The 1153433-nt window shown below is 45.5% G+C and overlaps 2 protein-coding genes across 2 annotated transcripts; one reads left to right on the top strand and one right to left on the bottom strand.

Moving 5' to 3' along the window:
* Positions 1-194819: 194819 nt before the first annotated feature.
* TSNAXIP1 (translin associated factor X interacting protein 1) lies at positions 194820-534989 on the bottom strand. Its single transcript, XM_069217569.1, has 16 exons — positions 534661-534989; positions 497587-497668; positions 445302-445414; positions 411274-411397; positions 393683-393776; positions 378593-378789; positions 350734-350869; positions 306942-307111; positions 302578-302737; positions 299896-300026; positions 285638-285766; positions 250534-250698; positions 247604-247713; positions 245261-245384; positions 234050-234156; positions 194820-195854 (listed from the first exon to the last, which is right to left on the bottom strand). The coding sequence occupies exons 1-16, from the start codon at positions 534708-534710 to the stop codon at positions 195623-195625; spliced, it is 2124 nt and encodes a 707-aa protein (XP_069073670.1). The 5' UTR covers positions 534711-534989; the 3' UTR covers positions 194820-195622.
* Positions 534990-535145: 156 nt separating this feature from the next.
* RANBP10 (RAN binding protein 10) lies at positions 535146-1092402 on the top strand. Its single transcript, XM_069217570.1, has 14 exons — positions 535146-535474; positions 586668-586779; positions 705676-705728; positions 783426-783593; positions 811419-811441; positions 811894-812078; positions 848086-848198; positions 853683-853791; positions 888734-888882; positions 909884-910079; positions 958654-958778; positions 1018460-1018602; positions 1060498-1060609; positions 1089198-1092402. Exons 1-14 carry the CDS (start codon positions 535300-535302, stop codon positions 1089326-1089328), a joined length of 1794 nt encoding a protein of 597 aa, XP_069073671.1. The 5' UTR covers positions 535146-535299; the 3' UTR covers positions 1089329-1092402.
* Positions 1092403-1153433: the final 61031 nt, after the last annotated feature.

Genomic DNA, 1153433 nt, shown 5'->3' with positions numbered 1-1153433 from the left:
TGTTAATACCTCCAGCTCTCCGCTTCACCCCACTCTCTTCTGCAGTCCCTTTGATAGACATTCATACTCTTGGTCTCATATCTTTCTGAAACACTCAATCTGCACATTTCACACCTCACCCCTTTTCCCTTCAGCACCCTCTTTCCACTGTGTCCTGCCCTTACTCTCTTGTATCTCCTTCACTCCACCACACCCACCACATTCACACAATGCACCCACTCAACTGAAGGCACATCATTTTCTTGAACTTACTCCCTGTCAGTATTTTGACAGCTGTGTACTTCTTTCAAATAATTTAGCATGTAAACCACAGTAGACACACCTGAACAATTTGCTGTGCTCTCTGCAGAGAGGCCAATGATTGCATGAGCATGTATTGCGAACCCCTTTTTAGGGTCGAGCCTGTGTTGCATGCGTTTTATCATGCGTTTCACTTGCGAGACGCTTTAGTAGATAGAAAAGGGCTCGGAACCCCGTCCATGTCACGTTAGTGTCTTTCATTGGTTCGTGGGCCTGCCTTTCAAAATCTGCTTGCTTTCATTAGTGAAAGGCACATATAGGTCATGCATTTGCCGGTGGTTAGCCCTCCTCGAGCGCAGTGACCAAGTACTGAAAACATGCGAGGCTCGCTGTTTCCCGTCAGGTTTGTGGACTACTTTTTATCTTTTTTTCACAGCGCGATCCTGCTTGACAGAAGTCCAGCGCTTTGAATGACATCGACCCTGTTACATAGTTAATTGCACTTTTGCCAGTTACGTAGATAATTGCACTTTTGCCGATAGGTTTCACTACGAGTGAACTGTAGTAGCGCGATCGTGCTCTTTTTTTGAATTATTTTTCTTCTACCTGCATGCCGTCTTCAACTGTCAGTACAAGTGAACTGTAGCAGTGCGATTGCGCTGTTTTTTTCCATTTAATGTGGCAATAAAAGTCCAGTTGGGAGTTTACAACTGCTGATAGCTGTAACTCGGAAAAATGCGAGACCGTATTGCATTGCAAATACTTGTTTAATGTGTTAGTGGCATATGTCTTGAACTTACAATTGTGATCTGTGACGGAGTTATGATCCATGGTCTACCCACTCCTGAAATGGCGCCGCCTGTCCTGTATGAAGGGACAGTGTAAAAGAGGTAATTCCGCTGACGTTGTGTGTCGTTGCATGAGGCGGTCGGGAACCGCCGTGCAACTCCCCATTGGGTAACATTGGGCCCTATGGGGTACAGTGGCCAATGGTGATGTACGCCGTTGGTGACGGTATGCACTGCTGCAGACGTCACCACCATTTTCTATCGGTTCACTCACTTGCTACCTGACCTTCAACAGGCGAAGACCTACACTGCATGTGCTGGTGTGACCTGTGTCTGGAACCTACCATGGCCCGTGTGACTGGGGAAAGGGCCCCTGCTTTCACCTCGGTGGAGTTGGAGAGACTAGTGGATGGGGTCCTACCCCAGTACGGACTGCTGTATGGGCCTCCAGACCAACAGGCGAGTACACTGTGAGCACGATGCATGTGGCATAAATGCATGGAGTGGTGTGTGTTAAGGCCTCGCATAGGTGGTTGGGCCCTTGGCAGCGTGCTGCATGTATGCTGGGCCATGTCTGTGTGTAAGGGGATGGGAGGGCTATGGTGGGCCATGAGTGTAACAGGCAGGATGGTCTAAATACTACCTTTCCCTGTGTATATTTCCTCTGCAGGCCAGCACCCATCAAAAGAAGGGTATATGGCATGCCATCGCCAAGGACGTGCTTAGTCTGGGGGTCTACGGCAGGTGGAGCATCCACTTTCGGAAATAGTGGTCACAGAAGACAGCGGAGGCCCAGCTGGGAGGAAGGGGTGCCGGTCCAACCCTGACCCCCCCCTGATGGCCCGCATACTGGCGGTGGCCTATCTGGAGCTGGATGGACACTTGGGGGCATCACAGCAGCAACAAGGGGGTGAGTACAGTGCCCATCATTACTACTTACACCTGGTGGGGTGGTATCTGGGTGGGGGAGGTGTGCCTCTGGGTGCCCCTTGGCAAGGGCTGACATTTCAGTGTAGGCCCCATGTTGGGCAGGGTTCTGATGTGATAGTCCTTTAACCTAGCAAGTAGGCATCCACTACTGGGCAGGGGTGTGAGGGTCCCAGGTATGCTGTAGTGGTCGGTATGTGTCCCTCCCCTTGTCCTGGTTACTAGCATTGTTACTGGTAGTGCCATTCATAGTGCATAGGGCTGTTCCCTGTGTGTGAGGGTGCTGTGTACGCCAACAGTGGTGTTGGTGCAGCCATTTACCAAGTGTATCCTTTGTCTCTCCACCCCCCATTTTGTTTTGTCATCCTGTCCTTATGTCCATCATCTGGTGGAGGAGCAGAGGCATCGGCGATGGAGGGAGCTGCATCCCACAGGACCCAGAAGGCAGAGTACACCGACGGTGAGGGCACCAGTGGGACAGAGGGGAGCACCACGACAGAGACGGAGGTGACAGTTTGGACACAGATACCTCCTCCGATGGGAGCTCCCTGGTGGTGGCGGACACCTCCGTGCCCACCCCAGCTACAGGTACAGCCGCCACCCCCGTACCAGCACCACCCTCCCAGCAGCACCACAGCGAGTAACACATGCCCGCTTACCCAGGAGGGTGAGCATCTCCTTCGCCCCAGGCACCTCAGGCCCATCCCCAGTTAGCCAAGCTGCCCTGAGTGAGGAGGCTTTTGACCTAATGCCATCCTCCTGCCATCCATCTCTGTTGGGCAGTCAACCATTGTGAATGCCATCCAGGGGCTGGCAGCCCAAATGCAACAAACAAATGCATTTCTGGAGGGCATTCATACGGGCTTGGCGGCCCAACAGAGATCAATCCAGGCTCTGGTCTCCTCTCTGATGGCAGCCGTTGTCCCTGTTTCCACCTTTCCACCTCCAACTTCATATACCCAGTCCCATTCAACCTCAACTCCAACCTCTCCCAAGCACACAGGTAGGCAAGCATGCACACAAGACAACACACAAGAGTGGCACAGGCAAACACAAGCACCACCCATCATCCCACAGGCACTCACCCAAACACCATCCAGATGCAGACATACCAACATCCACTGCCTCGACTGTGGCCCCCTCCTCCTCATCCTCCACCTCCCTTCCAGTTGTGTCTACACTCACACCTGCATGCACTACATCTTCATCCACTAACTCCATCACCAGCACACCTATCAGAACACACACCTCACTGGCAGTCACCAACCCAACAGCCATGCACACGTCCCCTGTGTCTTCTCACACTGTGTCTGTGCCCCCTCCTCCCAAAGTACACAAACGCAAGCACTCAGACACCCAATAGCCATCCACCTCACAACAGCATCCAGCCCATGCACCTGCACCCAAACACAGCAGACAGAAACCTCCTACAACCACACCCTCTTTCTCCACTCCCAGACCTTCTCCCTCTTCCCGCTTCAGTGTCCCTAAGCAGCTTTTCCTCTCCACCATTGATCTCTTCCCTACCCCTCCCCCCGTCCTTCACGTCTGGCCAGGGTGTGTAAAACCCAGGCAAGCACCTCAGCCACCCAATCCACGGGTCCAGTAGTGTCCACAGCAACTTGTGGTGGGAAAGGATCCTGGACAACAGGCATCCACACGGAAAGGGTGCCTGCCCCAAGTGCTGCCAGGACGGGCAAGGATCCATCCCCAGCTGCTGCCAAGAAGCACAAGGAGCCATCCCCAGCTGCTGCCAAGAAGAGCAAGGAACCATCCCCAGCTGCTGCCAAGAAGAGCAAGGAGACATCCCAGCTGCTGCCAAGAGGGGCAAGGAGCCATCCCCAGCTGCTGCCAGGAAGGGAAAGGGCCTGCACCTGCAGAAAGGACAAGGGGCCTGGTGCTGGGATTCAGTCAGAGGCCCCACCACCAACCATGGTGTTGATGCCGTCCGAGGCTGCAGGGGATGGACCGGCGCTTCCCCCCACAACCACCACCAGCAGCACCACCAGCAGCACCACCAGCAGTGGGCAGCTGTCCGAGGCTGCAGGGGATGGGCAGGAGCTTCCCCCCACAACCACCAGCAGCAGCACCGGCACCAGCACCAGCAGTGGGCAGCCGTCTGAGGCTGCAGGGGATGGGCAGGAGCTTCACAGCATCAGAAGCACCAGCGCCACCATCACCACCAGCAGTGGCCAGCCATCCGATGCTGCAGGGGATGGGCAGGAGAATCCCCACACAACCACCAGCAACAGCAGCACCAGCACCAAAACCAGCAGTGGGCAGCCGTCCGAGGCTGCAGGGGATGGGCAGGAGCTTCCCCCCACAACCACTGGCAACATCACCATCACCACCACCGAGCAGCCGTCACAGCCGGCTGACAGTGTGTAGTCTTGCGTCCATGGGCTGTTGTGCGGGCTGCCCCTGCATATCCTGTGGGATTGACACCCAGCTGAGAGACTGTGACCTTGCACTTTCCAAGACCTGCATCACAGGGCACTATGCCCCCTCCAGAACCAGTGGAGAAGCCGTCCACTCACCTCATCCTCCCCAGGATGAAGATCACATGGCACGTTGCCCCCTTCCGAACCAGTGGAGAAGCCATCCACTCACCCCATCCTCCCCAGGATGAAGATCACAGAGCACAATGCCCCCTCCAGAACCAGTGGGTATAGCACCCACTCACCCCATCCTCCCTAGGATGAAGATCACAGGGCACGATGCCCCCTCCAGAACCAGTGGAGAAGACATTCACTCACCCCATCCTCCCTAGGATGAAGACCACAGGGCATGATGCCCCCTCCAGAGCATGTGGGCAAGTCACCCACTTGAGAGACTGTGGCCTTGCACTCCCCAGGACAAAGCACAGGGCATGTTGCCCCCTCCAGAGCATGTGGGCAAGTCACCCATTTGAGAGACTCTGACCTTGCACTCCCCAGGACCAAGCACAGGGCATGTTGTCCCCTACAGAGCATGTGGGCAAGTCACCCATTTGAAAGACTGTAGCCTTGCACTCCTCAGGACCAAGCACAGGGCATGTTGCCGCCTCCACGACTAGTGGTGTTGTTCCATCTGCAGGCTCAGGTGCCCCCAGTTCCCCCCCCGAGGTGCCTTCATATTTTTAAACTGATGCCCCTGCAGTGTTCACTCTTTGTTGGGGCAGGAGTAAAGTGGGGCCTTGGACGTTGTAATGTGGCCCTGTGGCCCAAGAACATTGAGGACTGGGCATTGGCCCTTGCTTTTTACATATGTATTTACTTTTAGATTGGATGCACGTATTAATACTTTATCTGATTACACTCACTTTTATCTACTCGTGTTGTCCTTGCATTTTTCCAGAGGGGTACAGGGTGTGTATGTTTTATTACTGCATCTGCTTGTGTGTATGGTGTTGGAGGTGGGGGGTGTTGTGCGTGTGTGTAGGAAAAAAAGCACAACCAGGGCTCTCCAAGGTCAATAATAAGTCCATAGAAGTCAAGTTGCCGGAGAAGATTTATTCTTTTGCAAGCAGAAGACCGATATAATGTTCATAAAGTATATAAGTCCATACATGAAACAACAGAAAGCAGCCAACACGTGTTTCGTCCTATCGGACTTTTTCAAGGCTGAAAACAAAATAAGAAGGGAACTATTTACAAATAATATCATTCGCTGTTGGTGGGTGCAACAGGTAATGTGAGGACTCAGTTACACAAAGGAAAGAGGAAGGCTGTCCATATTGCACCTCCTTCAAAAGTGTACACATGAATAACCACTAAGAAAAATACATTAGTAAATTATTAATCAAAATAGTGATGCCACCTTATGCTAAGATGTTAGGGTGCATAAGGAAGATAGGATAGAAAAGAGAATGGTGGGAAAATATGCAGAGAGAGACCCAGTGGACAAAAGTTACTATTAATGCAGAAAGAAACAAATAAGAAGTGAGACAGTGCACATGTTTAATGAAGAGTGGGATAACGCAGTGTCCAAGCAAAAAACATAAAATTACCTCAGAACCTATGGTAGAGGAAGAATGCTGACCAAACAATATACTTCTGTTAAATTAGCAAAACGTGTAGTCCTATGTCTAAAAGAAAAAATCCAACAGAGAGAAATGGAAAGACATAAGACTCCTGGGATAAATTGTCAAACAACCAAAGCAGCAATTTAACAAAATGAGCACAAGGCGGGAAGAAGGCTGAATAAGACCTACCCAAGTTAGAAAGAATGCCGTATGGGGGTATTTAGTGTCGTCAAAACGGCGAGTTTCCCAGATTGTAGAAAATAGGGTTCAAAGGCTCCTAAAACAGGGAGAAGTATATAAGCAGTAGGTCTGAGGATGGAAAACTACCTGTAACAATGCCCCACACGAACATAGAACTAAAACACAATTACCAAGTGGATCCCTTCGTGTATCAACAAAAATAACATTAGGTCCTCAGGGAAAACGCGATCAGTGCCAAACTACGCCATTATATCCAATAACTTTCCGTTAACCGTAAACAAAAATAATAATCAGAGAAAGCGCCAGCCAGACATATTATAACAATATATACCTGATTAATCGCCCGTCCTAAATGAGGAAAATGGGAAATCCTAGAATCCGTGGTTTGTGAAGCGCATGGTAACGCTAGTAATAAGTGCGAGACCCCGTCCCATATGGAGTGTCGGCGTAAATTATACGCGCACTCCGAAATGAAAAAAGGACTAACAACTAGCTAACAAGTGCAACGAGTACTAATGTAGACGGGAAGAAAGGTAAAGAAAACCATGGGCGCCATCTTAGGAGTATAGTATAGCGGGGGCCATGGAATACGTTAGAAAGTGAAATAGATGTGAGGATATATGAAGAGAAGAAAGGGAATCCAATTACCCTCATAGTGGAGAAGAGGGGATAATGTACAGACAAGAGGGGGAAATTACAGCACATACCAATAGTTATTAAAAAGTATAAGAGATGGTCTATATAAAAGATAACAAGTCACAGTCAGGGAGACCAATAAAGAGCATGGTGGAGAATGCCAATGTATTGTAGCACATATTAGCAGGTTTGACCAAACATTGAATAATATACAGTATATAAGTACTGGAGGACAACATTGTATACATGGGATGACAAAAAATACATATTAAGAAATAGTCATAATAGCAAAAAATCCAGTAATACGAACAATGTTAATTGTCAGATAAGTTACACAATGTAGGGTGTAAACAGGATGCAGAGAGAAACAAAAACGAATAAATGAATAAATCAAGACAAAAACTACATATTCTAGATCTCCTATAAAAAAGCGGAGAAAGAGAGTGCTGACAGGCACATATTATAAATTGTGTAAGACAATGTCACTAGCAGGACAGATTGCCGGAAAGTAGACTAATCTTGAAGGCAATATGCGATTAATAACGTGAACCTATTAAAGAAACACATGGAGGTCCTTCTGTATATTAAGGCCCCGTTCTACCGCTCGTAATTTAATGATCAACCTGCTCTCCAAGCGTCTAAGGGCCAGAGTACGGTTGCCTCCTCGTGGTGTTCTGTTCAAGGAGTCAATCCCGTGTATGGAGATGTCCAAGCGTTCCCTATGTCCATGTGCCTCATTGTAATGAATGGCAAATGGATAGTTGACGTTAGATGTACGTATAGCTCTAAGATGTTCCTGAATTCTCTCTTTTAATGGTCGGATAGTACTACCCACATAAATAAGTCCACATGTACAGACAATGCAATACACCCAAAACTTGTGTTACAATTGATGAAATGTTTAAGTTGATGTGTAACAGGGGTGTTATATTGAAATGTAACTGTCTTGTCTTTGATGTATCCACAGATGTTGCAGTGGCCACATCTATATGTGCCAGGAGGTGGTTTCGGCAACCAGGTATCTCTACCCTCAGGTGGCAAGAAGCTGTGACATAAGTGGTCCCGTAGAGTGGTACCCCTCTTAAAGATGTCGCTTGGTTTTCCGGAAATGCCCTTTTTAAGTGTATCGTCCATTAGGAGCAAAGACCAATGTTTACGTACAGTTTTAGATACTTGGGGACTCAGTGCACTGTGTTTGATGACGAGAGATATTTGATCATATGAGTTATTCTTCTTGGAGTAGTAGGTCAGGGCGTTTACTTTTTAAGATCTTATTGCACGCTTTTTTGAGGATCTGAGGGTGATAGCCTCTAAGTCTAAAACGTGATTCCATGTTGTGCAATTCTTCATGGAATATGTGCTCCTCACTGCAATTACGTCTAATTCTAGTACTCTCCCCATAAGGAATAGCGTTGATTTGGGGCCTAGGATGTGAACTAGTGGCATGTAGGACAGCATTACATGCTGTTGGTTTCCAGAACAGTTTAGTACAGATTTTGCCGTACTTAATGTAGATGGTAAGGTCCAAAAAATGTATGGAAGATTGGCTGGCTTCATGGGTGAATTTGATATTGAAGGTATTATTGTTGAGATGTTCTGTGAACAATATAAGAGAGGTAAAATCACCAGACCAAAAAACTAAGATGTCGTCAATGTATCTGCCCCAGTAAAGGATGTGTTGTGTCATCAACTTAAACATTTCATCAATTGTAACACAAGTTTTGTGGTGTATTGCATTGTCTGTACATGTGGACTTATTTATGTGGGTAGTACTATCCGACCATTAAAAGAGAGAATTGAGGAACATCTTAGAGCTATACGTACATCTAACGTCAACTATCCATTTGCCATTCATTACAATGAGGGACATGGACATAGGGAACGCTTGGACATCTCCATATACGGGATTGACTCCTTGAACAGAACACCACGAGGAGGCAACCGTACTCTGGCCCTTAGATGCTTGGAGAGCAGCTGGATCATTAAACTACGAGCGGTAGAACGGGGCCTTAATATACAGAAGGACCTCCATGTGTTTCTTTAATAGGTTCACGTTATTAATTGCATATTGCCTTCAAGATTAGTCTACTTTCCGGCAATCTGTCCTGCTAGTGACATTGTCTTACACAATTTATAATATGTGCCTGTCAGCACTCTCTTTCTCCGCTTTTTTATAGGAGATCTAGAATATGTAGTTTTTGTCTTGATTTATTCATTTATTCGTTTTTGTGTCTCTCTGCATCCTGTATTTACACCCTACATTGTGTAACTTATCTGACAATTAACATTGTTCGTATTACTGGATTTTTTGCTATTATGACTATTTCTTAATATTTTTTTTTTGTCATCCCATGTATACAATGTTGTCATCCAGTACTTATATATATTATTCAATGTTTTGTCAAACCTGCTAATATGTGCTACAATACATTGGCATTCTCCACCATGCTCTTTATTGGTCTCCCTGACTGTGACTTGTTATCTTTTATATAGACCATCTCTTATACTTTTTAATAACTATTCGTATGTGCTGTAATTTCCCCCTCTTGTCTGTACATTATCCCCTCTTCTCCACTATGAGGGTATTTGGATTCCCTTTCTTCTCTTCATATATCCTCACATCTATTTCACTTTCTAACGTATTCCATGACACGTGCTATACTATACTCCTAAGATGGCGCCCATGGTTTTCTTTACCTTTCTTCCCGTCTACATTAGTACTCGTTGCACTTGTTAGCTAGTTGTTAGTCCTTTTTTCATTTTGGAGTGCGCGTATAATTTACGCCGACACTCCATATGGGACGGGGTCTCGCACTTATTACTAGCGTTACCATGCGCTTCACAAACCACGGATTCTAGGATTTCCCGTTTTCCTCATTTAGGACGGGCAATTAATCAGGTATATATTGTTATAATATGTCTGGCTGGCGCTTTCTCTTATTATTATTTTTGTTTACGGTTAACGGGAAGTTATTGGATATAATGGCGTAGTTTGGCACTGATCGCGTTTTCCCTGAGGACCTAATGTTATTTTTGTTGATACACGAAGGGATCCACTTGGTAATTGTGTTTTAGTTCTATGTTCGTGTGGGGCATTGTTACAGGTAGTTTTCCATCCTCAGACCTACTGCTTATATACTTCTCCTTGTTTTAGGAGCCTTTGAACCCTATTTTCTACAATCTGGGAAACTCGCCGTTTTGACGACACTAAATACCCCCATACGGCATTCTTTCTAACTTGGGTAGGTCTTATTCAGCCTTCTTCCCGCCTCGTGCTCATTTTGTTAAATTGCTGCTTTGGTTGTTTGACAAATTATCCCAGGAGTCTTATGTCTTTCCATTTCTCTCTGTTGGATTTTTTCTTTTAGACATAGGACTACACGTTTTGCTAATTTAACAGAAGTATATTGTTTGGTCAGCATTCTTCCTCTACCATAGTTTCTGAGGTAATTTTATGTTTTTTGCTTGGACACTGCGTTATCCCACTCTTCATTAAACATGTGCACTGTCTCACTTATTATTTGTTTCTTTCTGCATTAAAAGTAACTTTTGTCCATTGGGTGACTCTCTGCATATTTTCCCACCATTCTCTTTTCTATCCTATCTTCCTTATGTACCCTAACATCTTAGCATAAGGTGGCATCACTATTTTGATTAATAATTTACTAATGTATTTTTCTTAGTGGTTATTCATGTGTACACTTTTGAAGGAGGTGCAATATGGACAGCATTCCTCTTTCCTTTGTGTAACTGAGTCCTCACGTTACCTGTTGCACCCACCAACAGCGAATGATATTATTTGTAAATAGTTCCCTTCTTATTTTGTTTTCAGCCTTGAAAAAGTCCGATAGGACGAAACACGTGTAGGCTGCTTTCTGTTGTTTCATGTATGGACTTATATACTTTATGAACATTATATCGGTCTTCTGCTTGCAAAAGAATAAATCTTCTCCGGCAACTTGACTTCTATGGACTTATTATTGACCTTGGAGTGCCCTGGTTGTGCTTTTTTTCCTTTGCATTTTGCATCTACATCACATAACATAGATGGTTCCTTGTGTTCCACCTGTGGTCTTGTGTACCTTTAAAACCCTTGGTGGTTGGGTTTTTCTACCAGGATTGCACCATTTGTTACTTGCTTACTGATATTATAAGACTGCTGACTGCTTTGTTTCAGATGTGCAACGTTAGCATCAACCACCTTCCTTCTTTTAAATAACGTTGACTATGTGCGTGTGTGTGTCACTCTCTTTTTTTCCTTCCCCCCTCCCCTGTGTGCTCGGCAGCTGTACACACCATGCGCGTCTTCGCCCTCGTTGGTGTTCGTGGTGGAGCAGGACATAGAACAGCATTGGGAATATATGCAGTTCTGGTTCCATGGCGGCGTGGTTCTTCCCTGACTCTCCACAGGTGAGGCGTTTCCCATATGTGCAGTGTTTCCGCCATGCTTTTGATGTTGTTGGTTCACCCTGGAAAAGGTGGCTGTTTCCAGTGTCTTAATATGGTGGGCGGAACATTGACTTCCGCCTGGCTGTAGGCGGCTACCTGTTGTTTCCGCTCTGGCGGTCGATGTGCTAGAGTGGCTGTCTGTCTGAGCTCTTTCTGCATGGTCATAATTTGGTGGTGTATATACCGCAAACATGTTGGCGGTATTACCGCCACTTTATCACCGACCGCCAGGGTTGTAATGAGGGCCTATGTATACTCTGATGTGCATGGCTGACAGAGTGAGCTTATACTGTGACCTATGTGGGAAGTGTATTGGTGTTGTGAGTGAGGCTGAGAAAGATTCTGAAACAATTATGTGGCTGCACTAAAGCATGAATTAAAGCAGACAGATGTAAGTGAGATGTAGTCACATTTCCTTACCATATGTGCCTTCCTCAGGTTGTTTCTCTAGGTCATAGGCCTCCCCAGGCTAGAAACAAGAGCAACAGTAGTATGAATCTATGTGGTCTGCTTACCAGTGATGGGGCTGCATACTACTAGAAGCAGATTCCAACTATCAAGGTACTGAGGTTACCCTGTTGCATAGCCATTTTAGCTATAGCAGCTTCATACACATTTTTTTAGCAAACAAGGCCTGCTGTTGTGCACTTTAACCTAGATATGGTTTATTCTAGCTTCGTTACATTATTTTAACAATATCCACATTTGTGGTCTTGTTTTATTTTCTCTATCTGGCAGTTCTTAGCCTAGGTCAGCACTGCGTTCTTAAACAAGACATTTCTTTCACTTTGTGCTTTTCTCAAGGCTGCAGTAAGATAGGTTGCCGGCAAAAGTGGTCTTTGTCTCCAATGTTCACAGAAACATACACACTCTTACGTAGGGATCCTTTCTTGGAACATCAGCTGTTTTATTATACAAACACTTCTTTGACCCATGTGCATTAGGAGAGATTCCAGCCAGATGACCACGACTGTATGCTGATTGCTGAGTGCTTCGCTGCAGCTGCTTATGTAGACTACAGGCCTCTTACTCAGATATGAGGAATGATGTCTTCCCAGGGGAAACCTAAAGGGCAGAATTAGAGGTTAACATGCTGTGCTCTAACATAGCCTAGGTAGGAACTATCTCTACAAACTTTAGTGACAATATGGTAGCGTTATTTTTGTGTTTTACTCTCCTTGTTTCAATCTTAATTCTATTCTGCTTTCATTGTCCTAGTTATTGAAAAACATGCTTTATTATCTAAGATGCAGTTACTTCAATAAAACCTTATTGAACAATTCTCTGCCTCTGATTGTCCTTGCATACGTGAGACTAATGTAACTGAGAGAAACAGATGAGATCAAAGTGACCACGATTCCCCTGAGGATTCAACTATTGTCATGCGCCCAATTGCCCAATCATCTCTGCTCTTGGGTGGAGATGAGGCACTGCTAGTTAGCCGGAACAAACCCGGATTAGGCAGACAGGTGTCACATGGTGCGGGTTCAGACTCAGTCCCCCACAGTCAAGGAGATTCTGCCGCCCAAATCCAGTAGTCTCATTAGGATAATGAGAACATATGCGACAACCCTGGAAAGTGCAGTTTCCCATAAACAACCAGTTAGATTAAGAGCATATGAGGGCCACCCAAGGGCTACAAGTGTACCACCACCCAGGAACCATGGACGTTGTAACCACCTGGTAAATGAACTCCCCAAAGCCACAAGTGGAGGCGACGCCTCCCACTTGCAGAAACAACTTCCCAACCCAAATAAGAGTGATATCAGTGTAAGGGCACTGATTAGAAGTGAAGGACTACAAGACACTAAAAGATGCAGTCTTCCAAGAATTGTCAAGAGAAGTATGTACTATGGGATCCACCCAGGAGCACAAAGCAGAACAAGGCATATCTTCACAAATACCACCAATTATATCATGGCTCGGAATGAACCACCAATGGGTAAGGTGTAACACAAAGGGAGGCTGTCTCCCAGCCAACAGGGTTAGTATGGTACTTTGGAAGAGAAACCCTTTGGAGAAACCTAGGTGTCTGTGGTAGAAGGGGCGAAGTCCTGGATGAGGTTTCATACCTCAAGGATTTAAGAATAAGCTGTTTCCAAGTGAGAATGTGTGGCAGGATTGGTCTTAACAGGCCCCAACAGAGACGAAGACTGGGAGAAACCTTTATCCACTCTTCCTTTACTTATATTGTTGGTCTTTCCACACTAGGCTTAGAGTTTAAGTAGCTAAGCAGTGTGGATGAGGGGTCAGAGGGTCAAGTGTGGCAGAGCAGCACCAGAATACAGGACTCTGTAGGTCAGCAAATTAGGAGCAGAAACATGGGCTCATCAATAGCACAAAAGATGGTGAGTGTGCTGAGAATGGTAAGAGCTGGGACGGTTATAGGCTGCAAGGACCATCAAAGGAAGAGAAATCAACAGCTTCAGCAGTAACAGAAAAACAAAAAAAATTGAGTTCACCCAATATCTGAAAGATATGCAGCACTCATAGAAGTAGCAAATCAGTATTATTTGTTGATTGTTTATGTGCAGGAAGGGAGAATTTCCTGCAGATAAACAATCATTAATGGTGTTTTGCTCTTTCTCCTATGTTTTCTGCAGCACACATAGAAAAGGCAAAAACGAGGAGAATTAAAAGTATTTCTCCCCATTGCACCACTGTAACGCCACCCTTATGCTGAACTAGGAGACCTGCAAATCTCCTTCTATACCACTTATATCATATAGGTACTATGGGGGTCATTCCAACCTCGGCGGTAAAAGGCGCTTACCGTAAGACAGAAGACCGCCATAACACCGCCGCGGTCGCGGTAAACCGCCACGGTCATTCTGACCCACAAGAGGCAAACCGCCAAAATACCGACATCCACAAAAGTCTGCCACATCAAAGGGCAGCGATAAACTGGCGATAACCAAACCTCCACCGTCACGCCAACAGAAATACGCCCATGCCATTACGACCCACGAATCCACGCGGCGGTCTTTCAACCGCGGTATTCTATTGGCGGTACACACCGCCGCGGTCGTAATACACACACCTGATACACATACACACACCACTCCCACACACCCATTACAATATAAAACACACACCCACATCACCCACAAACTTCCACTCCTAGAGATTCGTGAACACGCACAGAGAAAAGACATCCGAGTACCCAGACGCCCAATTCACTGTCACCCTGCAATATTAGCACGCACTTCACCCAACACAACAATACACATCACCACACTTAGCACCACACAATCCATCCCACACATCACCCACACCACCCCATGGCACCTCAAAGACACCCCAGGTTCTCAGATGATGAACTCAGGGTCATGGTGGAGGAAATTGTACGAGTAGAGCCCCAGCTGTTCAGGACACAGGTGCAGCACACCACCATTGCCAGGAAGATGGAGCTATGGAGCAGAATAGTCGACAGGGTCAACGCTGTGGGACAGCACCCAAGAAATAGGGACGACATCAGGAAGAGGTGGAATGACCTACGGGGGAAGGTGCATTCCATGGTATCAAGGCACAACATCGCGGTGCAGCGGACTGGCGGCGGACCCCCACCTACTCCCCCACAATTTACAACATGGGAGGAGCAGGTCTTGAACATCCTGCATCCTGAGGGCCTCGCAGGAGTAGCTGGAGGAATGGATTCTGGTAAGTCTCATCTTCACTACTTCATCCCCCCCACCCCACCTGCATGCCAACTCATACCCCCACCCTCACCTCCATCACAACTACCCCTTGCAAATGTCTCACCATCACAACCCACCCATCCCAAAACTTAGCCCTGCATGCGACCACAAAGCATGGACACCCATCACCAAAGCATGCCCAATGCACATCCCCATCACCCCCCCCCCCAAAACACCGTCACAACAGCCCCCACAAAGGAATGCCAGCACTGGGGTACACGGGCACCCACCCATTGCACGCCATTGGCACACACAGAAGCAATAACCATACTTTTATACCCCTGCAGGACCCGAACGCCAGGTCACCGCGCATGAGGGTCCACAAATGTCCATTCCACCCCCAGAAGAGGCCCACAGTGATGACAGCAGCTCTGTCTCCCTGGATCTAGATGACCAGCCCGGTCCATCTGGGACCTCGGGACAGTCAGTTCCCCTCAGACAGTCACAGGCCACAGCAGACCTTCCCCCCTCTGGGAACACCAGCACAGCACCCACTCAGCGGGCCCATACCTCTGTCCCCAGGACACGTCAATCAGCGGTGTGTCCACCACTACAGGGAACCCAGGTTAACCCACCACCCCAACAACAACAGGGACCTGGGGGCAGTGGTAGTGGGCACACGGTCCAGGGGACGGAGGCACAGGGAAACAGGGGAACTGGGAGGGCTGCTGTGCGACAGGGGGGTGACAGGCCAAGGGAACCCACTCTCCACGAGGCCCTCTCCTCCATCATGGGAGCATACCACCGCTCCCAGGAGACGATGGCGACGGTCCTGGCCAGGTTTCAGGAGATCCAGCTTCTGCAGGAGCAACAGTATATGGGGTTCAGGGAGGAACTAAGAAACATCAGTTCTGCCATGGGTACCATCGTAGTGGCCCTGAATGAGTTAATCACCACATTGCGGAACACTGTGGCACCTCAAAGGGCCCCTGTCACTAGCATGGACCAAGAACTGGCTACCACCTCCGCCGGCGCTAGTGGACAGGAGGCCCCGACACAAGACCAACAGGCCACCAGAACCCCACCCCCTGCAGAAGGAGAACCTGAGGAAGACAGAGTAAGATGTCAAGACCCCCACCAGCAAAGGATACCGCCCTGATTGTCATCCCACTGTCCCACATTGTCACCCTGTCCAACTTTAAACTGCCCCTGCCCCACTTTCCACAGGCATTTGGACAATGCACCTGTGATACTGATAGTCTGGACTCTGCCATGGACAATCCTCCACCATCACCCCTCACCGATTTGCAACCACCCATCCAAATTAGAGCACTTGAATAAACACACTTATTGCACATAAACAATCTGGAGTCTGTCTGTGATTTTAACAAATGTATTAGACATGACAGTGCCAAAACGTTTATTCACATTGTGATGCCAACAAACTGCTGTCACACAGCTGTAGTCCATGGGGAAATAAAGCAGATGTCACGCAGTGGGGCCCACATCTCAGAAAACCGAAGGGAAAGTCACAACACAGTTACCATACACTGGGGGAAAAAGTCAGACAGTAGAGAGGTAGGGGTCTTTAAGTAAATGTAATATGCCAGTGTGTACTCTTACCTGTGTGTCATTGAAAATACTGCTCTATTACTGTGTTCCTGTTCTCTATGTCGTCCTCTTCAGCTTCCTCCTCTTCACTCTCCACAGGCTCCACAGCTGCTACAACACCACCATCTGGACCATCCTCCTGCAGAAAAGGCACCTGGCGGCGCAAAGCCAGGTTGTGAAGCATACAGCAGGCCACGTTGATCTGGCACACCTTCTTTGGTGAGTACATTAGGGATCCACCTGTCATATGGAGGCACCTGAACCTGGCCTTCAGGAGGCCAAAGGTGCGTTCGATCACCCTCCTAGTCCGCCCATGGGCCTCATTGTAGCGTTCCTCTGCCCTGGTCCTGGGATTCCTCACTGGGGTCAGTAGCCAGGACAGGTTGGGGTAACCAGAGTCCCCTAATAGCCACACACGGTGCCTCTGGAGTTGACCCATCACATACGGGATGCTGCTATTCCGCAGGATGTAGGCGTCATGCACTGACCCAGGGAACTTGGCATTAACATGGGAGATGTACTGGTTAGCCAAACACACCATCTGTACATTCATGGAATGATAACTTTTCCTGTTCCTGTACACCTGTTCACTCCTGCTGGGGGGTACCAAAGCCACATGTGTCCCATCAATGGCACCTATGATGTTGGGGATATGTCCAAGAGCATAGAAATCACCCTTCACTGTAGGCAAATCCCCCACCTCAGGGAAAATGATGTAGCTCCGCATGTGTTTGAGCAGGGCAGACAACACTCTGGACAACACCTTGGAAAACATAGGCTGGGACATCCCTGATGATATGGCCACTGTTGTTTGAAATGACCCACTTGCTAAGAAATGGAGTACTGACAGCACCTGCACTAGAGGGGGGATCCCTGTGGGTTGGCGGATGGGTGACATCAGGTCTGCCTCCAGCTGGGCACACAGTTCATGTATAGTCGCTCGGTCAAGCCTGTATGTCAGAATGACATGTCGTTCCTCCATTGTCGACAGGTCCACCAGCGGTCTGTACACGGGAAGATTCCTCCATCTCCTCGCATGTCCCAGCGGACGGTGCCTAGGAAGGACAACAGCGAGCACAGAGTCAATCAACCCACAGGTACGTTCCCACAGCTTGCACACAACACGATCCACTATGCATTGAATGGTTTGTATGAGTGTTGATGCAAGGCCTAGGTATGTGTGACGCAGTAGAAATTAAGCCACGTGGGCCCTTGAAATGGCGGCTGCCTGACCTGCGAAGTGTGACAATGGGATGTGAGGTCAATGCGCTGGCGTGGCACACCGTGGCGTTAGGCGGTCGAAAACCGCGGCGCAAAGCCACATTGGTTAACATTGAACCCTATGGGTTTCACGAGCCAATGACGATGTGCGCCGGCGGTCGAGGTACGCACCGCCGTGGTACGCACCGCCGCGGGCGTGACCGCCATTTTCTATCTACCTAATCACTCGATACCTGATCTTCCACAGGAGAGGACCTACACTGCAAGTGCTGCTGTGACCTCGGTCTGGAAGAGACAATGGCTGCTGCGACTGGGGAAAGGTCCCCTGCCTTCACTTCTGAAGAATTGGAGAAACTCGTGGACGGGGTCCTCCCCCAGTATGCGCTACTCTACGGTCCTCCAGACCAACAGGTAAGTACACTGGGACCATGCTTTGTGGTCAATGCCTGGGTTGCGTCGGGTAGATGAAAGATGGTGGGGAGGGGAGCGATTGAAGCATGCATCAGACGACAGATGAGAGCATGTGCCACATGGCAAGGGTGGGGATGGGGGGCCACTCACATCGAGCATGCAGATGGTGATTATTTTTTTTCTCCATCACAGCAGACACAAGGGGGTGAGTACACTCTCATTCTGGTGACTTTGCGCGCAGTGGAGGTGTCTGGGTGGGGGAGGAGGGCTGTGGGTATCCCTAGGCCAGGGCGATTTCTGTAGGCTAGGCCCCTCCGTAAGGCATGGCCCTGTGCCCCCGTCCCCCACCTCTGTAGGGTGCCAAGTTCAGGTATCCATGGCCCTGTGTCACCTATGTGTGCAGTTGTCGTCCATAGGCTTGTAGGCCATGTCCCACGGATTGAGTAGTGGACCCCAAGTGCGCGGCGTAGTGCAGGGGGCTTCTGTGTCTGTCCTCTCTGCCAACGGTGTCGCCTATGCATGCACTCAACATGTCTTTCTTTCTCCCCCCCCCTTTTTTGTGGTCTTCCTGTTCATGTGTGCATTAGCATCATCAGGTGGAGGAGAAGTGGCATCGGAGCACACGGGAGCTGCATCCCACATGGCCCTGGAGGGCCATGCAACGGACTCTGAGTACACCAGTGGGACGGAGGGTGAGGGGAGCTCCACAGCGGGGACTCGTGCTGATGTCAGTGGCAGCGACTCGTCCTCTGAAGGGAGCTCCCTTGTGGTGGCGGCAACATCTGTGCCCCCCGCAACAACAGGTACAGCGGCCACCCAGCGCACCAGCACCGCCCTCCCAGCAGCCCCTCAGCGTTTGCCCCGTGCCCGCTCACCCAGGAAGGTGGGCATCTCCTTCGCCCCAGGCACCTCAGGCCCTGCCCCTGTCACCCCTGCTGCCCTCAGTAAGGAGGTCATTGACCTCCTGAGGACCATCATTGTTGGGCAGTCTACCCTTTTGAATGCCATCCAGGGTGTAGAAAGGGAGGTGCACCGGAGTAATGCATACCTGGAGGGCATTCATTCGGGTCAGGCTGCCCATCAGCGATCGTTCAACGCTCTGGCCTCAGCACTGACGGCAGCAATTGTCCCTGTCTCTAGCCTCCCCCCTCCAACTTCCTCCACCCAGACCCAATCCCCAGTACCTCTGCTTATCCCAGACACACCATCAGACCAGCCTGCACACACCTCAACACCCAAGGGAAGCTTATCCAGACATTAGCACCACACATCACACAAGCATTCAGACAAGCAACATCCACATGCAGACACACCAACACCCACTGTCTCCACTGTGTCCCCCTCCTCCTCGTCTCCCTCCTCCCTCCCTGTGACGTCTCCACTCACACTTGCATGCACAACATCTTCAGCCACTACGTCCATCACCAGCACACCCACCAGAACACTCCGCACACGTGCAGTCACCACCCCCACTACCATTTACACGTCTCCTGTGTCCTCTCCCAGTGTGTCTGTCACCCCCTCTTCCAAACCACACAAACGCAGGCAGTCACCCACCCAACAGCCATCCACCTCACGACAGCCTCTAGCCCAAGCACCTGCACCCAAAGACACCAGACTTCACACTCCTACAACCACATCCTCTTCCTCCACTCCCATACCCACTACACCTACCCGTCCCTCTCTTTCCAAATTGCTTTTCCTTTCCAAACTTGACCTCTTTCCAACAACTCCCCCACCCCGTCCATCTCCTAAGACTGCAATCAGCACCTCAGCCACCACAAAACCAGGGCCTATCAAGACTGTTGTCCAAGGACTGTGGAGTCCCCCACCCTCAAGGGCAACTAGTACTGCTAGGAGCCAAGGCACGGCCAGCCCACCCCTGGAAAAGCACTCAAAGATTACCAGTGCCCGGCGCGAGAGGCCAAAGACACCAGGGACCAAAATCCCTTCCCTGGCTCCGGCTGGAAGTGGGGTGCCACCTGGCACACCGCCAAAGGTGGGAAAGGTCCACAGACGACCAGGGAAGGGTGGGAAGGGCAGCACGCCCGACAAGTCCGGCAGCAGGCCAGCTGCCCAGGACGGCCCCACCAGCCCCATCCCAGGTGTGCAGGAGGACACCCAGAGGCCCGGTACTGCAGCCCAGGAGGGCCCCGCAAGCCAACAGACAGATGGGCAGGAAGGCCCCGCCAGCCACATGTCAGGTGGCGAGTGACATCCATGCCTGGGCCGGAACCGCTGCACTGGACACTCATCTCAAGCACCGCTGAACAGGGCACCGCCGTCTCAAGCACCGCTGAACTGGGCCCTTCATCTCAAGCACCGCTGAACTGGGCCCTTCATCTCAAGCACCGCTGCACTGGGCCCTTCATATCAAGCACCGCTGAACATGGCACCGCCGTCTCAAGCACCGCTGAACAGGGCACCGCCGTCTCAAGCACCGCTAAACAGGGCACCGCCGTCTCAAGCACCGCTAAACAGGGCACCGCCGTCTCAAGCACTGCTGCACTGGGCCCTTCATCTCAAGCACCGCTGAACAGGGCACCGCCGTCTCAAGCACCGCTGCACTGGGCCCTTCATCTCAAGCACCGCTGAACATGGCACCGCCGTCTCAAGCACCGCTGAACAGGGCACCGCCGTCTCAAGCACCGCTGCACTGGGCCCTTCATCTCAAGCACCGCTGAACATGGCACCGCCGTCTCAAGCACCGCTGAACAGGGCACCGCTGTCTCAAGCACCGCTGAACAGGGCACCGCCGTCTCAAGCACCGCTGCACTGGGCCCTTCATCTCAAGCACCGCTGAACATGGCACCGCCGTCTCAAGCACCGCTGAACAGGGCACCGCCGTCTCAAGCACCGCTGCACTGGGCCCTTCATCTCAAGCACCGCTGAACATGGCACCACCGTCTCAAGCACCGCTGAACAGGGCACCGCCGTCTCAAGCACCGCTTAACAGGGCACCGCCATCTCAAGCACCGCTGAACAGGGCACCGCCGTCTCAAGCACCGCTGCACTGGGCCCTTCATCTCAAGCACCGCTGAACATGGCACTGCAGTCTCAAGCACCGCTGAACAGGGCACCGCCGTCTCAAGCACCGCTGCACTGGGCCCTTCATCTCAAGCACCGCTGAACATGGCACCGCCGTCTCAAGCACCGCTGAACAGGGCACCGCCATCTCAAGCACCGCTGAACAGGGCACCGCCGTCTCAAGCACCGCTGAACAGGGCACCGCCGTCTCAAGCACCGCTGCACTGGGCCCTTCATCTCAAGCACCGCTGAACATGGCACCACCGTCTCAAGCACCGCTGAACAGGGCACCGCCGTCTCAAGCACCGCTGCACTGGGCCCTTCATCTCAAGCACCGCTGAACATGGCACCGCCGTCTCAAGCACCGCTGAACAGGGCACCGCCGTCTCAAGCACCGCTGAACAGGGCACCACCGTCTCAAGCACCGCAGAACAGGGCACCGCCGTCTCAAGCACCGCTGTACTGGGCCCTTCATCTCAAGCACCGCTGAACATGGCACCGCCGTCTCAAGCACCGCTGAACAGGGCACCGACGTCTCAAGCACCGCTAAACAGGGCACCGCCGTCTCAAGCACCGCTGAACAGGGCACCGCCGTCTCAAGCACCGCTGCACTGGGCCCTTCATCTCAAGCACCGCTGAACATGGCACCGCCGTCTCAAGCACCGCTGTACAGGGCACCGCCGTCTCAAGTACCGCTGAACAGGGCACCGCCGTCTCAAGCACAGCTGAACAGGACACCGCCGTCTCGAGCACCGCTGAACAGGGCACCGCCTTCTCAAGCACCGCTGCACTGGGCCCTTCATCTCAAGCACCGCGGAACATGGCACCGCCGTCTCGAGCACCGCTGAACAGGGCACCACCGTCTCAAGCACCGCTGAACAGGGCACCGCCGTCTCAAGCACCGCTGAACAGGGCACCGCCGTCTCAAGCACCGCTGAACAGGGCAACGCCGTCTCAAGCACCGCTGCACTGGGCCCTTCATCTCAAGAACCGCTGGCCCATTGGCGGAAGGGGCAGTGCCGCATCTGTGTCGGGCAGGGCTGCACGAAGCACTCTGGGCACCAGTCCCCCTCCAGAACTAGTGGACACTGTCATCCACTTGAGAGACTGTGGCTTTGCACTCCCCAGGAAGCAGCAGTGGGCAACCCACCCACTGTATGGACTTGAGAGACTGTGGCTTTGCACTCCCCAGGATGCAGCAGTGGGCAAACCACCCACTGTATGGACTTGAGAGACTGTGGCTTTGCACTCCCCAGGATGGTACAGTGGGCAAACCACCCACTGTATGGACTTGAGAGACTGTGGCTTTGCACTCCACAGGATGGGACAGTGGCCATGGAGGCCCCTCGTGGATCTGGCGTCGTGTACTCATGTGGCTGAGGTGCCCCCCCTTCCCTTCCCCCTGAGGTGCCTGTAGTTTTTCTATCTGATGGCCCTGCAGTGTTCTCTCCGTTGGTGTCAGGTATCCTGTGTGGGCCTTGCCCATGTGATTTGGGCCCAGTGGTCCACGGACAATGACTGCTAAAATTATCGGACTTTTAATATTTATGTATATATTAGTTTTAAATGTGTGATATTTTTATAAGCCAATAATACAATATATTCGACTGTTTATGATCATTTCCTTTTGTCTTTGCATTCTTCCGGGGGGTTTGGGGGTTGTAACAGTGATGTATTGCTATGCATTGATGTGTGTGTTGTAGTGGGTGAGGGTGGTGATCGGTGTGTCGCGTATGTGTGCCCGTAATATTTTCTCCTCCCCCTCCCCTGTGTCGTAGGTGCAGTACTCACCATTGTCTTCTGCGCCGGCGTTCGTGCTCCTGGTAGAGGAGCAGGAATACAATAGCTGGGAGGATGTGTAGTTTGGGTTCCATGCTGTCCAGATTCCTCGTGGGGTGTATGGAGGTGAGCGTTTTCCGTTTGAAATGGCTGTTTCCGCCGTGTTTGTATCGGCGGGGCTACCGCCCCGGAAAAGGTGGCAGATTGGTGGGTTGTGATAGGGTGGGCGGTACATTGACTCCCGCCTGTCTGTTGGCGGTGACCGCCGCGCTGTTTGTTTGTCCCGCCGTGGCGGTCGGAGTGTTAAAGTGGCGGTCTCTGTTGGCGGTTTCCACCAGGGTCAGAATTCCATTTTTTTAACCGCCAGCCTGTTGGCGGGTTAGCTGCCGCTTTAACACCGACCGCCAGGGTTGGAATGACCCCCTATGTCATAAGAAAGACAATACTCAGAGTTACTAAAAATAAAGGTACTTTATTTTAGTGACATTATGCCAAAAATATCTCAGAGAATATACTCCATTAGGAGGTAAGTAAAATACATAAAATATACACACAAACCAAAATCAGGTAAGTAAAACAATCAGGAAGTAGTGCAAACACTGTAAAACACAATAGGATGCAATAGGCCTAGCTGCAACACAAACCATATACTAAGAAAGTGGAATGCGAACCACGAATGGACCCCTAGGCTAGTGTAGTGTGTAGAGGGTCGCTGGGAGTATAAGAAAATACTAAGGGTGTCCAAGATACCCCAACCGAAGACCCTGGAAAGTAGGAGTAAATTACTGCTATGTCCCTAGAAACACACTAGAGTCGTGATAGAGGATTTTGCAAAGACCACAACAGACTGCAAAGCACTGAAGACGGATTCCTGGACCTGAGGACCTGCAAAGGAAGGGGACCAAGTCCAACAGTCGTGAAAGTATCCAGGGGGAGCAGGAGCCCACAAAACCCCAGATGAAGGGACAAAATGGCTGCCTTTGGATGGAAGAAGCTGAAGATTCTGCAACAACAAAAGGTGCTAGGAACTTCTCCTTCATGCAGAGGATGTCCCATGGAGTGCTGGAGGATGCAGAGTTTTTTGGGGGCAAAATACCACAAATAAGCCTTGCTAGCTGCAAGAGTCATGGTTGAAGAAAAAGGGTGCTGCCCGGGCCCAGGAAGGACTACGATGTCACCACTTGGGAGAGGAGACAGAGGGGCCCCTCAGCAATGTAGAGAACCCACGCACAAGAAGGGAGCACCAGCAGAAGTCCTTGAACATGGGTTCAAGAAATCTGAACACAGCGGTCATCTCAACACTACAAAAGAGGGTCCCACAAAGCCGGAGATCAACTCAGGGAGCTGAGCATCGCAGGACAGAGTGCTGGGGACCTAGGCTTGGCTGTGCATGAAGGATTATGTGGAAATGTGCACAGAAGCCCTTGTAGCTGCAGTTCACACGGTGCACACGATTACTATCTGGGGAGGGGAGGCAAGGACTTACCGCCTCCATATATGGACAGTTGGACCATTGGACAGTCTGGGTCACTTGGGTCCACCACCTATGTTGCAGGGGCCACGCTCGTCAGGATGAGAGGGGTCCCAGAGTACCGGTGATGCTTAAGTTTGGTGCCTGCCGGAGCAGGGGATAGATTCAGTCGACCCACAGGAGATTTCTTTGTGGCTTCCAGTGCAGGATGAACCGAGGCAGCCCCTAAAGCATGCACCACCAGGAAACAGTCAAGAAAGCCGGCAGGATTAGGCGCTACAATGTCGCTGGTAGTCTTCTTGCTACTTTTTTGCCGTTTTTCAGGCGTCCTGGAGCAGTCAGTGGTCGATTCTTGGCAGAAGTTGAAGAGAGAGGTGCAGAGGAATTCTGGTGAGTTCGTGCAAGTCGCTATTTGAGGAAAAGCCCACTGGAGAGACCCTAAATAGCCCTCAGAGGAGGATTAGCCACCTAGTCAGGTAAGCACCTATCAGGAGGGGTCTCTGACGTCACCTGCTGGCACTGGCTACTCAGAGGCCTCCAGAGTGCCCTCACACTTCTGGATCCAAGATGGCAGAGGTCTGGGACATGCTGGAGGAGCTCTGGGCACCACCCCTGGGGTGGTGATGGACAAGGGAGTGGTCACTCCCCTTTCCCTTGTCCAGTTTCGTGCCAGAGCAGGGACTGGGGGTTCCCTAAACTGGTGTAGACTGGCTTATGCTAGGAGGGCACCATCTGTGCCCTTCAAAGCATTTCCAAAGGAGGCTGGGAGAGGCTACCCCTCCCCAGCGTTTAACACCTATTTCAAAGGGAGAGGGTGTAACACCCTCTCTCAGAGGAAATTCTTTGTTCTGCCTTCCTGGGACTGGGCTGCCCATACACCAGGAGGGCAGAACCCTGTCTGTGGGGTGGCAGCAGCGGTAGTTGCAGAGAAAACCACAGAGAGCTGGTTTGGCAGTCCCTGGGGTCCATAGTGGAGCCCCTGGGATGCATGGGATTGGCACCCCAATACCAGATTTGGCATGGGGGGACAATTCCATGATCTTAGACATATTACATGGCCAAATTTGGAGTTACCATTATGAAGCTACATCTAGGTATTGACCTATATTTAGTTATTTAGTGCACGCGTGTAATGGTGTCCCCGCACTCACAATGTCCGTGGAAATGGCCCTGAACTATGTGGGGGCACCTTTGCTAGTGCGAGGGTGCCCTCACACTTAGTAACTTTGCACCTAACCTTCAGCAAGTGAAGGTTATACATATAGGTGACTTATAATTTACTTAGGTGCAGTGAAAATGGCTGTGAAATGACATGTGCATTATTTCTCTCAGGCTGCCGTGGCAGTCCTGTGTAAAAGTTTGTCTGAGCTCCCTATAGGTGGCAAAAGAAATGCTGCAACCCATAGGGATCTCCTGGAACCCCCATACCCTGGGTACCTAGGTACCATATACTAAGGATTTATAAGGGTGTTCCAGTTGTCAATTAAAATTGGTAAACGTGGTCACTAGCCTATAGTGACAAATTTAAAGGCAGAGAGAGCATAAGCACTGAGGTTCTGATTAGCAGAGCCTCAGTGGCACAGTTAGTCACTACACAGGTACACACATTCAGGCCACAAACTATGAGCAATGGGGTCCTGGCTAGCAGGATCCCAATGAGACAGGCAAAAACAAACTGACATACATGTAAAAATGGGGGTAACATGCCAAGCAAGATGGTACTTTCCTACAGCAGCGTTAAGCCACAAAATGTGGCTTAGCGCTGGGTTGTAAATATGGAAAAGGGCACAGCGCCACTGGAGAGTCGCTGAAAGTGACGCTCCGGTGGCGCCAGGGGCTTGTAAATGATTCCCGAAGTATGCACTCCAACATCGATCAAAGATGGCTGGGAGCTGAGATAAAGCAGGGAGCAGAATAACACGTCAAGTGATCTTTAGGCATTGAGGAAAATGCCTGTCTAGGTCATTAAAGTGGTAGGAGGGGCAATAGCATTACTGGGCTAAGGCTGCAAGGACTGGATGTCCAGGTCAAAAACTCCAGGGAGTTGCAGACAGAAGTCTTATTCTGTTTTACTAATTTACCATTTGCAGATCACACTGTCACCCCAGAAGATGGTGTCTTATTGCTATTGATATTTGACACAAGAGTGACGATCTGAAAGAAGCTGACAAAACAAGCAACATTTAAAATTAAATCAATGTTGGTACAGCAAAGTACCCCATAATGCAAACAGGCATGTTTCCATGTCCTGAGTGCTTCACTGTGCTTAAAACTGCTATCCAGACTTCTTGTTTAGCTCTGAAACCATGCCAATCTACCATGTGCATATAGGCCTAGCCTGTCCATGGTGATCGGAGGTCCAGAATCTGTTCTTTGACCTGAAGGGCCACACTAACTGTGCCCTCATAGCTGGCATAGGACTCTTGTTCATGCCCTGGATTAATCACATAAAGCGGTGGTTATAGTGTACCACGTTTTGGAAATCTTTAGCTATGATCACAGTTTTTCTTTGTCACAGCAGAGTTCCAATTTTGTGTGTGCCCCAGACCCTTGTGCTGATACTCCATTTGTGTTGAGGCATGTGTATATGTGGTGGAAGTGTAACAAGTGCAGTAGTAGGACTGAGTACTGGGACCCATGGGATCTATTTTGGATGCACACAATAGCACAAGTTGGAGGGTGGCTCCTCTTTGAGAAGGGCATAGTCCTCAATACACAGTGGCCTCGCGCCCCAGGTATTCACTTGACCCCATTTGTTCCTCGGCCTTGATGTTAAGAGCAAGCTAGATCTCAGCAGCATACATATAAATGGAAAAACCCATTGCTTTTAGCAGCTGAGCCTAGCAACCAGTGCCGGCCCGTCCTTTAGGGCGGAGGGGCCACGCCCCCCCACCTTTTGCCCCTCATGAAGAGTGTCCGTCAGGCTGAACAAAGGCCAGCCCGACAGACACTCTTCGTTTTCAGCTCAGACAGCCAGGAGTGAGCCAAGCGCGATTTGCGCAGACTCCTGGTTGCCTGAGCTGAACTTTGCTGGGCTGAGTAGGTCACAGCTCCTATGGGCGTGATCTCCTCGGCTCAGCCAAGGTGCCTCAAGGCCCTCCCCTGGGTGACGAGGAAAGCGTCACCCATTGACACTCGCCCTGGGCGCTTCAGGTTTAAGCCCTGAAGCGCCCAGGGTGAGTGTCAATCAGTGACACTTCGCCACAGAGTGGGGTGGGGTCAGCAGTCTCACTGACCCTATCCCACTCTGTGACGAGGCTGGGACTGCTGCCTTCCCTCAGCCAATGAGGGAAGACAGCAGTCCAACCCTCCTGGGACCTGGAGGCTGAAGGTAAGTGTGTGTGTGTGTATGTGTGTGATGTTTTAAATTGAATTTTTGATGCGCACGTGCATGATTGAGTGTTATGAGCGTTGTCAATGGATGTGCGTGCGTGCATGTGTGTGTGAAAGAATGAGTGTGTGTGATCTTTTAAAATGAATGTTTGGTGCATGCGTGCATGTTTGAATGTTATGAGTGATAATGGATATGCGTGCGTGCGTGTGTGAAAGAATGAGTGTGTGTGATGTTTTGAAATGAATGTTTGATGCGTGCGTGCATGTTTGAATGGTATGAGTGTTGTTAATGGTTGTGCGTGCATGCATGTCTGTGTGTGAAAGAATGAGTGTGTGTGTGTGTGTGTGTGTGTGTGTGCTTCGCGCCCGCCCCCCTCCTTCCTAAAGCTGCCGGCCACCACTGCTAGCAACGCGAGTTACTGATGAAATACTAAAAGAGAAAATGAGTGAACAATAAGAACTCCAAGGAACTGATTGATCTCAGTCCTGAACATACCTAACTGCATTGCCTGGGAACTTTTGCCTGGAAATAATCGGTGGCGGCCCGTGAAGTTTGAAAGAGGTGAAGCGGTGGGTCAGCTGGGGTAAGGAGTGGAAATGTGCGGGGGAGATTCCACTGTGCTTTTTTTTTTAAATATGAGATAAAAATATGTATTTGCCCGAACATTTTTTGTATATTAAAATGACAAAAAAGCACTACTTTTCAAAAGTATTGCTACAAAAACTTTCAAAATATTTGATGAATTTCATTGCTTGCCAATCAAGCATGGCGTTTTCTTTAGGGATGTGGTATGCCCCTCATGAAAAGTCTGTAAAATTAGTTCTCTAAACCTCCATATGAATGCAGGATAGGCTGACACATTGAGTTTAACGGATAGTCCAAAGCTAAGGTATTAATGTGTAGGAGGCTGGCCTGGCTTATAGTGGGTACCTTGCGATACTTACACCTTGTGCCAGGTCCAGTTATTCCTTATTAGTAGATTAGAGGTGTTCTAGCTGCTTAGGCTGATAGAGGTAGCTATAACAGAGCAGCATAGGCTGAACTAGGAGACATGCAAAGCTCCTACTATACCACTTATATCACTTAGCACTATATCATAAGAAAACTCAATACTCAGAGTTACTAAAAATAAAGGTACTTTATTTTAGAGACAAAATGCCAAAAGTATCTCAGAGGATATACTCCCTTAGGAGGTAAGTAATATACACAAAATATACACACACAAACCAAATCAGGTAAGTAAACAGTTAGAAAAGTAGTGCAAACACTGTAGAACACAATAAAATGCAATAAGAGACAATAGGCCTAGGGGCAACAAAAACCATATACTCCAAAAGTGGAATGCAAACCACAAATGGACCCCAGGCCTAGTGTAGTGTGTAGAGGGTCACTGGGAGTGTTTGAAAACACTAAGGGTGTCTAAGATACCTCACTCCAAGAACATGAAAAGTAGGAGTAAAGTTAGCCTACTACCCCAGAAAGACAGTAAAGACGAGATAGGGGATTCTGCAAGGCCAACAACTGACTGCAAAGCACTGAAGACGGATTCCTGGACCTGAGGACCTGTAAAGGAAGGGGACCAAGTCCAAGAGTCACGCAAGTGTCCAGGGTGGGCAGGAGCCCACTAAACCCCAGATGAAGGTGAAAAAGGGCTGCCTCTGGGTGGAAGAAGCCAAAGATTCTGCAACAACGGAAGGTGCCAGGAACTTCTCCTTTGGTCAGAAGATGTCCCATGACGTTCTGGAGGATGCAGAGTTGTTTGCATGCAGGAAGACCGCAAATAAGCCTTGGTAGCTGCAAGAGTGCCGGTTGATGATTTGGAGGCTGCTAGGGCCCAGGAAGGACCAGGAGGTCGCCCCTTGGAGGAGGAGACAGAGGGGGCACTCAGCAACACAGAGAGTCCATGCAGAAGCCGGCAGCACCCGCAGAAGTACCTGAACAGGCACTTAGAAGATCTGAGGATGACGGTCGACTCAGAGCAACAAAGGAGGGTCCCACGAGGTCGGAGTCCAACTCAGTGAGTTGGGCAATGCAGGACGGAGTGCTGGGGACCTGGGCTAGGCTGTGCACGAAGGAAGTCTTGCAGAAGTGCACAGAAGCCCGAGCAGCTGCAGTTCAGGCAGTACACAGAATTACTGTCTGGCGTGGGGAGGCAAGGACTTACCTCCACCAAATTTGGACAAAAGAGCCACTGGACGGTCGAAGACACTTGGACCCAGCTCCTGTGTTCCAGGGACCACGCTTGTGAGGATGAGAGGGGACCCAGAGGACCGCTGATGCAGAAGTTTGGTGCCTGCGTTAGCAGAGGGAAGATTCAGTCGACCTACGGGAGATTTCTTCTTGGCTTCCAGTGCAGGGTGAAGGCAGACAGCCCTCAGAGCATGCACCACCAGGAAACAGTCGAGAAAGCCAGCAGGATTAGGTGCTACAATGTTGCTGGTAGTCTTCTTGCTACTTTGTTGCGGTTATGCAGGCGTCCTGGAGCAGTCAGCGGTCGATCCTTGACAGAAGTCAAAGAGGGAAATGCAGAGGAACTCTGGTGAGCTCTTGCATTTGTTATCTGGTGAGATACCCACAGGAGAGACCCTAAATAGCCCACAGACAAAGGTAAGCACCTATCAGGAGGGATCTCTGACGTCACCTGCTGGCACTGGCCACTCAGAGCTGTCCATTGTGCCCTCACACCTCTGCATCCAAGATGGCAGAGGTCTGGGACACACTGGAGGAGCTCTGGGCACCTCCCCTGGGAGGTGCTGGTCAGGGGAGTGGTCACTCCCCTTTCCTTTGTCCAGTTTCGCTCCAGAGCTGGGCTGGGGGGATCCCTGAACCGGTGAAAACTGGATTATGCACGGAGGGCACCATCTGTGCCCTTCAAAGCATTTCCAGAGGCCAGGAGAGGCTACTCCTCCCAGGCCCTTCACAGCTATTTCCAAAGGGAGAGAGTGTAACACCCTCTCTCAGAGGAAATCCTTTGTTATGCCTTCCTGGGACCAGGCTGCCCAGGCCCCAGGGGGGCAGAAACCTGTCTGAGTGGTTGGCAGCAGCAGTAGCTGCAGAGGAGACCCTGGAAAGTTAGTTTGGCAGTACCTGTGCTCTATGCTGGAGCCCCAGGGATACATGGAATTGTCCCCCAATACCAGAATGGTATTGGGGTGACAATTCCATGATCCAAGACATGTTACATGGCCATGTTCGGAGTTACCATTGTGACGCTGCATATAGGTATTGACCTATATGTAGTGCACGCGTGTAATGGTGTCCCCGCACTCACAAAGTCCGGGGAACTTGCCCTGAACAATGTGGGGGCACCTTGGCTAGTGCCTGGGTGCCCACACACTTGGGGGCATATTTATACTCTGTTTGCACTGGAATTGCGTCGTTTTTTTTTACGCAATTCCGACGCAAAACTAACTCCATATTTATACTTTGGCGTTAGACCCGTCTAGCGCCAAAGATCTTGGAGTTTGCGTCATTTTTTAGCGTGGACACCTACCTTGCGTTAATTATATGCAAGGTAGGCGTTCCCGTCTAAAAAATGACTCCGAGGCATGTGTGCCGTATTTACACTCCCCGGCAAAAATGACGCCCGGGAGTGAGCGGGTCAAAAAAAATGACGTCCAGACGTTTTAGCGTCATTTTTTAACGCCTGGTCAGGGCAGGCGTTAAGGGACCTGTGGGCTCGGAAGGAGACCAGAGGTGCCCTCCCATGCCCCCAGGGACACCCCCTGCCACCCTTGCCCACCCCAGGAGGACACCCAAGGATGGAGGGACCCATCCCAGGGAACTTAAGGTAAGTTCAGGTAAGTTTTTTGTGTGGCATAGGGGGGCCTGATTTGTGCCCCCCTACATGCCACTTTGCCCAATGACCATGCCCAGGTGACATAAGTCCCCTGGGCATGGCCATTGGGCAAGGGGGCATGACTCCTGTCTTTGCTAAGACAGGAGTCATTTCAATGGGGGTTGGGAGTAAAAAAAAATGGCGCTAATCGGGTTGAGGCGAAAATTTTGCCTCAGCCTGACTTGCCCCATTTTTGGGCGCCCAAGCTCCATTTTCCCCTACGCCTGCACTGCCTGGTGTAAGTCATTTTTTTTTACGCACACCAGGCAGCTCCGCCGGCTAACGTCATTCCATAAATAAGGCGCACGCATGGCGCTTTGGAATGGCGCTAGCCGGCATTAAATTTTTTGACGCACAACTGCGTTGGCGCAGTTGTGCGCCAAAAAGTATAAATACGGCCCTAAGTAACTTTGCACCTAACCTTCACTAAGTGAGGGTTAGACATATAGGTGACTTAGAAGTTATTTAAGTGCAGTGTAAAATGGCTGCGAAATAACGTGGACGTTATTTTACTCAGATCCCAGTGAGACAGTAAAAACACCCTGACATATAATCACAAACAGGCCAAAAGTGGGGGTAACAAGGCTAGAAAGAGGCTACCTGCCTACATAATGATGTTGAACAAATAGGTCATATCTGCTTAGTGATCCATCAGCTCTTTAAACACATCCAGAGAGAGGGCGCTAAAGTCTGAGGAGCTGAACTCCGAACAGCTGTGCCAGCTGCTGCCTCATACTCTGGGAGCTGAGAGCATTACACTCACCCAATTTAACTGTCTTTGTCTGAGGCTTTTGACAATCTTTCACACAATTTCTACACAAACAGATTACACATACACAATTAGGTACATCAAGCAAATCTAACCTGCACCTGTCAGACAAAGCCATTGAAGAGGGCACACGAGGGAAAAAGAAGTGAAATGGAGCAAAATGGAGCTTTTTCAATGTGTCGAATTGGAGCAAAGTGTATCAGGGTGCCGGAACATGTATGGGTGTGGCAGCTGACATTGTAATATTGGAGTTCACACTCAGAAGGAAATTATTGTGATTTATTGGCTCAGTAAATAAAAGGGATGCAGAGGTAATACGGATATGCCAAGTAAAGAGAGGAAGCATGAAAGAAAAGTAAAAGTGACAGACAAGGGAAGTGAAACAGAAAAGGTGACGGAAAAGAGGAAATGAGTGATTAAATGAAGGCGGGTGGCACCCAGCAAAAGCGAGGGACAACATTTATAGAAGTTATTGCTCAGCAAATTCAACTGTAAGCTTCCGTAAACTGTGGGCCATTACCTCCTAACCACCCCAATTCTTCTAAAAGCGGTCTGCACTCCGAGTTGTTGATTCGAAGTGGTGCACAAGTTTGAACTTTAAGAAGCATTTGTTAATCAGTCACACACATTTGCATTTCTTACTAGTAACAAGCACCCTTTACGACTGTCACTTTCTTGATTTCATCGTACAGGACACACCATCCTTTTCAGCCAGAGAGAGGTACCTGAGGTTAAGGCAAAAGGAAAGGCATTAACAGTTTTAGAATGGTTATTTTTTAATAAAAAAATGATAGCCAAGGACCGCGTCTCTGGAGGAAAATGGGACATGAATAAGCAGTGCTCCCAAACTGAATTTGACCTGGCCATGGCGGAACAATAAAGAGGGCACAGTCCCTCCGCCCACGTAGGCCAGTCACCCCTGGGAATAATGCTTTTATTTTAGCACCACTCCTTTAATATTGTTTTCTGTAAGCCACTGTAGAAGAATTTGATAGTGCGCCGGATTCAAATACCGTGAACACTAACACCCACAGTCGACCAAAGAACTTCCAAAATAGAAACAAGAACAGACTCCTTCCAAGGCCTTTGTGAAACCCAAGTTAGGGAGACTCCATTAAGGTTGTTTCCCCATCAAAGCTTTGGCGATGTATTGTAAATCCCCCTTAAAATTTGGCCAGAAAAGAAAAAAAAGGCAGATGGAACAAAGGTTAGAAGGATCTTCAAAGCCGAGCAACAGCTTCTGTGGTAATGGACTAACAATGGCAGTCTTCATCTGGGCACAGATAATACCCAAAGCCAGGGTTAGTAGTAATTTGCAAAGGGTGAATAGCTCCCTTGGCACGTAACAACCATGGTGAAAAAAGATGCAGGGGTTGGCCTGTCAGCCTTTTTGTGAGTAAACATTCATCAAGACCTGTGGCAGATGAGCAAACTTCTATAGGTTAAAAACTGTTTCAATACACTTCCTCCTCTCTGGAAAGGAGGTGTACAAATGTTTGTAAAATATTTTGAACAACAATTGTATCTCTGATAGGTTGATTCTTCACACTAGACATATTGTGGCATTGTAGGAAGTGGAAAATGTCAATTTCAGCAAAACAAATTCACATATAACAGCAGATAATTTTGGGAGGAAGGTAGCACAGCCAAAAATCACATATCATTTAGAACAAAACTTGATTAAGTGTAGGAAGTCTGTGGCGAGCCTATACGCCACCCTAGAGAGATAATGCTTGTCCAAATTAACTAGATTCTGGAATTGTTTTTGTGATGGTAATAACTATAACAAAAACAAAGTGATAGAATACATGGTTGCATTATTGTCCCCCACTGGAAATCGCTCAAGTCTACATCCAAGTCCTTTGATTTTCGCCCATATGTCACTCAAGACAAAGTAGTAGGTTGCTTGTGTTCTCTTGTGGAGGCTGCTTTGCCTGGCAGTTTGGGATGAACTGTTGCTATGAGGAGAAAAGTTATTGCTGATTTGCATGAGGCAGGCCTCTGTCTAGAGTCTAATGACTGGTAAAAAGATTGACTGGAACGTAGGGCCAAGCAATTGCTAAGATTAATTCAATCATTAATGATTAACTTGTCTTTTGTTGATAGGGATAGGCAGTTCAAATCTGTGGAAAAATATTTGAAATTCTGCAGAAATATTTTCAGAGTTCATCAGCAAAAAGTGTTGGAAAGTGGTTTATTTATAGGGGTTGGCAGGTACCCACCACTAACATTAAGGCCACAATCACAATATAAGGTCCAGTCAAGGTCTCAATAACTTAATCCCTTGCCGCCCCCTTGGTATCTGGCAATGAGCCCTTGAGACCCGCACGGGTGAGTAGCGCGCTTTATTTATGTTAATGATTTGATTTGATTTGATTTGAGCAGGCAGGCTTAACTTAGGAAATAAGTGTGTAAAGCATTTAAAAAATCCAATACTTTAAATAAGTAAGACACAACACACAATAAAAATCCAGCACCAATTTATAAAAATTGGAACTATTATTATAAGATAGGATTTTTTAAAGATTTATAGTACAACTAGTGCTTAAAAGCAAATAGAGCTCAAAGGGTTAAATACAAGTCACATTGGACCAGGAAAATGTCAAGAGTTCTAACCGCCCACGATGTAACACTTTTCCGCTTATTCCAGAGGTGTTTCTTGATGCAGGAACGTGGTCCACAGTACCAGCCAATGGTTGAGAAGCTCAGCTTTGCCTCTTGGGGTCTAGGACTACAACTTCCACAATGCACCTGATCAATCCAAGTCAAATCCAGGTGAACCTTGTCAGCTGGAGTTTTCCTTGTTGATGCTGCAGGTAGCCCTTCCAGCATGTTTCTACCTCTTGTTGATCAGGGAGTCTCCTCTTTATCTTTTAAGACAGACAAAGTCCTTTTGTGATGAAGTCTTTATCTAACTACCATTTTAAGTCCAAGAATGGCATTTGGGCTTTTTCCTAGCAATTGTTCTACTTTAATAAAGTATTCCCACGTCATCCTATGGAGCTAATGCACTACAATGGGGAAAAACAGAATTGGCAGTTTTTCCCTCACCAGGGCATATGAAACGTCCTTTATAATGTCCCTGCTTCTAGTTACAAGGCACCCTACCCCTGGGGCACCTGAGGGAACCTATGGGTGACATATGTAAAACTATGGTAGTTTTAGACTTTGGGAGTACCTTTATTTTCAAAGTCAAATTTGCATATAGATGTAAAGCTGGCTTTTAAATTGACAGTAGGCACCACAGCAGTGCACACTTAAGTGCATTAAATCTGCTGAGCTCTAAACCTACATGCCCTACCATTTACTAAGGGCGTACAGGTAGACTGTCATGGCAATTATAATTATGCCTAATTTGCATACACCTTTTAAACAGAGCACTGGCCATGGGTCTGGTTAGTAGGGCATAGTCAGAAAACACCATTATCAGTCAAAAAATGGGATTGATCAGGTCACAAAAATGACTTTCTCACATGCCCCCCACCCCCAAGACGAAAGGTGATGGTCACTATCCTACAACGTGATAGTCCTCATGAGCTAAGTGGAAAAACCTGGAAAATACTTCTGCATTGGCATGGGCAATCCCAGATCTGTGTTCCACTGTAAAGCTCATCCCCAGTAGGGAAGTGGAACACCTCAACAGTTTAGGATTCTCCCCGCTCATGGTCCATGGTCAGTTTGAACACAGAAATGAGTACCAAACAGGTATTTTCTCACTTTCCTCTGGGATCAGACCACAGCAAAGGCTTCCCTCTCAATGGCACTCCATCATTGTTCTCTGGCCAGTAGTTTCCTGCTAATGAAGGCAACTGGTTGCTCTAGGCCCTCTTCATTTCCTTGTGCTAACAATGCCCCAATCCCATGTTCTTAAGCTGTTGTCTGAACCACATATTAATTTGTGTATTCAGGGGCCAGTAACCCTAGTGCTGAACACATCGCCTTCTTCAGAGTTTCAAAGGCTTTCTGATACTGTGGATTCTAAATTACTTTCTTGGGCTGTTTCTTTGAGGTGAGTTCTGTCAGGGGACCCGCAATAGCCCCATAGTTTTACACAAATCTTCAGTAATACCCAGTGAGGCTAAGAAAGGCCCTGACCTGTATCTGGATTTTAGGAGCCTCCCAATCCAGGAGGGTCTGGATTTTGGGTTAGAGAAGTTGTACATTGACTTCATCTATAAGGTAGCCTATGTACACCACTGAACTCTGCCCTGTTTGGCACTTGCTGGCCTTAATAGCCAGGCTGCCTGTTGCAGGACCTGAAGTACTTCTTGAAGGTCGGCCAGGTGATCCTCACAGGTGGAACTGTATACAGCTGTATCGTCCAGATAATTGTTCCAACCCGGATAGAACCCGGTTCACCAACCACTGGAAAGCGGCAGGGGCATTCTTTAAACCAAACAACATTACTCTCCTTTCCTCCTTCACTGATGGCAATCTGGCAGTAGCATGAGATCAAGTCAAATGTACTCAGGTACTTTGCAGCCCCTAACCTGTCAATGAGTTCATCGGCTGTAGGTATAGGGCGAGCACCAGTCTTAATGACTGTATTCAATCCTCTGTAGCCCACACAGAACCTTAACTTCTTCTTTTCCCCTTGGGAGCTAGGTTTGGGCACCAGCACCACAGGGCTGGCATATGGACTGTCAGAGGGCTCAGTTACCCCCAATTCCAGCATCTTTGATACTTCAGCTTTGATGGTGGCTCTCACCTATACATCTTATTTTTGACAGGTTGGCTTTGACCAGGGTCAATATCATGTAGGCACCAGTTGGTGATACCTGGGGTCAAAGAGAACAGACCAACAAACTGCTCCAGCACCTGCTTGTCGTCTCTGTGTTGCTGGTCTGTCAACTGGGGAGAGTGTACTACTCCCTCCACTGACCCATCTTACACATTGTTTGAGAGGAGGTCTGGCAGTAGCTCCGTTTCCTCTTCCCCTCCTTCATCAGTGACCATCAGCATCGTCATGTCTGCCCTTTTTTGGCGGAGGTCAACCTATTGACATGCAGGACCCTGTGGGGTTTCCTGGGGGTGTCAAGGTCTACCAGGTAGGTAACCACACCCCTCTTCTCTAGGATTGGATAGGGTCCAGTCACTTGTCCTGTAGGTCCCTGGGAGCCACGTGCACTAACAGCATTGTTGTTGCTCTAATTGTCCTGGTTTGTTCTCAGGCATAGTAGCCATCTGGCCATACCAGAGCTTCATGAGCTCTTGGCTGGCCTCCAGGTTCCTGCTTGCTTTGTACATATACTCTGTCATACGAAATCACAGGCCTAGTACATAATCCAGCACGTTGTCCTTTTCTTCCTTGAGGGGCTTTTCCCAAGACTCTTTTACCAGGCACAATGGGCCTCTTACAGATTGCCCAAACAACAATTCAAAGGGGCTAAAGCCAAACCCTTTTTGTGGGACCTCTCTGTATGCAAACAGTAGGCATAGGAGAAGAATATTCCATGTCCTCCTGAGTTTGTCAGACAAACCCATGATTATGATCTTCAGAGTCTTATTGGACCTTTCCACCAGACCATTAGCCCGGGGATGATATGGGGTGATGAACTTGTAGGAAACACTACGTTCTTTGCACATCACCTTTAGATAGCTAAACATGAAATTTGTGCCTCTGTCTGAAACCACCTCCTTTGGGAAACCCACACTGGTGAACACACCAAGTAGGGACCGAGCTTATAAAGGAGCAGTGGCTGATCTAAGGTGAATTTGCTTCAGAATATTTTGTGGCATGGTCCACTACCACCAAGAAATATCTGATCCCTGATGCAGTTGGTGGCTCTAGGGGACCAACAATTTCCACCCTCACCCTCTCAAACGGAATCCCAATGACTAGCAGTGGCATCAAGGTAGCCTTTGGTTTGCCTACTATCTTGTCAGTGGCCTGACAGGATGTACAGGAGCTACAGAACTCCTTCACTTTGGCAGACATGTGGGACCAATAGGAATGGTTAACCAACCAGTTCCAAGTCTTATTCTGACACAAATGACCTGCCGAGGGGATGTCATGGCTCAATGTGAGGAAGAATTCTCTATACTTTTGGGGCACCACTAACCTCCTCGTGGCTCCATCCTTGAGAACTCTGACCTCATTTTATAGGACTCCCTCATCCGAGTAGACTTTGTGGAATCCACTAACATCACCTTCCTCTTGCCTAGATTGGGTCTGCCTCAGGCCCACAAAAGTAGGACATTCTCTTTGTCCTTGACAAAACTCCTCTCCTCACCAGCTCCTGTCAATTCTGCCAAGTTGGACATATCTTACAGGGGTGGAATCCCACCCTCAGAGATCAGATCCTCACCCTCAGGGTCAGATTCCTCTTGTATCTCTGGAATTCTCTAGGTTGGCTCACCAGACCCAGTGCCATCTCTCTTGTCATTGGATGCTTGGCCCATTATTGCAGAGTCCAAGTGCCCAGTTCCCTGCTGAGCAGCCTGTGATGTGGTCACAGCACATACCCACTCAGGGAGATCCAGCATCCTTGCATGGACCATTCTGTCCAACCCTGTCCAGTCAGACGGTTCAAGATCATCTGCCAGTAGATAATCTGCTGGGAGTACAGGAGATGCAACTGCCTTCTTAGGGCCTGTCACACCTCCCCATTCCAAACTCACCATTGCCAAGGGATAGGGTTTGGCTATGCTGTCTGCATAGGTTACCTGGTGATACACACCAGGTATGATCTGCTCTGGGGAAACCAGTTTCTCTGTGACCATAGACACACTGGCTCCTGCATCTCTCAAAGCCAACCTCAGTCCCATTGATTTTAGGCTTCTGCCTGTACCTCTCCATGCTGGGAGGCAAGGCGGCCAGGGTTGCAATTTCCACCTCACCCAAGGACACTAAGGTTACCTCTGTTAATCCCTTACCCATCTCTGGGACAATCCCCACCCCATACCTACACTAGCATCCCGGTGGACTGCCCACGAGGAGGGCCCTTTATGTGAAGACAGCATCACCTCTCTTCTTGTGTCCTGACTGATGACAGTCGTAACACTTCCCTGCTTTCAAAAACTCAAAGAACTTACCAGCCTTTGTGGGATCAAAGGTCTTCCTATGATACATCCTCAGAAGTGGATTGGCGTAGGGTCCCTCCTACCTGTGCAGGTACTTGTGGGCCTTGTGAGGACTCTTTTGATTTTTTGTCATCTTTTCCCTGGGCTTTCCCCTGAGAGGGGACCTGGCCTCCTTTTTTTTTATCACCCTCTGGTGTTCATTGGAATCCCGGGTTTTCACCCACTCATCAGTTGTCTCCCTCAGGTGCCTGGGACCAGACAAGTTTGAGTCTGCTAGATACTGGCAAACCTTCTTTTACACAATTGCAAAAAGAACAAGTGATGGACGGAATGCTGAAAAATGTCAAACATACACCCCCAGTACAGAGATCTCCGCCTAAATCCATCATTTTATTGCTGCCCATGCTGTTCCAGTTTGGTCTCAGCCATGGGCAAAGCAGTCTTGACCCTGTTCCCCTTGGGAACAGTCCAGCCCGAACTGCCAAGCCAGTTCTTCCCTGGACTGGAAACAAGCATCCTGTGACCGGTTTCGGGGTATCACCCCTCCTCAGCTAAGCTAGCTTGAATTCAGTGGCATGGGAAGCACGGGACCCACGTCTGGGTATACCCTTCCCACCTGGGGTGACGAAGGCAAAAAGAACAAGTGATGAACGGAATGCTGAACGATGTCAAACATTCATCCCCAGTACAGAGATCTGGGCCTAAATCCATTGTTTTTTTTGCTGCCCATGCCATTCCAGTTTGGACCTAGCCATGTGCAAATCAGTCTTGACCCTGTTCCCCTTGGGAACAGTCCAGCCCGAACTGCCAGGCCAGGCCAGGCCTTCCCTGGACTGGAAACAAGCATCCTGTGACTGATTTCGCGGTATCACCCCTCCTCAGCCAGGCTAGCTTGAATCCAGTGGCATGGGAAGCATGGGACCCATGTCTGGGCATACCCTCCCCACATGGGGCGACAAATGCAAAACGAACAAGGGATGGACAGAATGCTGAACAATGTCAAGCATTCAACCCCAGTACAGAGATGATAAAGGGAGTAACCACTCTATTGCAGATCTACTTTCCACTTATCACCACTTAGACAATAACTGGCCAAGGTTAGCCTTTTTGTCCTTCGTTTGGGGGGGGGGTGTAGGAAAGTAGCCTCTTTGTAGCATGGTTACCCCCATTTTTGGCCTGTTTGTGAGTGTGCGTCAGTGTGTTTTGCCTGTCTCATTGGGATCCTGCTAGCCAGGACCCCAGTGCTCCTAGTTTGTGTGTGTCCTAATATGTATGCCTGTGTAGTGCCTAAATGTGTCACTGAGGCTCTGATAACCAGAACCTCAGTGCTTATGCTTTCTCTGCTTTTAAATTTGTCACTGTAGGCCAGTGACTTCATTTGCCAATTTCAATTGGCATACAGGACCCCCCCTTATAAGTCCCTAGTATATGGTACCTAGGTACCCAGGGCATTGGGGTTCCAGGAGATCCATGTGGGCTGCAGCATTTCTTTTACCACCCATGGGGAACTCAGACAAACCCTTACACACGACTGCCATTGCAGCCTGCGTGAAATAACGCACACTCTATTTCACAGCCATTTTCACTGCACTTAAGTAACTTATAAGTCATCTATATGGCTAACCTTCACTTGTTGAAGGTTAGGTGCAAAGTTAGTAAGTGTGAGGGCACCCTTGCACTAGCAAAGGTGCCCCCACATAGTTCAGGGCCATTTTCCCAGACTTTGTGAGTGCAGGGACGACATTACACGTGTGCACTACATATAGGTCAATACCTATATGTAGCTTCACAATGGTAACTCCAAATATGGCCATGTAACATGCCTAAGATCATGGAATTGTCCCCCCATTCCAAATCTGGTATTGGGGAGCCAATTCCATGCATCCTGGTGGCTCCACCATGGACCCCCAGTACTGCCAAACCAGCTCGCTGAGGCTTGCACTGCAGCTACAGCTGCTGCCACCTTACAGGCAGGGTTCTGCCCTCCTGGGGTCTGGGCAGCCCAGTCCCAAGAAGGCAGAACAAAGCATTTCCTCTGAAAGCAGGGTGTTACACCCTCTCCCTTTGGAAATAGGTGTTACAGTCTGGGGAGGGGTAGCTTCCCCCAGTCTCTGGAAATGCTTTGAAGGGCACAGATGGTGCCCTCCTTGCATAAACCAGTCTACACCGGTTCAGGGACCCTTTTTCCCCTGCTCTGATGGGAAACTGGACAAAGGAAAGGGGAGTGACCAATCCCCAGTCCATCATCACCCCAGGGGTGGTGCCCAGAGCTCCTCCGGTGTGTCCCAGACTTCAGCCATCTTACTTTGCAAGGGGTGTGGGCACTACTCTGGAGGGCTCTGAGTGGCCAATGCAAGCAGGTTATGTCAGAGACCCCTCCTGATAGGAGCATACCTGATGAGGTAGCCAATCCGACTCTCAGGGCTATTTAGGGTCTCTCCTGTGGGTTCTCTTCAGATTCTGCTTGCAAGTTTCCTTCAGGAATCCTCTGCAACAACTTCAGACTCTTCTGACCTCGGATGAACCGCAGCCTGCTCCAAGAAATGCTGTAACTGCAACAAAGTGTCTACAAGAGACTCTTTTCTTCAGCAACCTCAGCTCCAAGTCAGCAACTGCAACAGTTTCTACTGTGTGCATGCTCTGGGGACTCCCTGTCTTCATCCTGCACCCAAAGAACTGAGGAAATCTCCTGTGGAGTGACAGAATCACTCCCCTGCTACAAGCAGGCACCTTCCAAGACGACGACAAGTACCCTGGGACTCCTCTCAGAACAACGAGCGTGCCCCTTAGGACACAGAGGGTGGACATCATCGACATAGACTGTCCTGAGGTCCTGCTGATGCAATTTGGAGGAGGTAAGACCTTGCCTTCCCTGAGAAAGACAGTACCCCTGTGTATTGTGTCTTCTTCGCCTCCTGAGACCTCTGTGCACTCTTTACAAAATTCCTTAATGCTCAGCCTGGTTCTGATCCTCAGCACCCCACCCTGCGACGCTCAACTCGCTGAGTTGTTCTCCGGAGGTGTGGGACCTTCCTTTGTTGTGCTGTATCAAACGCGTTTTGCACCTCATTTGTCCCTCCGTCCTGGGACCTCCGGGGGTGCTGCTGGCATCCTGAGGGCTCTCTAAAGTGCTGAGAGCCCCCTCTTCCTCCTCACACAGAGTTGAGGCCCCCAGATCCCTCCTGGGTCCATCCAGTGCCATTTTGATGCAAAATGCACTTTTGTCGTAGCCAAGTCTTGTTGGCAACTTCCAACACAAAATCACATCTGCAATGATCTTCACGCCGTGGGACATATTTTTCATCATGCAGGAAACTGCTGGCATCTTCTTAGGGTGCATTTCTGCAGTTTTCGACTAACCATGGACTCTTCTTTTGCACCCCGCTGGGTTGGCAGGAGCTCCTGTCCTTCCTAGAACTTCTGTGTATGAGACTTACCTCCAGAAGGAGTATTGTCTCTAAGGTATTTTTGGTACTGTGTCACCCAAAGAAATACCTTTATTTTTGGTAACACTGAGTATTGTCTTTCCTTGTGTATAAGTACTGTGTAACTATAAGTGGTGTTGCAGGAGCTTTGCATGTCTCCTAGTTCAGCCTAAGCTGCTCTGCTATAGCTACCCCTATCAGCCTAAGCTGCTAGAACACTACTTCATTTCACTAATAAGGGATAACTAGACCTGGTATAAGGTGTACCCAAGGTACCCACTACAAACCAGGCCAGCCTCCTACAAGCACCACCAGCCTCACCCTGCCTACATCTCAAACAACCTCCCCTGTGCCACCCAGTGCACAGCAGAGCCCACCTTCCCATACCTGTATCCCAAGGTCACATCAATCATCAGTGTGCCCCACAGGACATGGGCAGGAGTCAACGGTGAAAACCCAAGACAATTGCTGTCCTGGTGTCAGTTGGAGGGGGCACACTGCACCAGGGGCACAGGCACAGGGGGCAAGGGCCAGAGGGAGGACAATTGTGGGCCCAGGGACAAGGCAGGTTCAGGACACGACTGGCCAGGAGACCGTCTCCAGAGTCCTGGGAGCCTACCAGCAAACCCAGGCAAGATGGCCCAGATATTCACAACCTTGCAGGACACCCAAAGGCTGCAGGGAGAATATCACCAGGAGGCCAGACAGCAGTGTCAGGCGCACAATGCCAGCATGGCCTATATATTAGGGGAGTTCAAGGAACTGAGGGCCAGATGTAGGTAAGTGACAAATTGCGACTTGCAATTTGCGAGTCATAGCGACTTGCAAATTGCAACTCGCAATTCGCGATGCAGAAAGGTGTCTCAGACACCTTCTGCGACTCACCAGGGGGTCGCAAAGACCCACCTCATAAATATTTATGAGGTGGGTCGCAGTTTGCGACCCCATAGCGAGTCTAGGCACTCACGGGGATGGTGGCCTGCTGGAGACAGCAGACCACCATGTCCGTGAGTGCTTTTAAATAAAGCAGTTTTTTTTTTCTCTTTGCAGCCCGTTTTCCTTAAAGGAAAACAAGCTGCAAATAGAAAAAATACAGAAACCTTTTTGTTTCGGTTATTTCAGAGTAGGCAGTGGTCCATAGGACCACTGCATGCTCTGAAAAATTATTTTTGTGAGGATTCACAAAGGGGAAGAGGCCCCATGGGGACCCCTTCCCGTTTGCAAATGAGTTACCATCCACTTCAAGTGGATGGTAACTGCGAGTTGATTTGCGACCGCTTTCGCGGTCACAAATCAACTCTACATCGCGGTGCGAATCGCAAATAGGAAGGGAACACCCCTTCCTATTTGCGAGTCGGAAACACATTTTGCGAGTCGGTACCGACTCGCAAAATGTGTTTCTGCATCGCGTAAGGGCTTTTGCGTCTCGCAAATGGCATTTTTCACTGTTTGCGAGGTGCAAATGCCTTCCTACATCTGGCCCTCAGTAACATCCTGCGGACATTCTCTACCCAACAGCAGTCCCCATCCACTAGTCAGTCAACACCACTGCCCTCAACATCAGCACCTACCACTGCAACAGAGGGCCCGCAGGAGGGCCCACAGGCCCCCAGCACCCCTACCTCTGCAGCTGAGGAACCCCCTGCAAAAGTGGTCACCCATCCAGACATCCTACATGTCCTCAGGCCAAGACCAATCCCCCCACCAGGAAGTGATTCCACTTCTGAACTGTCACCCTTGTGTGCCACTGTTAAACCATGTTGGCTGCCCAATAACAAGGTCACATCTTTCCGAGGCAAATGGATACAGGACCTGTGAAACAAACAGTTGTACCACTCACTCTGATCTTCACCTAGTCCATTACCCCTCTCTTCTGGACTGTGATATTATACACTAAATATACACAAATTATCACATGTCATGGTGCACGTCTCTTCATTATTTGTATTGGCAATTTTGTTACAGAACAACAAAAGAATACACATGTCTACACAACAATAATGTCAATGTTACAGATGTAGTGGGATACCCCAGCAGGTGTGTAAGTACATCCATATTGTTGTAACATCCACTGTCAACCATGCCAGCAGGCAACTCAGCAAGCAAATTGCAAACAGAGATCTCACCTGAAGAGGGTAAAACAAATGGAATGAGGTACAATGTTGTAAGGAATGTAATCCACAGTCATACATCAATACCAGTTGCACACAAACACAGGATGAGTGTCCCAGCAGCTTTGATACACCATATGGAAGGGCCTGCATAGGCATTCGCACACGTGTGGGATAGGAAATATGTAACATAGGTAACATCCTCTATTGTACACCACCCTGAATAGTCAGGAATATTAATGTCCCCCTCCTCCAACAATGGGATGTGCCTTCTGAGGGCCAGATTTTGGAGCATGCAGCATGCAACAATGATCTTGCAGACTTTCACTAGTTTGTACTGTAGGGCACCACCAGACACATGAAGACAACAAAATCTTGCTTTCAAAAGACCGAAGGTCCACTCAATCACGTGCCTCGTCCGGCCATGTGCCTCATTGTAACTGTTCTCCTCTAATGTAGTTGGATGTCTCACAGGTGTCAGGAGCCAGGGCAGGTTGAGGTATCCGGAGTCACCTGTGTGGAAAAGGGACATGATCATGGGTAACAATGCTAGGCGGAAAGCTGACTGTGTTATGAGGGGTCAAAATGTTTGACATGGATAGCAGTACACATACCTATGAGCCAGGCCCTTTCTCCCTGTAGCTGTGACATCATTGTAGGAACACTGCTGTTCCTCAGGATGTAGGAATCATGTACTGATCCAGGGAATTTAGCGTTCACATGTGTAATGTATTCGTCTGCAAGATACACCACTTGTACATTGAGCTAATATGTACTCTTCCGGTTTCTGTACACCTGTTCATTGATCCTCTAAGGTATCAAGGCAATGTGAGTCCCATCAATGGCCCCAATTTTAGGAAAGTACCATCTTGCCTGGCATGTTACCCCCATTTTTCACTGTATGTATGTTGTTTTAGTTGTATGTGTCACTGGGACCCTGCCAGCCAGGGCCCCAGTGCTCATAAGTGTGCCTGAATGTGTTACCTGTGTTATGACTAACTGTCTCACTGAGGCTCTGCTAATCAGAACCTCAGTGGTTATGCTCTCTCATTTCTTTCAAATTGTCACTAACAGGCTAGTGACCAATTTTACCAATTTACATTGGCATACTGGAACACCCTTATAATTCCCTAGTATATGGTACTGAGGTACCCAGGGTATTGGGGTTCCAAGAGATCCCTATGGGCTGCAGCATTTCTTTTGCCACCCATAGGGAGCTCTGACAATTCTTACACAGGCCTGCCACTGCAGCCTGAATGAAATAACGTCCACGTTTTTTCACAGCCATTTTTCACTGCACTTAAGTAACTTCTAAGTCACCTATATGTCTAACCTTTACCTGGTAAAGGTTGGGTGCTAAGTTACATAGTGTGTGGGCACCCTGGCACTAGCCAAGGTGCCCCCACATTGTTCAGGGCCAATTCCCCGGACTTTGTGAGTGCGGGGACACCATTACACGCGTGCACTACATATAGGTCACTACCTATATGTAGCTTCACAATGGTAACTCCGAATATGGCCATGTAACATGTCTATGATCATGGAATTGCCCCCTCTATGCCATCCTGGCATAGTTGGCACAATCCCATGATCCCACAGGTCTGTAGCTCAGACCTGGGTACTGCCAAACTGCCTTTCCCGGGGTTTCACTGCAGCTGCTGCCAACCCCTCAGACAGGTTTCTGCCCTCCTGGGGTCCAGCCAGGCCTGGCCCAGGAAGGCAGAACAAAGGACTTCCTCAGAGAGAGGGTGTTATACCCTCTCCCTTTGGAACATGGTGTTAGGGCTGGGGAGGAGTAGCCTCCCCCAGCCTCTGGAAATGCTTTCATGGGCACAGATGGTGCCCATTTCTGCATAAGCCAGTCTACACCGGTTCAGGGACCCCTCAGACCTGCTCTGGCGTGAAACTGGACAAAGGAAAGGGGAGTGACCACTCCCCTGACCTGCACCTCCCCTGGGAGGTGCCCAGAGCTCCTCCAGTGTGCTCCAGACCTCTGCCATCTTGGAAACAGAGGTGCTGCTGGCACACTGGACTGCTCTGAGTGGCCAGTGCCAGCAGGTGACGTCAGAGACTCCTTCTTATAGGCTCCTTCAGGTGTTGCTAGCCTATCCTCTCTCCTAAGTAGCCAAACCCTCTTTTCTGGCTATTTAGGGTCTCTGTCTTTGGGGATTCCTAAGATAACGAATGCAAGAGCTCATCCGAGTTCCTCTGCATCTCTCTCTTCACCTTCTGCCAAGGAATCGACTGCTGACCGCGCTGGAAGCCTGCAAAACTGCAACAAAGTAGCAAAGACGACTACTGCAACTCTGTAACGCTGATCCTGCCGCCTTCTCGACTGCTTTCCTGGTGGTGCATGCTGTGGGGGTAGTATGCCTCCTCTCTGCACTAGAAGCTCTGAAGAAATCTCCCGGGGGTCGACGGAATCGTCCCCCTGCAACCGCAGGCACCAAAGAACTGCATTACCAGTACCCTGGGTCTCCTCTCAGCACAACGAGCGAGGTCCCTTGAATCCAGCAACTCTGTCCAAGTGACTCCCACAGTCCAGTGACTCTTCAGTCCAAGTTTGGTGGAGGTAAGTCCTTGCCTCCCCACGCCAGACTGCATTGCTGGGAACCGCAACTTTTGCAGCTACTCCGGCCTCCATGCACTTCCGGCGGAAATCCTTTGTGCACAGTCCAGCCTGGGTCCACGGCACTCTAACCTGTATTGCACAACCTCCTAAGTTGTCCTCCGGCGACGTGGGACTCCTTTGTGCGACTTCGGGTGAGCACCATTTCACTCCATTTTGTAGTGCCTGTTCCGGCACTTCTGCGGGTGCTGCCTGCTTCTGAGAGGGCTCCTTGTCTTGCTCGACGCCTCCTCTGTCCCCAGACGCAATTGGCGTCATCCTGGTCCCTCCTGGGCCACAGCAGCATCCAAAAACCCTAACTGCATGATTTGCAGCTAGCAAGGCTTGTTTGCAGTCTTTCTTCAGGAAAACACTTCTGCACGATTTTCACGGCGTGAGGGATCCGTCCTCCAAAGGGGAAGTTCCTAGCCCTTGTCATTCCTGCAGAATCTTCAGCTTCTACTGTCCAGTAGCAGCTTCTTTGCACCCACAGCTGGCATTTCCTGGGCATCTGCCCATCTCCGACTTGCTTGTGACTTTTGGACTTGGTCCCCTTGTTCCACAGGTACCCTCGTTTGGAAATCCATCGTTGTTGCATTGCTGATTTGTGTCTTTCCTGCAGAATTCCCCTATCACGACTTCTATGTCCTTTGGGGAACTTTAGTGCACTTTGCACTCACTTTTCAGGGTCTTGGGGTGGGCTATTTTTCTAACCCTAACTGTTTTCTTACAGTCCCAGCGGCCCTCTACAAGGTCACATAGGTTTGGGGTCCATTTGTGGTTCGCATTCCACTTTTGGAGTATATGGTTTGTGTTGCCCCTATCCCTATGTGTCCCCATTGCATCCTATTGTAACTATACATTGTTTGCACTGTTTTCTAATACTATTACTGCATATTTTGGTATTGTGTACATATATCTTGTGTATATTTGCTACCCTCATACTGAGGGTACTCACTGAGATACTTTTGGCATATTGTCATAAAAATAAAGGGGCATATTTATACTCCGTTTGCGCCGAATTTGCGTCGTTTTTTTCGACGCAAATTCGACGCAAAACTAACTCCATATTTATACTTTGGCGTTAGACGCGTCTAGCGCCAAAGTTCATGGAGTCAGCATCATTTTTTGGCGTGAACACCTTCCTTGCGTTAATGAGATGCAAGGTAGGCGTTCCCGTCTTAAAAAATGACTCCCAGGCATGTGCGTGGTATTTATACTCCCGGGCAAAAATGACGCCCTGAGTGGGCGGGGCAAAAAACCCCACATTTGCGCCTCTTTTTAACGCCTGGGTCAGGGCAGGCGTTAAGGGGCCTGTGGGCTCAGAATGAGCCCAGAGGTGCCCTCCCCTGCCCCCAGGGACACCCCCTGCCACCCTTGCCCACCCCAGGAGGACACCCAAGGATGGAGGGACCCATCCCAGGGAAGAAAAGGTAAGTTGTGTTAAGTATTTTTTTTAATTTTTTTTGTGGCATAGGGGGGCCTGATTTGTGCCCCCCTACATGCCACTATGCCCAATGACCATGCCCAGGGGACAGAAGTCACCTGGGCATGGCCATTGGGCAAGGGGGCATGACTCCTGTCTTTGCTAAGACAGGAGTCATGTTAATGGCGTCTGGGCGCCCAAAAAAAATGGCGCAAATCGGGTTAAGACGATTTTTTTGCCTCAGCCTGACTTGCCCCATTTTGGGACGCCCAAACGCCATTTTTCCCTACGCCGGCGCTGCCTGGTGTACGTCGTTTTTTTTCACGCACACCTGGCAGCGCCGGTCGGCTAACGCCGGCTAACGCCATTCAATAAATACGGCACCCGCATGGTGCTTCAGAATGGCGTTAGCCGGCGCTAATTTTTTTGGCGCAAAACTGCGTTAGCGCAGTTTTGCGTCAAAAAGTATAAATATGGCCCAAAGTACCTTTATTTTTAGTATATCTGTGTATTGTGTTTTCTTATGATATTGTGCATATGACACTAGTGGTACTGTAGGAGCTTCACTCGTCTCCTAGTTCAGCCTAAGCTGCTCTGCTAAGCTACCATTATCTATCAGCCTAAGCTGCTAGACACCCTATACACTAATAAGGGATAACTGGGCCTGGTGCAAGGTGTAAGTACCCCTTGGTACTCACTACAAGCCAGTCCAGCCTCCTACACCAATTACATGTGGGGCATTTGATATGTTGTAGAAGGCTGCTTTACAGTGGGAAATTCTGGAGGAAGTGGGAACCTAATGTACCTAATGTACCTCTGCACATGCTTGAGTAGGGCATCCAGCACATCCCTCAACACCTTACAGAACGGGGGCTGTGAAAACCCTGCAGCCACTCCCACTGTGACCTGAAACAGCCACTCACCAGGCAATACAGGACTGACAAAATTGGGACTGTTGCAGGAATGGCATGGGGATTCCTCAAACCTGGACGGAGGTCTGGCTTTAACTGGGCAACCAGTTTCTTGATGCACAAAAGGTTTAGTCGATAGGTCATGATGATGTGGCACTCTTCCATGGTTTCAAGATGTACGAGTGGCCGGTAAATTGATGTATTCCTCATCACTCCATTGTGGTGATATTTGTGCGGGGACACAAACAACACTCTGTGAACCTCCCACAATGTAGGCTACCAAGTATGACACACAACAGTCATGAGGTTTTGGTCATGCAAGTTGCCTGTCATGTTGCGGGAATACACATTACTCCACCCTCTATTCCTAACCAGACGATGCACATAATTCCTGTGGGAATGGACGTATACAGGACATGTACACGTACACCTTCCATGTGTTCCACTATACTGATCATATATACTGACAAATGTAGGGACAAGTGTGGTAATGTCACCAGACACGCACTATATGTGTCAATATCCACAATGCATGACCTAAAGTATGTATTTGTGACGACAAGCAGGTAGTTACGCTATGTGAACTCAGGACAGTAATGTCATAGACTAATATGGCATCCATGTGTCCGGCATGCATTGGACAGCTGGAAGTGACTTTGCTCCGCTGGCGGAAGTTGTCATGGCGGAGGGCGGTCTGAACCGCCGTGCAACTTCTCATTGGTGAACATTGATGTCTATGGGAGACTGGGACCAATGACGATCACCGCCGGCGGTGACCATCATGACCGCCATAGTCGTAACTGCCATTTTGTGCGGGCCAGCTCTCTTAACTCCTCGCATTTGGGCAAGACAGACCTCCACTTTGTGTGCTGCTGTGTCCTGTCTCTTGGAGCAACGATGGCATGCACTACACGGGAAAGGGCCACAGGCTTCTCAACAGAGGAATTAGAGAAACTGGTGAAAGGGGTCCTACCCATGTATCAGCGGTTGTACAGTGCTCGAGGGCAATAGGTCAGTACAACATCCTTTGTCTGACATGTTGGGTGGTGTATGACGATGTATGTGTGTGCACATTGACATGTCATGACTGATCAGGTGTGTAGCATTTACATGATATGTGTGGAATATTGGAAGTGTGTATGGTCCGTGTTTATTGTTTGTCATCAAAGCTTATTGCTGTATTGGTATAATTGACATCATGTCCCCCCTTTTCTCATTATTTCCCATGCAGGTCAGCGCCCACCAGAAGAAAGGGTTATTGCGAGCCATTGCCAAGGAAGTGCTGACCCTGGGGATCCATTGCCCACAGAGCACCCACTGCAGGAAGCGGTAGGAGGACCTGTGACGCTGGCCCCAGAAGACCGCAGAGGCCCAGCTGGGGACGGCCTCCCAACGTGGGAGGGGTGCCCGTCGGACCCTGACCCCACTAATGGGCCGAATACTGGTGGTGGCGTACCCTGAGTTGGATGGATGCTTGAAGGCAGCACAGCAGCCACAAGGGTGTAAGTGTTGACTGTTCGGTGACTACTTCATGGTTGTGCATTGTCACTCCCCTTGGACTTGGAAATGACGGAGTCAGATATGATTTAGGGAATATATACAGTCCTGGTTGTCAGACCCATCAAGTAGAAGTATGTGAAGGACGCTATGTTGAGCCATGCAGGATGAGAAGTGGTGGTACTGTGACACACGTTCACCTGGAGGTATGGGTCTCTAAAGTATGCTATCTTGTCACTGGCTGCATCCTCCATATCTGCGTGTACTGTAGTCGTACGAGGTGGTCATACTGGCACTGTATATGGGTAATGACAGGCATGTTACGTGAAGATTAAAATTGCTTCACTTCCTACATCAATGGACCTCTGTACCACATGTACTCCACACATTCCTGACAGTTAGTTAGTGTCCTCAGTCGCTCTATGCTAAGATTTGAATCATCCTGTAATGGATGACATGTGTTTGGGTACGTTCCTGGGCTGGATTTTTGGATTAGTCATTTTAGAAGTTGATAGGCATGTAGTTGTCTTCATTCACGTGTTTAGGCTGCAGGGTTGAGATGGATTTGGACATCGCTTGCATGACTTTCTTTGGAAATGATTGCTAAATGGTCTCTTGTTTCGCAGGCAGGGACTGTTATCTACATTGTTTGAATGTGAAGCGGCTGTGTGGGTTCTCATTATTTCCTCCCTTTCTGTTTCTCCCACCCTCCTTTTCTATCTCCTCCTCTGTTTATGTGTGGATTAGCATCTGGCGAAGGAGGAAGGGCACCGGCAAGTGGGGATGCAGCAGCCCATGAGACCCAGGAGACAGACACCAGTGTAGCTGAGGGGACCGGTGGGAAGGAGTGCGAGAGGAGCGCCACAGGGAAGACTGGAGCTATCAGCACATCTAATTCAGATTCCTCCTGTGGTGGCAGCTCCCTGGCAGTGGCGGACCCTTCTGGGACCACACCAACACCATCCTTGTCCGCCACCCCCTTTCCAGCACCGCTCTCCCTGAAGCACCCCACCCAGTTGCCTGTGCCGCTCACCCCCTCAATGAGGAGGCTATTGACCTCCTGAGGTCCATCTCTGTGGGGCAGACAATGAATGTGAATGCCATCCAGGGACTGGCATCCCAGATGCAGCAGACAAATGCGTTCCTGGAAGGCATTCACGGTGCCTTGTCTGGCCTTCAGAGATTGTTTCAGGCTCTGGCCTCCTCGTTGACGGCAGCCAGTGTCCCTTCATCTTCCGTCCCCCCTCCAGATACCTGTTCCCAATCCACAACCCCTCTCCCTACACCCGTCCAAAGCACACCTACAGACCAGCATACACCCACTACAACAGACAAGGTGCGCAAAGACAGTCATAGAAATCACAAACGTTCACACAGGCATGCACACATACAACACACATCTGCAGACATAACAACAGACACTTCCCCCACCACCTCCTCCCTTGCAGTCACATCTCCACTCACACCTGCCAGCACTGCTTCATCACACACTGGTCCTACTACCATTCCTGTCATACCTTCAGTCACCACAACAGCAGACTCACAGATACACACCGCACACACAACATCCGCACTCACCACAACTACCGTCTCTGCCACCTGCAGCACATCCACCTCACATCACACACCGCCACAACATTCACTCCCACATCTCCCATTCTCTCTCCCTGCATCCCTGCCCCTCCCAAGAAAGCATACATACCCACCCAACATTCAGCCACCACACACATACAGACATCCACGTACAGCACATAGACACGTCAGACTAACACTCCCTCTACCTCCACTCCCAACCCTCAATCATGTGACCGCCCATGTGTACCTAAGAAAGTTTTCCTTGAGCCCTTGACCTCTTCCCTACTCCTCTCTCACTCCTTCTTCCCCGTAAACTGTGTGTCCCCCTGCCTCTCTCAGGCCCTTCCACCTCCCAATCCTTGGATGCCCTGTCTGGTGTTTCCCCTGCTGTTCCACCCAGCAAGGATTCCAGCCCTTTCAGTGCCAAAGTCACCCCTTCCAAGCCCAAACTAAAACATGCCCTTTCCACATCCATGCCTCCCCCACCACTCCCACACTCCCTGAGGTGCCTGCCTGTCCCATTGCTGCCTCTATGACGTGGATGCCTATTTGCAGTCAGGAGTCAAGTTGGGCCCATGATTGATGGACAATGTGTCCTGCAGTTGTGGACATTGGACTTACCATTGGCACATTTTGTATATAGTTTCCTTCTTTTGTTGTTGAATACAACTGCCCACATTGCTGTGATTGGCAAGATGAGATGCTTGTATTGGTTTCCTTCTACATGATGGTGTTACATCTGTGTACATAGGTGTGTGAGGTCTGTGTGTTGATTGTGTCTGTGTTATTGCATGTGCTGGGTAGATGGTGTGGCCCGTGGGGATGCTGTGATGTGTGTGACTGCTTGCTTGTGTGATTGTATGGGGTGTTGTGTGCATCCGTGTGTACAGTGCTACATGTGTGAATTTCCTTATATGTTGGTTGTACGTGTTTTCTCACCTGTATCATTGTTTGGATGTGTGTTCACAGCTATTGATTGTGTGTCAATACTACATGGAGTTCATGGTGTGTGTGTATGTGTGGTGGTGCCAACGTATCTGTCTATGCCAGCGTTGAGTTGTTTGTGGTCTACTTGTCGTTGTGTGGTTATGGGGTGTGTTGGTGGTGTAGGTGTGCATTGTGCTGTATGTTTGGCAAGTATCTGCTTGGCTTTGTGTGTGTATTGGATACTTGGCATTGACGTATATTGTGTGTGCCTGTGTGTGGCCTTCGCTGTCTGTGTGAGGTATGTGTGTTCTGTGTAGGAGTGTATCACTGCCATTTCATCCCTTCTGTGCTAGGTATACTTACGGTTGTCGTCTTTGTTGTTATTGGTGCTCCTGAAGGTGTATGACGAGATACAATGCTGGGAAGACTAGCAATTAGTTTGCCATGGCGGCCGCAGAATCGCCTCTGTGCCTGAGGGTGGTTGTTTCCTTTTATACTTTCTGTTTTCCACCAGGTTTTTCATGGCGGCAATGCCACACAGGATATAAGGCGGAGTGGTTACTCGGAATATGAAGGTCGGGATATTGGCTTCCGCCTGCATGAATTTGGTTCCCACCGCCGGATGCTGATCGTTGCAGTGGCAGTGCTGGCGGTGGGTTGTCTGTATTGCGTTGGGTTCACCGCCTTACTTGTTATATGGTGGTCTGCACCGCCACCCTGCTGACGGTCACAAGACCGCCACCGGTGTGGCGGTTCAATTACCTCCAAACTCGGAATGACCTCCTCAGTTTTGACTGAATCTACTGCCCCATTTGGGGCCTATCTATTGGCACATTTGACATTTGTTTGCTTCAGGAGACTTGGTTACTAGTCCTGCAATTCCGTGCAGGCTATTTTATGTTTTCCTCTGTTGCTACCAATGCAAGGAAGAGAAATCCCTCAGGGTGGGTTGTTAATATGGATTATGACCACCCTATGTTGTATGATCAAAGAAATTGAAATGGGCTACTCAGATATACACTGTGCTAATCTAACCTTTCCATTTGGTGGGACAAATGATTTATATAGTGTGCAATATAGGCATGGCAGTAAAGGTGCCGAACAACAAATTATCGATCGGATTGGTTTACATATGGCAGGTTTGCCAGAGGATTTTTGCAATTTAGTGGCAAGAGAATTTAATTGCAAATTTGAGTCATTGTGCATATTCTCAGAGTATCTCTTTGGTGAGGAGGACCAAGCCTGGACAGCCCTGGTCCCTCACTTCCTCCTGGTAAGGGGTAGTCTGCTGCTGTGCTGCAATTAAATGCTTTTACACTCAGCAATAGCCTCAGAGAGTGTAATGGAAGAACCAAATGTGATAGTGAGTGGAGAGATATATTCCATTGTCCACAGTGTTTCAGTTTTATTAATTACATCTTGCTGGATATTAGACTAAGGCCAATTTTAGATATGGTTGTGACTCATAGACAGGACAGTGGTTTTAACACTGGGGCTTTTGGCAATATTCCAGCCTCTGGACAAAAGGCTTGTGTCTGCCAATTAATGGCTTAGGCTTAAGTGGAGCTCTGTGGTAGAAACCGAAGGAGCCCTGGGAAAAGTGTTTGAGGTCGTGTCCACTTATCTTGACACTGTAGAGCAGAGAATGTATGTCTGGAACATATAGATTTCCTGTTGAGTTTTAGTGTCATCCATGATCCTATTTTTGCTTCTCTATGAAATCTATTTTTAGTAAATCTAAGTATACTCGCAAAAGGAAGAAAGAGGTTCCCTGGTACTCTAAATCTTGCAGGGAACCCAGAAGCAGTCTTTCTAAATCCATTAGATCTGGGTCTAGAAATACTATCAAGGAAGTGAGGTCACTTAAAAAAGATTCTAGGTGCCAAAAAGGCCTGGGAGCGCGTCAAATAGGGACTCAGGCGGTCATTCCGACCCTGGCGGTCATGGACCGCCAGGGCCGGGGACCGCGGGAGCACCGCCAACAGGCTGGCGGTGCTCCCAAGGGCATTCTGACCGCGGCGGTACAGCCGCGGTCAGAAACGGAAAACCGGCGGTGTACCGCCGGTTTTCCGCTGCCCTGGGGATCCTCCATGGCGGCACAGCTTGCTGCGCCGCCATGGGGATTCCGACCCCCATACCGCCATCCTGTTCCTGGCGGTTTTGGCCGCCAGGAACAGGATGGCGGTATGGGATGTCGTGGGGCCCCTGGGGGCCCCTGCAGTGCCCATGCCAATGGCATGGGCACTGCAGGGGCCCCCGTAACAGGGCCCCACCATGATTTTCAGTGTCTGCCATGCAGACACTGAAAATCGCGACGGGTGCAACTGCACCTGTCGCACCCCTTCCACTCCGCAGGCTCCATTCGGAGCCGGCATCCTTGTGGAAGGGTGTTTCCCTCTGGGCTGGCATGCGGCCTTCTGGCGGTCGCCCGCCAGCCCAGCGGGAAACCCAGAATACCCGCGGCAGTCTTGTGACCGCGCAGCGGTATTCTGGCGGCTCCCGCCGGCCCTGCGAATACCGCGGCCGGCGGGAGTCAGAATGACCCCCTCAATGTTGAATGCCATTAAAGGGAAGGATTATTGTTTAATTTGGCACATATTCACCAAAGGTGATTCTGACATCCATGGCCCAATTGACAGTTATATTTCTGCCATTGACTGGGTCAATCACTTCTCTCAATTATACTCGGGAGTTGCTGGATAGGAATTGCCACAGGTTGTCTCTCTTGAGCAGGAGATTTTGGATGAGAGTAATGAAGTTAAGAGTGTTGCTACAGTTGCCCTTCCCCCTGAACCAGCGGCACCATGTGCTTATCACATATTTAGTGCAGAGATTTTCAAATCACTAGATTAGATTATTCTGGATAAAGCTCCAGGGTTGAATAAGGTGCCTGATGACCTTTTTAAGGCATACTGAGATATATGGTGCCTCTATGTCTTCCTGTTCTTCAATGCTTTAATGAATGGTGACCCCATGGCCCCTCCTTGGGCTGGGGCTGAGATCATCCCAATATTTAAGAAAGGCTGTAGGTCCTCACCCTCCATTTATAGAACAAACAGCCTCACTAACAGCTTACAAAAGCTGTTTGAGGTGGAAAATCTTGAATAGGTTGAGTGAGTGGATGACCGACACAAACGTGTTGACTAAATTACAAGACAGTTTCAGGAACGGCATTGGAACCATTGACCAGTTGTTCCACCTGCAGTTGCTGTACTGGAAACATGCCTTCCAGGAGAGGGAGGGTGTCTAGACTTTATGTGATTTTTATGGACCTTCGGTCTGCTTTTCATCTCGTACTAAGAGAACTTTTGTGGAAGGTGCTGGTGGAGTTAGGGTCTCCTCCATATCTGTTAAATGTTCTAATTAGGTTACATTTCAACAATTTTACCCTGTGGGAAAACTGGGCTGACTGCAGAAGCCCCCTCACTTTTTTACTTCATTTTTAGCTGATACTGCTGTTTTCTGCCTCTGACTGTTCCCTGTGCACTGCTAACCAGTCCCAAGCCCAGTACTCTGTTCAAAATGGATGGTACATTCAACTAAGCCCTAATTATAATTGGCTTTAACAACTACCTGTAAGTCCCTAGTACTTGGTAGGGCATGTAGGTTTAGGGACCTCAGTATAGTTAGTGCACCCATAGGTGCACTGCTGTTGTGTCCAATGTCATTGTAAAGGCAGGGTTGCCTTGTTGGCTGCTTTTAAGTTATAATTAACTCGGAATTACAAGTACTTACAAAGTCTCAAACTACCTTATTTGTGCCTATAAGTTACCCCTAAGGTCTTCCCTAGCTGCCCCAAGGGTTATGTGCATGGCAAATATAAGTAGGAACTTTATAAAAGATGTTTTATAAGCCCCGGTGAGGGGTAAACAGCCAAATTTGTTTTTCCCCATTGTAGTCAGTGGGCTTCAAAGGCTAACAGTATGAGAATTTATTTTAAAATAATAAAGGGGGGTCATTTCGACCTCGGCGGTCTTTTGACAAGACCGCAGAGGGACCGCCGTGCTGAAGACCGCCAGTGGTGGCGGTTTTCCGCTGGGCGTATTATGACTGCTGGCAGCCTTCCGTCCTTTTTCGGATGGGCGGCGGGGAAGTGGAGGTTGCTCCACCTCCACCGCCACATCAACAGAACACCGCCCACCGAATCACGTTCTGTGATTCGGCGTGGCGGTGTTCAGTTGATGGTGTGGTGGCGGCGGAGCAGCCCCCATGGATCCCGTCCCCTCCCGGAGGATCAACGGACCAGGTAAGTTGATCGTCCGTTAGGGGAGGGTGGTGGGGGGGTGTTGTGTGTTGTGTGCGTGCATGGGGGTGTGCGTGTGTGTATGTAGAGGGGGTGTGTGAGTGCGTGTATGCATGCGGGGTGTTGTGTGTTTGGAAATGAGTGCGTGTCTGTCTGTATGGGTGTCTGTATGGATGTGTGCGTGTATGTCTGAATGCGGGTGTGTGCGTATGACTGTGTGTGTGGCTGTTGGCATGTATGTTGGTGTGTGTGCGGGTATGTGTGTTGGTGGTGCCTGCGTGCGTGTCGGGTGTGAATGTGTAATGTAATGTTGGGGGTAGGGGTGGGGAGGGGGGTCCTGCCACCTTTGGGGGTGGCAGGGGTGGTGGGGGGTGTAGGGGAAGGACTCGGGTGGGGGTGGGGGGTGGGGGAGACCCCTAGCAGTTCCAGGGAAGGAATTCCCTGGCCCTGATAGTGCTCACTGCCATGGATTTCATGGCGGTTCCAAACCCCATGAAATCCATGGCGATCAGCCGGGTCATGATACCGCCGGCGGTATTGTGACGACCGCCGGGCTGGAGACCCAGGTCTCCAGCCCAGCGGTCATCTCCGCCCTGGCGGTGGGATCGGAAAAGTGGCGGATGACCATGGCAGTAACCGCCATGGTCATAATTCCAAAAATGTTACCGCCAGCCTGTTGGCGGTATGACCACCGCTTCTCCACCAACCGCCAGGGTTGTAATGAGGGCCAAAGTCTTATTCCTGACAGAGAGGAGCTAGATATCATAAATTTGGTATGAAATTAAATGTTAAAATGAATCCAACAACTTGCCAAGGTTACATTTATTATAACTAGCACAGAGAAAGAGTTTTAGAACTCTTTATGAAAGTTATCAAATTCAGCCCTGTCCTGATTGGTCAGCCTCTGGCAGCCTGAGCCTAGCTACCTTAATGAGTGGCCTGGGCTGAGACAAAGGAAGCATCTGATGAGGGGAGACCTTCTGCAGCAGATGGTAGAGCACGATGGGGGAAGAGTCGCCAAACTGCTCTTGAAAGGAGGGAAAGCCACTAGGGACAGAAACTGGACCTCCCCCATTTCCTGCTCCCCCAGACAGATGGGAGTCCCAGTGATTAGATTAGGAGAGGGGCTGAAAGGGTTGTGTTAAGGAGACTTAGCCACACCAGTGGGTAGACTCAGCCAGATCTAACATCCAAGGAGGTATTTTCTCCATGTTGGATTTTTAGAGAATGTTGCTTTCTGGGATTGACTTTTGCCACAATTCATATGAAGTGGTCACCCCAGAAGGTGGTGGCCTGCAGCCCATTGGACAGGAGTAGCCCCCTACTTCCCAACCAAGGAGCAAGAATAAATATGGCAGAGCTGCCTTACTATTTAGATGCCTGCTGGAAGAAGATATTGGAGAAGAAGGACTTCCCTGCTGAACCCCTGGTCTGCACTTGATGGACTGCTCCCACAATGACTGTACTGGATGCACACTTTGGGCGTCAGCCAGAAAGGGACTTTGCCTTTGTCATGAGGTTACCTTAGTAGCTTTCTGTGGGCACGTTATTTTAGGCATAGGCCTGCAACCTGTGCCCTTTAGCTTAGTTGTAATTCATTTTATTCATTATATTTATTTTCTGAGCAGAAGCTCTCTTCTGTGGTGATGCTTTATTTTCCTTTATCTTGTATACTTTTAGCACAGAAACTGATTTCATTCTTTGTACTCTGACATTTTTATTCTGTGCTCTGCTCAAGGCTGTCTCCAATATGTTGCCAGCACAAACTGGAACACTGCAATTTCTGCCACTTCACTGAAACATGCATTTTTACATTAGGGCAGTTTTCCTAGAACATTGGCTGCTTTATTATAAAACATCTCTGTGCCCCCTATACGCTAGAGGGAGAGTTCCAATCAGAAGATTGCCACTGCATGCTCTGGCTTCACTGCAGCTGTCTGCTGAGACTTGACGTCCTTTCTCTTCCCACATGGGAGGGAGCGCTCAGTAAACTAACAGCCCTCTTTGTTACTACCAAATCCAGGTATAGGGGATGGTGTTTTTCTAGAGATCCTGAAGGGATGATTAGGGCTAACACTGCTGTACTCTAATGTAGAACTTTAGTGGCGCATGTAGGAATTCCAACACCTAGCATTCTGACACTATGGTGGGACTTTTCTTTTGTATTACTTTTCTTTTCACTGCATTATTATTATGTTCATCATCTTAATCATTGCAGTACATACTATTCTATCTATAACACAATTTATTCAATAAAGTATATTGAACCAATCTTTGTTTTTGTTTGTCCTAGCGTGCGTGAGATTGAATGTAACTGAGAGAAAAGGATAAAGGGGATTATTCTAATTTTGGAGGAGTGTTAATCCGTCCCAAAAGTGACGGTAAAGTGGCGGATATACCACCAGCCGTATTACGAGTTCCATAGGATATAATGGACTCGTAATACGGCTGGTGGTAAATCCGTCACTTTTCCGTCACTTTTGGGACGGATTAACACCTCCTCCAAAGTTAGAATAACCCCCAAAATCTGTTGCACCACGATTTCCACTAAGAAGTCAGAATATCATGTGTATGGCTACCACAAATCACTGCCACTTCCAGGTGCTGGTGAGGTACTGATAGCTGGCCGAAAGGGTTAGGCTGACAGTTGTCAAAAGGCATTGAATTGGACTAAGCTCCCTACAACCTGGTGCTGCTGCCGTCTGAATCCAGCAGTCTCATTGGTACAATGAGAGCCGGTAAGACCAAGTGCATGGTCTTCAACCCATGTCCAACGACTCTTTCCAACCTTACTTTCAATGGTGCATTACTAGAGAGAGTCCATGGGCCTGATTACAACTTTGGAGGAGGTGTTAATCCGTCCCAAATGTGACGGATATACCACCAGCCATATTACGAGTTCCATAGGATATAATGGACTCGTAATACGGCTGGTGGTATATCCGTCACTTTTGGGATGGATTAGCACCTTCCTCCAAAGTTGTAATCAGGCCCCATGTGTTTAACTATCTCAGGGTTAAACTCACAGACCATTTTGACTGGTCACTGCATGTACAGAGATGTAGGCTTAAATTAGAGCAATATTCTGGGGGTATAATGAGAGCTCAGTGTGCCTCTTTTTTTCGTGCAATACCCCCAGCTCTTGAAATGTACTAATGCCAGGCCCTTGGGGCTACTTTGTACGGTGGGGAGCTATGAGGTTTTCATGACATTACATCAACAGAGTTTACAGAAAATTGCTTTATGCATATTCTAAATAATCTCCCTGCAAGTACCCTGGTAGTCTTCCTATGTCAAGATTATGGTTTTAGACCCATTATTGATATAGCTAGGCTAAAACAATTGTTGTTTTGGGGGAGACTTTTTTGTGGTCACTGAGCTTTTGCCATTTTGTAATGCTCTTAAAGATGTTTTGGTGCAACCTGGAGCTCACAAGATTGTTTGACTTCAGTCTATTAAAGATCGACAGTGTCAGATCGGGTATGAGAGTCTTTTGTCTTCCTCAGTTGATGTCAACACAGTCTCAAAAGCAGATTTAAAAGGTGCCTATTGATGATGTATTGATGATGTAATTTAGAATTCTGCCAAGGTAGGCACCCTCTTAGCTTCTTTATTGAGCTTAAAGCTGAATATTGTTTGGAGGCTTTGCTGGATGAGATCGAACTTCCCCTTGTGAAGACTTCATATATCAAATTTCATATGGAGACGTTACCATTCCGTTCTTTCACAGTAAAATGGAAATGTGATCCTAGTGATTCTAACAGGTTTTGTCCCTTTTGCCCCCAGGTGGAGGAAACAGCGGACCATGTTGTATTTTTCTGTCCTACATACCAAGCCTTCAGAAGGAAGTGGATTCTCCCAGTTTGCCGTAAGCTGGGTTTTATGAATTCCAGCACTGTGTTCAGAATATTAAGAAGTGATACAAGGCAATGTATTGTATTTGCTGCCTCACTGTTATTGATGTACATGTGGACGCTCAGGCAGAAAAAGATGCATAGTTGATGGACCTGGTTCCTCCTAAAGTTTCAATTTTTTAGCAAAAACGTAAATAGCCATTATAGTCCACCGCTGTCTTAAATTGTTTAAGTTTGGATTTTTATCCTATATAGGGGGTGATTCTAACCCTGGCGGTCGGTGTTAAAGCGGCGGCCAACCCGCCAACAGGCTGGCGGTAAAAAAAATGGGATTCTGAGCCTGGCGGGAACCGCCAACACAGACAGCCACCTTAACACTCCGACCGCCACGGCGGTACAAACAAACAGCGCGGCGGTCACCGCCAACAGACAGGCGGCAGACAATGTACCGCCCACACTATTACAACTCACCAATACGCCACCTTTTCCGGGGCGGGAGCACCGCCGATAAAAACACGGCGGAAACAGACTACGGACGGGAAAACGCTCACCACTACGCACTCCAGGAGGAAGGAGGACAGCATGGAACCCGAATTAAACATCCTACCTGCTCTCGTCTACCTTCTCATCTACCACGAGTACGAAGTCCGGCGCAGACGACAACGGTGAGTACTGCACCTACGACACACGGGAGGGGGAGGACGAAAGGTTACGGGCACACACATATGCGACCCCCCCCCCCCAACTATGTACTCACCAATGCAGAGCACCAAGTCACAGTGACACCACCCAAACACCCCTGAAAAATGCTAGGACATAATCATATTTGGAATAAATATTTATGTACCAAAAAGCTCCAGAAAATTAGCGTACAACCATGAAAGATATTCACAACAAAACTAATGACATACACATCAGTGTATAACTGAAGTACCAAGTCCTGCACATCCTACGAATTCAGCATGTCCGTGGGCCAAAGTCTTGAGAAACAAGGGCAAAGCCCACACAGGAGACCTGAGTCCTTTGGAGAGAACACTGCAGGGGCATCAGATGTAAAAACTACAGGCACCTCAGGGGTAAGGGAAGGGGGGGGCACCACAGCCACATGAGTCCACGACGCCAGATCCACGAGGAGCCACCATGCCCACTGGACCATCCTGGGGAGTGCAAAGCCACAGTCTCTCAATGTCTCTACAGTGGGTGGGTTACCCACTGGACCATCCTGGGGAGTGCAAAGCCACAGTCTCTCAATGTCTCTACAGTGGGTGGGCTGCCCACTGGACCATCCTGGGGAGTGCAAAGCCACAGTCCATCAGGTGGATGACAGTCTCCACTGGTCAAGGAGGAGGCATGGTGGGCACAGTGAACCATAAACGGTGCTTGAGACGGCGGTGCCCAGCGGAGCGGTGCTTGAGACGGCGGTGCCCAGCGGAGCGGTGCTTGAGACGGCGGTGCCCAGCGGAGCGGTGCTTGAGAGGAAGGGCCCAGCGGAGCGGTGCTTGAGACGGCGGTGCCCAGCGGAGCGGTGCTTGAGACGGCGGTGCCCTGCGGAGCGGTGCTTGAGAGGAAGGGCCCAGCGGAGCGGTGCCTCAGAGGAAGGGCCCAGCGGAGCGGTGCTTGAGACGGCGGTGCCCAGCGGAGCGGTGGCTCAGAGGAAGGGCCCAGCGGAGCGGTGCTTGAGACGGCGGTGCCCAGCGGAGCGGTGCTTGAGACGGAAGGGCCCAGCGGAGCGGTGCTTGAGAGGAAGGGCCCAGCGGAGCGGTGCTTGAGACGGCGGTGCCCAGCGGAGCGGTGCTTGAGAGGAAGGGCCCAGCGGAGCGGTGCTTGAGAGGAAGGGCCCAGCGGAGCGGTGCTTGAGACGGCGGTGCCCAGCGGAGCGGTGCTTGAGAGGAAGGGCCCAGCGGAGCGGTGCTTGAGAGGAAGGGCCCAGCGGAGCGGTGCTTGAGACGGCGGTGCCCAGCGGAGCGGTGCTTGAGAGGAAGGGCCCAGCGGAGCGGTGCTTGAGAGGAAGGGCCCAGCGGAGCGGTGCCTCAGAGGAAGGGCCCAGCGGAGCGGTGCTTGAGACGGCGGTGCCCAGCGGAGCGGTGCTTGAGAGGAAGGGCCCAGCGGAGCGGTGCTTGAGAGGAAGGGCCCAGCGGAGCGGTGCTTGAGACGGCGGTGCCCAGCGGAGCGGTGCTTGAGACGGCGGTGCCCAGCGGAGCGGTGCTTGAGAGGAAGGGCCCAGCGGAGCGGTGCCTCAGAGGAAGGGCCCAGCGGAGCGGTGCTTGAGACAGCGGTGCCCAGCGGAGCGGTGGCTCAGAGGAAGGGCCCAGCAGAGCGGTGCTTGAGACGGCGGTGCCCAGCGGAGCGGTGCTTGAGACGGAAGGGCCCAGCGGAGCGGTGCTTGAGAGGAAGGGCCCAGCGGAGCGGTGCTTGAGACGGCGGTGCCCAGCGGAGCGGTGCTTGAGAGGAAGGGCCCAGCGGAGCGGTGCTTGAGAGGAAGGGCCCAGCGGAGCGGTGCTTGAGAGGAAGGTCCCAGCGGAGCGGTGCCTCAGAGGAAGGGCCCAGCGGAGCGGTGCTTGAGACGGCGGTGCCCAGCGGAGCGGTGCTTGAGAGGAAGGGCCCAGCGGAGCGGTGCCTCAGAGGAAGGGCCCAGCGGAGCGGTGCTTGAGACGGCGGGGCCCTGTTCAGCGGTGCTCTTCTCCACGGCGGGGCCCGGTTCAGCGGTGCCTATCTCCACGGCGGGGCCCTGTTCAGCAGTGCTCTTCTGCACCGCGGGCCCTGTTCAGCGGTGCCTATCTCCACGGCGGGGCCCTGTTCAGCGGTGCTCTTCTGCACCGCGGGCCCTGTTCAGTGGTGCTCTTCTCCACGGCGGGGCCCTGTTCAGCAGTGCCTATCTCCACGGCGGGGCCCTGTTCAGCGGTGCTCTTCTGCACCGCGGGCCCTGTTCAGCGGTGCTCTTCTGCACCGCGGGCCCTGTTCAGCGGTGCTCTTCTCCACGGCGGGGCCCGGTTCAGCGGTGCCTATCTCCACGGCGGGCCCTGTTCAGCGGTGCTCTTCTGCACCGCGGGCCCTGTTCAGCGGTGCTCTTCTCCACGGCGGGGCCCTGTTCAGCGGTGCTCTTCTGCACCGCGGGCCCTGTTCAGCGGTGCTCATCCAGCAGGTCAAGGGAGCCAGACCTGGCCTCGACTCCCTGCTCAGTCGCCCTCGGACCGTGACGTTTCTGGACCCTTCGGGGACGGACTCCTGGCCTCCTTAGTGTCCTCCTTCCCAGCTGGGATGTGGCATGTGGGGTCCACCTTCTCCACGCTCCTGCTGCCCTTCCGCTCCTTTGATGGGGCTCTCGGGCCCTTGCCTCCCCTAGATGGTGTGGGTGGTGAAGTGGCCGCACATTGCTCCTTGGGGGCAGCCCTGTCGGTCCTCGCACGGCGGTCCTTGTTTTTGCGGGTCCTCTTGCCGGGGGGGGGGCTGGACGTGTCCTTGCTGCTGATCGATGTGTCACTGCTGGCAAAGGGTGGGCTCCAGAACCCAGGCACAACAGTTACCCCCGGAGCTGGGCTGGTGGTGGCTGCGGTGCTCTTGGGACTCTTTGAAGATGGATGGGGGAGGTCATCGGGGGGAAAGAGGTTAAGGTTAGCCAGGAAAAGTTTTTTAGGGCCAAGGTAAAGAGTAGGAGAAGTGGAGATGGAAGTGGAGGTAGAGGAGGTGGTTGTAGGAGAGTCAGGTGTGCTGTCATTGGGTGAAGGTGCTGGTGCTGTAGGCTGTCGTGAGGTGGATGGCTGTTGGGTGGGTGGCTGCCTGCGTTTGTGTGTCTTGGAAGAGGGGGTGACAGACACAGTGGGAGAGGACACAGGGGATGTGTACATGGCAGTGGGGGTGGTGACTGCACGAGTGTGGACTGTACTGGAGGGTGAGGTGGTGATGGAAGCACTGGCTGATGTTGGGGTGCATGCAGGTGTGAGTGTAGACGTCACAGGGAGGGAGGAGGGAGACGAGGAGGAGGGGGACACAGGGGTGGCAGTGGCTGTTGGCATGTCTGCATCTGGGTGTTGCTCGGGTGAGTGTTTGCGGGATCTGTGGTGCTTGTGTTTGGATGAGCTGCTCTTGGGTGTTGAGGTGTGTGCAGGCTGGTCTGATGGTGTGGATGGGATAGGCTGAGGAACAGGAGACAGAGACAGGCTGGAGGCAGTCAGAAGAGGGAGGCTGGAAACAGGGACAATGGCTGCCGTCAGTGCTGAGGCCAGAGCAGTGAACGCTCGTTGATGGGCAGCCTGACCCGAATGAATGCCCTCCAGGTACGCATTGCTCTGTTGCACCTCCCTTTGCACACCCTGGATGGCATTCAAAAGGGTCGTCTGCCCAACAATGAGCGTCCTTACCAGGTCAATGAGCTCCGCACTGAGGGCAGCAGGGGCAACAGGGGCAGGGGCTGAGACGCGCGCCTTCCTGGGCGAACCGGCACGGAGCGAAGACTGAGGGGCTGCTGGGAGGGCGGGGCTGGTGCGCTGGGTGGCGGCTGTACCTGTAGAGGCGGGGGGCACGGATGTTGCCGCCACCCCTAGGGAGCTCCCATCCGAGGACGTGTCGCTTTCGCTGCTCTCACCAGCGGTCCCCGTCGTGGTGCTCCCCTCGCCCTCCGGATCACTGGTGCCCTCGGTGTCTGTTCCTGGGCCCACCGGGGCCTTGTGTCCTGCAGCTCCCTCGTGCTCCGATGCCATATCTCCTCCGCCTGATGATGCTAATGCACACATGCACAAGAAGATGAAGAGAAAGGGTGGGGGGAGAAAAAAGAAGACCAGGTTGAGTGCATGCAATGTCAACACCGTTGGCGGAGAGGACAGACACAGGTGCCTAATGCACTAAGCCGCGCATTCGGGGTACACTACTCAGTACTACTGACTAAGACAACAGGCCAAGAGACGTCAAACGCGCACATGGGAGTTGCTGGACCTTCAATGGCTGTACTTGTCACCCTACAGAGGTGGGGGCCGGGGGCACAGGGCCATGCCTAAGGGAGAGGACTACACTACAGAAAGCGCCCTGGCCTAATGTCACCCACAGCCCTCCTCCCCCACCCAGACGCCTCCACTGCGCAGAAAGATAGGAGAATGTGCTGATACTCACCCCCTTGTGTCTGCTGTGATGTCTTAAAGCGCCCATCCAATTCAGGGTAGGCCACCGCCAGGATCCGGGACATCAGGGGGGTCATGGTGCGACTGGCACCCCTCCTAGGTTGGGAGGCCATCCCCAGCAGTGTTTCTGCGGTCTTCCTTGTTCCGCGGCGGATGTCCTCCCACCTCTTGCGGCAGTGGGTGCCCCGTCTGTTGTGGACCCCCAAGGTCCGGACTTCCTTTGCGATGGCACGCCAAATCTCGATCTTCTGATGGGCGCTGACCTATTAGACATGTACAGGGTGGAAAGGAGGAAATCATCAATGACCTGCATGTTAGATGTAATTGGCCCCCCCCCACCCACTTTGCCATATGGCACATGCTCTCATCTGTCGGGCGTTGCACTCCTCATTCGCCCCCCACCCCACCAACTTACATCCACCCCAATCCACACAGGCATAGCCCATTCCATTTGCACCCGGTGTACTCACTTGTTGGTCTGGAGGACCGTAGAGTAGCGCATACTGGGGGAGGACCCCATCCACGAGCTTCTCCAACTCTTCAGACGTGAAGGCAGGGGCCCTTTCCCCAGTCGCAGCAGCCATTGTATCTTCCAGACCGAGGTCACAGCAGCACTTGCAGTATAGGTCCTCTCCTGTGGATGATCAGGTCTCGAGTGATTAAGCAGATAGAAAATGGCGGTCACGCCCGCGGCGGTGCGTACCGTGGCGGTGCGTACCGCGACCGCCGGCGCACTTCGTTATTGGCTCCTGAAACCCATAGGCTTCAATGTTAACCAATGCGGCTTTGCGCCGCGGTCTTCGACCGCCTACCGCCACGGTGTGCCCCGCCAGCGCATTGACCTCACATCCCATTGTCCCACTTCACAGGTCAGGCAGCCGCCATTTCAAGGGCCTACATGGCTTAATTTTGACTGCGACACACAGGCCTAGGCCTTGCATTGCCACACATACACGCCTTTCAACCCATTGCCATTCTTTAACTGTGCAAGCTGTCTGTACGTACCTGTGGTTTGGCTGACTCTGTGCTCCATGTTGTCCTTCCTAGGCACCGTCCGCTGGGACTTGCGATGAGAAGGAGGAATCCTCGCGTGTACCGACCGCTGGTGGACCTGTCGACAATGGAAGAACGCCATATAATACTTCGATACAGACTTGACCGTGCCACTATCCATGAACTGTGTGCCCAGCTGGAGCCAGCCCTGATGTCCCCCATCCGCCAACCCACAGGGATTCCCCCTCTGGTGCAGGTTTTGTCAGTCCTCCATTTTTTGGCCAGTGGGTCATTCCAGACCACAGTGGCCATGTCATCTGGAATGTCTCAGCCTATGTTTTCTAAGATTTTGAGCAGAGTGTTGTCTGCCCTGATGAAACTCATGCGGAGCTACATCATTTTCCCCGAGGAGGGTGACTTGCCTACAGTGAAGGGTGATTTCTATGCCCTTGGACATATCCCCAACATCATTGGTGCCATTGATGGGACCCATGTGGCTTTGGTACCCCCAAAAGACGATGAGCAGGTGTACCGAAACAGAAAAAGTTATCATTCGATGAATGTCCAGGTGGTCTGTTTGGCTGACCAGTACATCTCCCATGTAAATGCCAAGTTCCCAGGGTCAGTGCATGACGCGTATGTGATGCGAAATAGCAGCATCCCCTATGTGATGGAGCAGCTACAGAGACAACGTGTGTGGCTAATAGGTGACTCTGGTTACCCCAACCTGCCGTGGCTACTGACCCCAGTAAGGAATCCCCGGACAAGGGCAGAGGAACGCTACAATGAGGCCCATGGGCGTACTAGGAGGGTGATAGAGCGAACCTTTGGCCTCCTGAAGGCCAGGTTTAGGTGCCTGCATATGACAGGTGGATCCCTAATGTACTCACCAAAGAAGGTGTGCCATATCATCGTGGCGTGCTGTATGCTTCACAACCTGGCTTTGCGACGCCAGGTGCCTTTCCTGCAGGAGGATGGTCCATATGGTGGTGTTGTAGAAGCCGTGGAGCCTGTGGAGAGTGAAGAGGAGGAAGACTCAGAGGACGACACAGACAATAGGGACAGAGTGATACAACAGTATTTCCAGTAACACCCAGGTAAGAATCACCCACGCCATTTCCCAATTGCTTCTAGCCTCCTGCATCTGTACTTTCTGTAGTTCCCACCAGATATTTTTGGGTAATTTTTGATTTTCCCTTCCCTTCTCAGTGCTGTATGACGCAGTGCCTGACTTCTGCTTGGTTTGCCCATGAACTACAGCGTATTGACATTGGTATGTTGTCATCACTAATTGACAGAACAGATATTGAACAGTAATATGTAATACATTTGCTAATAATACAGCATGACTCCAAACTGATTTGTGTGCAATATGTGATTTATTTACAGGGCTAGATATTGGTACATGTGATTATAAGGGTGATGGGTGGGGGTGGAGTAATGTCCATGGCAGAGTCCAGTTCTCAGTCTCACAGGTGCATTGTCCTTTTGCCTGTGGAAGGATGGAGCAGAGGCAGTTCATGGTTGGACAGGGTGGCAATGTGGAACAGTGGGAAGAGTTCAGGGGGTATGTCCTGCTGGCGGGGGTCTTGACATCCTACTCTGTCTTTTTTTTGGATCTCAGGCTCCTCTTACGGGGTGGTTGTTCTTCAGCAGGAGGTGGGGTTCTGGTGGCCTGCCGTGGTGTTGGGGCCTCCTGTCCACTAGCGCCGGCGGAGGTGGTAGGCTGTTCCTGGTCCGGGCTAGTGACAGGGGCCCTGTGTGGTGCCACATGGTCCCGCAACGCCTCTTCTATCCTGTTGAGGGCCAGGACGATGGTCCCCATTGCGGTCCCGATGATTCTCAGCTCCTCCCTGAACCCCATGTAGCGTTCCTCCTGCTGTGCCTGGATCTCCGTGAACCTGGCCAGTACCGTCGCCATCGTCTCTTGGGAGTGGTGGTATGCCCCCATGATGGTGGTGAGGGCCTCTTGGAGAGTGGGTTCCCTGGGCCTCTCCTCCCCCCCCTGTCGCACAGCAGCCCTCCGAGCTGCCCGGTTTCCCCCGGCCTCTGTCCCCTGGACGGTGTGCCCGCTACCACTGCCCCCAGGTCCCTGTTGTTGTTGGGGTGTTGGGTTAGCCTGGGTGCCCTGTAGTGGCAGACACACCGCTGATTGAGCTGTCCTAGAGACAGAGGCATGGGCCCGCTGGGTGGGAGCTGTGCTGGTGTCGGCAGAGGGGGTCGGGTCTGGTGTGGCCTGTGGCTGCCTGAGGGGAACCGACTGCCCAGAGGTCCCCGATGGTCCGGGCTGGTCATCAGGTTCACTGTCGACAGAGCTGCTATCCTCAGTGTGGGCCTGTTCCGGTGGTGGGATGGACACTTCTGGACCCTCCTGGCTGGTGTGTTGTCGTTCGGGTCCTGCATGGGGTAAGAGAGTTTGGTTATTGTTTCTGTGTGTGCAATAGCATGCGTGTTATGGGTGCCCTTGTCCCCCAGTGCAGGCATTCCCTGGAGGGAGGTGTTGTGAGGGTATTTAGTGGGGGGAAGGGGTTAGTGCATTGGTCATGCTTAGGTGATGGGTGCCCATGATTTGTGTTGGCATGCAGGAGTTGGTGTTGGGATAGGTGGGTTGTGCTGGTGAGACATTGTCAGGGAGGATGTGTGCTGGGGGGTTGGGGGTGAGGGTGGGGGTGTGGGTTGGCATGCTGGTGGGGTGGGGGGGATATAGTAGTTGAGATGGGACTTACCAGAGTCCATTCCTCTGGCTACTCCAGCGAGGCCCTGAGGATGCAGGATGGTCAAGACCTCTTGCTCCCACGATGTAAATTCGGGAGGGGTGGGTGGGGGTCCGCCGCCAGTCTTCTGGACCGCGATGTTGTGCCTGGAGACCATCGATCGGACCTTCCCCCGTAGGTCGTTCCATCTTTTGCGGATGTCCTCCCTATTCCTGGGATGCTGTCCCACCGCGTTGACCCTGTCCACGATCCGCTGCCATAGCTCCGCCTTCCTGGCTATACTGGTGTGCTGCACCTGCGAGCCGAAGAGCTGGGGTTCCACTCTTAGGATTTCCTCCACCATGACCCGGAGTTCTTGGTCCGAAAAGCGTGGGTGCCTTTGGGGTGCCATGGGGTGGTGTGGGTGAGGTGTGGGGTGGTGTATGTGATGAGGAGTGTGTTGGTGAAAGGTGCTTTGTGCTACTATGTGGTGTGTGTGATGGTGTAGTGTGCCTCAGTGTGTCTTGCTATGGATTGTCTGCTGTGTCTCTCTCTCCTTCTCTCAGTAATTAGGGTCGCAGGGGTTTGTGGGTGATGTGGGTGTGTGTTTTATAGTTGGTTGATTGTGTGGGAGTGGTGTGTGTATGTGTATCAGGTGTGTGTATTTCAAATTGTCCAATGTGGCTGTGTTTTGGTGATGTGTTTGAGTATTCTGACCGCGGCGGTGTGTACCGCCAATGGAATACCGCGTTTGAATGACCGCGGTGTGGATTCGTGGGTCGTAATGGCATGGGCGTATTTCTGTTGGCGTGACGGTGGAGGTTTGGTCATCTCCAGTTTATCGCTGCCCGCCGATGTGGCGGGCTGCAGTGGAGGACGGATTTTTGGAGGTTTGGCCGTTGTGGGTCAGAATGACCGTGGCGGTTGACCACGGCCGCGGCGGTGTTATGGCGGTCTTATGACCGGCGGTAAGGGCATTTTACTGCCGAGGTCAGAATGACCCCCATAATGTGTTAGCTTTTGAATTAAAGTTTTTATGAATTGATAGAATTGTACTACATTTTATTGTTTATTTTTATGTATCATGTTTTAAATATGCTCTTCCATGGCCATAGAGCCAAAATAAAGAATATGATGATCATGTACCCAGATAGTGGTATAAAATGGTCAGTTGGAGAGCTGCCCCAATGTTTCCATGTGAAATGATCCACCAGAACGCCACCTCTTGCTTGCTCTGTACAGGATCTACAACCTACAAACCCTATATACCTCCTCAGCCAGAATGGTCTAGCGAACTTAATAGTATATTGGTTTTGTAAATTGGCCATTGTGACAAAAACTTACAGATGAAAACGTTGTCACATATGGACTTTTTTCCTATTCATTTTCAGTACTTCTTTATTTCAACAGTTAGTTTCTTTAGGAAAGTCGTGAGGGATCTACATGTAGGACCCCTTGCTGAATTTGGAATTGTGTCTACTTTTCGGAAATGTAGAGCTTTTCTAGATCACCCATAGGCTTCACAGTGGTTTCTATCACCAACTGAAAGTAGGTAGGGAGCCCAAAAAATAGGAAAAATTTAGTTCCTCTAAAAAAATGCTAAAACTGTGGTGATTTTTTTTTTTTATTCATCTCTCCATGTTCCTGAAAGCTAGGAAACTGGCAACTTTAGCGCAGCAAACCGTTTGTTGATGCAATTTTTAGGGAAAAAACAGACACTTTCTTCCAGAAATTATTTTTCCCCATTTTTCCCCAAAAAACTTCAAATACAGCTATAATTTGCCTAGTCTGTCCCATCGGGGGGGCACAAACTCTGGGTTCTTTTAGAATCCCCAGGATGATAGAAAAGAGGACACAAATTTGGCATTGATACCTTATGTGGAAAATATTTTATGGAGCCCCAAGCGCAAACTACCCAAATAGCCGAAAAAGTGGTCAGGACGGGGTGGGGGGTGGGAGCACAGCAGTTAAGGGGATAAGGTTCCCACATCATTACCTCTCTGCCGCAATTAGATATGGGGAAAATGGAAAATGCACTGATTCATTCAACCAGGGCTGACAGGCGTTGTGTCCTTGCCACAATCCTCTTCAAATTGTATTTAAAGAGCCTAAAGAATGTTTTGATTGCTAAGGATTTAGACAGGCCAGTCATTAGGAATCGGCCTATTCCAGCGTTAACATACCCAGATGATGCAGTTTTATTGTCGAGAACACCTACTGGGCTTAGAACCCTGATGGATGGGTACATTAATTATATGAACTTGTTGAACTTGCAAATCAACCTCTCCAAAACCTTTGCCGTCCTTTGATTCTAGAGGAACTCAAAATTGAGGACCTTTGGCATTCACGGCAAACCAGTGGCAGTCAATGAGTTTTCATATCCGGGAGTTACATTTGCTTCAGGAAGCACTTGGTGCCCATGTACTGCTAGGTCTAGATCACGATTTTCAAATTCAGTAGATTTTGGGGGTCATTCCGACCCCGGCGGTCAAGGACCGCCGGGGCCGGGGTCGGCGGGAGCACCGCCAACAGGCTTGCGGTGCTCCCCAGGGTATTCTGACCGCTGCGGTTCAGCCGCGGGCAGAAAGGGAAAACCGGCGGTCTCCCGCCGGTTTTCCGCTGCCCTGTAGAATCCTCCATGGCGGCGCAGCAAGGGATTCTGATCCCCATACCGCCGAAGCCGCCAGGAACAGGATGGCGGTATGGGGTGTCGTGGGGCCCCTGGGGGCCCCTGCAGTGCCCATGCTAATGGCATGGGCACTGCAGGGGCCCCCGTAAGAGGGCCCCACCCTGAATTTCAGTGTCTGCTTAGCAGACACTGAAATTCGCGACGGGTGTTACTGCACCCGTCGCACATCCTCCACTCCGCCGGCTCCATTCGGAGCCGGCATCCTCATGGAGGGGTGTTTCCCACTGGGCTGGCGGGCGGCCTTTTGGCGGTCGCCCGCCAGCCCAGTGGGAAACCCAGAATACCCGCGGCGGTCTTTTGACCGCGCAGCGGTATTCTGGCGGTTCCCTCCAGGCGGGCGGCTCCCGCCGCCCGCCGGGGTCAGAATGACCCCCTTTGTGTCTAACCTAGCCTCTACCATAGATAAGAAGGTTTATGTGCCACTCCAATAAGTGTATAAGAGGAAATGTTGACCTTTTACCTATGTTAACCTATGGGACTGGTCTTTGGGGACACATGGCAGATAGAGGCCTCCAGCCTGAGGCACATAGAGCCAGTAGACAGTTCTTAGACCTTTCAGTTGCCTGGATTAGATTATACAGAAGACCAGATTAAGTCTCCCTCCTAATTATTGTGGTGCTCGATTTGGTATAATCCTCAGAAATGTTTACTAGGAAAGTGATCAAGGACTGCTTGTCCTGCGATTTTGGTCACCATATCCAGTGGGTTGGCTACATAAGGCGGATTGGTATAGAAAGAACAACTGTCTTTACTAAACCATGTTAATTAACCAAAATGGATAGGACGTTGGTCAAGAGATCCTTTTTGGACTGGAGGCAATGGGAAAGATAGGTGGTAGAACTGACAAAGACTCAGATTTGAGATTATGGGGTCATTACAACATTGGCGGTAAAAGGCGCTTACCGCCGTGCAGAAGACCGCCAATACACCGCCGCGGAATTCCGCAACAGCTATTACGACCCACATCTCGGAATCCGCCGAAATTCAGACACCCACACAAGTCCGCCACACCAAAGGTCAGTGATAAACTGGCGAAAACAAAACCTCCACCTCCACGCCAACAGAAACACGCCCATGCTATTACGACCCACGAATCCACGCGGCGGTCTTTCAACCGCGGTATTCCATTGGCGGTACACACCGCTGTGCTCAAAATACACACACATCTCCAAAACACTGCCACATTGGACAATTCCAAATACACACACCTGATACACATACAAACACCACTCCCACACACCCAATACAATATAAAACACATACCCACATCACCCACAAACCCCTACGACCAAAAATCAGAGACGAAGGCCAAAGAGATAGCACAGATTAGACAATCCCACCACACAGAGGCACACAACACCATCACCCACACTACTTCCACGCACAAAGCACCACACACCACTACACATCACCACACTCATCAACACATACACCACCCCACACATCACCCACACCACCCCATGTCACGCCAAAGACACCCCCGCTTTTCCGAGGAGGAGCTCCGGATCATGGTGGAGGAAATCCTACGGGTAGAGCCACAGCTATTTGGCTCACAGGTGCAGCACACATCCATAGCCAGGAAGATGGAGCTAAGGCAAAGAATAGTCGACAGGGTTAACGCTGTGGGACAGCATCCAAGAAATCAGGAGGACATCAGGAAGAGGTGGAACGACCTACGGGGGAAGGTGCGTTCCGTGGTTTCCAGGCACAACATTGCGGTTCAGCAGATTGGCGGCGGACCCCCACCTCCTCCCCCACAACTAACAACATGGGAGGAGCAAGTCTTGACCATCATGCATCCAGAGGGCCTCGGAGGAGTCGGTGGAGGAATGGACACTGGTAAGTCAATTCTTAACTTTCATATCCCCCACCCTACCTGCATGCCATCACACACCCCCACCCTCACCCCCTCCCCTAACACTCCAACTCCTCACTAATGTAGTAATAACACAAATCACCCATCCCAACACCAAGCCCTGCATGCAACTACAAAGCATGGACACCCATCACTAAAGCATGCCCACTGCACATACCCATAACAACCCCTAACCATCATCACACAAGCAGCCACACAGGAATGCTTGCACTGGGGTACACGGTGAGCCACCAATTGCACACCATGACACACACACATGCAATAATCATGCCCTTTTGCCCCTTCAGGATCACGAAGGACCGTCACCACCCCGGAGGGTCCAGACAACTCCACTCCACCCACAGAAGAGGCCCACAGTGACGATAGCAGCTCTGCCCTACTGGATCCTGATGACCAGCCCGGACCATCGTGGGTCTCGGGACAGTCGGTTCCCCTTGCACAGGCACAGCCCAACACTGACCTTCCACCCTCTGGTAACACCAGCACAGCACCCACCCAGCGGGCCCAAACCTCCGTACCCAGGACAGGTCAATCAGCTGTGTGTCTACCACTACAGGGAACCCAGGAAAACCCACCACCCCAACAACAACAGGGACCTGGGGGCAGTGGTAGTGGGCACACGGTCCAGGGGACGGAGGCACAGGAACACAGGGGAACTGGGAGGGCTGCTGTGCGACAGGGGGCGGACAGGCCAAGGGAACCCACTCTCCACGAGGCCCTCTCCTCCATCATGGGAGCATACCACCACTCCCAGGAGACGATGGCGGCGGTCCTGGTGAAGTTTCAGAAGACCCAGCGCCTGCAGGAGGAACAGTATTTGGGGTTCAGGGAGGAGCTCAGGACCATCAGCTCCACCTTGGGCACCATCGTAGGGGTACTGAAGGACATACAGCAGACCTTGAGGGACACCATGGCACTCCAAGGGGCCCCTGACACTAGCCAGGACGATGAACTGGCCACCACCTCCGCCGGCGTTAGTGGACAGGATGCCCCGCCACAGGACCACCACACCAGCACCCCACCCCCTGCAGACGGACAACCACCACGCAAGCGGGCCCTGAGATCCAGGAACAGGACAGAGAAAGATGGCAAGACCCCCGCCAGGAAATGAGACTACCCTGATTGTCCTTCCACTGTCCCGCTTTGTTACCCAGTCCATACTTAAACTGCCCCAGCTCCACTTCCTATGGGCAGTGTACCTGTGAGACTAATAGACTGGACTCTGCCATGGACATTCCTCCACCATCACCCCTCACCATTTTACAACCCCCCTCAATTTTTGAGCACTTCAATAAACACCCTTGAACCACAAAACAATCTGGAGTCAGTCTATGATTTAGTATTATGCATTATCAATGACAGTGTCAAAATGCATTTCTACTTGTAAAGGCAACATACCTATGTCACACATCACTAGTCCTTGAAGGATTCATGCAGATGACACACGTTGGTAACCACACCTGTGAAACCGTAATGGAAAGGAACAACTCAGTTACCAAATAATGCTATTAAATTACACACAGGATAGAGGAAGACGTGTGACAGTGAATGTAATGGGAAAAAATAAAATTTTCTCACCTGTGTGTCACTGGAAATATTGCTGTATGACTGACTTCCTGTTGTCGTTTTCTTCTTCCTCAGCTTCCTCCTCATCACTGTCCACAGGCTCCACAGCTGCCACAACACCGTCATCTGGACCATCCTCCTGCAGAAAAGGCACCTGGTGTCGCAATGCAAGATTGTGAAGCATCGAGCAGGCGATGATGATCTGGCACACCTTCTTCGGTGAGTAGAATAGAGAACCACCTGTCATATGGAGGCACCTGAACCTGGCCTTCAGGAGGCCGAAGGTGCGTTCGATCACCCTCCTAGTCCGCCCATGGGCCTCATTGTACCGTTCCTCTGCCCTGGTCCTGGGATTCCTCACTGGGGTCAATAGCCAGGATAGGTTGGGGTAACCAGAGTCCCCTAATAGCCACAAACAGTGCCTCTGGAGTTGACCCATCATATCAGGGATGCTGCTATTCCGCAGGATGTAGGCATCATGCACTGAGCCAGGGAACATAGCATTAACCTGGGAGATGTACTGGTCTGCCAAACAGACCATCTGTACATTCATAGAATGATAACTCTTTCTGTTCCTGTACACCTGTTCACTCCTGTGGGGGGGGGGACCAGAGCTACATGGGTCCCATCAATGGCACCTATGATGTTGGGGATATGTCCAAGGGCATAGAAGTCACCTTTCACTGTAGCTAAATCTTCCACCTCAGGGAAAATTATGTATTTCCTTACGTGTTTCAGCAGGGCAGCCAACACTCTGGACAGCACGTTGGAAAACATAGGCTGGGACATCCCTGATGCCATGGCCACTGTTGTTTGAAAAGAGCCACTTGCAAGGAAATGGAGCACTGACAGCACCTGCACGTCAGGGGGGATTCCAGTGGGATGGTGGATTGGTGACATCAGGTCTGTCTCCAACTGGGTACATAGTTACTGGATTTTGGCACGGTCAAACCGGTAGGTGACAATTACATGTCGCTCCTCCATTGTCAACAGGTCCACCAGCGGTCGGTACACCAGAGGATTCCGCCATCTTCTCAAATGTCCCAGCTAACGGCGCCTAGGAAGGACAACAGCGACGACCAAGTCAATTTTTAGCAAGGTATGTACCCACAGTTACACAGAAGACGACACCAAACACAAAACCCTTCCTGCATGTGTGTTGAGTGTAGGCCTAGCTATGTGTGACGCAGAAGTAAATGAAGCCATGTGGGCCCCTGAAATGGCGGCTGCCTGACCTCTACACTGGGACAATGGGATTGTGGGGTAACTGCGTTAGCGTTGCACACCGTCGCGGTAGGCGGTCGTAGACCGCGACGCAATGCTGCATTGGTTAACATCGGACCCTATGGGTCCCAGGAGCCAATGAACAAGTGCGCCGGTGGTGATGATACGCACTGCCGCGGACGTAACCGCTGCGGATGTCACCGCCATTTTCTATCTGTTCAATCACTAGATACCTGACCTTCGACAGGAGAGGACCTACACTGCAAGTGCTGCTGTGACCTCGGTCTGGAAGCGACGATGGCTGCTGCGTCTGGGGAAAGGGCCCCTGCCTTCACTGCTCAGGAGTTGGAGAAACTAGTAGACAGGGTCCTCCCGCAGTACACGCTACTCTACGGTCCTCCAGACCAACAGTAAGTACACAGGGAGCACGTTGTATGGGCTAGGCCTGGGTGGAGAGGGCTGGTTGTAAGAGGGAAGGGGACAGAGTTCAGGGAACATGAATGCATGTGCCAAATGGCAAGGGTAGGGAGGGGGGACACTTACATCTACGGTGCAGTTGGTAATGGCTTCTCTTCTTCCCTTGTGCATGTCATGTAGGTCAGCGCCCACCAGAAGAAGGACATTTGGCGTGCCATCGCCAAGGACGTCCAGGCTGGAAGAGATGGGAGGACATTCGCCGCTGCAGCAAGAAGACGGTGGAGGCTCAGCTGGGGATGGCCTCCCAACGTGGGAGGGGTGCCCGTCGCACCATGACCCCCCTGATGTTCCGGATCCTGGCGGTGGCCTACCCTGAGTTGGATGGGCGCTTGAGGGCATCACAGCAGACACAAGGGGGTGAGTACAACCTCATTCTGCGGACTTTGCGCGCAGTGGAGGGGTCTGGGTGGGGGAGGAGGCCTGTGGGTGTACCTAGGCCAGGCAGAAATACGTAGACTAGGCCCCTCTGTAATGCAGGCCATGTGGCACTCTACCCCACCGCAGTATAGTGCCAAGTACAGGTATAGATGCCCCTGTGACATCCATGTGTGTAGATGTCCACCATAGCCATGTAGGCCACATCCCAGGAATTGCATCTGCAGAGGCCAGGAGCACGGCGTAGTGCAGGGGGCAGCTGTGTCTGTATTGTCTGCCAACGGTAGCTGTATGCCATGCACTCAACCTGTCCTTCTTCTGTCTTCCCCCCACCCTTTTTGTGCTTTCCCTGTTCTTTTGTGCATCAGCATCATCAGGCGGAGGTACAATGGCACCGGAGCACGAGGGAGCTGCATCCCACATGGCCATGGAGGGCCACACCACGGACTCAGAATGCACCAGTGGGACGGAAGGCGAGGGGAGCTTCACGTCAGCCACCGGATCACCAACCAGCGACACGGACTCGAGGCCGATGGGAGCTCCCTTGTGGTGGCGGCACCATCTGTGCGCCCCACTTCTACAGGTACAGCCGCCACCTCCCCTACCAGCACCGCCCTCCCAGCAGCCCCTCAGCGTTCGCCCCGTGCCCGCTCACCCAGGAGGGTGGGCATCACCTTCACCCCAGGCACCTCAGGCCCTGCCCCAGTCACCACTGCTGCCCTCAGTGAGGAGGCCATTGACCTCCTCAGGTCACTCACTGTTGGGCAGTCTACCATTGTGAATGCCATCCAGGGTGTAGAAAGAGAGTTGCAACACAGTAATGCATTCCTGGAGGGCATTCATTCTGGTCAGGCTGCCCTTCAGCAAACCCTGCAATCTCTGGCCTCAGCACTGATGGCAGCCATTGTCCCTGTGTCTAGCCTCCCCCCTCCAACCTCCTCCATCCAGACCCAATCCCCTGTTCCCCTGCCCATCCCAAGCACACCTACAGACCAGCATGCACACACGTCAACACCCAAGGGAAGCTCTGGCAAACATAGGCACCACACAACCCACAGGCACTCAAACAAGCATCACCCACATGCAGACACACCAACACACACTGCCTCCACTGTGTCCCCCTCCTCGTCGTCTGCCTCCTCCCTCCCAGTGTCGTCTACACTCTCACCTGCATGCACTACATCTACAGGCACCAGGAATCGCACCAGGACACCCAGCACCACAACCCGTTCACCTGCACTCACCACCTCCACTCACATTTACACGTCCCCTGTGTCCTCTCCCAGTGTGTCTGTGACGCCCCCACCCAAAGTACACAAACTCCGGCAACCACACACCCAACATCCATCCACCTCACGACAGCCTCCAGTACCTGCACCTGCACCCAAAACACCTAAAGTGACACCTCCTACAACCACCTCCTCTTCCTCCACTCCCAGACCCCCTCCAACTACCCATCCAAGTGTTCGTCAGAAACTGTCCCTCTGCAAAATTGACCATTTTGCCCCCACCCCCCCTCCAATTCATCAGTCCCGTCGTAGCGCCTCAGCCAAAAAGCCTCCAGTACCAGTGGTGCCTGTTCAAGGTGTGTGGAGTGCACCGGCCACCAGGGCAGGCAGTGTGACCCGGAGCCAAGGCACTGGCAGCCCACCCCCTGTAAAGGCTCTGAAATTGGAAAGTGGCCGACGGGATCCTGTGAAGACTTCTGGAGGCAAAACAACTCACAGGGGTGCCAGGGGGATTGCAGAGGCAGCTGTGACTCCTCCAAAGGTGGGGAAGGGCCAGAGGAAGTCTGCACAGCCTGGTGTGAGCATCACGGTGGAGAAGGGCGGCATCCTCCCCGGCGGTCGGGACGCCACCGCCAGCACCGTCATTACTGGTCCGGAGACCACCGCCAGAGTCATTGCCCAGGAGGGCCCAAGTATCGTCACTGGTCAGGAGACCACCGCCACCGCCGGAGTCAGTGCCCAGGAGGGCCCAAGTATCGGCACTGGGCAGGAGACCACCGCCACCGCCGGAGTCAGTGCCCAGGAGGGCCCAAGTATTGTCTCTGGTCAGGAGACAACCGCCGGAGTCATAGCCCAGGAGGGCCCAAGTATTGTCACTGGTCAGGAGACCACCGCCGGAGTCAGTGCCCAGGAGGGCCCAGGCTCCTACAGCCCCGCTGGGCAATGAGGGAACGTCATGCCACACACCAATGCCCAGTCCAGAGAACGTCATGCCACACACCAATGCCCACACACCAATGCCCAGTCCAGAGAACGTCATGCCACACACCAATGCCCAGTCCAGAGAACATCATGCCACACACCAATGCCCAGTCCAGAGACCGCCATGGCAAAGCACCGCTGAACAGTCCAGGGACCACCATGGCAAAGCACCGCTGAACAGTCCAGGGACCGCCATGGCAAAGCACCGCTGAACAGTCCAGAACCGCCATGGCAAAGCACCGCTGAACAGTCCAGGGACCGCCATGGCAAAGCACCGCTGAACAGTCCAGGGACCGCCATGGTAAAGCACTGCTGAACAGTCCAGAACCGCCATGGCAAAGCACCGCTGAACAGTCCAGGGACCGCCATGGCAAAGCAACGCTGAACTGTCCAGAACCACCATGGCAAAGCACCACTGAACAGTCCAGGGACCGCCATGGCAAAGCACCGCTGAACAGGGCATGCACCTGGGAAGAATGAAAAGGCCGCCCCATCACGCATCGTTATCCCATGTGCAACTGGGACAGTGACGGGACAGGAACTGTCACGGGGAGTCTAATCCAGTCTGGGCACCAATCCCCCTACAGAACCAGTGGAGGCTGTTATCTACTTGAGAGACTGTGGCTTTGCACTCCCCAGGATGGTCCAGTGGGCAAGCCACCCACTGTAGAGACTTGAGAGACTGTGGCTTTGCACTCCCCAGGATGGTCCAGTGGGCAAGCCACCCACTGTAGAGACTTGAAAGACTGTGGCTTTGCACTCCCCAGGATGGTCCAGTGGGCAACCCATATACCATATACTAGGGACTTATAAGGGGGGTTCAGTATGCCAATTTAAATTGCTAAATGAAGTCACAGGCCTACAGTGTCAAATTTAAAAGCAGAGAGAGCATAAGCACTGAGGTTCTGGTTAGCAGAGCCTCAGTTACACAGTTAGGCACTACACAGGCATATACATTAGGCCACAAACTCTGAGCACTGGGGTACTGAGCAGCAGGATCCCAGTGAGACAGGCAAAAACATACTGACATACATGTGAAAAATGGGGGTAACATGCCAAGGAAGATTGTACTTTCCTACACTATATTATTTGAACTTTCACCCTTGAGCTTTTGTAAGAAAATCTGCTGGTAGGACAGTTCCTACAGATCAGAAAAAACTGACCTGACTTAGCCACATATAACCAATTTGCTGAGATCCTGTTGGAAAAGCTGGAGGCAAGAGGATACCCCAAACGGATAACTCATCATGCTTATAAACGAACTATAAATGACACTTGTGAAGTACTTCTAGAAACAGACACACAACAATCCTCAGATCGATTGTTGTGTGTCATCACTATCAATAAAAAGTCCAGCAGAATTAAACACTCTATTAATAAAAACTGGCACATATTGAATGTTGAGGATGCTAAGCTAAGCTGGACAGACCCTTGTTTGCTAATAAACGGAACAGGAGCCTACAGGACTATCCAATACGTCTTCAAGTGACAGAGATGAGGAATGTGCCAATGTCCAACACACTTCCCAGACTCAGCGGTCATTACCTGTGCAACAACTGTAACTCTTGCTATCTAACTAAACAGCTGAATCTGGTGGATATGGGACTCAGTACAGTGGGTGTCTCCAACCAGTCGATCATGAGCTACCAGTAGCTCCCACACCCCTTCAGAGTAGCTTACAGCCTGGAGTTCATTTTTAAATAAGCACAGGGTCACATTTTTCCTTTTAAAATTAAGGAAAGGCTGTGTTTATTTTACATTATTATCACCAGACTGCAGATAGCAGGGCCTAATAAGGAGCAGTGCTGGAGTCAGATTTATAACCCAGGGCACAGTGGTAAAATAATTTAAGCACTAATGTATTTAACTCTTGAACAAAAGTCCGTGTCAACTCAGTATTGGAAGTGAGAACAAAATGATGTTTCTCAATACTTTTACATGGGAGAAAATGAAAAGTTACCTTATAATTCAGTTAACTTTTCACTTTAATTTTCTCAAATTGTTTTTCAAAATGTTGCAGTTACAAACAACAGGCCTCTTGCTCCAAATCACCAGTAGAACACTGTGCAATATTTATAACTGAAAAATACAATCATTTTTTTTTAAATGGGAGAAATTTCAAGAGCAGAGACATGTTTCACATTATGAACATTTTATGCACTTTAAATCACTCTCATTAAAAAACATGGCTGTATGTTTGTGCTATTCTTGTAACACTGCCACATAGGGTGAAAGGTATGCTCTGTGCCACAAGTACATAAGACACTGGCTCTCAGTTACCCATACACATATATCCCATTCATAGGCACACATGTTCATACATCCCCAAATATCGCCCTCACACTGACACACAAGAGAGCCCTGTCATAGTGCCACTAGTCAATGTATTTTGTTCAAATGATAGCATCTGGCTCTATAAACATTTGGCTTCAGGTCAAGGAAGTTTGTCGTGGGAGTGTTTGGTAAAAATACACAAGTTGTTTAGCCTTTGTTAGCTCACGATGATTTTCACTGATCAGAAGTAGCTCTTGCTACAGAAAAGGTTGGAGACCCCTGCAGAACACCGTCAGAACTATGCGATTTCAGCAATTGTAACAGTACTGATTTCATGCAGTTTAATATATATTGGTATGACTATCAGGATACAGGAGCATCGTAGCAACATCAGATGCAAAATGTTGACCACAAAAATGATTCTGTATTTTCTTACCACTGGTCACCAGTACACAGACATTTTCCAAACAGTTATTGAAAAATCTGCATTCATCAGCACTCCGATTGACGATGCTCTGTTTTTGAAGAAACATAGATGGATTTTTAAACTCTGTATACATGAAACATGATTGATTGGTGAGATCCCATGGATGTCTCTGGGTTTAAAAACAAGATGAGGCTGGAGTATACCAAGGGATCCCAAACCTTGTGTTGTTACATGTCACAAATGAATTGGGGGCACGCAAAATCAGAGGACACTCATAGTAGCCAAGAGGGCTATTGTAAAGGCCTGGAAGGATGTGGCTACTCCATCGGTTGAAGGGTGTGGTAGAAGCATGGACTTTTGCATGGGTTCAGAGCGCCCCACCTATGAGGTACGGGGTTGCCCCAGGAAACATTAAAAGATATGGGGAAGGATGGCGGAGGCACGGGGAACACACTTGAAGACATGTTCAAACATGCCATGGTTGAATGGGAGGCTGTGGGGGTCATCTGGGGGTATTGGAGGATGCCAGGACAGATGGGTGCTAGATCATTGAGAATGGAAGGGAAACGTGATATCGACTTGATGAATTTTCCAAATTCTGCCTGCTGAATATATATGGTTGAACTATTGATGTGTAATTCTGATATGCATACTGCCACATGCTATATTTGTAATGTGAAATATTGCCACACCGCTGTTGGAAAACTAATAAAACGTTTAAAAAAACACAAGATGAAAGTCTACAATACTGTAATCACCTATTGTTAGAAATGGGGTCTCACGTTGGCAGTCAATTTGCACTCTGTCCAAGCAGGGACCCTCACTCTAGTCAGGGCAATGGAGAAACACACTTAGACAACCCCTTCTTAACCCCTTGGTACCTTGGCACAAGCAGTCAGGCTTGTCTCAGAAGCAATTTGTGTAGTGTTTTTGTACCAACACACACAGTAATACAGTGAAAACACTATAAAATGGGCACCATGCTGTAGGAAAGTAGCCTCTTTATAGCTGGGATACCCCCACTTTGGCCTGTTTGTCAGTGTGTTTGACTGTGTCTATTGGGATCCTGCTAACCAGGACCCCAGTAGTTATTCTCCCTCCCTTACATTTGGTTGTTGGTAACTGTTACAACAGTATTTCACCCACAATTGGCATACTGGTGTCCCCTTATAAGTCCCTAGTATATGTTACCTAGGTACATAGGGCATTGGGGTTCCAGGGGATCCCTTATGGGCTGCAGCATAGATTTTGCCACCCACAGGGATCCCATGCAAGGCTTCTGCAGGACTGGCATTGCAGCCTGCATGAAAAGGTGCAATCATCCTTTCACTGCCATTTTCACTACACCAGGTCACTCATAAGTCACCCCCATGGTAGGCCGTCTAGCCCAGAGGGAAGGGGGCAAAGTACATGTGGGTGAGGGCCACCCTGCGCTAGCAGAGGAGCCTCCGCAAACTCCAGACCCATTTTCCTGGACTTCGTGAGTGCGGGGATGCCATTTTACCCATGTACTGGATAAAGGTCACTACCAATATCCAGCTACATAATGGTAACTCAGAATATAGGCATGTTTGGGATCAAACATGTTGGAATCATATGCCAAGGCTTTTGCAAGTATTGGCTGTATGATTCCATGCACTCTGGGAGCTCCTTAGAGGACCCCCCAATATTGCCATTACAGCCTTCTGAGGTTTTCCAGGCAGCCCCATCTGCTGCCACCTCCCAGACAAGTTTCTGCCCTTCTGTTGCTTGAGCAGCTCGAGCCTAGGAAGGCATAACAAAGGATTTCCTTTGAAAGAGGGGTGTTACACCCTCTCCCTTTGGAAATAGGCGTTACAGGCTTGGGAGGGGTAGCCTCCCCAAGCAACTGGAAATGCTTTGAAGGGCACATATGGTGCCCTCCTTGCATAAATTAGTCTACATCAGTTCAGGAACCCCCAGTCCCTGCTCTGGCGAAAAACTGGATAAAGGAAAGGGGAGTGACCTCTCCCCTGTCCATCACCTCCCCAGGGGTTGTGCTCAGAGCTCCTCCAGAGGGTCCCTGGGTTTTGCCATCTTCGATTCAAGGTTGTCAGGGAACTCTGGAAGCATCTGAGTGGCCAGTGCCAGCAGGTGATGTCAGACCCCCCTCATGATAGGTGGTCACCCAGCTAGGAGACCAATCCCCCTTTCAGAGCTATTTAGGGTCTGCCCTTTGGGTGGTTCCTCAGATTCGGATTGAAAGGCTCAATCAGGACCCTCTGCATCCTCCACTTCGACTTCGAAACTGCATCTGTACTCGTCAGGACCCTACAAGGTGCAACAAAGAAGCAATACGCCTCCTGCAACATTGTATGTCCTGCTCCTTCCAGCAACTGCAACATTTCTCCGGTCGTGCATCCTCTAAGGACAGCCTGTTTTCAGCCTGCATCAGAAGGAAGAAGGAATCTCCCTTAGGGTGAAGGAGTCACTCCCCTGCTTCTGCAGGCATCAACTGCGACAACGACCGGCTGCGTGGATCCCCTCTCCTGCTGAGCTGCGTGGATCCTGCATCACAGGTGGTGGACTGAAGTGGTCCCGATGGTCTACTCTTCCAACTCCCCAACTTTGGTGGAGGTAAGACCTTGCCTCCCCATGCAAGACAGTACCCCTGTGCACTGCATTCTTTGCAGCTGCCGAGGCTTGTTAGCATTCTTTCTCCAAGATCTTCGTGCATCCAGCCCCCTGCACTCTATCCTGCGCAGCACAGCTCCCTGAGTGGTTCTCCAGCACTGTGGGAGCCTTTATCGTAGTGCTACATGGGACTCTTCTGACACTTTCTTGTCCTCATCATTTGGGGCTTGTGTGTGCGCTGCCTGGTCTCTGAGGGCCCCCTCTGACTCTCCCTCCTGTGTAGAGTCCATCTGCCCCTTCCTGGTTCCTGGGAGTGCCATTTTACGCTAACCACAAGCTTTGCATGGCAAGGCTTGTTAGCGGACTCTGATAACCCAAACCCAACTGCAATTCTCCGTCCAGCCTGGGACATCACTTGCACCCTCCAGGAACCCGACTTCAATTTCATGAGAGCAGTGCTGAATTTTCTTCTTCACTGGTGGTTCACCTTTTGCACCTTCACCCGGGTTAGCAGGGGGCCCTGTTCTTCCTGGACTCGTCTGTGCTTCTTAGACTTGGTCCCCTTCTTCCACAGTTCTTCTTGTCCAGGAATCCACTGTTGGTGTCTTGTAGTCTCTTCTGGGTTTTGCATAGTTCTTCTTTTCTTCTCTGTGTGTGATCTGGGAAACTTACTGTGATTTACTCCTGTTTTCCTACTCGCTAGGGTGGGTTGTGGTACTTACCTTTGGGCTTTCCTAGTACTCCCAGCTCCCCTCTACACAGTACACTTGCCTAGGTGGGGACCAACTTTGCATTCCACTTTCCTATTACATGGTTTGTGCTCCCCCTAGGCCCATTTCTAACTATGGTGATGTTCACTATTTGTACTGTTTTCTCACTGTTTTCATGCCTATTTCTGCATACTAGAGTATATAATTTGTGTATTAATTACCTCCTAAGGGAGTTTAGTCTCTATGGTGTTTTTGGTATTTGTGTCATCAAAGTAAAGTACCTTTATTTTTGTGACACTGGGTGTTTTCTTTCATGTGTGTAAGCACATAGGGCCAGATGTAGGTAGGAAAAAATTAGCGAGTCGGAAATTGCGAGTCGTTGCGACTCGCAATTTCTGACTCGCTAAATGGTATCCAAGAAGAAAAAGCTATTTCAGTTTGCGACTCGCAAATTAAGTCGCACCGCAGATTGCGAGTCCGCTGTTTGCGAGGTCGCTTTTTGCAACCGCGCTAAAAACGAAAACGCAAATTGCGAGTGGGTGTCGCAAATTGCGACTGTGCCGCAAATTGAATGCAGGTGCCGCAGAACACTCTGGAAAACACTTCCTGGCTCTTGATGATGACATCACAGCCAGGAAGTTTACTAATACACCTGGGAGGAGGGAGGACTACACTCATTTTAAACTGCTGAACAGCCAACAGGAGGAACAGCAGCTACAATGGCAGAAACTCCTAGAAAGAGAAAATTTAAATTTGCTGAAAAAGAACTGGAGGTGCTGACTGAGGAATGCTGCCAGCACCACGAGAAACTTTCTGGGAGGGCAGCCCTCAGTGTGCCAGAGGTGGAAAAAAGACGGATTTGGACTGAAATACAGGACAAAGTGAACTCCATGGGTGTGAGCCACAGGAGTATTGAGGAACTGAAGAAACAGTGGTATGACCTGCGCTCCCGGACCAAGGAGAGGGTGGCAGAGCGGCTTCGGGAGATGAGGGGCACTGGAGGGGGACCATCCACCATACCACCACCCACACCCTTGGAGGAGAGAGTGGAGGAGACCTTGGAGCCAGAGGCAGTGTCCGGGATAGGAGAGCTGGACACGTCAGCGCCAGGACCATCAACTGGTGAGTACCATGAGACATGCATCTACAGCCATATCTGCCATACCCCCACCCACCTAGTACACAGCAGCATGCACAACCAAAATAGCTCCATTTCAGAGTAGCAACCACCTGCATGGTGCATTATGGGCAATGCAGTCAAGTAGGCAGTTGATAGGCAACAGTTTATTAGGAAGCAGATAACAGAAGGTAGATACTGACAGTGTGTTCCCTATGTCCCACAGAACTCCCACACGACACCACCTCCAGCCACAGCATCCAGGGGCCACAGGTCAGCCACCAGCCAGCACAGGACTCAGGACCAGCCACCACAGGGGCCTGCAACACCCAAACACAGTCCCCTCCTGATGCACCAGTGGCCATACTGGAGAGTGAGCCAGCACCCGGTCCCAGCCACAGTGCCGGTGTACAGGACACGGAACCTCCAACACGTCGCAGGGGACGTCTCAATGTCCCTCCAGTGCCACAGGGTGAGGCAGGGGATGTCTCCATGTCCGCCGCCGAGGCTGCACTCCTACGTGGTCAGCGCCTGCAGACAAGAGAGATAAGAATCATATCAGGGGCAGTGCGGCGCATGGAACGCAACCAGACCATAGGGCTGCAACTGGTACACACTGAGCTGCAACAGCTTAATACCCATGTTGGTGACCTTGCGCTCTCAATGAGCCAACTGGTGTCAGAATTTATCACTGAGAGAGAGGGTGCAAGGCGCCGTGACCGGCAGCTCATCCACCGGCAGGACCGTATGTTTGCCTCCATAATCCGGCTGGCTGTTAACACCACTGGGCTGTCACAGCGCACGGTCAGCCTCCAGGTGGACATGGACCACTTTGCCAGCGATGTGGCACGTGGTCTGGGACGTATCAGCCACGCAGTAGATCTTATGGAGGCACGACAGGTGGCTAGGGGCGCGGCAGACACGCCGCAGGACAGTGAGGAGGGCTCTACTGTGAGCAGTGTCTCAGCCACAGACTCCAGGGTGTTGCGTAGTGGTAGCGCAAGACAGGGCACTGCAGACGCACCAGGAACCAGCCATGCTGGGTGAGCACGGCGTAGAGTGTGAGCTACGCACTGTCCTTGACTGGAGGCACATGAGGTTAATGTGTCCTCATGCCAGGTGGACTTTTACAGCCTCTGAACTGTAGTTTATGTAAATAGTTTTTTGGTGCACATTATTAAATTCCTTGTTTGTTCCACTTCACACCTGGACTCTTTGTGTGTGACATTAGTGAGTGTGGTGTCAGTTGCCACGTACCTTCCAAAGTATTGGTTTGCAATGTGGTCCCGTCTCTGTCTGCCTTGATTTGCAATGCTTCTATCCCCATGATGGCGATGTGGTAGCTCTTGCTCGTCATCCTCCGAATCTGGGTCTTCTGGGGTGGGAGGTAGCCCACATCTGGTGGCAATGTTGTGCAGTATAGCGCATGCGCCAACGATCTTGAAAGCTGTTATTGGGGCATACTGGAGGGCACCTCCACTTCTGTGGAGGCATCTGAATCTTGCCTTCAGCAGTCCAAAGGTCCTTTCTATAATATTTCGGGTCCTCCTATGTGCACTGTTGTATCGCCTCTCTGTCTCATTGCTGGGTGTTAAGTACGGGGTAAGTATCCATGGTCGTAGTGCATATGCACTGTCACCTGTTTGGCACAAAATGTACAATGTTAGCTGGGCATAGAAGGGTTCCACATTGACCTGTGTGTATGTCTTCAAGGTGTATTCAGCTATACTTAGGAGGTATCCGTCTCCAAACTCCCCACGTTCTAGGCGTTGGTGTATCCCACTGTGCCTGAAAATGTAGGAGTCATGTGTACTCCCTGGAAATTTGGCAACCATGTCAGTGATAACATAATGGGCGTCACATACCACCTGGATGTTCAGTGAGTGGGTACACTTCCGGTTGCGGAACAGATATTCCAGATTTGCAGGAGGGCATATTTGTATATGTGTCCCGTTTACACACCCTATTACATGGGGGAAGTTGGCAATCCTGTAGAATTCCAACTTGGTGCTGTTGATTTCTGCCTCATTCCTGGGTAGGTATATGTATCTGGACATGTGTGTGAGTATGGCATCTAGGAATGCTCTGAAGAACCGTGAGAGTGCACTTTGGGATACCCCACCTGCCACGGCAATGACCCCCTGATAGCTACTCGAGGCCAAGAGGTGCAGCGAGCATAGCACTTGCACATGTGTGGGGATGGCGCTGCCGCGCACAGTCTGGCATTGAAGCTGAGGGTTGAGTAGATCTATTAAATCTAGGATTGCTGCACTGCTAAGTCTGTATTTATCATATATCTCCTCCTCAGTTTGTTGGAAAAGTGTCTGCCTGGTTCTGTATATCTTCTCCTGTCTCTGGCTCCTCCTCCTCATCTGCTGTGCGGCGTGGGCTCTCCTCCTCCTTTTTATCACATATATCTCCGCCATCTTGAGTAACCCAGGTGCCTTCTGGGTCTCCTTTTATACTTTGGTTCTGGTTACCACCTGCTCTGAGTTAGTGGTAAATTGGAAGTGCAAAATGGGCTTTTTACGACTAGTCGCAATTTGCGAGTGGCTATTGCATATGGTTTGCGACTCGCAAATAGCGACTTCCTATTTGCGGGTCGCAAAATGGGGTCGCTATTTTTGCGAGTCGGTAATGGGTCGCGTCGCATTTTGCGTGTCGGAAATGGGATTTTTGCATCCCATTTCTGATTTTGCGGGGTCGCAAATCGCCATTCGGGCCATTTGCGACTCGCAAAAGTTTGCTACATCTGGCCCTAAGTGTGACTACTGTGGTACTGCATGAGCTTTGCATGACTCCTAGATAAGCCTTGGCTGCTCATCCACAGCTACCTCTAGAGTGCCTGGCTTCTAGACACTTCCTACACTACACTAATAAGGGATAACTGAACCTGGTATAAGGTGTAAGTACCATAGGTACCCACTACACACCAGGCCAGCCTCCTACAAAAATGGGTAATATTTATCTAAATCAAACAAGACCAAAATGACAAAAATCCAACATACACAAGTCAAAATATGAATTTTCAAAAGAATAAGAGTCTTACTCTCTAGAAAAGAATGGAAACGTTGATTTTCCACAAAGTAACTCGTTTGCGTCAAAAATAAAGCCGCACGGGCGAGCGTGCCTTGGAAAAGTCAGCAATGCGCTGAATCCTTATTCGCAAATGAGGTGGTGTGTCATTTCTTCTCTGAGACGGGTAGGTGATGCATCATTTTTCTCCCTTGCAAACAAGCGATGCATCAATTTCTGGACGGGGCACCTCGGATCCGTGTTGATTCACAATGACTTTGATGCGCAGGGACGATGCGTGAGAAATCCGATTACATGGTGCTAGAAAGCCACCCTATGTGGGGTTTGCGTCATTATCAGCAGCTGCAAGCGGGTGTTGCATCATTTCTCCAACCGCAATGCATCGATCTCACAGCCACGATGCAGGTGGAGCATCGATTCTTACTGCAAATGCGGTTGCGCGGCATTTATCACTCGCATTGTAGATGGTGCGTCAAAAATGTCCCCATACAGCATTCTGTGCATGGATTTCAGTCCTTGTTCTGCCAACTTCACCTTTCAAGGGCAGAGGGACTGCGTAGGGTACCACTTGGCAGGACAGGAGTCTCAGCAGAGAGTCCAGGTGCTGGCAGAGGAAGTCTTTGATGGCCCTGAGGCTTCAAAACAGAAGGCAAGCTCAGTTCAAGCCCTTGGAGATTCTTCCTCAAGCAGGAATGCACAACAAAGTCCAGCCTTTGTCCCCTTTCACAGGCAGAAGCAGCAACTGCAGGATAGCCCGACAAAGCACAGTCACAGGCAGGGCCAGCACTTCTCCTCAGCTCTTCAGCTCTTCTCCTTGGCTGAGGTTCCTCTTGGTTCCTGAAGTGATCTTTAATATGGGGTTTTGGGTCCACTTCTTGTACCCCTTTCTTCCTTTGAAGTAGGCAAACTTCAAGGGAAAGGCTCTGTTGTTCACAAGATCCTGCCTTGCACAGCCTAGGCCTCAGACACACACCAGGAGGTTGGAGACTGCTGTAAGTGACCACTCCTCCCTCCACTCCAGCTCAGATGTCTTATTGTGATATGCAGGCTACACCACAGCTCCCTTTGTGTAACTGTCAGAGGAGATTCACAAACAGCCCAACTGCCAGTCTGACCCAAAACAGGGAATCCACAAACTGGCAGAGTCACAGAATGGTTAAAGCAAGAAAATGCCTACTTTCTAAAAGTGGCATTTTTAAACTAACAATCTAAAAACCAAATTCACTAACAGATGTATTTTTAAATTGTCAGTTCAGAGACCCAAAACTCCATATTTCTATCTGCTGTCAAAGGGAAACTGCACTTTAAGGATGTTTAAAGGCAGTCCCCATGTTAATCTATGAGAGAGATAGGCCTTGCAACAGTGAAGACTGAATTTAGCTATTTCCCTGTTAGGACATGTAACACACATCAGGACATGTCCCACCTTTAACATACATTGCACCCTTCCCATGGGGCCTTCCGCAGGGGAGGACAATTGAAACAACTACATTTCTTACCATCACTTTACTGCCCTTATTTCAGTTGTGTGCTGATGCTGATCACGCATGTTAAGAATTTGATTTTAATGTGAGCACCAACCTAGAAAATGGTTCCGCCTCTCCTATTAGCCTGAATTGCCGGGACACAGTAGAAGACTAACTCTCTGGGGGTGAGCGTATTATACCTCCATACACATTAGGACTGTTTTCCAGTCCTTAGATGGCATGATACATAAAGCTTTGGTCTCAGAACAGCATCCAGCAATGACTTTTCATACTGGTGACAACACAATAGCCCTTGTGGTCCACCATAAGAGTTGACTGCAACTCGTCACCATATTTGTGATAGGTTTGTTCCTCTTTACACAAATACAACGTTAACCACTTAGGTACACATTGATGGCAAGTTTAAGTGGATGCTACAACATCATACACTATGGGGGTCGTTACAACATTGGTGGTAAAAGCCGCTTACTGCTGTGCAGAAGACCGCCAACACACCGCCGCGGAATTCCACCACGGTCATTATGACCCAAAGGTTGGAATCGGCCAAACTTTAGACACCCACACAAGTATGCCACACCAAAGGTCAGTGATAAACTGGCGATAACAAAACCTCCACCGTCAAGCCAACAGGAATACGCCCACACTATCACGGCCCACGAATCCACGCGGCGGTCTTTCAACCGGGGTATTCCATTGGCGGTACACACCTCTGCGCTCAAAATACACACATTTTTACAAAACACATCCACATTGGACAATTCAAAATATACACACCTGATACACATACACACACCACTCCCACACATCCAATACAATATAAAACACACACCCACATCAACCACAAATCCCTACCACCACAATTGCGACTGAAGGCCAGAGAGAGACAACACCAGAAACAACACTAGCATCCACAGGCATTCAACACTATCACTCACATAACATCCACGCACCTCACACAACACACCTCTAAATATCACCTCACACATCACAACACACACCACCCCATGGCCCCGCAAAGACACTCCAGGTTCTCTGAGGAGGAGCTCAGGGGCATGGTGGAGGAAATCATCCAGGTAGAGCCACAGCTATTCGGATCACAGGTGCAGCACACCTCCATAGCTAGGAAGATGGAGCTATGGCTAAGAATCGTGGACAGGGTCAACGCAGTGGGACAGCATCCAAGAACACGGGATGACATCAGGAAGAGGTGGAACGATCTACGGGGGAAGGTGCGTTCCGTGGTCTCAAGACACCACATCGCGGTACAGAGGACAGGCGGCGGACCCTCACCTCCTCCCCCACAACTAACAACATGGGAGGAGCAGGTGTTGGCTATACTGCATCCTGAGGGCCTCGCAGGAGTAGCTGAAGGAATGGACTCTGGTAAGTCAAAACTTAACTATTACATCCCCTACCCTACCTGCATGCCATCGCATACCCCCAACCTTGCCCTCACCCCCATCACTCCAACTCCTCACACATGTCCCAATATCACAAACCACACATCCCAAGCCCTGCATGCAACACCAAAGCATGGACACCCATCACCAAAGCATGGCCACTGCACATACCCATACACCCCCCTAAACCATCATCACACAAGGACCTACACAGTAATGCAAGCACTGGGGTACACGGTCACCCACCCATTGCACACCTTGGCACACACAGATGCAATAATCATGCTTTTACACCCCTGCAGGACCGCCCCCCCCAACGTCATCAGACAGGAGGGGCCAGACATGTCCACTCCACCCACAGAAGAGGCCCAGAGTGATGACAGCAGCTCTGTCCATCTGGATCTAGACGACCAGCCCGGCCCGTCTGGGACCTCGGGACAGTCAGTTCCTGTCACACTGGCACAAGCCACTACAGAGCTTCCCCCCCTCTGGAAACACCAGCACAGCACCCACCCAGGACCTCTGTCCCTGTCCCCAGGACACGTCAGTCAGAAGTGTGTCTACCACTACAGGGAACCCAGGCTAACCCATCACCCAAACAACAACAGGGACCTGGGGGCAGTGGCAGTGGGCACACGGTTCAGGTGACAGAGGCCCAGGAACACAGGGGAACTGGGAGGGCTGCTGTGCGACAGGGGGAGGACAGGCCCAGGGAACCCACTCTCCACGAGGCCCTCTCCAACATCATGGGAGCTTACCACCATTCCCAGGAGACGATGGCAACAGTACTGGCCAAGTTTCAGGAGACCCAGCGACAGCAGGAGGAACAGTACTTGGGCTTCAGGGAGGAACTCAAATCCATCAATTCCACCCTGGGCACCATTGTAGGGGTCCTGAAGGAACTTGTGAACACCAAGAGGGACACTGTGGCACAACAAGGGGCCCCTGACACTAGCCTAGATGATGAACTGCCCACCACCTCTGCCGGCGGTAGTGGACAGGAGGCACCGCCACAGGACAACCACACCAGCACCCCACCCCTTGCAGAGGGAGAACCACCCCGCAAACGGTCCCTGAGATCCAGGACAAAGACAGAGAACGATGCCAAGACCACCACCAAGAAATGAGACCGCCCTGATTGTCATCCATTTGTCCCACCTTGTCACCCTGTCCATCCTTAAATTGCCCCAGCTCCACTTCCTATGCCCCTTTGGACAATGCACCTGTGAGACTAATAGACTGTAGTCTGCCATGGACATTCCTCCACCATCACCCCTCACCATTTTACAACCCCCTCCAATATTGAGCACTTAACTTAAATAAACACCCCTAAAGCACAAAACAATCTGGAGTCTGTCTGTGATTTCGAAATAGTGTATTAGCAATTACAGTGGCAAAATGCTCTTTCAAATGTAATGTCAACATACCTATGTCACACAGCTATAGTCCATGAGGAAACAAAGCAGATGTCACACAGTGGGACCCACATCTGTGAAATCGTAAGGGAAAGTGACACCTCAGTGACCATACACTGGGTGAAAATGACAGACAGTGGAGAGGTAGTAGATTTAAATTAGATGTAGCAGGCAGTGTTGTCTTCTTACCTGTGTCTCACTGGAAGTATTGCAGGATCACTGTGTTCCTGTTGTCGATGTCCTCTTCTTCTGCTTCCTCATCTTCACTGTCCACAGGCTCCACAGCTGCCGCAACACCTCCATCTGGACCATCCTCCTGCAGAAAAGGTACCTGTCATCGCAAAGCCAAGTTGTGAAGCATACAGCAGGCCACGATGATCAGGCATACCTTCTTTGGTGAGTAGAATAGGGAACCACCTGTCATATGGAGGCACCGGAACCTGGCCTTCAGGAGGCCGAAGGTCTGCTCTATAATCCTCCTAGTTTGCCCATGGGCCTCATTGTAGCGTTCCTCTGCCCTTGTCCTGGGATTCCTCACTGGGGTCAGTAGCCATGACAGGTTGGGGTAACCAGAGTCACCTGCAAATGGCGAGGGAGAACTGTTAGACACACACTAACTCATAGGGACATCCACAGACCCAGCCAACAATTCCTACTTCATTGGGTCCATGTGCTCACCTAATATCCACACCCGGTGCCTCTGTAGTTGCCCCATCACATAAGGGATGCTGCTATTCCGCAGGATGTAAGCATCATGCCCTGAGCCAGGGAATTTTGCATTAACAGGGGAGATGTACTGGTCTGCCAAACACACCATCTGCACATTCATGGAATGGTAACTCTTCCGGTTTCTGTATACCTGTTCACTCCTGCCAAGGCCACATGTGTCCCATCAATGGCACCTATGATGTTGGGGATATGTCCCAGGGCATAGAAATCACCTTTCAGTGTAGGCAAATCCTCCACCTGAAGGAAAACGATGTAGCTCCGCATGTGTTTCAGCAGGGCAGACAACACTCTGTACAACACGTTGGAAAACATAGGCTAGGACATCCCTGATGCTATGGCCACTGTTGTTTGAAAAGACCAACTTGCTAGGAAATGGAGTACTGACAGCACCTGCACTTGAGGGGGGATTCCTGTGGGATGGCGGATAGCTGACATCAGGTCTGGGTCCAACTGGGCACACAGTTCTAATATTGTGGCACGATCAAGCCTATAGGTGATGATCACATGTCGCTCCTCCATTGTCGACAGGTCCACCAGCGGTCTGTACACCGGAGGATACCGCCATCTCCTCACATGCCCCAGCGGACGGTGCCTATGGAGGAGAACAGCGAGCAGAGAGTCAACCAACTCTGAGGTACGTAAACACAGCTTACTCTGAAAATATTCATAAATCGAAATTTGCCTGTATGAGTGTTTAGACAAGGCCTAGGTATGTGTGACGCAGTCGAAAATAATGCCATGTGGCCCCCTGAAATGGCGGCTGCCTGACCTGTAAGGTGGGACAAGGGGATATGAGGTAACTTCGCTGGCGTTGTACACCGTCGCGGTAGGCGGTCGAAGACTGCGCCGCAATTCTGCATTGGTTAACATTGGACCCTATGGGTCCCAGGAGCCAATGACGATGTACGCCGGTGGTGACAGTACGCACCTCCGTGGACGTGACTGCCATTTTCTCTCTGTTCAATCACTCGATACCTGATCTTGACAGGAGAGGACCTACACTGCAAGTGCTGCTGTGACCTCAGTCTGGAAGAGACAATGGCTCGTGTGTCTGGGGAAAGGGCCCCTGTTTTCAGCACGGAGGAGTTGGAGAAACTCGTGGATGGGGTCCTCCCACAGTACACGCTACTCTACGGTCCTCCAGACAAACAGGTAAGTACAGTGTGAGCATGCTCTCTGGGCAATGCCTGTGTGGAGTGGGGTGGATGAAAGAGGGGGGGGGATGAAAATGAGGCGTGCATGAAAGGACGGAGAGTGCATGTGCGTCATGGAAAGGGTAAGGATGCGGGCCAATGACTGTGACGGTGCAGTTGGTAATTACTTCTCTTTTTCCCCTGTACAATTCGTGTGGGTCAGCGCCCACCAGAAGAAGGACATTTGGTGTGCCATCGCCAAGGAAGTCCGGACCCTGGGCGTCTACCACCGACGGATCAACCACTGCAGGAAAAGATGGGAGGACATTCCCTGCTGGAGCAAGAAGCCGGCGGAGGCCCAGTTGGGGATGGCCTCCTAGCGTGGGAGGGGTGCCCGTCGCACCATGACCCCCCTGATGTTCAGGATCCTGGCGGTGGCGTACCAGGAGATGGATTGGCGCTTGAGGACATCACAGCAGCAACAAGGGGGTAAGTATACTCTCATTCTGCTGATTCAGCGCGCATTGGAGGTGTCTGGGTGGGGGAGGTGGGCTGCGGGTTCCCCTAGGCCAGGGCGAGTTTAGTAGTTAAGGTCCCTTCTTCAGGCAGGCCCTGTGGCACCCCACCCTATCTGTGTACAGTGCCAACTACACCTAGTCAGGCTCCTGTGACATCCATGTGTGCAGAAATCGGCCATAGCCTTGTAAGCCATGTCCCAGGGATTGAATAGTGGACTCCAAGTGCGCGGCGTAGTGCCGGGGGCTTCTGTGTCTGTCGTGTCCACCAACAGTAGCGGTATTGAATGAACTGAACATGTCTTTCTTCTGTCTCCCCCCCCCCCTTTTTGTGGTCTCCCCGTTCTTGTGTGCATTAGCATCATTAGGCGGAGGAGCAGTGGCACCGGAGCAGGAGGGGGCTGCATCCCACATGGCCCTGGAGGGCGACACTACAGAGTCTGTATTCACCAGTGGGACGGAGGGCGAGGGGAGCTCCAAGGCGGGAACAGGAGCTGACACCAGCGATACGGACTCCTCCTCTGATGGGAGCTCCCTTGCTGTGGCGGCCCCATCTGTGCCCCCCGCACCTACAGGTACAGCCGTCACCCCCACTACCAGCACCGCCCTCACAGCAGCCCCTCAGCGTTTGCCCCGCTCACCCAGGAGGATGGGCATCACCTTTGCCCCAGGCACTTATGGCCCTATCCCAGTTACCCCTGCTGCCCTCAGTGAGGAGGCCATTGACCTCCTCAGGTCCCTCACTGTTGGGCAGTCTACCATTTTGAATGCCATCCAGGGTGTAGAGAGGAAGTTGCAACAAACCAATGCATACCTGGATGGCTTTCACTCTGGTCAGGCAGCCCCTCAACGAGCTTTTCAGACTCTGGCCTCAGCACTGATGGCAGCCATTGTCCCTGTCTCTAGCCTCCCCCTCCAACTTCCTCCACCCAGACCCACACCCCTGTTCCTCAGCCTATCCCAAGCACACTATCAGAACAGCATGCACACACGTCAACACACACGGGAAGCTCTGGCAAACATAAGCACCACACATCCCACAGGCACTCACGCAAGTATCAGACACATGCAGACACACCAACATCCACTTCCTCCACTGTGTCCCCCTCCTCCTCGTCTCCCTCCTCCCTCCCTGTCTCGTCTCCACTCACACCTGCATGCACTGCATCCTCAGCCAATATGTCCATCACCAGCACACCCATCACCACACCCCGCTCACGTGTAGTCACCACCCCCACTACCATTCACACATCCCCTGTGTCCTCTCCCAGTGTGTCTGTGAGGCCACCTCCCAAAGTACACAAACTCAGGCACACACCCACCCAACAGCCATCCACCTCACGACAGACTCCAGCCCATGCACCTTCACCCAAAGTCAGCAAACGTACACCTCCTACAACCACAACCTCTTCCTCTACCCCCAAACCCCCTCCAGCTACCGGCCCAGTGTTCCTAAGAAACTTTTCCTGGCCAGCCTTGACCTCTTTCCCTCACCTCTCCCACACCTTCAGTCTCCTAGGGCCTGACTCTCCAGGTCCCAACCTAGCACCTCAGCCACAACAACGGCGGGACCAGTGGTGCCAGTAGTCACTGGATTCTGGAGTGCACCAAGCAGCAGGGCAGCCAGTGTGGCAAGGAGCCAGAGCACGGACAGTACCCCACCTGTCAAGCATAAAAAGTTGGCCAGTGCCCGGCGGGATAGGGGAAAGAAATCAGCCACCAAAGCCGCTCCCAGGAGTACAGTTGGGAGTGTGGAGACACCTGTGACACCATCCAAGGTGGGGAAGGGGCACATTAAAACCGGCAAGTCTGGGAAGATCAGCACGGCGGACAAGACCGCCAGCAGCACCGCTGCCCTAGACAGGACCGCCAGCAGCAGCCCCGCTGCCCAAGACAGGACCGCCAGCAGCAGCCCCGCTGCCCAAGACAGGACCGTCAGCAGCAGCCCGCTGCCCAAGACAGGACCGCCAGCAGCAGCCCCGCTGCCCAAGACTCGACCACCAGCATCAGCCCCGCTGCCCAAGAGAGGGCCGCCAGCACCACCGCTGCCCAGGAGAAGACCGCCAGCAGCAACCCCGCTGCCCAAGCCAGGACCGCCAGCAGCAGCCCCACTGCCCAAGACAGGACCGCCAGCAGCAGCCCTGCTGCTCAAGACAGGACCGCCAGCAGCAGCCCCGCTGCCCAGGAGAGGACTGCCAGCAGCAGCCCCGCTTCCCAAGACAGGACCGCCAGCAGCAGCCGCTTCCCAAGACAGGACCGCCAGCAGCACCGCTGCCCAGGAGAAGACCGCCAGCAGCAGCCCCGCTGCCCAAGACAGGACCGCCAGCAGCAGCCCTGCTGCCCAAGACAGGACTGCCAGCAGCAGCCCCGCTGCCCAAGACAGGACCGCCAGCAGCAGCCCCGCTTCCCAAGACAGGACCGCCAGCAGCAGCCCCGCTTCCCAAGACAACAGGACCGCCGGCAGCAGCCCCGCTGCCCAAGACAGGACCGCCAGCAGCACCGCAGGCCAGGACAAGACCGCCACCAGCTGAACCGCTGCCCAGGACACCGCCGCCAGCAGCACTGCAGGCCAGGACAAGACCGCCACCAGCAGAACCGCTGCCCAGGACATCGCCGCCAGCAGCACCGCAGGCCAGTGAGTGCCAATGATTCTGACGCTACTGAGGCCGCCACGGGCAGGATGAAGCACGCTGGGCACCAAGCCCCCTCCAGAATCAGTGGAGAGTTACATCCACTACCTCAGTCCTTGGCAGGATGAAGCACTCTGGGCACAAATCCCCCTCCAGAACCTGTGGAGAAAGGCATCCACTATCTCTGTCCTTGGCAGGATGAAGCACTCTGGGCACAAAGCCCCCTCCAGAACCAGTGGAGAGTTACATCCACTTAAGAGACTGTGGCTTTACACTCCCCAGGATTGAACAGTGGTCAAACCACCCACTGGAGAGACTTGAGATACTGTGGCTTTGCACTCCCCAGGATTGAACAGTGGGCAAACCACCCACTGTAGAGACTTGTGAGACTGTGGCTTTGCTCTCCCCAGGATTGAACAGTGGGCAAACCACCCACTGTAGAGACTTGTGAGACTGTGGATTTGCACTCCCCAGGATTGAACAGTGGGCATGGAGCCCCCTTGTGGATCTGGCGTTGTGCACTCAACCAGCTGAGGTGCCCCCCTTCCCCCTGAGGTGCCTGTTTTATTTCTATCTGATGCCCCCTGCAGTGTTCTCTCCGTCTTGTTTGGGTACTGAGTGTGGGCCTCGCCCGTGCCTTTTGGGCCCAGTGATCCACGGACTATGATGGTGGAATCCCTTGGACTTGTGTTCTTGGTGTATATATTTGTATATGGTATAAATGTATATATTTGTAAATATTTTTGATTTATGTAATTGAATATATCACAATTATTCGACTCATTTCCTTTTTGCGTTGTAGTGGGTGGGGGTGGGGGTGTTGCGTGTTGCGTGTGTGTGTCACTGTTTTTCCCTCCCCCTCCCCTGTGTCGTAGGTGCAGTACTCACGTGGTCTTCGCCGCCGCCTCCTGGTAGAGGAGCAGGATGATAAAGGCTGGGAGTATCTGAAGTTCCGGTTCCATGGCGTCCTAGTTCCTCATGGGGTGTGGAGAGGTGAGCGTTTTCCCTTCGATGTCCTGTTTCCACCGTGTTTTTGTTTGCAGTGAATCCGCCCCGGAAAAGGTGGCAGATTGGTGGGTTGTAATAGTGTGGGCTGTACATTGTCCTCCGCCTGTCTGTTGGGGGTTACCGCCGCAGTGTTTGTTTGTACCGCCGTAGCGGTCGGAGTGTTAAAGTGGCTGTCTCTGTTGGCAGTTTCCACCACGGTCGTGATTCCATTTTTTTTACTGCCGGCCTGTTGGCGTTTTTACCGGCACTTTAACACCGATCGCCAGGGTTGTAATGACCACTTATGTTTTTAAGTGTACTGCATAAACATTAGAGGTCCACACCTTTGTATCATATAAAACATGTCACCTATTTATCTTTATGTATCACAGTTGGCATTTACACTGTGATCCCTGGATTAAAAGTTTTGAGAGTGCCCTTTTGGGCAAGATACTCATTATATGTGGTTAAGCAATCTCTCACTGTGTGATGTACTCACACATGTTCTGTGCTACCAGTAGCATGTCACTATCACAAAGGTAGCATTTCAATGTGAATTGTGAATAATATTGAAACTAAACTTTCTCATTTTTATATACTTTCTTCATTGTTGATAGCAGAATAATAGACAACAATAGTATCTTTAAGGATTGAAGAATCAACTGTCCACCAATTTTCACATATTTAGCCCGTTGAGGCACCCTCTATACAGAGGAACATTGCTCACTTGATGGTCCTGAAGAAAGCCCTTGAATACCAATCTATGGGGCTGAAGCATGTCAATCAAATCACAGGGTTGAATTATTACCCTGATTTTTAACCATATTCTTCAGGGGATGGAAATAAATCTGTCACAGTCCACCTGAGAGTTATTGTTACTGTTTGTTTTACCTCTGTACACAACAACTACTGGGCATTCAACACTCTAGGATCTTCCATGTGTTCCAGGGTTGTTGCCAACACCTCCGGGAGTGAGGAGGAACCCTATGATGAAGTATTTCACCATGTTGGTGGGTGAGGATTTTTGTCTTAAAAAGGACAATCTTCCTGAGGGTTAGACTATGATTTGATCAAATAGGTGTTTACAGTTCATTTTTCCATACAGGGTGCCATTAGTTATTTTATCTATGTATGTCTCTGGGAACCTGCCTGATAGTGAATCACCTTTCTCAGATCTTTTATCATTCTAGGTGTGTTAGTTTATATACTCAAAAAAAAGTTGAGGTATGCGTTTTGATGCACCAAAGGCCATCTGGTCAAAGTGTGTTCAGTAGAAACCTTAAAAACCGTGATCTTATGTATCTGCCTTCCACCACACGATGGGCCACACTTCCTGCTTAGTGGTTAAAGAGTCTAAACACACCATACAAATGTAGAAATACACATTTAGCAGTGTTTGAATTGAATTTATATAGAGAACCTACACTCTTTTCATATATTGGGCTTGTTATTTCTCTGCTTTTTTGTGTGTGGCTAGCCTCTTATATTACGGTGGTCTCTCCTTGAGGTTTTGAAAATGTTCACTGTTTGAAAAAGCATTCTGCAGATAAATCTAATACAGTGTTGAAAGCCTCCTGCTAATGACGTGTGCACTTCCTTGTTTTGACGGGCATTAACGCAAGGCACACTCAGTTTCATCACCTGCATTTCCCTTTTGTGAGGAGTTCTATGCTGGCAACCACTCTAAAGCACCGGTATCTATAGATCTCCCTGAGAAGACAATGGAAGATGTTGTTAATAATTCAACTGGGTCCAGTGGTCTTTGGGTTGAGCAAGTTCTGGTCCCCAGCCTGTTCCTTGGAGCCTGTTTCCTTGTTGGAGTGCCAGGGAACGCCTTTGTCATTTGGACCATACTCTGGAAGATAAAAGAGAAGTCTTTTACCATGGTGCTCATCCTGAACCTGGCAATAGCTGACTGTGTTGTCTTGATAACACTGCCACTGTGGATACATTCCCTTGCACGTGGATGGTTCTATGGGCTGTTTGCCTGCAGGTTCCTCACCTATGCCATCTTCTGCACTATGTATGCCAGTGTTTTCTTACTCACTCTAATGAGCATCCAGCGTTTCACTGTTGTGGTCTATCCATTCACTTCTAGAGGATGGCAAAGAAAGAAGACCATATATGGAGTAGTGCTGGCCATCTGGGTCATTGCTGTGGGGTTTTCCTCACCTGTCTTTCTGTTCCTTTCAACTGTTGAGAACAATGAGACTGTTGCGTGCAACGACTGGGTGTACACTTCTGACAAGCAGCAAATAACTAATTTACTGGTCCAACTTTTCATTGCATTTGTGATCCCGTTTTTGACGCTAATAGTATGTTACACCTTGCTATTGAGAAGACTCAGGCGTCTTACATTTAAAGGGAAGAGCAAACCTAAGAAACTAATAGTCAGCATGATCATTGTATTCTTTGTTTGTTGGTTCCCCTATCACATGCTGAATGTGTTGACCGTTTCAGCAGTACTATTGAGATCCTCGAGCCCATATACATCCAGAGCTTTGGAGACCGCTGTTAAGACCGGTGAAAACATCTCTGGTGCTCTCGTATTTTTAAGCAGCTGCTTGAACCCAGTTCTCTATGCATTCGCTGCTCGCAGTTTTCAAGGAGGTTTGAAAGGGACCAATTTTGCCAAACTCTTTGGGCAAATGGACGAGGAAATTGTGGAACAAAATACAAAAGAATCGCATAGCTCATCTGCAAATACAAATGTACATCTACAGGACAAGTAGCGTTTCATTATCCAGTGAGTTTTCTTATTTTCACTTGTGATCATATGACTCTTTAATGTTAGTTTTTCTGTAAAAATGGTTTAAAGATAACAATTTCTGTAGGGTCCTCTGATTGTACATATTTTGTAAGAGGAGGGACTGGTCAAATTCATAAGGTGAAGCCTGAAAGTATGTCTATGCAGTTTGTTATAGAATACACACAAAGGCAGACTGGTTTTTAACACCTGTGCAGACTTCTAGAAATCATTGATTGCTCCAGGGGAGTAGCTTTTTGGGAGGGGGGGGGGGTTTGTTAAATAGTTGGGTACAGGGGCTTTAGTCGATATGGTGAGGCATCTGTCGGATTTCACCAGGAATTTTACACACACAAACAAAAACGCAGCCACGCTCTCTCCCTCACTCTGTCTGGGAATACCTAAAAAATGCTGGTTATTTTACATACTAGTGTGTTTTTCTCACTTACTGCCCCTACCAATCTGCATTCCGCTCCTTTACACTGCCCCTAGGCCCCTCTTCTGCGCCAGCTTGTCAAATAATATATGTCAACATTATGCCAGCGTGATTGTTGGGAAAGCTGAAGTTCACCCTCCCAATCTTACTGACCAAGCGACGCCCCTGGATTGCTCATAAACAATATCAATTTGTAGGTTCTGGGGACTCAAGTCCCTTTCAGCACTGCAAACTTTCTTGTGTGGTTTGACTGTTTCCTGGTGGCATTCACTCTCATTTAAGGGTAATACATAGTATTTCTGCTGCAACTGCCAAAAAGAAGGTCATTGTACATTGAAAATTGTGAGGAACCCCCTCAATATAAGGACACCTGTCCACCAAGAGCAGGCATACCATGCAGAATTATTATTATTAATAAATAAACGTATTGAGCACAGTGATAGCTTGCAGACGTTTTTGCACTAAAGGTAAAAACTACAGCTTAAGTGAAAGCAGAACAAGGAAGAACCTCTATCATAAAGTGTAGAGTCAAGTTTTTCATGATTTTTCTGAACAACAATGTTTATTAGTGGCCCAGTGAGAGATGGGAAGTCTGTCCCAAAGGCGTGTGGCTTGAGGAGAAAAGGCTCTGCCACCTACCCTTACCCTCCTAGATTTCACAAAGATGAGTAAAACGTCATTAGCAGAGAGCATTAGCAAAATGTCTACTGCACACATTTAGCAACCTCCAGTACACAATTTGGTAGGGGGCTGTGGGTCCAAGAGCTCTATAGAATCTTCCCACATGGGTAGAAAAGCAACGTCACAGGCTGTTCCCCCTGTGGGGGGTACCTTCCCCTTTCCCTGTGAGTGCATGTGACAGGGATCCTTACACAAACGCTGAAAGTGTGGCGGGGTGCGCTGAAAATCTGCGCATGGCCACTGCACAGCCCGCGGGGGGAGGTATGAAGTGCATCACAAGAAAGAATGGCGAATGAGGCAGTACCACCCCTCATGTGGGCCTTTCTTCAACATTCATAGGCGCCAGCATGCTAACATTGTAATGGATGAACTGCTGCTGTGCCAATGTGCGACCGATTCTCCAGGGCATGCACCAACCATATCAGTGTGCTGCAAACTGAACTTTGTTTAGCTCAAGAACATGGCAGTTCCAATCTATAAGAAGATCACTCCTGTGCGCTGCATTCCTTTTTAATCACCACCCAAGACTGTTTTATAATAGTCTGGGGCTTTACCTACAGGGTCCCTTTTTAATAAATATATATATATTTTACAAATGCATTCCCTGGCCTATTTACAGGTCACATTTGTCCGCCTAACAAAGAAAAAAAAAACATCGACCTTGTGTTATTTAATCTGTTGCTCATGTAAAGCGCTCCACTGCCCTTGGGCCGAGATCGGGCTGTAAAAAACTGCAAAAAAGTAGTTACAGAGAAAGAGGGAACACAGGTGAGTCCTCGTGGTCACAGTCAGCGTGTTCAGAAGCATTTCCAAGGAAAGTATACATTGTTCGCGTAGGGCACAGATAAACGTGAACATTATATGGAATTCTAGATTGATAACAATGAATTACGCAGATATTTTTCACCAAGGGTTTCTGAGTAACTTCAGATAGACAACAAGAAGTGAGTTGTCAATGATGACACCCAGAACGCAGAGGTGAAAAACATTGTCCTAATTCACTTTTCACACACCTATAATTTATGTTATGTGTGGCCCTGAAATCACATGCTCCTTCTTTCAGCGGCCGCTCAGCGTCAAAGGAAAGATGCGGGTGCCATACTTAACATGTCCTCTCCTCCCTGAGCTAAATGTTAAAAAAATGCCTTTCTCAACCTTGGTAAACCCTCCCCACACACTCTCCCTTCCCTCCACCTCCTGCAGCTGTGCTTAGTGCTTTCAGTCAAAGCATACAATCAGCTCTGAGCTGACAGGCTCTCAGGGGCCTGCCAGCCTGGCCTGGTAGACCTTTATGACGTAGCAACAGCGGATCACCGACTTTGTTTTATCATATAAGGCTACATAAGAGAAGTGAATTACCAGATTTGAAACTGTTGTAAGCAGCGGAGGTTTCCCATGGAAGCCATGCATAAAATACAAATAATGCATAAGTGAAATATGCTGACAGCACAATAGAAAGAGAAGCGGAGCAGAATGCTCAAGGGAATCACAACAGGCAAATCTGTGTTTTGATCTGAATTGCATCAGTGACTGTGAGTCCTCAATATGTTTCAGCATGTTACTTCAGAGGAGCTGAGCTGCCAGTGAAAATGTCAGTCACCTCTACTGAGCAGAGCTTTCCTATAGGAGTGTATGTTACAATTGTATATTGCTGGTATTTAGGGGGCAGTGACAAATTGATTTATACATTATGCGCATGAATGTGGTTCTGTCTTCCACTGGGAGACAGTGTAGGCTTTTGAGGTCAGTGTTTTCAGGACAAAGATCAGTCTCATACGTTTAGTAGCTTCTGAAGTCATGTAATGTGGGAGGCTGGAAGAGCACAGAGAATTCCTATAGTCCGATCTTGCAGTGACAAATGATGAAGATCGTACATTACAAGATGCAATATGTTTTGAAGATTTTTCTGCAGGAAAGGAGAGATAGAAGGGAGGTGTGAAGCAAGGCACTTTGAAACATAAACTTTTGTGAAAGGAGAGTAATTGGGGCTCCCTGAGCTTGGTCAAGACTGATTCAAAGTTCTGTGCCCAGACAATACACAGGCAGATGCATTCTGGATTTGCTGTAGTCAAATAACAGTCTTTGTTGGCAGTCAAAAATTCACTTTATGACAGAAAAATAGCAGTGAGTGAATACGCTTAGTTTAAAACTTTATTTTTCGGGCACAACATTGACCATAAAAGTACATCAAGAAGAAAGTAACATTTTCCACAATATATAGAGATAAAAAGAGAAACTTCTTCAGAACATCCCAGTAAAAACATTAATTACATTTCCATATAACATTATAGATAAAATATGGCTAAAAACAAGTTAAAACAGCTTAAACGAATAAGCACCACTAACAAATCCATCGACTTTATTGTCTTAATGGTACCTTTTAAAAAGGAGCATAAATTCACACAGATCGAGGCAGAATCTTGAGACTGAAGAAACTCCAAAGCAACCGGGGTGGAGCGAATGGCTTGCTTCCAAATAATTGGAAGTAGATAAATGCTAGAGAGGTCGCGATAAAAGGTACAGGAAGAAACGAAGTGCAACAAAGTTTGTGGGGATACCTCATCGCATGGGCATGTCAAAATGCAAGATTCATTAAACTGCCCCAGCGGGAAGTTCAGGTGCCATCTTAAAAAACCCATTTGAAACCACATTAAGATTATTCTCTCCCAGGAAGAATCAATCCACCCCAAATATGCCGCCGGTCCATGAATATCACTTAGGGAATTATTAGCCCTCATTTTAGATTTGGAAAGTCCCTTCAAGGCCCGAAGGTCCTACCGGTGTGTCTTAAACAAGAGTATGACCTGGGCCACCCCTGCTTTGACAGGGTTTCTGGGTTATTAAAAAAACTGCAGGAGCCCCAGTTCACCAAGCAGCGACTTCATGTGATGGAACCAAGGAATTTTAGGCCCTCTATTGCACGCTAAGCAGTCCAGAATAATGTCCCTATTAAGGATAGCATGAGAGGTGGTCTACATCTAACAGCACATCATCACAGGGGCAAGGCAAATAGAGTCCTCCACATACTTCATATCTAATTCCTGGTGCTTGATGTAGGTGGGGCAGGTGGGAGGGACACCCAGAAGTCTCCTAAGTGCTCCATTGTGTACCCCTTGTAAAGCCTTAGAACTGCTATAACTCCAGAGGGCTCCACCATACAACAAAATTGGGAGACATTACCTCCTGTAATCCTCCAAAAGGGAGGACACAGATTTTTTCCCTATGTGTCTGGCTAAACAAAAGACATGCTTGACAGAGCATCAGAACTTACACCTAACCGCTGATACACAGAGTCCCTAACTCCCCTTGGAGTCAAAAACCACACCTAAGTAAGAAAATTCCTGCCACTTGTCCTTGTAAACTGATGCCCCTCATCTTTGACTGCTTTAATGACATGACATAATAAAAGTTTTAGCACAATTTGTAGACAGGCCTAAACACCCCATTGAGACAACAAACTCATCAAATAACAGTTTCAGACCATTAGGGGCCCTAGAACTCAGAACAGCATCATCCATGTAGAGCATTACAGGGACTTTTTTCCCAGGTATCATGGGACGTCACAGGCTATCGCAGACAAAGTGAGACCAAGACCACTGATGTTGAATTAAAATACCTGCGGGGATAAGACTCATCCCTGAAGGACACTACAGACAATGCTGAAGCTCTCAGTCCTTTCGCCTAGGTGACTATCCTCTACAGAGGCTGAAAGGTCATAATGGAGGGCTCTCAAAGATTGCACCACGTCATGGTCAATCCCCAGAGTAATCAGAATCTCCCAGAGCTTAGACCTCAAAACACCGATGAAAGCACAAGACAGATCCATGAAACCAGGCACACAGAGCCCAGCCTGGCTATATTATATTTGCTGATCAGTATATGTAGATGTAAACACTGCTCCACCATGCCTAACCCTCCAGGAATCCGCACTGTCCCTCTGGCAGGATACCAGCAGCTCCCCCCCATTCCTGGAGATGAGCCAGAACAATTCTGGCCACCAGTTTGACAGCACAATCCAGAAGCGAGATAGGGCGATAACGTGCACGTGACTGGAGGTTCCTCTTATTAAAAAAACAGGACAATAATAGTAGAACACTGTGATTGTGGAAGACCAATCTTGCAAACGCCATTGAAGCAGTTACATAGCAATGGGGCCCAGAGGAGAGGGGCTGATTTATATAAATCCATTGGTACCCTGTCAGGGCTCACTGCCTTTCCTGAGGGGCTCTTGGAGATTGCCTCCCTAACTTCCTCCACTGAGAATCCTATTAGCAAAGGGATGACTACCTCTGTCTCAGGGACAGCACTAATGTTAGAGGGGCAGTAGACCCTTTAAAATGATTTACCCTTGCTTCCTAACCAATGGTGGCAATAACAGAATTTGATTTAGCTGCAACAGTCTTGATGTGTCCTATGGCCAGCCAAAAAGCTCTAGTATCGTTCAACCTGTAAGCCCTCGAAATATCACCCCAGGACTTGTCCGGTAACTCTCTCCACCTGGCCTTGATCACATTTTTATGTACTTGCCTACCATGGCGCACTCTTAATACATCCCTAGGAACTGACCTAAGGGTAAAATGCAAATTAGTGGACTGCTCCTTCCACATCTGATTACACCATTTATAGCCACCAGGCTTCTGCTTGCAGTTTTAGACAATAGACCTGTCATTGCTAAGCCTAGCTCCGTAAAATGAAATGACTCCTTATAAGGGGAATCAGTACCGTGAAGACAAGCAAGTACCGGGGGAGATGGCTTCAACAAAGCTTAAGATGGATGCACTATACACGTTTCTCGACACTAGGTGGAGCACTTGAGTCTTGGTTTCGAAGGCCTGCACAGGCAATGTCAATTGGTCACCCACCCTCCTTGAAATACAGAGCTCCACACATAGGGGATTATGATCAGTGTGCACAATCATCACAATTTTGGCATCTTTAACCCAGGCATAAAATTCTAAATTTGTAAAAACATAATCAATTACTGAGGCACATTCCTCCCTTTCGAAAGTAACTTTTAAATAATAACCGAGGATCATAAACTTCAGGCAAATTCACTAAATGGTGTAGCCTCGCAAACTGAATGAGAGCCTGACCCCCCCCTCCCCCCCCCCCCCCGCTCACGTGGTAGCATATCACAATCAATAGCTTGGTAGTCAAACATATGCTGGTCACTTGCCATCTGCAATGGCCCACATTTAATATTAAAATCCCCCCCAGAAAGATGTTATAATCCTGATATGAGGGTGCTAGCAATTCTTCAAAGCCTAAAATGAAATCAAACAGCATTTTAAGATTGCCAGTATGGCTAGAATCAAAGTAGCCATTGTAAATATTTTTAATAGCCATACACATACCAAAAGGCCAGATTGCTAGGAAGGCTTGCATAAAAGGGCTATCACAGGGACTTTGAGAAACTTTACAGTCTAAGGTAACTTTAAACCAGGAACCGGTCCTAGCCCTGCCAGAAACCGGGCAAACAGCAGGAACAGTATACAAAGAATATCAATCCAAGATGATTTCCTTAGTGGCCCATGCCTCCTGGAACAATACTATATCATAGTTACATATGTGAAGAACCCAATCATCAAATGCCGATTTACCCACAAGGCCTGCATTGTTCCATGAAATAATCTTTACCCCACCATTTCCGAGCTCATATGAGCCAAAATCAGACTCACTAGATACCACAATACCTACTGGACTTGAATGGGTGAATTTTTGAGCCAGGGGAGGGAAATATCCGGAGGATCCCTAGGCTCCCTCCTGGAGCAGGAACTTTGTGCAGGGCAAGAGGTGAGTCAGTCAGGTGCATCCAGTTCACTCAACAGGGAATAGTGATTAGAAGCTGGTACAGCAAAATTGGGAACCAACACAGTATGGGGGAGGGAATTCACTCTACTAACAACACCCCATAAAATAATCTAGTGGGAGGACTCAAATCTTGCTTTGAGGTGAAAAGGCAGCCCTCGGGTACTTAATAAGATGCTTAGCCCACTTGGGTTTCCTAAAGAAATATATATATTTATTTTTTTATAAAAGTTTTTTTTTTTTATTGATATGATGATGAACAGTACAAACAAAACCCAACAGGTCACTGGTACAGTTGGCACAATTATGATAACACATCATTTAGGTCCAAGTTAAACAGGTTGATGCATAGATTGGAGCCTCTGCCCCGCACGCTGAGCTACACATCCCTCCCCTACGATAAAACTAGACTCCTTGCCACTTCCCAGCTGCCCCACACCTTTGTATACTTGTCCGGTCGCACCCGCGCTTCAAAGACCAACTTCTCCTGCAGCGCACACCAGTCCACCCCACAACACCACTTGGTGATCGCAGGGGCAGTCTTGGCCTTCCAGTTCGCTGCAATGTCTGTCTTGGCTACCAGGCAGGCCACTCCCACAAAAGTCCGGAGTGCTCTGTTGGGTCCCACCCCATCAAGCACCCCCAGAAGAACTGGTAACGGAGCAAGTTCAACCTCCATTCGTATCACTTTCGAGACCTCTCTGAGCACTGCTCTCCAATAGTTGGCTATCTGCGGACAAGACCACACCATGTGAAAGAAGTCTGCACGGGGTCTTGCACAACGGAGACAATCCGTCTGAGGCCGTAGGCCTGACCTATGTAACCTGTCAGGCGTGAGGTATGCCGCATGCAGAAAGTAAGTCTGGACCACTCGGAGCCAGGAAGTCATGGTCAGGGATCGCGGGGCCATCAATGCCTCTCTCCACTCGCCATCATCAATCGGGCCCATCCATTGCTCCCAGCGCTCCCGGAGCTTATCAAACGATTGGGTGGTATTAGCGGCCAGGGAGCGGTAAATGCGCAACACCCCCCCTTTACCCAGGGCGCCCATCATGACCTTGGCCTCCAGGGGGCTGAATTCTGGGAGCTCAGCACCAGCTTGGATATGCCTCTGCAATGCATGCCGGAGTTGCAGGTATTTATGAAATTGGGATTTATTAAGCTCAAACTGTTCCTGGAGCTCCTGAAATGACCTCATGTGGGAGCCAGTCCAAACATCCCCCAGCTGGGAGATACCTATGAGGTCCCATTTGCGGAACCCCTGAAGTGCCGAGACCTCTCCCAGCCATAGTCCCTGCCACAGCAGTGTCTGCTGGGTGAGATGCCGCCACCACCCCGTCATCCGCAGCTCAGCCCTCCACCCCGCCAGCACCACCGAGTCACTTCCGGAACGCTGCGCGGCAGGGAATTGCCATACAACAACCCCAACAAGCCAGAAAAGCCCATCCTCGAGAGCTCCAACCGATATGCGGGGTCAGACCAGCCTCCTCCCAACCAGTCATGGATAACCAATAGGTGCATAGCTAGGTGATTAAGGTGGAGGCTGGACAGCTCCAGTCCCCCTTCATAGACATCTCCCTGACAGGTGCGGAGCGCCAACCAGGGGCGCGAACCGTGCCACAGGAATCGCCGCGCCACCTCCTCCATCTCAGCAAACCATCTCCAGGGAATATGGTGTGGGAAGTTTTGAAGCATATAGAGGAGCTGAAGGAGCACCATTATTTTATATAACGCAATTCGGCCCAGAATATTGAGGGGGAGCAACCACCAGCGTTGGAGGTCTTCTTTAACTCTCTTAGTCAAGGGCGCCACATTAAGAGACCAAGCTAACTCAGGCAAGAGTGCTACATGCACCCCAAGGTACCGGAAACAATTATGGCGAAGAGGAATATTGTGCTGCCAATCATAGCAGTTCCTGGTCAGACTCAGTGGGACCAGGAGAGATTTACCAGGGTTTATTACCAGTTCTGATGCCTCCGCAAATAGGGCTAAGAGCTGCAACACCCGAGGCCCGCTGCTAGCTAGATTCGCCAAGAACACGAGCACATCGTCCGCGTACAATGCTATGCGGTCCTCCTGCCCTGTGGGCCAGGCCCATCCCTCAATCAAAGGATCCTCCCTTATCAGCTTCGCCAGCAACTCCATTGCCAACGCAAACAAGAGCGGAGAGAGAGGGCAGCCCTGACGAGTCCCTCTCCGGATGAGGAAGGGGTCCGAAACTATCCCATTCACCTGCACTCAGGCCGTGAGGTAAGAGTAGAGGAGCTTCACCAACACCCGAAACCACAGGCCAAACCCAGCCCTTTCCAGAAACCCACGGAGGTAGGACCAGTCCACCATATTAAACGCCTTCTCGAAATCCACAAGAAGGAGTGCCAGAGGAGGGGCTAACACAGCCCTGTTAGCCAAGGCTATGTGCAGTCGTCTGATACAGTGCAGAGTACTTCTAGTCGGCAGGAAGCCACACTGGTCTGGGTGTAACCTCCTCTCATCAACATGGGGCATCGAATACCAAGCAGATGGGTCTCCTGCAGCAGGCCTACATACGGGGCAAATAGACGGATGGTGCTGAACACCACGGATCATTTAATTTTATCAAGGAGCCCATTTACATTCCAGGATAATACCCTTTAGCAGATTGGGACATAAGCAACTGATCGAAGACCCCATGTTCCAGGTACCCACTCAGCTTTTCCAGTGTGACCTGTCAAACCCACCCTGAAAGGAAAAACAGTGAGTCAACCATGTCAAACAACAGCAAAACAACCCCTGAACTCCCCCCAACTGCCCCTCTCCTCATACTTCCACCCAAGAAGCATCTGTCGTCCCGAACAGCAAGCACAAAGTGTCTGCAGTAGTTGTGGAGTGGTGGACCCTTCCATTTAGATCGGAGTTCTGCAATGCGGCCGAACGCTGTCCTTCGCCTCGTCCTCAGAGGGGGCACCTGTCCAAGCCCTCCCAAGAATACACAGTACAAACGATCCAAGTCAAGAAAGCAAAGGAGAATAGCTCAGACTCTCCCCCTCATCATCTCAGGTCAGCCTCTTGCCCTCAGGGCCTCCCATCACGGCCCCACATCCAGAGGGAGCCAGGCCTAGTCAAGCATCTTCTGTTGAGCCCCAGCAGGGGCCACTTCTCCCCCTCCGACGGGATCAAGCGCATCCAAGACACTACCACGTTGTCGGGCGCCCCCTCGGCCCACCACGGACGTGAAGTCATAGACCAGTGGTGCAATCTCCTATCCTCCCGGCACCGAGGAAAGGCGTTATCTTAGCTCCCTCGAATGTACAGAGAGTACATAGGTCAGCATTAGGGGAGCAAAGGAGGCTAGCTCAGGCACTCTCCCCCTACACCTGGAGCCGATCATATTCCCACCGGGGCAACTGGTGCAGTCTCCCCAGCGCAGGGAGTCAGGTCCAGCTGTGCATCCTCCAATGAACCGCTGTGGAGGCCAGTCGATCCACCCCCGGGCCAGGGGGAGCTCCTCCAGGTCACGCAGTGCTCCTCTGTAAGCCATTCCCACGCCGAGTCTGGCGAGTCAAAGAAGGATTTCCTGGCCGTCAATACCTTGAGGCACGCAGGAAAGAGGAGCATATATGTCAACTGTAGCGCTCGCAGCTTCTGCTTGACTCCTTCGTACGAACGCCGCCTGGTCTGCACCTCCCTGGTGTAGTCTGGGAACACCAGGATATTGTGGTTGTCCCAGCAGAGGTCTGGCTGAGCCCTAGATCCCCGAAGAACAGCATCTCGGTCTGTGAAGCTAAGGAATCTTGCGATCATTGGCCGGAGGGGCCCACCGGGCGGCGGTCGGGGCGCCAGGGCCTTGTGGGCATGCTCAATGGCCAACCAGGGGGACAGCCGCTGGTACTCGACCCACTTCCGTATCCAGTGCTCCAGAAAGTAGACTGCCAAGCTCATCTCCACTCCCTCCAGGAATCCCACAAAGCGCAGATTGTTACGCCTGCAGCGGTTTTCAGTGTCCTCTGCCCTGCGGTGCAACTCGTCCATGCGCATCTGCAACTGGGCAACTTTAATTTTAAGCTCTGCAATTTCATCCTCCGCCTGGGAGACCCGATCCTCAACCTCTTTGATGCGGCCCACTGCCTTCCGGAGGCCATGCCGCAGCAAGCCCACGTCTTCTCTCACCTTGCCAACCTTGGTTTCAACAGCCAGCTGCGAAGACTGAATGGCCTGAAGGATAGCATTCAGCCGGGGCTCGGTCCCTAGGTCTCCCGACGCTCGAGGGGAGCCTGCCTGGCAAACTGATCAATACGTTGCTGGGATGTTGGCAGCTGCTTGGCCGTCCTGTCCTTCCCCATGGCTCTTATGGACGCAGGGCTGAGGGAGTGCCCCCAGTTCCTTCCACCTGCTCAGTCACAGGGGGGAACCCCCAGGGACCCCCAACCGGACACCCCAGGGGGGAGAAAATTAAAGGCAAGTGCACGCCGGGGTCCACCAGGGAACTTAGCAAGAGCCCGCCAGGGACTCTGTTTCAGGGAATCTTCAGCCTGCGCCATCCATCACATTCAGGGTCCCCCCAGGCCCTCCCCGTCTCCGGAGGTCCCGCTGCCGGCTGTCACTCTCACCACCGCCAGTCTCAGGGTCAGAAACCGGGCCTCCACAGCCTCTCTAACCTCTCCTTCCGGCCCGGACCGCGGTGCGGGTCCCCGGTCGTGGCCCCGGCGGCTTCACCGCCACGCTCACTCCTCACCTTCAGGGGAGCAGGGGCCCCGGCACCACTCCGCCACCGGGTACTCCGGGCAGGGCGGGCACCTTCTGCAGGCCTCAAGTACGCCCCGGGTCTCGGGCCCAACTCTCCGGGTGGGGGTGGGGAAACACTCCCTCAGACTGAGGCCTCCATCTGCTGTCGCTAGGCCAGGAGGTGCTGACTCCGCCTCGGCCTCGCCGGCCCGTACCAGGGGCGCAGCGCGGCGCACAGGCCCCAGACCGGGGGCCCAGTGCACCGCTTCTTCTCTCTGCTGCCGACGCAGGGCCGCCCAAGGCACGGTGGGCGATGTCTCCACCCACGCAGTGGACCACCTACCGCTGCTGATCAGGCCCGAGCGCGGCCCACCTCTTCCAGCAAGGCCGCACCCAGGCTGCCCACACCGCTGCAAATGCCAGAGCCCGACCACAACTCCGGCGCGGGCTGCCAGCAAGAGGTCAGACCTCTCGCTGCCTCACCACTCCTCCGCGCAGGCGGGGGCCCCAAATGGGGCAGGATAGGCCTCCGGACAGTGCGGCGTTTAAGGGCAGATGACAGAGGGGTCCAGAGCACTCTTAGAGTGCGACCGCCATCTTGACGCCCTTCTCCTAAAGAAATATTAATACAATCACCCCCAAACTCCTTCCCCATGTTCCCCACCCACCCCACCTTCCTAGCCATAAGTATCTCAGATGGAGGACAGCCACGTAGCTTGGTGTTCTCCTTAATCCAGTAGGCTACTTTATTTATGAGCCCAATTGTATCCTCACTAACACCAGGTTGCAATTTAGGAACATCAACTGATATGGCCACATACGGGCTGGCAGCCGGCGGGAGATCATATCTGGAGGGATGAGCGGGTGGCAACATAGCTGCTTATATGGGGGTGGCTGAGTTACTTACAGCGGAGGATGATACGAAAGGGGACCTCCTTGGAGGCATGCTCCAAGGGCCTTCATCCCTCTAATTCCCTGTCTGAGGGGCAGATACAGCAGAACAGGGGGATTTATTGGGCAGGTAGCCCTATAACTGTCCATTCTGGCCTGTGCAGCCCAACCAGAAAGTGATGCACAAACAGTCTCAGAGCTAGATGGACAAGAAGAGGACTCCTGTGTGGTGTGTATGACCCTAACAGTCTCCTGTTCCCCCAGTTACAACTGTTACAACACCTATCACCGGAAATATCAGCTAATGTTCTCTCTATACCCCACAAGCGGTCATGCATCCCTGTTTGCTTAGATTCTAAACTATCCCCAATTTCTTTCCCAATTGTCTTAGCATGCTCTCAAGATATTCTTCACACAAGGGGACATTGAGATTAGTTGAGTCCGGTGGGACAGTGACATTTGAACTCTTTCGAGAAATAGCAGATTTCTTTTGAGTCAAGCCTTTTTTCTGCTTTGCCTTATGGGTTGAAAGGCTGAGTTTGCGCTGCTCCAGTGTGGATAAAACTGTGTTGTGCTTTTGCTTTGGGACCCCACAAGTTTGTGCCAGGGAATCAGATGGTGAACCTGCCTTGGGCTTTGTCAAAACTACTGAAAAGCATCTTCCTGCCAGTAGGATTTCTTTATCAAGGACACCCACCACCTTTACAATAAAGCCATCCAATGTGCCTGTTTTCTTGGCTACTGAACCTTCCAGGGTTGGGCCTTGCTTGCGCTTAACCATCGTGTGCTCTCTGATGAGATACTCATCATGTGCAGAAAGTCGGGCTTATCAAATAAAGGAACACAGCCTAATGCTGAACACAGGCTATAAACAAGGATTGGCTTGAGAAAGAAAAAGGAATAGGAGCTCAAAAAACAGGCACAGTCCCAGCCTCCTTTGGGCTCCAATGGGCATGGACGGGCCCACCCTTGGCCCAGGCTTTTCCCTGGTGTGTCCCATGTGCATCCCGTGCAGCAGGGGAGAGGCGTCTGCTTTATGCGCTCAATGACACACCCACTTTTGATGGCAAGAAGCTCCTGCTGCAAGGAAGTCTGTGGCCTTTGGTCCTGGGCCCTTGAGAGTGTTACATGCAGTGGGGGAGAGGCGTCTGATGGCACACCCACTGGTGATGGCAAGCGGCTCCTGCAACAAGGAAGTCTGGAGCCCATGTTCCTAGGCCATATAGAGTAAATAAAAGCATTCACCATCATAATAATAATTAAAAAACATATTTAGAAAACTCAAACATTTCCTGTAAACTCATGGATTAAAGAAAAAGGTTTCTCTAATGCCAGCAATCTACTGGAACAAGATAAGATCTCTGTCAATTAAGACTCAGATCTTTAAAGGCTCCTCCTTGAACAAGGGATGGTCGTATAAATGTGATGGATTAAAACCCTATGGATTCATAAGACTCCAATTACTGATCTGCCTTGATGGTAAGAACACACCAGATATCATCAGCATACATATAATTGGCAAAACTAATTCCATTTAACAGCCAAGCCTGGGGTGGTGGGATACTGACCGAACACTAGAACAGAAAATGAGTAAACCTTAGAGAGTCTGAGGCACTGACCTGACCTCAGAGGTGAGCAAGCCTAACTGCATTGCTTGTGAGCTTTTTCAAAGGAATATTGCTAGCCATGTTAGCACCTCTCCATGTCTTCTGCAAGCCACTGTATATGAATTTGATAATCAACTGGAGTCGACTACTAATAACACTTTCATCCACAATCAACCAAAGATAATCCAAAAAGGAGACAAGAACATACTCTTTCCCAGGCCAGGGGTCCACTTTGGGAAGAGTACAATTAGGTTGTATTCCCCATCAAAGTGGTCAAGCAGTCTTATAAATGGCTGTAATAATTTGGCCAGAAAAGGGAAAAGGAAGGGACAAAGATTAGAAGAATTCTCACAGCTGAGCAACAGCTTCTTTATTAATGGATTGACACTGGTAGTCTTCACTAAGCATAATTAGTAGCTTCTTTGACACATAACAGAGAGGCGAAACAAAGATCCAAGGGTTAGCCTGTGCAAGCGCACCTGGTTCTTATTAAGTAAACTTACAAGGGGACGTGTATAGGCCGATGAACCTTTTGAATCACATGGAGTATCCTAGCCATGCAGTGACTACTGTAATGGTAGCTAACATCAATAATCAAGACACAATTATGGGAAACAGCTTTAAACCATGAAACTCAAGAACAACCACTACTCAGGAAAGAGTAAACAATTTTTATTCCCTATTGATTACAATTCTAATCATCTGTTATTTCAATCTTTATTAATCCGTTAATAGAAGAACATTATTCTCAAGAAAAACACATGCGACAATGCGTTACCATAATACCAGCACTAATAGTGTAATTCAGCAATTAAGTTCGTCAGTCATTTGTCACCGTCAAAGTCACCCCTAACAGCCTACCTAACCAAGATTAGCATTAGCATGCGGGTCTTCATGCGAAAACAATTTAGACAGAACATCATTTTAGAAAAATTCTACCTAAGTGAGAATATCTATAAAACAGCGCAGTTGGTACCTAGAAGAAAAGGCACAAAACCATCAGTCACATTTTCATAGCTGCCTATCCAGGATGGATCAGCAACAAGTCAGTCTTTGTCTTCAGGTCATCAATCAGTCAGCTACGGATCAGGCCCACAAAGTATGAACCCAATATCAGCACCTCGGACAGTGTCTCCTGACGTCATCAATTTCTCCCCGAATTCTCCTAAATTCTTAAGTCTTAGCCCCTTGTCATGACTTTTTATTAGGGTCTCCCAGTCCATCCCACTAATTGCTAATTGGTCAGTCCATCGGCAGATATGACTCTAACCATTAATTTTTATTTACCAAATCTCTTAATTAGCGTACAGTTCAATTCACAGAAAGCTGATTGGTTCTTCTTGCGATGAGGACATCATCCGGCTCTTCAGGTATCAAAATTGTTGCATATGGCTCTCCAGTCAGTGCCTCTATTTTTCGAGTCCTGGGAAAGTACACTTAGCCTACTCTACACATAATTGTATCAAATTGTCTTCATCATCTCCTGTCCGTCGGTACATTGCAGAATGTTCTAGCTAAGCAACTTGAACTCTGAACGGTTCAAGGTCTTTGTCCCCGGTTACTAGTCCTTTGCAAGGCGTTCAAATTCTCCATGTTCAGAGCGAGCAAGGCCCAATGAAACTAGGACTCTGGTTCAGCTAACTTAACAATACAAAACAAAAGTTATACAGTTCATTATGATATATCACTACATTTTTCTCATATATTTTCATTATTTTGCATATTTTAGTCACTTTAGTACATATGGTGATCACTCCCCGAGGGCACATTTTCGAACGTGCATAATATTTGCTGCTATTAATTTCTCTATGCATTTTTCTTATTAGTAAACACACATATAAGTCATCAATAATTTCTTAATGAACATATCTGCTCCAACACCTGTAAGCCTGTTTGTGGCAAATGTATATAAAAACCTGTGACAGAGGTGCAAATTTTATAGGTTAGAATATGCTTCGATACAGGTCTACTTCTCTGGAAAAGAGCATGCACAAAGGTTTGTAAATTATTTTAAACAACAACTAATTCTTTGATAGTTTGAACCTTCAAGTTAAAAATGTGGTCAATGACTCAAACAAAGGTTGGGGTGGGTAAATTAATTTTGTCTGTACCTGTAGGGCGGCAAGGAACTGAAGGGTCCCAAATAGCTCATAGATTTTGGTATTATAGCAAGTGGGAAATTTCAATATCAGCAAAGAAAATTCACACACACTTGCAGAAAACTTTAGGATGAAAGATGTGTCATTTACAGTCACAGTCATATAGAGAAAGAATTTAGTGGGGGGGTGGAATCCTGTGATGAGATCAGATCTTCAATCCATAGTCGCCAGGACCAGTCAAAGAAACATGATTTAGATGACATTCATTAGGGGGCACCCCCACAGATTCAGGGATGCCTATTGCTCCCCCATACCTGACTATGGGGCTGGTGAAAATTTCTTGCAGTGCAGGCTTTACACTTTTTTTACCTTTATCTATGTGAGGTAGGGGCGCCTACGACTCTTGCTGGAAATGTTCATGCAAAGCCCCACTTCCCGGATGGTTGTGGCATATTACACAAGTGAATTGTGACTGTAAGATTTTGCACAAAGTGATTTATGGACATAGTGTGATCATGCAGAAAATGAAAGTTAAAGTGGTCTTGTTTACCATTTGACTGTGACAAACATGCTTCCTTCCCTGAACTCGGGTACCTTGTAGATGGTGGGCTGTGGGATTATACATCTGGATACTGCTAGCTAGCTTCTTTACTTCTTTCCTTCTGCCTGAACTCCCCTCTTTCCTTTTGCGTTGGTTTTTCCATTGCTTAGAATATGAGGCCTTGGCTGAGAGTGTCTGATCTCTGCCAAACCAGTTTGCATCACCTCTCCAGTTGACTTGACCCTATCCACTCTTTTTTTCCTTCCAGGAAGCCTTGGAAGATACACTTTGTCCAGAAAGGAAGATAAAATTTGTCCAGATATGAGTAATTTTTAAAATGTAAAAGATTGCTTTCCTTTTGGTTAGCACTAGATTCCTGCCAGCGATTCTTCTTGAAAGAAAACACTGGCTGTATTAATTTATTAGTGTGTGAAGGACAGGCTGTGTACCAGCCTTGTGTGATACTGCCCGATAGTAGACTCTGCTTGTTGTATTCCCCTTGAAGACTAAATTGAGTCTTAGCAATTCGGAGAAAGAGCCATGAACACAGAAATAAGTTGCTGAGAAGCTCTGAATATCTAGCATTCCGGAATTACAAACCTGGCTCCAAAACCTCTGGATCACCTTGAGGTTAAAGTGCACGGGGAGAGCATTACAGTACTGTAAATATTGTGATCCTCCTTTTCCCATTCCACAAGCACCACTGAATTAGCAGAAGTGTCAAAGTCTGAAGTCTGACCCCCAAGCTGAGAGGTACCCTGAAGAGTTTGCATCCTCCCCTTTGTCTTTAGGGTAGTGTACCATTCTTTGGGTCTACATGTCCACATGCTTGTACTGGAGCATTTATCGTCAGATTCCCAATGGTTCCAAATGTCTCACATTTTGAACTCACCATTGAAACAAGAGCCCAAAGTCTAATTACCTGGATGCAATTGGTGAACCAGTGTGCCTACAGGGTGTCATCTGTTCCAAGTGTTACCTGTACAATCAGAATTCTTGACTGCAACAAGACAGTTGTGAGATTTAGGGGGTCATTCTGACCTCGGCGGTAAAAGGCGCTTACTGCCGGTCAGAAGACCGCCATAACACCGCCGCGGTAAACCGCCACGGTCATTCTGACCCGCAACTGGCAAACCGCCAAAAACCCGACATCCACAAAAGTCCGCCACAGCAACGGCCAGCGCAAAACTGGCGATGACCAAACCTCCACCGTCACGCCAACAGAAATACGCCCATGCCATTCCGACCCACAAATCCCCGCAGCGGTCTTTCAACCGCGGTATTCCATTGGCGGTACACACCGCCGCGGTCAAAATACACACACCTTTACAAAACACTACCACATTGGACAAATCAAAATACACACACCTGAGACACATACACACACCACTCCCACACACCCAATAAAATATAAAACACACACCCACATCACCCACAAACCCTTACGACCACAATTGCGACTGAAGGACAGAGAGCGACAGCACAGCATAAAGTAGACCATCACACAGAGGCAAATCACAACATCACCCACACAATTTCCACGCACAAAACACCATACACCACCACACTCACCACACTCTACAACACATACACCACCCCTCACCTCATCCACACCACCCCATGGCACCCCAAAGACACCCCAGGTTCTCTGACGCAGAACTCAGGGTCATGGTGGAGGAAATAGTTTGTGTAGAGCCCCAGCTCTTCGGGCACAGGTGCAGCACACCACCATTGCCAGGAAGATGGAGCTATGGAGCAGAATAGTGGACAGGGTCAACGCTGTCGGACAGCATCCACGCAATCGGGACGACATCAGGAAGCGGTGGAACGACCTACGGGGGAAGGAGCGTTCCATGGTATCAAGGCACAACATCGCAGTACTGCGGACTGGCTGCGGACCCCCACCTACTCCCCCAGAATTCACAGCATGGGAGGAGGAAGTCTTGCACATCCTGCATCCTGAGGGCCTCGCAGGAGTAGGTGGAGGAATGGACTCTGGTAAGTCAAATCTCCACTACTTCATTCCCCCCACCCCACCTGCATGCCAAATCATACCCCCACCCTCACCCCCACCCCCATCACACCAACTCCTTGCAAATGGCTCACCATCACAACCCACCCATCCCAAAACCTAGCCCTGCATGCCTCCCCAAAGCATGGACACCCATCACCAAAGCATGCCCACTCCACACACCCATCACCCCCACAAGCCACCGTCACAAAAGCCCCCACAAGGGAATGCCTGCACTGGGGTACACGGCCACCCACCCATTACACGAAATGCCACACACAGAAGCAATAACCATACTCTTATACCCCTGCAGGACCCGAACGCCACCACACCGCCACGGAGGGTTCAGAGATGTCCATCCCACCCCCAGAAGAGGCCTCCAGTGATGACAGCAGCTCTGTCTCCCTGGACCCAGATGACCAGCCCGGCCCATCGGGGACCTCGGGACAGTCGGTTCCCCACAGACAGCCACAGGCTACACCAGACCAAACCCCCTCTGGGAACACCAGCACAGCTCCCACCCAGCGGGCCCATGCCTCTGTCTCCAGGACACGTCAATCAGCGGTGTGTCCACCACTACAGGGCACCCAGGTTGACCCACCACCCCAACAACAACAGGAACCTGGGGGCAGTGGTAGTGGGCACACCGTCCAGGGGACAGAGGCCCAGGGAAACAGGGGAACTGGGAGGGCTGCTGTGCGACAGGGGGGGGACAGGCCCAGGGAACTGACTCTCCAAGAGGCCCTCTCCTCCATCATGTGAACATACCACCACTCCCAGGAGACAATGGCTACGGTACTGGCCAGGTTCCAGGAGATCCAGGTACTGCAGGAGGAACAGTACATGGGGTTCAGAGAGGAACTGAGAAACATTAGTTCCGCAATGGGGACCATCGTCGTGGCCCTTAACCAGATAGTCACCACATTGCGGGACCATGTGGCACCACAAAGGGCCCCTGTCACTAGCATGGACCAGGAACAGCCTACCACCTCCGCCGGCGCTAGTGGACAGGAGGCCCCCACACAACGACAGGCCACCAGAACCCCACCTCCTGCAGAAGAAGAACCACCCCGCAAGCGGTCCCTGAGATCTCACAAGAAGACAGAGTAGGATGCCAAGACCCCCGCCAGCAAAGGATACCCCCTGATGTCATCCCACTGTCCCACATTGTCACCCTGTCCAACCTTGAACTGCCCCTGCTCCATCCTTCCACAGGCATATGGACAATGCGCCTGTGAGACTGAAAACTGGACTCTGCCATGGACATTACTCCACCATCACCCATCACCGTTTTACAATCATGTTCCTAAATGTAGCACTTTAATAAAATCACTTATTGCACTTCAAAAATATGGAGTCTGCTTGTATTTTGAACAAATGTATTAGACATAACGGTGCAAAAATGTTCAGTTACATTGTGATGACAACATACCACTGTCACACAGCTGTAGTCCATGGGCAAACAAAGCAGAGGTCACGCAGTGGGGCCCACAGCTCTGAAAACGGAAGGGAAAGTCACAACTCAGTTAACAGGAACTGGGGGGAAACTCAGACAGTAGAGAGGCAGGAGACTTTAAGTAAATGTAAAATGGCGTGGTTGAATCGTACCTGTGTGCTACTGAAAATACAGTTGTATCACTGTGTCCCTGTTGTCTGTGTCGTCCCCGTCATCTTCCTCCTCTTCACTCTCCACAGGCTCCACAGCTGCTATAACCCCACCATCTGGACCATCCTCCTGCAGGAAAGGCACCTGGCGTCGCAAAGCCAGGTTGTGAAGCATACAGCAGGCCACGATGATATGGCACACCTTCTTTGGTGAGTACATTAGGGATCCACCTGTCATATGCAGGCACCTAAACTTGGCCTTCAGGAGGCCGAAGGTTATTTCTATAATCCTCCTAGTTCACCCATGGGCCTCATTGTAGCGTTCCTCTGCCCTTGTCCTGGGATTCCTCACTGGGGTAAGTAGCCACGACAGGTTGGGGTAACCAGAGTCACCTATTAGCCACACACGGTGTCTCTGTAGCTGTTCCATCACATAAGGGATGCTGCTATTTCGCATGATGTACGCGTCATGCACTGACCCAGGGAACTTGGCATTTACATGGGAGATATACTGGTCAGCCAAACAGACCACCTGGACATTCATCGAATGATAACTTTTTCTGTTCCTGTACACCTGCTCACTTTCACTGGGGGGAACCAAAGCTACATGAGTCCCATCAATGGCATCAATGATGTTGGGGATATGACCAAGGGCATAGAAATCACCCTTCACTGTAGCCAAATCGCCCACCTCAGGGAAAACCATGTAGCCCCGCATGTATTTCATCAGGGCAGACAACACTCTGGACAAACCCTTAGAAAACATAGGCTGAGACATCCCTGATGATATGGCCACTGTTGATTGGAATGATCCACTTGCCAAAAAATGGAGTACTGACAGAACCTGCACCAGAGGGGGAATCCCTGTGGGGTGGCGGATGGGGGACATCAGGTCTGGCTCCAGCTGGGCACACAGTTCCTGTATAGTGGCTCGGTCAAGTCTGTATGTCAGTATGACATGTCTTTCTTCCATTGTCGACAGGTCCACCAGCGGTCTGTACACAGGAGGATTCCTCCATATCCTCGCAAGTCCCAGCGGACGGTGCCTAGGAAGGACAACGTGGAGCACAGAGTCAAGCAACCCACGGGTACGTAACCACAGCTAGCACAGTACACGATTCGCTATGCATTGAATGGCTTGTATGATTGGCAATGCAAGGCCTAGGCCTGTGTGACGCTGTAGAAATTAAGCCATGTGGGCCCTTGAAATGGCGGCTGCCTGACCTGTGAAGTTTGACAATGGGATGTGAGGTCAATGCGCTGGCGTGGCACACCGTGGCGGTAGGCGGTCGAAGACCGCGACACAAAGCAGCATTGGTTAACATTGAACCCTATGAGTCTCATGAGCCAATGACGATGTGTGCAGGCGGTCGCGGTACGCACCGCCGCGGTACGCACTGCCGCGGGCGTGACCGCCATTTTCTATCTGCTTAATCACTCGAGACCTGATCATCCACAGGAAAGGACCTATACTGCAAGTGCTGCTGTGACCTCGGTCTGGAAGAGACAATGGCTGCTGCGACTGGGGAAAGGGCCCCTGCCTTCACATCTGAGAAATTGGAGAAACTTGTGGATGGGGTCCTCCCCCAGTATGCGCTACTCTACGGTCCTCCAGACCAACAGGTAAGTACACAGGGAGCACGTTGTATGGGCTATGCCTGTGTTGAGTGGGGTGGATGTAAGATGGTGGGGAGGGGAGCGAATGAGGAATGCAACACACGACAGATGAGAGCATGTGCCACATGGCAAGGTTGGGGAGGGTGGCCACTCACATCAACCATGCAGAAAAGTGATGATATTTCTGTTCTCACCCTGTACATGTCACATAGGTCAGCGCCCATCAGAAGATCGACATTTGGCGTGCCATCGCCAAGGACGTCCGGGCCCTGGGGGTCCACAACAGACGGGGCACCCACTGCCGCAAGAGGTGGGAGGACATCCGCCGCGGGAGCAGAAAGACCGCCGAGGCTCTGCTGGGGATGGCCTCCCAACCTAGGAGGGGTGCCACACGGCAATTGACCCCTCTGATGTCCCGGATCCTGGCGGTGGCCTACCCCGATTTGGATGGGCGCGTGAGGACATCACAGCAGACACAAGGGGGTGAGTCTCAGCACATTCTGCTATATTAGCGCACAGTGGAGGTGTCTGGGTGGGGGAGGAGGGCTGTGGCTATCTCTAGGCCAGGGCGGTTTCTGTAGGCTAGGCCCCTCCGTTAGGCATGGCCCTGTGCCCCCGCCCCCCACCTCTGTAGGGTGCTAAGTACAGCTATCCATGGCCCGGGCTCACCTATGTGTGCAGTTGTCCTCCATAGACTTGTAGGCCAAGTCACAATAATTGAGTAGTGTACCCCGAGTGCGCGGCGTAGTGCAGGGGGCTTCTGTGTCTGTCCTCTCCGCCAACGGTGCCGCCAATGCATGCACTCAACATGTCTTTCTTTCTTCTCCCCCCCCTTTTTTTGGTTTTCCTGTTCATGTGTGCATTAGCATCATCAGGCGGAGGAGAAGTGGCATCGGCGCACGAGGGAGCTGCATCTCACATGGCCCCGGAGGGCCCTGCAACCAACTCCGAATTCACCAGTGAGACGGAGGGCGAGGGGAGCTCCACAACGGGGACCCGTGGAGACGTCAGCGACACCGACACGTCCTCGGAAGGGAGCTCCCTTGTGGTGGCGGCAACATCCGTGCCCACCGCAACAACAGGTACAGCCGCCACCCAGCGCACCAGCTCCGCCATCCCAGCAGCCCCTCAGCGTTCGCCCCGTGCCCGCTCGGCCAGGAAGCTGGGCATCTCCTTCGCCCCAGGCACCTCAGGCCCTGCCCCAGTTACCCCTGCTGGCCTCAGTGCGGAGATCATTGACCTCCTCCAGACGCTCATTGTTGGGCAGTCTACCCTTTTGAATGCCATCCAGGGGGTAGAAAGGGAGGTGCATCGGAGCAATGCATACCTGGAGCGCATTCATTCGGGTCAGGCTGCCCATCAGCGATCGTTCAACGCTCTGGCCTCAGCACTGACGGCAGCCATTGTCCCTGTCTCCAGCCTCCCTCCTCCAACTCCCTTCACCCAGTCTGACTCCCCTGTTCCTCTGCCTATCCCAGACACACCTACAGACAGCCTGCACACACATCAACACCCAAGGGCAGCTCATCCAGACATAAGCACCACAGATCACACAAGCATTCACACAAGCAACATCCACATGCAGACATGCCAACAGCCACTGCCTCCTCTGTGTCCCCCTCCTCCTTGTCTCCCTCCTCCCTCCCTGTGACGTCTCCACTCACACCTGCATGCACACCACCATCAGCCAGTACGTCCATCACCAGCACACCCACCAGAGCACTCCGCACACGTGCTGTCACCACCCCCACTGCCATTTACATGTCCCCTGTGTCCTCTCCCAGTGTGTCTGTCACCCCCTCTTCCAAACCACACAAACGCAGGCAGCCACCCACCCAACAGCCATCCACCTCACGACAGCCTCCGTCACAAGCACCTACACCCAAAGACAGCACACTTGACTCTCCTACAACCACATCCTCTTCCTCCACTCCCATACCCACTGCACCTACCCTTCCCATTGCTCCTAAAAAGCTTTTCCTCTCCAAAATTAACCTCTTTGCATCACCTGACCCACCCCCTCCATCTCGTAAGAGTCCAAACAGCACCTCAGCCACCACAAGCCCTGCACCTACTAGGACCATAGTTCAGGGCTATTGGAGTCCACCAGCTCCTAGGGCCGGAACATCGGCCAGCAGCAAGGGGACAGCCAGCCCACCCCCTGGGAAAAGAACCAAAAAAGGGAAGGGCCGGCGCGACAGGCCTGAGACGGCTGCCCCCAAGGACACTACCCTTGCACCGTCACCTGGCACATCCACAAATGGGGGCAAGGGCCCCAGAGATTCGGCGAAGGAGGGCAAGGGCAGCAGGGCGGACAAGTCCGGCAGCAGGCGAGCTGCCCAGGAGGGCCCCACCAGCCCCATTTCGGGTGTGACGGAGGACACCCACGGGCCCAGGACTCCAGCACAGGAGGGCTCCGCTAGCGAAAGGTCGGATGGCGACTGAGCGGGAATTATTGGCCAGATCTGGTTCCCTAGGAACACAAGACAAGCACCGCTGAACAGGGCCCCGCCAAGACAATCACCGCTGAACAGGGCCCCGCCATGACAAGCACCGCTGAACAGGGCCCCGCCGTGACAAGCACCGCTGAACAGGGCCCGCCGTGACAAGCACCGCTGAACAGGGCCCCGCCGTGAGAAGCACCGCTGAACAGGGCCCCGCCGTGAGAAGCACCGCTGAACAGGGCCCCGCCAAGACAAGCACCGCTGAACAGGGCCCCGCCGTGACAAGCACCGCTGAACAGGGCCCCGCCGTGACAAGCACCGCTGAACAGGGCCCGCCGTGACAAGCCCGCTGAACAGGGCCCCGCCAAGACAAGATAGGCACCGCTGAAGAGGGCCCGCCGTGCAGAAGAGCACCGCTGAACAGGGCCCCGCCGTGCAGAAGAGCACCGCTGAACAGGGCCCCGCCGTGCAGAAGAGCACCGCTGAACAGGGCCCCGCCGTGAAGATAGGCACCGCTGAACAGGGCCCCGCCGTGAAGATAGGCACCGCTGAAGAGGGCCCGCCGTGCAGAAGAGCACTGCTGAACAGGGCCCCGCCGTGCAGAAGAGCACCGCTGAACAGGGCCCCGCCGTGAAGATAGGCACCGCTGAACAGGGCCCGCCATGCAGAAGAGCACCGCTGAACAGGGCCCCGCCGTGCAGAAGAGCACCGCTGAACAGGGCCCCGCCGTGAAGATAGGCACTGCTGAAGAGGGCCCGCCGTGCAGAAGAGCACCGCTGAACAGGGCCCCGCCGTGCAGAAGAGCACCGCTGAACAGGGCCCCGCCGTGCAGAAGAGCACCGCTGAACAGGGCCCCGCCGTGAAGATAGGCACCGCTGAACAGGGCCCGCCGTGCAGAAGAGCACCGCTGAACAGGGCCCCGCCGTCTCAAGCACCGCTCCGCTGGGCCCTTCCTGTCAAGCACCGCTCCGCTGGGCCCCGCCGTCTCAAGCACCGCTCCGCTGGGCCCTTCCTGTCAAGCACCGCTCCGCTGGGCCCTTCCTGTCAAGCACCGCTCCGCTGGGCACCGCCGTCTCAAGCACCGCTCCGCTGGGCCCTTCCTGTCAAGCACCGCTCCGCTGGGCCCTTCCTGTCAAGCACCGCTCCGCTGGGCACCGCCGTCTCAAGCACTGCTCCGCTGGGCCCCGCCGTCTCAAGCACCGCTCCGCTGGGCACCGCCGTCTCAAGCACCGCTCCGCTGGGTCCTTCCTGTCAAGCACCGCTCCGCTGGGCCCTTCCTGTCAAGCACCGCTCCGCTGGGCACCGCCGTCTCAAGCACCGCTCCGCTGGGCACCGCCGTCTCAAGCACCGCTCCGCTGGGCCCTTCCTGTCAAGCACCGCTCCGCTGGGCCCTTCCTGTCAAGCACCGCTCCGCTGGGCACCGCCGTCTCAAGCACCGCTCCGCTGGGCCCCGCCGTCTCAAGCACCGCTCCGCTGGGCCCTTCCTGTCAAGCACCGCTCCGCTGGGCCCTTCCTGTCAACCACCGCTCCGCTGGGCCCCGCCGTCTCAAGCACCGCTCTGCTGGGCACCGCCGTCTCAAGCACCGCTCCGCTGGGCTCTTCCTGTCAAGCACCGCTCCGCTGGGCTCTTCCTGTCAAGCACCGCTCCGCTGGGCCCTTCCTGTCATGCACCGCTCCGCTGGGCCCCGCCGTCTCAAGCACCGCTCCGCTGGGCACCGCCGTCTCAAGCACCGCTTCGCTGGGCCCTTCCTGTCAAGCACCGCTCCGCTGGGCCCTTCCTGTCAAGCACCGCTCCGCTGGGCACCGCCGTCTCAAGCACCGCACCGCTGGGCCCCGCCGTCTCAAGCACCGCTCCGCTGGGCCCTTCCTGTCAAGCACCGCTCCGCTGGGCCCTTCCTGTCATGCACCGCTCCGCTGGGCCCCGCCGTCTCAAGCACCGCTCCGCTGGGCACCGCCGTCTCAAGCACCGCTCCGCTGGGCACCGCCGTCTCAAGCACCGCTCCGCTGGGCCCTTCCTGTCAAGCACTGTTTATGGTTCACTGTGTCCACCATGCCTCCTCCTTGACCAGTGGAGACTGTCATCCACCTGATGGACTGTGGCTTTTCACTCCCCAGGATGGCACAGTGGGCAGCCCACCCACTGTAGAGACTTGAGAGACTGTGGCTTTGCACTCCCCAGGATGGCACAGTGGGCAACCCACCCACTGTAGAGACTTGAGAGACTGTGGCTTTGCACTCCCCAGGATGGCACTGTGGGCAATCCACCCACTGTAGAGACTTGAGAGACTGTGGCTTTGCACTCCCCAGGATGGCACTGTGGGCAACCCACCCACTGTAGAGACTTGAGAGACTGTGGCTTTGCACTCCCCAGGATGGCACTGTGGGCAACCCACCCACTGTAGAGACTTGAGAGACTGTGGCTTTGCACTCCCCAGGATGGCACAGTGTGCAACCCACCCACTGTAGAGACTTGAGAGACTGTGGCTTTGCACTCCCCAGGATACATCAATGGGCATGGTGGCCCCTTCGTGGATCTGGCGTCGTGGACTCATGTGGCTGTGGTGCCCCCCCCTTCCCTTCCCCCTGAGGTGCCTGTAGTTTTTTCATCAGATGCCCCTGCAGTGTTCTCTCCAAAGGACTCAGGTCTCCTGTGTGGGCTTTGCCCTTGTGTCGCTACACTGTGGCCCACGGACTGTTCTATTTAATTTTGATGTAGAGGACTAATTGCCTCGGTTCTCCATGGCAGTGTATATAGTATTATTTTGGTATGGATATTTTGCATAGTTGACCTATATTTATCAGAGTCTATTTTTTATATAAATTTTTCTTCACAATTTAATTATGTCTTTGCATTTTTCAGGGGGGTTTGGGTGGTGTCACTGTGCATTGTTGCTCTGCATTGGTGTGTACATTGTTTGGGGGGGTGGGGGTCGCATATGTGTGTGCCGTAAGCTTCCCTCCTCCCCCCTCCTGTGTGTCGTAGGTGCAGTACTCACCGTTGTCGTCTGCGCCGGCGTTCGTACTCGTGGTAGATGAGCAGGTAGACGAGAGCAGGTAGGATGTTTAATTCGGGTTCCATGCTGTCCTCCGTACTCGTGGAGTGTGTTTTGGTGAGCGTTTTCCCGTTCGTAGTCTGTTTCCGCCGTGTTTTTATCGGCGGGGCTCCCGCCCCGGAAAAGGTGGCGGATTGGTGAGTTATGATAGTGTGGGCGGTACATTGTCTGCCGCCTGCCTGTTGGCGGTGACCACCGCGCTGTTTGTCTGTACCGCCGTGGCGGTCGGAGTGTTAATGTGGCGGGCTGTGTTGGCGGTTGCCGCCAGGGTCAGAATTCCATTTTTTCGACCGCCGGCCTGTTGGCGGTTTGGCCACCGCTTTATCACCGACCGCCAGGGTTAGAATCACCCCCTATGTTTTCTCCTCCGTGATGTGTCCCAGGACCACTCTCATGAGTGGAGGTACTCAGTGTTCACAAATGGTGACTGTTATTTCAGTGTTTTGGCCACCCTCTGAAGCACACACGTGGGAGCTTCATAACATGGCATTTCCCATTTCTCTATATGTAAATGCACCCGTGTCAGATACCTTTTTTCCACTGAATACTGTGGAATGGAATCTGCTTCTCTTTTGCTCACTATCTGGGTGAGATGGGATCGAAGCCCCTCATCTTTACTTTGAATCTTTCAATCTCCTTTGTTGTTCTTACTGTTTTCACCCTCCATCATATTTTACTTTCTTCTTGGGTATCTCATGTTTCAGTGATCCACCTTCAAGTCTACCACATCATGTCATTGACTGTTTATAGCAGCTGATGAGCATTATGGCTTGTCTGGGAAACAGTCATTTGGTACAAGGTCTGCTCAGGTAAATATCAGAACACCCCAAAACTGCCTAGCTTGCATGCCCAATATGGAAACACCAATTGCATGGGAGGTACTGGATTTAATCACCAGGAAGAAGAATCAGGGTGTGATTACAGGGCCTTGGTAACAGGGTGCAATCCTGGACACCCGCTCTGTAGTTAAGGTACTAGTTGAGCAACTTAGGGACTCTAACCGTAGACCTCCCAAGTGATTTCATCCTCACTGACTCTATGAAAGTGGTGCAAATAAAATCAGAAAATATAAAAGGTCATGGATAGGAGCTGTTTCCCCTATTACTAGACATCCTGTTTCAGGCAGGTCCAGTTTTCAATTTCCAAGAAAGGACTGTCAATTGCCAGGGAGTCAATGACCCTTTGGGACCCAAATGCACCTTGGGTGTAATCATCGCAAAATTATTTTGAACTGTATAGTTATGGTCATCTCTGCTTCTGGTGCTGTTACTCTGAGAGGTCAAGGTAGCCTGGACTTGGGCCAGGGTACCAAGTCTCAATTTGTTCCATCCTCCCGAGATTGCAACAGACTGTCCTTCCTTCGGGCATTCTTTTGCAGTCCCATCCAGTCCATACAAGTCCATATCTCGATGGTTCAGCACATCTCCTGTGCTGTGGGTGTGAAATTCAAGAGGGAGAGCACTACCCAGTCTGCAAGTGAAAAGCACAGGAAACCTACCTTTAACTGTGATTGGATACCTCATCAATACATTCTGAAACACAAGATGCGTAAGATAATGTAGTTGATCAGGGAGGTTCAAGCAGTACAATGTGATCCCACCGCCTTTCTTGTTATCCTTCCAGACTAACACGAGTTAGTGCTGACCTACCTGTGTCGCTCTCAGGAGTTTCCATTGGTAGCAGCGATCTCATCTCACCTGGGTTCTCCATTAGCTATCCCTCTCCCCCAGAAAGTGGGTACTCTTCTAGACAGGTCAGGCTCCTCGTATTCCTTTAATCAGGAAAAAACAACTTGAGTTGCTGAACACCTTTCTCCTCACCTCGATACGGAATACAGGCTTTGCTTTAATGACGCACCCTATTTCTCAGATCATACTCTTTTTTTGGATAGTCTGTGTACAAAAATGTAGGCTAGGCAGGCCAGGTCACTATGTTCACGCAGACAGGAGTACAGCTCCCAGAAACCATAAGCATGAATCCCCAGGGAAAAGGTATACCCCACTTCAATGGGAATAAATCTTTCTGATCTTTTCATGAACAAGGTCCTCCAGCAGTACAAGATGGTCCTTACAAATGGTTGCCATTCAAATAGTAGGCCAGGACCACATCGCTATTTACACTTTCTGAAAGCCTTCCAGTTGTTCAAGACTAGAGGGTAGCGAACTCCAGCCAGTTATCGATCTTTATGATCTAAACCATTTGCACCCTTTTTACAAGCCCAAGATGTAACTCTGGCTCAGATGCTGGCAGCTCTTTAAAACGACAAAGTTGATCTGTGGGACACTTCTGTGTTCCTGTTCTGGAGAATTTCCCCTCACAGTTTATTGGTGATTTATGAATGTTGACATTTTACATAGCCGCAAATGTAAACTTTGTTTATGGATACTTTGTTTATGGATCCTTTGTATCTGAAACAAAGTATTTTGATAGGGTGCAGGAACACAGGAAATGCCTTGATTCCTAAATCAACACTACCAGTACAAAGCACTGCCATTCTGTCAGTTACACCTCCGGTGTCTTTATTAAGATACTGCCATGGTGGTCGGTTTTTTACTGGAGTAGAAGGTACATTGCTACCCCTACTTGCCCAACGGTCAAACACAAAGCTTCAAGAAGGAGGCAGACTCCCGTCTGTCCCTAACCCTCAGGAAACATTGTAATTGTGGATTCTCTGTAAACTTTCCTAAATTTACATTGTTGCCTTCCTGCCAAAAGGAATCAGATCATCAGGGTGATTCTGGAATGTAGCCTTGTGAAGCCTTCACTCTTCAAGAGGGGAGAAAGGCAGTAGAGACCATCACTCAAACAGCAGCTATTTAATGAGTGAAAAGACTGTGACACCCTTGCTAGTTTACAAAGACTTCTGACACTGCAGACCTTCTACAGGGTCCATTAGCCTCATGCCAGCTTCCAAACTTCACATGGATTTTCTGCAACTCCATCAAGAACAACACTAGGCCAGAATGGTCCTCTGTATTTAAACTGTTCAACAAACATTTGGACTCAGATTTACTAACATTTAACAACCTGCTGCTCTGCATCAAATGGAAAGAGAAGGAATGTGTGATATTTACTAAGATATGGCACATTCATGCTCTTTTGCTGCACTGCCACAGAGGGTTGCCTAGCCGCCAACACAGATACCCATGGTGCAAGGGTGCCTGTGTTACAGGCACAATTGTTTATTGCAGAAAGGGACACCTTCCTACACTAAAAAATCAACAAAAGAATTTCCTCTTTCTCTGTGCTGCAGAATATAGCACGTCGAAAGAGGAAATAAGCAGAAATAAACATATTTCTCCTTGTTATGACTCTGTTGGGATGGGGTAGCAATTTGACACTTCCCCAGGTTTACTACCCTTAGTAAATCAGGAAATGCTCCAAAATTCAGGAGTGGATGTGTAGGAACGCTCACACTCTACCCATGAAATGCCTTTCCAATGCAGAGCAACACAAGGCAGCGATTTGCACTGGTCCCACCGTTTACTAGGATAAGCCAAAAACGACACCATGTCCAGAACAGCTCCAATGAAAGGGAGCACATGAGAGGGAGTCAGGTGTGACTTCCACATATTGATAGTGAACCCTAGTGGATGGAAAGGGTCCGCCGTAGTCCGAAGGTGGGGAACGAGAGCCTGGGGCAAGCCTGCCTTCAATAGCCAGTTGTCAAGATAGGGGAAGACTGGCATGCTTGATCGCCTCAGATGTGCTGCAAACAGCATCACCTTGGTGAACACCCGAGGAGCGCTGGTAAGCCCAAAGAGGTGCATGGTGAAATGAAAGTGCTTGTGACCAATCATAAACCACAGGTAACGCTTGTGGGCAGGCAGGACAGGAATTTGAAAGTAGGTGTCCGGCAAGTCCAAGGCTACCACCTAGTCTCCTGGGTCAAGGGCGGACAGGACCTAAGCTAGCATGAGCATCTTGAACTTCTCCTTCTTGAGGAAGAAACTGAGAGTGCGCAGATCTAGGACAGGACAAAGGCCTTCATCTTCCTTGTGCACCAAATAGTAGCATGGAATTGCAACCACAACCTATTCCTGGTGTCAGTACCCTCTCTATGGCTCTCTTGACCAAGAGAGCTGTCACTTCCTGGTGAAGAAAGGATAAGTGATCATCCATCAACCTGTTACAGGTTGGTAACATTGGGGTAGAGGTAGACATGAAGGGGGGAGGTATTAGCCCTTTTGGACAGTTTTCAAAACCCACCTGTCCGATGTTATGGATAGTGGGGGCAGGGGATGGCAAATCCTGCTGTCCACTGGGTGCCCATGATGGTAAGACAGGAGATTAGGAGGTTTGGATGCTGCAACTGCCAGGGGGCTGGTGGATTGACCCAACCGCTGGATGCCCGACCCGGAGTGTCTCTCTGTACCGCGTCCTCAGCCACGCAGAGGATGGAGCGCGTACAAGACGCAATGGGTGGGTGGAGTATATATGCGGCTGGAAGCCCCTTCTGTGGCCATGAAAGAAGCAAAAGGTGGATTGGTGGTAGCGAGGGGTCATGGAAAGGCCCAAGGACCTGGCAGTAACCCTGTAGTCCTTAAAGTGGTCCAGCACAGAATCTGCCTTGTCTCAGAAGAGACAAGAGCTATCAAAGGGCATGTCAATAAGCATCGTTTGGACATCCCCAGAAAATCTAGTCGTCCTCAACCAGGTCGTGGCTTCGTAAGTCCACTGTTGATGAAAACACTCTGCCCAGTGAGTTGGTCATGTCTAGCGCACAATGAATTGTGAACTTAGCTACATCTTTCCTCATGGAAACAGCCTGGGAGAGTATGGCCCCAGCCTCCTCCAGGACCGTTGGAAACACCTGCGCTAGTGTGTCCCACAGAGCATGGGAATAGGGGACCAAAAGACACATGGTGTTCAGACCGCAATGTCAGGCTGGTGGAAGAGAACATCATCTTCCCTAAGGTGTCCAGTCTCTTGGATTTCCGATTCAGTGGTTCGGTTGGAAATGCGGCAGGGTTTACATGGGAAGTGGAGGCTTGGGCCAGCAAGCTCTCTGGGGTGGGATGGTGTGAGAGAAAGTTTGGGTCCCCAGGAGCAGGCAGTCGTCCTGTTCACAGGAGGTCCTGTGCTGGGCTTGGGCTTGGGCCAGGGCCCAAGAAGGATGTCCGTAAGTGCCTCATTAAATGGGAGAAGCGATTCTGATGGGGATAATCCCCAGTGAAGCATTTTTGTTATGATATTCATCTTGACTGCCACCGAGGATAGGCTGAGGTCCAGGACCTTGCCACCCTCCTCACCATCATTGCAAAGGATGGTCCCTCCTTCCCAGCCACAGTAGGGGGAAGAAAGAATGCCAGTATTTGGAGAAGTGTCCAGTCCACTGGCCTCACTCAGATCCTTGCACCAGTCCAGAGTGTCATAAGGCTTGTACTTCCCAGGGTTTAGCGACCCCTCCTACTCCTCCCAGAGTCCTACCCTATAAGAATAGGGCTAGGCTATGACCTGGAAGGTATGGCTCCCGTCAGCGCTTGAGGGATAAACCCACTCAAGGCCTTCGGTTTCATGGCGCAGTAATCGGCGCAGGCCTTCGGGCTGTAGCCACGCTTGAGGAGCGAGAGGCATACAAGATGATGGGTTCATCACTGACTTCAAGTGGTGATTGCCACCTCAGGGCTTAAAGCTGGCCTTCCATGATGACATGCTGCCACACCAGGAGGAAAAACCTCAAAAGACTTCAACAAAAGTCGAAAAAGGTTTAGTCAAAAAAATTACTAAGGGGTAGATCTTCTCAGATCTGCACTGACTGGCGAAGAAAGAAAATAACTGACATAAGCACACTAGAGAAGTGCCTTTATAGGCAAGTGCACATCACTTTTGATGCAGATGATGCCATGCAGAGCCGAATGACGCCACCTAATGGCATGCTGGGGTACTGCTCATGAAAACATTTCCGGATCCAGTCTGACACCTGGGGGATAATTTTAAGGTAAGGAATCTGCAGCTAGAAGCCTCTTATCAGATAGGATAGAATTCCTTTGCCTAATGTATACAATGCCTCATTATTTGCAGGAGGTTACCTGAAAAATGACAGATCTTCCTGTCTTTTTGGAATGGTCCTTTGAAGGAGACTTCTGGGCAGGCGTAACCCCACACTTATCTGTTCATAGGTTATTTTGACAGTCTTAGCGCTGATGAGGAGCTTGAGGTTATTACAGGATTTCTGATTTATCTTTGCATGGTTCTTACTGAATTTGCCTTTTCTTAAGGCCTTAATACTGTAGATGAGGTATATCTCTTCTTAACCTCAATTACTTGGAATGTTGCACGATATTACTTAAAACCTTTGGGGCATATTTATACTCCGTTTGCGCCGAATGTGCGTCAAAAATTTTGACGCACATTCAGCGCAAACGTTGCCCCATATTTAAACCCTGACGCCCGAGCCGGCGCAAAAGGAAAATGGTGCTATGTGCGTCAGTTTCTGGAAGCAGCACCCCGCCCTGCATTAATGACATGCAGGGTAGGCGTTCCCGTCCAAAAAACGACGCACACAGCCGTGGGTCGTATTTATGCTTCCGGGCAAAAATGACTCCCGGCCGGTAGGCGGAGCTAAAAAATGACGCAAAGCACGAATAGCGTCAAATTTTAACGCCTGGGTCAGGGCAGGCGTTAAAATGGGGCAAACACACCTGTACTTAATTAGAACACACAGAACAAACAACAGAGCAGCAGAGCAGCAGAGCAGCAACAGGGAGACATGGAGGTGATTTTTCTTCAGCGTGCACATAGACGCAGAGCCCTGCAGCAACAACAGCAGCTACAACAACAACAGCAGGGACCCCAAAGACAGCGCAGAAGGCAGGAGAGGATATTCCGCCCAAGAACAACCCTGCATGGCCTCAGGGAATGGGACATCATCCAGAGGTACCGGTTGAACTGGCAGGCCATTCAGCAGCTGCTGAGAAATATTGAACAGCAGTTGGCCCCCACTTTAGTGACTCCCCGCACTATCCCAACAGAAACAAAGCTGCTTGCCGTACTTCACCTGCTGGCAAGTGGCTCGTTTCAGACAACTGGTGCCCTGGTTGGTGGAATATCACAACCATCATTCTCTGCATTCCTGCCAAAAGTACTGGATGCCATCATTCGCCTGACACCCCTCCACATCTGGTTCCCTAACACACTGCAGAAGCAGCAGGAAACAAAACAGGGGTTCTACGCCATCAGTGGCTTCCCGCACGTCCTTGGTGCAATCGACTGCACACAGGTACGCCTTGTGCCACCTGCTACGACTGAACACCTCTACCACAACAGGAAGCACACACATTCCATCAACGTGCAGGCCATAGTCGATCACCAAGGATTGATCAGCAACATTGTGGCTAAATATCCTGGGACATGCCTGAGGATGACGAAGAGGAGGATGCTGGCCTGCAACAGGAGGGGGAACAACCTAACACGGCAGCAGGAGTGCGTAGGCGCCAACAGCTTGTCAATAATTTTTTTTCATAATTTCTTATAATAACTCGTATTGCACAATTGTAAATAAACACAGATAACAAACACCACATCATGCTTTGGCCTATGCATTTCTGACCACCTTTAGTTTGAAATTGCTGAAGAAGAATGTCGTCTCATTGAGCAAGAATGCTATAACAATCATCACACCAAAAATAAACATCACAAATGTATGCACAGAGGGTAGGATGTTAAATGATACATTACCATACACAGAGGCCAACAGGAGTACAAATGTGGCAATTACACATGCCTGATCCAGACACCTGAGACAGTCTCTCACCCAGCCCAAAAATGTAGATCATTTGAAAGTCTCATCACACGTGTTCAGAGACAGGGTGGGACCATCCATGTGTACGTGACCATGTCATCAATGGCTTCTCTCAAGTGTGTGATATGAGCAATACCCAATTGGAACAACATTAGCTGCCACTAACTCATGAGGAGACCTTGAAGTTACAGTGACAACATACACCCAGACAGGTGATAGTGGATCCACATTCCCACACACGTACACATATGTCATACAATCCACCTAATATTTGAAAGCAGCCCATCACAGTTGTGTCCCAGTTTGAACCTAGCAGGAAGAATGTAACATGCCACTAAACCAGGTAATGCAGAAAGGGCCACAGACAACAACTAAATATTTTTCATCAGCACATGTGGAACGCTGAGAGTTTTGCAAACATAGTCATTGGAAAATGGTATGCAAGATTGCTCCAAATCATCAATACTGCAAACGTCAAATGGGCTAATGAGATGAATGAATGGTTAACAGTCATTCATACCATATGGCCTTACATTAGCCTGCTGCTGCAGGTTTGGCATAACATAATAAATAAAAGCCATGGATACATTAGCTAATCTGGATGGGCAAATCCTAGGGTGCTGGGGGCCTAAGTCCACCTCTACCGGCCCACAAATATACAAGAATCTTGTACTTGTGAACTAAACACATGCATAAGGCACATGTGTGGGCTACATGTCAAAAGTCAAACACAAATCAGAAATACAAATTCATAATGGGACATGGTTAGCCCCATAAAAACTGTAAGTGACTATTGCACTCCCTGTTCGGACTATAGATAAAAGCATCACCATCCTAATTGTGGACACATTTTGGAGAAGGAATACATCATGGTATCCCATCCATCATTTCAAAATAGCCATCAGCAATTACCCAAAATATGTGGTCAAATATGGTTAATACATTATTTAACGTTTCCTAAATATTACAGTGTGAATGCCTTCTATACATACAACAACGGACATGTGTCATAGCTAACCACAAATGTGTATCACATAGCACCGTTTGGCCATGACAAATCACCTTCCCCAAGTTTAAAACATGAAGACATAAAAAAAAAATTGCTCAAATTTCTACGCATACAGGATGGGCGTCATGATTTGTTCACGCACATGAGTGCACAGAATGCAGAGTCAAATATACATTTTACAAAATGTTTCTCATATTTAGCCATCAAATTATAATTTACATTATATAATTTTTTGACTTAGCATCATGTGCACTCCTGTACGTGGAAAAAATATGACGCCCATGATGTATGCGTGGTAAATTTGACGCAACATGGACAATATGTTGGACATCTCATGTACCTTATTAATTTATTAATATTCATATCATATTTTTTGACTCAGCATCATGTTCACTCCTGTACGTGGAAAAAATATGACGCCCATGATGTATGCGTGGTAAATATGACGCAACATGGACAATATGTTGGACATCTCATGTACCTTATTAATTTATTAATAGTCATATCATATTTTTTGACTCAGCATCATGTGCACTCCTGTACGTGGAAAAAATATGACGCCCATGATGTATGCGTGGTAAATATGACGCAACATGGACAAAATGTTGGACATCTCATGTACCTTATTAATTTATTAATATTCATATCATATTTTTTGACTCAGCATCATGTGCACTCCTGTACGTGGAAAAAATATGACGCCCATGATGTATGCGTGGTAAATATGACGCAACATGGACAATATGTTGGACATCTCATGTACCTTATTAATTTATTAATATTCATATCATATTTTTTGACTCAGCATCATGTGCACTCCTGTACGTGGAAAAAATATGACGCCCATGATGTATGCGTGGTAAATATGACGCAACATGGACAATATGTTGGACATCTCATGTACCTTATTAATTTATTAATATTCATATCATATTTTTTGACTCAGCATCATGTGCACTCCTGTACGTGGAAAAAATATGACGCCCATGATGTATGCGTGGTAAATTTGGCGCTACATGGACAATATGTTGGACATCTCATGTACCTTATTAATTTATTAATATTCATATCATATTTTTTGACTCAGCATCATGTGCACTCCTGTACGTGGAAAAAATATGACGCCCATGATGTATGCGTGGTAAATATGACGCAACATGGACAATATGTTGGTCATCTCATGTACCTTATTAAATTATTAATATTCATATCATATTTTTTGACTGTACATCATGTGCAATGTTATGCGTCCAAAAAAAACGACGCACAATTGTGTATGCGTGAAAATATGACGCATAACGGGAAAATAAAAACAGCGGCCATTTTATGCAGGAAGTGATGTAATAGGATATCCTGTTTACTAAATCTGTACTGGGAGTTAACTTTCACTTTCACTTTGCAGTCTCAGATTTATCTAGACTGTGTGGTTGTGTGAAAGGTGTTGTCCTGTGTTTAACTGCTTTTGTGTCCTGTGTACCTTGTATTTTGTCTTTTTGTGATCCTATTCTTGTTGCATAATATTGTCTCAGTCTGTTTAGTTTAGTTTTGTCTAATCCTGTTTTTGTTTGTATTGTCTGTGGGAGTCTGTTCTGGGTAGCATAGTTTTTGGGGTTAGTTGGGCTATTTTTCTCTTTTTTCTTTTTCCTTCACAACTCTACCTTTCCCCATTTCCCACTTTTACTTTATTATTTCATTTGTCTATATTTTTCTGTCAATATGTCAGGTAGGCCTCGCCTGTCCAGGATGGGTGAGGATGAATTGGGGGGATTCATTTGGCTAGTTTGCCATTTCCTCCCACTGATGCTGGAGGCTGGGGGCTGTGTAATAGAGGGGTATCACACGGAGGCAAGGAAAGTCCGGTGGGGGAAGGTGCGCCATCACCTGGTCCGGGTGTATGAGAGCATGCGCAATGTCCATCAATTGAAGCACCGCTGGGCAGATCTGATATCCAGGGAACAGGACCTGCTGGACCACCTGGGAATCAGGATTGGTGGCCATGTTGGTGAGTACAAATCAATTACATGGGAATAATAGAAATCGGTGTGGGGACATGTGATGATAGTTACCCAATCTGCTAGATAAGTAGCTGACTGTGTGTAATGCTAGGGAAACCTAGGCCCATGTTTATACATTTCTATCCCCAATTTTGCGCCACATTTTCACGCAAAAACGGCAGCAACTTACAAAATTTATTTGTATTTTGCTAGTTTGCCCCGTCTCTGCGTCAAAAAATGATGCAAATGCTGCGCTACAAAGGTATACATATGTGCCCTAATGTGTATTTGTTGCACAATGTGTAGGAAGACCAATGCTAGCAGTCAGATGGCTCATGTTTTCAACACATACCAGATGACTGTAGCTGTATGTAATATAGTGTTGCATTTGTGTCAGACAAGCAACACGTTAATGCCTCTATTTGTACTCTACAGGTCATATTGGCCAGTGAGTAAGTCATGTAGGAACAACATACCTACATATGTAGACGCCATAGCTGGACAGAAAATTAGAAACCCATGATGATGCTATAAATGTGTGTTGCCTTCACGTCACATGAAGTTAGATATGTTGTCCACACATATGTCACATGTGTGTCTGGTTGCTGTGTGTTGAACATGTCCACCTAGCCTGTTTGATTGTGAGGGGTCATGCAGTCCTCATGGAACCAGCTTTTGGATGTCTCTCTGGGATGCACATGCTGAGATGTATGGATTACATTATTGTTGGGGCATACTAATGGAGGGGTAACTTTGACAACACCTGACTGTCCTGGCCACTGCATGTGTGTAGTAGGGTGTGTAACTGTAGCAGGAGACTCATCCAATGTTAATGTTGAATACAATGTCATCCATGCAGTATGAGCATGTGGGAAAGTGTATCATTACCATGTCATATTCACACAGTGTCATTGTAACTGAAATTATTTATCAGTTCACCCAGTCTGAGTATATTCTTCCTTTCATGCTTTACAGGTGGACCAGCCCCGTACACCGTGGGAGAGGTGGCACATTTTGAGGACCCCGATACCTACAGTGAGTGTTGGCTGAGTGCTATTTTCATTGTTTGCTAGTGATGCATGATGGACTACTGTGTGTTCAAGAGAATTCTTGATTTGATGCGCTGGTCGTTCATTGGCATTGTTGCTTTAGTGTGATATCAAATAGGACTTCTGTTTCTGTAAAGCAATACCTAGCCATCTCTCAGATTTAGGGGCTGTAGGTCATTCCAGTTGGGCCGCAATGGGGAATGGGATGAGTCATTTGGAATACACTGGTCAATGTAAGACTTGGTCGGGGACTTGGCATGAACTGAGTCTGCATATCAGACTGACATTCTCCCATATAGCTTTGGCAAATGGCTTTGATGAAAAGTGCATCTTCCTAGTTGAGGATGGACTGTGTACACTGTAGGTTGGATCTTCCGGGGGCATGTACTTCCACAAGGTGAACTAGAAGTGTGTGTGACTTGAGTGCAATGGCCTAGGTGTTCTGTCGACTCATGAGAATGGGTGTTCTTGCTCCTCTGTGTGTGTTGTAAAACATGCCTCACTGATAGTATGTCATGTTGGCCTAAGTCATAGCATTTTGACATGTGTGGACCTTGTATGTGACAATGTTTGGCTGACTCCAACGTGTCGCTAGTCCTTCATAGGTGTTGTGTGTGAAGGCACATACTTGTTGAACTTTCTATACACTCCTGGGTGTGCATTGAACATGGGATTGTTGGTTGTTCTTCCCACACCACCCTCAAAGACTGCCATGTTAATGTGAAACAGGGTACCTAGGACTGTCGCAACCAGTATGTTACACGTACTTGCGACCTTTTGCGACTTGAGTTAGAACCTAGGGCCAGATGTAGCAAACTGTTTACAAGTTGCAAATGTCATAAATTTCTCTTTGTGAGTTGCAAACGTCTGTTTGCTATTCAGAAATGTATCTAGTGATTCTGAACATATTTGCAAAATGCTTTTCCAAATCCCAAATAGGAAGGGGTTTTCCCATCCTATTTGCGACTCGCAGTGGTATGCAATTCCATTTGCAACCGAGTACGTGGTCGCAAAGTGAGTCGCAGTTATCATCCACTTGAAGTGGATGGTAACCCACTTGCTAACTGGAAGGGGTCCCCATAGGAACCCTTCACCTTTGTGAGTGGACCTAAATAATCATGTACAAAACAGCCAGTGGGCCAAGGGACCACTAACTGCCCTGAAATAATCCAAGATTGAAGTTTTTGTATTTTTTTCTAAGTGCAGCTCATTTTCCTTTCAGGTAAACGGCCTACACTTGGGAAAAAATTACCTGCGTAATTTAATAGCAGTCACGGCCATGGAGGTCTGCTGTTCCCAGCAGGCCTCCATCCCCGTGAGTGCCCATAGTCGCTAAGGGGGTGCAACTTGGAACCCACCTCATTGATGTTAATGAGGTGGGTCTTAGCGACCCCATAGCGACTCGCAGATGGTGTCGGAGACACCGTTCTGCATTGCAAATTGCTAGTGGCAATTTTCCATCTTCCTACATCTTGCCCCTAGTGTAGACATTTGGTTATGGCCCATGGGTTCAATCTTAGCACACAACTAATTACAAATGGCATTGAGTGAGGAGTGTGATAGTTATCACATAGAGTGACATATGTAGTGAAGTCAGTATGCGGAAGAGGTGCAGCCATAATGTCAGATGCCTTAGGTATGATTTGGATGAGTAGTTTAGGGTGATGTCATCCATCATGTAGAGACATGGATATGCTAGGTGTGATATGCCCTTATGTATGCATGCTTCACATGTACTTCCTCTGAGCCTTTCCGTGAACTATGTTGTGACAATTGCTGCAACCAATACATTTCTAGTAATGTACAAATAACCCATTGTGCTATTCCACCCAATGCAATTCCAAAGGTAAATATTTGCCTTTTCTCTTCACAGCTGCAAACATGAGTGCCGCAGATCGCCACCATTTTGAGCGGCGTGCCATGAGATACAGGCACATCCTGCAGGTGCAGTGTGGGTACCGGAGGATGGCCCGCAAGTACCATTCCGATCGGGCCTCCGGGGCGTGGTGGGCCACACCACAGGCTCCCCCTACATTGCCACCAACAACCACCAACACCACATCCACCAGGTCTCCCCAAGTGGCCCCAGCAACGTCTGGATCAATGGACCCTGCCTCTTCCTCCAGGCCTGGACCCAGCCGTGTTGTGGTAGCAGGACAGTCCAGTGGACAACCAACTCCTGCCACAACCTCAACCTCCGCCGGCACACAAACCAGCTCAGACCCTCCTGTGGACCCAGCTGCCTTCCTGGCATTGACAAGAAAAATGGACAAGCTGGTCAAGAAGGTGGACAACCTGAGGCAGGATATGAGCTACATTAAAAAGAGGGTCCGCTCCATCAGGCGGACCCTACGGAGGGCGAACCTGTAGGACTTTTGCCCTGTAGAACTTTTACCCCTCCCCTCTCTCCTCTTTCCTATTTTCTACTGTTAGTTGGGTTTTGGGGATTAGTATTAGGTAAGTATAGGTAATTAGCTTAGTTAGTGTTAGGGAAGAGGGTGGGGGGTCCTTATTCTTTCTATCTTTATTTTTTGTGTGGGTGGGTGGGTGGGGTGCAATGTTGGGATTCCTGTTAAAAAAAAAAAATAATAATTAAACAATTTCAAAAAATGTCAAAAAAAGATATATTTGTTTAGGATAGTATAGTATGTGTGTAGGTTAGTAAGTGTTGTCCTGCATGTGTCCTGTCTCATAATGGTGGGTGGGGGGTTGATGTTTAGATTGTTTCGTTACATGTGTAGAGTAAGTTTAGCTTAGGTTAGTTAGGGACAGTTGTGGGTTAGTAGTAGTCAGGTTAGATTAGTGTAGGTTTACCTTTCCCTTAGTTGCCTCTTGTGTTACTCAATAGAAATAAATATATAGTTAACCCTTTACATGATGCGTTAGGTGCTACTTTATCATGGCCTTGACATCAGTGTAGCAGAATGTTTTAGTATGAGATTTGTGTCCTATGCTCGCCATCCCCAGCAAATTGAGGTTTAACATGCCAGCTACCCATGTGCTAACTTGTTAAGTATCCACCATTTGGGAGACCCACCATTGGTAGTGTGCATTGTTCACCAAGGTTTTGTGTTGGTATGTATCCTACTTCACAAAGAGTGCTTCCAGACTTGTTATTGTGGGTAAATTGATAGGTCGGACAGCAGTGTGAAGTTCAGGGAGATCTTTGTAGATGAGGAGTTGTTCACACTCTTGTCTTGTTGCTTTCATTGCTGACCTACATCATGTGTGTACTGATTCAGCATGACTTTCCTTCATGGAAGTATACTCCGTAAGGGTGATTGATGCAGTGTAATTTGTTAATGATTCCTTACATTTTGCGGCATTATTTCTTATTTAAATATTGCATGGTGCCTACATTTCTCAGCCACCATTAGTTGTCTAGAATAGCTATAGATGGTGCATCATTCTGTCCAACACAGCATGATTGTGTGTGGTTAGTCCCTTCATCAGTTATTTTCCTCAGTATGGTAAGGCTATGATGCAATCCTGGCCACTGCACAGAGGTTTCAGTATACATGAAATCAGGACAGTAGTATAGAGAATCTACATGGTTGCCACACAGCCACTTTGGAGTTATGTACTGCACAGTTGAAGTGTGAAATAACACAGAGACACAATAGGTGTGCAAGTGCTATTTATTTATAGGTGGTGTAGTGCAAAATGTCCATTCACCATGTTTGCTGAGTCCGTTCTGGTGCATTCTTACATAGTGATCCTACAGAAGGGGTGTGGATGATGCTCCTGACATGCAGGGGTGATGTCACAGACAGTGCAGAGGGACAGGAATTGCCAAATAGTAGGAGAGAGACATTCACTGGCAATGGGGACAAGTCATACAGTGGATTGCCGAACAGTCATTGAGTGTAGTTGTAGTGAGACTGGCATTTGACAAAACGTAGGACCTTGGTCAAAGTAGGCCATGGTGCAGGGACTAGTGCTTCCGGGTACTCTTCCGTGTGAATGTTATCTGTTCCATGTCTTCTTCTTCTGATGTGTGTGTTGCCTGGTGTGTCCTTGTTGTTGTTGGTTGTGAAGGGGCAACACACACCTCAGTGTTAGAAGACATGGAGGCAGACATCCTGGGGGCTGCTCCCTGTGGAGTTATGAAGGGCAGTACTGCAGCAAGGAGGGCCTGCTGGTTTTTGAGAATGGCAGCCACATCACGATGGTAGGCAGCCAGGTCGGCCCTGAGGGGTTCTATGTTGCATTCGTGCACACGTTGACTGGATTGCAGTTGGAGTTGTTGTGTCAACTGGATGACAGCTGTGCAGATTTCCTTTTGTGTTTTGACAAGTTCCTGCAAGAGAGATGTTCGTCCTTGCATAGCAGCTGCCTGATCAGCAGAAGACATCATGCACGAACGCACCCCCTCAAGGCTGGCTGCCATAGTTTGCATCCCCACCCGCACCTCCTTGGCCAGCTCCCGCTGTACCCCAACGACGGTTCTTTCGAAGCTGGTGCCAGTATCGTCAGAGTCCTCAGCTGTGTTGGAGCTGGCAGGTCTTACAATTGGGGTGGCGGGTGGTCTCCTGTGGTGGCTGCTTCTTCTGTGCTCCTCCTTGTGACCGAAGGTGGGGTTTGGAGGCTTTCAAGGACCATTTGGATGGTCTCCTGTGGGATGTTTATGGGCTCGTCATCCATGTCATCAGGGAACTCAGGGACAGGCATATCGGCAGGAGATCCATGTTCCTCTGCAATGAAACAGGGTACAATTAGTTTGTCTGTGTTGTGACAATTTTGCACTAAGATACAAGCCTTTGGATGCCTTAACTTTGTGCTCTGTGTTTGTCTTGGTATCTGCTGTCCTTCATAGGGCATTGTTGTAGGCCTATGGCCCACCTGTGTGTCACATGTATGATATGGAGCTATCAGACTTGTCTGCCTGATTGCCTGTAGGTGTTGCTTTGTAATTATTTAGGAATAGTCATGTTTTTGTCCTACTCATCCCTCCGTGTTTAACTATTCTTATGGAGGGACATTTTGTTGGGTGGGCTCTCATTATCCTACATGAGATTACTGGCTTTCTAGGCAGCAGGATAGCTAATGGTGTGGGGGACTAAGTCTGACACACTTGTAATTAACTCTGTCACCCTGATTCTTTCTTTTTGCTCTGGCTAACTAGCAGTGCCTCTGGTCTCCCACAGCAAAGGAATGTTTAGACATCCGAGCGCATGACATCTTTGGTACTTCTCAGGGAAGTCGTGTTCACTCAGATCCTACACAATTCTCTCTTTTCCGGTATGTTCTCATACACAAAGGAAAAAGACAGTATTTGTTTAATATGATGTTTCATTGTACAACTGACTTGTAGATATTTAGGTGTGAGCCACAATAACCCAAACAATACAAACTGTTAGAATTGAAATAGTCAGCAGGAGAGTCATACATTAGTACACAGCTATCATGGTGCCTAACAGTTTCTACTCTCCCTCTGCTTGTTCTATTTATAGCACAGCATGTTAAGCCTGGAGCTTGCCTGTCTGAATCACTGGGGAGACATCATCCCGAATATCAGAGCAATGGCCTGTGATCTGGTTCTGCATCTGCAGCAAGGCAGGCAGCGTCTAGTTGTCGTTCTCTGTTTGGAACCTCCCTCTTGCGTGTCTTGGGACAAGGAAGTGATTTTATAAGTCATATGTCATCGTGATGACAAAGTGTCCCTACGCAGGAATGCCAAATCTTAACCCCTACCACGTCTATCGGCAAAGTACCAGACTGTATCCTTGACTGGGGCACAGAGTGAATATGTTCTGGCAAACTCCAGTGCTGAAGTAGGCAAAACAGTGTGATTTGAATAATTAACAACACCGTAGGACTGGCTATTTGCTAAATTAACTGATAGGAAGGCCAATAAGAAGCATTTAATGCAAAGTGCTCTGAGGCTCTTAGATGTGAGCAAATGAGTAAAAGTACATTCAGGGTAAGGTGCACAAAGGCCTAAAGCCTGAAGCTAATGCGCAAAGTATACTTTACACTTACAACACTACACTTTGACTGACTGTGGGTGTTGTGAATGCCCTGGCAGCACACTTGCCTCTCAGGACCTGACCCACACACTTTTTATTCCCATTGGCCGAAATGTACATGTGACGTGGCATTTCCTATGCATGTCAATGTTAGGATGTGGTATGGATGTAAACATTGTTGATGTTTGCAGATGATGTTGGGTCATGTGTGTTTAATTGGATTGGCCTGTTTATCGTATGAAGGTTCTATTTGGTTGTCAGACTTTGCAGGTGTTTTTCAGTGACCAGTTGCCTGTGTCCCCTCCTCAATGTTGTTGTCTGAGCAGTATGACATTAGTGATGTAGCCTTGTTAGCCAGGCACGTGAGGGACCCTGACGTATTCAGCATGTGTGTGTCCTTAGTGCTGTGTGGCTCCTATTGCTGTTTACTTTGGCTTATGTATGTGTCAGGTATGGACATTCGGCATTTGAGTGTACTGGTGCCTTTGTCTTATTTCTATGAATAGTTGCAGATGTCATCCTCACCCCCTAATTTAGGTATGTATGTTCCATGGGGAGGTTCCTGCCATTTGGTACTATAGCTGCACAGAGATGAGAGGTGTTATTGTCAACTGTTGTGGCAGTTACATTGCAGTTGTTGTTTTGGCTACTGCATTACTGATAGGGACCTAGTTGATGTAGGATAGATTTTGCAAGACAAGTGCCTGGATGTAAGTTTGACGTAGTGGCCTTCCCACCTGTCGCTGCTTTACCTTGGCTCTATTGTTGTCATTACAGGATGTCCCCATGGGACTGTTGTTGGTGCTTTATTTTGTCGTGCCCCAGATTCAGTCTGTGCTGGCCATGCCCCCCTGCCGTGCCCCTTTACCCATGCCACTTCATATATGTGCAGACTTACATGCATTGTGTAGTAGGTATTCCCCCCCCTGGTTGCAGTTATCATTATTGCATTATAATTCCCCATGTGACTTACCCTGCATGTGCGTTGTGTCGTTGTAGTCTGCGCTGTCCTGTCCTTGAATCCCTGTGACGATCTCCTCCGGGATGACGGCTGCGACCATCTCCTCCATGTGGTCCAGGGCCTCCTGTTGTGCTGGACTCCCCCCTCCAGTCTGCATTGCTGCCTTCCTGTTCCTGGCCATTTTTTCTTTTGTCCTACGTTTGCAGTCATGCCAGCGTTTCTTACACTCAGTGACTGTGCGGCGTTCTTCAGCCACACTGTTGATCTTGTTCACAATTTGTTTCCATATGGCCTCTCTCCTACTGAGTGGCAATTTAGAGGTGATGAACAGTTGGTGCTGGTGTTCCGTCACCTCTTTCACCAGGATTTCCTGCTCCTCTTCACTGAAGCGACACTTTCTTTTTTTTCTAAAAATGTCCTGGTTCCTGTATGGATCCTCCTGGCTGGTTCCTGGTCTGCTGTCATCGTCCTGGGGTCTGTAGTGGCATCTGGGATCCATTTTGGCTCTCCTCTGCTGAAAGGGCAGTTTTCGCGCTAACATTTGACGCAATAGCGTAAAAAAAACAACGCTTTCCGGGTTGCGCTGTCGTAAATCGACCCACAGTGATGTGCGTCGCCTTAACGTTGGTTTCCTTTACGACGGAACGCCGCTGTGTGCGTCACGAAATAATGACTCCCACCTGTTGGTTGCGCCGCCGTACGTCAAAGTATAAATTTGACGCCCGCATGGTGCTTCAAAATGGCGTTAGCCGGCGCTAATTTTTTTGACGCAAAACTGCGTTAGCGCAGTTTTGCGTCAAAAAGTATAAATATGGCCCTTTGTTTTGGTTTATTCTGCTTTAGTACTCATTGTGTTACAGACTGTTGTCAGTGCCTAAACTACCCAATAAAGAACTGATAAATAAAAAGCAGAATACGGGGACCATATGCTGGATGACTAGTTCATGCTTGTCCTAGTGCTTCCATCCCTTGGTGCCTGCCTTGAGACGATGGGCTCATGCTGCTAATCCTTTGGTACTCTGCCCATTCTGCCTGCCCCATCCTCAGCTTGTGGTCAGCACTGACTGCTGAGAGTATAGGTTGGAGACGTAAAATAATTTCACCAGAAGTGACTGTTTCTGGAAACCGTTCTTAATGCGGTGCAGTCCACTGTGGTGATTATCCACGGGGAAAATGCTACCGTCCAATTCTAATTGACAAACCAAGGTGGCACGAATGACTTGCAGCTTTGATGACTGGCAGTGAGCCTGTGGGGATGTGCCTTACAGCACAGCATGTTCTTGATAATTTTCTACACTGCAATAATCAACATCATCAGAGCTAGGGCTCTACTCCGCAGCATGAATAGGAAATTCAGCCCATTCCTCAAGGTCCGATCCTAGAAGTCTGCCTCCTAAATGGTCAGGGTACTTTGATTTTTAGAGGATGACCTGATTGACCTAGATATGCCTCCCCTTCTTGTCTTTTGATCCCAACGGTCATTCAGAAGATCAAAGATAGCTCACGATCTTTATTTATCATATTAACTCCTGCTTGGCTTTCCCAAGTGTAATTTGTATACCTACTCCATCTTCCTCAGAGGAACCAAACCTAGCTTAATAATCTATCCACCTGCGGTGGGGGCGCTGCAACCCCCCCGAAAATGACTGAGCTTTGAGTGCATGGTTCCTAAAGAAGTAGCCTTTGAACTCTTACATTGTGCCTTAAAGAACCTGGATTTCTTGCCGTCTGATGGGAAATTATCTACCGAAGCTCAATATGGTAGCAAATGGCATACATTCTAAATCAGAGTATTAGCATATTGCAACAACCCTCAAGGTGGAAGATAGCATGCTTTTTTTATGTGCTAGAGGCATCCATAGGTGGGCACCAGTGCAATTTATCACACAACCACTGGATTGTTCTCTTATAGACTGGGAGTACTTCTCAACAGTCAATGAGACCTTCAAGAGACATCGGACATATGCACTTATTTCTTATGCCTCACATTTTATTGCAACATTCTAGACTAATGCATAAGCCACTTGAGCCATTGGTCTCATGTAATCAGAGGCTACATTCATAGAAGACTTTCTACATGGTGGCCATAACATAGGTCAAGCATGTAAGAGAAGACGTGGGGTTAAATACAACAGCTAACTCAAGGCCTTGTAGTGCTAAGTGGTTTATTACTCTTTTATGAAACAAAAATAAGGCAAAACCTAATAGTCTTAGGGCCATATTTATACTTTTTGACACAAAACTGCGCCGACGCAGTTTTGCGCCAAAAAAATTAAACACTGGCTAACCCCATTGCTTTGCACCACTCGGGCGTCAAATTTCTACTTTGACGCTCGGCAGCGCAAACCACTGGTTAGAGTAATTTTTTCAAACCAATGCGCCACATCGTAAAGAAAAACAACGTTAACGCGGCATTATGACTTTAATACGATTTACGACATCACAAACTGGATACGTGCCTTTTTTTGCTGCAATAGCTTCAAAAAGCGGCGCAAACACAGCAAAATGTGCAAAGGAGAGCCAAAATGGATCCCAGAAGCTATGAGAGACCCCAGGAAGATGACAACCGACCAGGAACCAGCCAGGAGGACCCACACAAGACCCAGGAGAGGGAGAAGAAGAAAAGGCAGTGTCGGTTCAGTGCAAGGGAGCATGAAATACTGGTGAAAGAGGTGACAGAACACCAGCACCAACTTTTTGTCATCTCTAAATTGCCAATTGGTAGGAGAGAGGCAATTTGGCAACAAATTGTCAATAAGACCAACAGTGTGGCAGAAGTACGGAGAACAGTCACCGAGTGTAAGAAGTGCTGGCATGACCTCAAGAGCAGGACCAAGGACAAAATGGCAAGGAACAGGAAGGCAGCACTGCAGACTGGAGGTGGGAGTCCAGCAGGAGGCCCTGGACCACATGGAGGAGATGGTGGCAGCCGTCATCCCAGAGGAGATCGTCACAGGGATTCAAGGACAGGACAGCGCAGACTACCAGGATACAACACAGATGCAGGGTAAGTGGCATGGGGAACTAAAATGCCTAATTGTTAACTGCAAGCAGGGAGGGACATACCTACTACACATTGCATGTAAGCCATGATAATCAGGTAGTGGAAAGGGCAAAGGGGCACGGCGGCATGGGCTGTGCAGGGCAAACCTGTGGCACAGCACAACACTACACCAACAACCTTTGCATGGGGGTATGCTGCCATGCCAAGGATGTTGGAAAAGCAAAGCCAGTCCAGGAGGGTAGGGTACAACGTAAAACTGGCATGCTGTCACATGACAGCTGGTATTGTCGCTACATGAACTAGGGCTCAACTAACAGTCTCAGGCCATATCCGCAAGTGGAATTTAACATTGACAACAGTTGCCACTACCACCTCTGCTGTGACTGCAAGTCAAGTAGCTAATGGCAGTTACGTGCCCATGGATCAAACACACCCAAATTAGAGGGTTCAGGATGACAACGTTATCAATCCCCTGTAAATAATAAAAATGTGCTAATCCTGTCAAATGCTAATGTCCATAGTCGCTACAAACATCAGGTATTGTTATAAACATTATGAGGTACACAGCAGTAATGTTATACCCATGCTGCACATGTCAGGGTCTAACTTGTGCCTGAGTCACAATAGCTGCAAAGCCACCATGCAACATTTCAAGTGTCGTAGTGCTAAGACAACAGCATTGAGGGGGAGGACTTGTGTCTAGCTAATGAAACACACCTGCACAGTCATAAGAGGAAATGGAACACTGCTGGGACCATCAGTGCAATCCAATGTACCACACATTTCCCAACAACAGCAGTACACAATACCAATGCTGACACCCATATTGTGCCATGCCAATGCTATACATAATATATGCTAGGTCTCTGCAACATATAGGTGGATGTGAAATATCAGAGACTGGGTCAATTCCAGATTGTCAAGTGTGATGCAAGTGCCATCAGAACACCCACAGCCAGTGCAAGTTCTCACCATGATAATGGAAGTAGATGGAGGGTTGAGTAGTACAAGAAGGTGGCAACATACAATTTGGCCAGAACCTACACCTAAAGGATGTGATGCAGACAAGTCCCCAAACTGCCCACACATGTGACATGCAGGTGGGGCATAGGCCAGGGAGAGTGCTAATATTAATGATAGGAACAATGAGCAGAAACCAAGATCACAATGTGCAACTAATAGGAAGTCTGGCACGTCACATTACAAATGCCACAGCACAGACACACTAATTGTACAATATCTCATTGCAGAGGATGAAGGCTGTCCTGGGGATATGCCTGTCCTGGACTTCCCTGATGACATGGATGACGAGCTGACAAACATCAGCCAGCAGACCCTCCAAGATGTCCTTGGAACCCTCCAGACCCCACCTTCAGTCACAAGAAGGAGCACAGAAGTAGCAGCCATCACAGAGGACCCACCCACCACCCCAAATGTACAACCTGCCAGCTCCAACCCAGCTGAGGACCCTGACGACACTGGCACCAGCTTTGAGAGGACTCTAGTTGGAGTACAGCAGCAGCTGGCCAAGGAGGCGAGGGTGGGGATGCACAGTATGGCAGCCAGCCTTGAGGGGGTGCGTTTGTGCATGATGTCATCTGCAGAACAGGCAGCAGCCATGCAAGCTGAACATCTATCCTGCAAGAACTTCAACAAAGTGTAAAGAAAATCAGCACTGCAGTAAGGGAGTTGCCACAACACCTCGCTCACCAAACCTTTCACTGCGTGCACAAATGCAATAATGACACCCTAAGGGTCGACGTGGCTGCCTACCACAGTGATGTAGCTGCTATACTTAAGAACCGGCAGCTCCTCCTTGCTGCAGTACTGCCCTTAATAGCCCCACAGTTGGCAGTTACCGGGATTTCTGACTCCACGTCTTCAAACACTGAAGTGTGTGTTGCCCCTTCAAATCCGCTACAAACAAGGGCAGAGGAGACGACACACACATCAAAAGAAGACATGGAACAGATCACCTTCAGCCGTAAGAGTACCCGGTAGCAGAAGTCCATGCCAAATGGGAAATTTTACCCTAGGTCCTGTGCTTGTCAACATGCCAGTTTTGCAACAGCTGCTCACATGCACTGTTCTCCAGCCCACTGTTTGCTTTGACACTATGCTCTGTGATTGTCTCTCACTACCTTATTGGCAAATCATGTTCCTCTGCACTGTATGATACTTCACCCCAGCATGTCCAAAGACATGTCCCATTGCACCTGTGTAGTATCACAATCAAATGCATCACACTAATTGACTCACAATCTTGGACTATGTAAATACTGCACTACAGCACTTTAAAATAAATAGCACTAACACAACCACTTTGTCTCAGTGTAATGTGACACATCAACCGTGTAGGAGATTAGTGATGCATGTCACATGTCAATGGCCACAGAATGTCAAGACAACTGCCTTGAAAGATTGTGGGCTGAGAACTATGCACTGGGTTCTGGATTGTATCATCATCTACGCTTCCTGAGGCTTATTTCTGAAGTAAATATAAAACTAACAGTATAATGCTGTGTTGGACTTAACAAAATCAACTTCAAGGGATGTTTAAGCAGAAAATCAATGTGTTAAAAATTCCCTTCTAGACAATCTTTATGTGTGTGACATCTGACTATAAACTGTTATCACACACACACCATACAGCAGGAATGGATGTGTACAAGTGTATGAACAAATATGTGACCTGGGAATACAATGTAAGAAATGATAGCTGTGTTTTATGCATACAATACTACGTAAGATTATAAACTCACTCACCTTATTATGGTTCACATGAACATCATGCTGCAGGCAAATGTGCCACAGTGCCCAAGATTCCAAATCAGGTCTCAAAGGATGACAGATTGAAAACACCCATCCAAACTTAACAACACATTGGGAACCATAGTAACCTTGAGTGGTGGGTGCAATGGATGGCAGATGCATTGAGAAGTAGCTTTGGTGTAACTGCCAATGTGACAGCTCAATTGGAAGTGGGAATAACCATGTCAATAATGGGATTAAGATGCAGGATGGAACACAAATGCTAATACTAAATTGACACTATTCACCCATGCCAAGGCCCCGATCCCCAAGCAGATGACACATACTGTAAAGGAGTACCTAAATATTTATTTAACAGTAAAAAAACAGATACTAAAACTAGGGGAAACACCTTAACTAAACTAACCTATCCTAACTACACATTACCCACAACTGGCCCTAACTACCCCAATCTAAACTTACTTATCACATTTAACTAAACACTCTAAACATCAACCCCCCACTCCCCTTATATGACGGGACATATGTAGGACAACATATACTAACCTAAACACATACTATCTTATCCTAAACAAATATATATATATGTATATATATATATACACATATATATACATACATATATTTTTTTTATACACAAAAACCCCAACGTCATCACCCACCCACTATAAAAAACACATGTAAAAATATAATCCCCTCCACCCCCAACCCACTTATACTAACTAATCTCACAGCCTATTCTAACCTAACTCTAAGCCCCCTAAACCCACTAAATATAAGAACCAGGAAAGAGGAGGGAGGGGAGGGAATCATGGCTGAGGGTCCAACAGTTACAAGTTTGCCCTCCGCAGGATCTTTTTTATCCCACGCAGTCTCCTACTGTTGAGGGACACCTCCTGCTGCAGCCTGTCCATCCTGCGCAACAACCATTGTATGTCACGTTGCATGTTCCTAAATTCCGCATTGTCAATGACTGCAGCAGGGGTGGTCTGTGTGCCACTAGTGGATGGTTGGGCAGGTGCTGGTACCATGCTTGTAGGGGGAGGCGCAGGAGCTGATGTTAGTGGTCCAGAAGCAGATGATGTTGAGGGACCTGCAACTGTGTCTGTCATCCTTGGTGCCACTTGGGTCAGAATGGTGGTGCTGGTGGTGGCGGCTAATGTGGACACGGATGGGCCCCCTTGGCCAAATGCCTTCCAAACCCCTGTGGCTCTCTCATGGAGATAACGCCGTGCTATGTTGAGGAACCCAGACTCCACATCCAGAATGTGGCGGTAACGCATCGCCCTCCTCTGGAATTCTCGGATCTGATTGGCATCCATTTTGGCAGCTGTAAAAAATAAGATAGCCAAACATCAGTTACATCATTGTGTGATACATCTACTGATGATATTCAAACACTTCCTCAAAATTAGCTTAAACAGCCCAAATCACAGTACAGATGATAGATTGTCCCTGAGGAAGTACATGCCAACGCAGCCTACACATCTCCTATCTAACAGCACAGCAATGCTCAAAAATGTGTGTACCTACTTAAATGATCTATGCATCATTGTTATGTCATTAGTCACATAGCAAATGCTGCAAGTAGTCCACATGTGACAGGCCAACTAATGACTATCTTCTGGATGACAATCAAGGCCCACAAGATCTGTGATTTGTAAATGGAATTTCTAGGATGGTATGCAGTTGCTAATCATGAGGGGGTATCCTGGGTCGGAACAAATGAATGTTGGAATTACATGTATGTCTTCTACACTGGGATCCTCACACCTAGGTACACATATTTCAAAACCCTAACACTGTGCCTCAGGGGGTGATGGACATGTAACACATGCTTTCAAACATCAAGGACTGCCAGGAAGCTGTGGACAGCTGTCCATGGGTTTAGTCAGTCCACCACAGGTAAGGAGGGCTTCCAACTAAGATAGACACAAACATTGGACAATCACATCCATATTTATGTTTCTAATTGCGGACAAATCTCCACATCATTTGCTACCACTAATAACCTTTCCAAAAACAAGCACATAGATTCAAGCACCCATCTGGGCTTGAGCTTCATGCACACCTATGACATTCTACTCAAGTGTCACATAAACGTAGCACAACGTGTGGAGCTAGATGCTGCTAGGAAGTCAAACATACAACCCTACATGTTCATTAGTTAACAGGGAGGCTCAAGTCTGTGGGTAATACTTTGGCATCCCTGCTCTGTGCGAATAAGGGTATGAATTCCTGACTGAATAATGAAAATGGCTACCTCCAAACTTTTCATTGGCATACATGTAGCAACTAATATCACCCTGTTCACCTGCCCATGCCTACAGCGCATCACTAGTTTCCCAAAATATGACTCTACGCCACTGATTGTCCAACTCAAAAATGTCAAGCTGCAGTAAAGTCAATTATCAGATCATGTGCCAGCACATCATACATTGCTGTGTCCGACACACAGGAGTCAATCACACAACAGCTGCAAACACAACACAGAACTAACATATCAACACTTACTGGATATGTCTAGGTCCACAAATTGAGCCACTTCTCCAATTTTGTAGGGGGCTGGTCCACCTGTAAAACATGGAAGGGTGAAATGTGCTCAATGTCCGCGCACTGAACAACACTTGGAACACAAAATTACTGTGTGTGACATTATATATGATAGACCAGCACCTCAGGAATGTAGACACCCCAACAGACATACCACTGCAAACATGTATTGACCCTGTCACACAAGTGAGTGATACACACACATATGCACACATGCAGTGGCCCAAACAATCATGTGGTGACAAACCTGATTACTCAATTAGTTGCAGATTCATTTATAGAGGGTACTCCATTTCTTCATTTGTTGTTATGAGAGACTTGCAAAGCCACATTCCTGGTGCACTGCAATACCAGTCACTCAGTTATTGTGGCTTGTGCATCAAGGGACAATCAGTTACTGTGTGATGCTCATGTGGGTTGAGTTTAGCTCATGAATTATTATGCTTTCTATGGTCCATTACATGTGGGCCTGTGTTGTTTGGAGGTTACATATGCCACATTGCCAGTGTACCCAGAGCCGGATATGCCCCCTATGACACCATGATGGCAGGGATCCTGTGTGTTACTTGACAATCTTACGCTAAACATGGATTGGCCATTTATCTAAATCAAAACAACAAAGAAATAGATGCTGACAGTGTCTATTTTGATCATCCGTGGCAAAATGCATGGGCACAGGTGTAGTTATTGCACCTGAAATGTGTCACTCATTGCCCTGTGTACCTATATCGGGTATTGTAAATCACAGTTAGCCACATTCATCATCTTACATTTGCCAAGTTGGGTGATCTGTGGTTATACAAAGAACTGACACTGCCCCCTATTTGAAACATGGTTTAGCAAATGTCCTACTGTGGCAATCTTGATCAGGTAGGTCTCAATTTGTATGCACCTTGGGAATAGTGCAGTCACAGGAATGCTGGTCTGCTGATCTAACATACACCCATGACTGTGATAGCCTTCATACTGAGAAGTCAACTATTGTACATATGCTAACACTAGATCAGCAGGGGTGTACCAAACGTAAACTAGCAAACTATTTTGTCACTTTATATGAATGATGGAAGCGGTCAGGGGTCCCTTGCAAAACATCATGCAAGTAATAATTTGTGACCATGCAGTCACCAAGTTCAGGTATCCCATGATGACCATTAACTTATGAGAATTGCATGGCTATAAAGTGACACAGATGACAAATGCATCAGCTCTGTTCCAGAAATTCTGCCCAATGCAAATTAAACACCCAGGAACAATGAACTGAGGGCCAGATATTTTTTTTTCTTCAATTTGTAGCATTTGCTTCATGTCTTACGCTACAGCTATGGAAAGTAGCACCAAACATTTAGATATTATCCTGTGTGCATTACTTTGGCATCCATTTCTAATTTAAATGCTGTACAAAGCAAGTCGAAGTATCAGCCTAAGATATTACCAGAGGTTAGGAAGACCTTTGTACGTATGGCCATGAATACAGTTCAGACATGTATTCCAAATAATTGGGGACTACATTAATTCCTTGCTTTAGCATTTGAAATACATATCATTCCTGGTACACTCACAGACCATGAATAAAACATAAGTTTGAACAGCATTACCATCATCTATTGACGTCAAAGCAGCACTATTTTGCAAGATCAAGTTGTGTTTTGTAAGTTTGTGCAGCTTTTGTGTCAACAAATGACGGCAATGTGTAGCAAATATTGTATAAATCAGGGCCACTCTATATTTAACTTGCATTCCACATGTCCACAAACATTGAATGCAGCATGTCAACAAATCTGCTACTGTCACTACAGAGCATTTGAATGTGTACATTAGTCTGAATTGTACTCATCAACAGGGCCACCAATCACCACACCCAGATGGTTCAGCAGGTCTTGCTCTCTGGCAACAAGGTCAGCTCAGCGATGCTTGAGTTAGTAGTTGTTGCGCTGTGTGTTGAATATTCGCTTCAGATGGTACAGCACCTTGGACCACCTGAGCCTCCTCGTCTCCATGTGATACCCCTGTATCACCCTGCCACCAGCCTCTAACATCAGGGGGAGGAAGTGGCACACCAGCCAAATGAATGCCCCCATCTCCTCCTCACCCATTCTCCCCAGACGTGGCCTACCCAACATGACAGAAATAATAGCGATAGGAAAGGGTAAAGAAGAAAATACAGGGAAAGGAGGGAGGAAAATGAAACTTAAATAACCCACAAACAGCCCAAGAATACCCCAACTAACAATACCCACTACACACTCCCAACAGTACAAAGACAAATTTAGACACCAAAAAAGACAAAAACACACATACTGAATAACTGAGACAATTACAAATACAACAGATGACAAATGGAATGGCACACCAGAGACAAAAGCACAATTTGGACAGACAAAACTCTCAGCACAGCCACACAGTCTAGAAGAAACACAGACTGCAAAGTGAAAGTACCCCCACTGTACCATTTCTGTAAAAAGGATATCCTATTACATCACTTCCTGTCTCAAATGCGGTGCGTTTTTATTATGATTCGTGAAAGTTTTATGACGCTTATAGGCTTTGTGTCAAAAAAGTTTGACGCAAATGCTGAAAAATTCCCCTGCATTCAAAGTTCAATATATTTTTCATTGATAACCAATTTCATGGGGTGCAGTGTAGGAATTACCGCTAGGGACCAATGGATGTATAATGGCTGTGAACATAATTTTTCAATGCATATGCAACATAATTTGACACATATGTGTTTTTTTGACGCATTTGCGTCAAAATATCTGTCTTTAACTGTGTTTGTGTCATTTTTCACATTTTTAACGTACATGAAAGCTGCGGCTATACAGAGATAGGCTGTTAGGGCCTGCATTGTGTGTTCCAGTGTTTGGGCACATGTGGCAGACCACACTACTGCGGACCATAATACTCATGTTGTTGTGCCGGATTAGCACTCTTAACTGACGCAACAGCAACCCAAGGATTTGGAATATAAATTAGTATTCCCTAGTTTGAGCAGGTGGGACGTCAATAGAGGATAGCAAGGCTACGCAACTTAATGAATAAGTTACTTACCTTCGGTAACGCTTTATCTGGTGGATTCATTAACTACCAGCGGATTACTCACCTAAAGAATTCTCCCCCACGTGCCAGCTTCGACGGAAATGTTCTTCTAGCTCTGCACGTCGACGATGACGTCCCAATTGCCCGACTCCACGCGACGCTGTATGACATCATCCAGGCAATAAGAAGCCCTCGTCGACGTGCAGACGTCAGTTATCACCATTTTTTACGTGCCTTTGAGGCGAACAGGTGAACATTGACCTTGAAGAGAACATAATCACATCAAGTGAAGTGAAGACGCAACATTTATTACAATAAAAATAAAAAGAAACTAACAGCAATAACTCTTCCATATGGAAACAAACATGTCATTCAAGCTCAATCATGTTTCCTTGAGTTATATAAATCAGAGAAAGAAATACATATATACATGCCATAACTATATACATGATCCAAGTATATACAAATATACAAGACAACGGTGCTCACCCACGGATTTTGTGGTTGGACCAGCCAGGCAAAGGGGAGGCGGGTGGGACCGTGAGGAATCCACAGGTAGTTAATGTATCCACCAGAAAAAGCGTTACCGAATGTAAGTAACTTATTCTTCTGATGAATACACCTACCTGTGGATTCCTCACCTAAAGAATAGAGTCCCAAAGCAGTACTACCTCCGGAGGTGGGTGCCTGACTGGTCAAGCCAAGAAATCCTGCAGCACTGAGCGTGCAAAATGGCGATCCCTCCTGACCTCAGAATCCAAACAATAATGTTTGACAAAAGTATGGAGGGATGCCCAAGTTGCCGCCTTGTAGATGTCAACCACAGGATCACCCCTAGCCAAAGCCAAAGAATCAGCCTTAGCTCTGGTGGAATGAGCCCGAAACCCCATAGGTGGTTCTTTCTTCGCTAAAGAATAACAAAGCTTGATACGGAGAATGACCCACCTGGACATCATTCTCTTGTGGACTGCTCTGCCTTTCCTCTTCCCCACATATCCAACGAAGAGCTGATCATCTTGCCTGAACTCCCTCATCCTGTCAACAAAGAAGCTCAATGCTCTTTGTGGATCCAGTCGGTGGAGCCTCTCTTCCTCCTTGGATGGATGAGGCAGAGGGTAAAAGGAAGAGAGAGTAATAGACTGCCCCAAGTGAAAGGGTGTAACAACCTTTGGGAGGAAAGTCGCCTTGGTCCTTAACACCACTTTGGGGGTGATTCTGACTTTGACGGGCGGCGGAGGCCGCCCGCCAAAGTCCCGCCGGCAGAATACCGCTACGCGGTCAGAAGACCGCCGCGGTAATTCTGAGTTTCCCGCTGGGCTGGCGGGCGACTGCCAGAAGGCTGCCCGCCAGCCCAGCGGGAAACCCCCTTCCATGAGGATGCCGGCTCCGAATGGAGCCGGCGGAGTGGAAGGGGTGCGACGGGTGCAGTTGCACCCGTCGCGATTTTCAGTGTCTGCTTGGCAGACACTGAAAATCTTGGTGGGGCCCTGTTAGGGGGCCCCACGACACCCGTTACCGCCAGCCAGGTTCTGGCGGTCAAAACCGCCAGAACCAGGCTGGCGGTAAAGGGGTCGGAATCCCCATGGCGGTGCTGCTTGCAGCGCCGCCATGGAGGATTCCCCTGGGCAGCGGGAAACTGGCGGGACACCGCCGGTTTCCCGTATCTGACCGCGGCTGTACCGCCGCGGTCAGAATGCCCATGGGAGCACCGCCAGCCTGTTGGCGGTGCTCCCGCGGTCGTTGGCCCTGGCGGTAGTCTACCGCCAGGGTCAGGATGACCCCCTTTGTCTCTAAAAAAGGAAAGGTATGGAGACTCTACACTAAGAGCCTGAAGCTCACTCACTCTTCTGGCCGATGTTATGGCTACCAGAAATACAGTCTTTAAGACCAGCAAACGCAAAGAACAAGAGTGCATTGGCTCAAATAGCGATCCCATTAGAAATGTCAATACCAAGTTAAGATCCCACTGTGGCATAACAAACTGAGTGGGCGGAAACCTATTAGTTAGACCTTTAACGAACCTCAAAACAAGTGGAGATTTAAACAAGGAGGGTTGATCTGGGAGGCACAGAAAAGCCGACAGTGCTGATAAATAGCCCTTAACTGTGGCAACTGCACAACCCTTCTGTGCCAAGGAAAGAGGAAATAATAATATGTCAGACAAGTGAGTCTTTAAGGGATTAATTTGGTTCTCTCCACACCACTTACAAATGTAGCCCACCTACTTGCATAGATCGATTTGGTGGAGTGTCGCCTGGCAGATAAAATAACATCCTCCACTTCCGGCGGGAGAGAAAAAGCACTCAGATTGCCCCGTTCAATTTCCAGGCATGAAGGTGCAGACTCTGGAAGTGGGGGTGTAGAATCTGCCCCTGCGACTGCGAGAGGAGGTCTACCCTGTAAGGGAGACGGAGCAGAGGGCACAGAGAGAGTTGGAGAAGGTCCAAATACCACACCCTTCTCGGCCAATCCGAGGCTATCAAAATGACCTGGGCCCCGCCTTGACGGATCTTCCTCAGAACTCGAGGAATTAGGGGTATGGGAGGAAACGCGTAAAGCAACTGACCCTTCCAGGACATCTGAAACGCGTTCCCCAAAGCTCCTTGCACCGGATACTGGAGGCTGCAAAACAACGGGCACTGCGCGTTCTCCTGAGTAGCAAATAGATCTATCCTCGGACACCCCCACATCTGGAAGATGTAAAGAACCAGATCCGGATGAAGACGCCACTCGTAGTCGACCAAGATGCGTCGACTGAGAAGAACAAGTTACTTACCTTCGGTAGTGATTTTTCTGGTGGATACACTAGCTACCTGTGGATTCCTCACCTTATGAATTCGTCCTTGCGCCAGCATCCGACAGAAAGTCTTCTTCATAGTTGTCCATGTCGACGAGGACGTCATGATGGCACGGCTCCATGTGACTCCGTCTGACGTCAACGTGCCAATAAGAGGTCCTCGTCAGCGTACTGACGTCAGTTTCACCTCATTTTTTACGTGCCTTTGAGGCGAACAGGTGAGAACCGACCCATCAAAAACGGTAAAGAAAAATATACATATACACAATAACATCTCCCATTAGACGCATATATTTACACAAATACACAAAAATATATATGTAGATATATATAAAAATATACATATCTTCAGATAAGCAAAAATCAACCATTACAAGATAGCTGTGAAATCAGGCATGCAACAGGGAGGCAGGAGGGACTGTGAGGAATCCACAGGTAGCTAGTGTATCCATCAGAAAAAGCGTTACCAAAGGTAAGTAACTTGTTCTTCTGATGGATACAACTACCTGTGGATTCCTCACCTTATGAATAGAGTCTCAAAGCTGTACCGCACTCGGTGGTGGGTGCCCGCCTGATTACACCAAGAAATCTTGCAATACCGAATGAGCAAAATTACTGTCCCTCCTCACTTCAGAGTCCAAACAATAATGTTTTACGAAGGTATGGAGGGACGCCCAAGTTGCCGCTTTGCATACGTCTACTAATGGAACTCCTCTCGCTAGGGCCGAAGAAGCAGACTTAGCCCTAGTAGAATGGGCCCTGATACCTTCAGCAGGAACTTTCTTCGCCAGAGAGTAACAAATTTTTATACACAGGATGACCCACCTGGAGATTGTTCGTTTCTGGACCGCTCTGCCCTTCCGCTGTCCAACATACCGTACGAACAGCTGATCATCCAAACGAAATTCTTTTGTCCTCTCCAGGTAGAAACTCAGCACCCTCTTAGGGTCCAGCCTATGGATCCTCTCTTCATCTTTAGAGGGGTGGGGAGGAGGGTAGAATGAGGGAAGGGTAATAGCCTGCCCTATATGAAAAGGAGTGACAACTTTTGGCAGAAAAGCCGCCCTGGTTTTCAACACCACTTTATCAGGGAAAAACATGGTAAAAGGAGGTTTAACAGAAAGGGCTTGAAGCTCCCCAACCAGGCATGAAGGTAAAGGCTCTGGAGGTGGGGATGTACAACCTGCCCCTGCGACTGCGACTGCGAGAGGAGGTCTGCCCTGAGCGGGAGACGGAGCGGAGGGCACTGAGAGAGTTGAAGCAGGTCTGTATCCCATACCCTTCTCGGCCAGTCCGGAGCCACCAAGATGACTTGGGCCCGGTCTTGACGAACCTTCCTCAGAACCCGAGGAATCAAGGGTATGGGGGGGAAACGCGTAAAGCAACTGGCCGCTCCAGGACATCTGAAACGCATCCCCCAATGCTCCTTGCAATAGATACTGGAGGCTGCAGAACAATGGGCAATGCGCGTTCTCTTGAGTGGCGAATAAATCCACCTGAGGCGTACCCCACATCCCGAAGATGTAGAGGACCAGGTCTGGATGGAGACGCCACTCGTGATCTATTGAGAAGTGACGACTGAGACCATCCGCACATTCATTCAGAACTCCAGCCAAATGATTTGCTATTAAACAAATCTGATGGTCCTGAGCCCAGGACCAGAGCCGCAGAGCTTCTCTGGAGAGAAGGTACGATCCCACTCCTCCCTGCTTGTTTATATACCACATCGCAGTAGTGTTGTCTGTTAAGATCTGAACTGACCGACTGCGAAGGGAAGGGAGGAAGGCCTTGAGCGCCAAACGTACCGCCCGCAACTCCAACAGATTGATATGCAACATCTGTTCTGCTGGAGACCAATGACCCTTGATCTCCAGGTCCTCCAGATGAGCTCCCCACCCTAGAGTGGAAGCATCCAATATCACTGTGGCCACCGGAGGTGGTAGTGAAAGCGGTTTTCCTTGGGAAAGGTTGCCGTCCACTGTCCACCAATGAAGATCCGCTACAGCGTCCTTGGAGATCTTTATTGAATCCCTGAGATCTCCTTTGTGCTGGAACCACTGCCTGCGGAGGCACCACTGAAGAGCCCTCATATGCCAGCGAGCATGAGTGACCAACAGAATGCAAGAAGCAAACAGACCTAGCAGGCGTAAGACCTTGAGGACTGGAACTTCTGCTCCAATTTGAAACACTGGAATCAGCGCCTGAATGTCCCGAACCCGCTAAGGCGGGGGGTAGGTCTGAAACAATGTTGTGTCCAGTACTGCCCCTATGAACAGGAGGCGTTGAGAGGGCTCCAGGTGAGATTTGGGCACATTTACAGAAAAACCCAGATCGAACAACAACTGGGTTGTCATTCGCAGATGAGACAACACAAGATCTGGAGACTTGGCTTTGATCAACCAATCGTCCAGGTATGGAAAAACCGCTACTTCCCTCCTTCTGAGATGTGCTGCAACAACCGCCATCACCTTCGTAAAAACCTGAGGTGCTGAAGTAAGTCCAAACGGAAGGACCGCAAACTGGTAGTGTTGCGTCCCGACCACAAACCGGAGATACTTCCTGTGCGACTTGATTATCGGAATATGAAAGTAGGCATCCTGCAAGTCGACAGACACCATCCAGTCTCCTTTGTTCAACACCAATAGTACCTGCGCTAGGGTCAGCATTTTGATTTTCTCTTGCTTGAGGAACAAATTCAAAATCCTCAAGTCTAGGATCGGTCTTAGACGACCGTCCACTTTGGGAATCAGGAAATATCTTGAATAACACCCCTGACCCCTTTCCTGCAACGGCACCAACTCTATTGCGCCCTTTGACAACATGGTCATAACCTCCTGTTGCAACAACAGAAGATGGTCTTCTGAACAAAATGAGGGACGAGGGGGAAGGGAGGAGGGAACTCCTGAAAGGGGAGAGCATAACCTTTTTCCACAATTCTTAATACCCACAAGTCCGTTGTAATCGACTCCCACTTCTGTAGAAAAAGACTCAATCTTCCCCCTACAGGAGGAGTATGGATGAGAGGATAAAGTGGGGAAAACTAGGGCTGCTTCTCCTGTTGTCCACCGGAGGAGGAGGATGGAGATGACAGCTGCTGGGCTGGCCCTCTGGCTCTACCCCTACCCCGCCCTCTAAAGGCACCATAGGGCAGATTGGCAGGCTGCTGGGCCAAGTACTGTGACCTCCGAAAGGCAGAGCCACGAGTAAACCCCCGAAACCTGCGAAAAGGTCTATAAGATGTTGCAGCAGAGGTCTGTACGCCTAAAGACTTAGCCGTCGCCCGACAGTCCTCAAACCGTTCAAGGGCAGAGTCCGCCTTGTCTCCAAACAGCTTTTCCCCATCAAATGGTAGATCCATTAAGGTGGATTGAACATCCGATGAAAATCCAGAGGACCGTAACCAGGTATGCCTCCTAGTAGCCACAGATGTTCCCATTGCCCTGGCTATCGAATCAGAAGTGTCCAGGCCAGACTGTATAATTTGTTGTGCAGCCGCCTGCGCATCCATAAAAAGGGATCCAAACGACCTTTGCATCTCCTGTGGCAGATCCTTTGCCATTTCCTTAGCGGAGTCCATAAGGGCGTGGACGTACCTGCCCAGCACACAGGTAGAATTAGTAGCCTTAAGCGCCATACTACAGGATGAAAAGATCTTCTTCGAAGACTGCTCCATCCTATTGGACTCCCTATCACTTGGGACTCCAGAGAATGTTCCAGGAGCAGACTTCGCGGAGCAAGACACCTGGACTACTAAGCTTTCCGGAGTTGGATGTCGTGACAGGAAAACCGGATCTCCTGGTGCGCCCCTATGTCTCCTCGCCACTGCCCTGTTCACTGCAGGAGTCATTACTGGCTTCTTCCATAAGTCCAATATAGGCTCAGTTAAAGCCTCATTGAAAGGCAGCAAAGGGTCAGCACTGGACGCAGAAGGATGCAGCACCTCTGTGAGCAGGTTAGTTTTCACCTCCGCCACAGACAAAGGCAAGTTCAGAAACTCTGCTGCCTTCCTTACCACTGTATGGAAGGAAGCGGCTTCTTCTGTAAACTCCCCCGGAGAAGCAATGTCCCACTCTGGGGAAGTATCTAGCCCACTTGCAGTGGCCAGACCCTGGAACTCATTCGAAGGCTCAATCTCACCTTCCTCCAGCTGTCTATATTCCTCCTCCTCCAAAGGTCTTAAAGCCTTCCTATGAGACCGAAGATGTGTCTCTAGAGCCGGCGTCGATAAAGAATCAATCGACGCCGACGACTTCGAACCTCGGAAAGGCCCAGGAAGAGATGGATGACTCCTAGTCTCACCCGGCGCCGGCACGGAGTCCAACGATGACCTCTGCGGAGTTGGTTGGCAGGAAAGCGATGGAGCCGGTCTGGAAGGAAACATCATCGACGTCGGATGGCGCGGTGATGGAGTCGGCTGACGTGATGGTGGAGCCAACGTTACAAGTGGTGAACTCCCACTAGGGGATACCCTCGGCGCCGATCCGAAAGTCTCCGAAGGACAAAAGGGCATGAATGGAGCCGCCTTGCACGGCGCCGGAGAGCCCAAATCAAACGCCAATGGCCCCGTAGGGACCCGCTGGTGCACCAGCAGGGGCCATAGATTGAAAAACGGCATACATTGCATTAAAAAATGCAGCCGGATCCGACCCTGGAGCCAGGAAAGCCGGGTATTGCTGAGCAGAGGTCTGCTGTACATCAGGCTCCCTCGACGCCGGCGAAAATTGAGGGCTATGATGAACAACCTCAAAGACTGATGGCGCCGGCGACAACTCCGGACTCCTGGGCTGAGGCGTCACAGTAGGGCTCATCTCCCATGTCTTCTGGCGTCGAGAAGACAGAGACCTCGGCCTCGATCGGCTCTGCTCCAACCGGCGCCGAGAGTCATGACGGCGCCAAGAATCATGATGACGGAGCTTCTTATGCTTCTTTGGTGAAGCATGGGAGGAATCCCTTTTATGGCCCTTCTTATTCGCTTTTGCCACAAAAAGCTTTGCCTCACGCTCTTTCAGAGCTTTAGGATTCATGCTCTGGCACGAAGAGCATCCTTCAACATCATGCTCTGAACTAAGGCACCAAATACAATCCGAACGAGGGTCGGTCACTGACATCCGGCCCCCACATTCTCTACATGGCTTGAAAACTGACTTTTTTGGAGGCGACATTGTAACCACCAAAAAACGCGATAGTTATCAACGAGCCAGGAAGAAAAACCATTGGCGTTGAAGGCACGGAAAAAAGGAAAACTGACGTCAGTACGCCGGCGAGAACCTTTTATTGGCACGTTGACATCAGACGGAGTCACATGGAGCTGTGCCATTATGACGTCCTCGTCAACGTGGAGAGCTAGGAAGAAGACTTTCCGTCAGATGCTGGCGCAAGGACGAATTCATAAGGTGAGGAATCCACAGGTAGTTGTATCCATCAGAACATCCACACATACATTCAGAACCCCGGCCAAATGACTTGCTACCAAGCAAATCTGGTGGTCCTGAAGCCAGGACCAGAGTCGAAGAGCTTCTCTGCAGAGAAGATATGACCCCACTCCTCCCTGCTTGTTTATATACCACATCGCAGTAGTGTTGTCTGTCAGGACCTGAACTGACTGACCGCGAAGGGAAGGGAGAAAGGCCTTGAGTGCCAGGCGTACAGCCCGCAATTCCAACAGATTGATGTGAAACCTCTGTTCCACTGGAGACCAAAGGCCTTTGATCTCCAGGTCCGCCAGATGAGCTCCCCACCCTAGAGTGGAAGCATCCGTTACAACTGTGGCCACTGGCGGAGGCAGCGAGAACAGCCTTCCTTGCGACAGGTTGCCGACCGCAGCCCACCACTGAAGATCCAGAGCAGTGTCTCTGGAGATCCTGATCGAATCCTCGAGATCTCCTTTGTGCTGAAACCACTGCATGCGGACGCACCACTGAACAGCCCTCATGTGCCAGCGTGCATGAGTGACCAGCAGTATGGAAGAAGCAAAAAGACCGAGCAGACAAAGGACCTTGAGGACTGGAACTTCCGCTCCATTTCGAAACATCGGAATCAACGCCTGAATGTCCTGAACCCGCTGGGGCGGAGGAAAGGCTTGATTCAATGTTGTGTCCAGTACTGCCCCTATAAACAGGAGGCGTTGCGAGGGTTCCAGGTTAAATTTGGGTACATTGATCGAAAAACCCAGGTCGAACAACAACTGAGTTGTCGACTGCAGGTGACGCCGCACGAGCCCTGGAGTCTTGGCTTCCATCAACCAATCGTCCAGATAGGGAAACACCGCCATTCCTCTTCTTCTGAGCTCTGCCGCAACCACCGCCATCACCTTTGTGAAGACTCAAGGTGCTGAAGTAAGACCAAACAGGAGGAACGCAAACTGATAATGCTGCGACCCCACTACAAACCGGAGATACTTCCTGTGCGATTTGAGGATCGAAATATGGAAGTACGCATCCTGCAAATCGACAGACACCATCCAATCTCCTTCGTTCAACGCCAAAAGAACCAGTGATAGGGTCAGCTTCTTGAACTTTTCCTGCTTGAGGAACCAATTCAAAATCCTCAGGTCCAGGATTGGTCTCAACCAACCATCCTTTTTGGGGATCAGGAAGTATCTTGAATAACAGCCGTGACCCCTCTTCTGCTCCGGAACCAACTCCACTGCACCCTTTGACAATAGGGATAACACCTCCTGTTGTAGTAACAGAAGATGGTCGTCCGAACAGAAGGATGGGCGGGGAGGGAAGGGAGGAGGGAACTCAAAAAAGGGAAGAGCATACCCTTTCTTCACGATTTAGATGACCCAGGAGTCTGATGTTATAAACTCCCACATGAGAGGAAATCAGGCAAGTCTCCCCCCTACCGGAGACACGTGAGCAGGGGTTGGTAGAGGACTAAGGCTGCTTTCCCTGCTGCACCCCTCCTGAGGAAGAGGAAGAGGCAGAGTGCTGCTGGGTGGCCCCTCTCGTACGTACTCTACCCCTGCCTCTGAAGGATCTGTAAGGCAGGGATCCTGCAGATTGCTGTGGCGCCTGGAACCTGCCACAAAAGGAGGAGCCACGACCAAAACCTCTAAACTTTCTATAGGATCTAAAGGTAGAGGAAGTGGCTGCTTGAAAACCCTACGACTTTGCTGTGGCTCTGCTCTCTTTGAAACGTTCAAGGGCAGAATCTGCTTTTGTCCCAAAGAGTTTTTCTCGGTCAAAAGGCAGGTCCAGGAGAGTAGCCTGCACATCCTCTTAGAAACCTAACGAACGCAGACAAGCCTGATGCTTTGTCACTATGGATGTACCCATAGCTCTTGCCACGGAGTCCGGGAGTCCAACCCAGACTGAATCACCTGGGTCACCGCCGCCTGAGCTTCCGTTAATAGATGCAACACCTCCTGTGGCAATTCAGGATGACCCTTTGCCTCCTCCATAAGGGCATGAATATAACGCCCCAAAATGCAAGTTGCATTGGTCGACTTCAAGGCCATGCTGCACGAAGGAAAGGCCTTCTTTACTGCCTGGTCCATCTTCTTAGACTCCCTGTCTGCAGGGGTCCCAGAGAACGAACCAGGAGCTGATCGAGAGGAGCACGATGCCTGAACAACCAAACTCTCCGGAGTTGGATGTTTGGAAAGAAAGTCTGGGTCACCTGGAGCCGCACAATAGCATCTAGCTACCGCCCTGTTGACGGCTGTTGAAGTCACTGGCTTCCTCCAGATATCTTTAATGGGGTCCAAGAGAGCCTCATTGAAGGGCAAGAGAGGCTCCGCCACTACCAAAGCCGGATGCAGCACTTCGGTCAGAAGGTTTCTTTTCAGCTCTGCAGCAGGAAGAGGAAGGTCCAAAAAGTCTGCAGCCTTCCTTATTACCACATGAAATGATGCAACTTCCTCAGTATACTCCCCTGGAGAAGCCAAATCCCATTCAGGGGAAGTGTCAATGCCACTTGCTGTGTCCAAGCCTTGGAAATCACCTGACGGCTCCAAGATCTCACCTTCCTCCAAATGCTGTCTGCTGTATTCCTCTTCCTCCAGGAGGCGTAATGTTAATCTCCTGGATCGGAGCCTGGATTCGAGTCTTGGCGTCGATAAGGCGTCGTCCGATGCCGAAGATCTTCGCCAGCGCCGCTCTTCGGATCCCTCCGACAACGGACCCTCCGGCGCCACAGGCAACTTAACTGTAGACTGGATCCGTGGAGAATCCACCGGCACCAGGGTAACAGACATTGTAGGCGTCACAGGCCTCCTGGGCGACGCCAAGGGCATCGGCGCCAAAGGAGCTCCAGAAGGAAGAAATGGCATAAAGGGTGTCGGCTTATAAGGAGCCGGAGCACCCAAGTTAAAAGCCAAAGGGCCTGACGGACCTGCATGTCCTCCTCCAGGTGCCATGGTGGAAACATTGCATTTAAAAATGCAGCGGGATCCGTACCCGGCCCCGGGAAAGCCGGATACGACTGTGGAACCGGCGCCGGCATAGAGGCCGATGATGGACCAGGCATCTCCTGTTCTGGAGAAGCCGACGGCTCCTGATGAGGCTCGACTTCAAACACCGACAAGGGTGAAGTCGGAGAAGCCGGAGACGTTGGAGGCGGAGGAGTGATGGTCGGGCTAACCTTCTACGTCAGACGGCGCCGAGCTGACGGAGATCTGGATCTGGACCTGGATCGGCCCCTGCTCGACCAGTGCCGAGACTCGTGACGACGCCGAGAGTCCCTGTGGCGTCGATGAGTCCTCGAAGATTTCGAAGAAGACTCTCTATGATGACGCCTTTCCTTCCTTTTCCAGGAATAATTTCGCCTCTCTCTCCTTAAGTGCCTTAGGGTTCATGCATTGACATGAACCGCATGACTCGACCTCATGGTCGGAACTAAGACACCATAAACAATTTTCATGGGGGTCAGTGACCGACATCCGAACCCCACACTGGTTACAAGGCTTAAAGCCAGATTTTCTTGGCTGCAACATAGTAACACCAAAGTGCAACTGTAGCTCCCGGTTAGCCTCGAAGAAAAACCGTTACTCGAAGGCACGGAAAAAAGGGAACTGACGTCTGCACGTCCACGGGGGCTTCTTATTGCCTGGATTACGTCATACAGCGTCGCGTGGAGTCGGGCAATTGTGACGTCATCGTCGACGTGCAGAGCTAGAAGAACATTTCTGTCGAAGCTGGCGCGTGGGGGAGAAATCTTTAGGTGAGGAATCCACAGGTAGGTGTATCCATCAGAAACATTCACTCATTGCCTGTGTGTTTGTTTGTGAATTTTCTATTTCAATTGTTGTTGTGCCTCTGTGTGAACGTCACAAGACGTGTTTTGAGTAATGTGCTTGTATGCATGTGTTGTAAATGTGGCTAACCATCAGATGCCATTCAGTGTGGTACATCAGTCAGGATATGTGTTTGTCATACCCGTAGCATCTGATGCTGTGTGAACTTCCCTGACTTTGGGGGCAAAACATTTCCCATGACAAACTATGCACAGGATAGATAGAGGATGGTTGATAATGACAATGTTACAAGAGTAAGCCATCACATGTACTGGAATGTTGGATACCACTTCCTGGTCACTTGTTTGTATACTATGCATGAGTCAGGCATTTGAAAATGCAATGTAGGTACAGTGTTTGTGACACAGAGTCCCAAAACCAATCAAAAAATGTAATGTCACACCACAGTTTGAGTCATATAAATGACCTATGTTTCTCTTGTGGCAGTGGAGGACCAGCAGACCAAGCTGCATGTGTTCACATATTTCCAGTGGTTCATTGCACAAAGGTGTCCAGTTTAAGTGTGTGGCCATGTGTACCTTGTATCAGTATTGGCCTCCAAGTTGTCACGGTTACGTGCAGGTCTAGTCATGAGTCTGTGGAGCCAACCCTTGAATTAACAGAGTATCCTTCAAAGCAGATTTGACCTAAAGCCAAAGATCAACAAACGACACACATGGGGATAGTCCAGCTATGGCACTGCAGAGGTTTTATGTGGCTGACAACAGTGCAACCTTGGTGTGCTCACCAACCTAATGGATCAGTAATAGGAAACCGGGAGGTTTCATCACAACATTTGTACACAGGGTGCCCTCTAAAATTCCCACTGCAACAGGGAACATCAGTGCCTCTGTGCTGATTAATCTCACAGCTAGTCACCACACAAGCACCATCAATGGGTTGCGGCCAATGTGAATCTGTGTGTGGACCGTCAGGGCATAAACATGTTTTGTCCTTTCATACACATTAGCAAACATTGTTTGTTGTGCTGGAGGCACCATACCAAATCCATGCATACAGCCATAGTACTCTGTCACGGTTTGTCACTCATGCATACATGAAACCCAGACAAGGGATGGGGCCTGGATTAGGGTATTTGAATACATGTCCCAGACCATGATGCGATAAGTAAACTGATTACACTATACAATCTATTTGAGGATTCATCGTAGACATACCAAACACAATACCCCAGGAGGAAAGAGAGGGCATGGAAAGCAACTATGAGACAAATGTAGCCACAGGGAACCTCTATGTAACACAAAGACAGGAACCAATCATGCAAACAGGATGCAGGCTCTGTCAGGAACAAACATGAACAACGCAAATGCACAGTGAGCAGACTCTGACTGGGAAAAGCTGGAACAACACTGTGGAAACTAAAAACTGTATTTGTGCTGTGTGCTGCACAGCACAATAACCCAAGGCCTGTGTCATACAAGTGATTTATATGGCAATGCACAACAAGGATCTAAAATAAAATGGCAGCTTCTAAGCAGTTCCAGGCAGCAGCAATGGCAGTGCAGGTTCAAATGGCTGGTCTGCATGGAAGTGCTCACAGGTGTGTGCAGCTTCAGTCTCTCACAAGTCATGTAGGTGAGAATCAAGTTCAAAGGGCCAACAATACCTTTCACATGGGAAGCAATGGACAAGTGATTACAGGTTCTACAGACTATCAGGCAGTGCATTATCGGACCTGAAGTCCATGCAGACAGATGAATTATGACTATGGCATGCCATACTAAAGAGGGAAGCACACAGGAGTCAGAATGGGAATCTTGGTGTGTGTAGATGAAGGTTATCAGGGTACAAATAGTCAATTTACAGGCCCCCTAGAGAAGGGTGGGGAAAGACTGAAAACATGGCAGTGGCAGGACTTATAACCTGGGATGGCATGTGCAGGGCATGTCCTGTGAGCAATGCTTGTCATACCAGGGGCACTCATGCTATCCATTTGCAGCTTACATGGACTTCTTGTTACATATGCTCCTTGCAGAGATAGCTGATGTCATACTTACTGCTGTCAAGGGTCTGGTCATACATTCCTGTTACCAATAAAATAGCACATCCACTGTCTCATGTATGAAGCACTTTTGTACCTTATGATTGTGTGCCATATGCTGCAATGAACCATGTTGGCAACATGGATGTGTGCCATAGCTGTGGTACTCTGATATTGCCCTTCAAATGTGAAATAGACAGGATATATGTCATCAACACTGTGTGTGAAGTTGGGTGTACATTCATACCCATCAAATGTGATGTGGCTTTTTCAGTATCCTAATCTGTATTTCTGCAATGCTCCATGAGGATAAACTCTGATTATGATTCCTAGGGCTCATGTGATGCATAAATAATTACCCAGAGCATGATTGAGTGGTGAAGTGAGGTGTTTAATGACATATGGTAAGACAGTGGTGATGGTGACTAGAGTTAACGAACGTTTTGTACAATGTGTTGTCTCCGACGCAATCCTGCTGCAGTGTTTGGATGGTCCCCCTCATGTGGATGGACAGAATCCTCCTCTTCAGGCATTTGTGGGTCTGGTTCATAGAGGGGAATGTTCCTCCTTACACATAAGTTGTGCAAGATGGCACAGGTCAAAATCATCTTGCAGACCATTTCAGGTGAATGTAAGAGGCTGTCTCCGGTGATGTCGAGGCACCTGAATCTTGACTTCAGGATGCCAAAAGTCCGCTCTAGTATGGTGCGTGTCCTCTAGTGTGCCTCATTATAGGCACGTTCTGATGCTGTGCTTGGGTTGGCAAATAGGGTCATGATCCATGGCTGGATCCCATACCCCTGATCAGCTGAAAGAGAAAATTAGTGTAAAAATGTGAATGTTGCTTGCACCATGATTATCATTTTGCATGGCAGTTGTTATCTTGTGTCGTCTGTGACTCATCTGTGTTTGTGTTATTGTGTGGAATCCTAGGCTTCTAGGATGTACTATCAGCATTGGATTGTTTAATTATCTAAACTGGTGTTTGGCTGATCGACCGGATATCAGCGGTAGTTTTGTAAACTTGCAGTACATTGTGTATCTCCCATGCATTATGTCATGTGAAAGAAGTGTCTATGGTGGTCATTCTGACCCTGGCGGTCTTTGACCGCCAGGGCGGAGGACCGCGGGAGCACCGCCGACAGGCCGGCGGTGCTCCAATGGGGATTCCGACCGCGGCGGTAAAGCCGCGGTCGGACCGGCACCACTGGCGGGCTCCCGCCAGTGTACCGCCGCCCCATTGAATCCTCCACGGCGGCGCAGCTTGCTGCACCGCCGCGGGGATTCCGACCCCCCCTACCGCCATCCAGATCCCGGCGGTCCGACCGCCGGGATCCGGATGGCGGTAGGGGGGGTCGCGGGGCCCCTGGGGGCCCCTGCAGTGCCCATGCCACTGGCATGGGCATTGCAGGGGCCCCCGTAAGAGGGCCCCTACATGTATTTCACTGTCTGCTGCGCAGACAGTGAAATACGTGACGGGTGCAACTGCACCCGTCGCACAGCTTCCACTCCGCCGGCTCGATTCCGAGCCGGCTTCATCGTGGAAGCCTCTTTCCCGCTGGGCTGGCGGGCGGTCTGAAGGCGACCGCCCGCCAGCCCAGCGGGAAAGTCAGAATTACCGCGGCGGTCTTTCGACCGCGGAACGGTAATCTGACGGCGGGACTTTGGCGGGTGGCCTCCGCCGCCCGCCAAGGTCAGAATGAGGGCCTATGTGTCTTCACTGGAGGTGACATGATACTTCCACACACAGAATCGATTCCACAGTGGTGGTAACACGGTTGCACTATGTGGCCTGAAAATCCCATCCAATTCAACATATGTAATAGCATGTGAAAAACAACAGTGAGGCCCATTGATTTGGCTAGGTGACAATGTACAACACATCTGCATTAGTTTGCAGCACTAAAGTGTTGACAATTGACAATGCACAAATATCCCATGTGTGACAAGTTCCATGCAAACCTATTTTTGTGCCCTCACCGAGTTGGCTCATGTGCAAACGTGTACCTACACTATTGAACCTGCTCCAGGTAAGCTGGCTAACTTGGTTGTGGGGGTGAAGGTTTAATTGCCAGAAGGTCCATGTGCCTGTACATCTTTTGTGTATATGTGGAATTGTCTCTATCCGTATGTGTAGCAATGTGCACTTTGCAATTATGTCACATCAATATGTGTTCTTAGCACAGTCCACTTCCTTATTGCTAACGGGCAATGTCTCCCCAGGAGTGATGTGAGATGTTGGTACAGCCTCAATGATTCCATGTCCCCTTCCTTAGAGTCATCATCATCATGCTATGTGTCTCATGGTGTTTGACCTGCAGGAAAACACATTACACACCCCTTATACAGTACATATTGGTTGGAAGGGTGTGTGAGTGAGTGTTATTGATGTGATATTGGAAGGTTCATCTTCCAAGTTATACTGCCAGTTAAGGTCATGTCATTGTCACTGTGTGGTTTTAAATTGGTCCCCTGTGGCTATGGAGTGGCATCTGTTGTTATTTGCATCTGTCATTTGTCCATAGGTGTGTACCCCATTGGGTCAGGATATCAAACATGACTAACAGTGTCACAACCTCAGTGTCTTCCTGGCCACGTGTACATGTAGTGGTGTATGTGTTGTATGTCCTACAGGGTTGCTGTGCTGTGTGACAATTACAAGGTTTCTGTACTTACCAACAAGTAAGCCATTTCCTTACCCTCCATCCTGAAAGTGTTGATTGATGGTGCAGTGGCGGAAGATGAATGAATCATGTACACTCCCAGGATACTTTGCCACGATGTTGGTGATCAATCCCCGGTGATCCACAATGATGTGTGTGTGCTTCCTGTTGCGGTATAGATGCTCGGTTGCAGCAGGTGGCACAATCCGTACATGTGTGCAGTCAATGGCACAAAGCACATGTGGGAAGCCGTTGATTTGGTAGAAGCCCTGTTTAGTCTCCTGCTGCTTCTGCTGTGTGTTGGGGAAGCTGATGTGGCAGGGTGTGAGGGAGATGATGGTATCCAGTACCTTAGGTAGGAAGGCAGAGAATAAGGGCTTTGAGATCCCTGCAACCAGGGCACCAGTGGTTTGAAAAGAGCCACTTGCCAACATGTATAGGACAGCAAGCAGCTTGGTCTCTGGTGGAATGATGTGGGGTGTCTGCAAGCTGGGTGCCAACTGTGGCTCAATGTTGCGCAGCAGCTGCTGTATGACTTGCCAGTTTAGTCTGTACCTCTGGATGGTGTCATGTTCCCTGAGGCCCAGGAGGGTTGTCCCGGTCCGGAATATCCTCTCCTGCCTTCTGCGTTGCCTTTGGGGTCCCTGTTGGTGTGATGGAAGCTGCTGCTGTTGCTCCTGTGCTCTGTGTCTTCGTGCATGCTGCATGAATAGCACCTCCATGTCTTCCTTTTGGAGCTCTGATGTTGCTTCTGTGTGTTTTCCTTAAGTACTGGTGTGTTTGCCCTATTTTAACGCCTGCCCTGATCCAGGTGTTAATTTTTGACGCAAATCGGGCTGTGCGCCATTTTCCGACTCCGCCTCCCAGCTGTGCGGCATTTTTGCACGGTTGGGTTAATATGGCGCACGGGTGTTTAAGTCATTTTTTGGACAGGAACGCCTACCTTGCATGTCATTAACGCAAGGTGGTTTAACGCATCCAGAAAATGACGCACATAGCAAAATTTTGATGTTCACGGGGTCGGGCGTCAAAGTATAAATATGGTGTTAGGTTTGTGCCGAATTTACGCCAAACACAAATCCGGCGCAAGCAGAGTATAAATATGCCCCTTAGTTCCCATCAAATTATGTACATATGTCTCTAACATAGTCCCATCTTTTCCTTTTCCTCGCAGTGCGTGTCTTCTCTGCACATGGATCTCCTCCCATGGAAGACAATCCACAGAAAAAAGGACCAGGTAAGTTTTAGGTAACAAATAATTCTATTGCTTGTTTCTACCTCTATTCCTTTTGGCTTAGAGTTCTTGTCTTTTTTTTTTACCATTCAAGTTGCCTTACTTTTGGGTATGCTAAAATACTATTGTCAGTTCTGTTGTGGTATTTTGGGACAGGTGTAGGTTTTCTGTTTTTCTTCTATTTTCCTGTGGTAATCAATTCTCTATTTAGCGATACGCAGTATTAAGGCACCCACATGGGCTAGCTATAATCCCCATGGACCGTGGTGGGTTAGCAGCCTTCCTCCATGGGAAGGGGTCTCCATCAGTCTTCCATCCAGGTCCCATCCTCTCCAATGAATCGTCTTTGCCTACAGTGGTTACGGATTTGCAAGTCTTTTGCGTCTACTGCCATTCTCTGGATTCCCAGTAGCTAAGCTGGATTCAGAAGTGCAGCTTTTGTTTGCATTGGCACCCCCAGTGCTCTTGTTGCGTGTTCTCCTTGCTGAAAATGTTTAGTCCTTTGCATCTTTTTATCTACCTTTCATCTGCATTTTTTAACCAGCTAATCTTCACTCTCTCTATCCCTCTTCAATCTATCCTCTTTTTCTACTTCTAGCTCATGTCACTTTTATTTTATTTTTTTACTCCAGGCACTCTGAGTCCTGGGGCATGTAGATGAACCATGCCGTGATCTGTGAAATGGTAAGTCAGCGATGACACAGTAAGTAACCCTCAAACCTTATACAATCCAGAACCTCTCAGGGTGTTCCATAGAGTGGTTCTCTGAATTTCTCTCAGTTTTGATTAATGTCTACTGAATGAGAATTATCTTCTGAAATGTTTTTCCTTGTCATACAATTATGGCTGAAGACAAATTGCACAATCTGTATAACAGGCTCACCTTGCACTTTTATCTTTAAAGAATCAAGTATTAGTGTTCTACTGACCATCTGCTTGTAACTTTGGAATCTGATAGAGACTTCTAGTTGCAGATTTCTTACCTTAGAATTTCTCCAGGCGTCGGACTGGATACGGAGACTTTACTTCGAGCAGTACCCTTGTGCGCCATAAGGTGGTGTCGCTCAACTCTGCGTCAGTCATTGGCGTAGTGGTCACCGTGATGACGTTGGGATGAAATATAGGCACTACCTCTGCAACGTTAGTTCTTTTCTTTGCGCACCGTGCACTGATCCGGAGAGATCTACCCTGGTCACTTTTTTGTCTGACCTCAACACTTTTGTCGACTGTTGTTGCGTCTAAGGATTCCCCGAAGACCGGGTTTAAGCCTTGCGAGGAATGTCACCGATTGATGTCGGTGATGGGTCTGCATTGGGTCTGTTTGTGGTGTCTGGAGCGCGACCACGACCCAAAGTCGTGCTCCAAGTGCCAGGCCATGCACTAGAAGGCTATGAGGGAGTGGTCCTTAAAGCTAATGGCAGCCCAGCGCTTGACTCAGCATCGCTCCAGGTCTCGTTCGAGAGAAAGATCTCAAGACTGGCCATGGAGTCACCACCACTCGTTGTCCTCTAAGTCATGGGGACAGTCAGGTAAGAAAAAGAAGTCGTTGAAGAAGGCCAGGTATTCTTCGACTTCACCCTGTCGTTCGGACGATGAGATGCAGGAATAGCGTTGACGCTCTAGGCCTCTGTCTGCGGAGCCTATTACTGGGTTTGCTCCATGCCTCCCTGACTTTCCGGGAGCCAGAGAGACCCTGCCCAACTAAAGGAATTTTATGAGGCCATGTGCCTCATTTTGTGGGCAGTCCGACACAATCCCCCCCGCTCCCCGTGGCACCTTTGGGGCCTGGGGGTAGGAGGGGGCCCTTGGGGTTCTGTGCCGGCAGGTTCCGCTCCAGCTGTGTCCGGATCCGTGCTGGTCACACCACTGAGATCTTCCCCAGTGCCAGCGAAGTTGTCAATGCACTCGATGTCGGTTGGGCCCACAATCGTCGTCGACCTGATCCTTGATGACCTAAAGCCGGAACAGCATCAGCCGATGCCACTTCCGACTTGATGGGGCCTAACCACACCAGGTTTGATTCAGAACCTTTTTTCTATGGGGATGAATGCGAGGAAGGGTTGGAGGGGTCGCTGGATCCTTTGAATACCAGCAAGAAGACCCAAACATGGACTGGGCTCAGGAATTGGGCGAGGCCAGTGGTCTTGATACATCCCCAGACACTGGTATGCTGTCTCCTCTTACCGTGGCTATGGTGGAGGGAGCTTCTTACTCCATGGTGGTCAGTAGGGCAGCCGAGGTCTTTGGCCTTGAACTGCCTACTGTTACGGTCAGGACTAATCTCCTGATGGAGGTGCTTCAGAGCCTCTCCTTCCATTCAATGAAGCCATCATTGATGTCCTTTTAGGGATCTGGTCCAAACCCAGCACAGGGGTTCCTGTGTATAGGGCAATTGATCGGCGCCATCGGCCCGTTCCGAACGACCCTAAGTTCCTGATCGAACACCCCACACCTGAAATCTTGGTCATTCCAGCATCTTCGTCATCGGGTGCATTCCCTTCCGCTCCCCCAGATAGGGAGTCAAAAAGATTGGAACATCTTAGGAAAAAGATGTTTTCTTTCTTCAATCTGTCACTGCAGTAGGTGACCACGGCATGCCTCTTTGGCTGTTATATCCACTCTTTGTGGAATGCGGTCGCAAAAGTTCTGCTGCAGAACCCGGAGGAGGCTCCTGCAATCGTCTCCCAGGCTGTTGCCGACTGGAGAGACGCGGCCAAGTTCACCATTCGAAGTGGAATGGACACAACCGACTCTCTAGGTTAATTGGTTGCGTCAACAGTGAGAACTTCTGTTTTTTTTGGGGATGTCCAGCAGTCCCTCATGAACATGCCCTTTGATGGCTGTCATCTCTTCAGAGATAAGGAGGCCTCTTCGCTGGAGAGATTTAAGGACTCCCGGGCTACGGCTCGGTCCCTTGGACTTTCCACTGCCCCTCGTCCCCAACAGTTCACCTTTTGTGGCCATGGGTGGGGCTCCCTGTTGCGTTCCTTCCCCAGCCACCATGACACGCATGCCGATCAGCCTCTTCATGGCCGAGGATGCGGAATCCAATGGGCTTATGGGACAGGGAACCAGACGTCTGTCCAGTCCACCCCCGCTGCAGCCTCCAAACCTTCCTAGTCCCCCCCCCCACCTCTGGCCAGTTGGCAGCAGGATATGCCATCCATCACCTACCCCACTGGGAATCCATCACAACGGACGGGTGGGTTTTGCAGATCGGCCAGAAAACCTACTCCCCCCCTTCGAGACTTCCCCTCTGGCCTGGCCTCCATCTTTTGGACACCTGACAGAGGATCATTTGGCACTTCTCTGTGAGGAAGTTGCAGCTCTCTTGGCCAAGGGGGCCATAGAGAGGGATCTGTACCACAAGAAAGCTGTGGTTGTTATTCTTGCTACTTTCTGCTGCCCAGAAAGGACAATGGCGTATATCCTATCCTCAGCATCAGGACCCTCAATCTCTTCCTCAGGAAGGAGAAGTTCAAAATGCTCAACTTGGCTCACGTCCTTTCTGCCTTGGACCCAGGAGACTGGATGGTGGCGTTGGAATTGCAAGACGCTTATTTTCATATTCCCCCCGCCTTGCCTGCCCACAGGTGTTAACTACGATTTGTGGTAGGTCACAAGCACTTTCAGTTTACCATGCTCCCCTTTGGCCTTACGTGCGCCCTTCAGGTGTTCACAAAAGTGTTGGCGGTAGATGCAGCTCATCTGCGCAGTTTGGGGATTTCAGTCTTCCCCTACCTTGACGACTGGCTGCTGAAGGTGGACACGCCCCAGAAAGTCATTTCCCACCTTCAGACTATGGCGAACCTCCTGTACATGCCGGGTTCACTATAAATATGCCAAAGTCACTACTGACCCCCTCTTAGACGCTTCCTTTCATTGGAGCTGTTCTGGACACAGTGCAGTTTCGAGCCTATCCTCCTGATCAGCAAGTCCGGGATAGTCAGGCTATGATTCCGATATTTCAACCTCTATCCTGGGTTTCAGTAGAAATGATTCTGAGGCTGCTGGGCCTCATGGCATCCTGCTAGTGACGTATGCCAGATGGCATATGTGGGCTTTGCAGTGGGACCTGAAGTTCCAGTGGGCACAGCATCAGGGGAATCTCTCTGACATGGTCCAGCTCTCGGAGTGGACTGCGAAACATCTGCAGTGATGCCTTTCGAATTAGGATTAGGTCAAAGGCAGATGCCTCCCACTTCCGCAACCAGAATTTACAATAGTGACAGACATGTCACTTCTGGGCTGGCGACAACATGGGAGAGGCGGAGATCAGAGGCCTCTGGTCTCCAGCGGAGTCTGGACTTCACATCAACCTGCTGGAGCTCCGGGCGATCAGACTTGCGTTGAAAGCATTCCTTCCTTCTATCAAGGGGAAAGTGGTGCAGATGTTCACGGACAACACCACCGCCATGTGGTACTGCAACAAACAGGGCAGTGTGGGATCTTAGAACCGTTGTCAAGAGGCGCTACACCTCTGGACATGGCTGGCACATCAGGGCATTTCTCTGGTGGTTCAACATCTGACAGGCTATCTGAATGCCAGAGCAGGAACTCAGCTGACGATGCATAGTCGATCACGGATGTCGTCTCCATCTGGAGGTGACGCTAGGCCTCTTTCAGCAGTGGGGAGAGCCTTGGTTATATATGTTTGCCTCCGCAGAGAACACGCAATGTCAGCAGTTTTGCGTGTTGGAGTTTCCAAGGCGGTTCTCGCTCGGCTTTTGACCTTCCACCCGAAGTCTGCAATGTTTTCTTGGCAGCAAGGCGTTCCTCCACCAAAATGGTAAACGCCTGTTGTTGGCATAAATTTATGGCATGGTGCATGGACAAGTCAGTTGATCCTCCTTCTGCCCCTCTTTTTGAGGTCCTCTGGTTCATTCTTTCCTTAGCCCGTCCGGGTTCTGCTTTGGGCACTCTTCAAGGCTATTTATCCGCTATCTCACCTTTTCTTAGATTGTCAGTGCAACCTTCTCTTTTCAAATCCCCTATTGTTGGAAGATTCCTCAAAGGTTTTACTCATTTGTATCCCCTCACTTGTAGGAAAGTACCCTCACTTTCTGGGAGCATCTGAGTGGCCAGGCAGATGACATCAGAGCCTGATAGTACTTACCTGGTTAGGTGACCAATCCCCCTTTTTAGGGCTATTTACGGTCCCTCTCTCTTGGGTGGGTCCTCAGATTCAGCTTGCAAGACTCCAGCAGGCCTCCTCTGCAACCTCTGCTTCGACGTCTGGCCTCCGGAACTGCGGCTGGAACCTCCAGGACCCGACAAGCTGCTTCCAAGGAGAAAGGACTCTTCAGCAACATTGTTCCCAGGGTGCCTGCCAGCTTTGCAACATTTCCCTCGCTGTGCATCCTCAGAAGACTGCACAAGAAAAAGAAGGAATCTCCCCTGGAGTGAATGAGTCACTCCCCTGCAGCTGTAGGCCCCTACAACAAGCTACACCTAGCTGCGTGAATCCCCTCTCCTGCTGAGCTGCGTGGATCCTGCATCATGGGTGGTGGTCCGGAGTAGTCCTCTTGATCCTCTTTGCCAGCTGTCCAACTTTGGTGGAGGTAAGCCTTTGCCTCCCCATGCAGGACAGTACCCCCATTAACCATGTCTCTTGCAGCTGCAAAGGCTTGTTTGCAGCTTCTCCTAAAGATCTTCAGGCAACGTGTAGCTCCAGCCCCCAGCACTCCATCCTGCAAAGCACAGCCTTCTGCATGGTTCTCTTGCAGCGTGGGATCCTCTTTTGTAGTGCTGCATGGGTTTCTTCTGCGACTCCTGTGTCCCCGCCCTGTGGGTGCTGCCTTTCCTCCTGTGGACTCTCTGCAACGCTGAGGGTCCCCTGTGACTCCCCCTCCTGGGTTGAGTCCTCCTGGACCTTACTGATCCCTGGCAGCACCTCTTTTCCACTAACTGTGAGTTTGCCTTTGCCAAGGCTTGTTGGTGGAAATCCTAAACCGACACCCATCTGCAATCTTCCTTCCGGCGTGGGACAACTTCTGCATCCATCAAGAACTCTTCTCCCGCCCCAGGGCTGCAGTGTAGACATGTTCTTCATTACCGTCGACCAACTCCTGCATCCACAGCTGGGTGGGTAGTACCTCCTAATCCTCCCGGACTCCACTGTGACTCGTGGACTTGGTCCCCTCTCTCACAGGTCTTCTTTCTTTAGGAATCCGCTGCTGGTTTCCTTGCAGTCCTCTCTAAATGTCTTCTCTTTCTTCTTTTCCTCCTTTTGGTGGCTTGAGGAAAATCCAGTGCTTTACTCCTGTATTCCTGGTCCCTGGTGGGTACTGTGTTACTTATCTCTGTGGTTTTCTAGTACTCCCATGTCCCCTCTACACATTTTACTTGCCTAGGTGGGGGTACCTTGCTTGCATTCCATTTTTATTTAGTATATGGTTTGTGCTCCCCCTGGGGTCACTATTGGTTATTGCTATTCACTGTTTTCTAACCTTTTCTATGCCTGTTTCTGATTACTAGTGTATATATTTAGTGTATTACTTACCTCCTAAGGGTGGGTCACCTGTCTAGTATACTGTGGTGATTTGTTCCAAAAATAAAGTACCTTTATTTTTGTACCACAGAGTGTTTTCTTTCATATGTGTGAGTGCTGTGTGACTACAGTAGTATTGTTGAGCTTTGCATGTCTCCTAGATCAGCCTTAGCTGCTCATCCACAGCTGCCTCTAGAGAGCCTGGCTTCTAGACACTACCTGCACTTCACTAAGAGGGGGTACCTGGACCTGGTATAAGTACCATGGGTACACACCACAGACCAGGCCTGCTTCCTACAGTTAAGATAACTCATTGTGGTGAGCACTTGCTCTGAGTATTCAAATATCTGTGAACCATGGGTTCTGTTCAGGCTAACTTAACTCAATCTTTCAGGCTCAGGAGGTTAATTGCGATGACTACAAATCTTAATTGACTACTGTATATTGTAGGCATACCTATGGGCCCTAAACATCACTACAAAACATTGAAGACTTGTACAAGGGTGGGGGGGAGATTAGGAACATTGTAGGAGAGTGAATATACAGATGGATGATTAGGGAGACCAGGCAGACAGTAATCTCTACAGAGCAGTCAGGGAGTATTACAGTACGATACAGGTGTTGCTTGAAGATATTCATTTTCATATCCTTCTGGGATGTGGAGAAGTGTGGCAGCTTGTCGGTTTGGTGGGGAAATGTAGTTCCAGCTCATTTAAGGTCTCATATTTTCTTTTTTTGAACTTTTGTTGTAGAGCTGTGAACTGTTGCTGCAGGTGTTGCACTGCTTATAAGAGATTGTTATTTATGATTTGGTTTTGGTGATGTGTACATTCCACACATGTACTGATTATCCACATATACAGCATATAATTTATATATACTGTGCATGCCTCTAGAATCTGTAATATACTATCTGAATGATTCATTGGGAAGCCTTGAATTATATTTGTATCTGCTTATTTATCATTAAATATATACCATTGTATGTAACATCACAACAGGTTGAATATGCCTTGTAAACTGGAATAAGGATTAGCTGTGTAATACGTCACAGATTGCTGGGATGTAAATAGTCCATGCCATCAGGATCACTCTTTCCACCTGTGCTCTTAAAGCATTCATACATGATATTATGTGAATAGTGAGGTAAACACACAAAAGGTTGATGGAAGGCATGCTTGCACATAGTCTAAATTACTGCCACTTGCTCTGGGTATCGTTCCAACCCATCGTTTATCGCCCACTATGCCACTCCTGGTAGGGTCCCGCCTAATGCAAATCAGTACTGCCCATGCTCCTCATGGGAACAGTCCATCTCGAACTGCCAGGTGACACCCCACCAGATGGAAATACAAGGAACCACAGACTAGTTTCTACTATGTTAGGACTAATTGGGTATAGCTTGGATCCTGTGGCACAGCGAGCTCTCAAGCAATCGTTGGTTCTACTATATGACTAGTGAGGTGCCACAAGGATCACTTCTTACTCCAGTGCTCCTCAAGCATTAATAGGGGGTATTGCGTAACAAGAGAGGTGTCACAAAGATCACTAAATGCTCCTGTGCTATTCCAAGCATTCATAGATGATAATACGTGAATAGTCAGTTACCACAAGGATCACTCCTGTGCTCTTCAAGTATTCATAGGTGATGCTACGTGAGCAGTGCAATACCACAAGGTTCACTGTTCGTTCCTCTGCTCGTCAATCTGTATCTCAAAAGGGACTATTTTAGCATCATCTGTAATAAGATATAGGTACACAGCATGTATATCTCCTTACAATTAGTTGTGGCTCTTTTACATTGGCGAAAGAGCATCGCCCCCTGGCTAAGCCAGGAGCTGAAAAAGATAAAACAATGGCTTAGCCAGCAGCATGTTCAGGGAGGGGTGGGCTAGACCATGGGAGGTGGGAGGGGGGTTGAGGAGAGAGTGCACCTAATTGTGAATGTGTGTTTGGCTGGCCATCTCAGGCCGGCAAAACACACATGCACATTTAGGTTTTTCCAGCCCGGCTGTGTTGAACAGCTGGGCTGAGGAAACTGCACAGACTCCCTGGGTTGTATCTGAGCAGCAGTCCAAGCCACTCAGACCAATCCTGACATGATTGCTCCAGAGCAATCACTGGTGTCCCAGTGCTGAGACACCACATCAAGGGAAGGAAGAGGGGCAAAGTAGCAGGAGGCGACAGCAAGAGTTAAGTTGTTATTTCGTTTTTTTTCCCCCTTCCCCTTCCCCGGCCCCTCCCCCAACCCGCCCCTCCCGTTGGGATTTGCGGCAGCAGCCGCGGATTACAGAGGATGCTAAAATAGTACCTTTCAGGATACAGGTCCATCCTTGATTTACAGAGACTGATTAAAAGTCATTTTTCTTAATGATGCCTCATCTCAAATAATGTATGTGGTTGTAGGCTCTAATTGGGTTTTGACAAATGGTGACACATCTTTGGCAGTGCATGTTTTCCTGCCCTGCACTGTCAGTGTACCTCAACCATGTCTTGGAGAAGAGGTAAGGGTTTATTATTGTTGGATCATTAGCCTACCTACTATGGCATTTTCTAATGGTTTCTCAAACCTGTGGTAAGGGAGGTCTGATACTGTTAGCATTCCAGATTTGGAGGGGGTGGACTGACAATATACATGGAGATCTATAGAGGGCCCAATAGAACCCCCAAATGCTATTCTGACTATGAGTGACCAGGGTGGAAAGATCACAGAGTGCTAACTTATTTCATGGAATGTTGCAGGGTATGACACTATGTTATTAGACCAAGAATGGATAAGGTGTCTGGCTCAGTATGATTTTATCCTACTTCAAGAAACCTGGTCGGAGGGGCAGACTGCCTGGGATGGCTATCAAAGGTTTGCAGTTCCGGACGCTCGCCCTAAAGGGGGTTTAGTTACCCTAATTCATTTCTCTAAAGCACCGAGAGTGTACCAAATTAACTGTAACCACCAGGGTATATTGATTGTTTGGGTAGTTTTTGCTAACAAAATTAATGTCCTATTGGTAAACGTTTACAATGCTGTTTGGGAATCTGGGTGTCAAATTAGGGTCCTTTTCTCAGTTCTCCAGATTCTGAAGTGAAGACTAGAGGAGGCTGGGATGGAATTTTGTGCTGTTGTGTCAGGAGATTTTAATGCCAAGATAGGGCAGCATACCACAGTGGTGAACCCTTTTGAGTTGGATTACGAGGTATACTTAGCTGAGGGTTCACAGCACCCTAGTGGCAGGGACCTGATTAAGAGCTTACGGAGTTTGGGTCTTCTGAACATTTGCGATATTGCAGCTGTGGGTACAACCAGGTCCCAACTTTTGAAGGTTGAGGGGCTGGTACAACAATTGATTATATCTTTGTGTCCCCATGTTTAAAAAATGTGGTTATGTATGGGGAGGTGGTAGAAAAGCACTTTAGTGACCATAACCCCCTCACAGCTTTCTTCAATTTCCCTGAGGTTTTATGCAAACCAGGATGGGGAAGGCCAGTTCCGCTGAAGGCAAAAGATCAGGGTAGGATACTTGGTTGGAGACAGGTAAATATCCAGCAAGTAGTAGAAAGGGTGGTGGGTGACAACTTAAATTTATTTACAGGTATACTTCTGGCAAAAGCTCCCAGTCCAGGGGAAGTTATTGATGCTATGCTTAGAGTGAACATAGCTTTTAAAGATCGCTTGTTTGTAGCTGCTCAGTCCTCCCGTAAGTATAAGGGTGGATGGTTTAGTAAGCCCTGTTATGAGGCTAAGAAATATCTGAGAAAGGCCTTAAATGAGCACCCTAGAGACAAAGCACGTTAGAAATGCGAGGGCCCAGTATAAAATTGTCTTGAGGGCAAGAAAGCTAAAGCTCAAGGAGCTAGCTTGGGAGGAACTGGAAACGTGCAGTAGATCATAAGAATCCTGGCCTGTTTTGGAAGGTTGTAAACAGGGGACTTATTGAATCAGAAACTTCTGAGGGCCTGGGCTGTAATATTGTCCCCGGGGCTTGGGTGAGTCATTTCTGTAGAATATATCAGGGGAGTTCTTTAGGAGATAAATTGGTTAAACAATATGATGATCACCCCAATTTAGCTATTAGGTTTACACTACAAGAGGTAAGGGAGGCGCTCCATGGCAGCGCTAGTAATAAAGCTCTGGGCCCGGATACAATCCTAATGGATCTCTATAAATCTTGTCCCCAGCTACGGGGCGCCCATCTTGCTCAATGTCCTCAATGCAGCAGTTAGTGTGAGAATTCCTGTCACTTGGAGATCGGCTTGTATTATTCCTGTGTATAAAAAGGGGGACCGAAATGATCCCAAATCTTAACGCCCAATTTCACTTCTTGATTCTTTGGCCAAAACTTTGGGATGGATTATCTTAAGGCGCACTGGGGTCTGGATGGCTCAAAATGCAATTTTGAGCAGGGTACAATAACGGTTTTAGGGAAGGGCTTGGTACCCAGGAACAGTTTTTACATCTGCTGATGGTGATTGGGAAATATACACAAGCCAAGAAGGGCACCCTGTACCTTGCATTCATGGATCTTAGTTGTGCCTTTGATAAGATCAATCGGAGTAAGCTGTGGGACAGGCTAATTCGGTTGGGTATGGATCCCCAAATTGTGAAGCTGCTTCGGAACCTCCAATTAGGAACTAATGCAAACGTGAGGGTTGGGATAAATGGAGAATGCTCAGACGCGTTTGAGCTTAATAGGGGTGTGCACCAGGGGTGCATACTGGCTCCTACCCTTTTTCTTCTGTACACAAATGGGTTGTTTGACTGTTCAGTTGAATGATGTAAGGATGCTCCCAAAATTAGTGGTAAGAGAGTCCCGGTATTGATTTATGCGGAAGATGCAATGCTCATGGCCCGCACTATGAATAGCCTTTGTTAGGCGAATAGAGCTTATGAAAAATTTATGTCAGCTTTAGACCTAGAGATAAACTGCAATAAATCAAACTTCATGGTGTATGGGAAACCACTGAGCAGGGTGGGGGGCTGAAGATAAGTGAGCAAGTAATCAGCAAGGTTCAGGAATTCCCCAATTTAGGGGTTAGTTTTGATGACAAGGGCACCTGGAAATCTTGTATTTCCAGGAGAGGAGTAATTTTTAATGCAACAGTTAGTGCTACATTTGAGTTTGCCGCAAGGGTGGGAAATAAACCTATTAAGCCCTTGCTTGACGTTTATAGGTGCAATGTCTCCCATTCTTGCTGTATGGGGCTCCACTTTGGGGTTACACGGAAAATAGGGCCCCTGCGATAGAGGAAAATCACTTCTTCAGAAGACTGTTAGGAGTTGGTCAAAATACCTCTGGCTTTTGTCTGCATGCTGAATTGGATCTAGATTTTATAGAAGATACCATCAAGATTGCGCCTTTCATGTTATGGCTATTTGAACTAAAGCTTTTGCCTCTTTTAATAGAGACACCCTGCGGGACTGCATGGCATGTGATCACGCAAAGGATTTCCCTGATTGATCTATATAAGAAAAGTAGCCTTTGCTCTGGGGTGGCGGATATGTTCGAGGCTCCGGAGGGTCTAACGAGTTCTGACAAACGGTGGGCTAAGGAAAATTTCTTCAAAATTATGGGAGCTAAGAGGGAGGAGGAGGACCTGAGGAAAAAATCAGTAAGGGATTTTATAATGTTAAAGATGGGGTTGGGTCCAGAGACCTACCTCCTGGAGATAAGAAATGTGAGGGAAAGGACTCCTATTTCGCAATTCCATTTAGGGGTTATCAGAAGTAATCTGTTTTTTCCGTTAGGACAGTTTGATTAAAAATCTATAAAACCATGCCCTTGTGATGGAGTGTCTCTACAGACTTTAATTCATTTTACTTTATTCTGTGATTTTTATTCTCTCTTTAGGAGACGTTACTTATTCCCCCTATTGAGGTCTAGGGGTTTTGTGCAATATCGTCCAGCTTTTTTGTGGCTGCGTATGGCTTCTGATGCGCTGGTGTGACGGGGGTGGGATCCTTTCTTACGGGAGCTGTAACCTGGAGGAACAATCTAGAGTATTTTAAAATGATTTTAAAAAAATTATCTGATTGAAATATTATCTTCTTAATGAAATTTAGAATGTAATTTTTATAAGTGTTAAAATATTTAGTAGGACATGAGGTGATACATAAATTGGTTTAATGAATTTCTTTTTCAATGTTGTGTAAAAGTATTCATTGTGCAGGATAGCTGCACGATTGTATTTTTTATAGTAATTTTTGATAGTGCTATGTGATGTGTTGTTTATTTATTTGTATGGTTGATAATTTTCATACCGACTAAAGTGTTTTGATTGGGTGAGGGAGGTCAAACGACCTTCCAAACATGGAAGGCTGGGGACATCCTTCTATATAGCGAACAATGAAAGGGTACGTCCTCCCTAAAATACCAATCAGCATAAAGGTGTCCCTCTACAAGAAGAGACATTGTTCAATAGGGGGGGTGATACATGCCGCGCCTGTACACCATCTCAATAAGAGGTGAGAAAAAAAGGAAATGAATCCTTTTTTATAACTAGCCCTCACCCACTCTAACAGTGGCATGCTTGATCATCGGGTTCACCCTGACTCCTAAAAGTCAGTGTGGGCTCAACCATGTTACAGGGAGGTCTTTGTAAAGTATTGTTTGAGGGAGGCATAACACTTAAATAATAATTCCTCATCCACACCCATGGTATCTTTTTGTTGGCAAGGTGGATGGGAAATATTAAAAATAACTATGAATGGGGCATTAAGGATATTATGGTCCTACGTCCCTTTAATTCGCCATCATGTTTCTGCCCTCTACTACTGGCCTAAAAAAATGTCCTGGGCATTCGTCAGGGCGGGATTGGTATTTTTCAAGTGGCATGCACACTAAGTCAGGGCATGCTAAGGCAGTCTTATACATACCTTTCCAGAAATGTACCTGTGACAAAATAGAAGTGTGGCATCAGAATTTAGTGCCAAAATGTGTATTAACATACATGGTGCGCACACCTCGCACATGTGACTTCATATACTTTAAACTATGATTATCGCGCATCTAAAGTTTGGTGCTGCACTCATTACAACACCGCATACAAACTTGCGCATGCAGGCCCGTATTTATACTTTTTTAGCGCCACATTTGCGTCGTTTTTTTACGCAAAAACGGCGCAAACTTGCAAAAGACCATTGTATTTTGTAGGTTTGCGCCGTTTTGCGTCAAAAAGCGGCACAAATGCGTCGCTAAAAAAAGTATAAATACGGGCACCAATGTTTCACAACAGCGTTGCAAAAATCACCATGGTGCATCCTCCGTCTCATACATAAGTATACTTTATTGTGTTCTGCGACCAAAATGTGAACAGAAGCGCCTCAGGTTCCGTAGTAGTATTCACAAAGTGCACACCCTGGCCCGTATTTATACTTTTTTTAGCGCCGCATTTGCGCCGCTTTTTGACGCAAAACGGCGCAAACCTACAAAATACAATGGTATTTTGCAAGTTTGCGCCGTTTTTGCGTCAAAAAACGACGCAAATGCGGCGCAAAAAAAGTATAAATACGGGCCCCTGTGTGGACCAGAAGGCATGTGAAATGCACACATCGATAACGGCATGCTGTGGATGCTCTCACAACCTAGAAATGGGTAAACTGTACCCCATAGGGGGCGGAAGCAGGTTGGCCCTGTAGTCAAACTTTGGCTATCCCGTGGAAGACAAACAAAATAGAGGGGGAAACAAAGGGAACAATTCCGAAGTGTCAGCTTTTTCAAAACACAGGTAACCTATATTAACCTGAAATGCAGTCATTTTAACAAGATCCATGCTGCATAACTCCAGGGCTTTGGCCATTATTGCCGGGTTTTGTACTTACGCTGTCAATGATCCCTACCATCTATTATGTTTCTGCCCTCCCCCGCTAGTGATCCTGTAATGCCGAGGGAGGGGCATTATATCCCCCAGGGTCGAACCAGCTGGAGCTTGTTTAACAAACTAATCAACCAATGGAGTCGCCAGATAATTACCCCCCCCCCCCCCCCCCCCCCCCCGACGGCACGGAGGTTGCTTGTTGTACCAGATAGAGCCCCGGGTGTTACGAATTCTCTAGAATACGGACTCTAATGTCCATGCAAGTACTGGTGTTAATGAGGGTGTTTGGAGGGCGAGCGCAGTAGCGGGCAGTCCACGTTGTGCGCGTCAAATGCACAACTCGAGGATTCTGGGAGATGTAGTCTCTCTGTCTATTGCTATGGATGCAGTATACTTTAAGGAGAAAAGTACTGTCTTGGAGCTTGATTAATGTCTACTACGTTTTTTTTTTATATTTGGGAAGAAATCTTTACTTAAAGTACTCACAGATTTTGCCATGATTTTGCTTTTCACGGAGTATGCGCACTCAATATAAACAGATTATGTTAACTCGAATTTTCATAGTAAATTTCATAGATAGCTTAAAGCCCCTTCATAGTTATTTTTATTCTTTCCCATCCATCCCGCCAATAAAGGGATACCTTGGTTGTGTACGAGGATGTTTTTTATTTAAGTGTTACGCCCCCACAAACAATACTATGAAAAGAGCTCCCTGGAACATAGTTGAGCCCACCCTGACTTTTAGGGGTCAGGGTTACCCCTATGATGAAGCATGACACCATAAGAATAGGTTGGTGTTACTTATAATAATAAAAAAAAACCTTTATTTACATTTTTTTCTACCTCTTATTTAGGTGGTGTACAGGTGTGGTGCACATTAATGCCCCCCCCCCCCTCCGTCCCCACTTGAACAATGTTTCTTTTTGTAGAGGGATATCTTTATGTTGAGTGCATTTTCTAAGGGTGCCAGTGATTGCTTTCAAGAACATCCACTCTCTTTACACCCCTTAGAAGAAGAAATTAGATGGCATAGGAGACCTGTCCATAACTGTTGGGCTGTGTAGGGCTAGGACTATGAACAAAGACTTGCCAGCCTCGTCCTAAACTTGAAAATCGCCAAAATATGTGAACGTCCTTGGCACTGGCCACACTTCAGAGAACAGCACCTGTCTGAAAACTCAGGAGTGGTGAATGACTCTGAAAGCTTGTAGATGATCCATTCTCAAGGCCCATACTTATTGTTCCTGCAGCTGTAACCAAAGGTTTGAAACAGAAATTAGTTACCCGTTATTCCAGCTAAAAGTCAAAATGAGTTGCCTACAGTGGAAAGGCTTGAAGTTAGAGAAATATTTGCTTTATAGAAATTGCAAGCCAGCAATTGCCTCAATGAATGCTTTTGTTACATGCACAGTCAGCTGCTACCAGACTCTGTGAAAGGCATAAACACGACTATGAAATTGATTCTAAAGATTCAGACGTGTCCACGGTGGGGGGCTCTGCCCTCTGAATGTCTTCTGCCTCCAGGTGTTGCAGAATCTTCTCCAGTGGCAAGGGATAAGCCTGATCCAGTTGTTCCTTTGGCACTTGGAAGGCTTTGGCAATGTAGGTCTCCATGAGTGGAAAGTCTATATTGGGATCCACAGCTGTGATGGCGGCTCTTAGATCATCCACTGCCACCTCCCTGTAAAGCAGAACAATGATATATGATTAAACAGGTTTCAGTGGCACGGGCCAGTCATTCTACTACACCATCCATCTTGGATGAGGGGCATAGCTACCAAAGGTGCACAGGCACAAGGGCCCAGATATGTTGGATGCCCACTTCAAGTTGACTGCTATGAATTCTGTAAACACAGCTAGCCTGGGCCCTAGATATGTTTACTCTTGGGGTAGGGGTGTGCAAGATGGAACAATTATGGAGGACAGGAAAGCGAAATGAAAGAAGAAATGAATTAAACTGGGAAATGTGAAAGATAAAAAGGAGAGGAAAAAATTAAAGAAAGGGAGAAGGAGAAAAGGATGAGCAAATTGAATAGGTATGAAGAGAAAGAGATAATAAACAGATGTAGTGGAAAGAAAAAGAGGAAGGAGATGGAAGCCAGAGACGTCAAAACAAGATAAAGACATAAGAGAAAGGACTAAGTGGAAAGACAGAACAGGAAGAGTAAGAGGAAAGAAAATGGTAAGGTATAGAGAGATGAAAAAGGGTATGGGGTAACCTGGAGAGACGGGAAAAGGGAGAGTGAGAAGACAAAAAATGGAAGAGTGGAAGGTGATGATTGAGTGGGGAAATGAGACAAGGAAACAATAAGGCGGTGAAGGGACAGATTAGAGGGAATGGAGAGAAGGATAATAGAGGGACAGGTGGAAATAGGAACGTAGAGACCTGTTGTTCTCCAGTATTATATCTTTTATAGATTCACATGTTTGAATCTTCCCCGTCGTCATGGTGGGAGTCCCACGGTAACAGCAATAAAAAAGCAATGCTAGTAGATAGGCCTCGGAAAACACTTTGAAAACAATAGAAGTGTTAATCTATTGACACTGTTTTAATGCATCCAGACTTCAGCCAATTAGAGCAGAGACCCTGAAGCACTCTTCCCATGTAGAGCCACCATACCTCAGATTTCTTACAGCACATCTTGTTAGAAGTCTCCCTGAGCTCTGCTCAGGCAGTGTCTCAGCTTTCACCTTTTGACCCGTCAGCTCTATTTCTGACTTTTGGGCCTCCATCTGAGATACAGGGTTTGGAGTTTTTTTTACTTGTTTGGACAATGGTTGAGTGTTCCAAGAAAAGACTGTTAAGGCCTTGCAGGACCTGTGGAAAATCTAGGCTGTTTTTGGAAGACCCCCACAAGGGGTGTTTATACTGCCTATACCCTCAACACAGGCCAAAGGAATGTAAGTACTACTGTCCTTTCTTTGCCAAGACCCTTAAAGACCGGGAAGGCCGGATTGCTTCAGACAGATTCTGATTCTAACGGCAATGAAGGAGGACACATTTCTTCTAAAAAGTGCAAAAATGAGGATCCTTCCTCATCAACCAAAGATGTTAAGAGGGTGAAATCCCATTGCAAGGAAATCAGTTCTGTGAGGTTGAGTGAAAAGGTATCAAAATGGACCGTCTCACTGTCATAGAAGATCTCCCTCTAAACCTGCATCGGTCCCAGTGACACCTTTTAAGGAACCAACTCCTCCGAAAACTTGTCCATCTATGGATCCATCAACAAAAACTACTTTGTTGACGCCAGCATCGTCGTTGAGAGTCAACGATGTAGTTAAGTTCAACAACTGCCACTATAGCGGCATCGCTGATGCCTACTAGAAGGACAAGGATGACCACTTCATTGTCATCGTCGAAGGCAATGACAATGACTACACCGTCATCGATGAGACCATTGGCAGTAGCTAGAATTTCAACAGTAAAACCATCTATGCAGTCCCACAGTCCCCTGTCAATGAAGATTCCATCAACGAAACCATCAAAGGCAGTTAAAGAGACCATCATTATTTCTACAAAGGGCATTCCAGTGTCTTTTTAATGTGACATATCCAAAGTGTCACTTTTGCCTCCAGGTAGGCTATTGGAGATGCAGGACTCTGTGGATGAAGGTCTGTTTGGCCCTTTGTGCAGCCCACCTAAATTAAATGTCAAGTGTCAAGAGACAGAAGATGAGGATGTCAATCAGGGTCCTTCCACCTATGTTCCTGGCGAATACTCTTTTTGCGAAAGAGAGTCTGCTCAGGGGATGATAACTATCAAGATGAACTTGAGGAAGAACATCAAGCCCAAGAGCCCACTGCTCCTGTAGCTTCTCTCTGGTTACTGATCTGCGTCTCATGATCATTTACTACTGCAAACACTTTCCAGATGCGAATCCATCAGCTCCACTGACTTCAAGGTGCATGGTTGTTCTTGATTTGCCGCCTCTCCAGAAAAGTTCTATAGCATTGATCCAAAAAGAGAGACCTATTCCTCCGTCCATCACTGCTAGAGAGACCTTGGCCGATAGGGATGGCAACCAGCAGCCTGAAGGAGAGATTCCTTTTCATTCATCAGGGGACAAGCCTGAATGGGATAACTATGTTGCTCTCTCACTGGCTTCACCTTCTCCGACTCCAGCAGATTCACCACCAGCGGATATAAGTGGCTTCCATGACCTCTTGGAATGTGCATCCAATTGTACTGATTTACAGCTCCTGACAAAGCATATCAAGTCCTGACCACCCTAACAGACCAGATTCCAGCCCTATACCCAGCAAGGATTTCGGTCAACTTATCCTTCACAGGCAATTTACAAGGCAGCAGCAGGTTCCATCTACCTTAGACAGCCAGTCTGGAGACACCCTCCGACTAGAGGAAAACAGCAAGACTCCTCTAGGAGAACACAATGATATGTGCCTGGCACCTATTATCTCTGACCCACATCAATTCGGCAATTTCCTTTCTAAACTACACTCGTTGGAAAAACATCTCTTCCAACAAATGGGTGTTAAACGTAACCCAGCACTGTCACACCCTAGAATTTGTTTAAAAGCTTCCAAATGTTCTACAGCGCCGAACATTGCATCGACATCTAGTTCTGCCGCAGCAGGAGATCAGTTTGATCCTTTCCAAAAATGCAATAGACAAAGTCTCGTTCGACCAGTGCAAGAAGGGATTCTATCCCAACTTGTTTCTCATCAAAAAGATCTCCTTACAGGAAATTTGTGGATCCAGGGGATTTCATGACATCCTTGGATCTGCTGGATGCCTATCCATATTCCCATCCACATTAAGCATCAAAAGTTTCTGCGGTTCAAGGTGGCAGGGAGCCATTATCAGTTCAAGGTGCTTTCTTTTGGCCTTCAATCCACCCCAAGGTCTTTAGCGAAGTGCATGGCTCCAGTGGCAGCTTTTCTGAAAAGTTAATGGCACCAGGTTTTCCCTTAACTTGACGACTTGCTGATAAAAGGACCCACCTTTCTTTCGGCTAGAAACTCAACTCTTGCAGATCTGAAGCTGTTCGAAAATCTGGGCCTCAAACTGAACAAGGAGAAATCCTCAATAATTCCCTTAAGGTCAGCAGTTTTTCTAGGAGCAGTTATAGACACTGACATTGCAAAGGCTCTTCCTCCTCCGGAGAGAATTCATCATCTCAAGACAACAATGACATCTCTGTCAGAAAAAAGTTCACTGCTGTACAAAAGTACAAATCATTGTTGGAGATTATGTCAATTTGCATCCCATTAATTTCAAACTGCTGTCTTTGTATGCATCCCTTACAAGAGGAGTTGGACGAGCAATGTGTTCAGTGCAAGAGAGCCTTCGAAGATTCCATTACAATCACTCAAAAGATAACGTCAGTGATGTCTTGGTGGATGGACACAAACAACATTTCAGAGGGTCTTTAATTCATTCCAGTAGGACCACACAAAATGATGACTTTGGATGCCTGCCTGGAGAAATTGGGAGCTCACATCCAGGACTTGGAAATTCATAAGACGTGAACCACCCAGGAAGCTTCTTCTCACATCAATCTCCTGGAGCTCAACACAGTCCTGGGCTCCACAACTCATCAGTACTAGTACAGACGGACAACACTATTACCATGTTTTGCCTCACAAAACAGAGGTACAAGATCAAGGACTCTCTCACCTCAAGCTCAACAGATTTGGCAATGGGTGCTCAACAACAACATCACCCTAAAGGTGGAACATGTCCCAGGAGAACAGAACAAATGGGTGGATACCCTAATCAGAACAAACAATGCCACAAGTGGGAACTCAATCAGCATCACCTAATGCAGGTGTTTCAGCACTGAGGAGCACCCAATCTGGACCTTATCACTACCCTACCTACCAAGAAATGCCGGTCATAGGCCAGTAGGCACCCGCAACCAGGCTCTCGAGGAAATGTATTCCATCTGTCATGGATGGGAATGTTTGCATATGCCCTTGCGCCGATTCCGCTCAGCCCCAAGGTAATCCAGAAAACTGAACAAGAGCCTTGTTTATACTTCTAGCTCCAGCTCTTAGCCAAGAAAATACTGGTTCACAGAGGTTCTTCGCCTGTCAGAGTGTTCAAACCTCCCTTTCCATCCAGCGGAGGATCTTCTTTCATTAAATAAATAAATAAATACATTTTTTATTTGCAGATTCGATCTCTAAACGTGTCTGCTTGGCTCCTCATTACACTGAGTCTGAAACTGAGGCTCTCCGAGGATTGCAGAGTGATTCTGCGGCAAGCTGGAGCGGAGTCCACACATAAATGCTATTCCGCAAAGTGGAAAAGGTTTTGTGTCTGGTGCAGCTCTTAGTCACTGCATCCCATTTCCTTCTCTCCTGAACAAATTCTTCCTTACGTGTTGCAGCTTGCAAAGTGAGGTTTGACACATTCATCTATTAAAGGACACCTGGTGGCTATATCCAGATTCAGGAGACGTAAAAGAGAGCTCTCTTTGTGGTCCAACAGTCTGGTTAAGAAGTTTAAGAAGGGCCTGTGTAAGGCGTATCCGCTGGTAAGGGTTCCAGTGACAAAGTTTGTGTCCTAGAAAGTTACATTTCTCTTCAAGGAGAATTAGTGAAATTCAAGCATTAACAATCCATGAACCATATTTGCAGTTTTGAGATGACAGGGTAGTTTTGAGAACCAACTACGTTCATACCAAAAGTACCAACAACTTTTCTCCTCAATGAGCCTGTGGTATTACCAGCTTTTTTTTGTAACCTATCTTTCCCAGTGGAATAAGTATTACATTTACTTGACATTAAACGCTGCCTCAAGTTTATCCTAAACAGAACTAAAGTCTTCAGGAAATCTGATCAAATCCTAGGGCCTCATTAAGAAATTGGGGTTATTATAACCGCCAGGTTTGCGGCAGCAGTCTGAGCACCACATTACAACTGCAGTGGTTGCGTCACAGTCGGGCTGCCAGCACCACCAGAATTAGTTTTCCCGGCGGTCTGGCGGTCATGGTGGTCCTAATCCAGGAGGGCAGCGCTGCCCTGGGGATTACAATTTCGATCTCCGCCAGCGATTTAATGGCAGTTTCACGGCCATGAAAAGGCTGATGGAGAACAGGTGCAGGGGGCCCCAGGGAGGCCCATGCATTTGACATAGGCAGTGCAGGGGCCTCCCGGGTCAGCACCGTCACAATTTTCACTGTCTGCAAGGGTGTTGGTGCACCCTGCACACAACAGCATTGCCCCCGGCTCTATTACGTGCTGGAGACAGTGCTGTAGGTCATTTCCTGCTGACCCAGCGGGTGGAAACTGAGGTTTCCACCCGCTGATCCAGCGGGAAACTCATAATTGACCCGGTGGGGAGGCAGCAACCTCCCCGTCGGAATTTCAGGGGACAGGCTTTTCCGTATGCCAAAATTGTAATGACCCCCCCCCCCCTTAGTCTCCTTTGCTTCACAGAGGAAAGGACGAGCTCTATCAAGGGTGAGTATTGCTTGCTGGGTAGCTGAGGTTATTACGTTCTGCCATGAGAAGGCAGGGAGACCGCTGTTGGCAAAGTGAAGGCACACTCCATAAGATAGGTTGCTGCTTCATCAGCCCTGTTTGCAGGGGCATCACTTCCTGACATCTGCAGGGCAGCCTTGTGGGTTAATGACCATACTTTCACAAACTATTACTGCCTGGACTCTTGGCAAAAAAAGCTGATGTGACAGTCAGGCAGGGCACGTTACAGCGCCTCTTTTCCTAAGGTATATAAGTTTAAAATTGTTTTCTGATTAGGGATGATTTAGATATGTCTCTCTCTTCCTTTATTGATTTATATGCTCTGAGCTATGTATATATGTGTATGTACTGATATACAAGTTAACTTTTAACAGATGTTTCTTCGTATATAACGTGCTTGCATCTTTGAATATCATTAATACTATAATATTAAAGTCAGTGTTGCAAATGTTTTCTTGGAGGGATGATTTGCCTAACCTGCCTCCAAAGGTCTTTTAAAACTGCTCGCTAATCTGATTCAAGCATGTGAATCTATTGAAGATATAATACTGGAGAAAAAAACAAGTTACTTGTCTGTACACTGTGGTTCTCCAGTATTAATGTCTTTCATAGATACACATGCAATCCGTCCTCCTCACCATTGTTATATCTCTTATCCTTCTTTATTACACTTGTGCTCGAAATCTAAGGTATGGTGGCTCTGCAGGGGAAGAGTGCCTTAGGGTCTTTGCTCTGACTGGCTGAAGTTTGATTGCATTGAAACAATGTCAATAGGTTAGTACTGCCTATTGTTTTCAATGGGTTATCTAAGGCCTATCTTCTAGGATTGCTTTTGCAACAGGGAATATTCATGCATGTGATTCTATGAAATACATTAATTCGGGAGCACCAGAGTGTACAGGTAGATAACTTGTCTTTTACCATAAGTGCAGCACGTTCAGTGCCTCCTTAATCCAGGGGTGAGAGGGTGCCACTGCACCACAATTATGGCTGTCCTTTACCACAGTGCCAGATGTAGGGGGCCCATTTTCCTATCTTGCATTAGGGCCCATGGCACCCCTGCTTTACCACTGTCTTGGATCTCAGCCTACTGTACCAGCACTGCCCAAGAGGTGTGAAATTATGTGCAAAAGAACGCAGCACAAACTTGAACAGACACTTCACTATTCATGCCCCAGGCCCTCTATAACATCCAGGCTGTCTGTAACATTTCGTGGCATTGCGCGGCCTTCGCCAAATCAACATGTTAGCAGACATTATTGGAGATGTATTTGAATACATTTTGAAGAACAGATCAAATTAAAAGTGTATTGGAGTGATGTACGATTGACAGTCCTTGTAAGATCTACCAGAAAACATGGAGGATCATACAATTAATATTATGTTTCCTGTTACTATCAACCAGAAAGCATGTATGATCAAGGAATGAATGGTATACTTCTTGTTTTCGAATGTGCTCTTAAATGAAATAAGCATGCGTTTCCCTATGACATATGAACAACACAGGGAATTGACAAGCTGTTAAAAATTGCCATGTTATGCACAGTTTTATATGTTGTACGTAGGCAGAAACAAGGAGCGTAATATGCTATTTAAGTGTGAAGCAGGGTCATGGCACTTACATTTTCTTCTGAGTGGCCTTTTCAATGTGTGCACCACTTATTATTCTGCAACTTAGTGACCCTCCATGGAGCTACTGCAAGACAGCAGGTGCCATCCCTATGCAAGGAAAATGTTTCCTTAAAACTGACCCTAGACAGGTTTGATTATCCTCTTTCATTTGTACTATACTATTCTATCACTAGGTCTATCATTCGGGACTGCTTCAGCTGTCTTGTCAGACTATTGTTCATACAAAACCTGCACACATTGAGGGGCTTTGATCAGCGGGCTTTATCTATTGGTCTGTTGAACTGGCATTCACATTTTGCTTCCACCCACTACAGCTACAACATGGGACATTGAGTCAGCCCACTGCCTCCCTTCACTTTGAGTGACTGCACAAATTCTATGCACGCTGTTCAAAAGTGTCTAAAACTCGTTCCTTTCTCTACAGTGACAAAACTGATTTCAGCTGTGCTTTTTGGTGTTTTCATTTTTTGTATTAACTTTGAAACCAGCTATTTATTTTGCCTGTGCTTCATGTGCCCGGTTAGATTGTGTTTCTTTTGCTCCTATAAAGTGTTTATATGACATTGTACTATTGCAGCTGTCTACAACTTGATGTTTCGGTCAGGTCAATTAATTTTATTCTCCTGCTTAAATAACAATAAATAAATGGCACATATAAAACTCTGGTTATGACATCACTAGCAAAATGGCCACATCACCAAATGTTTTAAAATTCAACTTAAAAAAAAAAAAAAAAATCTACATTTTGTATTGCAAGCATATGACTTTTAAGTGGGAGCATGTGTTCTTTCTTATGGCACATGGTATCAATAAAAATGAGGAAGAAACACTAACCACTGTGCCGGGGTGATATGGCAATACCAGACCAATTGGTATTACCAATGCTTGTTTTATTTGGTTTCTAATTTAAATTTACTCACGTAAATCTTTGCTTGAACAGATCTTGCTAGACATAATTCAAGTAATCAATTGGCCATACTTAGTAGTGTTGAATACATGTGTTAACTCTACAGATTTGGGCATCCATCCGTAAAGTACAAGAGAAATTGATATTCAATACCAGACTTCCACTAAGGCTGAAGAATAAGTAACTTTTGCCCATCACGTAGTCGCTAAGTGCAGCAATGATGAATGAAAGCCAAAAAATGAAAGGTTCCTCACAATGCACTACAAGCTCGGAAGGATTGTAAGGGCAAGTCCAGAGCAGCATGGACGTCGATTCGGCAAAATGGCAGGGGTTGAGGAAATGAAAATCATATAACCAACTTCTGACTCAGTGACATCATAGGTGTAACATATAATCTTTGACACCGAATCCTCCGAGGAAGTGATTTCACATGACCTTAACTCTGATGACATTGCTGTAATTAACAGCTTCTTCAGTACACAACTGTATGACAGCACAACAGATACTAACACAGATAAATGGCTATTTAATTAACATCTTCGTTTTACATAGAGCGTGCCTGCTGACATGATAGAAACGTTGCACATTTTTCTTTTTTATTATGTAATAAATTATATGGTATTTGGAAGACATGAATATAGAGAAACAAAAGCACAAAACAAAGCTGAGAATCCAAATTATTTGTACCACAAACTTCCATGATTTGTAGGCTCCCCTAGTGTATACCCCAAGCGTAGAATGTACTGGTAAATTACAGTACGACGAATCAAGCGATTTAAAAAAATAGTTTTGTCCACATGTATCTCTTCATGTAGGCCATATGTTGTTATTGACTTGTATATATGTATGTATGTGGCATCTGTACAGCACATACCTTGTCAAAAGAGGGTCAAAGGCAAGCATAAAGACAAGTGATAGGAGGGCTAGCTGGTGTGTGGGCTGCTAATGCACTGTGCGGTTCTTAATTTGTTCTTTAGCATTTTTAGGTTTTGATAATCATTACTTGTAAGCCGTTATTATTTCATTGAAACACATCATTTTCCATGTGTTAATCTGCAACATCTTGTTTACAAATATTTTTTATTTCATTATTTTAATTTGAGCAGGAAAGCATACCCTACACTGCTGAATTAAGCTGTTTAATGGCCCAGGTCAAAGTGAGAGCTGCAGGAAGTAACCATCAGTGGACTGTTTGCCTTCTGTTCTTGGCATTGCCTTGACTACCGCCGAGGCCATGGGTCGCAAAGGCAGTGCCAGGTGACGCAGCTGCGACCACTACCAACCCCCAAATGACGTCAATGCAGAGCAGAGGTAAACCCATATTTATTGTGCAATACCTGTACAAACCAGTTTGTGCAGGAATCACAGAAACAAGAGGTACAGAAAACTTTTCACCCCCGACTTTCCCCGGTCCTCGTTACCTTTAACAGGCCTAACCTGCGAAATGTAACGGGCGAAAAAAGCCTGGTAAATACTAAGGACATGGGGATTTTGGCACATAAACTACCAAAACGTGCATCTCATTCCCTATTCTTAGGGGGAAATTTACAATTGGGGGTATTTATCACACCAGATAAATTCCGATCCAACGGGCATCAGATTTTATTCGATGGAATAAATGGCACATCCTCCAGGACTCTGAATGTACCAGAGGATGTCCCAGCATTGTACAGTGCAACCAACTAGATTTTCACTAGCGTGTGCAGGCACTATATGTTTCTCACATAATGGGGCACATTGCTATGTCAAACAAACTATTACCTGAACATGCCATGTGGGGTGCCCCGTGTGTAAGGGACCCCATACTCATCTTGTTCTTTACCAACTTTTCTCAACAGGTTTTCAGCAGTGAATACGCCAATGTGATTTTGGATTTTGGCCTCTAGCTAAACTGCTGTCACTCCACCATTTGTGGTGGATAAGTTTTCGTTCCATGCCAGAAACAAGGGCCCCTGTCCATAACAGAAAGTCTGCCCATCGGCTCAACAATAAATCTGCATGGATTCAGTTATGAGCAAGAGAGGTGAACCCATTGCATTTCTGGTGGAATTTTGATATTGCCCACCCCAGAATCTAGACTTTAGTTGTGGCAATGCACAAACACAAAGTGCACAATAAAATCAAATCAAAACAGACTTTATTCCGGTTTTGACAACAAAACTGTAAACGTACAAGACAACAGTACATCGGTGTATAAATACAGATCAAAAATCCATTGTTGATCTTTTTCTGACTGCGCCCTTTAAAAAACTCGCTCCATAAAAACAAGTATGGTCACTAGGGATCATTTGTCAATATAGCAGACAGAGCAGGCCTAACTTGAGCAAAATGTAATTCCTTAAGCAACAGAAATAAAAGAGCCTTGTGCAGATCACTATGAAGGCCCCAAAACTTTATAAAGTGCAATGTATCATGTCTGGAGAATGAATCACAGCTTTAGGGCTTCATTGGTTCAACTTGGTCCCAGCCATTGGGCACTACCAATAAAATAATGAAACAGATTTAGCCTAAATCTGGTTATTAAAAAGCATTGGTTTGCGTTGGTGACCACTGTAAGATAAGACCCAATAGAGGGGAATGCTTTTAATAAAACAATACATGTAATATAGAAGACAGTGTGCTCTGGCCAAGAGATAACAGGCATCTGAGTAAATGTTTTTTCCTAAATGTGAAATTTAAAGGGATCCATTTATCCACGTCACTACCATATGAGACAGCCGAAACATATTTTGCCAGGTAAATCTGCAATAGGGTTTTGATCAGTTAGTAACCCAATCTGGCGCTAAAATCAAAACCTGAGGAAACCGATGTTACCAAAATATGTTTTTAGTGCGAATTACCTCAGTCAAACAACACTCCCTGATAGTTGGAATTGATCAACCCTGCAGATGTTGCATCATTGCGCCCTAAAAGATGTAGTTTTAGTAGATCTAGGCCCAGTTACCTTAATATGTGATTTACACGTAGCGGGACTTTCTGTAAACCGTCTTGGGCCATGGTGAAGGGACTACTTGTCCCAGACTGATCTGCCCCAGGAGGAGAGGCTGAACATGACTGCATCACCGCTCCTCACCGCCTGTGCTATAAAGCGCCAAGAGTCTTCCCGCAGTGCAGGACACCTAGCAGGACTTTCTGCACGCTGCCTTGAGCCTTGGTGAGAGGACTACCTGTCCCAGACTGATCTGCCCCAGGAGGCCCAGCCCGCTGTACATCGCTGCATCACAGTACCTTACCGCCTGCGCTACAAAGCGGCAATAATCTTCCTGCAGAACGAGACACCTACTGGGCCTTTCTGTACACCGTCTTGGGCTCTGGTGAGGGGACCACCTGTCCCCAACTGCTCTGCCCCAGGAGAAGGGGCTATAAATTGCTGCATCACTGCTCCTTGCCACCTGCTCTAAATAACGCCAGGAATCGTTCTGCTGCGCAGGACACCTAGCGAGACCTTGTGCATTCTGTCTTCGTCCCTGGTAAGTGAACTAACTACCTGTCGTAGACTGCTCTGCCACAGGAGGAGAGGTTGTACATCGCTGCATCACCGCTCCTCACCGCCTGTGCTATAAAGCGACAGGAGTCTTCCTACAGCACAGGACTTTCTGCACGCCATCCTAGGCACTGGTGAGGGTACTACCTGTCCCAGACTGCTCTGCCCCAGGAGGAGGGGCTGTACATCGCTGCTTCACCGCTCCTCGCTGCCAGCGCTGTAAAGTGTCAAGACTCTTCCTGCGTTGTGGGACTTTCTGCACGGGAAGCAGCCTAAATGACGAGTCTGGAACAACAAGGTGCGTTGTCCACGAAAGCAGAACTACTATACCGTTTTTCTCTGCCTTAACCGTGCATGCCCTGCACAACGAACATGCGTGGTTAAGGCAGAGGAAAACAAACATAGGATGAGAGGACGCGGACAGATAAGTGGGGCTGGGGTAGGGTTTTTGGGTAGTTTCAGGGGCGAGGGTGGGGGGTAGTTTTAAGGGCGGGGGTAGGGGGTCAGGGTAGTTTTAGTTTTTTAGGGGCAGGGTAATTTTGTGTTTTAGGGGCAGGGCTGGGTAATTTTAGATTTTAAGGCGGGGTAATTTTAGGTTTTAATGGCAGGGGGGTTGGGGTAGTTTTAGGGGTGGGGTTGGGGTAACTTTAGGGGTGGCAGTAGTTTAAGGTTTCAGGGGTTGTGGGGAGTCAGGGTAGTTGGCCGGGGTGGGGTGTTAGAGTCGTTTAAGTTTTAGGGGTGGGCGGTCGGGGTAGTGTTAGGGACTGGGTGGGGGGTCGCAGTAGTTTTAGGGGCAGGGGGTCACGGTAGTTTTAGGGGTGGGGTGGGGGATCGGGGTAATTTTAGTTTTTAGGGGCAGGGGTGGGAGGTCCGGATAGTTTTAGGTTCGGGGTCGCTGTAGTTTTAGGGGCAGGGTGGGGGGTAGTTTTTAGGTTTGCGGAAATGAGGGGGGTCGATGTAGTTTTAGGCTTTAGGGGTGGGGTAATTTTAGTTTTTAGGGGCGGGGTCGCTGTAGTTTTAGGGTTGGGGATGTTGGGGTAATTTCAGTTTTTAGGGGTGGGGGTCGGGGTAGGTTTAGGGGCGGGGTGGAGGCTCAGGGCAATTTTAGTTTTTAGTGTTGGGGTAGTTTTACGTTTTAGGGGCAGGGTGGGGGTCGGGTAGTTTTAGGGGCAGGGTGGGGGAAATTTTAGTTTTCAGGGGTGGGGTGGGGGATCGGGGTAGTTTTAGGGGCAGGGGTGGGGGGCTGGGGTAGTTTTAGGGGCAGGGGTGGGGGGCTGGGGTAGTTTTCAGTTTAAGGTGCAGGAATGGAGGGATCGGATAGTTTTAGATTTAAGGGGTATGGGGTCGAAGTAGTTTTAGGAGCGGGGGTGAGGGTCAGTTACATGCTGGAACCATGCATGCTGTTCCACGCAAGCCTTTACAACGAAAAATCGTTATTAAGGCATTTGTGGTAAAGGCATTAGTGGTAACAAGATGGTCGTTGTTCCGACCGCGTGGTTCAGGCATGTGTGGTTCCAGCATGCTTTGTTCCGACATATTTTCTTTCTGCACACCGTCTTGGGCCCTGGTGAGGGGGACTACCTGTTCCAGACTGCTGTGCCCCAGGAGGAAGAGCTGGACATCTCTACATCACTGCTCCTCATCGTCTTCGCTATAAAGAGCAAAGAGTCTTCCCAAAGCGCGGGTCTTTCTGCACGCCGTTTTAATCCTTGGTGAGGGAACTACCTGTCCCAGAGGGAGGTGCTGTACATTGCTGCATCACCACTCCTCGACTCCTATGCTATAAAGAGCTAAGAGTCTACCTGCGGTGCAGGACTTTCTGCACGTCACCTTGGGCCGTGGTGAGAGGACTACCTATCCCAGACTGCTCTGCCCCAGAAGGGAGGGCTGTACATTGCTGCATCACTGCTCCTCGCCGTCTGCACTATAAAGCACCAAGAGTCTTATTACAGCACAGGATGTGTGTGGGCGAAGCCCGGAGCGAGGTCAGACCCATCCTGCGCTTGTCGGCCCCAGGAGGAGGCAGGGCAGGGCCACTCATCCTTGGTCCTGCAATAAAGTGCCTCCATAGCTCTAGGGAAAAACATACTTTTATGATCTCTCTTACAGTTGTATCCCTCCTTCTGTTGAAAGAATTGTTTCAGTCTGCCTCTCTCTGTGCCCTTGCATTTTTTCCGGCTCTGAATTGACTTCTAATTTTACACTTGGATTGAGCCCTCGCTCAATTGTTATCGCTGTAACGTTGGGAGTACAACCTCCTATGTGCTGGCCCATTTTTGGGTCCTTATGTCATTACCTTATTTCATAATATTGTCAAAAAGTTTCTTTTGCTGTCATGGGTAAAAGGAAGGTGCAAGGTGGGGGTTGTGGGAACTCGAGTACCAAAAAGTTGTTTTGGTGGGTACTAGTAACCGTGTGTTGGATAGGATAGGTACGTTACTACCTGAATGCCAAGATATTGTTAACCCCCAACCTTCCCCTATTTCCAATGCCCCAAATGTTATAATAAAAGCCAACCCGAAGCACAGCCCACCCTTTCTGCTAAAAAGAAAACTTCTAAACGTATTCCCAAAATGTTCAGCAAATCCTGCTGAAGTAGGCACCCGTATTGGTGCAGGCAGTGGCAGCTCAGGAGGTAGTGAAGAGTTGCACACTTGTGCGTTCGAGCTGGCTCTAGACGCCCAGGAGGTTGAACAGTTTCTGTAACAGATATGCTGCCTTTATCTGTAGCTGACAATCGAGCAGAGGGACAAAGTATGGCCCAGTCAGATGTCCCCAAAGAGGAAGTCCCATCCCCGTTTTAGCTAAGGTGGCAGTAAACCGACGTGAGGGGTCTACACATGACAATGATCTGCAGGCTGTCCCTCTACCCTGTCCAGCAGTTCACATATGCCAGCCAAATATAAACAACAAACATTGGACTCCCCCTGTTCCTGTCCTTTCGCCCCCAATGCTCTTCGCCCTGTCCACCACAAGGCCCAGTCTGGGTAAGGGACCGTTCCTCTGCCTTTCGAAGTGCTTTACAGGGCAGAGGCCTGGGAAGGGGGATTGAAGGAGGAGAGGTGGAAATAGATAAGGGTTGAAATTATGCCACAAGATCTGTTCAACCTACGACTAGGGGGCTGGTAGTCCAAATTGGGTTCTATATTAAGAACTGTGTTCAGAGGAAGGAGGCTGCAATTTTCCTCACACAGGTGCATAAGGTATTCATTTCTGCAAGGGAAAGTCACGACTCACTCAAAAAACAGGGTCATCCATTGGCTTAGGGAGACTAGACACTGCTATTCCATTATAAAGGATGATATTGTTCAAGTTGAAAGGATAACTACTCCCAAGAAGATCCGTGATATGCTGAAATTGTTTTGCCCACAGATATATAGTTGATGGCCTGGTGGCCACAGATTCCCTCACAATCTCTACTGCCAATACATATAGTATTGTGTAACCCTGGGTGAAACTACCTTGAACAGAAGTCTCACTAGTTAGGGGGGGAGAGGAGGGGAGACACAGCTAGAGGGACTGTTGGGCAGTGGGACTGACTTCAGGCAAAGGGTGTTGGCACAGCTATTGGGAGGGGGGGGCGGTGTCATTGACAGCTAGGACCGCTTAGTGGAATTACTCTCTAGGGTCCCCATTTTGCCACCGGCCCAATGTCTGGCAGGTGAGGAGCCAACTAAAGACTTGCTTGCACCAAAACCGCCCAAGATAATGGGTGTGGGGGATTGAGACATGAGGCTTGCGTTAGTTGTGGATCTTCCTTGGAGGCCTGCAACAGTGTGACCCAACCAGTGCCCTAACTCCAATCCCACACTGACAAACCAAACCCAGATAAAAATCCTAGTATGGAATGTAGCAGGGACATCTAGGATGCTTCTAGAGGAGGAATGGGGGAATGTACACACTCTCACAACATTTGCCTGTTTCAGGATACATATGGAGTATGACCCCTTTACATAGGAGCGGGTTCACTTCCTACTGCCAAAATGTGGTTAAGAAAGAAAAGGTGGACTGCCTGGGGGGTTTAGCAATATGGGTAAAAAATTGCACTTCGGTGCAAAATGAAAACTGTCTCTGTTGATTCCCTGGACATTTTGGCTATTGCCTTCTTTCTGGTCTTAATACAAGAGTTTATAATGTGTATAATCTGGTGGGATCTAGTAAGATGGAAACTAGTACTGTGGCGGTTCTTGACTCCGCTATTGTGAAGTATATGGGTAGCAATACACTATTGGTAGCAGGGGACTTCAATAGCACTTTTGAGCCATTCGCAGGCACCCTCCTAGACCTAATTCTAGAGTGGAATAGAAACTGGAAAATCCCCCAGCTTGAGCTCCCTACTGTTAGATGGGCTGAAAAAGCAGCGCAGGTGTTAGTCTTAATACTACAGTACGATTTGAGGGCCACAAGTAAGGTCCGATTCTGATCGGAAGGGCAAAATGGCGCATAATAAACCTAGGTGCTCAAGTCGTATTGATTACTGTTTGGTTGACTTCTAGACTCTGGCCCGCTGTACATGATATGGAAGTGGTAAAAAAAAATTGCTACCACAATGCTTCAAGCCTAACTATACTTGATACTCCAGGGATGGAAGCTGTTGCCAGGGGTTCCAGGGATTTGGGTGTTCCCAATCTAACAATCTTTGAACTATAATATGAGACTGGGTGGCAAAAAACCCTGTGGCCCTCAAATTAGTTGAGAGCACAGTAATAAAGGAGGTGGACTTACTGTATTCTCTTCCTCAATAAGTAAGAATAGAAAGAATGAAAACTATGCATGATGCACTATACTCGCAGATGAGAGGTAACTTGGGCCAAGTCAATTAGGTAAGGAGGAAATTGCCCAAGGCAGTGGTATGGTACAATTAGGAGTGCAAGAAGGAGCAGGGTGAGCTTCTAGCTGCAACAAAATCCAGTTCACGACAGGACTTGGTGAGATGTAGGACCAGGTATAGACTGACACTGGATAATGCCAAGAGGGAATGGGAGAGTTCTCTATGTTCCTCTCTCCATACAGCTGCGGCAGGGCAAGATAAGTCCTTTTGGAAGAAAGTAGGGATATGTCTGAATGGTCCTAAGACTGCCCTTGAATTTTTTGTTCAACGTCATGAGTGGGTGAATCACTTTGGTAGATTGTACACCTGTGGAAGTGGTGAAGAAGAGGAAGATTCTAACCTTTTAGCAAAGGTTATACCCAGTAAGCGACACACCCTTGTATTTTCCCCAAAGAAACGTATGCAGCGATTAGCACATGTAGCACAGCTAGAGCTCCAGGTCCAGATAGGATTCCAAATTACCTTCATATGGAAGATCCAGAAGTGTGGAGGGCTCTTGTCTAATCCTATCTTTTTGGGTACATGGATCCACGCTTCTTAGAGGCTGGGGGAGATCATACCAATCTTCAAGAAGGGGAATAGGGCCCATCCGAGACGTTACAGGTCCATTAGTCAAATAGATTTTGTGCAAAAACATTTTTGTAAACAAATATTGGTGCGTCTCCACGAGTGAATTACGGAAGGAAATACCTTGTCTGATTTTCCAGCGGGGGTTTCCGCCAATATTAGTACCTGGGACCAGATTTTCGATTTTATTTGTATCTATTGAAAATAAGTGATATTAAATAAGGGCAAATTGTTTGTAGCGTTTGTGGATTTGTGAACAGCTTTTGATTTGGTGCCGAGGGGCAAACTCTGGAAGGTGTTTCCCAAGATGGGAATCCCCGCTAACTTGCTTGATATTCCAAGGAGAATATATGCAGATAACTTGGTCCAGGTCAGGTGAGGAGAGGAGAGACATCTCACAGAGCCCTTTAAGATCAAACGTGAAGTTAGAAAGGGGTGTGTTTTATCTCCCACCTTGATCTCGTTATTCATCAGTGGGGTTGTAGGACATCAGGATAGAGGTGGGTGTGCTTCCACTAAGGTCGGGGGTAGAGGGGCCCTGGCCCTTTTCTTCGCAGATGACACCCTATTGTTATCAATATCTCCCCCCAAGGGCTTCAACAGTTATTGAATGACTAATTCCTTCTGTGATGAGCGTGAGCTGGAACTAAATGACAAAAAGACAAAGTATATATTTTCCTCTAATGGTGTTTTGAAGCCACCCATCAGATGCATGTGAGTTGGGGAGAACCTATTGAATCTGTTCCACCCTTTCATTATCTAGGTGTAAGGCTCACTCCAAATATGTGCTGGGCATCACAACTTGAGAAACCACATCTACTTATCCAGAAAACTTCTAATATAATAAAGAGTCACAGAAGGGCAGCGTCAAGAAAAGTGGCCCCAGCACTTGAAATTGATAAAACCAAGGCTTTGGGATCAGTTATGTATGGAGCAGAATTGTGGGGATGTAGGAATACTGATAGTTGATCTGTAACTGGGCATGGTTTCATAAGATCTTTACTCAACCTCCAGGCGAGTACCCCTTTAACCCCATTCTTCTTAGATTAGGCTCAAAGAAAGATTACTCACAAAATAGAGTGTAGACTTTTAATGTTCTGGTATCGGGCATGGTCTACGGATGCACTTGCCCCTATGGATCTTACACAGTCCGCTTGTGTTAGTAATATCCCTTGGCTGCTCTCCCTTAGGGCACCCTTCAAGGGGTTGGGGTTGGATTAGACTGGAAAGAAGATGTCCCAGATATCCAGAGGTCGGATCAAAGAAATCTACTGACAATTTATCATGGTGGAAAGGGTGATCAAATCTAGGGGATCACTCACCTCAGCGTTCAAAGATTTCAAAGCCTACTCTCAGTACGAACACACCATTGATGAAATTGTTCCACCTATGGTGTGGAAACTGTTTCTTCAATTTGGATACAGGACACTCCTTACCAAATTGCTTTGCAGCAAATCGGGCACTCAAGTCCCTTTTGATGTTCAGTGTCCAGCATGTGAGGGACGACCCAAATCCCTGGTAAATCTATTATTCTTTTGTCCATATGACAAACATTTGAGGTCTAAGTGGATATTCCCTTTATGTAGGTGTATTGGCACCAGACACCATTCTTAGCACTCATACAAGGAGAGTTGTGGTGTTTGGTACAGCAACATTTTTGAAGACCTCTAGATTACATGTTTGAAGTGCATTGAGTGACGTTTCTCATTTAATATTATGTGATAGTTTTATTATTACATTTAGTGATATCTACGTTTTATGCATTAAGCCCTTTCCTATCTAAAATATTTATGTACGAGTAGGATCGCAAACTATTTTTAGCTGTTGCTGTATCATGCTGTCAATTTGGATTCCTGCCCCAAGTATGTTGGAAGGCAGCTCTTTGTTTTTATTATTACATTATTGTTTATACATTTTAACCTTGTGAGATGTACTTAGTTAAGATCTGTCATCCAAATAAAGTTTTATGTTGATGATGATAAATATGTGATTTGGCAAAACTGGTACAAAGATCTAGTGAGTGCACAAACTTATTTGGCAAAACTGGTACAAAGATCTAGTGAGTGCACAAACTTTACAAAGAAAGTGATTGTTGTAACCGCAAAGCAGTTCTGGCTCTGAGGACTGATTCATCTGCATAGAGTACAGCTGGGATGGGTCAAGAGCCACCTCAAGACGTATCCTGCCCCTCAGCCACCACGGTTGCCTTCAGGTAGCTGATGTACAATGTAAAAAGAAAGTAAGCTAAGATGCAACCTTGTCTGACCCCCATAACAATATTAAATTTCTGCGTACAACAACAATCCCAACTAAATCTTACTGAAGCAGACATATTCCTATGAAGATCTCTTAGGAATAAACAATATCAGGGACTTCCACTTGTGATAGCATAATATTACTTTATTTATCCCTATTAACCCCATCAAAGGCAGATGTACAAAGGCAGATGTAAGGGCCATAAAAGCCGTTTGTACTGATTCCTGCTGCTTGGTCACTGTGTATTTGCAGACTATGAGATGTAAGTTTAAGCACTGACCAAGGTTACTTAAGCTGGTCTTAAAACCATATTGAATGTCTGTAATGATATGGGTTTCTTATGCCCAAACAGATAACTGAGTCAGGACCACCTGGTCAAGCACGTTGACAGCTATGCCAATAAGTGAAATAGGCTGGATATATCAGGGTGCATTCTTATCTCTCTCATTGAATACTGTGATTATTGTGGAATGAGACCAAGAGGAAGGACTGCCTGCTGTAATAGCAAAAGGTAGGACTTGGGTCAAGAGGGGAGCCCAAATATTTAAGTCTGATTTGCACAAATCAGATGGGCCCCCCTGGAGCCAGGCTTTATTCTTATATATTCAAAAAATAGCATGGCTAACCTCCTCCAAATAAAAAAGGACATTTGAAACACCTAGGAGTGATCACTCATCATTGTTATAATATCAGAATGGCTATAAACCTTTTTAGAATGTTTCACCTATGTGTCCTCTGCCATATGAGTACAAACAGACAGACCCTCAGCCTGAGCAAAGAGAGGACTATTCACAATCTCCCAAAATATATAACTACAGGTAAGAGAGCTTGCTTGTAAAAGCTGACCCAAGTTTCCACTTTCAGGAGACATTGTGGACTTCTTTATAGGGAGCACCACATCCAGACACAATGGTTCTAGCTATGTTTTTTTTCCAACACCCTAACTAGATCACAATTTGCTCTGGAGCAGTGACAATCAAACCCTCTGTTTAGGAGTGTGGAAGTTGAAACTCCTGGGATAGTTATTTCCTCATTTACTTTTTCACAAATCGAGCTAAAAGATGAAAGGATCACACCAGCCTCGGAGTCTATTTTCAAACAAGCCTCAAATCATATCTGCAACCCGTAAAAAGCTTAAAATAAAAAGACACTGGAATCACTAAGCTACTTCAATCTGCGTCCGTGGTCTGTTATTTTTCGCATTTACCAAGTAATTTTATAGAGTTCATGATGTTATTTCCCTATGCCAGGTAAAGGAAAAATAGAACTGTGATCGCTAAACTCACTCCATATAACCATATATTGTTCAACCTGTTGGACTGGGGAAGTTGACACAAAATAAAATCAATGACAGAAGAACACCCTCTCCCGCTTTAACTTGGAATATCCATATTCCCATTAAACACAGCATTTTCCTTGATAGTGAATAATAAGGAATTTGACATTTTCCCCTGTGGGGTGTGCCCAGAAATATACCCATTAAGTTACTTTATTTTGATACAAAGCGTTGTTTCTCAATGCAGTGGTAGATGGTTAAATCTTCCAACATAATCAGCAGAGTATAGCCCTCTTGTTTCCTTATAGCCATCAAGGAACACCCCCTCACCCACCAACAACTGTGTATAATCAATGTGTTTTTGTGCTGATATAGAATTATATAAATTCACAATTTGCAACCTCCTTTTATTGGTAAAGGAGAGCAACACCACAACCAAACTGGGTGCATTAGTGGGAGTTTGCTATTTTGCATTTTATAGAGAATGAAACCAATATAATGAGGCAGTTTGATTGTATTACTGTTTACACTATATCTGTAACCCAATATACAGGTATGTTGTTTTCCCTTTTTTCTCTTATTGAAAAACACTTTTCTTTTAAAATCCTCCTAACGTGATTAAAATGTTATCACTGTAAAGAAACTTTGGATGTAATGTACTGGTATTACAAGTAAAAAAGACATTTGAAAAAGGATTTTAAAATTACAGAAAAAGTGAAAAGGGTGAAGGTGTATGGGTTAATTAATATGTAGCTAGGTAAAAATAGCTCCCTACTGATGTTTATATTTGTTTTCTTGCAATATAATAAGTCCACCCTTGGCTCTTCTTCAACTTTAGGAGTTGTTGTCCAAAAAAAGATCTAAATCCGTCCAACACCTCCCAAGTTTCAACAACAACTATCCTAAATTAATTAACAAAATAAAAAAAAAACATAATAGGTCATTTGTCTTTGAGGCCAACCCAGCTGTGTTTTAGCTCAAAATTCCAAATGAGTGATGTATGGTATTATCTAATCATTCAGCAAATCAGAAGCATAGTCAATATATTTCTCTTTGGGAGTGTGAGCCAATAAATCTGCATGGTCTAGGGTACTTAAAACCTCAAATCTGTTAAGCAGTTGCATTTTCAATTATCCCAAAGAACTGTGCCCTGGTGAGGAACATGAGTCAAAACCTAAGTTGATCTGGGGTGGAGGTCTGTAAAAACAAAAAGCCAAAGGGGGGAATATTGATTATTGAGGCAAATGCCTACCTGCTAAACCATGTTGATCAAAACCCCCCACAATATAGTCTCCTTCAAATTACTTTGTTTTAGGCCCTACCCAATCCCTACATCTGTGCAGAAAAAAAGAAGCAGGCAAAGAGGCAACAGGTGTGCAGTTACAAACTTGCAGACAAAAATAACCTGACAAGACAATCTGCCTTCCCAAATCTGTTAATTCGAAGAATTTTATAGTGTTACAGGAGGGTAGGGGGAGAGTAGGGGGGATATGTGGAAAGAGTGAGGAAGGAAGGGTTTGCCTGGGCCAGTTAGGTCCTCCTATGTATTCCAAGTAGCTTACATCATGATGTGCACCACAGCAAAGATCCATGAAAAAGTGTATTTGCTGAGGAACAGAACAGGATATATTGGAGTGCCATAATAAGCCTCTTATCAGCACTTCAGTCCGAATCTGCACAACAGCCTGAGCAGAAACAGATCAACTCAGAATGTAACATTAAATTTAATTTATCATCTATTGTCCATCATCTAGAATTACTGTCCTTTCATAACATTTTAGAGCCTTGGAAAAGTGGAATATCATGCAAAACATGTGTCCGCTGTATTTAAATCATGATAGTTTAAGGAATGGATTAATGGATTTCAAGAATGGAGGGAAAAGTACAGAAATTGAAGATTAATTAACATAAATGTTAGATAATTGTGATAAGTTCTGATGACCAAAAGTATGATCATCCCATGTTATAACAAGAGAAGAATATAGTATGTGAACAAGAACTACAACAGTTTCTAAACTAAGAACAAGAACAGTTAATAGGATACTAATGTATCCTATTAACTGCGTTAATTCATGGGGGTGGAGCTTGCTGGGCTCGAAGATGGCTGGCATGTAGGTGAGCTCCTCCTGGTGCTATAAGCAGCAGGAAAACCACCAAAGCTGCCTGCATGCTGGCCACTATGCACAGCGCACTTACCTGGCTGGGAGGGAAAGAGGTCTGACGATTCCAGGAGGCTGGAGCAGAGTGAGCTGCTTGGCTGTGTAACTGACAACTGGAGCAGCCCGTGCTCAGAGGTGGCTTGGGACGGCCTGGGCACTGAGGAGTCTGAGCTACAACAAAGGACAAAATCTTGGATGCCAGTCTGACGTGGCCTTGCTGGCGAGTGAGGCCTGTGCGGAAGAGCATGGCCCTGCCCAACTCCAAAGTCAGCGGAGACACCATGTGGGAAAAGTCCTTGAGTCATAGTCACAGTGGGGGGCTTAGAGGGACCAACGGAACCACCCGTTTGCACATACAACTGTGCAACATGCTTGCCAAATCCCAGGAAATAAGAATGCTCACAGAGGTCGGTGGCTATCAGAACTCTCAAGACTCATGCACAAAGGTATGGACTTACCAGGGTCACCCAGTTACCTACAGCTAGCAGCAGAGGGTTGGTGGGCTGTCAGGAGTGCTCTGCCACTTCTACTGAGGGTGCCGACTAAGGAGGAGGTGCCTCGTTTGGAGGGTTGAGGCTCTTGAGAACCTGGATCTGGGCCTGCATTGAACCACTGAACAATTAAGCAGGCAATGATCCACATGACAATTTGTACATTATTCGTCCTGGCAAGTGACTGACATGCACACGGGGTCTGAGAGGGACTAAATAGGAAGATGTGCCTCTTGATGGTTAACGTAAAGGTGTGGGGCAGTTTGTTACCAAGAGAATAGTATTGCACATCCCATGGGTCTTTACATGGCACAGCGCCTGGAGAGAATATATATGGCTCCACATGGGCACGGACCTTATCAACACAGCTCAGCTTACGCAGTATTGCGCCTGGCACCCCTGAAAGTTAAACACAGAGTGTGCCCGAGTAGTATCCTCTGTTGCGGGAGGGAAACACACAGTTCTCAGAACAACCAGTCATTAAGGGAGATGCAGTGAGCTGTGCACGCAACTTTGGATGCCAGGTGTATGCCCCACTTGCATAATTGTGGACTATAGGTAAAGAGTAGAGACCTAGGTCCTGAGGCGCAAGTCCATACGAAGTGATTAAACCCCGGACAATGTGAGTGCTAGCTCCTGCTGTTGTCTACAACCCCGCTGTCTGTCTTACAAACCGACCCTCCATCAATCGCTTCACCATCCTGGAGGTCAGGCGTAGGGCTGCTGGATACGTCCTACAATATGGGTAAAACTGACACAGCTCAATCAGAGCTGCAGCTTGACACTCGTAAGACGCCCAAGGCCCGTGAGAATGGCAGTGCTACAGATTCAGGACGGAAGGAAACTGAGCCGGAGGCAAGTGGAGAATTGCACCAAATCCTAGCGGCAATGCAGCACATTCTCATGGTAAAATAGATGTCCTATCCTTTTGAATGTCAGAAAGTTTCGACAAGAATACTGAGCGCAAGATATGGTTAAGGGATTTGTCTCGGAAGTGGAAGGATGAGCAGGTCACCATGTCAACGGCACAGAAACTATTAGACAAGATGTTACCCAGCAATCAAAGACAGAGGACCTTGAAGCCAGATCATGTTGCAACAACCCCCACATCGTGGGACTTGCGGAGTATACAAAAATAGACAACATTGAAAGGATTGTGGAGACACTCCTCACTGACTTATTGGGGTGAAAGACTTCTTCAGATATCTTCGTAGAGGAAGAAGCTCATTGATTGCTGGCACCACGACCGGTGCCAGGAGCAAAGCCTGACCCCATCACAGCGTGCCTTCTCAATTATAGGGACCACGCTGCAGCACTTTGTAAGGCGAGGGAACTCAAAGTGCTGCGCCATGAGGTTACAGAATTGGTCCTCTTCCCAGACTTAACCCAGCAGGTACAGAAGGCCTGTAATCAATTCATCCCAGCTAACGAAAACTCCAAGAACTTCAGCTTGGATATAGCATGTTTTATCCCGCACGTTTGTGGGTAATGGTTAATGGGAAGGCAATGCTTTTCAGAGACCCCAAGCAGTTAAATCAGTTCACCAAACGACATACAACTGCAATGACTAGGTGATGCTCCTCAGGTCAGAAGATTCGGATGCTGCAGCTCCACAGGAGCTGGAGGACTAACAAAATCTGTGGCACCATGGACAGAAGTGACCTGCACTTTCTGCTCTATCCAGCGAAGTACATTTTTCAATGTGGACATCATTCACAATACTGGTAATGGCTGGAACTCTGGGCTGCTACTGCCTGCTGTTGTAGTTGTTTATATGTTTGGTTGGGAATGGGGGTTTACAGACTAAAGACAGAAGGTGTTGAGTGATACTCACCCTACAGTGAGTGGAGTGGCCTTAAATGTTACACTGTGTCTTTTACTATAATCTCATTGACTGTTCCCATGGCAGGGGGGAAGAAGTGATCCAGGCACTGGGGGTGGAAGAGGTGGTCCATGCATTGCACTTCTTGAGCTGTAATCATATTTGACATCATACACGGCCTCCTGCACTCTATATGGGAGGGAGGGCACTGGCATGGCAACATCTATCCCCATATGTGTACCACATTCATGTTTTTTGATGCTGGGGGATATATTTCTGGGAGGGGTGGGCAATGTTTTCACTGTGTAAGTTTCAGGACCCCATAGTGTGGGAGGGGGAGGGGAAGGGTTATGTTTGACATAGTTGAAAATAATCCAGTGGCAAAGGCTGAAGACTGTTAAAGTTAACCTTGCTGCATTAGAGAGATTACCTGAGATGAGGAGCAATGGAGACTCCAAATATCGGGGTGACACGTTTCACATCAACTGCTCCACGGATAGGTTTCTTACATGGAACGTCAGGGTCCTCAATGATAGCTGTAAGGTATGCAAGGTGGTCGCATACTTGCAACAACACAAAATAGATGTAGCTATATTACAGGAAACACACCTCCCACCTATGAGCAACATGCTAACATAGCACAGGCTACAGGCCATTTATTGCGCAGCTGGCTTCACTATGCATGCTCAGAGTGTGCTGCTCTGGGCTTGACAGGGTTCTAGAGTTCGGCTACAGGAGTTGTGTGTAGACAAGGAAGACAGGTATGTGATGGCAGGATGCACAAAAGACGATTTTGCAATAATGCTGGTGGGGGTGTATGTCCCTAATTAAGATGACCCTGACTTTTATCACACACTACACGCCACTTTGGCACAACAGGAGAATATTCCGCAGGTCTGGGGTGAAGACTTCAAGTGTGTGTTGGACCCTGTCCTAAAGCGCTCCAGATGTCTGCCCCATCGTCCATTGGTGGCCGCTTGAGCCCTCCAGGAAAAAGTAGTGCAACTGGTCTGCTAGATGTTTGGCATTTTAAATATTCTGCAGGCGGAGGTTATAAGCACTATTCCATGGTGCACAATGTGCACACACAAATAGACTTCTGGATGATGTTGCACAGTTTGGTACTCCGGGTGCGAGGTTGTGAACCCTGGGGACGCACATACTCAGTTCACTCACGAGTGCTGGCATAGCTGGAGTTGCATATCCCATATCGGCCAACCTTTACTTGGCAGTTCCCACCATATCCCCTGTTGGATATGGTGTTTAATGAAGAACTAGCACAGGTAACATGTGATTTCTTCTACCTTAATATCGGTTCAGTGCATAAATTTGCGACGGTATGGGAGATATATAAATTTCACATTAGAGGAGGCACAATCTCTAAACATATTGGCTTCCTTCACTCTCTCCATGGTAGGTTAGCAAGATTGGAGACAGAAATTGGAGACTTAGAGCAAAGACATGGAAACAACAGATTCTAGCCTATTGGGTGCCATCCAAGCTAAGTTGGAAGACTATCACAACACTGCGTAGAGCAAACTTAATGACTTGGGGAAGTATGCGTCGACACAGGTGTACAAGGAGGGAAAGGGACCGGGTGCCACTCTGGCGACACTACTCCACCTCAGAGGAGAGGATGATAAAATCTTGATGATTTGAGATGAGCAACGGGTGTCACTGTTTGTGGCCAACCAAGTTTCCAACCATTTTTGCCAGCACTACGCAGAATTATACACCCCAAGACCTGCGGAAAAGAAGAGCGCCCCATGGACTATCTTGCACATATCGCCATGAAAATGTCTCTCAGTCGAACACAAAGAACAGCTTATGGTCTTACAGACCCCGGCTGAGGTTATAGCTGTATTATGGCTGCTGGTAAGGCACCAGGAACAGATGGGTTAACAGTAGCCTTTTATAAGGCCTATCAAGACAGGTTAATCCCACACCTGATGACTCTTGAATGAGGAAATGGTTGCATGCCGTCCTCAATGCGGGAAGCACTGCTGGTCACTCTCATAAAGTCTGGTAAACCAGCAGACAGTTGTGCGTCTTACAGGCCGCTGTCACTTTCAAATGGTGATACCAAAATATGCATTAAGGTATTGGCCAATAGACTGGGCCTCCTGCTCTTGTGAATAGTGGCCCTGAGCAGGCTGGGTTTATACCAGGTAGAACAGTATCATATAACCTCTGGACCCTTTTCAGTGCAGTAGTGTGTGTAGACCCAGAGGTGAATGCAGCTGCTGTTTTCCGTGACGCAGAGAAGGCCTTTAATTCAATAGAATGGGGCTTCATGCTGACGGTGTTGTGGGGCATGGGTGGAGGAAAAGTGTTTAAACCAAACCAATGGCGTGGGTACAGATAAATGGGGAGATCACAGACTCCACAGAAGTTACCAGAGGAACTAGGCAGGGATGTCCCGTCACCGCTGCTATATGCCCTTGTGGGGAACCCTTCGCCTGCCCCCTCAGAGAATACTATGTCCACGGAGGTCTAAGATTTTCACATTATAACCTGGTCACGCAAATGGTACTCTCTTAGATGTACGCAACCCAGAGCAAAACCTGTCATCAATTCTCCATGAGGTGGTGCTTTTTGGTGGACACTCCAGTTTGCGTTTAAATTGGGACAAGTCTTTAATATTCCCTCTCATAGTAATGACAGTACCAGTGCCCATGGAGTACCCATTGCAGTGGACCACAGACACAGTGCGCTACCTGGGAATACAGGTTCACACGGACCCATTGGTAGCCATACAGGAAAACTATGGTAGGGCAGTGCAAAAATTGTTGGAAGCAGTGGACCAGTGGATACGGCTTTCACTATCGCTCACAGGCTGTATAAAGTAATGAAAATGGAGGTGCTACCATGATTTTTTTTTCCAATATTCCAATATTGTTGCCTCTGGAATAGTTTTACAACTTACAAACAATCCTAACTAGGCTGGCACTGGCCGGCAAGCTTTCATGTGTTACTTGAAATACGCTTAACCTACCATCTGATATAGCAAGGCTGAATGCTCCGGACCTAGAGGTGTATTACTGCACTGCGCAATGCATGTATACACAATATTGGTTGCACAGGCCAAAGGGTCTACCACATCTGTGGCTCGAAAGAGACACTGCTTCCCCAACATTACTTCCTCAGGCATTGTTGAATTGTTTGCAAAGTCCTCTCAGCGATGTAATGTTCTTGACCCTTGAACACAATGGCATACCCCTTGCACAAGGAGCTGGAGAGCCATGCTGGTTCCCTTTTTTACTCATCTAATATCACGTTGGGGGATTTTTCCGCCTTGGGCAGGAAGAGAGGTCATCAAATGTGCAACGGGGACTGGGAATACACAATATGGATGATTTTTTCTTGGAGGGTGCGATGCGCACATGAGACCAGGAGGGAGTGCAAGACACTGAGCCATCTATTCTAGTGCAGTTTCACTATTTTAGAGACCGAAATATGATGCACACCCTACAGGGGAAGGATTTACTTGAACCGCCTGTACTGCCAGTTCTGACATATTTGCTACAAACACACCACAACACCTTATATCTCAAATGTAAGCATTTACTCAACAAGCGGGTAGGCCAGGAGTTATCAAAGTCAGATTGGAATGGCAAAGGGATCTGAAAGTCACTCTGTGACAAAGTGAGCATATTGTTGCTCTGTGAAACGATCACTCTCATTGAATTATAGGCATCGGTTGATTCATTTTAAATATAATAACAGAGTGTATTACACACCAACCAGCTCGTTTGTATCGTTATGGTTTATGGAATAGCCTGAATCGAGAGTGCTGTGGAGCAGATAAAGCAGCGTTTGCACATGAGGCGTGATTTTGCCTGTGTATCCAGTGGTTCTTGCAGGCAGTGTGGGTGGATCATGAGGAGATTATAAGTGAGAGACTAGAGATGACACCTGCCTGGTACGCAGTGCTCGATTGTTCTGGGGTTGCTGTTAGCATGGCGTAGAATAGCAATGAGACAGGCATGTGGTCCGCTTCCGAAATTACAAGAATGGCATGTTGACATGACCTATTGCAATATGCAGTCAGATGTTTACCGCAAGTTACTCCCTATCGGGCTTACCTGATGGGCATAGGGAAGACGTGGGGTCCCAGTTGGAGGAAAATAAACTGGTGACTAATTCATCACAGAGTGCACATAATGAACTAACTGGTAAATGTAAGCACAGCACGATATGGAATAGAAGGCCATACTGGACGGACAAAGGGAGGGGGTGAGGGCTGCCTCCGATGCGCTGTGGGATCAGGAGAATAGGGTTTGGGGTGACTGGAGATAAGTCAATTGTCAAAACCCTCTAATGTACTATTCTAAATGCTCTACTATGTTTCTGGTTCACCTGTTAAGGCATGAAAATAAGGTTTCTAATGTCATGCAGCACAAGTAATGTTAGTAACAGTCATAGTCGATTGCTGCCAAGTCAATTGTACATCTGTCATTTCGCTGTGTGGTTGTAAAACTTCAAAATAGAGTTTTAAAAAACTGTTAATTTATTACATATGTCATATTACAATGGAGTTTAAGAGAGGTTTTGCAGTACAAGGATTATAAACCTCTGTGGGCCTGCCAGTTAGGTTAAAGGCTGATCACCAGAGAAAGCTGCATATGTTTAGTCAAATGGAGGTGCATTTTGGGGAGCCTACACTTTCAGTGAACAGACCCATCCTGAATCTGATCAGAACAGACAACTCATGTTGAGATTAAACCCAATCCAAGGTGTCTTGCGTCCCCAAAAATGAGTAATTGGGACATAATCTTATCAAGCCCTGTCTGTCTCAAGGATTGTCAATCACACATTTGTACCACCTTTTTGCTCTGGTTTCCCATCATATCCATTTTCTTTGATGAGCTGGAGATATAAACAACCGGGGGAATATGTTTTCCATCAAAAAGATAGGGCGAAAACATCTTTGAAGATCAGTGCAGTTAGAGTTGTATGTCTGTTTGACAACTACAATCCCAAAGGTGTTGATCTACTCTTTTTCATCAAAGAAGCCTGCGTTAATTCTTTAAGGACAGCATACTTTGCAACTGAAATAGGCAGACCTAATATAATCTTGAAGTGCTTTTTCTCCGTTACCGGTATGGGCTCAAACTTTAAAACACTAAGGGGGTCATTCCTACCCTGGCGGTCATAGACCGCCAGGGTAGGTGACGGAGGAAGCACCGCCAACAGGCTGGCGGTGCTTCCGGGGGCATTCTGACCGCGGCTTCCCGCCGGTTTCCCACTGCCCCAGGGAATCCTCCACGGCGGCGCTGCTTGCAGCGCCGCCATGGGGATTCCGACCCCCTTACCGCCATCCTGTTCCTGGCGGTTGTCACCGCCAGGAACAGGATGGTGGTAACGGGTGTCGTGGGGCCCCTGGGGGCCCCTGCACTGCCCATGCCACTGGCATGGGCAGTGCAGGGGCCCCCTAACAGGGCCCCATAAAGATTTTCAGTGTCTGCTTTGCAGACACTGAAAATCGCGACGGGTGTCACTGCACCCGTCGCACCCCTTCGACTCCGCCGGCTCCATTCGGAGCCGGCATCCTCGTGGAAGGAGGTTTCCCGCTGGGCGGGCGGGCGGCCTTCTGGCGGTCGCCCGCCAGCCCAGCGGGAAACTCAGAATGACCGCCGCGGTCTTTTGACCGCGGTACGGTCTTCTGGCGGTTCCCGCTTGGCGGGCGGTGACCGCCGCCCGCCAATCTAGGAATGACCCCCTAAATGTCCACTCTGAACACAACAGCCAGGGTGCTATTCATGTTAAAAATGTTACCTGTGGAAACTGCCTAAAATCCTCAACAATATTTGTAGGAAGTTGGCTCTGTATATACTATTTTAAAGTAAGAAATAGTGTGCACAGAGTCCAAGGGTTCCCCTTAGAGGTAAGATAGAGGCAAAAAGAGATAATTCAAATGCTCTATTTTGTGGTAGTGTGGTCGAGCAATAGGCTTATCAGAGGGTAGTGTTAAGCATTTGTTGTACACACACAGGCAATACATGAGGAACACACACTCAAAGACTTACTCCAGGCCAATAGGTTTTTATATAGAAAAATATATGTTATTAGTTTATTTTTAGAACCACAGGTTCAAGATTTACAAGTAATACTTCAAATGAAAGGTATTTCACTCAGGTTTTCTAGAGATATGAATAATCATAATAGCATGTACAGTTTTGACAAAAATGGCAATAAGCTATTTTAAAAGTGGACACAGTGCAAAAATCAACAGTTCTTGGGGGAGGTAAGTAAAGGTTAATCTCACAGGTAAGTAAAACACTTACAGGGTTCAAAGTTGGGTCCAAGGTAGCCCACTGATGGGGGTTCAAGGCAACCCCAAAGTTACCACACCAGCAGCTCAGGGCCGGTTAGGTGCAGAGGTCAAAGAGGTGCCCAAAACACATAGGCTTCAATGGAAACAGGGGTACCCCGGTTCCCGTCTGCCAGCAGGTAAGTACCCGCGTCCTCAGAGGGCAGACCAGGGGGGGCTTTGTAGGGCACCCGGGGGGACACAAGCAGGCAGAGTAAGTACACCCTCAGCGGCACAGGGGCGGCCGGGTGCAGAATGCAAACAGGCATCGGGTTTTAGATTGAAAGCAATAGCGAGACCCGGGGGTCTCTTCAACGATGCAGGCAGGTACAGGGGGGGCTCCTCGGGGTAGCCACCACCTGGGCTGGGTAGAGGGTCGCTCCTGCACTGGAGTTCGGTTTCTTCAGGTCCTGGGGGCTGCGGGTGCAGTGTTGGTTCCAGGCGTCAGGTCCCTTGTTATAGGCAGTCGCTGTCAGGGGGAGCCTCTGGATTTCCTCTGCAGGCGTCGCTGTGGGGGCTCAGGGGGGTCAACTCTGGCTACTCACGGGCTCGCAGTCGCCGGGGAGTCCTCCCTGTAGTGTTAGTTTTCCGCAGGTCGAGACGGGGGCGTCAGGTGCAGAGTGGAAAGTCTCACGCTTCCGGAGGGAAACGTGGGGTCTTTAAAGTTGCTTCTTTGTTGCAGTTGGTTGAACAGGGCCGCTGTTCTTGGGAGCTTCTTGGCCCTTTAGATGCAGGGCAGTCCTTTGAGGCTTCATAGGCCGCTGGTCCCTGTTCGATGCAGCGCTGTTTGCAGTTTTTGTCGAAGTAGTGAGACAGGCCGGTGGGGCTGGGGCCAAATCAGTTGTCGTCTCCGTCTTCACTGCAGGGCTTTAGGTCAGCAGTCCTTCTTCTTCTTTAGGATGTAGGAATCTCTCTTCTTCGGTTCTGGGGGCCCCCTAAATAATACATTTAGGGGGGTGTTTAGGTCTGGGAGGGCAGTAGCCAATGGCTACTGTCCTTGAGGGTGGCTACACCTTCTTTGTGCCTCCTCCCTGTGGGGAGGGGGACACATCCCTAATACTATTGGGGGAATCCTCCTTCTACAAGATTGAGGATTTCTAAAAGTAAGGGTCACCTCAGCTCAGGACACCTTAGGGGCTGTCCTGACTGGGGGGTGACTCCTCCTTGTTTTCCTCATTATCTAATCCAGCCTTGCAGTCAAAAGTGGGGGCAGTGGCTGGAGGGACGGGCATCTCCACTAGCTGGTATGCCCTGTGGCGCTGTAACAAAGGGGGTGAGCCTTTGAGGCTCACCGCCAGTTGTTACAGGTTCTGCAGGGGGAGGTGAGAAGCACCTCCACCCAGTACAGGCTCTGTTCCTGGCCACAGAGTGATAAAGGCACTCTCCCCATGTGGCCAGCAACATGTCTGGTGTGTGGCAGGCTGGCAAAAACTAGTCAGCCCCACACTGGAAGTCGGGTGTGTTTTCAGGGGGCATCTCTAAGATGCCCTCTGAGTGTGTTTTACAATAAAGTGCACACTGGCATCAGTGTGCATTTATTGTGCTGAGAAGTTTGATACCAAACGTCACAGTTTTCAGTGTAGCCATTATGGTGCTGTGGAGTTTGTGTTTGACAGACTCCCAGACCATATACTCTTATGGCTACCCTGCACTTACAATGTCTAAGGTTTTGCTTAGACAATGTAGGGGCATAGTGCTCATGCCCATAAGCCCTCACCTGTGGTATAGTGCACCCTGCCTTAGGGTTGTAAGGCCTGCTAGAGGGGTGACTTACCTATGCCACAGGCAGTGTGAGGTTGGCATAGCACTCTGAGGGGATTGCCATGTCGACTTAGTCATTTTCTCTCCACCAGCACACACAAGCTGTGAAGCAGTGTGTATGTGCTGAGTGAGGGGTCCCTAGGGTGGCATAAGACATGCTGCAGCCCTTAGAGACCTTCCCTGACATCAGGGCCCTTGGTACCAGGGGTACCAGTTACAAAGGACTTACCCAAGTGCCAGGGTTGTGCCAATTGTGGAGACTAAGGAACAGTTTAGGGAAAGAACACTGGTGCTGGGGCTTGGTTAGCAGGGTCCCAGCACATTTTCAAATCATAACTTAGCATCAGCAAAGGCAAAAAGTCAGAGGGTAACCATGCCAAGGAGGGATTTCCTTACAATATTTAGAAAAAAAGGTAGTATTATCTCCCTTCAAAGTTTGAGATTACCTAAAACCACACGACAATGATGTTTCCAGTTCAATTTAGAACTGAAAGTAACACCAAGGTAAGTAAATGTGTCAACTCTTTCTAATTTAAATTTGTTTATCCGAACATTTTTCATCATGCTAAATTGGCTGACTGACACTACTTTAGACTTTCCCACATTTGTGTAAAATCCAGGTTCGTCATGAAATCTGCATGTTCTTTGACAAGGGCTTGTAGACTATTTGGTGTTCATGGTATGTGTATTTATAAAGTGCACTTTTACCGGCAAGAGTATCTTGGTGCTTAGAGAGTGTATGCACCTAGCCATGCCTATGGTAGGTTGGTTAATTGAAAATCCAGGTTGTCAACTTGTTGTAGAATTCAAAAAGAGAGGATGAGGCACTAATGTGGAGTGGGAGGCCATTATATCCACTATAGCCAAGGCTGCTACTATGTAACTGGCATGAGGGGTGCATGTTCCTAATATCTGACAGGGTGTGATATGCAATGTTGGTACATATGCTCATGAAGCACTAGTGGCTTGATAGCCAAGTGTTATGAGAGGGTCACTTCACTCTCTTGGTCCTCAGGACTTTTTGGTCCTTTCCACAGGAAGAAGCACCTGTGCTATCAGTTGAAGGTGAGGAATCTGGAGTTAGAAGTATCCATCAGAAAACCAAGTAACCTACCTTCGGTACCACTCTTTCTGGTGAATACTCTATCTAACTGCAGATTCCTCACTACGCACCTTTCTGTGCAGTGACCTCTATAACATCTAAACAGGTCCTAAAAAAGGGATCAGAACACAGTTGCCAATAATTATTCAATGATCCTTGTCTGAGGGTGCAGAAAGGGAAAGAGTTAAGAAACTGACACTATTGCTCAGGGCTGGCACTTAAGTACAACTGCCAGTCATCTAGATACAGGAGATAGAAGAGCCCTGATCATGAAGGCGACCTACCAGGAGAGCACAAATCTTCAAAAACAGTCTGGGGACTGGTGTCAGGCTGAATGGGAGGACCTGAAACTACAAATAGGAATAAGGTGTCTCACATTATAGATATCTTAGAAGGTCCCTCTTGATGGAAATATGGACATATGCATCTTCTAGGTACAGAGTTGAGAGGAACTTCCTTAGGAAATTGATCTATTGTAAACTTTCCACTGCCTGCAATAGTTTCACCCCCTTCAGATGGATGGTCACCTGGTACACTCCAAGACCAGAATGTGCCTTTTTCAAGCATAAGCCACCTTCTTGTTTCCTGTGCCAGTTGGAGAGGCACCTACCACAGTGAGAGATATGCACATTCTAGATTTCAAACCAGAGATTCACAGAGCACTCTCTGCCTTCCAGTGGATAGAGTTTAGCAAGGAACTGTTCGAAGCAGCTTGTCTTATAGCAGTGATTGTGTAGTGATCAGTGAGTACTGTTTTTTAAACACTGATGTCTAATAGCCACAACACTGTCATTCCAGTTGAAAAAAAGTGAATCCCTTCATGGACTTAATTGTTGTTAGAGACTGCCAGCTGTCTCTAGCTGTTTACGCTAAGAAGTCATTGGTGTTAGAAACTCAGGAGACACATTAAATAACACTAAATAGCATTGGCACTTATCCAGTGCTTTAACTGTTGAGAATATTTTTTTTTTCAAAAGGTGGGTTAGACAGATAGATAAGGTAATATGACAGTCAGAAAACAAGACGGTGCTAGCATCTTTGGGACTGATACAACCCCAAATGTTAAGTGCAACATTTTCTACACTTTGTCCCCAAGCCTAGAGCCAAGCTGTAGGGTTGCACTCAGGTGACCATGTGGATGTTCAGATACACTTGGGTCTCTAGTCTTTTGTGAGAGCTTATCTCCCACATAAGATTCAGGATTCTGCAAGGGATACAGATTAGGACAATATTGACCAAAATCTGGTACAGTAGTAACATTGGGTACCATGCTCAACAGCTCGTGGGCTGAAACCTCTGAAGCAGACTTTCCAGCCCTGAAGTAAAAATAAAAAAATGTCCCAGAGAAATCTCTTCTGTCCAAAAACCCACCACCTAAACAATATGAACACCGTGCCAATTAAGTCACTTGCGTGTCCAATGATTTGATGATAAAGTCAACCTTAACTGAACAACCCTCCACTCTCCCTCTTCCTCTAAATCAACACAGGGATACCATATTCTGGTTGTTACCCTGGTCTTTCCCCTCATCCTTATTGCAGCAGTGTAGAAGTCTGTGAAGACATAACATCAACTCTTTTTTTCCCATCTTTGCACAACTCAATTTGCTCCACCTTTCTGCCCCAGATGCCTATTTCTCTCCTCTCATGAAAGCACAGGCAGGTAGCCCTCTGGACTGTGAAACACAGAGCAACTTTGAAGAAGCCTCCAGAACAGTACAACTTCCAAGCTGCTCTGACCGCATCACATTCACCATGATAGGGAGCACTTTCCTTGTTTGTGCCCAGTGTACCTGTTTTAGGGTGCACTGCAGCACAAACAGGGAAAGTGCGCCCTTATGGTAATACAGGCCTTGGTCTCTGCTCGGGCATGCCGCTTTTGCCATCTGTTTCCTTTGTGGCTTCTCGTCATCTACTATATTCTGGATTCAAAACGCTTCTTCTATTGAATTAGTTACATGTTTTAATCTTTTCCAGCTGAAAATGAGTATGAACAGGAGATCGCACTGCTCCTAACACCTTGGATTTAATGTTCAGTGCTTTAGAACATACTGAACACTAAATTCATTTTAATTTAGCTGTTTCTCCCTTCATTTACTTTGCTGATTATTTGGTTTTGCTAAATATCCTCACCCACCCCCCTTGCTAACCATATGGGAGTGTGCCCTCTAATGTTGTCATATACCCCACCACTGAATATCTTAAAGGGAATACAACATCCCCTCTCCCCACCAAAGTATGTGTTCTTTTAACACTAAGGGTATAATTATTAATAGTATAGGTGACATTTAATGCACATGGTAAATAATGATACCACAGAGTAAATTTCTATTGTGTGTAACAAATACCACCTACAATGTGTTTTTGGGGGAGTAAAATGTGGATTTTGGTGTTTAACGCACCAAAACCGTCAAGATATGGCAAATACATGTCCATTTCCCAGTTAGATTTCGGCAGGTTTCTCCTGTTGAAATTTAACAAAGCTTGAGGTATTTAATGCATCCAATAATTATCAAATACGTTACATAGGTTTTAGGTAATTCCATCCCTTCCATGAACAGGGGTTTACACACGGGTCAGAATATAATGACCAACTCATAATGAGGACCTACTTGTTTTATTTCCTGTCCCCCTCCTTTCATTATGGCTTCATGCCTGTATGATAATTGTGTCAAAATGACCTATTTTCTTTCAATACTTTTTTCTTTGTTTTTCTTTATATGTTATTTCTTATGCATTTGTTTAACATTTAAACTCTACGTTCAGTGTGATAAGATCAAGAGACACTATTAACTTCGATGACAAGAAGTTTGAAACACAGTGATATAGTGTGTTTACCACTTTTGTCTTTTCAATTCCCCATTGCAATTTTTACTGTACGAAAAGAAAGGAATAAAACCTAGTAAAGAATTGTAAATAAATATATATCTTTAAAAGACATATGGCTACAGAAATCTTGATGAGTTTTTATTTATATACGAGAATATTGACACTGTTTTCAAATAAAAAATAAATAGAAATACATGTTTATAAATGTTCTCAGCACACTTGTTTGCTAGGAAGCACATAAACACCTCTATTTCAATTATGTGCAATAATTATTTTCTTTTTATTTCAATTTTTTATTGCCACCGTAAGGGTTTCTCATTTAGATGGCAGCATGCTTTTCTCCAAGTTTCATTTTTGTGGCATATGCTTCCAAAACAAAAATAAATAAACATTGCACCAGCTGCAATGGGCTGCCTGTTGTCTTTGCCAATGTGTGTTATCTTTGTGCTTTACTGTGCAGGTGATATTTTACTACAAGCCGATACACGCTGAAAATGTGACTGAACTGTTTTACAAAGTCCCAATCCCATTACAATTCACAAGACCTCAGGGAAGTGAAAGGTTGGATTAGTGATGGGGCTACACTGGCGTTGCTGCAATATACTGACGTTTATAAGGCAGGGGACAGTAACATAAGATGGTGAGAAATGGAAGATGTGCCAAAAGGATTGAGACCCTGGCCTCTACAAGCCACCCATGTCCCCTTTAATCCTTTGAGGCCAAAACCTGATGTTGCATTAATCAGGATGAAGAAGTGAATATGGCTGATTAAGGAAAGCAAAAAGCATAAAAAGAATGAGAGGATAATTCGAGCAATTCAAAACAATACACCTGCCCTTGTGGGGAGGTAGATATGCAAGCAACAGGGAGATTTTTGAGGATTTAGGGAAATTAAGTCTGACCAATGTTTCATGGATTGAATGTTCTTCTCAAAGTTTGCGCTTTTCTAGTTTTTACCACTTGGGTGGTGGAAGTAAGACCTAAAAACAGAGACTTACTTCATGTTCCACAGTTCATTCCTCAGATCCTTCAGATATTGTTTCTTCTCCGCTAAGTGCTGACTCCGGAGTATCACCATGAAATCCCCACTCTTCCATTCTTCATCCTGCAAGAAAAGGCAAGAGATCAGCTCATGCAAGCGATATCTGGGTAGGTTGGGGTGGGTCGAGAGCGAGTGTCCTACAGCTGGAGTCTCATAAAGGAGATATCAATACATTTATCAATAAAGACCCCAACACTGTTATCCATTTACATGATACCACTAGGGTCTCATCACAAAGCCTAGAGGGGATTACGGGTGATGCAGGCTTTGAATGCCAAACAAATGATGTATGTTGGTACCCTTTGCAGATTCAATGTCTGAGAAATCTCTCATCTGAGCTGCCAAAACATTTTAGATACTGTCACACTGCTGCATACGTCCTAGGAAGTCACACTGACATCTGAAGAGGCCAACAATTTACAGCAAGTTCAGTACCACGGTATATTGAAAGTACTGATTCACCCAGCGCCTTCAGTTTCTACAGCGCATAAGAAGATCTAAGTAGCAAGAGGGAAAATGGTGGGCAATAAAAAAAATATGTAAAGGCTCGGACCACAGTATCAGTTATATCCAATGTTACTATAGGTACATAACATTTTTCACTGGTGGACACTGTAGGTTTGTTATCTTAAAAAGGTTCCTTAGAAATACCTAACAATTGATACAGTGGCCACAAATAACCAAGAGAAGCTGCCCAAAATTATACTCAACCACAGATTTTCTAAAGATAGCCTTGGCTCTGGCAGCATTTGAAGTCATGCAGCAATGTTATAAATATGGAAAAGGGAAAACCAAGCAGCCACCATGCACATTTCCTGCAATGGTATACCCGTCAAGAATGCAGCAGGACCCTCCCCATTATAGAATGTCCAATTACTCAATCAGGTGGAGTCCTTTTGGCTGCTTCTCAGCACTCCCTAATGCGTCGCATTATACATGATGTATGTGTTGCAATAAGCCTGCATCTTTGGAAGCACATCAGTTTGCTACATAAAGCTGTCTCTTCATCCAATGTTAATCAGAATAGGAAGCATAGTGACTGGGAGTTTACCCTGATCCAATCTGTGCAATTTGTCCTCTACCTTCTCTGCCTTCAAAGCATGCAGAAAAAAGCAGGTAATGGGATTGATTAAAAGTTGTTACGCTTTGAATTAGAAAACAGCAGGGAGGTCTTGTGTGTCTTCCGACAGGGAAGAGTTTACGACTTTGTGAGTTTGGGAGAAGGTAACAGTCTTAGACAGTGCCTGAGCAGGGCTGAGACACTGCAAGTATCCCCTCATTAGCGAGCTGTCAACACAGACTCTCCGCCTCCAGAAGCAGTAAGTGGTCACACAGCATATCAGTGACATGTCTGCAAACTCAGCGTCTCTCCAACTGGATGGACCACTATGGCCTCCAACATTTATAACAAGACTACAAGCCAGTAATCGAATATTAACTGTTTGAAAAGAACCAATATCCTTCCAGGTTTCATTTCTTGCACAAACAAAGGATCGACTCACCATGGAAGAAATGGTGAAGGGGGCACCAAAGGAACCAGTTGTATTTAACAAAGGCGGAGATTGATGTAAGGAACCTGACACCAGAGAATAAGCAAGGGGGTGTAAGAAGCATCAGTCCCTAAGGGAGAAAATAATATCCTTTAATACAAATTCTAACATCTGTAGTGAAATGTGTTGAAAACTGAGGCATGGCATATCTAAGGACAATCTTTAGGGTAGGTTGTTTGCCACGTATATTAATACTCAGTATTCAGTTTTAATGAATGAACAGTGATGGACGCAAGGACATGTTTCTAGTTTTGAACACTTGGTAATGTTCATATTACGGTAACTGGGTTTCTTGGTCGCAGATTCCTTATGAGCTATGGAGACTGATGCTTAAAATAGGCTCAAATGGAAGAGCCACACAGCTGATGTTCCACTGGGCTCTGACATATGGCACATAAAGAAACCAGCATTTTCAGTTAAAATAACACAGAAATATAAAAAATGCTCTTCCCCAAGACAGAAAGAACAGAAACACTGGCATTTTGAAAGACCTTCGAATGATAACGGCATTATTAGATATTTGAAGCCTGCTGGAAGCATCTCCATGTTCCTTTCTTTCTCCTTCCAAATAAGTAGTGTGAATTTTGATGAAGCTTAAAATCACTGAATTGCATCGCTTAAAAACATAGAATGATCGTTTCCATCAAACTCTAGATGACTTGTACCCAAGATACAAAAAAAACCAGACAGCCCAAATTTAATGGCCCTAAGCTCTAATATAGGCAGGTTGATTTTTGCTTTTTTGCCCGAGCAAAGGTCACTCATGTTTAAATCCTCCAAATGCATTCCCCAACCTTTTAGATAGGAACATGTCACCCAGTGTGCCTGGCAGTGAAACCGTGCCCACTTAACAGTTTCTCGTCTGACAAACATTCCACCTCACTGTCAGATCCGTCCACAGCCCCTGAATTTGTTCTGAGTTGAGTATTCAAAGATCAATGACGCAAGATCATCTGCAGTCTTGTATGAGTTATCAGCAGAATGTAAGACACCCTGAGACTTAGGAGCCTTTGAAACGGTGTTACTTGAATTATCATGCCCAGTGCAAACGTTCTCAGTCCCGATACATTATTTTGGGTGGAGTAAGTTTTGACAAAATGTCCATACTGTACATCCAAATCCATTGTTGCTGGAAGTACAAGCTACAAATTCTCCTTGGAGATAGCTTTTAGAGGGCAGTCGTTCAGTAAAGGAAAAACCTGCACTTATTGCAAATTCAGTGGTGCGAAACCATTGCCAGCATCTTGGTAAAAATCTAAGGTGCTGACATAAAACCTAAAAAGCACTGAAAACCACAAATGCCTCTGATCCACTTAGGACTTTATCTTTTTCAAACATTCCAAAGATCCAACAGGACTTTCTGAGGAATCTAGAATAAAAAAAATGTGTCTCACTTCTTTAGAAAATCAATCAGTGCCCCTGTTGTTGTACTGCTACAATCTGCACTGTATACACAATCTAAATGTTCCCTTTTGATATGTCATCACATGCTCCTAGATGTAACTAGCGTCCCAACTTGCCCGAACCTCCGGAATGCAATAGAATCTAAATTAAAACCTTGTTTTCCTTTCTCTAAGTCACACCTCTTTGACAGCCCTCTTTTGTGGCATTCACAAAACCTTCTACAAAGGTTTTTATAAGTGCACTTCTAAACCCGGGCTTTGAAGAGGAGGAAATTCTGTGGCAAAGCTTGTTTAAAGGTACACTTAAACCATTTCTCACAGTCAGTCCGAGCAAATGGTCCTAGGGACGTTTCTCCTATCAGAAGAACCAAACTGTAAGTTAATCCTGCCACCAATCAGCATATTGTGTCAGAATTATCAAAACTGGGAGCCAGGCCTCCAATATCATATCATTACAAGTTTTTCAGCTGTCATTCTGAATAGCTAAACACCACACACAGTGTCTTGTGGGTTAGTTTTAGATCTCTCCTTTTTCAGTCTGGCCTTTGAGACCTCTTTAGCTGTCTTGCCAGACTATTGTTTTTTTGTTTTTTTTAACCCCTTCACTGCGGGCGTCGGCCACTGGCCGACGCCCGTACTACCTCCCTGGTGTGGGTCACGACCAGTGGCCGACACCAGGGAGGGGGTTAATAAATCCTCGGGTGCAACGCACCAGAGGATTAATTTTTTTATTTTTTTATGTCCCAGGGAGACACGGAAGCTTCTGAATCTCCCCCCCCGCCCCCCACCCGCCCCTGCTGAAGTAACAAAGTTGATTTCCCCATCGGAGCAGGAAGCAGCCTTGAGGCCGCTTCCTGCACCGATGGGGAAAACGGCCTTCCCCACGTTCGGGAAGGCCTCGTAAGAAAGGGGAGAGTCTCCCCTTTCTTACGAGGCCTTCCTGAAAGTGTTTCCTGGCCCCTGGTCGCAGCTGTGCTGCGATCGGGGGCCAGGTAACACTTTCAGGTTTCCTGGCCCCCGATAGCAGCACAGCTGCGATCGGGGGGCCAGGAAACAGTTTCAGAAGGCCTCGTAAGAAAGGGGAGAACCACTAGACGCCAGGGATTTCACTTAAGGGGGTCGGCCCCCTCGGAAAACAGGCCACTCCCCCCCTCCCCCGGGGGAATATATATATATTTTTTTAAAAGGTAGGTGCCACCTCGGGGGGGGGGCGAAATCGCACCCCCCACAGGGGCAACATTTTTTTTTTCCCCCCCAAAAAATAAAATAAATAAAAATAAATGGACAGGGGGTCGCCCGTGGGCAGGGCAACCCCTTGTGGGGGCAATATTTTTTTTAGTTGTTGTAGGGTTTCCCTGGGGGCCATTTTGGCCCCCAAGGAAACCATACAACAACTAAAAAAAATAGATCTATATATATATATATATATCTATGTAGATATTTCTATGTACATGGATATATCTATAGATAGATCTATAGATATATATACCTATATATATCTATAGATATATCTATGTAGATATATATATATATATAGAGAGAGAGATAGATCTCTATATATATATATATATATATCACTTTTGTCAATATGTGTGTGGTTTCCCTGGGGGCTGCGATCGGCCCCCAGGAAAACCAGACACACATATAAAAGTGATATATATATATATATATATATATATATATATATATATATATATAGAGAGAGATTTGCCGCCAGTTGTCTTGCAGTTGCAGCTTGCGTCTTCAAAGCAATGCACATACTTAAACTGATGCTTTTCAACTGTAGCTTTTAGGCAGCAATAAAAAAGTCAAGTAAGTATTGTGACTATGTTTCTGCTACAAAAGCGTCAGACTTGTCTAGTGGCAGTTTTAGTGCCATAAAGAAGCGCAGAAGGTTTATATGCCTACTGCAAAGAGCAAATCTGTATTGTATGTAAATAGCTGAGTACATTAGTAAAGTCAGCCATTACCTGCGCTATAATACAAATGAAATGTATGTGCGGGGTGGAGGGCGGCTATGGAGAGATGAAGGGCACTTTTGCTGGGTGGTAATGAGGGAATCCGAGGAGCAGGGAGTGGGAGCACCAATAATGATTGTTGGACTGGGCGCAGGAGGTGCTAAAGACTTTGACGAATGGTATGTGACAAGGTGTTTTTTGAGTGTCTTGAAAGAACGTGCTGATTGAGGGAAGAAGCGCAGGTAAGGTGGCCTCTACTGTTGCACGTATCTCACACACACCATCGATTTTGTGACTGTCTACGTAGGCTAGTGTTTTAGAGCAACAGTTTAGCCAATAGCAGAGATGGCATCTTGATGGATGACTGCTGCCGGCACTCGGATTATAGAGGACAGCTCTGACATAGGATCAGAGACTGAGACATCAGATACTGAGACAGCATCTGAGGGAAAGGACAATGGCGCAGACTCTGGGAGTGATTTTTCAGCCGGAGGAGTCCCATTCGATAATTCCTCTTCCAGGACATTATGAGGGAGGTGATGAGGACAGTCCTGCTGTCCCTTCGCAAGCAGTTTGTGCAACTGGGTAATAGTGGGTTAGCCCAACCCAGAGAGCAGGTGAATGCAGCGGCAAGCAGAGAGAGAGAGAGAGAGAGAGAGAGAGAGAGAGAGCTCTCTTGGGAGCTCCCCAATTTAGTTCAGCCCCAAATTCCACCGCCCAAATCGTATTGTGGAGACATCAACATTATCTATGGCAAAACAAACTGGTTTTGTAAGGCAGGCACCTGTGTTTTTGGTCCTGGGTTCGGCGGCCATATAGAGAAACACACTAAACCCAAACATTTCTGGAAACTAGACATTCGGGGGAGTCCACAGAGGTGTGACTTGTGTGGATTCCCCAACGTTTTCTTACCCAGAATACTCTGCAAAGCTGAAATGTTGAATAAAAACTCTATTTTTCTCGCATTTCTGTCACACAAACTACAGGAATATGCTGGGATCCACAAAATTCCTACCACCCAGTGACTCCTCACCTGTCCTGATAAAAACACTACCCCACTTGAGTGCCTACACCTAGTGCCTGCGTCAGGAATGGATCACCCCAGGGTCAACAGCTGCCTCATGTAAGGACCAACATTGAACGTTGTGTGATCTATTCCTGTTGCGGGCACCAGGCCTACCCACACAAGTGAGCTACTGTTTTTATCGGGAGACTTGGGGGAATGCTGGGTGGAAGGAAATTTGTGGCTCCTCTCAGATTCCAGAACTTTCTGTCACCGAAATGAGAGGAAAAAGTGTTTTTTGGGCCAAATTTTGATGTTTGCAAAAGATTCTGGGTAACAGAACCTGGTCAGAGCCCCACAAGTCACCCCATCTTGGATTCCCCTGGGTTTCTAGTTTTCAGTAATGCGCTGGTTTGCTAGGTTTCCCCAGGTGCCGGCTGAGCTAGAGGCCAAAATCCACAGGTACGCACTGTTTTCTATGAAAAAATGTGATGTGTCCACGTTGTGTTTTGGGGCATTTCCTGTCGCGGGCGCTAGGCCTACCCACACAAGTGAGGTATCATTTTTATCGGGAGACTTGGGGGAACACTGGGTGGAAGGAAATTTGTGGCTCCTCTCAGATTCCAGAACTTTCTGTCACCGAAATGTGAGGAAAACGTGTTATTTTAGCCACATTTTGAGGTTTGCAAAGGATTCTGGGTAACAGAACCTGGTCAAAGTCCCACAAGTCACCTCATCTCGTGGATTCCCCTGGGTTTCTAGTTTTCAAAAATGCGCTGGTTTGCTAGGTTTCCCTAGGTGCCGGCTGAGCTAGAGGCCAAAATCCACAGGTAGACACTGTTTTCTATGAAAAAATTTGATGTGTCCACGTTGTGTTTTGGGGCATTTCCTGTCGCGGGCGCTAGGCCTACCCACACAAGTGAGGTATCATTTTTATCGGGAGACTTGGGGGAACGCTGGGTGGAAGGAAATTTGTGGCTCCTCTCAGATTCCAGAACTTTCTGTCACTGAAATGTGAGGAAAACTTTTTTTTTTTAGCCACGTTTTGAGGTTTGCAAAGGATTCTGGGTAACAGAACCTGGTCAGAGCCCCACAAGTCACCCCATCTTGGATTCCCCTAGGTCTCTAGTTTTCAAAAATGCACAGGTTTGGTAAGTTTCCTTATGTGCCAGCTGAGCTAGAGGCCAAAATCTACAGGTAGGCACTTTGCAAAAAACAGCTCTGTTTTCTGTCAAAAAATGGGATGTGTCCACGTTGTGTTTTGGGGCATTTCCTGTTGCGGGCGCTAGGCCTACCCACACAAGTGAGGTATCATTTTTATCGGGAGACTTGGGGGAACGCTGGATGGAAGGAAATTTGTGGCTCCTCTCAGATTTCAGAACTTTCTGTCACTAAAATGTGAGGAAAACTTGTTTTTTGTAGCCACGTTTTGAGGTTTGCAAAGGATTCTGGGTAACAGAACCTGGTCAGTGCCCCACAAGTCACCCCATCTTGGATTCCCCTAGGTCTCTAGTTTTCAAAAATGCACAGGTTTGGTAAGTTTCCTTATGTGCCAGCTGAGCTAGAGGCCAAAATCTACAGGTAGGCACTTTGCAAAAAACAGCTCTGTTTTCTGTCAAAAAATGGGATGTGTCCACGTTGTGTTTTGGGGCATTTCCTGTTGCGGGCGCTAGGCCTACCCACACAAGTGAGGTATCATTTTTATCGGGAGACTTGGGGGAACGCTGGGTGGAAGGAAATTTGTGGCTCCTCTCAGATTTCAGAACTTTCTGTCACTGAAATGTGAGGAAAACGTGTTATTTTAGCCACGTTTTGAGGTTTGCAAAGGATTCTGGGTAACAGAACCTGGTCAGAGCCCCACAAGTCACCCCATCTTGGATTCCCCTAGGTCTCTAGTTTTAAAAAATGCACAGATTTGGTAGGTTTCCCTAGGTGCCGGCTGAGCTAGAGGCCAAAATCTACAGGTAGGCACTTTGCAAAAAACAGCTCTGTTTTCTGTCAAAAAATGGGATGTGTCCACGTTGTGTTTTGGGGCATTTCCTGTCGCGGGCGCTAGGCCTACCCACACAAGTGAGGTATAATTTTTTATCGGGAGACTTGGGGGAATGCTGGGTGGAAGGAAATTTGTGGCTCCTCTCAGATTCCAGAACTTTCTGTCACTGAAATGTGAGGAAAACGTCTTTTTTTTTAGCCACGTTTTGAGGTTTGCAAAGGATTCTGGGTAACAGAACCTGGTCAGAGCCCCACAAGTCACCCAATCTTGGATTCCCGTAGGTCTCTAGTTTTCAAAAATGCACAGGTTTGGTAGGTTTCCTTATGTGCCGGCTGAGCTAGAGGCCAAAATCTACAGGTAGGCACTTTGCAAAAAACAGCTCTTTTTTTTGTAAAAAAATGGGATGTGTCCATGCTGTGTTTTGGGGCATTTCCTGTTGCTGGCGCTAGGCCTACCCACACAAGTGAGGTATCATTTTTATCGGGAGACTTGGGGGAACGCTGGGTAGAAGGAAATTTGTGGCTCCTCTCAGATTCCAGAACTTTCTGTCACAGAAATGAGAGGAAAATGTGTTCTTTTAGCCACAATTTGAGGTTTGCAAAGGATTCTGGGTAACAGAACCTGGTCAGAGCACCACAAGTCACCCCATCTTGGATTCCCCTAGGTCTCTAGTTTTCAAAAATGCACAGGGTTGGTAAGTTTCCCTAGGTGCCGGCTGAGCTAGAAGCCAAAATCCACAGCTAGGCACTTTGGAAAAAACAGCTCTGTTTTCTGTCAAAAAAATGGGATGTGTCCACGTTGTGTTTTGGGGCATTTCCTGTCGCAGGCGCTAGGCCTACCCACACAAGTGAGGCATCATTTTTATCGGGAGACTTGGGGGAACATAGAATAGCAAAACAAGTGTTATTGCCCCTTATCTTTCGCTACATGTTTTCCTTCCAAATATAAGAGAGTGTGTAAAAAATATGTCTATTTGAGAAATGCCCTGCAATTCACATGCTAGTAGGGGCACCCCGGAATTCAGAGATGTGCGAATAACCACTGCTCCTCAAAACCTTATCTTGAGCCCATTTTGAAAATGCAAAGGTTTTCTTGATACCTATTTTTCACTCTTCATATTTCAGCAAATGAATTGCTGTATACCCAGTATGGAATAAAAACCAACTGCAGGGTGCAGCTCATTTATTGGCTCTGGGTACCTAGGGTTCTTGATGAACCTACAAGCCCTTTATATCCCCGCAACCAGAAGAGTCCAGCAGACATAACGGTATATTGCTTTCAAAAATCTGACATCGCAGGAAAAAGTTACAGAGTAAAACATAAAGAAAAATGGCTGTTGTTTTCAGCTCAATTTCAATATTTTTTTTATTTCAGCTGTTATTTTCTGTAGGAAAACCTTGTAGGATCTACACAAATGACCCCTTGCTGAATTCAGAATTTTGTCTAGTTTTCAGAAATGTTTAGCTTTCCGGGATCCAGCATTGGTTTCACACCCATTCCTGTCACTAACTGGAAGGAGGCTGGAAGCACCACAAATAGTAAAAATGGGGTATGTCCCAGTAAAATGCCAAATTTGTGTTAAAAAATGTGGTTTTCTGATTCAAGTTTGCCCGTTCCTGAAAGGTGGGAAGATGGTGATTTCAGCACCAGAAACCCTTTGTTGATGGCGTTTTCAGGGAAAAAACCAGAAGCCTTCTTCGGCAGCCCTTTTTCCCATTTTTTTGGAAACAACGAAATTTTCACTTTATTTTGGCTAATTTCTTGGTCTCCTCCAGGGGAAACTACAAACTCTGGGTACCATTAGAATCCCTAGGATGTTGGAAAAAAAGGACGCAAATTTGGCGTGGATAGCTTATGTGGACAAAAAGTTATGAAGGCCTAAGCGCGAACTACTCCAAATAGCCAAAAAAGGGCTCAGCACTGGGAGGGGGGGGGGGGGGGGGGGGGGGAGAGGCCGAGCAGCTAAGAGGTTAAGAAAAATACATAATATACATGCGCTGACAGGCTTTTGATCAGCAGGCTTCATCCATTGGTTGATTAAACGGTCACTCACATTTTGCTTCTGCCCACCACTACATACCACATGGGGCAACAGTTCAGCCACATTTTCCCATTGACTCCTTTCAGTTTGGGTGACTGCACAAAGCCTGTGCACATCGGCCTAAGATAGTTCCTTTTTTGTGACAAAGCAGGTACAAAATGTGCTTTTTTTTATTTAAAATTAAATGCCAGCTATTTATTTAGACTGCGCTTTGGCTGCCCTGTTAGATAGGGATATATTTTTCATCTGTTTTAAGTGTTTCAGTGACATTGTAACATTGCAGTACCCTGCATCCGACTGCTCGGTTAGGTAGTGATTTGATCTTGTCTCTGTCACAGCTGAAAGGCTTGTCATTAACAAAATCATAATTAGTAAACAGCCACGTCACTGAATGTTTTTACATTTTATTGCAAGCGCGTAGCGGGCATATTTAGGTCGTGGCATATTGTCATTTTTCCTTTTTATGTTTATGGCATATGCATGAATTAAAACATTTTTTTTAAAAAATAATCCATCACCCCTACCAAGGGCAGACTTATTGGATTCGCCAGTGCTTGTTCCACGTGGTATAAAGTATCCGGAAAATGAAAAACAAAAAATAAGCCAAACAAATTCAAGCTCCATAACTGATGAAAACTAATTCCAGCACATTCTCGATCCCTGATGCTTGGAATCAACAAAGGGTAATGAAGGGTTTGTGTGAGGTGGCGCTAGGGTAACTGACACGCCCACTTCATGCAGTGCAGCACCAGCGAGTCTTCTCGAGATATGACTGGCTCTACCTGGTACTATAACTGCTTGCATGAGATTTTCTGCCATCCACTTGTGGGTACGATTTTCTAAAAATAAACAATCTACAGAGGGAATAAGATCCGTTAGCAAAATTGGTGGCCAGGACTATCGTTTTACTATGGAAACGGAGAGGGATGCGATTATATTCATGGCTAACTGGAGTGAGCCATACATACCATCTTTAAGGGGTGGGGGGGTGAAGAACTGGGGCAGAGAACTGCTTTCGCCTGAAACTAAAAATGTATTTAGCCTTAAGGACTGTATTTTCCCCCGTTTCACAAAAGGCGGAGGGAGTTCACCTCTCACCACCGATCCTGGGTGGTCTCTGCATGCTTTTTTCCCCCGAATATTTAAGGTGGGGTTAAACTTAAACTATTAGGGCTTGGAAGAATGTGACTGATACTATTACCCAGAGAGGGATACTTACTTCAGGGAAGAGGGCTCGGTAGGAGATGCTGTTTTCAGTTGTCTTCAGCTGGCCCTCCGCTGTATCAATCAGTTCCTGTATCTGCTCTCCAGATTTTAAGGGGAAAGCCGCCCTCAACGCATCGCTGCAGGAGAAAAGAATAGTCAGTTTTCTGCGTTTCAAGGGGGCCGTCCCTCTCAGCTCACACCTTGGTCTAACTCTTTTATCGATCTCTACTTCAAGAAACGAGTTACCGAAAGGCAGAGCTTAATTTGTAAATAGAAAAAACACAAAGCTCAAGCCGAGGGTGGAATATTCTTAGGAGCCCGCCACTGCCGAATGAGTTGTCAAATTCCCATGCTGCCTTCTTTAGACTCTACGTCAAACCTCTTTCTTCCACCACTCTACACTTCCTGTCTCTTTACCTTACTCCTGCAGGATTTCTCACCTGTGCTTTCTCCCTTTGCCACTGTTTTCCCATCTTTCTCTAACTCCTTCTTACTCCCTTTTCTCCCTTTCCCTCTCTTGCTCTGGATCAAATCTGATGATGAAGACAAAATCTTGGTCGCCAGTGACCTGCACATATTAAACATTAGGCACCTGCATATACTACAGTAGTGACCTGTTGTGCCTTTGCCTTGTCGCATACAAAAGTAAGAATCAGAACCCTACAACTGAGAGCTGCATCTAAGCTGTAGAAAAACAGACTTAAATCCTAGAACTTTCTAAAATTACATCCGTGATGGGATACGTAGCTGCACAGACCTGGATACAAATGTTGCCGGGCTAACGGCATCAATGCCGGCACAGAGCGAGAACCGACCAGATTCCAGTTCAGTTGGCTATTTCTGAGTCAGTCTTTGTTCGACCCAAATGATTCTTCCCAGCTGTCCCAGACCAAAGCACATGGATTAGAGCCCTCGTATTGAGTGTGGAGCAACTGGTTCAAGGGACTGGTTTTCTTGACATGACATAAGGGTGGTCATTTGTTCAGCATACAAATGATACTGAATGTTTGTAGCACCTGTTTGGTAGGTGATGCTAGGTACAAGGCGGAACTGATTTTGTCACACTTTGAATGGTGCAGAATTAGGTTGAAGTTTGCAAGAGTTCAAACTTGTGCCCTGGGCGCCCTCTGTGCTGCTGTCTGCAAGGCTGCTCTACAGCGGGGGACTCATTCATTGAGCAATTGTGAATGAAATGCAAATCTAAGATGCATGCAACCCTGTGAAGCAGCTACGTTGACCCTATGAAGTATTTTATGATGGTTCAGATCTGTGGTAAGGCATTGTGCTTAGACCTCTTTAGATAATGTTATCTTGCCAGTATTGTGCCCTAGGACTAGCCGGATACACGTAGATTTCAGGTGCCTTAGTCCCCATCTTTGCGTGCAGTCTGTTTCTGGACAATTCAGTGAGCCCAATCAGCTTAGCTGTCGGATTTTCCTTCGTGATTGTTTCTTTCTGGAGGACTCAGTCCTCACTTTCAGTTAATTCTCTCCCAGAGTGAATTCTTCCACAATTCCCAGCAGGTCCAAGACATGGAAGTATTATAATTAGCCTGCATGCCAACATAGAACTTCAGATAAGAGTTTGAACGTAAAACTTTGGATCTCAGCCTTCATTCACCCCCAAATCACTATTTATTACCATCCTACTTCTGGCTCCCCACCCTCACTCTTCCCTCCTTCACATACATGTCACCCAAACCATCAGACACTCCCATCAAACATTAAAAGCACACCCAGACACACACTCCACCAGATACTCAGACACTGAATCAAGCTCGCACTCCTGCTCAAGCAGTGTCCATTCTTTGTAGCTTGTTTGATGTAACACAATGAAAGCACAGGTTTCATAATAGCAGGTTGTTCTTTGCTTTTATTAGTAAACCAGACCTATAGGCTTTGCCACTGCTTGTTATTCCACAGCTACTTGCAAGAACTTGTCTCACGGTCTCAGAGATTACTTTCTGTATCCATCACCAATTCAAAAGAATATAAATGACGAAAGTCTATGCATATGTGAAGTATCCTGGGATGGTCCCAAATAATGAATGACTACCGAGCAAGCCAGTGCCTGAATGCGACTCGTCCAAACAAGCTAAAAGCATAAGAAAGCTGACCCAAAGCCCATATCTGTATATTGTATTTTCTGTGCTTTGTTGCTGATGGTATTTCCAGAAAGATAAAGAGGTCTATAGCCAGACCTCAAACGATCTTACTAAGTGACCGATACTAATTCAAATGACGTTGCTTATAGAAAACTGTCGTTCAATTTCACATTATTAAAGTGATATTAAGCTTTTAAATTTGGGGGGAAACGTTGAAAAACAAAAAAAAACACGTGTGTTTTTGGCTTTTACCTGAATTGCTCCCAGGTCACCGTCCCCTGATGTTCAGTATCAGCCTCAGTCAACAACTTCAGAAGCACGGTAGGGAGCGAGACTAGTCCATGGTACACGTCCTCAACCACCTGTGGGACAGGGACTGTTAATAATGCCTGAAAGGACACAAGGTAACCACCACATTGAGGGTACTAAAACACAACAGGTGAGGTAGCAAGTCCTAATCCGGAGTCAGCTAGACGTCGGACTAACTACGCAGCTAAGAATAGCAAGACCAGTTCACACATTAAGCTGCCAGGATGCTCGTGCTGCATGTCTAAGCATACAAAATACAGCATATTTTTGTACCAACACCCACTTAATGTATTTGGCCACGGTTCGCCTTCAAGCAGCTATATCAGCCTTTAGGCCTGCTGAAGCCTGGGGTTGCTGGACTCTGGGTGGCCTGTTATGTGAAGAGCAAAAAATCCCAAGGAAGGGCCCGTCTTCAGAATTTCATGAGAACAGAGGATAGTTATTTTACCCTCGTGAGAAAATCCACTTTTTTGCATGGTTCCTCTCACTGTTCCGGGCTTGAACTTCATTAGTATTCTAACTCAGCACATTGAGAGTCCATTATATTGGGTTTGCATTATGCGTGTTTCCCTTAGAAAGTGAAAACAGATTGAACTTCAGGAATACAAAGGGCACCACTGATGAATCATCCTGCGAAGAGGGCCTGCTGTCTTTGGTTTGGCACAAGTCTGTGAGAAGATTTTTCGAAGAACTTGGAAGCTTGTGACGAAGGCAACCTTTATCACTCTTTGCAGGTTTCCAGAAAACTTCCCCAATGGAAGGCGAGAACACTGGTGCCAGCACCTAGGACTGAACTTGCATATGTAAACGCGAGGGCTTTGTCTACAGGCTTAGGAGACTTGAGAGGACCAGAAATGACTCTTTCTCCCTTGGAAACACAAGAAAGAGGTTCTCCTGAAGGAACTCTCTGAAGTTTGGAATCTGTGAACTGTACCTGTCTGCACAAGGTGACTGACTCTCATCCAGCTCCCTCCAGTGTGAGTGACGACAAGATGAATCTGGAGCTTTGGCTCATGCTGTGCTCCTGGACTGGAAGGAGAATAGCAGGTCTAGTTCCTAACTGGACTCGCTGCCAATCATGGCTGAGCAGATTATACTGGGTAGGAGGTAGCAAGGACAGGTTCAATTGTGATTGCCCTGTGCCTTAATTTGGCAAGACCCTTGTTCAAGGAAAATACACCACTACCACATGATGTTTCTCATCTGCATATTTTGCTTCTGGTGAATAATTTTGAGTCAGTGACATTACTTTTTCTAGATACTTTCTCAGTGATGACAGAACTCGTCAAAACAAAATGCAGGATACATGTTTATACAATTCAGACTGTTTGGCTTCCACTGGTCTAAAACAGAGAATCTTGATGACAATGCAGAAAGTTCAGTGTCAACCAAGTCCTGAAGAAAACAGCCGCAACGCCAAGTGTCTCTAAGGTAGAGAACTCGTTAATGTCGACACATATAGGCCCCTATGATTTAGTGACAAGAGACTGCAGCCAAAGGCCCCACACTTACATTCTGATTCCCTGTATCCATTGTTTCTGCTTTCCCCTCTTAATTCAGTTTTTCTTTTTGGTCCCTGACAGAGTCCCCACACCACCAGCACTAACTGAGTTTTTCCCTGGTAGTGACAGCTTTTTAATGTGAGGTGTGCCCAGGTTAGGAAAGGAAAGGAGCCTTATTGGATCACTCTTGCCCCTGAACAAGTGAAGCTGAAAGGTCCACACACAGATGATTCTGGACTGCATCCTTTATCTCCCTGTGGTCTGCAGTGCCAGTGGCGTAGCGTGGGGGGTTCAGGGGGGGCTGGCCGCACCGGGCGCAACATCTGGGGGGGGCGCGCTCGCACTCGCGAGTGCTAAAATCCACAGGATAGGGGGCGCAAATTACTTGCCTTGCCCCGGGTGCTGACAACCCACGCTACGCCACTGTGCAGTGCTAACACCTGTCACCCATCTCAAAGCTTGCTCCTACATCCTCCTTGGAATTGGTAAAGCAACCCACTTTTCAGAATGTTCCTCTGGTTTCCTGAGATAGCTGCATCTTCAATACTAACCATCAAAAGGAAAGAAGCAGGTCCAGGGTGGGCGACCACTCTAGACAGAACTATAGAAATACAAACTTGTCATAGAGAGTGTGAGAAATGCACAACTGTGGATAACGGGAACGCAATTATGTGTCAAAAACAAAGTCTGGCTAAAGAAATTAAGAATATCTGCCCTGAAATTTTAAATAAGTCACAATAACACAACAGTCACAGAGGCAATGAGTAAAATCAAAATATTTTGCCAAAAGCAAGAGTGGAGTCATGAACCGACAAACGTCAAAAAACAAGAGTGCAGTCTTGTGAAGTACACTCAAAAAGATACCACTGCCAGATATATTTTATAAAACTTTTATAAAAATAAATTGAGGAAAATAATAAAATACCAGTAGGATCACACGTAAGATAAATTGAATAACAAGTATAATTTACAATAGAATGTCAAAGTTGCTATCGCCATGACTGATAGGAATTTCGCAAAATAATTTTTGGGCACTCTAAAATCGGCAATAAATTAAAATAACATTTCTGGATTCTAGACTCTTGTCAAAGACGTTCTCTTCTGATCAAAGTTTCCTTTAAGAGGGATGTTGCCTCGAGTCAACATTGTGTCAGTTTTATTACGCACTGGCATATGTTTAGTCAGGATTCTTATATTTTCTTGTGAGCATAACAATGGCACTTGCTCAACTTTGTTTTACAGTGGTTTATACCTACTATTGAGGTTTACCTTTACTTCTGCACTGAGTTCTGTTATCTTGGGTGATCTCTTTTGCACTACAAACATTTGAAAAATAAATAATCAGTTTGTCTGCAGCATGTTCCGGCTCACCTCTCCCATCAGGATGCTGTAAAAAAGGTACAAGTATTCATCTGTTCTGTACATGCGGCAGGTCTCATGCACGGAGTAAGACCACTCCATGGCAGTGGTGGCATTACCATACCTCTTCTGCAGGAAACTAAGGAAAAACTCGGGCAGGCTGGATCTCTTCTCCTTCTAAAAAACAAATAGCGAAAACAGCAATAAGTAACTGTGTTAACTACTATATATCACAGGCAGATATCAAGGTATGTAGGGAGCTCAGATAGTCTGCAGTGAAGACACACGTGGCAGCTGGAAATAACAGTAGTATGAAAACAAATAGTTCATAGAAACTATTAGAAATGGGGACGCTAGTTGGCAGTCGGTTGACATCCTGTCCAAGTAGGGACCCTCACTCTAGTCAGGATAAGGGAGATACCCGCTCAGATAATCCCTGCTCACCCCCCTTGGTAGCATGGCACAAGCAGTCAGGCTTATTTCAGAAGCAATGTGTAAAGCATTTGCACATAACACACAGTAACACAGTGAATACGCTACAAACGGACACCACACCAATATTAGAACAATAGCCAATATTTATCTGAATAAAACAAGACCAAAACAAGAAAAATCCAACATACAGTAATACAGATATGATTTTTTCAAGAATTACTTAAAAATACAGATCCTTGAAGTCGATAGCTCCACTTGGGACTATCACGGCGTCATGATCAACAAAACCAATCATTCAGGCCGGCCGAGGCATCGTGGGTCAGCTACGATTTTCGCAAGACCCGCAAACAGTACCTTTGGAATTGCAGGGCGTCATGATCCTCGCAATGAGATCCGGAGAGCAGCGTTGAGATGTCGGTTCCGGAGGTCGGTGCTGGGGTCGTCCAACCCTTAAAGTCACACACATTGCAGATCGAATGCTGGGCTGATGAAGTCAGGAGCACAGCGCGGATAGTGTCGGGGCTGCGGCTCAAAGCGGGACGATGCGACGTGCGATGCCCACAGGTCATGGTGCAGGCAGCGGCTCAGTGACAGCATCCAGCAGCGTTGTGAAACCAGGGCTGTGGTGTGAAGCAGGGTGGTGCGACGTGAGGTGTCAGTCATGGTAAAGCAGTGGCGGCGGCGTTGCTGAAGCGCTGTCATCGGTAGGCCGAAGTCGGCGATGTGGAGCGAGACAGGCTGCGTGCAGCATCCACGGGTTGCAGCGCAGAGAGGGACATCTGTTGTCGATGGCGTCGGTAGACCGGGACTGCGGTGCCGGACAGTGCTATGTGTACCTCACGAGCAGTGTCCACAGGCCGTGGTGCAGACAGCGGCGCCGGTGTCAGCAGGAGCGTTGTCGTCGGGGATGCCCAGTCTGCATTGTGAGCAAGGCGATGTTGGAGTTCATGGGCCCACAGGTCACGGTGCAAGCAGTGGCTCGGTGAGACCAGGGTTGCGGTGCCAAGCAGGGCAGTACGACTCTGTACAGCATCAGCAGGTCACGGTGCAGGCCAGCAGCGTCGTTGGCGGCGTCACCGTGGATTTTCTTCTTGAACACCACAAAACACACAGTTCCCAGTGCTGTAGGCAGATGAAACTGAAGTCTTTGATATTCCTGAAACTTCCAACAGGAGGCAAGCTCTACTTCAAGCCCTTTGCGAACATTCTCAAGCAGGATACCCAGCAAAGTTCACCTTTTGCTCTCTTTTAAGGCAGAAAGAGCAACTGCAGGCCAACCCAGCAAAGCAACACAGCAAAGCGGCAGTACTCCTACTCTAGCTTTTCAGCTCTTCTCCTTGGCAGGGGTTCCTCTTGATCCAGAAAGATTCTACAAGTGTGGGGTTTTGGGTCCAATACTTATACCCCTTTCTGCCTTTGAAGTTGGCAAACTTCAAAGGAAAGTCTCAGTTGTTTTCAGAATTCTTCCTCGTCCAGGCTACGCCCCAGACACACACCAGGGGGTTGGAGACTGCATTGTGCAAGGGCAGGCACAGTCGTTTAGGGTATAAGTGACCACTCCCCCCAGCACTCTAGCTCAGATGGCTCATCAGGATAAGCAGGCTAAACCCCAGCTCCCTTTGTGTCACTGTCTATAGGAGAGGACTAAACAGCCCAACTGTCAAACTGACCCAGACAGGGAAACTACAAACAGGCAGAGTCACAGGATGGTTTAAGCAAGAAAATGCCTACTTTCTAAAAGTGGCATTTTCAAACTAATAATCTAAAAACCAAATTCACAAAAATATGTATTTTTAAATTGTTCAGGAACCCCAAACTCTTTCTATCTGCTCCCAAAGGGAATCTGCACTTAAAAGGTATTTAAAGGCAGTCCGCATGTTAACTTATGAGAGAGATAGGCCTTGCAACAGTGAATACTGAATTTAGCCATATTTCACTGTTAGGACATGTAACACACATCGGTACATGTCCCACCTTTAACATATACTGCACCCTGCCCATGGGGCTACCTAGGGCCTAACTTAGGAGTGCCTTACAAGTAGTAAAAGAGAAGGTTTAGGCCTGGCAAATGGGTACACTAGCCACGTCGAATTGACAGTTTAAAACTGCACACACAGACACTGCAGTGGCAGGTCTGAGATATGTTTACAGGGCTACTTTTGTGGGTGGCATAATCAGTGCTGCAAGCCCACTAGTAGCATTTGATTTACAGGCCCAGGGCACCTCAAGTGCACTTTACTAGGGACTTAAAAGTAAATCATATGCCAATCATGGATAAACCAAACAACAGTACAATTTATATAGGGAGCACTTGCATTTTAGCACTGATTAGCAGTGGTAAAGTGCGCAGAGGCAATAAACCAGCAAAAACAGAGTCCAGTATACTAAAAAAACAGGAGGTCAGAAGGCAAAAAAGACAGGGGAGACACGCCAAGAAGCTGCCGTGTCTAAAATAAATCATTAATCATTAATTATTTCCTCTATTTTGCAGAAATTACATCCAATTGACAGGCTCTCCAGAACGTCACCATTGCCCATTATTTAATTAATTACATACTCGTGAAAGCAAAAGCAAACATGCAAATTACAATCACACTCATTGTTACATGAATGTTGCAGGACAGACTTTAAACATCTCTGAGCTGAACCCGTAGTCACTGTTTAATTTATCATTCTGTTTGTAAAAGCTACCTGAAGTTTCTAAGTGCAATCGGGGCCCATTGGTTGATAAACACTGGAGAAAGAGCTTAAAACAACTCTGAGCATACTACTGTGCATTCTTTAATCAACCATTTACTTATGAAAGAAGATCATTCTAATTGTAACCATGGTTAATCGTTTACTCTGCCTTGCTGGTAGTAGCTTAAATAATCTCATATTTCTATAGCCAGGGTGCATTTTGTTTAACACGTTATTAATTGTGATATATTTAACATGTTAACGGTGATATGCTATAGAAACACCTATTACTTAAATATTCAGTGTTTTTTGTAACAGCCAGCATTGATCAATATATATTTTATGCAATGGTTTACATCATAGATCAGTGCGTAAACCACACAACCCCATTACTTCAGGCCTGAACCTCAGCGTTCAGTCATCCCCTCAATACACTAGACCTCTATATTCTTGCGATGGACCACACAATTTTTCAAACTTGTTAGGATATCTTCATGCTATTTAAATCCCTCTTTAGGCACTTATGTACTGATCTTGTTTCTGGCTCCTTCCCAAAAAGGCATTCCCACCAGGTATGCTGAAAGGTGTAGTCCTCCGACAACCCTGTAGAAAATTACTGTCTAGGAGTATTCCGAATTTCTTCAATTGTACTCTTTTGCAATATGCCTGAGTTAATACTTTGATCTGTACCAACCGTAACTCGGTTCAAAGAACCACAATTTCTAGATACTGCTGCGCTTAATTTCAGTCCTTATCATTTAGCATTCCTATATCCTTGGCCCATACCCCTCTGAATTTAGTGAATGGTTCTTGCAGGTTGTTTACCATAATGTTATTTACTAAGGATATTGCTTGTTTGAGCAATTGGGCTGAAAGATCCCTACACTTTTAATAGGGATTCTTCTTTGATGTGCTACATTCGGAGGGAGTGTTTACATAGTGCATGTTTCATGTGAACATATTTATAATGTTGGGAGTCAGACAGATCATATTCTACTTTTAGACGTTTAAAGCCATCATCATCCAAACCTCTTCCAGCTTAGAGATAACTATCAAATATCTCTTCTTGAATCCCTTTAGGATCTGTAATTCTTGTAGACTAATGTAATCTCACAAAGAAGTTTTAAGGGTGATTACTCCTTTCCATCCCATTTTGTGATTCATCAGGTGCCCGATTTTAATCAACATGGCCGTATGGTATGTCCATTTGTGGGGTATCCTCTCACCGTCAAACACCCAAAGTGGCTCCTTTGGTCCAGTTTTCTCCTATCCACCATAATTGATGGCATCTGTTTGCGCTCTATAGCCAATCATTGATAATCACAAAATGTGAGGCCCAATAATACTTTTGAAGATCTGTAGTGTTTTCACCCATCATACATGCCACTGCATAATATCGCCATGGCTATTTTGAAGTAACTGTGTCTCAGAGCAGGGTTTACAAGGTTCCGCCCACTCTTTGGAAATACTTGTCTGGGAGCATACATAGAGTGTTGTGGAGTATGTATATTTCTAGTGGCAGCAATATCATTTTAAAAAAGGTGTCTCTGGCCATCATTGAGAGATTAAGAGCAGGAGCTTCCTCCATAGGGCCACATTGTAAATAAGACAAGCTAGGAACGGTCCTAGCTTTTTATCTACAGAACTATATCTAGTTACACTTATCCCCAAATACCGGAATCCCTCCCTGTCCATGTGCAATGGACAAAACATGCCCTTCTGTGGAGATAATTCAATCAATTGGTATGTAAGTGATTTTCATAAGAGGCCAGACTAATTAACAAATGTGCTAATAATTTAGAGCGCTCTAGGGATCGGATAGGCAGGGTCTAACAGGTACAAGAACAGATCATTTCCATGTACCAAATACTACATTTTCCCACAAAGTATCCCACCTCAAGCCTTTTAACTGAGTGTTCCTCTGTAATCAGGAAACTGAAGGTACCTCCGTCAGGGCGACCAAAAGAGGGGACACTGTACAGCCCTGCCTTGTGTCGCGTCCCGGCAAAGGTGTTTCAGAAATTGAACCGCTTACTCACACCCTGACAACTGAATGGTAATATAGAGCAGTCTAACACACTGTATATATTTCTGGCCAAACTCAATTTTCCTAAGCATCAGCTTTAGGTAGGGATATTGACAGTGTGAAACAGCTTCTCAGCATCCAATGACACAATCACTGCGGGCTCATCAAGAATGTTATACATCCCATTGGAAAAGACCCTGGCCAGTATCTTTGCTTCGATGTTTAGGAGAGGGATGGGCCAACAGAGATGCATTCCTAAGGGTTACCTGCACTGTTTTGAATAATAATGTTTGTAGTTAGCTTAGTGTTAGGTCCAGTAACAGAATGACCTTTGCCGTAGTTCCTTTGTACATGTTTTGGATGTGTTCCGTACTTTTACTGGAACAGTATTTGAACTGCTCTGCCAGAAGCCCATTTGACCCAAGCCTTTCCATTTTTTTTCTTTTTTATAACCAACTTTTATTGATTTTTGAGGTAAAAACACAGAGTTAATTGGTTTCACTTGTCTATGCAACAAGCACAAAATCAGTATACATACATTAAGATTCAACACTCAACCTGTGGTACTCCCACCACTTGCTCCAGATCGCATCATATTTCTGAGGGCACCCTCGTGCTTCTTGGAATGGTCGTTCTTGGCGGGCACACCAGTCCACACCCCTCCCCCACTCCACCAGCGAGGGAGGATCTGGAGACTTCCAATTAAGTTGAGATATGCCACAGCAATTTCGTCAGATGAAATTCTCTCCTTCAGTCTGCCCTATCCCATTCGACTAATGGTTCTATTGTCCAATTCTAAATAAGCCCCTCCACTTTTGGCGTGGTGCATTTTATGTTGGTTGATATACCTTTGCCTGATAATGTGCAGAGGCTGTGGCTATACCCTCTACTCCCTTCTTCATCATACTTGCATAATCTTTTACTCTTCTAATCTATCTTCTCCCTTTGTCTCTTATTGCAAGACATGCTAATACATTTTCAGTTTAATTTCCAATTTCATATAACTTGTGTTTTCTACAGAGGGGCCAAGATCGAGCAGCCTGTCCCGTCACTACTCCTATACTTAGCATGGCTAGTTGATGAGTTTGTTCCTCTGTGGAGGGGGGGGGGGTGTCTATAATCTTCTTCTCTAGGTCAATTTTTTGGGTCTCCTTTTCTCTTGCCTTAATATCCCTGGCTCTTTTGCCCCTAGTAATCTTTGATATCACCTGTCCTATCTGGGCCATTAAAAGTCTCTCACATTTTCACCTATGAGAACACTGTGTCTGTCTTTTCCTTGAAGTAGTTTTCTGCGGATTTCAATAGACATTCCCCAATTCCTTTATCTCAGAGTTCTCCCAGCTCCAGGACCCATCTATCAAAACCACTTATACGATTTCCCTGCCAATATGGTCTACTGGTAAGTGATATCATTGTTCTCTCATCAGATACCTACAGTCTGAACCGTGACAGCTGTTTGTGGCAGGGAGTAAACAATAGTCCAGTCTAGAAATCTGATCCTCTATCCCAAGAGAAGTATGAGTATTGTCTGATGGTAGTAAATGGTACATAATTTTCTGATGGTGATAAATTATCATACATCTACCATTCCCATAGCCTACTAAAATTCCCAGGCAGTGCATCTTCAGTGTGTTACTGAGCCCTTCCAGTTGACCTATCCAGCTCTGCACACATTATCAAGTTGATATCACCCCAACTGTCAGCAGGGCATTTGGGATTCTGAGTATCTACTCTCCCAACCAGGACAGAACCACTCCCTCCAATTTGAGTGGCAAATAAACTGTGATGGCTGCAATGGTTTGTTAATTCCCTACTAATTGCCACTAACGATCCCTGAGGATCAGTCCAAGTGTGCTGGACTTTCAAGGGCAGGGGTCTCCTGAGTAAGATTAACACCCCTCTGGATCCCTAAGGGAATCCTGAACGTGCTAACAATTTGTATCACCCTTATTCCTAAAGAAAACTCACTTATTTCCCACTAAGTGTGTCTCCTGGAGTTGAAATAGGACTGACTTATGTTCGATTAAAAACTGTAGTATTATTTCCCTTTACAGCCTATGCCCTAACCCATTCATGTTGCATGGGATAATTTTCAAGACTGTGTGGTTACTAATCATGCCATCAGTATTACACTATACAATTGTGCTTATGGTCAGTACCTGCACTATTTTCCCTCATTTTAATGTAGATGTTTCGTGGTGCTGTTGAAGAAAGGCATAGATTGATCCTGGAAAGCTTGCCAGGACAAGCTTCTCGATGTGTCCGGCCCTTTTACAAAAATCTTCGACATGGCAAAAGATGCCAAGGCGTCTGGATCTCTTATATCCCCAGGGATCCTTTCCAACTGGGCCCAGCGGGCCATCATATTGTTTGGCCATACTAACTGTGCCCCGTCTACAGTGTGCCACAAATCTTTCTTGATCAAGGTGGACCCTAAGTTGGGGGACTTAGCTCACTGTGAGGCTGGTGCAGTAGTTCCGGGTGTGGGGGGTGGGGGGTGAAGGGTGTGGGGGGGGTGGAGGGTGTGGGTGGGTGGGGGGGTGTTGGGGGGGTCTTTTTTGGATATTCTTTGCAGTGTAAGCCTATATAAAGCTAATTTTCACCCATAAGGTTTTCGGCGGGTTCGGCAGTCGTTGGCGCTGGCAGACTACAAGGCAGTGCAGCCCTTGGTCAAAGGCCAAGGCAGACAGGCACAGTGGTAGGACTCCTGGCGCTTGCGTGGATTCGACCCCTCTAGGGGTGGTTCCCGTGCCTGTGGTTCAAGAGATGACACCAGAGGGAATCCCAAGGACATGCCAACAGTGAGTACAAAGATTTCCTCTCACTTGGCTGTTGGGTCAGGCTGGACTGGTTTGTAGATAACTGGTGAGCGATAACCTCAGATGCATTGGTAATCCAAAACATTCAGGAATTTCAGATAGAGTTTTATGGGGTTCCTTCACAACCTCAACAGCCACACCCTCTTCTTTTCTCACAGGCAGATATGGCCCTCATAGATAAGGAAAGTTCACACATGCTGACAAAATAGGCCATTACCCACACACTCCTACACCCTCTGGGCTTCCTGAGCAATCTTTTCCTTGTGGAGAAAAGAAATGGTGGCTACCACCTGGTTATCAACCTAAGAGAATTCAACGGCTGCTTAGTTTATCGCCATTTAAAAATGGAGGGGATTCACCTCCTGAGAGACGTATTACGCCCGGGAGACTGGTTGGCACGCCTTGACCTCAAGGATGCATACTTTTCATTTCCGAAATCCCCCCCTCCTCTCTTCCCCACCGCAGATTCTTGCCATTCCAATGGATGGGTCAGACCTTCGAGTTTACCTTCCTCCTATTCTGCCTGTCTTCTGCTCCTTGGTGCATCACCAAGGTCATCAGACTGGTCATGGAACACCTGCGAGCAGCAGACATTTGCATGATCATCTTCTTAACAATATTCTGCTTATGGAACAGTGTCCTCAGCGTCTTTCAGAGCACTTAGAGATGACGGTGAACCGTCTCGAGTCCTTCGGTTCTGTCATCAACGGAGATAAATCCCAGTTAGTCCTGACCCAATCTCTGACCTTCCTCAGGTTTTTCATAGACTTAGTGAAGTCCTCCCTCATTCTTGCCTCCAGGAATTTCACAAAGATCAGACAGGTATTCCGAAAGACTGGTGAAAGAAAAAACTTGGTTGAGGCAGGTAGAGTGTATATTAGACCTCCTTTCCTCCTCAATACAAGCAAATTCATTGCTGTCTGCAATGTCAGTGGGACATGATCCTATTGAGAATCTCCCGGTGGGAGAACATACACCAGTGCGGAAGTTACTTCGGGGCATCCATTTGGCAGTGCCTCCAACTCCTAAATACTCTGAAACCATTGGATGTTAATCGAGTAATCTATCTATTTTTGTCATAGCAAGGTAATAATTATCTATCACCAAAGGAGCTTTCACGTAACTTGGCGATGCTCCTCTGCTTGGTTTGAGGTCATAAAGTCTCAGATGTCAGAGCTCTGGAGTATTCAGGTAGAGTTCTTACCCCCAACGGGGTTACCTTTCACATATCTAAACACACCAAGACACATATTAGGATCATATCTCAATCTGCTTTCCCAAACAATCCCAAGTTATGCGTTGTGAAATGTATAAAGTCCTTTGAGTCAATGACGGAGGAGTTGTAACGTCCGTGTGAGCGTCAATTGTTGATTTCTATTCGAAGGCAGTTTCTTCTCCCAGGATAGCCCATTGGGTCAGATAAAAGATGCAGGAGGCATGCTTTGATACCTGTATGTTCCGAGCCCACTCAGCGAGAGGCACCATGGCGTCCAAAGCATTCAGGCTTGATGGCTGTTTGGAGGGTATCATCAATGCGGCTGACTGATCTTCCGATTCCACCTTTAAAACCTTCTAATTCAAGCTGGTATTGAAAATGTCTGCCTTGGTGGTAAGCTTTGAACTAGCATAATCCTCAGTTTTGGTCCTGACATAGAATACAAAATTTCCTAGCTATCATAAAGGAACGTTTTCAGTTCGATTAAGGACACAGAGGCGAGGATTATTCCCACCCACTGATCAGTGACCAGTATTTTTCCATCCCGAAGTTTTCTGGATGCTATTCACTCAACCTTTTAGAGTAGGTACCCTGCAATTGTGTTGTTGTTCTATCATGAATGTCATGGTTAGTGTTCATTATGCTGCCATTATTTATGACTTGTGGTATAATACCAAGTATGCTTATGTAATAGTTTACAAATTAGGTAAAATCTGTCTTATGTGTTGTTGTTTTCCAGACACTGATGCCTCTTAACAAGAGGACTGTTCTGTGATTGGCTGTGGTGTCCAGTTGTTCTGTTCTGCTTTTCCTGGTGTTAATGGGAAAAGTTGTTTATGACATTATGTGATGTTCTTATGGCTGCTATTAATAAAAAGCAAAGCAGGATAAAGCATAATCCTAGCCTCCGTGCCCTTAATAGAATTGAAAATGTTCCTTTACGATAGCTAGAAAATTTTGAATTCTGTAAATTGGCAATGGAACATATACATCCAAAAGAAGGTGAGGCTGTTATTATCTTGGACTAACTGATTTTTCTCAACATTCACCTCAAAATCTATTTATAAGAATCTGCTGGTAAGAAACTTTTGGTGACCAAAAAACGAAATCTTTGAAAATGAAAGGGTAACAATTAGTTATGATTGGTTTGGTGCTTCCCCAAGCAATTAACTCTAGAAAAAGTAACTTATACAATTTGTTGCAGACTAGATTTATTTTTTTAATGGGATATGGCAAAAATGTCTGCAACATCAGAGTTGATTTACGCAAAAGTATTAATTAACATATCATCTCCTTCCTACCATATCAGCAGCGCAATGGATTAAGCAAGAGGAGAAATAATGTATATTATATTGACTAGATTAATAATTTGATGCTCATATAGAGTTGGATTCCAAAAGAGATATGTCATTAATATTAGTTAAAAAAAAAACATAACTGGTGACTTGTGTAATATGTTCCTATGTTGCCAGCTTAGTGGTTTGGTGACTTCTACAAACCACCCATCGTTCAGCATTGTGGTCTATGATGTTACCAAAACCCCTCAACAGCTACATATACATTTTATTGTAAAAATAAACACAATGTGATGTTATGGTCAAGTGAAACCTAAAAACCCCTGACACTTGGCAGTTGTAGTCTGCTACAAAAACCACAATGTGTGCCAGCCATGACAACCACAATTTGCTCCCACATGGACTATTTATTAATGCTTATATTAATAATTATAAAGCCTTAACAAAACAATGTCAATAACGGAGCCAAACAAAGAAATGATATGGTATACATAGTGATGTAATAAAAAATGTCAAAGATAGGGATCTATGTAATGTCAATGAAGAACAGTGTTGTCATTGGATTATGTGCATCATGAGCAGCCCATTTAGGGGAGTGGGTTATGACTTTCATGGTGAGGGCACAAGTCACCAATAGTGTAGCGGACAATAACCAGTGAATTCAGAAATCTTTAAGCTTTCCTTTGGAACCATAATGTGATTTTTACTGCTATTCAGTGACTGTCTTAGTTCTTTTTCCTTAATGTAAACTTTATTTGCTGAGTTTTGTTTTTTTTAACAAACATTCAGAGTGGGACATGTGGTCATCTATTTGTTGAGCCACCGCCTCACGCAGTCGAATGTGGAAGAGCTAATCACAAAGACTTGTTTATGATCAGGCACTGCTTCGAACTATCTCTGCCCTGCCATACATGACTTCAGGCTACAGAAGGCAGGGGGTTGAAAAACAGCCACGCAGCGGGTCCAACCACAACTATGATGTGTTTAGGCTTTTTAAAGGAACATTATAAAATGTATTGACTTTCTCAAACTCTACGATACATGCTTGTGAATGTTTGAGTATTCGCAACCTTGCAGACAACAGAACTGGATTTTATATATTCAACCAATAATTGCTAGGTGCCTTTTTCAAGCACCTTGCACTTTATGTTTTTTAAAGTAGCCTGCATTGGTGCTTTTTTATGTGTAATATTTTTATACTGGTCTTGTAAAATTTGGAAATGTTCTTACATTTTTGAGTTTGGCAAAATAGTACCTATTTTCCAAATACTAAATTGTCAGCTGTGTGCTCATGAATTTAAGAAACTTTGTGTTGATATGTATACTTAACATATTTATTACTATTTTTCATACAGTTTTTCAATGCATCAGGGTTCATGTCTATTTCCAGCTTGAGCTCAGTCATCATGTCTGCATTTCACTCCTTCCTTGTATATTTTTCCATTGCATTGAATTCGCAAATTTCAAGATGGCGGGAAAATAATCAAATCCTTCAGCAACCAATCCCATCGCAACACGTATTGAAATGTGATTGACAGAAGGTGCAAATGTGAGATTGCCAAACTCAACTGACAAGATATAGAAACCAAGTTGCCACCTTTTTCAAATGAAAATATCTTAAGAACTGCTAAACACATGTATACCAAAACAGATGTTTGGTGGTAAGCCTGTTCTTCTGATTTTGCTAGAGCAAAAAGCAACATTTCCCATAGCAGCATGATTTAAAAAACTAATTTTAACCCGTCTTTCCCATGCATTGATCTGCATGAAATGTGGCTTGACAAAACATACGATCTAAGCGAGTGCCAAATTCCATGAAGATGTATCAAATATCACTCCAGATATAAGCAAAACAAACAATACCTTTACAATGAAAAGTGCTTATGAGCCATAAGTAAGGAGTCACTATGGCTAACTCTACTGTATATCTGCAATGTATGCCAGAAGGTATCTTTAGCTAAATTACACATGTATATGTATTCCTTTTGGAGCTTGATTAAAGCCGGCAAAAGGTGCTCTAGTGTCTTCAATTGTGGGTGATGCGGCATAGCCTGGGGTAGTACTCCCACACCACCATGGAACAGGAGTGCTTAAAGCAGGAATAAAGAGCATATCAGCGAGAATTCTGGTAAACTTGAGGAAAGCTTTTTAGTGAGCCAACCTCTTCAAATATATTAAAGTCGTAGTTTGTACAGTTGGTCACAGAGAAGGCAAAGAAAAGGCTGGGCAATCCACACACGATAACCATGAACACAGCAGAATGAGGGCACAACTAAACCTTGGGCCACTTCACAATCTATTGTAGTACAGGCAGACCAAATTTGAACGTTAGCTAATAAGGAGTTGGCACTCCAATTCAGAAAATTATTTGTGAAATGTAACCATTATTATCATACATGTCACTGTGGCTAGGCTCGCCATATCAAAACTTGGTGAGACGCCTAGTGCTATCCCATTCCATTGTTGTGTGGAGTGTCACCTCATTCCTATAAAAACACAGTAGTGCTTTGTGAATCGTTACACTGTGTAATTTGCAGTTTGACAAGGAGAACCACAGTGTCCACAAACAGCCTTCAAACACTGCCCCCTCAAACCTACTCTTCAGACACTAAAGTGTGCATTGTGTCTTCAGTAGTTGGTGTACAAATCTGGTTAGCTTTTGAGAAAAAATAAACTAATACAGCACCCAGAGTATTTAATTCACAATGTGTGCAGAGACACAGCCCCCACCCACAAAAACTATCAAAGTTACCAAGCACAACAGTGCAAGAATCATAAAACAACCAAGACAAACAAAGCCAATATAACAAGCTGATCAGCAGCCAGCTAATTCAACAGTAGAAGAGTACCTGGTGTTGGAAAGAAGACCAAAAGAAATGAGTGTTAACTCAAGAGGTCACGTGTCACAAAGGCAATGAGTACCCTGCTGGCATTTCTTAAGCAAAGACAAGATCAGAAGTGCCAATGGGCATAAACTCACATGCACTGCACTAAGGACAGCTGCTGGCATGATTGCCCTCGCAAGGTTACGCCTGCCCACAGAAGTAATACAAAGGAGAGTTAGGCCCTCATTCCAACCCTGGCGGCATAGACCGCCAGGGTGGAGGGACACGGAAGCACCGCCAACAGGCTGGCGGTGCTTCAGTGCCCATTCTGACCGCGGCGGTAAAGCCGCGGTCAGAAAAGGGGATCCGGCGGTTTCCCGCCGGATTACCCCTGGCTGGGCTGAATCTCCATGGCGGCGCTGCTTGCAGCGCCGCCATGGAGATTCCGACCCCCTTCCCGCCATCCTGTTTCTGGCGGTTTTTACCGCCAGGAACAGGATGGCGGGAACGGGTGTCGTTGGGCCCCTGCACTGCCCATGCCACTGGCATGGGCAGTGCAGGGGCCCCCTAACAGGGCCCCAGAAAGATTTTCACTGTCTGCTTAGCAGACAGTGAAAATCGCGATGGGTGCAACTGCACCCGTCGCACCCCTGCAACACCGCCGGCTCCATTCAGAGCCGGCTTCAATGTTGCAGGGCCTTTCCCGCTGGGCCGGCGGGTGCTCCTTTGGCAGGTGCCAGCCAGCCCAGCGGGAAAGCCAGAATGGCCTCCGCGGTCTTTTGACCGCAGATCGGCCAAGTGGCGGTTCCCGCTTGGCGGGCGGCGACCGCCGCCCGCCAATGTAGGAATGACCCCCTGAGAATCTTATTGGTAGAGAGAGGTATGAATGCATGACATTTATGCTAGGACCATCACTACCGAGAAGCAGCAAGGTGCTGAAGAACAGAGAGAAAACAAATAAATTTGACATGAAATAAAGTGGAAGAGTATAATTGTTTTCAAAGCAATTGAGTTAAAGAGTATGAGGGAGTTATGGGTGATACAAAGTACCAAGGACATAGGTTGCTTTGAAAAAATCTAACATGTTTATGATAAAAAGGCAATTACAGCTACTTTTGACCTTGTAGAATGAGCCGTTCGAAAAGGTTTCATTTCAAGACCGGAGGCTACCATTATGCATTACATCTTTTAATACCACTCCTGCAGCACCTTTATAGAGCTTCAACATAGAATTAGAACTCCAAAATCCATAAATAATCCCCTCGCAGAACACTCTTCCTCTTTTAAATGCTGCTCCTGTGGAGATAAGTACTATCTTTAATAATATTTACATTTATTAACAGAGATGTTAGATTTTATAATTTAAATTACAAGGGTATGTCTTTAAAATTTCAAATTTTTAGAAGTATTTCATATAGTACCAAAAATATAAATATTTTGTATAAGGTGCTGTAGTTTATCTGTTTTATCATCCACATAAATAGGAAAATGACCAGAGGATGTTGAAAGTATAATTTTCGGAATGTTTTATGACAGCAGGCAAATTATTTGATTTTAAAAGTTGAGATTACAACACCCCCAGTTTTTGGCCAGCACACGGCATATTTCAAAATACTGACCATGTGTAGAGACTTGTGCCTCTTAATGTGCAGCACATGTTCAGAGACGAGTGGATGGAATGCGCATACAGATTGAGCCATTGTGCAGGAAAGCAGAGGCTGCTTAAGTGCTTGCTTGTTAAAAACGTGTGCCCTCTCTGTGTGCACGAAGGTTATTATCGGAGAAAAACAGCTTGTGAGTCATAGGGGAGCCACAGAGCTACAAAAGAAATAACAAGGAAATACCACAATGTTCAAGGAGCTATGTTGGTTTGGACAAAAATACATAGAAAGTATGAAAAACATATAAAGGATCTAAATATGTACTTTTAAAATAGCTGTAATTTAGAAACAGTTGGTTCGCACAAAGGACAACAGTTTTTGGACATTACTAGGAATATTTTATCAGTAAATTAAGTATAATTAAGGTGTCTTTTTAAGATTAGTTAGAAGAGTAGTTAAGAGTAATTGTATCATTGTACTTTGATGTTTCTGTTAATTTTGCATAGAGTAGTTTTAAAGGTTGTACTTGATAGCTTCTATAAAATATACAATAGTTTGACCATTAATAGAAAACTATGGATTCAGAGCAAGCTTACTGTTTAGATAATTCTGGCACAAACATAAATGAGAAAATATTAAAAAGATTGATACAACGAGAGATGAGGGACCAGGTTAAGGAGACTATAGACAGTATTATAAAAGATAGAAAGAGAAATTAAATAGAGCCATTTGAAGAATACCATTCTCTATCGGAGGAAAGGAGGAAAGGAGAAAAAAGTGGGAAAAGATTGAGAAAGAGCAAACGTCTGGAGAGTGCAAAAATACTAAAGAAAAAGAGAGATGGATTTAACTACATGAAAAAGAAAGGTGTAATAAGTGGCACACAGTGGTGTCCAGAGCAACATCCAGAGGAAAGGTGCGTCAAGTAACACACATGGTGATGTGATGAATTTAAGAAAGAAATGGGATTGGATTTACATACAGATGAGGAAATAAATTTGATGATTATGTGTTGGATATCCAACAAGATGGTGACTTTGAGGATGAATTTAAGGATATTGAGGATTCAGAAACTATGGAGGTACTAAAAATCCATTAGGAGAGGAAATGTTCTCGCCCTATAAGATAAGACATCCACGAAGTGGAGAGTGGTGGCCTTTGGAGCATGTCAGTAAGTTAATTGAAGAATGGGTGAGAAAACCTTTAGATAAAGAGGTGAGTGGGGTGCTAAAAGCGGAATGCTAAAAGCCAGTAATTGAAAAGAAGGTGTGTTGCACACCAAATTTGGGAGAGACCCTGTTCACTGAAACTTAGTCAGAATAAGGTGTTGGACACACCATTTCCTACAGCTAGAAGTTTGGATATGGTGGAGGAAGCACATATTAATGGTACAGAAGACTACCATGAAATACTCTGAGGTTGGAGTCAGAGAGCAACTGTACTTCTAGGTAATGCAAATGCAGGGCTAATGGCAGAAAGGAGGAAAGCCATATTGATGAAAATAAAAACTAAATTAGGGGACATGGTAGACAGAGAGACAAAGTGTGGAAGCAAAATAATTATTATTTGGAGAAGGATTTGTAAAAAGTCTATGGAAGTAGGTTTCAACATTTACCACCATAGACCAAGCTCAGGTCAATATGAGGAAAGTTTTTGGAGGTGGTGTTTGTTGTAGGGCCAGTAGACTGGGACCATCAACTGGCCAAGAAATACAGTGGTCCCAATACTCAAGTTCAAAAGTCTTTATTCGGCTTACACAGCCACAAAAGAATAAAAACATATCAAATCCATTAACATAATACATCCAATTAATCAGATAAAACAAAAACAGACTTACTCATAAAATCAGTAAAACCATGACCCGAACATACAGAAAAAAAGTATTTAACCATACCGCTTCCTGATATAAAGTGCTTCTCTAATACAAAGTATAACAGCAGAACAGATGTGAGGACTTTGAAGATTATTTAAAAATCTAAAGCCTTCATGATATGAGTTAGGAGAGTGGGTACACAATACAGGCACTAAGAACTTTATTCTTGGAGATTTGAAGGAAATGCAAGTGCCTTGTCTGAAGGTATTGTCACACCGAAATGAGGGGATGTTGTCACACCATCTACCTTGAACTGGAAATCCCACCAAGAAGTGTACGGTACTCAATCTGGTCCTAGTCAAATACAATCTGTATTAGACATTTTCAGTAAAAGAGAGATAAAATGTAATCTCCTGATTAAAAGCCCCAACTTCAAGATTTACCAACGAGGTAGACTGAGAAGATTCACATACACGCTTAAACTGTGCCTGTTTATAATAAGGAGACTTAATTAGGGTTGTAGCTGAGCGTGGAGTTTGAGCTGGTTCTTCAAAGAACTACAGCCTATATAGCCAAGCCAAAGAATGCTATCAGCATTGTCCAGAGCCAGACAGACCCAAAGGATGAGTCTGGAAAAATCCAGCTCTGGTGCTAGCCAAACTTCTATCCTCAAAATTGGAGCAGCCAGTCCACACAATCCCTCAAAATGACAAAAAAATGTCAAACTCCCTGGGGTACCATCCATAGTCTGCAGAGGAACCATTTTCTAAAGTTTGGAGTTTAGAACAGCCATAATACCCCCACACTCCAGCCCCATAAGTGGCAGTTGACAGGCATTTAGCATTAAAAAGAGCTATCAATTCTTTGACAGGTCTATGTCCCAATTTTACTGCAAACTGAAACATTTCTTCTACAGCTCTATTAGTCTGTTGAGCCCTTAACACCATCAACAGGTCCCAACTATATTGTGAATTGAAAAGGAGACCCAGGTAACAAAAATTAGGTACCTTCTCCACCAAGTTGCCCTCGATATGGAAGGCCTTAGACTTAGTTCTTTTTGGCCCACATACCATTATAAAAGACTTACAATGGTTTATTTTCAAATCCATGGAAGAAATGAAATCAACAAAGTCTTCAAGAGCTTTTTGCAGGCGATTAGCTGTCCTCGAAAGAATGATAGCATTGTCTGCAAAAAAAACAATGGAGTATAGCAGGTGCCCACTCTCGTGAAATCTGACTTCTTGTCCAGTAGGTGGGCTTCTATACCATTTATGTAAATAAGACAGAAAAAAGGGGACAAGATAAATCCCTGGCAATCACCCTCAGTCGAAACTATAGATGGCGTACACTCACCCCCAGGACCATAACAGATCTTAACCGTGGTGTTCCAGTGCAGTCTCCGGAGGAGAGTGACCAGAGGTTTCTCCATGTCATCGCTCATCATGTTGTGACTTGTGCCACACAAAGAAATCACAAACATCTCACCAGGTGATGTTTTCGAAACGCGATCTTACCAAGTTTGTAAGTTCAGGCTATGTAATTATCACCTAAGTGTTAAGGTATATGGGTGACCACCATTAAGGCTTAGAGGTAGATGATGCTAAGGGTGACCAATGCTTGTTAGAAGGGACACCGTATCGTCCAAAAATATCTAGTCATAAATTGCCTTTTTATGCGCACTGTAAGACACACAGATCCTGTTTTGGTATAGGATCTATGATGTTTGCCCAATCTAGCCACAACCAATGGCCATAAAGTCAAATCTGGTTTTGCTCAAGACAAATTGTTTACATTATACCATGGAATGCAAGATCTCTCTTCCACGTGGTTAATAAGACATCAGTACCACAGGAGGTAACACACATTGTAATACAGTCATTTAATTAAACATGTCACAAAACAAAAGGCAGATTGCCATAGGGAATTTCATTGCAATCCCACATCTACAGGCTATGTTATTATCATAGAATGTTAAGATAAATGGATGATCTCTTTTAGGACCCATAGGCTCACAATGCTAAGGCTAGCCTGGGAACATTTGGTAGCTAGAGCACTGTATCGTCCAAGAAAGTCTATAAAGTTATCATCTGCTTAAGGAGAAATAGGGCCCCTGAAAATTCACCATTAAAATAAGACATAAGAGAGATGAGCGTCTTTGTGCTCCTAGGCCGGATTTTGCCAAATTTCCCATGGGTTAGAGAAATAAGCGGAAATGTAGACACCCAAAATATCAAATGTTAAACTCAAAATAGGAACTTTTTTATTCTAGAACATAATACATGATGTTTCATAGGAAACCAGGAGCTGCCAACTCAATTCTGAAAGCCATCAGTTGTCCGATATCCCTCATTTTAAATTTCCCTAACAAGAACTACTAAGAACAAGGCGAGACAGCAGTATGGAACAAGGGCCAGATGTACAAATGTTTGCAAATTTGAAACTGGTTTTCAACTGCAACTATGCATTTTACTATGTATTCAAGTTAATATGGTAAAATACAACAGCAAACCAAACAAATAGCCATTATTTAATGGATTTCAAAATTAGATTTTGTGTTATGAGTACTAAATTGCAAACCTCTATTCTGATGTACTAGAGAATTTTAAATCGAGAATAGACACAAAACAGGCATATGGAAAATGCAATTTACCACCAAATGATGGTAGGTGGCAATCAGGGATAAAAGGTACCAGAATGCCGTAGCATCTCCCACAAAGGTTGATCTCTGGGTAATATTAGGGAAGCAGACACTAAGTAGAAAACAGCATGCAAGGAGAAGGAAACATATGAGAATCTTTAGGATCAGGAATACATAGTTTGAACAGACATAGGAGAATATCTATGGCAAACACAGGCTTAGTAGTGAGATGTTACTGGAGCTCAATGATGAGCTGCACCCAGATCTACAGTGAGGCATACTTAAAAGCCAGGTCATATCAAAACATGTTCAGGTACTATGCTCACTGCACCTCTGGCCCCCGATGCTACCAGAATGTCATAGCTGCACCTGGTGCAATTTAGCGAAGTGTCTTATAAAGTATTTTTTTTTAAATGTCCAAGATGCCATTGTGTCTAGAATTAACAACCATATGGCGTTTCTAAACACCCATTCTGACTTAGAGCATAAAAATGCAGTTCTGTAGAGTTGATAATTTCCTCCATGTGTGAGGGTGTGTTAATGTGATACATGTAGGAATATCTCCACCATATGCAAATGAATATCTGTGCTGAAACTGAAAGAATCAACACTCCCCCAATATAGAAGTGGTGTGTGAGGCAGGGTGTCTGATCACAGACACTGTTCTGAGTTTCCCCAGCAGTACTCATGGCTCTTACATGTTCAGGCATAGTGAGATCTACCGCTATCTAGCAAGCGGAGACTTTGGTGATGTGTTTAGGTTTCATCTACATATAGGTTTTATCTGTCTGTTTGCTGAAGACTACTTATGGATCATATGAAAAACTTACAGTGGGTGTGAACCAGCCCCACTGCTTACCATTGGCTGACCTTTTCATTACCTTGCTTCTTTTTTAATGGCTTTCCGTCCGCTTCTTTTATTTGTCTCTCCCCAAGAGCTTATTTCTTTATCATCTTTTTGATCGGATGTGTGATCCTTCCTCTGCTACCACACCCCACCACAGACTCCTCCATTGCCTTCCCCATCTCTCTGTCGCTTCATTTTCAATTAGTTTTTCCTTATGGCCCAGACTCATGTGCTTTTGTTGCTCTCTTCCCCACTTGCCAACCTGCTCAGACATTACTCTCCCATACCTCCCAGTCCTTTTAATAAAACGTTTTAATGTTGATTAATTTGAATTTGTAATAATTAATTTTAATTCTAATTGTGTCTACATATTATATAGGAAGTGTAAGCCTCCAGTACAAATCCTTTGCTGTACAGTGCACACTCACCTCTGCACCCTTGACTGAGCATCAACCTGTGGGATGGCACCAGCAGCAGGTAGTATTACTATCTTTTCCCTCTTGTAGAAGGCTGCACAGGAAATATGTATGTTGCATTCCAGGACAAATATGTAAATCGGGATATTAGACTTCATGCCAGCATATGTATTGCAGAGAATGCCCTAGGCTTGCTGCAGAATTTTACTAATTGTCCTTTATTTTTGTTAAAATCTGAATTGAAATTCAGTATGCTTGTGGTACAGGAATTATCTGTCAGTCTACATCATTCATAAAAAGTGACTGCTTGTGAAACCCAGTGTTTCTATATTCATTTTAATTTTTTTAAGTTTGGTGAGCAACATACAGGTAATGTGAGAGGAACATAGACAACATTTGTATTTGGTTTGTTGCTGCCGTAACACAGCACTGACCACCATAAAATGTAGTGAGGTTATATCAAATTTCAACTATGTTGCTAAGTAGCACCTTGGTGCAAATTAGAACGCGTAGACTGGTATGGATACTACACGCTATGCGGTGCAATGGTCAGCCAAGTGGTTATTTTGAGAGATACTTGAATTATGTGATTTTGCAGCCGCAGTTTCTTCTGCACACTTGCACATTACCAATAATCTGGTGCATAACTGGGTTTCTTGTCTAAATAGACTGGTTAAAAGTGAATACATTTCTCATTGAGAGCAACTCAAGCGCGAAATCCAGCAATTTTGCAAATGTTAGCTGGTCTCCTTGTTCTTTGCTGTATTCAAGCATTAAAGAGTTTGTAATACACAGGAGTTCCGTGACCTTATAGAGGAACTCTGCTTCTATATGGTCATGAAACTACTAGTGATTTGTAACATTCTGTGTATGGCAGGGGGTACTTTATCCCAAATAATAAATGTTCATTTTTTGCACGTTACAGATCACTACAGGAAGAAATAGACCTTCTGTGATTGTTTCTACACACTCCGAGCTACAGATATACTTTAAATACTGCCTTATGTTCAAGTGATTCTAATATGGTTTTGCAAAAACTTACTAACTGCATTTTGGTGAGTTTAATTTCTTAATTCAAATCAAATTAAAATTTCACTTTGATTGAAAACAGTTAATAACAAAAACAAATACAAACGCATGGTTTATAAAAAGACTCTAAAAACAATGCATCTGAATTGATCTGGTGGTATGAAACACCCCTGCTAAAAACCAAGATACATAAATTTTTCAATACAGATTCTGCTTTTATTCTTCAAGTCTACAACCCCACTACCTCTTTCGTATGAAAGAGTAAGACACCAAGAATTTAGTCAGTTTTTGGGTAGAGTGATGGGTGTAACTATGTATTGTAAGGAATGAAATACCCTCTGTAGAATGATCAAAGGATATTACAAGTCACCTCAGAGTTTTATGACTTTGTAGAAAAAAAAATTGCCCTTCAGCCTCATTCTTTTAAAGGGTCAGAGAACCTCTCTGTAAATAACAGCATTTTAATAATGCACAGCGGGGGTAATTTACACCACATAAACATTTTCATAGAAGGTCTTAATTAACTCACGGACTGGGAGAAGGCATTTTGTCACCAACACAAAACAAAAACTTTCTACATTTAAATACAATTCATTCAAGGTGCAAGGAATGATTCCTTCTTCATCATAATTTGGGTCATTATTTCTGCAAATTCATAGTTACATTACAAATACGGTTTCAAGGGCACTGGGAGTTTAGAAGAATCTCAAATATTTGTCTGCAAAGCCTTAAAGGAAACAAGCGATCCAGGAACAGATTCACTACAATTTTGCATCTAGATTGCATCAATATTAGTGGTGCTGCCTCAACGCAAAATCATTTTTGGTATTTCATAAGCCATGTAAAGCCACTTTCTGTGGCCCTGCATGGTTTAGTAAATACAAAGTAACGCAATGCAGTGCATAGTGCTGTCTTGAGTTACTTTGCATTGGGAAGGCGTTCCATGGGTGGAGCATGGGTGTTCCCATGCATCCAGCCATAGATTTTGGTGCATTTCAATATTTACTAAAGCTAGGAAACCTTCCCAATCGAGGTATAACAAGGAGAAGGCTAAATTACTTACCTCTATATATATGGAAAATGTCACTTACCCAGTGTACATCTGTTCGTGGCATTAGTCGCTGCAGATTCACATGCTGTGCACATCCCGCCATCTGGTGTTGGGCTCGGAGTGTTACAAGTTGTTTTTCTTCGAAGAAGTCTTTTCGAGTCACGAGACCGAGGGACTCCTCCCATTTCGACTCCATTGCGCATGGGCGTCGACTCCATCTTAGATTGTTTTCCCCGCAGAGGGTGAGGTAGGAGTTGTGTAAGCTAGTAATAGTGCCCATGCAATGGAGTGAATACGTATGTACATAATGAAGTTTGAAGTGATATATTTACAAATTTACAAATGTTCAAGATCAACTTCTAAACGGATACAGGCTCCCGGGGAGGCGGGTGGGCGCATGTGAATCTGCAGCGACTAATGCCACGAACAGATGTACACTGGGTAAGTGACATTTTCCGTTCGATGGCATGTGTAGCTGCAGATACACATGCTGTGCATAGACTAGTAAGCAGTTATCTCCCCAAAAGCAGTGGTTCAGCCTGTAGGAGTTGAAGTTGTTTGAAACAATGTTCGTAGTACAGCTTGACTTACTGTGGCTTGTAGTGAAGTTAACACATCTACACAGTAGTGTTTGGTAAATGTATGAGGCGTAGACCATGTTGCTGCTTTACATATTTCGTTCATTGGAATATTTCCTAGAAAGGCCATGGTAGCACCTTTCTTTCTGGTTGAGTGTGCCTTTGGTGTAATAGGCAGCTCTCTCTTTGTTTTAAGACAGCAGGTTTGAATACACTTAACTATCCATCTAGCAATGCCTTGTTTTGAAATTGGATTTCCTGTATGAGGTGTTTGAAAGGCAATAAATAGTTGTTTTGTTTTTCAAATTAGTTTTGTTCTGTCAATGTAGTACATTAGCGCTCTTTTGATGTCTAATGTATGTAGTGTTCTTTCAGCTACAGAATCTGGCTGTGGGAAGAACACTGGTAATTCTACCGTTTGATTCAAGTGGAACTGTGAGATAACTTTTGGTAAACATTTTGGATTTGTCAGTAGAACTACTTTATTCTTGTGTATTTGAATAAATGGTTCTTGTGTGGTAAATGCTTGAATTTCACTCACACTTCTTACAGATGTGATGGCAATCAAAAATGCAACTTTCCACGTTAAGTATTGCATTTCACAAGAGTGCATGGGCTCAAAAGGCGGATCCATGAGTCGTGTTAAGACAATGTTGAGGTTCCATGAAGGAACTGGTGGTGTTCTTGGTGATATAATTCTCTTTAGGCCTTCCATAAACGCTTTTATGACTGGTATCCTAAATAATGAAGTTGAGTGCGTAATTTGCAGGTAAGCTGAAATTGCAGTAAGATGTATCTTTATGGAAGAGAAAGCTAGTTTTGACTTTTGCAAATGTAGTAAGTATCCTACTATATCTTTTGCAGATGCGTGTAAGGGTTGAATGTGATTATTATGGCAGTAATAAACAAATCTTTTCCACTTATTTGCATAGCAGTGTCTAGTGGTAGGCTTCCTAGCTTGTCTTATGACCTCCATACATTCTTGTGTGAGGTCTAAGTGTCCGAATTCTAGGATTTCAGGAGCCAAATTGCTAGATTCAGCGATGTTGGATTTGGATGTCTGATCTGTTGTTTGTGTTGTGTTAACAGATCTGGTCTGTTTGGTAGTTTGACATGAGGTACTACTGAAAGGTCTAGTAGTGTTGTGTACCAAGGTTGTCTTGCCCATGTTGGTGCTATTAGTATGAGTTTGAGTTTGTTTTGACTCAACTTGTTTACTAGATATGGAAGGAGCGGGAAAGGGGGAAAAGCGTACGCAAATATGCCTGACCAGTTCATCCATAGCGCATTGCCCTGAGACTGATGTTGTGGGTACCTGGATGCGAAGTTTTGGCATTTTGAGTTTTCCTTTGTTGCAAATAGATCTATTTGTGGTGTTCCCCAAATTTGGAAGTATGTGTTCAGTATTTGGGGGTGAATCTCCCATTCGTGGATCTGTTGGTGATCCCTAGAGAGATTGTCTGCTAACTGATTCTGAATTCCTGGAATAAATTGTGCTATTAGGCGAATGTGGTTGTGAATCGCCCAATGCCATATCTTCTGTGTCAGGAGACACAACTGTGTTGAGTGTGTCCCTCCCTGTTTGTTTAGGTAATACATTGTTGTCATGTTGTCTGTTTTGACAAGAATGTATTTGTGGGTTATTATGGGTTGAAATGCTTTCAGAGCTCGAAAAACCGCTAACAGTTCTAAGTGATTTATGTGAAACTGTCTTTGCTGTATGTCCCATTGTCCTTGGATGCTGTGTTGATTGAGGTGTGCTCCCCACCCTGTCATGGAAGCATCTGTCGTTATCATGTATTGTGGCACTGGGTCTTGGAAAGGCCACCCTTGGTTTAAGTTTATACTGTTCCACCATTGAAGCGAGATGTATGTTTGGCGGTCTATCAACACCAGATGTAGAAGCTGACCCTGTGCTTGTGACCATTGTGATGCTAGGCACTGTTGTAAGGGCCGCACGTGCAACCTTGCATTTGGGACAATGGCTATGAATGAAGACATCATGCCTAGTAGTTTCATTACCATTTTGACTTGTATCCTTTGTTTTGGATACATGGCCTGTATTACATTGTGAAATGTTTGAACTCTTTGTGGACTTGGAGTGGCAATCCCTTTTGCTGTGTTGATTGTCGCTCCTAAGTATTGCTGTGTTTGACACGGCAGAAGGTGTGACTTTGCGTAGTTGATTGAGAAACCTAGTTTGTGTAGGCATTCGATGACATATTTTGTGTGTTGTGAACACCGTTTTAGCGTGTTGGTTTTGATTAACCAATCGTCCAGGTACGGGAACACATGTATTTGCTGCCTTCTGATATGTGCAGCTACTACTGCCAGGCATTTTGTAAAAACTCTTGGCGCAGTTGTTATTCCGAATGGCAACACTTTGAATTGGTAATGTATCCCTTGGAATACAAACCTTAGGTACTTTCTGTGTGAAGGATGTATTGGTATATGGAAATATGCATCCTTTAGGTCTAGTGTTGTCATGTAGTCTTGTTGTTTTAGCAGTGGGATTACGTCTTGTAAAGTAACCATGTGAAAGTGGTCTGATTTGATGTAGGTATTTAATGTTCTGAGATCTAGTATAGGTCTCAGACTCTTGTCTTTTTTGGGTATCAGAAAGTACAGTGAGTAAACTCCTGTGTTTAATTGTTGTCTTGGTACTAATTCTATTGCTTCTTTCTGTAGCAATGCCTGAACTTCTAGTCCTGGAAGGTCTATATGTTGTTTTGACATACTGTGTGTTTTCGGTGGGACGTTTGGAGGGAATTTGAGAAATTCTATGCAATAACCATGCTGGATAATTGCTAAGACCCAAGTGTCTGTTGTTATTTCCTCCCAATGTGTGTAAAACTTGGTTAGTCTCCCCCCCACAGCTGTGCATTATCCTGCCATCTAGTGTTGGGCTCTGAGTGTTACAAGTTGTTTTTCTTCGAAGAAGTCTTTTCGAGTCACGAGACCGAGGGACTCCTCCCTTTCGGCTCCATTGCGCATGGGCGTCGACTCCATCTTAGATTGTTTTCCCCGCAGAGGGTGAGGTAGGAGTTGTGTATATAGTAAAGGTGCCCATGCAATGGAGTAAGTATGTATGTACATAATGTATATAAAAATAGTCTATATTTACAAATTTACAAATGTAAAGTTTCATCAACTTATAACGGCTACAGGCTCCCGGGGAGGCGGGAGGGCGCATGTGAATCTGCTGCGTCCCATGCCACGAACAGATGTACACTGGGTACGTGACATTTTCAGTTCGATGCCATGTGTAGCTGCAGATACACATGCTGTGCATAGACTAATAAGCAGTAATCTCCCCAAAAAGCGGTGGTTTAGCCTGTAGGAGTTAAAGTTGTCTGAAATAATGTTCTTAATACAGCCTGTCCTACTGTGGCTTGTTGCGTTGCTAACACATCTACACAGTAATGCTTAGTGAATGTATGAGGCGTAGACCAGGTGGCCGCCTTACAAATTTCCGTCATAGGTATTTTCCCAAGAAAAGCCATTGTGGCGCCTTTCTTCCTAGTGGAGTGCGCCTTTGGCGTAATAGGTATGTCTCTTTTTGCTTTAATATAGCAGGTCTGAATACATTTCACTATCCATCTGGCAATGCCTTGTTTGGATATTGGATTTACTGCATGAGGTTTTTGGAAGGCTACAAACAATTGTTTTGTTTTGCAAAACTGTTTTGTTCTATCAATGTAATACATTAGTGCTCTTTTAATGTCTAACGTATGTAAGGCTCTTTCAGCTACTGAGTCTGGTTGTGGAAAAAAGACTGGGAGTTCCACTGTTTGGTTTAGGTGGAACAGTGATATAACTTTTGGTAAGAATTTGGGATTTGTACGGAGAACCACTTTATGTTTATGTATTTGTATAAAGGGTTCTTGTATAGTAAATGCTTGTATTTCACTTACTCTTCTAAGAGATGTGATAGCTATTAGGAAGGCTACTTTCCAGGTTAAGTATTGCATCTCACAAGAGTGCATGGGTTCAAATAGTGGACCCATGAGTTGTGTTAATACAATATTGAGGTTCCACGAGGGAACTGGTGGTGTTCTCGGGGGTATGATTCTTTTTAAACCCTCCATAAATGCTTTGATGACTGGGATTCTAAAGAGTGATGTTGAATGTGTAATCTGCAGATAGGCAGAAATTGCTGTGAGATGTATTTTAATAGAAGAAAATGCTAGTTTAGATTTTTGTAAGTGTAATAAGTAGCCTACAATGTTTTTGGCGGAAGCATGTAGTGGTTGAATTTGATTATTATGGCAGCAATAAACAAATCTTTTCCATTTGTTTGTGTAACAATGTCTTGTAGTAGGTTTTCTCGCTTGTTTAATGACCTCCATACATTCTTGTGTAAGGTCTAAATGTCCAAATTCTAAGACTTCAGGAGCCAGATTGCTAGATTGAGTGATACTGGATTCGGGTGTCTGATCTGATGTTTGTGTTGAGTTAACAGATCTGGTCTGTTTGGTAGTTTGATATGAGGTACTACTGACAGGTCTAGTAGTGTTGTATACCATGGCTGACGGGCCCAGGTTGGTGCTATTAGTATTAGTTTGAGTTTGTTTTGACTCAATTTGTTTACTAGATAAGGAAGGAGTGGGAGAGGGGGAAAAGCGTAAGCAAATATCCCTGACCAACTCATCCATAACGCATTGCCCTTGGACTGAGGGTGTGGATACCTGGAAGCGAAGTTTTGGCCTTTTGCGTTTTCTTTTGTTGCGAATAGGTCTATTTCTGGTGTTCCCCAGCGTAGAAAGTAAGTTTGTAGTATCTGGGGATGAATTTCCCATTCGTGTGTTTGTTGGTGATCTCGACTGAGATTGTCGGCCAACTGGTTTTGAATCCCTGGGATGTACTGTGCTATTAGGCAAATGTGATTGTGAATCGCCCAATGCCAAATCTTTTGTGCTAAGAGACACAGTTGTGATGAGTGTGTCCCTCCTTGTTTGTTTAGGTAATACATTGTTGTCATGTTGTCTGTTTTGACAAGAATGTGTTTGTGGGCTATTAGCGGTTGAAATGCTTTCAATGCTAGAAACACTGCTAACAGTTCTAAATGATTTATATGCAGTTGCCTTTGTTGAACCTTCCATTGTCCCTGTATACTGTGCTGTTTGAGGTGTGCTCCCCACCCCATCATGGAAGCATCTGTTGTGATCACGTATTGAGGCACTGGGTCTTGGAATGGCCGCCCTTGGTTTAAATTTATAGGATTCCACCATTGAAGCGAGAAGTGTGTTTGGCGGTCTGTCAACACTAGATCATGAAGTTGACCCTGTGCTTGTGTCCATTGTGTTGCTAGGCATTGTTGTAAGGGCCGCATGTATAGTCTTGCGTTTGGGACAATGGCTATGCATGAAGACATCATGCCTAGGAGTTTCATTACAAACCTCACTTGATAGTGTTGGTTTGGGTACATGTTTAATATTACATTTTGGAAGGCTTGTACCCTTTGTGGACTTGGAGTGGCAATCCCCTTTTGTGTGTTGATTGTTGCTCCTAAGTATTGTTGTATTTGACACAGTTGTAGATGTGATTTTTGGTAGTTTAGAGAGAACCCTAGTTTGTGTAGGGTTTCTATGACGTATTTTGTGTGTAGAAGACACTGTTGCTGAGTGCTGGTTTTTATTAACCAATCGTCTAAGTAAGGGAATACGTGCATGTGCTGTCTCCTGATGTGAGCGGCTACTACTGCAAGGCATTTTGTGAATACTTTTGGGGCTGTTGTTATGCCGAATGGTAACATTTTGAATTGGTAATGCACGCCTTGGATTACAAACCTTAAGTATTTCCATGTGTGAAGGATGTATGGGTATGTGGAAATAGGCATCCTTGAGATCTAATGTTGAGATGTAGTCCTGTTGTTTGAGCAAGGGAATCACGTCTTGAAGTGTCACCATGTGAAAGTGATCTGATTTGATGTAATGATTCAGTGTTCTGAGGTCTAATATGGGTCTCAGTGTTTTGTCTTTCTTTGGAATTAGGAAATACAGGGAGTATACACCTGTTCCTTTTTGATGGTTGGGTACTAGTTCTATTGCTTCTTTCTGTAACAATGCTTGGACTTCTAGTTGTAACAGGTCTAAGTGTTGTTTGGACATATTGTGTGCTCTCGGAGGCACATCTGGTGGCAAATGTAGGAATTCTATGCAATAACCATGTTGGATAATGGCTAGGACCCACGCGTCCGTAGTTATTTTTTCCCAGTTGTGGTAATATTCTGTAGGTCTCCCCCCCACTCGTGTTGCGTGGTGGGGGTTTGTGATATTGAAGTCACTGTTTAGTTTGTGGGGTTTCTAGACTCTGGAATTTCCCTCTTGGTTTAGGGAACTGTTCACCCCTATATTGTCCTCGAAACCCTTCTCTGTGATACTGGCCCTGATACGTGGGTCTGACTTGTGAGGTGGAAGGCTCTGTGGTTTGGGCACGAAACCCCCCTCTAAAGTGCGTACTTCCTAAAAGTGCCTCTGCTATGTGGGGAGTAGAGCGCGCCCATGGCTTTGGCCGTGTCTGTGTCTTTTTTCAGTTTTTCTATTGCCGTATCCACCTCTGGACCAAATAATTGTTGTTCATTGAAGGGCATATTCAGCACAGCCTGCTGAATTTCTGGCTTGAATCCGGAGGTCCGTAGCCATGCGTGTCTCTGAATGGTTACCGCCGTGTTTACTGTCCTTGCCGCCGTGTCTGCTGAGTCCATAGCCAACCTTATTTGGTTGTTGGAGATAGTTTGGCCCTCCTCAACAACCTGTTGGGCACGCTTCTGGAACTGTTTGGGAAGGTGTTGAGTGAGATGTTGCATTTCATCCCAATGTGCCCTGTCATATCGTGCCAGTAGAGCTTGAGAATTGGCAACTCGCCATTGATTGGCTGCCTGTGCTGCCACCCTCTTGCCTGCTGCATCGAATTTCCGACTTTCCTTGTCGGGCGGTGGTGCGTCTCCAGAAGTTTGGGAGTTTGCCCTTTTCCGGGCTCATCCTACTACCACCGAATCAGGAGTTAACTGTTGTGTGATATATACAGGGTCAGTAGGGGGAGGTTTATATTTTTTCTCCACCCTAGGCGTGATGCCTTTTACTGGGTCCTGAAACACCTGTTTGGCGTGTTTTAACATGCCTGGCAGCATTGGCAAGCTTTGGTATTGGCTGTGAGTAGATGACAGAGTGTTGAACAAAAAGTCGTCCTCTATGGGCTCTGAATGCAATGCTACATTATGGAATGTAGCTGCCCTTGAAACCACCTGCATGTATGCAGTGCTGTCCTCAGGTGGTGACGGCCTTGCCGGGTAGCAATCAGGACTATTGTCTGAGACCGGTGCATCATACAAATCCCATGCATCCGGGTCATCTTGGCTCATCCCTGTGTGTGTTGGTGACTGCATCATTGGGGGTGTTGCTACCGGGGACAGATGTGGCGAATGTGCTGGCAATTGCTGTGGCGAGAACCGTGGTGGTGTCTTTTCTTTAGCCACTTTCACTTTTGGCTGTATTTCCGTTTCTTGGAATGCGAGCTTGCGCTTCATCTTTATTGGAGGAAGAGTTCTGATTCTCCCTGTGTCTTTTTGTATATGCAGCCTCCTCTGGGTATGGTCTGGCTCTCCCATGCCCAGTTCTTGTTCAAATCTGTGACCTTGTAATTGTGTTGAAAGGCCTTGTTCTTCTGTATAGGAGCCTTGTTTCGGCTCCGAGGCCGCATGTTTCGGCACTGAAATCTTTTCGACAGTCTTTTTCAGCTCCGAGGAAACCTCCTTGACTTTCGGGGTGCCGAACTCTCGGTGCCGAGTTTGGTCGGAGCCAGTATCTCGACCGGAGTCGGATGTCTTTGGCTGCTGGGAGGCCTTTTTCGGTGCCAATGTTTGGTTACCGTGTTTTCGGGTTAAGCCATGGCCTGTTGACGGTGGCGTCCCCTTGGCCTTCATTATTTTGGTGTGAGTTTTTGCCGGGGCTGGTTTACTCACGGTTTGTTGCGTCTTCGGCTGCTCACTCTCGGACTCATCAGAGTCCAAATCTCGAATGGAGAATCTCTCCTCTTCTTCAAAAGTCGATGTGCCCGGCCGGTGTCGACGCCATCTGGAGTCTTCGAGCTCTTCGATCTCGCAGTGTTTTCTTGTATCGAAATGCCCGACAGGCCTCGCAAGTATCCTCTTTGTGTTCAGGAGACAAACACAGATTACAGACCAAGTGCTGGTCTGTATAAGGATACTTTGCGTGGCAGTTGGGGCAGAAGCGGAAGGGGGTCCGGTCCATGAGGTTTGAAGATGGACGCGGTCAGGCCGACCATTCCCCGCCGAGGAGTGGAAGCTCCGAAGGGCCGCCGGAGCGCTTCTTTCTTCAGTGTCGATGTGCTAGCACTAACACGGTACCGAGCGCAAACAATACAGTCAAATTTTCCGATAGCTAACTAACTTTTCTGAACCGAAATACGGATCGAAGAGGAACACGTCCTAGCCCGATGGCGGAAAGAAAACAATCTAAGATGGAGTCGACACCCATGCACAATGGAGCCGAAAGGGAGGAGTCCCTCGGTCTCGTGACTCGAAAAGACTTCTTCGGAGAAAAACAACCTGTAACACTCCGAGCCCAACACTAAATGGCAGGATAATGCACAGCATGTGTATCTGAAGCTACACATGCCATCGAACATATATATATTCCAGATTACATAGTAGTGGCCGCATGGAAGTCATATTCTGCAGCCTCTTCTTCCTCTTTGGATCTTCCAAAGAGAGCAATCAGATGGATGCACTGGAGAGAAAGATGTGTGGAACATCACCATCTTAAATTAAAGTGTCTAGTTCCTTTGCTCTACTTGTAAGATATGATAGATCCCTTTCGGATTCATTGGCCAGGTTCAAAGAAAACTGCCTAAGGAGGATAGGCATGAGATACTTAATGAGGATGGCCTGGTTTGAAATCAGATCGTTAGCACAGCTGCAGATGCATCAGATCTAACGGCTCATGTTTATGCACACTGCATCTGTGCAAGGAGGTCATCATGGCTGTGCCTTAAGGGGTTGAAGCCTGAGGCACAACATTGAATAATGAATCTTCCATTCTCAAGTAACACCCTTTTTGGTACCCATGCGGATGAGGAGATGTCCAGAATGAAGACGGAGCTGGACACTCTAAAGACTGGGTGTCATGAAAATAAAAAATAATTCCACAGACGAAACAGGCCCTATGTTAGGAGGTAAGGACAATTTTAAGTTCTCATTGATGATAGGGCAAAGGTCTTCAAACTGGGGGGTGAGCCACCTAGGGGGGCCCCAAGTGATCCTTTCCAAAATCAAGGGTCCTCCATTTCAACCAATACGTAAAGCCTCTTTGCAGAATCTCACCAGGAAGGCCGCTTTTCGGGTGCTCATCACATCAGCCCGTAGGGTAATTGATATTCAAGCCCTGTGTGCTGAGGTGCCATATACCGTGCTTCACTCCAATTCAGTGGTGATGCAAAATCATCCCAGTTTTCTCCCCTGGGTATTCTCGAAGTTTCACATCAATTGGAATCTCTCTCTACCTACTGTCTTTCCTAACCCCTCAACTCCAGCTGAAAGGTCACTACATTCTTTGGACATTAAGAGAGTATTAACGTTCTATTTGGACATGAGTAGCAGGAAATCAGATCACCTGCTTGGTAATTATGGTCCGGTGAGAACAGGTTTAGCCTCTTCTAAGCAATCTATTTCAAGATGGATTGTTTCCTGTATTATACTCTCACACCAGCTAGCTAAAAGGATTACCCGGTAGACCTAGAGCACACTGTACAAGGGGGAAACTGCTACTGAAGTTCTGTTAAGAAATCTACCTATTTCTGAAATTTGTACAGTCGCTACCTGGAAATTTGCTCATACATTTATTAGGCATTACTGCCTGGATTTAGATGCTAAAGCACACACTTAAGTAGGACAGGCGTCTTTGAGGAGTGTTTTTGGTTAAATATTGGGGCGTTTTTTTTTGCTTCAAAGTCTGCACTTTGTGGGATGGGCTTGCTATTCTATTCAATGCTTATGACTATTGATGAGGATCCCCTGGAAGAGAAGAATAAATTGCTTACGTGTAATCCTTGCTGAGAGTTGCAATAGCTTCCGTCCACGGGAGGTGAGTGGGGTGCTTAAGACATTGTTGAGGATTCCCCTAGAAGAGAAATATATGTATTTCTCCTTGTTATATCCACTTTCCACATGTGCTGCATTCTGCGTCACACATATAATGAGAAATAAGTCTCTAAGGGTTGTTTTTGTGTAGGACAATATACCTCCCTGCACAGAAACAATCCAGCCTGCAACACGGGCATCCTTGCACCATGGTGCAAGGGTGCCTGCATTAGTGCTATGCAGCCTCAATTGCACTGGCGCAGGGTGAGAGGTGAGGGGCATCATATATTAGTAGATATAGGGCCACATGTACAAAGCATTTTTTAATCACAAAGGGACCGATTCTGCAAATCAGCCCGTTTGCGACTCGAAAAATGTTTATGGCATGTACAAAGGTCAAAATGTGATTTGGTAACTTGTCACCAAATCGCAATTTGGGTTTTGCGATTTGGTATTAGGAAGGGGGGATGTTCAGGGTATTCCTTTCAAATACCGAATCTGAAAGGTATGTATGCTTGTTTTGCAACCGTCAATGCACTCGCAAAACAATCGTAGTTAACACCAATTAAAAACTGGTGTTAACCCATCACAAACTAGAAGGGGTCCCCAAGGGACCCCTTCCCCTTTGTGAATGGTAACAAAAATATTTCTTCAGAGCAGACAGTGTCCCGCGGACCACTGCCTACTCTGATTAGAAAACGTTTCATTTTTCTTTTAGAAATGCATCCTGTTTTCCTTTAAGGAAAATCGAGCTGCATTTTTTAAAAACAACTGCTTAATTTAAAAAGCAGTCACAGACATGGTGGTCTGTTGTCCCCACCTGTAAGTGCAGCCATTCCCAATGAGGTTGCAAATTGCGACCTACCTCATGAATATTGATAAGGTAGGTCTTTGTGACCCCATTGGGAATCGCTAACAGTGTGCTTAACACTGTTCTACATTTTGTGACTCCTCAACAGATCGCAAATTGCAAGCCGCAAAACAAATATTAGTATATCTGGCCCACATTGCTTTTCAGCCCTCTGCCGTTCATGCAATGCAGAACAGCAACTTGCACTGCTGCACCGTCTAGCGTGAATTATATGTAATCTGCCCCCAAATGTTTTCCATCTCTCTCTGTTAAGGTTCCTTGATTAAAGTGCCTTACAGCAGAAGCATGATTAATAAATATACATTGTACAATACTTTTCTGTATGGGTAGTCATAGAAACAGGTGTTGAAAGAGGCCACATAATGTACACACCCTGTAAATCCGAAACTAAGGACAAATTTTAAAACTTAAATGAGATGTGGAAAATAAATAAAAAATGTGCACCTTCTATCAGAAGAATTGTGCACATGTGGGCTTTAGTTCTTCTGAGCAGAACACCAAACATGCCTCACACATACTTTTTTATTCTGCTATTTAGAAACAGTGTTAATAAAATGGGGTCCTGTAATTCCGTGCAGGATAAAATCATTAAATGTTGGTGAATAATAGTTTTAGTAGGAGTTCCCTTCTTGTATCACTGTGTGTACAACGTCAAAATATCTAGCTCATCGTGCCCTAAAATGTGCAACTTAATTGTTCTTTAATCACGGAACAACCCACATAATTTGCCTTTTCTTTGGCACATATTTTTGTCAACCGTGTGGCATTATTTTGTCCTTACCTGCCACGTAACTTCAGTGGTCATGTCTACATGCGACATGGCAGCCTGCCTTACAATAGAGGCTGTGAACAAAACGTTTCCTGTTGTATTACACTACCTGCTGATCGGCCACCCTTTTCTCCTTCCAGACTTCTTTCAGTAGGTTCACCACATCTTTCTGGTTTAACTTCATATTTTTGACCTGACCCTCCTGTCGCAAATGGGCAGGGACACCCTGGCCTTTTCCCTGTTAAATAGAAAAAAAGAAATAAACAAGGGAGACTGGTTGGGGAATCAGAGGTTAGGTACAAGCGGAGACGGGAAAGGCAATTGAGAAACTGAGAAAGGAAGCAAAATAAAACAGAGAGAAAAGTAAGGAAATCAGATTAGAAAAGAGAAATGGGGATACGCAAAGATGTATGCAAGAGGATGAATGATATGGGAGGAAAGAAATAAGGAACATGAGAGCACTGCACATTTTCAGAGATTGGAGTTAACCATTTATAAAACCTTGAAGCACAAGGAATGTGGAAACTGTACTGTTTACAACCAACATACCTTTCTCGTTCTGCGTTAATTTTTTAATTCACAGAGATCTGAGAGCCTTTAGTGCAAGAATTTTTATTCCATTTTTCTGGACCCCTGAATAAAAAATCCATGGGCTGCAACATCTTTCAAAACCTTAGAGATTCTTTTGCAAGCTTATCAAAGCGGAACTTTCAATACAAGAAGCCTCATTCCCAAACGTTTCAACAACCCTGAGATCCGGGCAAAGAGACAAAATGTAGGTGCTACACTGCATCATCTCACTCATCCTGAGAGGTGGGGCAAGTAGCTACTGAAAGGTGTGTATGCAATAATGCCGAACGACAATAAGAGGATGACGAGATGCAGGAAACCCATCCAGTGTTACTTGGTTACAGCGTCACATGGTATGATACACCTGTCTAATGCGTGTCTGAGTTAATAGTCGAGTAAGATTAATGCAATGCTTATATATGCAGGGAGTGCAGAATTATTAGGCAAATTAGTATTTTGACCACATCATCCTCTTTATGCATGTTGTCTTACTCCAAGCTGTATAGGCTCGAAAGCCTACTACCAATTAAGCATATTAGGTGATGTGCATCTCTGTAATGAGAAGGGGTGTGGTCTAATGACATCAACACCCTATATCAGGTGTGCATAATTATTAGGCAACTTCCTTTCCTTTGGCAAAATGGGTCAAAAGAAGGACTTGACAGGCTCCGAAAAGTCAAAAATAGTGAGATATCTTGCAGAGGGATGCAGCACTCTTAAAATTGCAAAGCTTCTGAAGCGTGATCATCGAACAATCAAGCGTTTCATTCAAAATAGTCAACAGGGTCGCAAGAAGCGTGTGGAAAAACCAAGGCGCAAAATAACTGCCCATGAACTGAGAAAAGTCAAGCGTGCAGCTGCCACGATGCCACTTGCCACCAGTTTGGCCATATTTCAGAGCTGCAACATCACAGGAGTGCCCAAAAGCACAATACTCAGAGACATGGCCAAGGTAAGAAAGGCTGAATGACGACCACCACTGAACAAGACACACAAGCTGAAACGTCAAGACTGGGCCAAGAAATATCTCAAGACTGATTTTTCTAAGGTTTTATGGACTGATGAAATGAGAGTGAGTCTTGATGGGCCAGATGGATGGGCCCGTTGCTGGATTGGTAAAGGGCAGAGAGCTCCAGTCCGACTCAGACGCCAGCAAGGTGGAGGTGGAGTACTGGTTTGGGCTGGTATCATCAAAGATGAGCTTGTGGGGCCTTTTCGGGTTGAGGATGGAGTCAAGCTCAACTCCCAGTCCTACTGCCAGTTCCTGGAAGACACCTTCTTCAAGCAGTGGTACAGGAAGAAGTCTGCATCCTTCAAGAAAAACATGATTTTCATGCAGGACAATGCTCAATCACACGCGACCAAGTACTCCACAGCGTGGCTGGCAAGAAAGGGTATAAAAGAAGGAAATCTAATGACATGACCTCCTTGTTCACCTGATCTGAACCCCATTGAGAACCTGTGGTCCATCATCAAATGTGAGATTTACAAGGAGGGAAAACAGTACACCTCTCTGAACAGTGTCTGGGAGGCTGTGGTTGCTGCTGCACGCAATGTTGATGGTGAACAGATCAAAACACTGACAGAATCCATGGATGGCAGGCTTTTGAGTGTCCTTGCAAAGAAAGGTGGCTATATTGGTCACTGATTTGTTTTTGTTTTGTTTTTGAATGTCAGAAATGTATATTTGTGAATGTTGAGATGTTATATTGGTTTCACTGGTAATAATAAATAATTGAAATGGGTATATATTTTTTTTTTTGTTAAGTTGCCTAATAATTATGCACAGTAATAGTCACCTGCACACACAGATATCCCCCTAACATAGCTAAAACTAAAAACAAACTAAAAACTACTTCCAAAAATATTCAGCTTTGATATTAATGAGTTTTTTGGGTTCATTGAGAACACGGTTGTTGTTCAATAATAAAATTAATCCTCAAAAATACAACTTGCCTAATAATTCTGCACTCCCTGTATTATTATATACAATGCATGAGATCACAAAGCTTTGTGTCTCGCAATATACTTACCAACTAAGAGAGAGATGGAGAAGTATCAATTTATATAGCTATGGGAAATGAGGCACAGGGAGATGAAGTAATTGACTTTGTATCACAGAGTTTTGCAAAAAGATGGGATCTGATATGAAATGTCCTCAATCCTGATTCGACAATTTAGCTAAAAAAAATGATCTCCCTCCAGTATGGCTCTTAACTGTTGCACTCACTCACTTTTGTGTACATTATATAGCTAACATCCAGAGTTAGGATTCTGACAGCGCCAAATAGAGCTTACTAACATAATCATGGCATGATGCTGACTATGTGTTTATGAATAACACTGGTTCTTCCTAAGATAGCAAAAGTCATTCATTTCCTTGGTGCAACTATGCAAGATACAACCAGGCTTTGAGGATTTTAGGTTTTGAAATGTTGCTAGAGGCTGATTTGAATTGAGCAAGAGAACATGTGTTGCCGTTCAATTGACAATCACTTGTGGTTGCTCTGACACATGGACATAAAGAGAATCTTCATTGCTTCACTGTCATCCTAAATGAACTTCGGGCACCAGAATGAAAACAGCGGCAGGTGTAACAGATAATAAGAAATCAATAACTAATACTAATGACAAACATAATGTTAAAGCTGTGTGTGTGTGTGTGTGTGTGTATCTTAGCTATTAGAGTTATTTCAAGTAACTATAACCCCTGTCCTAAGGTAAATATAACTCACACACCCACCATCCAAGGTTTTGTCATCCATTATTTTATTTAAAATGTTGCAGTGATATTATGAATGATGCCATAGAATACGTCATGAATCATGTAATTTGTGGGGTAAAAAGCGGAGTATGGTGAATGGGTAAACAGCTGTACAAGGTGAGGGCGCGAGTTATAGTTACTTGAAATACCTAACTATCACAGCTGAATTTCTATGGTTTTATACATTTAAATTCTGAACCGAACTATAATGTCCCTGTAACCTTTGTGTTTTTTTTAAAGTGAATTTCTATGTTTTTTTTTTTGTTTAACACAGTGAGGTGTTGGCCACAGGGCCCGGCCTGCGGCTAATTCCCCAAAATGCATCTAGCCCCATGCCGCATGTGCAATCCATGTGCATCCAATCTCACACCACACACCCAGAGGTTTGGCCACAGGGCCTGGCCTGTGGTCAACTCCTGCGTGCATCCTACCTATCGGGGGGGTTGGCCCCAAGGCCTGGCCTGTAGTCAGGCCCTGCAACCAACTCCCCACATGCATCCAGCCCCCTGCCTAACCCTACATGGGTTTGGTGAGTAAGTGGATGTATTTTGTTTTCCATTTAGCTCTGGATCTGTGGATCCATTGCAGATTTACAAGTGGGCCGCGCCAAGTGCCGTGGTGGATCTGCAGATCTGCCAAGAAAAAGTTTTAGGCACATTTTTGCCCAAGAAGGGTCCCTCAGGGACCCCTCTGTCTGTCCTATGGGGTCAAGATACAACTATTCCTGACCATATGCATCACTTTTAACTTTTATATTTTCCTCCCCGCACTAAGCCGATAAACAAAATGGTGGGTGCAACGTTTCTCTCAGGTTGCGGCCAGCCATAACGGGGCCTTGGTATTGCATGAATATCCGCAGATATTTCTATTTCTTTTTTCTTTAATATTTCCTAAACTACTGAACAGATTTAATCTGAATAACAAAAACAGATCTTTCTGGACCAAGATCTAGCTTTCTGCAAATTTGGTGTCATTCCATTCCATTCAGGGGTTTGGGCTGTACTCATGTTCGAAATCCCTATGGGCATTTTCATGGTAAAAACACGTTTTGGAACCCTCCCAATTTTCTTGGGCCCACTTCACGAATCACCCCAAACTTTCAAGACAGCAGCTGAACTAATAGCGTACAAGTTCGAAAATCTTGTGTAAATTCATCAAACTGTGCCAAAGTTTTTGCCAAAACTTAAAATGCTTTGTCTATGAGAATTAGGTCCCAACTATAATTACCTACTAGGAGTAGCTAGTCGGTAGTTATAGTTAGGCCCAACATTTCCCATAGACAAAGTGTTTTTTGTTTTGCTAACAAGTTTTGCGCCGTTTGAGGAAGCTTCATGAAAATGTCAAAACTAGTGTGCCAATTACTTCAGCTGCTGTCTGGAAAGTTTTGGGGTGATTAGTCAAGCAGGGGGTAACAAAAAGGGGGTCCTAAAATGCTTTTTCCCCCATGCAATGTCTATGGGGGATTTTGCAGTTTTTAGACACAACTACAGCTCGAACGGCTGAATGGAATTATACCAAATTTGCGATAAAGGTAGATCTTGATTGAGAAAGAGCCGTTTTTGTAGCTTAGTGTAAATCGGTTCAGTAGTTTAGGAGTTATTAATGAAAAATATATAGATATCTAGGGACGCCATAACCCGAAAGGAAAGTTGGAGCTGCCATCTTGTTCCTTTGCTGTGCTCCCGGGGAGAAAACATGTATAAAAACATAAATTAGGGGTCAGGATAGAGGTATCCTGACCGCAAAGGACATATGGAGGGTTCTCTGAGGGTCTACTCATAATAAGAAATCCCTTTTTCTTTTTTTGTTGGCCGATCCGCGGATCCACCATGGCGCACAGCGTGATCCCCCAGAGTAAATCCGCAATGGATCCGGAGCCCAATGGAAAAAAACCTCACTTACTCATATATCATACCTCGGTTGCACACAGCCAAAGGCTGTGCGCAGCGTGGAACTGGGTGCAAGCAGTGGGGTTGGCTGCAATGCCCTGTGGCCAGCACCCACCCAACACGACAGAAGGCCATGTGTGGTGGTGGGTGTATTAACATATTATTAATTATATAAAACTTTACATTAAAAATAGAAATTCACTTAAAAAACAAAGATTACAGCAATGTGGTAGTTTGGTTGACATTTTACCCACACAAAACCAAAGAACTCCAGCAGTTATAGTTATTCTTGTGGTTGTACTTATCTCAAGAAACTATAACTCATGCTGTTAAGTAACTTTAGGTCACAAGTTATAGCTTATTAACATAAGTATAACTATAACTGCTGAATCTGTATTGTTTTGTGTGGGTAAAACATGAACCTAACTACAACGTCCATGTAATCTTTGTTTTTTTAGTGAATTTATAGATGTAACCTACTGGCGGGCGGCAGTAACTATTTATAGGTAGGATCTAGTTTCCATAGGAAGAGCTTTTTTTGCTTGTGCCACCATCTGACAAAGCTTCACCAGATTTTCACACCTAGTTTGCCACTCATTTCAGCTGTCTTAGAAGTTTTGGGGTGATCCGTCAAATGAGGGGGCCAAGAAAAATGGAGACCCAAAATGCCGCACTTTACCATGCAATTTCCCATGGGTTTATTAGACTCGATTACAGTCCAAACCGCTGAACAGAATTACACCAAATTGGGCATAGAGCTAGATCTTGCTCCGGAAAGAGTCCCATTGAAATTTGGTGTAAATCTGTTCAGTAGTTTTGGAGTAATTAAAGTAAAAAGATTTAGGTATATCTAGCAATGCATATTCATGCCAGATCCGCGGATCCACGCCCCAACAGCAATGTTGTGATTGATTTGCTGCAACCTGAGAGGAAAGATGGAGTCGCCATTCTGTGCATCTGGACTCGGTTCCCATTTAGGAAAATAACATTTAGAAGTGATAGAAGGGATCAGGGTAGAGGTACCCTCACCCCATGGGACTGTTGGAGGGGTTTGTGAGGGACACCTCATAGGCAAGGTGTTATCCCCAAAGTTTTGGGTTTTTTTTGAGCATGCAAGGGTCTGCGGATCCACTGCTGTGCTTAGCACAACCTCCTGTGTGCTCTGCAGCAGATCTTTGGATTCAGTCCCCAATTTAAAAAAAACATACAACCACAGACCCACACACCTACTCATGCACTCTCTCACACGCCCTCGTACCCACACACACACACAACCACTCACACACCCACCCACAAGGCTACTCGCACACCCACTCATGCACCCACTCAGACCTACAAAACCACTCACACAGCAACGTACAGACCCACAGTCACTCACAGACCCACACAGCCACTCACACACCCACACCACCATGCACACACCCACTCATACAGCCACTCACACACCAGCTCAAAGACCCATAGAACCACTCACACGGCCACCCACAGATCCACACAGCCACTCCTCCCTACACACCCACACAATCTCACCCACTCATTGACCCAAACAACCAATCACACACACACACACACAGGCAATGATACACTTCTAGGAATTGCAATAGCATATGTCTGTATTAAATGTGATGTTTTACAATTGATTGTGTGCTTTTGATTGGGAACAGATCCTTAGATCTGCCATAGATCGTCCCGCAATATAACTGGCAGACCCTTTTTTGTCCGAGGATTTGCTGATTCAAAAAGTGAATTAAAAAATGAGACTTGGTTCATTGTATTTATAGAAAGACTTAATAAGTCACCTTACTTTAGTTTTGGGATTTTTAGTTTTAAAATATATAATAAGAATGAATGTGTGAATAAAATGCATTTATAAACTTGTGAAAATGTATATGAGATAAATTGAACTTATGGGTCAAATTGTAGTACAATTCATATTAAAGAATATAGTGAAATGCACACAGAAAAAAATAAAGGTTACAAGAAGATTATAATTAGGAAATAGCATTAAAAACTGTAGAAATTCACTGAAAAAAACAAAGGTTACGGAGAGGTTATAGTTTGGTTCACATCTTACACACACAAAACCATAGAAATTCCACAGTTAGTTACCTGAGCTAACTATAACGTACCACCTCGCAGTGCACTGCTTATGACCTCTCATATTACATCAATGATGACATAGTAGTCAGCTACATCACTGATGACATTGATTTTTATATATATATATATATATATATATATATATATATATATATATATATATATATATATATATATACACACACACACATTCCGCTCAAAAGTCACCAAAAATCCAAGTCACTCGCGAGCGGGTGCGTGCGTGACATCGTGAGGGTGAATTCACGTAAGAGTACCAGCTTGCTTAACAAAAGTCTGCACTCACAGGAAGGAGGATTATAAATATATTCTATTGAGTTGCAAATAAACAATTTTTTTTATTTGCATCTCCATAGATTACATTTATAATCATCCTTCCTGTGAGTGCGGGCTTCTGTTAAGCGAACTCGTTATATATATATATATATATATATATATATATATATATATATATATATATATGTGTGTGTTGGACCTCTGCAAGACACCATCTGGCATAGCCTACAGTTTAACTAAAACAGTGATGGCAACAAGACGTGGGTCTAATTCCATGCAGTCAAGTGTAAGCCATTCAACGGCAGGTGAGTTGTTTGGCTTAAGTGACCAGATTGAAGGCCTCAAACATGTCTGTTTAGTTTTTTCTGAAGTCACTTAGTGCATCTCAAGTGCTTGCTGAACCAGTGCAATTTATATTAGTGCTCTTTGATCATCTTAAACAAAACTGCAAGAACAATCTAAGCATACTGCTTTCACTAAATAAGCTGCCTCAATACATCATTGGTTTCTTTCATTCCCAGACTAGGAAGATTACTTTATTTGGTAAATATTGTTACTTGCATCTGTAAATAGAAATTTACTCAAAAAAGAAAGGTTAACGTGGATGAATACATAGGTCTTTTAAAACAAATAACATTTAAAAAAAAACAAAAACGAAATTCACCAGTTATATGTAACTGACATAAGTATACTTTGCAGTGCTAGGATGCACTGCTTATAACCACACATATTATATCACTGATGACATCTGAAATCTACAGTAGTCCAAGTTATACTTATAAATGGTGAATAACAGTGTTTTTTGGCATCTAAACATAATTTTATTATTAGAAGGCCCACGTATAACTCCACTTTAAACTTTATTTTCCTAGTGCCTATATGTATGTATATATATATATATATATATATATATATATATATATATATATATATATATAAACCTACTGGCGGTCACCAGTAGGTAGTTATAGTTAGGACCATTTTTTCCATAGAGAAGGCGTTTTTTGTTTTACCAACAACTTTGGCATCACTTGACCAATGTTCGGTACATTTTCAAAACTTATAATTTAGTCGGTTCAGCTGCTGTGTTGAAAGTTTCAGGGTGGTTTGTCAAGCAGGGGCCGAGAAAAAGGCTCAAAACAGTTTTTGCTATATCAATGGGATTTTTCAAATTTTTGTACAAGACTACAGCCAGACGGAACTACACCAAATTTGCCAGAAAGCTAGGTCTTGGTCCAGTAATCATGCTTTTTGTGATTTGGTGTAAATCTGTTCAGTAGTTTCAGAGATATTAAAGATCAACAAATATAGATGTCTAGGGACGCAGATCCAACTGTCGCTGTGCTGATATATTATTGCCTGCCAACACTTTAAAAAGCAAGTGCTGGCAGCCATCTAGGGACTAAAAGTGAAAAAAAGAGAAAGAGCCAGGATAGGGTCACCCTGAGCCCCTAGCCATGGTCTAGGGTTCCCTTATGGACCCAGCCAAGGCTAAAAAGCATTTAAAACAAAAAGTGTCAAGAAAATCTGCGGACCTGCATTTTTTTATTTTTTATTTTGCTCCTGGGTGGGCCAGGGGCATTGGGGGGTTGAAAGAGGAGGGGGGCTCACGGGGCCCCCCGCCTGAGCTTTTATTAGCCCCAGGGACCACCACCTCCCGAGGGCAATAGCAGAGAAAAATGCAGGGGGCACGCAACCCCCCCAACGTACCACCTCCCCGGAGCAAAACATCAATTTCAAATGGAGGAGGCCCGTATGGCTGCCACACAGTCCTGGGGACCGCCGCCTCCCTGGGTCTAACTGTGAAATGCATGCAGGAGGACTGCATTCCCCCACCAGCCCCAGGACCCTCCACCTCCTGTGGGCAATTTAATCAATTAAAGGAAGGGGAGAAGGGCCCTGCTGGGGCCTTCAGGCTACCTCCGCAGTCCCACTGCGGAGCACCCAGGACACATAGCTGGTCCGCAGTGTCAAAATCAACCCATGGAGAGGGGCAGCACAGCCAGGCCTCCTCCATTTAATTGAAGCAGCGTCCTGGGGAATGGGGTCCCCCGGGCTGAGATCTGCCTGGGGGGGTCGCACGGCCCCCCCCCTCCCCCATTGAATGGAGGTGGGCCCCGTGGGATGAAGTCTCTGGGGCAAAAAGTGGCTGGGAAGGGAGGGGGGGTTGCATGCCCCATGGTTCTCCCTTTAAATTGCTAAGAGTACGCAAATGTGCAAATCACCTTGAAGGTGCATCCACTTGTCCCCGCACCGTCTACCTTAGTAGTATGCATTTACCTTACCCCCTTTTGGCAGGTAATGGACAGCTTCCCAAAGGGCTCCCCCAGTGCGTTTTCCAACGATTTTGATGGTGCATTCTTGATCCCGAGGAACATGAGGATATCTCCGCAAAACACAGAAGCACTTACTTCATATAGATAAGAGGAAGGACCCTGGTTTGGTGAAGATTTACATCTTTGTAGTCTCGCTGGCCTCCCTATAGGAGGATTCATGTTATCAGAGAATTATGGAGAAAGATGCACACAGAACATGCACATTGTCAAATGCACACAAGGTCACTGGTGACATTTCCTTGTGCTCCATTACACAGCTGTAGTGTAGAAGACACACTAGACATTTACCCAAGGAGGCAGAAAGAACTCCACTTGGGTAGATAATTCATGCAAAGCTGTAGACTCTTGGATGGAAGAGCAGGTTAGGTTCCTTTGTGTCAGAATCACTCACACAACTACTGACACACAGACACTCACACAGACCCACTCAGACACTCATGCACCCAGACACAGATCCACTTACACACTCATGCACCCACTGACAGACCCACTCAGACTCACTCACAGACCCACATAGACTCTCATGCACCCTTCTCAGAGACCCACTCATATTCACGCACCCACTCACAGACCCACTCAGACTCTCACAAATACACTCAGACTCACAGAGACACTCTCACACCCACAGTCACACCCATAGACACCATCTCACACATATTCTCACACCCAGAGAGACAGGCCCTGCAGCAAACTCCCGCCCCACAAGGCCAAAGGCCATGCACAGTGTCAGTGAATTTGTGCAGGATCTGTAAATCATTAAAAGAAAACATGCACATTCTCCGGTGGGGAGGGGTGTGGCGGGGGACTGGTGTAGCCTAATTATAATTTGAGGGGGGGCATGTGGCCCGCCTCCCCTGACTAAAGTCGGCTCCGGGAAACCCATCCCCTAGAATATGTTCGCTTTTCAAAAGGGGAGGGGGCAGGTGGACCCCTTTCCGAGGCCAATTCTGACTACAGGCACCCCATCTGCCAGGGCCTGGCCGAATATGAAAAGGGGGGCCCTGAGCCATTCATGACCCTGGGTACCCCATCACCCAAGCTTGGCTCATTTGCTATGTCCTGGGGTGCCCACCCCCGGGACATAGTGATTTCCCACCCGTAGGGAGCAGCCTGTTTTAGTTGCTCCCTGCAGGCGCAAGCAATACTGGCTCCTGTTGGATGCGGTGAGCCGGCTGGGGTTGGGGCACAACAGTGTTGTGGGTGCCCTAGTTGGTCACCGGGGCACCCACCGTTTGCTGGCTGGGCCCCAGGGGATGAGGTCCCCGGAGCCAAAATCAGCCTGGCGAGGGGGGGTCACGTGCCCCCTCCCCCATATTGTTGGACCCCAGGGGATGGGATCCCTGGGGCCAAAATCGGCCTGGGTAGGAGGGCCACCTTCCCCTTCATGTAAAAAAAAAAAAAAAAAATGCACTGGGGCTCAGGGGATAAGGGCCCTGGGGCCAAAGTTGGCCCAGAAGAGGAGCCACATATCCCACTCCCCAAAAAGATTGCAGCAGGCACCGGCCCAAAAGGGGCCCGGAGAGAAGGACCATGTGCCTTCTCCCCCCAAAAAATGTGCAGGTCCGGGGGGAGGGGGTCACTGAGGCCGAAATTGACCCTCGGATGGAGGCTGTCTTACTTTTAATTAATGGGACGGATGGGGTCCCCAGGGCCTATTAAGGCTTGGGGAGTGACGCCCTGGAGGAGGGGTCCCCAGGGCTTTTGAAGTGTTGGAGTAAGGGGCTGCCCTTCCCTTTAATTTTAATAGTGGCCCTGGGGGTGGGGTCCCCAGGGCCTAGGAAGGCTTGAGGAGAGGGGCTGCAAGGCCCCCTCCCCTTTAAAATATACATGGCCCCGCGGGGTGAGGTCCCCATGGCCATAAGAGGTTCGTGGAAGGGGGCTATGTGCCCCCCTTCTTTAAAAATGAAAAGGTCTTGGGACCCCCAGGGCCAGGCTTTGTTGCACATGGCCGAAGGCTGTGTGGAGTTGTGACTACCTTTAGGAGGGTTGGCCACAAGGTCTGGCCACAAGCCAGGCCTTGTGGCCAACCCCCAACTGCGCATGGACAAAGGCCTTGTGCAGTGCAGGGTTGGCGGCATGTGTGGGGGTGGACGCAGGGCCTAGCCACAAATCCCTATACACATATATAGAACTCCTAAAGCCTTAAACACACGCACACACACCCTTATCGAAATCACAAACATTATTTTTATGTATTTATTTAAAAAACGGATTATTGGTTTTAATATTCCACTGTCATTTTCTGCATCGTATTAGGCAGTTTCACAGTTTCTTATAAAGTATTCAGTTCATGATCACTTTCAGTCTATAACCCATTTTCCGTTTAGGTTTATCATTCTCTGGTTATGCTTAATGTAATCTTATTCAGTTAAACTTTAGGTTGCCTTCCTCTAAACAACAAACAGGACCACATGCTTTAATTCCCTAACATTCCTAGCTTGAACATTTTCTGCAATTTATTCCTAGTGTTTGGGTGTAGTCCAGATGGTCGTCCCCACCTTTTTGTACAGTGTTACTACTTTCTTACTTATTTTTCTGAGTGATGGTTTGGTTAAGATAACAATGTACCATTACCTTGGGTGGTCCTGCCTTCCCATTATATGCACTAGTATCATTTTACTAAGTTTTACTTATTCTTTCCTACTCTCATCAAAGGAGACAAATACCTTATCTGTTGCAGTACCTGTCTTTCCTCTAACTGCAGAGCAACATTCTTGTTTGTAGACCATTGTTCTTCATCCTTTCTCAATTTAATGTACTGGAAGGATTTATCACTTTCCAGCGTATCGCTATGCTGTGTTTTGCCAAACTTAAGGCCAGGTTAATGAACTTCCTACCAGTTGTTTTTGTTTGAGACAAGAAGCAAGCCCAAAAAAACGACTTTCTAGTGTGAGCAAATCGTCTCCGTTTAAGGGCTGTTCCAAGTGTGTTGTCACCTTTCTCCAGAGTTGACTGACTTCTGGCCAGTCCAAGACCATGAGAAGAAATCTACGTACACATTTACACGTCTGGGATAACATATTGTGTTAGTTTCTATCAACTTAATGATTTTCTTATGAGTTATATTTTTATTGAGATACAACTAGTGACTATTGTAAGCTGCACTTTGAAAAAAACAGCTTTTTCAAGCTAACTACCCCAGAATAAACACGAGGCATCATAGAAGTTTTGGGGGCCTGAGCTAAATGTATTTTGAGGGCCCCTGTTCAGAATAGCTTTCAATTTCTGAGCCAATTTCATCTTTTTCATGCCCTTTTTGGCCAGGTCACTGACAGTGCAGACAAGACCTAGGCTGCTACTGCAGGTACGGTGCCCCTGTCCCCCATTCTGCAGATATTGTTGATTATGGCTAGACATTACAACACAGTGAAATAAAGCAAAACTAATCTCAAAACTCCAAGCAAGCTATTGTCCCAGTGCAGGTCTCTCCTTGAGTTATTACCTGAAAACAGAGGGTTCCAGCACTTATTCTCAACTGGGACACACACAACCTACTTGATATTAAACAGGTGATCCCATTATCAGGGTGGATGTCAAACTCTGATATCAAGTAGATGTAGTGTGTGCCTTTACTTGTTGTCCACAGATGTCCTTTCACATTTTCCTAGATATTGCAATACCTGTGGCATAGTATTAACTGGCAGTTTTAGTGGGATGGGGAGAGAATGTTACTAGAAAAAATAGGGGAAGGGAATAACTAATGAGACCAATCTTGCAGACTACTTCATTTGCTAGTGGAAGAGCTAGAGAATTTATGATCTAGACTTGGAGTGCTGAACTAACTGATGAATACAAGAAAAGATCATCAGCAAAAAGAAAAGGAGGGCTGAGGACCAATTACACCAAGGGCAAGAATAGAAGGTTTCAGTTTACATTGATTGATGGGGAAAACACACACTCGGACTTGGAAAGGGAGATATACACACAGTGAGCTGCAGGCTTTTCAGAGGAAGGGAGATCAGAGGTACGGAAAGGAGGCAAGTAGACGTTCAGAGCAAAACAAGGTAGGCAGATATATAAAGAAATGGAGGAAATGGCAGAGCATACAAGAAGGTGAAGGAGATCAAGGAGATCATGTGTTCAGAGAAGGGGAGGAGAAAAATAGCTCCAACAGCTAAAGGTAGAAGAAATGTAGAGGGCTAAAGTAAAGGACAGAAGCAAGGGTGGATGAAGCATGTCAGGGAATCAGAAGTAGATGTTAAAAAAATGGGAGGTTTATTTATAAAAACTGAAATAGAAAGATGGAGTCAGAGGGTACGGAAGAGGCAACCGATCAGAAAAGAAGACCAGAAAGTCATGAATAGGTAAGAAGCATGAGGGTGTACCGGGAAAGGAAAAGTGATGGGGTGCAGAGGAACTGGTAACTGCAGACAAAGACACTTCTGTAGCTGTAACAAATGAAATTGGCTCTTACCATCCCATCAAAGAAGTCCTTTTCTTTCAGAATCCTCCAGCCTAACTCTGAGAGTAGCACATCCACTAGCTCATCACTGTTCCTCCCCTCAGACACGGTGATCCAATGGTCATGTCCTCCAGGAAGCACCTCTGCAGAACCAAAATAACTCAGTGTTGATGTTAAAAGTGGACCCCTCCCTTTCAAAAGTAAGATTATTCTTTATAGTACAGGTTTGTTTAAGTTTTGAAGTGTGCACTATACAGCTAAACAACAATGGTAACATGAATTCTTGGTCCTATTAGAAAACATTATTTTAGAAGTTGTGAATCTACTTAATGTAGGCTTCTGGGTAATTTTCTGACTTTTATGTGATTCACAAAAATACCTGCCAGAATAAATGGAAATTTACAATTGTATATTTCCAAGAATACTCCATTTGCCTTACGCATACTCTTGTGGACTGGCCAAATAACAGATGATGGAGGTTGCCTTTGGTGTTACGCCCTTGCAAGAACAGCGGACTGGTATGTGGAAATGTTTTAGACTTGAGGGACATAAGTACCAATTCAGTAGGTTCTTATAGTGCCCCTCAGCTTAATATATTGTGTACACTCATGGAAGCTCCCAGCAGATGTATCCCTGCTGAATATCTTCAATCCAACAACATTCCCCCACGCCACCAATGAGATTTTAAGGTAATTGTGGGGACTGAACGTACAGACTATGTATGACACAGGAAATCTGGTTCAAGAAACATCTGCTGAAACAGACCCATAATTGTTGACCCATGCAAACTAAAGCAGGATTGTACCAGCAGTTTCTCACTTTCCTACCAGTTGCCACCAAATGATGCAGGTAGAGTGCACAAACAGAGGGAGTAAAAAGTGCAGCCTCTGGCCAACTGGAGACCAGTGGAAACCCCACACTAATCACTAAAACTAAGCCTACAGAGGGTGCTTTAGGCAATTGGTCCAGGGAGGCACCCTTGCCACTGGGCTTGACCTATGGCCATTGTGCTGCCAGAGGGTGCCGCCATCCTTTAGACTGCCATCACCCTCATGGTGAAGAGAAATGAAATATTAAAGAGGCTGGTGCTGCAAACGGATCGATGCAGAATACAGACAAGGAAGCACCCTGCACAATAGCCATGACTTCACCAGTGTACTCACTCCCCAGGCTATGGGACATCACCTGTGAACTGGGAAGTCTTAAGCCTGAGAAACTGAAGTATTGATGAGTAGTACGGTCTGGTGCATAGTGCTGAGAACTTTTTGTATGCGGACTGATAATTAAAAAAGTTGGAAAAAGTTTGCACTGTGTGGACAGATGGCTAAATGTACAAGTGGTGTGATTAGAGAGTGGGTGTTGCACATCCAGAATTCTGAGGATGTTAATATATTGAAAGTTAGGCCCTCATTAGGACCCTGGCGGACGGCGGTATTTTGGAGAAAAGTACTGCCAACAGGCTGGCGGTACTCTTCCCCAAAATATGACATTGGCGGTTTGGCTTAAGCCAAACCACCAATGCACCACTCCATCCACCAGGGCAGAAACAGCCTCTGGGCTGGAGACTTCAGTCTCTAGCCAGACAGCCATCACGGTTGCACCCGCGGGATTATGACCCCGCCTATCGCCATGGTTTTCGTGGCTTCCTTACCGTCATGAAAACCATGGCGGTAGACACTATCAGTGACAGGGAATTCCTTCCCTGTCACTGATAGGGGTCTCCCCTGCCCCTCTCCCCAGAGCCCTCCCCCACCCTCCCACTCCAGACCTCCATGACATACTCACACATTCATGCAACATCATACACACACTCATACCCACATTCACCCACGCATGCATACATCCATTCACACACACTCACATACATACCATACTGTGGGTGCGACATACACACACACACCAACGCATTCAGACAACACAACATACACGTACACCCACAATCATGCATGCACACATGCATTCCACACGCCACACACCCGCATGCACGCACACACAAACATACACCCACACTTCCACACACAACACCACCCACCCCCTCCCCTGTTAGAGCACCCGACTTACCTTATTTCAGGGGGTCCTTCGGCAGGAGACAGGATGGGGCGCTGCTGCCAGCAGCAGCGTCCACCAGGAGAACACCGCCAGGCCGTATAATGGGTCATGATACAGTATGTGGTGGCCTACTGATGTGGCGCTGCTGCTAGCAGCAGTGCCAACTTACCACCGACTGCCGCCTTGGCCGCAGCTGGAATACCACCATCCTTCTGGCGGAATTCCGGCTAGGGTCATAATATGGCAGATGGTAGGTAGCCGCGGCGACGGTGTTTTGGCGGCCGTCGCCATGGCGGCAGGCGGTCAGTACCGCCAATGTTTTAATGAGGGCCTTAGTCTATTATCTGCATGTGAGGAGAGCTGTCCAGGAGGCACAGGTGATTCCTGATTGCTGGACTCCTATTATTATTCTCTATGTCTTACTGAATTCTACCAACAACGGTTTTGATGACTGCCCAGTACAATGTTTTGGTTGTATACTTGCTTGTATTAAATGGAAAAATGCAACACATTATTTTGCCATTACAAAACCAAAGGATAACTTTTTGTTTGCTTTCATCACATAGTGGACCATCTGTTTTGAAGTAGATGTGTCCGCTATCCCAGGACATATCCTTGCTCAGTCATTCCCACACTCCCACGTACCTGCACATTTCACCCAATGGGGCCGTGGTGTGGAGCTGCGCTCCAGCTGTGCAAGATTGGTGCAGAATTCATCTCGTTGCTGGAGAAGCTGCTTGTTGAGGTCCAGTAGTATTTCATGCTCCTGCTTCAGTTTGTCGAAATCACTCTGAAGCACCTCAGCCTACAATATCACACCAGGAGAGAGAAGCAGCATTGACACCAGGTGTAACCATGTTCAGTGTGAAACTGCAGATGAGTTGCTGATGAGGATAGCTACTGGCCTGTTGTAAAGTGTGGTAGAATAACACAGCTGCTGTAGGTCGAACCCAACCCCCCCCATATGTACAGTCAAGGGAACCACAGTGTTTCCTATGGCAGAGCCTTAGATGCATCCAGTACTGGAAACCTTTGGTTGGTAGCCCATCTGTCACAGGGCAGCCGACAAACGAAACCTTGGACAAAAAGAATGTTACTTATACCGGGAAAAAAATCCCAGTCCATCAGGTATGCTGCTTTTTTGCTTTGCAGAAAGAAACCATGAAAACTGTTGAGCAGAGCCATGAGAAAAAAACCTTTGTGAAATTACAAGCCCCAGGGACTCGGCTGCCAAACCTTGTATTCAAATGAGCCTAAGGGTTCTAGTGTCAGATGAGGATACTTTGCAAAGAAACCTTGAAACATTTCAGTTCAGCTTCCCCAGATGAACGACAGAGTTACTGGTGAGGAACAAGAACACAGGAAAACGAAGTTCATTTGTGTGGGTGTGTGCTTGTCTAGTTACCGTAAATACCCGCATAAGATGTTAACAAGAACACATTTTATAAAGCATGATTTCTCTTTCCTCTTTAAACTCTTTATAATTTAGGCACAAAGGAGAAAATAAAAATAACAAACACAACAGATTGTGCTTCAGGGAGCAGTTTGCTAAGTTGGTGCTGATTGTGAACTAAAATGTAAAACTCTACTAAAATGGGCAGAAGGGCTCAGACTTTTGCTGCAGTCTACTACCCACGACTGCTTTGGGAAGACCAATCGTTCAAGTGGCTGACGTATAAGCATGTAAGTGACTGGTGTGAAGATCAACTTGTTCACTCAGTCAATGAATTTCCCTACTTCGGAGATTGTCAACAGAATCCTGATGTCATGTTGTAGTTGGGAAACCTTTTAATGGGAATTGGATGAGCTGTAACACATGAACCGCCTATGCTGTGGCCAGATGTGTCTGAGAGGAGTCTAATCAAGGTGATCTCCTTTCCTCAATTAATCTGAATCGAGCATTAACCCAATTGCAAGTACAGGGCTTCAACATTAATCACTCAGAGCCACCCACAAGCTTTTGAGAGTAATTTCCTCACCCACAAGTATGGGTCACCTTTTAGCACCAACGCTAGAATGGTGGTGACGATGCTAGGAATAAGTGCACAGATATTAGCTGTTCGTATTGGAGTTCCGAATAACCCTCCGTATAAACTATTAAAATGAAGTAAGCCATTCATGGCCAGGGGCACCCTATTAAACACAATTTCCTCATTCTCCTAAAATTATCCTTTTTGATAAATCATACCAACGTATTCATAAACTGCTTTCTGTAACTGCTCTCCGTTGAGTATCAAACAAAATTACAACACTTCTGCCCAACATACTCAGCCCAGTTTTACTGATATTATTAAACAACTTGTTAGTGCTGCAATACTGACTACCTTTGATTAGATGTCTATGCAAACCTTTTGGTGTAAAATCAAGCAGCACTAAACCATCATATTTGGTGGTTATCCTTCCCTCTGTAAATTCTCACTACTGCTTGGGAATAGTTAAATTAGGGGGGGCAAGGACACAGCTCTTTAGTTATCTATTTAATCAAAGAATATTGTTATTACAATTGATCCATCTGTTTTAATGTTTCAATCTTCGATTAAAGTCAGGATAAGCAGTTATATTATGCCCTTACACAACCTATGTTCAAAAATAAATTTGTTTTAGTTGCTGTCATTAATATTGGGATTTGTTGATCATTGTGATTGAGTCAACGTGCTATGCATAGTTTTCTAAGTAGCACTGAGAATCACTCAACTGGGATGGTCTCTTCGACTTTAGGGTTGGTAAGCTCATCGAATCAGAGCTTTTCTGTGACATGAAACCAAAAACTATTCATATTTTTGCATATCTCACATTAAATGAAAAAATGAGAATAGAAAACATGTTCCAGTTATTTTACATTCTACAAAGTAATAAAAAAAATTTTTTTGATAAAGTTCTCATATGGCACAATAAATGTTGGCAAAGGGAGGAAATATTATTGTGGCCAAGGGAAAAGATAACTAAACTGTGTGCAAGTTCATTATGATGTTTAAACTTGAGGACTGAAAACGCCAAATCAGGGCTATCCAATATTAAGCAACTGGAGCAAAATATAGAACACAAGAAAGGGTTGCGCCCTTCATTGGAATAACGGTTCATTAACTAAAGACCGAAACTGAAGTGGTGTCTACACTAAAGGAAGGATTCTTGTAATATCTGTAGGTGATCCTTTAATTCCAGATTCATAAGCATGGGATTATCAAAAACTGATCTATAGCTTTTATCGCTTGACATGAATCCATGGTATTCAACTTTAAATGTTTTAAATGTCATTCCTGGGGTCACTAATTATTTCTAAGTAGCTTTGCCTTGTAAGGACTTTTATTTAGTGATTCAGTGTAATAAGTCACTATTTCGTCCCAGGCTGTTCTACATTTATTAACTAAACTATAAATTCAATCTTAATTCAAGATATCACCTCATCAGGATTTCAAGACATAAGCCTGAAGTACCTTTCTGGTGTTATCGCTAAAAGTCGAACATTCTCTCTGCTAGGGACTAAACAAGGGGTGCCCAGGATAGGATCTGAAGCACCGTTTAGATCCACTGCTTCTTAGGCAGATATCCCAATAATCTGCCACAGATATGGCCCTTCACGACCTACACAAGCCATACAATGTTAAAACCCTTCATTTGGTTAGATCTAATTTCCACAAAGATTGCATATTCGAAGTTTGTAAATGCTTGCGTCACATATTTTGTTCCTGTTCTAGTCAATTAAATGTTGTTGTCTGCACACAGACATCCAATACTGCAAGAATTCAGGGAGAGAACCAGGCATTGGTCTTATCCTACTTAGAGCCTTTCTGTTGTCGTAGACAATGAAGCTGGTTTTGGAGATGGTGCGAGGTGCAAGGGGAACAAATGGAGATGCATCAGGGTGGTGTAATGAAGTCATATTCCTTTAGGCACTTAATGAGGCATGCGTTTGTGTGTAGGATGCCTTTAAGGTGGGGCCACTAGGGAGGCCGTGAAGCCCTGAAGCAGAGAGCTGCCACCAGCAAGATGTCTCCCCTTGCCATCCCAAACTATCACAAATAGCAGTCATACCTATCTGGCTGACAAACACTACTGCAGTGGCCCTCTTGCTCTCTGGTACAGGCCAAACACAGAAAAGGGTTATCTTGGGTGAGTACAATACCTCCTTTTGGTACTTATTTGAATTTTGATGCTGTTATCAGTGAGTAGAGTCTAAGGGGTTCCATGTAGAGGTTTGAGGTGACAGGGGGCAAGACAGAACCCTGAGGAAATCAGCAGGTCAAATGGATCTTCTGGGACCTGGATGTAGCCATGAAAGTGTACTGTTGTCAGTTGGATAGGGAGAAGGGGAATCTTTAAAGGATTTAGCCAGTGAATCTCATTTGAGATGAGGATGTAATGATAAAGGGTATCTTCTCAGATCCTCAAGCTCATTGTAAGATCATGCTTCCGAGGTGTTCGGTTCATATTCCATGTGCTAACGTTTTAATTCAGAAATGTTCCTTTTCATCTATCAAAATTTGAAACCAATGAAATATGGGGCTGGTCAGAACAACATTTGGTTCTATCAACTTGGACCTACTTTGTGGTTTCTCTCTTAAAATGAGAATAAAGGAGTCTTTTTAAGACTTGTGTTTAGCTTATGATGGCAAGAGTTGTTTTACCTAATTTACACAGCAGAAACAGAGGTAAGCATCACGTTGTAAAAGAAGATCCAAATGGGACTGGCTTAGTAAAGAAAAGTGCAGGAGGTTGACTTCAATGTTTTTAGTTACTTTAATGGTAATGTCCTCAGTCTACTGTGAAATATTTAGAAAGCACAGAGTACTAGTTCAAAGGTGTACACATAATGTAAGAAGAATGAAGACAATCTGTGTTCATGACTTGATGACTTACTGCTGTTTGTGAATGAAATGAACTTCAGTGAAAAGAATAAATCAGAACAATAAACAAATAAGCCTGGTGCAAGATTTACTAGCCCAGCTAGAGTCCCAGATCCCACAGCATGTGTTAAGATTGGAGGGGAAGACAGAAGGAAATTGTCTTGCCTTACTGAAGACCTCAGAATATTTTTTCTCGCTTGCTTCATAATCTCTCCTGGGCACCACATCCCCATAGTTCGCTTTCACTGTGTTGAGTTCCACCTGGGTCTTTGCAAGATCACTCCGTGCCATCTTTAAGGCCAGTGCCAACACTGCAGGATCTTCAGATGCCACATCTGTGATAAAGACATATTATTATTGCCCTCCTGTTAAATTTGTTGAGGTACATCTTATTTGCAATGTTTTCTTTTACCTCTGGGTTGTTAGTGCTATAGAAAATAAATAAATATGTTGTGTAATAAGATGTTTGTAAAACCAACTTCAACTAACCCTGATTACCAAAGAATGGACATTTTCAGAGCCAATCATTATTTAGCTTACTGTGTTAAATCTGCAATATTTCCCTTATTTATTTCACATTTTTACAAAGAGGCACTCAGGCAGGATGGTATTGGCACACTGTACAGTGACACAACATGAAGCCGAAAAGCAACTGCTTCCATGGAACTCATAATGAAATAATCGTAAATGCACGCAAATATATGTAGATACTGAAAAAGTCCTCCACAATCTCTGCAGATTAGAGTTCCTGGAATAGTTCTGCCAAGGATGCATACTGAGTAAAAAAAGAGAGCAAGCAAAGAAAGAAGAAAAATGTTACAAAAGAGAGATCGCAAAATGACACTAAGGAGAATTCCATAAAACAGCCCGGGGAAACAAAGAAGAATTACACATTTTAGATTTCAATGAAAAAGCAAGGGGAGCCATCATGTGGCAAGCTTGTGGGAGTGTGATAGAAAGGGTAAAGGGGTAACACGAGAGAGCAAACTAACAGGAAAAAGAAAGAGAAAAGGGGAAAGCAAACCAAGTGTAAGAGAAAGAGGAACCAAGGGAACTAGAGAAGGAGTAGACTAATGGGTATAGATGAAGTTAATACTTTGAGTACAAACGAGAGAGAAGAGGGGAGCTGAATTTAAAATAGGGAGCGTAGGTTAAGAGAGAAGAGTAGGTGTGCTTGGATAGAGTTTAAAATTTGAGTAGGAAAAGAGAAGCTGTTGAAAGAGTAGGAGGTATGCTACAGAGACTGAGTAAAAAGGTTTTTCTAAACAAGAAGGCACTAGTAAGGATAGAGTTTAATAGATTAAGTGGGATAATTGGGGTGTCTCCATAAATAATCGGGGGAGGGGCTACATTTTGTATTGCTCCATTGGCCAGAAAGGTCACAAGTTGTTTTATCAGATTGAGATCTAATATTATTTGAAGGCCATGCCAATCTCTGAAGGATAGTTCTGTCTCTAAGGCCAATCACTGGTACAAGGGCATTAAACCTAAACATGTAATAACAATATTCATAGCTATTACTGAGTGTTATGCAGTTGTCACCCTAAATAAGTAATAATTCTATATTAAAATGTGCCCGTGCTGACCCTACTGAGAGAGCACGGACAGACATTACAATTGAAACCATAAGAGAAACAGAAAATAATTTACTGAAAATGGCACAGAGGGCTGTCCAGAGAATGGAAAGTGCTCTGTATTTGTGGCAGTTGGATTTTAGCCAGAATGCAGTTTAAAACCACGATGACCTCCTTGAGAAGGCACATATTTTGATCATTAGATGTGGGTGAGTTAATTTAAAGAATCTGGCAATTAGGCAAAAGGTCCAAAACTTATTCCATAGCCAACTCACCTTCCTAGTGGCTGCAAACAATACATACATACAGAGAGGTTGCCCACTTTTTTACTATTGTAATCCCTGTACCTCTTCAGGAATGATTTTAAATCTTATTTGAGGACTCTCAACCATAGCTATTCTGTGGCATGCTTCATCACTGAGTCCTTCTCTAGAATGTAGATCAATCTGGTCAGGCTCTATCTCATTCATGGAGAGAGAACTTTTGTTGGATCTACAAATCTGAATTAGAATTGGCTGACTTAAAACCCTTTTGGCCCTATTTTATTCAAAGGGTCTTTTGCCACATATAAAAAGAGTGTCAGATGTTATTGGAGTCTGTTAATACTCCCACATCTGGGCTGTGGTCTACATGTTTCAGCCAGCTTCTAGCTGCCCCTTGGATCACCCAGCTTTCTCCAGGACCAATGAGATCCCTGTGGTTTTATTGAAGGTTCTTTACAGGTCACAACTTCTGGCGGTATTATGTTGTTTTGGACTGCTACACATTCATACAGTCTAACACATTAATACTATACAAACCACTCTGGGTTTGTATTTGGTTATTTGGCTCCAGGAGATGAAGACCAGAAGCAAGCAACTTCCTGTGCATACCTTTGATGAAAGTATGACTACAAGGTTGTCGGTCTCTAATCCCCTATCAAGTAGTTTTAACCCTAAAACCCTTGACCTGTCTCCTCCCTATCTATGTCCCCAAATCACTGAACCACAACAAAAAGACAAGGAGTGGGAGGTCAATTGTGTGTGTGTTGTGGGATTTATTTACTGGATTTTTCAAACTTTGCCATTCTCGATGTCGCTGGGGATGTGCCAGTAGATGCACCTGGAAAAAAGGCAGAGCAAGTAGGACAGTGAGAGGACGAAGCACAAGAAGGTAACGTGCACGTGACCACTGTAATTTGAGCAGCTGACAGAAAGCTAGAAGTATTCAAGAAAGTATAAAGGCAAGATTCAGACCCTATGGTTATAGACCGGACCAGACCAAGATTTTGTTGTGTCCCAGCCTGATGTAGGGACCCCCATGATTGCAGCCATATTATCAACTAGGAAAGTTTAAGAAGGACAACTGAGGGACTGACTAGAATCAGTGTTTTATACAAGAAAGAAGAGATTTCCCCTAATTCCAATGACTCAGACAACTAAAGACCCTCGTTCTCAACACTGTACACTCTTCTTCACTCAATAGACTACCTCAGCCCCATGGTAAAGTTACTATTAGACTAAAATCTCGATTTGTTAACAGAATAAATGAGTCAGCAGCAAATTATTTACACGCACTTAAGGATGTGTTTGAAAGGTATTTAGGCATTGTCCATCCAAGGGAGATGGCTCTGGAAGCTGTGAGTATTGCTTTTGTGCAGGGATTTTTATGGAAAGTGCAAAACCAACTGATGACTACTTATTGGATGAAAAACTAAAAAGTTGGTTGAACTAGTGACTCTATTAAATTATTGTCCAGCAACCCGGTTACACAACAAAAATTGCAAAATCTAAGCTGATGCCTTTAAAAATGAGAAAATATACAACTGAACATGAAAGGGAGCTCCTCTACAACGGGAACAAGGAGGGGGGGATGAGAGAAAAGGGCGATCTAGAAGGAGGCTTAGGCAATGCAGAGAAGTTCTGGGATGGTCATGGGTTAGCTCTGAGCAGCCTCGACTCTTAAAAAGGGATTTTTCGAACGTTGTTTTAAATGTACCTTATTCATCTTAACTACCTGATTTTATCCAAATCACACAGAATCTGTGCCATGAATACTTGCCCACCTGTATCTTAAATACTTTGACTGATATAGACCAGAAAGGTCCTTATGTTGATTGTATGATCAATAAAAAATCCTTTACCTTTCTCACTGATAGTGGTGTGAGTCTATCTACCCTTTGAGTTTGCTTCACTGCCTGTTGGGTTTGTTCACAGATGCAGTTGGTAGTCCCACATCACATTTCAAATCCTGCTTCCATAAATCTTGTTCCCATCACAGACAAGCATGCATTTCTCTTGAGGTCTACTTCTCCTGCAAATGTGTTGGGTTGTAATATCCTATGTGAATTAAACTGCACATTTTTCTATACACCACAGTCTACCTCAATGTACTGCAGAGGACGAAAGATAAGGTCCTTGCTTGACCTGTTGTGTGAACTGATTGTCTACTCCCTGCTAATATTTTAAAATGTCTTAAGAATTGTGTGAATTACCTTGAACAAGTGCCTTCCACTTTGTGGTTCATGGGTACTAATGATGCAAAATGTATTCTTTCTATTTTATGGTGTAAAGATAAATCCTATGAAAAAGTTACCCCCTATTCCAAAGTGCCCTCTGAAGCCTTATCAAATGAGGCATTTTTGTACCAATAGCTAACAGATGTAATACTTCTATTCTCCTGTAAAAGGCAGGAAAGACCAGTGTGTACAGATTCGTTCAGCACTTGAGGGCTACAATAATGTGGTTATCCCTAGCTTCCCAGTGGACCCCAACACTGCACAATTCTTTCCTGTATCCTCCCTAATACCTAATGGTTCACCCTGGTGAATTTATCTTCCACCTTTTTTTCTATAACCATTCAGAAAGAGAGTCACTTCCTCTTCACTTTCTCATTAAGAGGATCTCAACTGCCATGAAGAAAGCATCCCCAAGGCTAAACGGAATACCCTTCAATGTTTCCCAGTCGTTAATAAAGAATTTGGATATCTTTGTCTTTCCCAAAAACTCCACCTTGCTTCAATATATTGATGATCTTCCTTTTGTCGCTGTTATTTTGGACCAATGCAAAGCTGACTCCATTTATTTATTCATCAAATTGACTTTGGAAATGCATAAAGACTAAAAAGGAAAACTGCAATTTTGCCTTTCCCATTCTCAGTATTTAGGTCATGAGATCTCTGCAAGAAAGAGAAAATCTATCGACTGGGCAGATTACAGCCTTCCATAAGTTTCCTTGTCCAGTAAACAGCCCCCAAATACAAACATTCTTGGGCATGGCTAGGTATTGTAGACCATGGACCCTTGGGTTCGCAGCCATGGTAAACCCTTTGCAGAATTATGTTAAAAAGGACACCCCTAAACACCTGCAATGGTCTAAAGGGGCTGTACATGCATTTGTACCAGTACAACAAGGCCTTGTCTCTGTAAATGCCCCAGAGCATTCCAATTATACCAAACTATTTGCTCCAGTACTTCCCCACACTTTTTAAAACCACAATGCACTTGTCAGTATGACAAACATTTGCGACCTACCTAGCTTTATTGGACATGGGGAGGCTCATTTTTTAATGTAGTAATGCATCTTGTTGTAGGCATTGTTATTTGCAGACCACAATTTCTATTGAAAAGGTCAACAAATGTGCAGATATAATGGGGTTGCCAGGCAAGATGGCAAGCAGGATGCGTTCCTGAGGTGCTCTCCCAAGCCCTCACGAATATTCTGCATTATCCTGATTTACCAAAGCTATTCTGACCTGCTACCTGGGGGGATGGACTCGGGACCCCTTCTCCCCCCACTTCTGTGCTGCACTCAATAGATCCTCTGCTGGTAGGCAGAGCGCAGCCTACCTGGCTGCCGCTAAGGGTCTGTCCTGCCTTTTGGTGCTGCGGGACATACCTGAGGGTTCTGAGCCAAGCCCTCACCTGAGAGGGGCCCTGCTGGTGCTGGGGTCCAAGAAGTGCAAGATGCTGGCAGTGGGGACTGGCGGTGAAGCGGAGGGAGCGACTGACCACGGAGCCTCTATGGGCTGGCCCTGGAACTGCCACACAGGGCTGGTGATGTATGGCGTAATGCTAATGCTGGGGATCAGAGGTGACGGCGGTTTTCCCTCTCTGGGTGTGGCTGCCGGAATCGACCGCCGAAGACGCAGGAGCTTGCGGTAGCGCAGTGGGGGCCCAGCACGTACGGAAGAGCCACGGAGGCAGTGACGGAGGGAGAGAGGCTGGGATAGCCTCACTGATCAGACCTACGGGAACTGAGAGGCCTGCAGTGGAAGCGGAATCAACACGTCTGCTGATGAGACACTGGAGTATTGAGTGTCCAGGCCAGATGGCCAAGTAAGCGCAGGGACAGCGGCTCTGTCCACAGTGCCGGGATGCCTCCGATGGAGGTTGTGTGAACTTGTTGCCAGGCCCTTGAGAGGACTGTGGGGGTTGCTTGGAATGTCTTACAGGCACGGCCAGACAGGCAGCTCAATTTTCATTCCCCACCGGCATCCTGACCCTTGCGGAGGTGACCAGTAGAGGCACTGAATACCACAAGGGGAGTACCACTTATCTGTCAGTACAATGGGTGATCGGTCTCCCTCAGAGCCCACAGTTCCATGGTTGTGGTTCTGTTGGCTGGCAGCTGCTGTGGCGTCCCTCCTCTCTCTGGGGGACTCTCTGGAGGTAGGTGTTGGCAGGTGACATCACCCCCCCATGGGTAAAGTCAAGCCTCAAGGGCTCTGTCAGAGCAATAGAATGGAGCACTACACAATGCCCTAGGTAAGTGGGTACAAGCAGACACATCAAGGTGGCATCTATGGTGATCCGAGTCCAGAATTGTCAGCCGGCAAACCATCGAGAGCAGAACTTTTAGCGGTCATCCAGGGATCCAGAGTCACGTTGGAAGGGAAGTTAGAATCTGTATTGATTGAGGTCAATCTGCTCCGCACATGCTTTAAAAAAAATATTTGTATTGTTTTTTTCAATAACATTCATGCACATGATAACACAGTTAAACAGTTATACAAAGGACAATCACACTGTACGTATTTTCCCAAGCAGGGGACAAAATTGTAAAAAAAAAAATAAAAAAAAAATATATATATATATATATATATATATATATATATATATATATATATATATATATATCAGTACAGTATCTTTCAAATATCATTTCGCCGTATACATCAAACCACTATCATTGCATCTTTGCATACAGTGAGTCAGTTACATTTGTATAATCATGTCACCCCTGCACTGTGCAGGGGTCTGCACTATTTCTAGGCCCTTCATCATTGTTTAGCAGTCCCAAACCATAATAGTCCATTCAGGGGCCCCAAATACTGTGAAACTTGCGGCGCACCCCACTACTGTGGTATGTGACTTTCTCTGTCCCCATGTAGAGGTCAATTCCCCATTTTCATTCTTGGATAGTAGGTGCCTCTGCAGCCCTCCATTGCCTTGTCACTTCTCGTTTAGCCACTACTACACCAAGTGTACTAAATATGAGTTGAGCATGTGGAACATCTGTCATTTGGAATTCCCAATAGAACATTTTTGAGGTCATCCAGGAGTGGGGTATCCAAAATGGCACTAAGCCCAATATACTTGAATGCTGGAGCATCCCCATACTGTGTGCAGGAAATCTGCCTTTGCCACGTGACATCGGAGACAGCACGGGGTGTCTGCTCTAATCATAGTGTACAATCTGTGTCCATCGTAATATGCCCTATGCAGGATTTTAAACTGAATTAAGCACTATCGGGGCTTCCTCCATTTCCCCTACATCTCGCTCCCACCTCTCTCGGAGAATGGTCAGATTATCAGGCATGTTGTTATTTAAAGTTTTGTATGTGAGAAAGATTGCCCCTTTGGCCATCTCCTCCTGGAGTAATCATTCCTCAAGGGGGACGTACACAAGTGTGTTGGTATCAGTCTATCCCTCCGCCCACCATGCATGTCTTAGCTGTGCACATTTGAGAAACTGGGAGGGGTGTAGATTATACTCTCTGCGGAAGGACATCAGGGGCTTGAGTTCCCCCATGCTATCCCTAAATCTGGAGATAACCAATCAAGTCCCATTCCCCGAAGCCACAAAGTTTACTAATTCCTTTAAGCCAAGTACCCCTCCACAACGGTGTTTCCCTTGTGATTTTACGGTGCCAACCAATTGCCTTTGTAGCTTTTTTCCCAGCTATGGTCAACTGTGTTGCTGGAAGCAACTTCTGTATTCTCTACCTCCATAAAGGTAATGGACATGGGAGTGCGGCTCCAGGTACACCCTTTCTAGTTTGTTTGTGGGATCATCCTGTGGTGTATGTGCCCAATCATAGATGGGAAGAAAGTGTGCTGCCCAATAGTAGGCCTCAATTCCTTGGAGGACAATCCCTCCATTATATGGATTACATTGTAAGGTTTTAAGTCCTATTCTTGAATGTCCTCCTTTCCATATCAGGGACCTCACCTACCCATTCATTTTGGTGAATGTGGCAGTTGGTATTAGATAGTATGTGTTTTGAAGGCTATATGGAAATTGGGTAAGGTAATCATTTTAAAAAGGGCCATCTGACCTAACAGCAAAAGAGGTAGGTCCTCCTATCATTCTGCATCTTTCTGGAAGTTGGAAACTATCCTCCCTAGGTTTCGGTTACAGCTCAGTTCTCTGTGGTGTGTCATAAAGGTGCCCAGATATTTAAACCCTTCAGCTGACACCGTTAAATCACAGATTTGTCCCAGTCGCTCTTGTAGACTGAATATTTTTCGTATTCTTCAAGGATTTGAAAAAGCACTGGGATAGTTATAATAGGCTCCGTTCTATATAGAAGGATATTGTCTTCCTAGAGGGAAATATTTTCCTATACGTCTTCATTAGGGGAAATCTGAAAACCCTTAATACTCGGGGTGCTCTGTATCCTACAGGCTAGGGATACCACCGTGAGTGCAAAAAGAAGCGGTGACCGGGGAGAGCCCTGTTGCGTCCCTCTTCTAATCAGGAATTTGGGGGACAGTGTGCCATTTACCCTCACAGCTGTTATTGGGTCATGATATAGTACTGCCACCCACTTCCAGAATTTGGGCCCAAACTGGAATTTAATTAACATTTGCTCCAGAAAAGGGCCAATGAACAACGTGACCATCTCCTCGGCGTCCAGAGACAGAAAGAAATGTGGAGTCTCCCATTCCTTGATCACCTCTAGCCAGTTGTGCGCACGCCGCAGAATGGGTCTGGTGGAGCGAGGAATCATAAATCCTGATTGGTCTCTTTGAATAAGGGGCGTAATGACTTGTATGAGTTGTGTTGCCAGTACTGCGGCTAGAATCTTAACTTCTATGTTTAGTAAAGAGATTGGGTGATATGACACGCACCTCTCTTGGGGTTTTCGGAGATCAGTGGGGAGTACACCTGTTTCACCAACCTCATGGTAAAGGTTCAACAGGTGGGGTCTTAAAAGGTCTACACAACGTTTATAAAATTTGGCGGGATACCATTAGGCCTGGGAGTCTTGCCAGACTTTAATTTGGAAATGGCTACCTGCATTTCACTTAGTGTAAGGTTTCCCTCAAGAACCTTCAGGCAGTTAGCCTCTACTACTGGGGTGGGAATATCTGCCAAGTATTGAGCAATCTCAACAGGGCTCACTGAGGGGACGAGCTGCATAGAACGATTTATAATATTGAGCAAACATCTGTACAATCTGTATATCAGTACTGTGTGTTACCCCTTCATGGTCTGTGATGGTCTGTACCCATTGGGTTTCCATTTCCTTTCTACTGAGCCATACAAGGAGTTTTCCCACCCTGTCTCCCCCATCATATATTTGGTGTAGTGTCACTAGCATGTGCTTCTTATCCCTTTCTTGTGCCAAAGTGCAATATTTTGTTCGCTTTACCTCGAGCTGCCGGGCTATCTCGGGATTTGGTGAGGCCACTTAATGCTTCTCCAGCTGGCGATCTGGCATTCTATGGTTTCTAGCTGTGGAACCTCTCTCTTCTTCCTCTGGGCTACCAGGTTTTGGGATCTGTCCCTCAGGATGGCCTTACAGGCCTCCCAGAGTATACTATGGGAGGACACAGTTCCCTCATTTTCAGCAAAATATAACTCTGTCTCTACCCCCTCAGGCCCTGGCCAACCTCTCTATCTTGTGGATTTCGGGGTTTCAGTTTCCATCCAGTGGTCTTGAGGAATGATCTGACAGACCCCGGGTTAAAATATAGCCTGGGTTACCTCCCCCACTTTCACTGTAGGTACAAATATGTAATCCAGATGAGAAACAACACTGTGTGCCCCGTGGAAACAAGAGTATTTGTGTTTGAGTGGGTGTGTACTTCGCCATATGTCTGACAGCCCCAGGCTAGATGTGAAACAGGCCAATGCGGTGGACTGAGGGGCATCTGTAGACACTCCAGACCTGTCAAGTGTTGTTACAATTACATCATTAAAGTCCCCACCTTCTACGTGTAGAGGGCTGGATGCTTCCAGAAGGATATCTACAACCTTAGTCCAGGTGGAGGCCTGCTGTCGAGGAGGGGCAAAGACACTTATCAGGGTGACCTCCCTCCATACCCAAGTGCCCTTCATTCTCATGCATCTTTCCTGTGGGTCATTCCAGCTCTTGGTCTCCGTAAAGGGGGAATTTTTTCTTGATTAGTATTGCCACTCCCTTGGACAGGGAGGTATAATCTGTGTGTCCCTGCAAGTGTGTCTCAAGTAACAGGACTACATCTGGGAGCAACCTTCTAGTATTTTGAAACACCAACCCACACTTGATCTTGTTCCCCAGGTCATTGACGTTCCAGGTCTGTGCCATCCAAGGGACTAGTCAGAGCCATGTGAGAGCATTTTGAAATAGCATGTAGGAAAGATGTCAGCTTTGGAACCAGTATACCATGTTGTCCGTGTGTGTCCTCCCAGAACTCCCATAACCGGAACATAAAAAGGAAAACAAATCAGTAAACACCCAAAACAACCACCTCTGCAGACTCCCAGCCACACTTAGTCACATTACTCCAGAACATACGTGGGCAAGGAGAGGTCTTTAGCCCACCTCCCATTTTACCTAAAAAGAAAAAAAGGGAAAAAACTATTTGAAAGAAATTATTCTTAATGCGAGCAGTAGCTCTGGGGCTGCCGTGCAAGAGAAGTGTGTGCCTGGCTCTCCATTGATCAGCTTAAATTTGCCTCCTCAAGGGTCTTGGCCTCTCAGAATCATGGGTATCCTCCCGAACGAGAGACCCAGGTTTTTGGAGTTGCATTCCAAGTCTGTTATCACTACTGTGGGTGGAGCCCCCCTAAGTCTGAGGATAGTTCCTTCTCGCTAAACTCCATGTGGGAGATCCTTAGTAATTTAAACTCCCTATGTTTTACAGGAGTTGCATTGTATTCTCCATCTATGTCAGATGTTATGCCCATTTTGCACCCTGGTGCTTTGGTCGGGTACGGGGTCCCTTTGTCGCATTGAGTCTCCTCATCCCCCTCTGTGACTGGGGAGCTTTGGGCCTGGCACCCTGTTCTCGAGGTGGTTGCGATCCTGTCTAGTCTCCTCCACTCTGCAGCAGACAAGGGCGTTCCTACAGTCAGGCTCCAGCCTCCTAGTGTGTTTGGAAAACGACAGATTGGCCCTTGTAAAGAACTTTCATTTTAATTGGAAACAACAGCATATATTGCAATTGAAGGGCCATCAATTTTGTCTTTACGGAATCAAACGTACGACAATGTTGTTGTACCACCTGTGAGTAGTCAGGGAATACCATGACTTTTGAGATATCATAGTGTACCTCTCCTTTGAAGCGACTTTTCGAAGGATTATGTAGCATTCAGGAAATTGAGGAATTATACAACTATGGTCAAAGGTGGGGCTCCAGGAGGGCAGCCTGCCTACCAGGGTCCTGTGGTTACGTTCTATCACAAAGCAGGTAGAGAAAAAAGTTGGGGGAGAGAGTTTCCTTCAACCATTTAGTCGAAAAACATCCCCGTACTGGCCCTACCCCACCCTATTTGGGAAACCTGAAAAAGCGAAGGTTATTCCTCCTTCCTTGGTTTTCTGTGTCCTAAAGGCACCATACTACATCTTCATTTGTGGTGTGGAGTCCCTCTATGTCTTTCTTAAGGTCCTGGACCACATCCTCCATCTCCGAGAGTCTGTTTTCCGCCACTGTCACCTTCCCTGAGATGTTGCACAAGTCTTGGTACATGAGGGAGACTTCTGAATGTACCTCTTCTACTTTCTTCTCCGTCTCATGCGATGACTGGATCGTGTGCAGTAGTGTAGTCCCTGACAGCTTCACATTGATGGACAAACATACTTGTTGTTTTTTTTTAGTTGTATTGTTTGCCTGGGGAGGGGAGAGGAATTTCGTTTTAGTTTGTGTTGCATTTGAGTTCTGTAGGTATGGTTGCGGTTGCGTCCCTGGTAGAATCCCAGTGTAGCATCATGGAACCAGTGAGTTGCAGGCACTGCAGGCTTCTAGGGACGCGAGAGGGCACACACAGTTTTTCATGGTGATGACCAAAAATATCCAGGAATGTCCAGGGCTCGAGGGTTGCACAAAAAGGTACAGAGTACACTCACTCCTAAAAGGTACTAAGGTTGACAAAGCATGTTAACATGAAAAGCACCCCATGGGCAGTGAAATGTAGAAACTGGGGAAGAAATGGAGGGGGCAACTTTACTCTGCCACGTATTCTCTATCTGCCAGAGGGGTGGCCATCTGTGTGGTGCCGGGGGTACCCTTCCACCACATATATACGGAGGCAGACATAGAGGGTTAATACATAATCCTGCATGGCACATTAGATTATAGGACCATTAATATTCTGAGCACCTACATGCCGAATAATGATGATGTGTACTTTTACACACAAATTCATCACCTACTACAGGGCAGCATATGCTATCCTATCGTTTGGGAGGAAGATTTCAACTGTGTAGCAGACGGGGAGAAGGACAGACACCCACCTCAGGAGGGAACATGGGGTCATGCATAACTTTGGTCTCTCGGATAGTTGGAGAATGGCAGCTGGAGATGGACATGGTACAGCCAGAGAAACGGCTGGTAGAGCTGCATCAGGGGGAGGTTGAATCACTGGAGTCTAGATGGGGGATGTTGGAGGTGTAGCAGAAGTTACATGATCTCTGGCATGCGTTAAATAAGTATACACTCACACGGTACAGACAACCCCTGCACAGGGAGGGCGACAAGCAAGTGAAGCTGTTAGCCCGGATTCTGCACACAGAACATGAGGTGCCGCCTACAGTATACCTGTGCCTCCCAGGGGTGCGAATTGTCACTGGTCATCATGCTATATTAACGTTCTATTAGGCTCACTTCCAGAAGTTGTATAGGACAAGGGAAACAGCCAGTGTGAATGCACTGGGGATGTACCTCTGGGGAATGGCACTCTGTGGGCTTGATCAGGATAATGCACAAAAACTAGACTCAGACTTCACGCTGGAGGAGTTAGGGGGAGGCATTGCCAGAGACAAACATATCTAAAGCATCGGGTTGCGATGCATTCCCTGCGGAGTTCTATCAAACGTACTGCTCATTCTTATCGGAGTGACGGTTGGGCGTCTTCCGCGAGGCGCGGTACAACAAGATTCTTCTCCCTACCATGCGGCAGGGGATGATATTCTTGATGCTCAAGCTGGGGAGGGGGGGTGCTGAAGACCCTTTTGCATACCGACTCCCTCACTATGATTAATGCAGACGTAAAGGTGCTTTGTAAACTTCTGGCGACTAGATTGAGAGCGGCAAGAAGGGACTTAGCCCATGAGAACCAATGCATGTTCATCCCGGGCTGGAGCATGGCCCTTAATATCCGTAGGCTGATACATGTCTTGCAGGCAGTGGTGGAGGAGGAACAGGAGATGCCATTATTGGCGACTGTTCTAGAGAAGACTTTCAACATGGTGGAATGGCCCTACTTGATGGAGGTTTTGAGGGTGCTGGTGTTTGGCCCTACCTTTAGAGACTGGGTGCAGTTGCTATGCGTGCAGTCAATGCCCCAGGTCAGGGTGGGAGAGGCGGAATTGGAGAGTTGGATGGTCGGGGGAATCCTGTCAGGGTTGCCCCTCTCGCCATTGTTCTTTGCCCTGGTGTTGGAGCCACTGGAGACTCTGCTTCGCCAGGAGATGAAGGACTGGGGGATCCTGGTAGGTGACATTACCCATGTGGTGTTGCTGTACGCAGACGACACCCTTATTTAAGTCTGTTCCATCAGGAAAGCATTTGTAATATGTATGGAGACTTTTGGCAAGGTCTCTAGCCTTCGGGTCAACAAATCTAAGACACTCTTGTTTCCACTGGGTGGCTTGGTGTCAATTCCATGAGATCAAATACTGGAACTTGGCTTCCAATGGGAGATAGCAAATTTCCGGTACCTGGGTATTATGGCAGCTCGAACAGAGGGCGTCAGAACCAACATAACATGCAGCGGGTGTTAGGGGGTCCACCCAATTTTGGAATACGCTTCCCCTCTCAGTCATGGGCACTGTGGCAATCGCCAAGATGGTATTCCTCCCCAGGTGCTTACGAGCTGTGCAGAATTCTCTGTGTCCTAAAGGTCAGAGAGTCTTCTAAGGATTGGACAGCTTATAGGTCTCTTTGGTATTGGCAGGTTACCCCACGCAGGGTGGCAATGTCAGTGCTACAGAGAGATATGGTGAAGGGAGTTCAGGCACTACCAGATATGCAGCACTACTATTACATGGCCCACTTACAGTTTGCAGCTCAGTGGCTCGCAGCCTCGGACAACTGGGAAATGTGGTTACTGCCGGGCACGATTGGCAAGGACTCCTTATCTAGTACACCAGATGATGGTAATTTTGGAAGGGGTTTTAATGACGGTGATCCACAAAGCCCAATTTAATCAGGAGTTGCGGCTGTGAGAACTCGCTGCATTCTATGCTGTAGATGCAGATATGTCAGTGGAACAGTAGAAGGATGGGGGTTGTATTCTAGCTAGAGATCTGTACCATGGGAAGTTTTCATTATTTTGCAGGATGCCCTAAACACTTTTCAATTGGGAGCTGGGCAGGTTCTCCAGTACGCAAAGCTCGAAAACATGGCAAGGGAGGTGTGGTGTATGTTCCTAGTTACGCCGTTGCCATTGCAGGTGTTCGTGGGGCTACTTAGATGGGCGGGTGGGGGGAGACATCTAATCATGCATCTGTACAAAGAGCTCCAGGGGGACCTCGCCCAGCTTCCACTGCATGCTAGACATGTTTGGGACAGAGAGCTGGCTGAATTATTTTCGGATGATGACTGGGAGCTGGCTTGTTCATTGGTTTGTAAGGTCTCCAGCACCAGCAGGTTTAAGCTTATATATTTCAATTGCCTACATCAAACATATTTTAGTCCTTATGTCCTCAGCAAGATTACAGTACAGGATAACATTGCAACACAGGTGGGAGTGCCAGATGGTTTCCAGGACTATGGGAATAGCAAGACTGGCTCAGATGTAGACACTGGCAACAAGGAAGGAGAGGGTGCAGCGTCAGTCATCATTGCTGTGTTGACTTCCAGACTCCAGGGGTTTTTGTTATGCGTGGCAAATTGCATGGGGCTCCCGACCTGGCATGGGCTTACTGCAATCTATAGGTCTAGTTCAACTGTATTACCAGACGTGGGGGGTGGTATGAAGTGGGTGACAAGTTTGTATGGGTTGTATGTTTCATTATGTTCTGGTGATTACTACTCGTATTCTGTAACTGTGCAAAATTCAGAAATAAAGGTGATAAAAAAATGCACAGACATAGTTTTATGGATAAAACTATACTTCACACAAATGTTTGTGGAAATTGGGCTTCAGTGCACATTTATTAATTGTACATTCTTCAACTTAATTTCTCGATTTGTTCTGATCCTACTAAAATCTTTGTTCCCATCAAATTCCAGAATTACAAAGCTTTCCTAACTGCTGAATGTGTACAGTTAATTTACAGATATTTACACTGTGTTGTGTTAAACACCAGATTCTGTGTTAAAAAATAAGTGGCAGAAGACATAGCCTGACATTTAACCTCTGTCTTTGAAGAGGAGCCAATGTGACATGATAAATACAAAATTAATTTAAAAGCATATTTATTTATTGCCTGGACTTTGGCGACCCACCAAAAATCTGCTTGCGACCCACCAGTGAGTTGCGAGCCACAGTACTGGTGTACTCTGTATTGTCATGGACAAGATTGATTTGCCCTTGGAGTATTTGTACAGATTCATGGGATCAGAAGAAATCTGTCCCATATTCTTCCTCTGCTTTAGACCCCAAGGCAATAGCATACCTCTACTCTTTATCTGCTGCTACCCACATTGTTAAAGCCTCTGACAATTTTGTATTGAGTTCCCCAGGTTGTGGAGTCATTGAACTTAACAGAGCGTGTGCCCATGGTGAGAAAAGGACTAAGTGTATTCACAGACTCTAATTATCTGTTTGGAGACGCGCATAAATTTAGGCTTCTCTAGAAACTTCTGTTGGGATCTCAATAAAAATTTGTTATAATTAAAGAAACTGCTGAGCGCTGCAGTTGTCAAATGTGCTGCCCACCAAAATTCTCATGATGACATTTCGAAGTCGAAAAGCAATGCAGGACAAACAATAATTATACAAGAGACATGGAAGGAGTGTGGAAGGACAGCTCAGGGTGTGTGGTTGCACCAAAGTCTTTGTGCCCCTACCTCGCACGATTGTATCATGGAGTAGCCCATGTTAGAAGAGTATGATTCATGCAGCAGCACCCCAAAGGTCAGCACTTTTCTTTCTATCAGCCAAACTAGTGTCACTTCTGTGCCATCTGCCAGTCTCACAATATTTGTAAGGAAATCAAGGTCACCCACCCTATCCATCCGTGTCCTTGGGGCTCCTTCGGCCATCTACAGATGGAGTTCCTACACATGCCAAGATGTGCTTCCTATTCTTATGTGCATGTTACTGTATGTGGTCTGGGTAGGAGGAAGCATATTTATATGCAAGAGCAGGTGGTATAACTGTGACTGAGCACCTGATCAGGGAATTCATTTATCGAGCAGTAAGAAAAGTTGAGCGCAATAGTAACACACTTAAGAATATGATATATAGCAGAAATCCATTCAGAGACCCAGTGGACATGGCTTGATGCCTTATCATTTTCTTTGTGGTAAATCAAGGACCTGCCAACTGAAATTACTAATTTAGGCCTCTGTGATGTAGTTATGGGATGCCTTGTGATGTTGCCTAGAAAGCCACCTGTTTCTGCTGCTAAGATAAACTTGCAATTGAATGATTATGCAGTTCCTTAGTACTGCCGAAAACCTATTTGCTTTCTCTAAAGTTTCTGTTCTCAGGTTCAAGCTGCCTTTCCTGATTGCACATCTAGGGTCTGCAGCACCCTTCACCCTTATGACTGTGTCTTCACCAAAGTGTGCCTGGTGGAGTCTGCCTTACAGCCCTGTTGAAAAGGACCATATCAAAAGTTACTCATCACCAATACTGACTTGAAGTGTGAGCTAGGTGAACGTTTTTAGACGAGGGGTGCCCACATTACCACAGCGCACAGCTACCCGGAGGTTTCCCGGCGCCAAGACAATGCAAGACAAAGGCAGGATCAAGAGCATACGACTGCCATCTGGCCTTGCACATAGGTACTTTTCAGCCCACATTCTAATCTAATTGATTGTATTGGGGTAGCGCTTTGTGGAGAAGGAGGAGGGGCCAGCCGCCACACGCCAGGGCAAGGAGCCCTTTAAAAACATTGACGCGCTCCTGCTGCCGCGGGTAGCGCTTTGTGGAGAAGGAGGAGGGGCCAGCCGCCACACGCCAGGGCAAGGAGCCCTTTAAAAACATTGACGCGCTGCCGCGGGTAGCGCTTTGTGGAGAAGGAGGAGGGGCCAGCCGCCACACGCCAGGGCAAGGAGCCCTTTAAAAACATTGACGCGCTCCCGCTGCCGCGGGTAGCGCTTTGTGGAGAAGGAGGAGGGGCCAGCCGCCACACGCCAGGGCAAGGAGCCCTTTAAAAACATTGACGCGCTCCCGCTGCCCGGGACGCGCGCGGGCGAAGCCCGGGCCAAGGGCGGGCCCGTCCTTGCCCGTCATTGCCAGGAAGAGCCAGGGCAGGGCCACCCCCCTAATGTTTTGAACTAGGTAGGCTCAAATGTGATGCCCCTTAAAAGTAGTGCGCCTGGGTTTATTTAAGTATAAACAACCTTACCTATATCGCGCTACCTTTCAATTAGGGCCTATCGGTTTCTGGAATATATTACTCAAGGTATTCATAACTTCCCCTTCGCGCTTTAGCTATAACGTCCTTGAGGTTAATAGCTTATCAAGATGGGGAAAAGAAAAGCTACCAGCAATCCTACTGAGCAGGGAAGGGCAAAAAGAGCACCCGACACGCGGCCGAAAATTGTACGCTCACCCAAATCGATGACCTTATAGAGGAAGTGGAGAGTTTGCTAGCCACCAAACCTTCAAAATCTTGTAGAAAAGATGATCCCTCCTCCTCCAATGTCATAAAATCTTTCTTCGCCCCTGTGCACAGAGACTCGCAGAGATCTATACTTCAAGGCACCAGCACAGAACTTAGGAAGCTAGAAATTCTAAAGAATCCAACAGAGAGCCCTAAATTAAATCTGTCTAACCAGCAAGATGACACCCCCCCCTGCCAAACTGCAATAATCGCTTCTTACCCCTTGTTTTACCATCACCAGCTGAATTAGAGAGAACTATCTCAAGGGAAATTGAGGAGCCAGTTCCAGCCATACCCACTCAGGAAGACCATTTAGCTGACTTTCAGTTAGCGCAGCTAAGAGATGAAATTTTAGGTCTTAGAGAACATCTTACATCTTTTACCCATATGATATATGAGAAGCTGGATAGCATATCTGCAGTAATTGGGGATATAAGGAAGACACCACAAAAATCAGATCCTAATATTCTGCCAAAGTTAGTTGAAACATCGGAAACATCTATCCCACAAAGGTGTAGAGGCCAAAGGGTCGAAATGGTAACACAGACTACCCAGGGGGGCAATAACGCACCTCCTGTAGCGCGTGTTCGTAATAACTATAACCCACCCTTGGATACAGGGAACAATTGGAAGATGTACAGAGAAGGACATCTAGATAAAAGCCCCAAACACCCCTTGGGAAATAACTTCCAAAGTCAGCCTAGACATAATATTTATGATATTTATATAACAAACGTCCCCAAGTTAAGTAAAGATCAAATTGAGCAAGGGGATTCTCTTAAAAACAAAGTTATACATTGGATAAGAAAGACAAAGAAATGTAGATCCATTATAAGGGACGATATAGTCATCGCACAGAGACTCACAAAAATAGGCTCAACATCAGATCTCATAGGGATAAAATTGATGAGTCAGAATCTAGCTAAGGGTCTTTTGGCACTTGAGGAAAGAATGAGACCGGGTACCTTCTCCCAAATGACATTTGTCCACAAACTTCCCCAACTAAACCGGTTCCCACAAGAGAGAAACAACACTATAATGGCCCAGTATCCTTGCCCGCAGAGTAGGGATCGAAAGCAAAGCCATATCTCTGACATAGATTGACGTGAAGCCTTTGCCGCTGAAGCTTCAGCCGCTGAAGTTGGGAGTGATGGCATAACCCAGCCTGACTCCTATAACACAAAAAATGACCTATCTAATATTCTGGGAGCAGAGCCCAAAATATATTCCAGTGGCTCGCCAAAGGAGAAGCCCCAGCAAGAAATAATTTGTATATATGAGAATAGGGAAAATCTATCAGAAAATGGGCAAGACCATGACTTACCGATCAAGATCCTATCCTGGAATGTGGCAGGCCTGACTCAGAAAATAGATAATCCTGACTGGTGCAGATTTATAGATCAACATCACATTATTTTACTGCAGGAGACATGGGCGTCATCTGTAGTAAATAGAGAAGGCTACTGGACCTTTCAGAAGGCGGCATTACCATCGCCATCAGGTAGGGCTTCAGGCGGCCTGATAATTTGGTTAAAACACGACCTGTTCCCAAAAGTCAAAGAGATAGTATCCCCTACGAGGGATCTACTAGCTGTTGCGATTGAAATCAGTACCGTTAAAGGTCCAGTTAATATAATAATTGTAAATTTATATATCAGACCTGGCACTCAAAGGACCCAGACCATTCAGATGAGTTCAATAGTAGATTTCTTTAACTGCCTACCTAATGGGCGGGGTATAATGGCCGCGGGTGACTTCAATATGCAATTGAATTGCAGCAATGGTAATCAGCAAGAGGGAACCCAGCTCACAGATTCATGGGATAGATCAGGGCCGGTGCAAATTACATCTAAGAAAGAAGGAGGAGTATCAGAACTATTGGAAGACCTAATAAAAATAAAGGGATTAAGAATAGTCAATGGGAATACCAGATCAGATAACCCGGCGTCACCTACATATAGGAGAGGCGTATACACTAGTCATCTGGACTATGTTTTAGTAAATGACGCCCTCTGGAAATCCCTAACTGACATGATAGTTCTCCCACGTATGGACAGTGACCATCTAGCCTTAAGCACCTCCTTTTCCACTATTTTATTTAGTTCCAAGACACTGTCAACGTGGACTTCAAATAGTGTCCTCACTAGGACCAACGATCGTAAAAATGTGAAATGGGATCGGGTTGAAAGTGATGCAAATTTTCAGCTAGCGATCTATAGATCGCTCGCAACAACACTCTCTCCCTTGAAACATACAAACATCAAATTGGTAGACTTGGTCTATCTTCATAACACCTTGGTCACCCGACTAAAACCACACTTCCAGACGGTAAGGAGGCGGACAGAGACTGTGATTAAAACCTCTAGGTGGTTCTCCAATCCCTGCCGCCAAGCTAAGACGCAGTTATTGGTAGCACTTAAGGAAGGGAACCCAAGAGAGATAAGGAAGAATAGGTCTGTATACAAAGACACACTTAAAAATGCAAAAAAAGAATGGACGAATAGGAATTGGAATAAGATGGTTGTGGCGCTCCAGGAGAAGGATCTTAACCTATTCTGGAAGCTAGTGTCAGATAAGAGTAGCCCCCAAGAAATGGGAAGCTACCCTGTTATCCAGCCAGAAATTTGGATGACGCACTTTTCAAATATATATAGGAAACCACATATCAACAGTACAATTACACCCCTACTAAAACCTAATGATTCTGTTGGCAATATCTTAACGTGGGGGAGTATAACACCACCCAAATTTGATCTGGACCTATTTTCCTTAAAAGAAACAACAGAGGCTCTCAAATCTACACGCAAGGGAAAGGCCCCTGGTCTTGATGGCATCCCAGGAGATCTATATCTTTCTCGTCTGACAACGTGGTCATTGTATCTAAATGCACTTAGTAATGAGATATTGAGGGGGGGAGGACTCCCTATCACATGGCAAGGAGCAGTCATAGTCCCTATCTATAAGAAAGGGCCAAGGGATCAACCTGACAATTATAGGCCTATCAGCCTTATTGATGTTAGTCAAAAAATCTTTGCTAAGCAAGTGCTTAACAGACTACAGACATGGATAGAGGATTCCCAAATTCTCTCCGAATTCCAGGGAGGCTTCAGAAGAGGAGTGAGTACAATAGACCAGGCATTTAGGTTCAACCTCCTTTGCTGGAAATACCTGTCACTCAATAAAAGCCAATTGTATGTAGCTTTTATCGATTTAAAAGCTGCTTTTGACACGGTCCCTCGGGATACACTATGGGAAGTTATGGAGAGTTATCACCCCAATAGCGAACTACTAAGACTGATTAGATACCTCCATGAAGGGACTTATGCCCATGTTCGTTGGTCAGATAGTGGTGACCTAACGGAAGCCATACCCGTCAATAGAGGGGTTAGGCAGGGTTGCATCTTGGCACCAACACTATTTAATCTTTATATAAATGGTGCTGTGGACCAATTGCTACACTGTAATCATGATGCCCCTAGACTAGCTGGAACTCCGGTCCCTATTTTAATGTTTGCCGATGACACCTTATTAATTTCAAGAACACCTATGGGTTTGCAAAACGAACTGGATACCTTTTATAATTTTTGCTCCAACAGAGGACTTGAAATTAATCTAACAAAATCTAAGTTTATGGCCTTTAACCCACACAAATTATTTAGGGGAAAAATGACGATAGCAGGCCAATTAGTGGAGAGAGTCAGACAATTTGACTACTTGGGGATCAGGCTAAGCGACGACCAACGTTGGTCGGCACAGATCAAGAAGAGTCTGATAATACTTAGGCAAAGGGCTATAGTGATAGCCAAAAAAATAGCTAATACCTATGAGGGGGAGATAACACCTGCCATCACCGTTTATAAAGCAGTGGCAGTAGCGGCCTCAACTTATGGTGCCGAGCTTTGGGGCCATACTAATTCTAGATGTCTGACCACTGTAGAAAACCGGTTTATTCGAAACTTTCTAAAGTTGCCGATGAGCACCCCTCTCACTCCGCTCAGATTTGATTTAGCCCTAAATGAAATACACAATGAAATTGCACTAAGACCCCTAATGTATTGGATTAATCTTTGGACCTCAGAGGACCGGCATACTCTCCATGCAGCACTAGATGAATTTCTCGCAAATAACAGTGTACTAAAGATCCCTTGGTTTAGATACATCAGAGACACGTGTACATTTCTCAAAATGGAGGAGGTGTGGAGTGCTCCCCACAAGTTGGTAAAGGAAATAAAGGAACGTGTAAAAAAGTGCTACTGGGAGAACATTTTGACCCAAACTTGGTTAAAAAACCATGGCAGTCTGACTTTGCACTTCTTAGACCACAAATGCAGTCCCAAGTTTGAGGCTTACATGGATAATGTAAATCCTCCATATACCAAAACACTATTTATTAAGTTTAGACTAGGGACTCTTCCGCTTAAGTCATTTACAGCGCAATGGAGATCGGAGGACTGCAATTCAATATACTGCCATCACTGTCAAAAGACAAAAGAGTCACTTGCGCACTTTATGTTTTTCTGCCCTAGATATCTGGTACCCAGGAAAAAGTGGATTGCTCCCTTATGTAGGGAAATTGGAATAAGGGAATGGAATACGGCATTACGACTCCTAACAACTGATACAAGTGATAAAATAGTTTTCTCTGTGGTGAGATACCTACGAAGTGCATGGTCAATAAGAACAAAAGAACTATTATAAATGTGTAATCCCAACACATTGGTTTTAGACCATATTCATTTAATATATCAGTTTTCAATTGGATGAAGCTATAGCCTTAATGGTCTGGACTTTTAGTTAAAGAATAATGATGATTTGCATGTTTTATAAATTTGTGACCATAACTTTATTTAGGGGTTTTAAAAAAAAAAAAAAAAAAAAAAAAAAAGAGATAAATGAAAAATTGGTCCTCCAGCGGCGAGGGTTTTTGAACTAAAACTTTGATCATTACGTGCTTTTAATAATTTGGTTTTAGATTATAATTAATTAGTCTGATAAATTTTAATTGATTGAACCCAAATTCTAACGATCTAATATTTTTATATGTCTTGAGATTTTGTAAAAACAAAAATGTTTAAAAACAATATTATCTACACATTTTTAAAAATCTTAAAGTGCTATGTTTCTTAATCATGTTATGTTTTGTTTTGTCTACTTTTATGGCTTACAGCCGAAATAAAGAAAGATTGATGATGATTGATTGAAGTGTGATGGATTGCAAATATGGATATACTCCTCCCAGTGCAGTCTGCCAACAAGTGCCCAACTCCGGCCCTGCCCCCAGATTAAGGCCAACTTCCGAAGCTGCTCCTACCTCTGCAAACCCTCCTGTGGCGAGACTGGACACTCAAGGCCAGCTTGTGCCACATGTTCCTGGTGGGAGTCAGCTCTTCTGTCTTGCTCCACTGCAGCTGTGTGGTAATGAACCCCCTCACTCATCATTAACAGTTCAGTCAAAGGTGTCTGAACGGTCACTCGATACTGAATACAGCTAGCCCTTCCTCTTCATCATTGGTTTAATTGTCTGTCTCTCTATGTGGTACCTGATCCTGGTTGTAATCCTTCAGTTGGTCAGCTACAATGGGACAGTCTCATCAGTTCCATCTCAGGACTGCTGCTTGGTCTACCAATCTGAAACTTCTCAAAATCTATGGGTAGACTGTGAATCTTTCCTAATGCTGGATTTGCGCTCTTATGCCTACTGATGGAAAAGAGAGGTTCCACTTTGACTCTTAGTAGGTAAGCTATGCATGTTGGACTGTACTGTTGTAGGCATCGCTTGTAAAAATGTAGTGGCCACCTGTGCCTACTGACACTCTTGTGAAAAGAACTCATCATGGAACACTACCCCTAAACCCATTCAAGTGGCTTACTCAATCAGAGTTGTTTTTTTATGAGACTAAGGGCCAGATGTATCTAAGGGTTTTACCCATTCTGTCTATATGGAAAAATATTTTTGTACATATGGCCCTAAGAATAGCATATTCTATGTAGGTGACAGTATATGTGATACTGTGCTAAACATAATTCCAGGAGGTGAGCAGCCCACACACCTTGTGTTACTAGTAAGATCCGTCACCACAGTGTCAGGCTGAGTTTAATATTGCCCCTATATCAGTTGTGGCAAGAAAGGTTACCCTTAGCTGCCTTCCATTTGCGTTGGAACTTGCTACCCCACTTATGTGGCCCCTGCAATCTATTACACCAGAACAGTTCCCACAACACTCAAGAAGACACAGCACTGTTTATGATGCTAATTGTTTCTTCTCCTTTCAGTTTTCTTTGTATGTTATAGGACAGGCTCTGTGTGAAACTAGAAGCAATGTCTGAGTACTGGAATAGGTTGCAACTTCCTCCGACTTAGTCTAGTGACTCACCAACTAAACATTTCAGCAGGCAGTCATATTTCAAAACAGAATGGCCCTAGATTTTGTCCTCGAAGCCAAGGAAGAAGTGTGTGCCATAGTTGGGTCAGAATGTTGTAAATATATACTTAACATTCACCTCACTTGGCATCCATGAGCAAATTGATCACATCAAGAGTAGCGTCAGGAAACTACACAAAATTGAAATTGCCTTTGACATGAATGGGAGTACCATCTGAATTGGGATATCTGGGCTCTTTGGGATTTGGAGAATGAAAGTATTTGAAATAATATTGCCACTAATTCTTACTACACTAACTTTATACACTTTTTTTCAACTTTGCATATACATCATTAATGTATTGGCAGAAATAAAGGCATTCCTCCTGCTTATCCGCTTGATATTGCTGATGATGCTAACAGTTGTGTAGAGAAAATAGTACCCCAATGTTGAATTTGGTGCTGAAATGATTAAATTAAATGCTATTGACTACCAATGTATATTTGCTGTAGCTCCTTTTGTCTAGTCAATTATGACCCCTTCAGAGGATCAATGGTGTGGATCTATGAGGCATAAAGCCTACCTGGTCTGAGTGAATCAGCCTATTAATGACTTTCAGAAGTCTGTTTACTGGGGCCTTAGTGAAAATATTATTGTTTGTGTTGAGGTGGTATAATGGGTGGTATGATAAACATTATGTTTTAAGTTTCTGTTTTTTATGTATAATGGTGATGGTGGCAAATCTGAATTCTGTGTCAGGATCAGAGGAGAGGATTATGCTCATATGTCTTCACTTTATTCAATACAACAGCCTTCAAACCATCATTAAAAACAACCTTTCCTATAAACCCAAGGGAAAAGGAAAGAGAACAAAACTGAACCAATCCGAGTTTACCAATGTCCTTATAATCCATTGTTTCTCTCTATGCCACCTTTTCTTCCATGCTCCAGCAGCCTTCAGGTAAGTGCCACTGTGTTATTAATTAGTTTTATTGTTTGGATGTATATTATTCACTAGTTGCCATACTAAAGTTTTCCTTCCCAAACAGCGGCCCACAGGAACACTCCAAGTGCTCCTTATATGGTGTCTTTTCTCTTTTTAGAATATATGGGGCCACTTAGCTGCGGTGTAGCCATCTGGCCCCCAAGAGGGCATCTCCATCACTGCTGCCTGGACATAGATAGAGAGCCTCGGGCTTCCTGGGCCGCATGTTAATGTATATCTCTAGATCAGAAACGGACAACACTTACCTGTGGAGCTTTGGCCATTAACTCCACGGCAGCCTGGAGCTAAACACCCAGGTTTGTAATTGCATATTAACACAATAGCGGTGTTAATGCACAATTTAAAACATGTCTGTATCATTTTCCCTCTGAGAACTTCTGTTTCTACCATGCCGCGCAGTGGTTGTCACCCAGGTCTGCTACCCCTTAGAGTTTGGGGGTGTTTTCAGTCCCAGAATAAGAACCTGCATGAAGACACCGGGCTCCAAAAATTAGCAGGTTCACCAAGCACCACAGTGAGCCTTCCTGGCAGTACTTAATAACATAGAAAGGGTTGAAGGGTCATGTGTGGAGGAGGAGGCAGTCTCCTTCCTCCCTTTTGATGACGAATTTTGTGAGGCAATGAATACCTCTATTCAAAAGGCAGTGTCATCAGTAATACAACTCTTGAAGAGGAAGCATATCAAACTGGCTTATATCTACCCAGCATCCAATCTTTTGGGTAAGGAGCTTGGTGGCCCTTGAGCACCCCCCACCAAAGGATACAGGAGAAAGTTGCTGTCAAAAAGGCAGAATAGACAAAGCACCTTCAGGAGGTGGACCTGGATGTGTTTGACAAGTTCAAAAGGGCTCCATGTTACCCTAGCTCTGAAGCCCTTGACGAGGCTCTGCAACATAATAACGAGCCAGGCAAGGTCTCCCTTGTTTTTGGCACAACCCGATGATGATGATTCCCATGGTGAATCCAACTGCAACACAGGTCCCTCAAACACTTGGAGCCCTATGACAGACACTCCTACCAGAGCAGTGGTTCCAGGGGTGCGGCTGTCCTCTCGAATATGTTAGGCCTGGATGTCTTGCTCCATCCCTGTTCCTCAAAATGGTCGCCAGCTGAAAAAGTGGGCACTTATGTGGCAGGCAGTGTCCGCAATTCCTTAGAAAAAGACATCAGATCCAGCATTGGGGCGGAATGTCCCCATCAATCTCTGGAGTGCATGGTGGCCAGAACCCCAGAGATCGATACTAGAATGGCCACATTCCTAGGAAAATATATCCGTGATCCATAGAAGGTCATTAACCCCTCATGGCAGTTGTGCCAAGATAAATTGTTGGATATTACTGGGCCACTCACCAACATTTTAGATATTGGGCAGGAGGCCAAACACTCTGGCTCTCTTATCTTCCCAGAGATTCTATCAGGATGGGCCTAGAGGGCAATAATATTTCTGGGGAATGCTAGCTGTGTGTTGTCCACTGTGATAAGGCTATCCTTGTTGATAAAATGAGATCTGAACCTGGGTGATGTGGCAATTTCAGAGGCAGGCACACTTAACCAAGGCAATTTGTTTAGTGTACCCTTCATAAAGGAGTTGGGGAAGTTTGGCTCCACATTTAGATGTCTGCCTCAGGTCTCATTGAAGAAGATCTTTACACTTAAGGTTTTTGCAGGAGCCGGCCATGGGAGAGGGAGACTGGCCAGCCGATTTTATTTCCAAGCCCTGACAACAAGTCAAGGCTCATGGCGAGGTCACTGGCAGGATCCGACCCAGTTCAGAGGGTTTTCCCTTCAGAGTTTTTTTTTTTTAATAGAAACAACACAGAGCCAGAGGCAACCTGCAGGGAAACCGTCAAGGATCAAGTTCTGGTGAGAATTCTCCCTTCTTCCCACCTAAAGGTGGGGCAAGCTGGCTGGTTTCATTTAAAACTAGTGAGCTCTGATCTCCGATGTGTGGGTCCTGCAAACAGTAAAGGGATTTCACATAGGCTTTTACAGCAGACCTTTTCAGACTAAAATGCCAACACCTTTGTACTTCTTGAAGAAGGAAGCTTTTCACATAGACCAGGAGGTGCCAGACCTGCTGGCAAAAGGGGTGATCTCTCCTACTTCATTCATCCAAGCCAGTTGAAAGCAATCTCTTTTTAGTGGACAAGAGAGAGAAACAATGGCATCCAGTAGTCAGTTTACAATAATTCAACCAGTGGTTGGTGTACTACCATTTCAAGATAGAGGGCATCCATCTGCTAAGGGATCTTATGAGGCCCGACAAGGGGAAGACTCATCTGGACTTCAAGGATGCTTACCTGGCGGTCCTGGTATATCCACCACATCAAAGATTCCTGCAGTTTTACTGGAGGCAACAGGTGTTTGAGTTTCAAGACCTACATTTTGGCCTTTCATCGGGTCTGTGGTGCTTTAGAAAATGTTCTAAAGAGGCCATGAAGTATCTGAGAGTGCAGGCAGTGCATCTGATTGTATATTTAGACAATATCTTATTGGTGGATCAATGCCCAAGTGATTGTGTGAGTACCTTTAGATGGCAGTAGAACAGTTGGTAGATCTTACCCTTGTCATCAACTAGAGGAAATCCCTGCTGATGCCCACTCAACGGGCTACCATTCTGGGTTTTTTAAAGGATTCCAAGGAGAAAACACAGAGGCCTCATTATGAGTCTGGCGGTCCTGGGACCACCAGACTCCCGGTGGAGGTCGAACCGCCGTCAAAGCAGCAGTCCGGCCTCCACATTTCGACCCTGGCGGATATGCTACGGTCCGACTGCTGGCACTGCTAGGTTGACGGAAGTCGATAGCCTGGCGGGGCCGGAGGTCTTAATCCGCCAGGGTAGCGCTGCCCTGGGGATTACGAGTCCCATCTCGGCCGGCTAAGCATGGCGGTTCCACTGCTATGCAAAGGCTGGCGGAGACAGGGTGCTGGGGGCCCCTGCACTTGGCATGGACAGTGCAGGGGCCCCCATGGACAGCCCCATCATTATTTTCACTGCCTGAATTACGAGCAGTGAAAAGCGCGATAGGTGCTGTTGCACCAGACGCACTGCAACAATGTCGCCAGTTCGATTACGAGCCGGCGTCAATGTTGCGGTGAGTTTTCCGCTGGGCCAGCGGGTGGAAACGCTGTTTCTGCCCACTGGCCCAGCAGAAAATCTATGATAGAGCCGAAGGGTGGAAAACCAGAGTGGTGGTTTTCCGTCCTAAAGAGTTTGGCAGGAAGCCTCTGCCACCCGCCAAACTCAGAATGAGGCCCAAAGTGTCCCTTCAAGGAAAGTCACAAAAATCTGTCAGGAACTGGGGATAACTGTTGCCAGACAGTCCACGTTGTTGAGACAGGTGATTCACATTGTGTACCTGTTATCCTCCTCGATGCAGGCAATTCTCCGGGGCCCTCTTCACTACAGGGTACTGCAGAGACTGAAAGCCCATCATCTTCACAAGGGGTTAACATATTACGAGTTGGTTCCCCGGACGGGTGAAGTGAGGGAGGAAATGAGATGATAGTTCTTCCACATGGAGGCCTGGAACGGAAGGGCCATCCTTACATCAAGTACTATCATAGTGATACACTCAGACGCCAGCAGGACTGGTTGGGTGCACGTTGTGGGGATCTTTCTACAGGAGGACAGTGGTTTGCTCACAAACAATAACTGCGGATAAACTGTCTGGAGATACTGGTGGGCTCCTGTGCAGTGCAATGTTGGACTAGAGGGAGAGATCAGTTTTGGGTCCTGATGAAAATGGACAACATTTCAGCAGTATATTACATCAACCATCTGGGGAAACCAAGTCGAAGGCCCTGGCGAATCAGGCCAGTTTTAGCTGTTTTGTCTGGACAACAATATTTCAGTCACAACAGAATATCTCCCAGAGAAGGTCAACAAGGTTGCATATTGTCTTCACAGAATTTAAGGGTCAAGAGTCTGGGGAAGTTGGATCTAGGGATGTTTGCTAAACTGGAATGAAGGTGGGGTCCATTCTCAGTGAACTTATTTGCTTCAAGGTTGGATCACCAACTGGACAGGGTATTCAGCTGGAGACTGGATCCTCTAGAGGCCTTTCCCCAGTATTGGAGTAAGAAGCAAGGATACACATTTCTCCCTTTTGCAATGATCATGTGGCTGTTGACACAAGCGTGCAGACAGAGTGACTTTGGTGGTCATTATGCCAATTTCAAAATCGTAAATTTGGTTGCCAGTTCTGATGAAACTTTCTTGGTATTCTCCTATCCATCCACCCCAGTTTCCCTATCTCTTCAGGGATATGTCAGGGAATCTCCATCACATGCTGACAGCAGAGAGTTTACAACTCATGAATTGGAGGATTAGAGAGAACAATAGAAAGTCCCAGAACGTTTGTAAACAGCTGAACAACTCTTGGCATAGACATGGGCAGAGGAAAAGGTTACATGTTAAAGGATAGGTCTGCCTAGTCTCAATGGATACAGTGGTGTGTGCAGAGCAGTGAGGATCCCGTGGGGTCCCACTTGGTACACAACCTTACTTTTTGGCATCTTTGGATTAACAGGACATGGTTTCAGGTCAGTAAATACTGTCTGATCTGCCATCTCCATGTGGCACCTCCTGATTGTGGGTTCTCATGCAGTGGAGCATTGCTTGATAAGTAAGTCGATGGGAGGGTTCGCTTGTCTCTTCTTCCGGAGCCCTGATACTCATCCTTATGGATTATTAATAAAGTCCGTAATTTCCTTCTTTCATGGCAGAGTAATAGATACCTCTTGAGGAAAGAGTACACTGGCTAAGCTGTTGTGTTTTGTTTCTTGCCGACAAGTGTCAGACATTCAGGCCTTCAATAATACAGGTAGGGTTTTTACCCCAGACTTAGATACCTTTCACATCTCAAGGAGAATGAAATGTAACTCTAAGAATGCTTTCTATCTGACGTTTGATAAGACACCCGAGCTATGTGTTGTTAGATGTTTCCTGTCTTAAACAAAAATGACTGAGGAATTGGACCCTCATGGGAGAGTCAGCTCTTGATTTCCTGCAATTAGCCTTTGAATGTGATTTCGCTCCCACTCTAGCTAGGTGGGCGAGTTGGATTATGCACAAGGCAGGTACATATACCTTTGTGTTTGGGGCACAGAGTATCCCAGGAGCGAATGCCTCCAAAGATTTTTCTAAGGGGGCGAGACTGGAATACATCATTAATGCTACAGACTGGTCTTCAGATTCCATGTTTAAAAAATTTCATTTTAAACCAGCCTTAGACATGGCAACTTTGGTAGCTGACAAGCTTTGAACGAGAGCATAATCCTCACATCCGGTCCTGATATAGAAAGTAAAATGTTCTAGCTTCCATAGTGGAAAGTTGCAATCTGTTAAGGACAGCGAGGTGAGTATTATCCCACCCGTCAAGATAAAACTCTTATTTTGAGCCTGAGGCATAAAGTACAGTATAAATGGAAGAGGCTGGATTGACCAATACCGTAATGTCTAAGTATTGATCACTGATATTCAGATAAATTGGTTTGTTGTGTGTTCTAGTCATATAGGTCCTCATTACAACCTCAGCGGTCTTCTCAGATGACCGCTGAGGCAGCGGGTGCCAGAATACCGCCAGTGCTTGGCGGTATTTCTGGCTCCCTATTTCGTCTTTTCAGCTGGGCCAGCAGACGGTAACAGTGTTACCGTCCGCTGGCCCAGCAGAAAAGTCACATCAACATTGCTGCCAGCTCGTAATAGAGCCGGCAGCAATGCTGATGTACATCGGGTGCAGTAGCACCCGTCGTGCATTTCATGCCCGAAATTCGGCCAGTGAAATGCGCAATGGAGCTATGCCTGGGGGCCCCTGCACTGCCCATGCCCAGTGGATGGCAGTGCAGGGGCCCCTTGGGGCACCCCAAGTCCCCCTAACCGCCAGCCTTTCCATGGCGGTGTTTACTGCCGTGGACAGGCTGGCGGTCGGGGACTAATAATCCCCAGGACAGCGGTACTTGCACCGCTGCCCCTGGGGATTATGACCGCCAGCCGAAAGCCTGGCAGTATAGTGGAGGGGCTGGCAGTATGGCCGTGGCTATTGCACCATGGTCATAATAGCTGGCGGAACACCGCCAGCCTGTTGGCGGTGTTACTGCTCGCCTACCGCCGACTGCCAGGGTCAGAATGAGGCAGATAATGTGGTTTCAGAGCAGGGTATGTTCCAACAATATGCTTTGCGGTAATTGCATGTTATGTACAGTATTCGTTTCGGTTATATGAATTAAGATATTGTGTTTTTATTCCTTCAGGGAAAGACTCCTCTAAATAGGAATAGGACAACAAGAGGGAGTTTAGGGTGGAATAATGGATTATAAAGTCATTGGTGGTCTGTGACTGGTTCAGTTTTTTTTCTAATTCCTGCTCCCTTGGGTTCATGGGAAAGGGAGTTCTTAATGTTGGTTTGAAGACTGCTGTAATGAATAAAGCAAAGAAAGATGAGCATTATATATATATATATATATATATATATATATATATATATATATATATATATATATATATATATATGGAAAATGTCACTTACCCAGTGTACATCTGTCGGTGGCATGTTCCGCTGCAGATTCACATGCTATGCATAGTCCTGCCATTTAGTGTTGGGCTCGGAGTGTTACAAGTTGTTTTTCTTCGAAGAAGTGTTTTCGAGTCACAGGAGTGAGTGACTCCTCCTCTTCGGCTCCATTGCGCATAGGCATCGACTCCACCTTAGATTGTTTTCCCGCAGAGGGTAAGGTAGGAGTGATAGAGTATAAAGAAAAGGGATGTCCATGCAAATGGAATAGAGATATATATACATATGTACAAATTAATGTTTTAACTTAAACGGTTACAGGCTCCCGGGAAGGCGGGAGGGTGCATGTGAATCTGCAGCGGAACATACCACGAACAGATGTACACTGGGTAAGTGACATTTTTCCATTCAACGGCATGTGTAGCTGCAGATAATGCTATGCATAGACTACAAAGCAGTTCTTCCTCCCGTAAGCGGTGGTCAGCCTGTAGGAGTTGAAGTTGTTTGAAATAGTGTTCTTAGTACAGCCTGTCCTACTGTGGCTTGTTGTGTTGCTAACACATCTACACAGTAATGTTTGGTAAATGTATGGGGTGTTGACCAAGTAGCTGCTTTACAAATTTCTGTCATTGGTATATTTCCTAAAAATGCCATTGTTGCTCCTTTTTTCCTGGTGGAATGTGCTTTTGGTGTTACTAATAGCTGCCTTTTGGCTTTTAGGTAACATGTTTGGATGCATTTTACTATCCATCTAGCTAGTCCTTGTTTTGAGATAGGATTACCAGTATGTGGTTTTTGAAACGCCACAAATAACTGTTTGGTTTTCCTAAATGATTTAGTTCTATCAATGTAATACATTATTGTTGGAAAATGGGTTATTGGTAGGGCAGGTAGGTACCTACCCCTAGCAACAAGCCACTAACCTCCACATAGGTACAGTTAGGTCTCAGTAAATGAATCCCAGCTCAACCCTTGGTAGCTTGGCAACGAGCGTCAAGGCTTAACTTAGGAGACAAAGTGTAAAGCATTCAAATATCACAAAACAGTAATTAAATAAAACACAGGAAACAGTTTAAAAATTCAAAAACAATTTATAAAAATAGTTTATATTTTTATCTTTTAAATGACACAAAAACGATTAAAATCGGTTCAGGGGAACCGGAGATATGAATTTTTAAAGAATTATTACTTTTCTAGCGCTTAGAAACAAAAAGCGCCAATCGGGTCATCTGGTTGCACCTCGACCGGGGCAAAGTCAAACTTTCAGGCCGACCGCGATGGAGCCCTGCTCGGCTACAGGTCGCGGGAGGCCTCAGTTAAAAAGTTACCTTCTGACTTAGTCTTTATTTTGAAGTTTTTCTTCACCGGGACGAACCTGCCAGTTGAATCCGACCTCCTGGAGGCCTTGTCCGGATACGCGATGTGGGTTTCCTCGGTGGAGACTTTTACCTTCGGACTTAGTCGTTTTTTCGAGATGAAAATCCTTCGACCGGGGTAAACCTGGATCTTGATCCGACGTCCATGGAGCCCTTCTCGGATACGATGGCTGGGAGGTCCCGGTGAACTTTTTACGTTCGGACTTAGTCTCTTTTTTGGATGTTTTTCTTTACCGGGACGAACCACGAAGTCAGGCCGGGTCGCAGTTGAGGCAAGCCGGCTAGAATTTCCGCGGCGGGTCGGTCCCTCTCTGGAGCTTTTTTCCAAAAATTCTCAAATCTTTTCCAAACTTCTGGGGCTTCACCCAGATGTTCTTTTAAGGTTCTTTTGGGGTCCACAGCTCACCCCAAGGGTCCAGAAGTTCTGTGATGGTCCTTGGGGGGTGCGGACTTCAACTCCCAGAATGCACCTGGCGCAAACTCCTTTTTGGCCACTGGACAGTGGTCAGCTGGTCGCTTTCTTCAGGAGTTGGTGCAGGGGCCTCTGGTTTAGCAATTTTTCACCTGTAGCAAACAGGGAGTCCCTCCTTGAACCAGTTGAAGCCAGGCAAAGTCCTTCTTGTGGTGAAGCCCAAGTGTGCAGCTGGTGCAGTCCTTCTGAGTGCAGGGTCCAGGTGCAGGCCAGGGGTCCAGCAGGGCAGTCCTTCTTCTTCTTTAGTTCCTTTCTTGTTGAATTCTGGAGGGGATCTGAGGTGTGGGTGCAGGTCTGCCAGTTTTATCCTTGCTCCTGGGTGAAAAGCAGGGGGGCCCTGGTTCTCCAATCAGAGACAGGGTCGTCCCCCTGTGATGACCACTTCCTGGGAAGTGTGGCAAAAATCCATCCCAGAAGGCAACAGTCTCCAAAAATCCAACATGGATGAATCTGATTTTTGGAGGTTACATCTGGCTGAGCCCACCCACTGGTGTGGCTAAAAATCATAAACACACCCCTCTCCTGCCCTCTCCTAATCTAATCAAGGGGGCACCTAGCTGTCTGGGGTTGCAGGATGTGGGGGTGTTGCTGGGTGCTGCAAATGTCCTTCTCTGCCTTTGAAGACCAGTTTGGCAGCCCTCCCCCTTCCTGCCTCACCATCTGCTGAGGGGAGATTCTCTCCCCCAAGCACATTCCTTTGTGTGAAGTCAGGCCACTTCACACCTCATCAAGGTAGCCTGGCAGAAGCTGCTGCAGGCTGGCCAATCAGAGCACAGCAGCAAAAACAATGCAGAGCTGAAATTGGCAACTTTTTAGGTAAAGTCTAAACTTTTTACCTGGACAAGTTATATTAAATCCCACAACTGGAAGTTGTGGGATTTATTACAACAATCAATTTGATACCAAATTCTTGGTATGTAACATTTAAGGAGACTTTAAAATTTAAAATAAAGTCTGCCCATTCTAGCCTATGAAGGCCATTTACTTCAATGAGGGAAAAACGAATTTGGCTGTTTTTACCTCACCAGGGCTTATAAATCTATTTTTATAAAGTCCCTGCTTATAGTTACATGGCACCCAGCCCTAGGGGCACATAGGGCACACCTTAGGGGTGACTTATATGTAAAAATAAGGTAGTTTAAGACTTTGGAAGTACCTTTAATTCCAAAGTCGAATTTGCATATAAATTTAATTTAAAAGCAGCCAGCAAAGCAGGCTTGCTTTTAAAATGACACTGGGCACCTCAGCAGTGCACCTAGGTGTGCACCACCTATGCTGTGGTCCCTAAACCTACATGCCCTACCATATACTAGGGTCTTATAGGTAGGTTAACTTAGCCAATTATAATTAGCCTAATTTGCATATCCATTTTACACAGAGCACAGGCCCTGGGACTGTTTAGCAGTACCCAGGGCACCATCAGTCAGGAAAACACCAGCAAAAAGTGGAAAATGGGGGCAAAAAGTTATGGGGCCTCTGCAATCAGCCCTGTTTTCTCACAATTATAGCTCTTTTAATGTCCAATGTATGCAGCGCTCTTTCTGCTACAGAGTCTGGCTGTGGGAAGAAGACTGGGAGTTCCACTGTTTGATTGATATGAAACAGTGATATCACCTTTGGTAGAAATTTTGGGTTTGTCCGAAGTACTACTTTATGTTTATGTACTTATATAAAGGGTTGTTCAATAGTGAAAGCTTGGATTTCACTAACTCTCCTTAATGAAGTAATTGCAACTAGGAATGCCACTTTCCATGTTAGGTATTGAATCTGACATGAATGCATAGGTTCAAATGGTGGACCCATGAGTCGTGTGAGTACATTATTTAGATTCCATGAAGGCACTGGGGGTGTTCTTGGTGGTATAATGCGTTTAGTCCTTTCATGAAGGCTTTGATAACAGGGACTCTAAATAGAGAGATGTGTTGTATATTTTGTAAATATGCTGAAATTGCTGTCAGATGTATTTTGATGGACGAAAAGGCAAAATTTGCTTTTTGCAGATGAAGCACATAACCTACAGTGTCTTGTATTGATGCTGAAAGAGGGGCAATCTGTTTAGATTGACAAGTAAAACACAAACCTTTTTTATTTGTTCGCATAACACTGCCTGGTAGTGGGTTTTCTAGCTTGTTTAATTACTTCCATACATTCTGTTGGAAGATGTAGATATCCAAACTCTAAGACTTCAGGAGCCAAATCGCTAGATTGAGTATTGCTGGATCTGGATGCCTGATCAGTTGTCTGTTTTGTGTTAACAGATCTGGTCTGTTGGGAATTTGATGTGTGGTACTACTACTGACAGATCTAACAGTGTTGTGTACCATGGTTGACGTGCCCACGTTGGTGCAATAAGTATGAGTTTGTTTTGACGCAGTTTGTTGGCTAGAAATGGAATGAGCGGGAGAGGGGGAAAAGCGTAAGCAAATATCCCTGACCAGTTGATCCATAGTTCATTGCCCTTGGATAGAGGGTGTGGGAACCTGGATATGAAGTTTCAGCATTTTGCATTTTCGCTGGTGGCGAAAAGGTCTACGTCTGGTGTTCCCCAGTGATGAAAGTATGTCTGAAGCACTTGGGGTTGAATTTCCCACTTGTGTGTTTGTTGATGATCTCGGCTGAGAACATTTGCTAATTGATTGTGTATCCCTAGAATGTATTGTGCTACTAGGTGAATGTTGTTGTGTATTGCCCAATGCCAAATCTTTTGTGCTAAAAGGGACAGTTGCGATGAGTGGGTCCCTCCTTGTTTGTTTAGGTAATACATTGTAGTCATTGTTAGAAATGGGGTCTTTGGTTGACAGTCAGGTAACCCCCTGTTCAAGCAAGGGCCCTCACTCTAGTCCGGGTAAAAGAGAATCACCCTCAGCTAACCCCTGCTTACCCCCTTGGTAGATTGGCAGAGCAGTAGGCTTAACTTCAGAGTGCTAGGTGTAAAGTATTTGTACCTACACACACAGTAACTTAATGAAAACACTACTAAATGACACAACACCAATTTAGAAAAATAGGAAATATTTATCTAAACAAAACAAGACCAAAAACAACAAGAATCTGACATACACAAGTCAAGTTATGAATTTTTAAAGATTAAACTCAAAAATAGCACTTAGAAACACAAAATGCTTCGATGAGGTGTTAACCCGGAGTCATGACGGAGTCGTTCCCAACAAGCCGACACCAGCGGTGCCTGACCCGGAGTCGCGTAGACCCCCAAGTACAGTACCTTTGGTGAAGAGTGAAAACAAGTCGATGCGCGAAGTCGGGGATCGCGGCGTCTGTGCGAAATGTTGAATCCACGCACTTCGGGTGGCGGCGGTCACGACGTGGTGCATGGACTTCCACTGAGTCGCAGAATTCAGCGGGGCTGCAGCAGCGTCGGGCCTGCAAAGATTGTCGCGTTCCAGCAAAGATCACGGAGTCGGTTGAAGGCGGCGTCACCGGATTCAGCAGCAGCGTCAGTCCTAAGTCGTCCGAAATCGGTTTCCTTGGATTTCCACCAGCTTTCCTTTCAGGGCCCAGGGCCTGGATAGGGCACCACTTGTCAGAGCAGGAGTCTCTCCAGAGACTCCAGGTACTGGCAGAGAGAAGTCTTTGCTGTCCCTTAGACTTCAAACAACAGGAGGCAAGCTCTAAATCAAGCCCTTGGAGATTTCTTCACAAGATGGACGGCACATAAAGTCCAGTCTTTGCCCTCTTACTCTGGCAGAAGCAGCAACTGCAGGATAGCTCCACAATGCACAGTCACAGGCAGGGCAGCACTTCTCCAGGCAGAGGTTCCTCTTGATGTCCAGAAGTGATCTAAAGTCTGTGGTTTTGGGTGCCCTTTTTATACCCAATTTCTCCTTTGAAGTAGGCTTACTTCAAAGTAAAGTCTCTTGTGAATGTGAAATCCTGCCTTGCCCAGGCCAGGCCCCAAACACTCACCAGGGGGTCGGAGACTGCACTGTGTGAGGACAGGCACAGCCCTTTCAGTTGTAAGTGACCACTCCTCCCCTCTCTCCTAGCACAGATGGCTCATCAGGAAATGCAGACTACACCCCAGCACCTTTTGTGTCACTGTCTAGTGTGAGTTGCAACCAGCCTAACTGTCAAACTGACCCAGACAGGGAATAAAAAAACAGGCAGAGTCACAGAAATGGTATAAGCAAGAAAATGCTCACTTTCTAAAGGTGGCATTTTTAAACACACAATCTTAAAATCAACTTTACTAAAAGATGTATTTTTGAATTGTGAGCTCAGAGACCCCAAACTCCACATGTCCATCCTCTCCCAAAGGGAATCTACACTTTAATCAGATTTAAAGGTAGCCACCATGTTAACCTATGAGAGGGACAGGCTTTGCAACAGTGAAAAACGAATTTAGGAATATTTCACTGTCAGGACATATAAAACACATTACTATATGTCCTACCTTAACCATACACTGCACCCTGCCCTTGGGGCTACATAGGGCCTATCTTAGGGGTGCCTTACATGTACGAAAAGGGACGGTTTAGGCCTGGCAAGTGGGTACACTTGCCAAGTTGAATTTACAGTTAAAACTGCAGACACAGACACTGCAGTGGCAGGTCTGAGGCATGATTACAGAGCTACTTGTGTGGGTGGCACAACCAGTGCTGCAGGCCCACTAGTAGCATTTGATTTACAGGCCCTGGCACATCTAGTGCACTTTACTAGGGATATACTAGTAAATCAAATATGCCAGTCATGGATAGATCAATCACATACAATTTAAACAGAGAGCATATGCACTTTAGCATTGGTTAGTAGTGGTAAAGTGCTCAGAGTTCAAAAGCAAACAGCAACAGGTCAGAAAAAAATAGGAGCAGGAGGCAACAGATTGGGGATGACCCTGCATGAGCGAAAAAGTCCAACAGTCATGTTGTCTGTTTTGATCAGAATGTGTTTGTGAACGAGAAAGTTCAAGTGAATGTGTTGTGAAAGGCTTTGAGTGCTAGGAATACGGCTAGCAATTCTAGGTGATTTATGCAAAGTTGTTTGTGTTTGGTGTCCCATTGTCCTTGAATGTTGTGATTGTTGAGGTGTGCTCCCCATTCAATCATTGATGCATCAGTTGTAAGTGTGCTATGAGGAGCAGGGCCTTGAAATGGCCACCCTTTGTTTAAATTTGTGGAATTCCACCAAGGAAGCGATTTGCATGTTTGGCAGTCTATCAACACTAGCTCTTGAAGTTGACTGTGTGCCTGTGACCATTGTTTTGCAAGGCACTGTTGTAAGGGCCGCATGTTTAATCTTGCGTTTGGGACAATGGCGATGCATGATGCCACCATGCACAACAGTTTCATGACAAATTTGACTGTGTACTGTTGGTTTGATTGAATTTGTGCCAATACATTGTGGAATGTTTCTACTCTTTGCGTACTTGGGCTTGCAAGTGCTGTCTGCGTATTTAGTGTGGCTCCTAAATACTGTTGAATTTGCGCTGGTTGCAAGTGGGATTTTTGGTAGTTTATAAAGAACCCTAGAGTGTGTAGGGTTTGTACTACATAATGTGTATGGTTTTGACACTGTGCATGACTATTGTATTTTATTAGCCAATCATCGAGATATGGAAAGACATGGATGTGTTGCCTTCTTAGGTAGGCTGCAGCTACCGCAAGGCATTTTGTAAATACTCTGGGAGCTGTTATAATCCCGAAGGGTAACACTTTGAACTGGTAATGTTTCCCTGTATTACAAACCTGAGATATTTTCTGTGCGCTGGATGGATTGGTATGTGAAAATACGCTTCCTTGAGGTCTAATGTTGCCATGAAATCATGTTGTTGTAGCAGTGGGACTACATCTTGTAGTGTTACCATGTGAAAGTGTTCTGATAGGATGTAAAGATTGAGAGTTCTGAGATCTCGTATTGGTCTCAAGGTTCCATCTTTTTTGGGACTAAGGAAGTACAGGGAGTAAACCCCTGTTCTTATCGAATGTTGTGGTACAAGCTCTATGGCTTGTTTGAGTATTAGTGACTGTACTTCTTTTTGCAACATGGAGATGTGTTGAGAGGAGAGTTTGTGTGGTTTTGGAGGTATATCTGGGGGAATTTGTGCCAATTCTATGCATTAACCATTGTAGATAATAGACAATACCCAGTTGTCTGTTGTAATGGGTAACCAATTTTTGTGGAACGTTTACAGTCTTCCTCCCACTGGTGAAGTGTGATGAGGGAAGATGTGGAGCGAGTCACTGTTTTGTTTGTGATGCTTGTTTTGCTGGCTGATATTTTCCCCTACCTCTGGGGAATTGGCCTTTATAAGTTCCTCTAAACCCACCTCATTGGTACTGAGGCTGGCAAGATGATTTGGATTGCGAGGTGGATGCCTCAGAGGTTTGTGCTCTAAAACCACCCCTGTATTGAGGTTTTCTGTATTGTGTAGTATACAGAGCACCCATGGCTTTAGCAATGTCTGAGTCTTTCTTCATCTTTTCAATGGCCATATCAACTTCAGGGCCAAAAAGCTGTTTCTCATTGAATGGCATATTAAGGACAGCCTGCTGGGTTTCAGGTTTAAACCCTGACGACTGAAGCCATGCTTGTCTCCGAATAGTAACAGCAGTATTGATTGTCCTAGCTGCTGTGTCTGATGAGTCTAGGGCTGACCTAATCTGGTTGTTAGTAATAGCCTGCCCTTCCTTGACTATTTGCTGTGCCCTCTTTTGTTGATCTTTGGGGAGATGCTGGATGATATCTTTCATCTCGTCCCAGTGGGCCCTATCATACCTAGCCAGTAACACTTGGGAGTTGGCTATTCTCCATTGATGAGCTGCAGTGATGCTACTCTTTTGCCAGCAGCATCGAATTTCCTGCTCTCCTTGTCTGGTGGTGGTGTATCACCAGATGACTGGGAGTTGGCCCTTTTCCTTGCCGCACTCACAACTACAGAATCAGGAGGCAGTTGTTGAGTAATGAATGCCGGGTCAGAGGGAGGTGGTTTATATTTTTTCTCCACTCTGGAAGTGATGATCCTGGCCTTGAGTGGCTCTTGAAAACTTTGATGTGCGTGTTTTAACATGTCTGGAAGCATGGGAAGGGACTGGTAAGTAGTGTGAGTGGAGGATAATGTATTCAAGAGAAAATCATCCTCCAAAGGCTCGGTGTGCATGGCGACGTTGTGGTATGATGCCGCCCTATCCAGAACTTGAGTGTATCCAGTGCTATCTTCTGGTGGTGATGGTTTGGAAGGATAGCAGTCTGGGCTATTATCGAAAATGGGATCTGGATCATAGAGATCCCATGGGTCGACATTGTCGTGTTGTGAATCTGCAGAGTGTACAGGAGACTGTGCAGGTGTAGAAGTAGTAGGTGGAGAGACAATCAGGTGAGGAGAATGAGGAGGAGACTGATGAGGTGAAAAATGTGGAGTTGGAGATTTTTGCTTAGGCCTTGGCACTTTAGCTGGTGGCTGCTCAGTGTCCACTTGCACTTGAAAGGCTAGCTTCCTCTTAGTCTTCAGAGGAGGTGCAGTTATAATCTTGCCAGTGTCTTTATGAATATGAATTCAGGCCTGCCTTTCATCAATTTCCTCCATTTGTGTGAGTTCCTCAGAAAATCTATGGCTTTCTTTAAGTTGTTTCGAAAGTCCATGCTCCTCTTTGTAAATGGGTCTTTTCGTCTCCGAAGCCGGTTTTCTTGGGATCGAAAGGCCGGGAGTGGATGTTGGCCTCGGCTCCGAAAGGGATTTTCGAGGCTTCGACTCAATGGGTCGGTGTTTGCCTGTTTGGGAGCCTGTGCTTCAGCTCGAGCCCAAAGGCTTCGGTGGCGTGGCCTTTCTCAGTGCTGAAGTTATTGCTTGGTCACCTGAAGACTTTTTCGGGTGGAGCCATGGCCTTCTGGCAGTGGCGTTCCCGAGGCCTTGTGTTTGGGTTTGGATTGGACAGGGGCAGGCGTACGCATGTGCTGTCTTGCCGTGACTGGTCTGTCCTCCTCGGACTCCTGCTCGGAATCGGACGTAGACTGCGGTGTGCATAATCTCCTCTTCCTCAACGTTGAGACGTTCAGTGCTTCTCGATGCCATTTCAAACCTTCGCGCTCTTCTGTCTCGTTGAGTCTTCTTTGAGCGGAAGGATCTGCAGGCCTCACAAGTATCCTCTTGATGGTCTGGAGATAGACAAAGATTACAGACGAGATGTTGGTCAGTATATAGGAACTTGGCGTGGCACCGAGGACAAAAGTGAAATGGGGTCCAGTCCATGAGCACGACCAGGCCTGAGTTGGGCGCGGGGAGCCCCGAAGGGCGAGTAAAGAAGTTGGATCCGCCGGTACCGAAGTGTTGATGAGAGATGATACGCGATCGAAACAATACCGACGAATTAGAGAGTTTTTAGGACTTTTCCGACTCGAACTACTGGAGTGAAAAGAAACACGTCAGAACCTGATGGGGGAAAGAAAGCAATCTAAGATGGAGTCGATGCCCATGCACAATGGAGCCGAAGAGGAGGAGTCACTCGATCCCGTGACTCGAAAACACTTCTTTGAAGAAAAACAACTTGTAACACTCCGAGCCCAACACTAGATGGCAGGACTATGCATAGAATGTGTATCTGCAGTTACACATGCCATCGACCTGTGGTATTTCCCGGAATGTGAATCAGCCTGACATTTTTAGCATTGCTAATCCTTACCATTTTATCCCATTTCTTTTTCATATGAACTTGCTTTTTCTATTTAAGATTGTTGTAATAATCATTCATTATTGTCTTCTGGAGGAACAGAGTGCATGCAAAACACTGTGTCATCCATTGCACTTTACATAATTCATTCCTACCACTGGATTACCTTATCAGTTGTCATAATTTGTCCTAATGTACTGAAAGCACTTAAAGATCAGTCTATAGGAGGGTCTGTAGGAACAGGGTGCTTTGTGCTGACTGTAGTAGAAGTACTATCATTTGCAAGCCATCTTGCCCTTTCTGATTAGCAAAGCAAATCACCTGAGAGAAATGATAACGTTCCATATGTTGCTTCATACTGTAGAAGGAATATATGTGAACATGTTATCCTTGTAAGAGGGGAAATGATTCTATGTAAAACATTCAGCGAGGATATCAAGAAAAAAACATACATTTCCATAGAATTACTCTATTTAGCTTTCTCATTTAAAAACTGTCATAGATTCTTCCCAATTTATGGCCTACGTTTCACTGTGTTTTACCAGGAAATGAGAAGAAGGATTATCTCATGCATGATCAAAATCTGAAACATCTGATTATTCCACTCATTCAAGACTAATGGGCTGTCATTTCACCATAAAAATCACTTATCATATAATTACTGTTGAGTCAAGGTCACAGGAGGGAAATGTATGTTAAGAATGAGTATATCATTCATCTCTACCCTAAAATGCATACCCATCTTGAGGTTTACCGCCAATATATATTCTGCACAATAAATATTGTTCAAGATATACATGTTTTACTCCTCCTCCTTACTACCATTGTAATTAAGTAAACGTTATTGCTTTCAGCATAACTGTAACAATATTAACTAAAAGATCAAACATCAGTCAACCAATGATATGTTCGTCTGTCAAACAATTACATATTTAATAATATATAAAACATTGATTAAAACTGTCCTAATAAGTCTTTCCTAATAAAACATTTAAATAATTTAAAATGGGAAAATGTTGACACATATTACCAATATAAAGTGTGAGTGCATGCATCAGTAATAGCATTGTGGTAGTGTATATCAATTATTTCTTGACAGACTGCCCCTGTGCCTTCACGGTAAGTACTCACGCTTGCCAGATATACATAGCCACAGATAAATATATTTAGAGTGCCAATCTATCAGTGGTATTTTGGATACCATTATATTGAAACATCCTCCCATCAGATTACCTCTGCCAAAACACCGACCTTCTGAATATTAACATCCTTCACCACCTATGTTTTTGCAGTACTTCCACATCACACTCTTGGAGAAAACTCATACTATCCTCATTCATGATATGTCTCTACATTCCTGCTAGATACCTGCTAATAACCAATGAACTTTTCATTTAACTGATTAAGTTATGCTTTTGAATGAAAGATTTCATTAAAAAAAAAAAAAATTAAGTACTAAAGGATTCACATAGTCAATTTCAAGTACAACTTTTCCCAATTGCGCAATAACTTCTCATCACCACCAATGTGTTGAAGCTTTAATGAATTTCAATTTAACTAATTGAAAAGGGAAACAAGAAAACTGTAACACTGTAAATCTGTTCACTCATACTTCTTACCTTGAGAATGGGATTGTTTCACATCTTCACGTTGAAATTTCATCTCGTTGATATCTGAGATTAGCAGTTTACGAGCATCGAACTCATTGCGAAAGTGGTAATACTGCTTTGCCAATTCTTTCTGCAGTTTTGCCACCTGTCAAGGAAAATGACAGTGTTAGAAGAACCCGCTGTCCAATGTGAACCACAACTTCTCGTCAGTGCACAGTTGCCTTACAGCTATAACTAATTTACGCATTTCCACCATTGAAAACGTAGATTATGTGATGTGAGGTAGTAAAACATATATCATCTTTCTTGATAGTTGATGTGAGAAAATGAGAAAGTGTTTGCTTTGATTAAAAATATGTGTTTGGCAGAACCCCAATTACAACGATGCTGAAGATATAAAATGAATGCTGTAACAGAACACAAATGCATGGCTGTAGTTTGCAAGAATTGCTCACTTAAGGTCATGCTGAATGTTGCAGGACAGTTTTCCAGCTGCCTCCTTTTGACAGCAGGGCTTGATATATGGGTATGCTCTCCAACATGTATTACTAGAAGGACATAGTAGTTATAGAACTATCAGAAGTGACACAAACTTCATATTTGGTAAAGGGGGGTGTGTTGGTTGGCACGTGTGCAATCTGATTACCTGTTTTCGCAAATTACATCTTTGCAAACATGCCAGTTTGTGACAGGTCACTGTCAGCTCACTGCTTTTTGGTGATTGGACAGAGGTCTTGGAATAAAGTAGTGGTGCTCATAAATTAGCTCAATGATCTAAGGTTTCTGCTCGCTGGATGTCAGGTATGGATTGCAAGCATGAAATCTAGAGTGCTTGTTTCCCGATCTATGTGTATGCGAATTTAGAACAACACTATTTTTCAGTGTTTGAACGAGTATTCATTCATAAGACCCTCTATCAAGAGGGGCAGTACATACTTGATAACACATGGAACTGTATGACAATACATCGATATTGAAATACTTACACCAAAGATTAGCGTAAAATTCTCATCTTGGACAGTTGCACATAATATTATCAAAGGACTCCTGACTGTATCTATGTTGACAGCGTAAAAATACCTTGGAAATTAAAGCAAAATAATTCAAATTGGAGAACAGTTTACATGAGATAGCCTGTATGTTGTATAAAGCGTTCACCAGGACACTCCTGCATTGTCTAATGGACAATAAATTTAGTTTCAATAACTGTTGTGTACAGTAAAGGTTTTCTATTGTACTGTTTGTATTTCCAAATGAAGATATGTTCAAACACTGAAAAATTGGGTTGGTCTAAATTCTATCCACTTGGAAATACACATTGAGAAAAATGCGATACAATACAATAGGGTTTGTAAAGCACACAGCTGCTTTTCAGGAAGTGTCCCAGCGCTAGAAGCAAGGTTTTGAAAAAGATCTAGAGCCTATCCCCAAAATACAGAGCCTACGCATTAAGAAGAAATAGCTTCAGGTTTTTAATAAAAATAGATTCAGAAGGGGTGAAATGCAGAGGAATCACAAGGGAATTCCAAAATTTGGCAGTGAGAAACCCAAAGGATCTGCTACCTCCTCTAATCTTGCAAACCCTAGGAATTTGCAGTAGCTTTAAAGCTTTGGATCTGAAAGATCTGCACCGGGAATAGGCTTTAAGCCTTCTTGTAAGGTATAAAGGACCTTTCGTCTTAAAGGCAGCATAGGCAAAAATTAAAGCCTTGAATTTATTCATGCTAACAAGGGGCAGCCAATGTAGTTGGCGCAAGTAGGCAGAAACTGATAGACGAGCTGGAAAATTCAGAATAAGACGTGCTACAGAATTTTTAATAATGTGCAGGCAGTGTAACAAGTTATACTGCAGGTCCAGATATGTTATTCGCAAAGTCTAACTTGGAATTAACAAGAGACTGAACAATGGTCTTACTGGTGACCCCAGGTATCAGATGGGGCATCCTTATAAGTGATTTTAGAGTAGCAAAGCAGCTTGCAGATACAGCTTTAACCTGCGGATCAAAAGGCAAGTTGGAGTCAAATTTAATATTCTGGAAAACAAGAGCAACCCAACTGTCCAAATGAACATGGGTATTAAACTAAAGCACACGACAGCCATTCACATGGAGCTACTTTTGTAATGTAAATATAATATCTCCTTGATGCAGACCCCTGCTAAGATCCTGGAGAAGTATATTAACAAGGAATTGGCCGAGTATCTCCTTGATCAACTCCTGGGCCCATTGCAGTGTGTTCAGGATGGACCATAGTACAGAATCACCTCTCATCTCCATTACAGATTTTATTAGTAGGCAAGTAGATCAGGGAGGGGCGGCTATCCTGGTCTTGCTAGACTTGTCAGCAGCCTGTGACACAATATTTCCATCTTTGTTGGTTCAAAGGCTCCGGCAGGCTGGGCTGAAGGACGTGACCCATAAGCTGTTGGAGTCATTGTTAGGTGGCAGGACCATTACAGTCACCTGTGGAGACCTCAGAGCAGTACCCTTTCAGCTTCCTTCTGTGGTCCCCGAAGGATCGTCTTTAAGCTCTACCTTATTCAATCTGTATGTCGCCCCTTTGGCAAAAATGGTATGCTCTTTTGGCTTTCAGGTATCATCCTGCGTGGACAATCACCAGAGCATTGTGTCCATCTCCGATGACTGAGAAAATGTAGCAGACAGGTTCAGGATGTGTATGGGGGAGACCAGTAGGTGGATGAGACAGAATTGTCTGAAAATGAATGGTGAGAAAACCGAGATTATGGTGTTCAGTTCCATCTGGAATAATGGTTGGTGGCCAGAAAACTGTGACACTTTACCTTTCCAGGTGATTGTGGCCAAAAACCTAGGTGTGATGTTTGATAACACCCTGACTTTTGACACCCAGGTTAATAGAACTGTGAGTTCCTGTTGTAGGTGACTGGGATCTGGAAAACAATATTGCATTTTCTTCAGAAAGAGCTCAGGGTGGCAGTGGTCATTGATCTTATCACCTCAAGCTTAGACTACTCCAATGCCCTGTATCTTAATGTTAACCAACTTTCATTGAAGAAGCTCCAAATCATTCAGAATGTGGCTGCTCGAAGAAAAAGATTGTCTAATACTGTGAGGATAACTTGTAGATTGGTATAAAATACACAGACAGCCACAACTGTTTGAGTACAAATAATCACACAGGGAAAATTCCTAGTGTAGAATGATCATCACGAAGGTCTGTCTTTTTTTAGTGCCAATGGCGTTTTGATCCTTTTGAGGATACCAGGGTCTCTCCTCTTCTCGTCTTGGTTTGCTTCACTTGGAGTGTACTTTCCACTATCTCTCAATTCACCAATTGTGAATATGTGGTTCCTTTTGCATTTCTTTGCATTTTTGAATAAAAACATTTTCACTGTTTACTGAATAAATAAATGTACCAGTTGCTTTGTTAACATTATTATTAATACATATTAAGTTCTGATAGAATGAGAATTGTCTCTATTGAAATGTTCTATTACTGATTTTATGCAGGATTTTCTGTTTTATTATATTTATATTACAAAATGAGCTTCATGTGAATGGTTGTCCTATGCTCTGGGGTCAAATTTAAAGCCAAACTTTCTCACAACCGAAGTTGGTACAGGGGGTACTAAGCGCAAAGACCACCATTTAGGACAGTCTGGGTAATGACTGGTGCCAAATATGAGGATTTCTGTTTTATCAGAATTCAATTTAAGGCACTGTCATTCATCCACTCTCACATAGATTTCAGACAAAGCTTAAAAGAATTCAAATCTCCTACATCATTATCCTGAAAGGACAGAGGAAGTTGAGTATCATCAGCATTGGAAATCACCCGCAAGACCCAGGCTTACACAATGTTTACAACAGGAGTCATGTAAACATTAAAAAAGGGTAGGGCTAAAGGCAGAGCCTTGAAGCACCCCACAGTCAAGTGGTTTAGCGACTGAAGTAAAAGGGGAAATAAATATTGCTTGTGTCCGGTCAAATTTAACCCAGACCCAACGCCTAACCTTGGACTTCAATACTCCTCAGCCTGTTTAGAAGAATAGAGAGACTGTATCGAACACTAATGATAAATCCAATAGGACTACCATTGCTGTAGCATTCTGAAACCTCCAAGAGGGCAGACTTTGTGCTGAACCCCACACGAAAACCAGATTGAGTATTGTGTAAAAGGTAATTTAAGTCCAGAAAATGGGAGAGTTGTCTGTTCACCAGCTTCCCCAACATATTTGCTGCTGCAGGTAAGTAAGAAATATCTCTGAAGTTACTGAGCACCTTGGGGTCAGCTTTGGGTTTCTTGGGCAAGAGGAGCACGAGGGCCTGCTTCTAGCTCCTTTGCACTAAAGTGGACTCCAGGGAGGAATTCATCAGCTTGTTCAGAATGGGATTAACAAGCAGACTGACCAGTTTGAGAATGTCACAAAGACATTGGTCAAGAGGGCGAACCAGACTTACAGTTAGCCAGTATAGAGAATGAGTCCTTCAAGGAGATAGGTTCAAAATTGGACAATAGAGGGCCAGAAGAAAAACTCTCATCCAGGGTAGATAGCAGCACCCCCTGAGTGAGAAATGATTATAAATCATTTTGGTTTCATTGAAAAAGAAGTCAGAGAGTTCCTCACGTAAGTTAGCAGGAGTAAGTTGGTTTGGAATTGCACTGGGGGACAAGAAGGAGAAGATGAACTCCTTATGTGTCTTATGGAAAGATCTATGGAAATTCATCAAGGCTCTCTTATACACAGCTTTTGCCTTACTATCATAAGATTTCCTCCATATACACAAAAGGAGTTTACATTGGGACCTCTCACCTTTTAAAGCAACCAAGAGCCAAGGATCTGACAGTCTCGATCTCCTCAGCAATACAGTTTTTATCAGGGCAATCAGATCTAGGGCTAAGGATAGCTAGTTATTCACCTTTTCTATATTGGAGTCAACTGAGCCCAAAATTTGAGTGGAATTAATTGGAGAGCCTCAGATAGAAGAGATTTTCAGATTTGACACCAAAATTGTCAGACTTTCCGAAATGCCATTTGATGCTTCTTGGAAAGGTTGGTGAGCAATCCTAAAAGGTATCAAGAAATAGTTAGACCAAATTAGTTTGAGGCCTGGGCTGATATGAAAATTCATGGAGTGAGAGAAAATTAAAACCAATGGGTTTCTGGCCATATAAGTGGGGCCATGCATATGTTGTTCAAAATTAAATCCCTCTAAAGTAGTCAAAAACTGTTTGGCCACTGAGCATCTTAAATCATCTATGTGTAGATTAAAATCTCCCAGCAATAAGATATTCAAGCAAAGTATGGAAAGTTGGCCCTCCAGGTTTACAAGTAAGCCAAGGGTCTCAATAGAACAATTAGGTGGTCTGTAAATCAGGACACTAGAAACCGGGAAAGAGAGATCCAGATTAATAGAAAAGAAAAGGCCTTCTATGGTCCCAATATTCAACCTGTTAGATATTGTACACAGAATAGTATCCCGGCACACTACAGCCACACCGCTGCCCTTTTTAGCAGCCCTGTAAACAATCTGAATTGGGAACACAGGTGGGATGGCTAAAGCAATATCAGGTGCAGAGGAGTTCACAAGCCATGTTTCAGTCACGAACAATAGATTCCAATTATCCTCTGAAAACAAATTACAAATATCAACAGCATGCTTCTATAAGGATCTACAATTAATCAAGCATGCTGACAGAGTTGTACCCTGCCGACCTGTCTGCTGATTCCCATTAACAGATAAGGGACTCACAATAGCTCCTGGATAGATGCCATCCTGAGGAATAAAATAATATGTGCAGGACGGACACTTAGACATAAAATCCTTGCGAAAATCGCCACAAAGGTTAAATTTGTGGCCACAGAGAGGAAGAACAGGAGACTTTTGAGCAAGTATCAACTCATCTCCTGAGTATACCTGCAACGCAGGGGAACCCCTCGACTCACCAACAGCATGGCTGGCTCAGCGCACGATCTGGACGCAGACAGACACTGGCGGGCTTGCCTCTGATGCACCAGCTGCATTCGTCCGCAGCATTGCCTGCCTTATGTAATCAGAGGAAAAGCCTAATTCCAACCACTAAAGCAAGTCAAACCAAAATGGCACCTCTGTAGTTGAACTGTTGAAAAACAGAAAGTGCCCTCAAAATTGCAAGAATCCTGCTTAAAAAAAAGCTAAAATTAGTACCTCTTCACAACCCTGTCACCCACTAACACACAAACAAAGAATAAAAGGAACAGAGCTTAAAAATCATTACGTTACAGGCAACACAAGTCGCTGCGTCTCTGCGGCATTGTCCACACTCTATTTTGCATAGCTTCAGTTACTGGGAGGAGTTGTAGGTCCTACTCTCACTAGAGTACTGAGGTTTCCCACAATTGATTTTACAACAACAGAAAAGTAAAGGAATTAATGAGTAGGCTTAAAGTGTGTCAGGTCTGTTAAAGCAGTGTTCCCCAACCCCCGGGCCCCTGGATCAATCGGCACCGGGCCGCCCCACTGTGGCGGCCGGTAAATGTTTGATAATTTTTCCGTGGCCCGCTTGTCACACAATGGGACAAGCGGGCCACGGAAAAATTATCAAACATTTACCGGTCCGCGGCGATAAAAAGGTTGGACAACACTGTGTTAAAGGATTTGCACTGGATTGCCTGCAGACTGGAAATGTGGGAAAAGTATACAGTCAACTCCACTGAGGGGTAGAACACACACATTAAACCGCAAGGCTCTGGAAGGTGGACTACATGACTCCACCATGGCATTCTCCAGCCTGAGTTTTGACAATCATAGAACTCACAGATGTCCAAACTTTTTAAGTGAGGGGCCAGGTAATACGGTTTTGTTAGTCAGTGGGCCATGCAAGCATGTGAAATATGCAAGCCCCTTCTCAAGCTGGGTTTAAGTGGGTGAAGGGAGGATTTCCTTTAATAATAGGTAATTCTGTGTAGGTACTCAGCAACTGACAACAGAGGTGCTTTGTGATAGTTGCAACGTGCCACTACTGGATAACAGTGAATTACAGGAGTCAAGCCAGAGGTGAATTGTAATTGCTACTTGCCCATAAAACTTGGAAAAATACTGTGTAGTAGCCATTCACTAGTTAACACAAGAGAAGAAGCATTAATCTTAGGGGTGTGGTAACACCCAAAGGAGTACTTTGAGTCCAAGCTAGGGTAAACCGAAAAAAGTTCACATAAGCTCTACTTAATTGAGTACTTGCTAGCATACAGTAAGCCACTGCCATCAATATACCCACTAGAGGCCTCAAATCCGATCAACAATGCAATTTTCTGTTCAGTACTGAGACCTGAATGACCTATGATTCCTCCCATGTCTGGAAGTGCACACTGCAAAAGTGAGACCACAAACTTGGTGGTGGAGGAAAAGGCTCTTACATTTAACTCTTCCTCGAAAGTCACTGAAGTCTCTCAGACACTATCATCAGACAAGGGTGACTTTTTCACACTCAATGAGTTTTTCATCAAAGCTACAATGATAGGGAATGTGATAGTCTATCGTCCTCCAGGACCAGTCAACCAACTTCTTGAACTTTTCATAGATACTGCATTTCTTTTGTTGATTAGTTTAATGTCTCACTTCCCTTTACACACAAGATGGGGCATTGTGTTGATATAACTAATCTTAGGAATATGAACCTCCTGTTAGCTGAGTCCTCCCTAGCGACTTGGGCTGGACCCTTGGACATTTAAATCCAAGCTACACCACAACAAAGATCATCTATATATGCAAAAATAATTTATTGCACAACAATTCAATTAATCAACTCCAAACATTATTTTGGATTATACAAAAAGGATTTTACTGCAACCAGCATACTAGGTGGGTCATCAAAGTCAAGAACATGTGGAAGACTTCTGTTATTTATTTTTTTACTCTGAGAAAATATTGGCATTCAAAATAACCTGCCTCTAACAGGAGGAACTGCATGGCGCCTCCTAAAATATATTGCTACTTGAATGGCTGTACTCTTTATTTTGACTTACACTCAACTTCCACTGAACAAGAGAAGCGCTTGATAGATGGCCTTAAAGCCACACATTCCAGGGAAGATGACTGCTAGCATAGGTGACCACTCTCCAGAAGCACCAGAGTTCTTTAATTTCTCTATAACATCAAGAATTCTACTACCTAAATTAAAAAGCTACCATCTAAATTAAAAAGTGCTGCACTGGGGGCGGAGCCAAGATGGCGACAAAGACGGACGCTCAGTGAAGAGCTCCGCAACTCGGCCCGTAAAAATTTGAATAAATCCTGCGTCACCCATAAGGGAAAAATCCCAGACACTGCTGACTGTCATCTAGGGGCACCCAACTCTGGAGAGGGACCGGTGACGAGTGGGCAGCCAAGGCGAGGTGCTGAAAGCAAGAGTGCAACATTGCCACAAGGCGGGAGTGGGGCAGGCACAGTGGTGACGCAGAGGCCCGCCTGCTGCAGGGCCAGCACAAGAGGAGGTACGAGGATGGCTGTTTGGCCCTGGGGTGAACTGTCCGGCCTGACCAAGACATCAGGGTCAGAGTCCCCCTCTGTCACTCTACATTAATTGGTGAAAAAGTATGGGTTTTGCTTGCGGCTGGAGGTGGAACTAGGTGGGAGAGGCTGAGGTGGCAAGGATGAAAGAAGGGGCCAGGGTGAACGCGGCTCTCCCAGAGACCGGGTCGGTTTCAGTGGGAGATCGACACAGGGAATCGGATTACAGCCTGCCCCCGCCAGACATGTGCATACAGATAGAAGGGCAGGCTGTGCGGGCAACAAAGCACCCAGAGGCATACTGGATGCAGGGGACATATAAATGACCATTGTGAGACTCGTCCTTTCTGCTCCCTTGCAGTAAGGACATTCTGAATGCAGAGGCAGAGGGTGGAGGTTGGACAGCAGTCCAGGGAACTTTATTGGAAGACCTGATGGGCCAACAAGCGCATTGCTCCCAGCCACATCCGAGAGGAGTCACTAGGGCACTGGGGGGGTCCCACATGCCCCCCAGTGAGATATAGAGCAAATTAGGAAAACTGATGCAACACATACCCCTCACACAGCAGTGGAAAAAATCTACCCCCGCACAAACAAGAGAACATATGGAGGTCGCCTTGCAGCTTTGGCTCTGGAGGCTTGACGCCGTGTGATACTACGAGAGCAGAGCCTCCTCTGCCCCTCACCTCTGCATGACAGGTGGGGTCAGGGGGCAACCGTGGTGCAGGGCAGTGAGACAAGGAGGGAAGGCGTGGAGGAGGAGACGGAGTGGTGTCTCGAGTGGGAGAGGCTTGCCCAGTGCGCCGAACTGGCCGCGCAGACTGATAGCCTAGGGGCAGCGGGATTGGAACTTGTGCTCCACGAGGCATATGAACTGTATTGAACAGAGATGACGCCTGGGGAGTGACACACCTGGACGCACAGAGGCTGAGATGGGAGTACCAACAGAAGCTTAACAAAGTTTGTCATCCAGACTTACATGTGCACACAACAGAAAAGTTGAGAAGCATCTCAGACCTCTCACCAACACAAGGTGGGCTGTCGCACTGGGATTGACCAAGGACTACCTACATGGGCCCGCGAGCGCTGGCACATCACCTACATGTCTGCAGGAAGCTTTGGGTGACACAGTAATTACATCCTGAACACTAGAGGTAGACAATGCAACAGCAGCCGGTGCCAATTGCAATCCTAAGAGAGCAGCAACTCAAGAGGCAACCCAGGAGCTTAGTCCTGCCAAGAGAGGAATGGGGGAATAGAAAAACATTCCTATTACAATAAAGCAGGGCAATGGCATCACCCAAGGCGCAACCTGACACCCGAGAAGGAACCCAGGGCCTCTTGTCAGGGGAGGCTAGACAAATACACCAGGGTGGAGACTGCCCCCGCAAAGGGAGCCACAAAGTCCAACCCCCTCACTGTGGTTCCTGACAACACAGCAATCCTTCAAGCCATTCAGGCCTTGGGCCAAAAACTGAAGGAAAGATGGGTGAGGTTCGATCTGAAGTCTCTCTCCTTAGACATGATCTCAGAAACATGGCAGACAAAGTATCCTCAGCTGAAACAAGAATATCTTAACTTGAAGACACTGGCCCTCATTATGAATCTGACCGCCAGACTCATGGTGGCGGGTTGACCGCTGCGGTAGTGGCGGTCCGCCCTCCCTATTACGACCGTGGTGAAACCACCACAGTGGAAATGCCACCACTGCCAGGCTACTGCCACCAGGCAGCCTGGCGGTGGTGGTGTTTCAGATCCGACAGTGCAGCGCTGTAAGCACCTCTGCCTTGCAGATTATGGGTCCCATTCCACCAGCCTTTTCCTGGCGGTTTACACCGCCAGGGAAAGGCTGGCAGAATAGGTGACTCGGGCCCCCATGCACAGCCCCATTGTGCATTTCACTGCCCGAATTATGGGCAGTGAAATGCGCGATGGGTGCTGCTGCACCCGCCGCACTGCCACATTGGCGGCAGCTCCGTTTAGAGCTGGTGTCAATGTAAAGGCCCTGTCTCACACTGGGCAAGCGGATGGAAACACTGTTTCCCCCTGTCGGCCCGGTGGGAATATCATTATAGGGCCGTCGACCGTCAGCGTGGTTGTCTGCGTGGTACCCTGCCAGCATCATAATGAGGGCCACAGTACAGAAGCTCCGTAAAGAAGTAACTGAAATCCACGCCGTGAAGACAAATATATTGTGGAGGCTTGAAGACTTCGAAAACAGAGCCAGGAGAAATAACCTGAGATTTGTTAGGTTTCCAGAAGGAAGGGAAGGCCAGAACATGCCAGTGTTCTTGGACACATGGCTACATCAAACACTTCCCCAGGAAACATTTTCCACCCGCCTCATAATTGATCTTGCGCACTGTGCACTGGGTGATACCCCCCTACCGGGGGCACCGCCAAGACCGGTCATTGCATGATTCCTGAATAATCAGAATAGAGACACAATACTCACAGAAGCGTGGAAAATGTGGGAGACCAGACATGAAAATTCCAAGATACAAATCTTCAGACTACAACCAGGATGTGCAACTCCAAACGCAGAACGTTTAATTTGGTCAAAGCAAAACTGCATAACCTAAAGATCCAATATATGCTCTTATCCCCTGCAAAACTGAAAGTGACCTTTCAAGGGAAGGCAAACCTTTTCCAACCTCCTGAAGAGGCATGGGAATGGCTGGAGGAAAGACCCCGGCTGAAAGAGATGGGTAATGGGAAACAGATGTCCACTCAACCACTAAGACAGATAAACAGACCCCAGTCAAACAGAGACTTAAAGGGAGAAATGCGTTTGCACAGAAGATAAGAGGAACACCTAAATGGAGGCCAGCGACCCGGCAGACTGGCTCACCTAACTGACAGAGCCAATGTAACTCATGGGAGCAGCAGCAACTTTGGGGTACCAGAAATGGTCCCCCTCTTCCCAGGCAGAAGCGGAATCAAGGGTTGTAGCGACATCCACATAGACTAGAGACTAAGGGCGGCCAGCCGTCAAAGCAATCAGCTCTAACTAAGTTGAAAGCAGTTCAGCCCCTTTATAGGGGAATTGGGGTGGGGTAGTTACAGACCTCCTGGTATTTTCTGCCAAGTAGTTATGTTTTTAAGGGGAAGCACTCACAGAGAATTAAAAGGGGTGGGGAGAGGGGAGTTTTGGGTATTAGTTTCTATCAAGGAGGGGAAGTTGCTAGATCAACAATATGAGTAATGCATTCCAAGCCACACAGGTCGCAGACACACCAAATATTCTTCGACAACTAGACATAAATCCAAGAGGTAGATGGAGGAGACACACCTTAAGGGACCTCACTGCAAATTCCTAAACAGAGGGGCATGCACGCTACTAGCACACAGGGGATACACAACAGGCTCCAGGGGAGTGGCCATACTGTTAAGGAAGAACCCCCCCACATTTAGGCTCATAAAGTCATGGGTTGATCCCCAAGGCACATATGTGGCTGTCAAAGGAATGTGGAGAAGGCTGGATATGACACTGGCAAGCATTTATGTCCCCCTGAAACTGCAAAAACACATGCTGGATAAAGTAGCGGCATAACTGCTGGATTTGTCTTCCCCTATACACCTTATAGGGGGTGATTTCAATGATATACTACTGGACAGGTCACGAGTCTATTGTTTGTTCAATGATAAGCCAAAAAAACAATAAAAATATGTTATTTAAAGTGCTGCACTGGTTCAATCACATCAGTTTAAAAGAAATCAACTGTGAAGTCCACCTCTCTCTATAACTTATGATCTCACTTTATGGTCCTACTTGACCCCCTTTAACATCATGTGTCAGTGGCCAAATTCTTTGAGGCAACCCTCAGGTGGTTCTCACCATTTCTGGATGATATGGTATATCGGGTAAGAAATAGTGCCTTTTAACTTCCTAACCCTTATCCAGGACACCCACTGCTGCTGTTGGGTGGTTCTGGTGCATGGATGTTCCCTCCACTCTCAGATCTTGAGTATGAGCAATTGATAACAAAAAGCAGGTCCCTAAAATCTGTCTCCGTCATTGTGTGCTAATCACGGGGTATCAGTTTATCTCTTGGTATCAATTAACACATTTAACATTGACTGTAAGATTATGAGTCCTCTATCTGCCACTAGCAACAATAGTGTTTGGAGCCCGTATATACCAGATACCAATGGATTAAAGACTTTATACAGTTTCCCTTTGCCTCCGGTAGCACATTCTTTTTGTGGCCTAATGGAAAGGGGGATGGGAGGAAAGACACCACATATCATAGCAGTTTAAATACTTTCTTAGCCTCCAGTGACATAAATGTCCGGTAGTGGATCCCAGGGCTCCTAGAGGATGAAAAACTAAAGTTCTATGACTCATGCTGATCACAATCAGTGTGAAAAGTGATAAGACTTTTGCTATTAAGGCTAGTGGTCAGAGTTGAACCTTTTAAGTGCTTTAATATTAATTGCTGTTGAATCTTGGACCCAGTACAAAATGAGTAAAAGGTCATCTCAAAAATCTGAATAAAACTGTTTTAAAATTACATTTGAAATGTATACTGCCAAAGGATAGAAAATACAATTTGATATATAAATAATAGAATAAGCAACTTGAATAAAAATTTATTTTAATACAGAAACATTCAAAGTACTTAAATAAAAAAGGTCAACAGACATATGGAAATCTTTATAGACAGAATAATGTCGGAAAAAAATGAAAGATGGATGGCAACAGTCATCAATAATCAGTAGTCAGGTGAGGATGACTCAAATGGATTCAAGATGAATGCTTTTCCCCAAGCTTGAGGAAAGGACCATGAAACACTCTCTGGTTCCCACCTCTCACAACATACTTGAAGACTGAAACCAAGTAACGTATTTTTCAGGAGAATAACATAAACTTAAAGGGTCTCTCTGGAGGAAATCAGGCCCAGGGAAGTACAAGGAAATGGTAGAAGATGCCTCCTTCAAGGCAAGTATTGTGACCCTAAAGACAGCAGTCAAAAGTGAGGAAGAGGCCTCCAAGCTCCCAGTTCAGACAAGCAAAAAAAAGCATGGAAGGTTGGAGGAAAGTCAAATATTACAGATGCTGGAGCACTGATATACGCAAAAGTGAAAGGGAAACTGATGAATGAGATATCCACCACGGTGGCTGAAGCATCAAATCTTATTAAACAAAACCAGATAACCGACATATATTTTACAGATTAAAAATAATTAAAAAGTGAATCTACAAAATATAAATAATGTAAAAAGTGAATATGCTATAGGAAAACATTGTTTTAGTGAATGGTAATAGCAGGTATAGTACCGTAATTGTGCACCAGAACACTGAATTTTAAACACAGTGCTACCAAAATACAGATGATCAAAATATCAATAAGATAATTTCATGTAGTTATGTACAGAAGTATTGATTTACTTTTCTTAACTCCACATCTACCTACCTTGAATATAGATCTCTATATATATATTCACTAAAAAAACACGAAAGGTTAAAGAGAAGTTATATTTAGGTGAAGCTCGGTTAAAGCATAACGTTGTAAATGAACCAAACCACTAAAATGCACTAGATAAAGTTACATCAAGAAACTATAACTAGCACCCTAAAGTAACTATGACTTGATTCCTTGCAATACATAGTTTTGAAATCAATTAAGTAATTTCAAATGTTGTAGTGATGTTAACAATTTTGCCATATAACATGTAATTAGTGTTGTAATTAGCAGTGCATGGCGAGGGTGCAAGTTAGTTACTTTGGGGAATGAGTAATAGTTACTTGAGATCACTAAATCTGTATGTTTTAAGTGACATTTTCACCTAAATATGATGTCCTTTAACTTATGTTTTTTTACAGTAAATATCCATGTTTTTTTAAAAGCAAAGTAAGGTATTAATACTATACCTAACTATAATGTCACTGTAGCCTTTGTTTTTTCAGTGAATTTCTAGGGATTTTGTTAACGTAAAGTAATATTTTGTTACCTCACGCAATACTAACCCCAAGCCTGCAGTCAGGCCCTACACTTGCCAGGAGCCAACCTCATGCTGCACATGGCCTTGCACAGCATAGGGTTGGCTGCAGGGCCGGGCCTGCTGTCAAGCTCTGCTTCCAATCCCTTGTGGGCAGTCAACCTCATGTTGCACACAGCCTTTAGCCAAGTGCAGCATGGGGTTGGCCATGGGCCAGGCCATGAGCCCAACTCCGGCGGTACTCCAGCAACCTCCCCCCCACCCCACTATGCACAAGCAATGTGCAGCAGGGGCGCAGGACCAGGCACCCAAACTTCAGAGGACAAGCATGGCTGAGTATAATTGGTGCATTTTAAGTAAGCCAGAGCTACTGGCTTTGTCATAGGGTCAGAGCACCAAAATATAACAAGCATTCGCAATCCATTAGGCATTGCATTTGCTCCAGTTAGAGCTGTTGGCGTTGTAAATTCCTAACTGGACTTTTCTTGTCACATAAATTGAAAATGAAAAGTCAAACAGTTGACATAAGCTAGCCGATTCAAAGCACCATGGCTGCAATGAGCGCTAAGGAGAGACACAAAAGTAAAAAGATTTTCACTCACAGTCAAACATATTGGCAATCGTGCTATTATCCATATAACATGGTCGGTGTCCAAGGCGGTAACCAAACATAAGGCATTTACCAATGATGATAAAGGATTTTTGAAAGGCAAGCCCACTAACCAGTGAAAGTGATGGGCAGGGTGGGTGTGGTTAAAAGCCCACAATACTTACGACAGGTCAAAGCGCTTGCATGCTCGGCCTAAAAAGTGGGCCTATTGGTCAGAATATCAACATATATAAAGCACATGTATTGTCTATGTGAAAAAAGGATGACTAATTATAATGAACTGTATATTTCATTAATTCACACAGTCCAATGTTTAATAAAAAGTTAAAAAGTGATTGTCATAAAAATGTAATATAGTTTTGTTCAAAAATAAACCATCAGCAGGTCTTTGAGTCTTTTTTTAACATTCTTCAAGCTACAAAGTGCAGCTATAGAACAAACTATAAGGGGCCCTGCACTCCAGATGAAGAGCATAGAGCTCCAGTTAGGATTTCTTTCAAAAATATGTTATGCTGCCCCAGGGTTATAGGTTTAATGACTTAATGTTTTTTTTTTTAAATGTTCCTGGGGGCTGTTCCACTCCCTGCAGTCCCTACAACATTAGCCCCCACAACATTTAAAAACAAATGCTTGGTGGAGCCCCTCTCCCTTTCAGAGGCATTACCAGGTTCGAGATAATATGTTTTAAAAGCCCTAGCAGGGCATTATGGCTTGCTCCTTGTAAAGAGCTGTGAATAATAAATAAGCTTTTCATGTCACTCATTTATTATTTTGTATTTATATCTTGGGTGTCCCAATGCCCATTCTATTTTATGTTCAGGCCACAGGGGGAGACCCAGGCCCCCTGCAGCCTCTCCAGCTCCCCTGACAGCACCCAATCTAGGTGGGGGCAGGAGCAGGCATTTTTTCACTTTCTATTTAAAATATTGGTGATTGGAGCATGTGCCCGCCTTTACTAAGCCAATACTGGACCACGGACCCTAATCACCTGAGTCACAACTTCATTTGAATGGGAGGGTGTGTGTTTAGCTCCCTCCCCGAGCCAACACTGGCCCCAGAGACCCCATCCCCCGGGGCCCAACTTAATTTAAAGGGAACATGACAATGCATTCCCCATGCTCGAGCCAACAATGGCCCCAGGGAACCCATTCCCTCTGGCCCAATTTAATTTAAAGGGAAGGGGGGTGTACGGTCCCACTTCCCAAGCCAACACTGGACCCTGAAGCCCCATTTCCTGGGGAGTACTGTTGACTACCCACAGCACCTACAAGTCACCTTCTGTTGTGGTCTGCGGGTAAGTCCCAGGCCCCGGCGGCCCAGCCAGCTCCCCTGAAGGCACCCATCCTGGGAGCAGTATGAGCTGACCTTTGCACCTGTCAAGCAGAAGCAGGCTTTATTCTCTGCTCTTGCTGGGCAGGAGCAATCTCTGTTTCTGTGCCTGCATGGGCAGGGACACAAAAGTGTGCTCCCACCTGGCAGAAGCATTTCTACAGGTCCTGCACTCTCGCCCAACCCCATGACACAAAGATTCAGTTGGGCCCAGGGCAAGGGTTCCTTGGGGCCTTCTAAGGGTCGGGTAGGAAGGCTGCATGCCCCCTTCCCTTTTAAAAAATAGTGGAACAGAGGGATGGGATCCCCAGGGCCACATGCGCACTTCCCCGTGAAGTAATTTCAGCCCAGGGATGGGGTTATTGGGGCATTTGAAGGCTGCATGCCCCAATTTAACTTTGAAAAGGTCCCAGGAGATGTGGTAACTGAGCTCAGGAGAGGGAGCCACGCAGCCCTTCCTCTATTAAAGTGTTTCCACCACTTCCTTGGGCACCGGGGGGGGGGGGGAGTTATTTTAGGTGTGAAAGCAGGCTCTTTCTTTTTAAAATTTACAGTTGTTTTGCATCACTGATGACCGAGCTGAAACAGTCATGCACTGACAAAAATCTCTGGATTACACTTCTTAGTCCAAAGAAGACATTTATTATTTCACTTTGCAAGGTTCATAAAAGGAGATTAGCATGATGAAAGCACATGTTTAAAAATGGTCACAACAATGAAATGAAAACATGTACAAATGATTCTCCACTGCAATATACACAGCTGTGTCTAAATTTCCTATTTAAAATTAATGGGGAAAACGAGCTTTGGGACCCTCTTCCCCCTTTTTTCTGGGCTCCAAGATCACCCCCAAACTTTCCAGGAAGGAGCTGAGGTGGATGGGACTGTTTTTTAGAAAGTTTTGAGAAGATTTGTCAAACGTGCCAAAGTTTAAAGCAAACCAACAGCTGCTTTTCCTATTGGAACGTGGTCCTAACTATAACTATCCAGTGGCAACAGGCACTGGGTTATCTATATAAAAACAAAGGTTAAAGTGATGTTATAGTTAGGTGAAAATTTCAGTGACAATATGTTTTAAATAAAAAATAAAAAAAACACTGAAATGCACCAATTACAGTTATCTTTACTGACTATAGCTCGTGCCCTACTGTAACTATAAGTTGTGTGAATCGGGAGGGTGAGAGTTATAGTTACCTTAGCGCGCAAGTTACAGTTGCTAGAGATAGCTATATCTGGTGAATTTCAGTTTTCTTTTAGTTTGAAATGTTACATTCTCACTGAAATTTTCATCTAACTATAACATAACTTTAACCTTTCTTTAATACAGTGAATTTCTAGGGGTGTTTTTTTTTTTTTTTTTAACTTAAAGTAATATTTTATTACCATATGTAAAGCCAACATCCCCCAAGCAGTGTATAGTTGGTGTCGCAGGTCCTGGCCACACTCAGGCAGACTCCATCCCCCCAATTTATAAAAAAAAAAAAAAAAAAAAAGAAGAAGATTGAGGCACAGTCCTCCTCCCCAAGATTTTGCAGGACCCAGGGTCCCAATCTCCTTGAGCTATATTTTCTCATTAACGGCAGGTGGCTCGCAGCACACTCCCCAAGCCTCTGTAGGCCCCAGGACCCACCAGGGAGCCTTTTTTTAAATTAAGGGAGGGGGCCGTGCTACCCACTTCCCGAGCCACTACAAGCTCCAGGAACATAATCCCCTGGGACCATATTTTATCTTCTAAGGGAAGGGGTGTGCACAGTACTCCTCCCCAAGCCTCTATGTCCTAGGGCCTGATCCTCCAGGGTCTTTATTTTTTTAAGGGGAGGGTCACGTGGCCCCTTCCCTGGGCCTTTACACCCCGGAGACCCCATCCCCTGAGGCCAAAACACATATTTTAGAGGGGAGGACATCCCCCCTCCTTTGAGTCACTGCTAGCCCCAGGCACCCCCCCCCCTTTTTTTCCTTCTTTTAAATTGAGAAAAACAGCACGTCCATTCACGAGTCACCATGGGCCCTGGATACCCCAACCATGGGGCCCACATTTGTTTTAATTAAGGGGCAGGCTTGCTTGGTCCCCTTCTGAACTTCTATGAGCCTGGGGACTTCATCCCCTGGGGTATCCATTTTTTAAGAGGAGGGGTGCAGCCTCCCTCCCCCAAACCAATTGCAGCCCTGGAGACCCCATCACCTGGGGCCTTAGGTGCTCTTGGGTAGGAGCCAAAGCCACCCGAAGCACACACCAAACAGCATTGGGGGCTGCAGGGAAAGACCCAGGCCCCCGTGGGCCTGCTGGCTCCCAGCATGCACCCACCCTGGGTGCTACAAGAGCTGGCATTCCACCTGCCGGGCGATAGCAATCTGAGCAAGAGCACAGAGAAGGAAACAAAAGTCTGCACCCAACTGGCAGAAGTATTTTCTAAGGTCCCGAATCAATCAATCAATCTGTCAGAGATTTGTAGAGCGCAGCTAATTACCCATAGGGTCTCAAGGCACTGTTTGTGTGTGTGCTGCTTAGTCGAAGAGCCAGGTCCTGAGGTCCTTCCTGAACTGTTTTAGTGATGCAGCCTGCCTGAGCTTGACGGGCAGCGTGTTCTATGTCCAGGCTGCTAGGTAGGAGAAGAATCTTCCTCCTGCTGTGCTTTTCTGGATCTTGAAGACAGCTACAAGAGTGAGCTGGGAAGAACGAAGATGTCTGTTGGGTACATAGAAGGTGAGGCAGTTGTTGCGATATGCCGATCACATGTTGTGCAGTGCCTTGTAGGTGTGAATCAGGAATTTGTATGTGATGCGCTTGTTGACTGGGAGCCAGTGTAGGTCTCTGAGGTAGGAGGAGACGTGACTGTGTCGGGGGATGTCCAGGATAAGTCCAGCTGCTGCATTCTGGATTCTTTGTATTCTTGTTTAAAGTTTCTTGGTGATGCTGGCACAGAGTGCATTGCTGTAATCCAGTTTGCTAGTGATGAGTGTGTGGGTGACTGTCTTCCTCGCGTCGGAGGGAATCCACTTGAAAATCTTTTGCAGGAGTCGGAGGGTGTGGAAGCATGACGAAGAGACTGCGTTGACTTGGCGGGTCATGGACAGAGAGGAATCCAGGATGATGCCCATGTTGTGTGCGAGGGGGTGGGCATTTACCAGTGCACTGGAGCATCAGGAGTAGATTTAGGCGGAAGCGGTGGAGCCGATTAACAGGATCCCTGTCTTGTCAGAGTTGAGTTGGAGGCAGCTGGCTTCCATTCAGGCGGCGACTGCTCTCATCCCTTTGCAGAGTCCTTGGACAGGGAGAGGATCAGTTGGGCATCGTTGGCGTAGAAGACTATGGCCAACAATTGTATTTTGTAAGTTTGCACCGCTTTTGCGTAAAAAAATGACGCAAATGCGGCGTTAAAGTTTAAATATGGACCTATGTTTAGCCAATGTTATTTGACGATCTTGGCAAGCTGGGCCATGTAGATGTTGAAAAGAGTAAAGATCCTTGGGGGACTCTGCAGGCATGTGTCTTTGGGTTCTGATGTAAACGGCGGTAGTCTGACACTCTGTGTTCTTCCAGGGAGGAAGGACCTGATCGAATCCAGTGCTTTATCTCAGGTGCCGGCATCATGTAGTCTGGTGCAAAGGGTGGGGCGGAAGACGGTGTCAAATCAGGCAGTAATGCCTAGTAAAGGTATATGCAGACTTCCAGGTAGCGACTTCACATACTTCAGAAAATTGCATATTTCTCAACAGAACTGCAGTAGCAGCTTTCCTTTTGGTAGAGTGCACTCTAGGTGTAGATGGTAATGAATTCTTAGCAAGCTAGTAGGACAGTGATATGAATGAGACAATCAATCTAGGATCAAGCTAAACCTGCCCGCACTGGACCACAGTTTACAAATAGGTGAATACTTTTTCTAGTGGTCTTAGGGGCTCATTATGAGTTTGGCAGTCGGATGAGCTGACGGCCAAACTCATGGGGATGAGGCGGCCGTCAACCCAGCTGCCTTACCCACCCCCACCGAATTATGATGTTCCCACCAGGCTCACCGGTGGGAATATCGTATTAAGAGGTTCCTGCCGGTCAGCCCAGCGGGAGCAGTGCTATGGTATTGGTAAGGTAAGGGAGCCATTGGCTTGAGGAGTGCAGAGGCTCCCCTGTGGTCCCTTGCACTGTGTTTGTGCCAGCATTTTCATGGTGTGGGCATGATCAGCGTGCCGTGGCTGGCTCCGACCGCTGTCAGCTCGTAAAGAACCATGTTCCTGGCAGGGACAGCAGTGTACTGGTGGTCCGGCCACCAGGATCGTAATGTGGTGGTCAGACCGCCACCACGGCATTGGCGGTCCTCTGCCCGCCAATGTCATTATTAGGCTATTAGTCTTGTCTAAGTAGAATGTTAACACCCTCTTAACATCCAGTGAATGTAGAGACCATTCAGCTGGATTCAAAGGGATAGGGAAGAATATATGTAGTGAGCTAGACTGATTAATATGAAACTCTGAAACTACCTTTGGTAAACAACTGGGATGAGTCCTAATGACCACCCTGGTGGAATGGAAGACTTTGTATGGAATTTCTAAACACAAAGCTTGAATTTCACTTACTCTATTTGCAGAAGTGATAGCCACCAGAAAAGCAATTTTTCAGGTGAGATTTTGTAAAAAGGCTTTATGGATTGCCTCAATTGGAGGGCCCATCAATTTGGAAAGGACAACATTAAGTTCCAATTGAGGAGAACGATTCCCAATTGGAGGAAATACCTTTTTAACCCTAGAAAGAAAGTATTTTACCACTAGGATTCTAAAAAAGGATGTTTGAGAGGGAGATTTCCCATAAGCTGTTATAGCTGCTAGGTGTATTCTAATGGAAGAGAACTGTAGCCCCGAGTTAGCCAAATGAAGGAGATATGGGATGAGAATATCCTCTTGAAAGTGGGTTGCAACCATTTTGTGTACACCACAAATAGAACCTCTTCCATTTGAAAGCATATGAATGTCTGGTGGAGGGTCTCCTAGCCTCCTTAAGAATATCCATACACTCCTTTTGAAGTCCTAAATGTCCATATTGGAGGAATTCAGGAGCCATGCTGTCATGTTCAGGGATGAGAGGTTGGGATATATGAATCTCTGTCTCCCCACATTGGACAGGAGATCCTGTCAGCAAGGAAGTCTCTTGTGAGGCCTCCCCGACAGATGTAGTGGGGCCGTGAACCACCACCGGCGAGGCCACTCTGGAGCTATGAGAATCATCCTGGTGTGAGACCGGTATAGCTTGAGAATCACTGTTGGTATGAGAGGAGTTAGTGGAAATGTGCAGAGAAATCTCTCTGACCAATTTATTAAAAGGACATTGACCTGCGACCCTGGTTAGGGGAACTGGACACGTAGATGTAGTATTTTCTGTTGTTTGTCTGCAAAGAGGTCTATGTGAGGATATCCCCACTCTTAAAAAAATGCCTCACAAGACTTAGGGCCTGATTCCAACTTTGGAGGACGGTGTTAAACCGGCCCAAAAGTGGCGGATATACCACCTACCGTATTACGAGTCCATTATATCCTATGGAACTCGTAATACGGTAGGTGGTATATCTGTCACTTTTGGGACGGTTTAACACCGTCCTCCAAAGTTGGAATCAGGCCCTTAGTTGTTGAGAAACCCGTCGCGATTGTCTTGGAAATTGCAGCTGAGATCATCTACCTGCGAGTTTTGAGTTCCTGGCAGGTAGATGGCCATGATCGTGAGATTACTGGCTAGCAACCTTTTCCAAAAGGTCTGGGGTTCTTGGGAGAGAGGGCGAAAGTAAGTTCCTCTCTGCTTGTTCAAGTAATGCATGGTTGTAGTGTTGTTGGTTTGAACAAGGATGCAGTTTGTCTTAAGAGTGGGAAGGAAAGATTTCAAAGCAAGGTGGATTGGTTTGCGTTTCAGCATGTTTATGTGGTACATTTGTCCTCTGTGCGACCACATACCCTGAATCAGAAGGGAACCCATGTGAGCTCCCCACCCCTGAGGGTAGGCCTCGATAAACAGTGTTTGTTATGGCAGTTCCTAATGAAACGGTACCCCACCATGAGATTGTTCCTCTGAGACCACCATGGGAGAGACTGGCGTGCAGCTTGGGATGATCTGAGTTTGTCCTCCCAGAGAATGAAAAGCTGATTCCACTGGTTTTCCAAACACTGTTGAAGAGGTCTCATGTGGAATCTTAAATTTGGCACCATGAAGATGCACAATGCCGTGGAGCCTTGTAGGGAGGTGTTCTTTCTTGCAGAAGGTTGATGAGAACTCAGAAGAGTGCGACATTTCAAAGTCAAGGATGATAGTCTCTCCCCCGAAGGATACACTCTTGCAGAATGTGTATCCAGTACTGCGTATTACGTATTGTATATTTTGGACTTGATTTTTGAAAGTTAATGGGAAAACCCAGGTTTGAGAGAGTCTTGACACAAGGGCAAAAATACTCCTTTGTTTGGGATGGAAAGGAGCTTTTATCAGCAAATCATCAAGATATGGATACACAAAGGTCTTCTATCTCCTTAGGAAAACTGCAGCCACGGCCATGTACTTTGCAAATGTTTGTGGAGCTGATTTGAGGCAGAATGGGAGCACTTTGTACTGGTAGTAAAAATATCCCACCTTGAAACATAGGAATTTGCGATGCTTTGAGATTAGAATACAGAAGTATGCATCCTGAAGATCAATCAAACACATCCAATCCCCTTGCTGCAACTGTGGATAGATTTGGAACAGAGCCAGCATCCTGAATTTTTCTCGGACTATGTACGTGTTGAGTACTCAGCGTCTAAGATGGGTCTGAACTTTTGCTTTGGTCCTTTCTTTTTCACTAGAAAGTAACAAGAATAGATTCCAGATTCCCTTTGATGATACCCGACCTTCTTTATGGCCTCTTTTTGCAGCAGACTGTTGACTTTCAAATGTAAGAGGTACAAGTGGTACCATGTTGTTTTAGCCAGAGGTACCATCAGAGAAGGGCACATGAAGCATAGAAAATAGCCATTCTGCACAATATGCAACAACCATCTGTCATTTTTAATGGACTTCCACTCTTCCCAGTGATTGGCAATATTTCCCCCACCAATGTGGGGAACAGCGAAGTGGGAAGTAGCATCTCATTGTTTTGCAGCAGATTTTCCTGAGGCTGCAGACTGGTATTGTCGCTGTGTGCCACTTCCTCTGGATGGTCTACGAGGATGGTAGTGGGAGCATGCCTGCTGCTTCTGCCAGTGAGGGGTTTGAACCCTCTTAATCGACGATCGTAGGGCCTGTAATGCCTGCAGTACTCTTTCTTTATTTAAGGCCTACTGCCTTGAGGGTGTCCAGCTCCGTCTTCATACTGGACATTTTTTGTCAGTGAGGACAAGATTTTTGTTTCATATATATATATCTTTTTTTTTTTTTATTCTTTTTTTTTTTTTTTTTTTTTTTTTCTCTCTCTCTCTCTCTCTCTCTCTCTCTCTCTCTCTCTCTCTCTCTCTCTCTCTCTCTCTCTCTCTCTCTCTCTCTCTCTCTCTCTCTCTCTCTCTCTCTCTCTCTCTCTCTCTCTCTCTCTCTCTCTCTCTCTCTCTCTCTCTCTCTCCCTCTCTCTCTCTCCCTCTCTCTCTCTCCCTCTCTCTCTCATCCCTGGAAGAGAAACAAAAATTGCAAAATGATCTCTAAAGCATGTGCAATAACCCACTGACCTAGCAGATCGCTCATGCAGCGGACATGCAGCAGGATCCTTTTAGACCGTCTGCCTTCCAACTGTTTAAATGTTGCATAAAATCATGAGACATGTAATGTATTGAAATACCAAGCAGCAGAAACTGCATGTTTTGTGAAATTAGAAGGTGAAGGTCTACATACGGAAATCAAAATACTTTGGCCCTCATTACAACCCTGGCGGTCGGTGTTAAAGCGGCGTTAATAGTGCCAACAGGCCAGCGGTAAAAAAAAAAAGAGATTATGTCCCTGGTGGTAACCGCCATCAAAGACTGCCACTTTAACACACCGACCACCAGGGTTGTAACAGCCGCGGGGCTGGAGACTTTGGTCTGTAGTCCAGCAGCGGTCACAATCCCACCCTCGGGATTACGACCGGCCTACTGCCATGGTTTTCGTGCCAAACATACTGACAAGAAAACCATGGCGGTAGGCACTATCAGTGCCAGGGAATCCCATCACTGGCACTGATAGGGGTCTCCCGCACATCCCTCCCCCTCTACATGCCCCACCCTGACCCTTCCTCTCCTGCCCACGCACATATACACACCTGCATGTGCATCCATATACACACATGCACACACGCATACCCACTACCACCCACACATGCACATATACATACCCACAACACACACCAACATACCTTGCCACACACATGCATTCACAACACACAACACTTACAATCACTCATTCATGCATGCATTCAACGTGACTCACACCCGCATGCACGCATTCAAAAACATACATACACACACCCCACATACACACAACACTCCCCCATCCCCCTCTCCGGTCGGAGAACCCGACTTACCTGCTCGCAGGTGGTCCTCCGGCTGGAGATGGTCCGCGGCGCTGTTGTCAGCAGCAGCAACCGCCAGCAAAACATCGCCAGGCCGTATCATTGCTCATGATACGGTGGGTGGTGTTTTGCTGGAGTGGAGGTGCTGCTGACAACAGCGCCGCCTTACCACCGTCAGCCGCCCTGACCGTCGGCGGTGTTCCGCCAGCATTCTGGCGGTATACCGTCGGCAGTCATGATATGCGTAGACGGCTTGTAGCCACGGCAGCGGTGTGTTGGCGGCCGTGGTGGTAGGCGGTAGTTACCGCCAATGTTGTAATGAGGGCCTTTGTACCTTGTGTAACTGTCCCCCTGCAAATTCTTATCTTAGAAGTAGCTCTAGGTGCAATTAGGGACCTGGGAAAGGATGTACCATCCTTTATGTACCACATATCAATGCAGCATCACACAATGCCGACCAGACCACAACGCTGAGCACATAAATGGCACCACCCTAGCGAGACCCCTTTGATTACCTCCAGGGTCAGACTGGATTTTAGACAATTAGGTGGTTGCCGATAGGCTGGTCAGACAGATCAGTCTGTGGGACGGTTTTCTAGTAGTTGTGGGACGGTTTTATGGCTAAGGAGCATACAAGCCAATAGACCCGATTTAGGGGGTAGAATCCCAATTTTTGAAGCCTGAAAATGCCTCGACCTCAATACAAGTCAACGAGGGAAATACATTCTCCTGATTATTTTTAAAACAATCTCTCAACTTCCACTTCTAAAATGCTGGCATGTAGGATGTGGCCCATATTTTACTGTCCATTTACCTGATAAAACCACTTTTAGATGCCTGCTTCGTTAATGAGTGCCACTATTATTTTGGTGCCCGGGTCTATTTGTTTGCTCCAGTCTGACCCTGATTACCTCTTCCACACCGATCTGGTCAGAACTGCTGAAAGTGCTGACAAAATGCGCAGTGGCATCGAAGCCCAACTGTGCAGGAGGCTGCTAGATCCCAATTATGGTTTTTGCTATCAAACCCTGAGTATTGTGGCCCACTTTCCTTGTCTGCTTGAGGGCCCATGGCGACATTGCTGGCCCCCTGATTGAGATCTGGTCGAAAGGTTCCAACAGTCACACAAATTAAAATTCAACTTGCATTTTGCCTTTCCACTTATCCTTTTGGGATTTTCTTCTTACGAGTATTCGGCCTTTGGAGTCACAGTAAGTAGAAGCAAGTGATATCTGAAACGTACTCACTTGACCCCTGCATAGTGCTCACAGTGTAACCATATCCTCGTCCTGACGAAGACTGTTGGCACTATTAATAAAGATTATGGCTCAGAGGAAAGGAATAGGCTTTCCTCCACAAGGGACCTGGGTTCATTTCCGAGTGCTTCAGCAGGGTCGGTGCTTAAGAGGTATAAAAAAAAAATAGGATCAAAATCCCTTAGTGAGTAACAGCTATGTTGACATTGCGGAGTGAAGAAGAGTGAAAACAGGCCAACTTCCCTGGATCAGGCTGATGAGCCAGCGTCTGCCATAAGCAGTAGGACAAACAGCTTGGAGTGGGAAGTGGGGTTTCGAACCTGCTGCTTAGTGAGGTTGGGGTGATGGTTCTGTTGTGTCGCTGGGTGGGTAGGCCAGGGTGGATGACTGGCTCCAGGAACTCAGCATGCATGGCGGATTAAAGGGGACACTACCGGGTGTGAGATATGAGACAGTCCCTTCATAACCAATCCTGTGTTCGCGGTCAGGTAGGCCCAAAGAGATTGAGGTGTACACAGCTGGTGAAGGGAACAACTCTGAAGGCCCCAGGTATGGGTTTTCAGGTCTTTCTATTAATCACATTGTCACCAGGGACCAAACCATTAACACATCAAGGTCAGGGGTAGATACAAACCCCCAAGCCCTTACACCCTGCCCCACCCCCCACACTGACTACAGTGTTGCACATGTTCGATAGTACAGGTTCCAGTGTCCGTGGTACAGATGAAGGGGCATTTACCAACTTTTAAAACAGAGAACCTGCTTTAGCATTTTAAGGATAACTGAAAATCCGTAAAATCTGGAAAACTGTAATTATGTCTGAATTTCCATTCCTGAAAGCAGAGTATTTTGGGTGAAATTGAGTCAGTGGATTCTACTCCGTATTTAGAGTTTCCTTAGAAATTGGAGGATTGACAGTTCCCTCTAAATTCTAAATAAAACTATGGGGGTAAACTTGTATGGTAATAATAAATAGCAAGGTTTTTATTTAGATGAGCATTTTACACATATCAAATATTTCAGCAAGCTATCACTGAGACTATCACCATGGAGTTTAGCACACTACATATGCTTTGGTGTACACTGACTTTTACAGAGATTATATATATTGTGCAAGAATGCAAATGACTTCTACAATCACTCGCTGACCCTACTGGATTTTATATGTTCATGAACTGATACATATGGCAAAAGTATGCCCTAGCCAAGTACACTGGCCAGAAATTCAAAAACGTTTAAGTACTTGATTAGTTATAGCCAAGTGAAGAGGAAAACAAAAAATAGAAACATATTCAGATTCAAGAAGACTTTAGAAGGATCAAACACCAGTCGTGAAAATTTGCACAGAGCTGTTTGCCAAACAAAGATCGGTTAATTGGCACCAAGACACATCACTCTATCCTTCTCAATGTATTGGCAACTTTATTTTAAGCTGCAGCAGTGATGTGGCTTTGATGGCATAGCTGCAGTGAGACAACAGCTTACAAAGACAGTTCAGAGATACTGGTACTAAACTCAACACGCCTGTCAATGAAAGGTAGTGCTCGGCAGACAAAGGTAGACATTGGGATGTGTAATAGAGAACACCTCTGTCTCAGTGCTGGGGTTCTGGCACTAGCCTTCTCGAGTAGCCATTAGAAAATTTTTCTCTTCACTATAATACTGATACATAATCTGTATGTAACGGAAGGACAGCTCGTTACGGCTTGCATTAGTTAACAAATCCCTTTCAGTCTTACAAAGGATAAATGAGAACAAGAAGATGATTCTGGCAGGACCTACCTGTGTCTTTAAGAAGCTTCTGTCTGTCTTTAACTTGTCAATTTGTTTGAGTAAAATCAGCTTCTCTGTCTTTAGGGTCTTTATTTCAAGCCTCTCCTCCTCCCGCATCGCTTGGATTTTCTGGTCACACTGCTCAGACACCGTGACTAGCATGGACTTTAGGGGCTCCAGGGAACGAATCTGTTCTCTCTGGTGAGCTAAACAAAAATGATCTTAACAGTTCATGCTATGATTGGAAAAGCGAGTCAAACACTGAAAGGTTTTATACACTCAAAAATTAGGGTAGAGTCAAACACTGAAAGGTTTTATACACTCAAAAGTTAGGGTAGAGGGATCCCTACAATAAAAATAAAAAAACACATCTGATAGAGACTTCTAGCTGCAGAGTCCTTACCTTTGAATTCCCTGGCGTCAACTTCGAATCCGGAATCTTTTTGCAGAGCAATACCCTGGCCGCGCCATCGAGAGGCATCCTTCGGATCCACTTGCAGTGTCCGGCTCTGCGTGGCTTCGTCATAGTTGTTGGAGCCATCTGTGATGTCACGGTCGCCTATGAAGGCACCACCAAGGCGCACATACGTCAGTTCTTTTCCTTCTGCGCCAGTTAAGCACAGGTTCGGGATCGAGCTACCCTTTGCCTTTTTTGGCAAGCCTTTTTTCTACCTTTTGTCAGAATTTATCATCTGTGCAAGGAAGGGGAACATCCGGAACCACAACACCGGAACAATGAAGTTGTAATCAATGCAAGCGGAACCACGCTTGCATGAACAATGACTTTGTTTTTCTGTGCCTTAACCATGCATGTGCTCAACAACGCACATGCGTGGATAAGGCAGAGAAAAAGGGAGTCAGCATCGAGAGAGGACGCAGTCAGGTAAGTGGGACTGGGGCAGGGATATGGGATAGTTTTTAGGGGTGAGGGTAGTGTTGTTTTTAGGGGCAAGGGTGAGGGGGTCGGGTAGTTCTGGTTTTTAAGGGTGAGGTGGGGGGATGGGGTAGTTCTGTTTTTTAGGGGTCGAGGAAGGGGTAGGTTTGCTTTTAGGGACGGTGGTGGGAGGTTGGGGTAGCTTTTTTAAAAAAAAATATTTTTTTATTAACATTTTGCCATTTACAGGTTGTGTTCTTCAATACATGTTCATTCTTCAAGATTGCTTTGCATTTAAACATCATTACTCTTTTTTCTGTTTAGAGTCGGCCTGCGTCACATGTCCTCAGGGTTATTTACATGCTTTATTAACTTTTATTCGCTTTTAACTTATGTTGTTCCCTGTATCCGGTTTAGTGGAGTACTGTCTCTGATGGGTCCCTACTTTTATCCTGTCGGCTTAAACTGAACATAAACATAAACTTAAACTCTATAGTGCCATTATTCCAAATTGTCTTTTTATGTGGAGGTCGTTTTGGAGTAGTGTTCTATCCCGTCTTGCCCTTATCCAGTTCTTACCCCTTCTATTTTATGTGTTGGTTCATCTACTATCCTCTCGGCTTCCACTGGTTCCTCCCCTCACCTCCTTTTTCTATGAGGTCTTTTCACTACTTCTTGGGGTTTCTATGATTTCATCGCACCCCCCCCCCCCCCTTGTGTAAAGGCTCTATCAGTGTGTGTTTCTCTGCTTCACCTAAGTATACTAGCTAGCTGCTAGCCTGAGTCTCCTGTGTTACTGCCTTCTCCCATTACTTATCGTCTCCATTTTGATAATATCTCTTCCCAGGTCGGGGCTATTGGTGTTTGGCGCAACCCTCTTGCTTCCTCCCTCTTCAGGACCTGTAATTCCGCTCCTGTCCACTTCTCTATGTCCCGTCTCCACTCGGCCACAGCCGGGCCCTTAGGGGATTTCCATCCCACCTCTATTAGTCGTCTATATAGTGCAAGCATAGTATCTATGTAGCGCTCTTGTACCTTCCCAATTGTGAGTCCTTGTTTCAGACCTACTAGGCAGTATTTTCTTCCACTCCGTGTCTGATAGTTCTTTTTCGAGGGTTCTTTCCCATTTATCTCTCAAAGGTCTCAACTGGTTTAGTGTGTCCTCAATTTGTGTTTTGTATAGTTTGGTGATTGGGGTCCCATGTAGCCGTCTCTCTACTACTACAAATCTGCCCTCCTGGTCTATTTCTATGGACCTCGCCTCAAATGGCATGCAGGCACGGATCCAAATTAATGCACCCCTGGAGTAAGATGAGTACCCAGTGGCAAACACCTGCCCTCGCCATCTGCGTTTCAACTTTTCTACCTCGTTCGTTGTTAGGTGGGTTTCTTGGAGCATTGCTACATGTATGCCTCTTCGTTTCAAGTGGGCCAATACTTTATGCCTTTTTACAGGAGACCCCATTCGCCGCACGTTCCATGTTAAAAGGCTATAGTATGCCATATGGGTACGTCTTGTGAGGGATGCAGGTCCCACCCCCTCCTAATGGTCTCTCTTCCGCATTGTGTACTCCTACGATCCACATGTATATGACCTTTTTCATTTATGCACCTACTGGTTCCAAACTTACGTAACCCCAACTCCCCCACCCCAGGGCCCCTCCCTAACTGTAGGGTGCCCAGAAAAAAACGTGCAAACGAGCAACGTGGTCCAACAAATGCGTCTAGTTCTCGCCATTCTGCTGAATGGGCGAGAAGCCTGTCGGGGGGTTAGTACAGAGTCCATTGGGGCCTTACTTCTTGTCAGCGTGCCCCACCTTGGTGTCCAACAGCGCCATAATCACCCCAATTCGTATGCTATCTGCGGGGTCACTTTCAGTTGATTCTCTGAACCACAGGAGCTCTCTGCTGATGATGCCGCTGTGCCATCCGAGTCATTGTCTACATTTCTCTTCGGTGAGGCTTCTTTGCTCATTGAAGCCACTAGACTTAGGGCCTCCTTTTTACTCAGGTCTTTCTGGGTTTATGATGGCCCGGTTCGTGTGCGGGATCTGCGTCGCTTCCTCCTCCCCCCCGGGGGGGAGGGTGAGGGGGATCATGGCCTTGTCCCTCAGTCCGCTTTCCGCCGCCCGAGCCTCCAGCCATTCCCAAGCCTCCTCTGGGTTGGGAAAAAACGTGGTACTACCCTTGATCATCACCTTCAGCCTGAAAGATGAGTGAGAACTGGATTCCCTCCTCCCTCAACACCCTCTTTACTGCCATAAAGGAAGCTCTCCTTGTTTGAACCTCAAAGGTGAAGTCTGGGAAGAGGGTCACTTCTCCGTTGCCTACTCTGTAAGGGCCCATCTCTCTAGCCCTCTGGAGCAGGATGTCCCTGTCTCTGTAATGCAGCAGGCGTGCTATCACCACCCTGGGCAGTCTAACAGGTGCCGGTGGTCTCGCAGGGACTCGGTGCGCTCTCTCTAGCGTGAAGAACGGCGTCAGCCGATCTGGAGCCACTGTCTCCCTCATCCACTTCTCCAGGTATGTCACCATATTTGTGCCCTCTGATCCCTACGGCAGCCCCACCACTCGCACATTGTTCCTTCGCCCCTCTGCATCTTCTGCTCTCTGCTCCAATCTTGTTATTCTCTCCGTTAAGTGCAGTACAGTGGTTTCCAAATCCTTTTTGTCTCGGGGTTATATCTAGCAGGGTCGCTTTTGTGTCTTTAACCCTGTCGGCCAGTTTTTGGTGGTCTGCTCGGAGGAGACCCACTTCCACTGCGACCTGATTGATGTCGCGTTGTAGTGTGGTTTTTGTGTCCTCTATCGCTCCTAGGATTTTGTCAAATGTTTCCTGCATCATAGATTGTGCTGGCTCATGCTTGTCTCCAACTTTATTACCATCAAGTGCTTGGCGATTCATTCTTTTCCCTCCACGGCGGCTTTTTTATGTCATCAGCCCTGTTAGCTCAGGTTCCAGCTCACTGCCTCAGCCAGCTGTTAATGCTTGAGTATCACTTGTTTCCTCGGTCTTCCGTGGGCTTCCGCTGCTATCTGCGTTAACCGCCCGGTGCTCCTATTGGGCGCTGCCCTCCTTGTCCGGATTATTTGTGTGTGTGTGGTGCCACTCCCCAATGCACAAAATGAGACCCGGGGCCGTCCGCCCTCCGTCGGGCCCCTACCGGCCTCCGCTCACCTGGGTCTTCTTCTTGTGGAGTAGGAGCCAGCTGGCTTCTTCCACCGAGGGCGGGTCTGTGGTCTCCACTCCAATCTCGTGGTATTTGTGGGGTTGCCTCCTGGCTAACAGGGGTCTAGTGCCGAGGGCCGTCTCCCTTTTACTGTCTCAGCTCCACCGCGCCCCTCCGGTGTGACTGCCGCTTCTCTTGGTGGGGGGTCAGGGAATCATTCCAGTTCTCTATTTTTCCTCCCCTCTGCTGCTGCACTTTTCCTCAGGTGTGGGCCCAGGCACTCCCCCTCTCCAGGGCTCTGGTCGGGGCTTCGCTCACCTGGGCTCTTCTTGCTCCATGCGGATTAGGTTCCTCACCACCGGCCCCCACTGGTTCTGTACAGCTGCCTTCTGTGCCTGGGTTTCCTCTGTGTTGGGCCCCCCCCTCTCAACTTCAGGGGGCCCCCAGCTGGCGGGTGGCTCCCACCTCTGTTGCACGGTTTTGTCCACGGGGCCCCAGGCCCGTCCCATGCAGAGGCGCAGGGACGTCCGGATCGAGTGGTTGCTTGTCCCTCTTCTTCTTCCGTTGTGGAGCGGCGCCACGCTGGGCCTCGCGCCGGAGGCTCCAGTGATCGACCGCGCCCCAGGGAGAGGGCCGTCAGCGCTCCACAAGCTCGGAGCGGGCTCACTGCTCCCGCTCTATTTGGTTAGTCCGCAGCAGGCAAGCGTCGCTCCTCCCCGTCGGCCGAGCGGGGACAGCCACCCTGCGTCTCAGCTTTCTCGAGCACCCGGCTCGTTCGGGAGGCCCAGGGCGCAACAGAGCTTCCCGGCTCACGTTCGCATCGGGTCAGGCGGATCCTCCCTACGCGGTACCACTATCTTCATGCGGTGTCGCGTCGCTTCTTAAGTGCCGGCAGCACTCTGGCGTGGCTCTATTATTACGGATAATTGTAAGGCCCCGTCGGAGCACTCTGACTACACATCCGACATCTTGGCTCTCGTAGCCACGCCTCCTTGGGGTAGTTTTTTTTAGGGGCAGGGTGGGGGAGTCGGGGTAGTTTTAGTTTTAGGTGCAGGGTGTGGGGGGGTCGAAGTAGTTTTATTATTAGGGGTGGGGGTAGTTTTGCTTTTAGGGATGGTGTGGGGGGGTTGGTGTAGTTTTAGTTTTTGGGGCGGGGTGGGTTTAGTTTTAGGGGCAGGATGGGGGGTTCAGGTAGTTTTAAGGGGCGGGGATCAGAGTAGTTTTAGTTTTAGAAGCAGGGGGAGTCTGTGTAGTTTTGTTTTTAGGGGCAGGGGTCGGATAGTTTTGTTTTTAGGGGTGGGGGTAGGATTGTTTTAGTTTCTAGGGGTGGCGTGGAGAGGGTCGAGGTAGTTCTTTCTTTTAGGGGCGGGTTGGGGGGTCAGGGTAGTTTTAGTATTAGTGGAGGTGGGGGTGGTTTTAGTGGTGAGGGACTTCTGGGGGTTAGGGCAGGTGAGGAGTTGCATGCTGGAACCACGCATGCCGTCTCACTAGACAGGCCTTTACAATGAAAAATTGTTGTTAAGGCATGTGTGGTGAAGGTAATTGTGGTAACAACAAGGTTGTTGTTCCGACCACGTTGTTCAGGCATGCGTGGTTCCAGGATTCGTTTTTCCATCATATATTCGCAAGTAAGAGGTCATCTAGGAAGACAGGGTTTAAGCTGTGTGGTGGCTGTCATTGCACCATGTCGGCGATGGACCCCCATCAGGTATGTATCTGGTGCCTCAAAAGGGACCACGACTCAAAAGCTTTGAGAAAGCGGTCTCTAAAGCTCATGGCGGCCCGGCAGTCGACTTCGGTCGGTGTGACTTCTCGGAGGTCACGGTCCTGCACAAGGAGGAGGCTGCGGGTCCGCTCCAGGAGCCCCAAGTCCTTTTCGTCCCACTCGAGGTCCTCAAGGCACTAGGGGAAGAGGTACAAGAAGAAGTTCAAGCGGCCTTCAACTTCGCCATGCCCGTCGGCTGACAAGGCGTCTTGGGAACGTCAACGTTCTGAGTGCGGTTCCGCAGAGCCGTTGCCAGGGTGAACTTTGCGTCTCCTCGCTTATACGGGAGCTGGAGTGACCCCGCTCACATAAAATACTTTTATGAAGCAATGCTTAATTTATGAGCGGGCTGTCCCCGCAGGTGGGTCTTTGTACCCCACAGAGTCAGCAGGGGCCCCACTGGGTTAGACGCCGGCAGCTTTGGCCATCGGCGCCATTGGGGACCCCAGGATCTGGACCGGCTCCAGTTTCTCACAGTCAGCCTCCTCCGGAGCCGGGCCCGACGTCTACTCTCCCCCCACTACCGGCACCCACTGGTGGTGGAAGCCTTATCCTCATTCCTGATGATCTGGGAAGATGTCGTATGACGCCGATTCCGATGGCGCCGACTAGGCCCACATCAGGGCCTGAGGCTTATTTCGATGAGCCAGGCACAGGTGAGGAGTGGGAGGGGTCTGAGGACTCTTTAGAATATGGAGTGGAGGAGCAGGACTCGTATAAGGATCTAGGGGAAGCCAGTGGACTGGATACTTCTCCAGATGCTGGTATGTTCTCACCTCCTTCTGTGGCCTTGTCGGAGGGAGCATTTGACAGTTGGACGCCGCCATCGACCAGCGTCTACAGACCCTAGTTTCCTCACCCAACTCCCCACCCCGGAGAGGTTGGTGGTCCAAGCCTCCACTTCCAATGGTGCCTTCTCTTCCACTCCCCCGGATAGGGAATCCAAGAGGCTGGACCAACTTGGGAAGAAGATGTTTTCTTCCTCCAGCCTGGCATTGAGGTCGGTAAACACCCTAGCTTGGATTTAAGGGACGTCAAGCTTTTCCTCAAAAAGGAGAAATTCTAGCTGCTCACTCTAGCTCAGGTCTTGTCTGCCCTACACCAAGGAGACTGGATGGTAGCGTTGGACTTGCAGGATGCGTATTTTCACATCCCCATCCTGCCTGCCCACAGGCGTTACTTGCGGTTCAAGGTGGGCCACGAGCAATTTCAGCTTACCGTGCTCCCGTTCGGTCTCATTAGTGCCCCTCAGGTGTTCAACAAGGTGATTGCAGTTGTAGCAGCTCATCTGCGCAGGTTGGGGGTTTCAGTCTTCCCCTACCTGGATGACTGGTTGTTAAAGGCTTCTAAGCCCCAGGCTCTCGTCACCCATCTTCAGACTTCGGCAGACCTCCTGCATTCGCTGGGGTTCACTATAAACATGTCAAAGTCACACCTGACTCCCTCTCAGAAGCTCCCTTTTATTGGGACTGTTGTGGACACAGTGCAGTTTCGGGTTTATTCTCCCGAGCAGCGAGTCCAGGATATTCAGGTTATGATACTGATGTTTCGGCCTCTAGCTTGAATTTTGGTGAGACAGACTCTGAGGCTGTTGGGACTCATGGGCTTCCTGCACCCATCTATCAAAAATGCTAGATGGCATATGAGGGCTCTGCAGAGGGACCTACAGTTCCAGTGGGCGCAGCAGCAGGGAAATCTTACCGATACAGTTCAGATCTCAGAGGGAACTGCAAAAGACCTGCAGTGGTGGTTAGTGAACTGCGATTGGGTCCGAGGGAGACTCCTCTCCCTTCCCCAGCTAGATCTCACTGTAGTGACAGATGCGTCACTTCTGGGATGGGGCGGCCATCTGGGAGAGGTGGGGATCAGGGGCTTCTGGTCTCCGGCAGAATCTGGACTTCATATGAAGTTATTGGAGCTCTGGGTGATCCGGTTAGCATTGAAAGCATTTCTTCATGTTGTGAAAGGGAAGATAGTGCACGTATTCGCAGAAAACACCACTGCAATGTGGTACTGCAACAAGTAGGGCGGTGTGGGGTCGTGGACCCTTTGTCAAGAGGCTCTGCGTCTCTGGACATGGCAGGAACAGCAGGGCATAACCCTGGTGGTTCAACACCTAGCTGGTTCGCTGAACGCCAGAGTGGACGAACCCAGCCGTCGATGCCTAGTGGATCACAAGTGGTATCTCGAAACGGAGGTGGTGCAAGGACTCTTTCAGCAGTGGGGAGAGCCTTGGTTAGATCTGTTTGCCTCTGTAGAGAACATGCAATATCAGCAGTATTGCGCGTCGGAGTTTCAAGGCGGCAATAGCTCGACAACGCTTTTCGTTGCGAGTAGAGTTCATGCCTCCTGTACGCTTTTCTGCCCATACCACTCCTGCCCAGACTTCTCAAGAAGATCAAGAGTGACCGGGCCCAAGTCATCTTAGTGGCTGCGGATTGGGCAAGGAGAGTCTGGTATCCCGAACGTTTTGAAATGAGCATTAATCCTCCTATCAGGCTGCCCCTTCGGGAGGATCTTCTGTTACAGCAGCAGGGGAGGGTTCTCCACCCGAACCTATCAACTCTGCGCCTTCATGCGTGGAGATTGAGTGGCGGCAGTTGATGGCTTCTGACCTTCTTCCTGAAGTCTGTAAAGTTATTTTGCCAGCCAGGCGTCCCTCCACTAAAACAGTATATGCCTGCAGTTGGAAACGCTTTGTATATTATTGTACAGAAAGATCTGTTGATCCTCTTTCTGCTTCTCTCTCTGATATTCTTCTCTTCATTCTTTCCCAAGCCCAGCAGGGTTCTGCCTTGGGGACTTTCAAGGGCTATCTTTCTGCCTTATCAGCATTTGTTTGGCAGCCTGATCAGCCTTCTCTGTTCAAATCTACCATTGTACATAGATTCCTCAGAGGGCTTATACATATGTTCCCCCCTTCGCCCTTTATTATGCCTCAATGAGACTTAAATCTTGTCCTCACATTTCTGATGTGTGCTCCCTTCGAGCATTTACACACCGGTCCCCTCCGGATACTCACCTTCAAGGCAGCCTTCTTAGTGGCAATAGTTTCTGCCAGGAGGTTGCGTGAGATGCAAGCCATGTCATCAAAGCCACCATATCTCACTATCTATCCAGACAAGGTGGTTCTCAGAACTCGTGCATCTTTCCTCCCAAAGGTGGTGACCACATTTCATCTGGGTCAGAACATCACCCTGCCCAACTTCTTTGGTCCATTGCATCCCTCTAAAGAAGAAGAGCAGCTCCTTCGACTGAACCCAAAAAGAGCGTTGGTGTTCTACCTTGACTGCACAAAAGAGCTCCGGGTTGATAACCAACTCTTTGTGGGGTACTTTGGAGCAAAGAAGGGTCAGGCAGTACAGAAGCAAACCATTTCGCGCTGGGTCATTCTCTGCATCAAGATACGCCACGCAAAGGCCAGGAAGCAGCCTCCTGTGGGCTTGCGAGCTCATTCTGCCAGGGGCAAAGCTGCTACCACTGTGCTAACTCGAGGCGTACCAGTCCTGGAGATCTATCAGGCGGCAACATGGGCATCTTTGCACACGTTTGCAAAACATTACTGCCTGGACAGTCAGGAATGAAGAGACAGGCACTTTGCCCCTTCAGTCCTACAGGACTTCTTAGTGTAAGGAGTGGTATCCGCAGACCACTGCCAGGAGGTTATGGCTTGGGTAGCTACTGAAAGGTAAGGAATCTGCAGCTAGAAGTCTCTATCAAATGTACAAGTTAGTTACTTTTGGTAACACATTATCTGGTAGAGACTCTAGCTAGCTGCAGATTCCTAACACCCACCCATGCCTCTCTGCTCTGCGGATATGTCTAGTAGGGTTAGGATTTATCCCTTTTCAGGGCCCTAGTTTTGCACAGTAAAATGCTGGTTCTATCCATGACTCTGCGCTTCTAGTATGGAAGTTTTGTGGATTAAAGAACTGACATATGTGCGCCGGGGTGGTGTCTTTATAGGCGACTGTGATGTCGCAGGTGGCTCTAATGACACTGACGAAACCAGGCGGAGCCGGACGACGCATGCGGATCCGAAGGATGCCACCCAATGGCGCACACAGGGTGCTGCTCAGCAAAACGTTTCCAGATTCGAAGCTGAAGGCAGGGAATTCAAAGGTAAGGAATCTGCAGCTCGATAGAGTCTCTATCAGATAATGCATTACCGAAGGTAAGTAACTTGTTCTTCAAGTCCCAATGTCGTACTATCATTCCTATTTGGGGGGTCCAGGTGAGTCAGATTTAAGAATTAAATAATTGCGCATTGGGATAAAAGTTTATCTGTCAAATAATGTATTCAAAACTAAATTCATATGCATGTGTTTAAAGATATTAAAAATCTAAAAACAATGAGAGTAAAAATGCAGATAATACAGAGCAGGGGGACACTGTGAAAGTGATAATATGTACACATCTTTTTACTTCTTTTATGCTATCATTACTTTGCTTAATTAGAAGATGATCTGATTCTTAAGAGTACCTTTAAATAAGCTTTGCAGCTGTACATCTTGTGGCCTACTTTTCTGTCTGCTCTTGCATTGTTATTACTAAATAAAGTTAGCAGCCATCTACTCCTTGCCTGTTTATGCCGATGACTGAACAGCAGAAAATGGAATTTCATTTCTCCAATATCTTAGGAGCAAATACAGAGACCCAAAGGCACATGGATCCCCTTCCACTTCAAAGGATATTTGCTAAAGGTAAGGCTTACAATCTGTTAAAAACATACAGACCCTTCCTCTCTGGTGGAGAGCATTCAGATATCATTTCCACCCTGAAACCAGTTTGGATTTAAGAATTCCTGATCTTGGAAGTAACATATTGCGAAGATGGCATTACATCAACCTGGGTGGGGAGCGTTACCAAACACTTTCAGTAGATGAAAAAGGTTGTTTGTCAGTTGTCCATGACGAGAGCACACTTATTACCACACCAACCGTACTGATATGCCTGGAATGTTTGAGCATGCCTCAAAAAAGACTGAAACTTCCACAAAGCACTTCCTAAAAAATGCTTGTTTTCATTGAACATTGCTGGAGATGTGGAAAAATGAGGAAAGGAAATTAAAGAATTATATAAACAAAAATGATATATCAGTACTTTTGAGGTTAATAGCTTTTGACACAAGCAATTTCAGCTAAAAACAGGCATGATAGTTTGAATATGTTTAAGGCATTGGTTGTTATTTTTGGACAGAATCTGGCTAGGAAGAAAGAATGGAAAGTCTAGCTATAGAGTGGAAGGTCTGACCCATATACACCTAAGAACAAAAAGAATGTACAAACATATGAATACACAGGAACTGACTACACCTTGAGGGCTGCGCAGCATGGACATCTATGACTGAGGATGAGTGCTGGGCACAGGTGACTATTGGTGCTTTGAAACAGGTGGCAGATTCACAAAATGAAGCTCTGCGATGCAGAGCTGCAGTTCTATTTTGTAGATATGTATGCAAACAAGGATTTTAAGCTATCACAGTAAATTCTGAGATCCCAATGCGGGATGGCTGCACAGCCCTTCACGAAAAAAAAAAAAACATGTTTACTGAAGAAAAAATAGTAGTTGTTGTTGTTCCCACTAAGCATGGGCAGTGAATTATTAGCTGCTAAATAGACCACTGTCAAAGATAGGAGAGTACACCACGGTTGTGTGCTGCAGAGACTGTGGCTATGATGAAGCACTTCCTACCTGGGACATATAGAAGTGAAATACTCAACGTACAATCTGCCTTGCAACATTCTTTTGTCAAGTTAGTCCTACCATTTAAATCCTGCTGGAGTTTTGTGCTGCAGATTTGCAAGAGAGATCCCTAGAAAGCATGAAAATGTTTTGCTGAGGAGGTCTCAAGGTAGCTAGCTTAGGATCTTGAATTAAATATAGGCTGCCAATACAGCTTATCCTTTAAAGAGAAGGCTTTTCATTTCAATGCAAGTCCTCGGTCCATCATCATAGTATGTAATTGGTGTCTTTATTGTGGTGTTATATTTAAAGTTAGCCATGAAATATTTACTTTTTTGTTAGAGAAGCCCTTACAAGCAAAGATCCCGAAAAACATTACTCATCTGTTAGGTTGCTTGGAACAGTTGGGAGTTTGATCAGCTTTGGGGTGCCATTGACCTCCAACAATATTCCATAACAGTAAACAGAAAATATAGGTACTTGTTATATGTCATCTATAGATGCTCTGTTGTATACTTACGTGGAAAACAATAAGGATTCTAGTGCTGCTAGGTGCAAGGGCAAAGCCGGAATAGGAGTATCAGGGGAAGCAGTGGATAAAATGACAGATAAGCTTCCCAAACAATTTTTGTCAGCTCTTCTACATAAATGTCTCAGTGATCCAGAACAATCAGGTGGGGGCCTTAAACATTTAAGATGCAGATACTCCAAGAGCTCAACAAATGTTTAGTGTTCTCTAGGATCCACATCCCAGCATCGTCAGCAACAGTGAGGTCCCTGGTGTCTATGACAAATAGGAATTTTGTTTTTGTACATTTCCATATGTTGTATACCAACAATGGGAGACTGACACCCAAGGGAGCCTCTCAAACAGCTAGTGTGAGTCAATATCTTGGTGAAGCAAAACTGAAAGTGATCCTTTAATTTGGCTCCACTCTACTCTCTAACCTCTCATTTCTGTTCTAAAAGGTGGGAAGTGTGGGTGAATGCAACACTGAATAAGGTGTATTTCTGAAAGCATGATTCATATGACTTAAGCTGGTCTGCTTATCTGACTTCAAGCACTCAGATTATGGAATCCAACTCCTCTCGAAATCCGCAAATTGGAAAAACATCAAGCCATAATCAACTGGCTTGTTTTCAATTCCTTTCCCAATCTATATCTGAAAAGGCTTTGGTCCCCTTTCGATTTATAGCACTGTAGCTATAACCACCCGCATGTTCAGAATCCCCTTCACACTCTAGATGAGAACAGGGCTTTGGTTCCTTTTCAGGTATGAGCACTCTGGTTGTAATCACCTGGCTGCTCTAAATTCCTATCCCAATCCAAATTTTGAAAGAGCTTTGGTTCCCTTCTGGATCCAAGACCGTACAAATGGAAAATGGAACTGAATACCATCGGATGAGTTGTTACTTAGCATGAAGAGTTCATGCCTGGTTCTTCATTTATTTCCCCTTTCTATTCTTTTTATTGGCTTGGCTCATGACAATTTAACTCAAACTTATATTGATATGCTGAACTTGATGAGGGACTATCATGGATAGTTGAAATTAAGCAGGGGGTAATTGCAGTGAAACAGGAGCAGTAGATAGTTGTGATCAAGTTTATAGAAAGTGCTGGAATCCAGTGGACAAGGATGTGCATGCCTAGCTGTTGGGGTGGCGATGATGACTCCTTCAATATTGCCTCATGCTATGTGTTGCTAAACATACACTAAAACTATGCTGAGAGCTTTAGGCCACTCAGTAAAATTGGGTGTATTCTCCTCTCAAGCCTTTCAAAGAAGCAAATTATGAGATGTTGGCTGTTCCCCTGGAAGCAGTCATAAAAAGGAAACTCAAAAGTACTAGAACAAAACGGACAAGGTCAACAATAACCCAAAAGTGTTGTCAGCTGAAGGATAGAGCTGGTCCTGAGGTGTCAGTTTCATCCTAACAGATACAGTGCATCCCTACATCAGAATAATTGGTCAGGATTCCCTCTGGGCACAATGCCACAGGAAATGCCGTCCTTGGCATGGTTACCCCCTGACGTTTTGCCTTTTTTTGATGTCAGTTATGACTGAAGGTGTGCTGGGACCCTGCAAACCAGGCCCAGCACCAGTGTTCTTTCCCTAAACTGTACCTTTGTTCCTGCAATTGGCACAGCCCTGGCCCACAGATAAGTCCCTTGTAAATGGTACACCTGGTACCAAGGGCCCTGTTGCCAGGGAAGGTCTCTAAGGGCTGCAGCATGTCTTATGCCACCCTGGGGATCCCTCACTCAGCACATGCACACTGCCTCACAGCTTGTGCGTGTTGGTGGGGAGAAAAAGACTAAGTCGACGTGGCACTCCCCTCAGGGTGCCAAGCCCACATCCCACTGCCTGTGGCATAGGTAAGCCACCCCTCTAGCAGGCCCTACAGCCCTAAAGCAGGGTGCATTATACCACAGGTGAGGGCATGGTTGTATGAGCACTATGCCCCTACCGTGTCTAAGCCAAACCTTAGACATTGTAAGTGCAGGATAGCCATAAAGAGTATATGGTCTGTGAGTTGGTCAAACACGAACTCCACAGTTCCATAATGGCTACACTGAAATCTGGGAAGTTTGGTATCAAACTTCTCAGCACAATGAATGCACACTGATGCCAGTGTGGGATTTATTGTAAAATATACCCAGTGGGCATCTTAGAGATGCCCCCTGAATACCAGTCCGACTCCTAGTGCTAGGCTGACCAGTTTCTGCCAGCCTGCCACAACCAGACAAGTTTCTGGCCACATGTGGAGAGCGCCTTTGGCACTCTGTGGCCAAGAACAAGACCTCTACTGAACTGTAACACCTGGCGGCGCGCCTCAAAGGCTCATGCCTTTTGTTACAGCACCCCAAGGCATCCCAGCTAGTGGAGATGTCCGCCCCTCCGGCCACTGCTCCCACTTTTGGCGGCAAGCCAGGAGAGGATAATGAGAAAAACAAGGATGAGCCACCCACCAGTAAGGACAGCCCCTAAGGTGTCCTGAGCTGAGGTGACCCCTGCCTTGAGAAATCCTCCATCTTGAGTTTGGAGGATTCCCCCAATAGGATTAGGGATGTGCCCCCCTCCCCACAGGGAGGAGTCACAAAGAGGGTGTAGCCACCCTCCAGGACAGTAGCCATTGCTACTGCCCCCCCAGACCTAAACACACCGCTAAATGTAGTATTTAGGGGCGACCCTGAACCCAGGAAATAAGATTCCTGCAACCTACACAAAGAAGAATGACTGCTGACCTGAAAGCCCCGCACAGATGACGGAGACGACAACTGACTTGGCCCCAGCCCTACCGGCCTGTCTCCAGACTCAAAGAACCTGCATAGCGACACATCCAACAGGGACCAGCGACCTCTGAGGACTCAGAGAACTGCTGTGAACCCGAAGGACCAAGGAACTCCTGAGAACAGCGGCACTTTTCAAAAACAGCAACAACTTTGCAACTTTCTAACAACTTTCAAAGAACTTTGACTTCACACTCTGCACCCCACACCCGGAATCGATTGAGAATCACTCTTTCCCAACTTTCCAGCCGGTAAAACAAACAGGAGTAGAAGAGAAAAGAATGGAAAAAATGACAGGAACATATATACTTACCTAATGTCACCTCATACTCATTCTTTATTGATGATAGCAGAGGTTTGTAGGTCTTGAAGTCCTCAATGAAATACTCAAAGACCTCTCTGTAGGGCTAAAGGAAAAAAGTTATCAGGAGCATCATTCATGTTTATGCAAAGGATGACAGCATTTATTCAGTTTGCTGGGACCATTTTACACATGGTTAAAGTGGTGAACACAGCATGTAAAGCCCCGGTGTTCTGCTAACCAGGCCCTGCATTAAACATTCACCATACAAAATAGCTCTCCTTTGGCTTTTTTTCCCAGTGCAAAGACAACACATCATGGAAGCAGTCAACTAATCACATAAGGCCTGCATGAAAATGGTGACAAGTTATTTCTTGAACCGCCCCAAGACAACTTTCAATAAATAATGAACATACGTTTTAAAAGAATATAACAATTTCTTGAAAGCTAACGTGATGAGGTAGTTTGGGTTTGCCCTTGGTAGAATCATGATCCATGCCCTGATGAGAAGAGTCTCTCAAAAATCGAATAAACAAATCCCTGGGAAGGTACATATATTCCCAGTCAGAACGAACATAGTTAAACATAGGTACAACAAAATATTACTGAGAGAGCAGAGAATTATATACCCATTTGTATGCCCATGTACCTTACCCTGCAGGGCGCCCTCAGGTTGGAGGTTTCAATAAAAAGACCATCCATAACTTACTGCAGGACAGACTCAGTACATCTTCTCAGGGTGCTTCAGGGGTCTACAACAGGAGTGGAGTAATAGGCTGCAGTGCATCATGTGACAAAATGCACTGGTGAGTGGCCTGGTCAGATTCATGTCTATGTTTCATGAGTGGTGCAGTCCAGTTCTCTTGGCTGAGTCACTTAAAGAGTATTGACTTGGATGCATGATGCTATGAAGCAGCAGCAGCCTTGAATCTCACCAGGCAGCACCCTGCAGCTGCTGTTATGTAGTATTGGGACAGAAACGTTTCTCGTATGGTGCTGGACGTGCACCCCTGCCCTTAGCATCCCAGCTGCAATGGTATCTGAATCCCTGGTGCTGATTTTTATTGTCATAGGCAATTACAGATCACAAGTGGGTGAAATGATATAGGCCTGTTTCACTGATTGCAGTCTTGTTGGGCTGCGAGGAGCGTCCAAAGAGTTACTCTCATAGATGTGAAAGGCTACTACCTTTGCCAGGAGTTAAGCAGCAAAAGCACTGTGGTGGCAGCCTACTGTGACTGGGCCTTTTTACCTGTGTCACTGGAGAAAGGCCTACTGGCCCCTTATGTTAAGTTCTGCTGCTGTGTGCTTAACTTGCCTTTGGCCTACATCACGTTAGTATGCAGTGCCGTTAAGCAACTGTGTTGTTACACTTGAGTATTGTGTGTATGTGTGCCTGCGAATGATCCAGTACATGGAAGACTCTGAGTTCCATTTCAAGAGACCCAGGACTGAATGAAGGAGCATTTTGTGGTAGAGAAATCCTCACAGAATGATTGCTGGCTTGCTGCATTTCTTAGAGCTGGGTGGGACACGTACTGAGAAAGGAGAGCCAATTTCTTCAGTGCACTTCAAAGGGTGCTCTTTGATTCAGGGAGAGGTCAATGGAAAGGGACCTGGGCACATCCTAGGCTTTGATGGGGCTGTTAAGAGATTCTTAAAGAGTTGGGTTAGGACAGTGTGGAACCTTTTGCTGCACATATCACTGTGGCAGACATTCAGGTGTGAACCTCTATTACTCCCATGGCCTATGTTGTGGGACTGTCAGATATGGAGTCGCTCCTGTGCGACAGGGTGTTTTCTGGAGGAATGGCAGGGTAGAGGATTGGCCAGTTCAAAACGAATCAGACCCCCATCACAAACTGACTCAGATCCTAAATCACATTTTGGTCTGGAAATGACATGAGAGAAGGGAAGTTTGAGGCCTCCAATATTGTCTACTGTCAAGCAGCCAGTCGGGCTGCATGTCGAGGAGGAGGAGATCTGCAAGATTTCTGCCTGTGTCCAGGACTGGGGTCTAAGATCTGCCAGTCCCGGAGCTAGGAAGGGCCACCTCCCATGGAAAACCAACACTACCTGCCTATGGAACCAAGAGCACCAGAGTATATTTGCTTGCCATGACCAGTGTGCCATTTGAAGAAGAGGAGAGCACACAGGGTGAGAGTGGTCCAGTGGAGAGATCCTGGCATGTGGATCCCCATAGCGAGGTGTGAGGAGACGGCTGCCGTACTTATTGGGTCATGCCCAGGTGCAGATTTCAGTCAGCTGACCCCATATGCCAGAACCATTGTTGGACCGATTGGGCTGTCGCCCATGTGCAGAGTGATGACGGCGTTCCATGTAAGAGGGGCCCGCCGTTAAGATTGCTGGGCCGATTGGTTTCGTGTGCAGTGACAAGTCTGTGACTCAGGATGCCAGAGGGGGCTGCAGCGAAGACTGCAATACAGCCATGCTGATCACGCCATAGGAAGCTGGCAACCCAGTATGCAAGAGGGCGCCACCATGCCAAGGAAGTTACTGCCATGCGGATCCGCCCATGGTCCTTGTGTGGAGTAAGGTTGGTTACCCCGTATTCTTGATATTGGGCCCCAGTGAAGAACAAGGAATGTTGTTTGGTTGAGCTGTTGTCAAGCATAGAGAACGCAATGGTGATCTGTGCGTGCCTGACCTCCACATGACGATCACAACCCAAACAAACATCCCTCACTACCTGTGGGAAAGATCCAACAAACTTATCGTCTCACCAGAAGAAGTGTCATGGACGCCCAGGCGCTGCCCCTGCAGAACCGGCAGTGCTACTCACCGCCCCAGCCACTGCAGCCCTTCGCAATGTTTATGAGTGAAACATTTTCAGAGACCCCAGTAGTACAATCCCAACAAGAGCAGGTCAGACTGATCATAGGGCTGAAAGACCCCATGGGAAAGTGTTCTGCCACATAGCTCTTAGGGTGCTTCAACACTTTTGACTTTTAGAAGAGTTGGAGCGGGACTCCTGAGACTCAGCCTACTAGTGGGGCTTAATTTGAATGTTGCATTTAGTGAAATGGAGAATAAACACTACCGCTAGCAAGAGGGAAGTGGGAATGAGGGACCTGTCTACGGAACACTACAGCCCTGACCTCAAGGGGGCTCTGTGTATTGTTTGTGTATGCTGAATTTCACTGTGTGTTTCTATTAAATACTCATTTTTTCACAAAAGCAAGTATTTTTGGACTGGACAATCGCTTATTGCTGCTACTGAATGTATTCTGAGTTGTGAGCTGTGTTCACCGCCCTGAATTTACCACCCATCCCTGCCCCTGGAGCAGCCTTGTACAGCTTGCCCTGCACAACTACTGAGAGTTAAGGTCCAAAGGGGTACTTGGCCCAATTGCTCAAGATCCATAGTTGGTTAGGCTCTGGAACACCAGGAGTAAAAGGCCTCAACCCCCACGGTTGGGCCCAACAGTTCCTTCTTGCCCCATGGCCCTGTGAACTATAACAAGGGCAGCTGCACCATCTAACACGTTTCTCTGCCCTGTGGTGTGCAATCTGAGGCTCTGTCAAGCTGTGCATGCAGTTTGGCTTCTTGTAACTCTGGGACAACTGCCCATTATCACGCTTGTAGGGATTTGGCTGGTTATAACATGAGCAACTATGTTAGTAAATCAATCTATTATAACCACAACAAAATATTGAAGGTGCAAAGTTTCAGAAACCTAACATGTTTTGGAAAACCAAGGGAAAGATGAGAAGGTGGTGTACTTTAAATGTAGATACTTATGACATCCAGCCGGCTCCACAAACGTCTTGCTTTGAACTTAAAATATAAATAAAGTAAGTAAAATTGACAGTGCATGTATATGTAAAAATATTAGTAAGGGCAATGTGAAGGTTGTTTTTTATGAAAGTGCAGGTAGAACGTGAGAAGCATTGGACTTGTGCGATCAGGGAGGCATATTTTACATTTTTGATTTATGGAATGAACGTAGAAGTGCCAATTAATTGTATATGACAAAGAATGGTACAGAGGAAGCTTGGCTGCAAACATCTGACGGAAGTAAGAAAGGCTAAAGTGGTTCGACAACAGGATTATTATTCACAACATTTTGAGGTTTATGGTTCACTGTTGTCAAGCCTTCGAGGGTTGAATTGGAGTGGTTAATTGAATGTGGAGTGATCAAACAATTATCAGAGTCGTTATATGGAAGATATTCACTCACATACCCTGTCCCTGTATCCCTCATTTCCTATACACTGATGTACACACTTGACGAATCATAGTTCTTGTATAATATGTGTTTGTGTGTGATGCAAAGTGCTATGACACCCTATGCATGTGGGGCAATGAAGAGATGAGGGGTACTACTGGAAGTTGTTACTGAGGTAATCCATGGAAATGAAAGGTGATTGTGGGAGTGTAGGAAGCTGGCTCTCTATAAAGTGCACTAAAATAGAATACGGTGTGCAGAGAGTCCAGTGGATCCCCAACTGGTATTACAGAGGCAAAAGTAGACAGGACTAATGCTCTATTTGTGGTAGTGTAGTGAGCAGTTAAGCTTATCAGAGCGTAGTGCTAAACATTTGTTGTACTCACAGATGCAATAAGTGAGACACACACTCAAAGAATAAATGTGAGACAAATTTAGAAAAACAACAATTCTTTTTATATATGTTTCAAACCCAAGAGCTTCGTAACAGGTAAGCAGACTTTTACGCATAAAGACTTTTCAGTTTCAGAAACAGACACTGCAATTTTCAGAGTTCTCTCAATGTTATCCTATAGAGGAAAACAATGTTCAGCAAACACAGGGTTAACAACGACTTACAAAGCCAAACTCAGGGAGTTAAGGTAGGTATTAGCCCTGATCAGAACCACACCAACAGGCCACACCAGGGGGCACTGGGTCGGCGGGATGCAGAGGTGCAATAAGGCGTTTGGTGCTTACTTGTTTCCTATGGCAGTTTGGTCCTTGTGAATACAGGATGCAGGCTCGGGCTAGAAAGCCAGTCAGGGAGAACAAGCAGGTAGGTAGTAGACCTGGAGTGCTCGGGACGTTGGTGCACCTTTGGTCCTCTTCTCCTGTGCCCAGGGGCGACGGATGCAGGGGTGTCTTTAGGAATCAGGTTTTCACATCCAGGAGCAATTGTGGTCAGGAGGTTCTGTGTGTTGAGGTTACAGGTGTCGTCAGGAAGTCCTGCAGGGGCGGACCTAGGGTTGACTTGAGTGATCAAGCAGCCAGGAGGACGTCGTTAGCACTGGTGACCCACCTCAGCAGGGGTCACAGGTGCAGTGGTTGCTGGAGATGTTGGATTTTCTATCTCAACAAGCCTTTGGGAGAGGGGACCTGCGTGCAGATGTTGCAGGCATCGTGGGAGAGTCCAAGATGGGTGAGACCCCACTGGACTCGGTCTCTGGGCAACTGGGAACCCGCATTGGCACCGTTGGTTGGCTTCACCTCAGGTCGTGGACGTTGAGTGCAGAGGTCACTTCTGGTGATGGGTATCTGGGCTCCAGCAGCTGCAGAGTCTTTTCCTCTGGAGTTTCTGCTTGCAGACCAAGTCTGCTGCTCACAGGAGACTTGATCTTTATTGAAGGTTGGATGAGTTGGCTTCCTGTGCAGGATTCTTTGAGAATAGCAGGCAGGCTGGAGGGGCTGTTGCAGGTCTGCTGCGTTATTTTGCTTCACTAATGACCGAGCTGAAACACTCATGGACTGACAAAAATCTCTGGAATGTGCTTCTTAGTCCAAATAAGACATTTATTATTTCACTACGCAAGGTTCCTAAAAGGAGATTAGCATGCTGAAAGCACATGTTAAAAAATGGTCACAGTAATGAAAGGAAAGAATGTACAAATGATTCTCCACTGCAATATACACAGCAAATATATGTATCTATATCATAATGCAAAGCAAATAATGAATCTAAAAATATGCATCACCATGAGAAAAGGGCATCACTGCTTCATCTCGCTTCTAGTCAGCATCAGATCGCCAGATCCCAGAATCGATCGAGGAGAGAGAGAGAGAGAATAATTATCCTCACGGGAAGGATGAAACAATCCAGCGTCCTGGATGTGTCTGATATCTGCATACACTCTCTGTCCCCGGTCCATCTGGTCTCGGCCTCTTATACTTTGAACAAACAAGAGAGGAAAATTTTAGAACTCCCCTCTCACTGCAGAAGTTTATTTATTCAAAAAATGATGATTGCTTCAGGCAAGCTTTGAAAATAACACGTCAGGACATGGCCACAATCCCAAGGTGACAATTCAAAACAAGGCTGTTGCCTGCCGTCTGAGTAAATTCTTATCAGCCTAAACCCTTATTGGGAAAAAAACATGAAGAGTAAAAACAGGTGCACATTGTACAATGTGGAAAACTACTTGCAGCTTTTAATGTGGCAGTGGCTAGTGCTAAAATAAAGTCAATAGGCAAAATAAAGCTGGTGGTCACTAAAGTGACGGTGTACTTCTAGGCTAAATGCAACCTGGAGTCAGTGGTCAAAACTCACATATCATTACATGCGTCTTCTTTTCCTCTTCTCAGGTGCAACTCTTCCTTGTTCAGGTCTTCTTAGGCTGCTGAAATCTGAGTTCTAGGGTTCGGGGTTGTCACCCAAATACTCAATTTAGGGGCGTTACAGGGAGCGTCAGGCAGTAGCCAATGGGCTGACCACCTTTAGGGTGACTACACCCTTCTTATGACCACTTTTGCTGGGGAGTGGGCGTAACCCTATCCCTAGCGGTCTTATTTTTTCCAAGCAAGATGGAGGATTTTCAAAAGTAGTGTCCACTTCAGCTCATCCACCTTAGACTAATTTTCCCACCAAAAGTGTGGTCAGGAATTGGGGGTTGGCCTGCTCCACCATTTGGAGAGGCCTGGGTTTCATTTCAAATGCAGCAAGGCCTTTGAAGCTCCCCGTCTTGAATGTCCATTCTCCATGGGAAAGTAGGTCACATCTCTGCCCATTGCAGGCCGTTGTTCTGAGCCTTTGAGAGCATTGACTCTCACCTCAGGTTCTGCACTGGTTCTGAGCCCTGAGTTCTGAGTTAGGGTCCACCCTAGGAGTTGGTAGGTTTCACCTCTAAGGTGCCCTTTGAGTGCATGTATTAATAAATCCATCACTGGAGTCAGTGAGGATTTATTAATGCGAGATGTTTGATACCAAACATCCCTATCTTCAGTGAAGCCATCTAGTAGCTTGGGAACTCATAATGACCAGTGTCCAGCACATGTACTTAAAATGGCTTAACTGTTCACGTACTATGTCTGAGAAGCAACAAAGACGTAGCAGGGGCATATCTGCTCAAGCAGGTATGCCTTCACAGGTAATATAATGCACCCTGCTTTTAGGGCTGGAAGGCCTTCCAGAGGGGTGACTTACATATATTATATGCAGTGTGCAGGGGACAGTGCACACAGGCTGTGTGCCATGTTGTATTTTCATTTTAGGCCTGCACCAAGACATGCAGCCTGTGTAGGTAGCACTATGCAGCCTGCATAGGTAGCACTGGGAGCACTTAGTGAGGGGGTCCCTGAGGGTAACACATTCTGTGCTGCAGCCCTCAGGGGCATTTATGTAGTATCCCATGCTCTCGGTACCAGGGGCACCATTTACTAGGCACTTACAGTGGCAACTAAAAATTTACCAATTGGGAAAAACAACTCCACAGTTTTAGGGAAAGAGATCTGGCACGGGGACCTGTTTAGCAGGGACCCAGTGCCCTTTCAGTCAAAATACACCAGAAACAAGGCAAAAAACGTGGGAAGGACCATGACAGCTCGCAAATCCCGACTACGAATGGTTCCTCTTAAAACAGGCCAGGCGGCAACCAGAGTAATCTGTTACATGTTGTATTTTATATGCTTACTTAAAAGACTTGGCAAGCACCTGCACTTTGCCAGATGCTGATGATGAGATCAGTACTCCGTTTATTCAGGGTTGCTTTTCTGCAAAACCAAATCCAAGTTTCCAGAATGAACAAATCCAATATGCTCACAGTGGTACAATCTAAAGAACTCTCGGAAGCGCATGCTTTGCACATGGAGGGACCTTACAACAACCTGTAAAATCCAAACTAGTCAAATTGGTTGTAGCAGCTGGCACAGAGAAGAAGAAACCTTGTCCTAAGCCATCTGCACATCCCAAGGTGTGTCACTGGTGCGGAGGCCACTACCCGCAACAGGGGAGCTATCCTGCACAAGGCAAGAGATGGTCCTCATGCAATAAACTCAATAATTTCACCAAGGTATGCCACCCTACCACTTCCCAGAAGCTGCAAAAGTCCAAGTCAGTGAATGTCATGGAGACCCTGGGGGACCCAGAAGACCAATGGGACCTGGATGATGATGACTTGAATGGCACAGTGCACATCATACATGCCATGGAACTCAAAGAGCACCACAGGTAACACACACCAAAATGCATAGTTACCAATGCTGGCCACCAACTCCTGGCTCTGATTGACACTGGGGCTTCCATCAATATTTTGGCACAGATGATACTACAGACTCTCCCACAGCAACCTGTTCTGCGTCCCACATTGACACAGGTGTATGCTATTGGCTCATTATCGGCCCTCCTGCTGGCCCATATTTTCACAACTAATATCACCCATGGGGCACACTCAACACCAGCCAAAGTGTATATCACTAAAAAATACACTGGGATGCCGTTTAGTTGCCAGAGAGCAGAGTACCTCAAGCTAGTATAATTTACATTCAGTGTGCATTCATCGACTGCTGACTCTTTGTTGGCTGAGATCAGACATTTATTTGAGGTCATTGGCTGCCTTAAGGATTGCATGATACACCTCCATAGAGATGATTTGATCCAGCGAGTCACTTTGCGACATTGCTGGGTGACGAATCCCTTCTGGCCAAAGGTTGAGGAACACTGGAACAAACAGCTATCATTGAGAAAGTCAAAGCCCATACTCAATGGGTGTCTCCAATAGTGGTGGCTCAGAAACCCAAGCAGCCTGAAGGAGTTAGAATTTACATGGGTATGCGCTTGCCTAACATGGCACTTTGACAAGAAAGACATCTGACACCCACTGTCAAAGATATTATGGCAGAAGTAACTCGTTCAAGCTGATGTTAGCCCCCAAATTCAGAGCAATTACCACATTCTCCATCCATGTGGGCTTGAGGAGATATAATCGCCTTAGTTTCGGGGTGTCCAGCGCTGCTAAAGAGTTTCTGGGTACAATCAGAGGGCTGCTCGCAGGACTCCTGGGTGTCATTAATGTCATTGATGAAATTTTGGTTCATGCTCCCACCCTCACAGAGCACAGAGACAGACTGATGGCGACCTTTTGGCGACTAGTGGAAAATGGTCTCACTCTCCATTGGATAAATGTGCATTTCTTCAGAAGGAGATTTGTGTTTTTTGGATACCATTTCTCTGAGTTGGAGTTATGCATGTTCCCGCAAAAGTCCAGAACATTCAATCTGCCCCTGCTTCCACCAGCGTCACGGGGTAGATAGCTTTCTGGGGATGGTGACATACTGTGGTTGTTTTATTCAGGGGAGTTGGTCATCTCTGCCATCTGAAGAGACATGGGTCACATTACAAAGGTGGCAAGGCCTTCTGAGGCTCCCCTCCCTGGAATGTCCAACCTGCATGAGAGAGGAGGTCCCACCTCCACCAAGTGCAGGCTTTTGTCCCAGGCCCTCGAGAGTGCTGGCTTTCACATTGGAGGGGCCATAAAAATATCTGTGGAGGCTGAACTGGTCAGAGCCAGTCAGTCAACACACTAGTAGTTGGTAGGTTTTCAGGGGACATCTCTAAGGTGCCCTCTGTGTGCATTTATTAATAAATCCATCACTGGGCTCAGTGAGGATTTATTATTCTGAGATGTTTGATACCAAACATCCCAGGATTCAAAGAAGCCATCATGTAGCTGGGAAACTCATAACAACCAGTGTCCATCATATGCATTTAAATGGCTTCCTTGTGAACTTACTGTCTCAGAATCAACAGAGACATAGCAGAAGCATACATGCCCTCACATGTGTCTGGATGCACCCTGCCTTAGGGGTGACTTACACCTGGCACATGCAGTGTTAAGGGACCTGGCACACAGGGGTGTGTGACAGGTCATTTTCTCAATTTAACCTGCACCAACACATGCAGTCAGCAGTAGCAGCACTTGTGTGAGTTTGATGAGGGGTCCTTCAGAATGGCCCAATTGGTGCTTCAGCCCTCAGAGACTTTCCTTAGTTCCCCAGACCCTAGGTACCAGGGGTACCATTTACTTGGTAACCATGGCTCCAGGGGTAAGGAACATACCGATGTGGGAGACCACAAAGCAGGGAGAAGGGGCCATCGATGACCCACCCTGCCATACTTTGTTTTATTTAGCTGCCATGGACAGAAATCTATTGAGCCAATTGTGCCACTCTAACAATGTGCACTTCTCTACAGTGACATATCCTAGTTTGGCATGAACTTTCATAATGCATTGCCTGATGCGAAATGCACATGCTAGAACAACACCTTTCCATGTGAGGGCATGATCTAACATCTGTTGTTCTTGCTCTGTGCCATTGGATACTCCTCCTCAAAACTTTCATATGCTAATGATCCACAGACTCTTTCGGGAGCCACGAGTGGGAGACTCTGTTTTGCTAACCACAATTGTGGAACTATCACATGGTGTGTGGCCGAGTTCCTTAGCATATGCCGCATAAAACGGACCTCCAGAAGAAGGTGTCTAGTTTTTTCCAAGGTGCATCTAGGGGTAATTCGCCAATGGGGTCCACGTTATCACTGAGCTCCCCCATGGCCCTTACAAAAGCAGACCTGGTGGCATCCTTCAGGCCTTCAAGGCTGAACTCAGGGAAGAACTCAAGATAGAACTCCAAAAGAGCATTGAGGACCTGAAGGCTGATCTCGCTAGCAAGATGGCTGCCCTTAAACAAAATATGGATTCTACTGGCACCAAAGTGATGGACACGGAAGGAAAAGTATAGGCCCTACAGAAAGAAGATGCAGAACTCCAGGACGAAATATCTGTGATTAATCTACAACTGGAACAGGCCATGCTGCAGTGCAAAGGCTTAGAAAATAGACTTCAGTGTGAGAATCTGAGGGTCCAAAGCCAGACAGAAGGTGCATAAACTATAGACCTATAGGTATTCCTCACTGGCCACTTCCAGCAGACTCTAGCTGACCTCAACAAGAGATCTCTATTGAACGTATTCACTGAAAGGGGTCTAGGGGAATGTTTTCCACCACGAGATCTCTTGGTCAAATTGAGTAGATTTAAATTAAAAGAGTTAATCCTTATAGCCTCTACTAAGCTGGATACCATTTCTTATCAGGAGAGCTCCTGAGCACTGTACCAAGATATTGCTGGTGGGACAGCAGCTTTTTAGACCCATCATAGATCAGCTCAGGAAGGAGAACAATAATTATCAATTGGCTTTTCTCTTTGGTCTGGTCTTCACATTCAAGGGAAAAATAAATCACTTCATGGATAAACAACAGGCTGCAGACCTACATCACATGCAGAGGCAGCAGCCTTGAGAATCCATGCTGCCCACCAAGGAAGGAGGGGGGCAGAGGTACCCAACATCCTCGCGAACCCTGGACAAAGACAAGAGCACAGAGACAAGAGGAGCTAGGATTCAAGCATTACTTATTGGCCAAGTCTTCCAACTGATTGTCATTGTCAGACTACCAAATAGACTTGCTACTTTCTGTGATTGATCTCTCACCCACAGGCTGACTGATAAGAGGGTGCTCTCGCTGGTGAGAGTGCCCTGGCCCCTGCACTCACTCTTTCTTTATAGCAGCCTTATTGTGACTCCTCATCACTAGCATGCTCTAGGTGTCCCTGGCCCATTTTGATGGAGGTCATGTCTGTTGCTTGCTTTTCTTCGTCCTAGCCCCCAATACTTTGGAACTGTGGACTGTCAGATGTAAAGAGAAGCTCTCTGGAAGTGTTCAAAATTATGGTGTACTGATATATGATTCCAAACGTCCCGATAAAAAAGCCATTTCGATTTGATTTAAAATATTTATTTGGGTTTGAAATAAAACCACAAACAAAGTAAAAATAACAATACCAAAACTCATAAAAAGAAATACTTCATCAAACTAGTGTTGCATTCAACAGAGTACACTAATAATGAGTGCAAAATCTGTCACAATGCATTAGAATGTTTCAAAACTAAGGGTTGATGAGATGTACAAATATGACAAAATATAAAATACACTATATACAATTTAGAACATAAACTAAAATTAAACCGAATGTCATACGATTCCTAAGATATTTCAAGACTCAGCAGCAAAAAGAAAATAGCAGCATGAAGTTAAGAGGGCAAAATATAAGACCAGCTAACTTATTGTAAAGTGCAATTTATTGCGTTTAGAATGGTCCTATAGGGTCATAAAGTGCCAGAGAAGCTTAGTGCATTAAGATACATCTGGTTAAGACCTAACAATAGATAATGAAATTGCTGTGCTATGATGACCCCATATCTTCCAAATTAGACTTAGTTAAAAAAAAAGACTATACTCTATAAAAGAAAAACCTCTAACTATGGTCCACTACGCTAGCATAAAAGAAGGTGGTAAACCTGCTGAAACGCAACTTTCAAAAACAATCACTGTGGCACTGCAATCCTCCAGTCCCACTTAGTCATGCTATTACCTTCATAAAACAAAAACATGATGGCTAGCATACCAGACCAAAGACCCACAGTAGGGGAATTAATTCCAAAGTGTAGATAAAAAAAAACTTTGGGGCCATTAGCGTCTCACATGTGATGCGAAACGAGAGCATTATGCATATGCATAAGATGTTTCCTAATACAAATATCCTTCCAAATAAAGGAGGCAACGCTAGAACACGTTTGGATCCTCCAAAGAACATGGATATAATTAAGCATCATTGTAATTCCTAATATTATTAGCTCAAAACATTCCTGCCATCTAATTTGAGCACCGTGCTCTTCCCATACCAGCCTCAGGGAACCTGGGAAATGTATTGTGGGTTTCTAGGTCTCCCCGCTCAGCAATAAGAGCGTCCCGCGCCATGGGTCCCACAGTTCAAACGTATGCACCTCGAGGCACCGTATCTGTGCTCATGGCTGTCCCAGCCTCAGGAAACCTGGGAAATGTAGTCTGGGTCTCAAGGCCTCCCCCACTGAGCAACAAGCTTGGCCCATCCTGTGAGTCCCACATTTCACATTTATGCATCGTCAGGCGCTGTGTCCATGCTCGCGGCCGTCCCAGCCTCAGGGAACCTGGGAAATGTAGTGTGGATCTCAAGTCCTCCCCTGCTCACCAATAACCGTGTCCCATGCCGCGGGTCCCACAGTTCTAACTTATGTGCCTCCAGGTGCCGTGTCCGTGCTTACAGCCGTCCCAGTCTCAGGAAACCTGGGAAATGTAGTGTGGGTTTCAAGGCCTCTTACTCTCAGCAATAAGCGGATCCCGTGCCACGGGTCCCACAGTTTAAATGGATGCGCCTCCAGGTGCAGTGTCCATGCTTGCGGCTGTCCCAGCCTCAGGTAACCAAGGAACTGTAGTGCCGGTCTCTAGGCCTCCCCTGCTCAGCAATAAGTGCATCCTGAGCCGCAGGTCCCTCAATTCAAATGTATGCACCTGGAGGCACCATATCCATGCTCGCAGCTGTCCCAGCCTCGGGGAACCTGGGAAATGTAGTGTACGTCTCAAGGCCTACCCCGCTCAGCAAAAGCACATCCCATGTTGCAGGTCCCACATTTCAAATGTATGCGCCTCTAGGTGCTGTGTCCATGCTTATGGCCATCCCAGCCTCAGGGAACCTGGGAAATGTAGTGTGAGTCTCAATGCTTCCACTGCTCAGCAATAAGCACGCCGCAGTTCCCACAGGTCAAATGTATGTGCCTCCAGGTGCAGTGTCCGTGCTCACGACTGTTCCAGACTCATATTTGGTGCCCTACTTGCATAAACCGGTTTGCACCAGTCCAAGGACCCCCAATCCCTGCTCTGGCACGAAAATGGACAAAGGAAAGGGGTGGTACTCAAAGCTCCTCCAGGTGGCCACTTGGTTCTGCATCTTGAAAACAAGATGTGCAGAGGCCCCTGGGAGCATCTGAGTGGCCAGATCAGGCAGGTGACGTCAGTGACCCCTTCTGATAGGTGGTCACTGTGCAAAGTGGCCAATTCAACCAGTAGGGCTATTTAGGGACTCCCTTGAGGGTGCTTTCCCAGATTCGACATGCAAGACTCCATCAGAACTCCTCTGCATCGACCTCTTCTGCTCCTGGCCACTGCAACTCAACACTTAAGTAACTGACAAGACTGCAACTCCAGAGACAACCTTGCCTTGCAACATTGTCTCCCCAGCTCCTTCCAGCAACAGCAACATTTCTACAGCTGTGCATCCTCTGGGATCGGCAAGACTTCAGCTGCACCAGGAAGCAAGGAGGAATATCCCTTGGAGGGAAGGAGTCACTCCTCTGCATCTGCAGGCACCTACAGCAACGACGTCCGGCTACGTGGATCTGCCCTCCTGTAGAACTTCATGGATCCTGCAACACAGGTGGTGGTCCAGAATGGTCCCCTTTGCCCTCTCTGCCCTCTCTCCATTTTGGGAGACGGTAAACCCTTGCCTCTCCTTGCAGGACAGTACTCTTGTGCACCGCAACTCTTGCAGCAACCAAGGCTTTTTGACTCCTGCTCCAAGGGATCTTCAGGCTCCAAGTAGCTCCAGCCTCCAGCACTTGATCAATCCAAGGACAGACTCCTCTCTGCTGTTCCAGCAATATGGTACTCCTCTCCAGGTGTGCTGATTGGACCACACCACAACTTACTGTGCCTACTGCCAATGGGTTGCCTGAGGGGGCTGCAACTGCCTCTACCGGCTCTCACGACAGCTGAGTGTCAGCCTGGACCCCCTCCAAGGGCTGAATCCCCTGGACCTTGCTCATCCTCTTTAACCTTGCAACTCTTGTTGTGCTCCGACTTGCATTTGCCAAGGCTTGTTAATGGTCCTCCTGACCACTGACTGACTGCAACCCGGTTACCGATGTGGAACGTCATATGCATGGCTCCCAGGATTTATCTGCAGCTTCTGGGCTCCACAACTGATCTTCTACCTCCCCCATCAACCCAGATCTTAATCCACAGAAGGGTGGGTAGTGGTTGCTGTCCCGTCTGGACACTCCATTGTGGACTGGACTCTGTCCCCTTCTTTGACAGGTCCTCTTCTTCCAGAATCCACCTTTGGGTTCCTCTTGTCTGGTCCTGGCCTTGCAAAGTTCCTTTTCTAAGTCCTCTTGTAAGTCCCTGTAATGACCAGGTACTTACGTCTGCTCTCCTGGTACCTGGGGTTACTTAGGTACTCACCTCTTGGGGTCCCGTGTTCTCCTAGCTCCCTTCTAATGACTTCATATCCTTGGGTGGAGGACTTCAATTCGCATTCCACTATTTTAATATATGGTATGGCCCTGCCATTGGGCCCTAGCTATTTTCTATAGTTTTTTTACCAATGCTTGTTGTTTCCTATGCTAATTCCTAATTATTACAGTGTGTGTGTGTGTATATATATATATATACATATTGTGTGTGTACTTACCTCCAGTTGGGGAACTGCCTATAAGTAATCTAGTTCAGTGCTACTGTAATAAAGTACCTTTATTTTTGTAACACTGTGGGTGTCCTTTTAGGTGTGATAAGTTACTGTCTGCCTGCTGTGTTATTGCAAGTGCTTTACACTCCTCCCTGATAAGTCTTGGCTGCTCATCCACAGCTAACTCTAGGGAGCACTGGCTTCCTAGACACTGTCTTCATTCACTAATAGGGGTCATTTGGACCTGATATAAAGTTCCAGCACCATAGGTTTCCACCACACACCAGGCCAGCTTCCTACATATATACGTTGATGTATGTAAACATACTATTTTTATAGTGTACTTATAAATGCTGTATATGCAAAATTGGTAAGTGCTCTGAAGCCCTTGGGCCAAGTTGAAGCTATATACAACTGGAAATAATTAAATACAAAGTGAGGACTTGGTAAAGTATATCACTCAATGTGTTGTAGTGTCTTTTCTTTCATCAGTCACTTGCGGGAATTACTGGAATGCTGTGCCATTAAACATCAAGTCATAACACTCTATGCCTATGAATCCAGTGGGATTATTAGAGTACACAAAACCTCTTATCAAGATGAACATTTAAATTAATATTTTAAATGGAATGGACTTTGTGTATTGATGGAGATGTGTTACAATAAAAGCGTAGACTCATGTTAGTATGCACCCAAGTTGCTTTAAGGAACATGATGTAAGTTTTGGTCAGATGGTGACTAGAAGCCTTGCTGTAAAGAGATAGAGGGGGTTATTCTAACTTTGGAGGAGTGTTAATCCGTCCCAAAAGTGACGGAAAAGTGACGGATATACCACCAGCCGTATTACGAGTTCCATAGGATATAATGGACTCGTAATACGGCTGGTGGTAAATCCGTCACTTTTCCGTCACTTTTGGGACAGATTAACACCTCCTCCAAAGTTAGAATAACCCCCAGAGTGTCCTATTGTGTATTCTACTTCAACTTTGGTGTTTCAGTCTCTACTTCATCAAGTTTGCTTTCCTTTATTCTCTCATCTGCTAATAGCATTGATGAACCCACAACCAAAGAAGATGTGTATGGCTGAGTAAGGCACACACACTTGTACACCCTGCCCGCATGGGCTACTGGCTATAGATTAGTGGATGATCCTCACTTCTTAAGAGTTGCTCATCCACTGCCTTTATCCATAGACTGTGTCTAGAGCTACACTATCCCAATGTAAACACACATCTGCTAAAAAGAAGCACATTTTTGTGAGCTCCTGTCTTTCATCCTTGTATAATGATACCCTGCTACAATTACCTGTGCCTTTAAAGAGTTCTCATAATGCTTTTGTTTAAGAGTGGAGTAGATAATGCACTGAACAGATGAAAAAGCAATAGAAATGGGCAGATGTTAGACAAAGAGATACTGCATGACAGGTCAAGTGGAAAGACAAAGGTTAGGGAAAACAATATTTTTAGAGAAGAGACTGAGGGGGTTATTACAACTTTGGAGGAGGTGTTAATCCGTCCCAAAAGTGACGGTAAAGTGACGGATATACCACCAGCCGTATTACGAGTTCCATAGGATATAATGGACTCCTAATACGGCTGGTGGTATATCCGTCACTTTACTGTCACTTTTGGGATGGATTAACACCTCCTCCAAAGTTGTAATAACCCCCTGAATGTAGATCAGATTAGTGCAATGGCATGGTTGGCAAAGCTTTGTGACAGTGGTCTACCAAAGAGATAGGCCGCACACAAATAAAGGTTGTGCTTATAAACAGGTTAAGCATAGACACCAATGAAGTATGGAGAGGGGCGGGCTTAGGGCAATATGGTGAGCACTTTGACAGGTCAAGGAGAGAGTGGGATCTAATGGAATCTGAACATTAAAAAAAGAAATATGAGCATAGAGAGAGGCGAAGCTAGTGTGGAAAGGTCAAGTGAGGTTCAGTTAAAAGAGAGCTTGTCATGTTCAGTGAAACCCAATTTGTGACAAGATCATTCCTATGTTCTTGAGTAATTATGCCTGAGAGGAATATGGTTAACTTTCAGACCTGCAACTTAAGCTCTTGCACATTCCCTCTCGTCAGGTCCAGGCTCTGTAGCTCTCTCCTCAAGTAGTTTTCCAATTGCTCCAGAAAGCGTGGCTTTGATATACTGGTGGCAGGCCGATCATTACTAAAGCATAAAAACACAAGAAAATACACAAATGGTCATGTACTTAAAAAAAAGGTACAGTTTCACTGCTGTCTTAGTAAATTACATCAATTTGTATATTGTATGTGTCTGTGTGTATATATATATATATATATATATGTATATATACCCTCACACACACACACATTTTGTGAAGATTCATCAAACAGCCCCAAAGTTATTAGCAAAACAAAAAGAGAAATTAGATCCTAATTACAACTACCGACTGCCACTAGGCAATAGATATTTATTTATTACCATTGGCAGTGGCCACTGGATAGGTATAGTTAGGATTGTGTTTCCATAGGAAAAGTATATTTTGGTTTGCTTACAACTTTGGGGCCTTTTGATGAATCTTAACAAAACTTTCCAAAGAAGTCTCATCCACCTCAGCTTCTTCCTGGAAAAATGGGGGTTGACCATCATGCGGGCCCAAGAAAAAGGGAGAGGGTGTCTCAAAACACATTTTCTCCATTCGTTTTTCCATAGAAAAGTTTTTTTTACAGCGAAACCACAGAAACCGCTGAACTGAATTACACCAAATTTGGCAGAGACCTTGATCTTGGTCCAGAAAGTGTGATTTTTGGTGTCATTCCATTCAGAGGTTTTTGAGAAATTAAGTTTAAAAAACTTTGCATATTTCTCATCCTGGAGGATCCACAAGCTCAACCAAGAATTATGTTTGGCTGGCCACAATCTGAAGAAAAGGTTGAGTCCACCATCTTAGGACTTGGGGCCTCGGTCATGGGGGATTTTTATCTGGACAGCTGTCCAGGAACTATCTTAAGATACTTGCTCAACTTTTATGAACAACAAGCGATTATTCAACAGAGGTCCTGGCTATCTCTTTTAATGTGGAGAAAGACGTAAACAGAATGGAATGAGTTTACCCCTTCTGGGCCCTGGAAACGTCAGGACTTGGACAGGATTTAATCACAAAGTTCCAATGATTGTACAGCTTTCCCACAGCTATAGTGAACCGTGGAGGCTTTTTGCCTGGACCACTGATTATAAACAGTACAATGCTGCCGTCAGTCATCCCTTCAGTTTTTACTGACACTGGAGCATCTGTCACCTCCAATCATCAATCAAAGTGCACAGAATGATTTTACTGACACTTTCTAAACTTGGCAGGTCAATCCCTGCCTTCATGTCCTTAATTTGCTTCCTTTTCTAGTGTTCTAGGTACAAGAACAACTGGGGTAAATGTGAAGCCCTGCCCATGTCCCGCGATTGGCATGTGCAGCTTTGATATCAACCATATCTGTGGGACCCTTAAGTACCTAATGTCTATGTTAACAATGGACCGGACATATTGGTGGAGTACAACTTAACCTCACGGTGAACCAGGTATGACTTTGTGAAACAGTCCTGCCTGAATCGGTCATTATGGGGGAGGGTGCTGGTGATCAAGATGGCAGCAGCACCTAGATTCAATTACATCTTAGGCATGTTGTCGATATGGATCAATAGGAAATGCCTGACCCAGGTGGACTCTCACATCAGGTTGTGTATGTCGAAACCTAGCTTAAATGTGCCAGGCTGTGGGTGCATATAACTTTCATAGGGAGACTCCAATTGCTCTACATGGAATCCTATTATTTGACATATCATCTATTGCAATTGTCTTACTTTTTTCCAGCAGCAGCAGTAGGTTCTGATGTGGGTGACTATAGAGCAGGACCTGCATAGAAGTTCAACAATAATGCTCCTGGTATACATATGTACAAACATTCCGCCATCTCAGAAAAAAAGGATTGTCACTACTTAGCTTTTTCACTGGAAGATGGTGCAAAAAACACTTTAAAAAGACTTGCTGCTACAAACACTAGCCCCTGTGTGGTACAGTGTAGGCCTGCTAATGAATGACTCCATGTTTTTTTTGAAGGAATGATCCAACAAAGGAAATGCCTCCATCAATAATTGCATGACGGCTTCCCCAAGCTCATTGAAACTCTGAAGACCACAGTTGGTATCACTCAAATAGCTGAAAACATGATTGACACACTATTGCAGCAGTTGCATGGACCCAATGCTATCTGTTCTGATGGACTCCATCACAAAATAACTTACATTTTAAGCCCTCACCTGATGAGTAAAGAGGTTTCTTGACTTTATGGAGTTTTTATTAACACAGTGATCTCAAAACCTGTCCAGTTCACCTCCAGGTTACCTTGGCAGTCTGTGTTGAGAAAGAAATAACCCCTAGAAGAATGGTTGGTTTGGCTCCATGATCATGACAAGGTACTTAAGGAGTCCAATTCTTGTAATTCAAAGCACAAAATAACTGGAACTGGACTCCATGGAGCTTCCATCATGCTAAACTGTAGGGCACTCAGACTGCTGTGGATGTACACCAGGGGACTCTAATCAGCTTCATATACTGTGGAACAGCCACATATGCTGCAATCATAGGGGAATGCAGTCTGGGCTAAACTGAAGAAAGTCAGTGACATGCATGTCCTTCCCTTCCTTGGCACACTAAGCTCACCTACCTGACACATTAGAGGTTCCTCGTGACTAGCAATGTCCTTAGAGGCAGCCAAGGTCTGTATTTTGTGACACTGTCTTCAAAGCTCGATCCCCAATCTAGATGAGTGGTTCATGAACCTTTTTCAGATTGAACTGTGTGGATGACTTGTATACAAAATCGCTGACCAACTTGACACCTTCTTGAGAGTATGGGGCCCTTTCTTGCTGATTAAGGTGTTAGCGGTAGTGACAGTTGACCATTCTTTGATAGCAAGATATTGATCAGGAAATTCTGTCATGCTGTAGCCTTCTTGTTGTGCACAGTGAGATGTGTTCAACATAGAACCACAACCCCTCCCTCCCCTTGGCTGAGGTGATGGAAGGACTCTAGCACACACCCAGGTATGTTATTACATTCGCATCAGAGGCCTATCACATTCCCCACAGCCCTACCATTAATTGTTAGACCTGGGTCGTATAGCTGATATCATAAATGCCAACATTTCAGAACATTACGTTTTTTAGGACAGAACTGAATTATGTAGTCAATAAATCCCAGGATAATCCCATTCGTCGTTAAAAAAATAACATTGACCTGAAATGGTGCAGAAGTTTGAATTGTATTTATTTCAGTGCAGGTGAATCCTCAAAAACGGACAAATTTGAACTCCCAGTGATGGTCAGCTAACACTTGTCTCACCCGCTCCAGGCATGCAAGCCTGGGGCTTTTTCAAGGCTGGCAGTACATTACAAATCATGAGATAGAGTAGAAGCAAAATACCCAGGAAAATATTAAGTATTATAACAAGATTAGAGACAAGAATGAAATGGAGAAAAAGAAAATGATGTGGACATAACTAATAAGGAAAAGGTAAGTGAGGTCAAGCAGAAGGACAAAACCATAGGAAGAAAAAAAGAGGGTAGAAGGAACAAGTAATCAGTGAAACATAATAAATCAATTTGTTTTGCAAAGAGGATATGGAATAAATCCCTTTGGGGAAAAACGTCGTCAGACATCAAGTTCACATAATTGTAAATGGATGGTACAGATTTTGGACAGGCCCAAAGGTCCATGTTGGCCCAACAGCACAAAATGTCCATCATAATGTCAAGAAATAATGTAAGCAGAAGGCACAATTCAAGTTCAGCAGGTTTTGTCACATAAAGTCATATTCAGTAAGCCAAAATTGTTTGTATAGACCAGGTAAAACATGGCAAACACAGTTGCAAATAGAACAGTCATGACCATACAAGTCGTATCAAGCAAATTTCCCACAATTACAAGACGTGTTATAAATAGTTATGGTGATACAGTATGCGTAATACAATTGAAAAACAATCATATATATGGGCCTCATTGGTAGCCGAGAGTGTGCGAGTTGCATGATAGCCAGCCCAGGTAAGGTAGCTAAAACAAGGACATAACGGAGAGAAATACAAGAAAAAAAGAGAACTGCTCATGTCAGCATGTTCCAGGCCCTTCAGCCCCCTATAAGTCCCTAGTAAATGGTACCCCTGGTACCTAGGGCATAGTTACTGAATAGGGTCTCTCATAGATGCAGTACAACCTGTGCCACTCTGAGGGACCGAGCACCAACCTTTTGCAGACTGCCATTGCAAGCCCTGACAAGGTGCTCCCAATACTGAAAGCAAGACATGGCACATAGCCTGTGTTCCATGACCCCTAACACTGCATGCACCCCTCTAGCAGGCCTTACAGCCCTAAGGCAGGGTGCATTATAGTACATGTGAGGGCATATATGCATGAGTAAATATGCCCCTGCTCTGTCTTTTTCGCTTCTGAGACATAGTAAGTGCACAAGGAAGGCATTTTAAATGCATGTGCTGGACACTGGTCAGTGCGAGTTTACCACGGAACAAGATGGCTTCTCTGACTCCTGGGATGTTTGGTATCAAACATCTCAAAATAATAAACCCTCACTCAACCCACTGATGGATTTATTATAAAATAAAACACAAAGGGCACCTTCACGGTGCCCCCTGAAAACCTACCAACTACCAGTGTGTTGACTGACTAGACCTGACCAATTCAGCCACCACAGATGTGTTTCTGGCCCCCAAGGTGAGGGCCAGCGCTCTTGCGGGCCAGAGACAAAAGCCTGTATGGGACTGTGAGCTCCTGTCCCAGACAAGATGGACATTCCAAGGGAGGGAGCTTCAAAGGCCTTGCCTCTTTTGTGATGTGACCCAGGTCTCTCCAGAAGGCGGAGATAACCAAGCCCCCCCGTCCTGACCCCACTTCTGGCAGCAGCACAGGTGGCAAAATGTGTTAAATTGGGAGGAGTGCCGACTACTTTTCAAATTCTTCCATCTTGTTTGGAAGGAATTAGGCCACTAGGATTAGGGTTATGCCCACTTCCCAGCGAAAACGGTCATAAGAAGGGTGTAGTCAACCTAAAGGTAGGCAGCACATTGGCTAATGCCTGGCACTCCCTGTAACACCCCTAACTTGAGTATTTTGGGTGGCACCCCTAAACTCAAGAGCTGAGATTTTGAAAACCTAAGAAAACCTAGACAAAAAAGAAGAGGAAAAGAAGCAGCTGACCTGGCAGAGCCCTTCCGGCCTGCCTGCTGACCTCAAAGAATCCTGCACAAAAAAGCCAACTTATCCAGTCTTCAATAAAGACTGGAGTCTCCCTTGGGCACCATACTTGCCCTGGAACAAGAAACTAAAAGAAAAAGATTGCAGCTGCTGGAACCCTGGAAACCAGACAACAGAAGCGGCCATTGCACCCAACGTCCACGACCCGAGGAGAAGCCAACCGACAGTGCCAACGTCGGGGCCCCAGCAGCCCAGAGACCGAGTCCAGTGTGGACTCCCCTGGGATGCTTGCAGCCTCTGCCCAAAGACCCCGTCTCCCACAGGCTTGTTGGAGAGAGAACATCCAACAGCTACAGCAACTACTTCACCCCTGACCACAGCTGAGGTGGGTCACTGGTGCCTATGACATTCCCTGGCTCCTAGGAGCTGGCATCTGCCCTGGGTGTAGGAAAGTACCATCTTGCCTGGCATGTTACCCCCATTTTTACTGTATGTATGTTTGTTTTTGCTTATGTGTCACTGGGATCCTGCTAGCCAGGACCCCAGTGCTCATAAAGTATGCCGTGTATGTGTTCCCTGTGTGGTGCCTAACTGTACCACTGAGGCTCTGCTAACCAGAACCTCAGTGTTTATGCTCTCTCTGCTTTTAAAATTGTCACTGCAGGCTAGTGACTAGTTTTACCAATTCTGATTGGCACACTGGAACACCCTTATAATTCCCTAGTATATGGTACCTAGGTACCTAGGGTATTGGGGTTCCAGGAGATCCCGATGGGCTGCAGCATTTCTTTTGCCACCCATGGGGAGCTCAGACAATTCTTACACAGGACTGCCACTGCAGCCTGAGTGAAATAATGTCCACGTTATTTCACAGCCATTTTACACTGCACTTAAGTAACTTATAAGTCACCTATATGTCTAACCCTCACTTGGTGAAGGTTAGGTGCAAAGTTACTTAGTGTGTGAGCACCCTGGCACTAGCCAAGGTGCCCCCACATTGTTCAGGGCAAATTCCCCGGACTTTGTGAGTGCGGGGACACCATTACACGCATGCACTACATATAGGTCAATACCTATATGTAGCGTCACAATGGTAACTCCGAACATGGCCATGTAGCATGTCTAGGATCATGGAATTGTCACCCCAATACCAGAATGGGACAATTCCATGCATCCCCGGGTCTCCAGCAAAGAGCCCGGATACTGCCAAACTAACTTCCCGGGATTTTTTCTGCAGCTACCGCTGCAGCCAACCCTCAGACCGGTTTCTGCCCCCCTGGGGCCTGGGCAGCCTGGTCCAAGGAAGGCAGAACAAAGGATTTCCTCTGAGAGAGGGTGTTACACCCTCTCCCTTTGGAAATATGTGTGAAGGGCCTGGGAGGAGTAGCTTCTCCTGGCCTCTGGAAATGATTTGAAGGGCACAGATGGTGCCCTCCTTGCATACGCCAGTCTACACTGGTTCAGTGATCCCCCCAGCCCTGCTCTGGAGCAAAACTGGACAAAGGAAAGGGGAGTGACCACTCCCCTGACCAACACCTCTCAGGGGAGGTGCCCAGAGCTCCTCCAGTGTGTTCCAGACCTCTGCCATCTGGGATGCAGAGGTGTGAGGGAACACTGGACAGCTCTAAGTGGCCAGTGCCAGCAGGTGACGTCAGAGACCCCTCCTGATAGGTGTAACCTTTCTCTGTAGCTATCCTCCTCTGTGGGCTATTTAGGGTCTCTCCTGTGGGTATCTCACCAGATAAAAAATGAAAGAGCTCACCAGAGTTCCTCTGCACTTCCCTCTTCGACTTCTGCCAAGGATCGACCGCTGACTGCTCCAGGACACCTGCAAAACCGCAACAAAGTAGCAAGAAGACTACCAGCAACATTGCAGCGCCTCATCGTGCCGGCTTTCTCGACTGTTTCCTGGTGGTGCATGCTCTGAGGGCTGTCTGCCTTCCCCCTGCACTGGAAGCCAAGAAGAAATCTCCTGTGGGTCAACTGAATCTTCCCATTGCCAACGCAGGCACCAAACTTCTGCATCACCGGTCCTCTGGGTCCCCTCTCATCCTGACAAGCGTGGTCGCTGGAACACAGGAGCTGGGTCCAAGTGCCCCCGACAGTCCAGTGTCCCTTCTTTTAAAATTTGGTGGAGTTAAGTCCTTGCCTTCCCACGCCAGACAGTAATCCTGTGTACTGCATGAACTGCAGCTTCTCGGGCTTCTGTGCACTTTTACAAGACTTCCTTTGTGCACAGCCTAGCCCAGGTCCCCAGCACTCCGTCCTGCATTGCCCAACTCGCTGAGTTGGACTCAGACATCATGGGACCCTCTTTTGTTGTTCTGAGTCGACCGTTGTCCTCAGATCTTCTAAGTGCCTGTTCAGGTGCTTCTGCGGGTGCTGCCTGCTTCTGTGTGGGCTCTCTGTGTTGCTGAGCGCCCCCTCTGTCTCCTCCTCCAAGGGGCGACCTCCTGGTCCTTCCGGGCCTTAGCAGCCCCCAAAACCTTCAACTGCGACTCTTGCAGCTAGCAAGGCTTGTTTGCGGTCTTTCTGCGTGGAAACAACTCTGCACCCTCCAGCACACCGTAGGATATCTTCTGACCAAAAGAGAAGTTCCTGGCACCTTCCGTTGTTGCAGAATCTTTGGCTTCTTCCACCCAGAGGCAGCCCTTTTGCACCTTCATCCGGGGTTTAGTAGGCTCCTGCCTCCCCCCCCCCGGACACTTGCGTGACTCTTGGACTTGGTCTCCTTCCTTTACAGGTGCTCAGGTCCAGGAATCTGTCTCCAGTGCTGTGCAGTCAGTTGTCCTTGCAGAATCCTCTATCTCAACTTTACTGTCTTTCCGGGGTAGTAGGGTAACTTTACTACTACTTTTCAGGGTCTTGGGGTGGGGTATCTTGGACAGCCCTAGTGTTTTCTTACACTTCCAGCGACCCTCTACACACTGTACTAGGCCTGGGGTCCATTTGTGGTTTGCATTCCACTTTTGGAGTATATGGTTTGTGTTGCCCCAGGCCTATTTATCCCTATTGCATTCTATTGTGTTCTGCAGTGTTTGCACTACTTTTCTAACTGTTACTTACCTGATTTTGGTTTGTGTGTGTATATCAGCTCCAGGGGCTGGGAAAGCCGGGTACTGGGGTGCCTGGTTCGAAGGCGACACCGACGCCGGTCTCGACGTCTGCAAAGACGGAGAAAACATCTGAGGCTGCGGAACCTCAAACACTGAAGGTGGTTGGCCCAATGACCCGGGCGAAGTCGGTGAAGCTGGAGAGGGCAACGGCGTCGACGGCTGGGGAGTGACAGTGGGACTGACTTCCCAAGTCTTCCGACGTCGAGTTGATGGTGACCTCGACCAAGACCACTCCTTACTCGACCGGCACCGTGATTCTCGACAACGCCGGGAGTCCCGATGACGCCGATGAGACTTCGGTGACGAGGATTTTCGATGATGTCTCTTTTCCTTCTTTTTCGACTTCGCCAGAAAAAGCTTGGCCTCGCGCTCTTTCAGGGCTTTAGGATTCATATGTTGACAAGAATCGCACTTGCCAACATCATGATCGGAACTAAGACACCACAAACAGTCAGAATGTGGGTCCGTTACTGACATTTTGCCCCCACACTCACGGCAGGGCTTGAATCCTGACTTTCTTTCCGACATTGTAATCTCAAAGAAAAAATAGATCCAAAAAACACACTGTAACTGACGAACAGTAACAGTAGCTCCCTCGAAGATAACCATTTAGAATGGCACGGAAAAAAGGGAACTGACGTCGGCACGTCGGCGAGGACCTCTTATTGCCCGTATGACGTCAGACGGCGTCGCATGGGCAATTGTGACATCCGTGTCAACGTGCAGAAGCTAGGAAGAAGATTTCCGTCGAGTGCTGGTGCAGTGGGGGTATTCATTAGGTGAGGAATCCACAGGTAGTTGTATCCATCAGAAATAAAGTACCTTTATTTTTTAGTAACTCTGAGTATTATGTTTTCTTCTGCTATAGTGCTAAGTGATATAAGTGGTATAGTAGGAGCTTTGCATGTCTCCTAGTTCAGCCTAGGCTGCTCTGCTATAGCTACCTCTATCAGCCTAAGCTGCTAGAACATCTCTAATCTATTAATAAGGAATAACTGGGCCTGGCACAAGGTGTAAGTACCACAAGGTACCCACTATAAGCCAGGCCAGCCTCCTACATGGGTCCACCCATGCCGGGCTCCCCCACAAAGCCTGCAGCCTCAACCTACAGGACTCCCTGACCATAAAGCTCTCCCGGATGTGAAACCCAGACGCCTAAGGACATCCCCGGATCCGTCGCCCCTGTGCACAGGAGAAGAGGACCAAAGGTGCACCTACGTCCCCAACAGCCCAAGAATTCTACCTACCTCTTTGTTGTCCCTGGCTGGCTTCCTAGTCAGAACCTGCTGCCTGTCTTCATGAGATCCAAACTCCCACAAGAAACCATTGGGCACCCCATGCCTTACTTCACCTCTGCACACGGTCGCCCCAGAGTGACCTGCTGGCGTGGTTCTGAACAGTGCTCAGTACTTACCTTAACCCCCTGAGATTGGCTTCATAAGTCATTGTTAACCCTGTGTTTGCTGATCATTGTTTTCCTCCATAGAATAACAATGTGAGAACTCTGAAAAGTGCACTGTCTATTTCTGAAACTGAAAAGTCTTTATGCTTAAAAGTCTACTTACCCAAGTACAACGTTCTTGGGTTTAAAGCATATCTAACAACAAATGTTAGATTTCTAAATTGGTCTCAGATTTATTCTTTGTGTGTGTCTCATTTATAGCCTCTGCGAGTACAACAAATGCTTAGCGCTACCCTCTGATAGGCCTAACTGCTCATCCACACGACCACAAATAAAGCATTAGTCCTATCTACTTTTGCCTCTGCAATACCAATTGTGGAGTCACTGGACTCTGCACAAGGTACTTCATTTTAGTGCACTATATATAGAGACAGCTTCCTACAAGTGGCTTAGAGAAAAAGTCAATGAAAAGAGGAATAAGTGATTTGTGGTCCATGTGGACTACAACTAGGTGGCCATATAGATAGATATGATAAATAGCAATGGCCACATTTTGAATGTGTGAGTAGCGCTGCTATGTGTACAGCAAGGCATGAGTGGCATATGCTATGGGAGCCAATTCACCATTGTCCTGTTTTTGCAACAGTACTGCCCCCCCCCACGCCAGTGGGGTTGGCATCCACCAAGAGTTCGGCCTTGTGGTGAGGATCAAAATAAGCTAGCGTGGTGTGACACTGGTAGGAGCAGGGGCAGATTGAATGTTCTGGACTTTTGCAGGATCAGGCATAACTTCAACTCAGAGAAACTGTATCCAAAAAAACACAAATCTCCTTCTGAAGAAATGCACATTTATCCTATGGAGAGTGAGATCATTTTCTACAAGTCACCAAAAGGTCGCCATCAGTCTGTCTCTGTGCTCTTTGAGGTTAGGAGCATGCACTAAAATGTTATCAATGATATTAATGACACCCAGGAGTCCTGCTAGCAGCCCTCCGATTGTACCCTGAAATACTTTGGCAGCACTGGACACCCTGAACCTAAGGCGTTTGTATCTCCTCAAGCCCACATGGATGAAGAATGTGGTAATAGCTCTGGAGTTGGCGGCTAACATCAGCTGATGGTATCCCGCCATCAGGTTAATTTTTGAGAACCATCTTGAACCAGTAACTTCTGCCACAATATCATTGGCGGTGGGTGTCAGATGTCTTTCATGTCGAATTGCCATGTTAGGCAAGCACATGCCCACACAAATTCTAACTTTGTCAGGCTGCTTGGGTTTGTGAGCCTCCACTATTGGAGACACCCATTGAGTACAGCTTTTGATGTTCTCAATGATATCTGTTTGATCCAGTTTTCCTCAACCTTTGGACGGCGGGGACTGATCAGATCACATCGTCTTTATGGAGGTGTGTCATGCAATCCTTAAGGTATCCAATGCCCTCAAATAAATGTCTGAACTTAGCCAGCAAAGAGTCAACAGTCAATGAATGCACACTGAATGTAAATTATGTTAGCTTGAAACAGCATCACAGTGCCGTTTTTAGTGACATTCACTTTGGCTGGTGTTGAGTGGGCCCCATGAGTAATATTGGTTGTGAAAAAGCCTGCCAGCGGGAGGGGCGATAACGAGCCAAAAGCATAAACCTGTGTCAAAGGGGGGGCAGAACACGTTGCTGTGGGAAGAATCTGTAGTACCATCTGTGCCAAGATATTGATGGAAGCCCCAGTGTTAATCAGGGCCAGGATTTGGTGGCCAGCAATGGTAACTATGCATTTTAGTGTGGGTTTCCTGTGGCACTCTTCGAGTTGCATGGCATGTATGATGTGCACTGCGCCATTCAAGTCATCATCATCCAGGTCCCATTGGTCTTCTGGGTCCCCCAGGGTCTCCATGACATTCACTGACTTGGACTTTTGCAGCTTCTGGGATGTGGTAGGGCGGCAAACCTTGGTGAAATTACTGAGTTTATTGTATGAGGGTCATGTTTTTCCTTGTGCAGGACAGCTCCCCTGATGTGGGTAGGGGCCTCCGCACCAGTGATGCACCTTGGTATCTGCAGCTGACTTGGGACAAGCTTTCTTCTTCTCTGCACCAGCTGCTACAACCAAATTAACTAGTTTGGATTTTACAGGTTGTTGTAAGGTGCCTCCATGTGCACGGCATGTGCTTTGGTGAGTTCTTTAGATTGTACCACCATAAGCATATTAGAGTTGTTCATTCTGAGAACTTGAACTGGGTTTCACTGAAAAGCAAACCTGAATAAACTGGGTACTGATCTCATCATCAGCATCCAGAGAGTGCAGATGCTGGCCAAGTCTTTTAAGTGAGCATATAACCTGTAACAAATTCCTCTGGTTGCTGCCTGGCCTGTTTAAGAGGAACTGTTTGTAGTCAGGATTTGTGAGCTGTAGGAAAGTGCCTCATTTGTCATGGTCCTTCCCACTATATTGCCTGGTTTCTGGTGTAATTCGACTGAAAGTGTACTGGGTCCCCGCTAAACAGGCTCCAAGTGGCAGATCTCTTTCCCTAAAACTGTGCAGTCGTTTTTCCCAATTGGTAAACCTTTAGTTGCCACTGTATGTCCCTAGTGAATGGTACCCCTGGTACCTAGGGCATGGGGTACTAAGGAAATGTCCCTAAAGGCTGCAGCACAGATTGTGCTACCCTCAGGGACCCCCTCACTAAGTGCATCCAGTGCTACCTACGCAGGCTGTGTGGCTTGGTGTAGGCCTAAAATGAAAACACATTGTGGCACACAGCCTGTGTGCCCTGTCCCCTGCACACTGCATGTAATATATGTAAGTCACCCCTCTGGCAGGTCTTCAGGCCCTAAAGGTAGGGTGCACTATATTACATGTGAAGGCATACCTGCATGAGATGGTAAGCCCCTGCTGTCAATTCTCAGACACTGTACATGAACAGTTAAGCCATTTTAAATATATGTGCTGGACACTAGTTATTATGAGTTCCCTACCAACATGATGGCTTCACTGAAGATAGGGATGTTTGGTATCAAACATCTCATATTAATAAACCCTCACTGCCTCCAGTGATGGACTTATCAATACATACACTCAGAGGGCACCTTTGAGGTACCCCCCTTGAAACCTACCAACTCATAGAGTGGGCACTGACTGGTCAGAACCACTGCAGCCACTTTAGACAGAGTTCTGGCCCCCTGAGGTGAGAGTCAGTGCTCTCATGGGATGAGAACAAAGGCTTGCACCGGGCTGAGATGTGACCTCCTCTGCCAGGCAGGATGGACATTCCAGACAGGGAGCTTCAAAGGCCTTGCTGCCTTTGAAATGCCATACAGGGCTCTCCAAATGGTGGAGGAGGCCAACCCCTAGTTCCTGACCTCACTTTTGGTGGCAGGTCTAGCGGTAAAATTAGGTAAATTAGGAGGAGTGCCCACTTTATGCCAGTCCCACCCGTACAGTGGACGAGCTGAAGTAGATACCACTCTGAAATTCTTCCATCTTGTGTGGAAGGAATTAGGCCTATAGGGTTAGGGCTATGCCACCTCCCAAAGAAAGTGGTCATAGGAAGGGTACAGTACCTCTAAAGGTGAGTAGCCCATTGGCTACCACCTGGCACTTCCTGTAACACCCCTAAATTCAGTATTTAGGTGGCACCTCTGAACCCTAGAATCCGATTCCTGTCGACCTGAAAAGAGCCAGACACTACAGAAGTCGCACAGCAGAAGAAGACTGAAGACAGCTACTGACTTGGTCCCAGCCCTACCGGCCTGTCTGCAGCCTTCGAAGAACCTGTTCAAGAAGACGACTTGTCCTGCAGTCAACATCCTCCAGAGCCTTGGGAGAACTACCTCCCTTAAAAAAACACAAACAAGAACTCAAGTGAACAGCAGACCTGTCCAAAAAAAACTAATTCAAAGAAGAAAGAAGCCTGCATGAGGAACCGTGAAACCGCTGCCTGAAACCACCTCTGCACCTGACGCCCACGGCCCGAGTCCAAGTGCCCCACCAGTCCAGTGAAGATTCCCCAGTGCATCTGACCCACAGTCCATTGTGGGTTGACCCCTGAAGAACTCCACAGTGATGCCTGCAGCTTAAATCAGAGGGCTCCCCTTGACCCCGATCTGCCCGTTAAGCTGTTGCTGATGCCGAAAGACACCCCTGCACCCAGAGCCCCTGGGCCTTGAGAAGCTAGATCGCTGGAGTCCTTATAACCCCTGGCATCTCTACCTACCTGGGCAGCTGTGGGCTGACCTCTTCTGGCCTCCTGGCCTAAGCTGCAGCCCATTTATGAAAGTGACCTCCTCCATTGAATAACATTGGGAGCCTGACCCTGTGTTTGGACTCTGTTCCCGGCCGCCTTTGTGCCACTGAGGGTGTAAGTTTGATACTATCGTGTGGCCTCCCATGTCCTTGCTTTAACCCCAGGAGATCCACCCCTGACCTTGCTCTACTCACCTGAAAGCAGCACTGCAGCAGAAAACCCCTGGGGCACCTGATGCTGTGTTGGCACTCTGCACTTGGCCGCCCGCATACCGCTGACGGTGTAACTTTGGTGCTGCCTTGTGGTTCCCCCCAGTGCATGCCTCAACCTCCAGAGACCTACCTCTGACATCCACTGTACTTACAAGGGAGCAGTGCATATTCAGTCCCCTCCATCTCCGTTGACTAACATTGGGCACGGACTCTGACTTCGACCTTGGCACCCAAGCCGCCCTTTAATGTTGTGGGTGACCTCTTGGTGCCAACCTCAACCTTGCCTGGTGCCAGCCTGGACCCCTGAGTACTGGGGTCGTAAGTGTGTACTTACCTGCAAAACTGCAACTTGTTTTCTTTTCATAGGTTAACACTGAAGACTCTGAAAGTTGCGTTTCTGAAACAGCAAAGCATTTTTAATTTGAAAACTGCTTACCTTGTAACAAAGTTCTTTGGTTCAAAGCATATACAGGGAGTGCAGAATTATTAGGCAAATGAGTATTTTGACCACATCATCCTCTTTATGCATGTTGTCTTACTCCAAGCTGTATAGGCTCGAAAGCCTACTACCAATTAAGCATATTAGGTGATGTGCATCTCTGTAATGAGAAGGGGTGTGGTCTAATGACATCAACACCCTATATCAGGTGTGCATAATTATTAGGCAACTTCCTTTCCTTTGGCAAAATGGGTCAAAAGAAGGACTTGACAGGCTCAGAAAAGTCAAAAATAGTGAGATATCTTGCAGAGGGATGCAGCACTCTTAAAATTGCAAAGCTTCTGAAGCGTGATCATCGAACAATCAAGCGTTTCATTCAAAATAGTCAACAGGGTCGCAAGAAGCGTGTGGAAAAACCAAGGCGCAAAATAACTGCCCATGAACTGAGAAAAGTCAAGCGTGCAGCTGCCACGATGCCACTTGCCACCAGTTTGGCCATATTTCAGAGCTGCAACATCACTGGAGTGCCCAAAAGCACAAGGTGTGCAATACTCAGAGACATGGCCAAGGTAAGAAAGGCTGAAAGACGACCACCACTGAACAAGACACACAAGCTGAAACGTCAAGACTGGGCCAAGAAATATCTCAAGACTGATTTTTCTAAGGTTTTATGGACTGATGAAATGAGAGTGAGTCTTGATGGGCCAGATGGATGGGCCCGTGGCTGGATTGGTAAAGGGCAGAGAGCTCCAGTCCGACTCAGACGCCAGCAAGGTGGAGTACTGGTTTGGGCTGGTATCATCAAAGATGAGCTTGTGGGGCCTTTTCGGGTTGAGGATGGAGTCAAGCTCAACTCCCAGTCTCTACTGCCAATTCCTGGAAGACACCTTCTTCAAGCAGTGGTACAGGAAGAAGTCTGCATCCTTCAAGAAAAACATGATTTTCATGCAGGACAATGCTCCATCACACGCGTCCAAGTACTCCACAGCGTGGCTGGCAAGAAAGGGTATAAAAGAAGGAAATCTAATGACATGGCCTCCTTGTTCACCTGATCTGAACCCCATTGAGAACCTGTGGTCCATCATCAAATGTGAGATTTACAAGGAGGGAAAACAGTACACCTCTCTGAACAGTGTCTGGGAGGCTGTGGTTGCTGCTGCACGCAATGTTGATGGTGAACAGATCAAAACACTGACAGAATCCATGGATGGCAGGCTTTTGAGTGTCCTTGCAAAGATAGGTGGCTATATTGGTCACTGATTTGTTTTTGTTTTGTTTTTGAATGTCAGAAATGTATATTTGTGAATGTTGAGATGTTATATTGGTTTCACTGGTAATGATAAATAATTGAAATGGGTATATATTTTTTTTTGCTAATAATTATGCACAGTGATAGTCACCTGCACACACAGATATCCCCCTAACATAGCTAAAACTAAAAACAAACTAAAAACTACTTCCAAAAATATTCAGTTTTGATATTAATGAGTTTTTTGGGTTCATTGAGAACATGGTTGTTGTTCAATAATAAAATTAATCCTCAAAAATACAACTTGCCTAATAATTCTGCACTCCCTGTATAAAAGCAACTGTTATTTTTCTAAATTGGTCTCAGATTTATTCTTCAAGTGTGTTACTCATTTATTGCCTCTAGGAGTACCACAAATGATTAACACGACTCCTTGATATGTCTTGCTCCTCGTCCACACTACCACAAATAGAGCTCAAGACCTATCTATTTCTGCCTCTGCACATCGTTGGGGCTCCACTAAACTTTCTGCACAGTGTACTTCATTTTAGTGCACTATATAGAGAGCCAGCTTCTTATACAAGCAGCTCAGAGTGTGCTGTTAATACTTGATAAGGGTACAGTACATGAAAGGTGGGCCAGCGTCCACCACTGACTTTGCAATCTTGTGTATGGCAGCTGCCCCCAAATGTAGGAGTATAGGGCGTAGTCTGTCATTGTCCAACACTACCACAGCAAAGTAAATTTCCAAATGTTCCACCCACTCCTTCCATTTTGCCACCTGCAAAGACGAGGTCTAGCAAACACAAAAGGCTCAAGGGCAGGGGCATGGCCGGCAAGATGGCAGTGCACAAGCGTCTTTACTGCACTCCTGCTGTGAAATAATGAATCCTGCACCATCCTACCTTATCTGACCACACAGAGCCGGATCTGGCCATGGTATCCTGTTCTCCAACAAGGGGGGGGATTGTTAAAAGCCGGGGAGTGGCCCTCTTACCTAAATTGGGCGGCCCAGGCCTCCGCCTCGTGACTCTCGGCGGCAGATGACCAGATGAGATCATCGGCCACCTGGCGGTGGTGTGCAACACTGAGGCCTGTAGCGTCCTCCCTCCTTGCTCGGGGCGGGTTCTGGGTCGCCAGCACTTGGGGACTAGACTATGGCGACGGGGGCGCCAGGGTGCCAGCTCCTCCTCCACCATAAAGATCCTGTGGCATCTGGAGGGGCTAGCGTACCTGCTGGTGGTGCAGCTGGGGTGCTGTAGACCCTCAATGCCTCCTTGCTCACGTTCTGAGCCCCATTGGTGAGAGGACTGGGGCAGACAGCTGGGAGCGGCCTTCTGGGAGCCATATTAAGATCAGAGCGGAGGATCCTCCTCCTCTGGCCTTCCGTCGGCTTGCCTAGGATGCATCACAGAGGCCCGTACTGTGGCTGGCAGTGCGATAGGGGAACCACGGATCTGAGGTGGCTCTGGATTCCTGCTAGACGGGCCAGGGGAGGCCCCCACATGGCGAGAGGTACGTGCTGCTGAACTCTTTGGCCCCCCCTGGATGACTCACTGAGCACCCTCCCGTGGGGCCCACTGTGATTGGGATATGGAGGAGAGGTGCTGCAGACTTATTGCCCGAGCCGCCAGGTGAACATTGGGACCAGTCGTGACCAGGAGGTAGGACCGCATACACAGAGGAGATCCTCAGCTGCCCCAGGATTTGCTACCTGCATGTGAATGGGGTCTTCCAGAGCCACATCACAGGATCCCTGCCAGGGAAGGGGGACTCCTGTCCATGGCTGTAGCAACATGATCACGCTTCATTACTGGGGGCCCTACACTACAATTTACTTGAAGCATCTGCATGGGGTCAAGGCCCCCTTGGGACAAACTGTATTGAGGACCTTGGCAACAGGCCTGGTGGGGCGGGGATAACTGGTGCCACTTCTCTAGCATGTCACCTACATAGAGACCACCCTCAGCCTTTGTGGTTGCTCCCCTCGCATTGTGGGGCACTGCTGGGCTGAAGTGGGGTCTGCTAGACTGCCCCAGGTTCCGGCGGAGCGGTGCTTCTGCAGCAACAGCACCAGACATTGTCTAACCTCACTTCCCTCCTGTGGCCACCGTATCGATCTCCTCTCCTTATACCATGGGAAAGGACATGAGACCCAGGATGACTTAAACCAACAAAATCGATCATTACACGGTCCCCAACCAAAGCCCTGTGGACTCTGCTTGGGTAGAGCACCTGGACTCACCCTCGGCAAAGCACTCATTAGAGACTACCAAAATCCTAGCAGTTATACATGCACCAGGGCGGCCTTGGAACATAAAATGTATGTCATGACTATAGATGTCAACCATATTCGTCTTGATCTCCGTAAAGTAGCTGACAGAGTGACGGAGACTGAATAAAACATAACCACTATGCAACAAGAGTTAAAGACACTCCAAGCCATTGTGGCCAGCCTCAAATGCGGAGCGTCATATATGGAAAACAGACTTGAGGACGCAAAGGGCAGATCTTGGCGCAATAACATCCATCTGATTGGCTTTCCAGAGAGAAGAGTGCGCTTCTGCAGAACTTTTCCTGGAGAACTGGATTGTGAATACATTGAAACCAAGCCATCTAATTTCTTCTCCATTTAAAGAGAGCATCATGCGTTGGTGGCGGAGCTGGGCCCTGGTGCTCCACCTCGGGCTCTTATACCCTTCCTATTTAATTATAGGGACCGGGATGTGATACTCCAACATGTGCAGACTCCCCGCCCTCCACAATTCGAGAACAGACCAGTCCTTATCTTCCCAGACTATAAAAGGGGGGTTGAAATGTTTTGAAATAATTTCCTCCCAAACAAGCGGCATTTGCGTGCTTGCAACATGAGAGGCATCCCATTTTACCCTACCAAACTCAGAGTCCAGCATAATGTCACAGTCCAGTTGTATGAGCCTGCACAGGAGGCCGATGCTTGGATGGATGCTCAAAGCATGGGTGGGGGTGCCCTTCCCATGGAGAGGCAGGAGCACCAAACCCTCGGGCACCCCTATCCCCCAAGGAGTGAGATGAGGGGTCATGTCCTGGTCTGTCCGGACAGCGCACTCTGTGCCTTAGAGGCTACAGTGTCAACAAAAAACTCCTTTTCTGAGCTTTGTGAACTGCCAGACACGCCGAGTGATAGCACTGGGGTGGAATGATTACCCCCACAACCTTTAAGCCGGGAAATGTGTAAGAACCTTTGGCTAAGGTGTACTACTTTGTCAATCTGGGCCGTGCTTGGCCTGGCAGGCTCCTGCTTTGGACAGACCCCTTATAGCCTGATAGAATGTTTCTGGCTCACTTCTTGCAGTTTCTCTGCTATTGCTTCCTCTTTCCTCCCCGTGAACTACATTACGGGTTGAATATGACTGATTATTTTGGTTTAACACTTCATGGCGGGAAACGCCTTGGACCCCACTCCCCGAGTATCTGCGCTTCCCCTCAGTGGGTTGTGAGGCTTGAGGAGCTACGGTTGCCCAGGCTTGAACTTTCACTGAGACACTGAGTTTATAGTTTCTCTATTCTGTTTATCGGGTGGTATTTGTGGAAGGGGGTTTAGGGCCGGTGGAGTGGCCCCGATGACAGGGGGTTACGCTATGGGTCTCCGTTTGGTCTGCCTACGGGTGAGTTTCTTGGTGGGTTTAAGTTGGGAGATGTCCCATTATAGTTTACAGTTCAAGGGCAAGGCCCCTTTCCATTTTTGCTACTACAAGACAGACAGGGGCCGTGTGTGCTCTCTATGGTACACACACTACAAAACCAATTTCTGTGACGGCCACTACACTCACATCATATGAGTTAGGGGCTTGAATAACCCCATGAAATGAAATAGAGTTCATGCTTATCTTAAAAGGTATATGGTACAAGTAATGTTCCTTCAGGAAACACATATTTGGGGTGACTGCATCCAAGCGCTGAGCTGCATATGGCGTGGACAACTTTCAGCCACATCCTACTCGGGCTATGCCTGGGGGACATTAATTTGGGTGGCTCCGGGTACCCTGTTCAAGATGACTGACACATTTGGACACAGAGGGACATTTTGTTATTGTGAGGGGGACTCTAGACAAACATAACCTCTGCCTGCTCAGCATTTACGCCCCCAATATTGATGTCAGAACTTTCTTTGGGAGGGTACTAACGATTGCTGGGCTGCCTAAGGAAGCCAAGCTCCTCCAGGCAGAAGACCTCACTTGCCCTCCAAATGGAAGCTTGGATAGGACTCCCCCACGACCATTGACAAAGCCCAGGATGTCGGTGGCTCTGGCCCAACTGCAGCAGGGGCTGGGACTGGTGGACATCTGGAGACTTCAACATCTCCATTCCCATGAGCACTCCTCCTACACACCAAGATCTGACACACACAGCCACCTGGATCTCTTTCTGATCAAATCTTCAGCCACACACTGCGGTCTTGACTCCTCTTACTTAGGGAGGTATATTTCCAACCATTCCACATTGCTCATACGATATTCCACCAGTCAGTCCTGGGCCAGGGGGTGCTTTGGCTGCTCCAGGTGGAGGCACTGTCAGATCCGCCATTCCACACTACCCTGAGAGATGCCCTAAATCAATATATTGCTACTTACTGGGACACTGCAAGTTCCAGAGGGGTTGAATGGGAGGCACTCAAAGTGGTCCTGAGGGATGTTTGCATGTCCACTTTACTGGGCCTCAGAAAAACTCTGGAGAGAAATATATCAAAGGATGAGACCGAAGGCAATATGGTGGATTAGTCGCACATCTTGGGAGCTCCGGCTGGCCGCTGGAATATCCTGCATTATCCTATGCTCTCATCCCAATTACCCCCGGTCCTGACATGGTGGCAGACCCTGCATAATCTGGGGACTGGTCTGCCAGGTAGGGAAAGGCTGCAGGCTCCCTCATGGCCCCCGGACTGCCTGAGAGGGCCCCTGGCTCACTGTGGTGGAGCGGTGTGCGCAGCTGCGGACCCAGATGATTGTGGCGGTGTCTCCGCAAGCCTGATTGTTGGTCGATGATGGCTGACTTGCTGCAGCCACGTGGATCGGTACGTGCCACCTTTAATGCTGACTTGTTCCCGGCAAGTGGATCGTACATGCCACTGGAGTGCCCTTGCACATTGGGGTTGGGGCGTGGCTCGGCGCAGCCTATCTGGACCAGGCAGTGAGAGAGGATAGTGAGACTCCGTGTGCAGAAGCCTGGTGGGCCCGCACTACTATTTCAGCCCATGCATGCTGCTGGCCTGGGGTGTACCAACACTGCCCGGGGCCTGGATGCGGTGGTCTGAGCCAGGGACGGTCATCCGCTAGACTTTGAGGACGACAGCTACAGTAGAGACTTGACGATGAGGCCTGTGGCTGGGCCTGCAGCAATGAAATAGACTGCAGCAAAGCGCTACTTAGTCCTGACTGTGGAGGAGCTGGCGTGGCCCATGGTGAGTTTTTTTCCTTTTTTACTCTCACTGCTTGACCATTGTCAGTGTGGGGGCCTCCAGCTCTCCCCTGACCCGCATGTTTTTACCAGCCCTCAACTAGATCATATGTGAGCAGAGCGCCATTGGGAGATTCGAAGGCCTGGACTGGTGACTAGACTTGTCCAGGAGTTGGACCTTGCGGATTGGGCCCTACACTGTTGGAACTCTCATATCCTGCCCATATTGCTTGAGAATTCCTCAGGCTGTGCAGGGATGCTGTGGGCTGACAGTTTTCTATCCCCCTGATGAATTGCACGCTTGCAGAGTCTTTCCTTAGTGAGTGGTGCGGTGCTATGGTTATGGGACCCAAGGCTCAGTAGACCTGCATTTAAGTCTGTGGATTAGACATGCATTAAAGCTGAGATTGCTCCTGGCACAAAGAGAGGGTCTGTAGCGGATCCTAACCTCTGACTGTTGCCCGCAAGTGTCACACGGGGCGCTCCGCCCTACAGACAGAGGCATTAAGTAGATGCAGATTTATGTAATGGCTAACAAGCAGGGAGCGCAGGTACAATCCAATAGGATGGACAATTATACTCTCCTGGTCACTCTGGGACAGTGGCGGGCTCTGCTGGTATATCGGACCAGGCGCCTGACAAAGTACCCACCCCAGTGGATAACATAGCAGCCATACCCAGCTCCAGAGAGGCAATGGTTGTCAGGATCGACACAGTTGCAGTAGAGGTGGGCCTACTCTGTGCTGATCTTCTCAATATGTCGAATGAGCTGCAGTAACGGAGGGGCAGGTGTCTGAGCTTAAGCAGGAAGTTAAGGTATTAAAGAAAACTGTTGCCGATTTGCATGCAACTTCTTCACGGCTAGAGGACCGTGTGGAGGACGCAGAGGGACGATCCTGACAAGATAATCTATGCTTTGTCGCATTTCCAGAGGGGTTGGCGGGGCAGTCAGCAGAACTGTTTTTGGAAGACTGGATTACCACTGTTTTGACCCGTAAACTTTTCCAATTTTTTCTCAATTGAAAGAGCTCATCGCTCCGGACCCCCGATCGGGTTCTCCACTGTTTGCACTTATTGCCTGTATCTCTAAATACAGAGATCAGGACTACATACTGCAGCATATCAGAGTACCACTGTTGGACCTGGCAATTTTCGCAGGGTCATCCCTAAACTTTTTGTCTTCTTCGTCCAATTTTTTTGGGCCAGTTTTTGTTGGCTTTAGGACTCTGGGCACTTTACCACTTCTAACCAGTGCTAAAGTGCATATGCTCTCTATGTAAATTGTATTGGTGATTGGTTTATCCATGATTGGCATATTTGATTTACTGGTAAGTCCCTAGTAAAGCAAACTAGAGATGCCCACGGCCTGTAAATCAAATGCTACTAGTGGGCCTGCAGCACTGATTGTGCCACCCACATAAGTAGCTCTGTAAACATGTCTCAGACCTGCCACTGCAGTGTCTGTGTGAGCAGTTTTAAACTGCCAATTTGACCTGGCAAGTGTACCCACTTGCCAGGCCTAAACCTTCCCTTTTACCTCATGTAAGGCACCGTAGCCCCATGGGGAGGGTACAGTGTTTTAAAAAGATAGGACATATACTGGTGTGTTTTACATGTCCTAACAGTGAAATACTGCCAAATTTGTTTTTCACTGTTCCAAGGCCTATCTCCCTCATAGGTTAACATGGGGGATGCCTTTAAATTACTTTAAAGCGCAGATTCCCTTTGAGGGCAGATAGCAATATGGAGTTTGGGGTCTCCAGACTCAAAATTTTAAAATACATCTTTTAGTAAAGTTGTTTTTTAGATTATGAGTTTGAAAATGCCACTTTTAGAAAGTGGGCATTTTCTTTCTGTGCCTCTGCCTGCTTGTGTATTCCATGTCTGGGTCAGACTGACAGTTGGGCTGTTGTGAATTCCCTCTAGACAGTGACACAAAAGGAGCTGGGGTGTAGCCTGCATATCCTGATGAGCCACCTGGGCTACAGTGGAGGGAGGAGTGGTCACTTGCACTTGAAAGGGCTGTGCCTGCCCTCACACAATGCAGTCTGCCCTGGAGTGTGTCTGGAGCCAGGCCTGGGCAAGGCAGGATCTTGTCAACAACAGAGGCAAAAAGGGGTATAAGTAGTAGACCCAAAACCCCAGACTTTTAGACTCTTTCTGGAATCAAGAGGAACCTCTGCCCAGGAGAAGAGCTGGAGGAGGAGTGCTGTCCCTTTGCTGTGTTGCTTTGCTGGACTGGCCTGCAGTTGCTGCTCCTGCCTGAAAAGAGAGCAAAAGGTGACCTGTGGTGTGTGTCCTGCTTGAGAAAGTTCTCTAAGGGCTTGGAGTAGAGCTTGCCTCCTGTTGGAAGTCTCAGGTACACCAAAGACTTCAGGTTCCTCGACCTGCAGCACTGGGAACTGTGTGTTTTGTGCTGTTCAAGAGGAAATACCACCGCAAAAAAAAAAAAAACTTTATTGCATGATTACTTAAAATCTTTGCAAAACAAACACATACTGTATCAAGTTACAAACACCAGCTAAAAATACAAATAGTGTGCCACTACTTAGACAATAATCGTGCTTCTTAGTTTGAGAAGTCGTTAACAATTAAGGCCTAATAAGGTTAAAAGAAAATAAGAGGTGCAGCAGTAGATGTCAGGGCTTGGTATATTCCTTGCGTCATACTTTAAAATAAAATATTCGTTTATATCAGTTAAACAGTTTAAAATTAAATCAGTTTGACGTGCAGTTTTCAATTAATTTTGCTTGCAGTTGTGAAACTTATTTCCCAAATTTGGCCAGCTCTATTGGCTCTTTTAGAGTGAATACCAAAGTTCTAGCCTCAGAGCAGGATCTTATACCGTAGCTGATGAAGAGAGGTCTTAGTAAAGTGCATTGTGCATTCAACAGTGCCAGGCAGCATAATAAATGGATAAATGTCTATGTTTTGTAGCCACAAAGTAAAACCCACGCAATGCCGCCGCAGGCCTGCACTGTGACCTGCCGATGCTGCGCAGAGCCGCACTGCCCCGCTTCACACCGCAACCCTGGTCTCACCGATGCAGTCATTGGATTAACGAAGCCACTACTCACACTGCGACCTGTGGGCCCCGCATTCTGGCCCCGCATTCTGGCATTGCCTGCTCACACTGCAGCCTGGACACTCCCAACACCACCGTTCCTGCTGCCACCGGCACCCTGCCTGCACTGTGGCCTCTGGATACCGCTCGTGAGGAGCACGAAGCACTGTCCCATACCGCGCCACAGCCCCGGTCCACCAATACTAGCATCATCGACTTCAGTGTCATCACCAAGCATTCCTGCCTGCACCATGGCCTGTGGACACCGCTTGTGAGGGTCACACAGCACTGGCCCATCCCGCACCGCCGGCATAGGCCTACTGACAACAGCGCTTCAGCAACAATGACGCCGCTGCCTGCACCGTGACCTGGTGACACTGCACATTGCACCGCCCCTCTTCACAATGCAGCCCTGGTCTCAACAGCGCCGCTGGATGCCATCACTGAGCTGCTGCCTGCACTGTGACCTTTGGCCACCACACGTCGCATTGTCCAACTTCGCACCACAGCCCGATGCCATTCACGCCAGCGCTCCTGACTTCAACAGCCCAGAGTTTGACCTGCAACGCGTGTGACTTCAAGGGCCCGACAATCCATGCATTGACTGTGGAACAACACCGTAACACTGCTCTCCGGATGTCATCCTGAGGATCTCGACGCCCTGCAATTCCAAAGGTACTGTTTGTGGGTCTTCCCGACAACGTAGCTGGCCCACGACGCCACGGGCAGCCTTAACTGTTGGTTTTGTTGATCATGACACCGTGATAGTCCCAGGTGGAGCTATCGACTTTGAGGAACTGTATTTTAAGTTAAGTCTTGCAGAATTCATATTTTTATTACTGTATGTTGGATTTTTGTCGTATTTGGTCTTGTTTTATATAGATAAATATTGGCTATTTTTCTAAAATTGGTAGGGTTTCCTTTTGTAGTGTTTTCACTGTGTTACTGTGTGTTATGTGCAAATGCTTTACACATTGCTTCTGAGATAAGCCTGACTGCTCGTGCCAAGCTACCAAGGGGGTGAGCAGGGGTTATCTGAGCAGGTTTCTCCCTTATACTGACTAGACTGAGGGTCCCTACTTGGACAGGGTGCAAGCCGACTGTCAATTAGAGACCCCATTTCTAACAACCACAAACAGGAATTTGGTTTTGCTGACATTATAAGCCCTGATGAAGTTCTCGGGAAGTGAACGAAACACATTGGCTGTGCTGTCGAATAGGCTTTGCTGTTTATGAAAAAATAAAGGGGTCTGGAATACATAACACAGATTTGGACTCAAATTTTAAAGAAATACATGTTTGTGGTGTACTTCCAGTTATTTGGTTTGGATATAGTTGCCCTTATGAAGGGTACACCTTGGGAGCAACGGGTGCTCTGGTATCGTGCACATTATAGGACTTCTGAGTAGATGAAGAATTGGAATATAAAGAAGGGGGCTATGCGGTGTCAGCAGCTTACTGCTCAGTTTGTTGTGTGATAGCACATCAGAGTACATGACACTTCAAAACTCGAGGGGCGCAACATGATGATTTTTCCGGACTACACGCGGAAGATGCAAGACCTCCGCAAGACTTTTCTGTTTGCTAAAATATACCTCCGAGACCTCAATATGAAGTATGGTCTACTATTCCCAGCTTGACTCTGAATGCGACATAATGGTAAAGCCCATTCCTTCTACTCCCCAGAGGAAGCCAGTGAATGGCTGGACACGTTAGGTGGGGTGCGAGGGATGACCCCAACCCAAAAGACATAGGAGTGGTCCCACTGCTTCCCCCGATGCAGTGCCAGAGCACGGAGGAAGCTTGAAAAGTCAGGGTCCCCAGTAGGGGATGAACATACCGATTGGACTGTGTTTCTGCCTGATGGCTCTCTGGGGAATCAGGATGTATACCGGATACAGAGGACTCCTCTCTTCACCACAGAGCTGCTGAGGAGGTAAGCGACAGTACTGAAGCGAGTCTTCGCAATATACACCGGCGACACACTTGAACTATGGTTAACTGCTGTGTAGTGCACTGAATGCATGCTGTTTGAACTGCCACTATGGGAGCATTATCTGTGCTGAGAAGGATATTCTTTGTCTTTTTGAACTCCTGAGAGGGTGGTTGTGGGGGGCAGCATTATAGTAGACAATGAGTGCCTCTCTGTGTTTGAAATGTCAGCTGTAATGGATCCAACAGCAGCTTTGACTTAGGGCTGGAAGGACATGGAAGCTGCATGAGAATTTGCCTATTACCGGGTCAAATGGAATGCTATTTACTCTTTAAAATGCAAGTTCTGGGGGCTCTTAAGTTCAGCTACATGTGTTTCCTGATTAATGGCAGCAGTGACCGGCAGCCCCCTTAGGATAGATGGAGAGTCAGAAGGGTTTAGGTCGTGTGGAGGCAGCTCGAGGGTTTTGGCTCTCGCTGAACCTGTACAAGGTTGTGCCTGCAACAAGAGGCACTATGGTTGATGGGGCCATTGCCTTATTAGGATGGGTGGGGCACTGGGTTCTGAGTTTACGCCTAGAGTTACTGGGATTTGGTTGTTTGAACACACTGCCCAAGGGTGGGGGGATGTGTTTCTGGTTTTATGTGGGAAACAGTTTTTGGGATGGGATTGATGGCTCTACCTTGCACACTGGTGATGTACACTGGAAGTACTGACTTATCAGACAGTGCCCTGAACTGTTGGGGGGGTACCCAGCTGCTGTTATATTTATTGGGTGTGATTAGATGGACTGTGACTGGAAGTGTGTGACCTGGAATGTATGGGGTTTAGGACTGCCGACTAAAAGACAGAGGTTCCAAATGTATCTTAAGAGGTAGAAGATCGCCATAGCACTCCTAGAGGAGACCCATACATGGGGGGGATTGTCTTGTTCACCTGCACAAGCGCTGAAGGGGGCAATTGTCTTCAAAATCCTACTCCAGCTTTGGCAGGGGGTTGTTAATTTGGGAGGCCTTGGGTGCCTTACAGATCCTAATGGTCGTTACATGGTGGTATCTGGCATCCTGTATTCAAGGGCCCCAAGTATTATTAATGTTTCTGCCTCTAATTTGGATGAGCCAACTTTCTTCGAGGCATTTATCAGGGCAGCCACGGGATACTTAGACACAGAGGTTATAATGGCCGGGAAACTAAACTGTGTGCTCGATGGTGACCTTTACCGCAACACCTCTAAAGCAGATACTAAACTGGGGATGACTAGAGCAGTTGGTGCGATAATGCAGGGACTGGGACTGAGACTCCGAGATGTATGGAGGGAACATAACCCAATGAAACAATATTTTTCTTATTACACCCCAGAGTCCAAGAGGTACAGTAGGCTGGACTATTGCTTTGCAACTGATATGTTAGCCTCAGGCATTGTTAGTTTTGCCTAACAGGCATGGTATATCTGATCATTCGCCCTTGTTCTCATGCAGGACCAGTAGGAGAAGTCCAAGGATTCCCCTGTGGAGAATGATGGTGGAGGCCTTAACTCACCACGTTTTTTCGCACAGACTGTTGGCAAAACTGTAGAGCATTTCTTTGAGGAAAATTGGGAGAGTGCTACTAATTGTGCCACTGAATGGGATGCTATGAAGTTGGTCTTGAGAGGGGAATGTATGAAGGTAACTTATGGTGTGAAGATGCAATTGATGTGAATGTTGGATTTACATGAGAAAATCTGAAGACATTAGAGGAGGAGATGGTGAGATCCTCCACAAAGTGGTTGAACGGAAGGATACGAAGAAGGAGCTGTTAGATACATGGGATAGGCTTGACAAATTTGTGCGCATTACACATAAGCAACACCTTTATGTTGAGGGTGACAGAGCTAATAGGATGCTGACTCAGTTGATATGTAATGAAACCCAAGGACAACATTTGAGTGGGGTTAAGAAGTCACAAGATCGGTTGGTGACTTCCAAACAAGGAATCTTTTCTGCTCACTTATATAAGGTTTACACACAATTGTGTCCCCTCTGCTCAGTCTCGATCAGCTCATACCTTACTAATTTACAGATGGTTAGTTTTTCTGTAGAACACAGGAACACTCTGGATGTGCAGCCCACCAAGGAGGAGATATTGGCTGCGATCCAAACCTTTCATACTTCCGAAACCCCTGGAGGAGATGGCGTACCAGCCGAGTTCTACCATAAAAAGGCCAAATATCTTGCTGAACACCTAATGGTGTGTCAGGAGGCTTTGCAAAGAGGGAGGTTGCCAGACTTAATGAGAGAGGTAATCATAGTCTTAGTGCCCAAGCCCGGTTAGGACCCTAACAAGTCACATTATATCGCCTATTATTGATGGTCAAAGTGGATGCAAAGATACTCAGTAAGCTCCTAGCCACTAGGCTACTAACCTATGTACATGAATTAGTCCATGATGACCAATGTGGCTTTATCCCTTGTAGGAACACACTGTGCAATCTTCGTAGGTTGTTCTAGTTCTGCATGTATCAGAGGTGTGGTAGGACCCTTGTGTACTTGCCCTCTTGACATACAGCAAGCGTTTGATTCCCTCGGGTGGGAATTTCTGTGGCATGATTTACACAAACTGGGCATCGGTGAAGGGTTTATTAAATGAGTTTAGCTACTTTATTAAGACCTGATGGCACGAGTGAGGGATGTGGAAGCTGTGTTTGCCCTATTTGCCCTCAGGCACATGACTAGGCAGGGGTGCCTTTTATCCCCATTACTATTAGTGCTGGAACTACTGGCTTTCCGGCTGGGTTCGGTGATGATGGGATGGGGCGTAACTGTTAGCGGCAACTCCCATGTAGTCTCTTTATATGTGGATAATGCATTGATTTATCTGTGTCAATCGGAGTGCTCTGTCCCAATACTGCTAGCACTCCTAGAGGAATTCGAGGTGATATCAGGATTGAGCCTTAACAATGGAAAATCCAATGGGACTCTGGGTGAGACTCGATTGGGCTCGCTCCCTGTCCTACCCATACATTGGGTGACCACGGGTACGTGCTACCTTGGTATTCGCCTGGACGGGAAAGCAGACGGTTTTCTATCCCTGAATATTGGACGGGTTTTGGAGGGCTTGCGCTACTCTGTCATGTTTTGGAATTCTCTACCTCTATCCCTAATGGGCAAAGTGGCGCTCGTCAAAATTGTGGTCCTACTGCGATGCCTTAATGTATTCTGGGATATCTATAAAAAATATTTTCAGAAGCTTGACAAACTTGTGGGTGAACTGCTTTGGGCCTCTGGCAGGAAACGTGTTAGCCTTGTTAGACTGAAAAGGCCCTGGAGCCATGGTGGTTTAGAATTATCAGATCTAGAACTCTATTATTTAGCAACCCAGTTGAAATATGCGGTGCACTGGTTTGATAATGAAGACAACTGGTAGAAGCACCTCCTTAGTAGTTTGCATGAGTCAACACCCCTATTGGAGCTTCTGATGTTGGGGGACAGGGTGCTGACTGATACGCCGTTTGAGATTGGTCAGGTATGCTAGGCATGGAAATGGTCTGTCAGAAGAATCTCAAAATAAGCGCCCTAAGCTCTAGACCAACCCATATGATGCATAAAACCATTCCTCCAAATATCACGCTTGATGGCCATGATTAAAAGGCGAGCGGGTGGTTGCCACACGTTCTGAGATCTTTACCCCAAAAATAAGATTATCACCATACAGGAAGTGGTGGAGGCATTACAGTTGGGTGGGGGGCATTTCTTGCACATCGTGAAACTGGCTGCTACAACCCGAGGTATATGGTCCACTTTCCCTGAGGCCCCTTCAGAGTCCAGCACACTGGTCATGATGTAATGCATGGTGTGGAGTAGACTTTTTTTTTTTCCTGTACCGGGCTCTCTGAGAGGCTGTACTAATTTGCCCATTACAAATGCAAGAGAAATGGCAGGCAGCATTGGGTGAACAATTCATTAGAAGGAGTGGGAGTGGGTACATTCGGCTGTACAAAAATCCACCACAAACCCCAGATTTAAATTGATCCAGTTTAATGTTGTACACTAAGTATATTTGACCCCATTTACCGTAAGTGTAATTTATCCAGAATGTATTTCCGCTTGCCCTAGATGTTTGGTGGAGGGGTCGGACTTCTTACATATGATCTGGGGTTGTACATCCTTAGATCACTACTGGCAGGTGGTAATGGAACGCTTAAAAACAGTGACAAGTTTGACGGTACCCAGAGACCCCAAACAATGTTTATCAGGCCTACTTTCAATGAGGACAAAGAAGTGCTTGAGTAGGAAATTCCTTGTGTTATGGCTGGTACTGGCAAAAAGATTAATTGCAATGCACTGGTTGGCGCTATCACCCCCAGATGGAAGTATCTGGATGAAAGATATGGCTGAGTGGGCACTGGAGGAGGAGCGTCGCATGCGCCAATGTAGGAGAGATCTCAAAATGACAGGTGGCTTACTGGTGTGGGCAGCTATGCTTACTGAGTTACTGTACTCCCCGGATGCTCTGGCCCATAAATAATATGTTGGCCAGATGACCTGGATGGTTAATATGAAGGTTACTTTGAAATGGTTGGACGGGGGTGTTTGGATTTGATGGGAAGGCACACAATAATACGCACCAATGGTCATACCCAACTGCTTTTAAAAAATGTTTTGTAATAGCAGCAAAGTGGGATGCTCAACCGTGTTTCTTCAGTATTTTTTTCTGTTATTGGGCGCTCTCATCAAACAATGTCACATTACGGTAGAGTGGGGTGGGATTAAAGGAGGTGGGTAGGTATTTGTTAAACCCATTTGAATCTGTCTTTGTGATATACAGTTTTGATATCTTCAAATGACAAGAATTTATTTTTTGAAAAATCAAAGGAGGAGACGGAACTCACTCAGTTAGAGAAAAAAAAAAACCCCACTGCACCTGAGAATAAGACACAATGAGACTGGAAACGTCACAGTGTGTGTGTGCGCACTGTGGAATACGCTTGAAAAACATGTGCGGACGGATAGCCTGCAACGATTGTATATGGAGGGATAAGGATGGCTGCCCACGGGCATGCGTAATATGCTCCAAGACCATAACACAAGTGGTCTGGCTGCTTGCCACTGAGGAGGGGCTGTTGGTCACCACCCAATGAGAGATCAATGGGGTATTTGAGGCCCACTTGAGGAGGATGTACTCCATGCCACTGCTTACAAGCAATCCTATCTACTCTGAATACCTCGCCAGGCTAACGTGTCAGACCATGCCAGTTACTGACAGGGAGTCACTGTAGGCCCCCCTTGCTAGCCAGGAGTTCAAGGCTATGATTGACTCCAGGAAAAATGCCATATCGCCATGAGGAGACGGACTTCCTCTGGAGGATTATAAGGTTTTCCCAGATTTTCTCATTGATAAATTGTAAATAGTATTCCAAGAGACATTTACTGTGGGAATATTTCCTGCTACAATGTGGGAGGTTATGATAATTCTCATTCCGAAACCGGGCAAGGATCAGCTGCTGGCAGGCCCATATCACTCGATCTCCCTGCTGAACATTGACCAGAAAATATTAAGCCAAGTACAGGCGTCTACAGTTCTTCCATACCTCCCTTGCAGACCAGTTGGGATTTATCCCTGGGGGAAATGCACTGCGCAACATGCGACGGCTGGTGCATGTACTCCACTCTCCGGGGCTGCAGGCTGACCCCTTCACCCTGGCCTTTCTCGATATCGAACAGGCCTTCAACTCTGTTGGCTCGGACTGCATATGGAAGGTGTCAGAGGCATACTGCTTGGGCTCAAAATACATAAAATGGGTGAAATTATTACACAAACAACCTACTGCATATGTTTGGACAGGACGCTATGTGGCTGCTGCCATCTCCCTCCAGCTGAGCACAAGACAGGTCTGTCTGTTGTTCCTGTTTGCTATAGCGATGGAGCCCTTGCCTCTCATCTGCACCAGGATCTGGTTGCTGGAGGATCCAGGTGGGGCGTACAAAGCATTTGGTTTCACTGAATGTTGATGTTTTTCTGGTGTTTCTGCTGCAGCCACACTTGTCACCCCCCTTCTGTTAAATGTAATGTAGGAGTTCCAGGAATACTCTGGGCTAAGGGTTAATGCATCCACGTCCACCCGGTTCCCAATAGGGATATTGGGTGCTTTACCCCAAGAGCGACGTCCAAAGCCAGGCATTTCATGGAAATGTGATCATTTAAGATACCTGGGTCTCTTCCTCACGCATGGAGAAGAACTACACCACAATGCTAACATGTGCTGAGTGATGAAGGCGTTGAGCCCTCCATAGACTTCTGGAATAAACTGAGACTGTCCCTGGTCGGAAAGATCACCATGTTGAAGATGGTGGTTTTGCCATGCTGCTTCTATGTTCTTCAGGGTGCTATTTACAAGGTCCCCAAGCAAGTGTTTCAAGACGTAGACAATCTTATTTTACAACTATTGTGGGTGGGTAAGCACCCCAGGGTCGGACTCGCCACGCTCTGGAGGGAATGAAGTAGGGGGGCCTCGAAGCTCTGGATGTCGAACTATACGACCAGGCTGCACGTCTCCAGCATGCAGTTTACTGGTTGGACAGGGAGAGGATAATTGGGAGTGGGTGTTGTTGGATGGAACCCATGATGGCCACCAACTGGGAGAACTCCTCATGAGGGGCAGGGATGTCCCACACACCTTGCCCCACATGATCCGCCTGACCTGCAGTTTGTGGACTGCACGGTCCGACGGGTGATTCGGAGGACAGCCTTTGCTCCTGGCCTGGACGTGTGGATTATTCGTCCGTTTGCTCAGATAGCTCAAGTAATGTCTACGGAATATTTGGTGGGAGGGTGGCTGTATTATGCTCTCTGATTTATAGGCTGTCAATCGCTTCATCACCATGCTGCTCCTCCCAACAGATGAGTAGAAAGGAAGGTGGCAGTTCTGGGCAGCTGATGCAAACAGGCAGAAAAACACACAGAGCTATCCCACCAGAGCAAATCAGGCACGGGGGCTGGAATGACAAAGTCTTGTTCACTGCCAGAAGCCACATCAGCCTGGTGCTACAGTGTCCCGGGTCCCACCGCTAATGAATGCACATGACACAGGCATTGCACTGGAACCACAAGGTCTAAGCCCTGGTCCTTTTATCAACACGTTTGTGCATTGGACGCTACAACCATTCTCATGCACATACTAGAGATTAGACCATAAACACCCTTCCCTCCCTTCGCATGATGGCACCACCCATATTCCAACATAACAACCCCAATCTGATCCCACCATCAGCTCCCGGCCATTGACCTCATTCTCACTCTTCTTAAATGAGCTGCTGTATGTTTGTCAAGTTAGATGCCCAACCACCCATTACTCCTCCTTCCTTTCCTTCTCTATATCCCTTTTAGATCCCCCGTCTCTTGGCTTCCTTGTGTACTGCTGCAGTAGCGGATTCCCATTTAATATCTGCCACACCGCATTTGACTAAAGGATAGAAACCACCATGGCTTTGGGCACAACAGGGGCAGCTATTTTTGCCTAGTACACATACTTTTAGAACCTGCCTAGGTTTATTGCTTTGTAATTATGACTACAGGTCTCAATTGTTAGTTTTCAAATCCCTCAAACCTGTCATTGTGTATTGTACGGCTCCATGCTTACTGAGACTCCCCTGCTCCCCGCAGAACAAATTCTCTTGATGATAAATGCCTTTACGTTGTACACTAAACGATACCTTTTTGAAAATAATGAAATAGCGCAAGAAAATACAGTTTCCTCAGACTATTAAATTGTATCTCACCTCTGGGTCCTTGGGTCTGGGACAGTGCAGGGTTTCCGCTTCTCCAAAATGGTCTGTCCAGTGCCAAATGCTGGCCAGGTAGACAAGTGACCATTATAGTATTCTGCAAGAGGCTGATGGAAGAGAACATAAAGAGTTGAAGCAAGGTGTGATGTTCTCTTCATGTTACCCCCAAAACTGCTGCCAATTGGCCAATGAGAAAATAATTTCAGTACAATTGGTGACCTTATGACATTACCACGATAGCACAGTTTACTGGGTAATGACTAACAAGATTTGGTTCAGGCTTTAGTAACTCCTCATTAGTTCAGCACAGCCGCTCATTCTTCAATGGGAAGTAACTCTCAATATGTATCTTGGACACATAACGAAACTGTAACAAAGGCATTACCTGACTAATGGGACGCAAGAAAACAACACATGAAAGAAAAAGGCTGACTATTAATGACTGTGAATTTACTCCCATCGTTGTTGGATTGTCACGTCAATAATAAAAAGGAACAACAATAGGCACATTAGGCCCGATCCCACCCCAAAACTAGTAGTACAGCCCAAATTGTTGGACCACAGTGAACGGGAACACAAGCAAGCGCAGACACGTTTTGGGTCCATGTGTTTTTTCGCGCCAATTAATTACTTTGATATTTATCTCTTGTGATAAACATCGCAGTAATTACTTCGAGATCCTATTTTCCCTTTTGTTCCTGACATGAAATTGAATCAAAAAAATCGTTCTAATCAGAAATGTATTTCGTTTCTTTCTAGTTAATGGAAGTGTTGTACAGCCCACAGAATGTTTGTTTCTGTTTTTTAATTTCTTAATATACTTTCCCCATTTCCTATTAAAAAAATGTAAATGTATGCATGCATTTTAATGAAGAAGGTTTCCATCTTGTTTTTTTGATTCATGGAGGCGGCAACACCTACACCTTTATCAATGTATTTATTTTAAACAATGATGATTCTAATTTTAAAATTGTTATTTATGGGGACACCACATATACTCATACTCTGCACCACTGCAGAGGAAATGACCTTGTACGAAAGAGCACCCAGGCCGTGGTCCCACAGGGGAGATCCAACAACCCTGGGCTACCGACTTTCCTCCCATGTTGATCCTTCAAATGGACTGCAGGCTCCCGCATATTTTCCCTAGGCAATTTTTTTACATTTTTTATTGGTCTCTCTTAAGTTCTTTTCAACACTCCCTTCCAGAACTATCGGTCTCGTGTCCGCATAAAGCCTTTAATGGAGCTCATCGCCCACTTTAGGCTGCATCCTCAAGGCTACCTACAAATAAGTTTTAAAAACTTATAAAATAGGTATGATTAGGGGAAATTCTACTTATTTAGTGCATAGAATAGTTTGTGCACTATATCCAGCTAGAAAGGATTTCGAGATACTCAGAAAGATGACACTCGCTGTGAAATTCAAGGAGTTCTAACCTCTCATGCTCTATGTGACCAACTCTTGCATTTAACAAGCATCAGCAAGAGTGGTGTAGAGTGCATTGGCAAAGAATGCAGTAGTGCAGAGTACAGTGGCGTAGAGTTCAGGGATGTAAAGAGCAGAGTTGAGTGTTGTGGAGTGCAGTGCCATAGAGTGGCATAACGAGCAGTGGCATAGTGTAAAGTGGCACAGAGTACAGTGGTGCAAAGTAGAGTGCAGTGTCGTAGAGGTGCATACAGTAGAGTGGTGTAGAGTTGTGTAGAGTACAGCGCAATGGCAGAGTGGATTACAGTGGCGTGGAATAGAGTGGGGTAGAGTATAGTGGAATTATGTAGAGTGCATTGGTGTAGAGTGTTGCAGAGTACAATGGCAGACATCAGTGGCACAGTATTCAGCGGCGTACAATGCAGCGATGTAAAATGCAGTGACGTGGATTAGAGTACTGTGTAGTAGAGAGCAGTGGGGTAGAGTGCAGTGGTGCAGAGTAGAGTGGCATACAGTGCACAGGCGTAGAATATAATGACAAAGTGCAATGATACAGAGTAGAGTGGCATAGAGTGCAGTGGCGTAGAGTGGTGCAGAGTGTAGAGGCGTGAAGTGGCATAGAGTGAAGTGGCATTTAATGGAGTACTGTAGAGCAGTGTTCCCCAACCCCCGGGCCGCAGACCGGTGCCGGTCCGTGGATCAATCGGCACCGGGCCGCCCCACTGTGGCGGGCGGTAAATGTTTGATAATTTTTCCGTGGCCCGCTTGTCACACAATGGGACAAGCGGGGCACGGAAAAATTATCAAACATTTACCGGTCCGCGGCGATAAAAAGGTTGGACAACACTGCTGTAGAGTGCACTGGCATAGAGTGCAGTAGTGCAGTGTAGAGTGGCGTTGAGTTCAGTGGTGGAAAGTGCAGTGTTGCAGAGTAGAGTGTCGTATAGTGCAATGGTGTAAGGTGGTGTAAAGTGCAGTGGCGTAGAGTAGAGTGGCGCAGAGTAGAATGGTACATACTGGTGTGCATTGTCGTAGAGTAGTGTAGAGTAGAATGGTATAGCGTGGGTTACAGTGGAGTGGAATGGACCGGTGCAGAGTACAGCAGACTGGTGTAAAGTGCATTGGCATAGAGTGCTGCACAGTATAGTGGAGTAGAGCATCAGCATAGAATTCAGAGGTGTACAATGCAGCATCTTAGAATGCAGTGGCATGGATTAGAATGGTGTATAGTAGCGTGCAATGGCGTATAATACAGTGACGTAGAGTGCAGAGGTGCAGATTAGAGTGCAGTACAATGCAGTCGCATAGTGTGTAGAGTATAGTGGCACAGAGTGCAGTGGCATTGAGTGGACTGCTGCAGAGTGCAGTGGGTAGAGTGCAGTAGTGTAGACTAGAGTGTTGTATACAGGGAGTGCAGAATTATTAGGCAAATGAGTATTTTGACCACATCATCCTCTTTATGCATGTTGTCTTACTCCAAGCTGTATAGGCTCGAAAGCCTACTACCAATTAAGCATATTAGGTGATGTGCATCTCTGTAATGAGAAGGGGTGTGGTCTAATGACATCAACACCCTATATCAGGTGTGCATAATTATTAGGCAACTTCCTTTCCTTTGGCAAAATGGGTCAAAAGAAGGACTTGACAGGCTCAGAAAAGTCAAAAATAGTGAGATATCTTGCAGAGGGATGCAGCACTCTTAAAATTGCAAAGCTTCTGAAGCGTGATCATCGAACAATCAAGCGTTTCATTCAAAATAGTCAACAGGGTCGCAAGAAGCGTGTGGAAAAACCAAGGCGCAAAATAACTGCCCATGAACTGAGAAAAGTCAAGCGTGCAGCTGCCACGATGCCACTTGCCACCAGTTTGGCCATATTTCAGAGCTGCAACATCACTGGAGTGCCCAAAAGCACAAGGTGTGCAATACTCAGAGACATGGCCAAGGTAAGAAAGGCTGAAAGACGACCACCACTGAACAAGACACACAAGCTGAAACGTCAAGACTGGGCCAAGAAATATCTCAAGACTGATTTTTCTAAGGTTTTATGGACTGATGAAATGAGAGTGAGTCTTGATGGGCCAGATGGATGGGCACGTGGCTGGATTGGTAAAGGGCAGAGAGCTCCAGTCCGACTCAGACGCCAGCAAGGTGGAGGTGGAGTACTGGTTTGGGTTGGTATCATCAAAGATGAGCTTGTGGGGCCTTTTCGGGTTGAGGATGGAGTCAAGCTCAACTCCCAGTCCTACTGCCAGTTCCTGGAAGACACCTTCTTCAAGCAGTGGTACAGGAAGAAGTCTGCATCCTTCAAGAAAAACATGATTTTCATGCAGGACAATGCTCCATCACACGCGTCCAAGTACTCCACAGCGTGGCTGGCAAGAAAGGGTATAAAAGAAGGAAATCTAATGACATGGCCTCCTTGTTCACCTGATCTGAACCCCATTGAGAACCTGTGGTCCATCATCAAATGTGAGATTTACAAGGAGGGAAAACAGTACACCTCTCTGAACAGTGTCTGGGAGGCTGTGGTTGCTGCTGCACGCAATGTTGATGGTGAACAGATCAAAACACTGACAGAATCCATGGATGGCAGGCTTTTGAGTGTCCTTGCAAAGAAAGGTGGCTATATTGGTCACTGATTTGTTTTTGTTTTGTTTTTGAATGTCAGAAATGTATATTTGTGAATGTTGAGATGTTATATTGGTTTCACTGGTAATGACAAATAATTGAAATGGGTATATATTTTTTTTTGTTAAGTTGCCTAATAATTATGCACAGTGATAGTCACCTGCACACACAGATATTCCCCTAACATAGCTAAAACTAAAAACAAACTAAAAACTACTTCCAAAAATATTCAGTTTTGATATTAATGAGTTTTTTGGGTTCATTGAGAACATGGTTGTTGTTCAATAATAAAATTAATCCTCAAAAATACAACTTGCCTAATAATTCTGCACTCCCTGTACTTCAGAGACCGAGAGTGCAGTGTTGCAGAGTAAAGTGTCATAGAAAAATGTATAAAAGATGTTCCTCTAACCACTAGGTATTTATTCTGGTTGTTTTCTGCCCACCAAAAAAAGAAAATCCTTCTATCGCCCTGTAGTTAAGAAACAGGAGTATTGAAATTTGGAATGCCTTAACTGGCGAGAAAATGTGATACACCCAAATCTACTTTTATTTCGGACCTAATGCAAGAGATCAAGAGTTACCCAGAGTACATAAACGCATTCAAGGACAATACAAGCAATATATGTGGGGAGCCTAATATCATTTAAAAAGGGGTCTATAGAAGTATGTAATGTATACATTTTCCGTACATTAAGGTTTACTCTTTTGAAGAGGCTGATCCTGCAGAAATACCCATGTTATATTTTCCAATTAAGTACTGAATATTTGTGAAAACTCAGCTTGTGACGCTTGTAAAACGAATAAAACTGTGGTTGGGACATGCGCCCCAGACAAAACAGGAAGTGAAGCCAATGCACATACTGGCCAAGCAGGAGAAAGTAAAGAAGAGAGGAAAAAGGGGCCAACGAATGTTAATCAATAAGCGGGATTCAATCGCCTTACGGAACACAACAGCAATAGGTGCATGCTGCTCACGCAGGCTCAACCGTAAAAAATGAATAAATTAGAACCACCTTTATCCCCAAGAGCCTTTCAATAACAGATGAACTCGTCCTAACTTTTCTAAACTGCACTTCAACTGTGCAGAATAAAAACATTCTCAAGTCCCAGATCCAGGAGCGACTCGCGTGGCTGGGGCAGGGCCTGGGAGAAAATTAAAAAAACAAAACAAAAAAAACACTTACCTGCTTTGCTCGCGCATCGCTCCTCTTCCATTGCTGCTGCGGACACAGGCTCCCAGCCTGCCTTGCGCCCAATCCTTGTCTGGGAGCGAGGGCGCTTCCAGGCAGGCTGGGAGCCTGTGCAGGCTCTCTCCAGCCCAGCAACCATGTTTCTGGGCTGGAGAGAGCCCTGTACGCATGTATGTTTGGCCGTCCTGAAACAGCCGGCCAAACACACATGCGCTCTGAGGAGAGTGCACAGTGCACTCCCCTCAGCTCGTCACCCCCACTGCCACACCCCTTTCACAAGGGAAGGATAATAAACAGAGTTTATTATCCTTTCCATGTTAAAGGATTTGCAGCGGTTGCTGTTGGGGCGGGGGGTTGGGGGGGCAACGCTCCTCCACCCATACGGAGGAGCTGCGCCTGCCCAGATCCCTCCAGATTTTAGTAAAATTAAGAATATCCACTTAACCAGTGAGATTATTGGAACAAAATTTACAGAACTGATCATTTAGGGCAGGTCAGGTACCTGACGTTTGGAAAAAGCCACTGTTGTTCCCCTATGGAAAAAAGGACTAAGTACTAACTAAAACCCTGTATTGATTTTTACTAAACCCTTGGTCCCCTACTAATAAATAGTAACTCAGACAAGGCATACCTGGAGTTTTTTTTTTTTTTTTAAACGTTCTTACTTTGTTCAACTGGATCCCTGCTTTATCCAGAAATATATTTTATGTAAGAACTCCCATTCATGGTTGAGTCTGCCCTGGTAGTATTACCCTACCAAGGGTGTGGATAGGCACCAATGACTAAGCATGTCACTAATTAGTAGGTGACATGTCCACTCCAAAATCTCTTGGATTGTCCAGTAGGGTATCTTAGGGTTTCCTCTATATTTTCTTTCATTTTGTCAAAAAAGCATGGTAGCCCTTTTGTGTACTGATAGGATTTTGGGAGAATGCAACTAGGCTGCTCTTCTCTCCCTCTCCCTGTGTGTACTCAGTCGATTAGCCTGGCATTCCCTTTGAAGTCTAAAGTCAACCTTGTCACACCCTCTTGACTGGGAGAAGGATTTGGCTGGTGTTGATGGAGCAGTCCCTCTCCCCTAATATTAACTCTTCAGGGAAAAGTAACTGGAATTCCTTTTAATCTGGGTACCGGGGGTGACAGAAGGGGGCTCCTGAATAAAAGCATCTGAGCTCATGGTACCATGGCTGCGACCCAACTTCAAATGAGCCCTATTCGGGATTACCAGGGCAGTCTGAAATTCTGAACTCAGAGTACTGCCTACAAAATACTTGTTCTGTTAGTACACAGAACATCACCAATGACGGTGGTAAGACAAATGTCTCATGCCTTTAGATGTGATGCATGTAGAACAGACCTTTTGGTGAGGCAAGAATGGAATGCAGCAAACGTCTGCAATGTAAAGACAACATAGCATGCACAGTATGTTTACACTTAATTGTTTGCTTGCTCTTTCTGAATGGCAACGTATCCCTTGTTGCACAGCTATCAATGTCAATGATTGCCCTCTAACATTGATAATATTTTAATGCATCAATAATCCTTATGATATACTTCTCGTCACAAAAAAGTCACTGTGTCTTATTCATTTTATGTAGTATTATATTCTGTCAAAACAATAATAAAACATAATTGTAGTTCATCCATGTAAAAATAGTTTTCGATATTGTGTTTCAACTGTAGATTTTTTTTTAAATGTGAAGTTGGATAAGTTATTGTATTGAGTATCGGAGGCCATCGGATATACTCACAGAACAGGGCATATACTTTTATAATTAATTTTGTTTTATGAGTTTTGTGAGAAGACGACAAGAGTCACTGCCTACCTCCAACCAGCTGGCGGGTCACATTAAGGAACTCAACAACACATCCCTCCCCTCCCCGGCGTGGCCCGGTCCACCAGAAGCTATTTCAAGAGCGGCAGTAATTCACAAGTCGTTGATGAAGCCCCTCTAACCTTATACAATGTTATCAGGCTGTTTCTGTCAGAGTATTCAGTCACAACACCCTGAGACAACGAGGTCATATGAAATCATACATGGATACCAATGCTTTTCAAAGTCCTTCCACTTTTGCCTTTCCATCCCTAAAATTTCCTAGATTTTATACAGCCATTGTGTGTGTTCTGAAATACTGTCGGTACCCCTCGCCACAAGTATTACCGGCTTGGCCACACATAAGAGGATCATTACTAGCTATGCCCTTGGGAACAAGAGGGAATATGGGAGTTTTCATCCATCCCCAAAATGATCTAAGCAGGAGTTTTAGGATTATCTAAACATGTCATACATATCATTCAGAACATCGACCCAGTATTTAATGAGTCTAGGGCAGTGCCAGACTAGATCTAGTAGAGACTCAGGCCCTCATTACAACCCTGGTGGTAAATCCCGCTTTCCGCCGTGCAGAAGATCGCCAACATACTGCTGCGGCTGCGGAATTCCGCTACAGGTATTGCGACTCACAGCTCGGAATCCGCCACAATACAGACACCCACACAAGTCTGCCACACCAAAGGTCAGTGATAAACTGGTGATACCAAAACCGACACTGTCACGCCAACAGGAATACGCCCACACTACCACGACCCACGAATCAACGCGGAGGTCTTTCAATCGTGGAAATCCATTGGCGGTACACAACACCACGGTCAAAATACACACACACTAACAAAACACAACCACATTGGACAATTCGAAATACACACACCTGATACACATACACACACCACACCCACACACCCAATCCAATATAAAGCACACACCCACATTACCCACAAGCTCTTACAACCAAAAATCTGAAAGAAGGCCAGAGAGAGAGACTACCTAAAACAACACCAGCATCCACAGACACACAACACCATCACTTACACAACATCCACGCACCTCAGACAACACACACCAACACATCCCCTCACACATCACAGACACCACCTCACACATCACCCACACCACATCACGGCACCTCAAAGACACCCCAGGTTCTCTGAGGAGGGGCTCAGGGTCATGGTGGAGGAAATCGTCCGGGTTGAACCACAGCTTTTCGGATCACAGGTGCAGCAGACCTCCATTATGGAGCTATGGCGCCGAATTGTCGACAGGGTTAATGCAGTGGGACAGCATCCAAGAACACGGGATGACATCAGGAAGAGGTAGAATGGCCTACAGGGGACGATGCATTCTGTGGTATCCAGACACCAGATTGCTGTACAGAGGACTGGCGGTGGACCCCCACCTCCTCCCCCACAACTAACAACATGGGAGGAGCAAGTCTTGGCAAAACTGCATCCTGAGGGCCTCACAGGAGTAGCAGGAGGACTCTGGTAAGACATATCTTTACTACTTTATCCCCCACACCCCACCTGCATGACATCACATATCGCCACCCTTACCCTCCCACCCATCACCCCAACAACCCACAGATACCCCACTAACATAGCCCACACATCTCAAAACCAAGCCCTGCATGTAACACCAATGCATGGACACCCATCACCAAAGCATGCCCAGTACAGAGACTCACTCATGCCCCAAAATCACCAATCACACAAGGACCAAGCCAATAATGCAAGCACCGGAGTAGAGGGTCACTCACCCATTGCACAAGATGGCACACACAGATACAATAACTATGCATTTACACCCCAACAGGACCCATACCCAACATCACCGGACAAGAGGTGCCAGACATATCCAGTCCCCCCACAGAAGAGACCCACAGTGATGACAGCAGCTCTGCACGCCTGGATCAAGATGACCAGCCCGGTCCATCAGGGACCTCGGGACAGTCGGTTCCCCTGACACAGTCACAAACCACCACTGAACCTCCCCCTCAGGAAACACCAGCACAGCACCCACCCAGCGGGCCCATCCCTCTGTCCTCAGGACACGTCAATCAGGGAACCCAGGCAACCCCACTAACACAGGATGATCAGGGACCTGGGGGCAGTGGCAGTGGGCACACGGTTCAGGGGACAGAGGCACAGGATAACAGAAAACCTGGGAGGATTGTTGTGCAACAGGGGGAGGACAGGCCCAGGGAACCCACTCTCCACGAGGCACTCTCCAACATCATGGGAGCTTATCACCATTCCCAGGAGACCATGGGCATGGTACTGGCCAAGTTTCAGGAGACCCAGCGGCTGCAGGAGGAACACTACCTGGGGATCAGGGAGGTGGACAGAAGGCACCGCCACAGGAACAACAGGCCACCAGCACCCCACCCCCTGCAAATGGAGAACCACCCGCAAACGGTCCCTGAGACCCAGAACCAAGACAGAGAACATTGCCAAGACCCCCGCCAGGAAATAAGACCCCCCTGAATGTCACCCTTCTGTCCCACTATGTCACCCTGTCCATCCTTAAACTGCCATTGATCCACTTCCTATGCCCCTTTAGACAATGCACCTGTGAAACAAACCGACAAGACTCTGCCATGGACATACCTCCACCATCACCCCAGCCCATTTTACAACCCCCTCCACTTATTTGCACAGGAATAAACACACTTCAATCACAAAACAATCTGGAGTCAGTCTGTGCTTTCACAAATGTGTAATTGCAATACCTATGGAATATAGCAATGTCAATTTACTTGCTCACATACCAATGTAACACAGCTGTAGGCCATGAGCAAACATAGCAGAGGGCACAAAGTGGGACCCAGATCTGTGAAATAGAAAGTCAAAGTGACAAGTCAGTGTATATACACTGAGTGAAAATGACAGACTTATGCTAGCTCCAACAATAGTATGAGTTGTGGGAAGCAGTGGCATCTTCTTACCTGTGTCTCACTGGAAGTATTGCAAAATGATGTTGTTTCGGTTATCGATATCCTCTTCTTCTGCCTCCTCTTCTTCACTGTCCACAGGCTCCACAGTTGCCACAAGACCACCAGCTGGGGCATCCTCCTGCAGAAAAGGAACCTGGCGTCGGAAGGCCAGGCTGTGCAGCATACAGCAGGCCACGATTATCTGGCACACCTTCTTCGGTGAGTAGTGTAGGGTACCACCTGTCAGATGGAGGCACCGGAATTTGGCCTTCAGGAGGCTGAAGGTGCTTTCTATTATCCTCCTGCCTCATTGTAGCGTTCCTCTGCCCTTGTCCTGGGATTCCTCACTGGGGTCAGTAGCTATGACAGGTTGGGGTAACCAGAGTCACCTGCAAATGTCGAGGGACAACTGTTAGACACACACTAACCCTTAGGGACAACCCCATACCCAGACACCTATGTCAACTGTATTGGGACCTTGGCCTCACCTATTAGCCACACACGATGCCTCAGGATTTGCCACATCACATAAGGGATGCTGCTATTTCTGAAAATGTAAGTATCATGCACAGAGCCAGTATACTTGGCATTCACATGTGAGATGTACTGGTCTGCCAAATACACCATCTGCACATTCATCGAATGGTAGCTTTTCCGGTTTCTGTACACCTGTTCATTCCTGCGGGGGGACAAATGCCACATGTGTACCATCAATGACACCAATGTTGTTGGGGATATGTCTCAGGGCATAGAAGTCACCTTTCACTGTGGGCAAATCCTCCACCTGAGGGAAAACGATGTAGCTGCGCATGTGTTTCAGCAGGGCAGACAACACTCTGGACAACACGTTAGAGAACATTGGCTGGCACATCCCTGATGCCATGGCCACTGTTGTTTGAAAAGGCCCACTGGCCAGGAAATGGAGTACAGACAGGACCTGCACGAGAGGGGGTATCCCTGTGGCATGGCGGATAGCTAACATCAGGTCTGGCTCCAACTGGGCACACAGTTCCAGGATTGTTGCACAATCAAGTCTGTATGTGATTATGATGTGCCTCTCTTCCATTGTTGACAGGTCCACCAGGGGTCTGTACACCGGAGGATGCCGTCATCTCATCACCTGCCCCAGCAGACTTGCCCTATAGAGGAGAACAGCGAGCAGAGAGTCATCCAACACTGAGGTATCACAATGTGTTATTTGCAGAAATGTTAGTAATCCGCAATGTGCTGGTATCTGTCCGTATTCCCGGCCTAGATAGGTGTGACGCAGTTTTCATCCATCCCATGTGGCCCCCTGAAATGGCGGCTGCCTGACCTGTAAGGTGGGAAAAAGGGATATGAGGTAACTGCACTGGGGCTGTACACTGTTGCGGTGGGCGGTCGAAGACCGTGGCGCATTTCTGCATTGGTTAACATTGGGCCCTAAAGGGCCCAGGAGCCAATGACGATATACGCCGTCGGTGACGGTACGCACCGCTGCGGACGTGACCGTCATTTTCTGTCTGTTCACTCACTTGATACCTGACCTTCAACAGGAGAGGACCTACACTGCAAGTGCTGCTGTGACCTGTGTCTGGAAGCGACAATGGCTACAGTGTCTGGGGAAAGGGCCCCTGCCTTCAATTCGGAGGAGTTGGAGAAACTAGTGGGTGGGGTCCTCCCCTAGTACATGCAACTGTACGGTCCTCCAAACTAACAGGTGAGTACACTGTGAGCATGCTGCATGGGCAATGCCTGCTTTGAGTGGTGTGAATCGAAGATACATGGGGGGGGGCTGAGGCCTGCATGTGCGAATGGTGAGTGTATGTGCGTCAGGGCATGGGTGGGAACTGGTGGGCAATGAGTATGATGGTCCGGACGGGTGAGTAATTTCCTTTCCCCCGTACCATTCCTCTAGGTCAGCGCCCACCAGAAGAAGGGTATTTGGCGTGCCATCGCCAAGGACGTCCAGACACTCGGGGTCTACCACAGACGGAGCACCCACTGCCGTAAAAGATGGGAGGACCTGTGCCGCTGGAGCAAGAAGACGGCAGAGGCCCAGCTGGGGATGGCCTCTCAACGTGGAAGGGGTGCCCGTCGTACCATGACCCGCCTGATGTCCCGGATCCTGGCGGTGGCCTATCCAGAGTTGGATGGGCGCTTGAGGGCATCACAGCAGCCACAAGGGGGTGAGTACACTTTCATTCAGCTGACTCTGCGCGCATAACGAGGTGCCTGGGTGGGTGAGGTGTGCAGTAGGTTCCCCCAGGCCAGGTCAAACTTGGTAGGCAAGGTCCCTTGTGAGGCAGGCTCTGTGGCACCCCAAACCCACTAGTGGTACGAGCCATCTACACCTAGTCAGGCTCCTGTGACTTCCAGGTGTGCAGCAATTGGGCTTAGGCCTCGTAACCCATGGTCAAGTGAATTTTCTAGGAACTGTTAGTGCATGGCGTAGTGCTGAGGGCTGCTCCCTGTGTGTTGTATCCGCCAACGGTAGTGGTGTTGCATGCACTGAACATGTTTTTCTTCTGTCTTTCCCCCCCTTTTTGTGGTCTCTCTGTTCTTGTGTGCAATAGCATCATCAGGCGGAGGAGCAGTGGCACCGGAGCAGGAGGGAGCTGCAACCCACTTGGCCCTGGAGGGTGAAGCAACGGAGTCTGAAGCCACCAGTGGGACGGAGGGCGAGGGGAGCTCCACGGCGGGGACAGGAGCAGACACCAGTGACAGCGGCAACTCCTCTGATGGGAGATCCCTTGCGGTGGCGAGCACCTCTGTGCCCACCGCATCAACAGGTACAGCCACCACCCCTCCTACCAGCACCGCCCTCCCAGCAGCCCCTCAGCGTGTGTCCTGTGCCCGCTCACTCAGGAGGGTGAGCATCTCCTTCGCCCCAGGCACCTCAGGCCCTGCCCCAGTCAGCCCTACTGCCATCAGTGAGGAGGCTATTGACCTCCTGAAATTCCTCACTGTTGGGCAATCTACCATTTTGAATTCCATCCAGGGTGTTGAGAGGCATTTGCAACAAACAAATGCATACCTGGAGGGCATTCATTCTGGGCAGGCGGCCCAACAGAGAGCATTTCAGGCTCTGGCCTCAGCACCGATGGCAGCCATTGTCCCTGTGTCCAGCCTCCCCCCTCCAACTTCCTCCACCGAGACCCAATCCCCTGTACCTCAGCCTATCCCAAGCACACTATCAGACCAGCATGCACACTCATCAACACACATGAGTGGCTCAGGCAAATATAAGCACCACACATTCCACAGGCACTCACACAAGCACCATCCCCATGCAGACACCGCAATATCCACTACCTCCACTGTGTCCCCCTCCTCCACGTCCTCCTCCTCCCTCCCAGTCTCGTCTCCACTCATACCTGCAAGCACTACATCCTCAGCCACTACCTCCATCACCAGCACACCCATCACCACACACCGCTCATGTGCAATCACCACCCCCACTACCATTCACACATCCGCTGTGTCCTCTCCCAGTGTGTCTGTGAGCCCTCCTCACAAAGTACAGAAACGCAGGCACATACCCACCCAACAGCCATCCACCTCACAACAGCCTCTGGCCCATGCACCTTCACCCAAATTCAGCAGATGTACACCTCCTCCAACCATTACCTCTTCCTCCACTCCCAAACCCCCTCCATCTTCCCGTCCCAGTGTGTCTAAAAAATGTTTCCTGGCAACCCTTGACCTCTTCCCTTCACCTCCCCCCCGTCCTTCCCCTAGGGCCAGGCTTTCCAGGTCCCAGCCCAGCACCTCAGCCACCAAATCCCCATGCACACTGGTGCCAGCAACTGAGGGGTCATGGAGTGCGCCACCCATCAGGGCTGCCAGTGTGCCACGTAGCGAGGGCAAGGACATTCCGCCACCTGCCAAGGTGAAAAAGGTGCCCACATCCCAGAGGGAGAAGCCGCACCTACCAGCCACCAAGGGCTCAGCAAAAACAAAACGTGGCAAGACAACTGCAGCACCATCAAAGGTGGGGAAGGGACAAAAGCAAAAGAGCAGGTCAGGACAGGGCACGGTGGCACCGACTGAGGGACAAGTGTCACACCTTCTGTCCACAACCACACCAACCTGTACGGTGGCGAACACCGCAAGCTGCCCCGCCACCACAATCGCCACCCGCACCTCCACCTGCACAGCCACCGGCACGTCTACAGCCTCAGCGACAGTCCCCAGCCTCTTCCCCAGTGGGCAGCCATCCAAGGCTGCAGGAGACGTCCTGCTGTGTCCCTCAGCAGGTGCTGACCCAAGCACCACCGCCAGCACCACCGCCACAGACACCGCCGCAAGCACCCCCACCAGCCCTGCGACGTGCTCGGACAGTGGCACCACCTTTGACAGGGCTACCATCCCCAGTGGTCAATAGTCCGAGGCTGGAGGAGACTTCCTGGACCCTGACCAGCTTCCATGAGGCATGACTTCCATCACTGTTTGCACCTGCAAGTGGAAGGCGAAGCCGCAGCAGTGTGGGGTATGTCGCTGCCTCCATGTCGTATGATGCTACCTGTACCTCGGCAATCTTGTGGCGCACACACACCCAGGTGAGGGAATTGTACCAGCCACACTGCACGTGGAGCACTCTGGGCACCATGTCCCCTCCAGAACCAGTGGAGAGATACATCCACTACCTCAGTCCTTGGCAGGATGAAGCACTCTGGGCACCATGCCCCCTCCAGAACCAGTGGAGAGATACATCCACTACCTCAGTCCTTGGCAGGATGAAGCACTCTGGGCACCAGGCCCCCTCCAGAACCAGTGGAGACTGTTATCCACTTGAGAGACTGTGACTTTGCACTCCCCAGTATAAAGCAGTGGGCAAACCACACACTGGAGAGACTTGAGAGGCTGTGGCTTTGCACTCCCCAGGATAAAGCAGTGGGCAAACCACCCACTGGAGAGACTTGAGAGACTGTGGCTTTGCATTCCAAAGGATAAAGTAGTGGGCAAACCACCCACTGGAGAGACTTGTGAGACTGTGGCTTTGCACTCCTCAGGATAAAGCAGTGGGCAAACCACCCACTGGAGAGACTTTAGACACTGTGGCTTTGCACTCCCCAGGATAAAGCAATGGGTAAACCACCCACTGGAGAGACTTTAGAGACTGTGGTTTTGCACTCCCCAGGATAAAGCAGTGGGCAAACCACCCACTGGAGAGACTTAAGAGACTGTGGCTTTGCACTCCGCAGGATACAGCAATGGCCATGGAGCCCCCTCGTGCAGCAGTGGCGTCGTGCGTTCATCTGGCTGAGGCGCCCCCCCTCCCCCTGAGGTTCCTGTATATTTTCGATCTGATGTCCCAGCAGTGTTCTCTCAGTTTCCAGTCAGGTATCTTGTGTGGGCTTCGCCCATGCATTTTGAGACCAGTGGTCCAGGGACAATGATTGGTACACTATCTGGACTTGTGTAGTTGGTGTACATATTTGTATAAACTGAATTTTGATTTTTGACTAAGATTTTTCATGATTACACTGGTTACAATAATTTCCTTTTGTCCTTGCGTTCTTCCAGGGAGTGATGGGGTGTATATGTAATGTTGCTGCATGTATTTGTGTGTATGTTGTTGTGGGTGAGGGTGAGGGTGGGGGTATTGTGTGTTGCGTGTGTGTGTCACTCTCTTTTCCCTCCCCCCTCCCCTGTGTTGTAGGTGCAGTACTCACTGTGGTCGTCAACAACGTCTGTACTGCTCCTGATAGAGCAGGAGGAAGAGCAGCATTGGTAACACCTGTAGTTCGGGCTCCATGGCGTTCTGGTTCCTCGTTGGGTGTCGAGAGGTGAGTGTTTTCCCTTCTGTGTACTGTTTCTGCCCTGCTTTTGATAGCGTTGATTCCGCCCCGGAAAAGGTGGAGGATAGGCCTCTTGTAATAGTGTGGGCGGTACTTTGTCCTCCGCCTGTCTGTTGGTGGTTACCGCCGCGGTGTTTGTTTCTACCACCGTGACGGTCGGAGTGCTAAAGTGTCTGTCTGTGTGGGCGGTTTACGCCAAGGTCGTGATTCCATTTTATTTTCTGCCGGCCTGTTGGCGGTATTACCACCGCTTTAACACCGACCGCCAGGGTTGTAATGAGGGCCTCAGTGTACTGCATTTCCTCTATCAACCTTCAGTTTTAGCAGGATTCCATGCATGCAACCTCTCTGGTGTATAGTGTGATGCAACATTTAACTATCAGTGGCGTAAGGATATCTGAGGGGAGCCCCCAGCAAGGGATGGTGAGGGGGGGGACCCTGGCAATACCCATGCACTCCAGCTGGTAATCTTAGGGGGGCTCCCTTTATGAATATAAGACTGCTCCCTGTACCACAGGGGCTGCAGGGGTGCCTGCCATGCTGGAAGCTGTTATTTTAGCGCAGCAAAGACAGTGTGCCATTTGCATGCATCCAGTGTTCTTCCTGACTCCCTCTCCCACCTCTGCTGGCCAGGAGGTTTCCATGTTTCCGATCATGAAGAAGGAGCTTGTATATCTCAGCGAGAAGGCATTTATCCCTGATTTAATGAAGAACCACTTTTCGAATGGGAGCGGGAGCTGCTATTATTGCTGTACGAGTAACTCAGTGCCATTCCTGATCATTTTTTAAAATACATTTTTCTATTGGTGTTAAAGACAAAAACAAGACATACACCGAGCACTGTCATAAATGCAGTTTCTCACACCAGGAAATGATTACAACCCTTCCCCAACCCCCAGTTTTATCTCCAACAGTGTTTGGCAAGACTCTTGTGACCCATTGTCCGCAGGCAGCAACCGAGTCTGGGGTATTGCAGACACGTCCTCTGTATTCATCCCATCATCCCCAGATTTTACCCCATTTCTGTGGGCAGCCCACTCATCATAGACAACCCTTTCAGCCAGCATGCACCAGTCCATATCGTTTTTCCAACTACCTAATTGGGGTACTTGTTCGGCTCCCCACGCCTTGGCAATATTAAGTTTCACCATAGCCAGCCCCAGGGTTAACCATATATGTTCCATTCAGAGAAGGTCTGTTCCCTCCCAAACATTCAGAAGACATAATTTGATTGTCGGGCCAGGAGAGATCCACAGACCCCACTCAGACATTCAATCGTCGCTTCCCAGAAGCCTTGTATTTTCGGACACTCCCATATTGTATGATAAAAGGTACCCACGTGACCACAACCCCTTCTAAAACATATGTGTTGTCCTACCCATCTTGAATAGGGTGATCAGGGAATAGTATGAGAGGGACAGACATTTAATTGTACTTGGTGCAAGCCTGATTGTATATCCAACTATCTAAGAGAGGCCGTGGCTTCCTGGCATCCATCATCTTCGAGACCCCCCAGGTCTTGGGCCCATCACACACACTGGTGTGCCAGGGCGTCCGGTGCATTGTGAAATATTTTCTTATATGTCAGTGATATAGCTTTACGTGGCATGTGTTCATCAAACAGTCTGTCCTCTAGCAGTGTGGACTCTGGCACGTACTGTTGCCCTTGACAGCACTGCCCTAATTGCGTGTCTGGCCTGCATGTAACAATATATTCCAGAGGGTGTCATCTGACAGTCTTGCTGTAAGTCAGTAAAGGAGACGATGTCCCCCTGCTGCCATGGGCCACCCACCCTAGAAATGCTAATTAGGTCCCACAAGTGAAAGCGAGGGAGGCTTCCTAATGTACCCAGTGCGGCTGTGTCCCACAGTGCCGTAGCCTACATGATTTTCCCTTTCCAGCCCAGGAACCAAGGGGCTGAGTGCCAGATGTCAACCACTAACACTCCCCTATTTGCTAAGCATCTGGGAGGCCCATAAAACGATGTCCCTTCGGTTACATTATTAGCTTGTCCAGCCGACAAGCTTGCTCATCAGGAAGGTCCGGAGATACAGCCATTGATAGTGGGCAGTTGTGCCACCCTGTAATACTTTTGATTGTCTGGTAGTGCCACGCCTCCATCATACCAGCCTCTCATTAGTTTCTGTTGCCCTAATCAGGCTGGGCCGCAGTCGCACAGTGGCGTGCCGACCTCACACTCTATGCATTTGAAGTATGATTTGTGGACTGGGTAGGGTGGGTTTTGTAAAATGTAGAGAAATCGGGGGAGGGACATCATTTAGAACATAATTTTGCTAAGAGAGTCAGCAGAAGGGATCTCCAGTGTCAGATGTCTCGCTTCAACAATTCAAGGGGAGGGAACAGGTTTTTGTTCATCTTGGATTTATATAAGAGTGAAACTAGGGTGCACTGCTGCAAAGAGCTGGGAATTTCAGGCAGTAGGAGATAGGGAACAGAAGTGTTACTCTATGCCAAAGAGGATAGCCAGGTCAGAGGTGGAAACCCTTGATTAACACCCTATAGATTGACCTGATGTCTTACTGCTATGATCTTAAGATGCAGAGACTACTAGATAGTACTGGGGACAGAGAGACAACGCCAACTTATCGGAGTGCACGGAAAATGCCCTAACAACTCTTGCCCGCTTCAACAGAGCTGCAATAGTTTCCCCACAGAAGAAAAACACCGGGGAAACATCAGGAGGTTTTGCGGAGACTTAAGGATCCCTCCGACCTTCAACACTAAAGACACCATACCCTAGACACCACTATGTCTCCAAAGAAAGCACAGAACAATCTAATGTCAAACTATTTTCCCCCAATGAATGTAAAGAACTTCTATACAGCTATCGTCATGGACACAATGATGGCACTCACTAATAATTACCTTCTTTCCTCACTACTGGACCTCAAGAACGAACTCAGAGAAGAACTCAAAGCGGATATAGCCGCCTCTTTGGAATCCATCAAATCAGAAAATATCTCCCTCCAAGCTGATGTCGACTCAGTGAGTACTCGCACGATGGATCTGGAAACAATACACCAGGAACTGGAACGCAGCCTGAGCCCTGTGGAACTCGCCTCTGCCCACCTACACCCACAACTGCAAGCAGTGAACCTCAAATGTGAGGATTTGGAAAACAGGTCTTGACTAGGCAATGTCCGAGTGAGAGGCCTGGTAGAAGGAATGGAAGGCCCGATCTTGAGGGGTTCATAGCTGACTTATTTTTTAATCTACTCAGGGATGATCATCTCAAGGTACATCTGGAGAGAGTGCACACAAACTGGGCCCTATGCAATCGGCCCACACACATTCTAGCCAAAGTGCACTTCTTCAAAACCAAGAAATTGATCCTTCAAGCAGCACAGAAAAGCGATTCAATCACCTTCCAGGGAGCAACCTGTGCCCTTTACCAAGATATTGCGCCTGCCACACTGGAGAGGCATCTGAAATTTAAGCTGATAATAGAAACTGTATGCAAAAAACGTGTTAAATGTAGGTGGACATACCCCTTTGGCATAAACTTCGAAGGCACAACAAGTTCCACCATTGTAGGTCACTAGAGGAAGCTGCATCTTTACTTGGTCTCTCGCTCCCAATGCCTTCGAGCCCTGCCAGGAGACCTGGTGACCTCTCTGTAGACCCATGTGCAGGCCCCAGCCTAGGCACTTGGCTCTCTCGAAAAAAGGGTTAACAGGACAAGAGATAACTATCTCCCATCTACAGCCTAGTATCAGCAGATGTTTCCCAAGAGAGGAGACCTGGTTACGATTTTGGTGTATATCCTGTTTCAAGCTCCCAAGAGGTCTCAATTATGCCTGGTTCTTTATACAGTCCAAGAAGAGACGAACATGGTCGTTGGTGCTGTGGGGGACTCTGGCGTCATCTTTTCACTGGTGAGGTGGGGAGTGACGGAAAACGCATAAACAACAGATAATGTGAACACACTATGCACACTCATACCAGTGGGGAGGTTGATGGGTGGTTGTCAGATCCATGTACCCAACCACTGTACCTTCACAATGGACTTCAAAATCCACAAAAATGTATTATAGCTTATATTTCTCAGGTTATGTTATATTACTGTTATACTGCAATCTGGATCGAGAGGGGTACTGAGCAGGCATGGTGGCTTGAGTGGGGGGGCTGGTGGGGATCTGGAACTGTTGCAAATCTTGAAGGCAGAACTGTTCTTTCGGCTACCCAACTTGGAAGAGGGGTTCAATTAGAATTGATTTTGTTGCTACGGCATTATGGAACTTAACACTTTAACTTGGAACATCAAAGGCCTTAACTCCCCCAACAAGAGGCAGCAGGTGGAAATGTATTCTAGATTGATGCCTTGCCATCACAGCCCTCTTAAAAACCCATTTGAAGTGTAGTGAAGACTACAGACTTCGCCTCAAAACATACCCATTGATTTAAAAGTCGTCAGCTACCACTAAACACAATGCTGTAGCCTTTCTCTTCCACTCCTCACTGCAATTTCAACTACAGTATACAAGAGTGATAAAGAGGGCTGTTTTGTGATGGTTAAGGGCCTCATAAAAGGCCATTTATACACTATTTCTACGGTGGATGCTCCCAATACAGGTCAGCCAGAGTTTCTTCACTCCTTCCTCTTCACTTTAGACAGCTTAGCCAAGGGGTGAATAATCCTAATGGGAGATTTTAACCTTACATGGGTTCCCACCCAAGATAGCTCACAACAACATAGGGCCCAGACAGGCACATTTTCTAAATCTGTAAGAGCAACACTCCGACAGCTAGGCTTAATAGATGCTTGTAGAACCATTAAACCTAATACCCAAGATTACACATTTTTCTCCCAGGTGCACCACACCTATTCTAGGATAGAATAACCATTTATTAGCCAAACACTGCAACATGAAATTCACACTGCAACTATTCATCCCATAACCATATCGGATCATGAGCCGCAGGAAGTGGTGTTTCATTGGCACACTCCAAACACAGGCCTGCATCACTAGTTTCCCCCCCTGTCCTCGTATCTGACCCACCCTACAGAGACTAGCTCCGTAGGACGATCAAGGAATACTTAACTATAAATATTCCCCTAGATACCTCCCACTCTACTAACTGGGATGCATTCAAAGCAGTCATCCGGGGGAAATGCATTTCCCTGATGGCCACTCTGATGCAACACAAAACTAAAGAATGATTACTAGTAGAAAGTGAACTTGCCCAAACTGAGGCAACACAAAAGCTACTCCCTCTCTTTCCCTACAGAGGAAGGTCACGATGCTGAGAAACAAAGTCAAGGCAATTTACTCCAATAGGGCTGAGCAAACACTTAAAAAGATGAATTATGAACACAGTAATGAAGTGGGATCAAACAAGAAAGACAATATATTCCCCCGATGCGTTGGGTGTAGAGTATACTTCTAAAAAAGGGAAGGCTGCTGCCTTCCGGAAATTCTATGAAACACTGTATGCCTCTGATCCCACTAGTGATGACGATTAACAACAGTATCTTAGTGATATTGCTCTTACACCACTCCCCCAAAGGAACACGGGAAGCACTAGATAGTCCTAACACTAGCGAAGAAGTCCAGACTGCAATAAACTCACTTAAGATTCGTAAGGCCCCTGGTCCGGACGGACTGAGCGCTCACTTCTATAGGTCAGTTAGTTTGGAACTGGTCACCCACCTCACAGCCTTATATAATCCTACAGCGAGCACCCATGCAATCACTTTCGCAATGGGCGAAGCTCTTATAACTGTAATCCCCAAGCCTGGGAAAGACCCCCATATATGCTTATCATATAGACCAATAGCCCTACTACACATCAATGCCAAAACATACACTAAAATTTTGGCAAACAGACTAGAAGTCATCATGCCTGACTTGATTCACCTGACCAATCCAGATTTATTAAAGGAAGACAGACCCACAACAATCTATGCTAGATAACCTACCTCATAGAAAAAGCCACCAAAAAGAAAATCCAATCACTATTGCTAGCGCTAGATGCTGAAAAGACCTTTGACCATGTTGATTGGAGTTTCCTCTTCCACCCGCTATGCAGCTATGGGTTTGGGAACCGTTTCATGTCAATGATACAGGCTAACTACACCTGTCCAAGGACATGAGTACTGGTGAATAGCTCAATTTCTGAGTGTTTCAAGTTGACCCGAGGCATAAGGCAAGGTTGTTTCTTGTCCGCATTGCTTTTTGCGCTTAGCATTGAGCCGTTAGCAAGTAAGATGAGAATGATCTATCTCGGGTCTCATGTTTGGCTCCGTTGAGCGCAAGATCTCACTTTTTGCCTACGGTATTTTTCTGACCCTGACCTCTCCCCAGACAGCTCTCCAGCATTACAGAGAACACCCCAGTCATTCGAATTGGTGGCTGGTTTCCGAGTGAATCTCCAGAAGTCCTATATGCTTAATCTAAAGATACCCACAAACCAAACTGAAGAGCTAGTGAACTCCCTCCCCTCTCAATGGGCAATGAGAGAAATTACATATTTGGCTATAAGAATCACCCCTAAGATAGCAGACCTATATAAAGCAATTTACCCGCTCTTACTTCAGCACTTACACCAAGACTTCAAACGATGTGCGCTGTTACATACTCGTGGTTAGGGCATCTCAATGCCATTAAAATGATAGTTTTACCACAGACTTGATATCTCTTTCTAACTATCGAATTAAATAAAGAATTAGTCTCCACAATCCGCATGATGATAATTCATTTCACATGGCAAAATCGGAGAAACCCCTTGACCCACAAGTTGCTGACACTTCCCAAAGAGGCCAGTGGGCTAGCAATACCGGACATGATCTCCTACTATAGAGTGGCTCAACACCGGATGATGCTGGAATGGTCTCTTAAAGAATCTGACAAATTTGGCTCCACATGGACAGAGCAGTGGTCAGTAGGACAGTGTGGGATATTCTGTGAAGGCCCAAACACACGTGACCATCCAATGCTTACTTAAGCACACCAACCACAAACACACTAAAATCATGGGACCAGGTTACGAAGACACAGGCCATTACCACCTTTCCTTCTCCATATACACCCATTCACTATAATGTGGACTTCCCTCTGGCGATCCAACCAGGTCTGTTTGATCAGTGGTGGGAAGGCGCTGCCTGAGGATCTCGAACCTTTTCCACAGGGAAGAAATTCTTACTTTTGAAAACTGTTGTCGAAATTTCAACCTATCCCCCGCTGAATAGTATTGCTATACCCAGTTAAACATTGGGTCACACAAATCCGTATAAGGCTAGCAGCCACCAGAGACCGCCTACCCACAGAACAATTTGTGAAACAGGCAGGGTCCACCCAAGGAAACAGTTACTTTCTGTATGCACTATTGATGTCCACACAACAACATTATGCCCCTCATCATATTGCTTTTTGGGAGCGGGAAATGAACAGGCCAATCACAGCCGAGCAATGGCGAACACAATGGGGGGACATTACAAAATTCAATTGCTCCCTGGAACTGCGCAAGGCACATTACAAGGTCCTCTATGATTGGCACCGTTACCCAGTTAAAGAGTATTCTCAAACATCTCCGATTTATGTCGCAGAGGGTGTGAATTACAAAGGGGCTTTCAACATATTTGGTGGGATTGCCCAACCATGTAGCCACACTGGAATTAGATCTTGGCTCAAATTAAGTCCACCTTGGGATACCTATTCCCTCCACTCCAGAATTTGCACTCTTGGGACTGCGAGACCCCTTCCTTAAACATCAGCCTTTGGGGGGGTAGGTCTGTTGTGTGGCTCTGTTTAGGGGCAGCCAAGATGACTCGAGCCTCCATGTGGAAAAAACTTAAGGCCCCCTCCGCCTCGCAATGACATGCTCGCTTGTGGAATGTCCTAACTATGTAACGCATGACAGACATTCTCTCAGACATCTGGAGAGGCTTTGAATATATTTGGAGCTCCCAGGTCTCCTTCCTGTCCAGTGGACTCCCGCTTTTTTCCTGTCCCACCTGGACTAGACCACTATTTCAGACTTAAGGCCACTCCTTCCATTTTCTTTACTCACCCCTTTTATGACTCATTGCCCTACGCATGCCCACTCCCCCCCCTTGGTGTTGACCCTACCCGCTCTCACCATTTCCCCTCATGGTTCAATATGCTCTCCGCTCAGGGCTTCCTCTATGACCTCCTGTGACAATGTGTGATTTACAGTATTCTTCTAATGTGATGTTGGTTTCCGATGTGGACTTTGTAAATGCATGTTGATGCAATGTATTTTCTTCCACTCCATCCTTTCCTTCGCTTTATTTTTCTCTATTCTCACTCCAGCCTTTACTAAGGCAGGGCTACTCTCCTATTTTGACACTGTACATGTTAATTGCTTCTGACTCTCGGGGTAGCCCGCCCTCCTACAATACTTTATCCAGTGTTGTATTTTTTTTTTTTAAGACAATTGCACAAAAACCATTAGACAAAAGATAAGTACTTCTGATGCTGATATATGATTATATACTCATGCGTATGATGGTGCATAAGGCGATCTTGGTTGTTAGGTAAGATATGTTTTAATCATGTTCTGTCTGATTGCTGAATGGTATAAGACATTACATTATGGATTTTTGCGATTTTACCTTTTCACAAGTTACTTACATTTCTTGATGTGAAGTTTAGGTTTTTTTTTAATGGTTTTGTGTTGTGTTCTTTTATGGTTTAAACAAAAAGAATAAAGATCATAAAAAAAAAAAGAGTGAAATGATCACAGTCGGAATCAGGCAGGTGCTGACGAAATGAATCATTGCATTATAGGTAGCTCGACTAACTGTACCAAAGAGACTTTTTGTGGATCTTTAGTTTTAAGAATAAGCATGTACCGTGTGTTTTATTTTACTGCAGGACTCCCCACCTGACATGGTGAATGTTCAGCTAGCGGGTTAATCTATAAAATATTTAAATTCTCAGAGAACAACCTTTCCATGTGCAGTGATTATTATTTTTTTAGTCCTCATCACTTACAGGGTCAGAGAAGCATCATCATTGTTTTACACCCCTCAGTGTCCACCAACTACTCCCTCTTACGCTTCTTTCTTTTCATCATCTACCCTCTTCCTCCCTATTTCTCTGCTGACTCCTCCATCTTTCTCATTCCCCTAGTTAGTCTGCCTCTCCTTTTCTTCACAGTTACCCCTTACCACATGGCAAACGCGTGAGTGGAAGGTTTCGAGGTAGATCATCATTTTCCCTCATTACATCACTGAGCAGGAGCTGCGATGTGTGTCGACAGATGAACATCCACACAAGTAAGATTTATACAGAAAGCCCATGTCTCAGCAAAAGGCCGAACAAAATAATGAAGACCGGCAGTTACCCTAACATTTCCAAGCAGTTTTGAGGCGACAGTCGGATTCTCATTGTAAGAATATTGAGCCAAATATTGCATTTTACAGAAAAAAAATCCAAAGAAATTGTCTGAAAAGCCACAGCTTTAAGAGGCTGTATTGGTGCTTTTCACCCAGGTACGTACCCTGATATGTTGGACATTACCATCCCATTAATACTGTTAAATGGCTAAGTAACAATCATGCTAGAGGCACAGCACTCAAGTGGTGAGCAAGCCACTGACCGATCAAGCCTGGTTGGGGATGAAGCCTGCTTCTGGTTCAGCTCGAGGTCCCAATGGAACTTCAACTCCAAAACGGGCTGACCTTTCACAAGGGCAATGTGGCCTGGTGGCTACAGCTGCAAACCATGCAGCGGAGGGAACCCAGTTCGAACCCTAACCCCAACATAGAAACCTTTGAATCCTGGCAACTCAACCCGTGCTGGGAAAAAAACGTGTAAAATAGCCTGTGTCTGTAGTGATGGGGTCTTAACTGCCAAAAATAAAACGCAGCTTCTATCCGCTTTAATCTTATCCACCAAGAACAAAGCATTAACCTTTGATGTCAGAAAGGGATGCCCATCTAATGGTTGAATTGCAGTGTGAAACCTAAAAATTTGGGATCAATTCCAATTTGGCTGTTTGACTAAATTTAGTGACCCCAAGCACATTACTCTCTGAACCTCCCATCTGTTTAATATAACACACTAGAGCACTTTCAAATATGTGAGTTCAGGGTTTGTGCTGTGCAAAAACCTTTATGGGTTTGAGTTATTAGCATGTAATGATGGTCCATCAATAAGAATCTAGACCACACGTAAGGTACAAGACAACTGACTTGCCTCTTAGTTTACTAATTTCAGTTTTATCAGCATGGGGGCAGGAATGTTTCTCAGTACATGTTTTAAAACTCTCACTTTTAATATATTTCTTAATGCACAAATATAACCTATCGTAATGAGGTGAAGCGCATCCTCGAGTTAAACAAATACACTTTTTTTTATATGAAGACTCCTTATCATATTTATTATGTTTGTTGTATATTTTACATTCCAAATATTTTCAAGGCTCAGCTTATGCACGTGGCTCTTAAGGCCAGGGCCGACCCTGGCTTTTGTCTCACGGTTTCATTTGTTGGCTCGCCCGGCTGTACACCCATCTCACACACACACACACACACACACACAACGATGCATACATGCACAAGACGATGTGCACACAAGTGCTCCTGCACTCACTTGTCTGTCAGCTGGATTCAAAGTGGTAACCTTCATGCTATATATAGAGTGGGCACGTTATTTTACTATGGTCTCTAACTAGCTACCAAAATACTGTTTTTTGGAGACTAGTGTCTCCATTACTGAGCCAATATGCACCCGAAACAAGTGCTTCTGCCGGGAAAATAATCAAACCTCTCCCCTGTGTAGAAATGCCACTAGTCCTGCACAGAAGTGCAGAGTGAATAGCACACATAAACAGGGTCTGTTCTAGGAAATATTTTTGTTTTCAAGGAGTGCCTTCTGACCCCAAGTGGACAAAATGAAAAACACAGAAGTAAAATAACATAACTGGGGAGATGGAATCAGTCACTTTGTATGTTATTTCTGATTGGTTGACAATTGAATGAGGACCTTAAATCTGAATAGTAGCAATGTGGGACCTCCCTATCTACATATGTACAAGTTCATCATTGTTATCCTACATAGGAATAGATTCATATCCCTTAGAAATAACCTATATCTAAAGTTTGCTCAGTCACACACCCACTAACATATACCTTTACCTTTTTTCTTAGAAAAATGTGTCTTGTCTGTATTATCTTGTCATGCCCTTTCCTGAAATTACGTTTTTCATCTCTTGTTTCTTTCTAAATCCTTCCACTTCTTGACTTTGTCTGGACATAGTGTAAAAGTTGCACTTCATCACTGTTCCCAGTTGGTTGCCTTATGTCATGTGGAAATAATTTTGACTCTTTATTTAAACAATGTATATGTTATGTAGATGTTAATACAAGGTTTAGAAAGAAAGGGTCCTGTTCTGGAGGCACAATAATCAATAAAACTGGGAGCATGGTGTGGCAGATATTGTTTTTGTTATTAGGTTCACCAACCATTTGTTTGCTGTAATAAGAACAGCATTTATTTTTCCTCAGAGAAAATGTTATCGTAGGTTGTTGAAATCACCAATACATCCAAAATTCTGTATCAGGACCCATATGCGAGGATTATGCTCTTCTCTCTTTGTTTTATTCAGTAGCACCCATATTTTAATAATCAGAACAAACGTCATTTCCCATAACTCCAGAGAAGCTAGAACATCAATGTCCAATAGGGAACCAGGACCCATCTTCATCTGTCTGTGTCCGTCCTTTTTCTCCCTCTTTCTTCACTGCTCCGCAGCTGTTCGCAGTTTTGAGCTCCGTGGCCTCTCCTTCTTGTTTTCATATTATTATTGTGCCCAGTGCTCTAAATGGGCCGGTACTCTCCGGTACTGAGTACCGGCACTTTTTTATTTTGAGAGGGAGAGTACCGGCATATCTCAAGAAAAACGTAATACTTTTAATTGGAGAGTACCGGCACTTCTCAGAAACAAGCAGGTACTCTATTACAGAGTACCTGCACTTCTATTTTTCCATTTAAAGCACTGATTGTGCCGTTCTAAATTGGGTTTTTCATTACAGCGAGGCATTAGTCAAGCCTCATCACCCAGCGGCCACGGGAACCTTTACACCTTTTGCGGCCGCTCTTTGGAATTGCCTGCGAGCCACTGTCGCTCCTCACATCGGCCCAAACGCGAGCCCTTCAACCCCCATGGATTAGGGAGAGCTGCGGCAACCTCCTGAGGGAGATCAGTGCCGAGCGTCTCTGTTCCGCTGTGCAGCTTTGGAAACCCGATTGTCCCCACCCACCTGGAGTAATACTCACAGGGGTCTGTGTAATATAACTTGGAGGCAAATACATCTCCTCCCGTTGTTAGTTGCAGATACTACCCAGGCGGTGCATTGGATAGCTGCAGAAAATCAGCCCAGTTCTGTTAAAAGGGCGCTGCTGCCTGCAGAGGCCTCTAGCCTACTGAGTGAGAAAACACTCACTTTTGAAAGCAGCATTGCGCTAACATTATTCGTCTGGGTTCCCCTCCGCGAAAAATTGGCCCTTCAACTCTGGTGACCTCTCACTGGCCTAGCCTCGATTACTCACGCAGTCGGTTCATACTTACATAATCCTCAGGGAGGATTTCGACAACTGCTGCGTGGAAGAGGAAATCTCTTCCTTCTCTGTCACGAGTGAATTCTGTGACACAGTGGACGTCTCCATCCTCAAGGTGGTCTAGGATGCGGTGGCGCTCTTGGAGCAGAAACTGATTGGAATGTCTACAAACCGTCCTAGCAGTGGAAGATCATTCAGGGACTTCGACGTTTTCACCTCCGGGGCTGCCTACCATTCCCCCTTCGAAGAATCTGCGTAAATGCCCCCAGCCCCCTGGGATGGACCTGGATGCTTTTTTTTCTAGGCTCAAAAGGCCTTCCTAGGGCACGTGTACCCCCTCCCCCTGGGCCTGATGCCAATGGGTGCACTCCGGAACCCCTGTTCCCCCTGCAGATGGATTTACCACTGGGTCAGATGAGTATTCAGATCATGTGTGGCCGTGGCAGCCGGCTGCAAACCTCCCTCCACTTCTACCACGGATGGCAGAGGAATGCCAAAGCATCTGGGGCACTTATTTCCCAAGAAGTGCTCTCAAGCTGGGCCCAGCATGCAATAATTTTCCTGAGCGATGCCAACTGCGCCATCTCTACAGCGAGGCGCAGATCACTGCTGATCAAGACAGACCCCAAGTTAGGGAACCTGGAAACTTTAGAAGCTGGTCAAGTGGCACAAAATGGGCTTTTTGGCAAACCTTTCATCAAGGAACTTGGGAAATTCAACTGCATGGTGTTTCACCATGGTCCTCAAACCAGTGGTTGAATACTTGAAAGCATAAGGGATCAGCACGATAGTGTACCTGGATGATATGCTCCTCATGGATCAGTGTGCTCAGACTTTGTCTGCATACCTAACAACAACAGTGGATCTGCTCCAGTCCCTGAGTTTTTTTTGTCAATGGGAACAAATCTGCCCTGATCCTCTCCCAGGCCTTTACCTTCCTGGGTTTCATGATCAATTCAGTGGAGGCAACTCTTAAGTCTGCCTTCCATGAAAATAACGAAAATTTGGCACCAGGTTCGCAGGACTCTATCCAAACCATCCACGTCTCTCCGTCAGATTGCTAGGATGGTGGGCCTTCTGTCATTCGCCATTCAGGCCATCTTCCAGGGACCTATACACTTCCGGGCCCTTAAGAGGTTAAAATACCTCTCATTTGTGTCACTGACTCACTCCCAGTTTGTTCCCCTTTTGGAACAGGCCAAGGACGAGCTGCGTTGGTGGCTCACGCCCAAGGAGGCTTGGAATGGGGGCGCCATATTTGGTTACCAACCACATCTTGTGATCGAATCAGACTGCAGTGGTTCTGGTTGGGGCACTCGGTGTGGGGAATTCACCACCTGTGGCAGATGGTCTGCTTTAGAGTAAACCCTGCACTTCAACTGCTTAGAACTGATGGCAGATTCCTTTGAGGTGAAATCCTAGACCAGGGAGCAGGGACCGTGATCCAAGCTGTGTCCTGAAGAGGGACAACGTGGCTGACATAAGTTAAATCAATCATCTAGGGGGTACTCTGTCCAAGGTCCCATCAGATCTGGCCAAAAACATCTGGAAATACTGCCTGGAATATCATGTCTCAGTAACAGCAGAACACCTCCCGGGCATGGCCAACCAAGTAGCAGATTGGCAATCACAACATCTCAAGGAAAGAAGCGTGTGGAAGTTACTCCCAGCCTGTTCCAACCCCTTTTGCATCAATGGACCTGTTTGTGTCTTGTCTGGCTAACCAGTTTCCCCAGTACTTTAGTTTGAGACTGGATACAGGGAAGTTAGCGGCAGGTGCTTTTCTTCAGAACTGTTTGGAGGAGACGAGATATGACTTTCGCCATGATAATGAGACTAGCTGCACAAACTGGCGGACCTACTGGTAGTGAACCAGATATGGAGATCACAAATCTGGTTTCCAGTACTTCTGAAACTTTCTTGGGATTTTCCAATCCATCAACCCCTCAATCCGTCTCTCCTCAGCGATCCCTCGGGGAATCTACACCACCTGGTGATGAGCGGACCCCTCCAGCTTATGGTGTGGAGGATTACGGGTTCAGATGGCAAGCCCCAGGACTTTCAAGAAAAGCTGCAGACCCCCTATCTAAGGCCTGGGCAGACAATACGGTCAAACATTATTAGTCAGCCTCGTCTAGATGGCTGGGTTGGTGCCAACAAAAGGATCTGGATCCCATGGGGCAGATGTCAATATTATGAATTTTTTGGCCTCTCTGGCTTCAAGAAGGGATGGCCTTTCGGTCAGTCAATACCTTTAGATCCGTGATTTTGGTGGGCTCATGTAGGAGGCTTCCCGGTCGGGGAACATGCCCTGGTCGGTACACTTGTGTCAGGGGCATGCGTCTATCTCTTCCCTTGGAGCCTAGGTATTCTGCCCTGTGGGACATCAACAAAGTCTTGAACCTTTTTATGGCCTTGTGTCCTTTTTTTCCAACATTCTAAAGATTCTAGAGGTACCCACAGTTTGTGGGTTCCCCTGGAGGAGGCCAAGAAATTAGCCAAAATACAACTACAATTTTTATTTTTTTTATAAAGGACTGTAGAAGAAAGCTTGTGTTTTTCCCCCTGAAAATAGCATCAACATATGGTATGCGGTGCTAGGATCATCATCTTCCCAGCTGTCAGGGATAGGCAGACTTGAATCAGAAAACCCAATTTTCCACACAAGTTTGGCATTTTACTGGGACATACCCCATTTTTACTATTTTTTGTGCTTTCAGCCTCCTTCCAGTTAGGGACTGAAATGAGTGTGAAACCAATGCTGGATGGCAGACAGCTGAACATTTCTGAAAAGTAGACAAAATCCTGAATGCAGCAAGGGGTCATTTGTGTAGATCCTTCAAAGTTTTCCTATAGAAATAACAGCTAAAATAAAATATATATTGAAATTGAGGTGAAAAGAAAGCCATTTCTGTCCACGTTTTCTTCTATAACTTTTTCCAGCTATGGCAGATTCTTTAAAGCAATATACCGTTACGTCTGCTGGACTCTCCTGGTTGCAGGGATATATAGGGCTTGTAGGTGAATCAAGAACCCTGGGTACCCAGAGCCAGTAAAGGAGCTACACCTTGCAATGGGTTTTCATTGTATAAAGGGTATACAGCAATTCATTTTGTGAAATGTAAAGAGTGAAAAATAGATATCAAGGAAAACTTTGTATTTCTAAAATGGGCACAAGATAAGGTGTTGAGAAGCAGTGGTTATTTGCACATCTCTGAATTCTGGGGGCCTCATATTAACATGTGAATGACAGGGCATTTCTCAAACAGACGTCTTTTTTTACACACTGTCTTACATTTGGAAGGAAAAAAATGTAGAGAAAGACAAGGGGCAATAACACTTGTTCTTCTATTCTGTGTTCCTCCAAGTCTCCCAATACAAATGGTACCTCACTTTGCGGGTAGGCCTAGTGTCCACAACAGGAAACGCAACATGGACACATCATTGACAACTGACGTTTTTTTTGGAAAGTTCCTAGCTGTGGATTTTGGTCTCTAGCTCAGCCGGCACCTAGAAAAACCTACCAAACCTGTGCATTTTTAAAAACTAGACAGCTAGGGGAACTTAGGATGGGGTAACGTGTGGCGCTCTCACCAGGTTCTGTTACCGAGAATCCTATGCAAACCTCAAAATTTGGCATTAAAAAAACACTTTTTCCTCACATTTCGGTGATAGGAAGTTCTAGAATCTGAGAGGAGCCACAAATTTCCTTCCATCGAGCATTTTCCCAAGTCTCCTGAAAAAAATGGTACCTCACTTGTGAGGGTAGGGCTAGTGCTTGCGACAGGAAATGCCCAAAACACAACATGGACACATCACATTTTCCATAAAGAAAACTGACCTGTTTTTTGCAAAGTGCCTAAATGTGGATTTTGGCCTCTAGCTTATCCGGCACCTAGGAAAACCTAGGAGACGTGGACATTTCTGAAAACTAGACACCTAGGGGAATCCAGGATGGGGTAACTTGTGGCGCTCTTACGAGGTTCAGTTACCCAGAATCCTTAGCAAACCTCAATATTTGGCAAACAAAACACATTTTCCTCAAATTTCGGTGCTGCAAAGTTCTGGAATCTGAGGGAAGCCACAAACTTCCTTCCACCCAGCATTCCCCCAGGTTTCCCGATAAAAATGGAACCTCACTTGTGTGGGTAGGCCTAGACCCAACGGCAGGAAATGCCCCAAAACACTATGTGGACATATCAAAATGATCAAATACAAAACTACCTGTTTTTGCGGGGAGGGGCACGTGCGTTTTTGGTCCTGGGCTTAGTAGCCATCTACGGAAACCTACCAATCCCAGACATTTCTGAAAACTAGACACCCGAGGAAGTACAGGGAGGTGTGATTTAGCGTGGATCCCCCAGTGTTTTCTTACCCAGAATGCTCAACAAATCTCAAATTTAGCTAAAAAAAAATATCTAATTTTCCCACATTTCTGTGTGGGATCACTGCACCTGCACAAATTTCCTACTACCCAACGTTCCCTTCAGTCTCCCGATAAAAATAATACCTCACTTGTGTAGGTGGGCCAAGTGCCTGTGACAGGCAAGAACCAAAAACAAGTCGAAAGTGAGGGGGAACCAAAGCGGGTCCAAAAGGGCAGTTTGGAAAAAAAAAAGTTTTTTTAGGCTGACAAGTGGGGCAGAATTTTTATCGGTATAGATGCAACAATGCTGGGTGGTAGGAATTTTGTGGATTCCTGCAGATTACGGAAGGTTCCATCACAAAAATGTGGGGAAAATGTGTGATTTCAAGCAAAGTTGGTGGTGTGCAGGGCATTGTGGGTAGGAAAATGGTGCGGGTGCATGTGACGCACACCTCCCTGGACTCACCCAGATGTTTTGTTTTCAGATGTGTCTAGGTCTTGTAGATTTTTCTACATGGCAGTGTCCCAAAGTCCAAAAAGTGCAGCCCTCACCATTCCATGTGGGATGATTTTGAGAGTTAGACAAGCTCTCATGGCCCAAATGTAAATTCAGAACCCAAAATAATCCAATGTCCTCTTGCTTGCCGTTGAGATAAGATCTTTTAGTGTGCGGGGGAAGAGTTAAAGACCCTTAACCCTTTCAGTTGGGGTGGGGGCATAACCATGCCCATACTGGTTGGTAGCCACCGCCCCACTATTTATTTTTTAATTCACTGGCATCTAGTAGGCTTCCTGCCCGCCCCGGGGAGTGAATCAGGGGGTAATTGCCCCTTCTGCCCACCGGTGGGCAGAACAACCTTGTCCCCATTTATTTGGGGTGGGGGTATGGCCATACCCCACCCTCATGTTTTGAAAAAAAGACTTCCCTGGTCTCTGGTCTCCAAAGGGGGCAGAAATGGCCAACAGTAATGTGCCCCATGGGGAGCGACCCTTGCCAAGGGGCTGCCCCCTGAAACAAAACACACACACCAATCCATGGTGCCTAAGTTGTTTCTGCGCCTCCTGGGAGCAGATCGGGCTAATAGAAATAGGCTGATCTACCCTCAAGGGGGGCGGAAATGGCCTAAAATAAATTTGTCCCCCAGGGGAGCGACCCTTGCCTAAGGGGTCGCTCCCTATCTGTAAAAAAAAAAAAAAAAAAAAAAAATCCCTGGTGCCTAGTGGTTTCTGACCACCTTGGGGGCAGATAGTCTTAATTAAAATAGGCCTATCTGCCCCAAAGGGGGCATTAATGGCCTAAAATACCCCCCCCCCCCAGGGGAGCGACCCTTGCATAAGGAGTGGCTATCCTTTAGAGAAATTGTCATAAAAAAAATCCCTGGTGTGTAGTGGTTTCTGATTGGCCTCATACAAATAGGCCAATCTGCCCCAAGGTGGGCAGAAATGGCCTAAATACAATTTGCCCCCCAGGGTATCGACCCTTGCCTAAGGGGTCGCTCCCCTTCTGTAAAAAATAAATAAAAAAATTATTCCTGGTGTCTAGTGGCTTTTGCCCCCCTTGGTGGCATATCGGCCTCATTAAAATAGGTCGATCTTCCCCCGGAAGGGCAGAAAAAGCCTAATTAAAAAATGCCCCCCTAGGGGAGCGACTCTTGCCAAAGGGGCGCTCTCCTTCATTGTTTAATTAAACCAAAACAATATCCCTGGTGTCTACTAGGCATTTCTGCAGCCAGATCGCTTCACGGTCGGACCGCAGAAATGCTCAGACAGACATGAAAGGAAAGGAAAAGCCTTTCATTTCCTTTCAAGTCTCTCTGCCGTCCCCCACCCTCCCTATCAGAAGAGAAATGCTTTCACGCTGGAAGCTGAGCTTCCAGCGTGATGGGGCGATCTCTGATGAGGTCAGCGTGCGACCCTGCCCTGACGTCTTCAGACGTCACTTGGGGGGCCAGGGGTGGAAGGAGAAACAATTTCCCCTACCATCCCTGCCCTGGAGGGAGGTGGGTGGGAGACTTAGGGGGGAGCGCTAGTGCTTCCCCTGAGGGCCAGTACCAGGACGTAATGGTTAAGTCTGTGGCACCTGAGCACCATGGGACATAACCATTACGTCCTTAGCGTTTAAAGGGTTAAGGATTGAGTTCTTAACAGAGGAGTTCTGTGCTCATGCAAAATGACAATTGCTCATTGCCCTGTGAATACCGCATACAGCTGTTTCTTCCCTGGTCATTGCATGTCGGGTTAGATGGGTCATGCAGGAAGTGGGCATTGACACAATAGTGCTCGGAGCATATTCTACCAGAGAAGCCACCACGGCATCCAAAGCTTTTGCTCTAGGAGCTCGCTTGGAGGACATTTTGAATGCAGCAGACTGATCTTCAGATTCGACCTTTAAGAGGTTCTTTCTTAAGCCAGTTTCCCCCAGTACGGCTCTGGTGGTAGACAAGCTTTAAAGTAGCACTCCTCTGGGTTGTGACAAGAATGAAAAATATCCTACCTAACGTAACAGAAATTTCAATTTCAATAAGGACTCAGAGGTGAGGATTAACCCACCCTATGTTTTTCTCTCACAACAGCATCCGCCCCAAGAGAGATCTAGTACTGGAGTAAGTAATTTACTCATAATTATACCACTGCTGTTATGTACAATGTAATGTTATTTTTGTTGTATATTGGTTCTTCTTGTATTCAGTTACAGTGTCACTTGAATTCTCGAGGAAAGTGAATATTTATCTGTTGTTCTTGCGGGATTGTAATCCTCCTGCAGGAGTAGGATCTTCCAGTTTCAACATTTGTCACAGAAAATAAGAGGGAGATAAAGGAAGGAGACAGACAAATAAAGATGGGTCTGGCTTCCTATAGGACATTAATGTTGTCTCTTATTTCCCTGGAGTTATGGGAAATGACGTCTGTTGTGATGGTTATTAAAATATGGCTGCTACTGAATAAAACAAAGAGGGAAGAGCATAATACTTGCCTCCAAGTCCATAATAGAATTTTAACTTTCTGTTACATTCGCTTGGAAATTTTTCACTGATAGCGTATAAAACAAATGAAGTATCTATACATCATTTTTATAAATGACCCTACTCTTATTCAGTTTATTCAATGCTACGGTCTGTTTTGTGTACATTTTCTTCTTTTTATACACCATACCCAATGTATCCACTCATTGATTAAAAGAGGGTGGTTCTGCCAATTGCCAGTTTGCCGTAATTATAGATCTTGCAATCAAAATAGTATTGAACCATCCGCATCTTGCTGCTTTAGATGCTATATACAAATGCCTTGACCCCACCCATTAATACAGACAGAGATTCAGGTAGAATTGCATTGGATAAGCTGCCGCATATAGTATCCAATATTCTTCCCAGAATTCTTGTAGGTATCTACAAGTCCAGATCATGTGTAGCCATGTTCCTTTCTTATTACATCTTGGATATTTTGGTGAAATATCTGGCTCGCACCAATTTTAAAAAGGAGGGGTATAGCATACCTGCCACTGGGAAACAGTTGTATACACCCAAAGCTGGCACCCCAGAATGCTGAGGAACTAAATTGCCTGATTTCTTCCCAATTCTGAAGGACAAATCTGGAAAGAGATTTCAATTTGCCATTTGTTAGCGTTCTGCTAATAAACAGTGGTTTCTATAGCCCACTGCGTATGCAGAAAGCAGACCTAACAACTGATCTTCAAGGGCAAAATATTTTTTTTTAAAGATGGGATTAATTGCCACTCTACTTTTTTCTATCTCCACCTTTGATAAATTAGTTAAGGCACTATATATTTGATTAAACACACCTGAAACCAATTTCCACTGGCCTTGATTTTCTGTTGCACATAATCTCAAGACACAAAATTCCATTCTAATCCAGTCTCCTACTGTAGGAAGTTGGCTCTGTATATACTATCTCAAAGTGAGAGATAGTGTGCACAGAGTCCAAGGGTTCCCCTTAGAGGATGATAATGGCAAAATTAGATAATACTAATGCTCTATTTTGTGGTAGTGTGGTCGAGCAGTAGGCTTATCAGAGGGTCGTGTTAAGCATTTGTTGTACACATACAGGCAACAAATGAGGAACACACACTCAAAGACTTAACTCAAGGCCAATAGTTTTTATAAAGAAAAATATCCTTTTTTCATTTATTTTTAGAACCACAAGATTCAAGATTTGAGGTAAGTACATAAAATGCAAGGTACTTCACACAGGTAAGTAGAGAACTTTGATTTAAAACAGTAGTTTAAAATGGCAATAAGCTATTTTAAAAGTGGACACAGTGCAAAAATCAACAGTTCCTGGGGGAGGTAAGTTTGGTTAGGTTTCTCAGGTAAGTAAAGCACTTACACAGTCAGTCTCCTGGTCATAGGCAGCCTACTGTTGTGAGTTCAAGGCAACCCCAAAGTCACCGCACCAGCAATGCAGAGCCGGTCAGGTGCAGAGGTCAAAGGAGGGCCCAAAACACATAGGTGCCCATGGAGAACTGGGGTGCTCCGGTTCCAGTTTGCAAGCAGGTAAGTACCTGCGTCCTCGGGGAGAAGACCAGGGGGGTTTTGTAGAGCACCGGGGGGTGGGGGGGGCGGGGGGACACAAACAGGCACACAAAACACACCCTCAGCGGCACAGGGGCTGCCGGGTGCAGTGTGCAAAGTAGACGTCAGGTTTGCTATTGAAAGCAATGGAGGGACCCGGGGGTCATTTAGGCGATGCAGGCAGGGCACAGGGGGGCCTTCTCGGTCCAGCCACCAACTGGGCTAGGAAGAGGGCCACCTGCTGGTCACTCCTGCACTGGAAGGTGGTTCCTCTCAGTCCTGGGGGCTGCGGGTGCAATGCTTGGTCCAGGCATCGGGTTCCTTGTTACCAGGCAGACACGGGCAGGGGGAGCCTCTGGATCCTCTCTGCAGGCGTTGCTGTGGGGGGTCAACTCAGGTTACCCACATCGTTGTAGTCACCTGGGAGTCCTCTCTGCGGTGTTAGTTCTCTGGAGCTCGAGCCCGGGGCGAACGGTGCAGAGTGTGAAGTCTCACGCTTCCGGCGGGAAGAGAGAGTTCTTTGAAAGTTGCTTAAAAGTTGCAAAGTTGTTGCAGTTTTTGAACCGTGCCGCTGTTCTATGGAGTTTCTTGGTCCTGTAGGTTCAGGGCAGTCCTCTGGTCCTTGTAAGATGCGTCGCTGTGCAGGTTCTTTGAGTCTGGAGACAGTCCGGTAGGGCTGGGACCAAGTCAGTTGTCGTCTCTGTCGTCTCTGCTGGGCTTTCAGGTCAGCAGTCCTACTTCTTGTTGTAGGTTGCAGGAATCTGATTTCTTGGGTCCAGGGTCGCCCCTAAATACTAAATATAGGGGTGTGTTTAGGTCTGGGGGCAGTAGCCAATGGCTACTCTCCTTGAGGGTGTGTTTAGGTCTGGGGGGCAGTAACCAATGGCTGCTGTCATGGAGGATGGCTACACCCTCTATGTGCCTCCTCCCTGATGGGAGGGGGGCACATCCCTATTCCTATTGGGGGAATCCCCCAATCTCAAGATGGAGGATTTCTAAAGGCAGGAGTCACCTCAGCTCAGGGCACCTTAGGGGCTGTCCTGACTGGTGGGTGGCTCCTCCTTGTTTTCCTCATTATCTCCTCCAGCCTGCCGCCAAAAGTGGGGCAGTGGTCGAAGAGGCGGGCATCTTCACTAGCTGGGATGCCCTGGGGTGCTGTAACAAAAGGGATGAGCCTTTGAGGCTCACCGCCAGGTGTTACAGCTCCTGCAGGGGGAGGTGAGAAGCACCTCCACCCAGTACAGCCTTTGTTCCTGGCCACAGAGTGATAAAGGCACTCCCCCATCTGTTCAGAAACTCGTCTGGTTGTGGCAGGCTGGCAGAAACTGAACTCCCAGACCATATACTCTTTATGGCTCCACTGCACTTACATTATCTAAGGTTTGGCTTAGACACTGTATGGGCATAGTGCTCATGCAACTATGCCCTCACCTATGGTATAGTGCACCCTGCCTTAGGGCTGTAAGGCCTGCTAGAGGGGTGACTTATCTATGCCACAGGCAGTGTGAGGTTGGCATGGCACTCTGAGGGGAGTGCCATGTCGACTTAGTCGTTTTCTCCCCACCAGCACACACAAGCTGTGAGGCAGTGTGCATGTGCTGTGTGAGGGGTCCCTATGGTGGCATAAGACATGCTGCAGCCCTTAGAGACCTTCCCTGGCAACAGGGCCCTTGGTACCAGGGGTACCATTTACAAGGGACCTATCTGTGGGAACAAAGGTACAGTTCAGGGAAAGAACACTGGTGCTGGGGCATGGTTAGCAGGGTCACAGCACACTTTCAATCATAACTGGCGTCAACAAAAGGCAAAAGGTCAGGGGGTAACCATGCCAAGGAAGGCATTTCCTTACACCTACTTTGGTCAACCTCAATGCTTACCAGCACATTGATTCCCTCTTTGTTAATTTTGAGAGTATAATCTTTACTTATGATTGGGAATGCAGCTTCACTACTGTCAACAATAGAAACAGGTGTGCAAGTCTAGTGTTATGAGTATTATTAATACAATAGCGGACCACTATAGGATGATGTTTTTTTCCACTGGTGGGTTACTGAATTTTTCCATGATTTGATCAAACAAATAACTGTTGTACACAGTATTATCATTCAGACTGTATGATCGGGTACAAGGGTTAGGAAATTAGCATGATAGTAATATTGTAAATCAGACAAAGGCAAACATCCTTTCTCCTTTTCAAACTGAAGGTTTTGTCAGGGTTATTGATGGAGATTTCTTATTCAAGGGAAATCTGCTAATTAAGCCTTCACTTGTAATAAACACTTTTTCATAGATTACACATGGGAGAGAGAGGAAAACATGGAATATACCTAATGGAAGTAAATTTATTTTGATGAGGGCAGTTTTGCCAAAAATAGAAATAGGGAGATGATTCTGACTATTAAATAGGTTTTGAACTTTGGTCTGAGGTTCAATCTCTATACATCTTTGTGTTCCTCAGCAAACCACATCCCCAAGTATTTCTTAGATTTATTATAAGTGGCAGCTAAATCCATTGGAAGTGCTCCCAATGTGGAGTTGAATACTGAAACCTCTGCTTTACTTTGTATCTTCCTATATTTGAGAAATTAGCTATTAAATAAAAAATCGTCTCTATCTACTGTTTCTCTGGAGTTGTGTAGACCACTAAGTTACCTGCAATAAGTTTGATTTTCAGGGAGCCTTGAGCTATGGTCTTGATCTCTAAGAAAGCTCTAGTGGCTATTGCTAATAGTTCAATGTACAAAGAAAATAAAATTGGAGAAAGGGGACACCCTTTCCTGGCAGGGGTGTGGAATTTAATAAAATATCTACTTGCCCATGGGACAGGTTGCTTCTTAGATCTACTTGCCCTGTGAAAAAATCTACTTGTCCCTTTGGTGCCACGTAGTGTGGCGACAAATTATGACAGCAATCTCATTATGTAAGAGCTCTGATAATAGCCTCGCTGATTATGCCAGGGCTCCAACTATAGTGGGCTTGAATACTTGCAATTTCAATCCCCAGGATAGCAATTTCCTTATTTTGCCACCTTTCCAAAGATCTACATACTGGGGCTGGGGGAAGCAGTAAGCAATAGTTCCAGGGCTGGAATACCTTTGAGTCCGCAAACCTAACTTGCAAGTTTTAAGGATTTTCACCAACTTTTCTCTAATCTTTTCCCATAATGAGAAAGGTTGGAAATTTACTCCTGACAATGGCAGAAGTTCTTGTAAGGTTGGGAAAAAAGTGGTTGGAGGGAAAGTGAACTTGTAAACGCTCAATAGATTTTCAAATGAGCAAATCTACACATGCATATTTGCTCGTGTTAAAATACAGTTTGAAAATATTTTCTAGGAATACGATTTCCTGGTCAACTTCTGTAAGATCTTGTGAATTTATGAAAGCAACTAATTCAAAGACATATACCATGGGTGCACTTTTGAGACTTTCTTTAAGAATTGGGTCCCTAATTAGGTCTGGCATTGAAAGAGACGTTTTGTTTTTATTAAACTTCTATTTCTCTCTCTATCGGCAGGGTTTACTGTGAGTGATCACATTCTGCTGTTCCACAAGGAGCATATTGGCACACAAAGTAGTTTTGTTCAGTGTGAGGAACTACTATGGCAATCAGTGGAGTAACAAAACTGTAGGGGGCCCCCTTCAAAGAACATGGATGCCCCCCTTAATCCAGACTCACACAGGGCAGGTGCTGGGCTGAGGAGGTCCACGGGGTCTTTGTTATGCCACTGGTGGCAATGTGTGCTTTTTGAGACCAAAATCTTGTTTTTCTTTGTTTGTTTATTTTATTCTTTTTATTGAGTTTAACAAACAACAGAGTCAACCTATCACATAGAAATAACAAAGACATTGCCTTACATACACCAATACTGTTATCAAGGAACAATCACATAGATCAGCACATCCAATGTCAATGGCATGAAACACTTGAACCCTTGATCCTGTAAAAAATGTCCGGTGCCATCACCAACAGGCATATGGAGACAGTCACTATCTCAAGACAAAGAATAAAACTCGAAAAATATCCGTAGGGCTGTGTAACACTATCTATAACAAACAGAGAGAGAAGAAAAAGGTAGGATAAAAAGAGACGCAGAAGCAGTGCCAACATCCATTCCAGCACATCAGTCAAGGCACACAGAGATTTAAAGCAGGATTCTAACCAGGATGCACGTGGCGGGGTGCAGCTCCCCATCTACAATCTCACAGGTTGGTCTCTAAAAAAGAGCGTAACGGGGGCCCAAATATCCGAGGTCGGGATCCCTCAGGCATCAACTCCCAATAAAGCATTAGTTCGCAGATACTAGGGGGGGCCGTCGAAGTCCCCAGCACATCGCGACTCTACGTTTAGCCAACAACAGCAGGAGGCCTACCAGCCTCCTATGAACCAACAGTATCTCCTCCACATATCCAAGCAGCGCAAGCTTAGAGGTAAAGGGCAGAACCAGGCCGGTCATCTCCTCAATCATATGTATCACCTCATTCCAGTAAGCGGGCACCTCCGCACAGTGCTTAATTTGTGCTTATTGTTTCCGGTGCGGAGCACCGCCACTTATTTCTGAGGGCTGGCGCTTAGTTTTCTGTCTCAAGCATTTCATGCGAGCAAAAGACATGTGGGAAAGACGGAGGAAGAGAAAAACGAAAAAGCGTCAGAAAGGGGGAAAGCGGGAAGCTGCAAGAGTGAGCTGAAGGGGCAGGGAGTGGCTGTGAATGGACTGAAGATGCCCGAGGTGGCTTCAGGATTACGCTGCCTCAGCATTATGTGCTCACACTTTTAATTGCAGCAGCCGCGTGTTGAAGAGGAGAGCTTCGAGCACCGGCACCTTTTTATTTACAAATTAAGCACTGCCTCCGCACAGCTCCACACAAGGTGGAAAGAATCTGCGTCAGAGGCACTACATCGTTCACAACAAGAATCCGCTCGCATTCCCATACCATGCAAACCATGGGGAGTATGATACAAGCGATGCAAAAATTTGAAATGTACAAGACGCAGTCTATAATTGGGGGAGAGCACCCGCATATGCGCGCAACATCTCAGCAGATATGTCTTCACAAATTTACACTTTCCACCGCGCCTTAGCAGTAGTTGCTGTACCCATCTTCTCGCTTTGCAAGCAATTATATAACTTGGTAATGAGCCTGCGAGGAGATTGCGCACAATACTCAACTCCAGAGCCTGACACACCAATGGGGCCTCAGGGAAACCAGGGAAGGATGCACAGAGCATTGCGCCAATGCGCATCACATATAGCCGATGTAACGCGAAGTCTCGTCCATCCCCCAACGCTATCTCCGATGTGATAAATCGCCCCTCCATGAACCAGTCTCCCAGAGTAGTTAAATTCGATTCACGGAGGAATTTACACAGTTGGACGTCCCGGTGCATCCACTCATCCACGACATCAAGTACCAACATCGAAGGGGCAAATGGCTTGCACACACCGGCTCGGCGCAGCAAAGCAGCCCAGGCCCGGGCCATACAGGCCACCGTATCCACTCCTCCTGGCCTAGGACAAGACAGGTTCCCGATCATCCTCGACAATCCGTACGGCCACACCGCATCACTCTCTGGTGCAAGATGCGGTAAATATCGGATAGGATGTATCCAGAAATGTGCAAAGTGAGCCTGTGCACAGTGATAATAGAGCTCCAAATCCGGAGCAGCAAGGCCACCCAATTCAAACAGAAGCGTCAACTTGTCCCAAGAGATTCTGGGTTGCCCGCCCGCCCAAGCCAATCGTACCAACGCAGAACGGAGTCTCTGCAAAAAACTAGCCGTAAGGATAAGAGGTAAATTCACAAACAAGTATAGAAATTTGGGAAGCACCACCATTTTAGCAATCACGATACGTCCAGTGAGCGAGAGAGGCAATGAACGCCAGGCCTCCACCCTGTCCTCCAGCCACGCTATTGCCTTAACATAGTTAGCTGACCAGAGTGTCTCTACCTCTCAACTTAGCCAAATGCCCAGGTATCGCACCGGGCCATCAGCCCATCCAATAGGATACTTGGAGGAAAAGCGCAGCGTTCCCACGGAAAGAGGCATCACCACCGACTTGGACCAGTTAATCGTAATCCCGGAGAAGGCACCTCATTAAGCAGGATATCAAGATGATCCCGCGGCTCGCGAACATACAATGCAATATCATTCGCGTACATGGATATCAATATAGGGTGCTGGCAAAATGCCAGTCCATGGTGGTTATGGTGCTGCCTCAGACACGTTGCAAGTGGCTCCATAGCAATCGCGAAAAGCAACTGGGACAGAGGGCAACCCTGTTGAGTCCCCTGACCTACCAGAAAGGAGCCAGAAGCAATCCCATTTACTCACAGCCTAGCAGTAGGCTCCGAATACAGCAAGCGGATCAGTTGCACAAACCTAGCGCTCATCCCCACTCTGGCTAGTAACACAAACATATACTTCCACGCCAGAGAATCAAAAGCCTTGGTAGCGTCTAAAAACACCGCTGCTGCATTATCCTCAGCCTCAATGGTACTCGCAACAGCAAAGTACGTATGTAGATTTTATGACGTAGACCGACCGGGGACAAAACCAGACTTCGGGAGCAAAGGCTGCAATCGCGCTGCTATCATCTTGGCTAAGATTTTGTTATCTATATTAATCATAGAGAGTGGTCGATACAAGTTGCAGCTGCACGCATCCTTGCCAGGCTTTAGAACTGTGACAATCAAGGCCTCTAGCAGGGAAGCGGGGAGAACCCCAGTCTCCATAGATTCCGCATAAACATCCAAAAGGTGAGGTGCTAGAATATCCGCATATTCTTTATAAAAGGATGGAGTGAGACAGTCAAGGCCAGGAGTCTTATCCCCTGGCAGAATACTAATCGCCAGTTTAACATCTTCCACAGAAAAAGTGACGTTGAGGTAGGACCTGTGCGAGTCATCAAACCATAGCAGGCTAATCTCGGAGAAGTAGTTTTGCGCCGCTTCAGCATCCAGACCAGGAGGCTCAGTGTACAATTCTGCAAAAAAGTCAGCAAAGACCTGCATAACACCATCCGATCCCACCACCCGCTCACCGACGCGCTGTTCAGTTCGACAATATAGTTACTAGCCCATGGCTTATGCAACATACTCGCCAGTGTGCGTCCGGCCCTCTAACTTTCCCCATGTCTCCTTGCCTTGGCATGTTTCCCCAAGAAGCGGATTTCGCGCAGAGAGGCCTCCTCATATTGTGATATAGTGCTTCGCAAAGCTGCTAGTGTATCCCCAGACCAGTCAACAACCAGGCGCCCTTCCAGTTCTACTGTCTGCACCTCCAGGTCAGCCAAATCCCACCGCAGGGTCTTCAACACGCCATGCTGTTTAGAGAGGCATATCCCACGAATTACCACCTTAAATGCCTCCCACAGGGTGCCATCAGATCTCAGTGACCCACAATTCTCATCAAAATAGTGAATAATGGCCTCACGGACTTCCTCCCGAAACACCTGATCTCGCAGTGCTCCATGCAGCAAACGCCACGCATACGCACGCCCAGGCCCTCCCGGCACTGCCAGCACTAACTTGACCAGCGAATGATCCGACAGAGTACGCGCCATGTGCTCAACTGACTGCATCCAGAGCGCCACATCCCTCGTGCCCAACTAACGATCAATAGAAGACCAGCTATTATGAGCATAATTAACACAGGGGCCCTCTCTGGCAGCACTATGTTTCGTCTGCCATATATCCACCAGGGCACCCTTGGTCATTACAGACGACATGGCTTTAGCAGCAGCAACGTGCTGCACCCTAGCTAGGCTTTTGCAGTCCACTCAAGGGTGCAGAATCACATTGAAGTCCCCTCCCCAGATCAAAGTGCCGCTCCCCAGCGACTCAATCAGCCGCCACACTCTGAAAAATTTGGGGTCATCGGTATTAGGACCATAAATAGAAACAAGCCTGCAAGCTCTGTCTAACAACATTCCGCTCATCATGACATATCGGCCATTGGGGTCCACAATTACCCTCTGAGTACGCCACTGCAGTCCCTTCCGCAGCAGGATTGCAACCCCTCTCGCACCACGTGATACTCTCCGATCCAGCCAGCCTTCAACCGATTCTGAGTCGCCGTCACTAAGTGAGTCTCCTGCAACATGCATTTATCAATCTCCTGTTGCTTCACATAAGCAAACAGTAGCCGCACCTTGCGCCCGTCATTCAGACCGCGCACATTCCAAGTAAGACAGCACACCGGTGTCACATCTCCACGCACCATCGCATCTTCCAATCAAATATACCCCACTGCCACAGCGTCTCATTACAATCGTCCACCACATATATGCAGAAGAGTAAAATGAGAGAAAGAAGTAACAGAAAAGTAAACCAGAACCAGAGCACACCCTGCTCCCTCCCATGCAGACCCCCCAATCGGGTCAAAGCAGAGAAACCACCCCCCTCCAGAATTATAACCCTAAACACAGCAGAAGGACTCATCCAAGGGGCGCGAGCCAGGCCATCCATCCATCCCACCCCCCTATACAAGATAGGGGGGAGGGGCAAAGGGCCCTAGGACAAATCATACATTAGAGCAGCCGGTAGAGACAATTAACCCAGTATCAGTAACAGGGAGCCCCTGTATAGTCATCAGAGAGAGAACTGCAACCATCACCACCCCACCATTCTAGTCATTGTCACTTAATGCATCTCTCAACTCCAGAGGCCTCCGTATCTCCAGATGCTGCCTTTTTAGGCACTGTTTTGGCAAACTTGGCCGCCAATTTCGGGTCCGTAAAGAAATGCAATTACCCCCATGTTGCACTCTCAGCTTCGCGGGGTAGATAGGAGAATATCTAGCATCTGTCTGGCTCAGACTGCGTTTGATCAGCAGAAAGGCTCTGGGCGCAGCGTGTACTGCCGGGGTGTAATCAGGAAAAATACTAAATTCAGTGTTTTCGTAAATTACAGGCCGCCGCTCCCTCACCAGCCTGAGAACAGTATCTCTGTCACGGTAATTCAACAATCGAACAATGATAGGCTGTGGCGGCGTGCCAGGTGCAGGTCTAGGACCCAACGACCTGTGAGCCCTCTCCACTACCAGCAGCCGGGAAAATTCACCAGGAAAAAGGTCAGACAGCATGGATTCCACAAAATCTTCCATCCTTCCCATAGCCGCGGACTCTGGAAGACCGACTATGCGAATGTTATTGCGGCGCAACGGCACCTCCAACTCCTAATTTTTATTACGAATCACTTCTAATACGCGCTCCATACGCAGCAGATGTTCCCCATTGCTGTGTCGCTGATCCTCCAACTCCGAAGTGCGCGTCTCCAGCTGATCAAACTGGGAATCATGATCATCCACCCTAACCTTGATCCGGTCCAGTTGCTCCGTCAGGTGATCAAGCTTAGCATCAATACCAGCGAGGCTGTTCTTGATGTCAAGAAACATAGCCTTGACCAAAGCGTCTGGAGTCCCCTCCTCTGCAGACATCTCCTCCGAATGGGAACAAGGCACTCCACTCTTCTTCCTACTCCGATCAAAGGTGAGCTTCGCCTGTCTCTGCTCCGCCTTGCCTTTCTTCTCCACTATGAGATCCAGCAGCTGGGGGTCCCAGCCGTAGCCTCCCCAGTCAGACTACTGAAGTTATGGAAGACACACAGCCAAGGAGTGTCAACGGTTCCCCCAATGCAGCACCACAGACCAGTACCACCAGAGGAATGGGAGGCGCACTGACCCCAGACACAGTCACTCAACTAGGCCCGGCCGGCCACCAGGGAGCCACAGTCTGCCAGCCTAGTTCAACAGCCCCCTAGGAGTCGCAACTCTCGATCCACCGACCTGCCGCAGCCGACCCCCGAAAACCAGGGGCCAATGCCCGTCCACGGACCCCATCCAGGAGCTGCTGCGCACCGCTGGTCTTGATGTAGCCCGTAAGGTAGGACTTCAGCTTCCAGACCCAATCCAAGCAGCTCCCCCAGCACATCACACGACACGCGGACTGACCCGACCGCCGTAAAGCCCCTCAGCTGGGGGTGTCCAGCGCACCACCTGCCCACCGCAGCAGCCTCCACCAATTCACCGCCTCAGGTGGCAGGATTCTGCATTAACAGCGTTCCAAACCTCTAGTATCGAAATCCGCCGAAATCGGGGCACCCACCTCCTCACCTTGCAGCCAGGCCTGTCTCCAATGGTAGGGAGTGGACCTTCCACATAGGGTCCGAGCCGCACTCGCAAGCCGCCCCAGCCGCCGCCAACCAGCTCACACAGGCCTCCCACTGGCAGCTGTGGCCAGGAGCGCCGGCACAGGGATGCAATGCAGGCCCCGCTCCCCTCGAGGCTGCGGTCCGACGCGACCGCCGATCCGGCCTCAGGAGGAGAGCCCACCGCTCACCCCCCTCTGTCTGCTGTCGCCCCTGCAGCCAGTGGCGCCACTCCAGCGGGCCCACCAGTAAAAACAGTGAGGCTCCCGGGACGATGTGATCGGCGAGGCCACAGGCCCCTCCTCACCGCAGGCTCCAGTGAGGCGCTGAGGTCGCCGGGCCCGCCTCCTCCCGTGGAAACGGCTCATAGCCTCAGGAAAGTTGTCAGGGAAGCTCCCCCAAAAAATATACAGGCGAAAAGGGCCGCTCTGCAGGATAACTTCTAAATCAGGCCCCCAGCACAGCAGAACCTCACAGAGTGACGGCCATCTTGCTGGTGGGCCTAGCCACGCCCCACCGAGACCAAAATCTTTTTTTTCCTTTTTGCCAGTGTTTGTTACAATGGTCAGGGCCAGGCAGCTCCCACAACAATAAGGTGTTACAAAAGCCATATCAAAACAAGACACACATTAACTAAACGAAAAGACTCACAACATTTTTTTGATTGGTTGGCTTTGCCAGTGCTTGTTTATTTGCATGCTTCCCATAATCTTGTTGAAAATCGTTACTCTGATTTTCCACTAGGAATAATTTTTTTTAGAAATACTAGCTTGCATCAACACATTTTACTAAATGACATTTCAAAGAAATAGCATCTAAAATATAGTAGCATAACATTTTTTTCCTACATGCATTTTTTCAGAACATTTTATTTTGAAAGCAAAGAATAATCACTTTTGCTTACAAGCTTCTGCAAATATTTGCATATAATCAGAGCATTCTGGGAGCATTATACTTAGCCTCATATTGTTAAACTTTTCAAATGTGTGTACACTTTTTTTTCTTTTTTTACTGGAACCACTGTCAGTAATGCAGTGTGACCTTAAAACATTTATTTACAGCACTCACCCTAACAATAAAGGCTTTCCATTAATGAACCATAAATACAAGTTCGAATAGCATTAACTTTTGGACACACATATTACCTCAACTGCAGACAGTTCCCTTCTGTGCACACTGGCAGCCAAAGGGTTTATGCTGCAGGGGGTTGAGCCTACTTGTCCCAAGGACAAAATAAACATGAAAACGTGTTGCCCTTGACCACAAACAATATGTCCCGGGCGTTGGGCGATAGGAATTCCACATCCCTGTCCTAGTATCCCCTGGATATTTTAATTTTCTTCATACATCTTCCATTAATTCAGTGTTTCCCAAACTTTTTTGACCTGTGGCTCCCTTGACCTATTGGCTGTGGGCTGCGGCTCCCCATTATGTTACTTTATTTTTCATGGGTGGGGGGGATGTATGCACGGCCTCGGGAGTACTACCATTTTTTCCACTGGAAATAATACTAAGCACTTGACTCCTTGTGCAGAGCAATAAATGATATTTGGGCTCTTTACTAGAAAGGCCTTAATCAGGCTTCACTAAGATCTGAGCACGGCCTACTAATGCTGAGGGATTACTATACAGGTCTGTAAAATCTGTGCTCTCTTTATGCTCCCCACTAGTATACGTTACGTAGGCAGCTCACCAAGATTTAGGCTCCCTCCTACTGAGGCATCATATAGGTGTCGATTTGCTAAGTCACTTCTACAAAATAAAACGTAAGACCTTGAAATTCATGGTGCCGAGGAGATAAGTGAAAGAGGCGGGGATCATTTGATGAGAAGAGCACCCCCATTCTCACGAGTAGAGTGAGCTGTCTCCTCTCCTTCCTCCCCTCCTACAGCAACTTGACAAATATCTGATAGACATTTGTCCGGTTTTCTTCATCGTGCGGTAATTTCATATATTACACAATAATGATTGCCATACCATACATGCCAACATTGTAGAACTGAAAGTGGGAAATTTTAAGAACAAAATCGGGCAAATGTATTTTCCTCATTGACATATTTAAGGTGAGAGCAATTTCAGACAGGAGACAGCTAAAAAAAAGTTAATTTTGCTTTTAAATTTGGGAGTATCTCGTCAAAATCGGGTTGGCATGTTTGCAACAAATATTATATTTGTTATCTTTGGTTCAGTGGTTTGCAAATGTCTCAATAGTTTAAAAGTGGAAAATTATCACCTGAAAAACAGAGCAGATTCTAAAAAACAATATTTAAAAGGCACCTCGTTATTTGCCCACAGAATGATTAAATTATTCAAATCAAAAGGACCTCAGAGCCCTGTAAAATGATGCATTAGTGCAGTAAGTGCAGCTGGTGCACAGGGATACTAGGGGGACTGTACCCCAAGCATGGTTATTTTTAGTAACCAACGGGGAGGAAAAGGGATTCCCATTGTCTTGTTCGCATTAGGGCTAATTACACCTTTGCTAGGCCACTGCTTTTATTTAAATTTACATTGATTGAACCAGTGTTCTGAATTAGCACCCCAGAAAAGTGCAGCACACCAGGACTATGCGTGACAGTTCATGGCCACTAGAGGGCGCTGCAGGATTTACTAAATAGGAGACAGTGCGTATATCCACCACAAACTAGTTTTCATTATTTAGGTCCGAATCATAAAATGGAAAATCAACGGAATGCAGATTAAACAATTCTGTTTTAGTGCTCGAAATCGAGCGAGCCTTCCTAAGTGGCTATGCCCCTTGCAGGCTGCTGATACTGATCTTCCACTGATATGTATTTTTTTTATTATTGTCATTTAACTCAATGTGGAGGGCAATATATGTATGCATTGGTTCCCAAACTGTGTGCGGCGCCCCTGGCTGGTTTTGACGGCGCACAGGGGAGCCACGGCGCACAGATTGGGAACCACTGCATTAATTAGATGATTGTCCCAGCATGAAGTTTAGTTCGTGTCCTAACCAACTGACCCAGGAGCGACTTTTTCTAGCATCAAATACAAAATGTTCCAGCATAGAAAACCAAACACTTTTTCTGCATCTAATAAACATAAATGCAGAAGAAACCTTATTTGCAGTAACATAATTAATAGACTCTACCAGAAAATGGGTATTGATGGCCTACCATAAATCTCATTTGATCGTTGTTGGTTATTTGGGGTAGTACAGCTGCCAACCTTGCTGCAATTATTTTTGCAAAGATCTAATAATCTCCATTAAGTAAGGTTACTGTTCGGAATTAATTATGATTGATCCAGCCAATCACCCCCTCTTTTTTTTGTAAGAAAACACAGTAGTTTCCCTCTCAAAAATGATGAAGGGATTTTACCCCCAGGTACCATATAGTTGAATAATTGCATCATGGGGGCCTTTACCCTCCTCTATAAAGGTTTGATACCATTCTAAAGTAAAGCCACCTTCAGAATCAGAAATGGAAAAGCAGAAAGAATGTAGGAAGAGCCTGTATTATTGCTTTATTATTCATTATATTAGATATGTTAGGAAAAGATACTATCAATAAATGTTACTGGGATAAAAAAATGTACGTAAGAAAAGGTCAATATTGGCGTGTGGCGCACACAAGCAGAATGCATCTCCGTTGCTACTGCAGGAAACACATCTTCCAGGATTAACAGTAAGAAGTCCTAGACTCTTTTTAAAATGATGTCCCGTTCATCAGCTCCAGCTGCTCATATTGGGTGCCATAGGGATAATGGCTCATGACAAGGCGTAAAGACGGCTAGTGGTAACAGTGAAAATTAACCAATAATATCTGACAACAGCTTCTATTTATGGCCCAACAAAAGGTGACTTCAAATCGCTTTACAAATTAAGGCTGGAATTTGTAGATTTCCCTAACCCAATTGGTGGGAATTTCAATGTTCTACAGTCAGTTATGCTGGTCTCCTCCAAGCAAGGTGTGCCGGAGAGGAAGCCTAATGTTGCACAAGCTTACCAGATCCTTAAATGTAAGTTAGGACTAACTGACCCATGGAGGACTGTGAACCCCACAGTACAGTAATTTTTCTCCAAAAGGTTTCAATTAGCCTCACTAATTGATTTTATTTTAATATTGAAAAATAGAATCAATGGGTCCTGGAAGTTTGTGACAAACTGCTTTTCAGCTTTTTCAGATCATACAGCACTTATTCTGGGTGTCAAATTAACCCCTCCCCCTCCCCCCCCAAAACCACTTAGAAAAGATATCCCTGTGTGGAAGTTAGATCAATTTCTTCTGTATGATGAAGAATTTTGTAAAAGCATCACAACTAGTTTAAAGTGTTTTTTTCAAATAAATGTTGGATCAGCACCCTTAGAATCTGCGTGGGAAGCATACAAAGCCATAGTCTTACAAGAGTAGAATTATCCCGGAGTAAGTAACTTGATCAGTGAGAAAAGGTGGAGTATTAGAAAATGAGCTAGTTGAATTACGATCAGTCAGACAGCAAGTTTATGAGGAAAGTGAGCATAGTAGGAAACTCCTAACCTGGCGTATTAAAACTTGTGGTATAGAAAATCAGATAAATATGATTCAAGATCTGAAACTCTTATCTGCACACTGCAGATTCAAACCATTAGAAGAGGTTTTGCAGAAGCACTTCGAAAATATTTATAGTGAGCAAGAAAAACAGTTTGCAAGTCTATTTTTGAATACTTAAATCAATGGCTCTGCCAACGTTACCCCCTGATAAAGCTAAAGGATTACTTAATTAAGTTATGTATAAAGAACTAATGGGAGTTACCACAAATCATCCAAGGGGCAAAGCGGTTGGTTTTGTAAATACACAAGGGCAGAACAGAGATAGGAGGATCACACTGTCCTGAATGCCCTGTTGTTTGTGTACAAGCCCTTTATTCCCACTGTACTCACCAGACTTCGCTTTAAATTGCAAGTGGACTTCAAGACCCCATCCTGGGCACTGAAGTTACATGGCATAGATAAATGAATCGATCTGTGGAGATAAGGGTAAAAAATATGTATTAAATATTATCCTTTTTACCTCACTCTTGAAGAAACAAAAGTATGACAGAAGAAGTTTCTCGATGACAGGCCTCAGACTTTGAAATACGCTCCACCACCACCCATTCAGTACAGCCTTCAGAAAAATCATAAATCTCCACATATTTTCATCAAGTCTTCCCTGTCTAAACTCCTTTAGTACAATTTTAGGATCTAAACAATGCATTAGAGCACCTTGATGCTACATCAGTTTGTAGGCCAGCAGTACAGTGGGTTGGGTGAGCGTGCACCTCAAAACTCCTATCTGGCTGGTTTAACTCCTAAATAACCCCTCAGCTGCTAAGGTGTGCCCATCGCTCCCCTCATCTAGTACTGAGGCTTTTTTTAGGCACTTCACCTTCATAACTTCGTTCCCACAAATGGTATCCAGTCCAAATTTGTGTCCCTTTTTCCACACATGCTAGGGATTCTAAAAGGTACCAGGGTTTGTGAATTTATCTAGATGGAACTGAGAAAAGGGCAGAAAATGGGGCCTTTTGGAAAAATGGAAAAAGATGCTGAGCAAGAAAGCAGATTTTTTTCTGAAAATTGCATCAATAAAGGGCTGTGCTAGGATCGCCATCTTCAAAGTTTTCAGGGACAGGCACAGTAGTAAAACACAAAATAATAATTTTATATATATACACACGGTGTGTGATCATGGCTCATTAGCCGAAATGCTTTGCAGGGACTGGTGTTTATTCCAATAATACACCTTTATTCATCCTTATAAGTGTTCATTTTTCCTTTTTGCATTTTTTGGATTTTATGTCGGAAGCTACCTAAATACTGAATTTAGGGGTGTTTTAAGGGTAGTAGCCAATGTGCTACTCACTCTTGGGGGTGCTTACACCACATTATGACCACTTTCTGTGGGGTGTGGGCATATCCCTATCCTAGAGGGCCTAGATCTGACCAAAACCAAGATGGCGGAACCCTTCTTCGAGTGTCCACCTCGGGTAGCCCACCTTATGGGTGTGGTTAGCCCAGGGATGGTACACGCCTACAGACTAGCTAACTTTCCTGCCTGTCCTGGTCCATATGGGCCTCAGGGCAAGGGGTGGCTACACCCAGGACTGGGGAAGCTGGAGGTGTGCATACCAAGGGTGTAAGGGTCTTTGAAGGCCTCGGTATGCAGATCTGCTAACCATCCTGCTGAAGTGGGTGGTAACACCCCTCTCCGTAGAAAGAATTGTTTCTGACCTCTGAGAACTTGGGTTGTCACCTCAGGGGGTCACAAATATGATGTGTCTGGTGGTGGCAGGCTGGAGTAAACTAGTCAGTCAGCACACCGAGAGACTCAGGGGGCACCTCTAAGGTGCCCACTGGGTGCATGTCCAAATAAATTGGAGGCTGGCATCAGCACAGATTCATCAAGACGAGGTTTTTTTAAACCATACACCATGGGGTTCGATTAAGTCATTATGTGCCTGGGTCACTTGCGTTGACGAGTGTCCAGCGCATACCTTAAAATGCCTTCCTTATTCACTTCCATTGCTCAGCAAAGGGCTGAGCATCGTAGGACCATATTTACTTGTGCAGATAAACGAGTTACTTACCTTCGGTAACGACTTTTCTGGTGGATACATTAGCTACCTGTGGATTCCTCACCTAATGAATACTCCCATGGAGCCAGCATTCAACGGAAATCTTCTTCCTAGCTTCTGCACGTCGACGAGGACATCACATTAGCCCACGCGTTGCCGTCTGACGTCATACAGGCAATAAGAGGTCCTCGCCGACGTGCCGACGTCAGTACCAACATTTTTTACATGCATGAGAACAATAACCCAATGCAATGAAAGAGCAAGGCAACATCCCATAACATTGTAAATCACACAACATTGCAATAAAATGGCTGTAGATTTAATATAACTCCCTTTTTTTTTTAATCAAACAAACAAATATATACTAATTATGTATATACACAAAGATATATATATATATATATATATATATATATATATATATATATACAAATATCCATATATACAAAATCTATTGCAGTCTTGAAGACCAATAGGAGCGCACTCAAGGATTACTTGGTAAGACCAAAAAGGCAACGGGGAGGCGGGTGGGACTGTGAGGAATCCACAGGTAGCTAATGTATCCACCAGAAAAGTCGTTACAGAAGGTAAGTAACTCGTTCTTCTGATGGATACAACTACCTGTGGATTCCTCACCTAATGAATAGAGTCCCAAAGCAGTACCACGCCCGGTGGTGGGTGCCTAAATGGTCAATCCAAGAAATCCTCCAGCACTGACCGTGCAAAATGGCCGTCCCTTCTGACCTCAGAGTCCAAACAGTAATGCTTCGCAAAAGTGTGAAGGGACGACCAAGTTGCGGCCTTGCAGATGTCGACCACAGGAACACCTCTGGCCAAGGCCGAAGTGGCCGACTTAGCTCTGGTGGAATGAGCTCTAATGCCATCAGGAGGATCCTTCTTTGCTAAAGAGTAACAGATTTTAATGCAAAGAACAACCCACCTGGAGAGTGTTCTCTTGTGGACTGCCTTTCCTCTCCTCTTGCCCACGTATCCGATGAATAGCTGATCCTCCAGCCTGAAATCCTTTGTTCTATCAATGAAGAAGCTTAACGCCCTCTTTGGGTCCAAGCGATGTAGTCTCTCTTCCTCCTTAGAAGGATGAGGCGGAGGATAGAACGTGGACAAAGTAATTGTCTGGGCCAAATGGAAAGGTGAAACAACCTTCGGGAGGAAAGCAGCCTTGGTCCTCAACACCACCTTATCCCCATAAAAAGTTGTATAAGGGAGTTTTACCGATAAGGCCTGCAACTCACTCACTCTCCTTGCAGATGTTATAGCCACCAGGAAGACTGTTTTAATAATTAAATACCTTAAGGGGCAAGAATGCATAGGTTCAAAAGGGGACCCCATAAGGAAAGTCAGGACCAAGGACAAATCCCATTGAGGCATAACGAATGGTTTTGGAGGATATTTATTTAGAAGACCTTTCAAGAATCTGAGAACAATAGGGGATTTAAATAACGATGGTTGGTCTGTAAGACAAATGAAGGCTGACAAGGCAGACAAATAACCTTTAATGGTAGCCACTGCACAACCTTTCTGCGCTAGAGACAGAGCAAAAGACAAAACATCTGACAGATGAGCATGTAAGGGATCAATCTGTCTCTCTCCACACCACATAACAAATTTAGACCACCTATTAGAGTAGATAGATTTAGTGGAGTGTCGCCTGGCCGCTAATATAACATCCACTACATCAGGCGGGAGAGAGAAGGAACTCAGGTTGCCCCGTTCAATCTCCAGGCATTTAGGTGCAGACTCTGGAGGTTGGGGTGTAAAACCTGCCCCTGCGACTGCGAGAGGAGGTCTGCCCTGAGAGGGAGACGGAGCGGAGGGCACATCGAGAGTTTGAGAAGGTCGGAGTACCACACCCTCCTTGACCAATCCGGAGCTATTAAGATGACTTGGGCCCGGTCTTGGCGAATCTTCCTCAACACTCGAGGAATCAAGGGTATGGGGGGAAACGCGTAAAGGAACTGGCCGCACCAGGTTATCTGAAACGCGCCCCCCAACGGTCCCTGCCTCGGATACTGGAGGCTGCAGAATAACGGACAATGCGCGTTCTCCAGAGTGGCAAACAAATCTATCCGAGGAAACCCCCACATCTGGAAGATTAAACAGACTTGATCTGGATGGAGACACCACTCGTGGTCGGCCGAGAAATGGCGACTGAGACTGTCCACACGTACATTCAAGACCCCGGCCAGATGATTTGCTACCAAGCAAATCTGATGGTCCTTTGCCCAGGACCATAGTCGAAGAGCTTCTCTGCAGAGAAGGTACGACCCTACTCCTCCCTGTTTGTTTATGTACCACATCGCAGTAGTATTGTCCGTCAGGACCTGTACCGACTGACCACGAAGGGAAGGGAGGAAGGCCTTGAGAGCCAGACGTACAGCCCGCAACTTCAACAGATTGATATGAAAAATCTGTTCCTCTGGAGACCAAAGCCCTTTGATCTCCAGATCCCCCAGATGAGCTCCCCACCGTAGAGTGGAAGCATCCGTTATGACCGTGGTCACTGGTGGTGACTGACCGAACGGCTTTCCTTGTGAAAGATTGTTGCCCGCAATCCACCACTTCAAGTCCACAGCAGCATCTCTGGAGATCTTGACAGCACCTTCTAGATCTCCTTTGTGTTGAGACCACTGCCTTCGGAGGCACCACTGAAGAGCCCTCATGTGCCAGCGAGCATGCGTGACCAACAGTATGCAGGAGGCAAACAGACCGAGCAGACGAAGGACCTTGAGGACTGGAACTACCGCTCCATTTCGAAACATTGGAACCAACTCCTGAATATCTTGTATCCGCTGAGGCGGAGGAAAGGCTCGATTCAATGTTGTATCCAGTACTGCCCCTATGAACAGGAGGCGCTGAGAGGGCTCCAGGTGAGATTTGGGCACGTTCACCGAAAAGCCCAGGTCGAACAACAACTGGGTTGTTGACTGCAGATGATGCGACACAAGCTCTGGAGACTTGGCTTTGATCAACCAGTCATCCAAGTAAGGGAATACTGCTATCCCCTTCCTTCTGAGCTCTGCCGCAACCACTGACATCACCTTCGTGAAGACTCGAGGTTCTGAAGTAAGACCAAACGGGAGGACCGCAAACTGATAGTGCTGCGACCCTACCACAAACCGGAGATACTTCCTGTGTGACTTGAGTATCGGGATATGAAAATAAGCATCCTGCAAGTCGACAGACACCATCCAATCTTCTTTGTTCAACGCCAAAAGCACCTGAGCTAGGGTCAGCATCTTGAACTTTTCCTGTTTGAGGAACCAATTCAAGATCCTCAGATCCAGGATTGGTCTCAACCGACCATCCTTCTTGGGAATCAGGAAGTACCTTGAGTAACAACCTCGACCCCTTTCCTGCTCTGGGACCAACTCCACCGCACCCTTTGAAAGGAGGACTTGAACCTCCTGTTCTAACAACAGGAGGTGTTCTTCTGAACAATAAGATGGGCGGGGCGGGATGGGGGGCGGAAACTCCCGAAAGGGAAGGGTGTAGCCTTTTCCCACAATACTGATAACCCAAGTGTCCGATGTAATAGTCTCCCACTTGTGGAGAAAATGCCGTAACCTTCCCCCTACAGGAGAGGAGTGAGTGGGAAATGGTGGAAGCCTAAGGCTGCTTTCCCTGCTGCACCCCTCCAGAGGACGAGGAAGAGGCAGAGTGCTGCTGAGAGGCTCCTCTGGTGCGGGCCCTACCCCTCCCTCTAAATGATCTATAGTGGAGGGAAGAGGTGGGCTGCTGGAATCTCCCCCGAAAGTAAGATGAGGAAGAGCCACGCCCAAATCCACGAAACCTCCTGAAAAATCTGGAGGAGGCAGAAGAAGAAGGGGCTTGCAGCCCTAATGATTTGGCTGTGGCCCTGCTTTCTTTAAATCTCTCCAAGGCCGAATCTGCTTTGGCTCCAAACAGTTTGTCCCCATCAAACGGGAGGTCCAACAGGGTCGACTGCACGTCCGCAGAAAACCCTGAGTTACGGAGCCAGGCCTGCCTCCTTGCCACCACAGCCGTGCCCATCGCCCTAGCCACCGAGTCGGTCGTGTCCAGCCCAGACTGGATAATCTGGGTTGCGGCAGCCTGGGCATCCGAGACAACATTCAAGAGTCCCTAGGGAAGCTCCGTAAATGAAGATGAAATATCGTCCATAAGAGCATGGATGTATCTCCCCAGAATGCAAGTTGCGTTGGTGGCCTTCAACGCCAAACTGCAAGAGGAAAATATCTTCTTGGATTGTGCATCCAGCTTTTTGGAGTCCCTGTCTCCTGGTACCGTCGGGAAAGATCCAGGCGCTGACCTAGAGGAACAGGAGGCTTGCACCACCAAGCTCTCCGGCGTAGGGTGTCTAGACAGAAAGCCAGGGTCAGATGGTGCAGCTCGATATCTCCTGGCCACAGCCCTATGAACAGCCGAGGAAGATACTGGCTTCTTCCACACCTCTAACATCGGATCAAGCAAAGCCTCCTTAAATGGCAGGAGAGGCTCCGCTGCAGCAGAGGCCGGATGTAGTACCTCAGTCAGTAAATTCTGCTTCGCCTCTGCCACCGGCAAAGGCAGGTCCAGAAAGTTAGCCGCCTTCCTCACCACAGCGTGAAAGGTAGCAGCCTCCTCCGTATATTCCCCTGGAGATGAAAGGTCCCACTCAGGGGCAGTATCCAGCCCACTGGCTGTATCCAGAACATGCAGTCCATCACCAGAGTCCTCAACCTCTCCTTCCTCCAAGACTCGTTGGTATTCCTGCTCTTCCAAAAGACGGAGAGCACGCCTCCTCGAATGTAGTCTTTCCTCGATACGTGGAGTCGACATGGCCTCCGCCGAAGTCGAAGATCGGCGCCGATCTCCAGAACCATCCGACGCCGCGTCCGGCGCCACAGGCAGCTTCGGTGCCGAGGTAGGAGCCGGACGAAGAAATCTTGGAGTCTCCGATGGACCCGCCGGAGTCACAGGATGAAATCCTGACGTCGACGGGATGGAAACCTCCGGGGCCAAAACCTCTGGAGCCACCGGAGCGGCCACCGGCGCCGACACTGGCGCCGAGCCCACATTCCCTAAAGGGAGAAAGGGCATAAAGGGTGCCGGCCGTAGAGGCACAGGATCAGCCAATGAAAAGGCCAAGGGCCCCGAAGGACCAGCCGGAGCACCTCCTGGAGCCATCTGTTGAAAGATGGTATACATCGCATTCAGAAATGCGGTATTATCGGCTCCAGGGGTGGGAAAAGCTGGATACTGGGGTGCCTGGATCGAAGGCGACCCCGACGCCAGCCTCGACGTCCGCGACGCCGGAGACAACACAAGAGGCTGCATCACCTCAATCACAGACGCCTGTCCAGGCGAAGTCGGTGACGCCGGAGAGGGCAACGGCGTCGATGGATGTGGCGTGACCGTGGGACTGACCTCCCAAGTCTTCTGACGCCGAGCCGAAGGCGACCTCGAACGAGACTCCTTGCTGGAATGACGCCGTGAATCCCTACGGCGCCGGGAGTCTCGATGACGCCGATGAGACCTTGGCGAAGAAGACTTCTTATGATGTTTTTTCTCCTTTCTCTTCGACTTCGCCATGAATAGTTTAGCCTCACGTTCTTTCAGGGCCTTTGGATTCATGTGCTGACATGAATCACAAGTTGCAACGTCGTGGTCGGAGCTTAAACACCATAGACAGTCGGAGTGAGGATCAGTAACGGACATCTTGCCGCCACACTCTCGACAGGGCTTGAAACCCGACTTCCTCTGAGACATTATTACCGCAGAGAAAATCCACGCAGCAGAAAATACACTGTAACTATGAAAGTAACAGTAGCTCCCTCGAAGACAACCGCTTCGAATGCACGGAAAAAAGGGAACTGACGTCGGCACGTCGGCGAGGACCTCTTATTGCCTGTATGACGTCAGACGGCGTCGCGTGGGCTAATGTGACGTCCTCGTCGACGTGCAGAAGCTAGGAAGAAGATTTCCGTCGAATGCTGGCGCCATGGGAGTATTCATTAGGTGAGGAATCCACAGGTAGTTGTATCCATCAGAAATGGCCACACAGTAAGTGTACTGCACCCTGCCTTAGGGGTGACTTACATATACTTAGCTGCAGTGAGGGACTATGGTACACCAAGGGTGTGCCATGTTGTGTTTTCTCCTGGCTTGCACCAGGGCATGCAGATTGCAATGGTAGCTGTGTGCTAGTGTTTTTAGGGGGGTTCCTGAGGGTGGCACAATCTGTGCTGCAGCCTTTAGGGACCCTCTCCTCTACCCAGGCTCCCAGGTACCATGGGTACCACTTACTAGGGACTTACATGGGTGGAGGAGTGTGCCATCTGTACAGTCTCTTACTTGTTTTGAGGGAAAGAGCAGTGGCACAGGGGGCCTGTTTAGCAGAAACCCAGCGCAACTCAGTCGACAAACCTCAGGCACAAAGTGGGGGGTATATGTGCTAGTCAATTTTTTGGAGGGTTTTACCTACTTGCAGTTTGTGGTGGACATTGGTGTGAAAGCCTTGGCTGAACCCAGGAAGGTATATGTTTAAGAAACTTGACCAAATTCATCAAAAGGTCATTTATGAGGATCGCTCATGGTTTTACCAAAGAAACTAATAGTTGAAATAAAAAACATAATGGAAATAAGCTGAAAAAACATCAATGGCTAACAGTGTTTTCATATATTATTTTGTTGTCCCGATTGGCAATTTACAAAAGTAGACACTGCTACATCCATTGCACCTTTCTGGGCATAGGAATATATACTGTTTGTTGTCCAGAAACATATGATAACTAGAGCCATCAACCGAGCCACTGCTAATAAAGATATCTTGTTGAGTTAGGTTAGCGGGGTGTGGCCTGAAATCAGGATGTGTTGGTCATTTAAAAAAGGGAAAAACTTGTTTTCTCATCAATAATTTTATTGCAAATGTTGCAGTGATAATATCAATGATGTCATAGAAGGTGTCATCAATGATCTAATATGTGGAGTAATTAGCTGTGCATGGGGAAGGCGCAAGTTATAGTTACCTTAAGATGCAAGCTATAGTTACTTGATTTAACCATAACTATAACTGCTGAATTTCTATGGCTTTGAGTGAGTAAATTCAGAACCTGACTGTATCCTCCCTGGAACCTTTGTATTTTTTCAGTGAATTTCTATGGTTTTTTTTTAGCATGCACACATGTAAATATAACTAGCGCCATCTATGGCCAGGCCTGGTGGCCAACCCTCCTGCATTCACCAAAACCCAAGTTGCACACGGCCTTTGGCAGTGCGCAGCACTGAATGCAGTGGCTGTTTTTTTTTTTCAATTATTCTCTTGATCTGTGGACCTACCACGTAGATCTGTGGCTCAGACAAAAACAACTGGGCAATGTTTTGCCCTCAAAGGGTCCCTAAGGGGCCCCTCTATGTGTCCTGTGGGGTCAGAATACCTGCATCTTGATCCCTTATGTGTTTCTGCACTCTTCTTTTCATCTCAGAGGGCTCTGGAATTTGGCCGTTCTGGGGCTCGGACAGTGTTCTGTTCTTGGTTGGGTTGCAATGCAGGCTTTGCCACTCTGATACACCTGGGTGCCTGATCTGATGGTCAGTGGTCTTCTCTTGGCAATGTCTCGCATTTGCTCTGTGGCATGCATTCCCCATAATTTTTTTCATTTGTTTGGCAAGTAATGAGGTGCTGGTGTGGTATCTTTGAGGGTAGTCAGCTCCTCGGGGAAGCTCCCAGACTGGTCAGCAGGGATCAGTGTGTCCAACCTTGTGCTCTGTCCTTCTGTTGGTGAGTCACTTCTCTTTTTGGGCAGTGCCCACGTTGCTGCTCTTCTTGCATGTGGTGCTTTGCCTCCCCACAGGAGGAGAGGAGCCGGCTAGGACCGCATGGCCTTGAGGCTCCCCCTGCGGTCCCATTGCACACTGGATGCCCTGGGGGCACCCAGGACTGATGGCCAGGCCCTGGGATGGAGTCCCCGGGGCCAAATCAGCCTAGGGAGTGTGGCCGTATGGCCCCCCTCCTCCATTTAATGAAGGCCGAGCCCTGAGGGATGGGGTCCCCGGGGCGAAGATCGGCTGGGGGAGGGCCCCCTGGTCACTGGCTATTTACGTAATAAGTTAGCACTTAGTTACTAACCAGTAGAAAGTACTCCAGTTGGATAGAAATTTTTGTGCAAAACTGTGGACTCCTCTTGGATAAGCGACCAGGTGTGCTTACTTTCTGGCCATGATTCTCATTTCACAGAAATTAAACTCAACAGGCAGGGCCGGCTTTAGAGCGGTGTGAACGATGCGGCCACACAGGGTGCTGACCTGCACTGGGGGGGCGCTGCGTTTAGCAATGACTTTCAAAACTTGTCCTTTAAAAGCACCTGCTGAAAAGTTCCTTGTGTGTCCAGCCTTCAGGAAACAATAAAAATGTCAAGATACCTCTTGTAATTAACGTTACTGCTATGGAGAGAGACAGGAGTTTCATCTAGTGGCAGGTTTCACTTGCCATAAAGTAGCAGAGATGGTTAATGTGCCTGCTGCAAAAAAAAGAACTATATTTTATGTGGATACCTGAGTGGATTAGTAAAGCCACCCTTTACAAGCTCTTTAAAACAAATGAATGTATGTGAAAGGTGGGCTATGGAGAGATTAGCGGCACATTTGCCAGGTGGTAGTGAGGGCATCTGAGGAGGTGGTCATGGGGTGGGGGGTCACCAAAAAAGACTGTCGCACAGGGTGCCACCAGCGCTAAAGCTGGCCCTGTAAACAGGAAGCACTTACAAATATAAATGTTGCAGGTTCTCAAGTTGAAGCTCTACTTCTGAAAAGGACAAACAATAGTAACTCCTGGGTTTGGTGAAGGCATAGCAAGTGTGTTTACTCTGAAATTCCATATAGAAAAACGATCTGAAATCCTTTGTGGAGGTGAAGAACAAGTTACTTACCTTCGGTAACGCCTTTTCTGGTGGATACAATAGCTACCTGTGGATTCCTCACCTAATGAATTTTCCCCATCCGCCAGCATCCGACGGAAATTTTCTTCTAGCTCTGCACGTCGACAATGACGTCACAATTGCCCGACTCCCACGAAACGCCATATGACGTCATCCAGGCAATAAGGTCCTCATCAGCGTGCAGACGCCAGTTATCCCCATTTTTTGACGTGCCTTTGAGGCAAACAGGTGAACACTGATACTACGTATTTGACATGAACACATCAATCTTATATCCCATCATTTAATTCAACCAATAGAAAAACATAACAAGAAGAAATAAACATCCTACTGTATACAGTTCCACAATATCAAATATATATATATATATATATATGTATATATATATATATATATATATATATATATATATATATATATATATATCTCTCTACATATAAATATATATACAAATATATACACATATATAAGTAATTGCATCAGTATATACATATCAACAACATACAGATGCTCATCCAAGGAAATCTTGGTAAGACCAGCCAGGCAACGGGGAGGCGGGTGTGACCGTGAGGAATCCACAGGTAGCTAATGTATCCACCAGAAAAGTCGTTACCGAAGGTAAGTAACTTGTTCTTCTGATGGATACAACTACCTGTGGATTCCTCACCTAATGAATAGAGTCCCAAAGCAGTACCGCACTCGGTGGTGGGTGCCTGAATGGTGAAACCAAAAAATCCTGCAGCATGGACCGTGCAAAATGGCCATCCCTCCGGACTTCAGAATCCAAACAATAATGTTTAGCAAACGTGTGGAGGGATGCCCAAGTTGCGGCCTTGCAGATGTCAACCACAGGAACACCTCTGGCTAAGGCCAAGGAGGCCACCTTAGCCCTGGTGGAATGGGCTCTTAACCCAACAGGAGGTTCCTTCTTTGCTAAAGAATAACACAATTTGATGCAAAGAATGACCCACCTGGAAAGCGTTCTCTTGTGGACAGCCTTGCCTTTCCTCTTCCCCACGTAACCGATGAAGAGCTGATCCTCCTGTCTGAACTCTCTCGTCCTGTCGACGAAGAAGCTCAATGCTCTTCTTGGATCTAGTCGGTGTAGCCTCTCTTCCTCCTTTGATGGAAGAGGTGGAGGATAGAAGAAGGAAAGTGCCATGGACTGTCCAAAATGAAAGGGTGTAACAACCTTCGGTAAGAAAGTCGCCTTGGTCCTTAACACTACCTTGTCCCTATAAAAGGAAGTATATGGGGGTTCCACACTAAGAGCCTAGAGCTCACTCACCCTCCTAGCTGACGTAATGGCAACCAGGAAAACAGTTTTTAAAACTAAAAACCTTAAGGAACATGAATGCATTGGTTCAAACGGTGAACACATTAGAAATGCTAACACTAAGTTCAAATCCCACTGCGGCATAACGAATGGAGTGGGCGGAAACTTGTTAGTGAGACCCTTAATGAACCTCAAAACTATTGGGGACTTAAACAAGAAGGGTTGGTCTGGAAGACACAGAAAGGCTGACAGCGCGGACAAGTAACCCTTAAAAGTCGCAACTGCACAACCCCTCTGCGCTAAGGACAGCGCAAATGACAAAATGTCCGATAAGTGGGCACGTAAGGGATCAATTTGATTCTCTCCACACCAAGTCACAAATTTAGCCCACCTGCTTGCAAAGATAGATTTGGTGGAGTGTCGCCTGGCCGATAATATAACGTCCACCACTTCTGGTGGGAGAGAAAAAGTACTCAGATTGCCCCGTTCAATCTCCAGGCATGTAGGTGCAGGCTCTGGAGGTGGGGGTGTAGAACCTGCCCCTGCGACTGCAAGAGGAGGTCTGCCCTGTGAGGGAGACGGAGGGGAGGGCACAGAGAGAGTTGGAGAAGGTCTGAATACCACACCCTTCTTGGCCAATCCAGAGCTATTAAGATGACTTGGGCCGGTCTGGGCGAATCTTCCTCAGAACCCGAGGAATCAAGGGTATGGGGGGGAAACACGTAAAGCAGCTGGCCGAAACAGGACATCTGAAACGCGTCCCCCAACAATCCATGCACCGGATACTGGAGGCTGCAGAACGGCAGGCAGTGCGCGTTCTCCCGAGTGGCAAATAGGTCTATCTGAGGAAACCCCCACATCTGAAAGATGTAAAGGACCAGATCTGGATGAAGACGCCACTCGTGATCGGTCGAGATGTGCCGACTGAGACTGTCCGCACGTACGTTCAAAACTCCGGCCAAATGGTTTGCTACCAAGCAAATCCGATGTTCCTGTGCCCCGGACCAGAGTCGCAGAACTTCTCTGCAGAGAAGGTACATCCTCACTCCTCCCTGTTTGTTTATATACCACATCGCGGTAGTGTTGTCCGTCAGGACTTGAACCGACCGACCGTGAAGGGAAGGGAGGAAGGCCTTGAGAGCCAGACGTATCACCCGCAATTCCAACAGATTGATGTGAAACCTCTGTTCCACTGGAGACCAATGACCTTTGACCTCCAGGTCCCCCAGATGAGCTCCCCACCCTAGAGTGGAAGCATCCGTTATCACTGTGGCCACTGGAGGTAGCAGCGAGAATGGCCTTCCTTGAGAAAGGTTGCCGACCGCAGCCCACCATCGAAGATCCGCTGCAGCGTCTCTGGAGATCCTTATCGATTCCTCGAGAACCCCTTTGTGTTGAAACCACTGCCTGCGGAGGCACCACTGAAGAGCCCTCTTGTGCCAGCGTGCATGAATGACCAACAGAATGCAAGAAGCGAACAGACGAAGGACCTTGAGGACTGGAACGACTGCTCCATCCTGGAACATTGGAATCAACGTCTGAATGTCCTGAATCCCCTGCGGCGGAGGAAAGGCCCGATTCAATGTTGTGTCTTGTACTGCCCCTATGAACAGGAGGCATTGAGAGGGCTCCAGGTGAGATTTGGGCACGTTCACCGAAAAGCCCAAATCGAACAACAACTGGGTTGTCGACTGCAGGTGACGCAGCAGAAGCTCTGGAGACTTGGCTTTGATCAACCAATCGTCCAGGGAAGGGAATACTGCTATCTCCCTCCTTCTGAGCTCTGCTGCAACCACCGCCATCACCTTCGTGAAGACTGGAGGTGCTGAGGTACGACTAAACGGAAGGACCGCAAACTGATAGTGTTGCGATCCCACCACAAATCGGAGATACTTCCTGTGCTACTTGAGAATCGGCATATGAAAGTAAGCATCCTGCAAGTCGACAAACACCATCCAATCCCCTTCATTCAACGCCAAAAGCACCTGTGCTAGGGTCAGCATTTTTAACTTTTCCTCCTTGAGGAACCAATTCAAAATTCTCAGGTCCAGTATTGGCCTCAACCGACCATCCTTTTTGGGGATCAGGAAATATCTTGAATAACAACCCTGACCCCTCTCCTGCTCTGGAACCAACTCTACTGCACCTTTAGACAAAAGGACTAGAACCTCCTGTTGTAATAAAAGGAGATGGTCTTCCGAACAGAAGGATTGGCGGGGAGGGATGGGAAAGGGAAACTCCCAAAAGGGAAGAGTATAGCCTTTCCCCACAATATCGGTGACCCAGGAGTCCAATGTTATTGACTCCCACATGTGGAGAAACTGAGACAATCTCCCCCCTACAGGAGGTGCACGCGAAGGGATTGATGGAGGACTAAGGCTGCTTTCCTTACTGCACCCCTCCGGAGGAAGAGGCAGAGTGCTGGGTGGCCCTTTTGGTACGAACCCTACCCCTTCCCCTATATTATCTATAAGGGTGAGTAGAGGCAGCCTGCTGGCCTGTCTGCTGAAATCTCCCTCGAAAGGAAGAGGCACGCCCAACCCCCCAGAACCTCCTGAATACTCGTGAAGGAGTGGAGACAGAGGCCTGCAAGCCTAATGACTTTGCCTTGGCCCTACTCTCCTTGAACCGCTCCAAAGCAGAGGACAGAATCCTAAAGATCGTAGCCAGGCATGCCTTCTTGTTGCTGTGGATGTGCCCATTGCTCTAACCACGGAATCAGACGTGCCAAGTCCAGATTGGATAACCTGAGTTGCCGCTGCCTGAGCGTCCGTCAAAAGGTTCAGAACCTCCTGAGGCAATCCAGGATGTGATGTCTTGGCCTCGTCCATCAGGGCGTAGATGTACCTGCCCAAGATTCAGGTTGCATTCATTGATTTCAGGGCCATGCCGCATGAAGAGAACGCCTTTTTTGCAGATTGGTCCATTCTCTTGGATTCCCTGTCCGAAGGAACCCCTGGAAAAGATCCTGGAGCTGTGCGGGAGGAACATGAGGCCTGCACCACCTAGCTCTCTGGAGTTAGATGTTTTGACAAGAAAGCTGGATCTCCAGGAGCCACCCGATACCTCCTTGCAACCGACCTATTCACTGCTATCGAAATCACAGGCTTCTTCCACACCTCCATTATCAGGTCTACGAGTGCCTCATTAAATGGAAGAAGTGGCTCCGCCACAGCTGAAGAAGGGTGCAACACTTCAGTGAGAATGTTAGTTTTTATTTCAGCAGCTGGAAGAGGAAGGTCAAGAAACTCCGCCGCCTTCCTCACCACCGAATGGAAAGAAGCAGCCTCTTCAGTGTACTCCCCCGGGGATGCTAAGTCCCACTCCGGGGAAGTGGCCATCCCACTGGCAGTGTCCAAGCCCTGTAGGTCTCCCAGGGACTCTGCAATCTCACCCTCTTCTAAGAGCTGTTTCTTGTTTTCCTGCTCCTCAAGCAGCCTCAGAGCCAATCTCCTGGAGCGCAGCCTGGCCTCAGTTCTCGGCGTCGATAAGGCGTCTGCTGACGCCGAAGACCTCCGTCGGCGCCGACCCTCGTATTCATTTGATGCCGGATCCATCGGCGCCGTAGGCTTCTTCAGCGTTGATTGAGGTTGCGGTGAACTCGTCGGCGCCGGGGCAGCAGATGTCATCGGCGTCACAGGCCTTCTAGGCGACGCCATCGGTACCGGCGCCGAACCAGCACCTCCCGTGGGAAGGAAAGGCATGAAGGGCGTCGATCTGTATGGAGCCAGAACACCCATGTCATTTGCCAAAGGATCTGAAAGTCTAGACGGGCCACCTCCCGGAGCCATGCTGGCAAAGATGTTGAACATCGCATTTAGAAATGTGGCACGGTCTGTACCTGGCGCCGGGAACGCCGGATATCCCTGTGGAGTCGGCGCCTGAGGTGACACCGGCGTCGGTTTGGGCATCTCTGTCTGTGCCGGTGAAACCGCAGGATCCTGATGAGGATCAACCTCAAAGACAATTAGAGGAGATGTTGGAGAAGTAGGAGTCATCCAAGGCGGAGGTGTTACCATCGGACTAACCTCCCATGTCTTACGGCGTCGAGCTGATGGCGACCTCGAGCGGGATCAGTCCTTACTCGAATGACTTCATGATCCCGGCGCCAGGAGTTTCAATGATGCCTGTGCGACTTCGAAGATTTAGAGGAAGACCTACGATGGTGATGTCTTTCCTTCTTCTTTGATTTTACCAAGAATAACTTGGCCTCCCGCTCCTTGAATGCTTTCGGATTCATACGCTGCCATGAACCGCATGCCTCAACTTCATGGTCAGAACTCAAACACCACAAGCAATTTTCGTGTGGGTCTGTCACTGACATTCGGCCACCGCACTCCCTACAGGGTTTAAAACCCGATCTGCGTGGCGGAGACATAGTAACACTCAAAGTGAAACAGTAGCTCCCTGAAGCCTCAAAGAAAAAAACGTTACTCGAAGGCATGGAAAAAAGGGAACTGACGTCTGCACGCCGACAAGGACCTCTTAATGCCTGGATGACACGAGGGAGTCGGGCAATTGTGACGTCATTGTCGACGTGCAGTGCTAGAAGAAATTTCAGTTGGATGCTGGCGCATGGGGAAAATTAATTAGGTGAGGAATCCACAGGTAGTTGTATCCATCAGAATGCATCTTTCATCTATTGGAGTGCAATTTGTATGTGACTGTGACAAGTGGGTTCTGTCTTGTCCTCTCCTGGTGAGAGCAGAGTCCATGGTTCTCCCTTTAATTTACCATGAGTATGCAAATGTGCAAATCACCTGGAAGCTCTGCCCACTTGGCCCCGACCTGTCCTCATTAGTAGTGTGGAAAGGTCTTCCTGCCTTTAGCCAGGACAATGGACAGCTTACCAAAGGGCCCCTCAGTGCGTTTCCTGACGATTTTGGTTATGCTTTCTTGATGCCGAAGAATTTGAGAATATCCCCACCAAACAAAGAACTTACATCATATAGCTAAGAGGAAGGACCCTTGTTTGGTGAAGATTTACATCCTTGTAGTCTCATTGGCCTCTCTGTAGGAGGACCCATGTTATTACAGAGTTCTGTAGAAAAACGCACAAGGAACAATCACATTACCAAATGCACACAAGATCACTGGAGACATTTCCTCGTGGTCCATTACGCAGGTGTAGTGTAGAATACACACTGGACATTTACCCAGTGAGGTAGTACTTACTAACTAACCAATTGAAAGTACTTCAGTTAAGTAGACATTTTGTGCAAAACTGTTGACTCTTGTTAGATAAGCGGTCAGGTGTGGTTCCTTTGTGGCTCTCTTCGTCACTCACGCAGCTATTGACACACCCACACAGACAATCACACACCCACTCATAAATGCACTCAGACACTCATGCACCCCCTCAGACATTCATGCACCCACTCACAGATCCTCTCATATATTCATGCACCCTCTGACAGACCGACTCAACCTCATGCACCCACTCACAGATCCACTCAGAGGCTCATGAACTCACAGACCCACACAGAAACTCATGCACTCACTCACAGACTCATATACCCACTGACAGACCTACTCAGATACTTACGCACTCACTTACAGATCAACTTAGGCATTCACACACCCACTCACAAATCCACTCCTAGACTGACGCACTCACTCACTGTCAAAGGTTAGAGGTTACCTTTAGGAAATAAAATTTAAAAAACCTTAGAAATTCACTCAAGAACACCTACGGTTACAGGGTCGTTATAGTTAGGAAACAACATTTTTAAAAACTTAGACATTCACTGATTAAAAAAAAGATTAAAGGGATGTTATACTTAGGCTCACATTTCACTCGTACAGGACCAGTGAAATTCAGCAGTTATAGTTACCTGAGCTAACTCTAACTTACGCCCCCGCAATGCACTCCTTATGACCTCACATATTACGTCACTCCTGACATGCTCAGTGACATCACTGACATCTCAAATGATGGGCCCAGATATTCTCATGTGCCTACTCTGTTTTCACAAAAAGAAGGCCAACATGAAAGTGACTTGTCAGTAGGGCCAATACAATTTGAGGAGCCACAATACATCTCTACCAGGACCTAGTGTTTGGTGCCCTAAAGAGCCTCTGACACCTGAAGCCTCTTACTACCCTCTTGTGGAGCAACAACATGTAATACCACTAGGCACACCCACTCCACCTACTTTTCACATGGAACGTTGCACTCCAGGTGGTCCTCACCCTAGCGGAGGTCGCATCCATGCTAGACATACTGGAGATGGCAGGAGGAGCACTGAGCCGGAGAAGCAGTTGAAAGCTGGGCGCTGCCATGGTGTGATGGCAAATGGACCAAGGCAACAAATAAGAAGCAGCAACAAGGCCCATAGAGGATGAAGTACAACAAGAAGGGCAAGTGGTCCTTGCCAAGCTACAAACGGAGTGCCCTGTGCCCTGTTTACTGCTGAGCTGGTTGTCTTTGGCCATAGTGCCTAGAGATGTTGTGGTCATTTGCCCCATGGCTGCCCAGACACGCCAGCTTTCCACTGCCCCCTCATGTGGCACATGCAGTCCTGCGGATCCGCTGCACCCGAGTTCCCAACGGCAGATACTTGGACCCCGTGATCTAGGAGAGAGTGGAGAAATATTATGCGAGGCCAGTGAAAAGGGGTGGGGCTGCAGGCAATCTGGACCCTCCCCAGATCAGGTGGACTCTCTGGGGGGGAATGGTCAGCAGGTCCCCAAGCGGGCGAGAGAACATTCACCAAGACAGAAGACACCCAGCCTTCCAGGCAGGAGCAGCATTACATGGCTGGGGTCCAAAAGTTCCCAGTGGGTCTATATTGGGTTCCGAGAGAGAGCTGCTGGTGACTCCAGCCTCAGCTTCCCGCAAGCAGCCAGACCTCACCCTCCACTGCTTTGACGCATGACTCGCTGTCTGGCAAGATCTGGGGGCCCAGGCAGTCCAAGCCGCACAGTCTTACTCTGCTGCTCCGATCCGCCCCTAGAGACCGGACAGCATAACGGCCAGCTGGTCTTGTCACACCTACCCGAAAGCGCTTGCTGCAGGCGATGAGTGCTTGGCACAGCTCCTGATGCTCCTCCTCTATGGGCAGACGGCAGGCTTCACCCTTCCACCTGCATGGAATGGGTCCAGTGAAGCCCCTCAACCTTGTCACCAGCCAGCGATCAGGTCTGCAATAACTGGCAACCACCATCTTAGGCGGTCAAACCACACCACCCCCAGCTGGATTTCTCAACCTTTATGCAAAATCCAGTAAAGATACCTATACTTTTAAATGGATATTGCCCAAACATCAGGTTTTGATGATACTAAAGAGTAGGAACCTATGGATTTATGTGGTTTATTTCTATTCTGTATCTAATATATATATATATATATATATATTTAAAAAGTATACAAAATCCAACATACAAGTAATACAATTATAGCTCACCCTATAGCTTTGAAAAAGTCCCAGATGAAACAGCCACAGGGAAACATATGTCGGCTACTCTATGTCATATAAGTGAAATTGGCAATAAACTTGCTTACACCGTGCAGTTTAAAGCCAATCTCAACTTCTCAATATAGTTGAAATAGTGTGCAGAGATACCCTTTTTCACCTATTTGATATAATCAGGACTGTAGGATCACACCGTCAAGAATATATAGAGCACCAACAAATTGTAACCAACCAAATATTTGAAACTTGGGACAGTTGTTAGTTAAATTGAGGACCATTTTACAAATCTGGGTGATAGGACACAATACTAATAAAAAAAAAGATAACTGAGATTGTGTAGCAAAAATGTGATCATGACACACAGTCTAGCATGAAATAAAGAGAGCTAGAGTATGGGGTAGATTTTCTTTTGTTATACAGGCATGTAGGTTATGCAACGCACTGCTTGATGAGCTAAGATTTACTACTACCTTTCAGAAATGGGATTACAATTTTCAAAGGACTAGGCCATAAGCATCAAGTACCACTAGTACACAAGTGTGTTGAAGCCTTCACATTTTCATGCAATTTAGATATTACAAATATAAACAATGTTCTGAGGTGTGTACAATAGTATCATACCACTGAATGTACTGGTCTACAAGAGCGACAATGAAGAACCATGATTTCAGACAAATTCCTTGATTTCCAACTTCCAGGGCTGCCCTTATTGACTAGTGAATTTAACGTAACCTTGCCACATGATTACATCCGGTTCATTAATCCGGATTTAAAGGAGATATCAACCCACTTGCTGCTGCAGCCCCCATATGAAACCATTTTTATATTAATTTATTTATAATTTCAAGAAAACACTACAGAAAGGAACAAAAGCAAAGAAAGTTCATCAGTTCAGACAGCCCAGGATGTTTGCTATACAAGTATTACAGAGCAGTGCTGAGGTCAGAGGGACAGAGCCACTATTGATGTGCAGAGCACATACAAAATGAAAGGCAAAGTACTAGCTAGCAACTGGATTATCACAGAGGTATGTTAATTTCCCAAGCCAGTCTAGATGGCATGCCCACCCATCTCCATCTATTCACATTCAGGGTGTGTGTCATCATAATCTGGAACTTTGCAGGGATCAGTATTTTAAGCAGAGGAACTCCATGATATTACTGGGACATGCCATCATCACTACTTGTACGTTGTAATAAATAGTTCCTAAGTGGGCCCCCGATATCCCTTGCACAAAAAGAGGGGAATACAAGTTCTGCATACAACACAAGTTGTTCATTGCAGTATACCAATGAGTCTAGCTATTGTTTAAACTATGGGCATTCTCCTCTGACCCAACCGTAAGCAGTTAAATGCACGGCTAGTAATAGCGCCAATGCAAACAGCCTCTTGCGGACTGTGGGGGATTTCTGCCACCCACCCCAAAAGGGCCACCTTGGGGTCGAGTGGATTGTCACATTCAATCATAATGGACATTGTGGCCAACATTTTAGTCCAATATATCCATACCTTATCATAAGGCCAGGACAGATGGAAAAAGTCAGCCTCCGGTGTCCCACACCTCTTACAGCGAGAGTCCTCTCGAAGACCAAAATGTCATAGTACCTTGGGGATGTAGTATGCATGCTTAAGGAATTTACAATGTATAATTTCCAACCTACTGCTTGAGGATATCATGGACGTTTGGGTACAACAGAACCTCCAGGTAGTGGGAGATACTTCCATTCCCATTTGATCCTAGCTGAACACAATCTCAATGGGATCTCGTCCTGCGTTGACCAGTACAATATAGTTATCAGGTGCTTCGTATTTGTGATGCCTAAAGGTTTATCTAGTACTAGGAGAGGGTTAGGTTCTGAGGGGAAGGCAGGGTCTGCCTGCCAGCTGACGCTGCAAAGGTGATAGTGGATAAGTGTGTCCAAAGGAGTGGGATGGGAGGGTTAATTAAATCTCTTCAGGTGAGATGAAGCGGTCACTCTTGTATATGTCACCCCATTGTAAAACACAATTTCTAGAAGTAAGGCCGGGCCATGGGTTCATGTTTTGCTGACAGCAATGGGTGGTTCCGTAGTGTAAGTTTGCGGGAGTAGACAAGAAACCTCCCAGTTATCCCAGACTGACCCTCCCAAGCCCAAGCCCTGATCACGCAGGCCGTGGAAGATAACCTTATATGGCAATCATGAGAGTGGTATGCCTATCAGTGACATGAACAGAAGATCCATGGTATCTATTTGAATTGCAGCATGTGGCGTGTAGGTGGTCACTACCAATAGCATGCGAAGTGTGCTTGTGCACAAAAATGGTTTAATTCAGGATCTGGTGCCTGAAAGCTACCAGAGTGAAAAGGGGGACTCAGTTTCTCCCAGCCGATCCTAGCTCATTTACTCGCCAATGCTAGTCATAACAACTGCCTTTTTTATGTACAGAACAATGATTTATTATACACAACAGGTATATAAATGAAGAGTTAAAGAGGTTTGGCCAATATAACCATTTTCCTGAAACTGATAAGGCCTGCTAGAGATACCGGAAGGGCTATCTAGCATGTGATTTGCCCTTTTATCTGGATAACAGCAGTCCCATAATTCTCTTGGATAACCAACTATGGGTTCTGAATTGTCTTTATGCGCAGATACTTGAGTGAGGCATCACACCATTCTAATGGGTAGTTTGACGTAAAGCAGTGGTTCCCAATCTGTGCGCCGTGGCTCCCCTGTGCGCCGTCAAAACCAGCCAGGGGCGCCGCACACAGTTTGGGAACCAATGCATACATATATTGCCCTCCACATTGAGTTAAATGACAATAATAAAAAAAATACATATCAGTGGAAGATCAGTATCAGCAGCCTGCAAGGGGCATAGCCACTTAGGAAGGCTCGCTCGATTTCGAGCACTAAAACAGAATTGTTTAATCTGCATTCCGTTGATTTTCCATTTTATGATTCGGACCTAAATAATGAAAACTAGTTTGTGGTGGATATACGCACTGTCTCCTATTTAGTAAATCCTGCAGCGCCCTCTAGTGGCCATGAACTGTCACGCATAGTCCTGGTGTGCTGCACTTTTCTGGGGTGCTAATTCAGAACACTGGCTCAATCAATGTAAATTTAAATAAAAGCAGTGGCCTAGCAAAGGTGTAATTAGCCCTAATGCGAACAAGACAATGGGAATCCCTTTTCCTCCCCGTTGGTTACTAAAAATAACCATGCTTGGGGTACAGTCCCCCTAGTATCCCTGTGCACCAGCTGCACTTACTGCACTAATGCATCATCTTACAGGGCTCTGAGGTCCTTTTGATTTGAATAATTTAATCATTCTGTGGGCAAATAACGAGGTGCCTTTTAAATATTTTTTTTTAGAATCTGCTCTGTTTTTCAGGTGATAATTTTCCACTTTTAAACTATTGAGACATTTGCAAACCACTGAACCAAAGATAACAAATATAATATTTGTTGCAAACATGCCAACCCGATTTTGACGAGATACTCCCAAATTTAAAAGCAAAATTAACTTTTTTTTAGCTGTCTCCTGTCTGAAATTGCTCTCACCTTAAATATGTCAATGAGGAAAATACATTTGCCCGATTTTGTTCTTAAAATTTCCCACTTTCAGTTCTACAATGTTGGCATGTATGGTATGGCAATCATTATTGTGTAATATATGAAATTACCGCACGATGAAGAAAACCGGACAAATGTCTATCAGATATTTGTCAAGTTGCTGTAGGAGGGGAGGAAGGAGAGGAGACAGCTCACTCTAGTCGTGAGAATGGGGGTGCTCTTCTCATCAAATGATCCCCGCCTCTTTCACTTATCTCCTCGGCACCATGAATTTCAAGGTCTTACGTTTTATTTTGTAGAAGTGACTTAGCAAATCGACACCTATATGATGCCTCAGTAGGAGGGAGCCTAAATCTTGGTGAGCTGCCTACGTAACGTATACTAGTGGGGAGCATAAAGAGAGCACAGATTTTACAGACCTGTATAGTAATCCCTCAGCATTAGTAGGCCGTGCTCAGATCTTAGTGAAGCCTGATTAAGGCCTTTCTAGTAAAGAGCCCAAATATCATTTATTGCTCTGCACAAGGAGTCAAGTGCTTAGTATTATTTCCAGTGGAAAAAATGGTAGTACTCCCGAGGCCGTGCATACATCCCCCCCACCCATGAAAAATAAAGTAACATAATGGGGAGCCGCAGCCCACAGCCAATAGGTCAAGGGAGCCACAGGTCAAAAAAGTTTGGGAAACACTGACGTAAAGATTTCACATTAGCAGTGAGCGGGATTTACCAAGACTTCTTCCAGTTGTTTGTCACCCCGTTTTTTTCATTTATTCATTTTTTTATTATTTCATTTTGAAAAACAATTGCAGGCCCCCTGAGTAAGCCTCACAGACTCCCAGGGGTCAGAGGACCACAGGTTAGGAACAACGGCATATGGTTGTTCTGTAGTGTGGTTAATACGAAGACAAGCCAACAGAGCAGTGTCCTAATTTGATCCAATCCATGATTGGGCTAGGCAGTCCCATCCTTGCAAGGGTATTGAAGAAGTAGCCCTATACCAGAGAGCCAAACACTTTGGTTATGTCCAGGAAGACTGCCATCATGTCTAGGTCTGGGTCTGTGTCATTAGGGAGTGTAAACAATGGGTGTAGGTTATGGAAGGTGAAGTAATATGGTACAAATACAGATTGTTCTGGCCTTATCAGATCTGACAATATGGGTGTAAGACAATTTGCAATTAATTTGGCCACAATTTTAGAGTCACAATTAATTATTCACAGTGGCCAAACGGAGTCACATTTGTGAGGTGGTTGATCTGGCTTTAGTAGTGGTAGCAGTAGTGCTTCACACATAGTAGGGGGAGTATGTTTTGCTGGTGGCCTTCATCATATACTGCTAACAAGTGTGGTGCTAGTAAGTCAATATATTGTTTATAAAGCTCAGCTAGGAGACCATCTGGCCCTGGCGCGTTACCCATCAGGAGCCCCATAAATGGGTTCCTTTATTTTGTCACACAAGCCCGAAAGGTTGTATTAAGAATGTTCTGCTTGCCCCCTAGCCATGCTATTGATGGTGTCATCTAGATATGTGTACTTGTGCTGGGGAGCTGCTGGATTTCGAGGTGTAGAGATCAGTAAGATAGTTAGTGAATGCTCCCATTGTTTTATCAGTGGCCTGTAGGCTGCTACTTGTCTACAATTTCCAGAATGCCCACCCACGGATGCTTGATCAACGCTGCTAGAAACTTTCTAGCCCACGTACCCTCCAGCAAAGGTGGGCCATAGCATATTTGCCACAGTATTTCTGCTTTATATCGGCCACTTCATTGTATTAGGTGATTTTATTGATTTGCTAAAATACTGGTCTGCTCTCATCTTACCCCAATCTCCCCTCCAGCTGTCTGATATTATTCTCCAGCCTGCTCAAGTGTTGCCAAAGGGACTTGTGAACGCCAGATTGCTTGGAGATCCAGAGTGCCCTTGCTGTTGCCTTAAAGGCCTCCTATACAGAGCTCAGATGGTCCACTTAGCCCAGGTTGAACTTAAAATACTATACAATCACCTCACTAAATAGACTGTCAGTTAAAAGTTCAGGGTTAAAGAGCCAAAGTCAGCCAAACAATCGTGAATCTGGCCAATGCAATTGAAGTAATACTGGGGAGTGGTCAGACTATGCTGGCAAGAAGATGCACACCAACTCTCCATGTTCCCACGACTGGGGTGACCAGCCAATAGTTAAACTTGAAGCACATGTCATAGACAATGGAGTAGAGCAGCCCTCTGTTCCTCGCTGGTTTTTATGTCTCCAAGCATCTAGTAGTTTATATTCAGTCATTATCATTTGTAATCTTTTAGCTGCTTCTGACCTGGTTTTTAATGCCGCCAAGGACCTGTCCATGTGCCACTGCAGCACGCAGCTTAAGTCTTTACCCCGATCAGCGATCGAGAGCTGGTGGATTCAATCATCCGACACAAGTTGGTATAGAAGGCGGAGTCATCTTTGTTCAGGCCATAACAGTTCACTCTAGTGATGCTGGTGGCACCCATCCAGCCCCAAAGGATCACTTATCTGCCTTGCTCGTCTGCCAGCGAGCCTTTTACATGAAACCTGGTGTCGTATTTCACCAGTGTGATGACCCTCTTGGGCATAAGCAGAGTAAAAGAAGGCTACATGGTGCTCTGTTCATCTACCAGCAAACTGGATATGCATGAGCACCGAATGGGTCACCTGCGGGGCAGCAATAATAATGTGATACCTGTCTGCTTTCTGACATGTAGAAGTATGTGATACATAACTGGATGAATTAAGATTAAGTGCATTGATAAGGAGGTTGTGAACCATCTGCGAGTTGTTGTCATTGTATGCAGTTGGCAATTTGTGCAGTGATGTGAACCTTATGAAAAGAAACCAATACACACTCCTCCCACACGGGTGCTCTAACTGCACCAGGAATACCCTTTACCCATCAACATTAAACAAAACACTCAGAACAAGTCAGTTGCCAGGTAACAAATGATAGTAACAAAGCTGGGTGCAACTAATGGGGGTGGGCCTGAGAACTAGCTTTAAACCCTCTCTATAAGTTTGAAAGTAGGCTGGAGGACGAGTAGTAGATGCTTTAATTCAAGGTAAAAAAAACTAGCAGGGCTTGAAAAATCTTCTCCACGACTAACTAAGGCGAGTCATTTTTTATCAGGTCAAACTATTTTTAGGACTACTCACCCCTTCTGGCAAGTTGACAAAGAACAGATGTTCAGTCAGAAAGTGAAAAGAATACCTTTAACATATGTTCTTGTTACATTTGCTCTGTGTTCAGAGGCAGAGGTCAAAAGTCACTTAGTCTTTTTCCATTTTGACTGTAGAGTTCCAGGATTGTGTAAGGTGACCTGTCTGACCTGCTTTAAAAACTGTGAAATGAGGGCATGGCTTCAGGGGTCAAGGTGGCGGTCGCACTCTGAGAGTGCTCCGGACCCCTCCGTCATCCACCTGTAGTAGCCCCCGCCATCCCAAGTTATCCCCGGCAGCCCTGGTATGAGGGGCAAGCCTAGGGGTCCGGCACAAGCCCCGTGAGTGTCGCTAAGGAGCGATAGAGGAGCCGCCCGAAGTCATGTTGGCGGTGCGTCCAGAGCGGCCGCAGCTGAAGGAGGGGCCGACATCGGGGCACCGCGCTGTGGTCCAGGCGGGGGACGGCCCTCGGCGGAGCAGCCGCTCAGGAGTACCGGGACCTGAGAGCGGAGAGGTGAAGCGGGCACCACCCCCGGGACCGTAGTGCAGTGGTGAGCTGGGCGTAGTGAGCCCACGCGGAGACGAGGCGTGCTGGGGCCGCGGCCAGGCCTGGGCCAGCCCCTGGGAGCGGAGTGAGGCTGCGGCCCGGTAAGAGGCGGCGCTGCGGTGGCGAGAGGGCCGCCTTGCCTGAGAAGTTCAGTGGCATAGCGGCGGGCCCTGGATGAAGAGCCCGGGGAACAGCATTGCCAGAGGACGGTGATCCATGTGAAGGAGGGCGAGGCGGTGGAAGCAAGGCTTGCGGCCTTGACAGAGAAGCGGTGATGGTTTGGCCTACACGCGGCAGGGCAGTGAGGTGACCAGGGATGCTCAGAAGAGCACCGAGCGGGGATGGACCTACACGGAGGAGGATCGGGCCTAGTCACCTTTGGGTCCTGGGCCTGCCCCGGAGGGTGTGGCGTGCGGAGGCCCATGTGACGAAGAGTGGCGGATTGCTGGGCTGCTCCCCCTGGCCCGAGAAGCTGTCGGGGCCCGCTGGAGGCGCCCCTGGACAGAGGACAAGCTACGCGGGCGTGATGGGGGGTGCCTTAAGCAAAGCAGTGCGGTGCCATGTGAGGCCAACTGCGGCAGCCCAGAGAGGGGGGCACACGGCTTAGGGCGCAGCTTTGGGTCAGCTGGGTGAGGCAATATGGGGAAGGACAGAGCTAGCAGACAGCCTCCGGTGTCCCAGCAACGGATTGATCAGTACACCACGCAAATACCCCCCCAGAATGTGGGAGATCTGGAGTCTGGGGGGTTGACACCTGATGGTGTGAGGCTATCCTCCGAGCTATCCAGTCCTCGCAACTAGTAGTGGAAACTAAGATTGGTGAAGTACGTGAGGATGTGGGGTTGTTACGACAAGACCTCCTGACTGCTGTGGGTTGGATCACAGAGGTGGAAGGCCGAGTCTCCCAAGCGGAGGATGAACTTGCAGATCTTAAAACTAAAGTGGCTCACTTGCTGACCCGCACGGGTAAACTGCACCGCCGGGCCGAAGATGCGGAGAACCTCTCTAGGCGCAATAACCTCCACTTTGTTGGCTTCCCCGAGGGGGCGGAGGAAGACCAGGCGCTTGAGTTCTTGGAGAGCTGGATTAGGTCCTGGATGCCTGAGCAGCGCCTCTCCCCCTGGTTTGCAATTGAACGGGCGCACAGGGTGCTCGCACCCAGGCCCCCGCCTGGCGGGCCTAGAAGACCAATGATCGCCCGATTCTTGAACTTTAAAGACCGAGACACCATCCTCAGAGAGGCCAGGCTGTGCCCAGACCTCCGATGGGAAAACCACAGGATCCTTGTCTTCCCAGACTATACTCGGGAGGTCCAGGCCAGGAGTCGCTCATGTGAACATGTTAAACAAAAACTCAGGTCGATGCAGCTCACATATATGCTTCTCTTCCCCGCCTGATTGAAGGTCCTCATGGATTGGAGGTCTTTCTTCTTCGAGTCACCCGAGGCGGCATGGGACTGGCTGACTGAGGAGGGCCGCGTGGCTCGGAAGGGCCCCCTCTGGTCTGGGAGGGGTCTCCGGTTCTTGGCCCTGCCGCCCATGCGGGCACGCGGGGAAGACAAAGACGCACCAGGTCCCGCCGCAGGAGGAGGAGCGGCCCGGGTAGCCTGGCTGACGTGGACTCGCAGCGGGATTCCAGTCGCCTGGCTGGAGAGAGTCCCCTGGATGCCCCAGGGGTCGGGGTCCTGCACAAGTGGAGGAGGAGGATCGTCTCAGTCAGACTCCTGCGATCTCATGAGGATGAGCGGCAGCGTGCTCACGGACTGGTGAACCCGAGTAGGGTGCATCCATCTTGGTTATGGTTGTGGTGGATGGGTGGGGGCTCGATTGCAGACGATCCGGCTGAATGGAGGGGTCCACCACACCATTCTACACTGATGTTAGGGAATTTGCTCCTCAGGTTCTGGTTGGGTCTTCGGGCGACAGATGCTTCAGGTATGGAAGTATAGGGAGGGGGGCAGTTGAGGGGTGGGGTGTTACTCAAGTCGTTATGTTGTGATGTTTCACGGTGGTTCAGCTGTTGTCACACTTTCCCTTTCTTCTATTTTCTTGACCGTTCACTCCCGAGCTCACTAGCGGACATGCGACACACAGTTTCATTATTGTGGCCCACGCGCCCCCCCCCCTTGATGCAGGTTCTTTCATGGAACGTGAACCGGCTCCTGGACAAAATCAAGCGGTCAGCGGTCTTTAATACACTTCGCAGGTATGCCCCATCTGTCGTTCTGCTCCAGGAGACTCACTTGCTTGGCACTAAATGCCCCATGCTCACACGGGGGGATACGACAGAGTCTACCACGCGGGGTTTTCCAGGGGATCCAGAGGGGTGGCGGTCTTGCTACACCGTTCTCTCCCCATAGTGATAACTACTGTTCAGTCCAACTCACAAGGGTGCTACGTTGCGGTGTCCAGTACGTTCCGGGGGCAACCGATTAATATCCTGAGCACCTACGCCCCGCCTGGAGCGTTTGAATGCTTTTTACTTGCTTTCCAGGGCGTATTATCGGGGCTCCCGCCGGGGCTGACCCTCCTGGGTGGGTATTTCAACTCTAATTTGAACCCAACGTTGGACATCTCTGGTCCGGTGTCCTTAACTCGCTCCCATCGAGCTTCTGGATTGAGGAGCTGGGCCGAGAGCCTTGGCCTTTGCGAGGTATGGCGGTTATGGCATCCTAGAAAACTGCAGTGCACCCACATGTCGGCGGCGCACCATACACATGCCAGAATCGACCTCATCTTCATGCCAGCACTGGATGTTTCCAGTGTCACTGGGGCGGAGATACTGCCACACGGGGTCTCAGACCATGCACCGGTACAAATCCGTCTGGGGGACACAGACCCCCTCCAGCGCCCAACGGTGCGTCTGAATGCCTGGTACCTCCAAGGTAGGGAGTATACCCAGACCACCTCACTCAATACTTTGAACACAATTTAGGGTCCGTGGAATCACCTGGTACGGTTTGGGAGGCTTGCAAGGCCACGCTCCAGGGCAAGCCAAACATCTCCTGCGTGTGCAGGAGCGCGCACATAATCTCAAGGTGTCTGTCCTTGAAGCCAAGGCATTACGACTCGAACGCCAACTCGCTGTCTCTACTCAAGCCTCAGTCTCGAGGCAACTTGCCCTGGTTAGAGAGGAGATCAGGCACTCAGTTCTTGAAACAGCAAAGTATATCTTGCGAGCCTCAGCAGCCCGGGTATACGGTTGGGGGGACAAAAATGGTAAATTGCTACATTGGTTGGCGACCTGGCCGCTAGCGGGTAGAGTTATCCCTGAGATAGTTGACGAGTCAGGCGCGCTCTCCACATCGCCTAGAGACATTGCGCAGAGCTTCGCCATCTATTATGCGCGTCTTTATGAGAAGCGGCCCCGGACGCAGGTGGAAAGAGAGGCGCCCCTACTTGGAGATGTTGTCCTCCCAAGGCTTTCATTGGTCGAAAGATGTAGCCTGGATGAGGCCATCAGCCTTGAGGCGGCCAAGACTTGAAACACCCTCCCCACCATCCTCAGGACAACCCAGGACCACTCCGCATTCCGGAGACTTCTCAAGACCTGGCTCTTCGAGCAGCAGTAACCCCTTCCCCCTAGCGCCTTGAGACCCGCACGGGTGAGTAGCGCGCTTTATAAATGCTAATGATTTGATTTGAGGAGGTGAGGGGCGCAATTGCGAAATTGGCTGCGGGCAAGACACCGGGCCCGGACGGCTTTCCGGTGGAGCTTTATAGCAAGTGTAGTGAAATCCTGGCCCCCCACTTACTCGCTATGTATGAGGAGGCCGAGCAGACAGGCGGCTTCCCCCCGGGCCTTGATCAGGCCACCATAGTGGTGATTCCCAAGACTTGTCCCCCATCACGGCATTGCTCTGCTTACCGCCCTATCTCCCTCCTCAACACTGAGATCAAGGTTTTGTCCACGATCCTCGCAACTAGGCTGAAAGGGGTGTTGCCCTTGCTGATTCACCCAGATCAATGCAGCTTCATGCCCACGCGTGGCACTAGGCATTGCATTAGGCTCCTGCATGTAGCTCTGGCGCACTGAGGAGTCTTGACCCCCTCCTTTGGCGCTCCTCCTACTAGATATTGAAAAGGCTTTCGACACCGTGGACTGGACTTACCTGGACCAGGTGTTATGGCGTAATGGGCTTGGCCCCAGGTTTCGCGGCCTAGTGAAACTCCTCTACTCCAATCCAACTGCGTGAGTGCAGGTTAATGGGGTGATCTCTGATCCGTTCTTCATTTTGCCGGGGCACCCGCCAGGGGTGTCCCCTATCCCCGCTTCTTTTCACGCTGGCGATAGCACCATTGGCAAAATTATTGAGGGAGGACCCCCTGATGGACGGATGGTCTTGGCCCTCTGGGCGGGAAGACCGACTGGCACTCTATGCCGATGACATGCTTCTTTTTCTGGCCAACCCTGCCCGCAGCGGCCCTCGGGCACTGCAGATCCTGGGCCTGTTCCCGGAGGCCTCTGGCCTGATCCTAAATCCTGGCAAGTCCCTGTTGGTGCCTCTGCACCCCTCCAGAGACTGTGTGGACTGGCAGCAGGACATCCCTATTAGGCGTAACAGCTTCAAATAGCTGGGTGTGCAGATGGCCTTGCTGCCGGAGCTGGCCTGGGCGCTCATCATTTCCCCGCTCACACGGAGGGTCCAAGAGGATCTTCAGCGCTGGCGGATCCTGCCCCTTAACCTACTGGGAAGAATAGCACTGTACAAAATGATGATCCTCCCCCGGTTCCTTTACCCGTTACAAAATGTCCCTCATCCTGTGCCACGGAAATGGTTTAGAGATATGGAGGCGGTGGCGAGGCAGTTTTTGTGGTGCGGTGCCCGGCCTAGGCTGGCCCTTGGCACTTGCCAGAGGGATGTTTATGAGGGCGGACTGGGGACGTCTAATATCTATTATTATCTTGCGATGCACCTGTTGGTGATAAACGGCTGGAGGGGGGTGGGGGGGTTGGTCAAATACGGCGTACCAATTGGAACTTCAGATGTTGGGTTTCCCCAAGGTGCTTGGTGTGCTGTACGGCTGCCCCCTCCCCCGTGCGACCCCGGATGTGACAAGGGTGGCATTGACAGGCTGGCGTGAGGCCCAGAAGGTGTCAAGATGGTGGGCCCGTCTCACCCAGCGGACCCCTTTGTGGCACGGGAGATGGTTGGGGGGATCACGGCCTTGGAGGGGTTTCGGAGATGGAACCTCATCGGAATTTCACTGCTTGGGGATGTCTGGGAGGGGTCGCACAGGCGGTCCTTTGAAGAGCTTCAATGACACTTTTCACTTAACATGACCCAGTTTCACAAATACCTCCAACTCCGGCACGCATTACACGTACATGTCGGGGCGGGGCGAAGTCCTCCCAGAGTTCAGTCCCATGGAGGCGAAAGTGTTGATGGGGAGTCTGGGCAGGGGCGGGTTTCACGGATCTACCGCTCGCTAGTTCTCAATACCGCTGTGCCTTTGGATAAGCTCCGTCGGAGGTGGGAGGAGTGGCTGGGCCCCATAGATGAGGAGGATTGGAGGGATGCGCTGATGGTCCCTAGGGCCATGACTATGGCCACCCGATTCCATGTACTGCAGACATATTACCTACACACGGTGTACCTCACACCCATTCGGTTATATAAGGCAGGTCTCAGATCCCACGCCGACTGTCCCCGGTGTTCTAGCCCTGATGCCGACTTCTATCATATGGTGTGGACCTGCCCGATTATTGCTTCCTATTGGAGGGCGGTAGTTGCTGAGATTCCTGAGGTCCTGCAGGTGGAGGTGACCGCAGCCCCATTGCCGCTTTTATTGGGGGTCATGGAGGGAGTGGGGTCTAACAGAGCAGACCGAACCTTCCTGGGGATGGCATGTTTGGTGGCCAAAAGAGACATTGTGGCAGGGTGGAAAGCAGAGGTGGCGTCGACTTTGGCCAAATGGCGCCGTGGAGTAGACTGGTGTGCCTAGCGGGAGAAACTTGTTTATGAAGCGAGAGGATGCCCGAACAGGTTCGGGAGAGTGTGGGGTAAATGGGTGGCCATCTGGGGTACCGGGTCCTAAAACAAACCATAGGTGTCAGGCTGAGGGGCATCCTGCCGAGACAGTCCCCGTTTTACATTCAGAATGTGTCAGTGCTGTCTATTTTGTTGTTCAATACTGCATAGTAGCTGGTTGAGGAGAGGGAGATGACCTTGTTGTACCATGTATTTCTCTGTTTTTCGCAAAAAAAATAATAAAGTTCTTCATAAAAAAAAAAAATGTAAACTGTGAAATTAAAGGCACCTCCTAGCACAAAGACAAACCCAAGAGGAGTTTTTTCTTTCTTTGTTTGCTGCAAAATGCAGCACACATAGAAAGAGGAAAAAACGGGGAGAAATAAAGATATTTCTCCCTGTTGTGTCACTTCTATGCCACCCCTAGACTGGTGTAGGGTTTTGAAGCATTCCTAGGTATACAAATCCTTGTAAACCTGGGAATGCATCAAAATCCATGGGTGTTGCACGGGAACACCCACGCAACACCCATGGAAATGCCTACCCGACGCAAAATAAGGCAACTCAGCAACTTGCGCTGGGTTGCCTTACTCTATACAAGGCCATGTAAAGTGGCTTTGCGTGGCCTTGCAGATATGGGTCAGCAGTCTGCGCTTCCAATGCGTCAAAACAAGTGACGCATCGGTGGCACAGGCCGCTTGTAAATCTGGGCCTTAGTCTATTTAACCAAACAAAAGAGTTTTTTTGTACAGCAGAAATGCTGAACTCACATATTTGATGATGCACTCATATGTGAGAATGATGGAAAAGGTGACTCTTAAAATAAAATATTTGCCTAGGATCACACAATTTGAGACCCGTTTACAGGTCAAGTACATTATAGTTAGGTCGAGTAAATTATTCAAGTTTCTCGACCTGCAGGTCTAATAACAATTTTATGATTTTTCAAGGCCTGTGTAGGAACATTTTATAGTAAAATAGGAGCACAGTATTAATTCTGTGTATCACATAAAGAGAGTGGAGGCCAGTAATTTCACTCAGGTGTAAAGTGATTTGGAGCCATGGGCTGCTGCAAAAAAGCATCCTCCATAAGACAGCTTTGAAAAGAAAAGCATCTGTAGACATGCTAAATGAGGAATATACATACTTGCAGTAATGGGGCTACGAACCAGCAGGCACTGGCCTCAAAATCTTTAAAGCATCCCACAGTAATATTTAACCAGATTGCAGACAATGGCTGGAGGACGCTTGTGAATCATTGGGGTCTATTTCCCCCCACTGAGATATATTAGTAGTTTTACACTTCTGCACATCTTTAAAATAACAATAGTCTATGGCTAAAGACAGAATGTGAGACTGTAAGAGCAGGAACAGCTGTGACAATGTATTTGTCACTGCAATAACACTGTAAACAACTACGAATCACGTCTTCAACATCCCGTCCATGCCAGGCCATCAAAAAACTATCACGTACCCTCTGTTTGGTTGCACTCATGCCCAAATGGCCAGCATATGCCGTTTCTAAATTCTGCTTTATCAGCTAGGAGTCATAAGCTTGTCGTCGCTCACTCAAAGCCCACTTTCTAGAGATAACTCATCCGCAACTTTGTGAAAAGGCTGCAAAGTGGCCTTTGACATTTTCTCTCTGGGTCATTCATTTATCACAAAATCAGTGACTTCCTCCAACTCAACATCCTTCTCTAGCTCAATGCAACTCAACATTCTTCGCTAGCTCAATTCAACTCAACATTCTTCTCTAGCTCAATGTATCAATTATTCATATTAGCGCACACCACATGATCTATCACTTCAGCCACAGTACACTCATCAATCTTCACATTGCCTTGTTGGTCATCAATCGGTTACCTAGACAGAAAGTACACTCCTACATTCTTACCATCACATGTGCACAATCTCAAAACTGAATTTCAGCAACTCTTTCGACAGCCTAGCTAACAGAGCAGTGGATTTCTTAATTTGTTTTGGAGATAAAATGTCAACCAAAGGGAGAGAATCTGTTCTTAAACAAAATGATAGTCCCGACAAACTGGACTTTAACTTTATCACTCTCCAAGTACAGGCAAACATTACTTTTTCTTTGACAGAATACCTATATTTCACAGCTTTCAACCGTGTAGAGGCAAACCCTAGTGTGACCTTCCTAGATTGAGACACCACATCCCCCAGGCCATATGCACTTGCGTCTACCAATACCATTACAAATGTTTTAAGACACTCTGAATAGGCGGTGTAGGAATTAGGATTTGTTTGATGACTTTCATATTCTTGTGGAGACGACACAAAATCGTGGGAATACGTTTCTGCAAATTTCTGTAAGGCTTGCATACTTTTTCACAAATTTTGAATAATATTTGCACAAGGCTAAAAATTAACGGCGTTCTTGGTCACATGCATGTGGAGCTTTCAGTACCCAAATAATTAAACCAGGTTTGAGTTTAATCTCATCTGCTGACAACACATACCCCACATTCTCCACCTCATTCACCCCAAAGTTGATTTTGTCTTTCCTTACAGTGAAATCAATTTCCAACAAATCACCAAATACTTTATTCAGGACTTTATCATTAATATATAGTGTTATAGCAAAAATTAAAATATCATCCTGGAACACAACAATATTATAAATTCCTATCAACATTTTGATCGCCTCCTTCTGGGATGTAGAAGCGGCAAGAGCCAGCTCACATGGTCTTATGTAAAACTGAAATGTACCATTAGTGAAAGAAATGTAGTGAGATGATGTGAGCCTTTGTCCAGGCAGACGGGTGTGTAACAGCTACAGACTTAAGAATAAGTCAAACCTGTTGTGAATCAAATACCAATTGCAAGGAAGCACTTGTGCATACGGTCACAGGATAAGACAGACCAGCATGGGCTCAAGTGCAAGAATGCAAGTCCCAACAGTCATTCCAAGAGAACCCTGGGGCAAACAAAATCCTTGTAAACAAGTAAAAGTGACAAAGTACTCTGCAGGATGTACTAGCACACCTCCTGGACCTTGAGGTACAGAGAAACACAGCATAGCAAAAACACACAGAGAACAAAAATCCCATAAAGAGTACCTCAAAACAATGGCATGGAGCTCCTGAGACCTTGACTCTTGTTGCAAAAAAATTAAGTGACGTGCTCCACGCCAAAGAGATGTACACCAGCTGTAAGCTTAATGATAAACAGGGAAGAAGATTGAGCCGCTATGAACGGCCCAGGAGCTCACCAACAATTGACCAACTTTTTAAAGGTAAACACAGAACATTCCATCCTAGAACAATGTCAGTGATCAATGAGATGGCACTTATAAATTACATAAAAGCATTCTAAATCATAAGAGTAGGAGCTACCACATCAGAATTGTGTGTGAATGAAAAACATGCTACTCTTATGGGAATATGTCCATTATGCTCATTTTCTGTATTGTCTGCTTCAGAGTTGTGGCAAAATAGTAGATAAGGGAATGGCAGAATAGAGAGAACATGATTTGCTTACTTTATAACAGTTTAGTAAAGTAAACAAACTGAGACCACGGTGTAGGACTACTTGCGCTCCAGGGCCCATAATTTTCTGACTATAGCCCATTTTTCGTAGCTAGGGAGTGAGCTATCTCCCCCAAGGGAATATACAAATTGGGATGTATTCTAGAAGCTTTTTTTAATCACGTACTTACCAGCAGGTTTTAGCATGGATCTGGGTATTCCATACATGCCAACATTTTAGAAGAGGAAGGTGGGAGATTTAGGTCTATTGTCATGTGTGGAAGTTGCAGGTGTGATACTGCAGGATAGGATATCAAAAAATGCAAATATGCTTTTTTTTTTTTACCTGAAAGGAGAAAGCGCTATGTCAGGCAAAAAGAGGGTGACAAAAAATGTTGGGAATTGGCCTGCAGCAGCATCAGGTTACTGGCAGTGCGTACTCCAAATTACACAAGACACGTCCCTGCCGCAGAAGCCCGCAAAGGAATCGGGTTTTGGCATGCAGGAATCGAGAGACTTGAGACTAACTTGAAGTCTCCCGCCTGGATCGGGAGAGTTGGCATGTATGGTACTCCCAATCCTGCTAAAAAAAGGGGACCACGTGAATATATTGAAAAAATAGATCCTAAGAGCAAAGAATTTGGTCACAGGGTAAGGTCCAACTGAAAACCATGCTTTCTGCTTCTACCTTTTCCACCTTGCTCACCAAACAATGATTGGGGAGCGGTCGGTTCTAAAGGCAAAGTCTAGGAGCTACTTCTCAATTGTTATCTCGGTATCGATTACGGTTCCACGTGTAAATGCTCTAACTCAAACTACGGTGACAGTGCCCTCGACTTTAGAGTATAAGTTACTATCAACTGTCTTGATGCATCTGGGAAGAGGGAAGTTGGCAACGCGACGTATTCCACGAAGTTTTAAGTGGTTTATTTAAGCAACCAGAACCACAACGGTAACCAAAAACCTCCGTTTGTGCCTAAAATGACTATATGTTAACCTGTAACGACTTTTTCTGAAAATATTACTTATGGGACACATAGGCTGCGCCCTCTCCTTACCTGGGTTGGCTCAGTGGTGGAAGTGCCATGGTAGATGATGTTATGCTCATGTTTCCGGGTATATTTGTGTACACCGGTTACTATGGAAGCAAGGTCCCATGAAAGAAGACCCGTAGTTACGTGGCGCCTTGGTTGCTGCCTGCATGAATCTCAATATTCACCACTCTAGCTAGCAAAACTACATGCTAATGCCGATTATCCTTGTTCTGTGATGGTTCGTGGCCCCTTGCGGCACTTGCCATCTGCATTAAGGGCACAGGAGAGGATGGACGAGGGTGCCAGCCTTGCACACCTTACGGTGCAGCCTCCAGTCTTGCGTTTATTATGACGGACGACTATGCGCGTTGCATTTCTCTCCTTTGTAGTCCGCACTGCCGCTCTCTACTTAGTCTTACGTTTAACTTACTAGACTTCAGTTAACTACATCTCCCGGCATGGCTCGCGTATGGTGGCTTGGGCACCCTCTATCACCGCTGTGCCCTCTGGGAATTGTGGTTTGTTTGTGACCAGTTTCTGCAGCATTTTGCGAAGATTCGACTCCCTCACACTCTCTGTCCCGGCGTCCACGGCGCCAGCCCCTCCGGCCGGTGTTGGATATGGCAGACTGCCTGAGCTCGGTGACACAATAGCAAATCCAAGATGGCGGAGCCGCAGGTCGTAGGCAACGGGACCGGGGGTGAAGTGGGAGACCGGCTCCAGCGTCTCTACCCAGCTGTCAATCAGCTGGAGCACCCTCTTCCCCGGGCTTGGAGCCCCAAGGACAAATACAGCTACATAGGGCTGTCACAGGGCAACTTGCGAGTGCACTACAAAGGTAATGGGCTGTGGAGCGAAAGGGAGGAGGTAGTGGAGAAGGAGGTAGAGAGGTCTAAGGGGCAGTTAGAAGGGCCAAGATGAAGATATGGTAGGAAGTAGAAAAAAGCACAGAACAGACGGGGCACTCCTTGACCCTTGGTGCTTCCACAAAAGACAGAATATAGTTACCCCCTCGTTCCCTGCCTCTCTGAATCTCTCTCTCCAGCTGTGGGGGAAAAACAACCAAATGCATTTTGAGCTACAGCATGACTTGTTTGCCCGAAAACTCTTGGGGACACGGCAGTCCTATTGCGCAGTATTATAAATGATGTTTATTTGGAAACCAACAAGACTACATATTAATAATGGAATATATTACAGCAAAGGTATTCACAATATCAGCGGAGGAGGTGATAGTTGCTCAGTGGAATAATGCAATTATATAATTTGCATTACATGTATTCAAACCATTTATTCCATATACTTGCATTTTTCAAGAACTGGTGTTTGGTGTGATGTGCCCAGAACCAAATAGTGTTTTGAAGTTTCACAGTCAGAATATGCACCAGGTATGCCAGGTTCCATGGTCTGCAATGTAGCCGCTGTGCTACGTTTCCTACTTCTGCTCCAGTATATCTTGAACTAAAAAGCCACCCCGTGACCCGAACCTTCCAACCAAGATTCTGAAAAAACATATTATCTCGCTACCTGGAAGCCACTGCGCTTCTTGATCCATCCCAATTGGGGTTTTGTCCGCTATGTAGCACCAAAACTGTCCCTGTTCTTCTTTTCAGTACTGTGTCTCCCTTTAAGTCACCCAGCCGGTGGCCAGATGATTTCCGGGAGATCCTTAAACCCGCATGTTCTGCTAAGAACTTCGATTTTGGGTTTGGTAACAGCCATTCTTTCTCCACCTAAATCTCTAAAGTGTTTGGCTCTGCTGGGGTCCTTAGGGAACGTTGTGCCTCGCCCCCAACATCCTCACGGAAGACTGTGGTTCTAGTGCTTACAGCATCTACCCCAGTCTATGGCAACTCCTTGTATCTTTGTTTGCCCAAACTCTTAAGACCACCCAGAAAGCTGCTACAATGCTTCTTCTTAACACCCCTCGTCATCATTCCTTCTCAGTCCATCCTGCTGCGTACACTGATTGCCCACTGTGAAATGATCTTACTGTAAAGCCCCCTGCCCGATGCTAGAACTTTGCACAGCAGAAGGCCTAAATACTCCTGTAATTTTATCAGTCCTTATACCCCCACCACAATCTTAGCTTAGCTAGTCACTACTTAACACAAAAGATACACAAGAAGGCCTTCTTTTATTCTCTTAGCCTGTACATTCTGTAACAAATTCTCCCGAGATATAAAATCCTCTCCTTCTGAATTGGTATTCAGAAAGAAACTTACGACTGAGCGTTTCTCTCAGTATTCTGGTTCCATTGTTTTCCAGTGCTGTTTTAGTAGATTCTGTAGCAGGGTGCCCTATTGTGTGCAACATCACAATTTCTTAAATGTAACCATGACTTCTAACTGGGTCCGGCAATATGTCATAAGTTACTGCCCCTTCCTGATAGATAGCTCTTTTGCTTTACATTTTTTCTTCTTCCTGACCACGCAGCATGAACTGCTGCTGCACCGGGTGAAATAAAATAGTTGAGGGAATTTTGTGCTAATTTATTCACAAAGCTGCATCTCCTTTGCCTTTCTCTTGCTTCTGTTTTTAGCTGCTTCCCACTCATTCCTTTTCTTCTGTTCTCCCTTAATGCTTTGAAATGATGCAGGATCCTAAAAGTCAACAAATTGCCACAAGTCCAACTGGTCAGGTAGCAAAATAACTTGACACGACCCACCTGTCACTATATCCTAATTTTCTTGGAGTAGGAGTAAAAATATATTTTAGGTACAGGGGTTTAATTTATCAAAATGATTGCATTAAGCCTGTGGTGATGGTGCAGTGGACTGATTTATCCGCTGGAGGGATCTTTATTTTGCTCCATGGTCAAATATTTGAATTTTGGTAGGTTTGCTTAGCATGTCATCTTTATGAAGTTGATTAAATAATAAATAAGATGTCAGTAGCGTTGTACAAATAAACCTGTTATGTGTTTACTTAATCTTCAAGATGTGATGCAGCAGTGCTGGGGTATAATGTTTCAGATGTAGGAGGGTGTAACAATCACCCTCTCTCTGTTGCTCTTTCCAGTGGAAGACTGTATTACTGGTTCTCCATGTCTCCAACTAGCCGGTCTTAAAGAGCTAATTGTAACATGTGGTTGACTGTTCCCAGCTCTATTCATCTTTCAGTCACAGGTGAATACATCTGAACCAACCCTCCCAACCTTTCATAAACAAGCCTGTCAGGTGACAGACCTTTACACCCCCCCCCCCCCCCCCCCCCGTAGGCTTTTTACAGGTGACCCTGGCATGTGATCGGTTAGTTCTGCCAATGGTGATGCTAACATGTGATAGAATTTGCTCCAGTTCTTCTAACACTTCAGAGATGATCCGTCAGGCGAACGCGATGTTGCCAAGTTGCATCATGTTCTGTTTGAAAGCTTCATCCATTTCAGGCTTCTAAGCCAGCAGCACACTTATTTGTGCTACTTGTTGGTTTGCCTTTTTAGGTCTAGTGTTAGCCAGTACCTTTTTACTTTTAGTAACATTTTATGTAATATATGTGTGTGTGTGTGTGTGTGTGTGTGTGTGTGTGTGTGTGTGTGTGTATATATATATATATATGCTCTCCTTGGATTTATTGTTTCAGCTGTCAGCCTTACAATAATTAAAATCAGTAATTAAATAATAGGAATAAAACAATAAGAATGAAAAAGTAAATCATAAAAAGGTGCAATATTGTCAACTAGTAGCATTTCAACTACTTCAGTCTCAATAAAACAATCATTTAGTTCGTTGATACAAACAGAATTTAGCGAATTTAGCTAAAATACATGTACAATATTGTCAAATGGAAACCGTGACAGCGCAATGCATTAAGTACCTTATTCAATTCATATTAGACAGCCAACCAGCTCATCAGAACAGGCCTGGATTGTGCTAAGGTGCACGTGCATACAAACAGTATAGCTGAGATACATGTACAATACGATCAACTGGATGTCATAACAGTGCACTGCATTACGTACCTTATTCAATTTTCAGCACGTGCTTAAGTGAATGTACATAAATAACTTAAAAAAATTACAAATTAGTAATTGCTGCATGGCACTGCACGTAACAAAATATACATAGAAACTGCTCTGAAGGGGGAAGGAGTGCCACAGGTTTATCTGGTATGATCACCTAGCCTGTAAATACAGCACTGCAAACCCGAGAGATTATCACAAAGGGATAAGACCAAGCTTGGTTGGTAATTCTTTCAGACGGGACAATGTGGCCCATATATATGATGCTATGGAGTTATGCACATTCATATCACCAGGCCTAGCGCAAAGCGCCAGGGCTTCTTTAACTTATTTTACCCCATAGACTTGAAATGGTTGGTTTTAGAGGCATGCTGCCATCGATCTTCATCCATTGGTCTGTTGTTGCATCATTCACATTTTTCTTCCGCCAACTACGGGGTGGGGCAGTGGGTCAGCTCACTTCAGTCATTGGTTAACTTCATTATGAGTGACAGATTGTTTCCTTTCACCAGGAGAACATCTTCACACAAAGTAGTCCCTTCAGTTCCTGTGAATAGTTTGGCAATGAGTGCTTTTTCTTTTTCTTCTTCTAGAGAATTGTGGGGGCCTGACAGTTCCCACTCCAAAATTTTATAAAAACCATGGTAAAAAAGTAAGCATTGACAAAGCCAAAAGGCTGGCAACCAGTACCAAACTGTCTGGCTTTGCCAGTGCTTGTTTGTATATGACCGGGGTCCCACTTAATTGCATGTTAAGTTCTGTATGCTCATATGGCCAAACTGGGGACACCCAGGTGATATGTGACTCGCTGCTCCCTAGTGCTACCAGCCATTACTGCCTAAGTAAAAGTATGATTTAGTAAAATTATACATAAATAGCATGTTTGAGCATTGTGTTTCCTTGAGTACATTTATAGTGTGATTTGATTCATTTTCAGTACATCAAAACCAAGTGAACGCTGCAGATGTCAGAATCTGGCCACTGACAAGTAAGCTCTCAAAGGTTCCAGGCCAGCAGAATGACTACAGATTGAGACTTTTTCACTGCTTGATTAAGTAAAGAGCTCGAAATATCCACAGCTTAAAACCTTTCCCTGATTATCATAAAGAGCACTGAGATATTTTTAGGGATAGAGGCTTTGAGCGGAACAAAGCTCTATTAAGTAAGCACACTATGGTGCTGGGGAGATGGAAGAAATGAAAGAGAGCAAAAGGAGGAGTCATGGGTGGAAGTGGCAAAAAAGAGGAGCAGAGGTGTCCCTTGGGATGTATAGATGTCTGTATTTAAAAAGGTACAAGCAGTCAGTTAAGAGTGGGCTAGGGGGATCAAAGGTGACAAAAGGTGGGAAGTAGTAAAAAGGGCTTAAGTAGAAATGATAATGGGCAGATGAATGAAGGAAGTAATGAAAGAGAGATAGGCTTAGAAGAGTTGTATGGTTGCCGGCAGTGTATTGGTAAATTGCTTGAGGCATGAATGTGGGCTTTGGTTGAATGCATAGCCAAAGCAGGGTGTAGACCAGAGGATCATGCTTAAGCACTATTGAGTTACCAAGAAAATAGTGAATTAGTTGCAAAGGTGTAAGAAATAGGTGTCGTTGGGAGAGCCAGGTAGTAGGACTGCAGATGTGATGTTTCCAAGATTTGTGTTTTGTGCTGGGCTGTTGTGGCCTTTTATACAAAAACATTACTTATATAAACCTCATGATTTAAAATGAGGAGGTAGGGGAAAGTTTAAAACATGAGATGATCAAAATGTCGGTTGACTGAGACATTGGCTTCTCTTCCTGTGTGTTAAAGTGGGTCACTAACTCATTCTCCCATCTTTAGACTGAGCCACTGGCTCCCCGTTCTAGTCTGTTGATTAGGGAGCCAGCCACCAGCTCTCCTTCCCATCTCTTGACTAGGCCAAAGGCTCCCTTTTCTTGTCTCAACTGGGTCAGTGGCTCCTCTTTTTTCATTTGTTGACTGGCTTTCTGGTCTTTTGCCTGGGTCACTAACTGTCCTATATAGTCTGTCTGGGCAATTGGTTTCTCATCTTTTATCTTTGCATTTTCCTCTTTTCTCTTCTGGGTATTTGCCACATTCATAACTTTTTTTTTTTTCCTGGGAGACTGACCTCCCCTCACCCCTCCAGTGCTTGATGGTAGTGGTCTTCTGCTGTTTTGCTGCTTTGGTCCCTCTACTCCTGTGGGTGGGGATATCCCCCCTCCGGCTGCCAGTCCATGAGTAGTGTCACCTAGTTACCTGTGGTGTCAATTATTGGCAGCCATTGCAGCTGCTTCATCAGGATGCTGCCCTCCCTCTGCCTGTGATCTGGGGGACCTGCATCTGCTGTTGCCTGTGGGCATTCTCCCTCAACTACAGCTACCTTTGAGGTATAGGCCCCACTTTTCTGGATTCCATGGCAATGACTTGTATCATATTCCTGATGGTCAGGTGTGTGCACTCTTTGTTCTCTCAGCTCTTTCCTGCTTCACTTTGTGTCTCATTATGTTCCTTTGTTTCCTTTTCTATGGTATTGTATCTACAAATCCTCCTCTCTCTGTGGTCTGCGATTATACCATGTTCTTAAATTTGCTGGTTTGGGTTATGCCACTCTTTCTTGGTGGCCTCCTCCACCTCGCTCCTTCATGTATTGGCCATAAGTCTTCTAGTTGTTTGTCATATTGCAAAACCCTCCCCCATCCTCTATACTTTTGCCCTAGGAATCCTACCCCATGCCCCCAGTGTTTCACTGTTATCTATCTGTGATAGATAGAGACCCCATCCAGGCGAATGGTCTTGTGTCCGTTTTTGCTTCTGATGTTTTGTGGTGTTGCCGCCCTCACTCTCATGGTGTATTTGGCATGATCTTTCTAGGTAGTGTGGAGAATGGCCTCACCATTCTATTGGTGGTGTGGCACTATTAGGTAAAGCTTGTCCAAGGGCCTAATGTTGGTTGTGTCGGATAGAGCATTTTTAACCGGTGCCTGGCGGTATTTGGAATTGTGCATAAACATCTTTGTGCTGTAGATGTTAGAAATGGTTGTACCACTGCACTGTTCCGAAGGATTCATCCATCTCCTATTGGAGGCATGTTTAATGACTTTCCCTCAAACATAATGCTGTTGGAGTATCAATTCTCCATATAAACTCTCTTGTTGGGGGGGAACTGAACCACCCCATTTTGTTGTGATGTTTACAGTGCTCACCCTTTCTTGAAAGTCTGATTTATGAAACGTTTTTAGGCACCACCCTACCAGGCAGCACAGCTAGCTGTCTGGTTTGCTAAAGACATCTTGGGACATTCAGAAAGTTGACCTAGGAATGTGATCTGCCTGTTGCTTGCCATTGGCTTTGTTGTTTGTAAGTCACATTTTCTTGCTTTCCATTTGCTGCCATTATTTGTTTTAGGGTGCCCTGCTTGAGTTCGGTCCTTGCCAAAACCTTGTTTACAGTACCCTTTCGAGTTCACCCTTTTTGTAAACAGGCCTGTAAATCTTATTATCTTGTCACATTTGCTGTGCATTCAAAGACCGAGGTCAAATGTCAGATGCTGTCTTCCCGAGGGCCCTTGTGTGCTTTTCGTTCTCAGACTTCAAAGTCAGAGGACTTATGTGACAATGTTGATGGATACTGGGGGTAGGAAATAGCTCTTTCTAGCACACAGCAACATCTAAATGAGCTGTGTAAGTGGGTCCACGACTGCTTAGAAAATTAAATATTAGCAGATTAGGCCCTCAGCTTTCAGTAATGACTTAATTTGGGGTCCCCAGATTCCAATAATAATTCAGTCGGGGTCCCTTGGTTCCAGTAATGATAAAGTGGGGGTACACAAGTCAAAAGGTGGGAACCACTGCACTAGGTGATAGAATTCCACACATTTTGGTCTGTGCACTTTATAGTTTTATTAGTAAAACTGTATGTCTGTGCAAATGTAGTGGTCATTTAAATTGAAAATGTGTTGTCTGTAATGGAAGTGTACTACCACACCATGAATACTCCTCTATTTGCCATTCCACTCTGCATCACTTTACGCCACTGCACGCTCTGCCTCTTTCCTCTACCCTGTACCACTCTACTCTGTGCCAGTGCACTCTTCACCACTCTATACAGCTGCACTTTTCACCACTGCACGCCGCACCACTCCAGTCTAGGCCACACCCCGCTACTCTGCACAACTCTACTCTGCATCACTCCATGTTACGCCACTGTCCTCTGCACCACTTCACGCTATGCCTCTCTACTCTACCCTGTACCACTCTACTCTGTGCCAGTGCACTTTTTGCCACTCTGCACCACTGAACCTTATGCCACTGCATGCCACACTACTCTAGACTAGGCCACACTAGTCTAATCTGCACAACTCCACTTTACCTCGGTGTATTCTACAATACTCTGCAACACTGTACTCTGAGCACCTGCACTCCCCTCCAATCCACTGTAAACCACTCTAATCTACTCTGCACCGCTGCACTCTGTGCCGCTGCACTCTTCACCGCTTTACTCCATGCCATTACACTTTATGCCACTATTCGCAACTGCTCTCTACCCTGCACCACTCCATTGTACACCAACTCGCTGTATTCCAGAGGTCCTCAAACATTTTGCCTTGAGCCGCCTGGCAAAATGTTTTCAAGTCTGGGTCCCCCCTCCAAAACTTTGTCAGTACTTGGGGAGGGTGGGGGGAAAGAGGGGGAGCAGGGTCACGGATGAGTGCAAGGGGCATTTTGTAGCTGATAATTCACAATAAATGTGAGACTTACAAAAAAGAGCATTTATATCAAGCAAAAACACAACTCATAATTTGGGTGTTGTGAGCCCCTTGCACTGCTGCACCTGCTGCGCTAATGAGAGCTGCATGTCTGAGTAGCAGACTGTGTTCTCTTCCTACTTCACCTGTTCCCCCACCATACATGTCCATCACCCCAATTTTGAACCGATTCTCTGTCCCTTTCAGAATGCAACTGCACCTGCTGCACTAATGATAGCTGCATCCCTGAGTAGCAGATTGTGTCCACTGCCTATTTCATCCCTTCCCCACCATGCAAGTCCATCACTCCAATCTTGAATCAGATTCTCTGTCCCTTTCAGAACAAAATAAGTTCTGGCTTGTTTGTCACCACTTTGCAGCAAAGTGCCTTTTACCTCCAATGCTAGGAAGAAAAGTGAGCCCCCAATCCTCTTCTGTAAATGAAGGCAATCATAATTGTTATGCATCGGGCTACTGACTCATGGCCCGAGGGCCATTGCACATGCCCCAGTAATGAATTTGACTGCCTTATGAAGCGGTGATCTTCTATGCCCCTTATTGGAAAAAAATGGGTCTCCATCTTGCCCCCTTACCGGCTTTGTCATCTTTTTGATGTCTAAGCTAATGTCTCTCCTGCTTCAATATTCCCTTCTCTTGGGCCATTGGTCAAAGGCCCAAAGCAACGCTGGCACAATTTTGATGCACTGGGCCCTAATATAAACCAGGAAAGATGGTAAAACAATACTAATTGGGGGTTAGTTGAAACCTCACAGACCTAGGTCCTCAGGCCACTGCATTTATAGTACAAAAGATACCTACTACTCTGCCCACTCCTTCCACTGGACCATTACTCCTAGACATGAGCAGGTTGTCTACCCTTTTGTGTAAAAAATAAATAAATAAAAAAAAAAAAAAACCTGCCTGTTGGTTTGGACCTGTTCCCTGTGCAGCAATGGCAACCTATGCCCTAATGCTAACAAGGAAAAAAGGGTTCTGACCTACCATTTTGCTAGTGTAACAGCCACAATTGGAGTACACTGCCCCAGTGTTACGGCACCTGCTGCACTAATGTTAGTGATGGTTATTTAAAAGAACCAGTCTCTACATTCCTCAGTGGATCTCCCTGAAATAGCTGTGACTGTTCATTTGTAAAGAGAAAAACTAGCCCACATAGCACCCTTTCCACTGGGCCATCTCCTTGATGGTATCCCTGGGCAGAGAACTAAATAAGAAACGGGCCCTCTCACCAGGTTACCTGCAATCTGAAAAAAATGTAAATGTTGGCCATTGGTTAGTCACCAAATGTGAAGACTGTTTGGTACAGAGTACAGCCTTTCATTCCTAAAGTCACTATTCTTATTGAGCGATGGTTTAGGGGTGTTAAGCCTTGGAAAGCGTCCTTTAAATTGGCTTATAAAATGTTTGCACTAGGGGCAGTGTAATTACCTATTTCTAAAAGGTATTCTTTGAAAGTACTAGTTTTATCATAAATGCTAAATAATTTTGTGGCAGCCTATCCCATACTTAGGAAAACTGGAACTATGCAATTTTGTGGCTGCAACATTTTCCACATAAGTAGGGATTTACTGCATTTGCCACGTAATCCACCATCTGCTGCATAGTCTACAGATTTTAACATAGAAAATGTTTCTAGCTCAAACTAATCAAAAGTTACTAAAAAGACAAGAACACATGTTGCCACGCAGTGGAAGGCCCCTCCCCTCGCAAAGGTTGTCAGTCGCCTTTCTGTTGCTTATTGCTGAATTTGGGTGTTAAACTGGCACTAATGAAGTGAAGCATTTGCCCACACAGTGTTCACATGTGTAAAACTCATAAAATAATGAAGTAACACTATCTCAAAAAAGTGCTGTATTAGGCTGCATATTTTAACTTTTTTGCAAAATAATTGAGTCAACCCTGCCACATAATTTGGTCCTTCCAACCGCATAATTCCAACAGTCTTGCTTATACACTGTATAATTCAGTTGTTAAATAATTACGCATATTCCCATTGGTTTGTGTTGCAGGCTGGGACTTCATAGCGTTATAAACGCACAACTCACAATCTCTCACTGTGCCAATCAGGATTCAATTGTGTGAATCTCTAGTCTCACAAACAGACATCTAAAATGATTCCATTAATGAATTGAGGTTTGATAACCTAAAAGAAAGTGTTCCCAAGGATAAGTTTAATTTGCATTTATTTTTGTTTACTGTATGTGTATTATTATTTTATATGTAGTTGGCTAAATGTGAAAAAACAAAAAAATACTTAAATAAAGTTTTGCTCTTTCTAGCCAGGTCTTTGACCCTGCCACCACTGCGCCAAGAATCATAGTTGCCATACATTTATAGACACTTTACCTGCTGGATGCAAATGAAGACAGCATGGAAATGCGATAAATAAAGAGTCACACTTCCAGGACATGTTCGTTTACAAGTATTTACAGAGGCATTTGCACCCCCCTTGGAACATAGCAAGGGCCCACAGGCAGGGCGCACCTAACAATTTGAAAACCTCTTCTCTACTATGAAACAATCTACTCTACTCCACTGCTCTCTACGGCACTCTACTTTTCCCCACTGCACTCTTGAGACTCTACTCTGCAATACTGCACTCTGTGCCACTGAACTCTACGGCACTCTGCTCTGCATTACTCCACTCTACGCTAATCCCACTCTATATCATTGCACTCTTTGCCTCTGCACTATACAACACCATACTCTACTCTGCACCATTGTACGCCACTGCACTCTACAGCACTGTACTCCTTGCCACTCAACTCTACACCACTGCCTTCTGCATCACTTAACTCTACACCACTCTAACCTGCGCCACTCGACTCTGCGCCTCTCGACTCTGCGCCTCTCCACTCTGCACCACCACTCTCTACTATGCACCACTCTAATCTTCGCCACTATCCTACTACAGGGCTTGTATGCCGCTTAATTCAATGCCACTGCACTTCACACCACTGAACTCTGTAACACTCTACGCCAGTGCACTCTGCACCAGACCTCTTCATTCTATACCACTACAGTGTACGCCAACGTAAGCGACTCCACACCATGCCACTCCAGTACACAACACTCTTTGACACTCCACTCTACAGCACTCTACTCTGTTTTTCCACTCTATGCGACTCACCTCTTTGCCATTAACTTTTAGCCATGCTGAACAGCAGCCACACTAGTGTGCAACATGGCTAAAGCACATTTGCAAAGCCGATAGCTCTTGCATAGGTGAGACCTATTGGCTTTGCCAATGCTTATTTAGGATCTGGGGTGTGACCAATTCTCCACCCACCCCCGCTCCTTCTTTAGGGCCAAGCATATGGGCTCTCTTGGCGGCAGGACTATGCCTCTTTTTTTTGGTGGTGAGAGATGAGGCTCTTTTTAGGGTCGAGTCTGCGAGTGCAAGCGTCTCTATAAAGGGCTTAGAGCCCACCCACCATTTGTTGGTTTGTTTGGCACTCTTCTTTACAGCCTTGTAATTTGTGAAGGCGTGTCTGGCATAATTTCTGTTTCCCTGTGTAGAGCAGGGATCAAGCACTAATTGATTCAACTAAATTAGTTCCCGTCTGTAGCTCCTGACATGATGGAGGTACTATTTCATCTTTTTAACTTCTAGTGTATTGCAAACAGAAGGCTTGGGACTGGCAAAAACGTGTCCAGTAGGACAAACATTTTTTTTTTTAAAGCTACCTTTTATTTTATTTTGTTAAGTCGTCTTTTCTCAGTTTTTTACTCGTTTTCTTTGTTGTTTTTGCTCGTGGGCACTGTTGTCAAGATGGGAATTAATTTGTTTGAAATGTGCGAGACCCATGCTTTGCAAATGCTTGTTTTTACATGCATCTTTAGTTTATACTGTGTTGCATACATATTATGCAAGAGTCATCCTTGCCCAGTGGATGGTCTTTTGCTTAAGAATTTACAGATGGGGATAGTAGATTTTATTTGAATATGTGCAAAAGGATCAGAACAGGATACAACCAAGAGAATGTTTCCTAATTCTTTGTCATTGTTGTGACCAAGTGCTTTAATACAGTTCTATAAGACTAAAGTAGGTAGTGTAATTGTTTGAATTATGTGGTAAGACACAATAAATTATATGAAGCCATCTGTACTATTATTATGCAGCTATGATGGAATTTTGCCGTGCATAGCTACTGATAAAAATATATTTAAATTACTTCGAAAATGTAGCGCTTCCTTCGGAAAGAAAACCGTATTTGTGCAGCAGACGCTATTGAAGGTATTTACAATGTTTATCTTTTGCATGGAAGCACAATAACACAATTTTATCTGTACTATTCTGTCTACTTCCACGAGTAGAGCCGTTTTTATAAAACACGTACAATATTTAACCCTCCAGAACACAAACCTACATCTACCTAGTTCTTTAAATAGAATGTACGCCTTTTATATTCTGTTATTTTTATATAGTTTTCAGTAACTATCTTTTGGTGCTCAGAGTTGGTTTTATTCCCTTTGCACACCAAGGCACTTCTGGACACAAATGTCTGTCAGGAAACTGCCGTGTCAGTCAGGTATCTCATTCCTGCCCTACATAGGCTTCCGGTCGAACACATATACACCTTTACATATCTATTTTTGGCTTACATAGCTGTTAAAGGTGAAGGCCATGTTTTTGTTTGTACAAACCTGTACTTGCTCTGCGCTCTTCTTGCGATAATTCCTGCAGGTCCCTAGGGTCCGGAAAAGCTGTATTGGTGGTCGGTCCTTTTCTGATGTTATTGCGAAGATGTTGAGCGTACCTCCCTTGTCTCTTAGGCGTGCTTCTGCTTACTTGTACTTCAGGAAAGACGCTAAAACCTAAATCATTTCTTGCTTACTGTTTCCTTTCAGCACCTGAACGCCCTTTTTTTTTGGGGGGGGGGGGGTGAGGGGTAGTTTGAGCTCTATAATTGATATTTATTCATGTATAAATGCCTGGCATATTACATAATTGTTCTCACTCGCCGAAGGCACTTTCTGATTGAATGCATCTGACTTTAAAGAAAGATTCAGAATGATTGGAACTCTTTTAAACTTGTATTGTCTCTTAATAACCGCTGCTCCCTTGAGAAGTATGACTTGTTGTCAACTGTGAAACAAACAGTTTTCATGCTGAAGAAATTAATCTCTGTTTTCAATCTGTTAAAAACATATTTAACACCATCTGGGCAAAATCCTCAGATCTTTAGTGCCAGAGTACTACAATCAACAGGTGAAAGGAGTCCAGTTAACTATTGTAAAGTAACAGGAACTATATTAAATTATATAAAAGGCCCTTAGTTAAGTTACATTTTCTCAAGGAGGGGTCTTCAGGTGGTACAGAAGATAGCATTTTCTGTGGAAATGTAGTAAATCCACAATAAAACAAAATCAGTGTTTAATGAATCACTTCTTGTATACTTCCAGTTATGTTTTTTTCCAATGACTCATTACAAATCCCTTGAGAAAGATTTAAAATGACATTGACGTGATCCAGATAGTTCAGTAGCACTGCTTCATGTGAACAGGAGAACATTTCTAATGGAGAAAACTCTCAGTAGGAAATTTCAACATTTCATTCCCCACCCATATAGAGGATTGGTGAGATGATCATCACTTCCCACCCGTCTGGCCATGATGCCAAGCATACATCACCCTAGAGTTTATACATCCCTGCATCTATACTCCATCCTCTCTCCTCAGGCACTTTAGCCTCCACCATGACCATATCTGATGAGTCCCTACATTATAAATGCACTCTGTCATCATCTCTCCAGTTGATTGCATGCTGCATATGAGAAACATGAATCGTTACTCTATATCTTACCTCTCATCAATACATTCCAGGCTCCCATACAACCTTGGGATGTGAAGTGGGTGGCGCAAGTGATACACGTATGTCTAGTGTGTCATTACATTAAGCTTCGTCTGACAGCCATTGTTTCATCCTCTGTTTAGGACCTTTGCCGAAACTCAGTGCTGCCCTAATTCTTTTGCCAGCAAAAGAGATGGTACTCTTAAGTAACAAAAGAACCGAGCAAACAAGTGTTGTCAGAAGAGAAGGGACAATCTGCTCTTCTATCTTCTTAAGTATTTCACTAAATACATCCTGATAGTATGCAAACATGTCTGGGCAGGCCCTTGCCAACTACAAAAAGTCAGCAACCAAATGACTACATTGCTTGCAGCTTTGGTTATTAACAGGCCCATATCTATGGAGACGTGTCAGAGTTTAGTATACCTGGTGGAGGTATTTAATATGTAACAACTGATAGGAAAAGTACCATTGAACATTCGCTATTTGGCCACGACAGAATTGCCACTGCTCAACAGTAAACTAAATAGTGAGGTCCCTTTCCCAGGAGTTACGGGCAGCAGTTCCCTCTAATAGGAAACTGTGTGTGCAGATAGCTCATCTTGGATTCTACAAGGTAATTGGTTGTGTAAGAGACACCATAGAGGGTAGTGAGTCTGGAAACCATCATAACATGAGTACAGCATATGTTTCAGTTTAAAATATAAGAAGACATCCAGGTTGGTCATCTCTCAGCCAGCTTTTCAAATTAAGCCTGTGTCATGAATCACCTGCTAGAATAAACCAATAAATATACCTGCCCTCTTAAAGCTTGGAAAGTCTGAGGGATGTAACAATGCATGGTTTACCAAATGACTGAATTACAGGCAAATATAGCAGGGCTAGTCTTTGCCATGCTCACATCATATTGTAACTGCATTTATATAGCGGTTACTACCTCTGACAAGGTGGTTAAGCGCTTTAGGCAGAGCAGCACGGTTCACAGGAAACCATGTTATTGGTTAATCCAGTATTTGTTGGGAGTGGTCTTGTGTTCTCAGGAGAACAGTTCCATGCATTTACTTTAGTTTCTTTGTGATGGATTAAATTAATAGAAATGTATGTGTGATCATTACAAGCCACTTTACATTTGTTTAGCAGGTTGAGCCATCTGACCCACTTACAGTGTCATTTTCTACTGACATATGTGGCTTTCCAAGGACGAGCAATAACAACATAGAGCAAAGTGGACCCGTGCCACAATACAATGCAGTTCTACAATAAATACCACCAGTCCCCCATGAGTGTATTACAGTGCCAATACCACCCAGGCCACTCTAGCTTGACCGACCCAAATAACTGATCAGAAGAGAACTGATTGTGAGAAAAACAACTTACTTGGTGGGTTGGATATGTTAATAAACAAGTAGAGCCAGGGAGGAAGAACAATCATTTTTGTTAGGATTATCTCGCCTGCTATGGATGGAGGCACTCCCAAATACTTTTACTCTTCTTTCCACCATAGGGGGTAAATCAGTAGGGGTCAAACAGTGTCCAATGCGTGCAGGAAACAATCTAATTTACACTAGTTTATACAAGTCCAGAAACACCCCCCCCCCCACCACAAAACATATAAATCTTTCCAGTTCATGGGAATACATTATTGTGGTGCTTCACATACCGACATTTGTCACCATATATTGACCCTCTGAGGAAACGTCTGTTTGCCCCATCCTGAGTCCACTCTCTGAATAATATTCTTGAAGGACACACACTAGGGGCTTAATTTTATTTACAAAAAACTTTGTAGTGGACATTTCTAACTGGTGCCCCTTGCCACATAGCAAAGCATTGGAAGTGCACCCATGTGGGGCATGGCCGAGCAGTGCAAGATGGCGGGCGGATTTTAACTTTGCTCCGCTTGGGGCCCCAAGTTCCGCTACCTATCCTAGTCATCACTGATGGAGAGATCTGCCAGACGGTTTCCCTGTACGGGGGGACACTGCAGGTCCCTGATCAAAGCAGTTTTGTGCTTGCCTTGAGGCTCGCATGCCCGGTAAAAGGCACAAGATCCTGTGGGACCGCTGGGAGGCTCGCACTGAGGCCTGAAGCGGGCTCACCGCTCATGGCTGTGGCTTGGACAGTGCAAGAGGATGCATTGACCCATGGGGGAAGCAGGGCCATGCTGGAAAGCTGCAAAACAGCTTGTGGTACACAGTGCCCGTTTTTGTCTGAACCTGCACTGGAGCACCAGGTGCTACCTGGGCAGAGTCAAGAGTCAACAGCTGAGCGGTGAAGACATTGTGCTGTGTTTAGGCCTTGTGTTAAGCTCAGTCGGAGCAGCAGTGCCTCTAAAACTCCTGTCTCTCCTCAGCTCTTCCCCCACCCCTCCATATTAACTCTTGCAATGAACACTAACTCTCGACAGGCAGCTATCCAACAACTTGGGGGGGGAAGGGTTGGGGAGGTTTAGTCCGGCTCCCATCCCCTCCCCTCCCATGTGGAGGGAGGGGAACGACCACAGTGACCCAGTCTGGCCCTCTGGAGTGAGTCAGGATTCACGGGTGGCTATGACACACTCATCATGTTGCTCTCCCCCACTACTTGCACAGTGACAGGAGCACCAGGGCAGACAATGGAGTGACCTTGCTGACTTGATGCTCGTTGGGCATAACTATCTCTGAGAACATAGCAAGCAACTTTAGAGACTCCCCTCCCTTGCTGCCATGATAAGCAGAGTCTAAAGAAGGGGCGACTACTGCCGTGCTGCAAGAGGGACTGCTCGTGCCCCCCTGCATAGAGGCATTAAGGGTGAGGCGGGTCCTGAGATCTGCGCATAGTGTCTTTAGGCCTCTACAGCTAGGAGCGATCACTGCCCACCTGATCCGTCGAGGACTTCCGCTGGACATAATGGACAGCCACTGAGTCCGAGGTCAACTTCCTCTGCACCTCCAATATATGCGGTGTGAGACATTTCTGCTGACGAAAGGCATTGCTCTCAGCGTGACTGCTCGTGCCACCCCATTGCAGACCCTGGAGGAGGACTGGGGTCTGGCAGGTCTGCATCACCAGTCAGGATGAAATCCCCGAAGACTGGTGAGAACCATTGGACGATCGGGCATAGGGAAGGGGCGGAACCTCTGCTGCTAAGGCAGCGTACCAAGGACGACATTAGCCACCTGGGACCAAATCCACCACCCATGCCTACAACGCCCGTGACCCCTACAGAGCTCAAACAAGATTGGATTCTTGAAGCAATTGCCACCACTAAGTAAGACCTGAGCGCCAGGATCGATGCAATAGAGTTGGGGATTTTCAGAGTGGATCAGCAGAAATTGGCAGACCGTCTTACTCACAGGGAGCATGAAATCAAGGAAATCCACCCATCAATCCATGAAGAAGAGGATCAGGTATGCACACTCACAGCCAAGGTCCAGGACTTTGAGGCCAAAGCAGAGACACCGAATGGTGCTCCCGCCGTAATACCCTTCGAATTGTGGGATTCCCCAAGGGTGCAGAGGGGCCCGACCTGGTGCAGTTACTCAAGTCCTGAGTGAGGTTGGTGGCACCCACTCAGATGTCTGCCCATTTTCTGCTGGAACAAGCTCACAAGGTCCTGGTGTGTCGCCGTTGTAGCCCCTCCCACACCTGTGGGGACTAGGATGATGAATTACTGAGGCAAGGAAGCCCTACTACCAGCCACTACTACGTCTGTGCCACAATGGAGCTAGGATGTTCATACTTCCAGATTCTACCATATCGTTGCAGGGCTTCCGGGTTTTGTTCCTTGGGGTGAAGTGCACACTACAGGAAGTGGGCCTGTGCTGTTAGGTTCTTTACTGGCAATGCTTAAGGCCATGGCTGGGAGTAGAAACTACTTTTTCAGTGTCCCTTGGTGTTCCTCTAAACCAACGTTGTGCCTGTTTATCTATGATTCCAAAGATGCCAGCAACTGCATACCGATCCCACCCAACAATTATCCCCTACCATACTGCATCATGGTGCAGGCTTAGAACTGCTTACCATCCCAATATACAAGGCAGCTGTCACCCTCACCCATATAACATGATAACTTACCAAACCAAGATAGAAAAAGAACATGGAGTTCAGTTCCAGCCCCTTGCGATCTCGTAGAGTGCAATGGAGGAGCTGATAAAGAAAAGAAATGTAAAAAAAAAATAGATGTTGTTGGGAAGAGAACTTTTGGTTCATGACTTCCTTACATTGACTGTCCATGGCCTCTGGGGCAACTCGTCTGTTAAAGAGTGTGTACAGAGACTATTGTTGTTCAGATATCAAGGATTGTCCATGACCCTCTGTTTCTTGTCCTCTTGCTGTCCATGTTCTGTCAGGTCTTCGCTTGGGCACAATTTTGCAGACGGCTCTTGTCTTAAAAATTGGCTTGAGTTGGGAGAGGGGTTGTGGGGGTTTTCCCCCTCTTTCTTTTTATTATCCACTGGGTGCCAGACCTCTGACCATACCCAGACACTCTCCGGGGTTGCAAAGAGCCAGGACTTGCTTTCTGAAAGGATCTTTAGTTTTGGGTGGAAGAGCATCATATACTGGATATTCCGTGTTCTCAATTCCGCTATCGCCCTATCAAAGAGGATCACTGTTTTTCCTGCACTTCTTGTGTGTCATCAGATAATAGTTATTGCCATGTTGCAGCTGGGCCATTGAGGCATGCAATCCTAAGGGTGGCATCCATATCCCTATAGTTGAGGATCCGGGCAATAAGCAGTTTGGCTCTTGCTCAAGGCATTAGGGGGGCCATCTATCTTGTGAATTCTTATGATCACAAAGTGCCAAGGTAAGGTGGTGGGGAAGATTACCTTTCTGACAAAGTCCTCTAGAAAGTTCCTAGGTCTTTGCCTTTGCAGTGCTCCAGGAGGCCTACCACTTGGATGTTATTGTGTCGGGACCTCGCTTCCGCGTCCTCTGCTCTAGCAAATGATCTGTGTGTGTGGTCACCCGCAGTTGCTGGACCTCCTGCTGCAGTTCGATGATAGTCTAAGTGTTCTTTGACCACTTGTTCCACCATGTTGACAATAATTTACAGTTTGGACCTAAAAGGACAACGTCAGTTGCTTCTGTGTCTGAGTTGTCTAGCCTGCTTTTATTGTCTTTAATGACTCCGAGCTGTCCAGATCTTCTCTCACCTCTTGCCCTTCATCTAATCCAGTGGTTCCACCTTCCCCCCTCACACACAAAGACAATTTTGTCTACCTTGTTAGCTTGCACTGGGTTGTGCCCTTTCCCCATGTTGTTGCCGTACAGGAATTAAGCAGTTATCTCCAGAAAATGACTACTCCGCCTAGTGCCCCCACACAGCCCGTTGCTCTGGGCCACAAGTCTGCTGGTCAGCCAGCACCTCAAGTGTGCCCAGTGTTTAGGCCAGGCTCCAGCTGCAGTGCCCCTCCTCTTCCAACACCTTGTGACACACTTGTGGAGGGGGCGATATACCCCTGAGCTGGCAAAGGACTCCCACCTCTCTTACCTCTAAAGGCTGGAATCCTCCCCACTAGATGGGACCCATGTTGTTGGCTGTGTAGGTGTTCAGCTGCTGCTTAACGAGAGCCCTGCATTATCCTCTAGCGGGAACTCAGATTTGTCCAAGCACCCTGGGGCCTCACACATGGCTTTGTGAGGCAGCACATTCTGCGGCATCGGCATGTAAGGGCCTCGGGCACCCGCTAGGTGCGCAATTGCTACTATGGTCTGGGTGGGGGATTATTTTCAAAGATTAGTCCCTCGCAGCCTCTGGCATTGTGGTGACACCCCAGTTGCTCCAACTGTGGCCTGGGAGGCTGTTACTTTGTCTCACTTCAATCTTGGCAGCCCTCAAGCTGCCGGCTCCCACCACCCGGGTCAGTACATGCGCCCCAGTGCTGCCAAAGCATCCTACTGTGGGCAAGACAAGCCTTTCAGTTAGTATGCCCCTGTGTGGGGCACCAGAAGTTCAGATCCTGACAGATGGGTGCCAGATTTTCTAATCCACAGCGGGAGCTGCCGACTAAGGGGTCTTCTTTGGCGCTAAGCCATTCTGAGCTTGTTTGCCTTGTTGACAGTAGTGGTGAATGCCATATTATCTGCTTGACTTAGTCTGCCAAATCAGTTTATTCTGAATGATGGTCCCTTTTTGTGCCTTGGTGTACCAAGGAGGAAGATAATCCCACTGCATTTTGCCATGTCTCTTGCTGGGTTTTGTTATGGGCACTTTTTAAATTATTTATGAGCTCTTTTGGCCTTAGTTTGCTTGGCATATTAGCTGTCGTTTTCTCCCTTCACTTTTTGAAGGGGATAACTCATTTGTACCTCCTTTTCTCCCCCCCCCCCCCCCCCAACAAAAAAAAAAAAACTCACTCTCTCACTCTCTCACTCTCTCACTCTCTCACTCTCTCACTCTCTCACTCTCTCACTCTCACTCTGCGCCAGGGTTTGCCAACAGTGAGACTTGAGTATTGTGCTCCCGTTCATTTTATATATATTTTTATTTATATATAAATGCAGCAGATTTCTAATCAAAAAACATCTATCTCGAAGTGACATATTAATTGATTAAAAAAGATCAGATACAGGTTTTAGGAAATTAAACAGCGAGAAAATTCATTCACCCATTAAGAAGAGCTCATGTTAACTTATGTGAGATGTAATGTCTGTATAAAAAGATCTACCCGAATCCCAAATGTATTCGGAGGAATGTAGAAAGGTACAAATACAGAAGTTAGTATAAATGTGAAAAAAGCTGCATGAACCAGAGAAGAGTGGCATCTATCGATTGCACCTTGTCATCTATTGATCTTCCCAGTTCTGCCAATTTTCCCATACCTTTTTAATAGCTTCCACTCATTTGGCCTATACATTTGCATGAAAGATGCACATTTTCATGTGCCATTGAACGACAGATGGAATTATATCAATTTTCCAATTTGCCAAAATAAGTGACCGAGTGACTAAGGTAGCTATAGAGGAAAAACTTAGTAGGGCCAATGGGAATTTTATCAGGGGAGGTTAAAATAACAAATAGTGCCCAGAGAGCATTAGGAGGGATTTTTCACCTCATCTTTGCCCCTATTACAGAAAACATTTCACTCCAGAAGGGAAATATCCTAGGACAGTAAACATTGTTTGAAGCCAGTTGCCAACCTCATGTCCACATCTGAAAATACGCCGATGACCCCATTGCGTGCATCCTTTTAATTTTGTCCGCCGTATAATATAGCATCAATTTTGAAAAAAAGCCATTCTTTGAAAGTTTTACTGCGTCAATGGCTTTGGCGCTTAAGTGATTCTAATAGCCCCATTGAGCAGGTAGAAATTTTACATCCTGTACTAGGCGCTATTTTGCTCAAAGAATCAGATAGCAAGTTGACACCCAAATTCTGGAGTAACATTTTATCCCAATTGCCCACTCAGTCCAAACGAGTCATAAAAAAAGCCCAGCTGATTTTCTCTGTCAATGAATTTGAGTTTATATTTGGATGTAGATAAAAAATAAAAAAAAAGTGCACAACTGATTAAAAAAATCCTTATTAAAGCCAACCATGAAATAAATTGATTATTGCAGGAAAAATCATTGATATCCCCGAAAACCCAAGTTGGCCCAGCGGCTACATATAGCCTAGTCGACCCGCAAACCTAACCTACCGTAGGAGGAAAGTTTCAGTTGTGGATGAAAGCTGGCGAGTTTATATTCATGCCAGAGCAAGATGAAGCGATCAAAAATAATTTAGGGCGGTCTTGTACCTCGTTGTCTTTGGTAATCTAAGGATATTTAAAAAAGAAAAAAAAGAACTCTGCTGGAGACATCTGGCCTGATATTCACATAAAAATTACTTGCAATGTTTTTGGATGCACGTGACAGGCAGTCTGACAGCCGCTTCATAGTCAGTTTCAAAACGGAGGAGTGCTAACCCACCCCGTTTGTGACTTAATTGGATGGCCTGCAATTTCATCTGTGGTCTCTTCCTATGGCAGATAAAACCATGTATTTCTGCATCCAGGCCTCAAAAAAATCATAAAAATGTTACTAGACCTGCAGTGTCGAGTAGCTTGAATAAACTACTCAACCTAACTGTAATGTACTTGACCCGGAAACGGGTCTCAAGTTGTGTGATCCTCGGCAAATATTGTATTTTACAGTCACCTTTTTCTTCATTCTCACATATGAGTGCACCTTCAAATATGTGAGTTCAGCATTTCTGCTGTTTGCTCCATGTATAATAAATCTAGCCCACATATAGGATACACGTGATGATCCATGCATGTCTTGCCTCTTAATTTACTAATAGCTTTGCCATCAGGGCAGGAGTGTTTCTCACTTGATGTTTATTCACTCACTTTTAATAAATATATTACTAAAGCATGATGTGGTAGCGCACTGTCATGTACAGACAGTAATTTTCCAAGAAATGTCCAAAAACCTTACCACTAACTTGCAGCTTTACTGATAAAACCATATAGTGTATTAACAATCTGTGAAAATTGGTGTTCAGAAAACATTTATCATTTGCACATCACCAAATAAAGTGTTCTGAATTTTTTTAATCTTTTAAAATATTTTTTTCATCACACAGAAGTACAAAAATGTTTTTTTCACAGCTACTGAAATATATTTTGAAATGTTTGTAAAGTTGAATTAGTTATATAAATGTTGTGTGTTAGGAGAAACCTGATACCAAAAGCCTTTCATTTCACATAGGTAAGACAGTTCACCTTACAATATCCTGGAACTCTGCTGTCACAAGAAAGTGTTTGCATTGCCAGAAGACAACTGACTTTTGACCTCGGTCTCTGAACATAGAGCAAATGTGACAAGAATAAGATTTAAAGGCATCTTAATTGCTAATTCACTTTCTGACTGAACAGAACACCTGTTATTTGTCCACTTGCCAGAAGGGTCGAGTGGAATCTACAAATAGCTCGACCTTATAAAATAAAACTCACCATAGCAAGTGGTAGAGTAGATTTTTCGAGCCTTGGCATCTACAGTATAGCATTAAAGAAAGATTGTGGAATTTTAATGATTACATTAGTAATAACAAAGGTAGTACATTTATTTTTATCAAGGAGTTCCGGCCTACGATTGTAAGGGAGAAATTCTCCCATTGTTTAAGTTAAATATTGGATGGGGTGCTCTATGCGATAGCCCACCCGCATGGTGGAGTGTTGGAAACAGTTAGTAAATTGGTTGATTTCTCTAAAGGCGTACTGAATGTTGGATTCATCTGCAGCTAAGTATAAGACCATGTTGTCGACATACATCTTTCGGTGCCCACAAAACTGGAGGACGAATACTCTGATCCTGACGTATTGCGCAAGCTAGAAGCTCAATGAAAAGGCCAAATGAAATGGGAGACATTGCGCATCCTTGACAAGTGCCCTGTTTAAAAACAATCACCCCCACTGACATATTATTGATATTCATGTTTGCTTTTGCTTCAACGTATTTAACAGCTGCGTAAAGCAGGGCAGAAACGCAAATTTACAGAGAATTGAAAATAAAACTTTCCATTCAACAAGATCAAAAGTTTTTTTCCACATCCAGCATTATCACTGGTGCCTTGACTTTCTGGTTAGACTAAAAAATCTTTGGCCTGAACCAAAAAAATGTGTATTAGAAGCGATGCTTTGAGCTGGGTGAAAACCATTTTGATCTGTGTATAAAGGAATGAGCCATCAAGGAGCCTATTGGCAATGATCTTAGTAAACACTTTGTAGTTGCTATTAAGTAGACTTGTAGGCTGATATGAATTAACATCTTCCTTTGACTTATGGTTTTTCAGAAAACTATCCCCTACAGATTCTGTGCTAGGTATGGCACATCCCGATAGAATCTGATTAAACAAACGTACAATATTGGAGCCAACTGCGAGAGGACCAACTTATAGACGTCTGCAGATATGCCATCCTTGCTGCATGCATTGGCATAGGGCAGTGACTTTATCGCCTTTTGGACTTTGCCAAGGTTATATGAATGGACAAAAGTTCTATTTGGTCTACAGAGAGTTTTGGTTGGTCAATAGCATCTAGACAACTTGTAATGGCCACACAAAGGGGGCTATAAGATTCAGAATATAATCGGGAATAATGATCACAAAACACTTCAGCACCTGCTTGGGGCTGTGATACAACCATGTTGGTCAACGGGTTGCAGATCACTTTAATAGAGTTAGCATTGGCTCAACATTTGACAGACCAAGCTAGAAATGTACTCTTTTACTCATTTTCCTTGTATCTTTTCTGGAGGTAATAGTTATGATTAACTATTTCTTTAGTGGTAAAAAACACCAGAAAGTTTTCTCTAGCTGGAGATAAGTCTATCTTCGTATATGCAGTAGGAGCTAAATCATGCCCTTTGATAGCTTCATCCAATGCAGACTGGAGTTGAGCACATTTCAACTTATCTTCCTTTCTTTGCTCAACTTGAAAAGAAATAACCTCACCTGTAAATAAATGCCTTCAGGATTTCTCATACCCTCAAATCTGAAGCAGAACCCAAGTTAAAATTGCATAACACAATGTGCCCACTGAATTGAATAGGAAAGTACAAAAAAATTGATCTGGGACATGGATCTATATTTTTTAGAGTGGCAAGTGTATTGTTGCTAAAGGGAGTGCTCCACCCGCCAAGGTTCTATTAAAGTGAAATCTTGCATAACAATACGCAGGTGGATTTAGGTTTGTTTTGGTGTTTGTTTTTGCAAGATGAATTGAGAAAAATATCCTGAAGTAAGTTAAAATTGTGTGCAAAAAAAAGGGAGCACACTGCCTCACACTCCAGCAAAAAGTTGGCACAAATACATCTTGATAAATGCTGTCAGATTCGTTTCACATTAACAAAAGTAATCAAAGTCTTTCACCTTAATAGGTGCAGCAAGTGCTGTGTATCTCTGGACACGTGTTTCTGGGTTTTGCCCGTCATCAGCAGAGAGCACCATATTTTGTGGGGTTGCTTGAAATGCCAGCAAACGTCTTCTCAGGTTTATGTACCACTCTGGTGCTCAGGTGCCTCACCAAGGCTCGTCAGCCCGTTAGCTCAAGGGAGCCGCCATTCGACACAGTGCACAAAAAAAAGGGAGCACACTGCCTCACACTCCAGCAAAAAGTTGGCCCCAATGCATCTTGATAAATGCTGTCAGATTCGTTTCACAAGTTAAAGTTGCCCCCAATTACTAAGTAACCTGTAGTCTGTTTCAACACACCATGAAGATCTTAAGATCCCTAGTAACTTAATAAGTTCAAATAGTTGGATTTTAATTTTAGCTTTCACCCAGAGCACTTGCATCTTTAACAACCCCAAGTATTTCACATTGAACTGTTTTCAACATCAGTATTGCGATCCCGCATTATGAATGCTTAATGTAAGGCTGCATGGGAGCTGAACGGACATTGTCCTTTAAGTGCGTCTCTTAAAAAAAATATTGCATTTGTGTCTAGTGAACGGAACCATGCTAATATCCCCGACATTTTGTTCTATTGTTAATGCCATTCACATTTTAGGAAACAATTTTCATCTTTCCAGGTGACATTTCTTAAAACCAATTTTGCATCAGTTGAACCTAACTGCTGCATTACATTTCCTGCATTTAGATAATCAAGCTTCAAAAAGCCCAGCCTCTGTCCACTTACCCCCTAACTTCCTCCCACCCAATCCACTGATACTCCCATGGGTCCCCCTTTTAGGATGCCACCCTTGAGAACCTTGCCCACCTCAGATCCAACCTTCCCAACCCTCCTTCCCCTCCCTTAACACTTTGCCTTGGTGTAGGACACGGAAGGTAAATTGCCCAGAGAACCGCTGCCTTCTCTAGTCCCCGATTTGTGATAAAACGAAGGAGACAAGTATTCCTCAATAGCTATACTGCTACTATACCCATTATGTTTTGGAGCAATAAAGCTTAGTTTAGGCATGTCAGCATTTTAAACAGTTAAATTTGTTTGCTCATCTGCATGGGATTGTTGTAAAAGTTATTGGGCTTATTTCACAGATCCATGAATATGAAATTCTCTTAAGTAGCACATTAAGCTTGGTTTGCTGTGTGATGGCTGTTTGAATACTACATTTGTTTTTAAACAGTTCAATCATGGCTTTAAACTTTCGGCGGCGATAAGCGGCTGGGACTGACATATCTGAGACAATTTTAAATCAGTAGTTGTCGGAGGTCTGAAATTATTTTTGTTTTATAGCTTCAGACATAATGTTTGTTTTTTTATTTGTTTTTTTAAATTCACAAATCACCAAAGTTGACAAGAAAAATACTGTGGTATCTAGAGTTCGCAGGTTGAGTGAAGGGAACCCAATATGCCCACATGATAGAAAAATAGTCAGTCTTGCGTTGAGCCTCGGGAAACTCATGTTGCTGGATCTAGTCTGAAATTAATTTATTTGAGTCCTGTCTGCTTTCCTTTCTTTCTGGGATCCCTGTAAAGTATAAATTAGACTGTCTAGGTCAGTTCTCAATATCTTTGAGTTTGGTCTGAGCATCAAGTATCTCCCTTTCAGATTTGTGAATGTGAGATTCAGCAGTGTTCCAGAAATTCTCTACTTCAGATAAAGCGTTGCTCAGCTTGGGTTAGTTGAATATTGATCTGAAAGACATTGCTGTTGATTTCACCAAGCTGGGCCTGTACCTTTTTATGGGCTTTCTGCTGTTCGTTTTTAATTTTGCGAACTTCCCCCTAGGATCACTAAAAATGTGTCAGGGAGGTTGGCAGGTTCCATAACTCTTCCAGAAATTTCTAAAGGCTCGCCACCGGATGCTGCCATCTGGGCCACCTACTCCATTATTTGTTCAGACTGAGGGAGATGGGCTAATGGAGCTTGAATAATAGAGCTGTCCTGTTGACTTGAGGGGGAATCTGGAAAAGTGTGGTCCTGAACTCTGCCTCTACCTTAGTTTACAGAAGAGTTGATCTTAGTCTCCCCGGTCATTGTCTTCTTAGATTTAACGGTTTTCCTGAAGTGGCGAATGCAGATGAAAGGGGCATCTAGGTTGAAAGTGGGAATATAAAGACTGTCTCAACAGCAAAGACCATTCCTTGACATGTGGCAGGGGAAGTGAGTAGAAGAGGCTTTGCCAGTGCAAGGAGTGACAGTGGTAACACTTGAAGATCTAATGTGGTTTTGCTCAGAATTCCGAGAGCTACCTAATATAGGAGAGCATGTCGTCAAATTGCTAGAAGTGGCAATACCCCACAGTCCATTCTGTGGAACTTCCTGTTGACTTTCTATGGTCTTAGCACACTTAATGCTGCTGAATACTGGTTGATTATGTCAAGCTTTTATCGTCTTTGTTGTTTTTGGCGCTTTCCTAGGGGTCTGTTCTCTCCCCGCAGTCTCACGGGTTGAATAGCGCTTCGTTTGTAAAAGGGGGCCAAAACAACTGCCTGCCGGTATTAGCTATGATGGCGGAGAAGGCGCACAGAGTAGAACCGATAGAAGTGTCCAGCAGCTTATGTTCTAAAACAGCAGTGCTGTAATAAATAAACTTGTAGAGACGAGGAGAGACCAGGCAGCAGCAAGCCACAACTGGGCGGGCTGCTTTCTCTGCTAATCCAGCTCTTCCGACCCCTGCTGAGTGGTGGGGATATAACCGAACGTGCACTCCCAAGGAGCTTGAGTTCAACTGTAAGGCCAGCAAGAAAGCAGAGAGGCAGCAGGAAAAAACCTGCAGCCTGTACCAACCCCACCTCACCTCCGTTTTGAAGCATTGTGCTTGGCTCCATCCCACCGTGCTGCAGAGGAGTGCTTGTATGACGTATGCGGCCCAGCGAGGTTCGCGAGACATGCAGTCCTCACAGTCCAGCAGTGAGTACTGCTGCATGGTCGTCTGTAATTTCCAACTCAACGTGGTCACAAAGTTACGCGTAAAAGCTAGCGGTTGCTCAGGTTACCACGAGCAAGTGATTCTGGCTCCAATCCCTGCGCCATCTACTGCATCGATCAGTGGCAGCTGGCGGTTCCTCAAGCAAGGGGTATGATTGGCGCTCCCTGTAGGAAGGTAGCCTCTTTCTAGCCTTGTTACCCCCACATTTGGCCTGTTTGTTGTGGGTATATGTCAGGGTGTTTTCACTGTCTCACTGGGATCCTGCTAGCCAGGGCCCAGTGCTCATAGTGAAAACCCTATGTTGTCAGTGTGTTTGTTATGTGTCACTGGGATCCTGCTAGCCAGGACCCCAGTGCTCATACGTTTGTGGCCTATATGTGTTCCCTGTGTGGTGCCTAACTGTATCACTGAGGCTCTGCTAACCAGAACCTCTGCTCTCTCTGCTTTCTAAATTTGTCACTACAGGCTAGTGACTACATTTACCAATTCTCATTGGCACACTGGTACACCCATATAATTCCCTTGTATATGGTACTTAGGTACCCAGGGTACTGGGGTTCCAGGAGATCCCTATGGGCTGCAGCATTTCTTTTGCCACCAATAGGGAGCTCAGACAATTCTTACACAGGCCTGCCACTGCAGCCTGAGTGAAATAACGTCCACGTTATTTCACAGCCATTTTGCACTGCACATACTTAACTTATAAGTCACTTATATGTCTAACCCTCACTTGTTGAAGGTTGGGTGCCAAGTTACTTAGTGTGTGGGCACCCTGGCACTAGCCAAGGTGCCCCCACATCATTCAGGGCAATTTCCCCCGACTTTGTGAGTGCGGGGACACCATTGCACGTGTGCACTATACATAGGTCACTACCTATGTATAGCGTCGCAATGGTAACTCCGAACATGGCCATGTAACATGTCTAAGATCATGGAATTGTCATCCCAATACCATTCTGGTGTTGGGGGGACAATTCCATGATCCCCCGGGTCTCTAGCACAGAACCCAGGTACTGCCAAACTGCTTTTCCGGGGTTTCCACTGCAGCTGCTGCCAACCCCTCAGACAGGATTCTGCCCTCCTGGGGTCTGGGCAGCCCCGGCCCAGGAAGGCAGAACAAAGGATTTCCTCTGACAGAGGGTGTTACACCCTCTCCCTTTGGAAATAGGTGTGAATGGCTGGGAAGGAGTAGCCTCCCCCAGCCTCTGGAAATGCTTTGATGGGCACTTTCAGGAAGGCCTCGTAAGAAAGGGGAGAGTCTCCCCTTTCTTACGAGGCCTTCTGAAAGTGTTTCCTTGGGCCAGGAAACAGCACTAGACGCCAGGGATTTCACTTGGGGTTAGTCTGCCCCCTCGGAAAACGCCCCCCCCCCCCCCGGTAGGTGCCCCTTGGGGGGTTGGGGGGGGGTACAATCGCGCCCCCCCCCCCCCCCCCCCCCCCGGATTTAAAAAAGTAAATTAATTTAAAAAAAAAAAAATGGACAGGAGGTCGCCCCCCTGTGGGGGCAATATTTTTTCTCTCGATGTTGTAGGGTTTCCCTGGGGGCCATTTTGGCCCCCAGGGAAACCATACAACAACTAAAAAAAAAATAGATCTATATATAGATATCTATATATAGATAGATATATCTATGTAGATATATCTATGTACATGGATATATCTATAGATATATCTATGTAGATAGATATATAGAGAGAGATAGATCTATATATATATATCAATCAATCAATCAAAGAGATTTATAAAGCGCGCTACTCACCCGTGAGGGTCTCAAGGTGTTGGGGAGGGGGTGGGGGGGGGGAAGGGGCTGGGAGGATCCCTGTTCGAAAAGCCAGGTTTTGAGGCCCTTCCTGAAAAGAAGTAGGTTTTGGGTCTTGCGAAGGTGGGTTGGGAGGGCGTTCCAGGTTTTGGGTGCAAGGAAGGAGAAGGATCTGCTCCCGGTGGTGGTGTGTTTGATGCGGGGGACAGAAGCGAGAGAGAGGTCAGCTGAGCGGAGGTTTCGTGTGGGGGTGTGGAAGGTGAATCTCGTTGAGGTAGGCAGGGCCTGTGTTGTGGAGTGATTTGTGTGCGAGGATGAGGATCTTGAAGGTGATCCTTTTGTCAATGGGGAGCCAGTGGAGGGATTTGAGGTGTGGAGAAATGTGTTCGTGTCGGGGGAGGTCGAGGATGAGTCGTGCTGCTGAGTTCTGGATGCGCTGTAGTTTGCGTTTGAGTTTTAGAGTGGTGCCGGCGTAGAGGGCGTTTCTGTAATAAAGTCTGCTGCTGATGAGTGCGTGAGTGACAGTTTTTCTGGTCTCTGTGGGGATCCATTTGAATGTTTTTTTTAGTATACGGAGTGTGTTGAAGCATGAAGAGGTGAGAGCGTTGATTTGTTGGGTAATCGAGAGGGCGGAGTCTAGGATGATGCCGAGGTTGCATGCATGGTTGGCGGGGGTGGGTGCAGGGCCTAGCGTGGTGGGCCACCATGAGGGGTCCCAGGTGTTTTTGTGTGGGCCAAAGAGGATTATTTCAGTTTTGCTTGAGTTGAATTTCAGGTGGTTGGCTGTCATATATATATATATCACTTTTGTCAATGTGTGTGTGGTTTCCCTTGTCTAGTGGCAGTTTTAGTGCCACAAAGAAGCGCAGAAGGTTTATATGCCTACTGCAAAGAGCAAATCTGTATTTTATGTAAATAGCTGAGTACATTAGTAAAGTCAGCCATTACCTGCGCTATAATACCAATGAAATGTATGTGCGGGGTGGAGGGCGGCTATGGAGAAATGAAGGGCACTTTTGCTGGGTGGTAATGAGGGAATCCGAGGAGGAGGGAGTTGGGAGCACCAATAATGATTGTTGGTCTGGGCGCAGGAGGTGCTAAAGACTGTGACGAATGGTATTTGACAAGGTGTTTTTTGAGTGTCTTGAAAGAACGTGCTGATTGAGGGAAGAAGCGCAGGTAAGGTGGCCTCTACTGTTGCACGTATCTCACACACACCATCGATTTTGTGACTGTCTACGTAGGCTAGTGTTTTAGAGCAATAGTTTAGCCAATAGCAGAGATGGCATCTTGATGGATGACTGCTGCTGGCACTCGAGTTATAGAGGACAGCTCTGACATAGGATCAGAGACTGAGACATCAGATACTGAGACAGCATCTGAGGGGTAGGACAATGGCACAGACTCTGGGAGTGATTTTTCAGTCGAAGGAGTCCCATTCGATAACTCCTCTTCCAGTACATTATGAGGGAAGTGATGAGGACAGTCCTGCTGTCCCTTCGCAAGCTGTTTGTGCAACTGGATAATAGTGGGTTAGCCCAACCCAGAGAGCAGGTGAATGCGGCGGCAAGCAGAGAGTGAGAGAGAGAGTGCTCTCTTGGGAGCTCAGCAATTTAGTTCAGCCCCAAATTCCACCACCCAAATCGTATTGTGGAGACATCAAAATTATCTATGGCAAAACAAACTGGTTTTGTAAGGCAGGCACCTGTGTTTTTGGTCCTGGGTTCGGCGGCCATATAGAGAAATACCCTAAACCCAAACATTTCTGGAAACTAGACATTCGAGGGAGTCCACAGAGGTGTCCACTTGTGTGGATTCCCCAAAGTTTTCTTACCCAGAATACCCTGCAAAGCTGAAATGTTGAATAAAAACTCTATTTTTCTCGCATTTCTGTCACACAAACTACAGGAATATGCTGGGATCCACAAAATTCCTACCACCCAGTGACTCCTCACCTGTCCTGATAAAAACACTACCCAACTTGAGTGCCTACACCTAGTGTCTGCGTCAGGAATGGATCACCCCAGTTTCAACAGCTGCCTCATGTAAGGACCAACATTGACCGTTGTGTGATCTATTCCTGTTGCGGGCACCAGGCCTACCCACACAAGTGAGGTATCATTTTTATCGGGAGACTTGGGGGAACGCGGTGGTAGGAAATTTGTGGCTCCTCTCAGATTCCAGAACTTTCTGTCACCGAAATGTGAGGAAAACGTGTTATTTTAGCCACATTTTGAGGTTTGCAAAGGATTCTGGGTAACAGAACCTGGTCAGAGCCCCACAAGTCACCTCATCTTGGATTCCCCTGGGTTTCTAGTTTTCAAAAATGCGCTGGTTTGCTAGATATCCCCAGGTGCCGGCTGAGCTAGAGGCCAAAATCCACAGGTAGGCACTGTTTTCTATGAAAAAATTTGATGTGTCCACGTTGTGTTTTGGGGCATTTCCTGTCGCGGGCGCTAGGCCTACCCACACAAGTGAGGTATCATTTTTATCGGGAGACTTGGGGGAACGCTGGGTGGAATGAAATTCGTGGCTCCTCTCAGATTCCAGAACTTTCTGTCCCCGAAATGAAAGGAAAGCGTGTTTTTTTTTTTTAGCCACATTTTGAGGTTTGCGAAGGATTCTGGGTAACAGAACCTGGTCAGAGCCCCACAAGTCACCCCATCTTGGATTCCCCTAGGTCTCTAGTTTTAAAAAATGCACAGGGTTGGTAGGTTTCCCTAGGTGCTGGCTGAGCTAGAGGCCAAAATCCACAGCTAGACACTTTGCAAAAAACAGCTCTGTATTCTGTCAAAAAAATGGGATGTGTCCACGTTGTGTTTTGGGGCATTTCCTGTCGCGGGCGCTAGGCCTACCCATACAAGTGAGGTATCATTTTTATCGGGAGACTTGGGGGAACATAGAATAGCAAAACAAGTGTTATTGCTCCTTATCTTTCTCTACATTTTTTCCTTCCAAATATAAGAAAGTGTGTAAAAAAGACGTCTATTTGAGAAATGCCCTGCAATTCACATGCTAGTATGGGCACCCCGGAATTCAGAGATGTGCAAATAACCACTGCTCCTCAAAACCTTATCTTGAGCCCATTTTGGAAATGCAAAGGTTTTCTTGATACCTATTTTTCACTCTTCATATTTCAGCAAATGAATTGCTGTATACCCAGTATAGAATGAAAACCAACTGCAGGGTGCAGCTCATTTATTGGCTCTGGGTACCTAGGGTTCTTGATGAACCTACAAGCCCTTTATATCCCCGCAACCAGAAGAGTCCAGCAGACAAAACAATATATTGCTTTCAGAAATCTGACATCGCAGGAAAAAGTTACAGAGTAAAACATAAAGAAAAATGGCTGTTGTTTTCAGCTCAATTTCAATATTTTCTTTTTTCAGCTGTTATTTTCTGTAGGAAAACCTTGTAGGATCTACACAAATGACCCCTTGCTGAATTCAGAATGTTGTCTAGTTTTCAGAAATGTTTAGCTTTCCGGGATCCAGTATTGGTTTCACACCCATTCCTGTCACTAACTGGTAGGAGGCTGAAAGCACCAAAAATAGTAAAAATGGGGTATGTCCCAGTAAAATGCCAAATTTGTGTTGTAAAATGTGGTTTTCTGATTCAAGTCTGCCCATTCCTGAAAGGTGGGAAGATGGTGATTTCAGCACCAGAAACCCTTTGTTGATGGCATTTTCAGGGAAAAAAACACAAGCCTTCTTCGGCAGCCCTTTCTTCCCATTTTTTTTGAAAAAACGAAATTTTCACTGTATTTTGGCTAATTTCTTGGTCTCCTCCAGGGGAAACCACAAACTCTGGGTACCATTAGAATCCCTAGGATGTTGGAAAAAAAGGACGCACATATGGCGTGGATAGCTTATGTGCACAAAAAGTTATGAAGGCCTAAGCGCAAACTACCCCAAATAGCCAAAAAAGGGCTCAGCACTGGGGGGGGGAACGGCCCAGCAGCTAAGGGGTTAGCACACCACTGTATCAACCTGAGGTCCCCAGATTCAAGAACTGAACTGCACCTCAATATGGGTTTACATTGTGTACCGGTGGGGAGCAATTTGTATGGTAAGATACAAAGAGTGAAAAACGGATATCAAGGAAGCCTATGTATTTCTGAAGTGGACACCAGATACGGAGTTTATGAGCAGTGGGTATTTGTACATCTCTGAATTTGTAGGTACCCATACTAGTATGTGATTTAGAGGGCATTTCTCAAAATGTCTATTTTCTTATACACTGGCTTATGTTTGAAAGGCACAAATTCTGAGAAATGCAATTGATAATAACAGTATTCTACTGTTCTGTACTACCACACATTTCCTGGTAAAAATGGTGTCTCCCTTGTGTAAGTAGGGCGGGTGGCCACAATAAGAAATGGCCCAAAACACAACATGGACAAATCAAATTTTTCCTACGGAAAACTGGTCCTTTTTTCATTGTGGGTAGCTGTGGAATTTGGGCCCTAGCTCAGGTGGCACCTAGAAAACATGTAAAAAAAAAAATTAAGTGGACACAAAGGAGAATCCATATTGGGGTGACTTGCATGGCTCTCACCAAGTTTTCTTACCCAGAAGTCCTTGAAAACCACAAGCTTTGAGTAAAAAACTCCTTTTCCTCACAGCTGTGTGATAGAAAGTTCTGGAATTTGCAGGGAGTCACAAATTTCCAATCACCTAGCATTGCCCGAAGTCTCCCAATAAATATGGTACCTTACTTGTGTTGGTATGGCTAGTGCCTACAACAGGAAAGAGCCAAACACGCAACATGGACACATCACATTTTTCCACTGAAAACTAATCCTGTGGCTGGCTGTGGATTTTAGGCCCTAGCTCAACTGCCACCTAACAGAATCTAGCATACCTGTACATTTATGAAACCTAGACACCCAGGGGAATTCAGGGTGGGGTGACTTCTGAGACTCCCATCAGGTTTTCCTAATCAGAAGCCTTTGCAAACCTCAAACATTGACTGAAAACACTTATTTTCCTCACATTTCTGCCAGAACAAATCTGAAATCTGTGAGGAGACACAAGTGTCTTATCACCAAGCACTCCCCCAAGTCTCTTAATCAAAATGGTACCTCACTTGTGCGGGTAGGCTAGTGCCTGTGAAAGTAAAGGGCCCAAAATACAATATAGAGACATCAACATTTCCATAAATGACCAGATTTGACAATGGGCTATCTTTGTTTTTTGGGCCAGGGCTCGGCGGCCACTCTGGAAAACATACCAAACCTAGACATTTCGGAAAACTAGACACAGAGAGGTGTCCAGGGTGATGTGCCTCACATGGATATCATGTTTTTTCTTACCCACACTGCCCTGTAAAATGTGCCTAATATTGTACATTTTCCTTGCATTTCTGCGACCTAAACTGTCAGAATCTGAAAGAATCCACAAAATTACTACTACACAGAATTTCTTCCATTGTCCCGATTAAAAAATGCTGCCTTGATTGGGTGGCTGGTCTAGCACCCGTGACAGAAACAGATCAGACCAAGGTCAGCGTAAGTCTCTTTGTGATGATTTACAGGGCATTGTGGGGTAAAAAAAAAAAAATCATGGGGCAAACGCTAGGCACAACATACTGGACTCCCTTGAGCGTCTAGTTTCAGAAATGCGTGGGTTTGGAAGGTTTTCCCTGTATGGCCAATGAGCCTGGTCCCAAAAACCGCAGCTTCTATTTTGTTGATTTTGCCACATTGTACCTTAGACCCCCCTCCTTTCACGAACTCAAGGCCCCCCCTTTCCCCAAACAAGTGAGGTAAAATTTTTATTAGAAGAGATGTGGAAATGCTGGGTTGTTGGAAATGTATGGTTCCCTACAGATTCTAGTATTTTGACTCAGAAATAGGAAGAAAATGTATTTTTAGCCTATGTTTGAGGTTAGCAAGGGTTTCTGGGTAAGAAAACATTGTGGGATCCATGCGAGACACACTACACCGGAGTTCCCTGGTATCTAGTTTACTGATGTATCTGGGCTTGGTAGGGTTTCCCTCCAGACAAGGTACACCCTGGCAATGAAAGACAGAAAATATCACTGCACAACAATCTACTACTCATACATACAAATACTGATTGGATTTGGCACAAGGGTGAGAGAAGTTCAAAATGTAAGTTTTTTTATTTTGTAACTAGATTTTACAAAAATCATAGTGTAGAAATAACTGTTAATAATACAGTTTAAATTATCGAATACTGAACCAGTGACTCACAGCTTGTGAGCTGTAAAGCCACGACAAAGGACCAAATGCTTTACAGGCCTTGCACATACCTTTCATGAGTCACACACAACCATTCACACCTCCAACAATGGGTCCAACACACTACAACAATCACATCAACAAATGGTGACATTTGAAGGCCCATCACTTTCATTCGCCCACAAGACTCTCACAGCAATCACACCAGCTTGCGGTGTGGGGGGGCTGGCATTTGGCTGACAGTGTCTGTAATTACCAGCAGCAAGTCACTATACACACACTGCCAGCCACACACCAGTCCACACATGCTGCCGGCCAGGCGCCAGTCCACACATACCGCCAGTCCACACACATTCTGCCATTCAAATACATTCTGCCAGCCAAATGCTAGCCACACACTGCCAGCCAAATTCCAGCCACACACTGTCGGTCTCCTTCAGAAACTGTTTGACCAGTGGTTCCTAACTATTTGGCTTCTGTGGACCCCCACCCAGCTATTAGCGGAATCCGGGAACCCCTGCTGTTATTACTGGAAGCCAGGGAGCCAGTGCTTAATTTGTAATATAATGAGTGCTGGTGCCCAAAGCACTGCTCTAGAGACGGCGGCAAGTGCTATTAAATTTCCCCGCGCAGAATACCAAGGCTGCTCAGTCCAGAATCCATTTTGTGTCTCTTTAATCCACAGACAAATGTCGCCTGCCCAGTTAGCTCACTCTTGTTGATGATTTTTCCCTCTTCTCTTCTTCCTCTCTCGTTTGTGTGTTTTCTTCTCTTTGCTCATGGGGATTGTCTGATACAGAAAAAATAAGTTCCATTGTGCTCCACTGACCTCAAAAAAGTGTGCTGGTGGGCCTTACCGGTTCAAATTAAGCACTGCCTGGGACCCTGGCCTAAGTGTTTTGATTATTTGAACGGCAAAGCAATGTGTTAAGTTAAATATATATCTAAAGCACACGTTTACCTAGAGGTGTCTTGGCGCTATACAAAAAATACAGAAGCAAGCATTCATCAAAGAAATACACAAATTATGAAATATTGGTGGGAAGGGTGGAGCTTTTCTAAATTCAATTGAGGCCATTCATCATCCATACTATATTCTATTTGATGCACTTGCTCTGCTCTCACAAATCAGTACGTGAATACTAACTTAACTTTTAGCCTCCAATTTCAAACTCCTTCACATTTACAGAACGTGTTATCATTTTCAGTTGTACATTTTGCTTCAATATTTATATACACTTAAATAATATGTTAATATCATTAAATTTTCTTAGCATTAGCAGATTCTCTGGCTAGGCTTCAAGGACCTCCCCAGAGTCCCCGGACCACAGGCTAACAACCAGTGTTCTAGACTAACGCATCAAAGAGGTAACTCAACTGTCTAGCAGTGATCAGTTGTCAGTTTTGGCTCAAAATCATGACTTAAAATCTGGTAGCGATTATACGTATGTTAAGAACCGCTTACTGGGTATTTTACACCAAAATGTCCACATACATTGTCAGTCTACTTTTGAAGGTGCCTATGTTTGTGTTTAGGTAAATAATCGAGCCACCAGTAATGCTCCAGAGCAGCCTGGATCAAGCCCCAAGAACTTAATTTGTGTGACTTCCCTTCGTGGCCATTGTCACTTAGATTACACTGAGCATCTCTCGATATGCTGATTAGAGTTAGGCCTCAGACTCCACACTGCTCGTCCAGTATCTGTCCCAGGGCCTCCTCTGAGGGCCACAGACTAGGAGGTCTAAGTCGCAAACCGACAACATATTAGAGCAAAGGTCAGATTGGGACTAAAAATTACCCTGGGCACCAAATAAAGCAAATTACTGTTTAGGTGTTTTGCAAGGTATGGGAGGCTGTTTGCATTTGTGCTTGGTACAGGTAAAGTGTGTCGTAAAATCAGAGAAATCAACAGTGAAAGCCGGCCGATTACATCATTGAGCAGGCCAACAAACAGCAAAAAAATGGTGTTCGCTAATCGGGCAAACAAGCCCTTCAAGCACTGCCAGATTGCCCTACAGGCCAGTCCAACCCGGGCACGAGCCAGAGGTGACTTGAGAAGACATGAGTACACATTGTACTGTAACCATTGTTGGATCTGGTATGTTGTTGGATAGGGCCTGCAGAGGTCCGAAATAGTCCTCCGTGGAGTGGAAAGATAGGAGAAAAATGAGGGGAGAGAGTTTCGGAAATGGAGAATGCGGGATGGAACCTGAAATTAAACAGTTCTTCAGAGTTATGCAACTGTGATTTGAACAGCCACCATCTTGCCTTTCTCTTCTTCCTTATAAGTCTTATTTGACCTTTCTATCTTTCATACGCCAAATCGAACATCATAATCATTTTGTCAATTCATTTTTTTTAATAAAAAGGGGTGCATCGTTCATATTTTTAAATTCAATTGATCTTGATTTAGCAACAAAAACTCCTTCTCTGTGTACTTCATCCTCAACCAGTACATGCCTAATCCTATATCCAGGTCATGATTTTGCAACTTGGAAAACATGTATTAGCCCACTTAAAAGCACCTCCTTTTTTGCGGAAGAATTGTACATTGTAAGTAACCATGTATTTCCCTGAAACATGGTTCAGAGAGTTAAACCTTCTACAGAAATCTTTGTATCCGGGTGTTACAATTTTGCATCCAGACTGAGCAAACGTAGACTTTCGTCCTTCCGATGTTCAAATTCAGTAAATTGGCTGAGAGTAACAGCTGGTATTTACAGCTGTAGGAAAAGACAAAAAAGTGTGCTAGTGCTTACATAAACAAGTTACCGTTGTGTTTTTCAATAGCCTCAAATTTTAATAATTTTATATTTAAGTAAACCTGACTATCTTATTAAAGCTCAGACCCCTAATTTGTGTTGCTTTTTTTTCTTATGTAGATCATAGATTGTAGAGCAATGTTGAAGGAGAGCCACAATTTTGCTGTTGTGATAGACCGTCTAGTTCATAATAAAATCTTGCTTTCTGATTAGGAACAATGCTGTCATAAGTTCCGAGCCTGTTGCAGATACCAACCAATAACTGTTTTGGTTAATCACATCTTATGAGGTTTGGCGTGATTAAGTCATTAGCCCTTATCTCGTGATCGTGTCAAGTTCATGTGATCAGAGTAAACACGTTCAGCAGTTTTTATCTGTAGTGAGGCGTACGTTGGCGTATGGAGTAATAAATAGCCTATCCGTATGATCGCAGGCCATGTTAGATGGTGGCTTTCGTCAATTACTTGTATAGTCACTGCTTTCCCTATTAGTTTATATAGCATGTTGTTGAGATGCGAGTTTCTCAATTTCCTCATGCAAATGCTGAAAGCTGGCTTCTCAGTTTTATACCACTCTTAGTTGTCTGGGCTACCTTAACTTCTTGGGGTGAATTTCTTCCTGAGGGCCAGAAATCACTGTTCTTCGCACCTTCTTTCTGTTAGGAGGTTTTCATTGAAGGACTCTATTTATTCCATTTTAATCAGTGACTTGTTCTGTAGTGTTGCGTAGAAAATTTGTAAGTGGTTCTTGTTAGTTAGAATTCAAACAATGTTAGTCTCTGGGCTTTAATTAAAAATGGAGCCTTGTTTCTTTTGTTAGGTTGATTTTCTTTTTTGTTTACTAGGCTATTAAAGTTTGCTACGGTTTCTTAAATATTGCATTAAAGGGTAAGGGGAAAACTGTCGACTTTTTTCTGAGTAACGTATTGTTTTCCACTCCCACACACTTTTTTATACACTCCTATTGAAAACGATGATCATGATTCACCAGTTAATATCTCTGTTTACTACTTCAGTGGTGTAGGAAAGTACCCTCTTTCTTGTCATGGTTACCTCCATTTTCTGTCTGTTGTCCGTGTGTTTGACTGTGTTTGACTGTGTTCACTGGGATTCTGCTAACCAGGACCTCAGTGATTATGCTCTCTCCCTTCTAACTTGGTGACTAGTACAATTTTCATCCCACATTTGGCATAGTGGTGCCCCCATGTATGTCCCTAGTATATGGTACCGAGGGCATTGGGGTACCAGGGGATCCCCATGGGCCGCACCATGTATTGTGCCACCCATGGGAGCCCATGCAGAATGTCTGTTGGCCTGCCATTGCAGCCTGTGTGGAAAGATGCATGCACCCTTTCACTATAGGTCACTGCACCAGGTCACTATGTCACCCCTATGGTAGGCCCTCCCAGGCCAGAGGGCAGGGTGCAAGTACCTGTGTGTGAGGGCATCCCTGCACTAGCAGAGGTTCCCCCATGTACTCCAGTGCCATTTTCATGGACTTTGTGAGTGTAGAGAAGCCGTTTTATGTGTGTATTGGACATAGGTCACTACCTATGTCCAGCTGCATAATGGTAACTCCAACCTAGGCATGTTTGGTATCAAACATGTTGGAATCATACTTCAATACTGTTGCCAGTATTGGAAGTATGATTCCATGCGCTCTGGGGGCTCCTTAGAGGACTCCCAGTATTGCTCCTACCTGCGTTCTTTGGTTTTCCGGGCAGCCCAAGATGCTGCCATCCCTCAGACGGGATTCTGCCCTCCTGCTGCTTGAACAGCTCAAGCCCAGGAAGACAGAACAAAGGATTTCCTTTGGGGTAAGGAGGGGGGAGGTTAAACTCCCTCTCCCTTTGGAAAAAGGTGTTACCTGGCTTGGGAGGGGTAGCCTCCCCAAGCCACTGGTATGCTTTGAGAGGCACATTTGGTGCCCTCCATGCATAAACCAGTCTACAATGGTTCAGGTACCTCCATTGCCTGCTCTGGCGTGAAACTGGACAATGGAAAGGGGAGTGACACTCTCCTGTCCATCACCACAACAGGGGTGGTACCCAGAGCTCCTCCAGAGGGTCCTTGGGTTCTGCCATCTTCAATCCTAGGTTGGCAGGGACCTCGTGGAGCATCTAAGTGGCCAGGCCGGGCAAATGACGTCAGAGACCTCCTCTGATAGGAGGTCACCTGGTTAGGTGACTAATCCCCCTTTTAGGGCTATTTAAGGTCTCTCTCTCTTGCATGGGTCCTCTGATTCGGCTTGCAAGATTCCAGCAGGACTCCTCTGCAACCTTACTTCGACTGCTAGCAACTGGAATCGCGACTGTACCCTCCAGGAACCGACAATCCGTCATCCACGACGAAGCCTCTGCTTGCAACATTGTTTCCACGGCTCCTCCCAACTTCTGCAACATTTCCCTGTCTGTGCATCCTCTGAGGGCAGCAAGTCTTCTCCTGGACACTTCTGGACTTGGCCCCCTTCTTCCACAGGTCTTCCTCTTCAGGCATCCACCGCTGGTTTTGTGCAGTCTTGTCTGGGTGTTGAAGTTTCTTCATTTTCTTTCTTTTGGGTGGTTTGGGGAAAATCTAGTAGTTTACTCCTTTCCTCCTGTTCTCTAGGGGGCATTGTGGTACTTATCTTTGGGGTTTCCTAGCACCCTCAACTCCCCTCTACACATTCCACTTAGCTAGGTGGGGATCCTGTGTTTGCATTCCTTTTTTTTTTTTCTATATATGGTTTGGGCTCCCCCTAGGGTCACTATTGTCTAATTGCATTTGCAATGTTTTCTATCACTTTCTATGCCAATTGCTGATAACTAGTGTATATACTTAGTGGGTTGCCTCTCTAGCACTTTTTGGTATTGTCAGTGCTGTGTGACTACAGTGGTATTGCATGAGCTTTGCATGTCTCCTAGATAAGCCTTGGCTTCTCATCCACAGCTGTCTCTAGAGAGCCTGGCTTCTAGACACTGTCTACACTACACTAATAGGGGATACCTGGACCTCGTATTAGGTGTACCAGAGGAACCCACTACACCAGCTTCCTACAGATGGTATAGCGTTGACACAAACCTTGTTTTCTCAGTCAAGTAGCAGCTTTCCCCATCTCACCCTGGTGTCCAGGGGTCTTAGGGATGTGATGGTGTGAGGTTGGGTGCAGATCTATCATTCTGTTCTGACACTCTGGGAAATGGTGGAATGTTGGGTGTCTCAAATTACACCACTTGCCCTCTTTCAATTCAGTCTGACTGTAGACACCCGACGAAGAACGTTGTCTGTGCTGTGTCCTCGATAGTGAGTGAGGCTTTCACTATAATCACTGTGCCTGCTGTTTACTCTCCCATGAAGAGCAATGAACAGAGCGGCTTGTATAGGAAGGGAGAAGCAATGGCATGGAGAGGGTGGGGGGAGGGGTGGGGGTGGTATGGGGGAATGTATGGATGGATGGATGGATGGATGGATGGGTGAGTGAGTGACAGGACTTCTGGTAACACTGCAGCGTTTCGGAGAGAGAGAACACACAAATATGCCTTGAAATCCAGGACATCTGAACAGATGTGATCCCATTGAATTTGTTGCACAAATATGAAGTTGCCACAATCCCACATAACCCACCATCTGCTGCATAATAAGCAGATCTTATCCATAGAATGTTTTCTAGTGCAAATGGATCACAAGCTATTAAAATTGCAACTCCTGGGTGCATTGCCTCTCCTTTCACTTTAGAAAAGTTAACTTGCTGGTTTTCGTTTGCTGATTTTTGTGTTTATTCATTAATATAGGTTATTTTTATGCCCAGATAGTGATAGCCTGGCCATTTGATATAGGGCTTTTGTCTGCAAGCAGGAAGCAAAACGGAAGAAAATTTAATTCAAAGAGGGAGGCTGTTTTCCCGTCATATTCACGCCCGTTTTTTCCAAAGCCACTCCCTGCCCTCTCAAACTGATTTTAACCCCTTTTGTACTGGGTTAAATTTAATCTTCCTATTTTTTTCTCAGTTTTGTTGTTTTTTCTCAATTGTTTTGTGAATTTTTCTTCTTCAGTATGTCTGAGGAAGAGGATTCTCATTTTTTTATTTTTTTTAAAGAAACCTTAAAGTCCTTTATTAGGGACTCTGTTCAACAGGCAGTTTCTGTCTCAATGTTGGACATATCCAAAAACTGGGAAGCCTCCTTTTCTAAAATAATTTCTTCTTCTGACATGCCTTCTGCGCAAGGCAAGAAATGTGCAGCCACCCTTCCTGGGCCTTCAAAAGGCGTTTCTGTCTCCTTTGGTCCTCCCACCCGAGCGGTTTCTAAATCTGGAATCCCTTCCTCCCCTCTCCACATTACCTATTAAGAGACACTGATGACGATGGCGACTCTCTTGGTCACACGGATGATATGGACGGATCTTCAGATCCATATGTTTGTGGGCCTTCGGAGAAAAGGCGCAAAATTTCTCCTATTGACGGCGGTGCTGTCCACCCTGTGTCTCAGGGCTTGGTAGACCACTCGGGTGAACCTATGTTCGACCCTTCCTTCATGATTCATCCAAACTCTAAAGAATGGTTTCCGACTGACCATGTGGCAGACTATGCCTCTTTCTACTTAAGCCACTCTCTCGACAAGGTTACTAGAAACAAATTGAAATCTGAGTGTCCTCGTCCCTCCTTACCCGACAGTGTCACTGCTACCCCAGTCATTGACCCTAACATGCTGCTGGCATCTTTGGCCTCCAAGGAAGAGGGCCCTTCAGCTAAAGGATTATTGTTTGGAGATTCCTTCATAAACGAACTGAGCAAGTACATCCCCACCTTCGCCACCCCTGACAAAGCTCATCTTTCTATCAAGAAGATTTTTTTCATCACAGGTTTTCACCAGGGCTGGAAAAGGCAGGAGTCGCTTTGCCGGCCGCTCCCTCAGAGGTCAATATCCTAACCGAGACTACTACAACCAGCAGAACCAGCTTGATACCTACTCGGGATACAAGCCACGTTTCTATCCCCGTCGCTCAAGAGGGTATCGTACCAGAGGTTACGCCAGCAAAGGAGAGCAATTGTCCGGTAAGTGTTTTCAGTTCTGGCCTTCCTCCAGTAGGAGGCAGACTCGCTTTATTTCTAGATTCATGGTTACTTCTCACGTCAGATCCCTCAATAATTCAATCCATCCAAGGTTACCTTTTAGAATTTTAGCAAACCGCAAGTCAGTTCCTTTTTCCTCTTCCCCTTGTTTTTTCTCAAGAGCAAAACCAACTCCTCCATGATGAGATCTAGTCCCTCCTCTCCAAACAAGCCATAGAACGAGTTCTGTTCGACTCCTCTGATTTTTCTCAGTACCATTTTCTTGGTCCAAAAGAAAAAACAGAAGTTTCGACTAGTTCTCAACTTAAAGGAGTTCAACAACTTTGTTATTTATCGGCATTTCAAGATGGAAACTATCCTCCATCTCAGAGACATTTTGCTACAGAACGATTGGTTGGTCAGATTAGACCTCCTGGATGCTTATCTCACAGTACCAATTAATTCCTCACGCAGGAAATTCCTTCAATTCCAATGGCAAAACTCCTTCTACCAATTCAAGGTTCTTCCTTTCGGGCTCTCTTCGGCCCCTTGGTGTTTCACCAAGATTCTCAAACCTGTAGCGGCCTTCCTTCGATCTCATGGGGTCCGCCTGATCCTTTATTTAGATGACTTTCTCCTAATGGCACAGGACAAAAACCTTCTACTCGTTCAGTTACATTTTTGCCAGGATCTCCTACTCAAGTTAGGTTTCCTCATTAACTTTCAGAAATCAGCCCTCGTTCCAACTCAAAAACTAGAATTTCTCTGCTTTCTCATAGATACCACTCTTTCAATTCTTCAACTTCCCCAACACAAAGTCTCTTTAATCAAGAAAGAGATTTGTCACGCTTTATCCCTTCCTAACATCTCTCTCAGAACTTTAGCTCATCTAGTGGGGCTTCTCGCTTCCTCTATTCAAGCTATTTTCTCAGGTCCGCTGCATTATCGCGCTATCCAACGTTTGAAAATACGCCATCTTCACATAGGCCTCGCCTATTCCGATTCACTGGCTCTAGATTCCGAGTCCAAGGAAGAACTCCTGTGGTGGGTAACTTACTTAGATGCTTTGAAATGGGAGAACCATCTTCTCTACCACCCCAGATCTTGCATTAGAATCAGATGCAAGTCGGACTGGTTAGGGCGCAAGATGTGGTCAGTTCTCGACTGGAGGCGCGTGGTCTCTGAAGGAGTCCTTCTTGCACATAAACAGTTTAGAGATGCTTGCAGGTTCCTTTGCCATCCGCTCCGTTACAAAAGACAAGGTAAGTTGCACCATTCTTTTCAGGATGGACAACTTAACCGCCGTCAGACACATCAACCACTTAGGAGGCACCAGTTCCAAAATTCTATCTACCCTAGCAAAACATCTCTGGGAATATTGTCTTCCTGGTCAAATATCTGTCAAAGCCGTTTACCTCCCAGGCAATCTGAATACAGTGGCAGACTGGTACTCCAGACTTCTTCACGATTCCAGCGATTGGTAGTTGTACCCTTCGGTGTTCAATCATCTTATTTCCATCTTTGGCGTCATGTCCATAGACCTTTGTGCTGCTCGTCTCAATTCCCACCTTCCTTCCTTTTTCAGTTGGGGCCTGATCCGCAGGCTCTTGCCTCTGATGCTTTCCTCCAGATTTGGCCACCATCTCTTCTTTATGCTTTTCCTCCTTTCCTTCTGATTCCCCGAGTTCTTGCACAAGCACGCAACCAACAATCCACTCTAGTGCTAATAACCCCCTTTTGGCAGGCTCAGCCTTGGTATCCAACTCTTTTGGAATTAGCAGCCGACCGTCCGGTCTGGCTTCCTCATTTCCCCAACCTGCTGTTCCCCAGGGTTCACATCACCTTATGGTCCTCGACAACTCCTTGTTCCACATTGCTTGGAGGATTTCGGGTCGTCCTGGAGAACCTCAGGAATTTCAGAAGATGCTCTTAAACTCATCCAGCAGCCTAGAGCATCGGGTACCTCCAGAGCTTATAAATCCGCTTGAACCATTTGCTCCAGCTGGTGTATGGACAGGAGTTCAGATACCTTTTCAGCTGATGTAGTTCTAGTTGTGAACTTCCTTGCTTCCTTAGCCTCCCAGGGTAAGGCCTACCGCACTATCAACACTTAGAGATCGGCCATTTCCGCCGAACATCAGAGTCCATGGCAGACCGATTGGTGAACATCCCCTCATCTGTCAACTTTTAAAGGGAGAAAGATGTGTTTTTCCTCCATCTCCTAAATATAATATAATGTGGGACGTTAACCTGGTGTTGAAATTCTTTACGGCTTGGCAGGATAATGATCTGCTTTCTCTTAAGCAAGTCTCTGCAAAGTAGACTATGCTTTTATGTCTCATATCTCTAAAGCGTGTTTCAGATCTGAAAGCTTTGGATGTTACCTCCTTTTTCTTATCTCCTTTTGGTGTTTCTTTTCAGGTTCGAATACATACTAAAACTAACCTAGCATCTGTTCATTATCCATTTTTTTCCCTCTCAACCCAAACTGTGCGTTGGAAATTGTTTAAAGAGCTATGTGACTCGTACTGCAGATTTGAGATCATCCTCAGCCTCCCAACTTCTTATTTCTTTTCAGAAACCCCATAAACCTGTTTCGTCACCTACCTTGGCACTTTGGGTCAAATGGATCATGTCCTTAGCTGGGATCAATATAGACTCTTTTGGAGCCCATTCTGCCAGAGGGGCCATGGCTTCTCTGGCTTTCTGGGCCAGGGGCTCTTTACAGGATATTATCATGTCTGCAGACTGGTTGAATGCAAACATGTTTTAAACTTTTTGCTGTAAACCAATCTCTCATGTTTCAGACTCTGTTATTGCCATGCTTTGAACATGCATAATATGAGCCTCCGTCTTGTAATAAAATTGAGATTTTCCTAGCCTTGGTGTCAGAAAGGCTAGATTTTATTAAAGACACGGAGGTGAGTATTATCCCACCACTCAATTAACTCTTCCCTGTTCATTCATTTCAGTTCCAACTCCCTCTTCAGGCGTTGGCACCTCCTAGTCGACTTGAGGTTCTTCCATCAAGACAGGATTCTTTTTTCAGCGATTCTCCTTCCTGTGTTCAAGTCTACGCTCGCCAGCTTCAGGATTGCTTTATTGACATTTTCACTGTGATGACTATTTTCTGTACAGTTTTGTTCTTTACTTATTCTCCTTTTTAATTCTCGCATCAAGAAAAGAGAACTTGTTGTTCGCAGTCAAAGTATTAGTAGCTATACTCGATGTCCTATTGGTTGTCCTCATTGTGATGTCATTTTGTAGTTCACTTTTCTTGGGAAATATAGTTCATTTCTTGGCTGCTGTTTGAATTAAAAGCAAGACACCAAGGCTAGGAAAATCTCAATCTTAATGTATCATCAAAATAGATTTAGTTTTCATACAAAAGCATATTTACATCAGACCTTGTTCTTAAACTAGCAGTTATTTTAAGAGGACAACTTGATTTTAGAAGGATTCCAATCATGTTGCATTTTTATGCCCTTATCCCTTGAATCCTTATTTGTTTCCTAGAGAGAAGCGTGTACATAAATAAGAAATATACTTTACTGTGCTGCAGGGCAGGTTCTTAATGGGAAAGGGGTGCTTTCAAAGGCCATGTAATGTGACCGTAAAAAGGACCTAAAACTGAAGACAGTTTTTAGAGTGAAACTGTGATGAGTGGTATAAATGAGCCAGAAATTTTAGGTCGAGCCTAGACGGCTCTTGCACAGTCTCTTCAAGACATGTTGTTTATAGTTTGTGGTTTTAGCCCTCCCATTGACTTTTTTTATTTGTTATTTCCTCTGTCTATTAAAAATGCTTTCTTGCTGTTGGTTGTCATCGTTTTAGACCCATCTTCTGTGGTTTGTATCCTCCCACGGAGCACCGCTGAAATACTGGTATGTTTACACATTTGTGATTATCTGCCTGTTTTTTTGGGACGCAATTTTTTTTTTTCTTTCCTTTCTTTTCTGGTGGTTTCTGACTCCGTCCTCATGTTGCTTTCATTCTGACTCTGTCATGTTGTTCTTCCTTTTCTGGTTGTTTCCAAGTTCGTCCTCGTGTTGCTTTCATTCCGAGTACGTCCTCGTGTTGCTTTCATTTTGACTTTGTCTTCATCTTCTTTTGAATCCAGCTTTGTTGTCCTAATATGCAAATCAGCAAATTGAGAACATTTTTTATTAGCAGTTTCCGACTCTGTTTTCATGTGGCTTTGTTTTCGACTTGTCCCCATTATAATTTTAATCCAACGCTGTTGTTATGTTGCTTTTATTCTGACTTCGTCTTTGGCTTGTTTTGATTTGAACTATTGTTATAATTGGCATTCAATAATTTGGTTTAAAAAAAAAAAAGTATTAGCGGTTTCTGACTTTGTTTTTATGTTGATTTTATTCTGACTCCGTTTTATGTTGCTTTCATTTCAACTTCTTCTTTGTTGTTTTCATTTCAAATATGTCCCCGTCTTGCTTTTATTTCAACTTTGTCCTCATCTTCTTTTAAATCCAACTCTTTTATCATAATACCCAATTCCCTCTGTCTTGATGTTCTTTGGATTCTTACTCCGTCTTCATATTTCTTGGATTCTGACTACGTTTTTAAGTTGGTTGCATTCTGACTCCATCTTCATGTTTGTGGGATTCTGATAATCAAAACTCTGGTGATTAATGTTCTTTCTGGAGAGAGACCGTACTTTTGTCTAGTGGAAGCTTGGACTCATCATAAGGTAGCTCAGAGGGTTAACATTCCTGCTGCAAAGAACGTGTACTAGGCAGATCACAAAGTGCTTTTAATGTAAAAATGTCAAAATAACTCTGGTGAATAATGTTCTTTCTAGAGAGAACATAGTGTTATCTAGTGAAAGCTTTAACTTGTTATGGCAGTATGACTCTGTCTTGATGTTCTTTGGATTCTTACTCTGTTTTCATACTTCTGGGATTCAGACTACGTTTTTAAGTTGTTTGCATTCTGTCTCTGTCTTCATGTTAGGATTATGACAAAAAAAGGTCAAAATAACTGTGGTGATTAATTGTTCTTTCTGGAGAAAGAACATACTTTTGTCTAGTGGAAGCTTGAACTCCTAATAAGGTAATGCAGAGGGTTAATATGCCTATTGCAAAGAACATGTACGAGGCAGATCACAGAGTGCATTTAATGTAAACATTTCAGTGGGAGATCCTTTTGTTGTTCTAAAGAGGAAAAAAGTATGCTTTTCTCTAGTGGTGTCACTCTACCATACAGTGATTTGGGCTAATTTATATTAACAACCTATTTACAGCCAAGACTTTGACATCCTTTGTTGTGGAAGGTAACATCTTCAGACATGCAAGAGCCAGCGGCGGCTCCTCCACTATGGAGGAGGAGCGTTGCCTCCCAGCAGCAGCAGACCTTTTACAATAAAACAATAATAAACTGTTTATTATCGTTTTATTGTAAAAGGGGCAGGGCTATGGGGCATGACTGAGGGGGAATGCACAGCACTCCCCTCCGGCCGTCTCGGGCCAGCCAAACACACATGCACACTGGGCTCTCTCCAACCCGGCACTGTGTTGCCTGGTTGGAGACAGCAGACAGAGGCTCCCACTCTGCCTCGTAGCGCCAAGTCAGGGCACTCTGGCCAATCCTAACGCTGCTTTCATGTTGCCAGCAGCATGAAAGCAGCGTTAGGATTGGCTGCAGGGCAGGCTGGAATCCTTTGCCTACTGTGAGGATCGAGGGTTGCGGAGGCAGCGAGGAAGGTAAATGTTATTTTTTTAATGATTGTTCCCCCCCACCCTCCTTGGGCCATGCGCCGCACTGCCTCTTTTCACCCCCTGTGAGGCGTGCGTACCAGCCACAGTTGACAGTATTTGGAATGCTTAGTTTTCACTTTGATGTTTTAAACTTGGGTAATATTTACCATATGTGTACCTAAGATGTGTACTGGGTTTCTTTTGTTTTGAAGTTCGACATTGTTATCCGCATAACTTTGAAGAAAAGATTAATTCACAAAACAGTGACCTTGTCATCATATGCCCACTACAAGCACTTTTATCATGCTTTTATACTGTGCGGGTTAATATGCCTGCTGCAAAGAACATGTACTAGGCAGATCTCAGAGTTAATTTAATGTAAAATGACTTCATTATCCTTACTAATACTAAACAATAGCAAAAAAAACTTAAACAGTAAACCTGCATTCACATCAAAAAGGCGAGGCCTATTGGCGATGCCAATGCTTGTTATTACAAAAGTGTGTGAATGTAGGCTAGTTTCTCCGTGCACGAAAACCAGGGTGTAGATTGCAGTTTGCCCTACATAGAGCTGTCGGGTGAGATGCAGTGTTGGTGTAAGCGTGTCAAAATAACTAATAATGCCAGAATATATCCTGCATAACCTGTCTTTATGTCCGAATTGTGGCACATGACAGTCGCTGTGCTAACAAAAACAGCACTTGCCTCAATGATACACCGCAAACTGACATCCGGCAGAACACATTGGACGAGCTCCTAACACGCATCTAACATGGCCCAGATGTGCCATAAAGTGTGCTGTCACGGTAGCAGACTTCAAACCAGAAAGCCAGATAAGCAGACACACACACATCCAGCAACCCTGCATGTCTGCGAACATAGAAGGTGCAGAAGCCATTGGCGAAGTGCGCCTTCCTTAATCTTTAAATACAAAAAACATTCAGCAGCAGCTTAATGAATAAGGCAGAACTACTTGAGGAAAGAATCTGGACAGAACACCGTGGACACGTCACCAAAAGCTGAATCACACTACTGCCTGCCGGGCTAACGTGGGAACCATGTAGCATGTCACAGGGTCGCAAGCCCCTTTACTTTGCCATACTACAGGCATCCACTTGTGGCCTGGTCCTTCTGTTACCCCTAGACGGAATTGTTTCGAGAGAGGTGGAACAGTGGTGTGGAGTGGGCAGAATTACAGCTGTGTTGGGTAGTGCGAATGTGATATGGGATTTTGTGTTGTGGCATTTCTTGGCAGTTTACAGGTATGACATTTGGGTGAAAAATGTGTTTTTGGAAATAAATGCTGTTTGTGCTCTAAAGTTGCCAAAATGCCGGTGTGTCTGGCTTTTAGGGTATGAAATTAGAACAGGCTCCCTTGACATTTCAGAGGATCATGCAAACGCCTGTTCCCCACCGTTGTCCACAAACTGCATTGTGTAAGTATCTTTATAGATTGTTGGACCACGATGCAAGGGTCAAGTGGCAAAGAAATTGAATACATTAACCTAGTGTCGTCTCTGTACTCTTTGAGTAATCTACAAATTCTGTTCTAAACTATCCTGTCTCCATTTTGTTTGCATAATTTCTCTCTTGTAGTCCTTTTTTTTCTCTAAATTCTCTTACTATTGCCGAAAGCTGTTACAGAGACCGATTTCGTATGCTGCTGACCTTGGATTTCAGCATCGTCTACCCAAGGAGCCCGGTAACTGTTTTCCCCAAGGTACATTTTATGGCTGATCACTTGTTTACGGTGTATCTGGCCTTGGTGTACGTTTAGCGGAAACAAAGCCCCGGTATCTATTAAAACGACTTTTTTTGTGTTAAAGCGCTACATGTCGACCATGAAATGTTTAAACTGGAGACTATTTAGAGTATTCGAAATGTCACTTAAAACGTATGTGTGTTGAAGGCTGATTTCCGTACTTTTCGTACTTCGTGACTGATTTGCGTGAAAGGACTCCCGGTCGTGTAATGCCTTGCCCTTGGGCCTTATTCCTTTTCTTATTCCCTGTAAGCACGGGATCGACATTTTATGTCCAAGAGATTCATTTCCCGCCTCGGGCAGAATCACGGGGTCATATGTGGCCGACTCTTGGCGTTATTCCTAGACATAAGATGCCTTTTGTTATGATTTGTGTTCGTCTGGCCATGTGATAACGTCACTGTGCCGGACTGCGTGCTTAACGCGCAAGTGATGGGAATCCTGTGCTTTCCAGTTATGAATAACTCCTTTTCCTCTTTCACTTCCAGGTCATGGAAAAAATCACAAAGACGCGGCCTCTGTCCGGGCAACGCACCCTATACCCGCAGCGTGTGGTGTGTACTATTTTGAGGTGAAGATTGTGAGCAAAGGAAGAGATGGGTGAGTTGCGTTTTTTAATTTAACCTGAACTTGTTACGGATTAATACGTGTGTACCACACAGCCGGTTGAACTCCACTGCGCTCTATATGTAGCAAAGGTCAAAGGTGGATCCTGGGCTTGGAGGCTATATCGGTGTAGTTAGCAGGTGGCAGCCTGCTACTGACTTCTGGAATGGCACGATCGCTTGTCACTGCTGTGCCCGGCAGTGCTGCCCTCCCTTTTCTTATTTGGCACTCCACGCCTCTTTTTATTTCCAAGAAACGTTGTGTAATCGGTAATCATTTGCATCTATACCAGATTCGCCTCATTCCAGTTCCCAGTGCTAACACTGTATCTGGTCCCATTCGGCCTTCTGGCCCGGCTCAATTTCTATCTGATTTCAGGGGCATAGTTCCCTTTGGTAAGTCTCTGGGACCCATTTACTATTTTTTGTTGCTATATTTTTTTCATTCAAAAATAGCATTCAGGAGGTCCATGTTCCAATCTGGCTCTAGAGCCCACGGACTCGATAATAAATATCCCACTGTCTGAATTTCCAGTTTTTGGTATTAGACTGCAGAGTCCTCAAGTTGTCCATGGCCACTTCACTTTTTTACTTTACATTAATGCACACTAGGACATTTCCGGATTTTATATGATCAATAAAAGTAAAAAATAAAAAAAAAAAACGAAAAAACCCCTGATAAAGAAGTTTTTGGAGTGCATGGCATACTACTGCATTAACCCCAGAGCTCAGTAATCGCTGTTTTCAGTGACTGAGTCATGTCACCTACGTGTCCCATTAAAGACACTGCTGATGCCAGTCGGGTGAGTGGGTGTTCTTGTACTACAGCTCATCCTTTATGCTTTACAGTCGTTTGCCGAATCAAAATTGTTTCCTTAGTTACTATGATCTCAAGGTGATGACTGCGTTTGTCAATTGTCCTACTTTTAAGTGACCTAGATTGCATAGATACCTTTGACTTATTAACTCTTTGATAAAGGTGGCAGGTATCTGGTCCCTTTTATTATTGACTCTGATGAGTAAAGAGGACTGAATTTTACATTTTAATTTATGGGGACTGTCAAGAGAAGCAACCATGCAACCTTTCCGGTTATAAGTTATTTATTACAACAACCAGAGAAAGCTAGAAACCTTCCTGATTTAAAGTATCACTCGCGTTTATTTTTTGGATAGGTTGTGTTGAAGAAAAATGTTTTTTTTTTTTCAGCTGCCCCCACCTTTTTTTAATACATAGATCCTGAGAAAAGCATAAGAATTTCTCTAGTACTGGCCCTCTTTGCAATATGTGAAGAGGATGACTTGTTTCTAAAATTAAGTGGGTATAAGAAAGCTTTTATTGCTGAAGTTATGTCTTTTCAATTTGTTTACACGCTTCCAATGTCAGTTTCTGACAAGTTGTCCGAAAATTGACATCTTCATTTGATATTTCAGTTCTTGAACCTGAGGGTATTTAATGTCTTGACAATAGGTCCTGGAATAACTCAAGATAACTGTGTTTAGTGATAGCCGGTGTCTTGATAAAAGCAGAGATTTAGAGGGAGGAGGGCTCTTTCTTTGAATATTGTTTATAGATGTGCACTTATAAGCCACAAGCAGGTTTCGTTGATGCTGATTTCTCCATTTTCAGCCCGTGTGTTCAGATTTAAATTTGTCACATTGCGCATCCATAATTTGGTGCTTGTATTCAGGGTTTGGTTTTACTGATACTTATGCCAAACTACCTCTTAAAAGTTAACACCAATGTGGATCAACTATCAGACAACTAGATTGCTTATTTCCTTCTTTTTTTTAAAAATAAAATGTTGTGCATCACCTTGCTGTTACTTATGAGCCCTTACTGTTTTAGAAGGGATTGGGTCGTTAAAGTTTGTCCTTTGATTCAAAGAGATCTGCATACAGGCGTTAAGCTCTTAAACGTCCAGTGACTGATTTATTGTCTTGCTTAAGATGTTTTCGCAGTTTTGCTTGTACAAAGTACGTTTGCTAAGGCAGGTTTTTTGTAGCGTGTACTGAACTTGCTTCTCGACAACAATTGAAGTGCTTTGAGACATGCATTGGGTGGCCACATTTTAGGATGTTCAGCTACACTTTCCCTGCCTAGTTCTGTCATTTTTACATTCTGTTGATTGCTTTTTTGGGCAGCGTGGGCCAAATGGTTATGGTAATTTAGATGAGCTTTCACAAGAGCTCTTTGTTAATTCCACATGATATACAGTAATGCAAGGGTTTTCTTGAGCAAGGGCAGTTGCTAGTTGATGCCATCATCTACAACACCAGCCTTGGGTTTAAATGAGAATTCAGCATCAAGAAGTGCTCCAGTTTTTTTCATCATTGCTGCGGACTGTGTACCCAAGTTAGGTGGGTAGTTAAAAGGGAACTGCTTGTGATCCTAACCCTGACAGCAAGAGCATCTCGGTCTCGGTTCTATTGAGCTGCAGGAAACTTTCATGGATTGATTGAATACACAGGTCTAGACACTTGGAGATATTTATCCAGACTTCGAGGCTCCTTAGTACTTGGAAGTGGTTTAGGGTGTCATCAGCATATACCTGACAGTGCATTCCCGGCTGTTATAGGATTTGAGCCAGAGGGTCTATAAAGATATTCAACAGCAGAGGCGATAAGTCATATTCTGATGGCAGTCCTCATTCAACTTGTACGTAAGTCACCGTTGACCTAGCGTACACTTGTTGGCTTTAGTTGCTAAGGAAAAAAAATGCTGAATGGTCAGATATCCCTCCCAAGTTTTATAATCTCATCAAGAGTTTGCAGTGTTCCACCAGCATGCAGAACGGAGTCTGTAGACTCAAATAATAGTATATGGATGACTCCGTCTTATCGATTTTGACTCTATTTAAAACTGTTTGCACTGTTTATGTTTTGACTTTTAGTGGATAACAACAATTGAAGCATTTCTCGGGGGTATAATTTTTGGCATTGCTTTACTGGAAGTCCTCTCAACGGACGAAGTAACTACAGGTTTAACATTTATTTACTTGTTATGTGAGGTAAATATTACTTGGATTTAGGGTAGCAGGTTGTCTCATTGGTTCTTATACATAGTGTGGCAGTAAACTGGTCGTCTTTTTCACATACTAACACCTGCATGGTTGGGTCTGCTACTTTGATATTGGTTAATTTGTCTTTGATAGTATTGGTGGCACATGATTTTTGTTGAATTATACTCACAATGGGGCATCTCTACACTAACAATTTATCACTTCAGTATATAGCAATTGGGTATTGGTCAATGAAGTGGGGTCCTTTCTTTCAATTCACTTGTTTCAGATTCAATTGATTTTAACATGATTTACTGGCCCATGTTTATTATTGTTATTTCTATGGCCTTGTTGTTTAGGAGGCTTGTATATTACGAAGCAACTAAGTTTCAGCCCTGAAGAAGTCTTGTGACGAAACGCATGTTGGCTGTGATGTCATTATGAGAACGATGGACAATTAACTATTGATCAATTAATGAGAAGGATGGAAGATTAATTAATGATCCATAATAACGAACTAGGAATCTAATACGGAACTAATTTTTTTGATTCCTTATATATAAGGAATGGATTTACAATGTGTTTTCTAAGGAGTGTGGAAAGACACGGAATTCGCGAGAGGAGATTTGACATGATTAAGTTGTAATTAAAATTCTGGAATAATGTATTTGATGCAAGTTTAAAGATTTCGGGTATGAGGAGATACATAATAAGGAATCTTGACAGAAGCATATATTATATGTTAGGATTATGAGGTTTGAAATATCATTGTTAGCGCCTTTCTTTGGTTTTTACTAATGATGAACTATTGTGCAGAACTTGATATTGAAGAAACTGTTGTAAGTATTGCTGATATCGGATATTAGCTCAACAAGTGCCTCAGTATTGTTGTAGAATTTAATTGATTTACTCGTCCAATCAATGTAGGGGTTTTGAGGGTGTATGCCCCATTGTAGTGCACCGTTGTGGATATAGTTGTCTAACCAATGGAATTTTTAATACTTGGTGTGCAATTTCTCCCTTAAGATTACACCCTTTTCGGTGATATTTGCTGTGTTACACCATATGCTGGGCTTCTGATGCATCAAAGGATTTCAGGACAGCTTGTTGGTCTTCATCAAAGTGAGAAGCTCCTTTGTAATGTGTGCCAGATTAGTTTTAGTTCCCAGGGCGTGGCAAGGAGACCAACAGTGGCAGACACCCAAACGCCAAGCTCAGCACCGGCTGCTGTCTGTGCATGTGGTGGTGCATCTGTGCCCCAGCTAGCACCTATCGTTGACTCCCCCGTCCTGCTACGAGAGCGTGAGCAGGGGAGCCTGGAGAAGCAACTGAACTGCCCAAGGTTGGCTGCAGTGGTGCTGCCCAGTCCGGGGAAGGACGTGAAGCGTGCACTGGAGTCCTGAACCCGCCGGTCTGGGCCTGCAGCTTGCCCATGCAAATAGGGGGCTTGGAGCCAGGCATACGCACCAGGTGGACATGGGTGGTGCCTTCCGAACGCCAGCGATGGAGACCAGCCAGGCAGGGCTGACTGTCGACAAGTGAAGCCCTGAGGGACGGTGAGGCGGCCCGAGCATGGCAGTAGCGAGGGTAACAAACCTGCCAGAGACGTCATGCCTTGTTTTGACTGCTAGCGCGGATTAGACTGATTGCGGTTGAGAGTTGTGCCCTGGCTTGCGAGAGGCCTCAGGAGGTGCTGTACTGGGTGCGTGGCTTCAGTTGGGTCAGGCTGACGGCCGGAATTGGGAAGACATCCTAATTGAGTGGAGGCGGACTGCCTGGGGATTGGAGCCACATGGGCCTGTGGAAGCTGAGTGGTGCAGCTGTTGCGGCCCTGGACTTCCTAGCAGTCCTGCTTGGGGCAGTAGCTGCAGACACAATGAGGAGGTAAGCTGGGGACGCGCTTTCTTCCAGGCAGACTGCTGGGTGAGCATCTGTGGATCCTTGGAGTCCCCTGGGAGGGGAGGGGAACTGGAGTCGAGTTCAAACAGGAAATCAACCCCATTTTCATTCTCTCATGACCCTTCTGATGAAGAGCTGACTGCCATAGACCTGACCCTATTCTGGGGTCCCGCTGCCTGATGAAGGGAACATTGAGGTGGAGAAGGGTGGTGTAGACTCCTGGCATGCCTACATCCGGCAGCCCCCAGGCTTACTGAGCAGGCTGTCACGGAGGCCTCTGCTTGATGTCCTGGAGATTCTTGCCAGGCTTCCTGGAATAATAAACCCACCTTTAAAGAGAAATAGGCCCCATGGCAGAAAGAGGGGAGGATACCCACAGCCACTAGGGCAGTTGATGGAAGTATCATAAGGGAGGGGTGGACCTCGGAAACAGGCCGACCTTGCCCCACAAGAAAAACAATTGCTGGAGGGGGCGATACCCTAACCCTCGGAATGCGGTGCCCAATGGGACAGGCTCGCTGCTGATGCAGAGCTGAAAGGATGGGCAGGCAGAGGGCGAAGTCACAAGGGCTGCTCTAAGGCCAGAGCATTAGTCCATTTTGAAACTACGACTATAATAATTGATAAAGAGTGGAGATATGTCCTGGTAGAGGGTAGACTGTGTGGTACGCCAATAGTACTGGGAAGCATATATGCTCCAAATCAGGACTACTCTACACTTGTGGCATCTCTTCCCATCACAGTTAAGCAGTGTGAGGGAGGGGGCCTTACTCTTGAGGGGGATAACTTTAATTGTGTTCTGTACCCATATTAGACCGATTGACCCCCACCGGGGCTCAGGCACATAAGATAGCAGTAGGTATGAGAGAATTACTTACACAGTGGGACATGGAAGATGTGTGGCGCATGCAGCACACTCACGACAGGGACTATTCTTCTATTTCTTGCATGTATAAATTACATATCAGAACAGATAGGTATATCTGCTCTAGGGGACTTTGCTGATCCATCAAACACATTGAATACTTGGGAAGAATGTTGTCAGGTCACAGTCCCCTCATACTGACCCTGCAACTGGTTGATGAACATCCTGCAATACAGAGCTGGCACCTCCACACAGCAGTCCTTGAGGACATGCCATTCAGGGGCATTCTACGCAACTGGATAGTCCACTACTTTGAGGATAACTCTGTTTTGGCCTCTGACAAACTAGTGGAGTGGGATGCATTCAAGACAGTTATGCATGAACAATGCCTGAGCCACACGGTGGGGATCCACTGGGATCTTCACAGACTGCTGTCCCAGCTAGAAGCAACACGCAGGGCTTAGACGGGAAGGCCCCCGCTAAACTGCTCAAAGCTTGAGAGCTATAGAACACGACAGTGGAACGTCTACAGTGTCACGATTATAGAGACTATGTGGCCCACACGTAGGAAGAGGAGATAGACCAGAACAGCTGTTGGCATGGTTGGTCCAACCAGAGGGTAGAGTCTCCCCCATTACATGAGTGAAGTCAAGTGACAGGACAATTCTTCCACCCCTCCCCCTGACATTAATGCAGCATTAAAAAAATTATTAAATTACGCAAATCCGATACAGGGACTGGACTCTGTGGGTGACCCTGAGGTACTCCTGAATCTGGTGATGCTGCGGAGGATTTCAGCAGCTGAGTTTTTTTGTCATTGGAGGCTGCAGTGTTAGCGGCACCAATAACCTCCCCAAAAATCAAGACCCCGGTTAGGGGCATGGCATCAGGCAAGTTGCTGGGACCTGATGGCTTCCCCCTTGAGTTTATGCAGCTTACGCTGAGATACTAATTTCACAGCTAGTGGCCCTATATAAAAAGGCATTGGGGAGGCACCCGGACTCCCTTACTAAAAACCTTGGCGCATGAGGCCAGTACAAGCTTTTACAGACCACTCTCTGTACTTGGTACTAAGCAGGGGGCTCTCCTAATTCCTGAAAATACACACACCTAAATTGATACACTCTGACCAGAACAGGTTCATCCCGGTTAGGAACACTTAGACAACTGTAAAACATAGCTCACAATAGAGACTGGTCTGACCACCTACGGGCTATGATGATATCAGTAGACCTACAGAAGGCTTTCAACACCGTGAGGTGGGACTTCATGGAGGCTTTAATGCTTCATATGGGGCTGGGGAAGGGCTGGACAGCATGGGTGAGGCTTCTGTATACGAGACCCTCTGCCTGGTTGAAATCTGGCCACCCCATTTCAGATCTGTACAATATAGTCTGGGGGGGTGGGGGCCAGACAGGGATGCCCACTTTCTCCCCTGCTTTTTGCACTGGCCATAGGAACTCTGGCTGAGTATGTCAGGCTGAGCCTCCGGGGGAGGCGTTTCACAGTTGAGGGGAACAACATAATCCCTCTACACAGATTTACTTGTGGGATGGGGAAGAGGATATCAGCACCACCCTATGACGCTTCAAGGAATATGGGTCCTTTTCTGGTCTACGGGTTAACCGGGCTAAGACTTTCATGTTTCCGATAGCCAGCGGGACCCTTCAACCTGCTGGATGCCCTCTTCACATAGTATGGTCACCACACACATTTAAATATTTAGGTATGTCAATCAACTCGTACTTGTAGAGTGCTGCTTGTCACCTGCGAGGGTATCCAGGTGCTTGTTTCCGATCTCAGTTGAAGAGGCAGGTCTTGATCCCTTTCCTGAAGACAGTGAGCCAGGGAGCAGTGCGGAGGGGCAGGGTGTTCCAGGCTTTGGCGGCTAGGTGAAAGCAGGAGCATCCTCTCGAGTGGCTGTAGCATATGTGGGTTATCTCTGCCTGGGCTCGCTGCGCGGATCGGATGTTTCTGGGTGGTCGGTGGAAATGCAGGTGTTAGTTCATGTAGGCAGGTCCTAGGTTCTGGGGGGCTTTGTTGGTGTGAGTCATGAGCTTAAAAGGACATCATTTCTGGACCGGAAGCCAGTGGAGGTCCTTCAGGTGATGTGTTTTTTTTTTTGGCAGATTGAGAACTAGTCCGGCCGCTGTATTTTGAATTGTTTGGAGTCTTCATGAGATCGGTGGAGGTGCCTGCGTACAGTGAGTTGCTGTAGTCAAGTCGGCTAGTCAATAGGTCTACCTACGACACCTCTGACTTGCTAGAGGGTAACCTTGGTAAAGCATTATGTCTCTGCAATCCTGTCTCTCCTTCTGGAAATCCTTGAAACTCCCAATCATAGCTAAAATTTCACTTTCTAAAATGATCATGCTCCCTAGACTGCTCTATTACTTTGCGAACTTGCCAGTCCAGGTCTGGTGTCATGGTTTAGGCAGCTGAACTCCCTTTTGAGGGAACTGATCTGGGAGGAGGGCAGACAGCGTGTCTCGCTTGTGACCCTACATCGCAACTCCCACGCCCTGGAGGGGGAACTTGGGGTCCTAGACTTGGAGCTCCACCTCTTGGCGGCGCAGCTCCCATGACTAACGTTCTGGCTGGACTGGGCTGTAGTGTCAGAAATGGGACAGATCAGGACAGACCCCAACCACAAGGCTCTGCTGGCAAAGCTGCTATGACTCAAGAGCAGATCCTGAAGCCCAACCTCCTATTGACCATGGCGCTGAGTTGCTGGCACCGAAGTGCGAACTGGCGATGGTGGGACTGCTGCATGACTACTTTGACATCTGTATGTTTTGCCCCATGACAAGTTTACAAATGTAGTGTACTGTTAGGTCCATCAGCCCCGTCTGGTCGCAGGGATATACAGTGTTTGTTGATTGTCGAAAAACATGCGGTATCTAGAGTCCACAACAGAGCATCAGCTTACAGTGATATTTTACTGTGTTCTGAGCACACATCAATCCACGTTGTAGACCAAATGAAAGAAAATTGGGAATTCATGAACCTTATGCATTTTTTTTTTAACTGTGCCTAAGATACTGAGTTTACGAATAGAAGTATTGTTTAACTCTAAATTTGTGGTTGCCCATACTATCGTGATTCAGAGGCCATTAAGCAAAATGTTTTCTTTCTTGTAAACATGCTTACACTTAAAAGCCAAACATGGAGGGAAATTCAGTTGATAATGTTGTACTGTGCATAATTCCCACACTTTTCCCAATACAAATGGTCCCCTACTTGTGTGGTTAGGCCTGTCACTCATGGCGCTATACGCTCCAAAACACAGTATGGAGAAATCAGATTTTCACCATTAACAATGACGCATTTTGCCAATGTGGGAAGCTGGTGTATTCGGGCTGGCCCGCAATGGAATAGCACACAGCCGAATGCTGTGACGAGCTGCATGCCCCCTTTTCTTCCCTGCTTTCTAGGGATCTTCCCACACCCCAGGTGATGGGGGAGCAATTGGGAGTGTACTCTCCTTAAGTGTATCCTGGGGGTGTGGCACAGAAAATACTAGCATATTTTGCCGGCATTTGCTAATATTTGTAAAGTCAAGAAAGAAAAATACAAATTGTATTGTATATTATTAGGATACATTTCACATTATTCCTCCTTTTTCCATCCGAAACCAATTCAATACATAGTATTTCTAGGCCACTCAAAGGCAGGCTTCAACAGCTGTCCTTTGCTACTGGGGACACTTAGTACGGTGCACACCATACTTTTGAAACGCATTCCTTTTTTCCCGGACTTTAAAGTCCCGTTTTAGGAAATGAACAAGCATTGGCAAAGCCAATAGATTTTGACTACGAAATCTATTGGTTTTATCAATGTTATTTTAGTCATGTTATACAACAGCGCAAGGGACTAGCTTATCCCTCTGCTTGTTACCTTAAAGGCTACTTACTGCACCTCCTTTTATTCTGTTACAACCCTCAGGATCAACTTTGGGATAGCTTGAGCGCTGTACAAAAACAATAAATAGATTAAAATGAAAATTCCTTGCGGAGATCATGCTACATCAATACATGCATATGACAATAAAATACACATTTGACATTATCCTGCTACATGTTATTATTTGAGATGAAGATAGGTCAGCTGCACAGATCCACAAATGGTGGCCCTAAAAGGCAATTATCGCAAAACACTGATGTGGTTTGTTGAAATGTGTGCAGCATACATACTATGAAAATCAGTGTGGTCAGCCACAAATTGAGTAAGTCCAGAAACAAAACAGACATTTTCGCAAAGATTTCTATACTGGCAACTTTGACACTCAAACATGAATCCCCCTTTCAATAACTATCCTTAGTATCTGTAACCACAAAAAAAATATTTCACCTCGTCGATACCACCTTAGAGCATGAAGGCAGTGGGGGCCTATAAATCTGTGATGCCCCTTTCCAGTGATGAAAAGTCCTTCAAAGAAAATAAATAGTAAAAAATCATAAAACCGATGAATCTGTATAGTGGTTATCCAGAAATTCTTGGATGAATCCGGCCATCTAGGACCTACGTTGGTCACCAATCTAACTTTTTGAGTTGAAAAAAAGGCACTTTGAACAGCTATGAACCAAATGCGTCAGTAGATAGATGGATAGATAAATTACTTTATTCGGTTCATTCAAAAAACATAAAAGCACATCATCCATAAAAACATTAAAACCATGAAAATATTGATCAAAATGAATGAAATCCATTATGCGATCATGTAAATCCTAATCAGGCATGGGGCTGCACAATCTCACAGCAGATCAGAGGAAAAAGCTAACACTTTGGCAGGTCTCCTCATCGTGCATCTGTAGAAGATCAAAGAACACTTGTACAACTTCTAAGATTCCTGTTTTTTTTTTTTTAAGGGGCACCAAGTACCTTCTCGTAAAAATGTTTATAAAAAACACAGAAGAATAGAAAATGCAACAATGTTTGCTTGGAGCAATCGTCACAAGGACAGCACATACTTTCCTGGCTGGGCTGAAATCCTAATGGAAAATAGAGCAAAAGCTTACTCATACCTGCCCTAAACTGGAACCGTAGGGAGTGTGTCCATTAGCCTTTCACTTGTCATAAGTAACTGGTTGATGAAATATCAGGATCTAAATCCATGTAAGCTGCCACAGAGGGTTCAATATGCTCCTCTTTCTCACTTTCCAAATGAGACTACGGTAATAAAGATGCCTGCACTAACGACCCCAACATACGCATCTATCAGTGAAGAGGTGAGACATATCGATTGATGCAAAGGACTTTTTAACGTAACTCAGCCGTGGTAATAAAACTCCCTTGTCGCAAACATTCCATTATTATTTCCCTCATACGTACAGCCTCTTCTTTATTCTACACAGAAAGCCACAATAGGTGAGCTTTAATGCTGATGTAATCGTTTAGATAGTTAATGGGGTCTAGACATCAGTGCTGCCAATAGTTTTCTCAGGAAACAAACTTTCTCTCTTTTTAAGGTCTCTTACCCCATAACTCCTTACCTCATCCCCGTAGGTCACTATGGGGACACATTGCGCTAAATATACTCGAATTGTCAATGCTAGTGCCCCCGACAGACATGGTTAGCTAGGAGGGTACTCACTGACCTTCCCAAATTCCCTCGTTGTGTCTCAACCTGCGGAGCCCATGAGGCAGATGCACTGACGCATACACTAAGGTAAGGAAAAGTGCCAATACTTGACAGGCAGTGCTCCCCAACCCGATCAACCTCGATTTCCTACGCTTCAGACTACATGTCATGGTGTGGGACTTAGAATAATTTGTTGTCAAGTCCAAACTTGCCATGAAGTGCAAAAAAAAAAAGAGTGCACTAACTTACAAAGCACTTAGGGCGTGCTGGCCCTAAGATCGGCATCATCTGCGTACAACAGAGCCGGCAACTTGAACCATTAACGTTTGGAACACCAGACGTACACAAATTCAACTGAGGGACAAGATTATTAATATATAAAATAAATAACAATGAGACAAATATGCATCCTTGACGCATCCCTCTATTCGTGCTTATTTCCCTTATTATCTATCCGTTCATCCCGAACCGCACGCTGCCCTTTGTGTTAGTATATAAGGCCATTAGCACATGGAATAAATTATGATCCAAACCCATCTCTAAGAACAGTTTCCACAGTTTAGACGGATTGACGCAGTCAAACGCCATTGATAGGTTGGCAAAAGCCAAATAGATAACAATCTTTCGCTACTGTGTATTTACCATTTATTAGGTTCAAGTTTAGACACTGTGTCGATACCTGCCCTAAAGCCATACTGGCAGGCATTTAAGATGCTGTTCTCTTGCACCCATTCCACTAATCAATTGTAAATAACTGCCGAAAAGTTTTGCAGGAATATCCATTAGCGATATTGGGTGGTAACGGTCTGGCTTAGACCGATCACCCTTCTTAAATACAAGACCAATTACCAAACTGGTCCAAGAGGGCAGAATACTATCACTGCTTAAATTATTAAAAATATTTGCCAACAATGGCGCCCATAGGTCCACTCTACATCTTATTAAGTCAGTGGGCATGTCATCGTGTCCTAGGGCTTCCCCCTTACTTTGTTGTATTGCAATTGCTACTTCTTGGACCGATATTTCTAACCATATGGGAGGGAGATTCAAAACAGGCCTAAAGCTTGATAGATTGACGCAATGTAAACGTCCCAAACTGCCCCACTTATATGACAGCTAGTGGTGGTTAATGGCTTATCTAAAGACAGGATGTTAAGGTCCGTAGTCCAGAACTCTTTACTGTCTCTGGAATAAGCCAGACCTATCAGCGTTTCCCAATGGGAGGAAAATATTTAATTCCTCCTCCTCAATGTCTCAGCTTTATACCCCTTCTGCAGGAAGGTTACAATAACACGATCTCTCGGGTAGGTAGTAAGGGTCTTGCGCAACATACGATTTGCTATCGAACAATGGCGGTTGAACCAATGTGGGACCTGCAAACGAGGCCTCTAGGGTTTATAGAACAACTAATAGTTAAATTGTACAGATTTGTGTTCAAGGATCTATCACCCCGCAATCCGCAGTCCCCTCTTTGAAGGCAATCAAAAACTAACGCCATATTCTCAGTGACCACCTTGCCTTAATGGTTTAGGGCGTCCAGTAAGTAGCTTCTAACAAGGCCTAAGATTGTCTGTAGAAGCTGTTAGGTTGCTGAGACTCGCAATAGTCTTCACTGTCTCCCTTCTTGGTAAATCCAAGATTAATTCAAGTGGATTATGATCCCCATAGACAGTCTTAACCACATCCCCAGTTAGTAATTTATTATCTAAATTAAGGGAGACAAAAATATAATCAACTCTAGAAGCACAAACCCTCCACCTGTACATGGGCTTCCTCTCATTTCCTAGCCCCACAAGGTCTAATGCGTTGTGCAGATGATGTATAGCAAGAAGGTCCAGAAACTCTCCCCTTCTTGACTCCGTTTCTAGTCTCCGGTCATCACACTCCCCCCAACCCCCCCTCCCCCCTCTCTGATGGCGAGATTTTTTGCATTAAAATCTCCTGCGAGACATGGGTAAAAATGACGACCTCAGGAGACCTTCCTTTTTTTTGTACAGTTTTTGTAATACACTTAGTCCCAAAATACAGTGAATCAGCACATTTATAAAAACATTATTATAGAAGTTGGCAAGATATAAAGTAAAAGCCCTCGTGAGGACAATCACTTGACACTCCCTATGGGAGGATCTATCCCCGGCCGACTGCACCCCCAAGTGCAAACTGACCCAAATTGATAACCCGCCAGATACTTTGCCAAAGCGTGATGGGATAGCTGGAACATTAAAACACTGGTAACCCCCAAATTCGATGAGGCTTACTTCCTAAGTCTCTTAGAAAAGCAATATATCATAACCCTCAATGGTAGTTTGCCAACCCGGAAAGGCCAGCTTAGTTCGAATACCTGCCATATTCCAACTTAAAATTCATAGGCAGGCATTTTCCCTATAAATGGCATTTGTTCTGGTGATACTCTTCTGAACAGTATGTCCTTCAGTCAGCCCACCATCTGCCTCCCTGGATAGCAGAGCCCTCTGCATGTGGGTATGCTATGGGAGGCTAACAGGGGTGCAAATTACCCCAGGGCCATAATGGATGACACAGGCTTGAGACCAACCATTTTCCCACAGTCCGTCAATGTCATTACAATCTGCCAGTGCCATAAACCTATTGTAGCAGGGAATGTTCAAAACTGGTTGTGGTAATAAACCGCATGAGGAGGGTGGCACGGACACAGCATGCGATGCACCATTTTGGAGGGGCTTATAAAACAAAATATCCCAGCGGCAAGGCTACAACATTGGCTCCAGTGTTCCTTGTGCACCTCCTAAAGTTAAGCAGTTTCCTTACTAGACATGGGGATTTAAAGTTTACCACCAATAAATCTCTTGATGTCTTTCTCCTGTGGGCCAATCCAACCAACTCAATGAGTCATCAATATTTCATTAGCCTATGCAATATTAAAATTCTTGTGTTTACATAACCAATGTATCACCTTATTTCTGACCTAAAACCAGGATTCCATTTGATCTTCATTCAATTGTGGCACACTGGACAACACCAAGACACCTGGGCATACGTCAAGTGGAAGGTGCAGCACTGTGGGGTTACAAATTGGATTTGGCTGTACTTCTTGGACGTTATTATTAACATTGATATTGCCTGTAGGTTCTCTAGTTTGGATTTGCCCACTCTCCTGAGCGTCCAGGGAATGACCTTTCCCAGTCACATTCGGTGGACCAGGCCAAAGTTGTGCGCAGTCCACACTTCAATCCATTAGCAACCTCCCACTGGCTCGATCTGTACCTCCCACCACAGGTCTAGGAGCAGGTACATGTTAAACGCTTGCTCTGTTTTCCTCCACGTGACTCTCTGGCAGCAAAGTGTAGTTCGACTATGGCAGAGATGTTTTTTTGTAGCGCACACGCTGTCCGTGCTGGCTTTCTAAAATTGCTGCAAACTCTGCACAAATGTCTTCCATAGTAATATTACCAGTTTTTTTGTTTTTTTCCGGGCCCTGGTCTTTCCCCCCGCCAACAGTCTTGGATTAGCACTTGTAGGAGGGGCCTAGCTGTTAAGCCTTTTCCATTTTGCAGAGGGTTTCAAATCCCTATTGGCATTTGCATTGACCCCAGCAGTAGAAGTACCCTCATCGTCATTAGAATTTACAATCTAGTCCATGCTAGCGGCAGGGCACTGGTTGGCTCTGGTAACTATTGGAGGTGCAACAGGTAGCCCACCTTTCCCTAACCTTTGATCGCTCTTGTGGGAAATGCCCATGACCTGCCTGGCCTCCGATTAATATTTCCTTTGCCACCTAACGATAATCTTCCATCTGTCAACTCGATCTCTGTTGATATTATCCCAGTAATTCGTACCAGCATTACATCAATCCTAGTTCACTTGGAGGGAGGGGTGGGATTTCCAGGGATTTGGCGCTTTCCCAATTATGTTCACTCTGCTACTCCCAGCACTCGCCCCCCCCCCCCCCACAATGTAGCACACTCCACCTAATAAAAGAAACAAACTTGCGTCATAAATGGTGTTAGAGCGGTGGCCCAGCCCCATTCGGGTGCAGATGGGCCCACTCTTGGCCTGGTCTTCGCCTGGGCACACTCCTAGCACCCACAAGTTAGCTTTATGCACCTCTGGGTACATGCAATGACAAAAGGCAGCTCTCCTGCCGCATTACACCTAGGAGATTGAGTCCAGGTCCCCCTGGCCTCAGTAACTGTGTGGCTATGCAGCACTGAAATGTATGCTTTAAAATGTTCTTTTGTAGAGTGTATTCACAAAAAGCTTTTCGTACCCTTGCACCTTGTGTAGAAAGCACATTTTGACAAAATGGCCGTACCCTGCGATTTAGCACGTTATTCATCCCCCAAAAAACGCCTTTAAAAATGGAACAGCAGTTATGTATTTACAAAACATGTAGTGCACGTTCCGCAAGTAAAAATAGCTGTGTCGACCCCAAATAGCCAACAATCACATTGTGCTTTCGAAGGGGAGATGTCCTTGACTGTGAACCCATTCCATGGGATGGAGAAGCAGGGTCCACTCAACTCTGCATTGTTGTGTGAGATTTGAATTAAATAAACCAAAAAATCCAGAATGAAAGGTCACGTCAACAAACCCCTATAACCCACTTGAGTGAGGCTGCTGTGCGGATTTGCTGTCAAGCACACCAGTTCAGAAACAAGACATAATACAAACGAAATTCTGACAAAGCTTAAATGTTGGGGTATTCTGGGTTGGGAATGCTTGAATGTTCTAAAACTATAATATGATATGTGAAAAATCATATACCTGCTAGACTTGCACGTTTTAGCTCATGAAAGTAAAAAACACTGAAATCATTTAACAGAACTACAGTGGGAGCTGGGCTTCGGCAAGTTGCACTGGCAGTTTTTTAATAGCTGCCAGTGGTTTTTGCAAGGGTGCAAATGCCAGTAATTCAGACAAAGTAAATAGGCCACCAAGTTCCTCCGTGGAGGAATGAAAGACAGCAACGATAGTGGGGAAAGTGTAGGCCTACCACGGCAGAGAGATTATTTTTTTGTAGCGCATATAGAGTCCATGAGTGGGCAATGCCAGCTTTCTAAAATTGCGGTAAACTCTGCACAGATGTCCTCCATGGTAATATTACCACCTTTTTTCGGGCTGCACTCTTTCTCCCCGCCAACAGTCTTGGGTTAGCACTTGAAAGAGGGGCTGTTCTTTGCCTAGGTCAGCACTGCGTTCTTAAACAAGACATTTCTTTCACTCTGTTTTTTTCTCCTGGCTGTAATAAGATAGGTTGCCGATAAACGTTGTAACGCTTTGTCTCTAATGTTCATAGAAACATACACACTCTTACGTAGGGATCCTTTCTTGGAACATCAGTTGTTTTATTATAGAAACAGTACTTTGACCTATGTAGATTCCAGCCAGATGAACAACTGTATGCTGATTGCTTTGCCACAGCTGCTTATGTAGACTACAGGCCTCTTGCTGGGGTATGAGGGATGATGTTTTCCCAAGGTAATCTGAAGTTTATAGCTAGAGCTTAACATGCTGTGCTCTTACATAGCCTAGGTAGGAATTATTTTAATGATTTTAGTGACAATATGGTAGCATTATTTTTATTCTTTACTCTCTTCGTCACTATTTTAATCCTATCATACTTCATCGTCCTTGTTATTGCAGTACTTGCTTTATTATCTAAGATGCAGTTGCTTCATTAAAAACCTTATTGAAATATATACTGCTCTGATTGTCCTTGTATATGTGAGACTAATGTAACTGAGAGACACAAATGCGTTCCAAGTGACCCCGATTTCCCTGAGGAATCCATTGTCGTGCTCGGCTGCCCAATCATTTCTGCTCTTGGGTAGAGACGAGGCCCTGCTAGTTAGCCGGAGCAAAACCCAGATTCGGCTGACAGGTGTCACCTGTAGTGGGTTCAGACTCAGTCCCCCACAGTGCAAGTGATTCTGCCGCCCAAATCCAGTAGTCTCATTTAAAAAATGAGCCTACGCGACAGTGATACATATGGTGTCATTACTGATGACTGAACTAGTGGGCCCTGGTGATAATGGTGGTATAGGTGCATCAGCATGGAGTCAGACTTGCTGAATACGCCATGTTAGCACTGGGAGACTGGTGGGTGACAAGCACAATAAAAGTGAAAAGGAAGAGGAAAACAAATCTGCCCGACTCCATCATGGCGTACAATACACATTTAGACCCCTCCTCCCTACTACAGGAGAAGGTTGCTGCAGTGCTTCGCTTCCTGATCAGCTGATAAACAGTCTGATTTTTGGCCAGAGTTCGAGTTTAGAGGAGGCAGGTGCATTGAAGGCACAACCTGGAGCGCATTGGTTTCGGTTTGTTTTCAGAAAACGCAAGACTGGTTTCCATAGTGTTTGAAAGCTCCTTTTCCTTTCAGTTTCTATTTGATTTAGTAGATCTCTCGGCTGTAGATGAGACACACACTAACCTAGATGAAACATGCTCTTTACTTTTCCATTTTTAGGAAGTGTCTCCATGGTGCCTTTCATTCTAACAAACAGGGCACCTCTGACACAATGTCACCTCCATAAAATGGAATAAAAATAGCTAGCCTCTACTTCAATATCCATGGGGTCCGGGTGCCAGAACCAAAAGTGACACACAGGCTGATGGCGCAAAAGAGGCAATAGAACTACTCTGTAAGTGGATTAGCACAACTTCTGCTCAGTCAAATACTGTACCCATGGTAACTGACTTGTAGGTGGAGCCAAAGCCGTCCACTCTTAGTGCTTCTTAAAGCTGTGTTTCTGATGCTCACGTAAGGTCTTATGACAGCTATGCTGTCAAGTCAGATCTAAAGGAAATCATCACACTGGCCAACAGGAACTGCCGAGTTGGATCCCGGCACTGGGGCAGTTGCTGCCTACCTAATTTTGTGAGCCGAGATAGAGGGTGGCCTCACAGTTACAACAGTGTTTTGTTCACAGTTACAAAGAAGGATCCTGGACAACTCACCTGCCCGCTGGCCCGGTTTTCCATGACCTGCAGCTTTTAGCAGTACACAGAGGAGCATAATAACTCCCACCTGACACTGTGACTTCATTATTGGGAAGGTGGACATTTAAATGCATGATATGTATTTAAATCCCTTTCGAACTTTGTCACTTTGGGTGTTAAGGACTACCAAGCCCCTTGACCTTGACCTTGGGAAGGTGGAGGTGGGGACCAAATGCCCTATTCACTGCACTATGAAAACGTACAAATAATCTAAAGTAAAATAAGAGCCCTGCCCTTTACATTTAGGAAAGGTAGGGAATATACTGTTGGACACCCAAATGGTCATTGCGGTACTTGCGGGGAGCCTTATTTTTAATCCTGAAACTGTTGTTTCTTTATTGAAAACTTGTTTATCCGGTTTGAGGAAAACATTTATTTTACCCGACTTGTTTGTTTCATATTTCTTATGTTTGTGAACATCATGAATTATTTTAAAAAATAGAAATAAACAGCAATACCCCCCCCCCTCTTGAACAAGATTGGGGGGGTGGGGACATTCCACCCCTGTTTTAAAATTTCACCTACAGCGCACATGCGCTGTCTGCAAAACCTATTGTATTGTAAAATATCATCTTGAAAAGGCCTCGGAGCTCGCCAGTTACTTACCTCTACTTAACAGTATTTGGCTTTCATGTCACTTGTGTTTCTTTAATTAGTGTTGGTGAGCACCTCCGTTTCCTCCTGGGCATCTGTATGTCCACGTACACCTTCCTGTGGCCAGTGGCCAGTGTCCTTCGACTGGCCACAGACTCTTGCAGGTACTTTTTTTTGTTGTTGTTACTTTTGGACCTCCACTATTCTTGACTGCTTGACCAAAAGGTAACTCTCCTTCATTCAGCCGTGTTTCCTACCACCTCTTCCCCCCCCCTCAAGCTGTTTTTGGATGTTGCACAGCAGCATGTGCTGGGGTTGCAGCATGGCTTCAAGGGAAAAAGGCACTATGACGTCAGCGATGACCGTGTCATACCGTTTTTTTTCTACTTTAAGCCATGCTGAACAGTAGCTTGCGCTGCTATGTAACATTTAAAAAACATTGACAAAGCTAGTGGATTTTGCATAGGTGAAACTTACTGGCTTTGCCAATGCTGGTTGGGTAAGGTTGCAGTTAAAGCATGCAAATGGACCCAGCTGTCGTGGATGGGGGTAAGGAACTGGGAAAAGAGAAATAAAGCCTCCCCTTACTTTGTTAAATCAGTAGAATATTTCGTAGATGTTCACAAGCAATATCCCTTTTGCTATTGGCCAAGGAACAGTTGGGAGGGCACAGGGTGGGAGAGTGGGTGTTAGGCCTTCAGCCCTTGGGCAAAATGAAGGAAATGCATATCACCCTTACACTTGCTACTCACTATAGGGAATTGTACACCCTTGCACCCTCTGCAAGACTGGGGCTAAAGCCATCTAGTGCCACCTTCCAGGATTATTGCAAAGCAGAAGAGGATGGGACAAAATCAGCATTTTCATCCTGGATCAGGCAGAAAGACAACTAATATAACACCTTTGCCTGCCATTAGTTTATGCTGGAGACAAATGCTCCCCAAGAAGGGGGTGCTTAAACATAATACCTTCACACTTGAGCAAGGTCGAGGGGAACCACACAGAGCACCCCTAACCTTCTGAATAGGGCATCAAGACAACTGCAAGATGTTGCCGACCACCTTCACAGTAAACTAATTACAATTCAAACGTCTGGTAACACGACAACTGTCTCGGAGGGTTAGAGTAAAAGAAAGATGACTAGGTTCTTGGCTTGGTCCATTGGCCAGGGATTCTCATTTCTCTGTAGCAAAGCCCACTCCTTCATGCCCTACCCCAGTCACGAAATATGCATCTCAGGCCATGCCTTGACTGTGGTCAGATAATAGAGGTTATTGGCCTCCTACTTGACCTAGGGAGTGCATCCTTTGCAGTCCGGGGCCCTGGCCCCTTGTCAAAAGGTGAGGATCATAACCTCCTTGCTGGTGCCCCCACACCCTAGTCTTTTCAAAAGGCTCTGGAGAAATGTGTGCGAATGTTCTCCCTAGTCCCTATCTCCAGACCGGAGACCACAGCATCTACCTCCCTTTATCATCTGACTTGGTGTTAAGATCAGGAGGTCCATATGATATTGGGGCAGCCATGACTTCTGTCCAGTCTTGATGTAATCTGGAAGCTTGGTGTCAGGTAGCAGACTGATGAATGCTGAAAATGCCATAAATCTCCTGGTGAAACTCATCACTTATTGAGAGACCTGGTTTCCATCACTCTGAGGTCTGCTGCATGATCTCCAATAACATCAGAAGGCCTAGATCTGTCAGCTAGCTCCTCAGCTGTTCGGTTCCGTATTATTGTAAATAAATCCTGTTTGGTAGGTGTCCCTGCAGTGCATAGAGAAAAGGGGTACTGCGGCCTTCAAACTACATTCAGTGAATAAGATATGTTTCATTAAGTGAGTCGAATGTGCCTTGTTTATTTTCCTCACACAGTGGTGACATTAGCAGTAACCTCGCTTGTGACATTTTGTATCACAACACTATTTAAATTATCCTCGACATCTCTGAAACTGCAACCAGTAATTATTTTCTGCATCTTTTCGGGATAGTTTGTATGTCCTTCGGCCATAACCTGATTGACAATGCCAAAGGCCGTGCCCAGCGAGCTTTCACAAGGAAGAATGAAATGTGCAAAATTACATCAGCAGCTTTTTAGGGTTACATCGTGGATGCACAGAAGGATATCCATATTTTTTTTTTTTTTTTTTTTTTTTTTGTATGTTCAGAGTATTTATTTGCAGAACTCTGGCCTGATACGTGGAGACTGTAGATAAGCATCTTCACAGAAATTCGTACCTTCCCCTATGTCCCTTTGTGGCTTAATACTTCCTCTTTGGTGAAAGGACAGTGAGGTTTCTGTGTACTGACAGCAATGGCTGTGCATGGATGTGATTTATCCAAATGGCTTTTGATAACTTGCAATGGTAGCTGGACCCACTCTTGGTCCAGAAAAGATGGCGTTACTGTGACATGTAGTGATGCTGCAAGCAAAGCCATTGTCGTCTACGCGGTGCCATGAAGGGGACTAAAACTATCCACATCATCGCCCTAGTCTCACTATTGCTGGGCGCCCTTGCAGGGGAGAGGTAGGGCAGTTAACCACCGCTGATGCTGAGGAGAGAGGTAGAATGACAACATTGTTCGCGCTTGAGATTGTGTGGCTGCTGCTAACAGGACGCTTCTGAGAAGTGGAGGAGGTTGATGGGCATTGAGCTAGGTCTGATGTATTTTGGACTCTTAATAACTTGCTGTTATCTGTGTGAATATGGGTGTGGGTCCATACCCTTCCTGGTAATGCACACTTCTGTTTGGTATTCTTTCAGTCGACGCTGGAATGCGGCCCTGTGAGACTGATTGGCCCCTTTCCCCCCATGCTCAGGCGTGTGAAAGTTTTACTTTGAAGCAGCGGAAAGTGAGGACTTTTGTCTTTCAGTTTGCATTACCAGCACGTGTTGCTGCCTTAAATTGACGATTGCATAGTTTCCCAGTATGGTATGAACAGTACACAAGGATTGTTTAGACTTTTAGGTGTTGTGGTTCCTTTAACGTAAACCTGGCATTGTTGCTTCTGTGGATGAGCATGTGCAGTGCTGGGCGTGATCGTGATGGCAGTCATGGAGGAATGACAAATGTCTTCTGGCATGAGTGAGCATTGCGGTCTTTATTTCACCCTCAATCTACTTAGTCAGTTTTCTGTAGCACCGGGATAGCATTTGTGCTAATAAACAGCTTTAATATATTCCTCTCTTTTCTAAACTTCGTAAGCGCACTTCACTTTTTTGCAGAGTAACCCTAGTTCTAATGAACGCTGTTGTGTCTTTTCTTTTCCTGTGAAGGATTTCACTGTGATCAGTGGCAGTCCCGAGGACCCAGCAGAGTGCAGGTCAGTTATTTGTCAGTCTCAAGCAAAGCGGTTTCAAATGGGGGATGCTTATGGTCCAAGTAAGGCTGCAAAAAAACAAGCATTGGTAGAGCCAGTAGGTCTCGCCTATGCAAGAGCTTTTGGCGTGACCACTGTCTTTTAGCCATGTTGTGCACCAGGGTGGCCTCTGTTCAATGTGGCTATAAGTCGGTGGTGTAGAGGAGAGTGGCATGGAGTGTCGTAGAGTGGAATGGCGAAGAGTGAAGTGGAGTGGAGTGGCATAATATGGAGTCGCATAGAGTAGTGTGCAATGGAGTGGCATAGACTACAGTGGACTTGTGTAGCCTGCATTGGCTTAGAGTGAAGTGGCATTGAGGGCAGTGGCACTGAATTTAGTGTCATACAATGCAGCATCGCGGATTGGAGCTGAGTGGCATAGGGTGCAGTGCTGCAGAGTTGAGTGGCATAGAGTGGTGCAGAGTAGAGTATACTACTATAGAGTGCAATGGCGTAAAGTGGAGTAGTGCATAGTAGAGTGGTGTAGAGGTCAGTGGCTGAGAGTGCAGTGGTGTAAATTGGAGAAGGGGCAGAGAGAGCAGTGGCATACAGTACAAAAAACCTGTGTGGAACATACTGGTCACAAGTTGTCAGCTGTTACCTTCACACAGTTGCTCTTCTATACAAAGATGTATAACAAGTTCAGTACCTCTGCACATGTATGATGCATTAGAAGCACACGTTTTGTAAACACACCTATTAGCTGGACACAGGCTGTACAAAATTAGGTAGAAAAATAATGTGGTAGTTACCTGTCACTATGTAAACTATAAAAAATAAAACACTCATTGGATGATGTCATCAATGATTTAATTTGAGATGTCATAAGTGCTGTTCTAAATGATGTCACAGAACATGTTATAAGTGAGGTAATATATGAGGTCATAAGTGCATGGCAGGGTCACAAGTTATAGTTAGCTCTGCTAACTATATATGGTGAATTTCTGTTGGTTTTATTTTCAGTTTAAAATGTTAATTTCTGATGGATACAACTACCTGTGGATTCCTCACCTAATGAATACTCCAATGGCGCCAGCATTCGACGGAAATCTTCTTCCTAGCTTCTGCACGAGGACGTCACTCTAGCCCACGCGACGCCGTCTGACATCATACAGGCAATAAGAGGTCCTCGCCAATGTCAGTTCCCTTTTTTCCGTGCATTCGAAACGGTTATCTTCGAGGGAGCTACTGTTACTTTCGTAGTTACAGTGTATTTTCTGCTGCGTAGTTCTTCTCTGCGGTAATAATGTCTCAGAGAAAGTCGGGTTTCAAGCCCTGTCGAGAGTGTGGGGGCAAGATGTCCGTTACAGATCCTCACTCCGACTGTCTATGGTGTTTGAGCTCTGACCACGACATCGTGACTTGCGATTCATGTCAGCACATGAATCCGAAGGCCCTCAAAGAACGTGAGGCTAAACTATTCATGGCGAAGTCGAAGAGAAAGGAAAAACATCACAAAAAGTCTTCTTCGCCAAGGTCTCATCAGCGTCATCGAGACTCCCGGCGCCGTAGAGATTCACGGCGTCATTCCAGCAAGGAGACTCGTTCGAGGTCGCCTTCGGCTCGGCGTCGGAGGACTTGGGAGGTCAGTCCTACGGTCACGCTGCATCCATCGACGCCGTTGCCCTCTCCGGCGTCACCGACTTCGCCTGGACAGGCGTCTGTGATTGAGGTGATGCAGCCTCTTGTGTTGTCTTCGGCGTAGCAGACGTCGAGGCCGGCGTCTGGGTCGCCTTCGATCCAGGCACCCCAGTATCTGTCTTTTCCCACCCCTGGAGCAGATAGTACTGCATTTCTGAATGCGATGTATACCATCTTTCAACAGATGGCTCCAGGAGGTGCTCCGGCTGGTCCTTCGGGGCCTTTGGCCTTTTCATTGGGTGATCCTGCGCCTCTACGGCCGGCACCCTTTATGCCCTTTCTCCCTTTTGGGAATGTGGGCTCGGCGCTGGTGTCGGCGCCGGTGGCCGCTCCGGTGGCTTCAGAGGGATTGGCCCCGGAGGTTTCCATCCCGTCGACGTCAGGATTTCGTCCTGTGACTCCGGTGGGTCCATCAGCTCCAAGATCTCTTCGTCCTGCTCCTTCATCGGCGCCGAAGCTGCCTGTGGCGCCGGACGTGGCGTCGGATACTTCTGGAGATCGGCGCCGATCTTCGACTTCGGCGGAGGCCATGTCGACTCCGCGTATCGAGCAGAGACTGCATTCGAGGAGGCGTGCTCTCCGTCTTTTGGAAGAGCAGGAGTACCAACAAGTCCTGGAGGAAGGAGAGGTTGAGGACTCTGGTGATGGACTGCATGGTCTGGATACGGCCAGTGGGCTGGATACTTCCCCTGAGTGGGACCTTTCATCTCCAGGGGAGTATACGGAGGAGGCTGCTACCTTTCACGCTGTGGTAAGGAAGGCAGCTAACTTTCTGGACCTGCCTTTGCCGGTGGCAGAGGCGAAGCAGAATTTATTGACTGAGGTACTGCATCCGGCCTCTGCTGCAGCGGAGCCTCTCTTGCCGTTTAATGAGGCTTTGCTTGATCCGGTGTTAGAGGTGTGGAAGAAGCCAGTATCTTCCTCGGCAGTTCATAGGGCTGTGGCCAGGAGATATCGAGCTGCACCATTTGACCCTGGCTTTCTTTCTAGATACCCTACGCCAGAGAGCTTGGTGGTGCAAGCCTCCTGTTCATCGAAATCAGCGCCTGGATCTTTCCCGACTGTACCTGGAGACAGGGACTCCAAAAAGCTGGATGCACAATCCAAGAAAATATTTTCATCTTGCAGTTTGGCGTTGAAGGCCACCAACGCAACTTGCATTCTGGGGAGATACATCCATGCTCTTATGAACGATATTTAATCTTCATTTACGGAGCTTCCCCAGGGACTCTTGGATGTTGTCTCGGACGCCCAGGCTGCCGCAACCCAGATTATCCAGTCTGGGCTGGACACGACCGACTCGGTGGCTAGGGCGATGGGCACGGCTGTGGTGGCAAGGAGACAGGCCTGGCTCCGTAATTCAGGGTTTTCTGCGGATGTGCAGTCAACCCTATTGGACCTCCCGTTTGATGGGGACAAACTGTTTGGAGCCAAGGCAGATTCGGCCTTGGAGCGATTTAAAGAGAGCAGGGCCACAGCCAAATCGTTGGGGCTGCAAGCTCCTTCTTCCTCTGCCTCTTCCAGGTTTTTCAGGAGGTTTCGTGGATTTGGGCGTGGTTCTTCCTCCTCTTCCTTTCGGGGGAGATTCCAGCAACCCGCCTCTTCCCACCCCTATAGATCATTTAGAGGGAGAGGTAGGGCCCGCACCAGAGGAGCCTCTCAACAGCACTCTGCCTCTTCCTCGTCCTCTGGAGGGGTGCAGCAGGGAAAGCAGCCTTAGGCTTCCACCATTTCCCACTCCTCTCCTGTAGGGGGAAGGTTACGGCATTTTCTCCACAAGTGGGAGACTATTACAACGGACACTTGGGTTATCAGTATTGTGGGAAAAGGCTACACCCTTCCCTTTCGGGAGTTTCCGCCCCCATCCCGCCCCGCCCATCTTATTGTTCAGAAGAACACCTCCTGTTGCTAGAACAGGAGGTTCAAGTCCTCCTTTCAAAGGGCGCGGTGGAGTTGGTCCCAGAGCAGGAAAGGGGTCGAGGTTGTTACTCAAGGTACTTCCTGATTCCCAAGAAGGATGGTCGGTTGAGACCGATCCTGGATCTGAGGATCTTGAATTGGTTCCTCAAACAGGAAAAGTTCAAGATGCTGACCCTAGCACAGGTGCTTTTGGCATTGAACAAAGAAGATTGGATGGTGTCTGTCGACTTGCAGGACGCTTATTTTCATATCCTGTGCGACTTGAGTATCGGGAAGTATCTCCGGTTTGTGGTAGGGTCGCAGCACTATCAGTTTGCGGTCCTCCCGTTTGGTCTTACTTCAGCACCTCAAGTTTTCACGAAGGTGATGTCGGTGGTTGCGGCAGAGCTCAGAAGGAAGGGGATAGCAGTATTCCCTTACTTGGACGACTGGTTGATCAAAGCCAAGTCTCCGGAGCTTGTGTCGCATCATCTGCAGTCAACTACCCAGTTGTTGTTCGACCTGGGCTTTTCGGTGAACGTGCCCAAATCTCACCTGGAGCCCTCTCAGCGCCTCCTGTTCATAGGGGCAGTACTGGATACAACATTGAATCAAGCCTTTCCTCCGCCTCAGCGGATTCAAGATATTCAGGAATTGGTTCCAATGTTTCGAAATGGAGCGGTAGTTCCAGTCCTCAAGGTCCTTCGTCTGCTCGGTCTGTTTGCCTCCTGCATACTGTTGGTCACGCATGCTCGCTGGCACATGAGGGCTCTTCAGTGGTGCCTCCAAAGGCAGTGGTCTCAACACAAAGGAGATCTAGAAGGTGCGGTCAAGATCTCCAGAGATGCTGCTGTGGACTTGAAGTGGTGGATTGCGAGCAACAATCTTTCACAAGGAAAGCCGTTCGCGCAGTCGACACCAGTGGCCACGTCATAACGGATGCTTCCACTCTAGGGTGGGGAGCTCATCTGGGGGATCTGGAGATCAAAGGACTTTGGTCTCCAGAGGAACAGATGTTTCATATCAATCTGTTAGAGTTACGGGCTGTACGTCTGGCTCTCAAGGCCTTCCTCCCTTCCCTTCGTGGTCAGTCGGTACAGGTCCTGACGGACAATACTACCACGATGTGGTACATAAACAAACAGGGAGGAGTAGGGTCGTACCTTCTCTGCAGAGAAGCTCTTCGACTATGGTCCTGGGCAAAGGACCATCAGATTTGCTTTGTAGCAAATCATCTGGCCGGGGTCTTGAATGTACGTGCGGACAGTCTGTCGCCAATTCTCGTCCGACCACGAGTGGCGTCTCCATCCAGATCAAGTCTGTTTAATTTTCCAGATGTGGGGGTTTCCTCGGATAGATCTGTTTGCCACTCTGGAGAACGCGCATTGTCCGTTATTCTGCAGCCTCCAGTATCCGGTGCAGGGAGCATTGGGGGACGCGTTTCAGATAACCTGGTGCGACCAGTTGCTTTACGCGTTTCCCCCCATAACCTTGATTCCTCGAGTGTTGAGGAAGATTCGCCAAGACCGGGCCCAAGTCATCTTAATAGCTCCGGATTGGCCAAGGAAGGTGTGGTACTCCGACCTTCTCCAACTCTCGCTGTGCCCTCCGCTCCGTCTCCCTCTCAGGGCAGACCTCCTCTCGCAGGGGCAGGTTTTACACCCCAACCTCCAGAGTCTACACCTACATGCCTGGAGATTGAACGGGGCAACCTGAGTTCCTTCTCTCTCCCGCCTGATGTAGTGGATGTTATATTAGCGGCCAGGCGACACTCCACTAAATCTATCTACGCTAATAGGTGGTCTGAATTTGTTATGTGGTGTGGAGAGAGACTGATTGATCCCTTACATGCTCATCTGTCGGACGCTTTGTCTTTTGCTGTCTCTAGCGCAGAAAGGTTGTGCAGTGGCTACCATTAAGGGTTATTTGTCGGCTTTGTCAGCCTTCATTTGTCTTCCAGACCAACCATTGTTATTTAAATCCCCTATTGTTCTCAGATTCTTGAAAGGTCTTCTAAATAAATATCCTCCAAAGCCATTCGTTATGCCTCAATGGGATTTGTCCTTGGTTCTCACTTTCCTTATGGGGTCCCCTTTTGAGCCTATGCATTCTTGCCCCTTAAGGTATTTAGTTATTAAAACAGTCTTCCTGGTGGCTATAACATCTGCAAGGAGAGTGAGTGAGTTGCAGGCCTTATCGGTAAAACCCCCTTATACAACTTTTTAAGGGGATAAGGTGGTGTTGAGGACCAAGGCTGCTTTCCTCCCGAAGGTTGTTTCACCTTTCCATTTGGCCCAGACAATTACTTTGTCCACGTTCTATCCTCCGCCTCATCCTTCAAAGGAAGAAGAGAGACTACACCGCTTGGACCCAAAGAGGGCGTTAAGCTTCTTCATTGATAGAACGAAGGATTTCAGGCCGGAGGATCAGCTGTTCATCGGATACGTGGGCAAAAGAAGAGGAAAGGCAGTCCACAAGAGAACACTCTCCAGGTGGGTTGTTCTTTGCATTAAAATCTGTTATTCTTTGGCAAAGAAGGATCCTCCTGATGGCATTGGAGCTCATTCCACCAGAGCTAAGTCGGCCACTTCGGCCTTGGCCAGAGGTGTTCCTGTGGTGGACATCTGCAAGGCCGCAACTTGGTCGTCCCTTCACACTTTTGCGAAACATTACTGTTTGGACTCTGAGGTCAGAAGGGACGGCCATTTTGCACGGTCAGTGCTGCAGGATTTCTTGGTTTGACCATTTCGGTACCCACCACCGAGCGTGGTACTGCTTTGGGACTCTATTCATTAGGTGAGGAATCCACAGGTAGTTGTATCCATCAGAAGAACGAGTTACTTACCTTCGGTAACGACTTTTCTGGTGGATACATTAGCTACCTGTGGATTCCTCACGGTGGCCCTTCGGGGTTTTTTCGATCCCCCGTCGGGGCCTGATCGGCCCGGCCACGTGTGACTTCAAGGCTGATGGAACGGACCCCATTCCGCTTCTGTCCAAAATGCCATAACAAGTATCCGTGTACGAATCAGCATCTGGTCTGTAACTTGTGCTTGTCTCCAGAGCACAAGGAAGATACTTGTGAAGCCTGTCGAGCGTTTCGGTCGAGGAAAACATTAAGAGACCGAAGAGCCAGAAGACTGCAGATGGCGTCGACGCCGACAGGACAAGAGCGTTTCGAGGAGGAAGAGGAAGCTTTCTCTATCCACGAGTCGGACTCGGAAGAGCTCGAGGCCGAAGAAACGCCGAAAACCGTGAGTAAGACGTCGAAACATAAGACTCACGAGAAGTCAACAAAAGCCCAGGAGACGCCACCGCCAACAGGCCATGGCTTAACCCAAAACATTGGTGACCGATCCAAGGCACCGAAAAAGGGCACGCTTGAGGCGAAGTCATCCGACTCCGGTCGAGATACCGCCACACAGCAATCTCGGACCCGAGACATCGGCTCAGAGAAATTTCGGCACTGGGACAGCGGCACCGAACAAGTTCGGCACCGAGACACCACCACGCCGAAACTTAAAAAGGTTTCTTTGGAGCCTAAAAAGACGTCCGAAAAAGTTTTGGTTCCGAAACATCCAGCCTCGGAACCGAAAACAGGTTCCTATACAGAGGAACAAGGATTGTCCTCCCAAATGCAAAAACATAGATTTGGAGAGGAACTTGAAGCAGTAGAGCCAGACCATACTCAAAGAAGGCTCCACATTCAAATTCAAGACGACACAGGGAAGATAACCACTCTTCCACCAATTAAAATAAAAAGAAAACTTGCCTTTCAAGAAAAGGACAAGCAGCCACAAGCAAAAGTAGCAAGGAAAACAACTCCACCACCGTCTCCACCACCATCAGTGCACACATCACTGGTAGCAACTCCTCCACTGATGCACTCCCCGACTCATACTACAATGAGTCAAGATGACCCCGATGCATGGGACCTTTACGATGCTCCAGTATCGGACAACAGCCCAGACTCGTACCCTGCCAGGCCGTCCCCACCTGAGGACAGTACATCTTACACACATGTGGTAGCAAGGGCAGCTGCCTTCCATAACGTCACCTTGCAATCCGAACCAATTGAGGATGACTTTTTGTTTAACACGCTATCCTCCACTCATAGCCAATACCAAAGCCTACCTATGTTCCCAGGAATGCTAAAACATTCAAAACAAATCTTTCAGGATCCTGTTAAAGGCCGAGCCATAACTCCAAGGGTGGAGAAAGAATACAAGCCACCGCCAACAGATCCAGTTTATATTACAACGCAGTTAACACCAGACTCCGTAGTTGTCGGGGCAGCTCGTAAGAGAGCCAACTCTCATACCTCGGGGGACGCACCACCTCCAGACAAGGAGAGTCGCAAATTTTATGCTGCGGGCAAAAGGGTTGCAGCACAAGCAGCAAACCAGTGGCGCATTGCCAATTCACAAGCACTTTTGGCAAGATACGATAGAGCTCACTGGGATGAGATGCAACATTTCATAGAACACTTACCCAAGGAGTTCCAAAAAAGAGCACAACAAGTGGTGGAAGAAGGACAAAGTATCTCTAATAATCAGATACGGTCTTCAATGGATGCAGCAGATACGGCTGCAAGGACAGTAAATACTGCAATAACAATAAGAAGGCACGCATGGCTGCGCACGTCAGGGTTCAAGCCGGAAATTCAACAAGCCGTGCTAAATATGCCATTTAATGAACAGCAGTTGTTTGGGCCGGAAGTCGACACTGCTATTGATAAACTCAAAAAAGACACTGATACAGCAAAAGCCATGGGCGCACTCTACTCCCCGCAGAGCAGAGGCACATTTCGCAAAACACCTTTTAGGGGAGGGTTTCAAGGGCAACCTACAGAAACCACAACATCACAAACAAGGCCCACTTACCAAAGTATCAGCGGGGAGGTTTTCGGGGGCAATATAGAGGGGGACAATTCCAGAAAAATAGAGGAAAGTTCCAAAGCCCCAAAACTCCTCAAAATAAGCAGTGACTTACAAGTCACACATCCCCATCACATAACACCTGTGGGGGGGAGACTAAGCCAATTTTACAAACATTGGGAGGAGATAACAACAGATACTTGGGTACTAGCAATTATCCAGCATGGTTATTGCATAGAATTTCTCAAATTCCCTCCAACAGTCCCACCAAAAACACACAGTATGTCAAAACAACATATAGATCTTCTAGGACTAGAAGTTCAAGCGTTGCTCCAAAAAGAAGCAATAGAATTAGTACCAAAACAAGAATTAAACAAAGGAGTTTACTCACTGTACTTTCTAATACCCAAAAAAGACAAAAAACTAAGACCTATACTAGATCTTAGAACATTAAATACATACATCAAATCAGACCACTTTCACATGGTTACATTACAAGAAGTAATCCCACTGCTCAAACAACAAGACTACATGACAACACTGGATCTACAGGATGCATATTTCCATATACCAATACATCCTTCACACAAAAAGTACCTAAGGTTTGTATTACAAGGGATACATTACCAATTCAAAGTGTTGCCATTCGGAATAACCACTGCGCCAAGAGTTTTTACAAAATGTCTGGCAGTAGTAGCTGCACATATCAGAAGGCAGCAAATACATGTGTTCCCGTACCTAGACAATTGGTTAATCAAAACCAACACGCAAAAACAGTGTTCCCAACACACAAAATATGTCATAGAAACCCTACACAAACTAGGTTTCTCAATCAACTACCTAAAGTCACACCTTCTGCCGTGTCAAACACAGCAATACCTAGGAGCAACAATCAACACAGTAAAAGGAATTGCCACTCCAAGTCCACAAAGAGTACAAACATTTCACACTGTAATACAAGCCATGTACCCAAAACAAAAGATACAGGTCAAAATGGTAATGAAACTGCTAGGCATGATGTCTTCATGCATAGCCATTGTCCCAAATGCAAGGCTGCACATGCGGCCATTACAACAGTGCCTAGCATCACAATGGTCACAAGCACAGGGTCAACTTCTAGATCTGGTGTTGATAGACCGCCAAACATACATCTCGCTTCAATGGTGGTACAGTATAAATTTAAACCAAGGGCGGCCTTTCCAAGACCCAGTGCCACAATACGTGATAACAACAGATGCATCCATGACAGGGTGGGGAGCACACCTCAATCAGCACAGCATCCAAGGACAATGGAACATACAGCAAAGACAGTTTCATATAAATCACTTAGAACTGTTAGCGGTATTTCTAGCGCTGAAAGCATTTCAACCCAAAATAACCCACAAATACATTCTTGTCAAAACAGACAACATGACAACAATGTATTACCTAAACAAACAGGGAGGGACACACTCGACACAGTTGTGTCTCCTGACACAAAAAATATGGCATTGGGCGATTCACAACCACATTTGCCTAATAGCACAATTTATTCCAGGGATTCAGAATCAGTTAGCAGACAATCTCTCTCGGGATCATCAGCAGATCCACGAATGGGAAATTCACCCCCAAATACTAAAAACTTACTTCCGAATTTGGGGAACACCACAAATAGTTCTATTTGCAACAAAAGAAAACTCAAAATGCCAAAACTTCGCATCCAGGTACCCACAACATCAGTCTCAGGGCAATGCGCTATGGATGAACTGGTCAGGGATATTTGCGTACGCTTTTCCCCCTCTCCCACTCCTTCCATACCTAGTAAACAAGTTGAGTCAAAACAAACTCAAACTCATACTAATAGCACCAACATGGGCAAGACAACCTTGGTACACAACACTACTAGACCTTTCAGTAGTACCTCATGTCAAACTACCAAACAGACCAGATCTGTTAACACAACCCAAACAACAGATCAGACATCCAAATCCAGCATCGCTGAATCTAGCAATTTGGCTCCTGAAATCCTAGAATTTGGGCACTTAGACCTCACACAGGAATGTATGGAGGTCATAAGACAAGCTAGGAAGCCTACCACTAGACACTGCTATGGAAATAAGTGGAAAAGATTTGTTTATTACTGCCATAATAATCAAATTCAACCCTTACACGCATCTGCAAAAGATATAGTAGGATACTTACTACATTTGCAGAAGTCAAAACTAGCTTTCTCTTCCATAAAAATACATCTGACTGCAATTTCAGCTTACCTGCAAATTACGCACTCAACTTCATTATTTAGGATACTAGTCATAAAAGCATTTATGGAAGGCCTAAAGAGAATTATACCACCAAGAACACCACCAGTTCCTTCATGGAACCTCAACATTGTCTTAACACGACTCATGGGTCCACCTTTTGAGCCCATGCACTCTTGTGAAATGCAATACTTAACGTGGAAAGTTGCATTTTTAATTGCCATCACATCTCTAAGAAGAGTGAGTGAAATTCAAGCATTTACCATTCAAGAACCATTTATTCAAATACACAAAAATAAAGTAGTTCTACCGACAAATCCAAATTTTTTAACAAAAGTAATCTCACCGTTCCACTCGAATCAAACTGTAGGATTACCAGTGTTCTTCCCACAGCCAGATTCGGTAGCTGAAAGAGCACTACATACATTAGACATCAAAAGAGCACTAATGTACTACATTGACAGAACAAAACTAATTCGAAAGACAAAACTATTTATTGCCTTTCAAAAACCTCATACAGGAAATCCAATTTCAAAACAAGGCATTGCTAGATGGATAGTTAAGTGCATTCAAACCTGCTATCTTAAAGCTAAAAGAGAGCTGCCTATTACACCAAGGGCACACTCAACCAGAAAGAAAGGTTCTACCATGTCCTTTCTAGGAAATATTCCAATGAACGAAATATGTAAAGCAGCAACATGGTCTACGCCTCATACATTTACCAAGCATTACTGTGTAGATGTGTTAACGGCACAACAGGCAACAGTAGGTCAATCTGTACTAAGAACATTATTTCAAACTACTTCAACTCCTACAGGCTGAACCACCGCTTTTGGGGAGATAACTGCTTACTAGTCTATGCACAGCATGTGTATCTGCAGCTACACATGCCATCAAACGGAAAATGTCACTTACCCAGTGTACATCTGTTCGTGGCATTAGTCGCTGCAGATTCACATGCGCCCACCCGCTTCCCCGGGAGCCTGTAGCCGTTTAGAAGTAGATCTTGAACATTTGTACATTTGTAAATATATTACTTTAAAATTCATTATATACATACGTATTCACTCCATTGCATGGGCACTATTACTAGCATACACAACTCCTACCTCACCCTCTGCGGGGAAAACAATCTAAGATGGAGTCGACGCCCATGCGCAATGGAGTCGAAATGGGAGGAGTCCCTCGGTCTCGTGACTCGAAAAGACTTCTTCGAAGAAAAACAACTTGTAACACTCCGAGCCCAACACCAGATGGCGGGATGTGCACAGCATGTGAATCTGCAGCGACTAATGCCACGAACAGATGTACACTGGGTAAGTGACATTTTCCATATATATATATATATATATATATATACATACATATACGGGGGCATGTGTAGCTGCAGATACACATGCTGTGCATTATCCTGCCATCTAGTGTTGGGCTCGGAGTGTTATAAGTTGTTTTTCTTCGAAGAAGTCTTTTCGAGTCACAAGACTGAGGGACTCCTCCCTTTCAGCTCCATTGCGCATGGGCGTTGACTCCATCTTAGATTGTTTTCTTTCCGCCATCGGGTTCGGACGTGTTCCTCTTCGCTCCATATTTCGAATCAGGAAAGTTAGCTAAATATCGAAAATTCAACGGTATTGTTCTTGTTCGGTACCGGGTTACTGTTATCGTATCAGCACTGATAGCAGGAGCACTCCGGCGGCCCTTCGGGGCTTGCGTTCTTCAGCGGGGCCTGGTCGGCCCGACCACATCCATCGTTGAAGACTAATGGACCGGACCCCCTTCCGCTTCTCTCCGAAGTGCCACTCGAAGTAACCCCAACACCTGGTCTGTAATCTGTGTTTATCACCAGAACACAGGGAGGATACTTGTGAGGCTTGTTGAGCGTTTCGATCTAAAAAAAAACTACGTGATCGAGTGAGAAGACTGCAAATGGCGTAGACACCGAGAAAACAACTCGACGTCGGAGAGGAGGAAAGAATTTCCATCCAGGGGACGGACTCGGACGAATCCGAAAGTGACCGAACATCGACAGCGCAGCGAACAGTGAGTAAAACTGCCTTGTCCAAAACTCACACAAAGATCGTTAAGGCCAAGGGGACGCCACCACCAGCAGGCCATGGCTTAACCCATCGAAAAGAAGGTGACCAAACATCGGCACCGAAAAAGGCCAGAGATTTGCCGAAGACTTCTGACTCCGGTCGAGGTTCCGGCACCGAACGATCTCGACACAGAGAGTTCGACTCACCCAAAGTGAGAAAAATGTCATTGGAACCGAAAAAGACATTTTCAGAAACATCGGTACCGAAAAAAGCGGCTTCGGAGACGAAAAGAAGCTCTTACACAGGAGAGCTAGGACTTTCAAGCCAAATGAAGGAAAGACATAGGTTTGAGCAGGAAATAAGTATGGATGAACCAGACCATACACATAGGAGGTTGCATATCCAGAAAGAGACTGGGAAACTACAAACTCGCCCTCCAACTAAGACCAAAAGAAAACTGGCATTTCAGGAGACAGAAATGCTGCCGAAGGCGAAGGTGGCCAGAGAAAAATCCCCACCACCAAGGTTTTCACCACAACCTTCCCCACCACACTCACCACAACTGTCTCCAGTGGGAACACCTCCAATGCAGTCACCCACACATACAGGGATGACCCAGGATGATCCTGATGCATGGGACTTAAATGATGCACCAGTATCAGATAACAGTCCGGATTGTTATCCAACAAAGTCGTCCCCTCCAGAGGACTGTACTGCATATACGCAGGTGCTATCCAGGGCAGCTACGTTCCACAACGTAGCAATACATTCTGAGCCAATAGAGGAGGATTTCCTGTTCAACACCTTGGCATCCACCCACGCTTCCTACCAGAGTCTGCCAATGCTCCCGGGTATGCTCAAACATGCAAAACAAGTATTCCAGGAGCCAGTTAAAGGAAGAGCTATCACGCCTAGGGTGGAGAAGAAGTACAAGCCTCCCCCAACGGATCCTGTGTTTATAACCCAACAACTTACACCGGACTCTGTGGTTGTAGGAGCAACAAGAAAGAGAGCAAACTCTCAATCGTCAGGAGACGCTCCTCCGCCTGACAAAGAGTAGAAAGTTTGATGCAGCAGGCAAACGAGTGACAGCACAGGCAGCCAATCAATGGCGGATCGCTAATTCGCAAGACCTACTTGCACGCTACGACAGGGCACACTGGGACAAGATGCAACACATATACAGAACTTGCCCAAAGAACACCAGAAACGTGCCCAGCAGGTTGTGGAAGAAGGACAGGCAATATCCAACAACCAAATAAGGTCCGCACTAGACTCGGCAGACACGGCAGCACGAACGGTCAACACTGCAGTAACCATTCGCAGGCATGCATGGTTAAGAAGCTCTGGCTTCAAGCCAGAAATCCAAGAAGCGGTGTTGAACATGCCTTTTAACCAAGAACAATTGTTTGTGCCGGAAGTGGACACAGCAATTGAAAAGTTAAAAAAAGACTACTCCCCACAAGGCAGAGGCACATTTAGAAAGCCACAATTCAGAGGAGGTTTTCGAATGCAAACACTAGAGCCTTCCACCTCTCAAACCAGACCCACCTATCAGGCACAATACCAGAGGGGAGGGTTTCGTGGCTCCTATAGAGGAGGACAATTCCCAAGAGGAAGGGGAAAGTTCCAAACACCTAAAACAAACCAAACAGTGATTCCAATGTCACAGAACACCAACACTTAACACCAGTCGGGGGGGAGACTCACCGCATACTATCAGAACTGGACACATATTACCACAGACGCATGGGTCATAGCCATTATCCAACATGGTTATTGCTTAGAATTCACAAATTTCCCGCCAGATGTGCCCCCAAGGGCACACAATCTGTCCAAACAACACTTAGACCTATTACAAATAGAAGTACAAGCACTATTACAAAAACAAGCAATAGAGCTAGTACCCAACCATCAGAAAGGAACAGGTGTCTACTCACTATATTTCCTAATTCCAAAGAAGGACAGAATGTTAAGACCTATCTTAGATCTCAGAACACTGAATCTATTCCTCAAGTCAGACCACTTCCACATGGTAACACTTCGACGTGGTTCCCTTACTAAAAAAGGAGGACTACATCAATTCAAAGCGTTACTGTTCGGGATAACAGCCCCAAGGGTATTCACAAAATTCCTAGCAGTAGTAGCCGCTCACATAAGGAGACAGCACATGCACGTATTCCCATACTTAGACGACTGGCTAATAAAAACCAACAGTCAACAACAGTGGCTTCTTTACACGCAATACGTTATAGAAACTCTACACAAACTAGGGTTCTCTATAAATTACCAGAAATCACATCTGCAACCATCCCAAATACAACAATACTTGGGAGCAACACTCAACAAACAAAAAGCAATTGCCACTCCAAGCCCACAAAGGGTCCAAGCGTTCCAAAATATAACATCAAGCATACAGTCAAACCAATACTACCCAGTAAGGTTTGTAATTAAACTTCTAGGCATGATGTCTTCATGCATAGCCATTGTCCCAAATGCAAGATTACACATGCAGCCCTTACAACAGCGCCTAGCAAAACAATGGACACAAGCACAGGGTCAACTTCAAGATCTAGTGTTGATAGACTGCCAAACACACTTCTCGCTTCAATGGTGGGACCCTATACATTTAAACCAAGGGCGGCCATTCCAAGACCCAGTTCCTCAAGCTGTTATCACAACAGATGCTTCCTTGATGGGGTGTGAGCACACCTCAACAAGCACAGCATACAGGGTCAATGGGACAATCAACAAAAACAACTTCACATAAATCATTTGGAACTGCTTGCATTGTTTCTAGCATTAAAAGCATTTCAACCACTTGTAGCCCACAAACACATTCTTGTCAAAACTGACAACATGACAACAATGTATTATCTCAACAAACAAGGGGGGACACACTCGTCACAACTGTGTCTCTTAGCACAAAAGATTTGGCATTGAGCAATTCACAATCACATTCGCCTGATAGCACAATACATTCCAGGCATTCAGAACCAGTTAGCCGACAATCTCAGTCGAGATCGCCAGCAAACTCATGAATGGGAAATTCATCCCCAGATCCTACAGGATCACTTCCTCCGCTGGGGATCACCAAACATAGACCTATTTGCAACAAAAGAAAACACAAAATGCCAAAACTTCGCATCCAGGTACCCACACCCTCAATCCAAAGGCAATGCACTATGGATCAGTTGGTCAGGGATATTTGCTTACGCTTTTCCCCCCTCTCCCACTCATTCCTTATCTGGTCAACAAACTAAGTCAAAACAAACTCAAACTAATACTCATAGCACCAACCTGGGCTCGCCAACCGTGGTACACAACACTGTTGGACCTATCAGTAGTACCCCACATCGAATTACCAAACATACCAGATCTGTTAACTCAACACAAACATCAGATCAGACACCCGAATCCAGCATCGCTCAATCTAGCAATCTGGTTCCTGAAGTCTTAGAATTCGGACATTTAAACCTTACACAAGAGTGTATGGAGGTCATTAAACAAGCTAGAAAACCTACAACAAGACATTGTTACGCAAACAAATGGAAAAGATTTGTTTGCTACTGCCACACTAATCAGATTCAACCACTACATGCCTCCACAAAGGACATTGTAAGCTACGTATTACACTTACAAAAGTCTAATCTAGCATTCTCTTCCATTAAAATACATCTCACTGCCATATCTGCCTATCTGCAGATTACACATACAACATCGCTTTTTTAGAATCCCAGTCATCAAAGCATTTTTTTGGGAGGGACTAAAAAGAATCATACCCCCAAGAACACCACCAGTACCTTCGTGGAATCTGAATATTGTATTAACACGACTCATGGGACCACCATTCGAACCCATGCACTCTTGTGAAATGCAATACTTAACTTGGAAAGTAGCCTTTCTAATAGCTATCACGTCACTTAGAAGAGTAAATGAGATACAAGCATTTACTATTCAAGAACCCTTTATACAAATACATAAACATAAAGTGGTTCTCCGTACAAATCCCAAATTCTTACCAAAGGTCATATCACCATTCCACCTAAACCAAACAGTGGAACTCCCAGTTTTCTTTCTGCAACCAGACTCAGTAGCCGAAAGAGCCTTACATACATTTAGACATAAAAAGAGCACTAATGTATTATATTGACAGAACAAAACAATTTTGCAAAACAAAACAATTGTTTGTAGCCTTCCAAAAACCTCATTCAGGTAATCCTATATCCAAACAAGGCATCGCCAGATGGATAGTTAAATGTATTCAAACTTGCTATGTTAAAGCAAAAAAGAGATCTACCTATTACACCAAGAGCACATTCCACTAGGAAGAAAGGCGCCACAGTGGCTTTTCTTGGGAATATACCTATGACGGAAATTTGTAAGGCAGCCACCTGGTCTACGCCTCATACATTCACTAAGCATTACTGTGTAGATGTGTTAGCAACGCAACAAACCACAGTAGGTCAGGCTGTATTAAGAACATTATTTCAGACAACTTCAACTCCTACAGGCTAAACCACCACTTTTTGGGGAGATTACTGCTTATTAGTCTATGCACAGCATGTGTATCTGCAGCTACACATGCCACCGAGCGGAAAATGTCACTTACCCAGTGTACATCTGTTCATGGCATGAGATGCTGCAGACTCACATGCGCCCTCCCACCTCCCCGGGAGCCTGTAGCCGTTATTAGTTGAATGAAATTGTAAATTTGTAAATAAATATTATTTTAATACACATTATGTACATACATACCTACTCCATTGCATGGGCACATCTATTATACTCACAACTCCTACCTCACCTTCTGTGGGGAAAACAATCTAAGATGGAGTTGACGCCCATGCGCAATGGAGCCGAAAGGGAGGAGTCCCTCGGTCTTGTGACTCGAAAAGACTTCTTCGAAGAAAAACAACTTGTAACACTCCGAGTCCAACACTAGATGGCAGAATAATGCACAGCATGTGACTCTGCAGCGTTGCATGCCACGAACAGATGTACACTGGGTAAGTGACATTTTCCATATATCGCGCTTGCACCTTTCATCCGAAAAAACAATCAAGAAGATTCTTGAATCTGTGATGCTTCCTTCCTTCTTGTTGTGGAGGTAGGAGAGTCCGCTGGTGAGATTGCAGGCTAAAGTGGAAGACCTAGATGATATATAGTTAGGACCATGTTTCAATAGAAAGTGTTTTTTGACTTGCCTATATCTTTGGCACCTTTTGACAAATGTTCACAAAATTTCTCAAAGTGTGCCGGTGATTGTTGTTGCACACAGAAAGTTTTGGGATGATCAGTCAAGTGGGGCCGAGAAAAAAGGGGGAGTTCAAATTTGTTTTTTTTAATGTGTTTTCTATGTTAATTCCCATAGGCGCTTTTAACACGACTACAGCCCAAACCAGTACACAGAATTACACCAAATTTGCCAGAAAGCTAGCTGTTGGTACGCATGTTGCGCTTTCGCCTGTTTGACGTAAATCCATTCTGTAGTTTTGGAGATATTAAAGGGACAATAAGTGTTAACTGGCAAGTGTAGCTGTAGATACACATGCCATACATAAGCTTGCCATCTAGTGTTGGGTTTGGAGTAGTACAACTTGTTTTTCTTTGTAGAAACTTTTCGAGTGATTGAATTGAGTGACTCCTCCTCTTGGTAATACTGTGCATGGGCATCAAATCCTTTGTTAGATTGGTTCTCTCCGCCTTCGGGTTAGGACGTGTGTTCCTCTCGCTCTGAGTTCTTGGCTCCATACAGTCTAAAATGGGATTCTTTCCGTCTTTCTATCATCGTCTGTATTGTTTTGGACCGCGTATTCTTCAATACTTTTTCGGTTCCATTTCTTCACTCTGAATCAACTTTATCAGTCCTTCGGGGTGAAAACTCTTCCACGTGACATCGAAGTATGCAGCCCCAATGGTACGTACTCCATTTAGGTTTTGCCCTCGATGCCACTCAAAATTTTCACACACCGACCACGATCAGGTGAGTAATTTGTCTCTTTCTCCTGACCACAACTAGCAGACCTGCGAAGCATTCAACTCTTTTCGATCAAAGAAGACATTTAGATAGCGAAGAGCTCGTTGGATGGAAATGGTGTCTCGACATCCAGATGACACACCGAATTTCATTGGTGACAAGCATGCGCAAGAAGAATTAGAACAGGAGGTGACCTTCTCCATTGAAGTTTTGGACTCTGATGAGCAGTCGGACATTGAGAGTCCACCATTACAGGAAGCGGAAGCTGTGAGTAAAATGACCCTTTTACCATCTACCAAAACACCATCAAGAGAGGTCACCGGTCCACCACTGCCTTCCAGCCATGGTTGGAGCAGAGAAAAATATTCAGATGCCCAGCATTCCAGCTCGACACAGAAAAAAGACAAAGGGAAATCTTCGACATCGACCTCCAGTGCTTCTATTTTGGATCCGACTAGATTGAAAATACATTCTGCTTTGGTGCTGACAACTTCAGTACCAACCAGTTCAGCACTGAGAAAGTAAAAACATCCAGCTGCAATTTTGGCACTGTAAATTTTCCATCCACAAAAAACTTCTGAACCGAAAATATTTGAAAAGACTTTCAGTGACTGCACAGAATTCTAGAAGTCATGGATGCTCGGCAGCGGCAACTTAAAATTCAGGAAGGAACAGGGCGGGTTTATAGCATCACCTCCTCCACCCTTAAAGAGGAAACTAACTTTCCAAGAGAATCTTGATTCCTCTCTGCCTCCAAAATAGACTACCAAAGGAAAGACTCCTTTTCTTACTCAAACTTCTCCACCTACTTCTTCACAACTCCTCCACCAACTTCTCCCCCTCCTTTAGATTTCACACCACCTAGTTCACCACCTGGTGGGGCTCAAGATTTAGGGGAAACATTCGATGAGCAGGACCCATGGGGTGAGTATGACCCGGATCCTATTAAGCCAAATGATCCAGATCTTTACCCAGCTAGGCCTAAAACGCCTGAGGATTCCACCTCATATCAACAGGTTATAGCTAGGGCAGCAGCATTTCGCAATGTACATATGTATACTCATCCAGTAGAGGAGGATATTTTATTTGAAACCCTTGGCACCACACATAAGGAAAGTCCATTCCTTCCAATGCTTCCACGCATGCTCAGACACGCAGATTAAATATTTAAAGAGCCTGTTGGATCAAAGGTAATCACTCCCAGAGTGGATACAAAATACAAGGCTGCACCCACTGATCCTTTATTTATAAAAACATAGATCCCTCCAGAATCTATTGTTGCCTCTACTGCACGCAAAAGGGCTAATAACCATTCAACAGGACACACACCTCCACCTGATAAAGAAAGTAAAAAATTAAATGCAGCAGGGAAAAGTGGTAACTCAAGCAGCCAATCACTGGCGAATTGCAAATGCACAAATGTTGTTATCCTAGTATGATAGTGCACACTGGGATGCCTTGGAGGAGCTTTTCCCATACTGTAGGAAATTGGCTCTGTATATACTATTTCAAAGTAAGAAATAGTGTGCACAGAGTCCAAGGGTTCCCCTTAGAGGTAAGATAGTGGCAAAAAGAGATAATTCTAATGCTCTATTTTGTGGTAGTGTCATTCGAGCAGTAGGCTTATCAGAGGGTAGTGTTAAGCATTTGTTGTATACACACAGGCAATAAATGAGGAACACACACTCAAAGACTTACTGCAGGCCAATAGGTTTTTATATTGAAAAATATATTTTCTCAGTTTATTTTAAGAACCACAGGTTCAAGATTTACAGTTAATACTTTAAATGTAAGGCACTTCACTTAGATACTTTAGGCACTTTGAATAAAAGCAATATCATATACAGTCTTTGTAAAAATGGCAATAAGCTATTTTCAAAGTGGACACTGCAAAAATCAACAGTTCCTGGGGGAGGTAAGTGAAGGTTAGGTTTGAAGGTAAGTAAAACACTTACAAGTCTCAAAGTTGGGCCCAAGGTAGCCCACCATTGGGGGTTCAAGGCAACCCCAAAGTTACCACACCAGCAGCTCAGGGCCGGTCAGGTGCAGAGGCCAAAGAGGTGCCCAAAACACATATGCTTCAATGGAGAACAGGGGTCCCCCGGTTCCAGTCTGCCAGCAGGTAAGTACCTGGGTCCTCGGGGGGCAGACCAGGGGGGTTTTGTAGGGCACCGGGGAGGACACAAGCAGGCACAGAACGTACACCCTCAGCGGCACAGGGGCGGCCGGGTGCAGAGTGCAAACAGGCGTCGGATTTTAGATAGGAAGTAATGGGGAGTCCCGGGGGTCTCTTCAGCGATGCAGGCACAGGGGGGGCTCCTCAGGGTAGCCACCACCTGGGCTAGGCAGAGGGTCACCTGGGGGTCGCTCCTGCACTGGAGTTCGGTTCCTTCAGGTCCTGGGGGCTGCGGTGCAGTGTTGGTTCCAGGCGTCAGGTCCCTCGTTACAGGCAGTCGCGGTCAGGGTTAGCCTCTGGATTCTCTCTGCAGGTGTCACTGTGGGGCCTCAGGGGGGGTCGTCTGGCTACTCATGGGCTCGCAGTCGCCGGGTAGTCCTCCCTGAAGTGTTGTTTTTCCGCAGGTCGATCCGGGGGCGTTGGGTTCAGAGTGGAAAGCCTCACGCTTCCAGCGGGAAACGTGAAGTCTTTAAAGTTGTTTCTTTGTTGCAAGAAAGTTGCAGGTTGTTGAACAGGGCCGCTGTTCACAGGAGTTTCATGGTCCTTGGTTGCAGGGCAGTCCTCTGAGGCTTCAGAGGTCGCTGGTCCCTGTTGGATGCGTCGCTGTTGCAGTTTTCTACGAAGTTGGGAGACAAGCCGGTAGGGCTGGGGCCAAAGCAGTTGTCAGCTCCATCTTCTCTGCGGGGCTTCAGGTCAGCAGTTCTTCTTGTTAAGGTTGCAGGAATCTGATTTCCTGGGCTCTGGGGAGCCCCTAAATACTGAATTTAGCGGTGTGTTTAGGTCTGGGAGGGCAGTAGCCAATGGCTACTGTGCTGGAGGGGGGGGGCTACACCCTCTTTGTGCCTCCTCCCTGAGGGGAGGGGGGGCACATCCCTAGTCCTATTGGGGGAATCCTCCAAAACCAAGATGTACGATTTCTAAAGGCAGGGGTCACCTCAGCTCAGGACACCTTAGGGGCTGTCCTGACTGGTGGGTGACTCCTCCTTGTTTTTCTCATTATCTCCCCTGGACTTGCCGCCAAAATTGGGGGCTGTGTCCACGGGGCGGGCATCTCCACTAGCTGGAGTGCCCTGGGGCATTGTAACACGAAACTTGAGTCTTTGAGGCTCACTGCTAGGTGTTACAGTTCCTGCAGGGAAGAGGTGTTAAGCATCTCCACCCAGTGCAGGCTTTGTTTCTGGCCGCAGAGAGCACAAAGGCTCTCACCCCAAGGAGTCAGAAACTCGTCTCTCAGCAGCAGGCTGGCACGGACCAGTCAGTCCTGCACTGAAGGATTGGGTAAAATACAGGGGGTATCTCTAAGATGCCCTCTGTGTGTATTTTTTCAATAAATCCAACACTGGCATCAGTGTGGGTTTATTATTCTGAGTAGTTTGATACCAAACTTCCCAGTATTCAGTGTAGCCATTATGGAGCTGTGGAGTTAGTTTTTGACCAACTCCCAGACCATATACTTATTATGGCCACATTGTACTTATAATGTCTAAGAGTAGACTTAGACCATGTAAGGGCATATTGCTCATGCAGCTTTGCCTTCAGCTGTGGTATAGTGCACCATGCCTTAAGGCTGTAAGGCCTGCCAGAGGGGTGACTTACCTATACCACAGGCAGTATTTTGTGTGCATGGCACCCTGAGGGGGATGCCATGTCGACTTTGCCTTTTTCTCCCCACGGACACACACAATCTGCAATGGCAGTGTGCAAGTGTTAGGTGAGGGGTCCTTAAGGGTGGCACAACACATGCTGCAGCCCTTAGAGACCTTCCCTGGTCACAGGGCCCTTGGTACCACTGGTACCTTTTACAAGGGACTTATCTGTGTGCCAGGGGTGTGCCAATTGTGGAAACAATGGTACATTTTTAGTGAAAGAACACTGGTGCTGGGGCCTGGTTAGCAGGGTCCCAGCACACTTCTCAGTCAAGTCAGTATCAGGCAAAAAGTGGGGGGTAACTGCAACAGGGTGCCATTTTCCTACACATACCTTCCAGAGGAGCATCGAAAAAGGGTGGGGATTGAGATTGTAAATGAGGGACTAACAATTTCCAACAACTCTATTAGATATAAGCTTGATGCTGCTGATACAACTGCACGCAGTATTAACACAAGTGTCATCATTAGGCGCCATGCCTGGCTTATATGTGCAGGGTTAAACTGGAAGTACAACAGGCAGTTTTAAACATGGCCTTTTGATAAACAGCTTTTATTTTATTTTTATTTAATTAAACAACGACAATCACACTGCTAAAGCTATGGGAGCTCTGCAAGCCAGCACACATAGGTTTACTTTTCGTCACGTCGGATTTGCAAGGGCTTTCGATCATCATTTCAGGAACATTCTTCCAATCAAACAAAGCCCACCTCTCAACACACCAGAGGTTACTTTAGAGGATCATATAGAGACAACAATAACAAAGGAAGAGGAGAACCATCTACAGCTAGAGGTTCCTCATCCGCCACTAAACAATGACTTAAAACAAAACATAGCAGCCCACCCCACTCCTGTAGGGGGAAGGTTACAACTTTTTTACTCCCAATGGTCTCAAATTACCACAGATCAATGGGTACTTCAAATTATCCAAAATGGTTACTATCTGGAGCTAATTTTCACTCCACCAAATATATCCCCTTGAACTCACAAACTCTCACAAGATCATCTCACTCTTCTCAAAGAGGAAATACATTTGCTTCTTCTAAAAGAGGCTATAGAACCAGTACCATTACAATACCAAGGAACAGGAGTTTAGGCCCTGTATTTTCTAATACTCAATAAAAGACAGGTCTCAGACTAGTATTCGATCTCAGACCCTTATACCACAGCATCTTATCAGAATACTTTCATAATGTCGCTCTTAAAGATGTTATTCCCCCATTAGAACAAGGCAACTTCATGACAGCGTTAGACCTAAGGGACGCTTACTTTCACTTTCCCATTCATCCTGCACACCGCAAATACCCAAGATTTGTAGTTACAGGAAAACATTACCAGTTCAGAGTATTACCATTCGGAGTTACGACTGCTTCGAGTATTCACAAAATGTCTCGCAGTAGTTGCAGCACATCTCAGAAGAAAACAAATTAATGTTTTCCCTTATTTAGACGATTAACTTATTAAAGCCAAATCATTCACTTGGTGTCAAAGCCACACTCAAACTACAATTTGTCTCCTACAGTCTCTTGGGTTCACCATAAACTACATCAATTCTCATCTGCAACCTCTACAGATACAACCCTATCTAGGAGCCATATTCAACACACTATTAGTACTAGCATTTCCACACTCAGCCCAAATTCAGGCTTTTCAAACATTAATTGCTACATCAAAACAGAACCAAACATACACAGTAAGAACTGTTAAGAAACTGTTAAGGATGATGACATCTTGTATTGCCATCGTACCTCATGTCAGACTTTATGTGCGTCCTCTTAACATTGTCTATCTTGTCAGTGGTCTCAGGCACAGTGTCAAATGGAAGAGCTAGTGTTGTTGGACAGCCAGACTTATCGCTTTCTGTATTGGTGGAACACCACAAAACCTATGAAGGCGTGGTCCTTTTTAGACCCTGTGCCCGAGATCACTCTCACAACAGATGCCTCAAACACCGGTTGGGGAGCTCATCTCCTCAACCTTACAGTTCGGGGGATATGAGACAATACTCAACAGTCTCTTTACATCAATTATCAGGAACTGCAAGCAGTATTCTTAGCAATGAAAGTGTTCCTTTCACAGTTGCAACACAAGACAGTGTTGATACATACAGACAACATCACTGCCATCTTCTATCTTAAAAAGCGGGGGGGACACAGTCTCATCAGTTGTCCCATCTTGCACATACAATATGGAAATGGGCAATTCATCACCACATGCACATAGTGGCACAATATCTCCCAGGGACAGACAATCACTTTACACACCTGCTAAGCAGGATGCAGCAACAAACGCATGAGTGGGGAACTCCACCCACAAGTCCTTCACCAGTACTTCCAAGAGTGAGGAACACCTCAAATAGATCTATTCGCAATATATCAAAACAAAAAATGCCAAAACTTCGCCTCCATGTACCCACACACTCAGACCAAGGGCAATTCTCTGTGGATCAGTTGGTCAGGGATATTGGCTTATGCTCCCCGCCCCCCCCACTCTTACCCTTTCTGGTCCAGAAGATAAAACAATCTTCCCTCAACATGATTCTAGTGCCCCCTACGTGGGCACATCCACCATGGTTCACAACACTTTTGGAACTCTGTTGTTCCGCATCAGTAGCTTCCCAACAGGACAGACCTCCTGACACAAAGACAGGGTCAAATAGGACATCCAAATCACTCAACCTAGAGATATTGCTCTTGAGGCCATAGAATTTGGATATTTACAATTACCACAGTAATGTATGGATATCCTTAAACAAGCATACTTACCTACGACTAGACAATGTTATGCGGCAAAATGGAAACGGTTTGTTTGCTATTGTAAAAAAACAAAAAACATTGACCCTCACAAACCAACAGTACAAGACATTGTACAATATTTATTACAATTACAACAAGCGAATCTAGCTTGCTCATCTATATGTTTACATTTAGCAGCCATAGCTGCATATTTTCAAAACAGACAACATATTTCTTTGTTTACAATTCCAGTTATCAAAGCATTTAAGAAGGACTAAAAAGAATAATTCCTCAAAGCATTCCTCCAGCTCCATCTTGGAATCTTAACATTGTACTCACAAGACTAACAGCTTCACCGTTTGAGCCACTTCACTCCTGTTCCCTACAGTTCGTTTCATGAAAAGTAGCTTTTTTTAATCACTATCACCTTCCTTAGATGTGTCAGTGAGCTACAAGCTTTAACTTTGGAAGAACCTTTCTTTCAAATTCATAAAGAAATAATTGTGTTAAGAACAAATCCAAAATTCCTTTGAAAGGTAATTTCACTATTCCATATTAATCAAACAATAGAATTGCCAGTTTTCTTTCCACAACCAGATTCAGTAGCAGAGCTGTCCATACTGTGGATGTTAAAAGGGCTCGTATGTATCATATATATATAAAAAAAAAACTTTATGTAAACAAAACCACTTTTTGTGGCTTTCTCCTTGCCACACAAAGGAGATCCTGTATCTAAAACAACTATAGCCAGATGGATAGTCAAATATATTCAGACTTGCTATAGTAAAGCTAAACGACAATTACCTGTACCACCTAGAGCACGCTTCTCTAAGGAAAAAGGTGCGTCTATGGCATTTTTAGGTAACATACCTATAGCAGATATTTGTAAAGCAGCAACATGGTCTACACCACACAAGTTGTGTTGACGTCTTTGCACGACAATAGGCAAATGTTTGACAAGCTGTACTTAAAACACTTTTTCAAACAATTGCAACTCTTGCACGCTAGCCACCGTTTTATGGAGGGACTGCTTTACAGTCTATGCACAGCATGTGTATTTACAGCTACACATGCCATCAAACGGAAAATGTTACTCACCAGTAGACATATGTTCTTGGCATGTAGTTCTGTAGATTCACATGTGCCCTCCCTCCTCCCCGGACGCGTGTAGATATTGCAATTTAATATGTAAATAATGTACATTTGTAAATAACTTAGCATAGACATCTTTTCTATTCTACTCTCTATTTTCACTACTTTCTCTCCTGCCTGTGGAGAAACAATCTAACAACGGGCTCTATGCCCATGGGAAGTATTTCTAAGATGTGGAGTCAAAAGTCTCTTTGAAGAAAAACAAGTTGTACTACTCCGAACCCAATACCAGATGGCGAGCTCATGCACAGCATGTGAATCTACAGCACTACATGCCATGAACAGATTTCTGCTGGTAACTAACACTTTCATTCGATATCTAGGGATGTAGATCTTTCACAGTGATTTTGCAATGATCTCAGCAAATTTGCAAGTTCTTACGCCCCCAGCAATGCTGTGATTGGCTGGCTGGAACCTGACCAGAAAGATGCGGCTGCAATTTCAAGGTCTCGAAAGACTGCGCCGGGACTGCAAAATAAAATTAAAATTGGCATAAGGGGTCAGTGTTGGGGGTACCTGACCCCTGAGATGTGATATAGGGGTCTGTGAGGGTGAAATAATGTCCTTACATTTTTTTTCACGCTGCACGATGTTCGCAAATTCATCGCTGCAAATTTGCATCTAAGCAAAAAAAAAAAAAATTACAACTTTCACAGACTCATTCATACACTAATTCATTCTTTCATAGATACCCTGAGACTCGGGACTCCACTCACACACCCACTCACTTGGACCCATTCATAGATGGGCCCACCCACTTTCAGATTCACTCGGACATTCAAGCACCCGCGCCCTAAGGTAACTATAACTCACGCCTTCACCATGCACAGCTAATTACTCCACATATTATACCATCGATGACACCTTCTATGGCATCATCGATATTTTCATTGCAACATTTGAAATAAAATCATTATTGAGAAAGCTGTGCATGGCAAGCGCGCAAGTTATAGCTACTAGAAATAACTAAATATAACTGCTGAATTTCTATGGTTTTATACAAGTAAGTTTAGAACCTAACTATAACGTCACTGTAACTTTTTTTTTTGTTTTTTTTTTTTCTTCTTCAGTGAATTTCTATGTTTTTTTTTTAGGTCGAGCATGCAAGTGCTTGAGACCTGTTGTAAGTATAACAGGCTTTTAACCACACCCATCACTTTCACTTGTTCGTGGGCTTGCCTTTCAAAAATCCCTTGATGTGATTGGCAAATGGTATATGTTTGTCCTGCCTGGAGGCGACTTTGTTACCTCCTTGAGGACCGACCCTGTTACATGGACAATTACATGATTGCCAATATGCTTTACTGTGAGTGAACTACTTTTTTATTTGATCTCTCCCCATGGCGCTTTCAAGTCTTATACAGTGCACGCTCAATCGGCAGCATTGGAGTGTTTTGCATAGCTACCAGTTACGTTACTTCACATTATTTATTTTGTTTATTTGTAACTGTTGAAGCGCGGCATGCTGCGCTTTATCCTGAAGTATAATGGGCTCGCTTTACTTCCTATAGCCATTCACCCCATAGGAGTTTGTTTGCAGGCATTCTGCCTTTGTCATTTTGTTTAACAATTGCAATGTATTACATTTAAAAAAAAATTCTTTTAAGGCATGGGAGAGCCCACGCTGACACTCAAACTCTGCTCCCCAGTTCCAAAGTAGGCAGCTCAAGCGGTTATGCCACATCCTCCCTATATTTATAGGCGATTACAAACAAACAGTTTCATGCTCTGTTTGACTCATAAGGGTTTATTGTCATATCTGTAGCCATGCCCGTCGTCCCCCTCCGATCTGTCCTAGTTTAACTTCCCAGTCCTCTGGGATGAAAGCCTGTAAGCCTTGATGCTTCCCCAGAAAAAGCAGAAAACTCCTGTTTTTTTAAGATTAAAATTACTTTATTTCAGCTGTCTCCTGCTCAAAATTGCACCTTCCATGCAAGACACTGGGGAAAATACATTTCCCCAGATTTCTTAAAAAAAATCTCCCTATTTGCAAATTGCAGCTTGAAAATGTTGCCATTTTTTGTGGCTGATCGTACAACATGGCGGTCCCTATTATTCAAGCACGGTTCAGTGTTTAAAATGAGATTGTCTGCCATAAGAGACTCTTGAGAAAGGAGCAAGGTCATTCAGTTTGGTACCACCCACTTCTTGATGGCCGCTGTTAGCCATGGAGGCCGTTGATGGGCTTAATACAATCGCTGTCATTTTCCGTTGTCCGGCCTCTTCGAACTGCCTGAAGCAAGGGCACTTCCCCAGGTTCTTTTGCTTTTCCAAGATTCTACTGGTAGTGTGCGGTGCTAAGCCTTCCAGTAAGTATGATGCGATTAACATACTGTTGTAGAATGTCTAGAAATACCGGACACAGGTTAAAATAGGACCACTTGTTTTGATGAGCCGTTTGCAATAAGACAAGGGCCAGGCTTCTTACCCACCTTTACAGGGTGTTTTAGAACAAATTATGGTTGAATGGACTCATATGTAGCGTATTTGTAATTGTTTTTATATAGTGTTTACTACCCTTGATGAGGCGTTGAAGCGCTTTACTGCGAATCTTACACAACTCCAGAAACTTTTCTGATAAAGTCTCTGAAATTCCACTGTAAAGTCTTTGTAATTATCATTGTGAATTGGAAAAGGACCACAGTATGCAGCAGGGTTGATAAATTAATGTGGCAAAAGAAGTTCAGTTAAAAATTTACAATGCCAATAGCTCCAACTCAAGTAAATGCAAGACCTATTGCATTGCGAATGCTTGTTTAATTCTATTTCCTAACTATAACGTCCCTGTAATCAGTTTTTTTCAGCGAATATATATATATATATATATATATATATATATATATATATATATATATATATATACACACATATATATATATATATATATATAATTTGTATTTTGCTATTTAAAAAAATCTTCTATCCTTCCTATCTTCCTATCCCTACTCCCTATGGCCCATCCCAAACCTTTTGATTAGTATGAACAAACAAACATCCTCTCAATCTTTCATCCCTTTTTTTAGCCATGCCACCCAGCTAACAAGCACACACAACAATTACTTAAAAAACAACTCACTACGTACCCTTTTAAAATCCACTCCTATCATTCTATCCCTGCTCAAACATGCACTAAGCACACACAAAATCAAGACCACAATTCTAACTCAACTAATTCACAAGTAAAAAATAAAGAAAAAAAAGTGTACTAACTAACTACTAATCTTGGGTTCCGGACTAGCATGCCACATACCAAAAATGCTCCTTCAGTGCCTCATTAGGGTCATAAGCATTATACACGTACATTTACATGTAAGAAGTAAGCACCTTTACATATCCATTCTAAGTGTCCCAGTGCAAAGAACAACGTTTGTGTTAGAAGAGTTACATTTTTAATAAATACAAATACTGCACACTTTTACCTCCAAACAATTCTCACCGCCTTATTCTGTTCATAAAGATATATGCAGGAACACTATAATTATGTTTTTTTGCAGCCACTGAGTTTGCCGCATAATTATGAATTTGTCACATAATCCATTTTCTTCTGCATAGTTTATAGCTGATAACAAATTGTTGTGTCTAGCGCATATGATCAAAAGTTACTAAAAACAACTATTGGAAAAGCCAATAGGTCTCACCTATGAGTTATTGGCATGGCAATGTGTTTTTCCATGTTGTACAGCAGTTTGGCGTAGCTAAAAGTTAATGGCGTGGAGTGGGGGAGTACAGTGTTGTAGAGTGGGTCTGTTGGAGTACAGTATCAGAGTGGAGTGCGGGAATTTTGTTATATGCAGATGATATGATCCTATATTATAGGCATTTAATGGGAAGATATGGGTCAAGCGGCACAGATATCTCAATTTGCAGATATTTCTGGGCTCAAAATGAACACTCATAAGTCCTATGAAATATTCCTTTGGTGACAGTTACCCAGAACTGTTGATTCAGTTTGGACCCATGACCATTGCTACAGCACCTGTGTCTTTCTGGTATCTCTGTATCCGTATATACCACAATCACACAAACTTATTAGAGGGTAATCTAATGCGGGCAATCACCACCCATCTTAAGTAGATTTTTCTACCACTTCTTCTGTATCCTTTAGGGTGGCATTAGCAAAAATTGTGGTATTACCACATGTTGTATACTACTTTGTTAATCTGCCACTTCTGGTACCACCTTGGGTATTCCAGTTGTTAAATTCCTTGCTGATTGATCTTAAATGGGGAAGGGCCGCCGCCGAATCAACCTGACAAAGATGCAGTTGCTGCCTGACAAGGGAGATCTGGGGGCCCCAGATTTTAAGGCCTATTGCATAGCGGGACAATTGCAATAGTTATCTTACTGGCTAGCTGGCCATAATCTGTGAGAAATAAATTACACAGCTGCAATGCTAAGGAGGAGCTTTCTACACTGATTGCTGAGCCCGAAACCTCCAAGACATCTACAAGTGCTATTTTGCAGTTAGATAGTGCCCTAGCATATTGGAAGTTGACAATAAGATATACGGCCTCATTGGTCCCATATGCACCAAATGTACCACTTTGCGGTCTTCCCACTCCCTTGGGCACTGTAACAGCTGCCATGCTCCGTGTCTGGGAACAACAGGGAGTCCGATCCTTGGGAGACCTGATCAAAGACGTCATGTTTATGATACATTCAGACTTTGTTCAGGCTCATGGGTTGTCAGAGACTGTTTTTGACCCATGCTAAAATACTAGCCTATGATTGCAGTCACTCGGCACCAGAAGGCTCGGAACCAGTAGCACATGAACTCCTTCAGGCCCTTCATACAATGAGACACATAGGAACCTTACCCGATGGCTGTATCGGGGACTCCGTGCACGTCTCAAAATACCATTAGATTTGCTTAAAACAAAATGGGCCACTCACATTGAGTGGGACATCACACCTAAGTAATGGACCTTTCTTCTGCAATACTCAAAAAATATATCTTGCAATTCTAGATTTAAGCTGATAAAATTCTTCCTCTTTCATCCAGCATATCTTACACCACATAGACTCAACACAATATACCCCTCGGCTTTGGCCCAATGCCCTCAATGTCTTACTCACAATGCCATCCTCCTACTTATGACTTGGTCGTGCCCTTCCCTCTCACAGTACTGGTCTGGCATAGGGGCATCATTAACAGACCTCACAGGCGTCGCTATGGGACAAACACCAGCTCATTTCTAATTAGGTTTATACCCTTATACCCTGAGGCTCTAAAGTGACTTCATGCTTTGTGGACCTGGCTATGCTTTTTGCGAAGCAGCAGTTAACCAGGCGTTGGAAGTCACCCTGGGTTCTTCTAATTATTTCCTGGAGAGAAGAAGAGCTGCGCTGGGGCCAAGCTGAGAACCTGGCACTCCGCTGCGAAGAATACAGAGGGTTACAACAGAAATCTATATCATTGGAGTGAAATGCTTTGTTGAAGTTATTTTTGGCGCAGAGCGAGACCAAGGAGTTAGAACACTGAGTTCAGCTATGCCTTTTACGATGTGTCCTATGCCTATGAGATGGTCTGGACACCCAGCCCCTTGTCTTCCTGGACTTGAGGGCCTCCTGCCCTTCCCTCACCCCCGCCCCCCAAAAAAACAGTATGCTGTTACTACATAGATAGCCTTACATAGTCCTTGACTTGAATGCGAGCACTGACCCCAACTTTGCTTATATACCCGTGGGCTTAACAGGAATTGCAACCCACACTTAGTTTTATCACCAATCAGAGAGACAGAAGTTAGTTTTTGAGGGCAGGTGGGACTTGTGTGGTCTTAGACATCATAGCATTGTTGGATTGTACTGATGATGGCCTGAATATCTTCACTGTACAAGCAATACAGACAGTATTATCTACCTTCCTATTATGTGCACCACCATATCTGTCTCTACAATCGAAATGGAAATTTTTACCAAAATGCAAATTAAGTATGCGTTAAAAAAAAAAAAAGAGTGAAGTAGGGGGTGTATAGTGTCGTCGAGTTAATTAGAGAGGAGTAGAGTTCAGTGGTTCAAGTGGCAGAGAATGGCGTTTAGTGCAGTGGAGTGAGGTGGAATAGGGTTGAATGGGTTGGAGTGGATTCAGGTAGTGGGCTGACCTTGAGTAGAGTGGGGTGGATTGGATAGGGGTAGAATGGGATGGATTAAGTGGACTAGGGTGGATTGGATTGAAATGGGTTAGGTGGATTGGATTGTGATGGATTAGATTAGGGTGGGTGGATTGAGTTGGAGTGATAGGACTGGGGTGGATTGATTGGAGTGGGACAGATTAGATTGAACTGGAAAGGGGTTGATTGAAGTGGGGTGGTTTAGATTCATTAGATTAGATTGGATTGGAGTGGATTGGAGTTGGGTGGGGTGGACTGGGATGGCTTGGAGTTAACTGTACTGGGGTGAAAAAGATTGGATTATGGGAGAGGGGAGTGTATTGGAGTGGGAAGCATTGGAGTAGGGTTGATTGGAGGGGGGTGCACTTGAGTGGAATGGATGGGATGGACTGGATTGGGTTGGATTGGATTGGATTAGAGTGGGGTGGATTGGACTGGAATGGGTTAGTGTGTGTGGGTGGGATTAAGGTAGTTCAGCGTGGTGTGGATTGAACTGGATTGGGTGGTTTAAGGTAGTTTAGTTTAGCTTGGATTGGAGTGGGGTGGTTTGGGTGGATTGGGTTGTGATGGATTGCTTTGCAGTGTGGTGCATTGGAATGAGGTGGAATGGATTTGGGTTGGAATGGAATAGAATGAGGTGGGTTGGAATTGAGTATGGTGGATTGAAGTGGATCGGGGTGGATGAGTGCATTAGATTGTTGAAAGGTGGATTGTAGTGGGGTAGATTGTGGTTGATTGGAGTGGCGTGAATTGGGATGTTGTTGGGTGAATTGGGGTGAGGTAGATTGGATCGGGGCAGTTTGGGGTGGATTGTTTTGGACTGGGGCGGGTTGTGGGGCGGATTATTGTGGGGCGGGTGGATTGTGGGGCGGAGCGGATTGTTGCAGGGTGGATGTTGGATTGTTGCGGGGCGTATTGTTGCGTATTGTTGCAGAGCGGGGCAAATTGTTTCGGAATGGATTGTTGCAGAGCAGCAGGCGGTTAGTTGCGGAGCGGGTAGTTATGGGGCAGTTGTTCTGGAGTGAAGTGGGGAGTTGTGGCGTGGGGCAGATCGTAATGGGGCGGATTGGGGTGGGGAAAATTGGAATGGGGCAGATTGGAATGGGACAGATTGGGATGGGGTGGATTGCAATGGGACAGATTGGGATGGGGTGGATTGCAATGGGGCAGATTGGGGTGGATTGGAGTGGGGCGGGTTGCTTGGGATTGGAGTGGGGCGGGTTGCTTGGGATTGGATTGGAGTGGGGCGGGTTGCTTGGGATTGGATTGGAGTGGGGCGGGTTGCTTGGGATTGGATTGGAGTGGGGCGGGTTGCTTGGGATTGGATTGGAGTGGGGCGGGTTGCTTGGGATTGGATTGGAGTGGGGCGGGTTGCTTGGGATTGGATTGGATTGGAGTGGGGCGGGTTGCTTGGGATTGGATTGGATTGGAGTGGGGCGGGTTGCTTGGGATTGGATTGGATTGGAGTGGGGCGGGTTGCTTGGGATTGGATTGGAGTGGGGCGGGTTGCTTGGGATTGGAATGGAGTGGGGCGGGTTGCTTGGGATTGGAATGGAGTGGGGCGGGTTGCTTGGGATTCGATTGGAATGGAATGGAGTGGGGCGGGTTGCTTGGGATTGGATTGGATTGGAATGGAGTGGGGCGGGTTGCTTGGGATTGGATTGGATTGGAATGGAGTGGGGCGGGTTGCTTGGGATTGGATTGGATTGGAATGGAGTGGGGCGGGTTGCTTGGGATTGGATTGGATTGGAATGGAGTGGGGCGGGTTGCTTGGGATTGGATTGGATTGGAATGGAGTGGGGCGGGTTGCTTGGGATTGGATTGGATTGGAATGGAGTGGGGCGGGTTGCTTGGGATTGGATTGGATTGGAATGGAGTGGGGCGGGTTGCTTGGGATTGGATTGGATTGGATTGGGGCGGGTTGTTTGGGATTGGATTGGATTGGAATGGAATGGAGTGGGGCGGGTTGCTTGGGATTGGATTGGATTGGAATGGAATGGAGTGGGTGGGTTGCTTGGGATTGGATTGGAATGGATTGGAATGGAATGGATTGGAGTGGGGCGGGTTGCTTGGGATGGGATTGGATTGGAGTGGGGCGGGTTGCTTGGGATGGGATTGGATTGGAGTGGGGTGGGTTGCTTGGGATGGGATTGGATTGGAGTGGGGCGGGTTGCTTGGGATTGGATTGGATTGGAGTGGGGCGGGTTGTTTGGGATTGGATTGGAGTGGGGCAGGTTGTTTGGGATTGGATTGGAGTGGGGCAGGTTGTTTGGGATTGGATTGGAGTGGGGCGGGTTGCTTGGGATTGGAATGGAATGGGGCGGGTTGCTTGGGATTGGAATGGAATGGGGTGGGTTGCTTGGGATTGGATTGGAATGGAATGGAGTGGGGCGGGTTGCTTGGGATTGGATTGGAATGGATTGGAATGGAGTGGGGCGGGTTGCTTGGGATTGGATTGGATTGGAATGGAGTGGGGCGGGTTGCTTGGGATTGGATTGGATTGGAGTGGGGCGGGTTGCTTGGGATTGGATTGGATTGGATTGGATTGGAGTGGGGCGGGTTGCTTGGGATTGGATTGGATTGGAGTGGGGCGGGTTGCTTGGGATTGGATTGGATTGGAGTGGGGCGGGTTGCTTGGGATTGGATTGGATTGGAATGGAATGGAGTGGGGCGGGTTGCTTGGGATTGGATTGGAATGGAGTGGGGCGGGTTGCTTGGGATGGGATTGGAATGGAATGGAATGGAGTGGGGCGGGTTGCTTGGGATTGGATTGAATTGGAGTGGGGCGGATTGCTTGGGATTGGAGTGGGGCGGATTGGATTGGATTGGAGTGGGGCGGGTTGCTTGGGATTGGATTGGATTGGATTGGAGTGGGGCGGGTTGTTTGGGATTGGCTTGGATTGGAGTGGGGCGGGTTGTTTGGGATTGGATTGGATTGGAGTGGGGCGGATTGCTTGGGATTGGATTGGATTGGAGTGGGGCGGATTGCTTGGGATTGGATTGGATTGGAGTGGGGCGGGTTGCTTGGGATTGGATTGGATTGGAATGGAATGGAGTGGGGCGGGTTGCTTGGGATTGGATTGGAATGGAGTGGGGCGGGTTGCTTTGGATTGGATTGGAGTGGGGCGGCTTGCTTGGAATTGGATTGGATTGGAGTGGGGCGGCTTGCTTGGAATTGGATTGGATTGGAGTGGGGCGGCTTGCTTGGAATTGGATTGGATTGGAGTGGGGCGGCTTGCTTGGAATTGGATTGGATTGGAGTGGGGCGGCTTGCTTGGAATTGGATTGGATTAGAGTGGGGCGGCTTGCTTGCGACTATGGCGGGGCGGCTTGCTTGGGATTGGATTGGATTGGAGTGGGGTGGCTTGCTTGGGACTGGGGCGGGGGCGGCTTGCTTGGGGCGGGGGCGGCTTGCTTGGGACTGGGGCGGGGGCGGCTTGGTTGGGACTGGGGCGGGGGCGGCTTGGTTGGGACTGGGGCGGGGGCGGCTTGGTTGGGACTGGGGCGGGGGCGGCTTGGTTGGGACTGGGGCGGGGGCGGCTTGGTTGGGACTGGGACTGGGGCGGGGGCGGCTTGGTTGGGACTGGGGCGGGGGCGGCTTGGTTGGGACTGGGGCGGGGGCGGCTTGGTTGGGACTGGGGCGGGGGCGGCTTGGTTGGGACTGGGACTGGGGCGGGGGTGGCTTGGTTGGGACTGGGACTGGGGCGGGGGCGGCTTGGTTGGGACTGGGACTGGGGCGGGGCGGCTTGGTTGGGACTGGGGCGGGGGCGGCTTGGTTGGGACGGGGGGCGGCTTGGTTGGGACGGGGGGCGGCTTGGCTGGGGCTGGGGCGGCTTGGCTGGGGCTGGGGCGGCTTGGCTGGGGCTGGGGCTGGGGCGGGGGGCGGCTTGGTTGGGGCGGGGGGCGGCTTGGTTGGGACAGGGGCGGCTTGGTTGGGACAGGGGCAGCTTGGTTGGGACAGGGGCGGCTTGGTTGGGACAGGGGCGGCTTGGTTGGGACAGGGGCGGCTTGGTTGGGACAGGGGCGGCAGCGCGGGCGGCTTGGTTGGGACTGGGACTGGAGCGCGGGCGGCTTGGTTGGGACTGGGGCGGCAGCGCGGGCGGCTTGGTTGGGACTGGGACTGGAGCGCCGGCGGCTTGGTTGGGACTGGGACTGGGGCGGGGGCGGCTTGGTTGGGACTGGGACTGGGGCGGGGCGGCTTGGTTGGGACTGGGGCGGGGGCGGCTTGGTTGGGACGGGGGGCGGCTTGGTTGGGACGGGGGGCGGCTTGGCTGGGGCTGGGGCGGCTTGGCTGGGGCTGGGGCGGCTTGGCTGGGGCTGGGGCGGCTTGGCTGGGGCTGGGGCGGGGGGCGGCTTGGTTGGGGCGGGGGGCGGCTTGGTTGGGACAGGGGCGGCTTGGTTGGGACAGGGGCGGCTTGGTTGGGACAGGGGCGGCTTGGTTGGGACAGGGGCGGCTTGGTTGGGACAGGGGCGGCTTGGTTGGGACAGGGGCGGCAGCGCGGGCGGCTTGGTTGGGACTGGGACTGGAGCGCGGGCGGCTTGGTTGGGACTGGGGCGGCAGCGCGGGCGGCTTGGTTGGGACTGGGACTGGAGCGCCGGCGGCTTGGTTGGGACTGGGACTGGAGCGCCGGCGGCTTGGTTGGGACTGGGACTGGAGCGCCGGCGGCTTGGTTGGGACTGGGACTGGAGCGCCGGCGGCTTGGTTGGGACTGGGACTGGAGCGCCGGCGGCTTGGTTGGGACTGGGACTGGAGCGCGGGCGGCTTGGTTGGGACGGGGACTGGAGCGCGGGCGGCTTGGTTGGGACTGGGACTGGAGCGCGGGCGGCTTGGTTGGGACTGGGACTGGAGCGCGGGCGGCTTGGTTGGGACTGGGACTGGAGCGCGGGCGGCTTGGTTGGGACTGGGACTGGAGCGCGGGCGGCTTGGTTGGGACTGGGACTGGAGCGCGGGCGGCTTGGTTGGGACTGGGACTGGAGCGCGGGCGGCTTGGTTGGGACTGGGACTGGAGCGCGGGCGGCTTGGTTGGGACTGGGACTGGAGCGCGGGCGGCTTGGTTGGGACTGGGACTGGAGCGCGGGCGGCTTGGTTGGGACTGGGACTGGAGCGCGGGCGGCTTGGTTGGGACTGGGACTGGAGCGCGGGCGGCTTGGTTGGGACTGGGACTGGAGCGCGGGCGGCTTGGTTGGGACTGGGACTGGAGCGCGGGCGGCTTGGTTGGGACTGGAGCGCGGGCGGCTTGGTTGGGACTGGAGCGCGGGCGGCCTGGTTGGGACTGGAGCGCGGGCGGCCTGGTTGGGACTGGAGCGCGGGCGGCCTGGTTGGGACTGGAGCGCGGGCGGCCTGGTTGGGACTGGAGCGCGGGCGGCCTGGTTGGGACTGGAGCGCGGGCGGCTTGGTTGGGACTGGAGCGGGACAGATTGTTTTGAATTGGAGCGGGACAGATTGTTTTGAATTGGAGCGGGACAGATTGTTTTGAATTGGAGCGGGACAGATTGTTTTGAATTGGAGCGGGACAGATTGTTTTGAATTGGAGCGGGGCTGATTGTTTTGGATTGGAGCGGGCCAGATTGGAGGGGGGCATATTGTTTTGGATTGGGGCGGGAGGGTTCGCCTGTGGTGGATTGTGGACAGTGGTTTGGATTGGATTGGTCTGGGTGAATTGGATTGATGTGGGTGAGGTGAGGTAGGGTGGATTGGAGTGGTGCGGATTGGATTGGATTGGATTGGAGTGGGGTGGGGTGGAGTGATGCAGATTAGATTTGAGTGTGATGGATTGGGATGTACTGCATGATTATGTGTTAAAGCATAATTTCGGAAATGACTCATAAAAAAAGAAAATGTCGCTTTGCAATATTTCGAACAAGATAATCGTCCTCTTTTGAGAACAGCGTCCATGAGGAAAAACAAAACATGTTTGGAAAGTGAGAAAAGAAGACTTGGCAAAATGAAAGAAACAAGTTAACTATAGAAAATAAAACTTGGTAATTTTGTTTACTCTGCTGGGCAAGTTTTTGCCAGTCACACGCAGTCTGTTTGCAGGTCATAGAATTTTAAAAAACAAGCCGCGGACGGGCACTTATTAAGTTCAATCAATCAGTGCTTGTTCACTGCTCCACAGAGAGGAACGGAAATGATGCTAGGCCTTCAGTCACCAATTACCAGGCTGTAAAGACGAATGCCAGGCACACTAATAAATGGTAAGCAGAAGGTGGGCTCTAAGCCCGCTATAAGATTACAGTAGACTCGAATAGACAGTACATGCGCTGTCTAGCTGAGGTCTAAAAAGACTTAGACTTCTAGTTGGCCGCTTTTCCAGTGCATGGAAGCGAATGTAGTATGAGTTAAAGGATAGAGTGGGGAACAGACAGATTTTGGTTTTTGCACCTTTTCTTCTCTATGAACTGAGGTTCAACAAATCATTCTGTTTGTGTCCGAGTACAGTTTTCAGACTTGTGACTCAGTGAAAAGTGACACTGATGCACATTAAGAGATGCTTGCTGTGTGGTAGTGCCAGCATCACTTTGCAGGGAGGTAGGGATATGGAAAGTGTTTGCCTCAAACCTGCAGCCCTGGTCTAAGTCTCTCATTATAAGGTTAATCAGCATTTCTCACTGAGAGCAAGTATTGGTAGTCAAAGGACACAGCAAAACGTTGCCACATCTTCCTCAACGGGCAGTGTAGGGAAATGCATCCCTTGGCATGGTTACCCCCTAACTTTTTGCCTTTTGTTGATGCCAGTTATGATCGAAAGTGTGCTGGGACCCTGCTAACCAGGCCCCAACACCAGTGTTCTTTCCCTGAACTGTAACTTTGTTCCCACAATTGGCACAGCCCTGGCACACAGATAACTTCCTTGTAACTGGTACCCCGGGTACCAAGGACCCTGTGGCCAGGGAAGGACTCTATGGGCTGCCACATGTATTATGCCACCCTGGGGACCCTTCACCTGCACATGCACACTGCCTCACAGCCTGTGTGTGTGCTGGTGGGGAGAAAATGACTAAGTCGACATGGCACTCCCCTCAGAGTGCAAAAACAACAAATGATGGACGGAGTGCAGTTTGGGCTGGACTGTTCTCATGAGGAGCATGGTCAAGACTGATTTGCATATGGCTGGGTCCAAACTGGGGTGGCATGGTGGGCAAAAGAACAATGGATTAAACCCAGATCTGTGACTGGGGGTGAGTGTTTGCATTGTTCAGCACTCCGTCCATCATCCTTTTGTTTTGCTAAAGTTGCCCTAAATGGGAACGGTATGCCCAGACGTGGGTCCCTTGCTCACTGTGCCACTGGATTCAAGCTAGCCTGGCTGATGAAGGGTGAAACCCTGAAACCGGACCCAAGATGCTTGTTTCCGGTCCAGGGAGGACCTGGCTTGGCAGTTCGGGCTGGACTGTTCCATGAGGAACAGGGTCAAGACTGATTTGCATATGGCTGGGTCCAAACTGGGGTGGCATGGTGAGCAAAAGAACGATGGATTAAACCCAGATCTGTGACTGGGGGTGAGTGTTTGCATTGTTCAGCACTCCGTCCATCATCCTTTTGTTTTGCTAAATTCCCCTCAGGGTGCTATGCCCACCTCTCACTGCCTGTGGCATAGGTAAGTCACCAGTCTGGCAGGCCTTACAGCCCTAAGGCAGGTTGCCCTATACCACAGGTGAGGGCAAGGTTGCATGAGCACTATATGCCCCTACAGTGTCTAAGCCAAACCTTAGACATTGTAAGTGCAGGGTAGCCATAAAGAGTATATGGTCTGGGAGTCTGTCAATTACGAACTCTACAGTTCCATAGTGGCTATGCTGAAATCTGGGTATTTTGATATCAAACTTCTCAGCACAATAAATGCACACCGATGCCAGTGTGGAATTTATTGAAAAATGCACACAGAATACATCTTAGAGATGCCCCTGTATACCAGTCCAATACCTAATGTTAGGCTGACCAGTTCCTGGCAGTCTGCCACAACCAGACAAGTTTCTGGCCACATGGGGTGAGTGTCTTCGTCACTCTGTGGCCAGGAACTGTAACACCTGGCGGTGAGCCTCAAAGGCTCATGCCTGTTGGTACAGCGCCCCAGGGCATTCCAGCTACTGGAGATGCCCGCCCCTCCACTTTTGGCAGCAAGCCTGGAGGAGATAATGAGAAAAACAAGGAGTCATCCCCCACCAGTCAGGACAGCCCCTAAGGTGTCCTGAGCTGAGGTGATCCCTGCCTTAAGAAATCCACCATCTTGGTTTTGGAATATTCCTCCCAATAGGAATAGGGTTGTGCCCTCCTCCCCTCAGGGAGCAGGCACAAAGAGGGTGTGGCCACCCTTCAGGACATTAGCCATTGGTTACTGCCCCCCGAACTAAACACACCCCTAAATTGAGTATTTAGGTGCGACGTGAACCCATAAAATCAGATTCCTGCAACCTACAACAAGAAGGACTGCAGACCTGAAGGCCCCGCAGAGACGACGGAGATGACAACTGACTCAAAGAACCTGCAAAGAGACACATCCAGCAGGACCAGCGACCTCTGAGGACTCGGAGGACTGACCTGCACCTAAAGGACCAAGAACCTCCTGAGGACAGCGGCTCTGTCCAGAAATAGCAACAAAATTGCAACAAAGAAGCAACTTTAAAGAGACTCTCAGTTCCCGCCAGAAGCGTGAGTCTTCACACTCTGCCCCCGACACCCACGGCTCGAGTTCAGGACAACCAACACTCAGAGAAGACACCCAGGCGACTCCAATGACTTGGATACCCTAAGTCGACACCCCTACACCACCACATCGACGCCTGCAGAGAGGATCCAGAGGCTCCCCCTGACCGCGACTGCCTGGTAACAAAGGAACCCGACTCCTGGACCAAGCACTGCACACGTAGCCTCAGGACAGAGAGGACCCACCTACCAGTGTAGGAGTGACCAACAGGCGGCCCTCATCCTAGCCCAGTCGGTGGCTGGCCCGAGAAGCCCCCTGTGCCCTGTCTGCATCGCCAGAGTGACCCCTGGTTCCCTCCATTGATTTCTACAGCAAACCCGACACCTACTTTGCACACTTCACCCGGCCGCCCCTGTGCCGCTGAGGGTGGGTTGTGTGTGCTTGTGTGTCTCTCCCATCCCCCCTTCCACCAGTGCTCTTAAAAAAAAAAAAAACCCTGGTCTACTCCCCGAGGACGCAGGTACTTACCTGCTAGCAGACTGGAACTGGAGCACCCCTGTTCTCCATAGGTGCCTGTGTTTTGGGCCCTTCTTTGACCTCTGCACCTGACCGGCCCTGTGTTGCTGTAGCTTTGGGGTTGCTTGAACCCCCAACGGTGGGCTGCCTATGCCCAGGAGATTGACTGTGTAAGTGCTTTACTTACCTGAAAAAATCTAACCAAAACTTACCTCCCCAGAAACTGTTGATTTTTGCACTGTCCACTTTTAAAATAGCTATTTGCCATTTTAACCAAGACTGTGTGTACTACTGTTTTAAATCAAAGTTCTATACTTACCTGTGTGAAGTACCTTGCATTTTATGTACTTAACAAAAATTTCAATCTTGTAGTTCAAAAATTAAATTAAGAAAATATATTTTTCTATATAAAAAGCTATTGGCCTGGAGTGTGTGTTCCACATGTATTGCTTGTGTGTGCACAACAAATGTTTCTGATAAGCCTACTGATCGACCACACTACCACAAAATAGAGCATTAGAATCATCTAATTTTGCCACTGCCAACCACTAAGGTGAACTCTTGGACTCTGTGCACACTTCCTCTCACTTTGAGATAGTATATACAGAGACAACTTCCTACATTGGTGGATCAGCGGTGGGGTCTAAGACCTTGCATTTGCTGGACAACTCAGCCAATACCTGATCACATGACTAAAACTCCCAACATTTTAATTAGAAATTAATTTTTGCAATTTGACTATTTTACTAAATTCTGCTAGGGCCTTGTGTAAGTCCCTGTGAGCATTTCTTATAAAGTTTAAAAGTTTGTAAAAGCTAGGATTTAGGTAGTTTTTAGATTCTTAAAAAGTAATCCCAACATTTAGAGTGATAATGAGTCAAACAGAAGAGACCGTGATGGAACTCAATATCACACCTTACCTGCATCTAGGGATGTCAGAGTGAAGGTCTCTCTGTAAAATAAAAAAGCTAAACACTGGGTCCAACCCTACCAAGGCAAAGCTCCAGGAGCTCTTTGCAAAGTTCACAAGGGACTGATGTGGATGTGGTGGATGCTCCTTCAGATGGGGAAATTAGGAAATTAGTGAACAGGAGGAATAACTCACCCCTCCTGTCCTGATTAGGGAGAACAGGATTCCCAGAACCCTGATTCCACAAATCATAGTCAGAGAGCCTGGTTCTTCCATAGGGGAGACCAGTGCCTCTGTAAGCATTGAGGACAGCCTCAATGAAGAGGACCTCCTGTTAGCCAGGATGGCCAAGAGACTGGCTTTCTAGAAGCAGCTCCTAGCCATAGAAAGGGAAAGAACAGAAATGGGTTTAAGTCCCATAAATGGTGCCAGCAACTTGAAAAGGGTCAGAGTGAATACTGACATCCTAAAAATCCCCAAAGGGATTGTAACTAAATATGAAGATGGTGATGACATCCCCAAGTGGTTCACAGCTTTTGAGAGCGCTTGTGCAACCAGAAAAGCAAGCAGATCTCACTGGGGAGCTCTCCTTTGGGAAATGTTCACTGGAAAGTGTAGGGATAGACTCCTCATACTCTCTGGTAAAGATGCAGAATCTTATGACCTCATGAAGGCTACCCTGATTGAGGGCCTTGGATTCACAACTGAGGAGTACAGGATTACGTTCAAAGGGGGGGCTCACAAATCCTCAAGACATACCTGGATTGATTTTGTTGACTTCTCAGTCAAAACACTAAATGGTTGGATAACTGGCAGTGTTGTGATTATGATGGGCTGTATAATTTATTTATGAAAGAACATCTGTTAAGTAATTGCTTCAGTGACAAACTGCATCAACATCTGGTAGACCTAGGTCCAATTTCTCCCCAAGAATTGGGAAAGAAGGCAGACCACTAGGTCAAGACTAGGGTGGTGCGACATCCAAGGACAAAAGTTAAGAGTCTTCTACAAGGCCCCAAAAACCTGCTCAGGAGTGTGGGCCGAGCCTCTTCACAGTCCACAAATGGGTATAAGGGTAAAAACTTTGAACCCCAGAAGGCCTGGTGTCAAAACTGTAGACTGCCTGGACACCAAACTGGAGAAAAGGCCTGTCCAAAGAAAAGTCCCACAAGAACTAGTATGCCAGTTAGTACTGGAATAGCCAGTCTCCAGGTGGGGTCAACAGTGTGCCCATAGCAAATCAGGGTCCACACTGAAGCTACACTAGTCTCAGAGGGTGGGGTGGATTTAGCCACACTTGTTGCCAGGCCGCCTAACATGCAAAAATACAGCCAGCAGCTCTTGATAAATGGGAGTAGAGTAGAAGCCCTGAGGGATACATGTGCCAATGTCACTATGGTGACAGACACACTGGTTTTCCCAGGACAGTACCTCGCTGGACAGACATATCCAGTCACTAATGCTGACAATCAAGCTAAAGTCCATTGCATGGCAATGATAACTTTAGAATGGGGAGGGGGTCACTGTCCTGAAACAGGCGGTAGTCTCCTTTGAAATTCCAGTAGAATGTCTGCCAGGGAATGATCTGCAGTCTTCCGCATTGAATGAGGTAGAGGTCCAACGCCATGCAGCTATGCTGGGTATCCCTGAACTGGTGTTTGTCAAGACAAGGGCACAGAGCAGGGCACAGGGTGAAAAAGAAGTGTTGGAGTCTGGAATAATGGCCCAACCTTCCAAGAGGAAAGGAAGGAAGACTGGGGAACCAGCTTCTGCACAGCAAAAGAAACAGAACCTCTCTTCTCAGGAAGATGTTCTATCCCTTGAGGGAACTAAGTCCATGGAGCTGGAGCCATGTCCGGTTGAGATCTTGGGCCCAGGGGGACCCTCAAGGGAACAGCTGTGTAAGGGACAAAAGAGTTGTCCCACTATTGAAGGCGTAAGACAGCAAGCAGCTGAGCAAGAAAAAGGCAATGTCAGTGGAACCCACAGGGTCTATAGGGAAGATGGACTCCTTTGCACTGAGGCAAGAGATCCCAAACCTGGTTCCACTAGGAGAGTGGTAGTGCCTCAGGAGTTTAGGGAGTTCATTCTGACCTTAGCCCATGACATTCACCTTGCTGGGCATTTGGGACAAACCAAGACTTGGGAGAGATTAGTCAACCATTTCTATTGGCCCGATATGTCCCAGAAGGTAAAGGAGTTTTGCTCATCCTGTGTCACCTGTCACGCCAGTGGTAAGACAGGTGGCCATCCAAAGGCCCCCCTCATTCTGCGTCTAGTGGTGGGGGTCCCCTTTGAGAGTAGACATAGTGGGTCCACTTGAACCTCCCACAGCATCAGGGAACCAATATATTCTGGTTGTAGTGGATCATGCTACCAGGTACCCAGGGCAATTCCCCTTAGGTCCACTACTGCTCCTGCAGTAGCTAAAGCACTCATAGGTATTTTCACCAGAGTGGGATTTCCTAAGGAGGTGGTTTTTGACAGAGGTACCAACTTCATGTCAGCTTACTTAAAGCACATGTGAATTAAGTGTGGGGTGACTTAAAAGCCCGACTTTGCACACTGCACCTGGCCACCCCGGGCCGCTGAGGGTGTGTTTTGTGTGCTTGTGTGTCCCCTCCACCAGTGCTCTACAAACAACCCCTGGTCTACTCCCAGAGGACGCAGGTACTTACCTGCTAGCAGACTGGAACCGGAGCACCCCTGTTCTCTATAGGCACCTATGTGTTTTGGGCCCTTCTTTGACCTCTGCACATGACCGCCCCCTATGTTGCTGGTGCTGTGGATTTAGGGTTGGCTTGAACCCCCAACGGTGGGCTGCTTATGCCCAGGAGACTGACTGTGTAAGTGCTTTACTTACCTGAGAACTTACCTCCCCCAGGAACTGTTGATTTTTGCACTGTCCACTTTGAAAATAGCTATTTGCCATTTTAACCAAAACTGTGTGTACTACGGTTTTAAATCAAAGTTCTATACTTACCTGTGTGAAGTACCTTGCATTGTATGTACTTACCTCAAATTTGAATCTTGTGGTTCAAAAAATAAATTAAGAAAATATATTTTTCTATATAAAAACCTATTGGCCTGGAGTTAAGTCTTTGAGTCTCTGTTCCTCATTTATTGCCTGTGTGTGTGTGTACAACAAATGCTTAACACTACCCTCTGATAAGCCTAATGCTCGACCACACTGCCACAAAATAGAGCATTAGCATTATCTAATTCTGCCACTATCAACCTCTAAGGGGGAACCCTTGAACTCTGTGCACACTATCTCTCACTTTGAGATAGTATATACAGAGACAACTTCCTACAGGCAGCAATCCACCAAATGAAATAAAACACATTATCAGCATGTTGGCGTCATGTTGGCTTTTTACTTTCTGGTGCACACAATACAAGCTAAATTAATTTTAGTACTTGGAGCAGTTGTTAATTACTACTCAACTCAATAGACTATTTACCCCAAAAGAAGGCACTTTCGAGTGTCCAAACATGCTGTGAAAATTTTCGGCACATGATTGTAGAAGCCACATAACATATTGGGCTGTTTTACAATATTTGCAGTCAGTGCTTGCTGAGCCATCTCCAGCAAATTCTTTAAGCCACCAACCTATTATACAAGGTTGGAGATATCTGACCTGGTAGTTACTCTCAGTGATGGTGCTGGGGCATTCAGCATGTAAGCATTTTTATGATCTCTCAAACCTAAAATAAGTAGGTTGCAGACAAAGTATTACTTACATTAACCACTTGCTGTATCTGATTTTTAAAGCTAGTTTATTAATTCACTAAGCTATCATAAAACGTGGTCTATTTCTGGGCAATTAACTTGAAAAGTAAAGCTTTACCCTTGGATTTCAACTCAGTATTTTGAAGAACAGTTACTGCTACTGATTATATTATTTTATGCATACATTTCTGTTAAAATTAATTTCTATAGGGCCCAAGAATTAAAAGCAAAGTTAATAAGGCATTTAGAATGTTCTTAAATAAAATTATTAAAATAGAAACTAATTACGTTATTCTGATTTATTGACATATTCTTATAGTGCTGTCTTTCTTAATAATTCAGCTAAATTAAGGGATTTCATAGTACAACCAATTGATTTATGTTCCAACCCTTCTAGATTGAACATTGTTGCTTCAGTATTTGTTCTAATGGCGTTGTAACTGAATAATGGGTGAGATTTTTCCTTTGAAGATACACTAAAGTAGTACACAGCAGATATATGCTCAATCAGTTCTTCTGCTGTCTGATTTGCTAACGACGTCTTGGGGACTGTCGGAAAGTTGGCTTGGAATGGATTCCACTCTGTGATTACGATTGGCTTTGTGGTCTGTAACTCAGACTTTCTGACTCTCCATTTGCTGGCTTTTATTTCCTGAGACTCTCCAGATTCAGCTCATCCCTCCCGTTGCCTAAACCATGTTTTATGTATCATTCTACAAACTCACTTTCTGTTCACAGGCCTTTAAATGTTGTTCTTATCTTGTCACTTTTGCTGTGCATTCAAGGACTGAGGTCAAACGTTGGGTGCTGTCTTCAGAGGGCACTTGCTTACTTTTCTTTCTCAGACTTCAAAGTGAAAGGATTTTTGCTGTAGGAAATAGGTTTTTTCTGGCACGCGACAACATCGAAATGACCTTTGTATTTCAGAATATATAAGAATTAGGAACACAATGAAGCACACTTTTTGTTACATCTGAAGCTTGTTGGAAACAAATAAGTCAATATGATTAAGATAAATCGTTACACTAGGTGATGCAATTTCTGCACATTTTCGTCTGTGCACTGTATAGTTTATTAGTAAAATTGTATGTCTGTGCAAATGTAGTGGTCATTTCAATTGAAAATCTGTTGTCTGTAATGGCAGTACACTACCACACCATGCTTACTCCACTCTACGCCACTCCGCTCTTTCTGCTCCACTCCACACCACTGCACTCCACACCACTGCACTGTACTCTGCACCACTCCACTCCACTTCACACCACTCCACACCACTGTACTTTGCACCACTCCATGCCACTGTACTCTATGCCACTTCAAGCTATGCCTCTCTGCTCTACCCTGTACCACTCCACTCTTTGTCTCTCTACTCTACACCACTGCACTCTTTAGATCTACACTCTACAACTCTCCCGTTTAGGCCACACCAATCTATTCTGCACATCTCCACTCTATGCCACTGCACTCTACGCCACTGCATGCTTTGCCAATACACTCTACGCCAACGTACTTTAGTCTGTAACTCTTTACTCTGTCCCTACACTCCATGCTAATACACTGTATGGCAGTCAAAACTTATTTGCACCACTGCACTCTAAACCGCTTTACACCATTACACTCTGTGCCACTCTATTCACCTGTACTCTACCCTGCACCACTCACTCTGTGCCACTCTCCTCCACCCCGCGCCATTCTCCTCCACCCCCGCGCCACTCCACTCTTTGCCACTCTCCACCACCCCGCACCACTCCACTCTGCCACTTCACTCTACACCCCTCTTTTCTACTACACTCTAGGCCAATGCACTCTACACAGCTACACTGTCACTGCACTCTATGCCAATACACTCTATGCCAATACACTCTATGCCAATGCACTTGAGTCTGTAACACTCAACGCCCCTGCACTTTACACAAATCCACTGTACGCCACTCTAATCTACTCTGCACCACTGCACTTTACACCTTGCCACTCTTTTCCACTCTATGCAACTGCACTGTACCCTGCACACTCCGCTGCCATGCCACGCTACCCCTCACCACTGCATGCTGACATTCTAGTCTTCAACACTGCACTTTCTGCCACTGAACTCTACACCATTCTATTTTGCACTACTTCCGTCTGCCACGTCACTCTATGGCACTATACTCAACTCTGCACCCCTCTATGCTGCCCTACTCTGCACCACTCTAAACCTCTGCACACTATGCCACTCAACTCAACTCTCCGCGACACTGCACTGTATGCCACTAACTCTACACCACTGTCCTCTGCATAACTCAACTCTACACCGCTCCACATCACTGAACTCTACATTGGGCCACTCTACCTTGCACCACTCTATTCTACTATGCTGTATTGTATCAGCGGAATTCAGTGCCACTGTACTCTACAGCAGTCCATTCTACACCACTCCAGTTTATGCCACTTTAACCGACTTCACTCTATGGTACTCCAATACATGACACACTCTGCCACTCTGCTCTACAATACTCCACTCCACACTTCGCCATTTCACTCTGCAAAGCTCCACGCGTCTCATCTTCTCCACCAACTTTAGGCACGCTGGTGTAAAACATAGCTAAAATATTTGCCAAAGGCAATGGTTCTTGCATAGGCTACACCTGTTGGCTTTTCCGTTTTTTAGGATCGCTTTATTAAGATTTGCTTAATAAACAAAGACAACAGCATATTATGAGGTAAACAATGCCACAGAATTGTATGCAAATCTGCAAGATACCTTTAACAGTTTACAGCAAATATGTGGCAGTTGCCAGTGCAAAAAAAGGGCATTCATATACATCTGCTTTAAGATTAGTACTGTGATCAGAAATGGCACATTGAGCATTGTGGGTAAACGTAGGGGGAAACAAAACTAATGATGTGTGAACAGTGAACCAAGGTCTAAGGGAGAAAGTAAGAAAAGGATAAATGAAAGGCATGTCATATGTCTAGTGTTGGTGTGAGATCCTGTTGGCTTTTTCAGTGCTTGTTGCTTTCTCTCCAGTGACAACAACTCCTTCCTGAGATGGGCTAATGTGGGCTTTCTAATGCAGTGAAGATATCCAGGTTCTTGTATAAGTGCCTCTTGCGCTAACACTTTCAGAGCATCCCAAACCACCCTCAAATTAGGCTCACCAGTATTTTTAAACTCAAGGTGGTGGTTTATGGTTTCCTTTTTCCCATACGGGATGGTGATATCCCTCGGGAGGAAATTGTTCAGCGATTTGCGTTTCCCAGTTATTTTTATTATCGGTCTCTGGCCTTTCGATCACACTCTGTATTGGGCTGTGGACACTGTTCTGCCTCTTGACTCCATGGAACCAGACTCTTATCAACTGATACGTAGTCAATTCGGACATGTGTCTTGTGGGCAGCCAAAAAGAGAGAGAAGTCTATTTTGAAGGGATGTCTGTGCCGTCACAAGTCAAGTAATCCCAAATTTTTAAGTTGAAATTTCTTTGAAGCCGATAAAGTTGACATCCCCTCCTTTTGTTGTTGTGATTTGTCTTGTTTGGGGTGTATCACATGTTTAAACGTCCCTACAATTATGACTGGGTTATCTGAAAGCTGCACTATCACTGTAATGTTTGAATAAACAATTTTTCATGCCCAACATTCAGGGTGTAAATGGATGTAGGAGAAAATAAAACTAGTACCTGACTTTCTGACTTTTTACTTGCAGTCAGGCACGTGTTAAATTGCTCAGTGGTGAGAGGGTGCCTTTTGCAAAAGCAAGTATACAGTCTCACTGCTAATGGAATTCCATTAACAGTCCTTTTAAAAAACAAAGTAACATGCTAAAAATAATTATTAACTAGACAATCGGAGCAGTGCTGGAAAAAACAAGGAGAAAGGAAAAACAATGTATGGGGACCATACACCCCTAAGCCCATTCTCTATCTTGAGACAGATGTGCTTTAGGTAGAACACCTGCAACACGCTGTAATGTGCCCCTCTTTGAAGAGTTGCAGCACATGCTGCAAAATATTTGCTGTCCGGCCAGGGCTACAGGGTTGACCATTTTAAAGTGACAGTGAGGCCCAGGGGAGTGGGGGTCAGTCTCTGTGGATTTGCAGCGATGGACCACAGCTGCGAGACCCAGGAGAGAGTTAGTCTTTCTCCTGGGCGTTGCAGTACTACAGGACAGCTGTCAAACCCATGAGAGAGGCCTCCCTTTGCTGGGCCTCGTAACACTGAACTCAGTCAAGAAGGTGGCACGCTGGCGCGAGGCCCATGGTGGTAAGAAGCTGCAAGGCTCTGGTCAGTTTTCCATGCCACCCATGTCTAGCTCTGCCCAGCCCACCCCAGCCCAACTTGTTTGCAATGAGGTGGCTAACTGCTGCTACCAGCAGGCTTGGGGGTCGAGTTTCAAGGGCGGTAAGCCCTTTAAGCTCGCTAGCAGGGCAGCGCACATTTCTGCGGAAGGGGGCGTTTGCACCTCCACCCAGGAAGGGCTTTGTTCTGGGACCCAGAGAGCAGGATCTCTCACCCCAGGTTTTCTAGAATCTTGTCTGGTGGTGGCATGCTGGTTGTGACCAGCCAGCAACCATGCCAGGGTAGTTAGCTTTTGCAAGGGGCACCTCTAAGGTGACCCCTGGGTACATTTTGTTATAAATCCAATACTGGTACCAGTTTGGAATTAACATTCTGATTTTTTTTTTTTATACCAAACAACCCAGCGTTCAGAGGAGCCATCATGTAGCTGTGAAACTCGTACTGACCAGTGTCCCGCACATGCATTAAATTGGCTGCCCTGTTAATTTACTATGTCCCTGGTTTGGCAAGGACACTGTAGGGGCATATTGCTAATGCATCTATGCTCACATATACCGTATAGTGCACCCTGCCTTACGGCTGGAAGGCCTGCCAGAGGGGTGACTTACCTGTAGTGCATTTGGTTTGTAGTGGACATAGCACACAGGCTGTGTACCATGTCAAGTTTGTCTTTTAGGGTTGCATCGGAACACTCAGTCTGCAATGGCAGTGCTGGGTGCTTCTGGATGCATGGCCCTAGAGGATGGCACAATCTGCATTGCTGCCCCCAGGGGCCTACCCTTAGTACCCCATCCACTGGCTACCTAAGTACTGTTTACTAAGGACTTGTAGTGGCAGCTGAAGGTTTTTCTAAATGTGCCAATGCATCACTAACATTTTAGGGAAAGAGATCTGGCCCAGGGAACCTGGTGAGCAGGATCTCTGGGCACTAACCACTTTTAGATTGCATCAAAAACCATCACAAAAGAGGTATTTTTTCACACCAACCACTAGCCAGAGCTCGGTGTAAATAGTCCAGGCCCCTACTTAAGAAAAATTCTGGACCTGTAGATGATTCGAATAGGATCTGCTATCTGAGAGATGAGAGTAGTCTTGATGAACTTGACCTCTTTGCTGTTTTACCCAGGACTAAGAAGTGTGCTGTAATGGCCAAGAGGCTGACATCCATTTCAAACTACAGGGATACAACAAGCTACAACAGGCCTTTTCCTGAAAGTACCCAGCTGTTGTGGGGGGCTGCTGGGAGTGCAATAATAAAAAGCACACACAGTAAGTCTCCTTGATCATTGAATTAATAACCACAGGAGAGCTTACGATATTTCTTTTAAAGCACTCCCGGCGTTGCTCTATGCCCTTCAGCTGTACTGCAGAGCCGTGCTTATTTTGTGCTGGTGGTTTCCGGTGCTCAGCACCTTCAGTTATTCTACAATGTTATACATTTTTCAAGCAGCAGTAGAGCTGAACAGCATTTTTCAAGAATGCATGTGACTAGGCAGCTGTATGTTTCCCACATTGGGTGAGCTGCTTGCACTCATTAGTCTACACATAGACTCTGCCTGAGCCTCTCATTGATTCTCAGAGTGCCTTCTTTTTTTAATTGAGAAATAATGTCTCAACCTTGGACCTCTTGCTATTGCTGCCTCTGTGGATTGTGCGCATCCTGTCGCTAGGGGACAACATTTACCCTTCTGTTGCTGGGTGCTGCTGCTGAATGGGATTGTTGGGAGGGACTCTGGAGTGGACCTGCTAGTGAGAGCCTCTTTCTTCCTCCCCCATACAGTGTTACAGTCAAATGGCTTGGGAAGGTGGGCAGGGTCTGGTGCAGCATGTGCCCCTATTCAGCACATGCTCACAAGCCCCCTTTAGCCGCAGCACGATCGGCTGCACTCTCAATAATGTACAATTGACAGGCTGAGAAGTCAGACACGTAGCAACACACCCTCCTTTTCCGGGAGTGCTTGGTGGTAGCTGAAATAAATGTCAATCCTGCATTCGGCGGCAATGAGCTTTTGAGAACAAGTTTAAGCCTCAGGCACTAATTAATTTGCAAATTAAGTTCTGGTGCAGAGCCCTCTTGTGGTTGGTTCTATGGCTGCACTTTGCAGCTTGAAAAATGTTAAAACAAGACTCACACTTGTCTATTTATTTTTTTTATTTTGAAAAAACTTTTATAAAAAAGTTCAGACAATCACTGTCATTAAACTTTGCAATGTGTGCATTTATAAAATATATACATTTGATTATAGTTATTGGTAGCTCTTTGACAAAGCCAATACACCTGCTTTATATATGTTGATCTGTTGATCCCTTGATAAACCCAATAGGCCAACCTCTTTTTGTATTTTGACCTTTTGAGAAAACCTGTAGGTCTACCTTACTTAAAATGACACCCTTTATATTGTTACATGACATAGTCAACCATGCGCGGAAACAGGGGTTTGGGTGTAGAGCCATTGATTTCAGAGGTGGCTGCCCAACCAGGGCACCCGCATGTCATTATTTGTTATGGGCCACTGGGGAAGGCTCAAGGCCCCCACTGGGTCCCCAGCTGGCTCTAACTTGGTTCCCACCTGGGCGGGAGCAACTTTTTTCACTGCTTGAGCCTGGGCGGGAGTAAAGTTGTGTTTTCTGCCTGGGAGAGTGTTGGCAGGGTTTGCATGCACTCTCCAGTGCAGAAACAGCAGTGTCCTGAGGGGTGGGGTCCCTGATAGACTGCTTAAATCTTACTCCGGAAGATGGGATCCCTGGGGCCAATATCGACTAAGGGGAGCAGGACCCCATGACACCCCCCCCCCCCCCCTTAAAAAAAAATAAAAAGTGCTCTGGGCATGGGGTCCCACTGGGCCCTACGGAGAATGTTAGGAAGGGGGGTTGTACGCCCCTATCCCCACAAATAGATTTTCTCCCTGGGGATGGGGTCCTCTGACCTGATGAAGGCTTGAGAAAAAGGGAGGGGGGGTGATCGAGGCCACACACCCCTTCCCAAAATAAAACAATGTGCCCAACCCCTACTATACACACACCCACCCACACACACACACACACACACACACACACACACACACACACACCTTAAAAGATCAGAAGTCTGTGCTTTTTTTTCCCCTATTGGGGTGCAAGAGGGTGCACCCCCCTTGGACTGGGGTGGGGGTGCGGGGGGGGGGGTGGAAGTGGTTCCCTATCCTGACACTCACTTTCTATGTATTTTTAAAACTTTTTTTCAGGCCGGGGGACACCGTCGCAGAGTCCTAATGTCCTAAAATGTAATGGCATACTGGACCACGAAGACACAGCCGCCCTCATCCTCCTCGACCTTTCCGCAGCGTTCGACAGTCTCCCACTCCATTCTGTGCACCAGACTTCTGGATGCCGGCATCTGCGGTAAAGCACTGGAATGGATTCAATCCTACCTCACCAGAAGAACTCTGTGTCGGACTCCCGCCGTTCACATCGGCACCCAAAGATGACCCCTGGTGGCCATCCACCCTAGAAAACGCCCCCTTCGACCATGCATGCAACCTGGGCATCATCTTGGACTCCACTCTTTCCGTGACCCATCATCAACGCCGTCTCATCTTCATGCTTCCGCACCCTGCACCTCCTTCTGAAGATATTCAAGTGCATACCCACTGAGACAAGGAGGACAGTCACCCATGCGCTTATCAACAGCAAACCGGACTATGGCAACAAACACACTATGTATGCATCACAAAGAAGCTTCAAACATGACTATAGAGAATCCAGAACACAGCAGCCAGACTCATCCTGGACATCCCCTGTCATAGCCACGTCTCCCCCACCTCAGAAACCTGCACTGCTCCAGATCGACAAACACATCACTTACAAGCTACTGACATACTCCTACAAGGCACTGTACAACATCGCACCAGCCTACCTTAACCATTGGCTGTCCTTCTACATCCTCACCAGGCAGCTCCGATCCTCCCAACTCGCCATCCCCAGAATCAGGAAGAGCACAGCTGGAGGCAGATCCTTCTCTTACCTCGCAGCCCGGACATGGAGCACCTTTCCACTCAACCTCGGACAGGCTGCCTCGCTAAAGCTGTTCAGTAAAGACCTCAAGACCAGGCTCTTCGAGTGAGCAGCACACCCACTACAGTGCCAGGAGACCCCATGGGTCATAAACTCCGCTATACAAGTGGCTGATTAATTGATGGCAGACAATCAGATCTTACCTTGAGATCTGTCTGCTTTGCTGATCCTCCAGGGTGTGAAATTTACAGAGATTTTGAGCCTTAATGTCTCAGACTACCAAACGGATTTATACCAAATAAAAAAAAAAACATGCTTTCTGGACCAAGATTGTAATTGTATTTACGTAGCACTTACTACCCCTGGCGAGGCGTTGAAGGTCTTTTCGGTGAGAAGCACGCCACTCAGGACCCCAAAAGGTATAGGGAAATAAGAGTATAGTATTCGTATAGGGAGGTATGAGTTAATTTGAGTAGAAGACATGCAAGTCCTTTAGTTGGATTGACTACAATAATGTAGTGATATAAGAGGGAAGAATCTGGAAGTGTTAACTAGGTGTTCATAGTAGTAAGATGCGGTTTGGAATGAGTAAAGGAGAGATGGAGAAAGGAGGAGTCTGTAGAAAGGTATTAGGAAGATTATAGTAGTAAAATGAGGTTTGGGATGAGTCAAAGGAGAGCTACTTGAGGAAGAAATTAGTAACGTTATTTGGGAGATCATAGTAGTAAACTGATGTTCGGGTGAGCCATGAGGGGTAGAGGAGGGAAGAATCTAGGAAGGGTCATTTTGGATATCATAGTCAAATGGTTTTCGGATTAGTTAGAGAGTAGAGATAGAGGAGAGATTGATAGAGGTATAGGGTGATGGTGAGGCAGAGTAAAGCTTTTGATAGTTTTTTTTATTTTGTACAGTAGGACTAGTGTAATAAATATATAGATACATGATTACATAGTAAGGGGAATACATATGAAAGGAATATAATATATTGAGATTTAAAGTTGTATTGTATAAACAGACTTTCAAGTGATGCAGTATTTGAAGTTAATTTGTGTACTTTAATGACATTCTTTTCTTTCCTCAAAATGTCAACAGCCAATTCATATTCAACAGCCAATCAGAACTCAAACCCTTAGTCCAATGGAAACCCTAGCCCTACTATGAATTAATTTATTGTAAACCATTAATAAAATAAGCAAATCAAAGCAGCAATTGATTAAGAACATTTACATACAAAATATTAAAAAAGAGAAAACAAACTGCTCTGATTAAAATCTCATGTGAAAAAAATTGCCAATGCAATTGTTCTTTAATACGCATAAGCCGGTAGCACTGACATTGTTTTCCACAGTTTCGCCTTTAACAGTGACCATGCCTGATGAATGAGTTTGGGAAACTTCACCATGTCTGAGACTGTCCAATGCAAACAAGAGGTTTTGGGCCAAGTTGACAGTTTGTACACCATGTTGTAAGAAAATTGGCCTCCAGAGTTTGCAGTGGGCACTTTATAGAGCTGGGCAACAGCATAAACAATGGGTCAGCAATTCCTTTATATAGGCACACAGCCTACAATGTTGATCCTAGGTGATCTCAGTTCGCAGTCTTGCCCACAATTGAGTTTTAAGATGTGTTTCCCCATTGCTTGTTTTAAATGCATGCAGTTCAGGTGGGATCTGTAGGATGGTATTAGAGAAGCTTGAATGGACTGTTCCTAAAGGGTCCTTATATCTACTTCTTGTGAGCAGAAGCAAATCTGCATTTTGATTGAGTCCTTGATCAAAGACAGGCTATTAGGGTAATTAGCCTATTTTCTATTGCTAAATTGATCTTCTTCACTGCTATTTGCAAATGTCTGTGCCACACGTTGTCTTTAGTTGTGAAGATTATGTTTAAAACCTTCTTCATTGAATTCTTGGGGGCAACAGCTGTCCAATAGACGTATTTCACCAATTCGCTCATATGCACAAGTTTGTGACACACCAGGTTGAATTCAAGTGTTTAGTCTGCTCTGTGTATGGGTGGGCAGTTGTAAGACTCATTTATAGCAGGTGCATTGAAATTGGTCCAGTTCATCCGCTAGCTTACCTGGAAATGCTTGCTCTGCGTGGTTGATCGAGGTCATGAATTTTGCTGTAATTACCCTACTGATGGCTATGGCCATTAGGCTATCAGGCCAAATATTTAATTTTCTAAGAGCATGTATAATCATTTTTCTTTATTCTTCCTTCTTTGCAGATGTTCCGTCAGTTTTCCAGATTCACTTAGCCATGCCCCCAGGTAGTTGTAGTTCTGCATGCAATCCAACTTTTGTGACCATTTCCTAACCCTTTTTTTTGGGTAGTGGCCAAAGATCACTACTTTGTTTAGCGTTTAGATAATATTTTTAATTGTAGATGCCCCTCTGAAGACCAACTTTAGTGTAATCTAGTAAAACGAGATAATCCGCATATTGCTTAAGGGCATTTTCCTTTTTACCGCTCCTCGGGTGGCTAGATGTGAGTCTGATAAAGCTTGGCTCAAGTCGGCTGTGTATACATTAAACAAGGTTGGGGCAAGCACACAACCCTGCTTGAGCCCTCTATCTGTTAAGATTGTTGCTGATGCTCTGTCCTTTGGAGTTCCAGATTTCTTATAGACACCTGCAAGATACTGGGCAGGAAGCTGGGCTTGGCAGTTCTTGACATAAGGTCACCTCTGGTTTGTTGGTGCTTTGGTGTGCGTCTTGTATGTTCTTTCACCTTGGCTTCCTTAGCTTCACCCTATCCTTGGCCAGCCAGTAGGAGCCGCAGTATCAAATCTCAGGCGAGTGGCTGGCGGCAGGAGATATGTGGCCGGGGCTAAGTGGGGCCAAGTAGGACAGATACACAACGTGAGCTGCCTAATGCCTTTCAGCCCAGTACCCTCCTGCACCTGCTTTTGCCTGCCCTTGAACCTACTGCCTTGCCATGTGAGGCGTGGTGATCGTGGGCAGACAGGTGGCCCTCTTTCTGCGCTTCTTCACAGCCTAACGACCATGTCCACTCGCCTGAATTACAGGTTCAGCAGGAGCGAAGAGAATAAAACCATCACCCCTAAACACTATTCTCTTGCATCTGAAATGAACAGGGAACGAGCGAATAGCCTGGAGGGGAAAGGTATAGGGAACAGGGATTTGGGAAGGGAAGAGAAACAAAACACTGGTTCACGAAGGAGCGTCACTGTTGTTCTAAGAAAGTTACCTCAGGGCTTGGTGCAGGAATTCTAAGACCAAAAACAAAAGAACTACAAATATCAGTCTTTCAGCAAAATAACAATAAATATTATCACTCGATTGGGGAGTCACTGAGTTGTTCAGCAAAGTCACAATAATTATTAGCGCTCGATTGCTCAACTATTAGACACACTTTTGTAACTCCCAACTAAATAGTTATAAACTCAGACTTATGAATTTGTCTTTTGTTATTTGTTTTCACACAATAGATTATTTCCAAAACAATCACAATAAACGTTTAAGTTCGCATAGATATTGAGCGATGCTTTCAGGAGTTCACACCACTTGCTTCAATGCTGCTTTTAGATATACTTCTCACGCTGTCTTTGGAACAGAGTCTTGTATCCAGGATTTCTCAGCATCGACAATTGTAATGCACCAAAAGGTCACTAGCCTCAAGAAGGCTGAAAACAGGGAGACGAGAGAGTATGTACTCACGAACCGACTTCTCCTGGAATGTTTTGATTATTTGAGGAAGATGGAATACTGCTTGTAAATTCTCCACCCGCTGCGAAAGTAATCCGCTCCAGAGAGGGAAGCTCCGATGAAGCCTCACACTGAAAAGACGACTCCTGAAAGAATCACGGAACTCCAGCTGAACCAGGAACACCTGCGAGCAGAGGAGGACTGGAAGCCAAGCATAGGAAACATCTTGTCAGTTCTATTTATAGACTGGTGTGCTGGTGATGTCATCAGACACATGCTGGTGATGTCATCAAACACTTCTGATGATTCATATGAAGGAATTCGATGTCCCCATAAACTGCTTGTCACCCGGTTCACAAATGGGACAACACTTGCTTTTTTCAATATAAACAAACATGCAGAGTAATATTCTGTCTTCAGATGGAAGATCATTTTCCTCGCAAGTTATAGGGCAGTGCTGTGCTGTAAACCTATTTATGATATGTTTCATCTTTTTTTCATACATGCTGATTTATTTTGTGAGGGAGCAGCAAGAAGTGTGCATGTGTGAGTGTGAGTCCTAACAGTACCTCCCACCAAAGTCCTTTTTACTGGCCGTGGTTTGGAGGGGTACTGTGCATGAAAGGAACGTGCCAACTGTGTGGCGTGGACATGGGCGGCTGGTTCCCACGACTGGTCTTCAGGTGGATAGCCTTTCCAGTCTATTAGATAAGAGACAGCCTTGTCATCTACAAGAATCAGAACGCGATGGACTTCGAATTCTTCATGATTATCCCGAAGTATGGAAGGTGGTGGGGGAATAGGTTGAGTGGTGGGGAGAAATGTTTTGAGCAACGAGACATGAAATACTGGATGCATTTTATGTTCACTGGGAAGGTACAGTTTCATAGCTGCAGGGTTGGTAACATTGGTGTCGGTGAAGGGACCTATGAACCGAGGTTGTAGTTTACAAACCCCTGGTATGGATAAATAACGGGTGCTTAGCCATACTTGATCACCTTCTGCGTATGTTGATGTAGATGTACGGTGTTTGGCTCCTTGTTCTTTCATCTTTTCCTTGGTGTCAAGTAGGTTCTTTTGGGTCTTATTCCAGATGTTTTGTAATTCAGATAAATGTGCATGTACTGCAGGTACATTTTGGGATGGTAGGAATGGTATGCACTTGGGATGATAGCCTAGATTACAGTAAAAAGTTGACATGTTTTGAGCCGAATGAACGCTGTTGCTATATGCAAATTCGGCTAAGGGAAGTGCTTGTGCAACCAACTGCTAGTTAAGGTGGTAATTAAACAACGTAGAAACTGTTCCATGGTTTGTTTGGTTAGTTCTCTCTGTTTGACCATCAGTTTGTGGATGGATGTGCAGAGGATAACCGATGTTCAATACGAATAGAAGAACATAGTTCCTGCCAAAATTTAGACTCAAATTGTGTTCCTTGATCAGAGATATTTACAGTTGGCAGGCCAAGAAGCCGGACAATATGCATTATAAAAGGTTCAACCAGTTCTTTAGCAGTTGGGATTTTAGTGAGAGGAACGAAATGGGACTTTTTTGAGAATAAATCCACTAGTACACATGTATTTCCCTTATCTTTCGGTAGATCGGTTACACAATCCATGCTAATAGTATGCCATGGAGCTAGAGGTGTACTGGTAGAGGAATGAGTTTTCCTATGGGGTGGTGTGTGAAGGTTTGTTACAAGCACATACGGGACATGTTCGTATAAACTCCTTTACGTCTGCATCTAGGGAATCCCACCAGAACTGTTGTGTGCACAAGACCTTAGTCTTGCGCTCTCCCGGATGGTCACTCAAGGAGGACGAACGCCGCCATTGAATAACCAGCTCTCTCAGATTCTTAGGGATAAACAAAGCTTGATCATGATAAAATAGATTGTCAGAAATTGATTGGATTGGATGTGCTAACCATTGTTCCATATTTTCCTTCTGCTATTCTTTTTTTAATGTGTCCAGGAATGGGAGCTTGTCCTAACAACTACCTATAATTTGTTCTGGGGGAATCATTGGAATCAGTGTTATCTGTCTTGTATCTGATTGTGTGGTGGTGATTTGGAGACGTGAAAGGGCGTCAGGCTTAAATTGCGGTATACCGGTTCTATAAGTAATTATGAAATCAAATTCATTTAAGAAAGAAACCCATCTCATTTGTCGTGGGGTAAGTGCTTTTGCAGATCTAAAAAATTGTAAGTTCTTATGGTCTGACTAAATAGTGATGGAAAAACGTGCTCCCCACCAATGATGTCTCCATTCTTGAAAGACCAATTTTATGGCTAGAAGTTCTCTTTCGGCGACTGTATAGTTTTGTTCTGCCTGTAAAAGTTTTTTTTTAGAGAAGAAGGCTATTGGATTCATATTCCCAGTTTCAGAATCTCGCTGAGAAAGGATTCAGCCTACTGCCACTTGTGAAGCATCTGCTTATACATAGTGAAGTAGAGAGGGGTAAGGATGCCTGAATATGGGTGCAGTAGTAAAACTCCCTTTCAATGTGTCAAAATCTTGTTGCGCTTCAGGAGTCTACTTACTCTTTTTTGTAACAATCGAGTAAGTTGGGCTATAGTGTCACAAAAGTGGGAGATAAACCTTCAAAATAAATTAGCAGAGCCAAGTATAATCTGGATTTCTTGTACGTTTGTGGGTTGTGGCCTTTGTAAAATAGCATCAATCTTTTTTTAATCCATTTGGACCCCTTGTTTTGACAAAACAAACCCTAGAAATTCCACTTGAGGAACATGAAATTGACTTTTTTCTAACTTGGCTTACAAGTTATGTTCACGTAATTTGCGTAACAGTGAAAACATGATTCTCGTGTTCTTTTTCATTGCGTGAGTAGGTTAAAATATTGTCTATATAGACTATGGCTAAGCGAGCCAAGAATTCACTAAGAACGTCATTTATAAAGAATTGAAATACCGCTGGGCGTTACACAAACCAAACGGCATCACACAATACTCAAAAAGACCGTATTTTGTTCGGAAAACCATTTTCCACTTGTCACCCTCGATTCTGATGAGGTGGTAAGCTCTGCAAAGGTCAAATTTGGTAAAGATTGTGGCTTTGTGAAGTTGGTTAAGAGGGACCAGAATCAAAGGAAGCGGGTACTTTTTTTTTATGGTCACCTTGTTACGGGCTCTACAGTCAATACTGGCCCTAAGATCCATGTTCTTCTTTGGGACAAAAAAAAAAGGAGATGAAACAGGGGAAGTAGAATGGCGAATGAGCCATTTGCCAAGTGCTTGTCTGAATAGTCTTTTAAAAACTTTGTTTCTGGCTCCTTTCGCGCATATATCCTACTACAAGGTAGTGTAGCACCTGGAACCAAATCAATTCTACAATCGAAACTACGATGAAGTGGTGAACTTGTTGTTTGGACCTTATCGAACACATCTGCAAACTCCCCATATTGTTCCGGAAGCGAACTGTCACTGGTGGATAATGAGACCGTACATAACGGGAGAATTCCAGCTTGTTGCCTCTTAGTAACAATTCTGAAGACAAAATGGAGAATTTAGTTTCATAGTCCTGATATCCCAGTCTATCCTTGGGTTATGTCATTGAAGCCAGGGTACTCCACGATAACTCCAAAAGTAGGAGTGTCATTTAAATCAAAGCTAATAGATTCAGAGTGACCACCCTCAGTCTATTGTAATAGGTTTGGAATAATAAGTTATTAATCCTGAGGATAATTCAGAACGGCCTCAGACTGCTCAACTATTAGGCACGCTTTTGTAACTCCCAACAAAATAGTTATAAACTCAGACTTATGAATTTGCATTATGTTATTCGTTTTCACACAATAGACTCTCTCCAAAACAATCACAATAAACGTTTAAGTTTGCATAGATATCGAGCGATGCTTTCAGGAGTTCACAACACTTACTTCAATGCTGCTTTTAGATATACTTCTCAAGCTGTCTTTGGAACATAGTCTTGTATCAAGGATTTCTCAGCATCGACAGATGTCATTCATAATGCACCAAAAGGTCAGTAGCCTCAAGAAGGCTGAAACAGGGAGACGAGAGGGATAAGTACTCAAGAACCAACTTCTTCTGAAATGTTTTGATTATTTGAGGAAGATGAAATACTGCTCGTAAATTCTCCACCCGCTGCAAAAGTAATCTGCTCCAGAGATGGAAGCTCCGATAAAGCCTTGTACTGAAAAGACGACTCCTGAAAGAATCACGGAACTCGCACTGAACTGGAAACCCCTGCAAGCGAAGGAAGCCTGGAAGCTAAGCACAGAAAACACCTTGGCAGTTCTATTTATAGACTGGTGTGCTTGTGATGTCGTCAGACACATGCTGGTGATGAGTCATCAAACACTTCTGATGATTCATATGAAGGAATTTGATGTCTCCATAAACCGCTTGGCACGAAGTTCACAAATTGGACAACACTTGCTTTTATCAATATAAACAAACATGCAATGTAATATTCGGTCTTCAGATGGAAGATAATTTCCCTCACAAGTTATAGGGAAGGGCTGTGCTGTAAACCTATTTATGACATGATTCATCTTTTTTCATACATGCTGGTTTTTTTTTGAGAGGGAGCAGCAAGAAGTGTGCGTGTGTGAGTGCGAGTCCTAACACAGCCTTCCGCAGTCTACCCCACGTTTGCCGTCCTGCGCCAAGCTATCTAGCCCCCATCTGTTGGCTATACGGATTCCTTGTTCTTTTAGTTGAGTTGTGGGGTAGGGGGAGAAATCTTGAGATCAGAGACCTAGTAGCCAATCTGAACCCTAGTCCTATCAGCTAATCAGAACTAAAACTCTTGGCCCTTTGTCTGATAGAAATAGTAGCCCTAGCAGCTAATCACAGCAACCAATGAAATAACCAACAGAAACTTGTATAAGGGGCAGGTGACCTTAAGCCCAGGCTGCTGTGGCAAGGGGCAGGGAGACGCTCCTCTATTCAGAATCTCCTTGGATACAGCCACTGAAATACAGTTTTTTGTGCACTTAAACTAATCACTTTTTTAAGCCTAAAATGAGTGCTGCAGCATACACTTTCCAAGCACAGTATAGAACCTAAGAGCAGATTAAGTACTCTCCTAAACACTCTCTGGTTAGCCACGGAGGGGTATTTTTGCCTTTGTTTAAACCATGTGAGGGGGCAGGGAAAGAGGTTTCATACAGTCTTTGGGGAAAAACTAGAAAATAAATTTTGACAGTCACAGGTTGAGCAAAGCAGCAGTTTAAAGGTAACAAGTTTGCAGATTGACAAGTGTTAAATTCAGACAGTGTTAGAACAAAACAGAAGTATAAAAGGACAAAGTTTGTAGAAAACCCAAATTTTAAATTCATACAGACATGGATAGAGCAAAACACCAGTTTAAAAGAAACTAGTTTGCAGAAAAACAGAGACAAATGTAAACAGATGAGGGTAGGGGAAAAGCACCTTTTAAAAATTACAGTAATATACAGAAAGTCTGTCATTACCACCTTCTTTGGCTCTTGGTCATTGAGCTGCGTAGGGTGCAGAAAAGCTGGGCTCACAAGATAGAGGTGCTTTCTGCCAAATTTGGTGTAATTCCTTTCAGCAGTTTTATTATACGATTCCTGCTAAGATAAGGCTGCATATTAGGGCCACAGGACTTCAGAATTTGAGGGACTAAGTTTATCCACATCATCAGCTGCTCTCGGCTAATTTCCTGGCTAGCTCACAGTGCCTACCTGGTGGAAGATGATTGTGGCAACCTGAACATGGCACTCTGATTCCCCAGGAAGTTGTGGACATATATTGCACCCTTTCGTTGTATTACTCATGGGTGCCCATTCGAAACACAAGAGACAGGAAATAGGTTTTCAATACATTTACTGAAACAATCATAGTCTTGCATAGAGAGAATGAGCTGCAACAATTAGGCGGATGAAACAAAGCAAAATAACCAGCATTGCGAAAATGGATAAGAGGATGAACAAGCCAACTATGATAAAAGATTTCTAAATGTTTTTACATAACTCAAAACTATACTGAGAGCATAGTGGGTGTGTACCCTCTGTCTGATCTATGAGGTTAGCCTAAGCCCCATACCTGTGGAACATTGTCAGGAGTAAGCCTGTTGTATGGATGGCAATCCCTTTGGGAAGCTGATGGATAAGTGCCAGCAGACCTGTATGTCGAACACAACGTTCGTCCCAGGACGGTCACGGCTGGAGTGTGCTTCTGTCCCCTTTGGGGGGCATGGTGTGTCAGTGTCTTGTTTATTTATATATTAAGTGACATAGTGTTAGAAGCACAAGTCTGATGCAGCGATCTCTAGATGTTAAAAGTTGTCTCCTGAACAGTCAACCCAAGCACTAGGGTTTTGTGTACTGTGTTCCTAGCCTTGAACAGAATGTAATAGTTAGATGTTGAGAAAAGGCTAACTAAAACCGCCAACTCATACAGTATATTCTTAGAATAATATTATGCAAGCAACGTGTGTAAAATGTCATTGTTAAAAGCAATGCAGCTAAAACCTGTAAAATTTAAAATATAAAACAAAGCTAAAAATAGATCCAAGAGGGCCTTACTGGACCCTCCCTTTGGCCATGAAAAGACAGAATCTGAAACAATACGAACTGTCAAAGAAATAAAAGGAATAAAATGTTCACTCAAACAAGCAAAGCAAACAACCTAAATTAAAAATGAGCCAACCAAAAACATAAAATCAATCAAAACCACTTAATAAAAATGAGGGCAGAATTTAAAAGTTGGTGGAGGCTTCCAAGATACCATCTATAGTGTCCATGTCAATAGAATCCAGAATGGATACTGCTTCTGGAGATGACAGAACCACAATAGCCTTGGTAAGCAAGTTGAAGTAGCAAACATGGTCCGAATCCTCAGCCACACCCAGGTAGTAGCTTCATGTTCGATGGCATGTGTAGCTGCAGATTCACATGCTGTGCATATCCCACCATCTAGTGTTGGGCTCGGAGTGTTACAAGTTGTTTTTCTTCGAAAAAGTCTTTCGAGTCACGAGATCGAGGGAATCCTCCCCTTTCGGCTCCATTGCGCATGGGCGTCGACTCCATCTTAGATTGTTTTCTTTCCGCCATCGGGTTCGGACGTGTTCCTCTTCGCTCCGTGTTTCGGTTCGAAAAAGTTAGTTAAATCTCAGAAAAATAGACGGTATTGTTGTCGTTCCGTATCGGGTTAGTTAGCGCAGATCGACACCGAATCAAAAAGAGCTCCGGTAGCTCTTCGGGGCTTCTATTCCCCGGCGGGGCCTGGTCGGCCCGACCGGGTGCGCCTTCCAAGGCTAATGGAATGGACCCCATTCCGCTTCTGCCCCGAATGCCATAACAAGTATCCTTACACAGATCAACATCTGGCCTGTAATTTGTGTTTGTCCCCCGGACACAAAGAGGATACCTGCGAGGCCTGTCGGGCGTTTCGGTCGAAGAAAACGCTACGGGACCGGAGAGCACGAAGGCTTCAAATGGCATTGGCGCCGTCAGGACACCACGACGTCGAGGAAGAGGAGACTTTCTCCATCGCTGACTCTGACGAGCCCAAAACAGAACAGGCGCCGAAAACCACGAGTAAACCAGCCCGGCCAAAACTCACGTCAAAATCATGAAGGCCCAGGGGACGCCACCGCCGGCAGGCCATGGCTTAAACCGTAAAATCGGTGACCACCCATCGGCACCGAAAAAGGGCACACACGTGTCGAAGTCATCCGACTCCAGTCGAGATCCCGGCACAGACCAGACTCGACACCGAGAACCTGGCTCAGACCAGACTCGACACCGAGAACCTGGCTCAGACCAGACTCGACACCGAGAACCTGGCTCAGACCAGACTCGACACCGAGAACCTGGCTCAGACCAGACTCGACACCGAGAACCTGGCTCAGACCAGACTCGACACCGAGAACCTGGCTCAGACCAGACTCGACACCGAGAACCTGGCTCAGACCAGACTCGACACCGAGAACCTGGCTCAGACCAGACTCGACACCGAGAGACTGGCTCAGACCAGACTCGACACCGAGAGACTGGCTCCGAGATAAGTCGGCACTGAGAGAGCGGCACACCGAAACCTAAAAAAGTGGCTTCGGAGCCGAAAAAGACTGTAGAAAAAGTTTTGGTACCGAAACATCCAGCTTCGGAGCCGAAAACAAGCTCCTACACCGAAGAACAAGGCCTTTCAGAACAACTACAAGGCCATAGATTTGGACAAGAGCTAGAAGCGGGGGAGCCAGATTATACACAAAGAAGGCTCCAAATTCAAAAGGAAACAGAGAAAATAAGAACTCTCCCTCCTATAAGGATGAAAAGGAAACTTGCTTTCCAAGACAAAGAAAAACAACCACAAGCAAAAGTGGCAACAGCAGTAACTCCACCTCACTCTTTGCCACAACCATCACCACACCACTCACTGCAACTGTCACCAATTACAACCCCCCCCTATGATGCAATCACCAACGCACACAGGGATCAGCCAGGATGACCCAGATGCATGGGATCTACATGATGCGCCAGTATCAGATAATAGTCCAGACTGCTACCCAGCAAGACCATCACCACCTGAGGACAGTACTGCCTACACGCAAGTGGTGTCCAGAGCAGCCGCTTTTCACAATGTGGCACTGCACGCAGAACCCATTGAGGATGACTTTTTATTTAATACTTTGTCGTCGACACACAGTCAGTACCAAAGTCTCCCAATGTTACCAGGGATGTTGAAACATGCAAAACAAGTATTTCAAGAACCCGTCAAAGGCAGAGCCATCACACCTAGGGTGGAGAAAAAGTACAAGCCTCCCCTACAGACCCTGTATACATCACACAACAACTGACACCTGACTCAGTAGTAGTAGGCGCAGCACGTAAAAGGGCTAATTCACACGCCTCTGGAGATGCACCACCACCCGACAAAGAAAGTCTAAAGTTTGATGCAGCGGGGAAAAGAGTTGCAGCACAAGTGGCCAATCAATGGCGCATTGCCAATTCCCAGGCTTTACTGTCAAGATATGACAGGGCTCATTGGGATGAAATGCAGCACTTTATAGAACATCCGCCCAAGGAGTTCCAAAAACATGCACAACAAGTGGTGGAAGAGGGCCAAAGTATCTCGAACAACCAGATACGATTGGCAATGGATGCAGCAGACACAGCCGCAAGAACTGTGAATACAGCAGTCACTATTCGGAGACACGCATGGCTACGCACCTCCGGATTTAAGCCCGAAATCCAACAGGCTGTGCTTAATATGCCTTTTAATGGACAGCAGTTGTTTGGGCCGGAGGTGGACACAGCTATAGAGAAGCTAAAAAAGGATACGGCCAAGGCCATGGGCGCGCTCTACTCCCCACACATTTAGGAAGACACAAGTTAGAGGGGGGTTTCGGGCCCAAAGCACAGAACACTCAACCTCAGAAACCAGACCCACATACCAGGGCCAGTATCAAAGAGGAGGCTTTCGGGGACAATACAGAGGTGGACAGTTCCCTAAAACTAGAGGAAAGTTCCAAAGCCCAAAGACCCCTCAAAATAAACAGTGACTTTTGTCACAAATCCCCAACACATAACACCAGTGGGGGGGGAGACTCACAGATGTTTACCAAAACTGGGAAGAAATAACAACAGACTAATGGGTCCTAGCCATTATCCAACATGGTTATTGCATAGAATTCCTACAATTACCACCAAATGTGCCTCCAAGAACGCAGAACATGTCCAAACAGTACTTGGATCTATTACAACTAGAAGTCCAAGCCTTGTTGCAAAAAGATGCAATAGAACTGGTACCCAACCATCAGAAAGGAACAGGTGTTTATTCCCTGTATTTTCTGATACCCAAAAAGGACAAAACTCTGAGACCCATCTTAGATCTCAGAACACTAAATCTTTACATCAAATCAGATCACTTTCACATGGTGACACTTCAAGATGTAACCCCCCTGCTCAAACAACAAGACTACATGTCAACATTAGATCTCAAGGATGCATACTTCCATATACCCATACATCCTTCACACAGAAAATACTTAAGGTTTGTAATCCAAGGAGTACATTACCAATTCAAAGTGTTACCATTCGGGATAACAACAGCACCAAGGGTATTTACAAAATGCCTTGCAGTAGTAGCAGCCCATATCAGGAGACAGCACATACACGTATTCCTGTATCAAGATGATTGGTTAATCAAGACCAATACGCAGGAGAACAGTGTCTTCAACACACATAATACGTCATAGAAACCCTTCACAAACTAGGGTTCTCACTAAACTACCAAAAATCACACTTACAGCCGTGTCAAATACAACAATACTTAGGAGCAACAATCAACACAAAAAAAGGGATTGCCACTCCAAGTCCACAAAGGGTACAAGCATTCCAAAACGTAATACAAAGCATGCACCCAAACCAAAGGTTTCAGGTCAAATTAGTGATGAAACTACTAGGCATGATGTCCTCATGCATAGCCATTGTCCCAAACGCAAGATTACACATTCGGCCCTTACAACGGTGCCTAGAAACACAATGGTCACAAGCACAGGGTCAACTTCAAGATCTAGTGTTGATAGACTGCCAAACACACACCTCGCTTCAATGGTGGGATCCTATAAATTTAAATCAAGGGCGGCCTTTCCAAGACCCAGTGCCTCAATACGTGATCACAACAGATGCTTCCATGGTAGGGTGGGGAGCACACCTCAACCAACACTGCATCCATGGACAATGGGACACTCAGCAGAAACAACTTCATATAAATCACTTAGAACTACTAGCAATGTTTCTAGCGTTGAAAGCATTTCAACCACTAATAGCCCACAAACACATTCTTGTCAAAACAGACAACATGACAACAATATATTACCTCAACAAACAGGGAGGGACACACTCTACGCAGTTATGTCTCTTAGCACAAAAGATTTGGCATTGGGCGATTCACAATCACATTCCCCAAATAGCGCAATACATACCAAGAATTCAAAACCAGTTAGCCGACAATCTCAGTCGGGATCACCAACAGATCGACGAATGGGAAATTCACCCCCAGATACTACAAACCTACTTCCAAAACTGGGGAACACCACAAATAGACCTATTCGCAACAAAAGACAACGCAAAATGCCTAAACTTCACATCCAGGTACCCACAGCCTCACTCCAAGGGCAATGCGTTATGGATGAGTTGGTCAGGGATATTTGCTTACGCTTTTCCCCCTCTCCCACTCCTTCCTTATCTAGTAAACAAATTGAGTCAAAACAAACTCAAACTAATACTAATAGCACCAACTTGGGCACGACAACCTCGGTACACAACACTACTAGACCTGTCAGGAGTGCCTCATATCAAACTGCCTAACAGACCAGATCTGTTAACTTAACACAAACAACAGATCAGACACCCAAATCCAGCATCGCTCAATCTAGCATTCTGGCTCCTGAAGTCTTAGAATTCGGACATCTAGACCTTACACAAGAATGTATGGAGCTCCTCAAACAGGCTAGAAAACCTACTACAAGACATTGCTACGCAAATAAATGGAAAAGATTTGTTTATTACTGTCATAATAATCCCATTCAACCATTATACGCATCCGCGAAAAACATTGTAAGCTACTTACTACACTTACAAAAGTCTAAGTTGGCTTTTTCATCCATTAAAATACATCTCACAGCAATTTCGGCCTATCTGCAAATTACACATTCAACTTCACTATTCAGAATCCCAGTCATAAAAGCATTTATGGAGGGTCTAAAAAGGATTATTCCACCAAGAACACCACCAGTCCCTTTGTGGAACCTCAATATTGTATTAACACGACTCATGGGTCCACCATTTGAACCCATGCACTCTTGTGAGATACAATACTTAACCTGGAAAGTAGCCTTCCTAATAGCTATCACATCTCTCAGAAGAGTAAGTGAAATACAAGCCTTTACCATACAAGAACCCTTTATACAAATACACAAACATAAAGTGGTTCTACGCACAAATCCCAAATTTTTGCCAAAAGTCATATCACCGTTCCACTTAAATCAAACAGTGGAACTCCCAGTGTTCTTTCCAGAACCAAACTCTGTCGCTGAAAGAGCATTACATACATTAGACATAAAAAGAGCATTAATGTATTACATTGATAGAACCAAACAAATTCGCAAAACAAAACAATTGTAGCTTTCCAAAAACCTCATGCAGGGAATCCATTATCCAAACAAGGCATTGCCAGATGGATAGTGAAATGTATTCAAACCTGCTATATAAAAGCAAAGAGAGAACTGCCTATTACACCAAAGGCACACTCCACTAGAAGGAAAGGTGCCACCATGGCCTTTCTAGGAAATATACAAATGACAGAAATCTGTAAGGCAGCCAAATGGTCTACGCCTCATACATTCACTAAACATTACTGCGTGGATGTGTTAACAACACAACAGGCCACAGTAGGACCAGCAGTATTAAGAACATTATTTCAAACAACTTCAACTCCTACAGGCTAAACCACTGCTTTTGGGGAGATAACTGCTTACTAGTCTATGCACAGCAGGTGTATCTGCAGCTACACATGCCATTGAACTGAAAATGTCACTTACCCAGTGTACATCTGTTCGTGGCATGAGATGCTGCAGATTCACATGCGCCCTCCCACCGCCCCGGGAGCCTGTAGCCGTTGTAAGTTGATAAAAATAAAACTTGTACATTTGTAAATTTGTAAATATATCACTTTTAGTCACATTATGTACATACATACTTACTCCATTGCATGGGCACTATTACTATATACACAACTCCTACCTCACCCTCTGCGGGGAAAACAATCTAAGATGGAGTCGACGCCCATGCGCAATGGAGCCGAAAGGAGAGGAGTCCCTCGATCTTGTGACTCGAAAAGACTTCTTCGAAGAAAAACAACTTGTATCACTCCGAGCCCAACACTAGATGGCGGGATATGCACAGCATGTGAATCTGCAGCGTCTCATGCCACGAATAGATGTACACTTGGTAAGTGACATTTTCCATACAGTGCCTGCAGTAGGAGAGCCAGAAGTAAGGAATCCTGGAGCAGCAGCATCAATATCCACATCTTATAAAAAGCACCGTGAAGCAATGGCAGTTTCATAGGACAACACTGAAAATGAAGCCTCAACTGGGACATAAGCAGATCCATGTCCATAGATTGCAAGACTAGTATCCAGTTAACACTCGAAAGGTCACCAAAGATGGCGGAACACAGGCTGTACATACTGGCTGAAAAGACAAAGTCCCCTTGACATTTAGTTCCTTCAATAAAGGTACGCCAGAGTACTGTATCATGCGTTCTCGAACTCAGGTGGACGTGCAGTAGTTCACTCACCATTAGGCCTTGAGGTTGGGCATCCTTTGTGGAGCAGCAAAAATAGCACCAAAATAATAACCAATATAAGAACACCACAAGTGGCATGCCTCCAAATACACTAAAAAAAAAAAAGAATTCATAAAAGATGGAATCACTCTGAAAACAGTTTGAAACTTGCTGAAAATGGCAGACTCAACTGCTTTAAAAAAAAAAAGTACAACACCCGCGGTGTTAAATGCATTAAAGCTGCGACTCACTAGTTTGCGGAAATGTCAGGGAAAGTTGGTGTTTAACAGCGATTGTATTTCAGAGGACGTACTTGCAATGCAAATGTTTCACGGGCAGATATAAGCACCATGCTTTCTGACACAATAGTGCTTTCAGCCTGCTCAGCTTGTTGAAATGATCAATTGTGGAATGGAAGGCCACAAACTACCTACCCTAATCTCATGCATGGGAGGAAAGAGTATGTTATTGCAGCAGGTCACTATTTGAGAAACCGAAGCAATGTAGGGGACACCTGCTCTCATCCCACAAGAGCCTTGATCATTCAACATCAAATAAATGTAATTTGAAAGTAACAAACACAGGACGAATCAAGGAAACTGGTGTTCCCTTCAAGTAACATGCCAAATTGGCCACGGGTGCATTGCAGACTCTGTGCTGTCTCTTGTTTACAAGTCATTGAGTGGCTTATTTAAGTTTGACTTTCTTTTCCACTAAGAAAAATCTATTTTTTCCCTACTCACACATCTGTAACCGAAGGGAAATCCCTAAACCTCGTAACTAAATCTCTCCCCTAAAGCATCATATCTGCCTCCTGGAAATGTTTCAAGCATGATGTAAATTGAAACGTACAAATCGGCAGCAAGATAAATCCATGTACAAGCCATACTGCAGATGGTGTTTTGGCTACTATGAAAGGCAACTTTTCTAATATTTGTATATTTAGCATTGTATATGTACTGTCTTTCTTTGCCATTATTTGTTGTTTATGTATTAAATTGAAAGGCACAGACTGTTCTGTTGCGTTCACATGCTTCCAGGGCACACAGTTTGATTTTAAGACTTTCAGTGTCCAACTCAGCTGCATAACAGATCTAAGCTGAATTTGCCCATGTTGTAAAAATTGCATGTCCTTCTTTGTAATATCAATTCCTGAAAGTACATTGTTATTTCACGTGTAAATGTGAGGGGATAGTGTATTCATTACCCTTGCGCCAACAGCCAATTCCTTTTCTAAATTAGCCTGATAAATTTGCCTTAAACGAGCAGCAGCTTCCATTTGTGAAAGCTTTAAAATGTAATTGTAAGTGGCATGAAGGAATCTTTTGGAACGAGGTGACGTAGGACTTAACAAGAAATGGTTCAAATCCATGTCATTGGAGAGGAAAGAGAGGTGTTCCTTTACAGCTGATGAGTGAAATATTGCAACCATTGCTGACATAACTTCATCACGCTGTAAGTAGTGATCACCCCTGAGTGCTGTGACTGAATATGATGGTCCAGTCTGTTTGCTGTAAAACCCTGAGTGTAGTTTGAAAAACATGCATGACGACCATTTGTGTCCGCTGACCACAATAACCACCTGTTGCGACATGCAGGTGTTGAGTTGAATGTACCATTTTGTGCCATATCATTGAGCTGCTCGTAAGTGTAATTTACTCAGAGTTACCAGTTTTCAAATTGTATTATGTGCCCAGGCCACTTTCAATTAATTGCATGAATTTCTACTGGCACTCGGCAAGTGGTCTGCTGTACCGTGTCATTGAGAAAAATCATCTGTAGTGGAATTAGACACGCTTTCATGCCCTGCGCTTGCAAATGTTTTGTTCCCCAAACTGAGTTTAAATCAGTTTTTTTTCTTCCAGTATTCATAGCCTTTAATTGCTATTTGAAAAACAAATTAATTTGACTAAATTAATTTTGTGTGGTTCAGCATATTCTTCCTTTCTCTTGAAGATGTTACTTCAGAATCTGGGTCTTATTATTTTGAATTATCATGCCCAGAAAAGTATGGGACTTTGTCTAAATATGTTTTGGAACTGCGTCACAAATATGCTGGCCTTCATAATCAAAAACCCTCAAAGGGATACAACATTGGGGTCTGTGTGGATCACAATGAACTCTATGTAGATCCGAAATTGTACCTAGAACAGGGTATCACTCCCAATCCTGTGTTAGCAGTACATATCCTGAACAAATCTGTGGGGATTATCAATAATGACAATGATTTAAAAGCATATTGTCCAGTACCCTGTCAACAAATACCTTCAATGAGGGCCTATCATGAGTTAAATTCTTACGCTTAATTGTAGTTAACCTTATTAGTAGATTTACACAATATAAATCAAGTAATTGCAATATTACATATACACAAGTATCACAACCATCGACTGTGGATGGTGAACCATGGATAGTTCAAAATTGCTTAACTGATAATCGTCTCATGTCATTGACATCATTGAGTTCATCATAGGTGATTTACAAAATGTCCATCCATTTACATTATTTGAACTTCAATAAATTCGCCAGATTACCACCGCCTTCTTGATGTGGTAACAACCATCAGAATCTGTTAGTAGATGTGGTCTCCCGAATGACCTTGTTCTTAAAAATGTTTGACCGCACATCTTATTCTGCGCCTATGTTGTGTAGTTTGTTGTTATATCATCTGAGTTGTCTGACCCACATAAACATGCATACACAGACATTGGATAACAGATCATGTTGCATGTGTTACAACTGAAAAATGATTTCAGGGTAAAGACTTTTATTCTGTCTTCATTCCTTAGTGTCACCTGTGAGTTCACAGGCTGAACAATTGACACATCTGTAGTGTTCCACTACTGCAGAGAGAACCCAGTGTGCCAATGTCCACTTTTTTATTTGTTCTCTGTAGGCCTAATATACATAGTCTTTTATGTTTTTATTTATTTTCAAATGCAAATGGAAGATGTTCTTTACAGTGTCATTCAGCATTGGCCACAATTGTAAGATTTTTTTTTACCTCATTGCTCACAGGAGAAGATGTACTGGCCATCACCACTCTTTTTGTTCCTCATTCCTAGATCTTGGTGTCAGTAATACTTCCCGAAGACACAACCAAGCTCTCTTCAAAGCCCTAAATATTAGTTGTCTGGGATAAGCCATCTCCAATAATTTCTATTGTAGGATATTAGCCTCCTGGAAGTAGTTCTCTTTTTTCCGTACAACTCTGTATGCGGTGTCCTGAGGAGACCTCTCAAATTCTCATTCATTGAGTTCAACCCCTCTACTTGAATTAGTCCCATGTGACAACTGTACACATTTGTGTTGATAATTAACCCCATTTCGTGGGCCTATAGGGTTGTCCTTGTGAGAGAGACAGGTTGCGCCTTCAGTGGCAGCATGTGTACTCATCCCCGAAGTCTTGGAGTTCCTGTAAAACAGTGAAACATTCATTCATTTCAAAAAGTGTATTTGCTGCCACTGAGCCAGGACCATCAAGATCTGGGTCCTAAATCTGGATACCGTACAGGACTTCATATGGGGTCATCTAGGCAGATTATTTAATGATCTCTGGACTCCATAGAGGTGATGAATCCATCTGCAACCTGAACGTACCCCAGCTGTTAAGGAGTGCTTTAAGTCTTGGTTTTTCCTCTCCACAATTGAATTTCCCTCAGGATGATAGGAGAAATAATACAAAGCTACATCCAGGTTTTCCATGGTGTCTCTGTGAGCCTTAGAGGCAAAATCAGGCCTCTGGTCTGATTGGAATGCAGCTAAAGCATATGTCCAGATAAAGACTTGCAAATCTTTAATAGAAGTGCAAGCATCAGCAGATTGCTGTGGCCACACCTAGAGGAATCTAAAGCAAGAACCTACAGCAAGTAAGTTGAGTGTATTTAAACGCAGCATCCTAATGTAGGAGGCCGCAATGTTCTAGATACACGCATTGTAGCAGTTTGAAACTAAGGGGGGGTGTCTGTGGTGGTCATGCAATGGTGAAGCTTTACATTTGTTGGCAAATGGCACAACTAAGGACATACTGCTTTGTCTGTTTGTAAAGACCATGCCACCAATAGTGTTTTTTGTTATAGGGAGCATGTGACCACCAGCATGGGCAGATGCTACACCCTCATGTGCTGCTTTAATTAACTCGAGCCTGCTGTCTTGGTTGGGTATCACATGATCATACACCCCCAGAATGGTAACAAAAGAAATGTTTTGCACACTTAATTGATAGGAATATTTTTCTGGATATGCTTTTGGTAAAGGGGTAATGTTGCCCGAAGCATTAACGGCAGCCATTACTTTTTCATCTAACTTCATATGAGAATGATAGCAGCTACTGTAGCAGTCTTACATGCAGATCTGGCTGCTTAATCAGTCAGGGGATTCCCTACAACATGTATTTCAACACACTGGTGACTCAATGTATGAATTGCATGATGATTCTGAGCCAGACTGTCTTTGAGTTCCGCCACTTTTCCTCAAATCACTTTATGCTTTATAGTGCTCCTTCCTGAGTTTCTGAATCCAGTTAGGCGCCAATAATGCAAGGTTTCATTGAAAGACTAGACATAGTAATACAAATCACACACCGTAAGAGTGGGAAATTTCGGATTCTTGTGTTATAGTGCCAGTATCAGTTATTTTAATTCAGCCAGTTGTGCAGTGCAATCCCCTAGGGACTATGTGAAAGGTTGTTGATGGTGGAACTCTCCGTTCCTCATGACTCCATATACAGCTACGCAAGCTGCAGAGCATTGGTGTTTGGTGCCTATAGCAGGCTGAGGTGACTTGTCAATATACATATATAATAATATATTTATACTGTTCACGATGCACTGTTAGTGGGCATGAGGTACTCCTTGTTCATACTGGAGAAATTCTTGGGTTTGTAGTATACGGTCAAACAACTAGTCTACGTAAGTGGTCTTCAGGGAAGTAGCCCATTTTATCCACGTAGGATATAGGGCCTCCATGCTGAGGACACGGGCCTTTGTGTAAGCCTGTAAGGATGGGAGTAACGACAATTATGAGTTTCCCTTGAGCCAGTGATCTGTGCTTTATGACAGCCATCTGAACTGTTGTCAGAATGTTTTCAGTGGATGCAAAAGACATTTCTGCATTAGAATATAGATGTGATTTATATGCAATTGGCATTGTCACCTTCAATAAAAGTAACATATGTGAAACCAATGGCACCCTGTATTAGACGGATGACTAAATGTGTTTTATTGGCACGTGTAAGTGTTTTGCTGCAAGCATTTCATTCTATTGTGATCTGAAAATGTGTGTTTGTTCTGGTGTCCAATATTTACTTGAGAAGTCTGAACAAATTAAATCATATAGAGGTTTGATGTGTTGTGCATAGTCTGGAATTTAAGTTCTTCCAAAATTGAAAAATCCTAACAAGGTTTGTAATTTTTAATAGCGTTTGGTGGTTGTAATTGGGCAATCTCTAGGAATTGTGGTGCCAGGCTCTTTCTCCCATTTGACAACTTATATCCTCAAAACAGGACACTGAGAAAAGCAATTTTGCTTTTGTTTTTTTAAGTTGAATTTGTAGCCATGTTCAGCAAATCGCAAAACAATGTGATCTACTCTGGTCAGGTGAGAGCTTTTCTTATTATCCGTGAGAGATGTTCTCAGCATAGGACAATGCTTCTGGATCAATATCATTCAATCTTGATGTTAGACAGGCTGCAAATAGTTCTGAACTACTGTTATACCCTTGAGGTAAACCAACAAAAAGGGCAATGAGACTTGAATGCGGAAAAAGCCGTTAGATCCGTGCTTTCAGGCACTATGTTTTGGCAGAAAAAACAGTTGAAAATATCCAGGGTTGTGTTGTATTTTTATGGACATTATTGATCATGAAAGCCAAACTGTGTGAATTTTGTATTGCAGATGTGCGTGTGTGACTGTTTAAGTGTCTATAATCTAAGTCTGTTCTATAGAGACGATCCAGGCTTAGGTATTGGAAACAAAGGATTATTTATGGGGGATACGCAGGGTTTAATTACTCCCTGGTACTCGAGTTGTGAGGGTCTCCTACTGGAGCTTTTGCTTCATGTTTAATTGAGCATTGAGGTTGCACTTTTGGGCTGGACCTTAAGGGTATAATGCGATAAAGCGAGTACTTATCCCAGTCCACATGATTGTGGTATAGTTTAGAGTCTTGTGCAAGGGCCCATTCTACAGCATAGTCTGTTTTTAATTCTTCAAGATAAGGACTGAAAAAGATGGTAGTATTACATCTACGCCCTGTGGAAGAGGTCAGTGCCTTTCAGCCAAGAGAATGTCATAACTAGGTGTTCATGTTTCCCAGAAAATTACTTTGATTATGTGCTTTCTCACCTTCAATCTGTATATTTCATTTGTACAGTCTGCCGGGATGGATGACTCGCTCATATGAGGTTTCTATTTCTATATAGTTCATTAAATACTTTTGCATCCAGAAACTCTTGAATATTATGATGAAATCTCATGACCTCTGCAGCGCTGTCTAGCAGTCACTGCCCATGTCCTGTCATGAAGTAATGTTATCAGTATGTGCAGTATATTTTGCGGAAATTCCTGCAACATTCTTTTTTAAAAAAAAAATTATTTGGGGTTTTTGTTGTGGTAGCTTTTTTTTGTATTTCCTTTTTTTATGATGTCAGACGGGTGTTGAGTCCTTTTTTGGTTTCACATACTCTTCTAGTCTGCATTTTGACTGCCCTACTCTCTGACCGTTTGTCAGATGAGTCTTGAAAGGAGCAAAAAAGGCATGTGTCAGTATATTGTTGCCTGTTAGTTTGTTTTAAAGTGGCACGACTAAAAAATTATAACATTTTTTAGAGCTCTTCGGTTGCGGAGACTCTCCTTGTGACTTTGTTGTTTGTTTCTTTGTTTATCCCAGTGTTTCTTAGAAGAATCTGGTGCTTGCTTGGTATTGTCCTTGCCAGAACTTCCTTTAAGCTGTGGCTTATGTGGTCTGACCCCCAAATTATCTCTGCTTATAAATGTATAGGTTTCTTCAATAATGTTTGGTAATTTGGGCTGCTGGTCTACCAATGGAACCTACATATGGTGTTGGTAAATTGCCAGGGCTGCTGCTTCCTCTGTAATATTTCCTAAAATAATTGAGGACACTGTGGCAAACTTGCCTATTAATTTCAGCCACAAATCCATGGCAGGTGCGATGTATTCATTTTGTATCTGTTTTAGCACATAGGTAATACAGCAAGAGATGGGGTACCATGAGTTATGCTTCAAAAACTACCCATGTGGCACAGTCAGTAGAGGGTACCATTCCAAGTGGCAAGCATACGGTGAGATATTATCTTGTGGCCCCATATGGGGAAACACTGCTTCAAGCTGGTTTGTTTTCTGAGTAATCCAGAATATAATTTTGTCCCCTCTGGTAGGTCCCTTACCATTGATAGCATTTATAGTTACTGGGTTAAACCCAGGCGTAGCCAGTTGTGGTTGGACAGCTCGAGGAGCCCTCACTGGGGCAGCTGGTAATGTATGCATAACAAACTGTTAAACACTTGTATAGTCTAACTAAATTATTAAATGAAGAAGTGGTTTTAAAACGTTTAATTCCACGCCCTTCTCCCCCATGGGGGTGGGGGGGGGAATTAATCTAGCCCTCCTCAGAATTTTTCACAATTATTCTATTAAGTTGGCAGTGTTTAAATATGCCTAGACTTATTTAAACATCACAGTTACGTTCTGTTACATATTTAAAAAAGCGGTAAACCTTTTTCTGCTTAAAACAAAGCACTGTTAGAAGCATACTGCTTCTTATGGCCAAAGCCTGGCGCCCCGCCCTGGAATCATTTGAGACCCCCCCCATGGGCCCCCCGCCACCAGTTTGAAGACCCCTCATATAAAGGGTGCAAATTGCCCACAGATTAATTCTATAAGTTGCGGATATGGTGTGTAGCCAGCTAGGACTGGCCATGTGGCCTCATCATTACTAAGGGGACCAAGTCCAACATTTTCCAAACGTGTGGTAGGGTGTTTTGGAACCAATATTGATGTTATTGAAATGCCAAGGGTATTTCTAAATTATGAAATAGTCTGTATTGGCCTGGTACCTTGGCCAGTGTGTATGTGTGAAATGTATTTGTATTAACATTGACTGCAGGAAAAGTGACCCATGAGTAAAATACTTAAGTCTTCCACGCATCCCGAAGGTAACATCTCTACCCCCATTAGGTAGCTCATGCATGTTTAAATGTGCTGTAACAGCTTGCCTGCAGTTACCAGAAATATTGATTGGATTCACCATTTTGATGTATGGAATTCAGAGAGGGGAGTACTAACATAGGGTATCCTTTTTAAAGTTTCAAGTTTGAACAGCCTACAGACAATTGTAGGTGCTTCCTATAATGCTGAGAATGATTTAATCGCTAACACCATGAACGTTTCCATTTAAAGTTGAATAGGGCACCTTGGGCACACAAGAAAAACTGCTCAGGAGACCTGTAAAATAAGTACCTGACCTATGAACATTGGTGGCACCATGTTATACAGTTCATACTAAGGCGATAGTATTACATATTAGGACAAAAGAACTTCAGAATGTGGGTGATTAAGTCAGTCCACATCATTGGAAGCTGTCGGCCCAGTTCCCGTCTAGCTCACAGTGCCTCACCTAAACCCCTAACCCTACTGGGGTGGAAGGTGATTATAGCAACCTGAGTGACACTCTGACTCCCAAAGAAGTCACAGAAACAGATCTCACCCTTTTGTTGTATTACTCATGCATGCTGAGGGGAAACACAAGAGAGATACGGAATATGTTTTCAATACTTCATTCAAACAGTCTTAGTCTTGCATAGAGAGAATGAGCTGTGATAATTAGGCAGATTAAACAAAGCAAAATAACCAGCTTTACAAACATTTAAAGAGGATGAACAAACTGAGCATAATAAATGATTTCTAGATGCTCCTCCATAACCCAAGGCTACAATGAGAGCATTGTTGGTGTATCCTCTGCCTTTGCCCGATCAAAAAGGTCATCCTTAGCCCCATACTGGAACAGCATCCGGAATTAGCCTGTAATATGGATGGCAATCCCTTTGGGAAGATGATAGATTAGCATTAGCAGAGCTGCATGTCTAACACCACATTCGTCCCAGGACAGTCGTGGCTAGAGTGCCCTTTTGGGGTCAGTGCATTGTTGATATAATAAAAGCAAGACTGTGTTAGAAGCACAATTTGGATGCAGTGATATGTCTAGATATTGGAAGCTGTCTCCTGAATGGACCACTCAAGCACTAGAATATTGTGCACTTTGTTGCTAGCCTTGAACAGAATGTACTGATTATATGTCGTAAAAAGGCCAACTAAAACAAGCAACTCATACAATATATTCCTAGAATATCATGAAAGCAGTGTGTAAAATGTCACTGCTAAAAGCAATGCGGCTAAAACATGTAAAATATGAAATGGCAAAAATGTTTTTGTGTGTGTGTGTGTGTGTGTGTGTGTGTATCACATTATCCGAGGGTTTTTTCACTAGGTGTTTTTGCCCTAAATAAGGTGAAGATTCTGATTGATTAATGTCGGTCCTCTTTAAACGGCCCACCACGAAGAGTGCTGTATCACCCTGAAGAAAGATAAACAGAATGTTCAAAATACATATATACCATTTCAAATTCCGAAAGAAATGGCTACACTGTTCTGGGTTGTTGCATTTTGGAGACACACAATGTGTTTTTTTGCTATGACTTCAATGAATATGCCACTGTCTGTTTGAATGTGATTTAATAAATATTTGTTATTTCTACAAGATGAATTCTTGAAAATAAGTGAACGTCGTGTTCTGGCACTAGTGCTGGAAGTAATCTCACTTGGGGCTTAACCATTAGTGCTACAGGGAAACATTCCAAAAAGACATGGACACACTCCTGTCACTTGTTGAGTTTTAGAACCTTTTCATGGGTATCTGCCATGCCCTCAATGAATATTTGAGGAGTTTGCTGGCACTTGGCTTTAGTGTTTGAAACTTGAATATTTGGTGTTCCCCTGCATCGTTAATGGCTAAGCAATACAGTTATGCAGGGCAAGCCTTCCACTCCAGTTGTACTGCCCATGACACCCTTGACAGATGCAATTACAAATATAAAAAATCTTTGAGATAAGAGTACATATCGCATTACCATTAAAACTATGAACAACACAACTATGAATGAGGTGGTATTTATGTATTTGAGTTGTGCTATTTGGTATTAAATGCTAGGAGGTCATAACCATTGCATTTGATATGCAAGTTATCTTTTGAATGGTTATTCTATGAGTTACGGATTGCAGAGCTAACCATAAGTAGCGAATTTTGTGTTTTTTAGTTTTGTAACCATAACTTCACTTTGACAATGTTTTTAATGGAATTCAGAGTTTTTTTTGTTTTTGATTTTATTTTTAAAATTGACCAAGTGTGTCATAACAATTTTGGTATAATATAGCCAGCTTTTTTGTCTTAAGACCATCTCCCACTTAGCACAGCTTTTGTCTGGATCCTTCACCCTTAGCCAGGGGCAGCCAGCCCAGCTGCGCATATCCTTTGGTCATGCACAGGCTGGGTTGGCAACTGGTTTTGGCCTGAAGCCAAGGAAGGTGCCTACTTTGCCCTGGCAGCTCTCTCCTGCTGCACAGTCTTTATAAGGAGGGGTTTGGCATTTGATTTTGTGGACCATTACAGATACATGAGCCCTGTACCAGGTTCGCAAACCAGTCAGGGTTTCCAGCAAGGGTCTAGGATTCTTGGTTAGACTGTTAGCACATCAGCGGAAGAGTTCAGATCATGCTGCACGGTTTGCAGGTTCTCCTTTAAAATGTGTAATTTGGCAGTTGGAGACAAAGGGACACCCACCCTTCACTTGAGCCAGGGCATCTGGGATGCTCCCCCCTGTTCCTTATGGTAGTTCACTTTTTTTAGGACGTGGGTAGCAAACCCTCTGTCCTGTAATGGCAGATGCTAACATTTTCAGTTTCAGCCAACCAACCAGAAGTTTTGTATACCTGGACTTGTAGACAATCAGTGGATTAAAGGTCCAGGTATTGCCAACTTTTTTTAACTCTTTAAAGCACACTCAACTAAAATTTTTGTAATGCTAATTTCTCAAACTGCTGAGCCAACCAAAGACACTTCCTTGAGTAAAGCCAAACCACAAGAATACACACTAAACCAGCCAGAGACACTTCTTGAGTAAAGTTCTACTTTAATGCCAAGTTTGGTGTAATTTAACTGTGTAGAGGAGAGTTAATTTTCCTATGGGAGTTAAGAAGGGAAAAGCCACTTTATTGATCTCCCCCATATCACCCCATCTTTGCATATCTGCTTGAAACTTGCCATGCCGAACCTTAATTGATTTAAAAAAACAAAAAGGGAACATTAATTGTGCAGATTCCTTGAACTGTGCCAAAGTTATTATGAAAAGAAAAGAAATCTCTTCAATTGAACCTCAAACCTAACCAATCATAATGTATTACACGGTCTGTAATAGCGACTGTGGTTATTTTTAGATCCGTTTTCATTAAAAATACATTTTTGGGTTTGCTTATAACTTGAACGCCTTTTAACTAACTGCCAAAACATTCCCTTCATATAGTGTAAGAGGTTAATGTCCATCATGTCAAGGTTTGGGCAAATCCTCTGAGAGGTAATATTAAAAGCGGTGGCGAGGCAGTTAAAGAACAAGTTTTTCAATTTCACTCCATGAAAAATATGCTGTCTATTACAGCAAAAGTGCTACAAAGACTAAACCTGACATGTAGCTGGAACTTTACTGAGAGCAGTACGTTTTCTTGTTTTGATTTAAATCGGTTCTATAGCTTTTTAGATATATCAGCTTCAAAAAACTCTCTGGATGGCCTTGAAGGGTCAATTTTAGAGACCTCGATTTTTAATTTTCTGAATCCTCTCATGATAATAAATTAGAAAAATAAACTTTTCTGATTGGAAGGAGGAGCATCTTTTTTTTTTTTTTCTTCGTCCAGTGCTGGACGATTTGAGTAACCAGGGTATCCGATTTCCTGACAATAACAGACAAGCGTTTGCTAAGTCAATAGGTCCACCATCCCCCCTTTGGAAGGTACAAATGCAAGAAGATGGTAAGCTATTAAATAACAAGCAAGCTAATAAGATAAAAAGTAAAAATGAACTAATTCTGAGCAATGGGCCGACCCAAGATCCATTTACGTATTGGTATTGTGAAAAATAGGGCTCTCAATAAGCAAGTGATACCTGAAAAGGAGTATTCACCTAGAATGTACCAATCGTTGCTGGTCCTGGAAGCTACCACTTGGATTTAAGACTAGTTAACATTTCTGATTTATCTCAAGAATCTCAGGATAGAGTTCAGTATTTAGTATTTGACAGTGACCAATTTTGTAGCCGCCAAGCAATGAATTACTAAACCAGTTCAATAATTGTTCAAACAGATCCTTCCCTTTATTGAATTTTTTTTTGGGTCTGGTAGATCTGAGCAAGTGAGAACAACCATTTTTTTTGTTTTTGGAGGCATTTCAGCCATCCTATGCATTGGAGTCGTTTAGGCAAAAATGCCTCGCAGTGTTAGTGAAAGGCAGAAACAGAACACCATATAGGCAGGTTCTTTAATTACGTGTCTTTTACTTCTACTAAATTTTATTTTGCAGTCCATTTCTGCCAAATAACAGTGAGCAGGAAAAGAGCTTGAATAGGATAGTTGCTTTAACTCCTTTTGTCTGGAACGAGTGTATCTTGTTTCTAAATGTCTGAAGCATCAATTTTCAATAAACGTGGTCAGTGCTCTGTTTGCAGCCACCCACTGCGGTATAATGCTGAGTACCGCAAGTACTCTTGTGCCGAGACGCAAAATGTAAAGCATACTATAACGTCCTGCCCCAGAACCCAAAGTTCTAATGCAATTGCAGCAGTTCTTCCAGTGTGTTCAAAATTAAAAAAAAAAGACAATACAGAAGCTATATTTTTTCGCACGTAAGTCCAAATATATAAAGACCACAAAGTCTAAAAACCATTAAGCAGTTTTAACTCTGAGTAAACGTTTTTTCATACTTGAAGAAGGCCTATCTGTTGCCTCATTAGTAAGAACAAAGACACTGTCATTTAGTACGTTGGCAACTCTCTTAGGTCGAAGAAGTGAGAGGGAAATGGTGTTTCAACAAAGGAGGTGGGCAGTGTATGTGTATATAAACATATATACATCATGGGTGTGGTAAACAATTTGTTTTAGCAACACCTAACACAAATGTGATATCCCACATGCTGCAATGTAATTTGTGTTTTCATACTATTCTGCACTACGTGCCAGTACCTCCTCAGTCCTGTTGATTTATGTTAATTCCATACATGCCAACATTTTAGAAAAGAAAAGTGCTAGATTGAAAAATGTCATAGCTAACAGGAAGGAAAGTTTCAATTCTATTAAGGAGACAGAGGTGAGGTTTATACATTTCTTTCTTCACTCTTAGCAGGTTTAAAATTTAGAAGAAAAAGCACAAAGGCTACAATACCCCATGACCCAAGGGACATTGTCCATAGTAACTATCAAACAATCGACATGCAGTACCCAAGTCTGTAAATAATCCAGGCTCCTCAAGTCCTTCCTCGTCTTCACCGTAGGAGGTTAATTTCAAGCAGTTAATTGGTCTTGTTCCCAGATCCTATGAGTAAAACACACTTGGTTAAGTCCATTCCCATATCTGTAACATCTATGTTAATGTTGTCTAAAAACAAAGCATACCTTCAACCACAGCTGAGTAATTTAGTAACACAGCATTAAATTCTAATTATACAAACATCATTTTACTTGTCACAATGTATGTTTGAGAGACCAAGAAAACAAATTATTCTTACTTTTATATAAAAATAGGTATAACACCTTGTAATGTCTGTCAAGTACTTCACATCTCCAGAAGTGGGTGGGTGACATATCCTCAATGTGTTGGGATCGTCGCCTTTGTGTCCTTAATAGAATTGAAGCTTTCCTTCTCATTAGCTAGGAAATTTCTTATTCTATGCCAGGACCGGAGCTGAAGATTATGCATGTTTAAAGCTTACTCACCACAAATGCGGATGCTTCATAGGTGGGTTTAAAGTAAAACCTTTTGAAGGTAGATTCCAAAAACCAGTCTGCCGCATTCATAATGTCCTCTAATCTGTCACCTACTTGAATGGCCTTAGAAGCCATCGCCCCTCTTGCTGATTAGACCCATGTGTTTGGAGCTCAAACCCACCTGGCAAGAGAGGGAAAAGAAACCGCCTTAAAGGGTTTCTTGATGGCAATCAACAATTGTCGTTTCCCTGGCAGTCAGATAAGCTCTGTCATCTCCTTGTAGGTCTTAAGATATCTGACTACACATAATTTGGGAGCCGCCTCAAAGGCTGGATATGTCACTGACCTTATATTGGATTTTGTTCTCCTAGAAATTGTGAACGTAACCCCCTCCGAGTTGAACACCCTCGCCGTGATGTTCAAAGCTCTGACATCTGAGACTCTTAGGAGACATCAGGCAAAGCAGCATAACCAGTTTTGTTGAAATCTTTCATAGAGAGATATTGGTTGTTGTCTTGGTATTCTGACAAAAAACGCAGAACCAGATTGATGTCCCACAACCCTGAATACCTGGGTGCAGGGGGTTTAGACATTTTGATGCAACTTACATACCCAGGGAGGTTCCCCCAAAGGAGCATTGTTGATGGGCGGGTGTCTAGCTGGGATCACTGATCTGAGTGAATTCACCGTGCACCAGGGGAAAACAGAACACGCCAATTTGACTAGGAAATTCAAGATATCTGACCTCGGACCCCACGGGATCCAGGTGTCTCGCCACACACCAGTGAACCCAATTGCCCCAGATTGATCTGTATCTCTTGCTTGTCCCTGGAGCCCATGCCTGTTGGATGTTATTTTCAGCCGCTTGTGAAAATCTGATGTTTTCCCATTATCCCCCAAAAATTTCCACGCCAAGAGGTCTAGATGTCCCTGCAATACGAGCCAGTGCGGATAGCCTGAGGAGTCCAACAGTAGCCGCTAGAATAATGGTATACAGATCGGGGTCTCCCACAATAGCTTCAGAGGTTTAGGGAAACAAGCTTGTGCTTTCCATAGCAGTGTTATCAGAATGATTGAGGCCCTTTGACCACGGACTTGAGCTGTCACTCTCTGGATCAGGAGAAAAGGTTGGAACGCATATGTCTGTTCTGTTGCCCATCCCTGAAAGAAAGCGTCCACCGGCACAGCTCTCTGGTCTGGATGCCAACTGAAGAATCTCAGAAGTTGAGCATTCAGTCTGGAAGCAAACGGATTCACCATGCACAGAAGCCACCAATCTATGAGGGCACGAAAGACCGATTGGTCCAGTTGCCAATCGGTGGAATCCTTGATATACCTGGAATTCCAGTCCACTGTTGTGTTCTAGGACCCCGGCAGATATTCCGCTGTCACCAAAATCTGGTGTTGGAGGCAATAGTGCCAGAAGTTCTTTGCCGGTTCCGCTAGTGCCCTCAAGCATGTCCCGCCCAGTCTATTTATGCACTGGACCTCCGACACATTGTCCATTCTGAGTAGGATGAAACAAGATACTCTGTCCCTAGTCCGAGATCTGATTGCAAATGATCCTGCCAGGAGTTCCAGGCAGTTGATATGTAGGTTCAGTTTGTCCTGTGCCCACCTGACACCCCCCCCCCCCCCCATGGAGGTCTCATTTCACCTGGCATACCATCCGTGTCAGCTGGCATCGGATTCTGTTTAGGTCCGGAGAGGATACAAATATTAATATTGCCCTGTCGTTTCACTCATCCATGTGGTCTATCCACCACTGCAGCTCTGTTCGGACCTCCGAGGTCAAAGAGATCAGTTCTGAGTATGTGAGACCTCTCCATTGGTGTGACACCTTCAGCCACTGTAAAGTGGAGCGGACCCAGAAATATGTCCCTCAAAGAAGAGGATAATAGCCCCTCTATCCTGGGCAGCTGTCTGAGGAAAATCCTGTCTCATCTCAGTACCTTCCTCAACTCCTTCTTGATTGAAGACTCAGTGTGGCCGCATTGGAATCTTTGAGAAACCCCAGGAGATTTGTGTTCTTGGCTAGAACCAGTTCTGATTTCTGTTGGTTTGTGACAAACCCTAGGTCTTGCAATAAGGCAGTAGTTGTGGTCAAGTGAGACAGAAGTTTGGGACAAGACTGATCCATCAGGAGGACGTCATCCATGTAAATTCTCAATCTGAACCCGTTTGTTTGGAGGATTTCCACTACCGGTTTGAGGAGTTTCATGAAGCACCAAGGTGCCAACAGAAGTCTGAATGGGCAAGAGTGGAATTCGAAGACCTGGTGTCGCCACATGAACTCAGGAAGCAGCAGTGTGGTGAAAAGATAGGGACTTTGAGGTATGCATCCTTGAGATCTAACCGTACCATCCAGTACCCCTACATCAGGAGATCCCTGAGGAGGTGAATGCCTTCCATTTTAAAATGGCGGTAGATCACCCATTCATTAAAGGCTTACAAGTTTATTACCGGGTGAAAACCTTTGTTCCTTTACTAGGAATAGATTGGCCAAAAACACCGAGGGTGTAATACTGACTTGCAAATTTCCTCTTTTCCTATGAGCTCTTGTACTTCTGCATCAATTAAGGCTGTCTCTGCTTCTGAAAAGAGTGTTTTTGGTTTTACCACCTGAAATGGAGATCTGAAAAATTCTATGTAAAATCAGTTTAGTATTTGTAGGACCCAAAGTTATTACGTGAACTCCGCCTACTTGTGTGCAAATACTCTCAGCCCTCCAAAAATCTTGAGGGAAAGAAAGAGTATTGCTTACTTTTAAATTATCCGGGTGCACTTGCATCTCCACAGGCATTGCAGGTGTTCCTGCCTTTTCCACTGCCCCTGTTAGGGAAGAACGCTACCTGGTGGCAGTCGTACCACCCATTATTGTAGCTGGATGAGCGACCCCTACCTCTTCCGTCCCTAACAAAAACCTTTACTGTGAAGATTTTCCTGGTGGAGGTCTGTGCCTTATCCAGCGCCGAAAAGGTGGCCACAAACTTCCCAAACTCCTTAACGAAGGGTTCCCCAAAGTGGTTGCTCTGGGCGACCGCCCCTGCTTCAGAGTTGGACAGTTCACCTAACTTGGGTCAATTTTTATTAGCAGGTAGTGACGCCTCTGTTGAGAGGACGCAGTTGGCATTGCCCAAAAGGCATACCAACCTCTGAACCCATCCCGCTACAATGTGGGCCTCGTCCCCCCTACCAGCACTGTTTCCCACCCTCCCACCTCCAAGCTGAGCGACTCCCGCACCCCCCACCTCTCTCCCCTTCTCAATGGCGCCGCATTGAAAGCGTACCAATGGCAAGCCCGCCTGCGCCTGGATCATGTGTAGCGACACGGACCCTTGTTCCCGCACCATCTATCGGTACAACACAAGCACCCTGCAGGCCCTCCACCGGAAACCACATCACCTTCTCACACACCTCCAAACTCCACTGGTCCGATCACTACAGCGTCCTCTTTGCCTTCATCAAGACAGTCAAACGACACCTTACACATCGCCCCCCGTTCGCAGGAACTGGACCAAAGTAATCGGAGCCCAGCTCACCACCACTCTCAGCGACTCCCCACGACCTACACCACAGATGCCAATGCCTTGGCCCACAACCTCCACCAATGGATCACCGACTGTGCCAACACCCTAGCCCCCCTAAGGAAACCCACCTGCAAACACCACCACAAGAGACCCAACTGGTTCTCCCCCGACCTCCAAGAATCCACAAGCGCATGCAGACGACTCAGGAGAAAGTGGAGAAGCAGTAAAAGCCCACAGACCACAAGGCCTTCAGGGGCACCCTCACAATACATCTCTGACTCAATAGAGCAGGTAGAAAATCGGCCATTCAGGGGAGAATCAACACCAGTTCACACAGCAAGGAACTCTTAACCATAGTGGAGAAACTCAAAAAACCTTGCACGGAGTCCACCAACATCCCATCCTCCCAGGACCTTTGCAATAAACTTTCAAACGATCCCCCCCCCCCCCCCCCACAAAACCAGCACCACCATGGACTACAGCCACCAACCAATCATGAACCACTGGACCCTCCACATGTTCATGAATACCATCCACTCCGGTGCACCATCGGACCCATGCCCCTACAACATCCCTAATCGAACCGGCACCACCATTACACCCGAACTATGCAGCACCATCAACTGCTCCATTGAGACCGCCACCTTCCCTGGCACCTAGGAACATGCAGAGATAAATCCCCTACTGAATAAGCCTTCTGCAGACCTAACTGATCTGAACAACTATAAGCCGATCTCCCTGCTCCCTTTTCTAGCCATGGTAATTGAGAAAGTGATCAACGCACAGCTCACCGTCTTCGAGACCAACCACATCCTCGACCCCTCCCAGTCTGGATTCTGGAGCAAACCACAGCACCGAAACTGCACTCCTAGCAGCCACATATGACATCCACTCTCTACTCGACTGCGGCGAGACAGCATCCCTCATCCGCCTCAACCTCCCCACCGCCTTCAACACTGTCTCCCATACCACCTTGTGCACCAGACTACACAACGCCGGCATCTACGGGAAAGCCCTGGGTGGATTCGATCCTTCCTCACTGGCAGAACCCAGAGAGTCAAACTCCCACCCTTTATCTCAATGTCTACTGAAACCGGATGCGGAGTGCCCCAGGGATCCTCTCTGAGCCCCACACTCTTCAACACCTACATGGCCCTGTTTGCCAGAATCGCCAAACACCACAGGCTGAACATTGTCTCAGATGCGGACGACACACAGCTCATTCTCTCCCTCACCGACAAACCATTCACAGCCAAATAGGACTTTCACAACGGGATGAGAGACAGCTGCCTCAAGCTCAACTCAGACAGGACGGAGATCCTCATTGTGGGCCACACGCTTCTGCATGGGATGACTCCTGGGGGCCTAGCACCAATGGAACTGCCCCCTCTCCTACCAACCACGCACGCAATCTTGGCATCATCCTCGACTCGTCACTTTCCATGACCCGCGAAGTCAACACCATGTCATCTACTTGCTTTCACACTCTCTGCCTAACCTGGAAGATCTTCAAGTGGATACCTATTGATGCAAGAAGGACAGTCACCCACGCACTTCTCAGCAGTAAACTCGACTGCGGCAACGCTCTCTATGCCAAAATCAACAAGAAACCCCAAACTAGACTTCAGAGAATACAGAATGTCTTGCCCAGACTGATTCTGGACATCCCCAGCCACAGCCACATCTCCGCCTACCTGAGAGACCTACATTGGCTCCCCATCAACAAACGCATCACTTTCAAGCTCCTGACACGCATACAAGGCCCTTCACATCATTTTACTTATCTACCTCAACCACCACCTCTCCTTCTACACATCCTCCAGGCAACTCCACTCTGCTCAACTGGACCTCGCCACCATCCCCAGGATCAGGAAGAACAAGGCCAGAGGAAGATTCTTCTCCCACCTTGCTGCGCAGGCCTGGAACACGATGCTGCTCCACCTCTGGCAGTCCCCCTCACTGGCTCAGTTCAGGAAGGACCTCAAGACCTGGCTCTCCGACCATCCCACGTCTCCCAGCCAGCACCCTGAGACCCCCTGCCCCCGAGTGATAAGCCGTGCTTTATAAGTGCTGATTGATTGTCAGAGGTGAGAGGTTCCCCATCTATTTAGCTCGTTCAGCTAATTGGATAATCTGGGTAAGCAGCCCCAGAATGTCCAGATGTTTATCCTGACGCGCCCTTCAGGAGTGGTCAATACCCTTCTTGGAATTCCTTGGGTATTCAGCAAAAAGGTGCACATTTTAGGGTTAAGATCAGGGGTCAATGCAACCTTGCCACCTACTGTGGGAATAGGGCATTCGGCTCGCAAGCGGGCCCAGACCTCCTTATCAAGTGGTTGGCGGATTTTGCTGGCTATGTAATCTGCAATTTTTTGGTCTGGTCGCCATTCCAAGGACCTAGGGTGGGAGAACCCTTTGCTTCAAACATCTTGGACCCATTATAATCCCCCTCATAGGGTTTGAAGCTGTCGAAGCCAGACGCCAAGGGCTTCCATCATTGCAGTCCTCATCAGAGGAAGCATCGTAAGGACTGATCGCTAAGGGTGAAGCACAAGAAATATGCATGAGATGGTGAGGAGTCATGTAAAGTTCTTTAGGGACATGTTACGGTTGCCAGTCATGCGAAGAGTGATATGCACGCTTTCCAGGCTTTGGTATACGGAAATGATGTCATCATTTTTGGTCTGACTATGCTGTTGGGTAGCCGACAAAACTGATTTAAGGTTAGCGGAATGCATGCGTAGTTTAAAGCCGAATTGCAGAAGGGCAGGTCCAGGGAAAAAAAAACATTGTAAACCAATAGGTCTTGCATGCACGATTTCTATTGGATTTGGCAGTTTCTTTTAGCCATGCTGTACTGCAGCAGGAAAGTAATAAAAAACAAATAAAATAAAAGCTGTATTAAGCGGACAGCGCTAAGTTTTTGAATATACTTTTAACCCGTAGGGTGAGTGGGGCGAGCTGGTCTCGTCCTCGCACCCATTCCTGTGTGACAGGGACATGGCCAGCTTGTCCTGCACCCGTGGGCCTCCCTCCCACACCCCATAGTCGGGTATGTAAGGGGAATCTCTTCCACCCGGACCCCCCCGATTCCCTCCCCCTCAAGTGACATCTGATGATGTCCGTACGTGATTGCGTGCGGACCTCATCAGAAGTCACCTCCCATCGCGCTGGAAGCAAAGAGAAATGCTCAGCATTTCTCTTACGCTTGGGAAGAGGGGGCAGTCGCAGTCAGAGGCATGAAAGGAAAGGCCTTTCCTTTCCTCTCATGTCTCTGCAAGCATTTCTGACACGAGACACCAGGGATTTTTTTTTTTTTTTTTTTTTTTTTTTTTAGACTTGCGTATAAGGGGAATGGCCCCTTGGGCAAGTGCCGCTCCCCAAGGGGGCAAAATATTTTTAGGCCTTTTCTGCCTCCCAACCCCGGGGGCAGATTAGCATATTATAATTAGGCAGATCTGCCCCCAGAGGGGCAGAAACCCCTAGACACCAGAGATCTATATATTTTTTTATTTACTTTGTTTTTATGTATGGGGAGTGACCTCTTAGGCAAGGGTCGCTCCCCTGGGGGGCAAATTGTATTTAGGCCAATCTGCCCCCAAGGGCGGCAGAAACCACTTAGGCACCAGGGATTGATGTGTGTTTTGTTTGGGGGGGCAACCCCTTGGGCAAAGGTCGCTCCCCATGGGGGCACATTACTGTTGGCCATATCTCGGCCTATTTTTGGAAGGCCCATCTGCCCTCAAGTGGGGCAGAAAGCCCACCAGAGACCAGGGAAGATTTTTTTTTTCTCAAAATAAGAGGGTGGGGGTATGGCCATACCCCCAACCCAAATAAAGGGGGCAAAGTTCTTCCGCCCACTAGATATATATATCTCCAGATTGCCTGGAGTCTGAGAATTGTGCTATATAGTTCATGAAGCCACTGAATATACTTCTTCAGGACAAATGTCTGCTTTCTTGGCAAGTATCAAGCCATTTTTGTCATAAGCAAAGATGAGACTGCTTCAAACTTATAATAAATCTCCATGGCAAATTCATCAAAATATTTCTACAGCACCCCTCATCAACGGAAAGGCGTAAGGTACAGGGTGAAGGAAAGGAGAGAAAAGGCACAGTATGGATAACATTGAAGATCACCACACCTATTATACTACCCTTCAGATTCTAATCTAATGATCTGAGGCACATCCTACATCAAGCCCTGACCCTTAAAGGGGAAGTAACTCAACTCAAGATAGAATATTTGTGTCACTCTCCTTGATCAGCCATAATTTACTACACAGTATATATATATATATATATATATATATATATATGTGTGTGTGTGTGTGTATATGGCTTTGTTCCCTCAGCCTAATAAAACAGTCTGTCCTCACCCAATAGGGATGCATCATCCATCTTTAAAACAATCAGCTCCTTTTTTGACTAACTGCAATAGTTGTCTTTTGTTTATATTACATTTGCCATAATCTGGTAATGTTGTGATTCTTTCACAATTCAACGCTGTTACCCCTTTAGTTCACTGCATGCAGGATCAGTTTTCTTCCTGCTGATTTGGCCAGTTGGGCAATCGTACCTATGACTATGTCCCCCCCTTCTCACTTGCTAGCTTGCAGACCCTGTCTACCCTTGCTGGGAAGGAGCGGGTACACAGATTCAAGTTGTATCTTTTCAAAGGCAGCCACATATCTGTCTCAATGTGGGAAGGTACTGCATCCCTACCTTGCGTTGTCTTTAAGCATTTGGGTTTTCCTGCATATGACGCAAGCGGAGGCCTGAGATTTACATAATTGTTTTCCTCTTGTTCTTCTTATCTTCTTTAGAAGGCATTGAAAGTGTTCCTCTTGACTGGGTTTTTCTGTCACGGTGAACAGCAGTAGTAAGTTTGCGCACATTTTGGGGGTGTTTTCAGACTGCCACCATAGCTTACCTCTATGGTAAGAAAGAATGGTCTGCAAGCCAGCCTGTTCTTCTTATGATGCTACTTCCCAAATTGTCTTGATTAATGTAGGTGGGGGAGGGAGTACATGTTGGGCAGTCACTGTTTATTTCTGATCCTCTCTGCTTCTCCGACCTTCTGGCCATCTGCATATCTAGGCTCTGCAACCAAAGAGTCCCTCACAATGGTGTCTTTCCCAGCCTTATGCTCTTACCTTCAGGGCAGGTATTGGATGGGTGATTTTTTGGAACATCTTGTAGACTGAGTGGTGATGATGTATCTTGTTGTACCTGCAACTCTTGACTGAAGTTGATTGCTGAAATCATACCTGCGGGATAACGACTGCTTACTGCACTATACGCTTATATCTTGCACTCCAGCTGCCCCAGGAGCTGGAGTTCAAGATTCTTTAAAGTTCCACATTTTCTCAGGAACCTGGGAAGCTCTGTCCATGTTTTCTTGGACAGTCCAGCAAATTTCAAGGTTCTTATTTGAAAGGGATCAAGATCACTTCAGAAGAGCAATGTAGACTACTGTGTATCGTAGTTAATAGGTCACTGTAAAGCTTCCTTCTGTAAGGGTAGAAAGGCATTGCTTGATATATTAGTCTGAACAGAGAGTAAACTGGTAAATTGCATAGTTGAGCAGCATGTCCTAATGCAGATGAAGCATGTTCTTGGGAAAGAAGGTTAGTTATGTTTTGGGAAATGCGAACTGAATAGAAGAATGTTTATGAATCTAGTGTTGTGTATGTATGCTTTCGTCTGCTCATCGCCAGCAAGTACTGAACTGCTGCCAATCATGTTATCAGGTTGTTGTCAGGCTGTCTTAAGTGTATACTACTGTAACTCCAGTGGTAAGGAGATTGTTGTGCATGGCTTTCTGAATGTGATGAAGGTTGCAGAAAAGGAGGACTGCAACGTTTTCAAGGGTTGACTCCACACACAGCTGTTTTATATTCCTGATACCCATTGGTAGTTTTGACAGTAAGAACAAATAGCTTTGTAGGCGACATCTTTGAAGCAAAGCACAGTGGGACTTGAACTAGCAATTATCTACACAGTGGGTGCTCGGGGTAAAGATGATAATGTGATTTAGTGAAAACTGTTTTCCATTTATGTATGGTGTGTTTATATGATTTCGGAGACTGGTGCTCCATTTAGGATGTGGTCTGTGGCTGGGGTAGTGCTTTTGGATATATATGGATTCTCTATGGAGAGAATTACATTTCAGTTAGCACATGGTCTTGGAATGCTTTCACTTGGGTTTTTTGTTTGAGTGTAGTCAGCCTCTGCTCCTGGTGTGGGCTTGCCGTAGATTTGTTAGGTTTAAAGCAGGGTTTAAAATATGAACTGTCCTTTAGTGTTAAAAGTTTAGGGTGGGACAGGTTGAATACTCTATATAATATCTATGGGACTATATAAGCATGGCTTGTCCAGTAATTTTTAGGATGTTCACCTATTGTAATTGGTCATTTCACTTTAATCCTGTACTGTATCTAAATGCCAGTGTTTATTGAGGAATCTCAAAGCAAATCTTATCTTGTGGCCTCTTCTGAAGAGACCTTTCTCAGTTATTATCTTCAAGGTGGCTGCTTGGGTTATAGGCATTACTCCTTTCTCACCAGAGAGCTAAGAATAGTAATTATCTTGTTTTCATTGTGAGTGGTCTGTATAAAGGTAATCTGTGTTCATAATGCAAACTGGTTACACAGCATGATTGTTTGTTCCAGGCAAGAACAGATTGTGGATGGGAACTCCTTCTCTGGTTGTGATCATGGACTGTGTAGTCGTTATCCATTGATTGAGTAATATCACAGCTGATTTGATTTAGTTGAGTAATTACATTGGCAAGAGCCCTTTCAGGATTCTTATTCTCATTACACAGCAATGTGTGCATAAAAAGACTTTCTTGGGCAGAGCTAAAAAAAGATATAATATTCTTACATGACTTACCCTCTGGATAAGCAAGTTTGTGTTGCTACGTGAATCTATCATATGTAGCAGACATTCGATAAACTAGGAGCGGCCATTGAAGTCTGGTGCATTCTGATAATTGAGACCAAGTATGACAGCTCACATCATTTGAAGAGCCATTTGATGTTTTTCCTCAATACGCAGATGAAATGGAAAACTTGTCAAGTTATTGTAGGTGGGTGAGAGGTCAGCACATTAGCTGTCGAACTGTATAGGTAAGAAATTATTGGACTGCTCTGTTTAAGTTAGTAAAACGTGAGAGTTGATTACAGATACTCTACTTTCTAGTAATAGTTTGACAGAAACCTTTAGAACAGGTTTGTCCATGCTTTTAGATGAGGTGGTGGATGTTTGAACGGCTGGGTTTAACAAGACACAGACAAAGATGGAAGATGACAGAGTTCTTTGCGACCACTCTGCATGTGCTGCAGAATGGAGGCACATTCTATATGTTCTTCCCTAGTACTGAATGCCATTACTTTAGAGAGCCTGTTCTCTCCTCATTTATATCAGCAATACATGTTGTAATTTGTCTTATCTTGTCAGTGTCTGAGTTTGTTTTTTGCCTCTTGTTTATTTTAGGTACATGGGAATTGGACTTTCAGCACAAGGAGTCAATATGAACAGGTTGCCTGGTAAGTCATCAAATATGTAATGGGAATTAATTCTTAATGCTTTGGCCTGGGCACGGCAGTGTAGCCTACTTTTTCGGGTGTGTCCTTTCCATCCTGTAGTCACTGAAGTATCGGAAATGTCAGTCCACCAACAATATTACACGTTTAACAACTCATAATGCAATGTGAGGAGTTTTATACTAAGCAGTTTGGTCCTACATCTGGTTATTTTTCCTTTTAAACTAGTATCATTTATCTTGGTATTTATCTCTGAATAAGTGCATTGAAGTGAGTTTTCACTATCAATGTGTGATGCACTCACTTTGAGGAAAGTAAACCTGATGAAATCTAGACTGCTTTCTGTGTTATCAAAGCTTGAAGGAAAGAGGCATAGAGCCACAGACCGTCTTACGTAGGACTTACAAAGCCCTAATAGAGATGCCTTCAACCCCAGTAAAATACTATTGCCCTGTGTGCTACTGATAAATCTACAATCCATTTAAGTAACTGGTGCCTTTGTGAACTATTCAGTGTATGTGTGCCTTAATTTATAAACCCATCTCCATGTTTAAGTGATTGGTAACTCTAGCCACTGTTGGTATATTTGTTACTTCGTTGTTGCCCTTGATTTGAGTGGTTGGCACCTCTCTCACATAAACTGAAGTCTCCCCTTTGTACTTCTCTCAGTTTGAGAAATGCACATCCGCTGCCCTGTGAACTGATTGTAGTGTGCACAGTGAAGTTTCTGCCGTATTCCATGCACAACCTTGAGTATTTAATCCCCGAAAACTAGTATGAGGTCTCATTCACACTGATGGGGGTAGGACCTGTACTCCAGAACACCTTAACTTTTGCAAACATTCACTCCTCTTCTTGAAAACACACGATAAACTAAAGCTAAATAATACCAAAACATGTGTCTGTAGCTACACCCTAAACGTATTTGACTGCATGCCTAACTCCATTCTTCACATCATCCCCTTTCAGATGGCTTCTGTTGGTCCCTCCCCCAAGTTGGTAAGAAGAAGGTGGGGAAGTAAAGGGAGTGTTAAGCCCTGTTAATAGTATCGCAAGAAGATGTCTCTATTGGATCCCCACAACATCTGTTTGTAGTGTCTGGGATCAGATGATGATGATGATGATGTTTGTTTGGCTTGTAACTATTGCTCCTCAATGCATCTAAAGGCCATAATGGAGTGGGAAGACCAAGTTATTTTTGGCAAGGACAACAGGGGCACTTCAGAGTGATCTCTCTCCTCTCATGTTAGTTTCCTGACATGAAGTGATCCACCACATGATCTCCCTCAAAAACAGTAAAATACACCTTTGGAAAATGTCCTTTCTGTCAAGGACACAGTCCTGCTTCTGAGACCAGTCAGAGGCATCACTGACCAACTCCAGTCTTCCTTTTCTTTGGGGTAGATTCAGGTTCTGAAGACATTGAAGCCGAGGTTATGACTCCATCTGCTGACCATTCTCAGATCATAGCCTTTTGATTAGTTATGACATTTTCAGGATGGCCTGCAACTTTCTGGGCTACTCACCAAAAGGGGCCTGATCTTCCAGGATTAGTGATTCAAGTGATGCAGCCCTGATACTACCCCCCAACTGTGACTTCATAGGCTCTGACCCTAATGCAGCTTCTCCAGTATTGTATTTTTCATAGATTCACATGCTTTAATTTTTCCTCTCATCTTGGTGGGAGTCCCACTGTAATAGTAATATATGGGGTGTTAAAGCATTAATCTTAAAACCCCACAGAAAACAATAGAACTTACTAGCCAATTCACATTGTTTTGAAACATCCAGCCTTCAACCAATCAGAGCAGAGACCCTGAAGCATTCATCCCCTGCAAAGCCACCATACCTCAGATTTCTGACAGCACGTCATGTGTCAGGGAGTCTTCCTGAGGTCTGCTCAGTCACTGTGTTTCACAGCTCAACTTTGGAGCTGACCGCTCTCCAGTTAATATTTAAACCTACAGGAAACATTTGAGGTACAGTTTGTAATTGTGTTCGCTTTTTTCGGCATGTCTGAGGGCTCCAAAAGAAGGCTTTTCAGGCCTTGTAAGTCCTGTGGGAGTTCCAGGCTGTTCTCAGGAGACCTTCACAAGGAGAGCCTATACTGTCTGTACCCTCAACACAAGACTAATGAGGCAAATGCTGCACTTTCTTCTGTAAACCCTCAAACATCGTGAGGGCCGACTGCTCCTTTGGTTACAGAAAAAGAAGGCACACTCTGATTCAGACTTTGAGTGTGAGGAGAAGGGACGTTCCTTCTCAAAAATAGAAAAGAGGAGGGTTCCCCCTCATCTGACAGAGACTCCTAAGAGGGCTAAGTCTAATACTAGAAAGACCAGTACTGAGAGGACAAGAAGCAAAGAGCAGGCTGGACCTTCTCCCTCTCATGGAAGACTTGTTTCCTCACCCTCATCTTCTCCCATAAGTGCTTTCAAGGAGCTACTGACAATGAAAATGTGCCCATCTATGGATCCGTGGACGAAGATCACCCTGTCGAGGACCGCTGCTTTGTCTGAGGTATTCCATCCTATGCCTCTGACAATGGCAACATCAACTCCTGCAACCAGGACGACAACGACAACAACTACTACTACATCGTCGACAAAGAGAGTGACGACTGCATCGTCATTGTCGATGAGACTGTCTTCTCCGATGGCAAGGACTTCATCAGCGGGTACATCAACATTGTCAGCTTCATCTGATGTCCTTCCGTTGATGAGGATTCCATCTGAGGCTACGTGGTCGACGACCCCATAGCCTGCACAGTCTGTGATCCTGTCGACGACTGCGAGGGAAACATTCTCTGCCAAGGGCATAACATCATCTATGTCACAGACATTTCAAAGTTTCTTTTTTACCACCAGTGTGTCTCTGCTGGAAATGCAGGAATCTGGGGAGAAAAAGTCTTTTAGGTCCAGAATATAGTTTTTCTCAGCTTAACGTCAAGTGCGTAGAGACTGAGGATGAGGAGGCAGACCAAGATCAGCCTACTTATCTGGAGGGCTACTTTTCTTTCTCTGACAGGAACTGTCAATAGGCTCAACAGTATGATAGATTTCAGGAACATTAACTATATGAGGAACCAGAAGAAGAGCAACATGTGCAAGATCACCCCATCGTGATTCCAGGGCCATTGGTCACAGATGATGCGCATGATGATCAGTAATTATTACAATAGGTCTCAGATGACAGTGCCCCGGCTCATTGAGCATCTGCAAGACAAGAAGTTCTGGAGGCTGCCTCTGCACTAAGGAGCCCCTGATCCATGCCATCGAGAGAGAGACCTGTGCTGCCTCGTATTACTATAAGAGACATCTTAGCTGGTAAGACTGTGATCAGCAGCTTGAGGAAGAGAAAATTCATTTTGATTCAGAGGACCATCCTGAATGGGACAATTATGTAGCCTCAATGTCAGCCTCACCTACTCCTCCTCTGGCAGATTTGCTGCCAGCCGATATTGGTGGCCTCCATGATATCTTAGAGAGGGCGTCCAAATGCTTAGATCGTCCGCTCCCAGCGAAGCACACATAGTGTTTTTTTATACTCCTTCAAAGCAGAGGTCCAGCTCACAACATGATCCATCTCTTGTAGATTTTATCTGGCAGAAGGGATTAAAACTAATAAAAACACTGACTTCAGTAATGGCAGTCACCGCGAAGTTTGACCAGAAATACAAGGCTCCGCATAATTCTCCAACATGCCTGATTGGTCAGCCCAGACCGGACTCGGTCATAATGCAAGCGGCACAACGACGGGTGAAAAGCCCATCATTGCTGTGCACGGCCCCACCTGATAAGGACTGGACAATATTGGCAAGCAATTCTCTGTTCTGGTGGTGACTTCTGTTAGAGCCACCAGAGCTCTGGCCATCTTCGGGAGATAGAGATGTGGTCTTGTGTCGGTGTGCTTAGAACATCTCCCGGAGGGCAAGAAAAGAGGTTCTTGAAATCCTGATGGAAGGGGAGAAGACCTCTTCAGAAATAATTGATGTAGCATGGACATTTCATCCTCGGCCTTTCGGCAGATGGCTGGAGCGGCAGTATTGTATTGCAAGGCGTGGCTGAAAGTGACATAGTTTTCATCCAGTTACAATCAAAGGTCCTTGATATGCCCTTTGATGGGGAGAACCTGTTTGGAAAGCATGTGGACGATGCCTTGCAGTCCATAAAATCAGACATTGAGACTGCTCACTCACTTGGCACTCAGCAGAGGAGATTTCAGTCCTTTTGTGGCAGAGGCCAAGTTGTTTCCTAAATGCCATTGCAACAGACCAGGTATCAGCTCTACCTGCAGCAGGGTTTTCGAGCTCCGTGGCACAACAGTCATACAGGCCAACCGCTGCATCCGCCTACTCTGGACAACAAGTGCCTAATTGTCTTTCGACTGGAGGAAAGGCTCAAGATAGTTTCAGGAGACAATGATGAGATGCAGGCACCTGTTGTCTCAGTCCCACATCAATTTGTCAATCCCCTTTCCAAATTCCTAAATCACTGGAAACTCATCTCTTCCGAACGATGGTTGTTAGACATAACCCAACATGTTCACACTCTGTAATGTGTTCTAAAGCCTCCCACTCTCCCTCTGCGCAGATCATCACATAGTCATCTTTCATTTCTAAAAGAGGAGATTTGTTCGCTTTTAGCCAAGAACGCGACAGCAGAAGTACAACTAAGTCAATATGGGATTTTATTCCAATTTTTTTCCTCATCTGAAAGAAGTCATAAAGTGGAGGCAAGTGATGGATCTGAGACTCTTAAACAAATGCATCAAGAAACAGCCCTTCAGGATGTTATCCCTGCAGGAGATCCTGCAACTGGTGGAGACAGGCGAATTATATGACCTCCCTGGACCTCTAGATGCATATTTCCATTTCCCTATACGTCTGAAGGCCAGACAAATTCCACGATTCGAGGTGGCAGGGTGTCATTACTAGTCCAAAGTGCTCCCCTTTGGGTTGAGGTTGGCTCCCAGAATCTTAATGAATTTTTAGATTCTAGTGGTGGCTTTTTACAGACGTTCATGACGTTCATGACACCAGGTGATCCTGTACCTGCAGGACTGGTTAATAAAGCACCTCATTTATCACTTGGCACAATAGTTGACCCAAGTCTCTGTATGACTTTCAAATATCTGGGCCTCAAATTGAGCAACGAAAAATCCTCTCATATTCCATCCCAAGCAATTGTGTTTCTGGGAGCAATCCTGGACACAAAAGTGTCAAAAGCTTTTCCCATAAAGAAGACTCTCCGCTTAAGGCTAATCACGGAGTCCCTATCCGCATGAAACTTCACTTCTGACAGAAAGTACAAGTCCATGTTTGGGATGATGTTGTGTATCCCTTTAATTCCAAACTGTTGTCTTCGCATACAGCCTCTACAGGAGCTGCTCGATGCTCAATGAATCCAGTGCCAAGGATCCTTTGAGGACACGATTGATATATTCTGCAACGTTTTGGTGGACGATCATGGAGAATCTCTCGTATGGTTTCTCATTCCTTCCAATGAAAACCCAGGTGGTGATGACGGCGGACGCCTCCATAGAAGGATGGGGAACTCATTTATAAGACTTGGAGGTTCACAGAAAATGGTCTAATCAGGAAGCTTTGTCACAAATAAACCTCCTAAAGCTGAAATCAGTTTTCCTGGGCCTTCAGGCTTTCTTCCCAGCCTCCGCGACTCATCGGTTTTGGTGAGAACAGACAACACTACGACCATGTTTTACCTCACCAAACGGGGAGGGACAAGGTCCTAGGTTCTGTCAACACAAGTGCAATGGATATAATAATGGTTCCTAGACACCAAAATTGTCCTGAAAATAGAACGTGTCACAGGGGTTCAGAACAAATGGGCGGATACCCTAAGCAGAACAGACAGGCAATGCCACAAGTGGATGCTTACCCAACAATACTTAGGGTAGATTTTTCAGCTTTGGGGTTCTCCGAACCTGAATCTTTTTGCCACTCATTGTAACAAGAAGTGCAACCTGTATGTCAGCAGGTACTCTCAAACGGGGACTTGGGGAAACGCATTCCATTTCGTATGTACAGGAATGTTCGCTTGGAGTTCCCTCCATTTCCACTCATTCCGAAGGTCATTCGCAAAATGAAGGGGGTACCTTGCCGTCTCATACTTATAGCCCCAGTGTGGCCACAGCAGTATTGGTTCACCAAGATTCTTCGCCCACCAGAGTGCCCGCACATACAGTTCCAGCCAGCAGAGGATCTCCTGTCGAACAAGGAGTTACATGCAAAAAAAGAGCTCCTAAAAAAGGAGTGGGTCCAGTGCACTAGCTCCCTGTATAAATTGCCTTAATGAGATAACTAGGGGGACTGAACCGGAGGACATTGGACCCTAATCCTCCTAAAATAACACGTATATATACTAATAGTGGAAAAGTCCCTCTAAAACAATGTTAACATGTTTATCATAAGCAAAATGATTAAAGAATTCCAACGTTAGTAGTAATGAAACATGAGTCCGAAACAGCACATTGAGATATCCGACCAAATAGACAAGGTAAATCCGTAGTAACAGCACTAAGACGTCAAGCTGATCTTCATGAATCCTAATTTATTCAGAGTTTATAACATCGGTGATGAATCCATTACATTGATTTGGGAGCGTCGCCCAAACATCATTAGTGAGTCAGAAGCAACAGCACAGAAACATCAGCCAACACGTGTTTCGCCCCTAGCGGCACGTAAGCCGGGGCTTTCTCAAGGCTGGAAGAAAGATAGAACAAAATCCAAATGAGGATGATATACATAAAAAATACATAACTCAAAAGTGCATCTCATATAGAAAACTAAAAAATTCCAGTGAATAGGCGTAGTCATTGTTATTCTTGTGGTCCCAGAAAGAACATTCTTATGGAAACAAAGAGTGAAACGGCGCAAACAAGTAGGAGCCAGAATATACCAAGATGAGATGAAAAGAAAAAACCAATGTGCACATTACTTGTTAGTATTAAGCAAGCCGTTGTTGTGAAAAGTATTATAAATTCGAGCGAAAGGAGGAGAAAATGAATATGTAGAACAGAGAACGAACATGCAAGAAAGAGACAAACCCCTGTGAATGTGAGACCCTATGGGAAAATACATAAGAACATAGAAATACGGAAATTATAATATATTAGAATCATTTAGAAATGAAGTTAAAAAGTTAACACTAATGTAAAACTATAATATAAGTGGTTGAAAAATACCAGCTGTAAAAAGATAAACCATTAGCTATGAAAAGAAGTAAGTGAAACAAAAGATTATTGTATCAGGAAAAAACCCGAAGCAAGACTTGAGAAAACGAACTATATAACGGCTGGAAACATACCGAGTAATTTGTAGCAATATAGTTGTAATTAATATAAGCAAAATGTGAGTTCAAAATCTGGAAGATAATGCACAGAAAATATATACATATAGATGCAAGTCGAAATATACAATATATACAATAAAAAGCAAAAACTGAACTTTGTTATAGCAATAGATTCTGTTAATTGGTATTGTACCCGGTAAATTGTAAGATGCTGGCTACAGCGTAATGAGCATAACATAAACCGATAGGTGCCCGAAAAATATTCCGAGTTAATCCATTAAGCAATTGGCAAAAGGAAATTATGTTGGCGTAGTAATAGATAAAACTTAAACTAAAGAGAGAGACAGACTCGTGTTGTTATTATAGTCTATTTACATTGAAAAATGAAGAAGCTGTTATTCAGAAAGTAGCAACGGTGCAGTACTTAAAAGCACCGAACTCACCTCGAATGAGAGAACGCTGGGCGTATCCCAGGAAACGCGTCCGTCTCCTGAGTGAAGACCGGGACGCTCGTAAGAACATTGGGGATCTATTTATATAAAATGTACCGACGGGCGCAGGCAGTGCGGTACTAGTCCTACCCTCGTTGATTATGCCGAGGTGTAGAAAGTAAAGAAGGACTGATTCGGGACAAGAACAGATAGCGCCATTTTGAGGTCAGGAAAAGGTAATGTTGAACAATCGAAATGGATACAAAATAAGTAACACAGTGTTAAATCACCAGAAAATTAAAGTAAAACAAAGACTGGTGAATAAAGGGAAAATGACAACACATACCAATGTTACAGTGAGTTCATCAACCTTGGTTACCTCCTTACTTAGAGGTTGCTCATTTAAATGACCAATAGAAATCATTATAATAAATCAACATTAAGAGAAACTTTTATACACTTATAGTAAAATGGAGTGAAAACAAATCCATAAACAAAGTTATGATAGCCAATAATGCCATTCATGGTCTTGATTTAAACCTCGGTTGACTGTATCGTATTTGATAATGAGACGGCTTTCCTCCTGACGCATCCTTAAAGCCTTGTTGCCGCCTCTTGCAGATGATATAATATGGCGAAGTCCACAAAACGTGAAAGTACGCTGGTGCGAGTGGAATGCAGTGTAATGTTCTACTAATGGTGCTTTGGTGTCCAGTTTCAATATATTTCGGTAATGTTCTTGGATCCTTAATTTTAAGGACCGAATGGTACTACCTATATAGGTTTGATTACAAGGGCACCAAATGGCATAAACAACATAAGAACTCTCACAATTGATGAAATCATTAATGTAATGAGTGAGATTATTGATGATGACACTTGTGGATTTAGAGAGGCCCAATTTACAGATGGAGCAACTTGTACACACATAAAAACCCTTTGGTTTAGGTGGTAAAAAGGTGGAAACTGTTTTTTCTTGATAAAAAGATGGGCAAAGTTTGTTGCGAAGGTTAGGGGCCCGTCTGAACCCAATTTGGGGAGAGTCGGTGATATATTGACTGATGGAGGGATTATTCTGTAGTAGATACCAATGTTTGCGTAATAATTTACGAATCCGATGATGACCATTGTGAAATACAGTGATGAATCTGATTGACCGCTGTTTATTGATCTGTTTAGATTTGTTAAGTAATTGATTGCGATCCATGCCCCTCACGTTAGCCTTGGTAGTGTTGAGTATAGTTGGATTATAACCTCTTACAGTGAGTCTATCGATGATTTGGTTGGCGGCTATATCAAAGTCAGTAATATTTTCCGGAAAATCACAGCAGCTAATTCTATTCTTCATGCTACCAGCTGTCATCCCTCCAGTACGATTCGTAATATTCCAAAAGGGGAACTACGTAGAGCCAGACTTAACTGTTCCAATATTACTGACTTTGATATAGCCGCCAACCAAATCATCGATAGACTCACTGTAAGAGGTTATAATCCAACTATACTCAACACTACCAAGGCTAACGTGAGGGGCATGGATCGCAATCAATTACTTAACAAATCTAAACAGATCAATAAACAGCGGTCAATCAGATTCATCACTGTATTTCACAATGGTCATCATCGGATTCGTAAATTATTACGCAAACATTGGTATCTACTACAGAATAATCCCTCCATCAGTCAATATATCACCGACTCTCCCCAAATTGGGTTCAGACGGGCCCCTAACCTTCGCAACAAACTTTGCCCATCTTTTTATCAAGAAAAAACAGTTTCCACCTTTTTACCACCTAAACCAAAGGGTTTTTATGTGTGTACAAGTTGCTCCATCTGTAAATTGGGCCTCTCTAAATCCACAAGTGTCATCATCAATAATCTCACTCATTACATTAATGATTTCATCAATTGTGAGAGTTCTTATGTTGTTTATGCCATTTGGTGCCCTTGTAATCAAACCTATATAGGTAGTACCATTCGGTCCTTAAAATTAAGGATCCAAGAACATTACCGAAATATATTGAAACTGGACACCAAAGCACCATTAGTAGAACATTACACTGCATTCCACTCGCACCAGCGTACTTTCACGTTTTGTGGACTTCGCCATATTATATCATCTGCAAGAGGCGGCAACAAGGCTTTAAGGAGGCGTCAGTAGGAAAGCCGTCTCATTATCAAATACGATACAGTCAACCGAGGTTTAAATCAAGACCATGAATGGCATTATTGGCTATCATAACTTTGTTTATGGATTTGTTTTCACTCCATTTTACTATAAGTGTATAAAAGTTTCTCTTAATGTTGATTTATTATAATGATTTCTATTGGTCATTTAAATGAGCAACCTCTAAGTAAGGAGGTAACCAAGGTTGATGAACTCACTGTAACATTGGTATGTGTTGTCATTTTCCCTTTATTCACCAGTCTTTGTTTTACTTTAATTTTCTGGTGATTTAACACTGTGTTACTTATTTTGTATCCATTTCGATTGTTCAACATTACCTTTTCCTGACCTCAAAATGGCGCTATCTGTTCTTGTCCCGAATCAGTCCTTCTTTACTTTCTACACCTCGGCATAATCAACGAGGGTAAGACTAGTACCGCACTGCCTGCGCCCGTCGGTACATTTTATATAAATAGATCCCCAATGTTCTTACGAGCGTCCCGGTCTTCACTCAGGAGATGGACGCGTTTCCTGGGATACGCCCAGCGTTCTCTCATTCGAGGTGAGTTCGGTGCTTTTAAGTACTGCACCGTTGCTACTTTCTGAATAACAGCTTCTTCATTTTTCGATGTAAATAGACTATAATAACACGAGTCTGTCTCTCTCTTTAGTTTAAGTTTTATCTATTACTACGCCAACATAATTTCCTTTTGCCAATTGCTTAATGGATTAACTTGGAATACTTTTCGGGCACCTATCGGTTTATGTTATGCTCATTATGCTGTAGCCAGCATATTACAATTTACCGGGTACAATACCAATTAACAGAATCTATTGCTATAACAAAGTTCAGTTTTTGCTTTTTATTGTATATATTGTATATTTCGACTTGCATCTATATGTATATATTTTCTGTGCATTATCTTCCAGATTTTGAACTCACATTTTGCTTATATTAATTACAACTATATTGCTACAAATTACTCGGTATGTTTCCAGCCGTTATATAGTTCGTTTTCTCAAGTCTTGCTTCGGGTTTTTTCCTGATACAATAATCTTTTGTTTCACTTACTTCTTTTCATAGCTAATGGTTTATCTTTTTACAGCTGGTATTTTTCAACCACTTATATTATAGTTTCACATTAGTGTTCACTTTTTAACTTCATTTCTAAATGATTCTAATATATTATAATTTCCGTATTTCTATGTTCTTATGTATTTTCCCATAGGGTCTCACATTCACAGGGGTTTGTCTCTTTCTTGCATGTTCGTTCTCTGTTCTACATATTCATTTTCTCCTCCTTTCGCTCCAATTTATAATACTTTTCACAACAACGGCTTGCTTAATACTAACAAGTAATGTGCACATTGGTTTTTTCTTTTCATCTCATCTTGGTATATTCTGGCTCCTACTTGTTTGCGCCGTTTCACTCTTTGTTTCCATAAGAATGTTCTTTCTGGGACCACGAGAATAACAATGACTACGCCTATTCACTGGAATTTTTTACTTTTCTATATGAGATGCACTTTTGAGTTATGTATTTTTTATGTATATCATCCTCATTTGGATTTTGTTCTATCTTTCTTCCAGCCTTGAGAAAGCCCCGGCTTACGTGCCGCTAGGGGCGCAACACGTGTTGGCTGATGTTTCTGTGCTGTTGCTTCTGACTCACTAATGATGTTTGGGCGACGCTCCCAAATCAATGTAATGGATTCATCACCGATGTTATAAACTCTGAATAAATTAGGATTCATGAAGATCAGCTTGACGTCTTAGTGCTGTTACTACGGATTTACCTTGTCTATTTGGTCGGATATCTCAATGTGCTGTTTCGGACTCATGTTTCATTACTACTAACGTTGGAATTCTTTAATCATTTTGCTTATGATAAACATGTTAACATTGTTTTAGAGGGACTTTTCCACTATTAGTATATATTCCTGTCGAACAAGGGGCAGATTGTACATCCACAAATCTGTTCTCTCAACTTGGCTCCTCACAACACTGAGTTTTTTGAAACTCTAGATCACTCTGGGGAATGCACGTTCCTTTTCCAAAATGCTCTTGTTATATCTACATATAAATGTTACTCTGCAAAGTGGAAAAGGTTTTGCTCATAATGTGCTTCTCAACCTTGTCATCCTCTTTTGTCTACACCAAAGCAGAATCTTCCTTATGTGCTGCAACTAGCAAAATCAGGACTTGCTTATTCATCTATTAAAGTTCATCTAGCAGCCATTTCTAGATTAAGGAAGCATTCTGAGCAAAGGGACTTTTTCGAGTCTACCCTCCAATTAAGCCTCCTCTGTGGCAGCAGAACACAGTCTTATCCCAGCTCATGAGATCTCCTTTCGAACCGATTCACAAAGCTGACTTGAAATTTCTCTCTTGGAAAGCTGGCCTTCTTTTGGCTAGCACGTCCACAAGAAGGATAAGTGAGATCCAATCCTTCATTAGTCAAGAGCCTTATCTGCACTTTTGTCAGAATAGTCATCCTTTGTCTAACCCTAAATTCATCCCAAGGGTGCCTGCATCTTTCCACCTAAATGACCCAGTCATTTTACCAACTTTCTTCTGTAAATCGTCATCACCTGGAGTGAGGGTCTTCCACTCCCTGAACATCAGGCTCTGTTTAAAGTTTTACCTAGAAAGAACAAAAACCTTCAGAAAGTCCGATTAACTTTTGATTTCTTTCGCATCACCAAGAAAAGGAAAAGCCTTGTCGTGGGCAAGCATTTCTCCTCTGTTGTCTGCAACTATTGCTTTCTGCCATGAGAAGGCCGTAAGACCACGGTCTGCAAATGAAAAGGCACATTCTATCCGAAAAGTCGCAACGTTTTCAGCCTTGTTTGCAGATGTGTCACTGCCTGACATCTGCAGGGGGAAGCGTGGGTTTATGCCCAAACCTTCACGAAGTACTACTGGATGCATGGAGGAAAGCAGATGTGGCGATCAGACAAGCTGCGTTTTGACATCTGTTTTCAAAAGGTATGCAGCATTTAGGTTTTGTTGACTCATGTACATTGTGCTGTCAGATCCTTTTCTCTCTGTCTGTTTCTCTATTTGACAATTATTATGAGCCTGTCAGGTAACGGTTATCTTATCATTGAGTGATTTTAACTGTTATATTTTTGGAATTACTATTTTATAGCAGTTTATCATGGTGGTATGGTTTGTCTTTCCCGCCTCCATTCTTCATTTGGTACTGCATGCTAGTCTGATTCTTAGATCTTAACCTATGAACGATACAGTACTGAAGAAAACACAAGTTATCTGTATACTGTGGTTCTCCAGTATTGATATCTTTCATAGATTCACATGTGACCCTCCATTCTCCCTGTTAAGTTTCACCATTTTAATACCTGTTATTTTCTCGATCTGCACTTGAACTCTAAATCTGAGGTACGGTGGCTCTGCAGGGGATGAGTGCATCAGGGTATCTGCTCTGATTGTTTGAAGTTTGGATGTTTTAAAACAACGTGAATTGGCTGCCAATGTCTATTGTTTTCTTTGGGGTTTAAGATTAATGCTTTAACACTACTTACATTAATGTTACCGTGGGACTCCCCCCATGACAATGGGGAATATTCAAGCATGTGAATCAATGAAAGATGACAACTACAGTGTAAAGGTAATAAACTTGTTTTCTTCAAGGAAGCTTTCATCTGTTATTGTCTGCCTGTGCCGACTATGATGCCATCTTCTGCGCAGTGCTGGGGGCCACCTTCTAAAACAGAGTGGCAAAGGGAAATGTTAATTTTTGTTTTGATGATGAACCATGTTCACAGAGCCTCCCTGGGACCTAGGGATTCATCCAGAAGGAGAAACTTGTGGTACATTTGCCGTCCTTTACATTCACCTACAATGTCCCTTGATGTCTGCCTGCAGAACCCAGAAAATACCTCCTTTCAATAGTAAAATACAATTTTTACTAGTAGAGCACACTGCTATTTAGTTTGTATGACCTCCCCAAGTCTTTATTAAGATCATGGTCCTATTAATAGTCTTTCTGTGCCCATGAGCTGGTTCCACGTCCCCACATCTTGGGCAGCCTTGATTGGAACTAGTGTTATTGCAGAATGTATTGATCCTTTTTGGTGTAAATTTGAGCATTTGAATGAATGAAGGCACTTTTAAAGCGCAAAGCACCTGCTCCAAAGAGGAGCATCGCAGTGCTAATTACAGGCAGGAGTAAGAAAGAGCAAATCAAGCGATTTCCATCAGAAACGGGCAGGGATGAAATGCAAAATTCTTTAAAGAGATGTGTTTTTACAAGGCCTTTAAACTTAGCTTCTGACGATACATTGCTAAGGTGATGAGGAAGGCAATTACACAATTCTGGCGCCAGAAAGGAGAAAGCTAAACCTCCAGTTCTGGATTGATGAATTCTTGGAATACATAAAAATATTTTGATGGGAGAATTGTAGATTTCTGTGGGTTGGCACCTTCTGATCTTGATATAGATTTAGCTAGTGCCCAATGAGTTCACGTCCTAAAAGTGGAAAAAAAAAAAAAAAAGTGCTTTAAATTTAATTCTTTGACTCATGGGAAGCCAGTGAAGTGTTTTCAGCTCCTTTCAAACGGAGTTGTGGTGTGGAATATTCAACACAAGGTGAGCTGTAGCATTTAGAACCCGCTTAAATCGATTTAAAAGCCCTTGAGGAGCACCACGTAGCAAGTCGTTTGAGTAATCCAGCCTTCATGTGTTTAGAGAGTATTTTACACATTTATATGTGTTAGCTGGTTAGTTTGAAGATTTTCTATAGTGATTAAGAGAAGTTAATGTCAACCGTAACTTTAACAAGCGGTATGAAAGAAAAGGGAGGTGTCAATTTTAACTCACAAGTTCTTGGACACTGCTGTTGGGGCTGGGAGAGTTCCCATCTCAGATGGCCGGATGCGTGCTGTGTCCAGTGGTGCTTAAGTGCCGGAGACTAGACTCTTAGACTTGTCAGAGTTCAAGCAAAGGCTGCTTTTAAACATCCACTTTCCCACAGCAAAAAGGCAGCTTTGGAAATTGGCAATGACTGAATTATCCACGCTGTTGAAGGTAAACATCAGTGTGTTGTCTGCATATGACACTACATTGAAACCTCAAACTTGTGCCACAAAAGCCAGGGGGGCTATATAGATATTAAATAGCGCGGGGCTGAAGCCCGACCCTTGTAGGACTCCTCCGTTTGCTTGCTTGAAATGTGACCTGTAGAGGAGAAGATAGCTTGCTATCTGTCCTCAAGGCAGGATTTGAAGAAGCATGATGTAGCTTTAATGACTGTTAAAGGAGCCATTATTTCTAGAGAAAAGCACAGCTCTCGTTACCCACACCTGCACCTCTAAGATTCACCGGTAAAAGGCATTCCAGAATTGTCCTTTGTTTCATGATGTCTTCTTGGTTTTTGAGGCCTTTTGTAACATCGTTCACTGCATAACCTCTTTGTCCCTTAATCATCAGCCTCACTGACCCTTCTGATTCCTGCTCTTCCTGCTCGATTCACTGGGTGCACTCCTTTGCTAGTAGTGAGTTGTTTCCAGTTGAAATCATATTCAGCTCCACCTGAAGAAATACTAGTAGTAAAATATAATTTGTGATTAGTGGTGGTGCCTGTGTATTTACAAGTCCATTTAACAGGTGTTCTTTGGAATGGTTTTAAGTTTGGTGCCTTTTAAGGAAATTTTAACTTGTTTAATTCATCTTGCTAAATTTTGACATGTCTGGTTCAGACCCATCCAGGAGTGGGAGGGGAAAACGTTGTTTCCATTCAAGTTTTCATAGGACATTTTGCTCTTGACAGTAAAGACTGTCCAAACATAAACCAAACTTGGAATGAGCAAGACTTTTGCTCAGAATTTGTGGTTTGGTATGTATTTGTTTATTTTTTAGATACAATATTTGTGTTACTAAAAGTGGTTGGGCTGTCATTGACTGGTTATTCTTTTGGATATGTTCACAGCTAATTCACAGATTACTTGCAGACTGAATCCCCAGATGATCATGTTGAAAATCCGATTGAACGTGGGAGCATTTTATTTGTATTTTTATCAAATTTTAGGGACTGTGAATCCTCATAATATATATCTGGGCTGTCGGTTTGACTGGTAGCAGCTCAAATGTTTTCTTGCAGAGGCTATAAAAGAATGATAGCCACCCAAAGCCTGCGTCTTGAAAACTGTGTTGGGGGCAGGGGGAAAAGGGGAGTATTCCTTGGCCCCCAAAAGGATTTTGGAGGAGGTGAGGGGGATGGTGTGGGGGAAGAGGATTGGAAGATTGTAGGATGGATCTGGTGAGGTTTCAAAGGGGCAAATGTTATTCCAGATGTAATGAGCCACTTATGTTTTTTCACAGTGGTTACAGAACCAACCATGGATTTTGTGATGCAGAGGTGCAATTTGTTTTTAAAAAAGTGTCAGGACTGCAGCTAGGCTTTTCCACCTGAGATCACTTTGGATGGCCTGTGGCAAGGCCATGCTCCTTGAGTCTGCTTCTCAGTGGCATAGGTTTTGTACCGCTGGTTTGGGTCTGAAGGGGATTTGTGAATGCATCACATGGCCAAAGGGCTTTCGCAGGACGGTTTGAGAGCATTTGACTTGGGTGTAGGGCCTGCATTCCAGGCCATAGAAATAATTAATTTCATTTTTGTGACATTCTTTTAATGAACTGGCTTGGAAAGAGTAATATTTTTGACCCGTCTTGGGCTATGGGATCTACGACAATTCTTCTCGCTGCAGGAGTTCAAGATGGGTACTTTGGGTCTAGAATGGCAGCAGTCCAGGGCAACTGCAATATGTTCTCTGTGGACGTTCATGATGCCGGTTTCCACTTACTCTTCCTGAATGAACATTGGAAGTACTTATTACCTACCTAGAAAACTCTCCTATCAGAGTAGTGGCAAACAAAGTTGCAAAGTCTAGTCTAGCCCTAATATTTGAAATACTCTACAAGTGTGAGTTCTAGTAAAATCTGTCTGAAATCATCCTTGCTTTTATCCAAGACAATTTAGTTCATAGGGTTGATTCTCAACTCTAGTCTGTCTGATGAAAGGCTTTCTGTTTCAAGAGAGTACCTGCCATTAGACATGTAGTGGGCCATTTCTTAACCAAACTGGCCGTGATAGCCTTTTGGTTTGAGGCTTTTGGGACTACATTATTCTGTATTGGTAAAATACCCCAAACAAACTGCTCATTCTCTCCCTGGAATTTCATCTGGTCGAGAATTTGGATGAGCTTTGGGGAGACTGATAGAAACTCATCCCAAATCATCTACCCCATCCCAACTTGGATTCTTCAGAGTGCAGGTTGGGGGGTGCAGGGGCAGAATGCATGGAATTCAGTGCCTTGTTGAATAATATGATAATCCCTGCACATAAATTATTTGCTAATTAAAGCTTTTTTTCTTGGTGTTGAATTCTTTCCACCCAGTGCTGAGATCCGGGGAGGTGATGATCCACTCGCAACACCACAGTACTTGTGTACATCAGAAATAAGGCTAGATTGAGCTGGGCTGGTTGGCAGCAGCTTTTTGGGGGTGGAACTTCCTGCAGGTCTCTTGCTCTGTGGGGAAGAGCAGCAACAAACTTGACAACCTAAGCAGGCATCTTCACTTATTACGCAAGTGGAAGATTCTTCAGGAGGTCCTAGATTCGGTTGTCCATCTATAGAATTTTTGCAGCACATTGGAAGTGTGATCGGTTCACTTTCTAGGTTGACAGAGTACTCAGACCACCATGGGATGAGCTAATGTTTCGATAAGGGTTCTATGTATCCCAACCTGCTGTTCATGGATTAGGGAAGGGAGTTGCAGTGCGGCGTCCCACAAGGCTCCTCGCTCAGCCCGACACTCTTCAATGTCTACATGAGCCCCCTCGCCGACATCGTACGCAAGCACAGCATCATCATCACCTCCTACGCCGACGACACTCAACTGATACTCTCTCTCACCAAGGACCCCACCAGCGCAAAGACCAACCTGCAAGATGGAATGAAGGACGTCGCAGATTGGATGAGACTCAGCCGTCCGAAACTGAACTCAGACAAAACGGAAGTCCTCATCCTCAGTAACACCCCGACCGCCTGGGACGACTCCTGGTGGCCCACGGCCCTTGGCACCGCACCGACCCCCTCAGACCACGCACGCAACCTCGGCTTCATCTTGAACCCACTTCTCACCATGACCAAACAAGTCAATGCCCTGGCCTCCTCCTGCTTCCTCACCCTCCGCATGCTCCGGAAGATCTTCCACTGGATCCCCACCGACACCAGAACGACCGTGACCCACGCCCTCGTCATGAGCCGCCTGGACTACCGCAACACCCTTTATGCTGGGACCACCACAAAACTCCAGAAACGTCTGCAACGAATTCAAAACGCCTCCGCCCGTCTCATCCTCGACATACCCCGCAACAGCAACATCTCCGCCCACCTGAGACACCTGCACTGGCTTCCCGTCAGCAAAAGGATCACCTTCCATCTCCTCACCCACGCACACAAAGCCCTCCACAGCAAGGGACCAGAATACCTCAACCGCCGCCTCAGCTTCTACGCTCCCACCCGTCGTCTCCGCTCCACCAGCCTCGCTGTCGCCACCATCCCTCGCATCCGCCGCTCCACGGCGGGTGGGAGGTCCTTCTCCTACCTGCCGGCCAAGACTTGGAACTCCCTCCCCACCATCCTCAGGACCACCCAGGACCACTCCGTATTCCGGAGACTCCTCAAGACCTGGCTCTTCGAGCAGCAGTAACCCCTTTCTCCTAGCGCCTTGAGACCCGCACGGGTGAGTAGCGCGCTTTATAAATGTTAATGATTGAAAGCCTAAAGGCTAGTACCTTCATTTAGATTTCGATATCCAATGTTAATTAGATAATCAGTCTATATGATACAAAACCTGATTGTTCTTTCCAGGTTTTGGAAATACCACAATGATGGCTTCTTCCATAGCTAGGATAACCTTCCTCATACCCCTAAACGATGGATAATCTCTTAAGAGAATTTGTGTCAATTTATCTCTGTATAGATTATCAAAATCCTCACATAAGCCATCAGGTCCTGGCACCTTCTTGGTCTTTAACATTTTTATTGGGATCTTGATTTCTTCCTCTTGAGTGGTTGAGCTCTGCTGCTTAATTCTCTGAAAAGCAGGGGAACTTAAGACTTTTCAGGAAGGTTCCTGCTTACCCTCTCCTTTGGTCTTCAGTGTATAGTTTTAAACTAAATGATAGCAATATCTGTGCCTTTGTCGTGCTATTACATGTCATTTTCCCCTTTTTCAGGCCTACTGTGCTTTCTCGGTTAACTTTGAGTTTGTGTTTGGACTAGTTTGCTGTGCGCTGTCATCAGTTATACCTTCTTTGTATTGGAAAAACATTGATTTCAATATTGTTAATAAGCATGGTTTTAAGTTGACTTTTTATAGTGGTCATTTCTTTCAAGTCTGATTTGGCTCCACTGCATTTGCGTTTTTCCTCTGGGTTTTTTTTTTTTTTTTTTTTTTTAAGATCCCTTTCCAGTCCGGTCTGCCTTAGCCCTCATTGCCTTTTTGCCGCCAATGTTATGGCATCCCTTCCTTTAGAGTCAGTTACTACTGAAATGGTTGCCAATGATTAACTTCTGTATAGTTTATCTTCATATATACTTCCCCACTCTCAAGTTTCTGACCCTATTTTGTTTCAGTATACCTTACATGTTATCTATGTTTAGACATAAAATACTGAAACTATGCCCATACCTGCCCGTCTCCTCACTAAAGGCACTATGCAAGAAAATAAATATCCTTGACCAGTTGTGATGCAAATGGGAAAATACTTTGTATTCCTTCTGCCCTGGGTGTATCACCAGCCAAGATTTTGAAGTTATCCCCTAACATCACATATCATTTCTCTGCTGAGTACCTATGAAGCTAAAGATCTATCCACTCCGGCTGTCCATTACCATGTTGAAATCTCCTATGGACAACAGTGAGCTTTCGGTGAATCCCCTACTTACCTTAGGACTTAATCTAAAAATCCTATCTGGCCATGATTCAGTGATGAGATGGCAGTGACAGTAGGTATAGCACCGCTCATTCTCCCTTTCATCATAGCACATCTGCCATCTTTGTCTACTAGCATTTCTAATATTGTGTGTCTGATACGCTGAAATCAGGATTGCTACTCTGCTTGTTTTGGTAAGGGAATATGGCTAGTGTAAATGGTAGAATGAAATGTCTAAAAAAAATAAAAAAAAAAACATGCTATGCACCCCAGACAGCTGTATAATTTTGCTTTCCCCTCTGTTGTTGTTCTCTTTTGTGCTGTACTCACTCATTTGTAACTGGTTTGGAGGCCTCTTACACATTGTTCCTTGTGTCCTGCCAACAGGTTTATTGCCATACCTTGGGTGTGCTGTCCCCTGGGGCTCCATTCAATTTTCTATTCCTGACAGAATTTTGAGTGTGCTCCAAAGCCCAGTCTCGTGAGTTGGGAGTGCCTGAGACATTATTTTGGTGCCTCGTTATGCTGTGTGGGCAGATGGTTCTTCTCTGTTCTCATCCTCTCCCTCCTTCTATTATGGTCCTTATTTTATTCCAGTATTGGAACTTTAAGAAAATCACATGATTGAATCATGGCCTGTCGTCAAGATGGGAGTCCCCGGTACCATATAATAGTAATGCAATTTAAAAATATACAACGTGAAGGCCTTAGGCCCTTCAATTTTGCAACCTATCATGGTCGATTTAAAAAGAGGCCAAACCTATCTGGCAGCCAGTCAAGTTGCCCTGTCCCCTAGAACACTCCTGAGAGAAACTCCAATTTTCTATTACACGTCATGTTAGGGCGTCTCCACTAAACTCTGCTCAGTTATTTCCTATTTGGATACTTTCAAGTAATACTTCCGCTGGGGAAGTATTAGTTTAGTTCCCACAGCGTTTTCCACACTAAAAAATCTGTCTTTGACCTTTTTTTATCATGTCTGATGAAGAGAAGGAAAGTATCTTCAGGACCTGCAGTACCTGTGGAAAAAAGAGGCTTCCTTCAGAAGACCTTCACAAAGACTGCATTTATTACCTCTATCCTGATTATTTTGCCACGGACTGTAAGGTATGCCATACTGTTCAACTAAAGCATTGAAAGGTAGAGAAGAAAGGCTGCTAATCTGGCTCCAAAACTCAAGACCATTAAAGAGTCAATTTCTGACTCGGATAGGGAAGATTCCTCTTGGTCCTCTAGAAAATCTTATAAGAGGGAAAGATCACCCTGTTCAAGATCCTCCCATGAGCAGCCCAAAAAGGCAGCAAAAAAGACCACACATGGGTCTTACAAGGGCCGCAGTCCTTCAGGATCTCCTCAGGAAGGCAAGTCATCCTCTTTAAAAAAAAAAAAAAAAAATGGAGAAAAATGGAGAAAAAAAACCAGGCCGCCTCTTTAAAAAAAAAAAAAAAAAAAAGGCCACCAAGTCATTCTCCGAGCCGCTTACACCTCCTCCAAAGGTCAGTCATTCATTTAAAAAAAAAATCCTACATTTCATCTGCCGACAGATCGATAACAGGTATCCCGCCGTTGACATCGTCTTTGGCACCGTTGACAATGAAAACATATACAGCTGCATTATCAACAACATGAGCTACAGTTACCACGTTGTCCACCACCTCTTCCTTCTTGTCGACAACATCCATGTCACGGTGTCTGACTAGACCGTCAACATTGAAGGTTTCCCGGAGTTCCTTGTCGATGACACTGACGATGGTTCCATTGTCGGCTCCTATTTCTCTGCTGACGAAGTTATCGGCAACGACTACACCACCAGTGGCAGTCAAGTTAAAATAAACTAACCTCTCACCGGCTCTGTCGATGATCAAAATACTTCCAAGACAGAAAAGCAGGGTTTTGACCCCAGAACACACCTCTCCCAGCAGAATGACACCCCTTATACCAGCTCCTCAGGGGTTGCACATAGTTCCTTCTAGTTTCAGGTTGAGTGCCAAGTAGAAGAGGAAGGATATGAGGGGGAACATGAACACCAGGATTATTATGCTTTCCATGAACAGTATCAACCATTTCAGGAAGAAATGGTTTGTCTACCTGGATCTCTAATTTCTGATTTATAAGTAATGCTTTCAGACTATAGAAAGCGGTTTCCATCTACTGCAGTTCCTGCACAGCAAACATCCACTATTGCCACATCTCCTGCTGCTCAGCCATCTGCAGCAGCACAGACTTGAGTCATTGCCTCTCCTACAGTCAGAGAAACCTTACATACGACTGACAGTGTCACCTTATCTGTTGACAATGAGCAAGGACCAGGTCCTGGACCTGGATCCTTAGTCTCAACACTTATCAACCTGGCTCCTGAACACAATCAATTTGCCCATCTAAACATCTCACCAGAATGTTGAGAGATACTTTCCAGGGCCAGAGGGAACAGTACAAAAAAACATATTCTCACAAATTGAAAAGATTTTGCTTATGGTGTCAACAGAAGTGGACACATCCTTTGTCGTCCTCACAAGAACAGATAATTGCCATACTTTTTACATTTGGTATGCTCACGATAAGCTCATCCATCCATCAGAGTCCGGCTGCCATAATCTCATTTAGAAGTCACCTAGCTCTCCCTCATTATGATCCTCCAGACTAATCAAACAGTTTCTCAAAGGCTTATTTAGGGTTTTCCCTCCAGTCAGACCTCCTCCTCCATCTTGACATCTAAACACAGTGCTATCACAGCTCATGAATAACCCATTTTACCCTATTCACAGATGAGATTTAAAGTACTTATCTTGGAAGGTTGCTCTCCTTGTGGCCCTGACTTTGGCCTGGTGTGTCTATGAAATCCAAGCTCCCACTGTTCAAGAACCCTCACTACAATATTAAGAAGGCGGTAATCCTTCACACAAACCTAGAGTTTATCCCTAAAGTCCCTCCAAGACCTTCTTTCCTAACCCTTCAACACCTATCGAAAAGACTCCTCTTTCTTTGGACATCAAGAGATGCATCCAATTCTACATAGACAAGACCAAGACGTTCCATAAATCTAGCCAGCTATTTGTGGCTTACAGCACACCATGGAAAGGGAAACCCCTTTCCTAACAGAGCATAGCTAGATGGATAGCTGCTGGAATTCACTTTTGTCACCAAGCAGCAGGAAAGCCATTAGAGACTTTGGTGCATATTCATTCCACAAGATCAATCGCACTATTTTTGATGCTGTTCCACACCAGGACATTTGCAGAGAAGCTACCTGGAAGATTACCCACACTTTTACGCAAGACTACTGTCTGGACTCGACCCTTAAAGGCGACATTGCCATGGGCCAAGTAGTTCTAAGACATCTTTTCATGCAAAGGTGAGTTATCTCCTCCTTCCCACCGTCCTTTTTTCTAATTCTGCACATTGCATAAGATGTGCTTCCTTTTCTTTATTACTTCATATGGAACTCTTTGCGTATGTTTAACCACATCTTATAACTTGAGTACAGAGTTATGTCATAAATAATTCTATGTTTGAGTATACATTTTGTACTGAGATATTTGGAAAGAATTGTATTCTAAGCCTCTCATATTGCAATGTGCTATTATTACTGCTTTCTACTCTGATTCAAGCATGTGAATCTAAGAAGGTTCCATTACTGGAGTAAGAAAATAAGTTACTTCCCTGTAACTGTAGTTCTCAGTGTCTAGATACGTTTGGTCTCTTTTTCAAATAGTGATTGGTTGCAAACTTGAAGGGCATAAGGCCTTCATGGTGTATATATTTAACTTTGCATTGCTATTATATGGTACCGGGGACTCCCATCTCGACGACGGGGAATGATTCATGCTTGTGAATTTATGAAAGATTCCAATACTGTAGAACTACAGTTACAGGTAAGTAACTTATTTTCGTTTCCCTGGCCTTCCCTGCCTTTTATGCTTTCTATTGGCCTTGCTGTGTCCTGTGTTTCTCAGAGCCTAGTTGTGACACGTTACACCAGCTTTGTTTTCCTCACTTCTTCCTTGGTCAGCCTTCTCCTCTATCTTCTTAATTTGGTGGCATTCTTTTGTTTGTAGGGTCACTGCTTCTCACACAGCGGAAGCTGTTCTCATGCAACTGTTGTGTTTTCTCAGTTTGACACCTTACTTTTGCCGATATTTTTGGGTGCTGATGCACGCTATTTAGTGCCGTATGGATGCCTCTGGATTGCTGAGCCGAGCCTTCTGGTACGGAGCTCACTGAAGCATGTCTGCCATGTTCTAGTGCTGCAAAAATTAAGTATTGGTTAGAAAAGTAATGCCTAAATTTAGTCGCTTACAGTTAACTGAGCAACTATAGTTTGCAACACAAATTACTCTCCCACCAAATACACTGCTCATGGCACATGTGACAAAGGATATTACAGGTTATTTTCACAGTTCTGATGACATTACATTCCACTTCACTACTGATGTTACAGTTGACATTGCCACAGATGTGGCGTTCTTTTTTTGGTTATGTTATTTGTCAATGGCTTTGACTTTTTTCTCTCTTTTAATTGTATAAATATTGTGATGTCATGACCAGTGCATTTGTTGGGAGACTTAAGGTCTGTAGCGCTTGTTATGGTTGGCTTAGCTTACCATAACTGGTTAGTTTCAGGGAGTTTTAGTTTTTATTACAGGACTGTAGAACAACTTCTTTTTTTATTATTTTATTTAAGTTATATAACTAGAAGTACCACATCATTTCAATGTATCAGTGTGTTGCATAACAGGGCGGTATTTACCAGTCAAATTTCAATTGTTGTGGTAGAGGCGTTCAATATCATAACTGTTCGAGTTGCCATATCTCTATAATTCCACATGTCTAGACAATAAGTACGTTGTGAGTGGTCCCTAAATGTCTTTTGGTCTGGATGATTGCGGCAGTTCCTCCGCATAAAGTTCCAATTGGTCTTGGCATTACCTAAAGTCTTTCAGCCATTGAGTCACAGTGGGAGCAGATCGACTTCCCCAGTGTATTGCCACCCTTTGTTTCGCTAGAAGTAGTGCATTTGCTACAACTTTATGATTAGCTGGTTGTAGGGGTTTTACTAGACCAGGAAGGCACAATCTGGGTGTGGATTTTTTTGTTTAGAAAATCATGTCTGTAAGAGTCTGTACCACTAGCTCCCAAAATTGGCTTACCTTTGCACATCCCGATACCATGTGTAGGAAATCCGCTTTCCTCGCCCGCGCCTTACTCATGCAGCATTCTCCCGTAGTCTGTATCGGAACAACCGCAATGGTCTATACTACATTTGTTGCAGATATTCAAAGTGTATGATTCTTAGGTTGCAATTGGGTGTAAACATACCTGTAGGTGCACAGCAGAACTTCCAGTCTGGGTTTAAGGGTGTGTCTAACAATTCATTCCATTTCACTAAGGCTTGATGTTCTACAGTAGTATCTCTTTGAGATGTGCTATTAAACTCAGTTACAAGTTTCTGTGTGTAGAACTGGTAAGTAATATCTGAAGTGCATTAAGTGTGGGAGGTTCAGTTGAGAATTGTGGGTACAGATCTTTCATAGCAGATCTCAGTCTGAAATAAGTGAAAGTCAAAAGTGAGGTCGCCCCTCCCCCCCCCCCCCCCCACCCACCCCCCCACCGGATATAGATCGCCCATAGTCTTCAGCCCACGGTCACCTAATAATAGTAGTGCACCTTTTTCTTGCGAAACCATTAGGTTGGGGTGGTAGTGCAATGGCAGTGCCAGGGCACATAGTGCAAATGTATCCCCTCGGACCCCCAGAAGTCTCCAGGCCAGGGCCGTGCAACAAGTGGTGTTTATCTCCCCTAAAGCCTTTAACGGCCTCCGTGCGTCAGAATAGCCATCATGGGGATTGGATGGGCATCATCGGTTTTAATTGCAAGGTGTGCATACACCTCAGAGGTCGTTGTCCACAATAGGCGAAATGTGCTTGAGCATAGAGGTAATACAGAAACAAATCAGGGGCACCAAAGCTGGCTTGATCATATGGTAGAGTGAGTGAGTCCGATCTTACCCATATGAACATTAGGAGATAAGTACGAAGCATTCTGAAGAATTGTTGGGTCAATATGATGGGTATATTACTGAACATATAAAGAACTCTAGGGAAAATTAACATTTTTAATAATCCTATTCTATCCACCAGTGAAAGGTGGAGTTGCGCCCATCTAGTCACCTGATCTTAAAGTTTCAAAATTGCTGTATCATAGTTGTATCTAATTACAAGATCAAAGTCACTGTGTACCTACATCTCCAAATATTTGACCGATTGCTCCTCGACACTAATGGGAAGTCCAGCGCATACGGCAAAGTGGCTTGTGTAAGGGGAAGGATTGTAGACCAATTGACTCCAAGCCCAGTGTATCTTTCATATCTAATGTATTCATGTATTATTGGTGCCAAGTGAACTCTTGGATCCTGTACGTATAGCACCACGTGTCTGAGTACAGCAATATGGCTAAGGGATGCTGAGCAAAGTACAGGGCCGTCACAGAATCTTGTTGCCTTATTATACACGCCAGTGGCTCTAGTGACCATGCAAATAAGAGTGGAGGGAGGGGACACCCCTGTCTAGTGCCCCTAGCTATCATAAGTGGTTCGGATGTGTGGCCATTTATTCTCACTCTCACTAATGGATCAGTGTACCGCAGCTTTAGCCACTGGAGAAACATCTGTGAATTCCCCATGCGCCTGAGTATTGTAAACAGGTATGTCCACTCCATAGAATCAAATTCCTTAGTGGTGTCTAGTAGCACTGCTGCAGCGTGCGTGGAGGGGTTAAAGTAATGAAGTAAGGCAAGTATAGTGCATAGATTGTGTCCGGTGCCCCTATGTGGGATGAAACGAGACTGGTCTGGCAATACCATATCAGGAAGAAGTGGTAGGAGGCGGATGGCCAGCACTTTGTCCAGTATTTTGCCATCCACGTTGATTAAAGATGATGGCCTGTACAACTCACTGTACTCAGCCCGTTTGTTTGGCTTGAGAAATGTAATAAGGGCCTCTCTAAAAAGGGGGGGGGGGGGGGGGCAACCTTTGTTGGTTATAGGCCTCCTCATACACGGTGAATAAATGTGGGGCTAGTATATCCACAAATTCTTTAGAATAGGCACCTGTGAGGCCATCCACTCCCAGGGCTTTACCATTGGGAAGAGTATGTATTGCTTCTTCGACTTCTTCACCCATGAGGAGTTGCAACAGGTATTCTTGTTGTCCTAATGAAAGCCATGCAAGGGCTATGTTCTTTAGGTATTCAGCAATCTCTGCTTCCGAAACTGTACTTTGCCGACTCTAGAGGTGAGTGTAGTAGTCTTTGAACATATTCAGTATGTCAGGTGTAGTGTAACAACACATGTCAGTACCTTGTATGTTATCCATGACTGACAGCATAGTAGTATATAAAAAAAGAACCATTTAATGATCACCCCTCCCGCTTTAGCAACCCAACTATGCTAAAGACATCTGCAATCCAAAACGTCACTAAACAACATCTTACAACGTATTTAATATTGTGAGGCATTTCAAACCACCCTTCTCGGTAACAATAATGTATTTGGGGTGCTCTCATTTAAGGGCTGCTAGAGATTCCAAACATCCTTCTGAGGGATGGAGGTGGCTAGGAGCAATTCAGTTGGACTTAAAATAACACATGCAACAGTTAAAAGCATTGGATCTCCCAATGCCTTTTGATCCTCTAGGTATGGGTTATCCTGAGCTTGGGATCTGAGTTGGCAGCCTCACACCAAGATTGACCAGATAGTGTCCTAGGCCAGCCGTGTTGGACTTGTTCGCTTATGCAGCACCCATCCCAGTAACATATGTTTTCCAGTTCACGTAAATAAAAAAGAGGATTTGGTCGGGGATAGTGCTACGCTGGATCATTTTCGGGGAAATTCATTGCTATCTACATTAGTTATCCGGGTCTGAAAATGTCTTGTCTCCTCAATGCGAAGTGAATGTTTTTACATATGCCCAGGCCACTGTGGGAGATACCAGTATCTTTTGTGATCCCCAGTAATATATTTGCAGGATAGAGGATAAAGTTGATTTCTAGCTTTTGCAGTTTCTTTTTACAGATGTAAATTCTCTCCGGGCAGCCTGTACCGCTACTGTGAAGTCCGGGTAAAATGCTATAGTGTTCCTTTGATGCTGTATTTCCCCTTTTTTTTTTTTTTGCACCATGCTGAGCACTGCATCTCGGTCACAGTAATTTAGCAGCCGGCCTATGATGGAATGCGATGCAGCTCCTGGAGGAGGCTTGACCATCATATCTGTGTGCTTGCTCCACCACAATTAACGCTGGATAGGCTCTCTTTCCCCAAAGATTTCTCGCAATAGGTTCTCTACAAAGCGGTCCATTAGCCCCGTATTGGTTGACTTCGGTACTCCTGTGATTCTAAGTTTATTGAGGCTGGACAGTGCTTCCACGTCTTCATTGTTGGCACAAATTATCACGAAGACCTTCTCCATGTCCAGGCATTTTGATGTGAAGGACTGTATGTTATCCTCCACATCAAAGATTCACTGCTCTGCAGCAGAGAGCCTCGCTGTTGATCTAGTTTGGCCGCCATATAATTTACGCGGGATTAAGAGTAAATTTTGCCACCAGTTGTAGGCTTTGTTGCAGAGCTGCTATTGTATTCTCTAAAGAGAGTTCTTTGGAGGGCTGGGAATCCTGGGTAGGGTCTGCCTGGGAGTCAGTACGTGTCCTCATACTGCACTACATTATTAAAGTGTAAATTCCACTTGTTGTCGGTATGTGGACCCCCCCATGTGCTGTTCACATAGGTGCAGTGATTTAGACTATTTGTGGAGAGGAAAGCAGAAGTCATAGTCGCTGTACTTGTCAATATGTGCAGTAAATGGAGGAGGAAGTCATAGTAGCGGTTATAACTGAGGATATTTCCAGGGACTCGGGCCCAGAAGCTCACATACTCCGCGTGGCCTATTGATGGTGCTCAGTTAAACTAAACAAGCCGGATGCGGCCTATTTCATATATGCGCTTGGGGGGCCCGAGGTTTCCTACAGGCAGTCTCCCAGCACAGTTCTGTACAGCTCAAAGGGCACACATGTTCTCCTCCCACCTTCCAGCCGCCGCCAAAGCACACCTCTACTCCAATTTCCCAACACTGCATTCAGCCCCCCATGGGCCCAGGAAGAGTTATTCAGTCCCTCTCCTTTGTGCTGTGGGTCGGGTCGGGTAGGCTCCGACCATCACTCTCCTCAGCGCCAGCCATGAGCACCTTCGTTTGAGGCTGGGGATGCCAGGCCCCTTCCCATTGGTGTTTTTAGTTCTGCTTGGTGGAGTGAGGTTTGCAGTTGCTACTGGTGCAGATCTCAGGTAAGGGTACTCACCAGGTGCTCAGGACCATCCTCCCAGCTGCCCAGAAGTTCAGTTGGGTCAGAGTGGCTGTTTGCAATTCTCCGTATTCATGGGCCACCATCTTGATTTAACACATGCATCTTCCGATAGCCATGTGTTAGTCATAATGCGACTTCATATATTGCCACTTGGTGGATCTGTGGCAGTGCATGCAGGTGCCTGGTGGGTTTCTGTGCACTATAGTATCTAGTTGAGCTATCGATAATGCAAACTGGTCAGATATTGAACGGATATTTAGTCCTAGCCGGCAGAGCTGCACTAATGTTGTGGCCATCTTGGCTCAGGCTCTCTAGTGCCGTAGCTCAACTTTAACTGTGTTTTAAGATACTTTCTGTTTCCTTGATCTGCTATGCTCTCATTCTTTAAATGCATCCATCCACCCCCCACCCCACTCCCCACAAATGCTCTGTTCTTTGGCTGTTAGCAACTGCGGTCCTCCTTCAGAAGTATATGCAATTGATATTGGATGGTTGGCTCCCAAGGGTTAGAAACATACCACTTAAAAAAACTTTTTGGCTATGCAGAGCTGGGTTATTTCTAAAACATACACAGCCAAAGGCCATGTATGGACAGGGTTGATTGTGTTATTTTGATATTGGTATTGATGGGGTGTGTAGAGTGCATGGCTACCTGAGATAGGCTTCCTAGCACTTGTAGACAGAGGAGATCAAAGGATTTAGTGGTTTACAGGCTTTGGAACAGCCAGGTCTTCTCTTAACCGTTTTTTGTTGGAAGAATGACAGATGGTCTAAGTGAGGGAGTTACATAGCTTGGGAACAGGTAAGCAAAGTAATGCTTCCCCTCTTCATGATTTATGAATCTTGGGGATTGCGGCTAGATATAAAATAGAAGATCTTAAAGATTTGGAAGGAGTATAGTGTGGAACAAGACGTCTAAGGAAGTCTGGGCCTGAGTTGGTAAATGCATGGATGAGAGACACAGTACTTTAACATGTACTTGCTTTTCAATAGGAACCCAGTCAAGCATTGCAAGAGAAAAGGCCATTGACTCCTGCCTATGAATATGGAGGCAGAGTCTAGCCACTGTATTCTGGATTATCTCTAGTCTTTTTAGCACTGCCTTAGTGGATTCTAAATAGAGCACATTTCCATAGTTCAGATTTGTCATAATCATAGCTTGAATGCAGTTTTCTTGATGCTATCTTTCTCAGTGCTCTAAACATGCCAAAACAGCAGACAGCAAGGTTCTTGTGCTTCAAATCTTAACTGACCATCTAACCAAAAGGTAGAGGTCCCAGACAGTCTGGGGAACAGTCAGAGGTCCAGCAAAAAGAATTGTTGCCCACTAGCATAACTTTGGTTTTGCTACCATTTAACCATAGGCAACTGTTACCCATCCACTTGACTAAGGTAGAAAGAGAATTCTTTAACTGGCCAGGATTTTTTAATCCATCCAGAACAGGGGATATCACCAGCAGCGTAGGGGATCAAGGTATTCCTGAAGGATTCCCCAATGTCTGGTAGTAGGTGAACACATATTTAAAAATGTGTGGCCTTATCATACATCTGGAAACTAAGCAAGCCCCACTGCAAGGCATGGCCAGTGACCCACAAGTTTTTAATCTACCAAGCAGAACACTATAAGAGACAGTGTCAAAGGCAACACTAAGGTTGAGCAAGACTATAGCGGCCATGCCCCCTTGATCCAAAGTTTTCCGTAATTCCTCAGTGGCTACAGTTAAGGTGGACTTGGTACTATGGCAAGGTCGATAGCCCGACTTAAAGGAATGGACAAGATTATGCCACTGATTGTGGGATACAGGGCTCTGATACAAGGTAGTGAAGAGGCACTGCAGCCAGTCCAGTGGACAGTTAATCATGTCTACATACATCCTCTCACTGTGTGCAGCAGTGGTTGGCCAGTGGCCTATTATTCATTATAATTCGCCTGTTACTTCATAGTTTTTCTGTAACTCACTGTTGTGGACAGTAATATGTTGCGTACAGCGAACACTATGATGTTTAATAAAAGTGCCCTATAGCACTTTTGGGGAAAGTTCACTATAAAAATATACAGTTTGATATTTATTTATGACTACAGTGATAAGATCAGTGTTATTGCCACAATCAGTGGTAACTGACTTGAGAAAACAATAGTTCGTTTCTCACAGATTACTTCTTAAATGGGTTGATGGAAGAAAACAACTGGAGTTGTTTCCACAAAGCTTAGTTATTATGACTCTATCTTGCATAACTGACTTAACCCCTTGTGGTCGTGATATTTGTTTAGAACTACTGGAAAAAAGTGCAACATGGCATAAACCATAGCTGCACGTCCACAAAGAGAAGTATGCTGTTTAATTCCATAATTGAGAGAGAAAGAGAGTCCTGTCATTCTGACCCACTCTCATGAGCCCTGCTAACTGAGAAGGTGCACTGCTCCCTTTCCCAGTGCAACTCTGCCTGGTAGTTGCTGCCCCCTCCTCAGATTTGACCCTCAGATCTACTTGCTCTGCTGCTGCTCTGCCCTCTTCCTCTCTGCTCTTCCTTTCTCATCTTTTTTCCTATTTTCCGCTGCCCTGTTTTTTGCCACTTTTGGCATTTTTTTCTCTCCCCGCAGCTGCGATCCCCCACGGCCCCAGCCCCCTTCAGTGCTACTTTCCCGCTTTTCCCGTTCCCTGCATTTCCCGCCTCCCAGCTGTCCAGGCCACTCGCCCACTACTTTATGGCAGCCGCTGCTCAGTGAAGGGGCATTCCAACTGACCATGTCAGTAGACTGCTCCCTTTCCCAGCGAAGCTCCACTTGGTATCTACTGCCCCCTCCACGGACTCTGGCCCCCTGGTCAGTATTCAAGGCCCTCCTCCACCCGCAGGCTCCCACTTGTGCCTCATCCCTGATGGTCCAGTGGAAGAACCTTCTTGCTCTACTGCTGCTCTGTCCTGTGCCTGTCTGCTCTGCCTCTTTGGTCTTCCTTTCTCTTTTTCTCATCTTTTTACCGCTTTTCCTCTGTCGTGTTTTCTGCCACCTTTTGCATATTTTCTCTCTGCCTCTGCGATTCCCCCTGCAGCCCGCCCCCCTTCCAGCGCACTTTCCTGTTCCCCACGTTTTCCTGCCTCCCAGCTGTCCAGCCTGCCCCACACACTACTTCATGGCAGCCACTGGTGCGCCAATGGCAAACCTGTCTGCGCCTGGACTGCACCCAGTCCCACGGACCCTGGCCCTCCGACTCCTCACCGTTACGATGCCAGCACCCTCCATGCCATCAATCTCAGATGCCAGGAAGCTTGCCACCTTGCAACACCGACTGACACCAAGGGCCCCTTCTCTTGACGAAACTGCAGCTACGACTTCTCCCATCACCGCATTTCAGCACCTCCCGTCGCTTGAGTGAAGAACACCAGACCCGACTGCCTCAGCTGTATCCTGCTCAACACCCGCTCCCTCCTCAAACATGCCCTAGAAATATGGGACATACTCAACACTGCCTCCCCTGACATTGCCTTTCTCACATAACCTGGATGAACCCAAGCTCAGCCCCAGAAATCACCACTGCAATCCCTGACTGCTACAAGATCATTTGCAAGCACTGCACAAACTGGCCAAGGGGAGGCATCGCAATCGTACACAAAAGCACCCTCTGCTTGACCACCCACTCGGACGACCAACATGGAACACCTCCACTTCCAGGTACAGACCAGCCCAAACACCAACCTCTGTGGCACTCTCGTATATAGACTCCCCCGCCTTCGCACACCTTTCAGCGACGCCATCATGGACTTCATCGCACCCCATGCTCTTGCCTCCACCAACTACATCCTACTCGGCAACCACAATTTTCACCTGGACAACCCCAGTGACCGATGCACTGCATCCCTACTAGAAAACCTCACTACCATCGGACTCAAACAACTGTTTACCTCTTTTACTTACTCAGCAGTACACACACTCGACTCTGTCTTCTCCCCCAGCGACAACATCACCTTCAGCCACTCTTCTGAGCTTTTCTGGACAGACCACCACTGTGTCCACTTCTCCTTCACCAAACCCACTGTGCGCCACCGCTTGCCCCACAAAAGCTGAAAGAAGGTCACTGAAGAGCAGCTCACCACCTCCCTCAGCAAGACCCTTCCACCGACATCCACAGTTGCCAATGCCTCAGCACGCAACCTCCACCAATGGATCTCCGACTGCACAGACACACTTGATCCCCTCAAGAAAACCCCTGGCAACTAGCACCCCAAGAAAGCAAGCTGGTTCACTCCTGCCCTTCAAGAGTCTAGGCACACCTGCAGACTGCTCGAGAAGAGATGGAGGAACAGCACGACCCTGGAAGCCCACACAGCCTTCAAAACTGCTGTCACCGCACACCACCTCTGCATCAAAACAATGAAGAAAACTGCTCTTCAAGAGAGGATCAATGCCAACACACACAACAGTAAAGAGCTCTTCGCTGTGGTCATAGAATTTGTCAAATCCAATGCAGAGACACAGACATCCCATCCTCCTAAGACCTCTGCAACAGATTGAGCACCTTCTTCCACTGCAAGATCAAGCAGATCTATGACAGCTTTGACACCTACGAACCCCCACACTCCACCTGCCACCACCGCACCCATTGACGCTGGTCCCCACCAGATCCTGCTCAATTGGACTCCCCTTACCACGGACGTCCCCCTCAAGATCATGAATCGCATCCACTGCGGATCCCCCTCGGACCCCTGCCCGCCCCACATATTCCACAGAGCTGCCACCACCATTACCCCCGAGCTCTGCCACACCGTCAGCTACTCCATTGAGGAGGCTGCCTTCCCTGAAGACTTCAAACACGCTGAGCTCAATCCCCTGCTGAAAAGCCCTCTGCCGACCCTACAGACCTCAAGAAGTTCTGACCCATCTCCCTGCTCCCCTACCCAGCCAGAGTAATTGAGAAAACCATCACCGCCCAGCTCTCCGATTTGATTGAAGCCAACCACACCCTGGACCTCTCCCAATCTGGTTCCTAAGCAACCACAGCACAGAGTAAGCCCTCCTTGCCGCTAAAGACGACATCCGCTCGCTCCTTGACCAAGACGATACAGCAGCCTTCATCCTCCTCGACCTCTCGCCTGCCTTTGACACCGTTTCCACCGAACCTATGCTCAAGCCTCCACGGGGTCAGCATTTGCGCCAAAGTTCTGGAATGGATCCGCTCCTTCCTCACTGGCCGAGAGCATATAGTCCGACTTCCACCATTCCTTTCAGAACCCACAGAGATCAGTTGTGGACTGCCCCAGGGCTCCTCCCTGAGCTCCACCCTCTTCAACATCGACATCGTCATATAACTACTGACTCAACATAATCTCCTACATTGATGACAAACAACTGATCCTCTTCCTCACCAACAAACCCACAGTTGCCAAGAGCAACTTCCACAATGGGATGAAGACCTTCGCCACCTGGATGAGGGACAGCTGCCTCAAACTCAACTCAGACAAGACCGAAGTTCTCATCCTGGGCTTCACCTCATCTGCTTGGGACAACTCCTGGTGGCTTACCGCATTGGGTATACCCCCACACCCACAGACCACACACGAAACCTCAGCATCATACTGGAGTCCTCACACACTGTGAACGCCAGATCAATGTTATCTCATCATCTTGTTTCCACACATGCCTGCTCTGAAAATTCTAAAAGTGGATCCCCACAGAGTCCAGAAAGACAGTCACCCATGCACTCATCAGCAGCAGACTTGACTAAGGCAACACACTCTACACCCGCGTCACCCAGAAACTCCTCAAGAAACTTCAGAACATCCAAACCGCTGCTGCCAGACTTGTCCTAAACATTCTCCCCCGCAGCCACATCACCGAGCACCTGAAAGAACTCCACTGGCTCCTAGTCAACAAGAGTCACTTTCAAGCTCCTCACACACACCCCTACAAAGACTTCCACGACGCAGAACCTGAGTACCTCAACCACTGCCTCTCATTCCATGCACTGACCAGAAGCCTCTGCCCAGCTGGCCCTGGCTACCGTCCCACGGATCTGTAAGACCAGGACCGTTGGAAAATCTTTTTCCTACCTCTCCTCAAAGACCTGGAACACCCTTCCTCTCCACCACAGGCTATCTCTGTCGCTGCCCCATTGCTGGAAGGAACTCAAGACCTGGCTCTTCGACTGAACCACAGCTCCCAGTCAGACCAGCAGCCTCCCAGCTATCCTTCCCCCCTTTCCTGTGACGTGAGACCCTTACAGGTGAGTAGTCGTGCTTTGTAAATCTCTGATTGATTGAACAGAGTGGTAATAACTAGCATACTACTCTCTGCTTCTCTGCATACACACAGTGTGTGTGGATACAAGTCTGTATATTTGACAACTAGGCCTGTTTTCTTGCCGTCTGCAACTCCATATGGAGTTGCCAGCTCCATCTTTGTTCAGAGGTATTATTCAGGGATGTGGCTAAATAGGTACTGAAGGGTCAGAGGAGTCTTATGGACTCATTTATCATTATCTCCTTGCATGTTGCTACATGATGGAACCAACGGACTACTCTTAGACTACACCTCTGTATTTGCTTTTTGTTTTCCGATGCTGCCAACATTTGGAATAGAGTGTTAAAATACCAAAACAAATATATGATCTGATTACCAATAAAGAGTGGGACAGGCAGGAGGTAGTTTAGAGGTATTCATTTGAGGTCAGGGAGAGGAAACAGGGTTGCAGTCCCTCAAACCTGTATGTAAAACCAATACAGTGTTACCTTTATCAAAACACAAACTTACGGGCATCAGATTCAGAAAGCATTATAGGGCCATACCAATATAGGAGATGCGCTACACAAATGCTTGTAAAGAAACAGCTCATAATAAGAGGTGTCCTTTTTCCCAGTCAGTTCCAGCTGTCGATTCCAGGGCTGGGTGTATTCTGTTTTCACTTGATGGGGCTGCTCCCAATTGTTTTCTGATCAGAAACTTTCCTTTATTACAGTGCGGAAAGAGATTCTTTAAAGTTCGAAATAAAAAATGACCTTAAAGCTTCCATACATATTAGTGAAGTAAGCACTTTTTCTGCATAAGGACACAACTAAAGCGAGTGGTAAGGGTGGCCTCACACATCCGAAGGCCATCTGAGACCGGAAGACAAAGTTGGTTTGTCCCTGAACACAAGAAGTAGTTTCAAACTTGATGTAAATTGCACTCAAGGGTCATGGTTAGTCCAAGTCCAAATGCTAACATGAAAAAGCGAAGCAAGACTGTACCTCGTTCTACCACTCGGACAAGAACATACTCAACCTAATAGTAGATGGGGGCCTTCAAAGAAGCCATGCTGCAATGTTTAAGAGCTCTACCAACTTCCTCTGTCATGCCTTCTGGCCTCATTGAACGGCAAGGGCCTTCAGTCAGGTTAACACAGTAAACTCTGTCCCCTAGATCTATGCTGATTCATGCGATCCTGACGCTAGTGCCAATGTCACCGGAGGATGATCTGCTGCCATTGCTTGATTCAAATTGACTTCTGCTCGAGCCTGGCCAATCTCGCTATGAAATTACAAAACTTCAACTGGTTGGCATATTGTCTGGCTAATCTAGTGCCTATGTCACATTGCACATACCAGCGGAGGCTCCATTGTCTTTTTGGTTGTGACGCTAATCCTGTACCAGTGCAGGGGGAACCTCAGGAGGAGGAGGATGGCGATGAAGGGCATGGCTTGCTTTCCCTCATAATACCAATGATGCCTTATATGTTGATTTACAAAACACCAGCAGGCCTTAATACCTCACCTGAGACAGAACTTGAGTCACCATGTGGGCCAACAATAGAAGAGTGCCTCATTTGCAGTGAAGGTTCGAAGGGCAACCGGGGCACTAGATTTAGTTACCCTCCATTGAGAATAAAGCTAATATTTTGACTAAAGTTCTGCAGCCTGGGCCAGCAAATTCTGATCCCCTTACTTACTGTTGATTGCTACCCCCTCAGACCCTTGTTGGTACTTGGTTGAAAACTTGTTTCTTGCTCACCTGCGACCAGGCAGGTGGCCAGATGTCCCAGATCTGCGCCTGGTGACACAGATGTTTTAGAGGTGTCATATAGACTGAAACAACCTCCATAACTAACGATGCAGCAGACATCCCATTCCTTCTGAGTGGATAGCAGGCAGCATGCGGGCCACCAGGGGCACTAGTTTCTCCTCCCCTGGTACAGCGGCAACAAACTACTTAAGTTTGCCCTTAGTGGTGCATGCTCATCTAGTGGGGGGGTCAAGATTCAACATTTCCTCCCAGGTTGGCGATCCATCACATCCGACAGATGGGTCTTACATATTGTTCAAAATGATGATGCCTTGCTTTTTCTCTTCTCCCTGCCCATTTTCCTTCTACAGCAGAGTGTACTTCAGACCACCGGGCAAAACTCCAAAGTTGGAGAGGGTCCAATTTTGCTATTCTCCTGTGTAAATGCCTTGATTATAAAATGGGGGACTTAGCCAGAGGACAAGGACCCAAACGTCCTCTAAAGAAGAGAATGCATAGTCAAAAAGAGGTAAAGTCCCACTCAAAAGTTCTTGAAAATATCAAATTCGAAGTTTATTACAATACTTATTCCAACATTTTGCTTCCAAACATTCCAAGAAAGTCACTTCATTTCCTTATGCGAAAGCATTTCCTTTTTACTTTTAACAAAAGCATCATCCAATCAAAAGACGCAAGAAGAGAGAAAGGAAACAGCCAACACGTGTTTCGCCCCCTCTGGCATTATAAGCTGGGGCTTTTTCAAGGCTGGAAAAGAAAAAGAAATCAACGCTTGTTGATGGTCTGGAGAAAGATAATAAAATGGAAGAAAAAGAGGAAAGTTATCCATAAGCCTTCAAGAGCCCTTCAATTTATGTGCAAAAGAACGAGATACTGTGCAAAGAATGCCACCGATATTGTGCAAAGAAGTCAGCGATGAAGGAAACGCTGTCTGTGATGAGTATTTTTACACTAGAACATAAGTTACAAGATAATTATACAAAAAAGTAGTGATAGGGCATCTAGTGCTCAGGTCTAGACAAAGCTGTTCAATATCCCAAGAAAAGGTAGAAGTGAAAGTAAAAGTATGCACCTGTGCTAAAATAAATAATGAAAAGGAATACTATAGAGTCCGTTACATGAACAAGTAAGTAACAATTGATTTAAACTAAACGTAAGAATAAGTATGCATCTTTAATGTAAATCACTAACTGTTGTTAGCTAGATTACACAAATATTGCGGCATATTCTGATTTAAGGAAAAGAATACATCTGTGATATAAGACACTATCTGTTGTTAACTAAATTACACAAATATTAAGGCATATTCAAATTTAAAGAGAAGGAAAAGGAAAACATGTTCTAGTATCGTTATGCCAGAAGTCCTCAAATGGTAATGAAAATTAATAGTGAACATGCCTTCGAAATATGACGGGTCCCATTACTCGGGAAGACCGTCTTATTAAGTGATTGTATTAATAAGTCTAAAGGAAAACATGATGTCAAATGAGCCGAGAATCTATGTGTAACAAGGAACATTCCTACATCTTACCTTCAAAGTTACATAAGTATCAAAAACGCCAACAATCAGGGCGGGGAGCCATTGCAGCGAGGAACGGACGCATTAAGCGTCGCGCTTGTAATTAGGCAAGCTTTTATCAGGTAAGGAGTTTCTAGCGTCGTACGGTTTCGAAAGGAAACAGACGACGGACTATTGTTGTTACTAACTCGTGAAAAAAGGAGGAAAATGGCGGCCGCCATTTTATACAGTGTTAGCAATCGTAAAGACCAATCCAAGAACAATACATATTCATCCTTTTTGAGCACAGTTGTATTCGCTAAGGCATATAAAGTAATGGGCACAACACCTAATTAGATAAAAAAATAAAGAATAAGGAACAAAGTTGAAAAGAAAAAGAAAAAAGGTTAAACAATAATAAAAAGGATGAGTGAAATTCAATCTTTGGTTGCTTAATAGGTAAGCCAGTAGGTCTAAATATACGCTTGTTTAATCAGATACTAAGAAATACTAAAATATTAGGGAGAGTAAAGACAGACGTAAAAAGAAGGTATTAAGACGAGCAATAATCTGTATAGAGCTTTCTTACATTGAAATTAAAACAAATACCTATTTCATGTACACATAATTGCAGAGAACAAGAGATATAGCAGTTTGTAAATATAATTTGGGAGTCCTTTTTACAATAACCAGAAGTGCCATTCATAATCTTTGTTGAGACCTTTGTTAACTGTATCATATTTGATAATAAGACGACTTTCTTCTTGACGTAGTCGCAGGGACCTTTTTCCACCTCGCAAAGAGGGTGAGATGCGTTGTAAACCACTGAAAGTACATTGTTGTGAATGACAGTTATTGAAATGTTCAACCAGTGGTGCTTGAGTGTCCGATTTTTGTATGTTTCGAAAGTGTTCCTGAATTCTGATTTTTAAAGGACGAATCGTACTGCCTATATAGGTTAAGTTACAAGGACACCAAATGGCATAGATGACATAAGTACTGGCACAGTTAATAAAGTCAGAAATCCGATGTGTGTGGTTATTGATGTTAACCAGTGTAGATTTAGAAAGGCCCAGTTTGCATACAGAGCATTTGCTGCAGGTGAAAAATCCTTTTGGTTTTGAAGGTAAGAAAGTAGTGGAAGGTCTATGTTGAAAAAAAGAATGACAAAGTTTATTCCAAAGGTTAGGTGCCCTCCTGAAGCCAATTTGGGGGTGATTAGTAATGTATTGATTAATCGAGGAGTTGTCGAAAGTAAGAACCAAACTTTTCTAAGCGATTTACGAATGTAATTATGACCATTGTGAAAAGTGGTGATAAAACGAACCGATTCGTTCTTAGTGTTTTTTTTAGGTTTGTTCAAAAGTAAATTCCGATCCATGTTTCACACTTCAGCTCTGATGGTGTCTAAAGAGGCCTTATTGTACCCCCTTGATATAAGTCTCTTAGTCATTTCGGAGGATGTGTTATCATAGTCTGAGGTATTGGTACAGTTAAGTCTAGCTCTTCTAAATTCTCCTTTTGGTATATTTCTAATAGTGCTAGATGAGTGGCAACTGGTAGCATGGAGAATAGAATTAGCTGATGTCATTTTGCGAAAACATTTAGTCTGAAGTTTGTTATAGGTTACATCTATGTCCCAAGGGTTTGGTGTAAGAGACTGAATGAATTGTTGGAGAAAGGCTTTTGAACCTTGCCATATAAGCAAGATATCATCAATATATCGCCCCCAAAATATAATGTGTTTGGTGAACTGTTCAGAGCGATCTGACCAAAGCCAAAAGTTTTCTACAGCTCCCATCAAGATACATGCGTAGGGTGGAGCAAATTTTGCCCCCATCGCGGTTCCTTGTAACTGAAGGTAAAAGTTGGCATCAAAAAGAAAATAGTTATTTTCAAGACAAAATTTAAGAAAATCCAGGATCATCGTGTTCCGTGTCAAATATTACACTGATCTAGTGGATAAGCACTTATTCACTGCCGCAAGACCATCCTTGTGTTTAATCGACGTATAAAGACTAACTACATCAATTGTTACAAGAATAAAGTCTGGTTGCCATTCTATGTCTTGTAGTTTTTGCAGGATATCGTTGGTGTCTCTGACATATGAAGATAGATTGATCATAAAGGGTTGGCGCTCCCTATCAATGAGGGAACCCAACTTGGAACATATGGAATTAACTCCTGAAATTATGGGTCTACCCTTTGGCGGATGTCCTGTTTTATGAATTTTGGGAAGAAGGTACAAAGTCGGGATGGTTGGAAATTGAAGAAAAAGATAATTTTTTTCAGAACTAGACAACATATGATGAGAGTGCCAATGTTCCAACAAATCAAGTAGTTTTTGTTGTATTTCTGTTGTTGGTTTATGTGAAAGTTTTTTGTAGCATGATGTATCTAGGAGTTGACAGTAGGCTTCAGTGAGGTAATCTTCAGTGTTAAGAATGACAATGTTGCCTCCTCTATCTGCCTCTTTTATGATAATATTGTTATTAGTTCTTAAACGTTCAAGTGCTGTTGCCTGTTTGGTATGAATATTCGTTGGAAAGTATCTTCGTCGGGCACAATATCGTTTATACTCTCGATCAAGATCACTTAATACTGCTTTTGAGAATAGGTCAATGGAGTTTCCCGCCGGAAGAACAGGAGTAAAGGTAGATTTGGTGCGGAGATCAGAAGAAACATATTGACTGATATTAAAGTCAAGTTCTTGAGGAATGAAAGATGATGTGACATCTGGTTCAGTGATGTTAGAAAGATTACAGAGAAGAGAAATATCAGAAAGATCTTGGACTGTAATGTCGTGCGAGGGGTTTATAGGAGGTGATAAACTAGAGGTTGTGGGTGAAGATGCAAAGAAAGATTTGAGTTTGAGGTGTCGAATGAATTTAAACATGTCAATTTTGGTTTGAGTAATGTCCCAGGAATGAGTTGGACAAAAAGACAATCCCCGATTTAGGATAGATTGATCAATTGTAGATAATTCATACGTGGATAAATTCACTGTCAGGTTTTCTGTTGTCAGGGTAGAGTTGTTTTGCTCCGAGCTCTGGTTTGTATGCCTGAGGTACTTGGAGTTACTTGAGTAATATCTGGTGGTTTCCCTCTTGAATCCTTTAAAGTTCCCAGGCGATGACGTCTTGCCTCCTCTAAAAAAATTCACTTGTGGTCTGGACATAGTACAAATTGAAGAATCATCTGTTGACTCAACTTCTGATGAGGAAGGAGTATCATGACTGATTGTCGGATCCAACAAGAGGTTTGAGTCCTTTATATTGTCATATTTCTTACTGAACGTGTACACTCTCCCGTGTTGATAATCAAATATGTTTCAAAACTTCCTGTTCTTCCTCTGTATTATATCTTCCTCATATCTATCTATAATGCTATTGAGAATGGCATAATTTTTGGTGGTAATTTCTCCCCAGTTTGCCTCTTCGATGCGTTGAGTCAAATTGTCAACTTCCTTACGATGTTTGTCATATTCTTCCTCCGCAATTTCTATTAGTTGTTTAATCATGTTAATTGATGCTGTTTTAAGATTAGTTTCCCATCTCTGTAATTGTTCTAGAGATGTGGTGTCCATGGGTGGGAAAATCAAGATACGAAGTCCCCGTGGAATTCGATCATTTTCCAAGTATTTTTTCAATGAGGCTATTTCCCACCATTCAGATGTTTCCTTTTTTAAGAATTTTTCCAAAGCCAAAAACGTGCTTTCGCAGATAATAAGTTCGGAGTGGAAAGGTGAGAGGGATACCCTCTCCAGTTAGATTAAAGACTTGTTGCAGTTTCTGATCACGTTGTTCCCGTCTATTGATATGAGAAGACATCATTCAAAATATCCAGGTTTATTACAGGAAAGAATAGTGAGGTAAAGGGCAAAACTCCAAAGTTGGAGAGGGTCCAATTTTGCTATTCTCCTGTGTAAATGCCTTGATTATAAAATGGGGGACTTAGCCAGAGGACAAGGACCCAAACGTCCTCTAAAGAAGAGAATGCAAAGTCAAAAAGAGGTAAAGTCCCACTCAAAAGTTCTTGAAAATATCAAATTCGAAGTTTATTACAATACTTATTCCAACATTTTGCTTCCAAACATTCCAAGAAAGTCACTTCATTTCCTTATGCGAAAGCATTTCCTTTTTACTTTTTACAAAAGCAGCATCCAATCAAAAGACGCAAGAAGAGAGAAAGGAAACAGCCAACACGTGTTTCGCCCCCTCTGGCATTATAAGCCTGGGCTTTTTCAAGGCTGGAAAAGAAAAAGAAATCGACGCTTGTTGATGGTCTGGAGAAAGATAAAATGGAAGAAAAAGAAAAAGAGGAAAGTTATACTTTTGGTCTTAATGGCTGATGTTCACAAATTCAAAAAGCTCAGATACCTTCTGCTTTGCGCCAGGTGATGGGATGGTGCCCTTGGACTTGTAGGCTATGTATTTTCATACGCCTGTCCTGCAGTCCCACTGGGGTTACCTGTGATTCAAGGCAGGCCAGGAGCAGTTTCAGTTTGCCGTGCTCATCTTCAGCCTCACCAGTACCTTTTGGGTATTCATGAATGTGATAGCAGTGGTCGCTGCCCTCTTTGGAAGTTTGAAATCTCTGTATTCACTGTACCTTGATGACTAACTGTTGAAGGCAGTCTTGCCGCAGGCAGTTGTGACCACTTCCAGACAATGGCAAAAACCTCGACATCATTTGGGTTCACTATAAATGGGCCTTTGTCGCTTCTTTGCAGAGACTACCATTTATTGGGGTGGTCCTAGGCACGCTGGAGTTCATGGCTTTTCCTCTGCTGCATCGACCTGAGAACATTTGGTCTGTGATCCAGAATGTTCAGGCTTGGTCCTGAATCACAATGATACTGGCACTAAGGCTTTTTTTTTCATGCATTCTCGTCAACTATGCCAAGTGGCACATGCATGTTGTCCATCAAGGGAGCTGGGGCAGGTTCCAATGGCGACAGTACCACTGCAGTGTGGTACCTTAACAAGCGGGGCTGAATGGGGTCCTTTGTCTTGCGCCAGGACATACTCTTGAGGCAGTTGGAGTGTCAGAGCACCTTCCTGATCATGAAACAACTGTCAGGGTCCCTGAATGCCAGAGCAGACAAATTGAGGAGACAAAATCTGGTAGGTCATGAGTCTTCTCTACATTTAGAGGTGGCGCGGGGCATCTTCCAACAGTGGGGAAAACCCTGGCTAAAGAACAAGCGGAGTTGACTATTTTGCACAATAGAGTTTTCGTAATAACGCTAATTAGGGCACTCCTTCCACCTGGATTGTAACATGGATATCCTGTAGTCCTTCCACCTCTCCCTCTCCTGCGCCAAGTTCTGAAAGAGGACTAGAATGACGGGTCCAAGTTATCCTAGTGACTTTGAATTGGGCCCGGAGAGTGTGGTAACTGAATATTCTGGCCATGGGCATGTGTTTAGGCTGCTACTTTGAAGACCTCTTGTTTCAGCAACAGGGCACAACTCCTCAAACTATGCGTCTCCACCTGCATGCTTAGAGATTTAGTGACGGGAATTGACTGCATTTGATTTGCCAGCTTAAGTGGTGGATGTCCGATACAATCCCTTCCACAAAATACATTTATACTAGGTGCTGAGACAAATTTATAACTTGTTATGGTGTTAGTACCACCGACCCATTATATGCAAAGCTGTATGACTTACTTTTGTTTGTGTAGTCTTAAGTCCACCAAGAGTACAAGCAGCTAGGAGGAGGCACGAGTAGCTGCTGAAAAACGATGTACCTTTTGATGACTGTGTGACGACAAAGGACATCGTCCTAGCCCCAGACCAGAAGCTCGTACCCCTATAATTTTGGGTATCTATAATTATTCCTCACTCAGGTAGGACTTGAGTGTTCATTATTGTCAAAATTCAGGTTATGATGTTAGCGCACAGCTTTAACTAGGGATCCGTAGCCCTGAGTAATGCCATAGACCAGGATCATTGTGAGGGTAAGAAACATGTTGGCTCATTAAGATGGTCTGAGTCGTTACTCTCAGTATACCGTCTGTGTGTTTTTAATCGCATCTACGGACACCACCAATAGAGGTAAACTATACAGGTAGTCCTGAAGGTATTTTAAATGATCTGGATCACAGTCACGGTCCAGTAGCTTCTATATTAGCACTCCCTCTGGTTTAGATTACAAAGCAGTCACGTCCGCCCTGGTGCCACTGTCCTACCAGGGTGGGGTGAGGTGGCCAATGATGAAGCATGACACAACCAAGTGTATGAGAACCTCTTCCATAAAGAAAAATCTTTCTGTATTTTAATATCAGCGTTCATACCAACCCCGAATCTGGGATTTGAGGGCTTTAACGAGAAACCGGTATTAACCTCAACAATATCTTATGCCACCACACCTTTTGTGAGAATTGATTAAGCCCAGTTAGGCCTTGCAGTGGGCACTATCAAAGTTCATTTCTGATACCTTTCGGCCTTAGTATGTCTGCCAGACCAACTGTCTTTGCTCAAATTATCTGTTATGATGAAACTCATTGAAGGTGTGACATACTTCCTCCCACGCCTTTTGTAATGCCCCACTTAAATTAGCCTTGACATTTCTCCTGTTTGCACCCTTCAGGATGATAAATAGCTGCTTGATATGTCTCCTGATGTTGAAAACAGTCTTTCTCATTGCACTTATATCATGTGAGTGAACGTTAGGCACTTTCAGTGCAATGCCCTACACACCTTTTTGTCAGTCAGATTGGTGCTGAGGACTACAGCAGCCTTCTCATTGAAAGCTGTAACTCTCTTCCACTTTGGGCCGTCCATCACTCTACCAGTGTTCTTTGCAACCTCTTCCCCTCCATTGAAAGTTGATGGAAGGCCCCATAGGTTTTTCCCCAAAAGGGCTTTTGCATTGATTGTATCAAGGGCCATCAAGTGGATGGTGAGCTTTTGTGGGATTTTGTGCAGCAAAGAAAAGGAAGGTGCTGCAGATGAGTACCTTTTTGAGATGGCTAGTTCTCTGCATTAAGATCTGGTATGCACTGGTCAAGAAGCAGCTTTTGGAAGGTTTGAGAGGTCATTCCACCAGAGCAAGGTACTACTTTGTTGACACTTGGAATGACTGTCCTTTGACATCTGCCAGGGTATAACCTGGACATCAGTTCATATGTTCACAACGCACTTCCACCTTGACAGCTAGGTCCGGTGGGAAGGACATTTTGCCTACTCTGCCCTACAAGATTTTTTGGTCTGAACCCTGTGAGAAAGTAGCCTCTTTCTAGCCTTGTTACCCCCACTTTTGGCCTGTTTGTGAGTGTATGTCAGGGTGTTTTCACTGTCTCACTGGGATCCTGCTAGCCAGGGCCCAGTGATCATAGTGAAAACCCTATGTTTTCAGTATGTTTGTTATGTGTCACTGGGACCCTGCTAGACAGGACCCCAGTGCTCATAAGTTTGTGACCTATATGTATGTGTTCCCTGTGTGATGACTAACTGTCTCCCTGAGGCTCTGCTAACCAGAACCTCAGTGGTTATGCTCTCTCTTTCCAAATTGTCACTAACAGGCTAGTGACCAATTTCACCAATTCACATTGGCATACTGGAACACCCTTATAATTCCCTAGTATATGGTACTGAGGTACCCAGGGTATTGGGGTTCCAGGAGATCCCTATGGGCTGCAGCATTTCTTTTGCCACCCATAGGGAGCTCTGACAATTCTTACACAGGCCTGCCACTGCAGCCTGAGTGAAATAACGTCCACGTTATTTCACAGCCATTTACCACTGCACTTAAGTAACTTATAAGTCACCTATATGTCCAACCTTTACCTGGTAAAGGTTGGGTGCTAAGTTACTTAGTGTGTGGGCACCCTGGCACTAGCCAAGGTGTCACCACATTGTTCAGGGCAAATTCCCCCGACTTTGTGAGTGCGGGGACACCATTACACGCGTGCACTATACATATGTCACGACATATGTATAGCGTCACAATGGTAACTCCAAACATGGCCATGTAACATGTCTAAGATCATGGAATTGTCACCCCAATGCCATTCTGGCATTGGGGAGACAATTCCATGATCCCCCGAGTCTCTAGCACAGACCCGGGTACTGCCATACTACCTTTCCCGGGGTTTCACTGCAGCTGCTGCTGCTGCCAACCCCTCAGACAGGTTTCTGCCCTCCTGGGTTCCAGCCAGGCTTGGCCCAGGAAGGCAGAACAAAGGACTTCCTCAGAGAGAGAGGTGGAAAAATGTGTCAGGGCTGGGGAGGAGTAGCCTCCCCCAGCCTCTGGAAATGCTTTGATGGGCTCAGATGGTGCCCATCTCTGCATAAGCCAGTCTACACCAGTTCAGGGATCCCCCAGCCCTGCTCTGGCGCGAAACTGGACAAAGGAAAGGGGAGTGACCACTCCCCTGACCTGCACCTCCCCTGGGAGGTGCCCAGAGCTCCTCCAGTGTGCGCCAGACCTCTGCCATCTTGGAAACAGAGGTGCTGCTGGCACACTGGACTGGTCTGAGTGGCCAGGGCCAGCAGGTGACGTCAGAGACTCCTTCTGATAGGCTCTTACCTGTGTTGCTAGCCTATCCTCCTTCCTAAGTAGCCAAACCTCCTTTTCTGGCTATTTAGGGTCTCTGCTTTGGGGAATTCTTTAGATAACGAATGCAAGAGCTCATCAGAGTTCCTCTGCATCTCTCTCTTCACCTTCTGCCAAGGAATCGACCGCTGACTGCTCTGGCCGCCTGCAAAACCGCAACAAAGTAGCAAAGACGACTACTGCAACCTTGTATCGCTGATCCTGCGGCCTTTTCAACTGTTTTCCTGGTGGTGCATGCTGTGGGGGTAGTCTGCCTCCTCTCTGCACTAGAAGCTCCGAAGAAATCTCCCGTGGGTCGACGGAATCTTCCCCCTGCAACCGCAGGCACCAAAAGACTGCATCACCGGTCCTCTGGGTCCCCTCTCAGCATGACGAGCCTGGTCCCTGGAACTCAGCAACTCTGTCCAAGTGACTCCCACAGTCCAGTGACTCTTCAGTCCAAGTTTGGTGGAGGTAAGTCCTTGCCTCCCCACGCTAGACTGCATTGCTGGGTACTGCGTGATTTGCAGCTGCTCCGGCTCCTGTGCACTCTTCCAGGATTTCCTTTGTGCACAGCCAAGCCTGGGTCCCCGACACCCTAACCTGCAGTGCACGACCTCCTGAGTTGTCCTCTGGCGTCGTGGGACCTTCTTTTGTGACTTCGGGTGAGCTCCGGTTCACTCTTCTTCACTTCTGCGGGTGCTGCTTGCTTCTGAGTGGGCTCTTTGTCTTGCTGGACGCCCCCTCTGTCTCCTCACGCAATTGGCGACATCCTGGTCCCTCCTGGGCCACAGCAGCATCCAAAAACCCTAACCACGACCCTTGCAGTCTTTCTGCATGGAAACACCTCTGCAAGCTTCTTCACAACGTGGGACATCCATCCTCCAAAGGGGAAGTTTCTAGCCCTCTTCGTTCTTGCAGAATCCACAGCTTCTACCATCCGGTGGCAGCTTCTTTGCACCCACAGCTGGCATTTCCTGGGCATCTGCCCACTCCCGACTTGATTGTGACTTTTGGACTTGGTCCCCTTGTTCCACAGGTACTCTCGTCTAGAAATCCATCATTGTTGCATTGCTGGTGTTGGTCTTCCTTGCAGAATTCCCCTATCACGACTTCTGTGCTCTCTGGGGAACTTAGGTGCACTTTGCACCCACTTTTCAGGGTCTTGGGGTGGGCTATTTTTCTAACCCTCACTGTTTTATTACAGTCCCAGCGACCCTCTACAAGCTCACATAGGTTTGGGGTCCATTCGTGGTTTGCATTCCACTTTTGGAGTATATGGTTTGTGTTGCCCCTATACCTATGTGCTCCCATTGCAATCTGTTGTGACTATACATTGCTTGCACTGTTTTCTATTGCAATTACTGCATATTTTTGGTATTGTGTACATATATCTTGTGTATATTTGCTATCCTCCTTACTGAGGGTGCTCACTGAGCTACTTTGGCATATTGTCATAAAAATAAAGTACCTTTATTTTTAGTATATCTGTGTATTGTGTTTTCTTATGATATTGTGCATATGACACCAGTGGTATAGTAGGAGCTTCACACGCCTCCTAGTTCAGCTAAAGCTGCTCTGCCAAGCTACCTTTTCTATCAGCCTAAGCTGCTAGACACCTCTTCTTCACTAATAAGGGATAACTGGACCTGGTGCACAGTGTAAGTACCCCTTGGTACCACTACAAACCAGGCCAGCCTCCTACAAACCCAATCTACAGACCCCTCCCCCACCCCACCTTGGGAAGTGTTGCTTTAGTATCTAATCCAGGCAAATAAATCAGTGTGTGAAGTATCCATCAGAAGAACAAATTAATTATCTTCAGCAATTCCCTTTCTCATTGATACTCTATTAAATCACAGATTTCCTAATTGCCCTTCTTCCTCCCCATTCTGTGAAGTGATCTCTTTTTAACCTCTAAAAAGGTCCCAAGTTAGTATCAAGCACGTTATAACCAACAATCTGCATCTAAGGGCGAAGAAGGGGAAACAGTTACAAGCTGATGTCAACTTATAGCACAGGCACTTCTTTGAGGCTCTGAACCGTCACTTCATGGTTGGTATGGAGCAAGTGCTGAGCTACATGATGCTGCTTAAAGGCAGGGTCCGCTATGAAAAAATCTCTGCATCCATTCTAGCTCATAAGGGATATTCTAAACCAGTGCTTCCCACACTTTCTAGAACCACAACCCACTTTTTGGAACAACAGACTTTCACAACCCACCTAGCTTTAATCGGTGTGAGGCAGGCGATGTTTCAGTGTAACTAAAGTATTGTGAGGCAGACTGCACATTTTTCATTGAAGTGGTCTCTAAATTTACACCGACAAAGTTTTACTGATAAAACTGTATTGCACAGACAGGATAATGTGTGGATATCGGGCTTCAGTTAATGTTTATCACTTGGGAAGAACCAAGTAAACTGTCTTGATTTGTTTTGATCCTATTAAACTCCTATTCTTTTAAAATCTTTGCTTCCATCACGCCTCAAAATTTCTTTTTGCTTTCCTAACTGCTGAATGTTGACTATTCATTCACAGGTACTTACATTTTGTTGTTAAAAAAAATCACATCCTACAGCCTTTTCTTTCAGACTTGCTGCAAGATGGTCACATACTTCACTTTTCTTTCTCTAACCGCAAAGTGAGAGGAGTTTGTGAACACCAATCCCCATGTTAAATAAGCAGCAATTTGTCAGAAGTCATAGCCTGACATTTGACATCAGCTTCAAAGCACACCAGTTGTGCTAGATAAATACAGAATTTAAAGGCATCTTTATTTATTGCTTGGACTTTCACAGCCCACCATAAAATGACTTAACCCACAGTTTGGGAAATACTGTTCTAAGGTGAATATGATGTTTGATAGAGTATCAACTAGAAAGAGTGTTACTGAAGGTAAGTAACTTGTTCATTTTGTACAATGTAATTTTTGCATTAGTCTGCCCACGATCTTTTCAGAATATTGCCAGAAAGTTGGCATACACCTGTACTAATTTTCAGTGCTACTCATTGTTAGAAATGTTGTGACTAGTTGGCAGTGGTTCGCACCCTGTCCAGTCTGGGGAAGGGAGCCACACAGCTAAGATAGCCCCTGCTCTCATCCCCTTGGGAGCTTGGTGCGCGCAGTCAGGCTTATCTCAAAGGCAATGTGTAAAGTATTTGTGTGTGTGTGTGTATACACACACTCGTACACACACACAGGTCTCCACACCAGTTTAGAAAAATAGCCAATATTTGTCTGAATAAAACAAGACTGAAACAACAAAAATCTAACATACAAAAGCAAAGATATCACTTTTAAAAAGTTACAAAGGGTCTTAATCGAGAGGAATCAATGGTTGTCTCTTTTTAACACACAGTACCTGGGATGCGTTAAAGACTGCGGGTCACAGTGAAGGTGAGGTTCCATAAGACAAAGCCATGCGCCCTTTCCTCACTGCACAGGGGTGGTGATGCGTCTGTTCCTTACTGGCAGTTGAGGTGATACATCTGTTCTCTCCCCGTAAGAGAGATGAATTGTTATCTTCCGGTCAAGCAGCCTCAGTTCCTTGCTGTGGGGTCGATGCGAAAATGCCATCCAGGGACAATGTGTGGGAAAATTCAGACGCCCTGCGATAGGTCCGCCGTGGAACAGGCGCTGCGTCGGTCCTATATGCGCTGCGTCGGTCCTACAGGCGATGGGTCGGTCCTTCTACTGCAAGGCAGGCGCTGTCGTTTTGTGAGCCACAAGGCAGGAGATGTCAATTCCTCAGCCCTAAGGCAGGCTTTGCGTCGATTCCTCAACCACAAGGCAAGTGCCTTGTCAATTCCTCAGCCACAAGGCAGGCACTGCGTTGATTCTTCTGCCGCAAGCCAGGCGATGCATCGATTTTCAGCTGTGGGGATCCAATGTGTGGAGTTTCCGCCTCAAGACACCAGTTTCCACTTCCTAGGCCCCAGAAACTAGAATTGGCACCACTTGGCAAGCTAGGACTGTCAGCAGAAGAGTCAAGGTACTGGCAAATTAAGTCTTTGTTTGTCCAAGACTCTTAACAGGAGGCAAACTCAGTTTAAGCCCTTGGAGAACCATGGAAAGCAGGCTGTAGAAAGCAAAGTCTAGTCCTTTCACTCCCAGGACATAAGCAGCATGCTAGCATAACAAAGCATCAGGCAGAGTGGTAGTTCCTCCTACTGAAGCCAGTTCTTCTTCCTTGCAGAATGTCCTCAGTCCAGAAGTGTTCTTAAGTTGTGGTCTCAGAAGCCCAATAGGTATACTCATTTCTGCCTTTGAAGTAGGCAAACTTCAAAGGAAAATCTTTGTAGTGCACAAGACCTTGCCTTTCCTGCCCTGGCCCACGACACACCCCAGGGGGTTTGGAGACTGCTTTGGGTAAGGACAGGCACAGCCCTATTCAGGTTCAAGTATCAACTCCTCCCACCACTCTAGCCCAGGAAGGCCCACCAGGATATTCAGGGCACACCTTGGCTACCTTTGTGTGGCTGTCTAGAGTGAAATCACAAATAGCCCAACTGTCGTCCTAACCCAGATATGTATTCCACAGACAAGACAGAGGCACAGACCGGTTAATCAAGAAAATGCCCACTTTCTAAAAGTGCAATTTTTAAACTTAAAATTAAGAAAAACAACTTCACCAAAAGATGCATTTTTATCAATTGTGAGTTCAGAGACCCCCAACTCCATATCTCTACCTGCTCACAATGGGAAATTACACTTAAAAGATATTTCAAGGCAATTCCCACCTGTGGGAGAGATAGGCCTTACAATAGTGAAAACCAAATTTAGCAGTATTTTACTATCAGGACATGTAAAACACACCAATACATGTCCTACCTTTTAAATACACTGCACCCTGCCCATGAGGCTGCCTTGGGACTACCTTAGGGGGTCACCTACATGTAGAAAAAGGGAAGGATTGGGCCTGGCAAGTGGAGGTGCACTTGCCAGGTCAAAATGGCGGTTCAAAACTGCACACCAGCACTACAGTGGCATGCCTGAGGCTTATTTATAGGGATACTCCTGTGGGTGGCACAAACATTGCTGCAGGCCCACTAGTAGCATTTTATGTACAGGCCCTGTGCACACATGGTGCACTACACATGTCAATCATGGATAGCCCAGTCACCAATGCCATTTAGACAGAGAGCCCTTGCACTTTAGCATTGGTCAGCAGTGGCTAAGTGCCCAGAGTCCTAAGGCCAAACAAAACCAGTTTAGAAGAGATAGGAGGAAGAAGGCAAAATGTTTGCGGTTGACCCTGCAAAAAGGGTCAGGTCCAACACTCATAGAAACAAATTATATTATCATCATGTTCAATAACATTTATTTGCATAACCATCTCAGTATGTTTTGCATGCTGAAGATTAAAGGAAACAGATGACGTTAAAAACATTTATCTCAACACAAGAAGGGAATATGGAGGATTGACAGACCACAATGTCCTCTTAAACATATGAATAAACACAATAGATGGCAATGGTAGGTGTAAGTGCAAAAAGAGCTAGTGTTTAATTCATCATAGGGCCCCTCTTCACACCACAACCAGTTGTCGAGGTGGTGCATGAGGCAACTCAGAGAGGAGCTCTTGAGCGAATAGTCAAACAGGAGGGGCACCTTTGTAGCAAAGGGTGCAGGTGTGTAAACAAAAATGAATGAGTGCCAGGGGGAAGTGGCTGTTAAAACAACCTCCTGGTTGACCTGTAGTACTTTATTCTTGCACATTTTTGCCCCCAGTGGGTAGGGGATTAAAAATAGTGTAATTTGACCCAAATTATGGGCTTTCTTCATAAGAGACCCACACAAGAGATGTTGAGGCATTAATCAGGGCCAAACTCCACTTTGCTGATATGAAACATAAAGATAATAAAAAAAGGCGAATATATACATCCAGTGGTAGCTAAATGTATGCTTGATTTCACTGATGACTGAACCTCCCCAATTGTGGTTGTAGCCGTTTCCAAATTCCTGTTTATAGCTTGGTCAATTAGACTCAAAGCATTAGGCCTTGCACAGAAGCCAGACTCCAGATGATTTTCTGCAAGACCCTATTCTTCGGCGACCAAATTTATGATGAATTGTTGCTTGTATTTTTTTGACATATTTGTTCCAAAAAAAATGTTTTTAAGCTTTATGATGTTTGAAATCTTTTATCATTGTACCTTTTTGATGATTAAATAAATGTTTTGAACAGTCAATAAATGAGAAATAAGAAAAATACAGATTAAAGAAAGGCCAGTGATAGCTGAGTGTATGCTTGATTCCACTTCTTGTTAGATTTATACCTCAACTCAGCTAAGTTTGATGGAGCATGAAAAAGACTGTTTTTGTTAGCACAGGGCATTCATGCTGTGTACAACCAAAAGAAATTGCCTATGTTTTTCTAGGGGTTGTGGTATGCGCGAAAATTGCTGCTAATATATTTGCCCAAGTGAGCAAGTTATGTTTGGGTCGCTGATGATAGGGCACTGTTAATTTGATGGCATATAGTAACTTCAGGACTACAGGAACCAGGAAACCTGCCTCCTGATAATCTGTGCCCCAAGAAACATGTTGATGGATGTCAAACTTTCTTTTTCGATTGCTCAATTTAGTGAGTCTGTTTAGTTAGCTTGCAAAAATGTTATTCTTTTTCTTATTTTAATAAATGTGTGTAAAGTGGTAACTTTGTCTTTTCACCCTTGCACTGGATGGTCCTCTCATGTACTGATGTATGTATCTTTATTGTGGTAATGCTTTAATTTATTGACTTACTGGTTTTAAGTCTGTATAAGGTGTCCATTGGCACTCATTTGGTTGTAGACAGGTGGATTATTTGAGGATGGAGTTCAGTAGAATGTCTTTGAAGTTCTTATCCTTTGGGTGACTGTTATTGTAAGGAAATGCCTTTTTTTGTATGGTTACCCCAGAATTTTGGACTGATGCTGCTGTTTTTTCGACTCAGAGTTCACTGGTACCTTCTCAGTGCCAGTGCCGGGACCTTAAATGTGTATGCTTGATTGGCTTGTAGCTAATTGGTATCAACTGGTAAGTCCCTAGTATCTGATACCAGGGACCTGTAAGTTAGAAGGTCACCCCACGAACTGCAGCAGTGGTTGTGCCACTCTGGGTGTGACAAAAGTAAACTTGGCTTTCAGTGTGCCACTGCAAACTGGAAGAGTAGTTTTACACTGCTAACTCAACTTGTCCATTTAAAGCAGTTGCAATGCCCACTCGTCCCTTTTAAATATATGTAAGTCACACCCTAAGGCAGGCCCAACTAGCCCTAAGACAAAGTGGAACATATACTTTTCCATGTTCCAACTGTAAAACCCTGTGTGTTTTTTTTTTTTTTTTTTTTTTACTGTGGGAGAGGCTAGTAGCCCCATTGGTGAGTGCAGTGTTACAGGTTGACCCCACAGCCTTGCTAACCTCTTACTGGGACTACTAAATGTAATACTGTAAGATATCAAACAACTTGTTGTCTTACAACTTTTACACATTTTCCACTTGATTGCTCTACATCCACTATGCCTGTCCATGGTTGCACACGGGGTCTGTCCCTGAGACTGCTCCTGGGGAAATGTGTAAACTAGTCCCAGAAAAGGACAAAATAGAAAAGCTTATGTGGGGTGATGGGGTTACCTCTCAGTGACAGGAAGTAACACAGGTGTTGGCACAAAAGGTGAGCTTCAAATAATAAGCTGTATTTGAAGGGTGAATGATGAACACTTGAGGGGCTGTTTTGTTGCTTAGGTAGACTGGTTGGCATCCTGGACAGTGAGGGAAACCAGTTGCCAAAACGGTTTTGCAGGGGTATGTAGCCCTCTTGGTAGCCACACCTCTGGGTTGAGCTAAGGAGCTCTACACACCAAGAGAGGCATTCTGCCATCTTGAAAGTAGGCAGAAGGGAGAACTTTGGGATAGCCAGATGCCACACTTTGCAGGAAGTGGTCATCCGGTGGGAGGGTACTCAGTAGCCTATTGAACGCTGACTGCATCATAACCTGAGGCCATTTCCTAGGCATAAAAACAGCACCTCTAGCTCCCAGAATCCAGATCTCAATGGACCGGAGAAGAGACGGACTGAAGAAGAGGACGGAGGACCTGCCTTGCTGCACCAACGTCAACTGCACCTGCAGAACCTGGTGGCTAGCAAAGGAGGAATGGCCTGTGCCTGCTGTGTCCTGCTCACAGAGAATTCGACTTCTGAGCACAGCCAAAGCAAGGGTCAGTTAAATGAACTCCTGTTCACTGATTAGGGCCACAACAGCTAAAGATGCCTCCTGGGGCTAGTTAGTAGCCCTGATCTTTGTATCGCCAATCCTCTCTGTCGTGCAGCATGAGGAACGCAGGACCTGACACCCTAAGTTTGCCGCTACATCTGCTGAACCCAAGAGAGTCGTGGAAGTGCTGCTAGGTCACCCATAAGAAGGCAAGTTACAGTTAAAGGTAGAAAACCGATGAAGCCGCCGTACTGAGTGACTGGTAGCCCAGGGCAACTGGGCTTCTGCCAAGTTATAGAGGACTTCATGGGAAGTCGACCCCTGCGGCCAGGATCGCCTCACCTAAGTCTGTGGGCTGAGGAGTAGGCAGAAGACCCCAGACTGCCGTATCTTGAGCAACCTTCAGCATTTTCAGCATCTTGTATCTGTTGCATCAGGACCACTTCATAGGAGTCAATAGCAAGGGGCCACTGACTGTGTGCAGGAAGCTAGTTCTTTATGTGATATATAAAAATGAGGTAGATCGTGGAAAGAATCCAGGGGCTCCTTTACTCCTGGACAAGGGCCTGCTCTAAAATTTCCAGGGTGCTCTTTTAGGGAGTAGTGTGGTCAAGCAGCCTTAGGCTTAGCAGAGAGGAGTGTTAAACAAATACACACAGTCAATAAATGAGACTCACAACTCAATAAGGAGATCCACACCAATCTACAAAAAATAACAAAGCATCTATATATATATATATATATATATATATATATATATATATATATATATATATATATATATATATATATTTAGGCAGCAGAATCAATATGATCAGGTAAGTATGTTCTGCAAGAAAAATCTTTAGTTTTGAAAAGTCAGTGCAATTTTTGGGAGCTGCAAAGTTATCTGTGGAGGAAAAGCAAATACAGCAAATGGGTACAGTACAACAATTTATGGGACCAATCTCATGAACGTGAGGTAAGTATTGGGCAAGAGTCAGGACAAAGCCAACAGGTCACACTGGGTGGCACTGGGGCAGCTGGGTGCAGAGGTGTAGTACAGCGTTTGGTGCCCAGTGCTAGTCAGTGGGAGCAGTCCGTTTGAAAAGAGGCTGCAGGTTTGGACAGAGTCCAGTCGAGGAAAACCAACAGGTGGGTTCAAGAGTTGAGATGCTTGGGGATGTGGAGACACCTTAATTCCTCTTCTCCACCGGAAAGGCGCGACGGATGCAGAGGTGTCCTGAGGTGTCAGTTTTTCTCCACTCGGAGCATTCTCTGTTGAGGGGGCCTGCGGGCAGAGTTGCAGGTGGCATCGGGGAGTCCACAGTGGCAAGTTCAAGGTGGGCTCTGTTACTGGAGCGCTTGGGACGGCGTTGGCACCACTGGCCCACTTCAACTTGGGCTAGGCAGCACGGGTGCAGTGGTGCTTTCCGGTGTCAGGTTTTTGCGGCCCGAGTCCTCAGGTCTCTTGGGGTGCCTGCAAGATGAAGGGAGGCTGCTCTGCGAGAGTTTCTGGGTTATTGTTGAAGGCAGGCAGTCCTCACAGGCTTTTGGAGGCACAGCAGCTTGCCGTATGAGTTGACTTTGACACAAATTGGCGGTAACAGTCAGGTACTTCATCCGCAGTCCTTGCTTTCGCAGCTCTTGTGTGTCCTTCTTCATAGGTCAGCAGGTATCTGATTTCCTGGTGCTAGGGACTCCCCTAAATACTGAATTTAGGGCCACTAGGGGAGTGTAGGTAGTAGCCAATGGGATACTTACCCCTGGGGGCACTACACCCACTATATGACCATTTCCTGTACAGTGGGCCTAACCCTGTCCCACAGTTGCTTCTCCCAGCACCAAGATGGCAGATTTCTAAATGCTGTGTCCATATCAGGCAGCTCATCTTAGGGGTGGGACTGACCTCAGTGGTGGACATACCTCCCAGAATATAAATATTTCTTGGTTGCCCTTGGTGCCAAATGGATAAAAAAAAGTTGCTGGACGGAATGCAGACCAAATCAAACATTCACCCCCAGTCACAGATCTAGGTTTAATCCATCAGTTTATTTGCTCAACATGTCATTCCAGTTTGGACCCAGCCACATGCAAATCAGTCTTGACCCTGTTCCCCATGGGAACGGTCCAGCCCGAACTGACAGACCAGGTCCTCCCCGGACCAGAAACAAGCATCCTGGGACCGGTTTTGGGGTATCACCCCTCTTCAGCCAGGCTAACTTGAATCTGGTGGCATAGTGAACATGTGGACCCACGTCTGGGCATACCCTTCCCACTTGGGGCAACAAATGCAAAAAGAAAAGCTTATGGACAGAATGTAGAACAAATCAAACATTCACCCCCAGTCACAGATGTGGTGCCAAATGGGCCCTGGGGCAGGACAGCTGTTCTTTGAGTAAAGCCAGATTTACATACCAAGGGCGGTGGGGCTTTTTGAAGCACGTTGCCTTGGAATGCGGATTTACAGGTCATCCAGTTGGGTGGGGTGTGTAAACACCTCTCCCTGAGAATGCTTTGTTTCTGAACGCTCAAGCGCAAAAACTCTCACCCTAGGGTGTCAGAATCATGTGTGGTGGGGGCAGGCTTGTGAAAACTAGTCAGTCCACAACCTGTTTTTAGGTTTTCAAGGGGCACTTCTAAGGTTCCCTGTGGGTGCATGTATTAATTCATCCATCACTGGCATCAGTGAGTGTTTCATAATATGAGATGTCTGATACCAAACATCACTATTTTCAATGAAGCCATCATGTAGCTGGGGAACACGTATTGAGCAGTGTCCAGCACATGTACTTAAAATGGCTTCTCTGTTCACTCACTATGTCTAAGAATCGACAAAGGCATAGCAGTTGCATATTTACTCACGCAGAAATGCCCTCACATGTAATATAATGCACCCCACGTTAGGGCTGTCAGGACTGCTGTAGGGGTGACTTACATATATTGCATGCATATTTGGGGGACATGGAACACAGGCTGTGTGCCATGTTATGTTCTCACTTGTAGCCGCACCAAGAGAGACAGCCTGCAGTGGCAGTCTGCATGTGCTAGGTGAGAGGTCCCTGAGGGTTGCAAAATTCATGCTGCAGCGCTTGGGGACCATCTTTGGTACCCATGCCCTAAGTACCAGGGATATCACTTACTTAGGACTTCTAGGGGACCAAAGGTATTGCCAAATGGGGATCAAGTGCATAGATTTAGTTTGAGATCTGACACTGGGAACGTGGTTAAATGGAACCCAGTGCACTTTCATTCAGAATTGCATCGAATACCAGGCAAAAAGTGGGGATAACCTAAACGGTGGAGCATGACTGAAGACTTTTTTTCTTCATGAGGCCACTGTTTCTGAGGGCCTTGCTAGTCCCCTGACTTGCTCTCTGCTATAGTGGGTCGCCTAAAGTAATTGAAAGTAACCACACTAATGCTAACCAGAGTTTTTCTTGAAAACATTTCCAAGTGTCAAATTTGTTGAATTTTCCACCACTTGTCCACAGTTATGGAAAAAGTGCATATTTACTGTAGCCTGTAAATTCTGTATCTCCGTAACTCTCCAGTGGATCGTGTTTGTTTTAGTGTCTATAACAATAGAAAAATCTACTTTGTTTTTATAAATTGATGTTGGATTTCTTGAGTGTTTCAGTTATTTCTTCAGTTGTTTTGGTGCTATGTACATGCTTTACAGTTGTTCCTTTGGGCACACCCTTGTGTAAGCCTGACTGCTCAAAGTCACAGCTACCCAGGTTTGAGTTACGGGTTCACAAACAAAGCTTTCTGGCCCTAAAGGGATTGTTAAGTGTATTATTAGACAGGGAGGTTGCACACCTACACCGCCTCACAGTTTACAATCCTAAACTGTGGGGGGAAATGGTAACAAATCATACCTGTTGCTTACATTCGCTTTTATGCTATGGGCTTCTGGTGTGTGGTTTTAGCCCTTCTCCATTATTTTATAATTTCCTAAACCCACCTGGTAGGTCAAGTTAAGTTCAGCTCCCGCATTCCTGCCTCCATCCTCAGCTGAAAGATGACTTTAGCAAGTGCAGTTTCAGCAAAGCCCCTGACCCCTCCACTAATCCTCACCCATGCAGTGTCGGAACAGGAGACCTTCATCTCCATCATGCACCTTGCCACCAGCGTCCCTTACAAGTACCGATGTTTTCCCCATAAATGACTGTATCCCAGAAACAGTACCACTACAAACCGGTATAACAACCACAGGCAAAATACGTTGTACAGTAATTCTAATTTAAATCCGTTTAAGAGTTTCCCGTTATTTCCTTTGGTGCTTGCTCCCAATAACACGAGCGAAAGTTGAGAAGCTTCCTGGTGCTTTGTTGCAGCCCTTATTCAGTCGGTAAATAGAAGTCAGTAATAGAAGAAGCGCCTGCGTTGTTACTGCGGCCTCGTAAACAAGGCTTCAGTTGAAATCTTTACAAGAAAGACCTGCTGCAGCAGGATAAGGAGGGGGAAGGCGCTCAAGAGGAAAATAAAGGAGGATAAAAGCCTGATGTTTCGCAATCCCCAGGAAAGCAAGTCGGGAGCTAAATATAACGCGTGATCTCACTGCAGTGGCCGATCTTTACCCACTGCCAATGTCCCCGCCCTGCCAGGGATTCCACTGATTCAACAGCTTGAGGAGAGAGCGGCACTTTTGTTATCCAGTGTGCCTCGCGGCGCGTGTGCGCTTTGCACGTTATTCCAGCCCAGTGCAGGAGATGAGGACCGCCCTGGAGTGGCTGCTCTGTCACTAGGACAGAACTCAGGGCTGCGCGACCTGAGGTATTTTGAAGGCGATGGGGTTCCTTCAAATGATGGTGAATGACTAATTTCACTGATGGATTTCGAAAAACTATTCATATTTTGATTGTCTATCAGCCTGGTAGTAGCTGAGGGTGGGGAATGCACACATGCCACCTGCTTTCCAAGAGCCGGCGAAGAAATAGGCCTCAAACACAAAGATGTTGACAGTTTTCTAGAACTGTGGCGCCCTTAACCACACGCACACCGGTAGCGAGTTAAGGATCCCCACCCAAGGACTCCAGCATCTACGACCGCATTTTGTGATTATCGCCTTACCTTTGCATAAACAGGACCGTGCTTGTTTTAAAGGTGATTAGTTTGACCGTCCGCCTGTGATGGGGCTTTTTAGAAATATTAAACTGTCACACTCCCAAATTGTCAAAGTGTTTGAAAGGCCCAATGCTTAATTTGTAAAAATAACTACATGAATAAATTAGCGCCTGGGCCCTAGCCAGGAGGCCACTGCAGCTTGCGCCACACATTTCCCCTGCCAGCCTGCCAATGACAGTACCAGCACAACTACTAACCGTCAGGCTACACGTGTGACAATTCAGACTATTTCAGGCCCCAAAGCTATAAGAATGGATTAGGGGGGAAGGTATAACTCTTTTGTAATGTACATAGAATGAATAAACAAATGTTATGGTAATTTCTAAATTAGATACAGTGCCACTGTGTGACAGAATGTCAAAAGCACTGAGTTGACAATTAAGTGCAGGTGCCGAGCACCGGAAACTACTGGCTCAAATTAAGTCCTCAACTGGCCAGTCTGAGGGAGTGGTCTGAGTGTAAGGGTTGTTTGCCGAGCATGCTTCTGCCTCATAGTGGACACTTGCGAGGTATTATAAAAGAAAACGGGGGCGTGGCCAGGATGGTGTGTGAACGGACGCGTTGCTGGGTTCTCTGCGGTCTGAGCCGGAAAACACAGAATAGTGGCCCGGGAACAACCCCCTTCCCCCCGGGATACTATTATACAGGTACAGTGGACTCTTTGAGATGCACGATCACAGACTATCTTAGCCAAAACGATGACGAGCACACCTCCTTAGCGACAATATGGGAAACTCTCAAAGCGGTGGTGCGCGGAGAGGTGGTCTTTCTCTCTCTCTCTCTCTCTCTGCAATGGAAAACAAATCCCGGAAAGAACAGAGGGCCCTGCTTGAGCAGAAGGTAGCTGAATTGTAATGCTCCCACAAACGCAGGGGAACCACAGGAGTCTGGAGGAAACTAGAGAAAGCCCGTCTCCAACTGAGACAATTAGATTGGGATCAAGCTGACTATGCCAATGCATGGCTCAAACATAAATATTATGTGGAGGGCAACCGCTGTGGGAAGCTTCTAGCCCACAAATTAAGAGCACAATTCCAGACCAACACCATCAAGATGATACGCTCCTTCTCTCTGGGAGAAGCGTGCACAGATCTACAAATTGCGATGGTGTTCTCCGAACTTTACTGAGCCTTACACGCAGCAGACACCTCCATCAACACAGATCCCTCCATATATCTCAATAACTGCACATTCACTCCACTCTCACAGAGAGATCAACTCTTCTTGACAAACCAATCTAGATAGAGGAAGTGATATCGGCCGTTTCCCGCCTCAAGATAGGGAAGTCACTGGGCCCAGATGGCTACACCCCACATTTTTATAAAACTTTCTGCTCCGAGCTGGCCCCAATACTCACCAGGCTCTTTAATTCCTTTTTGGAGACCAGCGCCCTCACCCCCAGTATGCTAGATGCGATCATCACTGTAATTCCCAAACCAGGCAAGGATCCGGAGGAGTGTGGCTCCTACCAGCCCATCTCGCTCCTAAACATAGATGCCAAGCTGTTCACTGGCATCTTGGTGCAACGCCTCAACCCCTACATGCCCGGGTTAGTTGACCCTGACCAAGCGGGTTTCATACCACACTGACAATGCGGGGATAACACGAAGCGACTCCTACATCTTATAGACAAAACACATAGGTCGCACAGGGAGGCTCTACTACTCACTATAGACGCAGAGAAGGCGTTCCACAGAGTGCACTGGCCCTACCTCTTTCGGGTGTTGGACCGACACTCCTGAAATGGATAAAATGCGTATATGAAGAGCCCAAAGCGGCTGTCTGGGTCAATGGCACCCTGTCCTCGCCCTTCCTGATTCAGTGAGGAACGAGACAGGGCTGTCTATTCTCCCCACTTCTTTTTGCCCTTTACATGGCACCCCTGGCGCAGAGATTATGGGCCAATCCCCTTCCAACTGGTATTAAATTCGGGGGCGATACCACCTCATTAGCCTTTACGCAGACGATGTGATCCTCACGCTGTCAGAACCTATGGTCTCACTACTAGCTCTAACTGACGCTCTACACGAATTCGGATCCACATCGGGCTTCAAGGTTAATGTACAAAAATCGCAAATTCTGAATCTTTCAGTCCCCCCCCCACACACACACACACACACACACGAAGCGGAGTTACGCTCAAAACTCCCCTACGTTTGGACGTCATCACATATCTTATACCTTGGCATTGAATTGGCAAATACGACTACAAAAACAGCTCACAGGATCTATGCTGCCCTCTCCAAAGCCGTACTGAAGGACTTGTAGGTCTGGAGCAAACACCAACTCTCATGGTTAGGCAGAGAAGCAGCAATAAAAATGACAATCCTACCACGCATTCTCTACCTATTTCAAACAATTCCCCTTCCCCGCCACCTAAAACCCTGGCTCCACTACAGTCGGCGATGCAATACATTGATCTGGGAGCGGACACCTGCACGCATTCTGCGCTGAACCCTGTATCTTTCTTACACAAAAGGGTGACTGGCTGTCCTCTGCCTTCTGAAATACTACCAAGCGGTTCAACTGCGGTTCCTGCTAGAATGGAGTTGCCCACTCACCGAGAACCACTGGTGTTTTATTGAACAAGCAGTTGCGGGGTCACATATTTGGAAGGAGCCCTGGCTGCAACGTAGACACTGGGCTGTAGGACTGTACTCCTCCCATGACACTAGCACGACATTCCTGGTCTGGGACTCAGTGGCGGTCAAGAATGGTCTGACGTTCTTTCCCTCCCCGTGACACCGATTTGCGCTAACCCAGACTTTGCCCCTGGCCTGAAGACAGAGAGCTTTCAATGATGGCATGACAGGGATGTAAGAGGGTATGGAGCCTATTCGACCCAGATGGCATCATACCCTTTGACCGCCTAAAAGACGATTACGGGCTCATGAAGCAGATAGAATGGCATACTACCAGGTTAGACACTGGGTGCTCCAACCAACGGTCAAGCCCCTAGTGGTGTGACCACTCACAGCATTCGAGAAATGGCTAATGCTTAAAAAAGATAAGTGGCTGATTTCCGAGCTTTATAAACCCCTTACAGCTGCCACATCAATACCCAAAGCCAAGTGACAAAAAAGATGGGAGGCAGAAGTGGGGAGGGGTCTAACAAAAGAGAAATTGGAAGAAATACAATACAGGGCATATCACACAGCCTACAACATGTCAGGCACTGAAACGGCCTATAAAATAGCAACATACTGGTACTACACCCCTGCGAGAATCCATACATGGAACTAAATTTGAACTTTGCTGGAGAGGGTGTGGAAGCACGGGGACACTAATAAACCTGTTATGGCACTGTCCCAAACTGAAAAGATATTGGAGTAACATCCTAAATGAAATCGAAAGTATTTCACACAGAGATTCCCAGACTCCCAACATACACCATCCTTGGCTTAATCAACTCCCCCTCACTTTGCCTCTACGATCCTTCAGAGGACGTCAAATTGCCCTTGCCCTCAATGCTGCTCACCAGAAGATATTAGCTCAGTGGGACACGAACAGAGTTCCAAGTTGCACCCTGTGGCTGCACAAACTATGGTTTATTCAGGGGATGGAGAAACTTTCTCTCGCAGCGGAACAACGAACAGCAGACGTTTCCTCATTATGGGCACCCTTTATACAAATCTTAGCTACAGAATTCAATGAAATCACATGCCCTGCATATTTCAGAACCCTACGCCTGCTGAGGGAAAACTGATATCCTCAATTATATCTAGAGCTACTCACCTACCCAATGGGCCTGGAAGGGGACCAGACAACTTAGCTAACACACTTGTTGGGAGTAGGATTTGGGGTGATCCTTGACATAATCATAGGGAGGAGTTGATCAATTTTTCTCCACTTGTTCTTGTTGACTGTTTTTGTATTTATAACGTACATGTAACAATGATTATAATCTGACCCTCTGAGGGAAACTTTAATCAGATTACATGGGTTGGGAGTGCTATTAACGCTGCCTGCCTGTAAGGTTGTAAGCATATAGCTGTGTTTCTTTTCTTTCCTTAAACCAAAATATCAATAAACAGATTTGATCCATAAATGAAAACAACACTGCAACAAACGTTTCTGACCTAGTGATCTTATCCGGTGTTAACAATCCTGCCCATGTGCTGGGCAGAGTGGAGTAGGCTCCAGTTAAACAAGGACTGAAGGGCCTACGAAATTCAGAAGCTGTATGCAAGGAGATTTTTTCTAATGGGCAATGTAAGTAGATAAATAACTGTGGGGTTCACACTTGGTGTTCCTCAGTTGATTAGTAAAATCCAAAGGTGCAGGTGCATTCGAGATTTTGTAATCACCCTTTCCTTGAGTAAATCACTGCACCTACGTGGAATGATTGTTAAACAAAAGATCCAGTCGTACATTGAATGTGCCTTATACTAACTCTAAAGAAATCACGTTTTTCCTTTCTTTGCACTGCTCCGTTAGTATAATTGCCAAAGGCGTCAAGGATGGGATTTGCTTGCAAAGAGCAGTGGGTGTTACTCTAAAGTATGGTGACGATTTTATAGGCAAAGGGACTGACTTGGTTAATTGCCTAGTAGAAGTGATTTTTCTGAGGAGAAGCTAAAGATTCTCACCACTCCCTCACCCATATTTTTATTTTTTTGTCATCAAAGGGTCTAAGTGGACATGAAGCCCGCATCGTTTTGTAGGTCCGTATGCCCACTGTTTCACACGTCTATTTGGCTCCTGTCCTGTGTGCCCACCTCAGACATGCATGTGTGTTGGTATGTAATGCCTTTGCTTGTTGGCCTCTGTATGTTAGATTGTTTACATACGTTCTGACTCTCCCTGGCATGCCTCCGTTTTTCCTACCATTCTCTTGGACTCAATACCTCTTAAAGCTAGGCTTACCTTAACATGAAAACCTTACCACCACTGAACACCACCCATCCATGAACCCTAGAAAAGTATACTACTCCTGCACACTACCCTTCCTTGAACCATAAGTGCCCATTACTGCCCCTTAATTCTTATCTACATCCTAAAAACTCCGTACTTGACACTACCTTTTCGTGAATGCTAAAAATCCCTCTCTACTCTTCAATGATACCCATCCTTAAACAACATTTACCACCATTTACAGCTACCCTTCACTGAATCCTAAATATCTCTTATCCTTACCCATCTCTGAACCCTGAAAACCCCTACTATCCCACTCGGGGTCTCTGCCTGCTGAAAGCAGGTGGAGCCTAAGGGTGAAATAGTGGGGCATATTGGGAGAGGATGTGGCGTTAGGAGCAGAGCTGCTGAGTTTAAAACAGGGGCATCCGGTTCAAGTCTCTGCTGGGCAAATTACTCAGTCTCAGTGCCTATAAATAATGTATTGTGTAATGTAACTGGTGCTAATGTAAAGCGCTGCAATACCTTCATGTCAAGTCTGTGCAATATAAAACTGCAAATAAAACCTAATTTCCCCCGTAATCACGAATTTTTTTTTTAAGGGGGCCCCACAGGGTTTCAATTGGGATCCTGTTATTTCTGTTGTCACTTTCCTTCCATGAAGTTGTCTATGCCCCTGGTATAAATAACCTCAGGATTTGAGTTACTGGGTGATATCAGGGACATCATAAGTCTCTTAGTGGCGTCAATCAACATGAAAAAACGTACTTCTTTAATAGTTGCACATGATAACATATTGTATGTCTCGCTGTTTGCTGCCTGACCTTTACATGTTTACCCCCTGGTGACTAGCCACACTGGATGCTGTTTACTTGGATGGACAGTAACATTTCTAAAGATGTTAAACAGGCTCGTATTTATATACATGTTAACTGACGTAAGGGAAAAGGAGCACATAAGGTTTTCTTCAACAAACATGTAAGAATATGACAGTCTTTTCAAAATGAAAGTCTGTTTCTCTAAAGTGAAGTATTTCACCTTTGTACATCATTGTATAATACTGCATAGTGGCATTTATTAGAAGTGACAGTTTTCAAACATAGACTTAAAGCAATCTTTCTTTAGCTTTATACGGTTCATAAAAAACAAAAGCACAATCACATAAAAACCCCCCAAAATAAAGAATTAATAGGATCACAAATGGGTAAATTCAAAGAAAGTCAATGTGTAAATTAGTTCAGCGACTGTAAATATATAGGATTAGGGATATGAAGTGCCTCTCAAAAGTGGGATTAAAAACTTTCTGATCTGACTGCTATAAAACCCACAGAAGAACAGAAAGTGCATCCAGGTTTGCAATGAGCGCTCGTCACAGGGGCAAACCAAGATTCCTTTTGGATCAAACTGAAGGGAAAGAGAGGTGACGTCTAATCTGTCCTGGCCTAAACCTGGTTAAAAGGACCCTATGCCTGCCTTTCGGAACCATGAACAGATCAGGCTACAAAATAAGAGTGTTTTTTTTTCCAGCAGGTACTCTGTATTAGCAGGCTTTCTCAGCCTGGACACTTCCTTTTCCCTTTTTATAAGGCCGTTAAAGGTAGATTTTAGCCAGCTTTTTTTCTTGGCAGTGGTGTCACCAGTCGAGGGAAAGATGTTAGGTCGGCCAAGCTTATTACACATATCCTTAACATACCTAAGCCAGTGAATAGGAAGATCTTTTTTGCATGCAAGACAATCCAAGATGATATCCCTGTTCAGGAAAGCATCCAGATTATGGCAGATGGAACACAATAGCATCAGATGGGCCAGATTAATAGTGTCAGCTTCATAGAGTAGGCCAAGTTCCTCGTGGATGGGATAGGTTGGTGACCTTGGTGGCCCCCGAGGATACGTCTGCTAACTCTGTTTTCCTCAGCCTGTAATCTGTTGACAGGTTTGTACACCCACAGGCCAGAACCATAAGTAAGGATAGCCACACATTTCTTTTGATAAATCTCAGCAAAGTCCGCTACGGGTTTACGGCATATCTTTGAAGCCAAACTTAGGAGAAATCCAACCAAGTTGCAAAACCTAAGACAGCTCTGTTTCTGACATGTGGCTCAATACCCTCATGAGTCGAAAGTGACCCCCAGTTAAGGGAATTAATAATATCCTCTTCTGGGCGTTTCCTGCAGTGCAGAATAACACATTTTCACATTGTTTGGTCCACAAGGCATTACAAAGGTTTTGGCAAAATTTGTATTCAGGCCTAAACTGTTCATAAAATCAACAAAGGAGTCCAAGACCTCAAGACCATTCGGTGTTCGGGACATTAAAATTGTATTGTCTGCATGAAGAAGAACAGGGGCACACCTGCCACTCACGGCCAGCATGTCCCTGCCCTTGTCTATCAGGGCTGACTCCAGGCCATTGATCTACTATAGAAACAAAAGTGGTGCTAGGAAGCAGCAATGCCGGATGCCACGTTCAAAGTAAAAACTCTAAGAGCACTCACCGTTATGCCCATATCTGACAGAGGCACTCAGATCGTAATGGATAGCATGTAGAAAAGACACTAATCCAGGGTCAAGCCCCAGGGACCACTAATACTCCCAAAGTTAGGATCTGACCACGTTTTCAAAGCACAAGCCAGGTCCATGTAGGTGAGATAGAAAGGACCATCTTTGGCCAAAGTATATTTATTAATAAGAAAATAGAGGTTGGGGCCCTGATCCTGGGTACCCAAACCATGCCTGAAGCCATATTGGACGTCAGAAATTATATAGTTATCTGAGACCCATAACATGATTCTGTTATGAGTGTCCCTTCCATTGGCATTCACAATAGAATCCAAAGGTGAAATGGGTCTATAACAGCAGGAGGAGGCCCTATTACCTTTTAAAAAAATAAAATAGGGACTATAATCGCAGAGTGCCATGAGGCCAGTCTGGTAGGCTAGGTTGGTATAGTTAGTTAAAATAGGTGTGCAAAGTTCCTCTAGTTTGGTAAGTCCATCAATACTCCTTCAGGCCCGGGCCTTTATGTATGGGACTGTTGCAGATAGCATTGGCCACTAACTCCACAGCGAATTTGAGGCCCAACAGATAAAAGGGCATACAAATATCAAACTTGCCGCTAGCACAGTCGGTTGTAAGATAGACTTGCTTGAAGTAGCCCACCCAGGAGTCTGCAGTAATATTATCACAGATGTGATTGGAATCATTTTGAAACAATAGGTTATAAGTAACTGTGTGCTAAAACAGTCAGATGTTTCTGGTCTTAAAATAAGTGACCAGGGTACACCACACATCCTCCCTAAGCTCCTCCTTCCTTCTGCTGATGGCTAATTTATAGGTACTTCTGCAAGAGGCAACCTCAGCCGGAACCCGTGGGGTTGTTTTCAGTGCCCGCTGCAAACAGCTGTGGACCGCTCTACAAGCCTTATCAAAGCAGGAATGGCAACTCAGCTTAGTAGGAGAAATCAACTTCATAAACAATTTTGATAGTGTACCCTAACATATCAAAAACTTAAGTACTACTTGAGGAGGCAAGCCAAACACCAAAATCCTAAAGCATATCCAGGTGTTGTTCAAAACAGAGCCTACACTGAACATTTTGCTGGTTGGCAGATTTCCATGCCAACCTGAATCCATCACTACTTGGCAAAAGATGTGTCCCTCCCACCGCAGTAGACTACGTGCAGGGCCTCGGAGAAAACAAAGTAACAGAAAAAGGATTGTGATGACTAAAATTGCTTGGAATTACCATACTTCTACCCCCCCCACCACCACCACCACCACCAACACCACCACCACAAAGAACATTCCTAATGACAAATATGTAATCTATAATCGACAAACCTGCCCCTCCCAGAAAGGATAGGTGTTGAGAGACAATAAGAGGCAACCCATTCACATGGATTACATAATTCATGCCTAGACAGATTGGGGATAACATCAGGCCTCTACAATCACTAAAGTGTGCCGGTATGGCTGTAGTAATAATGTAAAAATCTGAGGAATCTAGGTGAGCAGAGCCTCCCTCTCCTGAGCCCAGTTTAGGATTGCAGTCCCCAGGAAGTACAATATTAAGGCTACAGTCTTAAAGGGAATAGCTAAATTATAGATCACAAATAAAGCTGAAATGAGAAACAAAATTAGGATTGGTCATTGTGGAGAAATTATGGTAGTAAACGTTAACAAAACAAGATAAAAAAAACTAGATCCCTTGATCTAGAATACTTGAATTAGCCTACTGTGTGTGGGAATTGGAAAAATAGTACAGTTGAGAGAGGTTTTAAACCAGACTGCAAGCCTGGCACGGGACCTTCCAATCCCTGAAGAAACAGCAGGGACAAATTGACAGAGCCATCATTAAAAAGAAACATTGTGGCCCAGGTCTCCTGTAAAAGGACATTGTCATAAGATAAAACAAAATCCACCCAGTTCTTCTCCTGGATTTTAGCAGCAAGTCTGTCTGTATTCCAACTCAACATTATGTATGGGACCTGGCGACACCAATTGTTGATTAAGGCCCAAGGCCCCAACTGGGTTTGAGACTGTCATGGATAGCAAATCACATACCCTTTTGTGTACCTCAATTTTGGATCCACAGGCTGTACTGCAGTCGACATCAGGCTTGGTGGAAAGAGGCATTGCATTCAGTCAAGGTTTAGCCAAGGAGGAAAATCGATTTGTAACAGGCACTGAATAAAGAGCACTTGAGCTTAATCTCAGGAGCAGACTCCTTTCTTGGCACCCTGCCCCTTGAGCCCAGAGCCCTATAAAAATACCCAAGAGGTAGTACCTTCGCATTACTTTGCCATGCTAAGCCCAAATAGGAGGCACAAACTAATTCTTCAGGAAAAGACTGTTAAGCAAAATTCAGAATAATAAAACCCCCTCAAATCCCTTTCTCATGGGGCCAACCAAGGGAACTCCGAGTAAATAGAACAAAAGAAAACAAATTAGATTTATGACGGACATGTGAGTTCAACCAATGAGTGGCCTTGTTCATCAACTGCTCAGTATTTTCGATACTGTGGTTTGAATCCAGGAATGCTGGCAAGAACCACAACAAGAGGACAGACTGCTGGGGGTAAATTCAAGTCAGTATTATTGCCACCCCTTGTGTAATACAGGTCTGGCAATGGCCGATTAGCATCTTGTAAATTGGCAGCTGATGAGTACTAAAATAAGGGGGGCTCCAAGAGCTGGTGAGATGTAGTTGTCGCAGCGGGTTCTACACAGTATTGGGAGAGGTGGTATGAAAGGTAGAAGGGAGGCCCCTAGACACATTCACTGAGGCAATAGTCTGTGAAGCCATGATAGCAACAATAGGCTTAGATAGCTCCTTACAACCTAGACCAATGGCAGGCCCCATAGCCTCAGGTAGTTTGCTCTCCTGATGAGTGTCTGCGTTATTCCCACCCCTCCATCTGAAAACGTGTTTTAATGCTGATCTGCTTTGTCTCTGTACAGCATTATATCTGCATGCATCATTCTGAGATTAATCATTGATTGTTAATTTCCTCAGTGGAAAAGCAATTTCAGGCCATGCTATAGTGAAGAAGCAAGTTTAATTCAGTGACGACGCATGCATGGTTGCATCTAATGATTACAAACCTTAATCTTTCTTTTTATTTGCCCAATTCCTTTATATCCCCAAAATGTCTATATACCCCCAAAATGTTTGCCAATAATGTTGCTTACACTAATTTTCAGGGTTTACAAAGATCCTGGCTAGGGTTAAAGACTTATCTTTGTGAACCTTTCTGCTGTGGCAAACGATGCCCACCTCATTTCAATCTCTACATCACTTAGGAAATTATGTGAAACTGGTGAGAAAAATCTTCCAACAATGGCTAGAATTTTGCGGTCATCAAAAACTTTTTTGTGAAAAACAAAATCTACAAGCAGATTGTGATACCATCCAGAATCCCTCCAGGTAGAACATTAAGGATAGCACTGGGACCTGGGCAATGATTAAAGGTGGAGGGGGTAGGGGTGGAGGGACTGTTTGGCAAGGTGGTCTCACAGCGTTGACTTAGTAGTGTGGTGATGGTGTTGTCTTGTTGATAGTAATGGAGACACTGCCACCCTAGTATTTCACAGTTGCTCTTGCAGTTAAGCCATTCTGACATCCTACATTTTTTTAAATGTTCTTAATCCCAGATTTGTCCAACATTGCAGTTTTTGACATCACCGTACCTAGTTGGTAAGGATAAACAACTGCTTTGAAGGAAGCACACCAATTTTCTAAAACATGGGGAAGAAACAGTAGAACTAACCCTAGAAGGGAAAGGTGCAGCACCTTTCAGAAAAGTTTATAGGGTATTTCATTGCTAATTCAAGATTTTGGTTTCCTAAGTCCCATATTCATTTGGTCTTGTGTACGTTAGATGTTCTTCACAGATTTCCTTTCCTAATTGTGCTGTCATTCTCCATGCAACTTGTACTATTGTGTCTACACTTTGAACGTCATGTTACCATTACCAGTCACTGCCTTCAATCAGTTTTGTACACTTTTTTTTGACAGTTTTTCCCCTTTTTCAATATAAAGTGACATGACTACTCAGCATGACTGAATGTTGTTTCAACCTTATACATGTGTGGCTGTGTGTGTGTTGGCATATTGCTTTTGTGATTGCTGCACCAGATGATGACATTTTTTTTTCGTTTGTCGCCATGGTATGTAACGAAAGTGTGTTTGTTTTTTCATCATGCATTGTTTTTGTCTTCTCCAATTTATTAAACTAGAGCAACTAGCCAACCTGTTTTTTTGTTTTTTATACATTATATACAGAAAATGACATAGGACTGTAGCTTCACATGATCTATGACTCCTTCTTGTCCTGATGAAAACCCCGGACCTCTTGTAGACTGTTGTTGGAAGGGCAGAAACATGGTGACCTAGTTGACTGTTTGTCTCAACTCCACACCTTAGGTCCAAACATAGGGCTTCATTACAACTGACTGCCAAAGCTGCAGGGAAGGAGGCATGCGTCATACCGGCGACCTCCACCCGCACAGAAACAGTGCGCATTCCGAGGGTGCTGGCAGGGGGGCCCCTTTCACTGCTCCAAGGCATGGGCAGTGCAGCACCCCCCGCCCCCACCCATAGTCCCCGGCACTGGCTTTCCACTAGCCCGTTGATGTTGGGGACCCTGCCATGAAAAGGCTGGCAGAAAGAGGACTTGTGATCAGCACAGCAGCGCTGAGCACAGCGCTGCCATGGCTGACCAGGACACTGACTGGCGGGATCCATGATCCTGGTGGTGGTGGCTGTCCTCTGGCGGTCCAACTGCCAGGGTTGTAGTCTGGTGGTCGAACCGCCAGGAGTGTGGCGGTCTGAGCGCCACCGCAGGTTTGGTGGTCCTTGGACCGCCAAACTTGTAGTGACCCCCTTCATGTTTCACCTTGATGTGGGTATTATTTCTAATAAAATGTTTTGCATCACCCAGTACACAGTTTTGATTCCTTTCAACCCCTGTAAATGTGATTGTGAGATCCAGATAACACTGTTTCAGTACATTTGTGAAGCTCACCATGCGTGGAGATTACTTTGGCCAATATTTTATTATCAAAGTTTAAGAACGAAAGGGGTCAATATGATGGGCAAAGTCTGAGTTCTTAATTGGGTTTCAATGGAAGAGTGATCACTGCCTCACAAATGAAGGTAGGGAGTGCTCCTTCCTCGAGGGCCTCGGCAATCAGTTTTAGAGAGTGCAGAGTCAGTATAAATTTATATGCTTTATAGAAGGTGCCCGTAATGCCATCTGGGCCTGGTGTACTTGCCCAAATAGGCAGCCTCTTCCTCTGCCAACGAGCAGAACTCGACCATCAGCAGAGAGCATCTACGCAGTTAAGCCATGCCTGCCCATGTCGCATCCGCTATATCAAGGTTGGTAAGTTCATCCCCTACACGTTTAATGTTGCAGTGTATGTCTCTAAGGACACCTGTGTGTTCTGAAATACATACTCCCCGAATGGACACTTTGAATGCCTCCCAAAGGGTGGTCTGGTGTGCCACCGACCCAGTTTAAAGTATTCTAGGGTGGGTTCCCTGAGTTCCTTGCGAAAGACTGTCCATTAGGGTGGTGCCGGGAAAGTGCCATCTCCTCTCAAGGGTTAGCTGAAGGGGGATGTCAAGAAGTATTTGTACCTGGGAGTGGTCAGAAAGTGTATTGGCAAGTGGTGGATGTTTTTGAGCCACTGAAGGACATCCACTGACAGAAGCCAATGATCCATGCAGACCCAGACTGCATGTGGGGCAGTAAAGAATGAGAATGTGGGAGTAGTAGGGTGTAAATGGAGCCACGTATCTTATAAACAAAGTGTCTCCGATGTCATGGAGCACCCTTGAAGCCTTATATTTGCTGAAGAGGTGTGTCCCAGTAGAGTCTAATGTAGGTACTGTAGCTGGAGAAGTAACTGTTGCTCCAGGTTGTGGCAAAGGCAGGAGATTCGCCTGAGGGAAGGTGAGTTTCCTAGAGAAAGGCAATTTTCGCCCTAGATCTATTGAGATAGGTCAATACTTGCTTGCCTTTCGGTGGGTTGTTCAAGCCCCACATATTCCAAGTGATACAGGAAATGGTGTTTGATGTGCAATGTTCTGTAGGTGTGTCATAGTCATGGGTATGATTGCGAGTACGTTCGCTGTATAGGTAGGTTAGTGGTACAGGTGTATCCCCACAGAGAGTGGCGTAGAGTGCGATAACACAAAACAGTTCAGTCAACAGAACAACTAACTACCCATTCCTCCCCCCCGCCCACACGGAGCTGGAACTGCTCAGTGAATCCCTTTGAATACAATAGAAAAACAGACGTTGCATATGACATCAGAACTTGGTGTACACCACGGGGGTAACGCCACAGCTCGTGGTACCCACATGTCACAGTAAAGTGGAACAGTATAACAGTTGGTTACAAACAGTTCCAATTAGTGCTCTTGTATATGGATCAGAGATAGGAGCCTAGCTTATCAATTCTGCATGGGCATCAGGGCAGGTGAACCAGTGGTTTGGGCCCCGATTAGGACCCCACCCGCTCTCGACGAGGTCCTCTCTGAAGGATGTCTGTGAACTGTCCATACTGGGGTCTTGGGTAGGCAGGGGTGAGTTGTTGTCCTTGCATTGAGCAATTTTCAGAAGGTGAGCTCCTCCGCTGGAGTGTCAGGCGTGGGCCCGCCCACCTATGTCCATGCATAGTCTGGCAGTGTATAGCATGCCATCTGATTCCTTTCTTGCTGAGCAATGTTTTAACATCCTAGAATTTCTGGCAGGCCTCCGGGGCGATCAATGTAAAGTCTGGATAGCGGGCAACAGCAGACCTTGGTATTTTAAAGGGCCTCATTCACAGGCCAACCTGAGTGCTACATCCAGATCTCGAAAGCTGAGCAGTCTAGCAATTATGTGTTGTGGAAGGGCATTAGGTGTGGGTTTGGGACCCAGTGAACGATGCGCTTGTTCTACCACTAATTTGTCAGTGAAACGTTGGTGATTGAATAGTTCAGTCAGCAGCCATTCTACAAACTGGTGTGGGCGCCCCATGTTGGTGGACTCGGCTATACCCACACTATGCAGATGTTATTTCTATGCGACCTGGCCTCCAAATCTTCATTTTGTATGCCATGGTTTTAAGAAGTCGCCCCATTTTGTATACATGTTTAGGATGTGGCACTTGTGACAACATTTTCCTCTGTAACCTTTTGTCACGATGGCCGATTGACAAAAGCAACATATCATTACCTCCCCTAGTCCCTTCTTTTTGTGGTGATATATAGGGTTTGTAGGTGCTCCAAGAACCAGAGGTACCCAGAACAAACAACTGAACTGCACTGCACAATGGCTTTTTATTGAGTACAGAGTTTAGACCAATTCTTATTGTGAAATAGGCAGAGTGAAAAATGGGTATCAAGGAAGCGTAAGTATTTCTGAAATGGCACAAGGTATAGAGTTTAGGAGTAGTGGTTATTTCTACATTTCATAATTTGTGGGTACCTGTACTAGCGTGTGATTTGGAGGGTATTATTTCAAAATGTTATCTTTCTTATACACTGGCTTACATTTGAAAGTGACAAATGCAGTGAAATTCAATTAGTAATATCAAACCAAATGTTGTACTGTTCTATGCTCCCACAAGGCTCCTTATAAAAATGGTACCTCACTTGAGTGGATAGGCCAAGTGCCACAACAGGGAACGGCCCAAAATGCTAAATGGATGCATCACATTTTTCCACCAAAAACTGTCCAATTGGACCCTAGCTCAGCTGGCATCTAGGGAATCCTAGCGAACCTGTACATTTTTAAAAACTAGACACTTGGGGGTATCCAGCGTGGACTATCTTGCGTGGCTCTCACCAAATTTGTTTCATCCAGAATCCCTTGCAAACCTCAAACTTTGACTAAAAACAAAAATGCTCTCACGTTTCTGTGATGCAAAGTTCTGGAATCTGCAGGTAGACCCAAACATCCTTCTACCTGGCATTCCCCCCAAGTCTCCCGATTAAAAATGGTATCTCACCTGTGTGGATGCACCTAGTGCCTGCAAAAGAACAAATCAAACAAAGTTCAGTGAGGGTCTCTTTGCGGAGACTCCCATTGATGTTAATTCCCTGTCACAGGCACTAGACCAAACCACACAGTGGGGTAGCATTTTTATTGGGATAAGTAGGGAAATGCTGGGCGGGAGGCATTTTGTGGTTTCATTCTGATTCTGGCTGGATATGCTACAGAAATGCAAGGAAAATGTGTGGTTTTAGTCACATTGTAAGGTTTGCAGGGCATTGCGGGAAAGAAAACCTATTGCGTTCCACAAAAGGCAAACCACCCTGTCCTCCCCTTTGTGCCTAGTTTATGAAAATATCTAGAGTTGGTAGGTTTTCCCTAGAGATAACGTACACCCTGACAGAGAAGGACTGAAAATACAAACCATCTATTCCTTAAGTACACACATACTGGTTGGATTTAACATTAGGGTAAGAAAAGGTTCAAAATGTACATTTTATTAACAAGAGATTTCACATAAATGAAATACATTTAATAACTAAAAGTTAAAAAAAAATGGAACCAATGACTCTGAGCTTGTGAGCTGTAAAAGCCGCAACAAGGGTCCAATCTCTTTACAGGCTATTCACTTAACTTTCATGCGTGACACACAAAGTCGGTTTACGCTGCCCGCCACAGGCTAAGCACATTACGTGACTCACATCAACATACAGTGCCCTTTGAGGGCCCATCACTTTCATACTTCCACATGACTGGCACCAGTCCACGCGCAATGCCAGTCAGGCGCCAGTCCACGCGCACTGCCAGTCAGGCGCCAGTCCACGCGCACTGCCAGTCAGGCGCCAGTCCACGCGCACTGCCAGTCAGGGGCCAGTCCACGCGCACTGCCAGTCAGGGGCCAGTCCACGCGCACTGCCAGTCAGGCGCCAGTCCACGCGCACTGCCAGTCAGGCGCCAGGTCCACTCGCACTGCCAGCTGAATGCCAGTCCACGCGCACTGCCAGCCTAGCGCCAATCCACCACCGCCCCCCACGTCTCTGGTGTTCAGTGGTCTTCTGCCTCTTGGGGGCAGATGGGCCTCAAAATACGGCCGATCTTTCTTTAAGGGAGGTTGGGAAAAAAGCCAAAAGTATGCAGAAAAATGTGCTCCCGCAATGGGAGCGACCCATGCCCAAGGAAAAAACAGCCAGAACAATGCCTAGTGTATTTGGAGTGGCACTTGCCAAAGGGGCTGCTCCTGCAAGCAAAAATAAAAACAATCTCTTGTGCAGGTGGTCACATTCCTGCTGCATGATCAAGGCCCTGCCCTCAATCATGCAGCAAGAATGCACGGCAGAGACACACAGGGGGAAAGAAAAAAACTTTCCTTTCCCGCTGGTGTCTCTTTGCAGCCCCCCAACCCGTCCCAGTAGGAAAAGTTACCTCCCATCTCCTCCGGCCCTGGAAGCAAATGGCGTCCAGCGCCTTCCTCCTGCTCTGAGGACTTGTGCGTGCTGATGTCATCAGATCACCGTGGGAGGGGGCAGTAGTGGCAGTCATCCCTGGGGGGGCGCATATTGCAGGCTGCCAGCGGGAGGGGGGGCGCCAGCACTTTCTCAGTAGGTGTCCATTGTACATCTTGGAGCCCTCCACGCACACAGTGGGCCTGCTCGCACCCACCTACGGGGGAAGCCCTGGGATGTCTTTAAGCTGTTCGATGCACACAGTGGGTTAATAGCTTTCATCCCATCCATACCTTCCAATCCAAAACCCCAGCTCATCCTCCGAGAATTGTTATATCATCTCTTTTCTTTCCAGGTTGGGACAAACATTCATATGGTTACCATGGTGACGATGGGCACTCCTTCTGTTCCTCTGGAACTGGTCAGCCTTATGGCCCAACTTTCACCACCGGAGATGTGATTGGCTGTTGTGTGAACCTTATCAACAACACCTGCTTTTATACAAAGAATGGCCATAGCTTAGGTATGTAAACATTTCTCGTCTGCTGTATTACCAAATCTGTAAAACTAAATGTTTCTATCTACTGAAAATCAGTGTTTTCCCTCTCACACATTAACTTTTGGTTTATTGATATAACTGTCTTCCTACCCCTAATCCCTCCCCTGATTTTCTCGTGCTGTTCTCTTTGTATCCTTGCTAACTTCTTCTGATCCTTTAAAATGTTTCAGCTCTTCAGCCAACCTCCTGATCTCCCTCAACATTCTCTAATCTCTTAAAACACAAAGGATTCTAGGCAGTAGTTCATCCTGTTTGTTATATTAGTATTTAGAATGTCTGCTTTAAACAATTATCTTTTTATCTTTTGTCTTCCATATTGACTGGCTAAAAATGATATGCAGGTCAGAGCTAGAAAGCACTTTTTATGACTATTTTCGGTAAAGGTTGAAGCTCTGACAAAATTACTTGAGGCACTGACAATTATGTGAATATACCTCTTCTCATAAGGGCTCTTTACCTAGAGGATCCACAAAAGACTTAGGATCTCATCTCTCACTCAACAGACCCACTGATGTTGAAAAGTTGAAGGGATGCCAACACACCCAGCTAGCATTGTGTATTCTTCCCATGGAGTTAAGAGTCCCAGCCAGAGCTAGTCATTAGTTGCTGGTGGATCCTAAGCAGGAGGAAACCCTTGTCCTCCAGTGACTCACTAGAGTGTTCCACAAAACCTGGAAGAATTTCTGAAAAATATTTTCTAGTCTGTTTAGTTATTTCATCACTATTTGCTCTGTTGTTGATTTCACATTTTGTTTTAGGTATTACTTTGTGAATGTTGTATGTGGAATTCATATCCCAAATCCTTTTGGAAACGTAAGTAAAAAAAGACTTTGGGTGTATCATGTAAAATTGCTGGCTTCGCAATTGAAGAAACGTGAGCGGGATGTAAGTGCTAGAACTTTACCTACGCTCCATTTTCTTCATATGACAGCATCTGTTTTAACATATCAGGAGGAAATCCTCAAAAATTATCAACAAAATGTCAAAACAAGCCAGTGAAAAATGACTGACGAGCAGCTGTTCTCCGGTCAGCGCTGGCTGGCTTTGAAAGAAAAGAACTAACATCAACGCACCTGGGTGGTGCCTATATACGAACAGCAATGTCACTTTTGGAGCGCACAACACACGTGGAGCCGATCGATGTCACCTATCGGCACACGGGTTCTGCTTACAATAATTTTCCGTAACTAGTCTAACGCCTGGGAAATTCAACAGTGAGGAATCTGCAGCTAGAAGTCTCTAATACATAGGGATGGTTCATCAATGTTAGTGGATGCAACTCAAAAGCACACAGGCTGTATTACAGCCAGTTCCTTTTTAATTGTTTTATTATGGAAATGGGGTAACCTTCAACCCATGCAGGATTCAAGCCCTGCATAACCTTTCATCAGCCAGCCAGTCAGTCTGTGGTGGACCCGAACCTTATCTGCCTGTGGTGTCAGGAGCATGACCATAACTCAAGTCGTACACCGATTACCTTACCATGCACCTGAAGACTTTGAGGGAACAGTCTGTTTAGCTCATGTGGCCCGTGCAAATAGAGCTCTCGGTTGAGAGGAAGGTCCTGGGACCAGTTGCAGAGCCCAAAGTTGTGATTGTCCCACTCCAGGTCCTCAGTACAGTTGGGTAGTCGAGGCACAAGAAGACAAAGAGGTCTCTGACTTTGCCTCGTCCATCAGCTGATGAGATGAAGGAGCGTCAACATTCAGGGCCTGGTTCTTTGGAGCCTGGGTCGACTCTACGCCTCCCCAACTTTCTGGGAGCTGGAGCTATTCCCACCAAACTGAAAGAGTTTTATGAGGCCATGCATCTCATCTTTTTAGCAGCCCGACCCTTCAGACTCACCTTCGGGCCCTGCGGCATCAGAATGGTGCCCTATCTGGTTCCGAGCCGGTGGCTTCTGCCTTGGCTTCATTTGGCCCCCAGGGATCCATTTTTGGATCAGGATTTGCACAGGTCATACCAACTTGACCTTTCCCGGCCCTGAAGTCGATGTTCCCACCGACACTGGCATGACCCTTGCTTCCCAGGTTAGAGCCTAAGCCCTCTTCCCTTGGTCTAGGCTTCGGAAAGGAATGGGTGTGGTCGCTGGACTCTGCAGAATACCAGCCCTTCAGAGAAGACCCCACTATGGACTGGTGTGAGGACCTAGGTGAAGTCAATGTACTGAATATGTCTCCAGCTATAGGTCTGCTATCTCACCCTACTGAGGCTACGGAGGAGAAAGCTTCATATGCGATGGTGGTGCGGAGGGCTGCTGAGGTCCTTGACCTTCAGCTGCCCTCAGTGGCAGGCAAGACTAACATCTTGGCAGAGTTGTTACAATGGGGCATTTCCACTTCCAAACCCTTAATCCTGTTCAATGATGCCCTTGCTGATGCCTTGTTGATGACTTGATCCAAACCCAAGTTGGGGTTCCTGTGAATAGGAGTATAATCTGCTGCCACCACTCTGCCCAAGGGGATCTAAACTTCTTCACCCAGCTTTCTACCTAGGAGAGCTTGGTGGTCCAAGTATCAACATCTCAAGGTGCATTTCCTACTGCCTGCTGAATAGGGAATCCAAAAGGCTGGAATCTTTGGGGAGGAAGTTGTTTTGTTTCTTCCAGCCTTACTTTGTGGTCTGGGAATAGTGCCAGCCTTTTGTTCCATTACTCCCACACTTTGTGGGACACTGTTGCACACGTTGTGCCACTGATCCTGGAGGAGGCCCAGGCCATACTCCCCCAGGCTGTTGCCTTTCAGAGGGATGCAGCAGAGTTCACAATACAATGTGTACTTCACACTACAGACTTACTGGGCACTGCGGTTTCATTGACAGTGGCCCTGATATGGCCTGTGTATATATTCAAAGTTAAGGAATCTACAGCTAGAGGTCTCTGTCAGATGAAAAAGTTACTTAAGGTAAGTAACGCCTTATCTGGTAGAGACTGTATCTAGCCACAAATTTCTTACCAACCCACCCATCCTCTTCACTCTACAAACGGATTTCTTGTGATAGGGTTGATCTCTTTCAGGACCCTAGTTGTTCACAAACCAGTGGTCAGTGCACTTTATGGCTCCATGCTTCTGGCATGGAAAGTCATAAAAGTAACTGACGTCCGCGCGCATGGGTGTCGCCTATATGGGAACTGTGACTTCACTTCTGGCGGGGACACCAACGTAGGTGGAGCTGATCCACACCACCTACCGGTGTGCAGGGGTACTGCTCACAAAAATCTTCTGGATCTAGTCTGATGCCTGGGAAATTCAAAGGTACGGAATCTGCAACTCAACATAGTCTTGACCATATAAGGCGTCACTCAAAGTGAGTAACTTCTTCTTCATTGTTCATCAGCTCGTAATGGCCCATTGGAACAATATAATAGTCTCCACTGAAATGTAAGCTTAGTGATTACGTTTAAAGAAGTTTAAGGGGAAAATACAATATTTTAGTTGATGTAACACATTTTCAACAAAAAACTAATAGTGTACATTGCTCAGGAAAAGAAAAATAATTTAACATGAACATAAATAAATCAATGCAAACCAACTGTAATGTAGCATTTGTTTTATTTAGAATATTTAAGCAAATTGAGCAAGCATACCCAAGCTATAAACAGTTTGGTAAACCATACATTGGGGTTAACATGTATACATAATGAATAAAAGATGGTATATTGCAAGTAATCAATACAAAGCAGCGACCATGTATTAGCTGGGTTTCAGATGTTGAACCATTAGTGTACTTGCCATGTATTTGCATTTACGTTTGTACTTGTTCCTGTGCTGCCTATTTCTTTTGGCATATAGACATCCCATATACATCATACAGCTTTACTACAATACTCATTTAAGACTGACAATGTATGAAATAGATGCAACACACTAGGTGCCAGGTGAGAAGGGGTGCAACCTACTGTATTCACCAAGTAATTTTCACAATCAGTATCATAATCATTTTTTTTGTACTATCTAATCTAGTACATAGCCATTCATCCCTTTGTCACAGGAGATTTGGGTCATGCATCCTCCTGGGTGATTCATGAGTTTCCATAGAGTAGCATAGGAGAACAAACAGTGGAAATAGACCTGCAGTAGACCTAATGGTGTTTGCCAGCACTTCAGACAACATCTCACCACCAATAAGCTCATCAAAGGTCATGATCACACCAAATGCAAAACATTGCCAGCTTTTGCTTTGCAGTGGGCATGTGTATCATGCTTGTTACGGTGGTATCTGTGCAATTGACGACATAGTATATCAGTGTATACATTTAAATAAATATGTATATTTAGATTTTAAAAATCGCATCTTACAGTTTTCTATTATATTTATTCGAACTGTTCATTGCTTCTTAATTTGTTAAAATCCTTTTTACCCTGTCTCCTTTGCTGCTGTTCCACAGTGCCTCATATATCTATATCTATTATTAATAATATATATACATATAATAATATATAAATAGTAGGTAGATCTAGTTAGGACCAGGTTTCCATAGGAAAAGTGTAATTTGTTTTAGCAATAACTTTGGCACTGCTTGAGGAATCTTCACAATATTTTCAACATTAATATGGCAGTCGGTTCAGTTGCTGACTTGAAAGGTTTGGTGTGGTCCGTCAAGCAGGGGCTGAGAAAAAAAAGGGGGGGGGGGGGTGGATGCCAAAATGTGTTTTCCCCATGCATTTCCCCCAATGTCTTTAGACATGTCTGCAGCCCAAACCACTAAACGGAATTGCACCAAATTTGTCAGGAAGCTAGATCTGTGAGTACACAGATTTTTTAGTTGGGGTTTGGTGTAAATCTGTTCAGTAAAAAAAGGTATTGAAGGTTAGAAAATAAAGATATATAGCGATGCGGATCCGGGTAGGGTCCTGATTGGATGGCGGCAACCTGATAGAAAGTTTCGGCGCCATTTTGTTTGCATCGGATGGGGGGGTGGAAAAAGAAGAGTGCAGAAAAATCAAAGGGGTCAGGTACAGGTAATCCTGACCCCATAGGCACATAGGAGTCTTGTGGGCAAAAAATTGGCCAGTTTTTTAGGTTTCTTTTTTGGCCGACCTGTGGATCCGCAGTGTGTTTCAGCACAGCCACCTGTGTAAATTTGCGGAAGATTCACTGATCCAGAGAAAAATGGAAAAAAACCACCCACTGAATCCCAACCCCATGTGGTGCGCAGCTTGGGTTTGGGTGCATGCAGCAGAGTTGGCTTCAGGACCTGGCCCTGTGGCCAAACCACCACCGTGCACGGCCAAAGGCTGAGCACAGTAGTGGTTATATAAGCAGGTGTGCTAAAAAAAAACAAAAAAAAAAACATAGAAATTTACTTTAAAAAAATCAAACGTTGCAGGGACATAATAGTTAGGTTCTGAATTTACCTGCGCACAACCATAGAACTTCAACAGTTATAGTTACGTTTAATTCAAGTAACTGTAACTCCCGCCCTCCTGACGCACAGCTAGTTATTATACATTGATGACACCTTCCATGGCATTATTGCTATTATCACTGCAACTTTTGCAATAAAATTATTGATAAAAAAACTGTGCATTGCGGGAGCACAAGTTATAGTTTCCTTATGGTGCGAGCTATAGTTACTTAAGAAAATGTCACGAGGTCCTTTCCTCGGGAACTGTACGTTGCTGAACAAAAGGCCCACCTCCCGGCATCACCAACTCAGAAAGCTATTATAGCACAGAGTTATGGTGAAGCCAGTCAGGGCGAGGGGGGAGGGAATTAGGGAAGGGAACAGCAGGGAGAGAGAGATCTGAAAAGGAAAGGTTAGAACAATATGCATTTACTCATTCATAGAAAATGTAAATCATTTATAGACTCTTGACTAAATGTGTCTCCGAGATATCAGGTGGAGACCTCTTCTGAAATGCGGGCGAAGCCCCTTGTAAAACACAACCTCAGATTCAAGAGATGGCAAGAACGTTGCATTATGATTTTACACAGAATATCAATCTTGTAACATTTATGTATTCACAACATAAACCTTTGATCATGACTTAGAAAATCTCAAAGACTTAAGTATGTTTTTTCATATCTTAAGTTATTCAAAGAGCAATGAAAACTTTGGTTCATCGCCAAAATACTTTCACATTCATAATAATAAATGTCAAAAGGTTTTACTCATTAAAACCTAAAGCGCCTTACTTAATAACACCAGAAAGCGCTTTTACTCAAGTTGTCTAAATCACTTAGATCATTGTGCCAAGAACCTTTTCCTTCCGGGAGTTGAAGCGCTTTATATCTGGGAACTGAAGCGCCTGAATTATCATGCCCAGATCGCTTTACGTCTGAGAACTGAAGCGCTTGGAATCACTGAGCCAAAAGAGCGCTTTAGATCTGTGAACGGAAACACCTTGAATTACGTGTGCACAAACCGCGTTATCTCTGTGAACTGAAACACTTTGAATCACTGAGCCCAAAAAGCGCTTTACATCTGTGAACAGAAACACCATAAATTACATGTGCATGTTATCTTGACCTCGTTTTTGGATGCACCATGGACTTTGTTTAGACGATGCTCTGCCATTCAGAAACTCTGGACCTTTCCAGAGAAACCTCCACGAGGTCTGGCTGCATCGAAGTCTTCAAGTTAGTGAGCAACGTGCTTGGGTGTGGCTGGGCTTTATAGGCCTGCCACACCCCAAGATGGCTGCTGCCTCTAAAAACATGGGAAATGTAGTCCCTTCGTAGGATAGCACTGATAAGTGCATCTTGTCCACCAATACCCTGAACCTGCAGCTATGTGAGCTTTACCACAGGGCAGACGACGCTGATGGCCATTCTTGGAACAAGCGGGGATGACCATTGGTGCGCATAAAGCGCTGCAGAGTTGCGCAGCGGAATTTCGGGCAAACGTCCTGGACCGCACCTGGCCTTATTCCTGACAGATAACCACAACTATAGCTGCTGAATTTCTATGGTTTTGTGCGAGTGAATGCAGAACCTAAGTATAACATCCCTGTAACCTTTGTTTTTTTTAGTGAAAAATATAATATATATATTCACTGAAAGGTTCAGTGACATTATAGTTGGGTTCTGAATTTACTCGTACCAAACCGTAGAATTTCAGCAGTTAGTTACCTGAGCTAACTTGCGCTCCCGTAATGCACTGCTTATGACCTCACGTATTACATCACTCATGACATGGTCAGTGACATCACTGATGACACCTCTGATGACATCATCCACATAAACAGTCATACACCCACACATTTGCTGATACAAACTTGTATATATACACTCACACCTACTCATATCTTTATCCAGAGACGCATAAAAGTAGTGATATACATTCATTCAGTCAAACAACCACTGACACAACCACTCACTGACCCATACACTACTAGCCAAGGTATTCACAGATTCATATAGTTACTTGCACACCCACTCATAACCCCTTACACTCACTCACTCACACACCCATACAATAACTCATGCAGCCCAGTAATAGATCACTCATCTAGTGACACATCCAGTCAATCGGCTGTAGAAACACTAACACCCACACACTCACCCATACAGTCACTGACTAATCAGTACAGTCACTTACACACACACACACACACACTCACTCAACTATACAACTATCCACACACCAACTCACTCACATGAACAGGCACTCACATACCCACTCAGTCACCCATGCAGCTACTCACACAGCCACTAACTGACCAACACACGCTCTGACATGTCCACTCACTATCCTATATAAAAACTGACACCCACCCAATTTAGGATGCAGCCACTCATACACCCACTGACTCACCCACACACACTCAGTGACACTGCCACTCAATTATACTGACAAACATTCAGACACTCACTAACTCACCCATACATTCACTAACTCGCCCATACAGTGACACAAATTCACTTACCCAGACAACCACTCTCACAGCCACTGTTTCACACCTAACGCCACACACAGACCCACTCACTAAATGAAATGCAAAGGCTCACACAGTCACTTGCTCACCCATTCAGAAACTTACACATCCATTCAGTCTTCTATAAAGCAAATGATTCAACCACTAATTCACCCACTCACACATCGATACAACCACTTACACTCACTGGATGATGTCATCAGTGATGTCACTGACCATGTCATGAGTGATGTAATATGTGAGGTCCTAAGCAGTGCATTATGGGAGCGCAAGTTAGTTATTTCAGGTAACTACAACTGCTGAATTCTCTACAGTTTTGTACGACTAAATTCAGAACATAACTGTAACGTCCATGTAACCTTTGTTCTTCTCGGTGAATTTCTATGTTTTTTTAACGCATAATAATTTTCGTTACTATACTAACCACCTCCATGCACAGCCTTAGGCTGTGCATGGTGGCAGTAGGCCAGGCCCTGTGGCCAACCTCCTATAATCACCCACCCTTACAACCTGCACGGCCTTCACCCATGTACCCATGTGGAGGTTGCCCACAAGACCTGGCCTGCAGGCAGACCCTGCAGCCAACCTCCCAAACCACCCACCCCATGTTGCGCATTGCCCTTTGGCCATGCATGGTGTGAGTTGTCCACAACCTTTCTGGGTGTGAGAATAGGTCTGATAGGGTGCATCTGGGGTTGAGAGTGGCTGTCAGATTGTCTGGGTGTAAGTGCATACATCAGTGTTTTAGTGGGTGCGTCAGTGAGTGCGCAGGTCTGAGTGGGTGCATGAGGGTGTCAGGTCTGTGAGTGGGTGTGTGACAATTTGAGGAGGTGTGTAATTATCTGACTGGGTGCGTGAGGGTCTGACTGGGGCTCTGAGTGCATGAGGCTCTGAACGGGTCTGTGAGTGGGTGCGTGAGTGTCTGAGTGGGTGTGAATGGGAATTGATTGAAAGAAAGGGAGAGAGAGTTTTTTTAGGCTTTGATGTCTGATATACTTAGAATGAGATATTCTATCCAATTTAAACTGGAAAATGTATATTATTTAAAAAAATATATATATTTAATAAAAAAAAAAAGAAGAAATAAGAAATGGTAATGAGTCCAGCTGACTTGAACCCCCAAAGCTCAGTGTGAAGGTCGCAGCTACGTTTTTAAAAAAAAAATCATTTTTTGCCCTTTATGGGCTTTCTGGGACCACGAGGGAGCCTGCAAGGACACCTCTATGGTCCCTACATATTTTTTTTTTATTTACTTTTTTAAATTTTTTTTAATCTATAATAAAATGCCCTTATGGGCTACCTGGCACTGCAGGGGACCCCCTTTCTATTTTTTTGAAGATTTGCCCCAAGGGGTCGTGGTCCTCAGGGCGCGGGGTGGGCCATCGGGCCTTCCCTACTTATTAAAAAACATTTTTGCCCCTGCCCCTAATTTAGAGGTGGCGGTTCCTAGGGCTTACTAAAGCCCAAGGAAGGGTGCGTGAGTGCCTCCCTCCTCTATGATGCCCCCGGGACCTGGCCCACCTGGGAACAATTAGATGAAAATTCAACAGATCCATTTGCGGATTTTTTTTTTTTATTTTTTAAATGCTTTTTAGCCCTGGCGGGGTCCCTCAGGGTCCCCAGTACCAGGGCAAGGGGGTCAGGATGACTCAACCCCCTGACCACTGTTTTTTTTTTTTTTTTCATCTTCCGGGGACTCGGCTGAAGCTGAATCCCAAGATGGCTGCCAACACTTCCTTGCTGAAGTGTTGGCAGCCAATCAGATATCAGCGCAGGGAAAGTTTCATCTTCGGAAGATCCGCGTCTCTATATATCTATATTTTTTGGTCTTAAATTTCTCTCAAACTACTTAAAGAATTAGCACCAAATCGCAAAAAGCGTGATCTGAGTTACAGAATGTAACCTTGTGCCAAATTTGGTGTAATTCCATTCAGTGGTTGGCGTGTCTAAGGGTCCTGTGGAAAAATGAATGATTAAGACCTGTTTCGGGGACTCCCCTCTCCCCGTTTTCTCTGCCCCCAATTAACATATCACCCCTAAACTTTCAAGATAGAAGGTGAACTTAGCAAAGAATACGTTTTGAAACTTTCCTGAAGATTAGTCAAGCGGCACCAGAGTTCTAGGTAAAACAAAAAATTCTCTTTCTATAGAAATTAGTTCCTAACTATAACTACCTAGTGGCGAACGCTCAGTAGCTCCATTCAGTAGCTTTAGAGAAATTAAAGGAAAACCAAATTTGTATATGTAGAGGCATAAACACTTTGCAAATCCTCCCGATCTTGTGGTGAGATCTGATTGGCTGTCAACACTTCAACCAGGAAGTGTTGGCAGCCATTTTGAGACTTGGCTTCAGCCGAGTCTCAAAAACAAATGTAAAAAGAAAAGGAGGCAGTGTACATTTACCCTAACATCCTAGCCTTGGTGCAGGGGTCACCCTAGTGACTTCACCAGGGCCCGAAAAAAGCATTTTTTTAAAAATTCATGGCAAAATTTGAGATAATTCGCAAATTTTCCCATAAATTTTTTTTTAAAAAAAACATGTGCTTGCTTTTACGGTTGCCCCTAGGTGGACCAGGCCTCGATGACATATAATTAAGGAAAAGCCCTCTGGACCACTGCCTCCTCAGGGCTACATGTAAAATAAATGTGGGGTTCTGCATGTCCCTAGGCCTAGGAGACCCCCACCTCCCTGGGTGAGTTGAAATTCACATGTTATAGTTAGTTATTTCAAGTAACTATAAGGTGCGCCCCTGAGCTAACAGTAACTTGCGCCCTCGCCATACACTGCTAATCACCTCATGACATCTTAGATAACATCAGTGATAATATGTGTAATATTTGCAGTAAAATATTTGAGCAAAAACTGTGCAATTAAATAAGCTTTGTTCGACAGACTTTGCCATAAAAGCATACATACAGGAAACAAAATCAATACATTAACCACGAACCAAACATATAAGTAAAGCATTAAGACTCTGCTAGAATGGATAGTTTTGAGACAAAAAAAACCTGTAAAATACAGTGTTTTGTAATTAAAAACTGTGCAAAAAATATTAAAAGGAAAATAAAATACTTATATATAGATGCACATTAACTGTTCAGAATAATATCATAAAAAACAAGGAATAAAACAGTAAAAATTATTAATATCACGCAGCAGGTTGCATGTGGCAATAGTTATAGAATTTACTTCAGTCGCTAGCAAAATGTATTATTTTTCTGTGTCTCAGGATAGCCCATACTAGTTAAGATGTGATGTTACAGATGTATATGGTTGGCAAAGACTGTAGGAACACATAAGCTGGTTGACATTGTCTCAAGTTCATGGATCTCATTAATGGCAGCAATAGTATCTTTCTTGGTGAGTTATACAGTGAGCAGAATAGAATCTTATGGGAAGAACTTTGGTCAGTGGCCATGTCACACGGGCATTTGTCCATAGGCCTCGACCAGTCGTTTATGGTTGGAAAACTCACCAAGTGATGAAAAAGATCTAACCTAAACCTGGTCAAAACGAATCTGTGCTGTTCGTTGCTCACCTCCTTTAGAGATAGTTGCATCCCAGGTGAGGTTAAGATCAGCTGGTTTTCAAGAGCACTTGGTTTAAGCAGTTCAGTGGTTAGACTTAGTTCCTCTAGATGTGACAAGCAGTCTTTCTCTAGTTTTTTCTACTGACAGTTCGTAGTGTTTCTGGGTTATAGTAGTAGTCTGGGTGTCCTAGATCACTTATTTTGTTATATATTCCAACCATTTTACTTTTCCTACATTAGAGGGCCTGAGGCAATCTCTTGGTTCAGCTTTGTATACTCACAAGTCCATATCTTGTGCCATAGCAAGATCGGTTGGGTTTTGACTAGGTTTAAAATTGGCGGGACCCCTAATTCCGAGTGGCATACGTGTGATGGACTACTATGTGGGAGAGAAAAAAGATACTTCAGGAAGGAGTTCTCTATCAACTGTAGGGAGACATTGTTTACATCCCCCAAAGGTCAGCCATGTACATGGCTTTTGACATAAATGTTACCTTAGACACTGTTAGTATCTCCCTTGGGGGTTTCTTACAAACCTTGCAAGCAAAATTGCATAAGGCTGCAATAGTTATCTGGAAATGTAGCCCTCTGGTTCTAATTACCACTTGCCACGTCCCTTTTGCGTCAAACATGAGCCCCAGGTAGGAAAAAGACGTAACGTAATCTATTCTGGTGTCTTTTATCATGAGACTGGGAGTTTTTGGGAACACGTTCCCGCACAACTGTGCACTCTAAATGTATAGGGCATGGGCGCAAGTTATAGTTACCTTAGGGCACAAGTTATGGCTACTTGAAATAACTATAACAAATGAATTTCTATGGTTTTGTATGTTATAAATGTGAGCCTAAATATAACGTCATTGTAACCTTTGTTGTTTTTTTTTTTAAGTGAATTTGTTTTTTTTATTTCTATTTCCTAACTATAACGTCCCTGTAAACTTTGTTTTTGAGTGCATATATATATATATATATATATATATGTGTGTGTATTTGTATTTATATATTTAGTTATATATTTACTTTTGTTTATATATGTTTATTTATAGTTTACCTAACTACCCAGTGATTACCTTTCATAAAGCACACTCAATGAGAGACTCCTTGATGTAGAGCAGTCCAGAAATACAAAGAAACACCAATTGGCTGCAGCCAAGGAAGGGCTTCCTTAAGTGTCAAAATGCACATCCTGTAAATTTGGTTTAGATATGGAGGAAATGAAAACACGATCCTATAGAAAGCCGAAAGCCATCAAGGGATCACATCATTGCAAAAAAGGTGTTGCAATGGAAGTATGGCGTGAGTTATGTAGGCAGCACCTAGCTACAGATGCACAAGATAATTCTCCAGCATCTAAAAACAAGGACTGGTCTTACCCAGTGGTGGGACTTGTATATGAAGTGCATAAAAATGATGTGAATAGTTTGAGATACTAAGTGATATATGCAGTGCCAGTAGGGATTAGAGGAGGTGATAGAGAGAGAAACTTGACAGTTGGAGAGCGGGTATATTGTGCTTTTAGACAGCAAAATAACAAAGGGCCTCAACACAAAGGAAGTGTTATACAAATTTATGTAGCAGGAGGTAACTATAGGAGACTGGTTTCTTTAGTGGTGAAAGAGACATGTGAGATTTCATATATATGTTTCTTCAATAATCAAATGGGGGAGTTAAATTTAGGAAGCCTATGAGAACAACCAATAGACATTGTGTAGTGCAGTAGGAAGTTACACTTATTAAAGTTAACAGAGCAGGGCAGACTATGGGGTGATATGTGATGAATACCCACTGGGACGTAATATCTGACATCTCAAGTTACTGAAGATAATCATAAGTATTCACTGGCACACAAAAATAACTCACTTGGGTGAGATTTAAGTGCACAAAATATGTGAAACTAACCCAATATCCAATGATGTGAGAATGAATGTTTAAGGAAGGGCAATAGTAGTCAAAAGTGATTAGAAAGTTACAAAGTAATGTTGGGGGTCAAGTGATAAAGTTTTGATTCAGATACTACCTTATTCCTATGCTCCAGATTTGCTAGGCATTGAAAATAAAATGGTGATTATAGGAACGGAAGTGATCATGACTCCGCCCCCCCATGTTTGAATTTTGCTTGATACTCGATAATACACTTTATTAGCTGTGTTTTTTTTTTTTTTTTAATAAATTCTAAAATCGTGACTGGAATATGATACTTTTGATGATGTTTATGAACAGGGGAGGCCCCCCGCTATGGTGGTGGAGGATCGCCCCACTGCTAATAAGGCAGCAGAAAAATAAAATTATATTACATTATTTTATTTCTCTGCTGTCTAGAGTGGGGTGGGGCCAGCATCCTCCGCGTCAGAAGGGAGGCAGGCTAGTGGTGCACTCTAAGTGCCCATGTCAGTTTGTCTGGCCGCCTGAAACTGGCCAAACTGACATGCACACTTAGAACGCTCCACCCTAGCAGTATTTCACAGCAGGGTGAAGACCAAGGGCAGGCTCCCACTCCCTCCCTGAGCGGCACATCAGCCCGCTCAGGCAACCCCGTGCTTCTTTCATGCTGTGTAACAGCATGAGAGAAGCTTCTGGATTGGATTGGATTGGGTGGGGAGGGGAGCAAAGGAAGCACCGAGGCGGTGGAGCGGCAGAGGCGAGGTGGCAGGTGCATATTTTTATTTTTATTTTCCCTCACCCCGCTCCACCAGCTACTTCACCAGCTCTGGCTGCTGTCAGCGTTACTGTTTGAGATTGTTCAAACCAATTAATTATGCTCGAAATGCTAAGTTGCATGAAAGAAAATGTATATATGGAGTACATATGTTTTTAAACAGGGAAAGGTGAACAGTCTTTTTGTTTTTGTTAATCACATGGGAAAGTTAAATATCGGTAAATGGCATTGTGCATCTGTGATCAAGGCCAATTAGTGGCCGAAACCAATCATGGCGCAGTAGCAAACATTAAGCTATGGTGGTGACAAGAATGCGGTCTGCACCTGGTTCTTTGGAGTGTGTGACAAGGCATGAGTTCATATATATTTATTTATTTATTTTTATATATATATATGTATTTATATGTATATATGGATACATATACATATTCATATATTTGATACATAGATGTATGTATATATTTGTGTGTGTGTGTGTGTATATATATATATATATATCACCTGCAAACAAAGCAAAACAGACACCAAAACACACTGGTTGTGGTTCCGCCTGCTTTTTTGCCATACTTTTGGATTGACTTTTTCCAAATCAGTTCACATTTAAACACCGCTGAAGTGCATGTTACCCTTTTCGCTGAAGGCTGCGACTTAATTGCCTGGCAAAGTGTGCTGATTTTATTGGCCCTGCCCAACCTTGCACCACCACTGTAGGGCGGAAAGGCCGACAAGGCCTTGGAGCTTGGATGGTTATAGTAAGGACCTAGTTTTTATACAAAAAGCGTTTTTTTACTTGCCTACATCTGCAAAGTTTTGGGGTGATCTGTCATGCGGGAGCCTAGTAAAAAGGGGGGGTCCCAAAACATGTTTTCTCCATGTTATTTCCCATAGGGATTTTGAATAGTAATCGTGCCTGATCCTCCGCATAGAACTACACCAAATTTGGCAGAAAACGAGCTCTTGGTGTAGACAGTGCCCTTTTTGTTACTTGTTAGACTGTGCTCCAGCCGAGTCCCAGGAAAAAAAGGTAAAAAAAAAAGTGAAGGGTAGGGGGACACCCTTACCTATTTTCTCTGACGATGGAGTTCCAAAGGGACCTCCCCCCACCCAGGGCAAAAAAGCATTTTTTGGGTAATATTTTGCCGCAAATCTGCTGCAAAAAGTACAAAAAAGAAAAAAGGCATGGTCTCCCATGCTAGTTTTCATGGAGCTCCCGGGAGGGCCAAGTCCCTGGGGCATGTTAAAATAATTACTGAAACCCCAGGGACTGTCATCTCCCTGGGGCTACTTTTTAATTATATGCGGGGGCTCCCTGTATTCTGGGGTCCACTACCACCCCAGAGACAACTTTCAATTATAGGTGGGGTCCTTGTGGCCTCCCGGCACCCCTGGGGACTGCCACCTCCCTGGGGCAAACATAGAATAAAAATGCGGGGCGCGCGGCCTACTGTAATTGAGTAGCTTTAAACTCTTGAGCTGCAGAATTCGCTTTACCAGTAGTACTGTGTCATTGAGAATAATTTTATCATTAAGTAACTTAAGAGGAGTGTACTGAAGCATCATAGTTCAGTCTAATGCTCTTGTGTTTTCCTAAAGATAATTGTTGTAAAAAGTTACATAGGAGCTTACTGTCTTATTATATTTTGCATGTATGCTTACTTCAGTTGGAGCTTTTTGCATCCGTTTACTGTCTGCATGAGTTATGATTCGTACGCTCAGTACAATTTGGGGAGCGTAAAAAAATAAAGGCAAATATCTGCTAAAACTAGAGTACAAAATGAGCTAACCATCCAGGTAAGCATCCAGGGTTTATTGTAAATAAACATGAGCAACCCCACCAAACATAAGGGGCATAGCAGACTTGAAGCAACTGCCCACAGATTTAAATGAAGTAAAACACATAATTCCCAACATTCCTAAGATACTAGATGATGTAGTTTACACTCTAAACTTAGGAAGTAGCCCATGTGCAAGGTAGAATACATCACAATTACATCGCTCCCATCTCATTTGGATATTCCAAAATTCAACACAATACGGACCTCAAGGGGAAGGTAAAAGTACTAAATATAATCACAAGGTACTTTATGGTAAATACGCAAGATAAGAAAAGTAAAACATGTAAATTATTTAAACAATAAATGTGCACCAGCAGAAAAACAAAAAAAACTCTTACAAATGAAATCTTTGCACCGTCAAGACCAGTCTTTTACTGTAGAGAAATTAACCTAGTCGTGCTGTAGGGCCCACTATCAAGTACCACAACATTTCTATTGACTTCAACAATTTTTAAAGGCTTAGTATATTAAACCTTGCCTTCCCTTCCTCTCCAGGATGTTTCACTCACACCAAGTAGCCACTCGTACCTGTCACCCCAACCCCCGATCCCTTCCAGGCTTGAGATTCTTTTTTTCATATCTCACATTGTATTTCCCCTGATACTCTTTGATACTCTTTTTCTACACATTATCTTCCTAGGTACTTGTTATCCCAGATTTCAACCATAGTTGTAAGTATGTGGAATCGGGTAGTCCTTCCTTTAAACAATCAAAAGATTATTCACAAGTAACAATATTGGGTGTAATCAGGCGACCCTGTAACATCGCTATTTTTATTTTTTTTAACACAAGCTTTAATGCGTTTTAGAAAATAGTAGTCATCCTACAACTTCAAAGATCATTTTACAGTGTAACCATGGAATATAGTTGCTGCCACATATGAATAAGCTAAGAGTCATTGATAATTACTTTTACATTAACTAACAGTTCCCTCTTTCTCCCCTTCTCCCCCTTGTAAAAGAATTACGGTGAGGCTAGGCCAATGGAGCTGAGACAAGACCATACTTATAACTGCTACAGACAACAAAGTTTACACATACTAGCGTTTCATATGTGAAAGATGCTGTGGGTGTAGGCTTGCACAGCAAGACAGCTGAGCAGTTGTGTGGGGTGGTATCAATAGGGGTAGGTATGGAGTGAAAGCACACCTTACCATGTATATTAAGGCAACATGTCTAGAGTGAGAGTTTACACATTTTGTTCCACTTCGTTTTCATCTGTTTGCCCTTTAAACTGCTCCAGTAATATATCCCATTCTAAGGAGATGGGTGTTTTTCATTAGCTTCCATATTCTTCCCTGTGCAAAGGTCCACTCTGCTAACCCCCATCTAACAACTTCCACATGCCAGTGTGCTGCTAATGGTGATGTAGGGGATTTCCAGCGCCGCATTATTAATCGTTTGGCCAGTAGCAGGGCCAGGTCTATGATGGGTGCTAATACTTTGGTTCCCTTGGGACTTGGGGAAAGGCCCACAATTCAGGAGTCTGGTGTCTGCCAATAGGAATGCCCAGTTAGATCAGTGAGTGACTGTGCAATTTCTACCCAGAATGTGAACAGTGCTGGACAACTCCGTCGCATATGTAATAAATCCGCATCTGTCTTGTGACAGTGGGAACATTCCGCTGCGGCGCCAAGAAATATTTTTTTATTCTTTGTGGGGTAAAATATACTCTGTGTAATATAGAGAATTTAATAAACTTGAATCTAGGGTTGCGAGAACACTTTTTGGGGGATTCCAGCAGAAAGCCCATTTCTTGTTTATGAAGTTGCAGGATAAATTTGTCTCCCATTTGGTTTGCAAAGTCCCCAGGGGGATCCCCAAGTGTGCCTGTAGTCCACAGTATAGGCACTATGCTAGATGTGTGCCGTGTCCCATCGTGTGTAGTGCCAGCAGGAATTCATATATATTGGGTTCCCTCCCATCTGGTGCCCAGCATTGTCTGATATAATGTAAGATGTTAGCGTGTACTAAAAATAGTGTCAGGCAATCTATGTGTATGTATGAAGGTGTCATTATCGTCCTATTCGAGAACAGTGCAGAAATTGTCAGCATTTTCTCCTGTTTCCACATACTTAATCACTGTGTTGGGACTGTCCCTTGGGTGGTTGGGAGACCATGCAGCTATACATTTGGTGCATGTGGCGTAGGCATGTTCATATAGCATAGAGTCATCCGCCAGTACGTCAATGCCACTTGTAGTAATAACGAAGTAGTTCGGGGAGCTGTTCCTGGACATGATAATCTATGTAACTCTTCATGGTTAATCGGAGCCATTGTGAAGTCTATTTCTTGCAGGTTATGGCCAGCAAGCCAGTATGCTAGCCGTTGCAGTTGTCCTAGGGGCAATAGGGGGCCACTCTGTCAGGTTCCCCAAGAGATTTTATAGTAGGACCCTGTAATCTGGGATCCTGTCTTTGCTTTGCGGCCAGTTCTGAGAATATGAGTTTCAACCATTTAATGTTAGTTGCCAGAATGCTGTAGTGGGCCAGCAACGCAAGCATAAAATCCCAGCTTAGCTTGTCAAAAGCATGATAAATGTTTTATGACAGGCAGCCATCATAGGGATAACGCTTCCATGCTGTATCCATTATGTGAAGTAAGCGGTGTATATTCAATGATGTATTACGGTTTAGAATGTAGCCGCATTGACCTATGTGGAGTAGGCATGGATGCAGAAAGAAGCAGCCGTTGTGCCAAGATTTTACTCAAAATTGTATTTTCTGTATTTAATAAAGACAAGTGCCTATGTGAGACAATTCCAAGGGTGGTTTATCAGGTTTCAGCAGGGATGTAGTTGTAGTCTACTGAGTAGTGGAGGGAAGGCTGCCTTCCTGTGAGGACGCTGTGTATAGTTTTTCTAGGTATGGGACCAGTTTATCTGCATATGTGGAATAGAACTCAATAGGAAGACCTTCAGAGCCTTTTTGGTGTTTTATAGTGGGGCATTTCCCTGGCAGTCCCATTAATTTAACCTGCTGTAATAGAGGCCCCTAAGGCTTCCCAGTCATCCGCAGACAGAAGTGTGGGGATGGTGTGACGTTCTGTGTAGAAATCTTGAAATGCAGTGTTTATTTCAAACTGTTGTCACATTGCCCAGTGTTGAGAAGTTTATTGATAGGGTAGAGGACTGGGTGAGTCAGATAAGCCTCACAAATCAGTGGTTCTTAGGAACTGTGTGCTGCTCTCAAATGGCTCTGATATGTTTGTCGTAGAGCACACCCGATGTTTGGCTGTGAGTAGGCCTGCTGGGAAGCTGTATGGGCCTGAATGTGATGGGCTCTTTTAAACTTCAGGAGTTCAAAGAGTTGGAGTCAGAGAAGCTTTGGGAGCACACCATGTAAGAAGAACACCATGTTCCCCTTTGCCTCACCCTCCGGAACACTATAAATACAACAGTTTTTATGCAGTGTTTAGTCTTCTATGTCGGCAACATTGTAACACAGAAATGTAATGTCTCTGCCGCATTCAGGGAGGAACTCCTAGCTAGATTCCACATTATCTAGTCTGATTAACTGTATTTAGAGGAGTCTGAAAGGCGGAGACATTGTGCCTCATGGCTTTCATTTTGGAGTACATAGCTGACCTGGCTGTAATTTCCTTAAAAAGCATATCCATTTTGTGGTCGTCCAGTTTGGGAGTGTTTATTGTCTGGCCTGATTCTGGGTGGTTGACAGCTTCTGAGAATAGCATTTGACAAGTCACTGGTTTGTGTAAATTGCTTTGGTGGCTAGGGAGAGTGTCTGGCATTTGTTAAAGAGGGTCAGCCTGCACAATTGGTTCACTGAGTGAGGGCCTACCCCATTGGAGGTGGTAGATACTAGGATGGTGGACTCGGAGTATGAAATCTGGTACCAATATCACTGGGATTTTGTAGCTCACTTGGTGGACAGTGAGTGATGGCACATCAGAGAAGAGTAACTGGCATCATATAGCTTTGGCATCCAGGCAGTGTGAGGGGCAGTAGGCTCTGAAGTTCCCGTAGCTTTGATAAGTGCATTCAGGTTACTCTTGATCAGCTTGTAGCTCCCTGGGTCAGATCTAAAAAGAGAATCCCCCACATTGTCCTATTTCATTTGTTCTCCTGTAATTGAAGCCATCAGCATCCCTTCATTGTCTTCAGTTTGTAGGATTCTCCCACTCCATACTATAAGAGAGAGTATTGTAGGTACGTCTAATGTGCATGTGTGGGGGAAATTAGGAGTACCCCTGAGATCATGGTCATCTTGTATGTAGGCAGCCTCCTATGGATATAAGCTGTCATGTGGGGTTGCCAGATAAGTCATTTTATGTAGTGCTGCAGCCCTCGCCCTCCTCAGTCAGGTCGAAAACTGCCATTCACTGAAAGATGAGAGGAACCATCCAAGTCCAGGAATACTTCTCATGCAGTGGTTGAAGAGTGAACACTAGGTCAGGTGGTGTGAGGGCCGTAGAGCTGGTGCCAGTGGCACACAGTAATGCATAGCATCAGGATGGTACCCTGTCTCTCTATCAGACATACTCCTGAGCATTCTTTTGCATCAACAGCCTCTAAGATGCAAGGATATTACAGAAACAGTAGTGCTTAGGTTGGGTGGTGGTATGGGGGGGGGGGGTCCACCAGTCGAACTAATTCCCATGGACTAGGACCAGACTATGTGGTGTCATCTGGTTCAGACCGAGAAAGGGCTGTGAATGAGGGCAGTTGCCTCTCACAGATAGTGGAAGGAAGACCATACCCAATCAGCTGGGACAGGACGTACATTATTGGGATGTTGTCGTCAGGAATTTCACCACATGTAGTTTCCCTGAGCTCTGTCCTTTGCTTGTTGTCTCTGGTGCTAAGAATACAATATTAGGCACAATGGTATGTACCAAGTTGTGGTGCTTCTGTGCTGAGCACACCAGCAGGCCGCTTTGAGGAGTGAGAGGTATGGATCTTGAAGAAGCTCGCAGACCAGTAGGCCATGACAGGCAAAAGAAGACTGCTCCCCTGCCTGTCCTTTACCATGATGGCATCTAGGAATTAGAATGCAGATGCTGATAGATCAATTCAGCTCTTCGGCAAAAGCAGTGCGGCTCCCCACTGCACCTAGGATGTGGAGGTTGCATCTCCTGCCAGGAGAGAGAAGATAGGAAGTCTGGAGAGCTGCGACGAGGCAGGGAACACTGTTGTGGAGCATCAACAGAGAATGGCCATCGGGGTCGGCTCATAGCACTCCCTCCCATCTCCTCACTTCTATTTGAGCCAGAATCGCATAAAATTTGACTTTGATTTTTTTTCTGCTTTTTATCTATATTTCTAATCAGGTTTGTCTTTTCCCCTGCCCACAAAGTCTTTTCTGTGTCAAAAACATCTGTCAGACAACTGTGTTATCGAGGAATGCTGTAACTGCCAAACAAACTGTAAATGGTCATCAAAACATTTTCATTCATAGGACCTTTTGCTTTGTGGTATACCTTCTTTGGGAAAATGTTCGTATCCTAAAAGCACTTTTATGTACTTTACAGAAACATTCATAATTATGTTTGCAATTGAAGCAGGCGAGTTAGTTTACAATGTAGTACGCTACCAGTAATGTTAGTTGTTTTCAAACAATAAAAGGTGAGGTTTCTCGATTTCAGTGGTAAAAGAAATAAAAAAAAAAAAAAAATACAGGCAAGCTTGCTTTAGGGCTTATTGTATTAGCTTCTTTCTACTTTCATGTCATCTCCAATAAGTGACAATTGTGGAAGCTTTGATGTCCATAAAGACAAATGAAGCTATAACATTGCTTTCCAAAATATTAAAGGGCACCTGTAGCTAATCCTGGGTAGATGTATAACTTTTTTTTTTTCATGCTCAGATGCTTCGAATTTCTGTGTATGCCCTTGAATAGGATTGTCCACATACAGACTCCTTACTGACCCACCCATCCTTCCCGCTCTGCAAACTGATTTCTATTGACAGGGACTCCCCTTAAGGGCCTTAGTTTTGATGCACCAGTAGTCTGTGTTCTTCATTCTCTGTGCTTCTGGCGTGGAAAGTTGTGAAAAGAAACTGATGTCATTTCGCCAGGTTGGGACCCATATAGTATCCGCAATGTCATATCTGGCACTGACTATGCTGACAAAAGATGTGGAGTCGATCACCACCACCTAACGGCACACAGGGGTACTTGCTTAGGAAATTCTCCAGATCCATTCTGATGCTTGGCAGAAACTCAAAGATAAGGAATCTGCAACTAGAATATGTCTCTACCAGATAAGGCTTTACTGAATGTAAGTAACTTGTTTGTTAAGCCACTGAATCTACCTCTGTAGATGGAGAAGAGGAGCAGGTGCAGGATCTGTGAGACACCAGTGTATGAGGAATGTGTGGGATCCCTGGCATCCTCATTTTGACTTGAAGAGTGGTATGTGAAGAAGCCAAATATAATTTAGACATCTGGTTCAATTACCAGTATGTGGTAATATTTATATCACACCTTTGACCAAGTATGTTTTTGTTTAGATTTTGCATAGTTTATTCCCTGTTGATATCAATCATATAAAAGACCTGTAACATAGTATCCTGCCAGATCTCTGGTACTCCCTCACTCTTTCTTTACATCTGTCACTTCCACCTGATCTATAAAATCTGAGTAGACGACTTCCTGTCCCAGCCAGCATAAGAACATGGAGTAGGATCATAAAAGAAAACTATCACAATGAAGGGACCTGCAGAGCTGCCAGCATACCACCAACTCAAAATGCTTGTCTGTCTCTCACACTTCCTCATTCAGAACATCACCAGTTGCTGCATCCCTTAACATGATAACTGCATCTCCATCATCAGGTACAACATGGAAACACTTCCCACATAGACTTTAAGCAAAGACAATACATGCTTGCTATCGCAACAGTGTAGTGCTGCATTTGGTAGTAAGTGTCATACAAATACTATTACAACACAAGAATATGATGTGAAAATATGATTTGTGGATTTCTGCATGATAAAAATGTAAAATATTAATGGCGATTGTTTCTCATAAAAGAAAAAAATAACGAATAATTAAATCTGCTACAAAGTCACACACACAGGTTTTCCTGGTAGATAACTTCTTGACTTTGCAGCATGTGCTATTGAGGGCAGCAACCAAGGGTAACGGGCCTTTTACAGCGTCCTCATTTACAAAACTCTTAAGCACAGTGCACTCTTCTGACTAATTGGGTGTTAAGAGCTGGGCATTATTACTTCTGTTACTTATTACCATTTTTACAATACCAGTGGCTTCATAGGCTGCAGCATCGCTTCTCATTTACAATGACCAGTGTTTGCTATTTAGTTGATCCCCGCTGACTTGTTGATTTTATGAGTGGTAAGTAGGTGATGACAGGGACTGTCTGGAGCATTAGTCCTTCTGAGAAACCTACACAATACACGTGGAAGAAAATAATGTTGCCTCCTAGACAACATTGTAAGCTGCTAACTCACCTATCGTACTGGTAGTTACAACAGCTTATTATGGGACTCTGTTAGGAAGTGGGGCTGCCAGTACTGCTTAATGTGGTTATCAGTGGAGGCAGTACTTCAGATCCGCTCACGCTGTGTTTCGGTTACAGAAAATCTGGTGGTCATCACAGAGTTCTGGTGCTGTTTGAAGCAGACTGGTTCACCGTTTGCTGGCAATGAACTGCAATTCCCAGCATGCACTGAACACTTCAGTGGCAATTTTGGATTAACGGGTAGAACTCTTCTTACGTTTCACAACATCCTTTGATAGGCAATCGTGCTTCATAGTTGCTGCAGCCACTACCTCTCCACTTGGATTCTAGATTTCCTTGTTAAGACCCATTGATTTCTTGAGGATTGCTTTGAAAGGGCAGTTGTATTAGAGAAGAGTATCCTGAAGTCCTATAGCTAATGAAAAAGGACTTTGACCTATTCTTTTGAACATGTATCGGGATCTTTAGAGCTGGGTTTCTATTCTATTAAGATTACCCTCTGCAGAAACAGGCAGGAATCTTAAAGTGCAATATTGCATATGTATTTATGAACGTCAAGAATAAGGTATTAGAGTTTGGGTAAGCACATATAGTAGGTAAGATTAAAGAATAACAGAATACTACTTAGATTGATTATTGTGTAGTTCTTTAGACAGCTAGTTTAAACTATAATTCATATTCCACAAGTGTCTAATGATGTATCTTGCGGTAGTGCCCATTACATAGGGAGTAATATTAGTGCTCATACATATTTGTGATACTTATTTTTTATGTAGGGTTTTTAGAAATTACCAGTCTCACATTGCAGTACAGACAGTTGGTTATACAGAGATAGTGTATGGGTACACCCATTTACAATTGCATTTAGTATCACAAATGGCATCCCATTTAAGATAGCTTTTTCCCCTGATGGTGTCATCTGTTCCATAGACCTCATTGACTAACCATAGTGATGAGGTAGAGGCTTCAGTTTTCTCTAATCCCATTTCCCTTTCCCGCTTCTACCACTGACCCTCATATTCCTTTATATATGGCATTGATGGGAGTGGGGGGGACACAGAAAATACATCGCTCCTGTTGGATCCTGTGTACCAGGTTAATGTAACCTTACACTGCTCAAAGACTTGCAGAGGATCTTACCAGTAAGGGATGCCAAGGCTTCACAGAAGTCAGGAATGGATGAAATTCAGATTTGAACTGGGTTATTAGACTACATTTCAGCTTTTGAATACTGCACTGGGCTGACCATGAGGCAGTCATCATGACTATCTCAACGGATTCAAACCCTGTGTCCAGCGGATGATCTTGGACCTCCTATTAACTAGATAGTGTTTTTGTTTTTGCATCTTACTCCTAAAATGAGGTGCACAGAATCAAAACTAAAGTAGATATGTTTACTGCAGTGGGTCAGGAAAGATCACTGTGCTAGGCCCAACCATACAGATATTCAAAATGATGACTCCATCATGCCTTTCACCAGCCTAAATTACCAATCATTGCAGTAACAGCATCATAGGTCTGTGTTCCACAATCAATTATGCTTGAGGTATAGAGGAGGCCAACATCCATCTGCAGTGGGACAACATCCACAGGCAGCAGCCGGGAAACCAGCTGCAACAGCAGACAAGGTTTTGAGGGTTCAGAGTCAGCATGCAAATGCTCTTATCAGAACAATATAAAAAAGCCATAAATGGGTCCTCAGTATAGTCTTCCTCATTCACCTCTTTTAATATATAAGGTCAACTTGAGATAGTCCCACTTTCAATGATAGAAAATACTAACTATTAAAACGTCTGACCCAGAGCCTAGGATCGAGGCTCTCTTAGTTGAAGAATGCCCTTTTGACATACTGATCACAGGTTTTTCTCTGATGCTTTTTTCTTCAACTTCCTCTAATGCACAACATGACTGGTATGCTGAAGCAGTCCAGGGTGCCATTGAGGGTCCCTGAGTGACATGGACAATGGAGGTTCACAGATCTGTTTCACCTTTTGTAACATTTCCATCAGATCATCTTAGTGTTTTAAATGAAAGAAATTCTCTTTATTGTGCATGTAAAGATCCGTTTATCTTATCACATGTCCAGAAAATAACTATATCATCTCACTACCAGGCTAAATCTAAGCTTGGAACTTTCTTCTTCATTTGAATAAATAAAATGTTTTGGAGGGGCTTGGGAAGCTGCTTGTGAGCTTAGTATTGTATTGTGTAAATTAGGGGTTGACCTTCTGAGTCCACAAAAAACTCTTTAAAGTCTGTCAATATGACAGTGACCTGCCATTATATTGGTATGTTGAATGTTTGATGCCAAAGAAGGTTATAGTCCAGTGGTCCATACACTGTTTTCCATAGACAGACGGTCTTAATTATGCCTCCTTCTTTGCTTCCAATTTTTATACTAACCATATAATTTTGCTGCCAACAATCTTTTTAAGCCAGTCTTTCAAAAACATGAATGCAGTACGCAATGGATGTGAAGAGAACTTTAAGGTAGTACTTAAGTAACTGAAGGCAGAAGGCAATTTAACCAGCTTTGTCAACTTTTATACGTATAGGGATTCTGGTCTTTAAACAATCTGTAGTCTGCTGGATGGCAACAATATATTGTTACGATAAAGTAACCCAACCGCTGAAGGAAGACTCTGATCTCACTCTACTAGAGGAAAAGTAGCTAACACAACCTTGTTTAGAAACAGAAATGTTGCTGTAATTAACACAGCAGCTACCGTGACAACATTGCATACATGTTCTAAACTTAACAGTTTGACTCTTTATATGCCAGAGCTGATCTTCTTTACCCCACTGATTAAATAGCCTACCCACTTGTAAGGTTGTTGATGAGTTTGCTGTTCCATAACTTCTTGAATACCACTAAAGATCCCATAATAAACATGCAAATGTTATTTTTAGTTAGGTCTCCTAGTTTTATGGTATTTAATTTTTCACACAATCCAGTCTAATTATCCATTATTAATTTTTTACCTTTTTATATCCGTTTTGACCCATATTTATTTTTTGTGAAAAGGTGATTCTGAAACTAGTTTAATTTCACATTTACTTTACCTACCTTGGCAATTGGACGCATCACTACTTTTAGTGCTGTAAGAAACCATATATAATACTTCACTCAAGGACAATACAATCGTTTTACGCTGCACATGTGCAACAGTTTAAAGCTTCAGTTGGAAAACTTATATATTTTTTTTTTATATAACTCCCCTGCATATTGTTCTACATAGCTATTGGCTTAACAGTCTTGTGCTTTTTTTCCTCAGCTTCCTCTAATGCACAACATGACTGGTATGCTGAAGCAGTCCAGGGTGCCATTGATGGTCCCTGAGTGACCTGGACAATGGTAGTCTTGACTGACACCAAGACCACTCAGAAGACCTATTTTACATGTTATCCATATTTAAAAAATAAATATAGAGAAATGGATGTTTTTACTGTCAGTACCTATAAGCAAAAAACGAAAAACCTGGAACCTTATTATTAATCCCATTTCTCCATCATGGGCATCTTCACTCAGTTTATGAATACCTTCATGACTCCCTAGGAAATTATTAAAAAGTGTATACCAATGACCTCTAAAGAATTTAAGATCCTTTCACAAGCCTCGGTAGGAACTGGAAAGGTAACTGCCAAAGCTCTGCTTTCTAAGATGGGCTGTGTTACTGTCAGGTCCCAATATGTGTAACCTGACAGTCTTTACCAGCTAGCTGCACAGGAGGGATGTTGGCTAAAAACAAAAGTGCTTTTAGTGGTTTGAGGTACTCTTAGTCCTTGCTATTCATCTTTTTTACCTCTTGTAGTGTATGCCAAGTGACACTGTCTTTTGTTTTACATAAAAATCTTATGTATGTATGGTTAGATGTTGATTGAGGATGTATTGAAGGCTGTGAGTCCTAGCAGACAGCAGGTCACATAGTGGTGACCTTATTTCTTAAAGCTACAGTTTTGTTTGACAGGTCCAATTTGAATCCTGACCTACTAGAAAATCAGGGTTCTCAACATGCTATGAAGGAAGTTCTTTTTAGTGATTATGCTCCCAGTAACTTTGCCCTCTTATAGGACACAGATAATCATGGATCTCAATTGTCAGACTTTACCTTATTGGAACTTGAGAACGTCTTCCATCCCCCTTTGTAGGGCAGTGAATCCTTTTGTAATAAGGCACACAAAAAGTTGATCCGACCCTCCTTCTGCATCCTGCAGCAGAATTTACATATCCTACCCTGCTGAGTCAAGATACCTTGCTTAACTTTCACCTCAGGGTTGACACATTATTTCCTCCATAGGGGCCAACTCCTCTTTCGGGCAGATAATGTGATCGCTGTTTGCAGCATTTATTGAACATTAACGTTCTGTAAAATACCAGTTTATTTGTCTTTGACTACATACTTTTAAAAACAATGCTTATTTTGTTCATGTTTCTCTCCACAGGTATAGCCTTCACAGACCTTCCAGTAAGTATAATTATTTGGAATTATTGAAAGTACATTTAGTTCAAATTTGTTTACATTTGTGGGTAGAGAATATTTTTAAACTAAAGCGATTGCTCTGCTACAAAGCAGAAAGAGTGACTGGAAGCTCCAAATAACACTTGGTGGCTGTAAGACGTTTGGGTTCTAGAGTATTGGTTACATCCTAAAGTTAATTGTACCAATGAATCTCAAGCTTATGAGTTTTAAATCTGATCATCTGTGTTATTGCTCTATTCTGTTGCACAGTAGGCTTGAGAAGCCTCTCCTTCTAATTTTCTTGATGGCAGAGCGCCCCATGTCCACCAAAGACAATCTACACTTATGCCCTTTGTCAGCTGTGGTTTTTTTCTATTGTTTTCTCTTAAATCTTTTTTGAATTACATTGTTCGCATCATAGGCTAGTTGAAGGAGCTGAACTCATAATTTTCTTGCAGTCAAATCTGTACCCAACAGTTGGCCTTCAGACGCCAGGTGAGATAGTAGACGCCAACTTCGGACAACAGCCATTTGTGTTTGATATTGACGACTACATGAGAGAGTGGAAGGTGAAGATTCAAAGCACAATAAAGCAATTTCCCGTTGGTGACCGGCTCGGGGATTGGCATTCTATGCTGCAAAAGTAAGTCAACACAAAAAGCTTCTCCTACTTGTCGTTATGATTTTGTTTCTTTAATGATTATTTAATATTGATTTTGTTTTTTATGCCATATGCTTTAATCTTGCTAAAATTATTCCTGAACTGGAACACCCCTTTCGTTTCACTACTCGGTCCGAAATACATAATTCCATTAATGTGCCCTTCATGTTGATCTACAAAACCAAGCTGTTCCAGTGCTATGAACCAGCACAGCCCCCCAAAAGTACTATTTCCTGTAGAATCTAGTACTCAAGGACTGGAGTCCAAACGTTGGCAGCTCTGCCAAAGAATTTCACTCTAATATTCACTACTAACCATTTGCCTATGTGGACCAACACATGGATGCGTGTGCTTTATCCACTTGATTACTATTCCCATATTGTAGGGTTGTCCAGCCTACTATTAAAAGTCGGAGCTGTTTTTAAAACATTCCAAATAATAATTCTAACACATCTCTGTTGTTTGAACTAACACCTCTGCCCCTCTATGCTTCCAAAGCACAAACCACACAAGTTCTAGCCTTTTCTGGAAGATAACAAGTTAGCATCAAAACATTCCATCATAGTTCCTTGGATGGAGTGTGTTGCACTCACAGAAATGTGCCTCCTTACTCCATAACTCATGACCCGTTTTAGGGTTCTAGCATGAATGGCGCTAGTCCAATTCTTGAATTGCCTCTTGAAAGTGTCTTGTTGGGCTTTGGGGTGGATTTACCCATGGACTGGCTGAATACTATATTGCAAAGTCCTGTTTCAGCATTTTGAGCACTTCTTCAATCCTTTTCCTAGTTAACTGCTACTAAAGTGTTCATACCTATTTAGCTTCTGGGCATTCGAACCTAGGCCTGCCACAAAAACTGTAAAATGAGTTTGTGAACATCACCAAAGTTTTCCATGTTTCAAGGTTACCTTGCTTCTTCTTTTGTCATTTTGAACAACCTGTTAAATTGCAACCTTAGTTTTTAATATTCCGAGGTTTGTGATTGTCACCAAGGATTAGTTGTTGTTTTGCATACCTGAAAAGGATGTTCTGGTATCAAATTTATCTTGGGACCCTTTGACCTGCCCATTTAAGCAGTTCATATAATCCTTCAGTCTTTACCTTCTCACAAACTCGAAGCAGAATGTTGTGACCACCTGAATGAAGGGCCCGTCATTTCTTTTGCTGTAATTCTGTTCCTTCTAAAAATGGTAGGTGGTTCTAACATCTGTTCAAAGTTGGAATTTATATTGCTGGTCCTATAAACTTTCTTCCCATCACTGGAGGAGGCAGGCTTCATAACCAAAATCCATTTCAGTTAGTTATTTTTTTCTGATATCCTCACTAATGATTTGATTGTGTTAGGCCCCTTCAATAATTGTTTGAGGTTTTGCAACATATTTTTTGTTGTTGTATTTATTTTGATCAAGAGTTGATTTTGACTAACAGTCTACCAAAGGCAATAATTTCTGTCAATTAATCGATAATTGTCTTAGCAGAGGCAGAGCTTGTTTGGATGCTTTGTATTTTGCCAGCCAGTTAATAAGCATCTACATTTAAGGGACTCTAGATGTTATTTGGGAAGACAGTTCTAGTAATAGTTGTATATATAAGCAGACCAGCAGTGTAGACACTGTTCTTTCTTTCTAGTAATTCATTCATTGGCATCTTCTGAACTGTGAGTGTTTAAAACTGGATATGAATCCTGGTGTTGTACATAGTTGTGTGTAGTCAGAAACCTTCCTAGTCTTGTTTACTTGCTCACATAAGAATTGTCTGGACGAATGGAGTGTATAGGAGTAAAGTGCAGAAAAGGTCTTGGTTTTCACAGGTTACTCGCTATGTCTGTAGTGATGCAGTAATGTTTCATCATGAGTTTGAGTTAGTATGTTCACTATTGATCCAGATAATTTCATTTCGTTGCCTTGGTGTTTCATATCAAGTGTAAGTAGATGACACTTAACTGCAATTAACATATATGGCAAGTCTAGTAATACCGTTAGCCGTGTTAAGGACCAAATGTGGCAGGAAGCTAGATCTTGTTCTGCGTGTGGTGTTTTGATGCTGGAAAGGAACCTTAAGCATTGCGTTATTTTCTTAACTTAAGTATTACTATAACTGCTGGATTTCAATGGTTCTGTGTTGGTCAAACATTATTGATATGTATATCTGTGTGTGTGTGTGTGTGTGTGTGTGTGTGTGTGTGTGTGTGTGTGTGTGTGTGTGTGTGTGTGTATATATATATATATATATATATATATATATATATATATATATATATTCAATGGCATGTGTAGCTGCAGATACACATGCTGTACATTAGTCCACCATCTAGTGTTGGGCTCGGAGTGTTACAAGTTGATTTTCTTCGAAGAAGTATTTTTCAAGTCACAGGATCGAGTGACTCCTCCTCTTCGGTTCATTGTTTTCTTTCTGCCGTCTGGTTTGGACATGTTTCCTCTCGCTCCGAGATTTCGATTTGGAAAACTTTGTCAAACTCTCTTTTCGTCAGTATTGTATTGATCGGGAAAACAACTTTGTTCGCCTTTCGGGGCAAGCGCGCCCAACTCAGGCCTATTCGGGCCGACCGCTTGGAAAGCCTCATGGATCAGACTCCATTTCGATTCTGTCCTCGGTGCCACGCGAAGTACCCGTACACGGACCAGCATCTGGTTTGCCACCTCTGCCTTTCCCCAGACCATCTGGAAGAAAACTGCGAGGCCTGTTGATCCCTCTGATCGGAAAAGACTCTGAGACCGAAGAGCAGGAAGGCTCGAAATGGCGTAAAAGAGCGGGGAACAGCTAGGAGTTAGAGGTAGAACCAATTCTAGAAATTATGGATGAAAGGCAATCTAGGATCCACATCCATAATGAAACAGGAAGAATTCTTATAGCACCTCCTTTAAAAACAGACGAAGCTAGCTTTCCAGGAGGAAATGGACACTATGCAGCCTCCATCTAAAGTGCCAAAACAGAAGAAGAAACCACCACCTCCTCAATCTTCTCCTCCTCATTCTCCTCCTCATTCTCCCCACCTTCCTACCTCTCCTCCCACCAGCCCTACACCAATGCATTTGCCCACTCATTCATATGACTCACAACATGACACTGTTGATCCATGGGATCTTTATGACCCTGATCCCATCCCATTCCAAGGAATGATCAAGACAGCTACTCCTCTAAACCATCACCACCTGAAGATAGTACTGTCTATAAACAGGTTATAGCTAGGGCTGCAGCATATCATGGGGTTACCATGCACACAGAGCCACTAGAAGAGGATTTTTTATTCAACACATTATCCTCAACTCACTGTAGGTACCAATGCCTCCCAATGCTCCCAGGCATGGTAAAACATGCAGATCAGATCTTTAACGAACCGGTAAAGGCACGCATCAAAACACCTAGAATAGAGAAGAAATACAGACCTACATCCTCTTACCCTGATTATATCACCCATCAGGTACCACCTGATTCTGTTGTAGTTAGTGCTACCAGGAAGAGGGTAAATAGTCAGTCATCAGGAGATACACCCCCTATGATAAAGAAAGCAGGAAATGTGATGCTGCAGGGAAAAGAGTTGCGTCCCAGGCAGCAAATCAGTGGAGGATAGCCAACTCGCAAGCACTATTAGCTCACTATGACAGAGCCCATTGGGACGAGATGCAGAAGAATAATACAGCATCTCCCCAAAGAACACCAGAAAAGGGCACAACAAGTAGTGAAGGAAGGGCAAGCCATTACAAACAACCAGATAAGAGCTGCCCTAGATGCAGCAGATACCGCTTGCTGGAGTGTCAACACAGCAGTCACTATACGTAGACATGCATGGCTCCGATCTTCTGGATTCAAACCAGAAATACAGCAGGCTGTGTTAAACATGCTGTTCGACAAAAAAAATATTTTTGGGCCAGAAGTAGACACAGCGATCGAAAAATTATGAAAAGCCTCTGACACAGTAAAAGCAATGGGTGCACTCTACTCTGCATCATATAGGGGGTCATTTTGTAAACTTCAGTTTTGAGGTGGTTTCAGAACACAGCCCTCAAAGGCATCAACCTCTCAGACAAAGCCAACCTACCAACCACAGTACCAGCGTGGTAGTTTTAGAGGCACATATAGAGGACAATACCTCAAGAATAGAGGGAAATTCCAGGCCTCTAAGCAGCCTCCACAGCACCCAAAACAGTGACTTCCCTCATTCCCTTCCACTCCACACCTCTCCTGTGGTGGGAAGACTACAACAGTTTTACTGTTGTTGGTAAAATATTGCCACAGGCAACTGGGTGCTATCAGTTATCCACAATGGCTATTGGCTAGAATTGATAAACACTCCTCCTAATATTCCACCAAGGTTACACAAACTATCCACAGAACACACAATTCTGTTACAGGAAGAGGTCCAATCTCTACTACTCAAACAAGCAATAGAATTGGTTCCTAAGTCTCAGATAGGAACAGGAGTTTATTCACTATGCTTTCTAATTCCCAAAAAAGATGGCACTCTCAGACCAGTATTAGACCTCAGGCCCCTCAATCTTTACATCCTGGTAGAACATTTTCACATGGTAACTTTACAGGATGTCATCACACTACTACAAAAACAAGATTTCATGACAGCCTTAGACCTCAAGGATGCGTATTTTCACATGCGCATCTATCCTGCACCCAGAAAATACCTCAGGTTTGTCATTCATGGAAAACACTACCAACTCAAAGTGTTACACTTTGGAATAACAACAGCGCCAAGGGTATTCACAAAGTGCTTGGCAGTAGTGGTAGCCTACCTAAGAAGACAACATATACATGTCTTTCCATATCTAGACGATTGGCTAATAAAATCAAGCAGTTATACACAATGCCAAAATCATAAGCATTATGTAATACAAACCTTACACACGCTAGGCTTCTCAGTAAACTACCAAAAATCACACCTCCAGCCAGCACAGATACAACAGTATTTGAGTGCAATACTAAATACTCAACAAGCTCCAGCATATCCAAATACACAAAGGATACAAGCTTTCCAAAATGTTATCACACAAATATCAACAATATACTGTCAGATTTGTCATGAATATTTTAGGAATGATGGCATCATGTATTGCAATAGTTCATGGCACAACAATGGTCTCAGCCACATGGTCAACTCCAAGATCTAGTGTTGATAGACCGCCAAACATACATGCCCCTTCAGTGGTGGAATTCCACAAATCTAAACAAAGGGTGGCCATTTCACAACCCTGTGCCTCAGACCATAATTACAACAGATACATCAATGATTGGTTGGGGAACTCACCTCAACAATCACAACATTCAAAGACAAGGGGATGTTAAACACAAACAGCTACACATAAATCACTTAGAGTTATTAGCTGTCTTTCTAGCACTCAAAGCTTTTCAACCTCTTCTCCCACAGAAGAATGTTCTTATCAGAACAGACAACATGATCACCATGTATTATTTCGACAAACAGTGAGGGACACATTCATCCCAACTGTCTCTTCTAGCCCAGAATATGTGGAAATGGGCAATCCACAACCAAATTCATCTATTGTCACAATACATTCCAGGGATGGACAATCAGTTGGCAGATAGCCTCAGCAGAAATCACCAACAAACTCCAAAATGGGAGATTCATCCTCAAGTACTTCAAAAATACGATCAAAAGTGGGGAACACCAAACATAGACCTGTTCGCAACAAGCGAAAACACAAAATGCCAAAATTTTGCATCCAGACACCCACATCCCCTATCCAAGGGCAATGCTCAATGGATCCAGTGGTCAGGGATATTTACATACTCTTCCCCCACTCCTTCCGTTTCTAGTCAACATGTTGCGTCAAACTTCACTCAACATGATACTCATCGCACCAACATGGGCACGTCAACCGTGGTACACAACATTATTAGATCTGTCGGTGGTACCACACTCCAAACTCCCATCCAAACCAGATCTGTTGACAAAAAACAGAGGTCAAATCAGGCATCCAAATCCCAAGACACTCAATCTAGCAATTTGGCTCCTGAGGTCATAGAGCTTGGATATTTACAACTCCCATCAGAATGTATGGAAGTTAAGCAACCAAGAAAACCCACTACTAGACAGTGCTATGCAAACAAATGGAAAAGATTTGTATATTACTGTCAATCTAAAAAATATAGACCCTCTTACAGCATTAATACAAGATATTGTGTGTTATTTACCTCATTTACAAAAATCAAGTTTAGCATTCTCTTCAATAAAAATACATCTTACTGCAATTTCAGCATATTTACAAAATATACAACATAGCTCTTTTTTTTTTTTTAGAGTTCCTGTCATTAAAGCTTTTATGGAAGGCTTAAAATGCATCATTCCACCCAGGACACCACCAGTTCCTTCTTGGAATCTACAGTGCTTATAAGACTTATGAGACCACCATTTAAACCTATGCACTCGTGTCAAATTCTATTTCTAACATGGAAAGTTGCCTTCCTAGTGGCAATTACTTCTTTACGAAGAGTAAGTGAAATCAAAGCTTTTACTCTTGAGGAACCTTTCTTCCAAGTACACAAACATAAAATTGTACTAAGAACTAATCCAACATTTCTACCAAAAGTTATATCACCATTTCATATAAATCAAACGGTGGAACTGCCAGTCTTCTTCCCACAGCCAGATTCTGTGGCAGAAAGAGCTCTACATACATTAGACATCAAGAGAGCTTTAATTTACTATATAGGCAGAACAAAACCGTTCAGAAAGACTAAACAACTATTTGTAGCTTTCCAAAAACCACACACAGGCAATCCTATATCAAAACAAGGGTTAGCAAGATGGATTGTAAAGTGCATCCAAAAATGCTATATCAAAGCAAAAAGACAGCTTTTAGTTACTCCCAAAGCACATTCTACACAAAAAAAGGTGCAACAATGGCTTTCTTAGGGAATATACCAATAGCTGAAATATGTAAAGCAGCTACATGGTCAACACCACATACATTCACAAAACACTACTGTGTAGACGTATTATCACGACAACAAGCCACAGTAGGTCAAGCTGTTCTAAGAACATTATTTCAAACAACTTCAACTCCTAATGGCTGACCACCGCTAATTTATGGGAGGACAAACTGCTTTGTAGTCTATGCGCAGCATGTGTATCTGCAGCTACACATGCCATCGAACGGAAAATGTCACTTATTCAGTGTACATGTGTTTGTGGCATGTTCTGTTGCAGATTTACATGCACCCTCCCTCCTCCCCGGAAGCCGGAAGTTGTTTGTTACAAACATTTGTACATATGTATATACATTTACATTTGCATGGACATCTCTTACTTTATAGCTATATACTCTATTGCTTGTTCCTTTACCCTCTGAGTCGATGCCCATGCGCAATGGAACCGAATAGGAGTCTCTCGATCCTGTGACTCAAAAAACACTTCTTCGAAGAAAAACAACTTGTAACACTCAGAGCCCAACACTAAATGGTGGACTAATGCACAGCATGTGAATCTGCAGCAGAACAAGCCACGAACAGATGTACACTGGGTAAGTGACATTTTCCATATATATATATATATATATGTGTGTGTGTGTGTGTATATGTGTATATATATATATTTTGAGTATTGTGTGTTTTTTTGTAAAGTTCATTTTGTTTATTTAAGCGCCAATCCAATGCACAGGAAACGCTTATGAACAAGGTCTGGTGTGACCGAAACGCGTCAGGGGATTCCTGTTTTTTGCTCTGCCGTAATCTCACTAATGGAATAAAGTAAATCAAATAAGGCACAACGACGGAGTGCGTTTTTTTCATATATATATATATATATATATATATATATATATATATATATATATATATATATATATATAATTTTTTTTTTTTTTTTTTTTTTTTAACCAAAGTAACATTATACTTAAGTGAATTTCTCAGTGGCAACGTTAACATTTTGAACTTAAAAAAACAAAAACATTTTTTTACCAGGTATACTTAGCAGGATTAACCATATCTTGTGCCCAAGCCATGCACTGCTTATGACCTCACGTATGACATCACTCATGACACGTTCTATGATATAAGGTGCAAGGGAGCAGACAGTTCACCCCTTTGCATTTTGGTAAATGCAATAAGTTTACTTCAAAGTTGCTGTAGTTCTTCACCAAAGGTGGCTGAGTGCTTTTATCTCTAGACATGTGTTTCTAGGTTTAGCCCCAGTAGAGAGCAAACATATTAGAGAGCAGAGAAAAGTCATTTGGGATTGCTGAAATGCTGCACAAGTCTTCCCAGGTCACAGTACCACTCCACAGGCACACAGGTGAGCTTGTCAGCTCGTTGGCAACCTACTTGTGTTAAATGGCTTCCTTGAGCCATCAAGCTGACCAGCTTTGGAGAGGCACCTGTGTGCCTTTGAGTGGGTCTGTGACCTGTAAAGATTTAGGCAGCATGTCCAGCACCCTAACATGAAATTTCTTTGCTTTCTCAGTGCTCGAAAAATCCACTCGCATTGGCGAGTCTTATTTGATCAGGTCCAGCTATTTTTAATACTTACTTGAGTTGACACTGAACAGGTGTTCTGTTCAGTTGAAAAGTGGAGGGGCAATAAAAGATGCAGTCAGTTTTTCTTACAATAAATTTTTCTTCTGACTGCAGAGGTCCAGGACTTTGTAAGGTGAACTGTGTGACCTGCTGCTTAGAATGTAAAATAAAAGAATATAGGGTGTCGGGTTTTTCCCTAACACTCTACATTTAAATGACTAAGTCAACCGTGCAAACATTTTAAAATATATTTCAGTAGGTGTGAAAGGCCTTTTTTATATTTGTGTGATGAAAAAATATTTTTATAGGATGAAAACAAATCGGAATACTTTACATGTTTACATGCAAAAGATGTTTTCTGAAACCCGATTTTCACAGATTAATACACTATATACTTTTATCAGTAAAGCTGCAAGTTAGTGGAGAGGTTTTTGGACATGTCTTGGAAAGTCCCTGTGTGTAGATGACAAAATGATACTACATCATGGTTTAGTAATATATTTATTAAATTTGAGTGTTTAAACAAACTGAGAAACACTCCTGCCTTGATGGCAATGTTGTTAGTAAACTAAAAGAAGTCCTAGGTTATGTGGTCTAGAACTCATGGGTATGTGGGCTAGATTCTTGTGATGCATGCAGCAACCTTTAGTCTACTTAATCAAACAAGAGTTTTTTTTGTACTGCAGAAATGCTGAGCTCACATGTTTGAAGGTGCAGTCATATGTGAGAATTAACAAAAAGGCAATTCTGTAAACTATTAGCCTAGAATAACACAATTTGAGACCCGTTTAAGGGTCAAGTACATTACATTTAGATTGAGTAGATTATCTAAGTTACTCGACCTGCAGGTCTAGTAAAATTTTTATGATTTTTCGAGCCCTGTCTCTACTGATGAAGGATGAAATCCAGAAACATATGGATATGTCTAGAGATATACTGCACTACCTGTACCAACTTTGATTAAAAACTACAGTCAAATTTGAAGTAAGCACTAATTGTGGGCCACATTCACCATAATGCAAATGACGAACTGTGAAGTATGCTTTGTGCAAAGTGAATGGTATAGGGTTAATGTTTGGACATAATTAAAAAAAAATATATATATATATATATATATATATATATATATATATATATATATATATATATATATATATATATATATATATATAAACTAACTACCCCAACAATGCTTGTGCTGAGAATGTTCAACTGCTTAGTTGTTGTAACTAACATATTCAGAACTATTCCCAGCATAGTTTACATAGTCTTTGTATCTGTCTTTACATAAACATCATATTTATACACTGATTATCCTTCCTTGTTGCTTTATTTGGCTATTGGAGTTTGCTGTGGTTCGACGTTTTTGGCTAGCTCTCTGATATTGCTGATTTGTGTCACCTCCACCACCCAAGGAATACTTGATGTGGCAATTTTTTTAAATGAGTCCTTGTGGGGAAAAAAGTATCTACCAAATATGTGATTTGTGAAATATGCAAAAAGGAGTTCAGTAGGGTCAGCCGTAACATGCCATACAGCAGGAGTACCACTGGGATGTGGTGCCATTTGAGGGCTATGCACCCTCAGCGCTTTGGTCAGACACAGTTAGCCCATGTTGCACAACTTGATCACTCATAAGGGGCGTCTACATCTTTTCAACCTGATGACACCGAGCCTGTCTAGGTGCTCCCTGCTCAAGCAGTTAACTGTGGTTATTTGAACAAAGACCCTTTTTGCTTCTTATGCAAAAAGATAATTTTTTCTTTCTGAGAAAAGCAGGGCTGCACAGGACAGGCTTGTCCAGGATCATAAAAGCCCACCTAGGCATAATCACTTTTTAAACAAAAAATATATAAAAGTAAAAAATGTTAAATACAAAAAAATGCAGTTGTTAATGTTAATTAAAAAGAAAACTCTTCCGAGCTACCCTGTACTTTCATCATGAATGTTTATACAGTTAACCTTTTTATTCTTCTTCTTGATAACTCTTTTAAGACACTCCTGTGAGTCATGATGTTACCATACATAACATGGTTAACCCTTGCGAGAGCCAGGCTTACAGACCTCTGCATCTGCTTGGGGCAGGCGGGGTGTGCAGTGTTTGATGCTTTACCATGCAAGCCTCTCATGAGACCATACTTTTATACCAGAATTTGCATTTTCACTGAACATATTCTGTTATAGGTATAATTTATATGTACCAGATTTTCGCCACCTCCTTTTTTTTTAATGATTCTGCTAGACCTTCACAAGATTGTAAAAATACTTTAGAGGAAGACTTTACATTTTCCTTCATTACAATAATTACGTCCTACAATCCCCATTACTAGGCTATGTGGAGAGACAGATCACAGTCATCTTGCTATCAAAGAGTCTTCAGGCTATGAAAGTGAACCTCCCATGCTAATACCTGGTAAGAGTTTAGCCTGACGTCGCGATAGTAGTTATTAAAAGCTACATTTTTGGCCTGCAGCTTGACAGCCAAACATGCAAGGGATGGCACCCTTAGAAGCCTCATTTGTAAACTAGTAAACCGGAAAGACAATGGCATAAGTTTCTTATCCAGCCCTGGGAGGATCTAGAGGAGCACATAGTCTGGTCGAGTGGACTACTGGTACCAGTGGCCTCCAAAATATTGATGAAGCAAGCCACGCAGATTTCCTCAGAATAGGACATGCTTGCAGTGAAAAAACTGGGCCATGGCAGACTGGCCTTGTTGCTGTATGATCCAGGTCTCAGTCATCCAACCTTGCTCGCCCCATCAAACCAAGGATAAAACGGCAACTAATGGGCTGGCTCTTTGGCCTAGTGCCCTTGAAGGGCTACTGCCGGGCGGAGGAAGTGAACAAGCGAATACCGCCTCTGTGCCAAGATTAAAGAGTCTCTGGCCTATGTTCTGCGCATTTGCGAGGAATTGACTCCTTTAAGAAAGTTTTAGCCTAGTCCCCTCTGATGCACCCTTAATGTCTGGACCTGTCAAGGAACCTTTGAGACCTGCCTGAGGGGGGGGGGGGGGGAATCAGTGCAAGTGGCAGCCCACTTTGCAAAGTTCATGAAAGCTGCAACAGCAATGCTGTCCTCCTGGTAATCATCAAGAGAGTCGGTGCGCAGCCAGAACTCTTGTAAAGAGTGTCTACTAAGCTATGACTTTGACCTCACGATATTAGTTTTAAAACTCGAAAATAATTATATGATTATCTTTCCTGAATGTTTTTATTATGTCATTTTATTAAGTTGGTATTTTTTTTATTCGCAAGGGTCTTTAAGAGCAATTGAAGTTTTTAATTTGTAATGATTTTAAATAATCATGCAAGCAAATAATTCTGAATCTGAAATCTGGGCTCCCCACTGAGACCTCAGGTGAAGATAACTATTGAGTAGAGTGGGGTGTAAAGAAACATTGCCTCTCCCTTCACACCTTTCCCAGGCTCAGTAGTAAACATCGTAGGGTAGGGATGGTACTTTCCTCACGTGTGTAGGAACCTGGCTATCTAGTGTACCAAAAGTAGGGGTTCACTATGCAGATAGTACAGGCGACCCTTGTTGGTTTACTTGGTTAAATGTAGCAATCCCAAAACCTCTCTTTTGTGGTAGTGTGGGTGAGCAGTTAGGCTTATTAGAGGGTAGTGCTAAGCATTTGTTTTACTCCTTACTCCCAGAGGTAATAAATGAGACACACTCAAGAAGAAACTTGAGACCAATGGTTTAGAAAAATAGTTACTTTTGTTTATATTGTGTTTCAACACCAGATTACTATGATGAGAATAAATACTGATGTTCTTTAAAGAACACAGGCAATATACTTGAAATGTGTCTTACGCAGTAGTGTAATCCTATGGAGAAAATATTGCATATGGGTACTCAACAGTGATGGGGGGGGGGAGGGGTCTGAGGGGTGGTTGGGGTGGGAGGTCCAATGTGGACTTCAGCTCTGGAGGGCTTGAGGAGCATGCTTGTGCAGTTGGCCCACTTCAACTCGTGCTACTAGGCATGGGTGCAGTGTTGCTGTCTGGTGTCAGATTGTGGCGGTCCTGAGTCCTTGTGAGTCATCTTTGGTGCCTGCAGGGAAGGAGGTCTGCTGCTCAACGGGAGATCCTGGTTACTTCTTGAAGTGCTGACAGTCCTCACAGGTGTTTGGAGGCAGAACATCTGCAGGACAAGTCGTCTTCCCCACATGTGTAGAGGACGCAAGCAGGTCGGAACGGTTGGGGCCAAGTCAGTTGCTGCTCCTCAGTTCTTTCTTCTTGCAGCTCTTCAGGTCCTCCTTCTTTAGTCCAGCGAATCTATTCTACTGGTGTTACAGGGCCACCTAAATACTCAATTTAGGTACGTTAAGGGGAGTGTAAGTAGTAGCCAATGGACTGTTTTCCCTTGGGGTGCCTACACCCCCTATATGATCACTTCCTATGGGGAGTAGGTAAATCCCTTTCCCAGGAGGCCTAGTTCCAACCAAAAACAAGATGGGGGGGGGGAACCCTTCTTCAAGTGTGTACTTCGGGGAGCCCACCATAGGGGTGTGGCTGGCTGAAAGGTGGTACACGCCTACTGACTAATTTGTCCACCTATCACGGTGCCAAATGGGCCGTCTGGTAGGGGGTGACTGCACCCAGGTCTGGTAAAGCGCGGGTTGCTTTCCAAAGGCAGCAGAGCCTTTGAAGCCCCTGACATGCATAGTTGCTTGCCATCCTGCAGGGGTAGATGACATCTCCCTCCTGAGCAGGCTTTGTTTCTGAGCTCTGAGAGCATGGGCCCTCACCTCCAGGGGGCTCAAACTTGTTTGCCATGGCATGCTGGCCAAGACAAATCAGCTAACACACTCTGAGACTAGTGTGGCTCAGGGGCACCTCTAAGGTACCCTCTCGGTGCATGTCATAATAAATCAGAGGCTTGTATCAGCCTGGATTTATTAAGACGTGGAGTGTTATACCAAACCGTATAGGGTTCAGTGAAGCAGTTATGTGACTGGGTCAATCGTGATGACGTCTTCCAGCACATACCTTAAGATGGCTTCCCTCTTCACTTGCAAACCTCCACAATGGGGCTGGGCATCACAGGGTCATATCTGCTTGTGCGTATAGGACCACACATCAAATATAATGCCCCCTGCCGTAGGGCTCCAGGGCCTACTGTAGAGGTTACTTACATATATTTAGATGCAGTGCTGGTGACACCTGGCTTACACCAGGACACGCAAACTGCAATGATAGCTGTGTGCAACTCGTTTTCAAGGGAGTCCCTGAGGGTGGCACAATATGTGCTGTAGCCGTTGGAGACCCTCTCCCCTACCCATGCCCTAGGTACCCAGTGGTACCACGGGGGACTTACACTAATAGAGGAGTGTGCCATCTACACACAGTTACTGGTCTTTGGGGAAAGAGCACTGGTACTGAGGACCTGTTTAGCAGGAAACCAGTGCACCTCAGTTGAAAAACCTCAGTACCAGGGAGCAAAAAGTGGGGGTGACCATGTCAAAAAGTGCAGTTTCCTACAACATGTAAGACCTCACTATTACAAACCAAGTATAACAAGTGCTAACCTCCTGACTGATATTTCTTCCCAGGGAAATAACCATGTATATTCTCACAGCCCTCACCAGCATGCCAGGTCTATACAGTAGTATGTAGGGAAACATTGTCTTCTGTACTAACACCGTTCTCCAGGAAAAATTGGATGTACAGTACTGTGTAGTGAACTAATAGCCTCTGTCCTCACACCTGTCCTTAGAATATTAGTGATATGCAGAGCTGTCTGGGAAGGGAGTCCTCTTTCTGCTAACAAGTCTTCTCAGGGTAAGAGGTGCCTCTGTCAGGGTCTAAGAGAAATATGTATCTTTACACATACCTCTCCTTCTGCAGACAGGCAGGCATAGTAGAATGTGGGATGAAACTGCCATGTTTCCCGACAATTCTCTTGTGTGGAGAGACTGTCCTCTCTCCTGTGATGTCTCTTGCAAAATGCTTGAGGAAATTAGGGTGTGAAAAGTGGCTTACCTTTGTGGTCACACCTCTGCCTAGTATGACAGAAGTACAAGTAAAGCATAGTTACAATTATCCTTATAGCATGTGTTGCATAACATCTATAGAGACTATGATATGAAAGCACATTGCCCTCTCAGGTGAGACATCTTCCCAGAATAGCGTACAAAGTAGGCTGATGAATGTCCAGAGTAGAGAATAAAATGTAGTATCCTGTCTGTTCAGAACTGTGACTTGGATACTCATGTCCATATTTCATTGTTGAGTTATACTTACCTGTGTTTCAAACAACTCCCAGTGGCATCATCCATACTTAAGAGGATGTGCGCAGCAGCTGATAGCACTGTATTAGAGTATAAATGTGCACCTACCTGTGTGCAAAGACCCTCTATTGCATTATTGTTTCTTATACTACAGCATGCACCACCTCACTGTTGCATGGCGAGTAACCATACCTGTATTGCAAAATAATTGGCTCCTTTATTACCAGCTTGCTGTAGGATAAAAGATATGCATAGTGTTGTTGTGATCCATATACATGTACTAGCATTTTCACAGTCCCTCAATATGGTACTGTCAGTTTACTGAATTTTGCAATACTGTTATAAGCTTGAAATGTATTATAAATATTAAAGAAACTAATTCAAAGTAACTTTAAACTTTTTTCATTACAACAAAACAATTTAACAACAGTACAAAACTACAACTACATTAACCTCTTCACTGCTAACACCCCACCCCCATGCTAAGCTTTTTTGGCTTTAGTTCACGCTTAGACCCCCATAGCTTTTGGTCACATAAGATATCTACTCCAAATTTGCATACTTTTTTCCCAACATCCTGAGGATTCTAAAGGTAACCAGGGATTGTGGATTTCCCTGGAGGGTACCAAGAAATTAGACAAAATAAAGCGAAATATTGGGTTTTTGGGATAAAATGGGACAAAGTGCTGCAGAAGAAGACATCTGTTCTTCCCCTGCAAATGGAATCAACAGAGGGTTTGCAGTGCTAAATTCGCCATCTTCACAGCTTTCAGGAACAGGGAAACTAGAATCAGAAAAGCAATTTGCCAACTCATTTTGGGCATTTTGCTGGGGCACACCCCATTTTTCCAACTTTTTGTGCTTTCAACCTCCTTCCAGTTAGCGACTGAAATGGGTGTGAAATCAGTGGTGGATTCCAGACAGCTATACATTTCTGCAAAGTAGACAAAACACTGATTTCAGCAAGGGGTCATTTATGTAAATCCTCGAAGGTTTTCCTATAGAAAGTACCAATTGGAATAACAAAAAATATTGAAATTGAGCTGAAAAAAAGCAGCAATTTGTATCTACGTTTTTATCTGTAACTTTTTCTAAGTATGGCAGATTGTCGAAAGCAATATACTGTTAAGTCTGCTGGAACACTTTGGTTGCAGGGATATATAGGATTTGTAGGTTCTCCAAGAACCCAAGCTACCCTGAACCCCTAACTGAGCAGCACTTTGCAATGGGTTTTCATTATGTACCGGGTAGACAGCAAATTCTTTGGTAAAATTTCAAGAGTGAAAAATAGGTATCCAGGAAACCTAAGTATTTCCGAAATGGGTACAAGATATGGAGTTTAGAAGAAGCGGTTATTTGCACATCTCTCAATTTGGGGATATCCATACAAGCATGTGAATTAGAGGGCATTTCTCAAAATGATTTCTTTGTTGCACACTGTCTTACTTTTGGAAGGCATAAATACAAGGAAAGACAATTGGTAATTACACTTATTTTACTATTCTGTGTTCCCAGAAGTCCTCCAATAAAAACGGTACCTCATTTGTGTGGGTAGGCCTAGTGCCTACGACAAGAAACGGCTGAAAATGCAACATGGACCCATCACATTTTTCCATCCACAACTGACCCTCTTTTAAAAAAAAAAAATATATATATATAACCTGTACATTATTTAAATGTAGACACATACAGGAATCCAGGATGGACAACTTGTGTGGATCCCACCAGGTTCTGTTACACAGAATCCCATGCAAACCTCAAAATGTGTCTTAAACAGCACATTTTCTTCACATTTCTGTAATGGAAAGTTGTGGAATCTGAGGGGGGGCCACATACTTCCTTCCACCCAGCCTTCCCCCAAGTCTCCTGATAAAACTGATACCTCATTTGTGTGGATAGACCTAGTGCTCGCAACAGGGAAGGGCCCAAAACTTATTGTGGAAACATCAAAGTTATTTATCACAAAATGACCTGGTTTTGCAAGGGGGACACCTGGGTTTTTGGTCCCGGGCTTGCCAGCCATCTAAGAAAACCTTCCAAACCCAGACATTTCCTAAAACTAGACCCCCAGTGGAGTTCAGGTAGTTGTGGCTTGTGTGGATCCCTCTGTGTTGTCTTACCCAGAATCCTCTGCAAATTTAGCTAAAAATCGCATTTTTCTCACAATTCTGCACTGGCACAAATTTCCTACCACCCAGCGTTCCCCTCGGTCCAGGGAGGGCAGAAGACTGTGCCCATTTTTTTTGGGATGGGGACAATGACAGGCCCATTATGGTCCGCCCGTGCACTAATTAAATAAAAAAAAATCCCTGGTGTCATAGTGGGATTTCTGTCCCCCCTGGAAGGTGGGTGGGGGGGGGGGAGAGGCAGAAAGACTGAATAGTGGTAGAATAGTATAGGGGGAGCAAAAGCCCTTTCCCAATTGGCTGCTCCCCCTCCTTGGTGTCTAGTGGAAGGGATCCTTGCTTGGGGATCATCCTTCTTGGGTGATCCCCAAGAAGAGATCCACGTGGGTGGGGGTACCATTGGAAAGGGGAGATTGTCCCCTTATCAACAATACCTCTCCTATCTGGATCGGTGCTCTTGGGGCTGAGATAGCCCCAAGAGCACCGATGATGAGAAAATAAAATGAGCTGATTGGCTCATTTCACTTTGTTTTTCACAGAAATTATGTCAGCGTGCCGCGCACGCAGATTGTCATTTCCCTGAAAACCAGAAAAATGTTAGGAGGTGGGGAAAGCTGTTCATCATCTCCTGAGGCTGATTTTTGAAGCATGGAATTAGATGTGAGTTGCCTCCGCACACGGCTCTTCTTTGTTGCTTATGTAAGCAGATAATTATTTCCTCAGACAATTTTCCATTTTCCTCTTACAAAAAGTCAAAATAACCAAAAAGATTAAAGTTATAATCAGGTCCATAATTGGTAAGTGATACATCAGTATATTTTCTCAATATTTCTCCGTCTTTCACCCACAATAAAATATTTACATCTAATGCACTAGTACCGTGTTATTCCTTTCTTCTGAAAAATTTGTCAATCCTCCCCCAGTTCACTTTTTTTGGAAATAAATTATAACATACCATCAACCTCATTTCATAAGTTTGTAAATTACCACTTTCCTTTTGAGACACCTTTGCTAGCACTCACTGCAGATTTTCACTCTTGAAATAACAATATCACCACTCAAACATTTCATAAGGCTAAAATATATATATTTACAATGAGGTTTATAACAGTACACCTTGTAATATTACATTCTTTGGTTTATAATTTGAAAACACTGATTCCTTTACTTACAAGTACACACAGTTTGTACATTTAATTTTTAACACAATCTGCAAAACCTTGCTCACATCTCTTTGCATTCTAATCTGTGCCTCTCAAAAGCTATATTAACACATTTACACCTTCTCAAACAACTTTTCACTCTGTAGACATACTGTACAATAAGTGTACACTTACGTACTACTTAATTACTTAACTAGTACTCTTACTAACACTTCACAACTAAGTTTTGGAATTACATTGCTTAATATCTGAAATTGGAGTTCTTTCTTAAATGTAAATGACCACACCAGTCTCTTTAAACTCCTCGAATATATTAACTTCTGCTAAGCACACCTCAACAAGACTTCCTTCGCTTCTAAAGCACCAAAGGCAAACTGAGCTCTCTCTAGTAGAGCACCCAAACACATCACAGCATTTTGCCAACCATGTAATAAGAATGGTAACTACTGTATTGGTTGAGCCTTTGTCCTTTTTTTTTTTTTTTGCATTTTTCCTCCTTATGATCTTGCAAGACTGTTGAGGGATCATAAAACCTAGTGGCAGGCCCAGTAAATTTCCATGTGAGTCTTGCGATATGCTCATGAGATTGAACGTCCTGATCAAAATTATTCATCTACTCCTCACAGTTCTTATCTCTCACACACTTGCTCTCAAAAACAAGCTCCACAATATGCACTAATGGAGTGTATGGAGACCTAATCGACTCCTGCAGGATCATAAAAATTAGTTAAAAACAATATACATTTAGTTTCCACAGTTGTTAACCCTTAGTCACCTCCTCTCTGTAGTCTGCACACATACAAGTCTCAACTGAAACCTCTCAGGACAGATTTTCTCTACCCCATTGCTTTTTTATTAATGCTCCTGCGAGCTTCCCACAATTGTGGGAGCACCCAAACGCACACTTTCAGCCTTGTATTTCTCCATCTCTCACAAGAGTCTCACAAGCTCGAGCATTTAGTGTATTTTTCCTGGACAGCAGGTCTGCATCCTTCTGTGTGGATAGTAGAGTATTCAAATACAGAAGCCTGTGCACAAACACCTTTCTCTAAAACAGTTTTCTTTACCACCTCTTATCACGACCTTGAGAGACTCTTGCAAGATCATAACATTTTTTAAAGTCACATAACTTACACTGTCCTTCATTACAGTACTTGCAACATTTACTTCCTTCTCCTAGGACTTCAGGAAAAAAGTGGCCCCTCTAGTCCTGGCTTTCCTCATTATGGCAACAGTATATAGTTGGAGGTGTGGAGAGATTGGCCTCTTCAAAAACACCTCACCACAGGATAACCACTCTATATAGTAGGGCATAATAGGGACTGGCCATTCCTCTGAGACCTCTCCTGGGGACAAAAAGGATGTTCAGTACAGTGTGGGAAAGGACTTACCACAACACTGAACTCTCTTGGATGAAGAGTGTGTTACTAGCATGTAGGAGGAAACTGACCTCTAGACTGAGGCCTCTCTCTGATTACAAGTGTGTGTTGTAGGGTGTGGCGAGGGACTTGCTTGTCCACTGAGGCCTCTCTCTGGGATGACAGGCTCATGTAGTAGGGTGTTGGGAGGGGTTGGCCCCTATCCTTAGATCGCTCTCTAGGGTGATGGGTATGCATAGTATGATGTTGGGAGGGATGGGTTTTTCTGCTGAGACATATCTTTTGAATGACAGATCTAAAACTAGGGGGTAGGGAAGAAATGAACTCTATAGTGAGAAGTTTCTCTTGGATGACAATCGCACAGACCAGGTTATAGAGAGACACCCAGGTCAGCTCAGATATGTCGCCAGAGTAACACACGTGCAAAATAGGTTGTGGATAGTGACTGCTCTCTGCTCATTCCTCTCTTCATGATAATGAATGTTATTAGTGGAGTATAATATGGAGTATCCTCTCTGTTGATAATTGTGGCTTGGACAGATTTCTAAACTGAAACGTTTTTCCAGACTGACAAACATATACTAATTAAGATGTGCAAAAGAACTGCCATCTGCACCAGCTGACAGCAGTGCGTACTATACTACGAGAGTGCATTTGCCCTGGTGCCAAAACTTGTCTTGTGTATAAAAAACTTTTATACTGCAGTGGGAAGAAGCACTAATCTCTCAGAAGTACCTTAAACTTACATATACATGCAGTAGCACAGTTGAAGATTTTGAAGTTGGCTTTGCCACTTTGTCAACATTGCAAAAGTGTAATAATATTGAATTTTTTAAAAGCTCTGAAGGAAAGAAATCTAGAGGAACTTTAAACATGTTATTAAACAATTGAACAACATCATAAGCAAAAACGACTTGAACGAACTACAGCAACTGTAAAAAGAAAAAAAAGAATTTAACAATTATTTTACACTGTTTGTAACCTGCTATTAGTAGGCAGTAACAGTGATTCTAAAAGGATGGTTCAGACAAACTTAGTTTGTGCAGCCAAACTACACAGTTCTTCAACTGCCTACACATTCACCTGGCAGATAGAACCTTTTCCCAGGTACTTATTGCTCGAGCAGATAACCACCCTCCTTTTCTAAACAAAGCTGTTTTTGTTGTTTAAGTAAGCAGATAATTTTGTCAATAAAACAAGTAAAGCTTCAGAAAACACAATTCTCCAAGGGTACAAATGTCACTGTAGGCAGTAAGAACAGCATAGTTTATGGTATTTTTTTCTCAGACTTTCGACACAGTTACTGTTCTGTCTTCCTTCTAAATTAAACACATTTTATTTTCCTCCTCCATATGTTATGTGACATAGTACTTCTGTTTTTCAGAGCTTTTGTTTTTCTTTTTCCTATTAAAAAAAGGACCAAAAAAACAGAACAAAGTTGCATCCTGATCAATAATTGTTAAAAACGATATATCACTATCTTCTCTGAAGTCTACATGTTTCACCCACAGTCACCATATTTATATGCACTGTACCAATAACTTCATGTTCCATTCTCTTTGAAAAAATTCCAAACCCTCAAACACAGCATTTGTTATCCACAATTAAAACATAACATGCCTTCAAACATGATTCTTTTACAGTTTGTAAAGTAACACATTCCTCTTCACACACCTTTTTCTAACAGTGAGAATTGTATGTTAACTCTACAAATGTCAGTGTCTCTACTCAGACATCTCATAGGGGTACAATATATGTACTCTAAGGTTCAGAAAAACACAAAGCATTGTGTTAAGTGTTTCTTTTGTAATTTCAGAAACACTGCCTCTTTTATTTAGAACTACATATAAAATTAACATTGAACTTTTTAACACAACTTGCAAAACTTTGATATCCGTCTACAATGTACTGCCTACCTCTCAAAAGCTATATTAACAAATATACACTGATACACGCAACTTTTCACTCCGTAAACTTTGAATATGATAACTTTACCAACAGTAGTGGGGTTCTCAACAAAGTTCAAAAAGTAGATTTTTAATGACCTGAACGTATATGCAGCTGAAGATACCAGTCTGTCTCTGTTCCAAACTCAGTCACTTCTGTTGAGCACAACACAGACAGGCTTCCTTCCCCTCCAAATCACCAAGAACTATGTGAACTATCGCTGGTTCTGCACCCAGTCACATCACATCATTTCTTCAACCATGTAATAAAAATTATAACTGTTAGTTGAGTCATGGCTCTTTTTGTACTTCTCCTCATTTCAATCTCGAGAGACTCTTGCCGGATCGTAAAACACCTCATGGCAGGCTCAGTAGTTTTCCCTGGGGTCTCGCGAGCCTCTCACGAGATCACACATGTCGATACAGCAAGCTTCACTCCCTGAAGCTTATGGGCTACTCTCGCAAAAGTCTTGCTGGATTGCAAAAAAATTGTAGAGAAATAGAAGTATATAGGACAGAGTATCCATTCCACTGAGACCCATCTCTTACATGACAATAGTAGGGTGTGGATAAATACTGGCCTCTTCATACAGACCTCTGTTTCAGATGACAGGTGTACGTAGTAGTGTGTGTGTGGAGGGACTAGCCTCTTCACTGAGACCCCCCTCTTAGATGACGTGTGTGTGTAGTAGGATGTCTGGAGGTCTGGCCCCTCCGCTCAAACCTCTCTCTTCAATTACAAGTGTGCATACTATAGTTTGGGGAGAGAGACTGGCCCCTCTTGTGACACTTCTCTCTTTGATTACAGGTATGGATAGTAGGGTTTGGGCGGACATTGACCTTTTCATGTATACCTATCTTTTAGATCACAAGTGTGTGTTGTAGAGTATAGCGAGGGCCTGGCCTCTACAGTCAAACTTCTATTGTGCATGACGGGTGTGCATACTAGAGTATGTGGAGGGAGTGAACCTTTCACAGAAACCTCTCTTGGATGAAAGGTGTGTAGTAGAGTATAAAGAATAACTGGCCTTTTTGCTGAGACCCCTCTTTTGGATGATGGGTGTGCATAGTAGGTTATGGGGACAGACGGGCCTCTTCCCTCATATCTTTCTTACATGAGAGGTGTGCATAGTAGGGTGTCTGCATGGATTGTCTTCTTTCCACACCTCTTTCTCAGATAATGGGAGTGCCTGGGAAGGTGTTACATGGACTGCCCTCTCCTTACAGATCTCTCAGATGACGGGTGTACGTAGTAGGGTATATACATGGGCTTGCCTCTCCTGTCAGACCTCTGTCTCAGATGATGGCTGTGAATAGTATGGTATGTACATGGACTAGCCTCTTCGTCCAGAACTCCCTCTAAGATAATCGGTGTGCATACTAGGGGGTTTGGAGAAAGATTGATCTCTCCCTTGAATCATCTGTCTCAGATGATGGCTGTGCATAGTAGGGTGTGTACATGGACTAGCCTCTGCTGTCAGACCTCTGTCTCAGATACATGTGTTCGTATTCGGTTGTATATGTGGACTGACCTCTTCTATCATAGTTCTGTCTCATATAACGGGTATGCGTAGTAGGGTGTGTGGAGAGAGGCTGGTATCTCTACTAAGACATCTCTTTTGGGTGACAGTTGTTCATACTATGCTCTGTCCAGGGACTGTCCCCTCTGCTAACATCCCTCTCTCTGGTAATGGCTGTTTATACTCGGGTGTGGGAAAAGTCTATACTCTTCTCACAGCTGTTACAAAGCTGATGGCCGTAAGTAGTGCACTCTGACAAACACCATCTCAAGTAATACTCCTTCCTATAGTAGCAAGTACGCATACTTCAGTGTATTCAAAGATCACCTACTCAATTCTACTGTTCACTGACCTGCAAGAGTCTTGCGAAACTGTAACTTTAAAAAAAAATAAGAATTAACCATCTGTTTATCACAGCGCTTATCTCTTACACACTTCCTCTCAAAAACAATGATCACAATAGACATTCCTACTAGTGGAGTGTATTCTGAACTCAACAGCACCTTTTTACTTTTCACGATACTGCAAGAGTCCCTCAAGACTGTTAAAATGATTTAAAACAATATGCATTTATTTTTTATCTCAGTAGTTATCCCTTATATGCCTCCTCTCTAAATCTGGGTAGATATCATGCCTTTCTACTGCCCTCTTGTATAGCTTTTTTACTTCATTTCCACAACACTTCAAATTATTCACTGTAAATGGTAAAGGCTGCCATTGCATTTCTAACATTCCAACAGCCAACCAATCTGAGTGAATGTGAGAATCACAGGAATCTTTCACTCCCTCAAGAGCTTGACTCCTCACAGGAAAAATGGATTGGGCTCTCAGCCAATCACAGGCCTCCATTTTTAAATTTGTGCGCTCACAGGAGGCTCGTGGGACCCTCCTGATATCAACCGTCAAAATATACAATTGTATTGGTCTAGCTCGCTTATGGGATGCAGCCCAGGAGGCCCATACGATCTTCAAAGGTCAACTAAAGAGTGCTTTTTTGCAGTATAAATCTAGTTTTGGTACAAGGCCATTCTAACTAGGACACCCTGACTGCAACATTTCTCCAGCAGAAGGATAGCTTGAGGCAGAACAGTTTTTGGATGAAACTGAAGCCACAACTGCGATGAAATTGTATCTGCAATTAAGATATGGATGGATCCTTGTCGCTTGCTTCTTTCACTGCTAATTGAACGTGAGAACCAAGGCTTAAAACTGAGAAGTGTTTGTTATGTATCGCTCCCAGTGAATCAGTTAAGCATGTTTTATTTTATTTTGCCCTGCTTACCAGACTAATGGGGAGAAAAGGATTTTGCCCCTTTTCCGAAATCTGGGAGTCAGGGCATATAGAGAGGCACTGAGGATTTTACTATCAGACACAAGCCAATGGGTGGCTTTTGCAGTCTCCAGGTTCTTGCTGGCCATGTGGAGGATTAGGTATAAAAGTATCACCACCTGAGCTGCCAAGAACCTATGATGCCTAGGCTACCCACTATGTCAGTGCTTTCCTTCTTGTTCCTTTTAATTATTTATTTCTGGATTTGTGTAGGTTGTATATCTGATGCTTATGTTAATAATTTTGTATCTGGAGTTGTTTTACATTTTTCTGATTTTATTATTTTTCTTTTGTGATGTTGAACTTTGATGGCAAATTGCCAAATAAAGTTTTCTTTTCTTGCTTACAATTATTTTTGACCCTTGATTACCAAAAACTACCGAGTGGCTCTACACCAAAAAGTATAATCTTCAGACCAAGATCTAGAGTCCTGCAGAATTTGGTGTGGTTGCATTCAGCAGTTTTTGGCGTAGCAGTATTTAAAGAAGTCTATGAAATATGTATGGGGATTTTACATTTTGGGGCCCCCCTTTTGTTAATTCTTCGTCAAGATTAGTCAGGCTGGGCCAAAGTTAATTTATTAGCAAACCATAAAACGCTATGTCTATGGAAAAGCAGACCTAACCAACCTAACTATCATTGCCTACTGGCAACCACGTGAGTGTGTGTGTGTGTGTATATGGTGGTCGCCACTGTGTAGTTATAGTTAGGATCTAGTTTCTATAGAAAAAGCACTTTTTGTTTTGCTAATAAGTTTTTGGCCGTTTGATAAATCTTCATGAACGTTTCCAAGAAAATGCAACACTCACTTCAGCGTCTGTCTGCAAAATTTTGGGGTGGTCTGTTAAGCGGGGGCCGAGAAAAAGGGCTGTTCCCAAAATGCTTTTCCCCATTCATTTTTCCATATGGGTTTTGAACCTCTAGAGGGAATTGCACCAGATTTGTCAGAAAGGTCCAGAAAGAGCCCTTTTCGTTATTTGGTGGGAATCCGCTCAGTATTTTTTGAGAAATTAAACAAAATCCAAATTTCTATATATATAGGGAGGCGAAGGAATTGCAAATCCTCCTGATCTCATGCTGAGAACTGATTGGCTGCCAACACACAAGGAAGTGTAGGCAGCCACTTTGAGACTCTGCCTCAGCGAGCCACAGAAAAAAAAAAGTTAAAAAAAAAAAAAAGGGGGCCAGTGTAGGGACACCCTGACCCCTTAGCTCTGGTGATGACCCTCTCGGAGCTAAAAAGCATTTTTGTTAAACTTTTCGCCACAATTCGCGGCTCTGGCTGAAACTTACAAAAAAAAAAAGCACAGGCTCCCGCGCTTGATAATTCTGAAGCCTCCGGGGAGGCCACCCTGCCACTGCAGCCTCCGGTACCGCCACCTCACCAGAGCTTCAGTCATATTCAGTGTGAGGTGAGGCAGCCCCGGGGATCGTCATCTCCCCAGAGCTTGTCAAATCAAATGCAAGACGGGGGGTGCCCCCTTTTGCACCCCTGAGGACCGTCACCTCCCCGGGCATTTGTGAAACAAAACACAAAAGGGTGTCCTCCCCCTCCCCCCCCCCCAGCCCCCCCCCCCACTCTCCCCCCACCACATTCCCAGGGACCGCCACCTCCCTGAGGCATTCATCATACTCCGTGCGGGGAGCCACCAACCCCCAAGCAGCCACAGGAACCACCACATCCCCGGGGCTTAAATCAAATTCAATGCGGGAGTGGGGTTGGGTGGTTAGGAAGTTGGACGCAGAGTCGGGCCACAGGCCAGGCCCTGCAGCCAACTGCCACCACGCATGGCCAAAGGACATGCGTGGCAGTGGTTGGATTAACGTAGAGTAATAAGTTACTTTACGTAAAAAAAAAAGAAAAAGTAGAAATTAATTTGGGAAAAAAAACAAAGGTTACAGGGACTCATGCCCTAAGGTAACTATAACTCGCGCCATCGCCATACATTGGTAAATACCCCATAAATTACTGCAGACATGACATCTTTGCTAACATCATTGATAATGTCACTATATAATCTGCAGTAAAGTTATTGATCAGATAACTGTGCATGGCAGGGTCGCGAGTTATAATTGCCTTCGGGTATGAGTTATAGTTACTTGAGGGATCTCCAACTATAACTGGCGAATTTCTATGGTTTTGTATGTTTAAAATGTGAGCCCAACTATAACGTCCCTGTAACCTTTGTTTTTTTTAAGTGAATATATATATATATATATATATATAAATATATATATATATATATATATATATATCTCAATCAAAGTTTAGAGGTAAGTTTTAGTAACGAAAACGTTATTTGTTCTTTTTATACAAACCCAACTCTTAAACCAGACAACATTAGAAAATCTGAAGTTATATAACTTAAATTTGTAAGTTACATACCACCCTCGTATACCATTATTTTAGGTCACACACCTCTGTATCCAGTGTTGTCACCTCGCTCACCCCACTACATTAACTATAACTCGCACCTTCTTCATACACTGGTTATACTCTTCCATGTTAGATCACTTAGAGGGTTCATATAGCACACTTTAAAAATATCAAATGACATAAATCGTGAACACACAGTACATGGAGGGTTTCTTGTGGCTCAGGACCTATCCTGTCAGCTTGAATCAATGCAACTTGACTCTCCTCAACTTAAGTACTTCCTTCCCTCATCTGTTGCCTTCATGCTTCTCCTGCTCTTACTGCCTCCCTCATTTCTTCCATTACAGACATACCCTAAAGTTTAAGGCCATTTGGCATGTCCTGCATTTTATTTCCTGCTTGCTCACAATAAGGCAGCTACACAAACCTGTGCAGCATGCTGTTTTAGTCAAGCCCAGTATTCAGCTTACTGAATTTTGAGTACCTGTATCTTATACTTGTAGGGATCTTAAACCACCAGCCAGAAGGGCGTGTTGTACAGGAGCGAGCCCTCACTCCCAGTATGTTCTGGAAGGTGGATTCTTGGGTGGCATACTTGTGAAAGATTTGACTCTTCAGTCTGGGTTTCACCCCATAACTGAGCACATCTGCAATCTTCTGTAAGTGTTCTGGAATGTTTCACAGTAGTTGAGTTCCTGAGGTTCCAAGTCCTTTACTGCTGCTGCTTTGACTGAGAAAGGTCATTCCCTTTTTTGGAGCAGGGTTGTTGTGCAGCCTTGGCATACAGGATGTGTTGTTGGCAATTTGCAGGCAGTAGTCTCTTGTACAGATTTGCTCTTTGTGACCACAGCACATTGGTTATCCACATGATGTGTCCACTTGATGCTGTTGAAAGAAACTATTCATGGTTAGTCTTACAGAAAGAACCCTCACTTCAAAGTCCTACCTAAAACTTGGCAAAAGAACTTGTGTAGACCCTCTTTGCTTTTCCACTGTACCTTTTCATGGACCATATTAATATATGTTGCTGCTGCATGTGAAGTTGTATGTTGGAGTATTGTATACACAAATATCATAAAACCAAATAACTAGTATGCTCAGAGATGGGCACCATGCTCACTGAACCACTGGACTCGAACTAATACCTCACTGATGAGACCTAAGCAGGTTGAAAATGGTCTGGGTGGTGTAGGAGGCTGTCCTGGTTTGTAGTGGGTCCCTTGGGTACTTACACCTTATACCAGGTCCAGTTATCCCTTATTAGTGTAGTAGTAGTGTTCTAGCAGCTTAGGCTGATAGAGGTAGCTATAGCAGAGCAGCTTAGGCTGAACTAGGAGGCATGCAAAGTTCATGCAATACCACTTATAGTTACACAGTACTTACACACAAGTAAAGACAATACTCAGTGTTACCAAAAATAAATGTGTTTATTTAGCTGACACAGTACCAAAAATATCTTAGAGACAATACTTCTTCTGGAGGTAAGTATTATACACAGTATATACACTAGACACCAAAATTAGACAAGTATATAGTCCTAGAACAATGCAAACAGTAGGAAATCCTATAGAATGCACTGGGAGAAAATAAGTCTAGGGGCAACACAAACCATACACTAAAAAAGTGGAGTGTGAATCACAAATTCCCCCCTAGACAAGTGTAGTGTGTGCAGAATCGCTGGGAGAGTAAGGATACAGTAAAGGTAAGTAAATTACCCCACCCCAGAGCCCAGAAAAGCAGGAGTAAAGTACTGCAAGTTTCGTTAGCACACACTACACCTTGTTTTGGGGATTTTGCAGCAGCCAACCAAGTCTGCAAAGAACAACTGCTGGATTATTGGACCTAAGAACCTGCAAAGGAAAGGGACCAAGTCCAGAAGTCGAAAGAAGTTCCAGGAAGGACAGGTGCCCCTGCCAACCCAGAAGAGGGTGCAAAAGAAGAGCCCTCGGTTAGTCAAAGACTGCAGAAATGCACCCTAGGAAAATGCCAGCGGTTTCCTGCATGATGCAAAAGATGTCCCACGGCATGAAGATCGTTGCAGTTGAGATTTTGTGTTGGAAGGCACCAACAAGAATTTGCTATGATAGAAGTGCATTTTTTCATCAAAATAGCGCTGGATGGACCCAGGAGGGACCTGGGGGCCTCAACTCTGTGTGAGGATGAAGAGGGGGCTCTCAGCACTTTAGAGAGCCCGCAGGATCCGGGTTCAAAGGAGGTGCAAAATGAGGTTGATGGAGCACAACAAAAGAAGGTCCCACACCGCCGAAGAACAACTCAGCGAGTTGAGCGTCGCAGGGTGGAGTGGTGGGGTCCTGGGCCAGGCTGTGCATGAAGGAATTTTGCAAAGTGTGCACAGAGGCCTCAGGAGGTGGAGAAGATACAGTACACAGAGGTACAGTTGTTCTCTGGGAAGGCAAGGTCTTACCTCCTGCAAATTGCGTCAGCAGGACCTCAGGACAGTCTGTCGATGTCCACCCTCTGTGTCCTTAGGAGCACACTTGTTGTTGTGAGAGTAGTCCCAGGGTACTGGTCATTGTCTTGGAAGGTGCCTGCTTGGAGCAGGGGAGTGACTCAGTCACTCTACAGGAGATTTCTTCGGTCCTTCTCTTGCAGGATGAAGACAGGGAGTCCCCAGAGCGTGCACACCGTGGAAACTGTTGCAGTTGCTGACTTGGAGCTGAGGTTGCTGAAGAAAAGTGTCTCTTATAGACACTTTGTTGCTATTACAGCATTTCTTGGAGCAGGTTGATCCAAGGTCAGAAGAGTCTGAAGTTCTTGCAGAGGATTCCTGAAGGAAACTTTCAATCAGAATCTGAGTAGAACAGACAGCAGAGACCCTAAATAGCCCTGAGAGGGGGATTGGCTACCTTATCAGGTATGGACCTATCAGGAGGGGTCTTTGATGTCACCTGCTGGCAGTGGCCAGTCAGAGCCCTCCAGGGTGCCCACACACCTTGCAAAGCAAGATGGCTGTAGTCTGGGACACACTGGAGGAGCTCTGGGCATCACCCCTGGGGTTGTGATGGACAGTGGAGTTGTTACTCCCCTTTCCTTTGTCCAGTTTTCGCACCAGAGCAGGGGAGTAGGGGTCCTTGACCCGGTGTAGACTGGTTTATACAAGGAGGGCACCATCTGTGCCTTTCAAAGCCTTTCTAGAGGCTGGGGAGGCTACACCTCCCCAGCCTGTAACACCTATTTTCAAAGGGAGAGGGTGTAACACCCTGCTGTCTGAGAAAATGCTTTGTTTTGCCTTCTTGGGACAGGGCTGCCCAGACCCCAGGAGGGCAGAACCCTGTCTGTGAGGTGGCAGCAGCTGCAGTGCAAGCCTGGTTTGGCAGGACTGGGGTCCATGGTGGAGCCCCCAGAATGCATGGAATTGGCTCCCCAATACCAGATTTGGAATGGGGGACGATTCCATGATCTTAGACATGTTACATGGCCATATTTGGAGTTACCATTGTGAAGCTACATATAGGTATAGACTTATATGTAGTGCACACGTGTAATGGTGTCCCCGCTCTCACAAAGTCTGGGGAAATGGCCCTGAACTATGTTGGGGGCACCTTTGCTGGTGCAAGGGTGCCCTCACACTTAGTAACTTTGCACCTAACCTTCAGCAAGTGAAAGTTAGACATATAGGTGACCTATAAGTTACTTAAGTGCAGTCAAAATGGCTGTGAAATAGTGTGTGCAGTGTGTGCACTATTTCACGCAGGCTGCAATGGCTGTCCTGTGTAAGGGTTTGCCTGAGCTCCCTATGAGTGGCAAAAGACATGCTGCAGCCCGTATGGATCTCCTGGAACCCCAATGCCCTGGGTGCCTAGGCACCATATACTAGGGACTTATAGAGGGGAATACAGTATGCCCGTTGAAATTGGTAAATGAAGTCACTGGCCTACAGTGACAAATTTATAAGCAGAGAGAGCATAAGCACTGAGGTTCTGATTAGCAGATCCTCAGTGACAGTTAGGCACTACACAGGCATATACATTAGGCCACAAACTGAGTACTGGGTTCCTGGCTAGCAGGATCCCAGTGAGACAGGCAAAACACACTGACATATAGGTTTTATCACAGATGGCCCATGGTTCCTTCTGGAGGAGGCCTGTCCTGCCAGTTTGATGTACTATTCCCATGAGGAACATAGTTGGTACTCATTTGCATAGGGTGGAACTTTGTTTAGAGTGCGGTGGTGGGTGAAAAACGATGGACTTGAATTAGGCATGAGTAAATGGCAGTGGCTGAGATTAATATGCAACTCTTCTCATTAACTGACTTAACATGTTGGATGCTGTAAAAGCTAATTTTCACTCACAGCACAGCATGCAGACTGCTTTCTTGTTGTCACAGGTGGTATTAGAATGTTACTGGATCGAGGTGGGACTGCAGTACTTATTTTTTGGATCTTAGTGCCACATTTGCTAAGGTCTATCATGACCTATTTTATTTGGTTACAGTCTATTTTGTTGTTTGTTGTGAAGCACTGAAGTGGCACTGCTCATGTTTGACCAAACATTCACAGTCTGTCATCTTGGAAGCTTGTTGCACCATACAAAAGCTGCTGAGATATGCTGTTCTTAGAGGCTCTTCAATGAACCATCCTCTCTCTAGCAACTTTTTGGAAGCACTTTTTTTTTTCCTCCCAAAAAAGGCTTTTTTATAAAAGTTACTCATTGTACAGTAAAGGCAATAGTCCAGTCAGTCGTACAGTGTACACTTAAAGCAGAGCAGACAACACCATGAACATAAGAATGGTAGTGTGACATCACATATTGGAGAGATATGGTTTGAAATATGTAGGCAGCACAATTTGCAAATTGAAAAAATGTATATTAGAACACATCAGAGCTGTCAACAATAATGACTTAAGCTATGCAATGGCTAAACATCACAGGCAATGTCATAAAAATCATTGGAAAAATATGCAGTACTTTGGGGTTGCGCATGTCCCCGAAAATGAAAGAGGGGGCGATAGAACATTGAAATTACGTCGTCTGGAATCTAGATATATTGTTAAATTAAAAACGAAGACTCCTTTTGGGATAAACGCTGACGAGGAACTTTTTGTTAACTTATAAAGAATTGTAATGTATAGAAATTGTAAATATTTCGCCTAGCAGAATGAAAATCTATATTTTTAATTCACAAGTGTTATATGGGAGAATAAGGATGTCGTCCACTCCTACACTCATATAGTAACATGCCACACTATGAATATTAGAAACTATAGTACCAATAATGGTGGAAATATAATAACAAAGGATAATAGTTGTTTTGATGGTAGAAAAGGAAAATAGAAGATCATAGTGAAGCATGGGGATATGTAATTGATGAGTACGGAAATGAACTCATTCTAACATGACAATCAATCCATTGTAAAAATGTAATACACCAATTTGTAAGAAAGAAAATTATGGAGAATTGGTTTTGTCTAAAAATTACATGCCCCAGAATGCAATATTATAACCAATTGGTGAGGAACTAATTAAGTGTAGTGAAAGGAGACACTGTTTACCTGTGATAAAGACCTTTTTAGGTTGAAAAGCGTTGGGTGGTAGAAGCACGTTTTATGATGAAAGAATAAAAAGCTGAAATAACTTCCTGGGGTGCAATGGATCAAATTGTTGGAGATATTTTCAGAATTTTTGGTTGTTAAACTCCTTTCATCGCCACTGGCAGCAAGAGCCCGCGATGTGCAAGCAGCAATTTGGTGACTAATTATTATGTATATATATAAAAATATATATCCAAACCAGAATAAAGCCGCGTACAGTTGGCACCCCTTGACAGGCGGCAGAGACGGGGTCGCAAGCCCCTAAATTTCAAACAAACTGCTTCCTCCTTGCAGAAAGACGCCTCTGCTACACGGTGTCTTCTTACATGATCTCTTTATTGTGGCACACAAACATAAATACTCTACTCGTGAACAAGGGAGCTGTGACTCTCGAAACGCGTTATCATAGTCCATACTTCATTTTCCATATATTACTGCAAAAGTGCTAACAACATAAAAAACTGACTCATAACATTCTCCATAATACGGCGGCCATCTTAGAACCTCTTTTTGTGGATATTCAGGCATATGCATTGTGTTAAACAACTAATTTTCTAATAATTGACTCCTAACACCTTCTTCCTCATCTCAAATTTAAATCGCTGATTACTATAATCATAAGATACAATTTTTATAAATACACCTCCTTCAATACCATATTTTTAAGTACAGTTTCTTACTCAAATTTTGAATTTAAACAATAAAATTATCTACAAAATCAATGATTAAACTTCACCAATCGATCTCTTATCAGATATAATAGCTCTTTTGCCCTTCCAGGTCATAATAATCTTTCCTTCTGTAGAGATAAAGAAAAAGAAAATTAAAAAATAGGAATAAAATTAAAAAGCACATGGGCACCATTATTTATAGCAAATTATACAAAACCACCTAAAACAGCTATAAACATAATACTTATGTCACTACATTTATAGCGTTACTTTTCCAAATGCATTCATAACACTGTTAGCCAAATTCTGCTCATAGCTGTTTTGTTATTTATTCTGCTTCTAATTAATCAAATGTATGGATAATTCGTCATCTTTATTTAATCCATCAGGTTCCATTGTATTGCATTCAATAATTAAACAAGATTCTAATTTCCTTAACTCTAAGGTTCTGTTTCCACCTCGTACATTTAGCACTATTCTATCCAGCACCACAAATTTGAAATCATTAGCATTATCGCCATGGTATTCTTTGAAGTGTCTGGCTACCGAATAAGACTTATCTTCATTTTTTATGTATCTCATATGTTCCAGTACTCTCTTTTTGCCATATGTATAGTGCTCCCCATGTAAACTTTATCACCGGGACATTTCAAGGCATAAACACAATAATCAGAATGACGTGATACATGTTTCCTGATTTTTAAATGGTTTAAAATTACCATTGAATCTGATTTCTTTACAATTACGACTGTATCTGCATGCTTTCCACTTTCCACAGATATAGAAACCTTGTATCACATTCTTCTCCAGTGATGGTATCAAGCATTGGCTTAATGTATCCTTTAGGGATCTACATCTCCTAAACGTAAATATAGGATAATCATTAATAATTTTTGCTAAATTTTCATCAGTTTTTAATGCAGGCCAATACTTGTTAAACATCTTCTTTATCTGTCACAGACTATATCACTTTGAAGAAGATGTAATGTCGAAACGCGTTGTGATGTCTGATGCTTTCTTGAGAAATAAATGAAAATTAATTTGGCGGACTCCATGAGTGCGACTTCTGTTTCTGTGTTGGATATATGAGGGCTGCTGGTTCTTGCCCTAACGTTGCACCAGCAGTAAGGCGCATTGCTTTAAGACCAGTTGTCATGGATGGTATTTGTCAAAAGGGACATCGCTCGGCATGCGAACTGTGGTATCATCAGTGAGCGAGGAGATACCGATCTTCTGCGTGTGTATGGTACACTGGAAGATTTGGATTTTTGGCTTCTAATACGCCTTGCGACACCATGGAATGAAGGGCACTTCTCATACTGAATTTGTGAGGAGGCCCGCGCAGCTTGATTGTGCCGATGTGGCCCTGAATTAAGAGGGTCTGGGGTCTGGAAAGATTAACTTCAGTCTATTTTGGGGAAAGCGTTTGAGGAAGCAATGGACGGAGTTTTGAATTAAGTGTAAACCATTTGAAATTCGAACATTATCCGGCACGTTTTTTTGCAATCCGGTATATAATGAGTGTCTGAAGTTAAAGACTTGGGGAATGTGATCGGAGGAACCAAAAAGTTATGATTCAGCACAGCGTATTACTAATATCCGTGAACAAGCATATTATTACAATTTTGGAGGTGAAAAAACATGTTTGAGAGGTGCGATTTGTTGCAATCTAACAATGGACTTCTAAACCCAGAATGCAGCACATGGATCATCATGTAAGTTATATGGATCAAACTTTTACGTGTTCCTGGCATACATATGTAGTGACTTTGAGGATATTGATTGGCATTGTTAGTGATTAAGGTGGCAATTAACAGCAGTGGAATATGCTTGGTTTGAAGAATGATTTAATTGAATTACCGCAAGTGCTTTGAAATGCTGATTAGGGGGTTGGCACTAGTGATTGTGAACAGTGATTAAGTTTTTATCACGTGCCTGGACAAAGAGGGAAGGTTTTTATCACCAGCTGTTAAGACTTTGCATTGCTTATCTCGAAATGCCGTCTATGAATCCGGACGAGAGGAGGAAATCTGTGTCACAGACTATATCACTTTGAAGAAGACGTAATGTCGAAATGCGTTGTGATGTCTGATGCTTTCTTGAGAAATAAATGAAAATTAATTTGGCAGACTCCAGGAGTGCGACGTCTGTTTCTGTGTTGGATATATGAGGGCTGCTGGTCTTTGCCCTAACGTTGCACCAGCAGTAAGGCGCGTTGCTTTAAGACCAGTTGTTGTGGATATATATATAGATACACACACACACACACACACACACACAGATTGATTTGTCTTAAAATGTTCCCTTTGGAATGTGTAATGCATTTTAAATATGTTTTTAGTGATAATTTTTAAACACAGCACTATATGTATTAGCTTTTGCAAACTAAAGTCATATTTATACATACTTTCTAGTACTTCAGTATTCAAGTTTTCTACCCTTTAAGTTGGGGGTTGTGTATGAGTCTTGTGAGATTGAGTGAATGTGGAATAAAGGTGATTGCATTTCTTAATCTACACTGAGGGGAGCATTTATTGGTTTGGTCTTGGTAAACCTGTCCCCTTGATTTGTGGCCGATGACGCATTAAAGATTGTGGAATAAAAGCTCGCCCGTCTGCTACCTGTAATCTAAACGTCAAGGTTAATGGAAACATGTATTGATGCTTTCTGCGCTGTGTGTAATAGTGCAGTTTTGAAAAATATTTCTTTTAGTATGTATTGGTTTTGTCAGTGAGTGTTTACAATTGGTATTTAGTATATAATAAGGAAAATATCATACTAGAGAAGTTTTCTTATTAATATTTTCCAGCACATATAGCTTCCCATTCTTCTCAGCACTCAACGGAAGGCTAGCTCTACAGCTTGCTTTTAAAGCAAGATATAGAAGCGAGAACACTTCAGAGGAGGTGTGCTTTGTTGGGTACGGCCCTGCGTGAGCTAGAGATTTAAAAGCTTAATTTTGTTCTCTGCCAGCATTTGCTTGGAAAACAAAAAGAATTTTGAAAGTTAAATCATAGAATTTTAAACCAGTGTTCTCTGGCCAGAGTTGTGAAAATAAAAATTAGAGCCCCATGCTGGAGAACTAGTGTTAAAGGTAAATAATCTTATTTATTTTTTAGTATGCAGTATTTGTTAAAATATTATCTTGCATAATAAATTCCTTGTTGCATGATTCCCCAGCATGGTATCTTCATATCTGGTCCACCATGGATATTGTGCCACAGCAACAGCTTTTGCTCGAGCGACGGAAACAAACATCCAGGAAGAACAGGCGTCAATCAAGAACAGACAAAGTAAGTTTAATGTACATTATTCTTTGCCCACACATTCAAATTCACATGTTCACAGGAAGTGAAAAATGAATTCAGATAAGTTGAAAAAAATAGAAATGGGTAGCAATTACTTCATCTGTAAATTTCTGTGCTGCTGGCCGATTTACAAAAGGATTATTCCATTATGTTTGTAAGACCCCTCCGTTGTCCTGAGTATGTATAGTGTTTGTCTGTTGTCTAAAAGTACAAATACCCAGAGCCAACAACTGAGCTGAAGCATAAGTTTTATCACTGTGTATCTACTAAGCTTCAATTCATATTGTAAAATCTAACGAATGAAAAATGGTTATGAAGGAGACATATGCGTTTTTTTTAAATGTGCCCAAGACAGAGTTTAGAAGAGTGTTTATTTGTACACCTGTCTTTTTTTTGTAGAGCATCCTTACCCAGAAACCCTCTGTAAACCTCAAACTTTGTTTAAAAGCACTCATTTTCCTTACATTTCTGTGAGCAAACTACTACAATATGAAGGGAGTGCTCAAACTTCCTTCTACCCAATGTGCTGACACTTCTGCAGATAAAAACAGTACCCCACTTGTGTGACTGGGCCTATGGCCTGTGACTGGGAACTGACCATGCCAAAACCACATTAATTTCATTTGGTCACATGTTCCATCCGTTCCTGTCACAGGTGATAGCTATGCCCACCCACACAAGTGGAGGTACTGTTTTTATTGGGGAGAAATGTGTGAATGCTTGGGTATTAGTGATTTGTTGGCTCCCTGCAGATCCCAGAACTTTCCATCATATGATTTGTAAGAAAATGCATGATTTAAGCTAAGTTTGATGGTTACTGGGCATACTAGAAGGACAGGTAGCGGGATCCTTCCAGGCCACACCATGCTGTATCCATCTGGGTCGCTAGGTTTCAGAAATCCCCAGGATTTAAAGGCTTTCTTGGACATTGGATTTAGCCCTCCGTGCCAGCCCATGTCCAAACCATGGCCAGAACAATCTAGATGTCCTCTTGCTTGCCAGTGCATGGAGATTCTCTAGGTCACAGGGTTTCAGGAACATTCTTGGAGCTCTAGGGGTTTGGGGATAGGCCCAATGACCGGACAGCCCCCCCCCCCCCTCATATTGCCACACCCCAAAACAATAAAATGTATTTAAATATATAACATCGAGGTAAGCAGATTTAGAGTTTCAGTGATGTTGTAGGGTGTTCTACATATAGAAGCTACTCTCCGTCTAAACTTGGAAACTACCTAGTGTTCCCTCCTTCCTTTTTTGTATAATTTCTGCGCACTTCATATCTGCATCTAAATGGGATCTAGTGTGCTTTCTGCCTGGCCCCTGAGTGTGGGTGGAGGATGGGCACAGAAAGCCTGTTGGGGTGCTTTAAGAGTGAGGGTCAGTCACAATGCCTTAGTGGTCCTCTCCCACCACTGCACATCATAGTAAAAAAAAAAAAAAAAAAAACTCCGGAAATGGAGGCTTTAACCCTTCACTTCCAGGTTTTTTCTTTTTTTTTTTTTTTAAAGCAATCACCGTGAGGATTTCTTTGACAATGATGTGGATGAATTGTTCACATCATCTGCACTACTGAGGTAATACAGTGTTTCGGAACTATTAACCCACTTCATTCAAGCGGTTAACCTGAATGCAAATCATGTACTGTAATGAACAATCACAGTAACTAACTGTGTAAATGTAGTCTGTTCTTAGTGCACTGTTGGCTAATTGGAAAACATGAGGCTTTCCACAATCAGTTTGTCTAGAGGCTTTGTCAAATTATCCACTATGTAAAATGGGAGGCCTATTTACTGCCTTTGTCACTATATTCAGTAATCAATAAAGCAAACTTGTTGGCTTTTACTTGATCATAAATCAGACCATGCAGTCTCTGCCTACAGAGACCCATCAAACAATTTAGATAGACCCAAAGTATACATCGACATACTGATTCTGGCTGAACCAAGCATATACTGTGGCCAGACATAGAAATGGGTATTTGTATTAGATCCATCATACTGCTTTTGTCACAGTTAACAACGTAAAGCCTCATTCTAATGTATTTGGCTAATATTTCAAAATGTTAAACCCCTTCCAAAGCTGTAACCTCAGCAGTAGTTCATTTTCTTCAGCTATGTTCATATCTAGATATCCATCATCTTGGTTTGCAGCAGTACCACAAATTCCCCAGACCACTTTTCTAACCTGGAAATACAGTCTGCGCAGCACAATCAAGTCTCATGGTGGGCACAACCTTCTTCTGTCTTTTTCTTTTCTCAATAATTTATTTGGGTTGAAACTGCACAAACTGTTACTCTCACCATTTTATAATGACACTGATTGTTCATCTCGGGTTATCTACTCCACCCTCTATCATTGTTGCTTTTATCCACTTAGATGTTCTGCTAGCTTACCAGTTCTGATATGTCTTTTGAGCTCAGCCTCTGTGATCTACAGTTATCAATATGCCTATTACTTTGTGTATCTCCAGAATCATGGTTCCTGATTCTTAATCTGGAAAATGTTATGACTTTCAGTTGATAGGCAGGGTAGATAGTAAGAGTTCCCTCACAGTGCTTACACCGAATAGATTGTCTCAAAGGGAATCTGTCCATACACTTCAAACTCTTTACTTGAGTGTAATAATTGTAAGAAGGTAATTATAATACAAACTTTCAGCAGTTTACCTGTTTAGCTACCAGTAGCCTGCTTGCCTTTTGCCTTATCCAGGAGTTGTGATTAAGTTTGTAGTCCATTTTGATTGATAGTGTATTTCCCTTTTAAGGTGTTAGTCTGCTCAGAAAAGAAGTGTAATTCTGATTCTAAGTTTTAAAAAGGAGTTTTTTTTTCTACTTTCACTCTGGGAAAATGTTGACTACTGCTTGTTTCTGCCCATGTCTTAGGTGCTTGATTCCTAATTGCATTCCACTTACTTTCTGGTCAGTTTTGGTTCACATGGATGTTTTTTCATAAACCATTAAATCTGTAACTATTGAGGCCTTAGCAGGCTGGGTTTAGATTGAGCATTCAGCGTTCACTAATCTCAGCTTTCTTATCTTGTCCATTAAAAAGGTGTACCAGCAAAGACATCATTGCACCATCAGTGTTTCCTCACATGTACCCTTGAGGCCATTGCAAATTAATCTTTTCACGAGGGGTGGATAAGTGTGGATGTTTTTCTTAGTTTAAACCTGATGTGGCTGTACCGTAAGAAGATTCTGGTTATGGATGCGTTTAATGGGGATCTACTGGCAAAGCAATCAACCAACCTACCTTGCATTTCCAGGCAGTGCAGACAGATGTGTTGCATGAGCAGGCAAAACTCCTCAAGACTGGCTCCTTTTCAGTACTCTAAATAAATGCCAAAATCAGAGGCAGAGGATCAGCTATCTTGGAAGGAGCCTGTTAGTTGTCATTGGATTAGACACATAACTCCCTGGATGTTTTTTAGAACAGATGTTTTTTAGAAATATGCTTTTGCCCCAGTCATGTAAAGAATACAAAACAGAGACCAATTTGAGGCCACCTACCTGGAAAGTGCTAAGCTTTCTCCAACATTCGCAAAGAAAATTTCCAACATATTCAGAGCACCAACAAATGAAGATGTCTTTTTCTCGGCTCACATCAATTCCTGTCTTATAGGAGCTAAAGTATGCTGGAGTCCAGCTTGTGGCTCTGAATGAAAAGGGGGGAAACAGAGCTAGGATGGGTTTGCGGTTTAAATCTCCAAAAGATTTGACAAAAATCTTACTTGGCTACTGGGAATCATAGAAAGAGTTCATTGATTTTCATCTTCACTAAAAACTGTTCCATTCTTCACAGTTCGGATTCTGGTTCACAAGATGGATACAGGTTGGCCACATCTGTTTTTATTACCTATAAAAGAAACTGTGTGATAAGCTGCTCTGCACTCTTCAAAGTGTGGTTAGCTAGGGTTTCCTAAGACACCTGAATCTTAAATCCTAATTAAATAGGTCTATCAGGAACGTAGTCAGAATCTGCATGAGGACCCATTAGTAGGCCCCAATCTTTCGCCAAGAATCTAAGTAATCGTTTTGAGTTGCTGGAAATGTAACATGCTAGTTGTTCAAGGTTGTCATTTCTAAGTTTTTCACTGTACACAAAAGCTCAGCATTCACCTCAGTTCTGTTGTTGGTGCCTGAAAACAGGGCAATGTTGCTCTTAGCATTTTAGTGATCCTTCCTCTGCATATGTATAACTATATTAGACAGGGATAATTAGGATTTCCTAGGTGAAAAAAACAATAAGGTGCCAGCAAGAAGAACCAAAATTGTACCACTTAAGGAAGTATTATAGAAAGATGGAGACTGTGGACAGTTTTCCTTGGAGTTGGAGACATTTACCAGGGTTGAGTTTTTAAGTCTCACATTATCCTATCTAAAGCAAGAGTGTTAAAGTCAAACATACCCCATCCATCTCCACCTGTTGGGGACATCCATGCTATGTAAATTAACAATGATCAGATCACCGGTACCCAATGCTTCAAACCTTAATCTCCTGTCCCTCCTTTTGGAGGAGGTGTATTTCAGTTCTCTTGCTGGTCTCTTCTTGGAATGCTCTGTCTGACATACAGCTTCTCAAAGAGGTGTGTTGTCCATGATCTCCCTGCATGAATTGTCCTGAGATCAGACCATCTTTGCTTGTCCGCCATGTAAACTACTAGAGTGTTTTGTTTTGCATCTCTACGGTGTGACGCTCAGGTTTACATGAGATTGTGTACAGATGTGGAGCTAGCCCAGAGTGATTGCAGTATGTCTTCCCCCTCATTACATAATTGGCAGACAGTTGAACTTTGAGCTGGATCTGTATTATAGAACTTTGTGATTCGATCATAAAATTAACTGTATTATGAATTATTTACCCAGAGTTGATTTAAGTTTTGCATATGAAATGTTGGACAAAAAATGAATAGGAGCCATTAGCCTGGCATATCAGAACAAATTGTGTTCAATAGCTGCTAAACTGTCTGGCAACTGAAGAGCAAAATGTGAATTTACCTGTTTGGTTTGCAATGTAAGGAACATTTAAATTCAGACTTGTATTTTAAAACCAGAGGCACGCCTCGTATTGCTTTAGTTTTAATTAAAGATTAGGTTATGAGTTTAGAAACTGGTTATTGGGAAAAGCTTGGGAAATGATGCCTGTTCATGGCTGTCAGTGGGTTTCCGAAGATCTGGCACTGATTAAGACACTTTTGGGAAAGTAGCTTCTCAGTAGTTTTACGATTGTAGAGTTACAAGCAAAAGATAAAATGAAGGATGGAAAAATTAGAAGGGGAAGGTTTGTGCATTGATCACTTGTCTTGCTTGTCCCAGCCACTTACACATTTAGCAGCAAAACAATCGTAATGGGTTTAGGGCCATTTGACTTTGTAACTTTATCTTGGGATGATATGGTGCATTTAGTGATTAGGTGAGTAATTATTTTTTCTTGGTCCTTTTTTCTTTCTTTTTTTTTTTTTTACTGCAGGAATTCAGAAGTTGGTGTTAGCGGGCAGAGTGGGAGAGGCCATTTGGTCCACACAACAGCTATACCCCAGCCTCCTTGAACACAATCCCAATCTTCTCTTCATGTTAAAGTGAGTGGTGTAGACACATGCACCTCATTTCAATCTCTTTACATATTGTCTGAACACTATGGGAAAACTGACTACTTTTCCCCATGCATCACTGATGTATGGACAATTTCTTGGTGCTGAAACATTCTCCTGTTCCTTATAACAATTAAGTGGGCTGTACTGCATCAGGAAGCATTGGGAAGTTCTGGAAAACAATACCTGTTACTACTTGCTACACATTGGATTTTTCATAAATTCACATGCTTCAATTATTTACCCTCCCCCTTGTCTATTTAAGCCCAGCTGAGACTTAATTCAGAATTAAGTACTATTAACGTGCCTGAACAGCTTCAAAACAATGTGTAGGTGGCCTGTGTGGCTGTAGATAGACATGCTGGGCATACTTGTGGCATAAGGCTTGGATGTTGCAACTTTTTTCTTCAAAGCAGTCTTTCAAGTCTCAGTCTTGGTGACTCCTCCTCTAGTCCTAAATGTGCATGGTCACCAACTCTATTGTTAGATTGTTTTTCTTTGCCATCTGGTTCAGATGTGATAGTGTGCTTTCGGTCTAAATGGGTTTGTTGCTTCCCATTGTGGCCTCGAGTTTGCTCTTTTGCCCAATCGTATGAAGACTTTTCAGCATGCTTTTGAACATGGTGCACTGGTTTCTTCCTTCAATCGTATTGACAAAGAATGATGGAGCCTCTCGGCCCCCTTTGTGCCACTGCATGTTCTGGGACCTCCCTCGGAGAATGAAGACATTCCAAGTGATGGAATGGACGCCGTTCAAGATAGGTCCTTGGGCTTCACACCTTCTGCAACTTGTGCCTATTGCTGGAGCACAACAAGAGCCTTTGTGACTAGTGCTCGTTGTTTTACAGTCAAAAGACCTTACGTCAACACCAAGACAAACTGTGGGCACACAGCGGAATGGCCCAGTCTTCAGGGACGCTAGACATTTTCTTTGAGGCTGATCCCCTTGGCACTGAAGAAGCGGAGGCTGCATTAGGCGAGTCACCATAGCTCCTGGCTCACCGGCCGAGGCCCAAATACATTGACTCAGATGTCTCAGAGTTAGGTAAGGAATTTTTTCTTGGAACAGGAGGCTCTCAAGGATGCTGCTCCCACCTCAGTTGACTCCAAACTATGCCATGCTTGAGTACTGTTAACACCTCAGCCCTAGCTGTTCCTCATAAGTGGCCACACGTTTGAGCCGAACACCGTCCCTTATTGCGACTGGCATTGAGCCAGTGCCTAAACCACTGCCACCTTTGAGTGCGCCACCTCCATCAGTCGTTGGGCGACACTGAGCCAAGGCTTCAGAGAGACTCCGCCAAAGCCATAGGTCCTAGACCAGCCTCAATCCTGAAGACACCTGTTATCACCAAGCCATCAAAATCAACTCCACCAGCGAAGCCACCGAGGCAACAGCTCGCGCCAAAGCCATTGTCTGCACCCAAGTCTGTTGCACTTGATGACGAGAAATGTCCCCTCCTTGAGAGGCTTCAGCAGGAGCTGGGTGAAAGACGAAGAAAAATTGTCATGCACCCATGCACAGGCAGAATTGCAACATTAGTCAAGGTTTTGCCCCAAAGCACAAAGTCTCCTTCAAGGAGTTCCAGCCATCGGACACTCCTGTGCCCCTCTTGCTCCGCCCCAAGAGGCCTAAGGACAAGCCTCTTGTTCCTCCACCTTGTCCACCCTCATCTTCTATGCCTTCTCCTCAAAGGTCTCCAGAACCTTCCTCTGACACCGGCGACCCAAGCCCTTATTTGCCACCTGAGGATTTTGTCCCAGTGTTCCCTGGTGCTTCAGCAGATCCCTAAAGATTATGACGTGGATCCCCCCCCCCCCCCCCCCCCCCACTCCCATCCCATAAACACACAGTAGATCCTTATCTGGAGCACATCTCTGAGCTTCACCCCAGATGAGACTGCAGTATTCCACAGCATATTTCAACATGCTGCCTACCATAAGGTGGACGTGTACACAGCTCTTGAGGAAGAGGACTCCTGCTGTTGTAAATCTGCACCTTAAGGAGCCCATAAAATCTCTTGTGGTTGCACCACGCATTGAGAAAGTACAAACCAGCCCCCTATGACCCCCTTTACCTCAGGGGCCATGTCCCACCTGACTCCATAGTGGTTACCACAGCTAGGAAGAGAGCAGCAACCCAGGTCACCAGTAACATTTCGTGTCCTGACAATGAGATTAAAGATGACTAATGCTGCTGGAAAGAGAGTAGCAATAGTTGTGACCACACATTAGCTCGTCGCCAGCTCAATATAGGCCTTCTATTCAGGTACAACAGAGCCCACTGGGAGGAAGTGGAGGGGCTCTTGCAGCACCTCCTTGACCATTATTGGAAGAAGGGGGAAAGAGCTGTTTGAGGAAGGAAAAACCACCTCTAATGCCAACATAAGGTGTGCTCTGGATGTGGCTGATACTGCAACAAGGAGTGAACACTTAGGTTATCCTGCAGCACCACTCTTGGGTCTGTGTTTCTAGCTTCAAGCTAAAGGTGCAACAGCACCTCATCAACCTGCCATTCAGTAGGGAGCACCTCTTGGACTTCAGGTTGATATGATGCTTGATGAAATCAGAAAAGAGACAGAGACCACCAAGACAATGGGTGCCTTGCAGCCTCGTTCCTGGCAGGAGCTCGTTTCGGAGGCCACAGTACAGAGGGAGCTCAAGAGCCACTTCCCCAGAACCTACCCATTCCTACCAGATGCAGCAACAGGACCGTTACCAGGAGGGGTGGTAGAGGTTTCACATGAGACATCTTTTGAGGATATAGCTTTAGGGACAGATGCAGAGGCACCCTCAGTAAGGAAGACTATACCTCTAAGAGCTGACTTGCCATGCATCCCACTAATCACACAACACCTCTTGGTGGGGGAGACTTCAAGGGTTTCTTTCCCACTGGAAGATCACCTCAGACTGGTAGGTCTAATCAATCATTGAGCACGGCTACTGACTCAAGCTTGTTGGCACCCCATCAAACATTTTCCCTCTGACCCACACCCTCAGCCCGGAACAGCTTACACTGCTACTCAAGGAGGTTCAGAGCTCCTGTCAAAAGGAGCCATAGAACCAGTGCCCTGTCACCACCATGGCAAAGGCATCTTCTCACTATATTTCCTTGTTCCCAAAAAGGATGGATCCCTCAGGCCAGTTCTCATCCTCAGTGCTCATCCTGTCAGAACATATGGTCATATTACAGGATGTCATCCTCTTGCTGCGCCAAGTGGACTTAAGGGCATCTCTCGATCTGAAGGACTCCTACTTTCCCATCCCAATTCACCCAACTCATCAGCACTATCTCTGCTTCATGGTAAATGGCCAACATTACCAGTTCAAAGTGCTACCCTTCTGAGTCACTATGGCCTGAAGGTCTTTACCAAATGTTTAACAATAGTAGCCGTTTACCTCTGGAGGAGGGAAATTCACATTTTACCCTTCCTAGAAGACTGGTTGATCAAGAGTACGAGGAGACAGGCTGCATTCCTCCTTCTATACAGTCTAGAGATTATGGTGAATAACACAAATCCCACTTAGAGCCACTTCAAGTCTAGTCCTTTCCAGGGACAGTTTTCATCTCTCTTGTAGTCCAAGCCTTCCCCACCCCTCAAAGAGCACAGACTTTCCAGCAGCTTTAAAGTTTTTCAGCCACTTCTGAACCCCCCCAGTGTGCATGGTTATGCGCTTGCTAGGAATAATGGTCTCATGTTTTGCCATAGTGCCCCATGCCAGGCCTCATATGCACCTGATCAACAATGCCTGTCAAGCCTTGGATCACCAGAGGAGGATAGGATGAAAGATCTAGTATTCGAAAGGGCCAGCACCGATCACTCTGCAGTGGTGAAACAGCAAAAACCTGTTGCACATCAGGCACCTTTCCAGACCCAATTCTGCGGTGGCCATCACAACTGATGCATCTCTAGTCAGTATGAAGGGGAGCCCACTTCAAGGACATGACAGCCCAAGGTCTTTGGCCACCTCATCTCACGGTTCTCCAAATCCATCACTTAGAACTATTAGCCATTCATCTAGGACTCAAAGCTTTTCTCCTACAGATTCTAATTAAAGTAGTCCTTGTGCATAAAGGCAACATGACCGCCATGTTCTATCTTTAGACACTAGGTGGCCCACATTCAGCTCACTTGTCTGGCCTAGTACAGCAGATTTGGCGTTGGGCCATCCACCCCCAGGATTACCTACTGACAGTAGTTTCCGGGAGTGGACAACAACTTTGCAGACCTGCTCAGCAGGACTGGGCAACAAGTCCTCTAGTGGGAACTTCACCCATAAGTCCTTCTCCCTTTTATCTGCTGGGGTCTTTGCCTGTGCTTTTCTTCCTGTTCCACCCATTCTGTACGTGGTAAGGATGTTGAGGCAAACATCGCTCACCCTCTTCCTGGTGGCTGCAATGTGGGCCATACAATCATGGTTCTCAGCCCTGCTTGAGACGTCCATTGTCCCTCAGGAAAGGAAAGTTCAGATCAGACATTCAGACCTCAGGCAGCTCAACCTAGCAATTAGGCTCCTGAGGTCTTGGAGTTTGGTTACGTTGTTTTCCCATAGGAGTGCATGGGCATGCTCAGAGAAGCCCATAGGCCCATCACATGCAATTTCTACGCTGCTAAGTGGAAGAGGTTTGTACACTACCAAACCCAAAACATCAGTCCGCTCACTACTACAGTGCCGGACAGATCTTCAAAGATTGTGGGTGGTTTACACATCAATCAGGCTACACGTAGCTGTAATTGCATATATGTGGAACAGGAAACATTCTTTTCAAAAATCACAGTTTTCAAATTCATGAAAGGCCTTAAGTGTGTAATTGCACCAAAGGTGCTCCCTCCCCCAGTTTGGAATCTAATATTGTCCTTAGTAGGCTGATGGGGCTTCCTTTTAAGCCACTGCATGCATGTCCTCTGCAGTTCCTTTCCTGGAATCTTGGCCTCATCTTAGCAATCACATCACTGTTGCAGGTCTTCACGCATCAGGCACCTTTTTTCCAAGCCCACAAAGATAAAGTATTTCTTAGAACCAATCCTAAATTTTGCTCAAGGTGACCTCCCCTTTCCACCTTAATGTATCGAGCTCAGAGTCTTCTTTTTACTACCTGACTGGATAGCTGAAAGAGCATTCCACACGCTTCATGTTAGTCTTGCTCTTTTGTACTATATAGACCGGACCAAATCCGCTCGCAAAACAAACCTGATGTTTGTAGCTTTCTCTCACTCCTAAAGGCTGCAGCATTTCAAAGGCAGGGATTGCCAGTTGGATCATTAAATGCATCCAGACCAGCTATACTAAAGATAAAGGTGCCATGCCTTCCCAACCTAAGCTACCATCTACTCGCAGCCAGGGAATCACTGTGGTGTTCCTGGGAAATGCAGCAGACCTATGTAGGGCTGCCACGTGGTCCACTCCACACTTTTACAAAACACTTCTATGTGGACATACCGGCAAAAGAGCAGGCCAGAGTTGGTCAAGCAACATCAGAGCTTTGCTTTAGACCTCTGCAACATCCACTTGTTAGCCACTGCTTAAGGGAGTACTGCTTTACAATCAGTCCACAGCATGTGTATCTATAGCCACAAATGCTACAAATGGAATATGTCGCTTACACTGAAGCATCTGTTCATTGCATGTAGTGCTGAAGATGAGCATTTGCCAACCCTCCTCGACTGAAGGTAGTGGTAACTCCAGATATTTAAGATTTTTCTTTTCTACCTGTATGGTCACTATTCCTTCTCTACATAGTACTCCATACTTACTGTCACCTGCTGATCAAAAAACAATTAAGAATGGATTCAATGACCATGCACATCCATGACCAAAGGAGGAGACGCCAAGACCTTGTATTTTGAAAGACTTCTTAAAGGAAAAACAACTTGCAACGTCTGAGCGAACCACTAGATGGTAGGAGAATGCACAGCATATGAATCTGCAGCACTACATGCAACAAACTGATACCTACAAGGTAAGTAACATATTCCTTACTTATTATGCTTATTATGGCATTGGAAAACACATAAGCTCCAGCCAATGAGGTAAGTGAACTGAACTCTACTCCCCTAGAGGCCACCATACTTAAATTCCTCTGCTTGTCATGAATCGAGTTCTCATAGAACTACACCTTTGAGAAAGAAAGGATTTAGAGAGCTACTTTTAAAATGTGTTCCCCTCTGTCAGCCATAATAACCGGTGAGCCGTACTTAGTTGTTCGGACAAGGATCAAAAAAGGTGTCTCTGGCAATGTCGAACATGAGAGCAATTGAGGCACTTCTCAGATGACCCAAATTTACTGCAGCTACTCAATCAATCAATCAAACAACATTTATAAAGCGCGCTACTCACCCGTGAGGGTCTCAAGGCGCTAGGGGGAGGGGGTTACTGCTGCTCGAAGAGCCAGGTCTTGAGCTGCCTCCGGAATGCGAGGTGGTCCTGGGTGGTCCTGAGGTTGGCGGGAGGGAATTCCATGTCTTGGCCGCCAGGTAGGAGAAGGATTTCCCACCTGCCGTGGTGCGGCGGATGCGAGGGACGGCGGTGAGTGCGAGGTTGGCGGAGCGAAGTTGACGGGTAGGCGTGTAGAAACTGAGGCTACTCTAGCTCAAGCCCAAGGGTTGCAAAATAGGCAGCATATTCTCTGTGAAGTTCCTAGTCACAAAGTGGATTACCTACAGTAGCACATTAAAAAGCACTCGCTAACAATACCTTATCTCCAGGGGGCTAATAAGCAAAGCACATGCCAATTATGTACTCCAAAAGGGCACAACAAAAATCACATTTGCACATTTCTGAAAAGTGCTTCAGAAAGCAGTTTTCATTGAGGACCCGCCTTAAACATCTATGACACCCATGCCCTTGATTTCCACAAAGGCCAGACAAGTCATCCACCTCAATGAGGTTAAAGTGAAGATGCCTAATATCTAGCAATATAAGTGTTGATGACTATACAGACAATGAGTCCAGCATCTATGGAGGTTCATTCAGTTAACTATCCCCCAGTGCCTGCTCTTTTGCAGATAGTTCATCTGAAGAACCGTCATCGTACAACGCCTTATCTCTGCTTACCCTCTAGTTTATTGTCCTCGTATCACTGACTGCCATATCATTGAGGCCGTAAACATCGATGGCAGCCAAGCTTATAAGTGACACAAACATCTATGGCATCTGTTTCATCAGTGACACATTTCTTTGTAGACTGCAATTGATGACCTCCTGTCAACACTGTCCTTGTCAAAGACACAAAGAAATGCTTCAGATCGTCAGGAAACAACCACCCCTATTAAAGATACAGGAGTTGCTACTACCCTGCTTCCATCTCACACTTCTGCGTAAGATTCCACCTTAATTGCTGATGAAGCAATTTAGTCATCGGAGTTGAGAACAAGATGGAAGATAATGGACTCTGTAGCCTCGTGTTTTGTCCTACCCAATTGAATGTCCTGTACTTGGAGGACGATGCGTTTGGCAAGATTCACATGATGAGCAGGGACATGCTAACGCTGAAGGCTGTCGTCACCTTATTACCTGGAACTTTGAGCACATTATGGCCCTGGGAGCATCATTTTTATAGAATGGTTACAAGATTTACTATAAAAGGCAGTAATACCGCAAGAGTCTTGTCTGGGAGGCCATGGATGCACCTTATCCCTAGGGGCCTAATCAGAGACTTACAGCAAATGAGTCACCTTGATGGCAGGTTCCCTTATCTCATGTCCCAATCTTGGCCACCCTCTCCACATTGGCGAACACGGACCGCTCTTCCAGAACAGCCATTCCACCACCTTTGCAGTGTCCATCATGGCCTCGAGCTGCAAAGGAGAAAGTATTTAAGTGAAGGGGATGTATGAATGTACACCCTGTGAAGAAATTATAGAATATGACAAGGGCATCAGAGCCCACTAACCCTCCACCACAGGGAATGTTGCACAAAGGTATTGTAGTCTTCACTTTGTGACGCAGGGAATCAAATATTTGAACTCATAGTCATTGCTAAAGAAAGACTGTTTCATCTGTCACTTTTAGTATCTGCCAAAGAACCCAGGGACGGCCAGACTGAGCATTACCTTCATCTGGATGATCTGTAAAAAGATCATAGAGACCCTTTTCATCTTCCCAGTAGTCATTCCACATTTGGATAACAAAATCAAAACACCTCACAACATGCCTGCTTCTCTTGTTAAGTACTTGATGGAAGAATTTTTGGGATGGCAGTGGCCAGATCATGATCTTATAATCGGACATAACCCCAAATCATGCTTCATGAGAATGGGCACATTTGGAAAGTGTCTCCCTCATTACAGCTAGGCCAGTCAAAGTGGAGAATTCGCTGAACAATACTGGCTAGGTATGACTCCCAAGCACCAGCGGACATAGCCCATCATTTAGAGAATTCCTGAAAATGAATGGGTGTAAAGGCCATACTTCATAAGCAACAGAAAAAATCGTTGGCCATCCTCTATGCAGTGATAAATATGGACAGCACCAGTTTCTGTCAGCTGTCAGGGACAGGTATCCGTTGATAGGCAGAGTTCTTTTAGTAATACTTCCTGTAGCTTAGTCATGCAGAACAAACTTTTGGACAATCAGTTTTAATGTGAGGTTTTCCTATGAACAATTCACTACTGCATATAAAGATTGACATTGAGACATCAGAGAACTTAGGGTGCCTGTGTTTTCTCCAACATTATTTTTGTGGTGCTCAGGGTTGCAGCCAGATTGCCTGTGACGGAAGGTGATCTTAACAGTAGCAATAGCAGTTTCACTTTAGGCATACTTAATGCTCCCATTTAGAGTCATGAGCACCAACCAGGTCCACTTGCTCCAGGCAAACAACCAACCGAAGAGTCTTGTCCAATCAAAACACACGAGCACTGTAGAACATGATGATTTCTCGCTGGCCCCTTTCTTCAGCCTTGACCAACTAGTAAGATAATTTCCTTCTATCTTGAAACTTCATCTTATTCAGCCAGTGAGTCCCTAACTACCTCCAGCAAGGTCATACTTTACAGTTCTTAGAAAGACCTCTGCACATCCCACCATCCACCGAGTCATCAGTGCTTCATCTTCTTCTTGCCAAAATCCTCCCTATTTGCGAAAAGTGTTCCTGGGGACTGCCCCCAGATGACAGTCGAACATAGGGTTTTAGCCTAGATTTTCTGACCCAAAAAATAAATAAAGAGATGTGAATTTAGTTTTTGGTCTAGGGTAGTTAATAAAGCATCTCAAGAAAATAGTCCCCTTGAAAGAAGTGCTCCAAAAACTTCAAGACGGGAAGTTTGACATCACAGGACTTGAAGGTCAAATTTTTTCATTATCTCAAACATGTCAACACCCTTCTGACCCAGATGGCTCCTTGCCATGATCATTTGAAAATCTTACTTTTTTAGTCTAAAGTCCATGCCACAGGTGTTCTGGAAATACTTAACACCTCCTAATTTTTTTCTGAGATGGTAAGGTCACCTGGGACAAATCTAGAGGATACAGTTGACAGCTCCACTGTTTCAGAAACATCTAGTTGAATAACTTTATAAATTGCTGTTAGGGAGGATGTCCTCCATCCTGTGACTACTACAAGAGAAACTAGACAGAAAATGAATACAAATCTTAGGGTTTTTTAGTTGTTTTATCTAAGGCACATCACTCATCCCCTAAGGGACATGGCTGCGCTCAAAAGGCAGTCTGTCATTATATTGGGCACTTGTCAGCACATAGATAATGCCCTAACTTCTAAACAGCTAAGTCTTTATTTTTTTCCTAAATCCCAGGTGATCTTCAGTAAGACGACTATTAACTGGTAACTTATTCCACTGATCAGACACCAGGTAAGCAAATGAGCGACCTCTTAATCTAACTTTCTTTATTCGTTTGGTTTTGTCTAATGCCAAATTGCATGATCTCTGGTCACGTGTTGGAGAATAAAATTCTACTCTCGCTTGTAGAATTACTGGACCCGTATTCTAAAGAGCTTTGTATGCAAGGCATAGAGGCTTGAACTTTGCTCTTTGACGCATAGGCAACCAATGCAAGGTGGCAAGACAAGAAGAGGTGGAGCTTTATTGTCTTTATTACAGTTCATGTTGGCAGCTGCATTCTGTATCACTTTGTCGTGAAAACAGATAATTCACCATGCCTACATACAAAGAGTTGCCATAGTCCATTCAACTTGTGATGAGAGCTTGGACTATGGTTTTCCTCCAGTTGACTGGTATCCAGTTGAACAATCTCCTTAAAAGTTTAAGAATGCCAAAACACTTTCCACAGGTGGCATTCAATTGATCTTGCATAGACAAAGAATTGTCTATAAAGATTCCAAGATTTTTTGCAACCCTCTTAGGTGCGGGAGCAGAGCCCAGTTGGGTCGGCCACCATGAGGAAACCCAGATCAAATTCTCTACACCAAACAGTAAAATCTCCAACTTCTCGACGTTTAATTTAGGACCATGATCTATCATTCAAGTGGTTGTCTCAACGAGACAGTTCAACAGTTTATCTTTTGTTTCAGCAGATCTTTCTTCTATGGATATTACCAACTGTATGCCATCTGCATAAGAGCAAATGTCAAATCCCCATTTTTTGACAATATTTGCCAGGGAGAAAACATATACATAACGTCAGTCTCAAAGATGAGCCTTGTGGAACTCCTCAGTTGGCTATCTGGAGATGTGATTTATAAGGAGCAAGCTGAACTGTTTGCGTTCTGTTTTTTTTTTTTAGGAAGGAACCAAACTACTGTAAAGTTTGAGTGGAGTCCAATTTCATGCAGTTTTTTGATCAAGCTGTGTGACATGGTATCAAAAGCAGCAGAAAGATCTAGTAGTATTATGGCTGCAACTTTTCCCTGATCTACTACTGATCTAATGACCAGTTTGGCAAAATAAGTGTCTTCCTTACAGTTTTAGCTCTGAAGCCTGCTTGGGAGGAACTCAATATGGAAGCTAACCGCGAATAGGTAAAGTGCAGACACGGGTACATAGAGGACCCCGAATTTACCTCTCATTAAATTTTCCACCTGCTCTTCTGAAATCAAATTAAATGTTTCCAGATGAGTATTAACTTTAGGCTGGGGCCCTAATTGTTCCCAATTGATCTCGTCTATTGCGGGTTGTGATTTAAAAGTGGAATAGATTTTTGTTATTTTATCATTGAAGAAATTACTAATCTCTTCACAGTGTGCTGCAGTAGGGGTAATTGACTGAGAAAGACACATTGGTTTGGCAAGCTCCGGCACTATTCTGGACAGATCCGTAGATGAGCCGCTATTGTCCTTAATTCTTTGCACAAAATACCCTTTGCATGCTTAGGTGCTTAATTCCTTCTTGTAAAATTCTCTATCCATTATGCTTTTGGATTGTCTCCATCTGTGCTCAAGGGATTTACACTTTCCCTTGATTATTCTTAGTTCTGGTGAATACCATTTTTCAGAAGACCAATCTTCTGGTAGGATTAATTGTTTTCTGAGATGCACAGAAGTTCAGGGAATTTGTAATGTCTAGATTTAATCTCTGTACTTGATTGTTTAATGACATCTCCATTTCAAAATTGTTTGTAAGCGAGTCTAAATTTATGAGACTCCAGGGTCTTTTCAAACATATTGTGGATTTGGTACACTTCTTTGTCCATTCCAACACAATCAAAGGCACAGAGATCTGTCCAACTTAGAGGACCGATTCCTAAGATTTTAATAGATCCGATATTAAAGAAAAAGAGGTCCAGTGTATGGCCTGCTACGTGTGTGGGTCCAGTGACCCATTGTTTAAGATGAAGGATATTCAGATCATTCTCTAATTATTTACAGAGAGGGACTTATGTTTGTTTGAAATGCAAATTAAAATCTACAATAACTAAATATTGGTCGTGTTTTAGACAGGAAGGGGGAAACTGAGCAAGTAAATTGGTGTTAAATTGGGGATTATGTTCAATTTAGCAGGTGTAGAACTCTTTAAACATAAGTGATCCTATTGCCCGTGCGGCCTATCCTGTCACACTGTACGATCTTGTATCCCATAGGCAGAGCCACCTCAGTATCCAGCCGGGGTCATGTCACTTAACCAGGTCTCTGTTATAAAAAATAAAAAATAAAAAACTATCAGGATTAACATCAGAGATAATATCCTGTACTTCTAAACAATGTTCTTTGAAGAACCTGCCTATATCCTGCTGCTCATTAAGGGGTTGATGTGGTGGAAGCTGAGGCATAGCATCTCTACAGGCCTCTGGTTTGAGATGCAAGACGCTTATTTTGCAGTGGTGGCAGGTGCCTCAGTGTAATGTTTGATAGCCCAATCTCTCCTTCAAGAATTTTGTACAAGGGATCATTGGGAGCCCGAAAAGTGAATCTGCTTTCACGGGGTCCTCCAAACATTTCTCCTAGAATCTGGGGATTGTTTTGATCAAGAAAGACATGTTCGAGGTCTACATCAACAAACAGAGGCACCAGTTCAGTTGCCCTGCATCTGCTGACTCTTGTCGGCGAAGTCTTAAACTTCTCTGTAAATAGCCTAGTCAGCACAAAATAGCATTGAGAGCCAGGTGAGAGAGAGCTGATTCACTAAGCAGGTAGACTGTAAAGAACTACAAGCGAGTTAGGTTGAGTTAGATCAAGCTGAGCTGGACAATAAAAGTAATGATAACTTTTTTTTATACTGCCCATCGTCCATTTCCAAGTTCTGTACATAACAGATGTTACTATTAACCACTCATGTAACTCAGTGTATCTACCTTTGGAGGATGGGAACGCTGTGCAGGCTTTGCTGGAATTCTAACTTGTGAATTTCCGATCACTGTGTTACTTCAGCAAATAATTTGCTCGTTAAGCCTTCCCTCTAATTATCCCACCTCTGGTATACTCCCTAATTAGATCGTTTTGACACCCACAACAATAAATACCAGTTGCACGCCTCCTGTTGGAGGAGTCTCAATTTCTCTGGAGCCTTGCAAGTAAGCCCAGCACAGCAGAGGGTGCCGGTAACAAGCATGCTTATTCACTAAGTAGGTTGACTGGTGGTAATTGGATCTGGAACAGCTAAGTTAAGCTACTATGGAAAACCTCATATGGATATTTTTGCCAGCAACAAAACTAAGCAATGTCAGTTGTTTGCCAACAGACATTGACCACTGAGATTGAAAGGAATGCATTTAGGTTACCACGTCCTATGTATTTTCTCCATTTTGCCATATGTGCCAGACCATCAGTAAGATTAAATACGAGCAAGGCTGACCATCCTCATTGACTTACGTAACATCTCTGAGAGACGCTACATACCTCTGGGAGCACACCATCACTATATTTCCAGATGTAATAGGCAATATTATTTTCATGACCGAGCATCTGTAACTTAACAGCTTTGTGTCTGAATTCCTAGAGTTGTGCACTTCGATTTTTTTTCTGAGGAATGTCAGCAGAACCAGCCCCAATCAACAACATATCTACAATGAAGCAAAATGTACTACGTTTTACTTTTGGTGTTCCAGGCAAGGTTTACACACAATCTCTATAAGTGATATCCGGTATTGCCTTACTTGTTGTACCTAGCCAGGTTAGTACTGAAATACCATTCAGCAGGCCTGCATACACCAGCATTTCTTCATTTACTGCACAGTTCTTTGCTCTTCTTTCCTAGGCTTGTCAGGTAATTAGCTAGTGACCTATTTAGTTTTTTTTTTTAGTGCATCAGCTGCCTGCCAAGTGGGACACAGAATACATTTTTATCCCAACTGATGACAAGTCCTTGTGACCCATCCACAGAAGTCTTTTGGGAAGTTAGCACGCCATCAATCAGCCCTCCGACATTTTCACAAGAACAAAGTAACATTACAAACAAATCACAAATTTGTCCCAAAGTACCAACAGGTTTCACTACTGTTGAGGTCTTTCTTTCAAAACCCTTTTAACTCATTGGAACATTCTTGGGGCATTCATCATTGCCGGACGTTTAACACTGAAAAATCTATGCTTTTCAGACTTGCGACTCCGCTTTGATTTATTTTTTTACTTTTCGGGCTCCACAGAGAGGAAGTTCCCTGACAAAGCCCAGACTAGCAAGATTGAAAGGGGCGGCTATTGCAGTCTGTCTCCTCAAAGCTTATTGGTCAGCACCTTCGAAGCAGGGTTAATGCTATTCCATAACGGGCTGGCAATTAAGGCCTCTGTGCCGAAGGTCACAGGTGGATATCTGCTGGGCAGCAACATAAGCTGCCATGCCTTCACAAAGCAGAACTGTATGGACACAGACGATGTAAGAGAATCGGCTGTGAGGCAATTCTGCACTAAGTTTTCCAGTATGGTAAGGCTACTTTCCTTCCATTGAATTGCATGTTTAACTTTGTTTTGTCCCGCTCACAATTATGATTCAATAATGTGAATCTAGGAAAGATTCGATGCTGGACAAGAAAATAATTACTTCAATTCTCCAGCATTGGTGTCTTCACTAAATTCTTTTATGGCCACCCTTCTTTCCTTTTCAGAGGCCCACCTACTTTGTAACCTTTCACACCCCTGCTCGGAATATGATGTAAGGTGGCTTTTGTGAGGAGTGAAATTCAAATTACTTTTACCTGGTTGACTGGAGTTTGGATGTGCCTTCCAGTGTGGTGATGAGGCTATAAACACTGTTTTGGAGCATTCCAGGCATGTTAATGTTTTAGACAATGAGTGTAAATCACAGTGGGACTCCCGACTCAATGAGGGGACGAATTCAAGCATGTGATTCTGTGAAAGATACAAATGTTGGAAAAATAAAGTTGCAGGTAAGTAACTTTTTTCTTTTCAATAAAAGGATTGGAGATATTCGTGAGTTTCCACTGAAAAGGACCATTATACTTGCACTTGAAAAAAAGCATACTGTAATGTGTGGTCCAATTTACATGGTCAAATCACAAAATTTTTAACATCCAGAAAGTTTTACTAGATAGGCCCTGTCACCGAGTGGCTCAGTTAAATAAAATAACTCCATGTAAAAAGTTGTTCAGAAAGTCCTACTTTAATTAGAATCACCCTACCTCCTTCACCAGCTATCTGCACACTCCCTTTGCCCGTTTCTGCCCCCCACCCCAAAAACAAATGACCATATTGAAATTCTTTGACATATAGGTTGCAAATTCGGGGCCATAGTACACAGCGTGGTTACGATTGTGATCCTTAAAACTCAAGTCATTCTCCGCAAATAAGTAGGTCCTTTTTCGCTGTTGAAAGTTCAATTCACATCATAAATGCAAAGACAGCTCGTGGATGGCTTCTAAAACAGCCTAGTGTGTGACGGTCTGGTTAGTGCTTTAACTGTGTTCCTGTATCTGTTAATGCAACATCTAAGTATTTTGTACCTCTCTAATATTATCCTGCATTATACATTGCAGCAGAAAGCAAACAACTTTCTTCCATGAAGACCTAGAAACAGTTGTGTGTTGTCATTGTTGCTGGCAGGAGCTGATCCTGTCTAAAAATGTATAAGCCTGAAAGCAGTGTGCTCACAGGAAATTATGAACGAAATGTATAGGGGGTAGAAAAATACCTCAAACTTCGAATTACCCTGTATATCTTTGCTGCTGTTCTTATCCTTGTAGCTTCCTCCTCGCTATTAATGCCTGTAGCTCCAGAGATGTGGTGGGTCTTGAGCACCTGGCTACTGTGCTTTGACCCTAGAATCATTTTACTGTTGCAAAGAACGCTAGAGCAGTGGACTGCTGAGAGAAGCCTAGTGTGTGGCTCAAGATGCCAACATTATTTTTGGTGTCAGAGCTGTGGAGATGGGTCATGTGCAGTCATGAAGCGACTTGAAATAAGCTATATGGTGCCACTATTGGTCCTGAAAGAGCTATGTTGGAACTACCACTCCCTCAAACACTTGCGACTACTAGCACAAAGTATCACAGAGTGAGAAATCCATGAACCAGAGAAAGGGCAATAGGAAAGGCAGAGAACATGCCTGTTGTGCTGCTTGGTGCACATTCTCATATTGGTATGCATTCTCAGTCTTGCCACTTACTCTGCACTGGTTGTGATTATTGGCGAAACACCACTACAGTGGAAAAGCAACATAAATCATTACTTCATTAAGAATTCCGTTTATATAGTCGACATTGAGATTTCTCATCTGTGTATGTGCCTGCTAAAAAGGCATACCCTGCCTTATCTTTAAAGCATGGTTTACAGTATTAGAAGGTTATGGATTTTCAGTTGTGCTGTTGAAGTAATGCAAGTAAGGTTAACACAGGTTTCTTAAAGCTACTACTGATAAATATAAATCAAATGTTAGAATAATTTGCCTATACTAGTGCTCTCTCTCTCTCTCTGCTTCCCCCCCTCTCTCTCTCCTTCCCCCCTCCCTCTCTCTCTACTTCCCCCCTCCCTCTCTCTCTCTCCCCCTGGAGTTTGTTACCTGAATGCATTACATCACAGATTGAGATGAAAACTGCAAAAATTTAACTTATTAAAATAATAAAAACCAAAGGAAGCCTGGATAACTGGCCTTCTGCACAGAACCATGCATGCTTTGAATACTGTGCCACTAGGCCACGTTAATAGCACGTAACAATAGGTAAAATCTGCAGTTGGTGCTCTAATCTCATATGCAGGCTTCAGGTGCAAAGCAATGAAATGCATGCGTACCATGCATACTGAATAAACAATTTTTTAAGCAGGTACTAGAACAGGAGCTCTTTAGCTGTTGAGTCAGTGCACCCTGACATTGGAAAGCACAACTGGAATAAAGGTGAAGCTCTGAAATCAGTTGCTCTGGGGTCCAAAAATCTGGAGCCTGAAGAGATCCTGCTGCCTCCTGATCAGGAATCTCAAAAGCGAGCAGAGAGGTCCAGAACTGGTATGACCCTTAGATTAAGTCACACCCAAGAGCAGCAGCCAGAGAAAGTCACAGGCATGCCGGTCTCTAGACCCTTGTGCCTTGCATTCTTAGCTGCAACTGAGGTCAACACAGACAAGAAAATGACACTTCGAGGAGTAGGAACCAGTGGATCTGCTTGAGCATCTCTGTTCCTTGGTCTCCCCTGAGGACACAAAACAGGAAGGAGACTGGCCACAGGACTCCTTTTGCTGAAAAGCACTGCAGTCTTGGTCAATGGACACTTGATGTGAGGAAGGGACCTTGAGAACAGTGAGGGCCAGAACTGACTGACGCCCCAAAGTGTGGCTGCCAAATTATCCTTCTGGCTTCTAACTAATATAACACTGGTGCATTTTCATAGCTGTCTGAAGGCCTAGCCACACCCTACAAGGAAATGGGTGTAAAGGATATGGTCTGGATCCTCTAAAAGCCTGATCCCTTCTTATGCACACAACAATTGATGTGGTCTGCGCTAAGGTGGGCATTTGGGATGGTCAGGGCAATCTGGATGTATCTGAGTGCTGTAAAACACTACCTACAGTGAAACCCAACCTCCCCGAGTGCTACTGCATTCTCTCTCTTTAAAGGGATCAGGTGTCTTTGGAGGCGTCATTGAGTTGCTGTATGCACTAGAAGTGCTGGTACCTTGAAGGAGATGTAGCGGTACTGATCGGATGGTTACTGCCCATGGGCCCTATCATACAGAAAGGCTACCTTCTACAAAGGCATGCCACATTACAAAAACAGGGAGTGCTCAATAGCTCTGACTTTGTAACAAAGTGAAATTACACTGCCAGGATGCGGTGAGTACATCAGTCAGTGTGACTAAAGACAGTGATGTCAAATGTGCACAGAAGAAAAACCCAAACCAATACATTATAGCTGTGGAAGGCAAATATCCCTAGCTCAGGCATTAGTGAATGCTTTGTATTTGTTGAATTTATGCAGGCGACCTTCTCAAGGCAATTGGGAATATCAGAATAATATTCAGAAACTAAGATTGATTCAGGAGCCCTCCAGGAAAACCTGCTGTGAGTGAGTCTAAGGAAAAGTGGAGAATTCTAAAGAGGCTGAGGATGTGGTGAAGCATATAGCTGAGAGTCTTTGAGAAGCACTAAGTATCACTAATGAAGTTCTGAATACTGTCAGTTAACTGGAGGCCAGAGTTGAGCTTTAAAGAATAATTAAGACTTCAACTTGAGGTGCCATGAAAGGGTGAGAGCCAATGAGATGAGTTTTTACTAATGAAATAGAGGAAAGATTTATTTTGCACCTATAGTTTGCCCTTCTCTTTTTCAAACTAGAGAGCCCAGAGAGGTCTAGTTTAATTGCTTAAATTAGACAGAACACCCAGAGCTTTTATTTTCCAGCTACTTAAGAAACTGGGTGGCCATTCTAAAGCATATATAGAGCAAAATCCTTGTCCTTCAAAAGCACTGCTTTAATCTTTCAGTCTTAGCCTTGCAAGTCCAGAAATTGTCCAAGAGCTCTGCAACAACAATGCTAATGTTCAAGACATGTCTGACTGTAGATATGCATGCTTTGCATACTCCTGCCATCAAGGGTTGGGTCTGGATGTGGGCAAGCTTTTTTCTTTAGAGAAGTCTTTCAAGTCACAAGTTCGAGTGTGTGAGAAAGTAGCCTCTTTCTAGCATGGTTACCCCCATTTTTGGACCTGTTTGTCAGTGTTTGACTGCGTCACTGGGATCCTGCTAGCCAGGACCCCAGTGCTTATGGTTTGTGGCCTACTTGTCAGTATATTTCACTGTTTTGTCAGTATGCTTGACTGTGTTACTAAAGTCCTGCAAACCAGGATCTCAGTGCTTATGCTCCCTCTTTTCCCAAATTTGTCACTACATACTGGTGACCCAGTTTTCATCCCAAATTGGCATACTGGTGCCCCCTTAAGTCCCTAGTATATGGTACTGAGATACCCAGGGTATTTTGGTTCCAGGGAATCCCTATAGGCTGCAGCATTACTTTTGCCACCCATAGGAAGCCCATGCAAAGGCTTCTGCAGGACTGCCATTGCAGCTTGTGTGAAATGGTGCATGCACCCTTTCACAGCCATTTTTCACTGCACCAGGTCACTTATACGTCACCTATACATCAGGCCTTCAAACCCTTAAGGTTGGGTGTAAAGTACCTGTGTGTGAGGTGCTCCCACGTCGTCCAGGACCATTTTCCCAGACTTCATGAGTGCGGGGATGTCATTTTATGCGTGCACTGGACATAGGTCAATACTTATGTCCAGCTTCACAATGGTAACTCCGAATATGGCCATGTAATGTGTCTAACACCTGGGAATTGTACCCCAATACTGATTCTAGTATTGGTTGCACAATCCCATGCACTCTGGGGGCTCCACAAGGGACCCCCAGTACTGCCATACCGGCCTTCTGAGGTTTTCCAGGCAGCCCCAGCTGCTGCCACCTCACAGACCGCTTTCTGCCCTCCTGTTCCTTGCGCAGCTCAAGCTCAGGATGGCAGAACAAAGGATTTCCTTTGGGAGAGGAGTGTTACACCCTCTTCCTTTGGAAAAAGGTGTTACAGGCATGGGAGAGGGGTAGCCTCCCAGACGCTCTGGAAATGCTTTGAAGGGCACAGATGGTGCCCTCCTTGCATAATCCAGCCTACACTGGTTCAGGGACCCCCCCCAGTCCTTGCTCTGGTGTGAAACTGGACTAAGGAAAGGGGAGTGACCACTCTGTCCATCACCACATCAGGGGTGGTGCCCAGAGCTCCTCCAGAGTGTCCCTGGGTTTTGCCGTCTTTGATTCGGAGGTGGTTGGGCACTCTGGGAGCATCCGAGTGGCCTGTGCCAGCAGGTGACGTCAGAGCCCTCCTCTGATAGGTATTACCTGATTAGGTGACCAATCCCCCTTTCAGGGCTATTTAGGGTCTCTCCTCTGGGTGTTTCTTCAGATTCGGATTGCAAGACTCAAGCAGGAATCTTCTGCATCCTTTACTTCATCTTCGACCGATGGAATCGCAGTTGAACCTTCCAGAAACTCTACAAACTGCAACAAAGAAGCATAGACGACTTCTGCAACATTGTATTGTATCTTCAACTCCTGCCATCAGCTGCAACAGTTTCCAGGTCGTGCATCCTCCGAGGACTGCCTATCTTTAGCCTGCACCAGAAGAACCAAAGGATTCTCCAGTGAAGTGACAGTCACTTCCCTTCTTCAGCAGGCACCTCTCTGCAGCGACGACCGGTGACGTGGGGTCCCCTCTCCAGACGATGAGCGTGGATCCAGCAACACTGGTGGTGGACTAAAGTTACCCCGACAGTCCCAAGGTCCAGCTGTCCAACTTTGGTGGAGGTAAGAGCTTGCCTCCCCATGCAAGACAGTACCCTGTGCACCGCATGACTTGTAGTTGCAAAGGCTTGTGTGCGACCTTCCACGAAGTTCTTCGTGCACAACATAGCTTTAGGCCCCCAGCACTCCATCCTGCGGCGCACAGCTTCCTGAGTGGTTCTCCAGCAGCGGGGGATCCCTTTGTGTTGTGGTGCATGGGCCTCCATTTGCACCTCCTTTGTCCCCGTGCTGTGGGACTCCTGTGCGCGCTGCCAGGTCTTCTGAGCTCTCTCTGAGTTGCTGAGAGCCCCCTCTGCTCCCCCCTCCTGGGTAGAGGCCCCCAGGTCCCAGGTAGCACCATCTTCCACCAACTGCAAGTTTTGCGTGTTCCAAGGCTTTTTGGCGGAATCCAGTGACGCAAACCAGACTGCAGTCATCCATCCGGCATGGGACATCTTCTGCACCAACTAGGAACCCGCATCTGTCTTCTTGGGTGCATAACTGACTTTGACTACTCACTGTGGTTCTTCTTTTGCACCTTCATCTGAGTTAGCAGGGCTCCTATTCTCCCTGGACTCTTCAGTGTTTCTTGGACTTGGTCCCCTTCTTCCACAGATCTTCAGGTCCAGGAATCCATTGTTGGTGTCTTGCAGTCTCTTCTGGTTCTTGCATAATCTTCTATCACGACTTCTTGATTGTTTCAGAAAAATTACTGTGATTTACTCATGTTTTCCTGGGCTCTGGGGTGAGTTCTATTGCTTACCTTTGGTGTTTTCTTACTCTTATAGCACCCCTCTACACACTACACTTGCCTAGGTGGGAAACAGACTTTCGCATTCCACTATTTTAGTATATGGCGTGTGTTCCCCCTAGTCCCATTGATTTTCACTAGTTTTCTGACTGTGTACTTACCTGTTTTTGGATACTAGTGTATATAGTGTATATAATTACTTTCCTCCTAAGGGAATATAGTCTCTTAGGTATATCGGCATTTGTGTCACCAAAATAAAGTACCTTTTTTTTTTTTTTTTTTTTTTAAGCTCTGGGTATTTATTTCATGTGTGTGAGTACTGTGTGACTACAGTGGTATTGCAGGAGCTTTGGCTGCTCTGCTACAGGCTACCTCTAGACAGCCTAGCTACTAGATACTGACTACATTTCACTAATGTGGGATAACTGGACCTGGTATAAGGTGTAAGTACATCTGGTATTCACTACAGACCAGGCCATCCTCCTCCATTCGAGTGACTCCTCCTCTCGGTGATAGGGCAGATGTGCATCAACTGCATTGTGAGATTGTTTTCTTTCTGCCATCGGATTAGGACATCTGTGCCTACGCTCTGTTGTCTACTCTCACAGTTAAACTTTCAGTTCACATATCCCATTCCCTTAGTTGCTGTTGTTTTCAGTCATGCTTCCCACCTGCGTATTGAGATTCATCTACATCAATTTGGTTTATTTCAACTGCGACCCTCGTAAGGCCTTGCACATTGGGGCCATCTTCTCACTCCATCTAAAGTCTTTCGAGAACGCCCGACTGGTGATGGAACGGATGCCCTTCCGTTAATACCCACATTGCCACGCAAAGTATCCCCACACCAAGAAACACCTGGTCTGTAACCTGTGTGTCACCTGAGCACAGAGAAGCAAATTGCGACACCAGCACATTTTTCTGCTTGAAGAAGACTCTTCAGTTCCATCGAGAGCTTCATCTGTGAATGTTGTGCAGAACTATAAACAATGATTCAGATATCTTCGGTGCAGAAAACACCAAATGGGAAGAAAGCCACGCTCTGCCGCCGGCTGCAGAGGAAGAGGTCTTTTCCATATAAGGCAGTTCCGTTTCCAACATCAGTCGACCTGGAAATGGAGGACGTTACGCCCACTCAGCAACCTCAGAGTACGTTATCCCCTGCCCCTAAACATTGTCCAGATCCCTTCAGGGGATCCACACTCAAAGGCCCTCGGTCCACCACTACGTTCGGGCCATGGTCATCACCGAGCAACTGGTTCAGATGCCCCGCCCTACGGCAGCCGAACCATTTGGCATTGAATACTTTTGCCAGGAACATCAGCTGGCTCCTACTTGACCATCAGTGCAGACTGTTGCCATCCACTGCCTCGATGCCGAGCGGCGCTTTGATGCTGAAGACGAAATAGGGTTTGGAGCTGAAATCATGGAAGCCGAGCCCCATGTCTGGTACTTAAACATCAGTGGAGTCATTCCTACATAGACTCCAAGAATAGCAGGATGTGAGCCAAATACAGTACAACATCCAACCCCACACCAGACGCATCCTTGCAAAAGCTTTGACTGCAGCGCCTCCACTACCACCTAAATGGACGCTAACTTTTCAAGTGGCTTTGGACATGCCAGTTCCTCCCAAACAGAATGGACAAGGCTACCAGCCTCACCACCACCTCCTCCACCACTAGTTTCACCTTTTCCACCGCACTACGGAGAAAATCCATCGGACATATCACCACAAGGGTCTCCTCAATCAGACACTGCTGGGTATGTTGGGATACAAGATACATTTGGGACATCACCACAAGATGCCCCCCCTGGGATGCATATGATGTTGATCCTCCTGCAGACACTGATCCAGTTTCATACCCTGCATGCCCTTCTCCTCCTGATGACGCTACCTTTTACCAGGGGGTTATAGCCAGAGCTGCTGGGTTCCACAATGTGGAATTACATCCTCTAGAAGAGGACTTCATCTTTGATACATTCTCAAACACCCATAGACCTACACGATATCCCCCTATGTTGAAGGGCATGTTGTGACACATGGCAGATATATTTAAGGATTGTATCAAGGCTTGGGTCATAATGCCGAGTGCTGAGAAAAGGTACAAGCCCTCCTCATCGGACTTTATATGCATTTGGGGCCAGTCACCACCAGATTCCCTTGTCATCACCACTGCTTGCAAACGTGCCAATTAGCAGGCGAATGGGGAAAGCTCGCCACCTGATAAGGAGAGTAAGTGGATCAGTGCTGCAGGGAAGACCGTTGCGACGCAAGCATCCAATTATTGGTGCGTTGCTAACTCTCCAGGCGTGCTACGACCGCACCCACTGAGATGAAATGGAGGATCTCCCCCAGTGTCTCCCAAAAAATGTGGCCAAGAACTCGTTGCAGAAGGCAAACCTATACTTGACACCTCTGTACGCTGTGCACTAGATGCTGCTGACACCGCAGCTAAGGTTATCAACACGTCACTATGCGTGGCTTTGAACTTATGATTTTAAACCAGGAGTACAACAAAATGTACTCAGTATGCCATTTGACAAGGAACAGCCGTTTGGGTCTCAAGTAGATGCCACATTTGAGAAAATCAATAAAAACACAGAGAGCAAAAGGAATGGGGGCTCTTCAGACACCCACTCCTCTCAGGACCTTTTGTGATCTAGGTTATCATGGGAGCTCAAAAACAACCTCCTCAGACACCTCCTATCACAAACAGCAGAGCCAAAGTACCTCCCCAAGGGGCTTCTATTAAGGTTCCTTCAGAGGCAACAATGCTATAGGTAGGGGTAAGTATGACTCCCCACGTGAGCAACACCCTCCACCTGTGACTTGCTTCTCCTGCCCTCGTTTATATAACACCTGTCGGGGTGGATTACAGGATTTTCTGCCCGCCTGGCAATATGTTACATTTGACCAGTGGGTGCTAACCATTACCCAACATGGCTATTGTCTGTAACTTACTACTACACTTCCCAACTTTCCACCTCGCACTTGCAGGCTATCACTGAAAAATCAAACATTGCTCAAACAAGAGGTTCAAGCTCTTCTTCTCCAGTGATCTGTAGAAACCGCCCCTCCTCAACATCGGGACTCAGGAGTATACACCCTCTACTTCCTAGTCTCCAAAAAAGACAGGTCTCTTATACCCCTAAACAAATACATTCTATCAGAGCACTTCCACACGGTCACCTTGCAAGATGTGATTCCACTTCTTCAACAGGGCTACTTTATGGCTACCCTAGACCTAAAGGACTCCTATTTTCACATTCCAATCAACCCACCTCATCACATACCTGAGATTTGTAGTGGCCAGCAAACATTATCAATTCATAGTCCTTCCTTTCCAGGTGACTGCTGCACCCCAGGTATTCATCAAGTGCCTAGCAGTGGTAGCAGCTCATACTCACAGACAAAAAGTCCATGTATTTCCATATCTGGATAATTGGCTTATCAAAGCCATCACTCATCGACAGTGTCAACAGCACACTCTGCTTACAATAGACCTGCTACACTGCTTGGGATTCACTATCGGTGTTGCCAAGTCTCACCTACATCCTCTACAGGTTCAGCCATTTCTAGGGGCTATTCTAAATACACAAATAGGATTAGCCAATCTCAATTCTTCAAGAGTTCAGAATTGCCGGACACTGTTTCCTTGGTTTCAGGAAAATCAACAACTCAGTCAGGACAGCCATGTACCTCTTAGTGATGATGGTCTCCTGCATTGACATAGCCCCCTATGCCAGATTACAAATGTGCGTTTTAGTTTAGTTTATAGATTTGTAGAGCGCATGGCTACCCGGGGGCATCCCAGCGCTAAAGTACACCATGAATGTCGGAAGAGCCAGGGGAAGCAGATTAACTGGGAAAGAGAATGGTTTTCAACTTCCTCCTAAAGAGAAGTTCAGAGGATTCCTGACGGCATTCAAAGGGCAGGGCATTCCAGAGCCGAGCAGCCCTGATGGAGAACAAATTACCTCCCCATGATCTCTTGACCGAAGGGATGTAAACCTTTCGAGAAGAACGAGATCTAAGAGGTCTAAGGGGTGAGTAAAGAAAGATACGTTTTCTAAGAGAAAGGGGACCCTTATTGTGTAGGGCTCTGTGAACAAGACACAGAGCTTTAAACTGAATGCGCTGCTTAATCGGGAGCCACTGAAGAGCTGCAAGTGCTGGTTTAGCGGAAAGATGCCTTGGGGTATTCATGAGAAGTCTAGCTGCCGCGTTCTGCGTAACCTGCAGCCTCTTTATTACATAATCTGGGGAACTAAGATATAGGGAGTTCCCGTAGTCCAGGCGGGAGAGAACTAGGGCTTGTACAAGAATTCTTCTGGCAGCGAATGGCAGAAGTCCAAGAATCTTCCTGACACTTCTAATTAAGCCGAAGCAGATCGAGGAGATTTTTTTAGCTTGTGGGTCCATAGTTAAGCGTGGGTCAAGCAGAAAGCCGAGGCTTTTTACTTGTGTTATTGGAGGAGGCAGGCTGTTAAAAGCCTCCGAGTACATAGCCGTAGGGGCGCCATTACCTATAATCATTACCTCTGATTTGCTGTCATTAAATTTCAGTTTCGACAGGGTCATCCAGTCCCCAATATCTTTCATGCAGTCAGCCAGGTTGGCAGAGGGGGAGTCCCTACTACTAGAGAGGGAAACCACCAATTGCGTGTCATCAGCATAAGTGACCATAGAGAGGTTATAAGGAGCAACTACTGTGGCCAAGGATGACAGATAGATGTTAAACAAGGTGGGGCTTAAAGAGGAACCCTGCGGGACTCCACAAGATAGAGACCTGACGTCAGACAAAAAAGAGCGATCCAAAACTTGAACGGATCTTCCCGTGAGGAAGGAGGAGAGCCAGGCAAGAGCTGGACCTCCTAACCCTATCTTTGAAAGTCTATCAAGGAGAAGAGTATGATCAACAGTGTCAAATGCCGCACTAAGATCAAGGAGGATAATAGCAGCATGACCACCTTGATCTAGAAGTTGCCGTGCAGATTCAGTTACAGTAAGGAGTGCCGATTCTGTACTGTGATGGGTTCTGAAACCCATTTGAGAAGGATGTAAATGATCGTGGCTCTCAAGGTGCCTGGTCAATTGCAGGTTCACGTGCTTCTCCAGAATTTTTGCCAATATAGGAAGAAGGGCAATGGGTCGATAATTATCCAAGACAGAGGGATCCATCCTAGGTTTTTTTAAGAGAGGCTTTATGATTGCATGTTTGAGGGAACTGGGAAGAATACCAGCGGACAAGGAATTATTAAGTATTTCTGTCAAAGGACCAACAACAATATCTGCTGCCTTCAAAAGAATAGAAGGAGGGGCCGGATCTAAGGGAGAACCCGATTTGATATTGGCAAGAAAATTCCCAATCAGAGTACCTGTGAGGGGGGAAAAATTGGTTAACTGGGTCATACCCGTAGAAGAATTCATCTCCTGCCCCATGAGATTATTCTGAGAGGGAGATGGAGGAAAACCGGAGTATATCTTGTTAATCTTGTCTTGAAAGTGAGCCGCTAATACATTACTATGCATAATAGAAGCTTCCACCGGGGAGGGCGGCATAGGGGGTAAAGTGAGCTCCTTGAAGATCTGAAAGACTTCTTTCTGAGAAGTGGACGAGTTCTCTATTCTACTGCTGTAATATAGAGCTTGTGTTGTCTTAATATTCTGATGGTAAGATCTAATAGCTGATCTATAGGCTTCTTTAGCAGAAGGATTATAATCTTTTCTCCAAATTCTCTCCAATTTTTTACAATTCTTTCTAAGGTCCAATAGAGAAGACGAAAACCAGGGACTAGACTTATGAGCAGGTTTTTTCACCCTCAGTTTGCAAGGCAAAACTGAGTTTAAAGAGGTAGAAATCCATTTGTTAAACAGGTCCACTGTATTAATGGAGGCATGGTCACTGGCTAAAGGAGAAGCACAGAGTGCCATATGCCAAGTGCTAGGTACCAACTTCGACCAAGCACGACCCATTGTGGTGCACCTGGGCTGTGTCTCTCTAGGAGCATCATAGGAAAACATAAGTGACACTAAATAGTGATCGGTCCAGTGTAGAGGTAGAGAGGAGGAGAAGGTAAGATTAGGGATATTACTAAAAAAAAAAAGGTCTAAAGTATGGCATTTCGTGTGAGTTGGACCAGTAATATGCTGGTCCATACCCATAGAGGTAAAAGAGGCTAATAATGATTTAGCAGATGGACAGTTAGGATTGTCTAGGTGGATATTAAAATCGCCGAGGACGGTTAAGTAAGAGGCCTTCCCAATAGAACTGCCCACTGCCTCCGGGATAGCTTCTAAAAAGACTCCACACGGGCCAGGGGGGCGATAGAGAAGGATTCCTGAGAAAGTATAAGTAGACGACAAGCGCAGAGAGAAGAACATACTTTCACATCCTGGAATTTCAAGTGGGAATGTTGAGCATTTAATGGAGATTTTGTGAATAATAGCTATACCGCCACCTCTCATATGAAGTCTGTCTAAATGAACTATAGAATAGTTAGGGGGTAAGGTACTGCATAAATCTGCTGAGGAATCTCCATTCAGCCAGGTTTCAGTGAGAAACAAGGCATCTGGTGATAGCTCTTCAAGGAGCATGTGAATATGTAAGGAGTGAGCCGCTAGGGAGCGGCAGTTAAGCAGTAATAGCTTACCTAATTGATGGGAGGAGGTATTAGAAGGCGAGATGAAATTGGGAGCCCAAGAACAACTAGAACAGGGGGGACACACAGACGACTGGTTAGGCCCTACAGGAGTGGAACATATCTGGGTGTTTCTAAAAGCATAAAGATGTGAAGCTGAATACCTAAAACGAGCAGCATCTCTGGGCCCTGGGCTCGTCAGGGCGCGGACGGGCGCAGACGGGCTTGCCTTAAGCGTGCCTTTGGCGCGGCCGGTGGCTGCCCACGTTTAAAAAGAGCATGAGGGAGGCCTGACCTGGCTCCAGCACCAACAACTAGACCGGCAACCAAGATGGCTGCCGGAAAATGGCACCTTAATGGCTGCCGAATAAAAAGTAAAAGGAGATGCACCAGGAGCCCCCAAAAACCGGGCACCGGTGCAGAAAAAGAGGGTAAAAACCACAAAACCAATATTTATAAAAGTAGCACCCCTGAGGACTGAAAAAACGGAGTCCTTTGGTTAAAAGTTCCCAACAGCAGATCGACCCACAGTAAAAAGAGTAAAAATACTAAATAGCAGAAAGAGGCTTTATAACTTATTACAGAAGTGTTTAGCTCAACATTGGTCTCAGTCACACAGTCAGTTAGCGATCTAGTGTTAGTAGACTGCCAAAAGCATCATTCTTTGCAATGGTGGAATGCCAATAACTTGTTGAAAGGGTGGCCTTTTCTAAACCCTGTTCTCGACATCAGTGTCACGATGGACTCATCACTCCCGGGATGGGTCGCACATCTGAAGGATCTCACAGTACAGAGTATATGGGACACCAAACACCAGAGTCTCCATATCAGTTGCGAAGAGCTTCAAGCTGTTCACGTAGCCTTGAAAGCATTCCTACCTCACTTCATTCACAAGGTTGCCCTAGTCCAGCAGACAACATGATAGCCATGTACTATTTACAGAAGCAAAGGGTGGGGGGGCACAGTCTCCACAATTCTCGTCTATCACAGACCATTTGGAGTTGGGCCATACATCACAGCATTGCCCTGTTAGCTGAATGTCTCCCAGGCACAGACAAATAATTTAGCAGATCTCCTCAGCAGGATGTAGCACCAAGTCCACCAGTGGAAATCCCACTCACAACTTCTCCTCCCATACCTCCACAGATGGAGGTTCCCTCAGATAGACTTTTCCATTGTTGCAGAAAATGCAAAATGCCCAGACTTAGACTTCAGGTTTCCACATACACTGTCGGAGGGCTGCACACTATAGATGTATATGTCAGGGACATTTGCCACTCTTTTCCTCCTCTCCCTCTAATTCTATTTCAGGCGCTGAATCTCAGGCAAACATCTCTCACAATTATACTATTGGCTCCCATTTGGGCCCGTCAGCCCTGGTTCAGAACTTTACTGGATCTCTCTGTAGTTCCTAACAAGACGCTCCCATACAGACCGAGACTTCTCACTCAAAACCATGGAGAAATCGGACACCGAAATCCCAAAGCTCTGAACTTGGCATTCTGGCTCCTGAGGTCATAGAGTGTGGTTACCTCAGTCCACCACCTGAGTGTATGACTGTCCTTAAATAAGCTTGTAGGCTTACCAGCCGAGCATGCTATGCTGCAAAATGGAAAAGGTTTGTCTGTTACTGTCATTCAAAACCTATTGATCCCTTTAAAGCTAATGTACAAGACATTGTTACTTGCTACATTTACTAAAATCTGGACTAGCATTCACATCTATAAGATTACAGCTTGCTGCAATAGCTGACTATCTACAGAATAGACAACATATTTCCTTATTCAAAATACTAGTTATTAAAGCCTCCATGGAAGGGCTGAAGAGTTGTTCCACTTCGTGGCCCACCTGCACCCTCATGGATCCTTAGCATTGTTCTTACTTGACCTATAAACCCTACATACATGCCTCCTTCTGTTCCTTTCTTGAAAGTGCCACTTTTAGTCACTGTCACTTAGACTTGTTAGCGAGCTCCAGGCATTAACCCTGGAGCAACCTTTCTTCCAGCTACACAGAGACAAGGTGATTCTCTGCATCAACCCCAAATTCTCCTTAAAGTTGTCTCTCATTTTCACCTCAACCAATCAGTTGAGTTAGTCTTTTTCCCCACAACCAGATTTAGTTGAGAAGAGGGCTCTCCACACATTAAATGTTAAAAGGGCCCTTATGTTCTACATTGATAGTATACAAAAGATTCAGAAAAACTAAATAACACTTTGCTGCTTTCTCCCCTCCCCATAAAGGATAACCTATAACCAAATAGGTCATAGCCAAATGAGCAGTTAAGTGCATTGAAACATGTAATGCTAAAGCCAAAATAACTTTCCCTAACCCTCCTACAGCACACTCTACTAAGTAAACGGATATTTGAAGGATTTTCTAGGGAACATTCCAATAGCTGATGTATGCAAAGCAGCTACATGGTCCGTACCACATACTTTTACAAAACATTTTGTGGATGTTTTAGTACGCCAACAAGCCAATAGAGGTCAGGCAGTGCTACATACACGTTTCCAGAAAACTGCTACACCACCGGTTAGTTACAGCTTCAGAGGGGAACTGTTTTACAGTCTATACAAAGCATGTGTCTGCAGCCACACATGCGTTGAACTAAATATGTTACCTCGTAAGCATCTGTTCGTGGTATATAGTGCTGTAGATTCACATGCGCCCACCCTCCTCCCAGGACACCTGTAGGCATTACAGTTTCTTACATTATATTCACATGGACATCTCATTACTCACTCTAACTCGTCACTCAATTCCCACAGTCCAGCAGGAGAACAATCTAACAATGGCATTGATGCCCATGTGCATTTTCACTGAGTCATCACTGGACCTCGTGACTCGAAAGATTTCTTCAAAGAAAAACAACTTCCACTCATCCCGATCCAACACTAGATGGCAGCAGTATGCAAAGCATGTGAATCTACAGCACTACAAGCTACAAACAGATGCCTACAGGGTAAGTAACATATTCCTTACTCGACCAAGCCGAGAGTGATTAAGTATTGAAAGACATGCTTTTTTAATGAATCTGAATCAGCCAGGGACTGCGTTGAGGGTCGAGGTAAATTGGATGCAGGACTTAAATTGTCAAGAACTCAGAAGCATTTGGGAGCGCTGTTTGAACCAGGTTCAACTTAAAGGTAGTGCACATGATGGAACTGTGCGTGCTTTAAATTCGAACCCCAGGGATGTGTTTCAGTATCATAATACTCTACAGCAGACTGGCAACACAGTGTCTCATGCTAGAGAGAATTGCTTAACATGGACGTTACAGAAAAATGCAGCTGTTACAACCCTGCAATAGTGAGTTCATGTATACTAGGAAGTATTAGTCCCTCGTTACATAGTTGTGACAAATATTAAACTGAGTTGTATGCACAGGTATGTGTTTTGCAACATTACTCAGTGTAAGAAATGGAGTTGTAACATCTCTGGATAGATTTACAGTAAACAGTATTCACTTATGAGTCTCATATTTCCTATTGTTATGTTGAAATAGATGCAAATTATCGAGGGAGCTAAGAAATCCTATCTAAACAGACCTGCCTCAATTTGAAATACTCAACTTTGACAAGTTACAGCAGGTGTCTACCCCTATCTGGATGTCTGTCCTATATGGACATTTACATGATAACTTGTACAATGAATTAATCTAATGCCCTATTTGGAGCCCTCCACACCTTAGGCTTGCTAGTTGTGGAGAGACCAGCACCTTAACAAGAGTATAGTGTAAAGCTTATTGTGGAGCTCCACCACAAATTCATCTCCCATATTGATTAGTTCCCATTGGATCATTCATCTTTTACAGCTATCTACCAATTATTATATATATTATTACCGTGTGTGCCCCTTTGGAGACTGAAAGCTGAGACATTCAAACACTAGATATTAGGAGCTTAGGTGAGAATTGAAATAGACTAGTATTTAGTAACTCACAGGGGGATCGTGCAACTCGTTTGGCACTAGTCTATGTGACAAGTCATGTAAGTGAGTAGAGCTTGTATGTTCTACAGCACCAGATTGACCCTCGAGAAAACATTACACCATAATGAAACCAAAATGCTGCAACTGGAACTTGACACGCTAAAGGACTTGGTACACAGCTAGGCAATAATGCGGTAATAACAGGAATTAAGTAATTGATGTGATCATGTCGAAATTCACCATTACATTACAGACTAAAACTCCACAGAGTGGGGGACAAAGCTGAATGAATATCCATCAGGTTCCTTAACCAGAAATAGCTAAGAACACACATACTTGGGACCCAAGAGCACCCAGGTGGGTATCAATAACACTTTTGGTAGGTTCTTGAAAATGTCATATACTTAACCACCCTGCTCAAACATTAAGCAGCATATTCTGGCTTAATAAAGACCTTGGATTCACTGCTAGGTTAGAATTACCAGCAGCATTGCACAGCATAAACATGGTGACTATAGCAGGTACTTATGGGTTGTCTGGGTTTTATCTTACATGTTCCCACATGTTAGTTGACAAATTTATGGAGATCCGCAGTGAGGCCAATGACCTGGGGTAGTCTACTGATGTTTCTCCCAGAATGAAATACAATAATAAAGATTGTACAACTTTTGCATGCTTCACATCTTCTGACCAGCTATCTAAATCAGGGTAGAAGTATGTTTCAATTTCATTATATATCGAAAAATAATTTGGTACCATTAACTGGCAGTTTATGCAAATGTATCCCCTCATCATGGACTTTAAGCCTAACTTTTTGCCATGGCTAGCCGAGACTGCTGCAACTGCCAGAGTTATGAAATGATATGTAATTTGAAAGCAGTGGGAATTGGGAGGGTACACATGCCTGAATGCCTCTGGTCTCCATTGTTTTTCACCTTAGTGGTAGAACCACTAGTGTGCACGCTTAGAACAACTTGGTAAACTATGGAGTATAAACTGGAATGACAACACATAGCCTTCATGTATAGTGATGACCTGCTCACCTGTATAAGGCACCTCTGCAAGTCAGTCCCACTGATTTTTGAAGAGGTTAGACTGACATCAGGACTGAAAACCACCTGGTAGATACGGATTATGAGATATCAGATAGACTTTTGAGCAGCTGTCTGAGTTTGGACTGATGAAGTGGATTCCATTACGTAGGGATAATCTTTTCAAGGGATCACAGAATGTCTGACTAGCTTGGACTTTTAAGACAAAATCCCTTTATCCGTAAGGTATCCCGAGACCTATCAAAACTGTGGTTACCCAGATGCTTACATTCCTTTGACAGTACAGTGTGCCTCTTCCCAAAATACTATCTAAAGAAATTAACCAAATTTTTGTAAAGCTGGTTTTGGCAGGGAGAAACATCAGTGTAAAACCATTTATTGTGAATTAACCACATGAATGAGGACTGGGAATAACAGTCTTAGAGTTGTATTATTTATTTGCACAATTCCTGTATGATATTGGCTGGTTGACTGAGTAGCCACACCAAGTAAAAACATTGTTAGTTGGGTGAAAGCTATAACACATTTGTAGGAAGAGGGATTGTACAATCAATAATGTCTTATTTGCTAGAACTAAGACAGAACACTTAAAAAAAAAAAAAAAAACTAGGAACACTCAGTCAGTCAAAATAACTTTATTCGGCGGTTAGCCACAAAAGTAAACATGCATACATAAAGATCATCATAAAATACAGTACTTATAACATTCATTAAAAAAAGTCTATTAAATCTAAATTTGCCACCCAAGCTTACTAAAACAGTAAAAAATAAGTACTTATAAAAACATATATAACAATAAGACAATATAGTAAAGAGGAACACTCATTCGTACTAGAGGTGAATTTCTGGGATTTATCACCATTTGTAACATAGTAAGCAAGCTGAGTGTTTTTATTTTGATGTGGGGGCAAATGGTAAATATGAAGATGCATATATGCCTATTGGAGGCCTTCCCAACGCCAATAAAGAGTGAGATATAACCCATACTAGCATCTCTGGGCCTGCTGATAGCCAAGAGACAGATAGCCTTACGTTGGCTCCAGCTGTTGGAACCAAATATCAACAATTGGCTTACAGACTTCCAGGAGATGTTACGTTTTGGAAATAACCCTCAAGTTGGAATCCACATGTCACTATAGACTAGCTGAAGGTTTGACAGGCTAGACAGTGTACGCAGAACTACTTTTGTTTCTTCCAGCTGCTAGAACCTCTTGATGAAAGACAGAAAATGCCAACTGCCAAGAGATCAGTTAAATACCATTGATTAATACTGATGGAATTGTGTGCTGCTCACCCATATACCACATCTAAAGGGTGTATGTCTGTTGATTAATAAAAAAAAAACCTGTTCAGAGAATCCACTGTGTAGTTGCACACATTGCTCACCAAGTTCAAAGTCAATTAGAAATATTTAAAAACTAATAATGAAATGTATTTATATTACTATGCATTGAATAGACAGGGCAGATCCCAGATGTTCAACTTTACATAGACGGTTATGTACAGATTGGTAACTTTTGATGTACTTGGAAAATATGTAAAAACTGGTTTAAATAAAATAAATGTTAAAAAAAAAACATTAACAACTTCACCTTCCCATGTGAGAAGCGCTTGCCAAGCACTGCTTGGCAACATCTTATTGTAATGTGCTGAGCATATGGTTGAATATCAGTTCACACATTTCCCAAACAATGCTACTTAGATTCTGACTCCTGGGTAGATTCCTATGTGAGCCAAGTGGCATTAAGTGACCTACATAGTTAGCAAACAATACCCTTTAGCAGTTCACCATTTCCTTAAAATAAATGTTCTGCTTGTAAGGACATGGATAAGCTTGCTTTAATATTCAGTATTAATGGATATCAGTGAAGATTTCATGATGGAGGATAAACTATTAACTGCTTATATACTTAGTCCATTATGAAAAAATGTTTTCAAGCTGAGCTATTTTCCTAAATGTAGTTAAGGTTCATGGGGTGGTGAACTATTACTACAAGTAAACGTTTCCTCTAGTGCATTTGTAATTGCTGTAATTGCACTAAATGCTTTAATTGAATCTTGAAATCCATTTTGTTTTACAGAAGATATCTACACCATGTAGAGATCTGGACCACTCCTCAGAGCATCTGCTGTGCTTTATAAATCCCTGTTGTTGTGGTTCTATCTAAATATATTTGCCATTTAATATTTTTTTGTTTGGAAATCTTTTAATTCATGGTGACTTTTTACTAGTGTTAACAATATATAAAAATATAATTTCTGTAGAAAAGCATGAGTCAATTGTAATAATGTTTAATTAGGCCCTATTTCAATATGACTAGGGCTTTTTGTAGAAGAAACTCTAAAATATTAAAATTGTGTGAAACCTGAGACATCGCAACTAATGTGTTTGTTCTCCTAACCCCTACTTTTACTCCTCAGATGCCGGCAGTTTGTAGAGATGGTGAACGGCACAGACAGTGAGGTTCGATGCTTCAGTGCTCGTAGCCCTAAGTCACAAGACAGTTACCCTGGCTCACCAAACCTGAGCCCGAGGCATGGGGCTAACAATCCACATCTTCACACTACTGGTAAGAACCCCAACCCCTGATGCATCCCATTGTGACATCCAGTCACTTATCAGTGTATCACTAGTTGGCCTTGGCGGAATGTGAAGGCGATGTTTAACAATGCAGTGGAACATAAGAAAGATGCAGCATGCCCCTTGTATTCTGTTCAACCAACAATCCATTTCCAGCCTTGTATTGCTAAGACAAAAGGGAATAAAGAACAATAAAAAGTGGGCAAAATCAGTTAAAGTGACATATTTTGTTTTACTGTAATATCAGTAAGAAAAATTGTACGTAAAATATAATACCAAATATGATGGACCACCTTCCCACCTCAGTGTGAGCAATGCGTCACATATTAAGAATTCTTCACAAACAACAAAAACATTGACCAAGACAAAACAGGGTGTACAGTAGGTCTTGATAATCTTCAAAGAATAGTCCAAAAGGGAACTGTAATTAGTTGTTTTTCCTAAGGTGATCTCTTTGTAACTAGAGTTGACTTTTCAGTCTAATTTCAGCAATTTTTCAGGACCATCATCTTGACTGAGTAGGATGTGGGTCACATAATTTTCGGTACAGTGTGAACGACAATATTAAGATCTGGTGACAATAAGTATCTTTTTCTACCTTTTAGGTGAAGAAAACAGAGCAATTTGCTAACAGTGCAGTTATTTTCTGTTGAGTTTATAACATTGAAATCCAAAGGAAAGCAAAGAAGCCAGAACAGCCAATCAGAAGAGACAGATATATATATATCTATGGACAGTCACTAATGCTAGCCAGGCTCTATTTTAACTTCACTTTTGGCTGAATATAGACCTCAGAAAGAGTCTGCTCCTTATGCACCAAAAACCAGTCTATAATCGGTATCCTGATTTAGTCAGTAGGATAAGTGACCTTTCTCGGAACAGTGAATGCAGAGGTCTAAAACACACTACAAGGTTGTGATGAACACTCCCTGATTTCTAGTGAAGTCCTAATAGACTTGGAAAATGCATGGCTTTTTCCCTACTTATCGGGAGAAACATGTTGCTTCATGGCAAGCCTTATAAGGAAGCGGTTGTTCTGAAAACCGCAGAGCTTCCTCTTTTCAAAATAACCATTTCTACAAATAGGACCTACTTTAAAGTCATCATTCGAGATCAGTGGCCGATTTTCTTTTCCCATGCCTTGAACAAAGACCTAGAAAGATGGTTTTGAATTAAATGCCTCATTATCAACCCCACCCCTTTGTAATCATTAAAGAGCAGAATTGTCATCAAATACAGTATCCACCATTGAGGACAAGCCATAATAGTTCCACCATTTACCCCACACCTTGGTAACATTCTGTGGGCAACACCTAGCAATGTATATTGGCTCCTCCTGTTTGGCACACCAGTTCATGCCAGATCTCCAAAGCTTCAGTCCGGGGGTCTGGGACAGTTTCCAGTTCCTTGCAATGTCTCTCTTAGCCACCAGTGTCACAATACCTACCAGCTCATAGTCAGCCCTTGAACCCCAGAGTTCCTCCAAGAGCCTGTAGGAGGCTGGACTGGCTTGTAGTGAGTACCAAGGGGTACTTGCACCTTGCACCAGGCCCAGTTATCCCTTATTAGTGTATAGGGTGTCTAGCAGCTTAGGCTGATAGATAATGGTAGCTTAGCAGAGCAGCTTAGGCTGAACTAGGAGACGTGTGAAGCTACTACAGTACCACTTAGTGTCATATGCACAATATCATAAGAAAACACAGTACACAGTTATACTAAAAATAAAGGTACTTTATTTTTATGACAATATGCCAAAGTATCTTAGAGTGTACCCTCAGTGAGAGGATAGGAAATAAACACAAGATATATGTACACAATACCAAAAATATGCAGTATAGTCTTAGAAAACAGTGCAAACAATGTATAGTTACAATAGGATGCAATGGGGAAACATAGGGATAGGGGCAACACAAACCATATACTCCAAAAGTGGAATGCGAACCACGAATGGACCCCAAACCTATGTGACCTTGTAGAGGGTCGCTGGGACTATTAGAAAATAGTGAGAGTTAGAAAAATAACCCTCCCCAAGACCCTGAAAAGTGAGTGCAAAGTGCACTAAAGTTCCCCTAAGGACAAAGAAGTCGTGTTAGAGGAATAATGCAGGAAAGACACAAACCAACAATGCAACAACGATGGATTTCCAATCTAGGGTACCTGTGGAACAAGGGGACCAAGTCCAAAAGTCACAAGCAAGTCGGAGATGGGCATATGCCCAGGAAATGCCAGCTGTGGATGCAAAGAAGCTTCTACTGGACAGAAGAAGCAGAGGTTTCTTCAAGAACGAAAAGGGCTAGAGACTTCCCCTTTGGTGGACGGATCCCTCTCGCCGTGGAGAGTCGTGCAGAAGTGTTTTCCCGCCGAAAGAACGCCAACAAGCCTTGCTAGCTGCAAATCGTGCGGTTAGCGTTTTTGGACGCTGCTGTGGCCCAGGAGGGACCAGGAGGTCGCAAATTGGACCAGGAGGTAGAGGGGACGTCGAGCAAGACAAGGAGCCCTCTTAGCAGCAGGTAGCACCTGGAGAAGTGCCAGAAACAGGCACTACGAGGATGCGTGAAACAGTGCTCACCCGAAGTCGCACAAAGGAGTCCCACGTCGCCGGAGACCAACTTAGAAAGTCGTGCAATGCAGGTTAGAGTGCCGTGGACCCAGGCTTGGCTGTGCACAAAGGATTTCTGCCGGAAGCGCACAGGGGCCGGAGTAGCTGCAAAAGTCGCGGTTCCCAGCAATGCAGTCTAGCGAAGTGAGGCAAGGACTTACCTCCACCAAACTTGGACTGAAGAGTCACTGGACTGTGGGAGTCACTTGGACAGAGTTGCTGGATTCGAGGGACCTCGCTCATCGTGCTGAGAGGAGACCCAAGGGACCGGTAATGCAGCTTTTTGGTGCCTGCGGTTGCAGGGGGGAGATTCCGTCGACCCACGGGAGATTTCTTCGGAGCTTCTAGTGCAGAGAGGAGGCAGACTACCCTCACAGCATGCACCACCAGGAAAACAGTCGAGAAGGCGGCAGGATCAGCGTTACAGAGTTGCAGTAGTCGTCTTTGCTACTATGTTGCAGGTTTGCAGGCTTCCAGCGCGGTCAGCAGTCGATTCCTTGGCAGAAGGTGAAGAGAGAGATGCAGAGGAACTCGGATGAGCTCTTGCATTCGTTATCTAAAGTTTCCCCAGAGACAGAGACCCTAAATAGCCAGAAAAGAGGGTTTGGCTACCTAGGAGAGAGGATAGGCTAGCAACACCTGAAGGAGCCTATCAGAAGGAGTCTCTGACGTCACCTGGTGGCACTGGCCACTCAGAGCAGTCCAGTGTGCCAGTAGCACCTCTGTTTCCAAGATGGCAGAGGTCTGGAGCACACTGGAGGACCTCTGGACACCTCCCAGGGGAGGTGCAGGTCAGGGGAGTGGTCACTCCCCTTTCCTTTGTCCAGTTTCGCGCCAGAGCAGGGCTAAGGGGTCCCCTGAACTGGTGTAGACTGGCTTATGCAGAATTGGGCACATCTGTGCCCAAGAAAGCATTTCCAGAGGCTGGGGGAGGCTACTCCTCCCCTGCCTTCACACCATTTTCCAAAGGGAGAGGGTGTAACACCCTCTCTCAGAGGAAGTCCTTTGTTCTGCCATCCTGGGCCAGGCCTGGCTGGACCCCAGGAGGGCAGATGCCTGTCTGAGGGGTTGGCAGCAGCAGCAGCTGCAGTGAAACCCCAGGAAGGGCAGTTTGGCAGTACCAGGGTCTGTGCTACAGACCACTGGGATCATGGGATTGTGCCAACTATGCCAGGATGACATAGAGGGGGCAATTCCATGATCATAGACATGTTTCATGGCCATATTCGGAGTTACCATTGTGAAGCTACATATAGGTAGTGACCTATATGTAGTGCACGCGTGTAATGGTGTCCCCGCACTCACAAAGTCCAGGGAATTGGCTCTGAACAATGTGGGGGCACCTTGGCTAGTGCCAGGGTGCCCTCACACTAAGTAACTTTGCACCTAACCTTTACCAGGTAAAGGTTAGACATATAGGTGACTTATAAGTTACTTAAGTGCAGTGTAAAATGGCTGTGAAATAACGTGGACGTTATTTCACTCAGGCTGCAGTGGCAGGCCTGTGTAAGAATTGTCAGAGCTCCCTATGGGTGGCAAAAGAAATGCTGCAGCCCATAGGGATCTCCTGGAACCCCAATACCCTGGGTACCTCAGTACCATATACTAGGGAATTATAAGGGTGTTCCAGTAAGCCAATGTAAATTGGTAAAATTGGTCACTAGCCTGTCAGTGACAATTTGAAAGAAATGAGAGAGCATAACCACTGAGGTTCTGATTAGCAGAGCCTCAGTGAGACAGTTAGTCACTACACAGGTAACACTTTCAGGCACCCTTATGAGCACTGGGGCCCTGGAGAACAGGGTCCCAGTGACACATACAACTAAAACAACATATATACAGTGAAAAATGGGGGTAACATGCCAGGCAAGATGGTACTTTCCTACAGAGCCCCAACAGGAGTAACTTGGAGGTCAGTGTGACAGTCATGCCCAGGACCTTGGAAGGTGTGTGACCAATCCGAGACTAATATTGACTAATCTACAGGGAACCTCACACCATATGAAAGAAAACTGCCTCGAGGGCAGAGCACTTTGGGCAACTGGGATCCTGCCAAAGCCTAGCATACCAGAGTCAATGAGGTGTCATGTATGTAGGGTGTAAATAGTGTAGCTGTACTAGCCTGAGCCTCGCAAAAAGGGCGAGATCCCTGTGGCACACACACATAACCCGTTACTCCTCATCCTCCACATCTCCAGCATAGCCCTCCCATTTCTGTCGTGTAGAGTCTAGTGCCTCAAGGTGTTGTTGACCAGTGCACAATATAATTGGGAGATCCCTCCTTTGGCCAGACTGCCCATTAACAAAAAAAGACTCCAAGGACCTGTTCTTGGTCAGCTCTCCCAGATCAGCAGAGAAATGCTGGAGCTACAGATATCAGTGGAATGGTTGTAGGAGAGCTGGAAGAGGTCCTGCAGGTGTGTGAAGGAGCACATCTGATTGCCCACCCAGATGTCACCCAGTAATCATATCTCAATCATGTCCCACCAGTGAAATCTCTCAAGCCCTGCAGTGTGTGCTAGCCAACAACCTCTCCATAATGGGGTTTGCGGAGACTGTTTTTTTTTCCCACCCGAGAAATCTGTTGGCAGCACGCCAGGTGAGAAAAACTGTTTGGTGAGTTTGAGCATACAGTATGATGGGAAATAGGCCTCCGATAGAAGTGGTTCATCATGCCATCCTGATCCAGACAGTGCAATTCAAGCTATTAGGTCTGGTTATTCCATCTGCCTTTCATTCAGTCATTGATCACTAGGCGCTGAGACACCCAAAAATACAGACAGATGTCAGCTGCTCGCAATCCTCTGTTGTAGCCTGAACAGTGGTGTTTACTGAGAGCAATACGTGGGGGTGACCCCTCCAGAGGAAGATACAGCAGTGGGCTGCAACCTTGGTGAGCCAAGTGTGGGCAGATTTGGAGTAGAAGGTTCTGCAGGGCATAAAGGATTTGCGGCAGAATCATCATTTTGGTCAGTGTGGCGCGACCAAGGGTGTTGCGAGGGAACCAAGCAGACAGACGAGTCTTGGTCATCAGAAGGAGTGGCGCCAGGTTAAGGGAATGTGTGAGTTTGTGTAGGATAGATACATGGACCCCCAAGTATTTAAAACTGAGCCTGCGGACTGGGATGTCTTGTTGCCAGCCCTGCTGCACTTCCCGGACGTGATTTAGTTCAGTTTACCTGGAGCCCAGGGATGTCAACAAACAGGCTCAAAATGTCCAACAAGGGGGGCCTGATTCTGGAAAACCCATGTGAAATAGGACCCTCCCGGTAATCGTCCCAGCTCAGTGTTGAAGGCCTTTCCAAAATTGTCACCCATCGTAGCTAACACTCCCCCACATAATTTATTTTGTATCTTCACCCATCATCGGAGTCGGCTGTAGATGCTATCAGAAGGATGTTATTTTACTGGATTCTTCTGAAAGGGTCACCTTCATTCTGAGGTAAGAAAATTAACTGAATTGATAAAGTAACAAGGTCCTGAAACTCCAAAAAGGGTTTATTCTTCAGTAACAAAAGAGAATAGGAACAACATGTAACTAAAATTAAAACAGCTGAAGGCTATTTTGAAAGATAGTGATGGTGTAATTGTTGAACAGGTTCATATAGTTGCAACAGGAATTTCACTTATACCTTTCTGATTCAATGCTAAGGATACATGCTAAACATTGGCGCACTGTTGAGAGCTGTACTTTCTAGCAGCATAGAGCTTTCATCTTAAAAATCCATTGAGTCAAATAGAGAAGGTGGCAGCAGGAGCCCGAACAATTGAGGTAGGCAGTGACATATGCATGTGTTCCTTGCCCATGGGCATTACTCTGTCCCTCCCTCTCTGGTTGTGTTGAAGGGGTCCCCATACTCAAATGGCATGTTTGCTTGAACCTCTAGTCCATAGGAGATGCATAAAGGAATTTGGCCCAAGTTAGTCTTGTGAGCTATAGATTCTGAAGTAAGGGCAGGGCCACTTTTTTGAAGACTTGCATTAACTTTAATGGAACGGTGGTAAGGTACAAGAGCCCTAGAGAGCATTACCAGCATGTAGGAGCCTGCAAGTAGAACATGTTTAAGGTTCGTTGGGTCTGTGGTAAACAGAATATTCTAGAATTGCATTTTTAGAATTGTTGTGCACCCTCATAGCCTTTTGGTTTGTTCTAGCAAATGATAGATGTGACAAGATAATGAGTGTTTTGGAATGCCATCTTAGCCCTCGTATAACAATTCTGGATTCAGGATTAGATAATAATTTACCAAGATGCTGCATTTGAAGTCCGAGCTGTTGGTAATGGCAACAGACCCACCCTTCCTCCTGCGAAGGTCCATTTAAAATCCACTCTCACAGGGGCTTAGCTCTAAATAATAACCAATGGGCAAAGATCGAAGTCTAGTCCAAGCAACTGGCACTGTGTATTTAGTATGTTTTTGCTAACACAATAAAATATAGTAATGCTGTTTCCACTACATTGATATATATTAGATGCTTAAACCGTTGTGTAGAGCTCAGACCTGAATCTACATTTAGCTCAAAGCATTAACCATACTGCATATCGCACATGTGCTTAAACTGCAATATCCATCAATTTACTTTTTGACTGTCCTAAAATGTGCAGTGATGGTAACCGTTGCACCTGTTTTACTCCATGTTATAGCACACATTGTATAACTGCTGGTGTGGTTGTCCTTTGTACCTGCAATGGCTGCACCACCTCAGATATTCATTCCCTTCTGACATTTAAGAACAGGAGGTGGTTGAGTAATGTTGATTACATATAGAATTCTAGATGGGTAAAAAGTGAATTACTGGAATGTTTTTCACCGAGAGGTTCTGGGAGACATTAAATGGACAAAAGAGTTTTTCCTTCCTGCAGCTGTGCTTTCTGCTTTGAGTCGAAGCAGGCAAGCTACCCTGACAGACTTTGAGAGCCCCGTCACCTGGCCTGGAAGGCCTTTGACATCACTGCAATAGATAACCGGTTTATTATCAACTGTTGTGATGTCATAGCAATGAGTTACGACTTTCAGAAACTGAAATAAACAAAAGAGGGTCTCCATGAGAGCCATACATAACTTTTTGGTACATGTTAGCAGTTGGCACGTTGTTATAGATTTTGAAATCATTGCTAGACTGGAAAATACTCATGCGACTCAGCCTCTTCTGCTTCATATAATGCTTAAAAATTTCTCAATATCAGTTGTATTTCTTTGCTAAATTCTCATAATACTAATTTAAGTATAATACATAACCTCAAATGGGTGAAATATGAAACCCTTTTAGGAATACTTGTTTCATCTGCTGTTTATTTTACAACGACACCCCCTATTTAGAGAGAATAATCTTACATTTGTCTGATTGCTATAAAGTTATCTTGGAACATCAGTTAATAATCAATTAGTGGAATTATGAAAGCTGTAATAAAGGGAGCGTGGGGGATAAGAGGGTAGACTTCAACGTATTCTTGGCTAAATCGAACTTTCAAAGTAGCCACGAGCTCTTTGTTAGCTGCCCTTGCAGTAAATAAAATGGAAAGCTCATTTGAGGTAATTAAATATTATAAGCTTATTTTTAAAGTGTGAAAAGCTATACTATTGGATTTAAATATTTCCAAGTGTTGTTGCATACTGTGTCCCACAGAAGCTTGTTGTCTGTTATAACACCTGATGCATATAATATGCCTGAGAAATGGGTTGAAAATTTCACTTCACAGTCTGCTGTGAGCTGGCTGGTGGTGACATTCTGGATTCAGCAGTTAAGGTTACCCTTCACATTATACCTGTGTCTTTTCTGTTGATGATGCTTATGCAGCTGTTCTTTCTCAGAAATCTGGACAGGCACATGAATTAGATAAAATTCTAGTGGCTCTCTTTAAACATAAACCACCATATGTAGATCTTGCAACCAGGCAGTATCTAATGCAGTACCACAGCAGAACCCTTAACCAACTTGTGGAAGAGTGCAGAAATTATTCCCATTCACATAAAAATAGTAATTCCAATCTACGAAATTAAAGGCCTTTAAATCTGAGTATCAAGTTTCAAAAGTTATTGTCAAAAATGATATTGGTTACGCTAAAAGATTGGATCAGCCTAGAAAATATGCTATCCCTTTTTCCACTAAGCACTTTGGAAATAACTTTATGATTTGGTTATCCCAGTTAAATCCCAGTTAAACTTCCTCAATTAATTATTAGTCTCCACAAGTAACAATTATGCTGAAGTAAAACAGGGCCTTAATGGCAAAACTTCAGAAGCCACCTTTGTCAGTGGAGGAGTACCCCAAGAGTGTGTTTTGACACCCACTCTGTATGCCATTTGTATAAATGAGGTTATTTCGCATCTTATAAATTGAATTGTTCTTATGGTGCTTCGGTCTTGGCGTGGAAAGACATGCATACTGCTATTTACAGACACCATGTTAATCTTGAAATCTGCAATGGAACTTTAAAAATTTGTCGCATTGCTGCTCTGATAATTGTCAGAGTAGAGTATTTTAAGTTATCCTGGAAGAAAAAAAACAAATGCATAATTTTAAATTCCCCCTATTCACTTTAAGTATAGTCTTTATCCAGATCATTGTGTTCTAGAACACGTTTGAGTTTGAATATGTGTGGATTTGATTGGTTGTCAATGGGAGCTGGACTAATCACACCCTGAAGAGCGCTATTGCAATTAAAATGTAAGGTCATGGCAACTTTGATGTTTACAATGAAGTTGGGCTTGCATGCCATCTCGTCCCAATTACAAGTCTACTAAACTCAGGCACAGGCAGCACCTCTACATGAAATAGTCGCTAGCCAATATAGGAAATCTTCAGACATCCACAGTGTATCAGCCAAAGCAAATCCTTTATCCCTTCATATAGGGGCACTCTATACTCATGATAGATGTAACACATCCAAATCCAGTAGCCTTCTAACTGATTTGCAAACCTCAGTTAAGCCATAGGAGTCAGGCAATACAGCTGTGGGAGAGAGAAAGAAGGTTAACTCTAAATCGCTGCAACCCCAGTATTTGGTTAACTGATAATTAGACATATTCCCACCATACCTTCGGCCAGGAGCAGTTGTCATTAGAGGCAAGCATCATGAACACTGAAAAACACAAATTAAAGGGGAAATGATGTTTCAGATTATTACCCAAACCTCAGGAATAGATCAATGAAACTAATGTACTGTCTCCAGTTGGAAAATGTATTTCTGCTTTCCCTCAAGTTTGGGAGGACTTGAGGAGGATGCCTCTAGTCCTTTGTCAAGCTAGCCTTTATTCACCTTTGGAAGGTCCTCTCTCCTCTGGACTGTAGCTTTGCAAAGATCTGATAACTCATTTGCTTTTCCACCCAAATTGTCTCATAATGTAACTTTGAGACTTGCTGTTCCTAACTGCCCTCTTTTCTCCATTGTTACTCAGTCTTAATTTCATATCATTAAGCATACTGCCCAGCAAGGATTTTTTATGTTTTTTTGCTCTGATTCTCTGGTTTGACTACTGCAGCTCCAATAGCTTTGTCATTCCATTCCCTGGCATTAGACCCTCGGTGTATTGGGGTGTGTTCTGCCTCATTGTACTGTCATTCTTGGGAGGAAAGAGATTTCAGTGCAAAATAAGTGTGTCATATTTTTTAGAACCCTGTTTGTTTCTCCCAGGCACTAGTTGCAATCGGTGTCCCAAGTCTGAATCTCCACCATCTTGTCTCGAGCACAAGCCCCTAGTAAGAGAACTATGGCTATGTACTTCTGGCTCTGGATCAGCTCCTGGTTGCAGCGAGCAGTGTTAAGCAGGCCGCTACTTTAGTCGCTTAATATCACGAAATCCAACCCTCCCTGCTGCCTCAGTGACCGACCCCCACCTTTGATTCTTTTTGATGGTAGCTTTGTAGATCCTGCATTATAGTTGTAACTGTGTTTTCCTCTTACTGGTTTGGTACTTTTCTCTACTGCTTTACAGTGAGTAGCACGCTAATCTGGAACCCAAGATTAGTGGTTAGTCAGGTGGTATTATTGGTTATTGGGATTCGTTTTGTGCTCTTAAGGAAAAAATGCATGCATTTACTCCAGTTACTTTGTGGTAGATTATATAATACAAGTTAGGTATGATCGTTAGTGAGGCCTATGTGGTTTCAAGTGAATAGTTGTTGAAGTAGGCTGGACGAGGTTGTTTAAAGCTGGGTTGCAAGGAGAGGGTTTTAAAGGGAAGAGGTGGTGGTCTGTGAAATGAGGTGTCAGCCAATTGCATAATTACAGTAGGAGATTAAAGCAGAAAATTATTAGACTGAGAAGACTTTACTCAAAAATCAAAGGCATGCTGTTGATGGAAAGTAGGAAGAGTGCCACTCTTTACAAAGGAAAGGAGGGAAATCAATCAGATGTTAATCATGGTCGATTGTTTATGCAAGGTTTTACGATTGTAGTGGGAGAAGGCTTTCTGAGATAGCTGGCTGTCTAAGGATGTAACCTGTAGAAAGAAACAACATTATACAAAATGCTCCATATGCTTGGCAAACAACTGAAACATGAGAGTCCTAGTATACACATTTACAACTATAGCTTGTTGTGTGCCACTCCTAGGACAGCCCTTCTTATACATAACATGCAGTATCCCACCCTTGTTACAGGATCTGTACACTGCACACAGGCAGTTGGTGCAGAAAAAGATCAACTTTCCTCAGTATACCGTATTACTTTTTTTCTTTTTTTTTTATAGATTATTTATGTATAAAGATACTATAACATCTAGCAGTAACTCTACACTTCATTTGCAATTTTCCATTTCCAAGTGTAAAGTTACTACGATCCACAGACCCGCTTGTCTCCCCGGCCTAAAGTCATGGGTGGAACCTGCCAAAACAGGATTTACAAGCATAAAATTACTACTGGTAATTATAGTTTGTTTACAACAACAAACTAAAAAGAAACAAAAACAACTTTTAAAAGAGTAAAGGTGACCAGTTGTGTCTCTGCGAGCTAAAATCTACCATGTGGAGTCTTTGATGTTTTCTTAACAAAAATGGGAGCACTGTGGACTTCATACTGAATGTTGTATTTAATATGCTACATAAAATACTCCAATTTTTTTTTTAAAAACCTGATCTACATCCTCCTAGCTTACCTTTTCTTTCCAAAATTCCAGTTCATCTAGCCACAACAATGTTAAGCAAGCATAATGTTCTGAATAATGTAGTTGCCGAGCAGCAACATTGGGCTGCAAACCAAAAGCACTCATTTAATACATAAGAAGTCCACCTCCTACTACTTGCACAAACCATCCATTTAGTAGCATGACTCTGCAGCGATATTACCCCATGAGGGCTAATTGACCATGTTTGCAGGTCAGTGGAGCCATCACATGCCAGCCGGGCATGCCCCCTCCAGGAGCTACCCATGAACAGTAGCTGCCAGGCTCTTAAATTTTCGGTATTGTGACTATATCTTAGAAAATGCTAGAGCGTGTGACCCAGTCTTCATTGACTCCTCAGACGTGATGATATACATGGACTTCACATTTGTGTTGCAAAGATATAGAGCATCACTTTCAAGCTCCAACAATGTAGTGTGAGACTACAGCATCAAATAAGCTCTCTTGTTCCCGGCTTGGTTGTGGGTCATAGCCGATAACCAAGCACACTTATTTGAAGACCCTGTGGATACCTGATCAAGGATGGAACAGCACTAGTTCTTAATGAAGCCAATTAAATGGCAAATACAACTGTGCTTGGCTCAGGCCTGGCCCTGTGATGACATGCAATTAGTGCAGCACCTACCTTTGGATCGGTTGCAAGGCTGCCCTTCAGCCAGCAGTTGTCTTGAGGAACTTCACAGTAGACTCTGGAACCAGGTCCTCTGTTTTGGTTTGCTGAACATGACTCATTCTGGTAATTCTGACAATGTCATCAAAGGTCCCCTTTGAGACTCTTTGCGCTTTTAATTTATAGCCACAAGTGAAAAGTTGGCGCACATTTATACTGAGAACCAATGCAGTTTATTGTGCACAGATGTCATTTAGGCGGTGTTTGGCTACCATCATCTGAGGCTTATTGCTTCATGCTTGAGGTGATGGAGCACAACCTCATTACTCAATATGAGAATTTAAACCTTTTTGAAAATGTATAATGTTAAGAGTTTACCTCACAAGTATATTAAAAATACATCCTAGGAAGAATTAAAAGCAGATAATCAAAAGCAAACTAAAGATAATTTTAGCAGCATGTACACTTCCCAGACAATAAATGCAGCGATACATTCGGGATACAAAATAGGAAAAATTAAAAGCAGACATTCGAGAGTGAGTGGGAGAAAAAGTATTTAACTGAAGTGTCTTATAAAGAGTAGAGCAGTGAGACCGTTTTTGAAGATATCATGGCATGTGGTCATATGGGGGGGTCATAGGGAACAAGTTCCAAATTCCTGTGACGTTTCAGGAGAATGAATGATCCATAAATCGCTGTTATTTGAAGGCTAGAGACTCCTGGAGACGGGGGGAGCAATTCTTGGAGCCATTTTTGCCCCTAAAGTTTGTAATTTTTCTGCTGGGGATGCAGATGAAGAGGTGTGCAATGCCTTGCGTGTGCTGCTGGTAGTTTCAAGTTGGGCTATTGCCTCGGTAGGCAGCCACTGGAGGGATAATATGATAGGAGCTGTAGGAAAGACCTCTTTTGACATGGTCTCCCCCCCACCCCCTCCTTTTTCTTACGATTTTTGCTTGGTTTCTGGTGCAGTTTCAACTGAACGTGCACTGGGTCCCTGCTAAACAATTTCCGAGTGCCAGATCTCTTGCCCCCAAAACTTCAGTCATTCTTCCCAGTTGGCAAACCTTTAGCTACCACTGTAAGTCCCTAGTAAATGGTCCCCCTGGTATCTAGGGCATAGGTTACTAAAGGAAGGTCCCTGAGGGCTGCACCACGAATTGGGCCTCCCTTGGGAACCCTCTCACTAAGTGCACTGGTCCCAGGATGCAGTATGATCTGGCCTAAGAGTTCGGGCTGGACTGTTCCCATGAGGAACAGGGTAAAGACTGATTTGCATATTGCTGGGTCCAAATTGGAATGGTAGGGCAAGCAAAAAACTGATGGATTAAACCCAGATCTGTGACTGGGAGTGAATGTTTGATTTGTTCTGCATTCCATCCATCATCTGTTGCTTTTGCATGTTTACACAGATGTGAGCAGCGCATCTTCGTTCACCCCCAGTCTCCATTGGTTAACATTAGGCACTCAACTCAGTATTTGGCCTCTGCACCCAGCCGCCCCGTGCTTCTGTGGATGTACTCTTGGTACCAATTTGAACCTTGTCTAGTGTTGACCTGAAACCCTGAAGATTGGATCTGTAAGTTGTGTACTTATCTGCAAAACTGCATTCTTGTTTTCCTCCTATAGGTTAACATTGTAGACTCTGAAAATTGCACTGTTGTTTTTTTGAAGCTGAAATGTATTTTTAATGTAAAACCTGCTTACCTTGTAATGATGTTTCTTGGTTCAAAGCATATATAAAAGACAGTTATTTTTTTTTAGTTTAGTTTCTGATTTATTCTTTGAGTGTGTCTCATTTATTGCCTGTGAGTACAACAAATGCTTAACATGACACTTTGATAAGCCTAACTGCTCACCCACACTATCACAAAGAGAGCATTAGACCTATCCAAACCTTTGGGGATCCACTGGACTCACCACATTGTACTTCATTTTAGTGAACAATATAGAGAGCCAGCTTCCCACAGGAGAGATGTAGCCACATTTCTTGTGACTGGTAATGAACTAGGCCACAGTGTGTGAAATTGCCCTTACTGGCCTAAGTAAACTTTGGGGATACATAAGAGGAGTGAAATCCTATAGTTAAGTCTGTTAAGAACCTACGCCTGTACGCTGAGTTTTAGGTCCTGTTGTGGCAAAAGCTGCCTGATCCCCCCCATAGCATCCTTACTTAAAACGGGTGCTTTTTGTGATAGTTGCAGTATGGCTCTGGAGCTTGAAACAGCTGTTGAGGGTTCAGCCAGGTAACTTGGCATTCTGAACAGTGGACCGTTGGCACTCAAGGCCACTCCATCCAGTTTTGCACAGATAAGTTGGCGTTCTTCGGAGATCTAACCCAGATTTTTTTTTCAGGGTTTAGTTTAAGATGGTGATTTAACATCCATGATTGAATTCTCACTAGGCGAGGATGTTGTCAGCGTACAGGTGAAAAAGGATCTCTGAGTTCCTAAGGGTCACACATAGAAGCTCAAGATAGAGATTGATTGAATAGAATGAAAGAGAGAAACAAGCATTGGGGGAGAGAGAGGGGGTCTCTTGTTGTAGGCCAACTGGCTGTGAGCCAGAACTCCCAATTTTACTACTTGAGTGGTTTATCAGAAAGGAGGTGAACCAGTTAAAGGCGACACCTTCAATTCCCATTACATTTTTCATAGTATTTATCAGAAAATGGTAGTTAACTGTGTCAGATGCCGCAGAGAGATGGAGTAAAACAAGAATTTCCAGTGTTAAGGTTGCAGACAGCATCGTAAACCATCCGCAGAATTGCGGTCTCATTGCTGTAACCTAGTGGAGATCGTGAAGGAGCTTCCTTGCATTGGTGTGAGACTACAGTTGGAAGGATATGCAACTTTTAATCACATTAGAACAGAAGGCTGGAGACTGGACAGATGTTGTAAAGGCCTTTAGGGTCTGTTGTTTTTTTTTGCAGACCATCTGGGATATAACCAGTACAAGGGAGGAGTTGACCAGGGTGTAGTAGCTGTTTGGAGAGGTCTTTACTGGTGGAGCTAGCAATGACGTCATATGGATGGTTTGTAGGTTTCACCTTAGTAGATCTAGCTCTGTAACTGGGCTGAAAGATGACCAGGAACGCTGTACTTTGCAGTATAACTTCTCCTCTGCTTTATTGTCAAAGGTTGCCAGTAGGGAGATGTTTATGTCGTTTACTTTTTTTGTCAAATAAACTCCACAACATTTTTGAGTCACGGAGGACTTGGTGGGGTTTTGGAAGAAGGGTTGTTAGCATGTTTGATTATTTAAAAAAAAGGAGATTGGGTCTGTTCTTAGCAGTGCCCAGGAGGGACCTGACATGCTGATTTGACTCTAAAGATGTTGTCTTTGTAGCTTTTTCTTACAGAACTCAGCCTAGCCAGACTCCTAGGGGATGGTGATTGTCTCCATTCTTTCTCAAGTTTTCTGAGAGTCTTTGTTTCTTCATAGAGGTCTTTTGAGCACCGTGTTAGAGAAGACTTGGGTCTGCACTTGATCTATCAAGAATTTCATGCTGGCATTAAATTTGTCTGTGTCTTCATTGATATCAAATTGTAGAACTGCAGAGACGAGATTTGGGTTAACCATGTCCGCAAGGACATTGAAGTTAAAGCTACTTGCGTCTCTAATTCACATTTTTCCCTTCTTTGGTTGACCTAAAGTTTTAATGTAGGTAAAGGACACTCTGAAAGGGAAGAGATGGTGGTCAGGACCAGTCTACCGGGATAAGATCACATTTTCAGGTGGTGAGCTCCGGATATCATCCGATTCGGAGTAAAGCTCATGCAGCAGGTGGGTTTCTGGCAGTGTTTTCCAAGGTCCTTGTCTCTGAGGAAGAAGTGGAAGGTGACATTTGTTTGTTGCTCTCTGTACCCCAGCAAAGATTGAAATCACCACAGAAGAAGATGCTGTTGGAGCTGATTATTTGGGCAGCCTTCAACAAAAGTGTTTTACCTTGAGGAGATGAATACCATTCATTGTGAGGTTGGGAACAGTGCACAAGTAGACCTCCAGAGATATGCACTAAAAAGATTGAAAGAAGTTTGGGGAAAGGAGCCTGTAGCTCAGCAGGTTTCTGTAAATGAACGCTAGACGTCCACCATGTCGGTCTTCAGTAGCACCACAATGGAGTTGGGTAGAGTGGGGGTAGTGGAAGAGGCAGAAAAATGAGGAATCATTGAGACAGGTTTCAGTGAGATTCAAGTCCCTGAACGTTTCAGATATCTCAAGACAGTGCTCGACTCCTGAGTTCCAGTTATGAAGCATGCAATGGAGGGGCGATCTAGTGTTTTTGTGCACAAGGGGTCCATAGGGTGCACAGAGAACTTTTTGTTGAGCATTTTTCACTCATGGTGCGAGTTCGTTTTGACAAACCCCCGGACCATATACTTAATATGGCCACACTGTACTTACAATGTCTAAGAATAGACTTAGTCACTGTAGGGGAATATTGCTCATGCAGCTATGCCCTCACCTGTGGTATAGTGCGCCCTGCCTTAGGGCCTGCTAGAGGGGGGATTGCCATGTCGACCTTGCCTTTTTCTCCCCACCAACACACACAATCTGCAATGGCAGTGTGCATGTGTTAGATGAGGGGTCCCTTAGGGTGGCACAACACATGCTGCAGCACTTAGGGACCTTCTCTGGTCACAGGGCCCTTGGTACCACTGGTACATTTTATAAGGGATTTATCTGTGTGCCAGTGGGTGTGCCAATTGTGGAAACAATGGTACATTTTTTGTGAAAGAACACTGGTGATGGGGCCTGTTTAGCAGGGTCCCAGCACACTCTGTCAAGTCCGCATTAATATCAGGCAAAAAGTGTGGGGGTGGGGGGATTACTGTAACAAGGAGCCATTTTCCTACATTTTGGCTCTGAACAGAGGGGCTTCGAGGGATACAGTCCTAGACCTGGACTGATGCCTGTTGTACCACCCAGACGCTGATCCTGTCACTGATGTTTCCAGTGCCATATGCACCTGCGGGTGGCACCATCTGTATTGTAATTGCTGACTCCAACATAGAGCCAGATGGGCGTTGTTCAAAGCCGACCCCGGCACCAGCAGGAGCTGTTTCCTATGGACTAGGCTTCGGGCCCTGCGGTGTCGAAGGGGCCCCTTTGGGTCCCATGACCGGTTTTGACCTCTGCATCGTGGGGCTCCCAGGGATCCAGTATTAGATCTGGACTGACACCTGTTGTACCACCCCAACACCGATCAATGTGTCTGGTCCCATATCCACCTGCCGGCGCCACCATCTCTATTGTAACTGCTGACTCCGACACGGAGCCAGATGGGCGTCATACGAAGCTGACTCCCGCGCCAGCAGGAGTTGTGCCACCTCGTTCAGATCTTTCCTATGGGCTAGGCTTTAGTAATGAATGGGAGAGTTCACGGGACCCTTTAGAATACTAGCCCCATGAAGAAATGGACTGGCGTGAAGACTTGGGTGAGGCCAGCGGACTGGATACATCTGAAACCCCCCACCCCATTCCCCTCCTACGTTAGCCACCCCCCCCCCCCCCCACACCCCCAGCACACCCTCCCTTCAGCAGCAGCCTATTAGCCTCCCTAGTATCATTATCCCCTGCCATAGGTCAGTTGGCGGCAGGATTCGCCATCACCAGCTCCGCTGGGTATCAATTACGTCAGCTAGGTTTTGCAGATAGTCCAAAGTGCTGCTCCCTCTCACTTGAAACTACCTTTCCATCCATGCCACATCCTACAATCGGATGATGGAGAGCCATTTCTCTTTTCTGTGCCAGGAAGTTACAGCACACTTGTCCAAGTGAGCCATAGCGAGAGTTCCGTTGCCAGAAGTAGACTGGTTGGTATTCCTGCTACTTTCTGGTTCCCAAAAAGAGCAAGGGTCTCCACCTTATCCTAGACCTTTGGTCCCTCAGTCTCTTCCTCAAGAAGAAGTTCAAGATGCTCACATTGCCTCAGGTTCTGTCTGCCCCGGATTCAGGACACTGGATGGTGGCACTGCACTTGCAGGACATTTATTTTCATATCCCTGTCCTGTCTGCCCACAGACTATACTTGTGGTTCACTTTATACCATGAGCACTTTGTTTTCCGTGCTCCCCTTTGGCATTACCAGTGCCCCTGTGATGTTAAGTATTCCTCTATCTTGACGACTTGCTGTTGAAGGCGGGCTCACCCCCAGGCTGTTGTCTCCCACCTCCAGATTGCAGCAGACCGCCTGCATTTGCTGGGATTCACTAGAAACTTGTTGAAGTCACACCTGGCTCTTTTTCAAATGTTCCCTTTCATCTGAGCTGTCCCTGCCTACTTTTTGCGCACCGCCACATGCTTCTCAGGAAGAGGAGATACTCCATCGTCTGGACCAAAAAAGAGCTTTCGCATTTTACCTTGATTGTACAAAAGAGTTTTGTGTGGATGACCACCCCTTTGAAGGGCATGTGGGTGAGAAGAAAGGTAAAGAAGTGCAGAAGTGGACTATCTTCAGATTGATTGTGTTCTACATTAAGATCTGCTACATACTTTAAAAAAGCGACTCCTTGAGGGTTTACACACTCATTCTACTCAAGCTAAAGCTGAGACCACTGCATTAGCATGTGGAGCCCAGTCCTCGACAACTGTCACTGTTGGCATCTCTTCACATGTTTAACAAACTCTACTGTATGGACAGGTCTGTAGGGATGGCACTTTCCCCGTTCAGTCCTGCAGGACTTTCTAGTATGAACTTAGTTCGCAGACCCACCTCTGGAGATGGTATTGCTTGTGTATCTCTTCAGAGGTAAGGAATCTGCAGCTAAAAGTTTCTATCAGATGGACAAGTTACATACCTTTGGTAACGCTTCATCTGGTGGAGACTGTGGGCCACATGTACGTATATTTGGAATTGCGATTCCCTAATTGCCATTCCAAATGTGAGAAACTCCACTGAGTTTCCTTTGCGATTCCCGGTGGGTCATAAATAGACCTGCCTTATTAATATTAATGAGGTGGGTCGCAATTTGCAACCCACTGGGAATCGCAAAAATCACAAGGATGGTGGTCTGCTGGTCCCAGCAGACCACCATGTCTGTGATTGCTTTTAAATAAAGCAAATTTTTTTTTTTTTTAAACGCAGTCCGTTTTCCTTAAAGGAAAACAGGCTGCATTTAAAAAGAAAACAAATGAAACATTTCAGTTTCATTTTTGAAGAGTAGGCAGTGATCCGTGGGACCACTGCCTGCTCTTCAAAAACTTGTTTGCATGCATTCACAAAGGGGAAGGGGTCCCTTGCCCTTTGCGAATGGGTTAGCACCAATTTGAAATTGATGCTAACTGCGATTGTTTTGTGACTGAATTCACAGTCACAAAACAATCATACATACCATTTAGATTCGGTATTAGGAAAGGACGCCCTGAACACGCCCCTTCCTAATACCGAATCGCGAAACACAAATTGAGATTTGGTAACAAGTTACCAAATCGCAGTTTGGGCTTTGTACATTCCAAAAAAGCATTTTTCTAGTCACAAATGGGCCGATTCTGCGACTCGATCTGTTTGCGACTAGAAGAATGCTTTGTACATGTGGCTGTAGATCTAGCTGCAAACTCTTACCAACCTACCCAGCCTCCCCGCTCTGCAAACTGTTTTCTTAGGGGCAGGGACTCCACTTTCAGAGCTTTCATTTTGGCGCACCAGTAGTTGGTGTTCTTCATGGCTCTGCGCTTCTGACTTGGAAAGTTGTGAAAAGAAATTGCGTCAGCGCGCCTGGGTGGTGTTTTTATAGGACCTGCAATGCCCTGTCTGGCGCAGACGATGCCCACGGCGGATGTGGAACCGATCGACTCCACCTACCAGCTCGCAGCTGTACTTCTCATGAAATCTTCCAGATCCAGGCTGAAACCTGGGATAATTAGAAGGTAAGGAATCTGCAGCCAGATATAGTCTCTACCAGATAAGGCATTACCAAAGGTAAGTAACTTGTCCACCTGGAGCAATGCTTGACCTTAGCTAGGAAAGATTTTGTTCTATGCCGAAGATGAGAATTATGCAGTGATTACTTACGAACTGAGAGGCTAGGTCCACCACAGTTCTAAGTAAAATATTGCAAAAGGTGGAACTGGAAGACCGGTATAGTGCATTCCTTACGTCCTCCAACCTCGCTGTCTTAGATGCCAAGGTCCTGTGATAGTGTGCTGTGAATAACCTAATATCACTACCAGCTTGCTGCATTATCAAAAGATTGAGTGAAACCATGGAAACAGTGGAGAGGAAGGAAGAATGAATGTTCATTTTAGTTAGCCTGCACCAAGCACAGGGTATAATGCCTCAGTAATGAGCAAGAATGGAGCCATACATAATTCAAATCTGCAAAATATATTATGCTTTTGTCATTGGGTGTTATGGGTGCATACAGTTTCTTTGCTACACAATTCTTGAGTTTTGAACGGCACCCGTGGATAAATTCATTCCAGAACTGATGTTTTCTGATTCCCTCATTGAACATTTCACAATACATTTATAAAGAATATATAATTTCTAATGATTTATGAAGCGAATGTTTTAGATCTCTGGAAAGTCAACACTCACCTTTCAGTGAATTTTGGATTATGCTCTCACACAGCAACGACTGCCATTTTCCTGTAATGTAGAAGGGTGTTGTTTTAAGGTGGTTTCTAATTTGATGTCCTTTTCACATTTTTTCAGGCGTTGACAGTCCTAACTGTAGCAATGGCATTGCAACCACAAAAATCAAACCAAGCCACATTCGATACCCAGGACTTAGCTCATCATCCTCTTCTTCCTCGTCATCCTCCCCTTCTTCAGTTAATTACTCAGAATCCAATTCCACAGACTCCACAAAATCTCAACAGCACAGCAGTACAAGTAACCAAGAGACCAGGTATGTGGCAGCAGAACAGTTTTGCAAGGGAGTGTACTAGGTGGGTGCTGGGCACAGGGAGTGGGCTTCCTTTTCATTGCCTCCCTTCCTATTGGTTGATGTTTGTTTGATCATTTGTGAGGAGGTATCATGCATGGGCTTCTGCTACTATTTCAAGATCTCACTGATAGGGGTTGGATAGGAAGTGACGCAGATACTCACAGTGGGCTATGGTCTGTTTACACCTCGGGAGTTGAATTTACTAAAATGATTTTCCTTTGAGTAGTGTGAGAAGTACCAGTAGCAGCCTGGTCTCTCAGGTCTCCTCTTCTAGATGACTGTTCTGAAAGATGGCTCCATAATCAGTTTGGGAAAATGGATTTATTCAACTATGATTCATGTTCCTCAATGTAGTCTTATGCTCTGCATGTTGCACCTTTATACTGCTAGTGGGAAATCATGCTCTGGCGATGATCTGTGTAGGTACTGTTTGACTGACATGAAACTGAAAATGTATATAGCTGTGCACATGATGATCTTTTGCAAAAGTGTCATTAGGAAGTGTGTCCTATATACAGCAGCTATATAGCATGTAATTCTAGTCCTCTCACCTTTGGATATCAAATTATTGAATTGTGTTACTATGTATGTAATCTGCATTAGATGCTACCTAGTTTCACAGTTCCACTTATTTCACATATCCTTGGTGAGGGTTTTGTTAGATCTATAAAGTGGGAGCAATTGTTGACTCACTTTATTTTATTTTTTTAATGTTATTTCATAGCTTCTTTAAAGGGCAGTAACAGCCAACATGTTTTTTTGGTACTAAGAAGGTAAATTTTGATTACACTAGCCTTGTGGAAATTATCACTCAAAGCTGTTGAAAGGAAAATATGTCCATATTCCCTGGGCAAAGACCTGAAAAGGCTGGCGACCAAAGCTGTTGAGTATGTGGTACATTAAGTAAGGGTTGGCATAACCAAAATTATGAGCTGCATTTTCACATCTTACATTACAGATAACTGTTACTGGATAGCCACGGGCCCAAAATCTTTTGATACTTGTAGTTAAACACCCCTCCTTTTGTAAATTACTTTTTCTGCAGCTGTGCACTAGTCCATTGCTATAGACCCATCACTGATGGGAAGGCATGTTCTGCCACCAGCAACGTTCAGAAGCCACTAGAAAATAAATATGTGCCTGTGTCCTCTGGTTTCTTGAGGTAGCTCATCCCTCCACTATGCCTAGTATCACTACATTGGTGATGGACTAATTGTGAACAGTTTGAAATCACATGGTTAAAGGGACGTGCACAGTCATTACAGCCTGTGCATACAAGGCTTATTGCTCAGCCTGACTTCCAGACTCTTTCTGGACTGTAGTAGGTTCTTTGGAAATAGTTAAATTGGATGATCCTAAGTTCAAAGAGGATGGCCACCTCCATAGGCAGCCATCTTAGCTTCTTGCCATTGGTTTCGTCTATTCTTCCATATCCAGTTCCCAGGCTGCACTTGTCCCCACAAGTGAGTTTGGGGAGTTAAACAGCAGTGATCTGTATAGCCTAGAAATATCTTTTCGACCCAGTAGCACTGCAATCAGCTGTAGTTCAAGCAGGTTAAAGACTGGGTGGGTTAGCCCCTCGTTATCATAGTGTGCAGCAGGAGCTTAATACAGCTGAGAGTATTAAAAAAAAGAGAGACTTATGCAGCTCAAAGTTTCTCGCCAGTTTTTGAAGGATTTAATTATTCTTTTCCCGCACATCCCCAAAGTGAGAACTGCCAATAAGGTTCCAGGTCCTGAATCCAGGCACCTGTTCCAGTTGAGCCAACCTAATTCCAGCCCACAACGTACTCTGGTTAGTAAGTTTGTCCAGCCATTTGATGTGTTTTGGGCCTCATGCCATCACAAAATTAGGGTTCTTGTGAATTGCTGGAGTGGCGGGCATGTAGCAAGCATACTGCTAATAGTTTTTCAAAGGTGTCCAACTCTAGACACCAGGCAGAATTAGAATTGTGTCCATCTCAAACAGCAAGTCACCAATAAGTACTAGTTTTGCTGGCCAGTAGTAGAGCCTGAGTGCAGGGATTTCCAGGCCACCTTCATATGTGGCAAGGCTACATTTTTGGTGGAATACTCTAGGTAATTTTCCTGCCTACAAGTATTTTGTGACTGATGATTGCAACTCTGAAAATAATTTAGGCAGAGAATGAAACTGTAGTTCTGCAGCACATATAGGAAGATGTTAATGAAGACCATGCTTTAAATTATTTACGGGAGTGCTGCTTTATGGGGGCAATATTGAGTCTAAAGTCTTCTATTGTTCTCAAGTTATGGTCATGCCAAGGTATTGAAAATGGTAATCGGCTATTTATAGGTAGGTGTGAATGAGCTACTGTGGCGGAGTGCCTTGTACTTGTACTTAAGTAGACTTGCTCCAAATTACTGTCGGCCCCAACGTGTGTCTGTACACTTGTAACATTGTGATAGCCTCCACAGTGAGTTTTGTGGGCCCTGAATAAAAAGCAAGATATCTTCTTTGTGTAAGATACCCTCTCCTTTGTCCAGATTGACCAGGAAAATTCTTCAGTCTGTGCATCCCTCCTAATCAGTTCAGCAAGGGGCTCAATGATAAGGGCAAAGAGGAAACGAGGGGCAATCCTGGTGTCTTGGTCAAGGAGGAATGGGAATGATAGCACCTCATTTACTTTGGTGTGCATTCAGAGCATCTTAAAAGGCTGTGACGTATGCAGTCAATAGAGGGTCAATATTCATTTTCCAGAGCACGGGGCCAGGAAGGGCCAATAAGCCATGTCACTTGCCTTCTCATGGTCTCATAACCACAAGGCAGCGGCACTATGTAGTCAGTCACATAAACAATCCTTTGTGCTCATCTCTGGTGTAAAGCAATTCTGGTCTACATGTACTAATGGTTGTATCACCCTGACTAGCTGCAGATACACATGCTGTGCACATCCCGCCATCTAGTGTTGGGCTCGGAGTGTTACAAGTTGTTTTTCTTCGAAGAAGTCTTTTCGAGTCACAAGATCGAGGGACTCCTCCCCTTTCGGCTCCATTGCGCATGAGCGTCGACTCCATCTTAGATTGTTTTCTTTCCGCCATCTGGTTCGGACGTGTTCCTCTTCGCTCCGCGTTTCGGTTCGGAAAGTTAGTTAAATCTCGTAAAATTTGACGGTATTGTTTGCGTTCGGTATCGGGTTAGTTACAACAGATCCACACCGAAATTTGAAGAGCTCCGGTGGCCCTTTGGGGTTTTCGATTCCCCGGCGGGGCCTGGTCGGCCCGACCTCGTGCGTCTTCAAGGCTAATGGAATGGACCCCATTCCGCTTCTGCCCCGAATGTCACAACAAGTATCCTTACACAGATCAGCATCTGGTCTGTAATTTGTGTTTGTCTCCCGAACACAAAGAGGATACCTGTGAGGCCTGTCGAGCGTTTTGGTCGAGGAAAACGCTAAGAGACCGAAGTGCAAGAAGACTACAAATGGCGTTGGTGCCGGCAGGACAACAACACTTGGAAGAAGAAGAAACCTTCTCCATTGCGGAGTCGGACTCGGACGAGGTCGATCCCGAACAGACGCCGAGAACCGTGAGTAAGACGTCACTGCCCAAAACTCATGGAAAATTCACTAAAGCCCAGGGGACGCCCCCGCCAACAGGCCATGGCTTAACCCGAAAATTAGGTGACCGACCATCGGCACCGAAAAAGGGCACGCATGTGTCGAAGTCATCTGACTGGTCGAGATACCGGCAAAGAACAGACTCGACACTGGGTCAGCGCAATCTCGACACTGAGAGGGCAGCACCGAAATGAGTCGGCACCGAGAGATCGGTACACCGTAAGGCAAAAAAGTGTCTTCAGAGCCGAAAAAGACGGTCGAAAAGGTTTCCATCCGAAACATCCGGCCTCGGAACCGAAACCAAGTTCCTACACAGAGGAACAGGGCCTGTCCTCACAGATGCAAGGACACAGATTCGGGCAGAAGCTAGAGGCGGGGGAGCCAGATTACACTCAAAGGAGGCTCCTCATTCAGAAGGACACAGGAAAAATAAGTACTCTCCCTCCAATCCGAATTAAAAGGAAACTTGCCTTCCAAGAGAAAGACAAGCAACCACAAGCAAAGGTGTCAAAGCAAATAACTCCGCCACCATCTCCACAACGCTCACCACAACCATCAACGGTAGCCACTCCACCAATGATGCAGTCTCCGACTCATACAGGAATGAGTCAGGATGATCCTGACGCATGGGATCTTTATGATGCGCCTGTATCAGATAACAGTCCAGACTGTTATCTGGCGAGACCGTCACCACCTGAGGACAGTACTGCCTACACACAGGTGGTGTCAAGAGCAGCTGCGTTTCACAATGTCACCCTGCACACAGAACCAATAGAAGATGACTTTCTGTTTAATACACTGTCGTCCACACATAGCCAGTACCAGAGTCTCCCTATGTTACCGGGAATGCTGAAATACTCAAAACAAGTGTTTCAGGAGCCTGTGAAAGGCAGGGCCATTACTCCAAGGGTGGAGAAAAAGTACAAACCGCCACCAACAGACCCTGTGTACATCACGCAGCAATTAACACCAGACTCAGTGGTAGTAGGGGCAGCTCGCAAAAGGGCGAACTCACACACCTCGGGAGATGCACCACCACCAGACAAGGAAAGTCGCAAGTTTGACGCAGCGGGGAAAAGGGTCGCGGCACAGGCAGCCAACCAATGGCGCATTGCCAACTCACAGGCCTTGCTGGCTAGATATGATAGGGCTCATTGGGACGAAATGCAACATTTCATAGAACACCTACCCAAAGAGTTCCAAAAGAGGGCACAACAAGTTGTGGAAGAAGGCCAGAGTATCTCTAACAATCAGATACGGTCAGCAATGGATGCAGCTGACACAGCTGCTAGGACTGTAAATACAGCAGTCACCATACGGAGACACGCATGGCTACGCACCTCAGGATTCAAGCCGGAAATTCAACAAGCAGTGCTGAATTTGCCCTTTAACGGACAGCAGTTGTTTGGGCCGGAGGTGGACACTGCTATCGAAAAACTTAAAAAGGACACAGATACGGTCAAAGCCATGTGCGCACTCTACTCCCCACAGAGCAGAGGCACATTTCGTAAATCACAGTTTAGAGGGGGGGTTTCGGGGACAGAGCACAGAACCCTCAACCTCACAAACAAGACCCACTTACCAGAGTCAATATCAGAGGGGATGTTTTCGGGGACAATACAGAGGGGGACAATTACCAAAAAATAGAGGGAAGTTCCAGAGTCCCAAAACTCTGCAAAATAAACAGTGACTTCATCGGCACAAATCCCCAACACATAACACCAGTGGGGGGGAGACTAACCAATTTTTACAAAAACTGGGAAGAAATAACAACAGACACGTGGGTCCTAGCCAAGAACGGTGTTCACAACGCACAAAGTATGTCATAGAAACTCTTCACAAGCTAGGTTTCTCACTCAACTACAACAAATCACACCTACAGCCGTGTCAAATACAACAGTACTTGGGAGCAACAACCAACACAACAAAAGGGATTGCCACTCCAAGTCCACAAAGGGTACAGGCATTCCAAAACGTAATACAAGCCATGCACCCAAAACAAAAGTTCCAGGTAAAATTAGTGATGAAGCTACTAGGCATGATGTCCTCATGCATAGCCATTGTCCCAAAGGCAAGATTACACATGCGGCCCTTGCAACAGTGCCTAGCATCACAATGGTCAAAAGCACAGGGTCAACGTTAAGATCTAGTGTTGATAGACCGCCAAACATACACCTCGCTTCAATGGTGGAACACTATAAACTTAAACAGAGGGCGGCCTTTTCAAGACCCAGTGCCTCAATACGTAATCACAACGGATGCTTCCATGATAGGGTGGGGAGCACACCTCAACCAACACAGCATCCAAGGACAATGGGACACTCAGCGGAGACCGCTTTACATAAATCACTTAGACCTACTAGCAGTATTTCTAGCGTTGAAAGCATTTCAACCTATAATAACCCACAAACACATTCTTGTCAAAACAGACAACATGACAACAATGTATTATCTGAACAAACAGGGAGGGACACACTCGACACAGTTGTGTCACTTAGCACAGAAAATATGGCATTGGGCGATTCACAACCACATTCGCCTAATAGCGCAGTTCATACCAGGAATTCAAAACCAGTTAGCCGACAATCTCTCTCGGGATCACCAACAGATCCACGAATGGGAAATTCATCCCCAAATACTAAAGACTTACTTCCAAAGATGAGAAACACCGCAAATAGACCTATTTGCAACAAAAGAAAACACAAAATGCCAAAACTTCGCATCCAGGTACCCACAGGTTCACTCTCAAGGCAATGCGTTATGGATGAGTTGGTCAGGGATATTTGCATACGCTTTTCCCCCTCTCCCACTCCTTCTATATCTAGTAAACAAATTGAGTCAAAACAAACTCAAACTCTTACTAATAGCACCAACTTGGGCACGACAACCTTGGTACACAACACTACTAGACCTCTCAGTAGTGCCTCATATCAAACTGCCAAACAGACCAGATCTGTTAACTCAACACACACAACAGATCAGACACCCAAATCCAGCATCGCTGAATCTAGCAATTTGGCTCCTGAAATCTTAGAATTCGGACACCTAGACCTTACACAAGAATGTATGGAGGTCATAAAACAAGCTAGAAAACCAACCACAAGACATTGCTACGCAAATAAGTGGAAAAGATTTGTTTATTACTGCCATAATAATCAAATTCAACCATTACACGCATCTGCTAAAAACATCGTAAGCTACCTACTACACTTACAAAAGTCAAAGTTAGCTTTTTCATCCATTAAAATACATCTCACTGCAATTTCAGCTTATCTGCAAAATACGCACTCAACTTCATTATTCAGAGTCCCAGTCATAAAAGCATTTATGGAGGGTCTGAAAAGAATTATTCCACCAAGAGCACCACCAGTTCCTTCGTGGAACCTCAACATTGTATTAACACGACTCATGGGTCCACCTTTTGAACCCATGCACTCATGTGAGATACAATACTTAACATGGAAAGTAGCATTTCTAATAGCTATCACATCTCTAAGAAGAGTAAGTGAAATACAAGCCTTTACCATACAAGAACCCTTTATTCAAATACACAAGCATAAAGTAGTTCTACAAACAAATCCTAAATTCTTACCTAAGGTCATATCACCGTTCCACTTAAATCAAACAGTGGAACTCCCAGTGTTCTTTCCAGAACCAGATTCTGTAGCTGAGAGAGCGTTACATACATTAGACATCAAGAGGGCACTAATGTACTACATTGATAGAACAAAACAAATTCGCAAAACAAAGCAATTGTTTGTTGCTTTCCAAAAACTTCATACAGGGAGTCCAATATCCAAACAAGGCATTGCCAGTTGGATAGTTAAATGTATTCAAACCTGTTACATAAAAGCAAAAAGAGAACTGCCTATTACACCAAAGGCACACTCAACTAGAAAGAAAGGTGCTACCATGGCCTTTCTAGGAAATATACCAATGACTGAAATCTGTGAGGCGGCCACATAGTCTATGCCTCATACATTTACCAAGCATTACTGCGTGGATGTGTTAACAACACAGCAAGCCACAGTAGGACAAGCAGTATTACGGGCTTTATTTCAAACAACTTCGACTCCTACAGGCTGAACCACCGCTTTTGGGGAGATAACTGCTTACTAGTCTATGCACAGCATGTGTATCTGCAGCTACACATGCCATCGAACGGAAAATGTCACTTACCCAGTGTACATCTGTTCGTGGCATGAGACGCTGCAGATTCACATGCGCCCTCCCACCTCCCCGGGAGCCTGTAGCCGTTTTAAGTTGAGAAAAATTGGTCTTGAACATTTGTAAATATATCACTTTTAACCACATTATATACATACATATTTACTCCATTGCATGGGCACTATTACTATATACACAACTCCTACCTCACCCTCAGCGGGGAAAACAATCTAAGATGGAGTAGACGCCCATGCGCAATGGAGCCAAAAGGGGAGGAGTCCCTCGATCTTGTGACTCGAAAAGACTTCTTCAAAGAAAAACAACTTGTAACACTCCGAGCCCAACACTAGATGGCGGGATGTGCACAGCACGTGAATCTGCAGCGTCTCATGCCACGAACAGATGTACACTGGGTAAGTGACATTTTCCATATATATATATATATATATATCAAAAACGAAGTTGTCCTCATGTGAAAGCGCACTCCCAACAGGTTATATAAACGGGAAGAAAAAGCAAAGCCAGCAACTCACAGTGAATTCTTTAAGCAGTTTCATTATTCCAGACCTTAAGTTATAAAATCATATATATATAGATATATATATATATATAGATATATATATAGATATAGATATATATAGATAGTGTGGCTTGGAGGCCAGCAATGGCGGACGCTCTGTAAGAGAGCTCCGCTACATCACACAAATGATCAGCAGCGATCCAGCCTGGGTTGATACCATGTTTGCAGCACCGAAGAGGCACCTGTCTGTAACTTCCAAGACCCAGCACAGAGATGAGGTGGCCATGGTGGGAGACTGGTGAAGACATCCACCGTTGGTGGGACGGGATGCATTCACTTGAGTCGCGCCCAAGGGACTCACCTTGTTAGCTGGGGGCCAGGACAAGACTGCTGCCACATCGCTGGTGGCACCATTGTCTGTAGTGATGTGGCCCTTCTGAAAGCTGTGACAGGGGCAGTAGGCCCAATACTATTCCCGGGCCCGTCCTGCTGGGAGTATGGACCTTTTCGCTGTGGCCTGGGACCCAGCGATTTGGGGCCGTGTAGACAACAGTCAGTGACGTCAGCCTCAACAGCTGCTGCCTGACTCTTGGCCTGGCACATGTAGGTGAGCAGTTGGGCCTGAGGAACTCTGACCGGTTCCAACGCACAGACTTACCCCTCGGAGGAGAGCTGCAGGGCCTTAAATTGCCCTTTGCCCTTCTCACCCCTCGGCGCTGCCACTGGAGAGGGGAAGGGGATCCCTGGAGGCCTGAAGAGGTGAGTAACTGTACTTTTCCTTCCTCTTTCCCTCCTCCTTCTGCGATCCCAGGTGGCAGCCTATTGGTCCTGGAGCTGGTGCTGGGTGGCGACCCTAGTGCCCCCCCCCCCCCCCCCCCACCTTCTGCCCTGTGGATGCTCACTGTGCCATGGAGGCCTAATTGTTCTGGCAGAGCTGGCCTGATTGTCTGCACTGCTGAGTTAAGCAGCACCCACTGCCTGACCCCTGTGACAATCAACCTGGAGAGGCATGCCTGGCTTGAGCTGATGGTTTCATAGCTGCCTGGGCACACCTGTAGGGAGGTGAGATCCATGGGAGTCTTCGACGCATCTGCCCTGCATTGATCCTGGCTGTGGAGGGGAGGTCCAGCGTGGACAGAAACTGGCGAGGAGATTCCTATGTGGCAAGGGGTGACCCCCTGTTTCTCTGATAGCCCCCCTGCTGGAGCCAGCTGAGGACATGGCTGATCCGGCAGCGCAGGGCATATACTGCAATTCCTGATTTCCAGTACTGGATTTTTGCCCCACCCACCTCATCATGGTCAGAGACCAGCCCTCCAGCTCCACAGCACAGCAGAAGATTGATAAGTACAAGAGCAGACAGCACTTCCTCAGGATTTTGGCACTGCGGGTGGAGGAGATGTGCCTGGAGGGGCTACAAATGTCCTCCATCCTGCAGACGACCTCAAGAAAACCATAGTGTGCAAATTGGGGACGCGGAAAGTAGACCTGTCCCATTGCCTAACAAGAACGACAGAAAGTCAGTAGACCGGGTCACAGAACTGGAGGGCAGAGTCTCTGAAACAGAGGAGATGGTCAATTTGCATTAATTCCACCTCTCCTTACTACGACGTTTGATCTGTCACCTGGAGGCCGAGGTGGAGGATGCAGATGAAAGATCATGTTGCAATAACTTGCGCATTGTGGACATCTCTGAGGGCCTTGGAGGGGACCACACGAACTTCGTTCATCTATGAATGGCTCAAGAGCTGGTTGCCGGCCATGGAGGTGTCAACCTGCTTCAGTGGGCACACAAAGCACTAACCACAAAACCTCCTGTGGGCTCTCCTGTCTCTCCCCTTCATAGCCTGGGTTCTTAATTATATGGATTGAGATGCAATCCTCCAGGTGGCGCACAAGACTTGAGTCCCCGATGTTTCAATCCTCCCCGGTAATTAACTTCCCATACTACGCCATAAAGGTCCAACAGCAGACCAGATACTTTCAGGAAGTGAAACATATCTCAGGTTAGCCCAGTTGGCTACTGTCCCTAGCTGCATCACAAGAGGTTCTTCTAGTTGTTGAAGTATGGGGTGAGAGTTGGGGAGGGGTTGGGGTTGTTTTGACCTGGCTTTGGTGCAGCTAGACACATTCAATTAGCAGTCACAGTCGACATGCACCTAGAAGACGTGCATCATCACTTGATCAGCTACCACCTTGGGCAAATTACTACTGACTCATGGAAATATACTCTCCTGGGGAGACTTAGCATCCTCTTGTGGAACGTTAACAGCACGCTAAACAAATTTGAAAGGCGCTGTCTTGAAGGCAGCCCTCAAATTTAACCTTGACATATTATTGCTCCAGGAAACACACCTTATGAGCAATCACTGCCCCTTCCTGGCTCATAGCGGGTATTCGCAGGTGTTCCACTCGAGGTTGGACTAGGGCTGAAGGATGTTGTCGCTTTGATCTGTCGAAATATTCCTCTGATGATGTCCAGGGTGTGACGTGATGCCAAGGGATGCTTTTTAGTGCCGACTAGCACCCTTCAGGGGTCCTCAGTTTCTCTTGTTTGTGTCTACGTTCCCCTGCCCCTCACCTCCGACTGTGAACACTAAGCTGCCTCCTTACGGGGCTCCCCGCAGCCCTGTGAATTTTCAGGGAAGGCCTTAATGGGGTTAGGGACCGTGGCCTAGATCACTCTTCCACCTCGATTGTGGCGGGAGATGGCCTGACCCTCCTCTCTACTTTCCTGCATAACATGTCCCTTATTGACGTGTGTTGGGCACACCATCCCAAGGAACATTGCTACACCTTCTGTTTGAGAGTGCAGAGATCCTTCTTCTATCTTGACTACCGTCTCATTCCCACGCAGGACTGCCACCACGTACATGCCGTTCTGATATTGGCGAGGGGGCTGTCTGACCATTCCCCTGTTGCAGAGCAATTCAAAAACTTAGAAAATGGAGAAAAGACAGACTCCTCTTTGGATTTGTAAAGACAGCTCAACTGTCATGACAGGGAGATCAACCCTCCTTACACAGGCAGACTGACTCAATTTGCTGTTTCACAGACCGCATCTTGTATACAAAACCACACAATACTGAAGCTTGCAAAATCACAGTGCAGCAGATTCTACCCCAATTTGGTGGCAACCGGGTATACAGGAGTAAATTGCAAAAACTTCTGCTCTGCTCCTTGATTAAGAGCTGCTAATAATGCTAATATTTCTGCTGCTTGCGCAGAATAATGTTCTGTTAATGGCAACTGCTCTACTATATGGAGTGTATAACAAGAGCCACGCTATTGTGCTCTGACTACTGTTGCACCTGTGTCCAATTCCTGTATCCTGGTCAATAGTAGAAGAACCATCAGCAAAATAGACAATGCTATTCGATATAGTTGCTTGACTAGATTAACTACGAATGTAAGTTGCACAGTCATGCACATCCCCATAGTCTAATACTGGATGGGCTAAGAATGTCGCAGGATTCACTGTATGAGACTTCACAACCTTCAAATATAGTAGTGACAGTACCACCTCATATCCTGACATTTTGTGTAGTTAAGTAGTCTTAGCCTTCAGAATAATACCAAATACTACATGCTCTGCATAGATAGATAGATGCTGCTCTTTCAGGGGTTACTCGTTGACCAGAAGCTGCTGATAATTGTCCTAAATAATGGACTTCCTTCTGACAATAAGTTTTATAGTCTTTCTCTACTTGGTATCATCTTTGTGCAAGAGTGACTAGGACAGATATAGTGTATTTTCTACACTGCTGGTGGTAAGACTACAAATCACTATGTCATTGACCTATTGCAACAATGGGTTGTCACTGAAAATTTGACAAGTCATTTCTTACCACTTTGTTAAAAATGCTAGAGGATTCACACTACCCTTGGGGCAGACAGAAGCACAAATACTGAGTCCTGCAATAGGAGACCGCTTTCAAAACGTGGCTGTCTAGATGGATAGGGATGCTAAAAATGAAAGAAGGCATTCTTCAGATCAATATGGAAAAAAATCATTAGCATCCTGAAAAATATTTGTCAGAATGATAGACTGATCATGAACAATTGGAAATTCCACTACTACTACATAGTTCGGGCGCAGGTCTTAAAACATCTACCAGGTGTTACGTTTAGACTCTTAACCAGGTAAATCAAGGTGTTACAAGGAGACCCTCCAGGGTAAATTACTTGTGGCTCTAGCAACTCCTGTATAGTAGGGGCGATGCCCTCATTTGCTTCTCTAGAAAGAGATTACTGTCTCACTCTAGGTATGATAGCACCTTCCTTTTATGTAATGTTGAATGGTGGAGCAGTACAATAAGGCCTACATCATGAGGGCCCCTAGTCCATAAAGTGTCTGGGACTTGGAACAGATATACTTCCTTAACAGAGTCAAAAGCTCTACCTGGTGTGGATGTCCTTATGTCCAACACTGTCTGCAGTGGTATGTCATTATGAAAAATTGCACCTGTTTTCTTAGTATTGTCATCACAAAACAGTTGGTTGTCCAATATTTCTCTAACCATTTTCCTGGCTCAATGCAGACAATACATGCATATAAGACAAGAGCTATCAGAGCATCATAGGTTGGTGTCACCTCCAAAGCCTATATTTGCAATATTCGCTCAGCATTAGGCATCCAAGAGTCTTGCCCTTGTTGTCGAAAAAGGAATTCTTTAGGAAACTGAACCTCTTTTCTCATTACCTCTGGTGTCTCTGCTATAATTCTATACATCACTATTATAAATGCCTCCGTATCAGCAGGTCGTGCTCTGATTAGATCTCCAGTAGTGGAATCTATTATTAATGCTATCACCCTGGGAGGTGTAACTCCAGGGGTAGCACAAATCATGGTACATTCAAATTCAAAAGGGATAGTCCTATTTAATTTGGCTTAAGATCTCTTCTTAATAAGTTTTCTGGGGCAGCTGTAGAAAACAGTAAACAGCCATCAATGTATCTTCCTCCTACTTCCATCTCAACTGTTTTAGTGGAAGTAACCCTCATTTCTTCCCCAGGGAATCCCTGTGTGCCCTTTGATCTGTTAGAAATCAGAAGGTCCCCCTCTTTAATATAGGACCTAGTTGCTCCAGTAATGGAGGAATGCATACATGTTGTCATTGATAGCTACTGTGACAGTGGGTTTCTCATCTGGCCTGGGCATCACTGACAATACTGGACACATAGAAATACTCTGTGGGCATCCCTTCATTGTGTATATCCTCCCACAGAATTCAACTAAAAAGGATTCCCTCCTCTCACCACTACACCTCCCTGTCCACTTTCAGATGGAGACACTGTTTGGGGGTGTTTGGTAGTTTTGCTGAGGCAGCACCTGTTGTGCTTGAGGTATTACGGGTGGCTGCATATTTTGTGATGGTGCCTGAGGGATTTAGTTGTGACTGTACCACTGAATTCCTTAGCTGGTTGTAAGCTCCTACCCTTCCATTTTGCTCATCCCATCTCTTAGTTCTGCAATCTCTAATAAAATGTCTGTACCTCTGACTATAATGATATTCCTGATCCAATCCCTGAGGACCTATCCTACCTCCTCTATTTCGCCTCGATCCGTGGGACCGATCCTACAGACATTGCAGTCATCTGAGTGGTGGCTGACACTTTAGTTCCTTCTATTGCTTCTTTCTTTGCCAGCTTCTGCTGTACTAACTTAGTTGATGTTTTTTTCTGTCACCTCCTATTTCTTTCTTTGCTTCTTCTTTGTCTTGCAAGCATGGATTATGTGTTCTTGTATCTCTCCCCAAGGCTTGGCTTCTAATGCCACTATATTGTCTAGGCTATCCTGTACACTAGAAGGTAACCCTTAGTTTGATGGGATGTGTGGCTGTAGATACACATACTGTGCATAAGCTTGCCATTTAGTGTTGGGTTTGGAGTGGTACAACTTGTTTTTCTTCAAAGAAGTTCTTTGAGTCCCGGGATCTAGTGACTTCTCCTCTCGTTAGTACTGCGCATGGGCATCAAGTTTTTTGTCAGATTGTTTTCCTCCGCTGTCAGGTTCGGGTGTGTGTCCCTCTCGCTCCAGGTTCTCAGCTCATTACAGTTTAAAACAGTATTCTCTCCATCTTTCTATCACCGTCAGTATTGTTTCGATCGCATATTCTTCCATACTCTGTCTTTGGTTCCAACTTACACCAAGGATTGATTTCCAGCCCTTCCGGGCAGACGCAGTCCTCTCTGGCCCTCTTCTTGCCTACCTCCTCTACGTGGCATTTAAATATGCAGCCCTAAAGGAATGAACTCCATTTTGGTTTTGCCCTCGATGCCACTCCAAATTTCCACACACCGACCATCACCATGTGTGTAATGTGTGTCTCTTCCCCGACCACAATGAGCAGACCTTTGAAGTGTGATTTTCTTTTCAATTAAAAAAGACACTCCGAGATTGGATGGAAATGGCGTCTTGTACTCCAGACGACACACCGGACATCTTTGGCTAGAAGCATGCACAGGAGTAGCTTGAGCAAGAACTGGCCTTCTCCATTGATGACTCTGACTCCGATGTACAATCTGACATCGAGAGTCAGCCGTTGCAGTTGGCGCAAACCGTTAGTAGAAAAGACCCCTTCATCCTCGGACAAAACTACATCAAAAGGAGTTACCGGCCCGCCACTGCCTTCCAGCCATGGTCTGAGCTGAGAAACTCATGCGGATGACCCGCCTTCCTGCTCGGCACTGGAAAAAGCCAAAGATAAATCTTCGGCATCAATCTCAGGCACCTCTACTTCGGCTCTGACATGACCGAAAATGCATGGCGCATTGGTGCTGACCATTTCGGTTGCCACCGCTTCAGCACCAAAGAAGAAAAAACAGCCATCCACAGTTTCGGCATCAAAAATATCCCCTACACAAAAAACTTTGGAACCGAAAATCGTAAAGATCTCTTCAGATTCCAAACACTCTCCAGCTACCCCTTCACCAGTGTAGCCAATTTTAGAAATTATGGACACTTGTCAGCGCCGACCTCAGATTCAAGAGGGAACAGGATGGATTATAACATCACCTCCTCCCCCTTTAAAGAGGAAATTGACCTTTCACGAGGCGCTTGACTCTCCTCCTCCAAAAAAGACTACAAAAGAAAATGCTGCTTTTGTCACTCAACCTTCTCCACCTTCACCTACTTCTCCACAGCATTCGTCACCTAATTGTACACCTGGTGGGGCTCATGATATGGGAGATACTTAAGATGATACAGACTCATGGGATACATATCATCCGGATCCTATTACACCTAACGATCTGAATCTCTACCCAGCTCAGACATTCACCACCTGAGGATTCCACCTTATATCAACAGGTTATAACTAGGGAGCAGCAGTTCATAATGTCCACATGCACACGGATACAATAGAAGAGGATTTTCTATACAATGTCCTTGCTAGAAAACACAAGGAGAGTCCAGTCTTCCTAGCAATGAAAGTGTTCCTTCCACAATTGCAACACAAGGTAGTGTTGATATGAATATTCAACATGACTGCCAAGTACTCTCTTCAAAATCGGGGTTGGGGGGGGAACACAATCTCATCATCTATCCCATATTGCACAAACAATATGGAAATGGGAAATTTATCACCACATTCATGTAGTGACACAATAACTCCCAGGGACAGACAATCACTTTGCAGACCTGCTTAGCAGGATTCAGCAACAAGGCCACAAATGGGAACTCCACCCACAAGTCCTCCACCAGTACTTTCAAAAGTGGGCAACACCTCATGTAGACCTATTTGCAACACCTCAAAACACAAAATGCCAAAACTGCGCCTCCAGGTATCCACACCTTCAGTCCAAAGGCAATGGTCTGTGAATGAGTTAGTCAGGGATATTTGTTTACACTTTCCCCCCCTCATTCCTTTTCTGGTTCGGGAGCTCAAACAATCTTCCTGCATGATGATACTGGTTACTCCTACATGGGCACGTCAACCGTGGTTCACAACACTCTTGGATCTCTCCGTAGTTCCACATCAGAAGCTCCCCAATCGACCAGACCTAACACAAACTCAGGGTCAAATAAGACACCCAGATCCCAAATCACTCAACCTAGCGATATGACTCCTTAGGTCATAGAATTTGGGTATTTACAACTACCACAGGAATGTATGAATAGTCTTAAAGAAGCATGTAAACCTGCAAATAGACAATGTTACGCAGAAAAATTGAAATGTTTTGTTTGCTATTGCCAAACATGCAACATTGACCCTTTGAAGCCAACAAAAAAAGATATTGTCTGTTGTTATTTACATTTACAAAAGGCAAATCTTGCTTACATATCCATTTGTCTACATTTGACAGCCATAGCTGCATTTATTCAAAACAGACAGTATATTTCTTTGTTTAGAATTCCAGTTATCAAAGAATTTATGGAAGGACTTAAAAGAATCATTCCACCAAGGATTCCTCTTGCCCCATCCTGGAATCTTAACATTGTCCTCACAAGGCTTATGACTCCCCTTTTTGAGCCACTTCACTGTAGTTTTTTTACAATTCCTCTCATGGAAAGTAGCTTTTTAGTTACTATCACTTCCCTTGGATTTGATAGTGAGCTCTAGGCTTTAACTTAGGAAGAATCTTTCTTCCAAATTCGGAAGGGAAACATTGTATTAAGAACTAATCCAAAAGTAGTTTCACAATTTCATATCAGTCAGTCAATAGAATTGCCAGTTTTCTTTCCCCAACCAGATTCTGTGGCAGAAAGGGCTATACACACTCTTGATATTAAAAGGGCTGTTATGAATTATATAGCTAGAATCAAAGACTTTAGGAAAACTAAAGATTTCTTTGTGGCTTTTGCAGTGCCCCATAAAGGAGAGCGTATATCTAAAGCAAGTATAGCTACATGGATAGTCAACTGTATTCAAACTTGCTATAATAAAGCCAAATGGCAATTACCTGTACCACTTAGAGCACCCTCCACTAGGAAGAAAGGTGCATCTATGGCATTTTTAGGTAACATACCTATAGCAGATATTTGTGAAGCAGCCACATAGTCTACACCACATACCTTTACAAAACATTATTGTGTAGATGTATTTGCACGTCAACAAGCAATACTCAAAACGCTCTTTCAAACAATTGCAACTCCTACAAGCTAGCCACCTCTTCAAAGAGGGACTGCTTTACAGGCTATGCACAGCATGTGTATCTACAGCCACACATGCCGTCGAACGGAAAATATAACTTACCAGTAGACATCTGTTTGTGGCATGTAGTGCTGTAGATTCCCATGTGCCCTCTTTCCTCCCCGACGCGTGTGGACATTGCAATTTATTAATAAGTAAATATTGTACATATGTTGATACATTGCATGGACATCTTTACTATTCTACTCATTTTGCACTCCTTCACTCCCGCCTGCGGTGAAACAATCTAACAAAGGACTTGATGGTCATTTGCAGTATTACCAAGAGTAGGAGTCACTCGATCCCATGACTCGAAAAGCTTTTTTGAAGAAAAACAAGTTGTATCACTCCGAACCCAGCACTAGATGGCGAGCTTATGCACAGCATGTGAATCTACAGCACTACATGCCATAACCAGATGGCTACTGGTAAGTAACATTTTCCTTTCCCCACATTATAAAATAATACAGCATTTCCTCCTGTTACCTCCCGACCCTGACCTACTTCTTGGGCCCATTTCTCTTGTATCCTATTAGGGAACTGAGCGGGATTCTCATCTGGCTGCATTGACTGAGCCATGAGAGTTCCAATATCTGACATATCAGGATCCATTTTCCTCAGCTGATCTCACGCCTGTCCTTACCAGTTTAAAAGGAGACCCATCATATCTAGTCTCAGAGTGTAACATTTCTCACTCTGGCATTTTGAAAAAGTGCCTCTTTCATCTCCATTAAAAGAGCTAAGCAGGCCCTTTGTCCTCTACTGCTAAGGTAGTACCTGCAGTTTTCAAAAGCTCTAATACTTTTCTCTGCTCCCTCTGTAAGCAGCGGCAACAATTTTCTAAGATTTTCCTTTTCCATCTGTGACCATGGAACATAATGAGGTACCCCAGGTTCCTTGCGTTTCAGGGGCATCTGATGTAAGGGAGTGGTTGAACACTGGGGATTGTGCTGTCTAGCCTATTTCTGCCACACAGAAGGACCCTTTTTGTTGCTATGGACTCATCTGTTCAGTCCAATCTACTAAATTATCTTCATATAGCACAACATTGTACCAGCTATTCTCTCCTTTAGCAACTATCTCACTATGGGTGAGATCTGTGCTCCACAAAACTGATTGAACACTCATTTGCTGCACTGTTCTATCTTGTAGTGCCAGTCCTCTTATAGCCTCACAGGATTCCAGATGTGGGTCTAGCTGGCCATATGTTCTCTGAAAGCCCAATCGCTCAAACTCTGTTGCTCAAGTTTTCCTAACTCTGAAAAACATCTCCTGTTCTTCGTCTCTAATATCAATATGATCAGATAATCCCCTTGCACTTTTTGTGTGATCCAAATAAATAAGGGGTCTTTCATGAATAGGTCGGGTGCAGGGCTTTTGAGGGTTGAAGGAGGTAGCCCATACTATCCACACGCTTATGTATAGATATGTATAGAGACTATATTCTCCCAAAACCTCCCTGAATTTGTCGTGAAAAGTTGTGATGTCCCTCTCGCCTCACTTCCCTTGCATCTCTCCTAGTCTCACTTCACGATAGCCACTCTTGAACACTTTCAGGTGAAACTAATATGTTCCCCTTCTGCTGAGGTGGTAAACTACCTTCAGTCTTATCTTTTTCTTGGGATACTGGCCATTGCACCATACTAGCAGCCCTGTCCGCATAATCATTCCATCTAGCATCATCTGCATCTCTTCGCTGTGAGGTAGACATGTGCCCCCTAACTCCCTTTCCTGTTGTGTCCCTCTTCTGCAACAAATGTGATGTTACTAATGAAACTTGTGACTACCTGCCACTATCTCCTGGACTTTGTTCTTTGCTTCTGTCCTCCTGGGGAGAGGCTGGGTCTAAACATAGTGTGAACTGTGCTTGTAGTTGTCGCAAAAACTGGAAGTCATTTATCTTTACTTGCTGCCTAGGCGTGCTCACATGTTTTAGCTTTGGCATTTGTGGGTAACCTTTGGGGATAATGAAAGGGTCTCATATCCGACTGCAGCTTCTAGGTACCTTGGGAGAGAGTTTCAAAGGATCATATGAAGGTAGGGAAACAGATAGGGCACTAGGGGGTATCAACTTTTAAGGAATCCTTAGATCTTTCACACTAAAGCTAGAATAGTTTCCCTCTTCTGTAATTTGGCTCCTGCATATTTACCCCTAAGGTATGTAATAATATGCTTAATAATTATTCTATCATCAAATGTCCCTTCTTTAGACTAGGCATATGTGTTTTTGGGCAGCCTTAAACCATTCTAAACAATATTTTTGTAATTTGTTCTGATTATAACCTTTTTATCCATCTGGTCAAATAATACTCTTTTAAAACTTACATAAATATTTTTAAAAGCAAGAACATTTAGTAACTTTTGTAATTATCAATTATGCAATACACATTAAAAGGACATTGTAGGAAGCTGTATCTGTATATGCTATACCAAAGCAAGGTATAGTGTGCAGAGTCTAGTGGATCCCTAGAGACTTTAAAGAGGCAAAAGTAGATAATACTAATGCTCTCTTTTGTGGTAGTGTGGTATAGCAGTTAGGCTTCTTAGAGGGTAGTGCTAAGCATTTGTTGTACACACAGTCAAGAAATGAGGCACACACTAGATGACTATCTCCACCCAAAGTTTTGTGTATCAAAAAATATACTTTGTTTATCTTTAGGACCAAAAGGATCTTTGTTGCGGGTAAGCACAGTTTCAGGAATGTATCATTTTGGGGTATCAGATGCACTTTGTTTGGAATTTACAAATAAAACAGTTTCCAGGTAAGTAATACTTTTCAGTTTCAGAAATAGGCAGTGCAGTTTCTCAAAGAAAGCAATGCAGTCCTAGGGGAGTAAAAGTAACAACACAATTTGCAGGTAAGTACTTAACTTACGATCCCAGTCTTCGGGCGTTAAGGTGTCCACAGGACAAAGTTTAGGAAGACAGCAGGAGTGCACCACCAGCATCATCGGGCCAGCGGGGTGCAGAGGTCAAAGTTGGTGTCGGGTGCCTAGTGGTATCCTGTGGAGACTATTGGCACTTAGAAAGAAACAGCTTGCAGGTAAATACTAAGGCACAGACTTGGAGAGTTTAGATTAGCACCACGGGGCACACGTCCGCACCAACCACACACCCTCTGCAGCAATGAGGAAACCCTGGGGCTCACAAAGAGGCTGCAGGCTTGGTCCTGGGAGTCGAGTGAAGAAAACCAGTGGCTGAACAGGTAAGTAGCGAGCTCACTGGACGTTGCTGGACTGTCTGTTGGGTTCCCCAAGGCCAGGTGGCTGCGGGTGCAGGGGTTCCTTTAGGTGTCAGGAAATCTTCATCGGAGCCGGTTGCGGTCAGGGGGGTCCTATGAATTTAGGCTGCAGGCATCGTCGTGCTGGTCCAGATTGGTCAACCCCAGTTGGACTTGAGGTCGAAACTGCTCGGGGACCTTCCCTTGACCGGTGGGCCACCTGGACTCGGGCGGATCCAGGGTGTTTCTGAAGTCCTTCTTGGAAGTTTCTTTGTGGACAGGGCCACTGTCGTCGGGAGAACTTGGTCCATGGGTAGTCAGGCAGTCCTCTGGGGTTTGTATAGGTCGCTGGTCTTGCAGGATGCATCGCCTTTTCATAGCAGGAGTCTCTAAGCTGCAGACAGGCCGGTAGGGCTGGGGCCAAGTCAGTTGTCATTTGGAATTTTCTCTGCTGGTGCGGCTCTTCAGTCCATCTTTTCAGGTCGTCAGGAATCTTAAGAGCAATGTCTAGAGGTGTCCCTAAATACTAGATTTAGGGGCCTTACAGAGGTCAGAGGGCAATAGCCAATGGCTACTGACCCTAAGGGTGGCTACACACTTCCCGTGCCCACTACCTTTGGGGAGGGGGTACATTCCTAACCTTACTGGTTAACATTCTCCAAAACAAGATGGAGGATTCTGCCAGGAGTGGTTCACCTCAGCTCCGGGCACCCTAGGGGTGGTCCCAGCTGGGGTGGACACTCCTCCTGGTGTCTACTAATTTTCCCGCCAGACCTGCCGCCAAAAGTGGAGGGGGGCAGGCATCTCCACTAACTGGAGTGCCCTGGGGCAGTGTAACAAAAGGCAGGAGCCTTTGAGGCTCACTGCCAAGTGTTGTAGTTCCTGCAGGGAGGGAGGTGTGAGGCACCTCCACCCAGAGCAGGCTTTGTCCCTGACCCCAGAGAGCACAATAGTTCTGGTTCTCACCCAATGGGGTAAGAAACTTGTCTGTTAGTGGCAGGCTGGCACAGACCAGTCAGCCTCACACTAGAGGATTGGGTGAAATACAGGGGGCATCTCTAAGATGTCATCTGTATGCATTATTGAATAAATCCAAAACTGGCATCAATGGGGGTTTATTGAGCAGAGAAGTTCGATACCAAACTTCCCAGTCTTCCGTGAAGCTGTATTGGATCTGTGGAGTTCGTAGTAACACAATCATAGCCCATGTACTCAGTATGGATGGACTGCACTTATAATTTCTTTGAATGGACTTAGACACTGTAGGAGCATATTGCTCATGCAGCTATGCCCTCACCTCTGATATAGTGCACCCTGCCTTAGGGCTGTGAGGCCTGCTAGAGGGGTGACTTACCCTTCTACAGGCAGTAGTTTGTGGGCATAGCACCCAGAGAGGAATGCATTGGTCTAGTGAGGGGTCGCTTAGGATGGCACAATACATGATGCAGCAATTAGAGACCCTCCCTGGCCATAGGGCCCTTAGTAACACTGGTACCTTTTACAAGGGACATATCTGTGTGCCAGGGGTGTGCCAATTGTCTAAGCAATGGCACAGTTTAGGTAAATAGCACAGGTGCTGGGGTCTGGTTAGCAGGATCCGAGTACACACTCACTCAAGTTAGCATCAGGTGTGAGGCAGAAAGTTGGAGGGTAACCATACCAAAAGGGGCACTTTCCTACAAACATTATGCAACATTACACAACAGCATCATACTGTTACCACTTCTCATTCATACACAAACGCACTCACCATCAGCATGAAATTATGGACACCACATCAACTATTTCCAAAGTATTAATGGTATTCTACTCTAAACAGTGAATGCAACTGGCCCACAACAGATCACTTTCCTCTGCGCTCCGAGAAGATAACCTTTTCTAACTGTGTCTCTCTCAGACTACAGAATAGCGTCCAGACTCCAGGTCCAGGACAGTAATTTGAGTGTGTGTCTTTTTCTGGAGATAACGTTTTAGCGGCATCAGCTTTTCAGCTGCCCTCAGTCTAAAGGAAACACGTTCTCGGCTCCCTAGGAATTTCAAATTCCCCACATTGACCACTTTTAGCTCATCACTATGAACAACAAGTGAACCAGTTATGTAGCATCTTCTTGATATTGTGCAACACATTTATGGAATCCTATATGCAACACCCTTATGTGTCCCAACGCCTGATATCTCCTTATCTTATACATCTACATCTGTTTCCCATTGTCAAGGGAAATAAGTCATACAGTATATAGAAAAACATGGAGCGTAGTCCGCATTCCCCTCACCTTAAAAGATGGCAATCCCTGGATTCTTCCGCACAGGCAGAACTTCAGAAACAACTTTGTCTGCTTACCCCATCAAAGGTGCGCAATCCTTCCCTTACAAATGCAGCAGCTTCGGCGTACCAGACTTCTACCTCTAACTTACTGCCCAATGACAATATGCATACTGCTGGTATCACCCTGATGGCAGGATCCCGTAACTCAAGCCACAGAGGGACCAACTTGGAGATCTGTCTTTCAAGTCATTTCTACCAAAGACTCTGCTGGCATAGTCTGATCTGGGATACCCACTAACCGACAAAGTCTGGACTTAATGCTGCCCTCAAACGAAACTCATATCAATTAATCACAAACACAGGGTTTTAAATTTCAAATTTCTACATCACGCACATATTACCCCTACCACCATTGCCTGAATTTACCCCACACGCTTGTCCCAAAGCACCGTGTGTCATGCTGTAGATGCTGACTGCACATTTAACCTGGACGTGTGGGCGATACTGGATCACTATTGTTTGCATACTCTCCATTATGACGGACACCAATAGCACACAAGACACCCTGGTGGCAATGCTGGGATACACCCACGACATTCCCAGGTCTGTCTGTAGATTTTCCTCAGTAGCGCTTCTCCTGGCTAAGCAAGAGCTGGCATTGCAATGGGGTAGTAGACTTTGACCCACAGAATCTGCTTAGCCCAAACACTTAGCTCACGGCATTAAGGTCAGTGATGACTATGCCCAGTTGGAATTCCATGCCTCTACACCAAAGATATCTGGCAGCCTATGCAAGACTACTTACTCTTCCTGGCGTCTTATGATTCAGACTGACCAACATGCTTTGTCCATGTTCTTTATGCATATCATTATATCTTTGATCCTCCCTTTTTATACCCTAAGATCACCTCGTGTCCCCAGCATTATTTGCTATAAACATATGCTTATAAACAGCAAGTATTAAATGTTCTCCTTCCATTTTCTTGAGATATGTACTATGTCTGTTATTGGTCATGCATGTACCTATATCGATATATTTGTCGTGTTTTTTTCTCTCGACTTTCTCATTTAATGCAAAATGAATAAACATTTTTAAAAAAGGTGTGCAATAATCTATGCAGTGAGGGTAGGTGCTCTTCTAGTGTCAATAGTCAAGTGGGAACGAAAGGTACCTTCCTGCCTTGGCTCTCCAACTGTTGCAGGGCAATTCAAAAACGTAGAAAATGGAAAACAAAGACAGACTCCTCTTTAGCAATGTAAAGACATCTCTTTACTGTCAAAGCAGGGAGATCGACCCTCGTCACACAGGCAGGCAGCTCGTCTCAGACAGCTTCTTATATACAAAACCACACAATACTTAATTACAAAACAGTAACTGTTGTTGCGTTATGTTTTCACATTCATATTTCAAGTTTTCTGCAATAGTTGATACTGCTTGACCTTTACTGGGGCCCAAGACTATCTGCTCCGGGGTGGTGCCTGAACCGCTAGAGGCTCCAGAGCAAAGAGTTTTGCAAGGCTTGTCAACATGAGTCAGCGATTCCTGAAAGAAAATTGAACATCAGTGGACTCCATGGACTCCGTGTTCTCTGGGAGGCACTCAAGGTTATCCTGAGTGGTGAAATTCTGAGCTATAATCAATCCTGCGCTACTCTTGCTGCAGAAGGAACTTATACAGGAGGCCCTTGAGGTATGGATGGCTATGCACAGCAGAGTCTACCAATGGTTGAACAATGCAAGCAAAAGGTTGCACTGGCTGTGTGCCGCCCTGCCCCCATACCTCCAGTACTCCTACAGCTCCTATCAAATCAGATGAAGGCTCACACATAATGGGTAGTGCGGCAATAGGTTTGCACTGGTTATTACCAGCGGATCTATAGTCCTGATCCTACGAGTCCCCGCAGTGAGCTACACCAATTTTTGATGGACCTGCTGGTAACTTGCCTGTCCCTGGTGGACCGTGGTTCCTTGGAGGCAGATGTCACCTGGTAGGAGTTGAGAATGTCCCTTGCACAGATTTAGACAGGTAAGGCGCCAGGGCCCAGTAGCTTCCCAGTGGAGTTCTGGAGACTTATAAGGCCTCAGGCAGGTAAGCTTCTGCCGCTGTGAGGAGTACAGACCAATATCTCTGCTAAATATGAAAGTCAAATTGTGGGCCAAGGTTTTAGCTAATGGGCTGTCTGGTGTGATCAGCCACTTCATCCACCCTGACCAGTCCAGGTTCATGCCTCCAAGGTCACTAAACCCAACATACAGAGGGTTAGCAACGCCATCAAGATGAGCTTTATTTTACCCGGTCATCAAGCTCTGCCACTGTGGACTTCAGAAGGCATTTGATTCTGTGGACTGGGACTACCTGCTTGCTTTATTGACCCATCTTCAGTTTGGGCCAAAAGTTATCATCTATGTGTGGCTGTTATACAGGAGTCTCCATGCGAGGGTGCAAGTTGGCGGGCTGTGTCAAACTGGTTCAATATTGCGTTTTGCCTTGGCAGTCGAGCCACTGACAGCCTGGGAAAGGGTGGATGCCCACTTTCACAGCTTCCAATGGTCCCTTACGGTCAATGATAGAATATCCCTATATGCAGATGATGTATTGTTGTTTTTGGACAAATTCTCCATATTTTTGGAATCTACGCAGACCTCCACATGAACAGGGCCAAGTTGTCCATTTACCACATTGCCTAGTTCACGACGGCAATGCCATGGGAACCGCCGTTGCAAGTGCAATACTTGGGGGTATTTGTTACGGAAGACAGGGCCCAAGCCTATGAGGCCAACCTCTAATCTCAACTAGCAGGTCTTGCAAAAGTCATAAAATTCTGGTTTTCCCTCCTGCTGTCCTTACTCATATACTCAGCCATATTCAAGATGGTTTCCCTCCAGAGGCTTCTATACCATCTCAAGAATCCCCCACTTCCCATTTGGGAGTGGCTTCTTTAATAGAGCCAATACACTGATAATAGTTCTCCTGTGTTGGGGGCAGAGGGGAGCTGCCTTTGATGGCAGCATAACAACCCCAGATCTACTATTATTCCAGGGTGGTTCATATTTTGATGATTTACGATTTGTGATTCACTGGGTTTTGAGACTGCATATGTGGTACAGGGATGGGTTATGAACCAAAACAGCCTCCTGCACTTACTATACGGTGGAGACATACCACGCTCAGTGCCTTCCTCCACGTGGGTAGTGCCATCTGGGCAACTTCTGCAAAGGCCCTGCAGGCTCACTTTAGAGACTCTGATGCCCACAGAAACATCATAAAGTATGGAAAGATTGGGCCACATATAGTGGGATACATCTAGAGCCATGTCCACCCAGACCGTGGTTTGTGGAGGGGAAGGTATAATCTGTCAAGGCCACCTCCGACTAACGTTATGGTGTGATGTTTGATGTGTTGTTCTTTTCTGTTTAGTTTTGAGTGGGGGAGAACCTGTGTGGCCTACTCTGTCTGTGGCTCTATAATGTGAATTGTGGAGATTCTGTTTTATTTTATTGCTGGCTCCGTTTGAAGCTTGGTTTCTAGGGTCAAAACTCAAATTGTTAAAAAATAAAAAAAATAAAAAAAGTTAAGGTCTGATGTAATGTGCACTCATCTGGCTGCATGTTGGGTTTTAGAATGGTGGTTATCATCTTGCCCCTGTGATCATCCAGAAAGAAAGCTGACTGCCTGATCTCTTCAAAGAGATCCAGTAAGCGCAGCACCAGTAACAAGGATTTTCTTTGTTTTTGTAATGCTCCACCTTATTACTCAGCTAATAAACGTTGTAGTGGGGGATTGTCCAAGCCATTTGACAGTGTTCATAAACTTTTGCTTTGATGCCTGGTGGAGCTGCTCCAGCCTCCTAAGTACTTCCCTTCAGTTGATAGAAACAGTGATCTGCAGTATAAATAGCAAGTGATGATGTTCTTCAAAAAGCACAGGACCTTGTCTTAAATTTTGTGTATGATGTGTGCATTTGTTAACATTTTCTAGGAGCCTCCCGGAAACCAGTGAGGTTTTCACGTATTGGGAGGCTAGTGGCAGTATTCACAATGTGTTCTTTCGGAATTGTGTTATAGAAATAGTTAATATAATGTGACAAGATTATGCTGGCAATTTCAAGGTAGAGCTGACTTCTAGAACCCCAAAAACCTTTCAGTGAAAAACAAAAATGTGTAGTTTAAAATCACCATGGAAGCGCAAAGAAAAATATTTGTAACAACACCTGGAAACTGCATGTTTTTGTTTTGTATCCATCATTGATTATACATGTAACAAATTGTATGTGTTTGCTAAATTGTTTCTTGTAACATATTCATTAGATTGGTGTTAAGTCCTGATAACTGCAGTTTTAGTGTATATGTTTTAAAGTCATCGTTTAAGGAATATTTTTGTGATTTGCTGGGCATCCAAATGGATACTGTTATGAAATGTTTGTGTTTAGTTTTGTGGAAAAAAGTAATTGAGAATATAAAAGTGATCTATTTAAGTTGCTAAAGCAATTTATCTCTATTTACTGGCTTCTTTGAAGAGGTTTGAAGGTGTTGAGCAATGCCAGTTTGTGGTTTGGCAGGATGACCTGGGTGTCTTTCTGGTACATGATAAAGATTATTGGAAGAGGACAGAAACTTAGCATTTGCTTCTGATGGACAATAAACAGCAGATGCCTCACAGAATTAACAGCATGGGTTAATTATATTTCTACATGTCAGCCAAACTTTTCAGATGTCTCCCAAGCTGCTCTTCTTCATATTTTATAGTTGTTTTGCTGTTTCTCCTTTTTAAAGCCTCACAGATGCGGCCTGTATGCTCCTATGACATCAGTGAGGGTTCAGTCAGCCGGCTTATGGAGGCCACCCTTCATCTCATCTTCTAACTTCAAGCCTCTGCTATGCTTGGCAATTTTTGAAATGCTTCCAAAAACATCCTTGGGCTTACTCTCTCATATCCTACATCCAGTACCTCCACTGCACCCAAGAGCAAGTGCTTCTCTTAAAAGCCCATGGGAAGGATTCCAGCCTTCTCTTCTGCTCCTGACTCGTCTCAACACTTAGTCATATAATCCCTACAGAGTATACCACAAACCAACAACGATGTCTGTCTTAGCTGGCATTGTCGTAACAGCGGTCCTGGAAAATATTTATCAGGACTCAGACTATATTTGCTCCTCATTTAACATTTCCCTGGCAGCAGTGCTCTGAATTGTGGATCCCCACTGGGCACGTTTAATGGATTGTTTGGCTCGTCACTTGCATGTTCTTGGTCCTTGCGTCAATTTATCTAGATGGTATTTGGTGCACCTTAATGAACCGAAAGTGAAAGTTGTTCAAAGACATTCACTACTTTTATCATGATGGAACCCTAAAGGCAACACCCTGAACAGCACGATAAAGAGTCAACAGGGTTCGAGACAGCAAGAGCCATTGCTCACATTTGTTGCTCACAGCCTGGAAACGAGAGTTAGAAGTTTTTTTTTGTTTTTTGTTTTTTGCTGCGGTACATTCCGAGCTGGAAATGCTGTTTTTTTTTTTATTTTTTTTTTAAACCTTTATTTTTCTACATCCTCTTCCCCCGCCTAATGTTTTTGTGCTTGTCATAGTTGTGATCATCCTTATTCACACTCCTGAATTACTTCATCTGGAACTCTTGTTGGAGATCTCCAGATTCCATGGCTTCACGGCCATGTACCAGGGGTTGGATAAGTTGTAACTTAGCAGAAAGACGGTGGGATGCTTGTACTAGTAATCTTTTGTGCATTTGATGAATCCAAAGTTCATGTGTTTGGCTGTTTAGAAAATTCATTAAACATTAATCAAATAATTCATGTTTGTTGATAATAGAAAAATAAAGAAAAAAAAAACAGTATTCCCCCTGTTTCATGGAAAATATTATAGCAGATTTATACTAGCTCACAACTTTAATCTTTGTTGCTGGCTCAGTATCAACCATCAACGTAGTATAATTAATCTGTGAGTTCTAGCTGCTGATTCTTTTCCTTTTAACATTTTCATGAATAGTACCCCTGCATCCCAGTAGGTGGCATTGACAGACTCCTAGTTTGTCTGTTGTCCGTGCCAGAAATTACATTGCTGTTCCCCTTCTGTAGCCGTGAAAGGTAGCACTGATTCGCAGAGAGCAACCCCTCAATTGTTTTTTGACTGGTCTTTTCTCTACTTTTGTCAAACTTTTTCGAGAATTTCTCCTGGTGTGTTGAGGGATGTCTTCAGGGAAGACAGGTTTCAAGCCCTACGAGTCCTGTCATCGGGCAATGTCCAGGTCCGATCCACAACTTTTGTGTTTGTGGCATTTGAAGCGCGACCATGACCCAAAGGCATGCTCGGAGTGCTGGGTTATGCATTCGAAGGCTTTGAAGGCGCGATCCCTAAAGTTGATGGCTGCCCTGCATGTGTCTACGAGTAGGTCGAGGTCTCTGAGTGAAATGTCAACAACTTCGGACTCCGCAACTGGTCCTGGAACCTTCCTCTCAAAGTCCTTGGGTGATGGGGTAAGTCGAGGCATATGAAAAAAAAAATAAGAAGTCAAAGCGCTCTTCGACTTCTCCTCGTCCATCAGTGGATGCAACGATGGAGCATCATCATTCTAGGCCTCGTTTTGTGAAACCTGGGCCAACTCCGTGGCTCCCTGAATTTCTGGGAGCTGGAGTGACCCCTTCCCAAATGAGAGTTCTATGAGGCCATGCACCTAATTTTTGGGCAGTCTGACCCTGCTGAGCGCCTTTGGCTCTCCGGGGCTGGAGGTGTACTCCTAGGGTTCCACACCAGCGGCTCTGGCCTCAGCACTAAGGGGCTTCGAGGGATCTAGTTCTAGATCCGGACTGGTGCCAGTTGTACTACCTCGACCTTCTCCGACACTGATCCTACCACCTTGACCTTCTCCAGCGCCAGTCCTGATGCTGACGCTCCTGGTACCACCGGCAGAATCATCCCCATTGTAATTGCTGATTCCAACACAGAGCCGGATGGGTGTGCCTGACGTTGACTCCGGTGCTGGCAGGAACTTTGCTTCTTCGTATGGATCCTGATCTCAGTTTCACTGGACTAGGATTGTGGGAAGAATGAGAGGGTTCGCTCAATACTGTAGAATACCAGCCCTTAGAAGGTGAAATGGACTGGCATGAGAACTTGGGTGAAGCCAACAGACAGGAGACTTCTCCACATACTGGCAGGCTTTCTCCCCCTGCCATGGCTACACAGGAGGGAGCTTTTTATGCAATGGTTGTGAGGAGGTTGGCTGAGGTCCTGGACCTAAAACTACCCTTGTGGTCATAAAGATTAATGTCTTGACAGGGGTGCTTCAACCTGGAGCTTCCACTGCAGAAACCCTGCTCCCATTCATTGAGGTCCTCACCAATGTCGTACTGAGTACCTGGTCCAAACCTAGCACAGAGGCTCCTGTGAACAGGACGATTGCCTGCCAACATTGCCCCGCACCTGGGGATCCAAGTTTTCTGATGCAACACCCCACCCAGAGAACCTGGTGGTCCAGACTCTACCTCCCAAGGTGCATTCCCTACTGCTCCCCCAGATAGGGAATCCAAAAGGTTTGATTAATTTGGGAAGAAGAGGTTTTCTTCTGCCAGCCTTGCATTGCAATCTATAAACGCGGCTGCCACTGGTCCCGGAGGAGGCTGGGCTGCACTCAAGCTGTTGCCAATGGAAGGGACGCAGCAAAGTTCACAATTCGTTGCAGACTTGACATGACCAACTCTCGAGACACAGCGGTTTTCATAAGTGGCTCTGAGGCATCAAGCCTGCCTGAGGATGTCTGGCTTTTCGGGGCTGTATAGGCTTTGATGGACATATTCCTCAACAGCACCCGTCTATTCGGCGACAAGGTAGACTATGGCCTCAAGCACTTCAATGATTCTTGTGCTGTGGCCAGGTCCCTGCACCTTGCTGCGGCCCCCTTCCTCCCCCCAACCCCCGTCTGCCTTTCGCGACTATGGAAAGGTTTACCACCTCCATGCTTCCCAGACTCTGCCTGAGAGCGCAGGACCTGTTCACCTCTTGTCTGGCCAGTCTGCCCCCTCCCTTCCATAGCAGCCTCTAAACCTTCCTAGTCTGACCCCTGCCAAGCCCACATGCCTCCCTTCCTCCCAACATGGGCGAGTTGGCACTGGATTCACCCGCCTATCTCGCAATCCATTACGTCGGACAGGTGGGTTTTGTAGATGGTCCGAAGGAGCTACTCCCTCCCTTCCAAGCAACCTCTCCATCCATGGCACCATCCCACGACTGGATGATGGAGGCCCATTTGTTCCATCTCTGTGAGGAAGAGACTGCTGTCTTGGCCAGGGGAGCCATAAAGAGGGTTCCAGTGCAGAAGTAGGCTGTGGGTGCTGTTCTCGCTACATTCTGGTCCCCAAAAAGGACAACAGCCTTGACCCTATCCTAGACCTGCAAGCCTTTAATCTCTTCACCCAGAAGGAGACGTTCAAAATGCTCATGTTGGCTGATGTCTTGTCTGCCCTGGACCCAGAAAACTGGATGGTAGCTTTGGACTTGCAGGACGCCTAATTCCACATCCTTGTCCTGCCTGTCCACAGACATTACTTTCGGTTCATAGGAGGCCACAATCCCTTTTAATTCACTATGCTCCCCTTTGGCCTTACCTGCGCCCCTTGGGTATTCACCAAGGTAATGGGGTGGTTGCAGCTCATTTGCGGAGATCAGGGGTATTAGTGTTCCCCTATCTCGACAACTGGGTTTTAAAAATGAACTCACCACAGGCTGTCACCCCCCACCTCCAGACTATATTGAACCTCCTGCATTCGCTGTGGTTCACTATAAATGTGCAAAAGTCACACCTGACTCCCTCTCAGACACTCCTTTTCTTTGGAATTGTTATGGACACAGTGCAGTTTCAGGCTTATCCTCCTGAGTGGCGAGTCCAGGATATTCAGGTGTGTATCTGTATAGTGTACCAAATGTAGGGGTACACTGTGCAGAAAGTAAAGGTAAACCAATAAAGGTCACAGTGCTAAAAGTGACAATCCCAAAAGCTCTTTTTTGTGGTAGTGTGTCCAACCTGTTAGGCTTATCAGAGGGTAGTGCTAAGCATTTGTTGTACTCAGTCTCAATAAATGAGAAACACTCCAGAAGGAACTCGAGGCAAATTGCTTAGACATACAGTTACTTTGTGTTCGATGGCATCTGTCGCTGTAGATACACATGGTATGCATGAGCTCGCCATCTGGTGTTGGGTCGGAGTGTTACAAGTTGTTTTTCTTCGAAGAAGTGTTTTCGAGTCACGGGACCGAGTGACTCCTCCTTCTGTGCTCATTGCGCATGGACGTCGACTCCATCTTCGATTGTTTTCTTTCCGCCATCGGGTTCGGACGTGTTCCTGTCGCTCCGAGTTTCGGAATGGAAAGATAGCTGAAACCGGAAGATTTTCGACGGTATCGTTGCGATCCGGTTCGAGACGCGACCGTCGAGCGAGAAGACTGCAGATGGCGTCCACGCCAAAGGGGCGTCGACAGTTCGAGACAGAAGAGGAACAGGAGGAATCCTTTTCCATCCAGGATTCAGACTCCGACGAGCTAGACTCTACAAAAACTGTGAGTAAGACGTTGAGATCAGAACTTAAAAAAGGAAAGAAGGCCCAGGGGACGCCACTGCCAACCGGCCATGGCTCCACCCAAATTCTCGGTGACCAACAATCGGCACCGAAAAAGGCCCATTCAGTGTCGAGATCGTCCGACTTCGGTCGAGACACCGGCACGTAGCCTCCTCGGGACCGAGAGAGTGCTAAACAGAAGCATCGACACCGAGAGTTCGGTGTCGACACGGATCGACGCCGAGACAGTGGCGCCGAAGACCATAGAGGCCAAGAATTTTCGGCACAGAAAAAGAGGAAGGTTACCTCGGAGCCGAAAAAACAATCAACAGGGTTTTCGGAGCCGAAAAAAGCGACATCAGACCCTGTTTCAGGCTCCTATACTGAAGAGCATTCTATGTCTTCACAAATGAAGAAACATAGATTTGAACAAGAACTGCAATCCACTGACGTGGATCACACGCAAAAGCGTATCTTTATTCAGCAGGGGACTGGGAAGATCAGTACCCTTCCACCTGTCAAACGAAAGAGAACGCTTCAGTTTACTCCTCAGCAACAAACAGCACAAAAGGTAACACCTCCTCCCTCGCCTCCACCTGTAACTCCGGCTTCGCCAACTTACACCCCGTCACATTCGCCAGCTCACACCGCCATGAGCCACGATGACCAAGATCAGGATGCGTGGGACTTGTACGACGCACCAGTGTCTGATAACAGCCCAGACACATACCCAACTAGGCCATCACCACCGGAAGACAGCACAGCCTACTCACAAGTGGTGGCTAGAGCAGCACTATTCCATAATGTGGAACTACACTCGGAACAAGTAGAGGATGATTTTTTATTTAACACCCTCTCTTCAACCCACAGCTCCTACCAAAGCCTGCCGATGCTCCCAGGCATGCTACGCCATGCAAAGGACATTTTCAAGGAGCCAGTTAAAAGTAGGGCAGTGACGCCTAGGGTGGACAAAAAGTATAAGGCGCCTCCTACGGACCCTGTATTCATCACCTCTCAGCTGCCACCAGATTCTGTGGTGGTAGGGGCTGCCAGAAAACGGGCAAATTCACACACTTCTGGGGATGCACCTCCCCCAGATAAAGAAAGCAGGAAGTTCGATGCAGCCGGGAAGAGGGTTGCTGTCCAAGCAGCAAACCAGTGGCGCATCGCAAATTCACAAGCGCTGCTAGCGCGATACGACAGAGCCCACTGGGATGAGATGCAGCATCTCATTGAACATCTCCCAAAAGATCTGCAAAAAAGAGCAAAACAGGTTGTTGAGGAGGGTCAAAACATTTCCAACAATCAAATACGCTCCTCCATGAATGCAGCAGACACGGCCGCAAGGACCATTAATACATCGGTTACCATCCGTAGGCACGCATGGCTCAGAACGTCTGGATTCAAGCCAGAAATTCAGCAGGCAGTGCTTAACATGCCAGTAAACGAAAAACTTCTGTTCGGTCCGGAGGTCGACACAGCCATAGAAAAGCTCAAGAAGGACACTGACACTGCCAAGGCCATGGGCGCACTCTACTCCCCGCAGAGCAGAGGATCTTATAACACCTTCCGCAAAACACCTTTTAGAGGAGGGTTTCGGGGTCAGGCCACACAAGCTAGCACCTCACAGTCCGCACCGCCCACCTACCAGGGACAGTACAGGGGAGGTTTTCGGGGCCAGTATAGAGGGGGGCAATTCCCTAGGAATAGAGGAAGATTTCAAAGCCCCAAAACCACTACCAACAAGCAGTGACTCACACGTCACTCACCCCTCCCACACAACACCAGTGGGGGGGAGGATACGTCAATATTACGAAGCATGGGACAAAATAACTACAGACACATGGGTCCTAGCAATTATCCAACATGGTTATTGCATAGAATTCATGCAATTCCCTCCAGACATACCACCAAAATCACAAAATTTATCAAAATACCATTCACAGCTTCTAGAGATAGAAGTTCAAGCACTACTGCAAACAAATGCAATAGAATTAGTACCAAGCACACAAATAAACACAGGAGTTTATTCACTGTACTTCTTGATACCAAAAAAAGACGAAACACTGAGACCAATTCTAGACCTCAGGGTAGTAAACACATTCATCAAATCAGACCACTTTCACATGGTCACACTACAAGAAGTGTTACCATTGCTCAAAAAACACGACTACATGACAACCCTAGACCTCAAGGACGCATATTTCCATATACCAATACATCAATCACACAGGAAATATCTAAGGTTTGTATTCAAAGGAATACATTACCAATTCAAAGTATTGCCTTTGGATTTAACAACCGCTCCAAGAGTATTCACAAAATGCCTAGCAGTAGTCGCTGCACACATCAGAAGGCAGCAAATACATGTGTTCCCGTATCTAGACGACTGGCTAATCAAAACCAGTTCGTTCACACAATGCTCAAATCACACAAATCAAGTCATACAAACCCTCTACAAACTAGGGTTCACCGTCAACTTTGCAAAATCAAACATTCTGCCAAGCAAAGTACAGCAATATCTAGGAGCCATAATAAACACGACAAAAGGAGTAGCAACGCCAACTCCACAAAGGATCCACAATTTCAACAGGGTCATTCAACACATGTCTCCAAACCAAACAATACAAGCAAGAACAATACTACAGCTCCTAGGCATGATGTCCTCATGCATAGCCATTGTCCCAAACGCAAGACTGCACATGAGGCCCTTACAACAGTGCCTAGCCTCACAGTGGTCTCAAGCACAGTGTTGCTAGACCGCCAAACTTACCTCTCGCTTCTATGGTGGAATAGTATAAATTTAAACATAGGGCGGCCTTTCCAAGACCCAGTGCCACAGTACGTAATAACAACAGATGCTTCCATGACAGGGTGGGGAGCACATCTCAATCAACACAACATAAGAGGACAATGGAACATACATCAAACAAAACTGCATATAAATCATCTAGAATTATTAGCAGTTTTTCAAGCACTAAAAGCTTTCCAACCAATCATAACCCACAAATACATCCTTGTCAAAACAGACAACATGACAACGATGTATTATCTAAACAAACAAGGAGGAACACATTCAACGCAGTTAAGCTTGTTAGCTCAAAAAATATGGAAGTGGGCAATCCACCATCAAATTGGTCTAATAGCACAGTTTATTCCGGGGATCCAGAATCAGCTGGCAGACAATCTCTCTCGAGATCACCAGCAAGTCCACGAATGGGAAATCCACCCACAGATTCTGAACACCTACTTCACACTCTGGGGAACACCACAAATAGACTTATTTGCAACAAAAGAGAACGCAAAATGCCAAAACTTCGCGTCCAGATACCCACACAAGCAATCCCAAGGCAATGCCCTATGGATGAACTGGTCAGGAATATTTGCTTACGCTTTTCCTCCTCTCCCTCTCCTTCCTTACCTAGTAAACAAATTGAGTCAAAACAAACTCAAACTCATTTTAATAGCACCAACGTGGGCAAGACAACCCTGGTACACAACACTGCTAGATCTGTCTGTAGTACCACACATCAAACTGCCCAACAAACCAGATCTGTTAACGCAACACAACCAACAGATCAGACACCCGGACCCAGCATCGCTGAATCTAGCAATCTGGCTCCTGAAATCCTAGAATTCGGACACTTACAACTTAGCCAAGAGTGTATGGAAGTCATAAAGCAGGCCAGAAGGCCATCCACTAGACACTGCTACGCAAGTAAGTGGAAAAGATTTGTTTGGTACTGCCATCATAATCAGATACAACCACTAGACGCAACTCCAAAACATATAGTAAATTACTTGCTCCATTTACAAAAAGCAAAGCTAGCCTTCTCTTCTATTAAAATACACCTTGCAGCAATATCTGCATACCTGCAAACTACATATTCAACTTCCTTGTATAGGATACCAGTTATCAAAGCATTCATAGAAGGGCTTAAAAGAATTATACCACCAAGAACACCACCTGTTCCTTCATGGAACCTAAACGTGGTTCTAACAAGACTCATGGGCCCACCTTTCGAACCCATGCACTCTTGCGGAATACAATTCCTAACCTGGAAAGTTGCCTTTCTCATCGCCATTACATCTCTAAGAAGAGTAAGTGAAATTCAAGCGTTCACAACACAAGAGCCTTTTATACAAATACATAAAAATAAGGTCGTCCTACGACCTAATCCAAAATTTTTACCCAAAGTTATTTCACCATTCCATCTAAATCAAACGGTAGAACTACCAGTTTTTTTCCCCACAGCCAGATTCTGTGGCTGAAAGAGCACTACATACATTAGATGTCAAAAGAGCATTAATGTACTACATTGACAGAACAAAAAACATCAGAAAAACTAAACAGCTATTTATTGCATTCCAAAAACCTCATGCAGGTAACCCAATATCAAAACAAGGTATAGCCAGATGGATAGTTAAATGCATCCAAATCTGCTACCTTAAAGCAAAAAGACAACTGCCCATTACTCCCAGGGCACATTCAACAAGGAAAAAAGGTGCTTCAATGGCCTTTTTAGGAAACATCCCAATGCAGGAAATATGTAAGGCAGCCACTTGGTCTACGCCTCACACATTCACCAAACACTACTGTATAGATGTGCTATCCGCACAACAAGCTACAGTAGGTCAAGCTGTATTAAGAACTCTATTTCAGACAACTTCTACTCCTACAGGCTAAACCACCGCTTATGGGGAACTAACTGCTTACTAGTCTATGCATACCATGTGTATCTACAGCGACAGATGCCATCGAACTGAAAATGTCACTTACCCAGTGTACATCTGTTCGTGGCATCAGTCGCTGAGATTCACATGGACCCACCCACCTCCCCGGAAGCCTGTAGCAGTTCAGAAGTTACCTTCAATTTTGTACATTTGTATATATATTATTTAATCCTTTAAAAGGTACATACTTACATTTTTCATTGCGCGGGCACTATTACTATAGTACAACTCCTACCTCACCCTCTGCGGGGAAAACAATCGAAGATGGAGTCGACGCCCATGCGCAATGAGCACAGAAGGAGGAGTCACTCGGTCCCGTGACTCGAAAACACTTCTTCGAAGAAAAACAACTTGTAACACTCCGACCCAACACCAGATGGCGAGCTCATGCATACCATGTGAATCTCAGCGACTGATGCCACGAACAGATGTACACTGGGTAAGTGACATTTTCATTATATTATAATTCAACACCAGAATACTTTCAAGAGAATAAGTACTGTTGCATTTTTTTGAAGATTTGCAATTAACAATTTTGCTCAAATGTGCTTTTACCTGCTAAATAGTCCAACATACTTTTACTGCATAGAGAGTCCTTGCAATCAGTTCTCGGAGGTCCCCTGTGGGCTGTAGGGTGCTAGAAGTGTAAGTCACAAAAATGTCCAACGGTTAAGTTTTACCTGTCCTGGGGTGTCCTGGTGCAGTGGTAAGTCGAATCGAATTCCTGTGCACCACACACTTGGCTAAAAACTGTAAAACTGTAAACTTCGCACTTGTATAGTGCACTACTCACCGGTTAGAGTCTGAAGGCGCTGAACGCATACCGCTCTGGAACCCCTTCTGCTTTTCCCTGTGAGGCGTCCACTGCTGGACAGCCCCTGGGTGAAGCCAGGCATCCAAGCGCTGTGAGGGCCGTTGTGGAGATTAAGCAAGCTATTGCCCAGAGTTACAGAGTGGGACCCATTAATTAGATTAGGCACCAAGGCGAGAATTATCTGGTCCAAGGGAATTGAGCCCAAGACCCGCCGAGGTGGGAATTGAACCCTGGTCCCGGGCCAGATCTCTGCATCAGGGTCTGCCGCTCTAACCATTGTGCCACACTTCTCCACCTACTATGGGGTTGGCAGGGACACCTAGAAAGAGTGTGTAAGGGGGGGATTGGGGACAAGTCTGGAAGCTCCCAATGGAAGTCTCAGTCGGTGGGCATCTTGTGAGCAGTAGTTCACCACTGGAAGTAGTGGACCTGGGTCAGGGCGCTCGGGTGCAGAGGATCTTTGGCGTGGTGCTCCTGCATCAAGGTGCACACTGTTCTAGGGGTAACCTGCAGAAGGAGAGAGAAATCATGGGAGCTGGATGACTGAGAAGGCTGTCCTCTGTAGTGCTAGCATCCCTTGCTGGCAGGTCTTTGGATGCGCTGTTGGAGTCTGGGATGGGCTCCAACAAGCCTTGGTTGTCGCAAGGAGTTCGGTACCCCAGGTATTAAAGCAGCTCAACTCCGGTTGATCCTGATGTCTTCTCACTGGGAGGGGAGATGGGATAGACTTCTTGGAGCATGGTGACCTCTTCCTGTAAGGTTACTGTGTCAGTGAACCCGGTATTCAGAGTGGTGATCCAGATATTGCGATTGCTCCCTGTAAGAAGCAGTGAAGTGGCTCCTACACTCCAAGAGAGATTTGGAAAGGTGGACGACGTGCTGGTGAACCTCTATGGCTTCTGGAGTCCCCACAGCTGCAGGACGAGTCGTGATGTCACAATTGTTGGGACAGAAGCAGGTCGGCAGGCAGCGTTTTGCGCAAAAAGGTTACCAGTCGTTCACAGTTCTTTCTCTTCCTGCTCTTCTGTGTCCTCTTATTCTTTGTGTAAGACAACTCTGTTCTTCTGGTGTTATGGGACCAAATTTATGGGCGTTTAGTGGAGTGTAGGGTAGTAGCCAATGGCCACCCCCTATATGACCACTTCCTGTGGGAAGTGGCTGCATCCCTGTCGCAGAAGGCCTAGTTCCACTCAAAACAAGATGGTGGAACCCGTCCTAAAGTGTCCATTTTGGGGAGCCCACCTTAGGGGTGTGGCTCTCCCAAAGGTAGTGCACACCTACTGACTCATTTGCCTGCCTTTCCTGGTGCCAAGTGGGCTTCAGGGTAGGGAAGTGGCTACACCCAGGTCTAGGGAAGCCGGGGTTGCATATGAAAGGCGGCAGGGCCTTTGACGTCCCTGGCCTTGGTATGCAGATTTGCTAGCCATCCTGCTAGAGTAAGTGTGACCACCTTCTGCTGGAGCAGGTTTCCTTTCTGGCCTCTGAGAGCACGGGCTCTCACCTCCAGGGGGTCAGAAACCTGTTTGTGGTGGCAGGCCATTAGACACCAGTCAGCCAACACTGTCTTTTAAAACTTTTATTATATTGATTTTTCAACAACTACAGTTTTTTCATATACTTGACCAGGACAGTCAAGGGGCAGGCAGTACATGTTACTCAACAAAAGAAACAGAGGCCAAGTACAAATGAGTGTCAATGCTATATCACTGTAGAGGGGGTAAACCAATGGGGGGTCACCGAGAGCATTAGCGGCAGAATCAGGGGGGTACAACATCAATTACATGCATCAGAAATACTTTGTCATTCATTGTGATTTCCATTCCAAGTTGTATTTCGACCATGGTCAACAGCCAACACTTTCAGACTAATGGGGGATCGGGGTGGGTCTAAGTTACCCTCTGGGTGCATGTCATAATAAATCCGAGGCTGGCATCAGGCCCCCTCCACTGCCCAGGCCCTTAGTACCCAGGCCCACTGGTCTCTCTAATAGGGACTTACAAGGGTAGAGGAATATATATATAGATGACATGAGAAGGGTATTCAGGCGTGTCGATATTTCTTTAGGGATAAACCAATCAGATTGTTGGAACATTCTGAACTACTTCTGAACATGTTAAAATTTTGTTTAGAAAACAATTTTTTTATTTATGAGGATCAATGGTACAGACAAACAACCGGGACGGCGATGGGAAGTTGCTTTGCTCCCAGTTATGCCTGTTTGGTTATGGGATGGTGGGACACACAATGGGTAATGGCAGATGAAAAGATTCCAACATATTATATTTTGGACACGATATATCGATGATATATTTATGATATGGGAAGGTCCAGAAACAGTATTATATGATTTTCTAAACTCATTACCAAATAGTGACCTGAATTTACAATTCTCATTCAAAGTACACAAACAGGTGATGGAATTTTTAGACATAGAGGTCTGTGTAAAAGAAGGTACATTACACACAAAACTGTTCAGGAAGAGTACATCAGGTAACAGCATTTTACATGCAACAAGCCACCACCCTCCTAATGTAAAATGGAGTATACCTTACGGAGAATTATTAAGAGCGAAGAGAAACTGTAGTACCCCACAGAGTTTTGAGGAAGAACGATTAAGAATGACACAGAGATTTAGATCTAGAGGCTATCCATACAGCGTAGTAAAGAAGGCATGCCAAAAGACAGCAGTAGTTCAAAGGGCGGAACTATTGATTCCCAAAAAGAGAAGGGAAGGAACTAACACCCCAAGATTTGTGACAGTTTTTAATGCATATTCCTCAGAAGTTAAAAAGATTCTCATGAAATATTGGCATCTGATTAAGGTTGACAGAACAATTGGGCAGCTAATTAGCCGTACTCCTTTGATAACCTATAAAAGAAGTAGTTCACTAAGTGATATTTTGGTACACAGTTACACAAGGAAAAATAAAGAAACTTTCTGAGACAAATATCAAGGTTTTTATAAGTGTGCCAAGTGCAAAGCATGTAAATACAGTTCAAATCGGAAGCAATATGAGTTACCCACAGGCAGTCGAGTGAATATCAAAAAGTATATCAATTGCAATTCAGATTTTGCTGTTTATGTAATAGAGTGTCCATGTGGCTTACATTATGTCGGCAGCACAATCTTTCCTCTGAAAAAACGTATTCTTGAGCACTGGAGAGCAATATCGAATAAGGATGCCACGTATCCAGTAGCGCGACACTGTAATCTGGAGCATGAGGGAAAAGTTGAGAAAATGAGTTTTTTTGGTATAGATAGGGTCCTTGCCACTCCGAGAGGAGGAGACAGAGGAAAAACAACTAAGGAGATTGGAGTCGGAATACATCATTCAGTTAAACAGTCGTCATTCCTGGGGACTGAACAAGGATGAAGAACTTTTTGTACATATCGGTTAATATGAAGATACCAGGGCAGGGTCTGACCATATCAGTTTAGGTTATTTATTATTCTTTGTTGAGAGGTTTATTGAAATATTAATTTGATGATTTATTGTGTTATGAACAGTGGCTCACCCAATCAGCGGAATTATTTTTTATGACACTCGTTATTGAAAATGGGAAGAATAGATTAACCAGACATTTAAAAAGGAAATGTAAAAGATTAAATTTCTATGTATATATATATAGACGCATATGTATATTAAAAAAAAAAAAAAAGGGAATGTATATCTTCTATGTCTATGGATAAGGGTGTATATATAGATAGCAAATGGGCGGGGCCACATTCCTTTTGTTAGACATGTATTGCAAGAAGGGCCAAGGAAGAAGACGATAAAGGTTGAAACGCGTTGCCCTATGTTTCTGCTTAATGGAATTTTGGAATAAATGAAGGCCAAGACATTTTTGTAAAGAGTGCCAGACTTTGCTTTATATATAATGCTTTTGGAGTGGTTTGAAATGGGTTCCTGTGCCCATTAACTGAGCACCAACCTCGATAGGCGAGCGCTGGAAGGAACACAGGATTACCTTTGGCTGATATATATATATATATATATATATATATATATATATATATATATATATATATATTACACACTTCTCTTCCGTGGATATAGGAAAAAGGCAGCACTCCACAGCCACAACGAATTCAATCATATTTATTCACCTACATATATATATATATATATTCATTCGATGGCATGTGTAGCTGCAGATACACATGCTATGCATAGGTCCTGCCATCTAGTGTTGGGCTTGGAGTGTTACAAGTTGTTTTTCTTCGAAGAAGTGTTTTCGAGTCACAGGATCGAGTGACTCCTCCTCTTCGGCTCCATTGCGCATGGGCATCGACTCCATCTTAGATTGTTTTCTTTCTGCCATCGGGTTCGGATGTGTTTCTTTCGCTCCAGTAGTTCAAGTCGGAAAAGTACTACAAACTCTCTAATTCATCGGTATTGTTTCAATCGCTTACCATCTATCATCGACACTTCGGTACCGGTGGATCCAACTTCTTTACTCGCCCTTCGGGGCACCCGTGCCCAACTCTGGCCTGATCGGGCCGACCAAAGTCTCGCAGGAGCCTCATGGACCGGACCCCGTTTCGCCTCTGCCCTCGGTACCATGTGAAGTTCCCATATATGGACCAATATCTTGTCTGTAACCTTTTCTATCTCCAGACCATCGAGAGGATACTTGCGAGGCCTGCAGATCCTTCCGCTCGAAGAAGACTCTACGAGACAGAGTGCAAAGGTTGGCAATGGTGTCGAGAAGCACCGAACGTCTTGACGTGGAGGAAGAGGAGATTATGCACACCGCAGTCTCCATCCGGGGGTCCGACTCCAAGCAAGAGTCCGAGGAGGACAGACTGGTCACGGCACACGTGAGTACGCCTGCCCCTGTCCAATCCAAGCCCAAGCACAAGGCCTCGGGAATGCCACTGCCGGAAGGCCATGGCTCCACCTGTAAAAAGACTTCCGGTGACCAAGCAACAACTTCGGCACCGAGAAAAGCCACGCCGCCGAAGCCTTCGGACTCGAGCCGAAGCACAGGCTCTGAAATAGGCAAACCGTGACCCATTGAGTCGAAGCCTCGAAAATCCCTGTCGGAGCCGAGGGTAACATCTACTCCAGGCATTTCGATCCTGAGGAAACCGTCTCCCAGCCGAAAAGACCCATATACACAGAGGAGCATGGACTTTCCAAACAACTTAAAGAAAGCCATAGACTTTCTGAGGAACACGCAAATGGAGGAATTTGATGAAAGGCAGGCCAGAATTCAGATTCATAAAGACACTGGCAAGATCCTATCTGCACCTCCTCTAAAAACAAAGAGGAAGCTAGCCTTTCAAGGACAATTGGACACTGATCATGCGTACTTTCACATACCCATCCATCCAGCGCACAGGAAATATCTCAGGTTTGTAATACAAGGAAAACATTACCAGTTCAAAGTGTTACCCTTCAGGATAACAACAGCTCCCAGAGTATTTACAAAATGCCTTGCCGTAGTCGCAGCCTACCTAAGAAGGCAACACATCCATGTCTTCCCGTATCTCGACCACTGGCTAATAAAATCCAACAGCCAGACACAGTGTCAACACCATACACATTATGTAATACAAACCCTAGACACTCTAGGGTTCTCAAACTACCAAAAAGTTCAACAGTATTTAGGAGCCACATTAAATACGCAAAGAGCACTTGCACGCCCAGGTCCACAAAGGATACAATCATTCCACAATATATTACCACAAATTCATTCAAACTGACAGTACACAGTCACGTTTGTCATGAAACTGTTGGGCATGATGGCATTATGCTTCACCATTGTCCCAAATGCAAGACTAAACATGTGGCCCTTACAATAGTGCCTTGCAAAACAATGGTCACAGGCACCTGGTCAACTTCAAGATCTAGTGTTGATAGACCGCCAAACACACATCTCGCTTCAGTGGTGGAATTCCACAAATTCAAGACCCTGTGCCTCAAACCACACTTAGAACAGATGCATCAATGATTGGATGGGGAGCACACCTCAACAATCACAACATTCAGGGACAATGGGACAACAAACACAAACAACTTCACATAAATCACTTAGAATTGCTAGCCGTATTTCTAGCACTCAAAGCCTTTCAACCTCTTTTCGTTCACAAACACATTCTCATCAAAACAGACAACATGACTACAATGTACTACCTAAACAAACAAGGAGGGACCCACTCATCGCAACTGTGCCTTCTAGTACGGAAGATTTGATGTTGGGCAATACACAACAACATTCACCCTGTAGCACAATACATTCCAGGGATACACAATCAATTAGCAGATGTTCTCAGCCGAGATCATCAACAAACACACGAGTGGGAAATTCACCCCCAAGTACTTCAAACATACTTTCATCACTGGGGAACACCAGACGTAGATCTATTCGCCACCAGCGAAAACGCAAAATGCCAAAACTTCACATCCAAGTTCCCACACCCTCTATCCAAGGGCAATGCTCTATGGACCAACTGGTCAGGGATATTTGCTTACGCTTTTCCCCCTTTCCCGCTCATTCCATTTCTGGTCAACAAACTGCGTCAAAACAAACTCAAACTCATACTTATTGCACCAACGTGGGCACGTCAACCATGGTTCACAACATTGTTAGACTTGTCAGTAGTACCACACATCAAACTGCCAAACAGACCAGATCTGTTAACACAAAACATACAACTGATCAGGCATCCAAATCCAGCAATACTCAATCTAGCGATTTGGCTTCTGAAGTCTTAGGGTTTGGATATCTACATCTTCCAACAGAATGTATGGAAGTAATTAAACAAGCAAGAAAACCCAATACCTGGCAGTGCAGTGCAAACAAATGGAAAAGGTTGTGTTTTACTGTCAATCCAAGCAAATTACCCCTCTTTCGGCATCGCTACAAGACACTGTAGGTTACTTACTTCATCTGCAAAAGACAAATTTGGCTTTTTCATCCATCAAAATACATCTCACTGCTATTTCAGCGTATGTGCAAAATATACAACACACGTCTCTATTTAGAGTCCCTGTTATCAAAGCCTTCATGGAAGGGCTAAAACGTATCATACCACCATGAACACCTCCAGTGCCTTCATGGAATCTCAATATTGTACTCACACGACTCATGGGTCCACCATTTGAACCCATGCATTCGTGTCAGATTCAATACCTAACGTGGAAAGTAGCATTCCTCATTGCAATCACTTCATTACGAAGAGTTAGTGAAATACAAGCATTCACTATTGAACAAACCTTCATACAAGTACACAAACATAAAGTAGTACCTCGTACAAACCCAAAATTCCTACCTAAGGTGATCTCACCATTTCATATCAAACAAACAGTGGAACTTCCAACCTTCTTCCCACAGCCAGACTCAGTAGCAGAAAGAGCGCTCCATACATTAGACATTGAAAGAGCTATAATGTATTACATTGACAGAACAAAATCATTTAGGAAAACTAAACAGTTATTTGTGGCATTCCAAAAAACACATACTGGAAATCTAATCTCAAAACAAGGACTAGCTAGATGGATAGTAAAATGCATCCAAACGTGTTACCTAAAAGCCAAAAGGCAGCTATTAGTAACACCAAAAGCACATTCCACCAGGAAAAAAGGAGCAACAATGGCCTTTCTAGGAAATATACCAATGTCAGAAATCTGTAAAGCAGCCACTTGGTCAACACCCCATACATTTACCAAGCATTACCGTGTAGATGTATTAGCAGCACAACAAGCAACAGTAGGACAGGCTGTACTAAGAACACTGTTTCAAACAACTTCAACTCCTACAGGCTGACCACCGCTTATGGGAGGAAACTGCTTTGTAGTCTATGCATAGCATGCTATCTGCAGCTTCACATGCCATTGAATGGAAAATGTCACTTACCCAGTGTACATCTGTTCGTGGCATGTTCCGCTGCAGATTCACATGCGCCCACCCACTTCCCCGGTAGCCTGTAGCCGTTTAAGTTAAAACAAACATTTGTACATATGTATATATATTTCTATTCCATTAGCATGGACATCTCTTTTCTTTATACTCTATCACTTCTACCTTACCCTCTGCGGGGAAAAAAATCTAAGATGGAGTCGATGCCCATGAACAATGGAGCCGAAGAGGAGTAGTCACTCGTTCCTGTGACTCAAACACTTCTTCAAAGAAAAACAACTTCTAACACTCCTAGCCCAACACTAGATGGCAGGACCTATGCATAGCATGTGAATCTGCAGCGGAACATGTCACGAACAGATGTACACTGGATAAGTGACATTTTCCATATATATATATATATATATATATATATATAAATATAATATAATATATTGTTTCCCACGTTTAGGGAAAGAGCTCTGGCACTGAGGGGACCTGTTTACCAGGGACCCAGTACACCTTAGTCGAAAAGCCTCAGTACCAGTGAGCAAAAAATGGGGGTGACCATGTCCAAAACGGGCACTTTCCTAAATCAGGCTATGAAACTGATGTTTTGGCCTCTACCCTGGATTTCGGTCAAAATGACTCTGAGGCTGCTGGGCCTCATGGCATCCTGCTTCCTGCTTGTGACACATGACAGCTGGCATATGGCTGTGTATTTTGATATTCTTTCAACTGGCTTCAAGAGAACAAATTAAACTTGTCATCCCAGTTCAAAAAACACTAATACTTTGCATTGCTATGTTGGCTACATTTGGTGTACCGTCAAGTGACGACTGACAATTTCAAGTGGATATTAAGTGAAATATTCTCCATCTTGCTGGTTCGGTGTCTCTGGACCGGAGTTGAGGTCATCTGAAGTTATCATTGGCACTTAAACTGTATAAATTCTCATCAGTTTGTAAGGCCTTAATATCTCCATTACCGTCACTAGAATTGTACAAGTGTGAGAGAGGATCTCAATATCATTTGCTGAGTGTTAATTTCCAGAACAAATTTTGAGCTAGTTTAAGTTAGTTTTTTGGAACAGATTCTAAATGTTACAGATTTTCCTAAAGGAGTTAGGTCTGTCTTTGTACCTCATGTGCCTGACAAGTGTTTGACTTCTAGGATGTTCTGAAAGAGACAAACCCTGATTTCAAATTAGCCATCATATTCTGTATTTTTCCTGGAATTCTTAAATATATTTAATGATTTGCTCTGGGTGGAATCTAAATCTGAGCTCACATAATAGCCATGGGTCCTCACCCATAATTGCTGCCTGAACTAAGCAACCTCCCAACCGTATGAAGTAAAGACAAGATTGTAGGAACCTGCCAATTTTTGTTTTCATATTATGCAGTATTTTTCTCTATTTTACTCTCCCACTATATTTTATCAAATGTTGCGCAAACCCTTAGCATAGTTTGAAAGAACTCTTGAATGTCATCTGAATACCAACTTTCTGTGCCATTTTGAGATAATTTTAACATAAAAAGTAAAGTAAGTAAGTTTAGTTGCTAACTTACGTTTTTTTGGACTGAACCTGAAGTCCCACTCAATGAACTTTACAAAATTGCTGCACATATGTTGGTCTATGCTCTCTTGACACATTTTGCTAAGATGGGGACTCTGGATTCTGTGTTTTTTTTGGGTGTTTTACTCTTCCTTTTTTTCTGAAGTCCTTTTCCCAGAGCCAGTTCACTGCTTGATTATCTGTACTAAATGCATGTACAACTATTCAAAGTGCATTGTTTGAGAAAAATGTGCTTCAAAGTCTGTTGCAGGGAATCTCCAGCGTCGGTCTCCTTTATTGTTTCATGAAACCCCTATTCTAGCAGCCATGCATACTGCTTCTATTACTAAATAGAAATAAATCCAGTTGGACATTTTATACCCTTAACTTGAAGGACTCAATATGAACCTTTTTTGATTGGCGGGTCCAGTTCTTCTCCATACTCTGAGCCTTCCGCTATGTGCAGGATGCCTCCATTAGAAAACAGTTTAGACCAAAAAGCACACTACAGTATTTGAAGACCAGTAGTGATGCTCTCTATTCTATTGATAAGTGGAATAGGATAATGGTGCTCCTCAGGGCACCATAGCTCTTGGACTCTAAAGAGGGGAAGACAAGTCATTTCTGGAATTATATTCCCAGGCAGGTGGAGAGCAATATATAGGAGGAAAATTTCAGCCTTTTAATGCTGTGTGTAGTTTGTATTGTGCCCGTATAATTCAGAGCTGACAGACTCTGATCTCTCTCCCTGATGCAAACTTTTATGCAAATTTCCTTAATAGTTATCCGTGTCATATTCTTTCAGCCTTTTTGTTCCACCACAGTGGAGCAGGGGTTGATGAAACTTATATTTCTGTTAAGATATCTCTGCAGTACTGAGTATGTAGGGATGTGTAGGGGAGTAGAATGCTAATGATAGTTGAACCTATGTATAGTGAGCAGTTAGTTTGTGGCTTTCAGCACAAGGGTAAGGTTTTTTATTTTTTTATTTCCTTGGCAAGTACATTGTGTTTTCAACCAGTGAAAACATCCTCTCAACACTGCTTTGTTTTCATCCTGAGTGGACCATGCGAAGTTACTAACTCAAAATATTTTTCTCTACTTGTTAAATTCTCTTCTGTATGTATTTTACAGTGACAGTGAGATGGAGATGGAGGCCGAGCATTACCCCAATGGCATCTTGGAAAACACTTCCACCAGAATAATGAATGGCACATACAAACACGAAGAAATTCTACAGACAGATGAGTCCAGCATGGGTAAGTGCGTGATTTTTAGCAAGTATGTCAACTGTGTCATTGAGGGGTGTAGCTGCTTTCTCACGTAAAAACCTTTTAACTACAGTTTCTTCGATACATCAACACATGAAATTCTGTGATAAATATTGTATATTGTACTGATGAGCCTAAAACTTTGTTCCTTATTACAAACCCACTGCTAGCCTTTTGATGTTTACTTGCATCTTTTCTGGAAAATTTACATTTTTCAATGTTGTGGACATTTTCATGATTTGGAAATGTGACAGTTTTATTTCTATTAAGCCATTAGAAATTTTACACCAGTTTTACTCCTGCTTGGGGAGATGGGAGGGGGAGTGGCCCTTTTATTACTTTGTTAGTCTATTTCCAGAAGGTTTGAAGGTAGTGCAGGAACAGGTCAGCTCGTGGTATTGGTTTGTTCTAACATCAGGCAGTTGCATAATTTCCTCCCAGAGATCCCTATTTCTGGTATGTTTTGAGTGGAAAAAATACTTTCTGTAGCATCCTTCTGGAGTCAGTTGCACATGTATCCCGTGAACTTTGCAGTGACCCATCTGTTGCCTGTGCTGCAACTGCATATCAACATGGTTGCTTCAGTACAGATGGTTGCATCTGTACTGCATATAGCCAATTGTAGTGTTAATAAAGGACATGAAAAGAGAAAAGCTTTTTTAGGGTACCTTGAATGTCCGCTTGAAATTCCCTTACAAATGAAGGCCTTAACGGCCTTACCTAATAAGACATCCAGAATGATCACTTTGCAATTCCCAAGATTGGCTGAAGATGGATAAATGGGTTAAGTCACTTCTTTCATTCTCCTATGGTGTCAAGCACAGAATTCCTGGGTTTCCCTTTTGAAGTACACAGCATGCCCGCCCTCTCAGGCAGGTACATGAACAACTTGTTGCATCGCTTTCAAGCAATTTTGCGACAGTGTGAGGCTCTTTAATGCACGGGATACAAAAGACAATACTGCAGATTAAACAGATGTTGGGCAGGGTCTGCCATCTGGATAATTCCTGCGGCTCTGTTGCAACACCACCTTATTCTGCTCCTTCATTATTGCCAGCCTGTTGCCTGCTTTCACAGAAGCTGTCACCTTCCAAGGCACCATTTCGATTTTCCTTGGCACCACTTCTGATGTTGTCTGTGGCACAACTTTCAGAACAACTTTATGCATCCTCAGCCCTCAAACTCCGAAAACATCACTTGGGTGCTATAGAGAAGGTCGAATTCTCATTCAAACACTAGCTCCTTAATGCATCTCTTCACAGAGCCCAGAGGTTTGCATGTATCAAAAATGCTTTGGCTCAGATTCAGTGCACAGAGGAGGAGGATTTGGACACTAATAATCCTATCCCACTTTATCATATAGATGCTAGACTGGAGCTCTAAAATACTAGTGGCTTGCTTATACCACCTGAACATAATATCCTTTACAATTAAGGTCTTAATTCGGAAGAAGTTTTTGTATTCACCCGGCTTGTGTGAAAGTCAGCTTGTGATGCCCCTTCTCTTACGGGACCAAAGTATGACATCTTTATTTAATCTACAAAAGAATTGGGGGCGTAACCAACAAGATGGCCGACCGGTAGCACTTAACCAGTGCTCCGGCCCCCTTCTTCATATTCCTGCAAGATCATGCCGTCCTGGGCCCCACAATGGCAAGAACATCTGCAGTGGCAGGGGGTGCTGAAGTGTGACACCCCCCCCCCCCCACGAGGAGAGAGGAGCGATAATAGGAGTTGTACCTGCAACTCCAGCAGGAGACGGGAGGGGAGAGTGGCAGAGTGTGCGCAGCAAACCAAGATGGACCAATTCATGGGGCAGGAGGCAGGAGAAGGGTCACAGTGCACTATTGGTGGTCTGCCAGGAGAAGTGAGGATCCTTCTGGGGCCCAGATCCTGGTGGACATAGTCATCTGTGCAAGCCATACCGACACAGATTGCAGCGATTGCAATAGACATCAACTTGTTGAGCACAGATCAGCGCACTGTGGCCGAGAGGTCTGTGGCCACGGAGAAACAGGTGAGCATCATACGAACAGAGCTAGATGACTTGAAGGATTGTGTGGCTACCCTAGAGGCCAAGATGCAAAAGTTGGAGATGAGTGGAGGACGCGGATAGACAGCCCCAAAGATGCAACCTGAAGGTAGTGGGCTTCCCGGAGGATGCGGATGGGGCCACCCCAGAAGCGTTTTTGGAAGACTGTAGTAGAGCGGGCGCACAGGACCTTAGCCTCTCAGCCATCCCCCCAACCCCCCAGATACTCAGTTATAAAGATCAGAACGCTATCTTGCAGGATGTGCGTAAACACAGAGGCCCCACCTTTGTGAATCATACCATACAATTCTTTCCTGACTATACGAGACATGTTCAGCTCCAGCGACAATCATTCCGTGGGCTACATCTACATGTTGCTATTTCCTGCTATGCTGAAAGTTCTACATCCTGGCCGCTCATTTTTTCCAAACGCAGGAGGTGGCATGGGGCTGGCTGGATCGTAGAGGGATTGGGTGGCCTTGATGACCCCTACTGGCGGAAGGAGCTGAGGCGATGTAAGGAGGGTCGGTGACTATTGCCACCACACAAAGGAAAAGTAGACGCTGCAGCAGGGCTGATGACAGAGTGATAGTGCGCCCAGACGGTTCCTTGAGTTTGGAGCAGCGGCAGCAGGAGAGGGAGGAGGCTAGGATGCTGATGAAGACAGTCACCTCTGCGGCATCCTCGCGCATGTGGTCTCTGCAGGGAAAAGAGGGCTCAGCCTTAGATTTGGACAAGGGCTGCACCTGAAGGGGATGCATACATGTGGAGTTGGGACACTGGCGTGTGCGTCAAAGCACCTGTGAGACTGTTGATCATAATAGACAACACAAGAAGATAAAAAACAGGAACGAGGAGATGAATATGAAAAAAACAAAGTGAACATGCTGATCTGTTGATGTGGTGTTGGTCTGGTCCTCCCCCACCCTGATTTCCCCCTGCCCCCGTGTGTGGAGGAAATTACGGTATTCACCCCCACTCCTTTTTTCCCCCCTGGCTCCTCTCTCGTTTGGAGTGCATGAGGGGCACAGGGTGGCAATAACAAGAGGGGGCTAGCACTACAAAGAGGAATACTCCTTGACTAGCTTCCTTGTTTCTTTTTTGCTTGTTTTTCTTTTGCTTCTTCTAGACTTGATACATGCTATCCAATGACACCTTGCGCTTCCTTGCAGTATGTTGGGAGTTTCTCTCGCGTTGCTTGCTGCTGAGGTGTAGGCAGCAGGGAAGGGCAGGATACACACATGGAGTGGGGAGACACAAGTTGTTTAGAGGTTTTTACCCTGGGAGGGATGGGTGTTAAAGAGGATTGTTCTTTGTTGCATTGGAGTTTCTTGTCACAGCAGTGGTGAATCAGTTGCACTAACACTCTGAAAGATGATATATTGTGCGAGGTACACACAGGCCAGTTGGTTGGTCGGTCGGTCGGTCGGTCGGGTGGGGTGGGAAAATAGATCCCCATGAGTGATTTAGTACGCATTGTTACATGTAATGTGCTGGGTCTGAATTCATTTGTAAAACAGCACCGAGTCCACTCATACCTTAGGCGAGTTGGTGTACACTTTGCTCTCCTAAAGGAGAAAAATTTGATGAACCCAGTCGCAACAACTACAGAGAAAGTGGAGGGGACAGCTATACTCCTCAAAGTATTCATCTTATGCAAGGGGGATTTTGATATGGGTAGCTCCGGCTGAGGGGCCAGGTGGCAGATGTGTGGCGGGCAGAAATGTACTCCTGCATGCGAACCTTGATGGGCGTGAATATTGTATATTAAATGTATATGCCTCGAATACAGATGGTATTGAGTTTTTCAGGGCCCTGGAACAAGAATTGCTGCCCTATGTTGGGATGCCTATTCTTTGGGCCGGTGATTTTAATTGCGTGCTAGATGGCACATTGGATAGATGTGCGCCGCAACGGGGCACTAAACCCCGCATGACTACTAGACTCCAGGAAATCATGATGAGGCTCCACTTGGTTGACATTGGGAGGGAACTTCACCCTATCTCCAAAGCGTATTCATGTTATACACCAGCTCATAAAGCATTTAGTAGGCTGGACCGTATTATGCTAACTAATGATTGCTCACTGACTGTGCAGCGGGCAGCATATCAGGTGCTGATTTCTGTCAGATCACACCCATTGGTGCTGGAGTGTGAGACCACTGTGGCGTCTGCGCCCCGTGACACTCGGAGACCCCGACTATAGGGTAGATGTGTTGACTGCGCTACAGGGCTACATCAGGGAGAACTGGAACACGGCCCGGACCTGCAGAGCGAAATAGGAGGCCTTAAAGGTGGTTGTGAGGGGGGTGAGCATAGCAAATGTGTGTGGTATACAGAGGAAGCTGGAAGAGGAGCTCACACAGCAAGAGTGGGCCCTGGAGCTACTGCAGGGTCAAGTAGGAGATGGTGCTGTGTATGCATTGGGGCTTCTGGAGGTGCACCGATGGATAGAGGCCGCGTGGAACTGATTGTACAATCTGGTGCGCAGGGATTATAGACGGCGGTTACATCAGGCGAGTGACCAGTTGAGGTCCATGTTAGCTTGGTTACTAAAGCGTGAGAGGCCACCACCAGTGATTTTATCCCTTCGTGGGGCCAGCTGGAAAAATGATAATAGGACAGCAACGGGTTAACCCTATTGAGCGACCACTTGAGGGGTGTATATACCTCGCCACTGTTTGTGGATGGCACCTTGATAGATGGGTTCTTGGCGGGCCTCCAGCTTCCCGGGCTGATGGAGGCACAGGCAGGGGAACTGGAGGGAGACATACAATTGGAGGAGTTGCAGGATGCACTGCAGGTTATGCCAAGCGCCGTGCCCCGACTGGCTTCCGGTTGAATTCTTTCAGTTATACTCAGCCACACTTCTTCCTAGCCTATTAGAGATGCTTGCGAGGCGCTTAGGAGGGGGCATTGCCTGTACATACGAGAGAGGTGTCGATAGTTATGATACCAAAACAGGGGAGGGATCCGACTGACCCCAGTTCCTACCGACCATTGTCAATGTTAAATATTGCTGTGAAATTGCTTGCTAAAGTACTGGCTGTGATTATGACAAGTGATTATGCACTTGGTGCATGAAGACCAACGCAGATTCGTGCCAGGGAGGGGGACACATATGAATTTGCACAGACTTTGCCACAAGTTGCAGGAAACTATAGGCTTTGAGTTGCGAGCTGCACTGGTGGCCTTGGACATCGAAAAGGCATTCAATACTTTGTCATGGGAGTACTTATGGGAGCTGATGCGCCAAATGAGGATTGGGCCGAGCTTCCTGTCATGGGTCGTCTGTTGTACGAGGCACTGTGAGCGAGGGTGCGCACTGGAATGATGGTGTCTGACCCCCTACTTACAGAGTGAGGTACAAGGCAGGGTTGCCCGCTGTCCCAGCTCCTGTTTGCGTTAGCGATGGAGCCTTTGGTGTTACAACTCTGGGGGTACAACGGTGGGGACCAGGGTGCATACTATTTCGTTGTATGCAGATGATGCTTTGGTGTATGTAGTGGATCCAGAGTGCTTGGTCCTTCTCCTGTTGAGCTTTATGGATGATTTTGAAGCGGTTTCGGGCCTATGTATTAACAGACGCAAGACTGTGCTCTACCCAATGGCATCCCTGGTTGATTTGGAGGTGACACAGCTCCCGCAGGTGGGTCTGATGTGGGAGACAGAGGCATTTCAATACCTAGGCATACGGGTGACTCACTCCCTTCGGCTACAGTACAGCTTGAACAAGGGCAGAGTGATGGATGGACTGCGCTCCTCTGTCCAATTTTGGACTACACTCCCATTGTCAGTTATGGGTCAGGTCGCCCTTAGTAAAATGGTACTCCTCCCTCGATGCTTATATGTTGTGCAGAACTCTTTCTGTGACCTCCCGCTGATACTGTTCCGCCAGATAGACAGGCTGTTGGTGTCCTGGATTTGGACAGGTAAGAGGAGTAGGGTGTGTCTGTGTGTGTGTATATGTTCGATGGCATGTGTAGCTGCAGATACACATGCTTTGCATATACGTCTGCCATCTAGTGTTGGGCTCGGAGTGTTACAAGTTTTCTTTTTTCAAAGAAGTGTTTTCGAGTCACGGGATCGAGTTACTCCTCCTTGCGCATGGGCATCGACTCCATGTTAGATTGTTTTATTTCCGCCATCGTGTTTGGACATGTTTCCTTTCACTTCGATAGTTCAATTCGGAAGACTTTGAAAATGCTTCATTTTTCAACGCTACTGTATGGATCGCGTTAAATCTTCTATCGACACTTAGATACCGTCGGAACAAACATCTCTACTTTCCCTTCGAGGCGCGCGCCCCCAACTCTGGCCTGGTCGGGCTGACCACGTGGAAGCCTCATGGATCAGACTCCATTACGATTCTGTCCTCGGTGGCACGCCAAAGTCCCTTATACAGACCAACACCTCGTCTGTAATCTTTGCCTTTCCCCAGATCATCAGGAAGAAAATTGCGAGGCCAGCCGATCCTTCTGATCAAAAAAGACACTTCGGGACTGAAGAGCAAGAAGGCTCAAGATGGCGTCAAAAAGCTCAGAACAGCTCGACATTGAAGAGGAAGAGATCGTGCAGACCGCAGTCTCCGTTCGAGGATCTGACTCCGACCAGGAATCCGAGGAAGACAGACCGGTCACGGCAGGACAGCACATGAGTATGCCTGTCCCTGTACCATCTAAACTGAAATATAAGGCCTTGGGGATGCCACTGTCGGAAGGCCATGGCTCGACCCTAAAGAAGACACCCGGTGACCAAACCCCCAGTTCGATACCGAAAAAGGCCACTCCTCTGAAGCCAATGCAGTCAACCAAAAACTCTGTCTCCGACTTAAGCAAACACCACTCTTCCGAGACGAAATTTCGGAAATCCCTTTTGGAGCAGAACCAATCCATAATGCCATCTTTTTCGATATTGAAAAAGCCAGCTTCGGAGCTGAGAAGAGCAAGTTACACCAAGGAGCATGGATTTTCTAAAACACTCAAAGAAAGCCATAAAACGTCTGAGGAGGACTCCCAAATACAGCCAATACTAGACGTAATGGATGAAAGACAAGCCAGGATTCATATCCATAAAGAAACTGGCAGAATCTTAACAGCACCTCCTCTAAAACCTAAGAGGAAATTAGCCTTTCAGGAGGAATGGGACACTGCACAGCCTCCAGCTAAAGTGCCGAAGACAAAGGAGAGACCACCACCTCTTCAATGTTCTCTTCCTCATTCTCCTCCTTACTCTCCACACCTCCATATCTCTCCTCCTACCAGTCCTACACCAATACAGTCCCCATCACATTCCTTTGATTCGCAACAAGATAATGTAGACGTAGACCCATGGGATCTTTATGATCCAGATCCCATTCCCGATAACGACCCAGACTGCTATCCCTCTAAGCCTTCACCACCTGAGGATAGTACAGGGTACAATCAAGTACTAGCTAGGGCTGCAGCAAACCATATTGTCACTATGCACACCTAACCGTTGGAGGGTGATTTTTATTTTCCACTCTCCTCCACGCACTCAACATACCAGTCGCTCCCAGTGCTACCGGGCATGCTAAAACATGCTGATCAGATATTTAGCGAGCCGGTCAAAGCAAGAATAATAACTCCCAGGGTAGAGAAAAAATACGAGCCGCCTCCCTCTGATCCTGTCTATATAACTCAGCAACTCCCTTCAGACTCAGTAGTGGTAAGCGCTGCCAGGAAGATGGCAAACTCAGTCATCAAGTGATGCACCCCCACCAGACAACGAGAGTAAAAACTTTTATGCTACAGGGAAGAGAGTGGCATCCCAGGCAGCTAACCAATGGAGAATAGCCAACTCACAGGCATTGTTGGCTAGATACAACAGGGCCCATTGGGATGAGATGAAAGATATAATTCAGCATCTCCCCAAGTAACACCAAAAGAGGGAACAGCAGATAGGGGAGGAAGGGGAAGGGCAAGCCATCACCAATAACCAAATTAGGTCTGCCCTAGACTCAGCAGAGACAGCTGCCAGGAGAGTCAACACTGCTGTAACAGTCAGGAGGAATGCATGGCTCAGGTTCTCCGGGTTCAAACCCAAAATTCAACAAGGCGTTCAACAAAAAACAGCTTTTCTGCCCAGATGTGGACACTGCAATTGAAAAATTGCATAAAGATTCAGACACCGCAAAAGCGATGGGTGCACTATACACCACACAATACAGGGGATCCTTTTGAAAACCCCAGTTTAGAGGTGGATTTAGGGCTCAAGCTGCAGAGGCATCCACATCGCAGCCAAAAACTGGCCTACCAACCTCAATACCAACGAGGTGGTTTAAAGAGCACATATAGAGGCCAGTACCCCAGAGGTAGAGGAAAATATCAAACACCTAAACAAGCCTCACAGCACAGTAAACAGTGACTTGTTTCATTCCCTTCCACTCCACACCTCCCCTGTGGGAGGGAGACTGCAAAAGCTCCACAACAATTGGCAAAGCATTACCACAGACAATTGGGTATTATCAATTCTCCGCAATGGCTATTGCCTAGAATTGATGCAAACTCCACCAAACATTCCACCAAAACCACACAAACTATCCACAGAACACATCAATCTGTTACAGGAAGAAGTCAGATCTCTATTACTCAAACAGGCAATAGAACCCCTGCCACAAAATCAAGTAAGGACCGGAGTTTACTAACTGTATTTCTTCATTCCCAAAAGGGATTGAACCCTAAGGCCAATATCAGATCTCAGGACCCTCAATCTTTGCATCCTGTCAGAACTCTTTCACATGGTAACTCTCCAGGATGTTATCCCACTACTTCAAAAACACGGTTTCATGGCAACATTAGACCTCAAGGATGCGTATTTTCATATACCCATCCATCCAGTGCACCGGAAATATCTCAGGTTTGTCATTTAAGGAAAGCACTATCAGTTCAAAGTGTTACCGTTTGGAATAACAGCAGCTCCAAGGGTATTCACAAAGTGGCTAGTGGTAGTCGCAGCCTACCTAAGAAGGCAACATATACATGTCTTTCCATATCTAGACGATTGGCTGATAAAATCAAACAGTCATACGCAGCGTCAAAACCATGCGCATTACGTAATACAAACCCTGCACACGCTAGGATTCTCAATAAATTGCCAAAAGTCGCAACTACAACCTGCGCAAATACAATAGTATTTAGGGACAATACTAAATACTCAAAAAGCGCTAGCAAGTCCAAATACGCAGAGAATACAAGCATTCCAAATTATAATTGCACAGATAGACAGGCCAACAGTACACTGTCAGATTTGTCATGAAAATGTTAGGAATGATGGCATCTTGTATTGCAATTGTTCCACATGCAAGACTAAACATGCGGCCCTTACAACAGTGCCTTGCACAACAATGGTCACAGGCACACAGTCAACTTCAAGATCTAGTGTTGATAGACGCCAAACATATATGTCCCTTCAGTGGTGGAACTCTACAAATCTAAACAAAGGGCAGCCATCTCAAGACCCTGTACCTCAGACCTTAATTACAGCAGATGCTTCAATGGTTGGCTGGGGAGCTCACCTCAACAAACACAACATCCAAGGACAATGGGATGCCCCACACAAACAGCTACACATAAATCACTTAGAGTTGTTAGCTGTCTTCCTAGCACTCAAAGCTTTTCAGCCTCTTCTCACTCAGAAGAATGTCCTAATCAAAACAGACAACATGACCACCAGGTATTACCTAAACAAGCAGGGAGGGACACATTCGTCCCAACTCTCCCTCCTAGCTCAAAAAATTTGGAAATGGCCAATACACAACCAAATTCACCTGGTAGCACAATACATTCCAGGGATACACAACTAATTGGCAGATGTTCTCCGCAGAAATCAACAAACAAACACACGAGTGGGAGATTCACCCTCAAGTATTTCAAAAATACTTTCAACAATGGGGAACACCAAACAGATCTGTTTGCCACAAGCGAAAACGCAAAATGCCAAAACTTCGCATCCAGACACCCCCATCCCCTATCCAAGGGCAATGCTCTATGGATCAATGGGTCAGAGATATTTGCTTACGCTTTTCCCCCCTCTCCCACTCATTCAATTTCTAGTCAACAAATTGAGTCAAAACACACAATATGATACTCATAGCACCAACGTGGGCACATCAACTGTGGTACACAACATTGTTTGACCTGTCAGTAGTACCACACTCCAAGCTCCCAAACAGACCAGACCTGTTGACACAAAACAAAGGGCAAATCAGGCACCCAAATCCCAATACACTCAATCTTGCGATTTGGCTCCTGAGGTCATAGAGGTTGGATATTTACAACTACCATCAGAATGTATGGAAGTGATTAATCAAGCAAGAAAACCCACTACTAGACAGTGCTATCCTAACAAATGGAAAAGATTTGTATAATACTGTCAATCAAAACAGATTGCCCCTCTTACAGCATCAATACAAGCTATTGTATGCTAATTGCTTCACTTACAAAAATCAAATGTAGCATTCTCTTCCATAAAAATACATCTTACTGCAGTTTCCGCATATTTGCAAAATGTACAGCACAGCTCTTTATTTAGAGTTCCTGTTATCAAAGCCTTCATGGAAGGCTTAAAACGCATCATTCCACCCAGGGCACCTCCAGTTCCTTCTTGGAATTTAAACATAGTGCTTACGTGACTTATGGGCCCAGCATTTGAACCTATGCACTCATGTCAAATGTAATTCTTAACATGGAAGGTTGCCTTCCTGGTAGCAATTACATCATTGCGAAGAGTCAGTGCAATTCAAGCTTTCACTATTGAAGAACCGTTCATACAAGTACACAGACATAAAGTTGTACTACAAACTAACCCTAAATTTCTACTAAGAGTGGTATCACCTTTTCATGTAAATCAAACCGTGGAACTACCAGTCTTCTTCCCACAGCCAGATTCTGTGGCAGAAAGAGCTCTAAATACATTAGACATTAAAAGAGCACTAATGCACTATATAGATAGAACAAAGCCATTCAGGAAAAATAAACAGCTGTTTGTAGCCTTTCAAAAACCTCATACTGGTAACCCCATTTCAAAACAAGGATTAGCAAGATGCATCCAAGCATGCTACATTAAAGCCAAAAGACAACTCTTAGTTACTCCTAAAGCACATTCCACAAGACAAAAAGGTACTACTATGGCATTTTTGGGAAACATGCCAATGGCTGAAATATGTAAAGCAGCTACTTGTTCAACACTGCATACATTTACTAAACACTATTGTGTAGATGTTTTAGCAACACAGCAAGCCACAGTAGGTCAAGCTGGTTCTCAGAACATTGTTTCAAACAACTTCAACTCCTATAGGCTAACCACCGCTTTTATGGGATGATTACTGCTTTGTAGTCTATGCACAACATGTGTATCTGCAGCTACACATGCCATCGAACGGAAAATGTCACTCACCCAGTGTACATCTGTTCGTGGCATGTTCCGCTGCAGATTCACATGCACCCTCCCACCTCCCCGGCAGCCTGTAGTCGTTTAAGTTAACAACATTTGTACATATGTAGATATAGATCTATTTAACATGCCATTCGCATGGACATCTCTTTTCTTTATACTCTATAACTCCTACCTTACCCTCTGCGGGAAAACAGTCTAACATGGAGTCGATGCCCATGCGCAAAGGAGCCGAAGAGGAGGAGTTACTCGATCCCGTGACTCGAAAACACTTCTTGGAAGAAAAACAACTTGTAACACTCCGAGCCCAACACTAGATGGCAGAAGTATATGCACAGCATGTGAATCTGCAGCGGAACATGCCACGAACAGATGTACAGTGGGTAAGTGACATTTTCCATATATATTATATATATGATTATATAGATATGAATCTATGGATATATGATTTAATTTAAGCGTGACTGTGTATATAGATAAATACACATTATTCATACAAAGTCAGTGAAATTTAAATATTTTTGGAAAACACGGTTTTGCAGTGAAATTTGTTTGGACAAGTATGTGTGTGTGTGTCAAGGTCTGTTTGTTTTTCTGTTCCTCCTCCTAGCACATACAATATCTATGGTGGCATGGCCAAATAGAGCTGGTGCATGGGCACCCCTGCTCCCTGAGACTTCAGTGTCTATCTTAGATGCTGATGTGTTTGCCTTCCTGCGAGAGGGTGCCATTTAAGTGGTGCCCTTTAAGGAACACGCAATTCAACTCCCTTTAATTTTGGTCCTCAAGATGTAAGAGGGCATTTTTTTAACCCGATGCGCCTGAATCTCTTTGATTCTCTGAGGGCAAATTTGATTTACATTTCGAAGAGCAAATTCAAGTTGCTGCCCCAAAGTTTGGGCTGTCTTGCACCTGAATGGGCTGGTTTGTCTGGTGTCCTTAGAACTCCAGGATGCCTGTTTCTATTGGTTGATCCTCCCCCCTCACGCCGCATATTTTTGCTTCCCAGCGAGCTCCCAACACTGTCCGCTTAAGGTACTTATATTTGATCTCACAGCTGCACTGCAAGTCTTCACAAATTGCTCTTTGTGGTAGCAGAGGTCAGCAGGTCTGGAATCTTTGTAAAAACAGTCCAGTCCGAACTGCTGAGAGTTAGATCTTCTCTTAACCAAGACACACTCAACCCAAGATTGTTTGTGCCCCAGATTAGTGCAGCTTGGTTCAAGTGGCACAGTGAGAATGGGGCCCACATCTGGGTGTACTTGTCTCAGCGCATAAAATTCAAGAGAACAAAAAAGTGATGGGTGAAAGGTCTGAATTAATCTCAGCCACTGCTGATTACGCCGGGCTGCTTCCTTGTCTGTTTTTTGTGTGCCCCCCCCCCCCAAAAAAAAATCCTCCTTGCCACAGCAGATTAGACCTACCCATATGCAAAGCAGTGTTGGCCCTGCTTCAGTAAGAACGGTCTAGCCCGAACTGCTAAGCATGATCCTTTCTGAACAAAAGCAAAGGTTTTAGACCAAATTAACTTAGGTTGTGTGAATTGTGGGTATGTAAGGGATTGCAATATGATAATCATTAGTGTCCTCCCACATCTAACATTGAAATCCAGCTTGAAGCATGCACTGCAACCACAACAGACTGAGTCAAGTCCCCTGTCCCCCAAGTGCCCCCCCCCCCACCCCCAAACCATATCCTTTTTTGGCTATTTGGGGTAGTTTGTGCCTAAGCATTCATACTTTTTTGTCCACATAAGCGCTATCCTCACCAAATTTACATCCTTTCTTTCCAACATCCTAGGGATTCTAAAGGTACCCTGTGTTTGTGGGTTCCCCTGGAGGAGAGCAAGAAATTTGCCAAAATACAGCTAAAATTTGGATTTTTTTCCCGAAAAATAGGAAAAAAGGGCTGCAGAAGAAAGCATGTGTTTGTTTTACCCTGAAAATGACATCAACAAATAGTTTGTGGTGCTAAAATCACCATCTTCCCAGCTTTCAGGAACAGGCAGACTTGAATCAGAAAACCAATTTTTTTCAACACCATTTTGGCATATTACTGGGACATACCACATTTTTACATTTTTGTTTGTGATTTCAGCCTCCTTCCACTTAATGACAGAAATTGGTGTGAAACCAATGCTGTATCCCGTACAGCTAAACATTTCTGAAAAGTAGACAAAATTCTGAACTAAGCAAGGGGTCATTTGTGTAGATCCTTCAAGGTTTTCCTGCATAAAGTAACAGCTAAAATAGAAAATATATTGAAATTGAGCTGAAAAGAAAACAGCCATGTTTCTCCATGTTTTACTCTAACTTTTTCCTGTTATGTCAAATTTTCCAAAGCAATATATTGTTAAGTCTGCTGGACTCTTCTGGTTGCGGGGATATATAGGTCTTGTAGGTTCATCAAGAACCCTAGGTACCCAGAGCCAATAAATGAGCTGCACCTTTATATAGGTTTTCATTGTGTACCGGGTGTACAGCAATTTATTTGGTGAAATATAAAGACTGAAAAATAGGTATCAAGGAAGCCTTTGTATTTCCAAAATGGGCACAAGATAAGCTGTTAAGAAGCAGTGGATATTTGCACATCTCTGAATTCTGGGGTCCCCATATTAGCATGTGATTACAGGGCATTTCTCAAATAAACGTGTTTTTTACACTCTGTCTTACATTAGGAAGGAAAAAATGTAGAGAAAGACAAGGAGAAATAACACTTGTGTCTCCCGTTACAAATGGTACTTCACTTGTGTGGGTAGCCCTACTGTCCGCGACAGGAAACGCAACATAGACAGATCACATTTTTACATTAAAATCGGACGTGATTTTTGGAAAGTGCCTTGCTGTGGTCTTTGGCCTCTAGCTCAGCCGGCAGCTCTGGAAGCCTACCAAACCTGTGCATTTTTCAAAACTAGACACCTAAGGGAACCCAGGATGGGGTAACTTGTGGCGCTCTCACCAGATTCTGTTACTCAGAATCCATTGCAAACCTCAAAAGTGGGCGGAAAAAAAATATTTCCCTCAGAATTTGGTGCTGCAAAGTTCTGAAATCTGAGAAGAGCCTCAAACTTCCTTCCACCCAGCATTTCCCCAAGTCTCCCGATAAAAATGGTACCTCCCTTGTGTGGGTAGGCCTAGTGCCCGCAACAGGAAATGCCTCAAAACACAACGTGGACACTTCACATTTTCCAAAGGAAAACAGAGCTGCTTTTTGCAAAGTGCCTAGCTGTGGTCTTGGCCTCTAACTTAGCCGGCACCTAGGGAAACATAGCAAACCTGTGCATTTTTTAAAACTAGACATCTAGGGGAATTCAGAATGGGGTGACTTGCGGGCTCTCACCAGGTTCTGTTACCCAAAATTATTTGCAAACCTCAAAATTTGGCAAAACACACTTTTTGATGATGAAAAGTTCTGGAATTTGAAATGAGACACACATTTCCTTTCACCCAGCATTCCCCCAAGTCCCCCGATATAAATGGTACCTCACTTGTGTTAGGCCTAGTGCCCGTGACAGGAAATGCCCCAAAACACAATGTGGACACATCACATATTCCCAAGGAAAACAGAGCAGTTTTTTTGGAAAGTGCCTAGCTGTGGATTTTGGTCTCTAGCTCAGCCGGCACCTAGGAAAACCTACCAAACCTGTGCATTTTTTAAAAATTAGGCAACTAGGGGAATCCAGGATGGTGTAACTTGTGGCGCTCTCACCAGGTTCTGTTACCCAGAACCCTTTGCAAACCTTAATATTTGGCAAAAAAAAAAAAAAAAACATGTCCTCACATTTTGGTGATAGAAAGTTCTGGAATCTGAGAGGAGCCACAGATTTCCTTCCACCCAGCATTCCCCCAAGTCTCCTGATAAAAATGTTACCTCACTTGTGTGGGTAGGCCTAGTGCCCGTGTCCGGAATAGATCACACAACGGTCAATGTTGGTCCTTACATGAGGGCACCTGTTGACCCTGGGGTGATCCATTCCTGATGCAGGCACTAGGTACGGACACTCAAGTGGGGTAGCGTTTTTATCAGGACAGGTGGGGAAACATTGGGTGGTAGGATTTTTGTAGACCCCAGCATATTCCTCTAGTTTGTGTGACAGGAATGCAGGTAAAAAGGTTTATTTTTCAACATGTCAGCTTTGCAGGGTATTCTGGGTAAGAAAACTTGGGGAATTCGCACCTCTGTGGTCTCCCCCGGATGTCTAGTTTCCAGAGATGTCTGGGTTTGGTAAGTTTCCCTATATGGCCGCCAAGCCCCAGACCTAAAACGCAGGGGCCTGCCGTACAAAACCAGGTTGTTTTGTGATAGATCATTTTGGTGTCTCCACAATACGATTTGGGCGGTGGAATTTGGGGTTGAACTAAATTGGGGAGCCCCCAAGAGAGCAATCTCTTTATGCTTGCAGCCACATGCATCTGCTCTCTTGGTTGGGCTAACCCGCTATTGTCCGGCTGCACAGACTGTGCTTGCGAAGGGACAGCAGGACTGTCCTCATCACCTCCCTCATAATCACTAGAAGAGGAGTTATCGAATGGGAATCCTTCGACTGAAAAACCACGCCCAGAGTCTGAGTCATTGCCCTGTCCCTCAGATGCTGTCTCAGTATTTGCTCCTACGTCTGAGCTGTCCTCTAGAACCCGAGTTAGGGCTTGAGCAGCAGTCATCTAACAAGTTGCCCTCTCTGCTACTGGCTAAACTGTCGCTGTAAAACACTAGCCTATGTAGACAGTCTCAAAATTGCTGCTGGGTGTGTGTGTGTGTGATACCTGTAACAGTAGAGGTCACCTTACCTTTGCTTCTTCCCTCAATCAGCATGTTCTCTCAAGACCCTCCAAAAAACAAAAAGGACACACTATAACTTCATTGTCACATACCAATCGTCAGTCTTTAGCGCCTCTAGCGCCCAGTCCATCAATCATTATTGGTTCTCCCATTACCACCTCCTCCAATTCCCTCACTACCACCCAGCAGAAGTGCATTTAATCTCTCCATAACTCCCCTCGCACATACATTTCATTTGTAATATAGCGCAGGTAATGTCTGGCTTTACTAATCCACTTAGCTATTCACATATATTACAGTTTTGATCCTTGCAGTAGGCATATAAACCTTCTGCGCTACTTTATGGCATCAAAACTTCCACTAGACAAGTCAGCTCCTTTTCTAGCAGAAACATAATCACAAGAGTTACTTGACTTTTTTAATGCTGCCTAAAACCTACAGTTGAAACGCGTCAGTTGAAGTATGTGCATTGCTTTGAAGACGCAAGCTGCAACTACAAGAGAACTGTGTGTGTGTGCGCGTGTGAGAGAAGAGATCACTTTTATATGTGGGTGTGGTTTTCCTGGGGGGCCGATCGCAGCCCCCATGGAAAACACACGTTTACAAAAGTGATCGCTCTATATATATATATATATATATATATATATATATATATATATATATATGTGTGTTTGATGGCATGCGTAGCTGCAGATACACATGCTGTGCACTGTTCCTGCCATCTAGTGTTGGGCTCGGAGTGTTACAAGTTGTTTTTCTTCAAAGAAGTCTTTTCGAGTCACGGGACCGAGTGACTCCTCCCTTTCGGCTCCATTGCACATGGGCATCGACTCCATCTTAGATTGTTTTCTTTCCGCCATCGGGTTCCGATGTGTTCCTCTTCGCTCCGTGTATTCTAATCTCAAAAAGACTAAATTCACCGAAAATCGTCGGTATTGTTTTCAATCGCGAAACATCTTGCATCGACACCTCGACACTGGCGAAACACAGCTTCGGTGGCCCTTTGGGGCTTCCGCGCCCAGCCAGGGCCTGGTTGGCCTGACCGCAGAAAACATCAAAGCCTAATGGACCGGACCCCATTCCGTTTATGCCCACAGTGCCACGCCAATTATCCCTACACAGACCAACACCTGGTCTGTAATCTGTGTTTGTCACCGGACCACAGAGAAGATACTTGCGAGGCCTGCAGGTCATTTCGATCGAAGAAGACCTTGAGGGATCGGAGGGCGAGGAGACTGCAAATGGCGTCGAAGAGTTCAGCGCACCTCGACGTCGAGGAGGAGGAGATGGCTATCTTCATCCAAGGTTCGGATTCGGACGACTCCGATGCAGACCGACCACCCACAAGAGGCCAACACGTGAGTACGCCTGCCCCGACCCAAGCCCAAAGTCAGACCAAGACAAAACATAAGGTCTCGGGGACGCGACTGCCGGAAGGCCATGGCTCGACCCATAAGAAATCAAACGATGACCAAGCAACACCTTCGCCACCAAAAAAGGCCAAAATCGTGCAAAAGTCTTCGGACTCGAGCCGAGAACCTCTCCCCGAGAAAACTCGACATCGGCTCGTCGAGTCGGCGAAGCCTCAGAAGAGTCTTTCAGAGCCAAAGCCTATTGTCAGCATGGGCATTTCGGTGCAGAAAAAAACGGCTTCGGAGATGAAAAAAGCTTCGTACACCAAGGAACATGGACTCTCAAAACAATTGAAAGAAAGACATAGATTTGAGGAGGAACTTCACCAAGTGGAGGAGTGTGATGAAACACAGGCAAGGATACAGATCCATAAGGATACTGGGAAGATCCAACCAGCACCTCCTCTCAAATTCAAAAGGAAACTGGCTTTCCAATCACGTACGGATACTGAACAGCCAAAGGCTAAAGTGCCCAGAGAAAAATCTCCATTACGCCAGTTCTCCCCAGAACATTCTCCTCCGCATTCTCCGTTAAGGACAATTTCACCTCTTGCCACACGCACTGTGCAGTCGCAACAGGATACAGACCCTTGGGACCTCTATGATGACCCTCTGTCAGACAAAAGTCCAAAGTGCTATCCCTCAAAACCCTCTCCACCTGAGGATAGCACCTCATACACCCAAGTATTGGCTAGGGCTGCTGCATTCCATAATGTGAGCATGCACTCAGAGCCATTGGAGGACGACTTTCTCTTTAATACCTTGGCCTCTACGCATGCTTCCTACCAAAGTCTGCCGATGCTCCCAGGCATGCTTAAACATGCCCAACAAATCTTTCAGTAGCCCGTGAAAGGAAGAGCCATTACACCACGGGTGATAAAGAAATATAAGCCGCCACCGTCAGACCCAGTGTTCATTACGCAGCTGCCCCCAGACTCGGTAGTGGTTGGAGCTGCGCGAAAGAGAGCCAACTCGCAATCATCTGGAGATGCACCACCTCCAGATAAGGAGAGTAAAAAGTTTGACGCAGCAGGGAAGAGAGTAGGGTCACAGGCTGCAAATCAGTGGCGCAGAACAAACTCTCAAGCCCTCCTCGCACGATATGACCGAGCTCATTGGACGAGATGAGCGATATCGTCCAACATTTCCCCAAGGAATACCAGAAAAGGGCTCAACAAGTGGTAGAGGAGAGACCAGCAATATCGAACAATCAGAAACGATCTGCATTAGATTCCACTGACACTGCCGCAACAACAGTGAACACTGCAGTGACAATTATACGACATGCTTGGCTAAGATCTTCAGGTTTCAAGCCAGAGATTCAACAGGCGGTCCTTAACATGCCATTCAATCAACAACAACTGTTTGGCCCACAAGTGGACACAGCCATCGACAAAATGATGGACACTGATACGGCCAAAGCAATGGCAGCACTCTACTTGTCCCAATACAGAGGGACATTCAGAAAACCGCTATATAGGGGAGGTTTCAGACAACAGCCTTCAGAAACATCCACCTCTCAAACAAAACCCACCTACCAATCACAAGAGAGGGGGGTTTCGCGGGTCCTTCAGAGGACAATTCCCAAGGTCAAGGGGGAAATTTCAGCCCACTAAGCAGGCCACTAATAACAAGTAGTGACTTGCCCCTCAACCTCCCCCAACACTCATCCCCTCTGGGAGGAAGACTGAGATTTTACCACAAACATTGGTCAGACATAACCACGGACACATGGGTTCTATCAATTATCCAACATGGTTACTGTCTAGAATTCACACATTTTCCTCCAGATATTCCACCAAGAGCACACAAACTGTCGTCGCAACATCCAGCAATGTTACAAACAGAGGTGGAGGTACTATTAACAAAACAAGCCATAGAACTAGTACCTCACCAACAAAAAGGAACAGGGGTTTATTCCCTATATTTCCTTATTCCCAAAAAGGACAAGACACTAAGACCAATTTTAGATCTCAGGACTCTCAACCTATTCATCAAATCAGAACACTTTCACATGGTGACACTACAAGATGTGGTCCCCTTACTAAAACAGAGAGAATACATGTCAACACTGGATTTAAAAGATGCGTATTTTCATATATCCATCCATCTCACAGAAAATACCTCAGGTTTGCCATACAAGGAAAGCATTACCAATTCAAAGTATTACCCTTCGGGTTAACAACAGCCCCCAGAGTATTTACAAAATGCCTCACAGTAGTAGCGGCCCATATAAGGAGACAACACTTGCACGTATTCCCATATCGCTACGATTGGCTAATAAAAGCCAACACTCAACAGCAGTGTCAAATTCACACGTTACGTAATAGATACCCTACACACACTAGTGTTTTCTATAAATTACCATAAATCACACTTGCAACCATCCTAAGTTCAACAATACTTGGGAGCAACACTCAAAAAGCGATTGCCAGTCCAAGCCCTCAAAGGGTACAATCATTCCACATCATGGTACCAAAGATACAACCAAATCAGCACTACACAGTCAGATTTGTGATGAAACTCCTAGGCATGATGACCTCATGCATTGCAATTGTCCCAAACGCGCGGTTACACATGGGGCCCATACAGCAGTGCCTTGCAAACCAATGGACGCAGGCACAGGGTCAACTCCAGGATCTAGTGTTGATAGACCGCCAAACACACTATTCGCTTCAATGGTGGAACCCCGTAAATTTAAACAAAGGGCGGCCTTTTCAAGACCATGTGCCGCACGCCATTCTCACAACAGATGCATCAATGATGGGGTGGGGAGTACACCTCAACAATCACAATATACAAGGACAAAGGGACAGTCAACAGAAACAACTACACATCAATCACTATCAATAGCAGTCTTCCTAGCACTAAAAGCATTTCAACCTCTTCTAGCTCACAAACACATTCTTGTCAAAACAGACAATATGACAACAATGTACTACTTAAACACTTAAACTCTTCACAATTATGCCTCCTAGCACAAAAAAATTGGCATTGGGCAATTCACAACAATATTCGCCTAATAGCGCAATATATTCCAGGCATTCACAATCAATTAGCGGACAATCTCAGTCGAGATCTCCAGGAAACTCATGAGTGGGAAATACATCCCCAGATACTACAAAAATACTTTTGCCAGTGGGGGACACCAGACATAGATCTGTTCGCCACAAAACAAAATGCAAAATGCCAAATCTTCGCGTACAGGTACCCACACCCTCAGTCCAAGGGCAATGCTCTATGGATCAATTGGTCAGGGATATTTGCTTACGCTTTTCCCCCTCTCCCACTCATTCCTTTTCTAGTCAACAAACTGAGTAAATACAAACTCAAACTAATACTCATAGCACCAATGTGGGCACGCCAACTGTGGTACACCACACTGTTGGACCTTTCGGTAGTACCTCACATCAAACTTCCAAACAGACCAGACCTGTTAACACAACACAAACAACAGATCAGGCACCCCAATCCAGCAACACTCAATCTAGCAATCTGGCTCCTGAAGTCTTAGAGTTTTGCTATCTAAATCTTCCAAATGAGTGTATGGAAGTCATTAAACAGGCAAGAAAACCTACCACCAGGCATTGTTATGCTAATAAATGGAAAAGATTTGTTTTCTACTGCCAAGCAAAACACATCACACCGTTAGACGCCTCCATACAAGACATCATAGGTTATTTACTGCACCTACAAAAAACAAATCTTGCTTTTTCTTCCATCAAAATACATCTCACTGCAATCTCTGCTTACTTGCAGATTAAACACACAAAATCACTATTTAGAATACCAGTCATTAAAGCCTTTATAGAAGGACTAAAAAGGATCATACCTCCAAGAACCCCACCAGTACCCTCGTGGAATCTTAATATTGTACTTACACAACTCATGGGTCCACCTTTTATAACCCATGCATTCTTGTCAAATCCAATTCTTAACTTGGAACGTGGCATTTCTAGTAGCTATCACTTCACTACGAAGAGTTAGTCAAATACAAGCGTTCACTATTGAAGAACCCTTTATACAAGTACACAAACATAAAATAGTTATCCGCACAAATCCAAAATTTCTGCCAAAGGTCATCTCATGTTTCATTTGAACCAAACTGTGGAGCTCCCAGTCTTCTTCCCACAGCCAGACCCAGTAGCATAAAGAGCACTGCATACATTAGACATAAAAAGAGCACTTATGTACTATATAGACAGAACAAACCCATTTCGTAAAACTAAACATTTGTTTGTCGCTTTCCAAAAACCTCATGCGGGTAACCCTATATCCAAACAGGGCATAGCCAGATGGATAGTCAAGTACATACAAACTTGTTACCTAGAAGCTAAAAGAGAGCTACTCATTACGCCAAAGGCACACTCCACTAAAAAGAAATACACATTCAGATGTACACTGGGTAAGTGACATTTTCCATATTTTTTTTTAACAGCTGTATGGTAAAAAATTATCGCCCTCTCAGGGGGTTGCCCTGCTCACTGGCGACCCGCTGTCAATTTAATTTTGTTTCATTTTTTCCCCAAAATTTGTAGACATTGTTTACACTGCTGGAGGGGCACGATCACGTCCGACCTCCCCCCGGGGTAAACCTACCTTCAGTAAAGGGAGGGGAGAGGGGTTGGCGGCCCATTTGCGCCATGTCTCCCGGGGTTTTTGTTATAACCCCCTCCCTGGTGTCTGCTAAAGGTCATGACCCGTAATCAAGACAAAATCAGTTCATCTATGTTTAAAGGGGAACGCAGGCACCTAGTTAGCAGAGGTAAAATGATCTAAACCTAACAAAGCGGATATCACAAAAAACCTAGGGTGACATCACACAAAAGATGATAGTTTCCTAAAATCCCCATGCTGTGCTTAAGCGAAGAGGATTTTTTTGTTGTGCAGTCACTAGGTTTTCAAACGTAACAGATTTGTTTTTACTGAGCAATACAACAAAAAACAAATTGCTCAAATCATTGAATATAGCAAATGATATTTAAGCTGTATTGTAAAGTCTTGAAATTCTCCAGCAGTAAAGAGGAACAAAGGTGTAGCTTAATGTATCCTAGTCACACCAGAATGATCAGTGTTAAGTTACGGCCTGTCTCCTCCCGTAATATGTTCTGAAATTTGCCTTTTTTGTACAAATAGTTTTCTTTTGTATGACCCCTTATTGACCACATCATTTCATGAATTTCAGCTTACGTATATTCATCAAAGTATTGTAGTTCCTGTATTTCTTGTACACATCTAATCCTCATACTTTCTTTATTCGGTTTAACATGTAAAACCATAAAAGACAGCAGCAGTATAAATAAAACATATATAATACACAGTCCATAAAAAAGCAGTTCAGATATAAACAGGAGGCAATAGGTCTAGAAAAACATGACAGGCATCCTGTATACTCCGTAAAGAAAAAGCAGCACTTATAAAACAGATAACCTTTGCAATTACAAATTCTCCTCTAAGCATTTGCAAGTATAAAAGGGCTGGCGGGCTTGTTTAAAACCTCCTCCTCTAAATAAGGGAAATATAAAATGAGTCCTCGGTTCCTTATAATATTTACAAAACAACGTAAAATACAGTGTGTTCTGTGGAGATTTATTATTGCAGTCACAGGCGCCCAGGGTTTGAAAGTCATAACATCTTTGCGGCAAAGCTCAAATCAAATGCACCAACTTAAATCTAAAACATCCAACTTTGAATAGGAATGGTGCCCCACAAATGACATAAAAGATCAATTTTTTCATGTAGATTTGTTTATATCTTTTCTTTATTTTAATGAAACAGCACACATTTACAGCAGAAACAGAGAAGATAAAAATGGAAAAATAATTGACTTTTATATTGTTACTTGTGGTGCACCGTTCCTATTCAAAGTTGCACTTTTGGTTCCTTTTTGTTAAGGATTGCACCTTGGCAGCAAGTATTGGTAATGGATGCGCACATAAGAAATTCATATTTGGTCATATAGTAGAAACCAGGGATCAGGTGTGGTGATCTGTAGCCTGCTGCCATTTGGGTATAGAGTATTAAATCTAAAACATGTTAGCAGGTATCTATCCCTGTTGTTTTGCACTAGGGTTAGGTAGGGCTCTGTGTCCAATGTTGTGGTTGTCAATACGTACGTAAGGACTGCGGGTTTTACCAACTCAACCTAATCCCTGAGTGAAACCACCTGTTCCCTAAAACTCTCTTTGACCCATTTTAAACCTCCCTTGCCAATGCCCTTTGGGTTAAGAAATATCTCCTTCCTATCCAGTTTCATGGAAGAGTCCCTTATGCATCTTAGCCAGAGTATTTTAAGGTGTAGTCAAGCGACAACCAGTCCCTCATGATTCAGTGTCAACTCTCTTGATCAAATCCTAATCTAAGTCTGCAGAGGACATAAGGCTAACTGATCGCTTAAATACTTAACCCCTAACTCATGCACAACATATGTCATCGTCTTCTGTGGACCACAGAGTACCCGCCTAAGGAATCTATTTTCCTCTCCCTGTAACTCACTTGCTCTGAGGTATCCTCAATTATCACACCCGTACAATGCCTTTGATAAATACTTGGCCTTGTAGATTTTTATTAAGGCTTTAAAGGGGTCTCCTGCCCAAAGTGGGGGTGAAGTTGAAAACGGCTCCTCTTGTCCTAACCTCATGCTTCTTGGCCTCAACCAGGGGTTTTCACCTCAGTTTTAAGTCAAACAATGTCCCCTGATATAGGAAACTTCCAACGTTTGCTAAAGGGTTTTGATTCAAAGTAGTAGTCTTCGATCTTAAAGGTTTAGGACCCACCACCACAATATAAGATTTTGAAAGGTTAAGAGACAGATTTAAGTCTCTCATGAAGCAATCAAAGGAGTTCAACAAGGTTTGTTAGCTGTTCTCACCATCAAAACGGTGTCGTCTGCATATAACAGTATTGGCAGGGGACATGAACCGATAGATGGACAATCTGCCTCAACAGCTACTACATCATTTTCTAGCCTTTTTAAATAGAGTAAAGAAAAACAGGACAAGGATACGCCCCTGCCTCACCCTGCAATTTGTTTTAAAATTATGCATACAGGCAAAATCGTTTGAATATCTGAGGTTGTTATTTCTGCGTGGAGTTCTCGAAGGAAATAAGCTATGTTGGGATCTACTTCCATACTCAAGAGGATCTTCCACAACTTGCTGTGATTAACCAGATTGAATGCAGCTGTAAGATCTGTAAAGGCCAGATGTATTGTGTCAGAATAGGCAATGGTGTATTTACCAATTACGATAAGGAGATTCATGCACTGATCAATGGTGGATTTGCCTTGCTGAAAACCATGTTGAAACTCAGCAATATTATTGTCATTAGCCTAGGTTCGCAGTCTGTCCAATACCACCTTCCCCAGGAGCTTCATATCCAAAAGTGATATTGGCCGATAACACTGGTTTGTCCTTGACCCCCTTTTTAAAAATTGGCACAATAACAGATGACAACCAAGAGGGAGGAGGGCCTACCCTTACCTCAGCGTTTAGGATCAGGGTCAATAGTAGTGCCCAAACATTCAAATGTAAGACCAATAAGTCAGGCAGGATGCCGTCAGGGCCTGGGACCTTATGCCTAGTAAGACTCTTGATAACCCGGTCTAACTTCTTTCAAGGTAAAAACAAGGCTTGATTTCTCTTGCACCTCCAGGCCCACATCTTTCATAACTATGACTTGTGCAGTAATAAATGTCTTCAAAAATAGTCAACTGAATCCTCAGCAGCGTTATGATGACATAAACTGGGGGAATTCTCCAGGGCGAAACATGGCGGATTAATAATATGCCAAAAAGCTGTACTATTTTTTTTAGTGTGCTGGATTGTACCAACTACTCTCATGCCCTTTCCCTTAAATTCCACTTCCTTTTATTTAGCTTCTCATAAAATATATAGATATGCTGACATAGGGCTACATGCGCCCTATCTCTAGGAGTTGATTTAAGGGCATTCTTTAAATTACGATGGGCCACTGAACAACTGGAGTCAAATAATTTTGGGGCACAAAGGGAGGGTTTAGTGTTAGGCACTTGAAGGAGCTCCTCTACCTTTTCTACAATAGAGCCAAAGGCTGCTAAAAGCTTACAATCAGAGGAAGATGCCTCTAAACAAATTTCCAATTCTTTGGCGCAGCTGTGAAATAATAACAAAATGATCCAGTTCCACCAGTGACCACCTTAATTGTCTACCTTGTCAGTGAATCTGAGAGTATATTGTCCTTTGAGGAGCTCCTTAATGATGTACTCTGTCCCCTCAAATTTAAGGCTAATGAATTATGTTACTAAATGGTTGACTAGTGATGTTACATTTAGAATCATGGGTTATGACATAACTGATACAAGAATATAATCTGTAATAGAGGCACAACCCCTTTCTGTATATGTTGAAACAATTATCCAAGCATGAGGTTCTGTCAGCATATGCATAGTAAAAACAAGATTAATATCATAAAGCATAGTCATTAAGTTGGTCCCTTCTCTAGTATGTTCCAAATTAAGCCTTGGTGTCAAAAACACCTCTGAGGGTTGTTGGGAGCCACATTCGAATTTTCTCACAAAAGTGTGTTAAAAACCCCCACTTCAAAATAATGTGTATTAAAGCCCAAAGCAAGGAATACATTCTTCTGCCCCCTCCTATGCTTAATTAATGAAGAAATATACATGTTCAGCAATGGGCCCTAGATGTGACCTGTGATCATGTTTTTGCATTATAAAAGTTTAACAAGTAAACAACAAATGAACCTTCGAGTGTAATCTTGAGGGCTTGTATGGTAGGAACATCTAGATGTAAATCGATAACTTGCCCATTAATCTGTAGTGATTTGAAAATAATCATTCCACCTCTGGGCCCTCCCGGCAGATGAATGAATATCTGGCATAAATATTTTTATATAGCACTCTAAATAAAAAAGTATTCGTACTCTGCCAGGTCTCTTGTAAACAGATCAGATGGAAGCCTTTAACAGACCTAATCCAGTTTGCGTCCATAAATTTAGAGTAGAGCCCTGTGATATTCCAGCTAACCAATAAAATATTGCCACTGGTTATCATGGAGGAATCAGTAATCAAATGGACCCAGGGGTTGTGCACACAACTAGAAGGTGCTGTAACTGAGGTAGACACTGCTGCTGGGAACTTGCGTCAGTCACAAGTGTCCAACTGACTCAAAGAAGCAAACTTATTGTGACACATCACTTGAGGAGTAAAGGCTGCATAAGAAGGTGGCCGGTCTGTGAGGCCCACCAAGGACCAGGACGTTGGGTAGACAGATTTGGGTCTATAAAAGAAGCCTAAAGGAAGAACCTGAATGTTAAAAGATGATGCAAGCCTACAAGAGCCTGCATCGGCAAGTACTTGTTCTGCGACATTTGCACAATTAAAATTAATGATAATATAGTCCCCCCCCCCCCCCCCCCTTCTATTGACTTGGCATCCTTATCCAGCCAATTCGCCCTTATGTCCATGTTAATTCAATCAAAAATAGCTGGACCCAATTTCAAATTTGAGCCCAGTCAATTGGTCACTTTTTCAACTGAATAAACGATTCTTAAATGTTACCAGTCAGAGGCAGGACATAACCAAGAATAACCACATATGGAGATGCTTCAAGGGGGAGGTCAGTTGTAGGAACGCTCAATAAACTAGGCTGCCCAATCCGTGCTTGGTAAGTCCTGGAGCCCATTTGACCTGCCTCAGAAAACGCTCTTCCAGTAACTCCTCTATAAGGACAACCCCCCCACTGTCCATTGTGGTTTCAGATAAGGGTAGGCAACCATCAATATTTTAGAACTAGATTTGACACTAGATGTGGGTACATCTGATCCATCCTTTGTGGACATATCTGAAGAGGGAAAGTCAGCTAATGATGTCGGGGATGAATGTGCAGCACCCTGGGAGGAAACTCCCTTGAGGCTCAGGACAGCTGGCTCAATGCTTTTACCACCTAATTCAATGGGATGTAATAACCCCTTGATTAAAAGTTCAAGTTTTGAATAAAGGGAATCCATATGAGTCTTACAATTTTATTAAAGTCCTCAATAGCCTTATTTACCATTTCATCCTTAGGTTGGGAAGAAGGACCTCGGCCTCCTGCAGAGTTCGTCCCTTCTCTTTTCTTCTGTTTCCTTATCGGGGGGAGGAGTTCCGCCAAGTGCTTGGGTCCATTGACAAACAAAGGTGAACCAGCTACACTTGGTGATACAGCTAGGTAATGATCCTGAGCCTGTGTTGAAACTGTGTTCTTAGTGGGCCGCCAACTTGTCATCGTGGGCCCTTTTGGGCTGCCACCTGAAGGTTATCCTCCTTACCCCCACAGTGGGCTAGCTCATCCTCTACGTTGGTAATTTTTCTCCCACCCTCCCACAGCAAAAGATAAAGAAAAGATGCTTGTTTTCTCCTGTCATTGTTTGGAGGCAGCCGTCTCAGACCACCCCCAAATGTGTGGCCATTAGCTTTGTGTTTCCACATCAAAATTGCTCAGCTAGGACCAGGAGGGACCACGGTACACCACTCCATGGTATGACTAAGATTTTAATTAAACTTCCTCTCAAAAACACATCTCTACTAAAGTAGTAAATGGAGAATGATGAAGTAACTTAGTAAAATGCAACTAATTGACCATAGACCAGTCCTCCCACAAAGGAACCCCACTGATCTGGAAATTGAAATGCTGGGTAACATACATCAAAATACACAAACAAACAAAGAATAAGGGGTTCCAGAGGATCTAACCATGGGGCCACTTCAGCTTATGCCCTTCAGGCTTGCAAACTGTTGATTTCACCAACTCAGTGCCAAGAGGGAGGACCTGGCCCAGCCTCTGACAGGCACTTCTCTTAGCCCGGGCACAAGCCCTGGCAAGTCTTGCATGCGTTCTGCACAGCGGGTGGCCCATGTGCCTTATGAAGAGCAATGTTCACAGCACAGCTGACTCCCCCACCTCTTACCGGTGAAGAGTTCTGGGGCTTGTGGTCCTGCCAGAGTTGTGCAAACGGCGCGTTCACCACAGGGGGAGGCTCAAGTCTCTTGTTAAGAGCCACATTCATCCCACAGCAGACTCACCCACCTCTTACTGGAGAAGAGTTCTGGGGTTTGTGGTCCTGCCTGAGTTCTGCAAACAGCACGTTCTCATCTAATCATATTATGATAGGTAGGTTCTCACCAATGATGTGCAATTTTCAGTTGTGTTTCTTCTTTGCTCATAATTCTGTCTCTGTTTTTCAATAATTCAGTGACAGTGGTATACTTGTAAAGTTTATTTGAAAGAGATCCTGTAGTGTGAAAGAGACTGATAGGAAAATTTAGTGCCATCTTTTTTGAAGTTATAGCATTAGCAACCAATTTTGACTTTCGGTGGCATTGAGTGCTTGAGAGATATCTGTGGCAGTAAACAGTATGTCATGAGCCTATGCAAGGACCTTGGATATTCTATGAGAAAATATTATTGGAAGTATATTTTGTGCAGCATGAATTTTTTTCTGGATTCACATACTGTGTATTATTCTGCCATTGAGTGGTTGGTTCCGGAAATGCCCCTATTTCAGCTCCAAAAAGGGCATCAGAAAGAATTGTCACCTCTTTTTCAGGGAAAAAAGCTTTGATAATTCCCTGAGGGGATTCAGAATCTCTGTAAACCAAGTGAAGGCAGGACTAAATAAAGCAAATGGTCAGACAGAGTTAGAACTGCCGGCTACCCCAGAAGCACAAGGAGAAGAGCAGGAGTAATTTTACAAAGAAGATGATCAGTATGAACAGCCCATCATTTACAAAAAAGAACAGGAGATGTTGCAGGATTTACACACTGACTTCCCAGAGGAATGGTTTGACTCACATCCCTCCAAGCCATCACCAGCAGATGACCTCTCACTTTATAATTACTTTATAATGTAGTAATAGGAAGGCAGCACATGCCTGTGGGCCGCTATTGGAGGACCAGATAGAAGCATGTTTCCCACTAGAAACTCCAAGCCTTCTAAGTCCCTCCCCCTTCCAAATCACAAAAGATAACTCAGTTTTGCCCATGTTACCAATTCTCATTGACCAGGGTAATCCGGCCTTTTAAGAACTAGCATCACCCAAGGCAATTGCACTGAGGGTTAATGAAAAAATATAAAACATCCTCACTAAACACAGTATGCATTGAGAACCAGGGAGTAGCTGATTCTGTCTGTATTGATGCAAAGAAGAGAGCAAATGCTCCTCTGTCCACTGAGCCACCAGCTGTTAGAGAGCAGAACTACAAAAGTGGTGGGTAGAAGAATGGAACAATTAGCAGCCACACACTGGAGAATGGCCAACTCAGTGCCCTCCTAAATAGATAATGTCATCAGCAGTGGAGAGGAGAAGAACTATTGCATCATCTTCCCAACCTATAACAAAGCGTGAAAGAAATAGTTGCAGGCAAAACTCGCAATTTCGCTTTGGAGAATTCGATGAAGTTGCATAAAAACTCAGTGAAATTCTGAGGAGTTTTGCGAGCGGGCAAAATGTGGACACGTCACACTGCTCATGCTGATTTTTAGCACTGGGAACTTGTTCCACACTGTAGTCATCTTGCGTGCTGCGAACAGCAGCACGCAAGATGACTCTGTTTCCGTTTTGCTGCTCGAGTAGATTTTCTGCTTGAGCAGCAGCTTTCCCAACACGAGCTGATGTGCATTGGGACCACTTTGAGGCGTCATGCCTGGCTGAGAATCTCAGGATTAAGATAAGAGGTTCAAACTTCCATCATAAGCATGCCCTTTACTTTGGTACGTTTGTTTAGGGCAACAGTGCATGACTCGCTCCAGCAAATATAGAAAGACAGTGACATGACTGAATTGATGAGGGCTCTCCCATTTAGGAGAGCACTGAAGAAATGCATGGCTCCTACTAGGAGACCGATGGATAAAGTGGACTTCCAACCCGCTCCATAGCAAACAGAAGTCCCACGATGTGTCACTGGCCACAAGCACTCCGCGGCATTTTAAGCACTTCAAAGGTACTCCTTATGAGAATGAGTCAGAGGGAAAGGTCAGGCAGCCAGGGGGTCAGCCAACAATTTTCCCTCTAGAATTTTCCCATCTTGGACCCTCTTCTCAACATGACCAAGCAAGTCAACGCTGTGTCCTCTGCCTGCTTCCTCACCCTCCGCATACTCTGCAAGATCTTCCGCTGGATCCCCGCCGACACTAGAAAAACCGTGACCCACGCCCTCGTCACGAGCCGCCTGGACTACGGCAACACCCTCTACGCCGGGACCACAGCCAAACTCCAAAATCGCCTGCAACGCATTCAAAACGCATCAGCACGCCTCATCCTCGACGTACCCCGCAACAGACACATCTCCGCACACCTGAGACACCTGCATTGGCTCCCAGTCAGCAAAAGGATCACCTTTCGACTTCTCACCCACGCACACAAAGCCCTCCACAACAAGGGACCGGAATACCTCAACCGACTCCTCAGCTTCTACGTCCCCACCCGCCTCCTCCGTTCCTCTGGTCTCGCACTCGCTGCCGTCCCTCGCATCCGCCGCTCCACAGCGGGTGGGAGATCCTTTTACTTCCTGGCGGCCAAGACCTGGAACTCCCTCCCCACCAGCCTCAGGACCACCCAGGACCACTCCACTTTCCGGAAACTCCTAAAAACCTGGCTATTCGAGCAGCAATAACCACCCCTTTCCCCTAGCGCCTTGAGACCCGCACGGGTGAGTAGCGCACTTTATAAATGTTAATGATTTGATTTGATTTGATTAGAGGGAAAAGCTATTGGCACCTAACACCTGGGGAGGAAAGGTTGGGACGATTCTTCCAGGAGTGGAGAGAAATAACTTATGACAAATGGGTACGGAATATAGTACAGAATGACTGCTGCATAACATTAGAAGACATGCCACCTAACCTCAGGACAACGGAAAGGGCTGGCAGAGGATAAGAAGTATAACTCCTGAAACAGGCGGCAAGACCTCCTACATGATGTGCAATAGAGGAAAAACCAATACAATAATGCATCTAAGGAATGCACTCTATACTTCCTCATCTCAAAACAAAACTTGAACGAGGCCCATCATAGACCTCAAATTTCTGAAACTATTCATTGAAAACAGAAATTCAAGATGAACACACTTCAAGAAGTCATTCAGTCTCTTAAAGAAGTAAACTACATGGCAACCACAAACCTCAGGGACTCTGCCTTCAATATCTCGATGACCAACAAGCATACAAATTATCTCATGTTTGTTGCTCAACTCGCAGAACCAATTCAAAGTGATTCCATTTATGTTACAGCCAGCATCAAGGGTGTTTACAAAATGCCTGGCAATAGTGGCAGATGACTTCAGAATGCTGGGCAAATACATTACGCTTACCTGGGTGACTGGCTAGCAATGGCAAGCTTACTGAAAAAAGTGCAAATACAGTATACCATTAGGAATGCAGTTGTTGCACAGACTGGGTTCTTTCTGAACATGGAGAAACCACCTCCTCTCACCACAAAGGAAAATGTTTTCTTGGGGACAACTCTGAGCTCTATTCAGGGCTAGGCCTTTCCAGTACAAAAGATGGCCTTAGTGTTGACAGAGCAAACCCACCTTTGCCCGCAGAACTGTCTTTAACAGTAAGAACAGTGAAAAAGTTTCTGTGGGTAATGGCATCATGTATTCCACTAATCCTGTTTGCTGGACTCCACATGAGACCTGCCAGAGAAAAACTTCAAAGCCAATGTTCACGGTGACTTGGAATGGGCCGATCTACTATAGCAAAAGTTCCAAATGAGATATGGTGGTGGAAAGCAGACAACCACACTTCTCAGTAACCATTACTCTAGATGCATCTGACGCAGGGCGAGATACTCACAGGGGCAACCTGAGGGACCAAGGCAGTTGAAGTCAACAAGAGGCAGTAAAATTCATAAATGTGTTTGAACTGGATGCAGTTGTATTAGATTTTCACAAACACATCAAGAAAAGGCTAGTACAAACATAGACAACACAAGGACAATGGTCTTCTTCAACAAGCAGGGAGGAATTGGGCCGTACGTGCTGTGCAGATTGGCACAGGAGATATGGACCTGGGCCGTGCAGGGAGAATTTCACTGACAGCCCTACACCTGCCAGTAATACCAATCACAGAAGCAGGCAAATTAAACAGTCAAGAAAGTTGCGTACACAAGAGGGAATTTGAACAAGAAATAGTAAATATATATATATATTTCAAGAATGAGAAACACCACGGATAGATCAATTTGCAACACATGCAGGTGCCCACAACACCTTTTCCAAAGAAATGCCCTGTCGATAGCCTGGTCAGGGATGTTTGCTCATATTCTTCCCCATAATACTACTGGGTTAAACATGCCACTGAGTTCTATGAGCAACTTCTTCACCTGAGACCAGAGCACTGTTTATTAGTGAGACTTGGATCTTCAACACCTCTGCTCCCGTTATAGCTGAATCATGCTCTACTGGTTTTAAGATTCTCCATGTACTCTGCCCTTGGTGCAGGGAGCGGGATTGGCAGTAATTGTGGCTGCTCAATAGTCTATAAGAAAACAAACTTACGGTCTTAGACTTTCTTACACCAGACCTGCCAGGTTTCATCATCTTTTCCCTATTGGTGGCCACTCTCAACAGCGTTGTATGCTGTCTGCTACCAGCCTCTATTGGATCATTTTTTGATCCCTTTCTGGATCTTTTAGCCTTTAGCTTTATTCATGCCTATTTTTTTGTTGTTGTTCGAGACTTTACCATTTTGGCAGAAGGAATGGCTGCCCTGAGACTGAATCAGAGAGTACCTTGTCATACCCATCAAAAGGTCATATGCTCATTCTAATGGGGCCAGTCCTATTTAAAGGAAAGGTTTCAACAGTCTATTAGGCTTATATGTTTTTTCTCTAATTCTTCTTAGTTAATACACAGTTCGAGCTCATTTTGTTTCACAAAAGTTCCATATTTTTTAATCATTCTAGATTATGCCCTCTAATCATAGCTTTTAAAGTGTCCCATACAATGGGTGATATGAATGAATTGGAGGTAGTATTGAAAAATTCAGCATTAGCTATCTCCATATCCACAATATTCTCAGAATCTTTTAGCAAGGACCAGTGAAATGTCTAAGCTGCAGTAAATTGTAATGTATAGGGGTTTATGAAGTATAAAGAAGGGGGTGCATGATCTGAAATAAAAAAAAAGAGTGAAATTGTGTATTCCTCGCTCGTGCTGTTTGTACGCTCATTCAAAAAAAATCTATTACAGAATTATAATAATGTCCTGGTTACTAAAAAAAAAAAGTTTAAGCTCATTGATTGGGAGTTTTCGACCTCCATTAATCAGTTGGATCTATTTCTTAGGTCAAGGTAATTATAACCTTGTCAATTTGCCTCATATGACTTAGCCATTTTGTATTAGTAGTATGTAAATTTGGTGACCGGGTACATTTACAGTCTCTGGTAAAAATAAAAGCATTGCTTAATTTATTTAATCTATATAGTAAATGTTGAGAGAAGTCTGTATGAGGACATTATATAGAACACAGAAAAAAAAATAAGTCTGTTATAATGTCTAGTGTGATCAATCGCCTAACAGAATCAGTCATCGAGGGAAGCTCTTTTCAAGTGTAGATCAAAGACAAAGAATGGGCAGTTCTTTATGAAAATGTTTGTGTCTTAGTATAGACAACCTCATCCCATTTATAGACAGGTTGTATTAGGTTTGAGGTGTGCTGTTTCTGATTTTACATGTGCTTGTTTAGACAGGACACCGAGCCCCTTCATATGAAGGGTTTCTCTTTTTAGTTCTTTGCACATATGTAAAAAGGCGATTGATATTCTAAAAATATGCTTGATGTTAATTCCAGGTTACAGTGCTTCTTTGTATTTGCTGTCTGGGCTCATCCCCTATCTCCCCTGACACCATCCCCTTCCCTCACCTCAGCCTATCCCCTCCACACACACAATCTAATTTGGATATTGAAGTGGACACCCTGGCAATATAGTGGAAACTGTATATCCCCTTATCTATCCCCCTCCACTTCTGCCATAACTTATATACACATGTGTTCGATGGCATGTGTAGCTGCAGATACACATGCTGTGCACATCCCGCCATCTGGTGTTGGGCTCGGAGTGTTACAAGTTGTTTTTCTTCGAAGAAGTCTTTTCGAGTCACGAGACCGAGGGACTCCTCCCATTTCGACTCTATTGCGCATGGGCGTCGACTCCATCTTAGATTGTTTTTTTTTCCGCCATCGGGTTCGGACGTGTTCCTTTTCGCTCCGTGTTTCGGGTTGGAAAGTTAGTTAGAATCTCGGAAAAATCGTCGGTATTGTTTTCGTTCGGTATCGGGTTAGTTACAAAAGATCGACACCGAATTAAGAAGAGCTCCGGAGGCCCTTCGGGGTTTTTTTTTTTCGATCCCCGTCGGCCCGGCCACGTGTCTCTTCAAGGCTGATGGAACGGACCCCATTCCGCTTCTGTCCAAAATGCCATAACAGGTATCCATATACAGATCAACATCTGGTCTGTAACTTGTGTTTGTCACCAGAACACAAGGAGGATACTTGTGAGGCCTGTCGAGCGTTTCGGTCCAGGAAGACACTCGGGGACCGAAGAGCAAGAAGACTACAAATGGCGTCGGCGCCGACAGGACAAGGGCGTTTCGAGGAGGAGGAAGAAAAATTCTCCACCCAGGATTCGGACTCTGAGATCGATCCCGAAGAAACGCCGAAAACCGTGAGTAAGACGTCGAAACAGAGAACTCACGAGAAGACCGCTAAAGCCCAGGGGACGCCACCGCCGACAGGCCATGGCTTAACCCGAAAAATAGGTGACCGTTCATCAGCACCGAAAAAGGGCGAGCTGGTGTCGAAGTCATCCGACTCCGGTCTAGATACTGGCACACAGCAATCTCGGGGCCGAGATAGTGGCTCCGAGAAGATTCAGCATCGAGACAGCGGCACCGAAATGGGTCGGCACCAAGAGGGCATGACGCCGAAAGTAAAAAAAGGTTTCGTCGGAGACGAAAAAAACAGCAGAAAGGGTTTTGGTACCGAAACATCCGGCCTCGGAACCGAAAATAAGTTCCTATTCAGAGGAACAAGGACTGTCCTCACAGATGAAGACACACAGATTTGGACAAGAATTAGAGACAATAGAGCCAGACCACACACAAAGACGGCTCTTTATTCAAAAAGATACGGGGAAGATCAGCACTCTTCCACCAATCAAGATGAAACGTAAACTTGCCTTCCAAGATAAGGACAAACAGCCACACGCAAAGGTGGCTAAACAAGTAACACCACCACCATCCCACATCACTCTCCGCAACCATCACCGGTAGCCACTCCACCAATGATCCAATCCCCAACTCATACGGGAATAAGTCAAGATGACCCTGACGCATGGGACCTTTATGACGCACCAGTGTCAGACAATAGTCCTGAATGCTATCCAGCTAGACCATCGCCACCAGAGGATAGTACAGGCTACGCTCAGGTGGTTTTGAGAGCAGCAGCATTTCACAATGTCAGCCTTCATTCTGAACCCATTGAAGACTTTCTTTTTAATACACTGTCGTCCACACACAGTCAATATCAAAGTCTTCCGATGCTACCCGGAATGCTAAAACACTCCAAACAAGTGTTTGAAGAGCCTGTCAAAGGGAGAGCTATTACTCCAAGAGTAGATAAAAAATATAAACCGCCACCAACAGACCCAGTGTACATTACACAACAACTAACACCAGACTCTGTTGTAGTAGGAGCAGCGCGCAAAAGAGCCAACTCTCATACTTCAGGAGATGCACCACCTCCAGAGAAAGAAAGTAGAAAATTCGATGCTGCAGGCAAAAGAGTGGCGGCACAGGCAGCAAACCAGTGGCGTATTGCAAATTCGCAAGCTTTGCTAGCCAGATATGATAGGGCCCATTGGGATGAGATGCAACACTTTATTGAACATTTACCAAAGGAGTTCCAAAAAAGAGCGCAGCAAGTAGTAGAGGAAGGACAGAGTATCTCCAATAATCAGATACGGTCAGCAATGGATGCTGCAGACACAGCTGCTAGAACTGTTAACACAGCAGTAGCAATAAGGAGACATGCATGGCTGCGTACATCAGGATTTAAACCAGAGATACAGCAAGCTGTGCTAAATATGCCATTTAACGGACAGCAGTTGTTTGGGCCGGAGGTGGACACTGCGATCGAAAAACTTAAGAAAGACACTGACACGGCCAAAGCCATGGGCGCACTCTACTCCCCGCAGAGCAGAGGCACATTTCGAAAGACACAATTTCGAGGAGGGTTTCGAGGGCAAACCACAGAAGCCACAACCTCACAAACAAAGCCCACCTACCAGAGCCAGTATCAGCGGGGAGGTTTTCGGGGACAATATAGAGGGGGACAATTTCAAAGAAATAGAGGAAAGTTCCAAAGTCCCAAAACTCCTCCAAACAAGCAGTGACTTCAAGGTCACAAATCCCCAACACATAACACCTGTGGGGGGGAGACTAACCAAGTTTTACAAACATTGGAAAGAAGTAACAACAGACACTTGGGTCTTAGCAATTATCCAGCATGGTTATTGCATAGAATTTCTCAAATTCCCTCCAAACGTCCCACCGAAAACACACAGTATGTCAAAACAACATATAGATCTTCTAGGACTAGAAGTTCAGGCATTGCTACAAAAAGAAGCAATAGAATTAGTGCCAAAACTACAAATAAACACAGGAGTTTACTCACTGTACTTTCTAATACCCAAAAAGGACAAGAGTCTGAGACCAATACTAGATGTCAGAACATTAAATACCTACATCAAATCAGACCACTTTCACATGGTTACATTACAAGACGTAATCCCACTGCTCAAACAACAAGACCACATGACAACACTAGACCTAAAGGATGCATATTTCCATATACCAATACATCCTTCACACAGAAAATACCTAAGGTTTGTATTCCAAGGGATACATTACCAATTCAAAGTGTTGCCATTTGGAATAACAACTGCGCCAAGAGTTTTTACAAAATGCCTGGCAGTAGTAGCTGCACATATCAGAAGGCAGCAAATACATGTGTTCCCGTACCTAGACGACTGGTTAATCAAAACCAACACGCTAAGACGGTCTTCACAGCACACAAAATGTCATTCGAACCCTCCACAAACTAGGTTTCTCGATCAACTACGCAAAGTCACACCTTTTGCCGTGTCAAACACAGCAATACTTAAGAGCGACAATCAACACAGCAAAGGGGATTGCCACTCCAAGTCCACAAAGGGTTCAAACATTTCACAATGTAATACAGGCCATGTATCCAAAACAAAAGATACAGGTCAAGGTGGTAATGAAACTTCTAGGCATGATGTCTTCATGCATAGCCATTGTCCCAAACGCAAGGTTGCACATGCGGCCCTTACAACAGTGCCTAGCATCACAACGGTCACAAGCACAGGGTCAGCTTCTAGATCTGGTGTTGATAGACCGCCAAACATACATCTCGCTTCTATGGTGGAACAGTATAAATTTAAACCAAGGACGGCCTTTCCAAGACCCAGTGCCACAATATGTGATAACGACAGATGCTTCCATGACAGGGTGGGGAGCACACCTCAATCAACACAGCATCCAAGGACAATGGGACATACAGCAAAGACAGTTTCACATAAATCACTTAGAACTGTTAGCGGTATTTCTAGCGCTGAAAGCATTTCAACCCATAATAACCCACAAATACATTCTTGTCAAAACAGACAACATGACAACAATGTATTACTTAAACAAACAGGGAGGGACACACTCGACACAGTTGTGTCTCCTGACACAGAAAATATGGCATTGTGCGATTCACAACCACATTCGCCTAATAGCACAATTTATTCCAGGAATTCAGAACCAGTTAGCAGACAATCTCTCTCGAGATCACCAACAGATCCACGAATGGGAGATTCACCCCCATATACTAAACACTTACTTCCTAATTTGGGGAACACCACAAATAGATCTATTTGCAACAAAGGAAAACTCAAAATGCCAAAACTTTGCATCCAGGTAACCACAGGATCAGTCTCAGGGCAATGCGTTATGGATGAACTGGTCAGGGATATTTGCTTACGCTTTTCCCCCTCTCCCACTCCTTCCATATCTAGTAAACAAGTTGAGTCAAAACAAACTCAAACTCATACTAATAGCACCAACATGGGCAAGACAACCTTGGTACACAACATTGCTAGACCTTTCAGTAGTACCTCATGTCAAACTACCAAACAGACCAGATCTGTTAACACAACACAGACAACAGATCAGACATCCAAATCCAGCATCGCTGAATCTAGCAATTTGGCTCCTGAAATCCTAGAATTTGGACACTTAGACCTCACACAAGAATGTATGGAGGTCATAAGACAAGCTAGGAAACCTACCACTAGACACTGCTATGTAAATAAGTGGAAAAGATTTGTTTATTACTGCCATAATAATCAAATTCAGCCCTTACACGCATCTGCAAAAGATATAGTAGGATATTTACTACATTTGCAAAAGTCAAAGCTAGCTTTCTCTTCCATAAAGATACATCTTACCGCAATTTCAGCTTACCTGCAAATTACGCACTCAACTTCGTTATTTAGGATACGAGTCATAAAGCATTTATGGAAGGCCTAAAGAGAATTATACCACCAAGAACACCACCAGTTCCTTCATGGAACCTCAACATTGTCTTAACACGACTCATGGGTCCACCTTTTGAGCCCATGCACTCTTGTGAAATGCATTACTTAACGTGGAAAGTTGCATTTTTAATTGCCATCACATCTCTAAGAAGAGTGAGTGAAATTCAAGCATTTACTATACAAGAACCATTTATTCAAATACACAAGAACGAAGTAGTTCTAAGAACAAATCCAAAATTTTTACCAAAAGTTATCTCCCCGTTCCACTTGAATCAAACGGTAGAATTACCAGTGTTCTTCCCACAGCCAGATTCTGTAGCTGAAAGAGCACTACATACATCAGACATCAAAAGAGCGCTAATGTACTACATTGACAGAACAAAACTACTTCGAAAAACAAAACAACTATTTATTGCCTTTCAAAAACCTCATACAGGAAATCCAATTTCAAAACAAGGCATTGCTAGATGGATAGTTAAGTGTATTCAACCCTGCTATCTTAAAGCAAAGAGAGAGCTGCCTATTACACCAAAGGCACACTCAACCAGAAAGAAGGGTGCTACCATGGCCTTTCTAGGAAATATTCCAATGAACGAAATATGTAAGGCAGCAACATGGTCTACGCCTCATACATTTACCAAACACTACTGTGTAGATGTGTTAACTGCACAACAAGCCACAGTAGGTCAAGCTGCACTACGAACATTATTTCAAACAACTTCAACTCCTACAGGCTGAACCACCGCTTTTGGGGAGATAACTGCTTACTAGTCTATGCACAGCATGTGTATCTGCAACTACACATGCCATCGAACGGAAAATGTCACTTACCCAGTGTACATCTGTTCGTGGCATGAGACACTGCAGATTCACATGCGCCCACCCGCCTCCCCGGGAGCCTGTAGCCGTTTAAAGTTGATCTTGAACATTTGTAAATTTGTAAAAATATTACTTTAAACTTCATTATGTACATACGTATTCACTCCATTGCATGGGCACTATTACTAGCATACACAACTCCTACCTCACCCTCTGCGGGGAAAACAATCTAAGATGGAGTCAACGCCCATGCACAATAGAGTCGAAATGGGAGGAGTCCCTCGGTCTCGTGACTCGAAAAGACTTCTTCGAAGAAAAACAACTTGTAACACTCCGAGCCCAACACCAGATGGCGGGATGTGCACAGCATGTGAATCTGCAGCGACTAATGCCACGAACAGATGTACACTGGGTAAGTGACATTTTCCATATTTCTCTTTACTCTAATTTTCCTACCTTTCTTTCCTCATTATTTATTTGTGCTTCCTTTATGATTGTTACATGATTTGATTGATGAGCTGTTTGCTTTTGGTAAAGAACTTTTTGACTTGTTTGACATCTGAGATGATCTGGAAGTCGTCTTTCTTATTAATTTTTAGTGAATATCCAGAACAAATTGCTGGATTAGTGGAATTGAAATGGCCCTGAATACTGACTATCAAGATCTAATTTTTCATTGGTGCAGTGCAGTTTCCCAGGCTAGAGAGGGGATCAAGGAAAAAAGATGATTATTTTGTAGTAGAAAAAGGACTATTACTCTAACACTGAAGAATCCTTTCTATAGCTAAAGTCCTGGACATCAGCAGTGTTGGTGTGGCATCTAAGGTCTGAACCAGTGGGGACAGAGTGATCTGACTGTAGAGTACTTGTGACCACAAATACTTCTGAGCTTTACCCAAAATATTCTGGAAAAGCAGGTCAGAAAGCCAAGGATGGATAATTGCCATTTGTGTCTCCCTCCACACCCCGAGGGAATCCTTCTATTTGGATATTGAAGTGTCTTGATCTGTTCTCCAGATCATGGTTCATGGATAGAATTGGCATCTGTTGTTGTGATGGTTTGTCCTTTCCAATTATCTTCTAATATGGATACTCTGAATTATATTCTGGAATAAGATTATATAAAGCGAGTAAGGTTTTCATCAACTAGTTGAGCTTTCTCTGCTAGAATTCAATCTTGAGTGCTTAATCTTTTTATTATATTTTTAGCAGACTGGAGTTCTTTCAAAATTACTCTGAATGTGGCTTTCCTTGAAGATGATATTAAGGAGAATTTGATTTGAATTAATGTTTGTGCAGCTCAGGGCTACACAGAAGGGGCTTCCAAGCACTGTAGACAGACCTGGTAGATATTAAATCCATTTAATCAGGCACGTTGGAACAACCAAGTCTTTAGACTTTTTCTGAATGAAGTTTCTTTGGAACATAGTCAAACCGGGAGAGAGAATTCCAGAGTTTATAGGCCATATAGGAAAGTTTCCCTCTTGTTTTAATTTTTTTTAAAACATTAAAACATATTTTTATTGCCATTTATAGTATGCAATATATGAAAGTGAAGACACATCTGTATACTGGGAATATTGAGATGAACTTGGCTTACCATTGGGATACGAAAAAGATAAAAACATTTGTTACTTATGCAGGTGTATTGTAGGGAACTCCCCATGTAAGAGGGGGGTAATGAATGACAACTGAGGCAACATACAATAAAGGCAGAGTAACATATCATTAACCAGCACAGGAGTGATATATAAAGTTCACTTTTCCATGTTCTGCCCTGCAACAGCCTTTATAGGGTTCAGTTAAGCTCATAATTTGTTTAGTTCCTCAGGGTTCTTAACTGTCTAATCCAGATGATATGTTCGCTTATGCTAGCATTCAGGAGCAGTATAAAGGAAATTTGTAGAGGCCAATGCATATATATTTGCAAAACAAAAGAAAGCAATCAAACTCTCTCAGGCATTGGTCAACTGAATTGGTGTGAAAAAAATGGACATTATAAAGGGGGTGGGACAGGTGGGCATGTATCGGCCAACCCGCGGGGTGGTGGTGCTCCAGTGGCGTGTAATCAATGGGTTGGCGCCTACTGGGAGTGGGGGGGGAGCACAGTGGGGGTGCTCAGCTCGTTTGCAGTCTGAAGAGAGACCTTGCCCCTACTGAGAAATACAGCTGCCCATCTTTTAGTCTGTTACCTTCCTCATCCATATCCCCTAAGACATCCTTTCCAACCCCCTCAAATGGTCAGTTTTCTCCTTCTGTCTCTTTCTCTGCATCTTCTATGGGGTGTTCACAAGGCTCTAATATTCCAGCCCATAGCCCCGTGATCGGTGCTGTGATTAAAGCTCTCTCCTCAGCTCTGGCCCAAACCATTACATCTTTCACTCAGGTCGCTCCCACTGGCCCCACCACAGACTTCCATGTCATTGCTGTTCGTCTCTTGGCCAGGGCCAACTATAGGAACTTGGAACCCACTTTATGCATCCGGGGTCGAGGAAGCAACCCCAGTAAACAAGTCTCCAAGTTACATGCAACGGTACGGCCCAGGGTTGCATTGAGGGTTAAGTATCATCATCTCCAAGAATGGTCGCAGATGGGGTAAGCTCCAGGTCACGTGGCCGAAATACATGTCTAGGATTGCACATCGGGTGCAGGCCCGCAACTCCCCGTCATAGATAACCTGCAGTCTGTGGGGTGTCAAATATGTCATGTGGAAATAATTAATTTGGGTATATTTCAGTCTCATATTCCTGGAGACCCTCTTGGACTAGACCAGGATCCTGTGCCACTTAGTCTATGAGCTCGCACTCCACCATTGCCTACCTTCGACCTTGGAGTGCCACCAGTGGCTTCCTAACCATCTCTGAAAACAACTTGCAGAACCATATCACCAGATGCCGTGCAGTGCCCATGGACACCAGCAGTTGGGGCACTGCATTTGTCTCCTGTTCATCTCGGCAGCCTGACCATAAGTCCATGAAGGTTTGTGCCTGAGGTTTGTTTGCCAAATATTGACCTTGTGCTTAATCATGTTGGGTCACCAAGTTGTCCAACTGGATCAGTGTTCCCAACTGGTAGCAGTCATCAACTGTCACCAATCCAGCATCATCCAGGCAGACAATTGTACATCTGTACAAAAGAAAAATGGGTAACAATAGTGCTGTGGCATAAAGGGGAGTCCCCGTAGTGTTCTGTACACACAGTCTCCAACATTTCAAGGTTACCTCCTGTAGTACACCTAGCCGGGGAGTCTCCACTGGCGGACATAGCAGCTTCACCAGCAAAGCTCCTTGCTCCCTTGGCAACCCCATTGGTTCCTCTTGATTAACCCTGTGGAGCCACTGAGTGACCCACTGAAACTGCATCACTAAAAATTACAGCTTGACAATTTAGATCCCTTGATTAGAGAATTCCCTAGATTTGGTGGAATCTCTGTCATCTACCTAAACTGGGCGAAGTCAGTGATTTTCCTGCTCACTACAGGGACCGAGGAGATTGTTTCAGAGTTTCGGCTACGGTGGGCAGATGAGACTATTAAATATCTGGCGTATGGCTAAGCCGAAACCCTGATGAGCTATGGAGTACCAATTATGGCTGCCTTATGACCTGGCTGGGAGGTGTAGGTGGACACATGTGTGAAGCTCACACTTTCTTTGACAGGCAGACTAGTGATAACAAATATGATTATATTACCAAAATTCCTCTATTTGTTCCTCAACCTTCCCTTTCTGCTACATCTGTGCTTCAGTCGCAAGCCTGATCATGGGTGCTGGCGAGCATGGGAAGTGCTTACGCTCTCCTTTGAGCAGGGTGGGCTTGGAGCATCGGACATATGGGTCAGTAGCCAATGTGAATAGAAGGTGTGAGAGTGGACATACGTATTTGATGAACGGAAATGGTATTGTCTGTTCTGTCCCACACGTGGGAGCGGAGTATAGCAGTTTAACCCATTTAATACAGCTCTCTCCCAACCCCATCTTGTGCATGACCGCAAACAGAAAGTCCCATCTCACCAAGTCTAAGGCCTCTTTTCAAGGTCCATCAAAATAAGTATAGCGCGCGGATAGTTGCACGTCTGGATTATAAACAGGGTACAGCCTTCGAAGGTTTACAGGGGTACTCCGAGCTGGGATGAAACAGTTCTGATTGCTGTGTATCAGTGCAAGCATATGGGTGAGCAATCTTAAGGGCCAGGACTTTACTAAGAATTTTTAAATCCATGTTTAACATGGATAGGGGGTGGGCCACAGAGGTATGGGCTCCCTGTTCCTTTGATGTGAGAAGTGGAATCAAAACTGTCCCTGGTGGATGGAGACAGTGTCTCCAGTCGCAGATACTCTGCACATAGGACTCTAGCCAAAGGGGCAAAGTCCCTGTAAAGGTGGCCTAAAACTCCGGAGGCAAGCCATCGGGGCCCGGTGTTTTGCCCGAGGCCATTTATTTCTTTGATGGCCAGTCTGATCTCCTGAGTTGACACTGGACCTCCCAGGACTTCTTGAGCTCCACGGTTCAGCTCTTGCAACAGCAGGTTTCTAGATCCCCTGTGCAAGAGGTTCAGTATGCTTGTAAATGGATTCATAAGATTCCCAAAACTAAGTATTAATTGCCCTTGTTAAAATCTGGGTAATAGGCACCACTCGGGATTTGGGTGTAATAAGCCAGGCCAGAAGTCTACTGGGCCTACCCTCATCATGACAAGCTCTAGCAATATAGTCTTTGTAAATGTGCCAGTGCAAGCTCTCAAGGGTAGTATTATATTGCTCCTGGGCTTCCCAGAGGTGGGCCAACGCACCTTCATCAGTCCCCAGAGCATTGCCTAATTTGTGCAGGCTGTAATCCAGTGGTTTGTGCTCCCCATCTAGCTCCCTCCTCACTCTGCTAGACTGTTCCATACAGTGGCTTTTCACCACCACCTTTAATGCTTCCCACTCTAGGAGGCCAGATGATGCAGAACCCTGATCATGAGCGAAATATTCAGTAATAACAGTACCCAGAACGTCTCGAAGCAGACACTCTCCAGGGATAATCGATTAAGACGCCAGATGGGGGTTTCCGAGCATTTTTAACAGGTCGCTACTCCAAAAGCAGCAGGCTATAGTCAAACAATGTACATCCCAAATACTCCGTATTTGTCACATACTGGCTAAGCCTGTTGGAACAAACAAATGTTCAATCTCATATGTAGGTGGTAAATGTGTGAGTAATCTGGTGACTGCCCGTGTTGGGTTGTCCTAATGTCTGCCAGTTCTTAGTTTTTCTAACCAGTACCTAAGGCCTTCAGTAGTCTTATGTGGCAAGGCACAGAAGTGGGGAAGGGGGTACAGTCAAGTGTAACCCACAGCCACAGAAATAAAATCGCTCCCTCATAAAATGCCATCCATTACTAAAGGAGATAAAGGTGCTGACAGTGCCTGGAAGAAAGCCACCTGATCTTGATTGGGGTCAAACACATTTCCCAAGGTGATGCCCTTGCCTAACAGTTTACCTGTAATCAGCATGGAGTGTCCCTCCTTGTCAGTGGTGGAGTGGGTAAGCTTAAAAGATGTCCCCGTCCTAATCAATGTAAGTGCTCCCTTGGCATAATCGAAATAGGAGGTGGCTTATAAATGGCGCTGCTATTGACACCTTAACCAGTCAACTTCCTCCCCACTGAGGTGAGTCTCTTGCAGCTGAGGTACTTCTTGTACTCCTCACCTCTTCGGATACCTGTGAATGTGATAATGTTTAGAGGCGGATCCCATCCCCCTGATATTCCAGGACATAATGATTAAATTAAGTTTGGGGTCTGACATTTAATCAGTGTATGTGTGCCTTGTATCACACACCGACCCGACCCCCTCCCCCCTCCCCCCCCCCCCCCCCCCCACCAAAAACCAGCCCCCTCAAACACTGGAGATATTTTAACCTCAGAGACAACCAAAAATAACCCCCAATTGTGAATTCCTGACCCAAGAGCAGTCCAGCAACAGCCTCCAAACCTGAAAAGTAAAAACATTGTTAATAGAATGCCGTCTCCAGACTCCTGTCGGGGGCTAATCTGGACGCGATAAACTAAGTTGTATGGTCTTTCACTGCCGTGCCAGCCCATCTCTTAGCAATTGTCCAGGCAGATGAGCCAGCTGAAGTCTGACTTCTAGAGTACCCCCGGGCTGGGGTCCCCAGACTGAAGAACAGATGCATGGAAAGGCAGACATCATTAAGCAAGAAACAAATCAATGAGCAATAGTGCCCCCTTTTCATAGGAGCCCAGCCCCAAATGATAAGTTATCAGTGCAGTGCAACACTTGTGTCATCACTTCACATGACTTTGTCTGCTGATTGTGGGCTCCCTTTGGGGAGGCCATCCCCATCTAACAGAGAAGTCATTAATTCTGAAGCCACAGACCTACGCTCCGAAGCGGTGTCAGTTTCACCATCAGTCTTCTGTGTCAGTGCTATCTCAGCCTCAGCCTGCAGTGCCGCCACCTGCTCCTGCTCTGTCTGGGAGGGGGATGAACTCTTTAGGGTCCTTCCAAGGGAGGACCTTATGTATGTTTCCTGGGTCTGTGCCGAGGTGCCGCTGTCTTGGGTCGAGCCTTGGGCCGAACTCTATAGGATCCCAACCCGTCCCATGCTGTGCCTGGGTCATTGCAGAAGTGAGTAGTACCATCAAAATGACCTAGGTCTGGCAGGAAACATCAGGAAGTATTGCTGGCCTTCGCGCCGGAGGTCCTTTTTGACTTGTAGGAATGAGGTTTGCTTCGCTTGGACGTTAGCCGTAAAATCTTGGATCACCAAAACATTCCCATCATAAATGACCCCTGCAGTTCACGCCTTCTGGAGAATGTCTGTCTCTATAGTAGCGCAATCTAGCCACCACAGAGTGAGGTGGGTGGCCCAGTGCTAACGGGTGTGCCTGTATTCTTGGCTTGTTCCAGTGCAAAGAAAGGGAAAGCATTTGGTGCTACCTCCGTCTAGAGCCAACGTTCCAAGAAAGACACCATGTGTAAGGTAATGCCTCCTTGGCATGGTTACCCCCTGACTTTTTGCCTTTGCTGATGCTAAGTTATGATTTGAAAGTGTGCTGGGACCCTGCTAACCAGGCCCCAGCACCAGTGTTCTTTCCCTAAACTGTACCTTTTGCTCCACAATTGGCACAACCCTGGCACTGAGGTAAGTCCCTTGTAACTGGTACCCCTGGTACCAAGGGCCCTGATGCCAGGGAAGGTCTCTAAGGGCTGCAGCATATCTTATGCCACCATAGGGACCCCTCACACAGCACATGCACACTGCTTCACAGCTTGTGTGTGCTGGTGGGGAGAAAATGACTAAGTCGACATTGCACTCCCCTCATAGTGCCATGCCAACCTCACACTGCCTGTGGCATAGGTAAGTCACCCCTCTAGCAGGCCTTACAGCCCTAAGGCAGGGTGCACTATACTACAGGTGAGGGCATAAGTGCATGAGCACTATGCCCCTACAGTGTCTAAGCCAAACCTTAGACATTGCAAGTGCAGGGTAGCCATAAGAGTATATGGTCTGGGAGTCTGTCAAACACAAACTCCACAGCACCATAATGGCTACACTGAAAACTGTGAAGTTTGGTATCAAACCTCTCAGCACAATAAATGCACACTGATGCCAATGTGCAGTTTATTGTAAAAGACACCCAGAGGGCATCTTAGAGATGCCCCCTGAAAACATCCCTGACTTCCAGTGTAGGCTGACTTGTTTTTGCGAGCCTGCCGCACACCAGACATGTTGCTGGCCACATAGGGAGAGTGCCTTTGTCACTCTGTGGCCAGGAACAAAGCCTGTACTGGGTGGAGGTGCGTCTCACCTCCCCCTGCAGGAACTGTAACACCTGGCGGTGAGCTTCAAAGGCTCACCCCCTTTGTTACAGCGCCAAAGGGCATCCCAGCTATTGGAGATGACCGCCCCTCTGACCACTGCCCCCACTTTTGGAGGCAAGGCTGGAGGAGATCATTAGAAAAACAAGGAGGACAGACCCTAAGGTGTCCTGAGCTGAGGTGACTCTTACTTTTAGAAATCCTCCATCTTGTGGATGGAGGATCCCCCCCAATAGGATTAGGATGTGCCCCCCTCCCCACAGGGAGGAGGCACAAAGAGGGTGTAGCCACCATCAAGGACAGTAGCCATTGGCTACTGCCCTCCCAGACCTAAACACACCCCTAAATCCAGTATTTAGGGGCCCCCAGAACCGAGGAAGATAGATTCCTGCAACCTAAAGAAGAAGAAGGACTGCTGACCTGAAGCCCTGCAGTGAAGACGGAGACAACAACCGATTTGGCCCCAGCCCCACCGGCCTGTCTCCCTACTTTGACGAAAACTGCAACAGCGACGCATCCAACAGGGACCAGCGACCTTTGAAGCCTCAGAGGACTGCCCTGCATCCAAAGGACCAAGAAGCTCCCGAGAACAGCGGCCCTGTTCAACAAACTGTAATTTTCTGCAACAAAGAAGCAACTTTAAAGACTCCACGTTTCCCGCTGGAAGCGTGAGACTTTCCACTCGGCACCCGACGCCCCCGGCTCGACCTGCGGAAAACAAACACCTCAGGGAGGACTCCCTGGCGACTCGGAGCCCGTGAGTAACCAGCGACGACTCCCCTAAGCCCCCACAGCGACCCCTGCAGAGGAAATCCAAAGGCTTCCCCTGACCGCAACTGCCTGTAACAAGGGACCCGACGCCTGGAACCAACACTGCTCCCGCAGCCCCCAGGACCTGAAGGAACCGAACTCCAGTGCAGGAGCGACCCTCTGCCTAGCCCAGGTGGTGGCTACCCCGAGGAGCCCCCCGTGCCTGCCTGCATCGTTGAAGAGACCCCCGGGTCTTCCCATAGATTCCAATACAAAACCCAACGCCTGTTTGCACTCTGCACCCAGCCGCCCCTGTGCCGCTGAGGGTGTACTTTCTGTGCCTGCTTGTGTTCCCCCCCCGGTGCCCTACAAAACCACCCTGGTCTGCCCTCTGAGGACGCAGGTACTTACCTGCTGGCAGACCGGAACCGGGCACCCCTGTTTCCATTGAAGCCTATGTGTTTTGGGCACCTCTTTGACCTCTGCACCTGACCGGCCCTGAGCTTCTGGTGTGGTAACTTCTGGGTTACCTTGAACCCCCAACGGTGGGCTACCTTGGACCCAACTTTTAACCCTGTAAGTGTTATACTTACCTGTGAACTTAACAATTACTTACCTCCCCCAGGGACTGCAGATTTTTGCACTGTGTCCACTTTTAAAATAGCTTATTGCCATTTTTGTCAAAACTGTACATGCTATTGTGATTAATCAAAGTTCCTAGAATACCTGAGTGAAGTACCTTTCATTTGAAGTATTACTTGTAAATCTTGAACTTGTGGTTCTTAAAATAAACTTTGAAAATATAATTTTCTATATAAAAAACTATTGGCCTGGAGTAATTCTTTGAGTGTTTGTTCCTCATTTATTGCCTGTGTGTGCAACAAATGCTTAATACTACCCTCTGATAAGCCTACTGCTTGACCACACTACCACAAAATAGAGCATTAGAATTCTCTTTTTGCCACTATCTTACCTCTAAGGGGAACCCTTGGACTTTGTGCACACTATTTCTTACTTTGAAATAGTATATACAGAGGCAACTTCCTACACCATGTCATTGTTCTCTGTACCTTCAGGGAGTTCCACCACCCTGATGTTGTGGCGGTTTTGCACCTTTGGCCCAGCACTCCAAAACACACACACACACACTCACACTCCCACTTAGATCTCCACCCCTTTAGTTGAGTTGGCCAACCTACAGTGTTCAGCATGTAGGAGGTCTTGGCCCACCAACACCACACTAATGTCCTGCTGGAGGGTACTCTTAGTGTCCTCTATAGCAGCAAGTACTTTATCAAGATTTAGGTGTATAGAGGCATCTGGAGGCTCATGCCCCTCAGTCTCCACAGCCGGGGGTTGGGAAGATTCACCGGAGCCAGGTTCTATGTCTGTCGTACTTGCCTTTGCTCTCCCCATGAGAGCAATGTGGTCAACTTCCACAGCAAAGTACGAATCTACCATTTCCAGGTGCGTCGAAGTTAGGGTGGATGATAGGGGGGTGACCTGACACTAGAGGAGTCAGTGTGAGAGTCGATGGCCTAATTGAATCGAGTAGGTCTGGACCAGGAACAGGCACCCAAGAAACCTGCCAGTGGTGTAGGATCATTCCAATGCCCTTCTCCCAGACAATTGGCACCATGTGGCAAGGGCAACAGGGTTTCATTAGTCAGAGAGGTTCACCAGCATAGAAGGTGATAGTCCTGCTGGGTCAGCCCCTAGACAAACATACACCCTACTGATCTTCTGTTCTGAGTGAATCAGGCAGATTTGTATAGTAGAAGCAGAGGTGGCTCACCCACACAGGGGTGTGCTTATCCCCCTTTAGATCTAGGCAATAATAGCTAAGTGTATATGTCCTGCCAGAGAGCACACCTCACCTCTGCGGTTCATCCCATTGGGAGGGTACAGATGCTATCCAAGTCTTCCAGGCCTCTGCACAGGAGTAATGCGCTTATGAGCTTCTCAGTTACCCCAGCGAGCACCAGAAGCCACGACAAGCCTCAAGAGCAGGGGATACACTGAAATGTTTCTCGCAGGGGGGGACAAGTGAAGCCAATTCGTTCTGTATGCCTGCATCTCTCAGCTCCAGTAAGTACAAGCCACAGTCACTGGCAGTCAGCCTCAACAAGGCCTTTCATATGGAACCAGCTGCTGCGTGAGGGGGACCAGGGTAAGTCTCCTCTGTGTCTCCCCGCGATGCAAGCCATTGCAGGCATATGTTGATCCGCCAAGGTCTACCCGCTGACTGCCCCCTGGGCAGGTACATGTTTGGTAGGGTGTAAGTTTCACTGCAGACCCGCAGTTTTCCGTCTAGGGCGTAAAAGTTCACTAGTGCTGTGGGCTGAGCAGATCAATGATTGTACCTTTTCCCACTTTCAGCGACTAGTGCCAAGCCCTGACATGGGCTCCGAGGCCTGCTGTCTAGTGCACACAGGATAAGGCAGTCAGGATATCCCTCTGTGGCCAATACGGGGTCCCTGCCCCTCACTCCGACCTCGGGCCCAAAGGGCCTGAGCCACTCATCGGAGGGCCGATGGTCACAGGGGCTACACTGCTCCTCAGGTGTCTGCTCGCCCACTGGCTGAGGCAGCTCACTTCAGGGCCTCTCTGCCATCTTGAGGGACCAGGGCCAGCATGTTGTCTTGGCCCCGCGTAGTTCCTCCATGGGCGTACTCCGCCCCCGAAATACACCCAGGAGGGAACCTGTTGCAGCTGCAGTGTCGAGAGATGGCCAGCATTAGCACCAGACTGCAGGTGGCTCAGGATGAATTCTGGGCTGGCGCAGATCAGCAGACTTACGTGCCTGCCATCCTTGGCTCGAAAGCCATCCTTTCTTGACTTCATTTGAAAATACTGAGTATCAAGGCAAGTTTGCCGTTTGAGGATTTCAAGGCTCTGGTAGGAACATAAGGATGGACCAGGTGTCTCAGAAATCTAGGTCCCAAATTGGAAAATGATCAGAAAGCAAAGCAGAAAGCTTCAGGTTAAATAAATTTACCGACAGAAAGACAGAGATTATAAGTAGAGACAAACGTTTGTTTGGAATGCGAACTAGCAGTCGGGCAGCCGCCTTCTGTGTAATCTGCAGTCTCCTCTGTAACGTGCGCCACCCACAAATATAGAACATTTCGGAAATGCAGGCGGGATGTAGTCCAACTTCAAGCGGGCCCCTTGTACTGCCTTTTTTCTGAGCAGAGGGAGGGAGAATCCAAAGGATCTTCCTGATTTGGGGTTTAGAAAGGCAGTTTGTCATTAAACCAGATCCTGTGGTTCTTTGTTGAAGACTTAGGCTGCAGCAGTAGGCTAACAATGAGTAACAATCTGTCTGGAAACAGTGGATTATTGCCTACCACCATGACTTCAGTCTTCCCTCCATTCAGATGAAGACAGCTGTCACCCATCCATAGACAAGAATCGGGGCCTGATTTAGATTTTAGCAGATGGGTTACCCCGTCATAACGGTGACGGATATCCCATCTGCCGAAATATAAATACCATTGGAAATAATGGGATTTATATCTAGGCGGATGGGATATCCTTCACCGTTGTGATGGAGTAACCTGTCTGCCAAAATCTAAATCAGGCCCCTAATCCCTTAACTAGCCTAGTTGTTACCTTGGTCCATAGCTAGAGAATGACCAGCTCGTTATTGTCAGCATAGGACACCAATGAGAAACCAAAAGATTAGACTGTATCTCTGACTGAGCTAACTTAAACATTACAAAGCATAGGCTCAACAAAGATCCCTGTGGAACCTCTCAAGTAAGTGGATGGATATTCTAATAATGTGGCTTCTTAAAGATTTGGAAGCAGAGGTATTTTAAGAATGAGTGACAAAGGATGGGTCTTTGCATTTCCTTGTTGTGGGCCTGAATGTTGACAGCCAGAGATTTCTTGTTATCTTCATCGTCCGAAAGAATCCAGAGTTTGGAATCAGTTGACGTTTTGCACCATAGATCTGTTGTTTCATTGCAGTCAGGTGAGCATATTTAGCATAGTTTGTGAATTGGTTTTAATCTGCATAAAGGGTTTTTAGGAGACATCATTTGTATTTGCTATGCCGCTTTAGATAGAATGGCCAAAGCTCTTCAGACCTTCTGGGTGTCCTAATATTGTGAGATTTTTCTGTTATTTTTAATCAGTGATAGACTTCTGCACGAAGTAAGTTCAGTCCCCTCTCCCTTATGTGAATGTTGAAAAATAGTTTTTGTGTTTTACTCCTCTCATACCTTGATTTAGTGCAAGGTTTGTCTGACCAATGTCTATTTTCGGGCTTTAAGCTAGTGTGACATTAGCTACTTGGTCAGTTTCTTTGCTTGATTGAATTAGAGCTGTTATAGTAGATTGAGATAATGAACACATTTGTCTTCAGTGTCCTTGATATTTCCTGGAAGGGGGGGGATGTGAATCATTTTCTGATAGCATGAATAATGATAGTGTATCATGGCCTGAGTCTTGAATAGGGGATAGAGATTCAGAACCCCCCTTGTTACTTAATTTGGATGTAAGAATAGACTTATTTGATTTGAAATATGTCCCATTCTGCTTGCGTTTGAGATCCAGGCCTCACAAGTTCACTTCAGAGTTTGGTGTCTATAATACCTTTATGTGCCAACGCTGCATCTATATTTCCTCTCAGTTTTTCTCAAAAGGCTGGAAGGAGATCAGAAAATGTCAGAAAGAAGAGGAAGGAATTCAGGAAAAACTGTAGCAATTCGTTTAACAGGTTGGATGTTGGATGCTATTAGTTATTACAATCAAAGCATGTAGTACACTTTGAGTGTTTTAGGATAGTATTGAAATGCCTTTTGGATAATATTTAATAGTAATTAAATCCAAGTAGTAGATAAATTATGTCAAAACAGTCCTAATCTCTAGTACTGCCTTATGCTAATGTAGGAGTCATCCAGCCTGACATCATTGAAATTTTGAACTAAGAGGAGGAAGGTGACCCGAAGCATTAGGGGCGAGGCACAAGTACACTAGACTGCTGCTGAAAACCCTTCTCATTCCCAGCAATTTATTGGAGCAATCAAATTGTTGTCCAAAACGGGAAGCAATTGAGTAGGTTAAATTGTGAGAAATTTAAGTATGTTGCCAATTTATGGATTCATGTCTTCACTTAGGCGATTAAGTAATGCATTGCCTAGCGTTCCATGATTTTTATACACAATTGTATACTTCGCCCCCCTCCCCAGTGACATAGATACATTTATTCGACAAGCTCGCCTCCCCAGAGTGACAGTAAGCGAGAGGGACTCTGAGGGCCCCTATCTCACCGGAAGAAATACAGAATGCCAATAAAGAGTTGGCTAGGAATAAATTGCCGGGCACAGATGGGCTCCCATCTGATTTCTGTGCTATGTATGCCTCCAAACTAATAGCCCATTTCGAACAATTAGACAATGCCGCAATGGAAGAGGGACACCTTCCTCCCTCTACCAGGGAGGCAGTGGTGACTTCCTTGTTGAAACCTAACAAACCTCACTTCTTTTAGGCCATTATCTCTTCTGAACACGGAATGCAAAATATTGACTGGTAGGTTACTTCCACTGCAATCACAGCTCATACATGAGGATCAGTGCAGCTTTGTGCCTCGGCGAAGCACCTCACTAAATATCCATAGACTGTTTCAAGTGTTGACGATGTCAAGAGATGCATACCCACTAACTGGCTGCTTAGCACTGGATGTTAGCCAAGCATTTGACACTCTGGGATGGGAATACATGTTATCGACGTTAACACATTACGATATCCAGCAATCCTTTTTTAACTGGGTCACTCTTTTATATGCTGGTCTATGGCAAGAGCAAGGACTGGATCCCATGCATCTCACACATATTGAATAGGAAGTGGGACAAGGCAGGGATGCCTGCTGACTCCACTTCTTTTCATCCTAGCATTGGAACCCTTAGCACAACATAACCAGCGGGTGTCTACCAACTGGGGTATACCGCTAGGTCACTTATTACACTCTGTGTTTTTGTATGCTGATGACATGATCCTATATCTTCAAGATATCAGTATCGAGCTGTGAGATATTTTTTAAATTACTGTCCACCCGTGGTGACCTTTCAGGGCTACTTATTAATATAGATGAATCATGCGCATTTCGGTTCACTGATGTCCCTATAACTACACCGTTTTATCTCAATGTCAGGGTGTTGCCCATAGCCGTACATACCTTCCGCTACATGGGCATCAATGTATATCTGGAAGCAAAAGATGCCCTTGATTGCAATCTCGCTCACACCTCAAATTGACTTCTGGACCACTCTGCCTCTGTCAGTGTCCGGCCGATTGGCCAGGTCTAAAATGATCATGCTACTGAGACTCCTTTATTACTTTGTGAACCTACTTGTACCTGTCGGCATGTTCCGACTATTGAACTCTGTTGATTGGGCTAGTTTGGGGGAAGAGGTAGACATAGGACCAGACTCGCAAAGCTACAGCTCCCATGAATAAGGGGTGGGCTAAGAGACTTTAAAGCATATTGTATTGCCAGCCAGTTACAACGGCTGTCATACTGGCTGGCTGGATGAAATTTGGCTGAAATAGCCTACATGCCGGCGCAGATTAGTCATGGACAGTTGCTTAGATAAATAAGTCCAGGAATGGACCTCCTGAAACCATGCCCTCTCCTCTTGCAAATAGCCCTTGCGTGCTGACGGTTATTTTTGGGGTACACTGCCAAATGTGCCCCTCTGAGGACTTCTTATTGCTTCCTGCTCACCTACTTCCCCCCTGATAGCGTTCTACGAGCGAGAGGGGTCATAACAATAGAGACATTGTTCTGTAACAGTCTGATATCCCACGCTGATTTTACTCTTTTACATGGATTCCCCGAGTCTTTATTCTTACTACACGCAGGCATTCTGTGATATGTGCGACAGCACTGGTCCCCTGATGTTGACAAACACCGTACCTACAAACGTTTACATGCAGTACACGCTATGGGCAACAGGAGGCATTTAGTTAGATGGCTGTACCGAGGGCTTTGGGTGAGCCTCTACATATAACTAGCACCATTGAAGCGCTCCTGAGAGGCTGACCTTCTGTTGGAAATCCCAGACAAAGACTGGATGCGGATTCCTGAATGCTCTAAATGTGTTTCACGAAATGCTAGGTTCAAACTAATACAGTTTTCCATTCTTCATAGAGCATATCTTATTCTGAAAAAAACTAGCTGAGACATTTCCGACCATATCATCCATTTGTCCCTGCTGTACAGACACATATGCCGATTGACTACATATGTAATGGACATGTCCTCACCTGTCCTAGTATTGGGCAGGGATAAAGACTATTTTGACAGATGTTACAGGATTAGACCAGTGGGATACTCCGGCTCAGTGCCTTCTTGGGATGCATGCAGGCCCAGTCCCAAAGTCTCACTGCGGTTTGCGGACCTAGTTTTATTGTTAGCAAAGACTCTTATTACAAGTCAGTGGAGAGCTCAGTCACCGCTTAGACTGACCAGGTGGTGTGAGGAAGTATTAAAGTGGGGCCTGGTGGAGAGCGACATTCTTCGACGTGAGGAGTACTGAGCCCTCCACAAGAAGCCTATTTCCTTGGAATGGGATGCACTGTTGGAAGTTTTCAAAGCATACGAGATAGACCCTGTTTAATAATTCCATAACTCAAAACACATAGCTTACATACTGCTAGATACTGTGTCCTCCCCCCCCCCCTATTACAACAATGTAATTCCTACATAAGTTATTGTTTTGCTTTCTTTAATGACCGAGCTGACAAAAATCTCTGGAATGCATTTCTCAGAACAAAGAAGACATTAATTATTATGTCACCACGAGATTCCTAAAAAGGAGGTTAGCATGTTGAAAGCACACGTTTAAAAACAGACACAGCAATGAAAGGAAAATATACCAAAAAAAATCTCAACTGTAATGTACACAGCAAAGATATGTAGTTATGTCATAGTTTGCAAAGCAAATAATTAAGTAAAAATTCATCACCGTTGGGCCTGCCAAGCTCTTCATCTTTCTCATGCAAGCAAGATGATGACCCCTTTCAACTGCAAAAGAGATAACCACCCTCATGGGACAGATATCAGGCATCCGACGTCAAGAATCCTGATTGAGGCCACTCTCTCTCTCTCGCTGTCATACTGGGTCTTTTATACCTTAAAAAAACAGAAGAAGCTTTCTGGAAAAAAAACCCTCATTTAGCAATTCAACCATGCTAGCTAATTTAGGTCACAGTTGAAAGAAACAGGTTGGAACTGGTCAGTTTCCCAAGTTGTCTCTCCCAAGCCTAAGCCGTTCCCTGCTGTCCTTATGCTGACTGACTACCTCCCCCATAATATTTCCTAGCTGTTCGGTGAAGAAGAGCACGAAAACAAGCACAGTTTACAATGTGTAAAAGTATGAACACATTTTACATGGCAGTGTCTAACGCTACAACAACGTCAATAGGCAGCTAAACTGAATACAAAATGTAGTCTGCAGCTGGTGAACACTGGACAACTAATCCAGGTGCAAAGTGGTGTAACACAGTCAGTGGTCATATTTCACTACAGTTACGCATCTGACTGATAGGGTGGTGACAATTACCTCTCATCACTGTACATTGCCTATGCTTCTGCTCCCGTTTTATTTGAAAGAAAGTGTACATTGCTCCGCTTATTGAACCAAAATAAGATTATGATGTATACTGAATATATGTTGTATTTTAATAATATGTGATAAAGTTTGTTAAAAAAAAAAAAGTATTGCTTTACCTAGGTTCACTGCTCAATTGTTTAAATGTTAGGGTGGGACAAAAGGGCAATTTCCTTTAACAATCCTCCTGCCTAGATTGCTTCTTTATCTTCTACTTTATTGTTTTACTGTTCTATTTTTTGGTATTGTCTATAGGATATTGAACAGTTCGATGGTTTAAGGATAGTACCAGTGTCTTCCTTAGCATGGCATTCTTAGTTCACAATTGTCTCTCTCCACCCCTTACTCACACATCTAAGAGTTGACAATTGTGTTAGGTCATTTCTCTATTTCTTTTCACTTTATGGCTTCTCTACCTAGAAATGTCATAATCCTCCCTGGATTTATGGTAGGTGTCATTGCTTGGTACATTATGCCTTTAAGTATCAACAATTGTTCTTTAATTATTTATTGCAGAGGAAACCATGGAAAATGAATCCATTCTGGCAACATTTGTTTCCTTGATCTTCAATATTAGTGTAATATTAGTGTTCAATTAAAGTGCAAGGTTGGAAGCTTTCCTTGGGTATTAGGAAGCAAGTTGAGATTTAATTCTCAATCGGTTTGAAGTACTGAAGTCCGCTGCAGTTGTCATTATTTCCAGGACAACATACTCCCTGGTCCTGGATGAGGACGGCAACATTCCCATTACAGCCTATCAATTTAAAGTTCAGAAGATGTTTTGCACCCTTTTTTTATGCACATAAGAGTTTTCAAAAGCAAACAATGTATAATGTGATGTTAGTTACACTAATATAATTATCTGAATATCATGTTTAGAAACAAGCCCTTCTTTCATCGATGATTCAGACTTTAAGCCCATTACATTTAAGTTGATCTATGCTGAGGTTGTATTGTCCCCTATTCTCCGCAACAATTAAAGGACTAAGCTTACAATTAGGGTTTGGCTGTGGTAAAATACATTAATGTTTCGTTCAGTTCAGCCTTTACAAGATAAGTAATCTGGCCAGTTCATCATGCCCTCTAAGATTTTGTTTTAAATATCTAATAGAGATGTGTGTCATAGGGAGTATATCTCTTTTTTTCTCCACATAACGCATCCTAGATCAAAATTACTTTGCGGCTTATTTCTTCATTATTCATAATATTACTTGGAGCTTTAACTAGTAGTAGACTAGTTTCTCGCTTTATCGAGAAATAAATGCTTATTTCGTGAAGGCTCAAGCATCCTCTTTTGCCTTCCAGTGTCTTATTCTCTTGACCTTGCCTTTGATTCTGTACAACACTCCACCGCCTTTTGGCCAGGTTTTTGATACAACTACTGCATACATGTATGCATTCCCAATGAGCAAAGATCGGATGTGAAATAATTTATAAATGTAAAAACAAAACTGAGTTAAAGTTTGTATCTTAAGTTGCACGAAGTGTAGAGTCTTAATTGATTGTTTCATTTAACCACATATAGGTCAGCCTGCACGTCTACCTCTTCTTCTGTTTCTTCTGTTTTCTTTTCAAATGCTTGCAGCCTTTTACAGAATCTAGAGACAAGTGGAAGTCTTTCTCTAGAGAATCTGCATTCTGCCTCTCAGACTGTTGCAAACTGTGACTGCAGAAAGAAAAAGCTGAACGAGTGAAAAGGAAGGAAGGAGGGGGTTCAGGCCACATAGTGAGTTAAAAAACATTGCAGTAGATATGCACAAGAAATACAGTCCAGATACAGGTATAAAGAGACTAAGTTGTCCCACATGCACCAACATCAATCTTACTCAAGGTTATCACATTTCCACAAAAGGCATGAAATGGTTCTTCCTTTATTTTTCTGAAATCTTTCTGAGCAGACCCTCATCCCTCTGGTAGAAATTAAAATGTACCATTTTATCTTATCCAAAACCAGGCTAATGTTGTACCTTTAATAGGCTCTTAATGTGGGATTTAGATTTGCAGTCCCTTCATAGATTAAGGGGTTCCTAACCACCAAGTGCTACAAAATCAGTGGTTCTCTCTTTTTCATAAGAGAGTTCATGTGGAGTGCAGGCTTAAGCAGCCTCTGTTTCCTTTCACTGTCATGTTCCAAGGTTCAGAGCATTGCGGGCTTGGAATTAATGTTTTGTAAGCTTCAAATTGTGTGACCTAGAAACAAGAGAATAATGCAACTTGAAATTCTGAACAGAGAGCCTGTCTGTATTTGTGCTTCACATGATTTTCTGAAGTTTTGTGAATCCCGTTGTGGGAAAAGGCAGTGTGTTGTGGTATGTGGTCTTGGGAACAAACATGTTGGTTTAATGATTATTTATACTTCACTATTTATCCTTTAGACGGGAGCTCCCAAAGGCAGCTTTGCGGGGGAAATCAGGCCGCCACAGAGCGTATGATCCAGTTTGGTCGAGAATTGCAGACGCTGAGTGAGCACCTCTGCCGGGAGTATGGGAAGAACACTGCGCATAAACAGATGCTTCAGGTACCTTAGTGTCAGCCTTGCACCCTCTCTGCAACCATAGTAAATTATCACTGCACTGCAATCTGTCTTTGGGGGTTTATGAGCAGAAGTGATGAGCTAGGTGATTCACCTGTAACAATCACTCATTTCCCGTTTAATGTGGTGTTAGAAGTGATCATTGGAATCTCCTACCACCACCAACATTCTTAAGGTATATTCTTCGTGCACTCTGCAAGGTAAAAGTGTCACCTTTAGTGCTGTTGGGAGGAGGAGTTGGTAGTGGGATAGCTTATATAGGCTTATGCTCTACATTTGATTAACAGTTGGTCTTTTCTGTCCGATGCAGCAAACCCCTCAAGATACCAAGGGAAGAGTGTGAGAGAGGTTTCTATATATTGAAGGCTGCCTCCTATTAACCCCTTAGCTTCTGAAGTTTATCCCACCCCAATCATGAGCTACTTTGTTTGATGCGTGTGACACTTTGCACACACTTTTTTTTTCACAAAATGTGTCCAGGCCATATTTGTGTCCTTTTGTTCTCCTTTTGTTTTGTGGGATTCTAAAGGTGCGTTGGGTTTTTGGATTCCCCGGGATGGGAACTAATAAAAATAGCCAAAGTATAGCAAAACCTGCGTTTAAAAAAAAATAATTATAATAATAATAATTTATTTAACATTTCATACAACAATTTTCCTCTAGTTCCTGAAACCAGTTTGACCAATTTGATGGGCAGTTCTAATGGGTCAGTGGACACCATGTATATAGAACCCTTTGCCCTGTCTGTTTGATTTCCACCCTATGACTGGTTGAGTCCCTCAGATGCCTTTGCACTTTGGGAAAGAGCAAGTGTTTTGTTGGCTTAGAGTTGCTGGCTCGTTGCATCAAAAGAAGTGTATGTGAGCCTTCACCCCTGGAGTCAAGCTTGCAGAACTATATGTCCGTTTCTTCTGTTGACTCCAGAGGTAGTGGATGCCCAGCTTCCTCAGTCAGTTGTACCTTTCCATCCCTTGTTTAACTCTACATCTCTACCCCTGAATATTGTTATTGCTTAGTATGGGGGTTAGTTGAGATGGGCAAGGTCATTCAGTCAGCAATTGGCAAATCTCATTTGCAGGAAAAAGCTAATTACATGAAAACGGACATGAGAAAACACAAGAGTCAGATAAAAAGTGGAAGCACTGACTAGTGTCAGCTCTTTCCCCTCAGGTGAACATCTACCACTAGTCTTATTGAAAAGGTTGCTCTCACGCAAGAAGTGCATCTAATAAATAAATATGATTCTACCATGCTCCCTCCCACTATAGATCTTGGAGAAGCATTACATTGGAACAGATTCATCTGAGCAGGCAGAGGCTAAAATAGCTTTTATGGTCCCAGCTGATACCAGTGATCAAACTCTTCAGAATCCCCTAGCTTTGGATTTGTGCGATCTCCACAAATGTGAAGTTTGTGGTGAGCAAAACGCACTAATTTCAGGTCAACAGCAGCATGTCTGTTTTCTCAACCACTCCTTTGCAGATGTGATCCATTTGCAGGTTTTATCTCCATTCTTGGTCCATTCTTCCATACTGGATGACATGAGGGTGATGCTGAAAACAACAGAGACATTTCCACCCCTCCTCCTGGTCAACAGTTAATTTCTTGGCACCTCAGAGGGGTCACTCCAAAGCACCAGCCTTTTTGTCAGTTCAAGCAGTGGCTATTTTTCCCTAGGTGTCCAGGTATTATGTTGCCAAATATTTGCCCCCAACCCCTGCATCAAGACTCACTTAGGGTACCTAAACACTGACCACAGTGACAGTCATAGTGATCAGGAATACGTGCACCCAACTAAACAGTACTGGTCTGTGCTGAGTAAGTCCTGGAAAGACCTCTGTGCCCCTGCTGGGGAATTACTACATATGCTGTGGCAACAGGTTAAACTGCCCCATCACCTCCACATATTTTATCATGTCACATTTCATCTAGACACCCCCAGCTTTAAATTCCACCGGAGACAATTCTGGTCATCAATCCCCAGTTTCTCAAGTTCGTTGAGGAGATATGCCAAACCCAGAAAAATCTATGCTCCAAGTTAGCTATCTCAGTTCTTTTACATATCGCAGTCAACCCAGTTGTCTAAGGTTCTATTAATCGGCCGTGACAAAGAAGCTCAATGCACTCGTATGCTTGGTACATGATATCAGCTTTTTCTTGATAACTGTCTGAAATGGTGTGCGGGTGTCACTAGGACGTGTTGCAACATGCCTAAGCCTTTTTTGAACCGTAACAAGCTAGGTTGTGTTTTTAAATCTGAGGGGACTGATCCCCTTTTTCCTTTCTAGGTAGGCACCCCTGACCTCTGGGGATTTAAATCCATTTCTGTTAAGATTAAACCCAGTTCTGATAAGATTTATGCACTGTCCTTTTGATCTATAGCACCCTGTGGCATGAAGACTTTGTTCCAGGATGCCCTCAGTACTTCAATTCTGTACATAGTAATCCATTAGTACATGGTTTTCCTGCAGACACACCTTGACTTTGTGGCCACAGTGCGGGGAGAAATGAACTTGAAAAAATAGTTTTTTCCTTACCTTCTACACTATCTTCTATTCTGAGAAAACCCAACATATTTTGGATATCATCCACATTTTGTGTATCTTGACAGAGCTGAAACCCTGCCTGCTACAGTTCAACCTTTTCTGGATTTTATCAGCTGAGTGCCTGCATAAGCCACAGTTAGCAGATGGCTTACTTAATGTCCGACAGTGTTATACTCAACAAGAGACTGGGTCCACACTGGGTATGTGCAACAGCTTTCTATGTCCCCAGGCCTCTGTACTATTACAGAAGGGGCTGCATATGCTTGTACAGCCCCTTCTGTGGAAGATGCACCCAAGGTTGGTAGCACTATCTCAAGGGATGTTCTCTCATTTGTATGGATGTGTGGGCCTTTGCCTTTGTGTCTGTACCATATGATGGACGCACCACAGAGGCAACAAGACTGTCGAGAGGTGCACTGACTGTGCGTCTCAGAGGTTGAGCGCAGTCAGTTCACAACTCCTACCCCAAAGGCACCCTCTTAAATTGAGTCTCGTGGACCACCATTCATGTTCCATTGCAGCCTGATACAGTGGGAGCTCTCCCCCCTTTTTGAAGTGCAGGGGGGTGCCGCCTGCACATTTAAAGATGGAGCAGCTGCTTCAAACAGCCTCTCCACCTTTCATTAATACGCTGTCCTCAGAATACCTGCGAGTTTGCAACTGCCCTGGGTGCAGCGCAGTATATTTAACTGGGCATCCAGCGTACCATACTGCAGGTGCACCATGACACAAACCGGGACAGTGCACCCTATGTATAATACCCCCCTCCTGTCCAAGAATACTGAGCCAAAGCTTGGGTACTTCATTGACATTCACCATTGCATGTACCAATGGTACATATTTGCAGTTATGTGGGCTTCACCACATGAATTCTTCAGGAACTGTGCTCATGAGCCTAGTTTAACCAAGTCATTCTTGTTCACCTAGACCTATGCGACCTAATGTTGCTTTGGAATTTACTCAAAAATTGAGATAGAGTAAGAACCAGCAGTAGGAGCAGGATAAAGAATATGATAATGTGATTTTTGATTACAGTTACCACTGGTATCTACATAATTAGCAAAGTCCTTCAGTTGTCCGTTCGGCCATTGACCAAACCAAATAAATCTGATAAGTTATTTTTTTCAAAGAGGTTTTATTGAGATTTTGCAGCAATAGGGGCTTACAGATACTACACATGTGTGGTACTGGGTATGCAAAAACTGTTTTCGGTCACATAACCCGTTTGTGTGGTGCCCTAATCTGATGCGGGTAATGAAATCAAGGAGACATTTAGCAAGCACTTCTTTTCGCCACAAGTTTTGCTCTGTGATCAGTAAACACCAGCTGTCTTCCAGGCCGCCACTCCCATGTCTTATGGAATACGGTGGCCTAAGCTTTACCAGTAGTTCAGGCGACCTAAGGGTGTCTCTGAACTAAGCTATCCAGGATGGCCGTGATGCAGCTAAATTTTTAATTCGCTCTGGCCTGGAAGCAATCTATTACTTAACTCAGATGATGGATACGAGTGTGGCACTTCGACCCCACTAATATATGGGGTCTTCCTGCTTCTCCGGAAATGTCTTGATATGATTAATGGGCATACCATTTGATGGCAATCCCCTTTTAGGTGACAGCGCCTTTTCAGCCCTAAAACGTTTTAAGGAGAACATGGCCACAGCACGTTCCTTGGTTCTGTCTTGCCCCCACCAGAAAATTCTACCATCAATTTTGCCCCCTCCATAGCCAGCACCAAACCCCTCTGCCAGCCCAGCAAGCCTTCCAGCCTTTTTGTGCTTGAGGTTGCGGCTCACAGAGGCAGCGCCCAGGGCATCAGGGAAAATGTCCAGCTCAGTCCCTTGCCTCTCCGGCAACAGCAGCTGAAAAACCACATAAGTGTGTCCTTACTGGCACTCAGCCACACTGTCAGAGACAGGATCTGTTATTTCTTCTGAAGGGGCAGGGGTTGATCAGCAGGCACAATGGCTCTCCAAATTGTACATTTGGGCTAAACCCTCCTGATTTTTTTTCCACCACCATAAAAGTGGCTGATGAAGGACCATCTGTCCCTCTTGCAGCAGGAAGGGCAGGCATTTTTGGCCAGGTTGGCCATAGAAGGGGGTTCCGGATAAGAAATAAAAGCCAGATGTTACTCACGCTTCTTTCTGTTCCTTTAAAAGGATGAAGGCCTTCGTCCTATTTAAGATTTCTGCCATTTTAACATTTTCCTACAGAAGTCCAAGTCTTGTCTGCCCTAGAACCCAGAAGTTGGATAGTGGTGGATCTACAGGCCATTTATTTAAATATCCTAACCCTCCAGGCCAATAGGTGCTACCCATAGTTCACAGTGGGCCAGGAAAGTTTTCAGTTTTCAGTGCTCCCTTTTGCCTTACAAGTGGCCCTTGGGTGTTTAAAAAAAAAAAGTGATGGCAGCAGTCGCAGCACACCATTGGAGATTGGGAGTACCAGTTTTCCCCTTCCTTGATAACCGTCCCTTGAAGGCGGGCTTGCCTCAGGCAGTCATTCACCACCTTCAGACAACAACAAACATCCTCATATTGAGGTTCGCTATCAACATGCAGAAGTCACACTGACTCCTTCACAGATGCACCCTTTCATCTGAGCCATTCTGGATAGAGTACAGTTCTGTACCTTCCTCTCTGGAGTGAAGAGCTGTGATCCCAAAGTTTTGGTCTCTGTCTTGGATCTCAGTGCGGAGATTGTTGACATCCTGCTGGTGAAACTTGCCAAGATTTGACAGTAGTGATCGACACATTGCTTTTGCGTCGAAGTGAAAATAAGAGGCTCTTGCAAAAGCTGGTCTCCTGATCAATTTATTGGAGTTTAGGGCAGTTCGCTTGGCCTTGAAGGTCTTTGTACCCTTCCTCAGAGGAAGGCTGTTGCAGGTTTATACGGACAACATCACCCCGAAGTACTGCAACAAGTGGGTGGAGTAGGGACACAGTTCATGTGCCAAGGGGCTCTACACCTGGACTGCCAGGGAATTTCTAAAGAGAGCTACTACTCAGTCACCTTTTGACTCTGCTTTTTTTCCAATTTTTTGTCGAAGATTTTTCGAGTGTTCTACTCCTAGTGCATAGAGGATGTCATCTAAAAAGCTTGGCTTCAAGCCCTGTGGATCTTGTCATTGGGCGATGCCCGTGATGATAGCACCCTCTGTGTCTTTGGTGGCTGGAGCACAACCACGACCTGAAGTCATGCTCCAATTGTTGGGCCATGGATCCAAAGGCTTTGAGGGAGAGGTCGCTAAAGCTGATGGCGGCCCAACACTCAACTCCGTGGAAGTCGAGATCTCAGATTAGAGTATGGTCCCAGGATCAGTCACAGAGTCCTCTATCATTGCCGTCCTACTCCAGGTACTTGAGGGGGCTCAGGGTAAGTCGAGGCACAAGAAGAGGTCTAAGTCAAAGCTATCTCTGCATTGCCTGTGCCTCCCGGAGTTTCCTGGATCCTTGGCGACCCCTACCCAACCTAGAGAGTTTTACAAGGCCATGTGACTCCTTTTTTCGCAGCCTGACACCACAGGAGCTCCTTCGGGCTCTGTGGAGTCGAAAGGGGCCCCTTCGGGTTCCGCACAGGCAGCTTCAGCCTCAGTGCGGAGGGACACCCAGGGATCCAGTCCTGGATCCTTCCACGACTCTGGTCCTGACCCCGATGCTCCCGGCATCGTCCATGCCAGCAGGCAGTGCCATCCCCATTGTAATCCCCAACTCCAGCATGAAGCTGGATGCGCATCATACAATGCTGATTCCAACGCTGACAAGAGCCTTACCTCCTAGGACGGATCCTGAGCTGTTTTCTTATGGGTTAAGTTTTGGGGATGAGTGGGAGACACTAGACCCTTTAGAATACAAGCTCCAGAAAAAACCTATAGACAGGTATACAGACGGGTGAGGCCAGCAGATTCTGGCATGCTTTCTCCCCCTACCGTAGCTACGAAGGAGGGAGATTTTTACCTCTATGGTGGTGAGGAGGGTGGCTGACGTCCTGGACCTTGTGTTGCCCTTGGTGGCCATCAGGACTAATCTTCAGTCAGAGATGCTACAACTGGGAGCTTCCATTTCAGAACCCCTGCTTCCATTTAATGAGGATCTCACAGATGTCCTGCGGAGTACATGATCCAAACCCAGAAGATTGGCTCCTGTGAACAGGACCATTGCCCACCGTCATCGTCCAGAGGACCCAAGTTTCTTGACACAACACCCCACCCATGAGTGCCTGGGTATCGAAGCCTCTACGTTCCAGGCAACATTCCCTTACACTCCTCCAAATAGGGAATCCAAAAGGTTGGACTCACTTGGGAAGAAGATGTTTTCTTCTGCCAAACTTGCATTGCATTATTCTCACAAGCTGTGGGAAACTGTTAAGTAAGTGCTGCCACAGGTCCCAGAGGAGGCCCAGATTTTACTCTTTCAGGCTGTTGCAGATGGGAGAGAAGCAGCGAAGTTCACAATCTGTTGCGGACTGGACAAGACCAACTCGCTGGGTAGAGCGGTCTCATCCACTGTGGCCCTGAGGCCTCACGCCTGGCTGAGGATGTCTGGCTTTTCAGGGGATACGCAAGCTTCCTTGATGATCGGGACCTTTGATGGCACTCGTCTCTTCAGAGACAAGGCAGACTAGGTGCTCGAGCACTTAGAGGATTCTCGGGCTGCAGCCAGGTCCTTTGGTTTCATGGTGGCCCCACATCCTCCCTAGTCTGCCTTTCATCCCTATAGTGGCTACGGAGGGGCCTCTAACCACATCCATTCCCAACCAGCCACCAAACTGTGCAAGCTACCCAGCCTCTGCATGGCCGAGGTGGCGGGATCCACTGAGTTTGTGGATCAGGTGGCCAGGAGTCTGAACAGCCCTCCCACACGCACCCGCCTGCAGTAGCCTCTAAACCTTCCTAGTTTGACTCTTCCCCCACCAAGAGCCGGGGGTGGCAGGATTTGCCATCACCTGTTCCGCTGGCAATCCATCATGTCAGACAGGTGGGTTTTGCAGATAGTCAAAAGGGGCTACTCCCTCCCCTTCAGTCTACCCCTCCATTCATGATGGAGGATCACTTGTCTCTTATCTGCAAGAAAGTTACGGTTCTGCTAGCCACAGGAGCCATAGATAGAATTCCATGCCAGAAGTAGGTTGTTGTTGCTATTCTGGTCCCCAAAAAGGATAAGGGCCTCTTCCCTGTCCTATACTTTTGGTCCCCCAATCTCTTCTCAAGAAGTTCAAGACACTCACGCTGGCTCAGGTTCTATCTGCCTTGGACCCAGAATACTGGAGGGTAGCGTTAGACTTCCAGAACGCTTATTTCCATATCTCCTTCCTGCCTGCCCACAGACGATACTTGTGGTTCAGGGTAGACCACAAGCACTGTGCTCCCTTTTGTTATCACCAGCGCCCCTTGGGATTTTCACCAAGGTGATGACCGTGGTTGCAGCTCATCTGCAGGGATCGGGGTTTTAGTTTTCCCCCTATCTCGACGACTAGGTGTTAAAGGCAGGCTCACCCCTGGCTGTCATCTCCTACCTCCAGACAATGGCAGACCTTCTGCATTCACTGGGGTTCCAGATAAACTTGCTGAAGTCACACCTGGCTCCCTCTCAGATGCTCCCTTTCATCTGAGCTGTTCTGGATATGGTGAGGTTTCGGGCTTATCCTCCCAAGCAGCGAGTCTAAGATTTTCAGGCTATGATAATGTTTCAGTCTCTATCCAGGATTTCGGTGAGAATGACTGAGGCTGCTTGGCCTTGTGGCCTCCTGCACCCTGCTGGTGACACATGCCAGATGGCATATGCAGGCTCTGAAGTGGGACCTGAAGTTCCAGTGGGCGCATCATCAGGTGATTCTCTCTGACAAGGTCCACATCTGGGAGGGAACTGCCAAAGTCTTGCAGTGGTGGTCAACAAACCAGAGGCAGACCCCTCTCCCTTCCACTCCTAGATCTGACAGTAGTGACAAATGCATCACTCTTGGGATTGAGCTGCCATCTAGGAGAGGTGGAGATCAGAGGCATCTGGTATCTGGCAGATTCCGGAGTCCACATCAACCTGTTGGAGCTCCGTGTGATCCATCTAGCATTAAAAGTATTTCTTCCCTCTGTCAAGGGAAAGATTGTGCAGATATTCACAGACAAGATCAATGCTATGTGGTATGGCAACAGTAGTGCGGGGTGGGGTCGTAGACCCTTTATCAAGAGGTTCTGTGCCTTTGAACTTGGCTGGAACAGCATGGCATATCCCTAGTGGTTCAGCATCTGGCAGGATGTCTGAACGCCAGAGCCAACATACTCAGCTGAAAATGTCTAGCAGATCACAAATGGCATCTCCATCGGGCGGTGACACAAGGTCTCTTTCAGCAGTGGGGATGACCGTGGTTATATATGTTCGTCTTTGCAGAGAACACAGTCAGCAGTTTTGCACGTTGGAGTTTCCGAGGTGGAGATCACTAGGAGATGTTTCCATCTTGAGTGGAACTCAGGCCTCCTCTACACCCTTCTTCCCATACTACTTCTGCCCAGAGTTCTCAAGAAGATCAATAACAACTGGGCCTAAGTAATCCTTGTGGCTCTGGACTGGGCACAGAGATTCTGGTATTCCAAGCTGCTTAGCACGTCCAACCATCCTCCGATTAGACTGCCCCTTTGGGAGGATCTTCTGTCGCAGCAGCAGGGGAGGGTTCTGCACCCAAACCTGCCTACACTTCGTCTTCTTGCGTAGAGATTGAGCTGTGACAGTTAACAGGTTTCGACCTTCTTCCCAAAGTCTGTAACATAATCTTGGCAGCCAGGCATCCCTCCATCCAAACGGTATACTCTTTTGTCATTCGAAGAAATGAGTGGCATGGTGCACAGACAAGTCTGTTGACCCCATTTCTGCCCCTCTCTCTGAAGTTCTATTTATCCTTTCCCTGGCCCAGAAGGGCTCTGCCATGGGCACTCTTAAAGGTTATTTGTCTGCTATTTCTGCTTTTTTTAGGTTGTCTGATAAGGTTTCTTTGCTTATGTAGTTAGGTTCCTTAATGGTGTTACACATCGTTTTCCTCCATCTCTATTCATTAGGCCCAAATGTGATCTGAGTTTGTTTTTGACATTTCCAAGGTGTACTCCTTTCGAGCCTCTCCACAATTGTCCTCTCAGGTTTCTTACTTTGAAAACAGCTTTGCCTGTGGTCATTACATCTGCCCGTAGGGTGACTGAGCTGAAGGCGCGTTGTCATCTAAGCCACCCTACCTTTCCACATATCCTGACAAAGTGGTGCTTTGCACTGTGGCATCCTTTCCACCAAAAGTGGTTACACCCTTTCATGCAGGGGAATCCATCACCTTGCCTACTTTTTTTACGCATCCCCACATCCCTCTATTTAAGAGGAGAAACTCCACTGACTACACCCAAAAAGAGCGTTGGCGTTCAACCTTAATTATACAAGAGTTCCAGGTGAATGATTAACTCTTTGTCTGTTATGTGGGTGCGAAGAAAGGTCGGGCAGTGCAGAAGTGGACCATCTCCAAATGGGTTGTTCTCTGTATTAAGGTCTGCTATGCACTGGCCAAGAAGCAACCTCCTGAGGGTTTACGTACTCATTCTACCTGAGCTAAAGCTGCGACCACTGCGTTAGCAGTTCCAGTCCTTGACATCTATCTGGCGGCATCGTGGGCATTTCTGCACACGTTCACCAAATACTACTGTCTGGACAGTTAGGTCCTTAGGAACGGGCACTTTGCCCCTTCAGTCCTGCAGGACTTTCTAGTATGTACTTGGTTCGCAGACCCATTTCCGGGATTGTATTGCTTTGGTATCTATTCATAGGTAGGGAATCTGCAACTCGAAGTCTCTATGAGATGAACAAGTTACTTACCTTCGGTAACACCTTATCGGTAGATACAGTTACTAGTTGCTGATGACATACCGACCCACCCATCTTCCCCTCTCTGCAAACTTATTTCCAGGAGCAGAGGCTCCCCTTTCAGGGCCTTAGTTTTGATGCATCAGTGTTCTGTTTCTTTATGGCTCTGCGCTTCTGGTGTGAAAGTTTGTGAAAAGAAACTGTTGTCATCGTGCCAGGGTGGCACAGTATAGGAACAGCAATGTCCTATCTGGTGCGTTTGATGATGGAGGCATAGCTGACCACCTAATGGCGTGCAGGAGTACTGCTCACGAAAATCTCTGGATCCAGTCTGACGTCTGGAGGAAATTCAAAGGTAAGGAATCTGCAAACAGATAAGTTCTCGAAGGCAAGTACTTTTGTTTGTTTTGTCCCTGGCACAGCAAGACCTTGTTTTGGACACAATAAAAGGCTGTTTCTTGGCTCTTTCATCTTTTTTACATTTCTTATTGCCATATCATCACTATTTGTGTGAGTGAGCTGCAGGCACTTTCAATTGACCTACCTTGTGCAACATTCTTCCTGGTTAAGTTGATGCTGAAGCCTGAGCTTCCTTTCTGCAGAAAGTGGTCATTTTATTTCGGGCGGGGAGGTTGCCATTTTGGCTTTCTTAGACCCGCCTCATCCTTCCAAAAAGGAAGAGAGACTCCTTTGTTTGGACATTAGGAGGGCACTAAGGTTTTATATGGATCACACCAAAGAACATCAGGCAGATGATCAGCTGTTTGTGGGGTTCTCCAAGTCAAAGAAGGGCAAGGATGTGCAAAAACAAACTATTTCCTGCTGTGTTGCTCTCTCCGTAACGATCTAATATGCATTGGCTAAGAAGCAACCTCTTGAAGGTTTATGGTCTCATTTCACCAGAGCCAAAGCTCCTACTAATGTAATGGCATGTGGCGTTTCATTCTTGGATATTTGTGAAGCAGCAGTGTGGGCATCTGTGCATATGTTCACAAAGCACTATTGCCTCAGCAGTCTGGCCTGTCAGGAGGGGCATCTTTCCTGCTCTTTTCATCAGGATCCTTTGGTCCGAGCCTGTTCAAATTTACCACCATTGGAGGTACTACTTCAATCTCTTTTCCCAAGGTGAGGATCTGCAGTGAGAAGTATCCATCAAAAATAGCTTACTTACCTTTGGTGACAATATGTTTGGTGGCATGTGTGGCTGTAGATACACAGGGTGTGCATTATCCTGCCATCTAGTGTTGGGCTCCTAGTGTTGCATTGTGTTTTCGAGTTGCGGGATTAAGTGGCTCCTCCTTCTCGGTGATACTGTGCATGGGCATCGAGTTCTTTGTTAGATTTGTTTTTCTCTGCCGTCTATTTTGGACATGTTTATGCTCACTCTGTATTTACTAGAACCGGATTGAAACTCTCTTCCAGTCTTTACTTTCCATCGATGGTATTGTAAATCAATCGTGTTTTCTTTATCATAATCTCAATCGAATCAAGTCAAATCTCAACTCTGTTCCTTTGGGGCAGGCCTCGCCCTGCCTCAGGCCTGTCTCCACATGGCCGGATAGATATGAAACCCTGTTGAAACTTACACCGTTTAGATTGTGTCCTCAACTTGCACACACAGATCACAGTTAAGTGTGTAACCTCTGCTGTTCCCAGACCACACCGAGGCCACCTGTGACGCTTGTCAATGTCAATCGTTTTGGTCCAAGAAAACACTTAAGGACCGAGGAACTTGAGGCTGGAAATGGCACGCTCAATGCAAAACAACACCTGGATATTTTCGGGGATGACTATGCCCTGGAGGGGCTGGAGCGAGAAGGGGCTTTCTCAGTCAAAAATTCTGACTCAGACCTGCAATCTGACATCAAGAGCCAGGACATCACTTCAGCGCAAGTTGTTAGTAAATAAAATTAAATAAAACACTGCCCCTCCTCCTTCCGTAAAGACAGTAAAAAAAGGTCACAAAAGAGATTCCCAGACCACCACTGCCCTTGGGCATGCTCGGTCACGGAAACTTGATTCAGCTACCTCGTTCTCAGCTCCGAAATCCGGAAAGACTATTGCTGGGTCTTCTCATTTGAACTCTATTCCTTTGGTCCAACCAAAAACATCCAAGGTTTCGGAACTGAAAAACTTTGGGACTGACTACTTCAGCACTGAAAACTTCGGCACCGAACTGGAGTTCATCATCTGTCCCTTTCGGAATCGAAAAGTTTCCAATGGCATAACATTTTGGTGCAAAAAAGCAGCTGAGTCTGAACATTCTTCGGCTTCATTGTTTACAATTCAACCAATTTTTGAAACTATGGACGCTAAGTAGCACACCATTAAAATTGAAAAAGACACAGGCAGAATTGTGGCTTCTCCCACCGTTAGTGTAAAGAAAAAGCTTTCTTTTCAACAGGATCTCATCATCTTGTCTCCTCCTAAAAAGCCACATGAGGGAAAAGCTTTTACATCTGCAGCAGCGCCTCCTCTCCCAGCTCTGCCGCTGCCTCCTTAATCCCCACCTCCTTTTTCTCCTCCACCTCACTCATCTAATTCTCAAGTAGGTGGACATTACACACCACAGGGTTCCCCTGTATATGTTAGGGAAGATATAGTGAATGTTCCATAAGACACTCACCCCTGGGATACTTAAAATACGGATCCTATCATAGATACAGACCCAGATCTCTAGCCTGCCCGCCCCTCCCCTCCAGAGGACACCACTGGGTATCAGCAAATAATAGTTAGGGCTGCTGCCTTTCACAATGTGCAATTACGTAAGGATCCAATAGAAGAAGACTTTCTATTACATACCCTTACCACAACACACAGGGACATTCAATTCCTCTGTATGTTACCAGGTATGCTTCCATATGTCCAAGACATTTTCAAAGAGACAGTACGTTCCTATATAATTACACCACGGGTAGATAAAAATATATAAGGCTGCTCCATCATACCAATTATACATCCGGTCACAAGTCCCTCCATATTCCATTGTCACTACCACAGTCAGGAAGAGGGTAAATAGCCAGGCTACTGGAGATTCTCCTCATCTAGAGAAAGAAAGTAAAAAAATTGATGCAGTAGGAAAAAGGGTTGCCGAGCAAGTAGACAATTATTGTTGCATTGCTAATTCCCAGGCACTGCTTGCAAAATATGATAGGACATACTGGGACGAAACCGAAGACATTCTTCAACACCTCCAAGAAGAATACCGTAAACGTGCACATCAGATGGTCTCTGAAGGGCAGACAATTGCAAATAATTCAATTTGATGTGCACTGGATGCAGCAGACGCAGCCGCATGAGGGATCAATACCAGTATTCTCCTTAGACGACATGCCTGTTTAAGGTGTTCTAGAAGTCCAACAAGCTGTCTTCAATATGCCCTTTTGATGGGGAGCACCTATATGGGTCCCAGGTTGACTCCACCCTCAAAAAATTAAAGACACCATCACACCTAAAGCCATGAGTGCTTAAAAAATCAGCCAAACAGGTTTTTCTTTTCTCCACTCAGTGTATAGGGGTGGCTACAGAGGCACCACATCCTCTAATCATACCAACTCACACCAGCGTCAAGCCTCTTTCTCCTTCTCTAGAGGGTTTTTCAGAGGACCATATAGAGGAACTAGCAGAAAGGGCAGGGGGAAAACCACCAACACTTGTAAATCAGCCTTCGCAGCCAAACATTGACTACCTCCACATTCCCCCTCCTCTTTCCACTCCAGGAGGGAGGTGTCTTCCAATGGGTCCTATCCATTATCCAACATGGTTATTGTCTAGACCCCCCCAAACATTCCACCTTGTGTGCAAAAAAAGTCTACAGAACATCTTGCTGTTTTAAAAGAAGAGGTACAATCTCTACTGTTAATAGAAGCAATAGAAACTGTTCCCATTCAATAACAAGGAACAGGAGTTTACTTTCTCATTCCCAAAAAGGACAACACTCTCAGGCCTGTTTTGGATCTTAGACTTATAAATCAATATATTCTCTCAGAGCGTTTTCACATGGTCACCCTTCCAGATGTAATTCCATTACTACAAAAAAGCAACTTAATGACTGCTCTAGATTTGAAGGACGCCTACTTTCACATTCCATTTCATCCTGCACACCGCAAATATCTAAGATTTGGAATAGCAGGACAACATTATTAGTTCAGAGTTCTACCATTTGGAGTCACGACCGCTCTCAGGGTATTAACCAAGTGTCTAGCAGTAGTTGCAGCACATCTCAGAAGGCAACACATACACATATTTCCTTACATGGATGATTGGCTAATCAAAGCCAACACTTTAAGGCAATGCCAGTCTCACACTCGAACAACAGGAAAACGTCTACACAAACAACGATAAACACCCTAAAATCATACCTACAGCCTCTCCAGATTCAGACTTATGTGGAGGCCATACTCAACACACAATTGGGGCTTGCTTACCCCAATCCAACAAATGTCTATAATTTTCAGGAAACAATTTCTAAAATACAGATCAATCAAATGTACACAGTCAAAACACTGATGCGACTCCTAGGCATAATGGCATCCTGCATTGCCATTGTCCTTCCTTCATATGCGTCGCCTACAACAATGTCTTTCTCGCCAATGGTCATAAGCTAAGGATCATCTTCAGGATCCAGTGTTGGTAGATTGTACAGCTTACATCTCTCTCCTATGGTGGAATTCCACCAATCTACTCAAAGGACAGCCTCTCTAAGATCCTGTTTCCCAAATAGTTCTGACCTCGGATGCCTCCCTTACATGAAGGGGGGCTCATCTCAACAACCTCACAGTGCAGGGATCATGAGACTCCAGCCACCAGACCATATACATTAATGTTTTGGAACTTCAAGCAGTCTTTCTAGCCCTGAAAGCTTTTCTGTCACACTTACTGCACAAATCTGTTTTGATGTGCACAGACAAACCTTGCCTACACATCGATTCAGTTGCACTTAACTGCAGTTGCAGCCTATTTACAAAATAGATAACATACCTAATTATTTAAAATACCAGTAATTAAAGCTTTTATGGAAGGTCTTAAAAGAGTAATCCCACCAAGGATACCCCCAGTGCCTACCTGGAATCTTGATATTGTACTCACTAGGCTAATGGGACCTCCATTTGAGCCTCTTCAATCATGTCCTTTATAATGCCTTCTTACAAAGTAGGTTTTTTAGTTCCTATTACATCACTAAGACGTGTTAGTGAGCTCCAAGCCTTAACATTAGAAGAGCCTTTCTTTCAAATACATAGGGACAAACTAGTCCTTCGTACAAACCCTACATTTCTACCATAAGTTGTTTGACAGTTTCATATTAATCAAACTGTTGACTTGCCTGTTTTTTTCCCACAACCAGACTCTGTGGCGGAAAGAGCACTCCACACATTAGATGTTAAAAGAGCTCTCATGTAGGTCCCAATTAAGAGATCTGCACACTAGTTAGCCCAATCTATGGATAGGCTCCTTGTCTAAGTGCATTGACAGCCGAAGAAGGCAACTGAGGTCAGCATGCATGCGTGACACTAAAATGCAGCTCTGTTTGTCAAGGGAATGATGTTGGCGCAGAGCCACACAACACTACCCAAGAGTACTGTTTGAAAGTTTCTGGATCCTGACTGACACCTGAGAAAAATTCAGGTGAGAAAACTGCTTTTATGGTATCAAACAGAAAGATTGTTACTGATGATAAGTAACTTGTTTGTGCTCACGCAAGAACAACTCCCAGGTCTACAGCTCTTGTGCCAGTGTCACATGGCCAGATCACAAAGTTCTGTGCACAATAGCTTTCCATGGCATAGCACCACTCCTGTGGGAGTCAGACGTGGAGCCCCGTCATAAAAAGAAAAACAAAGTTCTGCTGATTAGGCTCTATTACTGGGTGTCGGTTGACCTCAAGACCAAGCCTTGATGCCCACTAAGCAGTCACCCAAAAGTTTCACGCCACGTTGGCAGGTAACTCCTCCTCCATCCAGAGGCTTTAAACATCCTTGTCTGGATCTGAAAGCAATTGCTAAACTGAGGGAGACCGAAACCACCTAGACACCAACACTATTGAGGCCCCAATCCTCCTAACTCTGCTAGAGGTCCCCGGTGCCAAGCACAGGGACTCTCTTCATTGACTCACACTAGCACGATTCTTATCAAGTCACTTCCAGGCGAGACTCCACATTTGCTCTGACACATACCAGAGAAGCACAGGCTCACCTTTAAGGGGGAGTTGGCTTTTAAAGTACCCAGACCTCCACACCCCAAGAAACGGAGGCACAGGCCTTCTACTCCATGGCACTCTAATTTACCACCGGCCCCTGCCTATTAAAAAATAAAATCCATCTCCTGATTCTCTGGACTAGTCAGGTCACATTCTTTCCAACACAGAGAGTCCTTACATACTGCTATACATCTATGAAGAGCACCTAGCACCTGGGAGGGAGATTTCCCCTGGGTGATTACATGGTAAACCCTTAGGACAACAACACTGTCTATTATGCATTAATTCAGAAGTCTGCCCAGCACCACAAAGTGCAAATGCATGCCCTTCAGAACAAGGATGACTTTGACTTTCTTGTGAACATCCTCTCAAAAACTGAAAGGCAGTGCAGTTTTTTCAGTGCTGAAGAGCATATTAAAGACTGCCCCAGACTTCAAGGAGCCGGTAAAGGCTTCAGTACTGGGATAACCCTTGACTCACCTCTCTTTGCTATACAAGGACAGCAGGCATATCAACAAAGCTGACAGGTGTGTAGTGGTCGGGGCTGCCACCCATCGGCACATTGCCACATCTGTGTGACATTTAGCCTGATATTATATGTATTATTGAGTGGAAAGGGAGAATCTGGTACATCAAGCCATAGATAAAGAGGATAGGAACTTGTTGGCTGAGGGAAATGTTATTTCTAATGTCAACACTTTATCCCCCTCAATGCAGCAGATATTGCTTCTACAGACATCAACCCAAGCATCCTTCAGCAGAGCCACAACTGGATACGCATCTCAGGTTTCAGGCCAGAGGTGCAGTAGCACCTCCTTAACCCTACCGTATGACATAGAATAACTCTGACATCAGGTTGGCTAGAGGCTAGTAAAAGAAAGATACTGAGACAGCCAAGTCTTTAGGAGCTGTCCAGCCCCAAATACTGTGTTTTGGAGACAGCAGTTGTGAGGCAGAATTAGAACCACTCCATCCAGTTAGGTGCACATTTAACAGCACCAACAACAGTCCTTTCAGGACACCCAAAGAGGCAAGGGATCGTCTGGGACAGCAGCCATAGCAAAGGTAGAGGCACCCCAAATTCAAACAACACCTATCAGGGGGAGACTAAGGGATTACCTGACTATGTGGGTCAACATGGTTGTAGGCTAAGGCTCCTGTCTCATGTTCCACAACGCACCATCCTCGTCACAGATGTCCCCCTCTGCTCCCATGCCCTCAGCTGAGACCACTCCAGATTCTGGTAGTAGTAGTACAGGTAGTCCTTTCGAAGGTCACCTATTGAAATTTCCCCTCTCTGCAGGGTTACGCTAGATTTTTTTGATTTATTTTTGCTGAGCCCTATTTTTGCTGGATATACAACTCTGTGCTGTTTACTCCTGCTAACCTATGGTAAAGTGCTGGTGTCCCTCTTTTCACCATGATGAAATTGGCATACCCCTAATTAACATATTTAAATCCCTCATGTTTGGTACCTGAAATGTACCAAGTGCCTGTAAGTTAAATGTCACCAGTGGGCAGCAACATTGATTGTTCAACCCACTGCGGTTTCTACGCAAACACAACCGCAGGTCTGCCACCAGGAACTTGGCTCTGCAGGTTTAAACTGCAAATTCAACCTGCCAAAATAACTCCTTTTGACAAACCTAAAACCCTCCTTTCCAGTATTTACGATTCACCCCTAACTAATCATTACGGACCATTAGGCAGGCTGCTTGGCATATATAAGTAGGAAATCCAAAGACTAAAGTTACACATATCCTCCCATTAACTAGCACCTCAAAGCTTTGTCCCTGTTCCAGGGCTGGCTGTTCCACAGGAAAGCATTGTGTTACAGTATTAAGTTTAATAAGTATTGTCCCCGCCTAGGGAACTGCCACGGATTTAGTCATTGGACTTTCTGAAATATTTGTTACAATCCCAATTCACTGATAAAGTAGGATTTGTACTAAATATAATGGAAAGCTAGCCTATAAAAAGTCACCTTCGCCATGCTTGAAGTCCCTGGAAGCTAAATCTGCTTTTTGTTCTTGCCCTTCCACCAGCCAATAATTACCATGTAATTGGATGTGAATGTGGTGTGAACTTGCTCCTAGGACAGGGAGAAAAGGCCTTGGGTGTGGGGAGTTGTGCCCATGACATTTTGGGCTCTGGGCTTGCCCCAAGGACTTGATTAACTTCAAAGAGGCCTACAATGTTACAAGCAGATATAGCTAACACCTAGGGCTGCACCTTACTTTTGTCCCTCCAACTAGACCGACCTTCCTTACAGTGGGCCTATTGTTGACATCAGTGCCATATCCTGCTGGGGTGTTAAGATCTGCTTGATAGGTCTGATGTCCAATGACATTGTGGGCACACTTCAAAATAGGAAAACCAAATGCCAAAACAAATTATCTGTAACCACTGCCTAGTTTCAAAAAGCTCAGCCTTGTCCTACTAGACTTATGTCTCTGAGTTTGTTTGGGTGGCACAGGTCTGCCTTAAACTAGATTTTAGTGTTAGATGTGGGAGCACACTCGGATTACCATAGTACACTCCCGACACAACCCCCTTTTCCCAAACTCCCTCAGAGCCCAAGTTTAATGTGAGAACCTAATCCATCTTGAAAATGCCCAAAGTGAGTAAAACTAGCTCGGGAAAATGTATCCAATTAGTTATGGCGTCTACCAAGGGTCATCCCCGCCCATTAGCTTGTGCTAAGATTAAATCTCTGGGTCCCTTTATTGGATTTTTGTTATTTTGGTGTCCTTTTGCTTATTACATGTACTCTATTTTTCAGGTTTGTTTCAGGAATGTTATAGTTTTAGATTTCCTCTTTGTTACTGTTTTAGTACTGCATAATTAATTTACACACTGCCTCTAAGTTAGCCCTTCTGGTCTGTGCCATAGCTACCACGGTGTTGCGCTCAGGCTTATATAGTGACTTTAGTAGTTCACCTTGACAAGGATGGTGATTCAGGGGTGTGGAATTTATTAAAATATCTACTTGTCCAGTGGACAGGTTGCTTCTCAAATCTACTTGTCCTGTAAAAAGATCTACTTGTCCTTTTGGTGCCATGTAGTGTGGCGACAAATTATGGCAGCAATCTCATTATGTAAGTGCTCTGATAATAGCCTCTCTGATTATGCCAGGGCTACTACCATAGTAGGGCTTGAATACTTGCAGTTTCAATCCCTACTGTAGCAATTTCCTTATTTTGCCACCTTTCTGCAGATCTGCATACTGGGGCTGGAGGAAGCAGTAAGCAATAGTTCCAGGGCTGGAATGCCTTTGAGTCTGCAAACCTACTAACCTGCCTGGTTTAAAGATTTTTACCAGCTTCTCTCTAATATTTTCCCATAATAAGAAAGGTTGGACATTTACTCCTGACAATGGCGGAATTAGAACTTCTTCCAGGGTTGGGAAGAAAGTGGCTGGAGGGAAAATGAACTTGCAAATGCTCAATAGATTTTTACATGAGCAAATCTACACATCGCATTTACCCATGCTAAAATACAGTTCACAAATATTTTATAGGGGTACGACATATACCATGGGTGCACTTTTATGACTTTCTTTAAGAATTTGGGGCCACATGTAGGTAGGTTCAGATTTGCGACCTGCAAACTGCGAGTCGCAAATTCGAATGTAGGATGGTGTCCCTGACACCATCTGTGATTCGCAAGGGCTTCGCAAATGCCCACCTCATGAATAATCATGAGGTGGGTCGCAAATCGCGAATGGCGGCCCTCACAGGGATGGTGGCCTGCTGGAGACGGCAGACCACCATGTCTGTGACTGCTTTTTTTTTGTAATGCAGCCCGTTTTCCTTAAAGGAAAACGGGATGCATAACAAAAACGAAAAATGAAACGTTTTTGTTTCATTTTTTCAGAGCAGGCAGTGGTCCGCAGGACTACTGCCTGCTATGAAAAAATGTTTACAGTGACATTCACAATGGGGAAGGGGTCCCATGGGGATCCCTTCCCTTTTGCGAAAGTGTTAGCACCCATTTGAAATGGGTGCAAACTGCGATTGGTTTGCGCCCGCGGTCACAAAACTATCCTACATTGCACTGCAAGTGGCAATTAGGAAGGGAACACCCCTTACTAACTGCGATTCGGTAACCAGGTTACCAAATCGCAAAACTGGGTTTGTGCATCGCAATGTGCTTTTTGCATGTCGCAAACAGCTACCTACATGTGGGTCTTGGTCCCTAATTAGGTCTGGTGTTAACAAAGACATTTTGTTTTTATTAAAATTCTATTTCTCTCTCTTTCGGCCGGCTTTACTGTGAGTGATCGCATTCTGCTCTTCCACAAGGAGCATATTGCCACACAAAGTAGTTTTGTTCAGTGTCAGGAACTACAGTGGCAATCAGTGACGTAACGAAACTGGAGGGTGCCCCTTTGTAAAGAACATGGAGGAGCCCCCTCTCCAGACTCACTCAGGGCAGGTGCTGTGCTGAAGCGGCCCCCTGGAGGGCGGCTCCGGGGTCTTTGTTATGCCGCTGGTGGCAACGTGTGCTTTTAGAGTTCAAAAACCTTGGGGGGGGGGGTTTGCCAGTGTTTGTTACAATGTTGAGGGCCTGGTAGCGCCCACAACAATAAAGTGTTACAAAAGCCATGTCAAAACAAGACATGCATTGATCAAACTAAAAGACTTATAAAAATATGTCACATCAGTTGGCTTTGTCAGTGTTTGTTTATTTTCATGCTTCCCATAATCGTGTTGAAAATGGTTACACTGATTTTCCATTAGAAATATTTTTGGGAAATACTAGCATGCATCATCACATTTTACTAAATGACACTTCATTTGCATATATTCAGAGAGCATTCTGGGAGCATTATACTTAGCCTCATAGCCTAAACTTTTCAAACATGTGTATACACGTTTTTTTTTTTTTTGTACTGGAACCAACGTCAGTAGTGAAGTGTGACCTTAAAACATTTATTTACGGCACTCACCCTAATAATGAAGGCTTTCAAATAATGAATCATAAATATAAGTTCGAACAGCTTTATCTTTTGTTAACACATTACCTCAACTGCAGAGAGTTCCACTCTCTGTAAACAGGCATCCAAAGGGTTTGTGCTGCAGGGGGTTGGGCCTACTTGTCCCAAGGACAAAATAAACATAAAAACTTGTTGCCCTTGACCCCAAACAAGAGTGGGTAATTACCCTCCTCAACTAACCTCCCAATTTCTTACAGCACCCTAGAATTTGTGTCTCAGACTGGGGCCAAGGAGTGTACTCACCTTACTTACTCGTTCCCAAAAAAAACAGTTCCCTTTGATCGTTTCTTGACCTCAGACCCCTCAATAACTACATCTTGTCAGATATTTCCTAACACCAATACGAAAGAGGGACAAGAGAGTTTAAAGGACTAAAGGAGTCAGTTCCCCAATGATTTATCACACCACTGTGACTCTGCTTGGTCTGGAATAGAACAGATAAAGAAAAAAGAAAAAGAATAATGAAGTCATTAGAGGTATAGCCCTAAAAGTCTAACTCAAGAAGGCGCAGTCCTTTTTAAAGAACGAATTACATCACCTACCAAAGGTGGCCTGCTTCATCATCTCCGGCCTCCTCTCACCGTGACCCGTTGTCATGGTGTAGGCTACAACCCCCTCTTCACACTGTAGAGGGGAACTCTTTGGATGTTTTCAAGAGGTCTTAGCAGTATCCAACAATGAGCGTGGAGTGGTGAGGGCAGCACAGTGTGAAAAAACCTGTGACACAAACTGGCTACTGGTATCGCAGTAAACTTTGTTGGTGCGTCCCAGTGTCAGAGTTAAAAGCAAAGGAGACTACAGGAAAAATTAAATCTGTCTTTTCATGTCGTAAAGAGAGATCAACATGTTTCTACCTATAACCTTCAACAGAGGTGTTGCGGCATTCTTCAGGACCATAACAAATAATACTTCTGCTTTATAAAAGTGCTCATGTGAAAAAATATCAATAGTGTCAAGTAAAAGTATATAAAACTGTCCAGTTGACCTTGTGAAGCTTCAAATGACAGCAAGGAGAGGATCCACAGGGGTATCTGCTGACGTCGAGTGTTGCACCTCAACTCGAGCTCTGGCGAGGTGCTCAGGGTACAGTGAGCCCTGTAAAATCTGAGTAGCACCGTTCGCGACGGGTCCATCCGTGACGCCAGGATCAACTGTTATTCCATCCCAGATCAAGGAGTCTCAAAGTGGTGTAAGATCTTTCCTACCACCACCCTCCAGGACATCATCCCTATGCTCAGACAAAGGGACTTTGACAGTGTTGCCCCTACTTCCATGTATCCATCCACCTGCCCTGCCACTGGTACCTTAGTTTTTTGGTAAGTGGACAATGCTACTAGGTCAAATTGCTGCCCTTTGGAGTCACCATGGTTCCAAGGGTATTTACAAAGTGACTAGAGGTTGTGGTCATGCACCTGCACAGAAACCTCATCCATGCCTTTCTGTACCTAAGGACTGGCTGATAAAGAGCAGCAATGCTGAGCTCCCACTCGGACGACTGTGTCCCTGCTCCACAGCCTAGGGCTCACCATCAGTGTCAAAAAGTCCTAACTCCAACCACCAACAAATCCAGCCATTCCTAGGTTCCATCCTAAATGCCATTACGAAGAAAGCATACCCTAACGAATGGAGAGCAATGGCTTTGCAACAGCTGCTATCTCTTTTGCAGGCAAGATGTCCCTCTTGCTGTAGGAACAGTAATGAATTGTTGGTTGTGATGGCTTCATTTATTGCAGTGCTGCTGCATGCTGGCTGCCCATGCACCCACTTTGAGTTCTCTAGGAGACATTGATCACAAGCCAAGGGTCACTGATTGGATGTGATGTCAATAAAAGGCCTATCCTCAGCCCCCTTTGCAGGTAAACATTACCACCAGCACCTCATTGATGGAGTGGGAGATGCACTTCAATCGCATCATCATTCCAAGGCACCTAGATTCCCCAACATCAGGGCCATCACATTAATTACTTCAAATTCCTGTGTCCATAGAGCTCTGAGAGCCTTAATGAAGTTTGTCACGGGGACTGTGTACTAGATTCAAAAGTGTTGGGAGTGGGGTGACTCACTCCCCACACCTCCCTGCACTCATTCAGGAGATTCAGCATTTTGTAATATGTAATGTGATCCATCTCTTAGCCGAGCACTTGCCAGGTGTGCACACCAACTTAATGGATGCATGAACAAGTCCATGAGTTCCTCCAAAGTTAATTTCAGGAGTGAGGCACCCTGACCATCGACGTCTTTGTCAATCCCACAAATGCAAAATATCACAATTTCACCTCCAGGTACCCACACTCGCAGCTCTATAGATAAATTGATGAGGGATATTTGCCTACGCATTTCGTCCTCTCCATTTCATCCCCATACATGTTGAGGAAGATGCAGCAAATGCCCATGACAGTCTAGTAACGCCAACCTGGGCAGGCAGTTCTAGTCCTGCATGCTACTAGAGATGTTCATCAGCCCCCATGAGAAGCTGCTGCTGAGGTCAGACCCTCTCACTCACATCAGGGTCAACTCAGGCAGCCAGACCTCAAACAGTTCAAGTTAGCAATTTGACACCTGTGGTGCTTGAGTTTGATTATCTCAACCTTCTGAGGCATGTATGATTATGCTGCATGAGGAACGTAAACCCACCACGTAGGCATGCTATGCGATCAAGTGTAAAAGATTTGCCCACTTCTAAATATCCAAACAAATAGACTCCTTTAAGGTCTTGGTACAGGATATAATTTGCTAACTTTTACAAAAGGCAGGCCTAGTGTACAGCTCCATAGGCTTACACTTGGGCGCAGTTGCAGCATATATGCAAAACATAAAACCCCCTCTTAAACAATCCTGTGGTGATGGCTTCTTTGTAAGGAGCTTTATAGAGTGATCCTCCTAAAACACCTCTGGCTCACTTGTGGATTCGCCACATAGTCTTCTCAAGCCTCATGGGTCAACCCTTTGATCCCCTTACGCTCCTGTAATTTACGATTTCTGTCATGGAAAGTTGCTTTCTAAATAGCAGTAACCTTGCACAGGTATATTAGCAAGCTTCAGACTGTGCAATCCTGGAACTTAGCATTCAGGTCCACAAAGACAGGGTGGTCCTTAGAGCTAAGCCCAAATTGTCACCCTTGCTAGTCTCACCTTAGCCCATTGAGCTGTCAGTCTCCTTTCTTCAACTAGACTCCATAGTGGAAAAGGCCTTTCATTTGCTAGACATTAAAAGGCTGTTCATGTATAATATAGACAAGATCAACCCTTTCAGTAAAATAAAGCAGCTCTTTTTGGCCTTTGCGAAGACAGATGTGGGTCACTGAGTCTCTAAACTCTATATTGTGAGATGGATTGTGAAGTGTATCGAACTTTTTAGACGTAGGCACATAGCACACACTTAATGTGGCCAACTCCCAGGGCACACTGCAGGCACAAAAGGGGTGTCCTCTTGCCTTTCCTCAGTAACATCCTGTTAGCTGACATCTGAAAACTATTTTACGTTATTAACTGATTCTCGCTGCTCCAAGTAACTGAATTACCATAACCTGCTTGTAGGAAGCTTGCTCATAACAGTGGACCAAAATGAGGTACACTGTGCTGAGTCGAGGCAATTCCCAGAGGTATCACAAAGGCACAAATGACATCCCAAATGCTCTCATTTTGGGTAGTGTGGTCGAGCAGTTAGGCATATTGGAGGTTAGGGCGAAGCATGTAAGGCACACACTCATGCAGTAAGTGAGACACACTCAATAAAGAAATACAGCACCAATTTATAAAAATAACCGGTACCTTTAAAAAACGTTTGATACCAAGATCTCCGGAGTCCGGTGAGTACTTTTCAAATTATGAATTTTCAGTTTTCAAAAGTCAACACAGTGCAATTTTAGATCGAGCGCACAAGCACTTCTGACCTGTTGTTTAGTATGTGGGCTTTTAAGCATGCCCACCTTACACCCATCACTTTAATTCGTCCCAGGCTTGCCCTTCAAAAATACCTTGATGTCACGAAAATGCTTTGTTCGTCCTGCCTTGAGGCTCCTTTGTTACTTGGGGACTGACCCTGTTACATGGATTATTACATGATTGCGATATGCTTTACTGCAAGCAAACTCCTTTTTTTTCTTTTGTCTCTGTCTTTCGTGCTCATGCTTATGGCGGTTATAGTGCTTTGATGTTTTATGCAGCGCGATCTCAATAGGCAGCATTGTAGTGCTTTGCATCCTCTCCTTCACGCTCCATTGCGGACATGCCACTTTTTTTTATATTAGAGGAAAAAGGAGCTTCTCAAGGTCAGTAAATGTATTAACAATAACATTATGAGCCATAGTCAGAGCATAATGTCCGAAGAGGCACTTACAGAAGATTACCAGAAGACGGGTGGCATAGACTAATCTATATTGTCTCTACAATGGTTTAGTGATTTTTATTTGTTATTATTTTTTAGGTAGAGCACTTTTAATCACGCCCATCACTATCACTCGTTCATGGGCGTGCCTTTCAAAAATCATTTTCTATGATTGGTAAATGCTTTACATTTGTCCTTCCTTGGGGTAGTTGTTTCCGCCTTGGCAATCAACCCTGTTACATGGATAATTGTACTTTTGGCAATACGTTTGACTGCGAGCCAACTTCTTTTTCCTTTTGTGTGTCTCCTTTTACGCTCATGCTCATGGCAGCCATGGCTCTTTGGATTGGCTTGCTTATGTCAACTGTTTTACTTCTCATTTTCAATTTATGTGACCAGTTAGGAATTTACAACACTAAAAGCTCTAACTCAAGAAAACGTGATACCCATTGCATTGCAAATGCTTGTTTTCTTCTGTGCACTCTAGGTGACACTTGCGTTTCCACTGTGCTGGTGTCTGTGGAAATCTTTTCTGACTCTGTGAAGTAGATTAGAAACTAACAGCTCAGTGTCCTCTAACTAATTCTGGCATGTGGAGCACCCACGACCTCCAGCCTATGGCCACTTATTCCGCCAAAGGCAAACACAGAGCCTAAAAATGTTTTTTTTTTGTTTTGTTGTAAGAACAAGTTTAAAATAATCAGACTTTCATCGAGAAGACTCATGGTTGTTTACATGTTTTGCATTCCTTTTGCAGTCTACAGTACAACTTGAGCAATTAAAGACCAGAATCGACAGATTCTCATAATGAGATATTTAATTTCCTTTAGTAACATGCACGTTGGAAAAAAGTTAGTTTTTAAAAAATGGTAATCAGTATTTTCCAAACCCTGATTTACCGTTTGCCCTCAACTAATTTTTAGGTCCAAGTTGAACATTTGAATTTTGGTCCTTTTCAGTCTACACATCTTTAATATAAGAATTCACACCCCATCTCCCTCATCATTAATCCTTTAAATGATGATCTTGATTTAAGGTTCCCTACATACACAAATGGAACAACAGATAAGAGGCTATACTACCAGAATATGGGATATTGTGTTTCCAAAATATCATAGCCAGAATACTGACTACCGAAATATTGTGAAGGTAAGCATATGTATGTAAATGTAGATTTATTATACTTAACTCCACACATAAGTGCATCTTCTGTTATCTATACGTATGTATAATTACTTTCACAATATTTTGGTAGCCCATATTCTGGCCACCATATTGTGGTAGCATGGCATTGTTGTGCTTCATATTCTGACATACAGAGGATGACAGAGTAAAATAACACAACACTCAAAATCCTAACATCTGTGAGGATGGCCATTCATATAGGAACAAGGTAGCGCCTGATCTATGCGCAACACCTCTGTGTTGGTGATAGAGGCAGGTCTGGTGCATCTATTCTTGCATGTGTGTTAGGCAGTCCTTGGAGTGCTGATGAGTCCAAGGTTAACTGTATACTTCGAGGTGAATTTGGGTGTCATTTCTATACATGGGCGTAAAGTGACCAAGATGTCTGTGAGATAAAACACATTCTTGTCGTTTTTTTTTTTTGTATAGTGCTTTACTACAGTTCGCAAAGCTGAAAGCACTTTCTGATTTGCCCAGTAAGTTATCACTCAGTTTGTATCATTTTATATATAGCTCTTCATACCACTGAGGAATTTGCCTCAGGTTCTTTGCTGCCCCTTGGAGTGCATTGTTGTAGATTTTCTTAGTTGGGACACGTCTGGTGCAGTGCTGAAGTTGTAACAAATGGTGTAAGCATGGGGCACTGAATGCATATAAGCATGGGTGTAGCAGACAGCTTGTTAATTAATGCAGCATGCACGTATTACTATGGTTGGAGCAGAAAGCATCATATTTGGAAATTACAATTGTTTAGCTTCATTTGGGCCTGTTAGGACATGTTAAGTATACCCAGATGCATCGCAAAGTCCCAAACTACTGGGGCACTTGTTAAATGACCAAGAGAGCACCAAATGGCATCCGCAGAGAAGCAATAGAGGTCCAGCCCCACTGGAAGCCCCCATGTAGAAAGAAAGTGGGTTGGGGACATTGCTGACCCAGGTGGAAGCCAACAGGTATTGGAAATTCCACACACGTGAAGTGACTACCAGCCTTGGGATTATACTGTCCCTAGGTGCTGAGCCTGGGTATTTTTCAAAGCCACACTCTGCGGTCAGCCTTCTTGCTGTCTCTGTGTTTAATTAAGAAAATCAGAACCGCCAGTAGAACAATGCAGTGGAAGAAGGCTTTAAAAAAACAGGATGGCCGTAAGTTTTTTGCAAGAGTGAGCAAGACTGTGGCGATTTTACTTAAATAGAGGCTCAACTCCCAACCTCGCTATTTCATTGCATGTAATTAACTGATGTTGTTATTACTCTGAAATCCGCATCAGGTGCATGAAAGGTGAGAAATGAACCCTTGACTCACAGGTTGCAGAGACCTCAACAGCATGTAACTAACTAGCTGCACTCATGGTTGTACACCAGCGCTGTCTTTACTGTCTCACTGAATTGCTTTCCTAAATTGTGTAAGCCATTTTGGAATTTTCTTGTAGATTATGCTGTTTTTTAAACCCCTGATTAGGTGGTCGTCCTGAATGCAGCTCCCATTAGCTTGAACTTTTGCAATGCAAACCTCTGAACAAAGAGCACCTTCCCTTTCCACTGTGCCCTTTTCAGAAGAATTGTGCTATAGGTTTCTATTATTATGATATGGTTCTGAATGACTGCATTATGTTCAGTCATTTTTCTTTTCATGTGGTTATGCCCTCTAGGAACTAACTGTATGATTACATGATAGGGTGCTAAACAAAGGGGGAGAAGGGGGGTTAAAGGGGAGGGTCTAGCCTCCTTGAAGCTTAAGTAAACGTATTTAGAGGTCCAACCCAGAAGGGAAAATCTTCCACAGAAAAAAATGTTTTTTGTTAGAAAAACCCTCACCCACCAGGGTTGCCCCTTGGTGGTATGCTTCATCATTGGGTTTCTTCCCGTTCTGATGCAGAACGAGGCGTGCTGCGACCGACGGAATACTTGGGAGCACTGTTGGTATCAGCGATGTGGATGCTAGAAAAGAATAGGAGATGTGGGGTCTTGGTAAGTAAAAAATACCCCCTCTGGAAGATATTACTAGTTTAATATGTCTCACAGGGGTGGTATGATTAAAAAGGGGTGTCAGGAGGGTGGGTATATTATGTACCTATCCTCCTTGGTGGTCTACATGTTTAGTAGTTTACCCCTAAACACCTCATCAGGACCAAAGTGATCTCCCTAGTATCACTCCTCGCGCGCCTACCACTAGTAGAAGTACTCTTACTATTTACTGTGGTAAGGTGATATACACCAATTAAATTAAATACTACCCATCAGTGTCAATGCTCTGCTGGGAAAAGCTGTGGAAGAAAAGAGAAAATAGTACAGGTAGATGCATCTCTCATGGGTGTGGTGTCGTCACCATCACCCAGCCAAATGGCATCAGTAGTTCATACATAAAAACAAATACAAGATGTTCTGCATATAAGAAACACTACAAACCACTTAGAACACGTGAGGCACCTCTAAGAAAACACACGTGGTGCATGTGTGACCTACTTTCAGTGTGTGTGCTAATTGCATCATAGGTCCTCCGGGAGAGGGGGTGTGCTCATAGTCACACGCTGCAAAATATACACAAATGAAAATGCGATGAAGGTCAAGCTCATCGAGTGTGTTCTGAGCATCACAGGCTAATATCAAAAATTTATTTGGGATATTTTTATTGGGTTCATATGATTCTATATGTTTTATTAATCTCTCTGTATTGTAATTGTGACCATGATTCAGGCCAACTTAACATCCTTATTACACAATGACTGTTTGAACACTCTTGATATGTTTGCGTGACCCATCTAGTTTATTTCTCACTTTACTCCTCCTCTTGTGTCTTTTTGGGGAATTGTGTTAGCCAGCCAGCAACTCTGATGGTGGTATGGTGAAAGTAATATTCTATTGGAATTAGCGTGGCAGATTTAAATTAGGATGCTAAATGGCAAAATTTTCATTTTTGGCATCAGATAAAGAAAGTGCTTTAGTTATATGCAGGTCCACTAGAATTATGTGTCCGGAAAAGACCGAATTATGAGGCAGGGTTGACCAATTTATGTGGCCAGAAAAGTCCAGTTATGGATTTACAATGCCTATAGCTCTAACTCAAGCAGATTTGAGACCTATTGTATTGCAAATGCTTGTTTACAAGATTAAGTGATTTGCTCAGAGTTACAGTATGTTGAGCTGACGTCTGTTTTTAACCCTGGTTCTTCAGTTCCAAAATTAGCCGCTTTATTCTCCAAGTTGCCAAAAGTTGTAAGTTTCCCTCTGTCTCATGTTTGGATTTGGCACAATGATCTTTATTTTCTAAACTGTTCTGTGTTGGTCAGGGGAGTAAAGTCTGTCATGGCATATAAATGACAATGCGCTATAAAAACAAAATGAATTATCTTTGAACCATTTATCTGATAGAGACTTCTAGTTGCAGATTCCTTACCTTTGAGTTTTCCCCCAGGCGTCAGACTTGATCCAGAGATTTTTTCTTCGAGCAATACCCTTGCGCGTCGGTAGGTGGTGTTGGTCAACTCCGCAGGTGCCGTAGGTATCGTGATCGCCATGATGATGTCGGGAGTAGTACATAGACGCCGCCCTCGCGCAGTGATGTCAGTTCTTTTCTTTCCGCGCCACGCGCTGATCTGAGAGAGAGCTACCCTCGACTATTTTTTGCCCAAATTCGACCGTTTTGTTGATATTTTTTGGTGCGACCTTTGGTGCGTCAAGGGTATCCCCGAAGACCGGTTCAAGCCGTGCGAGGACTGCCACCACATGATGCCGGTGAGGGACCCTCACCGTGTTTGCCTGTGGTGCCTCGAGCGCGACCACGACCCAAAGTCATGCGCCGAGTGCCAGGCAATGCTTCCGAAAGCTTTGAGGGACCGGTCCCTAAAGCTGACGGCGGCCCGACACTCGACTCCGCGTAGATCTCGCTCGAGCGGAAGGTCTCGAGATCGGCCACGGAGCCACCACCACTCGTCTTCTTCGAAATCTTCGGGTCAAGGTAAGAAGAAGAAGAAGAAGAAGAAGAAGAAGAAGTCAAAGTCCCATCACTCTCCAACTTCACCCCGTCGCTCGGCCGGCGCGGGACGAGCATCCACGAACTAGGCCTCCGTCCTCGGAGCCTACGTCTGGGTCGACTCCGCGCTTCCCCGAGTTTCCCGGGGCGACCCCCGACAAACTCAAGGAGTTATACGAGGCCATGCTCCTCATCTTTGGGTGTGCCGAACCCGATATGGCGCCTTCAGGCCCAAGAGGCTTGGATGAGGGGTGTTCGGGTTCCGCGCGAGCTGCTTCGGCCCCGGCCACCGAGGTCGCCTCCGGATCCGTGCGCGGCTCCTCCCCACCACAGGTCTCACAATCAAGACCTTCTCCGGCGCCGAGTCGTTTAGCGATGCTCCCGACATCAGTGGTGCCCACTATCGACAAGGACCCGATTCTCATTCCCGACGAGTCGGAGCAGCTTTGGTGGGCCCCATTCACCTGAGGTCGGATTCTGACCCATTTACCTATGGGTACGAATACAGGGAGGAATTGGATGGGGTCCCTGGACCCTTATTGTAGGAAGTTGGCTCTGTATGCACTATTTCAAAGTAAGAAATAGCATGCACAGAATCCAAGGGTTCCCCTTAGAGGTAAGATAGTGGCAAAAAGAGATAATTCTAATGCTCTATTTTGTAGTAGTGTGGTCGAGCAGTAGGCTTATCAGAGGGTAGTGTTAAGCATTTGTTGTACCCACACAGGCAATAAATGAGGAACACACACTCAAAGACAATTCCAGGCCAATAGGTTTTTATATAGAAAAATATCTTTTATTAGTTTATTTTAAGAACCACTGGTTCAAGATTTACAAACAATACTTTAAATGAAAGGTATTTCACTTGGGTATCTTAGGAACTTTGAATCATCACAATAGCATGTACAGTTTTGGCAAAAATGGCAATAAGCTATTTTAAAATGGGACACAGTGCAAAATTCAACAGTTCCTGTGGGAGGTAAGTATTTGTTAGTTTTTCAGGTAAGTAAAGCACTTACAGGGTTCAAAGTTGGGTACAAGGTAGCCCACAGTTGGGGGTTCAGGGCAACCCACACCAGCAGCTCAGGGCCGGTCAGGTGCGGAGGTCAAAGTGGTGCCCAAAACGCATAGGCTTCAATGGAGAAGGGGGTGCTCCGGTTCCAGTCTGCCAGCAGATAAGTACCCGTGACTTCGGAGGGCAGATCAGGGGGGTTTTGTAGGGCACCGGGGGGACACACAAGTCAGCACAAAAAGTACACCCTGAGCGGCACAGGGGCGGCCGGGTGCAGAGTGCAAACAGGCATCGGGTTTGTAATAGGTTTCAATGGGAGACCCAGGGGTCTCTTCAGCGATGCAGGCAAGGGGGGTGGCTCCTCGGGGTACCACAACCTGGGCAAGGGAGAGGGCCACCTGGGGGTCGCTTCTGCACTGGAGGTTGGATCCTTCAGGTCCTGAGGGCTGCGGGTGCAGTGTGTATACCAGGCATCGGATTCTTTGCAGCAGGCAGTCGCGGTCAGGGGGAGCCTCTGGATTCCCTCTGCAGGTGTCGCTGTGGGGGCTCAGGGGGGTCAACTCTGGCTACTCACGGGCTCGCAGTCGCCGGGAAGTCCTCCCTGTAGTGTTGGTTTTCCGCAGGTCGAGCCGCAGGTGTCGGGTGTAGAGTGGAAAGTCTCACGCTTCCGGCGGGAAACGTGTGGTCTTTAAAAGTTGCTTCTTTGTTGCAAAGTTGCAGTCTTTGTGGAACAGGGCCGCTGTCCTCAGGAGTTCTTGTTCCTTTTAGATGCAGGGTAGTCCTCTGAGGCTTCAGAGGTCGCTGGACCCTGCAGGAATCTATCTTGCTTGGTTCTGTGGGCCCCTAAATACTCAATTTAAGGGGGTGTTTAGGTCTGGGAGGTTAGTAGCCAATGGCTACTAGCCCTGAGGGTGGCTACACCCTCTTTGTGCCTCCTCCCTGAGGGGAGGCGGGCACATCCCTAATCCTATTGGGGGAATCCTCCAACTGCAAGATGGAGGATTTCTAAAAGTCAGAGTAAACTCAGCTCAGGACACCTTAGGAGTTGTCCTGACTGGCCAGTGATGACTCCTTGTTTTTCTCATTATCTCCTCCGGCCTTGCTGCGAAAAGTGGGGCCGTGGCCGGAGGGGGCGGGCATCTCCACTAGCTGGGATGCCATGTGGCGCTGTAACAAAGGGGTTGAGCCTTTGAGGCTCACCGCCAGGTGTTACAGTTCCTGCAGGGGGAGGTGAGAAGCACCTCCACCCAGTACAGGCTTTGTTACTAGCCACAGAGTGATAAAGGCACTCTCCCCATGTGGCCAGCAACATGTCTGGTGTGTGGCAGGCTGGCAAAACTAGTCAGCCTACACTGGAAGTCGGGTATGTTTTCAGGTGGCATATCTAAGATGCCCTCTAGGTGTATTTCACAATAAATTGTACACTGGCATCAGTGTGCATTTATTGTGCTGAGAAGTTTGATACCAAACTTCCCAGTTTTCAGTGTAGCCATTATGGTGCTGTGGAGTTTGTGTATGACAGACTCCCAGACCATATACTCTTATGGCTACCCTGCACTTACAATGTCTAAGGTTTTGCTTAGACACTGTAGGGGCATAGTGCTCATGCACCTATGCCCTCACCTGTGGTATAGTGCACCCTGCCTTAGGGCTGTAAGGCCTGCTAGAGGGGTGACTTATCTATGCCACAGGCAGTGTGAGGTTGGCATGGCACCCTGAGGGGAGTGCCATGTCGACTTAGTCATTTTCTCCCCACCAGCACACACAAGCTGGCAAGCAGTGTGTCTGTGCTGAGTGAGGGGTCCCCAGGGTGGCATAAGACATGCTGCAGCCCTTAGAGACCTTCCCGGGCATCAGGGCCCTTGGTACCAGGGGTACCAGTTACAAGGGGCTTACCTGGATGCCAGTGTGTGCCAATTGTGGAGACAAAGGTACAGTTTTAGGGAAAGAACACTGGTGCTGGGGCCTGGTTAGCAGGCCTCAGCACACTTTCAAATCATAACTTGGCATCAGCAAAGGCAAAAAGTCCGGGGGTAACAATACCAAGGAGGCATTTCCTTACACTTATGAATACCAGAAAGACCCTACTATGGACTGGGCACAGGACTTGGGCGAAGCCAGTGGTCTTGATACTTCTCCTGACTCTGGCATGCTGTCTCCTCTTACCGTGGCTACGGTGGAGGGAGCTACCTATGGTATGGTGGTTAGTAAGGCGGCTGAGGTCCTTGGCCTTGAGCTACCTACTGTCGAAGTTAGGTCTAACCTCCTGACGGAGGTGCTTCAGCCTGGAGCTTCTACGTCTGAACCCTTCTCCCATTTAATGAAGCCCACACTGACGTCCTTTTGGGTACATGGTCCAAACCCAACACAGGGGCTCCTGTGAACAGGACGATCGCTCTCCGCCATCGGCCTGCGCCGAACAACCCGAAGTTCCTGTCCCAACATCCTACGCCTGAGAGTCTTGTTATCCAGGCGTCCTCTTCTTCTGGCCCGTTCCCTTCCGCACCCCCGCATAGGGAAACCAAAAGGCTGGAACAGTTTGGTAAGAAGTTATTTTCTTCCTCCGGCCTTGCGCTGCGGTCTGTGAACACCGCATGCCTTGTGGGCCATTATTCCAACTCCCTGTGGGATATGATTGCGCAACTCCTGCCGCAGATACTGGAGGAGGCCTGTGCTATCGTCTCCCAAGCAGTCAAAGATGGGAGAGACGCGGCGAAGTTCACAATTGGTTGTGGGCTAGATACGACCGACTCTCTGGGCAGATCGGTTGCTACAACAGTGGCCTTACAGCGCCATGCCTGGTTACGTACTTCTGGCTTCTCGGGGGATGTCCAACAGTCACTCATGGACATGCCCTTTGATGGCACCCATCTCTTTGGAGACAAAGCGGACTCGGCCTTTGAGAGGTTCAAGGAGTCCAGGGCTACGGCTCGGTCCCTTGGCCTTTCTACCGCCACGTGCCCCCCACAGTCCGCTTTTCGTCCCTTTTGTGGCCACGGAAGGGGCGCCCTGTTGCGTCCTCAACCCAGCCACTGGGCCATGCATGCTGGACAGCCTATGCGTGGCCGGGGGTGCGGAATCCCACATGGTCGTGGGACAGGGAACCAGAGGTCTGTCCAGTCCACCCCAGCCCCGCAGCAGCCTCCAAACTTTCCTAGTCCATCCCCTCACTCCCGCCCACTAGGTGGCAGAATCTGCCATCACCTGCCCTACTGGGGACATATCACCACAGACGGGTGGATTTTGCAAATAATTCGGAAGGGCTACTCCCTCCCTTTCGTATCCGCACCACCACACATGCCACCATCCTTCCATCCCCTTTCGGAGGATCATTTGGTGCTTCTCCGCCAGGAAGTCGCGGCTCTCTTGGCATAGGGAGCTATAGAAAGGGTCCCTGTGCCAGAAGTAGGTCGTGGTTGTGATTCCCACTACTTTCGGATACCAAAGAAGGACAAAGGCTTGCGCCCTATCCTAGATCTTCAGGACCTGAACTACTTCCTCAGGAAGAAGTTGAAAATGCTCACCCTGGCTCAGGTTCTGTCTGCCTTGGACCTAGGAGACTGGATGGTAGCAATGGACTTGCAGTACGCTTATTTCCACATCCCCATCCTGCCTGCCCACAGACTTTACCTACGATTCGTGGTAGGTCACGAGCACTTTGTTTACCGTGCTCCCTTTCGGCCTTACCAGTGCCCCTCGGGTGTTCACGAAAGTGATGGCGGTGGTTGCAGCTCAACTGCACAGGTTAGGGTTCTCAGTCTTCCCCTACCTAGACAACTGGCTGTTGAATGTGCCTTCCCCCCATACAGTGGTCTCACACCTCCAGACTACGCCGAACCTCCTGCACCAGCTGGGGTTCACTATCAACGTGCTGAAGTCACACCTGACTCCCTCTCAGACGCTCCCTTTCATCGGGGGAGTTCTGGACACAGTGCGGTTTCGGGCTTATCCTCCCCAAAAGAGAGTCCAAGACATTCAGGCTATGATTCCGATCTTTCAGCCTTGGTCTTGGGTTTCAGTGAGACAGACTTTGAGGCTGCTGGGCCTCTTGGCCTTCGGCATCCTGCTAGTAACACATGCCAGGTGGCATATGCGGGCTCTGCAGTGGGACTTGAAGTTCCAGTGGGCTCAGCATCAGGGGAATCTCTCCGACATGGTCCAGATCTCAGAGGGGACTGCGAAAGACCTGCAGTGGTGGCTTTCAAATCCCAATTTGGTCAATGGCAGATCCCTCTCCCTTCCCCAACCAGATCTCTCTATAGTGACAGATGCATCGCTTCTGGGTTGGGGCGGCCACATGGGAGAGACGGAGATCAGAGGCCTCTGGTCTCCGGCGGAGTCTGGACTCCACATAAATATGCTGGAGCTCAGAGCGATCAGACTTGCGTTGAATGCATTCCTTCCCTCTCGGACAACACTACCGCCATGTGGTACTCCAACAAACAAGGCGGGGTAGGGTCCTGGACCCTATGTCAGGAGGCACTATGCCTCTGGACATGGCTGGAACATGAGGGCATTACCCTGATGGTTCAACATCTGGTGGGCTCTTAACGCCAGAGCAGACAAACTCAGCCGCCGACGCACTGTCGATCACGAATGGCGTCTCCATCCGGAGGTGGCGCAAGGTCTCTTTCTCAAGTGTGGCGAGCCTTGATTAGATCTGTTCGCCTCCGCAGAGAACGCGCAATGTCAGCTATTTTGCGCGTTGGAGTTTCCTAGGCGGCACTCGCTCGGAGATGCTTTTAGTCTCGGGTGGAACTCCGGCCTCCTTTACGCCTTCCCGTCTATCCCTCTTCTGCCCAGGGTTCTCAAGAAAATCAAGCGCAACTGGGCCCAAGTTATCTTGGTGGCTCCGGACTGGGCTGGAAGAGTGTGGTATCCAGAGCTATTGAGCATGTCCATCGATCCTCCACTCAGACTGCCTCTTCGGGTGGATCTTCTGTCACAGCAGCAGGGGACGGTCCTCCACCTGAACCTGTCCAACCTCCGCCTTCATTCGTGGAGATTGAGCGGCAACAGTTGATGGCATTTGCCCTTCCACCCGAAGTCTGCAATGTTATCTTGGCAGCCAGGCGTCCCTCGACTAAAACTGTATACGCCTGTCGTTGGAATTAATTTATGGCATGGTGCACCAACAAATATGTTGACCCCCCTATCTGCCCATCTTTCAGAGGTTCTTGTATTCATTCTTTCCTTAGCCCAGCAGGGCTCTGCATTGGGCACCCTTTAGGGGTATCTGTCTGCCATTTCTGCCTTTCTTAGGCCTCCTGATCAGCCCTCACTCTTTAAATCTCCTCTTGTGAGTAGGTTCTTAAAGGGGCTCACCCACTTATTTCCTCCCACTCCCTTCATCATGCCTCAGTGGGATCTTAATCTTGTGCTTACTTTCTTGATGTGTACTCCCGTCGAGCCTATGCATAATTGTCCCTTACGGCTCCTCACATTCAAAACTGTCTTTCTCATCTCCATCACCTCTGCTCGCAGGGGGAGTGAGCTTCAGGCCCTTTCTTCAAAGCCTCTGTACTTGTCCGTACACCCCGACAAAGTGGTGTTACACACTAGAGCTTCCGTCCTTCCTAAGGTGGTTACACTGTTTCATGTAGGCCAGTCCATCACTTTGTCTACCTTCTACGCACCCCCGCATCCTTCCCATGAGGAGGAGAGGCTCCACCGTCTGGACCCAAAAAGAGCATTGGCATTCTATCTCAATCGTACTAAAGACTTCCGGGTGGACGATCAACTTTTTGTTGGCTATGTGGGTGCGAAGAAAGGGAAGGCAGTGCAAAAACGTACCATCTCTTGATGGGTGCTTCTTTGCATCAAAATGTGCTACACTTCGGCGAAAAAAGCAACCTCCTGACGGCTTGCGGGCTCATTCTACCAGGGCCACTGCTGCATCCACTGCCTTAGCACGCGGTGTTCCTCTCCTGGATATCTGTCAGGCAGCTACGTGGGCGTCTCTGCACACGTTTGCTAAGCATTACTGCCTGGACAGTCAGGTCCGTCGGGACAGCTACTTTGGTCGTTCAGTCCTGCAGGACTTTCTACTATGATCTTGGTTCACAGCCCACCACTGAGGATGGCATTGCTTGGGTATCTATTCTAAGGTAAGGAATCTGCAACTAGAAGTCTCTATCAGATGTACAAGTTACTTACCTTCGGTAACTAAATATTTGGTAGAGACATATTCTAGTTGCAGATTCCTTACCGCCCACCCATCCTCCCCGCTTGCAAACTGATTTCTAGGGACTGGGATTCCCCCCTTTCAGGTCCTTAGCTCTGGCGCACCAATATCCGTGTTCTTAGCGGCTCTGTGCTCTGGCGTGGAAAGTTAAAAGAAACTGACGTCACTGCACGAGGACGGCATCTATGTACTACTCTCGACGTCCTCACGGCGACCACGATGCCTGCGAAGTCGACCAACGCCACCTACCGACGCACAAGGGCATTCCTCGAAGAACAAATCTCCAGATCCAGTCTGACACCTGGGGGAAAATTCAAAGGTAAGGAATCTGCAACTAGAATATGTCTCTACCAGATATTTTGTTACCGAAGGGAAGTAACTTGCACATTGGACCAATGTAAGTGGTATGCAGAGTTGCATTACTTTGACAATTTGCTCATAACTCAGTCTGTGGTGGTCCAGGGACAATGGGACCACCACCAAAACATTTAGCAAGATGTGCTCTTTCTATCTACATCATCTCTGGGTCCCCACACTACAGGGAGTGCAGAATTATTAGGCAAGTTGTATTTTTGAGGATTAATTTTATTATTGAACAACAAACATGTTCTCAATGAACCCAAAAAACTCATTAATATCAAAACTGAATATTTTTGGAAGTAGTTTTTAGTTTGTTTTTAGTTTTAGCTATGTTAGGGGGATATCTGTGTGTGCAGGTGACTATCACTGTGCATAATTATTAGGCAACTTAACAAAAAAATATATATACCCATTTCAATTATTTATCATTACCAGTGAAACCAATATAACATCTCAACATTCACAAATATACATTTCTGACATTCAAAAACAAAACAAAAACAAATCAGTGACCAATATAGCCACCTTTCTTTGCAAGGACACTCAAAAGCCTGCCATCCATGGATTCTGTCAGTGTTTTGATCTGTTCACCATCAACATTGCGTGCAGCAGCAACCACAGCCTCCCAGACACTGTTCAGAGAGGTGTACTGTTTTCCCTCCTTGTAAATCTCACATTTGATGATGGACCACAGGTTCTCAATGGGGTTCAGATCAGGTGAACAAGGAGGCCATGTCATTAGATTTCCTTCTTTTATACCCTTTCTTGCCAGCCACGCTGTGGAGTACTTGGACGCGTGTGATGGAGCATTGTCCTGCATGAAAATCATGTTTTTCTTGAAGGATGCAGACTTCTTCCTGTACCACTGCTTGAAGAAGGTGTCTTCCAGGAACTGGCAGTAGGACTGGGAGTTGAGCTTGACTCCATCCTCAACCCGAAAAGGCCCCACAAGCTCATCTTTGATGATACCAGCCCAAACCAGTACTCCACCTCCACCTTGCTGGCGTCTGAGTCGGACTGGAGCTCTCTGCCCTTTACCAATCCAGCCACGGGCCCATCCATCTGGCCCATCAAGACTCACTCTCATTTCATCAGTCCATAAAACCTTAGAAAAATCAGTCTTGAGATATTTCTTGGCCCAGTCTTGATGTTTCAGCTTGTGTGTCTTGTTCAGTGGTGGTCGTCTTTTAGCCTTTCTTACCTTGGCCATGTCTCTGAGTATTGCACACCTTGTGCTTTTGGGCACTCCAGTGATGTTGCAGCTCTGAATTATGGCCAAACTGGTGGCAAGTGGCATCGTGGCAGCTGCACGCTTGACTTTTCTCAGTTCATGGGCAGTTAATTTGCGCCTTGGTTTTTCCACACGCTTCTTGCGACCCTGTTGACTATTTTGAATGAAACGCTTGATTGTTCGATGATCACGCTTCAGAAGCTTTGCAATTTTAAGAGTGCTGCATCCCTCTGCAAGATATCTCACTATTTTTGACTTTTCTGAGCCTGTCAAGTCCTTCTTTTGACCCATTTTGCCAAAGGAAAGGAAGTTGCCTAATAATTATGCACACCTGATATAGGGTGTTGATGTCATTAGACCACATCCCTTCTCATTACAGAGATGCACATCACCTAATATGCTTAATTGGTAGTAGGCTTTCGAGCCTATACAGCTTGGAGTAAGACAACATGCATAAAGAGGATGATGTGGTCAAAATACTCATTTGCCTAATAATTCTGCACTCCCTGTAGATTAGTGGGGACCCGAAAATAATAATCCCTTCCACCATTCAGTGTCTTAAGTGCTGTCATGGCTAGAACTTTTGGTTTACAGCTGAGAGTAGTTTATGTTCTAGGAGCCTTGTTTGTAATATCATTGCTATAGACTTGCTACCCCTAATGAGTAATGCACTACGCCTTCTAGGAGCTAAATATATGGTTAGATTGCATTATTTAATGTCATTTTGTTTTTGTGTGGTTATGCCTTCTAGGGACTAACTATATAGTTACTTGACCATGTTTCTTACAAATACTATTTTTACTGTGGTGTCCTCGAGGGTCTGTTCTAAGCATAACACTTAAATCAACATACTAAAATAGTTGTAGTACAGAGAAACGTGCCCCATAATGTTTGCATGGCATTACTTTTACAAAACATGTTTGCTCATAACTCAGCCTGTGGTGGTCCTAGGACAATGGGACCACTGCCAAGATGTTCAGCATGACATGCTAGTTCTATCTACATCATATCTGGGTTTACGCACAAAGCTTTATGGCTTCAGTTCTAGCCTCCATGTTTCCTCTACTGCGACTCCAGTTGGTGGAGAGACCACAGAACTTTATAATCTTCCAGTGGGTCTGTCCCAGAAATTATTGAGCAGGTAACAAGTGATAATTTACTGGACATTCATTTGGTACTAAGTTCACCAAAGTGATACAACATGCAAAAATAAGTCCTGCAGAGAAAAGAGTTGAGTGATGAAGTAGAATTTTCCACTACTAATATATTCCTATTATATTTATCTGTAGCTTTTTTCCTTTGTATATCTTTAAAGGTGTAACATGGCCTGATAAGCAACAACTGAGGAGAATATAAAGCGTGACCTAGCAGCAGCACTTTTGAATAATGAATCATTGCACAGAAGTAGCTTGAGGAGAATGGGACAGAACTCATTGTTACTGGGTAGATGAATTGGGGAGTGATTACGTCAAAAAGTTTGACTGGTAGGGTTTTTTCTGCCAACGTAAATAGCATAGAACTTACTTAAGTACAATAAAACAGGGTAACACAAGAAAATACCAATACAATCGCGACCAGGGCAACATTGTTAGAACTGAAATTTTATCTAAAAAATGCCTTATAGAAGTTACTTAAAATTCATCCATTCAGAGTGATTAATTCTTTTACTGTTATCTGAAGTGAAGCAGTTAGTTTGTTGCTACCCGTCATACCATTGAATTTTCTGTTAAAATCTGAACGGCGTGAGAAAGCTACAAACAAGCAACGTGCTGCAGATATTCCATAGAATGTATTATGTGCGCTATAAGTCCACCTGTTGTAGACCTTGCTTTTTGCCTGTTTGGTAATCATGACCTTTAGAACAGTTAAGTGTTATTTCCAATTTTTTTCTAGCTCTTTCAAGGTAAATATATTGTTTGCTTTACTCTAAAGCACTTATGCATAATCAATCATTGTAGTATTAGTTCTTCCTTGTTTGTTTGGTTTCCTTGTGTTATCTAATGGTCATTAATTTTCTTCTCTGTTTCCCTTTGTCCTTTCAGGATGCTTTCAGCTTATTGGCATATTCAGATCCTTGGAACTGCCCTGTTGGTCAGCAGTTGGACCCAATCCAAAGAGAGCCTGTGTGTGCTGCTCTTAATAGTGCTATATTAGGTAATTTTGTATGGTTGAAAATTTATAAGTGTTTTTTTTGTTGGGGTTGTTGATTGAAGACTCCTTCGGAAGGGTTATCTTTTCTGAGCTGTCTAACCACCAGGCTGAATGTTATGATCTTCAGCAATGCTTCAAAACCCCTGGTATACTGAATGAGTCTCCAAGATAGGTAGCAGCTCACACATCCAATCAGCCATAGCACCTGCTAGCTTAATGTTTCACTGAGCTACCTCTAGCATTTTCAAGTATTTGGATTTGATTTAAAAGCAGGAAATTCCATTTGAAGTTTTGTCCTCCACTTTTTCTTTTAACACTAAAATGTACCAGAATGCTTGAAAGTCCAATAAGCAAAGTCCAGCTAAAAACAGATGATTTAATTGTAACTCGTTACTCCTGTCACAGATAGTCTTACTGAATTTGTTCCCTTTTACTGTCTGATAAAGCCAAAGAAGGCTTTGATGTCAGTGGCCTCCTGCACATAGCCTAGGTTCTGCCTTATCTAATGGGGAGCAAACCAGGAGACATTTAAAGAGGCAGCTTCACATAATGCTGGTCTTTGATCTAATTGTGGTTTTGCAGTGTGAATCTTTTCTGTATCTTGTAGTTGGGTCTAGATTTCTCCACTATTTTGTAGTCCTTCTCTTTCGTGTTTTTGTTTGTTGGTGGGTGTCAATGATTCCTCCATTTGGTATCCCCTGTGATGATGTTGGGGTTCCTCCGGTAGCTCCTACCTTTGATTGCCATCTTCAGATTCTGTTGGGTCTGGAAGCCTGCTGAAGGATCTCCTACACAGAAAAGAACTTGACGATGAAAAAAATGCAGAAGAGTTCTCCAGATTCATCTACATCACTGTCTGAGAATGTTGAGTGGAAGATTTCGAAAAAGAAAGTTTATATTCGGAAGAACTTCGGAGAATGCACATTCAGGGGGCTCCCTGAAGAGCCTCAGTGGTGAATACAATCTTTTCACTTGCCATCACAAGTTCTCCCAAAAGGACAAACACTCGGTCTGAACCTTTGTCTCCCTGTTGAACACCGAAGTGAGGACTGTAACGCCTGCTCAGCCTTTATGCTAAAAATACTGAGGGTAAGATGTGACAGGGAAGGGCACATCACAACATTCAGAGCCAGCAGACATCATTATCATTGAGGGACCTAGGCCTCAAGTGAAGAGGAAGATAATGTTGCCAAAGAGACGTCTGACGCAGAGGTAAAAATTGTTGACGTCGAAGAACAGGTGATGAAGGAAATGGAGAGCCGAGGTAAGAGAAACTTCATTGTCGAAAATAAATTGTCAGAGTCAAAGAAATCTAACTCAGACTTTGAAGGGAGCCCCCACATCGAAGCACTTGCCATCGGCAGGCAAGCCCAGAGAGGAGCCCCACATATACCTTGAAGGGGAGTCTAGTGGAGGAAAGACTTATGAAAAACCCAAGGCATCAAAGGATGTACGGTGAAAAGAGGCTGCGAAGTCGAAAAAAAGGAGCAGAACACCAAAGCTCAGACTGTTTTGTTGTCAAAGGATTCTTCGATATACCAAAAAAAACATACTGTCTCCACCCTGAAGAACGTGTTGCCGAAATAGAAAGGAAGCAACAAATACTGGAGGCCGAAATGTTGGTCCTTCTACAAAACCAAAGAGTTTGACAACAGTCTGAGTGGATTCAAGATCCCACAAAAAACTTCAAAACGAAATATCTCGGGGACCAAGTGGTTGAGGAATTGGAACCTCCCCTTGCCCCTGAACCAAAGGAAGAGAAGGAAGAGCTCCTCTTCTATGAAGAGGAAGAAGAGCAAGTATGTAGAGCAATGGCAAGAGTAAGAGACAGACTCCCAAAAGGAAGGAGTGGACTCTTACCCATCAAGGCCATCACCTCCATATGACATAGGTGTGTATAATGAATTAATCAAGGTTGCAGCTGATAAATATGGGGTAAAGCTGGAAGAAGAAAAACCCCAATCTTGTTTTCTTCTGGAAACTCTTATACTAATACAGACAGGAAATCAGTTTCTGCCCATGTTTCCCTAGTGTGCTGGATCAGGGAAAATAAGCTTTTCAAGAGCCTGCCACTTGCAGAGGGGTAACCCCAAATGCAGAGTAAAAACATGGGCAATCGTCAAAGATCCAGCTTATATTAGACGAACAGTGTCCACAGATTCATTCATCTTGTCAACTGCAAGTAAGAGAGCCAGTGTACCAACCACAGTTGGTCACCCCTCCTGAAAACGAAAGCAAAAGGATGGCGCTTATGGGCAGGAAGTGCGGTGCCCCAATGGTGCATTGCCAAATCCAATGCACTGTTTGACCGCCATGCACACCAGCACTGGGAGGAAATTGGGAAGCTGATAAAGCAGCTCCCCGAACGCTACAGAAAAAGGGCTGCTCACTTGGTAGAAAATGACAAAAATATTTCAGACACATGCCTGAAGTCAGCTCTGGATGCTGCTGACACATCCAGCCATCAGATGATGATGGGAGTAATTCTCAGAAGGCACTCATGGCTAAGAATCTCAGGATTCAAACCAAAGGTACAGGACAATATCCTTAAAAGCCCATTCAACAGGGAACAACTTTTTGCCAGCTCAGTGGATGACAAGCTGAACCAATTAAAGAAAGATAGCAAAACCGCTGATTCAACGGGAGCCCTCCATTTTCGTGGAGGAATGAATAGAGGAACAACACCATCATGCAGACCTGTCGGAAGGGGAAGTTTTCAAGCGGGAACCCCACAACAAGGTTTTCAGGGGATCAGGCAGACAACGGTATCCCAACAACGATGCCTTGTTGGCAATTCCAACAACAGGGCAGACAGCCTTTTTGTGGGAGGGGCAGATGAAGGAGTCTTTCCCACAAGGGAGGAACTAACAAGTGACTCAAAACTAACAGAAGTAGACAGATTGCTGTAAAAAAAAATACAATAGAAAAGGTGTCAAAAACGGGAAATCAACAAGGGGAACTATTCAACTTATTTCCTTATTCCCAAAGTACGTGGATCACTGCGTCCAATTTTGGACCTAAGTTGCATAAACAAGTTTATAAAGACTAAAAAAAAGTCAAGATGACGACAACTCTACAAGATGATATCCCTCAACTACAGGAGGGGTATAACATGGCAACTATAGTCTTGAAAGAGGCATACTTGCACATCCCTGTGAATGCACAACACAAAAGATTTCAATGTTTTGTGGTAAATAAGATTCTCTACCAGTCCTCAGTGCTACCTTTTGGAATAGAATTGGCATCAAGGGTGTTCACAAAATGCTTAGCAGCAGCTCCTCTCAGAAGACAGAGTATACATGTCTACCCATACTTGGACGATTGGCTGGTGAGAGTCGTTTGAAAAATGCAAGGAACACATTCAACAAGTAATAAAGACACTTTTCACTTTAGGTTTCTCTATAAACATAGAGAAGTTGTCCCCACAACCAGAGCATGGAAAGATATTTCTGGGAGCAAGAATAAATTATTTTCAAGGGAAGGTGTTACCCAATGAGAAGAAAACACAGTCATTGATCGTGGAAACTCACCATTACCAGAGAGGGCAAGCTCTGACAGGGAGGGCGGTGGGGATAGTTCTTGGGAAAATACCATCATGAATTCCCTTCATTTGATATATGTGATACTTCACATAAGGCCAATGCAAGAATGGCTACAAGCTCAATGGTTAGAAGCGGCAGGGAGTTGGGAGGATGTACTGGTTGTCACACAAAGAATACAAGAGGAGATAGCCTGGTGGAACAGATCAAATATAACTCAAGGGATCAAATTTCAACATCCAACTACTTCAATAGCAATAACAGATGCCTCACATATGGGATGGGGAGCACACATGAACTTAATCAAGGTCAGATGAGTTTGGGAGGAAAAGGATGCAGTGCAACTTATCAACATCCTAGAATTAAAAACATTGTTCCTATCCTTAAAAGCCCTCTGAGAGCATTTAGCAGGTCAATCAGTGTTGATCCAAATGGACAACACTACAACAATATTCTACTTCAACCATGGGAGGGAAACACAATCCCTGCAGCTATCAACACTAGCCCAGGACCTCTGGAACTGGGTCATACAAAGGAGAATAACAATAACTGCAATTCACCTGCCGAGGAACGACAATATGGATGCAGACAAGATCAGCAGACCAGTGTCTTGCTCTCACGAGTAGGATATGAATCAGAAAGTACTCAAAAGAAAGATGGGGAACACCACAAAACGAGTTGTTTGCAATGCCATAGAACGCAAAATGCTAAGCTTTGCGTCCAGACAACCTCGCCACCAGTCCCTGGAGAATGCTCTGTCAGTCAACTGGTCAGGGGTATTTGCATACTCTTTTCCCCAAAAAACCTCTTTTGCACAAGGTGATCAACAAATGCAAAAGGTGCTGGATGACTCTGATTTTAATTGTGCCCCAGTGGGCAAGGCACACTTAACTGTCAGTTCTAATTTAAATGGCAAATGGGAACATTCAAAAGATACCAAGACAAGATTTGTAATCCATGGACAAGGGAAGAGTCCTATCCCCAGAATGGCAGCCTGGCTTTTAAAGGCATAGAATTGGGACATTTAAAGTTACCCATAAAGATTATGGCTATAATCAGGGAAGCAATAAGATCAACGACACAAGTGTTTTTTCTCAAAATGGAAGATTTACTCTTTATGGGGTCTGAAAAGGGGGTAATGGAAAAACACTAAGGAATCAGCAGTTTTACAATACTTAACTCACCTGAGTTGATTGTAAATTTATGCCTCATTAAAGGTTCATTTAGCAGCAACAGTGGCTTACACAAGGGCCTGCATAGGAAAAAGTTCCTTTACGCGCCATTAATAAAATGATTCCTGGAAGGTGCAAAAAGAATCGCATCACCAAAGAAGGTACCAACACCTACATGGTTCTTAACCCCAAGGCACTACCTCCCTGGTGCAGGTCACGACCAGTGGCCGACACCAGGGAGGGGGTTAAAAAAATTCTCGGGTGAGTTGCACCCGAGGATTTTTTTTTTTTGTATTATCTCCCGGACAGGACACACGAAAGAACTGCCATGTCTCACCCGTCCTCCCCTTTGTGATGTCAGCGTGCCTGCTCCGGTGGGAAGAACGTTCGGGAAGGCCTCGTTTGAAAAGGGACATTCTCCCCTTTCAAACAAGGCCTTCCTGAAACCGTTTCCTGGCCATCAATTGCCAGCCAGGAAAGCCCACTAGACACCAGCGAATTCACTTTGGGTGAGGTCGGCTCCTTTGAAAAAAGGGCAAGCCATACCCCTCACCCCCAGGGGCATATTTAAAAAAAATATATAATTACATTTACCCGCTGTAAGGAAATGCCTCCTTGGCATGGTTACTCCCTGACTTTTTGCCTTTGCTGATGCCAAGTTATGATTTGAAAGTGTGCTGAGGCCTGCTAACCAGGCTACACTGAATACTGGGAAGTTTGGTATCAAACTTCTCAGAATAATAAACCCACACTGAGGCCAATGTTGGATTTATAAAAAAAAAATGCACACAGAGGGCATCTTAGAGATGCCCCCGGTATTTTACCCAATTGTTCAGTGCAGGACTAACTGGTCTGTGCCAGCCTGCTGCTGAGAGACGAGTTTCTGACGCCATGTGGTGAGGGCCTTTGTGCTCTCTGAGGACAGAAACAAAAGCCTGCTCTGGGCGGAGGTGCTTCACACCTCCCCCTGCAGGAACTGTAACACCTAGCAGTGAGCCTCAAAGGCTCAGGTTTCGTGTTACAATGCCCCAGGGCACTCCAGCTAGTGGAGATGCCCACCCCCTAGACACAGCCCCCACTTTTGGCAGCAAGTCCAGGGGAGATAATGAGAAAAACAAGGAGTCACCACCCACCAGTGAGGTCAGCCCCTAAGGTGTCCTGAGCGGAGGTGACCCCTGCCTTTAGAAATCCTCCATCTTGATTTTGGAGGATTCCCCCAATAGGAATAGGGTTGTGCCCCCCTCCCCTCAGGGAGGAGGTACAAAGAGGGTGTAGCCCCCCTCAAGGACAGTAGCCATTGGCTACTGCCCTCGCAGACCTAAACACACCCCTAAATTCAGTATTTTGGGGCTCCCAAGAACCTAGGAAACTAGATTCCTGCAACCTGAAGACGAAGAAGAACTGCTGACCTGAAGCCCTACCGGCCTGTCTCCCCACTTCAAGAAAAACTGCAACAGCGACGTGTTCCACATGGTCCAGCGACCTCTGAAGCCTCAGAGGGCTACCCTGCATCTAAAAGGACCAAGAACTCCTGAGGACAGCGGCTCTGCTCCAAAGAAGAAACATCTTTGCAACAAAGAAGCAACTTTTAAAGACAATCCATTTCCTGCCGGAAGCGTGAGAATTTGCACTCTGCCCCAGACGCCTCCGGCTCGACTTGCGGAGAAACAACACTACAGGGAGGACTCCCCGGCGACTGCAACCCTGTGAGTAGCCAGAGTTGACCCCCCTGTGCCCCCCCAACGACGCCTGCAGAGGGAATCCAGAGGCTCCCCCTGACCGCAACTGCCTGCTTCTAAGAACCTGACGCCTGGTAAAGACACTGCACCTGCAGCCCCCAGGACCTGAAGGATCCGACCTCCACTGCAGAAGCGACCCCCAGGTGGCCCTCTCCCTTGCCCAGGTGGTGGCTACCCCGAGGAGCCCCCCCCCCCCCTCCCCTTGCCTGTCTGCTTCACTGAAGAGACCCCTGGGTCTCCCATTGAAATCCATTGCAAACCAGACGCCTGTTTGCACTCTGCACCCGGCCGCCCCCGTGCCGCTGAGGGTGTACTTTTTGTGCTGACTTGTGTCCCCCCCCGGTGCCCTGCAAAACCCCCCTGGTCTGCCCTCCGAAGTCGCGGGTACCTACCTGCTGGCAGACTGGAACCGGGGCACCCCCTTCTCCATTGAAGCCTGTGAGTTTTGGGTACCACTTTGACCTCTGCACCTTACCGGCCCTGAGCTGCTGGTGTGATAACTTTGGGGTTGCTCTGAACTGGAGGCTACCTTGGACCCAACTTTGAACCCTGTAGGTGGTTTACTTACCTGCAAAACTAACAAACAAACAAACACCTCCCCCAGTAACTTTAAATTTGCACTAGGTGCCTAGTTTTAAAATAGCTTATTGCCATGTTTGCCAAAACTGTACATGCTATTTTGCTGATTCAAAGTTCCTGTGATGCCTAAGTGAAGTACCTTTCACTTGAAGTAATGATTGTAAATCTTGAACCTTGAATCTTAAAATAAACTAAGAAAATATATTTTTCTATATAAAAGCCTATTGGCCTGGAATTGGCTTTGAGTGTGTGTTCCTCATTTATTGCCTGTGTGTGTACAACAAATGCTTAACACTACCTTCTGATAAGCCTACTGCTCGACCACACTACCACAAAATAGAGCATTAGAATTATCTATTTTTGCCACTGTCTTACCTCTAAGGGTAACCCTTGGACTATGTGCATGCTATTTCTTACTTTGAAATAGTACATACAGAGCCAACTTCCTACAAGCGGTGTCTTCGATCAAATCCCAGATGGCTTTTTGGCAGACGATGCCGCTGTCTGTGGCAGGTAGGATACCGCTGCTAAAAATGATAGTCTTACCGCGCCTATTATATTAATTTTCTAACCTCCCACTCTACATCCTCCCACGCTTCTTCAGGAGTCTGGAGTCTACGTTGCGGGAATTCATTTGGAATGGAGGTCGCTGCAGTCGTGCTGAAAAAACTGTATTTGCCGCTGGAGAGATGCTGCCTGGCGGTCCCTAATCTGGAGCACTACTATCTGGCCTCTCAACTCCAGTGGGTGTCCAAGTGGCTGGTGGGTCTTCATCTCACAGACATGGCGACCACAGAAGGCACCTATTTCACCCATTCGCACGTGTGGCATTGCCAGGACAAATATTCTTTAAGGTGGCTTATAGCGGTTTTCGTAGGTCCCTGCGCCTTACCGGGGGGGGGGGGGGTAGTCCGATTTGCTGCAGCCTTGGCGTTGTTGGGTACTCCTCGTGGCCCTAAGATTACGTCGGGTCCTGAGCTACATGCGTGGCATGAGGCGGAGTTCTATACACTAGGTGACCTCTATGATGATGGTAAGCTGATTCCGTTTCCTACACTGGTTCAGGAGTCGGGGCTGCTGCAGGACAGTTCCTGTTATATATTTCACTGTTGAGGTCTTTATCACCTAGGTGGGGTGACGTGTCAGTAGCCCCTTCCACGCATTTGCTGGTACAGTACATGCAGGTGATGGGGCAAGGACCGCACCTGATTAGATGGTTCACTGACACATTGTGCGTACACACAACCCTCGAATGTGATGCACTGCGTGCGGCCTGGGACAGGGATGCGGCCACTTCAGTCACAGATGCGCAGTGGAAATAGTCTCTCTCCGGCCACGTTAATGTACCCCACAAATCTAGATTTCGCTTGATCCAATTCTGTATCATTCACAGGGCCTACCTCACTCCAGCCCGAGTGAACAGATATTTTGCTCGTCAAGATGTAGCCTGCCCCGTTGTTCTTACATAGATGCAGACATGATACACATGCTATGGTCCTGCCCATCCTTGCATCGCTTCTGGAGGGCAGTGGTAGGCTGCCTATCGGAGTGCACGTCGTGTTCGGTTCCATTCACCTGGGAGGTTTGTGTGCTGGGCTTCTTTCCCAGGTGCACGCGGCATAGAGCTGCGGCGCGATTTCTGGTTCTGGGCCCGATAACGGCTAAGCTGCTGATAACCTGCAGGTGGAAATCAGCCGACCCACCAGCTGAGCAGGCCTGGAAATATTAATTTGAGGTGTGGGCAAATGCAGAGGGAGTGGCGTTGGGAAGAGAAGACGCGCTGGGGCTACGCAAGTATCTGTTGTCGGACAGCTGTGAAGAGATTTTGTCATGTCTGCGGGGGAGGGGGCAGGGCCCGATGCAGAGGAATCAGTCTAACTGCTGGGGTGGACGTGCATCTGCTCCCGGCGCGGGAACGTGGGGGGGGGGGAGCTGGTGCCTGGGTGGCCGGTCCGGTCTCAGTTTTGGGGATAGGGCTGGATGTTATCAGGGCGGCAGGTGTTTGTGGCTTTGCATGTACTCCCGTCCTATACTGGTGCGAATGGATAGTACAGGGAGGTTCCCTCACCTACGGCGGCGCGCTTTAATCACAATCTATTGACTGTATAAATAGCACTAGAACGATTGTGCATGTTTTTATTGTAATCTGTGATTTGCTTAAGTTATATACCTCCCAGCAAAACATTGCACGAGCACACTGATCCTCAGGTATGGTTTGAAGAGATATGGAGATATTTGGCATCCTTCAAATTGTTTGTAGGCTTCAAGACTCTAATATATGAACCCTCTCTTTAGACTTTGTATGTCCGTTAATCCTGAGTTATGTGAGTTTGGGCAAACTGTGGTTAAATACTCTAACTGGAGGTCTAGTTATCAGCTGGTTTGACGCCTACCTTCTTCCGATGTGCGTATACAATTAACTAGTAATTGCACAAATTCGTTATCCTAATGTTGATGTAAGTCAAAATGTTACAGTACGCTGAAAATAATAAACAGATTTTGAGAAAAAAAAAATGAATAAAATGAAATTGACAGGGGATTGCCCGTGGGCAGAGCGACCCGTGTGGGGTCCATTTTTAAAAAAAATAGTTGTATGGTTTCGCCGGGGGCCACTAAGGGCCCTTAGGGAAACAATACAGCTTTTAAAAACATATAGATATGTATATTTATATAGATCTATATATAGATACATCTACATATATATATATATATATATATATATATATATATATATATATATATATATATAATAAAGCAATCACTTTTGTCAATGAGTGTGTGGTTTCCCTGGGGGCTGTGATCCACATATAAGTGATCTCTTTACACACACACATATATATTTGTTCTATATATATATGTTATATATATTCGCCACCAGTTCTCTTGCAGTTGCAGCTTGTGTCTTCAAAGCAGTGCACAAACTTCAACTGATGCGTTTCAACTGTAACTTTTAGGCAGCACTAAAAAAGTCAAGTAACTCTTTTGATTGTTTCTTCTACAAAACGCTCTTACTTTGGTCTAGTGGCAGTTTTACTGCAGATTTGATGCCCACAAACTAGTGCAGAAGGTTTATATGCCTGCTGCAATGATCACATCTGTATTTTATGTGACTAGCTGAGTGAATTAGTAAAGCCATCCATTACTTGTGCTGTAATATAAAGGGAATGTATGTGCGAGAGGGGCTGTTGAGAGATGAAGGGCCCTTTTGGTGGGTAGTAGTGAGGGAATGGGAGGAGAAGGGCATGGGAATGGGTGCTAGAGGCACTAAAGACTGTTACGATGAGTATGTGACAAGGTGAAGTAATAGTGTGTCTTTTTTGAGTGTCTTGAGAGAACGTGCTGATTGAGGGAAGAAGTGAAGGTAAGGTGACCTATACTGTTGCACGTATCTCTCACACACACACACCCACCAGCAATTTTGAGACTGTCTACGTAGGCTAGTGTTTTAGAGTGACAGTTTAGCCAGTAGCAGCGATGGCATCTCGTTGGATGACTGCTGCTCAAACCCTAACTCGGGTTATAGAGGACAGCTCTGACATAGGATCAGAGACTGAGACAACAGATACTGAGACAGCATCTGAAAGAGGACAATGACGCATACTCCTCTGCGAGTGATTTTTAAGTCAGAGGAGTCCCATTTGATAACACCCCTTCCAGTGATTCTGAGGGAGGTGTTGAGGATAGTCCTACTGTCCCTTCACAAGTACAGACTGTGAAGCGGGATAATAGCGGGTTAGCCCAACCCAGAGAGCAGGTACATACGGTGGCAAACACAGAGAGAGCGCTCTCTTGGAAGCGCCCCAATTTAGTTCAGCCGCTAATTCCACCGCCCAAATCATATTGTGGAGACATCAAAATTATCTATCACAAAAAAAACCTGGTTTTGTAAGGCAGGCACCTGCGTTTCTGGTCCTGGGCTCGGCGGCCATATAAGGAAACCTTCCAAACCCAGACATTTCTGGAAACTAGACATCTGGGGGAAGTCCACAGAGGTGTGACTTGTGTGGATTCCCCAAAGTTTTCTTACCGAGAATACCCTGCAAAGGTGAAATATTAAATAAAAACTCAATTTAATTTCTTTGTATTTCTGTCACACAAACTACAGGAATATGCCTGGATCCAAAAATTCCTACCACCCAATGTTTCCACACCTATCCTGATAAAAACCCTACCCCATTTGAGTGCCTGTACCTTGTGCCTGCGTCAGGAATGGATCACCCCAGGGTCAACAGTTGCCCTCATGTAAGGACCAACATTCCAACATTGACTGTTGTGTGATCTATTCCTGACATGGGCACTAGGCCTACCCACACAAGTGAGGTACCATTTTTTGCCAAATTTGTGGCTCCTCTCAGGTTCCAGTACCTTCTATCACCGAAATGTGAGGAAAAAGTTCTTTTTTTTTTTTTTTCTTTTTTTTCTTTTTTTTACCAAATGTTGAGGTGTGCAAAGGATTCTGGGTAACAGAACCTGGTGAGTGTGCCACAAGTTACCCCATCCTGGGTTCCCCTAGGTGTCTAGTTTTCAAAAACACACAGTTTTGATATGTTTCCCAGGGTACTGGCTGAGCTAGAGACCAAAATCCACAGCTAGGCACTTTCCAAAAAACACGTCAGTTTTCAATGTAAAAATTTGATGTGTCCATCTTGAGTTTTGTGGCATTTCCTGTTGCAGGCTGTAGGCCTACCCACACAAGTGAGGTACTGTTTTTATCTGGAGACTTGGGGGAATGCTGGGTGGAAGGAAGTTGTGGCTCCTCTCAGATTACAGAACTTTGCAGCACCGAAATCTGAGGGAAAAGTGTTTTCTTTTGCCGAATGCAGTTGAATCATTGCTCACATTAAAGACTATTTTTTTTTGGGCTATAACTTTGCTAAGGAGGATTAGCGAAATACCAGCCCTGACAATCCAAGAACTATATATGCATATTCATAAGGACAGAATTGTCATGAGGACAGAACCTCAATTTCTACCCAAAATAGTTTCTCAATTTCACATAAACCAAACTATTCAAATACCAGTTTTTTTCCAAAACCCAAAGCATCAGTCCCGAGAGAGCTTTGCCATGCGTTGGATGCTAGAAGAGCGATAATGTACTACATAAAGAGAAAAATAACATACAGGAAAATGAAGCACAGGTGACTCACCCACCTCCGCCAAGAAGATGGAGAAAAGAAGCAAAAAAAATCTGAAGTTGGCGACTAAAGGGGGGCCAGTTTTCCTGAGGAACCACGACTACCCCACAGGGGACACCAAATGGATGTACCGTCAACGCCCACCAACAAACAAAAACACGAAAGGGAAGGAGGACTACAAAATAATGGAGAATTCCTGCCCAACTACTAGATTGTGGAATAATGCACAGCATGTGAACCCAGAAAATTCTTCAAGCTAGAAAACTACATCAACAGGTTAAAAAATACATGTTAGAATCCCAGGAGTAGGTCATGGATAGTAAAACTCTAGGCTTGTTCAGTGTGTATTAGAGATCAGGAGTGGATTATATTACTAGGGTCTGCCTCAGTAATGAGGGTCTTAACATTTTATGTTTTTTGCGGCTTGCAATGTCATTACCAACTGAAAATACTCTTAAGGTGCTAGATCAGAGATATAGGGTTTCTGTTCATGCTTTTCTATTTTTCCATTGACTTTTAGTTTGCTGTTTTTATATTTCGATCCCAGCACCTTTTTGCTGTTTGTTTTGAAGTTCAGACCCTTTAAATGTTGCTTTGGCATTTCAAGAAACATGATTATCCAGGATTGCAACTTTCATACTTTGACATGTTTGAATTATTCCCTGATGTCAGGCTGCAAACTTGAGGATGTTAATTTAATGGTATACAAATACACTCAAACATCGGTGAACAAAACAGACTGGCCAATCAGATGGCAATTCTAAGCTACACTCTGTCCTAGAGGCTGAGCCGCTTAGATTTTCTAAAGCACATCTGGTGAATGGATTGGAATCTTCTCTGGAAGTTGTATTCCTCTCAGATCCAGTTTTTTTGTCACTGGTTAGCTTTTCTTCTCACCCTCAACCCCCTAATGCAGAAGGTCTTAAACTTCTTTCCATGGTTGGGCAGCAAACCCAGAGGGGCTTATACTGTATTGGCAGGTGCTCCTTCAAGGATGAAAAGCTTATTTAACTCCTTGTAACATCCATGAAGACAGGAAACATATGTTGTGATCCACATAAAAGTGCGTACTTTCCATACATAGGTATGGACATTCTGCCATAGAATGTTCAATTTGTGAGACTTTCAGCTCAATTACTTTTTCAGTATTAAACACCACAATTTGTCAGGCTGTGAAATTATCTCCCTCCAATGGCACATTGGTGTACCATCCTAAAGGCTGATCATCTTGTGGAGCTTGGCATTTTGTATCATCACCTTCATCATCATTGTCATTTCTGACATCTTGACCTATGTTAACCATCATCTGACCTTGTGGAATCCTTGTCTTGGTCTTGTGGATGTTCAAGTAATGATTTGCAGACAGATGGCAGAGGCTCAAGAGTAGTTAGCTGGGAAAAAGCCATGACAGCATTTTGACCTGTGTTGAAAGAGGCAGCAGTTTTGACTGAGAAGGCAAACCCAGAACGATTGGCTGCTGCAAAGAATAAGAAGCCTTCAGGCTGGTGGGGGCAGTCTTTCATAAGTCTTGAAACATTTGTTTCAGAGAGTCAAAGAAGCCAGCAGGGACCTGAATCAGTTTGGACCTTCAGTGCCCCATTGTAGAAACTAAGGTTAATCAGCAAACTGATATCTTTCAGCCCTTGGCTTGTGACTTAACACTTGCTGCCCTTTATAGAACATCTAACATATGCATTGATGGCAGTCTGGTCTACCCCGAGATAGACTCCACTAGTGATTGCTCTATAGCTAGGCATCATAGGCCTGCTCATGGGAGGTCCTGCCTTTATGAGCCTACCTTCTACTCCTGGTACCTTTGTGGTTCAGGCGTCCAATCACAAAGTCAATGCTAATGCTTTTCCCTTTGCCCAGAATGAGAATCACCACTGAGATTTTACCCACCATTCCTCAGCAATTCAGGAATGTGTTTGCACAAACAGTCCTTTATGGACAGGATGCTACTAAGTACATATTCAAGACTGGTCTGGACATGGCAAATGGCATGGGTCGCTCCATTTGCATAAGTATGAACTGACAGTATGCATGGATGCACTAAAGGGTTTTCTGGGATGTGCTGGCATCCCTTATGGATATGCCATATAACAGTACAGGCCTTCTTGGAGAAAAGGCTGATTTTGCATTGGAGCACCTCAGAGACAGATTTGATATGGCCTTGTCCTTGAGCCCGCCAATTGCACCATGAGTATTGAAAGGCAACCCTCACAGCCCAAATGGTTCTTTCATCCCACCAGAAAATATGGTTCCAGCAAATGCTGCAACCACCAACAAGGGCAGCATACCTCTTTCTTTCCATTGCCTGCCATAACTGCAGCCAAACCGCTCCAATTTCCCCTCCCATGGTCCTGGGCAGCTGCTAGGGAGCATTATACAATTTTATCAGTCCAGTTTGTAAGCAATACCTCAGACCAGTGGGTCCCACAGGTTGTTCAACTTGATTACACCCTTGCTTTTTTGTCTAGTTCACTCCTGTTCCTCATGTGGCAGACCATGCCTCAGACCTTACCCAGAAAACTATTTATGGTTGACGAAAGGGCATATCTAGGGAGTTCTAGAGCCTCATAAAAGTTGGGAGTGTTACTTAAAGTACTTTTTGATGATCAAAACAGACGAAGGGCTCCGTCTGCTCTTAGTCCTTTGGTTCTTAAATACCTGCCTGCTGAAGGACATGTTCAAGATGGTGATTCTTCACTAAGGGTCCTCTCTGCCCTGGTTTGTGATGGGGATGGTTGCAGTCCACCTTTGCATGTCGAGGATACTCATACTTTCATACCTCTACAACTGGCTGTTGAAAACAGGCTTGCCATAGTCAATTGTTGAGAACATCGAGGCACCTATCTTCCTGCTTTCCTTTTCTGGATTCTCCATTCCATTCAACTTACTGAAATCCCATTTGCAGTAAATGCAGAGGATTCCCTTCATAGGGGGCCATCCTGGACTCAGTGGTTTCTAGACCTTTCTGCCTCTGCATTGAGTCCTTAGGCATACCGGTTATGATTTTGATGTTTCTTTTTCGCTCCTGTGTTCCATTGAGGTCGGTTCTGAGTCTTCTTGGCCTCCTAGCCTTGCGCAGCCCAGTTGTTCCTTATGGTCGTTGCCACGTATGAGCTCAGCACTGGGTTTGCCTCTTGGCCAACTACTGTATCTCACAGGAGGTATCCCAGGGCCTTCAGTGGTAGCTAACGGAGGCCAATGTAGCCTGTGATAGGCCAGTTTCACTATCCCACAGTAGTGACTGGTGCATTGTCTCTGGGGTGGGGCGCTCCCTGGTTGAAGTGGAAATCGGTGGCCTTTCATTTCCATGGGAGCAGAGGCAGTAGATCAGTTGTTTGGAGCTGCTTGCTATTCGATTAAATCTGAAGTTCTTCCGCCATTCAAGAGGAGGTTGATCCAGGTCCTGGCTGACAACACAACCACTATGTGGTACTGCAACGAGCAGGGTGTGGTGATGCGGGCATTTTGCCAGGAAGCAATAAGATTCTGGTGGTGGCTGAATTCCAAGGGATCTCTGTGATGGCCATCATTTGGTGGGTTTGCTAAATGCCAGGGCGGACAAGGTCTGCAAACGTCATATGGCAGACCATGAATAGTGTCTGCACCTGGACGTTGTCCAAGGATTTGCCCAGGGGAGCATGCATTGGGTAGATTTTTTGCTGCTGTAAAGAATGCATTTTGGCAGTACTTCTGGAACCTGGAGGCTCCAATGGAAATGTAAAGAAGGCAGGCCATGCAGCTTTAAGCAGTCTGCAGTATTAAAAATAGCAAGGGCAGTGGTGGGCTGTATTTCCTCATACTATTTGGATCTCTTGCCTGCATACCATAACAGGCTTCATCCTGCGTGATGTTACACAGAAACATCAAGGGTAATGAATGGATTCAGGCATATCTGGCCCCGTTCTTACTGTCCATCCCCCTCCCCAGTGTACATTTTGACTTATGGAGTAAGGAGGTTGGCATAGGCAGCTTTATACACAAGATGGACCTTGGCTCTCCAAGTAGACCTGATATCTTTCCACCACCAATTGCAGTATATGGCAGTCACAGATTGCTAGTATAACCCAGTGTTTGACTGGGAAGCCATGTGATACTGTGCACAATCAGAAATTGCGAACATCTCTCTATCGGGTGCCATTGGGGGACTGACCTGCGTTGCAGCCCATAGTGGCCTAGAATGTTCAGAGTGTAATGTAGCAAAAAAGATCTTGTGTGATGGGATAGGAATGTTTGTAAAGAGATACAGGAATTTAGGACGACTACATTTTTAATCAGGGCTGCTCTACAAGTAAGCGATGATGGTGCTTTCACCTAACTATCAAACTGATTCCTTTGCTTCTCATGGGATGGAGCATAATTCTTTCAATAGCTTACCTTCATCACAGTGTATATAAATCCTGAAGTATTTCACTGATGTTCTTTACCAATGTATTCTCTCTCCAGCTGCCTCATGCCTTGCTCAAGAGGGAAGAGCTCAGTTTTCTTCCAATTCATTTGAATCCCACAAAACAATCCAAATCATAATGTTGCTATTGTGAGAGGGCAAAAGAGAGCTCTTTTTGTGTTGCAAATAACTGTCATCAGTGTACAGTGACACTAGTCTAGTCCGGAATTAAATTCCCCTATGTGAGTAGCGTTACGTGAACCTACAGCCTAGCAGCTGCAGTACCAAGGCAAAAAGCAGGTGTGACCATGAGCAGTCCTGGTGTGTGCCATTGCCAGTCTGAAAGGGGATAGATTTCTAGCCATTTACCAGGACACTCCAGTCAGTTCTGTATATAATATTCTAATAAGGCTTATGGTATATAATGCCCTACTGCAGTAACTTTAGGCAGTTTTTTAAAGACCAGATTTAATAGCGAATAGTGGCCAATTTGATAATTGTTCAGTCTCCAATCCCTCAGTATATTCTTCTACCCACTTCAGTGGCAGAAAGTGTTTATATGCTATATAAAACTTGTCAGTTAGGAAGCCTGGAGGCTTATTTCCTGCAGAACCAACTTTTGCCATTTACATTTCATCCACATGAAGAGGCTCCAGTCACAAGGTACCCCTCTCCCCCCCACCCCATTCACCAGAGACATGCCACCTCAAGGTACTCATTAATGCATTCAGATTTTGGTGTCCCCTAAGTTGCATATATGTTAGTATATAAGTCAACAAATACTTTAGAATAGCCTCACTGCTGTACACTCGTTCTCCTGCTTTCATGTAGATTGCTGTGATGGCATTGAGGTCTGTGTTTATTGTTTATACTTGCTGTGTTTTAAAATTTGTAGCCTTCCGCATTTTGCAGCTAGCCTTGCATATGTGCTGTAGGACGAAAGTAACCACGTGGGCTCCATTTTAAAGACAATTACGATTTCCTAGTGTATAAGTAGGTCTACTGTAAAAGGGCATATCTACATTGTACAGGTCTTGTATGCTGTCTCCGACCTCTACTTCGGATGGGGATTCAGCCCACAAACCTACTATGAAATGAGGTTGAGGCCATGTTTTAGATTCTGATTAGGTTCCTCTATGGAACCTGCACCCTTCAGATTACATCTGCATTGCAGATGTCAAATAAATGGGCTGTTGCTCTACAACAGTAGTGTCTTGAAGCATTCCAGTCCCAACTTACCTACCCCAACCACCCTGAATAGCTGGTAATCTGTCAAATCGATTTAGTCCGACAGGTCGAATTGTAGTGCTTATACTGCTATAGTCAGGCTACACTGGTAGGCCATACACCATGTTTATACTGCCACAGTAGTGGATAGCACAATAGGTGCTGCAGCCCTCTAGTGGTATTTAACTTGCAGGTCCAAGGTACACTTTGTACCATATGCTAGGGACTTGTAGTTAAGCTAAATATACCAATTAGGAGTATGCCAACTCAGCCAAGTTATAAGGGTGCAGGCACTTGAATACTGGTTTGCAGGGTGAAGGTGCACATAGTTCTAAAGCCAGCAAAAATATTGAGACCAGCAAATGTTGAAAGATTTGCTATGACCACTCAGAAAAGGCAGAGTTCCAACACCACCTTTAAAGGGAAATAATTATTGCTTCTCTAAACATCAAGCCCAGAAGGAAAACAGAGATGGAATTGCTTAGTACCACTTGACAAAAAAGCTTTAGGTACAGCAGTGCTACCAGTAAATGAGTTCTCCAAACTGGTTGATTTTTATTAAAATGTGCATAAAAGACTCCAAACAGTAGCTTGTTTAGAGCTCTCCATAAGAGCACTGTGTCATGAAGTTTGCAAACATCTTGTGAAATGTTGTACAGTTTCCTTTCTGAATTCTGCTGCTTTTTTAATTAAATCCACAATTGTTGAATTAGGATTGTTGGGAGGAGAGGGCGGAGCCAATTTAGGTGATAGGTGGCCTAGTAGCTCTCATCCTGGCTTTCCTCTGGTGATCGGATCCTGCAGATTGAGACCAAGTTATGGGGATTTCAAAGTGGTGGTGTATGCTGTGAATTCACCTGGAATGGTACAACATGGGCCCATTATTTGCGGTGCAAGCCTATTGCGCTGAACCGTTTCATGGTTCTGGACTGCTGTTCTGAGCTAACAACTTGGATAGACAAAGCTAGGTGGATCTCTCGAGCAGTCAGACCTGTGCCTAGACTGTTGCATCCCTATGTAATGGCTTGAATTGCTCAAGTCCAGGAATAGAATATACTATGCAGAAAGTATGGCTGCCATTATTGGAGATAGTGTGCCTGATGGTGGGCCTTCATCTTCCCTAGTGAAGACCACTTCCCCCTGTCCCCAGTGAGCCTGCCCTTGTCCTATCAACTGACTCTAAGGCGACATCCCATTGGGAGTGAGGGAACTAGGGGCCTCTGGCGACCTTTGGCTGGTGGGGACTGAATCAGCAGTACAGCCCGTTGAGATTGGGAAGAGGCTCTGGCAATTGTCCCCTGAAGACAGGTTCATGAGGCATTGGTCAGAGAGACAAGTTGGCACAGAGGCTGTTGAAATATTGCATTATACCATACTTGTGAGGCATGTCTTTCTTTGCCACTGAATGCTGCCTTCTGAAAGACCCTTGACAATAAAAGTGATGTTCGGTTGTAGGTGTGGAGACAGTTAAGATTTATGGTTGGGGCAATGAAGCCTGCCATCTCTAGAAATGTCAGCGAACGTAGGGCCTTGCAACTCTTTTGCTCCAATAGCCTGTAATCAGTTCCTGGTACACCACCTCTGTAATTTATACCACAAAGTATCCTTTGTCCACTGTACTACATTCGTGGTGTGAGAGTATGGGCAAACAGAGGTTCTCTAGGCCCCAAGCTTCGGTGCTAGTGTCTCGGTGCACCTAACAATGTACTGTAAGATGGACACCAATTTACGGATATTTGAGTTGTCAGAACATATGGAGGGTCTCAACATGAAGATCTGTATAAAAGATTAGCTCACCCCAAAAATGTCCAAAGACTCTCACGTGTTTTTCCCCATTGAACAAGCACATAGAGCACCAGTCCTACCACCTCCTCTGGCAGGTCAGCTGAGGCCTGTAATCACCTTCATTTTGCATTACAGAGACCTACTTCTGTCTCTATTGCCTTTGAAAATGCTACTGTTATGACATTTCATAACTACTTCCAGGCGGCGAAGAAAAACGTGTCTCTGGTCTTACAATAATGCTCCACCTACAGTAGCTCAACATCAAGTGCATGTTGCTGTTCCCTGTGAAGCTGAAAGTCATGGTAGCCAGGAAAACTAATTTTTTGATGGATACATAGGCTATTGTTAGTGGATGCAAATGAGTGATGGACGTCGGATGAGTGAGCCCCAGTCACAATCTGAGTAGAACTAGCAGAGTCTGAGGAATATTCGGCTGAGGGATCAGTGGGAACGACTGATCCCTACGTCTGCGTTACAGGCAAGAGATGAGGTTGTGGTACAGCTGGGTGAGGCAAAGCTATACCTACCGTCTATTCAGCCTGTGTATGCTGGAACAAGTTCCTTGGATGCCTACTGTACTGCGGGGGGCTCCTCAGTGGACTTTGTTCTTTGCTCTCTGTCAACCCAATGACAGCGGCCATACTCATTTAGCCCAGAAGACTGGGCTGCGCAGGGGTTGACGGTCATTGGTCACGACAGCCTGTTTATTCATTAAGAGTTGGCAGGGCTCATACCACACTATACATTGTTTAACAGTTCTCTGTAGCACTTATATATTCATTGTGAAATATGTGCGTGCTTTACAATAAATTGCAACAATCCAATTGGAAAGAAATCACTATAGACATGTCAGTTAATTTGAACAACGATATGGGTGCAGAATAGTCACAGGTCAATCCAAGGTGAGATAGTCCAGTTACCAATAGATCAAGAGAAAGGATTAGCAGTAGTAGCAAAGGTAAATATTGTAGAATAGATGAGGCCCTGCTAAGGGCCTTGACTGAATGCCAGAGGGTTTACTTCGTAATAAATAAAAACGTCAAAAATTACATTGAAAGCACAACACTAAAGAACTATTTCAGGTATTTAAAAACAGTAAAATAAGATAGCCAGTTTAATCCAAGTTGGGATAGTCCTATTAGAAGTAGATCAGATAAGAGTAGTAGCAGACCTTGTCTGATTGTAAGAGAAATGGTTTAGGGCTATAAAAGGGGTGAGAGTAATAACTGGAGTTAATCGCTGTCTGATATATAACTGAGGTGTTTGACTGGTGAGGGTGACCAATGGGCTGAGATATGGAACAGAAAGGTAGGACAAAAGCTGAGTTGAAGAAGAGTAGAACCAACACAAAAAGAGCAGAACAACATAAAAGTTGCATCTTTTGCAGCTCAGAAGTGTAGGAGGTATTGGGTGGAAGAGAATATTCAGGGATTAGGAATTTTTGGTTAGGTGCAGTCTGAATAAGTGAGTCTTTATGAGCATTGAAATGACAGGTGGGTTTCATTCTGTTGGGAGGAATTCCGGAGAATAATTGTATGTCCTGAGAACGTTTTGTTGGCCATGTGTTGCTCTGACAAATTAGAAAGTTGTCTTTACTTAGCAGTCCTCTCAAGCCTTCTGATAATGTTATTAGTTTGGAGAAATTGGGGTGGCAAGTTAGGGTGAAATGCTTTGAAGTTTAGATGCCCCGATTTTAACTTTATACTGCCAGATGTTGCTGTATGTCTGTGAGAATCGGGGTGAAGTAATCACATTACTTGCAGGGTGCAAGAAGTCTAGAAGTGGCTTTGAGAGGGTAGAGGGTGAATTGCAACATGTCTGCTAGAACAGCGTAGCCAAATTCTACTTGTTCAATAAGCTGAAGAAAGTTTTGGCACGGATGGAGCCTTTTGATACTCTACATGAGATGGTAGCAGGATCATACATCTTACTTTCGACCTTCCCATTTTTTAGCATCTTTTATTAAAAAAAAAAAAAAGAGAAAATATGAAAATCAGCTTGGAATCGATTCTCCAGTTCCAAACTGTTTTCCATGCAGACAGATAAGATGGTTGTAATTAACAGTGTCAAATGCTGTTTGAGATCTAGGAGTAGTATGAGGAAAATGCTACCCTCATCACTCGTTTGATGAACATATTTAGAATTTTTAGTGCTGCAGTGTCTGTGCCTTATCCCATTTAAAAAAAAAATGGATTGCTGAGAGGTGAGGAGGATTTCATCATTGATGTAATGAATTACTAATGGGAAGACACATTTTCCGTTATCTTGCCTAGCCATAAAAGGTCGGAAATCAGACAGTATTGAGACTGGGTTTCCTCAGCAGCGGCTTGATGCTTCTGCATTGGTGTGTTTCTGGGAAAGTTGCTTTGATAATATCTTGCTGTAGTGAAAAGGTAGACATTGGCTTTCATGATGTTAAATGGAATGAGCACTCCATATTATGAAGTTGATCAGAGATTTTTACAGGGAGTGCAGAATTATTAGGCAAATGAGTATTTTGACCACATCATCCTCTTTATGCATGTTGTCTTACTCCAAGCTGTATAGGCTCGAAAGCCTACTACCAATTAAGCATATTAGGTGATGTGCATCTCTGTAATGAGAAGGGGTGTGGTCTAATGACATCAACACCCTATATCAGGTGTGCATAATTATTAGGCAACTTCCTTTCCTTTGGCAAAATGGGTCAAAAGAAGGACTTGACAGGCTCAGAAAAGTCAAAAATAGTGAGAGATCTTGCAGAGGGATGCAGCACTCTTAAAATTGCAAAGCTTCTGAAGCGTGATCATCGAACAATCAAGCGTTTCATTCAAAATAGTCAACAGGGTCGCAAGAAGCGTGTGGAAAAACCAAGGCGCAAAATAACTGCCCATGAACTGAGAAAAGTCAAGCGTGCAGCTGCCACGATGCCACTTGCCACCAGTTTGGCCATATTTCAGAGCTGCAACATCACTGGAGTGCCCAAAAGCACAAGGTGTGCAATACTCAGAGACATGGCCAAGGTAAGAAAGGCTGAAAGACGACCACCACTGAACAAGACACACAAGCTGAAACGTCAAGACTGGGCCAAGAAATATCTCAAGACTGATTTTTCTAAGGTTTTATGGACTGATGAAATGAGAGTGAGTCTTGATGGGCCAGATGGATGGGCCCGTGGCTGGATTGGTAAAGGGCAGAGAGCTCCAGTCCGACTCAGACGCCAGCAAGGTGGAGGTGGAGTACTGGTTTGGGCTGGTATCATCAAAGATGAGCTTGTGGGGCCTTTTCGGGTTGAGGATGGAGTCAAGCTCAACTCCCTGTCCTACTGCCAGTTCCTGGAAGACACCTTCTTCAAGCAGTGGTACAGGAAGAAGTCTGCATCCTTCAAGAAAAACATGATTTTCATGCAGGACAATGCTCCATCACACGCGTCCAAGTACTCCACAGCGTGGCTGGCAAGAAAGGGTATAAAAGAAGGAAATCTAATGACATGGCCTCCTTGTTCACCTGATCTGAACCCCATTGAGAACCTGTGGTCCATCATCAAATGTGAGATTTACAAGGAGGGAAAACAGTACACCTCTCTGAACAGTGTCTGGGAGGCTGTGGTTGCTGCTGCACGCAATGTTGATGGTGAACAGATCAAAACACTGACAGAATCCATGGATGGCAGGCTTTTGAGTGTCCTTGCAAAGAAAGGTGGCTATATTGGTCACTGATTTGTTTTTGTTTTGTTTTTGAATGTCAGAAATGTATATTTGTGAATGTTGAGATGTTATATTGGTTTCACTGGTAATAATAAATAATTGAAATGGGTATACAGGGAGTGCAGAATTATTAGGCAAGTTGTATTTTTGAGGATTAATTTTATTATTGAACAACAACCATGTTCTCAATGAACCCAAAAAACTTATAAATATCAAAGCTGAATATTTTTGGAAGTAGTTTTTTGTTTGTTTTTAGTTTTAGCTATGTTAGGGGGATATCTGTGTGTGCAGGTGACTATTACTGTGCATAATTATTAGGCAACTTAAAAAAAAACAAATATATACCCATTTCAATTATTTATTATTACCAGTGAAACCAATATAACATCTCAACATTCACAAATATAAATTTCTGACATTCAAAAACAAAACAAAAACAAATCAGTGACCAATATAGCCACCTTTCTTTGCAAGGACACTCAAAAGCCTGCCATCCATGGATTCTGTCAGTGTTTTGATCTGTTCACCATCAACATTGCGTGCAGCAGCAACCACAGCCTCCCAGACACTGTTCAGAGAGGTGTACTGTTTTCCCTCCTTGTAAATCTCACATTTGATGATGGACCACAGGTTCTCAATGGGGTTCAGATCAGGTGAACAAGGAGGCCATGTCATTAGATTTCCTTCTTTTATACCCTTTCTTGCCAGCCACGCTGTGGAGTACTTGGACGCGTGTGATGGAGCATTGTCCTGCATGAAAATCATGTTTTTCTTGAAGGATGCAGACTTCTTCCTGTACCACTGCTTGAAGAAGGTGTCTTCCAGGAACTGGCAGTAGGACTGGGAGTTGAGCTTGACTCCATCCTCAACCCGAAAAGGCCCCACAAGCTCATCTTTGATGATACCAGCCCTAACCAGTACTCCACCTCCACCTTGCTGGCGTCTGAGTCGGACTGGAGCTCTCTGCCCTTTACCAATCCAGCCACGGGCCCATCCATCTGGCCCATCAAGACTCACTCTCATTTCATCAGTCCATAAAACCTTAGAAAAATCAGTCTTGAGATATTTCTTGGCCCAGTCTTGACGTTTCAGCTTGTGTGTCTTGTTCAGTGGTGGTCGTCTTTCAGCCTTTCTTACCTTGGCCATGTCTCTGAGTATTGCACACCTTGTGCTTTTGGGCACTCCAGTGATGTTGCAGCTCTGAAATATGGCCAAACTGGTGGCAAGTGGCATCGTGGCAGCTGCACGCTTGACTTTTCTCAGTTCATGGGCAGTTATTTTGCGCCTTGGTTTTTCCACACGCTTCTTGCGACCCTGTTGACCATTTTGAATGAAACGCTTGATTGTTCGATGATCACGCTTTAGAAGCTTTGCAATTTTAAGAGTGCTGCATCCCTCTGCAAGATATCTCTCTATTTTTGACTTTTCTGAGCCTGTCAAGTCCTTCTTTTGACCCATTTTGCCAAAGGAAAGGAAGTTGCCTAATAATTATGCACACCTGATATAGGGTGTTGATGTCATTAGACCACACCCCTTCTCATTACAGAGATGCACATCACCTAATATGCTTAATTGGTAGTAGGCTTTCGAGCCTATACAGCTTGGAGTAAGACAACATGCATGAAGAGGATGATGTGGTCAAAATACTCATTTGCCTAATAATTCTGCACTCCCTGTATATTTTTTTTTGTTAAGTTGCCTAATAATTATGCACAGTAATAGTCACCTGCACACACAGATATCCCCCTAACATAGCTAAAACTAAAAACAAACTAAAAACTACTTCCAAAAATATTCAGCTTTGATATTAATGAGTTTTTTGGGTTCATTGAGAACATGGTTGTTGTTCAATAATAAAATTAATCCTCAAAAATACAACTTGCCTAATAATTCTGCACTCCCTGTAATGATCATGGATAGCTCTTCAGTACACATGTGTGAAAAGTTCCCATTTATTCAGCTTTTTCTCTGTTAAGGGTTTAGGGGTTTAGGATGTGGATAAGAAGTTGTTTGCGGTGATGAGGACCTTGTTGTTAAATTATTGTAAGAAATATCCACGTTTGTTGGTTGAGTTATTGGTGGAGATATGTTCAGTGGATGAATTGAAACAGTGTTGTAGCTGGGCTTCTGGACTGATAAACGTTTGTATCTGAAGAAAGTTTGTTTCGGCCACAGATATGGATTGCTTGTATTTTTTCTTAGAGTGTTAAGTTTTGTGAGTAGAAGTGGTGATTTGGTCAGTCTGCAGTCATTTTTAAGTTTGCATATCTTTCTTCTGTTGGAGTTTAATTCACTTGAGTGCCAGGGTTGTGAGGGTTTAAGTACAGTCTATAGCTGAAGAAATGGTATTATCTTAAGACTCAAGTATGGCTTTTAAATTTTCCTTATGTAAGAGTGTAGTTTATGAGTGATATATGCCTCTAAGGCATTCGTAGTGAGATCCTGTAAGGTTTATTTTCCTACATTTTGGAGCATGATTTTAATTGAAGTGAGTTAGCATGAGCGTTATAAGAGAATGGCTTAATAGTCAGGTCAGTTAACATCGATTGAAAGGGCTTTGTCAGATTGAGGAGGGATTTACAATGATGTCTAGAATATGACTTTTTTGTACCTTGGTAATGCAAAGTGCTGGTCATTAAGTTGTAAGAGGGAGTTAAAATGCTTGAAAATTTTGCATTTCTCATTTCCTCAGTTAATATTGAAGTCACCTAGGAATCAGTTGTTTGGAGAAAGTGGCAATGTGGTCTGTTTGCCGTTCAGGGTTAGCCTTAAACTTAGGTGGGTGATGCATTATATGCAGGTAGTTGGTATAGGTTAGAGAGATGGAGGTTGGCAGCCTTAAGGCATTCAGAAGAGGAGTTTGGAAGCTGTAACTTACGAGAATGTGAAACAACATTTGCTGGTAATTTCAATTCCCCCCCTTGAGGTTAGTTTTTCAGTCTTTCCTGATTATATATCATTTTGAGGGACTGAGGAGTCCATGATTGCTTGGGAGTATTGGTTTAGTTAGGGTTCATTGATGAAAAAACTTCCAGTTTGTTGGAAATAATGGTAATAACAGATGTGTCAGGCCTGGACTCGATAATGAAGCATGCCACATAGAAATATGTGGCTGAGAGTCTGTTTATGAAAAAGAGAGCCATCACCTCCCCAAGACCTGGAAATAGAAGTGGCTGAATTTGTTTTTTGGGGGAGGGAGGGAAGGAGTTTGGGGGGGCGGGGCAACCTTTCTATTATAGTTGTACGATTAGATTTATACTGCTGGCACACCAGTCCACGAACAAAGCGTGCGTTTCAAAGCATACATTTTCACAATCTGGGATCTTTTTCGAGGTGACCCACTGCTCCAGTTCGAGGAACTTAAATGTTGCGCTGGGCATTTCCTGCTACATTCCCATCTTGTCCTCATCATAAGAAAACACTTGGCCATGTGAATGTTTGAAGCTTCCATTGTATTTGGTGTTGCATACGTACTTTACATTTGGTAAGGAGAGAAGAGCTGCAACTAATTTAAAAGCGACCCCTCAGTGTTAGTATATCTTTGTGTGCTTTGTTTTTCCCTTATCTGACCTGATTATCTGTAAATGCATTTAGTCATTCAATATACCCCATCCTTAGTTGATGGTGGCCTTTTTCCCCCGCTCCGTGATCACTAGCAGTTATGGGCAATTGAATGGTATATCAGGAGTATACTTTTTTTTTTTTTTTTTTTACCTGCACCATTGGTGGGGAGACGGCCTAACGTCCCTCTGCAACTGAAAACTACTCAGATCCGCAAAACATTGGGTTTTACTTCGTTCAGGATGCTTGATGGTGTTATTCCGTGTGCATATACACACACTTACTGAGAATGGTGTCATGAAAGAACACTGCATGTGAGACTGCACAAAATCACGAGTTCCAAGTAATTTGCTGATGTGTCCCGTTTGGGGGTAACCTACTGCCATTCTTTGTTTTGTGGGTTCCTGCCTAAAAGTGTAGCTGTAAGGTGGGGAGATGGGGTATTCAGCTCGTCCTCTGCCAAATGAGCTTTCCTGCCTTGTGATTTAAACTTGCTATGTTAACAGGGATAAATACTGGCCCTACCGAACTAGTAACGTAAGATTTGTTTATACTTTGAGGAGACTGCACACTAGACCAGAGAGGACTTTTGCTAGGTATAGGGCCCTGCTGTTAACTGGTTTCCCCAGTCAGGACAAGACCAGGCCTAGATCAAGGAAGAGACACTGCCACTGTGGCATGACTCAGAAGACAACAAAGCTGAAATGCTCATTAAGAGAAGTGAGCTCCTGACTAAGAAGACAAACAGCAAGGCTGAACTGTGTGGAGCCTACATGCTCAAGGTTTAAAGGCAGTTCAGGTTCCATTAGGACTGTGCAACCAAGCTGGCTAGAACTGCGAGATATGACAGGTTGGGAAACGTCAAACATGAATTTCAGGACTGTGAGAATGGCGAGTCTGGCAGTCCGCAGTCAGTCTGCTAGCCTAGTGTGGAGTATATTTCTACATATCCAGCAACGGAGATATGGAGTTTTTTTGCTGTTTGCTGCAGGTACTGGGATAACTTCTCTTTGGCAGTGTCCGTCCGGATGGCCAGCTTTCTGAACCGCTGGAACTCTCCTCTTGGCAATAACTGTTGCAGGAATTTATACATTTAAAGTCATTGTTGGCCTTGGACTCTACTTCCACAAGTCCCATTGGATACCTGCGGAATCCCTAAGTCCAGCAGGTGCTCTGCCAGCCAAACATCTGGTCTACAGCCAGCCTTTTCTCGGATATCAAACTAACATTTAGTTAATGTTAATTATTTACGGGGTACCTTGCTGTGAGATGCCTTGGCACCTAGGGCCGAGTCCACCCAGCAAAACTAGTAGACCAGTTGCACCATTAACTAGTCCCTCTGTACCAGTGACTGCCCTCAGTGCACCAGATAATAAGGGGTCCTACAACCTCATAAAAAGTTCATTTGATGAGATTTGGAATAAATTGACATAGTCTTGTTTTCCTTTTTTAGGATTTAAAAAGATTACTTTGCAATTTTAATCCACCCAGGGATTGTAGGCTAATGGGCCAGTTACTGGGTTAACTAACCTGTCAGGGGATTAGAATGCAATAGAGAAACACTTTGTGTGCCAGGTAAGTATGGTCTCTGTGCTTTTGCCATTCGAACCTTCATAGCAAAAGCCCATTGGGATAATGGAATAATTAGTTTTTATACCCTTGCCTTGCTCTAGTTAGCCTTGGGAGTATAAAATCCCCTACAGCATTTAAAATGTACCCTATGTTTACTTTTTGTTTGGCTAGTCAACAACTATTTATTTTTTCTTTTACAGAGTCTCAAAACCTGCCAAAGCAGCCACCACTGATGCTGGCCCTGGGCCAGGCCACAGAGTGTTTGCAACTTATGGCCCGTGTAGGGCTGGGTTCCTGTTCGTTTGCCAGAGTTGATGACTATTTGCACTAGCTGATAGAGGGTGGCTCAGTGAATATGCCCTCATACAAGAACCTTCCCACCACCAACCCATCTCCTCAGGAGGATTTGAGGCCACCTCAAAATCTGTAGAACACTGAACTACATGCAGCCAAATCCATTGCTACCTCCAGGAATCCCCCAGACTGCATTCCCAGAGGTTCAAACTGCTGAAGAAGATACCAGTGGCTCCAGGACTTATTCCTTAAAGTCGATTTCCAATGATAAATCTTAGTTTTTAACAATGAGGCTTGTTGGATTTGGATTTGTGCATCTGCTCTGTGTCCTGTAGGCCATTATGGTCTGCTTAATGGCGATGCCTTTAAGGTTGCCTTGGCATAAACAGTTACCTGCGCTGGTTAAAAATGTATGTAGCCCCTTAATGAACTATGTTTACTTACCATCCGGTGCCACCTAGCTTTTACGACATATTTCACTTACAGCCACTAATGAGTAATTCATTGGCCATTGTGTAAGATGTTTACCCCAGGGCACGAGTAGCTGAAGTCTCAATTCTACAGGATAGAACTTTATCCATCTATACCACTTTGGTTCTCTAAGAATGTCATTCATGGAACTGTAGCTTATCCTTCAGTGTCTACACTGACTGCATTCATATTTTAGCAGTATAATTTATAATATTTTAGTCTTCAACTGGAAATAACGATTTTAAAAAAAGGTCCAGCATACTACATATTTTTGTGTCCTTTTCTTCAGATATTTATTTAGCAACATTTGTTCTTTGATCCAGTGAGACCGACGGATGACTGTAGTCGATTCCAGTTTGAAGTGAGATTTTCGCATGATGCTGGGTACTTCTGACTGCATCAGTCAGTTTATAAAGTTGTCTTGAGCCCAAAGGCTTGCGTCTTCCCAGCAGCTTAGTTGAGAATAGCAAAAGGTGTCGGAAATGGGGCCATTGATTAGTTTGTGGCTCGAACGCATATTTTAGTTAACTGTTTTTAATTAATTATTTTCTTTGGTATCCCACGTAAAGAACATGGCTTCAGCAGTTTTTCAGAGCTGCCCCCCCAGATAGCTTATCTGACAAGGTTAACAAACAAAAGCTGTCCGTCTCCATTAACTGTGATTCTTTTAGATTTTCGCCAAAGGAGTTTTAATACATGCACACTCTAGGGTCTCCTTGCAGACTTCGGCGTGACACGTAGAGCAGTTGTTCCTTCACTGTCCCCCAGGGGATCAGTATTTTTTTTCCACCCTGCCTATTGCTCCTTAGAGCTTCGCCACTGCTGCCCTTCTGGCCCTGTAAATGTCATCCAACCAGGGAAGGACATTTTAGTAAACCTCCTAGTAGGTGCATTGTTTTTTCTTGTACTCGTGTGTTATTGGACAAACAGGACCAAAAGTAAATTAAGGTTTTATGAGGGAGGTGATCTGACGAAGGGCAGCTCCACTGTTATACACAATGTGTAGCTGACAGTTTTACAGTCTCCTGCATGAAACATAAAGCGCGAGTCTCTTGTAATACACCCCTCCTATCTGGATTTTCTTCACTAACTACTGAGGTACCAACACTGCACAGTCTGTGTGGCCTCCTTCCAGCCACATATTTAAATGTCCTCCTACCACAAAACCTAAAACTTTGTAAGAGAATTCCATTTTCATTTCAGCCCGGAGTGTAGTTGTTTTTATTTATTGACGATGTTTGATGCATTTATTGTACTTCTGCACATCGTGTGTTTCAGGAAACGACCAGTCCCTGGGAAGCTCACAGGTTTCAAGATATGACCCTAGGGAAACTTGTACTTTGCTTAGTCAGCCTGGAGTTCCATAGATGAAGGATTTGCGCAGACCCAAAATGAGAAGGGTGGCCAGGTAATACAGGTGCAAGGTACTCCTTGAAGAAAAGTCTAACTTCTGCTGCCAAACCTGCCGACCATCCACTTCACAACACGGAGTGTAAAGCTCTAGTTGGATTGGCAATATATGGTCTTCTCAAGGGCCTAGGCCAGGAGCATGAGCACATCTTTCTTTTATTGTAACATAGTTCTGCTTTCAGGAAGTAACTCAAAAGCCTAGCAAAAGGAACTCCCAGAAAAACTTGCCTGCTACTTCTCCCAGAGATGTGCTTGAAAAATATTCTAACAGATTAATATGTTGTTGTGGACTGTGGGTCGTGTCTGTACCTCATATGTGGCTTTAAATACTTGGTGTTTTCCTTAAATAGCGAACAAATATAGCCACCACTTAATGTGTGTGACGTTGGATTCCCAAACACGAGGTGTACCTGTCTATATGCCTGGCATTTCGTTGCTTCCACAGATGTATGAGAATGTATGCCACGATTTTGTTTGATACCATATCTTTGCTGTGAGTTAAGTAGGGAAAAGGTTGAAGGCACAGAGCAGGCACACACGTCACAGTCCTAAAGGTCTCATTTTGAAGACGTTTAGAAAATCTGAAGTCAACCTCGTGAAAGCACAGTGGTGAGTTCCCTCCTCATGACCACCACTACTCAAAACACAATATTTGAGGGGCTGTTTGAGTTTAGCTGGTAAATCCAGCGCTTGTCAATTTCCATTTTGGTTAAACAAAAAATAATGTTTTTGACTGAGCCACTGCATTTCTTTGTAGACTTTGTGCTGAACTAATTCCCTCCCCAGAGTTCATCAGAAATGGGTACCAGGGGTTCTTATTTTCATAAGTTTAAAACAAAAGAAAAAAAACAAGATTCTATATTATATATAAATATATCTTCACAGTATTTATCTCAGTGCTAGTTATCCGAGCCTCCCCTCTTTTTTGTGGTGCACAGTGGGGGAGGGCAGAATGGGTGGGTGGGGTTGCGAGTGAGCCCTTTTCATTTGGATTCCATACATTAAAGAAGATTCATCTCTTCAGGCTCGGCGCCGGTCTCTTCTTTATTAACCGTTGTCCATTCGTTATTGTCGCTCACACAGAGGAGGGAACGAATTGGGATGGGGCATATTATTTTAATACAAGATATCAAATCCCACATAGTTATATATTCTTATGCTTTTTTAGGAGACATCCATTCATGAGACTGTAGAGTGATGAAATTGAGATTAAAAATCGTTTAAATCTTGTCTTTCTTTCTACTCTATTCCACCCTCTCATGTAAGAGTACTTGCATTTCTGCTTTTTATTTTAAAAAGCTGGTCAAACAGACGAATATTATTTTAGTCTATACTTTGATTTGATTTTCATGGATGAATTACGGTTATCCATGCCTTTTATATTCGGAGTCATACATGATCACATTTTAACTGCTTTAATAATCTCACATTTGATCGGGGGTTACTTTTCAGTAATAAAATAGCTAACTCTTGTATAAGATCTATATTGTACTTTATGGGTACCATGCCATGTAGTGGAGTGGCCAAAAGCAGCTTCAAAAGCTGTCAAATCAGAGCGTTGCTCTCTGGTACAGGCTTGTTTAGGTCATATGAAGCATGCACCGAAAAGTGTATACGAGGGGCATACTGGTTTCCCACTCAGTTGGTTTCTACTGTGTGGGATCCCCGCCCTAATAACGTTTTTTTTTTTTTTTTTTTTTTTTCTTTTTCTTCCACCTCTTCATTCAGATCGGGATGGTAATGTTGCTGCATTTTGACTTTGTTATGCAAGTCGTGTCACAACTGTTTGGAGCAGCAGGTCCGCATTACCTCTGTGTCCTGCTATATACACCTTTGTTTCTTATAGTATCGTGGGTATTAGGTCCATCTGGAAGGGCCTGGCTGGTAGGCAGGGTAAGGGCGCACCAATCCAATAGGAAGCATTGAATTTCATCATAAGAAAATTAGGAAGTCAAAACGAACTATGACACCAGGCATGATCCTGAGCACCTTACCTTGTAAACTAGTGAGGTACCCTGTACATGGACCCTTCCACATGGCTATCCTCTCACCAGTTGTAAGCAATGTATGCTCGTAATGCCTGAAAAGGCAAAAGTACCAGGCTGCAGACTCGTTACCCTATGATCTGATAAACTATTTCAGTCAGATCCACTTGCTAAGGGCCCTTTGGTGGACCAAACTCTCTTCTGCACATCATACTAAATTTTTCCGTCAGGTTTGCGCCTAGTACCTCATCTGAGCACAGACATTCATACCTGCTGTTGCATCTTGGAATCAAGACAGCCTCTCCATCTGCAGGAGTGCTTCAGCCCCATTGTACTGAAAGATGACATTCTTTCCCTGGCACAGTTTGAGAGGACTAAGTTTGTTCTTTCCGATGCTGCTAAAGACTTGCACTTGGGAGTAGGTGCTAGCTTTTCCTGTAGGTGGTTGCTCCTCCACCACCACAGTTGAGCCAGCTCCCACACTGTGCGTATGAAGTGATTGAAAGGGAGGTGTCTATCTGACTAGAGAAAAGAAAGCCTCATTGTAAGGAAAGGTGCAGTTGGTCTGCTTCCTCCGGTGGTGACTCAGAAAAACAAAAAGTAATGGGTGAATCACTGATAAATACTAAAGACAACAGGTGGAATGAATGAGAAAAATAACACTTACTCCAGTATTGGAACTTTCATAGATTCACATGCTTGAATCCTTCCCCATTGTCGGATGAGTCCCAGTGTAATATAGAAGTTATGCTCAAATGTATATATACATTACATGCATTAGGCCTTTTGCTTAGTAACATATGTCATTTTGTAAAAAAAGGACCAAACTCTAGAATCAACCAATCGGGTTACACCACCCTCTAGAACCCTCCTGCGAAGAACAGCCTTCCCTCAGATTTTCCTCCGCATGTCATGCTTAGTAGTCTCCTCTGAGCTCTCCTCAGCTCCCTCTCAGATAACGTTATTCTGAGATTGTTTGGATTACATTTCTTCAGAAATTCTCTTCAATTGGGTGCTTCAAACTGAAAAGCATGTCAGAGACACCTATAAAAGGCTTTTTAGATCCTATGCTACCTGCATGAAGAAGAGGCTGCATGTTGATGACCAGCATGAGGACTGCATATACTGTATCTATCCTAACCATAAAACTAGAGAATGTAAGGTATGAAGAAAATTTTCTACTAAAACATTAAAAGACAGAGAGGATCATCTTCTCCTTTGGCTACAAAAGTTGAAATCTAGGGACAATCCAGTCTCTGACAGTGCCTCATCTTCTATGTCAGTCACCAAGATACCTGTGAAGAGACGTAGTGAGGAATCGACTACCACTAAGGAACCTTCAAAAAAGGTGCCTAAAAAGACATCTGAGGGTTCCTCAAAGACTCGCAGCCCTTCAAAGAAGCATTTCTCGCAGTCTGAGAAATCAAGGGGGTCAGATTCCCTATTAAAATTGAAAAAGAAAACCCTCTCTGAGCCCCCAACGCTGTCTCTGCAGGTTAAGCATACTTTCAAGAAATCAGCCTTTGCACCATCAACGGCACCATTGTCGACTGTATCTTCGTCGATGACTTGTGTATCAACAATGACATCAACCGTTGTCACCATATCTATGTCGACAGCAGCCTCAACAGAGTCCTTGTTGATGGTCTTCTCATCCTTGGCAGCACGCCCCATTTAGTCACCACGACTGCAGTCTCAGTCGACACTGCGCACCTCGTCTAGGAGCCTCCCGTCAACACTCAGACGGACCACCCATCGACGACTCCACCGACGATGCTAACATCATTGACAGCACCTCTGTCGATGAAACTTCTATTGACGATCACCTTTTCGACACCATCACAGTCGACGGCATTTCACCTCTTGTCCACTATCAAGGAAGCACCGACAAAGAGACAGACCATCTGCATTGGTTCTTTCCTCATTGACGGAAGATGTTTGGACTTAAAAAGATGTCAAAATGTCATATGACACCATCCCTCACATCTCCAAGTAAAATGTTGAGACTGTTGCCATCTCACCTTTTGGATGAAGATGATTCAAAGGATGATGGACTACATGGGGTGGCTATAAGCCATTCACAGTTACAGGTCTAATGTCAGGAATACTCTGATGATGAAGATTCATACTATGACCAGCAGTATTATGAGCAGCCACAACATAAACAACAGCAAGGGCTGGTATGTCTACCTTCCAGTTTGGTATTGGATTTGCAAATGATGTTAGCAGATTACATGGAGCGCTTTCTGCCAATACCTACATCTGTGCATCAACCAACGATTCCCACAATTCTATTAGCTCCTCAACAATTTCAACAGCCGCAGGTGTTAACTCCTCCTCAACCACGGGGTCCCCCCCCCCCCCCCAGACTGTACCCACACAAGTACAAACTTCTTCAGATGAAGCAGGTGAAAAGGGAGAGATCCATACACCACAAGATGAGTGGGATGAATATATAATATTAGCGTCTGCCTCTCCTGAAACACCTTTAGTGGAATCTCCTCCTGAGGATATAGGTGGTTTTCACAACCTGCTGTAAAGGGCAGCCACACCCTTTGATTACCAATGTCTGCAACTTAGTAGGACTGTTTCCTGTACGATTTCAAAGAACCTCACAGGAAAACAGTCAGAGCTATTCCAATAATTGACAATGTTTGGAGTCAAAGGTTGAAGATAATGCGTAAACCTGCAACAGTACCGGCGGTGTTACCTAAATTGGATAAAAAGTACAAGCCAATGGATGACGCCTGCCCGACAGGTCATCCAACGTCTGACTCCGTCATCTCACAGGTGGCGCAATGGCACTCTAGAAACCCTTTTACACCTTTAACCATGCCGCCAGATAAAGAAGGGAGACACCGTGATAACATCGGAAAGCGTTGCTCCTCAGTGTCTGCCAGTGTTGTACGAGCTGCAAATTCCCTAGCGCTCCTTGGCAGATAAGATAGGCAACTAGGGTCTGACATAACTCAGTGTTTGGAAGAACTCCTGAAGAGTACTAAGATCGAGACCTAGAAAGCGCTAATGGAGGGACAACATTCCTCGGCGGAGATAATTGACTGTGCACTCGACATTGCCACCATGGGCTTTAGTCTACTAGCTGGATCAGCAGTTTTGAGGTATCAAGGGTGGCTCAGCCAATAATTTCCGACGTGAGGTCCAAACAAAGATTTAGATCTTCCCTGTGATGGAGAAGTGCTATTCGGGAAGCATGTCAATGACGCGCTTTAAGCGATAAAGTCGGACATTGATACAGCTAGATTGCTAGGCACTCTACAGTACAGGAAAGTGCTCTTTCATAGAACCAAGGACAGAGGGCAACTTTCATTTCGTGGACGATACCAACAGTACAGATATCCATTTTACTCCACAACCTTCCACACAGCAAGGCCCCAATATCAGTAAATGCAACTGCCACCAGCAGCTTACAGCAGACCTCCTCAAAGAGGAAAACCCGAAAGGCAAACTAAGGAAGCCTCCCGTAGACAGTGACTGGCTTCAAGCACCGGCTACCTTATTCTTTCCCATCGACTTTTCAGGGAACGCTGTAACACCACCTTCATTGTTGGCATCAAATAACCAAAGAAAAATGGTTACCTCATATAATACAATTTGGCCACCTCCTAGAGTTCATACAGATACCCCCAGTGACACCACTGTCCCGGGTGCAACAAAAAAATCTGCCTCTGATCAACTTCGAAGCAGAGATCATGTTGAACAAAGGAGCAATAGAAGTTGTACCCTGTTCCCAAAGGGGGAGGGGCTTCTACTCCCACTTCTTCTTGATTTGAAAGAAGTCTCGTTTGTGGAGGCCAATCCTAGTCTTAAGAGAGCTAAACAAATCCCTAAAAAAGCAAACCATCTGTATGGTCACATTGCAGGACATCTTACAGCTTCTCAACAGAGCTTTCTGTATGGTATCCCTGGACCTTCAAGACGCCTACTTCCATATACCTATTCACCCAAGCCACAGAAAGTTCCTGAGATTCCTGGTAGCCGGCAATCATTTTCAGTTTAAAGTAATTCCCTTAGGACTCAAGTCCACACCCCGGATCTTTACCAAATGGCTGGCTCTGGTCGCAGACTACCTAAAGCGCAAACGACACCAAATTTGTCCCTATCTAGACGACTGGTTAGTAAAAGCTCCCAACATCCGGTCAGCATGCAGGTCTTCAGAGCAACCTTAAGCCTTTTCAAGGACTTGGGCCTTACTGTCAACCAGGAGAAGTCCTTTCTCCAGCCATCGACAAGAATAGCCTTCCTGGGAGCTATACTAGACACAAAACAAACCAAAGCCTACCCAACGCTGGACAGACATAAGAAGCTAATTACCCTAGCAAAACGAATACAACGAGGAAAGTCTCTTTCAGTTCACTACAAATCATTAATAGTGATGATGTAATCTTGTATAAACCTCATTTCCCACTTTCACCTTCATATGCGTCCACTCAGAGGAACTAGACGAGCAATGGAAACAAGCGCAAGGGTCCTTCGAGGACATAATCCAGATAACTCCACTCATGATAGTTTCTCTCGATAGGTGGACATTTCCCTCGAACATTTTTTGAGAGGCCTACACTTCTTACCTCAGATTCCCCCCGCTAACCATGACAGACGTGTCAATGAACGGATGGGGCGCATCCCTACAGAACCTTCAAGTAAGCGACAAGTGGCCTCCCTCTCACCGCACTCTTCATATCAACCTCCTCCAACTGAGAGCAGTGTATTTAGCATTGCAAGCCTTCCTCCCAATAATGTACGGATCAACAGTGTTTGTCAGAACGGACAATACGATGACAGTGAACTAGATCAACAAACCGGGAGGAACTTGCTGACATCCGCTATCCCGCGAAGCACAAACCTTCCGGGGGTGGTGCATTCAACACTCAGTGCACATAAAGGTGGAACATGTTCCAGGCCTTCAAAAATACCATTGCGTATTCGCTAAGCAGGCTAAAGACATCTCCTCACAAGTAGTAATTGGACCACTAGACACTGGACAACATATTCTTCCAGTGGGGCAAACCAAACCTGGATCTTTTTCCAACATCCCTGAATGCCAAATGCCGGTTTTACGCAAGTTGGCTTCACCATCAAGGGTCGTGGGGGTATGACTTTTCAATTGCATGGTCAGAAATGTATGCCTGCGCCTTTCCTTCAATTTCCCTCCTTCCTAGAGTGATCAGCAAGATCAAATCGGAACCCTGCCAGATAATACTAATCGCTCCAGTGTGGCCATGTCGGCCTTGGTACACAGAGTTACTATTACTATCTTCATTTCCACCCATCAAGATAAAGCCAATTCCAGAATTGCTCACCATCAACCAGGGCCAAGTAAGACATCAGGATCCCAAATCTCGGAGCTTATCTGCATGGCTCCTGAATTCAGCCGCTTAAACATCTCAAAGGATTGCAAGGATATCCTTGCTAAAGCCCGGGCAGATAGCACAAATAAAACGTACTGCCTAAAGTGGAAGCAATTTTGTCTGTGGTGCGAGTCTATGAATATACATCCTCTCTCCTCCGCCCGGAAGAGATCTTACCTTACCTGTTGCAACTAGCACACTCAGGGATGCCCATGCGTCCATCAAAGCTCCTCTGGCGGCCATTTCTCTGTATAGGTAAACCATCTCTTTGTTCTCAAAGGCTTATAATACAATTCTTGGAAGGTCTTTTCAGAGCCTTTCCTCCAGTGAAAGGCCATCCTCTGACATGGCAACTTAAGACAGTCCTAGGCCAGCTGATGAAGGAACCCTTCGAGCCCATACATAGGGCGGATATCAAATACCTCACCTGGAATGTGGCACTCCTCCTTGCCCTTACTTCTGCATGTAGGGTCAGCGAAATCCAGGCATTACACTTCACAGATGAGTTATTTTACGCACCAATCCTAAATTCATTCTCAGGGTACCTTCAGACTTTCATATTAATGAACCTATAGTACTGAGGTCATTCTTCCTAAAGCCCCATACTGCGGCAGAGAGATCCCGCCATTCGCTTGATCTGAAGAGATCCCTCAAGTTTTATTTGAACAGGATGAAAACCTTTAGAAGAGCAAACCAGCTGTGCATAGCCTTTAGTGCCCCAAGAAAAGTATACCCCGTAATTAAACAGACTTTCTCAAAGGATTACAAATGCAGTCGTCTTTTGCCATGAGAAAGCTGGTCGACCGTTGGATACTAAGGTGCGTGCACATTCCACCATAGCCGTATCCACATCCTGTGCATTGTTCTCAGGGGTACCCACACCGGACATCTGCTGAGCTGCAACGTGGAAGAAGGCACATACTTTGACAAGGCACTATTTCCTGGCTACGGAGTCACTGCGGGATGCAGCTGTTGGCCAAGCAGTCCTTAGACATCCGTTCCAATGAAGGTGGGCCATTTGTTTGTTCCCACCATCCGCTTTTACTGTTTCATGTCACATTTTGTATACTGTAATAACTTTCTGTTTTCCATGCTCTGAACAACAAGCGTAACCTGTAAGAAGTCCTCACACTGTCTGCTAAATAGCAGAATGTTGATATTGCAAACGCAGAAAATGTGCTAATCACTGCTTGCTATTCTGATTCAACTATGTTAATCTATGAAAGTTCCAATACTGGAGTAAGAAGTATTGGAAACTTTCATAGATTCACAGTCGACTCACCCACCTCCCATGGGGAGCTCACCTTCATTCTCTCAATGGTGTCTATATTACAGCACTAATGCTTGGACAATCTGAGGGAAGGCGGCTCTTCACAGGAGGGTTCAAGAGGGTGGTGTAACCTGATTGGTTGATTCTAGAGTTTGGCCATTTTTGTTTTTTGTTTTAACAAAATGACTATGATATGTTACTAAGCTAAAGGCCTAATTCATCTAATGTATATATACATTTGAGCATAGTTTCTAAATTACACCAGGGACTCCCAACTCAATGACAGGGAAGGATTCAAGCATGTGAATCTATGAAAGTTTCCAATACTGAAGAACTACAGTTACAGGTAAGTAACTTATTTCATAACAGTTAGAATGACTGAGTAAAATAAAAACTGATCTGGCACACCCATTGTCTGATGAAGCATATGATGCAAGAAAAGAAGGAAGCCAGTCGACCTTCTCTGGGACGCCACCTTGACATTTGAGTCTCACAGTATACAGAATGTGTGGGACGGCCATCCCCCCTGCCTATCCAGATCTTAGGTGAGGAAGAGTTGCTATATGTTTCACCACTCTAACCCCAGGATCTGCAGGATTCTCTCAATACTGGCAGTTGTTTGGATTCAAAACTTTATTTAGCATATTCAAAATAGCCTAAATGTACTTTAAAAAACAAATAGGATATAAAATACAATTCCTGAAAGGAAATTAAACAGTTAATTTATAAATTCATAAAAAATACTTTGAATAAAAACCATGTTAAAATAATTACAATACCAAGATCTAATGGCCAGATACAAACTACTACATTATGCTATTCCTCACACTGATTGCCTTCAGTATAACTGGTGCAACATTGTAGCATACAAACAGATCTTTTAGTGCACTCAAATGAGCCAAGACTGTGTTCTAACACCTGACATTCTGGGTAACCAGAATAGGTTTAAGATAATATTGCCTAACTGGAAGGTAAAATTTACAGAAAAGCATAAAATGCAAAGTGCTTTTATCTGGTCACACCATCGCATGGACAGAAGGTTGTATCGGGGGTGGAACTTTCTATAGGAAAAGGCCGGAAAGTAATGCACTATACCAAGTTGCGGCCTTGTTAAAAGATATCTACATTGCACATTAGTGACCCAAGACAGATGGCTCTCACAACCCGCCTCCGCCGGGAGAGACAAATAATAGACAACCAAAGGTTTCAGCATTTCGGAGCCCTTACAACCTTCTGTTGATTTATAAAAGGACTCCCTAATACTCCACTTGATGAGCGACAATGTCAGTGAGGAGTTAGACCAAACTTGAATGATATACAAAGTGTTAAAAACAGAATTAATGAATGCCAACCACGGTATACAGCCCTCATCCATGGGAAGGCAGTCTAAGATAATTAAGTGGAGCCAGTCTCTTCTTTTGCCCATATAGAGTGCCATAATAACAGAGATTTGACCAAAAGAATATCCTCTATGTATTGTAGGCCCATCTCATGATGGATAATCCCAGATGTGTTATTACTCATTTTCATCCTAGCAGCCAAAACCTGCACTGCCCAAGAACCGTTACCAGAGAATAAAACCAGTAGGTAACAAAAAGAATGTACTGTATTAATTGGGATATTATTATCAATATAAAAAGTACTGCATTTGTTGGATTTGGGATCACAAACCATAGTGAATGTTTTTGCCTTATTGATTACTAATCTCTTGGACGACATGTAGTCCCAAATGCTCTCCTCAGTTTCTGAAGGCCTACTGGGGTCCTAGAGAGCAAGACGACATCGACCGCATATAAAAATACCGGGATAAGTCGTCCTGAAACCCAGGGGGCGTCAGCCTGCACAGATTGTTAAAAGCTATCCACTCTATTAATAAAAAAGTGAGAAAGGTAGCAAGGCTAACACACAGCCCTGCCGGTTACCCCTCCCACTCTAAAACGTGGCGTATATTCGCCCTGCTTGCCAAAACGGACTTTGGAATTGGACCAACCGCTGCTACTACCCTAGTGAGGATAGGCCCCATAAATCTATTATAGATTTAAAAGTGTCCGCTGGAACCCCGTTGGAGCCAAGTGCCTTACCCCAGCACTATCTTGCAAGGCTTGGGCCACCTCATCCAAAGTGATATCCAGTAGAAGGGGATCCCATTTGTAGATAATATCTTCTCCATTTGCATTGCTGACTTTGGGACATGGCTTAAATATATCAGAAAAATGTACTACCTACTTGTCACATGGGGCGACAGACAGGAATTAGGTGAGTGTATCTTTTTTCAGAAAGGGAGCATTTACAGTATCCCAGAATAGCTTGTTGTTTCCCTTTTCCACCGCAAAGGTCAATTTTGACCATGGTTATTCCCTTAATACCTTTTTCCTATTTCCTAAGACCTGCCCATACTTTGTGCGCAACTGTGCAACTAAGTCCTTCTTTCTAGGGAAACTACTCAAAGCAAGTTTCAGACACACAATGCTCAGTACACTTGTGATCGAACCAGTTTTTTTTTTTCAGTCTTCGGATAGCGTTTAGCTGGCATGTCAAAAGGGTTTTTATGGTATGGGTAATGTTAGCAAAGCTATCCAACAATTTGGACGGGACCACATCTGCTTGCAGGCAATAGTCAACATCCTGTAAGTTCATTATATCAACCTTCTGCAGTATGCTATTTGGGTCTATAACAGACCATTTGATGCATACACCATTTGGCCTGATGGGGGTTATATCCCCAATAATAGCAAAATCCTTACGCTTTTCAACCCGAAAAGGAAAGAAGGGTACGGTCATGGCCACTGAGGGGTGACTGGATTATTTGTGGTACATTACACAAACCACCTACACTGGCCGACACCAATACATGGTCAATAACTGTGGAAGCATTTCTTCCAGTGAAGATTGGGATTTGGCCCCAGTCGATGTCACCTTCACATTGCAAGAAGAATAGATCATGGGTTATGATAATAGAGTTCAATGCATCTCCATACTCAGTGTGGCGGAAATGGGCATATCCCATTCCGCCCTGGTCGGTATACCCCTATACACATGCTACCGGCAAAGGGCATGATTGGATGTTAAATCACCTGCCCACAACAAAGCAAAATCTGAGCTAATGGGGCGAACAAAACTTTCCAAGCTGCACTCCAGAGCCTTAGCCACCCTGTTACGTGTTGGATCTAAAACATTATTATGAAAGTTAATTAGTACCAAATCACGTTTGCCTTTTTATGTTAGCCACAACAGCTGGGCATAGGAGCCCACAGTAACTATTTTTTTAATGGTGATTAGTAGGTTGTTGGAACTGAGGACCTTGATCACCTATAACCCTCCCCTTTGTGAAGGAGTAGCCCCCAGGAAGTGAGATGAGACCCTGCACATGAAGAGGATTGACACACCATGTTCCCTGAATTCAAATGATTTCCAAGCCCAAAGTGACATTAACATTTTCAGTTTCCAGTTTTTGTTCAGACCTCCCACATTCCAAGTTAAAAATGTAAAATAACCAGCCAATTTATCCAAATTACCATTCATACAAGTTCCACTATTTGAGTGACTGCTCAAGTTTAGAACTAACAGTACTCTAGGCTTCAGACTTCCCAGTGTCAGATTTGTTTTCCCTGCCCTTCTCATTCTTGGGCAGACAGTACAACCGAGTCCTCCACCACCTTCCACCCTCAGACCCCTAGGGCTACGGTCATCACTACCCAGGCCATTAGACCTCCCATCCCCTGGTCAGTCATTGTCGCTTAAATTACCTAATACCTGGGATCTATTAGATAACTCCATCAGTGGGAGAAAGGAGGGCAGGAACACATTTAGATTAAAAAAAAAAGAGGATGGGATGAGGACATTGTGACCCAGCCCCCAAAAGCCAAGTTTAAATACATAGCGGCACTCCCCCCTGTAGTTAGCAGGTGGTAAGCAAGGTAATGCAATTCAGAAGTCAATCAAACTCAATTGCCTGATGCCCGAGTGCCAGACTGTTACAGTACTACACGATAAAGGACCAAGAGACTAGGCCCAGCACAGCTTTGATCGGCAGCGGGCGGGAGCAGATGGGCCCGTCTTTGCCCAGTGCCCAGAGGCACCTTTGCTGAGCTGATGAGGTCACACGCCCATAAGAGCTGTGACCAGCCCAGCAAAGTTCAGCTCAGGCAGCCAGGAGCCTGCGCAAATCGCGCATGTCTAGCTCCTGGCTGCCTGATCTGAAAATGAAGAGTGTCTATCAGGCTGACCTTTGCTCAGCCTGACAGACAATCTTCTCGAGGGGCAAAAGGTGGGGGGGAGTGTGGCCCCTCAGCCCCAATGGACAGGCCGCGGCTGCCTGTCTTTAAAATTTCCGGTCCATTTTTCATTAAGATTCAGTATTTTTATTAGCAGTATCATCGTGTAGGAGACAACAAACAACAAAAACACTCCGTTAAAAAAAAAAAAGAATATTTTGCATCATTTTACATCAGCATGAAAATGACATTTTCAAAATGACAAGAACAAAGGACAGTCAAAGAAGAAAAAAGTAGAAGATAATACTAGGGGAGTGCAGAGACCAGTATCAGGAAAGTTCAAACTCGATTTAAGCACTAGCACAAACATCATAACTACATCATAGCTATAATTTATTCCCTCTGCCCCAAATGGCCCTATTAATCATGGGAGCCTTTAAGCTACGAAACTAGTTACCACCACAAACTAGCCTTATAGGGATTGCCCTTCCCCATCAGCCATCTCCAGGTTTTTCTTTAGTGAGTCAAAAAAGACTGATTTTGCCTCAGTGAAAATACAGGACTTTCAGACTTACGGTGTACCAGATGGAAGCCATGACTCTCTTGTCATACTGTCTTCTGTGCACCACCTGTGGGACTTTGTTTCACTTATGATGTTAAACTCATCTCACCTTTTGAGGAAGGTATTTAATTCTTTCTGACCATTCCACTGTCTTTGTGTTTGGAATTGAGAAAGTACTCCATTAAAAAAAATTAATTGCTCCATCGTCTCAGTGAATGAAGAGTCCGCCTCCATCTGACTGGTGGGAATTTGAAAAAAACAGTTTTTGGGCTCTGCATCTTGTGTTCTCCAGGGTTTCAACCCTGCTGTCTAGCATCATCAATGCATCAGACACCCTATCTTTAATTGAGCTAGCCCTCCAGTGGTTCCTAGATATGGCTCACTAAGTTCCCTAGTTTTGCAGAACTCAGATTTAAGCACTCGCACATACATCCCTGTAATGGAGATTTTATTTTCTGTCATTTGCAGTCTGGTTTCAAACACCACTATCTATTTTTGCATTGTCAAGTTTGCAATTTTTTTTTTTTGTTTCCATTACTCCTCCCTGAGTCTGTTACTTCCAGCTAAGACCGCACTGTTGTCTTCCTTTCCTTGACTCATTTTTCATCATTGTTATAAAGGCAGCCAATGTGTGTTTTTCTCACTTAATTTTCAGATGTATTCCTGCAGCTTCGTCATTTACAACATTGAAGCTTGTCCTCCTCACCTGCATTTTTCCCCTGTGCTGCCTCTAGATTTCAAGCCAAGCTGATTCTCCACCAGTTAATCCATGCTTGGGGGTCTTTGGTGTGGGAGACAGGGGGAACAGCTTGTCGGCCAGTAGTCCGCATTAAGGAGATGCTTCCATCTTGCTAGCTGTCCTCCACCCCCACCCTTTTCACTTAAACCACCTGCATTAATAGTCTCCATTTCATGTTCTGCCCAGGAGTCTAAGACAAGAGGTCTTGGTGGAAAGAACAAGTACATCACACTGCCTTATCAGATGGCAATAAGCCCCAATGACGTCCTTAGGACCATCTTTCATTGTCTGCGCCTTCATGAGAAGCCCTACCCTCTTGCCCCAGTAGCCATCTGGAGACCTGTGCAGGAGGTTGAAAGGCTTTTCTTATCTGATAGACATCCAGTTGCAGATTCCTTACCTTTGAATTTCCCCCAGGCGTCAGACTGGTTCCAGAGATTTTTGTGAGGAGTACCCTGCACACCGTAAGGTGGCTTTGATTGGCTCCTCATCTGTCAGCATCATCTGCACTGGATATGACGTTGCGTTCCCATATAGGTGCCGCCCCGGCACAGTGATGTCAGTTCTTCTTTTTCTACACCAGAAGGCACTGATCAGAAGAGAACTGCCCTGCAGTCATTTTTTGACTGTTTGTTTCGACTGTCGAATACTTTTTTGAATGTTCTACTCCTGGTGCCGCAATGATGTCATCCAGAATCACCGGTTTTAAGCCCTGTGGATTTTGTCATCGCCTAATGTCCATGAAGGGATTCGCACCTCATTTGTCTTTGGTGCCTGGAGCGTGACCTCGAAGTTGTGCTCCGGGTGTCGGGCCAAGCATCCAAACTCCTAGGGAGAGGTGCCTCAAGGTGACGGTGGCTCGACTTCTTGCAAATCAAGATCTCAGTTGAGAGAGAGGTTCTTGGATAGGGCACGGAGTCCTCCTCCATCATCATCCCACTCCAGGTCCTTGGGGTGGTCAGGTAAGTCGAGACACAAGCAGAAATCTAAGAAGTTTAAGCGTTCTTCAACTTCTCCTTGCCTGTCAGCCGATGAGGGAGTTCTGATGCTCTAGGCTTTGCACTGCAGAGCCTGGGCGGACTTTGCGTGTCCCTCGGTTTCCATGACCCGGAGCACCCCTGTCCAACTCAGAGTTTTATGAGGCCATGCACCTTCATGCCCTGCAGAGTCGGAAGGAGTCCCTTCGGGTTCCATGCTGGCTTCTTCGACCTCTGCACCAAGGGGGACCAATGGATCCAGTCCTGGATCCGAACCGGCGTTGGTTGTACCACTCCAACATACCACCCAATGCCAGTCCCAACGCTGATTTTCCCGGCGCCGTCCATGCCCACGGGCGGGACCATCCCCATTGTAATCTCCAACTCTGACATGGAGCCAGATGGGTCATATGACACTGATTTAGACGCTGGCAGGAGCCTTGCCCCCTTGCCCGGATCCTGAGCCCTTTTCTTATGGGTTAAGTTTAGGAGATGAATGGTAGGGTTTGCTGGACCCTCTAGAATACCAGCTCAATGGAGACCCACCTGTTGACTGGTGCACAGACTTGGGTGCAGCCAGCAGACTTTTCCAAATACTGGCATGCGTTCTCCTCTTACTGTGGCTATGGAGGAGGGGGCGTCTTACTGTAGGGTGGCGAGGAGGGTGGCTGAAGACCTGGACCTTGAGTTGCCCTTGGTGGCCGTCAGGACTAAGCTCCTGACAGAGATGCTACAACAGGGAGCATCCACCTCAGAACCCTACTTCCGTTTAATGACACCCTTACGGACATCCTTCAGGACGATTGCCTGCCGCCGCCACCAAGCTTCGAGTGACCTATGTTTTCTAACACAACACCCAACCCCCTAATATTTTGGGTAACCAAGCCTCAATCTCCAAGGGCACATTTCCTCCTCCGGATAGGGAATCCAAAATGTTGGACTCACTTGGGAAAATGTTTTCTTACGCAAACCTTGCCTTGCAGTCCGTGAACATTGCATGCCTTTGATGGCACCCATATCTTTATAGACAAGGAATCCTGCGCTAGAACACGTCAAATTTTCTCGCGCTACGGCCAGGTTCCTGGGCCTGGCAGCAGCCCCACACCCCCCCAGTCTGCCTTTCACCCCTTTAGTGGATTGAGAAGGGGCCTCCAACCTCATCCATTCCCTGCAGTCACTGTGCTGCGCATGCTGCCCAGCTTCTGCATGGCCAGGAGTGTGGGATCCATCGACCTTATGGATCAGGTGGGCCAGCAATCTGGACAATGCGCCCCACTTTCTGCAGCAGCCTCTAAACATTCCTAGTCCGACTCTTCCCCCACCAAGGGGCACTTTGCGTCAGGGTTCGCAATCACTTGCTCCACTGGTGACGTCAGACAGGTGGGTTTTCCAGATAGTCTGAAGGAGCAACTCCCTCCCCTTCGAGACTACCCCTCCATCCATGCCGCCATCCTATTATCAGATGACTGCTCTTCTCCAAGAGTAAGTTATGGCTCTCTTGGCCAAGAGAGCCATAGAGATGGTCCCTGTGCCTGAAATAGGTCACGGTTGCTATTCCCTCTACTTTCTGGTACCTAAAAAGGACAAGAGCCTCTACCTATACCTTCGGTCCCTCAGTCTCTTTCTCGAGAAGAAGTTCAAGATGCTTGCTCAGGTTCTATCTGCTCTGGACCCACGAAACTGGATGGTGGAATTGGACTTCCAGGACTCTTATTTCCAGATCCCCGCCCTGCCTGCCCACAAACATTACTTGCAGTTCACGGTAGGCCACAAGCACTTTCAGTTCATTGTGCTCCCCTGTGGCCTTACCAGCACCCCTTGGATTTTCACTGCGGTGATGGCGGTGATTGCAGCTCATCTGGGGAGATCAGAGGTTTCAGTCTTTCCCTGTCTCGACAACTGGCTGTTGAAGGCAGGCTCACCCCAGGCTATTGTTTCCCACCTCCAGACTCAGCAGACCCCCTCCATTTGCTGGGGTTCACTATAAATTTGCCAAAGTCACATCTGACTCTCTCTCTCTCAGACGTTCCCTTTCACCTGAGCTGTTTTGGACAAAGTGCAGTTTTGGGCTTATCCTCCCATCCAGGATATTCAGGCAGTGATAGAGATGTTTCAGCCTCTTTCCCGGATTTCCCTGAGTATGACTCTGAGGCTGCTGGGCCTCATGGCCTCCTGCATCCTGCCAGTGACACATGCCAGATGGCATATGCGGGCTCTGAAGTGGGGCCTGAAGTTCCAGTGGTGCAGTATCTGAGGAATCCCTCCGACAAGGTCCAGCTTTGGGAGGGAACTGTGTTGTGGTTAACAAATTGTAATTGTGTCAGAGGCAGATCCATCTCCCTTCCCCAGCCAGATGTGACAGTAGTGAAAGATGTGTCACTCCAGGGATGGGGCAGCCATCTGGGAGAGGTGGAGATCAGAGGCATCTGGTCTTTTGCAGAATCCGGACTCCATATCAACCTGCTGGATCTGAGTGCAATATAGCTAGCATTGAAATCCTTTCTTCCCTCTATCAAGGGAAAGATGGTGTAGGTGTTCATGGGCAGCACCACCGCCACATGGTACTGCAACAAGTGGGGTGGGGTCCTGGACCCTTTGTCAAGAGGCTCTGCACGTTGCTGGAACAGCAGGGCATATGCCTGGTGGTTCAACATCTGGCAGGATCTTTGAACAGCAGACCAGACAAACTCAGCCGAAAATGCCTAGCAGATCATAAATGGCATCTCTGTCGAGAGGGCGCAAGGCCTGAATAGCAATGGGGAGAGCCTTGGTTAGATCTGTTCACCTCTGCAGAGAACATGCAATGTCAGCAGTTTTGCGCGTTGGAGTTTCCAAGGCGGCGATCGCTTGGAGATGCTTTTCATCTTGAGTGGAATTTAGGCCTCTTGTACAGCTTTCCGTCCAGAGTTCTCAAGTAGCTCAAGAATAAACTGGGTCCAAGTAATCCTTGTGGCTCCAGACTGGACACAAAGAGTCTGGTATCTCGAGCTGCTGATCATGTCCATCGATCCTCTGATCAGACTGCCCCTTCGGGAAGCTCTTCTGTCGGAGCAGCGTGGGCAGGTTCTGCACCCGAACCTGTCCACTCTCTGACTTCTTGTGTCGAGATTGAGCAACAACTGTTCACAGCCTTTGACCTGCCTCCCAAAATCTGTAACACAATCTTGACAAACAGACATCCCTCCAGCATGTGCCCGTCATTGGATGCAATTTGTGTCATGGTGCACAGACAAGTTTGACACATTTTCTGCCCCTCTCTCTGAGGTCCTGATGTTTATTCTTTCCTTGGCCCAGCAGGGCTCTGCTATGGGCACTCTTAACCTCTTCTGTGCCTTGGACGAGATGATCTCGTCCAAGGCTACAGTTCCCCTGTGCCTTGGACGAGATCATCTCGTCCATGGCACAGGGGAACTTGGGGGCGCGCTAGCGCGCCCCCCGTGCACCCCCCTCACCCCCCCCCCCCAAGTCGGGGATGGAAGGGGAAGACCTTTATTTATTTTAGGCCATTTCTGCCCCCCCTGGGGGCAGATCGGCCTATTGTTAGGCCGATCTGCCCCCGGGGGGGGCAGAAACCTATAGGCGCCAGGGTAATTTTTTTTTTTTTTTTTTTTTCTTTCTTTGTTTTTTTAGAGATGGGGAGCGACCCATCAGGCAAGAGTCGCTCCCCTGGGGGACAAATTGTATTTAGGCCATTTCTGCCCCCCTTGGGGGTAGATTGGCTGATTTTAGGTCAATCTGCCCCCAAGGGGGCAGAAACCACTAGGCACCGGGGATTTGTTTTTTGGCGCCAATGTCACACAGGGGGAGCGACCCCGTAGGGAAAGGTCGCTCCCGGGGGGGGGGGGGTTGGGGGGCAAATTTATTTTAGGCCATTTCTGCCCCCCCCTGGGGGGGGGGCAGAAACCTCTAGGCGCCAGGGCAAATTTTATTTGGTGTTTTTTTTTTTTTTTGTTTGTTTGTTTTTTTTAGAGATGGGGTGCAACCCATCAGGCAAGGGTCGCTCCCCAGGGGGGGCAAATTGTATTTAGACCATTTCTGCCCCCCCTGGGGGCAGATCGGCCTATTATTAGGCCGATCTGCCCCCTGGGGGGGGGGGCAGAAACCTCTAGGCGCCAGGGCAAATTATTTTGGGTGTTTTTTTTCTTTTTTTTTTTTTTTTTTAGAGATGGGGAGCAACCCATCAGGCAAGGGTCGCTCCCCAGGGGGGGCAAATTGTATTTAGACCATTTCTGCCCCCCTGGGGGCAGATTGGCAGAGTTTAGGTCAATCTGCCCCCAAGGGGGCAGAAACCACTAGGCACCGGGGATTTGTTTTTTGGCTCCAATGTCACGCAGGGGGAGCGACCCCGTAGGCAAGGGTCGCTCCCGATGGGGGTTGGGGGGGCCGGCTGAGCTACAGGCCAAACACCACAGGTAGGCACCTTGCAAAAAACACCTCTGTTTTCTGTGAAAAAATATGTTGTGTCCACGTTGTGTTTTGGGCCATTTCCTTTCGTGGGCGCTAGGCCTACCCACAAGAAGTGAGGTACCATTTTTATCGAGAGACTTAGGGGAACGCTGGGTGGAAGGAAATTTGTGGCTCCTCTCAGATTCCAGAACTTTCTGTCACCGAAATGAGAGGAAAAAGTGTTTTTTTGGCCAAATTTTGATGTTTGCAAAGGATTCTGGGTAACATAACCTGGTCAGAGCCCCGCAAGTCACCCCATCTTGGATTCCCCTGGGTTTCTATTTTTCAAAAATGCACTGGTTTGCTAGGTTTCCTCAGGTGCCGGCTGAGCCACAGGCCAAAATCCACAGGTAGGCACTGCTTTTTATAAAAAAAAATGTGATGTGTCCACGTTGTGTTTTGGGCCCTTTCCTTTCCTGGGCGCTAGTCCTACCCACACAAGTGAGGTATCATTTTTATCGGGAGACTTGGGGAAATGCTGGGTGGAAGGAAATTTGTGGCTCCTCTCAGATTCCAGAACTTTCTGCCACAGAAATGTGAGGAACATGTGTTTTTTTAGCCAAATTTTGAGGTTTGCAAAGGATTCTGGGTAACAGAACCTGGTCCGAGCCCCACAAGTCACCCCATCTTGGATTCCCCTAGGTCTCTAGTTTTCAGAAATGCACAGGTTTGGTAGGTTTCCCTAGGTGCCGGCTGAGCTAGAGGCCACAATCTACAGGTAGTCACTTCGCTAAAAACACCTCTGTTTTCTTCCAAAAATTTTGATGTGTCCACGTTGCGCTTTGGGGCGTTTCCTGTCGCGGGCGCTTTGCCTACCCACACAAGTGAGGTATCATTTTTATCGGGAGACTTGGGGGAACGCTGGGTGGAAGGAAATTTGTGGCTCCTCTCAGATTCCAGAACTTTCTGCCACAGAAATGTGAGGAACATGTGTTTTTTTAGCCAAATTTTGAGGTTTGCAAAGGATTCTGGGTAACAGAACCTGGTCCGAGCCTCGCAAGTCACCTCATCTTGGATTCCCCTAGGTCTCTAGTTTTCAGAAATGCACAGGTTTGGTAGGTTTCCCTAGGTGCCAGCTGAGCTAGAGGCCAAAATCTACAGGTAGGCACTTCACAAAAAACACCTCTGTTTTCTTCCAAAAATTTGGATGTGTCCACGTTGCGCTTTGGGGCATTTCCTGTCGCGGGCGCTAGGCCTACCCACACAAGTGAGGTATCTTTTTTATCGGGAGACTTGGGGGAACATAGATTAGCAAAACAAGTGTTATTGCCCCTTGTCTTTCTCTACATTTGTTCCTTCCAAATATAGGAGAGTGTGTAAAAAAGACATCTATTTGAGAAATGCCCTGTAATTCACATGCTAGTTTGGTCACCCCGGAATTCAGATATGTGCAAATAACCACTGCTCCTCAACACCTTATCTTGTGCCCTTTTTGGAAATACAAAGGTTTTCTTGATAGCAATTTTTTACTCTTTATATTTCAGCAAATGAATTGCTGTATACCCGGTATAGAATGAAAACGCACGTCAGGGTGCAGCTCATTTATTGGCTCTGGGTTCCTTGGGTTCTTGATGAACCTACAAGCCCTATATATCCCCGCAACCAGAGGAGTCCAGCAGACGTAACGGTATATTGCTTTCGATAATCTGACATTGAAGGGAAAAGTTACAGAGTAAAACGGAGAGAAACATTTGTTTTTTTCACCTCAATTTCAATATTTTTCTTTTTCAGTTGTTATTTTCTGTAGGAAACCTTTGTAGGATCTACACAAATGACCCCTTGCTGAATTCAGAATATTGTCTACTTTTCAGAAATGTTTAGGTTTCTGGGATCCAGCATTGGTTTCATGCCCATTTCTGTCACTGACTGGAAGGAGGCTGAAAGCAAAAAAAATTGCAAAAATGGGGTATGTCCCAGTAAAATGCCAAAATTGTGTTGAAAAATTGGGTTTTCTGATTCAAGTCTGCCTGTTCCTGAAAGCTGGGAAGCTGCTGAGTTTAGCACCGCAAACCCTTTGTTGATGCCATTTTCAGGGGAAAAACCACAAGCCTTCTTCTGCAGCCACTTTTTCCAATTTTTTTGAAGAAAACAAAATTATCACTGTATTTTGGCCAATTTCTTGGCCTCCTTCAAGGGAACCCACAAAGTCTGGGTACCTCTAGAATCCCTAGGATGTTGGAAAAAAAGGACGCAAATTTGGCTTGGTTAGCTTATGTGGACAAAAAGTTATGAGGGCCTAAGAGCGAACTGCCCCAAATAGGCAAAAAAAGGCCTGGCACAGGAGGGGGAAAAGGCCTGGCAGCGAAGGGGTTAAAGTTTATCTGTCTTTTTCTGCTGTTTTGAGTTTGCCTTATCAACCTTCTTTAAGACCCCTATTGTACATAGGTTCCTCCAAGGTCGTACACATCTTTTTTCCTCCATCCCCATTTATTATGCCCCAAATGGATTTGAATTTGGTTTTGACATTTCTGATGTGTGCTCCTTTCAAGCAATTGGCCTCTCAGGCTTCTCACTTAGAAAAAAGCATTCTTTATAGCCATTACATCTGCCCGCAGTGTGAGTGGGCTGCAGGCCTTGTCATCTAAGCAGCCCTACCTTTCCATCTATCCTAACTAAGTGGTGCTTCACACAAAGGCCTCTTTTCTTCCAAAAGTGGTTACGCCCTTGCACATATGCCAGTCCATCATCTTGCCTCATTTTTATGCCCCCCACACCCTGCTAAGGAAGATGGGAGATTCCATTGCCTGGGCCCAGAAAGAGCATTGGCATTCTACCTTGATTGTACAAAAGTGTTACGGGTGGATGGTCAACTCTTTGTTGGGTATGTGGGTGTGAAGAAAGATCAGCTGGTGCAGAAGCGGACCATCTCCAGATGGGTCATGCTATGTATCAATATTTGCTACGCGCTGGCCAACAAGCAACCTTTTGAGGGTTTGCATGCTCATTTTACCTGGGCTAAAGCTGTGACCACTGCCTTAGCACACAAAGTTAAAGTACTTGACATCTGTCAGGCGGCAACATGGGCATCTCTGCACACGTTTACCTAACACTACTGTTGTTGGGACAGTCAGGTCCATGGGACAGACACTTTGCCTGTTCGGTCCTTCAGAACTTTCTAGTATGACCTTGGTTTGCAGACCCTCCTCCTGGGATGGTATTGCTTTGGTATCCATTCAAAGTTAAGAAATCTGCAACTAGAGGTCTCTATCAGATGAATAGGTTACTTACCTTCAGTAACGCCTTATCTGGTAGAGACAATATCTTGTTGATTCCTTACCAACCTACCTATCCTCCCCACTAACTGATTTGTAGGGAAAGGGACTCCCCTTTCAGGCCCTTAGTTTTGACACACCAGTAGAAGTTGCGGCTCGCGTGACACTGAAGAGGGTGGGTGATTAATAGGGGGAGGGAGGGGTTAAATTAAAAATAATAATAAAAAAAAAACACTTACCTGTGCCGCCGCCTTCACGACCGCGCTGCTCCTCTCCTCTTCCGACAGCCTACAGGCACAGGCAGGCACAGGCTCCGGCTCCCAGCTGCTCAAAGCATCGTCAGGATTGGCTGAGAGTGCCCAGCCATAACACTCCTAGGCAGACTGGGAGCCTGTGCAGGCTCTCTCCAGTCCAGTAACTGTGTTGCTGCACTGGAGAGAGCCCTGTGCACATGTGTGTACGGCCGGCCAAACATAATGTGCACAGCATTCCCCCCTCATTGCTCGTCACCCTCGTGGCCCCGTCCCTTTTCCCCAAAAATGATAATAAACAAAGTTTATTATCGTTTTGGGAGAAAAGGTTTGCAGCTGCTGCTGCTGCTGGCAGGGGCAACGCTCCTCCGCCCTTATGGAGGAGCCGCCCCTGACCAGTAGTCAGAGTCTTTATGGCTCTTCTCTCCTGGTGTGAAAAGTCGTGAAAAGAAACTGACGTCAGCGCGCCCACACCTAAATGGGTGCCGCAATGTCATATCCGTTACGGACAACACCAACAACTGACGCAGAGCCAATCGACGCCACCTAACAGAGCACAGGAGTACTGCTCACGAAAATCTCCAAATCCAGTTTGACGCTTGGGGGAAATGCAAAGGTTAAGAATTTGCAACTAGGTATTGTCTTTGCTGTATAAGGTGTATAAGGTGTTACTGAAGGTAAGTAACTTGTGTTTTTGGAGCAAAATAATTGGTCCCACACCAGGAGTGGGAGCAGAGATCCTATTCCTAGTAATTCTTTCAAAGAAAAAAGGGGCCTTAGTTGAGCCCCATTCCTTATCGGAATCCGTTTCTCCCCCACCAGAAGTTGAAAATGATAACTTGGGCTCAGGTCCTGCAAGTTGCCCAGAACTACTGACTTTTACTATGGACCTGCCAGACATTTTTAACAACCTGTCCTGCAAAAACATAAGCAGTACCTTAATGTCACAGTTGGAAACCCACTCTACTAGTACAAGGCACTCCCATTCTGTCTTATTGCTGTCTCCTGGAACTTTTCCAAGATCCTAGCACCCATTGTGGCCATTCTACTGCTGCAGATGTTCCACTAGTACCCCAGCTTGGGCAATTGTCCTAGAGGGGCCTCGGCTCTGGATTACTCTAACCCTCAGACTCTCTATAATCTAAATCCTTCTTTTTGCCATTGAAGACAAATCAGTTCTTTGAGTGAATTCTGAACTCCATCCAAGTGATTACTATACTCCAAAGAAGTCACCAGCCATAAACTAGATGATTGACCACCTAATGAAAGGCTTCTCAGCCTGGTGGCTGCACAGGCTTCTGGGACCACACTCAAAGTAAATATGCATTTTTCACATCTCTATATGACAGAACATTTTGATCAACTGCTGGGAGACTAGTCCACATCTGTTTCATTCCTTCCATCCTTATTCCCGTTCTTCGGATGTTGAGCATGCGTTCCTAACGTTTTGTTAAGACTTTCCTGACACCTTATGTATCCACATTTCACATTTACAAACAACGTATTAATGTATGGTTGGGAGTTTGAAGGGTGGAACCTATTTCCTTAGTGTCCTGTGAGATAAATCAGATGTGTCCTTCCACATATATATATGAAGTAGCAAAAGATCAAGCACTGACTCTTCCACCCAGAAGTGAAATTTAGAGTAGTAATTATTCACACAGACAATAGTGCATCCTTGCTCTATGCAAAGAAGCAAGGGGAAATCCGCTCTTGAAAGCTCTGCAGACTGGCAGTAGACTTGCTCAAATGAGACTCATGTTAGTCTCTCACATTGCAGGATCAACAGCTTCCAAAGCTGACAGACTGAGAAGACTTCACTTCCCACATTGCTAGAAAAGTCCGGAGGAATCTCTTGCCTGATTTGAAACCTTCAGTCATCCACCAAATACCTTTTGCTACCAACCTGAATGCCAAGTGTAATAAATGTCCCCCCTCCAAGGGCAGAGGGCTGGGTTAACTTGGCATTATCTGGTTTTGGACTGGAGGGGCCTTACTTATGCCTGAACTCCCAGTTCTCTGTTTCACAGAGTCTTACAGGAGATCAGTAGCAGCCCAGAATGTTCAGTCATCAAAGTGGAACCTACTTGACCTTGCCCCGGTTAGTTCTCAGACATTGGCTTAATCAGTGTCAGTAGTCAGACTGACGTTTGTGTATGCCACAAGATTAAACCGTTTTTCGAGGGAAGGAGAGTGCAGTACCCCTTCCTGTTATAACTCATCCTCTGTGTATTCTTCTGGAACTTGTGCACAGCTTAGTTTCTATGCAGAGAACCTCAAATCCTGCTAGCTGCTAGGAAGTTCACCAACAAAGCTCAGCACAGGTGTAAATGTTTGAGAGTTTCCAAAAGTCAGACTACCCTCCTGCTCAGTGCTAATGTTATGTCATTTTCACATTATCAGGCTGAAGCAGGGAAGCATTTGGCCACCTCCAAGACATTATGGAATATCCGAACAGAGTCAGTTGTCCTTTTCTATAACCAATGCAGCCGTCACATGAAAACTGATGAGTATCAGGTGCTACGTAGTCTTGAAGGACATTAACCTTCTCACAGTGATGGATAACCCTCTTGAACTGTTTGCCTCATGGGGACCTAAAGCTTATTTCATTGAAGACTTCTTCATGGTTGTAACAGTGGGTGGGTGGCTAGAGAACTGTAAGTCCCCTGCACCTCATAACATTTCATTGCATTGCATAAGGGCAAAGTTTTGCTTGCATGCTTTCCATATCAACATGATTTTGCTGGTAAGGAAACATGTCACATTACTGATGTTAGGTGCAATTTTATCCTGAGGTAACTAGAGAGCTGTGTGCCAACTCTTCTTCATGTATGACTATTAATCTGTATGGCCATTTTAGTAATTGGGTCTCTTGTTGGCAGAGATATGCACCCTATCCAAGTAGGGACGACAGTCCTAGACAGGGTAAGTCAGATTCACATCATAAATTAACCTGTGCTCATCTACTGGTAGCTTGGCACAGAGTAGTCAGCTTAACTTGAGAGGCAATGTGTAAAGTATTTGTGTAACACTTAATTACAGTAACACAGTGAAAAACACCACAAAAATACTCCACACCAATTCAGAGAAATGGAGAATAGTTATCTGAGTAAAACAAGACAACAGCCACAAAATTCCAGTAATTAGAAGTTGAGGTATGAATTTTTAAAGATTACATGTGAAAACGGAGCTTAGAAGTCACCAACAGTCATAAGGTTACTTGAGGTCGTGATGTACTGGTGCAAATCCAAAGGGCAGGCCGACCATGATGGAGGGTAGGCCAGCTACAGAACTCATGCAGGGTCTGCTGAAACAGTATCTTTGATGGAGCAAAGTGTCAACGTCGAGGGCATGATGGGTCAGTTTTTGCAGAACCCACTTCTGAGGCCCAGGACTGGAGGTGGCACCTCAGACAAGGATAGCATTCACAGATGGCAGAGTTCAGCAGCACCAGCAGATTTGCAGGCAGTCTTTGATGCCCCTGAGACTGTGGAGAGCAGGGGGCAAGACAACAAGCCCTTTAAAAATCTTGGGTTCAAGGATGTAGAGAACAGGTCCAGGCCTTCTCAATCCAGGCAAGAAGCAGCAGGCCAACACAGCAAAGCAAGTAGCAAAGTGTCAGTCTCTCCTACAGCACACAGTAAGCAGTAGGCCAACACAGCAATGCTGTTGTAGAGTGTCAGTCCCTCCTGGCAGCACAGCAGTCCTCCCTGGCAGTGTCCTTGGTTCCAGTAGAGTTATGATTTGCTGGGGTTTGGGGTCTGGTACATACACCCAAATATATCTTTGACGTGGGGGGGGGGACTTCAAAGGGGGCCTTTGCAGATCACAAGGTTCCAGCCCTTCCTTCCCTGACTCCATACACTCTAGAGTGGGCTATGCAGCCCTTTGTGTGGGGAGAGGTGCAACCCTATTCAGGTGTAGGGCAGTGTTAAGCTCCCCTCCCCATCAAGCCGGTTAATGGGCCATTAGCCAGGTGATAAGCCATCAGGATGCAAATGTCACACCCCAGCTTCCTTTGTGTGCTACTGTTTAGAGGGAATGCACAAAGCCCAGCTGCCATCCATCCCTGGTGTGTATTCAGAGACAGACAGGGGCTCAGAATGGTTAAAGTAAGAAAAAGCCAACTTTCTAAAAGGGGCATTTTCAGACTTAGTTTAAAATCAGACGTCACCAAAAGTTGTGACTGTACATTGTGAGTCTAAAGACACCAAACACCATATTACTATAATTTCCCAATTGAAAGTTATGCTTAAATGATGCTTCAAGGTAACCTCAATGTTACCCTATGGGTAAGATTGGCCTTGCAGTAGTGAAAAACAAATGTTGCAGTTTTTCAGTCCTAGGACATGTTAACCTCTTAGCTACTGGGCCTCCCACCATCCCCCACCCCCCATAGTGATGAGCCCTTTTTTGGCTATTTGGGGTAGTTCACTCTTAGGCCTTCATACCTTTTTGTCCACATAAGCTATCCACGCCAAATTTGCGTCCTTTTTTCCAACACCTTATATACCCAGAGTTTGTGGGTTCCCCTTGAGGAGAGCAAGAAATTAGCCAAAATACAGCTAAAATTTCGTTTTCAATTTTTTTTTTACGAAAAATGGGGAAAAAGGGAGAAGGCTTGTGACTTTTTCCCTGAAAATGGCATCAACAAAGGATTTTGCGGTGCAAAAATCACCATCTCTTTTAGCTTTCAGGAACAAGCAGAGTTGAATCAGAAAACCACATTTTTCAGCACACTTTTGGCATTTTACTGGGACATACCCAATTTTTACTATTTTTGGTGCTTTCAGCCTCCTTCCAGTTAGTGACAGGAAAGAGTGTGAAACCAATACTGGATCCCAGAAAGCTAAGAATTTCCGAAAAGTAGACAACATTCTAAATTCAGCAAGGGGTCATTTGTGTAGATCCTACAAGGTTTTCCTACAGGAAATAAAAAATATTGAAATTGAGCTGAAAAAAACAGCAATTTTTCTCCACATTTTACTCTGTAACTTTTCCTGCAATGTCAGATTTTTTTAAAGCAACATACCGTTATGTTTGCTGGACACTTCTGGTTGCAGGAATATATAGGGCTTGTAGGTTCAACAAGATCCCTAGGTACCCAGAGCCAATAAATGAGCTGCACCTTGCAATGGGGTATACAGCAATTCATTTGGTGAAATATAAAGTGTGAAAAATAGGTATCAAGAAAACTTTGTATTTCCAAAATGGGAATAAGATAAGGTGTTGAGAAGCAGTGGTTATTTGCACATCTCTGAATTCTGGGGTGCCCATACTTGCATGTGAACTACAGGCCATTTCTCAAATAGACGTCTTTTTTACACACTGTCTTACATTTGGAAGGAAAAAATGTAGAGAAAGACGAGGGGCAATAACACTTGTGCTATTCTGTGTTCCCCCAAGTCTCCTGATAACAATGGTACTTAACTTACGTCGGTAGGCCTAATGCTCGCGACAGGAAAGGCAACATGGACACATCACATTTTTGCATTGAAATCTGACGTGTTTTATGCAAAGTGCCTAGCTGTAGATTTTGGCCTGTAGCTCAGCCAGCACCTAGGGAAACCTACCAGACCTGCACATTTTTAAAACAAGACACCTAGGGGAATCCAGGATGGGGTGACTTGTGGGGCTCTCACCAGGTTCTGTTACCCAGAATCCTCTGTAGAGCTCAAAATGTGACCAAAAAAACACTTTTTCCTCACATTTTGGTGATAGAAAGTTCTGGAATCTGAGAGGAGCCACAAATTTCCTTCCACCCAGCATTCCCCTAAGTCTTCCGATAAAAATGGTACCTCACTTGTGTGGGTAGGCCTAGTGCCCACGACAGGAATAGATCACACAACGGTCAATGTTGGGCCTTACATGAGGCACTAGGTACAGGCACTCAAGTGGGGTAGTGTTTTTATCAGGACAGGTGAGGAATCGCTGGGTGGTAGGAATGTTGTGGATCCCAGCATATTCCTGTAGTTTGTGTGACAGAAATGCAAGAAAAATAGTTTTTATTCAACATTTCAGCTTTGCAGGGTATTCTGGGTAAGAAAACTTTGGGGAATCCACACAAGTCACACCTCTGTTGCCCCCCCCCCCCCGAGTGTCTAGTTTCCAGAAATGTTTGGGTTTAGTACGTTTCCCTATATGCCCGCCGAACCCAGGACCAAAAACACAGGTGCCTGCCTTACAAAACCAGTTTGTTTTGTGATGGATAATTCTGATGTCTCCTAAATACGATTTGGGTGGTGGAATTTGGGGCTGAACTAAATTGGGGAGTTCCCAAGAGAGCACTCGCTCTCTGTGCTTGCCACCGCATTCACCTGCTTCCTGGGTTGGGCTAACCCACTATTGCCCGTTGCACAGACTGCTTGCGAAGGGACTGCAGGACTGTCCTCATCCCCTCCCTCATAATGTACTGGAAGAGGAGTTATCGAATGGGACTCCTTCAACTGAAAAATCACTCTCAGTCTGCGCCATTGTCCTATCCCTCAGATGCTGTCTCAGTATCTGCTGTCTCAGTCTCTGATCCTATGTCAGAGCTGACCTCTATATCCCAAGTGAGGGCGTCCGCTGCAGTCATCCAATGAGATGCCATCTCTGCTACTGGCTAAACTGTTGCTCTAAAACACTAGCCTATGTAGACAGTCACAAAATTGCTGGTGTGTGTGATACGTGCAACAGTAGAGGTCACCTTATCTGCACTTCTTCCCTCAATCAGCATGTTCTTTCAAGACACTCAAAAAACACCTAGTCACATACCATTCGTCACAGTCTTTAGCACCTCCTACGCCCAGTCCAACAATTATTATTGGTGCTCCCACTCCCATGTCCACCTCCCCGGATTCCCTCATTACCACCCAGCAAAAGTGCCCTTCATCTCTCCAGAGCCGCTCCTCACCCCCACACATACATTTCATTTGTGTTATAGCACAGGTAATGGCGGACTTTACTAATGTACTCAGCTATTTACATAAAATACAGATTTGCTCTTTGCAGTAGGCATATAAACCTGCGCTTCTTTATGGCACTAAAATTGCCACTAGACAAGTCTGATCCTTTTGTAGCAGAAACATAATCACAAGACTTACTTACCTTTTTTTATTGCTGCCTAAAAGCTACAGTTGAAATGCGTCAGTTGAAGTATGTGCATTGCTTTGAAGATGCAAGCTGCAACTGCAAGACAACTGGTGGCAAATATATATTTATAGAGAGAGAGATCACTTTTATATGTGGGTCTGGTTTTCCTGGGGGCTGATCGCAGCCCCCAGGGAAACCATATAGATCTATATTTTTTTTTAGTAGTTGTATAGTTTCCTTGGGGGCAAAAATGGCCCCCAGGGAAACCCTACAACTACTAAAAAAAAAAAAAAAAAGTATTGCCCCCACAGGGGGTCACCCAGTCCACGGATGACCCCCTGTCAATTTCTTTATTTAAAAAAATAATAATTTAGCCCCCCAGGGGACACCAACCTTTATGTTAAAAAAAAATATGTTCCCGGGGGGGCCAACCCCCCCAAGTGAAATCCCTGGTGTCTAGTGGTGTTATGTGGCCCTCGAGTGCTGCGATTGAGGGCCAGGAAACACGTTCTGGAAGGCCTCGTCTGAAAGGGGAGAGTCTCCCCTTTCAGACAAAGCCTTTCCAAACGTTGTGAAGCCCATTTGGGGCTGTTTTCCCCATTACGGACGCTTCTTCCTCCAATGGGGAAAACACTGGGACGTCACAAAGGGGCAGGTGGGGGAGTGGGGGGGGGGGGGGAGACACAGAAGATCTTCCGTGTCTCCTGGGGGTTTAAAAAAAAAAAAAACTCCCTGGTGTTGCCCACTGGTCGTGACACGCACCAGGGAGAGGTGTAGTGTGGGTGTTGGCCAGTGGCCGAAGCCCGCACTAAATGGGTTAAAATTAAAAGGACATGTCCAGCATTTTAAATACACTGCCCCCGCCCTTGAGGCTAACTAGGGCCTACCTTAGGGATGACATGTAATAAAAAGGAAGGTTTGTGCCTGGCAATTGGGTCCACTTGTGAGGTCGAAATGGCACTTTAAAACTGCATGCACAAGCTCCTCAGTGGCATGCCTGAGACATGATTGAAGGCTACTGTAGTGGATGGCACAATCAGGGCTGCAACCCCACTGGTAGCATTTAATTTACAGGCCCTGGGCACACATGGTGCACTGTACTAGGGACTTGAAAGTAAATTAAATATGCAAATTGTGGACACACCAATATTACCATGTTTTAAGCAGAGGGCACCTTAGCACTGGTTACCAGTGGTAAAGTTCCCAGAGTACTAAAGTCAACAAAGAGTCGGAAAACGAGGAGGCAGAAGACAAGGTATGGGAATGATCTGGCAGAAAGGACTATTTCCATCAAGCATCAATCTAAATCCGGAGTCTAAACAGTTCACCAGGACTAGGCTGCATTGGTATCATTCTTCTGGCATTTGTGTATCTCAATACATTTAAAAGGGTCGAACTGTGGGCTTCAGCTCAGTCTTCTCCCAACCCTACACTTTTAGTGCTTCCTTCTGGAGCAATCATAAGTATGGACAGAAAGTTCTGCGTAATCTTACATCATAGGCCTAGGCTGCTTCATGCTGTCTTTGTCTCCCTTGCTTTAGAACCTACCTGATGTGTTAAGAATTGGAAAGCGCTTGGATGTAAGAGGAGAATTGTGTTTGCTTCATTGTGATTCTGTTACTCTTGGTTCATTATCTCTTTCTCATCCATTGGCAAAAAAACAAATCAAATTGCTCTTTAACTCAGTCAGGGAACTGGTGAGTTTGTTCTTTTGCACAGGGAATATATAGATCATGTGAACATGCTGAGTACTGACCCACACAGACTTGCAGTAACGGAGTCGTTATAAAGATAACTATCCTTCGTTAGGGGTGTAGGGGTACCTGAAAATGCGGGTAATTCAGTGTTGTTGTTTCTGTGGACCCTGAAGTAAACTCTTTGCTATACAGTTATTGATAAAATAACAGAGCAAATTATCATTTGGCTTCGGGGGAGGAAATGGTGGGAGGAGAGAGGCAGAGGAGGGACGTTAATTGTGGAATTCAAACTTTTTAAAATAGGGTTTTTAGTCTGAAGATTCAGATGTAGTGTTTTTTTTCACTCAGCTTGTTCACTCAGCTAGCATTGTGCAGAATTATCTTGCATAAAGCTAGTGTCATTTATTTTGTTTCTTATCTTTTAGGCAGCAATAGAAGGATCAATGGTGTTATTCTAGGCCTGGACACATTTTGCTGCTGTTGTATAGGACTTTTCCTCTCTCCTTTAGTGATTTTCTTTTATTTTTATCATTAAATGCTAAATGACCCCCGTTTAACTGATTATTTTAAATGCCTCTAACTCCACTCCACTGATGGGCATGAGGAATGCACACCCTTGATTTGGGTAGAGGATTGACTTAAATCACATTTGTATCTCATTTGAACTTTTAGCTGATTTAACATCTTTCTGCTTTCAGAAAAGCACTCAGCCGTTGGCAGTGGTGGATTGGACTTCGGGCACCCGTAGGCGTGGGAACAAAGATTCCTGTGCCCTCTGCCTCTTATAGGCCTTTAAAGTTATGTTCCTTTCAGAAATGCCACTCCCTTTTAAGTGACTCTCACTCTTAGCGCAAATCATCTTTTTTTAGATTTGCATACTTTGAATTATGTCAGACTATAAATCCTTGGTACAATAAATACACAATGGGATATTAGTGTAATGTTCAGAAACATTACACTAATATCCCATTCACATCATTAATGTCTTTTAGAGTGGATAAAACCTGACTGTGGATGAATCTTCAGATTCATTGGATGTTAGAGGTAGGACGTTGTCTTATTAAACATGCTAAATGCTTCTGACAGCAACATATCAATTCGTAGAAGTGTAAGGCTATTAATAGAAATGTTATCAAGCAAAAGTAGAAACCCAGCATTTAAAAAATAACATGTAACACTATTAAATGTTAATGTAGTATGGTGTCTTTAAGGCTGCCTTGTTTACTAAGCTCCAAGTGACCATACATGCCTTTGGAACCCTATCTGCATGTTCTTTATAAGTGTTGTCATGTGAGCCTTTTAGGGTAATCATTCTTGATTACTTAAGTCGTTTCATTGTATTCCGGTAAGATAAGAACATTGCTTGGTCCTGCTTCACATTCAGCCCTGCAAAAATAACGTAGTAAAGGTGATACTGGCAGGTTTTCTCCAATGATTTCTTTAGTTTTTGGAAGACCTCTGCTTTAAAACCCTCCTGTTTGCGGTCAGTGAGAAATAATGTTGTTTAGTTGCATCTAAGGCTCTGAACCCTACCTCTAGCAAGGACAGCTGAACATGTCGAGAGGGGAGGAATCAAAGTGGTAGAGAGAGACGATGGAGCGATCTTGTGCATCTAGAGCGAATAACTATCTTCACTGGACAAACGTGTAGATTATGTAATTCTTTTTTTAACTGTTGAGTACAAAACTTAATAAATAGAAAAAATACTAAGACTCAGTAATTCAGTTTCTGAAACCTTATATTTTTCAGCACCCCTGTATCATCTGGCTCTTCAGTGGCACCCAGTATTGTTTAAAATTCAGATTATCCTAAGCTTAAGTGCACTCTTAAGGGAAGACCTGTTTTTCCTTTTACACCTGTTTTTGCAAACTACAGAGACAAGCAGCTAGCTCACAAAGTAGTACTAGATTAATACTGTTTCATATAATGCTAAGTGCAAGTCATTAAGGTCAAATGTTTGCGACTAAGCCTGTCCTACACTTGCTGATTCACAAAGATTTTGTTTTGAAATAACTTCGAATTCGAGGAATAATACAGAAGTTGTGATTCACTAAAGCTGCTCCTACCTCTGATCCAGTAGTTTTACAGCCCAAACAGGCTCAGATCTTCTCCAGCCAATTCTCACATGTGAGAGTTGTATGTGTTCCTACCCCTTCAAGCAAGGTGGTGGGTTAACATACTCCAACTACATTTCAAATAGACACTCAGATATGGTATAAGGAGAATGCCCATCCCTACAGATCTCTTTACTCCCCCTCCAAACATTCCAGTTCAGGACCACAACTATACATAAAATCTGATTGGACAACCCAGTGCATTAACCAGCTAAGCAGACTGTATCCTATGAAATGCCATAAAGGGACTTGTAGAGCTGTTCACACATAAAAGCATACTGAAAACCTTAAAACTGAGCGTCTGTCTCTTATATTTCATCATCCAACACACTGCTACACGCTGCTTCCCATTACATGACAACCGCACCCCAGTGTTCATCACGCATGACGTGGAAACATTTCGCCATATGGGATCAAAATAAAAACCTCACCCTTACAACCATTTACCCTCCATGTTGTAGCATGCTAGTAAGGTAGGTAAGTTCTTCATTGTCCTACATCGAAGTAGTACGTTTTACATATGTACTGCCATACAGTACAAGACTAGCTGTAAATCTCCATCTAGAGTTACTGAATTGCCTCTAGGCAGAGACTTATGCCTATACTCGGGTGTAAATCTAAGATTTACCTTTGTGAATGATGCCCAGGAGAAATTCAGAAGATTTTTTTTTTGCGCCAATGTCACGCAGGGGGAGCGACCCAGTAGGCAAGGGTTGCTCCCAGGGGTGGAGGGGTTTTCATGGAGTGGGGGGGGCAAATTTATTTTAGGCCATTTCGGCTGCCCCTGGGGGCAGATCGGCCTATTAGGCCGATCTCCCCCCTGGGGGAGGCAGAAACCTCTAGGCGCCAGGGCGAATTATTTTTTTGTGTTTTTTTTTGTTGGTTTGTTTGTTTTTTTAGAGATGGGGAGCGACCCATTAGCCAAGGATTGCTCCCCTGGGGGGCAAATTGTATTTAGACCATTTCTGCCCCCCTTGGGGGCAGATTGGCTGATTTTAGGTCAATCTGCCCCCATGGGGGCAGAAACCACTAGGCACCGGGGATAAAAAAAAATTGCGCCAATGTCATGCAAGGGGAGCGACCCCGTAGGCAAGGGTCGCTCCCGGGGAGAGGTTGGGTGGGTGGGGGTGCAAATTTATTTTAGGCCATGTCTGCCCCCCCTGGGGCCGGCTGAGCTAGAGGCCAAAATCCACAGGTAGGCACTTTGCAAAAAACACCTCTGTTTTCTGTGAAACAATGTGATTGTGTCCACGTTGTGTTTTGGGCCATTTCCTTTCCTGGGCGCTAGGCCTACCCACACAAGTGAGGTACTATTTTTATCGGGAGATGTGGGGGAACGCTGGGTGGAAGGAAATTTGTGGCTCCTCTCAGATTCCAGAACTTTCTGTCACCGAAATGAGAGGAAAAGTGTTTTTTGGGCCAAATTTTGATGTTTGCAAAGGATTCTGGGTAACAGGACCTGGTCAGAGCCCCACAAGTCACCCCATCTTCGATTCCCCTGGGTTTCTAGTTTTCAAAAATGCGCTGGTTTGCTAGGTTTCCCCAGGTGCCGGCTGAGCTACAGGCCAAAATCCACAGGTAGGCACTGTTTTCTTTGAAAAAATTTGATGTGTTCACGTTGTGTTTTGGGCCATTTCCTTTCGTTAGCGCTAGGCCTACCCACACAAGTGAGGTACCATTTTTATCGGGAGACTTGGGGGAACGCTGGGTGGAAGGAAATTTGCGTCTCCTCTCAGAATCCAGAACTTTCTGTCACTGAAATGAGAAGAAAAGTGTTTTTTTTAAGCCAAGTTTTGAGGTTTGCAAAGGATTCTGGGTAACAGAACCTGGTCAGAGCCCCACAAGTCACCCCTTCTTGGATTCCTCTAGGTCTCTAGTTTTAGAAAATGCACAGGTTTGGTAGGTTTCCCTAGGTGCCGGCTGAGCTAGAGGCCAAAATCTACAAGTAGGCACTTTGCAAAAAACACGTCTGTTTTCTTTAAAAAAAAATGTGATGTGTCCATGTTGTGTTTTGGGGCAATTCCTGTCGCGGGCGCTAGGCCTACCCACACAAGTGAGGTATCATTTTTATCGGGAGACTTGGGGGAACATAGAATAGCAAAACAAGTGTTATTGCCCCTTGTCTTTCCCTACATTTTTTCCTTCCAAATATGAGTGTGTGTAAAAAAGACGTCTATTTGAGAAATGCCCTGTAATTCACATGCTAGTATGGTCACCCCGGAATTCAGAGATGTGCAAATAACCACTGCTCCTCAACACCTTATCTTGTGCCCATTTTGGAAATACAAAGGTTATCTTGATAGCTATTTTTCACTCTTTATATTTCAGCAAATGAATTGCTGTATACCCAGTATAGAATGAAAATGCACTGCAGGGTGCAGCTCATTTATTGGCTCTGGGTACCTAGGGTTCTTGGTGAACCTACAAGCCCTATATATCCCCACAACCAGAAGAGTCCAGCAGACGTAATGGTATATTGCTTTCAAAAATCTGACATTGCAGGAAAAAGTTAGAGTAAAACGTAGAGAAAAATTGCTGTTCTTTTCACCTCAATTTCAATATTTTTCTTTTTCAGTTATTTTCTGTAGGAAACCCTTGCACGATGTACACAAATGACCCCTTGCTGAATTCAGAATTCTGTCTACTTTTCAGAAATGTTTAGGTGTCTGGGATCCAGCATTGGTTTCATGCCCATTTCTGTCACTGACTGGAAGGAGGCTGAAAGCACAAAAAATCGTAAAAATGGGGTATGTCCCAGTAAAATGCCAAATTTGTGTTGAAAAATTGGGTTTTCTGATTCAAGTCTTCCTGTTCCTGAAAGCCGGGAAGATGGTGATTTTAGCACCGCTAACCCTTTGTTGATGCCATTTTCAGGGGAAAAAAACAGAAGCCTTCTTCTGTAGCCACTTTTTCCCATTTTTTTGAAAAAATAAACTAAATTTTCACTGTATTTGGGCTAATTTCTTGGCCTCCTTCAGGGGAACCCACAAAGTCTGGGTACCTCTAGAACCCCTAGGATGTTGGAAAAAAAGGACACAAATTTGGCTTGGCTAGCTTATGTGGAAAAAAAGTTATGAGGGCCTAAGCGCGAACTGCCCCAAATAGCCAAAAAAAGGCCTGCCACAGGAGGGGGAAAAGGCCTGGCAGCGAAGGGGTTAAAAAAGCAATATGACATGGTCCACACTGAGTGCGTTGTGCACTTTTTTTTTTATACTTTATGCAATGTTGTGCAGTAGCATGAGCTGGTGTGCAATATGTCTATAAAACATTGACAAAGCCAATAGAGCTTGCATATGTGTAACATATTGGCTTTGCCAATGTTTGTTTTTAGAAGGTCACCTTCTCTTGGTTTTACCTTATGGGCTACATCTGACAGCTGTTTCTGTTGATGAATTTGTCATGGTCTTGTTCATTGTCTAATCCATAAGCCAGCATCTGCATGGGAGAAGTACTCTAGAGTTATCAGGTTAATGCCCATATGTTTTGACCAATGCAAAACTCTGATATAAAACATCTGTTGAAGACCAGAACAGAATTGGTTGATGGGCCACTTTTTGTAACAGGTTCTTGTACATCAATACTAATAAGTGACAACCGGGGAAGACTGCAAGTGCTGCATGCAAATATTTCCCAACAGAATACATGTAAAGCAGAAACCTAGATGACACTGCAAGCTTTTTCTAAAACATTACTTGCCTCTGAGGCTTGTGGGGCAAGGTGTCTGGCATAATGTTTTGTAAGGCCTCATCCTCCTAATTTCCCACGTAATTCTAGTTTTAATTTCTATTTGAAGTATGTGGGTGCATTCAAGATCCAGTGCTGGAGAAGAAGTTACATGTTTTTATCTGTTAGGGACTTTTTGCTGCAGATTCCTTATCTTTGAATTTCCCAAGGCGTCAAACTGGTTCCGGAAGATTTTCTTGAGCAGTACCTCTGCGTTTCAGTAGATGGCGTCAGTAGGCTCTGCAAGATGGTCACTAAATTTGTACAGACATACAATTTTAATGTTGAAACTAAATTGCACATAAATAACATGTGGAAATTGGGGTTCAGTAAATATTTATAATTCGTGCATCACCATTTGAAGTGACTAGATTTGTTTTGATCCTGTTGAAACATTCCACCACACTTCATAATTCCATAAAAATGCGGTTCATTTTTGCTTTTCTAACTGTTGAATGTGTACAGTTAATTTACAGGCTGTTCAGGGACAACTAGAATAGAGAAAGATCAGACTTCTCTGTCAAGGCAAAGTAGGTTCAATCACAATGGCCGGGAGACCAGTCTCCTCTGTAGAGCTGAAAAGCTGAATTTAAATGACTGCTTGCAAATAGACCTTTATATAGCCACAAAATGTAATTTCTACATACGTACTACCTTAAAAATCAATAACAAGTCATGGAATAAAAAAGTTAATAATACACTTTCACATAAACACCACATCACATGCCTCCTTGAACTCATGACCTCTTCTGTAGGTTCCGCTCATTGTAATCCTAACAACTCCCTGTGTAAGTTTTTAGTGCTATGTTCCTTCTTATCTGACTCTGTATACTTTTGACTAAAGTTACCTTTGACCAATATTTGTCTATTGACAATGAGAATGAAATACATACTTGTGCGCTGTGATCATAAACTCTTTAAAGCTTGTTACACGTTTAACAGAAACATACTGAGTTTATGTTCTGCTTTCTGGTGAACTCTCCCCTACATTGTGTCCTTGCAGCTGGGGACTGTACTGTTCTTTAAATATTTATTGTTCTACAATGCTCTCTACTGATGTCTGTGATGGTGAGATGTCTTCACATTTACCCTCTAGTTGACATTTCAAGTACGTTTTCAAATCCTGGATCTGCACTTGGTGTCAAATGTTATGTATTACCCTGAGCATCTACTACTTATGTAGGTGGCCTGTCTGTGAACATCCCTCCAACCTTTGCACTTATCCTCTTACAGTAAGCTATAGTTAATTGAATAACACAACATATCCAGAAGCAATAACATGGTAAACAGTAATAAAGCTTTAAACAGCCCAGACATCCAAGATGGTAGCTAATCGAACCAACCCTTAAACCATTCATTTGGGGCCCCTCCTTCATCCGCTATTTTCTTTTGTAAGTTGTGCAAAGCTTGTAGGACCTCTGACAATGTTCCATTGTCCACATTGTTTGCAGGGAAATAAGTTCAAAAAGCAGTTCCTATCTTGGTACATACTCCTCCTTCTAAGGCTGTCATAAGATCAAGTACATAACAGTTCTGCATGATCATCATTCTCATGGCACACAGCTCTTTCTTTATTGCATTGAATCTGTCTTTTGTGGTATTGATTGCCTTCATTAGTTCCCATCTGGTTATGTGCAACAATCAAGCAGTTGCTTTTGCCTAAATGAACGGTAAGCCATAAAAAAAAAAATTAAAAAAAATCTCAGCATCATTGAACAACCTGTGCACTTGGGAAACTAGTTTGCAGGTAGCAGTGCCATAATAGTCTGCAGCTCTTCTCCTTGGGTGTTGGTGCAACAAGGGGGTTGAATGGCTCACGGGATGGTCATGTAATTTGGAAATGTTTATTCCCAGACTGGTTAAGACTGGTGTGTGCAAAGTAACCAAGGAACAGAGGCTGTTTCGGTTAGGTGGCAACTGGGTGTATAGCACTGCCAATATGCCAATAATAGTACATGAGGCTGGAGGTGTCCTCCTGCATGTCGGTGTTATCTATTGTGGTATTGCAGTTGATATTTTTCCCTACATTGATGGTGCCATCACCTCTAATACATAAATATAAATTAATCTCATGACTGTCCAGGGGCTTACAGCACCATCCATCCAAGTATAACGCACATTGTTATCGTCCCATATATGCGCACACTTTCGTATTGCATCCATACTAATATTAGTGCCATTCCATAGGAACATGGACCTACAGGAAAACTCAATATCGGAATGCCGTTGGTCATGAGCATAAACTGATCCAGTAACTTTGATTCTTGGCCTATAGACACAATCTGGGGGCAAGGGGTTTACTAAGTAATTATTGCACCTAGGTGGTGGGTGTGCCACCCCTAAAAAAACCTATGTCTAGAACCATTTCTATTCATTCTGTAGTCTTGTGATTACCTATTTTCTGCATTTTTGCTATTTCATCCTTCATATGCTGTCTATCTGTAAGGATATGTAATATTCCTCCCAAGGAATCCAGCTTTGTGGCAGGAGCTGTAAAATGTGCTACTCTAACAAGTGTCCCCTGCATTTGGGCCTTTATCATACAGCAATAGAGGTGTAAAAGGCATAAGGCTGTTCCTGGGGTACTTCTTTAGTTGAGTGTAATCTCTCTGACCCTGTGGCATGGGGTATCAATGAACAAACAAAGCATTATTCCTTGGTGCTTTCTAATCCTATTTCTGACATACGTTGATACAACATGTTATCTAACAAGCTAGCATGAATATTTTGAGAAACACATTGGTATGTATAGACATTTCTCTTCACAAGTGTGTGCCAGTGATAAGAGCTTAAGAATGCATCACTATTATTTTTAAAAACCAATAATACCTAACTTTCCATTTGCAGAATCGAACAATTGTCTCAAAGCAGAGGTGAGGGGTTTACAGTTGCAATCTTTTCCCTTTTACATCTCTGTTGGTGCTTGGTGTGAAGCGGGGGTCTGTCCAGACATCTGATAGGTGGGCCTATGGCTTCCTGCTATCGACCTTGTTCGCTGTGGGAGTAACCATTGTTACTGAGAAGGGACCATCAATCTTAGGATCTTTCAATTTACGGACAAAGTTTTTATGAAACTTGATCTCCTATTTGCACAGCTGGGAGGTCGACCTCCACTGTGGTACTTGGAAATGAACTTTGCAGCCTTTGTTAATTCAGAGAGATAAACATGCATTTCATCATTCAGAATTTCTGTTGTATTTTCCGCCTTCACCTTGCTTCTAGTGGCAGGTATTTGTGTGTGCCCTTCTTGTCATGTGATGGGGAGTCAAGTGGAGGTCGGAACTGGGTGTGTTCCTAGGAGAAAATATTGCTAGCAGTTTAAAAATACAACCTTTTTTGTGCACTGTGGTGCATAGTTTGTTTATATTATTTTGAGGCAAGCCATTAAGGCACTCAACTATACTGTCACTCTGGGGGTGGTAAACAGAAGATAGTTTGTCTTATTCCCAGTATTGTTGAGATGTGTGAAAATGGAATTGACAAAGTGTGTGCTGTAATCAGATTTTGTCCCTTTGGGAATTCCCTTACAAATCAGAAAAGTAGTAGGTGACTTGGCATCACAGTGGACACAGAGTCCTGCTTCAACCTACTGGGAGAAAGGACAAACAACTATGAGGTAGGGACAGTTGTTCCATCGATCGATCAATCATATCAGTAAAATCAATATGGAGAGCCCAAAAGGGGCCTTGTGGTCATGGTATGGTGGAATTTATTACCTTCAGTGTGGGGTTTTGGGGGGTGGGGAGAGAAATGTTGTTAAATATTACAATTATGAATATACGTGGTAAGCAAATCATGCTGGTTGGGAACAAACCAATCTTGTGTCTGCAAAGACAAGTATCTCTCAAGAGCCAGTGTTCAATTGATCAAGAGCTATAATGAGTAATGCCTGAGGCATCTCTGGTTTACCTGTGGATATTAGTCTAATGATGAAATCATCCTCTGACTGGGAGTACACTCTAGCCTCCCATAATTGTTTCTTATGCAGGGGAGCAGCTTCCTGTTGTCACAGATATAAACCTGCTGTCTCATAATGAGCTATGATAAGGTCTGTGGTAGTGTTTGACTTGAGTGGTGAGGTGGCCTGGGCCACTAAAACTGGGATATATTTTGAACCTGATGGTACAGATGGTGGTGTGCGCCTAGCTCTGTCTTTATCTGCCTAATCTGATGATGCATGCTCCCTATGACACAAAGTCCTGTCCATTTGTGTGTGCCACACACTTCATAACTTCTATGGCTTGTGATAGGGCAAGTGCCTCTACTGAGGCTTTTAACAAATTTCTATGCATGGCAGGACCCCCATCTGAATGATGAAGCATCTTCTGCTCCATCTCATGATGCTTGAATGTATTGTAGTAGTTACATAAGCCAAATCTGAATAGATTGTGATAACTTTACCTACTCCTTGTTTAAGGGCCACTATCGGGACTATAAATACTACGGCTTGTGGAGAATAATGTGGTGGCGGTATTACTTGCTTAACTGTGTGCAGTGTGTTTGAGGAATCTTGCTGCTGTGCTTTAACCACTGCCTCACCTGTGTGTTTTACTCCTGTGTCCTGGTCAGTAGTGGAGGATCAGTCAGCAGAGTATACAGTACTGCAGGGAGTGGCATCCTCTTTTGCTTAGCTGGATTAATTAGGGATGTACGTGGTACAGTCACGTGCATCATCCTCAGAGTCAAATATAGTATAATCATAAAATGTCATGGAGTTCACTGTATGGCATTTTACAACTTTCAAGGATGGGGGTGACAGTACTACCTCATTCCTTGGTACTCTCTGTTTAGTCTTAGCCTGTTGAATGATGGCAAACACTACATGTTCCCCATAGAGCATCCGAGGTGCACACATGACAATTGGGGTGCTTTTCTGTACCGCAAAAGCAACAGTTTGTTCACAGGGGTAATGCCTTTTCATCACTGAGTCCAACAGACCACTGAATTATGCCTTGGGTTTGTGTCCTAAAGGATATTTTTGTATGGAAACAGCTGCAATCATTTGCCCATTGTAGTGGCAGAAGAGCTAAAACTTAGGTGTAGTCAGGGGGCCCCAAAACTGAGGCATTTGTTAGCTCTGTTTTCAGTCTTTGGAAATTATCCCTCATTTGTGGTGTCCATGTTATTTTATGGTATGTCTTTTGCTTGCTTGCCTGAGGTAAGCAGGAGTGTTATTAAAGTGCTGTAGTCAAAGACCCACTGCCTCATATAGTTGCAGAGGCCAAGGAACTTCTGCATTCCCTTAATAGTCCCTGGTATTGTCATTTGACATATAGATGCTGCCCTCTCAAGGGTCACTCACCGGCCAGAAGCTGACAGTAGTAGCCCTAGATAGTGGACCTCATCCTGACAGTACTGAACTTTGCCTTTCTCCACTTTATATCCTCTCTGTTCAAGAATGACCAGGAGGGACACAATGGGGGTCATTCCAACCCTGGCGGACGGTGTTAAAGCGGCGGCCAACCCGCCAACAGGCAGGCGGTCAAAAAATGGAATTCTGACCCTGGCGGAAACCGCCAACAGAGACCGCCACTTTAACACTCCGACCGCCACGGCAGAACAAACAAACAGCGCGGCGGTCACCGCCAACAGACAGGCGGGAGACAATGTACCGCCCACCCTATCACAACTCACCAATCCGCCACCTTTTCCGGGGCGGGAGCCCCGCTGATAAAAACGCAGCGGAAACAGACTACGAACGGGAAAAAGTTCACCTCTACACACTCCACGAGGAATCTGGACAGCATGGAACCAGAACTACACATCCTACCAGCTATTGTCTACCTGCTCCTCTACCAGGAGCACGAACGCTGGCGCAGAAGACAACGGTGAGTACTGCACCAAGACACAGGGGAGGCAAAAATATTACGGGCACACACATACGCGACACACCCACCCTCACCCACAACTACCTACACATCAATGCAGAGCAACAACTCAGAGTGAGACCCCCCAAACCCCCGGAAGAATGCAAAGACAAAATAAAATGATCATGAAATTTAAATATATTGTACAGCTAAGTTAAAAATTATTTCGAACATCTATAACTATATACATGTACGTAAATTGTCCTGTCCAAATTGGGTTTCAGTCATTGTACGTGGACCAATGGGCCTGAACACATGGGCAAAGCCCACACAGGAGACCCGAATCCATTGGAGAGAACACTGCAGGGGCATCAGATAGCAAAACTACAGGCACCTCAGGGGGAAGGGAAGGGGGGCACCTCGGCCAGATGAGTCCACGACACCAGATCCACAAGGGGCCTCCATGGCCACTGTTCAATCCTGGGGAGTGCAAAGCCACAGTCTCTCAAGTCTCTACAGTGGGTGGCTTGCCCACTGTGCCATCCTGGGGAGTGCAAAGCCACAGTCTCTCAAGTAGATGCAGGTCTCCACTGGTTCTGGAGGAGGCATGGTGCCCAGAGTGCATCGTGCAGCCCTGCCCTACACAGATCCGGGCCTGCCCCTTCTGCCAATGGGCCAGCGGTGCTTGACTTGAAGGGCCCAGCGGAGCGGTGCTTGAGAGGAAGGGCGCAGCGGAGCGGTGCTTGAGATGAAGGGCCCAGGGGAGCGGTGCAGAGACGGCGGGGCCCAGCGGAGCGGTGCTTGAGAGGAAGGGCCCAGCGGCGCGGTGCTTGAGAGGAAGGGCCCAGCGGCGCGGTGCTTGAGAGGAAGGGCCCAGCGGAGCGGTGCTTGAGAGGAAGGGCCCAGCGGAGCGGTGCTTGAGAGGAAGGGCCCAGCGGAGCGGTGCTTGAGAGGAAGGGCCCAGCGGAGCGGTTCTTGATACGGCGGGGCCCTGTTCAGCGGTTCTTGAGACGGCGGTGCCCTGTTCAGCGGTGCTTGTCTTGAAGGGTCCTGTTCAGCGGTGCTTGTCTTGAAGGGCCCTGTTCAGCTGTGCTTGTCTTGAAGGGCCCTGTTCAGCGGTTCTTGAGACGGCGGTGCCCTGTTCAGCGGTTCTTGAGACGGCGGTGCCCTGTTCAGCGGTGCTGGTCTTGAAGGGCCCTGTTCAGCGGTGCTTGACATGTGTCTCCAGGGCACCAGATCCGGCCAATATTTGGAGTTCACTCGCCATCTGACTTCTCGCTTGCGGGGCCCTCCTGTGCTGGAGTCCTGGGCCTGTGGGTGTCCTCCTTCACACCCGGAATGGGGCTGGTGGGGCCCTCCTGGGCAGCTCGCCTGCTGCCGGACTTGTCGGCCGTGCTGCCCTTGCCATCCTTCCGTGATTCACTGTGGCCCTTGCCTCCCTTTGTCGATGTGCCAGGTTGCACCCCACTTCCTGACGGTGCCAGGGTAGTGCCTTTGGAGGCTGCCGTCTCTGGCCTCTCGCGCCGGACCTTGCCTTTCTTTGATTTTTTCCCAGGGGGTGGGCTGGCTGTCCCTTTACTGCTGACCGATGTAGCTGCCCTTGAGGGTGGTGGACTCCAATATCCCTGGACTATGGTCCTTGTAGGTCCAGGGGTTGTGGTGGCTGAGGTGCTGATTGGACTCTTACGAGATGGAGGGGGTGGGTCAGGTGATGGAAAGAGGTTATTTTGGACAGGAAAAACTTTTTAGGAGCAGTGGGAAGGGTAGGTGCAGTGGGTATGGGAGTGGAGGAAGAGGATGTGGTTGTAGGAGAGTCAAGTGTGGTGTCTTTGGGTGCAGCTGCTTGTGACGGAGGCTGTCGTGAGGTGGATGGCTGTTGGGTGGGTGGCTGCCTGCGTTTGTGTGGTTTGGAAGAGGGGGTGACAGACACACTGGGAGAGGACACAGGGGACGTGTAAATGGCAGTGGGAGTGGTGACTGCACGTGTGCGGAGTGTTCTGGTGGGTGTGCTGGTGATGGACGTAGTGGCTGATGATGTTGTGCATGCAAGTGTGAGTGGAGACGTCACAGGGAGGGAGGAGGGAGACGAGGAGGAGGGGGACACAGAGGAGGCAGTGGCTGTTGGCATGTCTGCATGTGGCTGTTGCTTGTGTGAATGCTTGTGTGATGTGTGGTGCTTATGTCTGGATGAGCTGCCCTTGGGTGTTGAGGTGTGTGCAGGCTGGTCTGTAGGTGTGTCTGGGATAGGCAGAGGAACAGGGGAGTAGGACTGGGTTGAGGAAATTGGAGGAGGGAGGCAGGAGACAGGGACAATGGCTGCTGTCAGTGCTGAGGCCAGAGCGTTGAACGATCGCTGATGGGCAGCCTGACCCGAATGAATGCCCTCCAGGTATGCATTGCTCCGGTGCACCTACCTTTCTACCCCCTGGATGGCATTCAAAAGGGTAGACTGCCCAACAATGAGCGTCCTGAGGAGGTCAATGGCCTCCTCACTGAGGGCAGCAGGGGTAACTGGGGCAGGGCCTGAGGTGCCTGGGACGAAGGAAATGCCCGCCTTCGTGTGCGAGCGGGCACGGGGCGAACGCTGAGGGGCTGCTTGGAGGGCAGAGCTGGTGCGCTGGGTGGCGGCTGTACCTGTTGTAACGGTGGGCACGGATGTTGCCGCCACCACAAGGGAGCTCCCTTCCGAGGACGTGTCTGTGTCGCTGATGTCTCCACGTGTCCCCGTTGTGGAGCTCCCCTCGCCCTCCGTCTCACTGGTGAACTCCGAGTCGGTTGCATGGCCCTCCGGGGCCATGTGAGATGCAGCTCCCTCGTGCTCTGATGCCACTTCTCCTCCGCCTGATGATGCTAATGCACACATGTACAGGAAGAGCAGCAAAAAAGGGGGGCGGGGGGGGAATAGACATGTTGAGTGCATGCATTGGCAACACAGTTGGCGGAGAGGACAGACACAGAAGCCCCCTGCACTACACCAAGCACTTGGGGTACACTACTTAATCATTGGGACTTGGCCTACAAGCCTATGGACGACAACTGCACACATAGGTGACACAGGGCCATGGATATCTGTACTTGGCACCCTACAGAGGTGGGGGGCGGGGGCACAGGGCCATGCCTTACGGAGGGGCCTAGCCTACAGAAATCACCCTGGCCTACGGATACCCACAGCCCTCCTCCCCCACCCAGACACCTCCACTGCGTGCTAAGATAGCAGAATGTGCTTGTACTCACCCCCTTGTGTCTGCTGTGCTGTCCTCACGCGCCCATCCAAATCTGGGTAGGCCACCGCCAGGATCCGGGACATCAGGGGGGTCAATTGACTGGTGGCACCCCTCCTACGTTGGGAGGCCATCCCCAGCAGAGCCTCCGCGGTCTTCCTGCTCCCGCGGCGGATGTCCTCCCACCTCTTGCGGCAGTGGGTGCCCCGTCTGTTGTGGACCCCCAGGGTCCAGACGTCCTTGGCGATGGCACGCCAAATATCGATTTTCTGATGGGCGCTGACCTATGTGACATGTACAGGGGGAGAAAATAAAATATCATAATTTTCTGCATGCTCGATGTGAGTGGCCCCCCCTCCCCACCCTTGCCATATGGCACATGCTTTCATCTGTTGTTTGATGCATGCCTCATTCGCTCCCCTCCCCACCATTGTTAATTCACCCCACACAACCCAAGCATTGGCCAGAAAGCATGGTCCAGTGTACTTACCTGTTGGTCTGGAGGACCGTAGAGTAGCGCATACTGGGGGAGGACCCCATCCACGAGTTTCTCCAATTCTTCAGAAGTGAAGGCAGGGGCCCTTTCCCCAGTCGCAGCAGCCATTGTCTCTTCCAGACCGAGATCACAGCAGCACTTGCAGTATAGGTCCTCTCCTGTGGATGATCAGGTCTCGAGTGATTAAGCAGATAGAAAATGGCGGTCACGCCTGCGGCGGTGCGTACCGCGACCGCCGGCGCACATCGTCATTGGCTCCTGAAACCCATAGGGTTCTATGTTAACCAATGCGGCTTGACACCGCGGTCTTCGACCGCCTACCGCCACGGTGTGCCACGCCAGCGCATTGACCTTTGACGCATCCCATTGTCGCACTTCACAGGTCAGGCAGCCGCCATTTCAAGGGCCCACATGGCTTAATTCCTACTGCTTCACACATGCCTAGGCCTTGCATCGACACTCATACAAGCCATTCACTGCATAGAGAATCGTGTACTGTGCATGCTGTGGGAACGTACCTGTGGGTTGATTGACTCTGTGCTCCATGTTGTCCTTCCTAGGCACCGTCCGCAGGGACATGCAAGGAGATGGAGGAATCTTCCCGTGTACAGACCGCTAGTGGACCTGTCGACAATGGAAGAAAGACATGTCATATTGACATACAGGCTTGACTGAGCCACTATACAGGAACTGTGTGCCCAGCTGGAGCCAGACCTGATGTCACCCATCCACCAACCCACAGGGATTCCCCCTCTAGGGCAGGTTCTGTCAGTACTCCATTTTTTGGCAAGTGGGTCATTTCAATCAACAGTGGCCATTTCATCAGGGATGTCTCAGCCTATGCTTTCCAAGGTGTTGTCCAGAGTGTTGTCTGCCCTGATGAAATACTTGCAGAGCTACATTGTTTTCCCTGAGGTGGGCGATTTGGCTACAGTGAAGGGTGATTTCTATGCCCTTGGACATATTCCCAACATCATTGGTGCAATTGATGGGACACATGTGGCTTTGGTCCCCCCCAGCAGGAGTGAACAGGTGTACAGGAACAGAAAAAGTTATCATTCGATGAATGTCCAGGTGGTCTGTTTGGCTGACCAGTACATCTCCCATGTAAATGCCAAGTTCCCTGGGTCAGTGCATGACGTGTACATCATGCGAAATAGCAGCATCCCGTATGTGATGGGTCAACTCCAGAGGCACCGGGTGTGGCTAATTGGTGACTCTGGTTACCCCAACCTGTCCTGGCTACTGTCCCTAGTGAGGAATCCCAGGACCAGGGCAGAGGAACGGTACAATGAGGCCCATGGGCGTACTAGGAGGGTGATCGAACGCACCTTCGGCCTCCTGAAGGCCAGGTTTAGGTGCCTGCATATGACAGGTGGATCCCTAATGTACTCACCGAAGAAGGTGTGTCATATCAACGTGGCATGCTGTATGCTTCACAACCTGGCTTTGCGACACCAGGTGCCTTTCCTGCAGGAGGATGCTCCAGATGGTGGTGTAGTGGCAGCTGTGGAGCCTGTGGAGAGTGAAGAGGAGGAAGACGATGGGGACGACACAGACAACAGGGACACAGTAATAGAGCAGTATTTTCAATAACACACAGGTAAGAATCAACACCGGCATTTTACATTTACTTACAGTCTCCTGCCTCTCTACTGTCTGTCCTATTCCCCCAGTGTATGTTAACTGAGTTGTGACTTTCCCTTCCAATTTCAGAGATGTGGGCCCCACTGTTTGACCTCTGCTTTGTTTGCCCATGGACTACAGCTGTGTGACAGTGGTATGTTGTCATCAGAATGTAACTTGACATTTTGCAACGGTTAAGTCTAATACATTTGTTCAAAATGCAGGCAGACTCCAGATTATTTTTGTGCAATAAGTGGTTTTATTAAAGTGCTCAATTTAGGGACATGGTTGAAAAATCGGTGATGGGTGATGGTGGAGGAATGTCCATGGAAGAGTCCAGGTTTTCAGTCTCACAGGTGCATTGTCCATATGCCTGTGGAAGGTGGAGCAGGGGCAGTTTAAGGTTGGACAGGGTGACAATGTGGGACAGTGGGATGACATCAGGGGGTATCCTTTCCTGGCGGGGGTCTTGGCATCCTACTCTGTCTTCTTCCTAGATCTCAGGCCCCGCTTGCGGGGTGGTTCTCCTTCTGCACGGGGTGGGGTTCTGGTGGCCTGTTGTTCTTGTGTGGGGGCCTCCTGTCCACTAGCGCCGGCGGAGGTGGTAGCCTGTTCTTGGTCCATGCTAGTGACAGGGGCCCTTTGTGGTGCCACAGTCTCCCGCAATGTGGTGACAATCTGGTTGAGAGCCACGACGATGGTGCCCATAGCGGAAGTAATGTTTCTCAGTTCTTCCCTGAACCCCATAAACTGTTCCTCCTGCAGTACCTGGATCTCCTGGAACCTGGCCAGTACCGTCGCCATCGTCTCCTGGGAGTGGTGGTAGGCTCCCATGATGGAGGAGAGGGCCTCGTGGAGAGTGGGTTCCCTGGGCCTGTCCCCCCCCCTGTCGCACAGCAGCCCTCCCAGTTCCCCTGTTTCCCTGGGCCTCTGTCCCCTGAACCATGTGCCCACTACCACTGCCCCCAGGTCCCTGTTGTTGTTGGGGTGGTGGGTTAACCTGGGTGCCCTGTAGTGGTGGGCACACCGCTGCTTGACGTGTCCTGGAGACAGAGGCATGGGCCCGCTGGATGGGAGCTGTGCTGGTGTTTCCAGAGGGGGGTAGGTCTCCTGTGGCTGTGTGAGGGGAACCGACTGTCCCGAGGTCCCCGGTGGACCGGGCTGGTCATCTGGGTCCAGGGAGACAGAGCTGCTGTCATCACTGGGGGCCTCTTCTGGGGGTGGGATGGACATTTCTGGACCCTCCTGGGCGGTGTGGTGGCGTTCGGGTCCTGCAGGGGTATAAGAGTATGTTTATTGCTTCTGTGTGTGCCATATCGTGCATTGGGTGGGTGCCCGTGTACCCCAGTGCTGGCATTTCCTTGTCGGGGCTGTTGTGACGGTGGTTTGTGGGGGACATGGGTATGTAGAGTGGGCATGCTTAGGTGATGGGTGTCCATGGTTTGTGGTGGCATGCAGGGTTTGGTGTTGGGATGGGTGGGTTGTGATGGTGAGACATTAGCAAGGAGGATGTGTGATGGGGGTGGGGGGTGAGGGTGGGGGTATGAGTTGGCATGCTGGATGGGGTGGGGGGGATGAAGTAGTGAAGATGAGACTTACCGGAGTCCATTCCTCCAGCTACTCCTGCAAGGCCCTCAGGATGTTCAAGACTTGCTCCTCCCATGCTGTAAATTCTGGGGGTTGAGGTGGGGGTCCGCCGCCAGTCTTCTGCACCGCGATGTTGTGTCTGGATACCATGGAACGCACCTTCCCCCTTAGGTCGTTCCACCGCTTCCTGATGTCGTCCCGATTTCGTGGATGCTGTCCCACAGCGTTGACCCTGTCCACTATTCTTTGCCATAGCTCCATCTTCCTGGCAATGCTGGTGTGCTGCACCTGTGTCCCAAAGAGCTGGGGCTCTACCCGAACTATTTCCTCCACCATGACCCTGAGTTCTGCGTCTGAGAACCTGGGGTGTCTTGAGGGTGCCATGGAGTGGTGTGGATGAGGTGTGGGGTGTAGTATGTGTTGATGAGTGTGGTGGTGTGTGGTGTTTTGTGCGTGGATGTTGTGTGGGTGATGGTGTTTTGTGCCTCTGTGTGATGGTGTTCTCTATTCTGTGCTGTCTCTCTCTGGCCTTATCTCTGTAATATTGGTCGTAGGGGTTTGTGGGTGATGTGGGTGTGTGTTTTATATTGTATTGGGTGTGTGGGAGTGTTGTGTGTATGTGTATCAGGTGTGTGTATTTCAAATTGTCCAATGTGGTTGTGTTTTGTAAGTGTGTGTGTATTTTGACCGCAGCGGTGTGTACCGCCAATGGAATACCGCGGTTGAAAGACCACCGCGTGGATTCGTGGGTCGGAATGGCATGGGCATTTCTCTGTTGGCGTGACGGTGGAGGTTTGGTCATCGCCAGTTTTTCGCTGCCCTTTGATGTGGCGGACTTTTGTGGATGTCGGGATTTTGGCGGTTTGCCTGTTGCGGGTCAGAATGACCGTGGCGGTTTACCGCGGCGGTGTTGTGGCGGTCTTCTGAACGGCGGTAAGCGCCTTTTACCGCCAAGGTTGGAATGACCCCCAATATCTTTCCTACACTGTTGTTCTGTGGGGCTGTAGACTAGTATATCTTCAACATATTGCAACAGAATACTGTCACACTGAATGTTTGGATAATTTTTCACCACCCTGTTTAAAATACTTGGGGATTTCCAATACCTTTGAGGCAAACAAGAAGACAGGTACTGTGTCCCATGATAGGAAAACCCTGTCAAATAATGACTGTCTGGATGATTGAGAATGTTAAAGAAGGTGTGCTTAGGATCTATGGCAAAGAAAAGTTTAGCATACGGAGGGATGTTTGTTAAAGGAATGGAAAGATCCGGGATTTGGGAATTCTGGTACCACTACAACATTCAGGGGCGCAGTTCTTGAACCATACGCCAAGCGTTGCCCTTAGATTTCTTAACTGGGTAAATCGGGGTACTACAAGGGGACACTCCAGGGTATATTGCTCCTTGCCCTCATCTGCTTATGGTGGAGGGGATACTGCCTTACCCTAGGTAGGATAGCTCCCTCTATTAATATTATTGAATGGGGTGGCGGTGCAGATAAGGTCTATCCCATGAGGACCATTGGTCCACAGAGCATCTGGTGCTTGGGAAAGATCTGCATCCCTGACAAAATCCAAAGCTGCACCTGGTGTGGGCATCCTTATTTCCAATACTGTCCTTAGCGGTAGGTCTTCCTGAAAACTATGATCATTTTCTTAGGATCATCATCAAACAGCTGGTCTTCCAATATTTCCTTGACCGTTTTACCTAGCTCAATAAAAAATAATACATGTCCATAGGGCGTGGTTATGATCACAGGCTGTCAGAGTGCCATAGCTCAGAGTTATTTTTAAGGCCTTTATTTGTAATATCATTTCATTGTAATGTATTCAGGAATCCTTCACCTGCCATTGGAAAAGGAACTTCTTGGGTAGCTGGACCTCCCTTCCCGATAGCTCTGGCGTTTCTGCTATTATTGTGTATATCTCTGTGGTAAATACCTCCATGTCAGTGAGTCGAGCTCTCATCTGGCCTCCAGTGGAAGAATCTACTATTAAAGCCATGATCCTAGAAGTAGGGTAAAACAAATCTTAGTATTGTGTGGCTCAAAATGGATAGTCATGTTTAGTTTAGCCATAAGATCTCTCCCTAGTAAATTGGCTGGGGCGGCCGGAGAAAATAGTAAGCGGCCATCAACATACTTCCCTCCCATCTCCATTTCCACCTGCTTAGTGAATGGAATCCTCATTACCACCCCAGAGAATCCTTGTATATCTATTGATCTGTTTGAAATTGTAAGATCTCCCTCTCGGGTAGAGGATCGGGTTGCTCTTACATCTATGAGGAATGCATACCTCATATTATTGATAGCTACCATCACAGTGGGTTCCTCGTCTGGCCTGTGTCACTGACAATACGGGACACATGGGACTACTCTGTAAGCATCTTCACTGTGTATACCCTCCCACATATTTTGTTTGGAAGGGGTTTCTTCCTCTCACAATCACATCTCCTTGTCCACCTTGGGGTGGAGTAACCATTGGGGGTGCTTGGTAGCTTTGCTGTGGTGGCATTTGATGCATCTGAGGCATTACTGGGTGCTGTGTATTTTGTTGGGATGATTGGGGTACATATATTATTTGTGGGGTTACTTGTGGTTGCATTACTGCATTCCCCGGTTGGTTATAAACCCCTGTCCTTCCACCTTGTTCATCCCTTATATTGGTCCCACATTCTTTAATAAATAATGACATGTCTGATCCATCCTCTTGGGGCCTATCTTGCCCCTTACTATACCTCCTCACCCCCCCCCTGCTACTTTCTTGTGCCCTTGCATTATTTTCTTGTTGTGGATATTGTTGTTGGGCGGTCTCTGGGAATGGCCCCACAGACATTGCAGTTTTCTGAATGGTGGCTCTTCCCCATATAGGGATAGTCCCGCTCTGGATCCCCTTCAGCAGAGAGGACACAATCCTTGGTGTTTGTCATGTCACATGGATCGAAGGAACCTTTTCATGTCCTCTGGCTCATCTGCGGGGTTAAACCTTCAGTCCACACTGCTAAATTGTCTGTATACGGTACAATGTTATACCTACTGTTTTCCCCTTGGGCGACTATCTCATTGGGTGTGAGATAATTTCTGCGTTGAGCTGATTAAACACTTATCTGTTGCATCTGTCTGTCATGTAGTGTCAATCCCACTGTAACCTCATGAGATCCCATTCTGGGCTATGGCTGACCATGTGTTGCCTTGAACCATAACTGCTTGAGCTCTGTCACTCAGGGTCTCCTGGTATTAGAGAAAGTGCCCACGTCTCCTTCTCTAGTGGTTTTTATAAACCTAGTGTGGCTGAGTGTCCCCATTGATCTATCCATATTGTCATGGTCGATGAGGGGCCTCTCGCTGGTACTATTGTAAGCAGGACGTCTAGCCTCTGGTGACTGACGTATTTGACCCATGTTATCTACGCACCTATGTATTGATTTTTTTCGGTCCACCATCCTCCCAAAACTTCCCTGAAATCGTTCTGATATATTATTGCAATATCCTTTTCTCCCTGCATCCCTCACATCTCTTCTGTCTTCATTTTGTGACAACCATTCCTGAATGCTCTCTGGTGGAACTATAAAACTTCCCTTCTGCCAAGTTGGCAAAATATCCTCAGACGTTTTTAGGGTACTCATCTTTTCTTAAGGTGCTGGCCATTGGGGCATACGAACTGCCCTATCTACGTAATCATTTTACTTTGCTTCTTCTGTCTCTCTCCATTGTGGGGTGAGCATCTGTTCTTTGACTACCCTCCCTGTTATGTCTCTTTTTTGTAGTAAATGTGATGTTGTTGATGAGATGAGTGGCTGATCATCCTTGTCCCCTAGGCCCTACCCTTCATCTCTAACCTCCAGGGGAGAGACCCAATCTAAATGGAACATAAAGTGTGCTTCCAATTGTCCTGAAAACTGAGTCACCCACACTTGTTTGTTGTTTGGGAGTGCATGTGTTTTTTTGGCTTTTGTATCTGTATGGCAACACTTTGGGGCGGAGGGGTCCCTTTAGAGATAGCAGGTGGGTCTCAACCTCTAGATTCTCAAATCCCACCACAGCTTCCTGAAACTGCGCTGGTGGATACATGCCGGATACTTTGGGAGAGATATTTGTAGGGTAATACAGAGATGAGAGAGCAGATAAGATACAAGATGTGCTGGTATTTGAAGAGTCTTTAGACTTCTCACAAAAGGCTAACCACAAGGCTAAGTTGTCCTCTTGAGTCTGCAATTTGTTTTTTGCTACTGAGATGTGTGGCAGTATGTCTAATATCAAATGTTTGTTACTGTGGCCAGTGATGTGTATCTCTGGGTAGCCTGAAACCATTCTTTACATTTTTTAGCAACCTTTTCTTGTCACTATGAAAGGTTTTCTGTCTGTATTCTAAGGGAGTCTCTATAGTCGCCTGTGTTTTTGGTAACTTTTGTAATTTGACTTTTTATCTGTTCACTCAATGTTTGACCTATTTAAAACTTCCTTTCAGGAATTTTCGCACTATCCCTCACAAGGTAGGGAATCTGTCAATTTGGTTCTTAGTTATATGTTGTGTATCATAAAATCATAAAACAACGTTACCCTTGGACATTTCTGTATGTGTGTGCATCCATATTTTTATCAACAATGTTTCCCCCTTAGAATTAAATGCTTTTCAAATTATTTCTAAATCTGTTACAATCCCTTGCCCTAAACAAAACACTAGGTCGGTAGGTTTTGGTCGTTTCTCTTCGTAATCAGGAGGCGATTATTCCATGGACCTCTTTTGGCCAAAGAACAACTTCTAGACATCTGGGGTCTGTTTAGTCCAATGGTCTGTTCTTATTCAGGGGTAAGGTTTAATGACATCAGCCCTTCAGCCTTCCCTTGTGTCAAGATGTCGGAACACACTGAATCTCGGGGCCCTCCTCAGGGTCACCCTCGAAACCGGCAGAATCACATAGACTGTGGGATAAGTAGTAAAATTCCACACCATGTGACGCCTGTCGGCCTAATCCGGGTTTTCTGGCTAACTAGCAGCGCCTCATCTCCACCCAAGAGCAGGGATGATTGTGGCAACCGAACGGACGACAAGAAAGACTCCTCAGGGGAATCATGGTCAATCAGATCTCATCCCTTTCTCTCAGTTACCTTACTGTCATGCAGGCCAAAATAACAGAGGCAGAATATAGTTCAATAAGGGTTCATTGAAGAAACTGCATCTTAGATAAAATGGCATGTGTTGCAATAACTAGGATGATAAAACACAATACAAGCAATAAGGTGACGAGGAGAGTGAAACACAAAATTAGTTCCCCCATATTGTCACTAAGAGTAAGATATAGGTCTCCTACCTATGCTATGTTAGAGCACAGCATAAGCCTAATCCCGCTTTCAGGTTTGCCCCTGGGAAAACATCATCCCTCATACTTGAGTAGGTAGCCTGTGGTCTAGAAAAGATAACATCCCCGTGTAGATCAGGGGTTCGGCAGTCTAAGCAAGCAGCTGTAGTGAGACAGTCAGCAATCAGAATTCAGTTGTGGTCTTCTGGCTGGAATCTCCCTCTAACGTGTATGGAACAAGGGAGTTTTTTTATAATAAAACTGTTGACATTCTAATAAATGGTCCTCACATATGAGTGTGTATTTTTCTGTGAATGTTGGAGACACAGCTTACCAGCAACCTATGACTGTAGCCTTGAAGAAAGCACAAAGTGAAATGAATGTCCTACTGAGAACGTATTGCTTTCCTAGGCGAAAGAACAATTAGATAGAGAGAAATAAAACAACACCACAAATGTGGCTATGGCTAGAAAAATGAAGCAATGCTGAATAAAATGTAACTTGGCTAAAGTGCACAACGGTAGGCCTAGTTTGCTAAAATAACGTGTCTAAAAAATGGCTAAAATAGCTATACAACATCCGGGTCAAAGGTAGATTCCATTTTGGCAAGGTAAAACAAGTGAAAAACAACAAGAGTACCAAGTGCAAGATCTGACACAGGAAAAATGACAAAATGAGATAATCAGGAAAAAAACAAAACACATAATGGTTTAAGTGCAGTTTGTAGTGCTGTAATGAGTCACTATGGTATTGTGCAAGCGCAAGGTCTAGCCTCCTCGCTGATCACTAATGTTAGAAATGGGGTTCCTGGTTGACCAGAGTTTGCACCTCAGCCAGGCAGGGATCACTACTCTAGCCAGGGCAAGAGAGCTACACACCCAAAATAACCCCGGCTCACCCCCTTGGTAGCTGGGCACAAGAGGCAATGTGTAAATCGTTTGCACTACACACACAGCACACGTGACACAATAAATACACCACAAAGGAGACTCCACAGCAAGTTATATAAAAATATACTGTGTTGCACAAAACATCATTAGATCTAAAACAACATGTATCAGTAATACTCTGCTAAACAAGCAGTTGTTAAATTATCATGTAGTTTACCAGTATTCTGCAAAATCCAGCAGTTTTCAGACCAGCATTATTACGAAACTAAATGCACCGGTCACACCATCCATTATCATGGAAACATTTCTGTATGGTAGGTCGTCATTATCTCCAGGGTAAATGCACGTTATGGAAACATACCTCTTTGGCATATGCCAGTAGGCACACAAGTGGAATCTTCTCCCACTGTATAACAGGCAAATCCTGAAAAGGTACTGACCTCCCTAACAGGGCAAGCATGACAAATCACATGATCAGCTCAGGAAGCACAGAGTCATACCACATATAACCTGAGGGCAAAAACACTGTAGTGAACGTGGCGTCCCCTAGAATTGCCACCACCACCTTTTCCCGGAGGTCAGAGCACGTGTGTGCTACCTTTAGATGTTATGAGGCCAGCAAGGACACACCCATCCAGATCCCTGAGCTTCTCCGCTCCTAAAATAGAAAGTGTGGTAATCAGGGACGCACATGTCCCATTCTAGCAGCTCCTGCGTTCCGAATATAGAACCTGCGGCAATGCTCAAATGGTACTGGCAGGACTGGGGACCTCCGGCGAGGGTCGTCACCCCGGCCTGCTACTGGCTCCAGTAAGTCTGTGTACCCAAGGGCCCCTCCCTTGAGGTACGGGTGAGGAGAGAGGGGCACACACGGATGTCTTGGACAGCGAGGAACCCTCCCTGGGTCCCAGGGATGGAAGAGACTGCTGTAGTCGAATTTCTTATTAATAATAAAGAAGTGACACAATTCTAGTAATAATTGAGTATTTATATAAACAAAATAAAACAGAATATAATACGGCTGGGAGTACAGCACAGTTCTGCAACTGAAGATAGACTCAACTCAGCTCTTACACACAGTGATTTGTATACCTTTAGTGGGCGCTTAAAACCCACCTCCTTCACAACACTTACAATTAACAAAAACAATAATTCTTTAAGCGTTATCTGACTGCTGTTACAAAAATACAGTCCTAGCAGATTTACTACATACATAGTATCTAACATACACAATGTCCTTTGAACCTGCTCTGTGACCTCTTCCAATATGTTTCCCCTACACGTCTACAAGACTCCAAAAGTTTTACGGCCTTTCACCTCCCTTCTGCCAGCCTTGAAACACATACATCTAACGCCATGTCCCTTTCAAGTCTGTCGTGATTTTCCCTTCTCCTTTCCTGCTATCAGAAAGTAGCTCAAACTCTCCCTTGTGTGTGTGCGTCCTTCTAAGTTATCTGTGGTATGCTAGGCTGAATTGTAACTGCTTTACCCTGCACCTGGCCTCTCTCCTCATTCTCCTTTCTGTCCCTGCGTTCCTTATTGACCATTATGTTCAAACTGAGGCCTGTACTTTTCACGTATAATATAAACTTCTGCACATTTGTTTTCTAATTCGTGTGTTGACCAGAGTAGGCCCTCTGTAGTTTTCTTAAGGCCTATTACACTGCCAGGCAGCCCTCTGCCTACCTGCGGGCAGCTGCTTACTCCGGTGGCATCCTCTCTATCTGCGCACTTCTCCTGGAGCACGTAATGAGCCTTGCCAGTCTCAGGGACAGACACTGTGGCCCTCCTGGCCTCCGGTGATGAATTGTGGACAGAAGGTGTCTGGTTGTGCTCCGGGGGCATTAGGAGAGCGTGCCTCATCTGCGCTGGAGGAGAGGTTGCCGATGGGCTCCTCTCAGTGTCTCTTGCTTCCGGGCAGGGAGGGGGGGCTCACAACCACAGTATCCAAGGGGTGCTCCATGTGCCCAGGCGGATGGACACAGCAGCACTTTTTACACGCGGTAAATAAAACGAATTACAGAGTTCTTCACATGTGGTAAATAAAAAGAAACAAAATGCTTCTTCACGCACAGCTGCCCAATAAAGCGCTTTCCATGCACTAAGACTGTAAATCAGTCGAGGAGCAGAAGACGGCTCTCGCTGTGCATTGGGCTCCACAGACACTCAGGGCGACACAAAGGCAGAGAGCAGCAGATGCAGAGACCAGCACCCTACATACAGGTAGGGGTGATCTCTGCAAACAGTCCAGCAATGCCAGTCTGGGGGGGGGGGGGGGCAGCTGGTCAGTAGGGCAACAATCAGAAAAGCACTCCTGATGAACCCTTTCTGCCACCCAGCAGTCACCCTGCAGCAGGGCAACAACCAGAGGAGCAGTCCAGTTGAGTCCATAGTGCAGTCCAGTGGTCCCTCTGGCAGAGGTTCGGTTCCAGTTCCAAAATTGCTGTAGTCAGGGGCAGAGACCCTTGTACTTATACTCAGATAATGCCTTTGCTCAGGGAGTAACTTCAAAGGAGTCCTTTCAAGTCAAGCACAACACTGTCTCAACTCAGCCCTGTCTCCAGACATCAGTAGGGGGCAATCAGTCCATTGTGTGAGGACAGGACACACCCTATTCACAAGAAAGGTGTGAACAACCCCTCCTCTCCCCAGCCAAAGAAGACTGTCAGTATGCCGATACCTCTCCTGTCACACCCAGCCCCTCCTGTGTGATGGCTGTCTGGAAAGTATGCACCAAGTGGAGCTGTCATTCTGCTCTACATGTGGATTGGAGTCAGGCTGCAAAAGCACTAGTTATAAGCACAGAGAAAATCTCACTTTCTGAAAGTGGCATTTCTATAATGGTAGTAAAAATCCACCTACACCAGTAAGCAGTATTTCTCACTACAATTCTAAACATGCCTACGGTATTCCTGATAGATCAGAAGGTGCCACTCAGACATATGTCAGGGCATTTCCAATGCACTCCTATGAGAGGAGCAGGGCTCACAGTAGTGAGAAACTAAATAGGCTGTTTGACACGACTAGGACATGTAGTACATAAAGACATATGTCCTACCTTTTATGTACACAGCACCCTGTCCATAGGGCTGTCTAGGACCTACCTTATGGGTGACTTAGGACTAGCAAAAAGGGAGTTTAGGCCTTGGCAAGTAGTTTGACTTTCCAAGTTAGGGTAGCAGTAAACTGCACTCACATGCTCTGCAGAGGCAGGCCTGAGACAGGTTTGAAAGGCTGCTTCTGTGGGTGGCGCAAGTTGTGCAGCAGGCCCACTAGTAGCATTTAATTTACAGGCCCTGGGTGTAAGGGATACCACTGTACAAGGGACTTACGGGTAAATTAAATGTGCCAATCAGGTGTAAGCCGATCATACCAAGTTTAGAAGGAAGAGCACTTGCACTTTAGCACTGAACAACAGGTGTAAAGTGCTCAGAGTTCTAAAGCCAACAGAAAGAGGCCAGAAAAAAGGGGGAGGAAGGCAAAACGTTTAGGGATGACTCTGTAAAAAGGCCCAGGTCCAATAGTGATTGTGTGATAGTAAATAAACTGATCACACCACAAAACACTTGACCTCATATACAATTACCTTTTATTATTTCTTTGCTTTAGCCATACAATGAAGTTCAAATCAAATCAAATCATAAACATTTATAAAGCACGCTACTCACCCGTGCTGGTCTCAAGGCGCTAGGGGGAAGGGGTTACTGCTGCTCGAAAAGCCAGGTCTTGAGTAGTCTCCGGAATGCGGAGTGTTCCTGAGGGTGGTGGGGAGGGAGTTCCATGTCTTGGCCGCCAGGTAGGAGAAGGACCTCCCACCTGCCGTGGAGCGGCAGATGCGAGGGACGGCGACGAGAGTGAGGCTGGTGGAGCGAAGAAGACAGGTGGGTGCGTAGAAGCTGAGGCGGCGGTTGAGGTATTCGGGTCCCTTGTTGTGGAGGGCTTTGTGTGCGTGGGTGAGGAGTCGGAAGGTGATCCTTTTGCTGACTGGCAGCCAGTGCAGGTGTCTCAGGTGGGCGGAGATGTGGCTGTTGCGGGGTATGTTGAGGATGAGGCGGGCGGAGGCGTTTTGAATTCGTTGCAGACGTTTCTGGAGTTTAGCGGTGGTTCCGGCGTATAGGGTGTTGCCGTAGTCCAGGCGGCTCGTGACGAGGGCGTGGGTCACGGTCTTTCTGGTGTCGGCGGGGATCCAACGGAAGATCTTTCGGAGCATGCAGAGGGTGAGGAAGCAGGAGGATGATACGGCTTTGACTTGTTTGGTCATGGTGAGAAGTGGGTCCAGGATGAAACCGATGTTGCGTGCGTGGTCTGAGGGGGTAGATGAGGTGCCAAGGGCCGTGGGCCACCAGGAGTCGTCCCAGGAGGTTGGGGTGTTTCCAAGGATGAGGACTTCCATTTTGTCTGAGTTCAGTTTCAGACGGCTGAGTTTCATCCAGTCTGCGACGTCTTTCATTCCGTCTTGCAGGTTGGTCTTGGCGCTGGTGGGGTCCTTGGTGAGGGAAAGTATCAGCTGGGTGTCATATCGGCGTAGGAGGTGATGATGATGCTGTGTTTGCGTACGATGTCGGCGAGGGGGCTCATGTAGACATTGAAGAGAGTTGGGCTGAGGGAGGAGCCTTGTGGGACGCCGCAGATGATCTCGGTGGGGTTTGAGCAGAAAGGTGGGAGGTAGACTCTTTGGGAGCGGTTGGAAAGGAAGGAGGTGATCCAGTCTAGGGCCTGTCCTTGGATCCCGGTGGAGCGGAGGCAATTTTATTAGGGAGCGGTGGCAGACGGTGTCGAAGGCAGCCGAGAGGTCGAGGAGGATGAGGGCGACTGTTTCTTCGTTGTCCATCAGGGTTCTGATGTCGTCTGGGACTGAGATGAGGGCGGTTTCTGTGCTGTGGTTGGCTCGGAATCCGGACTGAGAGGGGTCGAGAAGGTTGTTGTCTTCAAGGAAGTTGGTAAGCTGCTTGTTGACGGTCTTCTCTATGACTTTGGCAGGGAAGGGGAGGAGCGAGATGGGGCGGAAGTTCTTCAAGTCGCTTGGGTCCGCCGTGGGTTTCTTCAGTAGGGCATTGACTTCAGCGTGTTTCCAGCTCTCGGGGAAGGTAGCGGACGAAAAGGAGCTGTTGATGATGGTCTGGAGGTGCGGGGCGATGATGTCGTCGGCTTTGTTGAAGATGAAGTGTGGGCAGGGGTCCGAGGGGGCACCGGAGTGGATGGAGTTCATGGTGGCTTTGGTCTCTTCTGTGTTGATGTGGGTCCAGGCGTTGAGGGTGATGGCTGGGGTTGTGGGTTCTGTGGTGGTCGGCTAGGTCTGGTGTTCGAAGCTGTTGTGTAGGTCGGTGATCTTACGATGGAAGAAGGTGGCAAGGGAGTTGCAAAGGTCTTGTGAGGGTGTGATGGCGTTGGCGTTGGGGTTGGAGAGCTCTTTGACGATGTTGAAGAGTTCTCTGCTGTTGTGGCTGTTTTTGTCCAGTCTGTCTGTGAAGAAATTTCTTTTGGCGGCGCGGATCAGTTGGTGGTGTTCGCGGGTAGCGTTCTTGAGGGCAGTCATGTTATCTGCGGTGTGGTCCTCACGCCAGGCTTTCTCGAGAGTGCTGCAAGTTTTTTTTGATTCCTTAAGGGTGTCAGTGAACCAGAGAGATTTTTTGGTGTTGGTCTGTCTTGGGATGCGTCTGAGGGGAGCGAGCTTGTCTGCGCAGTTGGTGATCCAATTCGTGAGG

Source organism: Pleurodeles waltl, chromosome 12, assembly GCF_031143425.1.
Source record: "Pleurodeles waltl isolate 20211129_DDA chromosome 12, aPleWal1.hap1.20221129, whole genome shotgun sequence".
Lineage (NCBI taxonomy): Eukaryota > Metazoa > Chordata > Amphibia > Caudata > Salamandridae > Pleurodeles > Pleurodeles waltl.
The sequence above is the reverse complement of the archived record's forward strand: the minus strand, read 5'-3'. Positions and strand labels throughout refer to the sequence as shown.

Bases quoted from the DNA above. Each gene is read 5' to 3' on its own strand.
- TSNAXIP1 (XM_069217569.1), bottom strand. From the start codon at position 534,710: ATGAGCATAACATCATCTACCATGGCACTTCCACCACTGAGCCAACCC. The intron at 307,112-350,733 runs GTAAGAAGTATG...TCTTTATCACAG, and splicing joins GAAACAATCCCATTCTCAAG to ATGTGGCATCTGAAGATCCT. The intron at 245,385-247,603 runs GTAAAAGCCAAA...TTTCTCCTGCAG, and splicing joins GTGACCTGGGAGCAATTCAG to CGATGCGTTGAGGGCGGCTT.
- RANBP10 (XM_069217570.1), top strand. From the start codon at position 535,300: ATGGCGGAGCCGCAGGTCGTAGGCAACGGGACCGGGGGTGAAGTGGGA. The intron at 811,442-811,893 runs GTAAGTATAATT...ATTTTCTTGCAG, and splicing joins TAGCCTTCACAGACCTTCCA to TCAAATCTGTACCCAACAGT. The intron at 910,080-958,653 runs GTATGTGGCAGC...TGTATTTTACAG, and splicing joins ACAAGTAACCAAGAGACCAG to TGACAGTGAGATGGAGATGG.